Raw genomic sequence first — 1,153,433 nt, forward strand, 5'->3', positions numbered from 1 at the left:
AGGAACATGTGGACCAGCTGTCTCTCCATGATATTTTTATTGCACCTTTAACATTTTCTCCATATGGACAAATTTACTCATTAATTTAATATGAGATGCAACCTTATGGGGATATATTAAAATAAAAGACAAAAGAAGGTTTATTCAACCTTGTTTTTAAAAAATCCTATCACCCTTTTCCTCTTTATCCCTGTTTTCCTATTTTCTCCCTTCTATCTTTCATACTCAAGAGAAAAAAAATCTATATATTGAATATTGCTGTCACAATTTACCCAATTTACAATTTCTATACTGTTCACCTAGAGTAACTGGAGGAAATCAAGGAGCCATGCAGAAAGGAATTTACAAAGAAATCATACTAATCTTGTCCAGTTCCTTGGAACACATGGAAATCCATCTATTTACCTGTTACTAAGTACTTAACAATGTGTTTCTTTTTTTTTTTTTAACATTCTCTAAAGTGTAAATATCACAGAGTTCACTTTGCCTCCAATTCTATATCGTCTTGTAGAAGGATGTCCACAGGTTTGTGTGTGGGGAGGGGGTAGGAGGGTGGGTGTGGGTGAGTAGAGGAAGAGGAGGGTGAGAAGGACATGTTGTACTTGTTCCTGTTAGTGTACCAGCAGAGTAAATACATCTTTCTAAAAACCTTTAGAAGCTTCTAGTTTCATCCATTGCCCTCTCAATAGAGGTCTTCAATTCCTACTATATTGAAAAAACAGGTGTCATCTATCATGTGTTCCTTCATCTCTTCTATTCTTTTTACCCCAAAACCAACCATCTCCTCTTCTTTGCTTCAATCTTAATGGACGAGAGTATTCTTCCCTTGCATTATTGACCCTCTACCCTCTGGTCTCCTGAAGAAGGTTGGTCCATCAATCATTGACATTCTGTTATCATCTTAAATCTTATCCTCTCTACTAGCTCTTCTATTGTTGTCTTTGATGAGGCTTCACTGCATGCTTCTTGAATCTCAGAGTGTCTTTGTCACAGAAGAATTCATGTCTCAAATTCTGATGGATTATGTGAAGTGCAGAAACACCTACCTGATAGTCATATTTGTTTGAAGTCCAAAGCTCCTACAAAATCAATATATCTTTTAATCTTGTGTCCAATGTACCAGTTTTACTTTTTTGATATTTAATTTTTAAATTAATAAGAGATTATTTTTCTCTCCTTCCTACCTTATCCCTTTCATTGGGAAAAGAAGACAGAAGAAAAAAACTTGTGACAGATAATCATAGTTTAAGTAAATGAAATTTTTATATTGACTATATCCAAAAAAAGCATTATTCTGCTTTCTGAATCCATCACTTTTCTGTCAGTAATGAGTAGTTTGTTTAATCTTTTACAATTATGAATGGTCATCATAATGATAAAACCTTAAGCCTTGTAAAGTCTTTATAATAATGATGTCATTTACTTATTGTTCTTTTTCTTCTCAAATCATTCTATATCATTTCATATTTGTCTTCCCAGGCTTCTCTGAAAACAAAGCTTTTATTCCTTATAGAATCATTCTCACTCATTATATTCAAATATCATAATATCATAATTATTAATGAATGAATATCTAATTTGATTCCAGTTCTTTGAAATGATGAATAGAACTGCAATAGATATTTCTTATATATAGATCAGTTTGTCCTTTTGTCCTCTTTAGTGTATAGGTCCAGTAGGGTCAATGGGCAGGTACATTTTAATAGTATTTTTTAGCACAGATCCAAATCAATATCTAGAACCATGAGACAAATTCTTAGGTCCAAGAAAGTAACTTTGTTTTAAAGAGAAGTTTTCTTTATATGTATTGGGCAAAATTTGTCAAGATGCATTATTGATGGGGTCAAAATACTATGAATTTATAAGTCTTACATGAACTGCTGGAGGCTTTTGCAGGGGTATCATTAACAGCTTAGTTCTTTGAGATACAAAACTTTCAACTCCAAAGTAAGTTTCCATTTTTGAGTAATTGGCAGAGCTGCTGGGAGTCAAGTTGATAATCAACAGACTTTCAATTATCAGATGTCATGATTTTATTTATCACTGATAATAAAATCTTTAATTTATTATAAATATAGGGTGGTGTTAATATATTCATGTATATAAAATATTAACTGAGGGGAAATGTATATAATTATCATTTATTCATATAGAATATATTCAAGGATCATTATGCCAGCTTTTACTCTAATATATGAATGCTATGTTCTGATCCAAATCTACATCTTTTCTAGGGTTATTGCTATGGGGTCAGGAGTTATTTCTAATGTCATCTTGAACTCCTACCATCATGTCTCCACAAAAATTATAAGTTGATAATTTTTATTTATCCATCTAAACTAATCCAATAAACCTCATGGCTATTATGTACTGGGATCTGTTCTAAGTGCTGGGAATACAACTGACAAAAGAAAGAGACATATTTTTCATAGTCAGTATGAAGGTAACAAAGTGTCATGTCCATGAACATATATTTTGCTTTCACTTTTGATCTTTGCCAACTTTCTTTGTGAAGATGTGCTTTGGTGACAAGTTTAAGGGCTATATCTATTTTTTTTCCAAATTTATTTTATTTGAAGAAACAGAAAAAGAAAAACAGAAAAGCAATATAAAACAAAACGAAAGAAAACAAAAGAGAACATTGTCATGTACTCAGCAGAACATCATAGAGAATTTGAAAAATATAACAATAAATACCAATTTAAGAAAGTATGCATATTAGTAGAAAAAATTATATTTGTGAATGTCCATCTTTTCTTTACTTCCTTGTAAATTATTTTTGTTCTTGACTGTGCACCTTATTTACTTTATTCTTCCCCCTTTTCATCTCTAACACACCCCCAAGTAAGCTATAGTTAGGAAAGGATATATATGTAGATATATACACATATAGATATATAGATATACATATACACAAACACATAGATGCACATATATCTCCCTTTCATTCTTCCAACCCCAAGCAATCTATAGTTAAGAAAGCATACATTTCTGTGTGTGTATATAAATATACACATACACATATCCTATATAAACACATATCTTTCCTATCCCTGTTGAGTTTTTCATTAAATTCTGCTCCATATGTTAACTTATTATTATTTAATCTCCCCCCACCCAGGGATCCCTCCCTTGTCTTCTTCACTCACCCTTTGCTTCCCTATCCACCCAACACTCTCCACTTATCACTTATTTCTTTATAGATTTAGTATGGTACTTTATTCTTCATGGTCTATAGATAGAGATAGAGTTACTCTCTCTCTCTCTCTCTCTCTCTCTCTCTCTCTCTCTCTCTCTCTCTCTCCCCCTCTCTCTCTCTTTCTGTATATATATATATATATATATATATATAGTTGTATATAATTGCCTATTGAATCCATTCCAGAAGTGAGTAGTTTTTCAGAACTATGAGCCCTTCCCTTCCCTGCCACCAATGCCTCTATGTCTATTTTTCCTCTGCACCTCATTGTATAACATGATATATTTTAACCTTTACTCTGCAAGTCTTGCTTACCCTATTGTTGATGTAAATCTTAAATATAAAGCATACATTTCCCATGTAGGGAAAAAAAAAACTATTTGTCCATGTTTAAACAGTTTGTCCACATTGAGTTCCTTAAAATTGCTCATTAATATTGACTCTTTCATGTTAAGTTTTCTGTTAAAATGGGTTTAGTCAACAGAAAGTCTTGAAAATCTGTTATTCATTGAATATCCATTTTTTCTCATTGTAAATTATAGATAATTTTGCTTGATATGACATTTTTGGGTTGCAAGCCTCATATTTTTGCTTTTCCAACTGGTGGTCTTTTATTGTAGCTGCTGCTAAGTCTTCTACAATTCTAATTGAAGCTTGGAATTATTTTTCTTCTTGTTTTTTACAAAATTTTCTCTTTTATTTGGGTTTTTGGAATTTGGCAATAGTATTACTATGTGTTTTCCACAAAGGATCCCTTTGAGGTGATGATCAGTGGTTTTTTTTTTTTTCTAGTTCTACTTTCTCCTCATGCTCTATCACTCCAGGACAATTTTCTAGGATCATTTCCTTCATTATTGTGTCAAGGTTCTCTTTTTGTTCACAGTTTTCTGGCAATCCAATTATGCTTATATTATCTCTTCTTGATCTGTTCTCCAGATCTGTTGTTTTTCCTATAAGTTGTTTCACATTGTGCTCTATTTTCTCATTCTTTATATTCTGTTTTGTTATTTCTTGTTCTCTCATAGCTTTACTGGCTTCCCCTTGCCCAATTGTAATTGTCAAAGAGTTATTTTCATTTTTGAGACTCTGTACCACCTTTTCTAATTAGTTATTTTTTTTTCCCATAATCTTCTATGGTTCCTGCTGAGCCTCCTTCCACAACCAGCTAGCCTGAAGAATCTCCATTTGACATTTCTGCAGAGCTAGCCCTGGAGGCGTTTGCACTTCAGACAGGTTAATCTTAATTTTAGAAAGACAAGAAGTATCAGTAGTATACACAAAAATCCTCTTTTCTCGAGAAAAGAGATATAGTAGAACTTTATCTGTAAGATATACCATAAGAATTATTTTTGAGAAAGTCCCTTTTTTATGGAAGTAGAAGTCAAATGTAATGTGGTAAACAGAATTCATTGATCTTAATGAATCAATTCCATGAAAACCATCCAGTGGATCAATGCACTGGAGTCCCCCTAAATCAGAGGTCAAAAGTCAGTATTTGAAGAGGAAAATTTTAAAATCTAGAATATATTAGAGGTAAGTTAGGAAACATAAATATCTTGGTAGGGTTATAGAAAATTTTTTATCATTTTTTTCCCCTAACTTGTTATTTCATTAGAGTAAGGAGTTCCTGAGTAAGAAAATTCCCTCTTACAACATAGCACTGCAACCATTCTTTGACTATTGTCTGTGACATTGAGAGATTAAGTTATATATCTAAGGTTCCACAAAGAATTATATCTCAAATATGAGGCTTGATCTTAAATCTTGGTGGCACTCCATGCTGAGGTTTTAGGGTTAGAACCTAAACTTGTGATTTCATTGACATAGGGAAATCTCAATGATGGAATCTTTTTCTGCTACTGCAGATCAAAGACTTGCCTAAAACACTAAGATGTCAAATAATTTGCACAGGGTCACACAATCAATGTTATTCAGTGGTGGGATTGAATCTAGATTTTCTTGACCTTCACTACCTCTATTTAAGAATATATTTGATGACTGAGGTTATCTAATCTAAAGGCTTCATTTTAAGAATAAAGAAAATTATTACTAGGCAACTTGCCCTAGATCCCAAAGATAGAAAGTAGTAGAGAAAGGATTTGAACCCAACTTCTTTTTTAATCCATTCTATTTTTCTTTTTAAAGGAAACTGAAATTCATAGTGGTTAATTTGCATAAGATTATATGTCTGTTTAGTGATGAAGGGACTAGAATTAATTCCAATGATTTTTAGCTCACTTCTAACCCCTGAAATCAACTGCTGGTGATAACTACTTACTCCTATTCACAAGGCTTTCCCTATTATTGTATGCATTTCTATGTTCTAAATATAGACTTTAGAACAACGTATGTTATTATTCCTAATGTTATTAAACAACCAGTGACTCCAGTTGGAAGTTTCTAATGTGCATTATCATTATGTCAATTGTTCATAAATAATTAGGATAGTTGTATTTTCTGGAGGAACTGTTTACTACATAATCGAACTTATCAGTAAATTCAAGTTAGTGTTTAATGCTAGACTTTTTAAATTCTCGGATAAATCTGATCCACCATTACCAGAGCCCTGCATGTAAAACAATCATCTTGTAAAATTTTTGTAACAAATAAATATACCATTATGATGGTGCTATTTCTGGAGGCCAGATGGAACAGTCAGTCTTGGAATCAGGTTGGTCATGTCTCTCCACTCTTGTAGTCTCAGATTAGCTATTATCCTCTGTTACATAAATAATGCAGTCAGTCAACAGTCAAGCAAGCACTAGTGCTCTGAGCACTAGAGTACCAAAAAATGCTTGACTATTTAGAGAAAAATTACTGGGATGTAGAAATAGATTTAGAGACAGCAATTGTTAAAAAAAAAAAAAAAAAAAAAAAAAAAAAAAACAAATGTGATACTCTGAATGAATGTATTTGTTAACATCTATCTCCATAAACCAGCTTTTGTAAGACCGCTGTACACAGATTCTTCATTCTTTGCTTACTCTCTATTATAAGGAAGACATGAAGTTATAGAACTAGGATAATGAAAACACATCATCAAGTCTACCCACACCTTTCAAACATGACAGAAATGTAATCATATGAGACCAAATAAAATCTAATTTACAAATTTTCAATAATAAGTGTTTTAAAGATAATCTTGCTGCTCAGATGTTCTCACTATGGTTTATAATTTCAAATTTCTCTTTAAGTTGTTGTCATTCAATATTTCTAGTCCAGCAGCAACTAATGTTACAGTGAATAGAGTACCTGAGTTCAAATCTGGCCTCAGATACTTAACATTTCCTAACTGTGTGATCATGGGCAAGGCACTTAATCCCAATTGCCTCAGGGGGAAAAAAAAAAAAAAGATATATATTTCTAGTCATTTAAACAACAGTCATTTAAAATAACCCCTAAAAAACTTGTGCTAAAAGAAACTGTTTATGTATCAAAATCAAGGGGTTAACTGGAGATGAGCTCTGCAAGCATATAAACCTACACAATTTAAAGACAATGGAAAGAATCTAAATATATGGAGGTCCTCTGGAAATATCAGGCAGACTCTTGGCAAAAGCTGCACAAGATAAGCAGAGAGAGATTGCAATGTCTGTCATTAGAGGGAATAACCATATAAATTAGACTACAGCTTCATTAAAGCAAGGAAGGGCTGTAACATTTAGAAGTATTGGATTTCACTCAACATTTTGTCTGCATGGAAAAAGGCAGTTAAAAACTGAATTTTGTTTTCTCTTATGGGAGTAGGAGAGTGAGTGGTGGGTTTTTGTAATGTTCTTTTCTAAAATATAATGTTCTCTGCGAGCAGGTTTCTTGGGGGGTTCTAGAGGCAGCCTTCATTTTAGTCCTGAATAATCACCCCGAATGCAGCCAGGAGTTTAAGTCCAAATCCTTTATTGTCTCCTTCCTTGGATCCGGCTACCTTTCTTAAGTGCCTATCTCTCTCCTTGGTTCCAAGAGTTCCTGCGGTTAATCCTTTGCCTCTGCCAACTTCAGCCTCCAGCCAGCACAAAGGTGGAATATGGAATGAATCTGTCTCCACCTCCGAAAGTGGGCTTGTCTCTTAGTGGGCTTCTCCTTTAGTGGGCTCCTCCTTATATATGCTCTCTTAAAGGTATAAATCTTATGGAACTCTAATAAGTACTAAGTACATTAGTGAACTAGAGAATTGTTAAGTACCATGCTAAATTAGATAATTATTGTCTCGATCAATTCCAGTGACTTAGCATCTTGCAAGAATCCTAACAGGTTTTGATTTTTAATTCTTGTAACTTAGTATTACTCAAAGAACTATTTTTCACCAAATAAGTCATCAATTTAATTCTGAACTTTGAATCCATTTTTAAAATTTTAATATGTTCCCCAGTTACATTTAAAATAAACATTTTTATAATTGTATTTAAGATTTTTGATATTATAGATAATTAAGCAATATCAATATTAAATATATAGGCACCAAGTGGTGATGTAGCATCTAAATTCCTAAAGGATAAGTTAAGAGAGTTGCAAGAAGAAATAGACAGCAAAACTATAATAGTGGGAGATCTCAGCCTTGCTCTCTTAGAATTAGATAAATCAAACCACAAAACAAATAAGAAAGAAATTAAAGAGGTAAATCGAATATTAGAAAAAATAGGTATGATAGATCTTTGGAGAAAACTGAATGGTGACAGAAATGAGTATACTTTCTTCTCATTAATTCATGGAACCTATACAAAAATTGACCAAATATTAGGACATAAAAACATATCACTTTCCTGATTACCTCATTATGCTTGTCCACAGTGCTGTATCTGAAAATCAAATTTTCCATTCAACTCTGGTCTTTTCATCATGAATGCTTAAAAATGCTCTCTTTAATTGGATGACCACCGTTTCCTCTGAAGGATTATTCTCAGTTTTGCTAAATTGGTGATTCTTGGTAACTCCATTGCTCTCTGGAATATCATATTTCAAGCCCTCTGATCCTTTAATGTGTATTATCCTGACTGCAGCTCCACTACACTTGAATCACTTTTGTCTGGGTGCTTGCAATATTTTCTCATTGATCTGGGAATTCTGGAATTTGGCTAAAATAATCCTGAGTTTAAATTTTGGGATCTTTTCCAAGAAATGATTGGTGCATTCTTTCAATTTCTATTTTACCATCTGATTCAAAAACATCAGGACAGTTTTCCTTGATTTTTCTTGAAAGATGATGTCCAGGCTCTTTTGTGATCATGACTTTCATGGTCTACCTGAAAGTCAGGTAGACCAATAATTTTTAAATTACTATCCTGGATGTATTTTCCATTTCAGTTGCTTTTCCAATCAGATATTTAACCACTGCCCCCCCCTTTTTTCATTTGGGGGGATTGCTTTATTGTATCTTGATTTCTCATAAAGGCATTAGATGTCATTTGCTTAATTCTAATTTTTAAGGAATTATTTTTCTCAGTGAGTTTTTGTACCTCTTTCCCAATTGGTCAATTTTGCTTTTTAAGGCATTCATCTCTATTAGCTTTTTATATAACCTTTTGTACCATTCTCAATTCATTTTTCTAATTGTTTCTCTATTTTGCTTATTTGATATTCAAATTCCCTTTTGAGATCTTCCATGGGCTGAGCTTAATTCCTATTTTTTGGGGGGGAGGGGGTAAGTTTGGAGGGAGGGCTTTAGATATAGGAGCTTTGACTTTGTTATTATCTTCTGAGTATGTGTTTTGATCTTCTTTGTCACCATAGTAATTTTCAATAGTCAGAAATTTTCTGTTATCTGCTCATTTTTCTGTCCTGTTACTTGATTTTTAACTCTTTGTTAAAATGTGGCTGTTTACATGATGAGGCTGCATTGTCCCAAGCTTCAGGGATTTTATGCACTGTTTTCAGAGATCCTCTAAGAACCTGGCCACAAATAATCTTTCCTGCTCAGGAGCTGTTGAAAGTATCCCTGTCCCACTGTAGGTGTAAAATATATTTGTGCTAACACAACTCTCCTGATTTATTGGTTCTGGGTTGGGTCAGTGATGGAGCTGCACTTGTCCATTGTGCACCAGGACTGAATCCTGGACTTCCATCCCTGTGTCACAGACCTTTTCTGCTGAACTTCTAAGTGGTCTTCAGCTGGAAAACGTTCTACTCTATATTTGGGGGTGTTTTGATGCTCTAAAATTTGTTTAAAGTCATTATTTAAAGGAATTTGGAGAGTTTGGAGGAGAAAATGATCAAGTTCCCACCTTTACTCCACCATTTTGGCTCTGCCTCCCACAGAAATTTTAAAATGGACAATGCAGTTTATTTTTCCAAATATTACTGAAAATGCAAGTGGAATTTAAAATGACTTTTAAAACAATTCATTCATTTTATATACACTTATTTTAATTTTTTGCAAGGATGAATGCTAAAAACTATGCAAATATTTTTAAATTTTTATTTATTTAATATTTCCACTAGTTATATTCAAAACAATTTATTTTACATTTGTTTCTTGTTTCCTTAATTAAAGCTTTTTTTTTTAATTTTTCAAAACATGCATGGACAATTCTTCAATAATAGCCCTTGCAAAACCCTGTGTTTCAATCCTCCCCACCTTCCCTCACCCTCTCTCCTAGATGACAAGTAGTCCAATATATGTTAAACATGGTAGAAATATATATTAAATCCAATATATGCAAACATATATATATACATATATATATATACAATTATCTTGCAGCATAAGAAAAATCACATCAAATCAGAAAACAATGAAAAACAAAATTAAATTCAAACAACAACAAAAAGAGTGAAAATTCTATATTGTGATATATACTCACTTCCCGTAGTCCTCTCTCTGGGTGTAGATGGTTCTCTTCATCACTACACAATTGGAACTGCTCTGAATCATCACATTGTTGAAGAGAGCCATGGCCATCAGAATTGATCATTGTATAATCTTATACTTGCTGCATACAATGATCTCCTGGTTCTGCTCATTTCACTCAGTATCAGTTCATGCAATTCTCCCCCGGTCTCTCTGAAATCATCCTGCTGGCCATTTCTTACCGAACAATAATATTTAACATTTATATACCATAACTTAATCAGCCATTCTCCAACTGATAGGCTTCCAGTTTCTTGCCACTATGAAAAGGGCTGTGACAAACATTTTTGCACATGTTTCCTTTAAGATCTCTTTTCTTCCTTTAAGATCTCTTCAGAATAAAAGCCAAGTAGAAACACTGCTGGATCAAAGGATCCAGTTTGACAACTTTTTGAGTATAGTTCCAAATTGCTCCCCAGAATGGTTGTATCCATTCACAGTTCCACCAACAATGTATCAGCGTCCCAGTTTTCCCGCATCCCCTCCAATATTCATCATTATCTTGTCCTGTCATCTTAGCAAATCTGACAAGTGTATAGTAGTGTTTCAGAGTTGTCTTAATTTGCATTTCTCTGACCAATAATGATTGAGAACAGTTTTTCATAGGACTAGAAATGGTTTCACTTTCTTCATCTGAATGTATTTTTACATGTATTCTTAATAAAAATATTTATCTACCTCCCAATAAAATAACCACATATATCAGTTGGTGAAGTTTTAAATCAATTCAATCAAATTCTATTTTTAACCAAAAAATGATAAAGAAAAAATATTATGTCACCTAAAGTATTTCACAATGAAGAAAGTTATTTTCAAAAAGAACTGTCAAGTGAGAATGTATCAAAAGGATTAGCATTTTTAAAAGTCATTTTAAATATTCTCAAATAGTCTAACATAGTCTCCAGTATAACCCTGAATTAATAGCTCTGTTGTGAAGTTTTAACCTCAAGGGTCCTCAAACTCCGGCCTGAGGGCCAGATGCAGCAGCTGAGAACATTTATCCCCCTCACCCGGGGCTATGAAGTTTCTTTATTTAAAGGCCCACAAAACAAAGTTTTTGTTTTTACTATAGTCCAGCCCTCCAACAGTCTGAGGGACAGTGAATTGGCCCCTATTTTAAAAGTTTGAGGACGCCTGAAGGCTTCCAGAGTAATGAAGAGGATCAACCTAGTTTGAGCTATTCTATCTCATCTGGTTTTGAACATGGGCCTTTTAAAAATTGCATTAATTTGCATGTGAAATGTTTTGGATTAGACAGATAACACAATGGCACAAATAGGGTAATAATATTTATGAATGTTAGGATTTGTCTAAATTTTATGAATAGTCTGAAGGAAGTGGAGATGGAAAAGGATGACTGATGCATAGTAAAGTTGCTGCACTAAGTTTTCCTCCCCTCTTTTCTCATCTTTTCTCCCCTTTTGTAGAAATATGATAGGAAATACAGTTTGAGATTTTCCTACAGCATTTGTCTTAGCTTAGTTCTGCATTAGTATATGAGATCATAAGCATATAACAAGACAAAAAATGAATCCTGTCTGATTTAAAGAATAGCATCTGCATAAGATAAGCATTTATATGTGTCTTTGTTTTAATGTTTGAGTCAGTAATGAACAAGTAGATAATCTCATTAAAAAAAATATTTTGTTTTGGGGCAGTCACTTTTTTCCATCTGACTCTCAGTCTCCTTACCCAGAAAATGAAGATATTGAGTTAGATAGCCTCCAAGTCCTTGTAGCTCTAAATTCCATCATCTACTAGGGACAGAGGGTAAACGAAGGGAGACAAGATAATGTATATTTACTATACATTTAAAATGTGCCAGCCATTTTGTTAAGGGTCCAGGATATAAATATAATCTACAGGGAGGATTGTTTCACTCTTCAAGAAGATTGTATTTCTAATTCAAGAAAAGGAAAAAACAAACAAAGGATGACTAAAAATTATCAAAGAGGGGTGGATTGACAGAGGGGAATGAATATTCTCATAAGATTGGCACATGATATTGAAGTCTAGGAAATCACATCTAATTATATAATGTAGTAATTTTTTTGTTTATGATTTTTTAAATGCACTATTAGATATCTAATAATATATTTCAAAAATCATAAACAAAAAAATCTGATATTTATTAGAACCAAAAGACAAACTGAAAACCAGGATGTAATAGACACCTAGTGAAAGATATTCCAAAATAAAAATTGCTAGGAAATTCAAAGTCAAATTCAGACTTTCAGATCAAAGACAAAAACAATGCTAGCAGCCAAAGAGAAACAAATCAAGCATTAAAAAATCACATTTGAAAACATACAAAATATGGCAATGACTCCTATAATGAAGTGAAGTTTTAGTAAGATATTTCAAAATGCAAAAGATAAAACCTTATAATCAAGAATAATCTATTTGAAAAAATGAAAAAAATCTATAAGTATAATTATTATTGACCATTAATGAAAAGCATTATTATTATTATTATTATTATTTGAAAGCATTGTTTATAAAAAAGATCCAAGCAGTGGAAAATGAAAATGAAAATAAATGCTTGAGAAAAGATAAACAAAGGAAATTACATTTGAACAATTGAAAGAAGTATATGACATTTTTTACAGTCTAATAAGGGTAAAACAAATGAATATCTTCTCAACATTCTAATGATTTAAGTATCAGAGTTTTAGATAAGCAGAAGGATTAGGCATGGTTTTATCCTATTTTGATGGTTATAATAGAAGAAGGAAAAGAAATGGAAAAAAAAAACCAAGAGAGAAAATTTGAGAATAGAAAGGAAAATTACTATTTTTCTTAATAAAAATACATTAGATAATGTTTATAAAAACAGGAAAGAGATGGGAGAATTAGATATACTATTACCCTCATGTTCACATGAATAAAACAGAGCAAGGATTATATTCCACCTAAATGCACATGCCCTCAAAAAATTCGTAGAAGGATTTTGAGAAATAAAATTCAACAAGATAATATTAGGTAGGATTGAGAAATGAGAAGGAATCTAAGAGGAAGAGGAAGATCAATGAAGAAGTGCTCAAAAACAAAACAACTTCCAACTTTGAGCTAGACTTTGAAAGGAAAATTAAATGAAATAAGGGAAAGAGGAAAGGAATTATTGAGTAAAGATAGGTAGCTTTAATTATAAATGATTAGTGTTAACAGTTTTTTACTTTGTTTTGTTTTTACCACCATCTTCTTTCTATGAAAGTAAGTAGGGTGAGGACAAAAAAGAAAAAGAACAAAAGAATAGAGTGCAAAGAAAAATGAAATCACATCTCTGAATGTGAAATAATATACTAGTAGTGTGTATTAGAAAGTAGAGTCAAGCAATATGTTATTTATCAAAAATGCACTTGAAATACAAATATACATATGGTTAAACAAAATAGGATAGAGCCAAAGCAATTGTTTTTCAGGTAATATCAAAAAAGGAAGAGTACCAATCTTGATTTCAGGTAAGGTGAAAATAAAAAATGGAGATAATCAAGTAAACTACACTATGTTTAAAGGCATATAGAGGAGATAGACAAGATGGTGGAGAAGACATATGTTTTTTTCTGACTTCTTCCCATGATCCTCAGATTAACTAGAAAATCCAGCCTCTGAATTAGTTCTGAACTGGAAGAACCCACAAATATTGGTATTGTAACAAATTACCAACAGAAGATAATTTTGAAAATATACAGAAAAGGTCTGTTTAAATTGGTCATGGAGGAAGGCAGGCCAAGTGCAAACAGACCAAGCACAGATGCCAGTTCAGGTGCAGGCATAGCACAGTCCCAGGGCTGTGTGGGCTCCACAAACTGGAAAATCTATGGGGAGGAATCTACAGCAGTGTTAGCTACTCTGCCCTAGATGCAAGCCAGTAGACCAGCAGAGAAGTTATAAAACTTCCAACACAAATACAAAAGGTAAATAGTGAACCCCAAAGTGCCAGAATTTCAGAGAACTTGGCCATGCCCACCCAGAACTAGAAATTAGTCAGCACTGACCCAGCCCAGCCACTGCTGCTTGTAGAAAAAGCTTAGACAATCTCCCTTGCCCTAAAAAGCAGATCTCAACTTTCAAAAAAAGAGTAAAAAAGCAAAAAGAACTCTGAACTTAGATAGTTTTTATGGTGAAAGAGAAAAATAGATTTCAAGACCTGAGGAGACTAAAAGCAGATCATCTTTTTTTTTTTTTTAATAGCTTTTTATTGATAGAACATATGCCAGGGTAATTTTTTACAGCATTATCTCTTGCATTCACTTCTGTTCCAATTTTTCCCCTCCCTCCCTCCACCCCTCCCCCCAGATGGCAAGCAGTCCTTTACATGTTGAATGGGTTACAGTATATCCTAGATACAATATATGTGGGCAGAACCGAACAATTTTCTTGTTGCACAGGGAGAATTGAATTCAGAAGGTATAAATAACCCGGGAAGAAAAACAAAAATGCAAGCAGTTTATATTCATTTCCCAGTGTTCTTTCTCTGGGTATAGCTGTTTCTGTCCATCTTTGATCAATTAAGGCTCTCTTTATCGAAGAGATCCACTTCCATCAGAATACAACCTCAAACCGTATCATTGTTGAGGTATATAATGATCTCCTGGTTCTGCTCATTTCACTCAGCATCAGTTCATGTAAGTCTTGCCAGTCCTCTCTGTATTCATCCTTCTGGTCATTCCTTACAGAACAATAATATTCCATAACATTCATACACCACAATTACTCAACCATTCTCCAACTGATGGACATCCTTTCATTTTCCAGCTTCTAGCCACTACAAACAGGGCTGCCACAAACATTTTGGCACATACAGGTCCCTTTCCTTTCTTTAATATCTCTTTGGGATATAAGCCCAGTAGAAACACTGCTGGATCAAAGGGTATACACAGTTTGATAACTTTTTGAGCATATTTCCAAATTGCTCTCCAGAATGGCTGGATGTGTTCACAATTCCACCAACAATGTATCAGTGTCCCTGTTTTCCCACATCCCCTCCAACATTCTGCATTATCTTTCCCTGTCATTCTAGCCAATCTGACAGGTATGTAGTGGTATCTCAGAGTTGTCTTAATTTGCATTTTTCTGATTAATAATGATTTGGAGCATATTTTCATATGTCTATAAATAGTTTCCATTTCTTCGTCTGAGAATTGTCTGTTCATATCCTTTGACCATTTATCAATTGGAGAATGGTTTGATTTCTTATAGATTAGAGTCATTTCTCTATATATTTTGGAAATGAGGCCTTTATCAGAACCTTTGATTGTAAAAATGTTTTCCCAGTTTATTGTTTCCCTTCTAATCTTGTTTGCATTTGTTTTGTTTGTACAAAAACTTTTCAATTTGATATAATCAAAATTTTCTATGTTGTGGTCAATAGTGATCTCTAGTTCTTCTTTGGTCATAAATTCCTCCCTCTTCCACAGGTCTGTGAGGTAAACTATCCTATGCTCTTCCAATTTATTTATCATCTCATTCTTTATGCCTAGGTCATGAACCCATTTTGACCTTATCTTGGTGTACAGTGTTAAGTGTGGGTCAATGCCTAGTTTCTGCCATATTGATTTCCAATTTTCCCAGCAATTTTTTTCAAATAATGCATTCTTATCCCAGAAACTGGTGGCTTTGGGTTTGTCAAACACTATATTATTAAAGTTATTGGCTGTTTTGTCCTTTGAACCTAACCTATTCCATTGATCAACTAGTCAATTTCTTAGCCAATACCAGATGGTTTTAGTAACTGCTGCTTTATAATATAATTTTAGATCTGGTACAGCTAGGCCACCTTCATTTGATTTTTTTTCATTAATTACCTTGAAATTCTTGACCTTTTGTTTTTCCATATGAACTTTGTTGTTATTTTTTCTAATTCATCAAAGTAGTTTTTTGGGAATCTGATTAGTATAGCGCTAAATAAGTAGATTAATTTAGGTAGTATTGTCATCTTTATTATATTTGCTCGCCCAATCCAAGAGCATGTAATATTTTTCCAGTTGGTTAGATCAGACTTAATTTGTGTGGAAAGTGTTTTGTAGTTTTGCTCATAAAGTTTCTGATTTTCCCTTGGTAGATAGATTCCTAAATATTTTATACAATCAGTAGTTACTTTAAATGGAATTTCTTTTTGTAACTCTAACTGTTGGTAAAAGCAGATCATCTTAAGACGAAGCCACAAAGGGCTTCAATATAAATTGGAAACCAAGATAAACCAATATAAATTGGTTTCAATCACACAAGGATCTCCTAAAAGATATTAAAAGATATCTTAAAAGATACCTAGAAGAAAAATGGTGAAAGGAAATGAAAACTTTGCATGAGGGTTTGGAAAAGAAAATACAGAAGTTATCTGAAGAAAATTCATTACAAAATAGACTTAGTGAAATGGAGAGAGCATATAACACCTTAAAAAAATAGATGAGACAAAATGAAAAAAGAACACAACTCTCTGAAAAACAGAATTTGTGAAATGAAAAAAAAAAAAACCCTATAGAACAACTCTTTTAAAAATTAAATTGACCAAATACAAAAAAATAACAAAAAAAGTAAATGAAAATAATCCACTAAAAATCAGAATTCAACAAATGGAGAGGAATGACTCAATGAGCTATCAAGAATCAGTCAAGCAAAATCAAAAAAAAGAAAAGAAAAAGAAAGAAAGAAAAAAAGAAAAGAAAATGTAAAATACCTACTTGGGAAAACAACTGACCTGGAAAATTGGTCTAGGACAAACAATCTCAGAATTATTGGACTTCCTGAAAACTGTGATGAAAAAAAGAGCCTCGACATTATTTTTCAAATCATCAAATTGAACCAGAAGATAAAATAGTCATTGAAAGAATTCACTGAATATCTCCTGAAAGAGACCCCAAAATTAAAATTCCAAGGAATATCATGGCTCAATTTCAGAATTATAACACCAAGAAAAAATATTGTGAGCAGACAGAAAGAAACAATTCAAATACCAAAGAGCCACAATAAGGATTACCCAGGATCTAGCAGCTTCTACCTTAAAGGATGGGCCTGAAATCTAATATTCCAAAAAGCAATCAAATTGTGCATATCCTTTGATCCAGCAGTGTTTCCACTTGGCTTTTATCCCAAAAAGATCTTAAAGGAGGAAAAGGAAAATGTTTGTGGTAGCCCTATTTTGTAGTGACAAAGAACTGGAAACTGAGTGGATGCCATCACTTGGAGAATGGCTGAATAAATTATGCTATATTAATGTTATAGAATAAGAATCAAACAGCAAGATTATTTTAGAAAGGCCTGGAAAGATTTACATGAACTGATGCTAAATGAAATGAGCAGAACCAGGAGATCATTATACACAGCAACAACAAGATTTTATGATGATCAATTCTGATGGCTGTGTCTTTCTTCAACAATGAGATGATTCAAAACAGTTCCAATTGTTCAGTGATGAAGAGAGGTATCTACTCCCAGAGAACTGTGGAAACTGAGTGTGGGCCACAACATAGCATTTTCACTCTTGTGGTTATTTGCTTGGAATTCTCTCTCTTTCTCTCTGTCTCTGTCTCTCTCTCTCTCTCTCTCTCTCTCTCTCTCTCTCTCTCTCTCTTTTTCCTCTCTCTCCGCCCCCCCCCCCAAAAATGATTTGATTTTTCTTGTGTGGCAAGATGGTTGTATAAATGGGCATGCATGTATGTAGATTTGACATGTATTTGTACCATATTTGGCATGAATTGAACTGCTTTCCATCTAAGGGAAGGCATGGGATAGTGGGGGGAAATTGGAACGCGGGATTTTGGAAGGGATAATGTTGAAGAATTGTCCATGCATATGTTTTGAAAAGTGAAAAGCTTTAATAAAGGGGGGAAAGGTATATAGACAAGCATAGATAACAAGTTTATTTAAATAATTAATCTTTTGCATTATCATATAGCATATAAATATTTAAAAGAAAATAATTCATCCAACTGAAGGCATAAAAAGAATATAAAATTATATGTTATGACCCTCAAACTATCCCTTTCATAACTAGACAAATTTAGAAACTAGACATATAAAAGAAAACAATATAGAAGCTAAAGACTTAATAAGAATTTTTAAAATATTAAACAGAATAGCTCTCTGCTCAGTAGTAAATAAGAACAACAAAATTGACCTCATATAAAAGAATAAATTTATCCCAAACAAATAAAAACAGTAAAAAAAAATTTATCATGATTCAGCAAAATATATTGAAGAAATTGTCTCTGAGGCAAATATCACAATTGACAATTATATAATGTAATCCTAATTAATTGATACATACAGAGGAAATTGCAGACACAATAGAAAATTTCATTAAATGAAAAAATGAGGCAAATTATTACAGTATTTAGGCTAATATTAAATCAGTCCTTGAAAGAAAATGTTTATCTTTTAAAACTGTCATTATCAAAGAAGGAATAAATCGATAAATTTAGTACATAATTAAAAATCAAAAACTGTAAATTCAACAAAACAAAAAGAAAAGCAATTACATTCTAAACTTAAAATTCTGAAAATAAAATAAGAGATTAACAAAAACAAAAAATGAAAAGCATTGATTTTATAAATAAAACTAGCAATTGGATTTTAAAGAGATTAAGAAAATGAATTTATATCAGTCTAATTTTTATATGAAAAAGCAAAACAAGATTTTATCAATATTAAAAGGAAAATCCCCAGCAGTAGAAGAATTATTAAGGGAAACAGTAATTATTTTACTCAATTATGTGCCAGGATAAATAAAAAAATGCAAGGTTTAAAATAAGAAAATAATGAATTGAAATCATTTGTTTGATTACTAGTGAAGAAATGAGCATTGGTCTTCTTTGGAAAGGAAAATGGAAATATTGGACTCCTACAGAGAAATAAACCTTTAGGACATTTTTTAAAACAATGACTGAATCCTAAAAAAAAAAAAAAAATTGAGTCAACAAGCATTTTTTTTCCCCTCTCTCCTTCTCAACCTCTAATATCTTAGTGGGAGCAAAAAGAAAAGAAAAAAATAAAACATAAAAAAATGCATATAACTAAGGAAGAAAAATATTTTCAATTTGGCCAAATACAACAATATATATCTCGTTGCCTATCTTTAGTCTATCACTTTTCTATCAGGAATTAGGTATCATGCTCTATCATAATATTTTTGAAATCATGAAAGGTTATTACATTGATCAGAGATTTTGTCTTTCAAAGTTATTTATGCTCATAATCTTGAAGCTATTTTATATTGTTTTTTACTCATTTATTTATTTGTATTTAATTGAGTAATGAGAAAGCCATAAATTAGCTCTACTTCATTCTACTCATTTCACTTTTCATTTGTTTATATACATCTCAAAATTATCTGAAATCTTCCTTTTTCTTTTGGTAAAATAGTATTCCATTACAATTTTAATATGTGATGATTTTTTTCAGTTATTCCTATATTAACAATCACCCTACTTTCTATCTTTTGGATCATATAAAAATAACATTTTGCATACATAAATACGCACATTTATTCCTGTTTTGTATATTATGTAAAAATATGCATATATATTTAGCTATATGGTACTGAATATTTACACAATTTAATCTGGAATATAGCATTATGACTTTTGATCTGACATTTGTGGTAATTTTCAAGCCTGTGCATGGTTTATTTATTTTAAGAAGAGATTAATTCATTTTCATGGGTTCATCTTGTTCTGTAATATTAGTAATATTTACAGTAGAAATCTGAAGTTTTTTAAGACAGCCGGTACATAAAAGACCAATTAACTATTCCTCTTCATATATATAGAAGACAATTTGCCTCTTTTCTTATTTCAAAACATTGTAAAAATATAAATGTGTTGGGAATATGTTGGCCATTTTCTTCTACATAATTAATTTCTCCCAAAACTCTTTGGGGAATATATTCTTGTGCACATAAACTGTGAAAGAAATGTAATCATGAGTATTAGACCAATGGAAACCATAATTAATTTGTTTTTAGAAATTCAAACCTGAAATAATGGTAAAATTGTGGGTGTGTGTCTTTTTTTAATTTTCTTATTCAGAAAAGAATAAATAGACTTTTTCATAAGTAGGGTGGATTTTGTTATGGAGTAGTAGGTTCTGTGTCACTAGAATAGCCTAAGCAGAAGCTGGATGAGTATTTGTCAGTGATGATAATGAAAGGGATAGGACCATTGCTGGAGCAATCTCTGAACTCTTTCTGAACACTAATATTCTATTATCACAATTCTAAAGATGTGGCATGATTCTCTAAAGAATGTTGAGCAGTAGAAAGATTACAGAGGTTTTTAGTTAGTGTATTTTTAAGAAGTAATATTAATTGAAGTACTCTTGCAAAAAAAAAGTGCAAAGAATAAGAGATAATTTGGTGAGTAAAAGTTAAGATGGTGGAGTAGCAAAAAGGACAATGAAGCTCCACAATTTCTCCTTAAATAACTAGAAAATGCATCAGATTAACTTATAATCAGTAAAGTCTAGGGGGAAAAAAGAGAGAAAGGTACAGTGAGTTTTCCCAGCCCAGGTCAGCATAGCAATACAAACAGAAAGTATGTCTATGGACTTTAGGAATAAAGATCTGGTTAAATAATAATATAGAGAACATTTAAGCAAAGGAGGACAAAAAGTGAACCAAACAACTCGGAAAGAACAGAACTCAGACCCAAACAGGAGGATGACAATCTTGTTCAGGATGCAGGAACATCAGTCAGTGAGAAATCAGGCACCTGGCAATTACATCTTTCACTACTCATTTCCAGGTGACAGATCCATGGTGGATTGAATGGCAAGGCTTTTTAAACTTTTTTCACATGAGCTCCTGGAAGATTAACCTAGGTTTGGAATTCAAATTCAATAGGGATAGTCTTAAAGGGAGTGGGCACCAGTTTATTACTGCTAAGAACTTTGATTTAAATAAGACACAGGGGAAGAGGAAGCTCGTAGCATAAAAGTAATATACAATAAACAAGTACAGTGGCCACCATAACAATAAAGACACTGTCACAAACATATAACATACAAGATACCTCATCATCATACTGAGGAAGCACCAACATCTGAATTCCTTGTCTGGGAGGGTCCATGGTCAGAATTCAGCAAAGAGAGCCATTTCTAGGCAAGCTGTAGAATATTTCCTAGTCAAATACTAAAAGTCTCTTTCTACTTTTGATAAGCTGAGAACAAAAAAGGTGCTATGGTACATATCCTCATTTGATCCATGATTCTTGAGACAAAGCAGTCCTCTCAGATACAGGATGCTCCACTATAAGAGGCTGACAATTGGAGGAGGAGTGGAACCAAGACAACAGAATAAAGATAAGAACTTGCTCAACTTCTCCCCCAAATTGCTCCAAGTTCCTTTTTTAACCCCGGAGGCAACTGGGGTCAAGTGATTTGCCCAGGGTCACACACCTAGGAAGTACTAAGTGTCTGAGGTCCTCCTGACTTCAGGGATGGCACTCTATCCATTGTGCCACCTAGCTGCCCCTCCAAGTTCCTTTAAATAACGACTCTAAACAAATTTTGAAGTATCAGAACAATGCTAAAAGAAAGAGTAGAACATTTTCCAGCTGAAAACAACTTTGGAGCTCAGCAGAAAATGTCTTAGAGAGTGGGAGTCCCGGGGTAGGACATTCCTGCCCAGCCCCAGAAGCATTCCCAACCCTGGCCCAGGCTCAACTTCTGCATCAGAAGCAGTATTGCTGGTTTACAGATCTCACAGTCCAGAAACACCTGTAATGTTCTGGTTGGTTTTCTGGAGGTCTCTGGGGTAGCCTTCTTTTCAGTAGAGTAATCACCACTAGAATAGCCAGATGTGTTAAAGTCCAAATTCTTCATTTTCTTCTTCACAGTCTACTTCCCTTGCCTGGGGCCCAGCTAGTTTTCTTGTGGCCTTCAGATGAGCCTTGTCTCAGTGGAGAAATGTAGGAGACCAGCCACCATGGTAGTGTGAGATGGAGTGAATCTCACTCCTTGACTCTGAGAGCTTGAGCTCCCATCTCCAGTCCTCTGTCTTCTCTGGCTCTGTCTCTGAGGCTTTCAGTCCTCCAGGAGAGCCACCAGGAGCCTGACCAAAGATGGAATAAATCTGTCTCTGAATCCTTCTGAGGCTGAACCAGTCTCTCCCAAAGTGCAGCAAGAAGGAGAGCCACCAGGAGCCTGATCAAAGATAGAATGTCTCTGGCTGTTTTTCCCAGCTTTATATGCTCTATTTTAATTACATCATCTCATCATAGGTGTAAATCTTGTAGAACTATATTAAAAGCCAAGTTCATGTACTGAACTAGAGAACTATTAATCACCATACTAAACTAGATAACCATTGTCTTATCAATTCCACTGACTTAACACCTTGTAAGAATCCTTGTTTCAAGTACAGAGTTCTGGACTATAAAAAACACCAAAGAGGAGCTCAAAGTTGAGCAGAAAAGGTCTGTGGAACCAGAGTGGGAACCTACAAGGTAATTCCAGCACAGGCTCAGTCCCAGTCCTAGCCCCAGCTCTAGCCCCAACCCCAATGTGAGTGAAGTGAGACCTCTGAATCTGCAGCAGTGCTGAGTTCGCAGCTAAGCCTGAGGACAACAGGGAGGACTTGGAAGATCAGTGAGGAGGGTCTGTGGGAACAGAGTGTGCCGTCTAAGTGTAGCCAATGCCAGCAGAGCACCAGCTGCAGCCAGAATACTATATGTCTTACAACTACATAGAGGCACAAAATGAAATACAAAAAAAAAAAAAAAAAACCTAATGAGGAGAAGAATAGAGGGTGAAAAGAGAGAGAGAATAAATGGGAGAAATACAATTAGTATTAGTAAATATAAAACTATTTTGAAGCAAATTTCTCTGATGGAATATTATTGTTTTCTGGAAAATAATGAGCAAGATGCTCTCTAGGAAAAAAAAAAAAGAAACTGGAAAATCCTCCAGGAACAAAGTGAAATATACTGTATACAAAGTAATAGCAATATTCTGAAAGGACCAGCTGTAAATGACTTTGTTATTCTTAGTTGTACAATCATCCACAACTACTCTGAAGGACTTAGGATGAAAAATCCTATCCATATTCAGAGAATGAACTGATCATATCTGAAGATAGAATGAAGCATTGCCTATTATTCTATCTCACTCCTTATTTTTAATTTAAATTTTCTTGAGGGTTTTTATTTTCAGGGAGATCTATGTTTTCTTTCACAAATTTACTGGTATGGAAATGTTTTGTATAACTTCACATTTATTAACTGTGGGTTGGGATTAGGGAAACAATCTAGAATTCACAAATCTTAAAAACAAATACAAAAAAAATGTTTTGAATGTAATGGGAAAATATTGGATAAATAAATTATTTTTAAAAGGCTCACCCAGAATAATATTTGTTCATTCCTTTAGGAGGATTATGTTTAGGGGTAAATATAGGCCTGCAATAAAGGATACTCATTTATTAAGGCATCAGAAGAGTGGCCAGTCCTTCTTGTGTGCTTCCTGAGATTGTATCAAATAATTACAAGCACATTTCAATGTTCTCAGAAAATGAATTTACACAAAGGCATGCCCAAGACTCACTGGCATTCCTCACTAGGGTTCCTCATATTCCCCTTTTTGCTCAATTAATTTTTGTGCATCCCTGGATATATAGTTACATAAAAAAGTATACAATTCAAACATATACTCATGATAATAATAATTTTGTGATTCCAGTCACATGACCCTAGGTGGAGTCATGAAACACAATTTAAGAAGCTTTAGTATACTTAACGTACATCTAGCAATGGCTTGCCATCTTGTAGTATGATTAACTGATTACAGGGTATAAGCTGAATACTGAGCAATGAAAAAGTTCAGAAGCAAATATTAATTATGTGTGTCTGACTCCTTTATGGTGTGAGGTTTCAATTGCAGTCTTCAGCCCACTTTCAAATCTTCAGTAGATTCAGAGTAGGAATTTAAGACCAAAAAGAACCATATAATTCTGTCACTCTGAACCAACAGAACTTTCTCAATGACACTACATGCTACTGGAAATTTTAATTAGGGACCAGCCCACAAACATGTTGCTCCACCAAAAGTCAATTCAAGAACTTATAGACTCAGACTAGGAAGGCAGTGATCTGATTTTATAATGGATCACATCCCTTTTAGAACATTGTTCTAAAACATATTAAAACATGTTAGAACATGTTGCATGCTACCGACTTGATCTGTCTTTGATTCATAGAATAATACAATAAGAAATTTTTAGAGGAAAGTCACACCAAAAAAGAAATAGAAACATTCAAAAGGACATTTATATATTGCCCACAAAAGTGTGCATAGCCCAACTCTCAAAAATCTTGAGCTCAGGAAGTAGGCTAAAATAATAAGGAAAAATAAAGAAACAAAAAGAATTGCATTGCAGAATTTTAACAGTCTCAGAGACACACAAGACCAAATCCAGAAGAAGAGAATAAATTCCCAAACTACTACAAAGACTCAAAGCACAGCTCAAATCTAAGTTCAATGAGAATTCCTGGAAAATATTAAGCAAGATATTTTCAAAGCTTAAAATGATTCTCAAAACCAAAAATGCTTAGGTAAAAAATAATAAGAAATTTTAATTAAGGGCAAAAAAAAAAAAAAAAAAAGATTTGAAAGAGCAGTAACAGATTGGAACAAGAAGTAAAAGAATCTTACCCAACAAAGGAAAAACCTAAGTATTAGAACTACTAAATAGGAGCTAATGATTCCACAAAAATAAGAAACATTAAAATTAATAATTGAGGAAAAATAGCAGGCATTGTAATGTATTTTATGAGATATTTTACAAAACAATTCACCTGACAAACAGATTATGGTAAGATATTTTAAACAGAGGTAGCTTTGAGAAATTAAAAAGAAAAACTTTCCAGAGGGTAAAATAGAAATGCAATCCCAGTCTCATCTTGAAAGAAACCCCAAAATGAAAAGTCCAGGTAATAATATGGCCAAAATCCAGTTTCCAAGACAAAACAAAAACACTACAAATGGCTTAGAAAGAAGGAATTCTTTCTAAATACCAATGAGCTATCACAGTAAGGGTCAGAGATGTACTAGTACTCACTACTATACAGAAACAGAGAACTTAGAACATAATTTTTCAGAAATCAAAGAATATAAACTTATACCTGAGAGTAAATTATGACTAATAATATATAATATGACTTTTTAATTAAATAACAGGCTTTCAAATATTCCTAATAAAAAGGACAGAATTGACATGTAAACATGGGAGTCAGAAGAAAAGAAAATGGTAACCATGAGCAAGTAATCAAAAGAGACTAAACAAGGACAAACTATTAATATTCTAGTATGAAAAAATTCTACATGTATCTCCTCAAACTTAATCATTCTGAGTAGTCCTAAAGGTAGTCAAATTAGAGATACTAGTAGTGTTTTTTATCATGATTGATGATAATAATGATAATAAAAGAATAGAAAGATGGGAAATAAGAAAAACACTATATAATAAGAGAAACATCTCTCATAATTGGATTGTGCAAATAGAAGTTTATGTAAATAGGGAAGAATTTAAGAGGAAGTGGGTAGCACTTGAATTTCACTCTCATTTAACTAGTCAATGGATTGAAAAATACATACAGAATTAGAAACAAAACTATATTTTCTTCAAGCAGCCAATAAATATTTAATATTTACTATGTGCTAAGCACTGGGGTTACACAATAAAGGCAAAATATTGCCCCTACCCTCCAAGTAATCACAGTCTAATGAAGAGATGACAAGCAAAAATTAATGTGCAAAGAAACATCCAGTATAAATTTAAAAAATTACAGAGGAAAATCACTACCATTAAGGTGAAAAAATTCCTGAAAAAAAAAAAAGTCGGACTTAATCAAGGATTTGAAAGAAATAAGGGAAGAGAGAAGGTGGAGATGAGAAGGGAGCAAATTCCAGGCTTGCGGTATACCCAGTGAAAATGGATGGAGTTGGAAGGTGGAGTTTCTTGTCTGAAAAACAGCAAGGAAGGTCCTTGGATCACAGAGTACATAGGTAGAGGAGGTAAGGTGTAAGAAAGCCAGAATGGTGGGAGAGAAGTGAGCTACAAAGGACTTCAAATGTGAAGCAGAGGATTTTATATATGCTTCTGGAAGTAACAGGGAGCCACTAGAGTTTACTAAGTAGGGCCATGACATGGTCAAAATTACATTTTAGGAAAATCATTTTTGCAGTTGACTGAATGATGGACTAAAAGGAGGATAGATTTGTGGCAGGGAGACTAATCAGCAGGATATTGCAACAGTTCAGATGTGAGGTGATAAGAGGCTGCACTTAAAGCCTATGATTCAACCAGAAAACGGAAAAAAAAAAAAAAAAAAAAGGGTGGGGGAAGAAGGAGGGAGGGAGGAGAGAGAAAGGGGAGGCCCGAAGGAAGAAGAAAAGCATAAGGAGAATAAAGGGAGTCAGACAAGAATAAACAAATGAACAACAGAAAAAAAAATTAAGGGAGATGTTAGTCTTAATCCAAACAAACTCTAAGGAGGGAGGATATTTAAGATTATGTTAAAAGAAATAAATGGATATGAATTTGGTTTCTAGGTGAGGAAAAGATCAGGAGGGGAAAAGATGCAGATAAAAAGCAAATGAAGAATACTTAATACTGTGCTCACTCTTGTGTGAGATGAGCTATTAGGTTGAATTCTAATTATGCTATTGTCTTAACTCTGTTGCTGCATTATGAAAGATGCCATATTTGACATTGGTAGTGCTTTACTCACTGATTGATTGCTTTTCCCTTCTCCTTCCCTTCCCTTTTGTTATTGGTATTTTTTGTTAGCCCCTTCATTTTGCTTTCTCTTCTCCTTTCTCTTTCTGTTCTCATTCCTCTCACTGATACTTTGATGTTCTCCACTCTGAATAGGAGAAAAATGATATTTAGAAAAAAATATTGGAAGGACATGGTGGAAAGGGAGAATAAGAAATCACCTTTCTGTAAGAGATCCAAGACAATACCTGTTTGTTTTATTTTTTGCTACTCCCCAAGGTGAGAGGAGAGTTTTCCAGACTTTCATTCTTAATAAAGATGTCAGGGGAAAAGAACAAACTAATGTCAGAGAAGAGGGATGTTATATTTGATATGATAATGAATAGTGGAGTTTATAAGCTTTCGTGGTGGAGTCATGCCGACTTTGGAAGATAGTCCCAATAGATGAGAATTATCCTACAGAGTTTAATCCAATTTGATTCAAAAGTCAGGGAGAGGTGCATAGTTGCCAGCTTTTTCCTTGAAAATAAATCTCTTCCCTTAAAATGACTTTGAAAGGAATTAGGGTTCTGATTAAAAATATCTCCTCTGATAGAGAGGAAAAATATTCTCTTTCTCTCTCTCTCCCCTCATACTCTTCATTTTTCTAACCTCATCTTCTTATCCTTTCCATTTCCTCCTTTCTCTTTTAATCTTTATTCCTCTCCATAGTCCCTTTCTATGTTTAATCTATGTTTAAGTCCAATAAGGACCATTTTCCAACTCACAACTAGTGTCACTCAAGATAGAAACAGTGCCTTGAGATAGAAATTAGGATACCTATATACTGAAGTTGAGCTGTCTGTACCCTAGCACTGTTGTGTCTTTTACAGGCTGGTGCTAAATCACTTACCTCATCCTTTACCCTTCCCCACCCCCCACCCCCAAGCTTGCACTTGCTTCAAATGCTGTGATTTGTAAAATTAAATATCACCTGGTGTGAATCACAGCTGTATCTTATTTATTACAAAGGACTATTTCATGGATGAACACATATGTGTATATTTGTGTATATCTGTACATATGTGTCTTTGCATAGCATTTTAAAGCATCAATACCAATACTCCTGAAGTCTGTCCATCATTTTTTATGGCTTTTAATTGGAAATAGAACTGAATCCTGGAGTGGGGCTTAGCAACCTACATCTTCATTTCAGGAATCCTTATTATCTGTACCCCCACCATGATTTCATCTAAGATAAATGGAAACATGAAGGTAGAACTAGCTCCACAAGGATTAGAAGTTATGAGAAAATAGTGCATGAAGAACTGTCTCATTTTCAGTATCTCCCAAGTTATCTTTCATTATTTTACTGCATAGCATACAAGAGATACAAAGTATTTTTAGATGTGAAATATATCCCACATCACAGTAGAGGAATTGAGTATTTCAAGGATTGAATATTACAGTAATAAAGGAAAAAAAAGTTGAATTAAATTATAGAAAACAAAAGAGAGAAAGATGCATAAGAGAAGACGCTTGAGACTATGAACATAAAATTTAATTTTGCAACAGAAGAGCAATTTGAATCCCAATCTGGCAATTTACTACATATATCATTAGTTGGAAATAATTTATCCTCCCTTTGCCTCAGTTTTCAAATGTACAAAATTGGAGGTTGAATTCTAATCTTTATTCTAACTTGAAATATATTATTCAATGACCTTGAAGATAAACAGTCTCATATATTAGGAAGAATTAAACCAGAAAATATATAAAGGAATCAGAAATGGTCGTAAAATACATGAGGAAGCCAGGAAGAGAAGATGGGAAAGCATTGAAAAGTGGTCAGTATTATGTTTATAAGAATTCTAATATGATCAGAATAATGCTTGTGAGAATGCTATTGGTTTAGTATAGAAAAAGTATAATAGAGAAGACATAAATGTCAACAGTATTTACAATTCATTCTAACCTAATTCTCAAGCTTGATATTTCATTTCTTACCTCCATTTATTTGCATAAACTTTCTCCTATGCTCCCTCCTTAGAATTTGTCTCTTAGAATCCTTTTTTAAATTTCTTTCTTTAAATTTTCCCTAACTCCATCCTACCGCATCTCCAAATGTCAGTCCCATGTCTCCATTTTTTCTTATATTTTGTATTGTTCCCCAACCCATTAGAATGTAAACTCCTTAAGGAAAGGCATTGTTTCAGTTTTGGTTTTGTGCTCTTAGATCCTGGCATACGAGTTGCTTAACAAACATTTGCTGAATTCAACAAATGAAAGTGTGAGGATAAATTGAAGATCAATGTAAGAACACTCAAAGTATTAAATGTTGTAAATAGTATGGATTATAAATATGGCCAAAATAGCAATGGAAAATTTTCTGGCAATCTGAAATATTATGTATGTTCCAATATCTGTGCCTATGACTCTATATTTAACTGTAGTCTTATTTTTGTTGTAGAACTCAAATCAAGCGAAAAGTTAGAAGTAATATATATTGCAAATTTGGGGGGGGAATATATTACTCAGGGTAGAAATTTTAGAAATCTAATAGCTGGTATGGCTTTAGGGGATATTTAGAGAGTTCTTGTTGAATAAAGCTCCAGAATACTGAAGAGTTACAACACTAAAAAGTGGGAAATGTAGAAGATTTGAAGTCTGAACACCTATGTTCAACTGTTGGCTCTGATCTATCTTTGTCACTTTATGCAAGTTACCTCATCCCTTTGGACCTTGCTTCAAATGAAGATACTGGACAAGATGACCACTAAGGTCCCTTTATGCTCTTGACCTATGATCCCATGATCCTTCTAAATTCAAGTCAATATGTCAAACACAATCTTTTGAATGGCCTCAGTGGCAAGCAATTACATCTGTAAAAACAACACACTTCCTGTGTCTCAGGAAGGGTCAAGGAAGCTTGGTTAATGTTTCCAGTTTAAAACCATGCAAATGCAGTATGTATGGAAGATAGAGAGTGAGGGTGCAATTCTAATTAATTTCTTGTCAGTTTTGATTCATAACTTTTTAGACCTAAAAAGATTGGAATAAAATAGAAGTTTGGGGAAAAATTAAGACCATCTATAAAGTCTATAATTCTCTTTTTATCTGATTTCACTTGATTACTAATTCAGCTCACTCTAAGAAGCTAAAGGGAGATTAGTTTCTTTATAGCTGTTTAATATCCAATCTAAAGAGAACCTAAGTTATTTGAAACATTTCACTGAAAATCATCATCATTTTAGAGGCTCACTAAGCATGTGATCCTACCTTAAGGTGACGGGTGTCATCATCATGTACCTGAAGTAGGTCTAAGACAGTTTTTTTTTGTAAATTGTAAAATTTGGTGTAATTGTAAGTGATAACTATATAATCTATTTGAATAATAACCTGTTAATAAAATAAAGATAACAATAAAAGTAAGAATAATAAGATTGAAACAAATAATTAGTAATAATAGCAAATAAGTAGTAATTATTATAATAATAATTAGGAAAATTACTAATTTGGAAATCACTATGTTAGTAATTAGAAGAATGCTGATGTAGCCAATTAGCAATAATGGCGAAATAAGATAAATTAAAAAGTAAAATCTAAAACATTTTATAAGTAAAATAATACTATTCAATTAAATCATATGATTTGTTAATTAGAGGACTACAAATTTAGAAGTTGAATGGGATCTTGGAGATTATGTAGACCAACTCTTTCATTTTACAAATAAGGAAACTAAGTTTAGGAGAGATCAAGACATTTGTTAAAAGTCACATGAATACTTAAATGGCAAACTAGCATTCTTTCCATTTTAACATGCTCTCATCAATAAGCAAGCATTCATTAAACAACTACTATAAATGAGGCATTGGAATAATAGAAAACAGCTTTCTTCTTGTTCTTTTTATTAAGTAAGTCACCTTTAGTTGGACTGAATTTAATTGATTTTTAGTTGCCAAATCTGAAGGTTTTTTCCTAAATATTTATTTTCTTAAGCTTCCTGCAGAATCTGACACTTTTTGAATACTCATTCCTTCTGAAGAAACTCTGTTCTTTAGATACTCTCGCTCCTTTGCAAAGGTAGAGAATCCATGGATGTGGAATATTGCATATAATGTCATTTTTAATGCATTGACTGAAGTATATACATATATTGAAGTTCAAACCAAGAAGTAGACCAGAATTCTTAGAATTATAGTAGGAATGAACAAAAAAACAAGTATTGAAAGTCATGAAGCCAAAATACAGAAAGGTTATCTGGTCAGAAGAGAGTGAGAACCCATAAGGAAAAAAAAAAAAACCCACAATTAATAAGAGTCAGAGTCCAGAAAAAATCATGGAAAATTCATAACTCAGAAAGTAAATACAACATCCTTTCAGTTTTTCTTCCTCTAATATCAGAGGGTGAAAAAATGTTTTATATTAGGAGTACCAAGAGGAAAGAGAGGATTGATGCAGCTGCTTTAAGTGTTTAGTTAAGCTTACTGTGGGAGGCAGAACTTGTGAGAAGAGAAAAAACTTGGTGTAGAAGGTCAAGTACAAAGTCATTATGTGTTGAGATATCTCTGAATTTCAGTGCTTAGAGTAACATAATAGATATAAGAGAAGAACCAAATAGAAGGATTATGAAATTATGTGAACTATGAGATCATAATTCAATCAGCAAATTAATGAATCAATATCTTAGACAGCTAGTGAAGAAGTTTTTAAACTATAAGTCAAGTTTAAAAAGAATGATTAAAATAAATATGAGAGTTTAGTGGGAAAGTTTTTTTAAAATTTATATTGAATACATCTAACTGGGAGTGTGGGGGCATCTAACTTGCTGTTTTTAATGCAAAGAATATGAACTCCTACCATTTGAATCAAATGTTTGCATACAATTCAATAAAAAGGAGCATTGGATTTAAATTTCAGAAAGATCTAATGGAATTTCTTCCTCAGACATGGGCTAACTAGCACACCAAGTCATGGAAACCAGGCTAACTAGCACATCAAGCCATGAAAAACAGCTGATCCAGAGCACCAAACTGCAGAAAACAGGTGATCCTGAAGATGAAGACATGGGAAACCTATGATCTAGCATGCAAAGACATGACTTGACATTCTAGTTATCCCATAGATAACCTGATTTCTGTGCCTTGGCATGCTAATTACTCCAGTCTCCATAGGTTGGCAGTTTAATTAGCCTGGTTCCTGTGGCTTGGCATTCTAGATCACCTTTTTTCCAGGTCTTCCTTTTCTAGATCACCTGCACCAATGGGGCTCTAGATCCCAGTTTCCATGGCTTGGTGGTCTAGTTAGCCCAGTTTTCGTGGCTTGGCAGATTAGTTACCTACTTTCTGTGGCTTAGTATGCTAGTTAGCCTGGTTTCCGTAGCTTAGTGGTCTAGTTAACTAGCTAGATTTCTGAGGCTTGGCATTCTAGATAGTTTGGTTTCTGTGGCTTGGCATTCTAGATCATCTCTTTTTCTATGTCTTTGCATTCTAAATCCACCCACAGTAATGGTACTCTACTTGTTTGACACACTTATTCTTTTTTTTTGTTTGTTTGTTTGTTTTTGTTTTTTTTTTAATTTTTATTTAATAATTACTTTATATTGACACTCGTTTCTGTTCCGATTTTTTTTCCCTCCCTCCCTCCACCCCCTCCCCTAGATGGCAAGCAGTCCTTTATATGTTGGATATGTTGCAGTATATCCTAGATACAATATATGTTTGAAGAACCGAACAGTTCTCTTGTTGCATAGGGAGAATTGGATTCAGAAGGTATAAATAACCCAGGAAGAAAAACAAAAATGCAGATAGTTCACATTCGTTTCCCAGTGTTCTTTCTTTGGGTGTAGCTGCTTTTGTCCGTCATTTATCCATTGAAACTCAGGTCTCTTTGTCAAAGAAATCCACTTCCATCAAAATATGTCCTCATACAATATCGTTGTCGAAGTGTATAATGATCTCCTGGTTCTGCTCATTTCACTTAGCATCAGTTCATGTAAGTCTCGCCAGTCCTCTCTGTATTCTTCCTGCTGGTCATTTCTTACAGAACAATAATATTCCATAACATTCATATACCACAATTTACCCAGCCATTCTCCAATTGATGGGCATCCATTCATTTTCCAGTTTCTAGCCACTACAAACAGGGCTGCTACAAACATTTTGGCACATACAGGTCCCTTTCCCTTCTTTAGTATTTCTTTGGGATATAAGCCCAATAGAAACACTGCTGGATCAAAGGGTATGCACAATTTGATAATTTTTTGGGCATAATTCCAGATTGCTCTCCAGAACGGTTGGATTCGTTCACAACTCCACCAACAATGCATTAGTGTCCCAGTTTTCCCGCATCCCCTCCAACATTCATCATTATTTTTTCCTGTCATCTTAGCCAATCTGACAGGTGTGTAGTGGTATCTCAGAGTTGTCTTAATTTGCATTTCTCTGATCAATAATGATTTGGAACACTCTTTCATATGAGTGGTAATAGTTTCAATTTCATCATCTGACAATTGTCTGTTCATATCCTTTGACCATTTATCAATTGGAGAATGGCTTGATTTCTTATAAATTTGAGTCAGTTCTCTATATATTTTGGAAATGAGGCCTTTATCAGAACCTTTAACTGTGAAGATGTTTTCCCAGTTTGTTGCTTCCCTTCTAATCTTGTTTGCATTAGTTTTATTTGTACAAAGGCTTATTCTTTAGAATTAGATTATTTAATTTCTACTTGGTTTTTAGTCTATCTTTCCCTTGCCCTTTATTGAATATAATTTTTATTGAATTGTGGTCTGAAAAGGAAACATTTACTATTTCTGCCTTTTTACATTTGATTGTAAAGTTTTTTTTTTTTTTTGCCCTAATATATGGTCAATTTTTGTATATGTGCTATATATAGCCTAGAAAAAGATGTATTCTTTTCTAAGCCTATTCAATGTTCTCCAGAAGTCTATCATATTTAGGTTTTCTAGTACCCTATTTTTTCTTGTTTTTTGTGATTAGATTTGTCTGACACTAAGAGGGAAACATTGAGGTCCCCCGCTAGAAAAGTTTTGCTGTTGATTTCTTCTTGTAAATGACTTTAAAGCTCTAGAAATCTGCTTGCTCTACAACTTGGTGCTTATACATTTAGTAATGTTATTACTTCATTATTTACATATCCTTTATCAAGGTATACTTTCCTTTCTTCCTTTCTTATTTATTGTACTGAAAGCTATTTCTATGTTTTATTTTTGTTTATCTGTGATTGGGATTGCTACCCCTGATTTTTTTTAACTTCAGCTGCAGCATAATAAAATCTGTTCTAGCTTTTACATTTACTCTGTATGTGTATCTATATGTCAAATGTGTTTCTTGTAAACAACATTTTGTAGGATTCTGTTTTTTTTTTAAACCAATATGGTATTTACTACGGTTTTATGAAAGAGTTCATTCTATTCACATTCACAGTTATGATTACCAACTTTTTATTTCCTTTCATCCTATTTTCTCCCCTATCTATAGTTTTATTCTCTCTTTCCTGTTCTTAGTAGTGTGTTCTTTTTTTACCCATACCATGCACTACCTTATTTCCTAACAGTCCTTCTCCCATTGTCTTACCTTTTCCCCTACAGTTTCTGTCCTCTCTTGTATCCTGTTCCTCCCTTTTCTTTTCCTTTTTCTTCTCTTACTTCTTTACAGGATTAAATAAATTTCTTTACCCAACTGAATAATTAAATTATTCCCTCTTAGAGCCAAAATTGATGAAATCAAGCTTCAGATAAAGCTCATCCCTTTTTCCCCTCTATTGTAATAGGTCTTTTGAGCCTCTTGTTGTGAACTTATTTTCTCATTATGACTTCTCTTTTCTTATTTTCCAGTACAGACCTTTTCATACTCTTTAATGTCTTTTTCTTTGATGTCATCACATCAGGGACCATTCATAACCATACCCTCTGTCCATTTGATGCCCCCTTCTGACCATGTGATATAGACAGAGTTCTTAAGAGTTACAGATGTTGTTTTCCCATCTAGGGATATAAATAACTTAACCTTTAAATATATAATTTTCTCTATACTTCTCGAGTCCTGTGTTTGTAGATTAAATTTTCTATTTAGTTTTGTTTTTTCAATAGAAATGATTGAAAGTCTCTTACTTCATTGAAGCTCCATCTCCTCTCCTGAAAGATGATGGTGAATTTCACTGGCTAGTTAATTCTTGGTGGTATCCCCAGGTCCTTTACCTTCCAGAATATGGTATTCCAGGTCACTGATCATTTATTGTAGAAGCTGACAGGTCCTGGGTAAACCTGACTATTTCTCCTTGATAGTTGAATTTTTTGGTCAGTAAGCTTGGAGTATTTTTTCTTTTGAGATTATAGTTTTAGAATTTTACAACAGCGTTCCTTAGGATTTTCCTTGTGGGATTTCTTCCCAAAGGAGATTGTGGATTCTTTAAATCCGTATTTCCCCCTCTGCTTTTTTAGAATATTGGGACAGGTTTCCTTAATTAGCTCTTGTAGAATGCTATCCAGGCTCTTTTTTTTTTTTGGTCATAGCCTTCAGGTAGGCTAATAATTTTTAAACTGTCTCTTTTGGATTGATTTTCCAGGTTTGGTATTTTGACAATGAGGTATTTCACTTTTTCTTCCATTTTTTTTCATTGTTTTTAGTTTGACTGATTCCTGCTGTCTCACAAAGCCATTAGCTTCCATTTTCCCTTAGTTTTTAATGTGTAATTTTCTTTAGTTAGCTTCTGCATCTCTTTTTTCAGTTGATTAATTCTACTGCTTACTGTTTTCTTGACAACTTTTTCCTTCCTTTACCAAACTGTTCACTCTTTCATGCAAACCTCTTATTTTTTCTCATGTTTTCCTCTACTTCTCTTATTTACTTTTTAAAATCTTCTATGAGCATTTCTATGAAGCCACTGTGGGCTTAAGATCAATTCATATCACTCTTTGGGATTTTTTTTTTTTGGACATTATGTTCTCCTCTGAGTTTATATTTTTCCTGCTTTGTCACCATAGTAGTTTTCTGTGGTCAAGGTTTCTTTTCTGTTTCTTGCTCATTTTCTTTCTTTTTCTTTTGGTATTTCCCCCTGTTTTATTTTTAAGATGGAGCTCTGCTCCTGGTGTAAAGGTGGCATTGTCCCAAGCTTCCTTTGTAAATATAAAGCTTCATATGATTTTGTTCATATGATTTGTTCCTGATAACAATCTTGTGTAGGCACTGCCAATATGTTTATCCCCATTTTATAAAATAGTTTATTATAATGTTGTAATACATAAAATATATATTATAAATATAAATATATAAATTTTAAAATATTCTATTAAAATGGGGATAAAAATGACAGAACCGAGACCCACATATGTTAAACAAAACAGTGTAATGTCATGGAAAATGTTCTGCACTTAGTCAAAAGACCTTGGTAGAAGTACTCTTTTTGCCCCACTTAGCTAAGTGACGTAGGATGAGGCATTTATTTCTCTGGGTGCCCCTTGTGTCATCTATCAATGATTAGAAGGATTATAGCTCATAGTCTCAGAGTATGACCCAAAGAAAATTAAACTGTAATTAGGAAATATGTAACAAAATAAGTAAAATTTATTTCAATTTTAATTTTATATTATAAAAGAATGGTAATTTGTAAATTTCCTTCTGCAGGAATCCATTTCTATCTGAATTTGACACCAGACCAAGTTATCTCTAAAGATTTCTTACCTCTCTAACACTTTGTGGATCTATATTGAAGACATCCAAAAGACAGTAAGTTGAAAAATTGAGATTGGACCATATAATTCAAAGTCTGATGTTTTCTACTATACTATGACAAGAGAGAGAAATTCATTTATGAGATTTTTACACTTATCAAATAACTCTAATCCTAGCAGGATGTTCAGGCTTCCAGAAATGAGAGGAAGTATCCAAATACTGATGATGATAATTGATATTCAGACGAAAACCAGAGTATCCTTTAACACTAAGGATACATTTTTGATGTGTGAGGTACTGTTTGAAATTGGGAATTAGTGAAAGATTTATATGGAGAGGCAAGATGAACAAAGGATCTCTCTTTGTGGACAACAATTATAAGCCCTATATATGCACCCATCAAGTAATTATAAATGTAGTAAATTTCATAAAGTGCTATTATTGAGAGAATGGTAGTGTCAGTGATCCTAAGATATATCGGTGTCAATAATGTAGGGATGTGTCAGGATGTCCTACAGTTTAAGTTCAATGACTCAGAATAGTTTTTCTTAGAAAATAAACAAGAACAGAGCCAGATTAAATTAATTCTTCTCTGCAAATGCAGAAGTCTAAATGATAAAAGTACGGGTAAGTGGTGCCAGAATATTTGGAATACTGGGCCTGGAGTTAGGAAAAGTCAGATTTCTGTGTTCAAATCTGGCTTCAAATGCTTAGTGTGTGTGACCTTCAACAGCTCACTTAATCCTGCTTGTCTCAGTTCCCTCTTCTGAAAAATAAACTGGAAAAAGAAATGAGATGATAGAAATCAATTGGAAAGTAGAGGTTCCAAAAGCTCAAGTTGAGAAGAGAGAGCATTACAGTAATATGGCCCTACTAGTCAAAGGCATAAAGGTGGGAAATAGAATATCGTACAGAGATAACCAAGAATACCAATTTTAATGCAATGTAGGGTACATGAAGGTGAATGCATAATCCACCTGGAAGTGTCAAATAACTTGGAAAGATAAGTGGGATCCACTTTCAATGCTGAAGGGCTTTCAGTACAAAACTTCACATACGGTTTTTTTCCTAGAAAAAAAAAATAAAAGATTAACTTATATAAAGCAAAGTATAAGCCTAAAAGAATTTTATAAATTGCTGACCAATTCTATTTGTTCTTATTGATGTAATTTTGGTAGTAATAGCATTCTTCCCATGCCTTAACTTTCCAAGGTAACATAATTTAATGCACTCCATCAAGAAAAGGCACATTCTGTTGATGCAGATCACATCCTAGATTCCTTGGGAAATAGTCTTCATGACTGGCCATAACTCAGATACTCACGACTGTAACCAAGGTATGTGATAATACAACAAACTTACCTACATTAATCCTGGCCAATAATTGGGCCCTCCATCATTACCTGACCTTATTTCAAATTTTATGTTGAGAGGAGAGGCTGAGGAGAGCTTCATTGTTGTCTTTTATCACCAAATTCTAACACAGCTATTTAATAATGATTAAATAATTGATCAAACTCATTCAAGCTTGGTCTGGCTGTGTTGTTCTAGATTTCAGTAACTCTGAGTCATCTCCCATTGAAATGATGTCTCACACTGATACACTGTTGGTGGAACTGTGAATGCATGCAGCCATTCTGGAGAACAATTTGGAACTATACTCAAAAAGTTATCAAACTGTGCATACCCTTTGATCCAGCAGTGTTTCTACTGGGCTTATATCTCACAATTTGTATGTGCCAAAATGTGGCAGCCCTTTTTGTAGTGGCCACAAACTGGAAATTGAATGGATGCCCATCATGTAGAGAATGACTGAATAAGTTATGGTATATGAATGTTATGGAATATTATTGTTCTGTAAGAAATGACCAGCAGGATGAATACAGAGAGGCCTGTAGAGACTTATATGAACTGATGCTGAGTGAAATGAGCAGGACCAGGAAATTATTATATAATTCAACAACAATACTTTATGATGATCAATTTGATGGACGTGGCTCTCTTCAACAATGAGATGAACCAAATCACTTCCATTTGTTCAATAATGAAGAGAATCAGACAAGAACTCTGGGAAATGAGTATGAACCACAACATAGCATTTCTACTCCCTCTGTTTTTGTCCACCTACATTTTTTATTTCCTTCTCAGGTTAATTTTATCTTATTTCTAAGTCCAATTTTTCTTGTGCAGCAAAATAACTATGTGGATATGTATACATATATTGTATTTAACATATACTCTGACATATTTAACATGTATTGGTCTACCTGCCATGTAGGGGAAAGGATGGGGGGAAAGGAGGGGAAAATTTGGAACAGAAGGTTTTGCAAGGGTCAATGCTGAAAAATTACCCATGCATATATCTTGTAAATGAAAAGCTATAATAAAAAAAGAAAAAAAAAAAGATGTTTCCATCATTAATTTAACTTAATGTTATGTTATACATAACATAAAAGAAACTTAAAAGGAAAGTGTTTTGGTTTCTGTGTATATAAGGCCTCCACATATGACTAGAATATCAAAGCTTGTATAGGAATATGGAACAACACTAGAAAATCTTCAGAGTCAGCTCAGATAGTAATAATTGTAATCTTAATTACATCTGTTTAGACTACTATTGAAAAATGTCAACAAAATGAGAATGGACTTTACAGTTTTAGATAGAATGTGAGGCTGCTTCCTAAATTAAATAGGAAATCTAAGAAAAAGAAAACAACATTGACCATATTTCTGACTGTTGAATTGATACTGGTGGGGGCATGAACTGGCTGTGGTAAATTAGAAAGTGCCAAGGTACAAGTCAGAAAAAAATAGTAAGAAATGACAATATAATCAAATCCAGCATCATATTAAGTGAGGAGAAACTCATAGAAATCATTGCATTTATTTCCTTATAGGAAATAGAAACCTGATCAGATGTGAATATTAGGTCCATCTGTGCAGGGGAAAAGTAGAAGTAAAACAAAGACAATAAGTGACAGAGACTAAATGTAAGATAAATTGAGATTCAAGGTTCTTGCACAAAGTTCAGCAAACCATAAGTGGTAAACTTAAAAGCAAAGGATTTAAATTTCTGACTCCAAATCCAATGTTCCTTTTCCTCGAACCATTCTTCTTTTCAATGGAAATATAGAACAGAATATATTACAGAAATAAATATCACAAATCCATACAAAGAGACCAAAATGACCATTTTACATTATTTTTACTAGTGACTATTCAATCTCTCTTTGAATACCTCAAGTGAAGGAGAATTTATTATCTAATGAATCAACTAATGCCATTTTAGATAGTTCTAATAGAAAGAACTTCATGCTGAGCCAAACTATGACTTCACATAAGACTACTGAACCAAACAGAAAAGTTCCATTTTTCAGAGTCATTAGATTGCCACCAGTATAAATGGATCAACAGAAAATCTCACAGAATCTTTGGATCTTAACATAATTAGGAAGTAACCAAAGGACTAAAAGTAGACAGCGAAAATAGGAAGAACCTTAGTTCTTGGTAAGAATTATATAACTTACAGTTTTTCATATTTTTTAAACAGATCTTTTTTGTGTTATATTAATATTGGATTTATGTTTCTATTTTAGAAATAAGTATATGAATTCAAAGTAGTAGTATCTACCATTATAGACAGCTAACAGGTGCACTGTGGCTTTCTCCCCAACAAAGTAGCAAAGCAATAAAAAAGGATTATCATTGTTAAAATATACTTCATTAACTTTAAGTTTAAAATCATTCCTTGTGATCTGACTGAGAGTTTTAGAACTGAAAATGATGTTATAGAAAACTGGTTGAACTCATTCCCATGAGAGAGAGGAATCCTCGTTTACAATTTCTATAACTTATTTGGCCTCTACTTAAAGAATTCCAGTAATTGGGAATTCACTAATTCATAAGATGAGCCTATTATGCACATCTTTGTTTTTCATAAAGTATATTCTTGCACAATAACCATTAATAAAATTCAAACCCCTTCCATCTTTTCATTCTTCTTCCTAGGAAAATGTAAAATGTCTCTCCCTTTTCCGTCTACAATTCCTTCAAGAAGAGGAAACAGTTATAAAGCTTTTACAAGCCTCTTCTGTGTTCTAAACAACTGGTTTTATCAAATTTCCTTCATATTGTATGATTTCTATACTTCTTAGGATTCTGGTCAACCCTCCAGAAACCTCCCAGTTTATAAAAATCACTCTTAAAGTAAGATATCCAGAGAAGAATACTATACCAAAGACAGGGTTTGGCCAGTATATGAATATTTTGAAGATCTTTCCTTTTATAGTTAACCAGTTTCTATCTGCCCTTTTTTTTTTCTGTTTGCAGACTTTGTACTCTGAAAAAGATAAATAAGAAGCTTGAGTAGATCAGACACATAGCTGATGATTCTGTGAAATAGATGTGCTTTGGGCTGAAAAATATCAAAATCAGACAAAATATATTTTTTAAAACTAATATTGGAATGACATATTTGCACACTCATCAGAGACAAGTAAAAGGTGAAAAGCCAGTTAGTATCGTACCCTTCCTCATACAGCAGGTCACTCTTAGGAATGAGTTAGCAATTTTGACAGGCCTGCATGCCTGCGGCATTGAGAGAGAAATGGAAAATTTCAGACCCTAAGCTGATGTTTTATCTACCCAAGAAGATTTGGATTGAAAAATAAGACTTTTACCTTCATTTGTTTACATTTAGATTTAGTTTTCAGAATGTGTAGAGATTAGTGTTTTAGCTTTTTAGGTATTACATCAAGAGCAGAGAATCTTTCATAATGATAATTTTTTTTTGATTTGGAATCAAACTTGTCATTTTACTCCCTGTAATACAATTCTGCAACATAATAACTGCTCTATTATATTCTAATACCATACCCTCCCACTCGTTAGAATGTGCATTCTTAAGAACAGGAGCAGTTTTGCTATTGTTTTAATTATTGCTGTTGTTTTGTTTGGGAGGGATGGTTTTGACTCTCTTTGCATCCCTAGTTCTCAAAATTGTGACTGGAATATAGTAAGTACTTAATGAATGATTATCAGCTAACTGATTTATAGCCTAAGCATTTCCTGAGGCATGTAGACATCCCCAGGGTCACTCAGCCAATAGGCATCAAAGCAGCACTAACACCAGCTTTTCAGGACTCTAAGTTCAATTTTCTATCCACAATATCACATTGTCTTGGAGGGAACACAAATTCTTATAAATGGTACTGCCCCACTTGGATTACCAAGGCAGAGTATGAAATTCAAGCCACACTTGGGGGCAGGGCATGAGGAGTGGGGAGAAGGCTTTCTTTTCCATCTAGAGACATACAATTCCTCATGACTGAAATAGTGTAGGGAAAGAGGAGAAAAAAGAACCTGCACAACATTTTTCCAGAAATCATCAAGGAAAATTTCCCTCATGTCTTAGAACCAGAGGATAAAATAGCCATTGAAAGAATTCACCAATCACCTCCTGAAAGAGACCCTAAAATGAAAACTCCAAGGAATATTATAGCCAAATTCCAGAATTATCAGATCAAGGAGAAAATATTGCAAGAAGCCAGAAAGAATCAATTCAAATATTAAAGGCCACAATTAGGAGCTAACAATTTCCACTTTAAAGGACGGAAGAGCCTAGAAAAAAGTTAAGAAGGTAAATAGAATTTTAGAAAAATTAGGTATAATAGACTTTTGGAGAAAATTGAATCGAGACAGAAAGGAATATAAGTTTTTTTTTTTGATTGTGCATGGAACCTACACAAAAATTGACAGTGTATAGGGCATAAAGCCTTCATAATCAAATGCAGAAAGGCAGAAATAATAAATTCATCTTTTCAGATCATTATGTGATAAAATTACATGTAATAAAAATTACATGTACAGGGAGGAAACAGACCAAACATTAATTGGAAACTAAATAATCCAATCCTAATGAATGAGTGGGTGAAACAATAAATCAGAGATTAAACTGATAATTCCATCCAAGAGAAACACAATAATGAGACAACATACTAAAATTAATGGGACATAGCAAAGGTATTCCTTAGGGGAAGTTTTATATCTCTAGATGGTTACTTGTGTAAAATAGAGAAAGAGATGAATGAATTGGCCATGTAACTAAAAAAGCTAGAAAAAGAACAAATTCAAAATCCACAATTAAAGACCAAATTTGAAATTCAGATAATAGAAGGGGAGATTAATAAAACTGAAAGTAAGGAATAATAATTACTATTATTATATGATAATAATAATAATAATTCAAAAAAATAAAACTAAGAGTTGGTTTCATAAAAAATATATATATATATATATAACAATTAGTCAATTTGATTAGAAAAAGGAAAGAAGAAATTTAAATTGTAGTATCAAAAATAAAAAAGGTGAATTTTACACTAATAAAGAGGATATTAGGAGTTACATTACCCAACTAGATGTCAATAAATCTGATAATATAAGTGAAATAGATGAATACTTTAAAATATAGCTTGCCCAGATTCATAGAGGGGGAAATAAACTACTTAACTCCTATTTTAGAAAAATAAATTGAACAAGCTATTAATCAGCTGCTTAAGAAAACATCTTTAGGGCCATATGGATTTACATGTGAATTCTACCAGACATTTAAGAAATAATTAATTCCAATACTATGCAAACTATTTAGAAAAATAAAGAAAGAAGGAGCCCTACCAAATTCCTTTTATGATACAGATATGGTGCTGATACTTAAGTCAGAGAGAGTGAAAACAAAGAAAGAAAATTATAGACCAATTTCTCTAATGAATATTAAAGCAAAAAATATTAGCAAAAAGATTACAGCGAATTATCCCCAGGACAATATACCATGACCAATTAGGATTTGTAGCAGAAATACAGAGCTTGTTCAATATTAGGAAAACTAACAACAAAATTGACTATGTTAATAACCAAATTAACAAAAATCATATGACTATCTCATTAGATCCAGAAAATGCATTTGGCAAAATTCAACACCCATACTTATTAAAAAATACAAGAGAATATAGGAATAAATAGAATTTTCCTTAAAATGATCAATACCTTCTGTTTAAAACCATCTGTAAGCAACAATGTAATGGGGATAAAATAGAAATATTCCCAATAAGATAGAGATGAAACAAGGTTGTTCACTATCACCATAACTACTTAATTTCATATTAGAAATGTTAGTTTTAGCAATAAGAGAAAAGAAATTAAAGGAAATAGAGTAGGTAATGAGAAAACCAAATTATTATTCTTTGCAGATGATATAATGGTAAACTTAGAGAATCCTAGAGAATCAACTAAAAAACTACTAGAAACAATTTACACCTTTAGCAGTTGCAAGATACAAAATATATTCACAGAAATCATCAGAATTTCTATATTTTACCAACAAAGTCCAGCAGCAAGAGATACAAAGAGAAATTCCATTTAAAATTACTGTAGATAATATAAAATAGTTGAGAGTCTACTTGCCAAGGCAGACATGAACTATATGAACACAATTACAAAACCCTTTCAATACAAATAAAGTCAGATATCATCAATTGGAAGAATATCAAGTTGTCATAGGTAGTCCAAGCTGATATAATAAAAATGACAATTTACCTAAATTAATCTAATTATTCAGTGCCAATAAAACCCCCAAGAAATTATTTTACAGATCTGAAAAAATAATAACAAAGTTCATCTGGAAGAACAAAATGGCAAGATTTCAGGGGAATTAATGATGAAAAATGCAAATGAATGTGACCTAGTGGTACCAGACCTGAAACTATATTATAAAACAGTGGTCATCAAAATCATTTGGTACTACCTAAAAAATAGAGTAGTTGATCTGTGGAAATGGTTAACTTTACAAGATCCAATGGTCAATGACTATAGTAATCTAGTGTTTGATAAACCAAAAGACACCAGTTTCTGGGATGAGAACTTACTACTTGAAAAAAATTTTCTGGGAAAATTGGAAATTAGTATGGCACATTGATCCACACCTAACACCCTATATCAAGATAAGGTTGAAATGGGTTTATGACTTAGACATAAAAAAAAAATGATACTATAAGCAAAATTAAAAAAAAAAAAAAAACAAAGGACAGTCTACCTCTTAGACCTGTGGAGAAGGAAGGGATTTGTGCCCAAAGAAGAATTAGAGTACATTATAGAATGTAAAATGGATAGTTTTGATTGTGTTAAGTTATTTTTTTTTGTACAAACAAAACCAATGCAGACAAGATTAAGAAGGAAAGCAGAAAGGGGGGGGGGGGCTTTTATATCAAAGGGTTCTGATAAAGGCCTCATTTCTAAAATATATAGAGAATTGACTCAAATTTATCAGAATACAAGCCATTTTCCAATACCTAAATGGTCAAAGCATATGACCAGATAATTTTCAGATGAAGAAATTGAAATAATTTCTAGTCATATGAGAAATGCTCTAAATGACTATTGATTAGAGAAATGCTAATTAAACAACTTTTAAGTACCACTACACAGCTTTCAGAGTGGCTAAGATGATAGGAAAAGATGATAATAAATGTTGGAGAGGATGTGGGAAAACTAGGATGCTAATAGTTTATTGGTGGAATTGTGAACTTATCGAAAAATTATGGAGAGCAATATAGAACTATGCTCAAAGAGCTATCAAATTGTACATACCTTTGCTCCAGAAGATTATGATCTCCTAAGAAGATCATAAAAAAAGAAAACAGACCCACATGTGCAAAAAATGTTTGTGGCAGTCCTTTTAGTAGTGGCAAGGAACTGGATACTGTTGGAGAATGCCTGAATAAGTTACAGTATATGAATGTTATGGAATATTATTGTTCTACAAGAAATGATCAGCAGGATGATTTCAAGCAAGTATTGTAGAAATCGATATCAACTGATGATAAGTGAAATGAATAGAAATGAGAACATTGTACATAGAACATTCCAAGATTATGTGATAATCAATTCTGATGGACTCTTGGCCCTTTTCAACAGCAAAGTCATTCATGCCAGTTCCAATGGTCTTGTTATGGATAGAGCCATCTGCATATAGGGAGGACTGTGCGGACTGAATGTGGATCACAACATAGCATTTTCACTCTTTTTGTTGTTGTTTTCTTGCATTTTGTTTTTTATCTCAGTTTTTTTTTTCCTTTTGGATCTGATTTTTCTTATGCATCATGAAAATTGTGAAAATACAAATAGAAGAATTATACATTCAATATATATTGGATTGCTTATACCTAGGAGGGAAAATGGAGTGGAGGGAAAGAGAAAATAATTTGGAACACAAGGTTTTTCAAAGGTGAATGCTGAAATCTATGCATATGTTTTGAAAATAAAAAGCTTTTAAAATGTTATTCACTTACAACATAGTGGGCATATATGCAATCATAATCTTAACAATCATCTACTCCAATTTCCTCATCTTATATATGAAGAAACTAAGGGCTAGATTTATTAAGTTACTTACCCAAATTGACATAACTAGTGTGTAAAACAGTTATGACTAATATTCAAATCTCCAAAGCTCATGTATTACATAATATAAGATTTAGCAATATGGATGAAGCTCTGTTAATAACATTTCTTTGGATCAAATACTCTCTTGATCATTAGTAAATCATAAAATCTAAAACAGAGACAAATATTTTAAGTATATTCAATCTTAGATTCAGTGAAAATGTATGGATTAAGAGTTCTCCAATGTCACATTTTTTGATTTCACAAAATATTCCCACATTACATTGTTATCCCACCACCTAAACCATTCATTGTTGAAGCTGATTAATGATCATGGTGATCATGGTGATGATAGCAATGGCATTTACATATGCCATCTCATTTGTTCCTCAAAACAAATTGAAAAATAGGTTTGATTTTTATCTCCATTTTATGACTGAGCTGACACTAAAATTTGGTGCCTTGTTCAAGATCACACTGTATCAGGTTTTAAATTCAGTTCTTTCTGACTCTAGGTCTTAAACTCTCTCTAGTATATCATCTCAGTTGTTTTAGTAATCATTACAAATAACTGGTTTTGAACATATTTAATGTACTAATATTAGTACTTATATATTTAAATGAATCTTTTATCCATGTGATGGACATTTCTAATCTATTTGTCAAGATATAAGCCATACATGCTTCATCAACTTGTTAGATTTTTTTTTCTTATGCTGGTTCTAAAAATGATCGTTCTCATTATACTCTTCAGTAACAAAGATTCTTCTTGAAATAAATGCAGGATATTTCCTCAGTCTCTAAATTATTACTCTTAAATTAAATACAATAGACAAGCTGGTCTTAAAAATGGAAAGAACACTTCTTGAATATGTTCCATAGTGGATTGCAATATACAGCACTATCATTTTCTTAAATTGAGATTTCCATTTAGAGTTTTAATGGATGAATTTCTCTAGATTGGGAAAAATGTTTTCCACCTCTAGAAAAAGTCTGAAGCATTTCTTCTAAATTCTTCTGAATTATTTGCAGTCATAGAAGGAACTTTCTTCTCATATCACATTAGTGATTCCCACATATTTTTTGTTATTATACATAACAACATATTTGTTGTTATAGGAACTAGAAAATAATAGACAAAAAAGAAGTTCAGTTAAATGTCTTTTGTGAAATAATTCATCTAGGAGTCTCATGATAGCTTTCTGGTTTCAAATGGATACCATTTTATCAGCATTTCTACAACATTCTTTGATTATAAGGAAGAAAAATACATACAAAATAAATATGTCAAGGTGGGGGGGTAGAAATCATGTAATAGGTGAACATTAGCAAAGCTTCAAAAAACTAAAGAAATAAGAAAAGGTATAGTTGGGGAAATGATGCATTTCAAAATGGTGGACAAACTGAGCAAAGTATCCTTCAAATTGTTTTTGATATTTTTTCAAAAAAGAAAAATGTTTACACTTTGATTTTTGGTATTTATTGGGTATTTTTCCTTCCAGGTATATCTACTTCAGTTTTTTAAATGATATAATTTGGTAAGCATGATTATTTGATGAATAATAATAATAAATAGTATAGATATACCTATATATATACATACATGCACATATATGTGTGTGTGTGTATGTATATGTGTATATGTACTCATTTGGGGTTTTCTTGGCAAAGGTACTGGAATGATTTGCCATTTCCTTCTCCAGCCTATTTTATAGATGAGGAAACTGAGGCAAACATGGATACGTGACTTGTCCAGGATCACATAACTGGTAAGTGTCTGAAGCCAAGTAAATGAGTATTCCTGACTTCAGGTCTAACATTCCATCTACTGTGCCGCCTACCTTCCCTATTTCCCATCACATTTTCCTTACTCCTGGTAAAGTGGGTAGTACAGATATAATCTCCACCTTACATAGTAGGAAACAAGTATAAAACAATTAAAGGGTATATCTCCCTGTAGCAACGAAATGACAGAGTTGGGATTTGAATATAGAGCTTCTGAATACAAAAAGAGTATTATTATCCCTGAATTATATTGCCTCTAAAAGGACCTTTTCAGTAGGAAATAAATGGTTTCCTGGGTAAAAAAAAATAGAGGAAGGTAGGTGGCACAATGGATAAGGTGGTTGGCATAAAAAAACTTTAAGTCAAATATGACCTCAGACACTTACAAGCTGTGTAACCCTAGACAAGACACTGATTTTTGTCTGCCACAGTTTATTCAGTTGTAAAAAAAAGAAAAATAAAGCATCTACTTTACAAAGTTGTTTTAAGAATCAGATATGGTAATATTTTTTAAGCACCTAACATAGTTCTTGGTATATAAGTACTTAATAAATGCTTGTTCTCTTTCCCTTTCCCATAAGACTTGAAAATGGTTGATTCAGAGGATCTGTTAATCTGCTTTAAGAAAGTTATGGAGACTGGAAACAGCATTGTGAACTATTATTCTTCTAGCACAGCAGATGGCTGCAACCATATTTTATAAAGTTGTTCAGAATCTCATGCCTAGATTACTGCAACAGCATCATTGCAATGCTGCAACAGCATGTTTTATGCAGAAACAACATCTTCGCAGGCATGAATTCCCATTTGCCCAAAATTTTATGGCTATCATCAAGGTATAAGGATGAGGGTAAATACAAGTCAACAAGCATTTATTAAGCTCTTAGGATGTGCCAGGTCACAGATTAAACACTGGGGATTTGAAAAAAAGGTAAAAGTAGTCCTCGTCTGTGAGAATCACACAGTCTATTGGGAGAGAAAATATGGAAACAAGGTATGTTCAGAATTCATTGGAGACTTAGAAACAGAAAGAATGCACTAGGGAGAGAACAAGAATGACTTTTTGTTAAAAAAAAAAAAAAGACTTTTAGCCAAAATTTAAAAGAAGTTAAGGAAGCTAGGTGACAGAGATAAAGAAGAAGAGAACTCCAAGCATTGAAGAAAGCCAGTGAAAATGCTGAGAATTGGAACATGTAGAATTTCTAGGGTGAGGAAGAGCAAGAAGGTTAGAATCATTAAATGGTAGTATATGTGGAGGAGAGTAAGATATAAGGAAGATAGAAAAGGAAGATAGAGCCGAGTTAGGAAAAACTTTGCAAACCAAACAAAGGGTTTTATATTTGATCTTCAAAAGTAATAGAGAATGAATGGAATTTATTAAATGGGAAGAGGGGCATTTTCAGATCAGTGGTTTAGAAATACCCTTTGATAGTTGGATAGATTGAAGCTTAAAGCTGAGAAGTCAACTATAATGTTATTGCCAGAGGATGTAGATGAACTGATAAGGACCTATACAACTTCAGTGATAGTATCAGGAGAGAGGAGGGAACAAATGTAAGAGATGTTATGAAGATAGATAAGAACTTTGGAAGGGAGTACAGGAGATAGGAGAACCACATCAGATTGGCTGGATCCTCTAGTTCTAAGGGGAAATGGTCATTACTTTTTTCATTGATATAAAAGTGGAAGAGATCTTGGAGATCACTTTATCCAACTTCATTTCATGGTTAAGAAAATGAGGCACACAGATTGTTACAGCTGGTAAATATCAAGTCTAGGATTTAAAATCAAGTATTCCTTACTCCAAATCTAGTGCTCTGTCAACCATGCCATCATCTCTTTCATTTCTCTGAGAATGAAGATGATCTTTATAGTTGTAATAATAAGCAATGAAATATTAATTATGATAATTACTCCCATTTTTGAAATGTTTCAGATTTTAACCTCTACTGGAAACCTCATGAATCAATCTTGCTTTCAGACAAAGGTAAATTTTTTTTTAATAATCCTCACATGTTTTGACCTTAAACCCATGGGTCCTAAGACAACAAGTAACTCCAGAGACATAAAACATTTGAGAGATTCAAAGAAGCAATGACATTTTCAACATTAACATAAGATTTGACCTTTTATATTCAGTCTTGTGGGATATGGTCTTTAGCATGTTTTCCCTCTGTTATTTTTAAAAGACATTATTCAATGACATGCCTTGAAACTTCAACATTATCTATATTCTAGCTGAAATAGAGAAGAAAAAATCATCCTACCTTCAACCTAGAACTCTACAATTCAATGTTATTTTAACCTTCTTAACATTTAAGAATAGCTTCACTTTTACTTTTCTCAAATTAAATTTAATTCCTAAAGATTACAGATAAAGCTACAAATAAGAAAAAATATAACCACAAACAGAATACCCAAGGACCAGGCCAAATTCAAGAACATTAATTTATTCATTGTTTTAAGATTAGTTATAATTCAGAATTTTTAAAAAATTTAATACAAAATAATTATATTTTCTACTTTGTATAATGAATATAGATTAACATGTAAAAAAAACCATAGTATCTTTAAGAAAGAATTACATGGATATGGCTCAAAGCCACTCCTGGCAAAATAATCCTTGAATGCTAAGAAGGTCTAAGATTTGAATATCACCCTTGCAAAATGGTTCAATTAAGAACAGTTGTATCTGGCAAGATTTTAATTATATGCCACTATTGCAAAGAAAATATGTTACCAAGAAGATTTTTATCCTAAATTAACACAGAACATTATTCAATGACTTCATTTGCACAAATAAATCAAGTTAAAATTAAATTAGCCACCCTTCAATAGGTTTCCAGATGATATTAGCAAAAATAAGTTGAGCAGTTTTTGCCCTGAAAAATTCTGATCACTTTTTGACTACAGAAAACCAAATAATATAACATATGTCAAACATCTCAATGTTAACACTCTATAAATGACATTATTATTATTTTAAATATACATTTTTAAATGACAATTTTATTTCAATACAAAATGGATTCCTTCTCCAATTGACAATATTTTTTAAAGATCTCATTTTATAAAGTTATAAGAAATTGAATTTACCTAAAATTTTATTGGTCCATATTATATCCTTGTGGCTTTTTACTTGTATTCCATTACATAGAATCCAATTTATTTTTTTTAGAAACAGGAAATTAAGACTAAAAGTCAAGAAAAGCACAATTTATCACTATTAAAGCTTTTTCCACTTCCCAAAAAAGAAATATTGAAATCTGAAGGCCTGAGGGAATATTCTGTCATGTATAATTTATGGGACCTTGTTCAATTTATTTAATATGGCTGCAGGACTAAATAATAAGTGTTTTAATGTATATAGAGAGCATCATTTGTATAACATCATTTGTGAAAGACATTTTCTTTGTCACAGCATTACAGTTCAATGAATTCATGACTTGAAAATGATCTCATTTGAGTTGGTAAATAAACAAACTATGCTAATATACCCAAAGGAAATAGAACTGGACAAGGAATCGATAGACTGTTTCTTGTCTAGTCCGTGAATTATCTGTGTAGCTTTGTAGAAGTCACTTAGCTTCTCAGACTTATTCTCATATCTAAAGTAAAGAGAGGAGTTCGATTGCTTCTTTTAATTGCTGAACCATGAGCCTTTCCTCATGAGGAGAGTTGTTTTCAACTGCTTACAACCTCTGCAGAAGCTAGATGGACATCAGGATTTGGATGAATATAGTTGGAGAAATTTTCAAAGACAGGATAGAAGTTGTTACTGCTGGGTAGCAAAACTGATAAAGACCTGCAAGACAGAATGTAAATATTCAGTATTGTTGGAAGGCAATGGAAAGAAGTGGTCCCATTTATTAATGTCTCAATTATTCAGAAAGTTGTTTATTTTTCCCAGTAAACACTATATTTGTCTTTGTTGAAAACAATCTATGTTATCAGATGAGATATTTATGTTTCTAAATTCCAATTCAAGTTGCCTCTATACTTTGTTGACTCTCAAAATAAGATTTTTTTTTGCCCTTTTTTGTATCCCCAGAACTTGGCACATGGCATAACATAGCACAAGCTTAGTAAATGTTTATTTGCTGATTATTGTTACCACTATTTTGACTACTACATTTACTACAACTACAAAATATTGTTATTAATACTGTTAATAATAATTTGATGAGAGGAAATTTGGAATAATAGATAGAGGCAGACTTAGAACCAAGCAGACTTGAGTTCGATTCTCACCTCACACCAATTAATTATATGAAACTAAGTCACTTAATTTATTAGTGGTCTAGGCAACCTTCTAAGACTATAAGGTGCAGAAAAGGTATTGATCTTCGTTGTTTGAAGGAGTTCTCAATTGATATTGCCCTCAACCAGAAAAACCTCAGATCAGGTCCTATTTTCTGAACAATTTAATACATAAATGAATCTGTGATCTCAATGATGTTGGTTCTTCACAAAAGAGGACATTTTAGAGTTAAAAAAATGTGAGAAGTCAAAAAAATACAACCCCTTAATCTGAGAGGTGAAAAAGCTAAGGCTCAGAGATGATAAATGCTTTGTCCCTAGATTTAAAATTGGTACCAGAGGTACTCTGATTCTAAAGTAGAAGTTTTTGTTTTTTGTTTTTTGTTTTTTTGGTAACATTTTTTGGGTATTGTTTTAATGAATGTATTAAACACAGTCCACTAAATCCCTGTGTCTTTAACACTGCTCTTGCCTTTAACCCTGGTCTTAAGTCAACAGACTGAAACAGATTCACAATGACAGACAGACACTACGCAGAATAAACAGGCCAAAAAGAAATGCCATGAAACAGCCTCTTGGAGAATTAGGGTTAGCCATTAGGAGGCAACACTTAATCCAAAGACTATTTAGATCCTGAAACTAGCTGCTGGGTTTACTGAATTTAGCGGTGGAATGCTTTCCCCTGTATACAATTGGTCTTTATTCACATTATTAAACAGTTAACAGCCTTTTTGCCAAACCGCAGCCAGTAAAAGTAGAAGTTCTTAATCTTAGGGGTGTGTGTGTGTGTGTGTGTGTGTGTGTGTGTGTGTGTGTGTGTGTACTTATTTGGCACTCTGCAAAAGGGTAAAAAATGTTTCAGTATAATTTTTTTATATTTTTAAAACCACCATTAAATTTTAATTGGAGAGTAGTGAAAATTAAAAAAAACATTTTTCTGCATCCAATTATTAACCCTCCTTGGATCCCCAAAATCAGTTGTCTTTCCACGGTACCTTGGGTCCTTTTCTGACAGAAATTGCAACCATCACTAATAACAATGATAGCTACTTTTAGATCACATTATATTACTTACAGAGCATTTTCCTCTTTATGATAGAACATGTGTATTTTCTTCATTTTTATAAGGGAGAAAACTGGGTCTTATATAGATTAAAAGATTTGTGAAGGGTCATACTGTTAATTAATTGTACAGACTAATAAGTAGTAGAACAAGATTGAAACAGAGGTATTCCAAATCTAAGGTTGGTATTCTTTTCACTGTATGTGTTCCTTCTTCAAATAAATTCTATGAGATAATTATTCAGAATATTAATGAATCATCTAGATATTTTCTTCTGCATAAATATCATGATAATTTTTAAATAAAAATCAGCCCTGTGACTTGACTATCACTCCTTAATATCATATAAGCAAAATTTAAGTTTCTTTTTTATATGTTGTTTTATATTTTTAACATTTATATATGTATATATGTATCATGTATGTATCTTTATAAATTAAATTGGAATACCTTTCTCAGCAGGAGTCTTTTTTGTGTTTTTGATTTAATAACTTTATATGTGTGTGTATATAAGCCTAAATACCTATTATGTACCTTCACACACCTGTATGTATAAGAGAAATGATCTTAACCCATTTTATATCTGAATCCAAGTTTTTAAAGTTTCAGTTATATTAGGATTCTATCAGAGATAAACTAGTTAGCAGGCATATTATATGGAGCAAATTCAGGTACTGAGAAAATCATTTAATTTCTATGAGTTTCCATGTATACAAAATGGACATTGTAATAGCAACTACCTGATGAAGGGAGGTAAAAAAATTTGGAATATAAGATTTTGCAAAGGTGAATGTTGAAAAGTCTCTTCTTCTTCTTCTTCTTCTTCTTCTTCTTCTTCTTCTTCTTCTTCTTCTTCTTCTTCTTCTTCTTCTTCTTCTTCTTCTTCTTTTCTTCTTCTTCTTCTTCTTCTTCTTCTTCTTCTTCTTCTTCTTCTTCTTCTTCTTCTTCTTCTTCTTCTTCTTCTTCTTCTTCTTCTTCTTCTTCTTCTTCTTCTTCTTCTCTTCTTCTTCTTCTCTTCTTCTTCTTCTTCTTCTTCTCTTCTTCTTCTCTTCTTCTTCTTCTTCTTCTTCTTCTTCTTCTTCTTCTTCTTCTTCTTCTCTTCTTCTTCTTCTCTTCTTCTTCTCTTCTTCTCCTTCTCCTTCTCCTTCTCCTTCTCCTTCTCCTTCTCTTCTCCTTCTCCTTCTCCTTCTCCTTCTCCTTCTCCTTCTCCTTCTCCTTCTCCTTCTCCTTCTCCTTCTCCTTCTCCTTCTTCTTCTTCTTCTTCTTCTTCTTCTCTTCTCTTCTTCTTCTTCTTCTTCTTCTTCTTCTTCTTCTTCTCTTCTCCTTCTCCTTCTCCTTCTTCTCCTTCTTCTTCTTCTTCTTCTTCTCTCTCTCTCTCTCTCTCACTCTCTCTCTTCTTCTCTCTCTCATTTGTGTGTGTATATATATATATATATATATATATATGTAAAATTTTAAAGAAACTTAATGCTCAATATAAATGTTAGTAGTAGGAGGAGGAGTATAATTATATATTTAGCATAAAATTATTTTGCCAGAAAGACTCATAGTTCTAGAAAAATCAAACAATGATATAATAAAAATGTATTTGTTTTTTTAAAGTTAATTTAAGTTCTAATATTTTATGTTTATTAAGATAATTTAATCAATGTTTTATGTGTCTGAAAATGCCAGATGGAAAACTTCAAATACAGATTTAATTATTCTGAAACATGGTACCTGTTCTAAAGTTGTTTGATTAATAGAGTAATGTTTGATGTTCAGCAAAGTCTTATTGTTCTCTAGAACTTTGAACAAGTCAGCCAAGCACCCACATCTCTGTGGCACATGGTATTCCAATAAATTGAGGTGTTGTCCCTAAAAAAAAATCAAATCATAATATGTAGTTAGCAAAAGAATAGACCCACGTAAATCTACACAATTATTATTAATTCTGTTTACACCCCTGCAAACATAGAATAGTATATACATGATTTAAATCAGGTCAGACTTCTATATAGTGGGTGTAGAACTAATATTTTTTTGTTATTAATCTGAGTGAAAATGAGAAAACGAAGTTGCATTGCATGGTCTACATTTCCTTTTTTACGGAGAGAAGAGAATTTCAATACACTTGAATAAAGCATGAAAGAAAAATAAATAAATATGTTTATAGTAATGTCTTCTGGAGAGAAGAGTGAGATCAGGAGAGTAAATTGATAGTTTTTGTAGTAGGGGTGGCAACTCTCTGTAATGGTAAAAATATAACAGGAACGCTATATACATGATAGTAGAGGAGAGGTACAATTTTATACCCAGCAGTTTCTACTCAGAGAACCTAATATATTGCACATGGGCACAAAGCCATTATGATAAATGATAATGCAAGTGAAGGAAAGAAAGCTGAAAAGAAGCATTAAAAACAACAAAATAGTGAGCAAAAAGGGCATAAATCAAATTGATTGACTGACTTTTCCTATGCATACAACGGCACACAAGAGTTTGAAATAATTTTACATTTATTATAGAACTACACATTTTACAAAGCCCTAGAGCATTACAAACCCAGCAAAAACAGCATATTTTTAATCACCTATTAAAATCTGGCATTCTGAAAATAAGAGTTTCGCACTAGTGTTAACTCTGGTGAATAGAAAGAAGAGGACACAATATATTTAACTTTAGCTACATATAACAAGCTCTTTTATTTTCTTAGAGTTGCTAAACAAAACCAATTGTTCATTTTTTCATGGAGACACAGGGATTTCCTGTGTCTTATAACATGGGCAAAACAATTGTATTTTTCTATTACTTCATAGAAATAGAAAAGAAAGCAAGGAAAAGACATATTAAAACAGTCTTTTTTTTTCTATAGGTCATCAAACAAATGGTATTTCAAAAGAGTGATTGAAAATTTCAGTATTACCTTAAATTGGATTCCTGGAAAGTGGAGTTTAAGAGAGTCAGAAATGGCATTATGTTGACTTGTTGCTTGGCTTAGCCAAACTTTGACAGTATATCCAGCTCCAAACCTGGAAGTTGAGTGAAATAAATAAGTGGGTGTTTCTACAACGAACACTTAACTTCTGTATTCAACTCCTACAATTTCTACAATATAGAACTTTGTTCCTCAACATTATTATTACATTGGTCAAACTCTCTTTTATATTGAATAGTTTAATAACAACCATTCATACCTATGAAAATGATAGCAATTCTCGCTGTTAATGTTGAAAATCTATGAAGTGAAATTGATTCAGAAAATTATACATTCTTAACTCTTGTAACCACTGGGGCCCCTCCCTTTCTCTACCTGGAGAGATTGGCAGGATATAGATATTGGGAATTTCCTTCCTGATCCTTCTACATTTAAAGATGATACCCAGGGAATTTTTCCTCATCATTTTCCACCAGGCTCATTTCCTATTTTTCATCATTGAATCATTCTGCAAGATTGAATTAACTCAGAAATTCATACCTCCCCTGATTGTACCTTAATATGATATCATCACATGCCAGGGCTTAGTAATCTCACCACCATCCTTTAAATTGTGACTCCCTGAAAGCAAGGAATGTCTCATATTTGATCTCCCTAGAGCTTAGCATAATGTAGGTTTCTAAAAAACGGACTATGATTTTTCACTTATAATGTAAATTCATTTTAACATATCCTATACATTCCTAGTGCACATTATATAAAGAAAAAAAGAAGAAAACAAAACAGAGAGCCAGTTCCAAAAAAAAGGACATGGAATTTGGAATTGAAAAACCTTGATACAAGTTCTGATTCTAGTCTCTTAGCCATTTTATACTAAACTATAAAATGATTATATTAAGTAATCTCCAAGTTTTTTCTAGCTTTTAGTCAGTTGACTAAGTGATTAATAAACATTTAGTAAATGCCTGTATTGTGCCAGACACTGTAACAGGCCCTGAGAATCCAAAGAAAGGCAAATGATAACCTTTGCCTTTGAAAAAATTTATTATCTAGAGTAAGGAAACAACAAACAAAAATATGTGTATTAATGTATGAATAAATAGGAAATATTAATTAGAGAAGGAACTAGAACTAAGAGGAATTAAGAAAGGCATCCTGCACCTGGTAAGATTTAATTACCAATTTGAGGTAAACCAGTAGATAAACATGAGTAAGGTGAGGTCAGACAAAATAAAAAGAGAGAGAGCTAAGAAATCTTGTTTCTGGAACAGCAAACAGGCCAGTTTCTCAGGAAGAAAAAGTAAGTGGAAATTATGGGGTAGAAAGTATAAGAATATTGGAAAGGTTGGGAGCCAAGCTATGAATGGCTTTGAATATCAAACATGGGATTTTTTATTGCTACTGGAGATGATAGGGAACTATTAAAATTTATGTAATATGGAGTGATGATGATTGGACTGAAACTTTAGAAAAATCACTTTGGTGGTTGAATGGAGGATATCCAGGAATGAAGAAAGTCTTCTAGTAGGCAAACTAACCACCAGACTATTCCAATAATCCAAGTCTGGAAATTAGATAACAACACTTATTAGAACTTTTTATTAAATAAAATCGATAAAATTTTGAGTAGTGAATGGATTACATACTTATACCTTATATCATAAAAGGATAAACAAATTTTCAATTCAGGTCATCTATAAATATTAAAAGAACTAAGAAATAAAACTACAGAGCTAAAAGTATATCCTTTGGACTTTTTTATTTCCTACTATAGACTTACAGCTGTTCTCTCAAGGTCTGCCAGTAATTTCTCTGGAGGTCAGATAGCACTATTATCTGTGAGTCCATGAGTATAATAAATCCAATGCTATAAGATCATAGCTAAATCACAGCTCTGCCTTGGAGACCTTGGACAAATCATTCAAACTTTGTAGGCCTCAGTTTCCTTATGAGTACAATAAGAGTTTACCAAAAATCAATGAGACATATAAGTCACTAGAAGGAAGTATTAGAGATCATTTGTTCTAATGCTCTGATTAATATATATATAGAAGACAAAATCCAAGTCAGAACTTGGGCTCAAAATCTTAAATTCAAAGCAATCCATAAATGGGTATATGATAATATGAATTGTGTGTGTATATATATTTATATATATATAAATATATATACATATATGTGTATATATGTCAATAAGTACATTTCAAATGACCTGTTGTGTGCCTAACATTATGGTAAGCGTTGAGGGTATAAAGAAAAGCAATAAACTGTTCTATCCTTAAATTCAAAGAGCTCACAGAGACAACATATAAAAACTATGTACAAATAATATGTATACAAGATAAAATGAAAATAATCAACAGATTGTGTCAATACATATATAATGAAAGGAAAACTTTTTATGGAGAAAATAAAAATGACAATAACTTCATCTATTTTAAGTGTGTGTTTTTATTTTTACATCAGAAGAAATTGGAGTGAGGTAAAAACTTCTTGGTAAATAAATACAAACACATACACCATACAAACAAGCTATATATAGGAAAAAATTGAAAGAGTAAATGGAGGGAAGAAGGTTGCATTAAAGGGGAATAAATAAGGTTCCTTATAGGAAAAATTTAGTTGGGATGTGAAGAAAGTCAGGAAATAGAGATGAAGATGGGGAGACTTCCGCACATGGTGAAGAAAATTAAGCTACTAAAAACATATTAAATGCTTGGGAGTCTACTTTCCAATACACACACACACACACACACACACACACACACACTCACATAAACCTATATATCTAGAAATGGAGAGGGAATGTTTAGTCAAAGACAAACCTAAATAATTGAAAAAATATTAATTGTGCATGAGTAGGATGAATCAATAAAATAAAAATGATACTATCTAAGTTATTTTACCTATTGAATGTAATGTCAAGTGCAAGTGCCAAAGGATTACATTATATAATTTTAAAAATGTCAAAAACCTCAAGAGAGATGATGAAAACAACTAACAGTATAAAATGTATAAAATAAATAGGAATGGAGGGTAATGGAACTAGCAGGATCAGATCATAAACTACACTACAAAATATTAATTTTTTAAAACAATTTGAGAGTGACAGAGACAAAGAGACATAAAACATTAGAAGAGATTAGGTATACAACATAGGGTATGTTTAATACCTTAGAACTGGATAAACACAAAGACCCCAACTACAAGGATATGGCTTCATTATTTAAAAAAAAATTATTTTAAAGTAATATAGATGAAATTTGATTTACATAAATACCTTATAAAAAGATAGCTCTAAATGAATATGTAATCTACTTATAAAAGATCACTTCATAAACAAATCTGAGAAATGTGGGGGAAGGATTATTATTTCTTGGAAATTTTGCATAAATAAGAATTAAAAAAAAACATAATTGGAGGGGAAAACCTTTGCAGCAAGTTGGTTCATTTAAGCTTTTATTTCCAAGAAATGTATTTAAATTTATAAGGAAAATAATCATCCCTCAATTGACAAATTATCATGAAATATGAACAGGATTTTTTAATGAAAATGAGACAATCTACAATCTAGAAAAATATTCCAATTCATTACAAATTAGAGGAATGCAAATTAAAGCAATTTTGGGATTCCATCTCGCATTCATCATAGTGGTCAAGATAACACTGAGGTGGGCAAACAGGAACAATGATGCACTTAATAAATCTGTGAATTGGTACAATCATTCTGGAAAGCAATTTGGAATTATAGAAATTAGTAGTAAAAAGTGAGTACTATTTGACTCAGATATTCAAGTGCAAGGTTTAAATGCAAGTGAAAGAAAAGAAAGAGGTAAGTTGTGTATAAAAATATATATTATAGCCCTTTTTGGTAGATTCATTAATTCTAAATGTGTTCCCAGATAGGAAAAAAAAAAAAAACCTAGAAAACTAAACCTAAGATAATGCCCATCAGTTGAAGAAGGACTAAATAAGTTGTTAGTATATGGATATGATGAGGTATTATTATGGTATAAAAATGAGATGATGATTTCAAAAGGATATGGAAAGACTTATACATACTAATATTGGATGAAGTGAAAATGAAAACACTTTATCCTTTAACATTCGCACGATAAAAATGAACATTTTTAAATGCTTTTATAAACTAATGGATAAAATGAGCATATGGAAAGTAATTTATGCAAGGACAATGTGTAAACACAAATGACTTTGAATGTCAGAAGGATTATGATCAATATAATGACTATTCATTAATAGAACAGATGAGAAAACATCCCAAAAAGAACACATACACACACACTCTCTTTCTTTCTCTCTCTCTCTCTCTCTCTCACACACACACACGTATGTGTGTATAGACTATGGGACTTCATTTGCCTGACTATGTATTTGGCAAAAGAAATCTGTTTTACTTTTCATTTTTATTTCTGTAGATTGAGGATACAAGGAAAAGAACATGGATTTCTGTTATTTTTTAAGTGAGAGGTGAAAAGCAGTAATTGTATAAAACATGACATGCATTTTCAGATGAAATACTGCATTACTAATTTTACATAACTATTTTATAATAATAATAGAGATCTCATGAGATGGGAATAGTCTATAAATATTTACATATTTGAAAAAACAGTCAAATTTTAAGATAAATTAAAAAGTGCAGAGAAAGAGAAAAAGAAAGGAAGGAAGGAAGGAAGGAAGGAAGGAAGGAAGGAAGGAAGGAAGGAAGAAGGAAGGAAGGAAGAAGGAAGGAAGGAAGGAAGGAAGGAAGGAAGGAAGGGAGAAAGGAAGGAAGGAAGGAGAAAGGAAGGAAGGAATGAAGGAAGGAAGGAAGGAAGGAAGGAAGGAAGGAAGGAAGGAAGGAAGGAAGGAAGGAGAAAGGAAGGAAGGAAGGAAGGAAGGAAGGAAGGAAGGAAGGAAGGAAGGAAGGAAGGAAGGAAGGAAGGAAAAGAGTTCGTGGATAACAACTAGGTTGCCAGCCCAGATAAGTAGAAAGATAGTAGTACCTAATGAATTCATTTTTGAAAATGTTTTGTTTTGAATATTTAGGTGATGTCTAGTTTGAGATGTGGCTGAAGTCAAGCCTAGAGGTTAGAAAGTAGTAAGCCTGGAGAAATAGGTTTGAGAACCATAAGTATTGACATGAAAATTGAGTTTATGGGAGCTGAAACGATCAATAAGTAAAATAGTATAGAGAAAGAAGGCTCAGAACAGAACTTTAGGGGAAACTCATATTAAATTGACATAACCTGAAGATTCAGCAAAGGAGCATGAGAAGGAGCAAGTTCGTTGACAAGAAGGGAGAGAACCAGAAGAAAATAGTGTCATGGTAACCTGGATAAATTAAAAGTATCAAGGTGGAAAATATTAGTAGAAAGTTATGTAGAGGGATGAAGAAAAATGAGGAATGGGACAAAAAAAAAACTTTGTGGAGAAAAAAATTACATAATCAATATAAGTTGTTTCATTTTATAAAGAAAGGAACATGAGGATTAAATATCTTCCAAGTCTCACAGTAGCAAATTGAAACACATTTAAACAAACGGTGTCAACATGCATGTATTAAACACAGTTAAGACGTTTTTTAGATTCATTAATCATAACTTTGTTTCAGGTATCCAATTTATGTTAGGTTCTCTTTACTCTTACTGATGATACACATTCAATGATATAAGCCTCTGAAGGAATTATATGAATCATATATAACTTTTATTCTAACAGCTTGTGAAATCATCAAACGTAGATTCTTGTCACCAAAAAACATGTTCTGAGAGTTTGGTGCCATTGTAAACATTAAACTTTTTTAAATTGCTTCTACTTAAACTAGACACTAGCATTCTCAATTTATTTCATTTCAAATTTTCAAACAATCCATTCTGCATACTGTGTTCTTCATATAACCTTCAAAATATGCATATCTAAACCTCTCTGTGGAATAGAAAATCATCTCCATCTATCTTATACTTGAAGAAATTAAAGTAACAGCCATTCTATTTATCCTAAAAATGTTGCATTTTGACATCATTTATGCACATTGAGACTGATAAGAAAAATATATCTATATATGCTTATACAATTATACATATTTGAATGTACTTCCAAAGAAATTATATTCTTTCTCCTAAGTGCCATCATGATATATATTTTAGTCTGTTTTTATGAATTATTTAGAACTTCATTTTTAGGCTTGAATATGCTTCATCTAGCCCAAAGACAGCATTGTTTTCTTGTTCAGAACTGAAGGAAAGTTAGATGGAGAACAAAAATATTGACATTAAAATTTAACAGTATAATTAAAATTTAATTGGTATAACACCAATTATTTTCATATTCATTAACAAAATAAATGCTTTTTAAAATTTGGGCAAAAATAATAATATTTGCATATATGGGGGCTCATAAGAACAGGAAGAATAGGAAGATAGTCACTCTGATTAGAAATTAGGAATGATGGAAATGTGACAACAGAATACTATTACATTATAGATGAATTTCAAATTTATATCAATTAGAAGAGTTTCTACTAATATAACACTGAGATAATAGATCTGGACACACACATACATATATATATATATATATATATTGCTATAGTTACATATATCTGGCTATATGATGTATGTATATATTATTATATATATGATTATATATACCTATCTGAATGTTTAGATTTAGATGATATAGAAAAAACAGATTTTTGAAAGATCTCTAAGCAGTATTAGCAAGACCAAAGTTAGAAAATATATGTAGGTACATTTTTCCATAATTCAAATGAGTACTGAAAATATAGTTGAGAAATGAATGAATATTAGAAAAATTATTTTTAATATCTGGTTTTAGTATTTGTAATTTGTATACCTATGAGACTGACCACATCTTATAAAGAATAGGAAAAAAAGCAAAAAATATTTTCTCAGAACACAATGCAATTAAAATAAAAATAGAAAATGAATGTTATTAAATTATGAGGTCTTGCTTATGAATGAGTGGGACAAATATTGAATCAAAGCAACAATAAACTATATTAAAGCAATAACCAAAACTATATAAAGGAGTTCTTAGGGAAAAAATACTCAATTCTACTATCAGAGAAGGAAAAAGAAACAATAAGTTCCCATTGAAGATTACTTATAAAAGCTGGCATATTTATTTCAACCACAATAATCACAGAATCAGATAGCAAATTAATGGAATTAAAAGGTAGCTTAGAAAAAGCAATATTAATCCAACATTGTTGAATTAATGAAAACTATATAACTTTTATTTTATTAAATATCAGTATTGTTTACATACTGCCAGCTAATTTAACTGAAATATAAAGGAAAATCAAATTAATAGAAAATAAAAAGGGGAAGAGAGGAACCACAACAAATAATTAATTTTAATGTATGACATATATTTTATAAGAGAATAGATAAAAGAGATGAATACCTATAAAATATGAAACACTCAATTTGACTAAAAATAGATAACTCCAGTAATACAATATTTGAAAAAATAAATCTCACTTATGAAATGTCATGATTAAAATAAAAATAAATTCATATATTAATGAATTATATCAGTCACCTCTATACTATATAGAAAAAGAGAAAGCAACTTTCATATGGATAAAAATCTAACACAGTAGAAAATATGGTAAGAAGTGTCTTCTATATTTCTTCAGATTGCAAAGAAGGGACTTCATTCAGTTGTCTTGGAAAAGAAGATTGGTTTATAAGCATGACATTTATCACTGATATTTAAAAAATAAAATAAAACCAATCTGAGACCACTTTCCTGGAGACAACAGAACCTTTCAGTACCCCACCAATTGCTTACTCTCCCAATGATGTCTTCACATTAACATGCAATTAACAGAACTCTAATTAAATCTTATAAATGTCTAATATAGCCCCGCAGAAACACATGTGACAATAAGGAAGATGTTACAAAGATGGATACAATTAACCAGGTTGTTCAATTTAATGGAAAGGCAAACTAAGGCAACCTTTTTTACAAGAGATCATTAATTCTTATCAGCCTACTGGCATCTGTACACAGCCCCTGCTGAATTACCAGGAGGAAAAAAAAAAAGCTGGCTCATAGAGATGTTGGGCAGGCTCATAAAATGAAAATGCTGCATGCGGCACATTTTCCAAAGCAAATAAATCAAAATCCTGATTAGTGTTAGACAGTGAAGCCTCTGTGGCTTTCGTGCTATTCTTAATTCTGGACAGCATGAAAGCCATTGGGAATAAGGATGAAAAAGAAGAAAAAAATACTTTCCAAATAGGAAAATGTTTCTGGCTTTTCAAACTGTTCCCCTCTGATACTTGAGCTTATAATATTTTGGAATCACAGCTTTCAATAGTGGATGGGTTGATCAACTCAGAGTTTCTCCCGGCAGTAATCAGACAGCAGGCTGCTTTATGCACAGCAGTCCCCAGAAGGCCAATGAAAATAACAGTGGCCATGCGACTGGTTTCCTCTCTGCATAACACAAAAAAGCAGAGAGATTGTACGCAGTAGAGTACAGTGAAAAGTTACATTCTAACTGGAGTAGTTTTCTGCCAGTTTGAAAGTCTCCAGTCTTTGGAAAAATGAAATGTGAGTAAAAACATAGCCTTAAACAGTATGAATCCAAAATCCCTGAAAGTGCTCACCTGTTGAAATGACTTCATTTTAAAGTCCTGCCATATGGGGAAAAAGTTATTAAGATGATGGTGCTAAGTCTTTATTATACCTCCTTTTCCTTTTTTTGTTCATTCCTTTTAAATAATTATTCAATGAAATATTTTTTTCATGGACCTAAGAGTAAAGATAGTGCATAAGATTCAAGAATCAAACAGTTTAGCATTTTTAATATTATTTTTTAAAAGATAAATACCTATATATTTGACAAAAGAAAATCATACTCTGTCACATGCAGATATTTATTTTCTGTTGGGATGTCATTCTTGATAGGGTGAAAGCAACCAGGGAATATTCAGGGAGATGGAGATAAAAAAAGGAGTGATTTCTAAACTTTATGTAGGTCACAAAACTCCTTGCTTTTGGCTGACCTTCCATGATTATATTATGAGTGATCCTCTTACTCATGCATCACCAAGCCTCTTCCCCCCCCCAAAAAAATAGGCAAGCTACAGAAAAGGGATATATTTTATTAAACTGAGCTGTGCCTCTTCAATTTCTTATTTCATAATTTAATATGTGACTTAAAATGTTTCTGATGGTTCTCCAGGTTTTCTATAATTTTGTAAGGAGCTTTAAGGGTCTAGTTCTGTATGAAAAGTCACATGAATAGAATGATCCCTTTCTCTTCCATATTATCAATAAATATTTCTAACATGTTGATGACAAATAATAAAATAAAAAACAACAGGCATTTAAAGTTGTCTAAGAGACAATGAGAGAAATGTCCACTCGGGAACCAGAGATAATAAAATAGAGGAAGATCCATTAGGAAACCAGACATAATTCAAGTACTCTGAAAAACTGACCCATGCAACAATTAAGCCTATATTTATTTCAAATTTCATTTGTAGTGTCACAATTGAGTACACATATCTAAGAAAATGGATGAAAATTTAAAATATATATATTTTGTAAAGAGAATATGTAAATCTAAGAAAATTCAGAATGAAAAAGTGCTATTTTGTCTTTCTGATGAATAGAGCCCAAACAAAGATTTATAAAGTGGGTTAACAATTTCCAAACATAAAAGCTGAGGGAAACAATATATGTTTTGTTAAGGATATATATGCAAACTATCTCTGAATAATTTCCAAGAGTCCATGGCAAACAATTTAGCTGTGTTTTTGGAGGTAGAATCAATAAAATTTCTTCTAAAATCACAAATCTTGATTCACTAAAGTTTAAAATGTGCTTCTACTCTAATTGGAAATTTATTTCCTTTACTATTTAGATATCTGGGTATCTCAGTATAGACAATATTTACATGAAAAATTCGTCATTTTGTGTGCATAGTTGAATTATTGTATTCTTTTCATAATTTAGCACTGAAAAATTGCTGTGGGTTCCTATTGCTTTTTGGATGAAATATTAAGTTAGTTCTCTGTTTCAAGTCCTGGCACTCGATTACTTGTTTTCTTCACATAGGATGTTCCATATCTCATCTTCATACATTTGCACTGGAGGTTCCCTCATTTCTGTCTGTTGGTATCCCTGGCTGCCTTCAAGATTCAGTTCAAGCAGGTGCCTTTTGAAAGAGGTCTTCAATATTTCTACACCTCTCAAAAAAAAAAAAAAAACCAGCCCTATCTGCTTTTTCCTCTAACATTTTCTAGTTTAATATCAACTTAGTAAATATTGCATATATATATATATAATGTATGCATATCCATATATATATAAATATATGTGTGTATACATGCACACGTACATTTATACATATGTAAATGTATACATGCAACGTAGACATACATATCTAAATATAAATGTGTGTATATACATGGATGTGAGTGTATATACATGGATGTGAGTGTATGTACATACATCCACACATGCATCATATTCTATCACTGCAGGACAATTTTCTTGGACTATTTCTTACATTGTTGTGTCAAGGTTCTTTTCTTAGTCACAATTTTCAGCTATTCCAAATATTCTTATATTTTCTCTCCTTGATCTGATTTCCAGATGTATTATTTTTCTATGTTTCATATTCTGTTCTATTTTTTCATTTTTTATATTGTGTTTTATGGTATTTATTAATGTCTTGTAGCTTCATTGGTTTCCCCTTTCCCAATTCAAATTTTCAAAGAATTTTTTTTTTTTCTTTAAGAATCTGTATTTCCTTTTCTAGTTAGGTAACCTTTTTTCATGATCTTGTTTTTCTTGGGTGGGTATTTTTAGTTTTTCTTCAATTTCCCTTATTTGAGATTTGAAGTATTTTTTAAATTATTTTATAAATTCTTCTGGTCAAGTAGGCCTTTAACATTGTTCTTTGGGTTAGGGAAGGCTTTTTTTTTTTTTTTTTGATTTGGCTGTTCTCTGAAAATTAATCCAATTTTCCTACTCTCATATTAAGTTTCTATGGTTGGATTCTTTCTTCTTTGTTCATTTTTTAAAGAGACCTATTAGTATAAGTATCTCTATCCCTGATGTGGAAGGAATGGTGCCTCTGGTTTTATTTCAGTTCTCCCATCTGACCTGAAACCCCAAACTTAGAACTACCCCTTCCTGCAAAAGCCTGCAGTCAACAGCTTCCCTGCCCCACTGCTTCTGCACTCACTAGCTGTGCTGGTTCTTTCTCATCCTATGCAGCATTTCAGAAGCACAGATGGGTCTGACATCCCTTATCAGCAGAGGTTCCCTCAGTCTTCCCAGATTCAGATCCCCAATTCTCCAAAGCTCCAGGAGGTGAAAATTCCTATAGTTAGGCCTGAGGCTACCTCTGAACCAAGATAGCCCCAGGGCTCTCCATTTGCTGTTTCTATGGAGGTACCCCAGAGGTATTTATACCTCATACTACTTAAACACCAATCCTGGAGTCTTTCTTTGGGGGCTTCTCCATATGTCCCAAGAAAACTCTGCTTCTGCCTCAAGTCTCATTTGTTTTTCACCAGTCTACGTTCACTGGGAGACACAATTTTATTTTGTTTATGGAGGAAATTTGGAGAGGTTGGAATTTTCTGACTTACTCTGCCATCTAGCTAGAATCGTCCCCCTGTTTACTTTTTCTTTTGACCCTTGGTGTTTTGCAGGAGTGCCTGGAACTTGAAAAGGGAATATTATTAATTTTGTTGTTAATTGTTTTGAAAGTGAGTCTTGGAACGTACAGTCAAAGTAGGCCTGAAAGTGAGTAATTCCTTGTGGGGCCATGTCCCAGAAACCTGCCTGGAGACATGGACCCCACTGTAGAGTTCTTAGTTGGGAAAGGTCCAGTGCTGAAGGAGGCTTAGACTGGAGGAGAAAGTCCCTGGATTGAGGAGTACAAATCACTCTGTAACCTAAATCCCCTGGATGGCATTTTAGATTCAGTATGTTAGACCCAACTTGGCACAAATATAGGTGTTCTTAGGGTCCATATTAATGCCTTGTGAGCTCTTTCAAAGACTCTAATACTCTCCCAACACCATAGGCATCTCCCAAGCATTGCCTTCATCTTAAACTCTAGGCTTCTCTAAGTCTGACTTTTTCTTTTGAAGAAAAACATCACCTTCAGGGACCATGTGCTCCTGCCTAGAGAGCCTGCTTTGACCATATAGAAATTACCTATTCAGGCTTATTTCAAAAGCAAAGTAATTACTGAGTAGTAATGGAATGGGCACGGATTTTGTCCTCTCAGGAAGGAACTCCGACATTATTGAATCCAATCTCTTACTTCACAAAAATGTCCTCTACAAGAAACCTAATAAGTCATTATCCAATCATTGCTTAAAGACTTCAGTTAAAAACTCCACATTATTACATTTCATATGTGGAGAGCTCCTCAAGTCGAAATCTACTTCTGTTCTTCTGTCCCTTGTTTTAATTTTGGCTTTCTGGGAACAGAAAAAACATATCTAAAAAACTCTTTCCTATGCTAGCCCTTTAAATGTTTTAAGATGGCTACCAAGTTCTTGCTATGCATACCAGTGTCTCGAGCTGGTGCTGTATTGGTATTTTCTCTTCCTCTACTCCCAAATGGATCTAGAAGAGTCAATGTGGCACACATCCTCCCAAGTGAGTTTTAAAGTAGCAGCAATGTATAATCCAGATTTTGAAACTGTTGGATGTAAAGAGATGCTCTATTTTTATAAGTAGGAATTTAAGATCAGTTGGAAGTAGGGTGGGGTCAAAGGTCTGACTGTCCAATCCTTTTGTGTTGGAGAGCCTATTGCCAGGGAAATAGCTTCAAGAAGATCAAAGATGAAAAGAAAAGTCCCATATACTAAAATATTCTATCACAACACTTTTTTTGAATATACAAAGAACGGAAAAACAAGGACATAACCATTGACTGGATATTGTATTAAAATGCATTAAGGTAATGAAGTAGTGCTATGCAATAAACAACAAATATGAAGAATTCAAAGAAAATGGGAGGATTTCTATAAACTGGTAAAGAATAAAGTAAGCAGATCAGAAAAACAATATATTCAATGAATATGTTCATACAAATTCAATAAAATCAAATTTAATGCAGAAAATTTTAATAATGTAGTTTGGCCCCAGAAAAGGAAGGGAAACACATCTCCCCCCTTTCCTTGGAGAAATGGAATATATGGAATATATTTCATTGTTAAGCACTTGTCAATTATTTTGCTGAAATATGTTTCTTTCTTAAGGAAGAGATAATATATTCAGAAATAAATGTGATGTAAAAGCAAAGGAAAATAAGTTTTTAAAACAAACTTTATATTTAAAATTATGTTCTTTAAAAACAGGATTATTTAAATGCACAATACCTTATTAATTCTGGATACACAAATAAGATTGAAGTGATCTGCTCAAAATGGTTAACATATGTAAAGTGCTTTTGCAAACCTAAAGTAGAATGCAAGTGTTGGATACTAATTTGGAATAAAAGGAATAGGAAGGGAAGAAGCAGATTGGAGAAGTAGTAGTAGTGATGGTGGTGGTAGTAGTGGTGATGATGATGGTAGTGGTAGCATTAGGTAAGGAGGGAATTATTTGTAGGAAAGTACCTATACACATAAAAGAGGATATGGAAATGTTTAGTTGGTTTTTTTCCTGATGTCTGCAGAACTGCCTTCTAATTTGAAAAAAAATGATGTTTTTGTTGGTTTATACATCAATCCATAGCATGATATTGTTGGGTGGTTTTGATTTTTACATTAGACAGGAATTCTTAAGAGTTTATAAATTTCTTTTTTACATATTTTGTTTAGCACATTTCAATATAATTGGAAGGCTTGGATATAATCCTATACATTTTTTTAAAATGAACTTAAAGACATTATTCAGAGATGAGGTCCATATGCTTAAGCAGACTTAGGAAGGTATCCATAACACATAAAAAGCTTCACCTCAGTTATTCTAAAACCCAAGATGTATGAATGGCAAATTACAATTTGAAAGATTTGGATACTTAAAACAATTGTATCATATCTGACATTTGTAGACCACAAGAGGCTAAAATTAAACTAAGAAGTTAGTAATAATACTTGAAATTTAGTAATAATGGTATTTAATTATGCCTAGGTGAATATTTATCATTATCATCATAAAGGAAATAAAACTTAAATGTTGTGAATTTAGGGGGAACATCTACTTTTCCCTTTCCAACATTTCAAAGTGATCTTACAGGACTGCTTTGAAATTTTTCCTTTGGTAGTGAGCCCATTATTTTACATAGTAATCATAATTTACATTTGAATATCTTATATTTGTTTGCAAATTGTGTACATTAATTTCTTGAATAGTTTTATTACTAGAAAGTTTTTCCTTATAATGAGCTAAAGTTTTGTTTCTGCTTCCCAATAAATTCCATCCATTGATCCCAGGAACATAGATAGATAAATAGATCACAACTCAATATAAATCTAATTCTACTTTCCTATTTTGATACGATCCTAATCAACCTCATCAAAATAAAAGTGCCTTTTAACAAAATTTCCACAAGAGGTTAGAATCAAGTACTTAAACTATTTAAAAGGATGGGAGGGGGAGGAATAAAAAATAGAAAAACATAATCTCTTCCTGCTTAAGGATCAATGGTTGCACATCTGGGAGCTGGCATTTCTAAGCAAACACTTTGCATAACTTCAATTCTCAAAGCCCTAGATATGCAACACATTAAATTCAACACTCAGAAGGAGAAAGACTGTGTTATCCCTAAATTCTCCTGATGTAATTACTTTGGGTCAATATTAATCCCATCCAAATGCCTGAAGTCATGGAAATAAATGAGATGACAAATTACTGATATCAGTTGAGTGAGCAACACTTAAAAAAACCAAGACTGATTTTCCCCTCCTATTCCATCATTGCTTTTTAATATAAAGAACACATTCGTGTTGACTTACAAGTCAGAAGACTTGGGTTCTAATTTCATATCTTTTATTAAATAAAAAAATTTCAACAAATAATTTGTTGTTTTGGGTTTTTTTGCCTCAAGTTCCTTCTCTGTCAAATCAGGGGGTTTACTTAAGTTATTTCTAGGGTCTCAGCTTTTGAATTCTATGATATTTTTGATAAATCATGAAAATCATATTACATGGTGCTTATGTGGAGAGTGAGAGAAATACATACATACAAATGCATAATCTATCATACAAATGTAAATATGTAAATACATCTAATAATTACAATTTCATTTTCAATGGACTCAAATTTTCCCATAGTAGAGCTTCTAAACACATCATCTTCCTAGTCATAGTTACATGAATACTTAATTAGAATTGTTACCTACCTTGCAATTTATTTCTCTTTTTCAGAGTAAAATTTAAAATGTTATTTATTTGCAAATATCCGTGTTATAATCTCCTTTGAAAAATAAAGTCCCAGAGCATGGGGTTCATTATTTTTTAATGAAATCTATGTAAATCATGCACCTTTTCTTTAAAAAGTAACAAACAAATGGACTTGATAAAATGATATTCCTCTGCATTTTATTATTTTTTTGGAATCATCATTTTTCATGTTGTCACACATATTAAAAACCTTATAGATTGTGTGGCACTCTATTAATGATTTTTATACATATTATTTCTCTCCTTAGCTAGACCAGGTGGTTCATTTTCTTCCAACAATTTGTATTAAAAAAAAAAAAAAAAAACTATGGTTTTTATTGACTTGCTGATACTTATCCCCAGGCTTTGGGCTTTTGCTGAGGTCAGTTCCAAAGGCATAATACAGCTGCTGCCACCAGCTGTTGCTGATTCCTTCCAGGTGACTTCCTAATGTGTATGCCATCTGCTGGTACACATAGAGACATCAAGGTAATGATGACATTGCCCAGATGATAGCATTGATGAGGGAGAATGGAGTCTCTTTTTACTTGGAATAATCATAGCTTTCCCAAAAAACATTTTGTTTGGTCTCTGGTGACAAGTGTCACCATTACCAATAGCAATGGATTAGTTAGAAAAACAATGGACTTGGTAGTCAGAAGATGATAGTTTATTACCCATCACTCCCATTTCTTCCTGGATGACTGAAAGTCTCTGTACTTCTTTGAGCTTCAATTTCCTCAGTTGCAAAGAATAGAGATAATAAGTGGCTTCTATTTATTAAATAGTCTCTAATTGCCTACTATGTACAGACCACTGTGACAAGTATTAGAAATAAAAAGACAAAAACCCAACTGACTTCTTGTGCTGCTTTATAAAGTTACATTCTTATGGAATTGGAAAGGATATAATTTGTGCATAAATAACTAAATTTAAAAGTAGACACTAACTACTTTCAGTATACAGAGAACACTAAAAATAGATAATCAGGAAAATGGAGAAAGGAGGGGGCTCCTGGGTTCTTTTTTTTTTTTTTTAAAGAAAGCTGGGGATTTAAAGAAAGAAGGTGAGGAGGAAGGCAGTTCCAAATATTGGGAACAGCTGGCATAAGGGAATGGCTTAATAAATGAATTTGGGGGGTGTATACAATAGTTCAGTGAGTATGGAAGGTAGATTATATAAAAAAAGAGTTGTGTGAACCCAGTCTAGAAAGGTAAATTCCAGCCAGATCGGGAAGCGTTTTGAATGCCAAATAAAAATTTGCATTTTATTCCAGAGGCAGTAGAGATGGAAGTTTTTGGAGATGGAAATGATAACATACATTATACAGAAGCAGTAGTTTGGCAACTACCTAGCTCAGATGATTAATAGGAGAGACCTGAGATGAGGCCATCAAATCAGACTCTCTCATTTTACCTTGACAAAACCACAGAGAGGCTAGGTGACTTACCCAGGATGACAGAGCTGTTTTAGATATACATTAAACTAGGGTCTTTCTGATTCTAAGTCCTTTAGTCTATCCATTTATACCTACTATCTCCCTCTGACTAGTGTTTTGAGACAAAAGAGAAAATGCTTTGTAAACTTAACAGTATTATTTTTAAATTATTTCTTATCATTCACAGAGATAGCAATGTTATAAAGAGTTTGCCTTGAATTTGTAACACCTGGGTTCAAGAGTGATGCATACTAATTATGTGACCTGGGAAAATTAGTTAACTTTGGCATGCCTTCAGGTAATTCTCTGTGATTTTAAATTGTAGAAGTTGCAAGTCTGCTTTGGTGGGCAGTTTCCTTATCAGGAATACTGGAACTATAAACATGTCATTGACCACATTTATTGCTTCATAGAAGGCAGCTATCAAATAATGGATGAACATTTATAAAGTGCCTACTATGAGCTAATCATTGAGTCAAAAAACAACCCCTAACCTCAAGAACCTTACAATATAATTGGGAAGACAACACATACACACACACACACACACACACACACACACACACATATATGTTATATGTATTTTTTAATATTTTATGCATTTATATATGTATATATTAACATAACATATTTAATATATAATATATGTGTATATTTGTATGTATATATTCACACAAGATATATAGGTAATATACATATATAAGATAAATAGGAAATAATTAGCTGAGAATTGAGAAAAATTAGAAAAGGCTTATAGAAAGGATCCTGTAAAAGATAGGATTTACTTTAAAAGAAACTAGAGAGGTGTTACATAAAGATGATCAGGGAGAAAATGATCCAGGGAGAAAAATCCAGGGAAAAAAATATGAACAATAGTCAGAGAAAATAGATTTGCAGTCACAAGTGTTGAGTCCAGTTTTCATCTTTCTCAATTACTTTCTGTGAACTTGCACATCACCTTCCTGGTTCTATTTCCCCACCTACAGAATAGGAAAGCCACTTGCACAATTTACCTCCCAGGGTTATTGTGAGAAATGAGATTTACGAATTGTCCAGTACATGAACATGAGCACGGAGCAGTAGCAGGAACAGTAACATGATTTAGCAAAAGTGGCACTCCAATGGATATATGATCACATCAATATGGATATTCTTCCAGTGGCCCAGAAAGCAACCCATCCTTATCTTCTTATTTGCAAGTCATTATGGTACATGACTGTAATGGAAGATCATTGTTCTATTAACAATTATTTACATGAATACAGAAAAGCATGGAAAGATCTATATTAATTGATGCAATGTAAAGTCATCAGAGTAAAGAAAATAATATACGCAATAACCACAATGTAAATGAAAGAAGGCTACCCACCATTAAAAGTAAATATAACAAACTCTTACAGATAAAGCTGTTTGCTTGAAAAGGACCAAAATGACATCATGAGGGAGGAAGATATTTCTAAATTTACCCTTTTGAGCTACTGAAATTCTTTATTCACAGAGTGCAGTGCCTTCTTTGATGTGGGCATGCCATACTTCATGATCTTCTGCTAATGTCTCCCAAGTCTCACAATCAATTTCCAAAGTTCTTCATAGACAGTATCCTGTAACTCTTCCTCTGATCTCCATATGAGCACCTGCCTTGTGTAAGTTCTGCATAAAATAGTCTTTTATGCAAGTGTCCTTTTGGAGTTTAAACAATGTGACCAGTCTATCAGAATTGACATTTTTACAGTAGAGTTTGAATACATGGTAGTTTAGCTCAAAAGGGGAACTCAGTTTCTGGTACCTTATCTTGCCTTATCAGAAGGACTCAGTTGAAGGGATATGAAAGGATACTCCCCAACCCACACCTTTTTTGGACCTGGAAGATCCAACACATTGCACAATGTTTTGGTTGTTCTCAGTATGTTGATCAGTGGTACTGATTTTTTTCTTCTCTAAAAATACTATTTGTAACGACATAATTATCTTGGAGGAGATGGAATATTTCAAACAACTATGATTTTGTTAGAGATAGAAAATATCAATAAATCTTATTTTAAAAGACTAGTATATTCCTATTAGAACAGATAAGTGATGCCACTGGATTGATTCCCAGATAGATTCTTCTTGAGTTTAAATAACATTATCAGAAGTTATAAACTGTGTGACCCTGGGAAATTCACTTAACCTTCTTTGCCTCAGTTTCCTTAACTGTAAAATGAGCTAGAGAAGGAAATGACAAGCCATGTCAGTATCTTTGCCAAGAAAACTCCAAATGGATCATAAAGAGTCAGATACAAATGAAAAATTACTAACGAACAGCTACCTTCCTATTGGGTATTTTTCCAGGGATCATTAATGGACATTTCAAGTTCAATATATATAGAAAGTAGCCTTTTTCTTTTCTTGTTCTGTAACAATTCTGCTTTTCTTTCAAACCTTATCTTGTTGAAGCTATCACTATAATTCCAGTTTTTAAGATTGGTAACTATGAAATCCTCTTTTTCTCTTGTCTATCATATTTTATATCCAAACAGCTACTAAATCTGCTTGATTCTATATAAAAATCATTTGTATTGCTTTCTAATCACATGGCCACTGGATCACTCTCCTAACCTCCTGTCTAGACTACTAGTTTCCTAATTAGAATCCCACTTCCTAGGCTCTTTCCTCTTTAATCATAAAAATGCCAAAAAATAATCTTAAAACATTAATCTGAATGTTTTTTTTTTCACAGCCTTCACTGGCTCCCCCTTGACTCATAATAAAGCACAAATTCCTCAGTTTTACAAAAAAAGTTCTCCTAATGTGGATCCATACTACTTTTCTAGGATTAATACACATTACTACCTATATGCACTTTATGTTCTTGACAAACTGCCCTACTTTCTGTTTTCCAAAATCAACACTCTATTCCAATATCAATGCCTTTAAGCATCTTGTTGCCTAAGCCTAACATGCATGCTCTTCTCATAACCTACATTAAAAATATCTAGCTTCCTTCAAGGCTCAGCTTATATAGCATTCCCTATGAGAAAACTTTTTTTTAATTCCCTTCTTTAATTAACACTGTTTCACTTAATTTCAAAATATCACATTTTTAAAATCTATACATCTTCTGTGTGAAAGCACTAAAGTATTATCTCCACAAGGGTAATAGACTATGTTTCTTTCCTCCATATTTCTTTTTTCCCACTTTTAGTTTTTCCTTCCTTCCTTCTTTCTTTCCCTTCTTTCTACCCTTTACTTCATTTCTTCTCAATCAGTGATGGTGTTTGCTGTAACCTTGTGCTTCTGCTTATCTATTAGGGTTACACAGAAACACTCTATCAGAGTAAATAAATCTTGAAATAAAAAAAAATGTCTAGATAAAATAGATATTCCTCTCTCCTCTTGAATACAACTTTATTAGTTTTCATGATAGTATAAAGATGTATTAAGTAACTTTGCTTGCTGTAATGTAATGACAGCAAGATCTGTCAGGATTATTATTTTAGAATTTCATTCCATCAAGTTTAATGAGGCAGTTAATTATTACTACCCATCTTTCTATGGAAATATTGCTCTGTAGAAGACTAATAATGTATATGTTAATACAAAAGCTTTCTTTTCTTTTAGTATGCCTCTTTGACTCACATTTACCAATGTATGACCTTTATTTGAAATCACACAAATAGCAGAGTTGAGACTTCTTTCTCTTTAAAGATCAAAGGTTGAATAGAATTTAAGCAGTGAGGGGGGCTAAGTTATAGAAGAATTCTTCCACCTTCCTACTTGAAACAGCTACATAATGCAGGAGTGAAAGCCTGCATTACAAAGATCTAAGTTCAACTTTGGCCTCAGAGACTTACTATCTGTGTAAATTTGGGCAATTCATTTTAACTTCTGTTTGCCTCGGTTTCCATATCTGAAAAATGGAAGAGGTAATAATAGCATCAACTTCTCAGGTTTGTTGTGAGAATCAAATGAGATAAAAATTGTAAAGCATGTAGCACAGTGTCCCGAACAAAGTGTTATATAAACTTTAGCTAGTATTCAAATCACTTAACCTTCACTCAGTTATATAATAGAGATAATAATAGTACTAATCTCTAAGGATTGTTTTCAGAATAAAATGAATTATTTGTAAACACCTAGCATAGTATTTGGCACACAGTGTGTGCTATTCGAATACTTATTCTCTCACTTTTCTTCTCTATGCTATATATCCTAACAATCATTGTTTCCCAAAGCTTTTTTCCTGGACCTTCTTTTGTTCTGCTTACATTCTCTCTTAGTGAGTCCATATTACATATTTAATTATCCTCTCCATGCAAATAATTAAAAGATTTATATATCCAGTCTAACATCACCAGTTGCCAATAAGATATTTCAAACTGGATGTATCAAAGATATAACAACTTCAACAAGTCTCAAATAAAACTCATCTTTCTCCTCAAACGGACTCTTCTTCACTTACCTATTTCTGGAAAAGGTACCAATATTCTTCAGATCTCCCAGGTTCATGTCCTTGGCTTTATCTGCAATACCTTACACTCTCTTCCATATAACCAATTAGTTGTAAATCTTGTTTTCACCTGCACAAAACTGCTTCTAGCTGATTCCTTTATTTCAGGGCTTCCTCACCATTCATCTGGATGGTGGCAACAGATCCTAATTGATCTTCCTGACTAAATCTCTTCTCATTTCAGTTTATTCTCTACATTAGTGGTAATGTGATTTTTTTTATTTAAATTTTATTTTATAATAACTTTTTATTGACAGAACCCATGCCAGGGTATTTTTTTTTTACTACATTATCCCTTGCACTCGGTTCTGTTCCGATTTTTCCCCTCCCTCCCTCCACCCCTTCCCCTAGATGGCAAGCAGTCCTATATATGTTAAATATGTTGCAGTATATCCTAGATACAATATATGTTTATAGAACCGAACAGTTCTCTTGTTGCACAGGGAGAATTGGATTCAGAAGGTAAAAGTAACCCGGGAAGAAAAACAAAAATACAAATAGTTTACATTTGTTTCCCAGTGTTCTTTCTTTGGGTGTAGCTGCTTCTGTCCATCATTTATCAATTGCAATGGAGTTAGGTCTCTTTGTCAAAGAAATCCACTTCCATCAGAATACATCCTCAAACAGTATCGTTGTTGAAGTGTGTAATGATTTCCTGGTTCTGCTCATTTCACTCAGCATCAGTTCATGTAAGTCTCTCTAAGCCTCTCTGTACTCATCCTGCTGGTCATTTCTCACAGAATAATATTCCATAATATTCATATACTACAATTTACCCAGCCATTCTCCAATTGATGGGCATCCATTCATTTTCCAGTTTCTAGCCACTACAAACAGGGCTGTCACAGACATTTTGGCACATACAGGTCCCTTTCCCTTCTTTAGTATTTCTTTGGGATATAAGCCCAGAAGTAACACTGCTGGATCAAAGGGTATGCACAGTTTGATCACTTTTTGGGCATAATTCCAGAATGGTTGGATTCGTTCAATGTGATTTTTCTTAACCATGAATCACATCATATTATTTCCCATCTTAATAAATACAAGTGGCTTACTGTTGTCTCTAGAACATAACCTAAATCCTTCTATTAGGTTTTTAAGAAACTTTGTTACCTGGCCCCAGTCTATCTTTTCAGGAGCATTATTTATTTCTTCCCACTTTTCATTCTTCTATTCAGTGAAACTAGCAATTTTTTTGTTATTTTTCCTAAAAAGTCTACTTCATTTTCCATCTCAATATATTATCAAGCATTTACTCCTCAGTTCCAGTTCAAAAATCATGTTCAGGAAACCTTTCCTGCTAGTACTCTTCCTCTCAGACTACCTTGTATTTAAATACTTCCTATTTATCTATGTTTAGACTTTTATATTCATTCTATGTAAGTTTACATTTATATACACAAATATTTTCCTTTGTTAAAATAGTAAATCTTTGAGAATATGGAGGTCACTTATGAAGTACTTATTGGTTGGTCAGTAATTTCAGTCCTTTAAACAAATACTTTTTAGATCCATAAATATGAATAAAAACTATACCAGTGTTTTATATAAAAATAAAATTTAAAATTTTGTTCTGGAGTAATTTTTAAAAATTGAAATAAACACAAATTTTCTTGAGACTACAACATCATTAATAAAGGAGAGATGAGCAGAGATAATTATAATGCTTACATAATGCTTACATAATGATTGATAATTGTTTGATAATTGTTTTTGTCCTTTTTCATAGAGGATAAATAGTATCATGTGGTGATATCTTGGCCATAAATTGGATTTAATTGAGACATAGCTATACAAAATCATTAACTTTGCTCTCTTTTCCAGAGTCATCAAAGTCCAGACAAAAGAAAAAAAAAAATGACTTTCAATGATCTGGGATGTAGTGGATGACCTTGGCATCTTTTATAGCTGACTAAACTTCATGTGTTCCACAGTGTCTGTTTCAATAACCTTCATGGACATAGGAACAGATCTATTCATTCAACCAATGGAAGTCTTCACATGTTTATAGACATCCCTTTAGCTCACTGATAAATTTGAGACCTATAATATCTGTAACATATATCTCACAGAATTATAAGGATCAGATGAGATAATGTATATATAACTTTTATGAAGCATTAAAGCATTATGCAAACCTTCCACTTCCATTTCATCCCAAATGTTAATGAATGTTTTAAACTGTTTGACTATTCTTACCAATCATCTGGATATGTTGATACTAAATTATTTGGCTTGACTACTCTTATACATTGAATTATTTCTTGTATTAATTTCCTCTAATAGGACTTTGCTTCATTACCCATAGAGAACATGTCCTATATATAGATACAGATATAAATACAGATGTATAGTTATAGATAGATATGTATATGTATATATAATAAATAATGGCTTAGTTTACATTTATAGATTTCATTTTATGTAAAAAGCCTAAATGTGTGTGTATGTATTTATATATGTGTGTGTGTGTGTGTGTGTGTGTGTGTGTGTGTATATGTATATGCAATATATATTCTTTGATTCTCTTCATACTAGAGATAAAATGTTTTGCTGACTGAAAGAATATAGAGCTTTTTTCTAACTGGAAGATTGAAAATAGATATTACATAGTAGCTAACATAGAATACCAAAAAAAAAAAAAAGATTTTAATTTTTACATAGAGAGTAGTAAATAACAGGTTAATTAGGGTATAGGAAACAGCATATACAAAGATATGGAAGCAGGACTACCTTAAGATTCATTTGAGGCATACTTGTAACAGAAGCAATTTACCATGAGTAGAAGTATGACATAACTTGAAAGATAGGTCAGATGTTGAGAGCTACAAATGCCATGTTTGAAAATTTTTAGTTTATTTAAAATGAAACAAAATTCATTGAAGATGCTTGAAGAATGGAGTGATATGACCAGATATGTTTAATAAAAGGGTTAATTTTTCTGCGATATGAAGACACAGTGTGGTCAAGTGGAAAGGGAATTAAGATTATATGATCCTGTAACTTAGAATTGGAATTAATTTAGGACCACCTGCACTTTATAGTTTAAGAAACTGACACCAGAGATATTAGGCAACTTCCTTAAGCCTACACAGATAGCAAACAAAGGCAAAAGGATTTGTGTACAATATCCTGACTCCAAATATTTATAAGAATATACAGATTGGCAAATATCCCAATGATTTTAAAAGGAGAAAGTCAACTATTAAACTACAGAGCAGTCAGTTTAATTTTAACTCCTAGGAAAATGCTAGAAAGCATGGGATAGTTTGTGAAAACCTAGAAAAAGAAGCAAAGAGCCAGTAGAGCTCCATCAAGAATGGATCATACCAAAGCAACCTTATTTTCTTTTTGGGTGGGATTACTAGACTATTAGATCAGGGCATGTTTTGGATGCAAATGTTTTGATTTTAGCAAAGTGTTTGGCAAAGCCTTTCATGTTGTGCTTGTAAGGATCAAAGACACATGTGGTTTAGATGTTATTATAATTAGGTGGATTCTAAATTGGCTGAATGATTAGATCCAAAGCCGACTCATTAATTTTCAGATGTCAGTTTGGAAGGCAGTCTCCAGGAGAGTACCCCATGGATCTGTGTGTGGCTTCAAAATGTTTAAAACATTTTTTTTTGAATTTTTAGTATTTTGGATATATCATAGCATGTTTGTCAAATCAGATAGCAGAAAGATGGAAGGAATAGCTAACAAAATAGATAACTAAGTCAGAAACCAAAATGATCTTTGCAGAATTAAACACTTGGTCCCATTAAATAAGATAACACTTAATTATGATGAATAAGCTATTGTACTTCAATTCAAAAAGATCAACAAAGCAAATACTAGATAGGGAAGAGAAAAAAGGAAGAAGAAAATGACTGATAAATATTTGGACATTTTAGTGAAGTAGGATAAAATATATAGTTCTCCATTTACATTTAAAAGTTTTTTATAAAGTGGCCCCAAACTATCTTTTCAAACTCATTGTATATGTATTTGTTCTCTTATATCAACAATCTAGCCAAACCAGTCCTATCTTTATTCTTTATACAAGATATTCCTTTTATGATTTTGTCTTCAAAATTGTCTTCACATTGGCTATCTTATATGCCTAAAATACAATCCTTTCTTCTCAATCTTTCCTTTCCTTTTGAGATACAAATTAAATACTACTTTGCACATCAAGCCTTTCAAGATTCCCCTCCAATTGCTAGTGTAGTCCCTCTCAAATTATCTAATATTTAAATATCCTGCATGGATTATCTTTATAATTAAACATTTACATGATATATGTATATATGTGTGTGAATCTAGATATCTAGATACAAACATCATAATGGGGAAATCAACAAATCAACATATTACATATGTATATATTTATAAATATGAATAAATTATATCTACATACATATATAAATGTGGAAATCAACAAATCAACATATTACATATGTATATATTTATACATATGAATAAATTATATCTATATACATATATAAAATCAACACACATATATTTGTTGATTTCCCCATTATGATGCAAGTTTCTTATAAATAGTGATTGTTTTTCACCCATTTTATTGGTATATCCAGTGTCTAATCAGTGCCTGGCAGATAGTCTGCATGTAATAAATGTTTATTGATTAACTCAATGTAAATCAACAGTATGAAACAGCTGCTAAAAAATGAACTAATGCAATCCTTAAAATGAATGCAATAAGACAAGTATTGGGGGAATAAGTAGTACAGTGAATAGAGTAGTGGGTCTAGAGAGAAGAAGACCAAAAGTTAAAACCTGTCTCAGACACTTAAGTGTGACACCCAATTGATGGACATCTACTCATTTTCCACATCTTTGCTACAACAAAAAGAGCTGCTATAAACATTATTACACATGTAAGTCCTTTTCCCTTCTTTATGATTTCCTTGGGATACAGTAGTGGCAATACTGGGTCAAAGAGCATGCACAATTTAATAGTCCTTTGAGCATAGTTCTAGCATTATTCCAGAATAGCTGGATCATTTCACAACTCCACCAATAATGCATTAGTGTCCCAGATTTCCCACATTGGCTCCAACATTTATGATTATCTTTTCTTATAATATTAAACAATCTGCGAGGCGTGAGGTTGTATATCAGAGTTGTTTTGATTTGCATTTCATTATTTAATAGTGATTTTGAGCATGTTTTCATATGATTATAGATTATTTTATTTTCATCATCTGAAAATTGTCTGTTTATATCATTTAATCATTTATCAATTGGGGAATGATTTGTATTCTTATAAATTTGACATAGTTCTTTATATATTTTAGAAATGAGAGCTTTATCAGAAATATTGGTTTAAAGTTTATTTTTCCCAGCTTTATACTTCTTTTTAAATCTTGTTTCTGTTGGTTTTGTTTGTGCAGAAACTCTAATTTAATGTGATCAAAGTTATCCATTTTGCTTTTCATGATGTTCTTTAGTTCCTCTTTGCTCATAAATTCTTCCCTTCTCCAAAGAGTTGATAGGTGAATTGTCCCTTGCACTCCTGATTTTTTATGGTATCATTCTTTATGCTTAAATTATGTATGCATTTTTACCTTATTTTAGTATAGGACATGAGATACATGCTGAGTTTCTGACATATTTTCCAATTTTTCCAGCAATTTTTGTCACATAGTGAATTTTTATTCCAGAAGCTAGAGTTTCAGGTTTATCAAATACAAGATTACTATAAATCTTGATTATTATGGTGTGTTTATATAATCTATTCCACTAACATACCACTATTTTTCAGCCAGTAAGAAATTGTTTTGATATCTGCTGCCTTATATTATAGTTTTTGGTACTTTTAAGCTACCATTCTTGTTATTTTTTTCATTAATTCCCTTCATAATCTTGATCTTTTGTTCTTCCAGATGAATTTTATTATTTTTTTCTAGTTCTACAAAATATTTTTGGCAGTTTGATTGTTATGACATTGAGCATGTAGACCAATTTAGGCAGAATTTTTATTTTCATTATATTACCTTGACCTGCCCAGTAGCAAATGGTATTTTTCCAATTGTTAAGATCTGGACTTTATTTGTTTGAGGTGTTTAGTAATTGTTGTGTTCTTATAGTGCTTGAGTTTGTCTTGGCAGTTACATCACCAAATATTTTATTTTGTCTGTATTTATTTAAATGGAATTCCTCTTTCTATCACTTACTTAAGGGCTTTGTCAGGAATATATTGAAATGATGATAGTTTATATGGGTTTATTTTAGGCCCCACAACTTTACTGAAGCTGTGAATTGTTCCCAGTAGGTTTTTTAGATGATTTTCTAGAATTCTCTAAAGTAATAGAGTGATAATTTTACTTCCTCGTTGCATATTCTAATTTCTTTAAATTCTTTTTCTTTTATTATTGCTGAAATCAACATTTTTTGTACAATGTTGAATAATAATAGTGATAATAGGAATCCTTGTCTCATCCCGATCTTATTGGGAATGTGTCCAACTTCTCTCCATTACAAATAATGTTTGCTGTTGGTTTTAGATAGAGACTGCTTATTAGTTTAAGGAAAGCTCCCTTTATTCCTATGAATAAAATAAATTTCCTATTGAAATTATCAAATGATTTCTGTTTGATTTGTTATCATTATGATGGATTATGGTAATAGTTTTCCTGATATTGAAATAGCTCTGCATTCCACGTATAAATCCCATTTGGTCACAGTGTGTTATCCTGCTTTAACTTGGTACAATCTCTTTGCAAATATTTTATTTAAAATTTTTGCATTGATATTCATTAGGGGATTGATTTGTAATTTTTTTATCTGTTTTGACTCTTCCTGGTTTAGATATCAGTGCCATATTTGTGTCACAGAAGGAATTTGCAGGGACGCTTTCTTTACCTATTTTTCCAAATATTTTACATAGTATTGGCATTAATTGTTCTTTAAAAGTTTGGTATAATTAACTTGTAAATGTAGATGATCCTGGAGATTTTTTCTTAGAGAGTTCATGTACAGCTTGTTCAATTTCTTTTTCTAAAATGGGACTATTTCAGTAATTTGTATCATCTTCTTTTAGTCTGGACAATCTATATTTTTCTAAATATTCATCCATTTCAGTACATTGTTGGATTTACTGCCATACAATTTGGCAAACTAGCTCCTAATTATTGTTTTCATTTCTTCTTCATTGATGGTAATGTCACCTTTTTCATTTTTATGCTGGTTATTTAGGCTTTTTTCTTTCCTTTTTCTAATCAGATTAACCAAAGGTTTATCTATTTTGGTGTTTTTTTTTTCACAAAATCGAGTTTTGGTTTAATTTATAGGTTAATAGTTTTCTTAGTTTCAATTTTATTAATCTCTCATTTGAGTATCAGAATTTCTAATTTGGTATTTAATTGGGGGTTTTCAATTTGTTTTTTTCCCCTAACTTATTTAGTTGCAAACCCAATTTATTGATCTTATTTTTTTCTGTTTTATTCATGTGGGTATTTAGAGATACAAATTTTCTCCTAAGAACTGCTTTGGTTGCATCCCATAGGTTTTAGTATACTGTCTCATTTTTGTCATTCTCTTGAACAAAATTATGGATTAAGTCTGTGATTTGTTGTTTGACCCGGTTATTCTTTAGAATTAGATTATTTAATTTCCAATTGATTTTTAGTCTCTTTGTCCCTAGCCCTTATTGAATATACTTTTTATTGCATCATGCTCTGTCTTTCTGCATTTGATTATGAGGTTTTTATGCCCCAACACATGAATTGGGACAGAAAGGAATATATCCTTTTCTCAGAATCTGTTTTTGTGTAGATTCTGAGAAAAGGATATATTCCTTTCTGTCCCAATTCATTTTTCTCCAGAGGTCTACCAGAGCTATGTTTTTGAGAACTCTATTAACTTTTCTATTTTCATTTAATTTGTGGTTAGATCTGTCTGATTCTGAGAGGGTAAGGTTGAGGCCTTATGAGTATAGTTTCGCAGTCTATTTCTTCTTGTAACTGGTTTAAAATCTTCTCTAGGAATTTATTTGCTCTACCACTTGGTACATATACATTTATTATCATTACTACTTCATCGTTCACTGTACTCATCATCGTACCTTCATTGTATCATTTCCTTCCTTATCTTGTTTAATAATATCTATTTTTACTTTTGCTTTATCTCAGATCAAAACAGTAGTTACTATTAAATCATTATAGATACATCATCTTTATTTTGTAAGAAAATAGATTCATTGTATATATAATTTAACGTGTTAGTATATTATTGATGGCAACTTTTTATTACAAAAGAGAACACCCTATTTATGCCACTTGCATTTTTATGAAAGAACAAATGCATAAATCACTTTAAAATTCAATAAATGTTTTAAATATTTTCCCAAAGAAAAAGTGAACTGTTATATAGTTCAAAATTGTTCAGTGGCATGAAGCCAGAAAGCTGCTGAAGCTTTCCTAATTTCCCTCAAAAACCACATGAATCTAACTTTCTGAATAGATCCTGATGGAGTGAAACCACTTTCCACCTCAAGGTAGATTGGAAAAAAAACTTCAAGAAAGGTCAGTCTCACTGGGATGAAATGTTCAGTCCAGCTCAAACAGAGTCTTAAAAAGCCAGTGAGAGGGTCTTAATCATAGCAGATCAGCAATTGAGATCCTCAGATCTAGCTCAGTAGTGGAGTAAACTAGTTAAGCTGAGTCCAATCCCATCTGAGAAGGTAAATTCTAGATAACTAGGCAGTTTCCTGGAAAATACAGATAAAGCTACACCTTACAAACACACAGTGCCTCTATGCTCAAAATTAAGGCTCAATGCTGCACAGGAAGCTTGAGATAGTACTCTCTCAGAAATAAAGGTCAACCATAAAAGTAAAAAAAAAAAAAAAAAAAAAAAAAAAGAGGAAATACCAAAAGAAAAGGAGCAAGAAACAGAAAAGAACCTTGGCCATAGAAAGCTACTATGGTGACAGGAAAGATCAAAACACCAATTCAGATGAGGACAAATGTCCACAGAGGAAATCACAGAGTGATATGAATTGGTCTCAAGACCAAAGAGGCTTCTTGGAAGTGATCATGAAAGATTTTAAAAGGCAAATATGAGAGGTATAAGAAAAAATGAGAAAATAAATGAAAAGTTTTCAAGAGAAAATCAACAGCTTGGAAAAGAAAGGTAATTCCTTAACAAATACAATAGGCCAATTTTTTTAAAAACCTACTAAAAATCAACACCTTCTAAAGTAGAACTGACAAAATAGAAAAAGTGATACAAAAGTTAACTGAAGAAAATCAAACATTAAAAACTAGAATGGGACAAATAGAAGCCAATGACTCAATGAGACATCAAGAATAAAGCAAGAATGAAAAAAATGGAAGAAAATATAATAAACCTCATTGGAAAAACAGCATACCTGGAAAATAGATCCAGAAAGGACAATTTGAAAATTATTAGTCTACCAAATAAAGAGATTGGATAGCATTCTTCAAGAGATCATCAAGGAAAACTTCCCCTATATTCTAGAAACAGAGCAGAAAATGGTAATTGAAAGAATCCATCCATCATCTTTGGAAAGAGATTGGCATGAAGGGGGAAGAGGGGAAACTTTGGTCATGGCTTTTTGGTATCCTCTGCCCTGAAGCTTTCCCAGGAGAGCAGGCCTGCATTGTTATTTAGATGGAGACAATACTGGGATTGTGAGCTCAGTGCCTCTGCACTTCTTTGTTCAAGTGCCTCCCAGCTCCCTTGGAAGCCTCTTTTCTTGTCGGTCAGATTGTATTTTGAGCTTCAGGAAATTGAGGGAAGCTTCCACTTGTCTGGAAACTTGATAAGAGGCAGAGGGAAGGGGAGAGAGGTCAGACAACGCAACAGCCTCTCAGTGGAGAGGTCAGAAAACAGCAACTGCCTCTCAGTCTCCTAGTATCATCATCATCATCCTCTCACATGAAGAGATCCATTCTACAGGTCTAAGTTAGACCTCCAGCAGTCACTGGCAGGTGGCTCTGGTATCACAAGATCCACAAGGAAAACTCCAAGGAACATTGTTGACAACTCTAGAACTACAATCTCAAGGAAAAAATATTGCAATCTTCCAGATAAAAACAATTCAAATATCAATGAGCAACAGTTAGGATCACCCAGGATTTGCAGCTTCTACAATACAGGATCAGAGGACCTATAATACCATATTCCAGAAGGCAAAGGACCTGGAGACACAACCAAGAATTAACTACCCAGTGAGATTGAGCATCATCTTTCAGGGAATGTGAAGGATTTTCAATGAAGTAAGAAACTTTCAATCTAAACTAAACAGAAAATTCAATCTTAAACACAGGAGTCAAGAGAAACAGGGAAATTATAATTATTTAAAAGCTAAATTGTTTACATCCCTAGAGGGGAAAATGATAACTGTAACTCTTGAGAACTTTAATTGTTCCTGGGGCAAATAGAGGGTGGCATCATATGGGCAGAAGGTGTGACTGTGAATGGAATCTGATGTGATGTTATAAAGAAAAAAGACTTTAAAGATTGGGGAAAGGACTGAAATGGGAGAAAAGAGAAGGGGAACTGGGGAGGTATAATGTGACAAATTAGGTCACATGAAGAGGCACAAAAGACCAATTACAATAAAAAAGGAAATATGGGACAGGCAGAAATCTCATTTGTTATAGCTTGAAGAGATGGTTGCTATACCAATGTAATAATATTAAGGATAGAAAATAGATATTAGAATATTTTCCTAGCTATTTCTATGAAGATGTTTTAATTCCCAGATTGTGATTGAGTTACAAATGCTTTGAAGATGGGGTTCTTAATCCAGAAGGAAAGAAAAGAGAAAGGTTTTAGCCTTGTATAACCACAGAAGAAGAACTTTAGAAGCAGGCAGTACATGGCCTGTGGAATCATGATTGATGGGAATAGTGTGATGGCACTGGAGAAAGACTCCCATAATTTACTGTCATAGAGGGTGAGATATAACCTCTCTTCCCCATGTTTCTTTTACTGATCACATAGTAACTGAAGTCATTCCACTTTGTATTTACATGCTCCCTATATTGCAGAACTAGAAGTAATTGGTTTCTGGTCAGAGACTGTGTCAGAGAACTATGAGTAAGGAAACATGAAACACATATCACTATTACAAGATATAAGACTTGACAAAGGATGGGTTGTTGTGGGGGAGAGGGAAAAATTAAAAAAAAAATAAAAATCCAAGATGATTCCAATGTTTAAGATCTTGATAACTGAGAGAATAGTGCTATTGACAGAGAGTGTAAAAATATAGAAGAGAAGCAGCATTTGAGAGGAAAAAAAGGTCATGAGGTAGTATATGCTCTTTACACATTTAATTCCATCTCTCATCTCCATGTTTTTTGTGAGTTTATATATGTATGCATGAACATACACATACATGTGTGTGAACAAGAGGAAGAAATCCTTGGTGGATAGAGATACCTGAAGCCAGTAAAACCCAGGTTCAATATGTACCTATACTGACAGTGTGACCCTAGACAAGTGACTTAATCCCTCTGTGCAATAGGTAATTTTTTTTAATAAGTTGCAGAGTACGCATCAAATGATAGAGGGAGTTTGATCATCTCACAGTTCCCTATACCAATGAAATCACCATGTTATAACAGTAGCCTACATATATTTACATGTACATATTGTATCCCTCGATAGAATATAAATTCCTTGAGTCCAGTGTCCTTTAAATTTTGTTTGTTTGTTTTCCAGACCCAATGTCTGACACCACAGGTACTTAGCACATAATAGCTACTTAACAAATACTTATTGGTTGATTGATTAGTTTCTGGTCATGACACTACAGGTAACCCCAAAAGTAAGTCATCAATAAGACAGAATTAAACTAAACACAAACTATATCAGAAATTAGAATTCAGGATGGAAATCTTCAGGTGTGACATCTAAATAAAACTCCAGTGTTGTAAAAAATAGTTTCTATTTTATTCTTTTGCTTACTTAGTAATTTTTCAGTTGTATCTGATTCTGTGTAACCTCATTTGGAGTTTTCTTGGCAAAGATACTGGAGTGATTTCTCATTTCCTTCTCCAACTCATTTTTGAAATAGGAAACTGAGGCAAACCAGGGTAAAATATTCCCCAGAGTTATGCAGCTATTAAATGTCTGAGGCCAGATTTCAATTCAATTCCTTATTCTAGGTTCAGGGCTCTATTGACTGTAGGCCACCTAGCCACCTCTTGTTTTCATTATGCTCTCCACCCAAAAGAAAAAAAAAAGAAAAGAAATTAAGCATTGAAGATACTCCAATGACTTCTCATTATTGCTATTTAATATTGTAAGTAATGGAACCTGAACTTAAAGGACCACTGCACTAGGTAACAGAAGAGCTTTCTGAATCTAAGTCTATGGGGCTTTGCCTCTTTATTCCTAACTAGCCATGCTGACTATAGCCCTCTTGGGACATGTTACTAAATAGAATCTTTCATGAAAAAACACATTTCTTTCACTCTTGCATCAACCCAGTAAGGAAAAAAAAGAACGGACAACAGAAATATCATTGCTTCCTAACCCAATCTATCAGTACTCAAAATAGCTGACAGAACTGAGTAACAGTAGGTTCAATTGTCAAAAAGCATTATACCTGTTTTTAATATGCCGGGGAGAACCTAGACACTTGAAACTGCCATCGACCATGATTGCCAGACGAGTGCAAAGGGCTTCACATTCCTCCATGCTGGGAAAATAAGGACAAAAATGCATTAAGCAGTTAGGTCATATACTTAGGAACCTTGACTTTGTTCAAAGTATTTTAATTGATCTTTAAAATAGGCTAGAAGAGTAGAATACAGAAAATGCTTTGATAATATTTAAGCATGCTACTAGCACATTGTGACAAAAAGCAAATGTCAAATGACACAGATTTAAATCTGTAGGAAAATATTGGGGAGTTGAATATTATGGAACACTGATGAATAACAGAAATATTTCCTGACTCTTCCCTTGATGTTTCAAGACCTAAGGCAGCAAATGAATGGATTTCAGAATCATTTAAGAGCTTGCACAGGATGTAGAAAATGTGTTTGAGGAGGAAGTTCTCTACAAACAACAGCATAGGTATTTAGGAGATTTGCATTTTACTTACCTACTTCTAGAAGGATATAAAGAGTTCAGGGCTGTTCCTGTTCTTGAATTCTAATCTTTCCTCTTTCCCTACTTCTCTATAAATTCTTTTTGTCCTTTCCTTCTTGAATACAAGGTGAGGATACAGATTAGACAACCATTCTAGTTTTTGAGTAGAACTTCACTGGACATAAATGATGAGGCGATCTGTTTTTTTCTACACAAAAAGTTATACTCATTGCTAAAAAGGCATTGATAAAAAGTTTAGGAGCTTTGCCTTACTAAAGTTGTTGTTCAGTTGTTTTCAGTCATGTTCAATTCTGCATGACCTGATTTCAGGTTTTCTTGGCAACGATAATGGAGTGGTTTCCCATTCCTTTCTCCAGATCATTTTACAGATGAGGAAACTGAGGTAAACCAGGTTAAGTGACTCATCCAGGATCACACAGCTAGTATCTAAGGTCAGATTTATCAAAGTTTGGCACTCTATTTCCTAGCTGCCATTGTGTTACTATTAGAGGGAATGAATTGTGATACTTCAAAATATGATCTTTGTGGAGTTCACAGAATTTTAATTAAGCTTTTCCATACTACCCTGGTTTCATAACACCCATAATTTGTGTTAATTTGTCACAGAACGGGTTGATAGAAATTATGGAAATTATGAGAGTTAATGTCCATACCATGATTTCAAAGTTCATCCTAATATATCAATGTTAAGTATACAACCTGGTACAATGGGAAAAGGGTTAAGTTGGGAACAATAAAATGTAGATAAAATCTTATCTTAAAATATGAATATAGGGGTCAGGGCAGAGTAAAGATGGAAGAAATAGAGTTTAACTCTTCTAGAGTCACTGAATATATGACTGCTAATTATGACAAATACCATGTCAGGTAACTATCATCAAGTCATGTCATTTTTACCTTAACTTCTCTATTATATGTCTTATTTTTACCATTCATATGGCATCACCAAGTCACACATCTGACTTATTACTAAAGTCTTTTTTTTTTCCTGCCCCATGTATCTGTATACTCTAATTCATCTTCCACTCAACTCACAGTGCAATTTTCTAAATGACAAATCACAACCCCCCCCCACTTAACAAATGCCAATTGCTCCCCATTATGTTTGGGATCAATCTCCTTACACTTTGGCCCTTTCTATCTTCCTGATCTTTTACACTTTTTTCCCATATTTCTATATGCTCCTAAAATCCAATAATACCAGTGTTCCCCTAGTTCTTGACACAAGACCCTCTTAGGCTCATTCTATTCTTTTTCATGGATAGTTTCCCAAATGTAGAATGCTTTCCTTCCTCTGCCATCTGCCTTCTATGACTTCCTTCAAGATTCAATTCAAACCTTATCTTCTGTACCTTACATATCTATGAGAGGCCTTTCCTGCTCCTCCAACTTATACTGCTAGTTCTTCTTTTGGAGATTATTTTCTGTGTACTCTGAACATAATTCATATATACATAGTTGTATACATGTTGCAATCCCAGTAGAATGTTTTTGCTTTTCTTTTTGGCCTCAGTATTTAGCCCAGCGCTCAACATACAGCAAATGATTTATAAATATATGTTAAATGACTTAGCAGCACTGATTTTAAATATTATTGTACTATCTCTCAGCTTAGACTGGTATCCTAGAATTTGTCTAGATTTTAGATACAGCTAGGGGATGTGGTAGATATAGCAGGATCCTTGGAGGAAAGAATATCTGATTTTGAACCCTACTTCAGAAAACTTGTTATTTTTGACCCTGGGAATGGCATTTAATCTCTCTCAGCCTCAGTTTGTATATCTACAAAATGAGGATAATATAAGCACTTACCTCATCATGCTGTTGGGAGAATCAATTAAAATAAATTATGTAAAAAGCCCATGTAAACTATAAGGTATTGTATAAATTCAAATTACTGTTATTATTATTTTATTATCATATTTATTATCTTGAGGCATGTGACACAATATTAGCACACTCATTGCAGCCACAATAACAACAATAAAAGTTTTCTTGAGTCCCTATTGCTAACAGAAATGTTAGCTATTATTATTATGCTAAAATTTCTCAACTTATTTATGAAAGCAATATACCTATGTGAGGTAAGAACTGCAGCACAGCCTTCCTGAACTTCTTTCATTATAGTTTTCCAAAGGTATCGCTTAGAACCAGGATCCATTCCAGAGCTGGGCTCATCCTATAAATAAAAATATGAATTTATGAGGCAGCTCAAGAAAAAAAAACAGAATAATATAAGACTTTAGATACTATGAAAGGCCAAATATCTGGACTAAAGTACAAGGGAAAGTCTATGTCCTTAGGAATAGGGTAATAAGATCCTAGTCCTACCCCTATCTTCACCTACTTAGGAGGCCTTATACAAATACCTAGGAGACAATATAAATCACCCACTCTCTGTTCTTTAGTTTTGTTATTAAAAAAACAAGAGGAAATTAGATGAGATCACTTTGATGGTTTAACTTAATATAACTGTGGTAAAAAATTCTGGGTTATATGACTAACAGAAGGAAAATGTTACTCTAATAAAAATAATTTTCACAAAATCAGAATCAAATTATCAGAGATTTTTTAAAAAGGTACAGCTACTTATAGTGGGGAATTTCAAGCTAGAGAAAGAAAACGTTAATTACAAAGTAAAAATTAAAAACTAATTATATACGTTGATCCAATAATTTTATTTTAGGAATCTAATATTTTTCAACAAATGTATTTTACATTTTTGCTATCATGACCCATGTTATAAAAAATGAGGGATATTACTATTAGTTCAAAGTTCAAAATTTTTCAAAGCAACATCATTTATAATTGCAAAAAGAAATTTAACAGGAGAGAATAGTTAAATTAATATTGTAATTATAATCAGTCAGGAATCCAGTATGATTTCGCTGTTAAATGTTAGATCCTAATATCAACTAATAAATATTTATTAATAACCTGCTGTATTCCAGGTAATATGCTAATTGCTGGACATTCAAATACAAGCAAGCAAGCATTTACTGCTCTAAAGGAACTCTCATGGGGAGAGAATTCTGGGAGAAAAAAAGAATTCTGGAAAGTTGGAGGGAGGAGTATAATAATGTGAGTTTGGGGAGGAAACTGTTAATGAACAATTTGGAGGAGGTCTGAACCTGACAAGAAAAGGCAAGAATCCACCTCTCTGAGCAAGGAAATCAGGGATGGAACCGAAGTTTTTGACGATGAGAATTCTACAAAGAAGTCTCTGACAGGATATGAAGAAATTTTGTCAAACGAAGCTAAGACAATGAAGTGAGTTATAAGTATTCTTAAACAAGCATAAAGCTGCATACTTTTAAGCTCTGTCTTGAATTTGATATTTATTTATTTTATGATATAATGATCCAGATGTAGAATTGGAAGTTTCTGCCCTTCTGGATCTATGTCTTTATAACCTAGTACTTAATATCCATAAAAGCTTAATATGGTATTGGAAAAAAATTTTTTTTCATTTGCTACTCTTTCCATCAATAGCTAATGTTCCCTTTCAGCAATTTTTTGGATCAAACTTTTTAAAATAATTTGTTTGACATAATATCTCACTTATGAACTGCTAAAATTAATTTTAATATTTACTTAGTAGTACCTTTGAGGAATATAATAATAACCTTAATAATATTACACAATTTTCTAAGCTTGAATTCAGATTTTATGAAGTCAGAATTGTGATTCCAGTAGTATATAAGAATGTGCCATCATTAATTCAGAGATGGAACAATCTTTTCAAGTTACAAAAATAAAACCTCCTTACCTTAATAAAGAGGAAATTAAGTCCATCAGAAAGTAAGTAAATTGTGTAAGGTCTCAGAGATAATTAGAGGAAAACCAGTATCTGAGACTGTACCTCAGTTGTCTAGTTTCAATACCAAAATGCCCACCACTGCACTATAAATTGAAATATATAAACAATTTTTGCTGTTATCCTACAGTCAATCAAGTTGAGTTTTACATTCAAGGTTATAATTGGTAAACTAATTATACTTTTTTTAAAGCTATTTCTTTTTTTAGAAAAAATGCATTGTTATTAATTTTTCTATTACCAATTATTATACAACCTTCATACCCATTAAACACACACACACTAAGTTGCATTCTAATAATTAAATATATTAAATTATACTTTTAGTAAAAATTGACTCCCTGGTTCTTCTCCCTGTTTAAGACAGATTTTTTTTTTCCCCTGTGGGATTAATTTCCTCTTTTCCTCTATATACTTTTTACTTGGCTCTTTTTTTTTCTAATTATTTAATAGTGCTGACCCAATTTAAATTACTCCTCTCTTCCCTGTTCTTCCATCAAGATTGTTCATGTCATTCAGTGGTTGGTCAAGGCAATACTATTGTTATTTTTAATCTCACTTTAGTAATTACTCTAAGATAGTAACTAATCCCAGTTGTAAAATATCTACATATATTGATTAAAGTATTGAAAGCTTGATGATCCTAGTCTGAGCCTAGTCTGGCTCTGTTCCCTTATTATTTTTGCACTTCCAAAGTTGTTTTCATGGTCATCTTTGTTGCCATAAATTTCTCAGGCTAATGTATATTTTTTAAAAATCTATTTTTTCCTTTAAAATAAATGCTTAGCCTTGTTTTGAGAAGCTTATTTTAACAAAAATATGATTTCTTAAATTATATTTTTCAGTCTTCTTTTGCTCATACCCCGACATTGAAAAGAAAAGCAAAACTCCCATTATAAATGCAAATAATTAGGCAAAACAAAATCCTTATTGATTGTGTTGAATATATATGTGTGTGTGTGTGTGTGTGTGTGTACATGTGTGTATATATATATATATATATATCCATATATCTCTTCTGTATTTTGAATCATTTATCTCCTTATTATGGGCTATCCCTATAAGAGGATATTTCTACCCCCATCAGCCTCCAGAAGCATGATTAGTTATCCCACTGATGAGAATTCCTATTTCTTTCAAAGTTGTTTGTCATATTTGTTTGAATTGTAGAAATTGTTTTGATTTTGTTTATTTTACTCTATCAATTCATTCAAGTATTCCCAAGTTTTTCTGGAATTATAACCTTCTCATTCCCTAAAACACAACAAAAATAGAGTCCCAGGCTCAAAAGGTATAGATGGTTAAGTTACTTTACTAGTATGATTCCAAACTGTTTTTCCAATTGTACTATTTTATAAATCCACCAAGAATGATTTAATGCTTATCTTTCTACAACACATCCAAGATTTTACTATGGCCATTTTTGTTATTTTGGAGTATGAGCTGAAATTTCAACACTAATTTGATTTGCATGTCTCTGTTTTAAGGATTTGTAGCATTTTTTCATGTGGTTATAAAATATTTGAGAACTATCTGGTTTGACCACTTACCTCTTGTGAATGTCTACTATTATCTCTCTTTATATAGATAGATATAGATATATTTTAAATGTAGATAGAGAGATATAGATATCACTATATACATATATATATTAGATATATATTAGATACCAAACACTTATCAGATACATTTTTTTTCATTTGATCACTTTGCTTTTACCTTTCATGCTGGATTTGTCACCATGCCTCAGTAGACAATAAAATTTCTAGTTGGCCCCCATTCCTGTCTCAGCTCCCTGATATGTATTTGGAATTGTCTGGTGGCATTTAGGGTAAATAAGGTTAAATGGGGAGTGCAAAGCTGAGAAAAAAAAATATTTTATTGCCAGTGTTCCTGATAAAGGTCTCATTTCTAAAATATATAAAGAACTGTGTCAAATTTATAAGAATGCAAGTCTTTCTTCAATTGATAAATGGTCAAAACACACAATTCTTAGATGATGAAATCAAAGCCATCTATAGTCATATGAAAAAAAATGCTCCAAATTACTATTGATTAGAGAATTGAAAATTAAAACAACTCTGAGGTATCACTTCACACCTATCAGATTTGCTAAAGTGTTAGGAAAAGATAATGATAAATGTTGGAGGGGATGTGAGAAAATTGGGACACTAATGGATTGTTAGTGGAGTTGTGAAATGATCCAACCATTCTGCAGAGCAATTTGGAACTATGCCCAAAGGAGTATAAAACTGTATATTCTGTGGCATTTGACATGGCAGTACCACTACTGAGTCCGTATCCCAAGAAAACCATAAAGAAGGGAAAATAACCCATATTTTCAAAAATGTTTATATCAGTTCTTTTTTTGATAGCAAAAAAATTGGAAAATGAATAGATACCCATCAATTGGGAAATGGCTGAATAAGTTGTTGTATATAAAATTAATAGGATAATATTATTCTATTAAAAAAAAAAAAAAAAAAACAATGAACAAGCTGATTTTAGAAAGACCTAAAAAGATTTACATGAACTGGTGCTGAATGAAATAAGCAGAACCAGGAATACATTGTATATGATAACAGCATGATTGTGCAATGATCAACTGTGGAATATTTTATTTTTCTCAGCAGTTCAATGATTCAAGGTAATACCAATAAACTTTGGATAGAAAATGTCATCTGCATTCAGAAAGAGAATTATGGAATTGAATGTAAATCAATAAGGCTATGTTCACTTTTTTTCTGCTTTTTTTGTCTTTCTTCTATCATAGCTTTTTCCTTTTTGTTCTAATTTTCTCTCCCCAAAAGAGTCATAGAGAAATGTGAATTTTAAAAGTTAATATACATGTAAAAAAAAACAAATCACATATGTGATGTAAGGTAAGGTGTTTTTCAACAAATTTAAACAAGTATTTCTAAACTGTTTATAAATTTTTTTGAATTTAGAAATTTCCTTTTCTTTTTCTTTCTTGAAGTGACTCTAATCTTGACTCTAGTTTTCTCATTAGCTTATCCCCCATCTCTACCTCTTCATTCCACTAACTTCCTTTGAGTCTCACCCAAAATTCATACGTTATATAAGATGCTTTCTTAATTAACTTTAATTTGAGTTCCTTTCCTCTTAGATTTTCTTCACTTCATACTGTATAAATCGTATTTGCACATAGTTGTTATCATGTTTCTCCATTGAACAAGGAGCTCCTCAAGAGTATGAATTATTATTTTTTGCTTCTTTTGTATCACTGGACCTTAGTACATTGTCTGGTACAAAGAAGGTTCTTAATAAATGCTAGTTGACTAAAACTATTAATATAATTTAGATGATTTATCTAAACATATTTATTTTGCTTCCTACATTGCAACTTTTTCTCATGGATTTTCCTCACAATCTTTTGAGATTCTGTTACATTTTTGTAATCATCATTTCATTAAGCAAGAAATTAAAGTACTGAATGTAGTCTATTAGCTGACAGAAAAAAAAAAAAAAGAAGAAGTTTGAACTCTGAGCAAAACTACTATGAATTCAAGTCACAGGTCTGCCATCTTTAAATTTTAGTTAGTCTCTGAATCACAGTATTCTTATTCATCAAAATGGATGATAATATTTGCAATCTTTACTTTGATGAATTATTAAAATTTTAAGTTGCTAAGTAAAAGCAGCTTATATATGTTATATAAAGCTAAAGATTTCATTAAACAATCATATCATATCATTTCCAAAAATGTTAATTGAAAGAAGTTCAGAATTAAAGATCCAGAAAAATCTCAGAATCAGTTAATCTAATTCATATGTGACTGAAGTTCCCCTCTAATAAGCCAATAATTGGCATTTTGCCATTGCTAGAAAATTTCTTGTGGGAAGAAACCCAATCCAGTCCATTTTTATGACTAATTGTTATGGAAATTATTTTCCCCTGCCAAGTCTAATTGTCCTCTTCTATAACTTATACTAAATAAAATTAATTTAATTATTTAGTGTTTCAAATATTTGAAAACTATTATGATCCCCATCTTCACTCTGGCTAGCTTACTATGACTAGGTCCTTTTACCTCTTCTCATATAGAATAATGGAATAACACATATTTGGGTGGTAGCCTACTAAGAATCCCCAAATATTTTTATTCAAACTATTTAATCATAGCAATCCACTTTGTACTTGTGAATTTATTCTTTGCATCCATTTAAGACTACACTGTTCATAATGTTTATTATTTTTCCTGTAGTAAGACATTACAGGACACAACTTATCCTCCAATTTATCACTTAATTAGGTGTTAGTCATATGATGATGTGGAAACAAATTTACTATTAACTCTACTTCCTTCAGCAATTTATGCCTACCTATAAATGAAAAAAAAAACTCATTACATTTTATTAAGCCTTTTGGAGATGCCATAGCAATTAGATCTAATACAGAATTTTCAAATTACAAAAAAAAAAAATCACACTCTAAAATGTAAATATTTTCCCCTATTGAAGATTTAACTCACATACAATAATCAAAAAGAAAGTAGTCTGATAACTAAAGGTTTATGCAAAATAAATGCAGCTATTTTCCTATCACTTTGATACAGCTTTAAAGTAATGCTTTAGTTTCTAATACTAATTCTAAATATAATCATAAAAACATTTTATTAAAAACTTATATTAAGTACTAAGGCAACCGAAAGAAATACTAATGTTCAGAGATAAAGATTTTTAAATAGAAATTTTTCCTAAAAGTTGAAAAAATATATTCTCAGAATATTTCCTTTTAGCAGAAATTAAACAGAATATCAGTAAAGACAGATTTCTAGTCTTCTGATAAATCAATAGGGGTATGTCTTATAAACAATAATCACATAACATTTAGGGAATGTACTGAGAACTTTATACAATTTTCCATCTCAGGTGTTAGTTATCTATCCTGGCTTTTCATCATTTGTAAATCTCAAAAGTATGCAACATATACATTTAATAAAAGTGCAATAACCCTAGTATTGACTAGTCTTCTGTGAAAATGATATTAATCTACCATGACTTATTATTTTCTATTTTGATGACTTGTTCTTGAGTCATCTATGCATGCTACACTATGTAAATATTGTTTTCCCCAAGACAACCATTATTTTAATAATACATTAGCAAATTTTGCCAAATCACTAAGTCAAGCTCTTAGGCCTTCTTCAGATATTTTACTCTTTATTTTTCATGAAAATTGGCATAACAATTATCCTCATCTAACCCTATAGAACATCTTCTATTCTGCATAAACTTTTGGAAGGATAGGTCTGTTTTGATCTTGATGATTCTAGTTGTATATACTGCTCCCTCCAGAAATGCACACACTTAAGCTAAGTGTTCAATGATTTGTTATAGCTGACAATTTTATAAACTTATACTGAAACTGTGATCCTAAAAACAATTGTAATTTATGAACAAAATGCTAAGGCATTATGCTATTTTAGTTGATAATGAGTTTCCCCTTATTAGGGGTTTTCCATACAAGCCAGATGCCTGAATATGATGGGTTATGTTAAAATGGGAATTAGTAAGAGAGCAGGCATCCGGACTAAATGGGTATTAAGGTTTTTTTCCAATTCTAAAAGTTATTTCATTTATCCCCAGTAACATTTGAAAACACAGCCAATAATAGGAATGTCTACACTGAAATAACAACAATGGACCTCAGTGTTCCAATAAGTCTTTTTTTAGCACTAAGACTATAGAATATCCATTAAAATATATTTATCTAATAGGTTTATCCACTCTTTTAACTGCCATTATGAGTACATTTATAGCTACAGTAATTTTTCATTGGATAAAGGATTTTTTATTTCTTCTTAGAAAGAATCTCTAGTCTCCCATTCTCTCATTTATCATGTTCAAGGGAAGCTTATAATTATAGGATCAGAAAACACTAAGAATATTCCCTTGCATTAAATTATCATGGTGATCTTTATTATCCTTAATTAATTTGGGAAGCCGAGACCAATCAAATTTGACATTTGGTGATCATAATGAACAAATGACAAGTACCAACTAACTTATGTCATTTAGTTAGATCCACTTGTCTAAAGCAAATGTTTTCAGATTAGCAACATTTTAAATTCCATCGTGCAATGTTAGTGTTCTTAATGTCTTAGAAAAATCACAAAGAAATCAGCATTTTTTCATTAGGACATAAAAGATGAAATGAAATGTAGCATTTTTATTATATATAAATAACTCAACTGGGTCTTAACATGCATAATTTAGACGTTTTTATTCAAGTATAATAAAAGGATATTTAAAAGGGTTGGGTGGTAATGGAGGGCTCCAGAAAACTATTTCAGGGAAATGTGAGAGTTCTAGCATAATATGTATGACTAGATGAACTAGGAATATATCAAGATAAAACAATACAGGAGTGAACAAATATTTAATAAGTGTCTATGTTGTATATTATCATGTTCTTCTTCTGATTAAGGAAAAACACCTTGGCAATAAAAAGAAAAGAATGTGAGACAAAATAGGAAAAAGAAGGAACTGGGATACATTGCATATTGAACATATTCACCAATTTAAGGGTTCACTTTTGGCCAGTGTTGAGTCTAAGAAAATATGTAAAATCAATAAAAACTGAAATTCATTTATTTATGTAAACATAGCCAGACAAAAATATTATCATTTCTATTTAACAAAGAATTGCAAGTTAAATGGGCAGTTTCGTTATGGATCATGTTTCAAGAACATCAATTTGGTAATATTCACACTTCTTACCAATAAGAGAATATCAGGTTTTCCCACCAAAGCCAGAGCAGTAGATAGTTTTCTCTTGGTTCCTCCACTGTAGGTATTCACTGGTTTTTCAATATGAGTCTCAAGATGTAGTCTATGAACAAGTTCTCCAGCAACCTAAAGGAAAGACCTTATGTAAGCTTCTCTTGTTGAACATATTATGACTTGTATATAAATGAACTCCCTAAGAAAAAATCTCCAAGTCCAGAATGATTCACAAGTGAATTATTCCAGACATTTAAAGAACAAATCATTCCAATACTATGTAAACTATTCAGAAAATTAGGTAAAGAAAGAGTTCTGCCAAATGCTTCTATGACACAATTATGGCATTGATATCTAAACCAGAAAGAACCAAAACAATCTCCCTAATGAATATTATGCAAAAGTTTTAAATAAAAATATTTAAAAAAACATTGCAGCAACTTATCAGCAGAATAATTCACTGTGACCAAGTGAGATCTATGTCTGGAATGCAGGGGTGATGCAATATAAGGAAAACTATTACCATAATCGACTATGTCTATAACAAAACCAACAAAAATAATATGATAATTTCAATAAATGCAGAAAAGCTTTTGGCAAAATATAACACCCACTTCTATTATAAACATTAGAAAGCATAGGGATAAAGGAAGGTTTCCATAAAATAATAAGTAGTAGCTACCTAACCTTCCATAAACATTATTTATAATGGAGAAAAGCTGGACACATTCCTAATAAGATCAGGGGTGAAACAAGGATGCCCACTATCACCACGATTATCCAACATTGCAGTAGAAATGTTGGCTTTAGCAATAAGAAAAAAAAATTAAAGGAATTAGAATAGACAATGAGGAAATAAAACTATCACTCTTTGCATATGATATAATGATACATTTAGAGAATACTAGAAAATCATCCAAAAACCTACTGAGAATAATTCACAGATTTAGCAAAGTTGCAGGATATAAAATAAACCCACATAAATCATCAGCATTTATATATACATATATATATACGTATATATATATATATATATTACTGACAAAGCCCAATAGCAAAAGATAGAAAGAGAAATTTCATTTAAAATTACTATAGACAAAATAAAATACTTGGGGGTCTACCTGTCAAGATAAATCCCAAAAATATATCAATGCAATTATAAAACACTTCGCATACAAATAAAGTCAGATCTAAACAATTGGGAAAATATCAATTGTTTATGGCTGGGATGAACTAATATAATAAAAATGATAATTCTGCCTAAATTGTCTACTTGTTCAGTGTCATATCAATAAAACTGCCAAAACATTAGTTTATAAAACTAGAAAAATAATAATAAAATTCAACTGGAGAACAAAAGATTAAGAATATCAAGGGAATTAATGAAGTAAATACAAAGTAGTGTGGCTTAGCAGTACAAAATCTAAAACTATAATATAAAGCAGCAATCATCAGAACTCTTTGATAGTGGCTAAGAAATACAGGGGTGGACCAATGGAATAGATTAGATACACATGATACAATAATCAAGGCCCATGACAATCTAGTATTTGATAAACCCCCAAACTCCAGCTTCTGGAATAAGAACCCACTATTTGTCAAAAATTTCTGGGAAAACTGCAAAATTATATGTAAGAAATTCAGAACAGATCTACATCTCACATCCCATGCAAAAATAAAGTCAAATTCAGTATATGATTTGGGCATACAGGATGATACCATAAACAGACTAGGAAATAAATTGGAGGCAGAGGGAAGAAGAGAGAGGTTAGATAACACAATTGCCTCTCAATTGAGAGGTCATAGAACAGCAACTGACTCTCAGTCTCCTTATATCATCATCATCATCTCTCACATGAAGAGAACCATTCTATAGGTCTGAGTTAGACCTCCAGCAGCCACTGGCAGGTGGCTCCCATATCACAATATATTATGACTTCTAAATTTTTAATTGAATGTAAGCTCATTGAGGTCAAGGATTGTTTCATTTTTGTATTTATATGCCTAGTGTCTATAGTAAAGATGCCTTAAACATAGCAGGTATTTCATAAATATTTAATGAAATTATGACTTTTTAAATTAAAATTTTAAATCACTCATTTCTATTTTCCCTCTAACCATGAAATAATTATTTTCCAAATAGCAAAAACATATGCAAATTAACAGTGCTAATGGTTATCAAAGGGAATCAAGAGTTGGTGGAAACAAGACCATGAGCTATTCCCTATTTTATCCTACTCTCTCACCTCCATACACTCACATATGTTGTTTCCATCACCAGGAACACAATGTTTCCTCATCTCCAGATATCAAAAGTCTTTTTCTGCTTCAAGTCCCAGTTTAGGAGTCATGCAGGTCTTTAAGGAGACCTCTTCTGAGGCGGATCAGGAAGAGGATGCTAATAGCCAATACTTATAAAATACTTTAAGGTTGGCAAAGTGCTTTATATGTTCCTTCATTTGATTATCTATATAAACTGTAGGTTCTTTAATAGCAAGGATTGCCTTTTGCCTTTCCTTGTATCAGCAATGCTCAGCACAGAGTCTGGCATACTATACATGCTTAATACAAACTTGTGGATAGAATAAGTGTTCTTCATATCAAACCTGTGAGGAAGAAGTTATTATTAACACTATTTTATAGAAGATAAAATTTGAATTTAAATGGCTAACTCAGAACCAAACAGCTAATATGTATCTGAGACGATGTAATTAATAATAATAATAGCATTTATACCATACTTCAAGATTTGCAAAGAAGTTTAAAATATGATCTCATTTTATTATCACAATAACCATATGAAATAGGTATGATTTTATAGTCATTTTTTTCAGATGGGAAAATCTATGCTAATTTTAAGTGACTTGCTCAGGTTCACACAGCTAGAATATGAGGCTGGGTTTGAACTCAGATCTTTTTGGCTCCAAGCCCAGAACTATTCAATTTATTACCTAGCTGCCAAATCCGTTTCCTTCTACTTCAACTCTGGTAGGGAATCCAATACACCCTCTAGCTGTCTTCTGGAAAATGAATCTATTTGGATATTAAATACATAGCTCCCATTAATTTTCCTAATTAGAGAGAAAAGAGGAAGAAAGAGAGTGAGAGAGAGACAGAGCAACAGAGAGAAAGGAGGGAAAGAAAAAGGGAAGGTGGGAGAAAGAAAGAGGGAGGGAGGAAAAGCAGGAGGAGAAGGATGATGAGGAGGGGAGGGATGTTCCTGAATAGCCATGAAGCATATAAAATCCACTAATGCAAAGATTCTGTTTGCAGGATAGTTAATATTTTTATTATGCATCACCAAGTCCAACTCAACCATTCCACAAGATTATGTTACAGATCAGGAATTTCATAAAAGTTAAAAAGCCTACTTTAGTGTCTAGGAGTATAGAGAGCACTCTGACTAGGTTAAGACTAACCTCTATCCCTTAAAATAAATCTGATGCTTCTTCCCCCTTCCAATACCTTAGTGTTAAATATTATCATGGAATGAGCTACATGCTTATACTGTGGTGGAAATGTAGTTGATATGTCCTGCTACTTTGCCACAACCTTCATACCTCCTTTGAGTGGCCTGTCTCAATAGCCTCTGTATTTTATTAACAATAACAACTAAAATCTACACAATATTTTCACCATTTTTGATGTGATCATCTCACAACAACCTGTGAAGGTAATAACTTATTATTATCCTCATACAGGTAATAAATTAGAGTTCTCTGGAATCTACTTCTCCATCCTTTAGATCTGAAAAGGGACTTATCCTGGGACTAACTAGGCTTAAGATAGGGCAGAGCCTTTCTCTAAAATCAGACCTGCTGGAAGATACGGACAGAGGACAGTCTCATAGTTTTATTTGGTAGGATATGACCCAGGATCCTAAAATCATCTTGCTCCCTTCTCTCCCTTCTCCTACTTGTCCCCAGTAAGCATTCATTTAGCTGCACAAATATTATTCTAATGATCTTTATTTATATGAATAGCTTTGGAGCATATATTTAATTATCATTGGATATACTAATACATATATGTATTATTGTATTATTAAAGAAATGTCTGATTTATTATTGAAAGTTTTATTTACATTTAATTGAAAACTGTTCATTGATTTTCAGTGGTCATAGTTTAATGTTCATATAACATAGTCATTCATTCACAACTTAATAAAAAATATGGGAAACATTGTTAAGGACATGACTTCAATGCCAAACTTTTCAGTGAATCTTGCCATGAATCAAGGCTGAGTAGAATAGATTTGTAATGTACTTATGTGTTGACATTCTATTTCTATCCAGTAGAATATAAGCTACTTTAGGCCAAGAATTGTTTTGTCTTTGCAATCATAAGATCTAACACATGACCTGGCATATAACAAGCACTTAATAAATGAATGAGTTGATTCAATGAAGTAAGTAACTAGTACTATATGATTCTGTTGCTATTTTAAATTGTTAATTGGTGTATTACCCTATAATGAAGCAGAGAGAGGGACCTTATTGTGCCCTTTCCTGCTGCAACATATACTATATTTAAACTAGCCTAGTTTTCTGTGTAAAATTAGTAGTCACATCTATTCTTCTCTAAGGATTATTCCTACTCCAGTGAGCCTATAAGAAAACTAGAGATAAAGTTAACCTGTTTATCTGTGAGCAGAACTCAAATAACTCATTTTTAACTTGTTTAGCTGGTACTCGGTTCCTTAGATTCAATTTGGGATTTTCTGGAATATATTTCTTCAAATGTGAAAATAAGACTATTACTCTCTACTTCAAATAGAAAGTTATACTTATTTTGTATTATTTCCTTCTCAAACCAACAGAGACTGTGATCATTGTACTCTCTTTGCTAAATCAGTGAAAAGAAAAGAACAACAATTTCCTTAGGATTCATACTGATATTCGAAAGCCATTCCATGAAAGTATTCTTAAATACAATATCTCATACAACTCTGAAATCAGAGTCCCTAGGTTTAAATTCCGATTGTTACTAATTGTAGAATATTGAATACTTACTATAAAAAACCATCCACAAAGGAGACACAATGTAAACCAAGATTTGCAAGTCATCGAACCATATACTTTCTTTACTAAAACTTGATTATAATAGGTAATTATATAAACCTTGCCCTTTTTGTTCCCAAGGAACTTTTGCTTTCTCTCATCATGATACTTCTGAAAATTTCAAAAGATACAGATGCTTGGCCATAGGCACTCAGCATGTCACTTGTAATCCCAGTGTTAAAAACCTTTACAGGGCTTTCTCCTGTTGCTCTCCAGTTGAGTTATTGCTCTCCAAGCTCTCTGTTGAGAAAATCTTATCTTTTACTGCAGCAAACTTGTCTCAGAGACCTTGCTTCTACTTCTCCCCAGGATAGCAGAGGATTTTTTGAAGAAAATGACATTATGGATATAACTGCCTATAATGATAATAGTCTCCTTTTGATTAGTTTTTTTTTTTTTTAAGCAACCTTCCTTCAGATTCATACTGCTATTCAAAATCTATTTATTTGTCATTTCCCTTTTCCCAACTGGAATCCTTTTTTATTGTTTTTTTTAGGATGGTTCCTTTAGGAGAGGGTAGGGACACCTGGCCTACCAGCCTATAAGGTCCAAAAAGATCATTTATTAAGGGAACTGCAAGTGATGATGAGCTGAAAGCTAGGTACAATAATCTCCTACTGTTTGTGTTCTATAAGTTGATAATTTTGTATGGCCCATGAATAATGTTATAAATATCCAATGACCCTTGGCAGGAAAAAGGTTCCTAAACCCTGCTTTAGACCTTCTCTTTCCCCTTTTAAATCTTGGTATAGATTTTATCTGTTAATTTCATCAATAATAGCTAACTTTATTTTAAAAATTTGAATCATATGCTTTATCGTCCTCCTCATTATGTAATTAAATAAGTAAACAAGTATCCTAGAGTTGGTTATTTATACCAAGTATACCTATGATATAAATGAGTAGAAATTATTAGACAGGCGAATCATAGGCAATATTACAGATTTCAGAAGGAAATAAACGTGATTATCTTCAGAAAGTAGCTGGTCATATTCCCCCATTTGCAGAAACAACTGAGCATATAAGGAAGAATCTCTTTCAATGATTTTTTCAGGGAATCCCAAGTTAAGGAAAGGTGCCAATCAAGTAACTAAAAATTGATGTTCTGCTCATGAATAAGGCATAGCTGTATTAGATTTCTTTAGAACTCTGAGAACACTCTTTTCAGAATCCGACAAATTGAAGAAGCTTTAACAAAAAATCCCACTTTGCAACATTTTCTGACTAATGGTTTTCTGTCATAGATAATGAAAAAACATTCTGCCTGAGAAGCTGCTGCTTAGGGATATCACCAAATTGTGATGAAAGGAAGGGAACCCTGTGATTATTAGATATTCTTATCTTAAGAAGACCACAGTAATTGTAACAATAAGAGGCAAAAGGACAAGAAATTCAGTGGTAAAAGCATTATTGAATAGAAATAATTGATGGAAAATGGTGCCATAGGACCTTCTGCAATTCTGTAAAAGATCCATGGTCATGTCAATGGGAGTAGTTGCTCCACCCATTCAGTCACAGTTTCTCCATTCTTTAGTAGTCAGAGTGACTGGACTAAAATTTTCATCATTATTTGCATAATTTAGGGATAATCTCCAGAACTAACGAGGCCTATCATCTGACAGGGGAATTTAAAATCTATACCTGGGCCTATAGCTGGAAGGATCTGTCAGATTTATGCTCTCTTATCAAAGCCTTTGAGAACCTAAGAAAACTTTTACACTGTAATAAGTTAATTGAAGAATACCTTAATGGAAGAAGGAAGGAATATTTAATATACATTTCTTGATCTCATATAAATTGAATACAGGAACTCTATAATATTAACCACTGTTTATGCTGTTTTATATATTTCCTATCAAAGAAATTTCTAGGAAGCATATTATAAACAGAATGCCCCATAAGCAGTTGTGATACCTTGCTGAAATCCCTGCAGAGGTGCCACTGTGAGTTTTTGGTTACCAATCAGTATTAGCTTCACATGTAGTCAAAACCATGAATGTGCCTTACAATTAAGTTATGGGACTTCCGGTTAAGATGGCGGAGAGGAGGCTCACAGTTGCATAAGCTCCGCACTTTCTCTCACTATCCACTTCATTACAAGCCTCTGAATCAATGCTTGACTGAAAAAAACCCACAAATAGTTACCAAGAGAAGCCATCCTTGAGATCCGCCAAGAAAGGTCTGTCTTTACTGGAGGGCTGGGGCGGTTTTAGATCGGGCGCAGGCGGCGGGCAGCAGCAGTGAGAGCACGGGAGCAGACTGCAGAGGGGGTGGGGAGTGATCGCAGCCGTCTCTGCGGGGAGAGCTTCGCTACAGGTTTGGAACCTGCAGCAAGTCAGCAGCCCAGCAGAGAAGCTAAAAACACCGGGGCTGAAGAATACAACCCCAAACAGCTGGAGTCTCTCAGGACCTGGCCGCCCCCCCCTTCCCCCCCTCAGTGACTCAGCACGCTTTGGGATCTCAGAGCGCAGGCGCAGCACAGTCCTGCTAGTGCCTCACTGCTGCCCCCTGCAGTCTGTAGAGGAGGCTCGATAACACACCCAGCCCCCCCCCCCAAAGAAAGACTCCAGTTTTTTCTGTTTTTCTTTGGTAGTTTGTCTCTGATTAATAGACAGAATGAGCAAGAAGCTGAAGAGGACTTTAACCCTTGACAGCTTCTACACAGATAGAGAGCAGACTCTAAATCCTGAGGAGACTAAAAACAGGCAGTCCCCAGGTGAATCCCCAAAAGAGGAGATCATCTGTTCCTCAGCACAGATGAACCTCATAGAAGTGATTAAAAAGGCTCTCACAAGGGAGCTAGAAGAAAAATGGGGAAAGCAGAGTGAGGCTTGGCATAAGGAGAGAGAAGCTTGGAAAAGGAGAGGGAGGCTTGGCAAAAGAGCCTGGAGAAAGTTAAAGAGAGAGTGGATAAAGAAGTAAAATCCTTGAAAAATAGGATTAGTGAACTGGAAACAGAAAACAGCTCTCTAAAAAACAAAATTGGCAAAATGGAAAAAAATTCCACAGAACAAAAGAACTCAATTGGACAATTAGAGAAAGATTTTAAAAAAGTGAGTGAAGAGAATACTTCACTGAAAATCAGAATTGAACAAGTGGAATTGAATGACTCGAGGAGACAAGAAGAATCAGTCAAGCAAATCCAAAAAAATCAAACAATGGAGAAAAATGTGAAATACCTTCTGGGGAAGACAACAGACCTGGAAAACAGATCCAGGAGAGACAATCTGAGAATCATTGGACTCCCAGAAAAACATGATGAAAAAAAGAGCCTGGACACTGTCTTCCAGGAAATTATCAAAGAGAACTGCCCAGAAGTCATAGGAACAGAGGAAAAAATAAACATTGAAAGGATTCATCGATCACCCACTGAAAGGGATCCTAAAATCAAAACACCAAGGAATATAGTGGCCAAATGCCAGAACCCTCAGATGAAAGAAAAAATATTGCAAGCGGCTAGAAAAACCCAATTCAAGTATCAAGGAGCCACAATAAGGATCACCCAGGATCTGGCAGCATCCACATTAAAAGATCGAAGGGCCTGGAATATGATATTCCGAAAGGCTAAGGAACTTGGTATGCAACCAAAAATAACTTACCCAGCGAGAATGAGCATCTTTTTCCAGGGAAGAAGATGGACATTCAACGAAGTAAGCGAATTTCATCTATTTCTGATGAAAAAACCAGAACTTAACAAAAAGTTTGATCTACAAATATAGAACTCAAGAGAAATCTAAAAAGGTAAAGATTAATCTTGGGAACTATATTTTGACTATATAGATGTATAAAGAATACATGTATACCTTGTTCTAGAAATTGATGTGGAAAGGACATTGTACCAGAAAAAGGGTAAAGTGGGGGTAGTACATCTCATGAAGAGGCATAGGAAACCTATTATATCTGAGAGAAAGAATGGAGGGGGATGAATATAGTGGGTATCTTACTGCCTTCAGAATTGGCTGTAAGTGAAAAATCTTAAGACATATTCAATCTATGGTGAAACTTCTCCCATCTCATTGAAAAGTGAGAAGGGAAAAGTGGAAAGGGAAGGAATAAGCTAAGCGGAAGGGAATACGGGAACTGGGAGGGAAAGGGGTAAGATAGGGGGAGGAACTCTAAGGCGGGGGGAGGGACACTAAAAAGGGAGGGCTGTGAGAAGCAAGGGGTGCTCACAAGCTTAATACTTGGAAGGGGGGAAAGGGGAAAGAAGGGAGGAAAGCATAAACCGGGGTTAACAAGATGGCAAGTAATACAGAATTGGTCATTCTAACCATAAACGTGAACGGGGTAAACTCCCCCATAAAGAGGAAGCGGTTAGCAGAATGGATTAAAAGCCAGAATCCTACAATATGTTGTTTACAGGAAACACACCTGAAGCGGGGAGATACATGCAGGTTAAAGGTAAAAGGTTGGAGCAAAATCTACTATGCTTCAGGTGAAGTCAAAAAAGCAGGGGTAGCCATCCTGATCTCAGATCAAGCTAAAGCAAAAATCGACCTAATTAAAAGAGATAAGGAAGGGCACTATATCTTGCTAAAGGGTAGCATGGATAATGAAGCACTATCTATATTAAACATATATGCACCAAGTGGGGTAGCATCTAAATTCTTAAAAGAGAAACTAAGAGAGCTGCAAGAAGAAATAGACAGTAAAACTATAATAGTGGGAGATCTTAACCTTGCACTCTCAGAATTAGATAAATCAAACCACAAAATAAATAAGAAAGAAGTCAAAGAGGTAAATAGAATACTAGAAAAGTTAGATATGATAGATCTCTGGAGAAAATGTAATGGAGACAGAAAGGAATACACTTTCTTTTCAGCAGTTCATGGAACCTATACAAAAATTGACCATATATTAGGACATAAAAACCTCAAACTCAAATGTAGTAAGGCAGAAATAGTAAATGCATCCTTTTCAGACCACGATGCAATGAAAATTACATTCAACAAAAAAGCAGGGGGAAGTAGACCAAAAAATAATTGGAAACTAAATAATCTCATACTAAAGAATGATTGGGTGAAACAGCAAATCATAGACATAATTAATAACTTCACCCAAGAAAACGATAATAATGAGACATCATACCAAAATGTATGGGATGCAGCCAAAGCGGTAATAAGGGGAAATTTCATATCTCTAGAGGCTTATTTGTATAAAATAGAGAAAGAGAAGGTCAATGAATTGGGCTTGCAACTAAAAATGCTAGAAAAGGAACAAATTAAAAACCCCCAGTCAAACACTAAACTTGAAATTCTAAAAATAAAAGGAGAGATCAATAAAATTGAAAGTAAAAAAGCTATTGAATTGATTAATAAAACTAAGAGTTGGTTCTATGAAAAAACCAACAAAATAGACAAACCCTTAGTAAATCTGATTAAAAAAAGGAAAGAGGAAAATCAAATTGTTAGTCTTAAAAATGAAAAGGGAGAACTCACCACTAACGAAGAGGAAATTAGAGCAATAATTAGGAGTTATTTTGCCCAACTTTATGCCAATAAATTCGACAACTCAAATGAAATAGAAAAATACCTCCAAAAATACAGCTTGCCCAAACTAACAGAGGAAGAAGTAAATATCCTAAACAGTCCCATCTCAGAAAAAGAAATAGAACAAACTATCAATCAACTCCCTAAGAAAAAATCCCCAGGACCAGATGGATTTACATGTGAATTCTACCAAACATTTAAAGAACAATTAACTCCAATGTTATATAAACTATTTGAAAAAATAGGGATTGAAGGAGTCCTACCAAACTCCTTTTATGACACAGATATGGTACTGATACCTAAACCAGGTAGGCTGAAAACAGAGAAAGAAAATTATAGACCAATCTCCCTAATGAATATTGATGCTAAAATCTTAAATAAAATATTAGCAAAAAGATTACAGAAAATTGTCACCAGGATAATACACTATGACCAAGTAGGATTTATACCAGGAATGCAGGGCTGGTTCAATATTAGGAAAACTATTAGCATAATTGACTATATCAATAACCAAACAAACAAAAACCACATGATCATCTCAATAGATGCAGAAAAAGCATTTGATAAAATCCAACATCCATTCCTAATAAAAACACTTGAGAGCATAGGAATAAATGGACTTTTCCTTAAAATAGTCAGGAGCATATATTTAAAACCATCAGTAAGCATCATATGCAATGGGGAAAAACTGGAACCTTTCCCAGTAAGATCTGGAGTGAAGCAAGGTTGTCCACTATCACCATTATTATTTAATATCGTATTAGAAACACTAGCCTCGGCAATAAGAGTCGAGAAAGATATAAAAGGAATTAGAGTAGGCAATGAGGAAACCAAACTATCACTCTTTGCAGATGATATGATGGTATACCTAGAGAACCCCAGAGATTCTACCAAAAAGCTATTGGAAATAATTCATAATTTTAGCAAAGTAGCTGGCTACAAAATAAATCCCCATAAATCCTCAGCATTTTTATACATCATCAACAAAACCCAACAGCAAGAGATACAAAGAGAAATTCCATTCAGAATAACTGTTGATACCATAAAATATTTGGGAATCTATCTACCAAAGGAAAGTCAGGAATTATATGAGCAAAATTATAAAAAAGTCTCCACACAAATAAAGTCAGACTTAAATAATTGGAAAAATATTAAGTGCTCTTGGATCGGCCGAGCGAACATAATAAAGATGACAATACTCCCTAAACTAATCTATTTATTTAGTGCTATACCAATCAGACTTCCAAGAAAATATTTTATTGATCTAGAAAAAATAACAACAAAATTCATATGGAACAATAAAAAGTCGAGAATCTCAAGGGAATTAATGAAAAAAAAAATCAAATGAAGGTGGCCTAGCTGTACCTGATCTAAAATTATATTATAAAGCAGCAGTCACCAAAACCATTTGGTATTGGCTAAGAAATAGATTAGTGGATCAGTGGAAAAGGCTAGGCTCACAAGACAGAATAGTCAATTATAGCAATCTAGTGTTTGACAAACCCAAAGCCCCTAACTTCTGGGAAAAGAATTCATTATTTGATAAAAACTGCTGGGATAATTGGAAATTAGTATGGCAAAAATTAGGCATGGACCCACACTTAACACCATATACCAAGATAAGATCAAAATGGGTCTATGACCTAGGCATAAAGAACAAGACTATAAATAAATTAGAGGAACATAGAATAGTTTATCTCTCAGACTTGTGGAGGAGAAAGAAATTTGTGACCAAAGATGAACTAGAGACCATTACTGATCACAGAATAGAAAATTTCGATTACATCAAATTAAAAAGCTTTTGTACAAATAAAACTAATGCAAACAAGATTAGAAGGGAAGCAACAAACTGGGAAAACATTTTCACAGTTAAAGGTTCTGATAAAGGCCTCATTTCCAAAATATATAGAGAACTGACTCAAATTTATAAGAAATCAAGCCATTCTCCAATTGATAAATGGTCAAAGGATATGAACAGACAATTTTCAGAGGATGAGATTGAAACTATTACCACTCATATGAAAGAGTGTTCCAAATCATTATTGATCAGAGAAATGCAAATTAAGACAACTCTGAGATACCACTACACACCTGTCAGATTGGCTAAGATGACAGGAAAAAATAATGATGAATGTTGGAGGGGATGCGGGAAAACTGGGACACTAATGCATTGTTGGTGGAGTTGTGAACGAATCCAACCATTCTGGAGAGCAATCTGGAATTATGCCCAAAAAATTATCAAATTGTGCATACCCTTTGATCCAGCAGTGTTTCTATTGGGCTTATATCCCAAAGAAATACTAAAGAAGGGAAAGGGACCTGTATGTGCCAAAATGTTTGTAGCAGCCCTGTTTGTAGTGGCTAGAAACTGGAAAATGAATGGATGCCCATCAATTGGAGAATGGCTGGGTAAATTGTGGTATATGAATGTTATGGAATATTATTGTTCTGTAAGAAATGACCAGCAGGATGAATACAGAGAGGACTGGCGAGACTTACATGAACTGATGCTAAGTGAAATGAGCAGAACCAGGAGATCATTATACACTTCGACAACGATATTGTATGAGGACATATTTTGATGGAAGTGGATTTCTTTGACAAAGAGACCTGAGTTTCAATTGATAAATGACGGACAAAAGCAGCTACACCCAAAGAAAGAACACTGGGAAACGAATGTGAACTATCTGCATTTTTGTTTTTCTTCCCGGGTTATTTATACCTTCTGAATCCAATTCTCCCTATGCAACAAGAGAACTGTTCGGTTCTGCAAACATATATTGTATCTAGGATATACTGCAACATATCCAACATATAAAGGACTGCTTGCCATCTAGGGGAGGGGGTGGAGGGAGGGAGGGAAAAAAAATCGGAACAGAAACGAGTGTCAATATAAAGTAATTATTAAATAAAAATTAAAATAAAAAAAAAAGTTATGTAGGGATGCTCCTCACAAGTTTAGTATTGTGATATTTTTGATAACTATCACAAAGACTTATCTTTTTAAAAACATTCTCACCATCAATTCAATGTATTGTTGCCATAATGCATTACCTGGCCTGAGATCCCTACCATGAAATGCAAAACATAAGATTTGAAAATAAAGATGGAGATGTTGCTTCTTGAATATATAACTATTACCTGGAAAGACAGAACACATTCAAAGTTATTTTGTGCATGAGTGAAAAAGGTAGGGGCAAGGAAAGGAACTACATCTTTTCCTTATCCTATTTACTCATTAGCATTGATCTGCTATTAAATTAATCAGTTATTACCACCTTATCAAGCAAGAAGTCTTTAAAATAGTGGAAGGAAAGAAAAACCTGGAGGACAATTTTAATCTATTTTATGTTTTATCTTAAAATCAATACAAGTGCCAAAAGTGAATTTTTAAATTGGTGAATTAGTTCAATATTCAATGTATGCCAGTTTTCTCTTTCTCTTCTTTTAAGTCTCACCTTCTTCTCCTTTTCTTGGCATTGAATTTTTTATTATCCAGGAATACTACATGATAATATATAGACACTCATTAAATATTTGTTCTCTGCTGTGCTTTTTAATCTTGAAATTCCCAGTGCCATCTAGTTATTGAAGCAACACATTGTGCTAAATAATTTCTCAAATTTTCCTGAAATATTTTAATATGTAATTCTCCATTATTTCCCCAACAAAAACTCTAATTTTTATTATATTTGACTTTGTTCGTGTCATATTCTTTCCATTGAAATGATATCCTGATTATAGTGATCATTTCATTTATATTTTTGAATCTCCAATGTCTAACAAAGTACCTTGAACATTATAAATGCCACATAATTTTTATTGCATTGAGTTGGTCTAAATCAGCTCCACAGAATATGAACATCTTTTAGATCAAAATAATCAGTGGAAAAAGCTGTGGTTAAATAACTGATCTAATTTCATCGTTTATTTTTTTCTTTCTTCCTTTCTTCTTTTCTTTCTTCTGCTCTTTCTTTCTTCCTTCTTTTCTATTCCACCTTCTTTTTTATCCTTTTTCCTTCCTTTGTTTTTCTTCCTTCCTTTCCGTCTCTCTGTTTCTATCTCTATGTCCCCCAATTTTCCTTTTGCCTTTTAAATCAGTGCAGATTCCCCTTCTCATTTACCACATGCTTCTCATTCAAAGTGAAAGAAAAGATGAAAATCAGGACAAAGTATCTTGATCTACAAATAAAATTGAAACACACAGGTGAAGAAAAATCTAATGGGAACAAATGTAAAGTGGTTATTCGTGCCAAGTAGTACATCATTTAACAAACATTTTTCAATGGGCATTGTAAATAAAACAATTTGGACCCGTCTCTATTCTAAAAAGGCAAAAAATGACACATCATCTGACCATCCTCCAAAGTAAAACACTTCTGTAAGAGAGTGTCCTTCTTTTCAGTTACATGTCTACAATTATTTTGGGGGATTTCATCAGACCTCAGAGAACAGCTTTGTCCACTAAATGACCCTTCCATTCTCTACTACTAATCACATTCTGATTGATGAATTATCTTCAATCTGAGTAGGTATATTTTCCAGACTCTGCTAGAAGCTTTGCTGTCGACAGTGAAAAACAAACAACCTGGTTACATCATACTGTCAAGGTTAATGTTTCAGGAAATGACTAGGCATTGATTAAAGAGTAGCACACCAGATGGTCAAGAAGGAGAAAAAAATGGCAAATATCAGGATAGCTACCTGAGTTTCATATGTCTCTTTCCAGGAGATCCTAAGGAAGTGATTGTGAAGATTACCTTTTCTTAACATCTGCCCCATCAATTCAATTAATCAAGAATATAAGTGCTTCCTATATGCCAGGAATTGTGCTTGATGGTAAACTTTGAAAACTCAGAATGTCCAAAAGGTGAAGAATATGCAGCAATATATATGCATATATATGTATATGTGTGTATATATATATGTATATATATATATATGATGTATGTATGTGTATATATATATGCATATATGTGTGGGGATAGGTAAATGCATGTATGTATGTATGTATATATATATATTTGTACATTTTATATTCTCTTTGAGTCTGGCAAAATAAGGAAAGAAAACTAAAGAAAAATAACTTGAAGCCAAGATGAAGCATCTTCGAGATAGAAGAAACTTGGGAATGATTTTTTTTTAAATAGCAGAAAAAAATCTTCTCTTGTCTCCAGTTCTCCAGCTTTCAAGTTGTCTCCTCTCACTCTCATTAGTCCCCACACATCATTCAAAAAGTATCATCTGCTCTCTTCTCAATCTTTCTCTTATAATTCTACCTCCTCATCCTCTATCAACCTCAAAGATTACCTATTACCCTAAAGGCCTATCACTATTTCATTCACTTAATAACCAATTTTCTTCTACTTCCTTATTCCTACTGAGGGTACTACCATTCTTCCAGAAACTCAAGTTTAAAACCTTGAAATCATCCCAAAATCTTCCCTCTTTACCCTCTCCATTATATACAACCAGCTGCCAAGTCCTATGATTTCTATCTATACAACATCCCTCACATCTATTTCTCTCCACTCCAATGGCTATCATCTTAGTTCAGATCTTCATTATTTCTTGCATGAATTATTGCAGTAACTTTCATAGTCAGGAGTCAACCTATTGCTCTCCAAACTAATTTCACTTTATTTCCCTCCATAGATTCTACATTACATCTAAACCAGCAACCAAATATTCCAAACAAATCTACTAAAATGTATACTACATAGTTTCAATAGGTTCATCAATACTGTACCATTTTGCCTCTGCTGAACTTCATTTAAGTCATCAGTGAGATGAGTATATAGAATTAATTGATCTCTCAGGTCTCTTGCAATTCTAATATTCTATGATTTTATCACTTTAATTTTATTTAATATTATTTTATAGAGTGCTAATTCCTGCTATTTAATGACATGAAAAATTATATGAATAGATAGATAGGAATAATGCTTGAAAAAAATTCACTTGCTGTTTTATGAGCTCTGGATGAAGCTAGTTTCTAGTTACTGTTCAATAAAAATTTTATTAGGTGTATTATACTATAAGGATGTGCTATTAGGTGATTTACCAGAATTGTCATTTAGTAGTGATGACAGAAAATAATCACCAAGGCTTAATGCAATAACAATTATCTCCTAAACATTTTTCTTACAACAAAAGGACATGTTCATTGTATTTGCAGAACATCTGACTTCCTTAATCAAAAGCTAATGAGAAGGGCTGACAATAATAAACACCTAATGAAAGACTTTCCAGAAGATTAGCCCTGAATATTAAGCAGATTTTAGAGTGGGAGGTAATATTGCCTGTATGGGGATGAACAGTTGTCCTTGCTTTATTATGGTAGGCAATAAGAATTGTGATGTTTTTATCCAAAGACCAAATCTTTCCTGGTTTTATTTCAAGGTGGATTTTTTGGTTTGGTTTTTACTGTGAATAAGCAATACAGCCTGAACCCCTCCCTTCAAAAAATAAAAACTTAGGAATTCATTATCCTGGTCAAAACCCAGAAGAATCTTGGTATATTTGATGCCTGTGTGGCTGAAAATGTTTCTCCATATTTTAATTGGGAATTATCTATATATATATCATGCTACACTAAGCCTTTCCCAGAAGTCTAAGAGACATTAACCACTGGAGTGATAGAAGAGATCAAAATGAGTTTTAAACAACTGTCATTCCAGGATTTCCTCTTAAAACTTTTTTTGACTCGTCAGTCAAGCCTGTCTATTCTGTTCTACTCTAGTGAGCACTGGTGAACACACAGAATATGGGGATGGGCAGTTCCTTCTCACTCCTGCCCACCTATAGTATCTTTCTCTGACATTGAGTGATGTGCAGTCCAAAAAAACTTCTCTTTCATCATTCCCCTGAGGCTACAGAGAAAGGAAGAGAGTCAAGAAGCTGTCACTCCAAACACCAGGATGTTATATCAACAATTTCACCTCCATCCCCATCCTTGTCTTTAGTATTCAACTAGACTCTTGCCTTTCATAACTAAACCATGGAATAATAGAGTCAAAAGAAAACCTAGAGATCATCTATTCAATATCCCTCATTTTGTAAGAAGGGAAACTGAGGTCTAGAAAGAGGAATGACTTGCCCAACATTACACAAGTAAATAAGTGGCAAAACCAGGACTTCGATACCACAATATATATTACTATTATACACCACTATAATCCCCCAATATTTTGTCATTTTTACATAGATATGTATGAGTGTGTGGCTGTTAGGGTTCTTACAAGGTATTAAGACAATGGAATTGATAGAGACAATAATTATCTACTTTAGCATGGTTCACTATGATTGATCTGATCTTACAAGGAGATGTTATGGGACAGAACTTGAAACAAGGTACTGAGTGGAATTGAGGAGACAATGGTTAAATCTAGTTTAGCATTGATTTAATCCTACAACAAATAATGATTTCCTAGTGATATAATGATTGGTGTATACTCAGTGTGGGACATATAAGGAGGAGGTCTCAGGGCCAGAAAGGACAAGCCTAGAAGTTCGTGGAGGAGGAAACAGATTCATTCCATCTTCCACCTTTGTGGTGGCTAGAAGCTGAAGCTGGTAGAGGCAAAGGACTAGTGGCAGGAGCTCTTGGAACCAAAGAGAGAGATAGGCCTCTAAGAAAGCAATTTGGGCCCAAGGAAAGAGACAAAATTTAGAAAGAGACAATAAAGGAATTGGACTTTAACTCCTGGCTGCATTCGGGGTGATTACACTAAACTGAAACTAAGGCTGCCCCCAGAAGCCCTCCAAGAAACCTGAAAATATTATATTTTAGAGAAGAATCTTACACATGGCCAAACACAGACATGCATTTTTATTATTTTTCAAAGTGAATTTTCATCTTTAGCAGATGGTTTCACCAAGAAAATAAAATTCATTTGTGAATTGTAGAAGGCCCATGATATCTTTATCAAATGTTCTTTTTCTCAAAGGATGCTTACCCTATGGATATCCTGTTTGGGAACTCCACGCAGACTGCAGTAATAATGAAGATGTTCCCAGCCAGTAAGAAATTCATCCAAGGCATCTTTCTGGGGACAGTAACCAATAAGAATGTCCGCAGCACTAGAAGAAGACAGGATCATTTCATCCCTATAAAGAGAAAAAGAAAAATGTGAGAATTGATTTTTAAAAAGACACAATTGAATTCTTCATGTTCAGAATACTGTATTTCTCCTTCAAGGCATTTCTTGGTTTATTCCTGAACAATATTAGAGCTCCATGGGATCCTTAAGATGTTATTATCTAAACTAACCAACTATTTAGTTGAAATTTTAACTTTAAATGACACATACAATGTTTATAGTACTATCATAAGCATTTCCCAAAAATGAAAAAAAAAAATAGAAAACACTGTCTAAATTATCTAAATTAAGCACAGAATGAAGTGTATTAAACAAAACTTGTGCTAAATATGAATAAAGGCATATTGTGCCAGACCCTACTAAGTTCATGAATTACTCTTTAAGCGTTAAAGAAAAAAAAATGTATCAAATTAACGTTTAGTATATCACTACCTTGGGTACAAGTATTAAGGAAAATTGTAGGGATGGGCAATGAAAACTTAATAAAAATTCAAAGTTTACTCATATAAACAAGTATATGTCAGGGACAGAGAAGGATAGAAGGTTACAATAATACTTTTCATTTATATAGTACTTTATGGTTTATAATGGGTTTTCCTTGAAACCACCCAACCTTCTCAGCAATACTTTCATTTTACTCTTTTATAGAACAGGAAACTCTATCTTAGAGATGTCAAATGTTTTAACTAAAACCCAGAGTTAGTAAGTGCACTAGGAAAAAAAAAAAACTTTAAGTAGAGTCCTGGCTACAGATTGTTTATGTTTTCAAAGGACTAGCTATTCGGTAAGACTCATCACTAGCACACTGTCCACTTTGGTTATGGCTTTTTTGACCATAGCAACCCATGAAACAAAAATGCAAATACATTTTTTTAAGTTTTAAGTTGCTTTTCAAAGGATACAAGATACTAAGAATCACAACTTAGCTCTTTGTTCTGTCCACTACTTTACTCGTTCACCACAAATAGATATGGAGTAACTGATTATTATCTATTATTCTTTAAGCTAAAAATAAAACCAGAAAAGAACGTTGAAGCTAAGTAGAATCCTTACTCTTAGGTTTTCCTTTGAGAGGCAAATACAACTAAAATAGTTGATGAAATTCCTTTGATTTTGAAAGTGAGGAATATCATTTATGAAACAATAAACATCATTTGATAGGACATTTGAAAACCTTGTAGAAACTACTCATAATAAATCATGACAAAAATACCACAATTAAAATAATTATAGTTTATGTGTCAATATAGCTCATAGTCATTAAAGAGGTAAATAAGTTATATTAAATTTATGAAGATCGTTGAAAGTAAATGAATGTTACTGTACTTAGATGCTTAGTAACTTTAATGCAAAGGTAGATCAAGGGGACAAAAGAGGAAAAAATATAAGATATGACTCCTGAGTAAGAAAAGAGGGGGCAAAGATTGTATATTATGGAGAACCTACAGTTCTACAGTATATATAAAGAATATTATCTAGAGAAGAAAGTTGGTAGACACAGGGCCTGATATATAGTCCAAAACATCAATCACAATAATTTTTTTTTCTATTTTAGCAGCTAGGAAACAATGTTTTGTTATTGTGGGAATGATCCCTGCATCACATGTCAGTATCATTACAATGCCAATTTCTAAGACTAAAAATAAAGTTAATAAATAATTAAAAGTAGAAAAAAGGCAAATAACAAAACTGGGTTCACCTGACCATTTAAATGAGCTATACATGCCTTTCAATGGAAATGGATAAAGAAATAAATTAGTCTTTATATGACATTTCAATGTTTCCAAATATTTCTCAAATATTAGCTCATTTTATCATCTCAGAGCTTTGAGGTAAACGTTCATTATTATCCCCATGAGACAAAGATTAAATGACTTACTCAGAATTTCATAGCTAGTTAGTCAGGATGTGAATTTAAGTCTTCCCGTTTCAAGGTCTTTATCCAATATATCACCTATTTGCCTTATGGGCATAAATGAAGAATATAAGTATTTCTTAAGGAAGTTTAACATATATATATTTATGTTTCTTTTCTTTCTCCTTTTTTCTTTTTGATTTTATTTTTCTTGTTCAGTATGATAACTGTAGCAATATATACAAAAGAATTGCACATGTTTAACATGTTAGATTACTTGCTTTTAAGGGAAAAGATCTGGGGAAGGGAGGGAGAAAATATTTGAAACAAAGTCTTGCAAAGGTAAATGTTGAAAATATCTTTGCATATATTTTGAAAATAAAAAGGTATTATTTTAAAAATAAGTTTAAGCTGTAAATATTTGTGTATTAAGGAGATCAGAAGAGTCAAGAATCTATATCATATTATTATGCCATAATTTGTTCTTCTTTCAAAGTATAGAAATATGGCAACCAAATTTAGAGTACAAATGTTTTTGTAAAATCTTATGGAGAAGGATGAATGAAAATTATGAACAGTATTTTTCAGAAAAATCAAGATGTATCATATGAACTTAAAAATTTGATGACTCAATTTAGCAAAAATCATCCCGAGGGGATTAAATTATGAAGTTAGAAGGAAGACAATAAACAGATGGAAATTTCTAAAGTTCTATACTGTTGTAACAAACTGTTCACAATCAGGACAGAGGAGCCTATCTTCCCCTTTGGATTCTAATATCAAGGGGGAGCTACGTGACATAGTGGTTAGAGCACCAGCCCTCAAGTCAGGAGGACATGAGTTCAAATCTGTTCTCAGACACAACATAACATTTCCTAGCCGTGTGAGCAAGTCACTTTACCCCCATTGCCTCAGAAAAAAAAAAATTAATGGATTCTAATATCAAAGTTTCAGAAATCCACCATGAAGAAATAGAAATAATCCAGAATAAAAAGGATAGAAGTCATTGTTAATACACACACACACACACACACACACACACACACACACACACATATTATTACACAAATAAGGTGTGCAAAAGAGAAAAAAATTTAAAACACTTAAGAACTTTGAAGAATAAATTCTCAAGATATCTGATGGATGGAAGAGAAGGAGGAAGATCATTTTAGACTTTATGATGATATCAAAAAAGAGGGTTATTATAAGAATATCAATAATTCTGACTCTTGTGACTTTCCTACTCTAATTTTAATGGTATTTTATTTTTTACAATTATACGTAAAACAATTTTACATTAATTTTTTAACATTTTCAATAAAATTTTATTTTCCCAAATGTTTGGAAAGATAGTTTTCAACATTGATTTTCATAAGAGTCTGTGTTCCAAATTTTTCTTTCTCCTTCCTTTACCTCTCTCTCTCCCCAAGACAAGTTATTTGATACAGTTTCAATATGTGAAATTCTTTTGAACATATTTCCATATTTGTCATGTTGTGCAAAAAAAAATCAAACTAAAAAGGAAAAAAATATCATGAGAAAAAAAAACAAGAAAACACACCAAAACGGTGCAAATATTATGCTTTGATCCATATCCAGTCTCCAGAGTTCTCTCTGAATGTTGATGGCATTTTCAATCCCAAGTCTATTGGAATTGTCTTGAATCACTGCATTGCTGAGAAGAACCAAGTCCATCACAGGTGATCATAATTTTTTTGTTCCTATATATAGGATTGTCTTGGTCTTGCTCACTTCATTCAGGATCAGTTCATGTAAGGCTTTCTTGGTTTTTCTGAAATCAGCCTGCTCATCATTTCTTATAGAACGATAATTGTTTCTGATATTTATACACTTATTCTATCATTCCCTAATTGATGAGCACTTACTCTATTTCCAGCTCTTTGCCTCTAGAAAAAGGGCTGCTATAAACATTTTTGTACATGTGGGTCCTTTTCCTCTTTTATGATCTCTTTGGGTTACAGACTCTTTCTAATTATTATGAGAAAAATCTACACAGAGTGCAATGATGTCCTTGATGAACGCATTAGAAGAGCATGAAAATCGTATTTTTACAATCATTTAATTGACTGGTACAGAGAAACCAAAATTCCATTGTTCTTAATACATGTTGAGTACAAAACACTTTTGATTTAGAGTAAAATATTTTCTTAAAGGCTTTCCTCTAAAATAAAGTATTCAATACATTTGCAAAAATCTTACAGAGTCCTTGAAAGGTATAGCAATAGAAATAAATATATTCAATAATCATCCAACTAATTAAAACAAGTGATAGGGAGGGTCTACAACTCAATCCAAACCAAAGCAGGTTTCCCCATATATGGAAAGTGTCTCTGTGTGCTTCTGGATGCAAATGGTTTTATTCTGATTACATCAAGCAAGAACATTACAAAACTTCCTAAATGAAATCCATTAAAACAATCATTCAAATGAGTCTGGCTTAACTATCCACACAAAAACAGCAAAGCTGATGAATGAAAAATTTATATTGTTTATACTCAGCTATGTTATTGGGTAGACAAATTATAGAATTCATTCTTCAGTACACATATTTGGGACTGATGCTGCAAATAAACAATAAACTGAACCTAAAATAAAATGGAAGAAAGAGGGTAACCTGAATTATCTTGTGGAAATATCATAACTCCCTTGATAAAATAATAGAGAGACAATAATAAGTCTCAATGGAGAGAGTACAGATATTGATAAGTCTACAAGATCATTGGAATATTTGAGTCTATATGTACCACTGGGAATACAAAAAAAAAAAAAAAGTCAAAACAGTTTATGACCTCAAAAGCCACACAAATGCCTTTTTAATTTTTATTATTTTTATTTCATTATATTTCCAAATACATGTAAAAATTATTATTTTAAAAAAATTTTTTGAGTTCCAAATTCTCTTTCCCTCCTCTCACAACTCCTTGAGAAAACAAATAATTTGATTGAATCATATATGCAAGGTTATGCAAAATTCTTTCATATTAGCCATGTTTCAAAGGAAATCACAGTTAACATTAAACAATAAAGAAATTTTAAAATAATATGCTTAAATCTGAATTCACTACTCATCAGTTCTTTCTCTGAATATAGATAACATATTATATTATTTTATAATAACATTATTATATCCAAAGGACCCTTTGGAAATGTTAAGATCACTGTCATTAGAACAACTAAGTCTTTCATTGTTGATCATCCCTTATAATATTCCTGTTACTTTGTACATAATTTTTCTGGTTCTTCTCACTTCACTTTACATAAATTCATATAAATCTTTTCAAGTTCTTCTGAAAACATCCTGCTCACAATTTTTTACAATACAATTTTATTCTAACATAATCACATATTACAGCTTATTCAACCATCTCCCAAAGATGGGTATCCTCTCAATTTCCAAATCATTACCAACACAAGAGAGCTACTATAAATATGATTGTACAAATGGATCTTTTTCCATTGTCTTTGATCTCTTTGGAATATAGACATATGGATGGTATTGTTGTGTAAGATGGTATGCATAGTTCCATACCATTTGGTAAATCCAAATGGTTCTCTAGAACGTTTGAACCACTTTGCAATTTAACCAACAGTAAAATTTTACTAAATCTACTTAAGTATTTCAGATATGTGTCATCCTAATCAAGCTGGTAGACTTGAGGTGGTATTTCAGAGTTTTTTTTTTTTAGTTTGCACTTTTATAATAAATAGTGATTTAAAGAATTTTTTCATATGACTCCTTTTTTTGGAAACAATCATCGTTAAGTGATTTGTTGAGTGTCACACAGGTAGTGTCTTAAACCTAATTTGAACTCAGAGCCAGTGCACTGCATAGCTACTTTATCTACCGCATCACCTACCTTCCCCTTCCGGTGACTATTTTTTGAAAGAACATTCACCCTCTTTATCTTTTTAAATTTTAATACACATTGCTTTATGAATCATGGTGGGAGAGAAAAATCAGAACAAAAGGGAAAACCCATGGGAAAGGGGGGAAAAACATAAGAAAGGAGGGAACATAGAATGTGTTGATTTACATTTAATTTGCCTAGTTCTTTTTCCAGATGCAGATGGTATTTTTAGTCCAAAGTAAATTGGGATTTCTTCGGATCACTGCACCACTGAGAGGAATCAAATTTTCATAGCTGATAGTTGCACATTCTTAGTTATTATGTGTAATGTATTCCTGGTTCTGCTCATTTTACCCAGCATCAGTTCATGTAAATCATTCCAGGTCTTTCTAAAATCATCTTGGTCATTATTTTTATAGAACAATGCTATTCCATTATTTTCATATACCACAGCTTATCCAGCCATTTCCCAATCGATGGACATCTATTCCAATTCCAATTCCAATTACAAAAAGAGTGGCTACAAACATTTTTGGCACATGTGGGTCCTTTTTTCCTCCTTTATGATTTTCTTGAGATACAGGTTCACTAGGGGGCTTTTTGGTCAAAGAATATACAGAGTTTCATAGCCTTTTGGACATAGGTCCACATTGCTCTCCAGAATTGCTAGAGCATTTCACAACTTTACCAATAATATAATAGTGCCCCAGTTTTCTCAAATTCTCCCCAATAATTACCAGTATCTTTTTCTGTCATCTTAGCCAATCTGACAGGTATGAGGCGGTACCTCAGAGTGGTTTTAATTTGCATTTCTTTAATCAGTAGTGATTTAGAGCATCCTTTTCATATGCCTATACATAGCTTTAATGTTATAATCTGAAAATTATCTGTTCATATCCTTTGATCATTTACAAATTGGGGAATGACTTGTATTCTTAAAATTTTGACCCAGTTCTTTATATATTTTAGAAAGCAGACCTTTATCAGAAATACAGAAAATTGTACAGTAAAAGCAGAAATTCCCGCTTTGTACTTTCCCTATTTTGTTTCTATTGGGTTTCTTTGTGCAAAAACTTTTTAATTTTTAATTTAACATAATCACAGTTATCCGTTTTGTCTTTCATTATGTTCTCTAATTCTTCTTTGGTCTTAAATTCCTCCTTTCTCCAAAGATCTGATAGGTAAATTATGCTTTACTCTCCTAATTTGTTTAGTGTCACCCTTTATGACCAAATCATGTACCCATTTTGATTTTATTTTGATATGAGGTATGAGATACAGATCTTTGCTGAGTTTCTGGCATATTATTCCAGTTTTCCCAGCAGTTTTGGTCAGATAGTTAGTTCTTATCCCAGAAGCTAGAATTTAGGGATTTACTGAATAGGTTACTATAGGCATTGATAGTTGTCATGTATATCTAATCTATTTTACTGATCCACCACTCTGTTTCTTAGCCAATACCAATTGCTTTTTTATGATTGTGGCTTTATACAATACTTTTAGGTCTGGCACTGCTAGGCCACTATCCTTTACATTTTTTTTTGGATTAATTCCCTTGATATTCTTGACTTTTTGTTCTTCTAGATGAATTTTGTTATTATTTTTCTAGTTCTATAAAATACTGTTGGAAGTTTAATTGGTATGGCACTGAACAAGTAGATCAATTTAGGCAGAATTGCCATTTTTGTTACATTACTCATCCTACCCATGAGCTATTTATATTTCTCCCATTGTTTATATCTGTATTTTTTGTGTGAAAAGTAGAAAAGCTCATAAATGGTTTAAAGCATCTATGACATACATATTTTGGGAATTGCTTTATGACCCACTACCAAATCTATGAATTCACTATGATAGCTACAATGAGTGCCTTCCCTAGCTACAGGATCAATATGGGAGCAATGTTAATCTGCCCTTAAGACTAGAGTCAAGGCTTATCTTGTTATTATTATCTTTCCTGAGGCTTTCAATAACTCTTCAGAGTACCTTTTACCAGGATCTTGGTCCCTATTTTGCAGAAGAAAAAACTGAAACATTGCAAAGTCATGTGAAGGGCCTAAAAACCATTTATACCTTATAAAGTTTAAGGGCAGCATATGAACCCATATTCCTAAGTCTAATAGCCCCTTTATGACATTTTCTCCTTTATTCCATCAATATCATTTTCATCTTGTTCCTTAAATTATAAATGTTACTAAGAAAATCCATATAACTCACAAAATAAGAAGCCTTCTAGACTTTTCTTAGATGAATAACCTATGAAATTGGACTTCTGATATCAATTTTTCTAAAATTTGTTCACATTGATTACTTAAACGGAAATCAAGATTTATATAATAGAAGGTCATGATAAGATTGATTATAATTTTTATTCTGCATTGAATAATTTCATATGCTTCTAAAACTTTAAGGGAATAGTGAGTTTTCTATTCTACACACGAATAACAAGAAAAATAATGATTGATTTCATTTACCATCCCTATTTTTAAAAGCATGCAGAGAAAGAAATGTAAGAAATTGTTTGCTTTACTAGATGAGTATTTGGTTAACACAATTCTTTTTTAAAACTGATGGCATGCTGTTACTGATCTCAAAACAAACTATTCCTATCTGACCCACACATTTTACCTTTGTAAGATCTTGTGATTTATTCATCAAACTCAGCTTTACAAAACTGATTCTTTCAATTCAACTCCTTATTAAATTAAATTGAATTTGACAAAGACTCAAGTGTCAAATAAGTGAAGAACACCATGTTAGATAGTCAATTATTGACTCTGTCTTGATTGCATTTCATATACTACCCCCCCAAAAAAAAACAAGGAACATTTAATTAACACTACAATCTTCAGTACATCATATTCCTTAATGAGTTTTATGAATGAGGAGTAGATTATATAGAATATCTTAGTGTGATCATCTGAATTCTTTAATTATGAAATTATCCTTCCTTGTGGATTAATGTTAGAGTTATATCTTTGGACTCTCCACTGCATAGCTATCACTGGGTCTAGCTAAGAAAGAAATTCAGGAAAATAGTATAGCAGAAACTAGGCATTAGTCAACATCTAACATCTTTTACCAAAATAAGGTTCATGATTTAAACATAAAGGGTTTAAAGGGATCTCCTCTCAGATCTGTGGGAAGGGAATAATTTATGATCAAAAAGGACAAATTTTTTAGGTTTAAAAAATGAAATTAAACAAAAGATTTTAAAATAGTCCACTACATAAAATGATTTATCAAAAGTTTATGGCAGAATAGAGACAGTGGTGTAGTAAATAAAATCCAACCACTTCCACATAATAACTGTGCCTTCCTCAGAATTTGCCTAATTTCATAGTACACCTAGTAATTCTCAGGCTTTAAGTTACAGAAAAAATGTCTGTATTGGTAAAGAGAATTCCTTAGAAAGGAGTTACCTATACACACAAAATCATAGGTCCAGCACAAAAAATGATACTGCATAAGATTTATATCTACATATTCATATATGTGCATATACATCCATAAATATACATATTTGTGAGGAGAGAGACAGAAACAGAGAGAGACAGAGAGAAGAGCGAGGCAAGCTAGAAGAGAGAGAGAGAGACATAGATGGAGACAGAGAAAGAGAGAAAAGACAGAGACAGAAAGAAGAAAGACAGAGACAGAGAGGAGAGAAGGGGGAGAGATGCAAATAAAAAATGAAAAGTTCTGAATATATTAAATTAAAAAGGTTTTTTGTCCTTTCTTGTTTTTTTTCTTCTTTTGTTGACTTTTCTTGCATAGGATGGTGAATGTAGAAACATGCTTAAAAGAATTACATATATTTATAGTATATGTATATATATATATATATATATATGTGTGTGTGTGTGTGTGTGTGTGTGTGTGTGTGTGTGTATGTGTGTGTGTGTGTATGTGTGTGTGTGTGTGTATTCATATATATCAGATTACTTGCTGTTTTAGAGAGGGAGAAAAAATTGGAACACAAGGTTTTTTGAAGGTGAATGATGAAAACAATCTTTGAGTGTATTTGGAAAAAACAAAATACTATATATATAAAGAAATCCAGGACTTACTCACTTACTCTTTAATGGTCATAGATTAAAATGAAATAATATATTCTTAATCTCTCTCTCTCTATCAATCTATCTATTTATCTCTTTCTCTCTCTCTCTGCCCTTCTTTTCTCTCTCCCTCTCTCTCTTCTCACAAATATGTGTATTTATGGATGTATACATATATATATATATGGATGTGTATATATAAATCTTAAAAAGCATCATTTTTTTGTCCTGGTTCTACCTCCCAATTAAAAATCTCCTTTTACCAATATAGACACTTGTTCTGTAATTTAAAGTCTGAGAATAGTTAGGAGCACTGAGAATTTAGGTGAATTTTAAGGATGGCACAGCCATTATGTGGAAGTGATTGGATTTTATTTAGTACAATGCTGTTTCTACTCTGCCATAAACTTTTGGAAATATCATATTGTAAAGAGGAGGAGTTTAAAAATTTAATTGCTAATAATTATACATATATATGTATACACATATAGATAGATAAACAGATCACAGTTGGATATATTTATTATATGCTCACTATGTTCAAGGCCATTTGCCAGAAACATTCATATTTTATTATTTGTAGATATAGATATTGAAGTGGACTAGTTCATGCCTGTGATTCATTTATCAAGGAGCCTAAAATAACCTGACCACCTGTTTGAGGTCATTTTAGCCATTTTAATGACAGGGACTCTAAGATGAATCATTTGCTGATTCAATCTATTGTTTGGCACTCAACCATTCTGATGACAAAAAATAGCAGATTGGATCTGAAAGCCATGAAATTGGTGTGTCGCCATATGTATGCAGTAAGAGAAAATGCTTCTGTTTCTTACTACTTTATGTTACATTTAGTGAGTATCTGTCACATTAAGCTCCTAGAATTTTAAGAGTTGATTTCACTTTAATTCTTTCCTTTTCCTAGAAAACTCAGAAAGTTAATGGGAGAATTATGTTATATAATATATAAGATTACAAAGTATGGGGATCATTGAAGTAAAAAGATCCAAAAAGACCATCAATCTCAGCTAGGTAAAGGTCATGGAAATGAAATCTTAAAGAATATTATTTGTGTGTGTGTGTGTGTGTGTGTTGTGTGTATATATGTGTGTATTTGGAGGAGTACAGAAAGGGAACTGCCACATGAAGATAGAAACATAGGATTGTTTTTAATAAAAAATAAAATGATAAATAAAAATTTCTGTATATCTAGACATCTAGATATGTGTGTGTTTTAAAAAGATATTTCATATGTAATCAGAACCCTCTTTGTTATGATATTTCAACACACTCTTTTACTTATTACAAAATAGTCCTACTTATAAACTAAGTATTCAAGAATGTGCCCAAACTCACTCATAACAAGCTCTAGCTAGTTCATTGTTAAATTTTCAGCATGAGCATTTATATCTCTAAAATCAGAAAACACTACAAATCAGATCTTGATTTATTGTATTGTTGTCTAGATTTAAGAAAGTGATAGAGAAAAATGCTAATAATTTGGATTAAACTTAAAAGCATGCCATATCTTTTTAGAGAACTATTTATTAAACACTTACCAATACACTCTTGAGTGTAATCATAAGAGATTCCTACTCCCTGAAGTATATTATAGATTTTCATTAAGAGATACTTTTTTCCAGTTAAAAACAAATTGATTTTGTGGATCAGAATCTATTTCTTCCATGTTTCTATGTTTATATTATCGATATTATATATCTTAGTTAATAAAAGCCAGTGGGCAATCAATATTGGAAGAGTTGTGGAAAATGAACACATTAATTAACTGTTGGTTGAGCTATGATACAGTCCAACCATTCTTAAAGCATTTCAAAATTATGTGAAGAAACTGCTGACACGTCTATACTTTTTGACTCAGAGATGCTTTTTTGAGGCATGTGCCCTCAGATTTTCAAAGGGGAAAAAGTATTCTATTAATGTCAAAAACACAGAATAATATTTTGTCAGGTTTATTATTTTATATTAGTGGCAAACAGTAGTGTTTTTTTTTATTTTGTAATAGTAGCAAACAATATTAGCAAAAATAAAACCAGTAGTAGCAAAACAACAACAAATAGGAAACAAAGCAAATTCCCATATATTAGAAATTGGTTAAACCAGCAGTAGTTTTAAATCTTTTTAATATTAGTGGATATTTTTTCATCTATTGGCAATTTAAAATGCAAATTAAAAAATAACCCAAAATAAATAGATTATAGCCTCTCCAGCCACTAGCCCTAGCCTAATTCTTTTTAACAAGATAAGGAGAATGGAATAGAATATAATTGAATTATAAGAAATTGTGTTTTTCAGTGTTGGTGGAATTGTGAATACATCCAACCATTCTGGAGAGCAATTTGGAACTATGCTCAAAAAGTTATCAAACCGTGCATACCCTTTGATCCAGCAGTGTTTCTACTGGACTTATATCCCAAAGAGATACTAAAGAAGGGAAAAGGATCTGTATGTGCACCAATGTTTGTGGCAGTCCTGTTTTGTAGTGTCCAGAAACTGGAAATTGAGTATATGCCCATCAATTGGAGAATGACTGAAAAAATTGCTGTATATGAATATTATGGAATATTATTGTTCGGTAAGAAATGACCAACAGGATGATTTCAGAAAGGCCTAGGGAGACTTACATGAACTGATGCTGAGTGAAACGAGCAGGGCCAGGAGATCATTATATACTTCAACAACAATACTATATGATGATCAATTCTGATGGACCTGGCCATCCTCAGCAATGAGATGAACCAAATCAGTTCCAATAGAGCAGTAATGAACTGAACCAGCTATGCCCAGCGAAAGAACTCTGGGAGATGACTAAGAACCATTACATTGAATTCCCAATCCCTATATTTTTGCCTGCCTGCATTTTGGATTTCCTTCACAGGCTAATTGTACAATATTTCAGAGTCCAATTCTTTTTGTACAGCAAAATAACAGTTTGGTCACGTATACTTATTGTGTATCTAATTTATACTTTAATATATTTAACATCTACTGGTCATCCTGCCATCTAGGGGAGGGGGTGAGGCAAAGGAGGGGAAAAATTGGAACAAAAGGTTTGGCAATTGTCAATGCTGTAAAATTACCCATAAATATAACTTGTAAATAAAAAGCTTTTTTTTTTAAAAGGGACATTTACTATATTAAAAACTGCTTTAACATAAAAAAAAAGAAATTGTGTATTTGCAAAGCAAAGAGAAGAAAAGAAAGAATCATATAAATTTGCTAGAAAAGCTGGAAATAGTTGAAAAAATCCTGAAAGAAACAATTCAAATATTGGGGGACCACAATAAGGACTATATGGAACTTAGCAGTTGCAACATTAAGATATCTGAGATCATGGATCTTGATATTCTGGAAGGCAAAGGATCTAGGACTACAACCAAAAATCACTTACCTAGCAAACTTAAACAATGATTCAAGGGTGAAAAATGGTCATTAAGTGAAATAGAAGGATTTCAAACTTTTATAAGACTAGAATTAAAGAAAAAAATGATCTAAAAAAGCCTAAAAAGGTAAAAAGAGAAATGAAAACATAAGGGATTCAATGGAGCTAAACTATTTACATCCCTATGGGAAGATGATATAATTCTTAAAAAATCTTCACCTAATATTACAGATAGAAGGAAAATACATAGATAGAGGATATAGGTATAAGATGAATTTAAGGGAATGAAGGAGGGAATTTAAGAGAAAGAGAAGGTTTCTGGGTATAGAAGAAAAGGAGAGGTAGAATGGGCTAAATTATTTCACATGAAGACATGTACACATATTATACTTAAAGGATACATTCTAATTCTTCTTTGACAAAATATAGATCTATTCTATGTATGAAGCATTATGGGGAATCTCAGATATTTATAAGTTGGATATTTTGGTGAATTTTTTTCTCTCTCTTTGAATCTTTTCATAAGAGATAGTTTGGGAAGGTCATTGTGGAAGAATTAAATAACTATATTGAGAATTTTAAAATAAAGTCAAAATGTACAATAAAAATTTTAAATAAAAATCAAATAGGAGTGATTTACTTTAAAATGATTTAAGGACCAGTCTCTCACAAAGCAGTACTATCAGTTTTCAGTCACCAGCTGAGAAACTATTGTCTTTAGCAATCTTCAGAAATTTCTTTAAGCAAGATGTTTAATTAGAATTTGTTAAGGCAGTGAAAACACTGGGAACTGCTCATTCTTTCATACCCACTAATTAGATTATTCTGCCCCTCAATAACCAGGCAAAAAGACTTCTGGAGAAAAGAATAAATAAATCCCCTCGGTTATTTGCAGTATTATTATCTTGCTGAGCCATTATGACTCAGATATTCCTTTCCTCTATTTTCTGCTACAAAACAAAACAATGTTTTAAAGAAAAATAGAAGAAATTACTTTTTTAACCAATAAATGCAACACATTTATTTTTTAAAATCAGTATCTCTTATGAACAGATAATTTTTCAGATGAAGAAAAACATCTCTAGTCTTATGAAAAGGTGCTCTAAATCATTCTTGATCAGAGAAATGCAGATTAAGACAACTCTAAGACATCACTACACATGTCTCAGTTTGGCTAAACTGACAGAAAAAAATAATGATGATTGTTGGAGAGCATCTGGGAAAACTGGGACACTAATATATTGTTGGTGGAATTGTGAACAAATCCAATAATTCTGGAGAGCAATTTGAAACTGCCTGAAGAGTTATCAAACTATGCTTACTCTTTAACCCAACAATGTTTCTACTGTACTTATATCCCAAAGAGATCTTAAAGGAAGGAAAGAGACCCACATATGCAAAAATATTCATAGCAGCTCATTTTATAGTGGCAAGAAACTGGAAATTGAGTGGGTGTGCATTACTTGGAGAATGGCTGAATAGATTATGGTATATGAATGATATGGAATATTATTGTTCTATAAGAAATGACCAGCAGGATAAGTTCAAGGAAGCCTGGAGAGACCTACACTAACTAATGGTAAGTGAAATGGGCAGAACCAGGAAATCATTATACCAGGCAACAAGACTATACGAAGATCTGTTCTGATGTACGTGGCTCTCTTCAACATTGAGATCATCAGTTGGAGAATGACTGAATAAAAGGTGTATGAAGGTTATTGAATATTATTGTTATATAAGAAATCAGCAGGATGATTTCAGAGAGACTTGAAGTGACTTACATGAACTGATGCTAAGTGAAATGAGCAGAACAAGGAAATCATTGTACATGGCAATAGCAAGTTATATGGTGATCAATTCTAATGTACGCGGCTCCCTTCAACAATGACATGATTCAGAACAGTTTCAATGGTCTTGTGATCAAAAGAGCCATCTACACTCAGAGAAAGGATTGTGGGAACTGAGTGTTTCCACATAGCATTCTTACTCTTTTTGTTGTTGTTTGCTTGCATTTTATTTTCTTCATCATGGTGTTTTCTGGTTTGATTTGATTTTTCTTGTACAGCAAGATAATTGTATAAATGTGTATGCATATATTGGATTTAACATATATTTCTATCATGTTTAATATGTATTAAACTACTTGCCATCTAGAGGAGGTGGGTGGGAGAAGGAGAGGAAAACTGGAATACAAGGTTTTGCAAGGGCTAATGTTACAGAATTTTCTGTGCATATGTTTTAAAAATAAAAAAAAGTTTTAATAAAAATCAGTATCTTTTAAAATTATTTAGATTGTCTATTTTTTTCCTATAATGTGAAAATTTTCTTATCTTCTTTTTCCTTTGAATCTTGCTTTAATAATACTTTCTGGGAGGGAGGGAATCATCAGGTTGTATTTCAGGTTCTCTGATTCATATTGAAAGAGAGGTTGTATGAATGCATCTTATTCCTTGTCCTACTTGTCTACTGTCAGATTTTAAATATTAAAGCACTCTTCAAGTTTAATAGATTGAATGCTAAAATATTACTAGACAATGATAAGAAATTGTATTAGCAAATAAACAAGTACTAGGCACATAATTCCTATAAACAACTCTTGAATTGTTCTGGTTTGATTTGATTTTTCTTGTACAGCAAGATAATTGTATAAATGTGTATGCATATATTGGATTTAACATATATTTCTATCATGTTTAATATGTATTAAACTACTTGCCATCCAGAGGAGGTGGGTGGGAGAAGGAGAGGAAAACTGGAATACAAGGTTTTGCAAGGGCTAATGTTACAGAATTTTCTGTGCATATGTTTTAAAAATAAAAAAAAAAGTTTTAATAAAAATCAGTATCTTTTAAAATTACTTAGATTGTCTGTTTTTTTCCTATAATGTGAAAATTTCTTATCTTCTTTTTCCTTTGAATCTTGCTTTAATAATACTTTCTGGGAGGGAGGGAATCATCAGGTTGTATTTCAGGTTCTCTGATTCATATTGAAAGAGAGGTTGTATGAATGCATCTTATTCCTTGTCCTACTTGTCTACTGTCAGATTTTAAATATTAAAGCACTCTTCAAGTTTAATAGATTGAATGCTAAAATATTACTAGACAATGATAAGAAATTGTATTAGCAAATAAACAAGTACTAGGCACATAATTCCTATAAACAACTCTTGAATTGAAACAATCAATCAATGGGATTTTAGCTAAGACATGTAAGTAGAAAATAGAAAATTCCATGAAGAATACATTTCATTAGTGATTAGATTGGCAGTGTATTTGATGTTGAGTTCTTCTCAAGAGATGATTCCCTTTACCAATGGCCATAAAACTGTTCTTCCATTTATAACCTTTAAGATTTGCCTGAGATCCTGGGAGTAGTACTTTTGAGTCAGGAAATCTGGGTTCAGATTCTGTATCTAGTATATTTTAGCTGTGCATTCATGTAAATGTTTTTCAATCTCTAAGTACTCCAAGCAATTCTCTATAAAACTATAAATTCTTTTTTTTTTTTTAGTAAAAATCATTTTTTTTATTTTTTTTTATTTTTTTAATTTTTTATTTTTTTATTTTTTTTTAATTTTTTTAATTTTTTATTTTTTTATTTTTTTTTATTTTTTTAATTTTTTATTTTTTTATTTTTTTTTAATTTTTTATTTAATAATTACATTATATTGACACTCATTTCTGTTCCGATTTTTTTCCCCTCCCTCCCTCCACCCCCTCCCCTAGATGGCAAGCAGTCCTTTATATGTTGGATATGTTGCAGTATATCCTAGATACAATATATGTTTGCAGAACCGAACAGTTCTCTTGTTGCGTAGGGAGAATTGGATTCAGAAGGTATAAATAATCCGGGAAGAAAAACAAAAATGCAGATAGTTCACATTCGTTTCCCAGTGTTCTTTCTTTGGGTGTAGCTGCTTTTGACCGTCATTTATCAATTGAAACTCAGGTCTCTTTGTCAAAGAAATCCACTTCCATCAAAATATGTCCTCATACAATATCGTTGTCGAAGTGTATAATGATCTCCTGGTTCTGCTCATTTCACTTAGCATCAGTTCATGTAGGTCTCTCCAAGCCTCTCTGTATTCATCCTGCTGGTCATTTCTTACAGAACAATAATATTCCATAACATTCATATACCACAATTTACCCAGCCATTCTCCAATTGATGGGCATCCATTCATTTTCCAGTTTCTAGCCACTACAAACAGGGCTGCTACAAACATTTTGGCACATACAGGTCCCTTTCCCTTCTTTAGTATTTCTTTGGGATATAAGCCCAATAGAAACACTGCTGGATCAAAGGATATGCACATTTTGATAATTTTTTGGGCATAATTCCAGATTGCTCTCCAGAATGGTTGGATTCGTTCACAACTCCACCAACAATGCATTAGTGTCCCAGTTTTCCCGCATCCCCTCCAACATTCATCATTATTTTTTCCTGTCATCTTAGCCAATCTGACAGGTGTGTAGTGGTATCTCAGAGTTGTCTTAATTTGCATTTCTCTGATCAATAATGATTTGGAACACTCTTTCATATGAGTGGTAATAGTTTCAATCTCATCCTCTGAAAATTGTCTGTTCATATCCTTTGACCATTTATCAATTGGAGAATGGCTTGATTTCTTATAAATTTGAGTCAGTTCTCTATATATTTTGGAAATGAGGCCTTTATCAGAACCTTTAACTGTGAAAATGTTTTCCCAGTTTGTTGCTTCCCTTCTAATCTTGTTTGCATTAGTTTTATTTGTACAAAGGCTTTTTAATTTGATGTAATCGAAATTTTCTATTCTGTGATCAGTAATGGTCTCTAGTTCATCTTTGGTCACAAATTTCTTTCTCCTCCACAAGTCTGAGAGATAAACTATTCTATGTTCCTCTAATTTATTTATAATCTCGTTCTTTATGCCTAGGTCATAGACCCATTTTGATCTTATCTTGGTATATGGTGTTAAGTGTGGGTCCATGCCTAATTTCTGCCATACTAATTTCCAATTATCCCAGCAGTTTTTATCAAATAATGAATTCTTTTCCCAGAAGTTAGGGGCTTTGGGTTTGTCAAACACTAGATTGCTATAATTGACTATTCTGTCTTGTGAGCCTAGCCTTTTCCACTGATCCACTAATCTATTTCTTAGCCAATACCAAATGGTTTTGGTGACTGCTGCTTTATAATATAATTTTAGATCAGGTACAGCTAGGCCACCTTCATTTGATTTTTTTTTGGGCATAATTCCAGATTGCTCTCCAGAATGGTTGGATTCGTTCACAACTCCACCAACAATGCATTAGTGTCCCAGTTTTCCCGCATCCCCTCCAACATTCATCATTATTTTTTCCTGTCATCTTAGCCAATCTGACAGGTGTGTAGTGGTATCTCAGAGTTGTCTTAATTTGCATTTCTCTGATCAATAATGATTTGGAACACTCTTTCATATGAGTGGTAATAGTTTCAATCTCATCCTCTGAAAATTGTCTGTTCATATCCTTTGACCATTTATCAATTGGAGAATGGCTTGATTTCTTATAAATTTGAGTCAGTTCTCTATATATTTTGGAAATGAGGCCTTTATCAGAACCTTTAACTGTGAAAATGTTTTCCCAGTTTGTTGCTTCCCTTCTAATCTTGTTTGCATTAGTTTTATTTGTACAAAGGCTTTTTAATTTGATGTAATCGAAATTTTCTATTCTGTGATCAGTAATGGTCTCTAGTTCATCTTTGGTCACAAATTTCTTTCTCCTCCACAAGTCTGAGAGATAAACTATTCTATGTTCCTCTAATTTATTTATAATCTCGTTCTTTATGCCTAGGTCATAGACCCATTTTGATCTTATCTTGGTATATGGTGTTAAGTGTGGGTCCATGCCTAATTTCTGCCATACTAATTTCCAATTATCCCAGCAGTTTTTATCAAATAATGAATTCTTTTCCCAGAAGTTAGGGGCTTTGGGTTTGTCAAACACTAGATTGCTATAATTGACTATTCTGTCTTGTGAGCCTAGCCTTTTCCACTGATCCACTAATCTATGTCTTAGCCAATACCAAATGGTTTTGGTGACTGCTGCTTTATAATATAATTTTAGATCAGGTACAGCTAGGCCACCTTCATTTGATTTTTTTTTCATTAATTCCCTTGAGATTCTCGACTTTTTATTGTTCCATATGAATTTTGTTGTTATTTTTTCTAGATCAATAAAATATTTTCTTGGAAGTCTGATTGGTATAGCACTAAATAAATAGATTAGTTTAGGGAGTATTGTCATCTTTATTATGTTCGCTCGGCCGATCCAAGAGCACTTAATATTTTTCCAATTATTTAAGTCTGACTTTATTTGTGTGGAGACTTTTTTATAATTTTGCTCATATAATTCCTGACTTTCCTTTGGTAGATAGATTCCCAAATATTTTATGGTATCAACAGTTATTCTGAATGGAATTTCTCTTTGTATCTCTTGCTGTTGGGTTTTGTTGGTGATGTATAAAAATGCTGAGGATTTATGGGGATTTATTTTGTAGCCAGCTACTTTGCTAAAATTATGAATTATTTCCAATAGCTTTTTGGTAGAATCTCTGGGGTTCTCTAGGTATACCATCATATCATCTGCAAAGAGTGATAGTTTGGTTTCCTCATTGCCTACTCTAATTCCTTTTATATCTTTCTCGACTCTTATTGCCGAGGCTAGTGTTTCTAATACGATATTAAATAATAATGGTGATAGTGGGCAACCTTGCTTCACTCCAGATCTTACTGGGAAAGGTTCCAGTTTTTCCCCATTGCATATGATGCTTACTGATGGTTTTAAATATATGCTCCTGACTATTTTAAAGAAAAGTCCATTTATTCCTATGCTCTCAAGTGTTTTTATTAGGAATGGATGTTGGATTTTATCAAATGCTTTTTCTGCATCTATTGAGATGATCATGTGGTTTTTGTTTGTTTGGTTATTGATATAGTCAATTATGCTAATAGTTTTCCTAATATTGAACCAGCCCTGCATTCCTGGTATAAATCCTACTTGGTCATAGTGTATTATCCTGGTGACAATTTTCTGTAATCTTTTTGCTAATATTTTATTTAAGATTTTAGCATCAATATTCATTAAGGAGATTGGTCTATAATTTTCTTTCTCTGTTTTCAGCCTACCTGGTTTAGGTATCAGTACCATATCTGTGTCATAAAAGGAGTTTGGTAGGACTCCTTCAATCCCTATTTTTTCAAATAGTTTATATAACATTGGAGTTAATTGTTCTTTAAATGTTTGGTAGAATTCACATGTAAATCCATCTGGTCCTGGGGATTTTTTCTTAGGGAGTTGATTGATAGTTTGTTCTATTTCTTTTTCTGAGATGGGACTGTTTAGGATATTTACTTCTTCCTCTGTTAGTTTGGGCAAGCTGTATTTTTGGAGGTATTTTTCTATTTCATTTAAGTTGTCGAATTTATTGGCATAAAGTTGGGCAAAGTAACTCCTAATTATTGCTCTAATTTCCTCTTCGTTAGTGGTGAGTTCTCCCTTTTCATTTTTAAGAGTAACAATTTGATTTTCCTCTTTCCTTTTTTTAATCAGATTTACTAAGGGTTTGTCTATTTTGTTGGTTTTTTCATAGAACCAACTCTTAGTTTTATTAATCAATTCAATAGTTTTTTTACTTTCAATTTTATTGATCTCACCTTTTACTTTTAGAATTTCAAGTTTAGTGTTTGACTGGGGGTTTTTAATTTGTTCCTTTTCTAGCATTTTTAATTGCAAACCCAATTCATTGACCTTCTCTTTCTCTATTTTATACAAATAGGCCTCTAGAGATATGAAATTTCCCCTTATTACCGCTTTGGCTGCATCCCATACATTTTGGTATGATGTCTCATTATTATCGTTTTCTTGGGTGAAGTTATTAATTATGTCTATGATTTGCTGTTTTACCCAATCATTCTTTAGTATGAGATTATTTGGTTTCCAATTATTTTTTGGTCTACTTCCCCCTGCTTTTTTGTTGAATGTAATTTTCATTGCATCGTGGTCTGAAAAGGATGCATTTACTATTTCTGCCTTACTACATTTGAGTTTGAGGTTTTTATGTCCTAATATATGGTCAATTTTTGTATAGGTTCCATGAACTGCTGAAAAGAAAGTGTATTCCTTTCTGTCTCCATTACATTTTCTCCAGAGATCTATCATATCTAGCTTTTCTAGTATTCTGTTTACCTCTTTGACTTCTTTCTTATTTATTTTGTGGTTTGATTTATCTAATTCTGAGAGTGCAAGGTTAAGATCTCCCACTATTATAGTTTTACTGTCTATTTCTTCTTGCAGCTCTCTTAGTTTCTCTTTTAAGAATTTAGATGCTACCCCACTTGGTGCATATATGTTTAATATAGATAGTGCTTCATTATCCATGCTACCCTTTAGCAAGATATAGTGTCCTTCCTTATCTCTTTTAATTAGGTCAATTTTTGCTTTAGCTTGATCTGAGATCAGGATGGCTACCCCTGCTTTTTTGACTTCACCTGAAGCATAGTAGATTTTGCTCCAACCTTTTACCTTTAACCTGCATGTATCTCCCCGCTTCAGGTGTGTTTCCTGTAAACAACATATTGTAGGATTCTGGCTTTTAATCCATTCTGCTAACCGCTTCCTCTTTATGGGGGAGTTTACCCCGTTCACGTTTATGGTTAGAATGACCAATTCTGTATTACTTGCCATCTTGTTAACCCCGGTTTATGCTTTCCTCCCTTCTTTCCCCTTTCCCCCCCTTCCAAGTATTAAGCTTGTGAGCACCCCTTGCTTCTCACAGCCCTCCCTTTTTAGTGTCCCTCCCCCCACCTTAGAGTTCCTCCCCCTATCTTACCCCTTTCCCTCCCAGTTCCCGTATTCCCTTCCGCTTAGCTTATTCCTTCCCTTTCCACTTTTCCCTTCTCACTTTTCAATGAGATGGGAGAAGTTTCACCATAGATTGAATATGTCTTAAGATTTTTCACTTAAAGCCAATTCTGAAGGCAGTAAGATACCCACTATATTCATCCCCCTCCATTCTTTCTCTCAGATATAATAGGTTTCCTATGCCTCTTCATGAGATGTACTACCCCCACTTTACCCTTTTTCTGGTACAATGTCCTTTCCACATCAATTTCTAGAACAAGGTATACATGTATTCTTTATACATCTATATAGTCAAAATATAGTTCCCAAGATTAATCTTTACCTTTTTAGATTTCTCTTGAGTTCTATATTTGTAGATCAAACTTTTTGTTAAGTTCTGGTTTTTTCATCAGAAATAGATGAAATTCGCTTACTTCGTTGAATGTCCATCTTCTTCCCTGGAAAAAGATGCTCATTCTCGCTGGGTAAGTTATTTTTGGTTGCATACCAAGTTCCTTAGCCTTTCGGAATATCATATTCCAGGCCCTTCGATCTTTTAATGTGGATGCTGCCAGATCCTGGGTGATCCTTATTGTGGCTCCTTGGTACTTGAATTGGGTTTTTCTAGCCGCTTGCAATATTTTTTCTTTCATCTGAGGGTTCTGGCATTTGGCCACTATATTCCTTGGTGTTTTGATTTTAGGATCCCTTTCAGTGGGTGATCGATGAATCCTTTCAATGTTTATTTTTTCCTCTGTTCCTATGACTTCTGGGCAGTTCTCTTTGATAATTTCCTGGAAGACAGTGTCCAGGCTCTTTTTTTCATCATGTTTTTCTGGGAGTCCAATGATTCTCAGATTGTCTCTCCTGGATCTGTTTTCCAGGTCTGTTGTCTTCCCCAGAAGGTATTTCACATTTTTCTCCATTGTTTGATTTTTTTGGATTTGCTTGACTGATTCTTCTTGTCTCCTCGAGTCATTCAATTCCACTTGTTCAATTCTGATTTTCAGTGAAGTATTCTCTTCACTCACTTTTTTAAAATCTTTTTCTAATTGTCCAATTGAGTTCTTTTGTTCTGTGGAATTTTTTTCCATTTCGCCAATTTTGTTTTTTAGAGAGCTGTTTTCTGTTTCCAGTTCACTAATCCTATTTTTCAAGGATTTTACTTCTTTATCCACTCTCTCTTTAACTTTCTCCAGTCTCTTTTGCCAAGCCTCCCTCTCCTTTTCCCAAGCTTCCCTCTCCTTTTGCCAAGCCTCACTCTGCTTTCCCCATTTTTCTTCTAGCTCTCTTGTGAGAGCCTTTTTAATCACTTCTATGAGGTTCATCTGTGCTGAGGAACAGACGATCTCCTCCTTTGGGGAATCACCTGGGGACTGCCTGTTTTTAGTCTCCTCAGGATTTAGAGTCTGCTCTCTATCTGTATAGAAGCTGTCAAGGGTTAAAGTCCTCTTCAGCTTCTTGCTCATTCTGTCTATTAATCAGAGACAAACTACCAAAGAAAAACAGAAAAAACTGGAGTCTTTCTTTGGGGGGGGGGGCTGGGTGTGTTATCGAGCTTCCTCTACAGACTGCAGGGGGCAGCAGTGAGGCACTAGCAGGACTGTGCTGCGCCTGCGCTCTGAGATCCCAAAGCGTGCTGAGTCACTGAGGGGGGGAAGGGGGGGGGCCAGGTCCTGAGAGACTCCAGCTGTTTGCGGTTGTATTCTTCAGCCCCGGTGTTTTTAGCTTCTCTGCTGGGCTGTTGACTTGCTGCAGGTTCCAAACCTGTAATAAGGGGAAATCTCATATCTCTAGAGGCCTATTTGTATAAAATAGAGAAAGAGAAGGTCAATGAATTGGGCTTGCAACTAAAAATGCTAGAAAAGGAACAAATTAAAAACCCCCAATCAAACACTAAACTTGAAATTCAAAAAATAAAAGGAGAAATCAATAAAATTGAAAGTAAAAAAACTATTGAATTGATTAATAAAACTAAGAGTTGGTTCTATGAAAAAACCAACAAAATAGACAAACCCTTAGTAAATCTGATTAAAAAAAGGAAAGAGGAAAATCAAATTGTTAGTCTTAAAAATGAAAAGGGAGAACTCACCACTAACGAAGAGGAAATTAGAGCAATAATTAGGAGTTACTTTGCCCAACTTTACGCCAATAAATTCGACAACTTAAATGAAATAGAAGAATACCTCCAAAAATATAGCTTACCTAAACTAACAGAGGAAGAAGTAAATATCCTAAACACTCCTATCTCAGAAAAAGAAATAGAACAAACTATCAATCAACTCCCTAAGAAAAAAACCCCAGGACCAGATGGATTTACATCTGAATTCTATCAAACATTTAAAGATCAATTAACTCCAATGCTAAATAAACTATTTGAAGAAGTAGGGATTGAAGGAGTCCTACCAAACTCCTTTTATGACACAGATATGGTACTGATACCTAAACCAGGTAGGCTGAAAACAGAGAAAGAAAATTATAGACCAATCTCCCTAATGAATATTGATGCTAAAATCTTAAATAAAATATTAGCAAAAAGATTACAGAAAATCATCCCCAGGATAATACACTATGACCAAGTAGGATTTATACCAGGAATGCAGGGCTGGTTCAATATTAGGAAAACTATTAACATAATTGACTATATCAACAACCAACCAAACAAAAACCATATGATCATTTCAATAGATGCAGAAAAAGCATTTGATAAAATCCAACAGCCATTCCTAATAAAAACACTTGAGAGCATAGGAATAAAAGGACTTTTCCTTAAAATAGTTAGGAGCATATATTTTAAACCTTCAGTAAGCATCATATGCAATGGGGAAAAACTGGAACCTTTCCCGGTAAGATCTGGAGTGAAGCAAGGTTGCCCACTATCACCATTATTATTCAATATTGTATTAGAAACACTGGCCTCTGCAATAAGAGTCGAGAAAGAGATTAAAGGAATTAGAGTAGGCAATGAGGAAACCAAACTATCACTCTTTGCAGATGATATGATGGTATACCTAGAAAACCCCAGAGATTCTACTAAAAAGCTATTAGAAATAATTCATAATTTTAGCAAAGTAGCAGGATACAAAATAAATCCCCATAAATCCTCAGCATTCTTATACACCACCAACAAAATCCAAGAGCAAGAGATACAAAGAGAAATTCCATTCAAAATAACTGTTGATAGCATAAAATATTTGGGAATCTACCTACCAAAGGAAAGTCAGGAATTATATGAGCAAAATTACAAAAAAGTTTTCACACAAATAAAGTCAGACTTAAATAATTGGAAAAATATTAAGTGCTCTTGGATAGGCCGAGCAAATATAATAAAGATGACAATACTCCCTAAACTAATCTATTTATTTAGTGCTATACCAATCAGACTTCCAAGAAAATATTTTAATGATTTAGAAAAAATAACAACAAAATTCATATGGAACAATAAAAAGTCGAGAATCTCAAGGGAATTAATGAAAAAAAAATCAAATGAAGGTGGTCTAGCTGTACCTGATCTAAAATTATATTATAAAGCAGCAGTCACCAAAACCATCTGGTATTGGCTTAGAAATAGATTAGTTGATCAGTGGAAAAGGTTAGGTTCACAAGACAGAATAGTCAACTATAGCAATCTAGTGTTTGACAAACCCAAAGATTCTAAATTTTGGGATAAGATTTCATTATTTGATAAAAACTGCTGGGATAACTGGAAATTAGTATGGCAGAAATTAGGCAAGGACCCACACTTAACACCACATACCAAGATAAGATCAAAATGGGTCCATGACCTAGGCATAAAGAACGAGACTATAAATAAATTAGAGGAACATAGGATAGTTTATCTCTCAGACTTGTGGAGGAGAAAGAAATTTGTGACCAAAGATGAACTAGAGACCATTACCAATCACAAAATAGAAAATTTTGATTATATCAAATTAAAAAGCCTTTGTACAAACAGAACGAATGCAAACAAGATTAGTAGGGAAGTAACTAACTGGGAAAACATCTTTACAATTAAAGGTTCTGATAAAGGCCTCATTTCCAAAATATATAGAGAACTGACTCAAATTTATAAAAAATCAAGCCATTCTCCAATTGATAAATGGTCAAAGGATATGAACAGACAATTTTCAGATGAAGAAATTGAAACTATTACCACTCACATGAAAGAGTGTTCCAAATCACTATTGATCAGAGAAATGCAAATTAAGACAACTCTGAGATATCACTACACTCCTGTCAGATTGGCTAAGATGACAGGAAAAAACAATGATGAATGTTGGAGGGGATGCGGGAAAACGGGACATTGATGCATTGTTGGTGGAGCTGTGAACGAATCCAGCCATTCTGGAGAGCGATCTGGAATTATGCCCAAAAAGTTATCAAACTGTGCATACCCTTTGATCCAACAGTGTTTCTATTGGGCTTATACCCCAAAGAGATACTAAAAAAGGGAAGGGACCTGTATGTGCCAAAATGTTTGTAGCAGCCCTGTTTGTAGTGGCTAGAAACTGGAAAATGAATGGATGCCCATCAATTGGAGAATGGCTGGGTAAATTGTGGTATATGAATGTTATGGAATATTATTGCTCTGTAAGGAATGACCAGCAGGATGAATACAGAGAGGCTTGGAGAGACCTACATGGACTGATGCTAAGTGAGATGAGCAGAACCAGGAGATCATTATACACTTCGACAACGATATTGTATGAAGATGTATTCTGATGGAAGTGGATTTCTCTGACAAAGAGACTTAACTGAGTTTCATTGGAGTAATGATGGACAGAAACAGCTACACCCAAAGAAGGAATACTGGGAAATGAATGTGAACTATTTGCATTTTTGATTTTCTTCCCGAGTTATTTTTACCTTCTGAATCCAATTCTCCCTGTGCAACAAGAGAACTGTTTGGTTCTGCAAATATGTATTGTATCTAGGATATACTGCAACATGTTTAGCATATATAGGACTGCTTGCCATCCTGGGGGGGGGGAGGAGGAGGGAGGGGGAAAAAACGAAACATAAGTGATTGCAAGGGATAATGTCGTGTAGAAATTATCCTGGCATGGATTCTGTCAATGCGAAGTTATTATTAAATAAAATAAAATTTATTATAAAAAAAAAAAAAAAAAAAAAAAAAAAAAAAAAAAAAAAAAAAAAGTAAATCCATCTGGTCCTGGGGATTTTTTCTTAGGGAGTTGATTGATAGTTTGTTCTATTTCTTTTTCTGAGATGGGACTGTTTAGGATATTTACTTCTTCCTCTGTTAGTTTGGGCAAGCTGTATTTTTGGAGGTATTTTTCTATTTCATTTAAGTTGTCGAATTTATTGGCATAAAGTTGGGCAAAGTAACTCCTAATTATTGCTCTAATTTCCTCTTCGTTAGTGGTGAGTTCTCCCTTTTCATTTTTAAGAGTAACAATTTGATTTTCCTCTTTCCTTTTTTAATCAGATTTACTAAGGGTTTGTCTATTTTGTTGGTTTTTTCATAGAACCAACTCTTAGTTTTATTAATCAATTCAATAGTTTTTTTACTTTCAATTTTATTGATCTCACCTTTTACTTTTAGAATTTCAAGTTTAGTGTTTGACTGGGGGTTTTTAATTTGTTCCTTTTCTAGCATTTTTAATTGCAAACCCAATTCATTGACCTTCTCTTTCTCTATTTTATACAAATAGGCCTCTAGAGATATGAAATTTCCCCTTATTACCGCTTTGGCTGCATCCCATACATTTTGGTATGATGTCTCATTATTATCGTTTTCTTGGGTGAAGTTATTAATTATGTCTATGATTTGCTGTTTTACCCAATCATTCTTTAGTATGAGATTATTTAGTTTCCAATTATTTTTTGGTCTACTTCCCCCTGCTTTTTTGTTGAATGTAATTTTCATTGCATCGTGGTCTGAAAAGGATGCATTTACCATTTCTGCCTTACTACATTTGAGTTTGAGGTTTTTATGTCCTAATATATGGTCAATTTTTGTATAGGTTCCATGAACTGCTGAAAAGAAAGTGTATTCCTTTCTGTCTCCATTACATTTTCTCCAGAGATCTATCATATCTAGCTTTTCTAGTATTCTGTTTACCTCTTTGACTTCTTTCTTATTTATTTTCTGGTTTGATTTATCTAATTCTGAGAGTGCAAGGTTAAGATCTCCCACTATTATAGTTTTACTGTCTATTTCTTCTTGCAGCTCTCTTAGTTTCTCTTTTAAGAATTTAGATGCTACCCCACTTGGTGCATATATGTTTAATATAGATAGTGCTTCATTATCCATGCTACCCTTTAGCAAGATATAGTGTCCTTCCTTATCTCTTTTAATTAGGTCAATTTTTGCTTTAGCTTGATCTGAGATCAGGATGGCTACCCCTGCTTTTTTGACTTCACCTGAAGCATAGTAGATTTTGCTCCAACCTTTTACCTTTAACCTGCATGTATCTCCCCGCTTCAGGTGTGTTTCCTGTAAACAACATATTGTAGGATTCTGGCTTTTAATCCATTCTGCTAACCGCTTCCTCTTTATGGGGGAGTTTACCCCGTTCATGTTTATGGTTAGAATGACCAATTCTGTATTACTTGCCATCTTGTTAACCCCGGTTTATGCTTTCCTCCCTTCTTTCCCCTTTCCCCCCCTTCCAAGTATTAAGCTTGTGAGCACCCCTTGCTTCTCACAGCCCTCCCTTTTTAGTGTCCCTCCCCCCGCCTTAGAGTTCCTCCCCCTATCTTACCCCTTTCCCTCCCAGTTCCCGTATTCCCTTCCGCTTAGCTTATTCCTTCCCTTTCCACTTTTCCCTTCTCACTTTTCAATGAGATGGGAGAAGTTTCACCATAGATTGAATATGTCTTAAGATTTTTCACTTAAAGCCAATTCTGAAGGCAGTAAGATACCCACTATATTCATCCCCCTCCATTCTTTCTCTCAGATATAATAGGTTTCCTTTGCCTCTTCATGAGATGTACTACCCCCACTTTACCCTTTTTCTGGTACAATGTCCTTTCCACATCAATTTCTAGAACAAGGTATACATGTATTCTTTATACATCTATATAGTCAAAATATAGTTCCCAAGATTAATCTTTACCTTTTTAGATTTCTCTTGAGTTCTATATTTGTAGATCAAACTTTTTGTTAAGTTCTGGTTTTTTCATCAGAAATAGATGAAATTCGCTTACTTCGTTGAATGTCCATCTTCTTCCCTGGAAAAAGATGCTCATTCTCGCTGGGTAAGTTATTTTTGGTTGCATACCAAGTTCCTTAGCCTTTCGGAATATCATATTCCAGGCCCTTCGATCTTTTAATGTGGATGCTGCCAGATCCTGGGTGATCCTTATTGTGGCTCCTTGGTACTTGAATTGGGTTTTTCTAGCCGCTTGCAATATTTTTTCTTTCATCTGAGGGTGCTGGCATTTGGCCACTATATTCCTTGGTGTTTTGATTTTAGGATCCCTTTCAGTGGGTGATCGATGAATCCTTTCAATGTTTATTTTTTCCTCTGTTCCTATGACTTCTGGGCAGTTCTCTTTGATAATTTCCTGGAAGACAGTGTCCAGGCTCTTTTTTTCATCATGTTTTTCTGGGAGTCCAATGATTCTCAGATTGTCTCTCCTGGATCTGTTTTCCAGGTCTGTTGTCTTCCCCAGAAGGTATTTCACATTTTTCTCCATTGTTTGATTTTTTTGGATTTGCTTGACTGATTCTTCTTGTCTCCTCGAGTCATTCAATTCCACTTGTTCAATTCTGATTTTCAGTGAAGTATTCTCTTCACTCACTTTTTTAAAATCTTTTTCTAATTGTCCAATTGAGTTCTTTTGTTCTGTGGAATTTTTTTCCATTTCGCCAATTTTGTTTTTTAGAGAGCTGTTTTCTGTTTCCAGTTCACTAATCCTATTTTTCAAGGATTTTACTTCTTTATCCACTCTCTCTTTAACTTTCTCCAGGCTCTTTTGCCAAGCCTCCCTCTCCTTTTCCCAAGCTTCCCTCTCCTTTTGCCAAGCCTCACTCTGCTTTCCCCATTTTTCTTCTAGCTCTCTTGTGAGAGCCTTTTTAATCACTTCTATGAGGTTCATCTGTGCTGAGGAACAGACGATCTCCTCCTTTGGGGAATCACCTGGGGACTGCCTGTTTTTAGTCTCCTCAGGATTTAGAGTCTGCTCTCTATCTGTATAGAAGCTGTCAAGGGTTAAAGTCCTCTTCAGCTTCTTGCTCATTCTGTCTATTAATCAGAGACAAACTACCAAAGAAAAACAGAAAAAACTGGAGTCTTTCTTTGGGGGGGGGCTGGGTGTGTTATCGAGCTTCCTCTACAGACTGCAGGTGGCAGCAGTGAGGCACTAGCAGGACTGTGCTGCGCCTGCGCTCTGAGATCCCAAAGCGTGCTGAGTCACTGAGGGGGGGAAGGGGGGGGCGGCCAGGTCCTGAGAGACTCCAGCTGTTTGCGGTTGTATTCTTCAGCCCCGGTGTTTTTAGCTTCTCTGCTGGGCTGTTGACTTGCTGCAGGTTCCAAACCTGTAGCGAAGCTCTCCCCGCAGAGACGGCTACGATCACTCCCCACCCCCTCTCCAGTCTGCTCCCGTGCTCTCACTGCCGCTGCCCTCAGCCTGCGCCTGATCTAAAACCACCCCAGCCCTCCAGTAAAGACAGACCTTTCTTGGCGGATCTCAAGGATGGCTTCTCTTGGTAACTATTTGTGGGTTTTTTTCAGTCAAGCATTGATTCAGAGGCTTGTAATGAAGTGGATAGTGAGAGAAAGCGCAGAGCTTATGCAACTGTGAGCCTCCTCTCCGCCATCTTAACCGGAAGTCTAAAACTATAAATTCTAATTTCTACCAGTAGATAGAGTTTTCATGTTTGCTGTTCTCTCTACCAATGATATAATAAGTAAAGGCTCCCTTCCCACAAAAATCTTTAAAATAATAAGTATTAATAAAAAATCTTTCATGTGAAATTATTGTACATGCAAATTATATGTTAATGTGATTTGTATATATTGTGCATACATGATAACTATATATAAGAATTTTTATATAAATGTTTTCACATAGAAAGTCAAATACACATCTATGAAAACCCTGAATTAACAATGGTTTCAGGGCTGAAGATAGGGGAATTTAATTATATTGGAATTACTTTGGATCACTGAACCACTGAGAAGAACCATGTCTTTCATGGTAAATCATCATATATTCCTGCTGTTATTGGGTACAATGTATTCCTAATTCTGCTTCATTCGCTCAGCATCAATTCATGTAAATCTTTCCAGGACTTTCTAAAATCAACTTGTTCATTTTTATAGAACAATACTATTCCATTACCTTCATATACCACAACTTCTTCAGCCATTCCCCAACTGATGGGCATCTATTCATTTTCCAATTATTTTGTACCACACACAAAAAAAGAGCTGCTACAAATATTTTTGCACATGTGGGTCCTTTTCCATCCTTTATAATTTCCTGGGAGATAATCCTTAATTGAAAACATTTCCAAGAATTCCTGATTCAAATGATCAGAAACTTTGAAGTACAAAACAATTGACAAAAAAAGCAAAATTATAAAAATGAATTTTCAGAAGGGATTGTACATGTATGAAATAGTTCTATTCTAAGAGAAGATTATGCCAATTTTCCCTCAGAAATCTAATGTCATTAAGTGTTACAGAGAGAGTTAATAAGTAGAGGTTATAAAAATGTTTTGTTGTATTTTGATGATTTAAAAATAAAAGAAGCTGAAAGAAATGTACTGGGTAAAAAAGAGGAAGAATAATGTAGAAAATTATCTCATAATAGAGATTTTCTAGTATATTATATGAACAAAGAAGGCATTGAGGAAGGCATTGGATCTCACTTTTATTAAAATTGGTCCATAATTAGAACACACAAATTCAAAAACATGATATAAAAGTCCATCAAATGATCAAGGAAATAAGAAGGCAGAGTGAAGAAAAACAAAGGAAGATCAATCATAAGAACAAAATATTCGAACATTTGAGGGTGGATCATGAAGATAGGGATTAAAGCAGTAAAAAAGGAAAAGTAAGAACCTATCATTGAGAAGTGAATAAGGGGAATGAAAGAGGGCTGGGATAGAAACAACATTTATCAAGCACTAAAATTGAAGATATGATCATTTTCTAAACACTTAAAGAAGGGGACAGAAAGCAAAAGAGACTTTTTTAAAGTTTGAAAACAGACAAAAGGAAATGAAAAAATTACAATTGGGAAAGTAATGAAATGAAATCACAAATCAAATTAAAGAGGATAGTAGAATTGCTTAGAAAACAGACTCCTTTAATATATTAGAAGAAATATACTTGAAAAACAAAACATATGTAAAAATATTTTTATGCTTTATTTTAAAATATTTTAAATGCTATCATTCATGACCTCAGATAAGACAAGGATAAAAATAAACTTAATCAAAAAACAAATAAACTATATCATCCTGAAAAATTAAATAAATTTAAATTAGGAACAAAATTCCATAACATCTAAGCATAATAAATTAAAATTCAAAGGTTTTAGGGAGAAAAATACAGTATTATATTTGGGGGTTCTAATGAATTTTGTGGTGAATTTAAAAATTTTACTCATAAATAAGAAAATTAAATACATCCTTAAGTGATGACAATTAAAAAGTATTCAATAAAGATCTATGGTTGAAAGAATTAAAATTATTTGGAGAATAAATACCAACGCTAAGAAACTGGAGCATCAAAGAACAAGTCAGAAAACAAGTGATACTTTCATCAAAGAAAAGGATGACAAGGAGACAACATTATTTAAGGAAAGAGAAACAGATAAAACAATATCTCCTCAGGAGAAGATTTCTATCTCTAAATGACTTCATTAACAAAAACAAAATTTGCTCAGTGAATTAAGTATATAACTTATCTAAAGCTAGAAAATCAAGAGATTGAAAACTCCAAACACTAACATAAAACAGAATCAAAAAAGGAACAAACGAATTTGGTAGCAAATAAATCAATTTAACTGTTTTTAAGCTATATTTATAAATATAATATTATATATTATTTATAACATATATAATATAATATTAATATTAATAATTAATATTAAAATTAAAGTATTTTAAAAGAAAAAAGGAAACAAATAGAAAATAAATAGGGAATTAAAATAACTGAATCTATTTTAATTCATTCAATCTTTTTAAATAATTTTTTATTTTTCTAAATAAATGAAAAGATAGTGTTCAACTTCTCACTTAGGATCAGTTGATGCAAGTCTTCCCAGTATTTTCTAATATTAGTCTGCTTATCCTTTCATATAAACAATTATATTCCATTGTATTCATATAACACAACTTATTCAATCACTTCGCTATTGACTACTAGTTTTAAAGAGATTAATAAATGGAACAGATTAGTTATAAAATATGCTAAAGCTAAGGAACTTAGAATATTTTGAAAAGTTCAATTATCCTATTTATAAGGACAAGGAGTTACTACTTGACAAAACTTTTGGGAAAAGTAAAATGAGGTCTGGCAAGTATTAGATTTACATCAACACTTCATATTTTTAAAAAAGGTAGTTTTATGTATCTATTGGTTAAGGGAAGAATTCTCTACCAAACAAAGAATAAAGAGAATGACAGAAGACAAAATGAACAATATTTTTTTACTTATAATTCAGGGTTGTCATTTTTTTTCTTCTAAACAAATCCAACATAGACGAGAAGGTAAACAATAAATTGGAGGAAAAGTTGTAATAGCAACTTTCTCAAATAAAGATATAATTCCCAAAAATAAATAAGAAATATATTCAAATATCTAATAATATGTATTGAGAACTTTGATATTCTACCTCATATCCAAGAAATAAGTTTATTTGAACCAAAAATTATAAATAATTGAAGGACCATAGAAAATAGGTACATGAATGTATTCAAGTTGAAAAGTTCTGAACTGATCATTCCATTCAGGAAAGGAATTCGGAACTTTGCTCTCAAAGTTTTCCCCCACTGACACTATTTGTTTTCATAAGATTTTTAAAAAGGCAAAGGAAACAATTATAGTTATTTGTATATCTTTTTTGTAGTTGCAATGAATTAGAAACTAAAGGGATATCCATTAATTTTGAAAGTAACTGAACAAATTATGGCACATTAATGTAATAAAATACTTATTGTAATACACATTGGTGTGTGCGTGTGTTTTGTATATACATATATATGTATACATATATATGTATACACATACACACACATATGGCATTTTTTCATTTAGTTTTATTTTTCCCCCCAAATTGGGATAATGGACTGAAGAAGACATAAATATTTGTTAATTAAAAAATAAAATTAAAAAATGTAAAATGCAGTATATTAAATTTACTTGTCTGGGTATACCAAATATCTATCTTCTCTTCATTCTCTATTTCTGCACCCATGGACAGAGGGAATAATTATTTATTAAATGCCTACTGCGTATCAGGCATTGTATCAAATATTTTTCAAATATTATCTCCTTTGTAAAAAGGCATGCTCTAGAAGCACAGGATATGCTTAACTTTTTATCTCTGAATCCTCATTGTCTACCACAGGGCCTTGCTTTGCATTGACTTTGTACTTTCAAATAAATTCCCTGGTAAGTTAAAATCTAATATCATATCAAAGATCTCCAACAAAGAGAAACTTTAGAGGCATAATGTCCTCATTTTGAGCAGTTCTAATTATTAAGAGATTTTTGTCATTTTGAGTAATGGAAATCAGTAAAAACTTCTCAGATATAGTAGGGTCTGAGCCAGTTCTGTAAGGGTAGGTAAATTTTGGATAAGTAGATAAGAATTAACAATATTCAAGGAGACTTAGCTTAGAATAGGAGAAGATTCTTATCTTCTTATCAATATAGATTGAAATCAATTAAGCTTCCTCTCAGCTCTTAGATTCTGTGATTACAATGCAGTGAAAGTGTTAGACTCCAAGATCACTGAATGATTACATGATTTAAATGAAACCAATGGCTTGTCAGCATTCAGCCGATTGTGACTCAGTTGGTTCATCTTAATTGACCAGTAAATTTATTTAAGTTCTAACTGCTGTACTTACTGGCATTTCTAAGTACCATCAAAGGGGCTTTAGGTGAAAAAGTCAACCTTAAGAACAGATTGCACTGGCAAGTATATTATGTGAATGCCAAGCTCAAAAATATGTATAATTCTGTTGTGCTAAAGCACAATTTCAAATAAGAACAGCATCCATCAATTAAATAAACAAACCATAAGGCTTCAGTGCCTTAGTTTCAACAGAAACTTTATCCTCTAATGTTTTGAATAATGATTGCAGCTGTAGATTGATGAACATTTACAATATCATATACATATTACATATGTATATATTGTATAGATAGAGATATATATAAACACAAAAGCAGAGATATTAATAAAGGGAATAAATATATTAGAAAATTAAAATTTTAATGATATATTATTGTCACAAAGTATGTTTATTTGATAGATAATGAATAAGTAAAATACCTGACTGTTTGAACTAAGATAGTATATGAACAAAACTTACTGCACTGAAAATATCCTCTTTACTACAAAAAATGCTCTTTACTTGGAAACTCTTATAATCAATGTTAATTCACCAGCTGAAACAAATTGTATTAGTGTCACTTATCACACTGTTAGCTATCATAAATGTGTGTATCATATATACTATATTTGTGTTATATATTAAATATTTCCAGGAGAAAAATGATGTAAAAAGACAACTTAATTTCTGTCCATTCCAAGATGTATATTTTTTATTCTTACCTCTGTGGCCTTAAGAAAATAAATGGGGAAATTATATGCCTTATGGTACATTCATCCCAATTTTTAATGTATTATTTTTGAATAGAAAGACTGATTCACTAATGAATAAAGTTAATATTAGAGGAGAACATTATGTAGTTGGTGTCAGCAATCAAAATTTCTGATCAACTATCCATCAAACCCAGTGTTCAGGACATTGAAAGAAGAAAAAGGAAAAAAATAAATTGTATTTAAACTTAATATACTATAAAATTTTCTATATTGAATGTTACTAGCAATTTATTAACTTTTCAATTCTATACTGATGAAAATCAAAATAGGTTCACAAGATTCTAAGACAAGTTTCCCATAAGAATCTTGATAGGCACACACACTCTTTTTGTGTATAACCTTCCATGATATGAAAAATCAATTCCCAAAAATGATTTGGCCTTTTTTTCTTCGTTAATTTTATGATATGCATGCATTGATATTTATGATATCCTACAATGACTGTCCTGTCACAAGAGAGTTCTGGATTTGGAAGCAAAGGAATTGGATTCTAATGTAGTCTCTGTTCCTGAATGATATAAGCTCTGTTAAATTAATTCACTATCCCCTATTGACTCAAAAGATTAACAGTAGAGGATACAGTAGCCAGAAAAATTAATAAGCAAAACTTTATTTATCTGGATTGCCCTTATTCTCTTTATGCCTTCTTATTCCTCTCTTTTTCCATCATCCCAATTTAGGACAAATGACAGCACTGACAATATTTCTTGTCACTAGCACCTTTGTTTCAGATTTTCCAACAGGCTTCCATTTCCTTTTCTTCCTATTTTTTATTTTTCTTCTCTCTTTTGTTTATTCTTTTTTCTCTTCTTTTTCCTCTAGCTCTCCAGTCTTTGTCCTCTCATGCACATTTTAAACTGACTTATTCTTTTTTAAAATTTCTTTCCTTCCATTTCTCATATTCTCTTAGCGTCCTAATTTTCATACTTTCTTAATCTATGGAATATCTGTTTAACTTTTCTTAGTCTTGTTTCTTCTGTTTTTTCCCTCATCTTTGTCTTGCTTTTTCCCCTCCCTTCTTTCCTTTTGCTTCTGTCTTCTTTTTTACAACTTTATTACTATAGTCAAATATTTATTTTATGGTCTTTCCATTCCCTTTCACTGCTACTCCGAATAAATTCATCTTTACCAAACTATTAAGTATAGGTTAAATATGATTTATTTGTATATATGTACAATCATATAACAAAAATGACATAGACATACAAACATATGCCAATTCACATAGACATATATATGTTCTTTTAGATCCTTATTCCACTTGGTTTGTCAAAGAAAACATAGACTATCAGAAATGTCACTAAATCAAGATATTTGGAAATACTAGCATAGATTCTCCATGACAAATTGCTTTGATTACAACCAATTCACAAGTTTGTAACAAACCTGCATTGTTGAATTTTTAAGAGCATGTAATCTCTTTTGAATCATAATTCCAAATAAATACTTAAAAAGCATTTTTTGAGTAAACTAAAGAATGGATAAATATGTTTGCAAACATTCCATAATTCCAAGCACTTTGTTGCCCTACTCAAAAACCCTTGCCATGAAATGATATCCAGATTCCTTGTTTTGAAAATTGTCCCTACTCTGGTCTCATTTTATATTATCAGCTTTATCTCCTACTATGCTATTTGAGTTTTTATACTCTAGTCAAATTGGTCCACTCTCCATTTTCTCAACAATCTTCAAATTTTTCCACATTTGTATAGAATGTAATTTTTTCTCCTCCTGGTCATTTCCCCAAATCACATCCAAACCCTTAACATTCTTCAAAACCTTTTTCTTTTTCCTTTCTCTTATGATTTTAGTAGGAAACAGAATAAGGTATTGCTGCATCAATATCTCTGGGGAATAATCCATTTATGGAAGGCAAATATCTAGTTAATTGAAAGGAAGTCTATGATTCGAAACACAACTAACTTGAATGAAAGCTGTAATGCTCTGGAGTGCAGCCAGCAGTTGATACAGGCACACCTGGCAGGGAAAAAAAATCCCACAGAAGGCTACTAATTAGAAGAAGCTATTACATAAGTTGCGTTTGAACTGTTATAAGGGGACATAGAAACTTCACTGTTAGGAAATCTCTAAAAAGGCAATTATCCCTGTTTGGACTCTAAATCTATCAGGTTTTGTTTTAAGAAATCTGTTATATAGCTACTTTCTTAAATTTAATAAGTTATATGATTTGTGTTTTATCTTTTCATTTGCCAGCATTGCTTTTGTTATTGCTATTCAATCATTTTAATTGTGTCCAACTCTTTGTGACCCCATTTTAGGTTTTGGCAAAGATATTGGAATGATTTGTCATTTTCTTCTCTATCTCATTTTACAAATGGGAAACTAAGGCAAATAGAGTAACATGACTTTCCCAGAATCACACAGCTAGTATGTATCTGAGGATAGTAAGATGAGTCTTCCTGATTTTAGGCCCAGCATTCTATATGCCCTGGTATTGCTATATGTCTACAAAGTATATAGTAAAGCATCATGATTAATTAAAGAATCTCTCTCCCTCCCTCCTCTCCTCCCTCCCTTCCTTCCTTCCTTTCTTTCATTCTCTCTCTCTCTCTCTCTCTCTCTCTCTCTCTCTCTCTCTCTCTCTCTCTCCCTCCCTCCCTCTCTCCCTCCCCCACCCACCCACTTTTATCGTCTACCAAAAGAAAATGTTAGACTATATAACTTATTAGGTCATTTTGTCACTGAATCAATAATTCTTTTAAAATTGAAATTGATAAGATACTGGGAAGGTGGTGAAATAACAATCCCCAAAAAACAATTGAAAATAATAACAAAAAGTTAACTCTGTATGGCAGAAATAATTAAGTCATGGTAAAGCAGCTGTTCATCTAAGGCAACACTGGAGGATGTGATGAAATACCTCACCTCCTAGAAAAATGGTTTGGCCAAAAGATTTGGGCAGATTACTCTGTACCAACAACTAACAAATGCTGGAAACATCTGTATTGAGCTTCAGCCCTTGATTCAGTCATTTTTTGCCAGATAGATTGGTGGAGGGAATTTGGGGGAGGTGATTGATTGGATAGCTAATTAAGGGAAAATTGCAGGACCCTCCACTAGTGCTGGACACCAGGCCCATGCCATTGATGTCTGATGCAATCTCAGCTGTGACTATGGGCTAAGAAGAGTAAACACATGCTAGTGAGGAGCGTACTCGGTCAGGAACCCTGCAGACTATGAACACTGACAAAAGGGCAGAGTCCCTGGTTTGGGCAACATGGCAGAGAAGTGAATTAAGGATTGCAGTTGTGGGAGGAACCACAGGAAGAAAGAGCTTTTGGTGATGATGTGGCTGGAGGCTCTGGTTGTGACTCAGAAGTGGACAGCAGTACCTAAGTCAGTCCCCTTTATAGAACTTAAAAAAAAAAAAAAACCTAAAAACAGAGACATTATTCCTCACACCTCAGGATTAGAACCTAATTCCAACACAAAGTTAACAGACAAAAAATGTCACTAAAAGAGAATAAGCAAAAGAAGGACCTAACCATAGTTATTACGGTGATAGAAAAGATCAGGATTTAAATGAGTTTAAAGATCAGTTTAAATTCAGAAGATAAAAAAGATATTTATATCTCAAAATATGATATATTATAAATATACTAACAATATTATATATTATAAATATACTATACAAGATTCTAAGACAAGTTTCCAATTATATGCTCATTAATTTAGTGATAAAATCAAGAATGAAAGGATACCTTTTATCATCGTTAGTCAATATTTTATTAGAAATGATGGAGTTAAGAGAAGAAAAAGAAATTGAAGGACTTGGAGGAGCAGATAATAAAACTCTCTCTTCTTCTAGACCATATAATGATATTTAGAAAATCCTAGAGCTCTGACTAAAGAGTTAGTTGAAGCAATTAATAATTTTAGCAAAGTTTCAAAATATAAAATAAATCCATACAAATTATCAATATTTCTGTATATCACCAATAAAACTCTACAAGAAGAGATAGTAAGATATAAATTTAGTGACTGTAAACTATAAAATATTAGGAATACACAAGCCAAAGTAATGTAACTACATAAGCATAATTACAAAACAATTTTATATAAACAAATCAGATTTAAATAAGTGGAGCAACATTAATCATTCATGAGTGGAGTCAATAAAATAAAAATGACAATGCTAGCTACACTAACTACTAAACACTCAAGTAAAATATCAAACTACTAAAGAGAATAATTATCAAAATTATCTGATACTAGGTAAGAAATAGAATAGAATGGTAGAACAGAGTAGACATAAAATAAATAAATAAATAAAAATAAAATAAAGTTATAGTAATCTTTGACAAACATGAAGATTTAAGATTTAATTATAAGAATATACTATTTAGTAAAAAAAAAAAGTTTTGAAAACTGGAAACAGTCTAGCAGAAACTGGGTGTAGATCAATGTTTTTTAACATTTGCCAAAAATAAGATCAAAATGTACACATGATCTAGATGTAAAGAAAAATATCATAAGAAAACTAAAAGAGCATGGAACATATTACCTATCAGACTCGTGGATAGAAGAAGAACTTGTTTATAAACAAAAGAAAGAAAATATTGTGACTTGTAGGCATTAATAATTTTGATTATATTAAATTAAAGAGACAGTACAAATGAAACCAATGTAACCAAGGTTATAGAGAAAGCAGAAAATTGGGGGGAAACTTTATAGACACTTTCTTGGAAAGAGGTCTCATATCTCAAATAAATAGAGAACTGTCAAATTTATAAGGATAAAAGTCATTCTCCAATTAATAAATGGTCAAAGTATATGAACTTCTTTGGTGAAGAAATCATAACCATATATAGTCTTATAAAATGCTCTAAATAATTACTTATTAGAAAATTTAAATTTAAAACAACTTGATATATCATCTTCAGACCTAACAGATTAGATACAAATAACAAAAAGAAAATATGACAAATGCTGGAAGAGATGTGGAAAAATTGAGACATTAATAAACTGTTAGTGCAACTGTAAATTAATACAACTATTTTGGAGAGCAATCTAGAATTATGCCTAATGAGTCATAAAACCGTGTATACTTTTTAAGCCAGAAATGCCAAGATTTTTTTCTCAAGATGATAGGGGAAAAGAAAAAATGTATACGTTGTAAAATATTTATAATAGCTCTCTTTGTAGTGGCTAGATATTGAATAGATATCGAAGGGATGCACATCCTTTGGGAAATTCCTAGCAAGTGGATATGATTGTGATGGAATACTACTGTTTTTTTTAAGAAATGATGTGCTGGTTGACTTTTTAAAAGAATATGGAAAGAGTTGTATAAAATTATAAAAAGTGAAGTGAGCAGAACCTAGAAAACACTGTACAATAACAGCAATATTGTCTGAAGAATTATTATGCAAAACTAAGATATTCTTAGTACTATAAATGCTCAAATCAATTATAAAGCACGATGAAAGAAAGTATTATTTCCAGACAAACATAAAGAGATAAGTAAAAGTACACACAGTATAGTTTTGCAAATGTTTATAAATTATTGTCAAATGGTGGCATTCTTTATTGGGGGATAGCAAAGATGAAAGAGAGAAAAACAATTGGAAATTAAAAATGTAATAAAAATTTAACTAAAATAAGTAATGATAATTTAAATAAAAATTGCAATCATGCTAATGGCAATTGAAAGGCACTTGAGGAAATTTAGTAAGCAATAACATATTACCAATGATAATTCTTTCCTCCCTTTCCTCCTTCTTGTCTACCCATTTTTACTTAACTGAAGGTTGAGTTAAAGTGTGCTGGAATCCTTTCTTGATCCTCCTCAAACTGTAGCCCAAGGGCCAGATGCAGCAGCTGAGGACAGGGCTATGAAGTTTCTTTATTTAAAGGCCCACAAAAGAAAGTTTTAGTTTTTACAATAGTCCGGCCCTCCAACAGTCTGAGAGACAGTGAACTGGCCCCCTATTTAAAAAGTTTGAGGATCCCTGCATAGTCTTTGTGTCTTTCCCCTGTGGATTATCTTTGATTCATATGTTTTGTGCAAAGTTGTTTGCATATAGTTTCCTCCCATTAGATTGAGAAATTTGTCTAGTACATAATAGATACTTAACAAATGCTTATTAATTTAACATGAATTCCAAATGTGGCATAAAAGCCCAAATGTTTAACAACTTATAACTGAAACAGGAAATAGGCAGCTTACAAAAAATCATGTGTAAATTAATTAGGACAAAGTTAAATAAATTGATTGATGTAAAACATTAAACTGTTTATGTATTTAAAATTTTAAAATGCAATATATCCTCTTTTGTTATAATTACTGGTCTTAGAATTTTTGCCTAAATTCACAGGATTTTGATGTTTCTTTCATTCTTCATTGTAAACCAATTGTTTCATCATTTTAGACATTGATCTCTACAGTATTTTTTTCAAGTCCTGCCTTGATTATGTTCAAAAGATCTTCAATGGATTTTAAATTATGTAAGATGCAATTGAGGCATATTTATCTTGATGTCATGAATAAATTTCCCATTTTTTTACTTTTCATTTTTTTTTTATTTTTTCATACTCCAAGACTATGTTGCCTCTCAGTTTCTGAATTTCTGTGGTTCTAGAACAATTTTGCCTGTCATATGTATCAAAGTATGCCTATCATACTATGTCATTATGTCATTTATGAGAAGGTAACTAGGCACCCCCCAAAAAAAAAATCCTCAAAACATGGTATTTATGCTTTAAATTAAATGGTTATTTTCCAATCCTAAAGGCTCATTTGAACTCTTGAAAATTAATTTAACATAATCTTGAATGACAAAGGTAATTTTATCAGTAATGATAAAATTAGTAATTGCCTTTGTTACAATTATTATTACTTCAATTTTTGCATTGTTTTGGCCATGAAAAGTATTTTTCCCTTCTTAGCAATAATGAACAGCTTTAAAAAGTTTTTTTCTCACTATTTATTCTTTTAACTTCAAAAGTCTTTATTATACTGCAAAGTCAGCTACATGCCAGATGGATAGAGTGATGACCTTGGAATGAGGAATAATTTGAATTCAAAAGGTACTAACAGTGAAACCATAGGAAAGTGACAGCATTTATGAAACTCAATTTCTCCATAAGTAAAATTCTTTATAAGATTATTTTAAGGTCTAAATGAGCTCATTTATGTAGAGCACTTTGCAAACATGCTATATTGTTGTCATAAGATGCCATTATTACTATAAGTAACAAAGTTTCAAATTGCTAAGTCATTTTGAGGGTTTTCACAAAGCTAAGTTGGTTTGCAACAATAATCTATCAGTTCTTGAATTGGCTCTTCATTTCCCACCACTTTCCTTTGTATTTCAGAGCAATTAATCCTTCTTTATAATAAGCTTGAATGATCCTTGAAGGGCACGACTTCATAACATCAATAGCCACTGCAAGAATATTAATAGTTATTGAAGTGTGCTTTCTAAGCTAAAATGTTTGCATATTTCTTTGGAGAAATATTTAGCATTGAACACCATTGAACTAAAAATACAACAAAAGAGATCAATGTGTGTGGCCTCAATATCTACTCAACTTATAAAGAACTAATCACAAATGGCAAAGCCAGTTTAATCTAATTTTATCTATTCAGAATCAAACCTAGTGAGTAAGCCTAGTGTCAAGAGAATTACACAGGCATGACCATTACTGTCATCAAAATCCAGAGTGTCTAGGGAAGATTTGTGAAAATATCTGGGCAAGAAAGACAAAATAGGAAGGTCTGGATGGCTAGCGACACCAAATAGATCATGGCCATATTGAATCATTTATGGCATAAACCTGTAATATTCTTCTCTAAAATTTAATGTTCTCTGGGAGCAGCCTTCCTTTCAGTTCTGAGTAATCACTCTGAATGCAGCCAGGTATTAAAGTCCAAATCCTTTGTTGTTTCCTTCAAACTCTTCTCCTTCACTTGGGGCTTGGCTAGTTTTTCTGGAGGTCTTCTGTAGTCTTGGTCCCCAGAGTTTAAGCTGCCTTCTCTGGCTTGTGAATATCCTGGACTGAATCCTGGCTGAAGCTCAAAAAGCTTCTAGTGGGCTTTTTCCCTTGTGCATTTGTCCTCTAGTGTGCTTTTCCTTTTGACCCTGAGACCTCCTCCTTATATGCCCCACACTGAATATACATCAATCATTATATCACTAGGAAACCATTATTTGTTGTAGGATTAAATCAGTGCTAAACACTGTCTCCTCAATTCCACTTACTTAGCACCTTGTAAAAATCCTAACATAAATCTAATATAATTATATTTTTATATAATAGTCTATGCTTTTAAAAATGTAAATTATCAGAAGCAGCACAATATAATAGGAATAACAGTGAATGAAGTATAAGAAAATCAAAAAGGTAGTCTTGGTTCAATCAATTTCTACATATAAAATACTGCGTGATATCTTTAACTTTTTGAGCCTGAATATAAATGATATAATAATCCTATTAAAGGAGGTGACAGGAGGATTAATATAAATATCACAAAAGATAAAGTACTATATATCAAAGTGGTTTATATATTATAAAATATTTCAAAATTGGAATGGAGCCAAGTAGGCAAGTAGAGAAGCATTCAACCAAGAATTCTCAACATTCTCCATTGAATAACTCCAAAATAATGCCTCACATCAAATTTTGGAGTGACATAATCAACAAAAAAGTCACAATTAGACAATATTCCATACCAAGACAACACAGGAGTTTGAAAAGAAAAATCTGTTATAAAGAGGGAGGAGGTTGGCCCAAAGCTCACATAGATAAAATACTATCATCAGAGGAAATATATGATGGTGATAGAAGCAACAGAAGCTTTGGGAGTTCTCAAGACAAAGATGCTGAGGGGACCTGGCAACTAGGCAGAAAAAAAAAAAGTACTAGCTACCCAAGGGCTAAAGCTAGGTGTAGTACCAGATACTGTTTGGCAACTGAATTGATTATACTTGATTTTGGGGATATAGGTCAAGGGCAGAGAGGAAAAATTTCGGTGAAAATAGAGTGGGAAATTATGAGGAGTAGTATCATTTCTATCCCAAGTGATCAAGAATCCTGAAAAACCATATCATTCATAAGCCCAAAGGATTAAGGATATTTTCTGAGTAAGAATCAGAGCACAAAGATGTGACCACACCTCTTCTCAGATCACATGGCCTTTGAAGCACTGAAAATGAAAGAGAGACAGACAGAGAGAGAGATAGAGAGACAGAGAGAGAGAGAGAGAGAGAGAGAGAGAGAGAGAGAGAGAGAGAGAGAGAGAGAGAGAACAACTATGTGGCAAACTCATTAAACCCTAAAAAGGGAAAAAAAATGTGAATTAAATACAATCCGAACAAAAGTTTCTAAAACGGGAGAAAAGTGCTTTCAAAATCAAGTAAGAATAAAAGAAGAAAATTTAAGCTAAAAAATGAAAACAAAGAAAAAATATGAAAACACAATAAACAACTTTATAAAAGAGGCAGCAGAAAGCAAATTAATGAAATTAATACCTTAAAATAGAATTATATAAATAGAAAGATTAATATAAAATCTCAGTTAAAAAAATGATTCTTTAGAAATAAAAATAGAAAGACAAAAACTAAGTTCTCCATGAAGAATCCAGAAACAATAAAACCAAGGCAAAAGCGTGAAAAAAATAGAAAAGAATATGGAATGTTTCAGCACAAAACAACTCACATGGAAAAGAGATCATGGAGATATAATTTAAGAATTGTTGAATTATGTGAAACCATAATCAAAGACAGAGCCTAGACATTTTATTTCAAAAACAAAATGAAGACTAGTTGCCCAAGATGGGAGAGTAAAGTCAGAAACCTGCTCAAGTTTTCTTAGTTTCCGTGGAAAACCACATGAAACTAAGCCTCTGAAGAAAGTTTGATGAAATGAAATCACTCTCCATATCAAGGTAGACTGAAAAAAACTTCAAGAAAAGTCAGTCTCACTGGTATGAAAAGATTGTACAGCCCAGGTCAGAAAGATTCAGGGCAGATCAAAACACAAACTCAGAGAAGGATAGAATATCCACAGAAGAAATTTCAAAGAGTGACATAAATTGGTCTCAAGTGCAAAGAGGATTCTTGGAAATGTTCATAAAAAATTTCAAAAGGCAAATAATTGCGATATAAAAAAATGAGAAAAGAAATGGGAGGAAAACATGAGAGAGTCAACAATTTGGAATAGGAAGGAAAAAATTGTCTGAAGAAAAGAACCCCTTAAACAATAAAATAAACCAACTGGAAAAATAGATACAAAAGATAACTTAAGAAAATTACACATTAAGAACTAGAATAAGGCAAATGGAAATTAATGGACTTGTGAGACAGTAAGAATCAGTCAAACAAATGAAAAAGAATGGGAAAAAAATGAAAGAAAATATGAAATACCTCATTGGCAAAACAGCCAAACTAGAAAATACATCCAGAAGAGAATTTAAAAACCGTTTTGAGTCAAGAAGGCAGAGAGGAGACACATTTTTATCTGAGCTCTCCTAGATGTCCCTCAAATTAATAGCAAATAAAACCTCTGAACTGGTTTTGGAGCAACAGAATTCACAAATATTTGGAATTTAAGAAATTTCCAGCAAAAGACAATATGAAAGAACTTCAGAAAAGATTTGTTGCAATTGAGCACAGAGGGAGACCAGTCAAGCACAGGCAGCTGAGAACAGGCAGTATAGAGACCAAAGGCAGTGTGAGCTTATTTTCCAGTTTCTAGCCCCTACAATCAGGGCTGCCACAAATATTTTAGCATATACAGGTTCCTTTCCCTTCTTTAATATCTCTTTGGGATATAAGCCCAGTAGTAACATTGCTGGGTCAAAAGGTATGCACAGTTTCATAACTTTTTGAGCATAGTTCCAAATTGCTCTCCAGAATGGCTAGATATATTCAAAATTCCACCAACAATGTATTAGTGTCCCTGTTTTCCCACATCCTCTCCAACATTCCACATTATATTTTCCTGTCATTCTAGCCAATCTGACAGGTGTGGAGTGGTATCTCAGAGTTGTCTTAATTTGAATTTCTCTGATTAATAATGACTTGGAGCATCTTTTCATATGGCTAGAAATAGTTTCAATTTCTTTGTCTGAGAATTGTTTATTCATAAATTTTGACCATTTATCAATTGGAGAATGGCTTGATTTCTTATAAATTAGAATCAATTCTCTATATATTTTGGAAATGAGGCCTTTATCAGAACCTTTGACTGTAAAAAATGTTTTCCTAGTTTATTGCTTCCTTTTAATCTTGTCTGCATTAAATATGTATTGTATCTAGGATATATTGCAACATGTTTAGCATATATAGGACTGCTTGCCATCCTGGGGGGGGGGGAGGAGGGAGGGAGGGGAAAAAACGAAACATAAGTGATTGCAAGGGATAATGTCGTGTAGAAATTATCCTGGCATGGATTCTGTCAATGCGAAGTTATTATTAAATAAAATAAAATTTATATATTAAAAAAAAAGAAAGAAAAGCTGAATGTAAAAGGAAATTAAAGAAATAAAAATTCTCAGGGATAAAATAAGAAAACCAAAAAAAAAAAATCTTGTCTGCATTAGTTTTGTTTGTACAAAAACTTTTCAATTTGACATAATCAATATTTTTTCTATTTTGTGATCAATAATGATCTCTTGTTCTTCTTTGGTCATAAATCCCTTCCTCTTCCACAGGTCTGAGAGGTAAACTATTCTATATTCTTCCAATTTATTTATAATCTCATTTTGACCTTATCTTGGTGTATGGTGTTAAATGTGGGTCAATGCCTAGTTTCTGCCATACTAATTTCCAATTTTCCCAGCAATTTTTGTCAAACAGTGAGTTCTTATTCCAAAAGCTGGAGTTTTTAGGTTTGTCAAACACTAGATTATTAAAGTTTTTGGCTGTTTTGTCCTTTGAACCTAACCTATTCCAATGATCAACTAGTCTATTTCTTAGCCAATACCAAATGGTTTTGGTAATTGCAGCTTTATAACATAATTTTAGATAATGGTACAGCTAGGCCACCTTCATTTGATTTTTTTTTCATTAATTCCCTTGAGACCTTTTATTTTTCCATATGAACTTTGTTGTGATTTTTTCTAGGTCATTAAAATAGTTTTGGGGGAGTCTTATTGGTATAGCACTAAATAAATATATTAGTTTAGATAGTATTGTCATCTTTATTATATTTGCTCACCTAATCCAAGAGCATTTAATATTTTTCCAATTGATTAGAACAGATTTAATTTATGTGGAAAGTGTGTTGTACTTTTGCTCATATAGTTTCTGATTTCCCTTGGCAGATAGATTCATAAATATTTTGTACTATCAGTAGTTACTTTAAATGGGATTTGTCTTTGTAACTCTAACTATTGGATTTTGTTAGTTATATATAAGAATGCTGATGACTTACGTGGGTTTATTTTGTATCCGGCAACTTTGCTAAAGGTATGATTATTTCTAATAGCTTTTTAGTTGATTCTGTGGGGTTATCTAAGTATATCATCATATTAACAGCAAAGAGTGATAATTGGGTTTTCTCATTACCTATTCTAATTCCTTTAATTTCTTTCTCAGCTCTTATTGCCAAAGCTAGCATTTCTAATACAATATTAAGTAGTCAGGTGATAGTGGGCAATCTTGTTTCATTCCTGATCTTATCGGGAATGGTTCCAATTTATTCCCATTACATATAATGCTTACTGACGGTTTTAAATAGATGCTACTGATTATTTTAAGGAAAAGACCATTTATTCCTATATTCTGAAGTGTTTTTAATAGGAATGGATGTTGGATTTTATCAAATGCTTTTTCTGCATCTATTGAGATGATCATATGGTTTTTGTTAATTTGGTTATTTATATAGTCAATTATAATAATAGTTTTCCTAATATTGAACCAGCCTTGCATTCCTGGTATAAATCCTACTTGATCATGGTGTATTTCCCTGGGGATGATTTTCTGTAGTCTTTTAACTAATATCTTATTTAAGATTTTAGCATCAATATTCATTAGGGAGATTGGTCTATAATTTTCCCCTCTTTTTATTTTCCCTTTTCCGTTTTTCTGACACTATCCCCTTTCCATTTCTACTTCCCTTTTTTATGTTATATCAATAAAATCTAATTATACATGTGGTCTTTATGTATATCCACAACAGGGATATAGTTCTCAAGAGTTACTTTTACCTTTTTCTGCTTCTCTTAAGTCCTATGGCTGGAGATCAAATTTTTTATTTATATCTGATTTTTTCCTTAGAAACAAATGAAATTCCTCTGTTTCATATGTCCATCTTTTTCCATGGAAGAAAATGCTCAGCTTAGCTGGGTAGTTTATTCTTGGATGCATTCCAAATTATTTTGCCTTTCAGAATATCAGATTCCAGGCCCTTCAATTCTTTAATGTTGAGGCAGCCAGATCTTGAGTGACTCTTATTCTGGCACCTCGGCATTTGAATTGTTTTTTCCTTGGCTGCTTGTAATATTTTTTTCTTTAGTCTGATAGTTCTGAAATTTGGCCAAAATATCCCTTGGAGTTTTTATTTTAGGGTCTTTTCAGAAGGTGTTCTATGAATTCTTTCAATGCCTATTTTACCTTCTGGCTCTATTACTTCTGGAAGGTTGTTTTTTCAAGTAAATATTTAATGTATTTTTCTAATCTTTCATTTTTTTTTGGTTTTGTTTAACTGATTCTTGATGTCTCAATGAATCAGTCATTTCTGTTTGTTCAGTTCTGATTTTTAGTGAGTTATTTTCTTCATTAGCTTTTTTTACTTCTTTTTGTGTATGTCCAATTGAGTTTTTAAATGAGTTGTTTTGCTCTATGGAATTTTTTTTCCATTTCACTAAATTTTTTTAGTGAGTTATTTTCTTTTGCCAATTCACAAATCCTACTTTCTTTGTAATTCTTTACCTTTTCCAATTCACAAATTCTGTTTCCCTGCACTTCTTGGGAGTTTTTTTTTTTTTCAGGAAGTTATTATTCTCTTGCATAGCTTCTCTTTCCTTTCCCATTTTTCTTCTAGTTCTCTTTTGAGATTTTTAATAGTCTCTTCTAGGAGATCCTTTTTTGTTGGGGACCAACAATTGTCTGGAGACTCTCTGCTAATAGTTTCCTTGTGGTTGAAATAGAAACTATTGATAGTCCTTTTGATTTTTTTTTACTATTTCTTTTTTAGCCTGTAGGGTCTGCCTTCAGGGCCAGGAAGTTACCATCTTCCTCTGCAGAACAGTGATAGATGTATGGATGATTAACTGTCCTGCCAACTGGCTACAAAGAGCACTAAGTTATAGGAGTGCTCTGGGGAAAAATTCCCCACTGGAAGTCACTCAGGCCTGCATGTTTGAGCTGTGGAGGTGCCCTGTGAAGAGCCCTTCTGTGCAGGTTAACAACTGTCCTGAGGCTGGAAGCTGAGCAGTGAAAGTGTCATTATCCCAGGTCAAAGCCAGCCCTTGGGGATGTGGGTATTATTGGCTGACCAGCGAATAGCCCTGCAGGGACCGGAAGTGTCCCTGCCCAGGGAAGCACAATTGTGCTGCAAAAGTTCTATTACTCTAGACAAAGCCCCCCAAATGGATAGATTAGAGGCTGCCCCAGGCTATGCCCCTATGTTGTGCAGATTTATAACTGCTTGCAGAATACAGCTATACAACTGCTTTGTAGTTTGTGCTGAGTCACTTCTGGTTTGGGGTGGATATAGCCAGATTTTGTTAAGTTCTGGCATTTTTAGAGTATCCTCTACCTTGGCTTTCTTCTGGTCTGCTTTGTAATTGAGGCAGAGCACTCAACCTATGGTAGAGTCATCTCTATAATTTTTCTAGCCACATAGGTCACCCCCGTTCCTGGTCTGCTCCAGACACTAGTCTTTCCTGTTTCCTTGCCTGCACTGGTCTGTTCCCACCCCTCAGGACAAACCTGTTCTGGTGATCTTCCAAATTATCTTTGACTGATAAGTTGCTGTGCTTCTAATCTTCGTGAATTTTAGAGGTCAAGCGCTATTTCTGAGGCTGAATTTAATAATTGGTCGTGAGGGCATGAGAGGAGTTTAGAAAGTCACTTGTGCCTTCTCCACCATCTTGAGTCCCCCTATCAAATTTCATTTATTTCTTATGAGAAGACCAGAGCTAAACAAACAAACAGAATTTTGATTTCCAAATACAGAACTCAAGAAAAGCCTAAAAAGGAAAAAACTCTTGAGAACTATGTCTTAGTTATGAGTATACATAGAGAGTGTGGGTATAATTTGATTTTATTATGATAATATGGAAAATAAACTAGAGGTAGAAAGGGGATTGTAGTAGGAAAAGAGGGAAATGGAGGTAAAATAAGGGAAATTGCATCTTATGAAGAGGGAAAGAAGACCTATTATAATTGAGGGGGAAAAAGGGGGGGGCAGGGAGGAAGGTGAACATTGTGTGAAAATTATTCTCATCACATTTGGTTCAAAGAGAGAATATCAGACATACTTAGTTTCTAAATCAAACTTATCTCACCTTATAGGGAAATGGGAGGAAAAGGAGAAAGGAAAGAAGGAGGCAAGGAGAAAAAAAAAACAGAAATAGTAGGGGAAAGGTATAACAAAGGGGGGAGGGGCTATTTAAGGGAGATGGTGGTCAGAAACAAAAAAAAAGGGATAAGAGAAAAGGAAAGAGAAAAGCATAACTTGGGGGTAATTAAGAAGGCAGTAAATACAGAATTACTCATTTTAATTGTGAATGTGATAAACTCTTCCACAAAATGGAAGTGAATAGCAGACTGAATTGAAAGCCAGAATCCTACAATATGTTGTTTATAAGAGACACATTTAAAGCAGAGCACTATATATAGAGTAAAGGTAAAAGGCTGGAACAGAATCTATTATGCTTCAAGTGAAGTAAAAAAAAAAAAAAAGCAGGGATAGCAATACTGATCTCAGATCAAGGAAAAGCAAAAATTGATCTAATTAAGTGAAATAAGGAAGAAAGCTATATCTTGCTAAAGGATGCCATAAATAATGAAGCAATATCAACACTAAACATATATGCACTAAGTGATATAGTATCAAAATTCCTAGAGGAGAGGTTAAGAAAGCTGCAAGAAGAAATAGCACACAAAACTATATAGTGGGGGATCGCAACATTGCTCTCTCAGAACTAGATAAATAGAACCACAAAATAAATAAGAAAGAAGCTAAGGAGGTAAATAGAATTTTAGAAAAGTTAGATATGATAGACCTTTGGAGGAAATTAAATAGAAACCAAAAAGAGTATACTTTTTTTCTAATTGGCATGGAAACTATTCAAAAACTGACCATCTATTAGGGCACAAATGCAGAAAGCAGAAATAGTAAAAGCATTTTTTTAGATCACGATACAATCAAAATTACATGCAGTAAAAGACCAGGGGAAAATGGAACAAAAATTAATTGGAAACTAAATAATTTAATACTAAAGAATGAATGAATGGGACAACAAATCATAGATACAATTTCATCCAGGAGAATAACAATAATGAGACAACATACCAAAATTTGTGGGATGCAGCCAAAGCAGTAATTAGGGGAAATTTTATATCTCTAGATCCTTACTTGCATAAAATACACAAAGAGAAGACTGATGAATTGGGCTTACAGATAAAAGAAAACTAGAAAAAAAATTAAATTCAATTAAATGTTTCCCTAATTAAATACCAAATTTGAAATTCAGAAAATATAAAGGGAGATTAACAAAACTTAAAGTAAAAAAAAAAAACTTTTGAATTAATAAATAAAACTAAAAGTTAGTTTTATGAAAAGCCAACAAAATAGATAAACTTTTAGTTAATTTGATTAGAAAAAGGAAAGAAGATAATCAAATTGTTAGTCTCAAAAATGAAAAGGGAGAATTTCCCGCAATGAAAAAGAAATTAGAGCAATAATTAAGAGTTATTTTGCCCAAGTATATGCCAATAAATTTGATAATATAAGTGAAATAAAGGAATACCTACAAAAATATAAATGGTTTTGATTAATAGAAGATGAAATAAATCAAATAGTCCCATTTTAGAAAAAAGAAATAGAACTAGCTATTAATCAACTCCCTAAGAAAAAATCTCCAAGGCCAGATGGATGTACATTTGAATTCTACCAAACATTTAAAGGACAATTAGTTCTAATACTATGCAAACTACTTGAAAAAATAGGGATAGAAGGAGTCCTACCAAATTCCTTTTATGATAAAATAAGGTGCTGAAATCTAAACCAGGTAGGATGAAAACAGAAAAAGAAAAATATAGACCCATTTCCCTAATGAATATTGATGCAAAAAATCTTAAATGAAACATTAACAAAGAGATTCCAGAATGTCATTCCCAGGATAATATGCCATGACGAAGTAGGATTTATACCAGGAATGCAGGGCTGGTCCAATATTAGGAAAACTATTAGCATAATTGATTATATCAGTAGCCAAACTAACAAAAATCTTATGATTATCTCAACAGAGGCAGAAAAGGCATTTGACAAAATCCAATACTCATTCCTACTAAAAAACCCAACAGAGTATAGGAATAAATGGATTTTTCCTTAAAATGACCAGTAGCATCTATTTAAAACTATCAGAAAGCATCATATGTAATAGTAATAAACTGGAACCATTCCCAATAAAATCATGAGTAAAACAAGATTGCTCACTATCACTATTACTATTCAATATTGTCTTAGAAATGCTAGCTTCAGCAATAAAAGAAGAAAAAGAAATTAAAGGAATTAGAGTAGGTTATGAGGACAATAAATTATCACTCTTTGCAAATGATATGATGATATACTTAGAGAACCCCACAGAATCAACTAAAAAGCTATTAGAAATAATCCACATCTTTAGCAGAGTTGCAGGATACAAAATAGATCCATATAAATCATCAGCATTCTTATACATCACTAACAAAATCCAACAGCAAGAGATACAAAGAGAAATTCCATTTAAAATAATTGTTGATAAAGTCCGATTCTTTTTGTACAGCAAAATAACTGTTTGGACATGTATACTTATGTTGTATTTAATTTATACTTTAACATATTTAACATGTATTGGTCAACCTGCCATCTCGGGGAGGAGGGGTGGGGAAAGAGGGGAAAAATTAGAACAAAAGGTTTGGCAATTATCAATGCTATAAAATTACCCATGTATATAACTTGTAAATAAAAAGATATAATAAAAAAAAACTTGATAATATAAAATATTTGGGAATTTATCTGCCAAGGGAAAGTAAGAAACTATATGATCAAAACTACAAAACACTTTTCACACAAATAAAGTCAGATCTAAGCAATTGGATAAATATCAAGTGCTCATGGATAGGTTGAGCAAATATAATAAATATGACCATAGTCCCTAAACTAATCTATTTATTTAGTGCTATACCAATCAATCTCCTAAGAAATTATTTTATGGAACTAGAAAAAATAACAACAAAATTCATCTGGAAAAACAAAAGGTGAAGAATTTCAAAGGTATTAATGAAGAGAAAAGCAAATGAAGGTGGCCTAGCTATACCTGGTCTAAAACTATATTAGTCATCAAAACCATTTGGTATTGTCTAAGAAATAGATTAGCTGATCAGTGGAACAGGTTAGGCTCACAGAACAAAATAGCCAATGATTATAGCAATCTAGTATTTCACAAATCGAAAAGGTCCACCTTTTGGAATAAGAATTCACTATTTAACAAAAATTGCTAGGAAAATTAGAAACTAGTATGGCAGTAAGTAAACATAGACCCTCACTTAAACACTGTATATCAAGATAAGGTTGAAATGGGTTCATGATCTAGACATAAATAATGATACTATAAACAAATTAGAAGAACATAGGATAGTTTACTTCTCAGATTTGTGGAGCAGGAAAGAATTTGTGACCAAAGAACTAGAGATGATTATTGATCATAAAATAAATAATTTTGATTATATCAAGTTAAAAAGTTTTTGTACAAACAAAACTAATGCAGACAAGATGAGAAGGGAAGCAATAAACTGGAAAAACATTTTTATATCCAAAGGATCTGATAAAGGCTTCATTTCTAAAATATATAGAGAACTGATTCAAATTTATACAAATTCAAACTATTCTCCAATTGATAAATTATTAAAGTATATGAACAGACAATTTTCAGATGAAGAAATTGAAACTATTTGTAGCCACATAAACAGACAATTGAAACTATTTATAGACATATGAAAATATGCTCCAAATCACTACTAATCAGAGAAATGCAAATTAAAACAACTCTGAAATATCACTACATATCTGTCAGATTGACTAGAATGACAGGGAAAGATAATGACGAATGTTGGAGGGAATGTGGGAAAACTGGGACACTGATACATTGTTGGTGGAACTGTGAACGGATCCAATTATTCTGAAGAATAATTTGAAGCTATGCTGAAAGAGTTATTAAACTATGCATACCCTTTGACCCAGCAGTGTTTCTACTGTGCTTATATCCCAAAGAGATCTTAAAGGAGAGAAAGGGACCCACATGTGCAAAAATGTTTGTAGCAGCCCTGTTTGTAGTGGCAAGAAACTGGAAACTGAGTGAGTATGCATTAGTTGGAGAATGGCTGAATAAATTATGGTATATGAATGATATGGAATATTATTGTTCTATAAGAAATGACCAGCAGGATAAGTTCAAGGAGGCCTGGAGAGACCTATATGAAGTGATGGTAAGTGAAATGAGCAGAACCAGGAAATCATTATACTAGGCAACAAGACTATACGAAGATCTGTTCTGATGTACATGGCTCTCTTCAACATTAAGATGATTCAAACCAGTTTTATTTGTTCAGTGATGAAGAGAACCATTTATATCCAGAGAGAGAACCATGGGAACAGAGTGTAGAACACAACATAGCATTCTCATCCTCTCTATTGTTATTTGCATGCATTTTTTCCCAGTTTTTCTTTTTCTTCCTTCTTGATCTGAGTTTTCTTGTGCAACCAGATAACTGGATAAATATGTATACATGTATTGGATCTAACATGTATTTCAATATATTTAACATATTGGACTACCTATCAGATGGGGAGGGGATGGGTTGAAGAAGTGGGAACAAAAGGTTATGCAAAGATCAATGTTGGAAAAATTACCCATGCATATGCTTTGCATATAAAAAGCTTAAAAAAAAAAATAAAGATCAGGTTCATTTCCATTGAGTTTCATTTTCTCAGTATGTGGTCAAAGTATTTAAGCTTTAACTTCTATATTTGACTTTCTAGTAAACAATCTGATTATATGAAATTTAAAAGAAATATAAACAAAACTAATGCAGAGAAATTTGGAGAAAAAGAGGGGGAGGGGGAATTTTTTGAAACAAGTTTTTGTGAGGAAGGCCTAATTTCTCAAATATATGGGTAAGTGGGCCAAAGTTTAAAAGTAAGTGTTATATTTTAGTCAGCTAATTGTCAGAGGATAGGAATAAGCATTTTTCAGAAGAAGGATCAAAGTTATCAATAAAAGTAATACTTTAAATAACTTCTGATTGGAGAAATGCAAATTAACCCCACACTGAGATATCACCCAATATCTATCAGATTGGCTAACATGATACAAAAAGAAAACTGTGACATTAAGGCACTATTGGTAGAAATCTAAACTAGTTCAACCATTCAGGAGAATTGTTTGAAACTATGCCCAAATGGTACATAATTGTGCACATTATTTGATTCAGCAATACCATTACTAGGTTTGTATCCCCCCAAAATGATCAAACATAAGGGGAAAAGCCTGTTTGTACAAAAAAAAAAATTCTTGAAACTTTGTTTGCATAGGAAAAGAATTGGATGTTGACAAGCTAACCATCAATTGAAAAATGGCTGAACAAATTGTGATATGATTGTGATGGAATACTATTGCACTACATAACAAATGCTAAAGATGGTTTCAGAAAAATCTGGGAAGACTTATGAACTCATGCAAAGTGAAGTGGACAGAACCAGCAATTAATTATGCATAGTAAGCAGTATTGTAAAGATGATCAAATGTGAAATACTTGAATAGTCTGATCAAGACACAAGAAAATTCCAACAACTCAGTATGAAAAATACTATCCAAAGAGAATGGAATAATTTTGAATTTTTAAACATTTTTTGTTGTTTTATAGTGCTCTATATTCATTGACAAGATGAATAATATGCAAATATGTTTGGCATAATTTTACCTGCATGATCAAAATCAAAATATTTGGCTCCATAAGGAAAGAATATACTTTTTGACTCAAGATCTTTTAACGGTTTAAAAAATTCCATGTAATTGAGAAATATTAAAACCATGTCAAATGAAAACTACAAAAACAAAATAAAATATTTATTCATCTTATGTAAATTTAAGGGCTATATGTAGAGTTTAGCAATCACTTTATTTTTATTCTAAGGTTCCAATTTCCAATGTGAAATAAGATAAAGTAGGAAGTAGCATTAAAGAAAATAAATATAGGCAAAGCAGCTTGGGAAAACCATTTTTAAAAAGTTTGAAAGGGAAGGAAATCTTATGAAAGACTCAATAAGACCATAAAAATTAAATCAATGTATACTTTGACATTGATCTCAAAGTAAGGGTGAGAATATGTAAAGATGGTGGGAAAGGAATTTGAAAATATAGGACAAGGAATTGGTTATGTCAAAGCCTTACACTGATACAGGAGATAAAAATCTGTAAAGTTAAATAGACTTTGAGAAAATAATTAATTGATGCTGGTAATGGAGAGTACTGGATAACACTACAAAGATGAAATTGGAAATATTTTAACAAAAGTGAAATTATTCATTATTAATATGAGAATCAATCCTAAGAGCTATTTGAGGACAATCAGCTGTTAAAGCAACTATAGAAATTGTTGCTAGGTTAGAAGGAAAGATGAAAATGAGAAAAGACATGCAATTAGAACTTTATCTTACTCTACATAAATTTTATTTATAATGAAATATAGAATATGAACAAAAGTAAACACATTGATAAAGACTGCAACAGTTTTATGTAGAAGCTGAACTGATATAAATGAATTTGCCGTAAGAAGAAAGCAACCTAAAAGTTACCTGAATTAGTAGTCATTTGATTTACTTATAAAATAGAAAAATACCTTAAGAAACTACATTGTGGGCTCAAATTTTAACTCATTCGTAAAATATTATGAAGGAAAATAAAATTATATTCAATAATGATTCACAAAAAGAAGTAATGGAAAATAAAATCAGTTTAAAGATGGTTAGTAAGGGGCCTAAGCAATGTAAGCCTAAAAATATTTAAAAATAAAATCAGAGAGATAAAAACAAATAGGAAAAATATGGAAAAATCTGAGCAGATTTTTTACAATATTCTTTTCATTGGTAAGAATAGAAAAGAAAATATGTAGATTCTAAGATTATTTCTTTCTAAGATGTGATAAAATAGAAAATAAAAATGTGTCTTAAAAGACCAAATACTGAAAGAAATAGTAAATAGCTGCCTTCCATATATAATAAGAAAATATGAGGAACAATGAGACTAAAACTTGTCTTCAATGAAATATATAAATAAACAAGAAAACGTGTCAAGATTAAGGGCATTGGAAACAGATAACTAATAAATAACTTTTATACTTCACTGATAACTTTTCAATACTAAGAAATGTGATCAGCATACTGGTTAGATCCCCTGTGTCAAACTGATAAAATAAAAAAATAAAAAAATAAAAAGAATCATATCACTTTAGCAGAAACAGATAGATTATAAACTTTTGTGATGGAATGTTAGGAGTTCAAATGTTGGAGTTCTTGTTCTTCTCAAAATTCAGCCAGGTGATAAAAGTTTAGATCTTTTATTATCTCCAATATAGCCCGGTTAGCTTAGAGGCCTATCTCTCTGCTTGGTTCCAAGAGCTCCCTCTGAATGTCGCCAAATCCAAAGGTTTTGTTCTTCAGCCTCTGCCTCTGCTTTCTTCAGCCTCCAGCCAGCTCCACTTTTCATGTCATTCCGGAGAAATCTCGACTTGTAGCTTCTTCACTCTGAAGAACTTCCTTGACTGGCCCATTGAAGCTCTATTTATGCTCCTTCAAGAGAGGGATTGTGGGTTTTCTCCCATAGTGCTCTCTGGCCCAAAGAGCTTCAAGGGAGGTGTGAACTCATTGAACTCCAATGAGTAAAGGTGTGAACACAAGCCTTGTATTAATTAGTTCTACTTAGTACCTTGTTTCAGGTTCTGCCCAAAACATCTTCTTGTAAGATTAGATCAACTCTAATTAGTTAGCAGTTAGTAAGGATTCCAACAATGGAAGATCCAAATTGTTGAAATAACAGATCCACTTCATTATTTGAGTGTCTATATACTTCTGTACCCATTGATATTTGACTTCTTTGAAGGCAAAAACTGTTGGTTTTTTTTTCTCTTTCTATGCTCAGCATCTAGCAAAGTATCTTATATATATATTGTGTATTTTATGAAAGTTTGTTAAATTTAATGAATCAGATTGAAATGTATGGTGGATGAGTACAAAATATATTACTGAAGAGAAATTTGTGATGGCTTGAAATACAGACTAATTTTTACATTCCTCTGATTCTTACATCTAGCTACCACAATGAACTGAAGCAGTAGGAATTATCCCTCCAAAAACATTGTAAAAAAGTTATAAAGAAAAGGCAGGTTTCTAAACATATTGGTCATTGAGCTTAATAGCAGGTTATAACTACTCCCAGGAAATGACAAAGCTTTTAAAGATTTGCAATAAAGCATGACAAATCAAGTATTCTAGCCACATGATTTTCCAATAGCATAAAGTGGCTGAAAGTGTCTCTGTCCATAAAATTAAAAAAAAATTATCACACAATATTTGTTAGCCCTAGAAAAAACAAATTTTGTATCTACCAAGCATCTGTTTGCTGTTTGCATTTAAACACCTGAAGAAGGAAGTTATTGTCTCAGATACTGAGTACTCATGAATACTACTACATAGTTAACAAAATGCTTAAGGGCATGTGTATACCAATGGAATACCTGATTTTTTTTAATTGTTTCATAATGAAAGAAACAGATTAACTGAGTTGATCCAGTTATATGTGAATATTCTTATAATTCCAAAGACACTTTTCTATTGAGGATTTTCAGAGTTTTCAGAATTGGAGGCATATCATTAACCTTCTTATTCCCAATAAGACATGTAAAATAATAATAAACATCCCACAGAGAAAAAAGACTACTCTTATTTATCTATTAACATTAGGTTTCAAGAAAAATACTGTGAGGCTGCCATCATGCTGCTATGTTTCATTCTGCACAAAGCAGTGTCGTTTCACTTATAGGGTGACCATTTTAAAATAGCTTTTTTTGTATTTATTCTCCTAGCACAATTGTACTCAGTGCTATCTAGACAGTGAATAGCATCACCCATTTATATAGTAGCTGTCCTTATAACAAGATTTGTGTTCAGTTTGGGACACAACATTGTAAGCATTAATAAATTGTAGTGTTTTCCAGGTAGGGTATCTGGGAGATTAAAGTGATCATATTTTATAAATATATTAAGCATATCCCAAAGAGCATGGTAGGCATAAAGATTGGTTGAAAGAATTGGGAATATATATCCTAGAAAAGAGAAGTCTTGGGAGTCAGGATGGAAGAAAGGTAATACTTTTAATCATTAAGTTTTTAAGAGCTGTCACATGGAAGAGTGATTAGACTTGTTTTGCTTGGTCAAATATTAAAAAAAAAAATTACTTTTCCTTCTCATGATCGGAGAACTGAATTGGTTTTATTGGTTTGTTGATTCTATCCTTCACTTCTGCTTTGGTTTTAGTATTGTACTTGCAAAGAGAGGATACTCATATGCAAGTGTCTATCAATCAAGATCTTTAGGGGAAAGGATTATATATGAAAAGGAAAAACCTATAATCTTGAGTTATAAGACCTTTACTCTACCATTGTAAAGTGAAGAGAAGGTTAATCTGGAATTAGAAGACTTGATTTTGAATGTTAGGCAAATCATTGAACCTTTCTAAACTTCTATTTACTCACTGAGAAAATGAGTTAGGTAGGATTGCAAATTGAGTGGAACTGACTGAATTAAGAGATTTGAAGGAAGGGCTGTTATGTACAAGAGGAATTACACTTGTTCTATTTGACTCCAGAAAGTAAAAGCTCTGGGTCAAGGTTGTAAAGAGACAAATTGAGGCTTTAGGTAAGGACAAACTTCCTAACAATTAGAATTATCCCAATGGAAAATTAGTTGCCTCTGAAGTCCATAGTCTTCTCTTAGAGCTCTTCAGTGAGAGGTTGGTTTATTAAATAATGAGAACATTAGAGAGGATTTGTTTTAACCTATGCTAACCTAAATGTCCACTAAGTTTCTTTCCAATTCTAAAATTTTTTGACAAAGGATCTTTACAATCCTATGATTTAAGTGATAAAAATGTTTCCCTTATACATCAGAAAACCTATATTTGCATTTTGAACCTGATTCTTTCTAGTTGTATAAGACTACCTCTATCTATTACCACTCTAAGATAGAGGAACATACATCAACAGGACAATTGTACTGAATCACAGCCAAGTTTTGAGCCTGGGTAAATCATTTAATCTCAAACTTTCTGAGTTTTGTTTCCCTCATACACACAATATGGGTACTAAAGAAGAAATTTGGGATTTTTTTTTTCCCCTCACAAAATAGTGTTCTTAATTTTAAGGAACTGTTGCTCACTCAACGTTTAAACTGATAACAATATTTGGAGATGAGAGACTGCCACACACAGGCATCCTCTTTAAGAAGAGTTGATATGTTTGCTTATTTTTCATCTATAATACTTGCCATAATATATATACTAAACAAGTAAAGTATCTATTAAGATAACTATTTATAAATTATATCTAAAATTTCAGAAATATTTTGATAAATGTTTTTCTCACAATATAATTCTCAATAATATTGTATAACTGCTTATTTTGTCTACATGATATGGTTATTACAAAGTTCTCTCTAAATCTTAGGGGATTTTATAAAGGTGACTCACTTTTATTAAATGTGAGTCCAAATCCTATATAAAAAAGAAATAAATATTTGTACAATGGAAAAGAGAATCAGATTTGTAATCTAAAAGCCTGTGTTCAACCCCTATGTCTATATAGGAGTTTGGGTAATTTGTGCAATTTGGAGCAATTTCCCTAGGCATATTTTTTTCCTTTTTCTATAAAACAAAAAGGAACCTCTACCACTCTGAATCCTATGATCCTCTGATTTTTATCGTCAATTCAAAACTATCGACAGCTGTTTAAAAATGAAAATTATTCCTAAATTTGAAATTCTCTCATAGTACATCATACCCCATTGTAGTGAATTCTAATGGCAATGAATATGGGATGGAAACATATTGGTTTTTTGAGACCAAGTCTCCTGATCTCATCTGGTAAGTTGGAGTTACCAAATTAGCATTAGCCCTACTGAAACTCAGAATGCCAAAATAATCAATCCATCAGTCTTCAACTATCCCAGTATAGGGACTACACTAGCTGAATGTGTGTGTATGTGTGTGTGTGTGTGTGTGTGTGTGTGTGTGTGTTCATCATTTAATTATAACAGGTTTCATTTATCTAGTATTTTACAAGTATAAGTAAGTGGATAAGGGATTGTTGCTTGTTGACTGGTTATGAAGTTCTTTAAATATATTATCTTCTCTAGAGCCTTATTAATCTAGGCTTTAGTTTCCCCATATGTAAATGAAGGGATTTAACTCAATGACTCTCAAGGTCTCTATGAGCTCTAAATCTGTGATACTACTATGAAAAAATATATTCATGTTCACAAATGAAGAAATTAGTTCAAAGACTTTCATTGACTCAACTAGAATCACAAAGTTCTTTAGGGATTTTAAGTAATAGAACAAGGAGCCTGACTTTTTTTTTTTTTAACTCAAAATGCAAAACACATTCTACCTACTAAAACATTCTGCTTCACCCTAAAGAACTTCTTTTTAGAAATAGCATCCAGAAAGAGGACTATGGGGACTGAATGTGGATCACAAGATAGTATTTTCAACTTTTTTGTTGTTGGTGGTTTTTTTTTCTCATTTTTTGCCTTTCTGATTTGATTTTTCATGTTCAGCATGATAAATGTGGAAATGTTCAGAAGAATTGCACATGTTTAACCTATATTGGCTTATTTGCTATTTAGATGAGTGAGGTGGAGGGAAGGGGAAAAAAAAATTTGGAACACAAGGTTTTGCAAAGGTAATTGTTGAAAACTATCTTTGTATATATTTTGAAAATAAAAAGCTATTACTTAAAAATAAAATAATCAAATGGGAAAAAAGAAATATCAGCTTCTTCCTATTTATGACATGCATATTCTCTACTAAACAATAATCACCCTGAGATCAAAGCTTTTGTTATTCATTTCTTTTATTCTCCCTCTCATTGTACTTAGCACCATACTTACACAAAGAAAGCAATTCACAATTCAGAATGCTTGAAAAAAATAGTATAGTTATAGATTTAACAATTGAGTTTAATAAAGACATGCTTTATGAAAAGAAAAAACCTAGTTGTCACAAATGCATAACCACAATAATAAAATAATACATAATATAATTTGTAATTAGCATGTGTTTATTGAATTGTTGAAAAAGTCTTTAGTCATATCACAGGAAAAGGAATCACAAATTAGAAAGTTATATTGTCTCTAGGTACTAAATTTATATTTGAAATAATTCTAATTCCATGATTTATATATGACAATCTTGGGGGTAAACCCTGAAACTGTCCTCCTTGACTTTTGGGGTGAACTCTGAAACTCTCCTCTGACAGAGACCCACCCTTGTGGCAATAAAGTGGTTTTATTAAGATTAGCTCAGGACCACTCCCTACTTAGCTCTAACTCAAGTGGTCTCATTCAGCTGGAGATCTGGACCTGATATAACTCAAGTGGTCTCATTCAACAGAAATTTAGGCCTGGGGGGAAGTGACAACACAGAAGGAATCTCATTCAATAGAAACCCCAGTCTCACGTTTGTTAGAAAAAGATAATTTAAACTCTCCTCTTGGCACAGTTGCCTACCAGGACTCTTGCCCGTTGTGAAGTGCTAACCTCTATTCCTTTGCCAGCACCTCTTGACACTCAGAAGTCTGTCTTCCTAGCAAAGCTGGCTTCTCAGACAACAATAAACTTTCCTTTTGCCAGTCAGCCTTTTTGGGTTCGTGAATTCTTTCACAATAGGCACTGTGGCAGGCAGAGAGGATTCCCACAACTCTCTGCACTGCCACTAATCGCATCAACAAAGAGGAAAACAAAATGTTTAAGCCTCTTAAAAATACATCATATACATATATATGTACACATATAGATATATGTGATTTATTTACAAAACTAATTTGTGTTTAAAATCTCAAGTTGTATATATTTATAGATATATTATATACCTTTGTATCTCTAGAGCTCTTATTTCTTTCATTAGTTATTCTTCACATTAATTCTATGACACAGGAACTTTAATGCTTTAGGCTAAAGAGAGGCTTAAAGGTTTGAGCCAACATCAATCAGCAAAACTGATTCCTTTGTAAATTCCTGATTTTTAGGCTAAAACTGGACTTTGTGCTATGTGGTTTCTAAGAATCACAGTTCTTAGAGAAAATTTACAATTGTTTCTCAACTATTGTTGCTAGAAGTCAATTATGTTTATAATGTTGACTTTTATGTCTATGTCTTCTTAATGCCTTTGGTAGGGAATATTATTTAGTTGATGACCCACATAGCACAGGAAAACATAAGTGATAATACTGTGCCTACTTTACGTTCTTATCTAAGTTGTAGAAAAGGTATTGACTTCCAGGGAAGCAGTGTGAATCAACTTACCAGATTGAAGTTAGGAAGAGCTATGTTTGAATTCTGCTATTAACATTTATTAGTTGTACAATCCAGGGCAAATCACATAAATTAAATGGCTCAATGTTCTTCTCTGCCTGTAGCAGCTCCAGAACAGATTTATCATAACAGTCAAATGAGAAAATTCATTTGGAAGTACTTTACAATCCTTAAACAACTATATAAATGTCAATTATTAAATCATTATCATTCTAATGGTACAGTGAATTCCTAAGACTCTTGTCTGCTCTCCAGTCCATAGGCTCTGGGGCTCCTTTAGCCTCATTTCATGTATTTTTGAAGATTGATAAATTAACCAAGAAGAGATAAAATTCATCTTCAAATTGGCATTCATCTTTAAAAGAGAATCAGGAAAGTGACTCAAGCAAGATATGGTTGACAGAAACAAGGGATTCAATAAGGTAGCAATAAAAATTGTACTTTTTGAATAATATAGTATGCTATATTTTCCCAAGTAGTTAAAAATGCCATTGTGCTTCTAATTAGCCACTTAATTCACTGAATTCCAATGACCAATTAACATTACAAATAATCAAGGTTAAAAATATAATTAATGTAACAGTGATTTCATTATAATTAAACTAATTATACTGATATGCAGCACAATAAGGGACATGCAGGCCATTATGTTAATGAAGACTTATTCTTCTTTCTCTTTAAATAGAGCTATTTGATTTAAATTTTTTTTAATTATTTAGCAAAATAATAAAATGGAATCATAAGAGAGAGAGCCTAACTTTAGAGGAAGAAATAAGCAAAGGTTCTACCTTTCAAAATTCTTATTCTTTTTTTCTGAGTGAACTATTAAATTGGTTATTTTACTTCTGTACATATAAGAAGAGATCTTAAATGCTTAGATAACTCTAGCACACCCTAATTCCATGTCCAAATGTCAACTATTATCTATCCACAGGCCCAACATTAAGGGGATGCCTTGATCTCAGAACTCTAGAATAACAAAAAATCTCAGCAGGAAACAACTGAATTGCCATCTAGTTGAATCTATATCTAACTAAGAATACCTTTTCTCATGTACCTCAAAAAAAGATTATATTTATGAAGACCCTCTCTCCTATAATGAGTAATGCACAATTCCTAGAACAGACCAATCACTTTAGGATCTCTCTATGTTTTGGGGAATTTTGTTTTTCCCTTATACACAAATGAAATTTGCCTCTTCATAACTTCCACTCACTGTTTCTAGTTTTGTCCTGTAGGACTAAGCAAGTCAAGATCAATGACTCCCTCCACTAGGAACTCTCTTCCAAATTCTTCAAGATCACTACCATGTATTCCTTAATTCATCTCTTCCATAATTGAAACATATATAGTAAAACCAAACCTCCTTTGGCAAGAACTTCTCCATCCTTGTTGCCTAAACTAGAATGTCTCCTGATTATGAATATCACTCCTAAAATGCAAACAGAACTGAAGACAATGCCAAGAATGTATTCTAAACCAGGGCTTAAGTACTCTACAATTTTTGAAGTGTTAAAAATATCCAGGTACTTGTCATAATTATAGTATTTTGCAACTATTACTTTGGTTTCATCATTTTCAGTTATGCTTAATTCTTCATGAATCCTTTGGTGGTTTTCTTGACAAAGGTAGTGGAGTGGTTTATCATTTCTTCTCTCAGCTCATTTTATAGATGAGGAAACTGAGCCAAATAGGGCTAAGTGACTTGCCAGGATTACTTAGCTAATAGAGTCTGAGGCTGTATTTGAATTCAGGTCTTCCTGACTCCAGGTCTGGTATTTTAAGATGACATGACAATTTCCTCCAATTTTATTCATTGTTGTTTTTGTACAGTTGTTTCAGGACAGTCCAATTCTTCATGATCCCTTTGGGGATTTTCATGGCAAAGATAACAAAGTAATTTGCCATTTTCTTCTTCAACTCATTTTATAGATGAAGAAACTGAGGCATGTAGGGTTAAATGACTTGCCCAGGGGTACATTACTAGTAATTGTCTGATGCCAGGTTTGAACTCAGGAAGATTCATCTTCCTGACTTCAGGCACAGTACCCAATCCCCTGCACCACCATCTTGCTTTGAAAATAGCAAGCATTCAAAAGATATTTGGTGAGTAGAAGGGGGGAAAGCTGTCACCATGAGGAAAAGGATTATTTTGTGTGTGTGTGTGTGTGTGATTGTAGGACAGAACAAAAAGCATTGGAATGAATTTTCAGAAAGATAGGTTGTGAAGTAAGGAAAACTATCCCACAAAGAAGCATGGAATTGAGAGCTATCTGGAAGATAGTAAAACTAACTTAACATCCTGCCTCTAGCACATTTTGGCTGCTCTCTGGGGAGCTCATTTAACTATTCAGTGCCCTAGGCAATTCTCCAAATCAATAAATTATAGAGATTGTGCCAACCTGCACTTGTAAAGGGGATTTCCTCTTCTGGATAGTTCCCTATACCAATGAAATGACAGTTCCAATTCCTATTCCTGTCCCTAAAATGTCCAAAAGTGAAAAAGACAGCCATAAGAGGTAGTGAGTTCCTCTTCATTTGACCTTTTCAAATAAAAAGAGAATCATACTTTGTTATGAATACTATAGAGAAGATTCTTTGCCCAGGATCAATAGGGTCTTTAAGGTCTTTTCCAACTCAGTGCTTATTTTAAATATTTTAATATTTTAAAATAGCTTTATTGTAGAAAGCACTTCCCCCCACAACATCATTGTGAGATCCTATTCAAACATTATTTTTCATTTTAGAATATCAAAGAGACCCATAAAAATTAAATGGCTTTTTTGGAATCATACTATTAGTAAGTCCAATGATCTTTGCACTAAACACCAATTTCCTTAAAAATAAAATATATAAAATAAAGGATGTTTGCTCTCTCTGAAAACAGGTTAAGCCACTTGCTTATGTTTTTCATTTGCTTGGCAGATACATTTTCCAAAGAAAATATTGAGTAAAAGCCTAATCCAAAATGACTGATCACAAATTCCAAATCATTATGGTCCAAATTAAATACATTTTTTTAGTGCAAATAAGCATTTGAAAGTACTAGGAAATAATATAACTTAAAATTTAACCAGTCGCACTCAACCTACTAAGTTGTGAGCTCTTTGGAAAGGCAGTCACGTCATATGCATATCCCTATTATTCCATCTTTATCATCCCAGCTTCTAACATGATGTTGTGCACGGAGTAGCTTTTTATTAAATGTTTATGAAATTGTATTCTTCATTCTGCTGCCAAAGTGATTTTACTAAAGCACAGTCAGACTATGTTATATTTTTTCCTATAACCTGCAAAATCAAAAACTTTACAACCTTACCTGAAATCTTTCTAAATTTCTTGAACTTGACTCTTCTTCACCACCTCAACAATCCAAAGGACACTAGACTTTTTGCTCACTTTTCCTCATAGACTACAGACCACCTCTTCCCTCTCAGACTTTATACTATCTGTACCCCATGCCTGAAATGCTCTCTTCCTCACATCCTAAGTCTGGCTCCCCCAGTTTCCTTTAAAACTCAGCTCAAATACCAGCAAAGCCTTTGCCTCTCTTAACCTCCCCACTAAACAGCCCTTCTATTTACATTGCATGTATATTATACGTACATAGTTCTTTGCAAGTTCCTTAATAGCATATGAGCAACTAGAACATGGAAGGTATCCATGTTTTTGCTTTTCTTCTGTCAATTTCTAGCATTTTGCATAGTTTCCAGGACATCGTGAATACTTAATAAAAATGTTCTCTGATAATAACAAATCACTAAAGTAATTTTCTAATCTGAAATTAAATTTATCCTTCTCTGAGAAGGAAATGAAATCTTCCCCAACTATTGAGTGATTGGTACTTAATGCAGACACATTGGCAAGGATAGGGAGGTAAGTGTATTATTCATTTAGTTTCATTAAGGTAAAATAATTGTATTGGGACAGCTTTAAAATTCACCTATTCTGGACTGCAAGTTATGCTTATCAAAGAATCAGCAAAACCTTCACAGCACCTGGCAATTAATAACCTACTTTCCAACATTCCATTAACAACTGGGAACCAAGAAGAACCATGTGATTGATGACAATGGAAAAGAAAATTAATCTTTAGGAGTTACAAGGAGCCTGAAATGTGATTGCTCACAAAAAGAGGACAAAGGATACTGATTGATTTTCGTTGTCTTTGTTCTTAAATGACATGAGTGTAAAAATATATTTAAGAAAGATAATGATTATTCTTTTGGCATTGTGAGCTTTATCATCCAAGAATGATGTATTCTGGAATACTATTTTTAATTTGATTTAATGTGTGTCAAATTAAAAATTTAGGAATATATGAGGGATTGGTGATTGCCTCAGCATATAGAACCCTTCATGGGGGAATTATTTCCATTTATGCAAATTTCTTTTTATCTGTTCATTAGTAAATCATAGAATTATAGATTTAGAGCTTAAAGGAAACTTAGAGGTTTTCTGCTACCCCGAATCTTAAATTATGGGTCACAATCCCATAAGGTGTCTCCTAACTGGATGAGGGTGGCAAAATTTATTTATTATCAATAAATTTTTATTTTGTATAATTATTTCACATATCAATATACCAATTTCTCAAGCAAAAGGGGACACAAGAAGCCCTGCTCTAAATGATATTTTTGTTCTGACACTGATCCTAAGTATGAGGCAAGGTGTTGACTAACTCCAATAGCTCTGGACCTCAAGTCAGGAGGATCTGAATTCAAATCTGACCTCAGATACTAACTTTCTGGGGAACCCTAGGCAAATCATTTAATTCTATTTACATCAGTTTCCTCTGTGTAAGATAGAGAAGGAAATGACAAATGATCCTAGCATTTTTGCCAAGAAAACCTCGAATGTGATCACAAAAGTTGAAATGACTAAACAACAACAAAATAATTAACTCCAAACATAACAATATGCATTATTCTCTGTTATTCCTTAAACTAAAAATGTAACTAATAATTTATGAAGGACTTCTTTTTCCTCAAAAGTGATTTATAAAACATACACAGATGTAAAATGTATTAGACATCATGTTGGCATAATGTCAAATTATCTAGATTAAATTTTTTAAAATCTAATCTGTTTTTCTGATGTTTTGTTAACATGACAACTCTTCAAAATAATTTTCAGGCACTAGAAATAATTATCAAACACTAGAGATAATTTTAAGCATGTAGATGTTTGTTATTTCTTAGACAAAGTAAAAACTGGCTGCTTGCTTCCTCCCTCTCTCCCTACCATCCCTGCCCCCAACCCCGCACATCTGTTAAGAATATTTGACTTTATGAAGGCAGGGTCTCACCTTCTAGAAATATTCTGGTATAGTGCTTTGAATCTGTTGTGAAATGATATTGATCAATGAACTTATTTAAGAAATTAATGAGGAAATATCTAAAAAGTATGCTTACTTCTGAGTGTAACTGGGGAAACTATAAATTATAGAGGAAGCAGTACTTAGAATAAGTTTCCTAGTTCCACTCTGTTTAGCAGAAAAAGAAACAGCCTATTGTTTTTCATGGTGTATTAGTCTTATTTGAAGTACTTAAAATAACTGAAGTAAACTGGATCCATCATAATTTATATAATAATAATAATAATATACATTTTGTATAATACTTTTGTTCTGTTACTATAACTTATGAATCAGTTTAGAAAAAATAGTTACCTAAAGATTTCTAAAAATCTTGAAAAGGCAAACTTTAAAATGATGACTGAGAAAGATGTTAAATTCCACGTGTTCATCTCTTCATCTCCCAACCTTTTCTTTTAACTTGGTGAATGTCTTACTGCTTTAGTAAGAGACTGATGAATAACAAAATCTAAATCTATCATCTCTTACAAACATGTCTACTTGGGACTTATTGTATGGTTTAATCCTTACTCTAGGAGATGACAGCACATTGACCAATGTCTACTAAGGATATTTCTTGGTCCAACTCCAAGAAAGCTACTGCTTCTATTTCTCTCCCACTAACAGTGAATTTGTTTCCAGTGACCCCTGTGATCATTACCTTTCTGCTTAAACTCTAATATAAGAAAATCACTTCATAATTATAAATTAATGACCCTTGCTTTTTACATGTCTTCCAAAATCTACCCTTTCTTTTCTTCTTCCTTCTTTCCTTTCTCTTTTTCCTTCTTTTCTTCTTTATCTTTTTTTTCTCTTAATTTCTTTTTTAATAATTCAGTTCTAGCTATTTAGCAGGTGTCTCAGAGGGAAAAGAAAGGAGATCTGAGAGCCTAAAAAGTCTGATCAAGTTCTTTGGTACAAACTGGGCTGTGTGATCCTGGTCAAGTCATTTAACATCTCAGTGCTACAGGAAATTTACTAAATCTATTTGTTATAAAATATTTACTTATCAGCATTGGGTGAGGAAATTCTTCACCTCACTAGTAACTCCAGCCATGGATAAAATCACAGGACTGCTCAAATGAAAAATAAATAAATACAAATTTCTTTCAAAATAATGTATGCTTCTTTGATTGAAAATTATTTCACCATTGTCTTTGTATTACAGTCTCCTAGGATAGTGTATGCATGGTTTTCTCATTACCTAAGAAAGGCTTATTGTTTGATTAATTTTTAATTTTTTCCCAATTTCTTACAAGAAACTTTCTACTTAAGATGTTATTTGAGTCTCTTTTCTTTTAGTTAACTTCTGTAGAGAGGTATGTTGCTAATGAAAAAAAGAAAATACACATTTAAGACAAAAAAAAAAAAAATGACATCGTATCACAATCTGGCATGATGACAACAGTGGATGGGGAATCCTGAGACTCAGGCTCTAGCCCATTTTTGCCAGTAACCATTTATGTGACTTGGTAAATGATTTACTCTAAATTTCAATCTTTCATTTATCATACAGGGAAGTTACACATACTACCTGCTTCACTAAGGAGTTTTCTTTTGCTCCCCTCCAGGTTTCTCAGTATCCCTAGCATTTAGGACAGTATCTGGAAGTTAGGTAATTTATCCTTCTAATATGGAGTTGTTTCATTAAAAAATAATAATAATAAGTGTATACACACACACACACACACACACACACACACACACACACACACATTCTCCCTTTCTCTCTGTCTCTCTGTCTCTCTCTCTTTCCCTCTCTCTCTTAATCTCAATATGTCTCTCTCTGTCTGTCTGTCTCTGTCTCTCTCTATCATCACTGAGTATATAATATCTAGCGTTTACGGGAGCATTTAATAAATTTGAATTGATTGATAATATAATGGAAACAAATCTTTCCAATAATAGCCTTGTTGTATGGTCCCTCCTGTTGTTAATTTTGGATATGTATCTACTTTATATGCCAGTTATATTGTAAACTCTTTAGCAGGGAAGCTATCTTATGTTGCTGTGGATTTTTAATAGTACCTACATAAAACCTTTTTTTACATTAGTACTCAAATAACAAATATGAAGTACTTCTTATTTAAAAAGATCTACAGATGTAAGCTATTATTATATTTCATAATCATATTCCTTTAGCCTATTTTTAATGCAACCATCTCTTCCTGACTATTGCCACATTTTCCCAGATGGTTCCATCTTCTTCAAATGTAATTAGTTCTATCGTAAGGTAACTAAAATATTGTCAACACCTCTAGTCAAGAACTGGATAAGAAGAAAAGAGGGGAGAGAATTGCATCAAGAATTGGATAAGAAGAAAAGAGGGGAAAGAATTGCACTTAGAAAAATATACACTGCTTTTAAAATACCCCCCAGAAAAAAGCCCATCCCTTTTTTTAACACTGATGTTTTCCTAATGTTGCTTCTTGACTGCAAATGCTAGTATACCAAAGTCTCTGAAGAACTGAAGTTTAAGGTCACCCAAACATTAGTGCAAAAAATGCTGTCTTGGCACAGGGAGGCTATAGCACATTTCCTTTTTTGACTCACACACATGGCTTAATGGATACCATCAAAGAAATGTGTAAACAGAAAAGAGGTTGTGGAGATTGGTCAGTCAGAGGCAGAGAGTGAGTGTAATAAAGAAACAATAAATATTACTTGTTCTTATAAAATATAAAAAGTGCAATAGAAAAGTTCCAACATTTATAACACATGAGTTTTACAAAGCACTTTATCTTATTTGATCTCATAACAACCCTGGAATACCTGGAAGATAAGTATTATTATCATCCCAATTTTATAGATAAGGAAACTGAGGCTGATAAAGGTGAAGTGACTTGCCAGGATCACATAAGAAGTAATTATTTAGAATTAATTAGAACAGATTGAAGTACAAGTTTTTAGCCCAACCACTGGGCCACTGAGATCCAATCCATTGGGTGGATCCTGTGTGGATAAACCATGAAATAAAATTATCATGGGGTGAAAAGGCAAAGATGGATTAATTACCCTTAGCAAGAAAATAACCATCTTAATGAGATTTCATATGCACTGAAGCATGATAGTGAAAGTTTCTGGTAGACTGAGCAAGGAACCAAGATTGGAAAAGCAAAGAAGGTATTGAGGTTTTGCTAATTATTAGTCAAATTTCAGGGATAGTACAATCAAGAATCATGGCTTTCATAATATAATTTCAGTATGCAGGTGCTTGAAATATTTTCCCCAGCTCCTCAGAAACATACAACTAACTCATTTGTACTATAGTTAATGTAATAGTGCATATTTCAATGTCTTTTAATGTGTCTGTGGACATGATAAAAAGCTTTAGTGGAGGTGGGGGTAATTGGGGATAGGGGGATGAAACAAGGAAGAGAGAAAACAAAGACAACAAGCTATTCAATCTGTCCAAGGTAACCTGGAATAAGTTTCTCTCTCTTTAGACTGGCCAATTAGTCTTGAGGATGCACTCTAATTGTAATACCAGAGAAACTGAGGCAAGATAGAGATTAGAGAGTATTTAATAATTTATTTAAAAGGGAGAGATTTACTGGGACCAAATGGATCCATGGTTTGGTCCCAGGGTTGAATGAGACTATCATCTCTAAGAATCCAGCAAACAATGTGACTTTTCAATGACCTATATACACATGGCTCAGACTCAGGGGGTAGACCAAAGCAGGGATGGAGTCAGGATGCTAAGAGAGGAAACAGGACGCTGACAGGGTGAGGTGAGCCTCTGGAGATGGGATGACCTAATGGGGAGAAGAACCCCAGAGATGGGGAGAGTCATCTTGTTAAGACCATATCTGACATTTTGATTCTGATAATCTAAAACATAAGATCTTTTATCCTTATCAAATATTCTGATAAAGAGGAAGGGATTATTTTGCATAACTGAGCTTTGAGCTGACAATTATAAACTGAAGCAGAAAAATTAGGGAAACTGAGTCAGGACTGGGTCAGGATAATTAGTCAGGACAATAAAAGAGAACTGTGGCATAACTGTGGCATAATGTAATGATTTGTAAAAGAACATTTCCTCTGTTCTTTCCCACAATAATACTCAAGCACCTTGCCCATGGCAGGCTTAATGGAATAATATTAACTAACAATACATTCAAGTTTGAAAGCTCATTCTCCACCACCACCCTCAGACTTGAAAATGAAAAAAAAAAATCAAAAAACAAAGAAAGACATAGTAAATTCAAAAAAAAAAAAAAAAAAAAAAGCCCTTCCTAGACTGCAGTTCAAAGGACCAAGGAATAGTCAGGGCTTTTCTAATCTTGGCCATTAGCATTTTTTGAACAATTAAATTCAGGGAAAAAAAAAAATCTTTACTTACCCTCCTGGATTCCTGATGGCAGCATATCCAGAAGATGGAGTGATATCACCTGTTAGCATTTTGAATGTTGTGCTTTTCCCAGCTCCATTCACTCCCAATAGACCAAAACACTAACCAAAGAAGTAGAAAAGAAGAAAAGAAAAATAATCAAAACAGTTGTCAATAACATTTATTTTCACCTAAATTTAATACTGAATGATTGGCTCAGAGCTTAAAATATTAAATATCAAAAAAAAAAAAAAAAAAAGCATAGGGCAAAGACCATGGAAGGGACCATGAAAGTCATAAACTGAACTCTTTGATTTACAGATAGAAAACTGTCACCTATGGAAGTTAAAGGAAGTTTCCAAGGTCACATAAGTAATGTGTCAGAGGCATAATTTGAACCTGAGTCCCTTGACTACAAAAAATATTACTCTTTTAATTATATTATACTGCCCTCTCTAACTTCTTCATTTTCTAGATGAGGAAACGCAGACCTATGGAGTTTAAATGATTTGCCTGTGGTCAAAGAATATATGTGATAAAAATGGTTTTAAATTCATATCTTCTGATATTTGCACAATACAAAGAATGTATTTGGCACAAATCTGTATCCTATTATCACCATCCATAATATCTGTGATATCAAAGATTTTGAAGAAAAATTTTAAGATTGTTATGAACAAAAATGTAAATAAATAAAGTCTACCAGGAGAAAGAATTATAATATATGTATATATATTATATATTATATATTATATTGTAGTGTTCTCTTCTTTTCTAGAATATGATGGTTCTCTGGGAACAGATTTCTTAGGGGCTTCTGGGAGCAGCCTTTGTTTCAGTTCAAATGAATAATCACCCCAAATGCAGCCAGGTGATAAAAGTTCAAATCTTTTATTGTCTCTTCCAAAATAGCCCAGTTAGCTTTCTTTGATTCTGAGAGCTCTCATTGCTAGTCCTTTTCCTTTGCCTCTGCCTCTGCCTCTAGCTCAACTCCAACTCCTGGTTTCTCAATTTCCCAACTGAATTCTGGCTCTGTCAATCTCCCAAACCGACTGACTTCTGGCTTTCAATCTCTTCAACTGAACTAACTGACTAACTGAAGCTCTAAGAGCTTCTTATATATGAACCTCTTAAAGGTATGAACCCAAAGGTTGACTCCTCCTCTGAAAGTGGGATTATGGGAGATATAATTTGTGAATCTCCAGGACTTCCACAACTCTAATATGTGAGCTCTAATGTGTAAACTCTCTCAAAGGTGTGAGCTCTAATGTGTGTGAACCAATTACATAAGCATTGTTTCTATCAACTCTAATGAGTTAATACCTTGTTTTAAGTTCTGACTCATAACATTATATATATATATATATATTATATATATATATATATATATACATATATATTATATATATATATATAAAATTACTGATAATTGGATTCCTGGTTGAAATATTTGCACAGAAGAAAACTTCAAACAGATTCTATTTCCATTAGTATTTGACAAAATATGTTAATTACTACTCCAATGCTGTTAGTATGTTAGCATAATATTATATGCAGTGATGGCAAGATGCAAACTTGTGATAAATAAAATCTTTCTCATGATTTGGCAATTCGATATTTCCTATGCAGAGTTCATCATAAAGCTACTAAGAAAATTAACCAAGGATATTACTTATAACATTATAGATTTGATTTTTTTGGTCATCAAGATCTAACCTTCTCACTTTACAGATGAGAAAACTGAAACTAGGATGTTGTGGTTTGCCAATAGATACACAACAAAAGACAGAGGGGAATCCTAATTTCTTCCTATAAGAGAGAAAGTGCTATATGTGACAAAGGGATGGAGGGGATGACTGAATGTTTAAAGCTAAGTAATTGCTATAAGGCTCTTTCTTTCAAGAAAGAAGATGGATAATCTCCAAAGGAAGAAGCTTCTTGTACTCCTAGGAATAATGATGTGGATTAACAGGTTCCATCAGGAGACAAGTTATCCAGTAATAATAGGAAGAAGAAGTGGAGGTTGGTCATTCTCTGACGAGCAATACAAAGCAGTTATTTGTCAAGTTGACACAAACAATAGAAAGAGCTATTGGCATGTATTCAGTACTTGGCAGAGAGCCTGAGACTTGTCAAACTTTATCTGATAATTCATATAGGGACAAGTAATACTGGCAGAAAGAAAAAGAGATAGCAAAGCTAGAAATTTTGAAATCCTCAGGGGAAAAAAAAATGAAAGCCTTGGGAAGACAGCTGGTATTATCCTTATTGTCACTGACTGAAGACAGGAGTTTTGAAACAAATAAAATAGTTTGAGGAGTGAAGATGCAGTTAAAAATGTGTCTGAAAATGGGATTTTTATTGTGTGGACCATGTCTTTTAATACAGGGTTATACGTTCTTGGCCAAGAATGGAATGAGGATCAAAAATATTTGTTTGAAATATTTTAAATCTTATTAAGAAGGTTTAAAACTGAAAAGGGTATGGTAAGTACAAGCTATATAATTTTAGATACAATAAAAAGAAACAAATTAAATACAGAAGGAATCACTTGTATTCAAAGGAAATAATATACAGATAAAAGAGATGATGAAACAACTATTTGTCTACAAAAAAATCTTTAGAGAACATGTCTAAACAAATACATAAAATATGAGTCACATTCAGGGTTAACTAGACATCTTAATTCAAGGAGACAAATTTTACCTCACAATTATCACTGAGATCATTTGGAATGTGATTCATATCAGTGATAAAGTTATGGAAGAGTATACTTTATTCAAAAAAACAGAAACAATAAAAGAATCCAAAGAATTAAAAATTAATATTCAAAAGATGTAATGTGAAAAAGTCCAAAATTAATATATCCACTTGGCATATAAGAAAATTGAGCAAGTATATATATATATATCCTTATGATTCTGTTTCTCCTTTTCCAGTTGTTTGACTTTCTTTTCATAATCTTTTTTTTTTCTTGGATTGGTCTTATTTTTCAGTATTTTTTTCAATTTTTCATATATATATATATATAGTATATGAGTCAAGTTGAGCCCAACTTGACTATAGGCATGCATCAAATAAGTTTCAGATGCTGGATTTTAGCATAGCCTTCATCAATTAACTAGAAAAAAACAGAATTCAAATATGGTGGAGCCACTGTTGGGATCACACAAAACTTAGCAAAACCTTCATTAAATGACTGTATGTCTTGGAACTACATGTTAAAGAGCAAAAGAACTAGGATTGCAGCCAGCAAAGTCATGCCAAGCAAAGTTAAGCATAATCCAGAACAGAAAAAAACTGAGCATTTAATAGTTCTCCAGGTTAGGTGTTTTTCTTGTGAGCTGCCTAATATTCTCTTCTACTTTTTAGATCTTTATATTTTGTTGCATTATTTCTTGGTCTTTTATCAACTTCATTGGCTTTCCCTTGCCCAATTCTAGTTTTCAAGAATCATTTTCTTCCTTACAATTCTGTTTCTCCTTTTCCAGTTGTTTGACTTTCTTTTCATAATCTTTTTTTTTTCCTTGGATTGGTCTTATTTTTCAGTATTTTTTTTACAATTTTTCTCATTTTATTTTTAAAATCATTTTTGAGTTCTTTAAATTCTTTTTGGGTAGGTGATCATTTAATGTTCTAGTTCAGGATTGGATATTTTTCCCCCCTTTCAGTTTCTTCCTGTGAAAATGAATCTAAGTCTTCTCTATTCACACAGTAACTTTCTGTGGTTGGGTTCTCTCTCCTTTGAGGATTCTTTTTATTTATAGCAAATTGTTGATTGAATCACTTCTACTCCTCAGCTATATGAGAACCTCTGGCTCATTGCTTCTGCACTCACCAAGCGAGATTCTTTCTCTCCTAGAGGTACTTCTAACAGAGTGGTCCTATTGTTTCTTATCAACAGAGGTTCCATCTATCTTCCTTGATAAAGACTTCCAGTTCCCCATACTACCATGAGCCTATCTCCCAGTTGCAGGGCTTACTGCTTGTTTTTCAGTGGCACGAGCCTAGAAGTGTTTACATTTCACTGGTGCCAAAACTAGATCCTGGTATCTTTCTTTGGGATCTTCTCCAATTGCTCCAGGAAGACCATTATTCTTCACCAATTCATATTTATTTTAAATTGCTCTATATTTGTCCACTAGCACAGTTTTGTCATTTGTGAGGGAAATCTGGAGAGTTTAGAATTTTCTGATCTACTCTCCCATCTTCTACTTCTTTTTCTTCTTCGAGTTTTTATCTCTATGTATAATAAAGATATTTTGAAAGAAGCTCAATGAAGGCAAAAAAAAAAAAATCAGAGAGTTTTGTGAGTATTTAGCAGACCATCTAGATAAAATAAATAATTTGGGAGGGTAGAAAATAAATATGTCAAAGAGTCATGTAGTGATGGTGTTGGTCAGAACTCAATTATCCAGAAATCTCCTGAAGCTCTCTCTGCCAAAAATAGTGTGTACATATATATTTTTTACTTTTCTTAGTGACAATTTTCAAAATCTGAAGAGATTAAATATAACCCACTTCAATTACTCATGGGAAAATCAATTAATCTTTCCTGGTTTTACCTGACTATAAAAAGTGGGGGAGCAGGGGCTAATAATAATAACAGCCACAAAAACACATATTAATATAACCTAACGGGGAAATGACTAGCCTTTATTTGAATTTGTGATAGGAAAGAAGAATGCTGGCAAAAGTCTATCAGCTACCTTATATTTTTTAAAATTATGTTTTGGTGGAATATAATAAAATGATCCCATAAGTATAACATGAAAATGATAAAATCTCAGAATGAACTGAGGTAATGATTTATACTAAAGATGAATTTTTAAAAGATTTATTTTTTAAGCTATATGAGAAACAAAAGGAATATCATAAAAGCTATCGAAATGCTGTTCTGGTTAGATGAGAAGATGATCAAAACCAACATGGAGAAGGCACAGCAACTTAACCCTTATTTTAATTCTGTTTTCTCTGCTGAATAAAATAACATTCAGACTAGGAAAAACTCACAAAAATGGTCCATAAAGCCAAAATTAGACAGAAGTGAGGAATCACTTAGACAACAACTAGTAATTGAATTCAAGTCAGTAGGGTTAAACAGCCTTCATACATTCCTTTGTGATCACTCTACTGCTAATGCTACTCCTCATGAACCAAACTCATGTGGCTTTGGCTCTAGATTTTTGTAGAAAGCAGAGATTAAGCTGCTGAGTCACCTAATGACAAGTTCTTTTTACTCATAAACAAAGAAAACATGAATGAACAAAAAATATAAGAACAAATAAATCAATAAACATATCTGTTATTTAATAGATAAATGAAGAAATAAATTAATAAATAAATGAAAAGACAAATGGATATATGAATAAAACAATGTCAATGAATAAACAAAAATAAGTACATAGATAAAAATAAAGAAACTTGTATTGCTTATAATCAGTCACTTGCACAAACACAAAAATCAAAAGTTTTTGTTTGTTTTTCTTTTTTTTTTGATTCAATAGATTTCTAATATATTTCCTCCTCAGAAAACGCTACTCATTTTTAGAGATATAGCTTGAATTCAACCTCCTCCATAAAACTTTGACATCTTTAAACTGAACTCATAGTATTAGGGAATTTTTAGGTAATTAATCATAATATTTCAGAAGTTTTTCTACTTTGTGTTTGTAGCTCTTTTCCCCAAACATATAGTGAGTTTATTAGTATTATAATTATTCTCTCATGAAATCTAAGACTGGGTTTAGCATGGAAAAAAGTCAAATATAGTTTGACTAATTGATCAGTTGGTAATGAATATATCATTTTAAAAGAATTCTTTTTCTAAGGAAAGCAATAAAACAGCATAAAAAACAAAGCTTTGGGAAATGATGTCCATCTTCTAGATCTCTATTACTTTTTCTGCAAAATACAAGGAAAAAAACCTTTAAGTACCATATCTTCAAGAATCCAGCAAGCCCATGGCTAGAAGTATATATCAGATTTTATAATAGCTTTTTTACAAAAACTAACTTCAAGTATTCCTCTTTTGCTTGATCTTTATAACATTACAGTTGGAGAGAATGAAAATATACTGTCTTTTTATAAAGGAATAAAAAAAAATGCTAAAACAATATGACTAAATTCATATAATTGACCACTGGAAGAACTAGAGTCCTAAGATAATATGAAGTAATTAAGTCTCTTGCAGAATGTAAGCTTCTTAGAGGAAAAAAAAAATTTGGCCTTTTTAGTACCAATGCTTAACAGAATGCTTTAAATACAATAGATATTTATAGTTGAATAGAATTTTCTTTACTATCATTTTTGTTTTTCATTGTTAGATGATTTTCCTCTGTACACCTAGGTATCACTTTAGGTTAGTGACTTAAATTTTTATGCTTTACATTTCTCATAGATAAAATAGGATACAAATTATACTTCCCACTTTAAAAGTATGTTGTAGCTATTAGCTGAATAATGTCTACTTAGTGCTTTGAATTCCTAAGGAGAATAGAAATAAATGCAAGGTATTTTCATTTTTAGCCATCATTAAGAGCAATTATTTTCAGAACTGATTTTCCTTTACATATGCAATTTAAGAGCAAATCAGGAGCAATTTGTGTTACTTTTGTCAGCTTTTGATTAAACATTTCAGCTAGATTTAGCATCATATTTATGAAAACATCTCCCAGTTAGGGTTATAGTATGTGAAATACCTTTACCTTCCTCATCTCATTTGACTACATATATTTAATTGGGCATTTAAAGAGCATTAAATTCCAACTAAGAGTTGGAAGCTGTTTCCTTAATTCATCTAATCCATAAAATATTCCTACTCAATCAAAAAAAATCTGTTTCACAACCTAAACAAACAATCATTAAGACTCTAATGCCACACGTATTTTTAAAAACCCAAGCAATTCATGAGAATAAATGAATAGTATCAATCCTAAAAAAATATATTCACTATGTAAACTCTCTTTGAGTCCACTACTGTTCACTTCCCAGAACTTACTCCAATTGAAAGGTCCCTTTGAGATGTGATTTCCAACTCTGAACATAACATTATATATCTGAACAATTGCTTATGATTGCACAATCTTGATCCCAAATAAGGCTGGAAATAGAATTTATTTTACCTCGCCTCTTGGTATTCCCAAGGTAATATCATTTACAGCAGTAGTCCTCTTGCCAAAACTTTGGAACCTTTTTCGGAGACTCCGGAGCACAAGAATGTCACTGTTTGTTTTTCCAGTCCAAATTCGCATTTGCTCCTCTTTAACATCCATATCTTCAGAAGGACTGACTGGGCCAAGAATGACTGGGTGACTCCTGGAAATGGAAAGTGAATATGAATTCAGAAAGTTTAATTATATAAGGACATATTCTCAGTGATATGAAAAGCAAAACTTTTTCAAGCAAAATGATATTTTTCAATTCTCTGCACAAAATTCATTGCTACATGGCCCATCTGTACCACCATACTAACTAATAATGACATGCAAGGCCCTAACTTCATTTGTTAAAATAAAAGAAAGCCCATTAACCTTTCTAATTAGAACTGGAATGAACTGACACCAGACTAAAGCTATTTTTCAACTGGATGAATAATTATTAAAAATCATTTTAGAGTACTAAATCAAAATGTGAAAGAAATGCTTAATAATTGTGTTTGTTATAGATTATAGGATCATAGATTCAGAATCAGAAGGGAACTTAGAATCCAGCCCTCTCATTTTACATATATATATATAAAGTGAGTCCCAGATAAGTTAAGTGGTTTGCCCAGGTCATACAACTCAGCATTCAAATTTGGTTCTTCCTAATTCCAAGTAAGGGCTCTTATTGACTTCAATATGTAGCTTCTCTACATACCTAAATGATAATGTTTTATACATATTAATTGTACAGATAGACAGATAAATAAAGATCATAGAAATAGATAGGGATATAGATGAAGATGGTACAGATAACAGTGTCCCAAAAATCTTAATGCAGTTAGCAAGTGTGTATATGTTTGGGGGGGGGGGGAGGGAGAGAAGGAGGGTGTTAGGAGTGTTTTGTTTTTTTTAATAGAAACTTTAATAAGCATTAAATTTAATTGAAAATTTTGGGACATCCTTTATATAGTTTCATTTCATTTACATTTCAATCAATTCATTGCAAATGACTTTATACTTTTCAAAATCTTTTGTATTAACAAATTTCATTTTGTATGATTGTAGCCTTTTTAGCATAGTCAGGATCATTAAAAAAAACAAAATAATGGGCCATTTCCTCATTAGTATTTCCAAAAGGTGATACAATCTATACCTCATTTTCTAATGATTATTCTGTACTAGACCATTTCTTTTTCTAAAATATTCTGCTAATCCATCCTTTTCTCTATATATGTAAAACTTTTAACTAAAAGATCATCTTGCAGAAGCATTATGGTACAGTGGATAGAGATTTGAACTTAGAGAAAGGTAAATCTGAATTTGAATTCTGTCTCATCTTATTAGCTATGTAATATCAGACAGGAGACATTTCTCATGTTCATTTCCCCAGTTGTAAAACAAGGATAATTCTCCTTGTACCCCCATCACAGGGTTATTGTGAAGAAAATGCCTTCCAAAAATGTTTAAGCTCTTATCATCTTACCTCATCCATGTTATTTGCTGTTTCCTTCATGTGGCCTTCCATAATGTAATGTATCCTTCCTAAATAATCTATCTTTATATTGCCCAAAGTAAATCATCTATGTCCATATTGCCTCCTTTTACTCAGTTTTCTTGTTTTTTCTAATGGATTATAATTGATACACACAAAAATATCTGACTGCAGGTTTTAAAGCTTCCACCAGGAATTCCCAATTTTCTCTTAAGGGACCTCATGATCTTTTTGTTCCTAGAAATTTGGGCAATGTAGTAGAGGAAGTAGAGGAAATCCTAAAAGTTTACCATTTTTCTGTTCCAGACTCTTCCCAAATGATCTAATTGTCAACACTATGTATCAAACTTCTAATTATTTTTCTTCCTTATGTTGACTTTTATTTAAATAGAATACATTAAGCTATATGTCAAAAGGATCAAAAAGGCATGGAGAGGGGATCTTAGACATTTTTTGTGTCTATATTTACACTTCCTCAAGGGAAGAGTATGGACCCTATTAAACTTTAATTTTACCCCCATTGAAACTGCTTTAGCAGTTAAAAATATAAAAGATTCATGCATGAGTCAGTATGGGTATTCCCTCAACCAATATCTTTCACAACTTCTCTGACTAACCAGATGGTATTTGAAATTTATTATTATAAAAAACCAAAGCAAAAATAAATGCATGACTCGAAGTTAACCTGATACTGATCCTCTTGTAATAGCTCAGGCTCATCCTTGTTTAGCTACTCATCTGTTCTATCACCATAAAGGCCCATGTACATAAGAAGAAAATGTTTCCTTCTCCTGCTCTATTATTTAATCTCAAAAGTCACTTGCCTTAACTTGTATGAAAAATCATATTTTTATTATACTGAAGCCAGTGTTTCTTTTTTTTTTCAAAATATGTGGAACATATATATTACAACTAACTAATCCCTGGAGATTAAGATTAGTGGAGAATAGGCCCATATATATCAATTCTATTTTGGTAAATCAAGGTAGAGGATTTAACATGTAAACTCATCTGATCCCTTCCACATAAACCTTCAGAAATTTTTGCTTTAGAGTTTAGTCCATTGAAACCATACCTTTTAAATTACTATAAGGTCATGTAAGTATTCATTAAATTCTTTTTTTAATTTATTGAAGAAGGGAAATAAGTTATAAGAATTTATTATCTCTTCTATAAATTAAATTCTTAGTTATAGACTCTTTTTGGTCCTCTCAAATATTTTTAATAGACAATGAACTTAATTATGCATAGAAATCTAGATTACTTTGCACTGGGTGAGGATGTATAATCCATATTGTATCTAAATACTGATAATGCTTGGTGAATATTTAACTATTATTGCTAACAATAAAATTTGTATTATTTCAATTTTCACTTATGCTAATATTTCAATATATCATTAGTTTATAATTTCATTTATGATGTATCTAGGTAGATCACAACTCATTTATAACATAAAATTGGAGTTGCCTGGGACTCTTAGGATATTATTTGGATTATTGTTTTTGTTTGTTCAGTCAATAAGTGTCATAGGTGGAATCTACACTCAGATCTTCCTGATTCTAAGTCTACCTTGCCATATTCTACCATGATGCCAGACTTGTTAAAAGCTTCAAATTTATGTTGATAATATAACTGAAAGGAAATTTTAGTCTGAGGTTCTCTTCAAAGAGACTATTTCCTCAAAACAACAAAATCTCATTTACACTATAGTTGAAGTTATATACTTTTACCAAAGACAGAAATCTCATATCTCAATGACAGAATCTCCTTCAGAGATCCTCAGACTTGCCACATGACTGCTGAAAGATGGGATAGATATAAGGGAGAGAGCCTAGTTGACTGTGCTTTTGACATCTAAGTAATGTTTTCTCTTTCTTGAATATCTACTCATGTATTCTTTTCAGTTTCTGTTCTCATTTCCCAATAAATTCTTCAAGATAAAAGGATTGGACATTTTAGAGATAACACAGACAGGCAAAAATGTTAACCTGCTTGTAGACTGCATTAAACAGGCAAAGCTTCCAGGAATGGGGAAACGATAGACATCCTGTTTAATGTTATCGTTAGACCTTGATTAGAGTACCGTATTCAGTTCTGGGCATCATAATTTAAGAAAGATATTGATAAGAAAGAAAAAATTTCTAGAAGAGGACAACTGAGACATTGAAGGGCCTTAAATCTTTGTCACGTGAGGGCTACTTGTAAGACCTGGACACATACTATGAAGAAGAGAAGCTTCAGGGGGGACATGATGCTGACTAAAGGTTTTGAAAGACCCCTCATATGGGGTTAAGGGGACTTGTTCTTATTTGTTCCAGTGCTAAAAACCAAGATAAATGGATAGAAATTTTAAATAGGCTCATTTTGAATTGTCTAGAAAAAAATCCTGACAATTGGAATTTTTCCAAAGTGGAATAGCTTGCCTTAAAAGATAGTGTTCCTCCTTCTTTGGAGGACTTTCAAGTAGAGGCTAAATGCCCATTTTTCAAGTTTAGTATAGTAATCATTCCTTTCATCTAAAAGTTGGATGAGATGATCACCAAATTTCCTTCTCTCTCTCAGAATTCTATGACTCTAAAGTAAAGGGAAATCACTGATACTCAAAAGAGAATACATTTACAAGTGCAAGAAATCTTTATTTTGCTCTGTGTATCTCAAGGGTATTAGTCCATACATAGTCTTTCCCTCTTCAACACATAACCACTTCCTTTTTTAGTTACACACATTACATCTTTAGCTTTCTCTCCTAGACATGGATGCTAGTGATTTTGTTATTACTCCCTATTATCCTGATTGTTATAAGGATCAAATGAGATAATATAATAAAAGTATTTTGCAAACCTTGAAGTCCTATATAAATGTTAGTTCTTCCTTATATCTTCCTAAGTCCTACATATATTGCAAAGAAAGAGAATATTGTATTTGCTAAAAGGAAAGAATATATGAAGTATAGTTGATTGAATTCCTGTGCATACTACTGCCTCCAAAGGTTGATGAAAACAACATTAAACAACATAAATAATGTTGTTATGCATGCCATCCACTATGTGTATGATGTGCCATCCACTAAATTCATTTTAGATGCTACAAGTACAACCAATGTTCAAGTTCAAGTATTTCAAAGCAGCAAATAGATTAAAAGTCAATTAAGTAATTAGAGAGATTCTCTCAGAGGTTCCAGACCTTATCTTTTGAAGTTTTCTTTCCCAGCCTTGGTGATTTATACTGACATAAAAATAGAAAATTGCAAAGCTTTAGCTCATTAGAGCTCTATATAATAATGCTCAAATAATTTCTTATCTTCCAGCTTTCAGGAGAATGTTATCTTCCTGTCCTATTCCAGGAAATGGGAATGGGTCCCCTGAAAAATAAACTCTAAGGAAAACACACCTTGGTTTCTGAAGCAAGTCCCAATGTAGCAGGATTCTCAAAAGGAGAAAAGTTGTTCCTTGAAGAGTCATTGCCACGTAGATCCAACCCAAGAAATTCATTTCAAAAGGACTCACATAGGAATCAATGCCAAAGTTGTGGGTTAGATCAAACTTAATCTGATTATAGCAGAGTTCTATTAAACCTTGGCCCAGGCAAAATTGAGGGAAAATGGTAAAGACCCACTTGAGGACATTGTAGATATTCTGCAGATTCTGTAAGATAAAGGAGAAAAGAGACCATTAAATACTTACACATAGAGCAATCACTACCACTCTAGTTACATTTCTCCATAAATTTCTTATTACTAATCAGAAGAGTTTCAGTATTAAAAGGGAATTCAGAAGTCATCTATCTAGTCCAAGCTGATATACACTAAAACATAATGTAACTTTCTACAGAAGAGCTATATGCATCCTTGTACAAAACCAACATGTAGCTCCACTATATTGAAAGGCAAAAATAGGAAACTAATTAAAAGAAAGAAAGGATGCTGCATTTTGAGTGATAAAAGGCCTGAGTTCAAATTGTGTTTCTGACATTTTATAGCTGTATTATCATTCTGTATCTCAGTTCCTTCATCTATAAAATGGAAATAAAGTTATTGAAAGAATTACTTTAATTTTGAATGACTAAAAACTAACTACCTAGATTGAATTGCTTGCATTCTTAATGGGAGTGGAGAGGGAAGAATTTTTATTTTATTTTATTTTTTTAAATAACTTTTTATTGATAGAACCAATGCTAGGGTAAGTTTTTACAGCATTGTCCCTTGCATTCACTTCAGAAGAATTTTTAAAAAGAATTTTGAACTTAAAGTTTTAAAGAAAAGAATGTTTAAAATTATTTTTACATGTAACTGGGGGAAATAATCATATTAAATAGAAAATAATTACAGTATTTAATGAATAGAAAGCAATTCGTAAACTTTGTACAGTATTTAAATATCAGCTTGTAATAATTAAATCCATTTCAAAAAAAAAGGCCATTTATGAGTAAGTTCAAAAGGAAGAAATCCTGAATTTTAGCACAGAAGGATGAGATCTGTAGCAGCTGATGCTGAAAATCAGGTTCAATATAATTTTAACTGGATTTTCTAGGAATATTGTATTTCTCATCAGACATGGTAAATGTAGTTGTTTTGTGCATTTTTTTGTTAGAAAAGAAAACTAGTTAGAGATGGTAGGGGGTGTAAAGAGAGTATATTTAGAAATAACTATGATATAAAAAAAGGAATCATGCCATTTGATAAATGGTCAAAGGATACGAACAGACAATTTTCAGATGTTGAGATTTAAACCATCTATAATTATATGAAAAACTGCTCAAAATTACTATTGATTAGAGAAATGCAAATTAAAGCAACTCTGAGGTATCACCTCACAGCTCTCAGATTGGCTAAAATGACAGGAAAATATAATGATAAATGTTGGAGGGGATGTGAGAAAACTGAAACACTAATTGTTGTGGAATAATGAAATGATCAATCATTCTTCAGAGCAATTTGAAACTATGTCAAAAGTGCTATAAAACTGTGCTACCTTTTGATCAAGTAGTACTTATCCCAAGGAAATTATAAAGGAGAGAAAAGGAACCCCATATGCAAAAATCTTTGTAGCAGCTCTTTTTGGGGTAGCAAATGAATAGATTCCCATCAGTCGGGGAATGGATGAATAAGTTGTGGTATATGAAGATAATGGAATATTAATGTTCTAGAAAAATGATGAACAAGCTGATTTTAGAAAGGCCTAGAAAGACTTATGTGAACAGATGCTGAGCAAAACATGCAGATCCAGGAAAAATTGTACACAATAACAGCAAGAATGTGTGATGATCAACTATGAAAAACTTGTTTGTTCTCAGTAGTTCAGTGATCCAAGCCAATCTCAATAGACTTTGGATATAAAATGTCATCTGCATGCAGAAAAAGGACGATGGACACTGAATGTAAATCAACACATGTTATATTCACTTCTTCTTTCTGCCTTTTTTTTTCTCCCCCATGTTTTTTCACTTTTATTCTGATTTTTCTGTCCCAATATGATTCATAAAGAAATGTATATTTTAAAAGTTAATATACATGTATAAACAGAAAAAATAAAACAATTAATAAAGAAAAAGGGACCAATAAAATTTTGTTTTGTTTAAATAGATTGTTCCACAGATTCAACATTTTGCATGATGAAATAATATGGCTAAGTGAACAATGTTTGTCTATATTCTTTTCTTCCTCCTTTCCTTACCTCCTTTTGCTTCCTTGACTTTGACAAAGTTATATTGTATAAGTATAAGGAATGCATTCATTTTGTATGAGTTAAAAAATAATAACAAATAATATATAAACCTACCCCTGCCCTCAAGGAGATTATAGTCTAGTAAGATTTCTAAGGTATGTACCCTTCATCAATATCACACAAATTATAAGTGTAAAATTTGTTATCTTGTAAGACTAGACCTGTGATTTATTATTTTTTTCAATATTCTTACAATCATCCCATCTTAACCATTTTAATAGAAAAAATGTCAGCGTAATTAAACTATATCAAAAACAGATACAACAAAAGCCATGTGATCACCTCAAAATGCAGAAAAATCCTTTGACAGCATATAATACTCATTTTTAATTTTAAAAACAGCACTAGAGGGGCAGCTAGTTGGTGTAGGAGATAGAGCACCAGCCCTGAAGTTAGAAGGACCTGAGTTCAAATTGGATCTCAGACATTTAAAACTCCTTGGCTGTGTGACCCTGGGCAAGTCACTTAACCCTAATTGTTTCAGCAAAAATAAATAAATGAATGAATGAATGAATGAATGAATAAATAAATAAATAAATAAATGATAGCGCCAGAAAGCCTACTAATAAATGGGGGCATTACTTAAAATGAAAAGTAGTTGGTTATTATATTTTGTTCTCAAAGACAACCAAAATAACATCACTATACTTTGGTGCCATGTCTCTGACTAATCAAATGAAAATGATCTTGGAAGACTCTAGCTCAGATTGAGCACAAATAGTGCACATGAAAATTTAAAGTGGAGATGACTCCAAATTTGTACATCTCACATTTCTTTTGAACTATTGTATCTAGTTCACACATAAAGCACAATGCCTTCTTTTAAACTAGAGTTGCCATCTCTGCACCAGAATTTGAATGCTTGGCAGTTTAACTCAAGAAAGGACTTAGATACACCAAAAATAACTGTAGACTATATAAAATTCTTAGGAATTTACTTTTCACAACAAACCCATTAACTGTATGAACATGATTACAAAACATTTTCACACAATTAAAGCCAGATCTGCACAACTGGAAAAAATATCAATTTCTTATTTGTAGGCTAAGCTAATATGATAAAAATTATGATCCTATTTTAATTAATTTGCCTGATTAATGAGATATCCTCAAACTACCAAAAAAATTGTAAAGCTAGAAAAAATAACAAAATTTATCTAGAAGAAGAAAAGGTCAAGAATATCAAAGGAATCAATGTATAAAAGTAAAGAAAGTTGAGTTAACAATATCAGATTACAAACTATATTTCAATATTGTAATTATCAGAACAATCTGGTACTAAGAAATAGAGTGGTGGATAAAGGGAATGGATTAAATACAGTATACATAGTAAATGAACATAACAATTAAGATCCAAACTTTTGGGAGAAAAACTCACTATTTGACAAAAATCACTGGGAAAATTAGGTATGCTAGAAGAAATTAGGTGTAGATCAACATCTTATACCATATAACAATGTAAGGTGAAAATGAGTAAATTATTTAGACATAAAAGGGAATATTACAAATAGTTTTCCTGTCAGAACTATTAAGGGAAGAATTTATGAACAAACAAGCAATACAGAATGTAAAATGGTTAATTTTGAATCTATTAAATTTTTGCAAGAACAAAAACAATACAGTCAAGATTAGGAGGAAAATAAAATGGGAGAGGGAATTTTACAGCAAGTTGCTCTGATAAAGGCATCATTTCTCAAATGTTACTGGGTCAAATAACAAAGAACTTGTGACTTGTGAGTCAGTCCCCAAATGAAAAATGATCAAAGAAAAGAAACAGGCAGCTTTCAGATAAAGTATTCAAAGTTACATATAGTCGTATTTTTAAAATGTTCTAAATTACTTTGATTAGAGAAAAGCAAATTAAAACAACTCTTTGATGCTATCGCATACCTAGCAGCTGGACTAGCATGTTGGAAAATGAAAAGGAAGGAAGAGAGGGAGGAAGAAAGGAAAGAAGGATAAAAGAACAAAACAAAGAAAGAGGAAGATACCAATATGTACAAAAATATACCTAGCAGCTATTTTTGTGATGACAAAGGTTTAAATGGAAGAGTTGCTCATCAAGTGGGGAATAGTTTAACAAGATGTGGTATAAGGTTGTAATGGATTGTACTAAAATAATGAGCATATTCTTGTTTGTCTTTTGTCCTCAAAGAGAACCAATGAGCAGAACAATTATATAAAAACCTGAAAAGACTTACTTGCACTAATGTAAAAGGAATAAAGAAAAAGTAGAACAATACCAATATAAACAATACCAGCAATACTGTTTGCTGATCAGCTGTGAATGACTTAGATCTCCCCAGCAACAATGATTTAAAATAGGCATAAAGAATCGTAATGAAAAATGCTATCTACTTCCAGAGAAAAAAGATTGAGTCAAAAGGTAGAGTGAAACACTTTTTTAAAAGTTTTTTTTAATCTTTCTTGGGTTTTTTTTTTCTTTTTTTTTATAACATGACTGATATGGAAATATATTTTGCATGATTGTACATATAGGTTACTTTATAAAGTTGCTTGCCATCTCAGAATTGGGAAGATAAAGAAAAAATAGAGAATGGAAATTCAATTAAAAATATAAAAATTTTCAAAAAAGATGTTCACTAGAAGAACAATGTTAGGGCAAAAAGATTTTGAGTTTCATTTTAGAAATGTACTTGAGATGTATAATATCAATTGTACATGGTAAATATCTGGGACTGTCAGACTGGAGTTTAGAAAATATATCAGGTCTAGAAATGGAGATTCGAGAATCATTTCAATAAAGATAGTTGGAACAATGAGAGGAAAGACAACCACAAAAGGGAAGCATATGGATGAAAAAGAGCAGAAACTTAGGGAATGTTTTGCATTTAAGAGTACAAAGGAGTAAGGAGAACAAACTAAAAATCAGAAAAGTTAACATTAAATGAGTCAGCAAATCAGTCTAGAATTTCATCAGTGTCATTTGGAGTTAATGTAATGCATGCAAACAAGGAAAAAGTGATTTTTTAAAAAAAACCCTTCTACCTGTACATGCCAAAATGTTTGTGGCAGCCCTGTTTGTAGTGGCTAGCAGCTGGAAAATGAATGGATGCCCATCAATTGGAGAATGGTTGAGTAAATTGTGGTATATGAATGTTATGGAATATTATTGTTCTGTAAGAAATGACCAGCAGGATGAATACAGAGAGGACTGGCGAGACTTACATGAACTAATGCTAAATGAAATGAGCAGAACCAGGAGATCATTATATACCTCAACAATGATACTGTATGAGGATGTATTCTGATGGAAGTGGATCTCTTCGATAAAGAGAGCTAATTCAGTTTCAATTGATCAAGGATGGACAGAAGCAGCTACACCCAAAAAAAGAACACTGGGAAATGAATATAAACTGCTTGCATTTTTGTTTTTCTTCCCAGGTTATTTATACCTTCTGAATCCAATTCTCCCTTGCAACAAGAAAACTGTTCGGTTCTACACACATATATTGTATCTAGGATATACTGTAACCTATTCAACATGTAAAGGACTACTTACCATCTGGGGGAGGGGGTGGAGGGAGGAAGGGGAAAAATTGGAACAGAAGTGAATGCAAGGGATAATGCTGTAAAAAATTACCCTGGGATGGGTTCGATCAATAAAAAGTTATTAAAAAGTTTTAAAAAAAACCCTTCTAATGTCATTTCAAGCTCTAGAAAAGCATCAGTCATAAGTACTATATGAACACTATACAATCTGAAGGAAAGTTGGAGCCATACTTTTTATTCATAGTCCTTCTTGATTTTGCTTAATCATTATTCTCTAAATTTTTTAAAAATGGGTTTCTCTAATTAAATGGTAAATTGGTTTAATATGTATTATGATTCACTACACTATATATACTGAGACAAAAATAAAAGAACAGACTTTGAATTATCAAAGGAATATAATTAGTAGAGAAATGATTAAAATGTACTCTTTGTTCATGTTCAAAAGAGGTACAATAAACCTTGTGAATACTATTGAAGCTAAACACCATTCTTTTTTTTTCTGGTAAATTGTAGAAATATTTGTTAGTATGAGTTTTCATGTGAATCATCCTCTTTGTGAGACATACAATGTATAAGTAAAATTAAGTAGATGAAAATAGTATGATTATTATTGAAAAACAAAACATACAAAATTTATACAAATAAATTAAAATGGTTAAGGACATTTATTACTTTGCTACAATGACTTACTGGTCTGAATAGGATATATAATGCCTGAGATAGCATTTTTTTCCACAAATACTCAAGGCAGAATCAAACTGACCATTACCTATAGATAGTAGAACAAATACAACTATAGTTTATATTTAATTGTGAAACATTCATTATTGGTAGAGATTTATTAGGTCCTTTAATTTTTTTTCAATTTCACTGTCAATTGTCATAACTGTCAACTATTTTTATATGTTAATTTGACACTATGGTTGAGCTATATATTTTGAAGCTGTGGGCATCTAAGAAAATCTTTATCCCTTTATAGCCAAGCAGATCATTTTTTTAAAAATAAATGGTGAAAGAAAAATATCTATCAGTAAATTAACTTCTGATAATGACTATCTCTTCAGTGAGATTTTCCACCCCGTGGAAACACTAGCTATTATTACACCTTACAATTACTATCATTATTACTATTACTACTAACTGCTACTCATTCTTCTCTTCCTCTTCCTCCTTCTCCTCCTACAACTACTATTTTTCATATTCCTAGTTCTACTATTGCTGCTGCTGCTGTTGCTTCTCCTCTCTCATCCTCCTCCTACATTTTTAGGTATTCCTACTAGGAAAGAATCAGACAGATAAAAAGTGAATAATATTTAGGGCTCATAGGTACAAAGAACATATCTTTTGTCCATTTTAAAAGATCCATTTTGTATCTAAATGGTAAAAGCTGTTCCGTATCAAAAAATCTCCAGGTTGAGTTAAAGCTCAAGTAGCTATTTGCAATCAGCTGAAGCAATGATTGACCCTGGACTTTCATGTTTAAAAAAAAATGAAATCAGAAAGGTCAATGAAAAATAGAAAACCTAGCAGTTTACTTCAGAAGGAAGTTCAAAGGAAAAGGGTGTGGCTCTACAGACAAAATATTATAGCAAGAAAATTTTGTTCCAACAGAAAGGTTTTCCTGATTAATACTAACTCATGAAAGCTCAAAGGGGAAACTAGGGATACTGCTATCATATGGCTTTCACAAAGTAAAGAATACAAAGGCACTTCTGACTAAATTACACATATAGGATACTGTTTATATTCAGACTCTTAACTTAGCAATGGGCAACAAACTATCCATTTGTAATTTTGTTTGTCTAGAACATATTTTTCATAAAAGCAGTGCTATAATTGACCCACACTTAACACCGTACACCAAGATATGGTCAAAATGGGTTCATGACCTAGGCATAAAGAATGAGATTATAAATAAATTGGAAGAGCATAGGATAGTTTACCTGTCAGACCTGTGGAAGAGGGAGGAATTTATGACCAAAGAAGAACTAGAGATCACTATTGACCACAACATAGAAAATTTTGATTATATCAAATTGAAAAGTTTTTGTACAAGCAAAACAAATGCAGACAAGATTAGAAGGGAAACAATAAACTGGGAAAACATTTTTACAATCAAAGGTTCTGATAAAGGCCTCATTTCCAAAATATATAGAGAACTGACTCTAATCTATAAGAAATCAAACCATTCTCCAATGGATAAATGGTCAAAGGATATGAACAGACAATTCTCAGACGAAGAAATTGAAACTATTTATAGACATATGAAAATATGCTCCAAATCATTATTAATCAGAGAAATGCAAATTAAGACAACTCTGAGATACCACTATGCACCTGTCAGATTGGCTAGAATGACAGGGAAAGATAATGGGGAATGTTGAAGGGGATGTGGGAAAACTGAGACACTGGTGCATTGTTGGTGGAATTGTGAACACATCCAACCATTCTGGAGAGCAGTTTGGAACTATGCTCAAAAAGTTATCAAACTGTGCATATCCTTTGATCCAGCAGTGTTTCTATTGGGCTTATATCCCAAAGAAATACTAAAGAAGGAAAGGGACCTGTATGTGCCAAAATGTTTGTGGCAGCCCTGTTTGTAGTGGCTAGAAGATGGAAAATGAATGGATGCCCATCAATTGGAGAATGGCTGGGTAAATTGTGGTATATGAATGTTATGGAATATTATTGTTCTGTAAGGAACGACCAGCAGAATGAATACAGAGAGGACTGGCGAGACTTACATGAACTGATGCTGAGTGAAATGAGCAGAACCAGGAGATCATTATATACCTCAACAACGATACTGTTTGAGGATGTATTCTGATGGAAGTGGATCTCTTCAATAAAGAGAGCCTTAATTGATCAAAGATGGACAGAAGCAGCTACACCCAGAGAAAGAACATTGGAAATGAATATAAACTGCTTGCATTTATGTTTTTCCTCCCGGGTTATTTATACCTTCTGAATTCAGTTCTCCCTGTGCAACAAGAAAACTGTTTGGTTCTGCACACATATATTGTATCTAGGATATACTGCAACCCATTCAACATGTAAAGGACTCTTGCCATTTGGGGGAAGGGGTGGAGGGAGGGAGGGGAAAAATCGGAACAGAAATGAATGCAAGGGATAATGCTGTAAAAAATTACCCTGGCATGCGTTCTATCAATAAAAAATTATTTAAAAAAAAAAGCAGTGCTATAAATGGTAGTTAGATCCTTGGTTATGATCATTCTAGAATAGTTAATTCACATTGTATCTTAAGTATAATATCAGCCATTTGAATCCCTGTATCATTTTATATCTTATGAGAACGAACAGTCTGTTCAGAATTTGAACTATTCTTCCCATCTTGTCACTGAGTAATCTCCCTTACTTCACACAACCATGTTGGAAACTCTGGGAGTGATTTATATTCATAGTATTCATCATGATTGTTTACAATTAATTTTGCATATATCTCAATTAAGCTGAATAGGCAAACCTATTCAGCAAGTAATAAAACATTAATTCCATTTTGCCAGGTAGAAAGGCTACATATATACAGTATAAGTATATGCAGGTAGAGAACTAAGTATAAGTATAAACAGGTAGAAAGGTGAGAATGCTGACCACAATGACATGGATTCAAGTCCTGTTTCTTATGCACATTTTGTAGCATCCTGGGAAAATAATTCAAACTGTCAGCAATACAGACCATGGGTTAAATATGCAGCCTTCAAGCCTTAAAGTGAACAACATTCCCAAGTGAAGCCTGAACCAGATTCAAATGTAATATAAAAAATATTTAGGTAAATAAATGAAAATATAATAAAGCAGAAATAATACTACACATTAAAAGTTTTTATATGTGTCTGACAGAAATCCTTCTATATGGATTAGTGGCCCCTGTTTTCATTTGAATGCACTAGATAGCAGCAAGGGGAATGGTGATGATGACAGTTTGCATCTACAGAGAGATTTAAAGTTTTCAAAATGCTTTTCACATTGGCTCATTTTATCCTCACAACAAACTCTGAGAGGAATGTGTCATTATTACACCACCACCACCTCACCCATTTTACTGATGGGGAACTTGAGGCCAAGAAAGGTTTATTTACTTGCCCCAGGGTCACATAGCTGCCAAATATCTAAGGCAGGATTTGAATTCTGGTCTCCTTGTTTACAGATTCAATCCCTATCTACCGTGCCTACTACTAGACAATTCAAGATTATAAGTTGCAGAAAATGTGATAAAATTTATACTAGTAGAGAGAACTTTCTCAGCTTTGAGTTCACTACTCCTATCAAATCCCAGTTCCAGTTCCTTTTTTACAGATGGAAAAACTAAAGCCCAGAAATCAGATGTGAATTTTTTCTTAGATCACCAGTAAAAGAGGAAGTCAAGTCCCAAACCCAAGTTTTCTAATTCCAAACTCAATAATTTTTACACAAATTTATCTTCTAAAAAGCCAAAGGATTCACAAGAATTGAACAATAAAGGCCAAATCAAGCAAGAGAAAAGATGTAAAGCTTCCACCTCAAAGGAAAAACAAATGCTTATGCATCAGCATATTGTTTTAGTGTTTTCTCCTAAGTAAATTTTTTCCCCTTTAATCCTGGTGAGAATCAATCTGGAGTGAGCCTGGTCCAGAGGCCTACACATGATGATAAATGAAAGGAGCCGGCTAAGGGCAGTGAACAAAGTTCATTCTCTACCAGAGGAAACTTCCCAGCTGCTAGCAGCCTAAGGTGGCCACTAACAAAGAAATTTTATTTGTATGCATCCCTTCAAAAACGATATCAAAAAGCCGTTGGCAAGAGCATGAGGGAAATATTAAATATATCTCAAAAAAATCTATAAAGTTATGAAATCTGGCCCCCTGGAATGCCTGGGGCTTTTGGGAAGGTATTGCCCAAATGCAGCATGCTGTTAGAGCATCTGCATGCAAGGTGATTCTATTCTTCTCTATATATGTTTTCTGAATATTCCAAAGAATTTTATGCCAGCTTGATCCTCCCTCCATTCTAACAAAGGAAGACTCAGGCATGTCTCCATGAAAATATCTCAGGGATAAGTATAAACAGGTAGAAAGGTGTGAATGCTGACCACAATTACATGAATTCAAGTCCTGTTTCTTATGAACATTTTATGGGATCCTGGGAAAATAATTCAAACTGTCAGTGATCCAGACCATGAATCAAACATGTAGCCCTCAGATCTTTTCTCTTAAGTAAAAAAAATTTTCCAAAAGGAAACAATGCATCTTTCTAGTTTCTGTGGTTTCAGAATCACCATTCTATTAACATTTACTTTGGAAATTAGTCTGGTCTTTACCAACTCGTGGGAAAAGTAGATTCACTAACCTGGGCTTTGGAGATGACAGCAAGTAATCTCGGCATTATTGTCATTAACATGGTGCAAAGACCAAAGATAAAGTTTAAAGAGATGTAAGAGATGAAAGCCACATCAGAACTGGAAAAGATTCGGGAGAGAAGATACATCCATGGTAGAGTTGCATAACTACAAAAGAAAATGGACAATATAATTATTTAATAATTATTACTGTTCTATTATAAAATTTTTATAACTAACCTATATATAAATTATATCTATGGTTCCAGTGATGTAGGAAATTCTCAGATTGTGAATTATTTCATAAACATAAATCTGCAGCTTCATCAAAGACTTACATTTTAGTGGGACAAAGAAATATTAAATGACATGCTCATTAAGAAAATGTCAGAGGCAGGACTGGGAACCAGGTCTTCTTGACATTAAAGTCACCTTCTATTATTATAAAGTTGTCTCTATTTATGTTATTTATCAACATACAAATGTACACATATAAAATATTATTTATATAACAGAATATTATAAACTTCACATAAAATATTTAACTATTCCTTTTATCAAATAAAAGAGAAACCCATCTCTAGCATTACTCACAAGTCCCTGAAATCTAAATTTATATGCAGGATAACAGCAATAAAGGTTTAAAAGATGCATATTGAAATCTAGTCATGCTATTCTCTAGAAAAATTTCTCTAGGTGAAGCTAGGGAGGTGCTCAATAGGTCCTTAATATAAACAGGTTTTAAAATAATAATAATATTTTTTGAATGACCCAAGAATCTGGAATCCTGGTTTTACATGGCTTTTCCCAATTTTTTTTTTTTTTTGCTATTTCTGAACTATTTCAGCCAGTTACAGGATGCTGACATTTAGAACTATTCTCCTTCAGAATTCCACCTAAGGAGTCAGTGACTTTAACTTTGAAAATATTACATTTTCCTAAGAGTTCCAGATAGCAGTTCTCCCTTTTCCTTCAACAGCAAGCCCTCACATCTACCCACCCACTTATGCACAAGATAATAGTACTCTTAGGATAAGTTTGTCATTTTTATCATTGAGTGATTTATTGCTTTAGCCTACACAATCTCAGTGTGGTTTAAACGACTGAGGTTTTCCTAATGTTTTGCCCATCCCTGAAAATGATGATAGTACAACATGAAGCAAGTGATCACAAATCCTTAAGAGCTGCCAAGGATAAAGACTTCTTAGAGTATTCCCTGTATTTTTAAAACATCCATTACGTTCTGAATTCATTTATCAGTCACACTGTGGCATTCATACATTTCAAAATATAACAAGCAAAAAATGTCACAGATGAAGTTGTATGGATCTTTTATAAATGACATGTAGTGTCCATCAGCTTCATAATTGAAGTTGCTTCTTAATAAGGCAGTCTTAAAGAACAGATAATGTAACTCCTATGCACAAAAAAGAAATCATATTAGGAAATAAGATAAAGATGTTCACTCACTTATAATACCTATATCAGGACTTTTAGATAAATAGGAATATAAACACTACTGTCTGAAATGGAAGCATATATACATAATGACATTTCTAGAAGTATAAAAGTATAAATTGAATCCAAGCATTTACTAAAACACAGGTGTGGATTGAATTACTCTATGGTTCAAAATTCATTGACTTCCTTCTGCTACTAGGATAAAATACAAACTCCTCTATTTGGCATTAAACTGTTTTATAGCACAGATGTCAAACACGTGGCTGCAGGCTGCTCCCTTCAGAAACCAGATTAAAATGTAATTAGGAAATATTTAACAAAATAAATAACAATACACAAGACTACAGATAGTTTTAATGTATTTTCTTAGTTGATATGGAGTTCACAGGAATCCTTATGTATGGGCTAGTCATTCTCAACTCTATTTGAGTTTGACACCACTACTTCCCAATCTGGGTCCACTTAACTTTGTTATACACTACTGAAATTCATACATTCTGTATTGCAGGCAAAATTGGCTTACAAGGATAGCTAGATAGTGCTGTAGATGGAATATGGGTTCTATAGTCAGAAGAACATGAGTTCAAATCTAGCTTCAGCAACTTAACATTTACTAGCTGTGTAACCTTGAGCAAGTCATTAAATCCTAATTGCCTCTCTAAAAAAAGAAAATATTGATTTGCTAGATCATCTTAACACACAGTGATCTATATCTCCTTTCTATATACATAGTCTGTCCACCATATCTGGAATGTGTTCCTTCCTCATTGTTTTTCCTTAGAATCTAGGCACCTCCAGATTTAACTCATGTCATCTTCCAAAGATTTTCTTGCTTCCCTTCCCTTGTTATTATCCTTACCCCCCCCCTCTCTCTCTCTCTCTCTCTCTCTCTCTCTCTCTCTCTATATATATATATATATATATACATATATATATATATATGTATATGTATATAATATATATTACATCTACCTTGTGCACAATTGCATTTCATGTATATGTATGTGATCCAATAGAACAAGAATTGCTTCATTTATACTTTGAATCCTCAGCACTCTTGCATAGCACTTGATATATAACATATGATCAATGATTAATTGATTGGAAAACATATACAGAATTTTCTAACTACTATCTTAAAACTGAAAATATGTAGAAGATCAAGAATTTTGTTTATTCCATAAACAAACCTGAAAAATAATTTCTACCTTAACAAAGTAACTAGCACTAAGGCACTAAGAGCAAAAAGAAATGGGTTTTGTTCTGAAGGAATTTATAATATTTTTGTTTAGGTAAAAAAATTTATTTTAAGGATCACTTAGCCCTGGAATGCCCTTAAACAGACTTAAACAGTCAAATACCTACAGTCAATAGATGGTACCTATAACCATCCCCTTCTTTCTTTCTGAGAGAGCTCCTCTGAGCCCCAACTTGCCCTTGAGATGATGAAGTTTTTTTTTAGTTAAGGACCATCCTTAATGGGATAGTAAGAAAGTTACACATTCTTTGAACCAGGAAGTATTATTAACATCGCAATTGCATGATGACAAACAATTCCCTAATTCCAAAGAACAGCAAACTCCTCTAGTTGACTTTCTGTGCACAGTAGAGATTTCCAGGCAGCTCTTCACTGAAAAGGATTCTGCTTTGTCCAATCAGCTTCTACAAAAGCAAAACCTCTTCTCCAGAAATCACAATTCGTGATAAAACATGCAAAACTAGTCATTTCTCTTTTGTTCCTTCTGAAATTACAGAAGACAAGTAGAGGTCAACCTTTAAGAGTCATTCTTTAAAGTTTCTCCTTCTAAGATTAGATGGAAGGATAGAGCTATAAACTACAAGCTCTAAATATAGCAGCAGACTTCATCTCTCTTCTAGTCAGCAAAGGAACTCAAATGTTCCCTCAGCTGAAACACCTTTTCTCCAGTCAATTATCAAAGTGCCTTTTTCTCTTCCAGTCAACATGCTCCCAACAAGGCAATTGAAGAATCACTGGTGCAGCTAGTAGTTTCTCCATTGAAGACTAATAACCTTCAATATCTTCTGCCTCTCTGATTAACTCATTAGCTCAGCTTCTTCCCCTATGTCTTTTTATATTCTCCTCCAGCTTTTTTCTCTTTTTTTGTCTTCCCTCACCCTATATGTTCCAACATCTCAAATCAGATCTTTCATCAATACTCATCTTTGCCTTATGAAATAAAACTCAGGAGATAGATTTTCAGTTACACCCCACCATTTCTTGTAACATCTTCCCACAGTCTTCAAAAGCAACTTTATTTGTAACTTCACCGTTATAAACTCTAAAAATAGATTATGTAAATGAACATATAAATCACATTACCCTGAAGCTATCATTATGCCAGTTGTTACACTGACTTCAAAAAGGTCTTCTAGTATATTCATCTGAGGAACAGTTCTTTGGACTTCAGAATAATCTGTCTCTCCTCAGTACTATATTGCTTTACTAACTGATTTTATTAATCTTCCATACATAAATGCTATTTTTCTTTCCCTTTAACAACCAAAATATTTACAGACAAAGAGGTGGGAGGAGGAAGGCAGTATTTTATATAAATAATCAGTGGAAAGACATTTAACTGTACAGATGGCTTGGACTCAAATTTCATCTGATTTTCACTATCTGTTTGACCCTTCTATTTGCTTATTTATTTGTTTTCATTTAGTTATCTATTTCTTTGTTCATTCATTCATTTGCTTGTTTATATTTTCTGGTCTCTACATCTTCATTTGTAAAATGAATGGATAGGTTGAACTAGATGGCCTCCAAAGTCCCTTCCAAGCTATACACATATTATTTTTTAATATGTGAAATATGTTATGATTATATTTCCCTCTAGCAAATAAATTGATAAAGAGAATCTTGGAATTAGAAGGGATCTCATAAAACATCTTCCCCTACCTCCCTCTGAATGTGGAAATTCTCCTTTTTAGATGCCTTGTTAGTAGTCAACCAGACCTTACTTGAAATCTTTGCAATGACAAAGATCTCATTAATTTATGCATCAACCTCTTCAATTATAAAGTAGCTTGAGCTGTAAGAAAGTTGTTGGTTTGGGAATTTGTTTTGTTTTAGTAAGCCAAAATATGATTCACTGTAGCTTTGAATAATTGGCTTCATTTTATCTTTGATAATACTGGAATATATTATTTTCCTTTTACACATAGGACTTTTGAAAGTACCTAGATTTCCCCAATGATATTTCAATAGTTTATTATATAACATGCTATTTAGAATCCTTACCAATTATTTATGATCTGATTTGTCTCATTCTCTGCCCCACCCAACTTATATATAGTATCAGACCAGAATGAGCATAAATATAATATGAAATTGAGAGTCCCCACTATGCAGCATAAATGACACAATACATACAAGAGATCTGAAATCCCAGCTCAACTAGCCAGGTAATCACCATATGTAATGTTGAAATTCCTTATGAGTAAGTGAATATAATAGCACTTTTACTACCTCCTTCCCTAAAAGAGCTAATGACAGAAAAATGCAACCAGGTGTCACAATGGATAGAACTTCACCATAGAGTCCAGAAATTCTAAGTTTAAATCTGCTCCCAGACTCTTCCTAAATGTGTAACTCTGGAAAAGTCACTTATTTTATTTGCTTCACTTTCCTTATCTGTAAAATGGGGATAATAATAACATCTATCTCCCAAAGTTATGGTGAGGATCAAATGAGATAATAATCATTAAGTGTTTAGCATAGTGCTGGGCCCATAGTAAGATATTTTAAATATATACTTTTATTTTTAAAAATTTAAAACAAGAGTTTTCTTGATCTGGTTATTAACTGTCCTTTCTAACGATATAATCTGTAGTAGTTTGCAGGTTTCTTTAGTACAACTCTATCATCATACACATTTGGAAACTATAGCTTAGAAAGGTTATATTTCTTATATAATGTCACACAGTGAGAAGCAGAGCCAGTATTCAAACCTACCTCCTCTTACTCTAGACATAATATTCCTTTTACTACACTGAACTTCATTAGGAGTGAAATTAGACTAAAGAGACTCCAAAGTATTTTCTGATGATTTGTATAGCTGTTGATTTACAAATATACATATATATGTGTGTGTGTGTGTGTGTGTGTGTGTATAGAATTTCTACATGTTATATATGTATATATGTTAGATATTAATTTATTTAAGGTCTTCTAATCTAGAGAAAAATATGTATCTCACAATTAAAGATAAAATTCTGGCTAATGTCTACAATATAATTATTTATATCTAAGTATAGATGGATGATAGGTAGATTCATGATGGATGGATAGATAGATAGTCTTCTTGATCTATTTCTTGACACACATAAATTCAATTCCCTTACATGTCATAGCATTTCCTCCCCGATGTCATGATTCTGTTTGATAATGAAAGACAAACAAAAGCAACAATAAAAACAACGACAGTCAGATAGATGATAGATATACACACATGAGTCTGCATTTACATATCTGCATATATACATATGTGGGTATGTATATGCACCTACACACATGTGTGTACATATAAACTGTGTATATTTGCTTATGCATATGTACACACATCTACATACTCTGCACGTGTGTATATGTGTGTGTGTACATTTGAATTAGTTCCTATTAACATATTTTATTTGTTGAAGATTGGAAATATAAAATATTCAATCCACTGAGAATCACTAATCTTCCATTAATTACTGGAAAGTAATTGAGGCATCATTAGGTGACCATGTCTTGTTTGCACTATTTTTTTAAGCAAAAAAAGGCTAGCATTCAGACAAACCCCTACTGGTCACTAATATCATAAGAAGCAAAGTAGGATATTTGCAAGGCATGGAAGTTCATGATGGAAACACCTCCACTGCAATTTCAGGGCTAACAATTTTCCTAGTTTGAACACCTAGATTAGTCTCAAAGTGACGATAAGATAGAATCTATTTTATACAGTATAACATTATCAAACAGCTGGAGGGCCTTTCTGAGATCAGGACAACACAGTTCTCATTATGAATGTATCAATTCTCTCCCTCCTCCCACAGAGCATTCATCATCATGCTGGAGCTTGTTTTCTCAATATCTCTTACAGAAGCATAATTGCTGGAAGAGAGAGAAAACCATGCACTCAACTGCAAGTTCAAAGAAATCCTAGGGTTTTTCGTTTGCAAGGAACACACCATAATTCCACAGTGGCATTTCCAATCACATACCCGAAAAAGGCCAGCAGGAGGGCAGTGGCTGCCAAGTTCTCTCGGAAAGTGAAGGCTGTTAGCTGGAAAGCAACAATAACTGCAATACTCAGGCTGACTGAAACCAGGTAAAATAGCTTTAAAGGAAAAAAAAATAGAAAACAGCAAATTAGATGAGTTCTTTATCATTATCTACTTATCTTGGAGGGGTCCCTTCATCTTGCATTCATAATATTTTCCTTTCAAAATGTTTTATGCATTAAGGTTATCCTCCCAGCTGAATTACTATAATTTTGTATCTGACCTGACAAAAAGCATTTAGTAGGTACTGAGTATAATATATATTTATTTACATATATATATATATATATATATAATATTTAAGGTACTACATCTTTTAGGAATGCATTATGAACCAAAAAATTATTTAAATCAACAATTAAGTTAAATAATTACACATTTCTTAAGGAATATATATTATTTAATTTTTAAACATTTTGATAAATATCTTTTTTAATATCACATATCACATATGACTAAAGTTATGTTATCAAACTTTACTATACATATGGGTCAATACCACTGGTGAGATGACAAAACATCCTTTTCTCATTTGTAAGATAGAACCAATATGAAGAATAGAGAATGCATTTTAATAATGAAGGCTTTTCATAGCACTCAGTATTTTTTTATATATGCTCAATCTCTTAGAAATAAAAAAAAAAAACCCAGTATACCCATCAGTTTTTTTTTTTTTTTAATTATCCTTTCAAATGTTGAAAACATTCATCTGGAAGTTTTTCTGTACTGACTGAATAAATGGAAGTTAAAATTTTGTACATATTTATTTAGTTGCAATGAAAACAAAGGTCAAATTGAAGAAGTTATTATACATTAATAAGAAAACACAGTTCTAATAATTTTATACATGCTTTAAAAGCAAATATAATTTTTCATCTGATCTCACCTTAATTATTCATTCCATGGTTACTATGAAAGCTCTATTGTAAAATAACATAATTTTTCTGGTTCTAAAACACTTCAGGACTAAAAAGAGAACTTAAAGATCATCTAGTGCAATGCTTTCCTTCATTTTATAAGACAATATTGAGTCTGGAGTGGTAATTAAATTGCCATGGGGCTTCTTACAGCTCAGATTTTCAGATAATAATAATAATAATAATAGCAGAATTGGATTTTGAACCTATGATTGGCTCATTCTACTTCTAGATGTTCTTTCCTACTATGAGAAAAACAACACTTTATTTATTACTATCCATTTTTAAATGACAATGTTTCTTATCTGGCTGTAATTACCAATAGCTGTTTTCACCATAAAGAATGACTGTGCTGTAAAATTCAGAAACTTTTAGGCACAGAATAGAAATCTTTCTTCTGAGAGAGGAGTGGAAGGTTGGGAAGAGATGAGGCAATTTGAAAATAAGCCTAGACATGCTTGAGAAGCAAGCATTTACTTCCCAAGATGACACAGATGCTTGCAAAGATTCTTTTGATTGGATTAGTATAATAAATGTTTAACAACTGGCTCTCTCAGAAAGAAAGAAAAAAAGCATGTGTGGCATGCCTTTAAGTTTAGCATGCATTACTAACATTTTCACCATCATTTTCTTCATTTTAAACAAAGCATAAAACAATAAATCAAGCCCTAAATTGGCAACATCTTTTCATTTCTAAGGTATAGCTATTAATCCAGAAAACTTTAAAATCATCTCTGCTGAATCTGTATCGGTGATTGCCATCATACCCTCTGGTAAAAAGGAAGTAGAAAATAGATAGTCTTTGCAATTTGCTTTCAATTTAAGAGTTCAACTACAAAATGGGGGCAAAATGCATCTTTCCAAGATCCAACTGCCAATTGATTGTTTAGGAAATGAGCTTCTTCCTATTATGACAATAATAAAAACTTAGATTTCTATAATGATTTGAACTTTATTAAGTAATTTCCCTAAAAAAAAACAACCACCAAAAACAAAAAACCCTGTGAAGTACAAGTACTATTCACCCCAGTTTATAGACAAAGAAAATGAGACTGAAAATGGTGAAATTATAACCCAGGTCACATGGTTTCTAAGTGATAGATGCAAATCCAGGTCTCTTGACTCCTAGTCCAGAATTTAAAGAGCCATCAGTAAAATTGGAGAAGACAAATGCTGCTGGTGGAAGTATGTATAGTCAGCTGTTAAATCCTCCTAAAGTGGAGTTAATTTTAGCTGAAAATCTGAGCTGTAAGAATCCCCATTTCCAAATTCCTGGTGATAAAAAGTGAGAGTCATCAGTTTCTTCCTCTATCAAATGAAGGAGTTGAAATAAACAATCTCTATGGTCTGTTCCAACTCTAAATCCTATGAGTCTTTTGGAAACCTACCTATTTATCTGTCAGATCCTGAAATAAAACTGTAAATACTCTCCATGAAATTGCACCTTATTTTCTAAATTGTTCTGAGGTTATCGAATCTCCCAACCCACTTAGCCAGCTAGCCCATATCCACAAATCCTATTTCAGTAACATACCATATCATAAATGAAATTAGTAAACCAATAGGTCCTATAGCCAAGTCCACTGATGTGCTGCAACCTCTTTGCTCCACATACTCTGTCTTTTACTACAGAACTGCCAATCGATGCCGTGAGGATTGAGAAACCCAGCATGATGCAAAGTGCGACTCCACACTGGCGGACACTCTCCAGTCTACAACCAAAGTAAAATAATCAGAGCTACATTTAATAAAATACAGACTTCTGTATGTCATGTCTTTTTACTCATTCATTCCTCATTTCTTCGAAAGTTAAAGTAGAAGTACCATTGAAAGTGAAGCAAAAGTAAGCTTAAGGAAAATATGACTATTTCTTTTTTTTTTTTTACTTAATATTACATCTAGTAACAAATAGAATGGAAATGATTATGATTAATCTAATATGCAATGTGATATGTAATATTCAGATGCTTTGTGAAGTTCCTTCCAACTCGAGTTTCTGGGATCTTTTCTGTCCTCAAGCAATACTGTATACCATTACCTGGTACACAATGAAATTCTGTATGATATTCTTATGTGTGAGTTTCAGTAATTCATTCATTGGTAATACAAGGAAGACATTCCTTAAAATCTAAAAGTTCCTATAACATGTACTCAATTGACTTAACTATAAAAGATTCTAGGGCAATCATATTATTGATACCAACATCAATAACTATGGATAATTAATTGCTAGAAGGGGGCCTAAAATTTGAGGAAAATTATCAAAAACAAATGAAAATTTTATGCTGTTACTTAGACCTACAACTCTATGACATGCACATCAAAATTTAAAGACAATCATATTCTTATATGAGAGAGTAACCACTCAATTGAGGTATATGTTAGCTCCTGAGAAAAGGCAAACAACTAAACAAATGGTTTTCTTCTCTATATTTTCACTTATTCTTGACTAGAGGTAGAGAATTAAAAAAAAAATCTGAAAAGGAAGAGTTGAAGAGGCCTTGGGATAAAGTTTATCACCTTTTCAAAATTAAATAATATTATTTAAGTTGAAAATATCCTTTATTCTGGAGGTGATAAATAATTATAGTTACTATTGAGAAAGTCCATCTAAGCAAAAGCTTAGAATCAAACTATTCACCAAGTAGATAGAATAGTTTGCTTGAAATGTTATATTCCATAAGGGTTAGGCACAATATGGACAAACTTTACTTAGCAATGGAAGCATCTTTTCAACAAAGAATCATAGCTTGTTAAAGAAATTTTATGGATCTTTCTTCATATAGGAAGAGAACAGAGAGGTTTACCATTACAGACTCATGAACTATCCTCAGGATATTGTTTTTTCTAAGTAATGTGCTTTCCTGTTAGGATTCTGGAAGTGTGCATCCATTCTTTCCCAGGAATGCTGAATGTATTTCTCGGAGAGTATGACTCAGGTTTACATGAGGACAGTAATATATTTATTATTCTTCTATTTGCTTTACACAAATACCCTGATATTAAAATCATTCTTGTTTTCAACTTATTAAGTACATGCTTATATTCAAGATGTAATTACATTTTTGTGAATAGATAGGTCTATATAATTGAAAATCACATTAGTGGGTCTCAATGGTAAGTAGTTTAAGTGTTTTTCTTTACAACACCATTTCTGCTAAGACACAAAGTGGGTTTTTTTGTTTTTGTTTTTGTTTTTGTTTTTTTTTGGGGGGGGGAATTTAATCATTGTAACAGCAGTCCTCCCTTGGGATCCCAGTTCTTCCAGTGTGAGGAAATATTAGACTGAGCAAGTCAGATTGGATGGGCCATAACAGTTGGGGTTTCTATATTAGGAATTCCATATATGGATGACATTTTGCATTCATTTTGTTCTAATTAAAAAAAAAAAAAAAGCTCTCAACATCTCTATGTCCTCTGTCATCCCTTTTGCATGTATGATCATATTATTACATTAGTACATAAAGTACTAATGTACCTTATCTCTCTACTGGAATATAAGTTCCATGAGGTTGGGGAATCATGTTTTACTTAAATTTTGCCTCCCTCTGCCCACAGAACAGGGTTCAGGCAAAGTAGGACCTTAATAAATGTTTGATAAATGAAAGAATGAATAAATGAACATGTATAACCTCCTACCCATTCTGATTAATGATAATTTACTTTATGAAGCTAATTCTTACTACTTGACTATGTTTCACATCATCTTCCTGCCATGTCGCCATGCTAGATAAAACAGTGTACTCTCCCAACTGGTCATCCAGCTTTTCCCTGGGATCATGCTAACCTGCATGGTGAATATTTACTTAATCTGTCATAGTAACAAGCTTGTTGTCATCTTCCCGACATATAGCTAAGAACATACCCTTCATCAAACCCTGCCCAAATTCCACTCTCTTACTCCATGAACAGCAAACAAATGACTGCTACTAATGTTTCTTGAAAGGGTATATCAATAAAAAAACTTTATGCTTCCATTCATTATTCCTTTTTTTTTTTTAATGAGCAAAAGCATGTTCCTAGATACTACATTTGCTTATATTTTGTCTTTTTGTATTAAAATGTAATTCCTTGAGGGCAGGAATCATTTCTCTTTTGTATTTGTGTCTAACTCATAATAAAAAGCTTAATAAATGCTTTCTCTTGAGTCATTCATCCATTCATTGTCCATTATCTTCCCTTCTTATTAGTAATGTTACAAACGTAAAAGTCAACATTAAAACATACTGAAGAACAAAATGGTAATAATAAGGACCTTCTCTTTTGTTATGAGTTTGTTTTTGTTTTTTTTACCAGTTAGAAAGAAAGACAAATCTATATATTTCATCCAAAGTAATCTCCACATTATAAAATAAATGAGAAAGATACATTATTTATATTTATTGATTTTTAAAGAGTATATATTTCTTAATTTCAAAAATAAACTATTTGGAAGTAAAGAAAAAAGTCAGAGAAACTTGTTTATTCTCAAAGAAAAGATTTGAAGTTAAAAAGCTACTCCTAAATTCCATCTATTTATGATTTCATTCTACAATGGTATGTCAACTTACATTTTATCTTCATTTAGTAAGGTCCCTCCATATGGGTGGCTGTACAGTGTTATTCCTATAAAAGAAATAACAAAGTGTGAGTATCATTGCTGTTATGTGGAATATATATTATTATATTTTGTATGAGATTATTTTTGACAGAAGAGGCAAACCAATATAGATTTTAATATCTCTATTCCTTCCCATTCCCAATATGTGATTCTTATCTGTTTTCTCATAAATTCTCCCTTTAAGATCTGCCCAACATGAATGAAGCCTTCCTATTATTTCTTAATGTCCAAGGGTTATCAGAGTAAAACTATGATTGTTCATAAGTCATTAGGAAATTATTAATTCTCCATAAAATCAAAATAGGGAAATCGCCCTAATCAAATGACATCCAAATTTGCTTCATTTTCTCAGAACACAAATTGTGTTCTAAAATCCAATGGAAGAAAACTATTGGATATTAGCAATATTTTGATATAGGCTAACTTTGTCTTGATAACAATAACATCCTTTTCAAGTTCACCAGGAGCTGATAAATTAATCATCCTTGCAGTATTAAATGGATGATAAATTGTTTAAGGTGTTACCCTTCTAAGGATATTTGCAAATTAAGTTTGGAGCCAAAAATGATTTAGCACCAAAAAAAAATAGACTATAACCCTCAGGGTAGAAATTTAGATACTTTGACAGACTATTGGAGACTTAATAGGGGAGAAAGGAAGGAAAAAAATAAAGGAGGGCTCACACAAATTACACGTGTATTCTATTGTCATATTTACCCTCATATACAAAAGTTACTAAATGAAAAAAAGAAAAGAAAGAGTATCTGACACAATTGGGAAAAAATGGATCCACTCAAAGATCATGAAAATATAAAGTTAAGAGTAGGGGTAAAAAAAAAAAAAAAAAAAAACCTCAGTAAGACATACATTTCCCAATAAACAAATTTCCTTTTGAAAAAACACATCTAAAAAGAGAGATCTATAACACCTTCTACTTCTTAAGACTATACCAGTCAAATGCATGGATATCTCCAATACCCTATGTAGTATGAATAGATATGCACTGCCTATTCCCCAAATATTGCATAGAAATGAGCTTCTGAATGACCACGGATGATAATTTAAAAAATGATGATGATGATGATTAGTATGATGATAACTGACATTTATATAGAATATTAATCTTTGTAAAACACGTTATATATCTTACCAAAGATGATCTTCAACAAATACTGTGAGTTACGTGATGTTATTACTCACATATTATATAACAGGAGTAATCTGAAAGATTCTGAAGCTGAGAATAGCAAAGTGATTTGCCCAGGATCACGAAGCTAATATCTGACACATAATTTGAAGTCATATTTCATAACTCTAAGTCAAACACTATCCCCTAAACCATCTACACACACTAACCTCCAGATTATTTTTGACCCAGAGAAGCTGATAACACAAGCTACTATAGAATGTGGGGAGGGGAGGAGCAGCTTCTAGCTAAAGATCTCTTGAGACATAGCTAGCTATCAAGAATGGAAATGACTTCAGTTGAGGATGTAGGAAGAAAGGGTCTTCTCTACTTTAGTATAATGGTGGATCAGTAGCCTTCTTGGCAAGAGCTGGGGGTTGTCTCTCCTCCCCAGTATATGAAATTTCAAGTTAACTGGCCAGGTATGCTATGTTAGAACTTCTGAATGTCTTGCCTCTATTTTTCTGTTTCCTTTCTTCTAACATCAGCTTTGTATATATCAAAAGACCTGGAAGGCCAGAGAGTACTCAGAAGAAGCAACAGTGATTACTAAACCTATGACAAAAGCAAAAGCCATAAGAGTAGAATGGTAGCAAGGAAAGAGTTTTCAGAAAGAAAAAGAGACCATTGGAAAAGTGATTCTGCTTGGTTTGATGTTCCTGGATTCTGTTCTAATCATTACATGATCCTTTATTCTTTGTCATTCCCTTTACTATAAGAGAATAAAGCACCTGATCTATACCTGACATGTTATATGCTGTTATACATATGTTATATACTATACTTCTCCATTTTGGAAGAGAGAACCTTAACCTAAAAACTAGAACCAAAACTGAAATTATTTCTTAGGTATCCAAGGTAAAGGTAGAATGAAATATAGAGAAGTTTAATTTCCCTATTAAGACAGTCAATCTCAGAACAATGAACCCAATACAAATGGCAATAGGAAGTAAAGAACAGATATTGGTGCAGAAAGTTAGCTTTCTATGGTTTCAGTCAAACACTTGTATTTAGCTACTAAAGGCCCCAGACTATAATTGAGTCATGGTGCTAAGATTATAGAATGAACATTATGCTTCAATTTTCTAAAGTCTTACATATTCCTATTAGAAAGTCTAAACTCCATTAGGATAAAAAAATTACAAGTTCCCAGGTACTGCTTAAACAAGAAGCAAATCGAATTAATAAAACCTCAAAGATACATGATTTTTTAAATGTCATCATATCTGCATCCTAATAAACTGCACCACCGCTATTAGTGAATAAATGATCTCTAGAGTAATATTCCTGAAAGGGAAAAAATGTCCCCTACAGATTATGTAGTGATGATGAGCCTTTACAAATCTGTCTAGGTAGAACCTCAAACAACACACACACACACACACACACACACACACACACACACACACACACACATTTATGGAGAAGCAGGATCCACTGAAGGCTCAGGTCCTAAGAAAGATACTCCCTAAATGCTCCCTAAGGTGACACCTGACTAGATCTTTAAGTATAATACCATAAATAAAAAAAAATAGGATTTCTATCTGCACAATACATTCAAATCAATGTTTTTTAGTTCTTTCAGTCTATACCCATTCTCCTAAAAGAGAGCAAAGCAAGATATAAAAAATACATGAATAAAAAAAAGATCTAAAAATTGATATTATTTTGCTCAATATCACAATAAAGACATATAGTTTAGTGTTTATATATAGTAATTTATTAACTTTCCAAAGATGCTTTGATCATTTTTCTGCTGCATTTAGCTCCAGTTGGTATCATCAAAAATATGCTTCATTATTACTGATATTCATGAGATAATGAGAATAAAGGTTCGCATACCAAAAATTTAATTATTTGTGATCCCACAGAAACTGAAAGCTTCTTTCATATATAAAGAAAGTTAAAGCCATTTAGAAACTCTGTAGAGGCACAGAGTGACCTAAAAGAAAAGGCAAAATACGGAAGAAACCCTGTCATGTGAGGTAGGAATTTGGGGCTCCACTCTCCACTCAGCTATTACTTAAGTTAAATACTGGAAAAGTCCCTCATCCTTTCTAGGTTTCTACATATTAAAAGAATGAGAATTGTACTAAATAATCTTCAAGGTCTTTTTAATTCAAATCAATGAATATTTTAAGAATATTATTCTCAAGTTACTATGATAGGTAATAGAGAGACAAAATAATAACAGTGAGGAAGAGAAAGAGGAAGAAGAGGGGAAAAAAGGAGGAAGAGAAAGAAAAGGAGGAGAAAAGGAGAAAGAAAAAAGAAAAGTAGGAACAGCTCCTGACTTTATGGAGTTGACATAATGTCATTTTCCTGGTCACTTTTTAAAGTATGCTTAAGTAGAAATAATAGTTATTTTTCATTGATAATATTAATTAGTGGTATATATAATGGAGAGAAGGAAAGAAAATATGTAATGAACTGTTTTTTTTTTTTATTGTAATGGGCATGTATTTATTTTGGGAAAGTGTTTCATAGTGGATAGAAAATTGGCCTCAGGTTCAGGAAAACCAAGATTCAAGTTCTTTCTGTAATATACACTGGCTGTGTGATCTTTGAATAAGTGACCTAACTTTTTAATTCCCTAGGTAACTCTCTCACATTTGAAGTGATAAAGGATCTATCAATCCTGGTAAAGGAAGCTCCTCACTGGTTGCTCTCTATATCATTGAAACAGAAGAATAGTATACAGGGCACATAACTGTATATATTTGCCTTGCATAAATCACCTTGTAAACATTGAAGTATTATAAAAATTTTAGCTACTACTTTATAAATTTTGGATCATAAGAACTTGGATTAAGATAAAAAGAACTTCTGACATTCTCTAGTCCAATGCCTTCATTTTAAATAAGTGGAGCTGAAGCAGAGAGAGATCAATGGCACATAATAGGTACTTAATAAATGTTTATTGATTGACTAATTTGTTCAAGGTCATACAAACTATGAGGTTTTTTCATAGTATCTCTTTAATTTAGCACAGTTTTTTGGAGTATAATAAGAATGTGATCAATATTTAGTTAAGTTTAAAAATATATAAAATTATAAAGCAGATAAACACATTTATGTATAAAAATCTAATCTGATCTTCCAACTGCTCTGCAAAGTTAATGATGTTTGTCTCCGTGAAGAAATTTAACAACTGACATTCAAACTGAGAACACTCTCACTAAAAAAACTGATATTCTTTCCACTATATAATAGGTTGTGCCCTAGCAAAAAATGAAATGCCAGAAAATTCATGACCAACTTACCAACTAGTAGAATTAGTTTTTATTGGTCAGTGGCTAAAGGAAATCACTGAAAAACAGATTTGAGTAAATTTTTTTCATTCAGCATCCACTCCATATTACATTATTCTTTTTCATTCCATTGTGGTATATTGTAATGTGCCAAATAATATTTTATATCATTTTTATCACATTTTATGTTCTTACCTATGACTTCATCTGTGTTCCCTAATTTAATGAAAGAATCTATATATAATGTAGATCAGCCACTCACTTAACTAACTTAACTTTAGATTTTAGATTGAAGATCTGAATGGTTAAGTGCCATGCTTATGAACATACAACTAATAAGCTGAGTCAGAACTTGAACATGGATCATTTTAACTCCAAAGTTAGACATCTTTTCCCCTTGGCTATGTTTCTTCTCTATATACTGTGTGTAAAATATCCAAATGACTATATTTTGATGAAGCAAAAATATTCTGTCTTCTTTCCATTTCTTCATACTTAAGACCAACAGAGAATAAATAACAATATCATACCGTTTCCAAAAACAGTTTGTAATTTCTAAAGAAAAATATACTTTAAGATATATAAGTTAAGATATAAGTTATATAAGTTTTTATAACTGTCATTTGGGAAAATACATTCAGCCTCCTCCCGTTTGCATGTTGTTGTTTATTTCTCACCACAAATATAATCAATGCTAATTAGATTGCTAACATAAGACCAAGAGAATAAAATCAGATTTTGTTACAATTCATCAAAAGAGCTTAACAACTTAACTTTCTCAAGCACACTTTTTTTTTTCTGGAACAATTTTTTGAATCCTTGTTTGGCATTGAAAGCTATTCATAACCATGACCCTTCTTATGTTTTACAGTTTTGTTTTATTTTGTTTTGTTTTTTTCCTTATAAATCATGTTAGGGAGAGAAAAATTAAAAGACAAAGGAAAAACCATGGGAAAGATAAAAAAAAAGAGAGAAAATAAAAGTGAATATGGCCTGTACTGATTTACATTCAATCTCCTTAATTCTTTTTCTGTATGCATGATATTTTCTGTCCTAAGTCTATTGGGATTGTTCTGGATCACTGAACCACTGAGAAGAACCGAGTCTTTCATAGTTTCTCATTGCACACTCTTGCTGTTAGTGTATTCGATGTATTCTTGGTTCTGATTGTTTCACTCAGCATCAGTTCATGTAAACTTTCCCTGGCCTTTAAAAGGCCAAGAAACTATTCAGGAAACAAACAAGCCTCAACTTGTTTGTAATTTTTTATAGAACAATTAATATTCCATTACCTTCATATACCACAACTTATTCAGCTATTCCCCAACTGATGGGAATGCATTCATTTTTCAATTCTTTCATGCATATATTTTTAAAATCCTCTAAAGTATCATAATTACAAATATTTATTAAGCATCTATGATATACAAAGCACTTTGAGGAAAAGGATTATAAAATTTAAGTAAGATTATCCATGCCTTCAAAAGGTTTCTCATCTAGTATAGGTATGACACACACTAAATGGTTATAATAAATATTACATGATTCAAAAAAAAAATAAAAATGTTTCAAAAAGCCTGGAGAATTAAGTCTGAGAAAGGAAATGACTGCTAATCATAAGCATTAGGGATGATAAACATGTGAATTTTGAAAGTATGATCTCAAACAAATGGAAGGACAAAGAAAAAGTAGTTTTAGGAGGAAAAATAATACTTACCTTAGTTTGGAACATGCTGAATTGGAAGCTTTAGTGCGCTATACAGGAAGAGATGTCTTGGCAATTACATACATTTTTAAAAAGTTGGGATGTGATTTAGGAGGTTTCAACATTTGTAGAGAGTGAGGGGGATTTCAATTTTCTATGCTGAAGTTTTGTTTATTACTACATTGAATACTTTGAGAGGGTCCATTAGTATTTATTTCAAGCCAAATATATCCAGACTGACAAATCTAAAGAAGTAATATTTCTTTAAGTTTTTGTTTGACTTTCATTTGAGTTCTTCACAGAGACAAAAACTTAGAATTACTTCATGAAGTTTTGTATTTCTTAATGTTTCCTCAAAGATAAATAAGAAATAATAGAAATAAGCAAAAATCCAGATGAGGAATTACTAATAGACTAGAAGTAGAAATCACAAAAAAACAGCTTCATTTAAGAATATTTCCTTGCTTTTAAAGGTTAGAATTAGGAGCAAAAATCTAATTTGCAAGATGATCTGGATTGATATTGAGGATGTATTAAAGAAATATGAACCAATGGAAAATATTCTTTGCTTTGGATCAAGAGACTTGCATACAGTCTTTTTCTTTTCTGCTCTGTTACTCTAGGCAAGGTAGTCATGTTTTCACTAGTGTAGAGATAATACATGCATTACCTACCTCCCATTTTCTTTTCAGACAAGTTCTTTGTGAAACTTGAAGTGTTATACAAGTACAAGCTATTAATAATAATTTATGTTAATAGAATTAAGCCTTTGTTGGTCAAATTGTTTTTAGTCATCTTGATGATATATATGTGGCTATAGATATACATGTTTGTGTGTATACATAGACAGACACACATACACACACACACACACCATATATATATATATACATATATATATATATATTTTTTTTTTGGTGAGATTGGTGATAAAGTCAATATGAAACACTGCTTACAGAATAAAATCTCAAACTCTTTCAATCTGCTGTTTTCATAATGCGAGCATGGTTCTAATATCAGAAATCCACTGGGAAAATGTACTACAAAAGCAGTAGACAATGAGGAAATATGGAGACTAATTTCTAGCTCAATAACTGGATAGTTATGTGACTTCAGACAAGCCCCTTCTCTTCTCTGAGCCTCAGAATTAAAAGTTATAAAATTGTATATATACTTTTCATACCTTATACATTGTTCTGAAATATACAAAAATTATAAGGAGGAGGGACTTCTCTCTGGGGCTAAGGTATCACTAGGTGTATCAACAAGGCCTATATATCACATTATCTTTACAATCCTAACTTAATGTAGTTTTCACCTTGAAACTTTTATGAAAGAGATATACCCTCAAGTTCTAGGTTATTTTCAGTAAGCAACTTAACTGACAATTATAGTCTAGCTGTTCTCATTAAGTAGCTCAGTGAACCAAGGGAAATATTTAGTGCTTTAGTGATGACATTATTTAACAAGCACACATATCCACTAATTCGCTTAGAAATTTGATCTGTGTTCAATATTATATTTACCATAAATTAATTTAATTCCCTTGATTTGCCTATACCCTCCAGCTATATCATCCTTTATCTTTCTTCTCTTTCTAGGCAAAACTATTTAAAAAGAGAGACTACAATTGGTCCTTTAACTTCATTTCTGCTCATTCTCTTCTTAATTTACTGTACTCTGGCTTATGACTTCATCATTCAACTAGAACTATTCTCTCCAAAGTTAGCCATGTCTCAGGTGTGAAAGCTAGTGATTTATTCCTAATCGGCTTCCTTTTTTGATCTCTTTTCCTCCACATCCTCTTCTTTGTAGGTTTTTGTGACATTACACTATCTTGGTGCCCCTATATTTCTGATCACTCATTTATTTTCACATGTCTTTTTCTGCTTGATCAACAAGGAATACCCATTAACTGGAAGAATTTTCCCAAGGATCTGATCTGGCTTGGTGATCTCATTATTATCATGGACTCAATTATCATCTCTTGTTAGTCATCATCTTGGACTATTCACTCTCTCTCATGCATCAAATCCAATTATTTGGTAGGTCATGTTGACCCACTTTTGCAACAGTTCCTATATATGTCCCCTTGTGTCCTGTAACACTGCTGCTACTCTAAAGCAAGTGCTCTTCATCTTTATCATGCAGGCTGGACTACTTCAATAATCTGCTGATTGGTTTCCTCTTTCTCCATTCAATTCTATTCTCCAATTAGTTGCCAAAATGGTCTTCCTAAAGTGCAGATCTTACCATTTTATTTCCCTATTAAATCTACCCCAGTAACTCCCTGTTATTTTTTAGGATCAAATATAAAATCTTCTGTTTGGCTTTTAAAGACTTTCAAAATCTGGCCCTTTTTAAACTTCACTTCTTGCCAGCATTTGCCACCCAGCTGCTCTCCTGGAGTTTATTTTCTTTCCAACACCCAATTCAGCTTTTTAAAATTTGTCTTACCCCAACCAACGGTGAGTCATCAAGAGAAAAGACTGCCCTTTGACTTTCTTTGCATCCCCAGTACTTAGCACTATACCTGGCATATTAGGCATTTAAAAATGCTTATAGTCTGACTGACCTTTCTAATCTTATACCATAATCTCATGTGGGTATTCCACAATCCAGTGATTGGCTTCCTTGAAGTTTCTTTCATAAAACATTCCATCTCTAATTGTCACTGGCTATTCTACATGTCTGGAATTCTCTTCTTCCTCCTGGTTCACTTGACTTCCTTCAAAATCAGCTAAAATCATAATTTATCATGTACATATCTATTTGTATGTGTCTCCTCCATTAGATAAGGAGCTCTTAAAAAGGAGGAATTGTCCTTTATTTTGTATCTTCAGGGCTTACCAAAGTTGCTTGGCACAGAGCAAGCACTTGGTAAGTGTTTGTTGACATGACTTAATATCCATATAGTGTGTTAGGCATTATGGCACCTTAAGATAAATAGCAAATTTACTTTATTATTTTTTGTTGTTGTTGTTTGGTGAGGCAATTGAAGTTGAGTTACTTGTCCAGGGTGGATGCCATAGCTACTAAGAGTTAAGTATCTGAAGCCAGTTTTGAAATCAGATCCTCCTAATTTCAGGTCCAGCACTCTATCCGTTGCACCATCTTACTGCCCCCCCCCTTTTAAAATTTTCATTTTACTTTTAAAAAAACAGAATATAAATAGAAAAAAAAAAAAACAGAACATTGTCTTGTGCCCAGCAGGAAGGATTCAAAATATATGTAACACTAAATTTCCTGTTCAAGAAAGGATATATAATAGTAAAAAAAATTATATTCATAAGTATCTTTCTTTGCTTCTTTTTTAGTTGTTCTTTTGGTCACTGCTGAACACTTTTTTTTTAACTTTCTTTTTCCCCTTTTATCCACCACATTTTCCCCAAGCAGGCTATAGTTAAACACAAATGTATACATATACATATATAAATACAGATATATACATATACATATATATAATGTATGTGTGTTATGTATATAATGTGTGTGTATATACATATATGTGTGTACTTATGTATAAATAACGTATATAATACATACATTTATACAGTATATAATGTATGTATATATACACATATTCACACTCATCTGCAGATATACACAAATACATATAGAAACACACATATACATCTCGATATACTCAGACACATCTACATACACATGCATTTACCTATATGTAAACATGCATCTAAAATATATTACTATGGATGACAATTAATATAGATTCCTCTTTTAATAGAATCTTTAAGTTTGACTTTATCTAAGGTCAATGATTACTAGCCATGCTTTTTAAAAAAAATAAATTAGACTCCTGATCCTTGTTGTAATGTTTGTGTATGTCTCTTATGTTCAATCCCTGCTAACTGTTTTGTTTTACTAAACTTGTCTGACTATTACTTAACCTCCCCCCATGCATGGATCCTTCCCTTGTCTTCTTCTTGCCCCCTTTGTTTCCCCATCTGCCCATCCCTTCCCCCTTATTTCTTTATACATATTGTAGGGTACTTCAACCTTTTTGGAATATATGTAATGCTGTCTATTTAACCTATTCCTGATGTGAGTAGGTTTTCAGAATTATGAACCCTCCTTTCTCCTCTAATGCTTCTGCATCTATTCTTCCTCTGCACTTCATTTGTATAAATTTTTTTTGAGCTACCCAATTACTGATGTCAATCTTAAACATATTGCATACACGTCCATGTAAAGAAACAATTTGTCCATGTTAAGTTAATCTTGGATGTTGGCTCTCACATGTTAAATTTTCTATTAAGTTCAGGTATGGTTGAAAGTGCTGAAAATCTGCAAGTTCATTGAATGTCCGTTTTCTTTCATTGAACATTATGGATAATTTTGCTGGACATAATATTTTTGGCCACAGGCCAAATTTTTCTTCTTTTTTTTGCCAGTATATATGATTCCAGAATCTGCAATCTTTTATTGTGACTGCTGATAAGTACTATACAATTCTAACTGTAGCTCCAACTCTTTTGAATTGCTTTTTCTTGTTTCTTGCAAAATTTTCTCTTTGAACTGGTGCTTCCAAAATAACATTGCTATCTATTTTTCTCAAAGGATCTTTTTGAGGTGGTGATCATTGGATTTTTTTTCTATTTCTATTTCCCCTCATTTTCTATCAGTCCAGGACAATTTAAAAAAAAATTGTTTCTTATATTATTGTGTCAGGATTATTTTTTGTCACAGATTTCAGATAATCCAATTACTCTTATATTTTGTCTTCTTGATTTTTTTCTCCACATCTGGTGTTCTTCTTATTAACTGTTTCACATTCTGTTCTATGTTTTTTCATTTTTTATAATTTGTTTTATTTCTTGATCTCTTATGACTTCACTGGCTTCCCCTTGTCCAATTCTAATTTCCGAAGAGTTGTTTTTCTCTAAAACTCTATCTCCTTTTCTAATTAGCTGCCTTTTCTCATAATCTTATTTTTCTTGGATTTTTTTTTAATTTTTGCTTTTTTGTTGTTTTTCTTCATTGTCTCTCATCTGAATGTTAAATTCTTTTTTGAGTTCTTCTATAAATTCTCTCTGAGCAGGAAACAATTTAACATTACTTTTCAGGGGAAAAGAAACTTTTTTTTTTTACTTGTGTCCTCCTCTGAATTTAAACCCTGGCCTTTTCTATTGTCATAACAAGTCTCTGTTCTTTCCTTTTTGCCAATTCATTCCAGGGGTGTGCATGGAGGACCCCTGTTCTGCCTCAGGTCTTCTTGATTTTTCACCAATTTATGTTCTCCCTGAGGCACAAATTTGTTCTATTTGTGGAGTAAATCTGCAGAGTTTGAAATTTACTCACCTACTCTGCCATCTTCCCAGAATCCTTCTCACAAATGACATGTTTAGAGGTATAAGGCACTTTCTGATATATATTTTAGTGCACTCATTTATAGATAAGGAAATTGAATCTGAGAGAGAATAAATAAATTTCTTGAGGTCATAGAGGATATAAGTGGTATTTTTTGAATTCAGGTCTTTTTTAGATTCTTAGCTCAATGGCCAAACACACAAGTTTCTATTAAGAAGATTTTATATTATAGGAGATAATCTTAATTCATTTATACATAAGAAAGTATGCTAGAACTTCTCCAGAAACATATTTCCAATTTTTTTGAAAATATGAAGTATAATTGCTATGTAAGAAACAACCAGCAGGATGATTTCAGAGAAGCTTGGAGAGACCTACATGAATTGATGCTAAGTGAAATGTGCAAAATCAGAAGATCATTATGCACAACAACAAGAAGACAATATGATGGTCAATTCTGCTGGACATGGCTCTCTTCAAAAATGAGATGAGGCAAACCAGTTCCACTTGTTCAGTGACAATGACAGCCATCTACACCCAGAGAGAGGAAGGTGGGAACAGAGTGTGGAACACAGCATAGCCTTCTCACTCTTTCTGTTGTTATTTGCTTGCACTGTATTTTCTTTCTCAGTTTTTCTTTTTCGTCCTTCTTGATCTGATTTTTCTTGTGCAACAAGATAACTGTATAAATATGTATACATATATTGAATCTAACATATTTTGCAAAATGTTTAACATGTATTGGACTACCTGTCAGCTAGAGGGGGTGGGGAGAAAGAGAGGAAAATTTGGAACAAAAGGGTCAATGTTGGAAAAATTACCCATGCATATGCTTTGTAAATATAAAGCTTTAATGAAAAAGAAAGAAAACATGAAGTATATTGATAGGTATTGTTGGGTTGTGGGATCAGTCCCATTATTCATTACTGTAGAAAACTCCCATTGAGAAAATTCCCCTTAAAACAGACTGGTACCACACTGAAGTTTATAGTCTCAGGGATTTGCTGGGACAATAAAAGGTTCAATCTCATGAGGAGTCACATAACCAATGCTTATCAGCTGTGGAATATAAACTGAGATCTTCTCAAATCCAAGCCAGCTCTTAATATCCTAGACCACACTCCTAGACATGTATAGATGTATGTATAGATACAGATGTAGATGAATGTTGGCATATAGATAGATAGATAGATAGATAAAGAAAACTCTTGAGCAATGCTTATTATCTCCCTCAATTATCCTCAATGGACTATTATATTATTTACATTTATGCAATTTTCAGAGAATTATATAGAGAAAATGTTAGATAAAATATTCTTGATCTTGCCACATCCTGCATGGTTTCTAGACTCAAAAGGTTTATTGTTTATAAATATTCCTATCTCTGATTTTTTTTTCAATCAAGCCATGTTTGTTAAACATGGCAAATAGCCAGAGAAAATGCTGGGAGGGGGGTAGGTAAAGAAATAAAGTACCTCATTTGTAGAAGAGCCAGGAGGTCAGGATCACTGGATCAAAGATTTGGTATCTCAGAGTAAAATTTAAATAGACTGGGAAGGTCTGAAGGGGCTAGATCAATTATCTATATACACATAAGTATACAAGTTAAATACAAAATAAATAAATTCAAGCCAATTTCAAGGGAACACTATGTAGAAGAGAAGAATCTGAAATGGCCTAATGGAAGAAGTGCTGTTGAAGCTGAGATTTGACCAAAAAAAAAAAAAAAAAGCTAGGGATTCTCAGAAACAACAGTAATAATCATGATTAGAGCAAAATGTTTAAACATGGCTCAATTTTGAGTTATCATTTTATTTCATAATTGCAATGAAATAAACAATTTCATATTTTTGGAGATATTAATGCTCAAGTATGTTTTATATTTTGAATACAATTGGTTAATTAATACTAGGAGATAAAATGCCAAGAGAAAAATCTCTGAAATGAATATATTCAAAACTCTTTTCATTGATGTAACCTATGTTTTTGGAAGTTGTTGTTTGTACTTCATTCTTAAAGAGGTCCATGACCAGGGACTTTGTTAACTTCTTCTAAGTGTGTATTTTGATATTGTCACCATAGACCATGACATACAATTAAATTGGATGTGAGGAAGGGAGGGCTGTGCAAGGTCACCTTCCTTACTTTCCCCTTCAGTACCACCTGGGTCCATTGGCCAGATACACAACTGGAGAACAACACAACTGAAGATGGCCCTAGATGAAATGAGACACCTTGGTCTTTTTAAGCTAAGGTGTCCAATAGGTATCAGTTTGACCAACACTACACATTCAGTGATTAAAGCTGGGTGGTTATTAAGGCAAAAAATCTCCTCTTTCAAAATAAATATAAATATAAAATGGGAAGACCCTCAGGATCTCTGGCTAAAGCAGAAATGATTGCTATTTACATTAAATCTGAGTAAATCAGTACCTAAATAATAATCAAATGGGTCTTGGCTTATGACCTATTGGTGGCCAATGAAAAACAGATTGATTTTGGTTTAAGGCATTGTCCTTAAAAAAGAAATCTATCAAGTAAATCCCAAGATTTCTTGGGAGGGTTCAGAAGTACAAAAGAGAAAAAAATGCTTTTAAGAGCATCTGTAAGTAAGGGTATGATATCTATACACTGCATATAGATGCTATTCAGTTCACTAAAGTTTATCTAATAAATGTCAAGGTGAAGAATCTATGTATGTTGGATGAGGGGATAATTAAAATGTTTCTCCTGTGTATCCATGGGAAAAATTTTAAGGTTTAACCATAACACATGGGATGAGTTATATAAAAATAAAATCTATATGAATTTTATTTACATAGGATCATATTAAAAATTAATCCCTATTGCTTCTTTCTACATTTTGTACCTTTCATTGCTGTTTGCATTATCTATGACACCTGGATCTCCACATCCCCACTCTTTATTGTTCACAGCAAGTAGCCAATCCAATATTTTCCAGGAGACCTTCCCCAATTGGATGAGTGATGATCTTTAGCTGAGATAATGCCAATTTTTTTCTCTCTACTCAACAAAGTTTTAACAAATAAGTCAAATTCTATATTTACAGCATCATGAATTAAGATAATAATACTATTTATGAAGCCTTAAGGGTTATGATAGTTTTTAAAATATCTCATTTCAGTTTCACAACAATTAGAAACAATTATCATTATCCCCGTTCAATGGATGAGGAAACTGAGACAGACAGAGGTTAAATAACCTGTCCGGTGTTCATAGAGAATTTTCTTTGTCTAATTCAAAAGTTCATTCATTCAAAGTAATAACTCTGTCAGGGTTCCTATAGGCTCTCTTTACATTCTTTCCATCAGATATTGAGTCTCATCTTTATTTGTCATCACTACTGGAAGATCCAAGTGTGCATATGTGTGTGTATGTGTGTGTGTGTATAAAATTTCATTTGATCATATTATGTAAGAGAATTTCATCATGCCATTCCATTGTATGAGGGAATTTCTTAAAGATGAAAGTTGATCTTACTAATTTTTATGATAATGATTTCTATGTAAATGTGCATGAAAAAATAAATTTTATATAGTTAAAATATATTTAATTTTAATCTATAAGAAAAATTGAGTTTTCTATATAATATAAATTTTCTTACAAATATATTCATTAAATGTCTACAGGTTAAGTACATACTAGATGGAAGAAAAGCAAGTGAGATCTCATGAATATGGAAATGTCATAAAGCAGGAAAAAAAATTCCCTCAATAGGAAAAAGCTGATCAATGGATTTAATGATGATCAGAAACATTCTATTATGACTTGTCATCTCTGCACCTGTGGGGGTCTATGTCAACTGAAATTTTTGGACTTGCTCAATGAAAATATGTTCTTTCTCTCTTCATTGTAACATCAATGGAATAATTTTGACTGCCAAAGGATTCAAGAGTTATACCCATGTAGCATGAGTTGTTTCAATTGGTAATTGATTCCTACTTGACCAGAAGTTAATTGGTTACTTGTCTAGGATGTTTTATTAAGAACTACTATTCATGTACAAATGAGCCTTGATGGCCCTTTATATCTGAGATTTTGTTATTCTGTAAGCTAGACCAACTCTGAAATAAAAGTGAAGGATAAACTGACGGTCATCCCAAGAGCAACATTAGTATGCACAGAATATTTTTTTTTAACGAAGGCCATCAGCTTATTTGGCACTTTTTATATAGGGGATTTATGGAAAGGATTGGACAAGAATAACAATGGGTAAAAAGGTTTCAATAAGCACCACCGGAGGGAGGGCTCACAAACTACAAGAATATTATATTAAGGTCCCAGTTGATCAATTTAATGTTTGCCTATTGCCATCTATTTTCATAAAAGACTTGATTAATTTAAATCACAAGATACTAGAGGGCAGGTCTCATGCCTGTATAAAGCTTAATTTGTACTTTGTCAGGTAGCAAACTCACTGAAATATTTAATCAAAGTTTTAAATGATCATAGATAGAAAACAAATTATTCTCTGTTGCTATCCTTTTCTTCAACTTATTTCTTGTACTTGATGCTACCTTTTACACTATCACATAAAATTGAAATATACACTCCATACCAAAATAACATCAAAATGGGTACATGATTGGGATAAATGGTGATACTATAAGCAAATTAAAAAAGCAAGGGATAATTTACCTATTAGATCTTTGGAGAAGGGAGGAAATTATGACTAAAGAAGAATGAGGACATTATGAAAGGCAAAATAACAACTTTGATTTCATTAAATTAAAAAAGCTTTTACATAACAAAACCAACAGAAACAAGTTTAAAAGAGAAGTATAAAACTGGGGGAAAATTTACAGCCAGTTTCCAATATAGATCTCATTTCTAAAACAGATAAAGAACTGTGTCAAATCTAAGAATACAAATCATTCCCCAATTAGTAAAGGACTGAAGAAAATGAACAGATAATTTTCAGATGATGAAGTTAAATCCATCTATAGTCATATTTTTTTAAAATGTGCTACATCACTATTGATTAGAGAAATGCAAATTAAACCAACTCTGAGGTACCACCTCACTTCTCAAAATGATTAAGATGACAGGAAAAGATAATCGTAAATGTTGGAGGGAATGTGGGAAAACCAGGATACTAATGCATTGTAGGTGAAATTATGAAATGACCCAGCAATTCTGGAAAGCAAAATGGAAGTATGCCCAAAGGGCTATAAAACTATGCATATCCTTTGACCTTAGAGGTGCCATTACTATGTCTGTATCCCAAGGAAATCATAAAGGAGGGAAAAGGACCCACATATGTAAAAATGTTTATAGCAGCTTTTTTTTTGTGGTAGCCAATTAGAAGAATGCCTTAAAAGCAAAATAGATCAAATAGTAAAGACTGGACAAAAGTTCACCAAAGAAAATAATACCTTAAAAATTAGAATTGACTAAATGGAAGCTAATGACTTTATGAGAAATAAAAAAAACAAAACAAAGAATTGAAGTAGAGTGGAGTGAGCAAAACTAAAAAGACAATAAACACAGAAACTAAAACAATATAAATTAAGACCAAAAGTAAATTGACAAAATTATAAAGATCAAGAAGGACTTTCTTGAATGAAGAGATATAAAAGGATCCTTAATCCACCCCTTTGGAAAGGGGGAGGTCCACAGGTTTTACACATTGTATATATTCCATTACCTTCATATACCACAACTTATTCAGTCATTCCCCAATTGATGGGTATCCACTCCTTTTCCAATTTTTTGCTATTTCCTTTTCAATCATTCTCATTTCTCTTCCCAATTTTTCCTCTATTTCTTTTACTTGATTTTCAAATTTCTCTTTTCAACTTTTCCAATTATAAGACCAATTCTTAGGTTTCTTAGAGGCTTTGGATATAGGAGTTTTGATTTTGTTATCTTCTTTTGACTGTATATTTTGATCTTGTCAACATAGTCAGAATCTTTTTCTGCTATTTGCTCATTTTTCCAGTCTATTACTTGAATTTTAACTCTTTGTTAAAGTAAGACTCTGTTTCTATGGTAGAGGGTTCAATGTCACAAGCTTTAGGAGTCCTGCATAATTGGTTTTTTGAGATCCTTTTAGGGACTGGTTCTGTGAGCCAACACTGCTATCTAGATCTGATTATGGGCAAAGCAACAGAGTCCTGCCTCAGTGCCAGCAAAGAGGCCCCTGCAATCTCTCCAATCAGCCATTCAGCCCACTACCCCCCATCTCCAAAAGCTGCTGTTGTTACTGCTACCACTATTGATTCAGTGGCTTCCAAAGTCAACTCCAACTTTAACAGAACTTCTTCACACCCCAGTGATACAAGCCTTTCCTGTAGACCTTCCAAATTTTTCTTGACTTCTGTAAGATATAAAAGTCTGGATATTACTGCCACTATCCCTGATTCAAAGGCTCAAAAGCTGGTCCTAGTTTGCTGGGGTCTGGGCTTTGCTGGTATTGCCTGCACTAAAATTGAACTCCAGAACAACCATGAAGGTACAGATCATTTTTCCCAAACTTCTGAGCCATTTTCAGCTGAAAAATTGTTCCACTCCATATTTTTGTATGTTCTGATGCTATAGAATTTCTTTACAGCTATATTTAAAAGTATTTGGAGGGATTTGAAGGAGAACTCCAGCAAATCTCTGCCTTTATTCCATCATCTTGGTTCTGCCTCTTCCTTCTTCTCTGCCTCAACTCATATAGCTCTTTTCATGTTTCTCTGTATTCATTATTTTTTACAGCACAGTAACATTCCATTATTCATGTACCAATCCCAACTGATAGACATTGACTTTCTTTCCAATTTTTAGCTATAGCAAAAAGTAGTACAATAAACATTTTGGAGTATACAAGGAAATCCTTTCTACTGGTGGCTTCCTGGAGGTATAAGCCCAGTAATGAAGTCTCTGGTTCAAAGGTTATGAATATTTTAGTCACTTTATTTGCATAATTCCAAATTGCTTTCCAAAAATGACTTCATTTTACAACTCATATTAGTGTTCCTATCCTTTCACAATTCTGCCAACATTGACTATTGTGATTTTTTTTTTTTTTTGGCTGTCATTTTTGACTGAAATAAATGATTGTTAAATAATCAATTGTTGATATTGGGAAAATCAAGGGTTTTTTACTTTCCTAGTTCTTCATTCTCTAAATCAAATTGTTGTGTCACAGTTCTCTTTTTTGTCCTGACTCGTTTCCCTAATTGTCCTGACTCAGTTTCCCTAAATTGTCCTGCATCAGTTACCTGAATTGTTCTGCTTCCACTTATAATTGTTCTGTTCAACCACCCATCCTAATCATGGTGATCCAGATAAGGAGAAAGATCTTCTATTTTAGGCATCATCAGAATGTTGGGTACCTCTCCCCATTCTGTAATCCCAATTATCTGATATCCCCCCATGCCTCCCCTCATCCAGTCAGAACCAGATTGTTAGTCCCGTGTTCCCACTCTCAGCACCCTGACTCTGTCCCTGCCTTGGTCTATCCCCTTCGTCTAAGGCATATGTATATGTGTCACTGAGAACTCACATTGTTTGCTGGATTCTTGGAGACGATAGTCTCATTCAGTCCTGGGACCAAACCATGGATACATTTGCTTCCAGTAAATCTCTCCCTTTCAAATAAATTATTAAAAATGCTCTAAGCACTATCTTGCCTCAGTTTCCCTGGCATGACATTTAGTATTAAAATAAGGAATAAAACCAATTATTCCAAAGTATTGTGAATTCATCTTTGCATTGTAGCTGGAGATCTGGACTTGAAATCAGATTCCAGCCCTGCCTCCCATATGTTTTATCTATGGAACCCTGAGTAAACAACAGTCTTCCTATTTGAGAGAATATTCTAAAGCTCTAAGTTAAGGAGAAGATTCTGATCTGCAATGATAAAGGGGGTTTCCTTTAATATTTTGCCTTTGTTTTCCAGTTCTTATGAATCTGGACAGTTTTCTTTTAGGATTTCTTAATATACGTGAACCAAGTTTTTTCTTTGGTCAAAGAGATTCTTAAATTATCTCTGCTCAATCTCTTTACTAGGATAGTAGTTTCTGATAGTATTTTACAGGTTTGATTTTTTTTAACATTTTAGCACTATTCTAATATTTTAATTATGTCATGAAATTAATATTCCAGTCTATCTATCCCATTCTAATTTTCAGGAAGTACTCTACTCAAGTAAGAATTTTCACCTTTTTTTCTGAGATATTTTCCTTCCTTCCATTTTTTCCCCTTAAACTTGTAATTCTATTTTCTAAAATTTTATTTCATTTCTTTTTCCATTTTTGAAGTCTTTCTGTTCAAGCTATTCTTTCCCTGTGGCTTTATTTGGATTTGTTAAGGGATTTCAATCTGCTGAATTTACTTCTTATTCATCTCAACCTTTAATTGTATTCAGAATATTCTTTTATTTATTCCTTGCTCCAATTTCAGTTCCTTAACTAGGGCATTATGCCAGGGTAATTCTGTGAAGCCTACACATTCCTGAATGGGATGGGCAAGCTCTATTCCTAGTCTAAGGAAGCTAGATAGTATAGTGCATTGGTCAGGAGGTAGTCTGGAGTCAGGAAGATCTGAGTTAAATCCAGCTTCCAGATCCTTACCAATTGTAAATCACTTAATCTATGTTTGCCTCAGTTTTCTCAATTGTAATATGAGAATATTAATAGCACTTACCTTTCAGGGTTGTTATGAAGATCCATTGAGATAATATTTGTAAAGTGCCTAGCACAGGGCCTAGTACATACTAAGTACTACATAAATGTTTGTTATGAGGTATTTATTATTGAACCCTATATAGACTGGATACTACATCTGCTATAGTTTTTGATTGGGAAGTTGGTGACAGATCCAATTTCTACCACAATCCCTGGCTTCTGTCTCTATCTTCTAGTTGCCCACTTTGAGTCCTGGCTCGGTTTCATACATGATTACTTTCTATAACCCTATTCAGACCTCCATATTCTTCTTTGACTCAGATTTAACATAAACATAAACATATTAAAATCATAAAACCCTAGAAAAAAGTGAAAATTTAACTCTATTTCGCCAAAAGAAGTTTTTTATGGAATTACAAATAATAAATTATAATTTGATAGCATACTAAAACCATTATTAGTAAAAGAATTGAAAATTTAAAAAGTATAAACTAATGAAAGAATAGGAATATATATATATATATGTTTGAGAGACTGTGAGAAGATCAGAACATAAATGAACTTTTGTTGCGTTTGTCAATATATATCTTTGTGTACAAGTACATATTCATATATATAATCATTTGAATTTATGGTTAAAACCTTTCATATTCAATCTACATATTTTGAATTAATTATACCATATGGTGTAAAATATTAGTTTAATTCTTATTTTTACCAACTGTTTTCTTGCTTTTCCAACAATTCACATGAAAGGAAGATTTTTTTTTCCTCCAGGTGAATAAGATATTGAACTCAATTGATTAAGATTATTCCTATCTAATATATTTTTCTGATTTGCTGTCCTATTGTTTTCAAATAGTATCCCATAGTTTTGTTGATTGCTACTTTGCAAAAATAATCAAGTCTAGAAGGGCTATTTCTACTTTATTCAATTTTTTTCTCATAATTTCCCTTGGGATTCTATATCTTTTATTTCTCAAAATGAATTTTGTTATTATTTTGGTCTCACTCCCCAAAATCGTCTCTTGATAGTTTGATTGAAATAGCACTAAATCTGTAACTTAATTTAGGAAGTGTCATTTTTATTATAGTTGTGCAGAGCAACAATTAGTATTATATCTCTATCCAATTTTTTTTAATTTCTTTAAAACCTGTTTTGTGATTTTATTTGTATGCCTGAAGTATGCTATAGTAGATTGATTTCCAGATATTTTATTATTATTATTAATAATAATAATAATAATATAATTTTCATTCTATTATTCCCTCTTGGATTTTGTCATTGCTCTATGAAAATGCTATTGATTTTAGTGTGTCTCAATTTTTTTTCCTGATTCTCTGGGATTTTATAAGTAAACTATAAAATATAGTGACAATTTTTCTTCGTTTTTGTCAGAAGGAAAAACAAATTAAAGGAATTGTAAACTATAAGTGACTTTTAAAACACATTAAATGTTTAATCCACATTGACACAAAATAGAGAAATGAAAATTAATACAATTACCCAATAAAATAATAGAAAATTTATAATTTAGAGGAATTCTGGGAAAACTACCATATGAATATACTTTTTAAAATGGTTATGAATTGCTCCAAAAGTTTTAGATATCACTTCAGAATTATAATTCTTACAATTCATTGGTGCCACTCTAGATGTAGAGAGAAGATACAGAGAAAAAGAAAAAGAGACAGGCAGAGATGACAAGAAGAGATTAAATATAGATATAAATATATGTATATACATATAAATATTTATAACAGCATTAAATGTGGTAGCAAGGAACTAGACAAAAATGTGCACTTCCCAATAAAGTTGATAATTTTACTATATAATATAACCAATTATTATTGTGCAAAAAGAGATGATAATTTCTTTCAAAGAATTCAAAGAAGCATGGGAAAATTTGTATAAACTTATGCAAGATGAAATAATCAGAACAAAATACAAATATGCATAATAACTACAACAATGTACATTTTAAAGAATCATTAAATGGATGCCCAGTTCTAATTAAATCCCCCACAAATTATTCTCCCAAAAACAAAGTATGAAATATATCTCCTTAGAAGAGAGAAAGGGGATTTTTAGGGAAGAACTTTGCATGCATTTTCAGATATAGTCACTCTATCAAGGGTTTCTTGCTTAGGTGTTGCTATTTATTATAATGGATAATTCAATGGTAGAATGGGGAAGAAAGGAGAAAGTTATTTTTCCTCTTCTATAAATATGATATAGAGACAAAAGATATCATTTTTTAAATTTAAACAAGTTAAATCAACAAATAAATTCATAGTTCATATAGCATCAATATTTACATATTGTGATTTGTGTATGCTTATTTCAAGCTAATTGGTGACACAAGGTTAAATTGTCTTAAATTAACAAGTAGATGTTTTTAAATAAATTTAATGAGCCTATTAAAACATGTCTGTCTATACTTCTTGTCCATCCACATATATCTTTGATTCTGTCTCTCTGTGTCTTTTTTCCATTCTTTTTCTCTCTTTTTGTTTTTCACATTATCTTCCTCACATTTTTATTCAGGTTTTTTAACTCCATACTCTATTAAAGGCTTCTTCTAACGGAAGGCATACTTTCATTAAATGCCTTGTCATGATATGGATGAAACCTGGGCTTCTAGAAGGCAATTCTTCCTGACTGTAAGCTCTGGCAGTTCTGACAAATTTGTTGTCTGAGGATTAGCATAGCTTTCCTACCAGTATCAGTGCCAGAGGATTGGTCACCAGGTGATGATTTTTTTTTTAGGTACCTCATTAAACCATCCATTAAGGCATGGAGAAGTTGTAATATGCATTCATAGAGAAAGTATTCATGTGTATAAAATTATAGATCCTTGAAATATTGAAGTGTTGAAGGAAGAAACTGTACAAACTTGACACATTTTTAAATATAGTAACCCGAAAAGATGCATTTCATTAATCCAGTCAATTAACTACAGATTCTAAGATGAAATCTGCATCCTTCAGCCACATAAAATAACACAGCTAATTTACATCCAACTTTTCCATCATGATGACATTAGTAGAAAATCTAGTTTGCGAGTATACCATAATTTAGAATTTATAACTCACCTTTAAGAGTCCTGCAATGGGATGATTTGTGTTCTTGTCAACCAATATATAAAATAATCAGCAGAGAAACAACTCATCTATACAAAGTGGACTGATCCTGACTGCCAAATGTATTAAAATCATAGACTCATGGAATTTTTTAGGAGCTGAAGGGACCTCATAGAGTATCTTTCATTTTAGAGCTGAGGCTTCAGAGACCTTGAGAAGTGGTGACTTTGGCCAAGAAGACAGATACCAAGGTGATACCAAGGTGATATAGATGCCCAAGATGACATAGCAGCCAGAGATACCTTTTTGTTTGGTGTGCCTTTATTAGTTAAGAGACCAAGGCAAATATCTGTGCTGTTCTTCATGTTCAAAATGAAAGGGGTTGGGTGTTCTATTTCATTTTAACATGTTATCCTTTTGATTAATAAAATGCAATTAGTAAATAATTACCGTACTGTCTCCAGTTCACAGAAGGTGGTAAATGCTGCCACAGCACCAGATTATTTAAGTGATTTAGATAAGATGGTAAGGCATGAAAACCCTTCTGATTATACCAGACCTAAAAAAAGAGATAAATTTCAATAAACTTCATATTATAAATTCATAGTAGTAGCCTTAGTAGAAAACACATAACTGGAGTCAAGCCATCCAGATTCAAATCCCAGTTCCAAAACTTATTAGCTGTGAGACCTGGAAAATAATACGATTTCCCTGAGCTTCTGTTTCTTTATTTTTAAAATGGAGGTAGTAATATTTGTGACACCTTGCCATAAGTTAAAATATAGAAATAACACTTTGTAAAACTAAAAGTCCTTTTGTAATTCTTATTAGAACTGGATAGTACATAATAATGCAGTATAAAGCTGACCTCTAATTCAGTAAGTATAGGATTTTTTTTAAAAGATATTCAGAAGTTTGAATTAGTAAATTATACTAAAGACTTGAACCTGGAAATTCTGCCTACAAACAATGCTCCTTCCATTCTATACAGCCTCCTTCAAATGTTCACATAGATTTTGGGGTTCCAGTCACTGAGCCCTGAAAAGAAGCAATAGATTCCAGCAAACTTTCTTCTTCTTTTAGACAAAATTTATAGCTAAAAATAGATGTTTCCCAGAGATGACTGAATGTAGCCCTATAATTAGATTCTCAAAGTAAATATGAATTCCAAGCATTTTTTATTTTCCATTTTTATGCAAATAAGATTTGACTGACAAATTAATAGTGCATGAGAGTATCAGAAAGAAATGTCCAAAATAAATATTGGTATTGATTTTTAAAATAAACACTTGCAGAAAGTGGCAAAGGGAATAACATACCACTATTACATATGAAAATAATGAAGGAAAATTTACTAGTTTGAAAGGGCTCCAAGAAAAAGTTTAAAAGTTGAATAAGAATTAAAGAGAAAGATTCATTTAATTGACTTTCTGAAATGAGGTAAAGAATAAAAAAGAATGCTTCAGCCTGCAAGTTTTTAAGTGTTTTTAAGAAGTCAATTTACTCGTCTCAGCCATAACTTAGTTGATGAAAATTTTTCTTTCTCCAGTTGACTTTTGTTCCTCTAAGCCTGATAATGCAGTTTGGCAGAATTGTGAATTGCCAGATTCCTATACACAGAAATAGGTTTTCCAGATACACTTGAACCTCATAATTTAGAAACCCCTTTACATCTCCCAACATGCAAAGATCCACTATCATATAAGATCAGCCTTTTGTACACAGCTTCCTTCTGACTTCTGTCTCTTTGAAAATTGAGTTTCTTTTGAGACTTATCTCATATGACATCTCTTATATGAAGTTTTTTGTTTTGCTTTGTGTTCTTTCCTTTATGCTCAAATGATGATATATAAGATCCATTAATTTATCTGTATGTATGCATGCATATGTATATGACAATGCCTTGAATATGGTATATGCTGAATAAATGTTTGTAGGAAATTACACTGAACTGGAATCCAAACTGGATATCAGTGCATTTATAGAACCAAGGGGGAAGTAATAATGCTTGTGAACACAAGAAGCAAAATGAAGATCATCTTCTTGAATATGACCAAATAATTCCCAGAAGACATAAATAGCTTCTGGGTTGAATTAGTCCTCTTCAACAAAATCAAAATGCTATTTGGGATCCTAAATTCATGAAAGGAGACAAGCAGTGGCTCAAAGGAAGGCTACCTCTAGGTGATGATATCATGACCCAGTAAAGTAAGTCCACTGTCTCTTTGGGAAATTTGACAAATTTTTTCTTATTTTAGTACTAATTATTGACCATATAGCTTCTTCCAGCCACCACAAACGGTCACCTATTCTAATAAATTTTACAACTAAAAATTAATAAATTGAAGAATGGTGCATTGTATGTTCTTATGAGGAGATGGTTACAAAGCCAATAGGTTAAATATTGTACTATTTTATAAAAGATTTTTACTTTTCAGGATAGATGGGACATTGATTAGTGGTCTCATACAGTCAATACCTGAATGAAATAACTTTAGGAGTCTCAGTGGGAGATTTCCTATAGCATAATGAATTGTATACTCAGGGTATTCATATGCAAATTTTCATTTTTCTCTTCAAAAAGGGTATGTAAATTGTACATTCTATGTCTGGTGAACAGGCCCTAAAGGTTGAAGAAAAAGATTGGTCATTAATTACTGAAAGGTTAATGCAATAATTTGACATGACATCAGGCAAAAGCAGCTTCCAGGAGGTATTTCAGATAACAGACTGCCCTTTCTGAGTACAATGTAACATTGTGAGAATGTTCTGCTATGAAGGGAGGCACTTTCTCACTGATCATGCAGCTATAATTTATTCCCCTACTCATAGCTGGGAAAGGACATGCCAAATAAGACTAGAAATAGTGACAAAAGCCAGTACACAAACATGTCAACACAAAAGACTAATCTAGTCAAAGACAAAAAGGAGTAGGTGTCAGAGAAATAAATAAATCATATAACGCTCTCATCAGACATCCAGTGATGTAATCAAGGGCTTCATTTGAGGTGTACAAGTGATGGATAAAATAGGAAGAGGAAGAGGGTGATTTCTAAAATAAAGATATAATTATGTACTTTGAATAGAAAGGTAAAATAGAAAACCAGTTTTACTCAGAAATTAAAATCCAAATGTAAAAATATCTTAGGATAAAAATTAAAATAGCTTCTCTCTAAGAATCTACATTACTAGGATTATCCACATTGCTGAGGTCAGATCCATTGAGCTTTATTATGGTTCCTGTTCTCTATCAGCCCAGAATTATGTTCTCACCAATGTGAGGAACTCCTGCACCTGTTTTCATTGTATCTATATTGGCCTCCAAGTTTGTGCTGCCTTCCAGCATGTCCAGCATGTTGATCTTCCTTTCTCAAAAATCCTGGATCACAATCTTTGTTTCAATACAAACTCCAAACTTCATAATAAATATCTATTGATCTGTTCTTGAACTCCCTGGTCTCTAAGTTCATCAATCTCCTCAAACCTATAATTTGCCTCCAGTCACTCAGAAAGCATTTCTTAAATACTATTTAAATACAACTGTGTGCTTCACACTGTTGTGAGAAGTTAGGGTACAAAAAAGGCAAAATACAGCCCTTACTCTCAAACTTACAGTTTTAAAATTATTTAATAGAGGAGACAATAGGTAAACACCTATCTACAATCAAGATATATGCAGGATAATAAAAGGAAAGACAGAATAAGCATTTATATAATGTCAACTATTGCTAGACACTGTGCTAAGTGCTTTGCAAATATTATTCCGTTTGATCCTCACCTCATAATAACTATGCCAATTTATTATCCCTATTTTGCAGTTGAAGAAACTGAAGCAATCAGAGATTAAATTACTTGCTTAGGGTCAACAGAGCTAATAAGTGTCAGAGGTGCAGTTTGAACTCAAGTCTTTTTGATTCAAGGTCCAGTACTTTGCTATCTAGAATAAATTAGAGATTGTCAACAAAGAGAAGGCAGTAGCATAAAAGGGTCAAAGAGTCTACCTACAGAGAATAGGACTTCAGCCGAATTCTAAAGGAAGCCAAGAAGTGGAGATGAGAAGAGAATAACAGACATTAGGGACAGCAAGAATGGTCATATATTGATTGTGATAATCATCACCCATCATAATCATTTGCCAATGGATGCCCTGAACTCTAGCACAGAGTATAGCTTGGGATTTGCTCCTAACTTGATCCAGTTGCCTCTCTAACACCTGCCAACAGGCACTGAAAGAATAGCAGGAACAGGGATCCTTATTGCCTAGTTCCCACTCTCAGCTATATGTAGACCCCAAAACCCACATCTCTATTTCCTCCTGAAGTAATTCAAAATTCTACATCACACTTTGTGCTCACAATCCCCTTCTCAAAGGTCATGGTACAAAAGCACTCTGCCCTACTATTATTCCTCAAATTACAAAGGGTTTTACTACATGCCATGAAGTCCATCATACATTGTTTCTATTGATTAGTCTATGAGATTCATGAAAAAGGAGTCTTTCTAACTTTTCTATTTGTATTTCCAGAGTTTAGCACAGTACTTATTAGGTGTTACCTTTCCATTGCATACTGCATACAAAGATATTCAGGTCTTCCAAACACTTAAAAAAATTAACTTCGACTTTGCTTCAAATTTTTATCCATATCTTCTCTTCACAACCAAACATCTTGAAAAAGTTAGTTATACTAAGTTCCTTCACTTCACCTTCCATTTGCTTTCAAACCAATTATAATATCGTGTCCAAATTCTTCGTAAATTACTCTCTCCAGCTTACAAATGACATCTTAATTGGCAAATTTAATAGCCTTTTCCAACCTCTTCTCCTACCTAAACTCTCCTTGACTTTCAACCCTTACCACCTGTATCGTCTGCCTGTATACATACATCTTACTGACTTTCTTTGACATTATTCTTCCCTAATTCTTTTCCCTACTTAGTTTAACCATCCCTCAGTCTTATCCCATAACATTTATATCGTGTCTGATAATTTAGAGATTTTTCAGTTCTATCATGAGTCCTTTAATTTTTTCCTCTATACTTTCTTTTTAAGTGATTCCATGCCCTCCCATGGAGTTAGTGATTATTTTTATATAGATGCTTACCAAAATACATTTTAATGCAAATTTCACTTTTGAACTCCTGTATTGTTTACTGACTTCTTTATATCTACCCACTGTCTTACTGAAATAAACTAACAGGCCTATTCAGAACTTATTCACACACACACACACACACACACACACACACACACACACAAAATCATGCATGCAATGTACCTTTTTTCCACATCTGTGAAAAGCATTATCATCTTCTGTCGTTGAAGTTAATAACTTTAACATCTTCTTTAACTCATCATCCTCTTTTATTCCTCAAATCCATTTTATGCATTTCTATCATCAATCTCACAAACACAATATTTGAATGCATCACTTTTTCTCCAATCACATAGCCATCTCTTCAATTAGATCATCGATGCTTCTCACTTGGATGACTTGAATAACCTCCTTCCATTTCTAGTTTGTCTATCTCTCCTATTTACCTCCCATCTAGCATCCCAAATAATATTACTAAGTCATAAATCTAACTATATCCTTTCCCCATTCAAAAACCTTTAATAGCTCTATATTATCTCTGGGATAAAATATAAGTTTTTCTAATACCATAATTTCAACCTATCCTCTTCAACCCTATTAAAGTTAATCTCCTCACTCTTACAATGAATAAAACATCTTCATTCACAGCCTACATATCATTGTTCTTGTTGTTCTATCATGAATCCTTCCTTGACTATTCCAATCCTTATTGATTTATCTCTCTTTTGATCTCTTCCAGTACCTATAATCTGTACAACTAGCAGCAGCAACTCATTTCTGAAGATTATTTCCTGAAAACCTCAAGTTTCTAAAATATTTCCTAAGAACTGAGAAATAATTCAAATAAAATAAGAGGTTTCTAAGCAGATGAAACCTGCTTATAAGTTCATCAACTAAAGCTAATGTATTTTATTATTAGAACTTTTTTATTAAAGCTTTTTATTACAAGACATATTCATGGGTAATTTTTTGACATTGACCCTTGCAAAACTTTCTTTTCTAAATTTTTCTCTCCTTACCCCCCCTTCCCTTAGAGAGCAGGTAGTCCAATACATATTAAATATGTTAAAAATATATGTTAAATGCATATTATTAGAACTTTAAAAGTTTATGCCAATTTGTGCCAATCCATCAATCAACATTAGACAAGTGTCAGTTATATGCCAGATATTGTGCTTGGTTCTAGAGATGTAAAGATCAAAAAATTTAAAATCAAAGGTCAAAGAAAATTTAATGTAAAAGCCAGTATTTGCTTATATAAGAAAATAAAAGTCTTTATGAGGGTGAGGAAGAAGTTCATTCCTAGGTGAGAGAATGATTAGTTCAAAGAAAGGAGATAAAGAGATGGAGCACCATGTGTGATGAACTTAGAGAAGGTTAGTTTGATAAATGCAAAAAGAACAATAATAAAAAACCCTCTTAGATTTGTTTCTTCTAAACTCTCATAGTATTATGATAATAAATCACATGTAAGTTTTACAAAGCACTTTATGGCACTCTATGAGTTAGGCAAAGCAAGGACTTTGGAATTTTTTTCCCATTTTATACATAAGGAAATTAAAACAAAAAATTTTAGTCTAGAATTATGTTGATAATAATAGTAATGATAACAATTGATAAAATATATTCACATATATGGTGTATGTACATATGTGTTTAATGAGTTATATATATGGCATATATGTATGCCAATTATTACCATTACTATTATTATTAGCATAATATATAGAGATGTACACATATATAGATAGATAGATAGATAGATGATTATAAGCCTTTGCTTTCTGAAAGCTGTTTTATTATCACTAATTAATTTGAGCCTCACAAAAACCTTATGAGACAGAAACAGAAGATATTATTATCTTGATTTTCTAGATGAGGAAACTGATCTGTTCATGGTCAAACAAAAAGGTTCTGAATTTGAATTCATATCTTGACTCCAAAGCTAGTGCACTTTCTATTACACTGCAATGCTTTCCTAACTGAGTAAATATTCTCCACCCCCAAAGTTCAGTTCCACTTCACTTCTATGAATTCTTACCCAGTTATTCTGGTCATTCACTGGTGCTCCTTATCTATTGAGCTGCCACAGAATTTATAGTCTATGCCAACCATTTTTATGTACTGAGAGTGAGTCCATTAACTCTTCTTTTAGACATAATTTCAACACATCTGGGTATCTGTCATTTCAGCCAACAATAGACTAGAAGCTGCAAATCAGGGAAGAGAGAAATAGGGCACCAGAGGCAGACACAACTGCAATGTAAATTTCTTGAATTCAAGGACCTTGTCTTATATTTTCACTGGAGTCTTATGATGCCTAGAACTGTGTTAAATGCAAAATAAGTCTTGAATAAAATACATGCTAATCAATGAACTGCTTCACTCACTGAGACAGATGCTCATAGGTTTTATGCATTCAATGTATTTTTTTTTCCTGGCAGCTTTTACAAAAGAGAGAAGCTCAGTTCATGACTTGCTTCCTTCAGCAGGCACTTGCTGACTTGATATTTTACATTAAATATCCTCCCCTGAGTTTAGAATGCTAGAATCAAGGGAAGAATGCTCAAGTGGAATTAAATAAAAGCCAAGGTAGGCAGGTTAGTCCAAGTTGTACTTAAAATCCTAAGTGCTAAAATTTAGCTCACTATTTATATTTACTGAGAATTTAAAAGGTAATTGGTAGTATAAAAACCTGAGAATACTGTCTGTGCCTTTGAAGAATTTTTTAATATATTAGACAAACATTCTTGGCACAGAAAACAGCAATATGGTGATTGGAGGCAGTATGCAAAAACTGGAGTCAACTGACTGGGAGTCAATCAATGGTTCTATCCCTTAATAATAGTGTGACCTTTTTAAAGTTCCATTTTTTCATTTGTGAAGTTAAGATAATAAGATGCTTCTCACTTTTATGTGAGGATCAAGAGTGCATTCATTTTTGTATAGACACTCCATAAAGTCTTATTTGGATATGTCATCATAAAATGGAAATGATCCTGAGTTCTCAAAGACTTTGTCAATGGAATGCAAATTGTAAAAGGATCAATCATGCTGGGAAAGATTTGATTATGCTTCTGACAACATCTTTTCTCCGTTTCCAAAGTTTAGCCTAGGTTCATCACCAGAGGCTGGACATTTCATGATGAATATTTTGGCCATAGTAACCCAATAAATAAACACAATTAGATTCAGACCTAGATGCCCTTCTACTTCTGCAGTTCCAGCAGTAGCAGTGTAAAAAAGAGGAATGGGGGAGATTTAATTTTTAGATCATCAATCACAACTATTGATTATTGGTATTCACTGTTCACAATGTAAATCACTTATCCAATGGTCACTTAGTAGCCATGCTGATAGAGAAACCTAATTACAAAAAGTGTAAGATTCTTGTTTTAAATGAAACTGGAAGAAAGAGAAAAGATGCAGCAAAAAGGAAGGTTGTTCTATAGGTTCTCATTAAAGAGAATAATTAAAAAATATTTTGGAGCTGATTTTTCTGTATCCAAAGACAAAAGGAAATATGATTACATTTGGTCATTTGCGATACATGCTTGTAATAAGTATCTGTAAAAAGATACTATGAAAATAATTGCAGCTTATATACCAACATCTGTTTCAAAGAATGAGGAGAAAAGAAAGCTATCGAAATTAAAATAACACATGTTTTAATATTTCGTGGCTTTAGTTCAAAAATGAACATGAAAAATGTATCAAAAATATTTTGGAAAGGATTTCCGGTTAAGATGGCGGAGAGGAGGCTCACAGTTGCATAAGCTCCGCGCTTTCTCTCACTATCCACTTCATTACAAGCCTCTGAATCAATGCTTGACTGAAAAAAACCCACAAATAGTTACCAAGAGAAGCCATCCTTGAGATCCGCCAAGAAAGGTCTGTCTTTACTGGAGGGCTGGGGCGGTTTTAGATCGGGCGCAGGCTGAGGGCAGCGGCAGTGAGAGCACGGGAGCAGACTGGAGAGGGGGTGGGGAGTGATCGTAGCCGTCTCTGCGGGGAGAGCTTCGCTACAGGTTTGGAACCTACAGCAAGTCAACAGCCCAGCAGAGAAGCTAAAAACACTGGGGCTGAAGAACACAACCGCAAACAGCTGGAGTCTCTCAGGACCTGGCCGCCCCCCCTTCCCCCCCTCAGTGACTCAGCACGCTCTGGGATCTCAGAGCGCAGGCGCAGCACAGTCCTGCTAGTGCCTCACTGCTGCCCCCTGCAGTCTGTAGAGGAAGCTCGATAACACACCCAGCCCCCCCCCCCAAAGAAAGACTCCAGTTTTTTCTGTTTTCTTTGCTAGTTTGTCTCTGATTAATAGACAGAATGAGCAAGAAGCTGAAGAGGACTTTAACCCTTGACAGCTTCTATACAGATAGAGAGCAGACTCTAAATCCTGAGGAGACTAAAAACAGACAGTCCCCAGGTGATTCCCCAAAGGAGGAGAGCGTCTGTTCCTCAGCACAGATGAACCTCATAGAAGTGATTAAAAAGGCTCTCACAAGGGAGCTAGAAGAAAAGTGGGAAAAGAGCCTGGAGAAGTCAGTTAAAGAGAGAGTGGATAAAGAAGTAAAATCCTTGAAAAATAGGATTAGTGAACTGGAAACAGAAAACAGCTCTCTAAAAAACAAAATTGGCGAAATGGAAAAAAATTCCACAGAACAAAAGAACTCAATTGGACAATTAGAGAAAGATTTTTAAAAAGTGAGTGAAGAGAATACTTCACTGAAAATCAGAATGGAACAAGTGGAATTGAATGACTCGAGGAGACAAGAAGAATCAGTCAAGCAAATCCAAAAAAATCAAACAATGGAGAAAAATGTGAAATACCTTCTGGGGAAGACAACAGACCTGGAAAACAGATCCAGGAGAGACAATCTGAGAATCATTGGACTCCCAGAAAAGCATGATGAAAAAAAGAGCCTGGACATTGTCTTCCAGGAAATTATCAAAGAGAACTGCCCAGAAGTCATAGGAACAGAGGAAAAAATAAACATTGAAAGGATTCATCGATCACCCACTGAAAGGGATCCTAAAATCAAAACACCAAGGAATATAGTGGCCAAATGCCAGAACCCTCAGATGAAAGAAAAAATATTGCAAGCGGCTAGAAAAACCCAATTCAAGTATCAAGGAGCCACGATAAGGATCACCCAGGATCTGGCAGCATCCACATTAAAAGATCGAAGGGCCTGGAATATGATATTCCGAAAGGCTAAGGAACTTGGTATGCAACCAAAAATAACTTACCCAGCGAGAATGAGCATCTTTTTCCAGGGAAGAAGATGGACATTCAACGAAGTAAGCGAATTTCATCTATTTCTGATGAAAAAACCAGAACTTAACAAAAAGTTTGATCTACAAATATAGAACTCAAGAGAAATCTAAAAAGGTAAAGATTAATCTTGGGAACTATATTTTGACTATATAGATGTATAAAGAATACATGTATACCTTGTTCTAGAAATTGATGTGGAAAGGACACTGTACCAGAAAAAGGGTAAAGTGGGGGTAGTACATCACATGAAGAGGCATAGGAAACCTATTATATCTGAGAGAAAGAATGGAGGGGGATGAATATAGTGGGTATCTTACTGCCTTCAGAATTGGCTTTAAGTGAAAAATCTTAAGACATATTCAATCTATGGTGAAACTTCTCCCATCTCATTGAAAAGTGAGAAGGGAAAAGTGGAAAGGGAAGGAATAAGCTAAGCGGAAGGGAATACGGGAACTGGGAGGGAAAGGGGTAAGATAGGGGGAGGAACTCTAAGGCGGGGGAGGGACACTAAAAAGGGAGGGCTGTGAGAAGCAAGGGTGCTCACAAGCTTAATACTTGGAAGGGGGGAAAGGGGAAAGAAGGGAGGAAAGCATAAATCGGGGTTAACAAGATGGCAAGTAATACAGAATTGGTCATTCTAACCATAAATGTGAACGGGGTAAACTCCCCCATAAAGAGGAAGCGGTTAGCAGAATGGATTAAAAGCCAGAATCCTACAATATGTTGTTTACAGGAAACACACCTGAAGCGGGGAGATACATGCAGGTTAAAGGTAAAAGGTTGGAGCAAAATCTACTATGCTTCAGGTGAAGTCAAAAAAGCAGGGGTAGCCATCCTGATCTCAGATCAAGCTAAAGCAAAAATTGACCTAATTAAAAGAGATAAGGAAGGACACTACATCTTGCTAAAGGGTAGCATGGATAATGAAGCACTATCTATATTAAACATATATGCACCAAGTGGGGTAGCATCTAAATTCTTAAAAGAGAAACTAAGAGAGCTGCAAGAAGAAATAGACAGTAAAACTATAATAGTGGGAGATCTTAACCTTGCACTCTCAGAATTAGATAAATCAAACCAGAAAATAAATAAGAAAGAAGTCAAAGAGGTAAACAGAATACTAGAAAAGCTAGATATGATAGATCTCTGGAGAAAATGTAATGGAGACAGAAAGGAATACACTTTCTTTTCAGCAGTTCATGGAACCTATACAAAAATTGACCATATATTAGGGCATAAAAACCTCAAACTCAAATGCAGTAAGGCAGAAATAGTAAATGCATCCTTTTCAGACCACGATGCAATGAAAATTACATTCAACAAAAAACCAGGGGGAAGTAGACCAAAAAATAATTGGAAACTAAATAATCTCATACTAAAGAATGATTGGGTAAAACAGCAAATCATAGACATAATTAATAACTTCACCCAAGAAAACGATAATAATGAGACATCATACCAAAATGTATGGGATGCAGCCAAAGCGGTAATAAGGGGAAATTTCATATCTCTAGAGGCCTATTTGTATAAAATAGAGAAAGAGAAGGTCAATGAATTGGGTTTGCAATTAAAAAGGCTAGAAAAGGAACAAATTAAAAACCCCCAGTCAAACACTAAACTTGAAATTCTAAAAGTAAAAGGTGAGATCAATAAAATTGAAAGTAAAAAAACTATTGAATTGATTAATAAAACTAAGAGTTGGTTCTATGAAAAAACCAACAAAATAGACAAACCCTTAGTAAATCTGATTAAAAAAAGGAAAGAGGAAAATCAAATTGTTAGTCTTAAAAATGAAAAGGGAGAACTCACCACTAACGAAGAGGAAATTAGAGCAATAATTAGGAGTTACTTTGCCCAACTTTATGCCAATAAATTCGACAACTTAAATGAAATAGAAAAATACCTCCAAAAATACAGCTTGCCCAAACTAACAGAGGAAGAAGTAAATATCCTAAACAGTCCCATCTCAGAAAAAGAAATAGAACAAACTATCAATCAACTCCCTAAGAAAAAATCCCCAGGACCAGATGGATTTACATGTGAATTCTACCAAACATTTAAAGAACAATTAACTCCAATGTTATATAAACTATTTGAAAAAATAGGGATTGAAGGAGTCCTACCAAACTCCTTTTATGACACAGATATGGTACTGATACCTAAACCAGGTAGGCTGAAAACAGAGAAAGAAAATTATAGACCAATCTCCCTAATGAATATTGATGCTAAAATCTTAAATAAAATATTAGCAAAAAGATTACAGAAAATTGTCACCAGGATAATACACTATGACCAAGTAGGATTTATACCAGGAATGCAGGGCTGGTTCAATATTAGGAAAACTATTAGCATAATTGACTATATCAATAACCAAACAAAACAAAAACCACATGATCATCTCAATAGATGCAGAAAAAGCATTTGATAAAATCCAACATCCATTCCTAATAAAAACACTTGAGAGCATAGGAATAAATGGACTTTTCCTTAAAATAGTCAGGAGCATATATTTAAAACCATCAGTAAGCATCATATGCAATGGGGAAAAACTGGAACCTTTCCCAGTAAGATCTGGAGTGAAGCAAGGTTGCCCACTATCACCATTATTATTTAATATCGTATTAGAAACACTAGCCTCGGCAATAAGAGTCGAGAAAGATATAAAAGGAATTAGAGTAGGCAATGAGGAAACCAAACTATCACTCTTTGCAGATGATATGATGGTATACCTAGAGAACCCCAGAGATTCTACCAAAAAGCTATTGGAAATAATTCATAATTTTAGCAAAGTAGCTGGCTACAAAATAAATCCCCATAAATCCTCAGCATTTTTATACATCACCAACAAAACCCAACAGCAAGAGATACAAAGAGAAATTCCATTCAGAATAACTGTTGATACCATAAAATATTTGGGAATCTATCTACCAAAGGAAAGTCAGGAATTATATGAGCAAAATTATAAAAAAGTCTCCACACAAATAAAGTCAGACTTAAATAATTGGAAAAATATTAAGTGCTCTTGGATTGGCCGAGCGAACATAATAAAGATGACAATACTCCCTAAACTAATCTATTTATTTAGTGCTATACCAATCAGACTTCCAAGAAAATATTTTATTGATCTAGAAAAAATAACAACAAAATTCATATGGAACAATAAAAAGTCGAGAATCTCAAAGGAACTAATGAAAAAAAAAAATCAAATGAAGGTGGCCTAGCTGTACCTGATCTAAAATTATATTATAAAGCAGCAGTCACCAAAACCATTTGGTATTGGCTAAGAAATAGATTAGTGGATCAGTGGAAAAGGCTAGGCTCACAAGACAGAATAGTCAATTATAGCAATCTAGTGTTTGACAAACCCAAAGCCCCTAACTTCTGGGAAAAGAATTCATTATTTGATAAAAACTGCTGGGATAATTGGAAATTAGTATGGCAGAAATTAGGCATGGACCCACACTTAACACCATATACCAAGATAAGATCAAAATGGGTCTATGACCTAGGCATAAAGAACGAGATTATAAATAAATTAGAGGAACATAGAATAGTTTATCTCTCAGACTTGTGGAGGAGAAAGAAATTTGTGACCAAAGATGAACTAGAGACCATTACTGATCACAGAATAGAAAATTTCGATTACATCAAATTAAAAAGCCTTTGTACAAATAAAACTAATGCAAACAAGATTAGAAGGGAAGCAACAAACTGGGAAAACATTTTCACAGTTAAAGGTTCTGATAAAGGCCTCATTTCCAAAATATATAGAGAACTGACTCAAATTTATAAGAAATCAAGCCATTCTCCAATTGATAAATGGTCAAAGGATATGAACAGACAATTTTCAGAGGATGAGATTGAAACTATTACCACTCATATGAAAGAGTGTTCCAAATCATTATTGATCAGAGAAATGCAAATTAAGACAACTCTGAGATACCACTACACACCTGTCAGATTGGCTAAGATGACAGGAAAAAATAATGATGAATGTTGGAGGGGATGCGGGAAAACTGGGACACTAATGCATTGTTGGTGGAGTTGTGAACGAATCCAACCATTCTGGAGAGCAATCTGGAATTATGCCCAAAAAATTATCAAAATGTGCATATCCTTTGATCCAGCAGTGTTTCTATTGGGCTTATATCCCAAAGAAATACTAAAGAAGGGAAAGGGACCTGTATGTGCCAAAATGTTTGTAGCAGCCCTGTTTGTAGTGGCTAGAAACTGGAAAATGAATGGATGCCCATCAATTGGAGAATGGCTGGGTAAATTGTGGTATATGAATGTTATGGAATATTATTGTTCTGTAAGAAATGACCAGCAGGATGAATACAGAGAGGCTTGGAGAGACCTACATGAACTGATGCTAAGTGAAATGAGCAGAACCAGGAGATCATTATACACTTCGACAACGATATTGTATGAGGACATATTTTGATGGAAGTGGATTTCTTTGACAAAGAGACCTGAGTTTCAATTGATAAATGATGGACAAAAGCAGCTACACCCAAAGAAAGAACACTGGGAAACGAATGTGAACTATCTGCATTTTTGTTTTTCTTCCCGGATTATTTATACCTTCTGAATCCAATTCTCCCTACGCAACAAGAGAACTGTTCGGTTCTGCAAACATATATTGTATCTAGGATATACTGCAACATATCCAACATATAAAGGACTGCTTGCCACCTAGGGGAGGGGGTGGAGGGAGGGAGGGGAAAAAAATCGGAACAGAAATGAGTGTCAATGTAATGTAATTATTAAATAAAAAATTTAAAAAAAAAAATATTTTGGAAACTAAAGATCCAAAGTAATGAATGAGATAGGATACAGATATGCAGATTATATGAAATCCTAACACTCATATATCAAACATATCTTTTCATTGTGAAAACAATTGGAAGGCAGCAAGCACAGCACAGAGTGGATGATGCCATAAAATAGAAAAGATTTTAACAAAGAGAAAATAAATCATTTCTTTTGTGAAAGTACTTGTTGAATCAGATATGTTTCAATTTCATTATCCACTTATTTGAGCAAAGATAAATATATATATTCAAAGGAGGAAGAATAAAATTGTGAAAAAGAAACTATTAAAATAACTCCAATCCTATTTATACTAAAAGTTATTCATCACAAAACTTGAAAAATGAAAGAAAAGATATTTAATTAAATTAATTTTAAAAATTTCAAAGATGGTAAATTTCTTTCATGTAGAAGTCAATCTCTTAGACTTTAACAAAAAATAAAATAAAATAACTGAAAAAAATTTCTTTGTCAACAGAAATCATTTCTTTGCCAAAGAGATATGCTATCAAAAGATAATATCAGTTTAGAATGGAAAGTTGTTTCAAAAAACTTATGGTGAAAGTAGGTTGATTATGAGCACTATTGTCTCATGAAATAATAAAAAATAGTTGATGAAAAATAGCTTAAGGAAAACTTGGTGAAAGAGCTAAATAATCAAAGGCATGGATAGCTAGCTGGTTCAGTGGATAGAATGCTAGCTCTGGACTCATAAGAACCTGAGTTCAAAGCTGGCCTCAAACATTTCACACTTCCTATCTGTGTGACCCTGGACAAGTTACTTAACTTGAATTGTTTTCCCAAAAATAACAATAATAAAAAATCATCCTAAGAACACTTAAAGATAAAAGTGGAATGAAGGCAATATATGTGTTAAGTATGAAAAAGATCTATAACAATTTAATAACAAACTTTTTTTCATAAAGAATCCATTCGAATTTCAGCATTACAACCCTAAATTTGCTAGAGAAGAAAACTGATTGAAGAAAACTAACATGAGAAAAGTATTTGCATTAGACCAATTATGACGGAAGCGTACCACAATGAAGGGAACATAATTGTGAAGATATGAAGGATTGATTTGCAAAGTTCTAAAAGAAAATCTCAAATAATCAATCAATAAACATTTATTAAGTGCCTATTATGTACTAGGCACTGTACTAAGTGCTGAAGATGCCCCCCAAAAAAGGCAAAAAATGGTTCCTGACTTCATAAAGCTTATTATCTAATTAAGGAGACAATATACAAATATATATATATATATATTGAGCTATATACTGGATAATAAGAAATAATTAAAAGAGGAAAGCACTAGAATTCAAGAGGATTGTGGGAGGTTTCTTTTAGAAATTTTTAGTTGGGACTTAAAAGAAGCCAAGGTGGTCATTAGTCAGAGCAGAGAAGGCAGAGCATTCCAGGAATGGGGGACAATCAGAGAAAATTCCTGGAGCTGAAAGATGAATTCCTGGGTATTCTTGGAATACCCAAGAAGCCAATAGCACTAGATAAAAGAGTTCATGTTGTGAAGTATGGTCTAAAAATGCTGAAAAGGTAGGAAAAGTCTTAATTATGAAGGGTTTTGAATGGCAAATAAATTTGTTTTTGGAAGCAATAAAGAGCCACTAAAAGTTTATTGAAGAGGAAGAATGAAATGATCAGATTTAAACATTAGAGAAATCACTTTGTGACTGATGGATTTGAAAAGAGAGAAAAGTTGAGGCAGGCAGAGCCACAAATAGCATTCTGTTGCAATAATCAGGACATAAAGTGTTAAGGTCCTACACAAGAGTGGAAGTAGGATAAGAAAGGTGTTTTATTCGACAGATGCTGCAAAAATGAAATCAGCAGGCCTAGGAAATAACTTCAATTGGGGTAGAGAGAGCAGGGTTGAGAGAGATTTAGAAATATAGGATAAATGCTAGCTTGTGAGCCTGGGAACTAGGAGTGGTGTTGCGCTTTATGGTAATAGGGAAGTATGGGGAAATGTCATGTCTTATTACTGGTTAAAAAAGGGGGAGGGCGGTCATCCAAAGGAATAGCAATAAGTATTAAATCATATACTTAAATCATTTTACTTTCTCATGTACCTCGGAAAAAATTATGATAATTTCCATATACATTGAAGGAATCTTTATGTGGGTATTAGGATAGAACAGAGAGGTTTTTACAAGTTCTTAGTATATAACTGCAATAGAGGAATGGATATAGAGAACCAGGTGCAGAGTCAAGAAGTCTTGGGTTCAATTTTGGCCTCAGACACTTACTAGCTGTATAAGCCTGGACAATTTATTTCACCTCTATTTACATAAATTTCCTCAACTTTGAAATGAAGATAATAGTAGTAGTATTTTACCTTCCAGGTATTTTATTAGAATCAAATGGGAAAATAATTGTGACACACTTGGCACAGTGCCCAGCATATAATAAGCATTATATAAATATTGGCTATTATTATTCATATCTTTATTATATCCTAACTTACTCTGAAATTTTCTGGAAAATGCAAAATCTTCAAAAAAATTTTAAAGTTTGGTGACAACCACAAAACATTTATATCTGGTAGAGCAAAATTGTATCTGGAACAAAGGGTCTCCAAAGTATTGGTCAAAATTATATGACAGAGTGAAAGATATCACAGAAAACTTTCTAATCTTCTGACTATTAATCTCGTGATTCATGTGCTTGCCAAAAGTGTTAACCTATTATCAAAAAGGAGACTCAAGACAGAGCCCAAGTCATGAAGAAAAACTGTATAAAAATAAAGTCTACACCGTTACTATTTAATATTGTATTAGAAATGCTAGCTTTGGCAATAAGAGTTGAGAAAGAGATTAAAGGATTAAGAATAGGTAATGAGGAAACCAAATTATCACTCTTTGCTGATGATATGATGGTATACTTAGAGAACCCCAGAGACTCTACTAAAAAGTTATTAGAAACAATCCACACCTTCAGCAAAGTTGCAGGATACAAAATAAACCCACATAAGTCATCAGCATTCTTATATATCACTAACAAAACCCAACAGTTAGAGTTACAAAAAGAAATTCCATTTAAAGTAACTACTAATTGTATAAAATATTTAGGAATCTATCTGCCAAGGGAAAATCAGAAACTTTATGAGCAAAACTACAAAACACTTTCCACACAAATTAAGGCTGATCTAACCAACTGGAAAAATATTAAATGCTCTTGGATTGGGCGAGCAAATATAATAAAGATGACAATACTACCTAAATTAATCTATTTATTTAGCGCTATACCAATCAGACTCCCAAAAAACTACTTTGATGACTTAGAAAAAATAACAACAAAGTTCATATGGAAAAACAAAAGGTCAAGAATTTCAAGGGAATTAATGAAAAAAAAATCAAATGAAGGTGGCCTAGCTGTACCAGATTTAAAATTATATTATAAAGCAGCAGTTACTAAAACCATCTGGTATTGGCTAAGAAATAGACTAGTTGATCAATGGAATAGGTTAGGTTCAAAGGACAAAACACCCAATAACTTTAATAATCTAGTGTTTGATAAATCCAAAGACCCCAGTTTTGGGGATAAGAATGCATTATTTGACAAAAATTTCTGGGAAAATTGGAAATCAGTTTGGCAGAAACTAGGCATTGAACCACACTTAACACCATACACCAAGATAAGGTCAAAATGGGTTCATGACCTAGGCATAAAGAATGAGATTATAAACAAATTGGAAGAGCATAGGATAGTTTACCTCTCAGACCTGTGGAAGAGGGAGGAATTTATGACCAAAGAAGAACTAGAGATCACTATTGACCACAAAATAGAAAATTTTGATTATATCAAATTGAAAAGTTTTTGTACAAACAAAACAAACACAGACAAGATTAGAAAGGAAACAATAAACTGGGAAAACATTTTTTACAGTCAAAGGTTCTGATAAAGGCCTCATTTCCAAAATATATAGAGAATTGACTTTAATTTATAAGAAATCAAATCATTCTCCAATTGATAAATGGTCAAAGGATATGAACAGACAATTCTCAGATGAAGAAATTGAAACTATTTATAGACATATGAAAATATGCTCCAAATCATTATTAATCAGAGAAATGCAAATTAAGACAACTCTGAGATACCATTACACACCTGTCAGATTGGCTAGAATGACAGGGAAAGATAATGCGGAATGTTGGAGGGGATGTGGGAAAACAGGGACACTGATACATTGTTGGTGGAGTTGTGAACACATCCAGCCATTCTGGAGAGCAATTTGGAAATATGCTCAAAAAGTTATCAAACTGTGTATACCCTTTGATCCAGCAGTGTTTCTACTGGGCTTATATCCCAAAGAGATACTAAAGAAGGGAAAGGGATCTGTATGTGCCAAAATGTTTGTGGCAGCCCTGTTTGTAGTGGCTAGAAACTGGAAAATGAATGGATGTCCATCAATTGGAGAATGGTTGAGTAAATTGTGGCATATGAACATTATGGCATATTATTGTTCTGTAAGGAATGACCAGCGGGATGAATACAGAGGGGATTGGCGAGACTTACATGAACTGATGCTAAGTGAAATGAGCAGAGCCAGGAGATCATTATATATCTCAACAATGATAATGTTTGAGGATGTATTCTGATGGAAGTGGATCTCTTCAACAAAGAGAGCTAATTCAGTTTCAATTGATCAAGGATGGACAGAAGCAGCTACACCCAAAGAGAGAACACTGGGAAATGAATGTAAACTGCTTGCATGTTTGTTTTTCTTCCCGGGTTATTCATACCTGAATCCAATTCTCCCTGAGCAACAAGAAAACTGTTCGGTTCTGCACACATATATTATATCTAGGATATACTGTAACCTATTCAACATGTAAAGGACTGCTTGCCATCTGGGGTAGGGGGTGGAGGGAGGGAGGGGAAAAATCAGAACAGAAGTGAGTGCAAGGGATAATGCTGTAAAAAATTACCCTGGCATGGATTCTGTCAATAAAAAGTTATTTTAAAAAATAAAAACAAAATAAAGTCTACTAAATATTATAAATTGTAGCTATCAATATATTTCTATATCTATAACTATCAAAGAGGATTCTGGGAAGATGACAAAATATGTTTTAAAAAAATCCAAACTCTCCAGATTCCCCCCACAAACAAGACAAAATTTTGCTTCTGGGTAAATGCAGAGTACCAAAAATGAATAAGATTTGAGGAAGAACATTGGTATTCTTGGGACATTCAGAGAAGCTCTGAAGAAAGATTCCAGGGATGGAGGTTTGGTCCCTGTGAAGTGCAAACATCTTCAGGCTAGATCTGCTAAAATAGCAAGTTAGCAAGGGGAAGCCTTGGTGTTAGTTGGTTTGAGAAGTAGCCTTCAGCCATATTATACAGGAATTATCACCTATTAGACAAAGTTGAGATTCTGCGACTGAAAAGACTGAGGGAACCTCTGTTGATGTGGCCCAGGGCAAGAAAGAACCAGTACCACCAAGTAAATACAGAAGCAATGGGACAGGGATGCTACTGCCTGCAGACACTTAAAGGAGGACTGAATTCTTGATTTCAAGTTCCAAGTTTCAGGCCAGAAGGGAGTGCTGAAGGAGAAAATGAACACCATCTCCTATGCCCCCAAACTAGAAGTAATTACACCAACAATTTGCTATGAATACAAATTTTAAAAAACACAAGCACATTAATGAAAAAGAAACAACCACAGAAAGTTACTATGGGAATAGGGAAGACAAGGGGTAATTTTCAGAGAAAGATACTAAAGGAAAAAATTCTCATACCCCAAAGAATACTGGCAAATAGTCATTTGCCCAAAAAGAAATCACAGAACTCAAAAAAGACTCAAAATCAAGTGAGAAAGATTGAGGTAAAGCTAAATAAAAAGAACATTCCAAGAAAAACAAGAATCTTATCAAAGAAATTCAATCAACTAAAAAAGAAGATTCATTATCTTAAAAAAGAGACTCCTTGAAAACTAGAATTGGACAAGGGGAAGCCAGTGAAATTATAAAAAGAAGAGAAATAATAAAACAAAATATAAAGAATGAATAAAATAGAAAACTTGAAACATCTCATAAGTAAAAGAACAGGTGTGAAGAACAGATCAAGAAGAGAAAATATAAGAATAATGGGATTACCTGAAAACTACAATCAAAGAACAGAATTATATTACAATAATATAAGAAATAATTAAAGAAAATTTTTCTGAAGTATCATAATAAAAGGGGAAAATAAAAATAGAAAAAAATCTACCAGTTACCATCTGAAAAAAAAAAATCTTTTGAATAAAACATACAAGACCATCACAATCAAATTCTGAAATTCCCATTCCAAGGAGAAAATATTATGAACAACAAGGAAAAAAACTATTCAAATGCACCAGAACAACAATTAGAATCACATAAGATCTAGCAGTGACAACATTAAAAGACTGCACTACATACCAAATCTATATATGAAAGAGTAAAAGAACTAGGGCTGCTGCTAAAAATATCATCTCCAGAAAAGTTAAGCATAATCCTAAGGTATTCAATGAAATGCTAGACTTTCAGGATTTTGTTGCAAAAAAACCTGACTTTAATAGAAATTTTGACATAACTGAAGAGAAAAATAAAATAAACATCAAAGATTAATTTCAAGGGAATCCATAAGGACAAATGCTTCATACTTTATATGTGGAAACATAAACCAAATGTATAAGATTGTCAATAGTAATTGGATAGTTCTAAAAAAAAAAAAAAAGATTTGAGTAGAGCTGTGTATGATGTGATTCTAAAAAGAATGATTATATTGCACAAAAGAGGTGGCAAAGCAAGAACTGACACAGGAATTGGATAAGGTAAGAGGGCTTGTTTTGAAATCCTACTCACATCAAGAATGAGTTAAAGAGGGATTTTTATAAATACGTACATGTCAAAGGATGTAAATGTCTTCTAAATTTATTAAGAAATGAGAGGAAGGGAATAGGATGGGGGGGGATAAAAGGTATGTAGATTAAACAGGAATAAAATAAGGTATGCAGATTAATGGAAATCGGATAAAGATGGAGGAAAAGGTTGGGGAGAAAAAATGAGAAAGGGTTTTTTGGAGATGAGGCAGGTTAAGTAATTGCAATGCAAGGTAGTAGGTAGAAGTAAAGCAGAGGAGTCAGCAGAGATAAGAAATAAGAGGTATACACAAATATAACAATAGTGATCAGGAGTACAATTTATTAGGAAAAAAGCAAGGATAGAAATTATTGATCTCAAAATTCAAACTAAAATAGATTTAATCAAAAGAGAAAAATGGGGGAACTACATTATATGTCAGCACTAATCAATATTGTTTTAGAATATTTAAAATAACTAGATAGTAAAAGACTGGAATATTGCTGTGTTATAGGAAATAATGAGTCAGTGAATTTAGAAAAATATGGAAAGAACTGAACTTATAAAGGATGATGTTATCCACCTTCAGAGAAAGAGAAGACAGCTTTACATAGAAGTATATGAATGTATATATGTGAATATATATGTTTGCAAGATTATTGATATCTCTGTATATATAGATATATATGTTTATGTGCATAATATATATATATATACACATACACACATACACACATATCCATTCTTACTTATAGCCTTCTTGGGGAGGGGGAGGATGAAAGAAGGAAAAAAAAAGAATGAAGTAAAAAATGTAAAGCAAAGAGCAAAAGAAAACCTCTAAAGACATAAAGAAAAGATAGATGGGTCTGAACACAATATGTGATATCTATTATACAGGCTTTCTTTAAATGAAAATTTATTGTCCCATATTTTGAATCCTTTGAATCCAAAATTTGAATTTTGAATAACAGTGTTATGCTGTGAACATGGCAGTTTTTTTTTCTTTTTTTAGTTTTGTTTTCCTTTTTTTCTACTTTATATTTGTTTTAAAATAAATATTTTAAAAGAAAATGATGACAAAAAACAATTAATTGTAATTATCATGTATTTATTATATAGCAGATCATTATATATCTTCCTCATATATATATATTTATATTATATATGTGTGTGTATTTATATACAGTATTTTATGATATACACATGTATACACATATATGTACATATAGATACATAAAATTGATAGATAGATATAGATATAATCATTAAAGAAGTGAATTGAATATACCTAAAAATTGATGATTATAAACAAGGACTTAGAAATAGAAATAGTACAAATATATACATGAAAAAGGAGATGCAGCAATAATAATAAGAGCAATGGATAATCACTAAATAATTTGTATTTTTTATTAATGTACTTGTTATAACAGAAAGCAGGCCAAGTCCCCCACCACACTAAGTACACTCTACATGTTTAGTAATAGTAAGACATAAATAAAAATCACACAAGTCGAAGAGAAATTGATTGGGTTGGCTGAGAGTTTTAGATATTGATAATCAAACCAATGAGTTAGAGAACTGGACTTTTTTTTTCTGATCCTCATGACCTCACAAACATCTCCAAAATGGGAATTTTGCAAATCACATAAAAGCTATTTCAACTTTGTCTACCGCTACAAAATACTCAAAATTTTTAAAAACTAGTCCCTAAACTCACTAAAATAATCTCTCTCATTACCCATTCTTTTGTACACCACAAGCTATACAAAACAACTCATAGGCTTGCAAAAGAGCTCAATTCTATGTGTCTTTCACACATATATCCTTCTCTGTGTGATAGGGACCCCAAAAGTAGGTATTTATTCAAGATATGAAAATTTTAACACTCCATACTAAAATAAGATCAAAAAGTGTTCATGAACATAAATGGTGATATTATAAGCAGATTAGTATAGCAAGGGATAGTCTACCTGTCAGACTGTCAGATCTTTAAGAGTGGAGAAATTTGTGGCAAAAGAACAATAACATTATGAAATGCAAAAATGGATATTTTTGATTACATCAAATTAATAAGATTTTGCACTAACAAAATCAATGCAGCAAAAATTAGAAAACAAAAACATGGAAGAGGAGAGATTTTACAACCTATGTTTATGATAAAGGCTTCATTTCTAAAATCTGTGGAGAACTGACTCAAATTTATAAGAATATAAGTCATCAACTAATTGTTAAATAGTCAAATCATATGAACAGATAACTTTCAAATGAATAAATTAAAGCCATTTTAATCATTGAAAAAATGCTCTACATCACTATTGATTACAGAAATGCAAATTAAGACAACTTTCAACTTTTTGCTTCTTTGTTTTCTTTCATATGATTTATTTTCTCTTTTGATCTGTTTTTTTTTTTTTGGCACATGACAAATATGAAAATAGGTTTAAAAGAATTGCACAAATTTAACCTATATCAGATTGCTTACTGTCTTAGAGGAAAGGTAAAGGAGGGAGAGGAGAAAATATGGAAAATAAAATCTTACAAAAAAAAATGAATGTTGAAAAATATCTTTCTGTGTATTTGGAAAATAAAATGCTATAAAAATAGAAGAAAAAAAAGATTATAAAAGCAATGTGCACCACAGAGCTCTGCTAAAACACAGTATATAGTACGCTATAAATTCTATGATCAGTTTTGCCCTCCAGAAGTTATTTGGGGCCTAGACTGAGGTGAGTAAACTATGAATTGACCAGTCTAGAAAAAAGTTGACATGCTTTGAGATACAGACCCCAAGGAAACCCCAAGAGTCAGAAAGTGAACAACAGAAGAAAATAGAAGGGGAAAATGCAAAAGAAATTACTAAACATCTCAGGAGGTAGAAAACTCAATTAAAGATGTTGAACATAGGCAAGTAAACCAAAATGAATTAATAATGGAAAAGAATGTGGTCTCCAGGTAAGACAAAATATTTCAAGTACATATGAATAAATATTACAAAACAAAGAAAATTATCAACACTCCATGAGACAGAGGCCTTGTGGATACCTAAAAAAGCCTAGAATTACAGCAAATGTTCTTAAATGGTTTAAAAGAAAAATAAGAATTGTAAAAGAACAATTTATGGCCTGAACAACAAAAACAATTGGCATGATATAGAAAAGGTTGAATCTATAGTGGTAAGGATCACAAAAAAAAGAATAACTAATTAGGAATTCAAATTCACAGAAATAAAGAATTATCTAGCAGAAGAGAAGCAAAAAAAAAAAAAAAAAGTCAAAGAAAGCATGATCTTTATGCAAGCATAACAGGTTTCCCAGAAGAACAAGATCCACTAAAACAAAAATAAAAGCTTGAACAACATAACACAAGAAGCAATATAAGAAAATTGTCGGTTCTTCTAATCACAGAAAACAAGATGCTAATAAAAAGGAATCCACAGATTGCTTCCACTGAATTGAAACAAACAAAAATAAGGAAAAAACTAAACCCAATATTGCAAGAAACAGTGGTTAAATTTTAAAGTTCCACTGAAAAATGACAAATTTTGTTCTTAACCAAGAGAAAGACTTTCAAACACAAAGGATAGAAAGTTTGAATACCACAAGACTATTTTGCAGAAATAGGAAGAGTGAACAAAATAATATGTTCTGAAGAACAAAGGAGATTGAAAGAGAAAACAAGGTGACCTACCAGGCAAATCTTATTTTAGTCATTATCAGGAGAAGGGAAGAGAAAGAAAACTAAAATTCAATTTATTTAAAAAGGCATTTGAAACATTTCTAGAAAGAAAATCAGACCCCCAAAAAAAAATTATTTGCTTTTCAAACACCCCAGGAAACAGAAATACAAGAAGGATAATAAAACACAATAATCAAAATAAATAAATAAATAAAGCTTCTTTAAAAAAAAGTTTTTTAATTTAAAAAAAGTAAAAAAGTAAAAAACACAGTAACCAAGAACATATTAACAAAATGATAACAGAATTTTTCTGATTTCTGCTTTAGCCTCTTTCTCCTTTCTTTCAAAGACTATCATAAATTCTACCTCTTTCAAAAAGACAAAATTAAGAGGTTGCTTTCTAAATATACCAAAGAAGCTAAGAGTGGAAGAAATATAAAAACTACCTGAATAGATAAAATAGAAAGAAAAATATCAAAGAGAATGAGTAAAGTAAATCACTGAATTACAATGTACTTGAGATAAAAAAGCCAAACTATGGAGATAACAAAACTATCTGAGTATTTATGAGAGGTAGATTACTACAATGAAGAAAAAAATTTTTTTTTTGAATTTGAGTTCAGCTTCTAAAATGGGTAGTAATGTTGAAAAAATTTCTAGCTAAGTGATCTTAAAGAATTGGGAAGATATACCTTGAGTCACCAGTACCAATATCTAACAATCCTAATAGTATGGACCTTCTTTATGTCTAATCTGAAGCTCTCCTATTGCAGCCCAAGATCTGTTACTTTTATTTGATCATTTAAAATAATGAAGTATATCTAATCAACTGTCTCTAAGCAATGGAAAGGAAGAGCAAAAGAAGAAATAGAAGAGAGGGGAGGTATAAGTAGAGAACTACTTGCCTTGAGTGCCTTTCAAGATCGAGTTCTCTACATTAAAAAATTTAAAAAAGGACTTGATTTGGGAAGAAAGAGTAAATGGGAATTGTTAGAAAAAAAGAATCATTTTTCTAGTTCCTGCTCATTCTCTTTTAATTTTAGTTTCCAACGTTTCAGTGTAGTGTTTGAGAAATATAAATGCTACTTTGGGCCCTTATATCCTCGTTATATAGTCTCTCAAAGGAGATATAATTTTGAAGCAACAAAATAGATTTGAAAAGAGGAACTCAAAAAAAGTTTTGATTTGGTTCCTTAAACGTTATTGATTATATCTATCTTAACTGTTTTTTTCCATGGTCATACTGAGAAATTTAACAAGAAGAAATTTTACCTTTGCCAGAGTTTGAGGTTTTGATATATTTATATTTATATTTGTGTCTTCACCTCGATTAGGCATCTTCACTCCAAAAGACCAACCTCCAAGCCTAAAAATATTAAATCTATCATCAGGTACATAGCCAATATCAATTGTCAGTGGTATTGACACAATGGTAAAACATTGCCTTGCAAAAGATATTAGCCTAAATTGACAGAATTAAAGGAATTGCACATTTTTGATATAGCAGTCTAAGCCAATATGTACACATAAATGGAAACTGCACAAAGTAGATATCTTTCAATTGAATTCAATTCTACATGCATTTGTTGGTCACCTATTATGTGTCAAGCACCGTGCTAGGTACTATGCTTTCCCCATGGTAGGTACTTAATACTAGTTTATGGAATTTAAATCATTGCCTTGAATTACTAATAGACACAAATCAAAAATAACATTTTAAAATTTTGCACTTTTTGTTCAATTAGGGTAGAAGTACATGCTATTCAAAAAAAAAAAAAGTCATGGTCTTCAGTATTCAAAAATCATTAATAATTAGTTATTAGTGTCTAAGGATAGGATCTTCCCAATAGCTTCCTCTTTTCCATGATGATATAGTGTTGAGAGAAGTCAAAACCACAGAGTAGTTTTCTACTTTACCTGCTTCGACTCCTGCTATTTCTTGAAAATATTTGCTTCCAAGTAGAAGATGATAAATAAAAAAATAAGACTGAATGAAAATACTACCCTGTTTCTGAGAATATTCAGTACAAAGGATTCAAGAAATAGCAAGCAAAAATTGCTTTTTATGTCTTTCTTAGTTAAGTTTGCCACCTTTGATAGAGGTAATTCAAAACAAAGTAAAAGATTTTCATTTGAAGGCTATACCCAAAGGGAAAGAAACAAATTGCTATGGTTAGAAGCCTACTAACTTGATAAATATTAATGATTCTCATGTAGTTTTAGAGAATTTGATCATGCTTTGTGAACCACATTTTTATTAAGTTTTTAGTCACATACAAAATCTTATGTCCCACTACTGATGGTCCTCCTTCTTTCCACAAAGTGTTACTAGGTGGTTTAATAGATCCCATAGCAGCAGTAATGACAGCATGCAATAGACCATTACATCAGATGTCTAAATTTGTCAGAGATTGAGTTTATAAGTATGCGACCATTTGCTAAAACATTTGCATTTCCAAAACAACTCCAATTATTAATATACTATACTAAGTTACCTTAGTTTTTTTGAAGGCCATAATAAGTATTCTTCTACATCAAATGCTGAAAGATTAAACAAAGTGTGTCCCTTTCTGTTCTTCAAGTAGGGGGCACTGGTGTTCTCTTTTGGACATCTCTGAAATTTAAAAAAAGAAATAAATAGGAACCCATTTTTTTATTATAGCTTTTTTATTTACAAGTTATATGCATGGGTAATTTTACAGCATTGACAATTGCCAAACCTTTTGTTCCAATTTTTCCCCTCCTTCCTCCCACCTCCTCCCTGAGATGGCAGGTTGACCAATAGATTAGGAACCCAATTTTAAATCAAAATTTCTACTGGTTAGTCAATAGTTTAAGAAAACCACTACTTAATTTTACTATTATATTTCTAACCTATATTTGATTTTTTTTTATCATTTTAAAAGAAATTGTAGGGAGTTTGTAAATCCAGAAAGCTAAAATCTCTGTAAGGATCCCTTAAATTTTAGAATTTCCTATTGCAATCATACTGATTAGATATTACAAATCTTTAAATCTTTTTATGCATGTAAATTTTCAATTGCTAGTAAAAACTGAAAGCAGAAACTGTTTTCACAGTCAAGGTAATGACATTAATGGACCTAAAAGAAAAGCTAAGCTGGGAGGATTATAAAAAGCAGTCAGAGTTCAAATAAATGTGTTTCTTTCAAAAGGATATAAAGAATATGAGGGCAATGCAGATATACGTTTATTTTCTAATGAGAGTAGGAGTATGACTCTGGAGTCAGAGGTTTTGGGTTAAATCTCACCTCTGATGAATATCAGGTGGAGTTTAACAATGCATTTAACCTCTCTTGGTCTCAGTTTCTTCATCTATAAAATGAGAAGCTTGTACTTGACAGTCTCAAAGTTCACTTGCACAGTTTTGGGTCTCTAATCCTAAAATCTTTAGCCACTTTACTGGTTCTTAACACAGAAGTCATCATGTGAAATGTGAAGACTAGAATTAAATGTAAAATGTAACAAAGTTTAAATTAACTTAAATTAGATTTTAAAAATTTAAATTAAGAAATGTAGGTTAAAGTATGAAGCTCAAAAAGCACTAAGAATGTGTAGTTAAATAAGCCTTGGATTTGGAGTCATAAGCCCTGAATTCAAATATCCAGATCTGTTATTTCTTAGCTATGTGATTTTAGGAAAATTATTTCCTCTACTTAATCCTCAATTTCCTCATCTATAAAATGAGGATGATGAACTAGATGGCCCCTTAATGTCCTTTTAACTGTAAACACAAGATCCTCTAACTTCATTGCTTTTGATAAGACATTTATGGTATGATTCTACCTCTCAGAAGTTCTGGTTTTTCCCCACCCAAATTTGTTTCATTCTGTTCTTCTATACAGACGTATAGATGGCAAATGGATAAAGTGCTGTGCTTGGAATTAGGAAGACTCAACTTCTTGAGTTTAAATCTGGCCTCAGATAAGTACTAGATGCAACCTTCAGTAAGTCAATTAACCCTGTTTACTTCATTTTCCTCATCTGTAAATGAACTAGAGAAACAAATAGAAAATCACTCCAGTGTTTTTATTGTGAAAGCCCCAAAGGAGGTTATGAAATCAGAAATCACTACACAACAACAACAAATTATTCTATTTGCAGAGCCTAATGATTGCTTTTAATGATATTGAGTGCAAGTACTCGACTCCTTAAATCTAGAACTTGCGATGGATCATGAAAAAGTTTATCCATAAAAATTGTTTAAAAGGGAATGAAATTACTATGACACTTGACAGAAAGTTTAGAAGAAAGAGCATTAGACTGAAATTCTAGAGATTTTGATCCTATTTGATCCTCTGTGACATTGGATAAACTATAGAATCACTACTTCTTTGGAGGATACCAGAGTTCATCCAATTCAATGTACACCTAAAATGAAATGCTGTCTGTATCATCCCTGATAAGAGGGCATTCCCTAACATTCAGGGTCCTCTACAAACTTAGAAGTAGCTATATTTTCTAGATACTATTATTTCAGCCCTTTGGAATCTCTGTATTTCAGATGAATTTCATTATTAATCATTTCTAATTTCATGATATTTTGTGCTGTGCCCCAGACTTAGAATGATTCAATCCCTTTCTTTGGAATCCTTCATCCTCTCCCATTTTTTTCTGATTTCTGCTTTAACCTCTTTCTTCTTTCTTTTAAAGATTATCATAAATTCTACCTCTTTCAAAAATACAAAATTAATTTCCCCCAGAATGAACCAATGTCTCCCTGCTTGAATTATTCATAGTGCTAAAAACCAAGAAAATAAAAAAAAAATTTCCCTTGCTCTTTTCAAATTTCAATGAATTATAAAGTTATGTACATGTATAAATGATCAGACATGTAAAATTCATGGTCTTTAGATAGTAATTTTTGAAATACTATATATAATCTTATTTTGATCATTGTATTTGAAATATCTACCACAATACACACAATTGTACCTAACAATTATATATTTGTCAAAAAAAAAACCAAATGTGGGTCACAAAAAGTAAGACATAAGTGAAAAATGACTGAAACAGTTAGTTGAATAGTTGCATTACTGTCTTCTTCGTAATTCCTAGGATTTTAGGGAAGAAATCAGTATTTCCTTGATAGAAGGAAAAGAATTTTCTAGCCTGCTGTGCTTGATAGAGAAAACAAAAAAAAAATATGATAAGGTTGAAGCTTTGTACTAGGAATTTATTTTCTATAACTGAAATTTCTATAGCCTTCTAGGAAATTAAAGAGAAGGTCATATGAAGTAGCCACATTTTCTTCATTCAGTAAGAAAGTATTTGTTTTTTGAAGAAAATTTTCAATTTGAAGTTGGACAGGAAGAGCTGGGTACCTAAAATAGACCCCATCTACTTTAGAATCTTGCCCAGGATTGATGGCACAGCTAGAAAAAACTCTGCTAAGGTACAGAGTTCCCAATTAACAAAACTCAAATTAGTATCATTAGGTCAAATTTATTGTTCCTTTAAAGATTTTCCCCAGATAAATCTGGTCACCAATTAGAATTCATGATACTTTTTTTTTCTTTTGGTGAAAACATATTTCATGTTCTGCTTCACTTCAAACAATAAGCATTTATTGAATATCTATTATGTATCAGACACCAAATTAGGTGCTAGGGATATAAAGACAAAAATGACATTGCATTTCTTTTCTAGGAAAGGAAAGACCAGAGAAGAAACAATGTTTACACATAAAAGTATATGCAACATATAGACAAAATAAATCTTTAAAAAGAAAAGAAAACCTTTTAATACAACTTGTTTATAAATTGAATAAAACAAGTCTAAACATTTGTTAGTGGTGGTAGTTGTATCTATGCTCCTGTTTGTAGCGCACAAAACTTCCAACAATAGATTTGGAGAAGTCTAGCCTGAGAAGTTGGAAGCCTTCTCCAAAAGGCAAATACTTTCTAACTGAATGAAGAAGATGTGGCTACTTTATAAATGTCATGTGTTAATGGGCATTGGATTAAATATCAGTCATTTTTCAGTTGTGTTTGACTCTTTGTGACATTTAGAGTTCTCTTGACAAAGATATTGGAGTGGTTTTCCATTTTATTCTTTAGCTCATTTTACAAATGAGAAAAATGAGGAAACAGGATTAAGTGATTCGCCCAGGGACACATAGTTAATAAATACCTAAGGCTAGATCTGAACTCAATGAGTATCCCTAAATACATCACCAGCAATCTATCTACTGTATCACCTAGCTACTCCATTGGATTAAATTATGGGGGACAATTTTGCACCACAAACATTATGCCACAATCTAACTATGACAATAAAATATATAAAAGAGATATGACAATTTTAGCTAATTGGGGAAGGAATGAAGGGAGGTAGGAAGAGAGAACAAGGGAGGACAGGGGAGGAGAGCAGAGAGTAAATAATTTCTGAATAAACAAAAGAAGAGTGACAATTATTCAATTAACAACTGGTGCTAGAAACTGATAGATTAAAGGAACAAATGCTCCTCCTTTCCTGGACTTTAGTCTTTAAGAGACCTACCAAACAGCCACATGAGTCCTGGAATTCTCTGGGTGGAAAAGGGTCACTTCGCCAACATGATAAGTTTTTTCTGATGAAGAAAAGAAAAAAGTCAAAATGATTATAAGAAGTAACTCATCCATAATATTTGTATATCAGGGAATCACATGATTAGAACACTATTTACAAGGAAATGGTCTCCCACTGGTTAGGAGGCAAAGTTATGACATTTATTTTCACAGCTTGAACTGTTGATCTGGTGACAATGTTTTATTACAATGACAACATCTCCGTAATAGCAAATAATGTTGATTTTGTTCTCCATACTTAATACAGTGTTAAGTCACTCCAGGGTATCCATTAGATGGCTTTTGGGGCTGCTGTGAGCCACAAGGCACTAGGACAGGTACCTTCATATATATCAGAAAAATACCAAAAGTCCATTAACAAACACCCTATGTGCTCATTTCTATTCATGGTTTGACACCATAATTTAATCATCATAAAAAAAAAAAACTTCAGGAGAATAGGTTCTTAAAGAAAAGTTTATGCAAACATCTTATTATGGAAATAGCTTAGAGAAGAAAATAAGATAATGAAGAAAAATTTTAAATGTAATATATGATGTTAAATGATACTTTTAAAAAGTTTTTTTTCCTTAAATCAACAAACACTTATTAAACATATTTTAAATGCAAAGCACTATGCTAGGTAGTAGATACCAAGAAAATATAGAAACAAATAAGACATTACTTCTGTTCTATACATATTTACTATTTTAGTGAGGAGGATAAGACATATAACAAAAAATTATAAAGCTTAGTTTCAAATTAAGATATTAATATGTAAAGTGTATATATTAACAAAATAATAAATATGAATGGTACTACTAAGTACTACAGGTTCCCTGGTATGGAAGAGAATTCATATGATCCTTCCACTCCAACAATGATCCCTTCAGCTATTTTTTATTTCAAGAGATTACTTCTAATTTGACTGCTTGCACTTTATTTATTTTCTCCCTTATTCTGCTTGCTATTTTCTGAGTCTATCAAAAAGCATCAGAGGGAGAATATGTGGGTCCCCATCTGTAATTAATCACTCAAAATTACACTGATTAATCATTAAGATTTTCATTCCTGGAATCACCTTGACTCTGGTATTTACAAACTCTGTGACTTTTCACAAACTGTATACCTCAGATCCTGACTTTCCTCTTTTGTTAAATAGGAATAACAACACTTATTGAAGCTACTTTCCAAAGTTGTTGGAAAAAACACTTTGTAAAACTTAAAGTTTTAAAAATGTTAGTTATTTGTTGTTCATACAACATACATAATATTAGTTATTATTTGTGCAATCATTTAAGTCACATACAACTCTCCATGGCCCCTTGTAGGGTTCTTGGAAAGATACTAAAGTGGTTTTCCATAGTATCATTTTCTTATCCATTTCTATAGTAACCAGGGGAAAAAGTTCTTTGTAATCTAAATATTGTAATAGCTAATATCTCTGCAGTGTTTTAAGATTTGCAGTCTTTCATAAACATTTTCTTTTTTTTTTCTTTTACAACAACCCTGGGAAGTATCTGTTGTTGCTGTTGTGACCATTTTACAGGTGAAGAAATTGAGGCAGATAGCAATTAAATGACTTGCTCAAAGTTATACATGTAGTGAGTGTCTGTTTTACATATTGCCTTACCTAACTGCCTCAAGATTTACATTTAAATGTACATTAGGGAAATGGAGAGACAGAAACAGAATGAGAGAGAGAGAGAGAGAGAGAGAGAGAGAGAGAGAGAGAGAGAGAAGAGAGAGAGAGGAGGAGGAGGAGGAGAGGAGGAGGAGGAGAAGAAGAAGAAGAAGAAGAAGAAGAAGAAGAAGAAGAAGAAGAAGAAGAAGAAGAAGAAGAAGAAGAAGAAGAAGAAGAAGAAGAAGAAGAAGAAGAAGAGAGAGAGAGAGAGAGAGAGAGAAGAGAGAGAGAGAGAGAGAGAGAGAGAAGAAGAGAGAGAGAGAGAAAGGAAGGGGTAGAAAGGGAGAGAGAGAGAGAGAAAGGAAGGGAGAGAGAGAGAGAGAGAGAGAGAGAGAGAGAGAGAGAGAGAGAGAGAGAGAGCGCGCTTAGATCAGAGATAGAAAATTAGCAATAGCTCTTTTCCCCAACCAGATTCAGCATGAAGCAATTACTACAGCTTAAATTTGACCAAAACCTGTGGGACGTAACCAAAGCAGTTCTTAGGAAAAAATTTTGTATCTCCAAATAGCTACAAGAATAAAATAGAGAAAGAGGAGGTCAATAAATTGGCCACACAACTTAAAAATCTAGAACAAATTTTAAATTACCAATTAAATATCAAATTAGAAATTCTAAAACTCAAAAGAGAGATTAATAAAATTGAAACTAAGAAAACTATTGAACTCCTTAGTGAAAGTAAGAATTGCTTCTATGAAAAAAAAATAGATAAACCTTTGGTCAATTTGATCAGAAAAGGGAAGGGAAAAAAAAAATCACCAGCATCAAAAATGAAAAGGGTGAAGTTACCACTAATGACAAAGAAATAAGGAATAATTAGGAGCTATTCTGCCCAATTGTATGGCAGCAAATCTGACAATCTAACAAAAATGGATATTTACAAAAATATAATTTGCCCAAATTAACAGAAGATGAAATAAATTACTTAAATAATTCTATTTTAGAATAAGAAATTGAACAAGCCATTAATGACTCCCAAAGAAAAAAAATCTCCTATGTCAGATGGATTTACAAGTGAATTCTACCAAATACTTAAAGAGCAATTAATTATAATAATATGTGAACTATTTGGAAAAAAAGGTAAAGAAACAGTTGTGCCAAATTCCTTTCATGACATAAATATGATACTGATACTGAAACCAGGGAGAGCCAAAACAGAAAAAGAAAATTAGAGATCAATCTCCTTAATAAATATTGATGCAAAAAAAATAAATAAAATATTAGCAAAGAGATTACAACAACTTATCAGCAGGATAATACATTATGACCAAGTGGGATTTATATTAGGAATACAGGACAGGTTCAAAGCAGGAAAACTATTACTATAATCCATCATATCAATAACAAAACCACCAGAAATTATATGATAATCTCAATAGATGTGAAATAAACATTTGATAAAATACAGCACTTATTTGTATTAACTACACTAGACATCATAGGGAGAAAAGGAGCTTTTCTTAAAATAAGCAATGTGTCTAAAACCAATAGCAAGCATCATTTGGAATGGAAAGAAGCTGAATGCAATCTCAATAAGATAGGGATGAAACAAGGATACCCATTACTACCACTGTTACTCAACATTGTACTAGAAATGTTGACTTTAGCAATAAAAAAAGAAAAATTATTTAAAACAATTAGAATAGGTAGTGAGGAAATACAACTAGGATTCTTTTCAGATGATATGATGATACACTTAGAGAATCCTAGAAAATCATCCAAAAACCAACTTGAAACAATTCATAGTTTTAGCAAAATTGCAGGATATAAAATAAACTCACGCAAATTATCACCATTTCTATATATTACTGACATAGCCCAGCAGCAAGAGATAGGAAGAGAAATTCCATTTAAAATAACTGTAAACAAAATAAAATATTTGAATGTCTACCTGCCAAGACAAAACTAACAACTATATGAACACAATTATAAAATATTTCTCATATAAATCAAGTCAGATCTAAACAATTGCAAAAATATCAATTGTCCATGGATAGGCTAAGCTAATATAATAAACATAACAATTATGCCTTGCATTAATCTACTTGGTCAGTGCTATACCAATCAAACTGCCAAAACATTATTTTATAGAACTAGAAAAAATAATAACAAAATTCATCTGGAAGAACAAAAGGTCAAGAATATCAAGGTAATTACAATCAATCAAGGGGAAAATATAAAGGATGATGGGTTTAGCAGTAGCAGATCTCAGACTATATTATAAAGTAGCAGTCATCAAAATTATTTAGTAACTAGTTAAGAAATAGAGTGATACATCACAGTAAATAGGTTAGATGTACACGACAAAATAATCAATGCCTGTAGCAATCTAGTATTACTCCAAACTCCAGCCTCAGGCATAAGAACTCACTATTTGACAAAAATTGCTGGGAAAACTGAAAAATAATATGTGAGAAACTTAATATAGATGTACGTCTCATACCTCATACTATAATAAAGTCAAAATGGATACATGGTTTGGGTGATATCATAAGCAAATAAGGAGGGGATATAATTTACCTATTAGATCTTTGGAGAAGGGAGAATTTATGACCAAAGAAGAACTAGAGAACATTATGAAAGGCAAAATAGAAAACTTTCATTACAGTAAATTAAAAAGATTTTGCACAAACAAAACCAACACAAAAAAAATTTTTTTAAAGGAAATACAAAGCTGGGAGTGGGGGGTTTATAGTCAATATTTCTGAAAAAAGTATCATTTCTAAAATACATAAAAAATTGTGTTAAATTTATAAGAATACACATATTCCCCAGTTAATAAATGGTTGAAGGATATGAACAGAGAGGTTTCAGTGATGAATTTAAAGCCATCTACAATCATATGAAAAAATGCTCTAAATCACTACTGATTAGAGAAATGCTAATTAAAACAAATCTGAGATATCACCTCACACTTCTCAGATTGATTAAGATGACAGGAAAAGATAATGATAAATATTGGAGGGAAAATTGGATACTAATGCATTGTTGGTGGAGATGAAAAGGACCCACATGGCAAAAATATTTGTAACAGCTTTTTTGTGGTAGCAAAGAATTGGAAAATAAGTAGATGCCCATCAACTGGAGAAAGGCTGAATAAGCTATGGTATATGGAGGTAATGGAATATTATTGTTCTATAGAAAAGGATGAACAAGTTGATTTTAGAAAAACTTAGAAAGATTTACATGAACTGATGCTGAGCAAAAAAATCAGAACCATGAATACATTGTACACAATAACAGCAAAAATATGTGACAAGATTTGGTTCATTTCAGTGGTTCAGTTATCCAAAGCAATTACTATAGGCTTTGGAAAGAAAATGCCATCTGCATCTAAAAAAAAAAAAAAAAGAACTATGGAAATTGCTGTAAATCAACACATCGCATGTTCACTTCTTTTTTCTGTTTTATTTTCTCCCATGTTTTTCCCCTTTTGTTCTGATTTTTCTCTCCCAATATGATTTATAAAGCAATGTGTATTAAAAATAAATGAATAAATGTTTTGCAAAGTTAAAGAGATATATAAAAATTGTAAAATGTTGTTTATGCTTTAACAGACATTCAGACCTAAATGGGGGGATGAAAAAATAAAGATAGATATATTTTAAATTTGCATAGGCCTCTTTATGAAGATATGGTCAATTCTATATGAGATTCTATTTTGGATTCTTGCTTGATTTAAGATTCATACAATAATGAAAATTTTTGAATCTACCTGGATAACTCTAAAGTCTGATGTCTTCTAGTGTATTTTAAAATTTGCATCCTCTACTGTCATACTTGAATGTGCAAACTCATATTTTAGGACTGATCTTTAAAACAATAGGATTACTGGAACTTTTTCTTCCCCCCTCACTTTCCTAGTTAAGTGAGAAATGTAAAAGAATCAATTATAATGGTGGACAGAATCTTCTAATATCAAAGTCCTTTAACACAATTCTTAGCAGAGAAACTATTCCAAAAATAAAATGCTATTTATTATATAGAAAGACATGCCCTGACTGACAATGAGTGCAAGCTACTATCTCCAGTAAGGAACAATATACAAATCAATTAATTGGATTTTGTTTTAAGCTTTGATTGGTAAGTTAATTATTTGTCCAATAAAAGTTTCCTCCTACTCGTTTCCCCTACACTTTGGTTATATCCATGAGTAAACAGAGTTATGTTTGACTTCCTACATTTACATTCCATATGTCCTACTTAATACCAGGGAGTTAAGTTCGGCAAATATTCTAACATTCAAGATATTACTTAAATCCTCAAACATAAACAAACGTAATATTGCTGATAGAATATTAACTGAACCATCAATGAATACATGATTCAGTATGTTATCCTAAAATTGCACTATCTATGGGATTTAAAATCCCATTTACTATTTCAAAATATTTTCATGTATCTATAAAATCTAGTGCTTCAGTTGTGTATATGTGTGTATGTGTATATGTGTGTGTTTGTGTGTGTGTGTGTGTGTGTGTGTGATACTTATCCTGGCAGAGTACAAATTCCTAGTTGGCAGCAACATATATATCTTTGTTTTATATGTATCTATTTTGAACTGAGAGGAAAAGTAACAAATGCCAATTATGAAGAAAACATCTCTTTTAGAGCTTTGAAATGGAAGGTATTGATATTGTATTGCATTTCTAAGCACTAAAAATATATCTAAAGCTATATAATCAAAACATAAAAATGCTAAAAGCCCCAAAAGTCTTTTAGAGACCTTTCAATAAGTTCAGATTCAATATTATTTTTATATGTATCAGTATTCCATAAGGGTCAATAAAAATGAGCTCATTTTTAATATTTAATGGCTATTTCAATGTTTTTAGCTCTTAGCACTTTTGAAGAAATTATATCCTAATTTTTTTTATTAATTAATCAGTATTATATTAGCATATATTGTACATTTACCAAAAAAATGAAAATAGTAATTATATTGTTTGTTTTTAGCTCATAACCCAGGGTAATAACCATTAATCCAAGTCAGAAATAATTTAGCTGTTTTTAATAATTTCCATTTCAATAGCCAGAATTCATAACACAGAATAGCAAATATGGTCTGGAAAGAAGTAGTAATATTTTTCTCTTCATACTTACAGATCAAGTTTAAAATTTGCACACGATGGATCCTGGACACTGAAGCTTCTCAGAAGTACATTAGAAAGATCTGCATCCTCACTTTCACTGCTGTACAGGAAAGTAATAAAAGCAGGTCTGTTAATATCAGCTTTTGATCTCAACCACACAAACAATTAATCTATGCCTAATTTCTTATCTGGCCCTATATTCTATACTTAGCAAAAGTCAAGATGAAGTCCACCAGTTACTTAAACAAAGTTCTGCATAAAAACAATTTAGATAATTTTTACTATAGATACTGTGGCAAAAAAGAGACTATTTTTGCCCAGTAAGAAGTTATATTTTAAACACATCATGGGTATTTAAATCTTATCTCCCATCTTATTTATCATATCAATTTTCTGATCAAATTTTTCTTCACACATAATACAAATATAAACTTCAATCCAATCTTTTCCAAGTTATTAGAAAGTTCAAACCCATTGAGGTGAGAATTAATTTCCTCTATCCTCAAAGACTTAGATTATAAATATAAAGTCTTTGTTGGCAGAAAGTGGATGCCATATTAGTATAGCCAATGTAAGTCTACCACTCATCTGAAATTTATAGTTTTAGAAAAATTTCTAAGACATTAATAGGTTGATTGTTAACACCGCTAATACATGTCAGAAATAAGATTAAAACCTTGTCTTTCTGACTCCATGGACAACTCTCTATTCTCTTTATTTTCTAAACTCTAATTGTATATTACCATCCTAATACGGAAGAAACTGTTACAGAAACTCTTCCAGTGCTACTAAAAATTCAATTTTTTTAATGTAATTTTTTTTGATAACACTGAAGACTGGCAGATATGGCCAGATATGCACAAGGATAATATATGTGTGTGTATGTATATGTATATATATATATATATATATATATATATATATATATATATATATATATATATATATATATATATGTATATATATATATAATATACAGAGAGAGAGAGGGAGAGAGAGAAATTTGCAGTAAAATATCTTTCCTGATAACTATGCAATATTACCTGTGAGGAAACAGTTTTAAATTTCACACTAAATCAAGAGGCATTTTTATAAGTACGGAGAAATATTTTCTCTAAAATGTTGCTTATGCAAGAAGGAGAAGATGTTTATTTGTAGCATCCATTTTGGGAAATTCTCTGTAGCCAATTTCTGAGAGTCATGAATTCAAGAAGAAATTTCAAAGAGGACTGAAGTATTTTCAAAAGACATTTCGATCCATACAACTTATTTCATCTAAAATAACTAAAAGTAACTATAAGAAAATCAATAGTTTTCATCCTTTACATTTTTTCATAATTTCAGAATCTAATAATGCAAAGTTCTCATTAAAGAGGGATATGTTCTTCTAGAAATCCAATTCACTAAATTTTAATGTGTTTTGTAGGGTTTGAAGAGAGGAAAGAAGTCTAAGAAAACATAATAAGCTGAAGATTGTCCTTAGTTTGCCCTTAATGAACTTTAGAGGTTTAATTTTTTAAATTTGTTTCTAAGAAAACCTGTTAGAAGAATGTCTATCAGAGACAGAGCCTAGATGGCAGAGTAAAGGCAGGAACTTGGCCCTATCCCTCCTCCAAACTGCTCCAAATTCCTTTAAATAACGACGCTAAACAAATTTTAGAGCATCAAAATATCCCAAAAGACAGAGTAAAACATTTTCCAGCTGAAGGCAAATTACAAGGTCAGCAGAAAAGATCTATGATACCAGGATGGGGGTCCAGGATGCAGTCCCCATGCAGGCCATCCCGGCATAGCCCCTGATTCAGCCCCAGTCCCAGTCCTGGCCTCTAATATCAACTAAGCAGGACCTCTGAACCAGTAGCAATTTTGATGGTTTCCAGTCTTCTCAGCCCAGACCTCTAGAAGGCCAGCAGAATTGGTCTGTGGCAACATGGTGGGAGCCCAACACTCAATCCTAGTGCTTGGCTACACCAGCCCAGCCCAAGCTCCAGTCACACCAGCCAGCCCCAGCTCTGGCTCAGCCTCAGTCATTTAGGTGGAACCTCTGAATTAGCAGCAGGAGGGTTCTGGAACCTAAACCCCGGGACACCAGGGAGGACTTGGAAGGTCAGTAGGGAGGGTCTATGGCAACAGAGTGGAATCCCAGGTACAGTTTTAATGCAAACCGTGCAAGTGCAGCCACTATCCCAGAATCAGCAAAGCAGGACTCTGTTGCTTTAGTTCACTACATCTTCCTGTTTCAGTTGGGTTGGGATAATCCTAACAGCTCCAGGAACAGACAAAAGTACTCACAGTCAGGTTCCTAGAAGAATGTCTAAAAATAGCTGCACAAAAACCCGAAGCTTGGGACAATGCACCCTCTACCCTAGAAACAGAGCCCTACTTTAACAAAGAGATAAAAGTCTAACAATAAGCTAGGAAAATGAGAAGACAACAGAAAAAGTTTCTAACTATTGAAAGTTATGGTGACAAGGAGGATCAAAACACATACTCAGAAGATGATAAAGTCAAAGCTTTTATATTAAAATACCCCAAAAAATAAGAATTGGGCTCAGGCCATGGAAAAGCTCAAAAGGGATTATGAATATCAAGTAAGAGAAATAGAGGGTAAAATAGGAAAACAATTGAGAATGGTGCAAAAGAAAATACAAAAAGCTAATGAGGAGAAAAATGTCTTTAAAAGTAAAATTGGCCAATTGGAAAAGGAACTACAAAAGTTTACTGAAGAAAATAATTCCTTAAAAATTATAATTGAGCAAATGGAAACTAATGACTTTATGGCAAATAAAAATAATAAAGCAAAGAATCTCAAAATTGAAAAATTAGAAAAAATGTGAACTATCTTATTAGAAAAACCATTGACCTGGAAAATAGATCGAAAAGGGATAATTTAAAAATCATTGGTCTACCTGAAAGTCATGGTCAAAAAAAAAAAAAAAAAAAAAAAAAAAAAGGAAGAACCTGGACATAATCCATAATCTTTCAAGCATTTATCAAGGAAAACTGTCTTGATATTCTAGAACTGGAGGAGAAAATAGAAATTGAAAGAACCCATCCATCACCTCCTGAAAGAGATCCCAAAATGAAAACTCCTAGGAACATTAAAGTCAAATTCCAGAATTCCTAAGTCAAGGAGAAAATATTGCAAATATCCAAAAAGAAATAATTCAAGTATAGTAGAGTCACAGTCAGGATAAGATTTAGCAGCTTCTATATTAAAGGACCAAAGAGTTCAAATAAGATACTCTGGAGAGCAATGGAGCTAGAATTACAAACAAGAATCACTTATCCAGCAAAACTGAGCATAATCTTTCAGAGGAAAAGGTGGTCATTCAATGAAATAGGGATTTTCAAGTATTTGGGATGAAAAGACCAGAGCTAAATGGAAAGTTTGATTTTCAAATGTAGTTCTCCATATGCTTCTTCAAAGCATAAAGAAAGGTAATCAGGAAAGTGATATCATAAGGGACTTAAGGTTTATCTGTTTACATTCCTACATGGGAAGATGATACTTGTAACTCATTAGAACTTTCTCATTATTATGGCAGTTAGAAGGTATATATAAACAGAGGACACAGGTATGAATTGAATATAAAGGAATAATATATATTTTTTTTAATGATGAAATTAAGGGATGGGAGAGGAAAGTACTGGGAGAAAGGGAAAGGGAAAAGTGTAGTGGTACAAATTATCAGCCATAAAAAAGAGGCAAGAAAAAGCTTTTACACTAGAGGGGAAGAGGGGAAAGAGAAAGAATAAATTAACCTTACTCTCATCAAAACTGACTCAAAGAGGTATATAGAATCTATCTTAAACTGCAGGAAAATAGTAAAATGGGATATGGCAGGGGTGAGGGTGATAAAAGAGAAGGCATATTGGGAGAGAGAGTGGTTAATACCAAAACACTTTTGAGGAGGAACCAGGTGAAAGGAAAGAGAGAGAACAAATTGGGGAGGAGGGAAGAATATATATATAAACTCACCATAATTGCTTAAGTGATCAAGGACACACAAATAACAATCCAAACCTCAGGTCCCCGTGTCTTTGGATCCCCTCCCTTTGGTCTGCCAAGTCTGGCTCTTAACTCTTCCTTCTGAGTTCCAGCCTTTACTTCTCTAGTTTCCATGAGAAAGCCCTAATGGTAAATAATTCCCTATAAAAGATCTTCTTTTGATGAAAATCTTTGCTAGGATTTCTTCAGGAAAACTCTCTCTCCCACATAGTGTCTTCCCTCTAATAGTGTCATTCTCCTTATTCTAACTCTGATCAACCTAAACTGCCAGATAATGTCTTTCTCCCACCTCATGGAATACTTCTTTCCCTGGATAATTGTGAATTCCCCTGGGGAATTTATCTTTTTTCCTTTTCTAATTATATGCTCTCTCAACTCTCTTTCATACTTACCATTTCTGGTATCTATTGTATCCCTTCATTTTGTCTGAAACCTCTTCCCTAAAAAAATCTACTTTTTGTAAAAGAGCATTGGCTATTGTAAATTTATCACATGTTTATTTAGAACAAGGTATTGCTATCCTACCTACCACATCATTCTCCTCACTTGACAGATGAAGAAACTGAATCAAAAATGGTTGAGTGCCTTGAAAGATGGATTTGAACTTATTCTTAATTTCAAGTCTAGGACTTTAGCAAGGAGCTGCAAAGTCATTGAGATTGATCTAATTATTTGAGATAAATTTAAGAAATATAAGCCACTTAACTTCATATACATTTTCCCCCAATCACTCACAACAGCACCATAACTACTTCTGTGACTTGTGTATTCAGGGATACACACAGAGGACTGTCCAAACTTTGGCTGCGCTTATGAGAAAGAAAGAAAAAAAAGGAAACTCCCTCTTTCCCTGGGCCTGACCTTCCTCTCTCCAGGGTCTGGGAAGAATGCAAAACAGTGATGGATTATACCAAAAAGATATAGTGATTGCCAGAAGAAGGAACTAATCTGTGACTTTTTCCTAACTGCTGCCCAAAGGATCAAGTCAACAACATGAGGCAAAGATCTATTTGTACCATACCAGTTATGACCATATCATATAATCAAGAGAAATTTAAGATTGGCTCCCAAGTATCAATTATTAAATTTTCAATGTAAGCATTTGCACTCTAAATCTTTCAAATGTCACAACTGAGGGTTTTAAATCAAACATTAAATCATGTTTTGCTAATTCTCTAGACTTATGGAGAAAATATCAATGATTCCAATTAAACTTAAAAGCTTGTTATATTACAGCTTTTATACACATATACACCAGAAATCTGGTTGTTAAACATTTACCAGTATAACCCTTTGGGGCAAATCATTCCTATTTTCTGGGCTTTAGTTAATTTCTTTGTAAAACAGGAGGAATAAACTCATAATTTCAATGGGTACTCCAAACTCTAAATCCAAAGTTTCTGTAACACTTCATAAATCACAACAAAATAGACAATGTAAATAATATAAATGATAAAGTTACTTGGATTATATTTTAAGAGGAATCCCAGAATCTAGTGACGTCATACTCCCAGAAAGCACTATTCTAATTAAAAGATCAATGTATTGGAACACTAGTCTAGTAAAAAGATTTGTGCTTTGGAATACTGGACTTGGATTCCTAGATACTGCCTCATAGTTTTATCACTAGACAAGATATTATAGATCATCTAGTCTATTCCCTTTTTCTTACAGATAAACTAAGACACAAAGAAGTTAAGCAACATACATAATTGTTGCCTGATGAATGCTTACTTGACATTATAAGTAAGCTGGAAATGTAAAAGGGTTTTTCAAAAGTCTGAAGCAGACAAGTGAAATAACTTTTCTAAGAACTCACAACTAGCAGTTGTGACTCAAATATATGTTTTCTAATTCAGAGTACAGATCCCTTTGCCACAGGCTATTTCCAATGCAAGATACAAAACAGAGAAATGAGAGAGATGCACACACTCAGAGAGAGGAAGGGAAGTAGATAGAGAGATGAGTAAATAGAGAGATAGAGATAGATAACATCGACTTAAAACTATGTTTTTTGGGGCTTCTGGTTAAGATGGCGGAGAGGAGGCACACAGCTGCATAAGCTCCACGCTTTCTCTCACTATCCACTTCATTACAAGCCTCTGAATTAATGCTTGACTGAAAAAAACCGACAAATAGTTACCAAGAGAAGCCATCCTTGAGATTCGCCAAGAAAGGTCTGTCTTTACTGGAGGGCTGGGACGGTTTTAGATCGGGCGCAGGCTGAGGGCAGCGGCAGTGAGAGCACAGGAGCAGACTGGAGAGGGGGTGGGGAGTGATCGCAGCTGTCTTTGCGGAGAGAGCTTCACTACAGGTTTGGATACTTTGCTCCGGCAGCAAGTCAGCAGCCCAGCAGAGAAGCTAAAAACACCGGGGCTGAAGAATACAACCCCAAACAGCTGGAGTCTCTCAGGCCCTAGCCGCCCCCTCCATTCCCCCCCACACAGTGACTCAGCACGCTTTGGGATCTTAGAGCACAGGTGCACACAGTCCTGCTAGTGCCTCACTGCTGCCCCCTGCAGTCTGTAGAGGAAGCTCGATAACATACCCAGCCCCTCCCCCAAAAAAAGACTCCAGTTTTTTCTGTTTTTCTTTGGTAGTTTGTCTCTGATTATTAGACAGAATGAGCAAGAAGCTGAAGAGGACTTTAACCCTTGACAGCTTCTATACAGATAGAGAGCAGACTCTAAACCCCGAGGAGATTAAAAACAGACAGTCCCCAGGTGAATCCCCAAAGGAGGAGATCATCTGTTCCTCAGCACAGATGAACCTCATAGAAGTGATTAAAAAGGCTCTCACAAGGGAGCTAGAAGAAAAATGGGGAAAGCAGAGTGAAGCTTGGCAAAAGGAGAGGGAAGCTTGGGAAAAGGAGAGGGAGGCTTGGCAAAAGAGCCTGGAGAAAGTTAAAGAGAGAGTGGATAAAGAAGTAAAATCCTTGAAAAATAGGATTAGTGAACTGGAAACAGAAAACAGCTCTCTAAAAAACAAAATTGGCGAAATGGAAAAAAAAATTCCACAGAACAAAAGAACTCAATTGGACAATTAGAAAAAGATTTTAAAAAAGTGAGTGAAGAAAATACTTCACTGAAAATCAGAATTGAACAAGTGGAATTGAATGACTCGAGGAGACAAGAAGAATCAGTCAAGCAAATCCAAAAAAATCAAACAATGGAAAAGAATGTGAAATACCTTCTGGGGAAGACAACAGACCTGGAAAACAGATCCAGGAGAGACAATCTGAGAATCATTGGACTTCCAGAAAAACATGATGAAAAAAAGAGCCTGGACACTATTTTCCAGGAAATTATCAAAGAAAACTGCCCAGAAGTCATAGGAACAGAGGAAAAAATAAACATTGAAAGGATTCATCGATCACCCACTGAAAGGGATCCTAAAATCAAAACACCAAGGAATATAGTGGCCAAATGCCAGAACCCTCAGATGAAGGAAAAAATATTGCAAGCGGCTAGAAAAACCCAATTCAAGTATCAAGGAGCCACAATAAGGATCACCCAGGATCTGGCAGCATCCACATTAAAAGATCGAAGGGCCTGGAATATGATATTCCAAAAGGCTAAGGAACTTGGTATGCAACCAAAAATAACTTACCCAGCGAGAATGAGCATCTTTTTCCAGGGAAGAAGATGGACATTCAATGAAGTAAGCGAATTTCATCTATTTCTGATGATAAAACCAGAACTTAACAAAAAGTTTGATCTACAAATATAGAACTCAAGAGAAATCTAAAAAGGTAAAGATTAATCTTGGGAACTATATTTTGACTATATAGATGTATAAAGATTACATGTATACCTTGTTCTAGAAATTGATGTGGAAAGGACATTGTATCAGAAAAAGGGTAAAGTGGGGGTAGTACATCTCATGAAGAGGCATAGGAAACCTATTATATCTGAGAGAAAGAATGGAGGGGGATGAATATAGTGGGTATCTTACTGCCTTCAGAATTGGCTTTAAGTGAAAAATCTTAAGACATATTCAATCTATGGTGAAACTTCTCCCACCTCATTGAAAAGTGAGAAGGGAAAAGTGAAAAGGGAAGGAATAAGCCAAGCGGAAGGGAATACGGGAACTGGGAGGGAAAGGGGTAAGATAGGGGGAGCAACTCTAAGGCGGGGGGAGGGATACTAAAAAGGGAGGGCTGTGAGAAGCAAGTGGTGCTCACAAGCTTAATACTGGGAAGGGGGGGAAAGGGGAAAGAAGGGAGAAAATCATAAACCGGGGTTAATAAGATGGCAAGTAATACAGAATTGGTCATTCTAACCATAAACGTGAACGGGGTAAACTCCCCCATAAAGAGGAAGCGGTTAGCAGAATGGATTAAAAGCCAGAATCCTACAATATGTTGTTTACAGGAAACACACCTGAATCGGGGTGATACATGCAGGTTAAAGGTAAAAGGTTGGAGCAAAATCTACTATGCTTCAGGTGAAGTCAAAAAAGCAGGGGTAGCCATCCTGATCTCAGATCAAGCTAAAGCAAAAATTGATCTAATTAAAAGAGATAAGGAAGGGCACTATATCTTGCTAAAGGGTAGCATGGATAATGAAGCACTATCTATATTAAACATATATGCACCAAGTGGGGTAGCATCTAAATTCTTAAAAGAGAAACTAAGAGAGCTGCAAGAAGAAATAGACAGTAAAACTTTAATAGTGGGAGATCTTAACCTTGCACTCTCAGAATTAGATAAATCAAACCACAAAATAAATAAGAAAGAAGTCAAAGAGGTAAATAGAATACTAGAAAAGTTAGATACGATAGATCTCTGGAGAAAATGTAATGGAGACAGAAAGGAATACACTTTCTTTTCAGCAGTTCATGGACCTATAAAAAATTGACCATATATTAGGAAATAAAAACCTCAAACTCAAATGCAGTAAGGCAGAAATAGTAAATGCATCCTTTTCAGACCACGATGCAATGAAAATTACATTCAACAAAAAACCAGGGGGAAGTAGACCAAAAAATAATTGGAAACTAAATAATCTCATACTAAAGAATGATTGGGTGAAACAGCAAATCATAGACATAATTAATAACTTCACCCAAGAAAACGATAATAATGAGACATCATACCAAAATGTATGGGATGCAGCCAAAGCAGTAATAAGGGGAAATTTCATATCTCTAGAGGCCTATTTGTATAAAATAGAGAAAGAGAAGGTCAATGAATTGGGTTTGCAACTAAAAATGCTAGAAAAGGAACAAATTAAAAACCCCCAGTCAAACACTAAACTTGAAATTCTAAAAATAAAAGGTGAGATCAATAAAATTGAAAGTAAAAAAACTATTGAATTGATTAATAAAACTAAGAGTTGGTTCTATGAAAAAACCAACAAAATAGACAAACCCTTAGTAAATCTGATTAAAAAAAGAAAAGAGGAAAATCAAATTGTTAGTCTTAAAAATGAAAAGGGAGAACTCACCACTAACGAAGAGGAAATTAGAGCAATAATTAGGAGTTACTTTGCCCAACTTTATGCCAATAAATTCGACAACTTAAATGAAATAGAAAAATACCTCCAAAAATATAGCTTGCCCAAACTAACAGAGGAAGAAGTAAATATCCTAAACAGTCCCATCTCAGAAAAAGAAATAGAACAAACTATCAATCAACTCCCTAAGAAAAAATCCCAGAACCAGATGGATTTACATGTGAATTCTACCAAACATTTAAAGAACAATTAACTCCAATGTTATATAAACTATTTGAAAAAATAGGGATTGAAGGAGTCCTACCAAACTCCTTTTATGACACAGACATGGTACTGATACCTAAACCAGGTAGGCTGAAAACAGAGAAAGAAAATTATAGACCAATCTCCCTAATGAATATTGATGCTAAAATCTTAAATAAAATATTAGCAAAAAGATTACAGAAAATTGTCACCAGGATAATACACTATGACCAAGTAGGATTTATACCAGGAATGCAGGGCTGGTTCAATATTAGGAAAACTATTAGCATAATTGACTATATCAATAACCAAACAAACAAAAACCATATGATCATCTCAATAGATGCAGAAAAAGCATTTGATAAAATCCAACATCCATTCCTAATAAAAACACTTGAGAGCATAGGAATAAATGGACTTTTCCTTAAAATAGTCAGGAGCATATATTTAAAACCATCAGTAAGCATCATATGCAATGGGGAAAAACTGGAACCTTTCCCAGTAAGATCTGGAGTGAAGCAAGGTTGCCCACTATCACCATTATTATTTAATATCGTATTAGAAACACTAGCCTCGGCAATAAGAGTCGAGAAAGATATTAAAGGAATTAGAGTAGGCAATGAGGAAACCAAACTATCACTCTTTGCAGATGATATGATGGTATACCTAGAGAACCCCAGAGATTCTACTAAAAAGCTATTGGAAATAATTCATAATTTTAGCAAAGTAGCTGGCTACAAAATAAATCCCCATAAATCCTCAGCATTTTTATACATCACCAACAAAACCCAACAGCAAGAGATACAAAGAGAAATTCCATTCAGAATAACTGTTGATACCATAAAATATTTGGGAATCTATCTACCAAAGGAAAGTCAGGAATTATATGAGCAAAATTATAAAAAAGTCTCCACCCAAATAAAGTCAGACTTAAATAATTGGAAAAATATTAAGTGCTCTTGGATCGGCCGAGCGAACATAATAAAGATGACAATACTCCCTAAACTAATCTATTTATTTAGTGCTATACCAATCAGACTTCCAAGAAAATATTTTATTGATCTAGAAAAAATAACAACAAAATTCATATGGAACAATAAAAAGTCAAGAATCTCAAGGGAATTAATGAAAAAAAAAATCAAATGAAGGTGGCCTAGCTGTACCTGATCTAAAATTATATTATAAAGCAGCAGTCACCAAAACCATTTAGTATTGGCTAAGAAATAGATTAGTGGATCAGTGGAAAAGGCTAGGTTCACAAGACAGAATAGTCAACTATAGCAATCTAGTGTTTGACAAACCCAAAGCCCCTAAGTTCTGGGAAAAGAATTCATTATTTGATAAAAACTGCTGGGATAATTGGAAGTTAGTATGGCAGAAATTAGGCATGGACCCACACTTAACACCATATACCAAGATAAGATCAAAATGGGTCTATGACCTAGGCATAAAGAACGAGATTATAAATAAATTAGAGGAACATAGAATAGTTTATGTCTCAGACTTGTGGAGGAGAAAGAAATTTGTGAGCAAAGATGAACTAGAGACCATTACTGATCACAAAATAGAAAATTTTGATTACATCAAATTAAAAAGCCTTTGTACAAATAAAACTAATGCAAACAAGATTAGAAGGGAAGCAACAAACTGGGAAAACATTTTCACAGTTAAAGGTTCTGATAAAGGCCTCATTTCCAAAATATATAGAGAACTGACTCAAATTTATAAGAAATCAAGCCATTCTCCAATTGATAAATGGTCAAAGGATATGAACAGACAATTTTCAGAGGATGAAATTGAAACTATTACCACTCATATGAAAGAGTGTTCCAAATCATTATTGATCAGAGAAATGCAAATTAAGACAACTCTGAGATACCACTACACACCTGTCAGATTGGCTAAGATGACAGGAAAAAATAATGATGAATGTGGGAGGGGATGTGGGAAAACTGGGACACTAATGCATTGTTGGTGGAGTTGTGAACGAATCCAACCATTCTGGAGAGCAATCTGGAATTATGCCCAAAAAATTATCAAATTGTGCATACCCTTTGATCCAGCAGTGTTTCTATTGGGCTTATATCCCAAAGAAATACTAAAGAAGGGAAAGGGACCTGTATGTGCCAAAATGTTTGTAGCAGCCCTGTTTGTACTGGCTAGAAACTGGAAAATGAATGGATGCCCATCAATTGGAGAATGGCTGGGTAAATTGTGGTATATGAATGTTATGGAATATTATTGTTCTGTAAGAAATGACCAGCAGGATGAATACAGAGAGGCTTGGCAAGACTTACATGAACTGATACTAAGTGAAATGAGCAGAACCAGGAGATCATTATACACTTCGACAACGATATTGTATGAGGACATATTTTGATGGAAGTGGATTTCTTTGACAAAGAGATCTGAGTTTCAATTGATAAATGACGGACAAAAGCAGCTACACCCAAAGAAAGAACACTGGGAAACGAATGTGAACTATCTGCATTTTTGTTTTTCTTCCGGGGTTATTTATACCTTCTGAATCCAATTCTCCCTATGCAACAAGAGAACTGTTCAGTTCTGCAAACATATATTGTATCTAGGATATACTGCAACATATCCAACATATAAAGGACTGCTTGCCATGTAGGGGAGGGGGTGGAGGGAGGGAGGGAAAAAAAATCGGAACAGAAACGAGTGTCAATATAAAGTAATTATTAAATAAAAATTAAATAAAAAAACTATGTTTTTTTTCCATTTAATGTTTTGAATATATCTTTCTATGAAGCTGAATCTGAAACAGAAAGAATATCCCTTGAAAAGTAGATTTATAACTATGCTATGATCCAAAAAAGATTATATATGAGGCACTAGTGAGAAGATTACTCCAATTCAATTCAAGTTTTAGTTTCCCACTGAGGAAGAAAGAACAAATTAGTAACACTATATGCTAAGAAATCCTGATTGAAAAAGGACTGTCATGAGACAAACAAGATGATCAGAAACTTTCCTGTTTGAAACCAAGCTTTAATATGAGCATTTTCCTAAAAAAAAACAAGATGGAGGACAGAAAAGGGAATGAATACTTATACAATGCCTACTATGTGCAAGATACTGTTCTAAGAACATTGCAAATACTATATCATTTGATCTTCATAACAAATCCTTGTAAGACAGATGGTGTTCTTATTCTTATTTTATACTTGAGGAAACTGAAGCAAATAGAAGTTAAGTGATTTGCCCAGGATCACACAGATTTCAAATGAATCCAGATTTGAACTCAGATCTTCCTGATGATAGGCTCAAGTATCAGGTGACTGTCCTGAAAATGGGAAGTAAAATGCTAGATTGAATAGAGGAAGCATAAAGAAAATGACACTATCTTCTCTTCATTAAAATAATAACGATTATAATAATCTAACCTACAGAGACCAAAATTTGGAACAAAGCTAAGCTTTTCAATACAATGCTCAGAAACACTGGTGCCAAAGATGGAGAACTAGTTATATAAGAAGGAAAGGAGCAGATAACAGATAGGAGGCAGAATTATATAAAAAGTGATGGTTAACCAAGTTCAAGTTTCAGGAGGTGAGTATTAAATGTATGGATATGTTTTGTAGTATGATTTAAATTGATACCACTTAGCTGTCTTAAAACATTTGAAAACCATCTAGAATATTGTAGAGCATATGAATAACTTAAATGTTAAAATTACTTGCCCTATATTTTAAAAAGAATGTCCTTTTCCCATCCCAGTAAAATATAGTTACACATTCACTTACTCTACAATACTATAGATAGCATTCAGTGTTTCTCAACACTAAGTGGTATATTAGAGTGCTAGACAGACTCAGTTCAAATGTTGATTTCTCAATCATGCCCTGAATTCAAATCCTGCCTCAGAAACTTACTATCTATATGACTCTGCATAAGGCACTTAACTTCTTGGCCTCAGTTGTCTCAACTACACAAGGGGGGGAAAATATAATCATAGGATTATAAGGATGAAATGATATAACACAAAAAGAGCTTTGTAAATCTTAGCATGCTAAACAAATACTATATTGTTATTTCTTGGCCAAAAACTATCTAATTCTACACATTGTAGTGATCTCTTTGGTGCTAATGCTTTCACTATTTAGGCAGACTACTTCTTGGATTAAAAAAATAAAATCTGAACTCTACTAAAATTCCATTTTCTTCAGACCTTACCAGAAATATGCACCCCAGGAATGGCTTTTGAGAACCCTGAGTCTACTCCACAGAATGATAAATTTTAAGAGGAGGATATTACTGGAGAATCTAAGAATTATAATAATAAAGAATATGGGGAAAGAAATAACTAGATTCTGTTCTATATATGTTCTCAGTATTCATCTCTAAGGAAAATTTAGACAATTGATTAATAGATTAACTCAACCAGTTACTTAGCAGCAGCACCTAAATCGAAAATACAACATATAGGAAGAAATAAACATCTTCTAGAAAAGGAGTTATTAATCTTTTTCTATGTTATGGATACTTTCAGATATATGCCAAAGTCTATATACTCTTCTGAATAATATTTGTAAATACACAAAATAAAATTCAGATAATTACAAAGAAACCAGTTATAAAATATAATTATCAAAATATTAAAAAATCCTAGATCATGGACCTCAGTTTAAGAACACCTGCAAAGGACAAGATTTTCAAAATCAATAATATAAAATCACAGCATGCATCATATAAACATTTTAAATATTTTCAAAAAGATGAAACTATTAAACCTATAATTGCCAGATTGAAGGCTAATATAATTCTCACCTAAAAAAATATGCTTCTTCACTGTCATAATGCCCTGGTGTCAATTTGAGTGAGGGATAATCAGTAACTAATGGCTTCACCATGAATAAGCCCATTGCTAAAGCTACAAAGAGAACAGGCAGCATCAGATCTGACAATGTGCCTTTCCAGCCCCTTCTGGTGTGGTGAAACCTCTTCATGAGTAGAGCAGCCATCTGTGTGAAAAGCAGTTTGCCTCCTCTATTGGACTTTGACTTCCACTGAGAATCATCTGCAAGAGAAAAGTGCAAGAAAAATTCAGGATGTAACTACAAATGGAAACAAAACTCCTCCCTGACACTTTGTTTATTCCTTTGGTTTAGTCTTAACAACCCTACTGTTTTAAGATCAAATCAGAGCAAGTATGAACAGAACAGTAAAAATTTGCAGCTATATTCAACAGAGGAATAAATATTTCATTTAAGAAAAAAACAAATAATCTCTCAAGGGTATCTGCTCATTGATGGCATGCTACCTAAGTGTTGGACTCATCCATAGATTGATATGGAGTATGTATACACATATATGTATATGTGTATATATACATGTATCCTTCACATATACATATGTGCACATGTATTTATTATACATACATGTGTATGCATGTATGTGAAAGATAAGGAGGGAAAGAAGCTATGTACTATAGAAAATGTTTGTTTCAGATTCTAGACTCTTTAAACCTAAAAACTATTCATCTAAACTTAATAACTAAGGTGAAAACAGAACCAAGAGAGATGTGGAATCAACTGTAGGTAAAACAAATGTCAATGGGGAGGCAGAATCTTTCATTTTATTACTATAGGAACTCCTGGATTAGAAAACTATACCTACTAATACATTTTGGTAGCTTTTCTTCAGTTTATGGCCTTACAAGTTTGATTAGAGCAGAGGTATTTAACATTCCCATTTAAAATATTCCCAAATATGGCAGAAAGCAGATTAAAATATACTTGGGAAATATTTAATAAAATATATTAAAATGTAATAGAACATAGATAATGTTAATATGGGGTTTTCTATGTTAACATGAAGTGAAGTGACATTCCTGACCTAGAGCACTGAATAGTTAATGTTTTTGCACATGGCCAGCATGTGTCAGAGGTAGGACTTGAACTCATGTCTTCCTGATTCCAAATGCAGCTCTTTATCCATTCTTTCATGCTCTTTGACCCTAATATATAAGTATTGATCTCAATATTTTGAATTATATTAGGAAATCAAGTGTTTTTTTTTTCTGTTCAATAGATGTTTTTGAGTTGGCAGTAAAGAAGTCATAAGATTTAGATCTAAAAGGAACATTTGAAGTCATCCTGTGCAGTATTTTCATTTTATGAATGGAGAAACTGAAGACCTTAGAGGGAAAGTGACTAGTCCTAGATCACATAGATCATAACTTTTCTAAGAAATAGTAGAACTAGGATTTGAACTTAGGCTGCACACTATTTTATTCTTTCATTTCTTGCCTCCATTTTTACCTCTTTTCTCCTCTTCCTCCATGCTTTTCTGATCCATTATAATGTCCCATACTCTTTTTTTCCCCCTGAGGCAATTAGGATTAAATGACTTGCCCAGGGTCACACAACTAGTTAAGTGTCTGAGACCAGATTGGAACTCAAGTTCTCCTGACTTCAGGGCTGATACTCTATCCACTGTAATACATAGCTGCCCATATTGATCCCATACTCTGAAACAGAACTCTGTAGCCATTAAAGAAGCTTAAGGGTCTCAAGTACAATTCCTGTTAATCAACTAACATAGAAGTTTAAGATCACTGAGATTTTTTATCAGAAAAAAGTATGATAATATTATATCTATTTTTCTTAAGTCAGTCTCTAAGAAAAATAACTAAAGAAATTAATATCCCTTAACTTTGACAAATCCAAAAAGTACAAAATTTAAGGCAAAGAATGAGTTGGTGCTTTTAATTAAGAGAGCAGGAATTTCCCACTAGTGTGATTTGATTTCTGTCGTGCTACCACACCCACACACACACACACACACACACACGCACGCACCCCAAACTTGGTTATGATCTAGCTGTTACCTTTTCTTTAAATCATCATTCCTGGAGGCACAGATGAGCTATGTGTAATAAACTAATTTGGAATTTTGTTTTGCATGATTCCCTAAGTCCAACCTATATTAAATTGCTTGTCTTTTCAATGTGGAGGAAGAAGTGAAAGGAAGAAGAAAGAGGATCTAGAACAAAAAAAAAAAAAACTGTTTTACATTTAATGGGGAAAATAAAATATTAAATAAGTAAAAAAGAGAAATTACAATAAATATTTTCCATAAGAGAATTAAAATCCTGATAAGTGTGTTGGGGGAAAAGAATGTTAGTAATACCTGATATAGAAATTTTTTGTTTTATATTCATTGACATGAATTATTTTAAGTTAAATTCACTATTGATATTCAGTATGATGTTTTCAATAAAATACTGAAGTTCTTTAAAAGAATTGAAGATAGATAATACAGTTTATTTGAAATTCACTGAATAAACTTATCTAAAAACACAAAGTAAAATAAAGAAAGTAATTTAATATAATTCAAACAAACAAAAATAAAACGAAATTCCAACCTTGCTCCTTTAAGTTACGTAGGTGTCCAAAAGAAAGGAAGGAACAAAGGAAGGAAGGAAGGAACAAAGGAAGGAAGGAAGGAAGACAGAAAAAAAGAATTCCGACCTCATAGCTTCAGAAATAATAGGAAGACAGGAGCAGAACCTCTTGGCCCCAAATATATTAGTCAACCATGGAGAGGAAAACGGAAGGTCCAAGTGGTAAAGATTCCCAAACACCTATAGCTATCTTAAATCCACCATACCCCTAAACTGAGCTAATTATCTTTCTTCCCAAACCCTGTCATCTTCCTAATTTCCTAATTGCTATTCAGAATACCATCTACTCAATAACCAGCTTCCAAAACTAGGTTTCATTCCCCACTCTTCATTCTATATCATTTATTATATATAGATATTACATATATAAAAATATATATACTCTTCATCCTATCTCATTTACTATACACACACACATACAAACACACACACACACACACACACACACACACACACACACACAACCAATAACACTCTCCCCCACTTCAGCTCTGCTCTTCTTTTTAAGCACAGTACAAAGTCTTTTACATTTGCCCTTGATGCTCATATTTAAACATTCCATCAACATGTTCTCCTTTACCAAGGAGAGGCATAAGTCCTAAGCAATGGCCTTATTAGCCCTTTAAATTCATCAGGATAATCTGGTTGTTCTGATCAATCCTCTGCACAAGGTCAAAGTCATTAACAAGTGGTTTTATAATTTTTGAGTAACTCATAACATAAAACTTGGACTATTTCCTTGAAACAATATGATGGTCAGGATAAATTTGGAATTATAATTATGAATATGGCTAAAATCTATAATTATAATTGTGATCATAAGTCAAATAAGTCAACTTTTATCAATTAGTTCAGTGTTTTAATTTTATATGCTTAATTATTCATGAAAACATTTCTATGAATTCTAAGCATAAAAATTTAATAGAGGACTGATTCAGTATCATAAATTCTGCTATTCTTTTCCTATTTACATTTATGACAAGTTAAAGTTAATATATTTAGGAGGCAAATTATATTCTTTGCCCCCCCAATAAGATGCTTGCATTTTCCTATAAAATACTTTAAAGAAAATATGTCAGACATCCACTAAAATTGAGAATAAACATTAATCACTATACACTTGAATTCAGCATGAAATTTGTTAATATTCATCTGTGAAAAAAAAGAGTGATCCCGATACAGTCAAACAGTACTCATCTTTTATGCCCTTGGACCTTTTCCTCCATATTCTCTATTATAAACTAATCACATAATAGCCATTTTTGCCATATATAATAGCTTATAGACATATGCAAACACATATATGCATGATTATATAGAGACATATATAATAATAACAAGAATACCAAGAATTTATATAGTGTCTTCTATGTGCCTGGAAATATGCTAAGAACTTTATAAATATTATCTCATTTGATGCTGACAATAACCCTGGGAAGTAAGTGTTATTTTTGTTTTATGGTTGATGAAACTGGGGCAAATAAAGATTAAACAACTTGTTCAAAAATCACAGTTAATAAGTCTTTGGGGTCAGATTTGAATTAAGGTCTTCTTGACTTCAGGATCAGCACTCTAGCCATAATACCATTCTCCCATAAATATATATCTATTACCCACAAGTTGGTAGTACTAGAATCCAGTTTCCTGACTCAAAAATTAGTGTTTTTTAACTGTACCAATACAATGCCCAACTCCAATGTGTTGTTTTGGAACACAAACCTCCATACTTGAAAAATATACCAGAAGATTGAAAGCTTTGGATCACAAAGTGGAAAGAATTAAATATGGCCCTGAGTTCAGATTTGATTTACTATTTGAGGTCTAGTCAATAAAAAATGAAAATGTTTAACAAAAAAAGGTTAACCGACAAATGATAAATTGTTCTGGCTATGTTAACCAATGAAATAGAAAAAAAAAAAAGACACAATTGCATCTCTCTTGTTTAAAGGGCTCTCTTTTGTTCCTTCCATGACAGTGGCAGAATAAGAAAAAGAGAATGGAGGACAAAGGCAAATGTGTGTGTGTGTGTGTGTGTGTGTGTGTGTGTGTGTGTGTGTGTGTGTGTATAAAATTAGTGGAGCTAACCAAGGTGGGCAGAGGTTTGAGACAATGGAATTAAACATGAAAAAATCACTACTCCATTCAAACTCTTTAACTTCGCAATTCCAGTAGAGACCATACAAGAAAGAAAAAATAATAATGGAAAGAAAGAAAGCATGAAGCTTTTTAGTTTATTCCCAAATCACTTTAGTAGAAAAAGTATTTCTTGGATTTAGACAGCTAACCTTGATCACTCCAAAAATATCTATAAATGAAAAATTATAAAACATAAAAAAATGGAAAAAATGTACTGGTAATTCTACCACAACTTATTTACGCTAACAATAAGTGCAACAACCACATTTGCATTCTACAACTTTAGCAGCTAATGTTCTATAAAAAGATATAGATCTAATGAATTTCTATTCTTTGTCAAATCTTTGTGGGCATAGTCTATGAAATGCATTTCAGTTGATAAAATAATGAAAAGGGATCAAGCAGATTTTGTATATTACTTTCTACAGCAGATCATAAAATCATCCTTTTATTCCTTCAGGATTTTAACAGAAATCTACAGACTAAGGCAAAAACAAAAATATTGAGTGTATTCCCCAAAAAGCAGCAAAAGAAGAAAGGGAAACCAGATAGAAGAAGTAGAGAGGTCTGAAAAATATTTATGGATTCTAGAAAAAGGGATGAAAGTTTAAAATTTAAAAAAAAATCCTAAATTAGAATCGAAAAAGAAAAGTTCAAGAGGAAAAGAAACAAATAGTTAGAAAGCTATGGTAACTAAGAAAAGTTAAAATTGAATACAATGAAATATTAGAGGAGATTGGTTTTGTAGGGAAAGTAGATGAAATAAATAGAAATTGGGCAAGATTATTTTAATTATTAAAAGATGAGGCATGATTGTAATATCCATGATAGATCTAAAGATTGGACTTCAGTTGTTGGGTTGTTTTCATTATTACTATATCCAATGAGATTCTGCTAGGATTTAACAAAGGCAAGAGATTAGGATGCAACAAATATAGAAAATTGCAAAACTCAATGATCACTAACTATTCCCTGCTACAAACCTTATCTCATTAAAACACTCTCTTAGGGATAGTCTTTAACTGCAAAGCATTTAACAGCATTAGGAGCACCTTTATAAAATGCAAAATTAAATGTAATAAAAAGAACAATAGTAAAATTGTGTTGGGTTAAGTAGGCAAGCAGAAAGCAGACAGCTCAATGGCTATTTCAGTATTCAAAAATATTAACATAACTAGAGGAAAAACTTTCAGTATGTTGAATACAAGTTTGTTGGATGCTTTAAGGGAAAATATGAGGAGGATTTGGACTTTTTAAGTAGGTGTGGAAGGGTTGTGATTTGCACCAACAGAAAGAGTCCTTATACCAACTTAGATTTGCCTAAATATAAAAGTAATAAAATTAAAGCAAATATCCAGAATCAATATTATGCTAATTCAAATATTTAGATATTTCAGAGGTATTAAAAGTTAGGATCAAATTATTTACCTATATCCCATTCTCACAAAATCAATGCATAAATTAATAAAATTTTCTTCAGCGAATACTGTTCACTTCAGTGTTAGAAATTCAAAAACTGAGCAATCTCTGTCTTCAAGCAACTTACTTTTGATTTTTTAAAATGCACTTAATTATGTTGTTAAAGAGGAATGTGGACTTAGAGATTTCGAGCAGAATTCCATCTAGTTAAACCTTCTCATTTTGATGATGGGAATATTGAGACCTATGCTAGATTAAAGAGTTTTTTTTTCTAAATTACACAGGTTCTGAGAAGCAAAGCCAGGATTTAAAATCATGTCCTTTGATCTGAATTCAGGATTTTTTCTGCTGTACCATGTACCTACAGCTTTACTTCAAAATCTTCTTTCTATCTGTTAATTTTCTTTAGAATAGGTATCCTATCCTCCATCAACCTACATATTACCAAATCTCAATGAAAATATAAACATGAAAAATATGGTATAAAAAAAACATTTCTTACATCAATAGCAAATTGTCATAGGCATAATATAATATCTATGAAAAGAAAATTTTTAAAAATGTTTCATATGACAATTTTTTAAATCCTAGAGGCAAAAAAATTTAATAAAAAATAAAAAGGGGTTTACATTCTCCTAAATTGTTCAGTGTTCCTTATTGCTCTATTTTTCTGAGCCCCAAAATGTGACATATAGATTGTGACAGATCTGCCAATGTGTTATAATACACTAAATATATTTGCTCATAGTTTGTCTGCAAAAATAAAATAACCAGTTAAAAAAGCAATTTTCCAGGTATCATGAAACCCAGGTTTTCAGTGGATGTACTGTTTATTTGTCATTGATTTGAGCCTTTGAAAAGTACTGTAATTACAGCATCCAAAATGTTAAAACACCCACTGTGTATGGCTTTTAAGAATGAAGCTTTGGAGTAGGGCCAATCCTATATGTTGGTGTAATAGTTAGACCCATGTGGTTAAAGGTGATGAAATGCCCACGTGTTTAGAAGTAGCTTAGAGAAGCAGCATGATGGAGAGAAAATCATAATAAAAGAATCATGAGACCTAGATTAGATTTCATGCTGGCTCTGTGCTAACCAGCTGTGTGACCTTATACCAGTCACATCACCTCTCTAACACTCAAATCCCTCAACTATAAAATAAGGTTTTAATATAGTATTTGTAGAATCCATTCCAATTTAAAAATTCTTGTAAAAATTAGAAAGTTTTAATCTTCACAATAAAATGAATTGGAGAAAATTTAGTTTATATTCTTGAATATAAGCATACAAATAATATTATTGATGATATTCTTCTATCATTCCTTTATCAGAAAAATTAATTGTGTAGAATAAGTAATCCATAAAATTCTAATAATCTTTATATTATATTTATTATTTAATTATATTTTAAATTATATTATTTGACACCTTTGTGGGACAATACGTTATTACCAGGCCATCTCCCTTAAATGCAAAAATACAAATATAAAACATAGTGGAAGTCAGAAAAAATTAATCCCAGGCAACCTCAATGGGGCCTTCATTTTTGCTCAGCAAATCTCCTATGATGGCATCAGCTCACTTCAAAAGTTCCACAAACATTTACTATGTCCAAGACATCAAGCCAGCCAGTGGAGAATATGAATACAAAAAAATCAAGCCTTCAATGAGCTTACAATCTACTGGAGAATTCAGCATGTACAAGAATAATCTTAACATAAAGCATGAAGAATGCAAAAATGAATTTTCAACCCTCCCCCAAAGTTACCATCCTGCATCTCTCTCTTTTTCCTTCACTGTCAAATTTCTAGAAATGTCATCTATCATCAATGACTCCACTTCCTATCAATCATTCATGCTCCAATCAATCAATGTTTTCAGCATTCTAACATAAGATGCTTGATGTGACCTCAAAAATAATTTAGTGTAATTATCTTATTTTGCTTACAAGGAAACTGAGGCTCATGAAGATTACATGACTTAAAAAGATGAAACAGTTCATAAGAAAGATTTCAACCCAGACTCTTTGGCTCCAAACCCAGCATTTTTTGAACCATAATGCACCAGCCTTAATTCCTGTGACCTCTAAGTTACAGAGTGATATTGTGAACCACTTTTTTTCTTGTGAAAGCAGTATTATCTATTGCATTATATTATATATAGCTTTGTTAGAATGAAGGAATAATTATTATTTTCACTAATTTCTATCTGAAGTTGTTTCAAAGTGAGGGCAAATGAATGGCATGAGGTCTAAATAAAGAAAATCCTATACTCACTAGGTCACTCTACCTCCCAGAGACCACAAGAGAGAGAAAGGCAGCAGGTGTCATGAGCAAAAAGTCTGGTAATTAGCTGCAACTGCCAGGCACAGATCTCCAACCTGAGGCTCCCTAAAGTGTCTATCTTGATCTTCTCACACTTAGCAGACCTTCTAAGGGCCACAACTGCATATTTTGAAACAGCAGCATAAGAACTTTCAATATGGGACTAAAATTGCCATGGTCTTCCTTTATAGCTTCCTTTTTGAAAATTAAAAACTTGTACAGACAGAAGGAAAACTAGAAATTTCTGTATTTCAGGAGAATGGCCAGAGAATAAATAATAAAAGGTTGGGTCATGAAACAATTATTGTTCTATACTGCAAGAAATGTTCCCTGTTTCTTTAAAGATTCCAAGTTTTGTTTAGCTAATTAACTCAAACAATACCACCACCCCCCATTCCCAAGATTATAGAAACAGGTTTGTGACTATAGATAGAAAAGCAAAATTAAATAGTAAGATTAAATGGTAAAATAGTGAGATTACTGAAGAGATTAAGATTTGCATCTCACTTCTATGACTTTACTACCTGTGTGGTATCTTACAAATTACCTCTCTGACACAGTTTTTTTCATCTATCAAATGAGAAAATTTTACTAGATAATTCCTTCCATTTCTACTAAATCCTATGATTTTAACTTTACTGCTGACTACAACAAAGCTTTAAGAAATGAGTTACAGGGGAAATTCATCCGGATTTCTAACACTATTTGGTCATTATCACAAGTCAGTTTGACAGAACCAATAAAGCTAACAGAAAAGTATTTTATTAAATTATCATTGATTGTTCACTCTTACTTGGGGGGAAATATATATATATAGTGTATATATATTCTTGCCATTTTCCAAATAAATCAAATACTAATTCATTTACTTAAATATTACTGGCAATAGCCTAAAATGTTTTCTTCCCAGGTTTGGGAGATTTACAAATCCTTTAAAAACAGAAATTATATTTGCTAAATTCAATTTATACTGCATTGTGAATATTTGAAATGATATGAGTTTAATAAGTTTTGATAAATATGTATTAGTTACTTGATACAACTTTTGTATTTCATATGTTTTAAAGTGTGATAATATTCAATTTTAATGATCAAAAATTTAATCTATTATCTTCTGATTAGCTTATTCTGGTTACTCTAATCCACATTTTGTTGAAAATGAATTTTTCCCCCAGTCCCCCAGAATATTTTTCATTACTATTCTCCTATGCTTGCCAGGAATGGTTGCTGGGTGGAAGTTGTCAAGGTCAAGTGTACTGTCCAAGTCTATTTTTGTTCTATTATGCTTTAATAAATTGTATTTGAGCAATTCTCCCTGTAGTGTGCTCTCTGTTGTTTGGATCTAATATGGAAAACAAACCTTCTTTGACATATAGAATTAGCAGAAGCTAGCTCTCCTTAAAAGCAAAAGAATTTGTGAAGTTTGAAAGGAAAAGGGAAGTTGGAGGAAGAGATCTGATGTTGATTTTATTAAAATAATAAATCACATGTGTAGCTATAAATAATAAAATCATATGTGTATATATATATATGAACATGGGAACTGTGCTGTTTAAATATGGGGATAGGGACTGTGTTTATGATTTCAATGATATAAGAGACAATCAAGTGAAGAAACTATTTACTAATGCAGACCTTCTCTGAAACATAGTCTTCTATAGTTGTTCAGAGGACTAAGATGCTATCTAATTTGCCCAGGGTCTTGGGCAATATATAATAATATTTTATTAATATATACTAAAAATAGGATTCAAACTATTTTTTGTTTCAGCAATACCTTTACATGTATTATCCCATGCTATCTAGAGAGAGAAAGAGCATTATGGCAGTAAAATGTATGATTTTTGTAGTACCTGCACTCATCCCACAAAAAAGTTAATTAATTAATCATACATAATATTGTTCAATATTATCAAAGATAAGAAGCAATTAGAAGTGAAGTTAATTTAATTTTAACAAAATAAATTTTTATACTTTAAAAAAGCTAACTATTCATAAATTAAATTTGAGTATTTAAAATTTAATTTTAGCTTGCATGCCTTGATACTTTGGCCTTGTTTCACAAAGGGAATTAATTACAAAAGGGAAAGTATAGTGTTTTCCGTATGAGTAGAGAGAAGGAAATATGGTTTTCTAAGCTTATACTGAATTTGTTTCCATTGCTATGGGTCACATACTGAAGGAACTCAGGTATCACAAAACAAGAGAAAAAAAAGAAAAAAGAAAATGTTACCTGATAACATAATCTTCTATGGTCATAGATTCATTGGTATATAGAGAAAAAGGAGGGATTACATATATATATATATATGCATATATATATATATATATGTATATATATATATGCTTATGTGCCTGCATATATACACACGTGTGTATGTCCAAACAATGTAGAGAGAGATTTTAAAAAGCAAGTATCTCATACAAATGAGATAAAAAAAGAAAGAAAAATAGATATAAAAGAAGCTAATGGGGAGAGAAGGAGTGATACTGAAATCTTACCATCATTGGGAGTGGGTTAAAGAAGAAAAAAATACACATATGTATTTATGTATGAAAGTCTTCTAAATTCAGAAAAAAATAAGAGAACAAGGGGATGAGCAAGAGATAAGGAAAGGATTCTTGAAGGGTGGGTAGGTTAAGTAATAGGAAGGCCACTTTTTTTTTTAAGTTCCAAATCACTAATAGAAAAATTTTAAATAAAGCAGCTCAGATTGTATCACACACCTATCAGGTTACAGAATTGACCAAAAAGGAAAATGATAAACATTGGAGTGGCTGTGCTAACAGTAATTCAATATTAGTATAACTGTGAATTGGTCCAGCCATTCTGGAAAACAACTTGGAACCATTCTCAACAAGTTACAAACCTGTGAATACCCTTTAACCCAGAAATAATATTGCCAGGCCTATTTTCTAAAGAAAGAGGGAACCAAATGTACAAAAATATTTAGAGCTACACTTTTTGTGACAGCAAATAACAATACTAAGGGTAGGGGGGAAGTTTCCATCAACTGTGGAATTACTGGAGAAATTGTGTCATAAGACTGTAATAAAATATTAAATGATGAACAATTTTTCAAGACTGAAGCACTTTGATCAATTCAGTGACTGACCATGATTATAGAGCACTGATGATGAAGCATACTTTCTACCTTCTGACATAGTGGTAAAGAATTGAAGATACAAAATAAGACATGTAATTTTAGGACATGACAAAATTTAGAATTTGTTTTGATCTTTCTAAATAGATATATTTATTACAACATTTGGGTTTTTTTTTTTTCTAATGAGAATGCAGGAAAAAAAATTGTTAATAAAAACAAAATTACATACAAAAGAAAAAAATGTGTTCAATATCAAATTGGTGAAAATAAGTGAATACAGATAAAGGACCTAATTCATATTATAAGTTATTTAACATGTAATAATTATAAAGGTTATTTATAGTCAACAAATTTTATTTTATATCAGTTAATTAGCATCCCATTGAATGAGGTTTTAGACTTAGAAGATTTGGCAGCTGATCAGATATGTGGAGTAAAGAACAAAGAGAAGTCAAAAAGAAAAAGTGATGCAAATTTAGATGATTAAAAGAATGGAGGTACTCTTTGACAGTAACAGGAAGCTTGGAAGTAGGATGTGTTTGAGCATAGGGAAGATAAAGAGAGAAATAAGAAACTTGGTTTGAGACTATGTTGTCTTTGAGGTATTAATGGGACACTAAATTCAAATTGTAACAGTTATGAGAGATTCCAGATCTATACAGAGGTTTGGGAGTCACCTTTAAAAATCTATCAGTTATACAAAAGAGAGCACAGGAGATCAAGGAAAAAGAATATAGAGGAAAATAATCAATTCAATAATTAATAATACACAATAAGCTAACCACTTTTCTCTAGAATGTGGTACATACATAATTTTATGGAAAATATATAACCATGACTTCCCGGGGTGGAGCCAAAATGGCAGAGAGCAGGCAGGACTCTCTGTAACCTCTTGTAACCTCTCAAACCAATAGCAGATTAAACCTCTAAACTGGTTTTGAAATCAAAGAATTCACAAATATCTGGAGTACAACATATTTCTAGAAGAAGATACCTTTGAACAACTTCAGGTCTGTTTCAAATGTACAGTGGGACAGTCTGCCAAGCCCAGACCACAGAACAGGGAGACAGGGCAAAAAGCTGAGGCCAGGAGTCAGAGCATTGCAGTTCTACGCACCTGGGAATCTTCTGTGAGCTTCTTAGGTTACTCTGTCCTCCTTGCAAATAGGTGGTTTGGTAGATTTGCTACCAAAGGCAAATTGTAAACCACTGAGAACCGGGAAAATACCAGATCTAACCGCCATTACCTAGCACCAGAAATCAAATTAAAGCAGCTATCCCTCTTTTGCATTGAACAAACCACAAGCCTTAAAAAAAAATAAAGAAAGAAATAATAACAAACAAAAAAGAACCCTCATCATAGACAGATTTTATGGAAAGAGAAAAGAGCAGAGCTCAAATCTTGAGGTTTCTAAAGACAAAACAACTCCAGAAGAAGCCCCAATGAGAGGCATGAGCTGATCCCCATTTCACAAGGCTTTCTTCAAAGATTGCATAAAGGATCTTAAAAGAGAATTAGAAGAAAAATTAAAAGAAAAATGGGGAAATGAAATGAGATCATTGCAAGAAGGAATGGAAAAATGGAAAAAGAATGCAGTAAACAAAAATATTTAATTGGTCAATTGCAAAAGGAGCTAAAAAAGGTAACGGAAGAAAATAATACACTAAAAATTTGAACAAATGGAGATGAATGACTCAATAAGACTTCAAGAATCAGTCAAACAAAAAAAAAGAAAAAAGAAAAATTAGAAGGTAATATGAAATATCACCTAGGAAAAACAACTGACCTGAAAAACAGATATAGGAAAGACAATCAGAGGATTATTGGGTTTACAGAAAGCCATGATGAAAAGAAAGAACCTAAACCTTATCTTACAGGAAATCATAAAAGAAAATTGCCCTGATATTTAGAATGAGAAGGTAAAATAGCCATCAGAAGAATTCACCAATCACCCCCTGAAAAGACCCCAAAATTAAACCCCCAAGGAATATTTTAGCTAAATTTCAGAATTGCCATACCAAGGAAAAGATATTACAAGCAGACAGAAAGAAACAATTTAAATACTGAGGAGCCACAATTAGGATTACCCAGCACCTAAAAGCTTCCATTTTAAAGGATCAAAGGTGCTAGAATCCGATATTCTGAAAAGCAAAAGTACTGGGATTATAGCCAAAAATAAACTATCCAGGTAAAATGAGCATTATCTTTCGGGAAAGATGGATATTCAATGAAATAGGTGAATTTTACCTATTCCTAATGAAAAGACCAGGACTGAACAAAAAATTTGATCTCCAAACACAGAACTCAAGAGAAACAAAAAAAGGTAAAAAGGAAAGAACTCTTAAGAACTATATTTCTGTTATGGATATACTTAGAGAATGCAGGTATACTGTGATTTTATTATGATAATATGAAAAAGAAACTAGAGATGGAAAGGGGATCATAGTGGAAGAAAAGGAAAAAGGAGGCAAAATAAGAGAAATTACATCTCACAAAGAGGCAAAGAAAACTATTAGATTTGAGAGAAAGAAGGGAGTGTATGAGCATTGTATGAAATTTTACTCTCATCAGATTTGACTCAAAATAAGAATATCAGACATATTTGGTTTCATAAAGGAATTTTTTTACCTTACAAAGGTAAAGAAAGGAGGGGGGGAAGAAAAGGAAAGACTAATAGAAGGGAAAACAGAAGAATTAGGAGAAAGGTATAAAAATGGGGAAGGGCTCTAAAAGGAAAGGACTGTTTGGGGGAGGTGGTCAACAAAAGCAAAATACTGGGGAGGAGGGAAGGGGAATAGGAAAGAAGAAAGCATAATCTAGGGTAAATAAGATGGCAGGAAATACAGAATTAGTTATTTTAACTGTCAATGTGAATAGGATGAACTCCCCCATAAAATGGAAGTGGATAGCAGAGTGGATTAAAAACCAGAATTCTACAATATGTTGTTTACAAGAAACACATTTAGTGATATAGACAGAGTGAAGGTAAAAGGCTGGAGGAGAATTTACTATGCTTCAGCTGAAGAAAAGAAGAAGAAGAAAAAAAAAAAAAAAAAAACAGGGGTAGCAAGCCTAATCTCAGATCAAGTAAAAGCAAAGATAGGTCTAATTAAAAGAGATAAGGAAGGAAACTATATCTTACTAAAGAATACCATAGATAATGAAGCAATATCAATACTAAACATATGTGCACCAAGTAGTATAGCATGGAAATTCCTAGAGGAGAAGTTAAGAGAGATGCAAGAAGAAATACACAGCAAAACTATACTAGTGGGAGATCTCAACCTTGTTCTCTCAGAACTAGATAAATCAAATCACAAAATAAATAAAAAAGAAGTTAAGGTAAACAAAATGTTAGAACTTTTAGGTATGAGAGATCTTTGGAGAAAGTTAAATGGAGGTAGAAAGGAGTTTACTTTTTTCTTAGTGGTTCATTTAACTTATACAAAAATTGACCATGTGTTAGGGCATAAAAACCTCAAAATCAAATGTAGAAAGGCAGAAATAGTAAATGCAGGGTTTATTTTTCAGATCATGATGCAATAAAAATTACATGCAATGTAAGGACAGGAGAAAATAGACCAAAAAGTAATTGGAAACTAAATAATCTCATCCTAAAGAATGAATGGGTGAAATAGCAAATCATAGACACAATAATTTTATCCAAGAGAATGACAGTAATAACACAACATACCAAAATTTGTAGGATGCAGTCAAAGCAGTAATTAGAGGAAATTTTATATCTCTAGATCCTTACTTGCATAAAATAGAGAAAGAGAAAAATCAATGAATTGGGCTTGCAACTAAAAAAGCTAGAAAAAGAACAAATTTAAAACTCCCAATCAAATACCAAACTCAAAATTCTAAAAATAAAAGGAGAGATTAATAAAATTGAAGTTAAAATACTATTGAATTAGTGAATAAAATTAAAAGTTGGTTTTATAAAGAAACCAACAAAATAGATAAACCTTTAGTTAATTTGATTAGAAAAAGGAAAGAGAAAAATCAAATTGTTATTTTCAAAAAATGGAAAGGGAGAACTTTCCACCAATGAAGAAGAAATTAGAGCATTAATCAGAAGTTACTTTGTCCAACTTTATGCCAATAAATTTGATAACCTAAGTGAAAAGGAGAATACCTACAAAAATATAGATTGCCCAGATTAACAGAGGAGGAAATAAATTACTTAGTCCCATTTTAGAAAAAAAAAAGTATAATAAGTTATTAATCACCTCCCTAAGAAAAAATCCCCTGATGGATTTACATGTGAATTCTACCAAACATTTAAAGAACAATTAACAACAATACAATATAAACTATTTGGAAAAAAAGACTCCTACCAAATTCCTTTTATGACACAGACATGGTATTAATATCTAAACCAGGTAGGACAAAAACATAAAAAAAAATATAGACTAATCTCCCTAATGAACATTGATGCAAAAATCTTAAATAAAATATTAGCAAAGAGATTACAGAAAACTATTCCTAGGATAATACACCATGACCAAGTAGGATTTATACCAGGAATGCAGAGCTGGTTCAATATTAGGAAAAACTATTAGCATAATTGATTATATCAATAACCAAATTACCAAAACCCATATGATTATCTCAATAGATGCAAAAAAAAAGCATTTGATATAATCCAACACCCATTCTTATTAAAAACACTATAGAGTATAGGAATAAATGGACTTTTTCCTTAAAATAGTTAGTAGCATCTATTTAAAACAATCAGCAAGCATCATATGTAATAGGTATAAATTGGAACCATTCCCAATAAGATCAAGGATAAAACAAGGTTGCCTACTATCACCATTACTATATTGTATTAGAAATGCTAGATTTGACAATAAGCAAAGAAAAAGAAATTTTAAAAATTAGAGTAAAGTAATGAGGAAACCAAATTGTCACTCTTTGTATATATGATGATATACTTAGAGAACCCTAGAGAATCAACTAAAAAACTAGTAGAAGTAATCCACAACTCTAGCAAAGTTACAGGATACAAAATAAATCCACATAAATCATCACCATTCTTATACATCATCAACAAAATCCAACAGCAAGAGATACAAAGAGAAATTCCACTTAAAATAACTGACAATAGGATAAAATATTTGGGAATCTATCTGCTAAGGGAAAGTCAGGAACTATACAAGCAAAACCTCAAAACAATTTCTACACAAATAAAGTCAGACCTAAACAATTAAAAAAACATCAAGTGCTCCTATTCAAGAGCACTTTGATAAACCCAAAAACTCAAGCTTTTGTGACACAAATTCACTATTTGACAAAAACTACTGGGAAAATTGGAAACTAGTATGGCAGAAACTAGGCATTGACCCATATTTAATACCATATACCAAAATAAGGTTGAAAGGGGTTCATGATATAGACATAAAGAATGATATTATAAGCAAATTAGAAGAACATAGCATAGTTTATTTACCTCTCCAGTCTGTGAAAGAGGAAGGAATTTGTGACCAACGAAGAACTAGAGATCATTATTGGTCACATATTGACTCTCAGGAAAAGATAATGATGAATGTTGGAGAGGATGTGAGAAAACAGGGACACTCATACATTGTTGGTAGAATTATGAACAGATCCAAACATTCTGGAGAGCAGTTTAGAACTAGGCTCAAAAAGTTATCAAACTGTTCATACCCTTTGACCCATCTGTGTTTCTACTTAGCTTATATCCCACAGAGATCTTAAAGGAAGGAAAGGGACTTGTATGTGCCAAAATGTTTGTGGCAGCCCTATTTGTAGTAGCAAGAAACTGAAAACTGAATGGATGCCCATCAGTTGGAGAATGGCTGAATAAATCATGGTATATGAATGTTATGGAATATTATTGTTCTGTAATAAACAACCAAAAGAATGATTTCAGAGAGGCCTGAAGAGACTTGCATGAACTGATGCTAAGTGAAATAAGCAGAACCAGGAGATGATTATACATGGCAACAACAAGACTGTAAAAGGATAAATTCTGATGGACCGGGCTCTCCTCAACAATGAGATGATTCAAACGAATTCCAGTTGTTCAGTGATGAAGAGAGCCATTTAGGCTCAGAGAGAGTTCTGTGAGAACTGAGTGTGGATCACAACATAGCACTGTCACGCTTTTTGTTGATGTTTCTTTGCATTTTATTTTCTTTCTCAGGTTTTTTTTTTCCCTTCTAGATTCAATTTTTCTTCTTCAGCAAGATAACTTTATATATATATATATATATATATATATATATATATATATATATATATATATATATACATACATACATATATTGGCTTTAACATATGTTTTAATATATTTAACATGTATTGGACTACTTACCATCTAGAGGAGGGAGTGGGGTAAAGGAGGGAAAAATTTGGAACAGAAAGTTTTGCAAGAGTCAATGTTGAAAAATTACCTTTGCATATGTTTTGAAAATAAAAAGCTTTAAATTAAAAAAAGAAAATATATAACCACAAAAATCTCTAATTTTATTAGGATGGGTTAGGTGGTCTTGGAGACCTTTCCAAGGTTAAAAACTTCAGCAGTCTATAGCCAACTTATCAAAGAGCCTCTCTAAACATAGCTAGACTGATGATGAAAGACAGCTCCATAATCCATGACTTTCCAATGAGGTAGAATCTTTCCACCTTTCTAGTATAGTAATTCCTTTTAACTTTAGTTCTCTGAAAACCCAGTCTCATCATTATACCAAAATAAGGCACTTGGGTAAGTGAAGGTAGGTAGGCATGATGAATATTTTGTCTAAAACACTTTAAGAAACTTTTCTACCACCTCTCCTGAACTTTCAAAGGTACCATTTTTATTTTTTTAAGAAAGATTATTTGTAGTATGTGACCAGTTTTATAAATAAGGGCAATTTCATTCCAACTTTGTCATAATGCATTCTATGCTCTTTTCCAATTTCACAATGTATATTTCAATTGATTTTCTAAATAACATTTTTCCCAGTTACTAATTTGTGATTTACATAACAAATAAACACTGTGCCTTTCAAGCCGATGTTTTATAATGGTCATTTTCAATGCTATAAACTCCTAGCTGCCCCCACCTTCTTTAATTCAACATTATTCCATTTTATATAACATTAGCTTTTATTACAACTATTATTGTACTTTTACAATATTTTTATTGTCTTTGATAAACTAAACTAAATTCAGATTACAGAGTAGTGATTTTTTTTAAATTAATAGATGAACCCCATAAAGACAGCAACCTGCCATAGTTAGCTGTTTGGTATTAAAACAACATTTAATTTACCATTTGTCAAGAAAATGTTTGTTATATTTAGCCCAAACTTACAGATTTTTGGTGAAACAATTTAAGCAATTCTCTTATAATATAAGGAATGCTGAAGGATAAATGATTCATTAGAAGCTACCAATTACCTTTGCCTGAAATTTGGCCTTAAAAATGAAATCTATCTATTAAGTGAAAACAAAAATAGAAAGGAAGATAAACCTTGAAGTTTAAAAAAAGGGTAAAGTAATGGAATAAAAATGGTATAAATCATCTCTCTGGAAGTATTATTTATTTTTAAAAGTAAAATGCAAATTTATATTTAAAATGGAAACTAAATTAAAAATAAATGAGACAAGAATATTCTCACAAAAATCAGATTCCCTATAAGACACTCATATCTCATTTAAATCCTATACTCTCTTGCTTTCCTGTTTTAGATGAAAAAAAAAAATCATACCTTCTTGTTGTCCAGAGATCAGAATAGCAATAAGTTTATAGAATCTTTCCATTAACATGAGAAAGGTATTCTGTAGATACAGTTCAAAAATTCAAGACTCTGTGATTTAATCTCTCTATTTACATCACAATACTGCAATTCCTTTGGGGATGAATTTTAAAGCCAAAAAACAAAAAGATCTTAAAAATAGATCTAGATATGTGTATATGTAATATATATTATAATATGCATGTATATTTTATATGTATTTTACATATACATATATACACACATCTGTACATGTATACAAATATAGTTTACTAGTGTTGATCTCAATACCTCCATCCTTTTGGAGACAGCTTCACAAGTTTTATAGTCAAAAACAAACATAAATAGATCAAATATGTAGGATGGAAAGTACAAGGTCCCTTCTACCTTCTTTTCTTATAATCTCTTCCTTGTCACTCTTTAATTAATATGCCTAGAAATGTATTTGGTAGCTCTCTCTTGTTATGCACAAACATCCCAGAGTCCTCTGGAAGACTGGAAGATTAGTATCATAGACAGCACACTGATGATGGAGTCAAAAGAGTACTATTCCTATTCCACACCTAATGATTATCCCCTTGGGACCTTGAGCAAGTAATTTCACTTACTTAAGCCTAAAGCTCCTCATCTGTAAAATGAGATGTTTTGACTCCATGGCCTCTTAAGTCCTTTCTAATTTAAGTTCTATAATGCTGTGTTTCTCTATCAGGTGACTAACTCCAAATTTTCATTGTGAGAAATGATGGAGCAGAGACCTGAACAAAATAACAGAGCCCATCCAGTGTCATCTTCTTTGTTCTGACAGATGTGGAAAGTACATTAAGACAGAGATGCTGAATAACAACCAATTCCAAAGCCAATTGGTTGATTAATAGCAGAATGGGGCTATTACTTATGGGTTCTGATTCTAATCTGATGTCCCAGGTCAGGAAGATATACCCAGTATAGCCCTTGTGAAACAAGGTGATTTCTTGATTTAAGGTAGATTAATTTAGAATTCATGCTATCTCTCATTGTTCTTACATTTTAACAAGACTGCTTGCTCTAACAGGTATGAAATAGAGCTGGGATCCCCACACTACACAGTGCTGAAATTCCAAATTGATTTCTAGTACATTTTAGAATCAGACTCAGACTACTAAAACAATCCTTTTAAGTACAGAGATTAAAAAATAGGTGGGAAGAATACCTAAATTCTTTTCTTCCTAGAAAATGCCATTGAATTGACATTTTGCTATTCTGCAAGATTTAACCAGGATTATTGCAGCTTTATCTGCTTCTTTGAGAGCTAGGTCAGGAAAGGGTAATTACTGTAACTTTTGAGTTCCATTTGATTATCTTCACTCCTTTGCTGTGATTCTTCTACTTCACTTGCCTCCATCAAATATGAGGGAGGGACAGTAAACTTCCTCAAATTTATCCTTCTAATAAAGGTGTTTCTTACAGGTCATTTCAATTAACCTTTTATCATTCACATATGAAGATAATTGGGTTCACCTATCAAGAGTAGAGAACATAGATTGAGCTATTTTTCTAGTCAAAGAAAAGAATTTGTACAAATCCTACTCACTTGGAATCCAAGGGCATCTATTGGATTAGAATAGTAGTCTGGAATCATTAAATAATTAAGCTAGCTATCCTATATAGAAACTACATCTGTTGGAAATCAAAATAGCAGGTATAAGGAATTTGTACAGATGTATGTGCAGGACAAGGAAATAACTCTGAGCAAGACTGGTACACATTTGTTTCAGAATATGAGCTGTAGTTGAAAAGGATGGATGATAATGTTTTTGAAAGAATGGGAATAGGAGAGCAAGCTGGTGATGCTATGACAAAATTATTTCTATATTTTAGGAATATCTGTTTGAAACTATATGGAACATTAATTGGAAAAAACAAAAAGAAGTAGGAATATAAATTAGGAGACTATTGCAATACAACAAGAAAATTTTGATGTCCCCCTAAACGATAGTAGATGCCGTGCAATTGGAGACAAGGAGATGGAAGTTATACATGTCAGAGAAGTACAATTGACAAGACTTGGCAACAGATTGAATATGAAAGTTGATGGAGAAGATAAAGGTCAGTAGGAAATCCAAGGGAGCAAACCTGAGGGACTAAGTGGACAGTAATGCTGACAATAAAACTGGATATACTGAAGATTTGAGTTTATAGGACCAAAAGTTCCAGAGGAGATATGACTTTTTATTTGGACATATTGAATCCAAGATGGCTATGGACTAAACATACGTAAATGTCCAATAACTGGTAATGGAAGGCTCAATTTCAGAATATAGAGGAGTAGATGATTTTGCCAGTATAATGTAACCTATCATGGAAGAGAAAGCACGTTTTGGTTTTTATCTGTATGTATTCATTGTCTGATATTTTACAAACCACAGAGTGGCTTCTTGATGAACATTTATTGAATTAAATTATTGAGTTAAGGAAATCAAGGAGCTATAAGATAATATTAGAATGGGTGTTAATATCAATATTTGAGAAAGAATTTTCAAAGTCAGATTAAGGTAAAAGAATGAAAAAGCTGAAAACATGATCTGTAAATTCCTGAAAGAATGAAGACTTCTATAAGGAATATTTGAATTTCATTTATCCAATGTTTCCTACTGTCTTTTGTGGAAAATAGCAATCATATTGTATAAAAAACCATATTATTTAGTTCAACTCAGCAAATACAACTGAAAAAACATCAACACAATTACTTAAACTTATCATTGTTTAACAAAAATTCTCAGGGGTGCAATGGATAAAGCACCAGCCCTGAAGTCTAGAGGACCTGAGTTCAAATCTGACCTCAGATGCTTAACACTTAATAGCTAACCCTACTTGTCTTAGAAAAAAAAGGAGAGAGAAAGATTTTTCAGATAACAGAACCTTCTCCATGTGCTATTCTGACATATATATATTTAAGTTTTCATCTATTTACTTGGTAAGTTATGGTTCTAATAAAATATTAATTCTCATTTATAAATTCAGTGTATCTTGATTTATAAAAATATTCAGTTAATCAATTAGTAATAAGATATTTTCAAGAAAATGTGAAAATCAAAATAATTTTTAATCATTGTATTATTGAAATATTCATTAATGGAAATCCCAAAAGTATCCTGAAGAGAGCAACCAGAATGATTGAATGCTTTGAGATCATCTAATATAAGAATCAACTGAGGGAACCAGAGATATTTTAGGCTGGAGAAGGAGGAAGGATATGATATTTGTCTTCCTGTTTTTGAATGGATCTCCAACAGAAAAGGGAAAAGAAATGAGGCATTCACCTTTTCTACCAGATATGAGAATTGAAGAAAAAGATGTAAGTTATAAGAAGCACATTTAGGACTGATTATAAAGAAAACTTTCAAATAAGTAGAGTCATTGAAAAAGAGGATAACCTTTTTGGGATACAGTACAGGATTGTTTTGTATGGATCAGATTAGTGGATCATTGATGTCTTTCTCAATGCTTTAATTCTATGAAAACTTAGTATTCCTTAAACTATCAACTTATCTTTCCCTGGAGCAATTTCTTTTTTATTGTATTATTTTATTGAATTTATTGAGTTACCTAATTAGTAGGATTGACTTTTCTAAATTGGTGCCAACAATATGAACTCTTGGATTAATTAATATTACTATTCTGTGTACATAGTAGATACTTACTAAATATTTACTAGACTAAATTAAATTGGACCTTAAGTCACAAATTCATAAAAACAGTCATTAGGAAAATTACCTATCCATATGAAACCATTGAGCATTTCACTCATATATTATTCTGCCCATAAGAAAAACATGAATATGAATATAGACATTTTAAAAAGTCTTAATTGTTAAATAATAATAATTTCTGTAAAGTTCAAACATCTTACCAATATCCACAAAGATGCTCAAGACATCCATCTGAAGACTATATGAAGGGGCTTGCAGATTGCCCAAATAAAAGAGTACTTTTTATGAGTCAACATTCCTTTATCTTTTTTATCTGTTTACCTAAATAAAGCTTTTTTAGGGAAATAAAAGGGGGATGAAACATTGAAAAATGCCAGGAGTAGGAGAGGTGTTACACCCAAGACCGTCTTGAGTTATATATATAAAGGTGATAATACTACCTCAGTTTCACATGTGTTTAGAAGATTTGGGTAAAAATGAATTTGCAAAAAGAAACACTATAGAATTCATAAATTACATTTTTATTAAAAGAATGATATAAATAATTAATTTCATACTTACTATTGTCATGCAGTTGTTCTGTGCTTCTTTCATATTCAGAGTCTATGTCTATTGTATCAGGAATATATGTTTTATTTTTGGAGTCTTGCAAAAGCTTCAAAAATACCTTTTAGAGACAAAAATAAGGCTATAATTATTATGGATTTGATAATAGTTTTCATTTATATATCATCATTGTAAGAATGCACTTTTATGAATTTTTCTTTTAACTTTTCCTTTCAATTCCTGGAATTTATGGACTAAATTATTCCTAGGAGGACTTCCAAACATATATCATAATATATTTATTCATTCATTAACAAATGTGTATTAGGCATATGCTCTATACAAGATACTTTTCTAGGCAGAACAATTGTTAAAGCTTGATTTCTTTCCTTAATAATAATCTTCATAAAAATGAGAGGGAAAACAGCTATCTACATAAATAACTACAATACAAAACAATAAATAATAAAAACCATAAGAATAGTACATGAAAAATATGGAAAAAAGAGGGAGACATCCCTTCCAGCAAAAATGCCCAGAGAAGATGCAATAAAAGAGGTGTCTTTGAAACAGAACACTAGGGGCAACGAGGTGGCACAATGGATAGAATAGCAGTTCTGAAGTCAGGAGGACCTGAGTTCGAATTTGATCTCAGACTTAACACTTCTTAATTGTGTGATCCTGGGCAAGTCACTTAACCCCAATTGCCTCAGCAAATAAGAAAAAGAAAAAAGAAAGGTAAAATATCAGTAAGTATAGATACGAATAATTCCAAGTGGAGTGACTGAAACAAATAATCTGAAGACTCTAGCAAATAACAAGCACAATTTATCATGAAATCTTTAAGGGAAAAGAAAAAGGTCCTAAGTATCTTGAATGCTAAGTTTTTCATGAGGAAATAAGAATCTGATAACTCTTTCAAGAAACTGTGTAGGAAGTTGCTCAATGAAACAGATTAATTTAACAAGACCTCCAAAATAATCAAACATAGTAGTCTAGTGTAGATTTCCCCATTTGACAAGAATTATTGGAAAAATAGGAAAGTAGTTTGGCAGAAATTAAGTTCAGATCAATATCTTACCCTACTACATTCCATAATAAGTTACAAATAAATATATAATCTAAAAAAAACAGATTTTATATTCTTTATGAGGAAAATAATTGAAAAGAATCAGAATTATCTTGAAGAAGAGGTAATAAGAGGGAGGGAATTATTAATAAAACAAGAGATAGAGACATAAAAGAACATCAAAATTGTGAAAAAAAATCTAAAACAATTAATGAATAAAAATTTATTAATATAAGAAGGAAAGATAATGATAAGGCAAAAATATATTCACTAAAATGAAAATAGGATGGGAAGAGAATAGTGATTTTATTGGGGGCCTACCAACAGTGAAATTCTCTTAACCAGAATAGATTGGGATTTTTCTTCAACAAGGTCTTCCTGCCTGTAAGGTAAGCTTTCTATGTACTACAGTCAATGCCACTCTCACAGTAAACAAATCTATTGAAGGTCTAATATCCAAGAACTATAGAGAGTCAACATAAGAACATGTTATCCAAAAATACTTAATGAGAAGTAGTGGAAAATGTGATATAGTAACTTATTTTGTTAGACTTGACCAATATGTTGCTTTTCTTATTACTTTTACTTAATGTTACACCTATCATTTGTGGCTTATAGTAATAATGAAGTTTATGGTGATAATGAAAATATTTGTTGGCATTCAATCATTTCAGTTAAGTTTGACTTTTTATCCATATTTAGAGTTTTCTTGGCAAAACAATTGGAGTGGATTTCAGAAATTCACCTCGCAGAAATAGGCTTTTTCGAACTGCTAGTGTTAAGTAATAGTTACCCATGTTCACAATCTAGGAGTTATCTTTGACTCTTTTCCTCACCTCCAAAATCCAGTCTTTCAGAAATCTCTCTAGTTCATACCCCTCTCTTGACTCCCACTGTGAGCACCCTAATTCAGGTCTTCACCATTTCTTGTCTCGATAATTGCAATAGTCTCCAATTGTTTTCCTCTCTCCAATCTCACTCTTTTCTAAACCATGACCCACAAATTGTGGGTAACTAACAAATTGTTATTTCTAAAGCACAAATCTGCCTATTTCATTTCTGTCCTCAAGAAACTTCATTTGTTCTTATTTCTTCTAGAATAAATAAAAACTCCTTTTTATGTATTTAAATTACTTCATAATCTGATTTTATAATCTATTTTTCCAGACTAACTTCAAACTATTTCCCCCTCATAAACTTCATATTTCTGTTAAAGTGGATTTTTTCCTGTTATACTCACAGTATATTCTGCACTTCTCCAGGTTTGAATTAGTTATGGGACACATCATATACAATATTAATAATGTCTTTCTTGAAAGATATTTTATTTAAAATGCTATCAATGTAAAACATTCTATCAGCAAAATGTTTTACTGATGAAAGGAAGATGCCCTAAATATCTACTCATATATTCTTTAAAATTTGAAATAAGTGACTATCATTCTTTTAACCAGTATTCATGCTTTAAGGAGATATATATAAAATGTTTCTGTTAAATAACTGACTTGAGATAGAAAGTTTAAACCCTGTTTTATTGAGGCAGAGACAGGAAGGAAATTCAGTGCATTCCAGAAGCTCATATAACCAAATGATTTTATGAAGTTTTTTTATTCTAAATATGAAAAATAACCTGACAAACTAAAATAAGAAGATATACTTAACAAATACAATAATGCAATTGTTATGAGAAAATGAAGTTAACAATAGTATTTTTTTGAACAATATATACATGATGCCAGATTATTGAAGATGGCAATAATACATCATTCTCAGAATATATCTTTCTGTACCTCAATTTTTACATCTGTAAAATGTGGAAAAATAATAATACTTTTCACAGAGCTATTAGGAAAATTAAATGAAATCACATAAATGTTAGTGACTATTATTATTGCCCATTTAAATGTGTACTTAATTCACTTCTAATTAATATAGGTAATTTTTATATTGACTTTTTCTTTAAAGTGACTAGAAACCTGTAAGATAAGGAATGAAGGGGGTTGGGTTTTTTTGTTTTGTTATTGTTGTTGCTATAATTTTGTGGTTTGGTTTGGTTTGATTATTAAAGAACCAAAAATAAAATAACAAATTAGGAAATCCCAGATACTCTTTTCACTGTGATATTTTATAGATTTGACATTCATGTAATTTTACATTTTTGTTGCTATATCTCACAAAATCTGAAATCAATAGATATTATTTTGCCATATGCAGCCTTTTAATCTTTGTTGGGGGGCTTAGACATTTTTAAAAACTTCAAATCTCAAACATGTGAATTCAATGTCATCTAAATATTGATTGTGCCATTAATCATTCAGACTTCTGACTGTACCTATCTTGATTTCTCTTTTATAAAAGAGCATTGTCAAGTACCATAGACCCTCTGACCTGGCCTACAGTTAAAATGTCAAGTTGATGAACTGTGTCCTAGAGATTTTCAAGACAAGGTGCCCTTCCATTTAGAAATGAAAAAAAGAAAAACCTGAAGGTAACCAATATTCATATAAAATATACTCTTAAGCCAATTCTCAATACAACCTTGAAAAATTCAACTCATATTATATAATCTACATTATTATGGTCAATTTTATCTTTGTCTAAATAGCAAATCTAAAGAGGAAAAGAGATAAGCTACATGATATAGTAAGAAAAGTACTATATTGTTGATACTGACATTTTGAGTCCTGTTCCAGTTTTGCTACTAACTAGCTATCACCACATCTTAGCAAATCACTTCTCTTTGAATCTCAGTAATCCCTTTGGTGAATTCTAACTGGCTTTAAAATTATGTGAGATTTTCTTTAAAAGATGATGGATCTCACCTATGGCAGTATTTCCTATAATGATATAGATCGCAACCCATGTAAGACTTTTTATCCTGTCCTGTTTTTGTCAATGTTCTCCATATAAGATCCACCCAATATACTGGAGGCCTTCCTTTAAATCAAGGGTCATTTACTTGATTGATGTCAGTGAACTTAATTTTTTTAAATACACATACACACACATACACACATATGTATATCTGTATGTATGTGTGTATGTATGTATTAATAACCTTATGTCAATATAATTATTTTATTTGCAATTCCATATGTTTTATTCATGTAAAACATTATTCTGGGAAGAAGTCCATACACTCTGCTAGTCTATGACAAAAAGAGTTTATGAATCTTTGCTCTAATTTTTTTTTAATATTTCAAGGTCAATTTCTTAATTATTAAGAAATAGACCAACTTATAATTATTCTCATTCCTTTCTTTTATTATTTTTTAAGTCTAACACTTTTTCAGGTCTTACAGCTATGTTACCTTTTATGTCATTTCTCCTGTACAATTCTTTACTGATAAGATTGTACGGCTATTCATGTCCATCCTTAACTTTACATTATTCTTTGGCAATATGAATCTTGGATTTTTTGAGACTATGATACCCCATGATCCACTCATGTAATATCCCTGCAAGAACTATATGATTTATGAAACTTAGTTTTAATTTCAAAAAGTTTGTATTCATTTAAAAAAACACACGCACAAAATTTCCCAAATTGAAACCCACTACATTATCTTCTTCCTTATTTCCAATTGTAGCATATACTTATGATTTATACAGTGATATATCAGCTTTACAGATAGTTCATACAATCAGATATCAACATCTGGACAGTAAACATTCTTCATCTATTTGATTTTCAATAGACAAGCAATCTGTATAATTCATTAGACGTATTAGACACATATAAATGTAGTCTGAATCACATTATAATAAGGTCCATCTTTCCTTGTTCCCCTTACCACAGAAAGCAAACCTTCTTTCATGAAGATACTTTTCTCTTAGATTACATCTTTGGGGCAAGCACATTTCATTTGATCCACAATCATGTCTTCTCCCAATAGTCACACATCAACACTACCATGGTAGTCTGTTATTATGTTTAAAGAGTCCCATTTAGACCAGCTTCAGTTGAGTAAAAATGCCCAAACTATGATTTGCAGCTGCAGGAGCAGTGAAGTTAATTGTCAAATCCTCCAAACCCAACTGTAAAGTCGTCAGGAATAATGCAGATGAACATAGAAGAAAGCACGTACTGCAATAACAACTATGTTAACCTTAGATCAATAGAAAAGCTCAAGAAAAAAAAATCAATACCTGTTTGAAAAGACAAAATTGGTCTAGATAGACATTTTGCAGGCTTTTACAAACAATGGAAAGTTTTTGAAAGCTCTGCCTTGGTCCTCAAAAATGCTTATTCAAACTGAACTTGTGCTATTGTTTTGATGACAGTTACCTCTCATTTCTGATTAATTTGAAGATGCCTAGAGACTAACCATGTGCTGATGCTTTAAAAACTAAGACTTCCATGTTAGCAGATACTGAGTATCAAAATCAAGTATATAATCACTTTTAAAAGGCTACTGTGAGTATAATAGTGTACTGAGCATAATAATGTGGTAAGTTTTAAGGAGTTGCACTTTTGAATAAGATCTCAGTTCTGAATTTAAGGAACCTAAATTAAGGAATTTAAGGAAAAGAACTATTTCAGTAATTGAAAGTTGTGTGATTCAAAGAAGAGGTGAGTGACAAGAATAAAGGCTCAGAGGTAAAAGTGTAGAGGATAAACAAGATCAGAGGAAGGAAAAGTGAATCTTATTTGTCCAAAATGTCTAGTAAATGAGAGAAAATGCAAAGGAAGACTGAAATCAGATTATGAAAAACTGTGAATGCAAGTCTATGAAGTTTGAAGAGAGTTTAGGTGAGGAATCTTTGAAGGTTGTTGAGCAGTTACGTGTCACTTCCATCATAAATACTTCTTCACAATTGGAAGTGATATCTCCCTTCCCAAATTTCTCATAGCATGTCTAGGATTCTCTTATTTGGCTGCCTGGGATACATTTCAGTTCTTTGTGAACATGGCTTCCTTCTATTTTTAGATTGTAACTTCTTCAGAGGCAGAGTGTCCATTTTGGATTACCATACATAATATACTATGTGCCAAATAAACGTTTATGGATTTGTGGAAATATCACCTTTATTCCACATATATATTCACATATATATATATATACATATATCATATGTATACTTACATGTCTATATACACATACATTTATATCTACTCATATATCCTGTTATATGACATATATCCCAACATATGCATATGTACATGCTTAAACATATAGATTAATATTGAGGTATATGCATGCATATACATATAAAATGTTGCAAGATGTTTGAAAATTATTAAATGATGTGTGCTAGTTGAAAAGATAACCAAAGATGTTCAGTTCCTATTGGTAACCAATTTAAAATGAACTTTCTGGTTGAAAATGTTTCAAGTTAAACTTTTTTCCTTATTTCTGTAAGTTAATCAAGGCTTGAATTTTTCAGTTCTATAATTCAGATACTGTTGAAGATTAAGTTTTGTTCCATTGGATATAAATGGAAGAAGCAATGAAGAAATTGAAGAGATATCTTTACCTAAAGAAGAAAACTCTGAGAAACAAGAAAAGGGCAAAGGGATTCTCTTCTTAGAACTGCTCACATACAGAAAAGGTTCCATGGATTAGCTAACATAATGGATTGTCCTCAATTAATATTGAACTTCTCCGTGTCTTATTCTGAATAAGGGACTATTCTATGATCCAATGAGTGCTCTGTTACTAGAAGGGTACAGAAGAAGCTGGTAGAAACAATTTTTGGGGATGCTAGATAGGGAATCCATGCTTCTAGTAGAGATTTGCCTAAATGGCATTTAAGATTACATACAGTTTTGAAAGTCTACAATTAAATGGAAATCCAAGCAACAATTGTTTACAGAGGAATAATAAAATGTTAGAGCTAGAAGTAAAGTCCAAGAATGAAGGCTGGAATTAATGAATCATAAGATCTGGTTTCAAGTGTCATTTCCAATATTTTCTAGTTGTATGAATCTGAATGACCAAGTGAATATCTCTAAGCATAAATGTCTTTATCTCAAAAATGATAATATGTAATTTATACATACAAGTAACATAAAGGAGGGATAAAGAACTAGCTTTGAAGCCAGAAAGTCCTGAATTCAAATTCTGCCTTTTATTCATACTGGCTTTGTGAATCATTTAATTCCTCCATTCTCCATTCAACTCCCTAAGACTATAAATTGCTGGCAGGGTAGCAATCTGAGTTGCTAAAGGGAATTTCCTCATCTACAGGTGTTCTATATCAATGAAATCACATATCTAGTGCATATTTTTAATATTTACTTACTTCAAAGGATTTTGATGAAGAAAGCATGATATGAGTATAGATATAGAAATGATCCAGATTATAGAAATAAGTTATATAGCATTAATATACTTTTGCTCATACTATCTCAAATGATTCTCAGAATAACCATGTGAGGTAGGTATTCAGGTTTCAACCCTATCTTATATCTGGGGATGTGGAAAAATTGACATAGTAATTCATTCTTGGTAGAACTGTGAACTGATCCAACTATTTTGGAGAGCAATTTGTAATTATGCCCAGAGTTATTAAACTTTTGATATGCCTTTTGACCCAGCAATACTGCTATTAGATCTGTTTCCCAAGATAATTAAGGGGAAAGGAAAAGAATCTATATGTCCAAAAATATTTCAAGCAACTCTTTTTGTGGTGGCAAAGAACTGGAAATTGCTGAAATGCCCATGAATTGGAGAATGGTAGAAAAAGTTGTAATATGTGATGGTGATAGAATACTATTATGCTGCACTGATTTATTTTAGAAAAATATGGATAAACTTATATGACATAATAAAAAAAGATATGAGCAGTATCTAGAAAACATTATATTCAGTAATAGCAATATTGTTTTAAGCACATCTTTGAGTAACTAATATCCTAATTAACTACAAATGAACTATGAAAGAAGATTCTATCTACATCCAAAGAAAGAAATGATAAATAGAAGTATGTATGGAATAATTTAAGAGACAGAGAGAGAGATTTGTGTTTAATGTTAGTCATCTCAAGGAGGAGGGGAAAAAAGGAAAAAAGAAATTTACATAAAATTACTCTATATTTAATAGGAATAACAAGCAATTCATAATAAATGTACAGTTTCATGTACTATCAAATTTTATCCATTATACTATGTTATGGGGAAAAAGAGGCTAAATGACTTGCCTAAATTCAGCCAGCTAGAAAATGTTATAGTCAGGTTTCTTTTGACTCCATGCCCAGGTATCTCCTTACTACATCAAGCTGACTTCATTAAAGCACTATATAAATGTGAGTTAGTAGAATTTTATACCAAGACCCAGGTACTTATGAAATCATTTTAGGAAGAGAACTAAGTCTAAGTCTCAGGTTTAAGACTCATAGATCAATAAAATACCACAGATTTAAGTATGAAAGGGCCATTGGAGGTCAATTCATTCAATTCTTTCCTTTTATAGAAGAGGAAAGAGTGAGAAAGGAAGATATTTGTCCAAGTTTAAACAAATAGTCATTCTTTCTCCCAGGACTGGAATTCAATCCCTCTGACCCTAATTCCTTAACTCTTTCCACTGTACCCCTGCCTCTTTTGACATATATTTAGTTTTTTAACAATATGACTTTGGATAAATTATTTCATTTCTTTGGATCTAATTTTCTCTATCTATAAAATGAAGAACTTATGTTTGACATCTTCTGAAAACATCTTTGAAGAGTTTTAGATATAGAAAAAAACTTGCAAGTTATCTATCACCACATACTGAGAGAAATAACTAATATGCTTAATGTTAGAATAAAAAACTATATGTCACTAATTATGGGTTCTACTGATGGGGCTGGATTTAAATCCAAAACAATAAATTTTAAGGTGGATAGCTGAAAAATCTTTCATTTATATTTCTGGAAAAATCTACAGGATAGGCGTAATATAAGGGTGAGGGTTAAAGAGCCATTTCTATGCAATTGCCTCTGTGTTTTATGGACAGGAAGTTCAGGATGAGTTAAAAGTTTTATGTGGCAACCAAAAAAGTTAAGACTGCTTTAAAAAAAAAATCATGGCCTAGGGGTTACTGATGATGATAAAAGTGAAAAAAGGCAGATAGCACAAAGAGAAGGTTGCTGAGGCTGCTCAATACAGATTATAAGATCTTTGTGGGAATTCTGTTACCAAGTAGGCAGATATAAGAGGCATAAAATGTGCCATAAAGGAGTAGAAAATTGCTGACTGTCTGGTCACATTAAAAGAAATCACTGAGCAAGCAAAAGGTAGAATCTAGGAAGGCTATATTCTAGTAAGCCTAGACTGGGAAGAAACCTTTTCCTGAACTAGCCATGAATTCCTATCCAATACTACATGAAATTACAGTTTCAGACAAATTGATTAAATGTCTGAAGACACTATACAAATGTCACTAGCATTTCTCTATTAAATGGGTGAGTTAGACAAGAAATAAAAGTTGCCAAAGAAATAAGGCAAGACTTTCTATGCAATATTTTGCCGATTTCTTTTGATATTACTTAATACTTTAAAAGGCAAGCCCAAAAGGCTCATGGAATTTAACTTTCAGGCAACTGATGAAAGAATGTTGGTCCCATGGTTTGTGGGTCCATGGAGTAAGTGATCTTTTTTTCCTAATAATATGATTTTCCTCCAGCTAATTTTAGCTATTCATTCAACAATCTGTTCTCTGCCAGGGGAGTGTGAGTATTTGAAATATATAAAGAAAATGGGGGAGTGTAACATAAGTGCTAATGATTGTTTACTTGTGAGAAATAGCAAAATATATCCAGTGAATGGATAATAAGAAAAAGAGGTGGGCCAGCCATGAATTGAAAGTGAATGATTATAGAGAAATGTTAAATTGGAAAAATATTCAGAGAGAAAATTGAATTTATGAGAGAACTTGAATAAGAATCATGAATATGAACAAAGATTAAAATGTATGAATAGGTTGAAATCTGCACTGCTAAATGGAATACCCACTTCAAAAAGAACACAAATTGATTAAAACATCGAAGATTATGTTTAAGAGAATGAGAGAGAGAGAGAGAGAGAGAGAGAGAGATTGATTTACATTCCCTATATACCACAACTAGTATATATACTAGTTTTCCCCTAAGGATAGGAAGAAAGAATTAGAAAATGGTAGAATAGACAGAGTGTATTTTGAATAGGTTATTGATTTTAAAGATAGAAATGAAAGATGGTATAAAGGTAATAGACAAAGGCCTGGCTTTAGAAGTATGAAGACCTGGATTTAAATTCTGCCTCTGACATATAATAGACAGCCTGATGCTTTAGTGAATAGAGTACTAGCTCTGTAGTCAGATGGATCTGAGATCAAATGCAATCTCAGATATTTGCTAGATATGTGGTCTTGCATATGCTACTTAATCTCTGACTGTCTCAGTTTCCTCATCTGTAAAAGAGAGAATAATAGTTGTCATTCCCAGAGTTCTTATAAAGATAAAATAAAATATTTGTTCAGCACTTTGTGAAATTTAAAGTACTAAATAAATGATAGCTATTGATTTTATCAGTTTTGTGATTATCGGTAAGTATCTGGACAAATCTAAATTACAGACTAATTTACAGATCCATACCAGTGAAGGGAGGTTTTTTACACAGACATTTCCATTTATCAGAACAAATCTTTCATTTAAAAAATTTGTGGGCCTTCTTCATTTTTCTTTTGTATGTTTCCTTCCATTTTAATCTTTAAATACCTTTAGGATAATTTTATTTCTTTGAATCTCAGACCAAGCTTTCTTTTAACTAGTTTAACTAAATATTAATTCTTTTTTTAATGATGTGATAGCATTCATCATCTTCAATCATCTTCTATAGTATTTTACAAATAAATCAATGAGTTGGTGTTGTCCTAAGTTGCTAGATGTGATAGCTATAGATGAAGCTATAAACACAATTATAAATGGATATATAGACATAAATTCAGAGAGAGAAAGAGAGATACAGGGTTGCTAAGTTGCACAGTGGATAAAGTGCTAGTCCAGGAGTCAGGAAGATCTGACTTCAACTCTAGCCCCAGATACTTATTAGCTGCATGACCCTAGGGAAATCACTTAGTCATATTGATCTCAGTGTCCTCACCTGAAAAAAAGGAATTGGAAAAAAGAAATGATAAACAACTATAATATCTTTATCAAGAAAACCCCAAAAGAGGTCACAAAGAATCAGAACTGATTGAAAAGTGACTAAACAATATAAATGATAGAGAAATGGATGGATGGATAGGTAGATGGATGCATGGATAAATACTTCTGTATCCCAAGTAATGATATATTATTACTGTTTCTAGGCACATCACAAAATTAATTTGGCCAGTCCCTTCATCTGCCTCTCCAAAGAGAACCTGTGGGCCATCCTTCTACTTTGCTGCATCTTTCTTCTGACTTTTTTATTTATTTATAATAAGAATTTTAATATTATATCATGCAATGCCCCAGTAATATATCCATGAAACCAAAAGGGGGCATATAGAACTGAAGACCAATAGATTCTAGTATGTTTCATAGATTGCCATGGCCAAAGAAATCATCAAGAGACGACTTATGATGATGAGCTTCTTCATACTTAGCCAGACTCATGATGGGAAACCAAATTCAAACTGTTGCTAGAATTATAACTGAAGTTTTTCTGGCATGACAGAATCTGTCAGACTCTGCACTGTACTGATACAGACTTTTAGAACTTAAGGCCAACTGTATGCTGCAATAAATTATCAAAGTAGTATTTTGTGAAAGGCTAAAACTATAATTAGCATAAAAATTACATGAGAAGTCAATAATAGGAATTTGTGAAAAAGTATAAATGTCAGCAAATATTTAATCCTGAGGACTAGGCATGCAAATTGATAGGAAGAAAATAGGAAATAAAATTCATTTGCAAAGAAAATGTATAAGGAAAGAAATGGGCATTTGCAAATTAGGGTTGTTTGGGGGTTTTGGTTTTTTGTTCTTTTTTTTGGAAAAAGTGAACCAATGTGTGAAAATGAAATAATGTAAATATATACTTCAGGACTATTTTTTTAGGTTCTCCTGGATATTGCATTCAGATCCTTCCTGTGGCTTTCTATTTATTAGCTTCATAATCATAAACAAATCAAGTAAACCTCCCTGGTTCTCAGTTTCCTCATTTTAAAGATGAAGAAAATAATAACAGCATTACCCACATCACTGATTTGATGTTAGGAAAGTGTTTTATATAGAGAGTGTCCAAAAAGTCTTAGAATAATTTTAAGCTATAAAAGCTGAAGTTGTTGAAATTTCAAAAGCATAAATACTACATATTTACAAAATTTTTAAACTATTATTTTTAAAGAAATATTAATATTTCTTATTAAAATTCAGTGTTATATGTCACTCTAGTTGATGTTTTTTAACTTTGTAAAAACTTTAATCAGCTGCTGCTCAGTGACTAAAAGGATTGAATTTGTAATCCTAGCTTTAAGAGCATCAAAGAATGAGGTTCTGATGCATGCACAATAGTTTTGACATAACCTCTTCTCTAATGGAAATAGAGCAGGTAATTATGGTCACCACTGAAAGAACCTTCTCAACCTAACCACTAGTATGAAAAAGTTTCATCCTGAAATTGTCAAACATGTAATGTATAATGACAAGGTGCCCTATTTTGCTAACATTAAAATTTTTTTTTATTTTTCAAAATTCACAAAATAAGCATAAAAGAAATATAAATAATTAAATTTTAATTGATTTTTGTAAACATGTAGCATTAATCATTCTGAAGTTGTTAAAACCTCACTAAAACTTTTGGGACTTGTATAAATTATATTTATGTTAAAATATAAATGTTTTTAAGTTTTAAGTACAAGATATTTTTTAACTAATAAAACATCTATATTTATACAAGACAACTGTTTTTGATGGAAACAATTCAACAACCTGGAAATCCAGGGGCTCCATCTCTGAGAGTCTTCAAGAAGAAAATATAGATATTTATCTAAAGTGATAGAAGCCTTCACTTGCCTGAAGACAAAACAGTAGATCTCTTGAGGACTTTTTCACTTCTGTGATTTCAAAATTAATAAGAATAAACACCTGGTAATAAAGAATTGTTTTATAATATATAATTATGATTCCTTTCAGAAGTTTATATAGACTTTATATAAATTATACATATATAAGTATATATGCATACTAGAGAAGGTTGTATACATATATATATATATGTATACAACCTTCTCTAGTAGATAATTTTGCAACATTTCTGATGCTAGCAGTTTCACATGGGAGCATTTGTGAATAAATAAAGCTTTACTTTTATTTTTCTCTTTTTCTTTTTTTAAGCTTCTCTTTTATTACAACTCAAAAAGCAAAGTGCCCACTAACTCTGCCCTGCATTTCTAACAGGTGCCAGGAAGTTGAAACATTTTTAGGAAATGATGCCTACCAGTGATTTCAGAAAGCCAATGATTTATGTCAACTAAGATGTATCAGATCTACAAACAGAGAGCTATTTTGGTATAATCTTCCTACTTGTTATCCACACATCAGAAACTATGACAACTAGTGTCTGACAAATCTCTATTCAAGACCAATATTTTAATGACAGTATTTGCTTCCCTTGGCAGCTGGCCCTGTAAATCCAAATTTACAGAGAATTACAAAACTGTGTTAACACATGTGCAACTAAAGGCAGAGGACTGAAGCTGGTATCCAGATTATTTCTACACTGGAATAACAAAGAACATTTGCAAAAAACACTGGGAATTTTATTCAGGCCAAGGCATTGTTTTATTTTAATATTTTCCTTGATACTGATGTGTTTTATGCATTCTGCTTTGCATTATAGTCATTTCTATACATGATTCATTTCTCTTATTAGACTGTAGGCCAGAGATTCTTATCCTTTTTAAAAAAATATATCATGGATCCTTTTGGCAGTCTAGAGAACCTCATGAACCCTTTCTCAGAATAATGTTGGGATTTTTATCATAATTTAAGCATATGCTCAATTTCAGTTAGAGGTAAGTAAAAAGAAAAATGTAAATTTCTCCATCCAAGTCCACATATTTCTTCAAAGTCCTTGTATTCCAAGTTTAATCCCTGCACTAAGCCTTGTGGAGGAAAGAAACTATCCACACTCTAAATTAATCTTATCTTTGTGGAAGATACAGTTTTGTGCATAGTTTCTTCAATTCACAACAACTCCAAAGGCAGGTACTATTACTCTTCTCATTTTATAAATGAGGAGAGTAAGGGAGACAGTCGAATGACTTGGCCAAAATCATAGAAATGTCACAGGCTAGATTTTGATCCAGGTTTTCCTGACTTCAGGTCTAGTACTCTATGCATTCATCCAACTATTTGCTTTCCACAAAGGAAAGACTATCCAGGAGGAGATGGTAATCATTATTGTCAAATGAAACAGATAGATTGAGAACAATGGTGACTGAGAAAAGATCATAAAACTTGTAAGTAAGATATTCATTGGAACTTTGGGAAAAAAGTCAAGGATAACATCAGAAATCTCACTGTAGAGGAGATGAAAAATGGAGGGAGCAATGCTAAACAGACTTTTATATAAGATGATAGCTTGAGGAAATGGTAGAATCAAATGCAAATTTTTGCTCGTTTTGTAAGGTTCTATAAGACTTGGATTTGTGCAAAAGTAATAGAGAAAGAGCTAGGTGACAGAGAGAGGGGGGGGGAGGGAGGAAATTAGAGAAAGAAAAGGGATGATTGAAGCTGTAAGCTGTTAGACTAAGCCAAAGGAGACAGAATCGAAGGCACATGTGAAACAGTGATGGCCTTGATAAAAACAAGAGATGGCAAAAGTAGACATTATTAATAATTTGAAATAGCAATTGACTAAATATTCAGAACTTCATATCACTATGTTCCCATCTCTACAAAAGTATCAGTGGAACTAATCTACACCAGATGTAACAAACATGGAGCTCTTCTGCAGCATTCCTGAGTGCAGCCTGAACCAGATTAAAATATAATTGGTATTGATAAATGATCTAAGTATATAAACAGATAATTTTCAGATAAAGTTAAAGTTTATTATACACATATAAAAAATGCTCTAAAACATTATTGATTAGAGAAATGCAAATTAAGACAACTCTGAGGTAACATATCACACCTCTCAGATTGGCTAAAAATGACAGGAAAAGATAATCATAAATGTTGGGGGAGATATGGGAAAACTGGAATGCTAATGCACTGTTGGTGGAGTTGTGAAATGATCCAGCTGGAGAGCAATGTGGCACAATACTCAAAGAGCTGTCAAATTATGTACACCGTTTCATCAGGCAGTGTCATTACTGGGCCTGTATCCAAAGAGATCATAAAAGAGACAAAAGGACCCACATGTGCAAAAATGTTTGTAGCAGTTCTTTTTGTAGTGTCAAAAAATTGGAAATTGATTGGATGCCCATTAGTTGGGGAATGGCTGAATAAGCTATGGTATATGAATGTAATGGATTATTTTTATTCTATAAGAAACAATTGGCAAGATGATTTCAAAAAACTGGAAAGACTTACAAGAATTAATGTTAATTAAAGTGAGCAGAGCCAAGAGAACATTATGTATGATAACATCAAGATTATGTGATGATCAAGTGTGATAGATCTGACTCTTCTCAGCTATGTGGTATGCAACAAGATAACTATATAAATATGTATCCATATATTGGAATTAATATATATTTTAACATAGTTAACATATATTGGACAATCTGCTATCTAGGGGAGGGACTGCAGGGAAGGAGGGAAGAATGTGGAACAGAAGGCTTTGCAAGGGTCAGTGTTGAAAAATTATCTATACATGTTTTATAAATAAGAACATTTAATTTTAAGAAAGCAATGTGGTTATTTAAGACAATTCCAAAAGACTTGAGTTGGAAAATGCCATCCACATCCATAAAGTGAACCATGGAGACTGAATGTAGATTGAAGTATATAGTGTTTTCACTTTTTTTGTTATTTTTCCCTTGTCTGATTTTTATTGTATAACATGACAAATATGGAGATATGTTTAAAAGGATAGTACATGTTTAACCTACGTCAGATTGCTTACTGTCTTAGGGAGGGAGAAGGGAAGATGAGAAAAATTTAGAACAAAAAAAGTTATAAAAATGAATGTTGGAAACTATATATGTATTTAGAAAAAATAAAATATTATTGAGCAAAAATATATTTCACCAAAAAAATAAAAATAAAGTAGAACATAGATAATGCTAATATGTTAGTTTAAGTCAAAATGCAAGGATACTTATATGCAATTTAGTGGTTTTAATTTTTATTTGAGTTTGAGACCATTGATTTACATAATTATTGAAAGCATCTTTTATAAAAGCATGATCAGAGAACAGAAAGCTTCTATGGATAACATAGTCAGAAGAAAACATCTTTAAAGCTGAGCAACTAACTGAAAGGTACAGACAACAAAAGACATCATTATTTTTCTTATTTGTTGGTTATAAAACTGCATTTGATTTTGTGGAATAAAATCCACTTATAAGAGTATACTCCACCAAGATGTTTCCCATGCATATTAAGAAGATTTCAAAGTTATAGCAAGGTAATTTTGTTTCATTACACTTTGATTAGAAATACCAAGTAAGGTAGGAAATGTATCAGACATAAGAAAGTTTTATCAGAGGATGAATCAAAAAGAGAATTTGCTATATGCCAAAAGTTAAACAATATGCAATACTATAATTATACATTTGCAAAGGAATTTGAACCTGAGGGTTCCATAAGAAGAACTGGATGTGGTCAGACACTACTAGGACAAACAAACAAAGAAAATATGGAAGGAGTGGGAAGAATGGTTTCATGAGAGCAGGGATTAGTCAAAGGACTTCTTACCACAAATATTTGCCGTGACCAAAATTAGAAACATGTGTTTACATAATAGGAGTGGTTAGATGGTGGGCAGAAGACATTTTAAAGAGATATCTGTGTTTTGGGATGATCTTTAATGGCAAATAACATGGCACCAAGATCAACCAAGTTGGGCTCAAAGCTCCCTTGGAATAGGGGATAATAGGATTGGGGCAAGGAAAGACTCAGTTACCAAGAAGAGACCACCATCACAGAAGCATAAATTGGCTGTAGAAAAGGAAGTTAGAAGTTAAAATTTCCGTCATGTTATCCACGAGAAATATAATGTTTAAATGTTTAAGGTCATACATGTAAGTAATGGACAAAAACCAATACTCAAACCTAGAACTTTGACTTCAATTCCAGAGTTATTTCCACTGAACTATACTGAATTAATTTTACATAATCTATTTTCATCTACATAGTGTTCTATGGCTTCAGGATAAAGTTCATCATGTAGCTTCAAATTAGGCTATTTAAGTCAACTTTTTGGTTCCAAAATAAAAGAATCACATTACATCCAGAAAGTAGTCAGCTCTGTTATTCATTTATCAAAAATTCACAATGGTCAGTAGAATAGAGATCCATCAATTTTGAATTACTACTAGTTTGAAAGAAAACATTTCTTCCTTCTGGTATTAATTCAACATCATTCGCTCAGTGCTTGAATTTTACAGAGTCACCAGATGTATAGATCTCAGAATTATAGCCCTTCCTCACTTTGTTATATAAAGCACTGGGTTTTCAGTTAGAAGCCACAGGGTCACATGCTATCTTTGCCACTTCCTATTTGTAGTCAAACTAGTCAGCCTTTCTAGCTTCATTTTCTTTATGTGCATATGAAAGCTGGGCTATATGAAACTCAACCAAGGCTATACACATTTTCAACCTCTAAGTGCTATTTAAATGCATGTCATTACTATTTATATTTTTTTAAAAATAGATATCACAGCATGACTTTAGACTCCAAAGAAATGTTTCTAAAGCCTTCATCCAAAAGCTGATCATGCAATATTCCTAGGGTTTTCAAATGATGCAATGTAAAATTCTTTTTAAAAGATTTGATTCTGCAAGATTCCTATCCCCCTTCTGCAGCTGCTGTTAGCAGTGCAGATATATGATTGAAATATTGCTACCTCAGGTAATCAAGCTTATCAGTATTAAATCACTGATACCATTGTTTCAGTTAGAGATCACAGAATGATTTACTGATAAGATAGGAATTTACTGAGATTGAATGAAAAATTCTCTGAATAAAAGAACAATATTATCTAATAATATTTTGAGCTCATAATTTTTTTTGATGCAAAAATACAATATGGATCAGAAATTTAAAATAAATACAGGTAGTTAATATTTTCTCTTATATTGTCTCTTTCTTTCTCCATGCAAAATTCATTTTGTTGCACACAAGGCAGAAGAAATGCCTGACTATAAAAGTACAAATCATGATGGGAAAAGAGATCTCAAATTTGGACTTGTCAGAGATGTCCTAAGGGGTTGCAAAGATAATAAAAACAAGAAATGTCAAATACCTCTTCTAAGGTGGTATCTGAAATTCCATAGCCACTTAGATGCAGTTGATGGAGATTTTGATCCAGAGCCTGAAAGAGCCCTTTAAAGCAAGTTTTATCTGTATCCTTTGGAATTACATAAGTCAGTTCATTCCCACCATTTTCTTTGAGAAATGCTTTTGGAATATAGATCTGTATCAGAGATGTAACTCGATCTATGTCATTGGCATCTTGGATCTCCAGAATGAAAGGCTACAGAGGACGAGGGAAAATAACAAAGAGAAAAGATATTCATTGATTAGAGTTAGTCATTATACATTCTATCAGAACTAGAATTCACATTAAATACAATTGAAATAGCCATCTATTAACATATACATCAGCATAGTGTGTGTATTTGTATCAAAAAAAAAAAAAAAAAAACTCAGGCAAAACACCTTCTCCTCATTGCCTATTCTGATTCTTTAATTTCTTTTTCTTTTCTTATTGCTAAAGCCAGCATTTCTAGTACAATATTGAATAATAGTGGTTATAATGGGCATCCTTGTTTCACCCCTGATCTTATTGGGAATGCATCCAGATTCTCTCTATTACAAATAATGCTTGCTGATGGTTTTAAATAGATGCTGCTTATCATTTTTAAGAAAAACTCCCTTTATTCCTATGCTCTTTAGTGTTCTTAATAGGAATGGTTCTATATTTTATCAAATGCTTTTCTGCATTTATTGAGATTATCATATGATTTCTGTTTGCTTTGTTATTGATATGATCAATTAAGGTAATAGTTTTCCTGATATTGAATCAGCCCTGCATATAAGACACCTTCATAAATACATCATTTATGTCATCTCTCCCTACCTTGAAGGTCATTAAAATTCAACACCAATATCTGTACAGGACAAAAAAATCTACAAGTGCCTATAGTTAACGACACTTTTTTAATTTACTACTTTATTATTGCTACTAAATTCTGAGTATCTAAAACCTGTTTGGCCTTTAATATAAAAAAATAAAACCAGAGTTTCTGTTTTAGTTGATTGGAACCCTGAATTAAACGCTTTAACATTGATTTGCTTTTCTATATCCCTTACCTAGATACAAACACAGCATTAATCAAAAAAGACAATGGATGGAGAAACAAAAATCATCCCCATTATAGTGGAGTGAAAGGAGAAATTAAAAGCCCATGGCCTACTAATTATAAGTCATTAATGTTACCTTCATCTTCTTACTTTCATTAACTTGCAGGTTTTATGAATGATTGTCTATCACTTCGGTTCCTATTATTTCAGAAACCCTCTACGTTGGGCTTTCTGTCTCCACCATTATAACAAAACTGACTACTAAAAACCCAAGCTGTTACCCTTTATTGCTAAATAAAATGATCATCATTCTCTTTAATCATTCTGTTATATTAAACATTGTTGACCATCCCATTCTTGAAACATTCTTTGAACTTTGTGACATTGAAATATATTGTTCATCCTCTTAATTTTGTGTCTTTTTTCTTTCTTATTACCAATAACAAACATTTATTTACTTTATTAGTTCATCTTCCCATCCACTTAATATGTAAGTCCTGCAAGACTCAATCAAAAGCCATTTGTTCTGCTTATACTTTCTCCATAAATGACTTATACTTCTATGATTTTCACTACCACTTTGAGAGTTAGGCTCTAAAATATGCAACCAAAATCATGATATTGACTTAATTCCCTCTCTCATAATTTCAACTGCCTTCAATATGTTTACAATTACATATCTTTCCATTATTTCAAATTCAATATGAAAAAAACTGAAGCCATCTTCTCTCCTAAAATAAACATTTTTTTCCATATAGCTCATTTCTGTCAAGGGCACCTTTATTCTTTAAATCACCTATTCTCAAATCTTAGTTTATTTTTAACTTTTCCTGCTCTTTTATCATCTGTGTCAATTATTTAACTATTTTCTCTATTTTGCCTTCAAAACATGTTTTGATTTTAATCTATATATGCTACCACACCACCCTCATACCATAAACCCACACCACACTTGGATTGCTTCTATTTTTCTCTTCAGACAATTATGTCAAATTTGAATTGAAATGAGAACCACTAAAACATACTTAAGGATCTCTGTGAGTCACATAACAACTTAGAAAATCACATCTGTTTAAATGTATGTATAAAGATATATATATATGAAAATAAACACATAAAAATCATAAAGGAACTACATTTAAATGTTGTTTGGGCCATACTTGGGAGTATTATGAGTTATATGACCTATGTGTTTGATACTTTTGCCCTGAAACATCTCTCTGATGTTTTAATATAACTCTCTAACTTATATTTCTCTACTGCCAATTCATCCTATATACCTCTACCATACTAATATTTCTAAAACATTGTTTTGTTCATGAAAAAGTATGATGTAATGAAAAAGATCTTGATCTCCCCCCCAAAAAAAATATGATTTTGAACCTTAGCCCATCCATTTACTGCTTATATGACATTAGGTAAGTCACTTCACTTATGGACCTCTGCTCATTAACTATAAAATTATGATCTTGTATTACAGGTGATATCTATTATCTGTTATACCTTTCTATGAATCCTCACAATTCTATGAATTTTGAGACCCCATAATCATCATCTTGAAAACAGTGAATGCTGTACCTTTTCTGACAACCTCACAATATCATGGTGAAACTTAAACAAAATATTCTACTAAGTGATAGATGAACATCCATGAGGCAGTATCACTGCCCACTAATCAAATCCAGACTGAATTTTTTTTTTTGCCATGGCTCAAAAAGTAAGAATGTAGGTTTTTTACATTTTGTGATCAAATTTTATTGCATTTAAAAATATAAAAATATTTCTTCAATTGTGGGCTATACAAAAACAGACAACAGTGGGATTTGGCCTTTTAACACCACTTTGCTAATCCCTCACATAAAGGATAAAGTGTTGAAATTGGAATAATGAATACTAGGATTTATGTTCCTGAGTATATTACTCATAAACTCTCTTTTTCTTCATCACTGAAATAGGAATGAATATAATAACCTAATTTATGGGATTGGGGTGAAAATCAAATAAGATATATCTAAAGTATTCCATAAACCTGAATTAATGGTATTATTCTTTGTGTTAATGTATGACCTTGTTTTCTCCTTATCTGCCTAAAAAGAAAGAGAAAGAGATAGAGAGAAGGCAACAGCAGGGAGAGAGAGAAATTTTACTCTATAAATCTATCTCTTGACTATCCCCTATCCATCCCATTTTCATCTCTGCTCATCTGTTCTCCCTTCCTAAAATACTAACCTAAATCATAAAATGTGATTTGGAAGCCATCTCAAATATTATTATATACAAATTTGGTACCTCTTCCTTTCTACAATAAGCTTAATAGATATAGTCTTCACTTAATCTCTCTCCAGTGATTGGATATGTTAGTTTTTCCTGAGATACTTCATTCTTCTTTGGTATTGCTTTTTTTGTTAGGCAGTTTTTTTTTTCATCATCAAACAATAATCTAACATTCTTCAACGTTTACCCATTTTTCTTAATTTTGCCCTTCCATGAAGCCAAGAAGAACAAGTCCGTGAAATAACATATTTTTAAATATTTGAAAATATATAATATGTAAACCCTAAGTCTTCTCTTCTTGTATTCAAAATTCAAAATCTTCCTCCTTAAAGATTTCCTTGGCCAATTATGTCAGCACTGATCTTTTACCTTCCTGACCAGATAAGGCCATTACAAAAAAAAATCACATTTTTTCCCCTTTGTTTATACTAGTTCAATACTGCATCATATTTTTCTGTTACATGCGTATCTTTTCTCAAATTTTATGTATCCATCCTTTTGCTCCTGCATTCTCCACCCTCCAGCCCCCAGATGAGCTGTATTATGACCTGTTTGAAAAGATCACTGAACTCTGACTCATTAAACTCCCCAAGGCTAGTATTTGTGGACATAGGGCAGTCTGTCATAAAGATGGACTGAAGCAAGTTCACCTTTTTCATCTCTATTTTTAAGGGAGATCTGCCAAGAAGCAAGAAACTTAAAATTTTCAGTCTTTTAAAGTTCATTTTCCTTTTTTCTAAACAAATTCAAAAAAAAATTTAATCCGTAGAGAAAACTGTGCCCGCCTTCCTCCTACCAGAAGCCTGCTGACCTCTGCCAAAGACCTAAACAGCCCCAATATCATTGGTCCTTTTCAAAAATTAAGGATGGACATCTTTTCTCACAAACAAGATTCTAAGTTTCTCAAAAACATGAAAAAAGTAGACTTGTTTCTATATCTTGAAGTTCTAGGCACAGCATTATACTAGGAAGTTCCTAATAAGAACTTATTATATTTAAACTCAACATATAATGATAATTACTATTACTAATTATTATACAATAAATATAAGTAGAATAGAAAATAGTCTCACACATAAGAACTCACAAGCTTTAGACTTGGGAGAGCCAGATTGTCTAGACCAATAAGCTCATTTCACAGCTTTGAAAGTATTAGAAGGTTATTATGTGGAGAAGCATTTTGCTCATTCTACTTGGCTGTTGTAGTCAAAATTAGAAAAAAAAAAAAATGAGTGAATGTTAAGATTGCAAGTTCCTTAAGGGAAAGGATTATCTTTTGCCTCTTTTTGTATTCTCAGTGATAAACAAAGGACCTGGAATATTATAGACATTTAATAAATGTTGATTGAATAATTGATTTATTTTTTAAAAGATTTGAAGAGCAGCAGATCTGGGCTTGATAAAAAAAAATATCTTGAGAACAGAACAATCTCCAAAAAAAAAAAAAAAAAAAAATTAAACTACCTCTGGAGGTAGTGGAATATCTCTATCAGTACAGGTCTTTAAGTGAAGCTTGTATAACCATTTGCTGAGGTTATTATAGAAGAGATTCCCAGAGAAGAACAAATTGGATCCTACAGCCTTCCAACTCTGAGATTCTTTGACATTGAAGCTCAGGAAATTTTAAGTGACTTATCACAGTAACAATAGCACCAGATCCAGGAGCTGAACCTCCATTATTTAACATCAGATTCCATTGTATATCTTGAGAGAATAAACATTTATTACTTTTCCCAGAGTAGAATTTAGGGCACTTTGAGAGAGTTGGGATGGGTTGGTTTTTGTCTTGGGCCTCCAGAGAATTCCACAGTGCCCTAGCACACACTAGCCTTCATAAACATGATTGGTAAAATAGAATTAAAATTTGCATTTCGCGCCTTACTTTTTTAGTCAGCGTCAGACTGAGCCCATGGCCATAGGTTTCCTTCAAACTGGAGGGAGAACCAGCACATCTGAGTTGCCCATGCTGGAGTATTGCAATGCGATCACTAAGCACTTCTGCCTCATCAAGATGGTGTGTAGTGAAGATTAAGGTACGACCTGCATTTCAAGATCAAAAGAACATCAAAGTTTACGTTGTAATCTCCTCAAGAAAGCTTATGAAGTTTCAGCAGAATATTGGAATTTTCTTGTTCAAATGGATTTCTAGGATTATTTACACAGGGATGATATTGTACCTCTTCTTATATCCCTAGAATATAGCATAGTATTTGGCATATAATAGGTACTTAATAAATGTTTAATGATTGATTGATAAGAAAAGTATAATCTTTAAAAATGAAGGAATTTCTAACAAACTATTGGTAGAAATTGCCTAATAATTTGGGAATATAATCTGAAATTATGCTTAAAAAAAGGACTAAAATATCCAAATCTTTTGATTCAAAGGTCCCATTATCAGTTATATATAGGGGAAAGCCAAAAAAATGCAAAAATCCAATACATATCAAAATATTTAAAATAAGACCAGCTCTTTTTAAGATAAGGATAAGACCAGGTCACCATTAAGTCCCCCCCCCCCAACTCTGTAATTCTCTGATTCTGGTCATATCATTACATGGTGTAAAGCTTTCTATTATCTCATGTTTTTCTGAAAAGTATATATTTGTATTTCTGAAATATATATATCTGTAGACTAAAACATTTTAAGTACATTGAAAAATGTATTTAAAGGAGTACTGTAGTAGCTCTTTTCTCAAAGAAATAATCACTCCCTAATGTATACGTTTTATAAATTCAATTCCCCTTTTTAATATCCATGCACTGTAAGGCAAAAGACAAAAACATTTATCATGAAGAAAAGACCTATATTAATTTTATCTCTTATTTTCATATGACAGAATGACAAACCCCTATTGATTTTTCATATTTAAGCATTTCTCTAAGATAACAAAAAAGAAAGATAAGTAAGTTATTTTATAAAGGTCCAGATGATCAATTAATTGATATTATCCTTTTGTTAATTAATCTTAAAGAACATCTAATGGCATGCGGAGAGATTTGAAAAATTGCTAATAAGATTTAAAATTGGAATAAAAATAATCTCCAATCATTTTGTCATTCTTCTTCTGAAGCCACTCTATTTTTGCTACAGATACCTTCTTTTCTTATAAAAGCAATGATCACATAAAAGAATAGAAATGCACATTTTGATCAGTAAAAGGATTAAAAAGTATGCACAATAAGCAAAGACCACTTCTATAAATATTTTTCTTAATATATAAAGAAGAAAACTATCCTAATTTCTATCTGAGAATGATGCTAGTCACTGCAAACTGTGTGTGGTGAACCTAGGGGACATATGTGAATATGCCAGCATGACGTACCCTCATCAGAGAAGGTCCTGTGCTCTATGAACAAAGCAGAAATGCATTAACCCAGAAGAAACTCGAGATGCACAAAGTTAGAGAAACTAGTGCAAATGTTCATATGAATTATTTGTGCAAGCTATGGTAAAGCAGTCCAAGCTCATATGGTCTGATCAGCCACAGTCGGACACACTGTAACTCGACTACAATATAGTGATGTCATCTTGGTCCTCTTTGAGAACAAAGGATATCAACCAACCAACCAAAAGCAAGTCTCAGAGTAAATAGATGATGTATGATTAAAAGTTCTTTTCCTGAAAAAGAATGCCTTTAAAATTGTGGCTTCAACCACTTTCTGCTAGAGATAAGAAGAGGAAATTATATGAATAATTTCCCTCTAATGATTTGATAATAATTTGGTCATGGAAGTGGTTATGAATTCTTGAAGGCTATACTAGCATATCATAAACTTCAATAATCTTTTTAAGTTGGAGACATTCATGAAAACAACTTTCTAAGTCATAAAAGGGATATAATATATTATAAGAAGGACCCATCCTAATTAATCATAGTTGCTAATTAATCATAGGTCACATGAAGACTTTTTCATGAGTTCTTGACATGAACCAAAACCTATCATCAGGTTAATATCTAGTTATCTAATTTAAATAATTTATGTTCATGATATTTGCTCAATCTGAAGAATTTTGTCACCTAGTATATTCAAAATATTTTTGCATCTGGATTAACAATCAAATCTCTGACAGTACATTAGTGACTTTGGAAAAATCCCTTAGCTTCTAAAAATCTGTTTCTCAGTGAACAAATTATTAAATGCTTCATCTGTTAGACATTGTACTAAATGTTGGCGATACAAAGAAAGGCAAAAATACTGATTAATGGGAAAACTACATGTAAAAACTTATGTACATAGTAGACAGAAAATAATTTCAGAAACAAAGCACTATTAATATATTGGGACCAGAAAAGGTTTTCTACTAAGGTGGGATTTGAGGTAAATCTTGAAAGGAGCCAAATGAACTAACATATGGGGGGAAAGTGGGGTTGTGGTGAGGGAGTATTCTAAAGATAGGGAATAGGAACGATAGAATACACAAGGAAGACCACAAAGTCTGAAAAAGCTGAATCACAGGATATGTGCAGTGAAAAAAAAAGTATAACACTGAGGAAAAAAAAGGAAAGGAGCCAGGTTTTCAAGAGCTTTAGATGCCAGAGGATTTACATTTGATCTTGAAGGTAACAGGGAGGCAGTGATTTTAAATGGGAAAAAAAAATGTATCAAGGTCAGAGACATATTTTAGGAAAATCACTTTGGCTGCCTAGGGAAGGTTACATAAGAGTAAGGAGTGATTAGATGGAGGGAGACCAAATAAAATACTATTGGTATAGTCCAGGTATAAGATGAGAAAAGCCTATAGTGCTGTAAAGGCTTTACAGAGAAAAAGGACATATATAAGAGATATTGAAATTTTTAAAATAAGATTTGATAACAAAATAAGGAATTTGTTAACCTTCAAATTCTGAAGCCTATGAAACTGTTACTTTAGCATATCTAAATTGCTTATATTAAATTCACTGCTAACAACTAAGGTGAAAGAAACATATTTATTCTTAGATCTTGAAAATAAAATGAGTCAGGAAAAAGGGGTCATATTAGTTCTTAATCCAATTTCAATATTTTACAGAGACGAACAGGTCCAAATGAAGGCCAAACTAATTTATGAGAATAGATACATGTAGAAGGAGTCTGTGAATTATAAACCACAAAGAAATAAAGTAGCAGGTGCTTTCCTGGATGTTTACTCATTATAACATTCTAAAGACAATATTGATTTGAACTAAAAGAAGTGAACTTAGCCTTTGAGTTCATGTGACAGGAGCAGTGATACATTTAATTAGTACTCTGTTGCTTGCAGTTAATTTCAAGTGAAAATATTATAAATGCAACGATATTGTATGAGGATGTATTCTGATGGAAGTGGATTTCTATGACAAAGAGACCTAACTGAGTTTCAATGGATAAATGATGGACAGAAACAGCTACACCCAAAGAAGGAACACTGGGAAACCAATGTGAACTATTTGCATTTTTTATTTTCTTCCCGAGTTATTTTTACCTTCTGAATCCAATTCTCCCTGAGCAACAGGAGAACTGTTCGGTTCTGCAAATATGTATTGTATCTAGGATATACTGCAACATATTTAACATATATAGGACTGCTTGCCATCTTGGCAGGGGGGAGGTGGGGGGGGGTGTGGAGGGAGGGAGGGGAAAAAAATGAAACATAAGCGAGTGCAAGGGATAATGTTGTAAAAAATTACCCTGGCATGTTTTCTGTCAATACAAAGTTATTATTAAATAAAATAAAATTAAAATTAAAAAAAAAGAAAAGAAAATATTCTAAATGATTTCTGTCCAAAAATAAAATGATCTCCATCAGTTTGGGTAAATAAAGTGACAAAGAATAGTACACAATGAATTAAGGGAATATTAAGAATTTCTTTTGATGCTTTAAGAATTTTATGATATATTTCATGGTAAAGGTTCCTAACCTTTCAAGTCACCTACCATTTTGGCTTATAAATCACACTTTTCAGGAAAAAAATATTATTTTTCTAGTTGAAATGATGTGTATATCAGTCTGCCAAATACTGATGAAGAGATGATGCAGGGAGTTAGAAAAAGCTGGTTCAACTCCACTTTTGACACATACTTGCCATGTGACTAATGGAAGGCATTTTCTGTCTCAGTGCCATAAACAATTCTTGAAAATTCTAAGTTGGAAAATTGATGCAGATATGTAATGGTAGAAGGAGTTTTATCATGGGGAGTTCCTTGTACCAAAGAAATCACAGGTCTGATTGATCAGATAACAAGCATTAGCTATGAAAAAACAAAAACAATTCTTGTCCCCCAGAACTTACATTTAAATAAGGAAAACACCATGTAAAAATATAGATATATAAAATATATGTGCAAAATAGAAATAAAATAACTTTAGAGGAGAAGGCAAAAAAGGTGGTGGGATGAAGAGGGGACAGAGGAGAGGATCAGAAAATGCTTCCTACAAAAAAAAAAAAAAAAAAAAAAAAAAAAAAACATTCTGGTTGGGCCAGCTAGATGACTAGAATGACTAGAGCACTGACCCTGAAATCAGGAGAACCTGAATTCAAATCCCACCTCCGATACTTAATACTTACCAGTTGTGAGACTCTGGGCAAGTTACTTAAACCCAAATCCTCTTGAAAAAAAAAAAAAAAAGTATACTAGAGTCTGAGTCCTGAAAGAAATAAACTTTTAAGAGGAATAAATGAATAGGAAGAGAATCCTAGGTTTAGACAACAAGTATAAAGGCTGGAAAATTAGAGATGGAGCATCATTTGTGAGGAAAAAATAAATAGGCCAGTATGATCAGAACATGGAGTTTATGGAAAGAAGAAAACTATAATAAAACTGGAAAGGGAAGGAGGAAAACTTCTAGCCGCAATGGGACACAGATTCCCAAGCTTCCAAATATATTCATTCCAACAGAACTATGAAATGCCTGCCAGACCCTATAATGATAAGAAGTCCAATGAAAAACTACAGTGACATTTCACCCCAGGAATGAATAAAACACTAGCCAGAAGTCAATAGGCAATAAGAAAATTCCTTCTTTCTCCTCACCCAGCACTAGTGCAGGGAAGTCTCCACATGATCAGGGATAGAAAATATATAGTCTCTGTATCTAGAGAAAGCAATAGCAAAGGGCTCCCATAAAAAGCCTCAGGAGGATTGAGTAAAAAAAAAACTCCATTGTAAGGATCTTAAAGGCCTCAGGAAATGTTAGGGGAAAGCAGCCAGCATCAACTAGGCAGGGACTCTGAGACCCCTAACACTCTATCTTAAGATAAAAGATATAAATCTCTGAATTTCTCAATTTCAAGGGGTCTTAGCAAACAACATGGACATCAGTGCAGGCAAAATAGTTCATAGTCTCAAAGAGTTCACAGTCACATGGAGTCAAGGGAGAGAAAAAGCATAAAACCCATAAAGACCTTAGAAAATCTAAAAACACAAAATCAAAAACATTGAGATATGTGCAGTATTTTCAGAAATTTACATCTTGTAACAATTCAATTAGCATTCACTCAAAATGACTCCTAATAATAAAATAATAATTGCTAAGCAATAAGAGAAACTAATTCAGAAGAAAGGAATAACTTTGGGAAAGAATTTTCTTTCTCTCTTAATTGTTCTACTGTTTATTTGGGTTGCTGGCTGTCATTCTGATGAATCATCAGACATACTATCATATTGACTCCCATGTTTGTCAGCTTTCATGTAAAGGTGAAAAGGGATTTTGTTGATTTCTACTATTGCCAGGATAAGAAAGTAAGAGAATTTGAAAGGACCAAGAGGACATTTAGTGTAATGCTCCCAACTTCAGATACACTTATAGAAATTAGTTTATCATGAACTTTTTTCAGTCTCGAAATTCATGGGGTCAAAGCCTTTTATTCTTTAAAAAGGATAATTTATTTTTAAATGGATTCTTCTTCCTCTCTGTTTGCAGTCCCTTCAACAGTTAGAAAATTGTAGAGCATAGAATAATAGACAATACAATACTAAATATGACTGACAAGAGATTTTATAGCCATACTCTAAGCTAGGAGGATTTAGGTTCAAAAACTCCTTCAAACCCACCTATACTAACTGTGTGACCATGGGCAAATTACTTTATTTTTATATTATTCTTAGCAACTTTATAAAATTATAAGTTTTATTATACTAGTAAAGGAAATTCCATAACCTGGGAGTTCCTTACATTAATGAAATCCTTATCCTACTTCTTTAATTAACATGGGCTAAGATTAATTTTAAATAGAAAGACAAAATAGGTAGATTATATAGTGATTTCAATAATCCCAAACTTAAGGACTAATGTCCTTAAACTGTCTTCAAGACAATTTTTTCCTGTCTTCAAGATCAATGATTTGCTTATATAGAGAACATGTTTTCCTTGAATATTAGTATTTTTTGTTCTCTTCTTCCAAACTTTCTCTTTTATGTAAAGTCATAATGAGTTATTCTCTATTTTGTTTCTTTTGTAAGATTTGCCAAGGAGGGTGACAGATTTTTTTTTCTATTTTGTCAATTCTTACTGCTGTGTAGACCATGAATTATGTTCTCTGAATTTCTTATTTCTCTTATATTACTCAGAATCTCTTCACTATGGTTCCATTCTATCTTGAGAATCTACAGTATCTTCTACCCCACCAGATGTTAATTCATTTTTATCATGCAATTTTTTTTTTCATTGATAAATATATTCTTTTGGGCAGCTACGTAGCACAGTAGATAGTGTGCTGGCCCTGGAGTCAAGGAGATCTAACTAACTTCAAATCTAGCATCAGACACTTATGAGTTGTATGGCCCTGGACAAGTCACTTAACTATATTTGCTTCAGTTCCTCATAAATAAAATGAGCTAGAGAAGGAAATAACAAACCACTCTAGTATCTTTGCCAAGAAAACCCCAAAGAGGATCATGGAGAGTTGAGCACATCTAAAATTACTCCAAAAAAGATGGTCTGTTTTACCTGAACTGAAGGCTGTATTCCTTTCTGTCATTAATAGTTGTTGGTTTATCTATTTACACTATTTACACAAGTCTTTAAACTGGTATCTTCAGGAACATCAGTATTTCCCCACCTATTTCTCCCTATTGTTCTTTTTTTCCTGCAATTTCTTTGGATGCTGAACTTCAAACTTGTCTCATCCATTCAAATGGGCAGTTCACTATGCACAAGCCTCAGAATCTGTCCCAAGTGACTTCTGGAGAAACAAAACTGGCCACAATTAGAAGGTGAGTTCTTTCCCTCAGGTGGAGAGTACCACATAAACACATATTTTGTTCAAATCTCTAGTAGAGCTCTGTTATGTCACAAAACATTTCTTTTAGATTTATTTTGTCTTTTGGATTTCAGTTTGTATGACCTTACTATTGAAGCACATTGGGTAGTATGGGCTGGTGGTGAAGAAGGATGTTCAATGAATGTGTTACAGGGTAAGGATTATTAGCTTTCTTTATTTTTAGTTCACTAAATTGCTATTTTGAATTTTTAGTGTCTTAGAGTGTAAAGAGGGCTGAAGTTGCTTTTATTTCTTGTACATGAAATAAATGGAAGAATCAAGTATATTTCAAAAATAATGATACACTGTTGCGTAGCAAGTCCATTTAGTTATTCCATAAGCATGTATTTCTTGGAGAGTTGCTATAGATTGGCATAAGCATCAACTTAAACATAAGTAGTATAAAAGACACATTCAGAAACATTTATCCCAATAAAAGAATGTCTATCATGTAGCCCCATCAGGTAGCTATCAGGTAGCCCCAAATACTACAGTGGTACCCATAAGATATTTAAAGAATTAAAGAAAGACTTCTTTTCTGTTGGATGCTATAGATAATTCATAGAAAAAATAGACAAGAATCTCAAAGTATGAGATGTTATGGAGGGTTTATCAGGTACATTAATAGAGGGAGAATATACATCATCATTATATTAATAAATGAGTTTTTTGAATCTAAATATAACTCTTAAGAAACATGAAGGAAATAATCTTAAAAAGTTCTAAAGTTCTGGCTGTTTTTTTTTTCCTACATGATATTTTTTTATTATTTTCCCAGGAAATGATTTCTGAAACAAAATTGTTCTGATCTTTTTTGATGCAAGATTTGATCCTATGAATGACTGATGATCTTAGATCTCTAATAAACAAATAATATCTTGTTAGAACAAAAAAGGAAATGATGTTCATTTCGTACCTGCTCGATATTTTAGTAGAATATCCCATATCCCTCGGCGAGCACAAGGATCCACACCACTAGTAGGCTCATCCAGAACAATGACATTTGAATTTCCAATAAAGGCAATGCCAATTGAGAGTTTTCTTTTTGTTCCCCCAGAGAGAGCTCTGATATGCTTGTGTTGGTGATGAGTTAACTCCATATCTTGAAGGGTTCTAGAAGATGAAAAAGTCTATCATTGTGGTTCACAAAAACTACTGATCATGTTTGTATAAATCTCAATCAAATTGAAATGTTCCTTAGAATTCACTAGGTTACAGCTGAGAGTCAGCACTGTATGATAGAAACTGGAATCAGAAAATAGAAACCTAAGCTTAGATTGTGCCTCTGAAACTTGATTACTATGTGACCATAAAGATGTTACTTAATTTCTAGATTCCAGTTTCTTCATTTCTTAAATCAGTAAATAGAGTCTACAATACCAAGCTTATATGAAAGGCAGCTTAGTATAGTGGATAAAAAGAAAGCAAGAAAATAAGCACTTATTAAATACCTACTATGTTCCAGCCATTATACAAAGCACTTTATAAAATTATCTCATTTATCATCACAACCACCATGGAAGACAGCATTATTACCCCATTTCACAATTAGGGAAACTAAGACAGACAGAGATTAAATGACTTCTCAAGGATCACACAGATAATAAAGGAGGCAAGATTTGAACTCAGGTTTTTCCGACCTCAGGCATCATACCACCTACGGTAGCTGCCTTACATATATATATGATAGCCTTTGAGCCAGGAAGAAGTAAGTTCAAGTAGCTTCTTTGACACATACTAACTGTGTGACTCTAGGCTCACTTAACTTCTCAGTGTCCCAGACAATATAATAATAAATTTCACAGAAGGTGCTGACCTGCATTATAGAGTGAGTTCCCAACCTCAGGAAAAGCCTAGGGAACCTCTTAGATTCCCTTTTGATTTGAATCAATTATCCTTCAGTGCTTAGAACAATGATGGCATATACTAAGCACTTTATAAGTATTTGTTGAGTATTGACTGACCACATTATTTTCAGTATTTATGGCTGGAACATAGTAGGTATTTAATAAATACTATATACATCCCAAAACTATACAGTATTATGTTTGTATCTCCTCAACACCTAGCACATAATAGCCTTTAATGCTTCTTAAATGAAAGAATGAATGAATGAATAGCCAAAGACATTATTATATTTGAATCAAAAACAGTATAGTATACCTCATCAGTAAGTAGTGCATTATCTATGTTGTGTTCACCTGTAAATTACCTCTGTACAGTGCTTAATTCAATTCCACATGTAAGCAGTTAATAAATATTTTTGATGTTAGTGAATATTCATTTCTCTATGGAAATAGTTTTTATTAATAAACATGAATACATTAACTGCTCATCAAAGAGCCCAACAATTTTTAGCAAATTAAACACAGAAGATTGCAAATCGTTTGCTTACTACCACCTGTGTAGACTCAATGCTTGCGACAGTAAGTACCTTGGGTACCTATAAGCTTTTCAGATAACATGAAAATGTCATTTTTAAAATAATAATAATTGTGCATTGATAGATCCACGATCTATTAAGATGGAGACTCCTTTCTATGCCACAGATTACATAACAACTCATCCATATCTTCTCATCCTGGCTCTTGTTCATGCATTGTAGCAAAGTGCCTTCCACATAGAGGATGCTCAAAAAATATCTAAAAAATTAATAAAGAGATAGCTATCGATGATGAGATCACTATCTCCATTAGTTCAAGTAGTTTTCCCCAGATCTTGTGAGTACATATGCAATTTGATCTTTTGCATTGGCCTACTAGAATGTTCATTCCAAATGAGAATGTTCATTCCCTGTACTTGACCTTCCTCAGTTATCCCAAATTTTTTCCTAAGTAATGCTTAACTTTCATTACAGGTACAGCTAATCCATTATGTTATTTCATTGCTTCTCATGATGGTTATTTTGATTCCATTAGTGCCTTCTACTTAGTCCAATTTGCTAATCTATTATCTATGTTCTAAAGCTAAATTCTACTCCAGGATATTGAAGTATAACATTAAATATGGTCAAATGGAGATTTCTAGAAGAAAGTTGAGATTAAAATCTGTTCTACCCAGATACCTCTTCACATTTTCTGATTCACTGTGCAGCAAGGACAGGAAGACACTGATAAGAAATTTAATTGACTAAAGTTCTGAGTAGCTACTATTATAAGAGATAACACCTTTTACTATTACAAATTCTGATTTTTTATCATTATTTATTTGCTTTGAAATATGGTCTTATCTACATATCTTCTATACTTAATACTTTTCTTTTCTTACAATTTCTTGAATTTTCCTGTAGCAAAAGAATTGAGATACTGGGATCAAACTGAGAGAAAGGAAAAAAGAATATCTGTAAGCTATCATCAAATACTGAGTTTACCAAATGTTTTTTTCATTATTTAAAAAAAATTTTTTTTGATTTTTTTTTAATATTACAAACATTTTCAAACTGGCCCTCCTCCCCAGTGAGAGGTCTCATCTAACAAAGTAAAACAATTTAGCAAAACTAGTACAATAACTTCATCTAAAAATGAATGCAACAACTATATCTGTAGCACCCTCTCACCTCTCAATTTTAAGTGTTTTTTAAATGAATAGAAATCTCTTTTTTTTTCTCTTGCATTCCTGCCCTATTGAAAATAAAAGATGAACAAATTCCTAGTATCAAATGTGCACAATCAAGCAAAATAAATTCCCAAAATTATTGTAAAAAAATTATGTCTCATTTCACATACTGAATTTATCACTTCTCAACCAAGAGGTGAATAATATGTCTCATCATTAGTCCTCTGGAAACATGAATGGTCATTTTATTAATCATTCTGTCTGGTTTTAGTTTTTTTTGCTCTCCATATTCTTATTGTTGTGTAAATCTTTCCAGTTCTGCTCATTTCATTCTTTATTAATTTATAAAAGTCTTCAAAATTGTTTTTTAGTAATATTGATGTTAATATAATTTTTAATATTGATGTCAATATAACTCTTTAGTACAAATTCTGCAACTATTTATTTTATATAGCATCAGTTTACATAGTTTTCCCATGTCTCATTGAAATCATCTATTTGCTCATTTCTTATAACATGATAGTGTTCATCACATTCGTATACCACCATTTATTGTCCCATTCCTCAGTTGATAGCTATTTCTTTCATTTTTGTTTTGTTTTTGTCTTTTTTGACACTACAAATAAAGCTGCTATAAATATATTTATATATGTAGTACACTTTCATTTTATGATCTCTCTTGGATATCTCTTTTGGTTTGACCAAATCTTATGATATAGCCCTAGCAACAGTTTGTCTCCATTTGTACCCTTTAGCCAATAGCACCTTTTAAATCTGGGCATGTCTCCCTTCAGATTGGTCTGACAGTACATCATTTGGACCTTCCTTGGCAAACATAAAACCACACAGATTGGTGGATATTTTAATAAAAAACTGTGCTAAGTGTTCTCAGCTCTTCCCAATTACTTCAATTTGGTGAGAGGGAAGGGCAGGCAGGATTAAGCAGTTTATGAGGAAAGTAGGCTGGCTTTCTAATGTGCCTCATTATGCCTCTTAAATATTTAAAGAATGCTCGTAGCTCTATGAAGTCCAGCTGCCTCTAGCAATCTTAGCTAGAAAAACAAGATATTTCACACGGGTTTTATGTGTTTTTGGCTTCCCCATTGGAGAAAAAGTTACCCCAGAACTTTGTTTGGGAACTCAGGATACAAAAATCATCCCCTAGGGAGAGCATAGCTCTAGCTGGTTTCTGTTTATATGGTAAAGAGAAGCAAGGAACCCATCCTAATACTGGTTAAGGAGCAGCTGCCTTGGGGACTAGAAGCAATCACCTTACTCAATCACACTTTTCAGAAACTTCCTGCCTTTCAGAAATGGGATCTTATCAAAAAGAGGGAACAGCTGGATCACATAGAAATATTGGTTATTCACAGTGTTAATGTTCCTTAACCCCTAAGGTCCCTTACAAAAGAAACTTTATGATTCTGTAATTTTGAAACTTTATTGGTGAAGATTAAAATTGTGTTACCTCCTTTAATTTCCACATCATACCACTTATTGTTTCCTTCTTGGTATTATTTCATTTTGAGTATTTGTATCACCAACACAGTAGTGTCCTGCTAATAGGTGCTAAATACATGTTTAGTAATATATGGAGTAATGGGGCTTTTTTTGTTTATTTGTTTGTTTTTAGCTTGCAACTTATTAAGACCATGAATCCTTTATTTGCTTTTTTTTTTAATATGAACTGTTCTCTAGTCATATTTCCCTTGGTCCTAGATATATATTTTTTTCACCTTAGAACCATCATTGTCAACACAAATATAGAATAATTCTTAAATATAAAAGAGAGGCAGCTAGGTGACACAAAGTCAGGAAGACAATTTCAAATCTGGCCTCAGACATTTAATATCTGTATGATCCTCACCTTCAATTTCCTCAAATGTAACCTGGGGGTAATAATAGCACTCAAGACAAAAGGAGATTGTGAGATTCAAATGAGACAATATTTGTAAAACACTTAGCACAATGCTGATCACATGGAAGGTTCTACATAAGTAGCTATTATTCAAAATAGATATCCTATCAACATTTCTAACAGGTAATCATAGAACCTATAGTAAGATGCATATAGCAAAATGAAATTCCAATTTTGGACAGTTTTAAGAGTTGACATTTCTTTTTTCTGGGTGAATCCAAAACAACAACTCTCAAACTTTGAATTATTAGTCTTGGTTCTGCCCTCTGGGATCAAGCAGAACAATTCTAAGCTCTCTTTAAACATGATGGCATTTCGAATATTTGAAGATATCTATCATGTTCCAACTTGTCTTCTCTTCCCCAAGTTAAAAAAAATCACTACTTTTTTCATTCAATCCACATATTGCAGTTTCCAATTCCTTTACAATCTTGGTCATCCTCCTCAGGAATTCCAATGTTCCTTCTAAATTTTTTACAAAAAAGTGGACAAAGTACCCCAGATGTGATTTAAACAAGGACTTATACAGTGGGCTATTATCTCCAGATATTATTCATGAAGCTTAAAATTGTGTTACCTCCTTCGATTTCACATCATTCCAATTATTGTTTCCTTCTTGGTACTGCTTCATTTTTAGTAATTGTATTATCAACATATAATACCATGCCCTACACATAGTTGGTGCCAAATACATGTTCAGTAATTAACTGAGTAACCTTTTTTTAGCTTGTAGTTCATTAAGACTATGTACTGTTTATTAGCTTTTTTTTATATGAACTGTTCTATAGTCACATTTTCCTTGGCCCTAGATATGTGTTTTGTCACTTTAGGAATGTCATTGTCAAAATAAATATAGACTAATTCTCAAACATAATTTTGACTAATTTCATTCTATTTGGCTTTGTCTGAAGTCAGAATCAAACATAAAGTTCATTAATTCAGAATAATATTGAATTATCAAAAAACACATATACATATATTAATACTGTCTTGAGGCAGAAGGGCACCTAAATTTTCATATCACAAAGTTCATATTAGAGACTTTTATATTTGTTACTCTTTCAGAAAAATAATTTTTCCTGATCTTCCTCAATTGATTGCTCTTATGGGAAATAACCACTGGTGACAGAATGTCTTTCTTCTGTCAGACCTAAATCCCTTACACTGCTGGGTAAGTCCAAATTCTTTATGGAGAAAGCAGACTGTGGATTAACCTGATCTATATATATATGACAACATTCAACTAGACAAATATTTTAAAGTCTTTTCCAAACCAATATAAAAGCAAGAAATACAAAAAATGATTTTACATAACAGAATATGCCAACCCCTGTGACTCCATTGTTAATAGCAAAAATATTGAACATCAAGAAAATATCTTTTCTGGTTTATCATATATTCCTCTATTATGATGAAAACTCCTTGAGGATAGAAACTTTCACCTGTGTGTTTACATCTTCAACACTTAGAATAATACTTTTCACATTGTAAGCACTTAATATTTTTTTCCCATTTACTTCATTCATTTATTCATTTATTTCATTTTCCCATCATTCAGGACCCAGTTCACAGTTTACCTCAAGGAAGACTGATATAAGACTATTTCAGCCCACATTGATTTCAACTTTCCCTTAATAATATATTCTTTATAATACTAATACTAATTATTTTATGAAAATAGATGTTTGTCTCATCTAGGTCTATAATTGTTTGCTCTTACTTAATGTAGTATACATACTGAACCAAATTCAGTCCTTAATTTATTTTCTTTCTTAGAATTTTAGCCCATACTTCCAACTACACTTTACTTATTATTTCTGTTGTTCCTAAGGGAAAGGGAAATAAAAGAGCAATAATACTAACTTATCGACTTGTTGATATAACTGTTTCTTTGTCCACAGTGGTGCCTTTATTGAAGCAAATAGCAATAAATGTTCCCGTACAGATAAGTTGTCAAATAGGACATCATACTGGGGACATACACCCATCTCCATCCTAATGGCAGCAAGCTGTGTCTGCATGTCCTTGCCATTAATAATGATGGTGCCAGAATTAGGAGGATACAATCCTGTCAATAGAGATCTGAAAGAGAAAAGAAATACCCTCAATGCCAACAAAGCAACAATTTACAAAGTGATAGCTATATTATAGAAAGCTTCAAAGTCATAGCTACACATTGGTTTATTTCTTTAGCCTTCTAAAATGATGCTTATTCATCTCCCCCACCTTTGCCAGAATCTCAATGGACATGTTTTGATTGAAAATTAACCTTGCCATGATTTTGCCCTTTATTCTTTTTCCATATATACTCTTTTCTAACTTTTTTAGGTTTCATCTAATGTTTCATTATGTCATAGTGTTCATTTTGGATATTTCAAGGCTATTCTGGCAAAGCCTGAGCTCTGACAAATCTTACTAACATCGAAAGGGTTCAAGGAAAAGGCAAGAGTATAGTCTGTATGTCTATCACCTGTGGAAATGCTTTATCTGAATTCAGAGAAGCATTGTCAAAAAAGTTCACTGCTGAATGATGAAATTTTTGACCACCATCAACTGTTAAAAATATGTAATTCACAGAGGAGTTGCAAACTTCATTGATAGAAGGAGTGTCCATGTGGATAAAATCAAGGAAAGATGAAATTAAAGCCTAAAAGAGTCACCTTTATCCTTGATAGCTTTGATCTTGCCTAATTTATTTCAGGTTTTATGCTCTCAGTGATTATCCTTTTTTCTCCATTCACAGAGACACCACCCTGATTCAGGTCTTCCTCATGTCATGCTAGAACCATTACAATAACAATTTGGTTTATTTCTCTGACTTTAGGCCATCTTCTCTTAGCCACCAAAATGATCTTTCTACCCAAGATAAGCTGTTTAAGTCATATTAAAGCACAGGCCTGAAGACATTATTCTCCTACTGAATAAACTCAAAGAGGTTTCTTTATCGCTAACAATTACTATAATAATAATAACCTTTTGGTTTGTCTCCCTACTTCAAGCTTCTCCTCATTTCAGTCCATTCTTCTACTTGTGTAAAATTGATCTAACTAATGTGTGGATCTGACCATATAATGCCCCAACCCCACTCTTCATTTATTAAACTCCAATGATTCCCTATCAACTCCAGGATCACATGTGAAATTTTTTGTTCGGCTTTCAAAGCCTTTTATAACCTAATCCTTCCTCTTTTCCACTGTTTTTACTTCTTTCTTCCCCTATATTCCCCATCTATGTATTCTAAAATCCAGTGTTCTTTGCTGTTCCTCAACTATGACAGTCCTTCCCTAAACTCTGAGCATTTTCATTAATTGAACTCCTATGTTTCTCTCTTTAATTTTCTAACTTCCCTGGTTTCCTTCTAACCCAGCTAAAATATAATATTTATAGGAGGCCTTTCCTGATCCCTTTAATGGTATCTTTAATGCTGGTACCTAGTGATGATTTCTAATTTATTTTATTTACATATTTTTGTTTTAATGTCATCTCCTCCATTAGACTGTGAGCTCCTTGAGAACAGGGACTATCTTTTGCTATTCTTTGTATTCCCAGTACTGAAAACAGTATCTAGTACATGGTTGGTGTCTGATGGATGCTTGGTGATTGACTGAGTGATAAGGAAAGATGACATCCTGGGAGCAGTCCCTGTCCTCTCCTGGACAGAGCATCTGGATACAAATTCTGGCTCTGCTGAATAGCCTTGGGGGTTCAGTTTCCTCATTTGTAAGATGAAGAGTTTCTACTCTGAGGTGCTTTCCACATCAAAATCAATGAACTTTGAAAGGAAGAGAAAATTCAGAATCCTACTCTAATGATTCCTATAATATAGAATTCCACTTTTTTTTTTGTTAATTATAAAATATATTTGTCAAAACAAAGTACAGCCATAGCTTTCCAAATTCATGTTTGTTCTTTTCTAGTCATCTTCTCAAAGTGTTCCAATTTAATAACTACTAACAATTGTTCCGTTTTTCTGTCCTGCCATGAACTTGAAAAATAGCATGAACTTTATGTAATTTCTTTTGACTTCTTTTACAAATGATTTGTCATTTCCTATGGACTGCTGGAGTTTTATGAATTTCTTTCTGTCTTTAGATGTAAAGCAGAAAAAAGTTGGTTAGAGGAGACAGGAAAACCATTAAACTAGTCCAATTTAATAGTGATCAATCTCCCATTTTTTACTGAGACAAACTGAAATATAGGAAGATGTGTTCTAATTTTAACAAAATTATAAAATCCAATATTTTTCCTCATTTTTGATTTACTTCAGAGATATTTTGTAGATATAGTCTGACTTCTAGCCCCTAATGCACCAAGGAGTATTTTAATTCTTGTTATATATTTTTATAGCCAAATCTTGTTTTTATACCCAAATGTTTATGTCATTTGGTCATAGAATAAAACGAGATAAACAGGGCTTCCAAAAAAATCTCAGCTGTATAAATGTCATGCTATTTCCTCTCTGAGCTTCATCTTCTTATTTGGGTTCAAAGAAAATTGAACTTAGTGGGAGGAAAAATATATTACATGAGCCATTGAAGTTTGTAAGAACTAAATAAAACATGGTCAATTTCTTACAAGTTCGATTTGCAGGAAATGAGAATGGATTTGTTTTTTATGGAGAAGAAAAAGATGTTTATTACTTCTCAGAGTTCACAAACCACTCCACCCTTTCTGCAATCCACCCATCTGCCTCAAAAGCCTCAAGAATGGACAATCACTATTTTTGTAAGGGCCTAAAAACTAAATTGGGTACTTAAGAAAGAAAACAGATTAAAATTGGTCATTTAGTAGAGCACTATTGGGTAGACTGGTGATATGTATCTTGACATTTTTTTGCAGTACAAAGCAAAAATTAGATAACAACTTTTTTGATTTATAAATCAACTTTTAAAAGAACCAAATCACCTAATGGTATACCATTTTTAAAGCAGACATACATAATTGTGGTCTTTCCAGCACCATTGGGTCCCAGCAGAGCAGTGATTTGACCTTTATAAAATGTGAGCGTAAGCTCTTTAACTGCAGCCTTTTTGTCACCTTCATACTCCTTGGTAACTGACACCAGTGTCACTCCTGTGTGGACTCTGTCCTCAATTGTTATTTGCCTATTTGGTGGCAGAGATCCTGTGTGGATGAACAAAATAATGTCATGACACAGCAAGGGCTTGGAAAATCACAAAGATATTTATTTAAAATACACTAGTATATTCAAAATATCCACCCTGTTCAGGTCTTGAACTAGTTTGGGGTCATCATTTAAAGAAATGTACAAAAATAGATATTCAGCAGATTATAATAAATAGATGCTAGCTTGCAGCTAGCATGGTAGGGAGGAGAGGGGACTGGATTAGGAGATGGAAGCAAAGGATACAGTTCAAATCCCAACTTTTCTATTTACTATTTGTGTGAATTTGGATACGCTCTTTAACTTCCCTTAGCCTCAATTCTCTTACTCTATAAAATAAGAGGGCTTAACTAGTTAATCTTGTGATTCTTTTAAACTCCAACTCTATAATCCTATAAGACTAAGCTTAAAATGTTTCCTGTGAAGTTTACTAACTACATAGTTCAAGCTAGAATTCCCTATAACAATGAAATCTCAGTTCCAGTTTTTATCCTGTGACTACTCATGATCCTATACAATTAATCATCTTCTTTATCCACATATTTAAAATCTATCTAACTCCTAGACTCCATGGTAAAAACACTGAGTTAGACATCAGAATAATTCTATTCTGGCCTTGATTCTGTCACCAATTAATTGAGTAACAGTAGACAAGTCATTCTTATGATGACTATCCCTATCCCTAGAGCTCAGTTTTCTCAACAATAAAAAGAGATGATCAGACTAAGTCATCTCTAAGATCCTTTCTAAATGACAAAATTCCCTATTTTTTGCAACTCTATCATTGTGATCTTTTTTAGAACCACTGACTTTTTGGTTACACAAATATGAATTATGAGGATAAAGCCCAACATAAGGCTATACTTGACATTATATTTGGGATTTTGATATACCCTTGAGCAAATTCTTTTGGTCCAATGAATTTTAAAATACGACTGCTGCAATTAAAAACTAGAGGAGCCAAGTTCTTCAACCATAGTTGTTGCCACAATGCCACAGAAATTCAGAAAGTCCCCTGAATGGCAGTCCAGAGGAAGGCAAAAGATTCTCTCTACATGTATTCATAAAGAGTCACTCTAGAACTTACTTGTAAATCATTCCTGTCCAAAAAAGCAGGATAAAAGATTAACAAAATCTATCATCTTTTTACAGACCTTTATTCATGAAGTTTTCATTGAAGAATAACAGATTGGAGTTGATATGCTGTTGCCTCTTCATGTTGAAGTCACACAAGTTCTGCCAGTATGACATGGTAAAGGGAAAATACCAGGGTTTCTTTAGTCCAAAATCTCCTAAAATTAGAGATTATAATTAAAACAAATCAAGGTATTGTCTCATATTTAAAAGCAGGTCCTACAGAACCTGAATAATTACTTTTATACCTAGAAAGAAATACAAGCTTAAAATAACATCGATAGTCCCTCTTTCACAAAATATGGCCCATTTACAAAAATTATGAGTGCTATATTCTCAATATAGGCATGCCTCCATTTCCTGTAGCAGCAGCAGCGCTTGGTCCCTAACTCAAATAAAATGTGAATATGATTAACTTATGAAGATGTCACCTTTCATTGAAATGTAACAAAGGACCTTCTTTTTTTTCTATAGATAGAAAATATATAGATTACTAATTCCAGTTTATGTCAGTCTGCCTCTGTGTTCCTTTTTTATAAAATCATGGTGCAATCTCCTTGCTATCAACATCAGCCCAACCTACTGAATTCCTCCATAACCCCTCCCTGAACTGCAATTCATGCTACAGATAAAGCATTTCTGGTTAAGGGAGGATACTAAGAAATGTTATATTTCTTGAGTCCAAAGTTAATAATTTGGCTGCATTTCCTCATAGAAACATAGCTCTAAAACCTAATTAATACAATTAGAATGTGAGCTTTTTAAAAGTAAGGATTATTTCATTCTATGTATCTGAATCCACAGAGTTTAGCAGTGCCTCTGGAATATAGTACTGATTCAATACTTGTTTATTGAGTGAAATGAAATAATATAGTTAATTTAGTTTTATACTTGGAAACTGAAAAGGTAGCTAATAGGGAAAGCATTAAATAGGGTAAGGAAACCTAACTTTTCATCTACTAGCTTGTGCCAGTAAGTACCTGTGTTTCAAATCACCTCTTAGAACATCAGTTTCTTCCTCTCTTAAATGATAATAATACTCGCACTACCTATTCAATGGCATTTGCCAAAACAATAATAATAATTTTAAAAACTAGCATTTGTATAGCACTTTAAAGTTTGTAAAACAATTTAAAACAGTTGCTCATTTTGTCCTTACAATCCTGGGGAGGTAAATATTATTATTATCTACATTGATGTGGAAAGTGAAGCAAGAGAAAATGAAAAGACTTAACCAGAAAAGGTCTAAGGCGAGACTTAACTTACATCCTCCTGTCTCTAGGCTCAGCACTCTAGCTATTCTGCCATCTAACTGCCTCTAATCATATAGAACATTTTCTAAATCTTAACATGTTCCATAAACATAAATTGGCATTCCTATTTCATGGTCTTTTTTGCCCTAACATTCTGTGATCCAAATGCCCACTTTATTTTGTAAATTTTAACATTCTATAAAAATGGATTTCTTTTTTTTTTTAATCTTGGGTCACTTTTAAACTCTTCAAAATTATTGAAAAGCTCTCAAAGAGCTTTTGTTTATGTGGGTGAGTTCTACCATTATTTTCCATATTAGAAATTAAAATCTTAGAATTAGAATTAGAAAAAAAATCTTAGCAATGTTATAAAAATAGTTTTGACCTTTGGACCTGTGAAAAGGTCTTGAAGATTCTAAAGGGTCCCAGGACACACTTTGAAAACTGTTACTCTCTAGAAATGAATTATTATTATCGATGATTTCATTTGTGCTCCTACATTGATTCAGAGTATGATCTACTCCTTTTTCCCTTCTCCCACAAGCATTCTCATCTTTGAGATTCTTGTTCATATAATAGAGGGATTAAGTAGGTTTTTGTATTATGTCCCAGGAATTTAGCTCCAAACATCATCCAGGCAATGATTCACATTGATTAATTGATTCACATGTTCTGCATTCTAAACAATCAGCCTAAAATGAGTTTTTGGAACAGACCCTCTTTCTAAGGTAGGGACACTATAAAGAAAAATTGTGCAGTCAGCCCTGAGATTTTGTCCCTTTACTATATTTTTTCTATTAGAGAAAGTTTAATTTAAGGATTATAATTTTGTCGTGATCTTTAGTTTTAAAACTGAAAATTGTAATAATTTAACATCTCAAACACAAGATGACCCCCCCAACTTTTATTTTGCTCATTTTTGATTTAGTATAATTAACACACACCCAAATTTGTCCCAGGCTTTAAAAAGTTCTAATATATTTATTCTAATATGTCATAATGATCATTAGAAATGAAGAAATGACTATTAAATATCAACTTTAAAAAAGAACTAATTTATTACACACTAGTTCCATATTAATGATCTCTGTGAAATTAATACTCATACAGGTCTGCAAATTTATTTTAATCCATTAAAAAGTTTTCTTACCAATTTTGTGCATATGAAGAAATAAAATATGATCATTCGTAGTTATTTTTATAATCTTATGCAATTCCAAAAGATGAATTCATTTCTTGGAAAATTAAAGGTCTGAATTTCATAATTCTTTAAATTTGTGAAGGCCCATAGTATAAGATTAAAGTACTGGGCAGAGATCTTATTTTTTTTAATTATTAATTACCAGTTTCAAGGAGATGATGAAAAGGTCAAGAAGCCAAGAAATAAAAATCCTTCTCAATTTTGGAAAGTGAAGAAAGAACATCACTATTGTGACAGTTATTAAATTATTTGTAGGTTCATGTTAAAGCAGCCTGTGTTTTAAAGCCATATGATTTCCTTCAGCTTTCATGATCTGTCTCTTGACATACATAATCATTGATGACTTAGTTTGGACACTTTAAACCCCCAGCTTTTTAAACCTTCTGTAATTTCTATATTATGATAATGTCTACAAATCAAAATGACCCAACCATTTGCTGACATACTATTAGTTTGGTTTATGTGGCTATCGCTGCATGGAACATCTTTTGTTTCCATTCTTGGGTCTTTATCTTTTCAAATAGTCTCTCTAGAGGTAAACAATTTTCAGTTATAGCCAACAAATCCAGTGACTTTTTCACTATTGTCAGTCTTTACTATTATACTGACAAGTGATATTGGGTTGTTCCAAAAGTATTTCTGTTACTTATTGGTCATGGTAGTAATAGTAAGAATGTAAGTTATTTGAGGCAGGGATTAATTCATTTTAGTTGACATTTTTCCTTTTACCTCACACAAAATCTTGATAATAACAATATAATATAATGGCCTTTGATTTAAATTATACACATTGTTGTTATTCTATTGATAGTCATTACTATCCATTCTATATACAATTTTATGATTTATATATTACTTTACTCACAAACTTGGGAGGAATACAAAATAAAATATCATGTTTTCAGTTGTATAAATGAGGAACCTATGGCTAGTAAGTACTAGAACAAATAAATAAATAGACAAAAAATAAACCTATTAGCTATTAACACTCCAAAAATGTTATTATTCATAAAGAAAGAACCACATAAAGCCATGATAGACCCAATTCAGCCAATATTCATCCAATTATAATGCTTTGATGATCCTTACCTACATTCAAACTAACTGTGCAGAGATCCATTGGCAATTATAATCCTGGGAAAGTGCTTCCATCCTTTTAAATAAAGAAGCCAAATGAGATGATCCCTACATTTATTCCATTAAACATGCTTACTCTTATGATTCTGTTGTAGTCCATGACTATACAGAAACCTCAGATAAGTCACCTGAGTCAAAAATATCTCTTTTCTAGTTTTTTATACATATCTACATACCTCCAAACATCCACTCATCCATACACCCACATCCACTGATATTTTTACATCCACCGTGGCAAGAGACCTACATTCAGTTATATTCCTATTTTTCTGGGAAGACTGTTATAAAGTTTTCTTGAGATGAAATGATTGTCTTCATAAGGATACCCCGAGTTCCCTCCTTTCCTTTCTCCTATCTTCTCTCTTAATTCTATTACCTAACTCAATGATTACCCATCAGCTCCTCTGCTCTAGATATGCTCATTCAAAGGACTGCTCAGCTATTTTATGAGTCCATGGTTTTACTAAGTTCTTCAAACCCTTGTCTAGCAAAGTCAACAGCTCAGAAACACCATCTCTATCTTCACCCAAGAGGGCATCAGTACTTTCCTATCCCATAAATAAATTAAGTCTCCAGATATAGAATCAGCATGTTAAAGGAACTCCACTTCTAACATATCTGCATTTTAATTACAACTAATTCCCCTGGACTCAGGCAGGATGAATAATGTCAGCACTCTTTCTGGAAAAAAAAAATTGGGCCAAGGGAAGATATTAACTCAGTCAGTATTGAGGTGGGGAGAAGTAGTCATGCTAGCCCAGAGCTCCTACATTATGCAGACATTAAGGCTGCAGGTGGCAGGAAGTAACTTGACATATTTAAGGTCCTGGTTTCTGGTCCTAGGATCATTAGCTATATCTGGGCTAGACAATTGTAGTAATTGGGCAATTGGGATTGTTCATTGAGAGTAGATCCCAGGTAAGTCTATGAGACTTGGAACAAAGATCACCACGTTGGCTTGCTTTCCAGGGGGAAAAAAAGTATGTGTGTATATATATATATATATATATATATATATATATATATATATATATATATACATATATACACACACACACACACACACACACACACACACACACACACACTGTATGTGTGTTTTTAAATCTTCCTTAGTATATTTAACTATTACCTTATTTTTAAATTTTGCTTCTTGTAATCTTTCCTTTAAAATAACACAAGAGAATTGATTCTTTTTAATTTCACTGACTTGTATCTTTAAAGGTCAGTTTTCTTTTGTTTTAAGGTCTCAGAATTCTTACCAGGAATCAAATTACTGAAGTACCATCCACATATGAAATATGCCATTGAGTCAAAGAGAATCATCCAGCAAACCCAGCCAAATGTCATATCTCCTTCTTGTTCAAGATGTTGGTACATATTGTTCCACTGAATCCCTAGTAATAAAGAAAAAGATTAGAGCCACATCTGACAACTTCTTTCAGTATATGTTTTGGGGTGATAAGCTCATCTATATTGTTGTTCTGAACAGAGCTAAACAAAAGGATTGTTGATAAGAATTTTTCAAGAGAAAAGTTAGATCAACATTAAACCCCTTGAAGAAAATCCAGTAAATAATAAATTTTTAAAAATTAAATGTACAGTATGGTTTTGGGAGAAAGAAGTTCAATTTGACTAGAGTGAAAATTGCCTAGAGGAAAGTTAGAATGGCACTAGAAAATGGAGGATCTTGAATGATAGATAATGGAATCTGAACTTTCCTCTAGCAAGAGGGAACCACTAAAAATTTCTGAGTATGAAATAACCAGATATAAGAATAAGGAATGGAAATTTTGAAGGAATATGAAGGAAAACACATGAAGAGTAAGAGAGAAGTAAGAAGAATAGCTAAGAGATTATGGCAAAAGTCCAGGCAGATGTTACTATGAGCTTTAATTTGTGTGCCAATAATAGGAATAGAGAGGAGAGTAAAGATTCAAGAGATATTTTGAAGATGAGGTAGAAGTCAAAGAGAGGAGTGAGAAAGAGGAGAAAATTTTGGTGACCGAGTAACTAGATTGGTATAGGATATACTGATTTGCGGTTCTGTATTAGAGAGATATTCAGATAAAGAACTGCCCTGTAGTCAAGTAAATGAGCAGAACAGAAACTCAGAAGTACAGGAGGGGCTAAAAAAAAGTAATCTGGAAACAACCTGATGGTTTCAAAACATTAAAAGTTAACATGACACCCAACGGAGGGCATCAAAGTGACTAGCATAGAGGGCAAAACCTTGTCACTTAAAGAAAGCAGACAGAAGATGAGAGACCAGTAAAGGAGATAAAGTACTCTGACAAAAATAGAACAGATCATCATGTCTCTGAAATGATGGGGAAAAGCATATCCAAGGGAAAGGGTTCAATGTCATATTCTGCAGACAGATCAAGAAGATCTGCCATGGAAAGAGTGGCTTTTGATTTGGCTATCATAGATTAACTGAGAGTAGTAGGGAGTGGAGTGGAAGAGTTTAGGAAGTATTGAGAAAATAGTGAATAATGGGGAGGTAAAGGCAAAAAGAGACAATATTGTCCAGTTGTTTGACAATGAAAAGGAGAGAATTAAAGACAGCTTAAGGGTCAAAAGAAGGCTTTTTTTTTTCAAAATGTGATTGCCTGATTATTCCTAGAGCCAGGTTGGAGAGTGCTATTGAAAATCACAAAATTAGAGAAAGAAAGATAGAAGAGAGAAAAAGAAAATTATTGCTGGAGCAAAGTCCTAGAGATCACAGAAGAAATAGGATCAAGGACTCATGTAGGACAAGTAACATAAAGCTACCATTTCTGTGAAGCAGAGGGGAAAGGCAATATGAGTCATGGTACTGAGAATTTTGAAAAACACAAGGAATGGTTTTAGAGTTAATTTTTGTCAATTTCAGATTTTCAGTAAAATTATCTGCCATACTTGTAGATTATGAGTGCATTAGGGAGACAAAGAGAAAAGTAACAGTTTGCCACAATGAATGTGGATAATGAAAGAGAGAGGGAGGCAGTGTCTGGCACATAGTAGGTGCTAAATAAATGCTTATTCAGTGTATGCCTTCCTCCCTTGATCTCTAGGTCACAAAAAAAAAAAAAAAATAGAAACTAGTTCTCACATTTTCATCATTTTGTGAGATAGTTTATGAATATAAGCACAATTCTATAAATATATGATGAATGTCTCCTTTTGTTTTAATATTTCAAAAATATATGATTTAATCAATGTAGCTATGCCTAACATCAATGCATTTTACAACCTGAGTGTGTGTGTGTGTGTGTAAGAGAGAGAGAGAGAGAAGACAGATATATAGATAAGAGATAGAGAGAAAGATACTTTGCAGAGAGGGTAAAATTCAAGTTTCTTGTCTTTTTTATATTCATACTACTTTCTCCAGGGCAATCTTAAAGAATAAAGTATGACATATCTATACATCTTTGTGCATCTTAAGTAAGTTTCAAGTTTTACCTTAGACACTTGAATACTTTAGGACTGAAAGAAAAGAATGGGGTGGCTCCTTTAGCTCTAATTTGCTATTTCTGAATCTCTCTCCCCACAAGAGTTGTAGGAGTATTGGACCAACCACCCTCACTTCCATATATATACACTTTACATTTATCTTGTCATAATTCACTGTCAGCCAAGCTCAGTTCCAAGCAATATATGGTCCCAACTCAGAGAAGGTGGGAGAAAAACAAAAAAAAGGGAAATGAAGAGAGAAACTGGTGGATAAAGGAGAAAAAGAAATATAAGCTCATTCTTCATGCCCTCTTCACCACAACCAGAACAGGAACTAATGGTCACTTGCAAAATTATTCACATAATGCCCTATTTTTCTTGATGCAGAAAAACCACATTGTTTCCAAAGATCTAAAAATCTCTAAGGAGTCTTTGTTGGCAACAATGTCAAAGCAAAAATGAGGAAAAAGAAGAAAGATGTTTACAAAATGCAAGGACAAAAGAGAGGAAAATATAAAATTAAAGACAGCATAAAGCAAAACATAAGGGAGAATAGAGATAATATATTTTCACTTTTACCAAAGGCAAAAGAAATAGGAAACAATAAACTGCAGTAAGGGGGGGAAAGGCCATTTTAAAGCCTATTCATTAGTAAATGATTAGTCTCTTTTTTTTTTTACTAAATTTTATAGAATATATTAAAACTTCTACATTTCCAAAAATTATTATTTTTAAGCCTTATTCATTAAAAGACACTTTAGGAAAAAATCCATGTGCTTACCTGCCTCTTGTCCTTCTAAGAATGTAATGAAAAATACACCTTGCCCAAAGGCAGTTGTAGATAGAAAACACTGTACCAATTGATAGAGAAAAGATGAAAAGAGACACATTAGGGTTTTCATTGAATAAAAGAGCAGGTCCAAGAATAAATTCAGCTTGAGAAACAGCAAACTATTCACATTCAGATGTACCAAACAGTTGCTCTGGGCTACTATTTAAATTTCTGAAACTGAAAAATTTAATAGAATGCCAACCCATTTTTTAAAGAGTGATAACAAGTTAGTTATTAATGTTAAAAGGAATTATTTCACTCTTCTGCAGTGCTTGAAGTGTCATAAATTCAATGTACTACATGTTGAAAATACATAAAATATATCAGCAGAAAAGAGAATAAAGTGCCTCTTTTTTTAATAAGTGAATGCCCTAGAGCTCACTAGAGGCAGAATAATGGAATGAATAGAATACTATCCACTAAAAAGGAATTCTATTGTAGAGAAATAATATTTTATCCGCTAGAAAGGGCAAATATACTTTACTACAATGGAAAAGACAAAAGGCATTTCAAGCTGAAGAATACAATGTTATCAAAAGTAGATGATTATTTTAGTCTTTTAATTAGAGATAAAAGTAGGCCTCAAAAAAAGATGAATAAAATCCTTAAAATCTTGGCATCTATAGAGGAAAGAAAGTTGTGTAGATTTAATTTTAAATAATAATATGCTTTGTATTTTCTTTGCCAAATATTTTATCATTTTTCTATTTCTCTTGAATACCATTTAATACACCTAGTTAATAAATAGAAAGGTATTGCCATTATTTTAACAGCAGATGGTCCAAACTCCAGCGTGAAGTAATTAACGTGTTGGGAGTCATGATTTTAATTAATTGCACCAAAACAATCATCCTAGGGAAACATTATACAGAGAAGATTCACTAGATAGTTCTCAAAGTTACCTGAGTTACACAGAGATTATGGCTTAATGAGGATCACATGGCTAATAATTATCAGATATGGGATTTGAACCTTCTCTTTTTTATTGCAAGACCAGCACTCTATCCATAAGTTCACATTCCTTCACTGAAGTACAAATTTTCATATGATTCTCTGCAATGCTTTTTCATATGACTGCTAGCCTAATATACATTAATTTTCTTCCTTTCTTTCCTTCTTTTTTTCTTTCCTTTCTCTCTTCTTTTCCCTTTTCTATTTGATTTCTCCCTTTCCTTTTTTTAAAAGCAAGGTAATTTTAGAAAAAAAAAAGAGTAGTCATATAAATATCTGAAGAGAAATAATTTTTTCAGCAGACACATTTTAAATGAATGATTTTGACATGGGCCACTCCCATTAACATATATGATTCACAAGTATTTCAATAGAATGCTTATAAATAGCTTTAGAAATATCTTTTTGTTTCATTAAAAAATAAAAGCTAATATCCTACAGCTTAATGTTTTCTTTTGGATGCTGCTGAGTTTCCAGAGTGTTTTCATGCAGTATCCTCTATTACATTAATAATGGCAACATTCAACAGGCTGTCACCCTGCAAAATCATTGTAATCTCAGAGAGTCATAGCTGCCAGGCTTGGATCTATGAGCAGAATAATGAAAAGGAGACCTTTAAAAGGTTTTTATTGTTGTCATCGATTTTTTGGCACCGCCTATAAATCCATCCAAGTAAGGAACTCCCAGTGTAGAAATTTCGTTCATCCATTTGGATCAGCAACTGTTTTCCAATTTATCGTTTTAAGAGAGTTGTCTGGAGCCAGACATATTAAGGGACTTATTCCATGACTAAACAGCTAATATGAGGAGTCAGAGACAGCCCTTAAGCCCAGATCTTTTTAACAATAAGCCAGTCTTCTAATTACTATATCTTATTATGTCTCCTGAAGCACCCCTAAAAATAACTAAACTGACAGATCAAGTTTGTTGTTCTATTTTGATAAGAAAGGGGAGAAGTAAAATATGGAGCCATGACTTACCAGAACTGTTTCAATAGCAAAACTTAATTGGTTGTGTAGAACCAAGAGAACTATATAAGGCAAAAAGCTAATCATATACACCAAACTGGTACACAGGGCTGCAGTATTGGCACTGCTGAAGAACGCACTGAGTAAGAAGCTTAGCATGACGATTGAAATTCCGAAGTCCAGAAGAAACAGGAAAATGATGAAAGCATTGCTATGTGCAAAGATGCCACTTGTTTTTAGGATGATGGCCAGAGCACAGCTGCTTATAACAATCATAATGATATTTTCCAGAAACCAGGCGAGGAAATGAACAATAGGGTGAACACCCATCATCTTCATATACTGTTAAAAGAAAGAATACTAAATTACCATTTACCATGAAAAAAATGAGAAAGAATAAAACAGATACTAAACAGAAAGACACCAATGTCAGAACTGGTCCAGGTGGCTTTTAGTCCCAGCTCTGCTTCCATGTAGCTAAATCAATTTTAGGAAAATCATTTAACCTGTATAGTTTTCAATCTCCTCACTTTTTAAAAAGACTGAGCAAGATGATCTCTGCTATCCCTTCAGGCATGGGGGAAAAAAAATACTAAGCTTCTTTACCAGAAAAACTGGGAGGAAAATCAGAATTTGGTGAAAAGGCAAGTCAATAAATCATTCTTTTAATGTTGTTTTTGGTTGACTTAGGGGGATTTTTTTAATGTGGCAAAAGAAGAGAAGAGTGAAGGGCCAAAGAGTGTGTATATCAAACACAGATTCCCTCTTAAAAAAACAATGTATTCTCATTTTGAAGCAAAAATAGGATCCCTCCCCTTGTATCACTAGGAAAAGACATAAAAGGAATGAAATCAATTAATTACAATTAAAATTTCTCCGAATCCAATTTATTTTGTTCTCTCTGAATTTGTTTACCATAAGGGAAATAAAAAAAAATAAATTAAAAAAAAATTTAAGTATCTGCTATATACAAAGCACTGTGCTACATTCAATATAGAATATACTAAGAAAAACCAAAATCTAGCTTATGCCCTCAAGAAATAAATGATATAATTTGAGAGGTAAATCCTAAATGCCCTTTTAAAATATTTTAAACATACACAGGAGTTAAACAATTTAAGTATCTATAGTTGTGTAGAAAGCAAGTAATAGCAAGAAAGCAGCTGAAAAAATTACACTTAGCAAAGTTAAATATAATCTTGAATGGGGGGGAAGGGAATGAACATTCAATGAATTATCAGATATCAGGATTTTGTTGCAAAAAGACCTGAAAATAATAGAAAATTTGACATATAAAATAAAATAAAAAAATAACATAACCATCAAAGATTAATTATAAGGGACTCAATAAGGACAAAGTTTATGGGGTTTGGGATTTTTTTGTGTATGTATTTATTTAAAATAAATACAAATTAGAAAAAATAGGGAAAAAAAACAGAAAAAAACCTGTCACACTCACAGCATAACATAAAAAGATTCAAAATATATAACAATAAATTTCCATTCCAAGAAAGCATATATAATAATAGAACACATTGTATTCAGTATTGTCCATCTTTTCTTTGCTTCCTTATAGGTTTTCTTTTGCTGTCTGCTGCTCACTTTTTACTTTCTTCTTTTCCCTCTTTTTTCCTCCCTCCTCCCCAAGAAGTCTACAATTAAGCAGATATATTTATGCATGTATACATACATATATGTGCATATATGCATATATACACATACATAGATACTTATGATCATATACAAATACACATATATACACTCAAATAAACCTATGTAAGGCTTGTTTGTCCTGTTTCTCTTATCCAATTCATCTTTTCCTATGCAACTGCAATATTCCAACCTTATACTATTTAGTTATTTTGAAAAGTCTAAAATAGACTAATAGTCTAATATGCCTGATATATAATTGTTTCCTTAATTTTCTCTTTTGATTAATCTATTTTAACTTTAATTGTGTTTGAGATCAATGATTACTACTCTTGCTTATCTGAATGTGAATGGAATAAAGAGGGAGGGAAAGGCCTGGGCTAGGTTCCCTCCCAATATCATATCCCTCCCTTATACATCCCCACCCCACCCAGGCCTTTCCCTCTATCTTTATTCCATTCACATTAAGATATACACCTCTCTAGCTTATATTTTATATATATAATCATACATTATATATTATATATATTAAGATATACACCCTAGCTTATCCTATTCCTATTCCTTCCCCCTCTTAGTTCTCAATAAATTTTAAAGAGTTTATACTCTTTTATATGCTTGTATGCATTTATATGTATGTGTGTGTGTGTCTAATCCATTCCTGATGTGAGTAGGATTTCAGAACTACTTGCCTTTCTTCCCCCATCTAATACCTCTGGGTCAATTCTTATTCTTTCTCCTTATCTCTATGACATAATTATGCTTTTTTTTCCTTTTCCTACATGGTTTTTCCTTTCTTAAAGTCACAGTATACTCAGCTCTAATTCAATCTTTCTGTTGAACTACCCAATTACTAATGACAATCTTAGACATATGGTTTACATTTCCATGTATAAAATATAAAGTTTGTCCTTATTAAATCTTTTGAAATTAGTCTTTGAGGTTTACCTTATATTTCTTATATGTCAATTTTTTACTAAGTTCAGGGGATTTTTTGCAATAAGATCCTGAAAGTCTGGCAATTCATTGAATATCCATTTTTTTCTGTTCACAAATATGCAATTTTGCTGTATACATTTTCAGCCACAAACTAGTTTTTTTGATCTGTCACATATAGTATTCTAAGACCTGTGGTCTCTTATTATAGCCAGTGATGGGTCTCGTGTGATTCTAATTGTGGTTCCAACATATTTGAATTGTTTGTTGTATTGGTGATGATAGGTGTGGTTGTAGTGGTAGTAGGGGTGGTTGTTGCTGCTGCTGCTTGTAAATTTTTCTCTTTAGTCTGAAAGTTTTGAAATATAGCAATGATGTTCCTACGGGGTTTTCTTGTAGAATCTTTTTCAAGTTATGATTGAAGATTTTTTTTTCTATTTCTATTTTCCCTTCTTGTTGTAACACTTCAGGACAATTTTCTTTAATTACTTTTTGTATTATATTAAAATTCTTTTTTTGATTGTAGCTTTTAGGTAGTGCAATTATTCTTATATTTTCCTTTCTTAATTTGTTCTTTAGACCTATGTTTTTCTTACGAAATGCCTCAGATTTTCCTATTTTTTCATCCTTTATATCCTGTTCTATTATTTCTGGTCTGGTATGACTTCATTGATGTCCTGCTATCCAGTTCTAATTACTATTCCATATGTCTAAGATTATCATTAGTAATTGAGTAGTTCACAAGAAATGTTGGAATAGAGGTAAGTTATGTTATAATTCTAAAAAGCAAAACCATGTAAGAAAAGCTAAAAAGAGTAATTATCTTAAATAAATGAGGTGTATAAGGAAGAACTGACATTGAGAAATTAGATGGGGGAGGAGAGTTGATACTTCTAGATTCCTATTCTCATCAGGAATGCTTAAAGAGGGAAGGGTATAAAAATCTAGATTCAAAAAGAAATAAGTTGGTAAGGGAATAGGGAGGGTGAAGAGCATAAGAGAGGGACTTTTAGATGTAATCTTACTCATATTAAATAAGGATTAAAGAGAATAACATACATTTAGAAGGGAATAAAAGTCTTCTAAAAGTACAAAGAAATGAGAAGGAATGGAATGGGGGAGGTAAATAAAGCAGTGTATAAATTAACAAAGTGGGATAAAGTGTAGATTAATGGGGATGGCATAAAGAGAAATGGGGGGGGAGGATAAGGAAGGGATTCTTGGAGGAAGAGTATATTAAGAGGAAAGCAAGATAACTGTTAGAAATAAATTGGAGGAGTCGGGAGGGATAGGAAATAAGAAATTCATACAAAAAAAAAAGAAAGAACAGGATTAGAATTTGTAAGCAAAAAAAGTAGGGTTAGTAGTGATCTCACAAAATTAAAACTAAAATGGATTTACTCAAGAGAGAAAAATAGGAAATTACTATGTCAACCATATTAATCAATATTATTTTAGATTATTTAAAACAACTAGACAGTATAAAGTAGAATATTGCTACAGTGTAGAAAATGAGTTGGTAGAAAGAGAAAAATATGGAAAGACTTGAACTTACAAAGAAAGAGGTTGTCCACTGTTAGAGAAACAGAGGATAAAAAAGCATAATATAGTCTAACATGAATGTATAAGTGTATAAATGTATATGACTATAGATATATGTATATATATATGTGTGTATATGTATATACATGTGTATTTATCTATCTAGAAAGAGGAACTTCTAAGGGGAAAGAAGAGAATAGGAAAAGAAAGATTAAAGTAAAAGGTGAACAGCAGAAAACAAAAGAAAACCTACAAAGAAGCAAAGAAACTATGGACAACTATGAACAAAATGCACATATAGATTTTCTTACAATGGAAATGTATTGCTTTATATTTTGAATCTTCTCATGTTCTGCTCTGCATATAGCAAGGGTTTTTTTCCCCTATTTTCTATTTAACTTTAAAATAAATAAATAGTTATTTATATATCCTTTCTCCTGGGGAGAGGATATCCTTACGGTATTATCTCACAGGACTATTGTAAAATTCAAGTGAGATCATGTATGTAGCACACTTTATGTGTGTTTTGTTACCTGATCAACTGGCAATATGCCAGCTTTTATATCATCATCTTTGAAATAAATGAATGATGTCTTCCTTCTACCTCAGTAAAACCATAATGGTGGATGATTAGACTCTGATGAAGCTCCTTTCTAGGTATATAAAGATGTGAATATTTTTTTCTTAAAACTAGCTATTTCAGTTCATGAAATGCAGCGTGATCAGATGAGGAAAACCAAATCTCCTTTCTCAACATCAATGCTAAAAGCTAGGTATCTGACAGACTGTTTTCTTTCCAATTCTGCCCTTCTATTCTTTTGAGAAACTTTTGAGAATTTGCTGAGGGAGCAACGTTCTCAAGGAAAGAAAGCTAGATGTTTATTCCATTGTCTCCCTCCTCTGTCAGTACTCCTTAATCTCTAAAGAAAAAAGCCTTTTTTGTGTGCCAACAGGGGTTAAGACACAACTTAACAGCGGGTAAGGAAAACCTAAGGCAGTTTTCCTGAGAATCTGACTTGACAGCAAGACTCTAAATCAGAAATCCAGGGACTACAGTGTATACAAATCAGGTGCATTTAATTCAGCAACACTCTTTTCTACTCTACTTTTAGGTTTACAATGCTATTTCCTCACAATATTCTTATGAAGAATAAGTGTAAGTATTATTATTCCCATTTTACAGATAAGAAAGCCAATGCTCAGTGTGACATGCCCAAATAGTCTGAGCTAGTTATCAGAATTAGACCTTAAATCAACACGTTCTGTTTTTCCCCCCTGCTAATTAGCCTCCATGGGCCACAATTAATATTAATAGGATGATAGAATTTAGAATTGCAAAAGATCATAAGAGATTATCAATCGCAATACTTTTATTTTCTAGATAACAAAACCAAGATACAAAGTGGTCAAAAAAAATTTCCCCATGTTCATACAAGTAGAAGTTATTAGCACCAAAACTCAAATCCTGTTTCTTCAACCCCAAAGATAGTATTCTCTTACAGTATTATTTTTTTTCTTTTCCCTCCTTGTACTAAATAGTTCTCTTTTTATGGTTAAATATTGATACCTCTTCAAGACGAATCTCTCTTTCATAAACCAGCTTTCGGACCATACTGGCTACAGATACCATCCATGTCAACATCATTATCAAAGGAAAGAAAAAGCCAACATTGTTCAAGAATCTGTAAACAAAAGAAATGCCATAAGTATCAATGGTCAGAACTAAATGACAAGAACCCTTTAATGTAGGTGTACATGTTACTATTCCTGACCTTTTAAAAAGTTGATAACTGTGCTTCAATATAGTGTTTTTCTTGTTATCCTATGTATTTTGTTTTGTTTTACATTTAAAATGTTATGAAAAATGGTTCCAAAAACTACCCTAGAATGCCAATTTCCAGTAAAATCAAAAAATATTAAGCACTTACTGTATGCCATGCACACTTACAAATATTGGAAATATTAAAAAAAAAAGAAGAAGAAGAAGAAGAAGAAAAAGGGGGTTTCCAGGTCACATGTGCAACAAAGAAGAATTGACATTTTTTCTGACTTGTTTGACCTCTCAACTTTTTCTAAAATAGAAATTATATACCAGAAATAAGGCAATTTCAGCTATCTCAATGGTTTAAGACACTAAAAACCTAAAGAACAACTTATTAATTAATACCTAATTCATGCTTCCTCGGTATCCCCAATACAATAGATTAGCTTGTAGCAGAATGTAATCCTATAGACTGACCTCTCTTTACTTTCCATAACCATCAGCATCTAATTTCCAAACAACAGAAATTTACCCAAGCTTCAAGAGTGGCAATATGGCATCTTTCTATACTGCTGAGGCAAAGAACTGGGAAATAGAGAGAACATGGCAGAATACTGTGTGGAGGGGGGAGAATTTGCAATTATTTATGCTTGAAGGAAAGAGGCTACCATTCAGCCTATACAGCTCAGGATGTTGGTTCTATGAGTTTAAATATAGTAATAGAAAGTTTCAAATATAATTTATCCAAAATATAAATCTCCCTTTAGCACTCTAGCATAATATGTTTTTTTTTTCCCCCCGTTGGACATTGTTGGAAAGTCATCAACTAATTCTTAATCTATGATCTTTCTTTTTCTTTATTTCACATTAACCCATTTTTCTTTATTCTTCCACTGTAACACATCACAACATTTCATAGTTTTAATGTGCCATTATAAAGCCGTTACGAATTTTCAAAGTGACATTTCCTGATTATCTCTGGAAAGATCTCCTACAACTTCTATTCTTATTTATATTATGAAAAGAAACAATTAAGTCTAAATAGAAAGAGCCCTTTTTTTTCTCTTTTTGCTCTAGAAAACTATAAAGTAAACATGAATAACATAATCAATATTATAATTATTGTAATTATTTTTACTATTTCTATTATGTATCTAGTGCTTATGCTTTTATTATTTTCTATATTTAGCTAATAGCTAAGACATGGTTTATTTTAAGAAAACTTGAATGTTTTAGATTATTCCATTTTATGAACTTTTTTATATTTTAATCAATTGACAAGTTATTTTTCACATAGTTTTTAGAGCAGGTAAATATACATATGCATAAAATATCATAAATAATATCCAGTTGTGCTACACTGATACAAACCATATGTTCTTCTGAAAACAATGCAACATACTATAGTAATAAAACTTAAATGACCCATATAATTAAAACAATTAATCCTTAGTCTATTTTTGAGGTTGAAAAATTTTGCCTATTTGTTAGTCAGTTCTTTACATCTTATAAAGTGCAAACAAAAATGATGACTGTTGATCCTATCACAGTGCATATACTCACAGAAACCAGATTCCAGTAAATAGGAAATAATTATCAGCAAATATGACAGCCTTTATTGTAGATATGATATCATACACAGGGAAGGAAACACCAGGCAAGAATATGTTCCTTTCTCTTCAAAGGTCAACTTTCTGAAGAATCATAAATTCTTTTCTAAAATACTTGGTAAATGATCTCCATAGGTAATATTGCCCATTTTCCCTATACAGTTAAAGTTAACCAAAGTTATTTATTTTGTTAGCCCTTAATAATTCTCTTAATTTGTTTTGCTTTTAAATTTAATTTTATAACATTATAATTTTGACCTAAAAATTTAAAAATTCTTCTCCTATGATTGTTTTACAATGTCTGATTACTTCATCTTCAAGAGATATTTAAAACAAATCTGAATTTACAATTTTTTTTATAATTTACATTTTCACAGAAGGTGAAACAGAAATAAAAGAATCAAATGTTAAATATGGACAGCTACAAAAATAGATTAAAGTTGCTCCTCCAAAGAGAAGGAGAATAAGCCCAGCGACTCCCTATTACCTACAGGATCAAATATAAAATTCTCTAGCTTTTAAAGATGTTCATAACCTGGATCTTTCTTACCTTTCCAATCATACACCTTACTACTCTTTATATACTCTGTGATCCAGTAACACTGGCTTCTTTGCTATTCCTCCAGTTGCTAATTTTTGTCCCCTAATCCTAGAATTCTCATTCATTCTCTCTCTGTACGTTTCTCTCTGTCTCTCTCTGTGTCTCTGTCTCTCTTTTCTCTCTCTCTTTCCCAACCCTCTATCTCCACATCTCTGCCCCCTGACTACCCTGACTATCCTGACCACCTTCTACCTTCTAGACACATCTGAAATCTCATCTTCTAAATAAACCTTTCATGACCTCCCTTAATGTGAGACCCTCCCTCCAGTTTATCTTCTATATATCTTTCTTGTATATAATTATTTTAATACTCCTCCCACTCATTTGATCATTAGCTCCTTGAAAGTAGAGAATATTTTTTCATTCTCTGTATCACTAGCATATATAGCTTGATACATAGGAGATGCTTATTAAATACTTGTTGAATACTTGTTGACTAGGTTCACACTCCTAACTCTTTTTTTTTTTTTTTGAGGCAGTTGGGGTTAAATGACTTGCCCACCTAGCTTCTTGACTTCAATATGATTGCTCTATCTATTTACATGATCTAGGGGCCCGTCCCCCAGCTCCTACTATATATAATAAGATTCTTCAGGGCAAGGACTTTTCATTTTCTCTTCGAATCCCAAATATATAACATAGATATTATACAAAGTAAATCCTTAACAAATATCTGTAAAATTTAATATTTCATCTTGTCATGGAAAAATCACTAGAGAATTATTTGTTTGCTGACATGAAACTAGGTAATATTAGTCCAATTTTTCTAATTAGAATTCAACTACAGAATTATTTTTTATTTACAATTCTATTCCTTTCTTTTCTTTTCCTCTCCAAAGCACACAAATGGCATATCCTGAGATAAGCACTTTAAATACCTGTTTGAATCAAGATGCAAAGATGCAAAATGCAAAAACGTCAAAGAGAGCAGGGACAGGAAATAGACAAAGTCCTTCTTCCACTGAACATTCTTGGCTTTATGATCAAGTTAAAGATTAAAAAGTCTTTCATTTCTTTCAAGTAATTTTTAAAGTTTAGCATAAGATCACTGGAACTTGGTCTGTACTAACTAAATATATAGCTATTTCTAATTTTTTAGATTAGGAAAATCAATCCCAGATGGATTAAGTGACTTGGTCAATGTCACACTGGTCATGAGCAGCAGATCCAGTTTAAACCAAGTTTTTCATTGTACAGGGCAATACAAGATTATGTTATGATCAACTGTGATGATATTGGCTCTTTTCAACAATGAGATGATTCAGGCCTCCAAAACACTTATGATGGAGAGAGCCATGCACATCTGGAGAGAGGATCATAGGGCCTGAAAGTGGATCAACATATAGTATTTTCACTTAAAAAAAAAAAATAAATAAATAAGCCAAGTTCTTCTGACTTCAGATCTGGTGTTCTTGCTACTTTACCATATGTGCAAATTCTTTTTTTTGCCATTCATAAGGTAATTTAACCAGATTGAATCCATACAGATTAAGCTATAATAATTTGTCAAATATCTCTAAAGTACCTATTATATACTAGGTATTGTGCTAAGTGTTAAAAGCTAAAATTAAGACTATCAATAAGCACTGGGGAACCAAATATGAAAAAGAAAGAACAATCTCTGACCTCAAGAAGCTGACAGTCTAATGAGGAAAGACAATATACAAAAGGAAGCTAAAAATTGAGGGAGGCAAATCTGAAGCATGGAGTAATGATGGAAAACTCCAAAGGAAAGCATGCTGCCAGCCAGGGAAAAAATGTAAAGGAACATCTATCTTTAATATGAACCTCCAGTGTCTTGAGCAATAGAGCTCAATAAAAAGATAATGTGAAGTAGAATTTAAAAGAATTGCCAGTCTTCATTTTAAAATTAAGAAAATCTAATAAGTAAAATTTGTGGCTAATTATAATATTATATGATATTCTCTCTGATAATATTATAATAAAATAAAAACTAATCACTATAGAGGGAACATTTGGGATTCATAAGCTATAAACATAAAAGTTTATAGTTTATACAGCTATGGAAGAGACCTTATATTGAAAAAAGAGAAGAGTTGTGTCGAATATCCCTGGAAACAAACCACTGCTTAGGGCAGTAGAAATGAATTCTTTTCAAGGTGGCACAGTGGATAGAGTACTGGGTCTAAGGTCAGGAAAAATTATCTTCTTGAGCTCAAATCTGGCATCAGACACTAGTATGTGACCTTTGGTCAAGTCATATCCCCTTATTTGCCTCAGTTCTTCATCTATAAAATGAGATGGAGAAGGAAATGCCCAATCACTCCAATATCTTTGTCAAGAAACCCCAAATGGTGACAAGAAAACATGGACACAAACACTGAACAACAATAAGAATAAATCTTTTTAATTTTAAAATCAAGATAAAATTTTTGATATAAAGATATCAAGAGAAGATAAAAAATTTATTCTCAAGCTCCTCCTGATTATCATTTTAATATATAGGTTTATTTATTTATTACTATATAATATGTTAATATTATATAATAATATATTATATACATATATTAATTATTTAATATATTTCAATATAGGCCCAACTTTTTAGAGCCTAACCCTTTTTTAAACTAAATATTATATGGAGGACCCAGTTAATGAGAGGTATCCTGACCCAGAAGACAGAGAACCAGTCTCAGATTTGACTTAAGAGATAAGAGACAATTTGGTGTAAAGAAGAAAGTAAGAATTTGTTGTCAGATAAATTAAATTTGAACTGATGGTACTGCTAGACTGCTTGGGTGAATTCAGACAAATTCTTTACATTCTCTAAGCTTCAGTTTCCTATATATTAAAGGTATTGAACTATTTCATTTCTAAACTTTTTCTAGCTCTAAAAACATTGGAACTATAAAGGAGGATATTTAAAAAGTACTTTAAAAGAAAATGGATTTTCTGAACATCCTGACTGTTAAGTTCAACACTCTACACATTTCGTCATTCCATTACCTTTGATGAGGAAAACCTTGGTTCTGAAATTAAAAGATTTGGTGCTATTATCATTGAATTAGAACAAGGAAAGATATTAGTCTCTACTCTGACGCTCTTAATTTACAAATAAAGAAACTGAGACCTAAAAGGATGGTGCTTACCTCTTCCAGTCAAGGACATTTGTGACAACTTTGGTATTGCGGAAGGATTCATGGCCACAGTCATGTTGTTCTTGCTACTTATCTTATTCAATTCAAATCAATAAGAATTTATTTTGTACCTTCTATGTGTGTAGATACAAGGAAAGATGCAAAATTTCCAAAATTGCAGTTATAGTTTCTGACTTGGTTTAAAATCCCTTAATAAGATGTTGCAAGAGGATCCTTAAAGGGAATTTATTCTAATATGTTACTTAGGGGTAACTCACTACTTCCTAAAATAGTCTGTCAGTACATGGACCATATGTCAATACTCCAAGAATCTGAAATTTTATAGATGCTGGTATTCTATACACATACATACACACACACATACACACACACACACACACACACACACACACACACACACACATACACACACACATACACACACCAAACTTCAACCCTTTTATAACTTAGATAATTGTTTTAGAACTTAACCAGGCAGATCCTTGGCTAATAGACACCTTAGGAAACTCTTATCAGGCCTGTGCATTACTTACAACAGTGAAGGTAAAACATGATAATAAGTACACAACAGAGGTACACAGACAATATCACATGAGGTCTGATGAGGAAATAGTCATTAGCTATTTAAGTGATTTAGGAAAACTTCCTATGGTCAGTTGTTTTTGATTTGGGATTAAATAGCTAAGTAGAGATTCAACAGGTAGAAGGGGAAATGCACATTAAACATGAGGAAGGCTATGGACAAAGAAACAAAAGCAATAAAATTCAGAAATTGTCTAGATATAATAAAATGGCATTGTCTGGACAGATTATATAAGACACAGTAGTATGATCTTATATTTAAAACTAGAAGAAAATTTAGAAGTAATCTAGTCTATCCCCTAATTTTATATTGAGAAACTGAAACCAAAGAAATTAAGTGACTTGTTCAAAATCCCATATCCTCTTGACCTGGTACAGAGGTCTTGTCTCTGCACCACAATGAGATAAAGCTAAAAAATTAGTTGGGAGTTATACTATGAAGATTCTTAAATGTCATGATTTTTTAAAAAATTAACTTTATTTGGGAAACTAAGAAATTGAAGAGTTTTGTATAGAATGGCATTATCTGATTTGTCCAAATAGAAGTCTAGTTTGGCAGAACCATAAAAAAAAAAAAAAAAATGGATGAAGGAAAAGAAGGAATGGAAATGGAAAAACTATCTATTGAAAGACTATATTAATCATTTGTGTTGGATGATCAACTTATGTCCAGTAATGGGGTGGCAATAATCAGAGTAGAAATGGGAGAAGTAGAAATTTGAAAATCAAATTAATTGGACTTGGTAATTGATTGGATCTAAGAAGTGAGATAGAGGGAAAAATCATAGACATGCCAAATGTGAATGAAAGAATAAGCCAATGATATCACTGACTACTGTGTGGTCTATGTGGTAGAGTTCAGGAAAAATAAGCTTTCTTTGGGATATGTTGAGTTTTAAATGTTAAACTGGATATCCAGGTAAAAATATTTTAAAGGAATCTGGAGATATGGGTTTGGAACTCCAAAATAATTAGGATTCAGTATATGTATTTAAAAGAATTAAATAGAGGGTATGGTTGAATCACTGGGGATGAATAAGATTCTCTTTTACAAATTTAACTATAAAACAAAATGGGACATAATAACTTGTCTATTTTATTTTATTTGCCCTTCCTAGAATATAAACTCTTGGAAAACAGAGATTTTGTTTTATTCAGGTCTGTGTATCAAGGATGAATGGAATTTAAGACACCAATATGAAAAGAATCTTGCCAAGATTATTTATCAAATGAGTTTTAATGTTTAGAATACAATTCTATGTGTCTAATGTCTAATTTATGAAATTCATTTGACTAGGCTATCATAGTGAAATTATTGTTTGTTGACTGCCAAAATATCTTAATTATATAAAATTGAATTTCAAATAATTACTTTCTGAAAATATTGCATATTACTCTCTTAGGGAAAAAAGTATAAAACTTTTTTTTGGTTATCTACATTTGAACCTTTTTGAATTATGAAAAAAAAAAAAATTAAGGACATCCTGACTGCAAAACCCATTTAAATTCAATTCTACAAGCACTAAATTTCTGCCATGTAAAAACCATTCTAGAAACAGGATGTAAAGACAGAAGGAAAGCTATAAATTCTTTCAGAGTCTGTGTTCTATCAAGTATGAAATTCAACTTACAAGTCACTGGTGTGGCAGGGATATGGCATGGCTTGGGCTTGTATTGGTGGTGTCAATGTATCTAGTCCAGTTTGCACCAGAATGATGGCTCTTTCAATCATGTCTTGCAGAGGAACAAAAATGTGATTGTATTTGAACCCATCAGCTGGAAGACTTTGGGGATGAAATTTCCACAAAGGATTTTTTACCAAATCTGTTCTCATACTGTACAGAACACTGGTTCTAATTGTATAGATGAAATGATGTGGGAGATCAACAAAATCTGATCCATTTCTCTTGCTGGTTAGGGAACTGTTGAATATAATGCCTAACAGAAGAAAAAAGAAAAGGAAAGGATTCAGTCCTTTTGATAGGTCACACAAAAACTAGAGCTGGTATCACATAAGTAATATTTTTTTTTTCCTTAAGGAAAAAGACCTTAGGAATTTTTTTTCCCAAAATAATTAGCATATTGAATTAGATTCCTTAATTACTTAGAAATTCTTCCTATAAAAGATAGATGCCATTAAAGAACAGATAGCTTTCAGCACATTAATCAAATGTGCTTTAAACATGTACACAAATCATAGTCATTCGGTTTTACCAATGAGATAACAGTGAAAGAAAATCAATGAAATATAGAGCCAACCTGAATTTTAAAAGACTGTGTAGCATTTTTTACTTAAGTAATTAAAAAACTAAAAGATGATGATGAATAAGCCATAGTCTCATATTTTGCAAGGTTGAGCACACCAGTAAACCACAATGAAAATAAAGGTCTGGTTGAAAAAAACTGCAAGGATCACTCTGTACCTAAGGACAAATAATTTATCATGTGTGATGTGAAAGCATAAAAGATGTCTCACAGTCAGTGAAACCAAATCCAGTGAATAGGATTAAGGCTCAAGCTGATGGAAAGATCATTAGCCCTTATTGCTTTCTCTGTGGGGTGAAAGAATGAGGCATATTTTCTCATCAAACCATTGTGCTTTTCTTCTGTTTTATTTTCTCTTTTATCTAAAAGGCATTTTTTCACTTCTCTCCACACCATTGTAAGACACTTTGAAAAAGAAATATGCAAAATGCCAATATATCCAAACTGGTATCTCCCAAATAACAGCTGTTCTCTAGAGTTTACTTACTAGCCAATAAATTGTTTTGTTGCATGAGCTCATGAGCTTCTCTCTCCAGTATTTCCACAGACTCCAGTGGCTGGAAGCGATTTAGAAGTACACAGGATGAGATGTTTACCATGATTTGGGCCAAGGAATGAAACTGTTCAGCCTTTGAATGATTAAACATCTTGCCCAACATCCCAGCTGAGAAAAGTAAACAAATTAGGACATATTATATACTTGAATCAATCCCCTGCTATTGCCCAGATTCATAGAATCTAGGCTTTAGAACTAGGCAGGGCATTTAAGGTCATTTAATCCAACACTTTCATATTACAAAAGAAAAAGTTGAATCACAGAGTGTAAATTACTTGCTCAATATTCCTTAAATCCTAAACACCAGAAATAAAATCTGAATATCTGACTAAATCCAGTTCTCTTTCCAACATTTTTTCTCATTTTTTTCAATACCACAAATATTGAATAAATACATACTAGATGCTAAAAATGCAAACAACAAAAGCAACATGGATCCTGCCAAGAAGTTTACAGTCTACAAGGAAGGATATGATATGTACAAAAAGTTGCCTAAAAATGTAAAGATGTGATGAGGGCAAAGGAGGCACACAAAAACAAGGTAGCACAGAACAATCTGGAGGGAAGGATCAGAAGATTATAAAATATAATTTGAAGAAAATTGAAAACAAATAGAAATTTCTTTGTTAAAAAACAGAATCTATAGAAAATCTAAATGTGATTTTTTTTAATTTAGATTTTCTCCTTTTCATAAGCAATATGAAATCTGCCACTTATCATCCTTTGAATACTAATGCTTCTGAAAGGATAAAAATGATTGCATCTTCCCACCCTTCCTAGACTCTCTGGAATATCACATAATTTCAAAATAGCCTTTTTTTACAGCAATATCTACTTTTTATTTCCCAGAAATCCTTAATTCATTAGAAGTGAATGAAAAAGAAGAAATTGACACACATGGGAAAGGATGAAAATGGGCTGCTATAAACAAGTCTTGGAAAATTAAGCCTGGAGGTAGCTTCTAGCCACCTTTCTCCACTACAAATGAGCCATGAGCCAAGAGAAACAGGATGCAACAGCCTAATCTTTTGAAGGATCCTTCAATTTTACTTTTGTTGCAGTCATTTTTCAGTTATGTCCAATTCTTTGTAACTCCATTTGGTATTTTCTTAGCAAAGATACTGGAGTGATTAGCCATTTTCTACTCAAGCTCATTTTATAGGTGAGAAAAATGAGAAAACTGAGACTATCAGGGTTAAGTGACTTGCCCAGGACAAGAGTTAATAAGTATCTGAGGCCAGATTTGAACTCAAGAAGATGAATCTTCCTGATTCCAGGTAACATTATCAGGAGAATGCTTTGGATACAATCTATCTAGATGTAAATATAATAGGTATTTCTGAAAGGACACTAGTAAACTCTTTCTCTTATATCTCCCTAATGAGTTGAGAGTCCTTTGTTACAGATAGGGATATTAAGACTTTAGCTAATTTGTTGAATAACAAAATGAAGGTGTAAAAAGATCTGAAAGTATGGGTGATCATACAAATCTCACAAGATAAAAGGTAACAGATTAAATGTAAAATCTTGAATGGACGATTAAAGAAGTCAGTTGTACAATAACAGTCCCAGAGTCTAGCTGTTTTTTTGTTTTTTTTTTACTTTTTTTTTCTGATGTGGAAGATGTTTTCTGAAATTCTAAAATAAGTCAGTTTCTGTATGTTTTAGAATAGACAAAGACATACTTACTATAGTTATGTAGTTTTTCTGTGAGTTTGTCCATGTCAATCTGCAATTGGCTTTCTACAAAGTTCTTGATAAATTTATTTCTCAGGGCTTCCTGCAAATAAAATTGTAATTTTTAATAGAAAGAACCTAGAATATTTTCTTTTAATACAAATAATAAAACAATCTTTATATTTGGAGTTTTTAAGTTTCCTCAATGTGATCTCCAACTGAAATTGCTGTGATTGTTCTTTATCTTTCCTGTTTCAAGAAGACCAATGACATTACAGGGTGACGCCTTAACTCAGATATGAATTGGATTTAAATGAGACAGAATTATACAAAGTCATCAGGTTCACACTCTCTTCCAGAGTCACCAAAGACCAGTAGCAAGACAAAAATCAGGATGGCTGGAGATGGCCTGGGATGCAGTTGATGACCTTGGGATCTTTGATGACTGATAAAAGCTTTAAGCTTCTCATAGTGCTTGCTTTAACTACCTCCAAAGCTATTGGAACAAATTGTTTCCATTGACCCAATATAATAGTGTTTGGGGTAGACATCCCCCTAACTCACCAATGGGTTTTAGATCAGTTGGTTACCCTCAATCTGGTTTAGCCTGACTATTGAGATGGTTTACTGGAGCGTGGCCACTGCATATGCCAGTTTCTTGAAATCACAGGGAGAATGAAGTGCCATGTAGACACAAAAGGTAGATGAATAGCCCTAAAAAGTTCTCAGCAAGTCTTTACACCAGAGGTATTAAAACTCCTTGAATGACTTATACATCCCATCCACTGCTGCTATATATGCATGTACACATATCTGCACTTATACATACATAGACATATATTAATTACATATACACACATATACATATACGTGCATAGCCTGTCTTTACATAATTATATTTATAGAAGCACCTACTTTGCAGAATTGTTCTGAAGACAAAACAAATAATGCATGTAAGCATCTTTCTTTTTTTTTTCTTTTTTCTTTATCTTTTCAAGACAATTGGGGTTAAGTACTTTATCCAAGATCATACAGCTGATAATTTCTGAGGCAGAATTTAAATTCAGGTCCTTCTGACTCAGGACTAGTGCTCTATCCACTGTGCCACATAATTGCTCTTGTAAAGTATTTTCCAAAACTTAAAATCCTATGTTAATGACAGTTATTGTTGTTATATTATTAACATTAGATAATTTAAAACTTATATGTGCCTTTGTTATCTCAAAAGTGAGGGGGAAATAATCTACACAAGAATACAAATGGTATCATATTGTTAATATGTAGTGTTATTATTGTAGCTATTATTATTGTTTTTATTATCATTATTATATATGTTTTAAGTAAGAAAGATGTGTACTTCTATTGTCTCAAAATTGAATGGTAAATAATCCAAGTAAGAAGAAATATGGTCAAGAATATGGCAGTCTTTTAGATTGTTTCTTCCCCTTAGGGGGACCTTCCTATTTAATATGAGCATAAATTCCATGATAGCTATAGTTTCATGTTAATAACTGTTTCCATCTACAAAAATTCACCAAGATTACATAAACTCACTCACTAGTGTACAAAAATGCTTCCTCCAGATCAAGTGTGCTCTGCCCTCTACTTGAAATGTAGTCCTAGATTATAGTTGTCTCTCCTGCTTTGAGCAGCTGAATTTGTTCTGTGTTTCCAACAGCCACATTCATGAGCACTTGGGATATTGAACTTTGTTTCTTTGGGCTTCTGGAGTAGCAGTGAATTTTATTTTATTTTTGAGGACACAGAAAAACACACTCATTGAACTGTCCTTTCCTTTATGGGATGAAAAAGCTAGAAAATTAGTGATGAGTGGGGTGAAAACTAATGATAAGTGGAATGAAAGTGAGTACAATGACTGAAACCCTATTATGGAATTATGTTTTCTGATTGAATGAGAGTAAGCCTGGGATTGTAGAACTGAGTAATAACTGTGCCCAAACCTTTCTAAGGTGATCTAATGCCAAAAGAGCAGAACTGAAGTCAGGAGGAAGAAGAGGAAGAGAAGACTCCATTCCCTTTACGAAACATTAGGAACCCGATGCTGTAGCATAGAATAAGAATGTAAGCATGGGGAGTTTTCGCTAAATGAAATTGCTTTAAAATCTAAAATGATTGGTGGTGTTCATTTTACAAGAACTTCTGGATGCATGAGTGTTTTTCTTGTGAATTTATATCAGCTCCTATCTCTTATAAATAGGCTGAACATCCTACAAAGTACAGAGGGATGTGTGCATTTACCAAGTTTTAATCCTGAGTATTCTTAACCAATTATCCTTTCCACAGCAGAGCTACTTAAACAAAATGACTTTAATGATAAGAAAATAGCCAATAAGAATTTCTCTCTAGCATTATAGATTTCCATGTGACATAATATTCAAAAGATCATAAATTTAGAGCTTGAATGAACTTTAGAAATCACCCAGTCCAAAAGATTTCATTGTATACAAGGCAATTGACGCTCCAAGAGGAAAAATGATTTATCCAAGATAACACACATAGTAAGCAAAGGGCTGAAAGAAGCAAACCTAATTCCTTTGACACTAAATCCGATGCACTTTCCAATATAGCACACTGCATACCTTAGCTCTTTTTCAAAAACCATGTTAATCTATCAGACATTTCTTAGCAAATAGTTCTGCACACACAATGAATCACAACTAACCTGGAGATGATTAATCATTTCAGCATTTCCACCATTCTGAAAAATACTGGACATTTTCAGCATTGCTTCAAAAACAATCTTCAACTTGTCTACAAAGTCAAAGGTATAATTTGCCTGCAAAGCAAAACACAGTGTGAGAGAGCATTAACCCCAAAAAAGCAAACCATGTCTCAGAAAATTTTAAGAGATCTTTATGTTTCTTATTGTATCTATATAGAAATAGAATATAAATAATTATTATTGAAAATATTATTAAATATGCCTATCATATCTGTGTCACAATTTAATTCAATACAATAAGCATTTATTAAATGTTTATTGTGCAAGACACTGGGTTTGAAATTAGGAGTACCAAGATATAAAAATAATGTAGTCTGCCCCAATTCAAAAAGGTTTTCATTCAATAAAGGTTTGTGACATTTACAAAAAGTAAATGTGATACAAGGTAAATTTAACAGAAATAAAAGAAATATATTTCTTTAAAGGCAATACTTTCAACTGGGAATATCATGGAAGGTAGCATGGAAGAAATTCACTTGAGCTGAGACTTGAAAAAAGAAAATTTCAATATATAAAGATGAATAAGGAATGTATTGTTCAGTAGTTTCAGTCTTCAGGATACTGGAATGGCTTGCAATTTTCTTCCCTAGCTCATTTTATGAATGAATAATTGAGGCAAACAGGGTTAAAGGACTTGCCAATAATCACATAGTAAGTACTTCAGGTCTGATTTGAACTCATGAAGATGAGTCTTCCTGATTTGAAGACCAGTGCTCTATGGACCAAATCACCTAGCTACCCTTAAAATAAAGTTATATTTATTGCTGTTCACTTGTGTCTGACTCTTTGTAGCTGATTCTTTGTGGCCCCATTTAGCGTTTTCTTGACAAGGATACTAACATGATTTGCCATTTCTTTTCATGTTCATTTTACAGATGAGGAAAGTGAGACAAACTGAATTAAGTGACTGGCCCAGGATCACAATATTAGCATCTAGAGGTCAGATTTAAACTCATGAAAATGGATCTTTCTAACTCCTACGCACATTATCCAATGTATCATCTACCTACCTGAAGGAGGACATTTTAGGAATTAGAATATTACCTGAAAAGCATGCAGAAAGGTTAAAAAGATGGCAGCTTCAGCAGTTCAGAAAACAGCTTGTAGTTCAATTTATGAGGAAAAGAAGTAGTAGTATAAAATAAACTAAGAAAAGGGGTTGGAGGCAAATATGCAAAATCTTAAATATTAAGTCATTTTATTTTATCCTAACAATAGAGGACCACAAGAAATTTTTAGGCAATTTGTAATGGGTGAGAAAGGGGGTGTCTGAATGTAGTTGTTTGACATGATCAAAACTCGACTTCAGAAAAATTATTTTAGCCAGCTTTGAGAAAGAGATGAATTAGAAACTTGAGAGATGATCTCCAGGGATACCAATGGGACAAATATAGATGTACATGGATATATGAGAAGTCCTCTAACCTTCCTCCTAAATAACAGTAAAGTAAAAACTGTTTTCTTTAATGTTAAAAGAAATTCTTAAAAACCCCTAAGCCTTAAAAGGAAGGTACTTATGTTTGCAGTTGATACTAGTAGTGAGTAAAGCTGTCAGAGTGGTGACATTCTAACCTCAAGCCTCTAATCAGAAGACCCTTACACACACACACACACACACACACACACACTAAAATGAGAAAGACATACTGAGGTAATTCTCTCAGCTCTTGGTGGGAGAGTGTATAGTGCCATCTGGAATCAATATACCTGCACTTTTTAAATAGGAAGCAAATTAGGAATTTGAGGAAGGTAGTCCTTGCAGAATCAGAATCTATGTATCAATAAGTTCATTCAAATATCATCAACTATCTGTCCCTCTTTTCTATTAATAGACCAACAACCCATATTAGTCAATTCAAATACTAGAGAGGAAATTATAAACTAACATGATCTAGACAGCATCACATAATCAATCAATGAGGATTGAGAATAAGAGATGTAAGCATCTGGCTTATTGGCTAGGAGACACTACCACCCCGAGTCCATCATCATCTCATGCATATCAATGTAGGCTAAGATTCTCCAGTGTGTTCAACTTATCCCACTCCTGTTAATCTAAACACCCTTCTGTATCTTTTATCTTTTTGCTATCCTTTTCCTTCCTCTTTATCTCTTTCCCATTAAACTACACACTTTGTTCTACTCCCATTAATACTGTAATATAAAATTGTAAATACAGTTCTAAACCCCACTTCATCCTATTCCCTCCCCGCATTATTTCTCTGGAGAGAAAGACAGACAGACAGATGTATTGGTCCCTATGAAACCCATTCCCAATGTGAGTAGGTTTTCAGAACTACCAGCCTTCCTCCACACTCACAGGGGTTCTCAAACTACAACCCGCGGTCAGATGCAGCAGCTGAGAAAGTTTATTCCACCCACCCAGAGCTATGAAGTTTCTTTATTTAAAGGCCCACAAAACAAAGTTTTTGTTTTTACTATAGTCCGGTCCTCCAACAGTCTGAGGGACAGTGAACTGGCCCTCTATTTAAAAAGTTTGAGAACCCCTGGCTGCATCAGGTTTTCTTATGTATCTCATTCATATAGCATAATTATTATTTTTATCTTTCCTAGACAGTTTTGCTTTTTAGAGTCAGGTCAAACCCAGCTTGGCCCTAATCTTTTTTTTTTCTTTAACTACCCAATTACTGTTGTCAGTCTTAACCATGTGATTTACAATTCCATGTAAAAACATAAACAATTTGTCTTTGAGTTGTTTGAATTAATCTTTGATGCTGTCTCTTGTATGTTAAAATTTCTATTGAGTTTAGGTTTGGTTAAAGCAAAGTTCTAAAAAACTGCAAGTTTGTTGAATATGCTTTTTTTTTAAATTCAATATTATGGTTGTTTTGCTACATGTGTTTTTGGTTACAAACCTAGTTCTTTTGATTGCTAATATATATTATTCCAGGACTTGTGGTCTTTTATTGCAATTGCTGATAAATCCTTTACAATTTTAATTATAGCTCCAACACATTTGAATTGTTTTTTGGTTTGTTTTGCTTCTAGCAGAATTTTTTCTTTGGGGATTTCAATTTAAGCAATAATATCCCTGGGTGTTTTCATTGTAAAAAAAATTTGAGGTGATAATCAATGGATTTTTCTATTTCTACTTTCCCCTCATGTTCTATCACACCAGGACAATTTTTGTTGATTATTTCCTATATTATTATGTCAAATTTCTTTTTTATATCATGGTTTTCAGGTAGTCCAATTATTCTTATGATTTCTCTTCTTGATCTGTTCTCCAGATCTCCAGATCTGATCTCCAGAACTGTTGTTTTTCTTACATTTCACATTATCTTCTATTATTTTTCATTTTTTAATATTTTGTTCTGCTATTTCTTGGTCTCATACCGCCACTGACTTTCCCTTGCCCAATTCTAATTTTCAAAAAATTATTTCTTTCTTTAATACTCTGTATCTCCTTTTCCAGTTGGTTGTTTTCTTTTTTTTTCATAATCTTATTGTCTTTCTTAAATGGTTCTTTTATTTTTTTCTTAGTTTTTCCACAATCTCTCTTATTTAACTTTTGAAGTCTTTTTTTTTAATTCTTCTATAAATTCTTTCTGAACAAATAGCAATTAATATTACTCTTTGGGATAGAAGAAGCTTTTTTTTACTTTATTATTCTCAAAAGATGAACCCCATCCTTCCCTATACCCATAGTAAGCTTCTATGATTGGGTTCTTTCTTCTTTGACAATTAATTTTTTTCTAATGAAAACTTATCACTGTAAGCACCTATAATACTAGGGGAGGAAGGAAGGATGCTTTTGACTTCATGTCAGCTCTTCCCTCCGACCTGGAACCCTAAACCAAAACCTCCACCTTCCTATAAGGGCCCACAGCCAGCAGCATCCCTGACCCACTGCTTCTGCACTTATGGGATGTATTAGACCTTCTCATCCAGGGCTGGGTCTCTACAGTACAGCTGGCCTGGCCTTCATAATCGGCAGTGGTTCTCTCAGTCTTCCTAGTCTTAGATCCTCATTCCCCACATAGGGGAGGTGAAAGTTCCTGTGGTTTGGTCTGAGCCTATTTCTGAACCCAGTTAATCCCAGAGCACTCTGCTTATTGTTTCTGCAGATATAGCTTAAAGATGTCTAAATTTCACAGGATTAAACCCCAGTCATGGTATCTTTCTTTGGATTTTCTAAGATGGTTCCAGGACGATCCCTATTCTTCCCCAAATCTTCTTTGTTTTTCCCCAATTCATATCCGTCCTAAAGCACAATTTTGTTTTGTTTGTGGGGGAATCTGGAGAGTTTAGAATTTTCTGACCTACTCTACCTCTTCCCAGAATCCTCCTATCAGTATATTCAACTATGACAGAATCAGAACACCTGATATTCTATGAAGCTCATTCAGAAAATTTGCCCTATCTCCCTAAGGAAGTATTTTAATGGTGAGCTTGACCAGGTATCTATTTACCATTTGGAATTACCACCTAGAATATGAGTGCAAAAAGATTCCTGTTGTCAATGAATATAAAGCCTACAAGAAGTCCAAAGTAATAACTAATGCACTTTAAGGTCTACAAAGTAGTTTACATGGTATACATTATTTCATTCATTCCTCGTGGTAACACTGTGATTGTACCCATTTCATGGGTGAAAAATATAAGGTTAAATCCAGGGTCATACCTAGTAAGTGTCTAAAACAATATTTGAACCTAGATTATGACATAATTATAGCTGTAGAAGGGAAAGGGACCTCAGAGATGACCTAAATTAATCCTTTCTTTTTACACTTAATGAGGGACATTAAGGGACTTGACAAAATCATGTAGTAAATAAATTGAAACAAGATTTGAATCCCAGTCTTCTGACTCTTCCCTCTGCACCCTGCTATCTTCCTGACACTGGTCACAAATCCACGATCCTTGAAAGCAGACTGCATATTTCCCTTAGTCCTTAAACCTCAGAGAAACAGATAAAAGTGTTCATCAACCTCACATAAATTAACATTCAAGTTTTCTGCCTGGTCTGTAACAAGATACTATCTGATCTTAATACTGCTCTATTATTTGCATAAATTGAGAGGGAGGCAAAGAAGAGGAAAGAAAACAAAATTGAATATTATCCATTTGCATGATAATTCAAAAGAAAGAGGAAATACTCCAATTTTACAAAACAGCAAAAGTTAAAATTTTAGCAAAACAGAATTAATGTATTTTTTATATTTTGTAAAAGAAAATGGTAATTTATTGTTTGACTTCAGTATTGTCTCTCATGGTTTGTATTAGTTATATACATGTGTAGATACATACGTGTGTGTGTGTGTGTGTGTGTGTGTGTGTGAAATGGAAAAAAATTCAATTACTCAAGATCACTGACCTCTCATTGTGAAGCTATGACCTGTGCTAGGTAAAAGAAAGTAATTTGAGAGATGCAGAATAACAAGCCAGAGATTTCATCACCAACTCAAACACTCAATTGATAAATGTATTTTGACAAAGTATTCTTTGTGCCTATGGTCATATCACAAGTGATGGAAGGAACTGAGAATAAAAATGAGGATGACTGGCTCCCAAGGGGAGACTAATGATTAAATTATTGTAATTTCAAATGATTCAGTCTGCACATTGAGGGTATTTGCCAACATTTGAGACTAAGTGTTTTCTGCCTTACTATAGGCATAAAGAATATTACTCCATCTTCTAGGTCTACATTGATAATATAGCAGCTTCTTCTTGTTTTCTAATAAAGCCATCTGTTTTGTGATAATTGAGTGAGTCTGACATCTATTTTTATAAGCTATCTTGAAGCTCCATAAGTTGATGGAGGTCTTTTCAAGCAGACTAAGACAGCACATCTATTGTGTTGACTCAATCCATGATAAAGCCATTGTAAAATGTCAGCAGTTTTCAAAAGAAAAATAAAAAAAGAAAATCAATGCTCAGATGAACAATTGTAATAATTCCAATGTATTTGCTTAATTTAACATAATGATCTACTAATAAAAACCGGATGTGCAGGGACTGAATAACCTGATTGATAATTTTATAGCAACCATGAATTCTTCTCTGAGTTCAAACATGGTAGATAATAAAACTTGATCTTATGAATCATTTGTCCAGTGCAATATATAGCTATATATAGATATAGATATAGATATGTATCTTGTATCCACAAAACCATGTCCCTCCAAATATTTTTTTCAGTTCAATTCAATGGGTATTTTTAAAGTTCCAATTACATGCCAAGTTTTTGCATATACTGGGCATTTAAAAATAAAACTGAAAACAGTCCCTGCTCTCAAAGAGCATATGTTCTACTGGTGCAAATGACTAATATATAAATATCTATATAGATATAGATATATAGAGAAAAGAACTCTGGAGAAATGCTTGAAGCAAGGGTACTTACAACAAGATGTTAACTCAGTGGAATTGAGATAATGGTTCTCTAGTTCACATATATCTAGTATTATGTAATGATATAATCACTCTAGTTTGATATCATGATATAATCACTCTAGATTGACTTATACTCAGTATGCTGTAATGATATAATTGTATTCTGGTATTTAAGAGCTGAGAGAACTGGGGACTGGGTCAGAGTGAACAGACTGTGAAGGAGTCAGATTGTGACAGACACATCCTGTGAAGGAGACAATAAAGACTTTAGACTCTATTCCTGACCATCCTTGTAATGACTATCCTACTGAGACCAAGGCTGTCCGGAGGACCTCCAGAAAGCTAGCCCGAATATTACAGAGAGAGAAATATATTTATGGAAAGAAGAAGCTCTGGACCTCTACTATCACTTGTAAACTCCTTATAAAGAAATCCCTCCCAATACAGATGGGCATATGCTCTGTGAATTATTTAATCTGAGAAGTTTACATAAGATAGCGAGAAGTTAAAGTACTTGTCCAAAATCACAAAGACAGTTTTGTGTTAAAAAAACAAGACTTGAAATCAGGTCTTTCTGACTCCTGTCTATCTATATAATACATCATGCTGCCTCTATAATAAAATATATGCTAAATAATACAAGTAATTTCAAGAGAGTGCTAATAATTGGAGGGAGGAAGAGAAATGTGTCAGGAAAGGCCTCATGAAGACAGTGCTTGAACTAGAGATAAAGAAGGAAGCATTCCAGTTTTAGAAGACAGCTTACATAGAGGTACAGGGGCAGGAAATAAGACTGCCATGAAAGGATGTTAAGGACCATGCCTAAGTGCTCTGTAAAGGGCAGGCCAATTTTCCAAGAGTCTCTATAGCTGTGAACATCTGAAGGAGTTGGAAAGCAGCCTTTACTGACACAGGTGTTGCTTGTGGACTGAGAAAATAAATTAGAGGCAGAGGGAAAAGGAGAGAGGTCAGACAATGCAACAGCCTCTCAGTGGGAAGGTCAATGAACAGCAACTGCCTTGACTCACCATCATCCCTTCACAAGAAGAGAAGAAAAGATCTACCAGAGGTAAAGCAAAGTTACATATTGTGTTCCCAACAGAAGGGGAACATCCAGTAGGACATTTGGAAAACTATATGAATAGAGTATATGAGAGTATAGAAAATAGAAAGTATATGAGGAGAAATAATGAGAAATAGAGGGAAAATAAATGCATTGGAACTATTTGTGGTTATATGCCAGCAAGAACTACTTGTAGTATAATCTAGAGACACTAGAAAGCCACTGAAGCTTACAAGTTATTATTATAGGGGTCACTGAAATATAAATTACAACGTAATTTGCAAACATTTTGCTCCATCTTTAGCAAAAAGGAGCAGAACAAAGGCATAAAGGAAAAAATGCCATACTTGAAAGTATCAGAGCTAGGTACTAGTCTCTCCCTCCACTGGCTGTGTGACTGGTCAAGTCATTTCATATTTGTGGGCCTGAGCAATGACTCTAGGGGTTTTCAAATCAAGAATGAATGACCAATTGTAATATCACTAAAAGGGACTTCTGTACAAACATATGTTGGATTGGATAGCTTCTGTGTTCCCTTCCAACTCAGAACTTTGACTTGATGTTATCTGTAAAATTAGGGTATTGAGCACTTTACCCACTTCAAAACTGAGGGATGAGGTCCTTTCTAGCTCTAAAACAGATCATATTTGGGGAATTCAAAATTGATAACACCTGGATTTTTCAATGTCTAAATAAATGCAATCCAAAATTTCATAAGAGTTAGTATAAGAAAGAAAACAAAGAAATTCAGAGGTCCTAAGATTAAAATTTTCAGGTTTGTTCTTTTTTAGTTTTGTGAAACTAGGCTAGTCACAATCTCTTTGAATTTCAATCTCCTCATCTTCAATATTATGTCACACAAGTGTATGAGAAAAGTACTCTGTAAACTTTTAATGCACTACAGAAATGTGGTTTATTGTTTTTTGTTCCATGATCAATTTCATAGGCAAAGGTACCTACCACCAACAAAGGCAGATCACTCTGATATACAGTTAATTTTTGTGAATTCCTGTTGTCAAAAACATTTTTTTTCTTTTTTTGGAAGTCAACCTTTGTAAGCTTAGCTAGCTCAGGATGGTTCTCCAATTTGGTAGGGTCTTTTTAATCAATAAAGACTAACAGAAGTAAATCCAACTGACAGTGAATATGATTCCATGTCTTTATTTGATAAACAAAAATGAGGTCAAATTTGAGTGTGTCAAATGTTGCTATGAGAAAAAAATCTGCTAATACCAAAATTAGAATAGACTAATAAGATAGAAGAGTTCTTTCACTATTTGCTATGTATGTGTGTGACTTTTTCAAAGTTAGATTAATCACTGTGTGAAAGGCAAAAGTACTATACTTCTCAAAGTCTTTCATTTTAAGTTCAATATAATGTTACCAAAAAAAACCTGTAACTTTCAGAAAAATTAAATCAATTCAAGAACGACTATAGATAAATGTTGTGAGCTTTTTCTTCTCAAAACACAGCCAGGTGATCAAAGTTCAGATCTTTTATTAGCCCGGTTAGCTTAGAGGCCTATCTCTCTGCTTGGTTCCAAGAGCTCTCTCCGAATGTCACCAAATCCAAAGGTCTGGTCCTTCAGCCTCCAGCCAGCTCCAGTCTTCATGTCATTCCGGTGAAATCTTGACTTGTAGCGTCTTCCTCTCTCTGAAGAACACTTCTGCCACCAGCCAGCCAAGTGGAAAATATTCTGCCTTGCCTCTGAGAGAGGGCTTCTGGCATAACTCTACTGAAATCTGACCGAGAGCTTCTGTCTGTTTCTTTTATCCAAGAGGGAGGAATTGTGGGATACGAGAGAGAGGGATTATGGGTTTTCTCCCATAGTGCTCTCTGGCCCAACGAGCTTCAAGGGAGGTGTGAACTCATTGAACTTCAATGAGTAAAGGTGTGAACACAAGCCTTGTATTAATTAGTTCTACTTAGTACCTTGTTTCAGGTTCTGCCCAAAACATCTTAAGATTAGATCAACTCTAATTAGTTAGCAGTTAGTAAGGATTCCAACATCTCCCCTTTTCTTTTGTTTTAAAACATAGGGGGTTTCTGAAGGGGTACACATAAATCCATCAATATGGGCCAGAACTTTGTAACAGATATACATGGTATACATAAATCCATCAATATGGGAGGCATTATACATAATTTACAAAAGCATACAGCAATATAACACAGGCTAGTGGTAATGTAACAAATAACATGAATCAACATGAAAATTTAACTACTGCAAAAGTCTCATCAACAATCTTTCATCTCAAGAAATCCAATGATTCTTGCAATTGCTTAAAATACATAAGCACATAGTAATATAACACAGGCTAGTAGTAATGTAACAACATAAATCGACCTGAAAATTTACAAATGTCCATAAGTCCTAGAAATAGTCCATAAGGAATCCATTGTCCATTAGTTCATGTGCCAGGAATCTAATAATTCCTGTAAGCTCTGAAGTACTGCAAAAAGTCTCATCAACAATTTTTCATCTCAGGGAACCCAATGATTTCTGAAGATTTTAAGAATCCTTTTGACAGTCTCATTGTCAGCCATCTGATTCTTTCTTCATCTGTGGAAATATAAGCAGATCCTCTTCCCCAAGCGGTTAACATATCTAATTTCCTTCTATTTACCAAATTTGGGATTTCTCCTCATCATCTGTTAATTACATTGGAGCCATTTGCATTGAATATTGTCTTGTTGTCTTAAAAGGCCTGTATTCTTCCCAACTGTAATCCTGATTGCTTTTCTGTTGGTTGATGACATCAATTCGGAGTTCTGAATTTCTAAAGTCTCTCTGGGTGTAACCTCAGCTGCTATCATGCCCCACCTGTCCTTTGATTGATACTTTAGAGCTGGGCCCTGCCTCTCATTCCTCTGGGTCAATATACATTTAGAGACCCAGTGAAAGCCTCCGTTACATTTTGGACATGGGGTTTTGGGTTTTCTCTCACCCTGTCTTCTCATTGTATCTCTGTATCTACATTGGGCTCTTAGATGTCCAATTTTTCCACAATGAAAACATCGACGAGTTTCTCTAGAATTCTTCTGCCAAGAAGGACCTTGTCTTTCCATCTTCATCATAGTCTGGGCATAATAAGCATTTGGGCCCACTGTGGCACAGCGTCTTATGATTTCCTCTAAAGGAGCATCTTTGTCTAGCCCCCATATAATTCTTTTGCAAACCTCATTGGCATTTTCCTTAGCCAAATGTTTAGTCATTATTTCTGTTGCTGCATTGTCTCCAATGGTTCTTATTACAGCTGTTTGTAAACGTCCCACAAAATCTGCAAAAGGTTCATTGGGACCTTGCTCTATTTTTGTGAAAGCATTATTTCCATCTTTCTGTCCAGGGAGAGAATTCCAAGCTTTTATTGCAGCCTTAGAAATTTGCTCATACACTGTTATGGGATAATAAATCTGTTCTGAACTCTCTGCATACTGACCTTCTCCAGCTAGTTGGTCAAAAGCAACTTGTACAATAGCTCCTGTTTGCCTATTGCGTCCCAAATTAAAAGGAGTGTATTTTCTCTCTTTTTGACCTGAGGAATTGAGCTCTTCAATCACAGGATTTGCATTTATAAAATCAGATATATCTTCTCCTTCATTTTTTGCTTTAATTAATGCTTTTTCTAATCTTGTCAAATTCTGCTTTACAGGAGAAGCTGACTGTGTTTCTGTCTCTCTCCCTCCCCCTTGTTCCACCCATGAAGGGTTCATTGTGGAGGGAGGGTCATGAGATGTGGAATCACCTAATTCCTCCTGCTGTGAAATATCATACTCAGAATTGTAATTAACTCCATTCTCATCTGATTCGTCCTCCTTTTCACCTAGTAAAGTTGGCAATTCTTCCTCCTGTACTTTCCTTTTCATCATTCTATCACTTAAATAACTTCTTATAGCCAATTGTATTACATTATATGTATTAATTATTGAGTTAGGCCCATTTTTATCATAGAATTGACAAAGATCCTCTCCAACCAATTTCCATTCATCTAGATCTAATTCCTTATCAAGAGAGAAACAAGGACATATGTCCTTTACAGTTTGTAAAAGTTCAGTGATTTGCTGTAAACTTATAATTAAACCTTGGCTTTCCATAATTTTGACAATGCTCTCTAAACATTTTCCTTGAACAGAAACAGATTGTTTTCTAAATATCTGTCCCATCTTAGCTGAAATTCTACTTTAACTCTTCTAACAAAATATCTTTGTTGCACTCACCCTAATTTCTGGGTTGAAGTTTTTTCCACTGGATCAGGATCAGAGGCTTTTCCACTGAATCAGGATCGGAGCTTTTCCACTTGAATCAGGATCGGAGCTTTTCCACTTGAATCAGGATCGGAGCTTTTCCACTGAAATCCACTGAGGGGGTCTGTTTGTCCCTGTTCGGGCGCCAAAATGTGGTGAGCTTTTTCTTCTCAAAACACAGCCAGGTGATCAAAGTTCAGATCTTTTATTAGCCCGGTTAGCTTAGAGGCCTATCTCTCTGCTTGGTTCCAAGAGCTCTCTCCGAATGTCACCAAATCCAAAGGTCTGGTCCTTCAGCCTCCAGCCAGCTCCAGTCTTCATGTCATTCCGGTGAAATCTTGACTTGTAGCGTCTTCCTCTCTCTGAAGAACACTTCTGCCACCAGCCAGCCAAGTGGAAAATATTCTGCCTTGCCTCTGAGAGAGGGCTTCTGGCATAACTCTACTGAAATCTGACCGAGAGCTTCTGTCTGTTTCTTTTATCCAAGAGGGAGGAATTGTGGGATACGAGAGAGAGGGATTATGGGTTTTCTCCCATAGTGCTCTCTGGCCCAACGAGCTTCAAGGGAGGTGTGAACTCATTGAACTTCAATGAGTAAAGGTGTGAACACAAGCCTTGTATTAATTAGTTCTACTTAGTACCTTGTTTCAGGTTCTGCCCAAAACATCTTAAGATTAGATCAACTCTAATTAGTTAGCAGTTAGTAAGGATTCCAACAGATAAACATTTAATATTTGATTGTCTGAAGTGTTTTATTAGCTCTCATTCTTGAAGTAAAATAATCCTTCCTTCTTAATGGATAAATATTTCACTGGTTTAAGTAGAAAAATCTCTTGACATTCAAAACCGATATAAATAAAACAGAAACATTTTAAGAAATAGAATAAAATCTCCAAAATCTGAGAAATAGTGCATTATATTTTTCAGTGGAATTTACAAATACTGCTATTAAAGTTCTCTGGATAAGTGCTTTACCTACATATAAAATGAGATTTAATCAAATGAAATGACATGTAAAATGAACATGTACGGTGTGTTGACAAAACAAGAGCACTCTTGTCAGGAAAAAAATGAGTTTTTAATAAGCAAAGAAACTTAAAAAAAAATCTGTGACACTAAAAGGATAGTTTGTTCCCCATAAATTCATTTATAGAACTGCTAAATACAAAAAGCTTAATTCAATAGTACAATTGATGGTGATGGCTAGATCTACTGATAAAGTTTAAAAGATGCTTCCTGAATTATATGCAAAGCACTTTCAAATCATTCCACTTGTAAAAACTCTGATGAGAATTGCCCATCTGTCTGAAGACCTTTGTAATCAATTAACTGAGAAACTAAAATCTTATTGTTTATTGTAAGTAGATGAGACAACAGATGTAGTTAAAGATGTTCATTTGATTACATATGTATGACATGTTGTTGAAGGTGCTATTAAGAAAGACCTGTGATGGTGATGTTACATCAAAAGAAATTTTCAAAGTAATTGATGAAAATTTTAAATGAAAATGACATAGGGAGGGAGAAGCATCAGACCCTGCACTCTTGATTCTTATCCCTTGGAGGTCTCATATACTTTCAATGCTACAACTATCCCCTCTAGGCAGATGATTCTTAATTTGCATAATAAATCATTGCCTCTCTCTTAAACTCCAGTTCCACATTTCTGATTACTATGACACTGAAGTGGGAATATTCAGTTAGCAGATATCTCAAAAAAAAAAAAGTCTAAACTGAAACTTCATGTTTTAGTCTGTTTCTCTTCTGATCTTTTCCAGGTTCCAAACCTAGGAATCATCTTTCATGTTTTACTTCTTGTTAGTGTTTCGCCCCATGGCTGTTCTACCCCATATCGAGCTGTTTAATTCCTTAAAATCTCTAATATTTCTTCTTCCTTTTATTCTATCATAGGATGGAAATTTTTAAAAATACAAATAATCTACCTCAACCCTCTTATTTGATATGTAATGAAACTGAGATTAAATAATTTGCCCAAGATCACACAAATTAAGAAAACCCAGATTCTAGCTAGGCTCTCTGATTCCAATAACAAGATTCTTATCAGTGCATGGTATTACTTCTAATCTTGTAATTCCCTATTTAATGTTAATAGATTCATAGGACACCTCCTGTAAGAGCTTCTAATGATTTCACTTACATGTAATTAGTTGTTCTTTTTTTTTTTTTATTAATTCATGCCTGGACTTTCACAATCACCTTCCAGCTCTTCCTTCTCAAAACATCCTGAACACTGCCAATATTAAACTTTATAAGAGAACTGGAAGGTTTCATAGTTTTCAGGGCAATCATTTCTCCTTCATGGTATAGACGATCTCATTTATGTTTTTGTATAATCTTTGTATAAAATTTTCCAAATTTTTTTCCAAATTTATTTTATTTGTAGAAACAGAATAAGCAAATAAGCAAAAAGAAAGACTGAAAATACAAAACAAAATGAAATCAAACAAAAGAGAACATTATCATGTGCCCAAGGGAGGATTCAAAATATGTAACAATGCCAATTTAAGAGAGTGTGTGTGTGTGTGTGTGTGTGTGTGTGTGTGTGTGTGTGTAGAAGCTTTCCCCTGAACTCTGCTACCTTAAGAGGAGTTAGTGGAATAACATTGGAACAAATTGTACCTAAGTATGTATTGGCAGAGACTATTGAACATACTTTATTTCTGAGATTTTATAAGAAATGGGGAAGGATTGCAAATTGAGTGACAATTCCATATACCTGCCCTCATTGGAGAAAGTGGAAAGAATGAATCAGATTCTTAAGAAATGGATTATTAAGTGGATATTAGATATTAAATTGCCTTGTTAAAGAATTTGAATTGTTTTCAGAAGTAATTTTGCCTTTTCCCCATGTGAGATGCTGTTTGGTTTATTTTGTGGGGAGAGGAGAAAGGGAAATACCTTCTTTAGAAACAAAGGATAGGTTTTTAAAGAATATATACTTGCAGTGTCCTCATCCCTTTCAGCCCTTAAGAAGCAAGAACAACAAGACAACACCTTTGGAATATGCAGTTCCAGGAAAGTGAGTGCTTTCTAAATCCTGGGAGAAGCAGCATGGGAAAGACCTTACCAGATGTTACAGATGACTGAAATTGCAATCCAAAGCCTGAGAAAACCAGAGTTAAAGGACCTGTGGAAGAACTTCAAGAATGGATTGTCAAGGACAATTTAGAATTTCTAAAACTGACTGCACCGTGGCACTTAGGAATATTTTGGTGGGAGAGGAGATTAATTATATTTAGAGTAATTTTAACAATATTTGTGTTATATTTTTATTTATATTTCTGAAAAAGTTTATAGAAATTCGTTGATTGGAGGAAGTTGAATTAACAATTTTTAGGATGAAGAAATTATTAATGTTAATTCTGATAGGGTTCTTTAATTCAAAATTAGAATGGTATATTCTATATGAGTTTTAATTGATTGTATTGAGTCATCTTAAAGCTGTTCCCATTGTTAAGGAGATTCTGAGAACAGTGGTCTATGTCTTTAACCCTTCAAAGATGGCTAATACCTGAACATCATTTGATATAGATTGGTTATTGGACATCTTAAAGTAAAATGATTTGTGTAATGCTGAATTTAACACCATCTACTTAGATATGAAGATAAGCTGTGAACTTTCTAGGATGAATCTTTTACTGTTATCATTGTAAGATTATAGTCAATACTTATTTAGGATATGTGATCCATGAGAGCTAAATTCACTTGAAACCTTGATTATTGATTGATTGAGTTTTTGATTATAATTATTCCCTGATTTTTCCTCTTATAATAAATTTCTATAATTAGAACAAGTGGTCAGTAGAAGCTAAGAGCATAATTTAAGTATGTAAGATCTTGCAGTTTCTGAAAATATTAGAAAATGTGATTATATCCTAAATAAGTAGGTAAGTGAATATATGTTGCTAGATGTATATGTCTTTTTCTTTTAGCATTTCTGTTGCTGTTGACTTCAGTGATAGGCATCTTTTTTGTGAATGGTTACCTCCTCTAATTATTGAGGACACAAATAGTTGGGGTGATAGTTGGATGCAGATAGAAGCTGAGGGGTACAGAACCTCAATTTTTATGCAGATTAGGCTCAATAGACTCCAGACCTTAGTCAAAATAATTACTAACCAGATGACAAAGGCACTGGATTTGTTAGCAGGCCAGGTCACTTGAGACTAGAAAAGCAGTACTCCAGCCCAGATTGATATTATTGGCTGAAGGAGGTAGAGTTTATGGGAAATTAAATCTATCCATTTGCTGAGTGAAAATTGATCATAATGGACAAGTAGTGAAGAAAATCACCAATGATATCAGAAAATTAGCCCATGTTCCATTCCAGAGCTGGTCCTCACTATTTAATTCCTCTTGGTATTCTTGATCTGGAGACAGCTACTGGAAATAGGTTCTTTGTTTCTTGATGATAGTTTTAAATGGAGTCATACTACTCCTTGTCTGCCTCCCCTTTGTGATGCAGCTTATCACAAGGGTACCATAGACATAATTGGTCAGGACAATAAAGACTGAACAACATGGAGAGGGAGGTCCAGTTAGAACAAGAGTATTGAAAGGATGAGGATGGACCCCAATAGAGAAAAAGGACAAACCAGACCCAGAGGGATTGGAGCCTGAGGAGGTTGAGGAAATTTATCAAAAGTGGTGTGAAGGTTAAAAAATAAAGAGGAGAGATTGAATGGCATAAACTGAGTGAAGACCTCTCATATGAATGTGTTCTTGATCTATGCTCTAATTATGACTTGTCATTTCTGCTATAGCTAAAAGCCACAGGTGTTTGGTTATTTTAAATAAACTTACATTCCCCTCCCATTCCCTCACCCTTACCTTTTTATTATCATTTAAATACCTAATATGATTAGAAGTATATTATTGATTAGTTTTCCTTGTTTCTGGAGTAATGTAAGCCTGGATTCCCTTTGGCAACAGGAGAAAAGGTCAGAAGGGAGAATAAGGGCTTCTGAGTTAGGATCTACAAAATCTTGTTTGTAGTTGGTACTTTGCATTACTTTCTATTGGGAGTTCCCCTTTCTCAAGAGTGTAATAAATCCTTTTTTTGCTTTTTACCTTAAGAGTGTTTGATTTTCATTTGGATAAGGATAATTACCCTAAAGTGGAATGAGCTACCTTGACAATCAGAAAATGACCTAAACCTGGAGATCTTAAAGCAAGGGATGATGACTGCTTGTCAAGAATACTGCAGGAAGAATTTCTGTTCCACAGAGTATGAATAGCTTCTGAGAACTCTCAGAAGGTGCTGAGATTCAATGACAGCCTCATTTCTACTAATTCCTTCAACAATAAAAACAAAAGCTGCTTTATACTTTATAGCTAAAGCAATTCCCCTTATGAAATGGGTACAAAACTTTGATCCTTGGTAGTCTCAGAATCTCATTTGAATTTGGTTCCATTTTGGTTATCATCTATTTTAAAGTTCACATATAAATCTTGTGATAGATGACCTTTGGCCCAAAGGGGGGGGGAAAATATCATCTGTAAGGTCATATTGGTGAGCTACTTCATTAGGATGTTAAGAATAACTTTAAAAATGTATTTTTACTGTATATACATTGAGATTTCTTCAGAGCTTTAGTTTACTCAATGATCATTTTAGACACATTCTTTGGGGGTACCAAAGTATTATTCTTAGTGACATATAAATAGGCTGAGTGAGTTAAAGACTATAATAAACCTCTAGAATTATCAGAGGCCTTAGAGATTATTTGATTCTCTTCATTTTACAAATAAAGAAGCTAGGATGAAATTGTTTGGTTAATATTACACAGCTGGTCAATAGCAGAATCAAAACTTGAATAATGGACTAGAGACTTTTGATTTGATATGATTCAGCTACTTCAGATAACACTAAAATGACATTCCTCCTAAATTTTCTCTTCTGGCCAAAGATGCAACTCTTCAGTCTACCACATTTATTAAGTATTTATTGTGTCAGGTCCCATGAGGTCACAAGAACAAAAATGAAACAACTCCTGACTTCAAATGACTTACTTTCAATGAGGAAATATAAATTCATAAAAGTGAAAGGAAATATTTTAAAATCAAATTTTATTGCTCTTGATATGACACCATCAACTTGCTATGATATGGTATATCTGGATTTCAATAAGAAATTGTCAGTCTCTTGTGACAATCTTGTGAATAAGAGATATATATGGATGGATTTGGAACTGCTTGTTGACCAAAGCTAAAAATTGTATTGATAATAAACTATAATATCTATATTGGCATAGCATAAAATTCTATCCCTGTCAATATTATGTTCAAAAAATTATTTTAAGGCTTTGATAATCAATTAATCAAATTTGGGAAGATTTGGGAAGGGAGATGATAACATTAGATAATAGAAATAAGTTGGATTCAAAAGAGCTTGATAAACTGAAGGAAAAAATAAATGTAGTGTTTTATTTTGTCTTTAGTTAGACAAATCACAAAGATGTGACTGGCATGAAGTTTTTTTTTTTTTTCCTCTGAGGCAATTGGGGTTAAATGACTTGCCCAGAGTCACACAGCTAAGAAGTGTTAAGTGTCTGAAGCCAAATTTGAACTTGGGTCTTCCTGACTTCAGGGCTGGTGCTCTATCCACTGTGCCACCTAGCTGCCCCTAATGAAATTCTTTTTAAAAAGACCAAGAGAGGCAAATGTGTTTCAAACTCACTATCAATTCTTAGAGGAAAATAATTGTCAATCAAGAAAACTAGCATTTTAATGGGGGGGAGGAGGGAAGGAAGAGAGAGAAGGAAGGAGGAAAGAGAGAGGGAAGAGGAGATGGAAGACAGGAGAATGAGAGCGAGTGAGAGAAAGAGATGGGATGAGAGAGAACTAGGTGCTGCTATGTTGCTCTTTATCAGAACATATGGATCACATACTTTAGAATGGATACCAGCAAGCTTGTTAACTTCCCCATTTCCTTCCCCTCTGTTACTGATCAATCTTCTCTTTCTATTATATAGTTTCTTGATATTTTTACTTCATTTCAAAGTTCCTCATCTAGCAGGGCAGGAAAGTCAATAGCTGAAATATCAAGACACTCTGAGACAGACTCAGGAGAAAGCATGTACTGTCTCAACAGTATCTCTCTTCAGATCCTAATAAGAGACAACATAGCTATGAATCCTAAAGCTTAAAAAAACAGCAGTACCTCCACACTACTTGCTCATCTTTTATCTCAACCCTTAGTATTCCTTATGGAGAATGGACTGTCTATCCCTAGCATGACAAATAACCACCAATTTATTGCTACTAATAGTCAAGTAAGCCTAAGAAAAGCAGTACTCTTCTCTGGTTCATCCAAACAACTGCATCTACTTCTAGTTTGTTAAATGGCTTAATATTAGAAACTATTATTTTTATTAAGGGAAATTACATTAAGAAGATGCATTACTATTTTTATTATCAATGTACCCTAAGGCCCACTGGACCTTTCCATCTAACTTGTAGCTAAAAATCTCCTATATGTATTGTCACTCTTTATTTGAGTTAATTGTGAAAGCTTCTCAAGAACAGAGATTATCTTGCTTTTCCATTTCTGTCTCCAATAATTTATTCCATTATTTTTCACATATCAAAATGATTTTTCATTCAAGGTTTTTCATTCAAAGGGGACTAGGACAATGTAGAGGTTAAAGGCAAAGTTGTGCAATGATAAGTTAAGGGGGCCTGAGTGTATTTAGCCTAGAGAAAAAAATAATTCTAAATTCTCACAAACTGTCCTTTCAATAATGCCATGTCCAGATTATAGGATCCCTGAGGGCAGACTCTTTCATTAGTACCTGTGTATCCCTAGTCTGGAGCACATTACCTAGTAAATAGTAGGCATTTCATAAATGTTAAGTTTGTCTATTTGAAAAAAATTGTCCAATTTAATTACATGATTGCAATATTCAGACATTTAAAGAAGGAGCATATGGAGAAGAATTCTCTAAACCATGGAACTAGGCCCAAGGGATGAAATTTACAGGGAAATAAAATTTAGCTCAGCACAATGAAAATATTCCCAACAATTTAAGTTCTAAAAATGTAATAAGCTTCCACAGTAAATAGTGAATGCTTCACTACTAATGGTCTACAAATAGACTTCAGATAACCATTTGCTGAGGATGTTATAAATAGCAGCCTAATTGTAACAACATAGAACTAATATAGAATATAAGGGACTATAAAGCAATTTAAATTTGTCCTTTTCTAATGCCTCATTAGGACATGGAAAGAACCTGAGAATCTCAAAGGCTTACCCAGTAAGAACCACCTCAGATAGGTCCAACAAGTTGTAAGGTCTTAATGGACCATATATCTGTTGTCCAAAGCAAAGTCTAGACTTATTTCATCAAAGGTCATTAGTGAATCTTGGATTTGAAATAGGCTTTGGAGGTTAGCTTATACAGAAGTTGACAGATTGTTTTTAGGAGCTTATAGATTTCTTTAGTCACAGACATTACAAAGACCAAGAGAGGAAAATAAAGGCAAGTACACAAAGCCAAATACTTATAGAATATTGAGGACCTTTATCAGGAAAGAGCATCAGAAAATAAGAATAGAGGAGTTCTACTATGAATCAAAACTGAAACATATTCCATACAAATAAAATTGCAGATTACTGTCTTAAACTGTAAACACTAAATATATACAAAATTCTGCCATCTCCTTCTAAAAATATATTAGCAGGTGAGGCAGAACCAAGATGACCAAGACAGGAACTTGTCCAACCTCTCCCCTAAATCACTCCAAATTCCTTTAAATAATTACTCTAAACACATTTTAGAACATCAGAATACCCCCAAAGTTAGAGTAGAACATTTTCTAGCCAAAGGCAATTTAGAAGGTCAGCTGCAAATGTCTGTGACACCAGAGTGAGAGTCCAGTGCAGTCATGGTGTGGATCAATTGAGCGCAGCCCCAGCCCCCGTCCCAACCACGACCCAGTCCAACCTCTGAATCAACAGCAGTATTGGCAACTTCCAGACCTCTCAGCCCAGAGATACCAAAAGGATTTGGAAGGTCAGCAAAAGGTTTCTATGGAACTCCAGTGGGAGTCTACTGGGCAAAACCAGCACAGGCTCAAATGCAGCATTAGTAAGGCTCTGAATCTCAACATATACTACCATCCATCCTACGGGAACAAACTGTATAAGCTACTGAGTTATAGTCTTTGGTTGGGGTGACCTCGGAGCATAAAGCAACCTCCGAATGAATATAACCTAGATTAACTAATCCAAGGGTATTAATACCAGTAATTGACTCTTGATCAACGGAACAAGTTATCCCAGGGATAATAGCGCAATCCTGTTTGAGAGCCTATATCGAAAATTAGGGTTTATGAGTAGCAGTGCTAGAGGTTTCTGAACCTCTCAGCCCAAAAACATCAAAGAAGACTTGGAAGGTCAGCAGGTGTCTATAGAATTAGGGCAGGAACCTACCTGTTAAAACCCAGCATAGGTTTGAAATGAATTGAGTGGTCCAAAAGGCTAATAAGGAGAATGCCTTAAAAAGCAAAATTAGCCATTTGGGAAAGGAGGTACTAACGCTCACTGAGGAAAAAAATTCCTTAAAAAATGAATTGAGCAAATGGAAGATAACAACTTTATGAGAAATCAAGATACAATAAAGCAAAACAAAAAAAAATGAAAAGATAGAAAAAAAGGTGAAATATTTCATTGGAAAAACAACTAACCTGGAAAATAAATCCAAGAGAGATAATTTTAAAATTATTGATCTATCTGAAAATCATGATCAAAGAAAAAGGCCTGGACATCATCTTTCAAGAAATTATCAAGGGAAACTGCCCTGATATTCTAGAACCAGAGAGTAAAATAGAAATTGAAAGAATCCACCCATTAACTCCTGAAAAAGATCTCAAAATTAAAACTCTGAGAAATATTACAGCCAAATTCCAGAACTCCTAGGTCAAGGACAAAATATTGTAAGCATCCAAAAAGAAACCATTCAACTATAGGGGAGCCATAGTCAGGATGACCCAAGATTTAAAACCTTCTATATTAAAGGACTAGAGGGCTTGGAATATGATATTCCAGAGAGCAATGGAACTAGAATTATGACCAAGAATTACCTACCCAGCAAAACTGAGTATAATCCTTCAGAGGAAAAGGTAGTCATTCAATGAAACAGCATTTTCAAACATTTGTAATGAAAATATCAGAGCTGAATGGAAATTTTGATTTCAAATACAGGACTCTGGAGAATCATAAGGAGGTAATCAGGAAAGTGATATCATAAGGAATGTAATAAGGTTTATATGTTTACATTCCTACTTGGGAAGATGATACCTGTAACTCATTAAAACTCTCTCATTATGGCAGTCAGAAGAAGTATATATATAGACAGAGGGCACAGGTGTGAATTAAATATGAAGGGATATCTTTTTTTTAATGATGAAATTAAGGGATGAGAGAGGAATGTACTGGGAGAAAGGGAAAGGGAGAAATGGAATGGTACAAATTATCTGCCATAAAAAAGAAACAAGAAAAAAAAAACTTTTACAGTAGAGGGGAAGAGGGGAATGAGAGGAAGAGTGAATGAATCTTACTCTTATCAGAATTGGCTCAAAAAGGAAATAATGTACATACTCAATAGGGGTATCAAAATTTATATTACTCTACAGGAAAATAGGAGAGGAACGGGATATGAGAAAGGAGTAGGATGATAAAAAAGAGAGCATATTAGGGAAAGGAATGGCCAGTACCAAAACATTTTTGTGGAGGGACAGAGTGAAAGGAAAGAGTGAATAAACTGGAGGGAGGGAGGGAGGAGGGGAAGGTTGAATATTGTTAGCAATAGTAATTGTAAAAAAAAAAAAATTGAAGCAAGTTTCTGTGATAAGGCCTAATTTCTCAAACAGAGGGAAATGCGTCAATTAAAAAAAAACTATGCCCTAATTAATAAATGATTAAAAGATATGATCTTTTGTAAGCAAAGGGCTACAAATTCATGTATATCCTTTGATATAGCAACACCACTACTATGCATGAATACCAAAAGATTCAAAAAAAATGAAAATGACCTATATATACAAAAAACATTCATAATAGCTCTCTGGACCAAAAAAAAAAAAAAAGGAAATTGAGGGGATGCCTGTCAATTGAGGAGTAGCTTGTGATGGAATATTATTGTTCTATGAAAAATAGTGAGCACGATGCTCTCAGGAAAAAAAAAACTGGAAAGTCCTCCGTGAACTCAAGCCAAGTGAAATGTACTATATACAAAGTAAAAGCAATATTCTGGGATGACCAGCTATAAATGACTTTTCAATTCTCCATGATAATCATCCATGACTACTTTAAAGGACTTCTGATGAAAAATCCTATCTATACCCAAAGAAGGAACTAATTGTATCTGAACACAGATTGAAGCATTCTCACTTCTTTCTCTCTCTCTCTCTCTCTCTCTCTCTCTCTCTCTCTCTCTCTCTCTCTCTCTCTCTCTCTTTCTTTCTAACTTAATTTTTCTTGAGGATTTTTATTTTCATTAGGGCAAGAGCTCTATGTTTTCTTCTACAACTTGACTTTTATGGAAATGTTTTTGCATACCTTCACATGTGGTTTCTTAATTGTGGGTGGAATAAGGGAGAGAATCTAGAACTCAAAAATTTTAAAAACAAATGTTTAAAAAAATTGTTTTGAATGTAACTGGGGAAAATATTAAATGAATAAAATGAAAAATGAAAAAAAATAAGATCTAACTCTTTCTAAATGGTTGAAAAGGAAAAAAAAAACACAGAATCAAGTTCATTTAAAAAAAAACTATTATCCCTATCAAAGAAATATAAACATTCTTATGCTTTGAAAATTCTGATAAAAGCTCTTCTAGCAGTAAAACAAATAAATAAATAAAAAGAATAATAACACTAGTTATTTTTCTTGAAGCACCAAAAAAATTATAGCAGAGGTACATAACTTGTGATCCATATATTCTAGGGAATCTGTGAACTTGAATAGGTGAAGAAAATAATATTTTCATTTTCATTAACCTCTCATAAAAATTCAACAATACATTCAATTATTTAAAAATATCATTCTGAGCAATGATGTATAGACTTCACCAGACTATCAAAGGAGTTCATGAAACACACAAACAAGTCAAAATCTTTTATTTTACAGATTTACCAAATATGTCTTATATAATATGTTTTCATTATTCTGTCAAAATCTCTTTTAAACCGCATTATATATAACCTTGGAAATATAGATATACTTAAGAAAAAGAAAAATGTCAGAGAGGCTAAAAGTTAAAAAAAAAAAAAAAGCTTATTTACTAGTTAAAGAAATTGGTCCCAAATTATTCTTATGCAGAAACCATTCAAAGCAGCAGATCCCAGCAGGACTAGCTTCAAAAACAATGATCTATCATCACAGCAATCTCCCAGCATCCACACATCCTAACAAAGTTGTTAACCCCCAGGATATATTTAATCAAATGTTACTCCATTGTGCAGAGTCCAATGTTTTGGCAAGTGCCCCTTTTTTAGATAAAGATTGCAGCTATTTAAACACAGCCCCAAGTAAGCTAAGAAAAATTCACCACCTCACTGAACTGATGTCACAAGGTGTGAAAGCCTTCTGGTTCTCATTTTAGAGATGTGCTGTAGCAACAATAGGGAGAAAATTTTTTAAAAGGCTACTTTTATTGAACATGATTTAACTCCTTCTGCACTAACCTTTGCAAAGGAGCTAGGGAAATGATGTGTTTACTTATGTGTGTTTATGTGTATTGAATATATGTATGTATATAGAAGGATATTCACAAAATAGATGTATATATTTATGAAACAGGTAGAGATATGTTTATGTAATCATTCAAGAATCATTTCATTAAGTACCTGGTGTATCACATAGGAAGGCAGGCAATATGTATTTATTAAGTCATCACCATGGCTAATCACAGTTCATAAAAAATAACATCTATTATCCCTATCAAATAAATATAAAAATTTTAGCATTTACATACAAAAAAAGAGTAAAAATAGACCATCAAGAAACTTTGGTGGCTACCTCTGCAATAGGTGCTTGGGGAGGTACAAAGTTTAGATAAGACAAATGTTGTGCCTTCAAAGGACTTACTGGATATTAGGATGATAAAGGACACATATAAATCTAATATGGTACCCAGAATTCTATAGGAAGGGTATTAGAAGAGTTAAAAATAAAGTGTTATGCTGAGGATGAGGGAAGGCTTTATGGAGAAGCTTGAGTTGATGGCACTTTAAAAAATGGATAAAATTTCAATTGGGGGAGAAAAGGAATGAGCTCTAAGAAACAAAGGAACTAGAAAAACAGAGGGTTTTTTGGTAAAGATAATAGTTCCATGTGGCTAAAGCATAAAGTACACAAAAAAGGATAACATAAGAAGAGACTAAAAGAGTAGGAATCAGAATATTAAAGCCCTTGAATATGAAGAAAAGGAATTTTCTTGGAACTACTGAAGATTTCACAATAGAATATTGACATGACTAGATTTAAGCAAAAAGGACATGATTCTGGAGATAGCTGTGGTACAATGAGTACAGTATTAGACCTAGAATCAGGAAGACTTGAGTTCAAAGTTGGCCATAGAGATCTACTAGCTGTGTAACCCTAGTAAAGTCACATGCTTGCCTCAATTTCTTCATCTATTACATAAGCTGGAGAAGGAAATGGCCAAACACTCCAGTATCTTTGCCATGAAAACCCCAGATGGGGTCATGAAGAATTGGACTCCACTGAAAACAACTAAGCAACAACAACAAATAGGATTCTAGCTGTATATGAAAAATAGATTGAAAGGAGATGAAAGTAAAACTTATAAATGTGTAAGTCTCTACACATACATACATATACATACAGACACAGAGAGAGATAAAACATGCATATGTGAGCATAATGCACATTACAAGTATAAATGCATATATAAGTACACACCATGTCATTTTATCACTATTTGAATTTTAATTCCATATTATAATTCCTTGAGGAAAAAATTAAATCAGAAGCATGACTATTTCCTTTCCAGTAAATAAGGCAATATTTATCTTACATTCATTTTCTAGTGTAGCAGACAGAAAAAAGGGACATGAGCTATATAAGAACTAGAAAACCAAGAATCCTCTGGGAAATATTACACCAATGATTATATGAAATAAAAGTTTAAATATTTGTGGTGATAAAATATCAAATAGTTATTTCAGGCACCAAATAATAATAGATCAAGCAATCAATAGCAAAGAACCAAACAGAAATCTTTTAAATACAAGAAGATACATTACATTTCATCTTCCCTTAACTGTGATAACTTTGTTTTCATCTACCTCATTTTAACCTATCCTGTAATGCTTCAACCTGTCAACACCTTAGAGCTCAAATATAATGCTATTACCTACTTTTCAAGTTAAAATCATATCTTGATTTAAACTTTTGGGTTTTTTTTGGTTCTCAGGACAATTAATCTCTGATCTTTTCTCTTTCTTTGCCTTCTATGAATACCTACCTCTTTGGAATGATGTGAAATAACTTTTTTTTCAGTTTTTTATACTTTTTATAGTAGAAACCTATAATATTGCATCTGCAAAGCTGTTTCCAATTATGATTATTCTTCCAATCCAATAAATACTTGTGAAATGCCTATTATATTCAACAACAAACATTTATTAAGCTCCTACTGTTTGCCTAGCATTGTCTTAGGCTCTGAGACTATAAAGACAAAATAAAAACTGGTCCTGGTCCTCTCCCTCAAGAAACCTGAGGGCAACAACCTATAAATAAGCATATATGCATATGAAAATGCATATATGTGTGCATGTATATACATAAAAATATATGTGGGCACATATATGTAAATATATGTGTGTGTATGTATATATAAATATATATGTATGTGTATATAAATATATATATAGTCATTTTTTTTAGGAATCACAATTCTTATCTTCCTATCACTCCTGTCCTAAGGTTATCTAAAAGTAAATTACTCAGCTTCCTTACCTATTAAGATTTTTGAAAATCAATGTATCTATCAACTCTAATTATAATTAAACCATTTCATACCATAATAATAAACTAAATATAAACCATTTTCTTCACAAATATGGATGGATAATCATTAACAACATAATATTCTCCATTAAATGTTGATGCATTATTTACTCACCTTTTCAATAACCTTATTAATCACTGGAATGTTGGGTGTGTACAATATCTTCCCATGCAATAAAGGCTTTAGGAAAGCCCACACCAAGGCTCCATTTGGGGACTGTAAAATCTCCTGGTACAGCTTCAGGCAAAATGGAGCTATTTTAATAAAAAAGAAGCCATTAGTTAAAAACAAGTCTTAACACAACTGAAGAAGCATTCATTCGATATTAACAATAATTCATTTCAAAAGACAACAAAATATTGATGCCTTAAATTGTTTCATACCATAGCTTCCAACTTCACTACTACAGGACTAAACAACTAATCAAAAACAACTTTATTTCTTCAGGATTCATTACTCAAAGGGAACTCCAAGCTCATTTTAGCTATTTGGTGAAGATGAAAGTAGAACCCTCAATTGATACATGAAAACATGCTATTATCCAAGCACAGAAATGTGTAATGAGATATAAAGTTTATAGGAGTAGATATAAATTAATTGAATTTGTAAATTAATGAGTTACTATTATATTAGCATGATAAAATGGGAAAAACCCTGAACCTCAAGTCCAGAGACCTGAATTCAAATCCCACTTCAGATAATTAATAGCTACATGATCTCATGCAATTCATTTAAAACTCTCTCAGTCTATTCTATAAAATGGAGACATTAATATCTGAAGTAACTACTACCTGGAGTTGTCATGAGGATTAATTGAGGTAGAAGATGTAATGCACTTGGAAACTTAAAGTATTAAACAAATGTGAGTTTTTATTATTAACCTGATTCTCTATTCAGACTTTTCTTCCATTCCAAGTAAGTATGAACTAGGCTCTTGACCTCTCTTTTTGTCATGGATCTTTTTGTCACTCTGGTGAAGCCAATGGATCCTTATAGAAAATAATATTTTTAATTGCATGGAGCTGAAAAGATAGCCCAGGTTATAGATTCAAATCCAGTCTCTGACAACTCCTAGCTGTTGCTTAACCTCTGTTTGCCTTAGTTTCCTCATCTGTAAGATGGAGGTAATAATAGCATCTATCTTCAAGTGTTGTAACAATTAAATGGAATAATAATTGTAAAAAAAAAAAAACACCTTAGCATCCAATAAGTACTATATAAATGTTAGCTACTATTATAGGACTGAAACAGTTATTAAAGGGTTGTGTTGTTTTGTTTTGTTTTGGTTTTTGTTTTTTGGTTTTTTTTGGGGGGGCGGCTCATGAATTCTGAGTTGAGTCCCTGATAAATATAAGATTTTATCTGAAAAATCAATGATGACTGAGTTCTGAGAATGCTAACAATTTGCAAAGCTAACAATTGCCAATAGACAGTTTCTGTCTATGACCTCTCAGAAACCAGAGATCCTGCATTTTTTTAATAATGAACAAAGAGGAACACCACATATTGCAGAATTTTGAGTGACATAGGCATCGTAATTTTAAATATGTATAAGCATTACAAACTTTGCAGCACATCCTGGAATGTTTTCATGGCTTGGCCGTTTCTGGTAAAGGGAGACAGGGAAAGAGGAACACTTCTGGTAAGGCAGAACACTGTGGTTAGAATATTGCTTTAGCAAGATGTGAAAATATATCCTGTGTGTGCATATCTATATATTAGCTTCCATCACTCTAATTTCCCCACAATCAAATGTATAGGGAAAGTCTCTTAATATAACTTATTGTTAAGGAAAGCTAAACTTAAAATTGGGGAGAATCACAAAATGGAGCTTTATCTGATTATTATAGTTCCATTACAGTATAATCTTCTGCTATTGGTACTTATTTCAATAATTAATAGATCTGCAGTTCCATATGCAATTATCTTTTTTTAATCATGCTGTGTAGTAGAAATGTTTACCTTATTCCATAAATTAAAAATAAATAAATTGTGGGGGGGAGAGAGAATTGAAGCTTCTATTTTATTTTGGTCTAGAGAGATACACTGCAATGTATCTGTTCTTTATTTTATTCTCACCAGGACCTACTTTTGCTGAAAAATTGTATCACCAATGCTCAACTTATTTGGTTTAGTCCTTAGGAAATAGACATATACATATTGAAACTGGTTTTCAGCTTGATGTAGAGATGACCCTGGATTCTCAAAAACTGTCCATGATTCTCCTAGAATCAAGTTCACATTAAAAAAAAAAAAAACTGGCAACACATGTTGGTCTTACTTGAATCTTTGGGAATGTTGAATTTTGTCTTGTCATCCTCCAAAAGATCATTCACTCTGGGCAAATTAATGAACATATTAGAGTTGCTAAGGAAAGATGCTTCTTCTTTGCAAACCATCTTCATCACAGATTGGAGAGAGCCAAAGGTTGAACTTCGAGACTGTACATCTTGTGGAAACTAGAAAAACAAACTGAATGAGGGTAAGAAAAAATTGCTTGCTTTCAACAAGCCCTTCCAAAAATGTTTAAGATTATGAACCTCCTGCTTCTAAACAAGTCCAATACCCAAACGACAGGATATGGAAGTCAAGTTATCATCTTCTTTTTTATTTTTATGTTAACATAAAAAAATTATGATATCTTGAAAGTCCAAAAAATACTGTATACTACAAATGCATCTTTTATTACCATACATAACATCTCTTAGCTCTTTACCTTTTCACAGGTGATTCGCCATGTTCATAAAGTTCTTTTTCTTTACTTATGCCCATAGGATCTCTAACATTTTCTTAGGCTCAGCTCATGTGCCACTTCTTACATGAGATCTTTCAGGGCTAACCTTGTCCTGAAATTATTCAGTATTTAATTTTTATATATGTTTCAATATTTGCCTGTATAAATGTTATATGCCCTCACAGAGCATGAGATCCTTAAAGTTAGGACCTTTTTCATCTTTGTCTTTGTTGCACCAGAATCTTATACATAATAGAGATAGTTTTTTCTAATCTTCCCAAATCAAAGAATGTCAAAATAGGAACAATGTATAAAATTAGAAAAATTTGAATGTAGCCAAACTATGAAGGGTAGTCTAAAGCAAGCAATCAATCAACAAACTTTTATTTAGCAATTGTTCTTTCAAAATTTTAGAGAGATGTCCATGGGTACTGAGATTTTAAGTAATATGCCCATGGACATGGCTAGTGTCAGAAGTATGTGTCAGAAGTAGAACTAGAGCGCATACCTTGACCCCAGGGCTATTACCAAGCTGCTTCTCAGCATATCATTATTTGTAATAAATGGAAATTTCAAACATTGACTATATATGAAAAAACTTCATTTTAGATTATGTGATGATCAACTGTGATAGATGTGGCTCTTTTGAACAATGAGGTGATTCAGGCCAGTTCCAATAGTCTTGTGATGGAAAGAGCCATCTGCATCCAGAGAGAGAGGTCTATGGACACTAAATGTGAATTACAACATAGTATTTTCACTGTTTTTGTTGTTGTTGTTTGCTTGCTTGTTTTTTTTTTCTTTTTCATTTTCCCCCTTTTGATCTAATTTTTCTTGTGCAGCATAATAAATGTGGAAATATGTTTAGAATAATTGTACATGTTTAACCTCTATCGGATTACTTGCTGTCTAAGGGAAGGAGCAGGAAGGAGAGAAGGAGAAAAATTTGGAACACAAAGTTTTGCAAGGGTAAATCTGAAAATTATCTTTGAAAAAAAAAAAGCTATGTTTATGTTAAAAAGAAAATACTTTATTCTCTGAAGTAATTTAAACATTCTTCTGAAATTTAATTTACACTAATGTCTAAAAAATCACTTTTGGGGGCAGCTAGGTGGGGCAGTGGATAGAGCACTAGGAGGCCTGAGTTCAAATCTGATCTCAGACACTTAATGCGTCCTAGCTGTGTGATCCTGGGCAAGTCACTTAACCCTAACTGCCTAGATGGGGCGGGGAGAGGGGGTGAATCACTTTTTTCTATAGGTAGTGCAAAAGTAAATACTAGTTCAGTCAATCTAAATGGTCACAAATTCTGAATTACTGTGATAGATATTACCTACATTAACAGTACAATGCAGTCTGGAGAGAAAATCATAACTCAAAACCACCCCACTCTTCTTTCATGCTCTAGCAACATATCTATGGAGAATATTTTAGGTTCTTACATTTCTTTGTCTAATGTGAGTACCAGTCTTTGAATGAGGTACCAAACAAGGAAAAATCAATGGAAAAATCAGTTGTAATTATTTCCAAAGTAACTAAGATCAAACACATACAAACCTGTGAAAATGCAGGCATATCAAAGAAAGGAATATTTTTAAATGTCTGAAGAAATTCGGGAAGATATTTCAAAATGTGCTGAGCCTTAGTAAGTAGGGAGTCAATACTTGAAACCACATCCAGCAAGGAATTCAGTAAGAAATTTGCCTCTGGTGGTATCAACAGCTGAAAGAAGAAAAAATATTTTGGCTACATAAATTGACATGATTATTTTCTATAATAAGGACACCAATATTATGGAAGTCTATAGGATTGTTTAGAAGGGGAAAGTCTTGAAATAGAAATTGGTTAGGAGTTTATTACAATATGCCAAGTAAGAAGTAATAAAGGTCTGTACCAGAATAGTAACAGTGTGAAAATAATAAGAGCAACTGGCAGCACAGTGGCTACAATACTGGATCCAGAGTTAGGAATACCTGAATTCAGATCTCAGATACTTCATAGTTGTGTGACCCTCAGCAAGTCATCAATTTCTCTCTACCTTAGTTCCATTGTTTGTAAGAAAAAAAGGATAATAGTTGGTTGATGTCCTACATTCTCAAAGAGAACCAAAATGGCATTACTATGTAAGAGTCAAGGAACAGAATGTCCAACTGTGACTGATCAGATCAATATGAGTTTGGGAGGTTCTGCTACAGTACCTGTCTCACAGGGTTATATGAGGATTAAATGAGATAATATTTTTTAAAGTACTTAACAGAGAACTTGGCACATAGTAAGTGCTATATAAATGAGGAGAAAAAGGAGGAAGAGGAGGAGGAGGAGAAGAAAAAGGCAAGTAGGTGATACAGTAGATAGAGTACCAAGGCTGGAGTCAGGAAACCCAATTCAAATCTGATCTCAGACATCTACTAGCTATATGACCCTTGGTAAATCATTTAATCCTGGTTGTGTTCGTTCATCATCTATAAATTGAGCTGGAAAAGGAAATGGCAAACTATTCCAGTATCTCTGCTGAGAAAACCCTAAATTAGATCATATAGAATCGAACAAAAGTGGAAAAATGACTGAACAAAGTAGCAGCAGCAATAACAATAAGTGATTGTAGTGGTAGTAGTAGTAGTAGTAGTAGTAGTAGTAGTAGTAGTAGTAGTAATTGTAGTAGTAGTTGTAGTTGTAGTAGTAGTAGTGAGGGTGGATAAGATTTGAGATACATTTAAGAAGAACAAGAAGGACTTGGAGATTATAAATGTGATATTAAGAAGCAGAAGTCAAACATGATGGTGAGATTTTTTTTTAACCTAACAGTAGTGTTAACTGCATAGAAAAGGGTGGGGGGAGCAGTACTTAAAAGAAAAGAAAATATTGCTTATCTCTGACAATTATACATGCTAAAAAAAAAGGTTCTTCATTTTTTTGATACATATTTGAAATATAGGTATGTTTCTCTTATACTAAAATATAGCCCCAAACCCAGTAGGGTTACTTCTGACCAATATCAGTAATAAAATAAAGAATGTGGGGCAAGTGGGTGGAAAACTATAAGACTTACCTTCTTAGCTTTCCCTTTGCAGTAAATTTATTTGCATGACAAACCAGACATTAGCTTAGGAGTTTCTAACCCTAAAGCAGAGAGTATCTGTAACTAAGGAGCCTTTTTCAATCTCTCACTCCTTGGCTCAAAGAAAAGATTATCTTTGAGGAAACTTTTCCTATCTTTTTTTCTAGCTGACTGGGACTGTGATGGTTCACTGCCACTCTGATATCAGTTTACTTTTATCATAAAGAATCTTTCTAAACCTTGAACCCAAGTAAACTGGGTCTGAGATGGCTAGAAATAGCCCCAAAGACATAAAGCCTAGAAGCTGGAGTAGAGAGCAGCTTTTGAGACAAGTTGAATGAAATATACTATAGATCATAGCAGAAACTTGAGAGAGAAAGAGAGAAGAGAGAGAGAGAGAGAGAGAGAGAGAGAGAGAGAGAGAGAGAGAGAGAGAGAGAGAAGTGGGTGGTTTTAAGGTAACAGGAAAAGAGGGAAAGGGGGAAAGGGAGAAAGGGAGAGGGAGAGGGAGAAGGAGAAAGAAAGGGAGAGAAGAAGAAGGAGAGGGAAGGAGAGGAAGAGAAAGAAGGAAAAGGAGAGGGAGAGGAGTGAGAGGAGGAGGGGGAGAGGACTGGCTAGGTATAGGCCAAGCAAAGGTGTATAAACTATAGCAAGGTAACTTTACCATAAGATATTGATGGGGACCTGAACATTAAAACTATGACTTGCTCCTCCGTAAATATGTTCTGTTCACACATGTTCCCCACAAGTATGTTTTTAAGCTTGATCTCACTGATGATCTATCTATTTTGAAAGAGTAACCCTAGGTTTGTAGGAACAATGTTCTATACTACTTTTCTTACTTTCTATTTTATTGAATACATTTTCCTTGAAATAATTTGAGTCCTCTGATCATATTATAAAAGTTAAATGCATGGAGAGCAGTATGCTATGATTTTAAATAAATATAAACACAAAGAATACCTGAATCTTGAGGCTGTAAAAGATGGTCCTCAAATGTTATGTGTGTTATTTATCAAATCACATAGATTGATTATAATTCAAAGTTGATTATAATTAAACATTATGTACAATTTCTTTGCATGAAAAACTGGCATATTTAAATCACCATTCAATCAGCTTATTCAATAGACCCATATCTATCATCAGTAAATTTTTTAAAAATCATTCAAAGTTCAAAATCTGTTAACACAAACAAAATACCATAAAAAAGGAGGGGACTAGGACTGTGATTTGGTTAATAAAGAGAAGTCTACACAGGGAAGAAATTCCCTCTTTGATATATGTTTTGCAACTTACAAGTGATAGAAAATTACTGGTCCATTCTGTATTAGTTGTTATTCAATCCTTTCCATCTTTGTGATGCTATTTGGGGTTTTATTGATAAAGACATTGAAATGGTTCATCATTTTCTTCTCCAGCTCATTTTATAAATGAGGAAATCAAGGCAAACAGGATTAAGTGACATACTCAGGGTCACACAGATAATAAGTCTCCAAGACTGAATTTAAATGCATTTCTTCTTGACTCCAGGCCAATACTCTAACCACTGTACTACTTAACTGCCCATTGTGTACTATAAGAGAGTACAGAATTCAGATTTTTCTGTCTCTAAGGTTAGCTCTCTATTCACTATATGGTGTTGCCTCTCAAAAACAAGATTAGAAAAATAAACATAAATTTGATGCCAAAATAAGGTTCCCCAATGGATCATTTATTGTGAACTGAACAGCAAATGCTTAACTTTACAAACCATTCAGAAATAAATGTTCTAATTGCCCAGAATTCAAGGGTAGAGAAATTAGGTAGACTATTGTCTCTGCCCCTTATCCTTTCTCAAGAGTTTTCATGATCTTTGGATGACTGCCATTAGCTGACATCTTACTTGATAACCAGCAAGATAATTGAGAGTCCAGCTTGCTTTTCCATAGACTCCTTCTGCTAACAACATAAGGTAGGTTTTCTTGCCAATTAAGTCAAGAAATAAAATTTGAGCCACTGAAATGTTCAGCAGGGTTATGCCATTTCCCCTACTTGCTTCTCTAATTATGGCTGCTCTTTAAAAGTGGCACTAAGAGACACTTAACTTGTCATGAGGAAATGACTGGAATTTAGTTAAGTGTTCCTGACAGACAAGTGAAAATTACTAGTAAGCATGTACATTTTATTTTATATTTAATAGAATTTTTCACAATCTTTTTGTTGTGGTGGTCATTGCTGTTGCTTCTAGTTTCTGGTTGATCTCTGCAAATTGCCTAATATATTCTTCAGGTATTAGTAATGGTCCAATTAGATGACTTACAAAAATGTTTGATGCATATTAAATTATATATGTCATATAATATTAGATTAGATTTTATGATATAGCCTGCAGGAAAAGCTAAAAGTGGCTTGAGTTTTATCCAAAGTATCTGACCTAGAAATATTATTTATTATATTAATAAAACTTATAGTCTCACTGCTTCACAGAAAAAATCAATTAATCCAACAACAAATATTAAGTGCCTACTATGTGCCAGACATGCTGCTAAGGGCTAAAGTATTAAGAGACAGAAATTAACGTGTCATTGAAAAATGTACAGTCTATTGAGGGAAACAACATGCTAACCAATATCTACAAAAGCAAACTACATATGAAATAAAGGGGAAATAATAGAAAGAAAGTATTGGGATTTAGAGGGTGTGGGATGATTTCCTATAGAAGATTTTCATTGGGACTTGAAGAAATCCAGGGAAGTCAGTAATTGGGACAGAGGTGTAACTGTGTTTCTGGCATGGAAAATAGTCAGAGAGATGGCCCAGAGCACGTCATTTCTTTTTCATGGAACAGCCAAGAGGCTAATATGACTGAATCAAAGAGTACATATCTGGAAGTAAGGTATAGAAAGACCGGATAGGTAGAAGGGATCTAAGTTACGAATGGTTTTGAATGATAAATAGAGCATTGTATTGATTCTTGGAGACAATAGGAAGCCACTGGAATTTATGGGGATGAAGGTTGGGTTGGGGGGGTTGAAAAAATCAGACTAACATTTTAGGAAAATCACTTTTCCTAAAGTGTCTGAATGGAGGATGGATTACAGTAGGCAGAGTTTCCAGCAGGCTATTGCAATCAAGGCACAAAATGAAGAGGACCTATACCAATATTATGGCAGTTTCAGAGAGAAGGGCTCTTTTTGAGTGACATTATAAAAGTGAAATCAACAGATCTTGAGGACAGCTTAAATGTAGGTGGTGAGAGATAATGAGGAATCCAGGATGAGTCACAAATTGTGAATCAAAGGCACTGGGAATATGGTTGCCCTCTATAGTAATAGAGAAGGCAGAAAGAGAGGAGGGCTTAGGAGGAAAAATAATGAGTTCTATTTTGGACATAGTGAGTTTAAGTTGCTATTGGACATCCAGTTCAAAGGCAGTTGGCATGTAAGACTGTAAGTCAAGAGAGAGACTAAGACAGGAAAAGTAGATTTGAGAATCATCAGCATAAAAATGGCAATTAAATGTAGGGGGAGGATTAATGAGATTACAAAATGAAGCAGTACAGCAGGATAAAAGAAGAGAACCAATGACAGTACCATGAGGAACAATTACTAGAAGACATGATCTAGAGAAAGATTTAGCAAAGGAGACAGGGGAATGATCATAGAGATAGATAGGAAAGCAGGAAATAATATATCGCAAAAACTGAGAGAAAAGAGAATATCAAGAAGAGAGACTGATCAGTATTTATATAGAGAAGAATAGGACTGAGAAAAGGCCATTGAGACTAAGCAATTTAGAGATCAAAAGCAATGTAGGGAGAACATTTTTAGTGTAATGATAAGGTTAGAAGCCAGATTATAAAGAGTGAAAAAGAGAATCTGAGTAGAAAAAGTGAAGTTACCTATTGTAGATATTCTTTTTGAGGAGTTTAGCTATTAAACACTGAAGAAATTTAGATAGTTCACAGGGATGGAAGGATCAAGTGAAAGCCTTTTCAGGGAAATGGAAACTTGAGTATGATTGTAAGCAATAGGAAATGAACTGGGAGAGAGAGAGAAAGAGCTTGGAAATAAGTGAAAAAGTGGGATTGAGGGGGCAAGAATTTATTGGAAGAGACAAGATGGATTGAATATAAAGAGTAGTTAACCTTGACAGGAAATAAAGCCACTTCATCATATGAAACAGATGGAAGGAAGAGGCACTTGAGTGATAGGAGATGAGAAAGGGATTAAAGAGGGATTTCACAGCAAATGGTATGGGTTTTTGTTTTGTTTTGTTTTGGTAAAATACGAGGCAAATTTCTCAGCTGTTGGAGTTGGGAGAACATATGGAAGATTTAAAGAGAAATAAGAAGGTTTGAAACAGCAACGATGGAGAGTGAAATAGTGAAGGAGGTGAGACCCCAGTTGAAGTTACATAACATAAGTCTATTATGAACAAAGTCAGAATGGTTCCATGATTTTCTCTACTTTTGTTCAAAACCATAGGTGTAGGAACCAAGGCCATGAATGTTGGGAGTGATCCAAAGCTAAGGCTCAGCTGAATATAAGCAGCAATATGATAAGGGAGCTAGTAATTCAAGAGAGGAAAATAGTGTAGACTTGAATTAGTTCACCAAAGAGTCAAGATGGAGAAAAAAGGAGAGAGCAGCTGGTATGGAAGAGATGGATTAGGAGACAAATGAGGAATCAAGTGTTTTGAGGTCACAGACCAGATGGAGAATAGAATTAGGTAAGGGAAGGCAGAGAGAGAGGCAAAAAAAAAATAGCATACAATTATATAATGTGATTTCAGAATTCTTGAACACAGATATAGTATATTAGTAGGGAATGGCAAGATCAAGATATGACCATCTTTGTGTGTAGCTGGGTGGGGTAGAAGAGTAAGTCATGAGAGGTGAGTAATTTAAAGATATGAGTTGTTAGGATATTTGAAGGAGAATCAATATATATGTTGAAATTCCCTAGTATGAAGACAAGAGTTGAGAAGAAAGGAAAACTTGTAAACCAGGTATCAAATTCATTGAGGAAAGAAGGGAAGTAACCTGAGGATCTCTAAGACAACAGCTAACAGGATTATGATTGGGTGGTGGGTATGAATAGTATGAACCACAAAGGAAGAGAATTTACTGATGGTGGAAAAGAGAAAACTACAAATGGTAATGGGAGCAAGGAGCATTCCAATTCCCTGCCTCAACCAGAGAGCCAAGGAGACTGAAGGAAAATGCAGCCAATCTTAGATTGTGTATCCAGGGAAGCTGGTGTCAACAGGCAGAAGCTAGGTTTTAATAACAGCTAGCAAACAGGAGTAAAAGAAAAGATTTAAGAAGAAGGGAAGTTTGTTTTCTAGAATAGGTTTTCTAGAGGATAGAAAGGAAGGTCTAAGTAACAACAGAGATCAGCAGTTAAATTACAGAAATAATTAATAGCAAGTTTAACTAGTATTTGTATGGGGAAACTTCTCCCTAACATTCTTTGATCTCCCCAACATCTATGGGTATGCTCAATGCTACTTGCTTCCAAAAAATGTTTCTAGTAGTTGTCTTATATGTAAGAATTTCTCATTGTGACTCTAATTATAGGACTTTCTAGAATTCTATGTCAGGAATGAGCATATAAATGTTGGGAGATTATTTTAGAGTATCAACTATTAATTTTCTCATTTATCATAGGGACAATTTGATTGTTTGCTCTAGTATTTATTTATATGTATTTCTCTTCTTTCTAATATCACCTACAGAGTGAACCAGGTGTAAAAAGCAATCCACACCACACGACACCATTATCTTCTTACTTTGTAAACGATAATCCGCAGATCCAGGTTCTGACTAATGAGTACAATCAAAGTGTACAGATCCGATGCAGGCAGAACACACAATTCTCTAGCTGCAAGAGCTTTTCCATCTGCAGGAAATGTCAGCAAGGTGCTGATAACTTCTTCATCACATTTTCCAGCCAACAATACTGTGAGGGCACTGGAAAGAAACTAGTTAAAGAAAGAAAAATTAGAATGAACTTTTCCAAACATGTAAAAACAATTCATACAAACAATGATTTCTGGCATTTAATAGCTTATCATGAGCCAAGAGAAAAAAAATCACTTACAGAACAATGAGTCACTCTGAACGTAACTAGATTGGTCACCAGTTCATAGCCCTAGAGATAGGAAGGACTTCAGAAGTCTTCTCTAAGAGTGTCCAACTTTCCCCTCCCTCTACTTATTTTATAAAGAGTTTAAGTGATTTGACAAAAATTGACAAGTAATAGATAACAAAGTCTAAATGTACCAAGACACAAAATCCGGCATTCTTTCATTAGGTAGCAGTCTCGGTTGGTTGCCATGACCACACTCAAAGACTTCTCAACTAATTGGTATTAGCCATAGATAATACTAGCACAGTCTTTGAGAACTCAGAGTTACTTTCAGACCATAATGAGATTTCATAGTAAAACTTGATAAGAAAATTGATAACAATTCATATTTATATGATATTTAAGATTTACAAAGTCCCTCTGCAACAAAAAAACTGGGAGATATGTCATATAAATGATATTCCCATTTTGCAGAGGAGAAAACTGAGGTTCAGAGAGACTACATGATATATCTAGAGTCATACCATTAAAAAGTGTTTGAGCAAGGCCTCAACTTAATCTTGCTCTAAGACCTCTAAGTTCACTCTTTACCACTATATCATATTGTCTTTTTTAACTAGATAACTTTAACTCTTTCAAAAAACGATTTAACTTTTCATTGAGCTAAAACCTTTGTATCACTCTCCACTCCTGAGGCCTCATCTAGTAGGTCCTTCTAATCTTTTATTTAAGGTACAGTCCCAGACCAAAAATGTACTTCTCCCTCTTAAGGCTGCACTGCTGATTCATTCCCACAGGACTTTTCCCACCATGCCTCCATGGCAAATACATTTCTCCCACTCCCATTTCTCTCAGCTCCTTTTTGTGCTGTTTTCCCAGTAGAATATAAGCTCCTTGAGAGCAGAGATAGTCTTTCTGCTTACAGATGTATCTCCAGAGCTAAGCACAGTAAATATTAAACATTTAGTAAATGTTTCTTGACTGACTGGTATCACAAGATGGTAGATGATACAATGGAGTTTCTAAGAAGTAGCAGTTTATGACAATAAAATCTGGGAAGATGTCACTCCAATGGTTTATCCTAATTGGTAGGATACCAATTAGTAAATTTGACAAATCTTAAAAGTGAGAAGGGAAATGTGGAATAAAAAGTTCACAAAGGAAGTAACTGTCTTGTTTAGAGATGTACCTGGAAGGTTTTTCAAGTCTTGATATTTGTTACATTCCAATAGAGTAAAATTCTCAATCATCTACTCTAATATAGGGGAGAGATCATATCAATCATACAAAGATATGAAGAATCAAAACATGTTTATGTGATTTGGAATATATTTTTGGTCACTAATTTACTTTATAATCCTAGGTATTTTATTTTATGTATTTAAAACATTATTCTGATCATAATAAATTTCACTAGGCTAACAAAGAGATCAGTCCATGACATTAAAAAAAGGTTAAGAATCCAGCTTGCATATTAGAGGAGTATAAACGTGCTATTGTACAATTCTTCATTTGTGTAATTATTTGGATGAAAACATAGAAAGTTCTTAATATATTTATAGGAACAGTTGTATTCAATAGATCATAGATCTAGAAATAGAAAGGATGTCAGTGACTTTCAGGGGTTGGTAAACTATGGCCTCAAGGTCAAATCCATTTTGCTCCTGTTTTTTGTACAACATGTCATATATATTTGGTCTATTCTAATACTCTTATTTCATAGATGAGGAAACTTGGCACCAGGAAGGTGAAATGACTGTAAAGGTCACAGAAGTACTTAAGTATCAAAGGCAAAATTTGAGTCTGGGATTTAAGACTTATCCATGCTCCATATTACTGGATGTCCTATTGTATTCAAAGCACATGTAAACTGTACAAAGACATGAAACCATCACCACAAACTGGAAGTGTACTCAAAGCCAAAATTGAATATTGCATAAGTCCTAATTTAAGTGTTATTTTTCAAGTTTGACATATAAGTGAAAATGGAGAAGTTGATCTAAAAAATTTAATGCAACAACATCCAAAAATGTGGTTCAAAGAGCTATCCCAAAAGCTAATTTCATTTTTGATTGCATGAAAGGATGTATACTATGGAAATCAAGGAATGTCAAAGTTCTATAGTAATTTGGTCAGCCCAATCATATCTAGAATATTATAAGCAATTACAGTGACCACACTTTAAGAGGAATATACTAAGATGGTAAAAAGTCTCAGATAATGTGATAAAATCAATAGCCATAGGAGCTACAGGTATTTAACTAGAGAAGGCATTCTGAAGTGTGGTGATAGACTCTGAGGGGTTCTAGAAGCCTTTTAGGAGAAAAGAGGGAAAATAATTTCCATGAAATTAAAATTATTTTCATTATAAAAGCAAAATGTTATTTGTCTATAAAAATAGTCTTCCTTTCCAACTACAATGTCTGTATAAGGTCAGATTTTCTCCATATATTTCAACCAAAATAATATTATCACAGCAGAATGGCTGCAAAAGCAGATATAAGAAGCTGACTTCTTTTAAACCAGACATTAAAGAGAGGTGGAAAGATATGTAAAATAATCTACTCTTCTAACTTTTTTCAAAATATATTTACAAAAATTATGTTACCATGCAATGATTTTATTATTGTTCTTGTTGCTGTTATTGTTGCCAAGTGAATTAATAAAATATTTTAAAGTATATGTTTTAATTTCTAATATGATAAATATTAATGTTTATAATGTACATAAAAGATCTTTGGGGTCCTCAATAATTTTTAAAATTATTTTTAGAGGTTCTGAGACTAATACCTACAAGTTTTAGGACCATTGAGTTAAAGAAATTAATACAAATCCCAAAGAGATATTAAAGAAGGGAAAGGGACCTGTATGTGCCAAAATGTTTGTGGCAGCCCTTTTTGTTGTAGCTAGAAACTGGAAATTGAATGGATGCCTATCAATTGGAGAATGGTTGGGTAAATTGTGGTATATGAATGTTATGGAATATTATTGTTTTGTAAGAAATGACCAGCAGGATGAATACAGAGAAGCTTGGAGAGATTTACTTGAACTGATGCTAAGTGAAATGAGCAGAACCATAAGATCTTTATACACTTCAACAACAATACTATATGAGGATCAATTCCGATGGAAGAGGATATCTTTGACAATAAGAAGATCCAATTCAGTTCCAATTGATTAGTGATGAACAGAACCAGCTAGACCCAGAGAAAGAACACTGGGAAATTAATGTGGACTGCTTACAATTTTGTTTTTCTTCCCATGTTATTTTTACCTTTCTAAATCCAATTTTTCTTGTGCAACAAAAGAACTGTATAAATATATACACTTATATTGTATTTAAGATACACTTTAGCATGTTTAACATGTATGAGACTGCCTGCCATCTAGAGAAGGTGGTGAAAGGAAGGAAGGGAAAAGTTGAAACAGAAGTGATTGCAGGGAACAATGTTGAAAAATTACCCATGCATATGTTCTGTCAATAAAAAGCTATAATAAAAAATAAAAAATAAAAAGCTTTGATAAAAAAAGAAATTAATACAAATAGGAAGAGGACTAAACATATTTGAAGTTCTATCAAGCAAAAGAAGAAAAAAAAGAGATGCATTATTGCTATTCCATAAAGTAGAATGAGGTAGGGCCAATGAATGAAAGATTTGGGGATTATATCTGAGCTCAATAAAAGGAATGAATTTCTTTTGAAAAAAGCCCAACAATACAAAAAAAAAAAAAAACCTAATTCCAAAAATAGCAAGCCCCTCCACATCAAATATCCTAGAAAGTAATTCTGAATTGGTCAAGAGGTTACTTTATGAAACTTCTGAGGTGCCTATGAATTTATGAATTGAAACTTTTGTGGTTCTCTAAGTCTGTCAATCATTCACAAAATCTCAAAATATCGAAGTAGAAAAGAACCCTGGAGGTCTTTTAATCCTACCACAAACTGAAAAATGAATACCTTCTACAACGTTACCAAAAAAAAAAAAAAAAAAAGGAACCATTCTTCCTCTACTTAAACACATCCAGCAATGGAGAACTTACTGCTGCATGAGACAGTCAATATATATTTATACAGTTCTAATTTTAATTTAGCAAGAATTACTTTTGTTGAATAGCTACATTGTTTTCTTGATACACACGGTTGATAATGATTTTCCCTCGCAGGATGCATATGAACATGGGAGTATTCTTGAGAATGTTTACCTGTAATATTTTGTGCATCCAGATGTAGCTACTAATCAACACATATATCTATAGAGGCATGGTCATATATTAGCTAAATATATAGATATGTATTAGCTAGATGTGTGTATATTCATGGGTATACTTTTATCTATACAAAAAAATAATGTTTTTTGAATTCATAATAATGAAGCTTTTTTCTATACTCTTCTCTTTACCTATCTAGTTAGCAGACCACATTTATTTCCTTGAAAAAGAATTAGATGAAGACAAATCATTCATAAGCAAAGACATTGTGTCTCATAAAGCTACTCAAATGAGACAGTGCTTTAAACAAGGTAACTTTCTATAAATAGAACCTGGTCATAACAGAACATCAGTGACATCCAGTGGCTGGCTGACTCACTAAGTAAGTCAGTCTCAAAACACCAACACCTAAAGGACAAGCCCTTTCTAACAGTCAAGCAAGTGAAGAATAAATGTTTTAAGTGGCAACAAAAACCATTTCAGACATACATATGCCTTGATTTCATAATATCATTAAAAGAAAAAGATCAGAAAACTCTGGGCTATCCAAAGCATGCGTGAAAGGTGAATCTTCCTTTAGTAACACAGTTTTTCCTTATCAGACTATCTCCTTTCTAATCCTGAGGGAACAAGTCATATGCTAAAAGCCTTTTGAATACATAAGCAAAGGTTTTCTCTTAAGAGACATTATACAGAATCAATACATTTCTTTCAACAATTTTTCTATTGATTTAAATTCTTTTTATTTTACTTTGAATAAAAATAGGTTCAAGACGTTATGGAATATTATTGTTCTATAAGGAATGACCAGCAGGATGTATACAGAGAGGACTGGTGAGACTTACATGAACTGATGCTAAGTGAAATGAGCAGAACCAGGAGATCATTATATACCTCAACAACAATACTGTTTGAGGATGTATTCTGATGGAAGGGGATCTCTTCAATAAAGAGAGCTAATTCAGTTTCAATTGATCAAGGACGGACAGAAGCAGCTACACCCAAAGAAAGAACACTGGGAAATGAATATAAACTGCTTGCATTTTTGTTTTTCTTCCTGGGTTATTTATACCTTCTGAATCCAATTCTCCCTGTGCAACAAGAAAACTGTTCGGTTCTGCACATATATATTGTATCTAGGATATAACCTATTCAACATGTAAAAGACTGCTTGCCATCTGGGGAAGGGGGGTGGTGGGAGGGAGGGGAAAAATTGGAACAGAAGTGAGTGCAAGGGATAATGCTGTAAAAAAAAATTACCCTGGCATGGGTTCTATCAATAAAAAGTTATTTTTAAAAATAGGTTCAAGAAAGATTCTGATTTGCTATAAGCATTTTCAAGTTATTATCATTTAAAATGGAAATAACCACTTTCATTTGCCAATTTCATTTTACATATGAAGAAACTGAGATCCAAAGAAGTTAAATGACTTGCTCAGGGTTACCCAGGTAATCAACATAAGAAGTAGAATTTTACTTAGTTTCTTTGATTACAAGGCCCCTGTTCTTTCCACTGCACCACAATTGCTTAGATCTTTGTATCCTAAGCACAGTCCTCTCTCTCAAGCCAAAACTCTCAACTCAATATATTCTCAATATAATTCAACAAAAATTCATTACCCCCCTACCTTGAACAAGATACTATGCTTAGTACTAGGGATGCAAAAGCAGTTCCCTCCATTGAGGAGTTTATTATATTCTAGTTGGTGAAATGATACATCTACAAATAAGTACAAAGGAATTTGAGGAGGGAATGAGCACTAATGACTGGGGGAAAAGTAGATTAGCAAAGGTTTCAAGAAGGAGAGGGATCATAAAGTAGACCTTTCAGAAATTAAGGCATCTAAGTGACTGAAATCAGAAAGGAGAACATTCTGTAAATTATGGCTGATCAATTAGGGTTGAGGGAGACTTGAGGTACAGAGGCCAATTAGGAAATAACTATAATCATGCAGAAGAGATGAGTATGTGAATTAGGGTGATACCTATATAAATGGAGAGAGGAGAGAAGAATATGTGTAGGAAATGATAATATAGTGCTATGGCCTTGTAATAGAGTTAATAAGACCTGGTTTCAAATGTTGCCTAAGTCTCTTAGGAGCTACAGGATACTAGACATATTATGGGCCTCTATGGATCTCAGTTTCCTCATCTTTAAAAGGTGGCATTTGGACTCCTGTAATATAAATTCCCTTCCCAGTTTAAAGCTATAGACTATAACCAGAATTAGGAATATGTGGGATGCATGAAAGAGGTATTAAGGGTGACACTGAGTTTGTGAATCTCAGTAGATAACTAGAGAGTTGGCAGAATCCTCAACAGTCACAAGAAAGTTTAGAAGAGATGGGGGTTTGCAAGGGAAAATAATGAATAATATATTGGACATATTGAGTTCAAGATAGCTATGGAATATTCATTTCAAAATATCTAATAGACAATTTTGCTGTTAAAACTAGAACTCAGGAGAAAGATTAGAGAGGGATATAGAGATCTAGTATGCATCTGTAGAAAGATGATAACTGAATCCATGGAAGCTGATGAGATCACCAAGAAAGAGAGTAAGGGAAGAGAACAGAGCTCAGTATAATGCAATGAGAAACATATACATGTAGTGGTTATTAATAAGTAGACATCTGACAGGTAGGAAAGCCAAGAGAGCAATATCACAAAACAGGAAGGAGAGGAGAAAGAAATGGGATGAAAAGATGCTCTATAGAATCAAATACTGAAGAGAGGGCAAGAGAAGGAGGATTGAGCAGAGGCCACTAGATTTCACATTTATAAGATCATTGCTCATTTAAAAGAGAGCAGATTCAATCAAATGATGAGGGAGATTGGATGCCAGATAAAAATGGGTTCAGAAAAAGACATTTAACTGAGAAAAGCAGCAAATCTATGCAATTGTAGCATCTAGTGAAGATTTTTTGTTGTTGTTTTTAAAGAATTAGAGGGGGCATGCATGAGCTTGTTCATAGGAAGCCAGAAGAAATGAATAGAGAAAGATTGGGGATGGGTAGTGGAGGGGTTTATAATAGCAGCAAACTGGTGGAGAAGACAGGTAGAAATGAAATAAAAGATACAAGTAGAGGGATCTTCCTTAAGGTTCACTTTATTACTTTCCAGATGATCTTGAAGAAATCAGTTTTTTATAAGCCACAATTTTCTCAGTTATTAAATAGGGTTAACATTTCTCACAGGGATCATTGTAAGGATTATATGAGACAGTATGCGAAAACAACATGAGAATGTTATCTATGATAAACCAAGAGTGTTCTACATGGAGTCAACAAGAAACTAAACTATTTTTGCAAATATTGAGCTTAGTGACTGTCATAATGACCAATTATTTTGCTGGCATTATTTACAAGGAAGCAAAAAACTGAATGGACTTGTTGGAAGGATGCCTGAGCAAAGCTGTGAGAGTGAAGACTGCACCTGCCAACATTGTGGGCCTATCTTTCTTTGCAGACACTAAATTAACTTTGTCATATTATGGAAGTGAAAGCGACACATTATGTTTTCCAGAAACCTGGCAAACCAGAATCTTCTCTATGAACATCACTTGGTCCATCATTATTCTACAATATTTGAGAAGTTTCTATCACAGAGGCACATGTGGTCTTGCTATTTATATGCCTTTATTTTAATTGTCTATAAATGTCTCTCCTGTCTTGAAGTAGAACTACTTTATCATTCACTTCAAAATTCCTATCCTACTTCTAGAAGGGTTGTAAAGTATTTATTTGTTCTTAAAGTTAAAAGAAATTATGATTATTTTTTTCAAGATGGTTAGAAAAGAGAATTTCAAAATATTCCAAAAAATAAACAGAGTTTCTCCTAAAAGGGATAAACCTGACATAGGAGTGAAAAACACTCATGTAAATATCAGCTTCATTTTTATTGTTTATGAAAACCAATTGTAATTACATAATTAAGGTGTTATAAAAATCAGTAACTTTTAAAAAGTCAGACATTGATACCATCAGATATTTATATCAAATTTCCTTCCTGTTTTCCCCATTGTCTTTTCTTCACTTACCCCATGTGGCCATGAGGATAAAGATTTTTTTATTTTTCTGTTGTTTTGCTTTTTAATTTCATTTTGTCCACATTACATCCACCTACCCAGTAATGACAGTATTTCCTCTTCAATGCATTTTGTCTAACCTCATAAAATATATATATGCTCCTGAGAAGTTTAACATAAAATTAAATTCTGAAATTTTAATTATATTTTCCAAATCACATATTCAAATTTTATTAAAATTATTACAAGTTTGTTTTTTTTTATTTCAATTGAACTCAGGTGCAAGAAAAATGCACCGAACAGGATTGTTATATATAAATATATGAATGGTTCTCATGTAAAAAAAGGAACTGACTTTTATTTAATTATCCATAGAAAGAACTTGGAGTAAAAGGCAAAAGTTGCAGGAAAACAGATTTGAACTACATACAGAAAAAAACTCCTAACAATCACTGCTGTTCAAAGTGTAATGGGCTGCTTTGGAAAGCAATGAGTTCTGCCATCACTCGAAGTCATCACATGGAATTTAAATGACTATTTATTGAGATGCTTTAGAGAAGATCCCTGCTCAGTCTTGTGTTGGGATAAATGATTTATACAGGGTCCCTTATAACTGAGATTCTAAAACTGCGGAATATATATTCATATATATTCCAAGTCAAGTCAAGACACCATATAAGTGTTGTCTTCATTTTAATGTAAATCAGCTTTTATTGAGACAGAATTGCACAAAATCATTTACCTTTTTTTTCCAATTGTAAAAATCCAGATGCAAAACAAAAGTCAAGATGACTACAGGTAGCCCAGGAGGCAGTGGATTACCTTAGTGTCTTTAATATCTGACCAAACTCTAAGCATCCTACATACCTTCTTCAGTCACTTTAATGACCATTGGAACATACTATTCTCATCTGCCCATGCTTCCAATAAAAGTTTTCTCATTTTTGGGGTAGATATTCTGCTTATTCACTAAGGGTTTGAAACCTGTCAGTTATCCTTAGGTTACGGTTAAAGGTAATTGTCTGCCAAGATGGTGTTACTGGAGTGTGGCCGCTGACTATGCTACAGTTTTCTGGAGTCACAGGTGAGAGTTTAGATGGCATGTGGACTACAAATATATATATGAGAAGCTGCAAAATAAGCTTGGCAAGTCCATGCCAGACGTGCAAGTCCTCCTTGATTATCCTATACACCGTGTACATTTAAATAGATACACATATGTATGCATATGTGGATATATATACATGTATACATGTATATGCACATATTTGTGAGTGTACATTAATATGTGTATATATACAAACTGTGATCCTAATATGAGGGAATTGATCATCAATATCAATGAAGATACATATAAATACATGTGTGCATAATATATACATTGTGTAGTGATTTTATCAGTATCAGTGTGAACTTCTAGTATGGAACACCCCTCTATTGATGAAGATTGGCAACTCCTCTGTGACTTACGCTCATAGGATCATAGAATGAGAGTTGGAAGGCACTTTCCTTAGAATTCAAGTCGTCCAATTTGCAGAGAAGTAAAATGAGACCCAGAGAGTTTAAATGGTCTCTCCAAAGTGAGATAGGAAGTATCTATCTAACCCAGATCCTGATTTCTGATCAAACATCCTTTCCACTTGTGGTCTTGGGGAATTTCCTATGGAATTAAGAGACTATCTCACATGCCTAGAATCATACAATCTGCTCAGAAATAAAATTTGAACCCAAATCCTCCTAACTTTAAAGCAAACCTTTTAGTCATTTAGCTTTAGTTGTTCAATTTTCAATTACATTCAACTCTTTATGAATCTATCTAGGATTTTTTTGAAAAAGATACCACAGTGATTTGTCATTTCCTTCTCCAGCTCATTTTACAGATAAGAAAACTGAGGCAAACAGGTTAAGTGACTTTTCTAAGTTCACAGAGCTTGTAAATGTCTGAGGCTAGATTTGAAATTAAGTCTTCCTAATTCCATGCCTGGTACTCTATCCACTGTACCATCTACTTTCTCCCCAACCACAACAACAAATCCAGTCATTAAGTTAGAGTCTTCATAAAAAGTTGTGCTTAAACAAAAATCAGAATGGTCTTATAAAACAATACCAATATTCAAAGTAAGTTTCAAAGCTTAAATACTGCACTGGAAACTTTCCATAAATTCCAATTTCCCCAACTGTAATTGAATTATTCTTCAAGGTAAAGTGTTCCAGTGATAAGCACTAAACCATGTATGAATTTTAAATAACTACATATACAGTCCCCATATGAATTTAAAATAGAGTCCATTGAAAGGGATGGTGCAAAGAATGGAATATTTTAGAGAAAATGATGATGGAGAATGGAAATATTAGACTTGTAAAAGTCCAGAAACTAAGTAATTTGCAGATTCAAGTATAAAATGCTGTAGGATAATCAACTTGCCCATATGCTAAAATAGTTTTAATATATATTTAAATATGCCTTGTTTTTAAGAAATTCTCATATTAACTCACCTAAACAATTATGAAACAGGTAAGCTAATGGGTGATTAATTGCAAAATAAAAAGACTTTAGTTCACAAAAGAATTTCTTTGAATACTAAAATTCCATAGTATATTTAGGTGGCTGCTACAAATCATTAATTATTCTATTGAAATATTAGTGGGGGGCAACAAAATCTGAATTTAAAATATTAGAAGTATGTTCCTATATTTCCAGTAGAAAAATACAGTTCAATTTACATAATTTTAGCATATACGTATTTCTGGAAGACACTGGTTGCTTAAAGAAGGACACTCCTTCGTGGCTCTCTTCAACAATGAGAGGATTCAAATCAGTTCCAATTGATTTGTAATGAATAGAACCAGCTACACCCAGAGAAAGAACACTGGGAAGTGAGTGTGGACCACAACATAATATTTCCACTCTTTCTGTTATTGTTTGCTTGCATTTTTGTTTTTTCTTCTCAGGTTATTTTTACCTTCTTTCTAAATCTGATCTTTCTTGTGCAGCAAGACAACTGTATAAATATGTATACATATATTGTATTTAACATATACTTTAACATATTTAACATGTATTGGTCTAACTGCCATTTGAGGAGGGGGTGGGGGAAAGGAGGGGAAAAGTAGGAACACAAGGTTTTGCAAGAGTCAATGCTGAAAAATTTCCCATGCATATACTTTATATATAAAAAGCTATAATAAATAACTAAATAGATAGATAGATAAACAAAACAAAAAAAGGATATTCTGAAAAACAAAAAAAGAACACTCCTTAATGGACAATTGGTATCATCTAATACTCATCTTGTCACACAGACTTGAACAACAATACCTTTCCCCTACTGAAAAAATAGCTTCCAAAAAAAAGCAGCAAAAGAGGTTGAAGATAATCATGCTAAGAAAGATATATCATTTCCCACTTTTATATTCATACCTTTGAATGTGAAATATTTGCTTCCAGAATATTGTTGATGGTTTCTTCTGAAATAGTCAAAGAATGTAGCTCCTCTTTTAATTTGGTGACATTCTGCACACAATCCTTTATTCTCACATCTGAAACATTGCCAAAATGAAGCAATATTTATAATACTGAAATGTTTTAATGGTTGATAGTGGGTCTGAGGAGGGAGATTGGGCATAAAACAATTATAATCATAGTGGGTTGTGTTTATTTCACATGCACATTGAAGATTCCTAAATTTTAATGAACATTTCTTATTAAAACTCAGAACTTAACAGTTGCCATCCACACATTTTTAATGAGTATCCACTAAATGCAAGTCTAGAAGAAGGAACACAAAGCAAAAGACAAATAGTCTTTGCCCAAACAGATACAAGGTGATTTGGAAAGAGGAAAACATGTAGGGGCATCAAAAAAGCTTTCAAAAAGGTGAATAGGAAAATAAATTACCTGAGAGAAGTATGTCCTTTAAATATTAAAGGGAAGAACTAGTAATCTAATTTGGCTGAAACAACAATTTCAGAAACAATAAACACACTGAAGTGAATGAATACAAAGAGATATTTAGGCATATTTGTAGTCTAAATCTGATGCCTCAATTTTTTTTTGCCATATTATCTTCTGTTCTTTTCTTAGCTCATCTGTCCAATTTTCATTTAATTTCTGTTCTTTTGAAGCTAGGTGACACAGTACATAGAGCACTGGATCTGGAGTTAGGAAAATTTGAATTTAAAACCTGTCTCATATCCTTAGTTTATGACCCTGAACAAGTCACATAAACTCTGTTCACCTCAGTTTCTTCATCTTTAAAATGTGAGTAATAATAACACCTATCTTCCAGAGTTGTTGCATCAAATAAAATATTTATAAAGCACTTTGCAAGCCATAAAGCACTATGTAAATGTTAGTTTTGTTATTCCAATTATTGTTCTGTAAGAAATGACCAACAGGATGAATACAGAGAGGCTTGGAGAGACCCTACATGGACTGATGCTAAGTGAGATGAGCAGAACCAGGAGATCATTATACACTTCGACAACGATATTGTATGAGGATGTATTCTGATGGAAGTGGATTTCTATGACAAAGAGACCTAACTGAGTTTCAATGGATAAATGATGGACAGAAACAGCTACACACAAAGAAGGAAAACTGGGAAACGAATGTGAACTATTTGCATTTTTGATTTTCTTCCTGAGTTATTTTTACCTTCTGAATCCAATTCTCCCTGTGCAACAGGAGAACTGTTTGGTTCAGCGAATATGTATTATATCTAGGATATACTGCAACATATTTAACATATATAGGACTGCTTGCCATCTTGGGGGGGGTGAAGGGAGGGAGGGGAAAAAACGAAACACAAGCGAGTGCAAGGGATAATGTTGTAAAAAATTACCCTGGCATGGATTCTGTCAATACAAAGTTATTATTAAATAAAATAAAATTAAAAAAAAAGTTATGTTATTCCATTTTTAACACTGATTATTATCATGGGCAGCTAGGTGGTGCAGTGGATAGAGTATGAGCCCTGAAGTAAGGAGGACCTGGGTTCAAATCTGACTTCAGACACTTAACACTTCTTAGCTGTGTGACCCTAGGCAAGTCATTTAACCCCAATTGCCTCAGCAAAAAAAGAAAAAGAAAAAGAAAAAGAAAGAAAGGAAGAAAAAGGAACATTGATTATTATTATTCCATTATTTTGAAATTAAATGCCCATTTTACAGATGAGGTAAACAGCAAAAATTAAATGCCCTGTTGTAAGAGCAACAGAAAAAATAACATGACAGAAATATTTAGACATATTTGTAGTCTAAATTTGATGGCTCAAAATGTTTTTAAGATTCCTCTAAAGTAATTAATTTAATAGTAAATAAAATTCTATACACACAAAAAAATATTTCAGATGAGAATACCCCTTCCTATGCAGTTATAATTGTGTAAAATAGATCACATACTAATAACATTTTACTTGGCTCAGTGAAGAAAATTTCTTAATGTAAACCAGAATTATATTCTTCTAATAGGCTTTGATAAAAGGGAGGCACAATAGTACTCAAGCTTAAAACAACTTTACTGAGAGACAAGTATTATATTCAGAGACAGCAGACCAAAATTTCAACCTAGATCTGGGTTTAAATTTTTGTTCTATTTATTACCTCTGTAGCCTTAGTAAGTCCCTTAAGTTTTATCGACTTTTCATTTCTCATTACTAATAGGAAGAATTTGGACTAGATGACATCTCCAGTTCCTTACAGTTCAAAATCTATTATCCTATATTTGGTCGATAAGATTCCTGTTAATCTACTTTTATTTTATGAAACTTGCTACAGAAAAATTTGACTACCTCTACTCATGGCATAGTCACAACTCTTAATTTTCAAAAGACCAGCAGAATCTTAAGAGATCAAACCAAACTAAAAACTCCAAGTACAGGTCAAATGATAAATTGAGTGCTTAATGTGTAAGGACCAGGCTTGCTAAGTTTGAAAAGACTTGACATCTGGTGGGCTACAAGATGATGGATTTTTTTGGCCATAGCCAAATCTGGAAGACTACCTACTTAAAGCAGAAAGAAATGATAATTTACTCTAATGACAGAAGTGCCAACATGGATAAAATCACTAATCCCCTAAGTATTTCAAGAGGAAAAAATACTTATCACTGAAAGTTTAAGAAAACTCCTTCCAAACACCAAAAAAAAAAAAAAAAGCACTCAACACCTCTCTTTGTTATTCTTGTCAAAATAATAAAATATCCTCAAGAACTGACTTCTTCAGGCCAGAACCCAGAAGACCATGTAGAGTTCACCATGTTTAGCCAAAAATTCCTGGAATTATTTGGAGTAGGGGTTGTGTTAGATTTATGCTACTATTCTTTAAATGTCAGAAAACAAAAGGCAGGTAAAGCAAGAAACTGACTTGTGATTTCTAGGCTTGATGAGATTTGGTGTTTTGTGTTTTTTTTTTTAAGTAAAAGAATTTTATTATATGTTCTCAGAAATCTGTTTAGCACAATTACAAATAATGAAACACAATAGCAGTCACTGTATATAATCATCTGAGTCTGAAGAGAAGGGACATTCTTAAATGCATGAGGGAACAATAGTAGACTTCATTAAGCACATAGTAGGAACATAGTAAATGTTTGATGAAAGAAAGAAAAAGAAAGAGAACAGAGACAAACAGACAGAGGGAGAGGGAGAAGAAGAGGAGGGGAGAGGAGGGGAAAGGAGAGAGGAGAGCAGAGCAGGGGAGAAGAGGAGACAAAGAGAGGAGGAGGGAAGGAGGGAAGGAAAAAAGAAAAAGAAATGAAAGGAAAAGAAAAGGGAACTGGCCTCAAAATCCAAGAATTTGGGTTCCAATTATAGTTCAAGCATATCTTACCTACATGATGTCAGGTTATGTTACTTAACATTTCAGGTTCATCCTCCTCTCTTATAAACTGGGATTGTAGTACTTAAACAATTTTGCTTAGCAGGTTATTGTAAGCCTCAAAAGAGATAGTTATGAAAAGTACTTTGTAAACCTTAAAATGTTATAAAAATGTCAGCTACTATTTTTCTATTTCCACATCATTAAATTTTTATTAAAAACCGCTTGCTAGTAACTTCTTAAAGTATTTCTTTGAGTTTGGTAAATGCCACAATAAACATTAGATGGTCAGGGAAATAGTTGAGAGTCACGAAGATCTGGGCAAGAAGTCCAGAAAAAAAAATGTTATTCTCTCTGCCCCTAAGCTCTCTGCTGAATATTTAGGATGTGGCTCTCATATCTAGCGATTTACACATTAGCAGAATACTAAATGAACAATGCACTAGCATGAAGTAATGTCATCTGAAATAATCTGAAAAGTAATCAGTAAATAATTGTATAGTAAAATCCGTACATGGGAAATTTTAAGAGTTTTGCTATTGTTTTTTTGTTTTGTTTTGTTTTGGTTTGGTTTTTTGCCAGCCTAATGCTATTTGAAAGGCTATGGATAATGGAGGTGGGGTAGGGGGTAGGAGGAATGAGCAGGCCAAAGCTGTTACTAAATGAAGTATAATTAATTCACTCTTCATTAAATGCAACTGATGCTCCCCAATCCAGTACTCTGGAATCCATTCTTTAAAGATTTCTTCAGACTGGTCAAAAAGATCTAGAATCATGGACTGTGAACATTGGAAAAAATGTTATATCCCAATCCATGTTGCAGATGATAAACTCTGAGAGGTAAGGTGACTTGCTTCATATCACATAACTATTTTGTAAGTGACAGGGAGAGATTAGAACCCAGGGACCAAATCCATTACTTTATTTACTTCACCAAAACATCCCCTAACTGAACCTGGAAATACAGAAGCTTAGAATGCTTCCTTTACTCATAATATATATATATATATATAGACATCCATTTGATTGCTTTTCAAATGTGACATTTCTTCCATCTTTCATTATATTTTCTTCTTCAAATAAATTTATGAAAATTATGCCTCATTTATTTTATCTGTTGGAAGAAATCCAGGAACTTACCCCTAGTTACACTGAAGTTGCTAAGAAAAGCCATAATGGGGTTTCCAGATAAAGGCTTTTCGAGGCTTCTGGCCAACCTAAAATGACAAAAAATTAATGCTAAATTAGGCAAGATAAAATACTAGCAATTATTTTGGAGTGAACGTGACTTCCTGAGTCCTTAGGAGATGGACTGGATAACAAGATAATTAGGCACCAAGTCCCTCCTGACACCGTCTATCTGCTTATGTCCATGAATACACTATGGCAATACTTTTCTCCTCAGACTTCCTACTAAGATGAACCAAAGGCATAAAGATTCATGATGAACAGTTTTAGACTGAATGCTTTAATTTCCAATGTGAAAGGAGGACAGAAAAGAAATATTAAGAACTGTGACAACAGGGAGTCTAAGAGAATATTTTTCTCTCTAAGTCATCTGCTGAACATAAAGTGCATATTTTCTCATTTAGTAGTTTTCCACTCCCCAAATATTGAATAAACACTAAAGAAATATGTAAGGAACCTGGAGTAATTGGAAAATGAAAACAAATCTGGGATCCTTATTATGAAACATGTTTATTTTTTAAATATTATGAAACAGCATCATAGAGTATAGGAAAAGCTTTACAGTCATGGACTTAAGTTCCATCTCTGAATTCTATTGGTCTTATGACATCAGTCATAAATTCATTTTATGAACTTATGAATTTCCAGGAAGTCTGGAAAACTATAAGTTGCAGAATAAATATTAATTGGCATTTGTATAGAGTTTCCTCATCAGGAATTTCCTGCACTAATGAATTCATGGGTCTAGAACAAGAAAGAAAAATGATATTTCATCATTTTCAATTAAAAATTAAACTACCAAATTAAATAAAAATCTGGCTTTACATTTGCATGTGTAGCTTTACAGTTTCTAACATTGGATAGCATTCACAGTCTCTGGCTGTAGCATTTCCCAGACTTCTCTTCAAACTTTCCAAGTTACTAGAAAGCTTGCTGCTGGTGTGCAATAGTTCTTCACAATGTCCATGATTGGTTGAGGACCAAATGTTTTCAAAATCCTAGAAAACATAGTAGAATCAGAGGTAAGAAGAACATATGTTGACATATTTCATTCATTCCTGTTAAAAGACATGATTATATTAATATTATCTAAATGTTGAGTTTATATTATATACCATTAAACTTAAGCAGCAATTTGAAAATGCTAATGAAATGGATATGCCATGTGATCATTATTTTCTATGAAAAAAAAGGAAAACTTTACAAGCATAATTTATTAAATTCTGAAAAGACATATCTATGAGATAGGTTTTTAATTAACATTTTTATAATTTACCAGTATAAACAGAAAAAAATACTGTTAAATTTAATCCCCTAAAACTATCTTAAGTCCCAAGTATATCACAGCATGACAGTCTTAATTATTCATTAAAAAGACAAAACAGAGAGAGAAATTTAAGCATTGAAGCACTGAAAAAGCAGAGATCGGGAGTAACAAGTGTACAAACCTGGTAATGGTCATGAACTAATGTAACTCCTTGTACAATGGATAAGAGGAGATGTCTTAGTAATCCATCCTTGCAGCTCATAAAAGTACACAAAATGTCCTTAGTAAAAGAAGGATCTTCTACAGGAAGGAATATAGAAAAATAATTAATGAAAATTAAGTCCTATCACAAATGTATTTTCTTAAAGAAAGAAAACCAGGATCTGGGGCTAAAAAATATGACATATAAAAAGAAATGATTATTAAAAACATTAGGAAATTCCAAATCAATTAAATAAATTTTTATTAAGAATTCACAAAGGGCAATTCTAGAACCAAGATGGAATAGTGAAGCAGGAACTCAACTGAGTTTTCCCAAATTCCCCTCGAAAAATTTTGGAATGATGCCTCAAGCTCAATTTTAGAAGAGTGAAAGAAAATTTCCAGCCCAAGACAGCTTTGAAGATCAACAGGAAAAAAAAAAACCTGTCCCCCTGGAGTAAGAAGGGGGCATACTTACCATATCCTATGGGCCTCACCCTCAGTATAGGATAGCATTTCTATATACTATTAACAAAAGCAAAAAAAGAGATAGAAAGAGAAATTCCATTTAAGATAATAGCAGACATTAAAAAATACTTGGGAATCTACCTGACAAGATAAATCAGGAACCATACAAACACAATTACCAAACACTTTTCAAGCTTATATAATAAAAAATTACAATTATACCTACACTAAGCCTACTTGTTTAATGCCATACCAAACTACCAAAAATTATTTTATGGATCCAGAAAAAAATAAAGTAAAATTCATGTGAAAGAACAAAAAATTAAGAATATCAATGGAATTAATGGGGGGGGTGAAATGTGAAGAAAATTGGTCTTGTTTTATTATATTTCAAACTATTATATAGCAATCAAAATCAAATCAATTTTAAACTGGCAAAAAAAGTGATGCATCAGTGGAATAGATTAGATATACAAGATACAGTAGTAAATGACTATAATGATTTAGTGTTTGATACAACCTAGATCCAAGTACTTTGAAAACAAAAATTTTTCAGAAAACTGTAAAAGAGTATGACAAAAACTATGCATAAACCAATGTCTCATAGCATATGTTTAAAAAAGTGTCAAAATGGGTACATGATCTAGACATAAAGGATACCATAAGCAAATTAGAGGATCATAAAATTATTTGTCTATCAGGTCTATGATTAAGGAAAGAATTAAGGACCAAAGCAGAAATAGATAGTATTATAAAATATAAAATTGATAATTTTGATTATATTAAATTTAAACAAAACCACTGCAACAAAAATTAGAAGAAAAGCAAAAATTGGGAAGAATATTTATAACAAGTATTTCTGATAAAGGTCTCATTTCTCAAACATATAGGGAATTGAGTGAAATTTATAAAAATAAAAGTCATTACCCAATTGCTTAGTCATCAAAGAATATGAACTGACAGTTTTCAGGCAAAGAAATTAAAGCTATCAAGAATCATATGAAATACTCTAAATCACCATTATTTATCTGATAAAGGTGAGTTATTTTAATTTGAATTTCTGTCATATGACAAAAAGAAAAATAATGAATGTTAGATGGAATGTGGGAAAATGGGACACTAATGCATTGTTGGTAGAATTGTGAAATGATTCAACCTCCAGAAAACTATTTGGAATCATGCCCAAAGGGCTATAAAACTGTGCATATCCTTTGATCCTGCAATATCACTGTATCTATATCCCAAAGAGATCCAAAAAGGGATGGGGAGAGAGTAGGATCTATTTGTACAAAAATATTTATAGCAGCTCTTTTTGTGGTGGCTAAGAATTAGAAAGTGAAGGAATGTCCATCAACTGAGGAATGACTGAACAAGTTATAATATATTATTGTAATGAAATATTATTGTACTATAAAAATTGGTAAACAAGTGCTTTCAGGAAACCCTAGAAAGACTTACAAGAATTGATGCAGAGTGAGCAGCACCAGAACACTTCATAGAAATACTGTATAATGAACAACTCTGAATGAATTAGTTATTCTCAGTAATAATTGATTAAAGACATTCCCAAAGAATTCATGATGAAAAATGCTATCTACATTCAGAGAAAGAATGAATAGCAGTTGAATACAGATCAAAGTATATTATTTCTTTCTGTGTTTGTTTGAATTTTTCTTCTTTTTTCTTTCTACTTACTTAAGTTTGAATTTTCTTCCACAAAATGACTAACTTAGAAATATGCTTTATATGGTTACACATAACTGACCTATATCACACTGCTCACTATCTTAGAAAGGGGAAGGGGAAAGAGTGAGGGAAAAACTTGGAATTCAAAACTTTAAAACATTAATATCAAAAATTGTTTTTACATGTACTTAGGGGAAATATTATTTTGAAAAGAAGAATTTACAACAAACTACAGAACACTGTATTAACTTCTGAAAAAAATACAGATTTAGGTCCTAGGTCTCCAAGTTCAGTGTTCTTTCCACAGCTAATGGAAAGACACATGCTAGATAATAATAGCTAGATGGATGCAAAATTGGTTAAATGGACAGATTTATAAATGTAGTGATTAATGGATCAATCTCAAATTGGAGGAAAGTGACCCAATTTGGTGTGTGTGTGTGTGTATGTGTGTGTATGTGTTTGGGGTGTGGGGAAGTGAGGGTGTGGGTGGGTGTACTTTTAATGGTGCTCTGCTGTTCAAAAATTCTATTGTTGACTTGGATGAAAGCTTAGATAGCTAATTCATCAAAGCTTACAAATAATGCAAAATTGGGAGGAATAGCTAACTTTTTAGATAATGAAGTCAGAATGTGAAATGTATAAAAATCTCCTGAAGGAATTAGGAGTGTTTCACCTGGAGAAGAAATGTTTTAGAGGAGGCTATTAGCAGGCTGCTTATAAAAGGCTTACTAAAACCTCTTATAGATACTGATTGACATTTCCATGTAACCAGTCAGGACCAGGAACATATATGAGAGAAATGTAAAGTATTGGGAAAGTGGTACATGAAAGTAGTTAGGACTTTTCTGAAGACCCCATTATTTTCCTCCTTTGAAAGGAAAAATCCACATCTAGTTTATCAGAGGCCTTATTATATCCTCAGATACTATGAAGACATAATGCATGAACTGAAATTTCTGGAACCAAAGTTTGCCCAGGATCAAAATAAAAACAAAATAAAGTATTTCTATGAAAATCATGGAAGGTCAGTTGTAATTCTCAAAGCAGAAACCATCAGCATAAAATCTACAGAACATCCTGACAAGGTTGTCTCTCTCCTCCTAACATAAATTCTCAGTCCTTGAAGAAAATACCCAGAAGCTCAATAATCATCCTCTGTAAAGTTATCTAACTTGTTTATGCTGAAAATAAACAAATGTTTCAAGGTGAAACCAGGAAAGAAAAAAATAAAATAAAATAAAGAATTACTCTATAAACTTCCACCATCAGAACAAATGATCTATGGTCTGGGGCAGAAATAATTGACACAGGTGTTATGTGTGCATAATTGAAGAATAGAGGAAGGTCATTTTGTACTTTTGTTATCACTTTCCTTCCCTCTTTCTCTGTCTATGTCTCTTTCTGTATCTCTGTTTATCTGTCTCTATCTCTGTCTCTCTCTCTCTTCTTCTCTCTTCTCTCTCTCTCTCTCTCTCTCTCTCTCTTTCTCTCTCTCTGTCTCTCTCTCTGTCCTTCTGTCTCTGTCTCTGTGTCTGTCTCTTCATCTATCTTCCCTTTCTCCTCTCTCTCTCTCTCTTCTCTCTCTCTCTCTCTCTCTCTCTCTCTTTCTCTCTCTCTCTCTCTTTCTCTCTCTCTCTCTCTCTGTCTCTCTCTCTGTCTCTCTGTCTCTCTCTGTCTCTCTCTCTCTCTGTCTCTCTCTCTCTCTCTCTCTCTCTTTCTATTTATCTCTCTTTCTCTCTGTTTCTCTGTCTCTGTCTGTGTGTGTGTTTCTCTACCTCTCTGTTTCTCTGTCTCTCTCTCTCTCATCTCTCTCTGTCTCTCTCTCTTTCTCTCTCCTTCCTTTCCCTCCCTCCCTTCCACCTTCTCCCTCTCTATTTCTTTTTCATTAAAAACAGAAAATCTGCCCATACTGCTCTCTCTTGTCTTTCCCAAGAAAGTTACAACTTCCCTTTTGTGTGTATCATCTCTTTCTTATGAACCTTAATCCTATTTATTTAATATAATCAAAAGTCTAGAGTTAAAAAAGATTTCAGAAATCTTGTAGTCCAACTATCTCATTTTATAGTTGAGGAAACTGAGACCCAGAGAAGTTTAGCAGTATAATTCAATGAAAAATTGATTTTGAAAACAAAAGATCTGGTTGGGGGAAGCTAGTTGGTGTAATAGATAGAAACCAGCACTGAAATCAGGAGGACCTGAGTTCAACTATGGTCTCAGACACTTCACATCATACTTCCTGGCTGTGTGACCCCTGGCAAGTCACTTAACTACAATTGCCTCAGAGAAAAAAAAAAGTCTGGTTGAAAATCCAGGTAATATATACTGGGCAACTGGAACTCAGCTTGTAAAACTACCAGTAGTAGATGACTAAGGTCTCATGATTCTCAGTCCATTACTTATCTAATTTCCCATAAGTAGTAAACATCAGAGAAGATTTAGAACCCAGGTCCTCTGACCCCAGAGTCAGTGTTCTTTTCAAAGTATTATGCTCTTTCCTTTTACATATGTCTTCTCTGGCTGACAGAGGTATGACAGAGGTGCTTTTTGAGTTTACCATTAAAAGAAGTGTTAGTATTCAATAGCTGGTGGTTCAGAGGGTATTCTAAGAACAGAGAATAGAGTGAGAAAGGAACAAAGATGTGAGAGTACAGGGCATATTCAAGTGATAGGAACAGTTCACTCTGACTGAAGCATAAAGCATTTGGAAGGGAAAGGAAAGTTGAAAAGGGTCAGTAGCACTGGACTTTCAAGAGTCACAAAAACAGAAGGGAAGAATGTCAACTTTACTCTGTAGGCAATCTTCTGGGACATTTAAGCAATCTATGTTCCATTTGAAGTTATTTCATCCAATATACCATGTTTTCTTTTGAAAGCAATGTATTCTTTTGAAATTCATTTATCATTTTTAAGGAACTGCTTTGAATAGTTGTGTTTATGACATAAGGCACAAAGATATTTTCCATGAGTACCAAAATGATTTTTCAAAAAGAGAAGAAAATGATTTCTCAACCAAAAGAATATAAGCTTCTTGAGAGCAGGGAATGTTTTGTTATCATTTCTACCTGTATTTCCAGTTCTTAGAAGATTACCTGGCTCACTGTAGGTGCACAATAAATGGTTGTTGGAGTGAACTATTAAATTACATTTTTGATAATTCACAACAATTGTTATAAGAGCATTTTTATAGATTATTAGATTAGTCCAAATTCCTCATTTTGCTGCAGCCCAGAGAAATGGAAAGGCTTGTCTCAAATCACATAAATCAGTGATCAGATCAGGACTAAAACTGAGTTCTCTAAATTACCAGGCTAGCATTTTTTCTACAATGAAGTTTCAACAAATTAACATAAAGGAAGACTACCAAATTGCTTGCTTTTAGATGTGCTCCATCATTTTTAGGATTTTTTTAACATATTTTAAAGTCCCTTATTTTTAAAAAATGTTTCACTTCAGAAATCACTTATTTTTGAAAAATACACAAAAATATGCTTTCAAACATCATTTGGGGAGCATCTGTCTTTGAAGATAAATTGATCTTGTGTCTGGGAAAGGAATCTACATATTTGCATGAAACAAGTTTAAATTATTGTGTTGTCTTAAAAGAAATGATTCTACCATATTTTTAAAAGTCAGTTAACATAGATTGTATAATATCAATGCATTGTGTTTCTTGGTCACCTGAAACGCGTACATAGTAAAACATAGCTTAGTGGAGTCAGGAAGACCTGTGTGCAAATGCTCGTTTGCTATGTGACTTTGGACAAGTCACTTCTTTTTATCCTAGTTTCCTAACCATAAATTGAAATTGTTGAATTTAGTAACCTAAAAGTCTTAATAATGTACCAATAAGTCAATGAAAAACAGACTTTAGCTAATTGTCCCAAAATTTTGTCTCATATTTTTTTTTAATTTTTCCCCCCAGATAAAGGGCCAGAGTTCTATGACTGATGTGAATACAGAGGTAAGCTCCCTCCAATAAAAAGCAATCTAATTACTGGTTGCTTCCTCATTTTTCTGCACTTCTGAGGGTACATACAGGAAGGGAAGAAGCATTTGTATAGCATCTCCTATGAACTAGTCACTGTGCTAAGCAGTTTTATTTTATTGGAGGATTTTGTTTCTTTCTTCTTACAAATATTAATTCATTTGATCTTCATGTTAACCCTGAAAAATAGGTGTTTTTATTATCCCCATTTTATAACTGAGGAAACTGAAGCCGAGGTTAAGTGATTGGTGCAGGGTCATATAGTTAATAAGTGTCTGAGAGTGAATTTGAATTCATTAAACTCCTGACCCATCCCCCCATATATCATATTGACCCTACTTTCTGTTTTTTTGTTTGTTTGTTTTCTTGAGTTTTGGGGAGTTTTTTAAAGAAGCAATTGGAGTTAAGTGACTTGGCTAGGGCCATACAACTTGGAGGTGTTAAGTGACTGAAAGGGGATTTCAGCTCAGATTCTCCTAACTCCAGGGATGGTACTGTATCTCTATGTGGACAGAGGGAAAAGAAGAGGGAAGGAGGGAAATGGAGAAGGAAGGAAGGAAGAAGGAAGGAAGGAAGGAAGGAAGGAAGGAAGGAAGGAAGGAAGGAAGGAAGGAAGGAAGGAAAGAAAGATGGCAGGAAGGAAGTAGGGAAGGAGGGAAGGAAGGAAAGAAGGATGGCAGGAAGGAAGGAGGGAAGGAGGAAGGAAGGAAAGAAGGATGGCAGGAAGGAAGGAGGAAGGAAGGAAGGAAGGAAAGATGGAAGGAAGGAAGGCAGGAGGGAAGGAAGGAAGGAAGGATGGAAGGAAGGAAGGCAGGAGGGAAGGAAGGAAGGATGGCAGGAAGGAAGGAAGGAAGGAAGGAAGGCAGGAGGGAAGGAAGGAAGGAAGGAAGGAAGCTTAGCAGGAAGGAAGGAAGGAAGGAAGGATGGCAGTAAGGAAGGAAGGATGGCAGTAAGGAAAGAAGGATGGCAGTAAGGAAAGAAGGAAGGAAGGAGGAAGGAAGGAAGGAAGGAAGGAAGGAAGGAAGGAAGGAAGGAAGGAAGGAAGGAAGGAAGGAAGGAAAGAAGGATGGCAGGAAGGAAGGAAGGAAGGAAGGAAGGAAGGAGGAAGGAAGGAAAGAAGGAAGGAAGGAAGGAAGGAAGGAAGGAAGGAAGGAAGGAAGGGAGGGAGGGAGGGAGAGAGGGAAGGAGGAATCTGATTCTAATTGGCCACCAATAAGTCCTAAGTCAAATCTCATTTGTTCATTGTTTGAGTCTTGAGTGGACTCAATTTGAAAGTAAATAGTAATCATTTCTGCTTTAACAAGAAACCCTGAGGATCTTCCCCTCTGAGATTCATTCATTCATTTAATTTTTTTAGATTTGGGAGGACTAGGCTAAAGAGAAGATTCTTTGCTTCAATTGCTACCTAGTTTTAGTTACTGAAGGTATGGCCTCAGTCAAACTGAGATGTATTGAAGACCTTAGTTTAAAAAGGCCAAGGTCTCCCATTTCATTCAGGGCCATCTCCAATCATCTTGATCTATATGTGGCCACTGGACCCAGATGGCTCTGGGGGGGAAAGAGAGGCAGGTGATCTTGCACAGCTCTCCTCATTTAAATCCAACTCACTTGCATGTCATAGCATCACATACCTGGTGTCATGTCCTTGGAGAATGAAAAACAAACAACTTTCTATAAAAATTTGAAGTGAAATTTGGGCATTTTAATAAAATTTTATTTTATATCATATATATACATGCTGAACTAAGATTAAATGTCATTAATAAAATATAATTTAATTAAAATTTATGACATTCATATTATAAAATAATGATCTCTCAAGACAGATTAGCATACACATTGGATATTCTTGAAGATCATTTATAACTCAAAAATGCTAGAATTCAGCAGCATTTTCTATAGTAGTAAAAAATTAATTAGAAATAAAATTGGTTGCCTAGCAATTGTGAAATGGCTTTTGTAAAAATCTGTAGTATATGATTGCAGTACAATATTATTGATTAGTAGAAATAATGGTTATGAGAAATTCAGAGAAACATGGGGCAATTTGAATAAACTGAAATAGAATGAAATAAACAAAACTAAAAGAACAATGTGAACAACGGGTGATGTCACTGAAAAAATAATAAAAGAAAGTTGATCTCTCAGTAACTGAAAAACCAACAATGGAAGAGAGGTGGAAGACTACTGGGACAGAATATTGGATATTGTAAAGGGTGAGATCATTGTATTAGATGTTTGTTATTTCTGTTGTTGTTGATAACAATGAAGATAATTCTGCTGATTTTTATCTTTACTTTTTTTTTAACCAGGAAGAGATTTATTTGACTGTAGGAAATGGGAAAGAATTATTAAAAATGACTGTGATATAAAACAAAAGCCATCAATAAAATTGATTTTTAAATTATTTCATAAGAATTATATGTACCAAATTTTTTAAAACACAAATTTTTAATTAGTAAGGGGCATAATTTTTTTTACAATATTTGGCTCTCCACCCATTTCCTTGTATGTGAATTATGTTATAAGTTAATTTTTCTAAGAACATAAAGAGCTAACTAATAATTTAGATTACTTTGATACAGAATTGCTAGAGGAAAAGAGATTGTAATTAAATGTAAAGATTAAAAATCAATTTTCTGTAACTAATAAGTCATTCCAAATACCCTATATCAATTTAGCAGCTGCAATGCAAATCGAGAAAATAAACTTAACTGGAGGTATTAATCTAAATGTTTAATTCATTTAAAAGCCATTACTTTATCCATGTGTGAAGTGTCAAAATGATTATGTCTTCAACTGTGGCTGTATTCAATATATTGCTTAGGCAATTAAAACTAAGACTGCTCCCAGTGAGTGGCAGACTCAATATCAGATTGTTTAAATTTTGTTACAAAGCAGTTTTTGACAATCTTAAGGAATATTTAAAAAGCTGATGCTTTATTTGATCTAGGATGAGTTATTTTCATAGCACATTTGATTAAAAATATAGATTTTCTTTCGCAAATTATCTAGATAATTGTTACACTTATCTTTTCATCCAGAGGCAGATATGGCATTCATCTAACTCTGGATTCACGGACCAAATGCCTGCTGTGATCTAGACTTTCTAGTTCCAGAGTTCTTGACCTTTCTTAATGTCTTGGACCTTTGTGTCAGTCTAGTGAAATCTATGGGCCCACATAAGAATTATGTTTTAAACAGTTAAAGAAAGTACAAAATTTTAGTTAAATGCTAGTGAATACAAATATGTAATTTTTCCCATCCAAATTCACAGAGTCTCCAGAAAATTATCCATCTGAATCTTAGATTAAAACTGCTACTCTAGTTCTAGGAACTATGGATGAAAATCTGTAGTATACAAGTTCAGTATGCAGAAAGAAGGGAGGAAGGGAGGGAAAGAGGGAGATAAAGAGAGAGGAAGGGAGGGAGTTAAAGAAGATAAAGAAGGAGAAGGAAGAGAAGGAGAAAAAGAAGAAAGAGGAACAAGAAAAAGAGGGGAGGAGGAGGAGAAGTTCCTCTTTTCCCCATGCAATAGCTGACCCATGTGTAGAATATGTTTCTTAGGCCACTACAATCTATCAATTTGTAGATATGCTTCTCATCCATTCCATTCTGGTGTCCTCTCTGACTCAGTCCTTTCAGAGACAGTGAACTATCTCTCAACCTTTTCTATTAATTTATCAATTCCCAGAATGACTTTAGAAAGAGTTAAAAGGCAAGGTTCTTTTTATATTGCCCTTGCCTGGTGAATTGTCCAGGATGAGGAAGAGATTAAGAGTTTAATAAAGAATTCACACTTAAGCACTTAAATTTTCTAGGTATTGAGTTTCAATTGAGGCTCAAAAAGACCTCACACCAGAGGTGCTAATGTTCCTAATCATAAAAGACTTCTTAAAGAAGGTGATATAAGTTGATCTTTGAAAGGAGATGTGGATTCTAAGCAAGAAAAAGGAGAAGCCTTGGTTTATGGGGAAAGTGCAATGATAAGGAAATAAGAAATGAAAGTTGTGTAGGAAAAATATTAAGCAGTTCAGTTTGATTGAACTTGTTCATTTGAGTTATCTTGTCACACCTGGTTAAACCCCACTTTCCCGTCATTTGCCTCCTTCACTCTTACAATGCTGCTTAAGGGAGTTAGAAGAAACTGCAAAACCAGGCAGAGTGGGCTCACTGAATATTTATGTTGTAGAATAACAAATGGGCCCTCAATGAAGCAAAGCAATCCTACTCCTTGCTAACTAACTTCCAAGAAGACTCGATATAGTGAAATGGGGGGAAATTACTTTATCTGGAACCAGAGGCCCAAACTTCAAATCCCTGGTTCTTGACCTTGAGACAGTCATTTTGTATCTCTGATCTTCAGTCTCTTCATCTATAGAGTAGGAAGATTGGACTAAATGATGTCTAAGATCCATTCTGGCTTTAGATGTATGAAACTTTGATCCTGAAGCTTTTCACAGCACACCCTCCCCATCTCCATCTTCTGAAGTCTTTTTATACTTTATATCACACACACACATGCACAAACACACACACACACACACACACACATACACACACGGAAGAGTATACTTCTCAAATCAATGACAATAGCTACCTGGTTCTTCCTCAAACATGACACTTCATCTCCTGGCTCATATCATTTTCCCTAGCTGTCTAACATGCCTGGAATTCTCTTCCATTCCATTTCTGCCTCTTAGCCTCCCTCAAATCCCAGCTCAAGTCCCACCTTCTACAGGAAGCCTCTCTTGATCCCACTTTATTATTGTGCATTCCCATTGCTGATTATGTTTAATTTTTCCTGCATATAGCTTGTTTATGCATATTCATATTGTCTTCCCCATTAGATTGTAAACTCCTTGAGAACAAGAACTGTCTTTTGCCTTTCTTTGTCTCCATAATACTTAGCATGATGCTAGAAATGTGATTAAAATAACTATAGTATATTTAAAGCTCTTCACAACCTATTTTCCTTAGTACGATTTCCTTAGTTCAATTCCTGGTATATAGTAAATGCTTAATAAATGTTTGCTGATTGATTTATAGTGCACAAAAAAGAATATGGCAACCTGGAGTATTTCTCCCCAGATGGATCTAATCTTACAAGTTCTGGATAAGACAATCTAGATCCCATAGCTATTCTGGATATTCTAACTTAATAAATAAATTAATCTCTTTGTTGAATTATGATTTTTCTCAATAATGCTCACTTCCATTACAACTCTCTTAAAAATTAATTACATATTGAACGTTTTTAGACATAGGCATTTGACCTGTGGCTCATAGTTCAATTGAATTTTATCTTCCCTTAGGGTGTGGCCTATAAGATTTTTAGAGGGGAACAAAAAGCTTAATCCTCTAACATACCTGAATTGGTAAAAGAAGAGTGCCCACTGCCACTGATGTACAACTAGTGGTCACTAGGTGTTATGGTATTAGGCTTAGACTAATCAATAACTTTAACTAAAGATTATTTTAAATTTAAATTCAATTTATAATAGACTCAAAATCATTTAGCAGAAATACTTTCTAACCATGGAGACAGACACTAATAAAAATTTGGTTGACCTTAAGCTAAAGGTATTTTATGATGTTTTACTTGGACTTGGAGCATAGTACCATTTAGATTTGGAATTAAGGGATTTGCTCTGCTAGGATAGACAGACAGACAGGTGAATATGTATGTATGTATATGTGTATACATGTATAAACATGCATACATAAAGACATGTAGACATATACATAAACATGGAAAAATCCCTTATCCCCCCTCTCTTTTTCTCTGTCTCTTTTTTCTGTATGTATATATATGCATTTATGTGCACATATATATATATATATATATGTGTGTGTGTGTGTGTGTGTAAAAATTCCTGAATTATAAAATTAAGGAGTTGAACTTCCCTTTCAGCTCTAAATCCAATGGCAGGTGATCCTTTGATCTGCCTGTACAATGCATGTCCCCTACAATATGGTTCATTTAAAAAACTCAGATTCACTATGGTCAAAACATATTTGACCCAATCCATTTTAAAGTCAAAGAACACAAAAAAGGCATAGAGTCAACTAATTTAGATTATTTGAAAATTACCCAAAAATTGATGTTAAAATAACTTACCAGATAGGATGATTAACACATTCAAAACAGTCATCTTCACCTTCTGCAGAGTTGAGGCAGTAGAGGGCTTTAAGTACTTCTGGAAAAATTGACATATTTCCAAGACACTGATAAAGAAGAAAAATATTTATTAAGTGTTAATTCAAACATATTAATACTGTCCATTAAGCTACAATACTACATGCTTCAAAGAAATAATAAGATGAAGCCAAAATAGAATTGCAACATAGATGATCGCCACCTCTGCACTTTCCATTGTCCTGGCACACAAGAAATATAGATGACATAATTAAAATCCACAGATAATTCCAAGTTAGCCAAGTGTTTGTCTTTGTCCAAAACTGATCAAAAAATTAACTAAACTTGAGTTTTACTTTATAAAATTCCTGAATTAAATCTCTAAATTAATACTCCAAGAGAGCATTAAAATAACTAGGTTCTTGTAGGCATATTGGGAAAAAAAAACATTATTAGCAGATTATACCAATCCAGAAAGACTTTGAGAATAATCATGGTGATGGATTTTTGTACCTCCTTCCTGAGTACCATCCCAGCTAGATTGAAAGAGACATGTCACAGAAGATTAGCAACTAAGTGATTTCTTCAGTGCCACTGCAATTCATGACGAATATCATCTACTAAGGCTTAAAGGAATTGTGATCTGCCATCATAAACAGTGCCCACAAGAATGAAATCACCAATCATTTGTTATCTTAAAAAACCTTCTCAGTCTTCCCTGCCTCATACTCTTTTGAAGTTATAAACAAGTAGAAAGTGATCAAAAGGCATAGCAAAAGAAAGAAACTTAAAAACCCTACAGGAGTAAATGTGATTTTTTCAGATATTTGATTCAAAATAAACTAGTGTTGTTTACTATATCAGGGATGACTATAAATTAAAATCAATATATCAGGAACCCTTTATCAAGAATTGACATTGTAACTGATGCTAAGTGAAATGAGCAGGACCAGGAGATCATTATATACCTCAACAATGATACTGTTTGAGGATGTATTCTGATGGAAGTGGATCTCTTCGATAAAGAGAGCTAATTCAGTTTCAATTGATCAAGGATGGACAGAAGCAGCTACACTCAAAGAAAGAACACGGGGAAATGAATATAAACTGCTTGCATTTTTGTTTTTCTTCCCGGGTTATTTATACTTTGTGAATCCAATTCTCCCTGTGCAACAAGAGAACTGTTCAGTTCTGCACACATATATTGTATCTAGGATATACTGTAACCTATTCAACATGTAAAGGACTGCCTGCCATCTGGGGGAGGGGGCGGAGAGAGGTAGGGGAAAAATCAGAACAGAAGTGAATGCAAGGGATAATGCTGTAAAAAAATTACCCTGGCATGGGTTCTGTCAATAAAAAGTTTAAAAAGAATTGACATTGTACCAGATATAATACTAAGTCTGATACAAGGACAAAAGTGAAACAGTCCCAGTCCTCAAGGAATTTATATTCCACAGAGAAAGTTCTAGGAAGGTGGAGAGTATGGGGGATGAACAATTAATGTAACTAATCAGGAATCATGGCTAATGAATTGTTCCTAAGTTGAATTTAAATAAGAAAATTATATGAAATGAACTAATTTACTAAAAGCCTTGTTCTTTTTGCTCTTTAGTATTAACTTTATCCTTTTTTTGACCTCCATTTCCAGAGTCCTACCCTGTTCTCTGCATTTGTTAACAATGTTGAACTTTTTAAACTGTCCACTGAATATTCTCTTGAATTATTGCTTAGACTGTGGTATAGTTTTCCCTATCATTCGCTATCTCAGTCCTAGAGACTTTATTTCCCTTAAATTCCAATATGTGTGTGTATCTGTGTGTGTGTGTGTGTGTGTGTGTGTGTGCGCATATAGGGGTGTGTGTGTGGCCAAAAGATTACTGAATTTGAAATAAGAACACCTGGTTTCTAAGCAGGAGTCTACTATTTATTACCTGTGTGAACTTTCCCAAACGACCTTAATTCTTGTCTCTCTTTATCTATAAAAGAGAACTTTGACCAGAAACCTTTTAAAGTTTCTAAGATTGTCATCTTCTGATACTAAGGTACCTTTAGGGAGCAGAAACTTGGAAGGATGGGCAATACCTAAGATAATTAGTCTTCCAGTTTTATAATCATATCTTGTTTTTAATTAAATTTATATTGTTCAGTTTGGTCATCTATTTTATTCATTGGACCTGGCTCCAAAGAACTTTTGACTATTTCCCAAATCAAATGTATTCATACAGGTAAAAGACAATACCACTGAAGATGTCTAAAAGAAAATACTGTTGGCTTTGAAGTGAATTTCAAAAAGAAAGTTCCAAAAAATCATCTAAGCAATGTAAAATGTTTTGAACATCATTGAAATAAGCGTATGAGTTCTAAGGGTGACTATTTTGAAAGCAACAACACTTTAGATCAATCAGTTGTATTTGTTTTGTTAAAAAAAAAACTATCATACTGATTTAACACTACAGGGTCCACATACTAAATCCCCTTACAAATGACTTCCCTTGCATCTGACATTTTAGTTGGAGTTCTGATTTTCCCCATTATCATCGTTTTCAGACTTCACTATTATTACAGTAATCATAACTTTTATACAATACTTTTAAGTTTACAAAGTGTTTTGTAATACATCCATTTGTTAATGTAATTTGTCAGCTCTTTATGTGTGTAATTTTTATCCCATTTGATCTTTGCAACAATGATGCAAAGTGGGTGATATTATTTTATGAATAAAAAGACCACACTATTAGTCTTTGAGTAAGGATTTGAATTCAAGTCTTCCTGACTGCAAAACCAGCAATCTAGTTGCCTCTTTTATAGAGCTCTCTAATTGGAATTCCTACACAATTCTCTGAATTTTATTAGTGGTGTCTTCCCTGTATCTGAATTTTTTGGTACTGCTTTTTTGTCAAATTAAGATCTGGTATTCTTTCCCCTTATCTCCAGCCTCCCTTAAGGAAAGGAAATAGTTAACACATTCTTCTGGACCTTTCACTACCAAGAGCTTCACAGTATCAGGACATTGTAATAATGAGATGTGAAATAAACAAGGTTCTTCCAAATAAAACAAAATTAGGTTGCTATAAACTAATTAGAATTGCATTGATTTATGACAAAGACAGAAAGTTTCCTAATGCCAGAGGGATGAAACTATTGTTTAGTGATCACATTTCTTTAGCAGAAAATAAGGTAATTGGAAGCTGGCTGTTTCCTAGAAAAATGGAACATTTTGGAAAGTCTAGAACTATCTTTCAGAAGAGAAATCCATTGTTAACATATAAAACATGATCTCAAAGCCCACAAGGGGTTCCATGTGCTTCCAAAAATGACAGTCCCACAGTCTAGCCACCTTTTCCTTCCCCTTGCTAAAGACCTAACAGATAGGAGGGAAGATATAGAACATTCATGATTTCTTTCCTCAGTGGAAGAAAATAAAGAAATGGAATGATAACAAACTATTAAAGTATTATAAATAGTAGAATAAACTCTTGCTGTAGTGAATTTAAGCTGTCAGCTATCATCAATCAGAGTTAAGGAGTACTTATAGTGGAAAGAGCCCTGGATGGAAGAACCTCCACTACTTACTAGAAGTGTACTCATGGCTAAATTACTTAACATCTTTGAGTCTCAATTTCTCCTTGTAGATATGAGTAAAAAATATTATAGTATTTTCATAGATTTGTTAAGAGGAACAGGTGACATAATATAGGTAATTTTGCTTTCTAGTTTTGCTGACCGAGTCCAATACAAATTTGTTATCTACTCTTAATAGGGTCTTTCAGGTTTCATAAAACTACTGTGCTCTTCTGATTGATGCTTAATCTCATTCCCCATAGAAGTTATTCTCCAAACCTCATCTCTCAAAATATCAGCCCATGTTCCTGTGCCTCTCAGAAGAGAATTTTGCAGAGAATGTAATCTCCTTGAGAGTAAGAACTGTTTCTTTTCATTCCTAGTACTTAGCATGCAGCCTGATACACAATAAGTTCCTAATTATTACATATTAAATTTAATTGAACTGTGTTTGAACCTTAAACTGAGCTCCTAATATCTATTATTATAGTGATGCAGAATCTATCTCCACTGGTAGAGGAAAAATGATGGCCAGCACATAGGGAGTTCACTGATATTTCAGTTTTTTTAAAAATCATTCAAATAATTTAAGGATTTTAAAGACAGATAGTTTCAAGAATTCCCTTATACTAGAATAATTGTTTCAGGGATGCCTTTAATCTTATTACATAAGCGATATTTATGAGTGGTAGAAATGACATAGTAGAGAAAAGATTTGCAGAGAGGTAGAGAACACTCCTAAATGGAGAACTCTTTGTCAGTATTGGGGAAGAGCATGTGATAGATGGATATGTTTAGAAAAGATGTGTTAAGTAACTGAGATTTCAAAGAAAAAAATCAAGATCGCAGAGAACTAGATTAAGATGCTAAATGACAGACATATGACCTGCTGACTCAAGAAAGAGAAGAAAGATTTTAAAACAGGAGAAGAGAGACTGGCTTTTCAGACTCTACTATGGTAAAAATAAAGCTTTTCATCTCAAATGAATAGATTAAAAGTTTATATTTTCCAGAGCTTTAGGACTTGCTAAATGAAATAACAATTAGGAGGAACTAGATGGATGAGAAAAATGAATGAGGATATCTCTGGTCATTTGGTGGGATTATGAAATATTGGTTTGACTGGTTCTGGCTGTCCCTATAGTTCAAAAGCATTTTCTCTTTCTTTCATTCAATACTAATAATGTTTAAAGTAAGAATAACTTTAGAGATCAATACAGCTTGCCTTGGAGATCTTTCACTGTACTATTCCTCTTAGTAGATTATCCTAGGTGGCCATTGAATGATAAAGTCCTAACTAAAGTGGATTACATCTTTAAGGATCATACATAATTTTCAGATGGAGATACTGAATAGGGGAAAGATATGAGAGGGAAAGTATGACGTGAACCAATCAACGTTTTAGGAAGATCATTTTAACGATTGAGAAGAAGATGGTTGAAATTAAGTAGAGACTTGAGGCAAGGACGATCAACACACATGCTATGGCAGTACTTTGGACATAAGGTGATGAATCAGTCTCCATACCTTTACACTAGATTTCTATCACTATTGTAAGTACTACCTCCTTACTTTCAGTTCAAAATACCGCTTACTTCCTTCAAAACTCTACTTAAGTACTAGTTTTCCTTGTTCTCTTCCATTCTTCCCACCTACCCTAGTAATCCTAGCACCTTCCCTCACTAAACTATATTGTGTAACAGATTGAACAGGACACACAAAAAACAGTAGTCACCACATGTGCACATGACTTAGCACTGAAAAAAATGAGTTTCTTTCAGAATGAAGAGCATCAACATGGCTGCTTATCATTGTGTTAGACTTTGTACTGAAGGGGTTGGCATTTTAATTTGAAGAGGCATTCTCTTTTTTGATCAGTGACCAGATTCAATGGAAATGACTCCACTCTTAGCCTCCTTTTTCTTCTGAAAAAGAATCCTGTTAGGACTGTTTTGAGCTGGCCACAACGTGGCAGATCGAGGATATGATGTGCTGTAAAAAGTTAGGTTTGGGACTAATTCATGTTCTCTTTTTTGCCTGATCTAACATTGATGTGTATCTATTTTGAGATGGACATATAAATGAGAGATCCAGAGGATTCTAGGTCCTTTTTATTGGAGCTTCTTGGCAGGAAAAGAAATTTCAGAATAAACTAGATGACACAATGGATAGAGTACCAGCCCTGAAGTCAGAAGGACCTGCGTTCAAATCAGACTTCAGATACTTATCACTTCCTTACTGTGTGACCCTGGGCAAATCACTTAACCCCAATTGCCTCAGCAACTCTTCTAGCACTCTTGAAGAAGTCAACCACTAAATAAGAAAGAGCACTATTTTGTCTGACAATATTGTTTGAGCAGTGCAGAGCTGAGATGAACTATGGAATATGTCTTCAGCAGTCCTACATGCTACTTTATATTTGAAAAAAGTTTAAGTATCAGCCTCTCAAATGATTAAAAATGTAATTATAAAGTATGTTAATGATTCTTTATGTCTTGTTCCTATAAGTTTTAAGTCTTTTGTGTCTTTTAATATTTCATTTGTGTGTAAGAAGTAAATATCTCTCATACATGAATCAACTGTATTTCTATTCAGTAACAGTTTTCTATTCCTCCTTCCGCAACTTAGGCTTTTAGGAAATCCTAGACATGAGTCACAATCTAAATTTTAAGCAATTTCTTTCCAAAGCACTGAGGTAAGAGACCTAACAAGTGGAAGAGCATGAGAAACATAAGCCTACCCCTTCTATAATTACAAGTCAGGTTTCTCCAGGATTGAATCCAGCCCAATTCATGTGCACAGGTCCAGAGCTAAAAGGTGATCCTCAGAGAAAGAGAAAAGAGCTCCTTGGGCTCAGCATCAACTCTTGATGATTTATGTTATTTTCATTCTATATATGTAGTTGCTTGTCCAATGCTTGTCATATAATAGGCATTTAGTACATCCTTATCAATAATGCAAATAGGAACAATTCCCATCTTAATGAAACTAGCAATAAAAACTTACATTTACACATTGGTTTACAGTTATGAAACACTTTCTGTACATTTATAGCATACACATTATTTTAATTTTTCTGCAAAATAATGTTATTTATAAGATATAATCTATCTGATTCTTATATAGTTATACTTTATTTTTATATCTTGAAAAGTATTAGCTGTTATGAATTATAAAAGAAAAATACCTTTGATTTTGCAGTGGTCCTTTTTGCCAGTATTTTACCAGGGAAACTATTCTTTTAATGGACTTTTCAAAACATGATGAAGGTTTGAAGGTAAGTGGAAAATCATTCTTTTCTCTCTTAATGTTGTTTGGTAGTTTTGACATCACACCTTTTTCAGTAGTTACATTAACAGAAGTCTCCCAAGTGAGTGGGAGTAAAGCTTTTGTAGAATGTCTCCACTGTGAGTGGTGTAAAAGTAGCCATTCCATCCAGAGAGCTATTTTATTTAATGTAACTGCAATTGCTTTTTCAAGTTGCTGGTGGGTCATGTTGTGAATGGTAGAGCTGTAAGAAAATAGAACCTTACTGAATTCTCCTCCAGAAACATTCAGCATCTTCCCAGTGCTTTCTATGGCTTGATAAAGGTTGTTTAGATGCTGTGCAAATGTTGGCAGATTAACTATATCCCTGCCACCCTCCTGTAAATTATTCTCTAAAGTTTCTAAGGATAGAGCCATCACCACTTTCAAGTTAGGCTCACTTTCCGGACTGTTCTGAAACAGTATTTCATTTCAAAATAGTACTATTTTATAAAAATCTTTCCCATTTTGTATCCCAAAGTCAATGATGAGAGGAATTCAGATAAGAAATTCACCAGGCTAGTGAGGTTGTTTATTGACACCAAACAATCAAGAACTTCTCCCATTATAGTTTTAGTAACTGGCTAAAGTTTGGGTTGCATTTTTAAGAGCTAATACAAGATGCTCCAACCCTACAGAAAGATTTTTTTGCATTGATTACAAACACAGCAATTTCTTTTATAATCTCAGAAATGTTTTTATATTGTCTTAGATCTAAAAGGGGACTAGTTGATTTATTCAGAGGTTTGGATCCTTTTTGACAATAATGGGTTTAATCTCAATAGTTTAAGAGGGAACATCCAGCAATGGCTTCAACAAACTTTCTATTTCTTGGTTAACTTAAAAGTTCTAAATTCCTTATAGAAGTTTTATCATCTACCACATTATGAACAGCCTCTTGCAAAAAAGAATAGAGTATGATAACTTTCCTTTTGTCTATGAAATGAAGTGAGTTTCTAAAACAGTCACCACTTGAGCTGGAACTTTCTTATATAGAGTAAGGAATTTAACCATGGCATCTATTGATAAAGAAAGATCTCTTAACTTCTTGCTGTTCTGCAACAGTTCTGAAAACCTGAGACATTTCCAGAAAACCTTTTGGAATATCCTTTTCTCCATAAGCAATTAATTATATCTAGTAATTGCATGGTCATTTCTATTACTCTTCTCTCTTTTGAAGTGAAAACCTTATCTACAAAGATCACTAATTCTGTTAAATTAGCAAGAACAACTTAGAGTGTAGAGGGGAAAGTATGTAGTTCATTAATATGATAGCTAAAGATAATATCCATGAGGCTAGCTATTTTTGCAAAATTTTTTCTCACAAGTTGAATTGCAATATATAGATCTTCACTGAGTTCTATAAGGTCCTCAAAATTATTCATCTTGGATAATAAATGAGTCTTATTCCTAACCAGCTCAGCATCATTTTCAATGTAATTTCTTGAAAGGATATCTTAAAATAACACCAAACAAATCTCTGATGACCTTAAGCCCTTATTGAAAACCAAAATAAATAAACCATCTTCTAAAATGAATGAGTCTTTGATTAGATTGTAAATCTTTTTTTTTTCTTAAGTTGGAATAGTTGCTTTGTAATCTGCTTTCTTCCCTAAGGTTAGTAAATGAACATAGTTTCAGAAGATCTAAAATTTTATCCTTTGAAGCAATACTGAAAAAATAATAGGACAAATATTTAAATAGTCAAAATCTTCAAAGATTTCAACAAAAATATGTATTTCTGAAAGGAAGTGAGGCAGTTATGTGCCAAGAATGAAAGACAATATTGAGACATCCCAGGTGCTACACTAACATATTCATGTTATCAAAAAAAACAGAAAAATATTTCTACTCTATCCAATGACATCTCCATGAAGGATTTATGGAAAGATGAAGATGAGAACTTGAGAAAATTTGAAGGACTACTAACTTTATTCTAGGATGGAAGAGCTCTATTGAAGAGATCACATATCCATCTAAGTATTTTTTTTAAATGGATCAAATGGTCTGAATTATATGATAAAATCCTTTAGATAATTTAATTATATATTTATTACAAATAAATCATATTTATTGCAATATGTATATACACACACATACATATACATACTGATCTCATTTAGTCACAGTATTTTAAGTGCTATTTATAAGTATTGTACAGTTTCAAAGAATAAGTCAAATTAAAAGTTACTTGGTGGAAAGTTTGAGAATAATTGGCTTTTCCTTCCAGAATTTCAAAAGACTTCTTCAAAAGAAAAAGATTAAACTGTGGGTCTTTAAAGGACAATAAGATCATTTTTGTTTTGCATTTCAATACATGTATTACAATGACTTCACTTGAATGAAGCTTTGAATTTGTTTTCCCTCATTCATTAATGGAAAGTCAATGCAACTATATAGAATTACAGAAAGATTTTATACTTTTTTTTACAAGGTAGATCTTTGATTGTATAAAGGAAAAGAAGATTGAGATAGGCTACTCTTCTATAATTTATTATTACAAAGTAATTTGCCTGGCGTTATAAAAGTTGGTATGGGTGAGAGGAAGGATTAGAATAAATGTCTGCCTGACAAGTCTTAACTCAGAGCCATGTTCATTGACTCTTTGGCCACGCTGTCCCATAACTAGATACACATTTAAAATTAAACTTTTGTATTTTGAATGGAAGCATTCATTTTTTACTTCCACATCAAGGTATATTAGATAATGATAATAATTATAGCTGAATGAGCTATAGTCTTTAGAGTTAAGAATGACAGATTTGCTAGGTAGCTGAGGCTCACCAAAATTATATAACCCCAAATTTTTGATAAACCAATATCTACTCCCATGTAAAATTCATTTTTAAGATGACATAACAGCAAATATACAATCACATTTAGTATAACATCTTTGTTAATGCAGTTTGAATGGAATTCACAAAATAAAATCTATTTCAGAAAATACAATGTACCAGAGAAAATCATACTCATACTCACTTCATTGCAGGGATTATATGTGTATATAAGTCATCCAGCAAGGCAGATGTTTTATTCTCAAATTTTCCTTTTGGTAGAAAGAAGAATTTTTGAAAAAATTGCTTCAACAATTCCATTGTGCCGCTTGGGTGAAGAGAGAGATTTTCCTTATTATTTTCAAACTGTGTATAGTTAAATATCAGATCAATGAAGTCCATTATTGGAAGGTCAGTGTCATTGAAATTCAGGGCTGCTTCCAGAGAACTCCAAACAAAGTTATTGATTGCACTAATCTGACTGCTTTCAAAAAGAAATTGAGCAACAGAGAAATTAGCTTGTTTTTCTAGGTTTAACAAATGAGCAAAAAATGTAGCATTAATGTTTTCTTCTCTAGAAATATTCTTGAAGTGTTCTAGAAAGATTGTAATATCATCAATGCCCAATGTCCTAGCAAAAGAGAAACTTTCATTGGATAAAACAAGAACCAATGTATCTATTATTGTAGAGACATTTCCCTTTGTATATGCTTGGAGCAAACCTTTAGTAAGTAATGTAAGGTTTTCAAGGAATCTAGTCTCGTGTGGAAATGAAGAATTAAATTGTTTCAAAAAATAAGAAAGTGGCAATGTTGTATTTTGATCAGGCAGTGATTTTATTATTTGAATTGCTTGTTTGAATGAAGAGAATATATACTTAATGCTAAAATTCTTCCATAGGTCTTGCACAGATCTCTCTGACTCAAGCCATAAGGTTTCAAGGTTGTCAGTAATGTTGCTATTACTAGTCTTATCAAAACTTAGTAATATTTTTAAAAGATCATTCATTTGTTTTGCTTTAGAATATAAATACACTGAAGGAGATAAAGTCAGGTTTTCCACATGAAAACCCAAGACTAATTTTGTCCATCTTTTCAAATTTGTGATAGTTTTGTTTAGAATTGATGTTTCTTTGTCCACATTCCAATGGTGTATCTTGTTCAGACCTGTAAACTGTCCCAAAACATTTTTAACTGAAAAAGCCCTTGTAAAGTTCAGTTTTTTTAGCTTTGCTATGACTCTCAAAGCAATCCATTTCCCTGGGACAACTGTACAATGTATGGAGTCATTAACGTTGCTTGATTTTTCAGAATATAAGATGTAGGGTGATACCTTGTACCAAAACTTTTGAAGCTCTTTCAGAAGTGAATTATTAACATGGAAGACCTCAGAAAAATTCATAAGAATGGAATTCCATGCTGCTAATTCATGAAAGAAACAATATACCCTGTGAGTTGTCTCTATCTTTAAACTCTCATTTGAACATTGTAAATCTTCTTCCAAAGGCATCAGCTGGAGGTGATAAAACAAATCAGTCATCTTGTTATACAGCAAAGAGTGGGCTGACTTGTGTATGTTACACTTTTCTATTACTTTATCCTTACGAAGTTGTAGAGTTGAATGGTTTAAGCACCAAGTTATAGGAAGACAACTTAAAGCTTCTGCGGCAATATTTGGCTTTTCTATAACCAACTCCGTTATGTCCAAAAGTCCTTTTATGGCACTTGTAAAATCCTCCTTAGTGACAGTGAAAATGCTAATTCCATGAGCCAATGTGAAGTTATAAACCTCCAGTAGGGCCTCAGTAATGTTCTTATAAGCTATTCTCTGTAAAAGTCTCACTAAATCAGGAAGCATATAATAGGCATCTACTACTGCATCAACTTCATCTTTAGGAAATAAACGTGAGAGTTGCCACAGATGGTTAACATTCCAAGAATGTGAGCTATGTACAAAAGTCTTCATTAATCCAATTAATAAATCAATCCCAGAATTTCCATCTTCCAAAGCACTAATATTCCTTAAAAAATCCCAAAGACTCCCACTAATTTCTTCAAGTTGATCTATCAAAAGTTCTATATCTGCATTCTTGAGGTTGTGTACCAGAGTGCTGATCTTCTTCAAAACTTTCATATTCCCTGAATTTTGTGGAATATTAGAAAGAACAGATGGCAATAAGGAATTCATCACATCCCTTGCCAGTTTAATATCAAGACCAATTGCTTTCATAATTGCATGGATTGATGAAGTTTGTAGATCATGAGAAAGATTAAATGCAAAATAACTTACTAAATTTTGAATTGAATCACTTAGCAGATTAGCACTTTTTTCCATCGGCAAATTCATAAACACTTTTAAAACTTTTCTGATGTCAGATGTATTATCTTCTAAAATTTTAATAGTAATATTTTTCACAAGTTTTTGAATTTCACTCAAGAATTTTATTGATTCTAGCCATACAATCTGGAATTGGTTAGAAGAGTTATCTGATTTTTCTAAGGCTCTTATAATTAATTCAGTAAAATTTTTCAATTTTATGTCTGATGAATTTTCTAAAGATCTTGATAAATTATCGAGAACTACTCTGATATGGTCTTCTGAATTATTTAAAATCATTGATATAAAGTCAAGCATTGGCATCTTTTCTTTTTCAAACAATGAAGTTATTATAATTTTTACAAAGTTAGTTACATTTCTAAAGTAAACAGCCAGACAATGCATATCTGAATTATTCAAAGGACAGAGAGGTTTTATTGAATTTAATATGAAAGTGACAAAATCTAAAATCTTTTTCACTGTGATTTTTGTGCCATTGACATTTCTTGAAGATAAAAATGATTCTAAAAAGTCTTGTGAGTGGCCAAGTGAAGTAGTATTATATTTGATACCTAGATTTCTGATTATATCTATCCATGCACTACAACTTTCTAGTCTACTACTTATGTCTTCAGAGGTTAAAATGGAATTTAAAATTGCCAACACATTTAATAATTTTTGTGAAGTGTTTTTCAAAGCTAAATCACTTTCCATAATTAAATTTGTAATATTCTGTAAAATGCCAGCACAAGACAATAAATCTTGGTTATAGGATATATTTCCAAGGAATTTTGTTGTCTCCTGTAAAACAGTAAAGGCAATTTCATTTTCTTCTCTAGAGCCTGTTAGAGAATTTCTGTCTATATTTCCTGTTGTATTGCTTAACTCCATGAAAACTTCAAACAGAGAGTAAAAAAACTTTCTGCTAATATTACTATTTAATGGGAATTCTTTTAATTTGAGCATTGCATTTTCCAGTATCAAAAGGGATTTCTCTACTTTCTGTGAATTTAGTGATTTCATGATGGTTAATGAATTGTCTAGCACAGATGAGAGACTAGCAAGGGCACTCCAATTTCTGGCATCATCATCTTGAACTATAATTTTTAAAAAACGTTTGATAAGTCTTATAGGAACATGGTCAGGAAACGTTGTCTGGCATGCTTCAAAATGTTCTGAACTATTTCCCAAATGAGAAGAAAGTTTCCTAAGGCCAAACTGGAGAGAAGAAAAAAAATTGGAATCAAACTTTAAGACTTGAGACATATTACCCCAGATTTCATACCACACTTGGACCCATGAAAAGGTACACTGCATAGCTAAAGATTCATTAATGACAATATTTTCTGTTAGATTTGAAAGCATTTGGATCCAAGGAAGGATTAGAAAATTTCTCACACCCATTGACCAATTCAAAGAGGGAAGCCTATCATCCAAATAAAAGCACTGGTTATCTAAGTGTCCTGAATTGTTGAAAAGTTGATTCAGATAGTGAAGTAAAGACATTCGAAAAGTTTCATCTCTTTCGAGCAATCGTTTCAGACTCATCAGAGTTACATGTATCATTTTTGTTTCTTGGCCTCCTTTAGGAATCAGAGATTTGAGTTGAAGTCCCAGATAATTATAAACTGAAAAAAGCTTTTCGCAAAGTGATTCCTCAGAGATGCGATCTAGAAATCTTGTAACTTCAGAGAGAAATTCAAAAGCTTTGTGAATGTCTTGAAAATTAAACTCCTTGATAATAGCCGGAATGCTTCTTGAAATCTGAATAAAGTACGTTAACAAAGACTTTCTACTCTGAAAACTGGAGATGAATTGATAAATGTTTTGGTAAATTGAAGAATATAATCGAAGAAGTACAACAGAATCCTTATCCTGAAAGACATTTTGATAGATTTGAGTCAAAATGTTTTCTAAGTACTGTTTTTGAGAAACAGAAAATGATGAGGAAAGCATAGATATGTTCCGAAGGGCATAAACTGTATTCAGGGCTGCTGTGACTTGTTCTTGTGTAAGTAATCCAAGCTCATGGAGACTACTTATGACAATTTCACTTAAATGTATAAAATCCAAGTTTAAATTTTCTGACTCAGATAAATTATGGAAATGCAGAGAAAAGTTGAAATTTTTTCCAAGAACTTTCAGATTTTCTGGAATGGACAAATTTAAAAGAGTTGATAAAGTTTCCAATTTGTCCTTTTCTCTTTTTGGGATGCCATACATCCATAGTTCTAAAAATTTAGGATTAATTTCATAAAGAATTAATTCTAAGATTCTCAAAAATCCTTCATATTCATTCCTTTTCCAGAATCTTGAAATAAGTTGAATTTTCTCTATAACATCCTTACTCAATTCAGAAAGTTTTTTAGTAGTGAGAGAAGGTGGTTTAGCCTCTGAAGTTTTAGAAGTATTTATCCACCAAAGAGTCTTATTCCAGATAACTTCAGTGAGGTTTGCAAGGTTCGGGAATATGGGAGGATTGGATGAAACCAAAGATCTAGGTAGTATCATTTTTTCAATAAAGTCTACAAAGGATAGCCAAAAGGTTGTTATTTCATCTTCATAGGAATGTGATTTCTGTTCCATCTCCAAAAGATCCTTGGTGTACATCAAAATCCTGAAATATTAAAACACAAATGTTTTTAACATTATCAAGTTTCAAATACACTTATAGCAACCCAGAAATGAATTTCCATATACATATCTTCGATGTAACAGAGATAAGGATTTTGCAAATATTTTAGTTTCACATCTTTAATTTAAATGCTCTTGCCATTAAAGAAAACAATTACTTTAAAATTATTTTAAAATAGCACAGCTTGTTAAAAAGTTAAAAGGATAACAATTTAAAATATTGGTAAATTTTCAATTCCAGTGCAACAATGAGATCTAATTCTTCAATAATTCTTAGGAACTTTTGTCGTTTGTTGTTGTTGCTAGAATTAGGCCCAAGGGATGAATAATAAGCCATTCTCAGAAGAAATTATTCACCTCTGTAGCAACCAATTTGCTCATGTTCAAGAAATAAGTTATCTAAGTGTTTATATAGTCACTGGATAGCAAAGATATCAAACTCAGGGTTCACCCAATGAGTCTACAAAACTCCCAATGCAACCACAAACTAGATTAAAATATAATTGGGAAATGTTTAACAAAATAAGTAAAAATACAATGCAACATTGACAATATTAATCTTGTGCTTGTATAAATAAATTCATGTCCTGGCAGGAATGCATTTCTCTATAAATTTGAGATTTGATCAAACTCTTTGAGTTTGAGGATACTAGAGTGCAGGGAAGTATATACGTATTTCTAAATTTACTCTTCCGTATCAAAACCATGTTTATATAACCATAACTATCTCTAAAAAGTTCTTTTTATCTTATAAAATCAAATTTTTCTGCATCTCCAAAGGGAATCTTGGGAAGACCCTGAAGGTAAATAATGAAAACTTACCAAGACATTGACATCCTTGGAGACTTGAACAAATTTTTCAAAAATGCAAAGTAAGTATCAGTGAAGGCTTTCCAATCTAGTTTGGCTCCATTACAAGGGGATTTTTCAGAAGTAGCTACATGGAAAATTAATTTCAGAATTTGACTTTTAATATAGCAAACATCTAGAGTAAAAAGCATAGGATTATTTTTCTTCTCTTGGGGAGTCTAATTACTAAAAATAGGAATGTTGTTGAAAACTATTTTGAGTCTGAAAAAATTCTTTATAATCTAGATTACAACACTATAACATCATAACTGAGTCCATAAGAATTATCTGATCTGTCCCATACACATGAAAGAATAAACTACTTCACTGACAAAGATGTCCCTAGTTATATATCCCACTACTAAAATAATTAGTGGGGCTGAATTCAAGAACTTATCTAAACTGTTTTGTCTTGCAAATGAAAAACCTTCCCAAGATCATTTTCTGTAGAGGGTTGAAACTCTGAAAAAGTTTCTTGTGCTTGAATCAGACAACTGAGCACTTAAGGCTAATTACCTATTTGATGTGAGACAATAACTCTATTAGCATATGTTTGGATAAATGGCTCTTCTCACTATTTGGTGCTTACTGAATGTTTGGTGTTAAGATAATTGTAGACAAGGATTTGAGGATTGTGAGAGAGGGGCCAGAGTGTCATTTTGCAGCAGGAAAAGGAGAAGAGAGGCTAGTGGCTTTGGACTTGAGAATCCAGGATTCTGCTTGGCTACCTTTTTCACTTCTCTCCCCCTAAATACCAAGGACTTTAATTTATCCTGACTCTGGCTGACCCTGAAGCCCTTCAGAGAACTAGCCCGTACTTCACAATTTTCTATAGAGCACCAAGCAAAACTTCCTCTTTAATTACTCTCTCACTCCAGAAATAAGAATATGGTAGTAATTCTTTTGTTTTGTGATTCATTTATATATATATTTAATTCTCACCAATCAAAGAATGACTGCTGGAAGGAATTCTTATACTGAGGTCTGTGTACTTGTGTGTGTGTGTGTGTTTACATATGTAACTACAAACATATGTTTGGTTTTCTTTGTAATTCATACATTTTATTTTATTCAATTAAAAATATTATGTAGAGAAAGGTCTTTAGGCTTGCTAAGACTGCCCAAGGAGATATAAGTGTTTAATAATATTAGTTTACTTTTACTTTTTAATTATACATTATTAAGCCACAGTTCTCTTTTATTGTCCTGACTCAGTATCCCTAATCATCCTGATCCAGTCCTGACTCAGTTTCTCTGTTTTTCTAATTGTTCTGCTTCAGTTTATAATTATCAGCTCAAAGCTCAGTCCTGCAAAACCTGCTCTCCCTCTTTATCAGAATATTTGATAAGGATAAAAGATTTTATGTTTTAGAATATCAGAATGTCTCTCCCCATTGCAAGATATTGGAATGTCTTATCAAGATGTCTCTCCCCATGTCTGGGGTGTCTCCCCCGATTATGTCATTCCTCTCCAGAGGTTCACCCCACCCTGTCAGAATCCCATTCCCACTCTCAGTACCCTGACTCTGCCCCTGCTTCAGTATATCCCCTGAATCTAAGCCATGTGTATATAGATCATTGAGAACTCACATTGTTTGCTGGATTCTTGAAAATCATAGTTTCATTCAGCCCTGGGACCAAACCATGGATCCATTTGATCCCAGTAAATCTCTCCCTTTTAATAAATTATTAAATACTCTCTAATCTCTATCTTGCCTCAGTTTCTCTGGCATTACAACATGAGAATCAATCAGAGAGCTATCCCTTATTCTCTTTCTTGAAGGAGATGGTCCAGGCTTGTAATTTCATCAGTGTAAAGAATAATTCTTGTAAAAATTGTCTCCTTTGATGGAAATCAGCCACTTTTACCATAGTTTGTGATACAAATCTTAAGAATTGAATAGGACTTTGAGAGGTCAAATGATTTATTTATGGGAACAATGTTCTGTATCATAGGCAAGATACAAATACAGGTCTTCCTGACTCCAGGAACAAGCCATTACTAAATATACTCATAGTTCTTTTTTTATGGAAGAATACACAAATTCAAATAGATTAAATTAATTCCCCAGTCACATGAGTAATAATCTATATTGTAAATTATAAAAGAGTATAAAAAATTATCTGGGGCTTAATCCAGCATAAATAGGAGATGAATGAAATTTCATAGATCAACTAGTCAAACCCATACATTTTCCAGATGAGGAAAGTAAAGCTGAATGAGGGCAAGTGATTTCTCCAAGATCACATAATTAATAATCAATAGGACTAAATTATGAATCCTGAAATTGAAGCTTCAAATTTATTTTTTTCTTCCATATTCTTTCCCATCTTATTGCATTATTAAATATCAAAACATTCTTATGTTATAACTTGTTCTACTTTTTGGCTTACCAGATATACTTCTTTGTAAACTTCCTTGCTTATTCACATAATGCGCAAATTCACATGTTTTCCTGAAAAATTCTGTTAAGTTTTTCCAGGAATTATTTTGTTCCAGAGCAAATTGAATTTCTTCCAATGTATGGAAAACCCTAGAAATTAGAAGGAATTCTTATAAGGCAAACAAATTAATTATAGTCTCATAAAGAAAGATGTTTTAATCACTACCATTTGAACTTGATTGGTACCTTCCTTCATCCTCATTTGCCTCATTAAACATTAATTTGGCTATGGCCAGGATGGCAAAAATATGACACTGTTCCCAATAATTTAGATGCCTATATAATTATGTGACGACTCCACATAATTTGTCTTCATATTTCCAACAGTCATTTAGAAAAATGTTTACTGAATTAAGGAATAAGGAAAAGCTTCATGAAAATATGGCATTTAAAGAGAATTAATGGGAATTCAGTAGGTAGAAATCCAAAGGAACAACATTTCAATTTAAAAGCATGGGCAAAGGCTACTTAGGAAATACCATATAGTCAGTTTGACAAAAGGGTGGGATACAGATAAGTGAATAGCTGGAGATGCGTCTGGAATAGCAAGTTGTGGACATATTGTAGAAAGCTTTGAATATTATGCTGAATTTAAACCTGTGGAAGCATATTTTTAAAAAATCTCCTGTTTAGTTCAATTGAAGATTTTAAGAAATAAATATTTCTCCAATCTAAAGTACTCCTCATTATCTTCATTCTTGTTGTGCTCATCATGAATAGGCATTTATTAAGAACTTTCTGTATGTCAGACATTATCATAGTTATTGTCCTTTGTTCTCAAAGAGGAGCAAAAAGACATGACTATATTAGGGTAAGGTTACAGTGTGTCCAGGTATGGCTGATCAGGCTAATAAAAGTTCAGAATGCTCTGCCACAAGTCAGGCACACACAATCTATATGAATATTTGGAGTGGATTCTCTAATTTCGCATATCTCATTTCTTTTGAGCTACTTCAATTCTGTTTTGCTCATGGAGCACAGCATCTTTTTTCATGAGGATATGCCATGCCAGGTGGTCCTGTGACAGTGTCTCTCATGTCATACAATAAATTCCAAAGTTCTTAAGACCTTGAGAATGTCCTTGTAACACTTTTTCTGACTATAACATGAGTGCTTGTCCTGTGTGAGTTCTCCATAAAACAGTTTTTGACAAGCATATATTTGGAATTTGAGAGTTATGCCAAATGCTGGGAATACAAAGAAAAAAATATATAATATTTATCTTCTAAGGAGCTCAGTTTCTAATGAAGGAGCCAATATGCAAAGAACAATGTACAAACAAGATTTATGCAGAGTATCTTCTACTAATTAAATTGAATATGAATGGGATGAACACACCCATGAAATAGAAACAAATAGCAGAATCTATTAAAAATCAAAATCCAACAAAATGTTATTTACAAGAAAAAATATCTTAAATAATAGAAGTTGAAATAAAAGCCTAAGTTAGTCTGTATTGTGTTTCAACTGAGGAGAAAAAACAAAATAAGGATAGCTATCTTGTTCTTAGACAAAGTTATAACCAAAACAGATTTAATGGAGATAAAACAAAAAAATTCCACTATGATAAAAGGTACCATAAAAAATGAAGCAATGTCAATACCTAGGAACAATAAATATTCATCTCAATTTTAAAGTAAAAGTTAAATAAATTACAGATGGAAACAAACCATAATAGTACAATAATGGGGAACTTTAACTATCTTCTCTCAGAATTAAATAAATCTAACAAAAAATAAAGAAATTAATATGTGAAATGAATCTTAGATAAGGTAAATATGATTGTTATCTAGAAAGAACTGAAGAGGAATATACCTTTTTCTCATCAATATATGGCATCTTTACAAAAATTTGATCATATATTATTAGGGCTTATTTAAGGCATAAAAATTTTGTACTTAAATGCAGAAAAAGTAAAAATATTTCTTATATAATTAATTATAAATATTAAAATCCTCTTCAGATCACAATGAAATAAAAATTCTGTTCAATAAGAGACCTTGGAAACACAGGTTAAAGACTATTTGGAGGGTAAACAACTTAATCTTAAAGAATGACCGGTTTAAAGAGCAAGTCATAGAAACAATAATTTCATTAATGAAAAGGACAAGAAGAAGACAGCATATCAAAACTTAAAGAATGTAGCATAAGCAATAATCAGAGGAAATTTTATATCTCTAAATGCTTCTGTCAAAAAAATAAAGAGCAAACCAATGATTTGTAATTTGTAATTGTAATTAAGTATATAATTTTAAAAACTAGAAAAAGAACCAATTGAAAATCCCCAAATAAATACCAGATTAAAAATCTTTAAAGATAAATGGGAAATTAGTAAGATTGGGTGTAAAATTGGGGTAGGTAGATCATGTTGTAAATAGAACAGCCACCCTGGAGTCAGGAGAACCTGAGTTCAAATTTGCTCTCAGACACTAGCTGTGTTGACCATGGGCAAGTTATTTAACCCCAATTACCTCAACAACAACAACAAAAAGAAAAAGAAAATTAATTGTAAGAAAACCATTGAATTAACAAATAAATTTTGGAGTTAGGTTTATGTGGAGGAAAACAATAAAATAGATAAACCATTGGTTAATATGTTTTTTTTTTTTTAAAGAGAGAAAAAACAAACCACTAGTATTAAAAATGAAAAGGGGAATGTTAACTAATGAAGATAAAATCAAAGCAATTATGAATTATTTTGCCCAGTTTTATGACAATAAATTAACAATTTAAGTGAAATGAAAGAATATCTACAAAAGTATAAACTACCTGGATTAAGTGAAAAGGAAATAGAATATCTAAATAAACATATTTTATAAAAAGAAATTGAACCATAGCTTTCTAAGAAAAAAAAATCATTAAAACCAAAAGAATTTATAAGTGAAATCTACCAAATATTTAAAGGTAAACTAATTCCAATATTTAATAAATTATTTGGAATAATAATCAAAAAAGGAGTCCTTACACATTCCTTTTATGAAACAAATATGGTACTGATACCTAAACCAGGAAAAGAAAAACAGAGAATGAAAATTATAGACCAATTTCATTAATGAATATGGATGTAAAATCCTAAATAAAATACTAACTAACAATATATTACAAAGATTACACATTGTCACTAAATGAGATTTACACCAAAAATGCAGACATGGCTTAGCATATGGAAATTAACATAATTGAATATATAAATAACAAAAGTAACAAAAATTATATAATTATGTCAATAGATGCAGAAAAAGTTTTTGACAAAATACAATACTTTTCTATCTATAAAAAATATTTGAAAGCTAAGGAACTTTTTCCTTAAAATAATAAGAAGCAACTATCTAAACCATCAGCATGCATATTTTATCAAGGGAATAAGCTAGAAACCTTCACAATAAAAATAGAAGGAAAACAAGAATGCCCACTGTTATCAGTATTATTCAAAATTGTATTAGAAATGCTAACAATAGCAATAAGAGAAGAAAAACATTTGAAGGAACCAGAATAGGCAATGAGGTAATAAAAACTATTATTTTTTCAAACAATATGTTGATATATTTGAACCTAGAGGTTCAACCAAAATTTAAGGGGAAACAATTTAAACAAAATAATAGGATATGAAATAAAACTACATAAATCAATATTTCTATACATCACCAACAAAACCCTACAAAAAATTATGAAATATCTCACTTAAAATAACTATGGACAATATAAAATACCTGGGAGTACACATAGCAAAATAAATCTAAAAGCTACATAAATATATATAATGCTTTTTATACAAATAAAGTCAGCATTAGAGAAATATTAATTGTTCATGGGTAAACATAAACAATATAATAAAAATGAAACTAGAAGAACACCTAACAAATTTCCTATCACAGTTATGAATAGAACAATTCATGAATAATCAAGATATAGAAAACATGGCAAAATGTAAGACATAATTTTGATTACACTAGATTTTTTTAAAAGGCTTTGTATAAATTAAAACAATATAGCCAATATTAAAGGAAAACAGAAAAATTGAAGAAAAATCTTATAGACATTTTCTCCAATATAGCTCTCATATCTCAAATATATAAAGAACTTGTTAAATTTATAAGAATATGAGTCATTCCTCAATTCACAATTGATCAGAGGCTATGGATAGGCAGTTTTTCAATGAAGAAATCAAAATAATATATAGACATGTAAAATGTTCGAACACAATTGATTAGAGAAATGCAATCAAAACAATTCTGAAATATCATTTTATACCTATAAGATTGGCTAATATGATATAAGGTGAAAGCAAAAAATGTAGGAAAGGATATGAAAAAATTTTGATACTAATTCATTATTGGTAATTATTGTGAACTAATCCAACCATTTTAGAGATCAATCTGGGATTGAGCCCAAAGAATTATACAATTATATATAGCCTTTGATCCAGCAAATACAATTTATGTGCATTATAAATATTCAAATCAATGCAAAAAACCTATGAATGAAGTTCTATCCACATCCATAGAAAAAAGTAAAAAACAGGTGTTTTTCATATATATATTTATGTCCATTGGTAACCTTCTTTAGGGTGGGCTGGGAAGAGAAGGAGAAAAAAAAATTCACAGCAAAGAACAAAAGAAAACTTAGGGGAAGCAATACCTTTGAAAACAATGTATAGTATTTATTACTAAGTTTTTCAAAATAAAAAAGTAAAGTGTATGAAGTAGAAATTTATGGTTTCATATTGAATTCTCTTTCTGTGACATGCTCTGTACATGGAAATGTTCTCTCTTTTTTTGTCTTTTTATACTTAAGTTCAAAATTAATAAACATTTTAATTTGTTTTTTAAAAAGAATATACTCTCCCTGAGGTAGGGGTTGTCACATTTGTATTTTTATCATTCATGTCTAGCTGTGCTTGACTCATAGTAAGTACTTTATAAATTATGTTCATTCATTCATTTAGAACTTATTTTGAAAAGAAAGAATTTGGTGCCTTCCCACCAGGTTGTTCAGCAGATAGATTCTCCCAAGTAGGCAGATTATAACTCAAGTTAGCAGATTTATCTCAAAGAAAACCTGGGTCTTTTGTACAATGGATGCCTCGGGGTGGGGGATGGGGGGAGAGGGGGAGGAGGTACAGATATTGTGATGTCTATCAAGGATATTTAGATTATTCTGATTATAGCATTTCTTAAAAATAAGATTGAAATCATTTATTCTTTCAAACAATCTGATTTTTTTTTTAGTAATATGGTATACTCACAATGTGGAAATGATCTTTTCTTGGCAATAAACGAAGGCAATATCCTCTCCAGGTGATAGCTGAGTACTCAATGACTGATACAACCAAGAACAAAATATTGTACTCTCTGCAAGTTTCTGTTCAATTGCTTGCCAGCCCAGAAAGTCTTCAGTTGTTGCAATAGACCAATTTGTTTGTCCAAGGAGCACCTCATGAAAAATTCCATCCTTGATAAGAAATATTGAAACTCAGCTTGTGATAAGTAAGCAAATTAATACCCAACACTTTGAACCTCAGTATCTTATTGCTTTTTCTTAATATTACAGCTCAGCAGAGCAAGATGATTCGTTGAAACCAAAAATTTCAAAGAAAATGAAGACCCTTCATTCTAATAATAAATATTTTAAATCCATGTTTTTTTAACTCTGCCCCCTCTTCAATTTATTAGATTCAAAAATAAATAGTCATCAAAAATGAATAAACATCAATGGAAAAACAATAAAAAAGAAGTCAAGAATTGATTGAAAAGTCAAATCTTTTATAATTAGGTCCTTCTTAATTCCTTGTACTCTTAGATTAAATTTATTGTCATAACAAAAATTTATTGAGCAAATATGAAATGAAACTTTGACTTTGAGAATACAAGATAGGTATGAGATATAGGGAGAATGTGTACAATTATACTATTGTTAGTTGTTCATCCAAGAGGATTTATGATATAATGGGATGATATCTTGAATAAAACATAAATTAAGTTTTCCTAATTTATTTTCCAAAAGGATTTATGACATAATGGGATGATATCTTGACTAAAGCATAAATTAGGTTTCAGTGAGGCAGAGTTGCACAAAGTCAAACCCCTCATTTTCTCTTCTGAGGGCATCAAAGTTCAGTGGTTGGACAAAAGTCAAGATACCTGGAAACAACACAAGGTACAGTAAATGACTTTGTTGTCTTCAATGTCTAACCAAGCTCTAAACATTCCACAATACCTACTTCAGCCAAATTCATGACCATTGGAACAAATTGTTCTCACTTACTCATTCCACCAGGAGAAGTCTTCATGTTCTTGGGGTGTACATCCCCTTAACTGGCTTGTGGGTTTGAGGCCTATCAGTTATCTTTCACCTGGTTTAGTCCACCAGTTTTACCAGGCTCTAGGTATGGTACATGCTATCGCTTCTTAGATTTATAGGTGAGAGCTGGTTGCCCAAAGGTGGAAGAGCAGCCAGGAAAAAAGCTCCACAAGTCCTTACACCAGAGGTGTTTGTTCTCCCCAACATGTAGACCCATAATTAGGGTAAGGTGACCATAGCTCGGCCCAATGCACCAACATTTAAAGGATGCAAATGCTTGCAATCCTTCTACCTCATTTCAACAACTGAGATTAGCAAACTGTTTTTGAATGGACTTTGTTTTCACTAGTTTAGGAAATTCCTTAGCAAATCAGCACTTTCTCTATAACCCTATGGTTAAGTTGTCTGGGGCATTGAGAGTTTAAGTCACTTGCCCAGGATTACATGATTAATGATTAAATAATTTTTAACTCAAGTCAGAAACAGGGCTTGTTTCCAGATTTTTTTCTGAATTGGAGGCCAGATATCTAGTTATTAATTCATATTTATTCTTAGTACATTATTGGTAAAAATAGATAGCTATCACATGATGATAAGCTTCCTTACTCATGACGAATATATTCCAGGTAATTTCCTCTCTAGCCTTCTGCTCCATTTCCCCTCTCCAACAAGGGAATTACTTCAGGTATCAAAATTTTCAGTCTATGGTTCATAATTTATCTTTAGAGCTAGAAGGATTCTTGCAAGTAATCCAATACAACTTCCTAATTTCCATGTGTGATGAAACTGATACTTGGGAAGTAACTTTTTTTGCAATCAAATAGCTTAATAAGTATGAGAGAAAATTTGAACCTAGGTTTTCCTAACACCAACTCTATTACTTTATATACTATACCATCCCACCTTGAAACATATGAATACAAAATGATTTTTAAAAGAATTAGAAACTGTAACCCATATTCTAAGCCTTTTACTATTTAAAACCTTCTATCATGGTATTATTATAAAATGGAATGAGTGTCATAGACAATAAATGCTACTGAATTCAGAGGTAGGGAGTTATCGTTGAGTACCAGAATAGTTAAGGAATGTTTGTTTGTTTGTTTGTTTTTTTCCTGAAGAGGAAACACTTAAACTGGGAATCAAGTGAAGAAAACCAAAAGAGAAAAGATGTCAAGGCAGTGAGAGTGGAAAAATACAGGATGTATCAAGGAGCGATGGGTAGAATTCTTCCAGGATAGGACCACAATAGTTAAAGACAAGTTTGAAGAGACAGAGTTAGTGAATTTTTTAACTCAAAAAAAAAAAAAAAAAAAAACAACTTTGGAGAATATTTAGTCCAACTCAACTCTCATTGAAAAGAACCATTTTATAGATGAGGAAACTGAGGCCCAGAGAAGGCTCATAGGTTGGGGAAATATTTTGGAGGTGAAGGATCTTTAATTTAGGTAAAGAGTTTGGACTCTATATTATTTGACAAGGACTTAAACCGGGACATCCTCCAGTTGTTTTCATTTTCCCTTAAAGTATAATATATAACTCCCCCTCCTTTGAATCCTCAACCAAGCATTTATTAAGCAACTTGCTAAGTACTAAGGATATAAAAAATAAAACAGTTTCTGCCCTCATTAAGTGTACATTCTATTGATATATTTATGTATTTATGTATACACACATACCCATGTGTAGACATATATGTATACACACATGTGTGTAAGGCAACATACATACATGTGTATATGCATAAAAATATTTTAAAAGAGAAAAAGGGAAACAAATGTTTTGATGGTGGAATATACATAGATAATTGTTATCAACATAAAATAAGAATATGGGGTGCATTTAAGATCCTTTTTCTAAACAATAAGAAGCTATTAAGAGTTTGAGAAAAGGGAAATGTTGTGAAATGATTCACTAAGAAGATTAATATGATACTGGTCAGTATAATAAAAATTAATAGAGGCCAATTAAGAGGCTATAGAAATGACAATCAATAAATCAATCAAAAAGCACTTAGTACCAGATATTGGTACTACCAATATAAACTTAGGTACCAGGTACTGGGGTTAAATATTAGGAATACAAAGACAAATGAATCAATCCTTGCCTTCAAGGAACTTACACTCTATATAAGGATAAATATAAAAATAGATATACATAATATATATATATATATATACTGTATACAAAATACACATGTATATTTGCAGTTATGCACTATATATCACATATGTGTATTGTATATATATAAATACACACACATACACACACACATATACATAGGTACATGTTTTGTATTGTTCTTTAGTCATTTTAATTGTGACCTACTCTTCATGAGCCTATGGTGTTTTCTTAGCAAAGCTATAGAGGTGGTTTGCTATTTTGCAGATGAGCAATGGAGGTAAACAGACTTAAGTGACTTTCCCAGGGTCACACAGCTAGTAAGTGTCTAAGACCAGATTTGGGCTCAAAATGAGTTTCCTGATTTCAAACTCCATCCATTGCATCTCTGGTATCTATATAAACATTTATGTATCATATATATATATATATATAGAGAGAGAGAGAGAGAGAGAGAGAGAGAGAGAGAGAGAGAGAGAGAGAGAGAGAATAAGTATACATATATATACATACTTGCATATATATGCATATATAAAAAAATGCAAAGTGACTGAGGTGGGAAGAAGGTACTGCAAGCTATGAATGAGAAAGGTCAGATTCAAAAAGCCTTCCTAGTATCTGGATGGATATGAGAAAAGATGGAAAGAGTAGAATATGATCCCATAGCTTCAGGACTTAATAATAATATTAATAGAAATGAGAATATTTTGACTAAAAATATAGGCTAGGGCAGCCAGATGAGAGCAATGATGAGTTTGGTGGGATTTTAGATGATTGCTATACATTTTTAAAAGAATATAATTTTTGTTTAAGCTTCTTCTCTAAGCAAGACATTCAAATAAAGTTTCCAATAGACAACCAAAGATGTTGAACTGAAGCTCAGAAAAGCAACTAAGGATATAAATTCATTTCACTTTTGTATTCCCAGTGGTTAGCACAAAATAACCATTTTTTTATTAATCCATAATTCATTCATCCTCATCCTTCAGGATCCAATTCAAACATAGCTTCCTTCATGAAGCCTTCCATGATCCATACAATTAGATATCATATTTCTCAGGTCTCACACAGAATTTTGAATCTCCCTTGTCTACCTATATCTGTTGTTTTATCTGTATTTTCCATGTACTACATATAGTAAGCTCCTAAAAATCTTATTGAGCATTAAATGAATGATTTTATTACAGAGTTACTTCCTAATTTTCTGTGCTCTTACTCAGGAATAATTCAAAAGTTTCCTCCAGCTTTTAATTTTTGTCCAGATGCATATAAAATGTATTAATAACTATTTTGATCCCAAAATGAGGAAATGAGCCTGTACATCTTTCATGATGTTAATAGTGGGAAAAATAACTTACAGCCTCTTTTACTGAATGGAGTAGGTTGTACAAAAAGATTGTCTCATTGGAATAATGAGGGTGCCCCCTTAATTGGGTTAGCATTTTCATGACTTTGGAATTCTCCAGAAGAGTAAGGTTCTCTTCAGAAACAAAAGGTACATCTTGGTTCATGTACGGGTAATTCTTTGTCAGCATCTAAAATATTAATAAGAGCATAAAAAAAATCAGAGAACTCAGAAACCCTTTTTATAATGATCATCCCATTACTAAACATGAAATGTTAAATTTTCAAAATAAAAGTTTGAAGTGAAAACCAAAAGGCCTTCAAAAAATTGCCCGTTATACTTTGTCTTTAGCAGACCCAACTTATAATATGAAAAGGTCTGAATATTTTATGAGTCTCTTGTGGGTTTTATGTAAATGATTTATTTAAAATCTTTCACTATGACTTACCTGTTTTAAATCCCTGAAGAATGTGTCCATTTCCAGTTGTAATGAGCTCAAATCATTCGTTTCAGAAAATGGAGCCAATCTTTCCAGTTTACTTAGTACTTCTATAAGATTTTATAAATATATATAGAAGACAAGTGAGTTTAACAAATAAAGTCCTTGTGGCTTTCAAATGAATGGCTATGCTGAATTCTTAAACTGAACATGTTTTTGGAAGGTTCCCCCATACATCTTATAACTATTTGTCACTCAATGATAAAAAAGACAATTGATGCAATTATTATTACTACAATAAATCTCTTTTAGACTGTGTGGAGCCTGCGAAAGATGCTGAAAGAAACAAGAAGGTGTAAAATGAGGGAACTCTCTAATTCTGAATGTTAATGCTGATGATCTTCATCTGAAGAGACTTCTTTCTCACTGGTCTCTTTCTGTTCCTAAAGTGAACATATCAGAATCTTATTGGGCAAAGGAAGGTGAAGGCATAGACTACTGCAGCTTGATTACTTGCATCAATACAAGTTTAAGAGACATTATTGTATTCTTAATTCAAACTGATAGCCCTAAATTGCAGCCAAATAGGAAAATATGAGAAGTAGGTCTATATCATTCTCAATTTGGCTGAGCAGTTTCATTTTCCTTCTCAAAAGACCATTGACAGGTATCTGAGTTGAAATAATCCTAAATCCTATTTCTCTAATACCATGAATACACTGGATAATAGACTTTAGATCTAGCAGAGTGAAACAGCATGCTGGTATTACCCAGATGAAATTTAGTATGGATAAATACAAAAAAACAAACAAACATAAAGAAATGGCTAAGAAATTCACTTGCTACAAAAACCCGAGGATTCTAGAGGATGACCATGTCAACATGAGGCAAAATCAAAATGTGAAGTCTAGAGTAAATGCAATATTAGATGACACAAATAGTATTGTCCAAAGCAAGGAACCTCACTATATTATCTACTGGTCCAATGACATCTTTAAACACATTGGAACATGTCCAGAAGAAAGCAACAAGAGAGTAAAGAAATTCAAAAGCTTGGTGTCAGAAATGCTTAAAGGAAATGAGTATGGTATAGCCTGAAAAAAGAGAAGACTAAGAAAATATGATGACAGTTGTCAAATATTTTAAGGATTGTTTTGTGGAAAGGATATCAGACCACAAAATAGAACTGGAAACTCAAGTTGAATTAAATTCAAAATAATGGAAAACTAATAATCAGTAGCAAAAATTAAAGAGATGCCTTCTGGAGAGGGAGAAGGAAAGTATCTGTTATGGGAGGTTGTTAGTAAGAACTAAAAAACCATTTTGCAAGGTTGATGGAAAGCATATTTCTATTCAGTCATGGGTTGTATTTGATCATCTGTAAATGTCTCTTCTTCATTTGTAATCTTATAATTCTTTACACTTTACTGTTCTTGCCCATTTTTTTTCCTTTGGTGTTCACTGTGATTCAAACTTCCATGGGGCAAAAAACTATTTTTGTGGATATTGTTGCTAAGGATAACAGCTCTTCTGTGATATAAACATGAATGTCTCCAATTTTCTTTCCCAGCTTCCCTGTAAGAAGAATTACTTTAAAAGAGGGTTTGGGCGCATGGCAATTCCATTTAGACCATCTGTAAAAGAACAATCTCTGTCCCTTCTGCAGAGAGCTTAGAGTTATCACTATAACAACCTCTGTCCCTTCTGCAGAGAGCTTAGCGTAACCACTGCATAAGAGAAATTTTTATTTTAAAATCTATTGCTGCCAACATATGAGTCACAGAATAAGTCATCATTGTCATTTTGTATAGTCTTTTGCAATAATATGTACAATTGCATGAATTGTGACATTATGTATTGGACCTTGATTTTATAAACTCTAGATGATCCAGAAAGTATCACAAAATTAAATAAATATGTACATAATATAAAGTTGAATCATTTCCCAGATTGGCAATGTTATCCATCAACTTCATTCTCTTATTAATCAATCCCATATTTGTTTATTCATTGATTTTATGTCAGGTATTAATGAGTGTGTGGCAAGCAACAGATAAGTTTTACCTTGGATGAAATGTAAATTCTTGATGATCACATTTCTGAGAGCTCCATTTACCAGAAGCAATCTCTTCACAGTTGGCCAATGAGGCAGATTTTGAAGAATGGTCTGAAATTTTGCCAAATACACTAATCTGGAGGCAAAAACATTATAAAACACAATGGAAATCAGTTCAACATGTCATTTAGGTAAGTGGAAAACAACTTCAAGGAAAATTTTTTTCCTCTAATTTTGGAGCTTATTCACTTATTAAAAGCTAAAATCATCATTCATTTTCTATCTTGAGTTCAGGAAAACATGTCTGATAAATTCCTTTGGTCTGGGAGCAGAGTCTGGCAGCAGACAATGGAAAAGCATCTAGCAAAGATTTGGAGACCAAGGTCATCAGGACCCATAACAGAACACCAGAGGATCTGCAACATCAGAAGCAAAATCCACATTGTGGCCAAACAGACAGTTCTGTGCTGTTGCTCAACTAAGCTACTCTATCTCCTGCCTCTGCCTTTCCTTTGATTGTTATCCCATCCTAAAATACTCTCCATTCCCAGCTTTTTCTTTTGAATTTCCTGATTTCCTTCAAGGTTCAAATAAAATCCAATCTTCTGTAATGATCTTTGCTCACTTCCATAAGACTTCCACCAATTTATACCATATAAAATCACAAGTATGTTGTTTACATATAACTGTTTACATATTTTCTCCCCTATTAGAAAAGTAGTTCCTTGAAAGAAAAGAGAAGTCCATAATGAAGTAAGCCCCTTATAAATGCTTGTCAGCTGTTTATTTTAGGTGTCCTAAGTGAATCTCATATTCAAAATCAAGAAATAAAATCATTTTTATTAAAGCTCAATCAGAAACCTCCAGCAAAACAGAGTAGCAAAAACTAAAAATAGCTATATTGGATTTGCTAAAGAAAGATAAACTATCTGATGCAGATCAATTTATTATTACTTCCAAATTAGAAAGGTTAAGAATAAAGTATAAAATCAGCAAATTCCCAGGAATCTATTATTTTCTCTCTTGGGTAAAATATTAAATCTCTGAGGTGAAAAGTTGCACAAAAGTCATGTATTTAAACTCTACTACAAATTCTTGTAGCAAGAATTCTTTTGATAACATCCCTAACATTTGTTCATCCAGATTCTCTCTAAAAAGTTCCATCTAAAGAACTTTTGAAACAGTCATTCTACTTTGACAGTGCCAATTATTAAGAAGTTTTTCTCTCTATCAGGATGGAATACATATATGTCCCCTACCCCTTGCTCTAGTTTTCATCCTAGTGACAAGTAAAGTAAGCCTAATTCCTCTTCCATATGACAATTCATCAAATATCTTGGCTTTTTAAAATGTTTTTATCAATGACTTGGATGAAGGCATGGATGGCATGCTTACTAAATGTTCAGATGACACAAAGTGGAAACAGATAATTTATTTAGACAACAAATTCAGAAATCAAAATATCATGAATAGAATAAAAGTCCATATGCACAACATGGACTAGTGTATCTTGATGTGTTGGCATATGCTATATGAATGCTTAGGGCAATGGGAAGTTTTTAAGAAAATGATATTTAATAAAATATAAAAATCTACATTTGGGTTTATCAGCTTCACAAGTACATAAGGGGAAAGAAGTGATTAGACAGAAATTGTTCTGAAATTATTTGAGGTAGATATTGTAAGCAAAAGAACTAATGTAATCTGAGACTGCTTTAAGACAGGTTAATTTCCAGACCTTGAAAGATGATAACCCCGTTATGTTCTTCCCTAATCAGAGACAAATTTTAAGTACTTTGTTGAATTCTTGGCACCACATTTTAGTAAAGAAGTTCACAATCTGGAAAGTATAAAGATACTCCTGGTTTGTGGCCCTTTTCCTACAGAGACATCACAAGGAACCTTGGAACAGCCTCAGAACATGTAACTTTCTTCACCTTAGGGGAAGATATTCTAGTGTTCTAGAGGATTCTCTCAGATCTGACCTACCTTAACTTACTGTTATTGTACAAATTATCTCACATGCTTACAATCTACTCCCTTACTTCCATTCCCATATTCCTAACCCCAAAACGCTCTACTACAGATACAATACATTCTGAAATGCCTATTCTATAATTAACTTTTATAAATTATTATAATTACATTAAATAATTTTTTAAAAATAATATAATTTTATATTAAACTTTTTCCTTTATCCCTCCTCTTACTGAGACTTGGTTTATGCCTAATGATAAGCCTAATTCCCTGCCCAACTAGGACCATTGTGGGGAAGGACAGGTTAGAATATTCACCATTCCCCTTTGTCACTTCCAAATGCCTGCCATCAGCATTCAATAACATTTTCTCCTTTGTAGCTGCTCCCTAATGACACCAAGGATATTCTTTCTCCCTCAATAATTTTAGCGCCTGAATTGTAGTCTTTCTCTCCTCAGAACCCTGATTTTATACTTCCACATACACATTGATACTCCCCCAAACACCTTAACTTCCCAGTTCTTCTCAATTTAATGACCAATTCGTCTTCCACTCTACTTCAAGCTGAAAGATAGCCATATGTTTGGTCATGACACGACTTACAAGTGTTTCCCTTCCATATTCATGAGCTTTAAAATGTCTTTATTTAATTATAATTTCTTTATCATTCCATCTTTACCTCTGCATTAGTACCTCAACTATTTTCTTCATTCTTCCAGTGACTAGTAATTTGTCTTCCACTCAATTTATTCCCAGGCTATTATATTTAACAGAATATGTTGTCCTTTCTTCCTTATCTTGACCCCTTGTCAAACCATTCCACTTTATACTATTTTCTGCACTCAATCCCTCACTTGCTTATCCTCTTCCCAAAAATGTATTGCCAAGTCCCAACCTTGGATTATTCCTGATGCCTTATCATCTATATGTTTCTGCTAATGAAAGGAGCTGGACAAAATCGCAAAACTGCTGACTGAATTCACTACAAACTTCTATTAGAAAATCTAAAGTAGGTCTTTGAAGCAAGAAAACAATTTCAAATTTTGCCTAATTAATTCACTCTCTTATTCATCTTGACAGCTATATCAAAATTTTTTATCCTTCCTGAAGCTTGAAATGACACTGGAAAAACTTGAGACCATTTGCTAAAAATCTTCCTTTTTCTTTTCCTCCTCATCTCATTTGCCTCAAATGATCTTCTGCTATCTCCTTCACTTTTTTCTCACAGAAGATATTGCTGTTCTTGTTGATCCCATTCTATTTCATTTTCACCAGCAGATTTTTTTTCTATTATCCCTTCCCTTAGTAATTTTGTATAGCTTTTATATATAGTTGTTTGTATGTTAGCTTCCCCATTGGGATGTGAGATCCTTGAGGGCAGGTAACCTGTTTTTGCTTTTTCTCATGTCCCTGATGCCTGGCACGTAATAAGCACTTAATAAATGTTTGGTGACTGACTAAGGATAGTTTACTACATCATATGAAGAGTAGGGAAATATAATAACCATATTCAAGTATTTAAAGGGTTTTCATGGAAGAAGAACTAGATTTATTCTCTCTGGCTCCAGAGAGCAGAACTAAGAGTAATGGAGTCAAGTTTGAAGAAATAGTAGTATTTGGTTAATGAAGAGTCTCCTATTTCTACTGGGAAAAACAAGCTATCAAAAAATGAAATAGACTATATCTTTTAGTGATATATGCACCTCATTTGACTTGTTAAAGTGAAATGTAAGTAAATACTTGTTGAAGATGTTGTAAAAGGGACTTTGGCCCATGTATGTGTTAAACTAGATAACACCCATAAGAATTATCAACAGAAAAGCTGCGAAGTGAGTTTTTTGTCTCATTAATTCTCTATGGTAATCTATTGGCAATGGTTGTAATCAAAGGAAGGAGTACCCTTATTGATGAAACCACAGCTCCTTGACACACTTAAGTAAGAACCAAAAAAAAAAAAAATGATGTGACTGAAATGAATATTCAAAATATCCTGATGATGATTCTTTGAGTTAAACAAAGAGTGGTGTTGCTGCTAACTCCTGCATAAATATAATCGCTATTGAATTGTTTTAAGAATCAAAATAAACAATATTCAATGTACAAATAATACCAACAATGGCTCTTGATATAAACCTAGGAGCTGGGGGTATAAGGGACAGTGTAACCAGACTTAAATGTGTAGCTGTATTATACAGTATCCATTTCTAAAGGGATTATCGTTCAAATCAAAAGTTATCAAGTCTATACTCAATTGTGAAGCATGGCAAATTTTCTTTACATCTTTGGAGACTGCAGGTAGTTTGGGAGAGAGTTTGGTCCCAAACTGTCATCCAGGAGGTGAATCATGGTGTGCAGGACTGACGCCACTTTCCATAACTCACTATCTTCAGGGTATTGACCAATGAAAAGTACTAGACTTTGTTTCATTTCAGTAAGAATCTTCTGAATCACAGTAGCATTTAGCCATTGATGGATCACCTAAAAAAAATTTTTAAATCACAGTTATTAAATATGATATGTCTATGTTCTTTGGTCTTTGAGAGAACTCAATAATAATGACAAGACAAAAATTAACTTTGAGAGACAATTGTGTAGTGAATTGCATTCCAGATATGGAGTCAAAAATACTTGGTTTCAAATCCAGTTTCTGATAATTATTGGTTGGATGACCCTGGGCAAGTGAGTTTAACTCATCTTAACCTCAGTTTTACCATCTATTAAAGAGGAACTTACCTTACAGAATTAACATGAGGATCAATGAGATAATGTTTGCAAAGAAAACTTTGAAGTGTTCTGTGAATATCAGTTATTATTATTATTATAGCTTTACTAAGTTAGTCACTAATCATTTATTAAGTGTTTATTCTGTGATGGGCACAATGTTAAAGACAGGATACAAAAAAAGGGCAAAAGTAGTCCCTTCTTTTAAAAAGCTCATGAATGTTCTAAAGGAGGAATCAACATGTAAAAAGTTTTATAAAATCTCATTTGTGGTACGTATTAATTAAAGTATAATTCTAGGCTTATCTTTTATCATATATAGATATATTTATATACATAGATTTCAGCATAGATGAAAAGCATCAACATTTGTCTATTGAATATATAATATGTGTTTGTTTCATCTTGGACATATGGAGGGGTGGACATTTTTTTTTTACTAAACTGATGATTTCTTTGGTATCAGGTACTTTCAATGTGGAATCTTTATCTGCCAATACAGGTTAATACTTGCTCTGCAATCTTAAAATTGCAGCATTTAAAGCTTAAGTGGTGTGTTCACTGTCACAGCCAATGTGTCTATAAATTGAATTTGAAGCCAATTTCTAGGCTCTAAGACCAGCTTTTCACCTATTGTATCATGTGGCTTCTACAGTGTACATTTAATTATTTTAGATATTGTTCATTTATACATAAATCCCTTCTGCCCAAGACCTGCCCTTACACCTTTCCTTGGGATGCTGTGCTCTAAAGGGTTAAATCTGTGGAATTCAAGTTTGACCCACAAAGTTAATATAGCTCTGGGTGTTGCAATAGACTTGTCAATCTAAGTTCATAAAAGTTAATTATAAGATTTGCTACCAGATATTTAAGGCCATAATAATTTGTAACATCATCTACTAAGTTGCACAGAGGCATTGATTTCATTGATAGATGGAACAACTAGAAAACAAAATTGCTGATTTTTTTTTTTTTTTACAAAATTAAACATGAGTTTGAATTAACTGGGAAATGCCATGTTGAGCTGTTGTGGCTTGGTCCATTGAATAGATAATGATAAGTTAAAAGATTGGAAACCCCAATTGTTCACTCTCTGCAAGATAAATTTATCTAGAATTCAAATTTAAAATCTTAGTCCTATCTTTTCTATAGATTTGTCAATTAATTAACCAAGGGTTAAATAATATCATTATTTAACCAAAAGCAAATGGATTCATCTTACAAAAATACTTTGAATTTTATTAAAATCTACAAATATTCAACACTTTCTCAAATAAATACAATTAGTTTTCCACAAGGGGAAAAAAAAGGAAAGAAAATAAGCACTTATAAAAGTACCAGAAACTTTGTGAAGTGTCTTTTTAAAATAAATATCTCATTTGATCCTCACAGGAACTCTGCAAGGCAATTTCTATTAATAGCCCCAGTTTATTGTTGAGGAAACTGAGGTTAATAGAGATTTCAATGACTCTTACAGGGTTAAATAGACAGTGTCTGAGTATTGGTTTGAATTCAGCTCTGCCTGCCTCTAAGCCTCTGCTCTTCCCACTGCACCATTAGCCATTTCTGAAATTGACAACTGATGAACAGCAAGTGAGAAAGTTGATAGATTGGGAGTGAATGAGATTTTGTTTGAAAAATCCCTAAGGGATATCAAATTGTGCATACCCTTTGATCCAGCAGTGTTTCTATTGGGCTTATATCCCAAAGAAATACTAAAGAAGGGAAAGGGACCTGTATGTGCCAAAATGTTTGTAGCAGCCCTATTTGTAGTGGCTAGAAACTGGAAAATGAATGGATGCCCATCAATTGGAGAATGGCTGGGTAAATTGTGGTATATGAATGTTATGGAATATTATTGTTCGGTAAGAAATGACCAGCAGGATGAATACAGAGAGAACTGGCGAGACCTACATGAACTGAGGCTAAGTGAAATGAGCAGAACCAGGAGATCATTATACACTTCGACAACGATATTGTATGAGGACATATTTTGATAGAAGTGGATTTCTTTGACAAAGAGACCTGAGTTTCAATTGATAAATGACGAACAAAAGCAGCTACACCCAAAGAAAGAACACTGGGAAACGAATGTGAACTATCTGCATTTTTGTTTTTCTTTCCGGGTTATTTATACCTTCTGAATCCAATTTTCCCTATGCAACAAGAGAACTGTTCGGTTCTGCAAACATATATTGTATCTAGGATATACTGCAACATATCCAACATATAAAGGACTGCTTGCCATCTAGGGGAGGGGGTGGAGGGAGGGAGGGGGAAAAAATCGGAACAGAAATGAGTGCAAGGGATAATGTTGTAAAAAAAAAAAATTACCCTGGCATGGATTCTGTCAATATAAAGTAATTATTAAATAAAAATTAAAAAAAAAAAAAGAAAAGAAAAATCCCTAAGGGAAAAAGGTAAAAACAAAAAAGAATGACCCTGATTTACAGGAATAATACCTGTTTGTAGATTTGGAGCTTGCTGACTGAATGGACTAGATAGTCTTTGGCTTCTGACCAGTGGATATTACAATTCCCATGATTATTGTTGTCAGTTTCAACTTCTGAAGAGTTGAACAAGGCTGAACATATAAATTGCTCCAATGAGCTGTCAGTGAGAATCTGAAAATGACACAAGAAATGTTCAGAAAAGGAGCTTTTTTTCCTTCTAAATGACACTGTTTTGTAAATAATATCTCATTTGCATAAAATCAGGAACTCTGGAAATAACTGGTTAGTGAAAGTAAGCACCAGGGGTCAGGTATCTTACTGATTCCTTCTAGTTGTTTACATTGTAGAGAATTGTTTAAATGGTTGTTTCAAGAAAACAAAAGGAAAAAAGCTCTCATTTATCTTATTTTGCCAAAAGGAAAAAGATAAAGTTGTTTTATAAGCACAGTCAAGAAAGGTGATGCCATCCAAAATATTCATCAATGTTTTGCCTAAATGAAAAGAGACTTTGATTTCTGTTGCTACTTTTGTCCTTGGAAAATAAAATCTATCAGCTCATGAACACACTATTTTCTTCCTCTGTTTTGCTAAGGTCAAAAAGTAAGCCAGTCTGAAGAATTCAAAAGTAGATATGAATTGAGGAGAGTCAGGCCTGAATAGAACAATATTATGTTTTTTGTTATAATTGATCAATTTCTCCTATTACACAGATGGGAGGTTGGGATAGAGTTCTAATTTCATCTTTAATTCAACTAAGTTCAATAAACATTAAGAGCCAACTTTACAATATATTAACCTAAGCCAGAAAACACAAAAATGCTTATTATTACTACCCTCTCCCCTTAAATACTCCCACTTTTCTGGGTTTTCATGTTACTGCTTGATTTTCCTCCTAGCTATCTGCTCCTTCTCATTCTCCCTTGAGTGATCGAGATCTCATATCACCCTCTCCCCTTAAATACTCTCACTTTTCTGGGTTTTCATGTTACTGCTTGATTTTCCTCCTAGCTATCTGCTCCTTCTCATTCTCCCTTGAGTGATCGTGATCTCATATCACTACTTATTGTCAATATGCCCTCTTTTCTTTTTACTCAACACTTGCTCATCTGATGATATTATGAGCTCTCACAAATATTGTTATGCTGGAGAAACTGAGGCAAGATAGAGTTTAGAGAGTTTTTTAATAATTTATTTGAAAGAGAGAGATTATGCTGGGGGCATGCTTCCCCCAGGGCTGATGTCCAAAGCATCCAGCCACCAATGTGAGTTCTCAATGACATATATATGCAAGTGACTCAGCTACAGGGGTAGTTTGAGGCAGGGGCAGAGTCCGAGCATTGAGAGTGGAAATGGGACTATCAATCCGGTTCTGACAAGGTTGGGGGACATTCTGATAAATTGGGATTACAGAATGGAGAGAGGCACCCAACATTCTGAGGATGTCTAAGATAGAAGGTATTTCTCCTTATCTAGATCATCATGATTAGGAGGGAAGAGTGGTGTTGCAGGATTGAGCAGAACAATTAGGAATTGAGGCAGAACAATTCAGGGAAACCAAGGCAGAACAATTAGGTAAACTGTGGCAAAACAATATAAATTATCATATTTATGGAAATGGAACCCAAATTTATATATTCAACATTAGTTTCCCCTCTGATTTTCATTTCTGGGAAATCTTCTTGTCCTCTGAGAAGACAAATATGTCTTCCCAATTGATTATCAGGCATTTTTAAATGGATGTCCCCTAGGCAACTACAACTCAACATGTCCAACAGAGAATTCTTTTATCTTTTTTATGTTTATTTTGTACATACATATATATATGCATTTAATGCCTTATTTGGAAGAATATAAATTTCTTAAGAGCAGGAACTGTTTCAATTTTGTCTTTGTATTTCTAGCATAGTGCCTGGAATATTATATACACTTGATGGCTACATGCTGCTTCACAGAAGTGTAATTAGGAAGAATGGTGTGAAGACAATGAAATAGAATTTACTGTGAGAAATTCAAGAAGGGAGGGATCATTTCTATGAAAAACAAGGTTCAGAATGGGGATTAGCGAAAGCTTCATAGAAGAGGGAATACCTATGCTGAGCCTTGATGTCAGAAAAAAATTTTACAAGAAATAGGTGAGATATGAAGAGTCTCATTCCACACACAGGGAATGAATGGCTTGTACAAAAATCCAAAGGCAGAAGAGGGCAAGATGAGACAAAGCACAACAAAAGTTAATGATAGTGTACAGATATACAGAAAAAAAAAAATACAACAAAAAAAAGGGTTTTATAGCAGGCAAAAATCAGATTATGGAGAGGCTTAGAACTAAAGATTATGAATAGGACAAGATCTTAGAAATTATCTGGCCCAAATCTTTCATTTTACAGAGAGGAAACTAAGGGCAAAGCAATCAGAATTTTGAATCCAATCTGGCACAACAGCTTTTTTTTCTGGCTTTCAATTTTGTTCTAATCACTGTGCCAGGGTTGGGGCAATAAAAATGCAACTGAAATAGTCTCTGCCCTCAGAAGCTCATATTCTGTTACAGAAGTGTCAAAACACATAGACCACAATACTACCAAACATGTACCAAGCGAGATGAAACTGTAGTTCCCATCTGATTTAAATTTATTGATATTTTAGTTTAAAAGTGAAATGTATTTACATATGTGGTTTTCTAAGTCAGTGTATGGTTAGCAGGGATATTAATGAATAGCTTTGTCGGCTCTTGTTCCTGTTTAAGTTGGATACCACTTCTATTAGGCAGAGAAAATATATAACATATTTGTAAGGAAGAATAAAACAAGGACATTTAAGAAGGAAGAGATCACTCATAATTGGGGAGACAGGTAAAAGGGAATCAAAGAAAGCTTCTCAGGGAAGGTGACATTTGAATTAAGTATTAAAAGAGAGATGGGGAAGAGCCCCATGCTTAAGAAATAGCATTTGTGAATGCAAGGAGGTAAAAGATATAGCAAAATTAGGGAAAAGTTGTCTATCAGTATTGGTTTTGTATACCAAATGTCTACATAGAGATGATTAGTATGAAATTGGACCCAAATAGTATGTGGGAGTCAGATTGTGGAGAACCTTAAGATGCCACACTAATATGTTTGAATTTTATCCCATAGACAATGGATAGCCAATGATACTTTCTGTGCATGAGACCAATAAAGAACAATACTTAGTGACAAAGCAAGGATTTGAACAAATGTTCTGGCTTCTTTCCATTTGACTATGATCTGCATTTTATGTAATGAAGAATGGTGACTACACAAAAACATGAAACATTCTATTTTAATGAATTTTTAATAAAATTGTCAAAAAGGTGCTGTTCATTGAATACATGGATTTTTCAGTGGTCCCCGAATGTTACTGCTCTGCCTTCCATCCCAAGCATACAATTTGATCATAAACTTAGACGCAATACCATACAGTCCCTTCTATCCCTAAGCAGATACCATGTGGACATCTAAATGTGGAATGTTTTCAAATTTATACAAATGAAGGGGCAGCTAAGTGGCAGCTAGGTAGCGCAGTGGATAGAGCACCAGCCCTGAAGTCAGGAGGTCCTGAGTCCTGAGTTCAAATCTGGCCTCAGACATTTAACACTTCTTAGCTTTGTGACCCTGAACAAATCACTTAATCCCAATTGCCTCAGCAAAAAGAAAAAAAAAAAAAAAAGAATTCTTAAAAAAAAAAAAGTATATGAATGAAAGAATTTAGAGCTGAAAGGACTGGGAAAGCTATAGAATTCAGTCCTTTCATTTGATACAGATAATGATACAGTGGATGGAACACTATACTTGGAATCAGGAGATCTCAGTTCAAATTCTGCCTCAGTTATCAGTTGTGTGATTCTAAGCAGCTTGCTCTCTATTTGCCCATTTCCTCATCAGTAAAATAGGGGTAATGATAATACCTACCTCCCAGTGTTGTTGTGGAAAAATAAGTGAGATAATAATTGTAAAGAACTTAGCACAGCTCCTGGCACATAATAAGAGCTATATAAATGGTCTCTGTTATGTTCATTGGACAGCTAGATGGCACAATGGATATATTGCTGGGCCTGGAATCAGGAAGACTAATATTTCTGGATTCCAATTCCTGGCCTCTGATACTTACTAGCTGTGTAATCCTGAAGAAGTTGTTTAACCCTGTTTGCCTTAATGTTCTCATCTGTAGAATAAACTGAAGAAGGAAATGGCAAACCATATCAGTTTCTTTGTCCAAGAAAATCCCAGATTAGGTCATGAAGAATTGGACATAAATGAAATGACTAAATAACAAAAGTTACCACCATTTATTGTTGTTGCTATTATACAGAAGGAAACCGAAGCTAAACAAAACTGAGCCAGACTGGCATGTCTGGGTGAATAAGAAATCTCTTTATTAATAGTAAGTTCATTTCAAATCATTGTAAGGACGTGACTTTCCCCATATGAACCTAATTCCCATGTAAACCTTGAGAACCCAATCGAGGAAGGACATGACTCCCCCTGTGAGAACTTGACTACTCTCTCACCCCAAGAGCATATATTTTAACTCCTTCTCCTATGAAAACCTGACCGTTCCTTGACCCATAAGAAGATATATTTCAACTCTTTTCTTTTTAATCTATAAAACAGGCATGTACCACCTGTGTTTTAGCTCCAATTATATGATTCCAGGAACTCGCCACTCCTTGGAACTGTTGCTGTTGATAAGGACTGGCCCCCTTATCAATGCAACATTTGATTATAACCACCTGGAGCTCTAGTTGGTACATCATTGTCTTAGATGAGGTCTTCATTTGGCCCAAAGCCTTCTTTGTTTGGACTCCTATAAAGAGTGGGCAAAGCATTCTCCACTTTGAAGCCTCACCTATGGAGATGATGATCTGCCTAGGACTTTCCCGATCGAGACTCACAGGCTGAAATACCGGGGCCTCCCAGCCGTAAATTAGAGTTGAAGTTCCCTCGACCGGTGATATGATGTAATGTGTTCTCTTTATCTGCTATTCTAATCATAATTCTTATTATTCTTTGTCTTTTGTCTGTTGTGTGTTATTTGCTGTATTAGTTGTTATTGCAAACGATCTATTCCGTGCATTATATAATTAAATTTTACTTTCACTTTAATTGAGTCCGAGAGCATCATTTTGTAGGAGCAAATCTGAACCTTTCCCTAAAATCACAAAACACTGGGTCATGGAAGCATAGATCTCAAGTGGGTAGGAACATCAGAATGTACCCTCGTCCAATCCTTCATTTATCAGCTGAGGAAAATGAAGGTCATTGAAGGTAACTTGCCCCAAATCACCCAAGTATTAAGGATCAAAAGTGAGATTTGAATATCGGTCCTCTAATTCTGGTATGATGAATATTGTCATAATAACCTTTTTTATGCCTTGATTGAACAAAGAGAGTTTTGTGCTTTTGTCTTCCAGATATTCTTAATCTGTAGGAAAGATATGGTTTTAGGGCATTTTGTCATACAATCATTGTAAAAAAGATAAAAACAAAATGATCTTAAATTCTCTGCACATTTTAGACAACTATGGGACTATGAAGATGCAGTCTACTATAGAAAATCATTTGTGAAAGCCTGCTTGCTGCTTTTACTTCTTTTTAGCTCTGAGTTAAAGTGATCTTTATTGATTTTTTTCCAGGGGAAAAGGTCAGAATTTGAGAGGTAACAAAAAAAAAAAAAAAAAAAAAAAAAAACTAGACATCTTTTAAATACAATTGTACCAGTCTGCAATTTTCATTGATAATTCTGACCAAAATGAATTGGACCTTTATTTTAGCAAAGTTTTTTCAATTTAATAAATTTGAGATTTATTTTTATCTTGCTCTAGCATGGATTTATGAATTCCCCCACTCCAAAATGACTATTATCTACTACTACAATTTATGCATCGTATATTCCTGCCAACTATCCTAATTTTTTTTGTTCCTCAAACTCATCATTCAATTTCCATTCTCCATGCATACCATGTCCTTCATACTTGAAAGGCACTCTTGTTCTCTAGTGTTCTCTCTTTCCATCTCTCCCTCTATCTATATGTCTTGCATTTCAACTCTTAGAAGCCTTAGCTCCCTTAATTATTTAATTCAACCAAATTAGTTCACTTCCTATAGGAAGTTTTCACTGATGGTCTCAGTAATGAATGTACTCTCTCTCTCCTCAAGTTATCTTAACTTTTCTTAACTAATTATATGCTGTATCCTTATTAAATATATACATCATCAGGGCAAGATTTTTCTCTTTTGTTTTATGTCTTTGTGGCCACAGTTCTTAGTACAATTCCTTTAACATAGTTAATTTGAATTGAATCATCAGGGTTTTTACTTCCCAAAACTCTATTACCATGTGCAAGAAGTCTTTCTTTCTGATACTTCTAAGAAATAATAAGCTGTATTGAGTTAAGGCAATTAACCCAGAGCAAGGACACAGAAATTCCTTAAATAGAGAAATGGAATGGAGTATCCAGGATATAACTACTTGCAGCATTGATTATATTTACCTTCGGAAAATGACAAACTCTCTGGGCCTCAGTTTCCCTATTTGTAAAATTGGCGGATTATAACTGATTATGTAAAGGTTCCATCCAATTATGGATCTATTACATCTATATGACTATAAAAGAAAATTCAATTTTGAGTCATAGGACCTGATTTCAAATTCTGATTCAGACCTTTATTAGTTGAGTACCTAAGACAAGTTCTTTACTATCTCCAGGTTTCAATTTCTTCAACTATAAAATGAGGGGGTTGTACTAAAATTCCTTATAGCTCTGAATTTTTGAACCTATTATCTCTATATGTCTAAAATAAGCTAGGTCTTACTTAGATACTTGAGCAGTAGCTACCATATCTCTTCTTACAGACTAACTCCTCCTTATACAATCAGCCCATTTCCCTAATAAAGTTTCACCTATTTTTTTATAATTCAAGACAAAAGAAAAAAATTACCAGTAACAGATCCTCGACTCTTACTTTAGTGATGTTCTAACAAAAATTGCCTAATGCTGTAAAGATGATGGACAAAGAATTTCAGCTATAGCCAAAAATCTGATTATAATCACAATAGCTAGTTTTATATAGTTTATATAGTATATCTCATTTGATCTCTTCTTCAGCATGGTTAGGTAGATAATATTATTTGTCCCATTTTACAGATGAGGAAACTAAAACTCAGAAAGTTCAAGTGATTTGTTCATGGTCATACAAATAGTAAATGTCAGAGGCAAAGATTGACACTGAAGTCTTTCTAACTTTAAGGTCAACACCCTCTGCAATATATCATGTGGACATTTGGACTGCTTTTTACATTGAATCTAAATGAGCTGATATTTAACATTTTTACAAGGGTAGTTTCTTAACATTGTTGACATATGCTTTAGTGCTGGACTACTGCCTTTGCATTAAAAAAAAAAAAAACTTGCTACAAAGGACGCTATGCATAACCTAAAGGAAAAAATGAAAAAAAATATATTTTCTTTGTTTTTCTTTTTAAATGAAAGTTTCATCATCCAGGAATCATTATTTTAAGAACCTACAGAAAATGTCACTGCTGTTGTATAGTTCTATGGTGACTTTTAGGAGGTAATTAAGGGATGAGGGATCAATGAACATCCATACCTCATTTAACTCACTAGTATAATTCAGCATCTTCTCAACTCGAAGGTCATCAAAGCCATATTTGGATGTCAAATCAGATTTTAGCTTCAGAGGGTTCCACACCACATTCCTTAGTGACAGATTATATCCAAGTCCTATTTAAAAACATATGCATAAGCAAAGTACAATCTTAAAACTTTTATCCTGCCTGTCATATCCTTACAAGCTGACAGATCTAAAAGTATACAGAAAGAATCTCAGCCTCTTCAAGGAAAAAAATGGACAAAAATGTTTGGATGAAAGGGCATCAAGAAATAAAATAACAAAATAGGAATAAATGTAAATTCACAATAGCAGAAAAATCTCTCTATATTTATGAAAATTGTAAAAGTAGAAACAATTTTTTCAGTTAGTAGAAATACTTACATTGTGTTGAAGATTAGACAAGGTTGGAATAGACTAGATAATATAACCAAGTTGAATTGGGGCTGGCAGTCTATCAAAAATCAGAATATTTGTCTTACAACACATATGTAGATGGAAAAGGTATGATTTAAGGTAAAGTGGCATAGGGCAGCTAGATGACCAAGTGAATAAGTGGCCAGATCTGGAATCAAAAAGACTAATCTTTCTGAGTTCAAATCCAACTTCAGACACTTACTAGCTGCATAACTCTGGGAACGTTACTTCCCATTACCCAATGGTTACTTAACCATTACCCTCAGTTCCTTATCTGTAAAATGGGCTTGAAAAAGAAATGGTAAACTACTCCAAATCTTTGCCAAAAAACCCCAAATGAGACCATGAAGAGTTGGACACAACTGAAATGACTCAACAACAACAATATATATAATATAATATGGAGGAATTTTAAAATGAAAACATATAAACATCAAGAAAATAATGAGTAAACAACCCAAAAAGTAAAATATAATGACTGATGTAGTAATCAAGATACCTTATAACCTGTTATAGCATATGAAATATCACTTTACTTAGAAAGTAAAGAAATATATTCTCCCTGGAGAAAACCTCAGATATCATCCTCAAGTATTGGTTCAATCCATAAGAGGTATAGAATGAGTTAAATAATGTATGTCTCTTTCAGAGTCATCCATTTTTAGAATGTCAAAGGATTATGAAACTCTTCTGGGCCCAATTTTAAACCAATGTTTTAAAAAAAATCCTTGTAGTCTATCAAATTATCTACTCTGCTTCAATATGTTCAGTGATAAAGAGATTACTACTTATTGAAGATGCCTCTTCTACTCCTAGACAACTCTAATAACTACATTTTCCTCTATGCTCACCAATAACTTTTATCCATAGTCTTAATTTTTCCTTTGGAGCAACACAAAGAAAGTGCTCTTGTTCACAATCGTCCTTTAAGAATTAAGAAAAATGATGACTCCCTTTAGGAAGTTCTCTTATTCTGGTTATAAATGTTTATTTATTTTTTTTTTTACTTTTACCAAGGGCTAATAGAAGAGAACTCAATGTGGAATCAGGAAATCTGGGTTTAAATTCTTGTTCTAACATCAACTTTGTTGCTTTGGACAAATAATTTGACTTTTGGGAAATCTCAATTTCCTTTTGGTTTTTTTTTGGGGGGGAAGTAAAAAAAAAAATAGATGATTTCAAAGATTTCTTCCAGATTTAAAATTCCATGGTGCTATGAAAATCTAAAAATCTCTTAGGATTTCCTTTTTTTTAAATTCTTATTCAAATTTTTTTTTATTCTCCATACATAGATTCCATAATTCTTTCTCTAATTCATAACCTCTTAATGAAACTAAAATGGTTATGGATCTATTGGTGACCTAAATTAAGTGATCTTAAGGAGGGACATATAAATTCCCAATTTTGCCTTTCCATTTTATATTTGTTAGGAATCCATGAGGATTTTATGATGGGAGAGAGCTTTGAGTACATTTTCTCTAAGAACTGCAAAATCAAACATAAGTGGTACATTGTATGTCAAAATTGGCAAGAAAGTGGCATGAAAAAGCATGGGTTACATGTAAATTTTATACCCAATTATAATTTTAAAAATATTACTTGCTTGTTATTTTTGCACAATTACTGTAACTGCAAAAAAAAAAATCTACCCTGAGATTGTACTAAAAACTATAAAAAGGTTTAAATTGAATAACTCCCTTATCATCTCTTATCACTATCTCTTGCCTCTTATTCCTTCCCCACCTCACTCTAATCATTAAGAAAAACAGAATAGTAAGAGAGTATTATTGTCATAGAATGGCAAAAGCCAGACCATCCACTGAGTTGAAAAGCAAGCTTACAAGACAATTGAGTTGAACTGTGTAAAGAGGTGACGACAGAGGCTTCAGAAGAAAGTGGGCCCTGGGGAAGTTGCCCCATCAGAGAACATCTAACAGCTTTTCATCTCTCTCATATAGAATAAAAGTTTATGTAAGAGTACTGGCCTCGGAAACAGAGCATAATGGCTATAGGGATGACTTTAATCAGAACATTGGCTTATATAGGGACAGATCAAGAGCTAGGAAATCAAAAGAGACATTGTCAAGTAGCTTCATTGCCAAAAGATTCAGCCTTCTAATAATAACAATAACAATTCAGATAAAACTCTTTATAAAGATTTTTCCTCACACCTTTTCACCTTAGACAAGTGTCTTTCTTCACTTCTCCTAAGGTACATATCCATTCCCCAAGTTCATATTCTCTTTATGTAAAATTTTAATATAAGTAAATCAAATGATAAAAATGACTTGGGGAGTGAGTGTGGTGGAAGAAATTGTTAAAGATCATAAGTTCTTAATTAGGGTCCATATACTTTTAACAGATATTTTGATAATTTATTTCAATATAATGATTTCCTTTGTAATAGTTTATATTTTCCTTTATGTATTTAAAAATAATATTCTGAAAAGGATCCATAAGTTTCTCCAAACTGCCAAAGGGGTCAATTTCACAAAGGTTAGGAACCCATGATCTATATGATGAGGTCTCCTGGATAGTCCTGTTTATATATAACATTTTACTGATTACCTAAAGCCCCAAAACAATTGTAGAATTTCCTAAATGATATCCATAATTATTTTAAAGAGCTTTAAAAATATCTGTCCACATTGAAAATAATAAATGAATGAAAACTGTCTATATACACACTCTAATAAGGAAGTTGAATGGGCAATTGATAGACACTATGCATGAACAATGAGCTTTCAGGAATTTCCTATTTCATCTTTCTTTAATGGCAAAATTGATTGATCTATTAACATAGGAATAACTCATCTGATGTCATTAAATGTTTCTACAAAAATACATTAAGCAAAAGAGTATTTCAGGGAGCAGTTAATTCCAGAATAACAACAACAACATTTAGATAGGACTTTAAGGCTTGCAAAATGCTTTATACATATTACCTTGTTTCATTCTCACAACAGTCTTATAAGGTAAGTTTTATGATTATCTGCATGTTAGAAATTAGGAAATTTACGTTGGAAAAAACCTAAATTATTTGTCCAGAATTGCAAAGCTAGTAAGTGCATGAAGCAAACTTTAAAGTTATCCTTTACATTCCAAATCCTGTACTCTCTCATTGCTCCTTGGCCTTTTGGCTAAGATCAAGTGTAGTATCCAAATCTAACACTCTTTACTAATATGAGAGACTTTCTAGGTAGCCAAAACTTAAACAACCAAAGCTGTAAGTATGTATTTGCACAAATATGAACTTAAAATATGGCATCAAGGCCACAGGGCTGAGTTGAATGGAACACAACTGTTTGAGATATTGGAGTGCTGACCTGAGGACAGAAGGAAGGCAGAGACAGAAACCAGGGTTGTGATCTCCCATGTTAAAGGAAATTTGAGAAAAGAAACTTCTGAATTTGAGGTGACAATTTTAAAATATTTGGTTCTTAGATCACCTTTCCCTATGGATGACACCTCAAATCCTCTAAGTGTGAACAAGAGCCTATATGAGAAAAGCTAAAACCAAAAATCTCTGTATACCATAGAGTTAGAAGGCAAATAGAAATACAGGAGGCAACTTTACAATGCTTAAAAAAAGAAGGGATGCAAGACAAGTTCATGGCTTTCAGCTTTCCCTCAGGATACATTAAAGTTATTTAAAACTTTGTTAATAGTGCTCCATGTGTCAAATTCAAGGCACACTTCTTGGATCAGACTATAGATAGATGTCCTCTAAAACTTTCTCATCTTTGAGTTTCCATTACATTCCATTTGAGATCCTCTTTTGGATCTCTTCCTCCTGATATGTTTACATAATCTCCCTTACTGGACCATCATCCATGTCACAAGCAGTCACTATATGTGTATCCTAAGATTTTGTCCAGGTTTCACCTCTTTTCTCTATATGCTTTCTTATTTGATTACCTTATCAGCTCTCATAGACTCAAATATCACTTACAGAGTGAATTTTAAAGATCCTACATCTTGTGATTTTATAGTTTTTGATTTTTCTAATCTAATGATTTTACTACCATACCATAAAACTAAAAAAATCCTGACATTTCTTTAAACACTAATTCAGAATTTAGTTCTCTAAGGAAGATGCAAAGAAACCCCAAAAATAATCGTAAAAGGTTGATAGCCAACAAGTGACAAATTGGTCATAGAAATTTATTGCTTAATAGCAGGCTAAAGAAGACATTTCAATTATTCTTATAACCAAATTAAGTGACTATGATGATTGAACTGGTAAGCCCCAATGACTCAGAAATTATTTATTTTTTCCCACTAACATGTTTGACTCCATTTAGTTAGAAGAACATATTCACCTAAAGATGAGAAATTAAAACAACTTTCATTGGTTTATAGATATAATTTTTTGACATAATCTCATTCTCTGAGTAGTAAGCATTGGCAACTGAAGTAAAAATGTTCAAAGAAAATAGTTCTCTTTAATTACACCTTGAATTGCAATTCTATTTGCAAGTATAAGGTAAATCAACTGATGCAATTTGGGCAATACACAAATATTCTGGATGCCAAATGGATGCTAGCCAAATTGAGGTCACTGAACCTAACCCAATGAGGTATTTCACGTGGCTTTTTTTTTTCTTTGCAGCTTGATACCCATGAGAAAGAGAATACAGCCATTCTAGCTGTGATTGTGCCTCATGTCAAGAGAGTCAGCAACAGGAAATTAACCATTAATAGGCATAATTATGGCCTGTTATTTATAGGTCACACACTGAAAAATCTCTGCAGTGAGTGAAGAATTCTTAACTAACAACTTAGGATATATAAGTTGGTAGATCAAAAGAATTCAGAGAAGTAAATGAAGAGGGTGATGAGGCAAGTTATTTTTAGTGTAAAGAAAACTTAGTCTATTTAGGAGGTTTTTATAGATTACAAATTATAGCCATTGTCTCATGTACAAATATTTTGTGAGCAACACAAAGTCATATAAACACAAGTCATTGCTAAGATTTATACAGCTAAAATTAGGTTTCAGAATTTTTATGTAGATTTCATTGTGGATATGGGAGTAGGGAATGTAGCAACATTATATTATGATTAGAACACTAGACAGAATCAGGAATGTGGGTTCAAAGTCTGTCTCTCACACTAGATATGGAATCCTGGGCAAATCGTTCAACCTCATTGTGCTTCAAACAACTTTTAGGAGTCAGCTATGACTTTCATAATTGCTTATGGTAATGGTAAGAAATCTTTACACTGACAAAATCATAGATTACTCATTTTTACATCATCCTCTATCAGCATAGATTTTTTTTTTTTTGCTATATATGACCATCTTAGATTTTTAGGAAATTGTTAGTATACAGTGAAATCTAACTCTATATCAAAGTAATAGCACAAACTCTCTATCAAGGTAATAACAAATAAGAATAAACCTTATTTATAATTTTTCTGTTTCCCAAAAGAGTACACTTGGGCATAATGACACACGATTATAATCCCAGTCAGCAGGAAGACTGAGTCTGGACTAAGACTAGATTCTAGACTGAATTTGGAAATGATGAGCTGCAATACTCCATGCCAATTGGGTGGCCAAGTTAAGTTTTGCATGTATATAGTAAGCTGTGATGACTGCATATTTTAAAATCAGTCGGAGTCAGGAATTCAGGTTAGGGGAAAATCATCGATCTTTATTCTTAGTGAAGATGAAGAAGGATCAGAGGTGAAGGAGGGTCGTGATAGCAATGTGTGCAGCTGCAACAAGACACCAGCCAGCAGTCTCTCTTTCCACTTCCCTTTCCACTCCCCTGCCTCCACCCAACAAAATCGTCATTTCTTATACAACACATCAGGACTTGCACAAAGAGTAGGCGGGGCCATTCTTTCTCCAACTATATATATTAATAGAGGATGGTCCAATCACTATTTAGCCTCATGTGCTTGGGGCCTCAGTGCATCAACTCAAGCCTCAGCCCATTACAGTAAGCCCCCAAGAATAGGGGTCAGTAAGTTGTTGAAAGAGAGAAAATCAAGCCCAGGTTAGAAAAGAAGTCAGAATTTTGGCAGATCCCATTCAGATCAGTAATGAGATTAGACTTATACTTTTAGCCTGGGCAAGATAGGAAGGCCTGGATTTCAAAACCATTTTAGGAAATGGAAAGGGCAAGTACTGTCTTCCAGATTAAGTTTCTAGATCATATCTCCTTGTATATTTTCTACAATATTATACATTTAATATGTAACAATTATACAAGTACTTACCAATAACTTCCACTTTTTCCTCCTGGAGAAATTCCAGCATCATAATGGTCATGTTTAGTCCTATTTTAGCAGCCTTGGAGAAAGTTTTGTTTATTGGTAGCCAATCCAAATCTTCTAGAGATGCTAAAGAACTGGAATTAAAATGAGAGAAAAGCCATCATTTTCAAATAAAATTAATGCCCAACTCAAATACATATTATTATGCATCTGTTTCAGAAATTCTTTATCTATTCATTCCTCAGTTTCTATCTACTTAAAATATTGTTTCTAAAAGGGTTTAATTCACTATTTAATAGAACAAATATTTATGAAATACCTTCTGTGTGTAGAGTAATGAAATAAAGACTGTAGAGCCCTTGGAAAACATTTCTTCTTATTGTTGGTCTTTACTTCTTAAAATGACCAAAAATATCAAGAAGTGATATCTTGACTTGTCCATGAATTTGATTAAGTAGAGTAGAGCTACCCAAAGTCACAGCCTCACTATCTCTTTCAGTCACTGGAGTCCAGATGACTGATAAAGTTCCAAGATGAAGTGGATGACCTTAGTCTTTCTAAATTAAGGTTTTTCTCAGGCCCAAGATCATGGCTTCAGACAAACTAGGTCCTTCTTGGGCCAAGAAGAGTTTTCAAAAAGAACAGAAAACAATTGCTATTCACACTTATTCTAAGTCATAAAACCCTAAACAATGAGCCACAAACTTGGGCTAGGCTTATTACTGTTCATTCAATGAAAACCAGAATAATTCTATCAGAGTTTTAAACAAACATGAAGATAAACAAAATAATATCATAACACAAAGTACTATGTGAAATCCAAAGCTAATGAGTATTGGTTCTCCATACCTCAAGCAATTAATCTGCTACAGTAAGGAAAGAATTCAAAAAGTCAAATACAGAATTATTTCATTATAATATAGATTATTCTTTCACAAATTTGGTATACCATGAGTACATCAAGGTCTCTACAATATAGCAAGTATATTAATGTTCAGATAAAAACCCAATAGCCCAGAGTTCTCCTCTAACAAGGTTATTGGTCTCCTCCAACACCAAAGTCATAACTTTCAGCATTAGGTCAGGGATCTACAACTGAAACAACTAAGCAGCAGCATAGTAGATTCCATTAGTTTGATCATTTAACTGCTCAGAGTTAGGCAGGTGAACCAATCAATTGTTGCATAAGTTATAATGAAGACAGTTGAAAATATTGGATTTATCTTAACATAACCAATTTAGTTATATCCCCTATATGTGGCTGAGATTAATTATTCACAGACATTGAATTAAAAAAAGATATAAAAAGACCTAGAATCAAAGCAGTTTGGGATCACATAACATAAGCCTCTCATATTTGTAAATTAAGTAATTGAGGTTTTGGAGACTTTTTTATTTTCAAGGATCATAAAATTTTGAGCCAGAGAGAATTTAGAAATTATATAGTTCAGTCCTATAAATTTTACAGGAAAAACTGAGGTCTAGAAGGGAGAAGCAACTTGCCCAAGATGACACAAGTATTGAAGAAGAAAGGAAACAAGAATGTATTTATTAAGTACCTACTATGTGTCAAGCACTGTGCTTATAAATATTATCTCATTTGATCCTTACAACAATCCTAGTATATGGGTACCATTATTATCTTCATTTTGTAGTTGAGGGAACTGAGGCAAACAGGTTAAACAACTCGCCTAACTTCACACAGCTAAAAAGTGTATGAAGCTGGATTTGAACATAAGATTTCCTGACTGCAGCACAGCACTCTATCCACTGAATCATTTACTGCTTTAATATAAAGCAGCAAAATCAAACTTCAAATCAAGGTTTTTTCACATTTCTACAGAATAACAGAATATCAGGCTGGTCTCATGGCAAATAGAAAAAAAAATAGAGAATGACAAAGATAACATGTTTCAAGGGAAAGTTAGTGAAAAAGCTGTTCCAATGCTAAAATACTTAGTGATGAGATCCTGAATAACTGGTTGTGTTGATACGGACTGGATGGAGCACTGATGGAATTATTCCCTGACACAGGCAGGGAAGGGCACTCTTATTTTAGCTCATCCTCTGTGAAATTCGTGGGTAGTCCTGTCTCAATATGTCCAGTCAGACATTTACGTTAACTTCTGGGGTTAAATTTCCCCTATAAATCTGTCCATGGCTCACACCATCTTTGCTGTACCCCTTTGGATTAGTCTGCCCCAACACTCTGCCTTGTGGTATCTCTTCCCTCATCCCTCATGGCATCTCTCTTCTTACCTCACCATGTCTCATGGTGTCTCTCTTCTCCTCCCCCACCATGCCTCTAATCTTTCTCCTTCTTATCATTAACTAACTCTTTTCAGGTGCTAAATCTCTTTTGCTATTTAGCCTGCCAACGAAGGGCATACTCCAGTCTCATGGAGTATTCCCTTTCCCTTGGTTAATTGTGAGTTCAGCTAGGGAACTTGTCTTTTCCATGATTCATTGTTTAAAAAAAAAAAGTCTTTCCTTACTGGCTATATGCTCTCCTAGCTCTATTTCATGTTTGCCACTCCTGGTATCTATTGTATCTCTTCATGTTGTCTGTGGCCCCTTTTCCTAAATAAACCTACCTTTTGCCAAAGAAGATGTCCATTGTGATCTCCAACATTTGGTGCCTACAATCTCATCATTGGGTAGTAAACCCCAAACACACCATTTGGAACCAGAAATTACTCTCCTAAACGCTACATTTAATATTGAAATGCCTTCTCCTAAATCACACCACTAAGTAATTTGTAGCACAAAGAACACAAACTCATCAGATATTGCAACAGTGTTGTAAATATTATCATTCATATATTATAGGAATAGATTACAGATTATATATTATAGGCATAAATTGGAGCAACTTTTTCTGAGTCATGCAGCTGACCTTGATCTCTAACATCCTGTCATGATTTTGCTTTCTGCTCTTCATTTCAAGTTGTTTTATTCATAGACAGGATTTAGTTTTTAACCAATCAATCCAGACATACTGACAATATGCATTTTTTCTTGAGGTGTGATTATAAAGTAATAAGCATTTATTAAACTTCAACTGTGTGCCAGGCACTGGGCTAAGGATTTCAAATGGTCCTGGCAACAATATTCCCATTTCACAGTTTAGGAAACTGAGATAAACAGGGGGAAGGGACTTGGTCAGAATCACACAACTAGTCAGTGTTCAATGCAGGATTCAAATTCAGTTCTTTCTGATTACCCAGTGCTCTGTCCTCTGTGCCCTGTGGCCATTAAGTACTAAACTGATGATAGGAATGTCTGATTTCTAATTTTTATCTAAGTTCAAACTGATTTGAAAAAGTGAGCATATCAGGAGAAAATACTTGTATATATAGTAAAAATAGGAATATTATAGAATAATTGACTGAGAGTTGAAAGGGATTTCTAAAGTATTCCTAGTCTAGCTCAATAGGAATTCCCTTTATATCTTTCTAGAAATTAGTGAAAATAGACAAGCTCTTGAAGTGACTCCAACTTTTGGAAAAGTCTGATGATCAGTACAATTTTTCCCATTAAATGAACTCTAAGGATCTGTCTGCAATTTCCCAATGAGGCCAGTCAAGTCATCAGACAGATAACAAGCATTTATTCAGTTCTTGCTAAGTGCCAATTATTACATAGAATGTAAATGACTTCTATGTGATAGTGGTACAAGTACTTGAAGGCAGGAATAGCAAAGACAGTGTCTTATGGATAAGGTCTAGATTTAGGGAACCAAGATGAAATTAGAGTTTCTGGTTGTCAGGGAGTTAAATGAAAAGGTCTAGTGGTAGGTTCGGGGTTCAGGGAACCAAATGGAGAGGTTTGGTTCCCATGTACCCCCTTGGGATTTGGCACAAGGGTAGGGAATTTGGGGGAACTGCCTTCCGGTGGCTCAGAGATTCTCTGTAAAGGAATTTATAGACCCAAAAATCTAGATTGATTAATTATAGGGATTGGGAAGTAAGGTTAGAAATCCTGACAGAGAGGCATAAAGTCTTGTTAGGGAAATAGGTAAGGATAAAGGGAGGATAACACTGAAAAAGAATATTATTCCAGCGGGCAGCAGCTCCTTGGCATAGTATGGCATAGCCTAGCATGGCCTAGCATGACATGTTTGGAACCTCTGTAAAGAGAGTATTTTAGATTGGCTCTTTCATAATAGGAGCTTTGGCTACGCGCTGAAGGAAGCTAGTGGGTGGAGTTCTACAAGCTGGGTTTCAGCTTGGGTTAGAATCTGAATAGAATTCAATGAGTTTCAGGACTGAAGCAACCCTACCTAGATAACAGAATGAAACTGTCTTCTTTCCCTTGGGCAGGGTCCCTCACTGAAGCAGAGTTAAAGGAAATTTTCTCCTTCAAGGATTTTTAGAGTTTCGGAGTCCCTTCTTCATTATTACTAACAATAATAACAACAGATATTTATGGAATGCTACAAAGTCTTCAAAGAGCTTCATGTTTATGAGTTGCACAATAACTGTAAAATAAATTATCAAGGTAGTAATATCCTCATCTTACAAATGAGGAAACTGAGGTTTGAAGAGATTAAGAGACTCATTTATTCTTAGGCATACAACTACTAAAACATCAGTGATAGGATTTTAACCCAGGTTTTTCTTATTCCAAGTCCTGCATTATATTCACTGTTTCATGCTTGATTCATAGTAGACATGAATTCTTATTACTGCTTTCTTAATAGACAACATACCTCCAGCTATTTTTATAATACACATACAGGCATATGAGAATTTAAAACATTAAGTTTCTCTTTTTTTTAATTTGTATTTCTTTAGTTTCAGGAGAGAGTAAGTAAAAAAGAAAATCTGTTCTTAATGTCACAATACTTTTTAACAAAGAACATGAATTCATTAGATTTTGCAAGGGCTTTGCTGAAATCTATTGTTCATGCATTGATTCAAGTCAATTCCAATAGTCATGGGGTGGAAAAAGCCATCCACATACAGAGAGAGATCTATAAAGACTGAAGGTAGATTAAAGCATAGTATTTTCATCTTTTTTCTCTCTATTGTTTATTTGCTTGTGTTTTTTTCTTTCTCTTTTTTTTCCTTTTAATCTGATTTTTTCTTTCATAGTATGATGAATATGGAAATATGTTTAAAAGAATTATACATGTTTAACCTATATCATATTGCTTGCTGTTTTGAGGAGGGAAAGAGAGTGAGAGAGGGGAAAAAATTTGGAACACAAGGTTTTTTAAACGTGGATATTGAAAACTATGTTTGTGTGTATTAGGAAAAATAAAATACTACTTTTTTTTAAAAATTAATTAAATAAAATAAATATTATTGATCATATCTTATAGAAATATATTGGAGCCACTTTCTCTGAAACACAGATGATCTTGAGCTCTAACATTGTCATAATTTGCTTTCTGCTCTTTATTGAAAGTTGTTTTCTTGCTATTCAGGATTTTTTTACTAGTTTTCACTAGTCAATACATACATAGTCACAATATGAATATTTTCTTGAAGCATGAAGTGTGATTATAAAACAATAAGTTTTTGCCCCAATGCAGTGGAATAGTAAATGACTCACCTAAACACTGGCTTTTTTTTCCTTCCATTGATTAGCAAAAATGCTACCCCAAAAATTAAAGTTTTATCTCACTAACTAATTTTTTCCTTATTCCCACCATTTCTGCCACTTAACCATTTACTTCTTTACTGTTAAAATAGGAACAAACATAACAAATAATTCCCCTTCTCTCATCTATCTTCAGCCTCCTCTTATTTGTTTACTGGAGCCCAGCTATCCTCCAATAAATAAATAAATAAATAATTGAAAACTACTAAGGTCAAAAAAGATGTTGAGGAAGCTTCCATTTCCCCTTAGAGGAAGATGCTAGCTATGGACTCCCACTGACAGAAAGTATTTTCTAACTTATCATGTGTGGACTGTTTTATGAGGTAAAACCTAATGAGTTTGTGAGGGAGAAATGCAAGCTGTTTTGCCAAACACAAAAACACAGCAAATGACATTTACCTTATTGTATGCATGGGAAACATCTAATGGGTAATGAAAGAAGCACTCCATTGTTACATAACAAAACTGGAAGTTAAAAAGTATAGTTACCTGGGAAATGTAAAGAATTTATAAGCACAATGATTTTAGAGGAGATTCTTTATAAGCCATTCCCTAATTGATAAATGGTCAAAGGATAAGAATAGACACTTTTCAGATAAAGAGATTAAAGCCATTTCTAGTCATATAAAAAAAAATGCTCTAAATCACTATTGATTAGAGAAATGCAAATTAAGACAACTCTGAGATACCACTTCACACATCTCTCAGATTGGCTAAAATGACAAGAAAAAATGATAAATGTTGGAGGGGATTGGGAAAACTAGGACACTAATACATTAATTGTTGGTGGAGTTGTGAATTGATCCAACCTTTCTGGAGAGCAATTTGGAACTATGCCCAAAGGGCCATAAAACTGTGCATATCCTTTAATCTACTCGTGTCTCTACTGGGTCTATATTCTAAATAGATCATTTTTTAAAAAGAGGAAAAGATTTACATGTGCAAAAATGTTTATAATAGTCCTTTTTGTAGTAGCAAGGAACTAGAAATTGAGTGGATGCCCCTCAGATGGGAAATGGCTGAATAAGATGGTATATGGATGTTATAGAGAACCACGAAATGATCAGAAGACTGATTTCAGAAAGACCTAAAAGAGTTACATGAATCGATGCTAAGTGAAGTGATTAGAACCAAGAAAACATTGCACATGGCAACAAGATGATGTGATGATCAATTGTGATGAACTTGGCTCTTTTCAACAATAATGTGATCAGGGCAATTCCAATAATCTTGTGATAGAGAGAGCCATCCGCATTCAGAGAAAGAACTGTGGGGACTAAATGTGGATCAAAATATAGGATCACCTTTTGTTGTTGTTGTTAGTTGCTTTGCTAATTTTTTTCATTCTCATTTTTCCCCCTTTGACCTAATTTTTCTTGTGCAGCATGATAAATGTGGAAATGTGTTTAGAAGAACTGAACATTTAACCTCTATTGGATTACTTGCTTTCTAGGGGAGATGGGCAGTAGTTAGTAATAGTAATAGTAGTAGCAATAGTAGTCATAGTAATAGTTGTAGTCATAGTCATGCTGGTATTGGTGATGGCAATTGTAATAGTAATAGTGATGATAATGGTGGTGGTAGTGGTTGTGATGGTGCTGGTAGAATGGTAATGGTGGTGATGGTGGTGGTGGTGGTGGGAGTAATCATCATAGTAGTAGCATAGTAGCAGCAGCAGCAGCAGCAGCACAAAGGCAACCAGTGCAAAGACAGACATTGGATATGAAATATTCTATTAGAGCATCTAATTTGGACAGATCATGGAATGCAGGAGGAGAAGCAATGTACAATGATATTAAAAAAAGAAGTTAGGGACAAGTTTTGAAGTATTATTAAAGGTAAACAAATATTCCATCCTAGAAAAAAGAAGAAGCCAAATGGAGTTAACTGAGTGGGAGAATGACATAGTGAAATCTGTGACATTAGTGGGTAGAATAAATTGGAGTCAGGAGAGATTTGAGGAAGGAAAACTAATTTGAAGGTAATCATAATGAACTTAAAAGATGATAAGGACCTGAACCAAAATTTGAGTTTGAGTGGTAAAAGTGCATATGCTGAACAAGTTTTTCTTCTTGGACTGAAAAGGAAAAATAAAATGCCTAATAAGGAATTAACTCAAAACAATAGGGACATAAGAGAATACCTAGATCCCTTTGATGAAAAAAGCATCCTCCATACTGACAGAATTGGAATATAAGATTGCTAAACTACCTGAGAAATCAATGAACAATCATTGATAACAAAAGAAATAATTATATTATTTACCTAATTGAACTTAATTGTAAAAGGACAAATAACCCAATTCAAGAAAAAATAAAAAAGGTGAAGAAGTAACAAGAACAAGAAGAAAGGAAAGGAATCCAGTCTAGAAGCCATAGAACACTGGATTTGATTTCAATTCCTAGCAAATTCTGGAATTTCTAGAATATATTATCAAAGTAATAATGAATAGATAGAAGAAAAGGAAATCATGACAAGTAAGAGCCAGCATGGATTCACCAAGAACAAGACATGCCAGAAAAAAGTGTATTTTATTCATTAATAAGATATGTACACAGGAATACCCTGATAATATAATAATGATGAATTTAGTTCATCTAAACTTTAGCAAATTATTTGCAAAAGTCTTTCATGTTGTTTTGTTTAAATTGTTCAGAGACCTGAACAAAATGACTGAAAATTAGGTGAATATAGAAGAAGTTGAATAGCTGGACACAAAAAGTACTTCAGTGTCAGTTTAAAAGGAAGAATTTGGTGGAAAGCACAGGGATTTTTACTTGGCCTGTGCTAGTTTACATTTTTTTTCAACCAAGATCATAAAGAGCTTCAAGATCACACAATATGAAAATCAACTAAAAGAAGTAGACACACTTATCCTGAAAAGAAGATTTAGGGATCATAGCAGTTGTTTTCATATATTTTAAGAATTGTTTGGTAGAAAAGACTTCTTTGTTTAGCTCCAGTGACAAGGAGAAATTTACTAATAGGTTGTATGGACTACCTTTAGATGAAATTGCTTTACCCTCACTAGAAGTTTTCAAGAAGGCTGGTTGATCTTCTATCAGGTTTGCTGAGTTCTTAAACAAAGATGAATTGTACTAAATGCTTTGTGAAATCTTGTCCTATTTAGAGATTCTGGATTTCTATGATTCGGAGTAGATTAGCTCTAAAAGCCTTATAGTTCTAAATACTAATATACTTTTAATCGGCCCGGCAATGGCACAGGATTCTGTATGCATTCTTATTGTATTATATAATAATTTCTTAGTCTCAAACTCTTATGCCTTGATTACAAGTGTCAGCCTATAATTGGGTTGATTAAACCTTGGGTCTCTTATGTAAAATTCAAGACATGAGAAATCTAAAAACATTTTCACTGCCATGCACATAGTAAATGATCAACGAATGTGTACAGAGTGAATGAACTAAAGGAATGTTCACTAATGGATTTAATCAGGGCAGAACAATATTAAATAAACAAAGTATATCATGAACTTTCATAATGGAAGTATGATGAGGATTCTAATTGACCTGAAGCAAGGTACTAGCAAAAAAAATATGAATAAACTAAAAATGAGGAAACCTGGGTCTTAGTTCTGAGGCACTAATAAACTATGTAAGTAGGAGAAGACTTCAACTCTCTAGGTTTTAAGTTCCTCATCCTAAAAATGAAGATAATGGACAAAGACCCTTATGAATAGCTTTTTTACGAATTTGTTATTTATCCCCCCCCCATTACTAGATAACAACATCCACAGAGTCACAATATTTACCAATTAATATTTTTCTAAAGAATAAGATTAGAAGGCAATAAATTTTTGTCCCAAAGCAATGTTAACAGGTAATAAATTGTATTTTGTAGGTGTTCAAAAAATCAATAGTCCTGCTCCATAGTCAGGCACCATATCAAGCTAGCTCTTTTAATGTTTTACAGCAAAATACTATTCTCACATTTTCAAGATATATGAAGGGGGAAAAAATAAACTTCCATAGGAAGGAAAATTACTTTGAAGAACAACTTTTGGATTCAAACAAAAACATTAAAATGGAGTCCCTTCACAAAATATCAATTCAAAGAACTTCAAATACATGCTAAATAATTAACACAAAATTAACTGAATTATGCTTTACCTTAGAATTGTCTGCAAAAACTGTGCCAAAACCTGGAGCCCATACTCAGGATGTAAGTTGCTTGTTCGTAGACCTGGCAACGAATGTAGGAAGTTCCAAAAGTAGGGTTGATGATGAAGGTATTCTATTTTAGATATGAGCATTTCAGTCTTATTAAGATCCTCCTTGGAAGAAAAATAAAGCATCTTGTAAAGTTTGCCACTTTTAAGGTACCAAGCAGGGAAAAGAAAGTTAGCAAGGCATATTATTTGGTACAGAGTTTGATTTTTTTAGAATAACCAGTTTTGTAATCTTTTCAAAATAAGCAACTAGGATTGCTGTGACTTTTTTTTTACAAGGTCATATTGCTTCTTTGTTATCAGTGTTTTCTTTTCTAGATATTCATTAAGCTTTCCTTTGAAGATACTTTCTAGACATTTACCAGGAATAAAAGTCAAGATCACTGGCATATAAAATTTACATATTTTCTTTTTTTTTTTTTTTGAAAACCAAGAAAGCCTTTGCCCTTCTTTAGTCTTATGATGGTATCTCTTTTGTGCTCAATCTTTCAAAGACCAAGGACAGTAAGTCAACAATCATATGCAGCAGTTTTTTTTTTTTTAATGAACTAAGATATAGGTCACCAGAGCATAAAAACTTAAACTTAGGAGCGTCTAGGTACTTCTTCCTTTCTCTCAAATCATTTTAGGTTTTAACTCCCAAATACTCACTTTATTCTGTCCTTTTCAGCCTAAGTATTAGCTTCCTTAAAGGAAAAAATATGACTCTAGACAGACATTGAACTGTTAGGGGTAACTGGGTTGCACAATAATTAGTGCACTGATCTTGAAGTCAGGAAGACCCAAGTTCAAATCTAAATCCAAACATTTATTAGTGACCCTGGGCAAGTCACTTAATCTTACCAAGAAAACGAAAGAAATTGAATTGTACTCCAACTCAAAAGAATAGTTCCTACCTTCCTTTTCCAAATACAGCTAAGAATAAAATAAAACAAAATATTTTCATCATTTATGGATTTATTCTCCTGAATATATCCAACATTTAATACTCCTGACACTGTTCTTACAGTACTAGCAATGTTTTTGTATGTATCTTCCATTAGCCAATTTTGTTTCTAGTTTTCTCTAACCATTTTTTCTAATCCCAGTTGTTTGATGAATTCTCTGTACACAGATACTGGCCCTTTTAGACAACTAGCCTTTTATCTTTTCCTGGAATTGTTTCTAATCATATCTTCAGGAATTCATCATTATGGCTGGATCAGTTCACACCTCCATTAGCAGTTCATTAATATACTTGCTTTTCACAGATCAACCCTATTGCCTTTATCACTTTCATTCTGAGAGAAACAAAAATAACACCTGCTTTTGTTTTTGTTTTTGTTTTTGTTTGTGAGACCTTTATGCTTTAATACATTATCAAATTTTATAAATGTGTCATATATAATTGAGATATAGATATATTCCATTCTATTACCATTCAATAATTTTCAGAAGTCTCAAATCTAACCTTCTAAAGTATATTCCATTTTTCCTTATTTTTTGTTTTGCTTTACTTGGGTCTAAGAGGGATAATTTGAGTTGATACATTATTATAATTGTATTCATTTACCCTTATAACTCATGAAACATTTCATTTAAGTATTTAGATGCTATTTTTTATATATCTATATGTATATATTGATATAATTTCATTGTCTATAATACTTCCCCATTAAATGTATTTTTGCTATTGCTTTGTCTGAGATTATGACTGTCCACTTATTTAAGTTTATATTTATCTGTTCCAAGTATGTTTCTTGTAATCAATATAATGTTGCATATTACTTTCTAATCCATTTTGCTGTATCTTTCATTTTATGGATGAATTTATGCCATTAACATTCACAGTTAAAATTGTTATTCTTTTTTATTTCTTTCCATCTTATTTTCTTATACATTTCTTTATCTTTTTTCTACTTCTTTTTAAAGCAAAGTGTTATAAGAGAGAAAAAGAAAAAGAAATAAGAGAAAAAAGAGAAAAGTCTAGATTTGACATAATCTTATGCTTCTATTCCCCTGACATTCCTTTTGCCTTATTAAAAGCCTAATAAGTTTTTAATTCTCTTTTTTTTATTTTTGAACACCTCCTCAAAACCCATTTTCTATGATGAGTTTCCTTAGCTTAAAAACAATTTCTCTTTTAAGATACTTACTCTCTTATTCTTCCTTTTCCCTGTTGAGTGGAATGTATTATCAATTTTTATTTATACACACCAATTAAATGAGATTTTCCCCCAATACTTCCTCTCTTTAATTTCCCCTAGTATATTTTCTTCACTCTTTTTTATTCTCTTTTTTTTTAATTTTATTTTTAATTAATGGAATAAACATGTATTTCCAAAACAGTATAATTTTTTAAAAAATGATTGCCTTGAAACTGCAATTCTACCATGCACAACTTGCTATCTCTTTTAAATATACAATAAAGTTATCATGCAAATTTCTTTTTTTCTTTCCTTCCCCCTTGCCTTAGAGATGGCCACCATTAGAAACAAATAGGTGTGTGTGTGTGTGTGTGTGTGTGTGTGTGTGTGTGTGTATAAAATAATTCTATACATAATTATATTTATCACTTCTTCCTGTGGAAGCAGGTAGCATCTTTCTTCATATGTCCTTTATGCTTAATTTGGGTATTTATAATAGTCAAAATGATTCATTCACTAAAAATTGTTTTTAAAAAACAATATTGCTATTACTGTATACAATGTTCTCTTTGTTCTGCTCTTCATTATCTTTAATTTCTTCCACTTAATATCTACATTTTCAACATGTGTATTTAAATTTGGTAGAAATCCTTGGACATTTTTCTATCTCAACTTGCTTCTCAATTTAAAACTCTTTGGATTAGTTTTGCAATACACAACTCTTTTAGCAGCCTTTCTTAAGTATATTCCACAATATGTCTTAAGTTTTAAGGACAATTCATATATATGCATGTCTATCCATATATGTATATGCCAAGTTTTAGTCCGGTGAAGATTAATTCTTTAAATGTGTATACATTTTAGGTTTAATTTAGTTTAACTCTGAAATTTGTATAAAATGTTAACATAATGAAATCAGTACATTCTAAAAGGAAAAGCACCAGATTTGTAATCAAAGAATATAAATTTGCCTGCTGACACTAACTCTGTCATTTACTATATACGACTGTGAGTAAGGGAACTACTTTTCTGTACCTAAGTTTTCTCATTTGTAAAGTAGAAATATTATATTTACACTACATGTTTTATAGAATTCTCCTAAAGAAGGTTTTTATTAGCTTTGAAACACCATGTAAATCTGAATTATTTTGGTATAGGATCATTTTTAAATAACTTTTAAGTTTCTACAATACTAAACTCATTGAAAGAGAAATACTCTATACTACATTACTAAATTTCTGTGTACAGACATGGCTGCCCACAAATGGGAAGCTGGAAAGATTGAGTGGGCAAAGGCGGAGAAATAAATGTAAGATGAAGAAGAGAAAAGTAATGGATTCAAAGTTAATAACTATCTTTGCATCTAGCTTTTGCCAGTACTAACAGGAGTTTTTATTACTCACATCAATGTCAGACTTAGGAAAATACCGTGGTAGTACTTTACAAATAGTGAGTTTTAACCATTCTAGTGTCAGGAAAGCAGTTCTTTATAGGCTCTGAGAATTAATCACTCAAGTTCTTAAACACCATCTTCTAATGAGCTAGATTTTAGCTCAACCACTCACTTTAACCACCACTCAAATCATTACACTCATTCTGTTTCCTTCATCAGAGAGCTATGCTGATGAGTTAGCACAAATAAATGAATGAAAAAAATGAAAAGACAAGTATTAAATATTTACTATGTTCTAGATACTTTACTTAGCAATGGAAAAACAAATACAAGGTTCAAAATAATTATTATGTTCTATTTTTTTTATTATGTTCCAATTTTTTAAAGTAATACATATAAAGAAGTAATATTTAGGGAAGGGTGTTTTGGCTAAGGAAATGACAAGGATGATGGGTAAAATGGGATTTTTTTCATGATTTATAGGATTGATTTAATTATAGTTCTCATAATCAGAGGTAGAACTGGAGAAAGGTAAGTATGGGCAATGAAGATGGTCAAAGAGTAAATAGCAATCAGTAACTAAAATGGGAGCTGGATTTCCAGACTGGAGATACAGAATTGAGTGAAGAAATATTGCATAAAGATGATTGCAGAACATGGATTCAGAGACACAAAGTCTTGGCCCTTCCTAGTGCTAGAAATGTATGAGGAAACGGTGTTGGGAAATGGGGGAAAAAAGATAGGTCCCCATTGTAGATAGAATGCTGAAGCTGGAATCAGGAAGACCTGACAGAATTCCACTTCAGACATTTAGTAATTGTGTGACCAAGAGCAAACTCTTTCAACCTCAATTTCATTATCTATAAATTAAGGATAATGATAGCACCATCCTCAAAAGGTGATTGTGAGAATCAAATGAATCTAACACATGAACTTTTTTTCAAACCTTAATCTTTATATAAATGCTAGCTATTCTCCTCTTTAAATAATCGTTCTGTAATTTACCTTGCATGACATTTTTAATATATGCCCTTTTGCTTTAACATAATGTCACTTTATTGAATTCTGCCTTAGAGTTGGTATCATAGAAAAATAGGGCTCATGAGCAGTGGTTTTAAATAGATGATGAACCCTAATAGATTCTAAAATCCTGGATATAACTCTTGGATGATACTCTTATTATAATTTAACTTTCCCTTGATGACCATTTCAGGGAATGAATTATTAAGATGTGCTGAAGATGTCATTTTTGGTGAAGGTGGATACAATATAACTGGTATAGAAAGGACATAACAAAGAAATTCTTGACTGTCTTTCTGATGCCAGTTTGCTTTTTGGCTTTGAGCCTCTTTCTCGCAAAGATAGAATGAAGTATTGCAGCTATGTGTCCTCCAGACAGAAATAAGGCCACCTATCCATTAAACTAATTAGCAAATCAAAGGCTGAAGCAAGTGATTTTTTGGTGTGCACATGAATTATTGTGATCTGCTGAAGATGAAGATAAAGGGTAGCTGTATTCTTGCTCTCCAAAAAACATACAGCTTTATTGTTGCTTCTGTCGGTCTTTTGCTTTATCAGTACTATTAAAATATCTGTTTCTGTTATCAAACAATAGAGCACAAAATTGCTCTATTGCAAAGTTTCTTAACTGTGGGTCACGACTCCATATAGGGTCTCTCATAACTGAATGTGGAGATTGCAAAACTGACTTATCAGTAAATGTTTGATTTATATACTTATTTTTTATACCTACAAAGATGGGGTCACATAAATATTTCTGGTGGAAAAGAAATTGCAATTGGAAAATGTTTAAGAAGATGGTCAACTTACATCCCCATCTTCTAGGTATCTTGCCCTTTTTGTTTGTGGCATGTGAAGTCAGTCTATCTTTCCCTCTCCTTCTCTTCCTCTTACCCTCTCTTCCTCTCTCCCTCTCTAGCTCTCCCTTCTTCCCTCCTCCCTCTTTAATTTTTTCTCTCTGAATCTTTCTCCTCTCCATCCTTCCTTCTCCTTCCTTCCCATTTTAAGAATTTATGTTCAAATGTTTGGGGAATGGCTTAGTATCAGTATCAGAAGAATTAATGAGCTATAAAGGAAAGCACTGGACTGAGAGGCAATGGAGCTGGGTTTTAGCCCTGACTGTAACTTATTTTTCTCTATGTCTCATTTTCCTGATCTTCAAAATGAGAGGGCTGGACTGGATAATTTGTAAAAGTCTTTTCTAACTCCAACATTAAATGATTGATTAAAGAATTAATCTGTGATGACACTTCTACTGACATGAGAGACACAGCTTCCTCTAAATGCTCCCTCATGTTTGATTTTGAACAGAATTCTAGACATAAACAATATTAAAAACTGTATCTTCAAAATTATAATGGATTAAAAGAGCTATATGGTATCTTTCTGATATTCCACCTTTATTTTAAAATCTCTTCTGCAACAACATCTCACAGTCTGAATAATTCTCTTGTCCAGAGATTGGCTAAGTGAGATATAACTAGGAAACAAGGAAAGAGTAAAATATATTCCTAATCACTAACCTAGTCTGCTTCATTAGGTCAGACTCTACAATGATCTAGTAATGCGACAGCTTTTCAACCCTCTGGCAAGCCTATAAAACTGATCTTTCACTGCTGATATAAAAAGATGATAGGATATATAAAATAGGTTAATAAATCTTAAAATTCATAAATTAATAGTTGTAAAGTGTTGGCATTAGTTTGTGCTCTGTAATCAAAAAGCAAAGCACCTGTGTAAGACTAAAGTAATGAAATTTCCCAATCACCACATAATTTATTTTGTGGGAACCTACAGCACTTGCACATGCAAAATTCAACTTGCCCTTATCACTCTCAAACCCAGGATGATTTGATTCATTGACAACTGACAAAGTAAAAGTTAATGAATATTGCCAGAAAAGCCCAATTATATTAGCATTGTAAACTTGCTCCAGAGAAAGAATACAACCAAAATGAGCTCTCAGAAGAAAGCAGACAACCCCCCTCAACTTGTCAAACTACATAAGCAAACCATTTTGGTGCTAGACATGTTCACTAATGACAGAGCTGATTAGCACTATGGTTTCTATTGCATTTCTGCCAGTCAGTCAATAGGAATTTGCTACACACATTCTATATGCCAAGTGCTACATCAAGCACTGCAGACACACGGAAAGAAAAATAGCACTATCTGTTTTTGAGGAATTTGCAGTGTAATGAAGAGACAACATGTAAACAACTATGTAAAAACAAGCTCTATAAAGGTTAAGCTGGGGATAATCAACAGAGGTAAGGCGGTATAATTAAGAGGGAATCAGGAAATGTTTGCTGAAGAAGGTGGAATATTAACGCAGACTTCAAGGAAACTAGAAAAGCCAGGAAATGGAGATGACGAAGAGCGATCAAATTCATAGTACAAACATTGAAAATGCTGGGGGTCAAGAGATAGAGGAACAACAAAGCAGGCAGTGACATTGCATTGAAGACTATGGAAATATAAAATCTAAGAATGAAGAGGGTACCCTGAAACTCTGAAAATCCTTAAAGGAGAAAATCTCCTTCAACTCTGCCTCAGTGAGGGGATTCCACCCCAAGCACAGTTTCATTTTTGTTATCTGGGTGGGGTCGGCTCAGTCCAGAAACTCATTGAATTCAATTCAAATTCTAGCCATAGCTGAAACCCGGCAGAAGCCAAATTGGGACTCCATCCATGGGCCCCCTTTAGCTAAATCATTATAAAAAGAGCCAAACTAAAATCCTCTCTTTTCAGAGGTTCCAAATATGCTAGCTATACCATGCTTGGCATCCCAAGGAGCCTCTACCCACTGGAATACTGTTTCCAGTGCTATCCTCTCTTTACTCTCACCTATTTCCTAACTAGACTTCAACCTTATTTCCAATTCCCATAATAAACCTGTTTTATCAATCTAGGTTTTTGGGTCTGTAACTTCTTGCACCACCAGAAAGGAGTTTCCAAAACTCCCTACCCTTGCACCAAAACCCTGAACCCCAAACCTGCCACTAGACCTCATTTAACTCTCTGACCATCAGAAATCTTAATTTCCTTTGGGTTCCCCAAATCTAAAAGTCATCAAGAATGGAAAGTTTTTTTTGGAGGGAGGGGTAATTTATGAAGAGCTTTAATGTCAAACAGAAATTTTTATTTTTGATCTTTAAGGTTATAGGGAACCATGGAGTTTATTGAGTAGGAGAGTGATGTGATCATAGGACTTAGGAAGATTACTTTGATAGCTGAGTAGACATGGGAGTTGAGAGAGTAAAGAATCAAAGATCTTGAGCATTCTTTCTACCACCCTGTCACTATAATTGTGACAATTATTACATTTTTGTTTCATGGAAAAGTTGTTAACTATCTCCATTTTCTGAATATCTAGTCTTCATCCCTCTTTCTTGTTGTTGACAATATGACCACCAAAACATCTGGGTACCTTCTTCCATTACAATCTCAACTATTTTATTGCTTCTACTTACTTTCACTTATCTTCTTTCATTTCTACTCAGTCTCTTGCTATTTCTTCCACATTTCTTCACTTATATACAAGAAAATGACTGACAAAGCACAACTTCCTATAGCAAAGTAAGAGACCACAGCTTTGTTAGCTATGGGGCTTGGACTCTGTGATCATATTCATTTTTTGCCCTGTGCTGAAGAGTCATTTCTTCACAGTCAACAATATTTCAGTATGCTACTTTGATTGTTGTTTTTTTTTTTTGAATTCTTGGGGGATCAGTCTATTTCAAATACATTCCAGAAACCTAAAGGTTGTTTTCCAAATAACTGGTTTAGTGCATATATTTGATAGTTGGTGTTTTCTCTTAGATTGATAGCATATATGAAGTTAATGTTTGATTAAAATACTCCTATTTGCTAAATCTGCACCTATTTACTAAACCTCCTTCTTTAAGCTAAGATCTAACTTCCTAACAATATAATAGCTCTATTACCTTTAGATAATGTCTGTGCAATGATTTTTCATTGATGGCCCAAAAAGTTGACATATCAAAAACCTGTATTACTGTGATTTTAAAAAGAGGGTTTTGTTTGCTTGGCATTTTAGGAAAAGCATCTTGGGCAGGACAATAGCTCTGATCAAAAAGGTTATCTATCCCTAGCATTAAGTTCAGGGGGAGGCCAACAATGCTGATGTGAACTTGCCAGTGCTCTCAGATAACTTACCAAAAATGAGACCAGCAAGTGAACCAAAGCTTCAGGAGCAAGTCTTTAATTGCATTAAAAAGACCCAAACTAAGGTCTGCAGCCTAGAAAATTCAGTTACATTAATCAGATCATGATCTAAATAAAAACCACTTAAGGTCTATTAAAAACTTATACCTCCCTGGCCTAAGCTGCCCCTGAGGTCCTTAGATAATACAACATTCAACACCAGGGAAAGCAATAGCTGAACCCAGAGAATACAAACCAGGACAATACAAGGACTTGCCATTCTATCAAAAAAAATTCTTAGAAGTTGGCCTTAACACAAAGTCCCAAAATGCAGAAAAGATGAGAAGAATTAGTAAACAAACTAACAAAAAGTCACAAATTTTTATGGTTATCAGGGATCTCACAAATTCAGAAAAGAATTAAAACTTCAAAATATCCCCAAACAAAGCCTCAAAGTAAAGTATAACTTGGTCACAAGGACAATTTGCATTGCTAGAGAAAATGAATCAAGAAATTTGAGGTTTTTTAAAAATTTTAAAACGATGCTACAAAAGAAATGAGAGTGCAAGAGTAAAGAATTTGAACTAGAAAGGAAAATTTTGGAGTAAGATTTAATGAGCTTTAGTACAAAAGACATAAACCCATACCTAAGTAACATATTCTTTGAAAATTAGAATGGACCAAATGGAATTTAATGACTTTCATAAGACAATCTTTAGAAGATTGAAACTTTATAAGATTGGAAAAAAGAAAAGATTATAAGCTATCTCTAATCAAAAATAACCTGAAAAACAGATCAAAGAACTATAATTTAAGAATCATTATACTAAGTGAAATAAGCAGAACCAGGAGACCATTATACACAGCAACAATAAGACTATATGATGATGAATTCTGATGGATGTGGCTATCTTTAACAATGAGATGATTTAAACCAGTTCCACTTGTGCAGTGATGAAGAGAGCCATCTATACCCAGAGAGAGAACCATGGGAACATGTTTTTTTAAGAATACAACATTCTCACTCTCTCTGTCATTATTTGCTTGCATTTTGTTTTCTTTCTTAGTTTTTCTTTTTATTCCTTCTTGATCTGATTTTTCTTGTGCAGCAAGATAACTGTATATATATATATGTATACATATATTGGATTTAACATGTATTTCAACATATTTAACATGTATTGGACTATTTTCCAGCTAAGGGAGGGGATGGAGGAAAGGGAGGAAAATTTTGGAACAAAAGGCTTTGCAAGGGTCAACATTGGAAAAATTACCTATGTACATGCTTTGTAAGTAAAAAGCTTTAAGAAAAAAAAATTAAGAATCACTGGTCTACCTGAAAACCATGACTTTTTTTTTTTTTTTTTTTTTTTTTTTTTTTTGCTGAGGCGATTGGGATTAAGTGACTTGCCCAGGGTCACACAGCTAGGAAGTGTTAACAGTCTGAGACCACATCTGAACTCAGGTCCTCTTGACTTCAGGGCGGGTGCTCTATCCATTGCCCCACCTAGCTGCCCCTACCATGACCTTTTTTTAAAAGAGCCTAAGTATATTTCCAGAACTCATGAAACAAAACTTTCTAGATATAGAACAAAAGGGCAAAGATATTATAAAAGGAATCTATATGAATAAGAAAAAAATGCCCAATAACACTCAGAATTTACAATATAATGAATTTCTGAATCTTTTACCAAGGGAAAGAAAAGGTTGTGAATTAATCTATATGCCTCTTTATATCTGAGCTTAAGTCTAGCTCAGGAGATAAAACTGCTTTTTTCAGTTAAATATTGTAATATGGGTCAGGTAACTGGCCCAGGATATATAGCACTAGGCCTGAAGTCAGAAGAACCAGAGTTCAAATCCCACCTCAGACACTTATTATTTCCTAGCTATGTGACCCTTATCACTTAACCCTAATTGTATTACAAAAGAAAAAAAAAGATAAAAGAATGAAATATTGTAATATCATAATGGATTTGTGATCTCAATGATATAGCAACTCCATTGAACAGAGTAGATTTATAGCCCACCCAAACCTGCTTATCCTATGAAATTTTAATCCATATCTTTACATTAATCCATCATAGTCTATTCTACATGGTAGAATTTTCCAGTAGATTTCTTGACAATGTGTAAATACCAATAAAGTTTAGGGGCTATCAATCAATTAATAAATAATGCACTTATTAAACACCGGTTATGAAACCAATAGTGAGCTCAGTACAGAGGAATCAAAAGATAAAAATTTTTATGCATATATATGTACTCACATACACATATATACATATTTATATATATATATATATGTGTGTGTGTGTGTGTGTGTGTGTGTGTGTATTTAGGTATTGATGTGGATGTATGGATAGAGTAAGTGTATATGTGTTTGTGTAATCACACCCATACATGCCTACACACACACACACACACACACACACACACACACACACACACATATATATAAAATCACTCTATTGTGTATATGTGTCTGTATGCAGGTATGGGTGTGTAAACATGCAAGGCAGATTGACAAAATTTCTAATGAAATTATCTCTTGTTAACTTTGGGTGCAAAATTAAATCAACCTCTTTATTTACCTCCCCGAGGAGAAATTAACATTTTTCCTGCAAATTCTTTACATATTAAGGTTTCAATTATAACAAAAATATCCATATGGACATAGTAGCATATCAGTTCTGGTCATTGGACAAATGTCATTTTTAGTTCACAAATAGCGTAAATATTTTGTGTTTCTGTATACCTTGTGATACCTTATATCTTATTCCTTATACCATGGTCTCCTTTTCTGACTCTCCACTATCATTGTTATATGAACAGAAAAAGGCTGCACAGGACTGAGTATTTTTGTTTTGGGTTTTCTTTTCTTTTCTTTTTCAATAAAATTGGTCACCATGTCCACAAAGAATATTTCACCAAGTAGTCAAATTTTTGATGATGTGCCTCAATAGTTACCAATGATGAATTGTACCTATCTTTTACTGAAATAATGCTCAAAACATTTTTAACTTGGTAGAATCTGCCAAAATTTTGATTCCATTAGCATGACGTTCAAGAATCTTCATACCACTTTGAGGTATTAAAGTACATTTTTATAAAAGCATGATGAATGACTTAGAAAATTTCAAGGATGCAAAAGGCTACTTCACAAGTATGGCTAAGGGGAGAATTCTTAATGAAATAGAGGATACAAGGATCATAAAAGATTAAATGTCTAATTTTTGTGGCACAAGATTAGAAAGTTTTTTGCATCAAAAAAAAATAACTAGAATAAAAAGGGAAACTGCCGATTATGAAAATCTCATCAAATTTAATCTTAATCCTTTAAATCTTAATCATCTGATTAAAGTCTATTATCGGAGATATAGACAGATATAGATATAGATATAGATGATGGAATTATATATACATATGTGTATATATATATATATATCAGATATAAAAAAGAAGAAAGACATTCCTCAAGGTGTAAATGTCAAAAATAATAAAATTCCTAGAGTCAAGGAGGCCATCATCCTCAGTCTCTTCAGTGGCAGGAATTAAAGTAGTACCAAGTACAGCTACCAATTTTAGAAGAAATTATAACCTTACAAAGAATCCTCCAAATTACTAATAATAAAAGAAATACAAATAAATGTAACTTTGAGTTTTTACTTCATACCAATAAGGCTGTCAAATACAATCAAAAATGAAAATGATATATGTTGGAAGGGTTCTGAGAAAGCAAATATACTAATTAACTATTGAAACAGGCATTCTTGGGAGGGAAGAAGGATAGAGAGAGAGAGATTATATTACAAAACTATACATACCACTGATCCAATGATATAGTAATTGGGCATATGTCTCAAGAAAGTCAAAGACAAGTGGGAAAATCTAACATTTAACCAAAAAGATATAGCAGTACTTTTTATAGGAGCACATAACTAAAAGCAAAGTGGATGGTGCACAATAAATTTTTTAAGTGATGAAAATGAATAATTCAGAGAATCTTGAAAAATTTTGTTGGAACTTTTGTAGAATTGCATAAACAGAATGAGGACCATAATCAAAATAATAATCACAATAATGTGAGTAATATAACACTGAGAGACATCAGAACTCTGATTAATACAGGAGCCAGACTTAATTGTAGAATGACATTGAAATAGGATTTCCCTTTCTTTGCAGAGAGTAAATAGAATATTACTATCAAATGAGTCATGCTTGTAAAGCATGGCTAGTGTTTTAGTTTGCTTTGCTTAGTTCTGGTTTTCCATTATTAGGGATTTAATTTTAATGGAGATGGAAAGGCTAATGGCAATGACATAAGAAAGAAAAAAACTAATTTCAAATCAAATTTTTCCCTTCATTTTTTTCACATTAAAGCTTCAGTGGTTAAAATAATTATATACATGTTTTTCCCCCTCATCCTCTTGTTTAGAAGCACATCAAAGTAATGCAGATTTTACATGAAGTGGGGAACTAAAATCACAAATCATTGCCATTGCATGTTGACTTTAGTGAATAACAATTGACCATAAAAAATTCTGACAATAATAAAGATTTTGTTTGAAAAAAATTAAAACATATTTTGAAATTCCATAGTTGAATCACTTGGCAAGTCAGATTTACTCCTCAAATCTAGTTTTGGAGGTAGCATAATGTCATGGAAAAGTTAGTGGCCTTGAAATTAAGAAACTTTACTTCCAACCTGGTACCAATACTTACTAAATGGACACAAATAAATTATGTAACGTCTGTAAGCTTCCTTGCCATATATAAAGAATTGGGAGGATCCAATGATCATTGTACTAGTTATCTCAAAAGTTATGAATATGAATATATTTACATCTTAAAGTACTATTGTATCATTAGTTTCTTTTCTAAAATATATATAATAAAAAATAAATTAAAATTATACCACAAAGAATTAATTCTACATCATTCCATAAATCCATCTCAAAATTAGTCAAATACTTACCATTGAGAAAGCAGAATTGTGAGAACCTAAAACAAAGCATATTTAAGATGTTATTTTTATTCTCAATAAAACTACAGAATTCATTAGAATGTATTATGTACTAATACCATGCTAACTATTACAGAAGTTACATAGAAAATATATTAGTCTTTACTCCTACAAGTAACTATTAAATCTTATTATGTAGCTTATAATTTAATACATGATATCATTAAGAGAAAGTGCCATGTGAATTGTTAAAAATACTATAGTGTATATATGCAATAATATGAATAAAAGGAAGTGTATTGTACACTAAAAAAAGAATGACTGAGAAATTCAGAGAAATATTAGATTTTTATGAGCTATAATTGAGTGAAAAAAAAAAAGAGAGAGAGAAGCACAAAGTACAATATCCATGAACAGATCACTAAAAGGAATCCAAATTGTAAGTATTGGCAATACTATTAAAGATTATAGTTACAGGAAATGGATAATGAAATGTGCTTCCCTTCTCAGACTATAGAGGAAGAAAGAAAGGAAAGAAAGGAAAAAAAGGAAGGAAAGAAAGAAGAAAAGAAAGAAAGAAAGTTTATGCAGTCATTATATAGCATTTTTGCTTAGCTATTTTTATGCATAACAAATAAGAGCTCATCTAGAGGGAAAGAGGGGACAATTTCCCACAATGACTGAGTCATAAGAACAGAAATCATCAATAATTAGGAAAAATGTCTCTGTAAATGTCGGGAAAATCACTAAGGATCACAGATTTGGAACTGAAAGGGATCTCATGGGCCAAAGGCCTATCTCTTCTTTCTATAGATGAACAAAAAGTATTAACAACAGTAGGTAATTTGCCCAAGATTTGAAAGGTGGTCAATAGCGAGTCAAAATTTAAGCCATTTCTATAGCTCCAATTTAAGCACTCTTTCTATGATATTACAATGGGGTAAAAGCAAAATCATCGACAAAATTCTTCAGGAGGCCATAGATTATTTTATCAGATAGTAGTAGGTTTGGAAGGGGAGGAAATTGAAGAGAAATAAATGATGGAGAGGGGGAAATGAGAAGTGCAATGGATAGAGAGAAATTACTTTGATTTCTGAATTAACTTTAAACTGGGTGCTGTATGAGTTACAATATAAAGTGGAGAAATGGGAATTTTATCGAAGAAAAACTCAGCTCTCGTTTTATAAGAAGCACTTTAACAAATAAAATTGAGAAGTAAATTTTATAAAAAGAGAATGATCCTTAATAGAGACTAATACAATATCTCCATTACATAGGAGTTGAAATTGTTACAGCACTTTTCTTCCATATATTCTGAGGCATTATCAGATGGGCCTTTTGGAAATAATAAGCCATCCTAAGAACTTGAAACTGAAGATATACTATTTCCTTTTCCATCAATAAAAATACATGCCACTTTCTAAAAGTAGTACTTTCTTCGTTTTTCTGCAAAATGCAGTTTTCTCAAAAGTGTGTTGTAAAAATTGCATTTCTATATAAAAGGATCATTAGTTTGGGACACAATGGTGAAATCAGGAAAGCCTATTATTGATTAAGCTAAGGATTAAAAAGTTCACATGAGGCCTTGTTGGGCAAATGGCATAGCCTTTCTAAACCTCAATTGTTTTCTCTTCAGCTCTAAAATTCTAGGATTTTATGAGTCTGTGATCTCAAAGCCCAGAAATAATAGTTCTTGCTGTAATAATAAATTCACACTTAGACATGGTAGATTTTTAAACTCTACAAAGTTCTTTCCTTACAACCTCTAAGACAGCAAAGAAAACTTTGTGCCTATTTTATAGTTGAGAAAATTAAGGCTGAGAAAAGTTGTGACTCCCAAGGACACATGACTTGAAATGAAGGGCTTGGTTTAGAAAGGAAATTTAAATTAAATTTAATTTAATTTAAAATTTTAATGTGATTAATAAGCATTGTCAGAGGAATGGTAGGTGGAAATTAGAAGAAAAACAAGGCAAAGTAAATGAACAGGGAAAATAGAAGAATGAAGGCCAAAAATGAGGAGAAAAGATGTAGAAGGACATAGAATCTGAGATGATGTGAAAGAATGAGATATTGGGGATGACACCAGGATAAGAATCAAGGACTCTGATCAACACAGATTTTTACTTGGGATGTCACATATGCCTAGAACATATTTCTTACTGTTAGAATCCAGGGACCCATGAAGCTCAGCTCCTATAGAAAGCCTTTCCTAATTGCCTAAGCTGCCCATTTCTTCTCCCTCAAAGTAGGGAGCTTTATCTGTTTGTTTATCTTATCCCATTACTTAGATTATATTCACTTCCCAGTAAAAAACTTTTTTTCTCTAATTTTATTTTATTTGGTCTCTGTATCCCCAACACCAAAAGATTTTTGACCCTTATGTATGTTTATTAAACTTTACTAGCCTGGAATTCATTGAAAAAAATTGCTCTGTAGAGGTCAAAATGGAGTTACTGGCAGATTACAAAACATACCATTATAGATTTAGAGTTGGAAAGGGCCTTAGAGGCCTGAACCCTTCATTTTAAAGATGGGGAAACTGAGACCTAAGCAAAGTAAATTATTAACCCAAAAGCATATTGGAGTAAATAGAAGAATAAGGATTCAAAATCATGGCACATGATTCAAGGTCAGAACTCTTTCCCCTATATCAAACCCTTCTAATAAGCACTAGGGTATGGTAGGTGGGAATTAGAAGAAAAATAAGGCAAAGTAAATGAACATGGAAAAATAGAAGATTGAAGACAAAAAATAAAGAGAACAGATATAAAAGGACATAGAATCTGGGATGATATGAAGCAAAGCGATATTGGGAATAATACCTGGATAAGAATCAAATATGACAGTTCTAAATATTACATCCTAGATCCTAAGGAAACTGCTCTAGAAACATTTTATATTCTGCAAAGAAAGTTACCCTCAAAAACTAGCATCTTCAGCTAAATAACTATCCTTACATCTCAGTCAACAAAATTTTATTAACCACTTATTATGTTCCAGGTACAGTATTAAGTGTGAAGGATACAAAGAAAAAGCAAATACAATCCTTCAAAGAACTTAGAGTTTAATAAGGGAGATGATATATAAAAATGGTGAATAGGTAAAAAGTAAAACTTTAGAGGGAATAGCACTAACAGTTACAAAGACCACAAAAGGCTTCCAAGCTTGAGCAAAAGCTTAATGGAAGCCTGGGATTCTAAGAATTGGAGAGGACTATTCATGGATAGAAAAATGCATAGACAAGGGGAGGTAAAATAGATGTCCTGTTTCAGGAAGAGCTAGTTGGCCAGATTGGATGAAGAGAGTCGAATGTAAGAAGAGTGAAAAGGTAATGTCCCAGGAGGTGATTTCAATCTGGGACATTGGACTCTCAGAGCCTGAGAAATAGCATAAGTAATTTCTTTAATTAAAAAAAAAAAACTACACCATTACCCCCAGGTAAAAGCAATCCACAAAGATATAAAAGTGGCTTGCAAGCAACTTCCCTGAGGTTTCAGCAATTCTCAGCTATTATCCCATAACCTTTACTCAATGAGTCCTTAGCTGGGTCTCAGATTCCAAGTCAATTCACCAAAGGACTATGGAGGAAATGGAGAAAACCATCTGATCACATAGTTATAATCTAACATTTCTAATGAATATAAAGTTGAAATACTAAATAGATTTATGGGATTTGATCTAGAAGACAAATGCCTAAAGAACTATGGACAGTTCACATTATTGTACATGAAGCAACAACAAAAATTTCTAAAGAAAAAGAACAGCAAAAAAGCAAAATGGCTATCTGATGGGACTTTACAAATAGCTGAGGAAAGAAGGAAAGCAAAAGGGAAATTAGAAAGGAAAAGATATATCCAGATGAATGCAGAATTATAGAAAAGAATAATGGGAAATAAGATTTTTTTAAATGAGCAAAGAAAACAATAGAATGGAAAAGACAAGAAATCTGCAAAAAATGTGCATGATAAAGACAAAAATACTATGATCTTAAGAGCAGAAGAAATTAAGAAGAGGTGGCAAGAATACACAAAAGAACAATATAGGAAAGATCTTAACATCTCCAGTAACCACAAAGGTAGTTATTGGTTTTGAGCCAGAGACTGTGGAGAATGAAGTCAAATGGGTCTTAGGAAGCATTTCTAATAATAAAGCTATTGAAGATGACAGAATTCCAATTAAACTATTTACAATCCTAGTTAATGATGCTGTTAAAGTGTTGCACTCAATATGTCAGCAAATTTGGAAAACTCAATAGTGGGAACTAGATTGGAAAAAAATCAGTTTAACCTCAAACCTAAAAGACAATGTCAAAAAATGTTCAAATTACTGAACAGTTGCACTCATTTCACATGTCAGCAGGGTAATGCTTAAGATTATACAAGGCAGGCATCAGCAATATGTGAAATGAGAATTATTCAGATGAGCAGACTGCTTTTTTTAACTGGTAGAGGAACTAGAAACCAAATTGCCAATATTTTTTGTATTATAGAGAAAACAAAAAAGTTCCAAAAAAGAAACATTTGCTTCTACTTCATTGACTATACTAAAGCCTTCACAACAAAAATGTGGCAAATCCTCAAAGAGATGAAAATGCCAACCAGATTGTCTTACTTGTCTCCTGAAGAACCTATATGTGGACCAAGAATTAGAACTGAACATGGAACCACTGATTGGTTTAATATTGGAAAAGGAGTGCAATAATACTGTATATTGTCACCTTATTTATTTAATATTTAATAATAAATGTATTTAATTAAATATTATTTAATAAATAAATAATAATTCATTTAATATAATTAAATAATATTTAATAAATAAATAAAATTTATTTAAATTAATATTTAATAAATAATAAAATAAAATAATTTCATATTAATAAAATAAATGAATATTTAATTAGTGTAATATTAATATTAAATCTTTAATGTTTATTTAATTAATTTAATATTTAATATTCAGAGCACATTATGTGCAATGCCAGGCTTGATATGTCAAAAGCCAGAATCAAGAATCTTAGATATGTTGGTAGTACCTTATTGAAGAGGAATTAAACCTCTTGATGAGAATAAATAGGAGAATGTAAAAACTGGCTTGAGGTTTAACATAAAAAAATGATCTTGACAACTCATGGGACAACTGGTCCTGTCACTTTCTGGGAAATAGAGGAAAAGAAAATGGAAGCAGCATCAGATTTTATATTGTTGGGCTCAAAGATCACTTCATTCAGCAAGTGCAATCATGATATAAGGACACTTGTCCCTTGGAAGGAAAGCCATGGCAAATATGGACAGCATGCTAAATAGCAAAGGCATCATTTTGCTGACAGTCAAAGCTCTGTTTTTTCTAGTAGCAGTGCATGGCTGTGAGAATTTAATTATAAAAAAAGTGAATGCCACAGAATCTACACTTTTGAATTGTGGAGCTGGAGAAGACTTCTGAAAGTCCCTTGAACAGGAAGGAGACCAAATCAATCAATACTTTAAAAAATTAATTCAGACTTTTTACTGGGAAGGTCAAATACTGAAGCTGAAGCTTAAATACTTTGGCCACCTAATGATATGAGACTTATTGGAAAAAACCCTGTTGTTGGGAAATATTGAAAACATAAGGAAGAGGGGACAGAGACCGAGATGGATGGATAATAGCATGGAAACAAAAACATGAACTTAGACTGACTTTGAAAGACAATGGAGAATAAAAGGGTCTGTCATACTATGATCCATGATATCACAAACTCATGCATGACTAAATGATTGAAAAATGACAATAATTTGTGCTGTGAATTTGGAGAAAATTTTTCTTCAAAATTTTAGCCTTAGAGGTGAAAGAAATATAGCATGTTGGGTTGTATAAATTGAGAAAAAGACTGTATATATTCTATTTTGATTCCATCTCAAAGGGAGGCCTCCATTTGTTTATATTTTCTCCCTAGATATTCCAATAGATTAACTAGAGACTATTTGCCCCACCAAAATTGTGTGATGAAATAACCCACAAAGATACATTCCCATCCCATCAAACTTGATCTTCAGCAGTACCAAGGTTAATATGCTATACAGTCCTAAGTTAAGACATTCTTCCTCACCATCTAATATCCTGTCCCTATTACATACCCTCCTAAAAAAGAAAAACGAGTGTGTAGCTTTAGCATCTTATAGTCTCATTTTGCCTATTATTATAAAGCTGTGCAAAACCTTTACATGTGTGTATATTTCCCTTTATTTTGAACAATTCTTAGCCAATAACCTTGTCTCCTGATTTGCTGACTTCCAATTAAATGGAGCTACATGGGAAAAATTACTTTCCAAGAGGATCTTAGAATCTCTGGGATGAGAAATTTCCCAACATGGCAAAAATCAATCAAGCACTAAAAGTTATTTACTGCCTACTATGTGTCAGATACTCTGCTAAGTGCTGAGAATACAAAAAGAGGCAAGAGAAATCTCTGCTCTCAAGTAGTTTACAATTAGATTTACTCTTGTCTCATAACAACTCATTAATAATACGGGAGTATAGGGGTTAACTCAAGTTGCCTCCATATTCCACTGGTGTCCTGGCTCACAAAAAAAAAAAAAAAGAAAAGAAAGAAAGAAAAGAAAAGAAAAGAAAAAAAGAAAGTCCAAGTTGTAAAAAAAAAAAAAAATTAAGGTCAAAGGATTTAATATTTGATCCTGGGGGTAATCAGGACCCCAATTATTTATTGAACAGGGAAGTCGGACCTGTACTTTTAAAAAGTGCTTTAATAGATGAGTGAAGGATGAATTAGAAGGGGGGATACTTGAGTCAAGGAAACCTGGATAGAAAGCTATTAAAGTAGTTCATTCCAGATATGATAAGGGCCCAAAATAGAGCTGCGCCTGTCTAAATTAAGAAAAAGGGAAATATGAGGAAATGTTGTTGAGAAAGAAATTAACATATTGAAGATATATTGAAGATGTTTTTTCATGGTTGGTTAGAAAGTCTGTGTAGAATGATAACCTCTAATTAATCTAATTAATGATAGCGTCTAACTAGATGAACAAGAAAGGCATGTTGGCCTCAGACTCTAAATCTATAAAAGAAGAATAATAGCCTAAAAGATCTTTAACGTCCTTTTCAACTTTAAATCCTATGCTTATATCTTGAATACCTCAAAGATTCTAAGTCAATATTTAACTTAACTTTAACACTTCTGAATAAAGGCATTGGAAAGGATTAGTGTCTATCCAAATCTATGAAGTAGGGAGGAAAGCATAAGTGTGCAAGAAACTTTACAACTAGTCTAAGGAAATATATTTATTCGGTCATCCCTAGGAATCTCACCATGGATATTCATGAGGTAGTTAGCCTTGATGTCAACATAATCTACTTTCTAAGGCCCTATTGCTCTCCCAGAGCTTCAATGCAATAAAATATAATTAAGGTTCCATTAAACAAAGTTGTTGTTTTTTTTTTTCAAATTAACTCCAGAACCACTTACCTGACAATTTAGAGTCTTCTATCCAAAGTTTTTGTAAAGCAACAGCCTTCTCCATCGTTTCTGAAATGCCTTGGGCAAGCTCCTGAATATCTTCCAGAAAGACCAAATCACTCCCCATGCCTTGATGGTCTTGAGAACTGGGAGACCTGGAGATGCTTTAAATAAATGTCAAAAAGGGAATATATCACAAAATTGAAATTGTGAAGTACCAAAATGTATCTCCTATTCCATTTAATTTAATTTGATAAACATTAATTAAGCATAGGTACAGTTCAACCTATCTTTCAAACTACCCTCTGCCCTTGAACCTCTCTCTGATTGGATGGTTCCTCTCAGTACCTCCATTTAAGGTCCTGCAGGTCAGCCATGTTTCATTTCTCTCCAGACCTTACACTAGTATTTCTCTATCATGGCCTAAAGTTTCACTCCACACCTAGGATTTAGACACTAGAACTACCCTCCATGTCTATGACCTCTCTGATTAGATGGCTCCATTCAGAACCTCCACTTCAGGAAAGCACCTAGGTTACTCATGTATGTATTATTCTTCTCCAAGACCAGCCTTACTTTTCTCTGCCATGCCCCTCCACCAGTCATCCCTCCATACATGTACACATACATATACACACAGACTCCAGATTCTTTTTGAGGAATGGAAATTCCTTTAGTACATGACTGTCTTTATATTTGAATTTGTGTCTTCAGTTCTTAGCACTCTTTGACATATTTATTGCTTAATAAATACTCATTGACTGATTTCCATGGAGAAGATTATTTAAATATTAGCAAAGATGTATGGCTTGTAACCTATTTCTCTAGGGAACACCCATATTTATAATATCAGAGATCAGAGTATGTATAAGGTACTGTGATTTGCCCTAAATTTACTACTTACCATGTGCCCTGTAGTACTCTTTTCTATTCTTTCCCATAAAATCTCCAAAATCATGTCCAACCCAGCTAGAGACCTAGCTTTCTTCTTCCTGATTTTAGTGGAGTATCAGTGTAGCATTCTGGCACCCCTATAATTCTTGCCCATTCCAAAAGCAAACCATTAAGATACAAAGATTTTAATAAGGCATCATTTCTGTTCTCAAGGTGTCTATGCTCTAATCCAACTGCTGCAGAAAAATTTAGGAGTGAGAGATCAGCTTATAGCACAATTATATATGTATATTAATATGTGAATAATCTATGATTTCCTCAAGTGTATATTCCCTCCACAGGTGCAATATGCAACCCTTCCCAAAGGCACAGTCCCGAGACAGAAACAGATTCTCCAGAAGAAACCTTCTCCAAGTTTCCTGTTCCCTGAAGTTTACATAAATTAACAACTATAAGATAATCATTTTGGCAGGAGTTTAAGTGATGGACTAGACACCTGGACTTCAGTTCGATTTAGAAATACTCACTGTGTGATCCTAGGTAAGTAACTTAACCCTGATTGCCCCCCCCAAAAAAAAAGACAAACAAAAACTCATGTTAATGTTAAGTACATGTTAAATATTTAATAAACATATAAAGTAAATAAATAATAAAAATATGTAATTAATTAAAAAATATTAAACATCCTGACTTTGAGATGAAGAGGTTAGGAGACTCCTCCTAGCTATCTCACTCCATTTTATAAGGCCTTCCCTTCTACATTAACAACTATAAGTAGCCTTCATTTAGAAACAAAAGAGAAAGCAAAAGAAACAACTTTTTGGAGATTGTGCCCAAAAAGCTCCTGCTAAAAAAGAATGAAAGAAAAGAAATTTAAAAATAGTTATCAAAATCATCAAAGACCTGGGATGTCAATTGTTGTTTTTCTTCTCCTAAATAATGAGGTCCCCTGCTAATATTTCTCCTTTCAGGCCAGCATTTGTAAAAGATGTTGTGGGCAATTGGGGGTTTTCAACTAGAAGCTGGAAGCTGTAGAGTTGGAATGAGTTGAAAAAAAAGAACGGATATTGACTCAACTCTGCATCCTTTCACCCAGAAATCCCACTGCTAGACATGTGCTCCAAGAAAGTCAAAGGAAGAAACAAAAGTCCAATACATATCTTAATACTCATAGCAATCCCTCTTGTAGTAGACAAGACTGGAAACAAAGTTTATACCCATCTATTGGTGAAACAGAAAGAAATAAGAGTGATGCTAACCATTGTCATCTTTCACTGGAGTCAGCCCAAACTGTTTCCAATCCCTATTTTTTTTCCTTTTCTTTCTATTACACTCTCTGGAACCATTCTCTATTATTAACATCCTCCCTTTTACCCTGGGCCCAGTCCTCTCACATTCCTTTCATCATCTATAAAATTAAATTTCTCTTGAAGACAACATATTTTTTTATCTTCTTCTGGGCTAGGAGTTGCCTTCTCTCATGTACTCTTTGTACTACAAACAAAGAGCAGGAGACTATTAGTATATTCTTTGTTCTCCATTTCTCCTTTCAGATCTTTGATATTCTAGCATTGTTCAACATTGTTCAACAACCATTTCTTTTTTTTTTAATCCATTCCATCTTAGTTGCTATCATCTATAGACCTTTAAATCACTTCTCCTCAATAAGTTTAGAATCTGGTTCAATATTTTCCCATATCCCAAACCTTACCCTGTTTGAACATCCCTACTTTCCATTTCTTCAGTTTCATCTTTCTTCCTTGACCTGTCTCTTGTCTGCCTCAACCACATACAGAATGGATACCTTAGAAACCTCTCCTACCCCGACATCTTACCATAAGCAATAATATTCTAAGTTATAGATCTGACTATCCTTAGTACTTGGCATCTAAAGAGACTTTAAATATCATCTAATTTAATCCTTGTCATTTTGCAAATAAGGAAGCTAAGGATTAAAAATTAATTAGGTGATTTACCATGTATATTTTCCTTTCTTGCAATGTTCTCTTTTCTCACTCTGTATCTTAGAAATTTTAGTTTCCTCAGGATCATCTCAAATGCTATCTTCAAATTTAGACCTTTCTCGTTCTTAAAAATACTGATAATCTCCGTCTTTTCCAATTTCTCTGTGCTTATTTATCTGTGCATATATTTGTGTTCCTTGAAGAAAGGAACCGTTTAGCACAATGCCTTACACCTGTGAATTTAACTGACCTGAATTTAATTGAGTAAAGCTAGGATTCAACACAGAGCAGATGACACTTTATGCTACCTTAAAATTCTCTCCACCCCAAAAAACAGGCTGGGTGCTATCACAACTTCCATTGACTCCCACTTGTTTACATAGAATCAGAGTAAGAGGATTCTCCAAAGTAGTAGAAATTTAACTGTGTAGAAAATATTGTATTTCTGTGGAAGCGAGAAGAAACAAATTTATAAAACAGAGAAGAGTTAAAGGCCAGAGCTTTGGAGATGATATTTTTTCCTTGAAAGGCCTTGGGCTATTGTAGCAGCCAATATTTAAAGGATAAAAGCAGTATCTACAAATCTTCTGACCTGGTGAGACTCTCACATTAAGTGAACTGCTAGAATATGAATGTACCTCTGCAAACAACTAAAATGGGCACAGGGAGTCATATCCTAGTACTCTGCATCCAGCTTTCATCATTTATCCTTGATGGCTAATGGTCCTATATCCTTTGATGATCATAGTAAAGGTATAATGAGCACTTATCTAGTCTGAGTTTTCATTCACACTAAAATCTGAGATCCCTCAGGGCTCATTTATCCCCCTATTGGCAGCTAGATGGCATCATAGTGGATAGAATGCCTGGACTAGAGTCAGAAAGATTAATCTTCATGAGTTCAAATCTGGCCTCAGACATTGTGTGACCCCCCACCCCCTGCCCCGGGCTGGTCACTTTACCCTATTTGTCTCAATTTCCTCATCTAGAAAATGATCTGAAGAAAGAAATAGTAAATCACTCCAATATCTTTGCCATGAAAAAAACAGGTAGGAGGTCACAAAAAATCAGACAATTGAAAAATGATTGAACAGCAACAATGCCCTAGCACAATTAATAATTATGGCAATGAGTGTAGAGAACTTGTTTCTACCCCAGTTTTGACCTTTTGCATCTGAAAACCACTTTAATTTACCTGACATGATATTGTAACAGTAAGATAACACTGATCTCAGAAGACAGTGATTTCAAAAAAATCAAATTCTGAAAAAAATTTTGAATTGCTTAATACCTGCTAGGTAACCTTAATATAAAAGGTCATATAATAAATAAATTAGAGAAACATATAAAAATTACCTATCTGATATAAATAAGCAAAAAGTTCATGACCAAACAAGGAATAAAGTGAATAATTTTGATTATATAAAATTAAAAAGATTATACACAAAGAAATCTAATGAAGTCAAATTTGAAAACAATTAATTGGGGGGAATCTTTGCAATAAGCTTCTCTGATTAAGACTTCATTTCCAAGACACATAAGTAATGTATTTCTTTTAAAAAATAATTCTTCAATCAATAAAAGGTCTAAAGATATAAACATACAGTTCTCAGAGGAAAAAATGAAGCCTATCAATTACCATTTGGAAAGTGCTCCAAATCTGTAATAATAGAGAAAAGAAAATTAAAGCACTTCTAAAATTCTACCTCATACCTTCTGAGCTAACTCATCTGTAAACTATGAATGATAATATTTATGCTACCTACCTCACAGAGTTTTTTTGAGGGGAGAATTTGTAAACTAAAATAAGAGTTAGGAATAGGAATTGGTCTTATGATTTTATCAGTGTAAAGAATTCCCTGATGAAAAAATTCTCTTTACTAAAGAAGGTCACACTTTCTCTGAAATTTAATAGTCTTGAAGAGTTACCTAGAACATTAAGGGTTAAGAGATTTGCTTGGGATCACACAGCCTATATTTGACAGAGGTGGTATTTAAGCCCAAGTTTAAGAGTTTCAGACTTAAAACCCAGGGCTTGGGCTCTAAGACTAGGTTCCTCTCCACTATACTATGCTGTATATAAATTATGAAGTATTATATAAATAAGAGCTGTCACTAGGATTACCCATCAAATAAGAGCTGTCATTAGGTTTACCATCATCCTATCATCAGTAAGGTTGTCATACTTGTACCAAGAGATAATGAGCTTTTCTGTTTGTTTTTTCTGAACTTAAATGCCAAATAAAATGAGCATTTCTCTATATAGAATAGAAAAGAAAAAGGCCATACATAAACTGCTCTATATTTATATACTAAAAAGAAAACCAAATTGTATAAAAGATGCAATTTGGTTTTCTTTTTAGTATAATATGAATAAAAGCAATATTTAATTTATATTACATTATTATTATATGTAAAAATTTGACATGCAACTTTCAAAGTTGTTTTTCTTTTTCATCTGTGATTTCTTCTGGCTTTTGGTCCTCTTTTGTTAATTCTAAAATATGCTTCAATGGCTCTCTTTTTTTTTTTTTTTGGCAGTTCTCTGTTTACTCACTTGCTTCCACCCCCAAAAGGAGGAGGAGGAGGAGAAGAAGAAGAGAGAAACAGAACCTTTATAACATATTCAAATACATTAGCCATAACCAAAAATGCATATTTTATATTGCATTTTTAACTCATCTCCTTTCAACAAAGAGGTAGATATTAGTAGATATTAAAGTTTATCTTCTGCCCTCTTAGTGGCTAAAATGATCAGAATTCTTAAGTGTAAGGAACTTTTTCCTAGATGTTGACATGACATGGAGGGGACACTTCTTGAGGGACAGCACACTTATTCCCTCATGGTCTGCAGATCATGGATTTTGTGGCCCCCAGTATGTGTCTTCTGCTTGCCATGGGCCCTGAGAAACTGGATGGGAAAATAGCCCTAAAGGATGTCAAGGAGTTACAAGAGGTCTTGGAAGAGGGGTAGTTACAAGGAATAAGATAGCACAAACATAGAAAATCAGTAACCAATAAGGATCTCATCTTCTACAGGAAGCATTTTCAACCCTTCTTAATTCTAGCAACTTCCGTTTCTTAATTATTTCCTATTTATAATGAATACAGTTTGTACTTGTTTGTTTATTGTCTTCCCCCATTTGATTGTGAGCTCCTTAAGTACAGGGACTATTTTGTGTGATTTACTGGTATCCACAGTGCTAACAGTGCCTAGCACAAGATGTACAATACATGTTTATTGAATGACTGCTTAACTGACTAGATGCAGCATTCCAAAATTCTTAATACTACTTGAATAGTTTAGTCAACTGAAGTTCACACACTTCCCTGAACCAGCAAATGACTTGTGTTTGCCGTTCCTTCGTTGGGGAAGGAGATGGAAGGAGAAAAATAAGATTCTCTGCCTTCTTGGCAAATATTCCTGGTTGAGAGAAGCTATCCTCTCTCACTAGAAACTCCTTACCTGGGAACATAGAGTTCCCAGGAGTCTCTTTTGGGTCCTTTCTCCCAAATAAGAATAAGGTTCATGGAAGCACTTGCCTTTTTTAAACAGTTTAACCTCTATTTCAGAGGTTGTGTGCTTTACAAAGTTCTTTCTGATCTATAGAAGCCTCATCCCTCTTCTAAACAAGTCATCTCATATACACTAAAGATCTTTGACTTTGAAACTCCATTCAGCCTCTTCTATATTCATCCCAACTCATTCCTCTCCTTTAACAAGGTCTGGTGACTCAAATGTTTTTGCCTTCAAATTAAAAAAAAAACCTTCCAGTTTGTCTCTACTCATCAATTTCCCCAAATGAGCAAGACAAGTGTCATATCTCCTTTTAAACAAAATAGATTCATCACTATCATTAACCAATTATTACGTATGTTCACTTTAAGATTATTTTTTTCTACCTTAAAATCCCTGCATATTGGATTAATAAAGAGAGACCACATGGCATTATGAAACAAGCACTGACCATGGGATCAGGAGAGACGAGTTTAAATTGAGACTTGAACTCTTACTAGCCAAATCACTGAACTTCTTTTGGTCTCTTTATATCTGCAATATGAAAATGATAATATTGACATTGCCTAAGTTATGAGTGACTTATGGAAAGAGTTTTGTCAGCCCCAAAGTATGTAGAAATAGAAGCTATTATAATTGTCCTTTTTAGGATAATGGTACATAGCAATGGCAGGCATGCTTCCAGCTTCAGCTTCAGCTTCCAGACTAGCCCCATAGCAGTTATGACCCAAAAAGGTGATATTTCAAGCACCCAGATTAAAATGTTTAAACCTAATCAATCTATTCAAAGTAATAAAAAAAAGAAAAGCCACATAATTCTAATAGAGAGATGCTGAACCATTCAAATAATCTACCTATGAAACCCACATGAAATTCTTTCAAACTGTTATAAATATAATTTATAAAAATCTTGGTACATCATCAGAAATTATGGATACATTGGAAGAATCAAGTTTACTGAATCTCCAAAATTAACTAGTCTAAGAAGAAATGAGTCCTTTTTTTCCTCACATTCCTTGCAATAATTCAACATGTCAGAACTCAAAACAAAAAAAACAAAAAAATGGGTAAAGCCACAGTTTTAGTGAAGGCAAAGGTTGAGTCACTCTAGGGAGAGAGTTCTCAGAATTTAAATAGATGATGGGGGGAAACAATTGATTCAATTCAATTCATCCAGAGCATTCCACTGTGTTGGGGAAGATAGCAAGTTAGAAAAAGAAACATCCCTGCAGTCTAACACTTAATAGTCTAGTCTAGGAATATGACAAGAGATAAAAATAACTCAGCATATCCAGTTAGTTATCATGGGAAAGAGAAGCATTAAATTGGTTTTGGCTATTCTTGGACAAAGACAAAGATAAAAATGGAAGAATTAAATGCAGGAGAGTTTCTATCTAGCCCAAGATTTAAAGGTACTGTCTGTGTGACTATAAAGTAAGAATACCTATTCAGGAAGCTATGATGTGAATGATTAAGAAGTGTTATTATAAAAGAGTTAACTTTGTATTATAATAATAATGTCATTTTTTAGAACATGGGGAAATATAAATAATGTAACATTAAATAATAAAAAAGTAATAATAGATGGAATTTATATAGTTATGTTTGCAAAGTATTCACAAATATTTTTATTTGATTTTCATAACAAAGCTATGAGCTAAAACATATTATCTCCTTTTTACAGATGAGGACACTGAGGCTGATGTGTCTAAGGTCACACAGCTAAAAAGTATCTAAGATGAGAACTTAGGATCAGAACTTTCTCTATACCACCTAATGACACTACAGACCTGGGGTCAAGTCCCAACTTTGACATTATCAATCCTTAGTGTGACCTTCGCTGGGTCATTTAATTCCTCTGAACATCAGTATAATATAGTATGACAATAAAAGAAGGTGAATTGGTAGTTTGTGACAGATCTCTGGCATAGAGGAGTCTCGCCTGGAAGAACACAGGGTTCCCCTATTGACTTTTGCTTTCTACAACTGAGTTTACAATTCCCTACTCGCTCAGGTGTTGCAACTTTCAATAAGTTAATTGCTTATCCAGGTACCCAGTTTGTACCTAAGGAAAGATGGTTGACCAGCCAGAGCCTCTGGGAAAACAACTCTTTAATGATTTCAAGTAATTAGAATGACATGAAAAAATGGGAGTCCATTCAATGCAAAACTTTTTTGTAAGCAATGGAGAAGAGGGAGGGAGAAAGAATACACACTCACAGAGAGTATAACTCAGGTAAGGACAGTGCTACATTTGGAAGCACAGAAACACCCATCCATTGAGCAGGGAGGGAAGTGCTCCAAGTGCTTCCAAAGTGTCCTTGTGAGTGTAAGGTTATTATACACTGTTTTTGAGTGGTCTCTTTGAAACTGACCTATTTGAATATTAAGGATTAGGGCAAAATATTATTTTGCAGCTTTGTTATCAGGAAGAAAAAATAAACTAATGGTAGAGAAAATATTAAACAAACCCAGCTATACCAACTTTTGAAAAGCATTATTGTCAGTATTTTTCCATGAGTAAGTTCTATAAGTTCAGAGCCACCTTTATGGGGAAACAATCATGATAGCATCAAAACCATTAGGCTTAGTATTGTAGCAATAGTTTCCTTACATAGATTCTAAAATCTATAGCTTCCCTATAAGGGGAGAGTCTCAAGGAGGTCTCAAGACAATTAGGTCCAAACAGCTGGCTATGTAGTAGGAGTGAGGAATAATAGATATCCAGCCCAACTCCAACAAAAAAGTGAAATTATAAATTTTTTTAATGAAATAGGATTCCATGAATAATTCTAGAAAGACAAAGTTCATAATCATATAGGATCCAAAAGCTTTGATGACGTGAGTCCTATACCAGTGAAGAGATCCTAGATCTGACTAAGTATCCTAGAAAAATGGTACTATTCATATTTTACTACCTTTTTAGTACTACTAGTTTCTACCATATTTTTGAGGAAGTTTGTAAACCTTAAACAATTATAGAAATGTGAGGTTTTGTTTTTGTTTTTTTTTTTCAATTCAGCAAGTCTCTGTTAAGGAGATAACAAGCTGGATAGATCTCTACAATTCCTTAACATGTTAATTTTTTTTTTTTTTTTTTTTTTGCTGAGGCAATTGGGGTTAAGTGACTTGCCCAGGGTCACACAGCTAGGAAGTGTGAAGTGTTTGAGGCCGGATTTGAACTCAGGTCCTCCTGACTTCAAGGCCGGTGCTCTATCCACTACGCCATCCAGCTGCCCCAACATGTTAAAATTTTAAATTTTTATGTGGTAGCTGTCAATTAAATCCACTCATGAAATCTAACAAGTTATCACTATAAAATAATAAGCTTAATATCATCTATATAGATACCTCCTCTATTAAGAGATTATGGCCCTTCCACGTCTTCCACTTAGTCACTGGCTTAGTCTATTGCTTTTAGGGCAGTGTGGGCTTAGGAGAAAGAAGCATGCTGATTAACCCTTTACTGAAATTCCTTCCTGAATATAGCTGGCATTGTGATTAAGCATTCTAAAATAAGAACATGCATAAAGCCTTTGCCACTTGACAGAACTTAACAGGGTTTATACTCTATTATACTCTGTTGGTACTTGGAAACTCAGAGTCACCTTCTAGATATATTAGAAAAAGAAACTAGAAGAGAATTTTCAAAAATGGCCCGATAAATTAGGCTTATAATCATATCTTACATCATGTGGCTTAAAATGACCTCTGAAAGCTGTGAACCATGAAGTGGCTTCTCCTACCTCATCTGAACATGAGAATTCCTTGCAAAACCATAGAATTATCGGATTGTAGAGATTGCTGTAATTCAAGATGATTATCCTACCTGCCTCCACCATAATGATTAATTGAATTTAAGATCCTTGCTTTTTTATTTCAAGCCTTCTTGAATTTGATCTTAGAATGAATTATAACCTAAGCATGGGAAAAGCTTTTTTTTAAAAGAAAGACTCTTGAAGATATTAATTTATGTGTGTGTGTGTGTGTATGTGATACCTTTAGAAAAATCCAGAGGCCAAGGGAAAAAAAACATATTGTGGCAGGATTTATGTGACACACAAATGCCTCCCTTCTTTATCTCTTTTTCCTGAGTTCCCAATCTTAGGTATGTTACCTAATGCTCAAAATTGCTAAGGGAAAAGGAATTAAGAAAGAAGGAAAGAACAAGGCAGAAAGTTAATTAGTACTAGAAAATGAAAAGGAAAATAGTAGTGACGACTACCATATAAATAGAAGTTTGTTTTTCAAATTCATGGGAGAGAAAAAATAACTGTAACATCTATAGAAATGACAGATCCTAAATAGTTTCATTAACAAAGATGTAGGTGTAAAATAGCTAAGATTAAAATTAAACCCAAAGAGAGAACAAAGATTTCTACTATAGAATCTGGAATGGAAAGAAATCATAGAGGTCATCCAATACAAAGATTTCATTCTATATATAACCTGAATTCCAAATCCCATTGCTAGTGGTCTCTCTCCTCTTTGGAAGAGATCAATGATTTGTGCCCATTTTATAGGCAGGGTAGACTTGGAGAGAAGAGAAATTCAGTGGCTTGACTTTCATACAATAATTCAGTCTCTTCAAGCTCTTCAATGTTTCTGCATCCATCTTTGGGCAAGAAGATGGTCAATACCAACCTTACCCCAACTTTTTTGTACCCTTCCTTGCAGGAAATAAAGTCTCCCTTGGAAAGGGGGCAAGGGAGGGGAGGCTAGAGATGTCTATTCTGCCTCCTTTCAAAACTCCCATGTGGGAGACAATTTCATTACATATAGATGAGAAAAAATTAGATTATAAACTTTTTGAGAACAGAAACTTTCTCCTCTTTTCAGATCCCCAGCACTTAGTACAGTACCTGGTACGTAGTAGTCACTTAATAAATGTTTATTGAATTAAGTCAAATTGAAATGACATCCAGGGAAGTAAAATAACTTGTGCCCACAGATTACAAAGTACAGAGGGCGTAATAGAGCTGGGATTCTGACTCAAGAAACTGATTCCAATTCTCTTTCTATCTTGTCCCACAAATACCTAGCACATTTTTCAAATACAATAAACAATAAATGTTTCATAATTCATCACTTTTTAAAATTTGTATGAGCTTTATCAATCATGTTTCATTGTTAACTCTATAAGGACTTTTAAAATAACTGATTTTAGATTTGTAAAGAATAAATAGGATAAGAACCAAACTTCACTATTAATCCAGACTTCATATTTTAGCTAAATAATGGGGTCCTATTGAAGATATTTTAATAGACACATGATAAAGTAATAGTGGGACTTAAAAAAAAAGATTAAATTGGTTTGAGTTACAGGTTGAATTAAAAACAGGAGAAACTAAAGGCAAGGGGAGGGATTTAAGATAATTTAAATTACTACTCCAGTAGTTCATACTTCATATGCTAAAAGCCTAACTTAGGATAATGAGAGTATAAAAAGAAATAGATTAACATGACCAATATTTTAAAATAAGGATCAATAGAGTTTAATGAGTCTCATTAGTAGAAGACTAGAGAATTTTAGAGCTGAAAGGGACTTTTCTCCTCTGGGTCACATTCTTCCACCACCAACCTGGACTCATGGGGCAGGATTATCCCCTCTCTCTTTGGATTTTTTTCTTTTATTTTGTTTTTACTTTGAAGAACTTTTTTCCATTCTTTCAAGTTCAGTCTTGCTCTAACATTGCTTTGGAATCATCAAAGAGATGGAGACATTTTTCCAATGTTTCACCAACTACCAATGTCAAAATTATTTGGCATTTCTGGAAAGAATTTAGGGAAGATTTTGCACAATTGTATTTACCTTCTTCTGACCTTCATTTCAAAGATTCTTATAGCTCTTGTTCTAAGCCAATGATATTATAAATGGGAGAGGAGTCCATGCTATGCTGAAAGCCCTCTGTAGAATAACTAGTGACTAAATGTGTTGAACATTTTTCTTCCCTCTTTGCCTCGGAGTTGGGAAGGATGCAACCCCGTTATTTTTGCACTACTACCCCATTTAACTGTGTTGCCTATTACCCTCTAGATTAAAAAAAAAATCCATAGCTACTATAGAGTCTCTCATTTGATATCAACTGTGGAGTGAGTGGTTGGAAAAAACTGAGCAGTTTTAGACAAAAATGGAAAACATATTCAATACTTAATTTGAGGTGCATGGTAGAGAAGCTGCAGAGTATGAACAGCTTGCTTTCAGAGCAATAAACTTGGGTATGCTACTCTTACAATAATTTTCCTTAGCTAACTTAGAGTGATAATCAGGTAATCAGAAAATTCATGAACAGAGAGAAATAAGGAATTCAATAACAAAGAAATTTACCTTAGACTCATATACAATGCATTTTGTAAGAAAGGGGTGACTATTTTATGGGTATCTTTGATTGGGTATAACCCTGTGTTCCCTCTCTCAGAGGCTATTATTCAAGTCTCCTGATTCACAATCCAATGTTGTTTGATGGAATTAGATTTAGAAATTATAATCATATAAGAGATGGTTGAAATAATGGGAGTAAATAGAAAGAAAATAAGAAGATTCATTTACAAAAAGTGAAAAAAGTAGAGATCCAGCAAAGGTTATGATGATATATCAGAGATGGAGGAGAACTAAAATAATGCAACAGTGGGGAGCAGAAGTCCCCCAATTTTTTTCTTCCTTAAAAAGAACTACTTTTCCTTTCTCTAACATTTTAAGATCAGAAGGAAGAAGTACTTAAGTCCTTTAAATAAAATATCTGAAAAGAATGGGCAAGAAAAAGTGACAGCCAAATATTCCTTTTAAAAAGGAAGCCCAATAAACCAGAGTAGCAAGGTACCAGTGTTCCATGGCAATAAATATGAAAAGGCTTCAAAATAGACTGGATTTTCTGATAAGTTCCACTCTATTGCTTGAGTATCCTTGTTGTAGTAAATGTCACAGAGAGATAGCCGAAGAAAGGAGATGTGATATTAATGTCAATGATGCCCAAAAAAGACCAAGAAGAATGAGAACTGAGAAAAACCTACCAATGTTTATATTTAATGAACAAGAGAACAGAAACTTTCAATAAGGGGTAAAGAAAAAAATTCAAGATTTAAGGAATAGATAGTAAATTTACAGAGGTATCAGTTATCACTCAGAGAAATTCAACAGTGGAAGATAGGAGAAAAAAATTATGAATTGTGAAAGTATCAGTCAAGTGAAGATTTTGTTTATCTTTACATTTGAAAATAATGAAAATGTACATATGTTAAAAGGTAGAGGGAAAGGAATATTGAAAATGCCAGAGAACAGAAATAATTGAAGGAATAGGGTCTCTGAAGAGAAAGGAAAAGTACAACAGAAAGAATGACCATTGACTAATTCAGTCTCTGATACTAGTGTGGCTAATTTTCATATAAGCCAGTGCAGGATACAAAAAGTAAAGATTGTTGAAAATTATTTGGAAGCTACAATGAAAATGGAGGGATGATACAGCATGAAGAGACAACTGTTCATGGTTTTAATGGTGAAATACAATTAGAATTAGAAAACTATGGCCTTCAAGTCAAATCTGGCTTTGCCTGCTTTTGTACTAGCCTATGAGCCACAAATGGCTTTTATTTATATATTTAGATAGACGAATAGATGATAAATAGATGTGTATATTTATGAATAATTGTGTATTTCTGTATGTATATATTATATATTTATATGTTAGATATATATGTATGTAAATGTATTTATATATAGATTTAGATGTGTATGTATATAAATCTAAAAATTATTCATATCTCAAAGACCATTCAAAATTTGATCTGTAGGCCAAATGATAAAGAATATTGAATGGGAAAAATTTTTAAAAGGTTAAACTGGCAGGTGAGGTTCTCACTTTAAAATAAAACAAGCTTAGAACAACACAAAAGAAAAAACTGAATTCACAGAATCAGAGTTGGAAGGTGGAAACTCACCTAGTACAGCTCCATTTTAATATGGGAAAACTGAGGCTCAAAGAGATGAAGGAACTTGCCCAGTGTCAACAACTAAGGAACAGCACATGCAATCTCTGGAGTCTTTGATTCCAAATCACACAGCTGACAAATTTGTTCATACTGCAAAACTTCAATGATTCCCTACTATTGCCTTGAGAATTAAACACAAACTCTTTACTATTTAGCTTATAATGTTCTCTTCAATAGTCTTCCAACCTATCTTTCACATTTTATTTCATTATACTCCCCTTAAAATAATCGAGCCAAACTAGACTAGTTATTCCTTAAACTTGATATGTCATCTGACTCTGTCTCTGTCTCTGTCTCTCTGTCTCGCTGTCTCGCTCTCTCTCTCTCTGTATCTCTCTGTGTCTCCATCTCTCTGTGTCTCTGTCTGCATGCATGTATCTCCAAATATTCCTAGGATATTTTATCTGGTTCTGTCCTTTCCCTTCTTTTCCTTCTTACTATATGTAGTATACTTAGATATGTGCACATCACATCCTCTGATGAGAGTCTAAATTTCCTGAGCATGAAAAACTGTTTTGTTCTTTATAAACTCAGAGCATAACAAAGGGCCTTGCATACTCAGTGCTGAATGGGAGTGGTAAAAGTCTATTGCTCTTTACATTATATCATGTTTGTTCGATGGTTGTACCCAATAGCATTTATTTCAGGATGAGAGAGAGCTGACAGTGATAAGAGAAAAACATCAAGATTAACAATGGCTTGGTGCCCATCTCAGAGGAGTTGGATCAGTCTACATGACTTGGGCAATCTGGCTGAAATACACGCAAGCTGAGGAGTGGAATTTGTCAGCAGAAAGAGGCAGATCAGAAGAATCGGATCACACCAGCAAGTAATGAGTTTTGAAGCTGATGTTGAGAGTGAGGAGAAATATGCTTTTTGCTGTCACTGGAGAACAGAGAAGTTTTAACCAAGCTATTTGACAAATTTGTTGTTTTAAGTGAGTTGGTTTTTTTTAAGTGATAAATCTTGTTTCTACAAATCATATACAAACATCTAGATTATTTTCAATTAAATCCTTCACAAAGTACAATTGCAGAAAACAATTAAGTTGACCATAAAAGAATGATTGCAAAATCACATCTCATATTTTGGTTGCTTTCCATTCCTTCAAAGAAATGATGGGAATTTTCTAATGATTGCTTATTTGCACAATGTCTTTTGATCCAAGCTTTGTTGCTGTTTTAAATCCCATCTTCATTTGTATTAGAATATAGTTTTTAAAGAGCGGAACTGATGCCATTTTTTTGGCTTTACATCCCTAACACCTGGTATAAAAAAATATGTTTAATAAATGTCTGCTTAGATTGAAATATGCTATTTTTTACTTTTCTTTTTTCTTCCTTTCTTTCCTTCTTTCTCTTTTGTTCATATCTTCTCACAAAAAAAGGACTAATATGGAAATGTTTTATGTTATCATAATGCAAAATCTATATCAAATAACTTACCATCTCAGGGAGGGGGAGGGAATGAGGATGAGATAGAATTTGGAATTAAAAACAAAAAATGAATATTAAAAATTTCTTTTACATACAATTGGGAGAAAATAAAATATTTTTTAAAATAAATATTGTGGGGCAGCTAGATGACACAGTGAATTTGAGTTCAAATCCGACCTCAGACACTTAATACTTACTAGGTGTGTGACCCTGAGCAAGTCACTTAACCCCAGTTGCCTTCCAAAAGAATTTTTTTTTAAATGCTTGCTTAATTTAATTGAATCTGCATGTCATGGTATGGAGGGGAAAGTTCTAAATAGGGAATAATAGGATCTGATTGATTCAAGATGTACATACTTATTACCTGTGCAATCTTGTGGACAAATCACTTAATCTCTCTAGTTTGCTCATAAGTAAAATAAAAGGGCTGGATTTAGATGTCCAATATAAAGGTAAGCACATTAGATCTAAAAAATTATAAATCTACAAATGTATATATTTAAAAATTAACCCCACAAAAGAGGGGTGATAAAGGAGAAAGTGAGATCAAAAATATCAGAAATGTGTAAATAATCATAGAGAAAATTCTCTGGAAATTAGAAGGAATAGGTTATATCCAAGAAAGGAAACCCAGTTCCACAGGAATAGTTATCTAATAAAGGCAAAGGAAAAGAACATTTATATCTGAAAGTGTCAGTTGTCTGAAGAAGATTATTAACATTTGAATGTTTGCTGCAAAAAAGTATTTTGAGATGGCAGCCCTGTTTATTTTCTGGTTTATTACTGGTTATAGTTTGAAACACAATTGGATTGATTCTGGATGCAAAACATGTTTATTTAGTTATTATGCTGTCAGGACGTATTAGGACTTTTACTTTAAGGTTTCTCCCTAGGTCTGAGTGAAAGCTCCATGATAAAACCTCTAATCTCAGAACTGTTTTATAATTATAACCTAGATCAGACGAAACTTGGATTTTCTTCCAAATGTAAACTTAACCTGGGTGGATAGGGACCTTTACTGATAATCATGAGCTAAATTAACCCAACTGGAATTTCAGGTATCTATTAAGAGAGAAATGCTGCCTTTCACTTTTTTTATACCAATGTGAACTCCTCTATTGCTATAACTATGCTTTCATCTAGGTTTTAGATCAAATTGAATTCATGGTCTATGAACATATTGGAGGAAGAAGAAAAAATTTACATATCAGGCATTTAAATTTGTGTTGTTTTTTCAGGAATAGCTTATGTATGCTGAGACATGTGTGGCACCAAGGTGACTATTTGTGATCTATGACTTCTTACTACTTGTCTCTGTATCTTTTTTCATTTCCTTTCATTGTTTCTCTTCTCCTACTTTTTTTCATCTTCTCTTTCCCAATCCCATTTTCTTTCTCTTTTTTTCCCTTCCTCTGTCCCCTAGCTAACCCCCAAACACTGTTAAGAATTCAACTAGTGATGACAGGGTTAAAGGGGTGATTGGCTCCAGTGCTAAAAACTACTGAAATTTTCAGCACAGGTAATTTTACAAATGCAGTACTTAAGTCTAACTTCTGGTTATAAGTCACCACCACTGAGAGCTAGCATTGAAAGGAAAGGAAGATGGGGGCGGTGGGAGGCAGACAGACACAGAAACAGAAACAGGCACAGATATAGAGACACAGAGAAAGAGAGAGACAGAGACAGAGAGGGAAACATCAATTTATGACAACTGTTTACCCAAAAGGAAGATATTGAAATTTAGAGCTAGAAAACTGAAATTAATAATTATATCCAAGTTGTAGCTCCACAGGACAGAGAAAGGGATTGAACCAGTTATTAAATTGTTATAGGAAACTCTAGGTTGAGAAAATTCCCTCTACCAATGGAAGTCAATGACTTATCTGCAATTTATGGTCTTAAAGAATTGCCTAGAGTCCCAAGAGAATAAGTGTCATATATGTAATGCATGAATGTGTGATATGGGACATAATTTCAGGTCTTCCTGACTTAGATACAAGTCCTCACTCTATGACTCAATGCTGTCTCTTATTTCCAGCTCCATTGTGTCCATACATGGACACTCTATCTTTCACAAGTGGGGATGAAAATTCTTTAAAATGTTGTTATTTCTTGGGACCACATATTCTTGCAGAGCTAGATGTAGTCCTAGAATCTAGGTTTCTAGAAATCTAGTTCACAGTTGTTTTTTTCTTCCACATTACATGAATCAGTAATTAAGTGAATAATTAATATTCTTTCCACTGGTACAGAAAAGGAAAGACCTTGTTGATAAGAATGATGAGACAAGAACTATTCAGCTAGCCCCCATTAAGAGAATAATATTCATATGCTCTTTAATGCAAAAACAAAAGAAATATAATCACAAGTTTTAATCATTATGGTTTTCATTCATTTTCCAACAGATTCTTTTCCTACACTTCATTTCACAGAACCTAACTCCAAAGACTAGGGTTGATGTTGCCTAAAGGCAAATATACAAATCTCAGTTGAAAAAAGTATTTTCTCACAAGAAAAAAAAACTCTTTAATTTAAGGGTAAAAAATCTTATTAAATGGAGAGCAGACATGAATTACGATTTTTGTGCAAGATATTTGAGACTCAAATATATCCACTATCAAAGAGAGAAGTCTTAATTAAAATTTACAAACCAATTAAAACCATTTCCCACCTCCCTCTCTATTATTAACAGAGGAAAAAGTACTTAAGAATAGAACTTTAAATCAATAAAGCCACAATATTCTGAGTCCACTGATTCATAATCTAGAATCATATGACTAGGTTGTACTGATTACCTTTGAAGAGTTCTCAGTATAGTAGCAGGGAACACACTTGATAATTCAATAAAGTTGTTGAACCAATAATTTTCAGTAGTAGTAATATTAAAATGTGCATACATATAACTATGTATATACATAAAAGTGTATTGTATACATCTATATGTACATGGTAGAGAGATTATGTTCATTAATAATAACACATATGTGCATGCATATATATATATATGTGTGTGTGTGTGTGTATAATGAATACAAGTCTAACTTAGGAGTTACTTAAAACTGCACTGACCCTTGTAATGTTCTTGAAATGTATAAATATATTACATATATGTGTATCTATCTATACTTTATATATTAACATGTGCATAAGTATACATCATTATGTGTGCATGTATTTGCTTTATTTAGGGTGTGTATATATTATATGCAAATGCATATAATTTATGTCTCTGTATAATATATGTATATTGTGTGTAATACATTTTGTGTGTATTTTTATATATAGATATATATTATATATACATATATTTGTGTATTTTTTTAACTGAACAATACAGTTTGCTGCTGATAAGGAACTCTTCCAATTAAGATGAATCTCTTCCCTGTAACTTTCAGTCTTAAAGAGTTGCTTAGGGCAGTAAGAGGTCAAGTGATTTGTCATACATAACCAGTATGGGCCAGAAGAAGGACTTAAGTTCATATTTTCCTGACTCCAAAAAACCCATCACAGTGCCCCTCAATGCTAATAATGATATTTTAATCAGGATCACAGAATTTCAAATCTGAAGAAATCTCAGTGGCCACATCTAGAAGGAATTCCCATTACAATACATTCAACAAGTTTTCATCCAGACAATTCTTAATGACTTAAATCCTGTAAGAGTGAAGAATCCACTCCCCTCTACTTTTGGTCAGCTCTCATTGTTAGGACATTTTCCTCACATCAGGCTTCAGTGTGCTTCCTTATTCTTCCTTTCACCTAGGACTTGAAGATTCCATTGAATTTGAGGCCTGTGGAGCCATGTTAGCTGAAGGAAAATAAACTTAACTGTTGATAAATATCTATGTTGGAACATGGGAGAGACATCTCTACTACTCCTAAATTTCACCCACTTCTGTTTCTGCCCAAAGTTTCAAAACCAAGAAAAAGTTCATTCACTTTTCCATGCCACATCCTTCAAATACTTGAAGACAACTATCACTGCTCCTCTAAGTCTTCTTTCTTCCAGAATAAACACTCCCACTTCCTTCTTCTAATTTCAAAAATTATCTAATGTAGCAAAAATAAAAGGGGTGAGGGGGAGTTGGGAACTTTCTTTAGTATATGACAATTTTAAAACTCTACAGAGAAAAAACGTTTGATATATTTTAACATTTTCATTGCATGCAAATAAGACTAATAATTAGAAATTAATATCTTCTCACAAAAATAGGCCTGGAAGAATACCTAATAGAAAATAATGTATTAGCGGTAAGTTTTACCATATTATTCTTAACAAATATATCTTTTTTTTTCAGATCCTCGTTTTCCCAAAAGAGAAAGTTTTAGTATACATGTTTTCACCCCTCTAATCCACCTTCACATGCAAGCAAAAAATTATATTTTTTTTACCGGAAGTAGGAATCCTTTGGCACTGCATAACTGGTGTTCTTGCATCTAGAACCAGCATTACAAAGGAGGCTTTGGACAAAGGGATAAACTCCTTGGCTTGGCAAGTTACGGGGCTGCAAATAACCTATGTATAAATGCAAGAAAGAAAAAAACTATGAAAGCAGAGTATAGAAAATATACAACAAAGACAGTTGTGGAAGATATTTTTAGGAAGAGAAATTTCACATAAAATACTAGGGTATAGTGGAGATATTTCTGAGTTATTAATTAATGTTAAGACAAAAATTCTGGGCATAACTCTATCAATTAGGTGGGCAGATTTTGAAAATATGAATACAACCATCAAGTATATTAAGCACCTAGTGACTTAGGGAAAGACAAAAAGAAAAACATCCCTTGCATTAAAAAACAGAACAGAATGTCATATCTTTTTGCCCTCTCTCTGACATAGTGTTGTCCTCTGTAAGATGACTGGAACACAAGAAACCTTAGTAACTTGAAGACATTAATGATTCTACTGTCTCCAGAAAAATAAAGAGTATCAGAGGTGAAAAGTACTCATGAGTAATCACCCACAATTCCTGCAAACAATCTTTATATTACAGATGATGGAAAAGGAAGAAGGATCCTGTTTTTCCTGCTATTCCCCTAACAAATTTTCTACCTCATTCCTTTTTTTTTCCTAAATCACCTTCCTCCATTCCCAAATCCCAAGTTACCATTAGTAGCAATTCATTATAATTTAGCAAGCATTTATTAAGCATCTGTTGTGTGCCAGACACTGTATTAAGTACTAGAAAAACAAAAACAAAAGTAAAAAGTCCTTGTCCTCAAGGAGGTTACATTCTCCTAATATCACCATTCTACTAATTGCATGGATTTACAATATATATGAGAGAATGAGTGTCCTTCTCAAAATCTCAAACACACATCTTTCCATCATTCAGCATATTAGCTATCCAAAGAAAAGACAGAAATGTCCTGAATTGAGAACCATCTTGAGATTTATGACACCAGGTGATATTGAGAGGAAGCAGTGAAGGAGAAAGAAGGCAAAGAAAAAAATGAGTGGAAAATATTCTACATTTTCCTAAATGCAATAATATCTAAAAGTCATTAATTAATAATCCAGGTATTTTGAATTTTTTTCTATATACATTTCTATGTATAAAACCCTACTTAACAAATGATTGGGAATTGGGATATTCTCAATAGAATACTCTAGTGAAGTGAAATCTACTAAAACGGTAGTCTATTATATCCTTATATAGGATGCAAATTTTACACCCAAAAAAGATACAATTAAAATATATTGAACAATGAAACTATATTTAACATAATTTGATGTTTCTTTGACAATTGCAGAAGTGATTGAGAACTTTAACATGCCCATGGTTCATTATTAAAAACATTAATTGTACATTATAAGAAAGACTCAAGATTGATTAGATTCTGAAATACTCAGTAATTTCTTTTCTTTTTCATTAAAGAAAACATGAACTTGTGGTCTCATAAAAATAAAAGTAAGAATTTTTTTCTAAATTCAGACATTTGTGTTTTATGATAGTTTAGTACTTGGATAATTATGGGTCCTATTAGATAATTGTATGGTTCTATGTCTTGTTCCAGACAAAGATTAGTCAAACTATACTTTTAAGTAGCACATAATGAAATTAGTGATGGCATGAGACCACATCCCCTAGAGAAAAGGAAAGCAGTGTGTATATTAGAAGTAAAAGTGGATCTAGTAACAAAAGACCTACATTCAAGTACCAGGTGCTACTTACAAATCTTGTTTGTACTTCATTTTCAAAGAGGACAAGTGAAACCTTGACTCATTGGTGAATTGGATTTAAGTGAGGCAGAGTTGTATAAAATCATCAGTCTCATTCTTCCTAAGCTATCAAAGTCATGATGATGGGCAATAACTTAGGATGTAGTAGATGATATTGACACCCTGATGTCTGATCAGTCTCTAAGAACTCCATAGTGCCTGTTTCAGTCACCTTCAAGCCATTGGAAAAAATTGCTCTTATCCACCCATTCTATCAGGAGAAGTCTTCACATGCTTGGAGTAGACACCCACCTAACTCACCAACAAGTTTGAGGTCTGTCAGTTATACTCAACCTGTTTTAAGCCCTCTACTGAGACAATTTACCAGGATGTAGCTACTGTGTATGCTACAGCTTCTTGGAGCTATCCATGATCGTTGGGTGAAAAATGGATATCAAAGATAGATGAGCAAATCTTCACAGCAGAGGTTCTCATACTCCTAAAACACTCCATACACCTCTTTTCTCAATCTCCTATGATGAAGACACCCTACTCCTGGGAAGGGTTCCCTCCCATCCTGCATTTTTGTCTACTTTGTAACTGGCCTTACCTTCCTTTGATTGACTTCATCTTTAAGATTGAACAGACAGAGATAATTACTCCTTTTTTCCTCTGGCTCCATCAAGAGGATGGAAATCTTAATTCACTCTTAAGACTTAACAAGTGAGAGGCACTGACATCTTTCTGCTGTTCCTTCTCCAACCCAGCTCCAAAAAATATGCCTTTTGTTTGTTTCTGATGTCATTTTTTTTTTCAGTTTCACTGTCTGCATGGTTCCACCTTATCACTCTGAGTCATTATGAAGAACATTGGAGCATTGGAAAATTGGCACCTTTGGAGACTGTAAGATTACAGGTAGGATTTTGCAGCTATCTAGCCTGGCAGAGAAGTCCTAGAAGCTGTGCTCAGAGAATCCAGGATGCCTGAGTTTGAAGCTTGGATTTCGGTCTTGGAACTGAGACTGCTCTACAGGAACCTAGCTACATTATGAACCTAATATCCTCCCCAGAGAAGCAGGTGGATTTAGGGGAGATAGATTATGTCACACATGTTGGGCAATTAAATTTGTGTATTTGTGATTATAACTTTAGAATTAAATATTCCATTGTAAAAGCTAATCCAACTATTAGCATTTAAATAGAACTGGGGTGAAAAGAATCAATTCTATCCTTGACAATGAAGACTAGAGCCAATGGCAAAGAGTCTAGCTATCCCCAAACCCTTTTAAAGGTGCTGGATACCCCAAGAGAGTGGTAAAACATAATGTAGCTGGCCTTCAGGAAGTGGGAGCTAGGATAGGTATAGCACTATTGGGTAGTTACACAACTTATGTGTCCTTGGGTGCCAATTGACTTCTCCAGTCTGCAATATTCTAATCTTATGGACATTTAGGTAGCATGGTGGGAGGACTCTATGCCTGATATCAAGTCTCAAATCTGATCTCAGACACTTCCTAGCTTTGTGACCTTGAACAAACCTATCTTTGCCTCCTCTTTCTGTGAAATGGATATAATAATATCACCTACCTCCCAAGGTTGTGGTGAGGATCAAGTGAGACAATATTGTAAAGTGTTCAGCACAGTGCCTGGCACATAGTAGGGATTTAATAAATAGTACTTATTATAAGTATTATCTATAAAGTAAAAGGTGGAACAGCTAGATGGCACCAGCTTTGGAGTCGGGAGAACTTGACTTCAAATCTGACCTCAGATACTTAACACATACTAGTGTGTAACTTTGGACAAGTTACCTAACCCCAATTGCAGGCAGGCAGGAAGGAAGGAAAGAAGGAAGGAAGGAAGGGAGGGAGGAAAGGAGGGAGGGAGGGGGGAAGGAGGAAAGAAGGGAAGGAGAAAAGGAAGGAAGAAAGGAAAGAAGAAAAGAAGGAAGGAAGGAAGGAAGGAAGGAAGGAAGGAAGGAAGGAAGGAAGGAAGGAAGGAAGGAAGGAAGGAAGGAAAAAGGGAAGGATGGAAGGAGGGAGGGAGAGAAGAAAGAAGGAAGGAAGGAAGGAAGGAAGGAAGGAAGGAAGGAAGGAGGAGGGAGGGAGAGAAGAAAGAAGGAAGGAAGAAAGGAAGGAAGGAAAGAAGGAAGGAGGGAGGGAGAGAAGAAAGAAGGAAGGAAGAAAGGAAAGAAGGAAAGAAGGAAGGAAGGAAGGAAGGAAGGAAGGAAGGAAGGAAGGAAGGAAGGAAGGAAGGAAGGAAGGAAGGAAGGAAGGAAAAAAAGAGGGAATTTTTATTTCTCTTTCCTCTTCTTTTCCCCGCACTGATCCCTTAGGCCTCTCAATAGCACTCACTGGCATTCAGTGGAACAGAAGGCAAAAGGATTTGATGAATCCTTTTGGACAAAACATTACCATTCTGGTTTCTTCTCTACAACCATTTCACTTTACCCTTCCATGTCCTTTCTCCCTCGTCCTTTCCCCTTCAGTCTCTCAGGAAAGCATATTTCACTTTATAATATTTAATACAAAAAAATTACATACTTCCTTAATGGAAGCATTTTATTGTTCTAAATTTTATTCTAAAACCCCACATTTTAAGACAACTTAACCTTTAGCAAAGAATTTCCCATTCAGGACCTTTAAAGGCTACCAAGGTTTCCTTGTAAAAATACAGAAATTAATTGACTTCAAGTCAATTCTTAATATCAAACAGCCTCATTCAATGTATCATGTAAAAAACTTTCATTGACTTCCTGGAGAATTCCCTGATCAAAAGAGTACAGATTAATTAAATTACAGGATTGAAAATTCTTAAGTAAAAGAATACTGTTTTAGAGATTTATTGTTTTCACCAGATATAATTTAATTGGATCTCCAAGTGAGGAAAGTCCCTTGACTAAGTTGCCATATAAAGCTTGCAACTTATAGTCTTAGAAAGACTTGCATTAAGTAGTTGAGTGACTTGTTGAAGGTCATAAAGCCAATATGAGCCAGAATTTGAAGCTAGGTCTTTCTGACTCCAAGAAGAGCTAGTTCTCCTCTATAGCACATCACTTCTCCCATGTTTTATATACACTGAACAAAAGAGGAAAAAAATCTGGCTTTATACAATGTTTTAAGATTTTTAAAGTGCCACCATCCATTTTACAGCTGGGAAAACAAAATATGAAGAAGGGAAACAATTTACTTTTAGTCACACATCTTGTAAGTGTCAGAGATAGAATGTAAACTTAGGTTTTTCCTGATTCCAACTCAAGCATTTTTTCACTATATTACTCAATCACTGTATTGTATTTATCTTCCCCTGATCCCTCTCCCCATCTCCTAATCCTTCCCCTCTACCAGTAAAGAAAAAATGTTTTAAGCATTAGCTGTCATAGTAATGAATTCATCAAATGCCATATTTAACTGTGGGAATAACCTTAGGTCTTTAAAGGCTATAACAAAACAACTGAAAATGAATGCTACAAAATTGTGATGACCAAGAAGTGCCCTAATACTACCTGACATGTTCTTTCTTTGTACAGGTAGAGAATATAGATATGGGACATTGTACACAATTTCAGACTTTCTAATACATTGGTTAGTTTGAATTTTTTTCACTTCTTTTTTTATTATTGTTATGGGGATGGCTCTAAGGTTGAGTAAGAATATATTAGAAAATTTTTGTGATATAAAAATTAGGATATCAAGGTTTTTTAGAGGAAAATTACCTTTTTAGGAACATAAAGAATAACTAGTTAGCATTTGAAATTAGAGGGCAAATATTTATATTTGTGCTAATGTTGAAGGATAAATAAATCTAGATTTTCACTTCTTAATATGAATGATAGAAATTAACATATGATTCATAAAATACCATTTTACTAGGAAACTTTTTTATGTTGATTAAACCCCATTAATTCCTTCAATGAATATTTTTTGGTATGGTTTCTAAATATGCTCAGCTGGACATGATAGAGCTGGATATAATGTTCCAGACCAGAGAATAGTGGAAAATAAGGATATGTAGCCTGAAGAATAGGCTTGGGGAAATATAACAAGTTTTCAAGTATTTGAATGGCTATGATATGAAAGAGTAATTATGCTAGTTTTACTTGGACTCAGGCCTCTCCCCTATCAAGCAATCACAATATATTCCTAAAACACAGGTCTCCTTATGAAGTTTCAGTGGATCCCTATTGCCTCTAAGACAAAATATAGGCTACTTTGGTATTAGCAGAATGCCAACCATTCTTTTAAAACCAATTTAAAATTTTTGTTGAATAACTAGCTAACTACATAGTTTATTTCAGTTTATTGGGAAGAAAGTTTGATTTACTTGCCACAGTAGTGCCCTCTATATACTCTAGTCTAAATTAACTCTATGTTTGATATATACAGACTGATCCCAGTTCCATGTGTGGGTTTCTCTAAATTATAGACCATGTCAAAGGATTAGATTTTTATTATTTTCATTAATATTTTTCATACTTCTACCAAAACTTTAATCCTTCAAGAATAAAAGATTTATTCAGTGTTGATGGTCCCCCTACCAGTTCAGACCAGAAACTTTCTACCAGTCTAATAAATAACCTTTAAGAATTTCAGTGACTAAAAAAATCCATTACCTGTGGCCAACCTGATAAAAAGATTCTCCAGACTTAGCTATACTGATCAGTGTATAATTGACATGGAATTCATTAGCAGTCCTTTCCATTCTAAATCTTTTTAGTTTACTAAGATCTGCTAGTATGGCATAGCTTCTGAAAATCCAGTGTTACCTAAATGCTTCAGTGAGGCCTTAAATGAGGTTCTGCTTTGCTTTTTTAATAAAAGAAGATCAAATATACTCACAGTTATCTCTGTGTCTTGGAGGTTCCTGGAAGCGAATCACCGTCAGAATTAGAAATAATGTGCATGGCCAGAGAAATTCAGAAAGGGATAGGACCTGGAAAAGGATGCAACAATGTTAGAAATTCATGGTGACAATGTTTCTCACAAAGGTGAACTGATATGGTTATCTACTATATAACAACACTCACAAAAACTAGTATTTACATAATGTGTAACCCTCACCTGGAAAGTAGGTGTCGTTGCTATCCTAATTTTATATATGAAGAAACTGAGACAGATAGAAATTAAGTGACTTGCCCAAGATCACATAGTTATTAAATGGCTAAGACTAGATTTGAATTCAGGTCTTCTGGCTCCAGATCTAATACAAGCTCCACTAGTGGAGACCAGCAACTCAAGGAGAAAAAAAAAGGCAAATGTAATGAAATAGCATTATCCATTGTGTTCTTTGCAGAATCCTGAGGTTGAATCAAGGGATTCCAAAAAAGAAAAAATTAGTTATGAGCCAACAAAAACAGCAGATGATCTATGTATTGGTCATGCACATCATAAATGCTCAACTATGTAGAGAATCATTATAACCTAAAAATAACCATGTAACCAAATAATTTTTGATAGGCAAACAGTTGAATATCAGCTTCTTTTGCTAGAGAGTATATAAAATAACAGTATTGATGTATCTTACTATTTGCTAACATTGTTGTTGGGGTATCATATTAATGTTCATTATGAATAATTTGATATAATCCAATAAGTCAATAAATATTTATTAAGTACCTACTATGTGCCAGGCATTGTACTTAGTATTGAATCCAAAGGTGAATGAGATTTTTTTTAAAAATCATAAATATTAATAAACAAGATTGCTCATTATAAATATTCATTAACCTGGCTAAAATACTAAATTTCAAACGTGGAAGAAATACAAATAAAATGACAGTTCTCACCAAATAGCCCTATTTCTGGTGATCACGATTGCAATATGCATTCTTTTAGGGATAGGTCCTAATACTGTCATTTCATTTATTCAAGGAACTCCTGGATGAGGAAACTTCCTTTATTTATTTATTCTCATCATCAACTTCTTTGCAACTTACAGTCTTTATTGTTCAGTGGTTTTTTTTCAGTTGTGTCTGACTCACTATGACTACATTTGGGGGTTTCTTGACAAAGATCCTAGAGTGATTTGCCATTTCCTTCTCTGGATCATTTTACAGATGAGGAAATCGAGACAAACAGGATTAAGGGATTTGCCCAGAATCACACAGCTAAGAGTCTGCAACCACATTTCAACTCAAGATGAGTCTTCTTGATTCCAGGCTATATACACACATATACATACGTGTTACTGAAATCTTGGACAGCATTCTGTACAATACCCAAAGCACTGAAATCTTGGACAGCACTCTGTCCAATACCCAAAGCACTTCTGAGCTTTTTAAAAAGATTTTAAATGTTTTTTTTTAAGTTTTATATTCTGAGAAAACTATAAAGGTATTTATAAACAAAATCCATGTAATCTAAAGACAATATTCTTCCACTATTTAAGCCAATGTGTGATAAATTAAAACCATCTCCCTCCCCCCTTCCAAAAAGAAAAGGTTTTTTTACATAGGTAAATATAACACATATAAGCATAATATAAATTTAGATAAAATAGAATAGAAGCACCTTGAGGTCTAGAACTGTTCTGTTCTTATCTTTGTGTATCTAGTACTTATCACAGCTTCTGACACAAGTAAGATGTTTTAAAAGTGTTCATTGAGCTCAATTTATTGTTGAGTTGAACTCTCGATGGAGGGAAGACCATGTGTGAATATTACTATGTTGTTTAAAATATGATTAAATTTCTGAATACTGAATAGTGAGCAAAATGAATACATTCCTTCCTGAGTTTACCATCTTTCAGATCAATTCATGTAGACTGTCCTTATAATATAGTTCACTAGAATATAGAATTGGATATATCATGGCCTAAATTACTCTTTCAGAAGTATAACAACTACATATAATAAAATTATGATGTAATGGAGCATTTTAGGCAGGCATTAGTCCTGCCTCCCAAAACTACTAAAATGATAAGTGACCATTCTACTTCAAGCAAAAGACTGGAACTAGAGTCCCAGTTTTGTCATTTATTTGCATGTGATGGGCTCCCTTTATCTGCTTTGAGTCACATTTTGTCTCTAAAGTTGGGGGTAATAAGAGCTGCCTAAGTATGAAAGTCCTTTGAAAACTATAAAGCTCTATAAAAATGTAAAGTACTCTTGTAATCCCAACATTATTACTTAACATCTGGAAAGAAATAAGGATTTTTTTTCCTAGTTCATACCAAAGACTTTAGGCAAGTCATTGAATGAGACGGGGTGAGATCTCTCAAGATAGTTGTGAAAATCGAGTAAGGCTTCATCTACTTCAGAGTTGGAGTAGGCCTGAAGATCCTTGAGCATTGACCCATGGGCATATCTAAATTCTCTTCTTGCTATCCTCCCATGACATCATTTCAATCAAATATGGGCAACTATGTACTTATTGGCCAAGTTCAATTTCTTGGGTAGTTCTTGTATTTAGAATGTAAGATCCTCAGCCAAGGAGGATAATGGTCAGTGGTAGGAGAGGTATTTGCTTTAGGGACTAGTTAAAGTATAAAAATTAAAAGTGCAAAACCTGTGTCTCCTCCTTTCGATTGCTGGCTCAGTGGGGAGGGATGACTGCTTCTTGTAAGAACATACAATAAACTTTTGCTTTGCTTTGCTCCTAGAGATCTCTCCAGTTTTTTTATTAAATGGTGACTACTCACCATTCTGAGCCACACATCATGAATCTATTTCATGCAGTATGTACAAGGAAGCTAAATGCCAGAAAAATGCATCAAATAAGTAATTGCTAAAATCCTTTCTTGTCTTTCTCCCATCTCAACCTGCTCCTTCCCCTATCTAAAGTAGTAATAAAGTAGTAAAAGTGAAGAAGCAATAAAATTGCTTGTACAATGAAAATGAGAGAGTATTGTATAGTAAATAAAGAGCTTGACTTGGTGGTAGGAAAAGACCAGTCAAGTGTTATCTCTGAGATAAATATGGACTATTTGAATCTGAGCAAATCATTTACCTTCTCAGGGATGTACTAGACAACTCTGTGGGGCTATAAATTATTGAGAATGAGTAGAGGGAATTTTCTAATCTTGGAGTTCTCTATGACATTGGAAACATAAGTCCAGCCCTATCCCTATATAATAAATATTCTGATAAAACACTAAATACAATTCTACATTTCCATAGTGATGGGGGTATGAAACTGTGTTCCCTTTTGATCTGTAAAATTATCACTCTGAAATTCTGTCCCCTTTGATTTCTGGTCTCCCGGGCTCCATGGAGTCTGTGAGAGAGAGAGTTTCACAGGGTGGGCCATTTCTAAGGCAAATCATCACTATTGACAGCAGGATCTCCATTCAAATTCAGGCTGAAAAAAGCCTTCAATAATTTCAGTTGGTAGAGCCTGGTCTAATGAGCTCAAACTGCACCGCCACCACTACTCCTACACCTCCCCATCTCCCTTCCCTGCCAAGATCTGCTCATAAAATAGGTTTCTCCTCTCTCTTTGCAGAATGTCCAAACTAGTATACTTTGCCTCTTTGACATAGCTACCAGGACCATGCCTGCTGTGAAGACATTCTCTTCTCAGTGCCAGCCTCCATTTCCCTAATAGGACTTTGCCACTGAAGAAGTCAGTCTTTCTAGCAAAGCTGACTTCTCCTCCAACAATAAACTTCCATTTTTGCCACTTAAAACTCTTCACATTCGTGAATTCTTTCGCAAAGGACCTGTGCTGACCAAAAGGGGATTCTCACAACTCTCTGACTGTGGCTAGAACCCCATCAATAGTACTTTAAAATTGACAAAATCCAAATATTTTCTCATTGGATCCTGATAACAACCTCATTTAGAAAGTAGAGTATTATTATCTCCATTTTGCTAATGAAGACCATAAGTCTCAGTAAAGTGCCCAACTATTAAATAGGACTGCTGACACTAGTCCAGTGACACTACTAAAATGCTCTCTGCTATCAATCAACCAATAAATATTTATTAGGCATCTACTATGTACCAAGTACTGTGTTAAATATTGAGAATACAAAAAAGAGACAAAATATAGTTTATGTCTTCAAGTCAAGGAGTTTACAATCTAATGGACTATGATACAAAATGAGTTTTATAGGTCCCAAGTGTGAGAGTACAATCTCTTAAATTCTTCATACTTTCTTTGTACCCTCAGGGCTTGGCAAAGAATCTCCTCTTTCACCTGATCCAAAGAAATCTAAATAAATTATTGAATCTGGGAGGGGAAGACCTTCAGAGTTTGGGGCCAAAGCAGAAATGATTGTGATTCATATTTAATCTAAGTCAATCAGGAACCAAACAATGAACAAATGGGGTTTGGCTTAGGATCTATTAGTGGCCAATTAGAATCAAATTGGTTTTGGTTTAAGGCCTGGTTCTTAAGAAATAAATCTAGCCAAGTAAACCCCAAGATATCTTGAGAGAATTCAGAAGTGGGAAAAGAGCAGGGGAAATGTTTTTAAGAACATCTATAGATAAGGGTATTATACCCCATGTGGACAAAGGAAGGAAGGAAGGGAAGGAGGGAGGAAGGGAGGAAAGAAAGAATGGAAGAAGAAAGGAAGGGAAGAAGGGAGGAAGGGAGGAAGGGAAGAAGAGAGGAAGGGAAAAAGAGAAGAGAGGGAAAAAGGAGGGAGCAAGAAAGGGAGGGAGGGAGGGAAGGAAAGAGGGAAGGAGTCTTCCAGATGACCAATTCCAGTTTGTAGGCCAGCTTTATTCATAAAGGTTGTTGTTTCTCCTTCAATTTCTAAAAAGATGAGAGAGGTGATGCCATGACATACCATTCTTTACCTCACTTGCTTTAATCATTGAATGGGTACAGCCTCAGTCAAACTGAGACCTCTTTAGGACCTTAACTTAAAAAGGCCAACATCTCCCATTGCATCAAGGACAATTTCCAGTTGTACTGATCTATATCCAGTCACTGAATTCAGATAACTCTGCAGGGGAAAGTGAGGCAGGTGACCTTGCACTTGTCTTGGAAAGATTTTGAAGATCACCTGGCAGAATAAGATATCATACTCTCAGATCCTTTCTCAAACTAAACTGCCAAGCATTCCAACTCTTCTGCAGAGAACACAACTCCATTGGGCTGGCCACATTTGAATGCCAAATTTATGCTTGCCAAAAAAAAGATTCTATGGAGACTCACACAGGGCAAGCACCTACAAGGTGGTCAGAAAAACAATGCAAGGACACTCTCAGGGTCTGTCTTAAGAACTTTAGAATTGATTGTATGATATGGGAGACACTGACACTGAATCATCCAGCATGGTCTTCTTTGAGATCAAAGGACAACAACCAGCTCAGCTCTTAGTAGGTGTTTAACAAATGCTTGTTGAGTGACTGACTTCCTTTTCAGAGGAAATAAAAACAAACTCTAATATGACCTGAAGTTCTCTGATGAAATACAGCAAACTTTAAATCTAATACATCCATCTCCTATTTATTCCTATTGAATCTCCTTAGCATAGGTCATGGACATTGGACTATCACCAGAGCCTCCTAACCAATTTTCCTACTTTCTCTCCCAACATCCTCTACTAATCCATTATTCACTCTCCTTTACAGATTAAATGCTCTTACACATGAATTTGGTTCTACAGAATACTTCAGATTCTTCAGACTGGCATTCTAATTTCTTCCACCCTCCAATCTCATTACCTACTATTCCTCTTGGTCAACATGACATTTTACTCTACTAGAAAACTTACTGTTCCCCAAACAAAAATCTATCAATATTCTATTTCTTACATCAGTCTCCTGATACCTCTCGTTTCTCTCTCACCCCACATATCCAATCAATTGTTAACTTATCAAATCAACTTTCAAAGTTTCTCTCTCATTCATTCCTTTCTTTTCATTCAGAAGGCTACCAACATAATACAAGCCTTCATCAGCTAGACTATTTTAGCAACCTCCTAATTGGTCTCTCTGTTTCAAATCTCTCCTTTCTTCAAACCCATACTTCATACAGTTGCCAAAGCAATTTTCTAAAAACAGGAGCCTAACCATGTCCCTCTTCTCCTTAGTAAACTACAGTGATTCGCTTATGTCTAGGATGAAATATAAACTCTACATCTCAGAATCCAAACCAACAAAATTCCACTCAAGCACCATCTTCTACATAGAGACTTTCCTGCCTGCTCCCAATTGCTAATCCCCCCCCTCAAAAAAATAACAAATTACCTTGTATATATTTTGTATCATATGTATATTTTGTATCATATGTGCTAAAGCATATCTCTGCATATTAACTTTCCCAATAGAATATATGTTCCTTAAAGCAGGTTCTGTTTCACTTCTGTTTTTGAATCTCCAGTTAATAGCAAAATGTCCCACATATAATTGGAACTTAATAATTTGATTGACTTGATTGACTGTCTATTAAAATTCTCCTCACTCTTTAAAAACGTGATCAAATGTCACCTCTCCCAGAAATTTGTTCTTTTTCACTCAGTCTTAACACAGCATCTTTTATCATTTATCATTTTATTCCATAGTTAAATGTATGGGGGATATATTCTTTCATTTAAGTAGAACCTAGCTGATAGTAGGAATCATGTTTTATCAAATCATATTTCACCACCACCCCAATTCCCCATTGCCTATACCTAGCATGCCCTCAATAGATGGCTAATATATTTGAAGGTAACAAAACTCCATTCTTATACGGGCAACACAATTAAAAATCATTATCTACACCAAACCTTTTTAAACCGTGAATTGCCACCCATATAGGCTCACTGAATGTGGGAGTGACAAAATTATGATTTATTATCAGTAAATGTTTGATTTGCATGCCTGTTTTATATACCTATATATCCAGGGTCACATAAAATTCCTTGGGTTGTGAGTAGAAAAAGTTTAAGAAACCCTTATCTATACAATGCCATAGGATTGTTTCCATATTTCCTTGCTTCCAGAGCATGTTCTATTTTTAATCAAATACTTTTCCAGAAAGAATGTTAATTTACAGGTGAAAAGAAAATAAACAAAAACCCAGGAATCTGGACATAACCAAACTTCTCTATCAGATTCAAGTGAGAACATGATCATTTTAGTCTCTGATATTTTGAACCTGAGCAGACCTCCTGATGTTTTCACTTTCTTTACTCTTGGAAGAGCACTGGTCATTTTTTCTCTCTTTCAATTCTTTCCCATGTCTCCTCTGAATAGAAATACTTCTAGAGCCAACCAATCAGTTCTACACCTCATCATCTGCCTATATGTGACCTGAAATCATAAAGAGAAAACAGGTGGGAAATAATAGTTCAATCTCTATTATAATTAGAGAAGAAAGGAAATTGCTCCTTTGAAATCATTCATAAGGAAGTATAACCTGTGCCAGAAAATCCAACAATATAAAAAATTCCCTGACAATGTGCTGAAACCCAATATCACACTCTTTGATAGCTCAAAAAATCCTGCCGAGGATTACTTTAAGTCCAAGAGATCAAAAAGGAACAAAAAAAGGTCATAGAATCTGCAGTACAGAAATGTATTTTGTAAGCTATTGTGTTCATTCATTCGTTATTGGTGGCCAAAAGAAAAGATTTGGGGTTGGACAAAGAATTAAAGGAAAACACAGAAATATGAAATAAGATATTTACCTTTTATTAAGATAGCTTGATATTAATAGGAGAGACCATTTAATCTTTTTTGAAGCATTCTGTCAGCACCAAAGCTAAAATTTATAAATAACTATACTGAGATTAAAGACATTTATGTCCCTTGGCTTAGTAAATTGATGTCAAAGTTCTATTCCAAATGGAATTTTTTTCATTTTTTAATAAAACTCATACATCTTTTTGAATTAATGGTTCCTCTGGAATTTTCCAAATGAAGAGAGTACTTCAATGAAGTCAGAAGACTCATTCAAAGTTAAAGGCATGTACAAGCCAATTGCTACACTTTCTGGAAAGGACAGTGAATAGGGAGCAATTCTGGTGGTTTTAAATTTGAGATGGCTTCATATTGGAGAGCTGCATGGAGAGCCTGCTGTGATCCTGTATCGTTGCCCATTACATGTGCATGAATTGATTTCTTTGTCAAAATATTTCTCTGCAGAGGCACATCTTCTCATCAAATTTTTGTATAGAATTTTTTTCTTTATCTCTATGTCTTCTCTTCTGTATCCTTGAAAATTGCATCAGAGTTCCATATCCTATCCAAATTAAAAGGTTTAGGGGGTTTCCCCTGATTACTTAAGTATCCAATATGATGTTTTCCTCTTCTCTAATTCTTTTACTCTTATCCAGAGCCAGGCCCAGCAAAACTGAGTTAGGTGAACTTTGGTTTGGGTAACTCTTCTACTTCTTATCTTTACTCCTCCCTGATCATCATTCCAATATGCTCTAATACCTTTATAACTCTTGCTGTTCATCAGAGAATTCATATAGGAGAGAAGCCCTATAAATAACTTTGGCAATGCCTTCAGTCAGAGCTCCAAACTTACTGTAAATGAGTAAAGTAATATTGGAGCAAAATTTTATGAATCTAATTAATACAGAAATTCCTTCAGCCTAAGTATAGACCTGATTAGATATCAGAAATTTGATACTGTAAATGGAGTCATGCAAATGTAATTATTTTTTCTCTGAAAAAATTTCTTTCCTCATATCTTGTGACAAAGAAAACTAAGAAGCTCATTTATAATAAGATACAATAAGTATATTAAAAGCAGACCTAGATTTGGAGAAAGAATCAGACATAGAGCTAAATCTTGCCCCTGATATCAGCTGTGTGACTATGGATAAGTCTTAGGGCCTCAATTTCTTCATTTGTGAAATGGTAGTGAATGATGTGAAATTACTATTTTAATACTTAATTTATTTATTTATCTACCTAATTAATTAATAACTGATAGGTAGCATCTACCTCAGCAAGGGTTTTTTCAGGGCTCAAAGGAGTGACTAGAGAGAGTGGGTTTACCCCAAAGAAAAGAATCTCAGTGTGATGTCAGGAATCCTGAGAAAGTATCCTCAATATCCCTCAAGTCATAGCTTGTTGGAGTCATAAAGAATAAAAAAGAACTGAGCTTTGTGTGGTAACAAATGAGTTCAAAGTTGCTGAAAATATGTTCCACTTCATTAGTAATGAAAAAAAATTTAGAGTCCAACCTCAAACAGAAGCATATGAATCCTCATGGTTTCTTTTGTTATGGGTAGTTTTTATTTCAACTGAAAACCACAAGGTATAAAGTGCTTTGGTGCCAAATCAATGAAGGAATTAGGGAACAAGAGACTTTTCCGAGGGAGGAACTTGTCACAAGATCTCGTTGGTGAAAAGAAGAAAACATTGGAATAAGTTTAGTATATCATGGAAGTTAAAGCGAAACATACAATTAGTCTGTTACCTTTGTCCTTTGATACATACACTTTTGGGGAAACTGAAATTCAATTGTGTTTCCTTGGGACAACAAGAGACCACAAGGAAGCAAGATTTCAGGAAGCAGAACTTTCCCAGAGGTATTAGGAGGCCTTTGCTGTTCAATACTATATCCAAAAAGAATGGAATTACTTGCACAAAGGACTTGAACAATCAATGAAAAATCAAGCTGAAATGAGTTGAAGATCACAATTACAGTGGGCATTGAACTGCTTAGGGATATGGAAGGCTTCATGCTGGGCCTTCTAAAATGAATGGCTAGCCCTTCTCTTCAAAGTTCAAGATTCTGGTTGGATCTTACAAAACAATCCACTTCTTGCTATCATTTGCTAGTTGTTTCTAAGAACAAGATATAGTCTCTTATTTTCTTGCCCCTTCTGTGAGTAGGGAGTGGGAAAGAGTAGGAAAGAGAATAGGGAAGGGAAGGGATGTGAGTATGTGGTTGTAGCTTCTCTTCTGAGGATAATAGAGGCCCATTGTTTTTCTTTCTACCCAAGTGATGTACATAATCAGTATACTATCCATGAAAGTATGGTGGCTTCTATGCCATGGGTATTATATAAATCCCCTTGTGTATAAATTAGAAATATGAGATTCTTCTATTTCCTTCCTTTTATAATGTTTTTATGTATTAACCAGATTCTAATATCAAACAATAGTTTAAAGAATTAAACAACACACTTCCATTCTGGGAGAATATACATAAAATCTCACAGCAGATTCCATTCAATAATGCTCCTTTTTAATGCCATTTAGATGTCATATAGGCTATACCAGATTGGGCTGTTAGCTCTTTAGAGGAAAATGAAAAATAGAATTCATTTTACTTAGTGCATTAAGGTTTATGAGGTAGTTTGCTCACAATTATTGTGTAAGAAAAGTGTTTTTATCCCATTTTACATATGAAAAGTAAGACTCTGAGAAGTTATATGCCATGTTTAAAAAAAACTTCATAAATCAATCAAAAAAGATCTAAAGTTAGCATCATTCATATGGCTAATCTCTATGAAGCTGGAGGAGACACTCACATGTGAGGGAGACAAATGGCTGCATTAGAATCTCAGAGCACTGTGCTGTAGCTACAGTGTATATAATCAGTAATAATAATAATAATAATATCAAACAACTATATAGCACTTTAATATTTGCAAAGCACTTTACAAATATTATATTATTTAATCACAACAATCCCTGGAAACAATTTCTATTATTACCTCACTTTACAGATCAGGAACGAGGCAAATTGACATCAAATCACTTGCTCAGGATCACAGTATCAGTAAGCTACTAAGATTGGATTTGAATTCAAATATTTCTGATTCCCTATCCAGTGCTCTATCCACTATACAACTTAACTAACTTCTTTGGAGAAGGAAAGGAAAAGAAAAGGGAGAGTTAGGTAGAAATAAAGAGAAGAAGAGGAGATGAGGGAGGAGAGAAGGACAGAGAAAAAGAAAAGGAAAGAGAAAGAATGGGACAGAGAGAGAAAAGAGGAAAAGAAAGAGAAGGAAGAGAAAAAGAGAGGAAGAAGGCAAGAGAGGAAGATGGGAGAAATGACCATTTCAAAGCATCATGTGTACATTATTTCATTTGATTCTCATATCCAACCCTATATGAGAATTAATATATCTATTATTAATCCACTTTTACAAGTGAAAAAAAATGGAAGCTCAAATGGAAGAAGAATTGACCACCATTTTATGTCAAGTAAGTATCAGGGCAGGGATCTGACCCATGTCTATGATTCCAAGCATTAAGCCTTTTCTTTTGGATCATAATTCTTAAAGCAAGGAATCATTCTTTTATATTGAAATGGCATCCCAATGAAAATTTTTTCCATAATACCCCAAAATACCTTTTGGGGCATTAGATAGGTTATTTAAGAGATGCTCTTCTGAAATAAGAAATGGAAAGGAAACCTTTATCTTGATATATTTTTTCACGAGGATCTAGTGCCTGATGAACAGACATTTCTTTACTCCTTGTTATCAGTCCATTTGCTTCCATAAGGGGCAGGGAGTTGAGAAAGAAGCCAAAGAACTGGCTCTATATGCCCTAGAAAAAAAAAAAAAGAAGTCCCTTTATAAGTCAATGCTACTTTGGATGGGAAGTTGAAGTAGATGTGGAATTTTAAAGATGTGCATAATGACAAGAATACTTGGCCAGGAAACAGATAAATTAGAGTTCATAGCAAGCATCATACATTTACTAGCTATGGGATCTTGGGCTCAGTTTCCTTAATTAAAAATGAGGATCATAACACCTACTTCAAAGAGTTGTTGTGAAGAGGAAATGACTAGGAAATGCCTAGAACTTAATAAGTTCTCAAAAAATGTTTTTTTTTTCTTTTTCTGACTTTTATGTTCTATATAAAAAACCCTAAATCAAGTATTCTCAAAGTCTTTGGTCTCAGAATCCCTTTATACTCTTAAAAATTATTGCAGACCCCTAAAGAACTTTTCTTTGTGTGGGTTACATTTGTTGATATTGACCATATTAGAAATTAAAATATCTTAGTAATATTATGAAAAATAGTTTTAACCTCATGGTCCCTTAAAAGTTCTTCAGGAAACTGCAATGGCTCTTGAACCACACTTTGAGAATTATTGACCCATCTAATTTACTTCCTCAAACTAAAATTCAGTTTCTTCGTATGTAAAAGGAGAAGTTGGGACCGAATTATGTCTAATGATCCTTCCATCTTTAAGTTCTACAATCCACAGTTGATGCCCTATGGAAATTGATAATATTATAGCAGCAAAATCCAGGCAACTTTGGAGTCTTTAAAAGAATTTAAGAATATATTTAAACCAAGATGACCAACTGGAATTCTTCACTAAAGATATACCACAGGAAGGGATGCATTCTTACTAGGTCATTCAAAGAGATACTATGAATCGCAGCCAACATAAACAAAACCTAAAAATCTAAGGAGGTTTTGTGGGGAAAGAATGTTCAGGGAAGGGAAGATGAATTTAGATCACAATTCTATTAGGGACAAAGTATTCATCATTTAACAATGGATCATATTATATCAAGGTATTCTCTAAACAAATAACTACTTTTAAAGGTGTTAACAGGAATAGGCTGATGACATGAAATCTCACAACATAAGAAATTTAAGATCTTAGAGAAACTATAAAGTGCACAACTAAAAATTATACACAATCATAAATTTCCTTTAATGTCATATTTTCATTGGCCAACCCACAAACCCACTCATTGATTTTAATATTGAAGTTAAGCCAAATGTATTCAAGTTGGACAGTACTATTAAGCCATGTACACCCCCCTATTTTTATTTTTAGTTAGAATTTTGTGTTAAAGAGAAGTCATAAAAAATTATGTAAATATGATTTCTTGACAGTATTCCAATTGTCAGTAATCACCAACGTTGGCATGATCAAGCAAAGGATGCATTAAGGCCAGGGGGAAAAAAGAACCCCTAAATGTGAACAGAAAAATGGTCTCTAATTTTCTGGTGGAGCAAGTATCCTGCACCCATTGCAACACCCTGGTCAAAATAGAACTCTATTTCTTCAGTCATGGGGCAACTTAATTGGGGAATTAAGGGTGGAGTGGGTTGAGAGAAGAAAGAAGAGATGTCTAATATGAGAACCTGAAAATAAAAGAGTTTAACAAATGACAAGGAAAGCATCTAGTGGCTTTTAAAATCTATATCTGTAAAGCATGAACTCTAACATATATTGTGACTGAAGGCAGAAATTGAAAACTGAGTTGTGCTCATAACTAACTGTCCCCAGATACTTCCCTACCCAAACTGCCTTGTCTACCTAATAACTGGGGACATGAAGATCATTTTTTTTAATGTAAGCTCCTGAGGGCAAGACATCTCACTTTTATATTTATATCCTGACTGCCTAGAACAATTCCTCAACACAGTAGGTGCTAAAAATGTTGGTTGATTGAATTTTTCTTTTTTCCAGTGGATAATTAGAACTAGAACTAGAAAAACCAGGTATGGAGAAACCTATTAAGGCCTGTTTGGGTAGAGTGAGACTCTAAACCACCCTAAAGTTGTAATTAGATTGAAGCATTTAAGAGGCAGCATGCTGTATTAGCTGGAGTATTAGATTTAGAATTAGGAAGATGGGTTCAAATCCTACTTCAAACACTTAATGCACATTTATTCCCTCTGCATGCCTGTGGACCATTTTGGGTTTTCATCACTACTCACTTTGATTAGCCTTCTGCTATTCAAGCCATCTTTAACACAGAGAGCAATTTTGACCATATCACTCACAGGTTCAATAAACCCTAGTGGCTCATTATCACATGCAAAATCTTCTGTTTTTCATTTAAAAGTCTTCACAACATGACTCCAACATAATTTTCCAATCTTGTTACACACTACTCCCCTTCCTGCATTTCTCAGGCCAATAGAACTGACCTTCCTGCTAGTCTTCATATATGATATTCCATCTCCTATCTCCATCCTTTGCACAGTAGCTTCCTAAGTCTGAGAAAGACTCTTCACTTTTTCCCTTTAGAATCCCTAGTTTCCTTCAAATTCAACTAAAATATCACTCTACATGATGTTTTTCCTGATCCTCCCCACTTCAGGCTCTTGCCCCTCACTATCAGAATTTTCATATGTGTTTGTATGTATGTGTGAATTGTATGTATATACTCACACATATGTACATTTCATATGTTTATTTTTTATTTGTTGTCTCCTTCTATAAGATCCTAATTCCCTAAAGACAGGAAGTCTTTCATTTAGAATTTTGTTTCTCAAATTCCCAGCAAAATGCTTGGTTTATAGTACGCACTTAAATTCGTGTGAATTGATAGATCAGATTCTAGTTGTGTGATTGAATGAGTCTTAGATTCTTCATCTGCAAAATGAAGCTTAAATTAATAGCAACTATTTCACAGGATTATAGAATCAAATATGATAAGATATGCAAAGTGTTTCATAATTGTGAGCTGTTGTTCCCCACTAACAAAGAGAATGTATCTCTGCAAAGAAAAAGGAATACAGAGAGTGGAAAATCTCAAGCCAGAATCAGCCAAAAGCATAGTGGAGTTTAGGATTGACAAAATAAATGTACACACCTGTCTGAGTTCCTAAAAAACAGCTCTCAGCCTCCAATATTCTCATAAAATAATGTGGCCAGAGGTCACACTTGCTTCGTGTTTCTGGAGTTACTTCTATAGCAAGAGCTTTGAAAGGTTGTGTAATTGAAAAACCTAAACCTTCCTGGACTCAACATGAATAACTATACAATAGTGACCCAAGGGCACCCCTATAAACAAACTTGTGCTAAAAGTAAGCAATAAAAACCTGCTGGGAAAAGAAGAGACAATTTTGAACACAGATGCAGCAATGGATGAATTTAGACACCCTAACCTTTTGACAATCTTGAAATATTCCCCCCACGCAGCTATGGAGAAACCAGAACACTATTAAACTATTGGTGGAATTGGAAATTGGTGTAATCTTTTGGAAAGCAATACGGCATTCTATAATGAAAGCTATGAAGTGGCTCATGTCCTTTGACGTAAAAATACTACTATTAGAACTATAAGAATGTTATGAAAACAGGAGGGACCATATTGTGGTAAAAATGTTATGACAGCATTCCCTGCACAAGCAGAATACTAGAAATAACCCATATGTCCAAGAAATTGTTTCTGAAAATAATAGATGTTAGATGTAGTGAGGTATAATCATTAGGGCTATGATCATGGAGTCAGGAAGACCACTTCTGAAATCAAATTCCTGCTAATGATGACAACAATAACAATAATCAGTAGCAATTATATAGTACTTTAAGTTTTGCTAAGCACTTTAAAATATTATCTTGTTTGATCCTCACAACAATCCTGGGAAATATTATTATTATCTTCATTTTACAGATGAGGAAACTGAGGCAGACAGAAGCTTTGTCAGGGTCACACAGCTAGCTAGTGTCTGAGGAGGTAGATGGGGGAATCAACAGAGTGGTAAACCTGGAATAATAAGTATTTATCGTTGTTATTATTGACTATAACTACCCATAGCAAAAACAAATCTGCTAAAAAGAGGGGAAAAAAGGGAAGGAGATATGGATGCAAATAAGGGATTATTATTTTGTCAAAGTGTAGACAATTTGAATGCTAAGATTTTGTTTATAATCACTTATAAGTCCAAGCTCATGATTTTCCACTAACGAGGTGAACTTTCAGGGCTGAATATTCTTCCCATATGAAGATGAGCAATTTCCCTACATCTGGTAATCCTAAATAGTTGCCTGGGCAGTGTAAAGTTAAGTCATTGTCCAGAATTATGCAGCCTCTCTATTACATAGAACTTGAACCCAGCTGTTCCTGACACCTTTTTGTATTTTATTTGAAGTTTGGAACAAAATTTTCTTTTTTAAAGAAATCCCCCATTATACAATACTGCCAGCAAAGCATGGGAGGAAGCCAGCTTTCCCTTTGCTCCTTTTTTCTGCACCTTTGTCAACCTATTGAAAGGAAATCTGGAAGTTTGGTGCTTTATTTTTGGAGGCGATCGGGGTTGAGTGGCTTGTCCTGGAACATATAGCTAAAAATAAGTTTCTGAAGTCAAATTTGAACTCAGGTCCTGACTTTCCACCCTATTACCTCACTGCCCCAGTACTTTATTTTTGAAACTATTTGTCTTTTTTAAAACATCTATATTGTTAGCTATTTTTAATGTATTCAATTCACTAGAGAAAGAAATGGCAAACCACTCCAATATCTGCCAAGAAAACTCCATGGGGTCATGAAGAATTGGACACAGCTAAACAAATGAACAATGTAGAAAACAGAGTAATTGAACATTGTAAAAAGGATTGTTGGGGACTAGAGAGGGAAGAGAGAAAGATTGGTAGAGTATATCTAGAAATAATTCCTTTAAATGAAGACTTTAAAATCAGAGTTTAGAAAACATGAGATATTTGATCAAAAGGCTGAAAGAAAAAGACCCTAAAGAAAAAGAAAGGGAGGGAGTGGAAGGGGGAGAGAGAGAGAGAAACTGAGGGGGGGAGAGAGAGAAAAAGAGGGAGGGAGAGAGAGCAAGGGAGAAAGGGAGGGAGAGAGAAAAAAAAGGAGGGAGGGAGGGAGGGAGAAAAGAAGGGAGGGAGGAAGGGAAAAAGAAAAGGAAAGAGGGAGGGAAGGAGAGAGAGAGAGAGAGAGAGAGAGAGAGAGAGAGAGAGAGAGAGAGAGAGAGAGAGAGAGAGAGATTAGAACAATCAAATCTAAATGGAAAACGAAGACAGGGATTTTTCTGATACTATTATGTAAATCGTTGAAAAATAATTGACCAGTAAGATCCAGTGCTTTCTATATGCACAAATCTATTCTGGTATCTTGAAAGAGCATAGTAATAGTAAATCGCATTTTAGGTTTATGGAAGACTTTCCTCACACAACCCTGTAAGGTTCATACTTCAAAAATTATCATCTTCATTTTGCAAAAGAGCAAAGTAAGAAGTAAGAGGCAGCAAGATGCTATGTTAAGAGTCCTGAATCTGTTTTCATGTATAATCTATATCAGATTGCTTGCTGATCAGGGAGGAAGAAAGGGAGGGAGGAAAAAAAATCTTATAAAAGTGAATCTTATAAAAATGAATGTAGAAAACTATTTTTGCACGTAATCAGAAAAATAAAATGCCATTTAAAAAAGAAGGAAGGAGGGAATGATCTCTCTGGACTCCAGCTTCCTAAACTATAATAAAGGGCATTAGATAAGATCTTCTAAGTCACTTGCAGTTTTTGATCTTAAGTGATTTGTCCACAAATTATAACTACTATACTTCAGAGCTAAGTTTCAACCCCTATCCTTTAACTACAAAGCTAATACTTTTCTCTTATGGCATACTACTTTGAACCACAATATTAAAAATAAGACTTTTCTAAAACTACAATATAAACTGAGTTATCTTTGTATGCCCTTTTCCAAGCTACTCTAAAATTTTCTCCTATAGCTCAAGAAAAAGTTTACATTTGGAAAACAAAACAAAACAAAATATTGTTGCCTTATTTTCCAAAACTTGAAGCTTATTTGCCTAGCTGGAAAAAAGGAAAAAAATCAATGAAGAGTTCAAAACACAGATGACAAGCCTGGCACAGAGGCATGGTATAGTTCAAATAACCAAATATAAACTGTAGCTATTTCTGGAATATGATCATGTTTACTTCCTTAATGATAATCACTTCTCCTCACCTCTAATCCTTGAAAAAATAAAGGATCTGATCTGAAAAATTAATATTCTAGACCTGATTAAGACCAATAAGTTGAAAATATTTGCTGAAAAGGAAATGATGAAAATCTTGGGGAGCAGTGACCACTCCATATTAGAATTAGAGACAAAGAAGGTGTGGAAAGCCAGGCATAGTCTAGCATACTCCCTTACTTTGGGAAGAATAGATTTTAACAGATTCAGAAAAATATAGAATCTCAGTAGGAATTCTAATGAGGAAGTCAATCCACAAGAGATGGGAATGAATAAAAAATGTACTCAACACACCAATTTTTTTTTCAATAAAGACAAAAGGGAGTGTTGTTTAAAGACTATGAATGATGACCTCATTACCCCCCATAGGATTAATTATTATATCTATGCATATGGCTCACAGATCTATGTATTCACCCCCCATCTGTTCCCATCAGTTCTCAATTTGATATTTTCAGGAGATATCACAAACTCAATGTGTCCAAAATAGAACTCACAATCTTTTCCCTGGAAACCCAAATTTCCTTATCAGTTCCAAGGCAACATCATTCTTCAAGCTTCCCAAGTTGTTATGATCAACTCCTCATTCTCTCTCACCCAGTATACCCAAGTAATTGCTAAAATATGACCATTTCCACTTCTACATTATCTCTCATGTCTGACTTCTCTCAGTTCCTATACCACCACCTTCTTTTTATCTCCCTACACTTTTCACCTGGACTATTTAAATAATCTCTTAATAAAGCTCCTGTCCCCCTCTCTCCTCACTCTAATCCATTTTCCATATAAATGATAAATGTATTTCCCTTGAGCACAGATCTGACTGCTTCTCCCCTTCTCAATAAACTTCAGATTCCCTTTTGCTTATAGAATAAAATATAAACTCCTCCTTGGGACTTTTAAAGTCCTTCACAACCTTATTCAACTTCACCCAAGCTCACTCTAAGGCTCTTTCTATCTTTATTGTATATTACTTTTATTTCAACACAGTATAATCTAACAAAATTAGTCAATTATTTGTTCCTTGCTCCATTTCCCTTCTTTGGGAAATGCCTTTGCACTAGGTTTCCCCCATGCCTGAAATACATTCATCACTTGTCACCTTCTCTACCTCATACAATCTTTTACTTTTTGTTGAGTCATAGTTCAAGAATCACTTTTAATATGTGACATCTGCTGAACCTCTGTCCCCACTTATCATTTGCTCTTTAATTACCTCACACATAACTTTCTTGCATTTATCTTGAATATGCTAATCTATGTACATGCTGTTTCACTCAAAGAATGGAAATTCATTAAAAACAAAGCTTATTTCTTTTTGTTGTTGTTGTATTTCTATTACCTAATTCAATGCCTGGCACATAGTAAAGCACTTAATATGTGGTTATCTATCGATCAATGCACAGGGAAATTATCAAACAATGAAAATTTCTCAAAGAAATGTATAAAACACAGAAGCAAGAATAAGTAATGGAGAATAAATTCAAAAGAATGGCTGATCCTGTAAGTGGAGTGTCAATAGCACTACAATTCAGAATAAGCTAAGTCTAGAGGATTCTAAGAATAATATATTTTTTCAAAGTAGTTTTAACTATATGAGAGAAAAGAATAGGATCAAAGAAAGGATAGAACAACTGTCCTAGTTGTTTGTGATGATAAGGAGAAAAAGAGAGCTCCATAATTTTATTTCATGTCTTTTTCTGCCAAGGAAAAATAATCTTTGGATTGCATAGAAAAGTCCAAAAATGATTAATACGAAGTTGACACTGAAGATAAAGCTAGGAAATTGTCAGGGAGGACCTCGCAACTCCTGAAGAGTTCAGCTCACCAGGCCCAGAGAAAAACTTATTCAGTTACTGAAAAATATGGTAAATGTGACTGCTTAGCCACTGAGATGGGAAGCATAAAAGTAAAAAAGAACAAAGGCCCTAATTTTCAAAGGAGAGGAGAAAATGGAGTCAACTATAGATCAGTTTGATTCCCAGATTTCGATACCTGTGCACTTTGGATTAACATAACTTCAAGGTGGTACATAAATTACTTCAATTCACTGGGTCTTTGTTTATGAGATTTTGAAAACACATACAGTTCATGTCCTGGAATAGATTCTACAAAAATCTAATTATAACACAATTAACTATGAAGTAGAATTCAAGATAAGGTGAGATTCTTTTGAATCTTATCCAAGTGAATTTGGTCAGGAAAATACCAAAAACTTCTTGTATGCAGTTCTACAACCAGTACAAAGAGGATGTTATAAAGTCCTTATTTTGAAAGTGTTTTCAAAAGATTTTACCAGTGATGATGAATCTCAATAGAGAACAGGGACACGATAAATGAAAAAAAAAAAAAAAAAAGACTGGATTTAGAGTGAATATAAAATTAGTGTGAAGAGTATTAGATAGGAAAGAAAGGATTTGAATTCAAATCTCTGCTCTTCTACTCCCTATCTAAGCAATTTAAAAAGGCACTGTTTTCCCATTTTATGAAGACTATTTCAGTCTCCATAAAATGAAATAAGGGAACTAATTAAGCTCTAAATCCTCTTTCAGCCCTAAGTCTATGATCTTATTTATTTCATCATTATACACTAATGCATTAAATTTGTGGCCTATGAAGGTAGGGTATTCTTCCTCACTCTCAGTTTCATTCCTGACTTCTCTACTTATGTTTACCCAAAGGGCTGGCATACAAGTCAGATTTGTTTTAAAAGAATAATACTTAAAATTACAAAAGAATTAAAATACTGCATCTATGAAGATTTGAAATGTCCTTTTAAGATTGCCACATACATCATATAGTAATAGGAACAAGTAATTTAACAATCATTTATTAAGCATGTGCTACGTATACAATCCTAAATGAGGCACATATCGTGGATTTGAGACACAATCCCTGGAAACATTGTATATGCAGTTTAATTAGGGAAAGAATACATATGAAATAAGGTAATCGTTAGGCATAATTTGAATCTAAAATCCTATTTAAAATTAGCAATATATACCTATGATTGGTCCTAGAATTCCCTTGATCCCCCAGCTAACATCCCCAGTCCTCGCACTTAAAGAATGACTCCTCTACCTCTGTCATGGCAGCCATGTTGAAAAAATTTGAACATTTTAGTGATCCTATGAATTCAAAAGTGGAAGAATAGAAGAAGATATGAGAAAGCAAGGATTTTTAGAGGAGATAGTAAATTCAAGAATCAAATGAGATCTGGTGTTCCTTTAAGATGCCACAAAATATCTTTCCTATCTTCTAACTTACTATATTTCAAACAGTTATGCTAATAGAAATGTCATCAATTAGATTCATTTTGAGTTTATCATCTTTTAGGAAAAATATCTCTAAGGAGACTGATGTCAATCAATAAGCACTAATTTATTCCTTAATTCTAAACATAAATGATTCCAAAGTGATTCCAAATTACTTCTATCAGATGGCTTTACTCCTAACACCAAAGTGAAAATCTTCATCGAGGTAATGAAACCCTCTTTTGGAAGAGATGGGTAGGTAACTACGGACTATGGAACATTTTAGCAGATAGAACAGATATGAATGAGATCCCACAATGTGGGACATGGAGGAAACTGAAAAAAAAAAAAAGATCTGGGAAGATGCCAGAGACAATTTTTGTCCTTTTCTATATTGTACATGGACAATCCTGCACCAAAGTGAATCTCATCCTTCTCTTCCTCTGATTTCATCCTCCACCTTCTCTCCTCTCCTTAACTACATGATCCTCTTTCTTCAAGGCTTCAAAATTCAGCTTAGTGCTCTTAGTAAAATAATTTTAGGATCTTATGGGATAGAGCAGATTTGGTTAGCTGCCCTAGTAACCTTACTGTTATTCATAATGTTTTATGGGAAAATATATTTCAAGTTTCAAATATCTTACTTAAAAACTTTCAAAAGAGATACCTTTTTAGGAACAAACACAACTGGAGCATATAACAAAGGATGATAGTACACTTCACTTTCTGCCAGTAGGAGAAGATTATTTAAGTCTCACGTTGCTCATTAATTTCTTGGGCCATTTGAGCATTATATTTAAGATATTCAAATGTAGCAGACTAAGATTTATGCCAACTATTTGAAATTAATTTATATTCCCAAGGGAAAGCTATTTTGATCCCACTCCCCTTCCCAGCCAGTATGTGTATGTGTGTGTGTGTGTGTGTGTGTGTGTGTGTGTGTTAAACTTTAAAACTCAGGGATGGTTGAGGAAAGTAGGAAAACATTTTTTTAATTACCATAGTTTCTCTGCATATTGAAGATATTCTGGTCTGATAAAGTCTATAAAGTTTCAAGCCAATGAATTTTGAATGAGTATGCATACAAACATTGAGCCTAAGCAAAATACTGTTTTTGGAAGCAAAATTGTACCTAAATTTTACTTTCAGAGATAAAAAACATATCAACAATGTAGCAAATTAGTTTTATCTATACATATTAATCCTTAAAAAGGTAAAAAGTTTTCTTTTAATATTTTGAATCCTTTTAGAAAGAAATTAATTATCTCCAAAGAATTTTAAATGGAATTATTTAGGTAGTTAGTTTTTTCCTGTATAAATCTTAATTAAATTCCTTGTATAATGAAATAAATAATCATTTAAGTCTTATTCATAAACAAATAAATTACCAACTTTCTTTGCCCATTATATATTAGTTATTTTGTGTCATTTATCTTTCAATACCTCATTGGCTGTATTCATTCTTTAAAGACAATGATGAGCAATCCAGTATCTACTCCAAGAATCCACAGCATCAGTTCTACAGAATGGCCTAAATATCTAAGGTTATTAGATCTTTCTAGTGATTTTTAATTATTAAATATTTTCTACAAGCCTCTGGTCTTAGCAGCGTGCTAATTACAAGAACTAAAGTATTCCAAATCTGAATAATCAACTTATTGGGACTTCCATGGACAAAAGCATGAAAAATATAAAATACATGTGTTTGGTCAATCAACAAACATTTATTAGGCACTTACTAGAAAATATGTCAGACACTATGCTAATAACTGGAGGTACTAAGTAAGGGAAAAAACAGTCTTGTCCTCTGTCATATAAAAACTCTAAATCTTCTGAAGGAAAAAGCTGGGCAGGGGGAAAAAAGACATTAATAGAGAGTACACAGAAGATTTTGCAAAACAGCTACAAAAACAACTCACCGGTTGCCTCAGACGACAGAGCCAATTCTTCCAGAACAGAGCCTGAAACTGGTGAAGAGACTGACCCCCCATGTCAGCCAGTTTCTCCCTCCCACTTGGAAAGTGGCATTTAAAGTGCTCTTTCTTTTGTCCCAGTGAATGAAGGGAAGGGATGCCTACTATTAGTCAATTTTAACAAAAGATAGTGATGCAAGATAGAGAAGGAAATGGCAAACGACTCCAGAAAACCCCAAATGGGGTCATAAGGAGGAGGACACAACTGAAATGACTGAGCTGCAACAAAGTGATGCAAGAAATATTTCTGACGACAGGGAAAAGCTGGGATTAAGTTTCCCCTTCTGGTGCTGCCTTCACTGAGAAATCTTGTTTTCACTTACTGTTCATTCGTTAAGATGAACAAGGAGAGGATGGGTTACATGATGCTGCCTTCGGGGTATTTCCATTCCACAGCACATATACAGAACTTGCCTAGACTTTTTAGGAACAAACACAACTGGAGCATATAACAAAGGATGATAGTACACAGTATTTACTTTTTCTCCTTTTCTTTCTCTTTTTCTTTTCCTTTTTTTCTCACAAGGAAATAGAATTTTTGCTTCTTCTTCCAGAAATATTACTTGTTATATTAATTTACCATTTTTCCATCCGTATAGAGGACATTTGCAAGAATGAGAAAATATTTAAAAGGCAGAAGACATGGATTCAAGTTCTAGCTCTAGCATCTATATAACCTGGGAAATTACTTTTATTCTCTGGCCCTCAATTTTCTCATATGTAAAATGAAGGGATTAGACTAGTTTAATTCCAAGGTCTAATTTGACTCTGCAGTTATATTTCTTACAAGAGTAATCATCAAGCCGCTAGATGATACAGTAGATAATTCATTCTCCTTGGAGTCAGAGGACCTGAGTTCAAATGAGGCCTTAAACACTTAACATTTATTAGATGTGTGTTCCTAGACAAGTCACTTAACCCTACTTGTCTTTCAAAAAAGAGTAATTCTCAATTATAGGAAAAGTTCCTGGATAGCCCATATCATAATAAGAAATCTCATAAATATATGTCACTTTAAGAGTTGCAAGCCATTCTCTTCACAACACTGCCAAGTGGTCAATGAAAGTATTAACACTTCCTTTTTTTAAGATGAGGAAAATTACACTCAGATTGATAAAATGACTTGCTCATGTTCATCCAGCTTGGAAGTGTATGCATTCCTGTTCACAAATTATATCAATACTACTTCAAACTTAGTATCTTCTCCATTTGTATTTCCATACATCTAGAGAAGATGAAGAATGGCTATTTTCAAACCATGAATTGCATCTAGAGTGCTTCAATATAAACATGTGAGCTTCCCCTAAGTCCAATATGTTATTCAAATCCATAGTTTGCCATCTACCAAATATTTTTCTTTTACCACAAAATCACTAATTCAAGGCAAAGACATTTCAGGAAGCAGTAAATAATTAGAAAAAATAAGACCATCATCTCCTTCTTGTATGTATCTTATATGTGACTATTTTGTTTATATTTTGACATCTAGAAAGGATCAGAAGAGATAAGGGTGAAGCTAGGGATTTCTACAAGGAAAATGATGGACAGAATGTATTCCAGGTATTCAAACAATACAAAGAAACAAAGATGAAAATGGGAAGAATAGCAAGTAGACCAGCATGTCTGTGTCACAGAGGAATGTATAATAAAATTAAACTAATTTAATTCCAAGGTCTAATTTGACTCTGCAATTATATTTCTTACAAGAGTAATCATCAAGCAGCTAGATGTACAGTAGATAATTCATTCTCCCTGGAGTCAGAGGACCTGAGTTCAAATGAAGCCTTAAACACTTAACATTTATTAGCTGTGTGTTCCTAGACAAGTCACTTAACAAGTAACTTAAAATAGTAAGTAAGAAGGCATCAGGTTGGAAAGAGTTGTAAATGCTAAACAAAGGGGTTTATAGTTGATCCTAAAGACAATAGAGAACCACTGGAGCTTTTTAAGGATGGGGGTGGTGATGCAAAGGGATGACATTGTAATAACGATGCTTTCAGAAAAATTTCTTTAACAGTTGTGTGTGAATGAGGAGAGATGAGGCAGGGTGACCAAAATAGGAGGCAATTCTAGTAGCCTAGACATAAGAACCTGAACTAGGATGGTATCTTCCTAAATGGAGAGAAAAGGACTTAAGTAAAAGATGTTGGAGAGATAGAATTGTTAAAATGGAGTATAACTAGCATTTATAAAACTTTAGAATTCTCAAAGTGCTTTATATGTTATAGTTTAAAATTCTCCCAACAATAAGTTTAAGTAGATACTATCACCATTTTACAAATTAGGAAATTAAGACTGAGAAAAATTAAGCAATGTTCCTATCATAATAAAACTAGTTGGGAGACAGAAGCAGGATTCGAACGCAGGTTTCCCAATTCTATATATTTCTCTACCTAGCTTCCTTCTGATAAATCAACCCAAAACGGATTTCCTTAGCTTAAACATAAACTTCCCAAAATTCACTTTTCAAATTCATGATAATAAGCTTTCAGATCTGAACTCTTCTTTACTGGCATAACCATTGCTTAATCTACCCAGATGTGAAGAGATATGTGAGTATTACTAAACACCTCTGTATTTATTACAAGTCCTTTAAAAATCTTCAAAGTACATCCAGCCTCTTAGAAGATGGTGTGATTTCTGAAGTAATAGAAAGAGTTTAATTATCCCCAAAATCTCTGCTCTCATCTACTGATTGATCCCTCATATTTTAGAATTAGAGCTCTATCACTTTACCAATGGAATAAGGGGAATATGGTACAAAGGAGTATTGGATTCAGCATCAGTTCAAATCCCACATCTGACACTAACTATAACCCTACAAAACTCTTAGAACTTTAGTTTTCTCATCCACAAAACTGAGATGAAGCTCTTCATAATGTTTATCTCACAGAGTGGCTATAGGAAAAGTGTTAGATAACTGTTATAACTCATCTTGGTCCCAGAGAAATAAATCCTCTCACCTCAGAAGAACATCAAGATGGCTGTGCAAAGTTCAAACACATTATGTCTTTGTTATTTTTTCTTTACTGTCTAAACTTCAGTATACCACTAGCAGTATAGTATATATAAGGTGCCCAAGTTAGAAGCAAAAATACTGGAGTTCAAATCCTGCATCAGATACTTACTCTGATTTTGGGACTCTGGATAGGTCACTAAACATCCCCAGGACTCAGTTTCATCAACTATAAAAATAAAGAATTAGATTCAAGAATTCCTAAAATCTTTTCCAGCTATAACCTATGATCCTATGATTCTGATATAAAAAAAGAAAAAAAATTTAAACAAATAATACAAAAAGCAGCAAATATGTTGAAAAGAAAAAAAGCAAAATCCATGCCACATAAATGCAAATTATTATTTTTAGCTAAAGGTCTTGTGGAACCAGTTAAAATGTGAATCTATCTTCCAGAGTTAAAATCACTGGGAGCTGTGACCAGTCATTGCTGAATTAGTGCAAATGAGTTTAGATAGTGTCTTGACAGTAGGCTTTGATGAGAAGAGAGAGGTTGAAGGGACAGCAGTAAGATAAGAGAACATGAGTATAAAGAGTGCCTGAGGAAAGAAAAGGGAACATTGGGGAAGGAAAAGGATGCAAAATGGAGTAGATGGAAGTGCTGAAAACAAACTTCACCTATTTCACAGATCTGTCAAGGACTAGTTCTGCTTGGATAATAAGAGTTTTGAAAACAGCATGCTTCAATCAGAGCCGAGAGTCCCAAAGAACCAACCAAATAGTTAGTTAAATGAGCAATTGGTGAACCTGAATGGATGAGCTTATCACACACATACACTTGACTGGCTCACTTGAAAAGGTTATGGTAATGCAGTTTAAAAGTTATACTATAAAATTATTCAGGATTCTCAGGCCAAAATTGCTCTTTGTCTCCATTAAAGAGATTTATTAAAGTTGGGGATAATAATCAATTAGTGTTTGGTACTTTAAAAATGTTCAATGACCTAAATATTTCTTGATTTATTATGGTTTATAAATCTTCAAAAGAAAAAGGTAATTAAAATATATTTCCTTTTCCATAATAATGAAGTACTGTTTTGCTATTTTAAATAATTTTCAAAATATCTTAGTCGGTTACTGTAATGTTCTTCTCTAAGATATAATGTTCTCTGGGAGCAGGTTTCTTGGGGGGCTTCTGGAGGCAGCCTTCATTTCAGTTCAAAGTAATAAACATCTCAAATTCAACCAGGAGTTAAAGTCCAAATTCTTTATTGTTTCCTTTTAAGTCTTGTCTCCTTCCTTGGGCCCAGTTAGCTTTCTTAGAGGCCTATGTCTCTCCTTGGTTCAAGAGTTCTTGCTACTTGTCCTTTGCCTCTGCCAGCTTCAGCCTCTCCTCTCCAAATGTCTCCAGCCAGCACAAAAGTTGAAGTTGGAATGACTCTGACTCCACTTCCGAGAGTGGGCTTGTGCTTTTGTGGGCTTCTCCTTTAGTGGGCTCCTCCCTATATATGCTCTCTTAAAGGTGTGAATATTGTGGAACTCAAATAAGTACTAAGTACATCTAGAGAACTGTTAAACACCCTGCTAAACAACCATTGTCTATCAATTCCACTGATTTAGCACCTTGAAAGAATTCTAACAGGTTACTTTTCTTGACCTAATACAAAAGCATATTTTTTTAACTTCTGTCATCAGGATCGAAAGACAGCACAAGAATTCAATAAATTAAATGAATTCCATCTTAGAATATATCAACGAAACATTTATTCACAACTATTAAATAGAAATTCTATAAAAGTCCATTAACTAATTAGAAGAAAATAGACCCAAAACTGATGACTAACATTTTATTTCATGAAACCAAATTATTCTATTAATCCCTTTCTGACAAGTCTGGTTTTGCCCTGCTTCTAAATTCTCCAAATTGAGTTTTAACTTGATTTCATCAGGTCAGAAATGTGAAATATAAATATCTATCTGGAGCTTAAAAATGTAAAATGTCCAGAAATAAAACAGACAATCTGTAGGATAAAATCCAAACATCTCACCTCCACCATCTGGGTGGAACTACATTCCCATATTTATTTTGTACTTTCCCCTTCATATGCTTTTAAATTCCAAATTGAACTTCACAAATGTTCATTCTCTGCCTGGATTTAATGTCTTCCTCATGTCTAAATCTCCTTCTTCACTCCCTTCTACCTAACACTTTCCCTAATTTCCCTATCCCCAGTTGAAATTGTTCTTTCCTTGCTCTCTTTGACTTGATCCTCACAGTTAGGCAGTTAACATACATTTATGAAGTACCTACTAGGTGTCAGGTACTGTGATGAGTGTTGATGATACTAATAAGAGGAAAATACAATTCCTCCTCCAAAGGAGTTTATTGTAAGGGTTATAGCTGGTCTAATACATATGAAGATTTGGGACCTTAAAAAATTTGCCCCAAGTCACACAAATATTAAATAAAGGAGTTGGCATTTCAACTAGGTTGTCTAAATGAACCCTTTCCTTCTTTGTGCTCTCTATCCTTTGCTATCATCACACTACCTTATTTTATGCTTACTGGAATACACATTACGTTCTTTCCCTTTCATTCCCCATCACCACCTATTCCATATATTAATCTGGGCTCACGATTCCAAAAAATATAGATTTAATTTCACATTAAATTGCTCTAACTGCATTGAGTTAGCTTTTTGAGACTGTCTTTTTGTATTTGCATTCCCAGCTCTTAGAAAAGTAAATTTTTAACACATAAATTCACATAGTAAATTCTAAATAAATGTTTTTTCATTCATTCATTTATTCCTTTATTCAAATGTTCACTTGATAAATTTACAATCAGAAATGTGCTTCTTTGATCATTTCATTGCCATACACTAGGTCCCCATTCTTCTTTGTACAAGATAATAGCAATGCATACATATCCACAGAATGTCCATTCACTCCAGTCATTGATAGACACAATAATGGATGGCCCACAAATTTAAGAGCCCCAAGGTAAACAAAGGAAGTTAGAGCTTGTTGAAAATGTAAGTCTTGAGTGGGTCAGATAAGGCTAGACACAAGGAATAATAGAATTTTTTTTGCAATAAAATCAAATGTTATATTTGTGGATATTCAACAGTCTTTCAATTTTGTTTTAATCTATTTATACATTCTAGCCCAAGCAAAAAAGTACCACAGATCTGGATCTGGAAAGAAAACTAGCCTAGAATATTGTAATCTCCTAGAAAGAAGGAATTAAATGGATTTTAGCTGACTACTGTTTACCTAAATGGTACTTAATATGTATTCATAGTATTGAATTATTAACAGTAGAATTCTAATATGAATTCTGGTAAGTAAAATAATTAATATAAAAATATGATAAATTAAGCTTTTTTCCTAATGATGATAGGGAGCAGGAAATCTTCCCTGAACTTACTAAAGTCAGATCATATGGGAGGAAAAACCTATGTTGTTATAATCCCCCCATACTCCAGAGTCTGAGCAAGTGTATGCTGGTAAATTTTTTATGTGACTCTCTGGAGAAAAGATAAATGCACTCCAGACAGATATTTAAGCTTAACCTGCATTATTAATATATTTTCTTTCACTTTCTTAGGTCTAGACAATCCACAGAATAAAGTAGACTCAAGTTTGTAGCATTTGCCAATACCCTAAGTGTAAATGCTCATGATGAAAATTTAACTATCAACTCTCCCTACCTCGCAGTTTAAACTGATTCCAGAGGAACCTTTAAGAAGCCATACTAGAACTATAATATTAGATTCAAATCAACAAACATACATTCCAGCCTCATATTTCAGGACCTCCACTAACTGGATGCAACCTTTTTTCCCAGATTTATTTTATACTCTCCCTTTCACATGCTTTTAAATTCTAACCAAACAAGACTTCACATAAGTGTGTTCTATGCCTGTATTCTATTTCTTCCTTATACCAAAATCTTTTTTCTTCACTACCTTCTCCCTGATACTTTCCCGGATTTCCCCTTCCCAGTTGAAATTGTTTTTTTTCCTTGTTCTCTTTGACTAAATCATCATAGTTAATTAGACAACAAGAAGTTATTTAGCACCTACTAGGTGTTAGATACTGTTCAGAATGCTAATGATAACAAGAAGGGGAAAATACAATTCCTCCCCAAAAAGGGATTTATTATCATAGAATCAAAGAGAATGGGACTTTGCTACAAACCAGGGAGACAAAGACTGATAACAATAATGATAGCATTTACATAATGTTTAAAGTTTGCAAAGTGCTTAATCTATGTTATCTCATTGATTCACAAGGACCCTAATAGGTAGATGCTATTATTCTCATTTTATAGATGAAGAAACCAAAGTTGAGAGGTTTCATGACTTTCCAGGATTAAAAAACTAATGTCAGAGGTAGGGATTTGAATTGTCTTCCTAATTCCAAATCCAGAACCCCTTCCTTCAAGAAGCTAATATTCTACTGAGGAGAATAAAGTAAGTAGAAAAATAAAACAAAGTATATACCAAGTAATTTGTAGAGAGAGTGTGACTAACATGGAAGATCAGGAAAGGCCTGATTTAAATGTAGACCTTAAGCTATACTTTGAGGTAAATTAAGGAGGTAAAATGGAGATGAAAAAGGAGATTATAAACATAGGAGATGTACATTAATGAGGGGCTGTTGCCCAGAAACCCAGTTTTTGTCCTCTACTTCTTCCTTCATGTGGGTCAACATAGAGACACTAGCTGGGTTTGGTGATTCTCCTTTGTAGTCAATTTTTTTTGACTTAGCTTAAAAAAATTAAATACTATGAAAAAAGAAGGTGGAGGTTTTGTTTCAGATTTTTCAGTCTCTTTTTACAATAGATGGCATAAAGTAGTGGGAAGTGTTAGATAAAGTCAAAGAGCTTGGATGTAAATTCCAGTTTTTCTATTTTCAACCTTGGACAAGAATCTTTCCTCTCCCAAATTCCCCTTCACTGTTTCCTGCCATAGTTTTCTTCTCTGTACAATAAAATAAGTGAACTATAAAATTCTTTAAGTACTCTTTTAGTTCTAAATTTATAAAGCATAATTATTAGCATGTTGCTCCCCTGGTCAAATGTTTCAGCAGATCTTTCTCATCTGTAGAATAAAAAATGCAAACTGCTGTGTTTCCTATCTGAAGTTCTTTACCAAATGTCTCCACTGTACCTCTCCATATTTATTACTCCCATTACAAAACAATGCCTGAAAAGTTGCTCCATTTCAGGGATTCTGTGGTCTAAACAAATTAGTCAATTTGCTTTTCTTCTCTTCTTACCTCCTCCTCTGCAAAACTGCATGTATTGTGCCCCTCCCAAATGTGAAAAGCACTAGCTTCTCACCTTTATCTTTTTGAACCCCAACCTTCTTTCAAAGATCAGCTGAAAAACTAGTGGTGGAAAAATCATAACAAAATGAAAATACAAAGTTACTGTAATAATAACTAACATTTAAGGTTTAAAAAACCACTTTCCCTACAATAATATTATATAGACATTATTATTCCTATTTTACTTTTGTTTTTGTTTAGTCATTTGTTAAGTTATGTCTACCCAATTTAAGACTTCCTAACTCCAGGTCCAGTCCTTTATCCACTATACCACCTAACTGCACCTTCATTTGTTATTTCTCAAATCCATCCCCACCCCATTTCTGATGGATCCACACACCACTGAGCGTCCCCTAAACATGCAAGGAATCAAGAAGATTTTAGTCTTGGCTCTGACATTTACTGGCTTTATGACTTTATACATAGCCCATAATTACTTTGGGTCTCCTTTCTTTATCTTTAAAATGGGTTTGATGTTCACTTTTACCCCAGCATATTTTCCCATTAATAAGTTCTCTCTAGGGGCTGTCATTTGGCCCAGTCCAAAATTCTTTCTGACTGTATTCTTTTACCACCAGCACTCTCACCTTGAGATTTCCTTCAGTAACTGATACCTTCTCACTCTGGAACTTCTCTCCACCAGACCAGCAGCTTCCCCAGTTGGTGAGTTCTTTCAAGACCTTCAATTTTAGGGACAGACCCACACTGGTTCTGCTCCTTCTCTTCTGAGCTATATTTATGGACTCCATATTTTGCCACCATGCCCTTTGTAGGTACATTCTCTGCCATACCTGTACCCCTTTTCAGCTATCTTTTAGCTGAATTAGAATGTAAATTTCTTTTGAGCAGAGACTATTCCAGCATTAGTACAATTCCTGACACATAAGAAGCACTTAATAAATGCTTGCTGCCTGTCTTCCCCATAACAGAAGTTTTATGAGGATCAAACGAGATACAAAAGGAGAAAAAAATCTTCACGTTAAAAATAGTATGTGAATTCAAGTTCCTAGAGCCAGTTAAAACTGATTTAGAATTTTTATCAGCTTTTCTTAGTTTGTCTCAGGACAAAGTTCTTCAATATTGTAATAACAATAAAAGGTCATTGGTTCTGTATCAACAACGTTTTCCAGCCAACACAAATTGGCACCTAACAGGAAAATGTCAGAAATTCTAAGTACTCTTGGCATCAGTGATAAACACTTAAGTCATATTTGCATTACTTTATCTAATAAAATATACTTCATGAAAGGGCAAGAATACTATCTTACAATCACAAGTGCCATCACATTACATTTTGATTAGAATCTTCCAATCAGACTGTCCAAGAATTGTTTTAAGAACATTATATTTTCAAATTTTCACTACTAAGTTTTGCATAATCCATTCTCTATTTCTTGTGCTTTATATCAAACTATCATTTCCTGGAAATTATATTCACAGATTCTTCATATTATGGGCCAGATCCATGAAGCAAGTAAACATCAGACTAACCTGAGTTTCAAAACACCTCTAAAATTAAGTGTAGATTACCCTAACATTTCAGGAAAGAGTCATCAAGCTGGTAATGATCACATTCTCCAATAAGCTTTCACCTTCAACAGAGAGAAATAAAACCATTTGTCATAATAAGGGATTAGTTACCATATGATTCTCCTTGATTTATCAGAGATCTAAATTCAGCACTGAGCAACTGACTGACAAGAATGGTAAAAACACCCACCAATCTCTGCCACGGTCTTGTCTATATTATTGCCTTGCCATAATTCTATATATTTAAATATACAATCCTAATAAATAATAGAATATTCTATCGCTGTGCATGAAGACTTGAGATAGTTCATTATTAAAGCCACATTAATGACCAAATAGTCTTTATTCATAGTTTGCATCAATAAAACAATACTATCTGACATTTTCACACAGCTTTACATATCTCATGCAATATTCACAATTAGGCATGAAAGGTATGATGATCCCCATCTCATAAATGAAGAAACCAAGCAAGTTCAAAGAAGTTGATTGAATTATCCATAGTCATACCATCAGTCTTTTTATCTATGGTACAATATTCTTGGTCATTAGGTCATGCTATCTCTCAGGAAAGGGGTTTAAACTACAGTAAAAGGCTATTTTTAACTTAATTTAATTCAGTATTTTTTTTATCCTTGAGCAACTCTTTTTGATTTCCTTAAGGAGAGGAAACACACTCTACAGAAAACTTTGATTCTATCTGACCTGGTAGGATTCATCCCTAGCTTTATCTACATAGATCAGATTGAAAAAAAATTTGTTCAGACTCATTTGTTCTGGCTTATCTATGTAGTCAAACAAATGGCTTTAGTAAAGAATAAAATGTAGGTTGCCTTTACAGATTACAAAAATGGAATATTCCTCAAGAAGAAGCAAAAAAGAGAGAGCAGCATAATATAGTGAAAAGAACACTAAATTTGGAGTCAAAAAATGTGATCTCACTTGCCAGCTCTATATCTTCCTCAATGTCAGTTTGGTGAAATCAATCAATGTATCTTAACTTCAATTCCCTTAGCTCTAAATTGAAGAACTTAGATTAACTCATGAATTCTTAACATGGGGGCCATGAACTTTCTTTTAGACCATTTTAATAACTGCATTTGCTTTCTTTGAAATCTAAAATATTTTGGAAGTATGTTTAAAAGGATTGAACATGTTTAACCTATATTGGATGACTTGTTTTGGGGAAAGGAAAATAAGGGAAGGAGGAAGAAAAAGTCTTACAAAAATGAATGTTGAAAACTATCTTTACATATATTTGTAAAAGTAAAATACTACTGGGAAAAAATAAATCCAAAATATTTTGTTTTGTACATTTCAAAATAATATACTGAGGAGTGAATCATCCATTAAGCTTCACAAGAATTCCAAAGGAGTCCATGGTGTAAAAAAAGATTAAGAACCCTTGGATTAAATGATAAAAATGTCCTTCACAATTTAAAATCCCTATGTTATGAAGGAATGCTTGCTTTTTTCTCCCCTCCTTGAGTTCTTTGTTATCTAAAATTCATAAATAACTCCAAGAATTACACATTCCTTAGATTAAGGATAGGGAAGAGCTATCAGGTCTTCATCCAATACCTATTCTACCAACAGACCAGACAGGAATCATGAGTGGAATATAATATTTAGTGGGAATAGAATAATGAGATAAATAACAGAAAATATTATGCCATAAAATCTTTTTCTGTCCCCACACTAAATGAAAACAATCTTCTATAGAGTGAAATATTCACAAGGAGAACAAATCCCTAGAAAAACTCACACTCAAAGATGAGAAAAGGTTTGGAATCAATGGTATTTTTCCTTAAATCATATCTGGGGAAAGTAAGGGTGGAACCCTCCTAACCTTCAGTTAGAGCACCCAGCAACCACCTGTTTCTTTCTGCTGCTATTGACTCTGCCTCCTACATATTACTGACATGCTCCCAAAGTTCCCATACCACCACACTCCACTCCAGTTCTGATACTATCACTCCTTAATCTCTTGCCTTCTCCCAAATTCTCAGCTTTTACAACTGCCATTTTCCATTTTCTGCCTCCAGAACTGTCACTCATTGCTTCTAATATTTTGCTGCTGCTATGCACAGAAGTTCCACCCAACTGATCCTTCCCACTGCTGCTACCACCAATATTACCATTGTTGCTTTGGGGAAGTATCATCAGTCTTCTGAATGTTATTTCTCAGGCCAACAGGGCTTGATAGTCTTAAATAGTCTAAGGTAGTCATGTCTTGGATAGCCAACACATTTTCAGATTTATTACTACCCAAGGAAAGGAATAAACATCTATATAGCATCCACTATATTCCAGAACTATGATAAATGCTATTGAGTTTTGTTGTTTGTTTGTTTGTTTTTTTTAACAATTATTCATCTCATTTGATCCTCCCAAGTTGTTGTTCCCACTTTACATTGGGAAGCAACTGAGGCAAACAAATGTTAAGCAATTACCCAGTATTACACAGCTGGTAACTTTCTAAGGATAGATTTTAATTCAGGATTTCCATACTCCAGACTCTGCATTCAATGCATTGGACCACTACCTGCCAGTCACCTTTGCAACAATTCCTGGCAGGCTGCAAGAGGCCAGGAACACGGAAGCTATTGCCTAGAGAGTTTAAATAATTTAACCCAAAATCATATGCTTCAAAAATGGACAAGCCAGGACATAAGTCCAGGTCTTTTGATTTCAAATCCTATATTCTTTCCACAATGCTCCGCAATACAGTGAAGTCAAGAAAGTAAGTGATACATCTTAGAGAGTCAACTATCCAAAATGTTTAAAGTATTTTACTTAAAAGGAAAAACTCTCAGATGCCCAGAAAATTATTTTCTGCAGATTTATTCTTTGATAATAGATGAAGCCCTCCTTTTCCTGTTCACTTAGAAACTACTGATTCTTTTGGCCTGTGATCAAGTTTAAATATAGCAAGTTTTAATAAATGCCTACTATGTACCAGGCACTATGCTGGAGGGAATAAAAATCACCTAATAATGGCCTTATAGTCCGATTTATATTTAATACAGTGCCAGAACCCCAAAATACACTATGCTCAGAGCTTAAAATGGGCAGGCAAAGAAAAGGTAGAATGGTCTTCATACTATCTTCCCCTCAATAAAACTTTTTTCCACCACTATGAATGATTGCTTTGTGAAGAAAGAGGAGAAAAAGAAAAAAAGATGAGAGCATCAAAAATGCATGAAGGGATAGGGGAACACAAGGAAAAGGAAAAGGACTTCTTTGTTAGCCTATGGATTGTCTAGAAAATTTCTGACCTCTTCTACCTCAGACCCTTGGTCATAAGAGAGATACTGAGGAAAGAATCATTCCTACTCAAACCACTAATATGTCCCAGTTACTTTTCCCTTAAAAACTGAAGTTCTTTATGGGGACCAAATTACTATTTCAAACATTCATTAGGTAAGTGAAAAGTATTGGAAGGGCTTCCAGAAAGATCCTGGAATGTAAAAAAAATGGAATTTAGAAGAGCCAAAGTCTCTTCAAGGTCTCAGGTTGCCATCTAGGGGTTGAGAGAAAGAATGCAAGATGTTGGTCAAAATCCTGCCCCAGAGGAAGTCTGTTGGAAGTAAGGTTTCTAGAAATGTTTCAAGCCCAGAGGGGTTTTTAATTTGGGGTTCGTGCACTTTGTTTTCTTTGTGCTATAACAACTATATTTCAATGTAATTGACAATCTAGAGTCCAGCCACTTTTTTATATTTGTGATATGCATTTTATCCTATGTATTTTATTTTTTTCATTTAAAAATATTTATTCTGAGAAGAAATCCATAGGCTTCAACAGACCACCAAAGACGTCTATTTTACTTTTTAAATTAAGAATCCCTGGATTAAATAATTTCTAAAGTCTCCAATTTTAAAACTATGTTCCTAAGAAATGTTTGAACCATCTGTCTCTTCTACTTTGTTCTCTATGTTATGTAAAACCAGATACATTTTTCTACATATTGGTAATCACACACATCACTTGAATTGAGAGGAGGGAAGGGTTATATAGGTCAAAGCTTCATCAACCCCATCAAATTAATCAAATATGAATGTTGATGAATAAATTGTGTAACCCTGAAAGGGAAGGAAATAGTTTCTAGTGACATATCACGTCTCTGCCTTCAATTTTGTCTTGGTCATCATGTTTTTCCAGTGACTAAGATGAATTCCGGGAAGAGGATGTTTCTCAAATTTGCATGTGAACCAAAAGCTGAGGATAGCTAAACCACTGGTTGGCAAAACTAGTATGCAAAAAGAAGTCAGCATACTGGAACTAAGAGTTGAATCTAAGAGGGATGGATAAATGTAAAAGCCTGAATTTAGATACCAAAAACCATGTAAATTCAGAATATGAGAGAGTAAGCTTAAAAGTAATTTCTATGAAAAGGATTGAATTCATTCTCAATTTTGTCACTAAGTACCTGTGTGACCTTAATAACTGTTACCTGCCTAGACTTCAATTTGCTTAGTTACAAAATGAGTGCATTAACCTAAATGATTTTGAAATACGCGTGCCTGCATATATATGTATGCGGGTGTGTACGTGTGTAGGTGTATGACGGACTCCCTTTGGCAGTCTGATGAAATCAATGTAACCAGATAGCTGGTTGTTTATATTGCACAATGATCCATAAGACAAGAAAATTTATGAATTAGTCATAGGTCTAATTACTACAGGTAATGTCTTGGATTACTAGAGGATAATGAGTAGATGCCCATCAATTGGAGAATGACTGAATAAGTTATAGTATACGAAAGTTATGGAATGTTATTGTTCTATGAGGAATAATCAGCAGAGAGATTTCAGAAAAGCCTGGAGAAACTTACATGAACTGATGCTGAATGGAGTGAGCAGAACCAAGAGAACATTGCACACAGTGACAAGATTATGTGATAATCAACTGTGATGGACTTGGTTCTTTTCAACAATGAGGTGATTCAAGGCAGCTCCAATAGACTTGTGATGGAAAATACCATCCACATCCAGAGAAAGAGAACTATGTAGACTGAATATGGATCAAAGCATAATGTTTTCACTTCTTTTTTTTGTTTGTTTGATTTTTTTTTCTTTCATGTGTTTTTTGCCTTTTGATCTGATTTTTCTTGCGTAGCTTGATGAGTGTAGAAATGTTTAGAAGAATTGTATGTATTTAAACTATATTGGATTGCTTTCTGTCTAAGAGAAGGAAAGGGGAAAGAAACAGAGAAAAAATAGCAACACAAGGTTTTTCAAAGACAAATGTTGATGTGCATACCCTTGGATTCAGCAATGTTCCCTACTGGGCTTAAAGGAGGGAAAGGGACTCACATGTGCAAAAATGTCTGAGGCTACCCTCTTTGTAGTGGCAAGAAACTGGAAACTGAGTGGATGCTCATAGTTGGAGAATGGCTGAATAAGTTATAATAGAATATTATTGTTCTGTAAGAAATGATCAGCAGGATAATTTCAGAGAGGCCTGGAGAGACTTACATGAACTGATGCTAAGTGAAATGAGCAGAACCAGGAGATTATTGTACATGGCAACAACAAGATTATACTATGATCAATTCTGATCAGCGTGGCACTTCTCAACAATGAAATGATTTAGATCAGTTCCAATGACCCTGTAATGAAGAGAGCCATCCATACTCAGGGAGAGGACTGTGAGAACTGAGTATAGTTCACAATATAGCATTTTCACTCTTTTTATTGTTGTTTGCTTGCTTGTTATTTTCTCTCTCATTTTTTCCAGCTTGATTTTATTTTTCTTGTGCAGCAAGATAGTTGTATAAATATGTATGCATATATTGGATTTAACATATATTTCTACCATATTGGACTATTTGCCATCTAGGGAAGGATGGGAAGAAGAGGGGGGAAATTGTAGCAGAAGATTTTGCAAGGGTTAATGTCAAAGAATTATCCACGCATATTTTTGAAAAATAAAAAAGCTTTAATAAAAAAATTCATTAAAAAAAAGACTGAAATTGCATCCCAGTTCAAGGGAATAAAACAACATACAGATTCCTTTACATTTCTTAAGACTCACTTGGCATTTTTCCCTCAGGTGCTGTTATTGTTAGGTTTAATTCGAATGTTTATGTGACTCATAAGTGACTGACTCCTAAAAGAAGCTTGTGTTTTTCAGCAAAAAGTATATTCAGTCTAATAGAGTGGACATTGGGCTCAATAAAAATAATAAATCATAAAAAAGAAAAATTATCCATGTATGTATTTTGAAAATTTAAAAGGTTTAATTTTTAAAAAAATTAAATGAATGTTGAAAAACTAGCTTTTCACGTATTTGGAAAAATAAAATGCTATTTTTTAAAGTTAAAAAATAAAGTAACACTGAGGTTTAATAACTCATCTAAGATTGGGCAGCCAAATGGCACAATGGACAAGAGAATATTCTTTCATGAGTTCTCTTTCATGAGTTCAAATCTGCCTTCAGATACTTGCTAGCTGTGTGGCCCTAGGCTACCTTTCCTTATCTATAAAATGAACTAGAGAAGGAAATGCAAAACCACTCCAGTATTTTTGCTAAGAAAACCTCAAATGGGGTCACAAAGCGTCAGACAAAACTGAAAAGTGACTCAACAAAAACTATTACATACATAATCTATGCAGATCAGGGTTTGAACTAGTGTTCTTTCAACTCCATATACCATTCAGTTGAGTATGACCTAAATGTGAGGAACAGTGCAACATAGCTGCTAAAAAGAACAATGAAATAATAAAGCAATATTAATGTAAGTAGAATGTCCAGAAGATGGAGAAATATTATTAATGTACTATTTCCCTACTCCAATTTTTATAAGCATAATTAAGCTAGAGAGAAGGTGACCAGAATGGGGAAGAAACTAAAAACGTGTAACTTAAGGGAAGCATAGGTAAATTAAGGAAGTTTTACCAAAATGAGAAATCTAGAAAACTGAATTCAAATAGTTGGAAGGCTAGAAAGTGAAAGAGAAACTAGATTTGGAGTGGAGGGAAGAGGAGAGGCAAGCCAGTGGCTCCTGAGAAAAGAACTAGAACCAAGATATAGAACAAGGGGACTGAACATCCATCAGAAGTGCTATAATGCAGCAGCTCTTAACCTGGGCTTGCCAAGCCTGAGAGATCTGTGTACAGATTCGATGGGGAAAGCAAGAAGCATGTGAAATTAAATGGGAAAAACAATTATTAATCATCTCTGTTTTCTAATTGAAATTTAGCATGCCCTTCAATTATAAAAATAGAAAACAAACTCCAGTAGTATTTTAAAAAGTGACTTTAACTTTGACACTACTAGAAATCACAGATATTTTCATTTCACCCTATGGTTGTTGAAGATCAGCAGCACAATTTTAAAATTTCTAGAGCTGTCAGACCCAAATCACAAGTTTTCCTCTATCATGCAATGTAATTGACTAATTATCAGGGTCCATGGATTTCACCAGACTGCAAAAGAGAGAGAGAGACAGACAGAGACAGAGAGAGAGAGAGAGAGAGAGAGAGACAGAGACAGAGACAGAGACAGAGACAGAGACAAGGAAACAGAGAGAGAGACAGACAGAGATAGAGAGGCAGAGAGACAGACAAGAGGCAGAGTCAGAGACCTGACGGCGACAGACAGACAGAGGCAGACGGGAAGGAGAGGAGAGAGAAGACAGACAAAGAGATAGAGACAAAGAGAGACAGAGGCAGAGGCAGAGACTGACAGACACAGGCACACAGAGGCAGAGAGAGAGAGAGACAGAGAGAGACAGAGAGAGACAGAGAGAGACAGAGAGAGAAGGAAGGAAGAAAGGAAAAAAGGAAGGAAGGAAGGAAGGAAGGAAGGAAGGAAGGAAGGAAGGAAGGAAGGAAGGAAGGAAGGAAGGAAGAGAAGAAGGAAGGAGGGAAGAAAGGGAAGAAGAAGGAAGGAAGGAAGGAAAGACACAGCGTCAGATATATAGAAGCAGAAAGACAGGAGTCAAAGACATAGACACAGACACAGACACAGAGAGGTAGACAAAGACAGAGTCAGAGAGAGAGATAGAAAGACAGAAAAAAAGAAACAGAGAAACATTTTTTTAAAAAGGAAAATACTTATATTGGATGAAAATTTATACTAAAAGGTTTTAAAGGTCCTTCTAGCTTTAAGATTCTCGCCTTGCTTGATCCTAGAAACCACTCCTCATATTTCCAATATTAACAAGTACTGAGGACTCTGATTTATGTTAAATCTATGTAACTCTACACCTGCTTACTTACTCTATGTGAACCCTATTCTGGTCTTCCTGTTTCTCTGATCCCATTCTCTCTCTCTCTCTCTCTCTCTCTCTCTCTCTCTCTCTCTCTCTCTCTCTCTCTCTCTCTTTTTCTCTCTCTCTCTCTCTCTCTCTCTCTCTCTCTCTTTCTCTTTTTCTCTTTCTCTCTCCCTCTCTCTCTGTCTCTGTTTCTCTCTCTCTCTCTCCTCTCCCCCTTTATCCCCCTCTCTCTTTCTCTCATACACACACACACACACACACACAACTGCACTAAATCTTACACCAAACCCAAAATAACAAAACATTTATATGACACTTTAAGGTTTTCAGAGGCTTTAAAACATCTCATTTTAAACTGACCCTGAAGGTATTATCCCTATTTAATAGATGAGGAAAACGAAGTAGATCAAATGACTTACCCAGCAGCATACAGTTAGTAAGTGATATTTGAATTCAGGTCTTCCTGACTCCAGATTCAGAACTCAATTCAGAAGAGCACATACTGACACTTTTGTAGTCTAGGGACATGGAGGCGAATTCATTATTTTGGATAATTATGAATAACATGAGATCTTGCAATAAAGTATGAGTCTCCAGGTATTCTCAACCTTAACAAAAGTAACATAAAAAAGCCAAAAGAGGAAAGAAATAGCTGAATAATAGCATCAAAAGCTGCAAAAAGACTAAAACTGATGAAATCTAAGAAAAGGCTATTGAATTTAGCAAGTAAATCAATGGTCACCTTCGAGACAGCAGTTTTAGGAGAGTGGTGTTGGACAAAAAAGAAAAACTAGGCTGTAAAGGTGGAGAAGAAAGCAATGGTAATAACTACAAGTAATTTTTCCTGGGTGGCTTGGAGAACAATATGCTAGATTCAGAATCAGAAAGAGCTGGGTTCCAGTCCTACCTTAGACATTTGCTAGTTGTTCTGAGCAAGTCATTTAACCACCTCAGATTTCCTCAACTATAAAATGAGAATAATAATAGTCCTTCCTTCACAGGATCATTGTATATTGTCATATAAGATAATAAATGTAAAGCAATTTATAAAGTCAAAGTATTATGGAAATATTAGCTATTATTATTAGGAGTTCACAGTAAAAGTGGAGAAGCATATAATATTATAATATGAGGGGATGGCAGAGTCAATGAAAAAAAATTTAAATAGAGGAAATTTGTAAAAAGTAGGAAAAGCTCTAGTAGAGATGAAGAGATAAAAGAGAAAGGAAGGAAAAATTAATGAGAGAAGCTGTCAAGAAAAGAAAAAACAGATTGGGATTAAGGGTAGAAACAGAAAGATTAGCGGTAGCAAGGAGAAAGTCCATCTCTTCTAGGATCCTGGAGAAGGAAAGGTGAAGATATAAACAGGTTTTGATGGATAAAGTAAAGAGATGACAGAATTTAGGGCAGAGGAGCACAACATTTAAAAAGTTTGAGAGACCTTCAACAATGAGATGAACCAAATCAATTCCATTTGTTCAATAATGAATAGAAAACAATCATACCCAATGAAAGAACTATGGGAAATGAGTGTGAACCACTACATTTCCCTCCCAAATGTTCCCAGAGCATTTCCAATCCCTCTGTTTTTGTCTGCTTGTATTTTTGATTTCCTTCACAGGTTAATTGTACATTATTTCAAAATTCAATTCTTCTTGTGCAGCAAAATAACTGTATGGATATATATACATATATTGTATTTAACATATACTTTAACATATCTAAGATGTATTGGTCAACCTGCCATCTATGGGAGGGGGTGGAGGGAAGGAGGGGAAAAGCTGGAACAAAAGATTTTGCAATTGTCAATGCTGAAAAATTACCCATGTATATATCTTGTAAATAAAAAGCCATAATTAAAAAAAAAGTTTGAGACAATTTCTGGGTAATTCAATCATTTTGTTAATAATGCTAGTATGTTATTAATAAAAGAAGTCAATGGCACTCTCCAGTTCCTCATGGAACCCACTCAACAGTTCTATGCCCTTGGAAGGGTGGATGTTCCTGATTGTAGCAATCAACTACACAATTGGTTCATAAGTAATGAGGGAATGACTATTATAATGAGATGTGGTTTCATTCTAATAAGGAATATATGACTGAGATCATCCAAGTACTGATCAAAGAGACTATTAATTTCTATATCACTTGTTTGAAAAAAAAAAAAGGAAAATCCACATTTCCCCCCACCTATCTAAGTAAACATAATGAATAGAAATATTCCCTTTTTCCTAAACTTAGAACTTCTTTACTGTCTTTGATTAGATCTTAGTCTGGGTAAGTCTTTGCCCAAGATTTAAAACCACACTAGTTGATTTCTGGTTGATAAAGTATAAAGGGGAAGAATTCCTGATTCTCATTCAATAATACAATAATATAATAATTCAATTAATACAAAAAGTTTTCTCAGTAAGACAGGAAGCAATGTCATCAGAAAAAAAAATGGGGAATAGGAATGGTATTAAGATTTTGAGCAGAAGATGGAATTTTGGAAAAATGGCTATGGGAGGCAAGATTAAAAATTAATTATCAATGAATAAAAAAATAACCATGCAACAGTGGGAAATAAGTTGTAATTAAATAATATGACTTAGGAGTGGACTATGATAGATTTCAAGATTTTTTCCAACGTGTTCAGCAACTTGATAGGAACAAAGAAAGTTAATGAAGAGATTGAACTAAGAACAGGACATGAATGGCAAAAAGACAAATAGATAAGGAAGTCAAGGGCAGAGAACTATATCTGGTTGAACTGGCTAATTATAAAGTGAAGACCACAAAGGAAAGAGGGTAGTCAGCCCAAGGGGAATGGATAGGAAAAAAAAAAAGAAAAGAAAAAAGATTGGGATGGAAGGACTTGCAGTAATAGAAAGACCAAAAAAAAAATCAGGTGTGAGGTGGAGAAAAAACTTAGAGGAGCAACAGATTATGTTCACACAGGGAAATATCAGAGTTCAAAACCACAGAGGTAAAACAGCACTGCATGATGAAAAAAACTGACATATTTGTGAATGGCAGAAGTCCAGTAAAGATGAAAGTAATAGAAGTTAAAGAGGCTTGTGAACTAGGAGGTTCAAAGGGAAAAAAAATTAGATGAATAGAGAAATCCCCAAGAATGAGCACAAGAATTGGGGCAGAAAGACTAAATTAGTTCCTAAACTCCATAAGAAATAAATAAGAGCAAACTAGACCGCTATAGATGTCAATAGTGTAATCTAGGAGGTTGGAATTACCTAAAAAGCATCACATTTAATAAATGTTTATTAAGTTAAATGAAATTCAACTTATTTTAAGAATACGAAAGGATACATGGACATCAAAATCTGTAAGTTGCAAAAGTATCCATTTTATTCATTGAACTCAGGAGTCATGAAAATGTTGTGTAAGTCTTAAAGAAATGTGTTATACATATATTGGATTACTTTCTGTCTGGGGGAGAGGGGAAAAGGAGGGGAAAAAATTTGGAACATTCCCAATAACTGCCCATCCAACCTTTCTTGAAAATGTCTAGTGATGAAGAGTCCACTACTTCCTCTAAAAGCCCATTCTACTTTTGAAAAGCACCAATTGTTAGACAGTTTTCTTTACATTGAAATAAAATTTGCCCATGTAGTTTCATTCCATTATCCCTAATTCTTCACTCTGAGATAGATTTATTTCAAGTTTAAGCCCTCTTCCACATATAAGCCCTTTAAATGTTTGAAGCCATTTATCATTCCCTTCCTTCCCTACATTGTCCTCTGCCACTAACCCCCCTCTCCAAACTGACTCTTCTCTGAGCTAAATATTCCAGTACTTTTAATTAACATTTGTACAGAATGTGAGGACCCTAAATATTCTGGTGACCTTCCTTTGGATATTTTCCAATTTAACTAAGATTTCCCTAAAATATTGTGCCCAGAATTGAATTTAATATTCTAGATGTGATCTAACTAGAGCAGAGTCCAGTAAGATTATGACCTCCCTTGTCTTGTATGCTATTTCTCTCTCTTAATTCAGACTACTATTACACCTATTTGTTTAGGTGCCATTTGGAACTTATTGACATAATTAATTTAGTGGTGGTAGTGGTGGTAATATTCAGTCATTCTGTTATATCCAACTCTTTGTGACCCTTTTGGGGTTTTCTCGGCAAGGATGTTGGAATGGTTTGCCATTTCCTTATCCAGATACATTTTTATGGAATAGAAAACTGAGGCAAACAAAGTTAAATGATTTGCCCATTGTCACGTAACTAGCAAATATCTAAGCCCAGATCTGAACTCAGGAAAAATGAGTTTTCCTGACTCCAGACCCAGCACTCTATTCACTGTTCCACGAAACCATCCCTATAAGTTTACAATACATTAAAACCCCTGGATCTTTTCTCACATAAATTACTATCTCTTACTAAGTCCTTTTCCCTATACAAAGTTTATTTTTGAACCCAAGTATAACGGTTTTTCTCCCTATTAAATTTCATCTTCTTCAATTCAGTATAATGATCTAGCCTATTCAGATCTTTCCAGTGATTCCATCCCTCAAGTCTCTTTCAGCTCTGTGTCATCTAAAAGTGAGATATATACCATCTATGCCATCTTTCATCTGATGTTTAACCTCAGAAAGCAACAGTTGCTCTGAGTCATTATATCTCAAATTTGAAAGGAATCTCAAATCCATTTAATTCAATTCATGCCTGAGTAAGAATCTGTTCAACAAAATACCCAAAATGCCTCTTAGAACAGCAAGGTGGCACTGTGGATAGAATATTATACCTGGAGTCAGGAAAATGTATTTTCCTAAGTTCAGATCTTGCCCTGGAGCCTTGCTAGCTGTGTGAGACGAGCAAATCATTTAATCTCATTTGCCTCAGTTTTTTCATCTATAAACTAGAAATATAAATGGCAAACCACTTTTTGCTAAGAAAACCCCAAATAGGATCACAAAGAGTCAGATAAGGGGAGTTAGATGGCATAGCAAAAAAGAGTACCAGAACGGAAGTCTGGGGAAGCTTAATTCAAATTTGATTTCAGACATCTAACACTTACTATCTGTGTGACCCTGGGCAAGTCATTTAACCCCAATTACCTCATGGGGGAAAAAAAAACACAAAAAAAAATCAAATCAGACAAGATGGAAAAATGACTGAACAATTACAAAATATACAACTAGAAGATATGTTCAAAGAAGGCTTCAAGTGAGGCAGAACCCATTTTCTCCTGAACATGCTCATTTTACTTGGGGAGAGAGAGAGCTCTTCTGTTTGGAAGAGAAGTAGGGTTGTAGCATTGATAGAGAAACCAGCTTGAAGACCTTAATCCAGTCCTCCCTCTGACACACAAATTATGTGACCCTGGACAAATCACTTAGCTTCAAAGTGCCCCTTTATTCTTAGATCATAAATTCCTTTTGTCAAAAAATCTCAGATCTGGGACAAAAATAAATCTTAAAAAAGTTCCTTCCTTCATCTAATTTTCTGCAAATTCTACCTATGGTTCTTTAACTTTGGCCAAAAATCTCATAGGAGTATCCAAGTATTTGAAAAATTGTCATAGATTAAACTGGTTTCTATTTCTGTATACTTTGTATTTCATTTTATACATATGTGTTGTGTCTTCTAACTAGGTAGTAGTTTTATTCATTCTCCCCAGAGCCTAGCATACTGGTCTATAGAATAGTTTTTTCAATATATATTCTTTCTCTGCTACTTTGTAACTACAAGAATCCTTATTTATTTGTCATTATATTGTATCCATTTCAGTTATCTAACACATGGTATTAAAATATTCTCATATTAGACTTAATGAACTTATTGATGTGTGTGTGTTCCTTTCAAACTACAGTTTCCCTTCCACATCACTGGGATCAAGGTTACATGACCTGGAAAATTCACATAAATTTTTTGACTTTCTCTTTGTACCAGAAAAGTCTAATTTTTTTCTTTTTTTAATGGAGTATTTATGATACCTTATTTTAAAATTTGGGTTAAGTATTTGATCAGAGGCTCTGTGGAATCTGCTAGCTTTCATGAGTCATCAAAAAGGCTTTTGCAAAACACCCAAAAAATCCCATTTCATTTCTTATGCTGAAAGGCAATATACCCAAACCATGATGGAGAAAATCACAATGTGGAAGGGATAATTGCAAACAGCTCATAACCCATTTATCCTAATTAATCCAATTCCATGTTCTCACATAAATTCATTGCTAGACATGTATCCAGCATCCTGAGTGCTTTCTCCATGTTTTCTTGACTTCTGAGGTTATGAATGGGCTGTCCTCAACTATTCCTTATACCTGCTATACAACCAGCCCATCCTCTTTTTTGCTTATGCAGAAGAACTTAATCTATATTTGTTGTACTGAACTGATTTAAGTAATCCTGGACAAGAGGTTAAAATGTGAAAGGGACCTCCTATGCTATGTAGTCAAACCCCTTCATTTTACGGATGATGAGAACTTTAGGGAGAGTGAGTGACTTGCCCTATTTCTCAAGACACGTATTTATGCCTTTTTGTTGTTCATTCATTTCATTTGTGTCCAAGTCTTCATGATCTCATTTGGGGTTTTCTTGGAAATGAAGTGGTTTGTAATTTTTTTTTTCTAGTTCATTTTACAAGTAAGGAAACTGAAACATGGTCACATAGATATTGTTTGAGAATGTATTTGAACTCAGGTCTTCTGCTCTCTATCTATTACACTACGCAGCCATGCTATTATGTCACCTCACTACAGTTTTACTTATGTTGTGAATTGCACATGTTTGTTTTGGAATGATTTAGAACCTAATCCTATTTTTAGAATTATCTCTACAGGGCAATGGATTTAGAATTGCAATTCAAAGTGAGAAAATTGGGGATAAATCTAACTCCAAGCCTATAGTCCAACTAAGAAGGATTATCACTCACTCATCCAATTCTCAGCTATATCCCTCTCAGTACCACTCCACAAAGAATCCAGAGGAAAGAGGAAATTTGGGCAAGAGGCAACATGTATAGAGGGACTTTTAGTTGTGAGTGTTTTATTTTAAATATATTAAAGCAATAAAGGATATTAAGAATGAAATCATTGGTCTATATAAAAAAAAACCCACCACCACAAAAAAGGGAGTGGGGGAGGTATTTAAATTATTCATACTCCATTCCTGAGACCAAAATAGCTTTTCTGATGCATTAGGGATTGATTTAGATGTGCAGATTAGTACTCATGTGTATATATAAGGGAGAAGAAGTTTCAGATGTGTAAGTTGAACTTTGAGCATTGGTACTATACCTCTTGATTGTTTTTTTAAGACTGACTGCCCAGAATCTAATAGGATGTTACAATTGAGATTCAAAATCTCAATTTATTATCTTTTGCCTACCCTGAAAAAGAATTTTATTGAGGCCCTATCTCACTTTAAAACATCAACCTGGGTAATTCTTTTTGACAACAGAACCATAATATGTTATTCTATCAAAAAAGAACCCTGTTATCATTTCTCAGGATTCAAATGAATGTTTTTATTTCATTATAAAGTTCTTATCAGTCTAGCTAGCTTCCATTTATCTTCAACAGTTGACATTCTTTTTTAATTCTGTTTAAATGTGAAAAATATCACCCACTCATTTGTTTAATCTTCTTATCATTTTGTGTTTGATTACTGAATATTGCTAGCCTAAATATTGGCTTTCTCTTATAAATTACTGAGCATCTGCTTGACTTTTTTTATTACACTTTTCCATTTTTTACAGTACATTGAAGCATCAACATTATCTAGTTCAGTTTTTGTCATACCAAACACATATTTGTTATATTAATATAATCTTTGAAGTTCATGAGGACTAAAATAAATAAGCACTATAAGAAATATGTTGAAATATACTCCTATTGTTTAGAGGGCTTTAATACAAAGAAGTAGGGACAGATAGCAGAGAGCAAATAGCAAACAGCAATTTTAAAAAATATATAGGATGGTCATGGCTGAAACAAGACAGGGGAGGGCCAGACCCATCCATCTTTCTCTCCACAGCTCTTTGTCTTGACAAACTTGATTCCCATTCTCTTTCCTCCACCTATAATAAACCTCAGCAAACAGGAAAAGCTCCACAGCTGAACCACTCCCCACTGGGGGATACCATATTGCTCTGTCCCACAGCCACAGTCCTAAGACCATACTCTATCCATAACATCTTGTCTAGGAGGAAATCACTGCATCCAGTGGCCACTAACTTTCCTACGCCCAGTCTGGGACAAAGCCCCCCATTGTTCTTTTCTCCATCTTACTCCTATCAGAGTTGGACCAAAGTCCATGGCTTTCTATATGTTGGAACTGTATCCATTACAGAATGACTATGATGATTTGGGGCCCTATCCATAATGAAGTCATATTCTAACCACACAGGGATCCATATTTTCTACTAAACCATCTTTATGATACAGTTCACATTTTTGTACCGTTGGAGGCAGGTAGAAATTGGAGAGAAATATTAAGAATATGTAAAGAAAAGAAAACTAGATAAAATAATGAAAGACAAGTACTAAAAGTATTTAGTATTCTAAATGCCTTTATTATTCCAACTGCCAATTGAAAGAATGAGCCATAGGCCAACTGTAGCATTCTAAAACAGAACAATTTTACAACAAAATTAGCTGTTAAAATGAAAGTGCCACAGGCTTCATCTGGTAGAGTAAACTCCAGATAAACAATTAGTCACTTTTTTATTTGCCAATTTACTAAGCACTCCACAATTATTAGAGTGCAATTTAATTTTAACATCAGTTTATACTATTTGGAGCACATCATTTAAGAATGAAACAAGTAAGAACTAGAAGAAAATGTAAATAATCCAAGGGGAAGACATAATAAGTAGTTTTTCAATACTCAGAATAGGAAGGCCTCTCAGAGAATACCAAGCAATGACATCATTAAACCAACATTAAAAACAAATCAAAACAAAATAAAACAAAAAAAGCCAACAATCTCATTTAGGCAAAATTAGAGATAGCCTCCCTTTGGCTGGAAAGCACTTGTAAATTTATTGAACACCAAGCTTTCATGGTAAAATCAAAAGTAACAAATCTCACTTTCCTGAAAGTACAAGCAGTGCCCTAATCTTTTTATCTGACCTCATGAGAATAAAGGAATAAGTATGAGGACTTATAAATTCACAACTTAATCTGGAATTACAGAATAGGTTTATGTTCTCTCCATACCTTTGGTATAAGGAATTGAGACATTACCAACTAACTACTTCATTCTTGATTTTATTTTTCTTTAAGATTGTCACAAGTGAAATTTAACAAAAGAGTAAAAATCAAGATATGTTTCTCTGATCAAGGAAACATTTATTAATATTGATGCATATAACTCTTAATAAATGGGTGGGTAATTTGTCTCCATTTATACCAAAACCCCCAGTAAAAGGATAGTTCTCTTTTATAGGTTTTGGTGTGTGCACAGCAAAGAACAGAAGATCAATGGCATCATGGGATTGAAGACAACAAGATAGGTTACATATATGAGGTGAAGGGAACAACATGATTGGTTGAAAGTTTGGTACTGAGGCATTAAAAATAACCTTATCTTTCCTACTACAACTAAGAAGTATACATTATTTGAATATACCTGCAAGATAATGGCTCACAAGACTTTTTGGGTGGCAAACTAGAAATCCTGGAAGGATAGCTTGGTGGTGTAAAGATATTAGGCCTGACTTCCTTACAGCAAATTGCAGCTAAATTCCTTGAGACAAGAACAGAACAGTGATTAACAATAGAACAGGATTTCTCAACCCATTATAAACCAGCTGAATCCTGAAGTTCAGAGCCAAAGAACTGTGACTAAAGCAGTTAAAAGACAAAATCAATTAATTATAAATAGGATCAATAAATAAATGATAAAGAATGGCTCTTAATCATTTCGGGGTTTTATCTTAAATCAATATTTCAGGACATGAATATGTAAGTACAGATTATAAAGTCACAGGAAGATAGATTTAAAGCTGGTAGACAACTAAGATTTCATGTAATTGAGGGGCAAAAAAAAACTTTTTTTCTGCCAGAGCCATTTGGATATTTATAACATCATTCATGGGCCATACAAAATAATCAACTTATAGAATCAAACAGTGGGCGGTTGCTGTGTCTAGCTTTTGGCTCATCATTGCCAGTGGTTGCTTTGTTGGGCCAGACCAAATGAAGGTTATAGGCCTGCCTGATGTTCCCCACCCCTAATTAATCCAACCCTCACATGCTATAGATGAGGAAACTGCAGCCAAAAGATGAGCGATTTGCTCTAGATCAGTCAGTCAGCAAACATTTGTTAAAGCTTGCTTGGTACTTCTGCTCTTACCTCGCTCCATGCTCTAGAGAATTTGCTAATGGATGAGTCTGTTCTGTAACCTTCACCTTCTAGCAAAGTCATTTCAACCCCTTATTATTAACTATGTATATAAGTCTATTCTATTGCCTAGGAGAAATGCTATTTTCTGGGGTCGGAGGGAGGATGTTTCATTTAAAACTTAGAAATACAAGCCATGAAAAACATGGAGAAAGATGATATTCCTTATTCTAAGAAGATAAAAACTTTAGTTCAGACTGAACCTGGGGACTTGAAAGCTTGTTTAGAATAATTGGGCAAAGGAGAGAGACAAAATTGTATAATGCATGCTTAATAATGAAGTAGGAATATAGGAACTTTTAGAAATGAAATCAAAAACAAGCTGTGAGTTAAGAAAGGGGGCGCTTTGCTTTTTATTTTCTTTTTTCTATATACAATTGTTCTTCAGTCACATCTACCTCTTTTTGACCCCACTTAGGGTTTTCTTGGCAAAGATATTGGAAGGAATATTTGCCATCTCCTTCTCTTGCTCATTTTACAGATGAAGAGCTGAGGCAAATTAAGTAACATGCTCAAGATCACACAGCTAGTAAGTGTCTGAGGCCAGGTTCAGACTCAGGAAGATGAGTCTTTCTGACTTTAGGCCCAGTTATTTTTTTAACAATAGCTTTTTATTTTCAAAATACATGCAAAGATACTTTTCAACATTCATCCTTGCAAAACCTTAGGCCCATTACTATCCACTGTGCCACCTAGCTGCCAGTCTTTTACCAAAACAAGCTTTGAAAAGCAAGCTTTGACCCACAAGGGAAAGGGAATGATTTGTTTGAAAATGAAAAGCCCTAAAGGAGAGTGAATTATTAGGGAAGTTCCATATTTATGAAGGGAAGAGGAACAGATGTATCAGCACTTTCAATCCGTCTTCTGCTCCTCAGTGCCCCTTGAGGCTTATATTAATTAGGTGTTCTACAACAAAGTTGACTGCATGTGCTTTTCTATTAGGTAATTCCTATGTTTCTCATTCTCTTTGCATACACTTAGTGAGAGAAGATCCTAGAAAAGTAGATATATGAATATTTCAAGGCTCACTTACCTTATAGTGTGGGGACTCCAACTTCCTGACTCATGCTTTATATTATTAAAAAAAAAATTGTGATCTGCATTGAAGGAGGAAGTTCCTATATCATGAAGTTCACACTTCATCTCTCTGTGCCTAGTGAAGAGTATACCCCTTCTATAACTTATGAAGTAAGTGACTTCCTGCTTTCACATAGCTCATAAACATCAGAGTAAGAACTGGAAACCAGAATTTCCTAATTCCAAATTGAACACTCTTTACTATACCACAAATTATAAAATGCCCTTAAACTTGATTTTTTAAATTGGATAGAAAAAGTATTAGTAGAAACTCTACTTCCAGGGCATACTGACATTAATTCTAATTTGTAATTGTAATAGTTTCCTAGTTAACTATTCCTTTGCAGTACTTTTCCCCACTCAGTCTTTCCTATCACTTGTCATCCTAATATTTAAAATAATAGAAATTGCTGTGATCATTGATTATTACCTGACATCTCATTCACAACTCCAAGATGCTATTTCCCTATTCTATTTAGTTTAATATATTTTGCCAGCAAATTGTGCCATTTAATATGTGATATATAGGAGACTGAAATTTAAGGCTTGGTTCTGTATGGCATTATTTCTATTTTATCAGTCATTTGAGTTAGCATTTATGCACATCTAGTTCATTTAAGGACACTTGTAATATACCTCATTTCTCTAATCCATTGTTCTTTCATTCTTCATTCAGTAATACCAGAGATGGAAAATTGCATTTTAGCAAGGACATCAAAAAAATTAAATACATCCAGAGGATAGCAAACAAAATGAGGAGGAATACTTATATGTTCCTTTCACCTTAGTGTGTCCCAACCCCTGTCCAGCAATAAGAAACCAGGCATTCTAATCTCTATAATTCTATTTTTCATTTCTTCCAAACTATATATTAACTGTGAAAAAACAATCTTTGGGGTCCTTGACTACCATGGGTTTTGGACCTGATTTGTTTTGTAACCAAATGCATTGCCAAACAAATCATTGCCTGGATATAATTATCCAGTTTATTTTTTCCCACCATAATACATGACATAGGAAGATAAGTTGAAGGAATATTGAACCTAAAGTTATTTAACCAGGAAAAGACTTGTCAATGGCCATAAATTGAGGCCTTTTTCAAGTAAATAGTGAGCTGTCATGTAAAATAGGTATTATTCTTGTTCCTTTTCATTGCAGAGGGTCATTCTAAAAGTTCCCTTTGGAAATTATAGACAGGCAGACTTCAATTTGATTATAAGGAAAGCCTGTCTAATAATTAAAGCTATTCCCAAAGAACAAAGGTAGGGATTTATCCTTAGTCTTCAAGTGAGAATTCCATGATTCCTGATTGGATATGTCACAAAGGAAATTCCCATTTTATGTACAGATTAAAATAGATGGCATGTGAAGTCAAAATAGTATTCTATCATTCTAGTAGTTACTGATTCGTTGTGGAGCTTTACATTTAAATTAAGTTGATGTTACTCCATCTCTATGAACTCAGTTATTCCAGACTGCATAAACCTATGTAAAGCACAATAACTCTTAGAATATGGATACTTAAGAATATACTTTGGGCATATATCCACTTGAAATGAATTCTGGACATTTATCATTGATACATCCAGATAATAAGTTGAATTGTGCTGCTAATTAGTAACAGAAAATCTAGTGAACAATTTAAGTAACCAGTCCCTGGACCAAAAAATCTTTGGAACAATGTGTGACTTGTGACTAGTCCCTGATTGTGCCGAGTGGATTTGACAGAATGGTATCCTAACAACCCAATTATCTATCTTCTTCCATCCCACCCCAAAATGCACCCAATTAGGAGATTTTTATAAATAAAATATTTTTTAAAGTTTAGAGCATCATAGGGATGTGGGCTACATAATAATTGCTGTTATTCTTTAAATTATTATGATTATGTTAATCATATAATGGAATGATCCTATTTCTTTTTGGAAGGCTTCTTTTAATAGAAAGTGCAGTGGAAAAAGCCTTGAATTGATAACAGTAGACGAGTTCTAGTTTTGGCTCTTCCACTGACTAGCTGTATAAAACCTTGGACAAATTCTTTAATGTGTCTTGAGTAAGGAGACAAGAGATGGTGGAATAGAGAACTATTGTGCTATCATAGTTGAAATGGATGATGTCATATAGCTGAAGACAATCTAATAATATATCCTATGGAAGATGGAATGAGATACAGTTCCCACTCTTTGATTAACTGATCACATATTTGTGGGAATCATATCCTACACTTGGGAGACAACTGATCTAGACCTATTTTATTTTACAGGGAGAAAAAAAGACCAAGGGCCAAAGAAATTAAGTGACTTGTCCAAGATCACAAGGGTAATAAAAGTAGCAGAACCAAAATTTAATCTGGCAGCTAGATGGGACAGTATATTGGACCTGGAGTCAAGAAGACCTCAATTCAAACACAGCTGCAATGCTTACTAGCTATGTGACACCAAGTTGCTTAATCTTTTCAGCTTCAGTTTCCTTTATTGTAAAACAGGGATAATAGTAGCACCTATCTCATAGAGGTGTTGTGAAGATCCCATAAGATAATATTTGTAAAGTATTTCTATTATCAAAGCTGGCTAACTATCACACCCAGGTTATTCAATTCCTTCTATTACATGCTTCTCTGATGTAAAATTCAAATTAACTCTTTTTTGTTTGATTCTTTTCATTTTGTAATTTTCCTCCATTTTGAGAAAGCCAGACTTTGCTTTGCTGTAAAGCCATATGGGGAATTAAGATGTTAAATGAATATAGAAAAATTAACATATTGATACAATTATGACAAGCTGGGATAAAAGTACTGATTACATAATGGGGAGACTTACATGAATTGATGCTGAGTGAAATGAGCAGAACCAGGAGATCATCATACATGGCAACAACAAGACTATTCAATGATTCTGATGGATGTGGCTCTCTTCAACAAGGAGATGATTCAAACCAGTTCCAATTGTTCAGTGATGAAGAAAGCCAAATAAATCCAGAGCCTGTGTGGCTCTGGGAAATGAGTGTAGAACACAACAAAGCATTTTCACTCTTTCTGTTATTGTCTGTTTGCATTTTGTTTTTCTTCTCAGATTTTTTTTTCTTTCTAGATCGATTTTTCTTGTGTAGCAAGAGAACTGTATAAATATGTATATATGTATTGGATTTAACATATATTTTAACATATTTAAGATGTATTGGACTACCTGCCTTCTAGGGGAAGGGTGGGGGGAAAGAGGGAAAAATTTGGAATAGAAAGTTTTGCCAGGTCAATGTTGAAAAATTACCCATGAGTATGTTTTGTAAATAAAAAGCTATAATTTAAAAAAAAATGTTCCATACATCATGACAAACATCCTGAAATGTTATGTAGTTGTTACAAAATATTTCAGGATGCTTTCCAATGATTGAAAATGTACCAGGATCTTCTGGAGATAACCACAATATTTGTAAAACTCTAGCCAGTCAGAAGAGAAAATGTCCATATCACTCAAGATTAAGTAAATTAATTGGTTTTTCATTATTGAGTATAAGAATGTTGTTAATACTGAGGAGATCTGAGACCCCATTTGTTATGCAACTGTTAGCTTTGCTAATAAATTGATATGCTCAGATTTTATGGCTTCAGTTTTCAGCATTCACAACAGGAATTTTTACTCAAAACATTGATCAATAGCATATTTTACCCTTCCAAACCAGAAATCTTGACCAATATTTCAAGGAACTTTAATTATGTTGTTGTGGTAGTTTATTGTCCTCCCATTTCATCTCTAATTTTTGGCTTTTCTGTCATTGTCCAAATCCCAACTAAAATCCCACCTTCTGTAAGAATCCTTTCCAGAACCCCCTTAATTTGATTGCCTTCTCTCAATGGTTACCTGATTATTTCATTTGCCTTGTCTGTCTCTTGCTTGTATGTAATCATTTGTATGTTTTTTTCTATTAGATGACAATTTTGTCAAGAACAAAGATTGCCTTTTGTCATTCTTTGTACTGTATTTCACTTTCTCTTCATGACTCTATTTGGGGTTTTCTTGGAAAAGATACTGAAGTAGCTAGCCATCTCCTTCTTTAGCTCATTTCAGAGATAGGGAAACTGAGGCAAACAAGTGATTTGCCTAGAGTCACACTGCTACTAAATGTCTGAGGCTAGATTTGAATTCATGAAGACGAGGCTTTCTGGTTCCACTATGCCACTTAAGGCATCTTCTTCCAGTACCACTACAATGCAAATAGTAACCACACATTTAGATACTTGATTCTTTAAATTTAAAGCTTAGGCTAAAAGTTGAAGAACTGCTAGTACAGAAGAGGATGGATTCCTTCTCCTAACTCTCCCCCCTGCCTCCACTAAAGTGTCAGAAAATCTTTCCAAATATTTACTCTACCTCCAAGACATGCTGATTTCCAAGAAGCTGGTTTTGTTTTTGATCTTCCTTTAGGGCTTCTGTAAAGATCTCTAAGGACTGGCTGTGATGGAGAAGTCCCACAGCAGCCACTCAATGCTCTCAATGGTGGGACTAGTAATTCTTTTCATGTTAAACCATATGATACAGTTTGAGCAAAAAGTTAGGCAGAGAGAAACAGGAAGGTTATTTTCCTGTTTTGAACAATACTGTATGTGCTACTTTAAAGTTATGTTTCCAATGCTGATGACCTTGAGAAAAGTAAATGAAGACAACTTTTGAAGAACCATTTCATACCTCTCAGATTGTCTGAGATGACAGGAAAAGATAAGGATAAATGTTGGAAGGGATGTGGTAAAACGGGACACTAATATATTAATTGCTGATGGAATTGTAAACTGATCCAACCATTCTGGGAGAGCAATTTGGAACTATGCCCAAAGGGCTATCAAATTGTGCATATCCTTTGATCCAGCAATGTTTCTACTGGGTCTATATCCCAACAAGATCATAAAAAATAGAAAAGGATCCACCTGTACAAAAATGTTTGTGGCAGCCCTTTTTGCAGTGGCAAGGAATTGGAAATTGAGTGGATGGCCATCAGTTGGAGAATGGCTGAATAAATTATCATATATGAATGTAATGGAATGTTATTGTTCTGTAAGAAATGATCAGCAGAATGATTTCAGAAAGGTCTGGAAAGACTTAAATGAACTGATACTATGAATCAAGAGAACATTTTACAAAGCAATAACAAGATTATGTGATGATCACTCTGATGGACATGGCTCTTTTCAACAATGACATGATTCAGGCCAATTCCAATAGACTTATGATAGAGAAAGCCATCTGCATCCAGAGAGAGAATTATGGGGACTGAATACAGATCACAACATAGGTATGCTCAGTTTTTTGTAGTTGTTATTTGCTTAATGTGTTTTTTTTCCTCTCATTTTTTTTTCCTTTTTGATCTGATTTTTCTTGTGGAGCATAAGTGGGGAAATAAGTTTAGAAGAATTGCACATGTTAACCTCTATTGGATTGCTTGCTGTCTAGAGGAACAAGGAGGTGGGGAAGGAGGGAGAAAATATAGGACACAAGGTTTTACAAGTGTGAATGCTGAAAACTATCTTTGCATGTATTTTGAAAAGTTATTTTTAAAAAGTTATGTTCCCTTTGCATATGGTCCCTTCTTGAGTCATAATTTCCTCATCAGATTCAAAGCAGATGCCATATTCTAAAACAGCTTTTCTAACTTTCCAAATAAACAAAAATAATCATCATAATTTGCATTTCTCGGGCACTTTGTTTCTTAATAATTTTTTACACATACTATTGAAAATCATGGTGGATCTAGCTCACTACCTACGTGATCTTGAGCACACCAACTTCTCTAAGCATTTTTCTTCCTGTTTAAAGTAGGGGTTTAGTTAAAAGTCCTTCTAATTCTAAAGCTATGATAAGGCTTCATCATATCTTCACAGGATTACAGTGAGGTCATTACCAGAACATTTTTTAAAAACAAAAATATTTGTATTCAGAGCATTTCTCCTTATACTATAACATCCAAGAAAACAGTGACTTTGTTAGCAAAACTTGGAATCATTCATAGGACATTTAGTTGTGTCATCAATCATCTATTGAATTAAGTTTAACACTGATATGGCAATATGCCATAATGCAGTTATAGAGCATCAAATCCCAAAGCCAGATTAGAAACTAGAAGTTCTGATAATAATTTCAATCCTCTTTCCACCAGGCCATTCAAAATTTTTTCAGAAAATTAGGTTGATCATCCTTTGGATAATAATTCCTGACAGATATGTAAATATTTTGTTTTATTCTATTTACTACAATGTTTTTAGAGCCTTTCTTCCTCTTGTACAGAATTTAGAAATCTGAATATAGATGCATTTTTTCAGTTTCAACATTTCAGGACTAGTGGTTTTCATAACCAAAAAAACTTTTTAAAAAATGAGACAACTACTGGTCTCTATGTTCAAATATTAAAAGTATCCTAGATCATTCTGCAAAGACAAAATTGCAAAATAAAGACTTTTTGCTAGATCTCAGCTACATGGATCTCTTTGATGTCAGGCTCTTATGCTCTTAAGCATCAATTCTTCCCAAGCAAAGTGAGTTTCCAGGAACAGAGAGGTGCTGGTGTCAGTGTTTGAAAGTAAAATTTAATGAACAGGGACATAAGGATACCTGGGACTATTCTTGCTACTTTAGCCATTAGATTTATGTCAATCAGTTAAGGTCACAAGGATTATTAGCCATTATTTTATAAGCTTTCCATTTCAGGTCTGGAGTCTCAGAGGCACATCAAAGCACAGCAAAGTTCCAAATCTTGGAAAATACATTTCCAGGATCGTAAAGTCAACATCCTGCTTTCTTGTTTGTGTATGCAGCTGCAATCCAGAAAATCATTAGTTTCTACAGCTCTTGCTAAACTAGTCATGAGTTAACACTATGTATCTTCATCCCTTTCACAGGGAGACAGGAAATCTAAAAATAAGATACAGAACTTCCCAGACTGGGAGATGACAGCAATGTTAACTCCAACCAAGAAAATTATTTTGTCTCTAGATGTAGCTGGGTCCAGGGATTTGCCTCTAGAAGTGGCTGGCTCCAAAATATGTTATACTCAAAAAATAATTCAGCTTTTATTATCTTTTATTAAATTGCTTACTTGGGTAATAGTATTTTACTGAAGGTTTTTCAATAGCCAGCTATGAAGGGAAGGGTGTGGTTAAATAAATAGAAATAAATAGGATTTGATTGGCTTTGTCGATCAAGATAAAACCGACCTCAAACCCGTAGGTGATCAGAGTCCAGCAGAGCAGAGCAGACAATAGAGTCAGGAATCAAACAGAAATTTAATTTTAAAGTGAGGGAAATGCACATTTATCCCTAATGGGGGCCTGGATACAACTGAGGCAACGTGGAGAGATCTCAGTGCTTATGTCAGTGATCTGAAACCCTGACAATGAGGGGTGACAGCAACAATGAGACAAATTTGTTTTATAGAAGAATTTCCTGACCAGAACATTATATAGCAAGTGCTTCCCCAAGCTCAGAGAACTATTGGTCAAAACAATACAATACTTGTGCAAAACAATTCTGGGATTTTGTTGTGGCTGAGATCATCCAGAGGGTGAATGCAAAGGATTTATGCCAAATTCACGGGCCAGCTTGCTTCCTGGGATTTAGATCTGGAAAACAAGATGTTTTCTAATATCATGACAATTTGTGTCTCTCCCATATATATGTATGTACACACACACACACACACACACACACACACACACACACACTCTTAGACATGACATCAAAATCTTACTAGCCTAATGAAGATATCAGAGGCAGCAGGTGAGTAAGAATCTCTTGCTAGAGGAACCTAAGATTTGTCTGATGCCCATGGCACCATCTAGTGACTACAGTAAGAATATTTAAATGAATTTTCATGTCCTTTGGGAAATTTAACAAATAGAGACCTTTGATGAACCAGGATTCTTCTCCTAGAAAAAAATATAACATCCTCCTAATTTTCACATAAGGACCATAATAGTGACAGATAAGAACAAGTTATCTTTATTTCATATTTTTGGTTTATAAAATTTAGAAATAAAAAAACAACTGAGATTCATTATTTTCATTTTAAACAATCAGATATTTTCTTGCAAATATTTTCTTACAAGTTTAAAAACAACAAGATCTTCATGCTTTTCTTTCTAATCGTTTCTTGATAAAATATCCTACTAATTTCTGTGGTCTCCTTTGATACTCAACAAGTACTTCATGGGAGCTGCTAATCTGATCTTCAATGAGCCGATTTAGAAGCGTAACACACACAACAGCAGCTGCAAAAGGAAAAAAGAAAGAACACATTAAATCAAAAGATGGTTGTCCTTTAAAATGAAGTAAAGTAACATGTATGAGAACTATTATCTACTTTGTTACCAAATGGCACCAAAATTATCAGGAAAATTAGACAAGCATTCAATTAGGACTTAGAAAGAACCATGACAATATAGGATAAATCAAGAGTATATGTGTAAGAAGATGCCTGGGAGGTACAGAGATGATGCCAGAAGTCTATTTTCTCCTCCTTCCTTTATATTCTATTATTTTCTCCTTTTCCCTTAGTACAATCTATTGTATTTCCAGAAATATGAAATAACTAAAAATCAAATATTGAAAACTGAACAGTTTTAGGAGATACTCTTCTTAATACAAATATTTTCGTGTTCTCTTCTAAATGTAATAAAAAATAAGCTTTAAAATGTATCAAATACATTTCCCTCTTAATTTTCATCCTTAGAACCTTATGGTATTTTCAGAGCTAGAAGGGAGAAACCTTGGAAACCATCTAGTTTACTCCTTAAAGCTCACAAAGAACAAGATATAAAAAATAAAAGGAAAACAAATATATGGTACTTATAAAAAAAAGAAAAAATCTTGTTAGCACCTGAAAAAAATCAATCATGTGCTTTGAGTGCCATGATATTATTGAATTATTTCTTTAGTTTGAAAAAGAACAATTTGAACCTTGAATAGTCTCTCCTCTCAGCCCTCATCATAATTCTATCAATAATATTAATATGTAAGTAGAGATTTTTCAGTAGTGCTTTTCAAACTCTCAACTAAATAAAGATTTCCTGAAAATTATTTTCCACTATCATATTCCCTAGGGAGAGGAAACAGTAGGAGGAAGAAAGTAATCAAGGCACCACTAATGAGTACATATGAAATATATCTCTCTTAAATGGTCAATGTTGCAAAGAGCAAAGAATATCCATTTAAAACTGGAGTTTTTAACCATTTTTGTGTCATGGAGACACTCTGGCATGTATTGAAGCTTGAGAACCCTTTCTCTGAATAATGTTTTTAAGTTAATAAAATGCATAGGATTATAATAAAAATAATTGCATTGAATGCAGTCACCCAAAAAATTTTAAGAAAATTCAGACCCCGATTAAGAACTCCCTGATTTAAACCAACTGCCTATTTGCTCAATTCACTTCCTGTGTATTGTATTTTTAAAATGGTAAGGTAAAAACAAAAGAAAAAAAAACATTTAGAATACTCACAATAAGTCTTCCTAATATTAGAAATAATAAATTCTACTTGTAACAGTGCTAAAGAGGAATGTATAAATCTTCCTTTACTGAAATTTCTTGTTTAAGGAATTCATCAAAATAAAAAAATCATTTTAACAAGCAGCAACCATAAAGTGTTGACAGGAATTTGGAGTTTCTTTGCCACCATTTCATCCCTGCTACCACAACCAACTCAAGGGCCTTGATCTCCCATTTAAACTCCAAAATTCTTTAAGAAGCAGAATTTTCCAAGGCCAAACCATACAGCTAGACAGAGGTAGATATTTCTGAGCATAGGCATTTGCCTTCACTTAAAGTCTTAGGTTGGAGGCAGAACAATCAATACAATCATTTTACAATAATTTGCTTTTCACTGATAGACACTAACTAAATGCCAGATAACTCCATCTATGCACATTGTAATAAATGTATAAATGGGTGCTACTATGAAAAGAAGCTTTCAACTCAAAGTAAAATAATTACTCTGGAAGTAAAGTAAGAGGTTTATAGTGATCTAAGGTTGGTGAAAACTGTTCATACTTCAGCTGCTTATACTTTTACAAAGGAAATGATATGCTGGGAAAGAATTACAATGCCAGAATTTCTGTTCCTTTGCTGTAATTCCCTGTCAGTGTTTTATTGTAGTACAACATATTCTTACGGTATCTATTATATCATTTAAATTTTTTAATAGAAAGTTATTGTTTTTCCCTCAAACTATTTGAAAATGTTTTGAGCCTTCAGGTAAATATTTTTCAAGTGGAACCCATCTCTTGTCATTATAATGGAAGTCAGTAGGAAAATGAAATTCACTTTATCAAAATCTACTTTATAGTAAAGGTTACTTGAACACAGCTATTCCATTAAACAAAGAATACTCTTATGGTACAAAATAAAATTGAAACAATTTGGCTTAAAGGCATTTTCCCAATTTGATATGCAAAAGAAATGAAAAAAAAAGTTTGTTTATTATTGCTTTTTTGAAATGTAAAACACTCACTCCTGATTTTTCTAGTGCTTTAGAAACTGGATGACTGATTCTAAAGGACTCCAATGGAAATCTGTACAGAGCCCAGAATGAAGTCCATATTTAGCAGCACAAGAATGGAGAGAATTTAAGAGATGCTGAGATAGAAGAGACTGTAGAGGCAGAGGCCATCTCTCTGATTTCACAGATAAAAGAACTAATACGGGGAAAGATAAAGTTATTTCTTCAAAAGTCATACAAGCTAAGTGGTAGGACTGGGACACAAACCCAGAGCCCCTTATTTCAATTTCAGTGGGATCTTGGACTATATGCCTCACTCCTTAATTTCATATCAAAACAAAGTTTTTCAGTGGCCACTAGATGGCAAAACAGATAGAGCACTGGTCTTGGAATTAGGAAAACCAGAGTTCAAATATAATCTCCAACACTTGTGTGAACTTTGGAAAATTACTTAAAATCTGCTACCTCAGTTTCCTCAAATGAATGATGTAAATAAAAGTATGACATTAAGAAAACCATCTTAAGCTTATAGACCTCATTGTCTTCATCCAGAACATGAACAATTTGGATTAAATAATCTGAATGGTTCACTATTATTAAAATTATATGGGTCTACAATTCTATGAAATCCGATCATTCAAAGAGAACAATCAAAATTACCCAGAAAGCTACAAGATTTTCTGGTCCAAAACAAACCTGATCAAAATTATTTTAGGGTCACAAATACAAGATACTACATTAGAGTCACACCTAAATATTACCAAACATTCAGATTAAAATAAAAAACTACCTCTCTCAAGCATTTTCTTTTGTGGAATACCATACTAGTCCTGCTATATTTTTGTTCAATGAACTTTTATGAACTAAGAACGTAATTGCCATGTATTAAAGCCTTGTTATGAGGAAATGAACTGACATCCAAATAACCAACTTATAAATGTGTTTAAAAACATAAGCAGTTAGTTCATCAGGTCTTCCATAAGGGATTTACCCACATTTGCCTCATTTTAAATTTTGCATTTAGATGCTTTGCATTTTTGTCTTATGCTGGTTTGTCATATTTAACTGGAAAAGTTCCAGGTGGGTACAAAGAACAGAAACACACCTTTGATGCCACTAGCACCGCACATGGCTGCGAAAATAGAAGATTCCATCTCAATGTTTCTGATTCCAGCATTATAAGCTGCCTGTAAATACTCTTGCTTATCCTTGTCAGTATACGAGCAGAAAGCACCATCCAACCGAGCTTGACCTAAGAAGTATATTAAGGATTAATGAGTCATTTGATATACGTATAAATATTATTTTCTAATTTATTTAGATTCATTTAGCAAATGGTCACCTTACCTTCATAGAAATCTAAAGTACACATTGTATTTCCTATGACAGTATTAAATTCATTCATCTCTTTGGCACACTCCATTAATTCCTGATTCAGGTCATCACTGAGTTCTGTAGTTCGCACTATCCGTTTCCCCAAAACAATCTGTTCAAATTGAGGTTTGAAGCAAGAATCTGTAGCATTTCTGGTTAGTACCACTGAGCCAGGCTCTAGACCTAAAAGAAAGGTATATACTTGATAAACACAGCATGATTTCCCAATCAAGAACATCTGCCCAAATACATTTTTCACATGCAAAGACAAAGAAGGATGTGCACTGTTATTTCAAAGTATACTACTCTGTAATGTCCCTTCTGCAAGTGTTGCCTCTATCCACAGCAGAAAAAAATTGATGGAGTAGGTTTCCAGACTACTAATAACTGGGAAGAGACTAGGCCCACTTTAAAGTTACTAAGGAACCTTCATGTTACCAATAAAATGCAAAATACTAGCTCTGACTCCTTTAGGCATATTGAATTATTATTTATTTATTTACTGGCACATCAGTGAAGTTAACAGTGCAGCAGAGGAAATTAAAGTGGGCTATTATATATAAATAATTTCTAAAGTGCTTTATATTAAAATGTGGAGAATCAAATAAAACCATATACTATTATTTTAAAGGAAATATCACGATCAAATCTGTTGTGTACATTATTGATCAAAGGAAAAGCTTTAGCCATCATGATATGTGCAAACTACTTTTCCTTCTCTAGGTCAGTTTTCCCTTTTTGAAAATGATGAGATTGGATTAGATAGCTTAGGTGATTCCTAAGATTTGTCATCTTTTTAAGGCTAACTTTGTATGTTTTTATGAGTTTATGAAATATAATTCAATAAAACCAGGTAATCTGGAAAGTAAACCATCTGCTGCAGCTTGTACTTCGTAGATGCTTATTACTATTTTTGAATGAAAACGTCTCAATCGTATTTAAAAGATGTATTTGAAATACAATCTAGTTGACATGTTTAATTATCCATTTATCTGTTGTCTTGAAATTCTATCCTTAAGGATTGAATTATCAGAAAGGAAAACCCAGGATCACATTTAACTTAGCTCTTCCCAGCTCTTCATAATAGAAAACTGAAAAATGCAATTCAAACTAGACAATATGGTAAATTCCTACTCAAACGTAAATGAAAAAGTTTTCTTATGGTTACTATACATATAGAAATATATATGCATGTGTTGTATTGCTGAAATTTAAATGATCCAAATTGTTTTCTTTTGTCTTTCCTTAACCCACAAAAACTGAAAGCCAAATGCCACTATGCAAATACTTCAAGTGTTATAAAGTTCAACTCTGGGACTTTTGACTTGGCTTTACTTTCCCCTTTAAGTGACATCAGTTCTGCTTTAAATTTTGTAAAAAGTTTCAAGTAGAAAAAAACCAATTCAACTCAGTTCTCTATTCCAGCTGCTTCTGGATGTTTATCTTTACTTGCCTTTATAATAAAAGATCTTTTTATCCTAACTCACAACCTTTCACACTTAAGAATATATTCAGTATGAATGGAACTAGATTTTTATTAACTGATATAGGCTATGGTTCATTACTAAACTTAAGACAAAAAAATAGTTATAAATATTTTCGTAATAAACTTGAATATTAGATTTATACAGTAACCTTACACCTCCTTGGACTTACATTTTATAGACAATGTGTTGATGAATATTGAATGTATTCATCTTAATTCACATACTGAAATCTACTTATGATAGGCTCAATTTCAGACAGATTTTGCTCAAATTTGGGGAATGTGAAAAGCACATGTCATTCAAAACCAAAGAAAATGCTAATTGAAACATTTTGAAAGGCATTTCATAGAAATGCAAATATCACATTAACTCTAACTTAAGTAATTAAACAATATAACCAACCATTTGGAGACAAAAATAAATCTGTATAGAGAACTTTGTGACATCTTTTTAAAAGCTTGGGGTAATTAGGTATCCTGTTCTCACTTGGATACAGCTTGATGACTATGTTTAGCTAATGAATGAGCTGAGTCTGAATGGTCTTACCTGACCCTAAAAAGTTCTCAGAAATAGCCAGCCATATCTGACTTCATTCCAAAGGGGCAGGCTTCCATATATGAACAAGTATCTTCCTACAACATGATGCTGCCTCATTGCCACAATAATAGAGAAACTTTTTTAAAAAGAGGTGCTTCCAATAACAATAAAAAATGTTTGGCCAGGTCCAAGACAGACTTCCAAATACTAAATTTTATACCATTCTAGGAGATTTAACAATGCAAATAAACAATTCTTTGCTGTGGCCATCTCTCATTATATTTGAACCAAGTTGATAGAAAAATCAAGTATATTTAGAGAAGATACCTATCCCGCCACATGTGCCAATGCGAATGATGATAACATCAGAACATTTGGCATGATATAGTAATTTGATGAGTTCATGTAACATGATTCCCATGGAAGGAACTCCCATGCCATGCTGGAAAAAAAATTAAATATATATAAAATTAGAACATATTATCTTGAAAAGAATTTCAAACTGTACACATGTTTAAACAAAAATTTTACTTCAGAATTCAAAATTCTTTGCCCTATCACACATTAAGTTCAATAGTCTTTGCTTTTGCAGGTTCTTAAACATTATCTCTAGTCTATTAGTTAACATTAATAAAAAAAAGTCTACTTCAATGGTCATTGTAACATATAACATAACATAAAAATAAATGTTGTAACCCAACTACAATTGTTGAACAAACAACCCTACACACAACAGCCCCATGCACTATGATTTTATACTTTTGTTTTCTCCTCCTGCCTGCTATCATTTCTAATGATGCTGACAGAATAGGTCCCTGTTATTTCTTATTTTGCTTCTTTATTCTGTATGTAACCACCAGCTTTCCTTAGGGAGTCAAATTCTTTTGATTTTGTGACAGTCTGAAACTCTTAATCTCTTAAAGGCTTTTAGACACTTTGCAGTTTGGAAGTGGAAGTTAAGTCTAAATTGTACATAGGACATGTTATTATATAAACACATTAGAAGCCCAGATTCAGAACTGGAAGAGACCTTAGAAGTCAGTGAGTTCAACCTGAGATAAAAATCTGTTATAGAGAAACTGAAACACAGAGTAATGAGCACGACAACTGTATCAGCAAAGCTTTATTGTCGTTATTTAGTTGTATCCAACTACCCATGACCCTATGGGCCATACTGTCCATGTAGTTTTATTGGCAAAGATACTGGAATGGTTTGTCATTTTCTTCTCCAGCTCATTTTACAGAAAAGTAAACTGTGGTAAGTGGAGATCACATGATTTGCCAAGGGTCACAAAGTGAGTGTCTGGAGCCAAATTTGAAGTTGGGTCTTTCTGATCCCAGGCCCAGCACTCTAACCACTGAACTATGTAGCTGCCCATTAGCAAAACTACCAATTACCAAAAAATAGGACTCAAGATTTCTCAGGAGCTAGGAAGGGATCTAACAATCCCTTCAGTGAAGAGAAACTATATAATCTTGGGCAATCAGGGGCCTTAAAGTCTAGTCTGGTTGACACTTTTCAAGGGGGAGAGGGAGAGGGCAGCATGCTATTGATTCTTCATTGATTATTGAACAAGTTATTGTGTGTGACTATGATGGAATACTACTGTGTTTAAGAAGTGAAGAGCTCAGTAGTCTTACAAAAACATGGTAAGACTTGCACAAAATAATAAAGAACAAAACAAGGGAACCAAGAGAACCTGGTATAATAGTAAAAGCCATGTTATTTTAAGAATGACTGAATGAATAAGTTATTTTGACTATTAAAAATACCCAGATTTAATAATGAAGACCATATGAAGGAAGACATTATCTGCATCTACAGAGGGCCATGGATAGTGGGGGAACTCTGGGTGAGGTATAAGACCCTTCAAACCAGAGGTGCTGACAATGTCTGATTTGGCTCTCATCTCCCCTTGGGGGGGGAGGGGGGTGTCTCAGCTTTCCTGACAAGTCAAATAGAGGAAGAGGTGTGACAACCTGTGTTTTTATTGAAGCAAGGGATACTTTTAAGGAGGCATTTATATATCAATAGCAGGGTGCTTATAGTTAACACTGTGCTGCTTGGCGATGTGGTGATGTAATGTCTCTCTAGGGCACATGCTCAGTGTGCTGTAGTGATGTAATCGTACTAAGATATTTAGGGGCTGAGAGGACTTGAAATAATAAGACTCCATCTTTGATCATTCTTGTGGGTCTCCTCCACTAAGACCAAGGGCTGGTCCGAGGTCCTCCAGAGAGCTAGTCTGGAGGTATATTTTGGCACCCCAATTTGGGGGCCATCCATCCACAGAAAGAACTAATAAATAGAAGTATATGTAGAATATTTAACATGTATTGGTCCTCTAGGGGACGGGGGAGGGGGGAGGAGGGGAAAAATTGGAACAAAAGGTTGGCAATTGTCAATGCTGTAAAATTACCCATGCATATAACTTGTAAATAAAAAGCTATTAAAAATTAAAAAAAAAAAGAAGAAGTGTATGTAGAATAATTTTATACCTATTTATATGATAGCCATGGGAGACAGCAAAGAGAAGGGAAAATGAAGAAATTTACCTATTTTTACTATAAACTTAAAAGGATTAGCAAGTTGTACATAATAAGATAAGCACTTTCAGGTATAATCCTTTTTATTTATACTATGTTATAAAATTTATTCCATAATTTTTTTAAAAATAAGCTGGAAAAGAAAATGGCAAATCACTTCAGTATCTTTACCAAGAAAACCCCAAAATGTATTCATAAAGTCAGACATGACAAACAATTTAACAACAAATCTTATTATATCCTCACAACACTGTAAATTCTATTATTATATTCATTTTACAGTTGAAGAAAATGAAGCCAAAAGGAATTAAATGGCTTACTCAAGGCCAACTAGGTTTTGAATTCAAATTTTACTAACTCCAGGCACAAAGCTCTACTGCCACATTGCTGCCAATTAAGCAAATATTCAATGAACAGTTTTGAAAAGAAAAAAAAAAGCAGTTTATTTTAGGAAAGGGTCATGTTTCCCCTTGTGGTTTTAAAAGTGGACATGAAGAAATCATATCAAGATGGCTTAGCTAGCAATGCGTACTATAGGAAGCTTGCACCTAAGCTTTGGTTCAGAGAATATATATTACGTAACTAATTTCGTATTACATAATAATGAACGTAATAAGTTCACATATTAAGTAACTAATACGTAGCATTAATACATAGCAAATTGACTAAGCCTTAATAAAACGATACAAAATAAAGTGGGATATCAATTTTCAATTCCCCTCATTTTATAGATGAGAAATCTGAGGTCTACAGTTTAGTGGCTTGCCTAAGGTCATTCAAGAAGTGTCTGAAGACAACATTTGAATCCAGGCCTTCCTTCTTCCAATGCCTGTAACACTATCCACTACAACCATGCTGCCTCTATGATACTTTAATATTATCTAGACATTAATCAAAAAGTAAGGACTAGGGGAGACCTCTTGCTTTTAAAGCATTCAAAATGACCATTTGATAATCTTCGTTATTTTTAATAATACAGTGAAATTCTAAATAAAATGACTCAGAATTAGATGAGGAATTATGACATCAGGATTCTGTCACAAATACAATACTCATGTGACACTGAGTAAATCTCTTCTTTTCTACATCTCAGTTTCCACATCTGTCAACTAGAAAGGTATGACATTTATTGGTAATACAGTCTTTAATAAGGTAATATGGAAAGAACAATTTAAATACTTGTATATTGAAGTGATTTGCAATTTAAATATTTCTAATACTCCAGATCTTAAATCCCACTAATATGGATCTCTCGGGGATGTAGATTATGGCACACCAAAATTAAATTATATTCCAGATTCTCCAATTTTCTAATCCTCCCCCAATCTACCACATCGCCCCACTCACCCAAAACTGTTGGAGCCTTCTCATAGGGAACTTATCACTAATTTACTTTACAATCAGCCTTTCAAATTAAGTAACTCCAGGGAGTAAAGAATTCCAAAGGGGGAAACTTTGAAATTCCTAACCCCAGTAGCATCCCAGCCATCTCATTTCCAATTCAATGAATAAACCTAAAAGAATACTTTGAAATTCCCAACCCCAGTAGCATCTTTTTCATTCCCAGTTAAATGAATAACCAAAAGGAGAAACTTGGAAATTGCCAACCACAATAGCATCCTATCAGATTTCACAAATAACCTGAGTCAGAATTTCCCTCCATTTCTATAAATTAGGAAGAGGCATGATTATGTCTTGCAGAAAAAAGGTTAATCAAATTAATTGACAAATATTGTACTTACACTAACTGATAACACAGGCCCAATCTTGTACATGGCATAGCGGTCAGTTCCTTCACAAATGTTAGGATGGTCTGTGCCAGGTGGTGCAAGTCCCAACTCTTCTCCGATATAGCTAATGAAAGCTTTCATCCGGACAGGACTTCCTCCAACACAAACAAACTAAGAAGAAGATCATATAACAACATATAAATATCAAATTACTCACATAATTAGTGTATTTTATTGATTTGCCTAATTTAGGTTGTATCCCTAAAATAAGAGCTATTTTGAAAAGAAAGTACACACATACATGTATGTGGAGATATCAAAAAATAACAATTAAAGCCCACAGAAAAGTTTTATACAAAAGGGATGGGGAAGGGGGAAATGAAGCCTACACAGTTCAAGAATATGAAATATAAAATATTCAGATATTTTACAACATATCAAGTACTACAAAAATTTAAATATCTTGAATATGTCACTTTAAGTAAAAAATACGTTGCTGAAATTGCTTTCTTTTCCTACAGCACATGCAATGCTTGTGGGGAAGTCTTATTCCTTTGTAGTTGACAGAGAAAAAGTTTGTTTTTTTTTTTTTAAGCAAAGGTGATATGAACATACTTTTGTATTATTTTAATTTATTTTTTATTTTTCTTATTTTAGTTTATTTTAAACATACACACACATTGTAAACAATAAAGCAGCTTAGTCACATGTACAACTTTTACAACCTTTTCATATGGTCTACCTAATCTATTTATATTCAATGTCACCTCATTTAAATTACCAAAAAATATATATAATTGTTCTAGAAAAGAGAACAAAATTCATTTGAAAGAAAAAAGATCAAGAATATCAAAGAAATTAATGAAAAAATGTAAGAAAGGACACTTAGCCATACCATACAGCACAATATACTATATCATACTGTACAATATGTAATATTTTAATAAACCCGTGTTTGACAAAGATTTAATCTTCTGAGATTAAAAAATACACTGGTTAAAAAAGTATTGTAAAAATCTTGCAGAAATTGGGAACAGACCAGTATCTTACACCATTTACCAATAAAAGATTCAAAGATTCAAAAAGATACACAATATAAATATAAATATAAATAAAGATATAAGAAAATCAGAAAATCATTCTATCTTATTTATTAAATTTAGGGTATAAGAGAATAATTTATGAATAAAGAGATAGCATTGGTTACATTAAATTAAAAAGGGTTTGGTACAAATAAAACAATCTGTGACCAAGATAAGAAGAAAAAGAGGAGATTAGGGGGAGGTGGAAAGTTTATAGACAGTTTCTCAGATAAAGGCTTCATATCTCAAATAAACAAAGAGCTTTGTTAAATTTATAAGAATGAGTCACTTCCCCAGTCGGTAAATAGGAGGAGGATATGAATAGGTAATTCTTCAAAGAAGAAATAAAAATTTTATAGTTATATAAAAAAGTGTCCAAATCATTGACTGAGAAACGTAAATTAAAACTCTGAGATATCACTTCACACATACTCAGAATAATTAAGAAGACACAAGGGAAAATGACAAATATTAGAGAGGGTGTGGAAAAATTGGGACATTCATACCCTGTTGGTGGAACTGTGAACAGATCTATTCATTTTGGAGAAGAACCTTGAATTATGCTCACAGAGTTACAAAACTGTATACCCTTTGCCTCAGCAATACCACAATTAGATCTGTTTCCCAACGTGATGAGGAAAAAAAGGAAAAGAACCTATATGTTCTAAAATACTTATAGCAGATCTTTGTGGTAGCAAAGAAAAGAATTTGAGGGGATGTCCCATCAATTGGGAAATGACTAAACAAGTTATGGCATATGATTATGATGGAATACTACTGTGCTATAAGAAATGATGAGTTAGTTGATTTTAGAAAAACAAGGAAAGATTTGCATAAAATGATGAAGAGTGAAAAGAGTACAAGGAAGAAAATACATACAGTAACAGCAATACTCTTTGAAGAAAAACTATGAATGACTTAAGTTATTCTGAATATTATTTAAATCAACTGCAAAGGACCCTTGTAGATGCTATCCACCTTCAGAGAAAGAAAATATGTGTGTGTGTATGAGAGAGAGATGTGTGAGAGAGACAGTGAGAAACAGAGAGAAATCGTGGCCTTCCCTAGTTCAGGATAGGGTAGCAGGGAAGGAGACAGTTCAGAACTTAAATATAACAAAAAAATAAAGAAAATTAAAAGAAAAAAAATTAATATATATATTTACCTTTACATCTCCAAACATGGTCTGTAAGTCATGAGTTTTAGTCCCAAGATTAAAATGGTAAAGAATATCTTCTTTCATTTCTGAGATATTTGGGTTTGAAAGGTGAATTAAATGTTCACTGTTATAAAAGAAAAATACAGAGCAAAAGATTTTTTTTTTTTAATGCATATACATCTTTCAGAGAAGAGGCTATCTGAAGTTACTAGGCTAATGAAAGAAAGCCCAGAAAATAAGGATAATAATCAATAGTAACAACCAGTTATAAGGTTTGGTGAGAAGGAGGGGTGGAACCTAAAAAAGGGATACAAACCTAATATAAGTTTAATTTGCAGGGTCTGGGTTTGAGTGTTGAACATTAGATTTGGGGAGTTTTTCTAGGTCCAATGAACTACTAGAATTAACCAAGAATTGGGGGGAGAAGAGAAGTTCAATTTAGATAATTGAACTAATCAATTCATAGGCAACAAAACACGGAAAAGACACAAATGCCAGCCCAATTATTGCTATTGTTATCTCAGTGTGGAATAGTGAGAAGGGGCTGAATTTGGAATGAAAAGGAGAAGAGGAAGGAGAGGAGATAAGAAAAGATAGGAAAGGAGGAAGGGAGAGGTAAGGGCAGAGTAGACATTGATTAATTACTCTAAGGTCTGGGAACTAAAATAATATAAGCAAAAAACCAAATCAGTAAAATTTCAGTACTGGCCCTACACCAAAAATGATGGCATTGAGCAAGTAATTCTCCAAAGTTCTTCCAACTCATTATGTATAGAATCAAGCATTGAGACAGAAAAGCAGGGGAGGAAAAGAGTTAGACAGTAAAAGAATCATCAAGGAAGAGAAAATTAGTCCCCCCCCCAAAAAAAAAAAAAAGAAAAAGAAAAAGGAAGGAAGGGAGGGAGGGAGGGAAAGAAGGAGGGATGAAGGGAGAAAAGAAGAAACAAAGAACAAAAGAAAGAGGAAAAAAGAGAAAAAAAACAAAGAAAGAAAAAGAAAAAGGAGAGAAAAAAGAAAGAAAGAAAGAGAAAAAGAAAAAGAAAAAGAAAAAAAGAACGAACAGATGAAAAAGGGAACAAACATAAAATTTCAAAAGAGCAAATAAAAATGAGAGGCATGGAACAAGAATTAGTTCTATACTTTAAATAATCACTCACAATTAGGTTATATTTTAAGCTTTGCAAAACATTTTCCTTCTAACATCCAAGATGATTAATGGATACATTATCTTCATTTAGACACTAAAGGAAACTGAGGTACAATTTGAGCCCATCAAAGAACAAAAGAGCATCTCAGAATGGGTCCAACACAGATCTCCAGTCTCAAACTGAAGCATTCTACATTAATTCTCATCTTAATTAAAATTCTGAAAATTAAAATCTAGGAAAAGCTTGACGTTTGTTTAAAAACAAATACTTTTGTTCTTAAATGGGGTGGGCAGGAAGGGATTAAAAGGGATAGAAGGAGATTTTTTTCCTCTGGGTCCTAAAATCAGAGAATTTCAGAGGTTGAAAGAGACTTCAGGGATCATCTACTTCAGCACTCTCATTTTAGGAGTGAAACAGACAAAAGAAAGGTTAAAGGAATTTGTCTATAACTTCTCAAATCCTACTCAGAATCTACTCCCATTATTTATTCACAGCCTCTCTCCTTAAACAATGCTGAACACCTACCCAGGTAAATCCTTGGGCACCTCTGAATTTCAATTGAATTCATTTCAAAAAACTTTTGCTGAATGTCTCCAAATAAATTATAGTTAACAACTAAAGAGTTCAAAGTATAAGCTGCTAACTAAACAATAAAGAAAAGCACTAATTAGATTAAGATAGAATGGGAACCTCTGTGAACTTATTATTTAAATAGCACTTTAACGTGAGCAAGTCAGATAGAGTGAAGTAATCCCCAAGATAAAAAACCAAAAATATATGTCAAAACCAAGATTAAATTTACAAGCTTGAAACTAAACTGGCCATTTACCAGACTACATTAATTTTTGTCTTGAGTCTAGACTTCTAATAATATTCTTTCTTCAGATCATGTCATACATTTGACAAGTTTTAATAACTTAGGTCCTTATTAACAGAGGCATCATTTAACTTCTCTGGGACTCCGCTTACTCATCAAGAGAATGAAGGAGTTAAACCAGATTACCTCTTTAAGATTTCGCCTAGATCTTCCTACAATAAATATTTCCCTTTTTTTAAAGGGCCTACAAGCCTCCTAATGTTGTTGTCCTTCAGTCATTTCAGTGGTGTGTCACTGTGATGCCATTTGGGATTTTCTTGGTGAAGATACTGGAGGGGTTTTGCCATTTACTTTGCAAAACTTCTCAGTGAGATTTACTAAATAGTGAAATAAATTTATGAGGGACATTTCTACAAAGGATTATTCTATTTTTGCTGCCTCATTTCTACCCATTCATTCCTTAAACCAGCTTCATGTACTCCCACTTCAATCATTGTCAGGCTACAAAAGTACTCCCCCCTCTCTGTCTATCACCTTCCTCACACTCAAGCAAGAAGAAAAAGAAGTATTCAAAAAGTGAGGATTTCTATTGATGAAACAAAGGCCTGAAGCCCTGGGAATCATGTTTGGAGAAAAGCAGATATGCCTCTTATTTTTTCATTCATGGGGAGCAGACCTTATGTACCAATGGCTACCTATCCAAGGATGCAGGATGCCTTGAGATGCCCTCTTTTACTTTGACCATAAGAAAGGAAATTGGGAGTGGGATCATCTTGATGAGGGTAGGGTCCTGTGGCAGGGATGGGTGTGTGATCCTAGTTCTTCAAGGCACCAAGGTAGCTCATGGCGGAAATACACTTACTCAAAAGGCTGTGATAAAAAAAAAAAAAAAAAAAGGCCTTTATTGTTAAAAAAGACACCAAAATAACGCTCTCGGCAGGCAATTATCATCCTCAAGAGAGAAGTGATTTTTGCAAAGAGACATTTTCTGAAGGCCTACTTTATACAGAGATAGAACAATAGAACAGAATAGGCAAGACTACTTAAGTTTGTATGTGAAAGGGCATATTCTCTGGATATTCCTCTTCCTGGCTCCAGAGGATGTGGGACTATCTAGGTTTGTATATGAAAGGAATCATTCACTGGAAGTTCTTCCTGGTTTCAAAGAAGTTAAGTCTCTTTAAGTTTGTATAACTTTTTGTTGGTGATTTTACATAACTTTACAGGGCTGTCTGGTTCCGCTGGTCAATCTGGTCTCCTTCCTTAGCTATGTTGCCCTAGGTGTTCTTATATTTATGGCCTCAGAGTATACAGTAGACTTGGATTGATGAGGGATCTGAATACAAAATCCTAGTTCCTACATTTAACTGAGTTATCATGGATAAGCCTGAGTTCTGGTTTTCTTGTCTGCAAAATGGATATTAATACTCGTATACATAAACTACTTGTTTACTAATTAGAAGTTAAGAAATGCACTTTGTAAGTCCTAAAAAAAGGACTACTCCTAAATGTGGGGACGCCCAAAGAGTCTATATTCTTTTAATAAGAAATATCTGTTCTCACAGTTTCAACTATCATTACCACTTAAATTACTTCAAAATATGTACCTTCCTTCCTGATGTCTCCTTAGCAGCAATTCTTTATTTCATCTAGTTATCTATTTGTAAATTTCTACCATCATATTCTTTTGCTGTTTCAAACATCCAAAATTGCAATTACTATTTATAACATTCCCCCAAAGATAACTGCTATATTTGCAGTCATGGTGCTTCTCCACACCTTGTCTTTGCTTCAATCTCCAACTCCCAAAGAATTGCTCTTCTGTCTCAATTTCATCCATCATTCAGATCAAAAACTGTGTCCTCCATCAAGCTTTCCTGCTAACCCCAGTCCTAAAAAAAATATCTATTCCATTCCTGCAGAACTTGCCTGTTTAAGTACATATCTTATCTTCCCAACAAGTCTGTAAATCCTTTAAGATCAGGGATCATGCTTTCTATCTTTCTGTCTCTCCAGAGCATGTATAACTTTCCTGTAGATCTGAGAGAAAATGGGATTAGATTTAGGATTCTATTAGCAAAGGGAATTTTCAGAGGAGAAAATTCCCTCCACCAAAAAAATGAGAGCTCTTTCTCTAAAAATTATTATCTTAACTCCAATATATTTGGAATGGAAAATGCCATCTGCAGCCAGAGAATCTATGGAGGCTGAATGTGAATCGAAGTTTAGTATTTCCACCTTTGTTTGTCTGTTTGCTTTTTCTTTCTCCTATTTTATTTTCCTTTTGGTCTGATTTTTCTTGCACAACAAAGATGACAAATATGGAAATATGTTTAAAAGATTTGCATTTGTTTAACATCTATATCAGATTGCTTGCTGTCTTGGGGAAGGGAGGAAATAAGGGAAGGAGGGCAAGAAATTTGCAACACAAAAATCTTACAAAAATAAATGTTGAAAACTCTGTGTATTTGGAAAAATAAAATACTATAGAGAAAAAAGAAATTAAAAACAAATGAATAAATAAAAATAAAAATTATATTCTTAGACAGCTGCCTACAATTCTGACAGTTTCAGTGACTTTAATTCAAGTATTCCTAGGCCAGCTAGTTCATAGTAGGTAAACATAAAATTTTTGTGGCTGATGCTGCTGAAAAATCCTCTCTTCCCATAAGGTCTTTACTAGTTTAACAATATAATTGAGTCTCGTGTCTCTTAAGATTATACTATCCCAATAAAATACAAAGAAGAATAAACACACACCTTCTCAGAGAACCTTCCAGATTATGATTCTCAATTGCTGACAAAGTATTACAGAGTGCATTGTTTAGTGTTTATCCAGGCTCTACAAAGTCAGAAGCCAGTGAGATTCTGGAAAGTTCAGAGAAATTGGGTCTGAGCCAGCTTAATTATTAGAATGAATGTCAGAGGTGATGGTACGCAGAGAGAAAGGATAGGGATGGGGATGGCACAAAAATAAAATTGGAAAAACTTTTTCCCCCTTTTCCTTAATTATTAATCTTCCTATTATTCAAACATCCTATTCCCCTCCCAATCTTCTATCTTATGATCAAAATAGAGGATGCTCAAGGTACTCTTAGATAAGTCATTGATGAAAAAGACCACATGGGTTCTTCTTAGCTAGCCATTGATGGAAAAGGCCACATGGTCTTTTTCTTCTCCCAACACATGTTCCTAGGGATTCAGTACCTCATTCCATCAACATGAAGCTTTACTTTCAGACCAGTTTTTCTTTTTATGGCTATCTATTTGTGGTACTAATTAATTCTGAGAATGACTTAATTCATGTAAAGTGAGTTCAAAGTTAATATTGTAAATATAGTCACATCTCTAAGAGATGTGAAAGAAACATCATAAAGAACAAGTAGTTCTATTGCAATTGTGAGATATATTTTCATGACTAAGTGTGTCAAACTCAGCATAAATTCAGTACAATGAAATTTAAGTCAGTTTATAGCTACCAGTTATAGCTACCTGCAAAAATGAAAAATGTGTAGCTCAAAATCCACGCTAAACATATTTTCAGAAGGATGCCCCAAATTAATCCAAGCCAATCCAACAAATATTTAATAAGTTTAAATATTTCAGACTAAAGTGAATAGAACCAGAACCAATAATTTTGTATGATGATCAATTGTGACTTAGCTATTCCCAAGACAATCCCAAAGGACTCATGATGAAAAATGCTATCTGCCTCCAGAGAAAGAATTGATGGCTTCCGAATACAGATCAAAGTATGTCATTTTTTATTCCACTTTTTTCCCCCACAAAATGATTAATATGGAAATATGTTTTAGGTGATTGCATATTATAAGTGGTATCAGATTGCTTACTGTCTCAGGGATGGGGAAAGTGGAAGGGATAGAATTTATAAATAAAAACAATTTTTAAAAGTTGTTTTTACACATAATTGAGAAAAAACTAAATTATTTAAAATATTTTTAAAATAATATGTGTGTGTATATATATATATGTATGTATGTATGTATATTTCAAGCACATGCTAAGTTAGTAATGATACAAAGATAAAACCAAAATCAATCTTTGTTCTTATAAAGTTTATATTCTACTGGGGAGACAATATAAGTAAATAGTTAATAGTTATCATTCATTTGATAAGGGAGAAAAAGAATACCAATAACTAAAGGGATCACAAATCATGCCAGTAAAAGGTAGCATAAAATGAAGAAAACCAGAAAGTAATTTTGAGAAGCAGAAGGTAAGGAGAAGGTACACAGATAGTTTTCAACATTTTCTCATTCCAGAGAAAAAGAATAAACTGCAAGATAAAGAGACAGGAAGGACAAATTCAGAGTATAACACAAGCCAGTTTGGCTGGTAGCACAGAATGTGTGAAAAAGAATTTGAAATAAGCCTAAAATGGTAGGCTGGAGCCTGAAAGGCTTTAAAAACCAAGTCAAGGAATTAATTATTCTATTTTATCTTAAAGGTGATAAGGAACTATTGAAGGTTGTCAAGTAGAAGAATAACACAGATTTATCCTTTAGAAAGATTATTTGAGCAGCTACATGAAGAATGGAATGGATGGAAGAGACTAAAAATAGAGCCTTATTCAAAGATTTTTGTATTAGTCCAGAAAAGAGATGAGGAAGGCCAGATGTAAAGTGTAAAGAAGTGCTCAAAGCTCCTGAAGCTATAATTGAAAAGACAGCAACAGATTGAATATAAATTGCTAATTCATAAAATTTCAAAACAGTATCTTTTTTCTTTTTTGCTAAATAAAAATTAATAGAAATATACAAAGTAAAAAAGATACAGAAGCTAAATTCACAGAGTATTGTAACTGTGATGACCAATCATGACCCCAGAGAAGAAATGAGGAAGTACATCTTCCATCTTTTGGTAGAAAATTAGTGGATTATGTAGTAAAATGATAGGGGACCAATGACAGGTATAGAGTGGTCCATAAATTGTCAGATAGCATCACTGTGTCACTTAGTTTGGTTTAACTGTTTTTCTCTGCCACAATGGAGAATTTTGAGTATGAGGGTGAATGTGAGAGTGTGTGTGAATATGTGTACACATTTGTGAGTATGTATGCACATCTGTGTATGTGTACATATCTGTGAGTAAGTGTATATATCTGTGAGTGAGTACAAGTACCCATATGTACACACAAGAGGACAGCAAGGAAGGTTATTTAAATCATTTCTATTCAGAAATGGCTATGAACCAAAAAATTATTTTAAAAACAAGAAAAAAAATCAATGAAAAATTAATATAACATGATTAAATGTGATCATCAAAATGTAAGACTGACTAAAAAGATAATTAGAAAAAAAGGTTAAATACTAACTGAACAATTATGCATATTTATTATATATAATCAAGTAGACAAGAATGACTTACAAAATCAGAGAAAGAGGTCAGAGGAAAGGATAGACTAAATGTCTATAATTTTTCCCCCAGTTTTGACATTCTATGGCCATTATCCAGTTTAAATCTAAGACTCTTCCATTAATCATAAACACAACAAATTCTAACATTAGTTTAACAACAAATTCAAAATATTGCCATAAATTTCATATCCCAATTTTTCATCTTTGCATTAGAAAATCAAGTCTCACATATGTATACTACATATATATGTGTATGTATATATATATATCAAGGACAGATCAAAGGATCATAGATTCATAACAGTAAATGATCACAAACATCCTCTAGTTTAATTCCCTCATTTTACAGATGAAAAAATTGTGAAACCTGGAGAGAGTAAAAATCTTCCTCAAAATCATATGGCTAATAGTTAGTGCAAAAGGCAGACCTAGATTCCCAGTCTTTCTTCCCTACACTATCCATATACTACAGGGCAGATTACAAAACAAGTACAGACAAGTAATTCAGAGATATTTACTTAATTCCCATTCACTTGAATGATAAAAGATAAAAACGAAAGTAGTCATGATCTTTATTTTTATCCTGTAGAAAAGGAAGTAAATAACTGATAAATGACAATGACTCAGCAGCATAATCAGAAGACAAGAAATGAAATTTCTCTAACTTTCGTTTCTTTCCCTGGGTTGCAATAATCCAACAAAGGAAAAGGAAACAAAATTGTAGGATAAAAGAACTGTAATAATGTAGTTGAAATAAAGAAAAAAAGAACCAGACAGGTAAACTATCTAGGAAGAAAACAATTTTTAAATTATGATTTATTTGACAAGAAATATAAAAGAATGCTGAGGGGCCAACAACTCTAAGGATGCCCTACTGCACACTATTAATAGCTAAGACTCAAACACAAGAAATAATGATAAGCTACTTGTTGGGAACATGATTATTAGTGTTGGCATTTAATGAATTGTCATCCTGCCAAGTGATGAAGGAACAGAAAGGAATAAACTACAAAATTACACTATAACATACAAGTATGAAAGCTAATCTTTAAAACAGGTAGTAATCATATCTTAAGTCCTAGTAAAACTTGGAAATCTGAAGAAAATTAGTGAAAAATCAACATACTTAAAAAGAAGCCAGAGTTAGGTTTACATATATAATTAATTATTTGGGTTTATAAGAGAGACTAGGGATTAGACCTGTGATTTCACTGATATATGGAAATTTAATTGAGGAAAATGTTTCTTTAACTGAAACTTAGTTTTAAAAATTAGTTGCATAGAACACTCATTGAACAGTTATTAGGGTCAAAGGTGAGACTTCAGTCCAGTTTTTCCTGAATCTAAAGTCAGTTCTTTATAAGCTAAGCCACATGGAATCTGATGATTTTCATGATAAATGAGGTAGGTAATATAACACAAAGAGTATGCAAACGGACGTGCAATTTGGGATCTTACTCTGAAGTCTGAAGATTTTCAGGTTTCTTTTCCTGAGTTGCCATATTTTAATTTCAAGCTGGACCCTGAGGAAGGGGAGAAAAAAATCATTAAAGTAGAATCATGAATTCACTTAATTCAATCAATCTACAAATATTAAATAAAGAGCTTGCATTAACTAAGAGTTTATAGCGAGCTAGGCTCAGTAGTAAGAACATTAAACAAACAAACAAAATCAGTCCCTACCCTCAAGTAGTTTAGTTAGAGGGAGAGATGGAAGTGATGAGATCCTATTGCAAGAATTTTCAGGGTACCAAATTCCATTTCAAGAGTAAGCCAGATGGGCAAACAAGTTTTTTTTAGCCATTCAAAAGCATGACACACCCCATGATAAATAGTTCTAAAATCTCTCTCACAAAGCAGCTCTGAATAAGATCAGTTAGAGCAGGTAAACCGGAAGGGAATTTACAAAAGAAAGAATACATCCATTAGCATAGTCATTTACACAGGAGTAGAGGAAACAGACCTTCACGGTCACTAATTAAAATTAATTAAACCACTATAACCAAACTTAATTATGGGATAAAGAAAAGGCATGACTTTCTGGAATTTCTCAAAGTTCTAAGACTTTTCTTTTGTCCTTTTAAAGTGGTCAGGAATAGAGAGGTACCCGAGGATCCATTTAGTAAGGGTCAGAGGGATCATACAGAAAGGCAAGGAAATGGTTTAGCAACAAATTTCGGACAAAATGAGGTCAGTTATGTTTTCCCAAAAAATCACTTTCAACAGTATACAAATAAGGCCTATCTAATTAGCAAACATTTAAGAAGAAATTTGTGACAATTTTGTAGAGACTACATAAGTGACCACTACACATAAAAATTAGAAGTCCTCAAATATACACATTTATCGAGAGGTCTTTAAAATTGGACTTAACAACTATATATTTTGCATAAACATATTTTAATATTTGGTCAAATTTCTGATCTTCTGAACATCAGTCTCACAGAATATGTGGGGCTGTAGAGAGGTTATATCAATAAATAGCTGTCCTGTAAAACCAAAGAGATTATTCAATTTAATCAGAAAAGGAAGAAATGCAAAATTAATAAAGCCAAATTCTAAGACAGACTGAAAAGAACATTACAAAGAAATGTCAAGTATACTATTAAATACATATGCAAATATATTCTAAATATTACTTATAGCATAAGCATTAACAATATAATAATGAGGGAGGGGGAAGAAATGGATTAGATTATCTCTAAAGCCTATCCCAGCTTGGATATTCTGTGATTTTTAATAGCCAAGATTACAAACCACTTTTTTCATCCTGTGCAATCTTTGTCCACGTATTCCAATTAAAATTCCACAGAAACAAGCAGGCCTTCCACTATGTGATGTGTATAATATACAAAGTGTCTAAGCTATTCCTGCAAGTATCCCACTACATAACCGATCCATTTCCTTTTCTAATCATACAGTTCTTTGATAAGATATTTTGGGGTACTTTGTGTGATATTCCACTACTATTTATTTCTTCAACATCTTTGCTTGAACTGCAACTTTCCCTCTTACGAAATGAAAACCCAACCCATTTCATAAGTATTTCAAATATTAATTAAAATATTGCCCAATTCTTATTGAAAAAAACTTCTCTACATTCCTCTTTCCCAATAATTACTATCAGAACCATGATTCACTCTAACAAAAATAAATCAAGAATAAATAAAAATCAAAAATAATTAAAAACAAGAAATATGGTTCTGCCTCAATTGTCCTGAATACCATAACCACTTTCCTCAGTATAGTTGTAGCCACAGTCAGGCAATCACTGATGGATAGATGAAGTAAGGGGTGGAAAGAGGAAGAAAGGGAGAGAAAAATTGAATTTAGGATGATGGGAGAAGAAAAGAAATCACATATTGTCAGTTTGGTACTCAGATTGAGTGGGGAGACAGCTATGAGATTCAGTTTAAAAAAAAAAAAGTTTCCTGGCCATTTAGAAAAGAAGCCACAGTTGCAAATATACCACCCAAGCTTCTGATTATACATAGATGTCTTTAATGGCCTGGGGCATAGGAGGAGAAAGATGAAGAACCAGGTTTCAGAGGGGATGAATTTTTCATTAAATCTTTGTTTGCAGAGGTAGAAAAACTATGCTGTCATATATCAGAACAGGTTTGGAAAGGCTTGCCCAAGGGCATGCTATTATAACAATCATAGTTTAACATACATTTTTATAGTACTCTAAAATTTACATACAACTTCACTCAGATGATTTCATTTGACCTTCATAAATCCCTATAAGGTAGGTCCTATAAATATTAATATCCACATTTTACAGATGAGGAAACTGAGAAGCCGAGGTTATGGTGGATCATGGAAATACTATCAGTGCCAAAAACAATTCAAATACTCTTTCCACAACACCATAGAATAGCAGGGCTAGATTCAAATTCAGCTCTCTGACTTCAGACCCACAGTTGTTTCCTCAAAAATAATGACACTCCAAAAATATTAACTATCAGGAGTAAGGACTATCCAGAAATTAAATGAGAAAAAGATCTGTGCTACCACAACAATAGTCCATGCATGTTGAATCATATTCAAGTCAGGCAACCATGCATGAGATGAAGCAGCAGATGAGAAGCAATAATAACAGCTAGAATTTACAAGGTGCTTTAAAGTTCACAAAGCACTTTACATATTGTCTTATATGAGCCCTGCAATAATTTTGAGAAGAACTATTAATACCCTCATTTTACAGATGAGGAAACTGAGTCAAAGATTATGTGACTTACTTAGGTTTCTGAAGCAAGATTTAAAACTTTGGTCTTCCTGACTCTTGAGTCCAATACTCTAATCGTTCTGCCACTTAGTTGTCTTTAAGCAATGAGGAAACATACAGGAGGAAAAAAAAACTAAACAAACAAAAAAAACCTGTCAGCTGAGTCAGGCTGTAGTAGGTCTCATCTGGCTGCAAAGGCTTTGAGTACAATTTGAAAGAATGTGTCTGCCATCAGCAGATCAACCTAGCCCTAGCTAAATACAGGGAACCAGCCACATTATCAGGAAGTTCACTACGAGATGCAAAAATTTGGGATGGTTTTGATTACTCATGGGTGTCAGGAATAATCACTTCATAAAATAATGAATAATATTGCATAAGTAGAACTTACAAGACTTAACCAATTTGATATAGGGAAAGGAGGAAGACAAAAGAGTAAAGGATGACTCTGAAATTAGGAGTATGGGTAACTGGATGGATGGCAGTACTCTCTAGGGAAGAGATTTGAATTCGTGAATGGCTAATTATTCCCATATGGGAAGACTCCCCTATAAAATATTTACAGAAAGACATGACCAAGAATTATACAATACAGGAGAATGTGTGCTGCAGGAGCACCTACACTTAACTTCATTACAAGAGCCATTCAAGAATTCAAAGAACAGTACTCTCCCCCAAAAAAATCTCAGCAGGACTTTATTAATTTATAATGCTGGCATCAAAAAATCAATGGTTATTATTATTATTATTGCTACCATCCAAATGCACTCCCCTCTCACTTCTCTGAATTCCCAATCTCCTTAAAGATTCCCCCCCAGAGGCTAACAAATACCTGCTAGAAATCCACAGCTACTAATAACTCTCTCAATCTCCATCACAATAGATATATGCATAAGAGAAATGCATGCAAAAAGGATATCTATATCCATGCACGGTTTCTTTTTCCACAAAAAATGTAAATTTCTGAAGGCCAGGGACCATTTTCTTCCTACACTCAGCTGCTAGCAAAGTGCTTGCCATGTAACATATTTAATAAATGTTTACTAATTGGGGAAAATTAGTTTTTGCTACAAGTATTTTGCTTTGATTATGAAATTTGCATATGTATTATCTCTAGCACAAAACATCCTGAGTACCTGGAGGCTAAAAACCAATCTTTCCCATCCCCATTCGATCTCCCTAAAAGAAATTCATTTCAAAGGAAACCAAAAATTCCATCCTCTACTTCCCGTGATTCCCAACTAGAACGAAATCTCATTTGGCAGCAAGTAGGGTCAATGTGCTGCTAAATTTCTGCTCAGAAGTCTTAAACCCATTTTACCCATCTCTTCAGAAATGAGTTGTCATTTTTCTGTGGGTGGCTTAGAAACAACGTGAAGGGAAATTCCATTGACTCAGGTGTAGGAAGCTATATACAACCAAGTCCCTCTTTAGTAGCTTACTAACCTGTATAGCATTTGGCAAAACACAACATTCTGGTACTTTGGTTTGGAGGAGGATTGGACCCGATGGACTCTGATTTGGATAAATTTTATCCAAATTTAGGCTCTATCATCCCATGATCTGTGTGCGGCAATACTTACAATGAGGATAATAAGCTCTCTAATAAGGTTAACATAAGAAAGTGCTACTAAGTATCAAATACATAAACAAGTTTTTATGATGGAGAAGTTCCCTTCCTTCAGATCTCTCCTGTGGTTAGGTTCCCTTCCTGGAGAGAGTTGGGTCAAGTCAACAAGCATGCATTAAGCTATATGAAGTGCTAGATAGCGTGTTAAGTTCAGAGGATACAAGAAGCAAAAACAGTACCAGATCCTGGAGACTGCTTTACATTAGGGTAGATAGAACACATGAAAACCAGGTGCATGCTAGGTATGTCCAAAAAAAAAAAAGATAGAAAAGGCAGTGGGAGCAGAGGTAAAAATTGGGAGTAGTGGGACGGAAAGGGAAAGGTTTCCTGCACAGGATGGGGAAGAATGTGACCAGAATCTTCAAAGAAACCAAGAAGTTGTGTAAAGGAGGGCGAACATAGGGCTCAGCCAATACAAAGGCAAGTTTGAGATATGTAACTAGTAGGCGAGGAAAAGCAAAAAAAAAAAAAAAAAAAAAAAAAAAAAAAAGGTAGGTAGCGTCTACTTCCCCCGCTTCCTATGTCCCTAAGGGTCCCAAGGAGTTTCCATTTCTCTGGGCAGTCCGACTCACCTGGTGAGATTAAGTGCTAACGCGGGGAGCACCTGAGCTGCGCTGTGATGCCTGCGAGCGGCTGAGTTGCTGACTGGGGAGCGCTAAGCAAGGAAGAGTACCGGGAACCTTCTCACAGGCCGGACAGCCCGGTCTGCGCAGATAAAGCCTCCCCACGCCCTTGGGGATGATTGAATCACACACTGGACGCGCCCCGATCTCTGCAAGGGGCCAAAGGGAAGCCCAGCAGGATACTCCGCCTTTGCCCACTTTCCGGGAGGGGGGGGAGGAGAAAAAAATTCATTTACTCACCACCGCAGAGGGAGGAGCTCAGGGAGCGTTAAGCACGGGCAGAGAGCCCAATGGGCAAGCAGGGCGCTCTCAGTGGCCTTGGCTCCGCCCTTCTCCCGCCTCCTCCGCGGTGCCCGCTTCCCACACTCAATTATCCTCGCCCAAATAAATTTCTCTGCCAAGAACTTCCCAGCACTTCGGAGAAATGACTCATTTGGCTGTGGCGCTCCCCAAAAAAGCTGGAGTAGGTGCTCACTTGTCCCTTTGTCCCCCTGTCAGAATCTGGGAAGAGGATCTGTCTCTTGGTCCCACCCTCTCCCGACAGTCTTGTCCTTTCTTCACAGGATGGACAGCGCAGTTACTCAGAAGGGCTCGTGGAGGGCGAGAATCACAGGTCCCTCTCATTTGGCTGGCCGAGACTTTAGGAGAATAAAATTGCTCTCCAGATTGATTTTCGCATTTACTTCTCTGTTTAACTTAAGGCAAACATTTCTGAGGGAGTAGGTATGCAAAAACCTGAAAGGAACAACCAGAATTGCTCCTCAGGGAATAAATAAGATAAAAAATCATTTCCAATAGGGAAAAGTGCTTCCCCAAATAATATTCACAATAATAATAACATTAACATAGCATTTTCGGTTTTAAGGTGCTTTACATGATGGTGAAATAAAAAGTATCTAAATTGACAACTGAACGACTGTGACATCATGGAAACATGGATTCAGGTCACGTGTTAACATTGTTATTTAGACTTCCCAGGCTCTAAAACAAGTACTCAATAATAAACCAACAGTTGATACTATCCTACTAAATTATACATAGACATTTAAATACATTTCCTCCCACTCCTTTATGGAATCACTTGGGGATAACAAAATTCCACCATTTAAAGTCACTAGTTACTAGAATTGGCCAGCGTAAGAAAAAAAAAACCTGAATTCTGTACCGGTGTAAGGATCTGGATCTCTGATATGAAGTCCCTAAGGTGGAAATTCCCCCTACTAATACATTTTAATACCTGTGAAGTGACTTCTCCAAGGTCTTAAAGCCTTTGTATCACTTTGAACCTCTCTTCCTAAATTCGCAATGCACATTCTATCCCCTAGAGTTTAGAAAAGCATATATAAATGGAGTTAATCTAAACAAAAGTACTTTGAAAACAGCAAACTATCAGGCAACACAAAGTATATTGAATTCATAGGTAAAATCATATTGCTATTGATAAACCTGATAGTCATTTATTCATTAAACATTAATTATTTACTAAATAACAGATAAACTGAGAAGACACAATATTTATTAGGTATGTTCTTTGTCTCCTGGAGCCAGTAGTGTATGATAGAATCAAAGATTTAGAACTGTCAAGGATTTTAAAGATCACCTTGACAAACCCCTTCATTTAACAAATGAGGAAACTCTAGCCCAGAGAAGTTAATTGAATATGACAAATACACAAATAACTATAAAACAAAATAACCCATTTATTAGAGAGGCCAAAGTCCTAAGTCAGGTGAGGTTAAGTTAAGAGAGGAGAAAGGTCATTACCGAGTAGGAGAAGGAACATTAAAAGCCTCATAGAAAAGATAAAATTAAATCTCAATTTTAAAGATTTCATCTCTTTAAAAAAAAAAAAAACCATTCTAGGGAGAGAATATGATTGCTCCCACCCACCCACCCACCCTGAATTGTTTTTCCCATTCCTGTTTTGCCTTTCCTTCTGTCTGTTTAACTTAATAAAGCAAACATCTCTGAGGGAATAGGGTTGCAGGACCTGAAAGAAGCAAATATTGAGGCCTTAACCACAATTACTCCTCAGACAATAAATAAAATAAAAATCATTTCTAACAGGAAAAAATGTTCCTTCCCCCACATAAATATTGACAATAATAGCATTTGCATAGCGTTTTCAGTTCTAAGGTGTTTTACACATTGCTGAAATAAAGTATCTAAAATGACAACTGAAGGATTGTGATATCATGGAAATAAATGGGTTCAGGTCACATGTAACACTGTTATTCAGACTTCCCAGGCCCTAAGAACAAATACTCCATAATAAATCAACAGCTACTATTATCTTACTAAATTATACATAGACATTTAAATACATTCTCTCCCATCCCTTTATGAGATTATCCCATCATTTAAAGCTACTAGTAACTAGAATTGGCCAATATAAGAGAAAAGGTAAAATTCTATACTAGTATAAGGATCAGAATCCCTGGTATGAAGGCCCTAAGGTGGAAATTCTCTCTACTGATACATTTTTTTTGATACCAGTTAGGTGATTTCCTATTGTCTGGATGACAGATTGTATCTAAGAAGAATTCTAACCTAAGTCTTCCTAAATCCAAGATGTGCATTCTATGTTAGAGGTCAGAGAAGCAAATATAATTGGAGATATTCTAAACAAAAGTATTTTGGAAACGGCAAATACAAAATATATTGAATTCATGGGGGAATCATATTGACATTGATAACCTGATATTCATTTATTTTGTTAAACATTAATTATTTATTAAATAGCAGATAAACTGAAAAGATACAATGTTTATTAAGTTGGTCTTTGTTCTAGAGGCAACAGTCTAAAGTACATGATAGAATCAGAGATATAGAGCTGTTCTTTCCAGTCTTAAGAACTTGAGCAAAGACAACAAAGTCTGGGAAATACAGAACCTTCTACACAGTAAGAATATAAGTGTTTGCTAAAATGAAAAATCTAATTTTGCTAGAACAGAGAATAAGAGAAGAGAACTATATGATTATCAGAAAAAGCAGAGTGGTACCATTTTGGAAACAGACTTGAATGTGATGGCAAAAAGTTGAAGTGGACTTAATAGGTAATAAGAAACAATACCAAGAGGAAATGGAAGGGCAATACACTAAATAGTAGAAAGAATGATTCTCTTCTAATTGGGAACCCAGAGGTCAAACCCTGCTTTGACCATTGAGTAACTATCTCAGACTAGATGAATTACAAACTCTCTGAACTTTAATTCTCTATAATAATGGGATACTTATAAGAAGTCTCACATTATTTCACGAGGAAAATACTTTATAAATTTTTAAGCTTTATATATTATGATCAGATGCATGTATATAAAAGAAAAAACTGATCTTGGGAAGACTAGTGAAGTGGGGGTCAGGTAGGGAGAAGATTTGCAGTAAGATTATGAGTTGGGTTATAAGAGTTAAACTGCCCTGATGTGCATTCGTTGAGAATAGAAAGAACATATATTCAAGAGATGTGGTAGTGGTGGTAGAACTGACAAGGTCATGGAAACTAATTTGGTAGAAGGATAAGAAGAGTGAAAGAAAACAAAGTTTTAAATAAAGGAACACAGACATTCTTCAGGAACCACCCCCTTTACTCTAAGAATTCCAAGAGAGTTTTAAAATTTACAAAATATTTTTGTCACAAAAAACTTGTGAAATAGGTAATGGGACTATAATTATCCCAGTTTTATAGATAAAAAAGTGAGGCTTTTCCTCAGATTTTCCTAAAGGGGATGGTCAGATTGGAATGCTTTCCCAAGATATGCCTGTATACCTAATCCATACTCTCTCTATACTCATGTATGGGAGACTTTATGAGAATTGGTACTACTGAGAAACAGTGAAGTCTTAAGTAGTCCATGCTTGGGGAGAAGAAAGAAAATGTATTCAGGGTAGAACATGATGAGTTTAAGATGCTTTTACTGTAGACAGTTAGGAGAGAGACTTGATAGCCAGTAAATATATTGCTACTTCAAAGGAGCTATACAACATGGATACTCCTTTCACTTCCTGCAAATAACAGCCAGTCTGTGCCCTCTAATCCGTGTAATTCATAATCATGTGCTTTCATAAATGCTCCATAGATTCAATTCAATGCTTAAAGCCTTTCACAGCTTTATTTTTTACTTTGTGCATACCAAATTAGCATCATAGACTCATAGATCCAGATCTGAGAGAAAATTCAGAAGCCAACTCTCAATCAATCAATGAATAAACATATATTAAGCCCCTACTGATGTGGTTCAAGTACCAAAATGATGGTGGGCACCAAAAGTTGGGGTAGGATCAGGCAAAGAATTCACAATGACCATTCTCTTTGGCAAAACACAGGTTTATTTAGGGAAGAAGTTACAGACAAAATGATGGGATACAATAGACACCAGGAATGATAAATATGAAATAGAGTGAGAAAGCATATAAAGACAAGGTCCTTAGAATTCACAATTACCCAGTAGAAAGCAAGTACCCCATGAGGTTGGGGCATGCCCTTAGCTGGCAAGCTAAATCCTGAAAGGGACTTGGCACCTTAAAAGCATTAGTTAGCTATAAAGAAGAGAAGTGGGGTTGGGAAGCATAGTGGAATTAAGAGAGATACCACATGTCATGGGGGAGGATTAAGGGGAAAGAAGCAGAGTATTACAGAGGATTGACCCAGAAGGCAGCAGCCATGGGATGACCCATATGTAAATTTTATAGGGAAAATTTAACCTCAGAAACTTAATTGGGATTTCTGACAGGGCATGGCAATGTCAGGCTGCTTGAAACTTCTATAGAGGGTGGGTCTCAGGAGTTTGACGTAACTTGGATTTCAGATTGGACTACCACCTCAGAGGATGAGACCATGGAGCTAAACTGATCTCTGTCAAAGAATTTTCCCTACAGTTAAGATGGCGGAGAGGAGGCTCACAGCTGCATAAGCTCCACGCTTTCTCTCACTATCCATTTCATTACAAGCCTCTGAATTGATGCTTGACTGAAAAAAACCCACATATAGTTACCAAGAGAAGCCATCCTTGAGATCCGCCAAGAAAGGTCTGTCTTTACTGCAGGGCTGGGGCGGTTTTAGATCGGGCGCAGGCGGCGGGCAGCAGCAGTGAGAGCACGGGAGCAGACTGGAGAGGGGGTGGGGAGTGATCGCAGCCGTCTCTGCGGGGAGAGCTTCGCTACAGGTTTGGATACTTTGCTCCAGCAGCAAGTCAGCAGCCCAGCAGAGAAGCTAAAAACACCGGGGGTGAAGAATACAACCCCAAACAGCTGGAGTCTCTCGGGACCTAGCCGCTCCCCCCCTTCCCCCCCCACAGTGACTCAGCACGCTCTGGGCTCAGGCGCACACAGTCCTGCTAGTGCCTCACTGCTGCCCCCTGCAGTCTGTAGAGGAAGCTCGATAACACACCCAGCCCCCCCCCAAAGAAAGACTCCAGTTTTTTCTGTTTTTCTTTGCTAGTTTGTCTTTGATTATTAAACAGAATGAGCAAGAAACTGAAGAGGACTTTAACCCTTGACAGCTTCTACACAGATAGAGAGCAGACTCTAAATCCCGAGGAGACTAAAAACAGACAGTCCCCAGGTGAATCCCCAAAGGAGGAGATCATCTGTTTCTCAGCACAGATGAACCTCATAGAAGTGATTTAAAAGGCTCTCACAAGGGAGCTAGAAGAAAAATGGGGAAAACAGAGTGAGGCTTGGCAAAAGGAGAGGGAAGCTTGGGAAAAGAACCTGGAGAAAGTTAAAGAGAGAGTGGATAAAGAAGTAAAATCCTTGAAAAATAGGATTGGTGAACTGGAAAACAAAATTGGCGAAATGGAAAAAAATTCCACAGAACAAAAGAACTCAATGGGACAATTAGAAAAAGATTTTAAAAAAGTGAGTGAAGAGAATACTTCACTGAAAATCAGACTTGAACAAGTGGAATTGAATGACTCGAGGAGACAAGAAGAATCAGTTAAGCAAATCCAAAAGAAGCAAACAATGGAAAAGAATGTGAAATACCTTCTGGGGAAGACAACAGACCTGGAAAACAGATCCAGGAGAGACAATCTGAGAATCATTGGACTTCCAGAAAAACATGATGAAAAAAAGAGCCTGGACACTATTTTCTAGGAAATTATCAAAGAGAACTGCCCAGAAGTCATAGGAACAGAGGAAAAAATAAACATTGAAAGGATTCATCGATCACCCACTGAAAGGGATCCTAAAATCAAAACACCAAGGAATATAGTGGCCAAATGCCAGAACCCTCAGATAAAGGAAAAAATATTGCAAGCAGCTAGAAAAACCCAATTCAAGTATCAAGGAGCCACAATAAGGATCACCCAGGATCTGGCAGCATCCACATTAAAAGATGGAAGGGCCTGGAATATGATATTCTGAAAGGCTAAGGAACTTGGTATGCAACCAAAAATAACTTACCCAGCGAGAATGAGCATCTTTTTCCAGGGAAGAAGATGGACATTCAACGAAGTAAGCGAATTTCACCTATTTTTGGTGAAAAAGCCAGAACTTAACAAAAAGTTTGATCTACAAATATAGAACTCAAGAGAAATCTAAAAAGGTAAAGATTAATCTTGGGAACTATATTTTGACTATATAGATGTATAAAGAATATATGTATACCTTGTTCTAGAAATTGATGTGGAAAGGACATTGTACCAGAAAAAGGGTAAAGTGGGGGTACTACATTTCATGAAGAGGCAAAGGAAACCTATTATATCTGAGAGAAAGAATGGAGGGGGATGAATATAGTGGGTATCTTACTGCCTTCAGAATTGGCTTTAAGTGAAAAATCTTAAGACATATTCAATCTATGGTGAAACTTCTCCCACCTCATTGAAAAGTGAGAAGGGAAAAGTGAAAAGGGAAGGAATAAGCTAAGCGGAAGGGAATACGGAAACTGGGAGGGAAAGGGGTAAGATAGGGGGAGGAACTCTAAGGTGGGGGGAGGGATACTAAAAAGGGAGAGCTGCGAGAAGCAAGTGGTGCTCACAAGCTTAATACTGGGAAGAGGGGAAAGGGGAAAGAAGGGAGAAAAGTGTAAACCGGGGTTAACAAGATGGCAAGTAATACAGAATTGGTCATTCTAACCATAAATGTGAATGGGGTAAACTCCCCCATAAAGAGGAAGCAGTTAGCAGAATGGATTAAAAGCCAGAATCCTACAATATGTTGTTTACAGGAAACACACCTGAAGTGGGGAGATACATGCAGGTTAAAGGTAAAAAGTTGGAGCAAAATCTACTATGCTTCAGGTGAAGTCAAAAAAGCAGGGGTAGCCATCCTGATCTCAGATCAAGCTAAAACAAAAATTGATCTAATTAAAAGAGATAAGGAAGGGCACTATATCTTGCTAAAGGGTAGCATGGATAATGAAGCACTATCTATATTAAACATATATGCACCAAGTGGTGTAGCATCTAAATTCTTAAAAGAGAAATTAAGAGAGCTGCAAGAAGAAATAGACAGTAAAACTATAATAGTGGGAGATCTTAACCTTGCACTCTCAGAATTAGATAAATCAAACCGCAAAATAAATAAGAAAGAAGTCAAAGAGGTAAATAGAATATTAGAAAAGTTAGATATGATAGATCTCTGGAGAAAATGTAATGGAGACAGAAAGGAATACACTTTCTTTTCAGCAGTTCATGGAACCTATACAAAAATTGACCATATATTAGGACATTAAAAACCTCAAACTCAAATGCAGTAAGGCAGAAATAGTCAATGCATCCTTTTCAGACCATGATGCAATGAAAATTACATTCAACAAAAAACCAGGGGGAAGTAGACCAAAAAATAATTGGAAACTAAATAATCTCATACTAAAGAATGATTGGGTGAAACAGCAAATCATAGACATAATTAATAACTTCACCCAAGAAAACGATAATAATGAGACATCATACCAAAATGTATGGGATGCAGCCAAAGCGGTAATAAGGGGAAATTTCATATCTCTAGAGGCCTATTTGTATAAAATAGAGAAAGAGAAGGTCAATGAATTGGGTTTGCAACTAAAAATGCTAGAAAAGGAACAAATTAAAAACCCCCAGTCAAACACTAAACTTGAAATTCTAAAAATAAAAGGAGAGATCAATAAAATTGAAAGTAAAAAAACTATTGAATTAATTAATAAAACTAAGAGTTGGTTCTATGAAAAAACCAACAAAATAGACAAACCCTTAGTAAATCTGATTAAAAAAAGGAAAGAGGAAAATGAAATTGTTAGTCTTAAAAATAAAAAGGGAGAACTCACCACTAACGAAGAGGAAATTAGAGCAATAATTAGGAGTTACTTTGCCCAACTTTATGCCAATAAATTCAACAACTTAAATGAAATAGAAAAATACCTCCAAAAATATAGCTTGCCCAAACTAACAGAGGAAGAAGTAAATATCCTAAACAGTCCCATCTCAGAAAAAGAAATAGAACAAACTATCAGTCAACTCCCTAAGAAAAAATCCCCAGGACCAGATGGATTTACATGTGAATTCTACCAAACATTTAAAGAACAATTAACTCCAATGTTATATAAACTATTTGAAAAAATAGGGATTGAAGGAGTCCTACCAAACACCTTTTATGACACAGACATGGTACTGATACCTAAACCAGGTAGGCTGAAAACAGAGAAAGAAAATTATAGACCAATCTCCCTAATGAATATTGATGCTAAAATCTTAAATAAAATATTAGCAAAAAGATTACAGAAAATCGTCACCAGGATAATACACTATGACCAAGTAGGATTTATACCAGGAATGCAGGGCTGGTTCAATATTAGGAAAACTATTAGCATAATTGACTATATCAATAACCAAGCAAACAAAAACCATATGATCATCTCAATAGATGCAGAAAAAGCATTTGATAAAATCTAACATCCATTCCTAATAAAAACACTTGAGAGCATAGGAATAAATGGACTTTTCCTTAAAATAGTCAGGAGCATATATTTAAAACCATCAGTAAGCATCATATGCAATGGGGAAAAACTGGAACCTTTCCCAGTAAGATCTGGAGTGAAGCAAGGTTGCCCACTATCACCATTATTATTTAATATCGTATTAGAAACACTAGCCTCGGCAATAAGAGTCGAGAAAGATATTAAAGGAATTAGAGTAGGCAATGAGGAAACCAAACTATCACTCTTTGCAGATGATATGATGGTATACCTAGAGAACCCCAGAGATTCTACTAAAAAGCTATTGGAAATAATTCATAATTTTAGCAAAGTAGCTGGCTACAAAATAAATCCCCATAAATCCTCAGCATTTTTATACATCACCAACAAAACCCAACAGCAAGAGATACAAAGAGAAATTCCATTCAGAATAACTGTTGATACCATAAAATATTTGGGAATCTATCTACCAAAGGAAAGTCAGGAATTATATGAGCAAAATTATAAAAAAGTCTCCACACAAATAAAGTCAGACTTAAATAATTGGAAAAATATTAAGTGCTCTTGGATCGGCCGAGCGAACATAATAAAGATGGCAATACTTGTAATGACCGCGTATTTAAAGTCAGCCGGAGTCAGGAATTCAGGTTAAGGGGAAAATCTTCAATATTTATTGAAGCGAAGAGGTGAATAAAGATTGCTATAGCAAATATAGGCAAGAAAGATTGCGATAGCAAATATAGGCAGTTGCAACAGGAAGCCAGCTAAGAGCCGAGCCAACAGTGGAGCCAACAGTGGAGTCAGCCGTGGCAATGGCCATCCCAAAAGTCTCTCCTCCCCTTCCTATTCCACTCCCCTGCCTCCACCCACCAAAATCGTCATTTCCTATACAACACATCAGGACTTGCACAAAGAGTGGGTGGGGGCCATTCTCTCTCCAAGCTTATCTATTAATAGAGTATGGTCCAATTACTATTTAGCCTCATGTGCTTGGGACCTCAGTGCATCAACTCAAGCCTCAGCCCATTACATCTCCCGCTTTCTTTTGTTTTAGAACACAGGTGATCATGCCATCCCTGACTCTTCAGGGAGGTCAGAGCCCCCAAGGGGAGGTGATCACACCCTCCCTGATTTCTCAGGAAAGGAGGTGAAAGCACCGAAAAGGAAGTGATCACGACCCCCCTGACTTCTCAGGAAGGGAGGTGAAAGCACTAAAAAGGAGATAATCACGCCCTCCCTGACATCTCAGGAAGGGAGATGAAAAGCACCAAAGGGAAGTGGGGGTTGCTAGCAGGTTTCTGGGCTCAAGGGTCTTATTATGCACAAACCCATCAGCATGGGAACACATAGCACATAGCAACAACGCAGAGACTATTAGTGATGACTCTCCCCACAGTCAGTGCAGGCTTGATGTGGTGTAACAAACATGAATTATGCACCCAAGTAACGGTATAACAAACAATATAAATCAACAGTATGATGTAAAAGATTGCCAGAAGTCCTAGAAGGAGAGTATGTAAACAGCAGTCACACATACACCTCTTCAGCAGCCAAGAGATAGTCCAAAACCAGTCTATTGTCCATTGCTTCACATATCAGGGAATCCAATGATCCCCCCAAGTTTTTGAAGTCCAGCAAAAGTCTTTTTATGTCTTAGGGAATCCAATGATTCCAGCAGATTTTGAAGTCCTGTAACAGTCTTATCATTTCTCAGAAAATCCAATGATTCCTGAGGGCTTTAAAGTCCTACAACAATCTTATGTCTCAGAGAATCCAATGATTTCTGAGGGTTTTGAAGTCCAATGATTTTCTATGTCCATGAGTCAAACGCCATAACTGCCACACTCTTTCAATGGTGAGCACAATCAGCAACAGAACCACCCGATGTTTCTTGGGTCTTCTCCTTCGTTTCAAGGGTCTGCTCCGTCTCTCTGCGATGGACAAGGCGAATACGGCTCGTTGGCACCCATCTGATTCCTTCTCCACCTGTAGAGATACAAGCAAACCCTCTCCCCCAAGCAGTTAGCCTATCTGGTCCCTTCCATTCACCACTTTCTGGGTCTCTCCACATCACCTGGCGATTATCTAAAGATAGTGGAGCTGCTCGCACTGGACATTGCCCTTCCGGTGGGTTATAAAACCTGTCTGCCGGAGCCAGTGCATCTTCGTCAAAAATCAAGAAGTTAATAGTATAAAGAGCTAGATTTAGTAGTTCTCTAGGGTTACCTGTGGCTCCCCCTTTCTTTTGTTTTTGGAGGAGCGTCTTAATGTCTCTGTTTCTCCTCTCTACTATTGCCTGTCCTTGAGGATTAAAAGGTATGCCAGTGGTGTGTAAAATCTTATACTGTGCACAAAAGTGTGCAAAATGTTTGGAGGTGTATGCAGGACCATTGTCTGTTTTTATTGCTTGTGGCACACCCATAATGGCAAATGCTTGCATGAGAAATTCAGTGACCACTCGGGCTGTCTCTTTTGCTGCTGGTATGGCAAAAGTGAATCCTGAAAAGGTGTCTACCACAACATGGATAAAAGACAGACGACCGAAAGATTTATAATGGGTCACATCCATTTGCCAGATTTCATTGGGTCTCAAACCACGAGGGTTCTTCCCTGGAGGCAGTGTAGGAGCATGGAAAGGAAGGCAAGCTGTACAGCTTTTTACTATGCTCCTAGCTTCCTCTTTTGTAATCCCAAATTGTAAACGCAAAGCTCGAGCAGCCTGATGGTACTTAGAATGGGATTCCTGGGCCTCCTGAAATAAAGGTGTACTGGCTAACATAGTTAAAAGGCTATCTGCCTTTGAATTCCCATCAAAAATAGGGCCTGGGAGTCCACTATGTGAGTGGACATGCAAGATATAAATCTTACCTGGATGTTTTCTCACTTGCTCCTGAAGTTCCTTAAAGAGCTGATATATATTAGAAGCTGCAAATTTTATTTGGGCTGTGGCAATTCTTTGTACCACACCTACTGAATAGGCTGAATCAGATATTATATTTATGTCTCCTGGGTAATAAGTGAGAGCTAACATGATTGCATACAATTCGTTCTGCTGAGTGGACTGAAAAGGAGTTCTGACTACTCTCTTTATGGTTAAATCATGAGAGTATACAGCACAAATATTGTGTTTGGATGCATCTGTAAAGATAGTTGGTCCTTTAAGAGGAACTTTAGAAACTTTTTCTTCAAGAATCCATCGCCAATTATGTAAAAGTCTGGTTATCTTTAATGGAGACCCATGTATAAAATTAGGAGCCATGGCTAATAAAATTTGCCACTCTGGGATGGTCTCACAACACACATTAATTTGTGTATTGGTGTAAAAGGTGTATATCTTATCAGGTCTTGCCCCAGATAATTGTACTGCTCGCTTAATGGCCTTTAACAAAATTCTAGCCACAAGCACTGGGTAAGGAGTAAGGCTTTGTTCTGGTTGTGCCGGGAGGTTCACCCACTCTATCACACTGTCTCCTTGATGAAGGACTGCTGTGGGTGCCTCTTGTGTGGCAAAAACTGTTATTTCCAAAGGTTTTTGAGTGACTCTCTCAACCACATTGGATAAAGCCAGTTCAACTTCTCTCAAAGCCTCTTGAGCTTCTTTTGTAAGCTGGCGTGGTGAATTTAAAGCACTGTCTCCCCTTAAAATATCATATAATGGTTGTAACTGATAGGTAGTCAAGCCTAACACTGGTCGCATCCATTGGATATCTCCTATCAATTTCTGAAAATCATTTAAGGTGTTTAGCTTCTCTGTTCTTAAGGACAGTTTTTGTACTGTAAGCACCTTAGGGTATACTTCATATCCTAAATATTGAAAAGGAGCATGTCTTTGAATTTTCTCTTCAGCTATGTATAATTTGTAGTATCTTAGTGTTTCTATGGTCTTTTGTAGACATGCTTCTAACATTTGTTCCTCAGGTGCACATCCCAATATATCATCCATATAATGTAATAGCATAACTTTTGGAAATGCTTTTCTTATTGGAGCAAGAGCAGCAGCAACATACATTTGACACATAGTGGGGCTGTTTTTCATTCCCTGTGGCAAAACTGTCCATTCATATCTTTTATAAGGCTCAGCTAAGTTAACGCTGGGCACTGAAAAGGCAAATCTTTTCATATCCTCCTTATCCAGAGGGATAGAATAGAAACAATCCTTAATATCGATGACCCAAAGAGGCCACTCTCTAGGTAATTGAGTAGGAGATGGAAGTCCAGGCTGAAGAGTTCCCATAGTTTCCATCTGTTCATTTACTTTTCTTAAATCAGTGAGCATCCTCCATTTTCCTGATTTCTTTTTTACAACGAACACTGGGGAATTCCAAGGACTTAGAGAAGGTTGTAAATGTCCTTGTTCAAGCTGTTCCTGTACTATATCTAATAAGGCCTGAATTTTATCGCTACCCAAGGGCCACTGTTCTATCCACACTGGTGTATCAGTTTTCCATTGGATAGGAACAGGTGAAAGTGTTGGCAGGCCTTCAACAGCAGCCCTGCTTAAAAAACCGAAGTACTCATTTTTAACCCTAATTGTTGTAAAACATCTCTTCCCCACAGATTGATGGGGAGTTTTTCAACTATAAAAGGAGTAAAAACTCCTGTTTTGCCTTCAAAAGTCCATCTCATAGGGGCAGCACTAACTTCAGCTGCTATTGATCCTCCTACTCCAGACATATAGGTGTCTGCTTTAATCTTTGGCCAGTGACTGGGCCAATTGGCACCTCTAATAACTGTACGATCTGCACCTGTGTCTACTAATCCTTCCAATGGTAGGCCATTTATATAGATCGTGAGCATAGGTCGGTCAGCCGTTACTGCTGCTGTCCAGTATATTCCTGGTTTTTGTGGTCTGGAGTCAGAACCTGGGTGACTATCACGAGGCTGCTTATTAGGATTCTGTATGAGTAAACCTGATGCTACTACGTCTCCTGGGTGATAAGTCACACATTGTCTACCTGTATTAGTGACTGGGATATTATCTACACATTCCCCAGTTTCCCACATCAGTGTGTGGATGGACACTGTTTTGTACGTACAAAAAGGAGGTGAAATGGTCAAGCCTACTGTGCCTGGAGGTAAGGGATCCATAGGCTGGAGAGGAACAGATTTCACCTCTCCAGGGGGTATCTCAGTTGTCCCAGCTGCATACAGCTCTATTCTCCCCAATTGTAATTCCCTTCTGCCATCAGGTTGCTTCCTGGCTGGTTGACTGTGTAATCCCCTTCTCCCATCATATGGCTTTCTGGCTGATTGGTCATGTCTGGATACTGGATTTCTAGGCCCTCCCTGGGTGCACCATTGGCTGCCATCATGCCCCAAGTGTTTTTTGCCTTGGGCCCTGGGGCTGGGCCCCTCATCCTGTTTCCCTGAATCTGTCTACATTCTGAGGCCCAATGGAAGCCTCTGTTGCATTTTGGACATGGGGTTTGGGGTCTTGTTCTCCCACCTTGTTTTCCCATTCTATCTCTATACCAACATTGAGCTTTCAGATGCCCTACTTTTCCACACTGAAAGCATCTACGAGTCTCTCTGGAAGTCCCTTGCCAAGAGGGATTCTGTCTTCCCATGTTTGAATTTTGGGAAGTCTGCACCATAGCCTGGGTATAAAAGGCACCTGTGTCCACTGTGGCACAGCGTCTTATGATCTCCTCTAAAGGAGCATCCCTGCGCAGTCCTAGTATAATTCTTCTGCAAACCTCATTAGCATTTTCCTTAGCAAGTTGCCTTATCAAAACATCTGTTATTGGATTTTCTCCATTTGTTCTTGTGATAGCTGTCTGCAAGCGTCCCACAAAGTCAGCAAAGGGTTCATTTGGCCCTTGTGTTATTTTTGTGAAGGCCCCCCTCTTGTCGTCTTTATTGTGGAGGGAAGCCCACGCTTTGATAGCATTAACAGCAATTTGCTCATATGCTGCTACAGAATAATTAATTTGTGCTGCGACATTTGCATAAGGACCTGTACCTGTAAGTAGGTCATAGGTGATTGCAGCATGAACTCCACTTTGACTATTTTGTTGGGCTTGTATCCTACAGAGCTCACTATATTCAGAAAGCCACAAGTAGTTTTGTCCAGGTTCTAGGCATATCTTTGCTATCGATTTCCAGTCATTAGGGGTCAAGATTTCAAAAGACAAATTTTGTAATAGCATCTTAACATAAGCTGATGTAGCCCCATAAAGAGTGCAAGCTTTTTTCAGGTCTTTGAGGATATCTATATCAAAAGGAGAGTATCTTCTACTTTCTTGACCTGAAGAATCAAACTGCTGAATAACTGGAAAAATGTGGTGTTGGATTTCCAATACATTTCTCCCTTCTTCTTTGGCCTTAATTAGTGCCTTTTGCAATCTACTCAAAGGAGCAGCTGGACGCTGTGGGGGAGGGGCTGGATGCTGGGGGGGAGGTGCTGGTGCTGTCACTGCCCCCCCCACTACCCCTCCTCCCTCCATCCCAGAGGGTGGAGTTGATGGAGGAGAGTCAATTACCTGCTCCTCAGGTGGGGCTAAAGCTGCCTCAGATTCACCCCGCCCTTGAGCCTCACTTAAGTCTTCATGCCCTGTGGGGATATGGTCATTAATCTGTTCTTTGTCTTCCTCCTTTACCTCAGGCTTCCGCATTTGGCCATTCTTAGAGTTTTTTCCTTTTCTCCTAAAACTAGTACGGTATTTTAAGGCCATCTGTATCGTATTGTATAAATAGAATGCCTCGAAGGGAACTGACTGAGGGTTGTCAATGTTATAATCAGAGATCTGTTGACCAACCAATGCCCAGTTACCCAGAGAGATTTGCTCTTCCTCTAAGAACCCAGGGGAGGTAAGTTTTAATGTACTCAAAAGTTTAGCTGCGTGTTCCCAAGATACAACTAGCCCTTCCTCTTCTATCAGGTCACGCAGGCTTTTTATAACACCACTCCTGGGTGGGGCAGGGGTTGGGGGGTTTGGGGTGGGGGATGGAGAATCTTTACCTAGGATCTGTCCCATTTCAGCCAAAAAGTTACTGCTTTAGTCTTTAAGAAAATAAGTTCCCTGTTTGTCTTATACTCACCTAAGTTCCTGGTCACTGGAGACTTCTTCAGTGAAAGTAGGGTCCTTGGTTCCCACGCTTGGGCGCCAAATGTAATGACCGCGTATTTAAAGTCAGCCGGAGTCAGGAATTCAGGTTAAGGGGAAAATCTTCAATATTTATTGAAGCGAAGAGGTGAATAAAGATTGCTATAGCAAATATAGGCAAGAAAGATTGCGATAGCAAATATAGGCAGTTGCAACAGGAAGCCAGCTAAGAGCCGAGCCAACAGTGGAGCCAACAGTGGAGTCAGCCGTGGCAATGGCCATCCCAAAAGTCTCTCCTCCCCTTCCTATTCCACTCCCCTGCCTCCACCCACCAAAATCGTCATTTCCTATACAACACATCAGGACTTGCACAAAGAGTGGGTGGGGGCCATTCTCTCTCCAAGCTTATCTATTAATAGAGTATGGTCCAATTACTATTTAGCCTCATGTGCTTGGGACCTCAGTGCATCAACTCAAGCCTCAGCCCATTACAAATACTCCCTAAACTAATCTATTTATTTAGTGCTATACCAATCAGACTTCCAAGAAAATATTTTATTGATCTAGAAAAAATAACAACAAAATTCATATGGAACAATAAAAAGTCGAGAATCTCAAGGGAATTAATGAAAAAAAAAAAATCAAATGAAGGTGGCCTAGCTGTACCTGATCTAAAATTATATTATAAAGCAGCAGTCACCAAAACCATTTGGTATTGGCTAAGAAATAGATTAGTGGATCAGTGGAAAAGGCTAGGTTCACAAGACAGAATAGTCAACTATAGCAATCTAGTGTTTGACAAACCCAAAGCCCCTAACTTCTGGGAAAAGAATTCATTATTTGATAAAAACTGCTGGGATAATTGGAAATTAGTATGGCAGAAATTAGGCATGGACCCACACTTAACACCATATACCAAGATAAGATCAAAATGGGTCTATGACCTAGGCATAAAGAACGAGATTATAAATAAATTAGAGGAACATAGAATAGTTTATCTCTCAGACTTGTGGAGGAGAAAGAAATTTGTGACCAAAGATGAACTAGAGACCATTACTGATCACAAAATAGAAAATTTTGATTACATCAAATTAAAAAGCCTTTGTACAAATGAAACTAATGCAAACAAGATTAGAAGGGAAGCAACAAACTGGGAAAACATTTTCACAGTTAAAGGTTCTGATAAAGGCCTCATTTCCAAAATATATAGAGAACTGACTCAAATTTATAAGAAATCAAGCCATTCTCCAATTGATAAATGGTCAAAGGATATGAACAATTTTCAGAGGATGAAATTGAAACTATTACCACTCATATGAAAGAGTGTTCCAAATCATTATTGATCAGAGAAATGCAAATTAAGACAACTCTGAGATACCACTACACACCTATCAGATTGGCTAAGATGACAGGAAAAAAATAATGATGAATGTTGGAGGGGATGCGGGAAAACTGGGACACTAATGCATTGTTGGTGGAGTTGTGAACGAATCCAACCATTCTGGAGAGCAATCTGGAATTATGCCCAAGAAATTATCAAATTGTGCATACCCTTTGATCCAAAAGTGTTTCTATTGGGCTTATATCCCAAAGAAATACTAAAGAAGGGAAAGGGACCTGTATGTGCCAAAATGTTTGTAGCAGCCCTGTTTGTAGTGGCTAGAAACTGGAAAATGAATGGATGCCCATCAATTGGAGAATGGCTGGGTAAATTGTGGTATATGAATGTTATGGAATATTATTGTTCTGTAAGAAATGACCAGCAGGATGAATACAGAGAGGACTGGCGAGACTTACATGAACTGATGCTAAGTGAAATGAGCAGAACCAGGAGATCATTATACACTTCGACAACGATATTGTATGAGGACATATTTTGATGGAAGTGGATTTCTTTGACAAAGAGACCTAACTGAGTTTCAATTGATAAATGACGGACAAAAGCAGCTACACCCAAAGAAAGAACACTGGGAAACGAATGTGAACTATCTGCATTTTTGTTTTTCTTCCCGGGTTATTTCTACCTTCTGAATCCAATTCTCCCTATGCAACAAGAGAACTGTTCGGTTCTGCAAACATATATTGTATCTAGGATATACTGCAACATATCCAACATATAAAGGACTGCTTGCCATCTAGGGGAGGGGGTGGAGGGAGGGAGGGAAAAAAAAATCGGAACAGAAACGAGTGTCAATATAAAGTAATTATTAAATAAAAATTTAAAAAAATTAAATTAATTAATTAATTGATTGATTTTTTAAAAAAAAGAATTTTCCCTACTATCCTCAGGGACTAATTTATATTAATTCCTCAGCTAACCACACCTAGCATGGAAGACCTGACATTGAAGTGCCAAATATTGTGCAAAACAACTTGTCCAGAGAAGTAAACCGAACCCTAGAAAGATTCAATGATGGTTAAGACTAAAAAGATCATGTCCGAGATGGGATTGGGGCCCAGATTTTCTGTCTCCACAGCCAGTTGTTTTTCCTCTGTAACACAATGCAGTTCCTAGTTTGATGCTTCATTGTGGTATGGAGATTGCCCGGAGTTCTCAAAGATTTTGCCAAAAAAAAGATGCAAGGCTTTTGAAGATCCTGCCAAATTGAAACAGTTTTAAGTACAGACATGACAACACATTTTATTTTGATTATATGAGGATGAGTACAGACCTATTACCACAGTGGATTCAGAACAATAACTTTTTTGTCCACATACATTTCCAAAGATCATTTGCTGAAGTAGCTTCAGCACAATCCTAGAGAGATTGTGATCTTCAAGGCTATAAGAAGGGCAAGGCAATTAGGAATTTGACTATGAGTGCTAAAATTTGCATTATAAATAAGTAGTTTCATTCTTTCAGCAAGGACAGAAACAGCAAGGACAGAGTCATAGCACCTAGCTTGCAAGAATAATGAGTTAAAGGCTGATTTTAGAAAAACCTAGAAAAATTTACCTGAACTAATGCTGAGTGAAGCAGGCAGAATCAGGAAAGCTTTGTAAATAGCAACAGCAGGATTTTGTGATGATCACAATGATAGATTTGATTCTTCTCAACAATTCAGTGATCCAAGGCAATCCCAATAAACTTTGGCTGGAAAACTCTATCCTCATCCAGAGACTGAATGTAAATCAATATATAAACTATTTTCACCTTTTTTTTTCCTTTGTGGTTTTTCTCTTTTGTTAGAATTTTCTCTCCCAACATGATACATATGGAAATATGTAAAAAAAAAAAAAAAAAGAATGTACCTGTATAACAAAAAAGTTTTTTACATGTATCTGGGGAAAATAAAAATAATAACAATAAACAAATTTTTAAAAGAGTAAGTTAAAACAAAGAAAGTAGTAAGATTTTTTTTCCTTCTGCCCCCATCCACCATATTCTAGATGAGCACTATAACCTTAACCTCCAAGATGTGGAAGGGATAGCTATATCAAGTAACAATGATATGTAACAAATATAGAGATACTCTCATCATATACCATGTGATATGTGTGTGTGTGTGTGCATGTGTGTATATAAATGATTTGCTATTTTCCCTTCTCCCCTGAATGTGCATAACATTTGTGTTATTATTTTTCAATTTATGACCTTATTTTTTTCTTTAAAATAACTGTATTCAAACCAAGACCAAATATTAATAATCCTTGAACCCAACCACAAGAATTGTGCCACAAGAATTGGCCAAACTCTGGAAATGACTGACTTTGAGAAATAAAAGACAGATTTAAAAATACTAGATGATTCAGTACTTTCATCCAAGAAACTATACTATTTTGCTAAGTGAATACATCTGAAATGGAAAGAAAAATGTTTATATCACTTGGATTAACACTTAGTGTGTGGGAAAAAGTGAAGAACTTAAAGATTCTAAAGTAGATCAAGCTCAATTTCGGCTTCTCCAAAGTCACATGAGTTTAGATAAGGCCTGGACTACATTCCATTGTCCAACAAAGGGAGTGGCCAAAGAAGCTGTATATCACCTTGTCTACTACATTTCACTGACCAACTAGGGGAACAGTGGACTTATGTGACCAATCACAACATATAGAGGATGGGATTTTGGAGGTTCTTTGTCTGAAATGTACAAAAGCTATAAGCATTTTCAAGGCTCTGGTCCTATCCTGCTGTAAAATTTTGCTCGCAGACCAGGATGGGGTCCTCTTCTCGAGATTCTAATAAGAAATTCTGCCTTCTATGAATGATCTCTGTAGTAGTCAATTTGGGTAGGTCTTTTTGTCCCAAACATTAGCTTTTCTATTGTGTTTTATGATCTACAAAATACTTTTATTTCCCTGCTATAAAAATAATTCAAATATTACTAGCCCTACTTCATAGCATTACAATTTAATAATAAAACTGAGGGAGGGAGTTATTTATTTAGCAGTGTATGTGGCTGCAAAACAAACCAGGTGGCTAAAATCCCAGAAGTTTGGTTTTTACTCAGTTCACATACAGTTTGGAGGAAATGAAGCAGAGGATAAAGGGGTTAAGACATGTAGATTTTTATTGGGGGAGGCAATCTAGAAACAGAGAAGTGACAGTGAGGATTGACTAGAAGGTGAGAGAAGAAAAGGGAAAGTCAGCTGATTTTGAGGATGGGGATGACTTCTACAAAAGTTAGTGACTGAGACTTAACTTCACAAAAAGATGGATAATGGCAAAAAACTATTTCAATTTACAATAGATGAAGAAAACAAGGCTAAGAGTGGTTTAAAAAACGGTTTGTCCACCCAGGGGGGAGGGAATGAGGGGACAAAGAAGAGAGAGAGCAGAAGGAAGGGCAAGAGGGTCATAGAAGATTCATTAGTGCAGATGTTAAATCAGAAGGTGAAAGGGTCAGTTAGAGTAAGAACAAAGAGAAAAATAGCAGAGAAGGAAGCTAGAAGGGCACTATATCACAATCTAGGCCAGTAAATGAGCAGCTTTTTTTTCTCTTCACAGCCTATGATTTTAGTCACATCTGTACCTTCTCAAAATCTTCCCAAAATGTTGTGTTACTGTTTTTGTCCCTTTTTCATATGATTTCTGAGCCTAAATCAAAAACTCCCTCTTCTAGGAAGTCTTCCTAGATTAGGAAAGGACAATTTAGAACTTTTCTCCTTCCTTAATGAATGTATATGTTAAATTTGATGGTTTGAAGGATTAATGATTTGGTCCTTGTGGGGCTAATTTAGGATTTTTCTTCTTTTTTATTAATGAATGGATATGCTAAATTTGATTTGATATCTTCAAGGATTAATGATTTAGTCCTTGTGGGGAATCTCTCTCTTACTTTCCTATGGAATAGATTTGTGTGGGACAATTTTATCCAAAATTAAACTCTCAGGGGCATCTCAAGGTATAGAAGAAAAGCTTTATTAGAACCTCATGAGGGCTGGGCAGTCATCCAGACTCCGAGCAAAAGGGGTGTGTTCAGAGCCAGGAAAGAGCCATCCCCCAGTGCCCACTTGCAATTTTTATACAGAGTACCCCAAGAAAAAAACCCAGACCCACCCCTAGCACCTCTCATATACATTCTGGTTGGCTATATAGGTTATAAATCTTTCTTCCCTCTTTCCCCCACCACATGATTTTCAAGAAATCAAAACTTAGGTCTATAGTCTTGATCTACTTTAGTCCATGGTTTCAAGAAACTGAAACTTAGGCCTATAGGCTTGATCTACTTTAGTCCATGGTTATGAGAGATCTTCCCTTCAGTTACTTGCACTTAGATTTCATTATCTTTTTAGTTAGGCTGGTTTTGTTGTGGGTTATAAATTCTGTCCTTTATTCATTTTTTAAATTCTTTATCTTACATAAATAATCTTCCTAGTAGGGTTCAATCCAGTGGCCAGTAAGTTTGAGGAATACAATAAAAGCTGATTGAATTGTTGAATGACTTACTTCTCATACATATTGTTGGCAGTTTTTAATTATTGAAAAGCACCCATTACATTTTTAATTCCACAAGCAGTATAGAATTCTTGGCACTTTTTAAAGCAAATGCAATGTTCAATGCTCCATAATGGGATCTGGGGTTTAAATGAAGGAAAAAAAAAAACCTTGCATTTCAGTGGTGAGGTAAAATTTGTATACAAAATATCTTAAATATGAATTAAATTGTGATAAGTGCATTGCAAAGACCAAATAGAGAAATATTTTGGAAGGGAAAAAATCTTTTAGTCAGAGGCTATCAGGGAAGGCCGATATAGAAGAGGTGATATCTGAGTTGTATCTTAAATAGGAAAAAATAAAACATCAATAGGTAGAGATGCAATTAGTAGGCAGGTATCTAGATACCACAATAGCATATTCCATTCATGTCTGGTTTATCAGCAATGTGACCCTGGGCAAGTCACTTAACCCTGCTAAATGAGCTAGAGAAGGAAATGAGGAACCACTCCAGTATTTTTGTCAAGTAGGATCACAGTCAGAAATGACTGAATTGAGCAACAACAAGATAGAAATTCAAAGTGATTTAGATGGAGTTAACAGCCAAAAGTAAGAAAATAACAGGCAGAGTGAAGAGAAGAAAAGATGAGGCATGGATATAACTAATCATAACTAGGGATTTTTGCAATGGACCCAAGTACCATAAATCATGCCTTAGACAAACTGCATGAAGCACTCAATTTATTTAAGAGTTGGAATCAAGCAGAAGTCAACTACTGTTTTAAATTTAACATATTTTATTTTCCCCACAGTTACATGTTAAAAACAATTTCTTAACATTCATGGTTTTGTGTTTTTTTTAAATAAAGTTTGAGTTCCAAATTTAATTCCTCTTTCCCTTCTTCTATTATCCCTTTCCATTTCCACTCATTCTAATCTATATCTTGTTCCAGATGACTCCAGAAAAGAAAATGAAACTAGTAATTTTGCATAGCTCACCTTTATTTCAATCCAACTCACTTGCATGTTATGGCATCCCCTCCCTGATGTGATGGTCCTCTTCAAGAATAAAGGACAATGCACAAACAACCTTTATCACTGCAACTCAAGTGAATAGGTTAGTTGGACAACCCAGATCTTTCTTTCTCTCTTTTCTTCCATCCCTTCCTCCCTTTGTCTCTTACTTTTGGTGCTCTGCCTAAAATAACTCAATTTTTGGTTTTGATTGCTAAAGTCTCCCAAGATACCTTGGGCTTTGCCAGCTAGATTCCTTTCCCACAACCATGCCTTCAAATTACTCTGGCTCTCTGGCCAGAGTATCAATCAGAGAGTCAATAATTGGGCCCTTATTGACTTAGAGTGAATATAAATAGCATCTCTTTTTGTGATGGGCAAGAATTGGAAAGTAAGGGGATGCTCATCAACTGAAGCATGGTTGAACAAGTTGTGGTATAGCATTATGATGGAATATTACTGTATTATAAGAAATGATGAGCAGGATGTTTTCAGAATAACCTGGGAAAAGTTACATGAACTGATGCAAAGTGATCAGAACCAAGAAAATAGGATTCCCAGGACCATCTCCAGTTGTCCTGATCTGTATCCAGTAATGGCTCCAGAGATGTAAGGCAGGTGACTTTGCCCAGCCCTCCCTCACTCAAATCCAATTCACTTGCATGTCATGGCATCACCTCCCTAATATTATGGTCCTTTTATAGGATAAACAACAGATATAGATTGTACATATGCAATAAATAAAATATTTCCATATTAGTCATTTTGTACAAAAAGACAAAAAATGAAAGAAAGGAAGTGGATCATTGTATTGCTGAAAATAGCTGTCATGTACAGTTCTTCATCAAACGATATTGCTGTCACTATGTACAATGTTTTTCTGGTTCTGTTCACTTCACTTTGTATAAGTTCATGTAAGTCTTTCCAGGTTTTTCTGAAATCATCCTGCTTGTCATTCCTTATAGTGCAATAATATCCTACCACAATCATATACAACAATGTGTTTAACCATTCCTCAATCAATAGACATCCCTTCAATTTTCAATTCATAGCCACCACAAAAAGAACTATTATAAATATTTTTGTACAAATTAGTCTGATCCCTCTTTTTGTTGTTGTCTTTGAAATGTAGACCTAAAAGTGGTATTGTTAAATCAAAGGCTATACACAGTTTTATAGCCCTTTGGGCATAGTTCCAAATTATGCTGCAGAATGGTTAGATCAATTCCATGCAACAATAATGCATTTGTTCCAGTTTTGCCACACTCTCTCCAACATCCATCATTTTCCTTTTTTTGTCATATTAGCCAATCTGATGGATGTGAAGTGATATCTCAGAATTGTTTTAATATGTATTTCTCTAATCAATAGTGATTTAGAACATTTTTTTCAGATGACTATAGATAGTATTGTTTTCTTTGTTTAAAAACTGCCATTTCATATGCTTTTGAATTGTGCGAGATTCATGGTTCATAGTTTTAAAGAATTCAGAGAGTTTATTTATACCATAGTTGATGGACTCGCTTCTAAAGGAAGTCAAACAAATTAGAAATAGTTTCAGGTTTTATATACTGAAAATTTGGGACTTGCATAGCATATTAATGGCCTAGAAGGTTGTTAATTATAAAACAAAGATAAGGGACTTCCAGTTAAAATGGCGGAGAGGAGGCACACAGCTGTGTAGCTCCACGCTTTCTCTCACTATCCATTTCATTACAAGCCTCTGAATTGATGCTTGACTGAAAAAAAAAACCCACAAATAGTTACCAAGAGAAGCCATCCTTGAGATTCGTCAAGAAAGGTCTGTCTTTACTGGAGGGCTGGGACGGTTTTAGATCGGGCTCAGGTGGCGGGCAGCAGCAGTGAGAGTACGGGAGCAGACTGGAGAGGGGGTGGGGAGTGATCGCAGCCGTCTCTGCGGGGAGAGCTTCACTACAGGACTGGATACTTTGCTCCGGCAGCAAGTCAGCAGCCCAGCAGAGAAGCTAAAAACACCGGGGCTGAAGAATACAACCCCAAACAGCTGGAGTCTCTCGGGACCTGGCTGTCCCCCCTCCCCCCCCAGTGACTCAGCACGCTCTGGGACCTCAGAGCGCAGGAGCAGCACAGTCGGGCTAGTGCCTCACTGCTGCCCCCTGCAGTCTGGAGAGGAAGCTCGGTAACAACACCCAGCCCCTCCCCCAAAGAAAGACTCCAGTTTTTTCTGTTTTTCTTTGCTAGTTTGTCTTTGATTATTAGACAGAATGAGCAAGAAACTGAAGAGGACTTTAACCCTTGACAGCTTCTACACAGATAGAGAGCAGACTCTAAATCCTGAGGAGACTAAAAACAGACAGTCTCCAGGTGAATCCCCAAAGGAGGAGATCATCTGTTCCTCAGCACAGATGAACCTCATAGAAGTAATTAAAAAGGCTCTCACAAGGGAGCTAGAAGAAAAATGGGAAAAGGAGAGGGAGGCTTGGCAAAAGAGCCTGGAGGAGTCAGTTAAAGAGAGAGTGGATAAAGAAGTAAAATCCTTGAAAAATAGGATTGGTGAACTGGAAAACAAAATTGGCGAAATGGAAAAAGATTCAACAGAACAAAAGAACTCAATGGGACAATTAGAAAAAGATTTTTAAAAAGTGAGTGAAGAAAATACTTCACTGAAAATCAGAATTGAACAAGTGGAATTGAATGACTCGAGGAGACAAGAAGAATCAGTCAAGCAAATCCAAAAAAAGCAAACAATGGAAAAGAATGTGAAATACCTTCTGGGGAAGACAACAGACCTGGAAAACAGATCCAGGAGAGACAATCTGAGAATCATTGGACTCCCAGAAAAGCATGATGAAAAAAAGAGCCTGGACACTATTTTCCAGGAAATTATCAAAGAGAACTGCCCAGGAGTCATAGAAACAGAGGGTAAAATAGACATTGAAAGGATTCATTGATCACCTACTGAAAGGGATCCTAAAATCAAAACACCAAGGAATATAGTGGCCAAATGCCAGAACCCTCAGGCAAAGGAAAAAATACTGCAAGCGGCTAGAAAAACCCAATTCAAGTATCAAGGAGCCACAATAAGGATCACCCAGGATCTGGCAGCATCCACATTAAAAGATCAAAGGGCCTGGAATATGATATTCCGAAAGGCTAAGGAACTTGGTATGCAACCAAAAATAACTTACCCAGCGAGAATGAGCATCTTTTTCCAGGGAAGAAGATGGACATTCAATGGAGTAAGCAAATTTCATCTGTTTCTGATGAAAAAGCCAGAACTTAACAAAAAGTTTGATCTACAAATATAGAACTCAAGAGAAATCTAAAAAGGTAAAGATTAATCTTGGGAACTATATTTTGACTATATAGATGTATAAAGAATACATGTATACCTTGTTCTAGAAATTGATGTGGAAAGGACATTGTACCAGAAAAAGGGTAAAGTGGGGGTAGTACATCTCATGAAGAGGCAAAGGAAACCTATTATATCTGAGAGAAAGAATGGAGGGGGATGAATATAGTGGGTATCTTACTGCCTTCAGAATTGGCTTTAAGTGAAAAATCTTAAGACATATTCAATCTATGGTGAAACTTCTCCCACCTCATTGAAAAGTGAGAAGGGAAAAGTGAAAAGGGAAGGAATAAGCTAAGAGGAAGAGAATACGGAAACTGGGAGGGAAAGGGGTAAGATAGGAAAAGGAACTCTAAGGTGGGGGGAGGGATACTAAAAAAGGGAAGACTGTGAGAAGCAAGTGGTGCTCACAAGCTTAATACTGGGAAGGGGGGGGAAGGGGAAAGAAGGGAGAAAAGCATAAATCAGGGTTAATAAGATGGCAAGTAATACAGAATTGGTCATTCTAACCATAAATGTGAACGGGGTAAACTCCCCCATAAAGAGGAAGCGGTTAGCAGAATGGATTAAAAGCCAGAATCCTACAATATGTTGTTTACAGGAAACACACCTGAAGCGGGGAGATACATGCAGGTTAAAGGTAAAAGGTTGGAGCAAAATCTACTATGCTTCAGGTGAAGTCAAAAAAGCAGGGGTAGCCAGCCTGATCTCAGATCAAACTAAAGCAAAAATTGATCTAATTAAAAGAGATAAGAAAGGGCACTATATCTTGCTAAAGGGTAGCATGGATAATGAAGCACTATCTATATTAAACATATATGCACCAAGTGGGGTAGCATCTAAATTCTTAAAAGAGAAACTAAGAGAGCTGCAAGAAGAAATAGACAGTAAAACTATAATAGTGGGAGATCTTAACCTTGCACTCTCAGAATTAGATAAATCAAACCACAAAATAAATAAGAAAGAAGTCAAAGAGGTAAATAGAATACTAGAAAAGTTAGATATGATAGATCTCTGGAGAAAATGTAATGGAGACAGAAAGGAATACACTTTCTTTTCAGCAGTTCATGGAACCTATACAAAAATTGACCATATATTAGGACATAAAAACCTCAAACTCAAATGCAGTAAGGCAGAAATAGTAAATGCATCCTTTTCAGACCACGATGCAATGAAAATTACATTCAACAAAAAGCCAGGGGGAAGTAGACCAAAAAATAATTGGAAACTAAATAATCTCATACTAAAGAATGATTGGGTGAAACAGCAAATCATAGACATAATTAATAACTTCACCCAAGAAAACGATAATAATGAGACATCATACCAAAATGTATGGGATGCAGCCAAAGCGGTAATAAGGGGAAATTTCATATCTCTAGAGGCCTATTTGTATAAAATAGAGAAAGAGAAGGTCAATGAATTGGGTTTGCAACTAAAAATGCTAGAAAAGGAACAAATTAAAAACCCCCAGTCAAACACTAAACTTGAAATTCTAAAAATAAAAGGAGAGATCAATAAAATTGAAAGTAAAAAAACTATTGAATTGATTAATAAAACTAAGAGTTGGTTCTATGAAAAAACCAACAAAATAGACAAATCCTTAGTAAATCTGATTAAAAAAAGGAAAGAGGAAAATCAAATTGTTAGTCTTAAAAATGAAAAGGGAGAACTCGCCACTAACGAAGAGGAAATTAGAGCAATAATTAGGAGTTACTTTGCCCAACTTTATGCCAATAAATTCAACAACTTAAATGAAATAGAAAAATACCTCCAAAAATATAGTTTGCCCAAACTAACAGAGGAAGAAGTAAATATCCTAAACAGTCCCATCTCAGAAAAAGAAATAGAACAAACTATCAATCAACTCCCTAAGAAAAAAATCCCCAGGACCAGATGGATTTACATGCGAATTCTACCAAACATTTAAAGAACAATTAACTCCAATGCTAAATAAACTATTTGAAAAAATAGGGATTGAAGGAGTCCTACCAAACTCCTTTTATGACACAGACATGGTACTGATACCTAAACCAGGTAGGCTGAAAACAGAGAAAGAAAATGATAGACCAATCTCCCTAATGAATATTGATGCTAAAATCTTAAATAAAATATTAGCAAAAAGATTACAGAAAATCATCCCCAGGATAATACACTATGACCAAGTAGGATTTATATCAGGAATGCAGGGCTGGTTCAATATTAGGAAAACTATTAGCATAATTGACTATATCAATAACCAAACAAACAAAAACCATATGATCATCTCAATAGATGCAGAAAAAGCATTTGATAAAATCCAACATCCATTCCTAATAAAAACACTTGAGAGCATAGGAATAAATGGACTTTTCCTTAAAATAGTCAGGAGCATATATTTAAAACCATCAGTAAGCATCATATGCAATGGGGAAAAACTGGAACCTTTCCCAGTAAGATCTGGAGTAAAGCAAGGTTGCCCTCTATCACCATTATTATTTAATATCGTATTAGAAACACTAGCCTCGGCAATAAGAGTCGAGAAAGATATTAAAGGAATTAGAGTAGGCAATGAAGAAACAAAACTATCACTCTTTGCAGATGATATGATGGTATACTTAGAGAACCCCAGAGATTCTACTAAAAAGCTATTAGAAATAATTCATAATTTTAGCAAAGTAGCTGGCTACAAAATAAATCCCCATAAATCCTCAGCATTTTTATACATCACCAACAAAACCCAACAGCTAGAGATACAAAGAGAAATTCCATTCAGAATAACTGTTGATACCATAAAATATTTGGGAATCTATCTACCAAAGGAAAGTCAGGAATTATATGAGCAAAATTATAAAAAAGTCTCCACACAAATAAAGTCAGACTTAAATAATTGGAAAAATATTAAGTGCTCTTGGATCGGCCGAGCGAACATAATAAAGATGACAATACTCCCTAAATTAATCTATTTATTTAGTGCTATACCAATTAGACTTCCAAGAAAATATTTTAATGATCTAGAAAAAATAACAACAAAATTCATATGGAACAATAAAAAGTCAAGAATCTCAAGGGAATTAATGAAAAAAAAAATCAAATGAAGGTGGCCTAGCTGTACCTGATCTAAAATTATATTATAAAGCAGCAGTCACCAAAACCATTTGGTATTAGCTAAGAAATAGATTAGTGGATCAGTGGAAAAGGTTAGGTTCACAAGACAGAATAGCCAACTATAGCAATCTAGTGTTTGACAAACCCAAAACCCCTAACTTCTGGGAAAAGAATTCATTATTTGATAAAAACTGCTGGGATAATTGGAAATTAGTATGGCAGAAATTAGGCATGGACTCACACTTAACACCATATACCAAGATAAGATCAAAATGGGTCCATGACCTAGGCATAAAGAACGAGATTATAAATAAATTAGAGGAACATAGAATAGTTTATCTCTCAGACTTGTGGAGGAGAAAGAAATTTGTGACCAAAGATGAACTAGAGACTATTACTGATCACAAAATAGAAAATTTTGATTACATCAAATTAAAAAGCCTTTGTACAAACAAAACTAATGCAAACAAGATTAGAAGGGAAGCAACAAAGTGGGAAAACATCTTCACAGTTAAGGGTTCTGATAAACGTCTCATTTCCAAAATATATAGAGAACTGACTCAAATTTATAAGAAATCAAGCCATTCTCCAATTGATAAATGGTCAAAGGATATGAACAGACAATTTTCAGAGGATGAAATTGAAACTATTATCACTCATATGAAAGAGTGTTCCAAATCATTATTGATCAGAGAAATGCAAATTAAGATAACTCTGAGATACCACTACACACCTGTCAGATTGGCTAAGATGACAGGAAAAAATAATGATGAATGTTGGAGGGGATGCGGGAAAACTGGGACACTAATGCATTGTTGGTGGAGTTGTGAACGAATCCAACCATTCTGGAGAGCAATCTGGAATTATGCCCAAAAAATTATCAAATTGTGCATACCCTTTGATCCAAAAGTGTTTCTATTGGGCTTATATCCCAAAGAAATACTAAAGAAGGGAAAGGGACCTGTATGTGCCAAAATGTTTGTAGCAGCCCTATTTGTAGTGGCTAGAAACTGGAAAATGAATGGATGCCCATCAATTGGAGAATGGCTGGGTAAATTGTGGTATATGAATGTTATGGAATATTATTGTTCTGTAAGAAATGACCAGCAGGATGTATACAGAGAGGACTGGCGAGACTTACATGAACTGATGCTAAGTGAAATGAGCAGAACCAGGAGATCATTATACACTTCGACAACGATATTGTATGAGGACATATTTTGATGGAAGTGGATTTCTTTGACAAAGAGACCTAACTGAGTTTCAATTGATAAATGACGGACAAAAGCAGCTACACCCAAAGAAAGAACACTGGGAAACGAATGTGAACTATCTGCATTTTGTTTTTCTTCCCGGGTTATTTCTACCTTCTGAATCCAATTCTCCCTATGCAACAAGAGAACTGTTCGGTTCTGCAAACATATATTGTATCTAGGATATACTACAACATATCCGACATATAAAGGACTGCTTGCCATCTAGGGGAGGGGGTGGAGGGAGGGAGGGGAAAAAAATCGGAACAGAAACGAGTGCAAGGGATAATGTTGTAAAAAAAATTACCCTGGCATGGATTCTGTCAATATAAAGTAATTATTAAATAAAAATTTAAAAAAAAAGTAAATAGAACATTAAAAAATAAATAAATAGATAAAACAAAGATAAGGAAGATCATAAAAATTTAGGGAAGGAGACAAGTAAGAGCTTTTACAGAAAGTTAGGATGGAGATTTTATAGGAGACATAAGTAGAAACAGATAAGAGATTTAATTGCTTCACATTTCTTAGCTAGACATGTAATTTTTATTGTCCCACATTTATTAGCTAAATATATAGTTTTGAGTAGACCCTAGGCTGTGAGTCATCATCTCCTCCCTTTCTGTCTTTTGGAGAGAAGAAATTCTAGGGAACAAGGCTTGGGACCCATCACTTTGACAATTATTAGTTAGGGGATGAGTTTATGAAACATCTTTTAAAAGTAGACCAAGATCCTAGATGTCAATGAGGCAGACATTCAGTGATGAGTTAGGGGAAAGGTGGGGAGGGAATAGCTCATCCTTGCTTGTTTTCTGGTAGCCTCTAAGTTCGACTAATTATCCATGTGCTTTAGGGATAAGTTCTATTGTTTCTATTCTACTGAAGGACTGCAAGTATTGTCAATGACTCTGTATTTGGAACTCTGAAGCAAAGCTCCTATTTTAGTTCAAAGTTATGATAACTAAGGCTAGAAATGTAGATTGACAAATTAATTGTACAGGGAAAAAATGACTATTTAATCATTCATCATCTTTTATCTTCTAACAACAGTGAACTGACATAAAAGGAGATAAAAGAAATGCTATCCTCTTTTGAATGATATATATGAGCACATGCATGTATTTTCCTCATTAAAATGCAAGATTCATGAGGGTAGAGCTTGTTTTATTTCTGTCTTTGTATCCCTGTCATTTAACTTAGGGCCCAGCACAGATCAAGGTAGGTTTTAGTAAATCTTGTCTGATTGATGGATGGATTAATTTTAAGTTTGGGGAAAGAAATATGATGGGTCAGAGCTATTTGGTATAGTACAGAATTCCCCTATGATCCCAGGAAAATGTCAAAATGTCATATAGAGACTTGAAAAAATATACCTCAGAAGTAATGAAGTCTAATTCATTCATTTTGCAGATGACAAAACTGAAGCTCAGAAAAAGTTGAGTGATTTGATCAGTATCTAAAGCAAAATTGACATTCAGATCCTCCTGGTTCCAAGTTGCGTTCTCTATCTATCACAAGGCCCAGGACTTGGCAAGAAAAGTTAAGTAGCACCATCTTACTTCAGTAACCTTTCAATTTCAGGAGCAAAGATTTTGTGTTGTGGAGAAAGTAAACTATGAATTTTAGGGAAACATCATTTCCCCGGGGAGAAGGGGGGGGAATGACCTTAAAAATAAAAGAAACAGCTACTGGCTTGTATAAAAAGAGATAAATCTTCTGTCTACATTTCATTCAACAATGGGATAAACCCATTGGTTCTGTCTAAAAGGAAGCCTCCACTGTTTCAGAAATTTCTTGCCCAATCAGGATATTTTAATGAGATTAACAGCAAAGAAAACAACCTTATTGGAATAAACCTCATATTTGATAAAGCTTGGGACCGCAAGATTAATAATTCTCCCCCAAATTACTCAATGACTTGTCCCTACAATTCAACTTCCCAAATAAGGAAATGTGGCTAAGCAGCTTTAGTTGATAGGCCATCTGTAATAAAATACTATGGCTATGTAAAATTCCAGATATAGATATATAGATATAGATATAGATCCCTTTATTTCATGCCATGGCTATATGTGGGAAATTGCCCTTTAACTTATGATGAAGATAAACTTTTTATCTTCTATCTCTGCCTCTTTATTTATTGATCTTCAGGTAAATGTGGGAGGAGGAATTGTTCTCTGGGAGGATTTAGGGATCTCAGAATTGAGGAATCCCTTAAACAATTTTTTTGGAGGCAAACAGGATTAAGTGACTTACTCAGCATCACATAGCTAGTGAGTATCTGAGGTTGGATTTGAATTCAGGTGTTCCTGACTCCAGGACCACTGTACCAACTTAATGTTACTTTATTTTATATTATAACTTTTTATTGACAGAACATATGGATGGGTAATTTTTTACATTATCCCTTGCATTCACTTCTGTTCTGACTTTTCCCATCCCTCCCTCCACACCCTCCCCTAGATGGCAGGCAGTCTTATACATGTTAAATATGTTATAGTATATCCTAGATACAATATATGTGTGCAGAACTGTACAGTTCTCTTGTTGCACAAGAAGAATTGGATTCAGAAGGTAAAAACTGAAAAGAAAGAAAAACAAAACTGCAAGTAGTCCTCATTCATTTCCCATTGTCCTCTGGATGTAGCTGATTCTGTCCATCATTGATCAATTGGAACTGAGTTAGATACCTTGCTATTACTTAGATGCACCCTGCCCCACCTGGTTCCAAACATTTTGGGATAAGTTATGATGTTGGCTATAACTCCTGGGCAGGACAGGGGATACTAGGAATCCAGAACTTACAAGATAAGATTTATTGTTCACATCAGCCTCTTGAAACCCAAGTGTCTTTAATGTTCTACAAGGTACTCAGATATTTGTTCAAATTCTTTATACCATCTAAACCAAGTTGGAGCCCAACTAAAGAAGGAAAAACTTATTAGAGAAAGTTAAACTGTTAGCAGGAATCTGACTCAGAATAGTCTAGTTTTTATTTGCTTTGTTTTTAATTCTTTGGCAATTGTGTTAGGTCTTTTTTTTTCTCTCTTTTAGCTATGGCTTATCTAATTTCTGTCTTCTCTAATTTTCACTTTCACAGAACTCTTGTATCCAAGGAAGTTTTCATGCTGATCAAATTGTAAATTCCACTTGAAGAAATGCTTGTTGTATCATCAGGAAACTAGTGGGTGTGATCTGAGACTTTCTCTCTCTCTCCTTCTTTCTCTGTCTTTTGGGTTAACAAAGATATTTCTTTCCCCCAGTAGGGGAACTTTAATTTGTATTGTCTAGGTTGTATTCTCACGTGCACTTCTAATTTCTGTTTTGCTGTCATCTTGGATTAATGAGCTTCTTTGCTATATGCTATGTGTGTTCATTGTGGAACTGATATTTGGTGGGAAGAGAATCAAGACTTGGGGAAAAAAAAAAAAAAAACTTGAGGCTTTCCTACTCCCCATTCATGAATAGCAATCAGAAATTTAGCTTGAACCTTAAAGTTACTTCTAAGAAGAATTTTCTAGACAAACAATAAGATAAATATAATTGTAGTCTGGAACTCTTTCTATCCCTTTAAGGAGTATAGAGTGGGGAACCTCTGGCCCCAACCTCCTGCTTCCCTTCCTGGCAGGAATTAACATCTTCCTTGAAGAAGGGTTGGGGAAGAAACGCTAGAGATGTCTTGCCTCATTGAGACAGTACATGATACATGAATAGAAGAAATAACTATTCTATACTAGTCTCTGAATATCACTAGCATAGAATGCTGAAACTGAAAGATGAATGGCATGATTTATGAAGCTGATTTGGAGAAGCATTCTAGTAAATTCATGTCATTTGACTGGAAATACGTTTTGTTTAGGGTTTCATGTTTCAAATCCATGATTTATTTTAATGTTATGTTTATGAGTTTCTTACGTTGTAATTTTAGGATATTGTTGGATAAATGTGCTGTTGATTTGTGGGATAATACCTAGAATATAATGCATTCATATTATAAGAAGGCTACTTTTTCTTTTGATCTGAATGCTATGAGTTTAAAATCTTGAGCTATTATTTATTAGAAACTTTTGTCTAGGAGGCAGGATGTCCTAATTAAAGACCATCTTAAAACTCAAATTGGGTATAGTCTGGTGTATCAGAGTTAACTTACTACATTGGAATTATTATCATTGAACTATAGGCTAATATAAGCAAAGACAAACCCTTAGTTTGTATCTTATTTTAAAATGGGATAAGTCCACTGATTTTATTTTGAAGGCTTTTGTTGTCTTAGAGATTTCTTACTCAACCAGGATATTTTGATTAGTGTAACTATAGAGAAAACATCCCCCTTGGAACAAACCTGATCTTTGATAACCTTCCAAGGTAATCACATTCTTTCTAAAATTTTCTGGGATCTTATCCTTTATTCAACTTCCCCAGAAAAGTAAAGTGATTAAGAAGCCTCACTGACAAGGTCTTTTTTTTACTTGTAATTTCTTAAGCTGTATAAAATCTTAACAGCTGACTATGATTAGCCTTTTTATTTTCTAGTCAAGCTTTCTGATTTATTGACCTCCAGTCAAATGGATTGAGGGAAGAGGAATTATTCTCTGGAAGTCTTTTAGGACTTCTTGGTTGAAGGATTCCTCAACAGTATCATTTTTTTTTTTTTTTGACAGAGGCAGTTGGGGTTAAGCGACTTACCCAGGGTCACACAGCTAGGAAGTGTTAAGTGTCTGAGGTCAAATTTGAACTCAGGTCCTCCTGACTTCAGGGCTGGTGCTCTATTCACCGCGCCACCTAGCTACCCCAACAGTAACATTCTAATATGGTTTTAGCAAATGGGTCAAGGAATAATAAAATAAATGGTTCATGCTATAGGGAAGGCCTTGCCATTCACTTAGATCTCAAAACAAGTTGCATGCAAGAGGCTTATGATCTCTTAACTACCTTACCGCAGGTGACCCTGAACGTGCCATAACTAAATTTCTAGTCACTGTGATGACCGTGTTTAACATCTAGAATATATTAAAATCAGTCGGAGTCAGAATAAGGGAAAATCCTTAATCTTTAGTTTTTGTGGAGGTGAAGGAGAATGGTGATACGAAGTGAGAGCAGTCACCACACCAATCTGGCCAGCAGTGCCTCTGACTCTCTCACTCCACCCACCAAATCCTCTATGTAATCTCCTATACAACACATCCAACTTGCACAGAGAGTGGGCGGGGCCATTATTTCTCCAAGCATATATTAATAGAGTATTGTCCAATTGCTAATCAGCCTCAAGTGCTTAGGACCTCAGTGCAAGGAGAGTTTCAGCCCATTACATCTCCCACTTTCTTCTGTTTTAAAACACAGGTGGTCACGCCATCCCTGACCTCTCAGGGAGGTGAGATCCCCCAAGGGGAGGTGATCACATCCTCACTGACTTCTCAGGAAGGGAGATGAAAAGCACCAAAGGGAAGTGGGGGTTGCTAGCGGGTTTCTGGGCTGAAGGGTCTTATTAGAAACAGGTATGCACAAACCCATCAGCATGGGAGGTATTACATAAGCACATAGCAATAACATACAGGCTATTAGTGATGACTCTCCCCACAGTCAGTGCAGGCTCAATGTGGTGTAACAAACATGAATTGTACATGCAAGTAGTGGTATAACAAACAATATAAATCAACATGGTGTTGTAAAAGATTGCCAGAAGTCCTAGAAGGAGAGTATGTAAACAATAGTCATACATACGCCTCCTTCAGCAGCCAAGATATAGTCCAAAACCAATCTATTGTCCATTGCTTCACATGTCAGAGAATCCAATGATTCCAGCAGATTTTGAAATCCTGCAACAGTCTTATCATTTCTCAGAAAATCCAATGATTCCTGAGGGTTTTCAAGTCCTACAATAATCTTATGTCTCAGAGAATCCAATGATTCCTGAGGGTTTTGAAGTCCAACAATTTTCAATGTCCATGAGTCAAACGCTCTAACTGCCATGCTCTTTCAGTGGTGGGCACAATCAGCAATGGAACTACCCGATGTTTCTTAGGTCTTCTCCTTTATTTCAAGGGTCTGCTCCATCTCTCTGCAATGGACAAGACAAATACGACTCGTTGGCACCCATCTGATCCCTTCTCCACCTGTAGAGATACAGGAAACCCTCTCCCCCAAGCAGTTAATTTATCTGGTCCCTTCCATTCACCACTTTCTGGATCTCTCCATATCACCTGGCGATTATCTAAAGATAGTGGAGCTGCTCGCACTGGACACTGTCCTTCCAGTGGGTTATAAAACCTGTCTGCCGGAGCCAGTGCATCTTTGTCAAAAAATCAAGAAGTTGATAGTATAAAGGGCTAGATTTAGAAGTTCTCTAGGGTTACCTGTGGCTCCCCCTTTCTTTTGTTTTTGGAGCAGCATCTTAATGTCTCTGTTTCTCCTCTCTACTATTGCCTGGACTTGAGGATTAAAGGGTATGCCAGTGGTGTGTAAAATCTTATACTGTGCACAAAAGTGTGCAAAATGTTTGGAGATGTGTGCAGGTCCATTGTCTGTTTTTATTGCTTGTGGCACACCCATAATTGCAAATGCTTGAATAAGGAACTCAGTGACCACTCGGGCTGTCTCTTTTGCCGCTGGTATTGCATGAGTGAATCCTGAAAAATGTCTACCACAACGTGGATAAAAGGCAACCAAAAGATTTATAATGGGTCACATCCATTTGCCAAATTTCATTGGGTCTCAAACCATGAGGGTTCTTCCCTGGAAGCAGTGTAGGAGCGTGGAAAGGAAGGTAATCCATACAGGCTTTTACTATGCTCCTAGCTTCCTCTCTTGTTATTCCAAATTGTAAATGCAAAGCTCGAGCAGCCTGATGATATTTAGAATGAGATGCCTGGGCTTCTTGGAATAAAGGAGTATTGACCAACATAGTTAGAAGGCTATCTGCCTTTGAATTACCATCAAAAATAGGACCTGGAAGTCCACTATTTAAGTGGATATGCAAGATATAAATCTTTCCTGGATGCTTTCTCACTTGCTCCTGAAGTTTCTTAAAGAGCTGATATATATTGGAGGCTACAAATTTTATTTGGGCTGTGGCAATTCTTTGTACTACACCTACTGAATAGGCCGAATCAGATATTATATTTGTATCTCCTGGGATAATAAGAGCTAGAATGATTGCATACAATTTATTCTGCTGAGTGGACTGAAAAGGTGTTCTGACTACTCTATAGTTAAGTCACGAGAGTATACAGCACAAATGTTATGTTTGGATGCATCTGTAAAGATAGTTGGTCCTTTAAGAGGAACTTTAGAAATCTTTTCTTCAAGAATCCATTGCCAATTATGTAATAGTCTGGTTATCCTTAATGGAGACCCATGTGTAAAATTTGGAGCCATGGCTAATAAAATTTGTCACTCTGGGATGGTCTCTACAACACACATTAATTTGTGTATTAGTATAAAAGATGTATATCTTATCAGGTCTTGCCCCAGATAATTGTACTGCTCGCTTAATGGCCTTTGATAAAATTCTAGCCACAAGCACTGGATAAGGAGTAAGGCTTTATTCTGGTTGTGCCGAGAGGTTCATCCACTCTATCACACTGTCTCCTTGATGAAAGACTGCTGTGGGTGCCTCTTGTGTAGCAAAAACTGATATTTCCAAGGGTTTTTGAGTGACTCTTTCAACTACATTGGATAAAGTCAGTTCAACTTCTCTCAAAGCCTGTTGAGCTTCTTTTGTAAGCTGGTGTGGTGAGTTTAAAGCACTGTCTCCCCTTAAAATATCATATAATGGTTGTAACTGATAGGTAGTCAAGCTTAACACTGGTCACATCCATTGGATATTTCCTATCAATTTCTGGAAATCATTTAAGGTGTTTAGCTTCTCTGTTCTTAAGGTACCTTAATACTGTAAGTACCTTAGGGTATACTTCATATCCTAAATATTGAAAAGGAGCATGTCTTTGAATTTTTTCTGGAGCTATGTGCTTCTAACATTTGTTTCCTCAGGTGCACATCCCAATATATCATCCATATAATGTAATAACATTATTCTAGGAAATGCTTTTCTTATAGGAGTAAGAGCAGCAGCAACATACATTTGACACATAGTGGGGCTGTTTTTCATTCCCTGTGGCAAAACTGTCCATTCATATCTTTTATAAGGCTCAGCTAAGTTAACGCTGGACACTGAAAAGGCAAATCTTTTCGTATCCTCCTTATCCAGAGGGATAGAATAGAAACAATCCTTAATATCGATGACCCAAAGAGGCCACTCTCTAGGCAATTGAGTTGGAGATGGAAACCCAGGCTGAAGAGTTCCCATAGTTTCCATCTGTTCATTTACCTTTTTTAAATCAGTCAACATCCTCCATTTTTCAGATTTCTTTCTTACAACAAATACTGGGGAATTCCAAGGACTTAGAAGGTTGTAAGAGTCTTTAGTCAAATTCCTCCTGTATTATATCTAATAAGGCCTGAATTTTATCCGTACCTAAGGGCCACTATTCTATTCACACTGGTGTATCAGTTTTCCATTGGCTAGGAACAGGTGAAAGTGTTGGCAGGCCTTCAACAGCAGCCCTGCCTAAAAAACCAAAGTACTCATTTTTAACCCTAATTGTTGTAAAACATCTCTTCCCCACAGATTGATGGTAATTTTCCATCTCAAAGGGGCAGCACTAACTTCAGCTGCTATTGATCCTCCTACTCCAGACATGTAGGTGTCTGCTTTAATCTTTGGCCAGTGACTGGGCCAACTGGCACCGCTAATGACTGTAAGATCGGCACTGCTAATGACTGTACGATCTGCACCTTTGTCTACCAATCCATCTAATGGTAGGCCATGTATATAGATCATAAGCATAGGTTGGTCAGCTGTTATAGCTGCTGTCCAGAATATTCCTGGATTTTGTGGCTTAGAGTCAGAATCTGGGTGACTATCACCAGGTTGCTTATTAGGAGTCTGTATCAGTAAACCTGATGCTACTATTTCTCCTGGGTGATAAGTTATACATTGTCTACCTGTATTAGTGACTGGGATATTATCTACACATTCCCCAGTTTCCTACATTAGAGTGTGGATGGACACTGTTTTGTATGTACTCTCAGGAGGTGAAATGGTCAAGCCTACTATGCCTGGAGGCAAGGGATCCATAGGCTGGAGAGGAACAGATTTCACTTCTCCAGGGGGTATCTCAGTTGCCCCAGCTGCATACAAATCTATTCTCCCCAATTATAATCTCTTTCTCCTATCAGGTTGCTTCCTGGCTGATTGATTATGTAATCCCTTTCTCCCATCAGATGGCTTCTTGGCTGATTGCTCATGTCTGGGTACTGGACTTCTAGGCACTCTCTGGGTGCACAATCGGCTGCCATTATTCCCCAAGTGTTTTTTGCCTTGGTTCCTGGGGCTGGGCCCCTCATCCCGTTTCCCTGAATCAGTCTACATTCTGAGGCCCAATGGAAGCCTCTGTTGCATTTTGGACATGGGATATGGGGTCTTGTTCTCCCACCTGTTTTCTCATTCTGTCTTTATACCAAGATTGAGCTTTCAGATGCCCTACTTTACCACACTGAAAGCTTTGAAAAGTATCCCTGGAAGTCCCTGCCAAAAAGGACACTGTGTTCCCATGTTCGGATCTTAGGAAGTCTGCATCATAGCCTGGCTATAAAAGGCATTTGTGCCAATGCGGCACAGCGTCTTATGAGCTCCTCTAAAGGAGCATCCTTGCGTAGTCCTAGTATAATTCTTTTGCAAACATCATTAGCATTTTCCTTACCAAGTTGCCTTGTCAAAATATCTGTTACTGCATTTTCACCATTAGTTCTTGTGATAGCTGTCTGCAAACATCCCACAAAATCAACAAAGGGTTCATTTGGCCCTTGTGTCATTTTTGTGAAGGTCTCACTCTTGTTGTCTTTATTGTGGAGAGAAGCCCACACTTTGATAGCAGCAGCAGCAATTTGCTCATATGCTGCTATGGAATAATTAATCTCTACTGCGATGTCTCCATAAGAACCTACACTTGTTAGTTGGTCACAGGTGATTGGAGTATGAACTCCATTTTGACTATTTTGTGGGCTTGTATCCTATAAAGCTCATTATATTCAGAAAGCCACAACAAGTTTTGTCCAGGTTCTAAGCATACCCTTCTATAGATTTCCAGTCAGTAGGGGTTAAGACTTCAAAAGCCAAATTCTTAATATAAGCTAATGTAGCCCCATAAAGAGTGCAAGCCTTTTTCAGGTCTTTGAGGATTTCCATGTCAAAAGGAGCATATTTTCTACTTTCTTGACCTGAAGAGTTAAACTGTTGAATCACAGGAAAAATGTGCGGTCATAACTCAGTTACATCTTTCCTTCTTCTGCAGCTTTGAGTAGTGCCTTTTGCAATCTACTCATAGGAGCGGTTAGATGCTGGGGGGGAGGTGCTGGTGGTGTCACTGCCCCCCCCACACACACCCTACTCCTCCTCCCTCTGCTTCATAGGCTGTATTGAAGCTGCCTCCTGGGGTGGAAAGTCACCACACCCTTGAGCCTCACTTAAATCTCCATGCCCTGTGGGGATATGGTCATTAATCTGTTCATTATCTTCCTCATTTTCCCTACACTTTCTCATCTGGCTGTTCCTAGAAGTTTTCTTTTTTCTATAACTTGCAAGATTCTTTAAGGCCAACTGTATTATATTGTATACATAGAATGCTTCAATGGAAATTGAACAAGGACCCTTTTCGTTGTAATATTCAGAGAGTTGTTGTCCTATTAATCTCCAGTTATCTGGAGAGATTTGCTTTTCCTCTAAGAACCAAGAGGAGGTGCGTTTTAATGTATCCAGAATTCTAGCTGTCTGTTCCCAAGTTATAAGTAAGCCTTGTCCTTCTATCAACTTAAGCATGCTTTCTATAGCACCACTTCAGGGTGGGGATGGGGGTGGGGATGGAGGAGAATCTTTTCCCAATATCTGTCCCATTTCAGCCAGAAAAGGTTACTAGTTTAGCTCTTAACAAAGTAAGTTCCCTGTTTGTCTATTAAAGTACTCACCTAATTTCCTGGTCACCAGAGACTTCTTCAGTGAAAGTAGGTCTTTGGCCCCATGTTGGGCGCCAAATGTAATGACCATGTTTAGCACCCAGAGTATATTAAAATCAGTCAGAGTCAGAATAAGGGAAAATGCTTAATCTTTAGTCTTTGCGGAGGTGAAGGAGAATAGTGATACGAAGTGAGAGCAGTCGCGACATGAATCTGGCCAGCAGTGCCTCTGCCTCTCTCACTCCATCCACCAAATCATCTGCAATCTCCTATACAACACACTCAGCTTGCACAGAGAGTGGGCGGGGTCATTCTTTCTCCAAGAATATATCAATAGAGTATTGTCCAATTGCTAATCAGCCTCAAGTGCTTGGGACCTCAATGTAAAGAGAGCTTCAAGAGTTTCAACCTATTACACCCTGATATTTTCTGGGAATGCTGGGAATATATATATATATATATATTATATATATATATATATATATATATATATATATATATATATATATATATATATATATATCCTGTGAATTTGGTGTTCCTGGTGCTTATCTGGTTGATTTTCACCACCTTGCATTAGGAGAACTGTTGTGAACTCTAAAGATTTGTTATATCATCAACCCCTGGACCACACTGTTGAGAGTTAACCCTTCTGAAGAGGTGAAGGGAAAAAGTAGAATGTCTAGATTTTATTCTCTTTGACTTTTTTTTTTCTTTTTTTCTACAACTATGTGATTCCTTTGAGGAAGAGGGAGTAATCTTTTACCTTTGGTGCTGCCCATAGCAGGAAGATTATCCAATTTTTTTGTTTAGTTGTTTAGTCATGTCTGATTTTTGGCAAACATACTGGAGTGGTTCACCATTTCCTTCTCCATGCTCATTTTACATATGAAGAAACTGAGGCAAACAGGGTTAAGTGACTTGCCCAGGGACATATATCTAGTAAGTGTCTGGAGCCAGATTTGAACTCAGGAAGAGGAGTCTTGCTAATTTCAGGCCTAGAATTCTATCCACTGTGCCACCTAAGTGCCCAATAAAAGATCTTAAGATAAGTGGATTGTTGATATGTCAGTTCAGAAAGGTTCAGATCATCTTCTTTGATCATTTCAGGTTTTTAGCCTTCTTCAGGTGATGAGGGACTCAAGCAGATCCCATGATACCAATGAGAGGAATATGATACAAGTGTTTCCTTATAACATAGCTTCTTTGCCTTTACCCACAACATAGGGTAGAACTAGGATTCTTTTCTTCCAATGTGTGGAATTAGCTTTCTCTAAAAGGAGAAAACATTCCCTTGCGGACCTAATTGGTGCCTATTTATCTGATACGGCTTTCTGATTATCTAAAGGACATTAAAGGGTCCCCTAAATGAGTCATCATGTCCTTCACCATATTCTGTCCTAATGACTAGACATATTTCTATACAATGATGAATTTGAGGGGAGGTCTGGGAAAATGGATCAGAAGAAAGGCTTTTCTAGAGAATCTAGTGCCATCATATCCTAGTTCTATATCCTTGCTATTTTAGGGAAAAGTAAATTTTTTTATTAACTGTTCAAGAACTTCCCACTGCTTCATTTTCTTACCTGAACTAAGGGAATCTTGGTAGTAGAGCCACTTCTAATAATTCCTATTTGGTTTCATTAAATGCATTTTTACTAAGAATGCATGTGTCACCTGATATGGTACTGCACTGGTAATTAAATTGTAAATCTGAAGAACACAACACAAATAGTATTCTGGATCTGGATGTTTCTCTGAGAGATAGTATATTTGCATATATTAAATAGGGATTCTGAGAATAAAAAACTCACATATCACAAAACCTGAAGCCCCCTCACCAAAAAAAAAAAAAAAAATTCACAAAGAATTTCATTAACTTATGTTCAAGAAGCATCATACTTACTCATTTGTCCTAATTTAAAATGCTTGTTTGATGCACATTACTTACATTTAATTTAATGAAATTTCTTGTATTCAGGAAATTCCTAGCATGTATTATATATTAAAAAATCAAGATCTAGTACACGATTTCATCTCCAAATCAGGAAACCTCAAGGTCTCCATTCACTAATGTGTTCTGTAATAAATATTGTTGGAATCTTTACAAACTGCTCCCTTCAGAAACCCACTAATCTGATTTGATCTCCTATTTCCTTTGGTGTTTTCATCTCCCTTCCTGAGATGTCAGGGAGGGCGTGACCACCTTTTTTTTATGGTGTTTTCACTCCTTTTTTGAGCAGTCAGGGAAGGCGTGATCACCTTTTTTGGGGGGTTCTCATCTCCTTGAGAAGTCAGGGAGGTCATGACCACCCTATGTTCTAAAACAAAAGAAAGTGGGAGATGTTGGAATCTTTACAAATTGCTAACTCACAATACAATAGACAATAATTATCTAATTTAGCATGGTTCAGTATTCTTGATCTAATCTTACAAGGAAATGTTTTGGGCCAGAACCTGAAACAAGGTACTAAGTAGAACTAATTGATACAATGCTTGTGTTCACACCTTTACTCTTTGGAGTTCACACGTTTGGGAGATTTCAGGGTTTAGTATGAGATATCCGAATTCACACCTCTCTTGAAGCTCTTAGGGCCAGAGAGCACGCTGGAAGATATCGCACAATCCCACTCTCTCATATATAAAAAACAGACAGAGCCTCTGGGGAGAGTTCAGCTGAATTTAGATTGAGCAGGGAGCGTCAAGTGAGTTTAGCCAGGAGCCCTCTCTGAGTGAGGAGTTTTACTTCGGAACATTGAGAGGGTTGGGAGAGGAGCACTCTAGGAGATTGAGAGCCAGAAGCCCTCTCTCAGAGGCAAGACAGATTCAACTTGGTGCTGGCTCTGGAGGCTGAAAAAAGCAGAGGCAGAAGCAAAGGACAAAGCTGCAAGAGCTCTTAGAACCAAGCAGAGATGGGCCTCAACTAACCGAGCTATTTTGGAAGGAGAACATAAACGTTTGCATTTTTACCAGCTGGCTGCATTTTGGGTGATTATTACTCTTAACTGAAACTAAGGCTGCCTCCAGAAAACCTCCCTGAGAAACCTGCTTTCTCCCAGAGAGAACCATTATTATTATTTTAAAGAAAATCACCACAAAATATCAATCAAAGACACTTAGAAATAAAAATAAATCATAGTCATAGAATTTAAGAACTCATTTATTTTAACCTACTATCTTTAGTTTAAAGATGAGGAAACTGAGACCCAAAATCAATTCATCTAGTGATTTTTTCTGTTTGTTTTTCAGAGAGAATAAGAATGGGTTCAGGTAGCTAGGTGGTACAATGGATATAACATGGTACCTAATGTCAGTTCAAATCTGACCTCACACAAGTGTGTGATCCTGGACCTGTCATTTAATCCCATTTGCCTCAGTTTCCTCATCTGTAAAATGAGCCAGAGAAGGAAATGGCAAATCACCCCAGTATTTCTGACAAGAAAACACCAAATAGGATCAATAAGAGTGGATTCATCTGAAACACCTGAACAATAAAGATGAGACTCAGGATGTCATCTAGTTCAAGTCCTTTTTTATTTGTGAATTCCTTCTGCAATATCCCACACAAGTGGTCTTCAAATCTTTTTAATCATAGGATCCTTGATATAAAGTTGTGAGGGGCCTCAGAGGCCAGTCTAAAACTCTCATGAGGAAACTAAGGTCCAGATTAAGTGATTTGTCTGAGGCCACAGATACTGTCAGGATTTCAAACAAGGTCCGTTGACTGTAGTCAGCAATCTTTTTTTAATGTATGGTCATGCTTCCTTTATAATCATTCTCTAGTGACAATAAGATTCTGGCTGACGATAAGGATTGGACAGGCAAGCAGTCTGAATTAATAAAATGCTTTATTAATAATGTACCAACAATTTTCAAATGATTTCACCTTACCATTATATTTTAGTACCAGAACAATTTATGCAGTTCAATGGGTATATCTTTTTATGTAAATCTTTTGTTCTAAATTTTTTTCTTTCTTTCCCATCCTTATGTGCCCCCTCTCAAGACAGCAATTTGACATAAATTAAATATGTGCAATCTTTTAAACATATTTCCATATTTGTCATATTGTACAAGAAAAATCAGACCAAAAGGGAAAAAAATAAGAAAAAACTAACAAACAAAAAAGGTAAAAATACTATGCTTGTATCCATAGTCAGTCTCTATAGTTCTCTTTCTGGATGTGGAGGGCCCTTTCCATCACAAGTTTATTGGAACTGATTTGAATAACCTCATTATTGAAGAGAGCCAAGTCCATCACAGTTGATCATCACATAACCTTTTTATTACTATGTACAATGTTCTCTTGATTTTGCTCAATTCACTTGCCATCAGTTCATGTGAGTCTTTCCAACCCTTTCTGAAATCAACTTGCTCATCATTTCTTACAGAGCAATAATATTCCATAACATTTATATACTGTAACGTATTCAGCCATTCCTCAACTGAGGGGCATCCACTCAAATTTTCAGTTCCTTGCTTCTACAAAAAGGGCTGCTACATTTTTGCACATGTGGGTCTAGGTCTTTTTCCCTCATTTATGATCTCTTTGGGACACAGACCCACTATTGAGTCAATATCGAATTGAATCAAAGGGTATGCACAGTTTTATGGCCCTTCGGACATAGTTCCAAATTGCTCTCCAGAATGGCTGGATCATTTCACAACTCCAATAATAATACATTAGTATCCCAGTTTTCCCCCATCATTTGTTATCTTTTTGTATCGTCTAAGCCAATCTGAGAGGTGTGAAGTAGTACCTCAGCGTTTTAATTTGCATTTCTCTAACCAATAATGGTGTAGAGCATTATTCATTCATATAACTAGAAATGGTTTAATTTATGCCTGAAAATTGTTCATACCCTTTGACTACTAATTGGGGAATGGCTTGTATTCTTATAAATTTGAGTTAATTCCTTATATATTTGAGAAATGAGGCCTTTATCAGAAACACTGGCTATAATTTTTTTTTTCCCCAGCTTTCTGCTTCCCTTCCAATCTTGGTTGTATTGGTTTTGTTTGTGCAAACCCTTTTTAATTTTTAATTTTAATTTAATGTAATCAAAATGATCTATTTTGAATTTCATAATGTTCTCTAGTTCTTTTTTGGCCGTATATTCTTCCTCTCTTCAGGGATCTGAAGTATAAAACTATCCTCTGTATAACTCCCATCTTTATATAAGTAGGTTCATTTGAGTTATTCTTGATCTTTATTCATTTTTTCACACTCACTTTTGGTTTTTGGTGTGTAGCTTTTTTCAGACATTGCACAGTATGTATTGTTTTCTTGCCTCTTATTTTCTTCTGCATCAGTTCATGCTTCTCCTCTGTAGTTCTCACCCACATTTCTTACAACACAGTAATATTCCATGACATTACGTATTTGTTTAGTCATTTTCCATTCAATGGTTATCTACTTTGTTTCTAATTCTTTGCTATCACAAAAAGTGCTGCTATAAATATTTTGGTGTAATTGGGGACTTTATCATGAGCTTCCTAAGGATATGAGCCCAATAATATCTTTTGAATCAAAGGGAATGGACATTTTAGAGAGTAGACCAGCTTCCTAAAATGCTTGTCCCCTTTGACAGCTCCACCAACAATGCACTAGTGTGCCTATCCTTCTACAACCCCTTCCGTGTTGACTACTGCCACTTTTTTTGTCACCTTTGCCAATTTTCAGGATGTCAGGTCAAACTTCAGGCTGGTTTCGATCTGCATTTATCTTATTTGTGATTTGAGGCATTCTTTCATGCAGTTGTAAAGATTTCAATTCTTCCTTTGAGAACTATTTGATCATCCTTTGATTATTTATTAGGGACTGGCTATTAATCCTATATAGGTTTATTACTTGTTTCTATATCTTGGCTACCAAATTTTTATCATAGAAATTTAATGCAAATTTTTTCCCTATTTGACCACTTCCCTTCTTATCCTTGGGGTACAGATGTCTGTGCAGAATCTTTTGTGTCAAATAATCAAATTCTCTATTTTAACTCTATTTAACTCTATCTCAGTTGGTTAAGAATACATCTTCTATCCAAAGCTGTGAGAGCAAAATTAAAAAAAAAAAATACATCTCCAGTAGAACCAGATGCTGCTTGACCTTTAAAAACTTCAGACCCTTCTACATGAAAAACAGTCCTCCCTCTGCTGGTATCCAAATAAATCCAGTGATGAAGCCTGATTTTTCCTTCTGAGAAAATGGCATGTGATACTTTGTCCAAAAATAAAACCCCTAATCTCAGAAGGACAGATTTGGAGTTTCTTCGCCAAGCTTCTGGCCCAGATGTTCTCTCCCCCCAGTATCCCAAGAGGTACTGGGTATAAAATCTCCCCAGATGTTGTGGGTGCTCCAATACAAAAGGCACTTGCCCATTTTTGCCATCTCCAGCCTCTTATATGACTGTTCTCTACATTTCCTGACAGTCCTGGGCCTCTCAGGTCCTTAGAACCAAAATAATTTGGCTTATCCCTTAGCCAAGTTTAGACTTTAGCTGCTCTGTGAGTACTGAGGGGGTGACATCAGGGGTGGGGGATGTAGAAGAGGAATTTCTCAAGTCCAGTGTATACTAATCTGGGAGTGAGATCATTTATCTTGGGCTTCCAGACTCAGGACATGTTCATTTGAGGAGGAGAGGCAAGAAGGTGGAGACCTCGGCCAGAAAGCGCAGGAGTGCCAGCAATGGCCAAGGCGGGCTGGCCACACGGGCAGGCTATTCACAGGCCCACACAGGAGGAGCACCCCACCTGGTGACGCCGGCCAGCCTGGGGAAGCAGCGAGCTTGAGCGGTCCCGAGCTGGCACAGTGCACGCCTAGCACACGCGGCTGGGGAGTCCAGCATGGTGTTCCATGGTCACCCATACCCAGTGGGCCCAGTCACTGCAGCCAAGGGCCCTAATTGATATATCCAGTTGATTTGAGGCTACTTCGTGGTTGATGTCAGGGAGGTGATGCTATGGCATGCAAGTGAGCAGGATGGAAGTGAGGGAGGGCTGGGCAAGATTACTAGCCACATGCTCTAGAGCCATCTGGGTCCAGGGGTCAGGGAGGGAGCAGGACTGGAGATGGCCCCCAGGCCAGGTTTTGATAAAACCCAATGGTATTCAAATGGAGCTACTATGTCATACCTTAAACCCAAATCACTGGTTTTCACTGATTGGCCAATAATAGATCCCATTTGAGTTTAATGGCTCAGAGGATAAATAATTGTTTCTATTCTGGCTAGAAACCATGAAGGTCTTCCCCTCCCAAATAAAGATATATACATCTATATGCACACACACACACACACACACATTTTTTATGTATTAAGAGGCCTTTTTTGAGTCTTCTTTCCTAACTTTAATCACTGACTGGATATTGCCTCAGGCAAACTGAAACCTGAGACACTCAGCTTAAAAAGGCCAAGATTTTCCACAGCATGGGGTGGGGGTATCTCCAGTCATCTTGATCTATATTCTCCCACTGGACCCAGATGGCTCCGAAGGAGAGAGTGGGGCTAGTGACTATGCATTATCCTGATTCACTTAAATCCAATTCATTTGAAAATCAAAACATCTTCCAGATGTCAATGATCCTCTTCAAAAATGAAAGACAAACAACTTCATGCTTGATTCAAATTCTCTAATATTTTCCTTTAAAGCAAAATGTATATATCTACTTTTTAAATTAACTGGCACATTCACTGATGTACCAGAGGGAATATCATTCTTATCTTCATAGGAAATACTCTCAGAAAAGAAATACCAACTTCCTGTAGTCAAACTAGTTCTAATATTATGACACTGGTTGCTGGTAATAACCAGTTCCTTCCTAAGAGGCTTTCCCCCCTCCCTCCAGTTTTCTGTTTTGCAATTGAAGGGTGGAAATTTATCCATGAAGGAGCCATATTGCACATTTACAACCTAGTTCCCAGCAATATTAGATGGCCACTACAATCTTAAAGGTAACAAAGCCAGAACAGCTTCAGCATTATGAAAAAATATTACAAAAGGTTTTTTTAAACTAAGTATTGGTACACCATAAAGATTTCTAACTTACATTCATAACCTCCTTTAAATGTACTTCAAATAATGCAAGATTTTGAGCTTTTTCCTCAGTGGCTATCTGGGCATTATTATTAACTCACATTTATATATGATTTATCTTCTATAAAATTCTTTCTTCCCAACCACAATATGAAATAGGTGGATATCTGTTACAGGTGAATATGCTATTACTCTGAAAGCATCACTGCCTTGTAAATAAATATGTCAAGTGATATGAATAGATATGACAATTCCTAGATTTCTGATTTTGAATGATCTCTCAAGGTAACCCTTCTTCATTTGCAATAGAATCCATCCCCTGTATCCTTGAATTTTTAAGCAGAGTATCACTGTAATCGGTATGCCTGAATTGATCTGCAGAGGATTTGGAGTTTGCATTTTGGCTGACCCTGATAGCAATTGCTCTCCCCTATCTGTTTGAATGGGGATAGCCAGAACCTAGCACATGGCTTTAAGTCCCAGAGTTATCGTAAACTACTTTGAGTAAATGTTAATAGCAAAAATAGCTCCAACTGTTTCATGAGGACATTTGCACTTGACCCTGGGCCATCCCTGGCAACATACCTTCTTTATATTGTTTCTATTTAAGTTTTGACCTGATCTGGGGTTGGTGCAGGGATCCACATTCTGTCCTCCTGCTGCCAAGGACCAGATCTTATAAATTCCCCCAATTAACCCCAATAACACTAATCTACTATCAAGATGGTATGGGCCCCTTTTTTAAAATTTCAAATTCTCTTGGAGGGTCTCTGTTCCTACAATTGGAGAATCAGGGCATGACAAATCACCCTTCTCACAACTGGCATAGTTGGCAGGATAGTCTGTCCATCCCCCTCCCCCATTGTGAGTAGGTATTTTATGTTGGAGTTTCATTGGTACAAAAAATTTTTAATGTACATGACTTTGAAAAAGCTAAGCTCTACATGAACTGATGCTGAGTGAAATGAGCAGAACCAGAAGATTATTGTATACTTCAACAATAATATTATATGATGATCAATTCTGATGGAACTGGCCACGTTCAGCAATGAGATGAACCAAATCAGTTCCAATACAGCAGTAATGAACTGAACCAGCTGTGCCCAGGTAAAGAACTCTGGGAGACAACTATAAACCACTACATAGAATTTCCACTCCCTCTATTTTTGTCTGTCTGAATTTTTGATTTCCATTACAGGCTAATTGTACACTATTTCAAAGTCTGACTCTTTTTTTATAGCAAAATAACTGTTTGGACATGTATACACATATTGTATTTAACTTATAGTTTAACATACTTAACATGTATTGGTCAACCTGCCATCTGGGGGAAGGGGTGGGGAAAAGGAGGGGAAAAGTTGTAACAAAAGGATTTACAACTGTCAATGCTGAAAAATTACCTATGCATATATCTTGTAAATAAAAAGCTATAATAAAAAATTTTTAGAAAGAAAAGCTAAGTTTATTAGATTGGGGAGTTCCCAGTGTTCCCATAAATCTAAACTTAGGGGTTTCCTGTGTACTCTTATCAATTTCTTCATTTAATTCCATCTCCTTGAAAGTGTTTTTGGGTTTTCAGAATTTAAATCACTGATGCCTTACAACTCTTCAAGGCTGACTTCCCATGTAGTATTTTTTTCAGTAAGACTCTATCTTCTGAACCCTTTAAAATCTGTTATAAAATCTAGAGTGCCTGTCAGATTATGGCTAGTTTTACATTCTTTCACCATCATAAACTCTAAGATCACTTCAGTGGTCACTTTCCTCAATAATTTCACCATCCTTTGTAAATCCTCATCCTCTCTGATACTGTGGATTATATCCAGAAAAGAATTTACCTATGTTGGTTTCTCAGCTTTTTCAGAGATGAAATTATTAAAGTATTATTGTGAAAGATAAAAAAACTGTTAAATGTTATAAAAATAAACACTATTATAAATATACTTTATAGCTAACTGAATTTATTTAACAAAATAAAAGATCAAGGCATATTGAAATATATGATCATGAGTAAGTGTACTCGGTATATAAGGTTGGAAAAAGGCCTATAATACAATTGACAACTTACTCTAAAACTCTGCATTCATAATTCACAAAATATTTGTGACTTGGGAAGTAAATGCTCATAACATTTTTTAAAAAATATTGTTCTATCTTTGTTTCACAGAGAACTACACAGTCTAAGTATTTAAATTTAGTTGTGTGTAGATCGTGGTGACTTTCAGAATCTTTATTTTAACCAGAAGAAGCAGAATAATTTGAGTCTTGATGTTTTACATGGATAAGCCAAAAATTATACCATTTTATCAAAACACCACTCTTCTCACCATTTTAAAGCCTTAAGGAATTTTTTAAAAATTCAGCATAATTTTATAATTCATTTCTTTAACTATCACTACAAGTTAAGTTAAAATAATACATATGAGTAGGACTATAAATTATAGGACAATATACCAAATTCTTTTCTCTTTGGAATAATAGTAATAGTATTCCCAAAAGAGTCCTTTGGAGAGAATAAATGCCATATTCTTTTGTCCCCTTTACAAGATCTTAGTTGCCTCTTCCATTGAATTTGCTGTTTTGTTATCACTTATGTTTTTCTCTTTTTGCTTTTTTCCCCCTCGCCTCAGTTTCCTTATTCTTTTTACTTCATGTTTCCGTCTTCAGATCGACTAAAATGGGGCAGCTAGGTTGAGCAGTGGATAGAGCACCAGTTCTGAAGTCTGGAGGACCTGAGTTCAAATCTGGTTTCAGACACTTCACACTTCCTAGATGTGTGACCCTGGGCAAGTCACTTTACCCCAACTGCCTCAGCAAAAAAAAACCAAACTGACTAAAACACATAACTTTAAAAAATTCACAATATGAATCTGATCACATCTGTAAATGTGCTCAACCATTATATAAAAAGCAATTTTGCATTAGTCCAAGAAAATTACAATAATATTCATACCTTTCAACCTAGAGATCTACTGCTAGGTAAATTCCCACAAAAAAGAAAATAGTGTGAATAAAGGTCTCATAAACATACATATATGCATCCATACATACATAACAAACATGAACATATTTATAGTAGCATTTTTTTTTGTAGCAGAAGCAAAGAACTGGTAACAAAGGAGACATCCTCAATTGGGAGATGCCCTAACAAACTGCAATACATGAATGTCATTGAGTATTAATATAATGACATTACCACAAGAAATAATATAACAACATAAAAAACATAGAGAAGCATGAGAATTTATACAAAATAATTCAGAATCCAATAAAAAGGACTAGGAAAACAATATACAGCAATCCAAATCCAAGTTCTTTTCTCTAAAATCCCTCTCTCTGTTTTATTGCATGTGATTCTGTTAACCACCCTTTTCATCTCTCTGGTATTATGACATTACTCTTTGCTGATTTACTTTCTACCTCTAAGATTATTCTTCAGTCTCCTTTAAAGATTCCCTCTCTCTCTCTCTCTCTCTCTCTCTCTCTCTCTCTCTCTCACACACACACACACACACACACACACACACACAGATTTACATATCTTGATATCTTCATTCCTAGATTATCAGTTGCCTATTACATATTTCAAACTGGAGTCTGGGAGCCATCCTTTAACTCAACATCAAAAACTGAACTGTCATTCTCCCTAAATCCTCCCTCTTCCAAACTTCCCTATGATCTTTGAAGACACTATTATCTTTTAAGTTTAATTTGCTGTTTTCCTCCATGTCACATATCCAATTAGTCACCAAATCTTGCCATTTCTCTCTTTCATAACATCTCTCAGCTCCAACCTCTTCTCTGCATTCACCTTAATGCAGTTCCTCATTGCTTCTTATGATTATTGCAGCAGCTTCCTAACGGGTCACTACATCCATCCAATATATTGCTGGAAAATAACTTTCTTTAAGAGAAAATGTGACTACGCCAATATCCTAAATGATAAAAGCCAAGCTTCCCCTTGTCTCTAGGATCAAATATACATTCTTCTGTTCAACTTTTAAAGTCTTTTAGAACCTAGACCCTATCTTTCCAGAATCATTAGATTTTTTTATTACCACTCTAAAACTCTGCAATCCAACCAAATTATCCTCCTCTCAATTCCTCACTCTAGATACTCCATGTTCCATCCTGATGCCTTTGCACTTACTTTCCCCCATGCCTGAAATATTTTCTTCTTAAGAGGGTAAAAGAATCCCTCTTCCCTTAAGATGCAGCTCTGGCACCATCTTCCACATTAGACCTTCTTTCCCAAAGTGTCTTGTGTATAAACATGGGGAGGAAGGGAAGGAGAGAAAGGGAGGAAGGAATAAAAAGGAACCAAAGGAAGAAAAAAAGGAAGGGAGTATTATATTATTATAATGCTCAAATTAGGATTTAAAGAAGAGATGGAGGACTATGAGTGTGGAACATTAAATATATTTTCAGAGTCTGTAGATATGTAGGTAAGCTTGGTTGAACTGATTTTTCCCCCTTTTTGTTCTTTGTTGAAAGGAGAATTTTGGGGGAAGAAGAGGGGGAGAAAGATATATCTGCAAATAAATAAGAACAATAGATCAATAATAATTTTTAAAGATTTTTTAAAACTCGTGTTCCTGGCTCTTCTTGGGATATTGGGATATCAAGTCTACTGTACTAAAGATGTTTGTGTTAATGCAAGAAATTTAGAAATTTTGACTGCTCATGTGAAACTACAAAAACCTTTCATTTTGTCATCTGAGGAGCAGCTTTGCTAAGTTCAGCAAAACTCATCACCCAGCAGAAGATTGATCACAACTCTTGATACTGTTGAATAAGACACAGAGATGACAGGATCATAGATTTAAAATTTAGATCATATACAAAGAGCCTTAAAGATAATCTAATCCAATCCATAAATTTAACAGGTGAAGAAAACTGAGACCTAGAGAGGTTAAGTACTGAGACAGTCAGGCAGAATCCTTTAACTCTAAGTCCAGTCTTCTTTCATAATAGCATACTGTCCTTGTGATCTAGGTTGATAGAAGAAGTAACTATATCAGTAAATCAGAGATTTTTTTGAAATATTGAAAAATGTAAGATTTGAAGAACTAAAGGACCATACTCAGTCTGAAAAGTATCTCCCCCATTACCTCTAAATTCTGGTGGCAGAAACAAATGTTTTCATTATAATTTTCACTTATTTCATTTATAGTCTCTTGAAAAATATTTCATTTTTTTATGTCTTCCACTATATTAACAATTCAAACTGCCATATGTCATGGCTCGAATAAATGCTTCACTTACACAATTAATTTCAAAGATTTAATTTCAAATGAGCAAGTACATGATATTCTGCAGAAAAACTATAACTTTTGAAAATCATTAGTTTCTAAAGTCTTAATATAGAAAACTAAAAATTCATTTGTGAATCAAATTCAGATTATAGAAATACATCCTAACATAAATTTACAATTAAATTTATGAAATTCTTAATAAAGATTTCATAAAATAAGTGATAATATGATTATTGTGAGTTTTTTTCTAGCAAGACTTTTCAATAACATCACCAATGTTAAAATTAAACAATTTTTCTTAATAAGTATTCTGGTACTAAATATTTTATATCCTACATTTTCAATTGTATGGAAAAAATTAACAAAACTTTAATTTAAGTGAACATTATAACATTGTTATATTAAATGTTTAATAACTTTCAAGGCAGATACAATAAAAACTACTTAAGAACCAATAGCATAATATTCTAATATTAAATATATTAAAGTCTGAATATATAACTTTTAAAAGACATACAAAATTATTTCTAAAAGGAACTAAAGTACCAAGAATAAGTTGAATATCATCTTATACCCTTTTTAAAATTAAGGTCCTTTTACTTTCAATACTATCACCTAGAGGCTATTAGAGTCTTAACAAATCTATTTCAACAAAAATGCCACCAAATAGTTCGAGCAGCAGCTGATATGTCCTAAGGTATTGTGCAGGGGAAAAATAATTGCTATCAATGATGAGAGGAAATCACCAGTTCAGCAGAAAAAGAGGTAACAAAAAGATCAGTTTAATTTGTTGACCATATGTTACCATCCAGAAAAATGAAACAAAATAAGAAAAATACATGATCTATGTTGCAGGAATATAAAATTTCACTGCAAGATAGATAATCTCTTTTAAAATCTAGTTTAATATAAAGTATTAATAATGTTTTATAAATATAGTTGCTCATAATATTATTGCATTTTGCACTTTAAAAATATATTAGCTACGGATTTCATTTGAGTTCTGCTGGTGTTTCTCCAGATTCAGATACTGGTGTACCTAGTGAAAGAAATGAAAATATAAGTATGTATTAATCAATTAAAAGTACAATTACAACATAATATCCATTTTCTTAAATAAGGAGATAAAAAAATAATTCTATTATGTTTAATTATGTGTTTATATATACTGCCTAAAATCTGCACAAAATTAGAACATTCTTAGACAAGAAAGCAAAATCCATCCAATCTAACTCTAATTATGTGTGTTGTAATATATTTTTAGAATCCTGCCTATCAATAGATATAATATGATAAACATTTATTAAGCATCTAACCATATGCCAAGTACTCTGGCTAAGCATTGGGAATGCAAATAACACAAAAAAGATAAACACTAATGCAAGGAGCTTACAATCAAATGAGAGGATACAATACGTTACATAAAGACGATGAAAAAAAGGGATTGGGAGATCTGATCTTTTCCTCTTTTCCTGGCTAGCATCTTCTTTTCTGGGATCCTATTGGGACCTTTATTACATTATAGAACAAATGTTTCCCAACCCTTTACCTTAAAGATGAGGATGAGATGGGAATAAGCATTTTTATATTGCCTCCTATGTGTCAGACATTGTATTGTGTTTTTTTTCAACAACTGTTATCTCATTTGATCCTCGCTAAAAACCCTGTGAGAGAATTGTTGTTATTATCCCCACTTGACAACTGAGGAAACTGAGGCACACAAGCAGCTGGGGCTAGATTTAAACTTGCATCTTCCTGACTTCAGGTCCAATGTTCTAATCTCTAATGAGATGATAATATTTTGAAGCACTTAGGATAGCACCTGCACATAGTCGACACTATAATTTTGATGTGAACTCCCAGCAGGGACAATCTTAATAGTTCTGGATAACTAATCTGGTACACTTTCCAAATCAAACAAAAGAAAATATTAAGCCACATATGTCTTTAGCTACCCATATCATGTTTTCCAATTTAAAAAGAATGTGCATATTTGGTACTAAACCTAACTTAAAATCTCAGAAACTTAGTAACATGTTCAAATTGCCTTCCACTATGCCCAAAGGGCCATACCCTTTGGTCTAGCATATCTCTATTGGGTCTGAATCCTGAAGAAATCATAAAAAATAGAAAAGTGCAATAATGTTTATAGAAGCCCTTTTTTGCTGTGACAAGGAATTGGAAATTGAGTAGATGCTCATCACTTAGGGAAGACTGAATAAGTTATGATATATGAATGTTTCTTATAGAACATAATATTCCATAACAATGAGCAGGATAATTTCAGGAAAGCCTGGAAAGACTTACATGAACTGATGCTGAGTGAAGTAAGCAGAACCAAGAGAATATTGTACATAGTAACAAGAAGATTATGTGATCAACTGTGATGGACTTGGCTCTTTTCAACAATCAGGTGATTCGAGGCAATTCCAATAGACTTGTAATAGAAAGAGCCATCTACATTCAGAAAGAGAACTATGGAAACTGAATGTGGATCAAAATAGTATTTTCATCTTTGCTGTTTGCTTGATTTTTCCCCTTTTGATCTGATTTTTCTTGTGCAGCATGATAAATATGGAAATATTTTTAGAAAAATTGCACATGTTTAACTTATATTGGATTGCTTGCTGTCTAAGGGAAGGGGTGCAGGAAGGGAAGGAGAAAATTTTGGAATATAAGATTTTGCAAGGGTGAATGTTGAAAACTATTTTTGCATGTATTTGGAAAAATAAAAAACTTTAAAAAATAATAAATTGCCTTCCATAACAAAAAAAAAAAAAAAAAAAAAGCAAGTTCTAGAAAGCCACAAGCAATATTATCCAAAGACTTCAGAGATATCACACAACATAAAATACTCTACCTTCAGGCTTCTCAGAATCTTCTGGAACATCTGGATCTTGAGACAATGGAGTAGTCACAGATGACTCAGATGCCTCTGAAATTTTAGATATTGATGGAGATTTTTTTCCTGTGTCTCCACGATGTTGTAACCACTCATCCTTATAACCATTGCTAATTAGTTTGCTGAAGTTTGTTGGTTCATTGTTTTTGTGACCCAGCCTCAAAAAAAGAAAGAAAAAGGCAAATCTAAGTATAAATATAAAATTAAAAAGTAAATATTGATAGAAATCTTTTCTTCTTTGAACATAAAGTAGTACTAATTCAGATTGTTATAATAAATTATAAAGACATTTTAAAACTACATTAACTTATACATCAGCTGATTCTATTACTCTACATGTATTTTATAGACAGGAGTTTCACATTTCACCTAGATAACCTGCTCTTGTATCATTTGCCAATGTACTGGCTCTTCCTATTCTGCCTGGACCATCTATTACTAGGGAGTCTAGTAATTCATTTGATCAGAAAATCTCTTCCTCAAAGAATGGAGCAGAGCAGTGGGATGGACAAAGTAAGATAAGCAAGCAACCTTACAAAAACATAAAGGCCTACTTAGGGTTAATACCTTTAGATGATCTGCCATAAATTATTAATTGCCATAAAATCAAATGTAAGAAATTAGCAAAGTATTAAGTAAGCACAAGACAATGTTTGTGGACCTGTGTTTTTATTGGTCATCTGAAAACACACTATAAAGGAATCTTTTGTTGCAATCACCATGACACCAGAAGAATGCTGTTTAGCCTTTGTTTCAAGAAGTTTGGGGCCATTAAAAAGAACTTTACAATTTTCTCGAGGTAGGTGAGTCAGACTTCTCTCTTCCTATCCTAAATTGTCATATTTTATGTATTAGTCTCTTCAACTTAATTTAGTCCTTCTAGAGAATAGGGACTTGTATATTATTCTTCTCTGTGTCTCCACAGTGCTACACAAAGCTACACACACATATTTGGCCCTTTGAATGAAGGCTTCGAGGACTGTGCTATTTCAGGTAAAACAGCTAGTGAGTATCTTTTTTCTACATATAAAATGTTTTATAAAAAGGAAGATAAAGTTATTTGTTAAAACATTTTCAATTTTGTTTTATGAGATCTTACTTCTCCACAAATAACTGCAAACTGGCATAGGTAAATAATAGTCCTACAATGTATATCCACCAATGAAATGTATTCCTTCCTAATCAAATTGACATTTCCAAGTAAATGTTACAGATTTAAAATATGTTATTTCATTAGTGGGTGCAAATTCCCTTTACTTATAAAGCTCATTAACCTTTCTGTAACATATATCATCTAAGTGAATTACCTGAGACCCTGAGATGAAGGGACTTATTTATGATCACAGGGTCAGAATCTGTTATAGATTTAAAAAAAAAAAAAACAATGTAAATGAAAGCTCTCCATACTCAAAGTCTGGCCTTCTATTCATAATGCCCAACTGCTTCCTAACAAATATTTAAAAAATATAAAAGTATGCTGAAGTGTATAATAACAAGGAAAAATGCCACCCTGGGTCATATTAAATTTCTAGTCCTATAATCTTCCTCTAATGTCAAAGCTACCAAGTATTGAGGGAAAGACAACACAGTTTTCCCCATGATATCAACCTCAAAAAGTTTATTTTCATGTATATATGTATATGTCCACATATGTGGACATATGTGTATGTACACACAGATGTGTATATATTACTGTGTAAATGTGGCTAGATACATCTATTAATATCTTATTCATATGTGTATATGCTAAACTTCCTAATATAGCCCATGTAATAACTGAAATGAACCTATGACTTCATTTAAGTGATTGTTCCCTCCAGTCATCAGATCACAAAACATTCCTAAAGTTAGATAAATAAAAAGATGGTTCATATACTTCTACCTAGAAAGGCAAATAAAGGATTTGGCAGAAGTAATTTTATCGTGCAACCAAACAAGAAGACATCATGTTATGAGAAAATAATAATATTCATAGAACAAAACATTGTTGACTTCCTATCACCACAAAATCTTTATGAGAATAATCTACACATGCATTAAAGTCATCTTCCTTGATGAAGGTACGAGAAAAGGCATGCTGTTGCAAGATACAGTCTAGAAAAGACTGCATTTTTATAATTACATAAGTGACTATAAAGCATACAGAACACAAGATCCCATTGAGCTTATATAGTGATTGAGCATTTGATTCCAACTTTAAGGCTTTCCTCCAACAAGGTATTACTTATACATAGAGTAAAAGCATCAGATTCATTGAAAAAAGTCTAATGTTACATAGCTTTTATAATTTTCTGGTTATTTAATATCAAGTAAAACATTAAATATAATGAAATATGCTTGCCAAAATTATTTGACACTGTTGCAGATATTCAATGTAGGATTCATAGGGAAGAGGAGTTCCCTTTAACTAGTAAGGTTCTTCATATGTTCCCATTTGTAGGAATGATACTGACTCTTAAGTCTGGGAACATTGCAGAGCCTCCTAAATAAGATTCTTACTCATTCAAGAGAGTACTTTATTCACAAAGGGGGAAAACCAAGTAGATGAAGAATGACAATTAGCTAAATTATGACATGTAGTGGAATGGAATGGTGGTGGTCCATTTATACATATATGCTGGGTAGATTCTAAACAGACAATAAAATGAGCCCAGATCTGAAGAGGAAAATGAAATTAGGCTGGATTGCTTAAAGGAGGCAACACAGTGCTTTTAATTTTAGCTAATACCTAGTTTCTTCCTTAACATCAACATTCCTCTGGTGTGGATGTATGACTGAAGAGTCATAAACTATTAGTCTCTGAAGAATTTCTGAAGTTCTGAAATAACCAAAGAGCAATGGACAGGTTAAAAAGTGGGCATGAGTAGGCTACTGCAAGAATCGCCCAGAAGAAGCTGAGTACAAAAGATCACTAGAGAAATCTAAGATGAGAAAAGGAGGAGGGTTGGTTACAAGAGTGAGAGGCAACTGATGAACAGCTGTGTGCCCCTCTATATAACATCAAGAGATTGAGAGGAAGACTCGCAGGACATTGTGTAGACTTCATCTGAAGTAGGCAAGCTTCATGAACATGGACAAGCTGAGCTGAACAGGCTCAGAAGGCACGGCCAGTTTGAAACATGCTATTGCCATGAAGGCCCAGAAATGAAACCATCAACGTAGGGTAAGTTGAGAATATTTTTCTAGAGTTTATCACCACTCATATCCCACCTATTCCCTCTTTCACATAATTTACAAATAGCTTATATTACATTTAGGAGCATATATCTACAAAACACAGTTATAGACTACAAGTTTAAACACTTCAAAATACATGAGTGTGGAACAGGTTCATCATTCAAGTAGATAGGGTGGGTATATAATGACAAATTCCTGAAAATGCATTTCCAGTCAGGTTTTAAAGTATAGAAATAAGTGGCAATCCATCAACAAGCATTTAAGTACTACTTGTGCTATGCATTGTGTGAGGAGACTCGCAAGCATTTCATTTAGAAACAATGGCACATAAAAAAGCAAGAAAGCAAAAAATCCAATGTCAAGAGACATGCTAAGAATGGTGTTATTGAGAGACAATAATAATAGCTCTCTTTCATTATATACAAATGGCTAAAGATAGAATCAAGACTCAAGGGTTTATTCAAAGAAAATTAACAGTGCTCTAATGACTTACATAGGAGGAAATGAAAACCTATTCCTTGCATTATCTTTAGAACCAGCAGAAGATCCTGCTCTGCTTGTGTACCTTGAATTAATTGCAGGCAGTTTCACCTGTGTTAAGAAAAAATACATATAACATTAATTTAGTAAAGATTTTCAGAAACCACATGCTAAGTGCAACAAAAATCAGAAAATAACAGTAAAAGACTGAAATTTGTCTTGTTTGTAACACAATACTTGTAATGCCACCGATGGTCACAATAACGTATTATTTCAGGAATGAAAATCCCAAGATACTCCTCCAAAAGGGCAAATTCTGAATTAGAAATACTGAAATACTATATTTTGAATCTGTAGAAGGACATAACCCACCTCAGCCATTTCAAATGAAGCATTTATGAATGGTTATAAAAGGCAATGATATACAATATCTTTCTAGTGCTCTGATTAATAAAGTGGATTAAAAAATAGGTTTGCCAAAGGTTATTTTGTCTTTATTAGGAACAAGAAAATTCTGTAACCCTGCTATTTTTAGGTTTCAAGTGATGTCTATCATAGAACAATATAGTCAAAGATATAAAAAAATCAGAAGGAAAAAAGACATTAAAAAATTAGTACTCTTTTATGAGAGAAAAAAAGAGATACAGTAATGAGTTGTAAGGTACACCAATAATTAGTTGTCCAATAGCTCATTTAGTTGGCAGCAGATAAGACTTGTGATTCATTCGAGTAATAATTAGTAACAGCAGTATTGTAGGTCACATTTCCTAATCTATAATTAATTAGAATAACTCAAGTACCTTTTGAGTGATTCACTCTTATTTATAAACAAGCATTTTAGATGCTAAATGTAGAACTCATTTATATAATACCATTAGTGCAACTGGTTTTGTATAAATAAGGTTTATCATATTCAATCTATATCTCTAGGCTTTATTAGCATAGTGCTTTATACATAGTAAGTACTTAAATGCTTTTTCATTCATCCTCGATGTTATATATTAAAACTTTTTAATGGTGTAGATAACAATTTTTTATACAAAATAAAAGAATATTTTCATCAGCCCATCTAAGAAATATGTTACCTATAAGTATCTTTATTACAATAATTGTGTTTGTACAATGTTATTGTACATTGAACATTTTGTACAATTGTTGAAATATAAAATGTTTTTCCAACACTTTTTTCTGAGACAAGATGAAAATGGATGGAAGAGGAGAATCAATTAGGCTTCATTGACAGATCCCTTTTCTGTTTATTGCTGGCTATTCTTTCTTCAGCCACTGATCTCCCTAGGATTGGTAACATCTCATCATCCAGAAGCCTGGTCCTGCTTTTTTGCCTAAAAAGCAGTCTTCTCCTTAGTCACTGTGAACACAGAGGAATTAAATGTGCTTTTACTAATTCTTCAACTACCGATTACCCTTAGTTATAGCACAGTGATTTTGTGGAGGATTGTGTAGCTCTAGTCAAAGAGGGAAAAGAAAAGGTATTCCAGATGGGAAAGAAAGGGAATTTGTGTGTGTGCCAGTTTCAGAGTATCTATTCTTAAAGGTAAATAGGTAATAGTCAGGAATTGCCTATATCTTCTTTCTTCAGTGTACTGTTCATTTTCCATCTATGTCCCTATCTTGTATCTAGCCTCTCCACTTTAATAGGCAATGTCATTAAATTAGTATAAAACTAATGTATCATTAGGAATTGCTTCTCATACTTAAACTGTCAATTCCTATTATTCTCATTAATGTTTCCCCAAATTTATCATCAATTTTGGAATAGTTGTGAAATAGGCACACAAATGTGTGTGTGTGTGTGTGTGTGTGTGTGTGTGTGTGCGTGCATGCACACACATGCAATCAGGGTTATGTGACTTGTCCAGGATCACACAGATGGAAAGTGTCTGAGGCCATATTTGTACTCAGGTCTCCCTGACTCCAGGATTGGTGCTCTATTCACTGTACTACCTAGTTGCTGCCCTGCACTGCTATACAGAGAAACTGGTCCAAGAATTCTGAAAAGCAATTTAGAACTATGAAAAGAAAATTAATAAAACATCCATATTCTCTGATCCAGAAATTACAGTGCTAGACATATATTCCGTAAAGATCAATGACAAAAAGAAACACCCCATATACATAAAAATATTTATAACCGCACTTTTTGTAATGGCAAAGAACTGGAAACAAAGATGATGCTCATCATTTAGAGCATGGCAAAGCAAACTGTGGTACATGAATCCCATAGAATGAGACTGCATTTTAAGAAATGATGAATACATAGAAGTAAAAATGGTTTTGAAATAGGCAAAAAGGGGAAAACAAATTATACAATGATTATCAATGTAATAATGGAAATAACTACAAAGTTATATTGGACACTTAGAATCCCAAAGAAAAGATATGAGAAGATAGCTCCCCATGGTTCCTTGTGGAAGTAATAGACTACAGGTATGAAACACTTATATAATATTAGATATTTTTGAAGAATTAGTTTTACTGAGTTTTCTTTCCTTTTACATTGTTTCACCTAAAATTATAAAGAATGGCCTTCTGGATGAGTATAGAGAAGAGATTCTATGGCCAATAAAGAAGATAGAAAAAAAAAATCAAGAAAATTTTTTAAAATATATTAAAATATTTTCTCCAAATTTCCTTCTTTATCTTTTCAACTATTGCCATAATCAAGATGCTAGACAGACAATCAGATTACTATAGCCAGCTATTTTCTGGCCTCCTGACTCCTAATACAATCTGCATTTAGTAGATTCTCAAAACTATTGCATCATTTCAAAAATTTTTTCATCATATTATATGCCAATTGCTTCCTTCCTCTTGAAGGTTTTTCAATTTCCTAAGAAGTAAATGAAATAACCCTACTTGCTTTTAAAAGTTTTATATCAGATTCACTTTATTACAGAACTTCCCCTCTTCCCCTTGCCTGATCATCTTGTTCCTTTTGGGTACATCTCAATTTTTTGTTAATTATCCTACCCTTGTCATAAAAACTTCTCTTCTTCCATGTTTTTCTTCCTGCCTCACTACCAGATAATCAAATTCTTACCCTTCAACCACTAGAGAAATCCTTCAAATAAAAGAAATAAGAAATCTCCCATACTTCTACGTCCCTAATTCCCTGACCATTCTCTATTAAGGACATTCATCTCACTTATAATGTACTACATTCTATATATTTATTAAGTGTTCATTAATTATTATATTTTAATGTCTTTGTTTCTGTAGCCTATTTACTTTTTTTTTTCCTGAGGCTATTGGGGTTAAATAACTTGCCCAGGGTCACACAACTAGGAAATTAGAAAGTGTTAAGTGTCTGAGGCCAGATTTGAATTCAGGTCCTCCTGACTTCAGGGCTGGTGCTCTATCCACTGTACCACCTAGCTGCCCTGCTATTTACAATTTTAACTTTCTCTATATGAGACAGGGCAAATGTCTTTTTTCACTTACTTTTTTATTGTACCTAGAATCAAAATGTAAGACAGATATCATAAATGTATTTAATGTTTTGCTAATAATTCTCTGTCTTTACAATTTTTGTAATGACGACATCATCATTATATATCCAAGCTCTATCTAACAGAAGTGTCCAGTTCTTTATCGATTCAGCATACTGTGACAACATGATACAGAAGTTTGGAAATTTAGTTATTATTCCAGTTACTGACTTTTTGAGTGATTATTTCCTATGGAAGGTCAGTCACTCCCCCGAATATAATTTCATTATTTGTTAACTTGGGAGAAATACTTTCTTTTTATTTTCCATCATATTATCTATGCTAAATAGAAAAGTGGATTTACCAAACCTTCTCTAATACCTCATTATGGTAAGGAAGGGAATCCTGGTTTTTGAACATGCCAGCAGGCCCAAACTTTGGAAAATCCTACCAGCTGGAAAGGATTGGGAGTATACAGTCCCAGTGATAGAATGTATTCCAGAAATTCTACTAGGTGGAAATGGACTTGGATTACCAAGTTTTTCCTTCAAAATATTCAAGTTAAATCTCACTTGCATCTTAGCTTAAATTAATAGAGCTTTAATTAATGGACAAGTGAAAAGGCAAAATTCTGGAGCTAAGGCAAAGGTGTGACTTTATGCTAATGAGACCCCTATACAGGCTGCCTTATTATTCAGTTACTCTCTTATCAATAGGACTTACATCTTTAGGAATTAGCCCTTGTGAATAATAAAGATCTGTTAAATTAAGAATTGGAAGGGAAAAAAAGTGATTTTTCCTATCCATAATTTCTTTGTGCTAAATAGATAAAAACAAATATATCACTTTGTCCTCTCCTAGATCAAGTTTTGGTTAGTTAAAAGTATAATAAAAACATGTATTTTGAGTGGAACAAAGGAAGAAAGCCTCAAGAAAGCAAGCTTTAAAAGAAATTTTTAAAAAGAAACATGATTATGGGTTTGAAATTCACCCAAAAATTTAAGTTTAGTAAAATATACAATCTGGATTTTTTCAGTAGAAAGTGAAATTCTTCCTTTTGGGCTTTGCATCTCCAGTATGGAGCACAGCTGGCAGCATCTAGTGGACCTATTTACATCTTTGTTGAATGAATATAAATGTTAAAAAAATTAAATAACATTTAAGTGACATTTGAAGCTCCTAACATAGTTTCTGCAGTGCACAGGAACAACGAAATCCCAGCTTGAGAGGGAGTCACCTTTTTTTTCTCCTTTTCTTGCTCCTCAGCTTCCCTCTGCCAAACTGTTTTCATATCAAAATCAAAAGGCCCCCTTTTGGATTCATAGTTACCATTGGCCTGTTCAGGGTTAAATTCTTCATAAATCATATAGTCTGGGATAGAAGATATATGTATTCTGCAGGGAAAAAAATTAATAATTTCAAATAAAAGTTAGAAAATTATCTTTTCTTTCCATGAATGCCACTCTTCTTGTCCTTTTCTCCTCTTCTGCCTCTACTACTTGAAATCCATTTTTCCCTTCCTTATCTTGCCCAAATGTCTTTCCAGCATCTATTTTTTTTGCATATAGGATGACCCTTCAGAAGATTAAAAATAAAGTGGGATCTAACACTTTAAGAAAAACTGATATATGATATGCTAATAACTCCCTTGGGCAGGAAGGACTTGGTGGTTCATAGGCAGAATTGACCAGGAACTTGGCCAATAACGTGTTGTATAAATAAATGACCTATATTAAATTTGAGAATATCTTGGATTTACATAATACCTTTTTCACTAGGGCACTGAGATAACTTCAATACAGGATGTCATTTATTCTAAGAAATATTAGCTAAATATATAAAAATGTCGTTCTACAAAGAGAATATGAAGCATTGAATTAATGTTCAGGATTATATAACTCTTCAGTGGCAGAATGTGAGAACACATAGAAGCTCTTAAATTTAAGGCTCTGCTGCACCTCAGCAATAAAATTTCTTTACAAAATGTTCCAGAATCATATTTAATAATAGTAGTGAATGCATGCATAAACTTTTTATTTTGCCTTTCAATTAAAATGTAATTAAAGAAACTCCCCCTGCCCAATAAGCAAAAATTTAAGATAAATTCAATGATACTTACCCTCTCTGTTCTGCTGTTGGGGGTTTACTGTGATGAGTATACCATTCAGGCATAGAATATGCAACAGGAGATCCTTTTCTTGAACCAGCAGCAAAATGTTGCAATAAATCTTAATTTAAAGATTAAGACATGATTAAAGTTTCCTCATTGCCAAAGGATAGTTATTAAGATATCTGGCTAACAGGTATGGCTATATCAAGTAACAATTGAAAACTAAACTGAAATTGATAGCTGTTTTACTGCTGTTTATCATTAAAATGTTTTGTAGATACCATAGACACCGGTTAATTTATTGAAGATATAAGAGCTCTGAGAGGCAAGGTCAAATTTTAGAGATAAAATTCATTTGTTTTTCTAAAATACATCTATAGCCTTTTAACAATTGTTAGACTATTACTTATTTTCAAATATAAACATATGGCTAGCTTCCAAAACATTTATGCAAAAAGCAGATTGAGTTATAATTTTCTTCCCTTGGTATTTGTTTCTTCTTGATATTTACACTAAGAACTGATTATTCTAAAATCTTAACTGAATAATTACATTTTAAGTAATATATCAGAATTGATTAAAACTGACTAGTTTTTAAAACTTATTTACCTATTTTATCTAATAAAGACCTACTCTCCTACAAAATAACTCCAGGATTTCTTTATCACCTCTTGGATCAAAGATAACAGATTTAGGAATTGGAACTACCTTTCAAGTTCAGCTTCTTTGTTTAGCAAATGAGGAAACTTAGATGAAGGAGTGAATTGCCCAGGGTTGTACAGCCAACTTTAGTGTCTGGAGCAGAATCTGAAACCACTATTTGATATTTAAAGGTTTGGCTACAACCTAACTTTCCAGAATTATCATACATTTCCTGCCCCATTGCTCAGCAAAGCTCTCTACCAAGTTCTCTTCAACCAAAGGGGTCTCATCTCCTTATTGTTCCTCTGTATAATGTTCAATTTCTTGTCTTAGCACCTGCTCAAGCTTGGAATGCCCTGGCTCTTCATTTTGGTCTTTGAGAATTCCTAGCTTCTTTCAGAACTTACCCCAAGCACAATTCCCTTTATAAAACCTTTCCTGAGCCTCTCGGTTGTTATTCTCTTCAGCCAAATTACCACGTATTTCTTTTGTGTATTTGTGGGTAGGTACAAGTTAGCTCCTTCAATGGAGTAAGTTTTTTGAGGGCAGGAATGATTTCATTTTTGGTTACACATTCCCACAAGTGGTAGAGTAGTGGGCACACAGCAGATGGGTAATAAGTTTTTATTGACTGACAAGTCCTGAAGGTAGCTGCTTCATAACTAAATGCATCAATAGGATAAGTATTCAGAGTTTTCCTGAATCAAAGCAAATTCTTCTACAGCAGAAATAAGTGACAAACTATTCTATATTGAATTACAAGTAACCAAAGATATACTTTTCAAAAGGCCAAGAGAAAACTTAAAAGCTGTATACTGTTCTCTGTACAGTGAAGTGTAAAGTGAATACTCTGTATGGTGCTTTCTGTAATTCAGGAACAGTGAATGAAAAGTGATTAGAGGCCATTTGTAATTTTCAGTGAAGAATAACACCAAATACTATATGCAATTAATGATGAAGCAACTTTTAAGACAACTGCTAGTATTTATACAATGTTTTAGGGTTATCTCAGTTGATCCTTTTTAACTATGCATCAACTTAACCACCATGTAAGGTGCATGTTATCATCCCCCTTTTATAAATGAGGAAACTGAGGCAGATAAATACCAAGTGGCTTGCCCATGTAATACAGCAGACAACATATCTAGAATACAACTTAAGACTTTCTTCCTGACAAGAGGGCCAACACTGTATCCACTATGCCACCTAGGGGCCAGTTCCAAGAAACCTCAAAAATACTCACATCTTTTGACTATATCAATTTCAGATTATTCAATTCAGCAATTCAAATTGCAAATCTGAAAAAGTTAAATCAAAAGCTGGGGAAAATTTAAAAGAAAACCTAGTGTAAATCTTTACATAAGAAACAGATAATGGTTAATAGAAAATATTTTTATTTCTAAGATCTTAGTAAATATTGAGCCATTTTAAAGTTAATGAGAAAGCAGAGGTTTAAACCACCTAATGTTAATTTTTCTTAAAAACTTCTCACAAAATAATTATTGAATAATAAAATGCAAAGAAATAATAAAATAACAAAATAATGGTACCTAAAACAGATTTCAGAAACTTTCTTTTAGGCTTTTTAGTCAGACATGTCTAGATATAAAACAATACGGTTTTATTTGGCTAAACCAAGTACATTTCTCTTATGTTATATAATTCAGCTTCTTAAACTGTAGTTTGTGACCCCATACGGGTTTCATAATTGAATCTGGGGGAATAATAAAATTATGATTTATTATCAGTAAATGTTTGATTTGTATGCCTATTTTTTTCTCGGGTGAAAAGGGATCAAAAGTGAGAAAAGTTTAAAAAGCCCTTGTTATATATTATTCAACCCTGAAATACCATTCAATAACTGGTATCTTGCCTAATTACCAGTATGTGTAGTCCAAAAATGCACAAGGAAAATAATAAGCAAAATATGATTGGTCAAACCTCAGCTCTCACAGTTATCACCTATGTGAATTTAGGGAAGTTACTCCAACTCAATGGGGTTGTTTGTAATATTCTTCTCTAAAATATAATCTTCTCTGGGAGCAGGTTTCTTGGGGGGCTTCTGGGGGCAGCCTTTCTTTCAGTTCAATAATCACAAGTGCAGCCAGGGATTAAAGTCCAAATCCTTTATTATCTCTTTCAAAGTCTTGTCTCTTTTACTTGGGGGGCTCGGCTAGTTTTTCTGGAGGCCTTCTGGATCTTGGTTTCAATGTTCTCCACAGAACAGCCTGCCATCACTTCTCTGTCTTCCTTAGTTCTCCTCGACTGCCTTCTCTGGCTTCTTAATCTCCCGGACTGAATCTTGGTTGAGGATCCTAGCTTATATATGCTCTCTTCAAGGTGTGAATTTTGGAGAACTCTAAACACTAAGTCATGTACTGAACTAGAAAACTGTTAAATACCATGCTAAATAATCATTGTCGCTATCAATTCTACTGACTTAGCACCTTGTTTCAATCCTTTGTTTCAAGTTTAGAGTTCTGGTCCATAACAGTTGTTTACTCATCTGTACTATTTATATGGTCCCCGGCAGATCATAAGTAAATATATGATCACTTCAAAAATGTTCATATGACATATTGGACTACTTGCCATCTAGGACAGGGGAAGGAGGAGAAAATTTGGAATTATAAAATTTTGCAAGGGTCAATGTTGAAAAATTACCCATGCATATGTTTTATAAACAGAAAGCTATAATAACAATAAAAATTTTAAAAATAAAATAAAAATATTCACATCATTATGATATGGTTGAAATTTATATAAGTCTAGAAACATTATGATATTAAAAACACATAATTCCTATGAAGTTCATCAGATATGGTCTGCCTCGAGTCTGCTTATCAAGTCCTCTCAGCCCTTGTATACCTTAGTTCAATTATATCACTACAGCACACTCAGCATGCGCCAACTGTAGAACCATTACATCACCATATTAAGTATATGTGAAGTAGAAAACTCATCAATCACACTGAGTTAACACCCTGCTGTAAGTATCTTTGCTTCAAGTATACTTTTCCAAAGTTCCCCAATATCTGCAGTCCTCTACAACCCAGAAATATTTTTGCTTTCCCTTTTATGAACTCTGAAGTACATCTGACCATAATCAATTGTCATTGCAGCTTTCGACATTGCTGATAACTCTTCTCTTTGGCAATCTCTTCTCTCTACATTTTCATGTACTCTTCTCTACTGGTTCTCCTCTTATCTATAGGATCACACTTTTTCAGTCTTTTTTGTTGGAATTTCATCCAATATCAATTTCATCCAAGAGCTTACTTTTCCAACTACATCCAGGCCATTTTTCATCTTCCTGATATATCTCTTGCCACTCAATTTCAATTCACTTGCAAGTCATGATATTACTTTCCTGATGTCATCAGTTTTTTTTTAAATAATAGCTTTTTTATTTTCTAAATATAAGCAAAGAGTTTTCAGCATTCATCCTTGTAAAAACTTGTATTCCAATTTTTTTCCTCCTTTCTCCCCATCCCCTCTCCTAGACAGTAAGTAATCCAATATATGTTAAATGAAGTACAATTCTTCTTTACGTATTTTCACATTTATCATGCTGCACAAGAAAAATCAGATCAAAAAGAAAAACAAAAAGCAAGCAAACAACAACAACAAAAGGTGAAAATACTATGTTGTGATCCACATTCGGTCCCCATAGTCCTTTTTCTGAATGTCATCAGTTCTTTTTAAGAACAAAGGACAGCAATCTGTGAGCAATAGTAGCTGTCCCACTAGGAACCCAAATGGCCAGTTCCTGTTGGACAATGCTCCTTCCCTCTTTCTTTCTTTTTTTCCCTTCTTCCTTCCATTCCAATTTCCTTCCTTCCCTCCTCTCCATTTTTCAAATATAGAATTACATTCTTACCTGCAGGTGCCCAAAAAATGAAAATTTTGATCCTTTAATCCTCATAAGATATCTGGGGGTTTACAAGTTAGATTTCTTCTATTAAGGACCATGCCTTACACACAATTCACCCTGGCTTTCACCAATTGGTCATCAATAGGTTCCATCCCAAGTCTCACTTGGTCATAGTTTGGATTTTGTTGGCTCAGAATAGTGTAAATAGCAATTATTTCTATTCTGGCCAGAAATTCTAAGATTCTTCTCCCTCTCAGAATGACTTTTTTTTTGGTCTAGGTAAAAAGAGGTCTTTCTTTTGCTTCATTTCTTATCTCTCTTAATCACTAAAGAGGCATTGCCTTAGACAGCCTGAAAACCTGGGAAAAGGCTAAGCTTAAAAAGGCCAAAGTATCCCACTGCATTCAAAGCCCAATTCCAGTCATATGATGATTGCTATTTTGTCCCTGGACCCAGATGGTTCTAGAGAGGAAAGTGAGATAGGTAACCTTGCAAAGCCCTCTCTCACTTACATTCAATTTACTTGCATGGCATGGCATCCACTTCCTGGTATCATTGGTCCTCTTCAAGAACAAGGACAAATAACCACCACCACCACCAAATAATTTCTTTCCTAATATACTATCTTATCTAATAATTTCATCATCTCCCATGGATTCAGTTATCTATTTGATTCTCAAAGCAATGTATCTAGATCTATCTTCTCTGATAATTCTAATCTTACATCTTTAGGAACCTATTGGACATTTTTAATTGAATGTGTACTATAGACATTTTAAAGTTAAAAATGTCAAAAATTGAAAAAAGTAAAATATCAAAAATTTTTCCTTTCACTCCCTCCTCCTCCTCTCCTCTTCTTTTTTGCTGGGGCAATTAGGGTTAAGTGACTTGCCCAGGGTCCCGCAGTTAAGATGTGTTAAGTGCCTGAGGCCAGACTGAACTCAAGTCGGTCCTTCTGATTTCAGGGCTGGTGCTCTATCCACTCTGCCATCTAGCTGCCACAATCCCTCTCTCTTCTTAACTTCCCTATGATTATTTGGAGGGTCAGTATCCTCTCAGGCTCAAAACCTAGGTGACATCCTTGACTCCTTACTTTCTTACCTAGCCCCCTATAATCCAATCAATTGTCAAGTTCTATCATTACTACTTTGAAAACATCTATGTAGCTCTTTCCTCTTTGGACATCCAGAACTCTAAGTCCCCTTCGTTTCACATCTGGACTTTTATAATAGCCTGCTGGTTGGTAACCCTGCCAAAAAATCTTCCACTCCAAAATAATCTTCCTTACTATGTTACACCATCCCTATCCCCAATCAATAAACCCTATTGCTTACTGTTATCTCCAGGCTCTAAATTCTCTAGTATTCAAGGTCCTTTATAAGCACCCTCCATTGGTCCTGCCTTCTTACTCACCCATGTATTCCGGGATCTAGTGACACTGACCTCTTTGCTGTTCCTGAAACAAGATACTCTATCTCTTGATTCTGGGAATTGTCACTAATTGAAATGTTCTGCCTCCTAATCTACATGTCCTAGATTCCTTTAAGGCCCAACTAAAATCCCACCTTCTGCAAGAAGCCTTTTCTGATCCTTCTTATTTCTAAGGCCTTCCTTTTGTTGACTTTGCAATTTAGTTTATAAATTTCTTGTTTCTATATAGTTTTTGCCTGTTGCTTCCCCTGTCAGACTGTGAGTTTCCTTAAAGGCAGAAACCAACTTTTGCCATTCCATGTGTCTCCCAACATGGACAGTATCTGGTGCACAAGGGACATGTAATAAATATTGACTGATTCAGGGTCCCAGTGTACACTGGCTTCAACAAAAGGATAGTGTTTAGTGTAAGGCCCTCAATTCAATTTAAGAAGGATGTGGGAAACCTGGAGATTACCCAGAGGAAGCAGCTTTGAAAGCCAAGGGTCTGAAGTCCACGACATTTGAGTCTCAAAGGAAGATGTTGGACATGTTTAGCCTGATTACAATAAGACTTGGGAGAAGCAAGGAAGAAGTGTTGTTCTATGTGACCCCAGAGAGCAAAAACAGAAACAATAAGTGGGTGGAAATTTTAAAAGAAGCAAATTAAAGATTTGATGTTAGGAAGAAATTCCCAACAATTAGAGCTACCCAAAAGTGGAATAAATTGTTTATGAGGTAGTCTGTTCCCCTTTCTTGAAAGTCTATAAACAGAGGCAAGATGATTTCTTTGTCAGCCATAGAATGGTAAGGAATCTTTTCAATTATGGTTTGGACTCTATTATAATTATACAGTATTGTTTTGATTTTGAAGAAGAGGTACAGGATGGCATATTCTCTCTTTGAAGGGGGCTAGAGGACCTATAAATACTCTTGTTCTTGATTGATATGTTGACTTGTTGTTGTTAAACTTTTTTTTCCCCTCTTTTTTGTTTTCTGTTATAAGGCTTGGCTCTGTGGTAGGGCAAGAAAGGATGGGTTATATTGTAAATGAATATGATATAAAAACAATAAAAATAATTTCTTTAAAATATTTTCTTTATAAAACTGACAAGATTACATTAAAAGCACTCAATAATAATCCTATTCAGAGGACACACACATAATGTGTGTGTATATGTTAACTTAAATATCAAGATGAATTACAAACAACTTTAGATGCCATTCATTAGACTCTCAAAAACAATGGAAGGAACTAGGATTTGTCAGCTACTGAAATCCAAGTGTCAGATTTCCACCATTGAGGCAGGTCACCAATCTTCCTTTGATTTAGAACAACCCCAGGGGGATATATCCCAAAAGCATCAAAAAAGAGGAGAAAGGATCTATTTGTACAACATTATTTATAGCAGAAATCAAACTAGATTTCAAACTAGAAATCAAAGGGATGTCCATCAATTGAGAAATGGTTAAACAAACTGTACTATATGATGGAATATTAGCATTTTATAAGAAATGACAAGCAAGATGATTTTCAGAAAAACCTGGAAGGACTTATATGAACTGATGCAAAGTGAAATGAACACATCAGTGGAATTTTGTAGACAGTAACAGCAATATTATTTGAAAAAGAACTATAAATAACTTAACTTTTCTCAGCAATACAATGATCTAATACAATCCCAAAGTATACTAATGATGAAGCAAACTATCCACTTCCAGAGAAAGAAATGATGTTGATTGGCTACAGACTGAAGCATGCTGTTTTTTTTTACTTGTCTTTTTTTTTTTTTATTCAAATGTTCTTGTACAAAATGGCTAATATGAAAATGTTTTACATAAATGCACATGTATAAATTATCTCTGATTGTTTTCCATCTCAGGAAGAGGGAAAGGATAGAATTTGGAATTCAAAACTTGAAATAAATTTTTTTTTTTTTTTAACTTATTAGTCCTAGGGAATTGCCTGGGAAACATACCTTGTCCAAGGTCACATGCTTATCAACAGAAGTGAAATTTGAACCCAGGTCTTTTAGATTCTATATCTATTCCATGCTATCTCATTAAAAATACTAAACTTAGATTAATTCTCAAGTCAATCAATATGGTTCTGACAGCATACTTAATGCTCTGTACTGCCTCCCCAAAATACAAATTAAAACTTTTTGAGAGATGCAAACATTTATATTAAAGAAATTAACTAAAAACAATTTCCCCTTTTTATTGTCTCCTTATCAAAATTTATAAAAAGTAAAATCCCCAAAAGGAAACAAAATAAAGCACATGAAATTATTCACCAGGTCTGCCGCCTTGTTTTGCAAGTTTGACGTATTCTGAATCAGTGTCTTTTATCCAGTTTCTTCTGGAGCCAAATGGAATCTCATTATGTGGTTCTGCAAGTTCACTCAGACCTGGAATCTGGGATGTTGGAGGAAGTACAATTTCTGAGGATTTCTCAGATCTTTTCAATGGAAGATGGTAATACCAATCTACAAATAAAATACTGAAATTAGACATAAATGTAATTATTGGTATCTACTAATTAGTTTCATATTGGTTTATACAATGTACTGCATTGTCTCTGAGGTGACTCCAGCTAGTAGGTGCTAAACTTACATGAAATTGTATGACTTCTCACATATTTATTCTTGTTTTAATTTACATAATAGTTTGTGAACACCTATTTTATTCATCAAACTAGACAAAGGAAATATCAATTAATTTTTATTTTAACATTCCTAATTCCTACATAATCCCTTACAAAGAGTAGATATTTAATAGTTGTTTGCTTGAGTTAAAAAAACAAAAAGAAATGGAAAGTTACAAATTAAGTCTGTAGCACTACTAATTTTAAAATCTTAACGTTGACTGTAATACTTAAGTAAAATAAATTACACCCTATAACAAGCATCATGTACCTATCTTCTTCCACCTCATTTTCAAATATATAGGGAATTTTAAAGTTCTTTAAAAATGATTATTTTGGTTTCCCCTAGACTTATTGTCAAATTTTTCTGATTTTCCTCCATGAAAGCAGAATACAACTGAACCACAAATTATATATGAGATATATCCCTGAAAAACAATGTCTTATCTATAATGACAAATAACTGTTAAGTATTAAGATAACCTTTAATGTTTCTTTCAATTGGCTAATTTGTTCTTAAATCCCTGGAAGATTTGGGTCTATAAACCATGAGAAATTTGAAAAACTCAAAGTTCAAGGACATTTAAATAGAAAATTCTAAAATACAGGAGGCCTTAATATTTCCTCCCATTCCTCTACACTTACCCTAAGTTTTAGCCAAAATGAAACTATTTGTTGCTCATTCAAAAAGTCCTTAAATTTTCTGCTTTTTCTCATATTTTCAAACCAGAATATCCTCCTGTCAACATTTTTATCTTTTGAAATCCTACCAGTTGTTCAAGATCAAACTCAAAGAGACAAACTACCTTTTGTTCTCTAAACCTCAGTTTTCTAATCCATAAAAAAGTCTGCAGCTAAATGGTCAAATCCAGCTGTATTAGCCTGGCAAATCATTTACCTCTGCTTGCCTCAATTTCCTCAAATATAAAATAGGGATAATAAAAAATAATACCTATCTCCAGAGGTTTTTATGAGGATCAAACAAGAGAATAATTTTTAAATCTCTTGGCACAATGATTGGCATATAATAGGTACTATATAAATGTTAGCTATTATAATTATTAACTATAGTTATTTTGTATGTATTTATAGGTATCTTATCTTTCATTAAAATATAAATACTAATTGCTTTTCTTTGTACTTGTATTCCCAGTGCCCAGCAGTTACTTTGGTACATAGCGGGTACATAATACTTACTGATTAACTGAATTACTTTAATTTAACAAATGAAAATTCAGAGATTCGTAAAGAAATAGGAGTTCTAGCTAAGGGATGTACTTTTTTTTCCTTTGGATTGAATGTAGTCATTGGAAGTGTGTGGGAAAAGGTAAAGAATTTACAGATTAAGCACATATTGATCAGAGACTGTTAGCTAAAATAGATCAAGACTATAGGCCCCAGTCACGTGATTTTAAATAAGTCCTGGAGTGCATTCCATTGTCCAAAGAAGGGACCACGGGCTGAAGACGCTGTATATCACTTTGTCTACTACATTCCACTGACCAACTAGGGGAACAGTAGACTTATTTGACCAATCACAACATAGAGAGGGTGGGATTTTGGAGGTTCTTTGAAATATATAAAAGCTGTAAGCATTTTCAAGGCTCTGGTCTATCCTACTGTGAAATTTTGCTCGCAGACCAGGATGGGGTCCACTTCTCGAGATTCTAATAAATAATTCTGCTTTCTATGAGTGATTTCTGAGTAGTCAATTTGGGTAAGTCTTTTTGTGCCAAACAGAAGGATTAGTTGGGATGGGGAAAGAAGGCAGAAGGGACAAAGGGAGTAAAGCTAAGAATTAAAATGAAGGTTGTTTCTGACTGGCATCATGTGTTGGGAGAGGCAGCAGATTGTTGCTTTCTATGAGACAAATTAAGGGGAGAAGTAATAGTTTTCTGGAAGTATTCAAAGTATTTGAAGAATTATCGCCTCAAAAAGAGAATATACTTGTTTTGTTTGATCCCAAAGTCTAGGACTAGGAACTAGGACTAGAAACTAGTTGTATAGAATTTTTGTGTATGTAAGGAAAAATTTTCTAAAGAAAGTCAATAGACTGCCTTGAGAGTTAATAGGTTCCTCCTAAATGAAGGGCTTCAAGCAAAAGAATGAATACCACTTGTTGAGTATGTTGTTGTAAGCTAGAGAGACTGTTTCTTCAAAAGAGGCCAGAAAATTCCATCTGTCTTCTCATTAAAGAGGAGCATTTTACTGCAGTGGTTAATGTCCACGCTCAAACATGACAATATGTTTATTATAAACAATGTAGTTAGAGGGCAAAACTTAACTAGTCAAGAAGGATTTTTCTAGTGAGGTGAAAAGTCATTTCTAAAGAGATGATTCTAGAGAAAGCAATAAAACCAATCCTAGAAAGTTAATGCCTTTTCCTCTTTCCTCCCAATTTGTATGTTTTTTAAAAAGAAAAGGAGAAATCAATTCAAATGCAGAAAATAGCTAGCTCATGAATACCATTCTAATCAGGCCTAGAGTAAGGATTTCATTAGAGGTAGATTTACTTTGTTTCACCCCAACAAGCTGTAACTTTAAATTTGTTTTTAAGCCCAATTGACCACAAGGGGAACTAGAAGAGTGTAATTGAATTAATACACATTATAATTATGTAATGTACTTACCAATGGTATGTATTTTGTCAAACATAGAATGAAATATTTAGTAACTATTACAGCCTAAAAATGCATTAAGATTTTTAGAATACTCTCTTTAAATGATTCACTACTATCACTGAACATAATAAAAAAAATCTCTATCCATTAGACATTTGCTAAATATTCTTTACTAGTTTAAGAAATATTTATTAAACACATTTTCTCAAGCCACTTGATAAAATCTTCTAGAGATTTAAATAGGGAAATCAACAAGTTTGGTACAATATTGCTTAAAGTGAAGTCATCTAAAATTACAGTAGGCTACTAAAGTTGCTTGTTAAGTCAAAGATTTCTTAGATTTTTTTTTCTTCAGAGAAATCATAGTTCTAGAGCTAGAAGGATTCTTAGACAAATAGACTAACCCTCTCATTTTATAAGAATATAAGCTTCCTGTAAATAATGATTTTTTTTTCTTTATTCAAGAAAATAAAAGATGGATGCAAGATGGCCAAAGAAAACTTCCGGAATGCATTCTATAATTCCTCTATCACTTCTTCCATCTTGTCCTCTTTTCTTTACTCTTCTTCCAATCAGTCTTTCTCTTATTTTTTCTTTCCTCTTTGTATCAAAAGAAAGGGATTTAAGAGTTAGGGAAAAGAGTAAAGGAAACCATTCAGTTCTTTTATTTTTTCTATCCTCCTTAGAAATAACAGATGCTAACTATCACTTTAAGTCCAATAATTGTTAGAAGAATGGCAACTGATAAATAAGACATCAACTGTTCTATGTGAATACAGGTAATTTCATTTACCTCTATGAGCTTTCATTTTACCACTTATAGTAACTAAAATCTGAGAGCAGGGACTCTCTTTTATCTTTCTTTGAATATAAATTAGAACAGGTGTTTAATAAATGCTTGTGGCATATAATACCACACAGGTTCTCATGAGGCTCAAATGAAAAATTTAAAATAATATATGATTGTCCACTGTTTCAGCTATTTGTGAAACTATAGCCAATTCACTTAAAATTTCCTTGAGGCTCAGTTTCCTAATCTGTAAACTGAGAATAAACCAAAACCAAGTCCCAAGTGATCATTGTTTGGGTCACTTATGTTTGTGTTAGAAACCTGGAGAGTCTTCCCCTTCCAGATTTATTTTTTTTAGATTTTTTTTTTTTGACTATTGAAAAAGGAGATTCTTTGCCTCAATTGGTACCTAACCTTAATCACTGAATGGGTACAGCCTTGGTCAAAACTGAGATCAGTTAAAAATCTTAGCTTAAAAAGGCAAAGGTGTCCCACTTCATCCAGGGCCATCTGCATTTCTGATCTATATCTTGCCACTGGACTCAGATGGCTCCAGAAGAGAAAGTAAGACTGGTGACCTTGCATAGCCCACTCTCACTTAAATCCAATTCACTTGCATGTCATGATATCACCTCATGTCATGGTTTTCTTTGAGAACAAAGAACAAAAAACAACTACTTGTACTCCCAATTTTATGGAGTACTTGTGGGAAAAGCACTTTGGGGGCAACTAGGTGGCACAAGGATAGAGCACCAATCCTGAAATCAGGAGGACCTGAGTTCAAATCTGGTCTCTGGTCACAGATTTAACTTAACACTTCCTAGCTGTGTGACCCTAGGTTAGGCAAGTCACTTGACCCCAAATGCCTTAAAAAAACAAAAATAACAACAAAAAGGAAACTAGATATTTTGGGGCAGCTAAGTGGCACAGTTGATAGAGCACCTGCCTGAAATCAGGAGGACCTGAGTTCAAATCCAACCATAGACACTTAATTCTTCCTGGTGTGTGATCTTAGGTAAGTCACAACCTCAATTGCCTCAGCAAAAAGAGAAAAGCACTTTGTAAATTGTCAAATTATATACAAATGTGAGCTATTTTCATATAAAGATGGAACAGGACATCACATATAAGGACAGAAATATGTTAAATGATAGGAAAGAAGGCTGCATGGTACAATCAAGCCTGGTGTACAGGAGTTGAGTGACACTATCTGTGAAATAAGGTAGTAGTACTTCATTACTCCATAGTGGATTTGTCTTTTTGAAACTTGGGTTTCCTCAGTTGAAAAATGGGGAGGTTATACTGTATTATCTCTAAGATCCTTTCCAGACCTAGGAATATGATTCTTTTGGGGAAAAGAAATCAAAGAAACTAAAGATCTAGCAAACAACCATTGGTATATCACTGTACCTTCAGATGACCTCATTTTTCTTTTGTTAATATAAGACAACTGTATAAAATTTGCTGTTTCTTTTTTCATTTCTCATGTGTATAATAATATTGAAATAAAATGTCCCAAATCCCTTTTAGAGTTTTTTCTTTCTGAAAATGTATGAAAGATTTACAATTTCAAACTACAATTTGAGGTCCTGGGTTACTAGGGGGAGTTGGCAGAGAAAGTCTGAAATCCGGACAAAATTACTTCTGAGGGAAGCAGGGAAGGGCACTATGAGTTTAAGTTTATAGACCCACCCTATATGGAGGTTGTGGGTAGACCTTCCTGTAGTCCAGCCAGAAACTGAAGTTATATCAAACACCTGAGATTAAATTTACCCTGTAAATCTGTCCATGACCCACACCACCTTTGCTGAATTATTTTTGGGTCAGTCCACCACACCACTCTTGCTTCCTGGTGTCTTTCTCCTTATAGCTAACTAAATCCTTTAGGGTGCTAAATTCCTCTATGGATTTAGCCTGCAGTTAAGTGCTTTCTCCTGGTTAATTGTGAATTCCCCTAGGAAACTTGTCTTTTCCATTGTTAATTGCTAAAACCCCTTTCCTTGCTAATTATATGACTCCCCCAACTTTATTTCATATTTATGATTCCTAGTGTCTATTATACTTCTTCATTCGTCTTTAACTACTCTTAAATAAACCTTTTGACAAAGAGAATGGCCAATGTGAATTCTTCACATGACAATTCCAACATTTGGTCCAACATCAATCTCATTATTTGGTGCAAAATCTCAAACACATCATTTGGAACAAGGAATTGCTATTACCCTTAACATATCACACAATTAGGTCATGGGAATTTAGAACCCAATCTCTAACTTTCTACTTGGAAATTATTACAAAGATAAATGGCCAGACTTACCACAAGGAGCATAGCGACTGGTAGGCAGAGTAAGGTCCTTGCTTGTGTTTCTCATTGCTGAGATCTGTAGACATTATTTTTAAAAGAACAAAATTAATTATTTATTCTTTATTTTTATAATTTGATTTTATTATTTAATACATAAATTTAATTATTTATATGCATATATATTTATATTTTAATTATTTACATATTATATAAAATTATATTTAAATTATTTATATAAATATATATTTAATATAATTATGAAGTTATTTATAACTTTATTCTTATAATTATCTTACTCAATGACGTTATTTTACTGAGACAATTATTTCTGATAATTAGTGTACTAAATTAAGAAAGCCAGTACAATTCTTCTGACCTCTATATTAAAGGTTAGAACTGAGCCAATCCAATGAGAGCTGAAACAGTGACCAAGTGGGGCTTGGTGTGGATCCTAGTATTGGTCAATTAATGAGTTAGAATGATTTAGTTTTAAGACATGGTTCTTAAGACACAAATCTAGCCTGTAAACCCCAAAGATTCGTGCAAGGTTTCAGTAATCAAAATTTACATTCATTCGGGCAGAGGTAAAGATATGATTCCCCGTGAGGGCAGAGGAAAGGGAAGGGAAAGAAGAATGAGAATGAATGAAAAAGAAGGAGGGGGAGAAAGTGACAGAGAACATAAAATATCATATTGTATGATTGGCCAATTCCAGTTGGGTTCCCAGTGGAGCTCATAAGGATTCCAAGTCCTTTCTTCTCAAAAAGGACCATGACATCAAGATACCATGTCCTGCAGGTGAATTGGATTTCAGTGAGGGACGGTTGTACAAGGTCACTAGCCTCACTTTGCCCGGTAGAGCCAGATAATATAGCAATTGCTTCAGTTTCGGCCCCAATCCTTAAGGGTCTTCCCCTCTCGGAGTGATTATTTTTTTTAACAGGACAAAAGAGGCCATTCTCTGCCTCATTTCTTCCCTGCCTTAAAACTGGAATGGGCGTCAAACTGAGACCTATTAAAGACTGGAGTTAATAAATCCGACGTGTCCTACTGCAGCTGGGGCCATCTCCAGTGCTTCAGGTCTCTCTCTGGCCTCCGAAGGCTGGAGGATGGGGGGGAAGGGGAAGAAGTGAGACAGATGCCTGGCACAGCCCTCATTTCCATCCAATTCACTTGCAAGCATCCCCTCTCTGATGTCACGGTTCTCGTCGAAAACAAAGGACAAAATCAGCAGCAGCGGCACCAAAGGTGGGCAAAGGAACTGCCCACATTCTTCAGCTCCGAGTTCCTCTACAGCTCCGAATCCCAGGAAGTTCGTGCAAGTGTGCACAAGATAGGACTCACTACAAACTTTGTCGGCCAAGGGAATGACAGAATGAACGAGGGTCCCAGCTCCGGGTGCTCATTATTCTTGGGAGCTGGGAGGGCCGGGCCTTAAAATTCATTTACCCTGCAAGCTCACCCCGCGGCCCCACCCTCACCCCTGGACCCCGGGCCACGTCCCCTCGCACCTTTCGCCTGCCACTCTCAGGCTCTGGGCCGGGGCCTCGGGTCCGTGGGAGACGGCTGGGCTAGACGTGGAGGCGGCGGATTGTAGTCCGAGTCCGGGATAGAGGGGAGGCTAAAGACAGAGGAGCAGCGTGCGGGGGGGAGGAGCAGGGCGCGAACGCAGGAAAAAGCAGTGTGGCCTCCCACAGGGTCAACAACAAGCTACTGTCTCCGGGCAACGGAAACTCTTTAAAAACCCTAGCAGAGGCTGCACGCGGGCCCGAAGCGGACCCGACACCAATCAGCGCCGCGGGAGCCCGCACGGGAGCAGAGGCGGGGGAGCTCAGCGGGAGCGAGAGTGGGGGCCGCCGGAGAGGGGAGGAGTCTCTGGTCCAGGGGGTGGGGCCTAGTTGGAAGGCGTGGTCTCTTAAGGAGGGGCGAGGTCTCAGGACTGTACCCCGGTAGCAAGAACCTCGGAGCGCTATGTGGGCGTTAAGAAGCCGAGGGCATGGTCTGAGAAGCCGCTTTTTGTGGGCGCTGTGCGTTGGCCCGAACCCCGACTGCCCCCTGAAGGCTTCTTTGATTTCCCCGGAGTGAGTTTAGTGACCAGCCCAGAGTGTTCGCGGCGTCATAAATCTTGACCAAGAAAGGATCTTGGGTTCCTTCAGATCTCGCAGCCTTTTTGTGTAGAGGAAGAAACCTAGGCACAGAGCTACGAATTGAGGGGTCCAAGATTCCCCAGGCAAGGCGGGAGGCTGCATTAGAACTCAGGCCTTCTGACCTGGGAGCCCTTCAAGCCGGACGGGGCTGCTTGGCTTGAGGGTAAAAGGCTCTGAGCAAAGTTAAGACTTGATGTGGCTGGGCCGAAGCTGGCCACTCCAGGCCTCGATTCCAGCCCGAGGCCGCGCCAGAAAGGCCTGACTGTACGCGGACCTCAGTCTGTGGTCTCCCCAAATCTGGACAGCTTCCCCACCTCTTCCCCACTTTTGCACATGCATGTACAAACACCGCACTTTAAACTACTACAGATTACCATCCATGGGAGAGTGCTGGAGTCCGGAAGACCTGAGTTCAAATGCTACCTCAGACACTGGCTTGTGTGACCCTGACTGAACAAGTTATTTTACTCTGTTGTCTCCGTTTTCTCATCTGGCAAGTGAGCAGGAGAAAGAAATGACAAAGGACTCCCGCATTTTTTTTTTCAAGAAAACCCCAAATGATGTAGTGAAAAGTCAGACACAATTGAACAATAGGAGCTACAAGTGACTAATTATAACTGCAGTTTCCTAGTCTGTAAAATGGGGATCACAATTTAACAGTGCTCTTTGAGATCAAATGAATATATAGATAAAAATCTTTTGTAGTTGTAACAAAACTCCTTGGGGTTCAATGCTTCCTAGATTTATTTATCCAACTCTAATCTATATCTCTAGCATTTGAGTTCTCCTCCTTAAGTCTTTTGAATGGAGACATCTCAAACATCATATATCCAAAATAGAACTCATCTTCCTCCCATCTTTCCAAATGCTCCCTCACCCCCTTTTAGTCAGATTACTGTCCAGAGTACCCCTATTTTATAGTCACCCCCATGTTCACAATCTTAATGTCTTCTTTAATTCCTCTCCCCTCTCTCAATATATCCAACCCCTAATGAAACCTTTATCTTTTCACCATTTTATGTATGACTCCCCTTCTTTTCATTTACATAGTATAACAGGGCTAACATTTTCCTGACACAGTTTCTGACTTTGCTAATGAAGTTTTCTCCCTCCAAAAAACCTGCTTGATTCTGGCTTCCCTGAAGTAGCTTTCTATTTGCAGGATATAAAAGATCCTAGAGTCTCCTAGAATGGGTCCTTTTCAGGTGGGTACCTGAGATCAAACAACTTGCTGATGACTTTCTGACTAGATACCATTTCCAGATGGAGACAAGGTGGGTTGTTTCTGGAGAAGCTAGATGTCAAATCTCTGTATACTCTTGCTGTTAGAGCAAAATAAACTTTTTCCTTTGTCAGATGTTCACTCAGTTGAGAGTACCACATTTCAAATTCCAAAATCAAATTTGAAAGGTGTTGGCTTTAAAGCCATGCCTACAATAACACTGAGTCACCACTTTAGTATAGATTCTTGTCTCTACTTGCCTGGAATTACCTTCTAATTGATCTCCCTGACTCTTCATTCACCATTTCTAGCCATTCTCTACTTGGTTGTCAAACTCTCCCTATGAATCTTTATCATTAAATAGAAAACTCTCTGTCATTGTTGCCTATTGTACTGGATCTCCTGATTATGGCCTGGAATCTTTCTCATTTCTCTTCTCATTCTTAACATCCTTGGCTTCCTGACTCAGCTCCCATCTCACAGTTAACAAGAGTTCTCTTCTGAAACATTCCTTACCTCCAATAACTTTCCAGTTGTACTGTACTATATCGTGCCTGTACATAGTCTTTTGCGTGCAGTGTTCCCTATAATAAAAACCACTTGATGGATGGGGCCCTATTTTTTTTTTTTTTATCCTCAAGTACTTGGCAATGCTTAATGATGCTTGTTGACTAAGTGGCTAATTGCACAAACAGTCCTCTGGTAAGAAGGTGAGGAAAGAAGGGGTCCTCCTTAGCTTGCAGAAAAGCTGTGAATTGAAGAAAGACCCAAGCAAAATTGCATTTGGCCAAATTTCAAACTTAATCTACTATTTATAAAGCCATTAGATAAATGAAGACATGGAAACTTGTCTTCTGCTTAAAACCTTACATTCTTCAAAGATCAAAAGCTTCCACCATCAAGTTGTCTAGTGATAAGAGTACATTGCACCTCATTTTACTTCATCTATAGCAACTTATACGATAATTTTAATTTTCACATTTACGCATAAAATATGGCTAGATAGTCCTGAGTCTTTACCCATTCCCATTTCATCTATGTAAAAGATATTCTCAGAGAAAATGCATATATTGAAGGAGTCAGAGGAACACAATTTTCTTCCTACCTTTCTTATTTTACATAATTATGTAACTATCATTACATCAGATGATATTAACTAGCAGGAATTATTGAAAGTCTTAACCTTATTAGAATAATCCCATATATACACTTAATCTTTCTAGTTTCCCAGATTCCCAGCTTCAGAGGTGTTTATCCTCATCCCATATACTTAGTGAATTACCAAGCCTGCTAAGGTATCTACTCCTTTGCTATTTCACTCCTTTTCTGTACTTAAAAGGCTACAACTGTAATCCAAATTCTTATCACTCTGGACTTGAGGTATTACAATTATGATAAATTACTAAATAGTCTTCATTATACTCTGATGGTTCCCTATTATCTCTAGAGCAAAATACAAATTATTTAATAAAGCTTTTTACAACCTGCCCCAATCTACTTTTGTAGCTTTTTAATTTATTGCTTTCCTTCATATATTTTAGTCTTTCTGACTAACTTGCTGTACCCAACACTCAACATTGTATCATCTTGGCCCTTAGTCTTTTTCAGAGTAGCTGTCCTTTATCTTTAGTGTACTCCCCTCCACATATCTATCTCTCAGATTTTCTAGTTTCATTCAAGGCTTAGTTCACATACTTTACATGAAGTCTTTCAGATTCCCTCCCTTTGTCCTTCAGGTACTAAATGGTGTATCCTTTATTATATATTTCTTTTGTATATAATTTGACATTATCTCCCCCTCAAAAGTAGAAGGTTCTTGAAGGCAAGGAGATCTTTCTGATGCTAGTACTTGGCACAGAAGGCAGGAAGATTTTCTGACCCTAGTACCTGACACAGAAATGCTTAATTAGTACTTGATTATTAAGAGTTTATGCAATACATGCCACCTGTATTAGGGTTAAATTAAAGTGGTTTACAGGATAGATTAAGAATCAGACAAGTTTTATTCAAATTGAACACATACCAAAAGGAAAAAACACATCATAATTTGTAGTCACTTATTTGACAGAAAGTTGGTGCCAGAGACTCTCTTGAAATGGGTAAACCATAACAGATGTGCTCCTTATGTGTTTGAAAGAACAATTCAATCAAACAAGCATATATTACAATGCTTACTGTGAACAATATGCTAGACTTTGAGGTTCCCAGACAAAAAGGACAAAAGTAATAGTACTTTACTCAGGAAGTTTATATTCTACTGAGGAATAAAATATATAATAGAAGATTATTTGAGTAGGAGGGGATACTAATTACTAGGAGAACGTGAAAAGCTTATGAATGGTGATATCTGAACAGAACCTTGATGAAAACTAAAGAATGCCTTTGTGCAAAAGGTACCAAGCAGAGGATGGAATTCTGAATTTGTAGAATAGTAGGTCAATTTGGCAAGTGTAGAGGGAAAGAAAGTAGAAAGAAGTGAGTAAAAAAAGGGAGTGCAAATTGTGAAAAGTATTAAAAACTCAGGTTGAGTTTATATTTTATTCCAGTGGCAATAGGAAGCCATTGGAGATTCTTGAGCATGGGAGTTGTATGTTCAGACTGCCAAAATAAGATTTTGAGAACTATATGGGGAATTGATTAGAGAATGATGTGGTGGGTAACAACAACAACAACAACAAAATTGAAAGATTTTTGCAAGTCTAGTCAGGAAGTTATATGGGCCTAAACTTAGTGTGAGTGAAAGAAAGACAGATACGAGGTACACAGACAATAAGTGAGGCTGTTGTTGGGAGGAATGATTGGTCTGTCTTCAAATTTTTGAGTGTAACTATTGTCCCCACTTTCTCCCACTGCAAGTTCCTTTATAGGGATCCTCAAACTTTTTAAATAGGGGGCCAGTTCACTGTCCCTCAGACTGTTGGAGGGCCGGACTATAGTAAAAACAAAAACTTTGTTTTGTGGGCCTTTAAATAAAGAAACTTCAAAGCCCTGGGTGAGGGGGATAAAGGTCTTCAGATGACGCATCTGGCCCGCGAGCCATAATTTGAGGACCCCTGCTGCGAGTCTATTAATTCTAACTTCCCTTCTCCCTGGCTCTTTTCTCTATTTCCATATACTAGCTAGAAGGGAACTATATAGGCCTTTTAAGAAAAGGGTAAGGTTCTGCTTCTCAAAATGTAAAGACAAAGTAAGTCAGACAATGTTTTGTACTTCCTGATTGATTGATGGAAGAGCTGTATAGTATTTTATTCTTATTTTATGTTTTTAAAATTTATTATTTTGATCTTTATTAATTTTTTAGTTGGATTTTATGGGAATGCTTATTGAATTTAAGATCTTGAACTTAGTTTATAGTATTGAAGAAAACTTGGCAATTGATTGGCTATAGTAGGGTTGAGGAAAGAGAAAGAGTGATTCTAGGGTTGTGAACCTAGATAACTACAAGGATGGTGATGCCCTCAATGGAAACAGGGAAGTTTGAGGAAGGGGCAGACTTATGGGAGGGATGAAATAATTAAAAATTATAATGAATACTTTTTTAGACATGTTGATTTTTAAATGCTTTGAGGGTATTGAGAGGCAGATATCCATCAGTAGACAGGCAGTTATATGTGACTGGGTGCTATAAGGAGAATTAGGGATGGCTACATAGATTTGAGGATTGTTTTTGTAAAAGCAATTAAACTTGGAGACTATGAGATCATAGAGACATTGTGAAGACTAGAGGGAAAAGGTCTTAGGACAGAGACTTTGTGAGACAGAAAATGAGACTGGTCTGAAGATTCAGCAAAGGAGACCAAGAAGGACCAATTAATTTATATAAAGAGAATAAGGAGAGAAGCATTTAACAAACCACAACAAGCAGGAGACATTAGGCCAGGGGCTGCCTAGAATGAAGGAAAAGGGAGAATAGCCTTAGGGTGAAGAAGTCCTTAGTCTAGTGTCACAGACTGGTACAAGAAGAACTGAGTTTCCTGCCAAGTAGAGAACATATTCTTTTCTTGTTTAAGGCTTCATTGAAAAATAGTAAGTTTTGTCTTTGATTTTGGTCTTCTCTAGATCTTTGCTGTGAGACTTTTTGTAGAGGATGGAGCAATAATGGAAAGCAATAATTGGCAATGCCTGCTGGGAACTATAAGGAACTATAGGATGAATCACAACTAAGAGCCCCTCGTAATTCCTATTGGAAGCAAGTATACATCACAAGAGCATTTATGACTATTTGTACTTTAAATGATAAGAAATATCATGTATTCCTTGGGAAGGAGTGTTGTTTGGAAGGTTTTTATTTTCCAAGGGTTCTGTTTTATTTTCATTGCTTTTACCATAGAACTTTCCATTTTATGTGAACTACTCTCTGTGTGATTGAATTGGTATCAACAAAATGAATAGTGTCAAGTAGTTTTCCCCCAGGAAAATGTGGGGGGGGGGGCAGACTATGAGTTTAAAAAGAAATCTTTTTTTTCCTCAATAGTATTTTATTTTTCCAAATACATGCAAAAATAGTTTCCAACATTCATTTTTGTAAGACTTTGTGTTCCAAATCCCCTCTCATTCATCCTATCACCTGCCCTCCCCACCCCTAAAATAACAAGCAATCTGATATAGGTTATATATGTACAATACTTTTAAACATATTTACATATTTGTCATGCTGTGCAAGAAAAACCAGACCAAAAAGGAAAAACATACAAGAAAAAGCAAGCAAACAAACAAAAAAGGTAAAAATATTAATCACATTCAGTCTTCATAGTTCTCTCTCCATATACAGATGACATTTTCTATCTCAAATCTACTGAAATTGTCTTAGATTGAAGTGAAAAATCTTTTGAAGTTTTCCAGGGCCTTGACATTACAAGCCTCTGGCAAAAAAAATTATCTAAATTGTGAATCTGTTTCTAGGTCATAATTTAAAAGCAAATTTTCAATTTCCACATCAACTAGCTCTCCAGATTCTTTTGACTCTCCACCTGCTGCCTTCGCCTTCAGGAATTACCACTAAATTTAAGTTAGTGATTTCATTAGATGTTTGCCTGGAAAAAAATGATAAGGCTGGTCACATAGCAAAAATAAGGAATAGCAAGTAGATACCCCTAGTGCTTCTTTGACATATATTCAATGCCAAAAAAAAAAAATGCTAGATCTCCTGCCTTTGGGTGAGAAAGAATATAGGAGAGAATGGATAAGAGTCCTATGTGAAGGGTAAACTTGTGATCTGTATTGTTGGAGAATATACCAATATTTATTAGATAATAGATCCATTGGAATAAATTACTGAAATTATTTATTTTATATTCCAACAGTCTAAGAAAGTAAAAATGAGGCCCTATACAAATGTGTGATAGTTATATAAGTGTGGTGATAGTTGGAATGAGGAAGAGATGCATGCAAGAAATTTTTTGGAGGTGAAATCAATAGAATTTAAATGTAAAAGGTATGTAAGAGGGAAAGTTTAGTTAAAGGAATCTCAAAATCATAAATACAGGAGATAGTGAATGGTGATGCTACAGACAAAAATAGCAACATCAGAAAGAGAAGCTAGTGCTTTAGTAAAAACATTACATTTAAGGTTCTAGTGAGTCATAAGATAGAAATGTTTAAGAAAAATAAAAGGAGAAGCCAGAGATTGTGATGCTTCTGGCATCATGTCAAATAAAAGATGGGTAGCAATAGTCTCAAAACTTTCAGAGAAGATGACTAAAAAACAAACAAAAAACCCAGAATGAATAATTGATAGGTTTGGTCAATCTGATGTATTTGATAGATCAGTTTCAGTAGCATGCTATAGATGTAATTGATTACAAGGAGTTGAAGAGATTGAAAAGAAGATCTTAGATTAGAAGGAATCATAGATCTCAGCTAATCCAACCTATTTGTTTTACGATTGGGAAAACTGAGGTATATCAAGCAACAAGAATTGAACAAATGCTTAGCTGTTATGTACCAGCACTTTGTTAAGAATTGGGAATACAAAGAAAGGCAAAAGAGAGTTACTGTTCTAAAGGGGCTCACAAGCTAATGGAGGAACCAACAAACAACTAACAATGTTCAGATAAGATATATAAAGGATAAATTGGAGATAATCAATAGAGGGAAAGCACTAGCATAAACAGGTATTGGGAAAGATTTTTTTGGTAGGAGGTGGGATTTGAATGGATGTTTGAAGGAAGCTGGGAATCTGTTGGGCTGAAATGAGGGAGAGTGATCCAGATAGCAGAGGACAACAAATACCCAGAGTGGAGAGATGGAGTAAAAGCAAGCAATAGCAAGGATCAAGCAAGGATCAAGTCATGGATCTCAGAAGATATGGGGAAAGAATAAAGTATAAGATAAAAAGAAAGGTAAGTACTGAGACATTGAAGAAAGGCATTTTCTTTTAAGAAGTTTTCTAGGGAAGAGGAAGATGAGATAATCCTTGAATATGATAGAAAGTTCAAGAAAAGTTTCTTTTTTTGTTTATTTTGTTTCTAAGCATTAGGGAAATCTAAATGTATTTGGAAGCAAATGGGAAAGAATCATTGATGAGATGCAAGTTCCTTGAAAGAATGGATGACTACTTACTGTAAGAGTTCTAGAGAAATCAGGAAGGGGCTCAAGGACATGAGGGTTTAATTTGTGGGTTGTTTTGGGGGTTGTTTTTGTTTTTATTTTCTGTCTTGAGGATGAGGTTAACACTTTTGGCATCTGGCTCCAGTTGTTATTTAGACAGCTACTTGCCTCACCAAATTGGCCAATGTTCTCTTCTGGAAAAAGCAGTTCCTGGCTCCTTGTAACTTTGAATCTAAATGATACATACATAGATAGATAGATAAATGTGTGTACGTAGGTGTAGCTATATACATGCACCTAGAGCTCTTGGTGTTATGGGACAAAATATATGAATGTATTTGTGAATATATGTAGGTGTACATATATATTCACAGATCTTTTGAAGCATTTTAATTAGGATAAAATAATTATGTATGTTATAGAACCAGTATTCTATGGTAACTAAATTAGTTTATATTTATAGAGCATTTAAAGTTATATGATGCTTTATATTACCTCATTTGGTCTTTACAACTCTTTAAAATAGGTAGAGCAATTAATTAATTATTCAATTAATTCACTATATATTTATATCACATATTCAATATATATATGCATATATTCAAATGACTGCTCCATACAAGTCCTGAGGATAGAACAATGAAAAATAAAATTATTCTGGGGAATAAAGCAATTATTTAATTTTGTAAGTAGGAAAGCAATCATTTAAGGGTTGTAACATGTCCATAATCAAAGTTTTTAAGTGAACTCAGATTTTCTGACTCCAAGTTTAGTATTCTCTATTATGTGACCTACAGGAATGAGGGCAGAGGAACACAGAATTATGTAATCAAGATGAATCTTAAAGGCTCTAGCTATATCTGGTTTGGATAAAAGCATATTTGTAGCAGGCATATGCATATTAGACTCATGATAATATAAATGCACATACATTTTACTAATAACTTTTTATATAATCTATACTTCCTTTGTTATCCCTTACCTCAATCCCAAATAGAGATTTATCTCTTTTAACAAGAAGTTGGAAAGGTGAAGATTTAAAAGTTCAACAAAACAAATAAATAAAAAAAAAAAAAAAGGAAATTATATTACATGTTCCATACCCCTAGACCATACATCTGAAAAGAAGGAAGAAATCTTTTCTTATACTTCTTCTTTGGTGTGAAGTTTAATCATTGTTACTTTTTAGCATTTAGTTTTGACAGTTTTGTTGTTCTTTCCTTTTACATCATCTTAATCATGGTATATATAAATTTTTTTCTTGGATCTGTTTCATTTTGCTTCAGTTAATATTTCTGTTTTTGCTTATACTTTTTCATCATTTCTTACAGAACAATGATATTCTGTAGCATTCTTTTGTTACAATTTGTTTAGTTATTCCTTAACCAATGGCTATCTGCTTTACTTCTAGTACTTTGCTAACACAAAAAGTCCTTCTATAAATATTGTGTATTGCATTTCCTTTGTATTTTAGTTAAGTTTGTGATGCAGTGTTCAGAAGAATACAGAAGTGAATAATGAATTAAGGCAGACACAAGTAAAATTGGCTCAGCTGCAGTGATCTGGAGTTTCCTTCCTATTTTCTTTTGTGTTTTATGTAGTCCTGAATTCTGAATGTCTGGAGAAGTCAAAAATTAATACAGTATATCTGTGTTCCTTTGAATGAGGAAGCTATGGGCGATTGTTATCCACAATCAGGTCCTGTGCTGTTTCAGAGACATCACATTTCATGCAATAAAGAAAAGAGCTAAGGTATAAGCCTGCATAGAATTACTTAATTAAAAGGATATGGACATTTTAGTCACTTTATTTGCATAATTCCAAATTGTTTTCCAAGATGGTTGTATTGACTCACAGCTCCACCAGCAATATACTAATGTGCCTATTTTTCTACACTCTCCAATAGTGACAATTGCCATCTTTTGTCATCTTTTCTAATTCATAAGTTGAGATAAAATCTTATGAGTGTTTTGATTTGTATTTATTTTTCTTATTATTAGTGATTTGGAATATTTTTCCATGTGGTTGTTAATACTTTGTATTTGAGATACTATTGGAATAAACAGATATTTTAAGTCTAATTTTTAGCTGAAAATATTAGACTGGAGTTATTACAACTATTTTCTTTAAAGTGGTCCTTTGAGTTAATTTCCCATTCTTGATGATGTATATATTTTTGTAGATTTTATCAGCATCTTTTATTTTTACAACACCCAGACTTTCTGCTTTGTTCTTTCCCCTGTTCTCCTAAAAAACTATTTGTAAAAATTTTAAGAGAAAAATTAAGATGAAGACAAAATAATTCAGCAAAAGTGAGCAACACATTGTAGAAATCTGAAACATATGTGATTTTCTAAGGCCTATGGATACCACTCCCCTCCACCTCTGCAAAGAAATGGGGAGAGATATGTTTTTGTATCTATTCTTAGGAATCAAGTATATTCTTTAAAAATTTGCAGAATTCAATTAATATTGCTTTGTGGCTCTATGTATAATACTGTAGTGATTGTATATATGACTTATTATTTGACCAGGCTTCAGAATTCTTTCTTCTTTGAATCATGTCATATCAAATGCAAACCACATATGAAAACTGGATTAGAAGTTCTTTCCAAGTAACTTAAATAATATCTTACTACGAATAGACTTTGTGGGTCTAAAGGATTTGTCCTTAAAGATACTTCAGTCAGTATGGTATCATATTATACATTCTGTAGGTAAAACTGTTTCAAATTTGTAGCAGCTTGAGAAACTTTCCTGAATTTAATTAAGCTAGCTTTCTCAATCCAATGTTGTTAAATTATTTTCTTGTTAAATTTATTTATTTATTTAAAACTTGAATACAAAATAGAAAAAGAAAAAAGAACATTGTTATGTGCACAGCAGAATATACAAAAGATTCAAAATATATAACAAAAATTTCCAATTCAAGAACTCATATATAATAATAGATTGTATTAAGAACTGTTCATCTTTTCTTTTGCTTTCTTGTAGTTTTCTTTTGTTTTCTGCTGTGCATTTTTTACTTTATTCTTTTTTCCCCCTTTCCTCCCCCCACCTCCCTAGGGTACAATTAAGCATGGATATAGTTATGTGTGCATATACACATATATATGTATACACACCTAGAAATCTACATACACATATATATATACACATGTGTATATACATATATGTATGCATACACATATATTTAAAATGGTATTAATATGTCTGACATAATGTAGCTAAACTTCTTTTTCTTGATAAAGACATTGGGGTTGCCAATTGTACAAGAAACCAGCTATAGTTGGTTTCATACTCCCAAAACAAGAGAAATGATAATGGATTTAAGGCTAAACAAAACCATAATGAGCTTAAATTTTCTTTCCAAAAGAAGTCATATTTTATATCAGTTGTTTTTATTTTTACATTTTTGTATTAGTGGCTTGATTATTAAATAGAGATCAGTTTTCTTCATGATATTAAATGCATTAGAGTTCTCTCTATACTTAGGTCTTTTTATGTATCTTCAGTATATGGATTAACCAAGAGTGAAGAAGTGAGTCAAAGGGTTTGGAATAAAAAATGTAGAATAAATGTTGCAGTGTTTTGTGAAGGCTTATTCAATAATTGCCAAGATGATCATGAGCTGATCTATAAAGTATTTAGATTTTTGGCACATACTTTTTACTCTTTAGCTAATATAATGTGGGGTTTTTTTTTTGTATTTCACAGAATTAAATCTGAAAGTTGGAAGTGACCTTGGCAGATGTTCAGTCAATACACCAAAGGAATCCCCACTGTAATATATCTAAGAGGAGGTCAACTGACCTCTGATTGAAGACTTCTTAAAAAAATGGAATATTCCCCCTCTCAACTGGAATGCAGTCTATTCCAGTTTTTCTAGATTTTTTAGTGAGGCAATTGATCTATACCTGGACCACTGATAGATGAAGAAACCTTCATGTGATGACTTCTGAAATAAATTCTCCACTTCTTTCTCTTGAAGTTCAAGGGCAAGTCCTTTCTGCACTATAACCTCTCTTTGACTCCTCTTTACTCACATCATTATTAACTAGTTTCAGACTTTTGCCATTTCTTGCTTTGCTTATTGCAACAGCTTCCTAATTGATCTCCTTGCCACAAATCTCCAGGTCATCATGTAGACACATGCCCATATCACACCCCTAACTCAATAAATTCTAGTGGCTTTCTATTGCCTCTAGAATCAATTATAAATTTCAATTAATTTAGCTATTAAATCTCCTCACAACTCTGCCTAAATAATCTTTTATAATTTAATGAACATTATTACCCTTCCAACAATGTCAAACTGGCATTTTCTCTCTCTCTCTTTTTTTTTTTGTTTGTTTTTTTTTACAAAAGATATTCCATCACTCCTCCTTTGTCTTTGCACTAGTTCTCCCCTCTGCTTGGAAATTCTCCTTCCTTTCTCTGCTTCATAGAATCCCTTTCTTAAAAATTCAGCTGAATCACCACTTTCTACATGAGGCCTTTCTTAATACTCCCACATTATAATGCCCAACCTCTCAGAGCCATATTAATGTATTTTGTATTTATTTGTATTAATTCCCTTTTTATTCTATATATGCTTGTATATGTCCTTCTTGTTTCTTCTGTTCAAATAAAAATTCTTTGCCAATAAAAATTATTTGTTATTGTATTCATATCTATTGCATTTGTGTCTAAGAGCAATGCCTAGCACATAGTAGCCACTTAAAATATTTTGTGAATTATATTGAATTATCTGTCAAGGTATCTAGGTATATGGATTGCAGTGTAGGAAAAGGGGTTGGGGGTGGGGGTAATTGGAGGGGAAAGTTTGGAACACAAGGTTTTTCAAGGGTGAATGATGAAAATTATCAGTGCATATGTTTTGAAAATAAAAAGCTTTAATAAAAATATGTTGTGATTACTTTTTCCATAGCTTTGCTAATCATTCACTGTTCACACCAGAAACTATGCATTCAAAATTTCAACCCTTTTACATCCAAAATTTCTGCTCTGGATGCTATGTCCCATCTAGAACAGTGTCTCTACTCTACTGGTCCACATAAGAGTTTCCTCCCATCAGGCTATCTTTACAAGCTTTATCTGTGGCCTTACAAACTTGTCTTTTTGTTATGTTGCACTTATTGCAACTGTGTATGTGTCCAGAAATATTCTAAATCTTTCTCCAAGGTTTTTCATTCTCTCCTGATTTTTTGCTTCTTAAAACCACTATAGCAAGTTTTTTTTTTTTTTAATTATGTTGATCTGTTACACATTGTGTATGGCATTAATGTTTTGACTTTTTAAATTGTAGAATAAGGAAATCTAGAATTTGTTAAATTTTTGTCTTCTGGAGTCTATTCTGTATTTCTTTTCTTGTTGTCTTTAATCAGGCTAGAGTGTATTCTATTAGTAAGATATTGATAAAATTTTCTGGTGCCTTTCTCAATTCAGTAACTCTTTCAAAGTACTTTTGTCATGGTGTTATTTGATCCTGTCCTTAGGAGTATTCCTTAAAAGCTATACCCTTTGTCCTTTCATTTTCACTGTGACAATGCCCACAACATATCCTGTAGTGTGCTGGTCCTGTTATGTTTTTACATGTTCTGTTAAATATTGTGGAAGCATACAATTGAATGTGTGTTAAATGAAGATTTTCAATAACCCTAGGTACTTCATCTTTTCTCCCCTTAAAATTTTAATTTCTGTTCTTATTTCATCTAATTTGGAGTTAGGGATGAAATTATTTCTTATAATTGCCCCACACTGATGTGCAGAATGTTTCGCAACATGGAGTTGAAAGTATTGTTGAAAAAATCATTTCATAACTAATGTTTCCAGGTTTGTGATGATTCTCTATTGTTATTTAATTAAAACATTAATAGTTAAATTAACATTTACTCACTTATGTGGACAGCACCATCTTCCATGAAGCACTTCTAGAAGGCAGAATTTTAGTATTTTTGATGTATTCAAGTATTCGAGCCCTCTTGTGGTTATCAAAACATGAAATAACACCACCTGCTTTATTATCTTCCTTGTCAGGTTCTTCACTATAACTGTTCCAGGAGAGCTAATTTGATATCTTATAATACTACACCTATTTCTTTGATTTTTTTGGAAGCACTTTCATCATATTATTTGACGAGCTGAGACAGTCAATGGTTCCACTAGCACCTTATTATGCCAGCATTTTAGACTTCATGTCTAACCTGTTTGTCTCAGAGCACACAAGATCCATCACCTTTGCTGACATTTCTTTAGTATTCCTTTGTATTACCCTTCCTCTCATAGCATATGAGTTGGGCTTTATTAGAGTTGTTAAAAGTATTATCTGACAGCCTCCTTTTAAAAAAATTTTAAATTTAATTTTTTTTCTTTTTCATTTTCCTCTTTTTGTCTAGTTAAACCTCTGGTTCTTATGGTCAACTGATACAAACATATTAGATCTTTTTACTCTCCCTGTGACAACAATAATAGAGGTAGAGCTATAATGGAAAAGCCCTACTCTAAATAAAATGTAAAGATAAGGACAATTTTGCTTCCTCCCCACCTCAATCTCTAGTACCTTGTAATGAGCTTTGCACACATTATATAAGATGGTATCTATTGAAAAAGCACACAAGGGAAAGGACTGGAAGTTAGACGACTTGAGTGTTAAATTATGTTACTTTTGCCATGTTCTTCATCTACTTATAAACATGTTAGATTAGGTTATTTTGAAAATAACTTCTAATGCATAACTGTGGTCTTTGATCTAACTTAGGACATCCATGAGATATCCCTCTCCTACTTAACACACACTCTGAGCACATGAATAGTTCTACTCTTATCTTTAATCATAGTTCATATTCTCTAAAATAGAAGTAGTTTATTTTTAATTTCCCTTTTGCTGGGGGGCTTCAATATCCCTGCACATTCAGCTATTGTGCCCTTGGCCACCTGAACTAGTACTTAGACATGACAGATTTTCTTGCATTTTCTTCTACAACTACTCTTGCCTCTCATTATTAGAAGAAATCTTACATGACTCCACTCGGTTATAATCTTTGGTAGTTATAAAGTCTTAAGTTTTTATTCAAGGATCATATATTTTTTTATTTTATTAAAGCTTTTTATTTATAAAACATATGCATGGGTAATTTTTCAACATTGACCCTTGCAAAACCTTCTGTTCCAAATTTTCTCCTCCCTCTCACCTACCCCTTCCCCTAGATGGCAGGTCGTCTAATACATGTTAAATATGTTAAAATATATGTTAAATCCAATATTTGTATACATATTTATATAGTTATCTTGCTGCACAAGAAAAATTTAATCAAGAAGGAAAAAAAACTGAGAAAGAAAACAAAACATAAGCCAACAACAATAGAAAGAGTGAAAATGACATGTTGTGCTCCACATTCAGTTCCCACGGTCCTGTCTCTGGGTATAGATGGCTCTCTTCATCACTGAACAACTAGAACTGCTTTGAATCATCTCATTGTTGAAGAGAGCCACGTCCATCAGAATTGAACCTCGTGTAGTCTTGTTGCCATGTATAATTATCTCCTGGTTCTGCTCATTTCACTTAGCATCAGTTCATGTAAGTCTGTCTCCAGGCCTCTTGGAAATCATCCTGCTGGTCATTTCTTACAGAACAATAATTTTCCATAACACTTTTGTACCATAATTTATTCAGCCATTCTCCAATTGTTGGGTATCCATTCAGTTTCCAGCTTTTTGACACTACAAAGAGGGCTGCCACAAACATTTTTGCATATGTGGGTCCCTTTCCCTCCTTTAAGATCTTTTTGGGATATAATCCCAGTAGAAACACTGCTGGATCAAAGTGTATGCACAGTTTGACAACTTTTTGAGTATAGTTCCAAATTGCTCTCCAGAATGGTCCGTTCACAACTCCACCAACAATGCATCAGTATCCCAGTTTTCCCACATCCCCTCCCACAGTCAACATTCTCTTTTCCTGTCATCTTAGCCAATCTAACGGGTGTGTAGTAGTATCTTAGAGTTGTCTTAATTTGCATTTCTCTGATCAATAGTGATTTGGAGCATCTTTTCATATGACTAGGAATAGTTTCAATTTCTTCGTCTGAAAATTGTCTGTTCATATCCTTTGGCCATTTATCAATTGGAGAATGGCTTGATTTCTTATAAATTTGAGTCAATTCTCTATATATTTTAGAAATGAGGCCTTTATCAAAATCTTTGAATATTAAAAATGTTTTCCCAGTTTATTACTTCCCTTCTAATATTGTCAAGGATCATGGATTTTCTTTTTTTTTTAATTTAATTTTATTTAATAATAACTTTATATTGACAGAATCCATGCCAGGGTAATTTTTTTACAACATTATCCCTTGCACTCGCTTCTGTTTCGATTTTTCCCTTCCTTCCCTCCAGCCCTTCCCCTAGACGGCAAGCAGTCCTATATATGTTAGATATGTTGCAGTATATCCTAGATACAATACATGTTTGCAGAACCGAACAGTTCTCTTGTTGCACAGGGAGAATTGGATTCAGAAGGTAAAAATAACTTGGGAAGAAAATCAAAAATGCAAATAGTTCATATTCGTTTCCCAGCGTTCTTTCTTTGGGTGTAGCTGCTTCTGTCCTTCGTTTATCCATTGAAACTCAGGTCTCTTTGTCAAAGAAATCCACTTCCATCAGAATACAAGGGATCATGGATTTTCAAAGCAGCTATAAAATGTGCTACTCTGGTCATTTGAAGTTTTTAACAAAACGATATAAAAATGTAATTTATTATATTATCCTGGAGGAACAGACTATTTTTAGGTGTTTAGACACTTTAGAAGGAATATAGCTCTTTCAGACACTGGAGCACCACTATTAAAATTTTGAACTATTTTAAATGAAATGGTATTTCAGTGGTCTGAAAGAAACAGAGAAGTTTCTCCCTTTGTACATTTCAGCCATAGTTTACACTGAGTATTTTACTCACCTGAATGGATCCATCCCAATATTTGTCAATCTGCTGAACTACTCAGTTACTTTGTCTATTGATTACAGAGCTATGACATTAGGAATTTCCAGCTTGTCCAGTTCTAACAATAAGAATGATTCCAGCTGGGTTTATTTTAAAAGGCCTTTTGGTCCTTTAATAGTCACAATATGGGAAAAATATGGAAAGCAAAGAGCATGATGAGGGTAAAGTGCTTACTTAACTTAGGTTTGCTAGTCAGCTGTTTTTCCATTATGATGTATTATAATGATGCAGCTGTAGGAACAAAGGCTTTTAAAGTTTGATCCAATCTTGAATCACTCACCATTTCTTTCTTGAAAAGAGATGTATATTTCTCAGAATACTTTCCAATGTGTATGGTTTCATGTTTTATATGAAATATATTAGAGATAACAAATGATATATTTCATTTTATTTATTATTTAGTGATTTGATTGATTGATTATTTAGTGGTGACAGTGAGGATAAGGTCAACCCTGAGTATGATGTATAAAGCTTTGGGGACTTTGCCCTGAAGACGACAAAAGTGGAACGACTAGTAGTGGTTTATTGTCTGCAGATCAAATCCCAGACTTAAACTGGTATGTAACCTTGTAAACTTTCTTATAGATATCTGGTATACTTAGAAGTGAAAAATACTTGAAAACCAACCCAGTAGGTTTCTTTCTTCTCTTAGAAGAATTTTGACCTATGAAAAGATTGTGTTGACTAAACTTGTATTTTTCCTTTACTTTTTCTTGACTTTATTTATAGGGTACACACACATATATATGTGCATGCACATAAGTGCAGTGAATTGTTTAAATATGCTAGGTTAAGGAAAACAAATATGCATAGAATATAAATGCATACTGTTAAGGTTGTATTATTCTAACTTGAAAGTGTTCTGCCCAGGTTTTCTTTGTGGGCAAGAAGTTTATCTTGGACTTTTTTATTTAATATCTACTCACAGTGTCAAAGCATAGCTTTTAGCATAATAATAGGCAATAAGTTCTTGTAGATCTCCTGTACTTTCTTTATAAAAACTTGTAAATTTTAGTTAAATACACTGTCCTTCTAATTAGCTTATATACTTTAATATGTAGTTCTCTGGAAAACTACAAAGTCTTAGCAATATCCTGGGGACTTTAAATGATTTAATATTTAAATTATCATTTTAAATCACTGGAAATGACCTGTTTTAATTAGTGTAGACTAAAGTAAAAAAATTAAATGGACATTTTATCGGAAACATATCCACAGTAACAGCATTTTTTAAAGTTCAGATGATTTTCTTTTAAAAAATTATTTATTTTTAATAGGTCAATGCCCAGTGCCATATCATTTTTTAATTGTTTTATTTTTTTCTGGTTGTACATGTACATTTTTTTTTTTTTTTTTTTTTTGCTGAAGCAATTGGGATTAAGTGACTTGCCCATGGTCACACAACTAGGAAGTATTAAGTGTCTGAGGCTAGATTTGAACTCAGATTCTCCTAACATCAGGCTTGGTGCTCTATCCACTAAAACAATTAGCCCCCACATTCATTTTTTAATATACATTTCTTCATGGAGCATGTTAGGAGAGAAAAATCAGAACAAAAGGGAAAAACCATGAGAGGAAAAAAATGCAGAAGAAAAAATTTTTAAAAAGTGAACATAGCATATATTAACATTCAGTGTCCATAGTTCTCTCTCTGGATGCAGATAGCATTTGATATCCAAAGTTTATTGGGATTGCCTTGGATTACTGAATTGCTGAGAAGAATCAAGTATTTACTTGTTGATCATCACCATCTTGCTATTAGTGTGGATAATGTTCTCCTGGTTCTGCTTGTTTCACTCAGTGTCAGTTCATGTAAATCTTTCTAAGCCTTTCGAACATCAGCTTGTTCATCATTTTTATTATAGAAAAATAATATCCATTATTTCCAGATAGCATAACTTATTCAGCCATTCTCCAATTGATGGACATGTACTGATTTTCAGTGCTCTGCCACCACAAAAAGAGCTGCTACAAATATTTTTGCACATGTGGGTCCTTTTCCATTCTATATGATTTCCTTGGGATACAGACCCAGCAGTGGCAGCTAGTGCTATATATTACTAATTTTGATAGTAGGGCTCATAGAAAGGAAACATTGTCCTTTGGTATTTCAGGAAGAAAATGGAAGAAAATTATCTTGAAAACTAGGTACCTGTGAAATTTGCTATTTTATAGGTTTAGCTTTGCAAGTAGCCTGTAAGAGGATACATGCAAAAATAATTTTCAATATTCACCTTTGAAAAACCTTGTGTTCCAAATTTTTTCCCTCTCTCTTTCCTCCTCCCTCCCCAAGACAGCAAGCAATCCAAAGTAGATTAAACATGTGCATTTCTCTAAAACATACTTCCATATTCATCATGCTGCACAAGAAAAATCATATCAAAGGGGAAAAACATGAAAATGAAAAACCAAGCAAACAAAAAAAGGTGAAAATACTATGCTTTGATCCATATTCAGTCTCCTTAGCTCCCTCTCTGGAAGTGGATGACATTTTCCATCACAAGTCTATTGGAATTTTCTTGAATCATACCATTGTTGAAAAGAGCCAAGTCCATTGCAGTTGATTATCACATAATTTTGTTACTGTGTACAATGTTCTCTTGGTGTTCTGCTGACTTCACTTAGCATCAGTTCATGTAAGTCTTTCCAGATTTTTCTGAAATCAGCCTGCTTGTCATTTCTTACAGAACAATAATATTTCATTATATTCTACACACCATAACTTTTTGAGCCATTCCCCATCTGATGGGCATCCACCCAATTTCTAGTACTTTATCAAATAAAAAGGACTGTCACAAACATTTTTGCACATATGTGTCCTTTTCAAGAAGAGGAGTTTTTTAAGGTACTGTGCCTTCAGATGGCATCACCAAGTGAATAGGGACCTGCCTTTGTGCAGGTCCCTTCTTTTATCTATTTCCTTCTCTCCTATTTCCTTTAGTCCTACTCAAGGTTCTAGTTATTATGGATCTGGACTATTGCAATAACTTTCCCACAGGTTTTTCTCTTTCTATCCTTTCTCTTACTCCAACTCATCCTCCACATTGTTGCCTAAATAATCCAAAGTGACTTTCACAGGATCTATTCAGAATGTTTGCTTCCATTTAGAAGATGCTCAAGAAGTAATTTGGTGCAACTGTCTTATTAAAAAAAAATCCTTCATTATAAACTTAGCAAACAAATCTTTCCCTATACAAGTTAATAGAAAAAGAGACTACTAGGATATGAAACTGTGAATTTGTTTTTTAAAAGTGCATGTAATGTTTAACTTGATAATAGTACCAGTCCTGCCTTGCTTATCTGAGTTCCCTGCTTAGCTTTCTTTGCTCTTTCATACATTTTTCAGTATTTCATTAACATCTTTTGCACTTGTACTCTACTTCTCTCTCCAATTAAAGTGTACTCTATTTCGTAACAAATAGAATCATATAAAACAGATTAATATTTTGACTTTATCACTATCCTGAGGCACAGAGAGGTGACTCATATATTTTGTCTTAGATCTTGTAGCCTTGTATACTTAATATAAAATTCTGTTTATGATACTCTTTTGCGTTAAAAAAAAAAAGCTTTCCATTGGCTCTTATTCAGCACATAAAGTGTTCTCTGTTTGAAATCAAACTAATTTTTCTCTCTAAATCTTATTCCTACTTTTCCCTGTTTCTGTTAATGTCATCACTATTCCTTTAATCAATCAATTCAAAAACTTGGGAGTTCCTTGATTTTTCAGTTTTCTCACTTCCCTATCAAATGAGTTGCTACCAAATTCAACAAAATTCCAATAACAAATTCATCATTTGTACCTCTACAACATCTTTCCTGTTTCATTCTTTTCACTCCAATCCTGACTACCCTAATTCAGCCTCTCATCACTTCTTTCTTAGATTATTTCATTACCACTCTAATTGATCTCCATAAATTTAATCTCTCTCCTTTTCAGTCCATTCTTCTTCGGATTGCCAAATTAGTATTCCTGACATATAAATCTGACCATTTTTGACTCTGACCACTAAATACATTATTAAGTTTTGGTTCTGGGTGTCTATGTCCTATTTGAAGGAAATAGGATAAGTGGAGGTATTAACTTGAATATTAAGTATTCAATATTAATATTGAATATTAAGCATTGAATATTAAGGTATAACCATATTTTTTAAAAAACCCAGAAACCGAAAAGGAGAAGCTATATAGAGAATATTGAAATGAAAGTTAATAAAGGGAGAAACATGTTATTTTGTCATGAACATGCTACAGACCACCTAGACAAAAGGTAGAAGTAGATGAGGAGTAGACAAGGAGCTAGCTTGCTATAAAAGCATGATATGATGTGGTACTGGAATTATCCATACATTTACTGGAGTTTTCTCCCTTCTTAGAACAGCTAATGATTTCTTGACTTGTCGTGGTGTCTTTCAGGAAATGGAGAAATCTACAAGGAAAATATTCTAGAATTCAATAACAGAGGAGAATTGGTTGTTGGGAAGAAAATAATGAGAATACAAGAGTGTATGATAAAGAGACAAAATTCAGGCATTAGTCTAACTTGAATCCCAGATTTTGAAAAAAGCAGATTTTGAAGGGTTCAGAGGAAAGATAAAATTCTGTGCACTAAAATTATAGAGGAAGTCTGCCAAGAAAATGGAAGATTTTTAATGAATGAATAAATGAAATAGGAAGACACAAAAAGTAAACAATTCCTATGAATAGGGAAAATGGGATTTGTCAGATGAAACCATTAATTCATTAACATATTTGTATAGTACTTGGCACATAGAAGGTACTTAATAAATATGTATATTGACTGTTAGATTTTTAAAAATTCACAGATGAAAGCAAAGTCAATAACAGAAAATAAATACAAGAATCTGTCACAGTTCTATAAAAACAGAGTCAGGAGGACTAAGACTCAGAATGGCCTGAAGATGACAAAGGAAGATAAGGACAGCCAAAAAGCTTTGGGGTTTTTAGTTATATTGTAAGAAAAAAGAGGATCAAATAAGGAACATAGGAAAGGATCTTTGCTGTGGTTGGGAGAGCAGGCTAGACAACTCTTGTTTTGTTTCTGTTTTCTTTGCCAAATATAGTAACTTTTGAGCTGGAAATGATAGGTCAAAAATTACTAACAGGAAGTTATAAGAAGGAATCTGTGCAAGAGCCAATCTACCTTCCTAGGAACTATTCCTGCCTTTGTTGCAAGAAACAAACTTCAAAGGATTCAAGTCCTTGAATTCAGATGACCTACCTTTATGGGTACTGAAAGAATTAGCATATTTGATTATGAATCTCTGTCCATAATAGCTGAAAGATTGTGAAATGGGAGAGGAACTACAAGACTGGAAAAGGGCATATTTTTCTGATTAAAAAAAAAAAAAAGAGGAAACTTTGGTCTTTGCAAATTATAGGTCAGTAAATTTGTCTTTAATTACTGAGAAAATTATTGATTGGATTATTGGACATATAATTAGTGAATATTTAGAAAGCCACTATGATGGACAGAAGCAACTACACCCAAAGAAAGAATACTGGGAAATGAATATAAACTGCTTGCATTTTTGTTTTTCTTCCCGGATTATTTATACCTTCTGAATTCAATTCTCCCTGTGCAACAAGAAAACTGTTCGGTTCTGCACACATATATTGTATCTAGGATATACTGTAAAACCTATTCAACATGTAAAGAACTGCTTGCTATCTGGGGGAGGGGGTGGAGGGAGGGAGGGAAAAAATCGGAACAGAAGTGAATGCAAGGGATAATGCTGTAAAAAATTACCCTGGTATGGGTTCTATCAATAAAAAGTTATATTTTAAAAAAAAAGAAAAAAAAAAGCCACTATGGCTTCATCAAGAGCAGACCATACCAGAAATTGGTTTAGACCAACAACTTATACCATAAATTTGAACTATGCTTGAATATTAAATAAAGGTCATACCAAAAAAAAAAAAAAAACTCTTCATCAAGTAACTTTTGAAGTTAGGGACAATCAAGTAAAATTTTTAAAAGTAGATTTTGATATATTTTGATTTTTTTATCACCAAAATTTTTTCTAAATTCCTCTCCATTCTCCTTTACAGAGAACCACCCCTTTTAATAAGGAATATTTTTAAAAGGGGAAGGAGATAAAAATCAGTAAAATTGATTAATAAATCAAAAGGAACTGATGTTGTGCAATGCTCCAACTCATGGACTTCCTTCTCCCCAACCTATGCAAAGACTTAGGGAAGATGTCTTCTCATGTACCTTCTCTGGGGCCAAACTTGGTGTTAATTGTTTCAAAACATTTACTTCTATTGTTTTGTGGTGGTTATTCATTCTTTTTACATTTATATGGTTAGTGTATTGTTATATAGTATTGTATATATAGTCACTTGCTGTATGACCATATGCAGTATGATCTACACGCGCAGGGGTCCTCAAACTACGGAGCAGACCAGATGCTTCAGCTGAGGACATTTATCCCTCTCACCCAGGGCTATGAAGTTTCTTTATTTAAAGGCCCACAAAACAAAGTTTTTGTTTTTACTATAGTCCAGCCCTCCAACAGTCTGAGGGACAGTGAACTGGCCCCCTATTTAAAAAGTTTGAGGACCCCTGGGACCCTCTATAGGGTCACAAAGAGTATGACACAACTGAATGAAATGAACAACAAATGATTTTTGTTTGGAGGTAATTTATAATTAAATACAAGATAGAGGTGGTCACAAAAGAGAAATGAGATCATTTTGACAATATGAAATTTAAAAAGCTTTTGCACAAACAATGAAACAAAATATTATGGGAAGTAATTAAATAGAAAAATATATCAAACAAATTTGATATATATCTAATAACATATGGATGTGTGTGTGTGTGTGTGTGTATGTGCAACCTAATAGAAATATATAACATCAAAAGAGGGCATTTCCCAACTGACAAATAGGCAAAGAACATGAAGAAACACTTCTCAAGTAAACTGGAGATTACTATTAGTGATCATATGAAAGGTTTTCTAAATCATTATAATAAAAGAATGCTGAGGTTTCATTTCATACCTGGAAACAGGTAAAGATAATAAAAGATAGGAATGGTCAATGATAGAGCGATTGTGGAAAGAGACACATTATTGCATTGGTGGTGAAACTGTGATTGGATCTATTCATAAAGGCAATTTAAATTATGCTAAGAAAGTGACTAAAATGTTCATATCCATTGACCTAATGTTATCATTGTTCATTCCATTGAAATATATCCCAAGTAGGTCACTGGTAGAAAGAGAAGTTTCATATACACCAAGCATTTTTTTGTAAGGGAGGCAATAGAAGAACGGAAATCAAAGATTTTCTCCAACTGGGGAATGCTAAATAAGTTGTACATGAGTGCAATGGAATATTACATTTCTTACTACAAATGATAACAAAGAAAGACTACAAATAATAAAAGACTCATATGAATTAATGAAAAGTAAGCAGAACCAGGAAAATAATATATACACTGGCAAATCAGTGAAAATGTAAAGTTCACACACAGAATAATCAAATCTGAATCGTATGAAATTACATGAACCAAGATTGAGCCCAAAGAGGATAAATGAGAATGTACTCACTTCCTTTCTTTACAGAGATTAGATACTATATAAGTATTTTATATATATATATATAATGTCATATTTTTTGCTGAACAGTTTTCTATTTTATTCTAAAGGATATATTGGAGAAATGTAGGTGATGTGAAAACAAAAGTCAGTATTTTTAAAGGTTAAGTTTTAGACTTGGTTTTTTTGTTCCCTTTCTATATTTTTTTTCTTTTCTGAACACAAATAAGAGATCTGTGGTAATTGGATGGGTGGATGGTGAAGGTGTCTGCACAAATTTACAAGTTCTCTTGGGCCCCTGCCAACTTTCACCTCTTTCAGCCCCAGAAATGATCAAAGTGTTTACATATCAATACTGATTACCCTGGCCCACGCTGTCTAAAAGCCAGGTAGTTTACATTTCATCCCAACCTTAAGGGGATTTTGTGTGTCTAAGCTTTCTGCCAATGGCTCCAGCTCTCTACCAATGATGTTCTCTCAAGTAGAGGAAGGGATCTCTTGTATTCCGGTTCTATTTAACTACTGATAGATTAAGTCTTATAAAAGAATATTTAGAAGGTATAAAAATAAACAAAAAATACTGCACAACGCATAGAAAGCATTACTGCTAGCCCTACCAACATCCCCCAGTACCACTGGATAAGGGAAAGAGATTAGTGTAAAAGCCATGTAGGTTTCAGTCTTAGGAACACAGGCTTCTCAGGGTTTCCCCATCAGACTGGATGGATGCACCATCCTGTTTGGAATTCTTGCTCCAAGGTCACCATGGCTCAAATTTCTGGTCTGATGGGAATTACTATCTGTATTTAAAAAATGAGGACAAATGAAGTACAAGAAGAAAAACACTTTAGGTCCTCTTCTATGAGGTGAAATGGAGGGGGAAGACCAGGTATCTCCCCATTCCAAGCTCTAGCACCATATATAAACTGTGCATGATGTTCATTCTTTGGGTGCAGCTGGAGAAAGTGTTTGCAGGAAAGAGCATAGCTGTCCCAGAGTCTTTTTGGCTTAGCCACGCTAACTCCTCCTCCAGAAATATATCCCTGTCTTTTCCCAAATGACTGTCTCTATTTTAGGTGATCTGGGTGTATACAAAACAAGCCTTCATGACACATTATCTTAATTGAATCTCACAATAGTTCTATGAAATAAGTAGTATAGGAATAATTGTTCTCATTCCATGTAAGGACACTAAGGCTCAGTGAGGTTAAGCAATTTTCTTGCCCCTGGTCACACAACTAGTAAAAAAAAAAATAACAGGATTTAGACCCAAGTCTTTCTGCCTCTGCCCTCTATCCCTGATGCCATATTGTAGGCTAGGGACAGCACCTAGAACCTTTGTTCCAATACGTAAGTACTAAGTTTTCCTGGGTTCTGGATTTCTAGACTAGCGACACCTGAACTTCCATCTAGAGAAAAGTGATGAAGGCATGCTTATTCTCAACAGTGAGGTAGCTGCAGAATGAAGAATATAGTCCAAAGGATAAGGGCTCCCTACCCCAGATTTCTAAAGAAAAGTTGAGAGTTCTTCAGGCATTCTCCTCTTGGGTAGTGGAGGATGAGGGGAGACAGTTACTTGTGTAGAAGATGTGTTTTCCATGTTGTTCTGCTTTTGCTCATGTAGATTATGTGTGTTCATATGGGTCTGACTAGATGTGGCTGATGGAGGGGAAAGAACAGATATCTCTTGAATAGCCTATTTCCAGCCTTCTCCAAGAACAACTTTGATTCCTTCCAACAGGGGAAGCAGGAGGTTATGGTCAAAAACTGACTACTCTGCTCTCCTCAGAGAGAGGAGATACAAATATATAATATATGTCTGCTCCCTTAAATATTATTAGTCTAAAAAAAGTTATCTTGTGTTCAATCTATACATCTGATCAATATCCTTTAATGAGAAATGAGGGCCCCAAGCTATATATTAGTAGTTGATCTGATTCCTTTCCCATCAGATGCCAGTTCCACAATGAAAATACATAGCAAATGAAATATTAGTTCATTTATCCAAAAATATAACAACTCAGAGAAAGTATGCTGGTGAGAATATATACAAGACAATAGAATAAATAAGATCTCTCATTGGGAATAAGATAACTAAGCTTAACCAACAAACTCAACTCATGAAGGGCTAAGTAAATCTAATCATTCACAGGTGAAAATAACAGAAATAATTGGCCTTATGCTTATACATGGTGATGCTTAGGTTATAAGAAATAAAATGCACTTGAGATGATAATGTCAATCACTCAATAAGCATTTATCAAGTGCCTATGATATGTCAGGCACTGTACTAATTACACAGCCTAATGAAATAACATGCATTGCTAAAAAATGGTGTTGGATGAGATTGAGAAAATGAAATAAGATGTGAATATTCCTTGTTCAGGAGAAAAATCTGATAGAGCAATAGAACAATACTGTATTTGATTTATTGGAAATAAGACCCAAAAGGGGAGAGTCTCTAGACAGTAGGGGAACATATCCATCATGGAAGTGTTTTCCCAGGATGTCTAGAGCTATAAAAGAGAAAATTATAGCTCACATTATATAATTTCCAAGAACAAAGGAAAAAAAACTTATATTGGGAAACCCATATGGGAAAATAAGTCAGTAGTAGAGATTAAGGTCCAAATAGGAGTGATTGAAGATCTCTGCTTGCTAAAATTCTCACCCCAAAACCGCAACAGAACAGTTAACTTAGTTAATTATAAGGGTATTATAGCTCTAGTACATCATGGTTTCAGCATATCACTTGAAAAAAAAATCTTAAAATATCCTTAGAGATAAGCCAGAAATAAGATCTGAAATAAAATACAGTTATAGCCAGGATCTTGGAATTCTGTCCTATGCATTGAGAAAATAGAGCTTGAAAAGCCATATAACAATAATATGTTATTATCATAACAATATGAGTCAGAGAAATTCAGAACATTAACAAGTTCTTGATTGTCTCCTCATTTGGACATGAATCCTTAAGACATTCCCAATGAAGCACCCACAGGATATAACTTGTCTTCTCTAGATGGGTGGAATGAAAGAAGAATACAAAGACCCACCAAGGAATGCAGTTTCATTGCAGTGAAGCTCTTAACTAGTCCTTATTTCTAAGATAATGGAGAGTTTGTTCTCCATAAAGTTGGAAAGGGCATGATAGGAACTTTGGAAGAGTAGAACTGAAGCAGATAGGGATGAAAGTACGAGAAGACAAAGGAATGGGGAGAAGATGTCTCAGTAAAGGACAAAAAAACCCAAGAGAATAGGATCAGGGAGTTCATCCACCACAAGATGTAAAAAGAACCAGTTGATTTTGTTCCCTTCTGTCTAGAGTCCTGGGACATTGTTTCTGTGTGAGTTTTGTGATCAGGAACTCATCTATTTCATGCATCTGTCCAGGAGTTCTGTAATATATGTCTATGACTATTTTATTCTTTCCTTTTGTCATTATCCAAATACTTTTCATTATTTTACTCATATACTTCTGAACAAAGTTGGAAGAAAATCACAAAACATGCCAATTGAATCTAATAGCAATTTATATAATCTCAATTGATGCTCATTCCAGCAATGCATTTTTTTAAATATCTCCCTAACCAATTCACTAACCTACTCCACACAGTGGCTTTTAAAAAATCTTCACTCTTCAAACTTTCCACTCATTCAGCTGAGATCCTTTCCTGGTAGGTCACTGAAAAAAACAAACAACAACAACAACAAAAAAAAAAAAAAAAAAAAAACAAGGCCATTCTCATTGTGCTTCCTCTTCTCCCCTCTTCCTTATATCATTCAGATCCCTAACATTAGTTCCCCCTTCACCTCTGTCCTCTGTCTCACATGAAAAAGTGGCTCTTCTCATCAAAGCAAACATCTTTATTTAAACAAATGATTCCATTCTCTCTTCAGTCTCCAGCAGATTTCCCTCTCTAGCAATCCTTGTCTTTATTCTCTATTGTCTACTTCCTTATTGCCTACTAATATGCCCATATCTCTCCCATCCTCAAAAAGCCTTCACTTGATTTATTCTTTCCCACAAGCTGCGATAATTATCCAAATCTCTCCTTCATTTATGGATAAATTTCTTATACTATAATATACAACAGACTAACCTGCCCCTCATCATATTTTTGAATCATAGAAAGATGACAGATAAATAGCTAATAAGTTGGAAATTAGAATTGATTCATAATACAAGTGATCTAGATCTAGCTTGGAAAAAGTCCTAAAGTCTGAGAGTCCTTAAAAGATGAGTAAATTGAAATCCAGGATGGTTAAGGAAATTGCATACCAGGTCACACTGGGAGAGCTGGAATGGTGCTCTAAATTGAGCAATAAGAACTTTGAAAGAATAAACTTAAAGTACTCCATTTAGGTAAAATAACTATACAAATACAGGATGGGAGAGGTTTCTAAGAATGCTATCAAATTTTTGGATTTATTTCTAGATGATCCTTAATGTTTTTTTCAGGAAGAATTCTCCATTTTGAATTCTCTCTGCATACTTAAATCTTGTTTTATGCCTCTAAGAGGTATTGCAAACATTACTGGTACTAAGTTAAATAGATTTGGTGACAATCAGTCAAAAGGCATTTATTAAGTTCCGACTATGTGCCAATCACAGGACCAAGTACAGGAGATACAAAGACAAAAATAAAATAGTTTCTACTTTCAGATAGGACAACATGCATATAGCAGCCCCAGTATTCTTGTGATGAAAATTTCAGTACTCAGAATATAGTCATTAGAAGACAGTCTTTTTAAGAATTTGTAGATAAAGCCTTTTAACTTGATAGGACCTACCAGATTTTGTGTTCTGTTGGCAAAGACATTGAGAACCTAGGTTACAGTTATCCAATAAAACATTGAAGTGTAGGATATTAGTAGAGGTTATATTTCAGGCAAAGTTTAAATTTTACTGAATGTCTTTTCAGTATATATTAAGATGATACTGTTATGTTTACTATTTTTCTCATTTCTGTTATGAATTATGTAATATTATCTCATAACTGTTATATCCTGCCCAAAGTAGAATGGATATATTTAAACGATTAGAAAATCTCTAGGTGGGGGAAACAATAATCTTCACCTGGGGGTAGAGGAAAGAGGACCAAAGTTGAGATGAGGACAATTCTAATCTATAAAACCAGACCTAGTTTGCTACTGGATGCCAATAATCCAAGGGATTTAGGCAACTAAGTAAACCATTTGCCAGTCAGAAAATACAGGGCCAAAAGAGTCTACTGAAGATCAGTAAACCAAAATGGAGTTTCAGGGATTTGATACTAACTCTCTAAAGTTTGGATCTTCCTTATGATGTGGTTTGTATGCCTCATTCACAACAAGTATTCATGTACCCAGGAGATCACAGATGGAACCCACTATATTTCCATATATTTTATTCCACCCTCATGCTGAGAATGCGTCATGAGACCCATATAGTACTAACTTTCAATTTTAGACATAAAAATTTCTTGGTTATAACTAATATTTAGTTTAATGTGAGCATCTATTTGAATTAGGCTTATAATTTTATTTTTCTACATGTTATTTTTCATATTTGGAGAACAAAAACTTAGGTACCTCAAAATTATTTAGATAAACCATCTTTTCAATTCAATGAACATTTGAGTAATACTTATACATATGCAAGGCAATAATCTATTATATATAAGAAATGCTATTTTAGTTCTTTTAAAATTATAGGAAATAATTGCTCTTCAGAAGTTCTTAAATAGTGTTCTAGTGAATTTGTAATGCCTGAGTACTCTAGTTTGGTAATTCTTTAATAATTATTATTGATATATTCAAGTTTTTTATTTTGGACAATAATTTTGGTACTTTTATTTTGTAAGTAATTTTCAATTTCTACTTGATCATTAGATATACTAGCATACAGTTGAAATTAGTATTTCCCCAATTTTAAAATATATCCTTTTTTATTATTTATTAGATCTATTTTCTCAATTCAACACATATTTATTTAATACCTAATAATTGCAATATACCATTCTAGGTGTTCTAGGGTACACAAAATGATTGAGTCGTGCTCCCTATTCTCAAGGAACCACAAGATAATTGGATAAATAATTATTTAACAAATTAGCCTCTGGTGAATGCATAAGAGAAATACAAAGTTCTATGAAAGGTTCAAGGAAAGAGAGAATAAAACATTTTGAATTGGATGGATAAACTTTGGCATCAACTTCAACACCTTCATTTTAAAGATTCAAAGAAGTGGTAACTTATCGAAGATTACACAGTAAGAGGCAGAAGCTTTTCTTGGCAAAGATATTGGAATAATTTGTCATTTCCTTCTCCAGCTCATTTTACAATTTACAAGTTGTCTTATAGGTATCTCAAGCTTAGTATGTCCAAAATTCTACTCATTGTCTTTCTCCACAAACAGTCCTCTCTCCCAAATTTTCTTATTATTTATTGTCAAAGGTGGAAGCATGGAATTGATTATCCTCAATAATTCACTATCTCTTAACTCCAATATCTAATCTATTGCCAAATCTATCAGCTTCTTTACAATATCTCTCACATAACATCCCTCCTTCTTTCCTCTGACATTGCTACCACCCTATAACAACCTTCCATCTCCTCACTCCTGAACTATTGAAATAGCCCCTCCATTCTATTCTTCATTCAGCCAACCAAAGTTGTTTTTTTTTTCCCCCTCCGAAGGCTCAAGTCTGACCATGATAAACAATCTATTCAAAAAACTCCATTAGCTTCCCATCATCTCCAGGATTCAATTTAAGTTTTTCTGTTTGGCATTCAAAATCCTTCATAACCCCACTGCTAATTTTCAAGTCTTCTTACACCTTAGATCCCACCCCCTCTATGTGCTCTTCAATCTAGTGACACTGAATTGTTTGGAATACTTTTCCTCCTTCTAGCTTCCTAGTATCCTTTAAGTCCCAGCCAAAATACCTTTATTTATAGGAAACCTTTCTGAATTATCCTTAATTGCATACTAATATAGGATCTTATAACTGAATGTGGATGTCTCACAATTATGATTTATTATCAGCAGATGTTTGATTTGTTTATCTATTTTGTATGCCTGATAGCATGCAAAAAAAAAAAATTTCAGGTGAAAAGGGGTTGCAAGTGGAAAAAATTTTAAGAAACTCCAATTTAGATGAAGTTTCCACAAAGGAACCTGAGAAAGAGTCGTAGATAAGAAGGGGGAGAATCAGGAGAAAATCGTGTCTCAAATACCTAGGGAGAAGAGAGTATTGAGGAAGAGAGGATGATGATCAGTTGAGGTCAAAGATTATAGAGATAGAGAAAGGATAAAGATTGAGAATAGATGGTTAGATTTGTCAAATAAGGGATCATTGGTTACTTTGGAGAGAATAGTTTCAGTTGAATGATGAGGTTAGAAGTTAGATTGAAAACATTTAAGGAGGGAAGAGAAGAAAGGAAGTAGAGACACCTATAATGTTTTTTTTTTCCAAGCAATTAAGCCAGATAAGATGTGGGATGGTAGGTAACATACATGGAAGGATTAAGTGAGAGTTTTTTGAGGATGGGAGAACCATGGACACATTTGTAGGCAATAGGGAAGCAACCAGTAGACCGGGAAAGATTGAAAATAAATGAGAGATGGGGTTGATTGAGGGGGGCCAGTTTGGTAGAGGAGATGGGATAGGATGTTAGTTTGAAACCCTTTATGAAATTATTTTTATATTTATAATTGTCACGATATATTATTGAATGGGTTTGTCTGAGAATCTTCAAGTGATAATGTGGTTTCCTACATCATTAGTACCTTCTTTGAGATGCTAATGGATATCTTTCCTTTTTAGAAAGAAGTGTTTATTATTTAGACCTCTATTTCTTTAAGCTTACTTTAATATTTTTTTTTTGCTTGTTTGTTTCAGAGACTTCCACAGTGTGCTGCTGGAAACATGGAGAGAGTGAGGGAGTGGTTGAATCAGTGAGTGTGTATACTGGAAAGTGAGGAAGTCGGTGAGTGCCAGGGCAAGTGCAGAGCTGGCAAGTTCTAGCTGTGCATTGAGCCCTGGTCCAGGGGAGACTTTGTGTGGGGGCATCAGATCTAGTCTCAAGCACCTCCTCACAATGTGACTACAACCACAACCAGCAATAATAAGAAGTTGTGAATCAGATTTGGGGGCTTACTAATTATCTAAACCCTAATTCCTCAATCTAAATCTGCTGTGGGATGAAATTTCTCTGCCTCCCTGGGAGGCCTCTTAAAATAGTCTTTCATAAAAGTCATTACTGAATTGGTGAAGCACCAGCTTTTGAAATCAAGATTTATTAAATGTTTAGCTATTTATCCTTTTAGGGCACAGGATGCAGCAGTTTTCATCAACTTCAAGTAGAAGAAAAAGTCCTGCTCCATACACAATTTTCAGTGTTTGAGACTCATTTGAAGTTAAAAGTATACAATTTTGATATAGCATGGTTTGAGCAGCAAATTTTAATTCTTCCTAACAGGACAACCTATTGGTTCAGATAGACACATTCAGAGGAGTATGTTTGTGTATGTGTTCCAAAGAAGGAGGGAGGGGGAATGGAGAAATGGGTCTGTTTTTTAGTATGAATTTGTGGATCAAATGCCAGCCCCCAGTATTTTGGGGGTTAGGCTCAGAATAAAAATCAGAACCTTGTGAAAAATAAACAGTCTCTAGGGAGCAGACTGAGACTGAAAATCCTCAAGACAGGCTGTATGGGCCTCAAGAGGCACTTGGCCCATTAGGGAAAACAACATTCCCTTGATGATTTGAGCAATACCCTTCCACTAGAAAGAACTCCAGAAGATAAGGCTGAGACAGATGCCCCCACTCAAATTCTTCCATAACAGAAGAACATGTCTAAAGTCAGTAGAGGAGAAAGTCAGCTTATAGTGGCCCAGAATGAAGTATAAGAGAGGAAATCTATTCTTCTTTGGTACTCAAGAAAGGGAAATCAGGGAGGGCTTACATTTGAAAATACTCTCCAAATGGACTTTGACAAAAATAGAGGATGATAAAAAAAATAATAATAATTGGATTATTCCTTGGTTTATTCAGTTCTGTAAGACAGCCAATATGGGGGGAAGGTAAGAAGAAGCTGGGAAAAGTATCAGACCAGAAAACAATTAAGAATGCTGTTAATACCTTTCACCAAGCAATCTAGTGGTAGTCACTATTTCTTAATTGAGGCATCTCTTCTATAAGGAAAAGCAGGGAAAAGTAGAATTTAGAAAGGTGATGTCAGATAGTGAGGATACCAAGGGGTAGGAAGAAATATTTTGAGTTCTAAACTGAAGGGGAAAGCAAATGCCTAAGGAATTGAAAATGGGCATAGAATTGAAATTATTGGAAGTCAGATAAGTAGAAAGCACTTAGGTACAAGAGAGATCAAAACATAGTAAGGATTCAGAGACAAAGACACACCCACAGATTAGCTAACAGCCCAATGTTATAGAAGTTCGAATTACAGGAATTTCTACCTTAGATTGAAAGCTATTTACATTCTATTCTCTGGGGCCTTAGTGAGCACTGGTGTATAGTCAAGATTATAAGCAGAAAGAAGTTTACCATTTTAAGAAGATGGTAAATCCATTAATTTAGTCCAAGAGGGTTGGGGGGATAGAGACATAAATCATGGCAATGTCTAAAAAAGGTTTCCAATAATATTGCAACATTGTATTCTTGGTTTTATATTGTTTAGGGAATATTTCTCATGGAAGATTATCCTAAGTGTGATGGTCTTAGCGACTTTTATCTTTATAGGTAAGTTTTAGTTGAATTATAAAAGGTTCTTTAAGACCATTGTTTCAATTCCTATAGGTGCATAAAATATGTTTCCAAACATCACTTGTTCTTCATATGCCTTTCTAATACACACACACACACACACACACACACACACAGGTTTTTTGGGTTTTGTTGTTTTGGGATTGAGAATTGTATGCCATGGAATTGATATATGAACTTCCCTTATTATCTTTTAAAAATATATTGAATAAACTGCTTGCATTTTTGTTTTTCTTCCCGGATTATTTATACCTTCTGAATTCAATTCTCCCTGTGCAACAAGAAAACTGTTCGGTTCTGCACACATATACTGTATCCAGGATATACTGTAACCTATTCAACATGTAAAGGATTGCTTGCCATCTGGGGGGGAGGGGGGGAGGAAGGGAGGGAAAAAATCAAACAGAAGTGAATGCAAGGGATAATGTTGTAAAAAATTACCCTGGCATGAGTTCTATCAATAAAAAAGTTATTTAAATATATATATATATATTGAAATAAAAATATCTTTCTTTAAAGACTATACACTGCTACTTTGTACATGATCCATCAAAGCTGAGGGACCCAGAAAAGGGTTCTGACTATGACATGCAGAATAAGTCACCAATCTGGTCATGAAATTTATTAGTGAATCTCTTATCTATCTACTTTAAACAACAAGCAATGTTTAATTTATTCCTTTTTTTTTTAAATTTATTTTTTTAATTTAATTTATTCCAATAAAATTATATCGCATTGTGTGTTTTTGAATAATTTTACATATTAATTAGTCTTATTAGTTTCCTACTATTACAGGCTATACAAGTTAGTAGATAATAATTTAGCTCTGTTGTAATAAATTTGTTTTTGTCTAACAGGATTGCATGATAGTGAAAAGCTCAGGACAGGATTATCTCACATACCCAGGCAATTATATGAACTTTCTGCAGATTATGGTTCTAAACTCTACAATTATCAGGTAACATTTATATTAAAATATTTTAAAATACATGTGTAAAAACACATTTGTCATAAAACCAGATAGGTTTGTAAAATATTTTGTTTGTTTTACGTTCACCAACATAATTTGATATCTTCTTGTTTGAAGGTTGCTTTTTAAAAGCAATTCTAGCTTTAGATCTTATTTATACACTTCAGTCAATTAAGAAAATGAAATGTCACATTTTTCATCTTTCTACCTTCATTTCCATATTATTACTTATATAATGCTTACTTACTAAGGAAAGCCTTAATTTTTGTTCTATTTTCTTTTTTTTTAATAACAGCAAAACCTAAACTTTCTTAGTACCTATATTGTTTACTTGCAGAAAATTCCCTGAAAGTCAGTGAGTCTTGTACTTATAAACTTTCTTAAATTTAATAACAATGTAAAGTCCTGATTCATATTTTTGTTTATTTAGACTGATTTCTTGGGGCTACATTTATCAAAGTAAAGTCAAGTTTTATTTTGTGTGAAATTGTCAAAATAATCAATGGCATTATGTAATCACTATAGTTTTTACTATGTGAAATCATATGATGGCAGGGATCATGACCAATCACCAACTGACCCATTTCCAAAGGTTCATTGATAATAAAGCTTAAGCAACCATAATACTCATTTTTTCTCCTTCATTCTCTGTCCCTGTATTCCCCCTTACAACCTTAGATGTATAAGTTTAGGCAATCATTTATAAAATAATCAAGCTAGAAGGGTATTTTTCATTTTATGAGGGAGAACATTGAAGTGGAAAAAAGTAACTTGCTCAAGATTAGTAGAAGAATAGAAGCCTGAACCCAGATTGCCTGGATCTTCTGAATCCGATTCTAGAACGCTCCTCCCTTTGTATTCTCCCTGCTGTCCATAGTTAAAATAAGTTGAAATGTTTGTGTAAAGATATTAGATAAAGCATATCACAAAGAAGCCCAATTGTTGTGTTTTTAATGAAATACTTCAAGCAAAGCTCTTGGCTTTAAATCTGTTTATTCAAAGTGGCTTGCATTTGTGTGAAATTTCCTTTTATATGATGTTATATATATATATATATATATAATGTGCTATGGAAGATAGAAAGATAGGAGATAGAAAACTAGCTATCCTGGGAGATCTTTTCCAAGAATGATAATATTGATCTGTTTACTTTCTCCAAGACTATAGGTGGAAAGAGAGTTCTCTATACCAGTGAAATCACAGAATTAGGCCAAACTAATTCCAGAGATCTAATTTCTGAGGAAATAAGATCTTTTACTAGCCTGTATCTTTGTTAGTTACAGAAAATCCATGTAATAATCTTCTTGTCAATACAGTATTTAAGAGGCCAGCTGAAAAAGTTTTCTGGAATTCTAAATTTATCCATTTGGCACTTTGGAAAAGTTGAAGTAGCCATATTGAAGACTATTTTATCGTAAGGGAAAGTTTTTCTTTACATTATTTTGTCTTAAGAAGCATTATAAGTATATAAAATGAACAAGGAGGTGCAACTAAAGAGTTATCTGATTTCTCTGATTCTGTGTGTTATATTCTCCATAATAAAATTAGTTATCAATTCTTTTATTTATTCAATTTTTTTCCTAGGGACATGATATATTTAGAAACTTTAAAGAGAATTAGCAAAAAACCTCTTGAAACAATAGTTTGTGTAAAGTACCCAGATATACAAATTAATAGTATTTATGAATTATAACAGTGGCAGAATTCATGAAGAATATAAAAATGGAAATGCCACTCAAAATAACTACAAAATTACAAAAATGTTTTGACTCCTAAATAATGATGTTCACTCCTAAACATTTGACTCCTAAACTTCTAAAAAATCTACTAGTATTCCCTAGTTTGTTTTTTAAAATATTTTTATTTTCCTCGTTTAAATGTAAAACAATTTTTTTATATTTGTTTAAAAAAATTTGAGTTCCAGACAATTTTCAGATGAAGAAATTAAAACCATTTCTAGTCATAAGAAAAGGTACTCTAAATCACTATTGATCAGAGAAATGCAAATTTAAACAACTCTGAAATATCACAATATATCTCTCAGATTGGCTAAGATGACTGGAAAAGAATAACAAATGTTGGAGGGGATGTGGGAAATCTGGGACACTAATACATTTGTTGATAAGATTTGTGAACTGATCCAATCATTCTGGAGAACAATTTGGAACTATGCCCACAGTTATCAAACTGTGCATACCCTTTGGTCTAGCAGTGTTTCTACTGGGCTTATAGCTTTCTTAAAGGAGAAAAAGGGAACCACATGTGCAAAAAATGTTTGTGGCAATCCTTTTTGTAGTGGCTAGAAGCTGGAAAACTGAGCGGAGCTCATCATTTGGAGAATGGCTGAATAAGTTATGTGATATAAATGATACAGAATATTATTATTCTGTTAGAAACAATCAGCAGGATGGTTTCAGAAAGACTTGGAGAGACTTATATGAACTGATACTAAATGAAATGAGCAGAAGCAGGAGATCACTGTACATGGCAACAACAATATTATATTATGATCAATTCTGATGGGCATGGCTCTCTTCAACAATGAGATGATTCAGACCAGTTCCAATGATCTTATGATGACGAGAGCTACTTACAGCCAAAGTGAGGACTGTGGGAACTGAGTGTAGTTCACAATATAACATTTTTACTCTTTTTGTTGTTGTTTGCTTGCGTTTTATTTTTCTCATTTTTTCCTGATTTGATTTTTTCACGTGCTGTAAGATGATTGTATAAATATGTATGTATATATTGGATTTAATATATATTTCTACCATGTTTAACATATATTGGATTACTTGCCATCTTGGAGAGGGGGTGGGGAAATTGGAACACAAAGTTTTGCAAGGGTTAATGTTGAAAAATTATCCATGCATATGTTTTGAAAATAAAAAGCTTTAATAAAAATAAAAATAAAAATTTAAGTTGCAGATTCTCCCCTTCTCCCCACATTGAGAAGGTCTATGTGAAGTTGTGCAAAGCTTTTCCATAAAAGTTATATTGCAAAAGAAAATATAAATCTCCCCCCTCCAAAAAAAAATCCTCAAGAAAAAAAAAGTTAAAAAAAACTATTCTTTAGTCTGTATTCAGACACAATCAGTTCTTTTTGTGGATAAAATTTTTCATCATAAATCCTTCAGAGTCATCTTGGATCATTAAATTGCTGAGAATAGCAAAGTCGTTAATAGTTGATTATCCCACAATTACTGTATATACAGTATATTTCACTTTACTTGAACTCTTAGAAGACTTTCCAGGTTTTTCTGTTAGTATCTTGCTCATCATTTCTTACAGAACAGTAATATTCCTTCATAATCACATCCCATAATTTTTTTCAATCATTCTCCAATTGATGGGTATTTCATCAGTTTCCAATCCTTTGCTCTAAAAAAAGAGCTACTATAAATATTTTTATATGTATAGGTTCTTTTCTTTTTAAAAAATTCTCTTTGGGGATTCAGTCCTAATAGTGGTATTATTACAACAAAGGATATGCATAATTTTATACTCTTTGGACATAGATCATATTTTTTGTTCATTTATCAATTGGAAAATGGTTCTTTTATATATATATATATATTTAGTTAATGCAGAAAAGTAGATGATATGGCAATGTAATTAGGGGAATTTGCTATTTGATTAATTAGCCTCAAAGAGCTAAATTTATAGAAGCTTCTTTTAGAGCTCTATTTCTTTTTTCACTTATTTTTTCTCTTTGACTTAGATGAAAACATTTCATATACTTTTCAAATAATTAGATGACATTAATTTAAGAAAAAGTTGATATATTAAATTTGTTTTTTAATTAGCATTCCAAAAGATCTCAATATGCTAGAATGATGGGTTAAATCAGAGATGTAATTGAATAGGGATAGGAGCAAAGTCCTAAATTTAAGGTTTCAAAAAGATAAGATGGGAGAGAGAGATACAAAAATTTGGGAGTTTTAACTCAATGAGTCAACAATATGATGTGGCATCCAAAAAACTATTGTAGTCTTAAACTTAACACAGCTTACAACTTCTTTGGGCTTCAGTTGCCTTGTTTTTTAAATGTAAGGATTAATTTAAGTGATTTTGAAAGTTTCTTTCTAGCTCTAAATCTATGAGTTAAAAGAAATTGAAAAGAAATTTTCAAAGCAAGAGAGGTGATGTCTTGCAGCATTCTTTGATGATCAGACCATATCTGAAATACTGTATTTAATCACAAGTATCCAGTTTAAAGTAGACATTGACAAGCAAGTTATTTGTACAGAGAAAGGGGATCAAAATGTTTAGATGAATTTGCAAACAATGGCATTTGAAAATGGTTGAAAGAACTGGGGATGGTTAGCTTGAAGAAAAGAAATTATGCAAATCACTGGTTGGTTGTTTGGTTTTTCACAGATTAGAAAGAGTTTTCACAAGGAAAAAGGCTTAAATTTATTCCATTTGGCTCCACATAAGAAAGAAAAGTTTTAACAAAGGAAATTTTAGCTCAAAATGACAGTTTTCTAACATTTTGGGATCTTCAAAATTAAATGAGATACCTTCATTAGTAATTGAGTTTCCATTCAATAGGGGTATTCAAGTAGACTGGATAACCAATTCAAAATAGAAGAAATTCATGGTTTTGGCAGTAATTGGACTAAATTGGACTAAAATCTTCTAACATAAGACAATCATAGATTCTTAGATTCTATAAATATGGTATGAATATTTTCTGTACAACAATTTGTTGTAACAAGATTTGATTAAGATATTGAAAAATACCATATGAATTACTAAATAACCATACATAGATTTTTGTTAAATATGAGTCAAGGCATATCCCTTGAAAAAATAATTACATTTCAGTACATCCTCTCCTCAAACTTGAGAACCTTGTCTCATATTTCACAAAAATTTGAGCCCGTTTTCAGAGGACTTCCTCATCTTGCATCATTTAGATACCTTCTGCCATTATCGCCTTCACTTCTATCTCACTTGAAACATGAGATTGCCAAGGCAAATCACTCTGTGACTTCATTTTATCCTATTTTCTCTAAATAACCATCTTTATCATCTCTAATCATTCTCTTATCTACTAACTGCCTCCCTACTGCCTACAAACATGCCCATATCACCCCTATTCTCAAAAAACTCTCAGTTGATCTATCCTTTCCTATTAGCTATTATTTTATATTTCTCCTCACTTTTGTGGCTAACCTCCTTGTGAAGATCATCTTTCTTTTCTCTCTCAAGTCAATTCTCTGCATTCTAGCTTCTAATGTCATTATTAAACTAAAACTGCTCTCTCCAACATTATCAATGATCTTAAATAATAATCATCTTTCTTAGTCTGTGGGCAGTTTTTGACATTGTTGCTCATTCTCTTCTTTGATACTTCCCCAAGTTTTTGTGATAATGCTCTCTTATGGTTCTCTTCTTATCTGTCTGGCCAGTCTTTCTCAGTCTTCTTTGCTAAATTTTCATTGAAGTCATTTTCACCAACCATAAGTATTCCAGAGGGCTCTGTGCTGTGCATTTTCTTCTCTCTTTATACTATTTTACTTGGTAATCTCATCAGCTCCCATGGCTTCAATTATTATCCCTATAGTGAAGTTTTCAGTTCTACTTATCCAGTCCTAACCTCTCCTGCCCTCCAATCTCACAATTTTAACTGCCTATTAAACATCTCAAATTGGATATTATAGACATATTAAACTCAACATGCCCCAATTTATATTCCTTATGTTTTCCTTTCAAGCCTTTCAACCATTCTCTTACTCTCCTAGGCCCAGAACCTAGTTGTCATCTTGGACTCTTCCATCTTTCACACACCTAATATCCAAACATTTGGCCAAGTGCTATCAGTTCTTGTAACCTCATTTATGTATCTCTCCTCCTCTTCTCTGACTCTGAAACTCCACCCCAGTTTAGGCCTTCATCACCTTCTGCCTGGGCAATTGCAATGATTTAAGTGCTAGTTATTCTCCTTGCCACCCGTCTCCCCACTCCAATCTATCCTCCACTCAGTTGTCAAAGTGATCTTCCTAAATCTGCTCCTTTCATTTCCATATTCAATAAACTTTATTGGCTCCCTATTACCTCAAATATCAAATATAAGATCTTCTGTTTAGCATTCAAAGCCCTTTAGAGCTTCACTCTCTCTTCCTTTTCTGGACTTCCTACTTTCATAGCATACTCTCATCAGGCATTTTGTGATAAAGTAGCACTAGTCTCCTTGATTTTGTTACTACATGATACTCTTATCTTCTAGCTCCAGAATTTTCACTGATTGTCTCTCATGCCTGCAGTGGAAAATCTCATTTCTGTTTCTCAGCTTCCCTAGCTTCCTTCAAGTCTTTGATGAAGTCCTACTTGCTATGAGAAACTTTTCCTAGTCCTCCATAATCTTAATTGTTGTTTGTCCTTTGTTCTTAAAGAGGACCAAGACATCAGGGAGGTGATGCCATGACATGCAATTGGATTTAAGTGAGGGAGGGCTGTGCAAGGTCACCTGCCTCACTTCTCTCCAGAGCCAGCTAGCTCCAGTGGCCAGATTTATAGCAGTATGAATGGAGATGGCTCTGGATGAAATACCTATCCTCTGAATAGTACCTCAACTTATCCTATAACTATTTGGTTCATACACAGTTGTTTGTATGTTTTACTCCAATTAGAATGTGAGTTCCTTTAAACAAAAAAGGAACTTTTGTCTTTCTATGCCTTTCTGGCTAGTCTCTGTGACTAGTACAATGTCTAGTACATAGTTAAAATTTAATAAACAATAGCTGACTTCTAGTGGGACAATAATAATTTCATATAGCAAAATTCTGTTAAGTCCTATAAGACTGCTATGTAGCCTTTCTACTGAATAATATTACAAATTCCCTACCCCTTATTTTTTTTATTCTTTCAATATTGGTAGCTATAATTTTCACCTGTCTTAAATATATATTCTTCATAATAGCATAGAAACCCTGGAACAGGATAGATGTAGCAAAAGTTTATCATTGATGTGGATTTCATGCAAACACATTTTTGTAAATAATTAGCTCTGAATGGGGAGATTTCACTGTCGTTTGATCAACCTGCTTTTTTTCTTATAGACGAGAATTCGTTTGTCTAAAAGCAAAATGGAACTTCTAAAGTGAGTAATATTAGTTATTGTTGGTCCTGTTAAATAGTATCTTTGGGTTGATTTATGGGATACATATGTATTTAATAGTAAAATATATTTAATTTCCAAATATTTTCCTCTATGCCAACCAAGATCATATTTTTTCTTTCTTTCACACTTAAAAAAATTAATTAATTATAATCTTTTACTTGGAAGGAATCCTGGTGACTAGTTCAAACCCCTCATTTGAAAGAAGAGGAAATCAAAATCCAGAGTGAGTTGGTCATATTCACATAGTAAAGCAGTAATAAAACCTGGAAGAAAACCCAGATCTTACCTCTACAACATAATCTTAGTATAGTTACTCCTCAAATTAAAAGCATTTAAGACTGTTCTATTCATACAAATGGCATATTGCACATTATCCCATTTCCACATCCCTGAGACCCCTTTGTCTCCATCATCCTGCTCATTTCATGGAGCAAAGAAGTTGCCTGGATCAGGGGCATCTGAGAGGCCTGCAATGGGTGGTTGACTGATCCAAAGTGCCTCACTCATCTCCCTTCTCTTTAGAGGGATCTTGCACATGTTTTCTTCTACTTCATCAGCTAACTTCATTTTATCTCACATATACATATACATTTTCTTTTATTCCTTCCTTCCTCTCTTCTACTTAAGAAAAACCTCTCAACTTTTCCCTACTTCACTACTTTCTTCTCTTTTCATTCTACTTATTGCTTAAAAATGTCATAAACTATACCTAATAACTCCCTTTCCCCAATATACACAAAACCCAGCACAAAGTATATTTTATACATACAATAGTGGTGTTGTCAAAATAGAACTTCCATTAGAAGCAGGAAAAGCAACATAGCAGATATCTGTGACTTAGAGACTTAGAGACAAAGTAGACTATGGGAACAGACACAAGTGTAGAACTGGGCTAATGCCCAGTACTAGACTTACCGGATGGTAAGTCTTCTAGCAGGGAGGTAGAGCATATTTTCAGGAGAATCATTCAGCAAATCAAAGCACAGCTCCACCTATCTAATTCACATCAGGGAGACCTGATAATTAGTGAGGAACAATAGAATTTGGAGTTTTCAGATGGGTCTTTGTGTCTAGAGATAATGGGAAGGGGAAAGTACTGAGGTACTGGGCCGGCAAGGTTTCAGGAACAAGTAAAGAAGATATAAGAGCTCAGTTAATGGAATTGAACACAAAGAACAAGAGTCCAAGTTTTGGAATCAGGATTCAAGGTCAGAACAAGACCAAAAGTAATAAGACTGAACTTTGGATCCAAGGTTCCCTATATTTCCCCTGTTATAAGTCAAATTAGTTCTAAACACTGGGAACAGGTTGTGTATGAAAGTAGGGGATAAGTGTTACCAACTAGCTATATCAAAGGTAAGAAAAAAGAATTTAAAAAAAATTTTTTTAATGTTTAATGCAGTTACATTCAAAACAATTTTTTTTTTTACATTTGTTTCTAAGGTTTTTGAGTTCTATGTTCTCTCCCTTATCCCCACCCACAATTAAGAAACCAAATGTGAAGGTATGCAAAACATTTCATAAAAGTCAAGTTGTGAAAGAAAACATGGATCTCCCACCATAATGAAAATAAAAATCCTTAAGAAAAATTAAGTTCATATGAGATAGAGACACACACAGACACAGAGAGAGAAGGAAGGAGAGAGAATACTTCAATCTGTATTCAAACACAATCAATTTTTTCTCTGGATAAGGGTAGGAGTTTTCATTTTTTACATTAGTCCTTCAGAGTAGTCATGGATGCTTGGTCTACTGAGAATAGCAAAGTCATTTATAGCTGGTCATTCCAGAACATTTCTATATTTTACATATAATACATTTCACTTTGTTCATGGAGGACTTTCCAGATTATTTTTTTTTACTTAGAGTAGCCGGCTCATAATTTCCCCTAATATTCTATGACAATCACATACCACCATTTTATTCAGCCATTCCTCAATTGATGGGCATCCCCTCAATTTCTACATTTTTTTTGCCCTGAGAAGAGAGCCTCTATGAATATTTTTGTACATATAGATCATTTTCCTTTTGTTTTTGTTTTTTTTTTCAAATCATTTTTGGTATTCATTTCTAGTAGTGGCATTGTTAAGTCAAAGAATATGCATGAATTTGTAGCCCTTTGGACACTGATCATATCTTTTGATAATTTATCAATTGGAGCATGGTTCTTATTTTTTTAATATAAATTTGACTCATTTTCTTCTATGTTTGAGAAATTGCTTTGAAAACTTTTTTTTTTTACTATTGCTAAATGTATTTCTTCCCCATTTATTCTCCCTTTCCTTTCACCCTGTTCCTCCTCAAAAGTATTTTGCTACTATTTTCTCCCCAATATGCCCTTCTTTTTTTTATCATACTCCCCACCCTTCTCATATCCCATTCCCTTCCTATTTTCCTGCAAGGTAAGATAGATTTCTACACCCCTATTGAGTATATATTCCTATTTGAGCCAATTATGATGAGAGTAAGGTTCACTTACTTCCCTTCTTCTCCCCTTCTTTCCCTCTACTGTAAAAGTTTTTCTTGCTTCTTTTTTTATGGCAGATCATTTGGACCATTACACTTCTCCCTTTACCTTTCAGTATATTCTTCTCTCCTTAATTTTATCATTTAAAAAAAAGACATTATTCCTTTATAATCAACTACATCTGTACCCTCCATTTACATATAATCCTTCTAACTGCCATAATAATGAGAAAGTTCTAATGAGTTATAAATATCATCCTTCCATGTAGAAATATAAACAGGTAAATCTTATGAAGTCCCCTATGATATCACTTTCCTGATTACCTCCTCATGTTTCTCCAGAGTCCTGTATTTGAAAATCAGGTTTTCCATTTAGCTGGTAAAAACCATAAATTTATTACATGTAATAAAAAATTATCGAGCTCTAAAGTTCTTGAAAATGCCTCAAAGTGCAATTTTGAATCTCTATGAAAGTTTCTATCTCTTGATCCTTCTGTAATCACACCTACCTTTCCTCAAGAATCAGTATTTACAATAAATTTTTTAAAAATTAAATTCAGTTTTACTGGTTTTTTCTGTTAATAGAATTTATGGCAGTATTTTTTTCTATTGTTCTTCATTGCAAATATGCAACATTTTAGATATGTTAAGGATTAAGCAAACTATTGTCAACCTAACCATTAAAGCCATTTCCCAAAATATAGGCTTCCAAACAAATTTTTCAAGCATAGCTTATTGGTAAATCATGGAATATTTGGACATTTCTGCATGTTTTTAGAAAGAGTTCACTTAAGTATTGAGTTATATTTTGAGGAATATTCATTACATTGAGATGATGTTAATCAAAATAATATTGAATTTCCTGATTGCCTTGCATTATTAGTTCAGTAGAAATAATCTGTTACCTTCTCTTCCAGATATATGATTCTATGATATTCTAAATATGTCTGTAACTGGCTACCTCAATTACTTTGAGCATTATACAAATGATTTTCAAACAACTGTTAAATAATATACTCTGTTCAAGAACTATAGGTTGAACCTGATCCTGACAACAGGAGAATATGGGATGAAAGAATATTGAGGAGACAATGAAGATTTGTAATCAATACCAGAAAGGCTAGATATTAATGGTATAAGGCAGTTGTCTTCATATTTGAAGGATAGCTTGTAACAATGCTCTACATTTGCATAGCTTTAAACTTGGATAACATGTTAACTCATTTCATCTTTCCAATATATCTATATTATGGGTAAAATATTATTATTCTACTTAGAGAGAAACTGAGACACAGGTAAATGGATAGCCTAAGGTCACATGATGAATCAGTGTAGAGAGGGTCAGATCTTAGAGCCATGTATCCCAGTTGAGTACTTCTACTTCAGACCTGAGTCACTGTGCAGGACAAAAATTTGTCTTTTTCTATTTTATAACACTATATATTATTAAAGTCTTGCATTAGAGAGATGTAATGTGATCCTATAGAATAATGAAATTCCAAAAATAGAAGAAAGCCTACTTATTATATGGTCCAGCCATTTTTTAACATTAAATTTAAAGCAGCACTTTTTTCTTTTGTACAAAGAGAATTATTAGTATCTAGAGACAGGTACTTATTGAAAGTTGTTTTCCTCAAAAGAATAATAATGTTTATAAAGGGAATCACACTATTTAGTCTATTGGAAAGATTCACAAGTTAGTCAGAATCTTAGGCTTGACTCCCAATTCCTTTAAATGTTAAGTAGTTGGGGAAAAAATGTCATATAAAAATAATCATTTTAATTTGTAATCTCCTGGGATTGGAACATCCCCTACTCGCATGCAAATTATAAGACATTTATAATTTAGTCTTAGTTGTCAGAGAATCAGAGATGGTAAGTGGGATTACTCACAGTCACAAAGCCTATCAAAGGCATTGTCAAAGGCTCCTGAAGGGCAAACGTAAAATGTAACATTTGAACCTGGATATTTCTGGCTCTCTTCTCACTCACAACAATATGCTCCTCTCTACTTAACTCCTAGTTCTTAATAAAACATAACAATTTAACATTTTGTTTTGTTCTATGATGAACATGGAAGAGAACATCCCCACCTTTTAAATGAATTTTAGACTTTTCAACTAGAGGGAATCTTTAGAAGCAAGTTAATTTAAACTTCTTCACTTTATACAGGAAAAAATTGAGGCACAGAAAAGTTGTGGCTTTTCTAGTTATATAGCTAGTTAGTGGCAGAGCTGAGAGTTAGATTTAGATATCTCAAATTCTCTTTTCATTATATTGTGCTACTAAGAACAGGAAAATGAAGGGAAAGTGCTTAAGAGCACACCAACAGTAGCATCTGTCAGAGCTATAGTGTCTTAGAACTTAATTCTTAAGGCAATTAATTACCCATTTGTTCTCTATTCTCTTCTCTCTCTGAAACATCTTTACTATGTTAATACTTATATTGTAACTATTATATTAATATTATTTGTACACATATTAAGTACTTTGATGGCCTTTTTGAAACTCAACAATAGTTATTTAGGGAAATAAGAAAATGTGGGTGATCTTTTACAAAGACCCTTTCTCCTTCTTAATCAATTTTCCATTTTTTTTAACAGGAAGGAAAGGCACTATTTGGAAAACAATTCCCAAGAAATCCTATCCCTGATTAAACAGATAAATATCCTGAAGGCTATAATTAAAGATATAAAAAACGAATTGGACAACTCCATTCTGAATGCTAATGCAGATGCCTTTGGAGAACAGGATGACTCATATATTTCTGATGAGGCAAGAAAGGATTTGGGGTTCTGTTTGTTATTTTTAAAAAATTATTCTGTGTATGAAATAATTGTATTAATGCCAGATTAGGTTTGTCTTTGTCTCCATTTCCTCCTCAACTTAGCCCTTGCACAAGCTTTTTCCTTAACCCTAGAAGATTATTCTCAGTTTCTTAAAACTTAGTAGTAAGGCTGATTCCTGCCTAAATAAATGGTTAATTTTTGTTTGTTTGTTTTTGTTTTTTGTTTTTAACTGATTTTTTTTATTTTTTTATATTTTTTTAATTATAGCTTTTTATATACAAAACATATGCATGGGTAATTTTTCAACATAGACCCTTGCAAAAATTTCTGTTTCAACTTTTCCCCTCTTTCCCTCCACCTCTTCCCCTAGATGACAGGTACTCTCATACATGTTAAATATGTTAAAGTATATGTTAAATACAGTATATGCATACATATTTACACAGTTATCTTGCTGCACAAGAAAAAAATCAGATTTAGAAAGAAGGTAAAAATAATCTGAGAAGAAAAAACAAAAATGCAAGCAAACAATAACAGAGTGGAAATGCTATGTTGTGGTCCATACTCATTTCTCAGTGTTCTTTCTCTGGGTGTAGCTGATTCTGTTCATTACTGATCAATTGGAACTGATTTGGATCCTCTCATTGTTGAAGATAGCCATGTCCATCAGAATTGATCATCATATAGTATTGTTGTTGAAGTATATAATGATCTCCTGGTTCTGCTCATTTCACTTAGCATCAGTTCATGTAAGTCTCTCCAATCCTCTCTGTATTCATCCTACTGGTCGTTTCTTACAGAACAATAATATTCCATAACATTCATATACCACAATTTATTCAGCCATTCTCCAATTGGTGGGCATCCATTCAATTTCCAGTTTCTAGCCACTATGAAAAGGGCTGCCACAAACATTTCTGCACATACGGGTCCTTTTCCCTTCTTCAATATACCTTTGGGGGATATAAGCCCAGTAGTAACACTGCTGGATCAAAGGGTATGCACAATTTGATAACATTTTGAGTACAGTTCCAAATTGCTCTCCAGAATGGTTGGAGCCATTCACAATTCCACCAACAATCCATCAGTGTCCCAGTTTTCCCACATCCCCACTAACATTTGTCTTCATCTTTTCCTGTCATCTTAGCCATCTGAGAGTTGTGTAGTGGTATCTCAGAGTTGTCTTAATTTGCATTTCTCTGATCAATAGTGATTCGGAACACCTTTTCATATGACTAGAAATAGTTCCAATTTCTTTAACCGAAAATTGATTGTTCATATCCTTTGACAATTTATCAATTGGAGAATGGCTTGATTTCTTAAAGAATCAATTCTCCATATATTTTGGAAATGAGGCTTTATCTCAGGACCTTTAGTTGTAAAAATGTTTTCCCAGTTTGTTGCTTCCCTTCTAATCCTGTCCCCATTAGTTTTGTTTGTTCAAACACTTTTTAACTAAATATAATCAAAATTTTCTATTTTGTGAATAATGACCTCTAGCTCTTCTTTGATCACAAATTCCTTCATCCTCCACAGGTCTGAGAGTTAAATTATCCTATGTTCTTCTAATTTATTTATCGTCTCATTCTTTATGACTAGATCATGAACCCATTTTGATCTTATCTTGGTGCACGGTGTTAAGTGTGGGTCAATACCTAGTTTCTGCCATACTAATTTCCAATTTTCCCAGCAGTTTTTGTTAAATAATGAATTCTTATCCCAAAAATTGGAGTCTTTGGGTTTTTCAAACACTAGATTGCTATAATTATTAATTATTTTATCCTAATATATTCCACTGATCAACTAGTCTATTTCTTAGCCAATACCAATGGTTTTGGTGACTGCTGCTTTGTTATATAGTTTTAGATCTGGTTCAGCAGGGCCATCTTCATTTGATTTTTTTTTTCATTAGTTCCTTTGAAATTCTTGACCTTTTGTTCTTCCAGATGAATTTTGTTGTTATTTTTTCTAGATCAATAAAATAGTTTCTTGGGAGTTTGATTGGTATAGCACTAAATAAATAGATCACTTAAGGTAGTATTGTCATCTTTATTATATTCGCTTAACCTATCCAAGAGCACTTAATATTTTTCCACTTGTGCAGATCTGACTTTATTTGTGTGGAAAGTGGTTTGTAGTTTTCCTCATATAGTACCTGACTTTCCCATGGCAGATAAGATTCCCAAATATTTTATACTATCAGCAGTTATTTTAAATGGAATTTCTCTTTGTATTTCTTGCTGTTGGATTTTTGTTAGTAATGTATAAAAATGTTGAGGAGTTCTGTGGATTTATTTTGTATTTTGCAACTTTGCTAAAGTTGTAGATTATTTCTAATAGCTTTTTTAGTAGAATCTCTGGGGTTTTCTAAGTATACCATCATATTATCTGCAAAGAGTGATAATTTGGTTTCTTCATTACCTAATTCCTTTAATCTCTTTTTCATCTCTTATTGCCAAAGCTAGCATTTCTAATACAATATTGAATAGTAATGATGATAGTGGGCAACCTTTTTTCACCCCTGATCTTATTGGGAATAGTGCCAGTTTATCCCCATTACATATGATGCTTGCTGATGGTTTTAAATAGATGCTACTGACTATTTTAAGGAAAAGTCCATTTATTCCTATACTCTCTAGTGTTTTTAATAGGAATGGGTGTTGGATTTTATTAAATGCTTTTTCTGCATCTATTGAGATAATCATATATGATTTTTGTTAATTTATTGATATAGTCAATTATGCTAATAGTTTTCCTAAGATTGAACCAACCCTGCAATTCCTGGTATAAATCCTACTTGGTCATGGTGTATTATCTTGGAGATGATTTTCTGTAATCTTTTCCCTATATTTTATTTAAGATTTTTGCATCAATTTTCATTAGGGAAATTGGTCTATAATTTTCTTTGTCCGTTTTTGCCCTACTTGGTTTAGGTTAGGTATCAGTACCATGTCTGAGTCATAAAAGGAATTTGGTAGGACTCCTTCATTCCCTATTTTTTCAAATAGTTTATATAGCATTGGAGTTAATTGTTCTTTAAATGTTTGGTAGAATTCACATGTAAATCCATCTGGTCCTGGGGATTTTTTTCTTAGGAAGTTGATTAATAGCTTGTTCTATTTCTTTTTCTAAAATGGGACTATTTAACCAATTTACTTCTCCCTCTGTTAATCTGGGCAACCTTTATTTTTGAAGGTATTCATCCATTTCATTTATCAAATTTATTGGCATACAGTTGGGCAAATTAATTTTTGCTCTAATTTCCTCTTCATTAGTGGAAAATTCTCCCTTTTCATTTTTAAGACTAACAATTTGATTTTCCTCTTTCCTTTATTATACATATATAATAAATATATATATTCATATATTATAAATATATTATTTATATTTATGTGTATGTAATAAATATAAATTATAAATATATATAAATAAATATATTTATAATATATAATTGTTAGGATTCTTAAAAGGTGCTAAGTAAGTGGAATTGAGGAGACAGTGATTAAATCTAGTTTAGCATTGATTTAATCCTACAACAAATAATGGTTTCCTAGTGATATAATGATTGATGTATACTCAGTGTACAGCATATAATCAAAAAGCTCTCAGGGCCAGAGACAGAAGCCCACTAGAAGCTCTTGGAGGAGGAGACAGATTCATTCCATCTTCCACCTTTGTGCTGACTGGAAACTGAAGCACATACCTTTGGATTCAGAGAGAGCTAAAGGCAGAAGCTGGCAGAAGCAAAGGACTAGCGGCAGGAGCTCTCAGAACCAATGAAAGAGATAGGCCTCTAAGAAAGCTAACCAAGCCCCAGGAAAAGGGACAAGACTTTGAAGGAGACAATAAAGGATTTGGACTTTAACTCCTGACTGCATTTGGGGTGATTAAATTGAACTGAAAGGAAAGGCTGCCCTCAGAAAGCCCCCCAAAAAACTGCTCCTTATATTTTAGAGAAGAATATTACATTTTGGCGCCCGAACGTGGGACCAAGAACCTTCATCTGTGACCCAGAAATTAGGGTGAGTACCACAAGGAAACTTTGTTAAAGGGCTAAAATAATAGAATTTCAGCTAAAATGGGACAGATGTTTAGAAAACAGCCCTCTTTTCCAATTCAAGGAAAATGTTTAGAAAGCATTATCAGATTTATGAAAAGCCAAGGTTTGATTATAATTTGAGAGCAAATCACTGATCTTTTAAAAACTGTACAGTACACATCTCCTTGGCTCTCTAAGGAAAAAGAATTGAATCCAGATGAGTGGAAATTAATAGGAGAGCAACTAGGTAAATACTACAATTCCAATCCAAACTCAATTTCCAAAAATACACTTTATACATACAATTTCATACAACTGGCTTTAAGAAATCATATCAGTACTAGAATAAGGAAAAAGAAGAAATGGCAAGAGGGGGAAGAGCCCAATAAACTAGGTGAAAAGGAAAAAGACTCAGATAAGAATGGAGTTAAGTATAATTTTAAGTGTGATGCTTCACAGCAGGAGAAATTAGGTCATTCCCCATCCCCTAACCTACTTCTCTCAATTAACCCTTCATGGGTGGAGGGGGAAGAAGGTGGGGGAGAGGCAGTAACACATTCAAACCCTTCATGGGTGGAGGGAGAAGGAGAGGGGAAGAAGCAGTAACAAATTCAGGACCTCCTATGAAGCAGCCTATGACAAGATTTAAAAATAAATGCATACCCTGTGATTGAAGAGCTTGACTCTTCAAATCAAAAAAAAAGGAGAAGATATACTCCTTTTGATTTGGAAAAAAATTAAGGATTTGAAAAATTTGAAAAAAGCTATTCTTTATGGGACTACATCATCTTCTGTTAAGACATTACTAGATAGTTTGGCTTATGAAATTTTAACCCCCCATGATTATAAATCCATAGCAAGAACATGTCTAGAACTTGGACAAAACTTGTTGTGGCTTTCAGAGTATCATGAATTATGTAGGATTCAAGCCCAATGCAATAAGCAAACTGGAGTTAATATACAAATCACCTTTGACCAACTAGCAGGTGAAGGTCAGTATATAGATAATTCAGCATAGATTAATTACCTTATAGGAGTGAATGAACAAATTGCTACTGCTGCTATAAAAACTTGGGGTTCCTTCCCAGAAAAAGATCGAGGGGAAGCCTTGGCGAAAATAGAGCAAGGTCTCAATGAATCCTTTGCGGATTTTGTGGGACATTTGTAAACAGCTGTCACAAGAACTATTGGAGAAAATGCAGCTACAAGAATTATGGTAAGACAACTGGCTAAGGAAAATGCCAATAAGGTTTGCAGAAGAAGTATATGGGGACTAAACAAAGATGCTCCTTTAGCGGAGATCATAAGATGCTGTGCCACAGTGGACACAAATACTTTATACCCAGACTATGATGAACATGGAAAGACAGGGTTCCCTCTTGGCTAGGAACTTCCAGAGAAACTCATTGATGTTTTCAGTATGGAAAAATAGGACATCTGAGAGCTCAGTACAGTTATAGAGTGAGAAGACAGGGTGAGAGAAGACCTAAAACCCTATGTCCAAAATGCCACAAGGGCTTCCACTGGGTCTCAAAATGTAGCTTAACCCAGGGAAATGAGAGGCAGGGCCCAGCCCCAAGATATCAATCAAAAAACAGGTGAAGCATGATGGCAGCCAAGGTTACATCTTTAGAAGTTCAGGGTTCTGGTGTACTCAATCAGCTGAAAAGCAATCAGATTGCAGAAAGGGATTACTATTGGGGAGAATATAGGCTTTTTAAACCAACAGTGTAGTGTCCAGTGCAAACAGCTTAAATGTAATTGCCAGATGATGAGGAGAGATTTAGAAAGTGGTAAATGGAAGGGACTAGATAGGTTAAGTGCCTGGGAGAGAGGATTTGCTTGTATTTCTACAGACGGAGAAGGAATCAGATGGGTGCCAATGAGCTGTATTTGCCTTGTCCATTGGAAAGAGACAGAAAAAGAAAAAAAGAAAAAAAAAAAAAAAGAAACAAAGGAGAAGACCTAAGAACAAAATCTGCAGGAATCATTGGATTCCCTAATACAAGATAAGACTGTTGCAGGACTTGAAAACTAGCAGGAATCATTGTATTCCTTGAGATGAAAAATTGTTGATGAAACTATTGCAGGACTTCAAAACTTGCAGGAATTATTGGATTCCTGGCACATGAACTAATGGACAATAGATTCCTTTTGGACTATTTCTAGGATTTATGGACATGTATAATTTTGCATGTTGATTCATGTTATTTGTTACATTACTACTAGCCTGTATTACTATGTGCTTATGTAATTTATGTGATTATGTGTAATACCTCCTATATTGATGGATTTATGTATACCTGTTTAAAAGTGAGTCCATTCAGAGACCCGCTAATCTGATTTGACTTCGCATTTCCTTTTGTGTTTTCATCTCCCTTTCTGAGACATCAGGGAGGGCGTGATCACCTCTTTTTATGGTGTTTTCACACCTTTTTTGAGCAGTCAGGGAAGGCGTGATCACCTCTTTTGTGGGGTTCTCACCTCCTTGAGAAGTCAGGGAGGTCTTGACCACCTATGTTCTAAATCAAAAGAAAGCGGGAGCTGTTAAGATTTTTACAAGGTGCTAAGTAAGTGGAATTCAGGAGACAGTGATTATATCTAGTTTAGCATTGATTTAATCCTACAACAAATAATGGTTTCCTAGTAATATAACGATTGATATATACTCAGTCTATAGCATATAGGCAAGAAGCTCTTAGGTCCAGAGACAGAAGCCCATTAGAAGCTCTTGGAGGAGGAGACAGATTCATTCCATCTTCCACCTTTGTGCTGACTGGAGACTGAAGCACAAACCTTTGGATTCGGAGAGAGCTAGAGGCAGAAGCTGGCAAAGGGAAAGGACTAGCGGCAAGAGCTCTCAGAACCAATGAGAGAGATAGGCCTCTAAGAAAGCTAACCAGGCCCCAGGAAAAGGGACAAGACTTTGAAGGAGACAATAAAGGATTTGGACTTTAATTTCTGGATATATTTGGGGTGATTAAACTGAACTGAAATGAAAGGCTGGCCCCAGAAAACCCCCAAGAAAACTGCTCCTGGAGAAAAATACATTTTAGAGAAGAATATTACATATAATATATATTATTCATAATATATTTATTATAATTTCCAAATTATATATGTACTCTTTATGTATACCCATGACAGAAAAACAGTTCTCAAGATTCTTTTTACCTTTTTAGGCTTCTCTCGAGTCCTATATTTGGAGGTCAAATTTTTTGTTTAGCTCTGTTTTTTTTTCATCAGAAATAAATGGAATTAACCTATTTCACTTAATGTTCATCTTCTTCCCTGGAAGAAAATGCTGAATTTGGCTGCATAAGTTATTTTTGGCTTCATTCCAAGTTCCTTTGCCTTTTGGAATATCAGATTCCAGGCCCTTCTATACTTGAATGTGGATGCTGCTAGATCCCAAGTGATCCTTATTATGGCTCCTCGGTTTTTAATTAATTTTTCCTGGCTGCTTGTAGTAGTTTTTCCTTGGTCTGATAGTTCTGGAATTTAGCCACAATATTCCTTGGAGTTTTAGTTTTGGGATCTCTTTTAGTAGGTGATTGATGAATTCTTTCAATGGCTATTTTACCTTCTGATTCTATGACATCTGGGCAGTTCTCGTTGATGATTTCCTGAAAAATAGTTTCTAGGCTCTTTTTTCATCCTGATTTTCAGGGAGTCCAATAATCCTTAGATTATCTTCCCTAGATCTATTTTCCAGATCTGTTGTTTTCCCAAGTAGGTATTTAACATTTTTTTCTTTTTTTTTTTTTTTCTTTTTTTTTTTTTTTATTTTGCTTGACTGAGTCTTGGTGTTTCCTTGATTCATTCATTTCCATTTGTTCAATTCTGATTTTTAATGAATTATTTTCTTCAGTTTTTTATTTCTTTTTGTAATTGTCCAATTGAGTTTTTAAATAAGTTGTTTTGTTCTATGGATTTTTTCCATTTCATTAATTTTTTTTTAAGGAATTATTTTCTTTTTCCAAGTCACAAATGCTGTTTTCCTGGGAGTGTTTATCTTTTCCAATTCATAAATTCTGTTTTTCAGGGAGTTGTTTTCTTTTTCTACTCTATCTTTTAATGAATTATATAGCCTTATCCTGACCTCTTGCAAAGCTTTCCTTTCCTTTCCCCATTTTTCTTCTAGCTCTCTTTTAAGATCCTCTTTAATTTCTTCTATCAGAGCCTTATGTGGTGGGACTATATTTACCTTGGGATTTTCATCTAGAGACACACTGTTTTTAGTCTCCTCAGGGTTTGAAATCTGCTCTCTATCAGTATAGAAGCTATCTATAGTTAGAGCCCACTTTGCCTTTTTGTTCATTTAAAAAAAGAAAAAAACAAAACAAAACAAAAAAATGCTTTGGTTTGCTTATGGGGGAAGTGGGGTATTTCCAACCTGCCTCTACAGACAACAGGAAGTGGTAGTGAAGGGGCAATGGAACAGCGCCCCCTGGCTGCACTGGGATTAGCAGTTGTGCTAAAATCTGAAGCAATGGAAAGGCAGTATCTGTGCTGGGAAGAGCAACTGCAGCTGTGCTTGGATCATGCTGAGTCACTCTGGGTGTTGGGTGGGTGTGGCCATGTCCCGAGAGAGACTAGCATTTGGGGATTATGGTCTTTACCCTATGTGTTTGCAGCTTCTCTGCTGATTTAATGGCTTGCTGCTGGGGCAGAGTAGCCAATACTGTAGTAAAATTCTCCCCACAAGTTTTCAGGCAGCAAAGATGATACCTCTTCCCGCTCCGGTCTACTCAACATGAGCTGTTCTCTGTGCTCTTTCTGCCTATTTGTCTGAGTCTGCACCTGGCCTAGCCCTGTTCAGTCCCAATGTGCAAGCAAAAATAAACCTTTTCTGGCAAATTTCAAGATTATCTTTGGATGGTAATGTGTTGTACTCCCAATATTCGTGGGTTCTATAGTTAAGCATTCATTCAGAGAATGAATTTCATTAAAATATTTTTAGGGTAAAGGAGAACTCAGAAAGATGCATGTGTCCTCTCTGCCATCTTAGCTCCACCCCCCCTAATTTTTTGTTTTTAATACAGATAAAAGAACTAACAATGTAAAACTAGCAGTCTTTTACTAGCTCCATTTTCTAAGCTAAAGAGACATTTGTCAATAGGAGCTCTGAGAAAAATTTTGAATTAGACAAGACTTTTCTTTAGCTCATTCCTTCTCCAAAATATCCAATAATTTCATTCTGGGTACCTACAACCCATAGTTTCCTTTCTTCTTGTCCTTTCCCCATTCTTTTTCCACATTTCACCCAGAGTATAATCACCCAGCAATTCTACATGCTTATTTCATTTATACTCTAGCTAACAATGCAAACTAATTTCCTACAGCATCAATGACTATCTAGAGGTGAATTCATTATACCCTCCCAAAGACAGTATTTCAATAATGAACAATGGAAAGCTAATGTCTCAACTTACAAAAATGAATAATTTCATAATGGTAGAAATATAGGCATCACCCCGACCTAAAGTAAGAAAGTTGTTTTGATGCCTTTTACATTTATTTCAGTATTTATTCAGGGTACAATGAAAGAATCATACAGAGATCTTCCTTGATAAGATTCTAAAAAATAATCAGTTCTATAGGCAAATAAAGCATAGAAAGATGTTAAAATATACTTAATATAGTGTATCTTTCTCTTTTTTTAAGATACTGAATGGGTCACTGAGCAAGGAAGATTAATGATAAACTATTTAACTATTTGGCTTCTAGATTAGTACTTATGGAACCTTCAGAGTTGAATGAATCAGTAATTTAACCATTCAGACAACTGGAAATTCTTATATAGGTTCATCAGGTCTAGATTTATTTTCATGCCATATGCAAACAATGAAATAATGACAGCCAAATGAAAATGAAAGAAGCTACTACCTTCTCTTCCTAGCTCCCATCTTGTTAGTAAAAAATTTAAGGTTTTCTCAGAAATCATGGAAATTCAGAGCTGGAAAAAGCTATTAGAAAGCAATTTGTCCAATACACTTGATTCTACAGAGACAAAGGAACAAGGATTTTTCTTGTTTCTCTTGTTCCTTGTTCCTCTCTAAGGAAACAGAGACCAGAAGTTTCTTCAAAGTGACATGGCTAATTGTGGCCATATAATTTAAAATCCTTGATTCCCAGTACACTGATTTCTCCATTGAAAAAAATCAAGCATTGATTTTATATTTTTTTTATTCTGAAATTTTTTGTCCTGTAACCACCTAAATAATGGTTCTTAGTTTCTAAACTTAGCTCAGGAATTCAATTGCTCTGTAAGGAACCTAGTTCTCCTGCTAGTCACTGCTCTATTCTTGATTTAATGACATCTGTTATGAGGGATGCAGGTAGACACCAAAAGTATATCTTAGTGGTTTAAGCTATCCTTCAAGGATGTCTGTTTGCTATCCAAAGCAGTCTGGCCCACTTGCACTTTTAAGTTGTACTCAAACAGTGAATACTTAGTAACAGGAGGGAAGGAGGGATAGTTGCTAGATTCCCAACTTCAGGCCAATTATATTGTTATCCTTGCCTCAACTATGTAACCAATCATGTTGTCTTCAACCACATGACATTACCTACCCTGTTCTGTTTATTTTGTTGCTGTTGTTGTTATAAAAAATGAATTGTCTTCATTTCAGGTTTTTTATCTTACATTGAAGCAAACAATTGACTTTTTTATTATTGGTTTGGAACCCTATTAATAAGCTGTTGCCTTGATCGAAGACAACGTGTTTCAGTCTACCTTTGGGGATTTTTCCATCCATGATACCATAATCTTGTGTGTCTCACAAAATCCCTTCTATTAGTTTTTTAATAACATTTTATTTTATCCTATTTACATGTAAAACAATTTTTAATATTTGTTGGCTTTTTTTTTTTTAAGTTTTGAATTCCAAATTCTATTTCTCCCTCTTTCTCCTCTCCCTTCCTGAGAATGTTAAGCATTTTGATGTTGTACATGAGAAATCATGTAAAACATTTTCATCTTAATTATTTTGTGCAAGAAGATTCAATCAAGAAAGAAGAATAAAGGGAGGAAGGAAGGAAAGAAAGGAAAGAAAAAAAGAAATGGAAAAAGGTTATGCTTTAATTTGTATTCAGATATCAATTTTTTGGAGAGCATTTTTTTAGCATTTTTTCATCATGAGTCCTTGAGGTTGTCTTATTAGATCATTGTATTGCTGAGAATAGCTAAATCATTCATAGTTTTTCATCATAAATTATTGCTTGTAACTATGAACAGTGTTCTCCTCATTCTACTCAGGTCATTTTTTATCAGTTCATGTAAGTTTTTCCAGGTTTTTCTGAAATCATCCTGCTTGTTATTTTTATAGCACAATAATATTCTATTATAATCATATACCACAACTTCTTCAGCAGTTCCCCTATTGATAGGTATCCCCTCAATTTCCAGTTCTTGACCACCACAAAAAAAAAAAGCTGCCATAAATTGTTTTATACAAATAGATTATTTTCCTTTTTTAATATCTTTGGGATATAGACCTCTAGCAAGTGGTATTGCTGGATGAAAGGGTATGCACAATTTTATAGTCCTTTAGGCATAGTTCCATATTGTTTTCCAGAATGGTTGGATCGATTCTCAACTTAACCAATAATATATTAGCATCCTAGTTTTCCCACATTCTGACATTTATCATTTTCTTTCAAAATGTTAGTTCTTTGAAAAAAATAGAAATAACAATTTGTAAAACTTCTATCCTAATGAGTACAAAGACAATGCCAGAGATATTCTCCTTTCATTTTGCTAACTAAAAATATTCAAGGTAATAACAATATGAAGGTGAAAATATAAATTTATTTTTAAAAAAAGTGTTATTATCAAAATAACAATATTATTACATGATAATCTTACTTAATGTTAATAAATGACTGTTAGTAGTAATACTAATAATATGATGGTGATAGTTTATATGAATATAGTACATTACAAATTTACAGAATTTCCATTGTAATCTCATAAGATAGGTAAAACACTTGTTTTTACAGCTAGGAAACTGATTCCCAAAGAGGTGAAGCACCTGCTCCATGATCATGTAGTTTAGTAAGAGTAGAGCCAGTACTCAAATCTTGGTCTTCTGATTCCCAAGTCCAATACTCTTTCAATTGCATCATAATGCCTCTCTCAGTAATAATGGTATTAGAAAATAATATCCTCAGTCCTAGAAAATTAATACTAAACAGAGATCTAGAAGACAGTAAAACACTTAAACTTTTTAAAATAAAATTATATAAGGAGTTTGATCTAATAAACATTTAAATCCAAAACATTGCTTTGAACCACCCCTCCCCATCAGGGTGATAAAATTTAATGAGATAAAGTAAAAACATCCCTGTATGTTAATTGTAACTCATTCATTTCCTCACAGGAAATGACCTTGGTGAATTATATCCTTAAAAAGTTAAGGGAGGATCAAGTCCAGATGGCTGACTATGCCCTCAAATCTGCAGGTAAGTTATATACTAAAATAAAACTTAAGACAATGCGAACTTGTATGTTTCCATATCTGTGTATAGTGTTTCAGTACTTCTTGCTAAGTAAAAACAAACCCATGACTTTCTACCTGGCAGTTTAAGAAGGAACATAAGAATGAATATGAACTACATGGTAAAAGACAGAAAGTGTAGTATTTTTTTTTTCTCTTTGAAAGAACTGGGTAGAATGGAAATCTCTGTTTTAAAAATCAGTCAGGATCCTCCTCACTCTCCCCTAAAACTCTCTACCATTACCAGCAGTTGGGAATGCAAGTAAAACAAATATGTATAGTCAGTCAAAACAAATTTCCACATTGATTATGACCAAAAAACAAAACAAAAAACAAAACTCATTCTGAGTCCTGAGCTCTTTACATCTTTAAGAGAAAGATAACACGTTTCATTATAATTCCTTTATAATGCTGCTATTAAGCTGATAGAGTTCAGTAGAATATTCCATCACATTTATAGACCATGCTTTGTTCATCCATTTCCCAACTCATAGGGACTCTCTCAGATTTCCATTCTTTACTACCTTAAAAAGAGCTATATAAACATTTTTGAATAGTCTTAATTGTTTTGCTTAAGACTATAATCTCTCCTTAATCATAACTAGTCAATGTGATTCTATCATCACTGAGTAGTTGAGATTCACCATAGGTCTTTAGTCCATAAATAACCTTAAGGAGTTCATAAAATCACTTTATATTATTACTTTCAACATAAAACAACTTTAAGTGCTAATTATACACACACACACACACACACACACACACACACACACACATATATATATGGCAATATTATGCAAAAACTTATGAACTATGGTTTAAGGTACCCTCCAGTAAAACTGATCCCTTTACTGAAGAGAAATTGAGAACAGAAAAAGGTACATTGCTTATAGCACCACTATTTTCATTCAGTTGACAAAAGAATGGATGGATTTATATATTATAGAAGGAAACCTGCAAATCTCTAAGAATCTAAGATAAGATTGTTAAATTTGAGAAAGCAAAGACATAAAATGAGGTTTAACAACCTGAAACTTAGTTGAGTAGAGGATTTTCTAAGGCCTTACTCTGATCCTCACCTAAATATTAAGAAAATTGCTTATTTTTCTTTAATTTCCTTTTCTCAGTGAGCTATCTTTAAAACTGTTATCCTATTTTCAAATGAAAGATACAACCATAATAAAGTGATATAAAAATTATTCTTGAAATTCTCTTTAGTGGTGGTATTTCTTTTTATTTTTTCTTTATCTCAAGATAGCTTGCCATTTATTTCATCAACTGCAAAATTTTGAGAATCTTCATATTTAGAACTATCTCTTTTTTAGCAGTTATAACAGGAATTTTTCATAAGCCAACCAGTTACTAATATGCATAATTACATTTTAATTATCTCATTTTTCAAGCTTTAGAACTGGACAGAGAGAATTAAATTAGATGGGATTAAGACTTTTTCATATAGTTATTTAAAAGAGCTGTGATTTCATGGGTATACAGATAATACCTTCACCAAAGCTGATGAGAAGCCTTCCATTAAAATTTGAAATTTTCTGAGGAAAAAAAATTACATTATAATTTCTTTATTAGCATTTTTCCTATCATTTTTAGAACTGTACTAATCTATTTCTGTTTCTATCTTCTTGATTTCTAATTTCAGGTGCCTCCATTGTTGAAGCAGGAACTTCTGAGAGTTACAAAAATAATAAAGCAAAATTATATTGGCATGGGATAGGATTCTTAAGTTATGAAATGCCTCCTGATGTTATTCTTCAGGTAAAATCAAAATCAAATATGTTATTCCTCATTTTCCTGAATTTCCTGATTATAGAATTTTCAGTGCTTAAAGCTGAATAAGAGAAAATACTCTAATCACTCCTTTTCTGAAGGCCTGATATAATCCCCCTACCTATTCAGGTTAAGAGATCATAAGATTTAGAGCTTGAAACGATCTTACAGATCAGATCATTCTATAGGCACCACTTTTCTAAACTTCCCCAGCCACTAACTTATTTTCATTTCTGGAAACAGTCTCAATATTTAGTTCTCTCAGGATATCACTTAAATTCTCTTTCCATTAAAAAAACAACAACCCAATATTGAGTCAAGCTCAACTTAAAAACAGTTTAATTCCCAGTTATCCTTACAGGTTCCTCATAAAATAACAGTTAGACTGATTAATCCCAGGTTCCTGTACCTCTTAAAGATACAGTAATTCTGTTTATAGTTTGTGAAGGAGGCTATTGAAGTTGATATTATACTTATTATATGAATATTTTTATCTTACCAGTCTGCAATCAATCATAAAGTTTTTCATCCTCACTGACTTCTTTCCTTTCACATCTTAGTTCTATCTTAGGTTATCATACTGCATTGGCTATGTTCTTTTTTCCCTAACTCATTCTTGAAGAACAAACTCCACTTTACAGTATTCTTCATTCTTGAATCTCTTACCGTGTGATCATGCCTCCCCAAACCCCCACATTGCTCCTCCCATCGTCACTTTATTTGCTCACTTTATGTCTGTTTATGTGCTCCTAAATAGATTAAAAAATTTCATTGACTATATATTCCACTATAAATTCACATGCTATAATCTCAATTGTACCCTGACTGTAATAAGGCAGGAGGTTCTATTCCTCTCCAGTCTATTTGCTATCCCACTCACAAACATAATTAATATAACTGGGCTAAGAATTAAAGCAGTCAAATGGAATAAGGATTTGGTATCTTAGATATTAAAACAATTCTCCCAAGTCAATATATTTGATGGTAAATTAATCAATTTTGTCCCAATTCACACCTAGCCTTAGTCATTGAAGGGACATTTGTCAGACAAACTGAGGCCTGGGAAAGACTTTAATTTAGAAAGGCCAAGGTCATCTACTGCATCCCAAGCCATTGCCAGTCATGTTGATTTGTGACTCTGGAGGAGAGAGATTGACACTGCCATTTCTGCCTCTTTAAATCCAGTTCATTCACAGGTCAAGATATTACCCTTGAAGGACAACCATCTATCTGAGGGAAGTGCTTTAGCCCTCCTTAGAGATAACATGATGTGATATTTCCTCATAAAGACTGAATTTGCCACTTCCATGATGGAATCACTTCACTTCAATCCCTTCACTACTCACTTTGCAAGATCTACTTTATGTTCTACTTCCTCCATAAAGCCTTTCCTACTACATTCAGATTTCTCTATTCTCTGAACTCCTACAACATTTAGAACAGAGTTAATTATTTAATTACATCTTTTATTTCTTATTAATTGTATCTCCCTTACTAGAATGTAAACTCCTTGATGACAGGAATCTCTTCTTATATTTCTTTTGTATATCTCATAGTATTCATATTGGGTGCCGCCCCTAACAGTTATTGATTAATTAATGTTTTAGAAAGAGATGAAAGTATATTAACTTTATTTTTTTTTAGCCTGATGTCCATCCTGGGAAATGCTGGGCATTTCCAGGTTCTAAGGGTCATACTACAATCAAACTTGTCAGAAAGATTATACCAACAGCAGTTACTATGGAGCACATCTCAGAGAAGATTTCTCCCTCTGGAAATACCCACAGTGCTCCCAAGGACTTTTCTGTTTATGTAAGTACTTTTCTACATGTAAAGTTCAAAGTACTTAAAAAAAAAAGATGAACAATGATGAAATGTGCATGGGACCTGTAAGTACTAGATTATGTAGAGGTACTTTAATTTATTCAGTAAATCACTGTCACAGTTCCTGAGACATTGAATACAAATTGATTTAGTAAATCAAATATCTTAAAATTTATATTTGTATATTTTGGTATTATACAACGTATGCTCCCAACAAATACAAAAAAAAACTTGTACGGTTTATAAAGAAATAGTTTATTATCAACAGAAAGGAGGGATGTGAACTTATATGTTTTAATTTGTCAGTATGAATTGCCTATTGTATCACACCTCATGATGTGATCTTATTTATAGTATTGTAGTGTTTTTTTGGTCTGCATTCTTCATTTGGCATCACTTCACCCAAGTTTGCCTATGTTTTTTGAATTCTGTATTTTCATCATTCCTTTATGTAATGATTTTCTATTACATTCATATACCTTATTATTAATCCATTCTATAATTGAGCATATCTTCTGCTTTTATGTTTTCAAGGTCATAAATAATGCTGCTACAGATATTTTTGGAAATAAATGTCTTCTCTATGGCTAGTAATGTCCCTCCCAGCAAAGGGCTTTTTGGGTCAGAGGTTATGAACAATTTGATAACTTTTTCTTGTATAATATAAAATTGTTTCTCAAGACAAATGAACCAATTCACATTTCTACTAGTAATGCATAAACCTTCCTTTATTCAAATATCTCCTGATACAATGAGTTTTCCAATCTTTTAACAAATCACTTCATATTTTCCCTTTATATTTTTATTTATTTTAGATTTAATTTGGGAAAAGAAAAAATATTGCCATGTTCACAGTAGAGGATTCAAAATATAAAGCAATGAATTTCAATTTTAAGAGACCCTATATAATAGATTTTATACATTGTGTTTAGAGTCTTCCATCTTTGCTGCCTTATAGATTTTCTTTTGTTCTCTACTGTATACTTTTAATTCTATATGTAGTTATAGATTGTGATATATACACAAACACATATATAGACAAATTTGTGTACATACATATACATAGATATCTATAATCATACATATATTACATATATATTCATATATATATTAATCTATGTAAAACTGTACTATATTTGTTTATACTGTTTGTCTGAAGGTAGATACCATCTTCCTTCAAAAGCCCAAATCTTCCCATATTTTCCTAATTCCATCACCTCATCACTTTCTACACTATAGCAATATTCTTATATTGTCTAGTTGTTTTAAATCTATAACAATATTGATCAATATAGCTAACATAGTGTAGTTTCCTTATTTTTCTCTTTTGATTAAATCTAGTTTAGTTTTAACTTTTATCTGAAGTCATAATTACTACTCCTGCTTTTTAAAAATGTAATAAATTCTTCTGATCTTTTTTCTAATGTTCTCTTGTATCTCTTATTTCCTGTCTCTCCTCACTTCTCTACTTTATTGCTACCTGCTATCTTGTCCTCCTATTACTTAACCCATCCTCCCTTCAAGGATCTTCCTCTCTTATCCTCACCCCAATCCTCTTTATCCCATTCCCTGTTAATTTGCTCATCCTTCTGTATATCCCTTGTGTCCTATTCCATCACCCTCTTTATTTCTTAATAAATTTAGAAGACTTTTATTCCCTTCCAAATGTGTCATTCTTTCTTTAACCCTGCTCTGAGTGAGTAGGGTTCCCTCTAAAAATTCATCCCTTATCCTCTCCCCCATTCCTTGCCTTCTTATTTCTTTCTGAATTTGGAGGACCTTCTACACCCTTATATAGATATGATGGCCCTTATATAGATAATCCTCTTGAAGCAAGCCCCATTATTGATGTACTCCCGTATATAAACTACTCTGTTTCAGAATTAGCAGCACTCCTCTTCCATCTAATTCTTCTATGTTAGGTTCTTCTCCCACTTCATTTGTATAAGATAATTACTCTTTTATCTTTTTCTACCTGGTTTTGATTTTTTAGAATAATAGAATATTCAATTCTAGCCCAATCTTTCTTTTAAACTTTCCAATTACTAATAATAATCTTAAACATACAGTTTACATTTCCACATATAAAACATAAATATTTCTTCTCTGTGGCCAGTAAAGCCCTTCCTAGTAAACAGCTCCATTCCTCATTGAGTCCCTTGTAATTAGACTTTCATGTTTACTTTATTTTTCTTTTGGATCTCGTATATTGCATTTTCTATTAAGTTCAGGATTTTTTGCAATAAAATCTTGTAAGTCTTGTAATTCATTGAGTATACTTTTTTCCCATTCAGGATTATCCTTAATTTTTCTATGTATGATATTTTTGGCTTCAAAGCTAGTTATTTACCCTTTGGTATATAGCATTCCAAGGCCTGTGGCCTTTTAATGTAGTTGCTACTAGATCTCATGTGATTCTAATTGTTGCTCTGGAGTGTTTGAATTATCTTTTTTCTTGTTGCTCATAATATTTTCTTCTTGATTTGGAGGTTTTGGAATTTGGCTATGATGTTCTGTAGATTTTGTAGAATCTCTTTCAGGTGGAGATTGGTGGAATTTTCCTGTTTCTACTTCCCCTTTTTTCTCTGACACTTCAAGACAATTTTCTTTAATCATTTCTTGTATTGTATCAAGATTGTTTTTTTTTCATGTAATCCTATTATTTTTGGTTTTTTTTGTTCTGCTTGATTTGTTCTCCAGTTCAGCTGTTTTTCTTTTATTTTTCTTTTCACTGAGGCAATTGGGGTTAAGTGACTTGCCCAGGGTCACACAGTTAGGAAGTGTTAAGTGTCTGAGACCAGATTTGAACTCAGGTCCTCCTGATTTCAAGGGCTGGTGCTCTATCTACCAGCTGCCCTTCAGCCATTTTTCATATGAGATATCTCACATTCTCTTCTATTTTTTCATTCTTTATATTTTGTTTTATTATTTCTTGGTCTCTTATAAAAAGAGCTTCCTTTTGCCCAGTTCTAGTTTACAAGGAATCATGTTCTTAAGATTCAGGATCTCCTTTTCTAGTTGGTTTGACTTTCTTTTCATAATTTTTTTTTTTCTATCCATCTCTCTCATTTGATATTTTAAAGTCTTTCTTGAGTTCCTCCATTACTTCTTTTTGGACAGGTGACCATTTGACCTTTCTTTTGGGGGTAGGTAAGGGTTTTTTTGTTTTGTTGTTTGTTTTTTTGCTTCAGTATCCTCCTCTGTAGACAAACAGAGGTCTCCTCTTTTCCACAATAACTTTCTATGATTAGATTCCTTCTCCTTTGCCTGACCATTTAAAAAAAAATTATAGCAGCTTGCTCTGACCTTCAGGTCCTCCTTCAGTTCTCCACTCTGGTCTGGAATTGAAATCAAAAACTTAGCCATCCTGTAAGTGTCTATAGCCAGCAGCATTCCTGCCCCACTATATCTGCACTCACCTGGTGTGTGGCTGAGCTTGGCATCCCTTATCAGCAAAGGTTCCCTCAAAATTCCCCATTTCAGACTCCTGACTCCCCACACTGTTTGTGAGGGAGGAGAAAATTTCTGTGGCTAGAGCAAAGATTACCTCCCAAAGCAGCTAGCCCCAAGCCTCGCTACTTGCTGTTTCAGCCGAACTAGTCTGGAGATATTTATATTTCACAGGGGCCAAACCTCTGTTGTGATATCTTTCTTGGGATCTTCTACAATTATCCCAGGAACACCACTCTTCTGCCCCAACTCTTGTTTATTTTTACCACTGTGTTCACCTTAAGAAGCTATTTTGTCTTGTTTGTGGAGGAGATTTAGAGAATTTGGAATTCTCTGACCTACTCTGACATCTTCCCAGAATCCTCTCTCAAATCATATTTTAACAACAGAAGAATTTATTACTTAAAAGAGTCCTCAGTTCAGTTAAATTCAAATTAACAAACATTTATTGATTATGGTACACAAAGCCCTGAGTTAAGACACCAGAAGGTTACTGCCTAAATGGCATTTACTATCTGGAGCAGGGCATATAACACACATATAATTAAAAATAAGACAAGTATATAATAGATCCTGGTTTCTTAAACAGTGGATCTTGTAACAATGTGGGGGTCAAAAAATTATGATTTATTATCAATAAATTATTGGTTTGTATACCTATTTTATGTACTTGGGGGTCACATAAAACTTTTCTTGGGCAAAAAGGAGTCATAAGTGAAAAAAGTTTTAAAAGCTCTGTATGAGAGCAGCAAAGTAGTCCATGAAGTCCAAAATGGAAAAAGTTATTAGTAATTGAGAAAGTCATGGAAGGCTTGATAAAGCAGTTTTTTATTTGAATTGAGCTCTGAAATATGGGTAGGAGTTTATGAGGGATAATGATAGAAAGAGCATTCACACATAAAATAACATATGTAAAAATAAAGAGATGGGAAATTATAAGTAAGCATATGTTGTAACAGTGAACCCTCTAGACAGAGAATGTCTAGAGTAAGGTCATCAAGTTGGTGAATCACTTGAAGGAAATTTTTAATCTGGAGAAAAGACAATGGGGGGGTGATAAAGTAATGGTATTCAGGTATTTGAAAGGCTGTCATTTAGAAGAAGGATTTGACTTTTTCTGTTTAGTTCAGGAGTGATGTATGAGTTGCGAAAGAGGTAAATTTAGACTTGCTATTAGGACAAACTATGAAACAAGTTATCCAGAAGTAGAATGGGCTGCCTTGGGAGTTCGTTTTCTTATGGGAAATCTTCAAGTTGAAATCTGACCACATACTTGTTGGCTATATAGTGAAGAATTCTTTTTCATTTATGGGTTGTAATAGCTGCTTAGGTTTTTTCCAACTCCAAAATTCTGTCATTTTATGAAATGTGTTATGTCAGGCTTGCCTTTATTATATGTATTATAAGTTTTGTGATACATTACTTTATTATGGCAAAATGATTTAATTTGTAATAATTAAGTATTTCTTATCAAATATGATCAATTCAAATAACATACTCATTCTTTTGTGTAATGAATTAGGTACAAAATATTAAATTTTGGAATAATAAAAACACTTTTCTGCCACTTTTTTCTTTTATAAACTAATATTTACCTTTAAGTTCTGAGAAGAGAAAGAAGCATGAAAAAAGTATATAAAATGCACTGTCATTTTCCTTCAGATGACATGAGATTACATATACACTAGGGAAATATATTTGTGTAATTCCTAGAGCCCTAGGGTAGGAATACAAGTTTTACATTTTAAAAAACATAATAAGTAATAAAATTGATTAAGTAATCTGAGATTTAAGTCAGAAATAAAATATTTTTATGTCATGATACTAACACAGATCTAAAGTCATATGCTATTTCCTGTAAGCAAAATGCTTTCAGATATTCATATGAAAAATATAGTCTGCCTAGTGAAACTAGTTACTGTCATTGTTACTGCCAGAAATGATGTTCTTATTGTTTTTTGTCCTTACAATTTTCATTTGTCTCAGGAATTATGAATAAGTGTTAGGTGTTCTCTCCTTTCTTTGTTATTTCATATTACTTATACTTCTCTTAGGCAATTATCATATTTATTTTTATATTTTGATACAAATCTATCTTCTGTGCTATAGTGAAAACTACTTAAAGTCAAAAGTATGTCTTATTTAATTTTGAATCCCTTATACCACTTAGCACAATTTCTAGTATATGGTACTTTACAAACTATAATGCTTTCAATTTGAATCTAATACATCTAATTTTGTACTATCTTCCCAATAAATGTTTAGAGAATTTTTGCTACTTTGAACACAAAAGTTTGATCATTTTAGTGAAATCAATCTTTCACATAAATGCCTAATGTTCATGTCTTTTATGTTTTCAGGGACTCAAAGATGAATGTAAAGGAGAAGAAATCTTCCTAGGTCAGTTTATGTATAACAAAAAAGGGACCACTGTTCAAACATTTCAGCTCCAGGTAATGAGAGACCTGGGAAAAGATAATTAGATGAAAATATGTTTCTTTCCTGGGAAGGGATTTGTTTGGATTTAATTCTTTAAAAAAAAAAAACTATAACAATAGGAAGTACATAAAGAAATGCAGAAGTCATATCAAACCTTGTAAATAAGGTTTCTAAAATGTGATAGTAAAATAAACATCAGAGGAATGTTTGTAATCGTTAGGAAATTTTTAGAAAATTCAAGCAAAATTGAACATATGTATATACTTGAATGTGTGTGTATAAAGTCTATTAAGGAGAATTATAGGGAAGAATCTGACTTTTTATATTCTATTCCTTTTCTGCTTGACATATATGATCTGGGTGGGAATGTACATAGGGTAAGGAACATCTCTTCAGTTCTCTGTAGTTTATTGTTTCCATCCATGAAATGATGATTAAAAACATTTATGCCATAAAAGAATGTTTAATTCACAAATTCATATTATTTGAAATGAATTTATCTGTAAAATATTAATTTGGACTTATACTTTCCTTTTTTTCAGAATGGAGTTTTTGAATCCTTTCCATATGTGAAACTGAAAATTTTGAATAATTGGGGCCACCCTAAATATACATGCTTATATCGATTCAGAGTCCATGGCAAACCAGGAAATGATACTTTAGGAGTCCCTTAAAAAGAAGAAGGGACTAACTATGGTGATGTAAAATGGAAGCCAAAGCCCTCTAGAATCAAATAAATGGGATGAAAGCTTCAAAGAGAAGACTTCACATTTGCATAAAATAAGAAAAGTTGGTTTTCTACAATTAGTGAATTTTGCTTATTAAAAATGTTTGGAAATTAACTTCAATCAGTTTTCTTGTGTTTTTTTTTTTTTATGTCAAATACCACTTCCCCCTATTTTCCTACTTCATTTGGAGCTGAGTAAGGCATGAGTTTTGGACTGGTATCAGGAAGTTCTGTGTTTGAATACCCATTTTGACATTTACAAACTATGTAGTAAGTCAGTTAACCTATTTGATCTTTTTGACTTCTATATCTATATTTCCATGTTTGTTTTTACTAAAACTGTGATTTCATAGATGTAAGGAATTCTCCTCTCCACCAATGCTGATCTGAATTGTTCTCTATAACTTAATCTTAGAAAGCAAGCAAGGGTTTGACATGTAGAATAGGGATAAAATAACATTGACCATGTCTAAATTTTAGGATTCAGGATTGAATAAAATATAACTTTATAAATAGTAAACTGTAGAAGAACCTCCTGTGGAGGTTCTCTCATTCAACTATTCTCATTTTAAAGAAATGGAAATTGAAGTTCAGAAATGAGAATAACATAGCTAATAAGTGGAATGAATAAGCAGGATTCGTATTCAGGTCTTCCAAGTTCTAAGTCTAGTGCAGTTTCTATCATGTTGTAATGCCTGTAACAACAACAACAATAACAACAGCAACACACTATCCTCAAAAACTAAACTACTCATCATCTATATCATAGGTGACACAGTTACTGGCTGGCCCTACTTGAAATTTTAATGATGACTAGCTTGATACAGAGGAGAATAGAGCAATTGGTACTTCTCATTCTAGTAATATAAGAAAGCAAGTTACATCAGAAACAGCAATATCCACCCTAAAAATGCTATAGGACAGACTGTGATGACAACTAAATGGATTAATCATAAAAGCACAAGAAATTAAATGGATAGAAAACATGAATACTTTTCATTATGTGCCAGTACAATAATATGACAAAAAGAAAGCATTGGAACATTTATACTGTCTATTAATTATCTGAAAGCCTTTGATATAATTCCATAGTCATCACTTAGCTATGTATTGCAATATATAAAGTAGACCCAAATAAAGTGAGAACAATAGAACATTTAATGTCTACATGGAAAAATGTATTTTAATATAAAAAATACTAATACAATGATATATCAGGAGCAATTAATACAAATTGTGGCATTTTAAGGAAGAAAGCTTAAGCTATTATTTTTCTAGCGTTAAATCCATTATTAATCTATTTGAAATACAACTAGGCCTAATTTCCAAATGAAAGACCAACTTGAACCAAACATCTCATTAATTATGTATATGGATAACATCGATCTATATGGCTTCACCAAAAAGCTAAAATTTGTATATACAAAGTCTTTGATATTTCCCTCATAAACCAAGTTATTAATGTTTTCAAGAGAAAAATAAGTTTGACATAAGTTGTGCTTAGAATGGTTCATATTTGCTATTGCTTTCCTTTCTAAGAACTCTAAAAGTGTTTAGTAACATTCTAGAATTCTATTAGAGCTAAATTCTCTGCAAAACCAATTGGTCTGTAATTTCTTGAGTATTCCTTCTGGTTTTAGAAAGTTGAAATATTTGTTTATATATTCTGCATGATTCTCTCCCCAGTTACTTAGAGATATCTAACAATAGAATTTATAAGTTAATTCCTTACCTTCAGTTGTAATTCAAAATACTATGACATTTACTATATCCTTGGCCATTTTGGGTCTCTATTTTCTTTTAATTATAATTTTCTATCCTTTATCAAGTAAACCTCACTATTTTTAACAGAGACAATGAATATAAGAGTTGAAACTTTTTCACAAAGCAAAAAAGAGCTATCCTTTCTTTGGTCTTCTTCTTTGAATATAATTTAAAAATTGTTCTTAGAATTTCTCTTTTTTGTTGTTCTTAATATTTTCTACAGGTCTTATAAGGCTCTTTAACTCTGTACTTTATCCTTTCTAATATTTTTTTACAAATATGTGGCCCATCCCCATATCTTTTCAGTTGTCAAGTCTTCCTGATTTGAGATTCTAATCATCTCCCAAATCTCTAGCCTATTTTCCATTCACAGTCTCCATACTATTCCAGTCCCTTATTACTTTTTGCCTGGACTATGACATTCAAACTGATCTCTCCAATTTCTGATCCATCTTTCACAGAGCTGATGAATTGATATTCTTAAAAAACACATTTAATTACTCATTCTTGTGTTCAAAAAGCATAAGTAGTTTACCATGTCTCTATGATAAAATAAAGAATCCATGAACTACATTTAAAGCTCTCTACAATATGACTTTCGCCATAATTCAAGTCTTATTTCAAATTACTTTCCATTCACTTTTCACTTCATTCTATTTCCAAAAACATATGGGGAAACCATCGTAGGTCCCTTTAAAAATTTAATTGTATTGACTCTAATTTATAAGAAATCAAGCCATTCTCCAATTGATAAATGGTCAAAGGATATGAACAGACAATTCTCAGATGAAGAAATTGAAACCATTTATAGACATATGAAAATATGCTCCAAATCATTATTAATCAGAGAAATGCAAATTAAGACAACTCTGAGATACCACTACACACCTGTCAGATTGGCTAGAATGACAGGGAAAGGTAATGTGGAATGTTGGAGGGGATGTGGGAAAACAGGGACACTGATACATTGTTGGTGGAATTGTGAACACATCCAGCCATTCTGGAGAGCAATTTGGAACTATGCTCAAAAAGTTATCATACTGTGCATACCCTTTGATCTAGCAGTGTTTCTACTGGGCTTATACCCCAAAGAGATACTAAAGAAGGGAAGGGTCCTGTATGTGCCAAAATGTTTGTGGCAGCCTTGTTTATAGTGGCTAGAAGTTGGAAAATGAATGGATGCCCATCAATTGGAGAATGGTTGAGTAAATTGTTTGTATATGAACGTTATGGAATATCATTGTTCTGTAAGGAATGACCAGCAGGATGAATACAGAGAGGACTGGCGAGACTTACATGAACTGATGCTAAGTGAAATGAGCAGAACCAGGAGATCATTATATACCTCAACAATGATACTTATGAGGATGTATTCTGATGGAAATGGATCTCTTCGATAAAGAGATTTCAGTTTCAATTGATCAAGGATGGACAGAAGCAGCTACACCCAAAGAAAGAACATTGGGAAATGAATGTAAACTGCTTGCATTTTTGTTTTTCTTCCCGGGTTATTTATACCTTCTGAATCCAATTCTCCCTGTGCAACAAGAGAACTGTTCAGTTCTGCACACATATATTGTATCTAGGATATACTGTAACCTATTTAACATGTATAGGACTGCTTGCCATCTTGGGGAGGGGTTGGAGGGAGGGAGGGGAAAAATCGGAACAGAAGTGAATGCAAGGGATAATGTTGTAAAAAAAAAAAATTACCCTGACATGGGTTCTGTCAATAAAAACCTATTTAAAAAAAATAAAAATAAAAATTTTATTTTATTTTGGCCTGGTCACTTTAAAAATATTCAGGGAAAAAAGCCTTAAAAGTGAGCAGGATTGAATGTGACTTGGAACACAATAGGATTTTTCTTTATACCTGTTAAAAGAAGAGAAACTTTGAAGAAGGTATTTAAAAACTAAATAACCTACTTTTTTTAATGTGTTCAAATATAAATTGCTGTCATTCATCATTAAACAAATATTTGAGTGACATAAAAAACATGTTTACTAAATTTAATTGAATATCCAGTCACAACATTTAATATTACTTTTGTGTAAAAGTACTAAATCTTCTATCTGATTAAATACACATATCATCGTTGAAATATACCACTTTTCCCTAGAGAATTTTTTCAACATTAACTATTAGCAACAAGGCTACAAATAGTTTGCACTGGACGCTAGAGAATAAAAGCAAGTCCTTGCAAAATTGGTTTTAAAGGCTGTTTGTTTTCTCACATTTACATAAATATCCTTATTAGTAGAGTACGTAAGCATTTTTTTAAAAAGTCAGTACTCTAAAAGCTAGTTTTACATTTTAACCACAGCATAACCTTCAACATAATTATGTTTAAACCTGAAATTTAAGGTTAGGAAATGCTCTTGTACAATAAACAAACATTAACAGCATCTGGATTGTTCCCAAGATCATTCTGTGATTTAGCTACAAACCCCTATGGTTGTAATCAGGACTATTTACTTCTAACCAGCTTCACTGAGAATAACATTAAGACACTGCACACTGAAAACATGTCATATGTTAAACATGACCAAAAGTAATATTTCATTTTTCTAAAACATGTAAAAGATCTTTCCTCTTTCCATCTCACTGATACATAAAATCTAGTTCTAAATTTAAATCTAAAATTTCCATATAATTTTTACTTTGTCTCTAATGAAATAATAAGAAATAATACTTTTTAAATGAAGATAATTCCATCTTCACTTAGGTTCTACCTTGATCTTGAAATAATCTGTGATCCTCCTCTTCCAGGATTGGCTTACATGGCCAAGTTTTATCTTGGGGGCAGATCCCCAAATTCCTATAGGAAATAAGAGTAATATGCAAATAAATGATACAGATAAAAGACTTTAAAACAAAAAGATATTGTCCCTATTCTCATGGAATTTTAATCTAAGAGGAAGAGAAGACAAAAACATAGATAACTATAATAGATGATATCACATAAGTATAATAAAGAAGTGGAAAACGAAGTGTTTTGTGAGGTTTGGAGCAGGAGGCAAGTTGGTATTGACAAGGATAATCAGAAATATTTCACAAAGGAAATGGGATTTATTATAGAGGGCCAGAACTCTAGAAAGGTATACTTGAATCAAGGACAACAGGGTGCTTATAGTTAAGCACCTAATCAGTGTCATTGATGGGATGGTTTTCTAGTTAAACATATACTTAATGTGATGTAAAGATGTAACCACTCTAGTTGGCATATAATTTAGTACAGTTGGCACATGCTCAATTGCTGTAATGATGTAATCGTACTGAGGTATTTAAGGGCTGAGAGCACTGGAAATGGGGAGTCTCAGTCACAGACACAGACACAGAGAAGATTTCAGACTCCAGACTCCAGATTCCAGACTCCAGACTCCAGATTCCAGACTCCAGACTCCAGACTCTGGATTCCATCTTTGACTAGCCTCATGGTGGCTCTCTTTTCTTCATCACTTCTCCACCTAAAGACCAACACCCATCCAGAGAAACTCCAGAAAGCTATTGCGAACACTACATTTTGTCGCCCTAAACATCCGGCACCGAAAGAAGCACACTACATTTTGAGGCTCTGGATGTAAGGACCTACATTCAGCAGTTCAACTGACACAATCATAAGCTCAATGGAGAAATCCCTGTGATCCAGAAATAGGATGAGTACAAAAACAGACAAGCAGGAAACTTTGGTAAGGGCTAAACTAGTCACTTTCATTTTTCAACTGAAATGGGGCAAATACTAAGAAAAGAGCCTCCCCCACCCCAATGGAAGTGTGTAGAATACATAGTTAGGTTAATAGAGAAGCAAAGTTTGTTGGTAACTCAGAGGAAAATCACTGGGCTCTTAAATATGTTAGAGTGCATGTCTCTGTGGCTCTCTAAGGAAGAAAAATTAGAGCTGGATATGTGGGAAATAGTGGGAGAGCAACTAATTGAATAATACAAAGTTATGGGTCCTGATTCCATTTCTGAAGAAACATTCCTTATGTACAACATAATACAATTGGCTTTAAAGAATCCCACAAGTTCTAAAAAAAGGAAAAATTTTAGGTGGACAGCCAGGCAAGAAAGTATGAGGAGAAAGAGCAGGAGGGGAATGGTACTGACAAAGCAACTGAAAAGCATAGAGAATTGGACAAGAAAGGAGTTAAGTACATCACTGATGAACTTAAGGGGTGTGATGCTTCTTACTTTCACAGTTCAGTTTCACCCAAGCAGGTGCCCTTAGGGCATTCTCTGTCTCCTGACCCTATCAGTACCACCCATGCAGCAGTTTTGTCCACCCACTATGACACCATTACAAAGGGCACTAATTAAAATTAAAGAGGAAGGACAGGGTACATTTGATTTGAGAATAGAAGCATACCCTGTGATTGAAGAGTTTGACTCTTCAAATTAAGAAAGAAGAAGAAACACTCCTTTTAATCTGGAAATTATTAAAAATCTGAAAAAGGTTTGCACTCTTTATGGGTCTACATAGTCTTATGTTAAGATGTTACTGAGAATTTGGCTTTTGAAATTTTAACCTCTAATGATTGGAACTCTATAGCAAGAACATGTTTAGAACCTGGACAAAACTTGTGGTTTTCTGAATATAGTGAATTCGGTAGGATACAAGCCCAACAAAATAGGCAACCTGGAGTCAATATACCAGTCACCTTTGACCACCTAACAGGTGTAGGTCCTTATGCAGACACTTTAGTGAAAATTAATTACCCTTTGACAGCAAATGAGCAGATTGCTTCTGCTGCTATCAAAGTATGGGCCACTCTCCCAGAAAGGCAAGATAGAGGGGAAGCCTTCACAAAAATAGCACAAGATCCAAATGAACCCTTTGCTGATTTCGTGGGACATCGGCAGACAGCTGTCACGCGAACTACTAGTGAAAATGCAGCAACAGAAATTATGATAAGACAACTTGTTAAGGAAAATGTTAATGAAGTGTTGGAATCCTTACTAACTGCTAACTAATTAAGAGTTGATCTAATCTTACAAGAAGATGTTTTGGGCAGAACCTGAAACAAGGTACTAAGTAGAACTAATTAATACAAGGCTTGTGTTCACACCTTTACTCATTGGAGTTCAATGAGTTCACACCTCCCTTGAAGCTCTTTGGGCCAGAGAGCACTATGGGAGAAAATCCCTCTCTTGAAGGAGCATAAATAGAGCTTCAATGGGCCAGTCAAGGAAGTTCTTCAGAGTGAAGAAGCTACAAGTCGAGATTTCACCGGAATGACATGAAGAGTGGTGCTGGCTCTGGAGGCTGAAGAAAGCAGAGGCAGAAGCAAAGGACAAAGTGGCAAGAGCTCTTGGAACCAAGCAGAGAGATAGGCCTCTAAGCTAACCGGGCTATATTGGGGGCAATAAAAGATCTGAACTTTTATCACCTGGCTGCGTTTTGAGAAGAAAAAGCTCACAACAATGAAGTTTGTAGAAGTGGATTACACAAGGATACTCCTTTTTGAGATGATAAGACATTGTGTCACAGTGGGCACAAATGTCTTTTATACCCAGGCTACGCTGCAGAACATGGGAAGATAGGGTTCCTTTTGGCCAGGGACTTCCAGAGAGACTCGTCAATGCTTTCCATGTGATAAAGTAGGGCATCTGAAAGCTCAGTGTTGGCATAGAGATAGAATGAAAAAACAGGGTGAGAGAACAAGACCCAAAATCCCATGTCCAAAATGCAACAAAGGCTTCCATTGGGCATCAAAATGTAGATTGACTCAGGGAAATGGGAAGTGGGGCCTTTGCCCCAGGCAAAAAACACTTGGGGCATGATGGCAGCTGATGTTATACCCAGAGTTTCCTTAGAAGTTCAGTATGCCAAAATGATCAATCAGCCAAGAAGCAACCTGGTGGGAGAAAGGGATTACAATTGGGGAGAATAGAGTTGTATGCAGGTGGGACTACTGAGATACCCGCTGGAGAGGTGAAATATGCTCCTCTCCAGCTTATGGATCCTTTGCCTCCAGGCACAATAGGCTTGACCATTTCACCTCCTGAGAGTGATCACAAAATAGTGTCCATACATACATTGATTTGGGAAACTGGAGAATATGTAGCTAATATCCCAGTCATTAATACAATTAGACAATGTGTGACTTATCACCCAGGAGAAGTAGTAGCATCAGGTTTACTGATACACAATCCTGATAGACAATCTGGTCTCAGGTAGTTGCCCAGATTTTGACTCCCAACAACAGAATCCAGGAATACTCTGGACTACAACTGTTACAGCTGACTGTCCTATGCTCACTATCTATGTAAATGGCCAACCCATTGGAAGGATTGATAGACACAGGTACATATCACACAGTCATAAGAGGTGCTAATTGGCCCAGTCACTGGCCAAAGATTAAAGCAAACACCTATATGTCTGGCATAGGAGAGTCAATAGCAGCTGAAATTAGTGATACCCCTTTGAGACGGACATTTGAAGGTGAAACAGGAGTTTTTACTCCTTTTGTAGTTGAAAAAAGTCCCCATCAATCTGTGGGGAAGAGACATTTTACAATAGTTAGTATTACAAATTAGTATTTTGGCTTTTTAGGTAGGATTCCTGTTGAAGGCCTGCCTGTACTCTCACCTATTCCCATTCAATGGAAAACTGATGTTTGTGGGTAGATGTAGTGTGGGTAGAACAGTGGGCCTTGGCAAGTAATAGAATTCAGGCCTTATTAGATATAGTACAGGAGCAACTTGACCAAGGACACTTACAACTTTCTCTAAGTCTTTGGAATTCCCCAGTATTTGTTGTAAGAAAGAAATCTGGAAAATGGAGGTTGTTGACTGATTTAAGAAAGGTAAATGAACAGATGGAAATTATGGAAACTCTTCAGCCTGGGCTTCCATCTCCTACTCAATTGCCTAGAGAATGGCTTCTTTGGGTTATAGACATTAAGGATTGTTTCTATTCTATCCCTCTAGATAAGGAGGATATGAAAAGATTTGCCTTTTCAGTGCCCAACATTAACTTATCTGAGCCTTATTAAAGATATGAATGGACAGTTTTGCTACAGGGAATGAAAAACAGCCCTACTATGTGTCAAATGTATAGTGCTGCTATACACTTACTCCAGTAAGAAAAGCATTTCCAAAAGTTATGTCGTTACATTACATGGATGGTATTTTGGGTGTGCACCTGAGGAACAAATGTTAGAAGCATGTCTAAAAAGACGATGGAAACACTAACGAACTAAAGATTGCATATAGCTACAGAAAAAATTCAAAAGACATGCTCCTTTTCAATATTTAGGATATGAAGTATACCCTAAGGTGCTCACAGTACAAAAACTTTCCTTAAGAACAGAAAAGTTAAATACCTTAAATGATTTTCAGAAATTGATAAGAGATATCCAATGGATGTTTCCAGTGTTAGGCTTGACTACCTATCAATTTCAACCATTATATGACATTTTAAGGGGAAATACTGCTTTAAACTCACCATGCCAGCTTACAAAAGAAGCTCAAGAGGCTTTGAGAGAAGTTGAACTGGCTTCATCCAATGTGGTTCAAAGAGGCACTCAAAAATCCTTGGAAATATTAGTTTTTGCTACCAAAGAGGCACCTACAACAGTCCTTCACCAAAGAGACAGTGTGATAAAGGGGGTGAACCTCCCACCACAACCAGAACAAAGCTTTATTCCTTACCCAGTGCTTTTGTCTAGAATTTTATTAAAGGCCATGAAGCGAGCATTACAATTATCTGGGATAAGACCAGACAAGATATATACCTTTTATACCAATACACAAATTAATGTATGCTGTGAAACCATCCCAGAGTGGCAAATTTTATTGTCCACAGTTCCAAATTTTACAGTCTCCATTAAAGATAATCAGATCATTACATAATTGGCAATGGATTTTTGAAGAAAAGGTTTCTAAGGTTCCTCTTAAAGACCAACTATCTTTACAGATGCATCCAAACATAACATTTGTGCTGTATACTCTAATGATTTAACTATTAAGAGAGAAGTCAGAACTTTTCAGTCCACTCAGCAAAATGAATTGTATGCAATCATGCTAGCTCTTACTTATTATCCAGGAGATGTAAATATAATATGTGATTCATAATGGAAAAAAAATCAAATGAAGGTGGCCTAGCTGTACCTGATCTAAAATTATATTATAAAGCAGCAGTCACCAAAACCATTTGGTATTGGCTAAGAAATAGATGAGTGGATCAGTGGAAAAGGTTAGGTTCACAAGACAGAATAGTCAACTATAGTAATCTAGTGTTTGACAAACCCAAAGATCCTAACTTCTGGGATAAGAATTCATTATTTGATAAAAACTGCTGGGATAACTGGAAATTAGTATGGCAGAAATTAGGCATGGACCCACACTTAACACCATATACCAAGATAAGATCAAAATGGGTCCATGACCTAGGCATAAAGAACGAGATTATAAATAAATTAGAGGAACATAGGATGGTTTATCTCTCAGACTTGTGGAGGAGAAAGAAATTTGTGACCAAAGATGAACTAGAGATCATTACTGATCACAAAATAGAAAATTTTGATTACATCAAATTAAAAAGCCTTTGTACAAATAAAACTAATGCAAACAAGATTAGAAGGGAAGCAACAAACTGGGAAAACATCTTCACAGTTAAGGATTCTGATAAAGGCCTCATTTCCAAAATATATAGAGAACTGACTCAAATTTATAAGAAATCAAGCCATTCTCCAATTGATAAATGGTCAAAGGATATGAACAAACAATTTTCAGATGATGAAATTGAAACTATTACCACTCATATGAAAGAGTGTTCCAAATCATTATTGATCAGAGAAATGCAAATTAAGACAACTCTGAGATACCACTACACACCTGTCAGATTGGCTAAGATGACAGGAAAAAATAAGGATGAATGTTGGAGGGGATGCGGGAAAACTGGGACACTGATGCATTGTTGGTGGAGTTGTGAACGAATCTAACCATTCTGGAGAGCAATCTGGAATTATGCCCCAAAAGTTATCAAATTGTGCATACCCTTTGATCCAGCAGTGTTTCTATTGGGCTTATATCCCAAAGAAATACTAAAGAAGGGAAAGGGACCTGTATGTGCCAAAATGTTTGTGGCAGCCCTGTTTGTAGTGGCTAGAAACTGGAAAATGAATGGATGCCCATCAATTGGAGAATGGCTGGGTAAATTGTGGTATATGAATGTTACGGAATATTATTGTTCTGTAAGAAATGACCAGCAGGATGAATACAGAGAGGCTTGGAGAGACCTACATGGACTGATGCTAAGTGAAATGAGCAGAACCAGGAGATCATTATACACTTCGACAACGATATTGTATGAGGATGTATTCTGATGGAAGTGGATTTCTTTGACAAAGAGACCTAACTGAGTTTCAATTGATAAATGATGGACAGAAGCAGCTACACCCAAAGAAAGAACACTGGGAAACGAATGTGAACTATCTGCATTTTTTTTTCCTCGGGTTATTTTTACCTTCTGAATCCAATTCTCCCTGTGCAACAAGAGAACTGTTCGGTTCTGCAAACATATATTGTATCTAGGATATACTGCAACATATCTAACATATATAGGACTGCTTGCTATCTAGGGGAGGGGGTGGAAGGAGGGAGGGGAAAAATCAGAACAGAAACGAGTGCAAGGGATAATGTTGTAAAAAAATTACCCTGGCATGGATTCTGTCAATACAAAGTTATTATTAAGTAAAATAAAATAAAATATTAATATCTGATTCAGACTATTCATTATGTGTGGTACAAAGAATAGCCACAGCCCAAATAAAATTTGTAGCTTTTAATATATATCAGCTCTTTAAGGAATTTCAAGAGCAAGTGAGAAATCATCCAGATAAGATTTATATCTTGCATATCCATGCTCATAGTGGACTTCCAGGTCCTATTTTTTATGGAAATTCAAAGGCAGATAGCCTTCTAACCATGTTAGCCAATACTCATTTATTTCAGGCAACCCAAGAATTTTATTCTAAATATCATCAGGCTGCTCAAGCTTTACGTTTGCAGTTTAAGATAACAAAAAAGGAAGTTAGGAGCATAGTAAAAGCCTGTACAGCTTGCCCTCCTTTTCACACTCCTACATTTCCTTCATGATTTGAGACTCAATGAAATTTGGCAAATGGATGTGATCCATTATAAATCTTTTGGTCATCTGTCTTTTATCCCTATTGTAATAGACATCTTTTCAGGATTTACTTTTGCAATACCAGCAGCAAGAGATAGCCTGAGTGGTCACTGAATTCCTTATACAAGCATTTGCAATTATGGGTGTGCCACAAGCAATAAAAACAAATAACAGACCTGCATATACTTCTAAACATTTTGCACACTTTTGTGCACAGCATCAGTGTAATGGGCTGAGGCTTGAGTTGATGCACTGAGGTCCCAAGCACATGAGGCTAAATAGTAATTGGACCATACTCTATTAATATATAAGCTTGGAGAAAGAATGGCCCCCGCCTACTCTTTGTCCAAGTCCTGATGTGTTGTATAGGAAATGATTCTGGTGGGTGGAGGCAGGGGAGTGAAAAAGGAAGACTAGGAAAACAAACAGAAAAGTCGTTGCAATGACAAAAGAGCTAGCAGAGAGAGAGGTCTGAGCTCTCCTCCCCTTCGTTTTTCACTCCCCTGTCTCCACCCACCAGAATAGTCATGTCCTATACAACACATCAGGACTTGCACAAAGAGTAGGCGGGGGTCATTCTTTCTCCAAGCTTATATATTAATAGAGTATGGTCCAATTACTATTTAGCCTCATGTGCTTGGGACCTCAGTGCAACAACTCAAGCCTCATCCCATTACATCTCCCCATTTTACATTAACTGAAAAGAGTGGCATGGCTGAGGGAAGCAACGGGACAGGAAGGCCAGGACTGGGGGCTGAAGAAAGCAGAGGCAGAAGCAAAGGACAAAGTGGCAAGAGCTCTTGGAACCAAGCAGAGAGATAGGCCTCTAAGCTAACCGGGCTATATTGAAGATAATAAAAGATCTGAACTTTTATCACCTGGCTGCATTTGGGAAGAAGATCACCAAATTTTTGCAAAGATGCACTGGCTCCGGCAGACAGGTTTTATAACCCACCGGAAGGGCAGTGTCCAGTGCGAGCAGCTCCACTATCTTTAGATAATTGCGAGGTGATGTGGAGAGACCCAGAAAGTGGTGAATGGAAGGGACCAGATAGGCTAACTGCTTGGGGAAGAGGGTTTGCTTGTATCTCTACAGGTGGAGAAGGAATCAGATGGGTGCCAACGAGCCATATTCGCCTTGTCCATCGCAGAGAGACGGAGCAGACCCTTGAAACGAAGGAGAAGACCCAAGAAACATCGGGTGGTTCTGTTGCTGATTGTGCTCACCATTGAAAGAGTGTGGCAGTTATGGCGTTTGACTCATGGACATAGAAAATCACTGGACTTCAAAACCCTCAGAAATCATTGGATTCTCTGAGAAATGATATGACTGTTACAGGACTTCAAAATCTGCTGGAATCATTGGATTCCCTAAGACATAAAAAGACTTTTGCTGGACTTCAAAAACTTGGGGGGATCATTGGATTCCCTGATATGTGAAGCAATGGACAATAGATTGGTTTTGGACTATCTCTTGGCTGCTGAAGAAGATGTATGTGTGACTGCTGTTTACATACTCTCCTTCTAGGACTTCTGGCAATCTTTTACAACACAATGTTGATTCATATTGTTTGTTATACCGTTAATTGGGTGAATAATTCATATTTGTTACACCACATCAAGCCTGCACTGACTGTGGGGAGAGTCATCACTAATAGCCTCTGCGTTGTTGCTATGTGCTTGTGTAATACTTCCCATGCTGATGGGTTTGTGCATAATAAGACCCTTGAGCCCAGAAACCTGCTAGCAACCCCCATTTCCCTTTGGTGCTTTTCATCTCCCTTCCTGAGATGTCAGGGAGGGCATGATTATCTCCTTTTTAGTGCTTTCACCTCCCTTCCTGAGAAGTCAGGGGGGTCGTGATCACCTCCTTTTTGGTGCTTTCACCTCCTTTCCTGAGAAGTCAGGGAGGATGTGATCACCTCCCCTTGGGGGCTCTGACCTCCCTGAGGAGTCAGGGATGGCATGATCACCTGTGTTCAAAAACAAAAGAAAGTGGGAGATGTAATGGGCTGAGGCTTGAGTTGATGCACTGAGGTCCCAAGCACATGAGGCTAAATAGTAATTGGACCATACTCTATTAATATATAAGCTTGGAGAAAGAATGGCCCCCGCCTACTCTTTGTCCAAGTCCTGATGTGTTGTATAGGAAATGACGATTCTGGTGGGTGGAGGCAGGGAAGTGAAAAAGGAAGGCATCAACTCAAGCCTCAGCCCATTACACATCAGATTCTACACACCACTGATATACCTTTTAATCTTCAAGGGCAGGAAATAGTAGAATAGAGAAAGAGAGATATCAAGATGCTCCTCCAAAAACAAAAAAAAGGGGGGAGCCACAGGTAACCCTAGAGAACTTCTAAATTTAGCTCTTTATACTATTAGTTTTTTGATTTTTGATAAAAATACACTAGCTCTGGCAGACAGTTATATAATCCACTGGAAGGGCAGTGTCCAGTGCAAGCAGCGCCACTATCTTTAGATAATTGCGAGGTGATGTGGAGAGATCCAGAAAGTGGTGAATGGAAGGGACTAGATAAGTTAACTGCTTGGGGGAGAGGGTTTGCTTGTATTTTTACAGATGGAGAAAGAATCAGATGGGTGCCAATGAGCCATATTCACCTTGTCCATCCGAGAGAGATGGAGAAGACCCTTGAAATGAAGGAGAAGATCCAAGAAAAATCAGATGGTTCCATCTCTAACGACATGTGCCACTGAAAAAGCATGGCTGTTAACCCAATGTTATGACAATTGACTCATGAACATCAAAAATTACCAATGAGATTGTTGCAGGACCTTAAAACAAGAAGGAGTCATTGGATTTCCTGACACATGATGAGAATGTTGCAGGACTTCAAAACTTGCAAGAATCGTTGGATTTCCTGACACATGAAGTAATGGACAATAGATTGGTTTTGGACTATCTCTTGGCTCTTGAAGGAGGAGTATGTGTGATTGTTATTTATATATTCCCTCCTTCTAGGACTTATGGACATGTATAATTCCTCATGTTGATTCATGTTGTTTGTTACATCACTACTTGCCTGTGTTATATTATTATATGCTTCTGTAATACCTCCATGCCAATGGATTTATGTATACCTGTTTCAATTACCCTTCAGCCCAGAGGAAACCTGCAAACAATATCTGGTTTGATTCCCTACCTCCTCTTTGATGTTTTCACTTTCCTTCCTGAGAAGTCAGGGAAGGTGTGACCACCTGTGTTCTAAAACAAAAGAAAGGGGGAGATGTAGAGGGCTCAGAACTCTGTAGAGGTGTACTTGAATCAAGGACAGGAGGTTGCTTAATGGGATAATGGTTCTCTAGTTAAACATATACTTAATGTGATGTAATGATATAACCACTCTAGTTAGCATATATTTAGTACAGTTGGCACATCTGATCAATCCATTTCTGGACAAACGTATACTCTAAAACAGGGCTTCTAAAACTTTTTCTACTTAGGACTCCTTTTTGCCCAAGAAATTTTTATGTGATCACACCTGGAATCTGAGCAGAGGTATTTCCAGCAATGTTCTGTGTTCAAGAACCAAGGCTGTGGTTAAGTTGTATAAAGCAATATGGGCAAGGGTTTCTAGAATTACTTTTGGATTTATTATGTTTTATTTTGAATTAGTTTTTGGATGTTGCATTCAAAAACCTTTTACTGTTGCCAAATTTTTCCCCAATAGTAAGACCTATCCCAAAAATAAGCCCTCCCGTTACTGTGTAAGATTCCTCTAAAATAAGCCCTCCCCCGAAAATAAGCCCTATTGAGATTGCTACTGTAATGAAGGTGATCCCCTGCGCTACATTATGGATACCCTCTGTATGCACTATCCCCTCCCCCCACCCCGCCCAGTGAAACGCACACTACGCTCCAAGCTGCATCCAATCAGAGCTGTAGCAGTGAGTGTGTCATCCTGTCCCAGTGATTTGCTTGCTGGCGCCATTGAGAGCATTAAAATAAGCCCTCCCTGAAAATAAGCTCTCTGGTGTTTTTTTTCTGTCCAAAAAAAATAATAAGACAGTGTCTTATTATCGGGGAAACACAGTAGTTATTTGACTCCATATGGGACTGTGACCCACAGTTTAAGAAGCTCTACTCTAAAATTCAAAGACAGAATGATAGACCTTTGAAAAGGAGAAAAGTTTCCATTTTTAAAGATATGCAAGAATGTCAATTAAAATTGGTTTGACTGGTACAATCCCAAACCCCCATTATAGCCTCTTGTTGGGGTTAACAATTAAGGTTAAATTTCCTACTTTTCTGCTACTTTTTCTGCCCTCTTTGTTAGGTAATTTAGAAAATGTTCTCACTTTACTGGAGAGTTTCCCTGGTATTATATTGGATCTTTGTGTCAAATGATGTGTCAGATTGAGTCATAAGGAGCCTTAATCCTTTCTACCTCCTCTTCCCACTATTGTCCATTGTGGGCATGAAAGTCAAACACTAAGACTATACTTGCTATTAACTGTTCTTCTCCCCTTGTTAATAGTCTGATCCTTGTGTCAGATGACCCTTTTCATGTATATTCTCCTGCACTATAAAAGGAAGGGTGGATTACCTGTGGAAGCATATGCTAAAAAGGGTTTTTTTTTTCAGGTACAGATTGGACTAGATAATCTTTGAGGTTTCTTGAAGTACCAGATTCTCTGAAAGCACAATACAAATGTCAATTGTTAATATTATTCTTGGCAGGATTTTTTAAAAATAAGGAATAATCTTTAATTCAAAAGTATCCCTAATAGTAGAATGTCAGCTGTTGGTTTCAGGACGGTAAATAGAACTATTTTGTCAACCTTAGAAACAGATTCTTTTGCAAAAGAAGTGATTGCAAGTGGTAGCAATTTCCCCTACTTCTTTGAGCATTGTGTAAAGGTGGTGTAAATCCTGACTTCAACCAGAATTCAACAAACATTTGTGGAGCACCTACTGAGGACATTTTTAAAAAATACGAATCTTACCTTCAATGTGTTTTTTCATGCTTGCAAAAGAAATGAGATATATAAATATAGGTGATACTAAATTAATCCAAACTTATGATTTCATTGATTATAGGAAGTTATCTGATAAATGCACCCTTTGTAGTAAAATGCAGACTAACCCTGGTTCTGGAACTAATAGACTTAAAGAGTGTTTCCCAGGACACTGAAAAATTGTCTTACCCAGGGTCATACAGACCATATTACTTTGGAGGCAGGTCTTGAACCCAAATAATACTAAAAATGAGGTTGCTTCCCATGATACAAAATCAGATATGATACATGCATAAGGGAAACACAGAATTATTTAAGGCAGAGAGATTACTTCTAGTTAGGGGAATCAGAGAAAGTTTTATTGAACTCTTGTTGTCTTGATGTATTTTAGAAATATGCCATTAAAATCAAAATAAAACTTTTATTTTTCTCATTTAACTGAGTAAGATAATTGGTTAGAGGAGTAGCTTCAAAGTCTTTTTTTTTTCTTGAATTTGGATCAAGAGTTAAGATAAGGAAGCATTTGAACTGGATCTTAAAAACAGATATAATCCTCACATATAAGTGGACTAGAAGACATTTTAAGCACAAGGGACAACTTAAGAAAGCATAATAGTGGGGAAATAAAGAAAGTGTTTGGTAGATCAGTTTGACTGAAATATAAAATATGAGAAGAGAAGTGGTGTGAGATGAAGGGAGAAAGGAAAATTGGAATCTAATTATGGAGGGCTTTGAATTCAAGGAAAGAACTTTGAACTTTGTCCAAATAAGAAAGAAAAAGATTTTTAATCAAAGAAGTAACTTAATCAGATCTGTGTACTGTGAAAATTAAAGGGTGTAGAGTGATCAACTCCAGCACACTAATCCCAAACATTTTCTCTGCACAAGACTATCTAAGTCAGTCATCAATTCCTGATAGCAACCATAGAGCTGCAGCTGGAAAATCAACCACTGCACCCTGTAGCTGTTCTACATCTGGCACCATCTCTTTAGAAGATTGGGATCACCTGGGGACAAGCTTTGCTGCACCATAAGTCACAACAACTACTTTGCTGACACTCTAATTGGAACCTTGGGGATGTTTATCAAGTTCCTCCATTAACTAAACTCTCCCCAGTCTGCACTTCCTCCCCTCCCCATACTTTGTCTCTTCAGCCTCCTATTATCCTGAATAAGGTATACTTTATTCATACCTCTTCTTTCCCTGCTTCCTTAACTCTTATCTGTATCACACCTATTGTTGAGGCTCAATCTATCACTATCTGCTGCCTTCTAGACTTTTGCTCTGTGCCCTTTAGTACTCCCATTCTATTATAAAGAAATTTCTCCTTACATTGCAGTTCAAATAAAGGTCTGAGTCTTCTGACCTAGAATATTTTTGTCTAAAAAGTTGTCTATTTCCTTCTCGTGCTCCATCCCAATACCTGGTATCTTTCTGTGGAAGCCTTGCATACCCAATATCTCCTTGCCTGCAATAGTAGAGGAAGAAGCTAGTCAGACCTGTCCCAGCAGAACGCCACCACAAATGCTTTTAAAACACTTTAGCTGTATCGATGCATAGACTAAAGATGCACTGAGTCTCAGTCCTCTTATAAAACCATTATGGACTCCATTCTTCTGCTGTAGTGTGAAAACTGTCCCCCAAAGCTTCCTGATGACACCTCTGACTGTATCCCTTCTTTGTCCTCTCATTCCCACTAGGGATGTTAGATGTGGCCACAATATGTGTTTGGGTAAGATAGGAGGCAACTAACTGCTGGGCTATCCTACTCCTTCTTTTGTCATCTATGCTTCCTCTTCCATGCTCACTCTGCCTTCCCTTAAATATGCCAAATAAAAGTACAGATTGTTCTATTATATTTTTCTGTGAAAGACCTTTTGTGTCAGGGATAAAGCCCAGTACCTTTACACTGATACCTTTACCTCTCTGTACTTTTCTCAAGTCTTCTTTCACATCTTTGAGTAAACTAAAACTTAGTTTTCCTGGAGAGACCTGACAGATTTATTTGATAATCTTTTCTAAGGCTTAGTATACTTTTTTCCACCTGCGACCCTTTTTCACCCAAGAAACTTTTGTATAAACCCCGAGATAAAATACATACACAAATCAAACATTTACTGATAATAAATAATAATTTTGTAACCCTCAACTCAAGTAATGAGACCTCATAAGGAGTTAAGTTTAAGAAGCTGGGTGCTTCTCCTTTGGTGAGGCCATTCTGGTATCACTTTAATTAGTTTAAAGAGGTGTGTGTTCTTGTTCCTCATTCCACTTCTAGGTAACCTTGTTCTGCTTCCATTGTACAATTCGCTCTCCTTTTTCTGGTATAATGCCTTGAATTGTAATAGTAGTCACTTAAAATGAATTTTTATTGAATAGAATGATCCTCTTTATAATCACTGACCAACAGGTGTTATGCCACAGTTTCCCTGAATTGTTCTACTTCATTTTCCCTGAATTGTTTTGCCTCAGTTTCCCTAAATTGTTCTGCCTCAGTCCCTCTATTTGCAACCCCCCTTCCTGACCATCAGAACTGATATAAATTAGGACTGGGAACCCTGACCATTAGCATTTCATAGAGCCATAAAATACAGATAGTTTATTTAAAGATAGGTAGGTATGTTTCCTATTTTCCCCACCATGGTTCCTAGATCTCCAACTTATCAGAATTTATGATCCTTCCTTATCCCCAACCTGTCAGAAGAGATTTTATGGTCCATTCCTGAAAGTTCCTGCTTACCAGTGCCCTCCCCCACTTGTCTTTATGTCCCTTATCATTGAAGTCCTATAAGAATCCCTAGAATCTCACATTTGATGCTTAATACTTTGAGACATTAGTCCTATTCAATCAATTAATCCAAGCGCTCCAATAAAATATTAAAAACTCTCTAATCTCTATCTTGCCTCAGCTTCTCCAGCATTACATAGGGACATTTTCCAACTTTCTTTAATGACTTTATTATATATTTTGGTTTTCCATTTCAACCTTAGCCTTTATATAAATCTTGAAAATTTCATCACAGCTTTGGATCTAGAAGAAAAGCAGGAGACCACCCATTCCAACATCCTAATTTCATAGATGACAAAACTGAGAACTAGATCAACTTTTTTCTTTTTCATATTATTTCATTTTTACAAACACAAGCAAAGATAGTTGCAACATTCACCTTTGCAAAACTTTGTGTTACAAATTTTTCTCCCTTTCTCCTCACCTCTTCCCTCCTTTAATTTTTCTTCAAATTGTTCCTTCAGCTTATCCCTATTCCTCCTATTCATCACTTGTTCTTGCTTTACTTGCCTTCTTAATCATTTCAACAAAACACTGGCCACCAACTTAGAATCTTTTATCCCTTTGCCCTTCTCCTACTCTCCAACAATGAATAACTTCCATTTGTTTGGATTTTTTCCATCTACTCTGGAATTCATTCAATTTAAATTTCTACTATTTAGCTTTAATAGAGTTCCAAGCTTGTTTAGCAATCCTTTTAATTCCCAATTGCATTCACCACAGCAACCCTAAGGCCACAATCTGAAAGGTTGAAATCTTCAGAGCAGGATGTAACTGTTAGGGCTGCAGCACAGCAAAATCAGCCAGTGCTTGCATTTTAATGACAGTTGAAATAAAATAATGAAGAACAATTTATCTTACTATTTTCTGATTTTTTAGACTATTCACAGTCTAGTGCCAAAGCGTTTTCAAATAGAAGAAAGGATACAAAAATCAAGCAGGATCTTTGGAGCAGTAAAACAGTGAGATGTACTGGTCTAAATCCCTGGGTATCTTTTCCTTTATGTATACTCTGTTGAGATATCTATCTTCTGGCAGGGCAACAAGAAGAAATTCTCTTATGTGTGTTTCCCTTGGGTCTATTTTACGTGTCTGTGCTGAAAAGAGTTTGAGCACACAGGACAGGGCACAATTGGATGATGATCCCAATTGGATCATCTCATCCCAATGGGATGAGACTCAGGCTATTTGTTATAACCTTGAGTTAATATTTCTTACAGTTTCCAGCTTTCTTCAATGACTTTATTACATATTTTGGTCTTCTTTTTCAATCTCAGACCTTATATAAACCTTGAATACTCCATCAGTTTTGGAACTAGAAGAAAACTGAGAGATCAACCTCAGGCATGCATATAACAGTTTAGGGATTATTCACTGGTCCTGTTCACTCTCAGCAGATGACCACCCTCCTGAGATTAAAGACACATGAATCATGGCAACTAGGGAAACCTCCACCTCTCCATATGGAAATGTTTTTTTGTCAGAGTGTGCTAATTCACATGGCAGGGACATTTATCTATCTTGTTCCATGACAGAAAAAGCAAACAAACATTTCTTAATTGGAATTAGAGTATAAATTCACTAATAGATAAAATGATACATTTTATCCCTTGGAGTTAAGCCCAAGAGCAAACCATAACCCCTACGTATTATACATACACTAAGCAATGGAAATCTGAATCATTTTCCAGGAAAAATAAATTCCTAAGTAATAGGATGTCAGAAGGAAAATGTCTAGATAAGAAAGTAAGTTAGTCACAGAACAAGAGTGATGAGTAACCCAGGGATAGCCAAGTACTTCACTATCCATTTAATATTGGAAGAACATGTTGGGTGGAGCCCTAGGCACGTACATGGATGAGTTGGAAAAAGATGGAAAAGCTAGATGGGTTGAGATCTGCATTGTTGGAAGAACACTCATATTGATGAAATCACAAATCTCTTTAAATATCTAAAGTTTCCATACAAGGTGGAAGGCTTCTAAGGTTCTTCATAGAGGAAACAATTTTCTCCTATACTTTCAAAGACAAAAAAACCTTGATGATTATTTAAACATCATCCTTCCCAATCTACTATTGTAGTCAATGTCATGACCATTGTCCTGATCACTCAGATTCAAACCATGTCATCACTTTGACGTCTTTCCATCCCTCCATAAGGGCAGGTGGGTGGTACAAGGCATAGAATGTCTTGTCTGGAATCAGGAAAACTTGAGTTAAAATCTTCAGACATCTACTATGTGACCCTGAACAAATGACTTAGTTTGCCTCAGTTTTCTTATCTGTAAAAGGAGAAGGAAATGGAAAACCACTTCACTGTATCTTTTGGGCATGGCTGAAAAATGAACAGACTTATCCTTCAATATGCCTTACCTTTATACATCACTGATATCACCTCCCTTCTCCCAGACACAAGAACTGGTATCTGACATCTCTAATCTGGTTTAAATTCCTTTTTCAACACCAACTCTTGTCAGTTTAATGCAGGTTCAAGTTCTTGAACTGAAAAAGGGAGCCCCGAAACTCTCTCTCTCTGCCTCCCTCTCTCTCTCTTTCCATCTCTCTCTCTCTCCCTCCTTCCCTCTCTCTCCCTCCCTCTCCATCTCTCTCTTCCTCCCTTCCTCCTTCCTCTTTCTGTCTCTCTCTCTCTCCCTCCCTCTCTTTCTCTATCTCTTCCTCCCTCCCTTCCTCCTTCTCTCTCTCCTTCCATTTCTCTGTCTCTGTGTCTCTCTCTCTCTCCCTCCCTCTCTCTCTCTCCTTCCATCTCTCTCTTTCTCCTTCCTTTCCTCTGTGTCTCCCTCTCCCTCCCTCTCCATCTCTCTCTTCCTCCCTCCTCTTTCTCTCTCTCTCTCCTTCCCTCTCTGTCTCTCTCCCTCCCTCTCTCTTTCCATCTCTTTCTCTCTCTCCTTCCATGTCTTCCTCCCTCCCTCCTTCTCTCTCTCTCTCTTTCTCCCCTTCCATCTCTCTCTCTCCCTCCTTCTCTCTCTGTCTCTCTCCCTCTCCTTCCATCTCTGTCTCTCTCCCTCTCCTTCCATCTCTCTCTCTCTCTCTCTCTCTGGGTCTCTCCCTCTCTTTCTCTTTCCTTCCATCTCTCTTTCTCTCTCCCTCCCTCCCTCTTTCCCTCTCTCCCTTCCTCCTTCTCTCTCTCCTTCCATTTCTCTGTCTCTGTCTCTCTCTCCTTCTATCTCTCTCTTTCTCCCTCCTTTCCTCTCTGTCTTCCTCTCCCTCCCTCTCCATCTCTCTCTTCCTCCCTCCTCTCTCTGTCTCTCTCTCCTTCCCTCTGTCTCTCTCCCTCCCTCTCTCTTTCCATCTCTTTCTCTCTCTCTCCTTCCATGTCTTCCTCCCTCCTCTCTCTCTTTCTCCCCTTCCTTCTCTCTCTCTCCCTCCTTCTCTCTCTCTCCCTCTCCTTCCATCTCTCTCTCTCTCTCTCTCTGGGTCTCTCCCTCCCTCTCTTTCTCTTTCCTTCCATCTCTCTTTCTCTCTCCCTCCCTCCCTCTTTCCCTCTCTCTCTCCCCCTTCCTTTTCTCTCTCTCTCTCTGACTTTGGGGGGAAAGCTTGGGAACTCCCTCGGAGAAGCTCTCCCGAGAGACCAGCTCCAGGGACTCAAGATAAAGTGGTTTCATTCTGTTATCTTGGTGGGACTACTTGAGTCCAGGACTACACCTACTTAGCCCCGACTGGACATTGAGATTTTCATCCAGCTCCTTTGAGTTGGACATGAACACAGAGGCACTCATTCAATTCCAAGATTAAGCCTTCCAAGCTCCCCAGTTCTTTGCTCAAGGCTTCTATTGATCACTTAATTGCTGGGAATCTTAACCTTCCTTAACCTCTCACATTGGGAAAACCTTTTAGTTAGTGGTACCCACTATCTCACATTATCTCAGAAATCACAACACTATGGAAACCCAACTTTTCAGTACTTCTCACAGTAAAATGCCTCAATATACATAACAGAAACTTTCCCCACTAGTTCTCCTGGGACTGGGAGCAACAAGTTTGCCAGAGACCAATAGGACAGAAGAGGGTTTTGAGCCCAGAAGCACTACTAGCATTAAGGCAGAACTGTTTTCCCTCTAATGAGTCAAGATATTGCTTTGAGTTCATCTTCCTTACCCCCAGACTACATTCAGAGCATTTTCCTTTTCTGCTTTTTGAAATGGGGAGTAAAAAAGAACCACGCTGATAATTTTACCCAAGGAATAAATCTCTGAGAGTTTCTGAAGTACATAGGGCCATTCCTCCCGACTGGAGGATGGACAGAGTGGCAAAATTTTGAGAAATATTGACGAGACTCCCTTGATGAGGTGTCTCTAAAGTCCTAGTGCAGTGCCCAACTATTCAACGTCAAAAACCGAACCAAGATTTTTGGAACACCCTGTATTTATTGTTATTCCCATTTTATAAACAAGGCGGAGGTCCAGTGCTTCCCGAGGGATAGCAGGTCATAACCATGGGGAGAACAGCTGGCAAGGGGCAGAGTGGGCCCTCAGACTGTTTCCTAGGTTGTATGACCTCAGGAATGCTGGATTTGCGGCTTACCTCCTCGGAAATCTCCGCAACTAAGTTGGCTCACTAAAGGGAATTTCGAAGAAGATATATTAAAAAAAACAAACAACAACAAAAACCAACATTTAAGGCCGAGGTCCTAGGTCAAAAGTGGGGCCTTTCCAGCACCACAACAGATGATTCCTTAAGGCCTCAAACTGTCAAAGGTTAAACGCAAACTTTTGTTACTCAGAAAGAGAAAAGAACAATTTAAAGGGAATGCCAGCTACTTTAGCCCTTCTCTCAAAACTCCAGCAATTTTCGCCAGAATCTAGATCGGCTCGCGCAGGCGCAGTGGAAGTACTTTGAGGTCAAAGGGCAGGAGGCCTCCGTTACAGCGTATTGCTTCAGCAACCGGCGGAACCCGGCGCAGGGTGCGCGCGCGCTTCCGCGGCGGGAAGCCGAGTTGGGGGGAGAAAGGAATCCACCAGTGTTGCGAGCATTTCGCGTCCGTGGGTGCTATGAGGTTCCGGGCCAAGATTGTGGATTTAGGCTGCTTGAATCACTTCACCCGTGAGCGGCTCGCGCGCGTGCGGCTGTGCCAAGGGGGCCTGAGGGTGGGAAGCGCTCGCGCGCCGGAAGTTGCGCAAGGATTGAGGTGGGAGGGGGGTGTCTTTCTTTCCCTTCCCTCCGGAATCTCTGCTGGGGAGTCTGTTTTGCCTGACAACCAGCTGGTATTTATGATGAGTTTATTGTGTACCATCCGCGGGGGTAGCGCCACGATTGTACCAAAGAATCCCTGCTCTCAAGCTGGGGCTTTCCCCTCGGGGTCTGGTTGGGTCTCTACTCCCCCGAGGGGTAGCGGCCACCTCACTCTTGCTCTTCTCCGTACCCCGCCCCCCCAGGTGTCAGCAGCACCATCTCTAAGCTGGCCAAGACATGCACACTGCGCCTCAGTCCGCACAAGCTTTACTTCATCCTGTCCGACAAGGTGGCCAATGGCGGAGTCAGCATGTGGTGCGAGCTGGCCCAGGTGAGAGCCCCGAACCGATCATCCCCTCCCCCCTACAAATTCCCTCCCCCCGCTAGAGCCAGGGTAACTTTGTATTCCTAGGGCAATTTCTTTGACGAATTTCAAATGGAAGGAGTCGCAGCGGATTACAATGAAATCTATTTGGAGCTGACGCCGGAAAACTTATCTAGAGCCTTGAAAACGGCCCAGAACGCCAAAACAGTAAAGATCAAGCTAACCAACAAGCACTGCCCCTGCCTCACCGTGGCTGTGGAGCTGGTGAGTTCCCAGAAGCCCTTGCGTGGGTCTTGTCAGTGTGTATGGGGGCGGTGTGTTTTGCCACGTGACTAGCGTTGTCTTGTATCTGTCACTCAAAGCCATACTTTTTGCTGGGTCCTGAAACTTATCTTCCTATGAAATTTAACATGTGATCGTAGACTTAGAGTAAAGGAATCTGGAGGATTGTCACAACCAGATGAGGTCACTGGGGCCCAAAGGCGTTAAATGACGGACTCCAGGTAACATAACGAGTGTTTTGAGACAAAATTCTAACTCTGCTCGCCCTTTGCCATCATTATGGAGCTTTTTAAAATTTACATTTTTAAGTCGTTAAGGTTTCTCCTCACAGAGGCTCTCTGTGTCTCTTATGCTTATTTTATAAATGCTGGAGGAGAAGCATTTATGCTTATTTTATAAATGCTGGAGGAGAAGCATTTATGCTTATTTTATAAATGCTGGAGGAGAAGCATTTATGCTTATTTTATAAATGTTTATTTTATAAATGAAACTATTATTATGCTTATTTTATAAATGAAAACCTCAGAACATTAAATGACTTAAAGTCACACAAGAGCCCAGGTGCTCTGTCTCTTGATTTGGGTCTTAATTGCACCAAGCTTCCTTCCTAAAATTAGTTATATGCTCTTGGAGGTCCAGCATTCACATCTATTTAATTTAATTACTCCCCACCACCACCATTCTCCAGTGCCTTGGCCAAAATAGGGAATTAAGTAGATTTGGTGATTCTGAGAATTTTAGAAAGAATCTAAAGAGATCAGCTAATCCAACTCATTACCTAAGCAGAGCCCCATTTACAAACTACCACTAGTTCGTTAGTATCTCTGTTTTTCTGCCTCTCCTCACAGCATTTGTTATTTGCCTTACCTTAAAGGGTGGCGGAAGCTCAATATTTGTAAATTGCCATTAAGCAAAGTGTAGTAAAATGAATGAGGTATATCTTTGGTGACAATATTTTTAGATATTATTAGTTTCAAACATCCCCATTCACATTGCCAAAATGTGATCATTTACCTTCTGTTTGAAGACCTCATGATAAAGAACATACTGTCTTACTAACAAACATCCAATAAGCAAGCATTTATTAAGTACTTCTGCATCAATCAGTGGACATAGAAAGACAAAAAAACAGTTTCTATCTTAAACCCCTTCCCTCCCTCCCCCCCAGGAGCTTGTGGTGGAGACCACATGTATATAAAGCCATATACAAATCAAATCAGCTGCAAAATAAGCTGGGGTACATTGTGATGTTTAGGATGAGGGAAGAGGGCTAGTAAAAAGAAAGCAGGTAAAAGGAAAGTCCTATGGAGAAAACAGTGCTTGAGCTGTAAGGAGAGAGATGGAATTCATTCCATTGTTAGATAGCTCTGATTATTTGAAAGTTTTCTTCTAGAAATCTACTTTAATGCAATTTTTATTGATTGTTCTTCTGCTCTCATGGCTTAAGAACACAGTCATCAGCATGTCCACTCTTTTCTCCAAGGAAAACACCTGCAAAATGTCCTTAGTTCCTTAGATCTCTATACTGCTTGGAATTGAGTTCTAATTATCTGCGTTGCTTCCTTTCTTTTTCATACAGATTTTCACTGTCTTTATTAAAAGGATTACCCAGAAATAAAAGCAATATTTTAGAGGTGATCTAATTAGCTCAATCTATAGTGAGGTCATAGCATCATTTGTCTTGAATACTATGTTTCAATTAAAAAAATATTTCCCAAATTTGAAGCACTGGAGATTCAAAGACAAAAGTAAATGAAAGTTATTCTTGATCTTGAAATCACATACACATAGAAGTAAGCACAAATATATATATATACAAAATAAATACAAATTACTTGAGGAGAGGAGTAAAGAAAGATCTTATATAGCAGAGTTACCCTTGAGCTGAAACTTGAAGAGAGCTAGGGGATTTTAAGAGGTGTTGGTGGAGAGGAAGAGAATTTTAGACTTGGACAACATAGCAATAGGGGACAGAATGTATTGAGAACAGGAAACAATTAGTTTGCTTGGCAAAATACATTGTAGGAGAGTATGCTTTTTAAAATATATTTTTTATTTCACTAAATATTTACCAATTACATTTTTAAAAATTTCTGAGATTCTCTCTCTCTCTCTCTTTTTTTTTTTTTTTTAATTTTGAGGTCCAAATTCTCTCCCTCACTTCCAGTCTTCCCATGGGTTGAAAAGGCAAGCATTATGTTATCAGTTTTGTATGTTGAAGTCATGTTAAAAATATTTCCATCTTAGCCATGTTGCAAAAGATAAGACACACAAATAAGGTGAAAAATACCAGTTTTTTCAGTGATGAACTCAGAGTTAATCACTTCTTTTCCTGGAGGTGAATCACATTTTTCAATATGGATCCCTTGGAATTGTCATGTATCAGAGTAGTCAAGTCTTTCAAAATTGATCATCATTATATTGTTCTTACTGTGCATAGTAATCTGGTTCTTTCACCTGACTGCATCAGATTTACTAGATTTTTCTGAAACCATTATGCTTGTTATTTCTTACAGCATACTAGTATTTCATCACAATCATCTACCACAATTTATTTAGCTATTCCTCAGTTGATTGTTAGCTCCTTAATTTCTAATTCTTTTCTGCCACACAAAAAGAGCTGCTATAAATATTTTTGCACAATTAGGCTCTTTCCCCTTTTCTTTTTCTTTTCTTTCTTTCTTTCTTTCTTTTTTTTTTTTTTTTGGCTGAGGCAATTAGGGTTAAGTGACTTGCCCAGGATCACACAGCTAAGAAGTGTTAAGTGTCTGAGATCGAATTTGAACTCGGGTCCTCCTGAATTCAGAGCTGATGCTCTATGGTGCTGCCTAGCTGCCCCTCTTTTCCCTTTTCTTTAATTTCTTTGGGATACAGACCTATTATTGGTATTGCTAGGTCAAATGATGTGTATAAGTTTTTAGTCTTTTGGATATAGTTCCAATTTGTTTTCCAGAGTGATTGGACCAGTTCCCAATTCTACCACTAGTTCATTAGTATTTCTGTTTTTCTGCTTCTCCTCCAGCATTTGTTATTTACCTTACCTTAAAGAGTGGCAGAAGCTCAATATTTGTAAATTGCCATTAAGCAAAGTGTAGTAAAATGAATGAGGTATATCTTTGGTGACAATATTTTTAGATACTATTAGTTTCAAACATCCCCGTTAAACGTGTTTAATTATTATTATTATTATTATTATCTGTAGTGGTCTGGAACTCTGAAAAGGTATACTTGAAAAACAGCATGGTGCTTATAGTTGTGCATGCTTAATGTAGTGTAGTAAGGTAATCATATTGAAGGATTTAAGGGCTGAGGGAGGGAGACACAGCTCTCTCAGCCACGGTACTCTCACCCACAGCTCTCAGCCAGAGAAGACTTCAGGCTCCAGAATCCAAACTTCATCTTTGACCAGCCACGTGGAGGCTCTCCTTCCTCCTTCACTTTTCCACCTTAAGACCAAGGACTTTGCCTGATCCTGATGTCCTGCAGAGAGCTAGCCTAGACATTACAATTATCCTTAATATTTTAATAGTAGAGAAGCACAAAGACATTATGAACTGAAAGGAAAGAGTAACTTTAGAAATATCAATATCGATTTCATGTCACCAACTTGTCTCTCTCATTTTTCTGGTGTGTCAGTTTTTATTAATAATATTAAAAATTAACTTTGAATTGTGTTTTTCTTGGCAGCCATCTTTGTCAAGCAGTAGTCGCATTGTAACACATGACATCCCTGTAGGGGTTATTCCCAGAAAATTATGGACTGATTTCCGGGATCCTGTTCTACCAGAATTTGATGTAAGTAATTTTCTGGAGTCTTATTCTTAATTTAAATTTTACATTATTATCCTCTAGCAGCACCAAGAAGTTATATAGCATAACCTTCTGAAAAAATTCTGAGGACCTTGAAAAAGAAACTGGGTATTAATCGATTTTTGAAAGAAAGTAAAGGAAAAAATTATTGTAGTTCAACTTTATTTAAAAATTGGCTAAAGGGATGTTGGAAATTTCATACATTACCTATTTAAAATGATAATAAAAACTTAAATTTATACAGTATTTAAATAATTAAAAGGTGTTTTATTCACATCTGTCCTTTGAGGAAGATAGTATAGATACTCAAATTCAGGATCAAAGTGGTTAAGGTAGTTGTTTATGCTATTAGAAAAAAATCAGCATGGAAAAAAATGAGAGAAATTATGATTTATTTCTCCTCTTTAATTCTTTCCTTTGGAAGATTGTACTCTAATAGATGATTCAGATTTCAGAATCTTACCATTTTTATTTTTCTTTGGTAATTGTGGCTACATTTTTTAAAAAGTGTTTTTATTGGCCCTTAGTTGGTAAATTATAATTATTTATAGTCCCAAATTTGTCAGTTATTAGAATTCTGGATTTATTCTGCCAAAATCTAAAGTGTGTACACACACATACACACAGAGTTTAACTCATGTTCATATAAATTTTCACTTAAGGTTGTGTGTTTTTAGTTATGAACATATAAATTTTTGCTAAGGCATTCGGTAATTTTGGGATAGCATGTCAACTTTTAAAAGTATGTTTATCAATAACAATGAAAATATTGCATTTCTGAGAAATGTGATTGATAAACATTTATTAGACATTTGATGATTCATGAATGATTTGAATGTTAATATTAAAACAATTTCAAGTTATATTTGGTTCCTTTCCATTATGCTTATGAACTAAACTTAGGTGAAAATTAGCAAATATGTTTCTTCTGGTATCTTTGTTGTTTCTAAAGCTTTTCCTATTCGAAATCCCCTAAGGATCTTTCAGTAAGCTTTAACATTTAGATGAGTTTTTCTTTTGTTAATATTTCAAAATTATTTAGAAATAAAAATATATAACGAAATGGTAAATTAGAACAAAAACACAAAATGTGTTGAAGTTCTTTTAATGTTCAGTCTAAAAGGGTTCTAGACAGATAATTATGGCAATGTTAGGTTTCTTTGTGATTCCTGAAATTGGACATAACCAGTCTCCTTAAAAAAGGTTGGATTAGAATCATCTGTGAGGATTCTGTGATTTTATTTAATACATCAAGCAAGTGTTAGATGTTTATGCCAAACACTGACTTAGCCAACAAACATTTATTAAGTGCTTACCATGTGCCAGAGATTGTGCCATATACTGCATATACAAAAAAAGGCAAAAACATGTTCCATTAAGGAACTTGTTTTCTATTATAGGAGGTAGCATGTAAATAATTTTTTTAAATCACAAAGAAAGTTTCTGCCAAAATTTTCCCCTCCTCCTCTGTTGCACGTGAAGAAATGACCCTTCTTGCCAAAGTGAGCTTCTCTACTTGCATAGGCGATCCCATTCCATCCAGTCCTTTCTAGCAGATCACTCCCCCTGGACTCTCACTTATCTTCAATCTCTCCTGTACAGGCTGTTTTCTTCCTGCCTATTAACGTACCCATGACTTACCCACCCTAAAAACTCACTTACTCAGCCCACCCTCAGGAGTTACTGTCTTATATTTCCTTTCCCCTCTATCCTCGTGTATGACTAAACTTGACAAGGCCATCTACAATTGATGCTTTTACTTCTTTTCATCTCATTCTCTTCACTCTTTGGTGTCTAGTTTCCAATTTCATCTTTCAACTGAAATAACAGTCTTCAAAGTTATCATTGATCTTTCTTGCCTAATCTAATGACCTTTTTTCAGTTCTCATCATTCTTTCAGTTCTCAACCTCTCAGCAACCTTGGACATTGTTATTCATTTTCTTGTCCTTGATATTCTCTAGGATGTAGATTTTTATGATTTTCTGCTTTTTTCTTGGTTCTACCTGTTGAACCTCTCTTTCTCAGTCTCCTTTGTTGGATCTTCATATATATATGCCCATCATATAATGATGGGTATCCCCCAAAGATCTATTTAGGGTGCTATTTTTTTTCTCCCTCTGTACAGTTTTGCTTGCTGATTTCAGTAGTCTATGGATTAAATTGTCATCTCAATGCTGATAATTCTCAAATTTATTTATCAAGCCCTAACCTCTTAACTAATTGTCAGCCAAACTTTAGGTACCTATTGGACATCTCAAATGGGGTGTCCCTTAGATATCTTAAATTCAACAGGTCCAAAACAGCTCATTATCATTTCTCCTAAAGTCCTCTCCTCTATCCCCACTATTCCCAATATTTTCTGAGTTACCTGAGCTCAAAATCTTTATGTTGGTTGGTCTCATCTGTTCATTCTTCCTCACTCTGCACAGCCAATCAGTTGCCTAGTATTGTCAGTTTTACCTTTGTAACATCCTGTATTCCCTCTTTTCTCCGATGACATTGCCACTACCCTGGTGCAAGCCTATATTACCTCACCTGAACCATTACAGTAGCTTGTTGATTGGTCTTCCTTTCTCAAGTCTCTTTTCACTCTAATCTATCCTTCACATCCCATTTACTAAAGATGAGTGATTCCCTATTAATTCCAAGATCAAATATCAAATCCTCTCTTTTAAAGTTCTTCATTACTGGCCCCTCTCTAATTTTCCGATCTTCTTATTGACTTTCTTGCTGTTCTTTGCACAAAATACTCCATCTATCTCTACTGTATTTATTTTTACTATCTACCCTCTAAATCTAGAATTTTCTTTCTTCTCATTCCTATCATTTGGCTTCTTTCCAGTCCCAGTCAAAGATCCACATTCTGCAAGAAATCTTTCCCTGTCTCCCTTAATGCTAATACTTTCCCTCTGTTGATTATCTCCAATTTATTCTGAACATATCTTCTATTTACAAACTTTTTACATATTGTTTGCCCCGGTTTCTTTACAGCATAGTGTGTGGAACATAGTAGACACATAATAAATTTTTGTTAACTACAAGATATGTACAGTTTGAATGGAAGGTAATCTCAGAAAAGAAAATCATTTACACTTGGTGAAAGCAGGACATGCTTTTTGAAGGAAATTGAAATTTGAACTAAATCTAAAATCTCTATATGTTAACTTTCTTTTTACTGTAGCTTATGTTTTTAATTATTTTTGCATATTTCATCTTTTTTGTAGGTTAGTATATATTTACCAGTTCTGAAAACTATGAAGAGTATAGTGGAAAGAATGAAAAATATCAGCAATCATATTGTAAGTTATAACTTCCTTCATCTAGAGGAGTAATTATGATACTTTTTTGGTACATTTTTAAGAGGCAATTGACATTGCCCTTTAAAATATATATAAATTATATTTGTGTGTCTATAAACATGCAGTTTTTTTCATGGTTCTACATGTATAAGATGCAACACAGTACATACACTATTGCAGACTCATTAAAAGATGGTGTTTAAGACTCAGATATTTCACAGCCGTCCTTAGTTTCTTCTTACTGGTACTTTTTAGATGGAATAGATGAAGTTTTAGAATATAATAACTTGGATTTATAGTGAGTAGTTGTTTAAGAAGGTAAAGAATGAGGTTAAATTTCTATACTTGGCTAACGAAACAAATATGACAAGAGATTGAAGACATCCACACATATTGGGAAGAATATATTTGCCTGTGGGCTTGTGTATCTGACCCAAGAGGCCTTAAAACTGAAAAAGGAGTCTTGTATATCTGCCAATTCAGAAAATGTCAGGCATTACATAAAAATAGCAGTGGTAAACTAAGCAATTCACCGGAAGCAGTGTTCAAGAAGTGGCTTCTATAGAATGTGTAGAATGGATAAAATGAATTAGAGAATTTAAGATAAGAGGTAAATTTGACATCATAAGGATTAGTAACACTTAGCAAAATATGATTCATAACTAGACTACAGCAAGGAAGGAATTATCCAGTCATTTCAGTTGTGTCCAGCTCTTTGTGATCCTGCATGGGGTTTTCTTGTCAAAGATACTGGAAGTGGTTTGCTATTTCCTTCTCCAGCTCATTTTACAGATGAGGAACTGAGACAAATAGGGTTAAGTGACTTGACCAGGGTCATACAACTGATCAGTACTGGATTTGGATTCAAATCTCTCTGACTCCAGGTATGATGCTCTGTCTAGAGCAGGGGTCCTCAAACTTTTTAAATTGGGGGCCAGTTCACTGTTCCTCAGACTGTTGGAGGGCCGGACTATAGTAAAAAAAAAAAAACAAAAAACAAAAAACAAAAAACCTTTGTGTGGGCCTTTAAATAAAGAAACTTCATAGCCCTGGGTGAGGGGGATAATCATCCTCAGTGGCCACATCTGGCCCGTGGGCCATAGTTTAGAACTACCCTGATCCCTGATCTAGAGGATGCTCATCTAGCTGTGCAAGAAAGGAATAGATTATCTGAGAGGCTGTAGAATAGTAGATATGATGTGAGAAAATTTATTCATCCAAAGTAGAAGTACTTGAGTTAGGATTTATGGATAGAAAAATAGAAGCTGTAGTAATGGTAGTAGGCTACTCTAGGATGTCTAGCGAGAAGGAAAAAATGAATCCACTACAGAAGCAGATCACAAAGTTAACATCAGAGCAAAATGAATTGGTGCTGGAGAAATTTAGCTATCTGGATATTGTCTAAGTTTGTTCTTTTGAAAGCTGAGCAATTGATTAGTTCTTGATTCATTTTTTAGAGAAATTCTTATTTAATTTGGAAGACATAACTAAAAAACATTTATTGAGTATGGGTTTAGGCATTGTATTAGGTGCTGAAAATAACAGACATTATTAAGCCTTTTTTTATCTTGAATGATTTTATTAAGTGAGACAACATGTATACTTAGAAATATATATAAGCCAAGTATCAAGTAATTTCATTGAGGAAGTCTGGAAAAGTTTACTTTATAAGATGGCACTTAAATAGTTTTGGAGGATGTTGGGGCTTCCAAAAGACAACATGAGGGAAAAGAGGGATTGTCATTCTGACCAAAAAAGAGGAATGTTAACCAAAGAAGAATCTTGAGTCTTTATTGAAAGAATTCATAGCACTCAGAGAATTTCTAATGTAATATAGGAAAGCTGATGTATTCTGATATCCCCCTTTGATTTTGGGAGAGAATATTTCAGAATTTCAAAGTGTAAAGAGAACATGGCCTAAAATTCTGCAGGGAAAGCCAATTCTTCTCATGAGATGGAATTTTAATAGATTTGAATGTAGATTACTGTACTTGACATAAACAAAATTACAGGCAGAGGTGATATGACTACACAACTTTTCATGTGGGAAGGAAACTGGATTTAAGTGTACCATAAATGTTATATATGCCAATATTAAAACGTGACCCAACAAAACTCTAGTGATCTTAGGCTGTTATCAATAGAAACACAGCATATAGAGATATAGTCTTGATAAGCTGCCTCGATTGAACCATTTCTGAAGTACTGTGTTCAGTTCTGAGCATTTTAGCAAGAAAACATTGAAAAGCAAAGGGATTTTCCCAGTAGTAGGCTCTAAATCATGCAATATAAGTCAGTTGAAAGATCAGAAGATGTTAGGTAGAGAATATAAGATGGTAGATTTCTTCAAGCATTTGAAGATTTGTCATGTGAAAGAAAAGTTATAAATGTTTTGGTTGGCCACTCAAGATAGAGCTAAAGCTTTTCTGCATTTGTTTTCAAACTCCATAGTTAATTTTTAAAATGAAGGTTATTTTCCTATAGAATTCTAAAACTTTTGACCTATTCAACAAATGTTTGGTTGTATAGTTGATTTGTGTGTATATGTGTGTATGTCTTTTTTTTTTTTTTTATATGTGTAAAAGTGTAGCATAAGTATCAGAGATTTACTTTGAACTTTTATAGATATTGATATAGATCTTTAATAGTGATTAATTATAAAAATAGCTATCTGCCATATTTTTGTTGAGCAATTAAGACTTCATTCCAATGCAAATAAATGGTTCAACTGTTCATAGGTTTTTAACAATGTTATAAAATTATTCAAGATTAACTACTGAAAGAAGTAGTCATGTAAATTTTTTCAATTATAAATTATTCTCAGGATCTTAGCTCCCACTTAGAGTTAACAGATTTCTTTGAGTTATGAGTAAATCATTTTTTTTAAAAAGTCATAGGATTTAAGAGTGAGGCAGGACCTTAATCATCATGAAATTCAGCTACCTACTTTTGTAAATGAGGAAGCTTAGGCTTAGAGAGGTTATTTACACAACTGAGAAACTGATCTTCTCACTCCATATGTAATTCTCTGTTCTATTAAATCATTCTGCCATCCATAGCATAGTTTCTTGGTCAGTAGGGGAAACTTGCCTTTAAGTGCTCTTTTATGTTTTATTTTAAAAGCTTACTGTTACCATGTGTCTAAAATTATTTCTTCCCTATTCGTTGATTAAAAATTTAAATCATATATTCAAACTATAATTTATAGGTTGTTGAAGCAAATCTAAAAGGAGACATGAACTTGAAAATACAAACTGATTTAGTATGCATTACAACACATTTTAAACATCTTACAAATCCTTCATGGGGTAAGATTTCTGTTTTTTTTTTTTTTTAACTTTAAATATTAAATTTGAAATCCAGTTCATTACCTTTTTTTACTCATAATGAGAGGGGAAAATGGAATAATTTGTATAGTTATTCCAGTTTGAGAAAAAATACATTGAATTAGAAATTTTTTTTAATCTTAATGATTTAACCAGTTAATAATAAAGGGTATTTTGATTCTTCTGGAAAAAATGTGGAATGAACTTGAAATATTGTTTGTTGGTTTTTTTTATCATGCTCTTTCAGAATAATTCTTGTATAAGATATATACATTTATTTTGAACTAGATCTATAATTTCCTTAGTGTAGAAAACTCATGTGGAAACTCCTTTTATCAATGCAGATTGTCATCTCTGCAACTTATAGGCTTGGAAAGTTTTTTGGGCGTACTAAGAAGTTAAGTGATTTGCTCAAATTACATAGAGCCTAATCACATGTATATTGACAAGAAACAACGTATTATTCGTTAGTTAAATCTCATGGTCAGTGATTTTTTTGTGTCTCAAGAGATATTTATTAAAGATGAGATATTAAAGATGAGCATGATGGTTCTTTCATTCCGATTATATGCTCCCTTTAAATATGGATCATATCTTTCAAATTAGTATGTTGTGTGGCATACAATTGGGACTCTATAAATGTTTGTTGATTGGATGAAGGAATGCATTTTCAAATTGCTATTATTATCTTTGTAAAGTGAAGATGAAGAGGTATAAATACACATGACTCCCAGAAAAATGGTAGTTATTCCACTTAACTGCATAAAAACCAATTCTATTGAACTTGAAAGATGCTATGTATATAGTACATAAAAGACTGGCCTTGGAGCTGGAATGATTTGGGTTCAAACTCCTCATCTCATACATTCAGCTTTGTGATCCTAGTTAAGTCACTTAATCTCTCAGTATTCTAGGGAACTTTCTGAGATTCTTACTGACTTATTGACTTGCATTGTCAGAGGGAGTTTCCTCAACAAGAGAGGTCGTGTTCCAATAGAATCAGATCTAGTCCCGTACCTTTGAACATATTTAGCCTAGACTGTTTTATAATAATAATCATTTTGTTTAAAACCCTTTTCTATCATTGTAGCCCTTGAAGATATTTCTCAAGATAGAGACTTAGAGGCCATGGTTGAAGCACGAATTGATATTAAGAAGCTTCTACAGTTTCTTGCAGGACAGCAAGTAAACACAACAAAAGTATTATGTAGTAAGTTTGCTTCACTATTCTATTTCTTTGTATAAACAGTGCCAGTCTAGAACACTTTTTTAAAATTTCGGTAAAATCTCAGTTATTTAGAATTCAACGTTATAGAAGCTTCAGCTTTTTGGAACAAGTTGGGGATTGGGGATGGAGGAGGATCTTCTAGGCAGCAGAACACTCATTGAGCTTCATATACCTACACAAAGTAGGTGTTCAATGTTGAAAGACGTGAGCATCTAGCAGCATCAGGTAGCTGTGGCAGAGAGGGATCATGAAGCTTGCTGCTATTGCAGTGGGAGAAAACATCAAAAGACAGAAGGTTTGATCTCTTGCCTAGCATTTCTGCATGAAAACTCAAGTCATGTGGAAGAAACAACACTGGAGGGCTAGTTCAGTCAGCAGTGAAGAGAGCAAACTGCTGCCCCTCAGGAGAAGGAGAAGGAGCCGTCCTCTTGTTGTTCCTTTTATTTTTTTATCTCCTTCACTTCTTCCTCCTCCTCTTGAATGGATCCCTTGTGCTTGTGAAAGGAATTTGCCATGGCAAGAAGAACATTTCTTATTGTGAGATAGAACTAAAGGAGGAGATAATGGCAAAAAAGTATTTGAGTGATGGGAAAGGAAAGGAGAAAAGGTGAATGGTCTCAAGTTTTTCAGTAAAATATCATGCAGAATTCTTGGTTGGAAGGAGTGGGAACCATGGGAGATTTACATATTTATGAGAAAGAAGTAAATATCAAAAAACACCCTGGTGTGCAAATCTTTTTTTTAGAAAAGTAAGGTTCAAAACCCCTGCTAGTGGCTTCTACTCATTCAGCCCTATGTCCTTCTAGCATAATTGTAGGTCTCAGGAAAATAGCTGTAAAAAATAGCTCATTTCCTTTCAGCATAGTTTTGCTATGTCTCAAGTAGGTGAAGGCAGCAACTTGAATTCCATAATAGCTGGAAACCAGATGTATATTCTAGTTCCAAATACTTTCATAGTTTGATTTCTCTACTACTGGTGACATACATAATTTTTACTCTCTTTTTAGGTTTATCATAAAAGAAACATGGTGACAAAGTTATTAATCTCTCTAACTACATTTCCCACTGTTTTCTATTGTCTCTGCCTAGTCTAGCATAATTGTAAGTTGAGTTCTGTACATATTAAAACTTTTTTTTTTTTTAAATAGAGCATATTACAAATGCAAGCCAGCATGACATACTGTATGGAATGCTGTCCATGTACCCAGGAAATTCTGGATTCCTATCCTGCTTCTGTCAAATGCTATCTTATGTTACCATGGACAAACTGAGCCTTTTATTGATGACTTAGGGATAAATATGAATCATTATACTATGCTTTAAAAAGTGGGCTACTGGGTTTGTGGCAGCCAAGCGATGGAGTGTTCTTAAAGTGTCAGATCTGGAGTCAGTAAGACCCGAGTTCAAGTCCAGCCTTGGTCGCTTATGAGCTATGTAGCCCTGCGCACTTCACCTAACTGCTTTCAGTTTTCTCATCTGTGAAATAAGTTAGAGAAGGAAATAGCAAACTGCTCCAGTATCTATGCCAAGAAAACCCCAACTGGGGTCACAGAGTGGGACACAACTAAAGTGACCAAAGAACCACAGCTGGGTCTATAGAAATATTATTGGCCTTCTTCCCAACCCCCAATATATGTGTACATATATCCACTCTAGAACTGTCTTGTGGTTTGTGTGCTGTTATTGTGGCACAGCCATCCCCTTAGGAGTTATTAAACCTGGATGATTGTTTGTTTTCCCAGATTGAAGAGCTGTCTTGTAATTAGGAGGCCCTTCTCTCATACTATTGACTTTTTTTATTATGCCTTTATAACTATTGCCCCATGAGAGTGATCCTTTCTTTCTCTCCCATTAATCACACAGATTCAGTATAATCTTTGGTTCTTCCATTCTTAGATAGCTTTGTCATTTTTCATAGTTTAGAAATGGAACTACTGCTTCACTGACAGGTTTTTAATTTATATTCATTTGCCCTGGAACCTAGTATATGAATTTATCATTTTAAATACTGGGAATATACAGAAACTGACCAGATTCAATGTCTTATATTTCCCCCCCTCTGTTAGTATTTTATGACTAATCAAAATTAAATTATTTTTTAAAAAATTATACTTTATGATAATTCAAGTTCACCATTATAGACATTTATTATTTTACTATTCTATATATGGCTAGACCCTTAGAATTTGTTTACTGTTACATTACAGGGCTTCCCTGTGATTAGTGTGCTTTTAGTGTGGCATCTGGAAGTTGATGCTATTAGTGAATTTTTTTTACTGCAGGACATTACTAAATATCACTTATAGGGGCAACTAGATGGCACAGTGTGTAGCACACTGATCCTGAAGTTAGAAGGACCTGAATTTAAATCTGGCCTCAATGGCTGTGTGACCTTGGGCAAGTGTGAATGCCAAGTCTGCATTCACTACTGCCAGTCTCTCCTAATTCCCAGGCACTCAGAGAAATCTTTGGTCACTGTCTTTTGCAGTACTTAAACCAATTTTACCAAGCTTACCTCTTTCTGAGGTCTTCAAAGATCTCTGGCCATCATTCATAAAAACGATGGTTTAGCTACACAACATAGCACTCGGGAGCAGCTACATGAAAGTTCAGGATCCTTATTCAAGTGTCCACATCCTATTCTCTGACCTTTTGCACACTCTTAGTTACTACTCCCAGCAGAGCTCCTGGTGAAAAGGACCAACTTCCTTGTCCCTACAGTTTAAATAGGGTCTATGAGGTCACACGCAGGCCAGTCAGAGAAGGAGATGCCTCCTGTTAATGATACAGATCTCAATGTGACCAGAGTTCCCACCCATGAGGTGGTCCTTACTAGTACACGGCAGACCCACTTCCCAGGGTCTCAAGCTTTATTGTTTGTTTACTTCCTGTTGCATTGTACTTGAGTCCTCTGACCCTTACAGGCAAGTCATTTAACCCCAATTGCTTGTACCTCCACACACACACATACAAAACAAAAGCAAAAACCTAAATATCATTTATTTGTATTTGAAAGAAAGATGATTACATTCTAGAGAAAGAATTTCTATTTAAAAGTAATTCTTTATTTGAAAGCAAGATGTTATATACAGGAAAATACATTAGTGTGTGCACTTGAACACTTTTTAAAATGCTGTCTCTTTTTTCTTCCAGATATTGTGCAAAACCGGATTGTTCACTTTATTTTGCTACATGATGAGGTTTCCCTTCAGTATTTCATTCCTGCATTGTCATAAGAATTCACCTGTTGAAGAGATTTTGCCAGTCCAAAGACCTTTTCTATCAAAATGAAGAAAGATGATGGATAGTGTGTTTTAAGCCTTTGGGCTTTATCCTCACTCTGGTATACATCATGTAAAAGCAACTTCTTTTTTTTTTTCTTTTATAATATATTCATAGGATGCATATTAATGAAACAATTGGATAAACTTATGTCTTTGTTTTTATTGTGGTTTCTATATTTTACCTTTAAGAAATAGAAAAGGTTAATTATAATTTTGTGTATTGAATTTTAATTTTTTTGATTGCTACTAAATGAAAACTGTAGCAAACATTATGCATGCATGTACATCACAGGTTTAGAAGAACATCTCAGCATTATTTAAGAGGGCACTTTCTGATGAAGATAGTAGTGTTTCTGTAAGACATTCATCACTTCCTAAAGCAGACATTCAAAAGATTCAAATCTGTTTATGCAGCTATCTCTTCGTGGGAATGATGGAATAGAAGGAAGAAAAATCATTTTCTGTTTTTGTGCTGTTCCTGGGGAAGGAAGGTGTTGCTGGGAATGATGCTCTGGGTTACCATAAATAAGTCCTAGAGCTAATCATTTTTCTTTGGAAGTTTCGAAGAAAAAACTATTTCAAAATAATACTTAGGTTTCCAAATTTCAGTTTGTCTTTACATATCTAAATTCGGTACAGGTACTGATTGGTAAGTTTTCTCATTTACTCTGACATCATTTATTAAATTTCCCTTTACAGTTTAGTCTCAGAGACTCTGTACTGAAGTTGTGGATGATTTAAGAAATAGAACATTACTTATATTTATCTTTCATACCAATTTGAAGAATATGAAAAAAAAATTGATTCAACTGTCAAATGTAATATATAAATGAGATTTCAGCAGAAAATTAAAACATTGCTTCTTATTGTTTTATATTATTTTACCAAATCTTGGCAGTATCAGTTAATTTTATGTATTTGATAATCTATTAAACCAACACCTTGAATTCAAAAAGATCCTTTTATTCAGTTTTTTCCCTTGCAGTTCTGTCCTCATATAGAAATCTAAAATTATACTGTAAAAATGTGTCTGAAAGATTTATAAATTTATTAGCTTTTTTCAAGAATTGGGTGTTCATAGATTTTAACAAGTTTCAGAAAGATTTAAGTCAATAAGTAACTGTAAAAGATATTTGTAAAACTTTATTTTTTTAAATAAAAATTTCTACTTATAAAACAGACTGAAGTTTTCTAATTAATATTGCCTAAAATGTAATTTCTTTCCCCTTTCAAACATAAAAAATTTGAAGTATCTTGTGAAATGTTTTATTAGGAAGAAGCTTTACAGATCACAGAATTTTGGAGTTTTTCAGTTTCATTCATATGGAATCTGATCCCTCCTTATTTTAGCATGTGTATATAAACCCAGTAGGCCAAAGTAACTTGATCATAGTTATCTCACTTGTTATTTTAAATAGAGCTGAGGCTAGAACTCAGATCTCATGACTTGCAGTGTTGCTAAAATATCTTAAGATTTGCTTTATAAAACTTAGTTCCTTGCATAATTATTTGACCAAATTGTAGAGGTTCATATATATTTCAATTTGGATTGAGTTTTTTCTTTTTTCTCTGTTAGGAATGTCCAACTTAAAAACAATTAGCTGGTTTTCAGCAATACAATGATTGTCAAAGACAATCCCAAAGGACTAATGATGAAACATACTATCTATCTCCAGAGGAAGAACTGATAATGATTGAACAGAGATTGAAAGCACGTTGTTTTTCAATTTCTTTCATTTTTATTTGAATTTTCTTATGCAAAATGATAGTATGGAAATGTTTTACATAATTACACATGTATAACCTTTATCTGATTGCCTGCCATCTCAGGGAAGGGGGAGGAAAGGATAGAATTTGGAACTCAAAACTTTAAATAAAAATGTTTAAAAAAATAAATAGTCTAGATATTCTAACATTCTCTTTCATCTCTGGAAGTTAAATGAATGTCCTTTCTTCTCCCTCTCCTCCCCATAAAAACAAAAATAAAAAACACAATTAGCAAGTTTTGAAGATTAAATTTTGATGGGACCAGTGTACTCCCAGTCACTTTGGACCCAGTCCAAAACTCCATCAATTTTGATTATTCCTTGTAGTTGACTCAATATTTTATCAGATTCCAAGTTCTCTTGATTCTACTACCAAGGAATCTTTCACAGGATTCTACCCTTTTCTCATATGGCCATTCTTCTTTTTCAGGCACTTATCACTCTTGTTTGACTTAATAGTCTTCTAACTGCTGTTTCAGAACTGAGTCCATTTCCTTCTCAATCCAGATTTGGCAGAATAACTTTGTTTTTGCTCTAGATAAGTATTTTGCATCTATTAGATATCCATTTTTTTTTTAATTTTGAATTCCAAAATCTCTTTCTCCAGCCCCTACCTCACTCATTGAGAAAGTAAGCAGTATGATATTCATTATACATATGAAATTGTGGAAAATATTTCCATATTAGTTCTATTGCCAAAAAAGCATAAAATAGTGGGAAAATATACCTCCATCTGCACAGCTGAGTTTTATCAGTTTTCTCTCTGGCAGTGCATAGCATTTTTCATGACGGATCCTTTGGAATTGTCAATGGCACAATAGTTTTAAGGTACCTTTCCACATTACTTCTCTACTGAAGAAAAGATTCCATTGGATTCCCTAAGATATGAACTCCTTACTCTATATTTATGACCCTTCACATTTTAGTTCCAACAAATGATTCCACATCTATTTCATAGTTATTTCTATTAGCACATAGATTTGTGTTTCCCGTACTCTACATGCATTTGCCACACTTCCATAAATTTATTTCTTAATTTCTGCTTCACTGCTCAGACATCAGTTCATTTGTGAATACTTTTTTTAAAGTAACTCGCTCAGAGTCACACAGCTAGAATTGTTTAGGGTCTGAGGTCACATTTGAACTCAGGTCCTCTTGACTTCAGGGCTGGTGCTCTATCTACTGTGCCACTTAGCTGCCCCACTTTTATGAATACTTGCTAAGTTTTCCCTTTACTCCATGTCAAATTTTCCCATTGCCTATTCTCTGGGTCATTCCTTTGCTGCCATCATAAAATTACCTTATACATTTATCTATGTTGCTTTTATTTATGTATTTTAAAATTTATTTAAAACATAACTGCCAAACAGAAAAAGAAAAAAAAAATACTGTGTAGCAGAACACGAGAAGATTCAAAATATTAAACAATTTTCATTTCAAGAAATCTTAAACTCTATCCTAGTCTTTATTTCAAATTACTCAATTACTAATCACAATCTTAAAACAATTTACATTTCTACATAAAAAGCATAAACGGTTTATTCTTATTGAGTCCCTTATATTTAAATGTTTCTATTTATCTTGGATTTATATATATATATATATCAAGTTTTCTATTAAGTTCAGACCTTTTTTGCAACAAAATCTAAAGTCTGGCAATTTGTTGAATGTCCTTTTCCTCCTCCCTTCTCTCCCCAACCTCTCAATTCAGGACTATGCTTAACTTTGTTGAGCATGGTATTTTCAGCCACAAACAGCTTTTGCTTTTCAATATGTAGTGTTATAAGACCTCTAGTCTTTTAATGTAGCTGCTATTAAGTCTTGTATGATTCTAATTGTGGCTCTGCCATATTTAAATTGTTTTTGTATTTTGTTTTTCCTTGTTGCTTTTAATATTTTCTCCCTGATCTGGGGGTTTCAGAATTTGTCTATAATATTTCTATCAGTTTTCCTTATAGAATCTTTTTAACTGGTGAACAGTGTATTTTCCTAGTTCTACTACCTCTTTTTGTTCTAACATTTTAGGACAATTTTCTTTGATTATTTCTTGTATTATTGTATCAAGATTTTTTTGATTGTAGCTTTTATATCATCCTATTATTCTTGTTTTCTTGATCTGTATTGTTTTTCTTATGAAATGTCTCACTTTTGCTTATATTTTTTCATTCTTTATATTTTGTTTTTATTATTTTTTTGGTTTCTTATAATTTTGCTAGCTTCCTCTTACCCAATTCTAGTTTTCAAGGAATCATTTTCTTTTTTTTTAAATTATAGCTTTTTATTTACAAGTTATATGCATGGGTAATTTTTCAGCATTGACAGTTGCAAAATCTTTTGTTCCAGTTTTTCCCCTCCTTCTACTCACCCCCTCCCCCAGATAGCAAGTAGACCAATACATGTTAAATATGTTAAATAAGTTAAATACAATATATGTATACATGTCCATACAGTTATTTTGCTGCACAAGAAGAATTGGACTTTGAAATTGTGTACCATTAACCTGTGAAGGAAATCAAAAATACAGGCGGACAAAAATAGGGGGATTGGGAATTCTATGTAGTGGTTCATACTCATTTCCCTGAGTTCTTTCTCTGGGTGTAGCTGGCTCAATTCATTACTGTTCAATTGGAACTGATTTGTTTCATCTCATTGTTGAAGAGGGCCACGTCCATCATTGATTGATCATCATATAGTATCGTTGTTGAAGTATATAATGATCTCCTGGTCCTTCTCATTTCACTCAACCTCAGTTCATGTAAGTCTCTCCAGGCCTTTCTGGAATCATCCTGCTGGTCGTTTCTTACCAAATAATAATATTCCATAACATTCATGTACAACAATTTATTCAGCCATTCTCCAAGATGGGCATCCATTCAGTTTCCAGTTTCTAGCCACTACAAAGAGGGCTGCCACAAACATTCTTGCATATACAGGTCCCTTTCCCTTCTTTAGTATCTCTTTGGGATATAACAGTAACAACACTGCTGGATCAAAAGGTATGCACAGTTGGATAACTTTTTGAGCATAGAGGAATCATTTTCTTAAAATTTTGGATCTCCTTTTCTAATTGGTTGACTTTCTTTTTTTACAATTTTCTTGTTTTCCTCAGTTCTTATTTAAAAATTTATTTTCCCTCCATCTCATTTGTTTTTTTGTTTTTGTTTTTGTTTTTTGAGTTTTATAAATTCTTCTTGGACAGGTGACCTTTTGATATTATTCTTTGGGGTAGGAAAAGCTTTTTTTACTTCATTTTCCTCCAATGAAAATGAATCCCAGGCTTTCCTATTCCTGCAGTGATTTTCTTTTCTTTTTTTATATAGCATCTGGTTAGTGTTAGGTTCTCTTTCAGTTCTCCTCTCTGGCTTTGACCTGAAACTCTGAACTCAGCCCTCCTCTAAGTGCCTGACTACAGACCTGTTCCACTGCCTCTGCACTCACCTGGAGTGACGGTTCCTTATTGCTCACAGTCCTGTCTCTCACACAACTGGGCTTGGAATTCCTTATCAGCAGAGGTTCCCAATCTTCCCAGGATCCAGACACTCTACACTGTCCACTGCCTGTGCTGTCCAGGAGGGAAAATTCCTGTGGCTGGGGCTGAGGCTACCTCCAGAGCTTGCCAAAATGATGTTTCAGTGGAGCTAGCTTGGACATGTTTAATGTGCACTTCTGGTATCTTTCTCCAGTTGGATCTTCTCTAATTGTGTAGGATCACTGTTCTACCTCAGCTTTTGTTTGTTTTTGCTGTTCTATGTTCGTCCTGAGGCATAATTTTGTCTGGTTTGTTGAGGAAGATCTGGAGAGCTTGGGATTTTCTGATCTCCACCATCTTCCCAATCCTCCATCCCATGTTACTTAAAGGAAGAATTGTTCTATAATTAAATTTGGTGAGCATCAAGCATCTGCACAGCCTTAGGAACTGGCAATAACAAAAACAATGCAGAGCCTGGAATCATTTTACCTAAAAGGTTGCAACATTGGAGACATAAGTAAATATCTTTTTTTCTATTCTAATCATTTAGGATAGTGCCTTACATATTTTGTTCTAACTTGATTTCATCTTTCTAGTGAGCAAATGTTCTTGACAACCAACGGAAAGTTGAATGTCTCCAAAGTCGAATAGCCAGTGTCAGAAACGAAACTTTAAATTAGAGCAGTGTTTTTCATCAGCAATCTTTCACCTTATGTAGGGAAGATTTTGAATTGTCTTATTTTTAAAATACCATTTAAGGGTTATCTAGAGGATCCTCAGGTTTTCTTTTGGTCAATCATTGGCTTTGTTACTTTGACTTGGCTAAAAGTACTTTGTTCCTGACATTCATAAAAATGAAATAGATATACTTCACTAAAGTATCCTTCCCTAAAGAAACACCTTCCTTTGTCCATTTAAATTGCAATATCTATCAGGGGTCCTCAAACTTTTTAAATAGGGGGCCAGTTCACTGTCCCTCAGACTGTTGGAGGGCCGGACTATAGTAAAAACAAAAACTTTGTTTTGTGGGCCTTTAAAAAAAGAAATTTCATAGCCCTGGGTGAGGGGGATAAATGTCCTCAACTGCTGCATCTGGCGGGCAGGCGGTAGTTTGAGGACTCCTGAATCATGGCACTTATACAAACATTACTGTTTTTTAACAAGATATAATATAGAAATGGAAATGTTAACTTTTTTAAACTTGCTGGTCACTTTTTATAGCAAATCAATAAAGTAGGAAAGGAAACTTGGAATGATTGTTATATCACTTGAAAGCTATGCTGTGTTTTGCAGTTAGTAGGATAGCATCGTAAGTCAGTAAAGAGTTCAGTCAGAACTTAAATCGTTGATTACTTTTCTACTGAATTAAAGAGGATCCTTGAAAAGTGATTTAAGATTGTGCTTATTTTCAGAATTTTGATTAGTTGTTAATAATAGTAGTTCACATTTATATAATTTTTCTAGATTTTAAAAATTCTTATAGTATTTCATTTGATCTTCACAATAACCCTTTCAGAGGAGTTATTATTCTCATTTAACAGAAGAGGATGCTTGAGGCTCAGTCTTTGCCCAGTCTCACATAATTGATATTTGAACTGATATTTGAGCCCATATCTAGGACTTTCACTATATTATCTCAAATGTGATATTTGTAAATCACCTAATACAGTGCCTAGTTTATAGTCAGCACATAATTACTTTTCTCTTCCTATAGGTCTGAATGTCCAGATTTCAAATTTTTTTAATGCACTTTTCCATGAATCAATATAATACATCACCTTCCTTTAATCAGGGGGCTTGAGAAGGATGCTTTGAGTATAATAAGATTCCTTTCACTGCTAGGCTCTGTGTAAATTAGATCTATAAAAAAGCAAAAGGTGTTTTTTTGTTTGTTTGTTTGCTAATACTCTATAAACCATCCAATACTCAGCATTTCCCTAGTTTTTATTACCAAATGCAGCAGCCAAATAATGGAAAGAAGAACGTGACTCAAAACTGGAGCAATACAACCCCCCCCCTTTTTTTTTTAACAGATCAGGAAACTGAAGTTTAAAAAGGTGAAGTGATAATTAGGAAAGGGCAGGCCCAGGCTTCAATCAGTGTTTTCAGATTCTCTATCATTCACAACACTGTACTTTGTGACCTTAAAAGGCAGCATTGGCTAGAGTGTTGGATTTGGGATAGAACTTAGATTTAAATCAATTTCTTCATATTATCAATGTGACCATAAAAGCAAGGATTGGTAGGAAGAAAGTGTTTTGCAAATGTTAAAGTACTATAATAATGTGTTACTTTATCAACAAGCCTACTGTGTACCAGCACACTTGTGCTAGCTAGGTACTGGGGAACTTAATGACAAATATGAAATAATCCTAACCACTCTGGTCTTGGGTTTCCTCTATAACAAAGCTTCTTAAACTATATATCAATCATGATCCCATATGGGGTCTTGAAGCTGAATGTGGAGATCATGAAATTATGATTATCAGTAAATGTTTGTTTGGGATACCTATTTTATATACCTGTATATCAGGGGTCACATAAAAAATTCTCAGATAAAAAGGGGTTGTGAGTGGAAAAAATTAAAGAAACCCTAAATTACAAAATTAAAAATGAAGAAAACAAAACACCCATGCTCTGCCCTCAAATGATACTCAGTCTAATAATCTGTTAGAAATACCATATAAGCCACAAAAACTTTTTTAAATGTATTTTTGTTTTAAAATTCATTCAAGAAACTTCATTTACTAAGTATATAAAGGTCTAATGCTCATCTCTTTTCTTCCACAAATACAAACACCTGAAGTTCTTCAGGGTGGATGTTATTTGAACCAGGAGAAGAGAAATGATTTGCTATTGCAATTCCTTTTAAGAAGAGAAAGGGTGGCATAAGAAGGGGGAAGTTTTTGCTTCCTAAACAGAACAAGGGGGTGGGGATTTTCTCATCTCACTTCATGTTGAATGCAGGAACTGTTGTCCCCATGGAAGGAGGTTTTTGGAAGCAGACTTGGATATTACTAATCCAAGCAATGCTTCTCTGGGTCCTTTTGGCAGCTTCCATTCCTGGGAACAACTCAAATGATGACTCAGAGGATGGTAAGTTTGTAACGTTACAAAGGCTAAATAGATTTATTCTTATTTTATTTCCTAAAGATAGCCTTTAAACTTTAACAAGTCTCAAACTCTGGGCCCTGAACTAAAGTAAGTCCTGTGGTCAATACAAAATATTTTATCTTGTTTTAGTGAATTTACTGTCAAGAAAAATTTCTACTTTGCAAATTGTTATTCAAAATACAAGAATAATGCAACAATTGAACAATTGTTCAATAATGTTGTTTGGGGAAAATTGAAAAACACTAAATTTTTGTTTACAAAAATGCTAGAGCTATAAGGTCTCTTAATAATTATCATTTTATCACTGAGGAAATTGAAATCCAAAGGAGCTAAATTACTAGCCCTAAGATACACATTGAGTTAGGGGGAAAGTTAGGATTAGAATCTAAATCTTTATATTTTCATGTTCAGGTTTGTTGTTATTTTTTACATTTAAATTATGAATTTAATTATCATTAACTGTTCTGAAATGATTTTATTTTTGAAACGGGTACTTTTATTTTATATTTAAAAAGTTGTAGTCAATTCTAGCTCTTTATACAATTTTATTTGATTTCATATTTACCTTTACTTATTTACATACATTCTTTGCATTTACCACTTTATAGCAACTATAGGCTCTTTATCATGAGTATACATCGTTTATTCATCCATAGTCTAATTATTAGAATAGAGGTTTCTTTTTTTTTTTTTTTTTTTTTTGGCTCCTTCAAATAAAGTAGCTATTAATAGTTGTGTGTTGCTAGGTCTTTTCTCCCTTTTTATCCCTTCTTGCCTTTTCATATTTAGAACAAAAACCTGGCAACATAGTGATCAACTTTGTAATGCAATGTTCTTTTATCTATTCTCCTTATTGATTGGAAAAAATTACAGGGGAGGTGTTTGAATGACTAGAATGCATCTTTTCTCCCTATTTTTTTCACTGTTCATGATTATAATAAAGGGAAACCAACACAATACTGGAAATAGAAGACTTTTGAAATATCCATTTTGGCTTTTTTTTCCCTTGCTTCCTTTCTCCACATAGACTTATTTTAGACCATGACTTTGGAAGAAAATTTTAAGACAATGATAATCCTGAACTCTTCTTATAATAAAATATGTTATATTCATTAAAAGCCATTGTGAAGTAAAGAGTATGAGGGGCATAGAAAAAAAATTCTATATGAAAAATAATTTTTTTAAAAGTTTGGGTTTAATGATTTTTACTGAGTTTACTGTGATAGCAGCAATTACCAAAAAAAAAAATTAAAAAATAAAAAATAAATAAATAAAAATTAGAGTCACAAAAAACTATAACATTTGAGTTGGAAAGAAATAAAACACTGGAACTTTGCTCCATTAGATAGGTATATTTATGGTATACCTCCCAGTTTCAGAAAATTCAAGAAAATGTCCTGTATGGCAAATATAAAGAATTTACAGAAACAGAGAAAAAAATGTGTATGAATCGATTAAGAGTAACATGAGTAGAATCGAACAATACATACAATCACTACAGGCAAAGAGAATAAAAGGACATAAGAAGCTGAGTTCTGAGCAGCTGAAAAACCAGTGAGCTCAAATCAGGATCTAGAAATGGAAATGATGACGATGACAATTCGTTTATGTAAGAGACAAACGTTCTTCTTTCTGCTTAGTTCAGTGATGCATTTTCAGTAAGATGACAGTAAGATTTGTGCCAGTATTGGGGGGAAATTTTATCTGCATACTCCTTTAAGACTAGTTAAAATAAAAATGCATCTTTTTGAAGATAATTTATTAGAGTTGATAATTTGTTATCAAGGAGTGACTGACTTGAGAAGGTGAGTACCTTGAAGGGGATAAGAAAAATTCATCAGTTTTTTGGGTTCTCTTCTGTGTTCTGATTCTTCTCTGAATATGGACTCTTTTCCTTCCTATCTGATTTAAGAGGCTGTTTGTAAAGATACTGTTTTTAGTACTTAGGTAGGGCTAGAATTCAGAGTAATTTATAATAATGAGCAACTTGATCTCTTCTGGTTACTTATCTGTGGCTGTGATTTAGCACTTATCTGGTAGCAAAAGTTTTAGGACTGACTTTGTTTTCTGTGAAAGCTTGAGTTGTTTTTCTAAGATGTATAATGAAAGTATTTGACTTGCCCCTGAGGCTTAGCTCCAGGATATCACAGGTGTTAAATGTGCCTAGAATTTTGCTTTTTGATTTCCATGGTAACTGAGTCTATAAAATGAGTTTAAATTATGCTATTTTGCTTTATGCGAGGCTTTCTAATTAGTATAGATGGCATGTTAATTTAGTTAGATTAATTATTTAGAAGATGTCTTCCTTCTTCCCTGTCTTTTCTCTCTTTATGAATTCTAGATCACATCTGCTATCTTCCTTCTCTTTAAACAGCAGTTTCTGGCTGATTGGTTTGTAATGCAAAAATAAAGGGAAATAATATAAAGGTGTTGTTTATACGAAAATGGCTGGGCAAATAAGCAGCTGCTTGAACTGACTCATTGCATAGAAAACCAAACTTCAAATAGAAGAACTAAGTAAGGTCAAAATGCCTCATTGAATCAATTTACTTGTAAATAACAGATCCTGCCTTCTAGAAGTTGTATTCTGGCAATAAAGCACTTTGTTTTTCCTTATGACCACTTATAATAATCAAATTAAGTAAACGTTCGTTAAACACCTACTATATGTTACATCTGTTATGTGAAAAGAAAGTGCCCTACAGCAATGTCCTGGTAGAATGTAGTTATTTTGCTGACAGGGACTTTTTCATTTTGTTTTCTTTTTCCCCAAAATCTAACACAATGTCTTACCCATAGGAGAAATGTAGTAACTACTCTTTCAGTTTAATTAAATATTAGTTGTTGGTATTTACGTTACCATGAAATAATTATAACTTAGAAAGCTTGAGACCTAACCAAGATATTCCAAAGTTTGGATCAAAACATTTGAGTCTGATCCTTAGCTCTATCACTTTCTAATTATATGACTATTTGTATTCCTCTCACATGACATTCCACTTATCAACTCGGGGAATAGTCATTGGCTATTTCATATACCTGAAACTTTCTCCTGTCTCATCTGTCAAGTATTAGTTAAAATCCAATTTCTACAAGAAATCTTTTCTAGTCTCCCATTAATGCCAGTTGCTTGTTTCTATTGATTACTTTTAATTTATCCTCTATATACTTTTGTTTATCCATTATTGTTTGCATATGATCTCCACAATTAGATCCTGAATTTCTAGAAAGAAGGAACTATCATTTTTTCCCCTTTCATTGAATCTCTAGTGCTTAGTTAACATGGAGCCAGGCCCACTATAGACACTTAATATATGTGTCTTGATTTGACTACGGGCAATTCATATAACCACATTAACTTGGACTTTAATTTCTTTGCCTATAAAACAAAAGTGTTTGGAATATATGTTCCCTGGATTCCTTTCATCTCTGAAAATTAAAAAAGATTCTGTGATATAAAGAGATGATCCTCCAAAACTTTATATTGAAAGTGAAGCCAACTTAGTTTGGAAATTGATTCTTTGACTTCTCTTTTGGGTCCTTAATTTAACATATCCACTACCCAGGAAAAGTCCAACAACTAATCATTAATACTGTACGTTTGCCTTCTAGTAGATCATGGAATAAAATGAACTGAAAAATATGGCTAGTAGTAAGGTTATTAGTAGGACAGACTTCTCAAAGTCTTTTCCTATTCATATTATTCTACTTGGGAAAAAATCTTTATATAGTAGCTTAGATTTGGAATCAGGAGACTAATATTTAATCCTACCCCTGTCACTTATGTGATCTGGGGTAAATAATTTCACTTCTTTATGCCTCAGTTTCCTTTTGTAAAGTGACAATAATAGTTCTACTATCTACATGACAAGATACTTGTTAGATGTGTTAAATACGAATTTGCTTCAAGGATTCAAGAAAGGAGAAAGAGAGAGAAAAAAAAAAACTTCCATTGGTACTTTATCATTTTGAGGTTATGCATAGAATTATAGTTTTAACTGGGAATATATTTAAACTGAACAGGGTTTTCTTATGATAGATTGTCAGCTTTAGATATGATGTGTCATTTTAATAGAATACCCTCAAATCTTTCTTATCTATTGGTCTCTAGAAATTTTAATTTTGTTGTGGTTATATTTTCCTCCACACTCCTAGAACTGCATTTGGTCTTTATATAAAAGTTGGCTAGAGCGTTTAAAAATGTCTCAAGTGAAGTTTGAAAATAGTGTATTTCCTCAATTCCTAGCTTTTGTTCCATTTCAGATCTCGCTCTTTACCACCCACAGGTGTTAAACTAGATCAAAGATATTTTACAGCTAAGCTCAGAAGACTAGTCAACAGATGATCACAGTTTTTTAAAAAGGATGAAATCTGTTTTGACACCAGCTTGTCAGGTCAAACTTGCAAATAAGTATAAACACATCCCTTGGTTTTCAACTAATTGTTTATTCACCTGCTTCTTTGTAGCTACAACAGTAGTAAAACAAAAATCAGTTAAAATAATATTTTTAACTACAAGTTTCAGGTACACAGTAGGTAACTATAGCTAAAAGTATACTTAGATAAATTATCAAAGGCCTACCTCTAGCTCTTGTAAACTGCACATGTGTAAATGATTTGGAATCAGTAAGACCTGAGTACAAACTCCACCTTAGATATCTATTAGCTGTGAGTGAGCAAGTAATTAGCATTTTTGTGCCTCAAGTTCTGTATCAGTAAAGTAAGAGGATTGGGTCAACTTGATGATTTCTAAGATCTATTCCAGCTCTAAATTTATGGTATTATGATCCACATAGAAGAGGTATTATACCTGTTCCTTTTCACTCTTAAGAGAAAAAGCTAGGAGGAGTGGGTAGAAATTGTAGGAAAACATTTTGATTCAATACAAGAAAGACTACTCTAATTATTAATCAATCAACAACAATAGCTACTTTGCTAATGTATTGAACCCTTTGAGTAAAGGTGTTTCAACAATGACTCTGTGACTTCTTATTGACTGGGTCATAGAAAGCTTTAAGATTTGCAAAGCACTTTATATATATTATTGTATTTGAAGTTCATAATCACAATGGCTAACATTTATATGCACCTTACTATATGTCAGGTGCTGTGCTAAGCAGTTTACAATGATGTCATTTATTCCCCACAACAACTCTGGAAGGCAAGTTTTTTTTGTTTGTTTGTTTTTTTATCCCCACTTTACAGGAAACTGAGGTACAAAGAGGTTAAGTGTCTCATCCAGGATCAAACAGTTATTAAATGTTTGAAGCAGGATTCAAACTAAAGTCTTCCTGACTCCAACTACCATGTTCTATTTATTCCAACATCTTTGTACTATGATGCCTTTGTATTAGTGTATCTATTGTGTAATAGAGTAGCAGGATGACATGAGAGATACAGCTCCAACAAGCTTCTTCAAATCAGTTTCTTTTCTTTCTTTCTTTTCTTTTCTTTTCTTTTCTTTTCTTTTCTTTTCTTTTCTTTTCTTTTTTTTTTTTTTTTTTTTTTTTTTTTTTTTTTTTTTTGGAGATTTTTCAAATCAGTTGGTTATGTTCATGCATTGAGAGGAAGGTGTACTATGGAACTACCAAGGTCCCTTAGAGTTCTGAGATTCTGTGAGTTCATAATCTGTCATATACTCAATGAGTTTTCTTTCTTCCTTCTCTTTCTTTTTCCTTCTCCCTTCTTCTCTCCCTCCCTCTTCCCTCTCTCCTTCTACTTCCTTCCTTCCTCTCTCCCTCTCTCCTCCTCCCTCCCCCCTTCCTCCCTTTCTCCCTTCCTCCTTTCCTTCCACTGAGAGAGTTCTTAGAGATTTATTTAATTAAGCCTGCAGATTTTACATATGAGGAAACTAAGGTGCAGAGAAATTGAGATTTTCCCAAAGTCACACAGCTAGTAGAACAAGGATTTAAGGAAAATATTTATAAAATATACTCTAAGCTGACAATGAGGCTTCATATTAAGTTATGCTGCATATGCCGCCCCCAACAGTATGCATAATGATGTTAAAAGCTATAGTTTGTCATTCCCAGACTTCTTCGGATTCAATTTTAAATCAATACATTAGCTATATCACAGAACGAACCTTTTCACAAGTCTTCCATGACAATACCATTTTGAATTGGAGCAAGACTTAGATGTTTAATTTAAATGATGTGCTTAGAAGAAAAAAAAAGCCAAAGTATTAGAAAGTATCAGAAAATAAAGAAAAAAATTTTGGAGCTATATCTCTTGTGTCATTCTGCCTATTATATAAAAGATATACAGACAGGTAACAGAGCATGAAACTAGCAAGATGATGCAATAAATTGAATATGGGACTTGGAGACCCAAGATTGAATCCTGCTTCAGACACTTAATAGCTGTGTGGTCTGGACAAGACATTGAATCTCTCTGTACCTCAGTTCCCCAACTGTAAAATGGGGATAAAAATAGCAATTACCTTTCAGATTTGTTGTCAGAACCTAATGAGATCATTGTAAACTGCTTAGCTTAGTGCCTGGCACATTGTAAACACTATATATTTGTTAGCTATTATTATTATGATTATGAAGATCAAATACAAAAATGTATAAAGTATCTTGCACACCTTAATGCATTATATCAGTAAATATTTGTTAGTATTATATCATTAAATATTTATTAAATGCCTACAAGTGCTAGTTTATAAATGTGCTTAGCTTTATAAATGCTAGTGATCATCATCATTATCACTATTTAAAAGCAATTATACCTGGAGAGCCAACCTTCTAGTCAAAACCAATTTCACCTATGACATATACTACTTCTAACACTGGACAGGGCTTCTGCTTTCTGTGCCTCTAGGCAACTCATTAAAATTCAAAGTTGCAGAGTAGCTGCAAATCTACATTGAGATTTCCTATGGCACTAAAATAAAATACCTGGACCAAATATTTTTTGAATAAAGATACAGTTCTCATTATAAGAGCAAAATATGGAAAATGTTCAATGTGTTCATTTGAAATTATGTGAACACATTTCCTTTGCTCTACTTCAGGAATATGCTGGTTCTGTGGCTGCAATAATTCTTAGGCCCTCAAATAAGTAAAAACAGAATCCCTTACTGCAAGTGATTTTGAAAGAGACATTTTTGATTATTCCAAATTTAACATTTCTAATTCCATCATTATAGCTTCTCCTTCTATTGATAGAGAACACGGTCGTTATGGCTTAGAAGATATTTTTCAGCTACTGCTCAGATGTGAGTTCTGCTTCCAATGATACAAATCCCTTTTCAAAATGATGTTTTAAAATGTTATATATCAATTTTAAGCAGCCCAAGATACAGCAATTATATTGAAATAACAAATTGTCAAAAAAATTTTAAACAAATTCACAGATTTCTTGGTGATTGGATTAAGAGCTCTGCTTTAGATTTCTTGACATTCAGTTATCCTGAAAAATGTACTAGCCTTCAGTTAACCTCATGATGAAACATTCCATGAACTTTTCCATTTTACTTAAAACAGAAAGAGAATGCTGAGCTATTTTTAAAAGGAATTTTCAGAGACTAGTGATCCTCCATAGTTTATTGGCTATTCATTTTTCCTTGGGCCACCATCTATCTATGATTGATATTGAAAGACTAAATACTGAAGTTATATAATTAAATAACTAGCAGGTGTTCTGACCATTTACACAAAGTAATTTTGAGTCATCTATCTTTCCTAATTTTCTTTGTTTTTAAAAGCTCTGAGCACTATATAATTTCGTATGCTCCACTCAACATATTTTTAGAGTTAAGACATTTTGATAGATAGAATCTGAAAAAAAAATCATCTTTACAGTAGATCTTCACAAATATTGAAATATTTAATTATACTGAACAAGCATTTATTAAATACATACTATGTATGAGGCCTGATGGAATGGAAAAATACCAATTAAACAGAGCTGCCCTCAAGAAGCTTATGTTCTTGAAAAAAGCAATTTATATATGGATAAGTATATCTTAAATGTACTCATAATAATTTGGGGGAGGGCATTAATAAGGGGGGAAATAAGAGGATTTGTGGAAGTAGGCATTTCAACTGAACCTTGAAGGGAGGTAGGGATTCCCATTCTTTGTAGGAGATTTGGAAGAAGAAACTCTCTAAGCCTGCCTTCCATTTATTATAAAATGATTGCAAAAAAGATTCTAACAATTTATAGTGAGATGGAGAATTTCCATTTATGGAACTAGAAGGAAACAATAATATAATGTCTTTTATTAACAATTGTTAAAAACCCCACAAAATGATAAGTGTACATCAGTACTTCTCAAATTCTGAATTTCTCTGTAAATCTGTTTATATCTGTTTATTGGAGATGGTTTCTATATTGATAGTGCATCTGAACTGTGCTAAATTTGGTCTGACCCATTTCAGAGCACATAAATATCCATGGATATCCTTTCAGAGATTATTATTCCTTAAAAAGAATATAATATTTATTTTGTTATAGTAAATGGAAAAACAGTCATAAAAGTCTTTATTTCCCCAAAACTTTATTCAATGGATAATTAGATGAAAATAATAAAAATTTTCATTTCTTATATTTTTTTCCACCATTGCTTTTAAATCTAGAAACTTTATTCTTGCCAAATAAATTATGGTATATGAATGTTATGGATATTATTCTGTAAGAAACAACAAACAGGATGATTTCCAAGAGGCCTGGAGAGACTTACATGAACTGATGCTCAGTGAAATGAGCAGAACCAGGAGATCCTTATACATGGCAACAGCAAGACTATATGATGATCAATTCTAATGGATGTGGCTCTCTTCAAGAATGAGATGATTCAAACTAGTTCCAATTGTTGTGATGAAGAGAGCCATCTACACCCAGAGAGAGGCCTTTGGAAACTGAGTGTGGATTACAACATAGCATTTTCACGCTTTTGATTGATGTTTGCTTGCATTTTGTTTTCCTTCTCCGTTTTCTTTTTAGTTCCGATTTTTCTTGTGCAGCAAGATAACTGTATAAATATGTATGCATATATTGAATTAAACATATATTTTAACATATTTAACATGTATTGAACTTCCTGCCATCTAGGGGAGGGAAAGGGGAGAAATAGGGGGAAATTTAGAACAGAAAGTTTTGCAAGGGTCAATGTTAAAAAATTACCCATGCATATGTTTGGTAAATAAAAAAGATTTAATAAATTTTTTTTAAATTAAAAAAACTTTATTCTTAATTATTTATTCCTTAGATATTCTTTGCAGCCATATTACATTAAGTGAAGGGATAAGGTAGAAGTGTAGTCCATACCTATGATGGAAATTCTCTCAACTGATATAAATGATGGTAATGCCTTAGAAAATTGTTATATTGCACCAAGGCCATATGTTGTTTCTGTATTTATAATGTCTAGCACAGTGTCTGCTACATAATACATAATACTGACAATACTAGGCTTGATGGTTGATTAATAGATTAAGTGGCTTGCTCATCCATTGTCATATAGTTAATATATGTCAGAAGAAGAATTTGAACAAGTTCTTGGTTCAGCCACCTATCAAATACTCTCTGTATTGCTTTAAATAGGACTTTTAAATGTAGATCTTAAGTTCTTAAAGCAAATATAAAAATCTAGACATTTCTTACTAATTATTTCTTTTTAAGCAACCACTTATTTGTATCATTTAAACTACTTAGATTTCTAATTTCCTTTTAATTTAAGGCTCTGTCAGAACACTCACAAAGCCAAAATGTTTCCTTCTTCATTCATTGGCACATGTCCTTTCAATTAAAGACATTAAATTTATGGGGCTTTCAATATCCATCTTTGAGATCTAGACACAGTCTTTAAATATGCATGTTCTTGTCACAATTATACACCCACATTTGTGCTAGCCATCTCCCACACTAAAAATGAACTCCCTCCTTTCATCTCTGACTCTTAGAATCCTTTATTTCCTTCAGAATGCTGCTTCAAATAGCACTATTTATGGAAAGCTTTTCCTTATTCTGACCGCTCCCCCACCCCCATCCCCAATTACTAGTGACTTCCTCAATTTCACCTTGCTTTGATTTTATATATGCTTATTTCTATAAACACTATTTCCCCCTATCCCCTAATAGAATGTAAGCCGCTGGAATGCAGGGATTATTTCATTATTGTTTTTCTAATGCCAGTACAATGCCTGTAAATATTGTAATAGTTGTTTAATAAATGCTTGTTTGTTGATTGATAGCTAAATGCAGAAAGGTATCTATTTTAAAAGTCCTACTTAATGCAACTTGGTGCAAAGAGTATTTATAGAAAGGATTTTCCTTTTGTAGAATAAGTTCTATATTCCCATAAACAATGCTGGAAAAAAAAGCCTTAGAGATCAAATTCAATCTCTTCTTTTTAGAGATAAAATACACCAACAGGGAAACAGAAATAAAATGACTTCATTTTAGTAGTAATAGAGGTAGGATTTTTTAAATTTTAATTTTATAAAATAGCCTCTTTTTTGAAAATATATGCAAAGATAGTTTTCAACATTCACCCTTGCAAAAGTTTGTATTCCAAATTTTTCTCCCTCTCCCCTACTCTTCTCCTCTAGACAACAAGTAATACAATATATGTTAAACATGTACAATTCTCCTCTACATATTTCTACATTTATCATGCTGCACAAGAAAAATCAGGTCAAAAGGGATAAAAATGAGAAAGGAAAAGAAAAAAGCAAGCAAATAACAACAAAAAAGGTAAAAGTACTATACTGTGATCCACACTCAGTTCCCATAGCCCTCTCTCTGGATGCAGATGGTTCTCTCTATCACAAGTCTATTGGAATTGGCCTGAATCACCTCATTGTTGAAAAGAGCCATGTCCGTCAGAGTTGATCATCGCATAATCTTGTTGCTGCTTGTAATGTTCTCTTAGTTCTACTCATTTCATTTAGCATCAGCTTATGTAAGTCTCTCCAGGCCTTTCTGAAATCACTCCAGAGCTAGGATTCTAATCTAGGACTAATCTAGGACTTCTGATACTAAAACCTATGCTTTTTCTACTTTTAAGTCTTCTTGAGAGTAGATTTGAAGATTGCAATTATCTACTGGAAGGCAGCACAGAGTAGTGAAGAGAAAATTAGCCTAGTCAGATTTGGGTTCAAGTTTTGTCTTTGACAATTTTCTGGCTATGTTGACTGTAGTAGATCATTTAAATTTTCATTTCATTAGACAACTTGCTAAGACTCTAAATTACAAGGATGGGCTGACTTGCATTTAATGGAAGGAATTTCCTTACTACCAATGGTGTAGCATTGAATTCACTGGTCTAATTTAAAAACAAATCTATTTAACAAACATTTATTAAAAACCTACAGTGTGCAAAGCAAATATTAACTAAGAATAGATTTTTATCTTATTCTCCATAACTACCAATTCAAACACTATTCCTGGCCTTGGCAATGTAACCATTTTCCCCTTTTTCCTGTGGCCACAATTTCTAGTGCTTCCTCTGTCTTTAAATTGAGACTCTGGTTTCTATTTTCCCTGTAACCAAGATGGGAGAGGACACCTTATGATCTTGAGAACATCACAACTTCTCTAGATTAAAGCTGTTTAAAATTAAAATTAATTTATGATGATCATTATGATTACAGAGTATTCTAAAGTTTGTCCTCTAGGGACAGTTAAGTAGCATTGTGGACAGAGTGCTGAGCCTGGAGTCAGGAAGACTCATCTTCCAGAGTTCAAATCTGTCCTGAGACATTTACTGGCTATGTGATCTTAGGCAAGTCACTTAACCCTCTTTACCTCAGTTTCCTCATCTATAAAATGAGCTGGAGAAGGAAGTGGCAAAGCACTCCAGTATCTTTGCCAGGAAAACCCCCAAATAACATGACTGAAATGATGAAACAGGGATTTGTTAAAACCTTTACATATCTTTGCTTCATTTTACTGAGTGGATAAGGAGATGGGAAGGGAACTAGTTTTAGCTTCCTTCCTTGAGTTGCCGATCATTTTTACCAGTTTAGCTCAAGACAATGCCTAAGATTCTTCTTCATAGCTGTTTTATACTCAGATGACCAGAAAATAATGTCAGTAGCTTAACTCTTTAGTTTCTTGAGCTAATAAATTTATGGTAGTCTCAATATTTTTAAAAGAAAAATTATCTTAACTTGTGGGAGTTTTCTAACTTGGGTTCCATGAGACTTGAAGGTGAATCTTACCAAGCATGAAATTTTCAAGACTCAGGTAGATAACCTAAAAAAAAAAAAAAAAAAGTAAATAACCTTACTAAAAAGAAAATTCATTTATTAATGTACTAAGGAAGATCCTTTGGACTGAGAGCAATATTAGTTTCTTAGGGTAAAGCTTGAGTTTATATAATTTAATAGGCCAACTTGTAATACACAGTCAACAGCATTCCAAGGCAGAATGGAAACCCTTCCTACAATTACTTCTCCATGTGTTTTATTTATTTTAGATTTATAAAGTCCACTTCAGTCCAACTTTAGCCTTCTGTGTGATCTTTTTTTTTTCTAGAAAAAAATGTTTTTTCATTCTTTATATAATGGAGTTCAGCTAAATAATAGTTTTGTTCCTTTGGGTCCCCAAATCCCACAATTCTTCTATAAACTATAATGTGAAAGGTTTAGATTAGGCATGAGAAAGAACTCTTTCAGTAAGAGAAATGCTAATCTCTAACATGAGTTATAAATGAAAAAATGTAAAAAACATCTTCCCTGGGGATATTTTAAAATGGAGTAAACAACCATCTAATGAATTAAGTATAGAGGAAAAAGCTGGATGATTTCTCAAGGATACTTAATAGCTCTTAAGTTTGATTCATCAGTTGGATTTCTGTGATTTGGTCCTTGGAGTCCATCTTGTTTCCCACTTGTGAATTATTAACCACTTCACAAAATTATAATGGTACTGGACACAATGACCTCTTTATTTTCCTATTAAACAAAATACTAAATCTCCTGAACAAACTAAATTGACTTTTCTAGCATTTGTCCTAAGAGCTATCCTGGTCTGCCATCTGGTGGTAGTGTGTTGGTAATCACATCACTTTCCATATTTGAAAATAACTAGGATAAAGACCTTAATCCAAGTAGCAAGATTTTAGAGCTGCTTCAGTTAACTGTTGAATCCAGCCTGTCCCCACAAAAGAATTCTCTCTACAACAGGCCTGACAAGTGATCATTCAAATGATATTTGAAAATAGCCATTGGAATCTGTTGTTTTCATTCTGTTTCTCGACAACTCTAATTGTTAGAAATTTTTCCTTTGCATCAAACCTAAATGTGTGTTTTTGCAGCTTCAATTCATGACTCCCAATTATATTTTCTGGGGCTTAGGAGAATGAGCTTAATAACTCTTGTACTTGACAGCCCTTCATGTACTGGAAGAATCACCATTTTCTTCTCCCTGAATTCTTTTCTTTAAGATACATATCTCTCCTCCATCAAATGAATCTCATGTGGAGTTGTCACAAGTCACCATGCTGGCTGCCATTCTCTGGACAATTTCTAACTAATTAATGTTCTTTCTATGGTATGGAGTTTTCCATCAATTTTTCTCTAGAAAATCAAAATATGGTAGCACCCCAGTGCTAAGTGCATTTTTAAAATATAAAAGTAAAGGGGGGAAGGAAAAGAATAAGCAATATTTAATAATTTTATGCTGGTTTTAAATTGGTCATTAAGCAAACAAGCAAGAAAAAAAGCACAAAAGTAAAAGCCCCATTTTCTCAAATTAAGAATTTCTTAGTCTGTAGCATTTTTCTTTATAGAGCCCATCTACACTCCAAAAAACACAGGTTGGTATAGCTCACATTTTTATTAGCAATTTAAGGTTTATAAAGTTCTTTTTTTCTACAATAGCCTTGTTTAGGATATCATCTAAATGTTATTCCCATCATTTTACAGATGAGGAAACCAAGACTCAGGTTAATTGATACATCAGTAAATACAACAAACTGCTAGATTTGGAGTTAGGAGATTTTGTTGTAGTTTGATCGACACTTGCTTGTGTAATAATGTATAAATCTCTCAGGGTCTCAAATTTCTCATCTTCAAAATGGCAGTAATAATACTTGGATTATTTACCTCAGAGGGATGTTGTGGAAAAAAAAAATTGTGAACCTTAAGGTGCTATGTAAATGTGAGTTGCTTTGTTGTACCTTTTTTTTTTTTTTTTTAAAGTCAAGTTTGATTCTTTGTGATTCTATTTGGTGATTCCTTGGCAAAAATACTAGAGTGTCTTGCTATTTGCTTCTCTAGATCATTTTATAGGTAAGGAAACTGAGACAAACAGGGATTAAGTGACTTGCCCAGGGTTATATAGTTAAGATTTATTTGTCTTTCAACCCCTGCCTGTCACTCTATGTGTTGAGCTACATACTATAAAATGACTTGTCAAGAATCACATAGTAGCCAGTGGCAGAATAGAGATTTGAACCCAAACCTTCTGACTTTTAGTTTAGTGCTTTTTGCCAAAAGAGGTAGTGTGGGAATCTTAGTGTGTGTTGGGAATGGGTAGTGGGAGAGGGAAGAATTGCCTCTACTTTTTTTCCTCCTCTCACTCTCACTTTCTATCCACCTTCAGACATCCTAAGATTGCCTATTTATTTTATCAGGATGATTCAAGAAATATCATATCTTACATGCTATCCTCAGAGTGCTCACTGTCAGCATGCAGACTAGAAAAGCAAAAACAAAAGATAATCAGACTAGATTAGGGTCATTTTTAACCTTTTTTATACTGCTATAGGTAAACACATTATAGCTATTTCTATCGGTGTCTTTTTGGAACAAACCTGTCTTTAGAGTTATTTTTCAGTAGTACATTAATTTCTAGGGTTAGCGTCTGCTGGTCCAACTAGTGTCTGAAAGTATTTCATGTTTCCCAACAAAACAGGCTGGGTAGAAGTAAGCTTGTTAAAACGCTATAACCAAGTGCCTCAACACCAAGCCTTAGGTAACAATAAGTTATTAAAGAAGACTTGCACACTCCTGACCGACTTGAAAGAATGTTATTTTTAAGAGTATCATCATCATCATCATCAGGATCAGACCTGGGATTTCAATGTTATAGGGAATTTCTATAAAAGAAATTTTTTCTCTCAATTCAAATTGATATCTGTTTTGCACCTTATAGTCCAAAGAAGTTGCCTAAGAAGTTGGATGACAGGATTTGTTACAAGATCTTCTCTGGTTCACTACATTATGCTGTAAATTAAGGGGTAGATTAGATTTTAACATGTTTCCTCAAAAATAGTAGTTAACTTTATTTGAATATTCATATAACTTGAAGGATTTGTGATTTTATATTGGTTTGATAACTAAAGATCTGGAAAACAAAGTTCTTTCTACTAAAATTCTTGTCGCTCAATTTTTCTATCTCACTTTTAACTCATATGTGTTGTCTCCCTTTACAGGACATGAGCTCCTTGACAGCAGAATTTAGCACAATGCTTTGCAAATAAGCAAATAATTAATAATACTTTTTAATTAATTCTTTACTTCCACCAGACAGATTACAACTACTCTCACTAGTTGATGATCATTGGGAGTTTAGCATATTATACAGTTTCATCATCTTGCTGGTGATGAAGCTAGTGTTTAGATGGCAGATATAAACTCCATCATCAGGCTCATATTTGAAATCTTCCTAGCATGGTAGAACCCACCAGAGTTTATACTCCACTGGTATTGTCTTCATGAGACCAAAGTTATTTCTACAACTTAATGAAACATTAGAACTAGGATTCAGTAGGTTCCATTTATAATTATCTGAGGATGATTTTATATACAAAAATAGCATACACACACACGTGTGTGTGTGTGTGTGTGTGTGTGTATCATTTGAGGATTGTACATTATAATCATTGAGGAATCAAATGTACAACTCCTCAGGCCAGCCCTATGTAAATTGTAAAGTAAGATTTTTGGTACTCAGATTTTTCCTGGAAAAGTTTCCTGTGATGAGTGTAATGTTTGATTCTAGAGGTCACATTTTTTGAAAGCTTTTTATTTTCAAAACATATGCACGGATAATTTTTTAACATTGACCCTTGTATAATCTTGTGTTCAAAATTTTCTCTTCCTTTCTTCTACCTCCCCACTGATGGCAAGCAATCCAGTATATGTTATATATGTTAAAATATATGTTATGTTATGGATTTAACATCCAAATATGTAAGCATTTTTATACAATTATCTTGCTGCATAAGAAAAATGAGATCAAAAAAGAAAGAAAACGAGTAAGAAAACAAAATGCAACAACAAAAAGGGTGAGAATGTTATGTTATGATCTATCCTCAGTTCCCACAGTACTCTCTCTGGGTGTAGATGGCTCTCTTCATCACAAAATCATTGGAACTGGTTTGAATCATCTCATTTTTGGAAAGAGTCACATCCATCAAATTGATCATCATATAATCTTCTTGTTGCTTTATATAATGATTAGAGGTTACATTAAAGGTTACATTTTAAGAAGGACATTGAGAAGTTAGAAAAGATACAAAAGAAGTTGATCTGTATGATGAAGGGACTTGGAAATGTAAAGAAACAAGATATATTTAAATCAAAGAAGAAAAGATTTAGGGAGGACCTGTTAGCTATCTTCAAGTTTTAGAAAAGCTATCAGACGAAAAAGGGCTTAGACCTGTTTTGATTGATCCTAGATGCTAACTATCGTTCACTGAGATAGAAATTGATCTGGAGAAGAAAAAGATACTCCAGTATCTTTAACAGGAAAACTCCAAATAGGCTGATGATGAGTTGGACACAATGGAAATGATTGAACAAGTACTCTAGAGAAGGGTGACTAGTCTTGGGAAGTTGTTTGAACTTCCATAGAAGATTAATGACATCATGAGAGTAATATCTTGACTTTTATTTGAATTGGATTTAAGTGGGGCAGAGTTGCTCTGTCAAAAGCCTCACTTTATCCTATAGAGTCTTCTAAAGGCAAGACAAATGTCAAAAGGATTGGTGATGGCCCAGGATGCATTGAATGACCTTGTTTTTTTTTTTTGTTTTGTTTTTTTTTTAATAATAGCTTTTTATTGACAAAACATGTGCATGGGTAATTTTTCAACATTGACTCTTGCAAAAACTTCTGTTCCAATTTTTCCCCTCCTTCCCTCCATTCCTCCCCTAGATGGCAAGTAATCCCACACTTATTAAATATGTTAAAGTATATGTTAAATACAATATATGTATATATTGTACAACTATTTATTCATATAATTATCTTGCTGCACAAGAAAAATTGGATTTAGAAAGAAAGTAAAAGAATCTGAGAAGAAAAACAAAAATGCAAGCAGACCATTAACAGAAAAAGTGGAAATGCTATGCTGTGGTCCATATTCATTTCCCAGTGTTCTTTTGCTGGGTGTAGCTGGTTCTGTCCATAACTGATCAATTGAAACTGAGTTAGATCTTCTCTTTGTCAAAGAAATCCACTTCCATCAGAATACATTCTCATACAGTTTTGTTGTTGAGGTATATAATGATCTCCTGGTTCTGCTCATTTCATTTAGCATCAGTTCATGTAAGTCTCTCCAAACCTCTCTGTATTCATCCTGCTGGTCATTTCTTACAGAACAATAATAATCCATAACATTCATATACCACAATTTATTCAGCCATTCTCCAACTGATGAACATCCACTCAATTTCCAGTTTCTAGCCACTATGAAAAGGGCTGCCACAAACATTCTTGCACTTATGGGTCCCTTTCCCTTCTTTAATATCTCTTGATCTTGGATTTTTTAACTTAAGATCTTAACTTAAGAATTTAGTTTGTTTAAGGCAGCACCCATTTAATGACTAAGGGCAAGTAAAACTTTAAATGCCTTAATTTACATCTCAAAAATATCAATCTGATAGAAGAAAATCCTTGAAGTTTATGGCCAGAACAGAAAACAGTTGCTGTTTAAGTTATCAAAGCCTAAGCCATAGAGGCTTGGGTTGAGGGTTATTATTGGCCATCCAATGAAAAAATGATTTGGATTAAAAGGCAAAGTCAAGTAGCTCCATTTGAAATACTATGAGTCTTTTAAAAGTTTTTTTTTCAGAATTATAATTTAAGAAATCATAAATGAAAATTTTATAGGACAAAAAAGTATATTGTCCCAGCTTTTTTGAAAAAAAAAAGTTAAAAATTTTAAAAGCCCCAAAACTTATATCCCAAAGAGATCTTAAGGGAGGGAAAGGGATCATGTGTGCAAAAATGTTTGTGAGAGCCCTTTTTGTAGTGACAAGAAACTGGAAACTGAGTGGATGTGTATCAATTGGAAAATGGCTGAATAAGTTATGGTATATGAATGTTATGGAATATTATTGTTCTGTAAGAAACAACCAGGGAGATGATTTCAGAGGCCTGGAGAGACTTACATGAAGCTAAGTGAAATGAGCAGACCCAGAAGATCATCATACCTGGCAACAAGAAGATTATACGATGCTCAATTCTGATGAATGTGCATCTCTTCAACAATGAGATGATTCAAATCAGTTCCAATTGTTCAGTGATGAAGAGAGCCATATATATATACCCAGAGAGAGGACCATGGAAACTGAGTGTGGAGTACAACATAGTATTTTCTCTGTTTTTGTTGTTGTTTGCTTGCATTTTATTTTCCTTCTCTCTCTTTTTTTCCCCCCACTGGTTTGATTTGATTTTTTTGTGTTTGTAGTATGATAATTGCATAAATATGCATATATTGAATTTAACATATATTTCTACCATGTTTAACATATATTAGGCTACTTGTCATCTAGGGAAAGGTAGGGGGAAAGGAGGGGTAAATTGGAACACAAGGTTTTGCAAGGGCTAAAATTAAAGAATTGTCCACACATATGTTTTGAAAAATAAAAAAGCTTTAATTTTTTTAAAAAAGCCCCCAAATATGTTATAAAATATAAGTGATCAAACATTATGTTCCCATGGAGAACATCCATATATAAGGATATGATACCCCAAGTAGAGAGAAAGGTCCAAATGGAGAGAGAAGTGGTAAGGAAAGATGAAGAAGAAAGAGGAAGAAGAAGGAGGAGAAGGCAATGATGACATAGAGGGAAAAGAAAAAGGAGGGGGAAAAGACGAAGAGCAATATACCCAACTTCTGCTTGAATTGGCAAGTTGGATCCATTGGCAGAATGTAAGAAATCATAAGCCTCATTTGAAAGAATGAGTTATTTAGCCTGGAAAAGTCTTAGGGGACTAGTGATAATTATTTCCTTGTATTAGAAAGGTTATCAAGTAGAAGAGGGTTTTAATTTGTTTTTCTTGGCCTAGAGAGCATAACTAGAGGGAGTATGCCAAAAAAGTAGATTTAATCAATATAATCTTGATTTAAAGAAAATTTCCTAGCCATTAAATCTATTGAAAAGTTGAATGGTGCTCCTTGATAGGTAATGGCTTTCCTTTTCCTTGCTTTTTTTGAATGTTATTTGAACTAGATAATTACTTGTTAGTCAGTTGTAAAAAGGATTTTTGATCAGATAGGGCAATAAATGATGGTTGAAGCTTCCTCTAGCTCTGAAATTCTGTGGTACATTATTTTGTATGAAATGCACATCATATTGAAAATAACTTGGATATCAATAACAAACTAAAAGAATTATCTTACTCATCTTCCTGCTTTTAAAAAATCTAAATATATCTACATTGCCACAGACAGATTGGGATGATATCCCCAAAACAGGCTGGGCAAAGCCTTCTGATACAAGGCCCTCATAAATGTAGAAATAAAAGTATCATTCAACAGATGATCTCTTCTTTGACATACCTTCCAAGAAGATAAAAGGTTCAGGTTAACTCACTAGCTACAGGGCAAATGCCCAGTAATCTCTCCAACAATATGATCTGGGTATCAGATAGCTCTCTGATAAATAAGAATTTATCCTGGCTTTAAAGACACCTGTAGCAATAGATTCTTCAGGGATTAAAAAGTATATTATTATTATTAAAGGTTTTTACAGATTATTAATATTTACAGAAAGATAAAACTATATCTTTACTATTCTTTTCCTACCTATAAATTAAAATTTTCCCTAAATCCCATTGTAAAGTCAGATTTTTATTTGTTTAACTTATTAATCTCTTTTCCACAATGTGCTTTGCTATTTTCATTCTCCTGACATATTATTTTACATATTTATATGATACACCATTACTTTTGTCACAAGGAATATTTATACCTATTTTATGCTTATCTCTTCTTCCTTTTTCTTTCCCTCCAGGCATTGTCCCTCAACAATTCATTCTAGTGTTTAACAACAGCCTCCTGTCAGAAAGGTCTTTCTTTTCCCAGATTTAAATTTACCTTATAATCAAGAGATACTGTTTTTTGTTTCCTAGATCTTTGATGCCTTTTCACAGCTCTTCCAAGAATGTAAACAACTCTTTAAAAGTTGCAGATGTTAAATTATTTGTGAGATCTATCTTATATTGTGGGAAATGGTAAATTTACCCAGAAGCTAACCGCAGTCTCATGGCATATAGGAATCAAACTTTCACATTTTTATTCAAGTAGTTAGAGAAATTATTATTTTGGTCTTCTCGGAGGATCCTGAGGTATTTTGAGTGTTCTGACATATCCTACTGCCCTAATTATCTTAGGCAATAGAGAGTTACTAGACTTACAAAGAGCTTCCTTCAGAACTCTCTCCCTCCCCCTCTCCTTTCCTCTTCTACTCTCCCTCCCCTTCCCCTTTTTTACTCTTTTCTTCTTATCGTTACCTATTGTATCTATCTCAATCATGGAAGAGAGGGACTATTTTATTTTCAATTGCGTATCCCTATCATAAGCAGTAGGTGGTACAGTTTATAGGGCTGGACTAGAGTGGGGAAGATCCTTCTTCCTGATTTTGAACACATTTATTAGCTGTATGAACCTAGGCAAGTTACTTAATCTTGTTTGCCTGGGTTTTCTCAACTGTAAAATGATCTGGAGAAAGAAATGGCAAACAGCTTCATTATTTTTATCAAGAAAACTTCAAGTGGGGTGAAGAAGAGTTGGGTATTACTGAAACAAGTTAACAACAAATCCTCAGTACCTTGGACAACATCCTGGATATAATAGGCAATTAATGTTGAATTATTAGAGAGAATTGGGTGTGTTGATAAAAACAATCTAGTATCCCAATAGAATTATTACTGGTGATTTTTAAAATAATTATTTTTACAACTATTTAAATTTTAGATCTTTAAGGCTTGGAAATGAATAGTCACACATTCTTTCTCAATTTTCAGTTTTTGTATTATTGGTGACCAGTAAAAGCTAATTTGATCAGATTATAAATTCTCTGCTTTTCATTAGAATTATCTCAATTGTAATTATTTTTGTTTTACCTAATATGCTTATCTTTTCTTTTTTTGAAGGACATCTGTGTGTACCTAAAAATTCCATCTGTAATTGGACCTTAGAAAATGATTTACTACTTACTTCTGGGATTCCTATAATAGTCTGCAGATGCCTGGAGATGAGACTACATATAATTGGTTTGACAGTTTCCAATGTGGCATCCCCTGCACCAATTCAGGATTTGTTTAATGTGACACTGGAAAAAGTAGGTATTGGACTTCTTGAACCTGATAATTCATCTCCAGCAGTTCTCATTTTGTTACCATTAAAGGTATGAGCTCATATTCACTTTTCCAAGAAAACTGCCTCACTCTGTGACATAAAACAATTAAATTCTTTGAGCCTCAATTTCCCCATCTGCAAAATACAGGATAGTGATATAGAATACTTTACTCAATTTGAGCTGTGATATGACAAACTGAGATTAAAGACACAGAGCATAACTACTCTCGTATACCTTTCCACTCCTTCCTCCCATATTTCCTGTTGTTACTTAGACTTGGAATACTGCTGAATAGACAGAGTATATGATGGAAAGGAGATTTCTTGACTTCAAGTCAGTGTCCTGGGCATCTGTGTTTTTTCACACTAGGTCTGACTGGATCTAATGTTTCTGTCTCCTTGTAGCTGTCAAAAACATCTGGTAACCTAAGGTCAATGTTTTATAATATGTCATGTAACACAAATAACTTCACACACATTTCAGCAGTATATATTTATTTCTCCATAAGAGAAATATCATAGTTTTCATTCCACTATATTTTTGTTTTAGTTTGGATTTTTTTTTAAAGCATAAGTATTTGAGACTGCTTTTCTCTTTCAGTTGAAAAGTGAGTTAAGAAACAAAAAAATAATTAAAGAATTTCTGCTTAATATTAAGGACCAGTTTTGCATGTGCATGATTCATACAGATAATAGTTTATAGTCATAATTAGGGTGATATTAGGAAATAGAAGTGATCATTGAAATCATTATTTTCTCCAGCTTGTTTTTTTCAAACTTTTGTCTAATCATCTTGTTTTTTCAATAGCATATTTCAAAAACTCTTAGAAACCTGATTTCAAGTTTCAATGAAGAAAACAAGCAAACTCTTCCAATTTGGGGCAGCAGTAATAATAGGTAATAATAATGATGATGATGATAAAATACATCTTTTAATCCTATGTGTAAAGAGGAAGACTTGTGCAGTGAAAGAGCCCTGGCTTAAGTATTAAGAGATGTACATTTTGTTCCTATTTTTACAATTAGTTTACAAGCTGACCTCTGGCAAATCATTTCAACTCTTTGGGCTTCAACCATTTTTTCCCTGTAAAATGAATGAAAGTTAGGATAGGGCTGGACTACATGATATTTAAAGTTCTTTCCAGATAAGATAAGTAAATAGTAATATTCTGTAGCATATTCATTTTTATGTATATAATTACATATATAAACAGGGGTATCTGTGGGAAATCTTATTTTGATTTGTACTTTGTACTGGACATCCTTCATGAATATGACACAGAGAATTTCAGGTTATTGTTACTTTATTTCTGAAGGGATTTTGTATATTTTTAACATATGCATCAGGAACACCTTTTTGGAGAAGAGCCTTTAAGGAAATATTTCATTCTCATAAGTAAGTCAGTCTGTCAATAAACTTATATTAAATATCTACTATGTCCCAGGTATTGTGCTAAGCACCAGGGATACAAAGAATGTCAAAAAGACAATCCCTGTTCTCCAGGAGCTCACAATCTAATGGAGAAGATATTCTCCATTTCATATATATATATGTGTGTGTGTATGTGCAAAAGCAAACTATATATAGGATGTATTTGAAATAACCAGCAGAGAGAAAGCACTGGAATTAAGGAAGACCAATAAAAATTTCAAAGGAGAAAGGATATTAGATTGGACTTGAAGGAAGTCAAGAAAAGTAGGAAGTGAAGATAAACAGGGAGAGTCAGTATTCATGTCTGAAACTGGGAGATGAAATTCATTGTTCAAGGAATAGCAAAGAGGCCAGTGTCATTGTGTCAAAGTGTGTGTGTGTGTGTGTGTGTGTGTGTGTGTGTGTGTAAGATAAGATGCAGGAAAACTGGAAAGGTAGGTGATAGGAGGTAGGTGAAGTATTTTAAACAAAAATCCAAACAAAAAATTTCATATATGATCTTTGAAGTGATAGGGAATCTTTGGAGTTTATTGATAAGTAGGGCTTTGAAAGAAATGTTTTAAGTGGGTATTTAAGTATTTTTTCAAAATACATTCAAAGATAGTTTTCAACATTCACCTTTGCAAAACACAAATTTTTCTCCCTCCTTTCCCACCTCCCCTTCCTCTAGATAGCAAGTAACATATAACAACAACACATGTTAAACATGTGCAGTCTTCTAAACATATTTCCACAATTTTTATACTGCACAAGAAAAATCAGATCAAAGGGGAAAATGAGAAAGGGGAAAAAAAAAACAAGCAATCAACAACAACAAAAATAAAAATACCATATTGTGATCCCACATTCAGTCCCTCTAGTCTTCTATCTGGATGCTCTCTCCATCACAAATATATTAGAATTGCCCTGAATCACATTGTTCAAAAGAGCCAAGTCCATCTCAGTTGATCATCACATAAACTTGTTCTTACTATATATAAAATGAAGTGTTTACTTCACTTAGTATCAGTTCATGTAAGCCTTTTCAGGCTTTTCTAAAATTATCTTGTTGATTGTTTCTTGTAAAACAATAATATCCCATTACATTCAAATGCCATAACTTATTCAGCCATTCTCCAACTGATGGGCATCCACTCAGTTTCCAGTTCCTTGCCACCACAAAAAGGGCTGCCACAAACATTTTTGCAGATGTGGGTCCTTTCCCTTTTTTATGATATTTTTTGGTACAGATGCAGTAGAGATCTACTGAGATCAGAATATTCATAATTTTATAGGTCTTTGGACATAATTCCAAATTGCTCTCCAAAATGGTTGATTAGTTCACAGCTCCACAATAAAATATTTAGTGTCCCAGTTTTCCCATATCCCCACCAACATTTATCATTATCTTTTCCTGTCATCTTAGCCAATATGAGAGGTGTGAAATGGCACCTTACAGTTGTATTAATTTGCATTTCTCCAATCAAGAATTATTTAGAGAATTTTTTATATGACTAGATCAAGCCTCACTTTTTTATCTTTAAAATGGAAATAATGATACCTGTAGGGCCCACTTTATAAGGCTAGGGAGAAGTGCAAATGAGACAATGCATGTAAATCAACTTGTTAATTTTAAAGCACTTTAAAAGTTCTTGTTATGATTATCATCTCCATTTTCCAGATAATCCCCACAGAAATATCTGCCTTAATGGAAAGGCAGATAGCTAGTTACCCAGGATATGATCTCTACATATACCACCAGGGGGCAGTTGGAGTCCAGCTCCCAGATTCCCTTTAGTATGTTTTGCCCATGGTGTAGCAGGGGTCCTTAAACTACGGCCGCGGGCCAGATGCGGCAGCTGAGGACGTTTATCCCCCTCACCCAGGGCTATGAAGTTTCTTTATTTAAAGGCCCCCAAAACAAAGTTTTTGTTTTTACTATAGTCCGGCCCTCCAACAGTCTGAGGGACAGTGAAATGGCCCCCTATTTAAAAAGTTTGAGGACCTTTGGCAGAGGCTCTATTTATATTTCTTTCAGATCTTAGATCTGAATGCATCAGCCTAGATTCTTTCTCATCTCATTTAATCTATGGTGAAAGATTTAAATGTAATTTATATTAAATTTATTAAATATTATCAGTAGTTATTCATTCACAAATTTATTCAAATGACTTCGTCTCAACCCCATAAAGATTCTTATTACTTTTTGAGCTTTGTGTTTAACATAAGGACCACATGTTTACATTGTAGATTATATTATATTTATTGAATGAAAATAAAAATGACAACACAAAATGTCCCATGTGGTCGCCCACTCTCTTCTAGAGAGGAAATTGGGTGTTAAAATGAATAGAATGCTAGACTTGTAGTCAAATTTCTAGGTTTTTATTTTGCCCCAGACATTTACTAGCTCTATGACTCTGGGGAAATCATTTAATCTCTCTAAGCCTGAGTTGCCTTATCTATAAAAATGAGGGGATTGTTTTCAGTGGCCTCTGATGCCCCCTTCAGTCTAAATCTGTGGTCTTATGATCTTCTAAGTCTAAAATCTTAAATTCTTCATGGATATGGACACTCATGTTAAGGTATAGTTTCTCATTTTTACTTTCACAGATGTGGCCTAAATACATTTATAAAGGGAGGCCATCACCCTTGTTCCAGACTTATTGAGAAGAGAAAGGAAAAAGTAATTGTAAAGTAAATAGTTTATACTACTTTTCTTTTATTTCTGGGGGACAAAAATTGATTTCTTGTCAATAAATAGGCAAAACCTGGAATCTGATGGTAACTGGGAACATCTCTCCAACATCCCCAGCATTAAGATGAGCCAACATTAGACTAAGTTCAGGGACCCTATGAAGTTAAGCTATAATTATATTTTTTAGTGTGTTTTCCCCAAAACTAGATAGCCATGCCTTCATAACAGTTTGAATGCTGAAAGTTCACACCTAAAGATACCTAAAAGCAAGAAAGGGAAGAGGAAAGGGGATGAAGATGAGGAAGATGGGAACAAAGAATTATGGCATCTTTCTTAAATTCTTACCACAGTTTGTATACTCTCACTTGGTTATTTATTTATACCGTGCAACTTTTTCCATGTTTACTTCTGTTCCATTGTAGTCTAACAAAAACAAAGGGGAAAACATCTGCACCTTGCTAAAACCAAGTATTGTGCAGAAAAGAAAAGAGAGGCTCATAGAATTTAAATAATTTGTTCATGGACTTATGGCTATTAAGTATCAGAAACAGGATTTAAACCAAGAATTTCTGACTTCTGTTACTCCACATTATATCGTCTAGTTTGAAAAATAGTAAATATTGCCATAACTATTCTCATTCTCAATACTTAGAATTTATTTTTGTATATTGGAGATACTTTGGAGCTTGCATTATTAAAAAAAGAGGCAAACTCAAACCCCAAGAATGCTCTATTTTCAGAAATGAATTAATTTCTCTTCAGTTTCATTGTAAATAGATTTGAAACTATCATCTGAGAATCTCAAAATTAGCTATAAGTTCACTTTGATTTTTAATTTCATGTTATTGTTAATCGTAGCCATGCATGTGTTGACATCTATAAATCTGTTATATTTCTAAATAATAACATCAAACCTTAGGCTTTTTTATTTAAGGATCATTTAGCAATCTGAGCATATATAGCTCAAATGCATTTCTCATTTTATTTAGGTAAGGCAACACCTGTTTCTTTGTTGCTCATTTTGCAGTTATGTCCATTATTCTACCGCTGTAGAACTGTATTCCCTATTCTGTTAATTTTTAGAGCCTAATAGACGCTTTAATCTCCATTGTCTTTGTGAGTTGTTTTAACTAATATGGCTAGTGTCAAAATCCTTTTCAGCCAATTGATGAATTATTTGAACAGAACCACAGGTATAGCAGAGAGATACAAAAATGCAGGTGGAGATGTAGTCAACTTAACTTTCAATCCTAAAATATTATTGAATAGAGAGCAGTGATCTTCTTTAGTTTGGTAGACTTGAAAGCAAAGACTGAGCCTCAGTTCATTGTGTTCATCTTGCCTGTAGCCCAAGGTGGAACTTTGTACAAAGTAGATGCATGGTGAATATTTTCTCAATTTATTTAGCCCACATTTTCTAAATTTTGCTCTCTGCTATCATGTTATGAGAAGGTTTTATCTCCCTAGATATTCTTCAGTTCTGGTTTCTTAGATGTTGCTGGGTACCTTTTAAATTCTCTTAACTTGTGAAATTAAAATGATAGAGGAATCCATTCTCAATAGGCTTTTTCATGCTTCACTAATATTCCTAAAATGGAATGACATCTTATTTAGGGCAGTCGAAGAGGAGGAAATACTTCTGTAATTGTACCAGAAGGGGGCCGACAAATTATCCTAAGGTTATAGAAGCACTGAAGTTTCCTTTAGCCCAACTTTTAAATTCATCTGATTTCTAGGTTTTGAAAGGCATTCACTGTTAAACAGAGAATTTGGAATTTGTTCCTAGATTTAATAGGGAGTCACTGGAGTTTATTGAGCAGGGATGTGACATGGTGAGACTGGAATATTTGGAAAATCACTTTGGCAACTCTATGGAGGATGAAATGGAATAGGAAGAGACTTGATGCAGAGAGGCTAATTAGGGCATTTTTTCCTGCAATAATACAGGTAAAAGGTGATTAGAGCCTGACATGAACTAGAATGAGATCAGAGAAAAGGAAACAATTTGAGAGTTATTGAGGAAGTAGTGTGGATAAGACTTGGAAATTGATTGTATGTATTGGTAGCAGAGAATAATTTTTGTTTGGTTCATTAAGCAAAATAATAACATATAGTATTTTAAACTTTGCTAACACTTTATATACATTATCCACATGATCCTGGAACAACACTATGAGGTAAATGCTATTAATTTTCTTCACTGGAAGATGAGGAAATAATCTCTGAGAGATCAGATTATTTGGTCAGAGTCACACAGTTGTTAAAAGATTCTAACATTGTTTTCCTAATTTCAAATTTAATACTCTATCCAGTATGCCAGGGCTTCTTAGTTTTTTCCATTTGTGACTCTTTTTGTCTGAGAAGTTTTTACTTGACCCTGAGTATATAAATATGTAAAATGATATGCAAATCAAACATTTACTGATAATAAATCATAACTTTATGACCCCCGCATTTAATTATGAGACCTCATATGAGGTCATGAACAACAATTTAAGAAGCTTGGCACTAAGCCATGTTGCTCATTTTCATGGGAGAACTTGTTAATATGGAAATAAGCTAGAAAAACTCGTTCTTTTGCATATGTTACATTAAGGCTATGGTACCATAATAAGTGCCCATTCTGTTCAGCATTATCTATGTAGATCATGTTAAAAATGAACTATCAACAATGATAGCATAGTCTGGTGGAAATAGTACTATACCTGGAATAAAGAAAGATTAAGTGGGAAGAAGTTCAAATCTTAATTCTGACAATTAGCTGTGTGATCCTAAATTTCCACTTCTATAATAAGTGGATTGAACTAAATGACCTTCTAGTCCCTTCTAACTTTAACTTTTTGATCCTATAAAACTCTTTGAGTCTCAGTTTCTTCATTTATAAAATGTACATAATAGTGCTTGTAATCCCTAACTCACAGGATTGGGGAACTATCGAACAAGATAAAGTATGTGGAACTTTGTATAAACCTTAAAGCCCTAAATAAGCATCAATTAGTACTAACTTTCCAGAATGTTCCTCCTCCTGGGCAGTGTTTGAAAATGTCCCAAATAACTTTTTCCAATTTTAACACATAGGAGAATTAATTCTACACTCCTATTATATGTTACAACAGAATTATCTATAACTGGATGTGTAATCAGTTTAATCATTCTATCAACATACAATCCAGTGGAATTCATTTCCAATTCTGGTACTCACTCTGGATCAAAGGGAATGTAACTAGAAACTCTCATTATGAACAAATGGCGCCACAGGAGCAAATGCAGAATGGCAATTAGCTTATTTTGCTTAATTATCAGAGTCAATATCTGTCTTGGGCATGGATTTCAGTAAACTTTGTTAAATATTCTCCATCCTAGCTATAAATTTGTCATTAAGATACAGACTCCCACTTGCAGCTTCATCTTCCTTGGTTCCTAAGTACATTACATCCCATTACATTTAGCATTGTCAGAATACACAGGATATCAGAGCCTGGGACTAGTATTTCAATGAGAATTCAAGAACACCCCAGAGACAAGGTACTAAACTAGTCATTTGATGCCCCCCAAATGAAGGGTTTGTCATTGGGAGTTTAGTATTCTGTGTATTCTTAGATTTTTTTTCTTAATAGTTAAAAGCCTACATCAACCTTATTTTCTAACTTGGAATACTTGGAACCAATAATAACACCAGTTTCACTTACCAGTACACTGATAGGGAAAACAAATCTATTTGTCAGAGTTTGGCATCATACACATTCAGCTGTATTCTGACATAATGTTTTCCAGGAGGAATCTGGGAAGACTACCCAACCCAAAAGCATTTGTCTGCTAATATTTTACTATTCTTATCCATTCTGAGCATTCATGAACATGGACTGTAACAAATAACAACAAAATTTGACCAGAGTGGAAGAAATTTTGCTTTACATTTTTGATATATTTGATCTTAAAAGAGCTCATATTTTAGATGGTTAGCCTTTGATTACAATGGAAAGTTTACAGTTTAATTTTCATTTGAAGATTTCATGGAACACCATTTGACACCATGTTACCTCAAGAGCTTATCCTCACCAAAGCTATTTCATAATTTTGAATTTGAGCTCTTCCTTTTAAGTTCAGTTTTTCTCTCATTTCAGCCTTAAAGTTCTTTGTAAAAAAAAAAAAACAAAAAAACAAAAAACCCCGTAACTCAACAACAGTGGATTCTAAATCAGTTAGTAAACTGCCACCATCAACGTAATTATTGTTGAGGAACAGGTCCTTAGAATTTACTCCACCTTAACCTTGTTCCCACATGGGTCAGTAAGACTAAGAAGCTTATTTAGAGACCTGAAGTTGTGAAGATTATTCCATCATTTCATATGGGGGATTTCATGTTTCTTATGCTGTTGGATCATTTCCAGAATTAAGGATCTTTGGGGGCAGATCACATTTTTGGAGTCATTTGCATTTTTTCTCATTGTAAGTAGAAATTCCTTTAATAAAAATTGCCTTTGCACAGGTGGTACTTACAATTGAATAAGTCATATGAGAACTTTAGGCCCCAATGCATTTTCATTTGTATTTAAGTTTGGAAGACCCTTCTGAAGCTTTCCCTATTAAATCATCATTTATTTATTTTTTCCTCAATGGTATTTTATTTTCCAAATACATGTAAAATGGTTTTCAACATTCATTTTTTGTAAGATTTTATGTTCTAAATTTTTCCCCCTCCCTGCCTTACCTCTCCCTTCCCCAAAACATCAAGCAATCTCATCAGAGTTATATGGGTATTTTTTATACAATCATCATGTAAATATACTTCCATATTTGTCATGTGCAAGAAAAATCTGAATAAAAGGGAAAAATCTATGAGAAAAAAAAAGCAAATAAGAAAACAAAGGGTCAAAATGGTATGCTAAGAACCACATTCAATTTCCATAATTCTTTCTTTCTTGGCTATGGATGGCATTTTCCATCCTAAGTCTGTTGGAATTGTCTTGGATCATCACATTGCTGAGCAGAGCTAAATCTATCATAGTTGATTATTATATAATCTCGCTATTACTATATACAATATTCTCCTGCTTCTGTTCACTTCATTCAGCATCAGTTCATCTAAATCCTTCCAGGCTTTTAAAAAATCAGTCTGCATATCATTTCTTATAGAACAATAATATTCCATTACATTCATATATCATAACTTATCCAGTCATTCCCCAATTGATGGTATCAACTCAATTTCTAATTCCTTGCCACTACAAGAGCTGCTACAAATATTTTTACACATGTAGATCCTTTTCCCTCTTTTATGATCTTTTTGGGATACAGATCCAGTAGTGAGGCTACTGGATCAAAGGATATGCAGTTTTTTGTTTGTTTGTTTGTTTGTTTTTTGAGGCAATTGGGGTTTAAGTGACTTGCCCAGGGTCACAGAGCTAAAAAGTGTTAAGTGTCTGAGGCCACATTTGAACTCAGATCCTCCTGACTTCAGGGCTGGTGCTCTGCTCTATCCACTGCTCAAGCTAGCTACTCCCAGAATATGCAATTTTATAGCTCTTTGGACATAGTTATAAATTGCTCTCTAGAATAGCTAGATCATTTCACAACTTAACCAATTTTTTTTTTTATTAAATGCAACATATACCTCTAGCCAATGTTTCATTTCCTTCCAATTATAACTAATATTTACATACAGTTTCAAGTTTTTGAAGCACTATATATATATATATACATACATATATATATAATACATACATGTAAATACATATATATATAATACATACATGTAAATACATATACATATATATTCTCATCATAATAACTGTGTAGTATCCTCATTTTACAGATGATGAAATTGAAGTTGAGAGGTAAAATGATTTGCACAGTTGCACAGCAAGCAAGTGTTTGAGACAGGATTTGAATTCAGGCTATCTTCACATTACAATTGGAGATAGGGCAACTAAATATTTTGTGTAGTAGGAAGAAGAATCTGCTTATAAAACTGTTTTCATGTCCTTTAAAATAGCTTTGTTTTAGCCATGTTAGTGGAAACCAAAAAATCTTTTGAGGAAGATAATGAGTCAATGGTTCCCTGTAGACGTAGCCCTTAATTTCCTATTATTCACATTGTAAGAATATAGTTGGTGTCAAGCATTACTCTCAAGAAAAGTTGAATTTCCATTTTCAAATAATAGATCTGACTCAATAACTATCTCATTATTGATAATTATTTTCAAGTTTTCCTGTAAGGTTTCTTGGTTTGTGGAGAATTTTTCAGTGCTTAAAATAATATGATAATTATGTTTACACCAGTATTTCAAGGAACCATGATTTTATCAGCATGAATACTCTCTCTATCAGCTTTTATCACAATAGTTCCTTATCTTAGGAGATGATCTTAGTGAATTGCTGTGGCTGAAAAACAACACATTATTTTGTGGCTAGTGTTCTGGTAATGAGCTGCTTGAACTAGGAAGCCAGATATCCAGGGTAACACTGGAACTATCCTCATAACTCTTCTTGCTTGATAGAGTCTGCCAGAATTAGTTAAGTTCCGCTGACATAATCATCTCCAGATCAGAATCAAATTTGGAGTTGGAATTTATGGAAAGTGTATAATTATTTAAGCTATTAATGAAAAAATATGTGTCTTATATGTTTTATAGGCATATAAAACATGTTAAAATGAAATGTTTTACCTGGTGATGAGAAATTATATTTTTTTCCTTTCTTTTTTTTTTTTTTTCTATAGGTCTATCAACATCACATTTAATGTTCCTGAAATATGTGATCTCTCTGTGTCAGTGTTCAATCCCCACAACCATATCCTCTTCATTCAATGTCTTGCTGGGCACATCAGAATAGGAGGTTCACATATTGATGCTTTTCCACTTAAGATGAACCAAACTAGCCTTTGGTTGCCTGAGAACAACAAACACTCTTCCCAGGATCTGGGATTTGGTGTTCATACGTCTTCAGACAATATCACTTCTCTAGTGTTTGATTTCGGGGATGGTACAGTAGTTCAAGTCAGCATCCAAGACAGGTCTGATGAAATAGAAATCATTACTTATCACCAATATAGAAAAGGTATAACACAACTTTATAACTATTAGAAATTGGAACAAGAATAAGTTTGTAGCACATACAACAACTGATGCTTGAAAATGTAAGATACAGCAATGGGAGGAGAAAAGAAATCTTCATTTGCTCCTTACCCAACATTTATATTTTTTAGGCTTTATTTCCTGTTAGAGAACCTTCATTTCCAGACAAATATTATGGGAGGTTGTCTTAGACCCTCTTTTTCCCTCTATATTATTTCATTTGGCAATTTTGTTTGCTTCTATGTGTTCCAAATTTTCTCTAAACAGATGATTCTAATAGTTGAATTCCAGCCCTGGTCTCTCTCTAGTTATACTCACACATCACTATTTCTTGGACATCTAGAATTAGAAGTGTCATGAGCATCTCAAATTCAACATGTTTAAGACAAAATTCATTATCTTTTACTCTAACCCTCCTCTCTTTGCAACTTCCTTGTTATTCTTAAGGACAACACTATCATCTTTTCTGACACTTAAGCACACAATTTTGGCACTATCCTAGATTCCTCACTCTCATTCACCCTATATATCTAATTTCTTGTCAAATCTTGGAGTTCTTACCTTAAAAACATGTCTAGTAACATCCCCTTCTCTCCACTTACTACCAGTTAGTAAAAAAATATTTTTAAAGTACCTACTGTGAGCCAAGCATTGTGCTACAAAAAAAGGCAAAAGATAGCTCTTGTTCTGACTTCCACTGGTTGTTTTCCCTCACTTTCTTCAAGACAGTTCTGTTCATAATTGTTGCAGGGAGCCTTTATCCCTTCACTTCTCTCCCCAACTCCTACAGATTATCTTCCTTCTATTATATATACCCTACATCTACCTAGTTGTTTACATATTGTCTCCCCCATTAGAATATGAACCACCTCTCATCCAGGGCCTAGCACAATCCCTAGCATATATTTACAACTTATTAAATGCTTTTGATTACCTGAATGACTTTAAAGACTAATTCATGATTTGTTTCTGCATTCTGTAGAACATTTTTTTACAAATTCACTTAAATAGCTTTCATTTAAAAAAAAAAAAACTGTCCTGCAATAATATCTATTTGTTTTTCTCCTTTAATGTCTTATGACTTTGAAAAGTTCACTATGAAATTAGTAATAATTTTAGAGAAAGTTGGAATCATCATATTCACCACTTAAATGATAGAGCAGTGTTTAATCATCCATCCCAAAAACTGCAGTTCTGGGGAAAACTTTGTCGTTTTTATCATCTGTCCTGCCATTGGTATATGAAATATATAAACATCAGCACTATTGGGACAATTTTTTTTCACTTCTTTGCTCAATATATGCTTTCTTAAATCTTCATGTGAAACATTCATATTAACTATTTTCTCATATGCACAACAATGGACAAATCTTTTTGGTTTATTTTTACTATTTTCTTTATTTTATTCTCTTGACAACCTATCCTGTGACCACGTGCCTTCTATCTCATTCTGATAAGAAGTAAAAGACTTAGGGAATACAAATTTATTCGATGCTAAAGAAATAGCTAATTTCAACTGGGTGAATTTGTCTAAGACCTTCTGTGTACATATTAAATATAAAATATTTTCTTTAATCTCTTTAAAATGTTTTATTATAAATAAAATGGCATTTTATTATAGATTATCATACTTATCAATATCTAATAATAGTACTACAAAATAATTTCATCATTAAGTATTTACATATGAATTTTAAAATTATGCTTATATTTTAATATTTAATTGATATTTAACAAAATATATCTAATATTATTCTTTTCCCCCAGAGGGCACATATAGGATCAAAGTGATTATTTTTAATGAGTTTCATAGAAATGAAAAGGAGTTAGGCCCATATTATGTAAAAATATCTCAAGAAGATTTGAGGGTATTCATGAATTCTAGCAGTGTCCATAAGGATGAAGTTCTACTTTTTGTTAACTCCTTACAAAGAACAACAACTAGAAAATATACAAGAAGCATGAATGATTATACCGTCTCGAATAAAGGCAAGTATCTCAGTTAATTTTAATCTATATCATTCAAATTTCTATTAATATAACTGGGATTTCTTTTCACAGATGTAGGTTATTACTTCCATAGATATCTCCCTATTTGAAGTTCATTATGGTATTTATTCTTAGCCTATTTACCTTATACTTTTAGAATTCACTATCTATAGAGTCAGAGATAGAGCAATCATAAGATATAGAAATGGAAGGAACTTAGAGATCCTTTAGTTCAAAACTTTTTCACAAATGAAGAAGCTGAGACAGGGAAAACTGAAGAGTATTGCCCAGGATTATACTTGAAGTAGTACAGCCAAAATCTGAACCAGGATTTTGACAGCAAATCAGTACCTTTTCATTAAGTGTTGTTTAGAATTTATCTTGCCTATCTGAAAATTAATATTTGTGGTATTGGAAAGTGGTAGGAGGTATGTTTTTTTAAAGATCCTACCAACCTGGTGAAAACAAAAAATGTCTTCAAACTAATTGATTATCACTATTTTACTGACTTCTTTAGCTTCTGAATAATAGAATTACATTAAAATTAAAACTATCATCCTCACTCCAACAGTTTAAATCTTGTTAAAAATTAAAAGAGAGAAACCTAAATATTGTTTTGTTAATGAATAACTACCTCATTATTAGGGCAGCTAGGTGACATAGTAGATACAGCACAGGGACCTGGACTCAGGAAGATTTGAGTTCAAATGTGACCTCAGACATTTAATTAGCTGTTTGATCCTGGACAAGTCACTTAACCCTGTTTGCTTCAATTTCCTCATCTATAAAATGAACTGGAGAAAGAAAAGGCAAACTACTCCAAAATCCTTTTTAAGAAAATTTCAAATGAGGTCACAAAGAGCTAGTCATGATTGTAAAACAACTAAATGATAACACTTCATTTTTATTCATGAGATTATTATTCTCTCTTGTAAAGAAATGTTTGCTTCCCATTTATTCACATGAAGATAAGAAAGAATCCTAAAGTACAGTGAAAGAAGAGAACAGATATAAGAGTTACACTTTAAGTCAGGGAAATATGGATTTAGTTTACCACCAATATTTAATAGCTACAAGACCACGGATAAGACACAATCTTTCTGGGTCTCAGGCAAAGCTCTAGGATAAAATTATAGAAGTTGCTGAGTTCTTACACAGATGAAGTCATAGATCCTACGTTGTGGGGTTTTTTTGGAAGACAAAAAAAAATTTAAAATGATTCAATAATCATTATGAAAAAGAATGTATGATATGGTATATAGAATAAGAATTTTAAGACTAAGGTATTAGAACTAAATAGTGAATACTATGTTTTAAAATCATTTTCATCATTAAGTAACATTAATTGTGATTAAAAGGAAAAATGTTGTCTCAGATGCTGAGGTTAAAAAAAATTTGATTAAGAGAAAATTTGTGACTAAGAGAAAATTCAGACTTTTGTTACTGAATTTCTGCACATTTTATGTTTCTTTTTGGATTTTTTTTTCTGTTAGAGAAGTCAAGTGGAGAAATATTAAATCTTTAATAAGGATTTCCCTAGAAAATTGAGGCTGTCATTATGTTTTATATAATATGTGGCATTTCATTTTTTTCATATTTAGGACCCATTGTTATACATAAATTTTCATCTATTTCTTCATATAATGTATTCCTAATGGTTCCAAACAAAGCAAATGGCTGTCAAGATTGGATCAATGTGAATATTCAGTATCAAATGCAAGGTGAGTGATTTAAGCAATCCTGTCTTTCACAAAATCTTTTCTGGCTAATTTACTCAAACAGTGCAATTCTTTAAGTTTGTTGCCTTTGTAGAAGCTCCTCTTCTTTTGATTTTTTTTTTTTTTAATTTCCAGAGCCTAGCACAATGCCATGTATGTATTAGGTAATTAAAATCCAGGTTTATTGGATTGATTTGCGAACCTACTTATAAAAACCCAACCATATATTACAGGTTTTGCAGAATAATTAACTCTTTTCTTTAAGCTTTTTTCAAATGAGAGGACCAAGGATTGGCTATGTCATTTTGTTGTTTATGATCGTGATATATTCAATCAAGGGTCATATAATCTATACGTTGTTGCCTTTTTACATATATTGTTAATTACATACATTGTTGTTTATTTTCTTATACTTGCATCCACTTTTAGTCATTCTTTTGAGTATGTTTTTTTAAAAAAAAAGTTGGTAGTAACAATTGCTGAACTAATTAAATTATATATTTTTTCCTCTTTTCTCCCAAACATTTGTAACACTAATTCTTTTTCTTACAGCTGTTTCTATCTTTACAAATGGCACAGTGTTTGCCAGTGATTCTGAGGTCACATTTTTTGTTCATACAAATGAAATGAGTCCTCTAGAGTTTGTTTGGCATTTTGGAGATGGTTCATGGACAAGGACAACTTCAAGAAGTGTTAAAAAAAGATACAGTGTTCCCAAGAAGTATGTAAGATTGGTCATATGAGGTTTCAACGTTGTAGACATTTTTAGTTTGTAATGTATCAAGGTAATTTTATTCAATACGAGATTATTTGGATTGTTATGATGGTGTTAACTGTATTTCCAATGACATAATTCCTGTTCAATATGTCTTACATCCCTCCCTGTGAATAATTCATCATTTACACTAAGTCATTCGCTATAGTATCACTAGAAAATGTTAGTGATAAAAACCAGGTTTTGCATCAAGAAGATTGTTTTTACTACCATGTATTAAGAGAGGGAATTGCTCAATGGAATCTATCACAATTATAATCATTCACCAAACTGACAAGGGGTATTGTGTTTGCAATGGTCCCAAATACAGATTTAGATTCTTTGGGATTTGTTCCATCCCTCTAAAACAACAACAACTTTTTCCTTCCTAGAGCATTCTGTTAAAGAACACACAAATTCAGCTCCAAAGCTGTCATCTATCTTTCAATATCTTATGATGAAATAGCTTTGTAATTTAGATCTTGCAAACTTATAGTAAATTTCATATATGTTTCCCTTCTAGTTACTTGATTCTCCTCTTTGTGGCTTCTGCACTTTTCAGGTATTCTGTGATAGTTAATGCTGTCAATCAGATCAGTTCTGTTGCCTCTAACATTCACACTATCAGTATAGAGAGGAAAATTGTTCCAAATCGGCTTGTGTCCAGCTCGTCAGCTCTAATAAACTCCAGTGTGAGTTTTGAGTGCAGAATCAACTTTGGTACAAATGTTACTTATATTTGGAACTTTGGTGATGATACTATCCATCCTGGAAAATGGATTGAGAGTCACATATATACAAGGTAAGTTAGTGATAAGTTTGCTAAGTTAGCAAAATCTACAAACAGAATTGACTCCATGTTATTAGGCATCTAATGTTATTCAGTCACTCATGAAATATTTTCTGAACACCTTTTGCATGTCCAGTCAAAATACATTGTTAATTATAGACAAAAACCATATCTAGTATTTAAAAATACTAAATAGTATTTACTAAGTACTAAAAATACTAAAAAATTAAAATTAAAATTAAATACTAGACACAATTTCTGCCTAATATTAATTTGTAATCTGGAGAATCAGGAATTTATAAAACAATGGGAAAAGTTAGTATTAATTGCACATGAGCATCATACTTCAATACAATTTAATGTTGACAAATTACTGAACTCTATGTCACTATTAAGACTAATAAAATTAGTAATTAATATTAATATAGAGCTTTGGTGTTATAAAGCATGTATGTGTATATGTATATCTTCTTTGATACAATTATTCTATGGCATAGGCAAGCATAAATATTAATTTCATTTTAATAATTGCTAATAAGTGCCTGTTGTAAATAAGGAACTTTGCTAGGATATTGGAATACCAAGATGAAAAACGACATTGTCCCTGCTATGAAAAAGTTTACAGTCTCATAATAGGGTGGATAGGACACAAAATATATATGAATATCAGATAAAAGGATAGATGGACTGTGATAAAAATTAAGGAAAATGTCAGACGAAGACTGTTAGAAAAATGTTAATGAAATAAATTGATTTTGGGAGAGGAGAGAGGTGGGGCATAGCAGGTAAGCTAGAGAAGGTTCCCTGGAAGAGTTGTCATATGAGCTTTGTGTGACGAAATCATGAGAAGAGCAATCTGTATGAGAGGATGGTCAGAGCTGGGATTTTCCCGAAAAGATAGGTTTCAGTTGAGCATCAGAGTAAGAAAAGATCATAACATAAAGGGAAGTTGGTTAATGATAGAAGTGAAATTACAGAGGGCACAAGAGAAAGGGGAGAAGACAGTGATGAGGTTCTCAGTAGCTGGGTACAGTTGGCAAAGAGAAACTGGAGCAATGATGTCCTTGGGACAGGAAGATCGGTTCAGCTTTGTGGTACACCCTCTGTGGAGGTTGTCCAGTCAGAAATCCAAGTTCTGTCAAACCTCTGAGGGCCCATTCTCTGTGGAGGTTTTAGATAGCCCCACCTTGCCCATGTCAAGTCAAGATATACCATCTTGTCCCTGATGTTAAATTTCCCTGAAGTTAAATTTCCCCTATAAATCTGCCTATGACCCACACCATCTTTGTTGCATACCTTTATGCAGTCCACCATAACACTCTGCCTTGTGGTATCTTTCCCCTTAGCCCTCTCCCATGCCATGTGGTATATCTACTCTTTTTCTCCCACTATGTCTCATTGTGTCTTTCTCCTTCTCTTTTAAGGTGCTAAATTTCTTTTAGAATTTAGTCTGCCAGCTAAGGACATGCCCCAACTTTATAGGTGTGTTCCCTTTCTCCTGGGTAATTGTGAGTTCCACTAAGGAACATCATTCATTATTTATTTATTTATTTATTTATTTTTTACTGAGGCAAGTGGGATTAAGTGACTTGCCCAGGATCACACAGCTAGAAAGTGTTAAGTGTCTAAGGTTACATTTGAACTCAGGTCCTTCGGACTTCAGGACTGGTGTTCTATCCACTGTGCCACCTAGCTGCCCCTCCATCATTAATTATTAAAACCTCTTTCTTGCTAACTATATGCTCTCCCACTAGATTTTATCTTAACATTCCTGGTGTATCTATTGTATACCTTCATTTGTCTGTAACTTCTCCTAAATAAACCTACCTTTTCCCAAAGAGAATGGCCATTGTGCACCCCAACATTTGGTGCTCTCATAAAATAACATCATTTGGTGCCTACAATAACCAAATCATTTTCTATATCAACTACATCAGCAGAAGGCAATGTGACATCTCTAATACCTCAGCTTTTCTAGTTGTGTGACTCTGTTGTACCAAGCACAACCCTTTCTTTAGCTCAGTCTCAGTCTGTTTTGAGGCCAGTGAAATACATTTGGAATACAATTAGCCAGAATTAAGGAGAAATCTGTGACCATGAAACCAAAAGTTTAAATTTACTCCAGACTTCTACGTTCATTGCAATAGCGAATTTCTCAAAACTAGCTTCACTGATATAATTCAAACTTTGGGACTTACAGTCTTGAGGCAGCAAGAAGTTAATTTGATCAAGAAGACACAGCTAAAACGTATTAAGAGGCAGGACATGAACTCATACATTCCTAACCCCAAACTGTCATTCTATCCACACTATACTAGAATTTGTCTCTGACATGTTCTAATAATCTGAAATAATTGTTCTTATATAATTAGTGCATCATTAGTGGATGAAAAATATAGATATAATGTTTTAATGTTGACTTTTTTCACAACAACCTTTTTTAGGTACAAGTATTTGTTGTTATTGTTCAGTTGTTTTTCAGTCATCTTTAGCCATTTGTGATCCTATTTGGGGTTTTCTTGGTTTTCTTTGCCATTTCCTTCCCTGGCTCATTTTACAGATGAGGAAACTAAGGCAAATAGTTAAGTGACTTGTCCAGGGTCACATAACTAATGAGTGTCTGAGGTCTAATTTTAACTCAAGAAGGTAAGTCTTCCTGATTCTAGGCCCAGCACTCTATCCACCTAACTGTCCAGGTATAAATATTACCAAGGATTATTATCCCCAAATTACAAATGAAGAAACTAAAACAAAGAGAGTTTTAAATCTTATGTAGGGTCACAGGGCTGTTTATTTTCTAAGAGAAAAAAGGAACACATGAATCTTGACTCTGAAATCAGTCTTTTAAAAAAAAATTGTCTTCTTTATATACTATATAATAAAGATTCTAATCCTAAAAATAACAATAATAATAATAACTACATTTTAAAGGTTCCAGAGTAATTTAAAGAATTAATGTGATTGTTGTTTTGCTAACTGGTATCTTCATTTCTATGGTGTTTTTTTAGGGAAGGGGAATTTACAGTGGAGGTTCTTATCTTTAATAGTGTCAGCATTGCAACTCTAAAAAAGCAAGTTTTCATCGTGTCCAAACCCTGCCAGCCACCTTTGGTGAAAAACATGGGGCCTGGGAAAATACAGGTACAGTTGAAGCTTTGTAAAATATTTTGGAAAATCGTAGCTCCTGAATTTGAATCAGCATTAAACATAGGGAAAGCTTTGAGTTATGAAATGATGCTTTGTATTTTTATCCCGCTTCAGCTTATACAATAGGAGGGTTTGTGAAGGGGTGTCTGGTCAACAGTGTCATGTGAGCTGGGAGAAATTTCTATCTGCTTCAGATGTAAATGGAAAAGTATTATTTTTCTGACAAATGAATAGGCTCTTTCATTATGTATATTATACCTGGTCTTCAACAGAACTTGATTTGGGGAAAGAGTAGTTTTTTTTTTTTTTTTTTCTTTATAGTACAGGGAAAATCATAGAACTTTGGGCAAGAAAGGAATTTTTTAAGCTCAGGATGAAAAAGTAAATCTAATAAATCTAATAAGCATTTAACGGGTAGCTATTACGTTCAAAAGAAATGCCCTTGAAAAAGAAAGGGTCATATTGTTTTGTCAATACTCTTGTTAATTTAGTTTTTTTATTTAGGTCAATTATTTTGAGATTGTAAAACTGATCAAGTGAAAGGTCATATCCCCAGAGAAAATTCAGCCACATATGTGTGTAGATTTTTTCACATTAGTTATACCATTACTATAAAATTCCTTGTCAATAATATTTGTTCAGTATTTCACAGATTCATGATTCCTTCATTGTGCGGAAACTTTCAATCAATACAGGTTGCTATAACTAAAATATTCATTGCCTTGTGGTCTATCTTCTGGTGATGATGCTTTCCCAAATAATGTAGACTATTGTTCAGACAACAGTTAACCTTTGAAACATAGAATAGATCAGTAGAATTTTTTTTTCCTTTCAAAGAGAAAGAGCTGAATTAGATTATGATGGGATAAATGCAGAAACTCCTAATCCCTAGATTAATAAGATTAATGTTGCCATTCATAGAGTGAACAAAGTAAGGGACAAGAGACAGATAGCTTTCTGAGAGTCACAGAGAAATTGATATTACTCTTATAGTACCCTTTAGTGTTGAAGTGCATAAGTAGTTTTAGCCTTTGGCTGCTTTGTTGAAAAAGGAAGAATGTTTGATTAATAGCATACCAAGGAGGTGACATTTAGCAATGTCTGCTTCACCAAACCTGAACTCAAACTTTGATAGAATCTTCCCCTCAGAGCATAAATAAGATATCAAAGGAATGTTGTTTTTGTGAATACAACAGGATATATGATCCATTTTGCTATTGTCTTTAATTATTTCTTGTTTTGTGAGACAGAATAAAACTGGAGTTTTGTGCTTTAATTAGAAGATTAATAAAAAATATATTTAGTGAATTCTTGATTTTATTGACATAGGGCAGTTTGTCAAAGTCAAATAAAAACTGCCATTAAATTGTAACTAAGGTACTTAGAGGGTGCCTATTGACTTAAAAACCACATAGTATCAGGCAGCAAGATGGCACTTGCTAGATAGAGCACTGTCTTGGAATTGGGAGGACCTGAATTCAAATGTGGCTTCAGACACTTTACATTTCTTGCCCCCAATTGCTTTCTAAACACCCCACCACCACCAATAGTACTAATGTCTACAATCTAGTGTATTTTATTTATTTTTAATATATATTTTATTAATCATTTTCTAATTACATGCAAGCAATTTTTTAGAATCATTTAAAAAATTGAGTCCCAATTTTTTGTCCCTTTTACTCCTCCCTCTTCTTGAGAAAACAAATAATTTAATATTATGTTTTGCATGACTTCACATGTATGACTATTTCCATATTAGCTGTGTTGCAAAAGGAAACAGATTCCAAAAAAAGAAAAATAAAATTTTTTAAGGCAGGTTTAAATTTGCATTGAGAATTCGTTTCTCCCTAAAAGATAGGTTGATCATCTATTCAGTATTGCTCTTTCTGTGTACAGTGTTCTCCTGATTCTGTTAACTTCTCTTTGCATAATTTCAAATTAATCTTTCTAGCCATTTCTTAAAGCACAATAGTGTTTCATCATAATCATATACCACAAATTGCTGAGCCACTCCTCAGTTGATGGGCATCCTCTCAATTTCCAATTCTTTGCTACAACAATAAGAGGTGCTATAAATATTTTTGTACAATTAGGTTCTTTCCACTTTTCTTTGCTCTCTTTTGGAATATAAACCTAGCACTGATATTGCTGGATCAAGGGAGATGCACAGTTTTATTGCTTTTGGGGTAGAATGGTTAACCTACCTTATATCTCTATCAGTAGTGCATTAGACTCTTTCCACATCCCCTCCAGCTTTTGTGATTTTTCTTTTCTGTAATGTTAGTCAAGCTGATACGAGATGGTATCTCAGAATTATTGTAGTCTGCATTAGAGCATTTTTCCATGTGACTATTGATGAATAGTTTCTGATGAAAATTGATTGTTTATATTGTTTGACTGTTTATCAACTGGGAAATAGGACTTATTTTTATAAAATTGACTGAGTTTCCTATATATTTGAGAAATGATGCCTTTATCAGAGAAACTTGCTGTAAATTTTTTCTCAATGAGGTTTAAGCATTGCCTGCACTTACTCCCCCACCATTTTCCCCTCCACAGTCATGATTGAGATTAGAGTAAATTGAGGCATAATGCTCCAAGCATGATTAATTCATCTACAAAGTATTAATTTGCCAATAAGTGGGCAAAATGAAAAAATGAAGAGCATCCAAAAAATTGAAGGAAATATGTTAAATGGGGAAAATAATATGGTTACAAAGTCTGAAGCATTATCATAGGGGAACAATATGCTTAGTTAGAAATGGAAAGTGTGAGGGATTAAAAATAACCTTTCACTAACAAATTCTGATTGATTCAGTACACCTCCAAGATTGATTAGTGGTGTAGAGATAACAAACCAGACTTCCTTGAATCAAAATGATTAACAGAAAAACTGAACTTCTAAACTTATCTCAGAGACAATGAAACATGACTTAATTACACAAAATGTCAGTTGTTGGTTCAGAATGCACTCAATTACAAAATCAAATCAATTTAGTTTTTTCAGTTCCCCTCTTTGCTCAATGGGAGATTTTTCTTCCATAGATCATTTATCCATATGTCAGTTCTGTAAGATTTTTAGCATAGTCATTCTTAGCAGTGTGCACTAACATGAGTTTTTCTGATACAAGTTTTAACATAGCACCTAATACAAAGTCTAAAAAGTGGTAACACAGAGGGCAACAAAAGCCCATGTCCTGAGACTGACTAACAGGACATTTTCTTACAGCCAGGTGAAACAAGAAGAAAAGTTCCATTGGGGTCACCTGGGAGAGTTGTGCTTTTATTACAAATTATTGGGTATTATGAAGGTTTGTCACCAATTTTTCTGACTGGTTATTTTAAGAACAACAAATATGATTAATTATACAGAGCATTAAACTTGCTCTGTTGCAGTAAGAATATCTAAAACCATATGATTTTGCAAAGCCTTTTGAGCTACAGAACCTGCCTCAATCTAGAGGGAGGAAATTGACTCCCTTTTGACCTGACTCCACTTCTCATTTTCAAGTGAGAGATTCAAACTTCAAGGACTCATTAATTTGACAAATTTGAAAGGGCAACTTTGCATGTCACCAAGATAGCCAAGAAAATTAAGCAGTCATAAACACCATAAAACAAAAAGCCAAATTAATATAATAATCATCATCAATATTAATTACTATCAAGTCTCCTTGTATCCTACTAACCTACTTCTAATGTCTGTTTAAACTGTAGTCATCTAGTTCCTGAAAACATCTTCTCTTGTACATTTTGGAATATGCCTCATTCTTGGGGTAGCTCTAAAGGGGGCTCCGCCTAAATAGATTTGCTTCTCTGGTTCCAAATCGCTTGCAGAAAAGCCTCTCTACTTTTGCTAAAATATGGTAAAATCTAACAGGACTCAATTCAATTTCATACAGCCTCCTAAATCCACTTTTCCAATAGCCAGCTCATATGGTGAAAGCCAGCTCAGGCCTCATGGTTCTGATTTTATTAGCAATATAGCTGGGGGCAGATTCTGGAAAAATGGCAGAGTAGGTCAGCAAATTTCAAGCTCTTTAGATTTCTCCCTCAAACAACAAATTTGTGCATCCGGGTGAACCATAGACTGGTGAAAAATCAAGAAGACTTGGGGCAGAACAGTGGTCCTCTTGTTTTGAATATCCAATCTGGAGAAAGACCCCAAAATGGGGATTAAACTGTATGAAGTGCAAACACCTCAGGATTAGCTCCACCAAGTGGGGACCCCTGGGGCCAAATGGGTTTGACTGGAGCCTTTGCAGGAACCACAGAAACTTTCACCTCTTAGACTGTGTGCATGCGAATTTGAGGGTCTGAGTCAGGAAAGACTGAGGAAACCTTGACCCGGCTGTGTTGCAAAGATACCAGCCTAAGAGATAAAGAACCAGGACATTGGGTGAGTGCAGAGGCAGTGGGGCAGGAATGCTGATGGCTGTCAGTACTTGTAGGAAAGGGGAACTTTTGATTTGTGATTCCAGATGAGAGGAGAGAGTTTAAGTGAAGCAAGAGGCACGATCTTCCCACTCTATGATTAGAGATGGTTACACTAATACTTCTCATTTAAAAAAAAAAAATGGGGAAAGAAGAAAATACCCAAACATAGAAACTTACTATGAGAACAGGGAAGACTGGGGTTCATCTTTAGAGGAGGACAATGAAGCAAAAAAACAAAACAAAACAAAACAAAAAAAACTTCTACCCCAGAGAGTAAGATTAAATGAATGGTTCCCTGCCCAGAGAAAATTTATAGAAGAAATCCAAAAAAAAAAAAAAAAATTAAAAATCAAATGAGAGACATGGAGGAAAAGCTATAAACAAACAAACAAACAAATACAAATACCATCCAAAAACAAAAAAACAATAAAACAAGATTGTGGGGGAAAAAATTAACCAACTAGAAAAGAAGATATAGAATCTTCAAAGACAAAAATAACTCTCTGAAAATTAGAATTGAGGAAGAGGAAGCTACTGAAGCTGTAAAACACCAAGAAATATAAAATATTTTGGGGTAGAATGGTTAACCTACCTTACATCTCTATCAATTGTGCATTAGACTCTTTCCACATCCCCTCCAGCTTTTGTGATTTTTCTTTTCTGTAATGTTAGTCAAGCTGATATGAGATGGTTATAAAGAATAAAAAAAAAAAAAAAAGACAGAGTGTGAAACATTTTTTAAGAAAAACAACACATCAAGAAGAGAAAATATAAGAGTAATTGGCCTACCTGAAAGCTGTGGCCAAAATAAGAACCTTGACAAACTAATGCAAGAAATAATCCAAGAGAGTTGTCCTGGAGTGATAGAACATGAGAGCAAAGTGGAAATAGAAAAAATCCATCAGTCACTACCTCAAAGAGATCCTTTGTGGAAAACATATAGGAATATTATTGCCAAATTTTGAAACCGCCAGATCAAAGGGAAAATCTTGCAAGAAACAAGAAAAAAAATTCAGATATGCTGGAGCTACAATTAGAATAGTACAGAACTTATCAATAGCCACAAGACTGTAGGTCCTAGAATTGTATCTACCAATAATCAAAAGAACTAGGTCTTTGACCAAAAATATCATATCTAGCAAAATTATCCATAATACTGAACAAGAAAAATTGAACATTTCAATGAACATGAAGATTTTCAGGACTTTCTTTTAACCAAACCTGAACGCAATAAAAATTTAACATATAAAAGCCAATATCAAAGATTAATTTCAAGGAGCTTAACATGGACAAATTGTCTGTTTTGAATATGAAAATGTAGATCATATGTTTAAAATTGACATCAGCAATTGAATAGCTCAAAAGAAAGATTGGGACAGATCTGACTCTGAAAAGCAAAACTGTCTAGGAAAAGGTAAAAATAGTATACAAATAAAAGTAGTATACAAATGAGAAGTGAAGGAAGAATAGACATAAAGGCATTACAAGGGAGGAGGAGGGCTCATGGTTCTGAAAACCTACTCACATTAGGAACAGGTTAAATAGGCAACACTATAAATATACCATGCACATACCCTATATATACCATATGATATATATAGCAAAGGATGGAGGAAGAAGACAAGGAAGGGATCCACGTCTGGAGGGAGTCGGGGGCAAGGTTAAATAATAGCACAGCAAGTTAAAGAGCAGAATAAAAGCAAAAGAGTTATCAGGGATAGCAAAGAAGAGATATACATGAACACTACAATAAGGACCAGGAGTAGAATTTATTAGGGAAAAAGTGTGGCTAGCAATCATTCATCATAGACAAAATTAAACTTAAAGATTCTATCAGGAGAGAAATCTACATTATATATCAGCCATACTAATATTGTTTTGGATATAAATTTACATATGGGTAAATATGTGTGTGTATGTATATATATAAAATGTGTGTGTGTCTCTGAATATATGTAGAAATGTATACATATTGCTCTTTGTATATGTATGTATATGTGTGTGTGTGTGTGTATGTGTGTGTGTATCTTTTTTTTCTATTCTGTTTTTAAATAGAAAATAAATATTATAGGACTGCTTGCCATCTAGGGAAGGGGGTGGAGGGAGGGAGGGGAAAAATCGGAACAGAAACAAGTGCAAGGGATAATATTGTAAAAAAAAAAATTACCCTGGCATGGATTCTGTCAATATAAAGTTATTATTAAATAAAATTTAAAAAAAAAGAAAAGAAATATTAAAAAGTCAAAAACACTTAATAGGACCATAAATAGAACATAGTTAAGAACTCATAGATTACCTGAAACTTCAGATTATTTCAGTTGTTGCATGCCACTTACTATTTCTAAATTTACCTAAGCCTTGTATCTGACATGGAAACTACTATCAACAAACTGAAGGAAGAATTTTAAAATTAATTTATGAGGGCCTGACATTAAATGCATCCTTCTGAATTTTAAAGTAATCAAACTTCAAATGGCAAAATAATTTCACCTTCATAATTATCAATGCAATTTCATATGTAAAATCCTTAATGCCATTTAAAAAATTTATTATCTCATTAGAAACATTTGGAAGCCAATTATATATATATATATATATATATATATATATAAATATATATATGTGTGTGTATTATATATATATATATACATATATATATATACATATTTATATGTATATATATATCCGTTATTTTCTCGAAGTTTGCTGCTTCACTTAAATATTTTAAAATAGCCTTTTACATTACAGCTTTGTCTCCAAATGCTTTGTCCAATTCAAATGAGATTATCCTTATATCATAACTACTACCTAGATTATTAGCACATTTAATTTTTGTATTTTATTGAAGTAGAGCAGAATTGCTGGAATATTGCAGCACAAGATTCATTTTATATTTAAAATTATTATATGCAGCTTTACTTACTATGATTAGGATTTGCCATGAAAGGAAGAAGCTGAAACATGGTTGTAACAACATTAAGAATGGTTCTACATGCATAATCCTAAGGCCACAGAATGATTCAACATAAGGGTAATAGGATAAAGACTCTAGTTTGTTTGATTTCAGGTAAGAGTCATAGATACTGTTTGGAACAGCCACTTATACAGCAAGATTCTACTTTATTCACAGAGTATCATGGGTCACTATTAATCAAGTAGGACACAGTCCTATTCAAAAAGGAAATACTACAATGGAAAAACTGAGTCAATAGAATTTTACTTTTGGCTAAGCTAAGGTTGTTCCCTCAACTTTTCCTAGGTACGTATAGCCACCTGTAGCAGTTCTCAGATCATGTTCCCTTTAATTAATTTATGATCTTTCCCTTGAATAGTGACATTTAAATATCATTCAGACAATTATAAATGAATTCAAAACTCAGAATAACATCAAATTATAGTCCCAAAAGATTTTGCTTTTAATAAGAAGTGTAACTAACTTAGGACTAGATTTACTTATCATTTCCCTCATGTTGTTGCATTAACAGTTAACAATAAAAAGATGTACCAAGCCTTTTTTTTTTAAATCCTTTTCTTTCTCTTCTACCTCTTCCTCCTCTTTTCTCCTCTTCTTCCTCCTCCTCCTCCTCCTTTGCATTTCTCTCTTTTTCTCCTAGTTCTCCTCCTGCTTCCTCTTCTTCTTTTTCTCCTTCTTCTCCTTCTTCATTTCCATATTCCTCATCTTCTTAATATTCTTTTTCTCATCCTTCTTCCTCTTCCTCCTTCTCATCTTCCTTTTTTTTATGAAATCAAGAAAATAATTATATTTTAGAATTCTATATAGTGAATATATGGAAGTTCATTTAAAAAATCAAAAAAACACTAGCTAATTATTGTAAATCTCTAGACTAACAAATATCTTTCTCTTAATGTATTGTATATTAACCACTTAAAGCAAAAATAAATCTTAAATATTGGAGTCTGTTAAAACTAAGTTGGTTCAAGATGTAACTGCAATACATGTTATTATAGATATAATTTAAATATTTTCATAACAAAAAATTATCACATAAATCCCTTATATACTTGTATTTCCTTTCTCATCCCACTTTTTACAAGGAGTTATGGCAAGTGAAAGATGAAATGACCTAGGAAACAAAGGTTTGAGTTTGTGTGCATAGCATTTTATTAAGCAAAACAGAACAATTGCCTTACAAATTGAGACCAGGCCCTTTTCTCAGCTTAGAGATGTACCCCAAATACAGGAGGAGATAAACTTTTAAATATTAAAAACAATCAAATAAGATCAGTTAAGGACTTCCGGTTAAGATGGCGGAGAGGAGGCTCACAGTTGCATAAGCTCCGCGCTTTCTCTCACTATCCACTTCATTACAAGCCTCTGAATCAATGCTTGACTGAAAAAAACCCACAAATAGTTACCAAGAGAAGCCATCCTTGAGATCCGCCAAGAAAGGTCTGTCTTTACTGGAGGGCTGGGGCGGTTTTAGATCGGGCGCAGGCTGAGGGCAGCGGCAGTGAGAGCACGGGAGCAGACTGGAGAGGGGGTGGAGAGTGATCGCAGCCGTTTCTGCGGGGAGAGCTTCGCTACAGGTTTGGATAATTTCCTCCGGCAGCAAGTCAACAGCCCAGCAGAGAAGCTAAAAACACCGGGCTGAAGAATACAACCGCAAACAGCTGAAGTCTCTCAGGACCTGGCCCCCCCCCCTTCCCCCCCCCTCAGTGACTCAGCACGCTCTGGGATCTCAGAGCGCAGGCGCAGCACAGTCCTGCTAGTGCCTCACTGCTGCCACCTGCAGTCTGTAGAGGAAGCTCGATAACACACCCAGCCCCTCCCCCAAAGAAAGACTCCAGTTTTTTTCTGTTTTTCTTTGGTAGTTTATCTCTGATTAATAGACAGAATGAGCAAGAAGCTGAAGAGGACTTTAACCCTTGACAGCTTCTATACAGATAGAGAGCAGACTCTAAATCCTGAGGAGACTAAAAACAGGCAGTCCCCAGGTGATTCCCCAAAGGAGGAGATCGGCTGTTCCTCAGCACAGATGAACCTCATAGAAGTGATTAAAAAGGCTCTCACAAGGGAGCTAGAAGAAAAATGGGAAAAGAGTCTGGAGAAAGTTAAAGAGAGAGTGGATAAAGAAGTAAAATCCTTGAAAAATAGGATTAGTGAACTGGAAACAGAAAACAGCTCTCTAAAAAACAAAATGGGCGAAATGGAAAAAAATTCCACAGAACAAAAGAACTCAATTGGACAATTAGAGAAAGATTTTAAAAAAGTGAGTGAAGAGAATACTTCACTGAAAATCAGAATTGAACAAGTGGAATTGAATGACTCGAGGAGACAAGAAGAATCAGTCAAGCAAATCCAAAAAAATCAAACAATGGAGAAAAATGTGAAATACCTTCTGGGGAAGACAACAGACCTGGAAAACAGATCCAGGAGAGACAATCTGAGAATCATTGGACTCCCAGAAAAACATGATGAAAAAAAAAGCCTGGACACTGTCTTCCAGGAAATTATCAAAGAGAACTGCCCAGAAGTCATAGGAACAGAGGAAAAAATAAACATTGAAAGGATTCATCGATCACCCACTGAAAGGGATCCTAAAATCAAAACACCAAGGAATATAGTGGCCAAATGCCAGAACCCTCAGGTGAAAGAAAAAATATTGCAAGCGGCTAGAAAAACCCAATTCAAGTATCAAGGAGCCACAATAAGGATCACCCAGGATCTGGCAGCATCCACATTAAAAGATCGAAGGGCCTGGAATATGATATTCCGAAAAGCTAAGGAACTTGGTATGCAACCAAAAATAACTTACCCAGCGAGAATGAGCATCTTTTTCCAGGGAAGAAGATGGACATTCAACGAAATAAGCGAATTTCATCTATTTCTGATGAAAAAACCAGAACTTAACAAAAAGTTTGATCTACAAATATAGAACTCAAGAGAAATCTAAAAAGGTAAAGATTAATCTTGGGAACTATATTTTGACTATATAGATGTATAAAGAATACATGTATACCTTGTTCTAGAAATTGATGTGGAAAGGACATTGTACCAGAAAAAGGGTAAAGTGGGGGTAGTACATCTCATGAAGAGGCATAGGAAACCTATTATATCTGAGAGAAAGAATGGAGGGGGATGAATATAGTGGGTATCTTACTGCCTTCAGAATTGGCTTTAAGTGAAAAATCTTAAGACATATTCAATCTATGGTGAAACTTCTCCCATCTCATTGAAAAGTGAGAAGGGAAAAGTGGAAAGGGAAGGAATAAGCTAAGGGGAAGGGAATACGGGAACTGGGAGGGAAAGGGGTAAGATAGGGGGAGGAACTCTAAGGAGGGGGGAGGGATACTAAAAAGGGAGGGCTGTGAGAAGCAAGGGGTGCTCACAAGCTTAATACTTGGAAGGGGGGGAAAGGGGAAAGAAGGGAGGAAAGCATAAACCGGGTTAACAAGATGGCAAGTAATACAGAATTGGTCATTCTAACCATAAACGTGAACGGGGTAAACTCCCCCATAAAGAGAAAGCGGTTAGCAGAATGGATTAAAAGCCAGAATCCTACAATATGTTGTTTACAGGAAACACACCTGAAGCGGGGAGATACATGCAGGTTAAAGGTAAAAGGTTGGAGCAAAATCTACTATGCTTCAGGTGAAGTCAAAAAAGCAGGGGTAGCCATCCTGATCTCAGATCAAGCTAAAGCAAAAATTGACCTAATTAAAAGAGATAAGGAAGGACACTATATCTTGCTAAAGGGTAGCATGGATAATGAAGCACTATCTATATTAAACATATATGCACCAAGTGGGGTAGCATCTAAATTCTTAAAAGAGAAACTAAGAGAGCTGCAAGAAGAAATAGACAGTAAAACTATAATAGTGGGAGATCTTAACCTTGCACTCTCAGAATTAGATAAATCAAACCAGAAAATAAATAAGAAAGAAGTCAAAGAGGTAAACAGAATACTAGAAAAGCTAGATATGATAGATCTCTGGAGAAAATGTAATGGAGACAGAAAGGAATACACTTTCTTTTCAGCAGTTCATGGAACCTATACAAAAATTGACCATATATTAGGACATAAAAACCTCAAACTCAAATGTAGTAAGGCAGAAATAGTAAATGCATCCTTTTCAGACCACGATGCAATGAAAATTACATTCAACAAAAAAGCAGGGGGAAGTAGACCAAAAAATAATTGGAAACTAAATAATCTCATACTAAAGAATGATTGGGTAAAACAGCAAATCATAGACATAATTAATAACTTCACCCAAGAAAACGATAATAATGAGACATCATACCAAAATGTATGGGATGCAGCCAAAGCGGTAATAAGGGGAAATTTCATATCTCTAGAGGCCTATTTGTATAAAATAGAGAAAGAGAAGGTCAATGAATTGGGTTTGCAATTAAAAATGCTAGAAAAGGAACAAATTAAAAACCCCCAGTCAAACACTAAACTTGAAATTCTAAAAGTAAAAGGTGAGATCAATAAAATTGAAAGTAAAAAAACTATTGAATTGATTAATAAAACTAAGAGTTGGTTCTATGAAAAAACCAACAAAATAGACAAACCCTTAGTAAATCTGATTAAAAAAAGGAAAGAGGAAAATCAAATTGTTAGTCTTAAAAATGAAAAGGGAGAACTCACCACTAACGAAGAGGAAATTAGAGCAATAATTAGGAGTTACTTTGCCCAACTTTATGCCAATAAATTCGACAACTTAAATGAAATAGAAAAATACCTCCAAAAATACAGCTTGCCCAAACTAACAGAGGAAGAAGTAAATATCCTAAACAGTCCCATCTCAGAAAAAGAAATAGAACAAACTATCAATCAACTCCCTAAGAAAAAATCCCCAGGACCAGATGGATTTACATGTGAATTCTACCAAACATTTAAAGAACAATTAACTCCAATGTTATATAAACTATTTGAAAAAATAGGGATTGAAGGAGTCCTACCAAACTCCTTTTATGACACAGATATGGTACTGATACCTAAACCAGGTAGGCTGAAAACAGAGAAAGAAAATTATAGACCAATCTCCCTAATGAATATTGATGCTAAAATCTTAAATAAAATATTAGCAAAAAGATTACAGAAAATTGTCACCAGGATAATACACTATGACCAAGTAGGATTTATACCAGGAATGCAGGGCTGGTTCAATATTAGGAAAACTATTAACATAATTGACTATATCAATAACCAAACAAACAAAAACCACATGATCATCTCAATAGATGCAGAAAAAGCATTTGATAAAATCCAACATCCATTCCTAATAAAAACACTTGAGAGCATAGGAATAAATGGACTTTTCCTTAAAATAGTCAGGAGCATATATTTAAAACCATCAGTAAGCATCATATGCAATGGGGAAAAACTGGAACCTTTCCCAGTAAGATCTGGAGTGAAGCAAGGTTGCCCACTATCACCATTATTATTTAATATCGTATTAGAAACACTAGCCTCGGCAATAAGAGTCGAGAAAGATATAAAAGGAATTAGAGTAGGCAATGAGGAAACCAAACTATCACTCTTTGCAGATGATATGATGGTATACCTAGAGAACCCCAGAGATTCTACCAAAAAGCTATTGGAAATAATTCATAATTTTAGCAAAGTAGCTGGCTACAAAATAAATCCCCATAAATCCTCAGCATTTTTATACATCACCAACAAAACCCAACAGCAAGAGATACAAAGAGAAATTCCATTCAGAATAACTGTTGATACCATAAAATATTTGGGAATCTATCTACCAAAGGAAAGTCAGGAATTATATGAGCAAAATTATAAAAAAGTCTCCACACAAATAAAGTCAGACTTAAATAATTGGAAAAATATTAAGTGCTCTTGGATCGGCCGAGCGAACATAATAAAGATGACAATACTCCCTAAACTAATCTATTTATTTAGTGCTATACCAATCAGACTTCCAAGAAAATATTTTATTGATCTAGAAAAAATAACAACAAAATTCATATGGAACAATAAAAAGTCGAGAATCTCAAGGGAATTAATGAAAAAAAAATCAAATGAAGGTGGCCTAGCTGTACCTGATCTAAAATTATATTATAAAGCAGCAGTCACCAAAACCATTTGGTATTGGCTAAGAAATAGATTAGTGGATCAGTGGAAAAGGCTAGGCTCACAAGACAGAATAGTCAACTATAGCAATCTAGTGTTTGACAAACCCAAAGCCCCTAACTTCTGGGAAAAGAATTCATTATTTGATAAAAACTGCTGGGATAATTGGAAATTAGTATGGCAGAAATTAGGCATGGACCCACACTTAACACCATATACCAAGATAAGATCAAAATGGGTCTATGACCTAGGCATAAAGAACGAGACTATAAATAAATTAGAGGAACATAGAATAGTTTATCTCTCAGACTTGTGGAGGAGAAAGAAATTTGTGACCAAAGATGAACTAGAGACCATTACTGATCACAGAATAGAAAATTTCGATTACATCAAATTAAAAAGCCTTTGTACAAATAAAACTAATGCAAACAAGATTAGAAGGGAAGCGACAAACTGGGAAAACATTTTCACAGTTAAAGGTTCTGATAAAGGCCTCATTTCCAAAATATATAGAGAACTGACTCAAATTTATAAGAAATCAAGCCATTCTCCAATTGATAAATGGTCAAAGGATATGAACAGACAATTTTCAGAGGATGAGATTGAAACTATTACCACTCATATGAAAGAGTGTTCCAAATCATTATTGATCAGAGAAATGCAAATTAAGACAACTCTGAGATACCACTACACACCTGTCAGATTGGCTAAGATGACAGGAAAAAATAATGATGAATGTTGGAGGGGATGCGGGAAAACTGGGACACTAATGCATTGTTGGTGGAGTTGTGAACGAATCCAACCATTCTGGAGAGCAATCTGGAATTATGCCCAAAAAATTATCAAAATGTGCATATCCTTTGATCCAGCAGTGTTTCTATTGGGCTTATATCCCAAAGAAATACTAAAGAAGGGAAAGGGACCTGTATGTGCCAAAATGTTTGTAGCAGCCCTGTTTGTAGTGGCTAGAAACTGGAAAATGAATGGATGCCCATCAATTGGAGAATGGCTGGGTAAATTGTGGTATATGAATGTTATGGAATATTATTGTTCTGTAAGAAATGACCAGCAGGATGAATACAGAGAGGCTTGGAGAGACCTACATGAACTGATGCTAAGTGAAATGAGCAGAACCAGGAGATCATTATACACTTCGACAACGATATTGTATGAGGACATATTTTGATGGAAGTGGATTTCTTTGACAAAGAGACCTGAGTTTCAATTGATAAATGACGGACAAAAGCAGCTACACCCAAAGAAAGAACACTGGGAAACGAATGTGAACTATCTGCATTTTTGTTTCTCTTCCCGGATTATTTATATCTTCTGAATCCAATTCTCCCTATGCAACAAGAGAACTGTTCGGTTCTGCAAACATATATTGTATCTAGGATATACTGCAACATATCCAACATATAAAGGACTGCTTGCCATCTAGGGGAGGGGGTGGAGGGAGGGAGGGGAAAAAAAATCGGAACAGAAATGAGTGTAAATATAATGTAATTATTAAATAAAAAAATTTAATTAAAAAAAAAAAAAAAAAAAAAGATCAGTTAACTAAAAGGAAATGATTCAACATTAAGTAGTCTGATTTTTTAATTGGATAAATGATTAGGAACTTTCCATGTTGGAAGTGGGAAAGTGAACAGGTGTCCAGAGTTGCATAGCTAGTATGTATCAGAGGCCCAGCCCTTCCTGATTCTGAGCCAAACTCTTTATCCTGAGTTGTGGACTTGGGGAATATATTTTTGTTCTGGGAAGTCTCAGGGATGGTAAATGGAATCATGTGACTTCATGATTCATGTGCCTTTCTAAGAAGGATAGTGTTGATTTGATTAATGTTCCCAGAGCAAAGGTGAGTTGTTTGGATGGGAGGGCAGCTATACACACAGCAGAACTGCAGGACAATGGCTAAAAGTACAATGTGGAGGGTCTGGAATCTCCTATATATTGGTAAACTTACCAGTCAGATTGAGTGGAGAAGGTAGGGCTGGAGTACTAGATTGGAGGCTGAGGCTGGAGTGCAGTAGCATGGCAGGAGAATTTTTAATGCCATTGTGATTTATGATTTCAGCAATGATGTATTCAGATCCAGGAAAACCATGGTTCATTTACTTACCAGCTGTATGAGCCTAAGGAAGTACATGACCTTTTTATTACTCATGCAACTCCCTAGGATTTATCCACTAATCTATAGAGGAGTTGCTAAATGCATGGGCAGACTGAGGTCTCACAGGGGGAGTTCCTTTTATTGCTTAAATCACAAGTCTTTTATGTATTTATATAATTTCAAATTCCACAGAAACCTTAATGAGATATCTTCTCTTTTGATCTTTAGATTTGGCGACATCAACCTGTTAAGCTTGGAGTTACTTTTGAAGCTCCCATTCAGTGTGATATTTCCCAAGGCCTTAACTATAGTTGGTCCTTAATGAAGTCTGATGGCTCACTAGTGTTGCTTCCAACTGCTCTCAACAAGCACGGACAAACCATTCTTCTTCCCGGCTACTTTTTGGAATATGGAAACTATACTGCACTTGCAAAGGTTTGCTTGCTAACTAAGAATAATGGTATTTTTAAAAGCCTGATTTCTGAGAAGAAATAAATTAACTTTATATTCAAACTTGCATAATGAGATTGCTATTTACCACTGTTTCATGGGTGACTGGCTATACAGTAAAAGCTCATTATTTCTTACTCCATTAATTTGTACCATCTAGAGGAAAAAAAGGTTTGCTAAGAAAATTAATAGTGTAAGCAACATTTCAAGGAAAGTGCTTAATCTACTTAAGAGAAGAAATTATTTCCAAGTACTTCATTTACATAAAACAATTGCTATGCTAATTGCAAATCCTTTTCATTTAATCATTATACCATATCCACAATATTTCTATTCTATAATACTTTGATTTTTTTGTATCTGTGTTTTATATAAATAAAAAGCATTATTTAGAAATATTCTAAAACTCATTTTTACTTCTTCAGTCTTGACTTTATCTAAATAGTTATAATTTATAATATTTTAGTAAATATGACATAACTTTGATAGGGATATCCTAAGCTTTTATGCCAATTTAACTTGTGAAATAGCTTTCAATTTTCCTCAAGTATGTCTGCTCTAAAAATTTATTTCAATGAGCAGTTAAGTGCCTACTCTGTGAAAGGTATCATACTGCATCTTGAAGAATGAAAGACAATAATGAAACAATGTTTGATCAGATTTTGCCTTCAAGGACCTGATAATTTAGTGGGAAAAAATAAAACTTTCCACAAAACAAACACAAGTTAATGAAACTACTATGATATTAGATGAAGGAAAATTTACTTTTTGGAATCAGGGAAGGCTTATTGGAGGAGATAGAATTTAGACTAGATATTGAAGGGATCTTGGAAGGTTACAAACTTTTTTTTTATTAGGCAATAATAAGTTTTTGAGATTTTTTTTTGACAGTGGAGTGACATATTCATTAGAAGGATTAATTTGGCAAGTTAATTGGTAAAATGGATTAAAGAGGGGAGAGTTGGGGGTTAGGGTGACTTGCTAGGAGAGTATTGTAATATTCTAGTACAGAAGTTTTTAGGTACTGAACATAGGTGGTAGAAATCCTCATTTTTAGAAATATATGAAAAGAATGGGTGATAGATTCATATGGAAATAAAATCCACAAAAATGGCAGCCAATTGGATGTTTGAAACAAAAGAGAGTAAGCAGCCCAAAATGGCTGAATTTAAAAGCATGGATGATTGGAAGAACAGATTGCCAGTAACAGAGAAGTTGAGGAGAATAATAGACAGTTGAAAGATACTTAGTGTTATACTTTATATTACTCAGAAGAATTTTCATTGGGACATAAAATAGCTCAAGTAGTTATAATTATAGATAAGCTTGGTTTCCAAACTGTTCTTGTCTACTTGTACATATGGGGAATTAGCTCAAGAAATCCATGGAAATATCTATAGTAGCAGTTGAAGTAGAGTTTTGAGAAAAAAATTAAATGCCTGGCCTAACTCTTTCAGAACCTTCCACTAAAGTGGGTATTGCTTTCAGGGATTAAATGTATAATGATGAAGGCAATGTTAGACGTGCTCCTCCTGGTAGTAGAAAGATCATTGGATTTGGAATAAGAAATCTTGGGTCCAAATTTTAGACCTCTTCATTTACTACTTGCCCAACTTTCTCTGTTCCTGTCCACAGAGAAACAAAAGATACTTGGCACTTATAAATATCCTTTTCTTTTGATGTATTTCAATGTCAGAAGTTGAGGGACTTGACAATCAAAAGTGACAGAAAACTGTCAAAAGAATATTTTAATAAGAATTCATTGCTCTAAAAAAAAAATTGAAAAATTCTCCAACTTTTTAGATCTTCAATCACCAATTTAAAACAAAATGCAAAATAATGACACCATTGTTTGGGTCTTACAAGAGGGCTAATTTATTGTATCTCTACATTCTCTAATGGGTAAACATTTCATTTGATGATTTGTTTGGTCAAAACTACTTTATTCTGCATCAAAAATATAGGTGGGACTAGAACTAAACAAGAAAGGCAGCTTCCTAGAAATCAAAATGAAGGGAGTAGTAAGGAAAGACACATTTTGGTATTATATTTTTTTAAGGAAAATTATTTATTTAGTTTTAATCTATTTTTTCCCTGATTATACATACATATATATTATTTATTAAAGTTTTTTATTTTCAAAACACATGCATGAACAATTTTTCAACATTGGCCTTTGCAAAATCTTGTATTCTAAAATTTTCTCCCTTCTTTCCATTCCCTCTCCTAGATGGCAAGTAATCAAAAAAAAAGTTAAATCCAATATATGTATACATATTTATACAATTATCTTGCTGCACAAGAAAAATAAAATAAAAAAAACTGAGAAAAAAATAAAATGCAAGCAAATAACAAAAAGTGAAAATGCTATGCTGTAATCCACATTCAGTTCTTATAGTCCTCTCTTTGGGTGTAGATGGCTCTCTTCATCACAAGATCATTGGAACTGGCCTTAATCATTTCATTTTAGTTTTACTTTTTAAAAATCTTTGCACCCATTTACTTTTGGGAAATAAAGTTGTATGTTTCATGTAATGTATGCTCAAAGTATCCAGTGGATAATAATACAGAATGCACAGAACTTTCCTTCTTTATTTTGACCATTTGGAATCTTCTATTTAATACCCATCTAACTCAGGTGTCATTTTCTATATGAGATATTTATTTGTGGGTTGTTAGTGGTCTCTTCAAACTACTTTATAATTATATTTCATTTTATAATTATATGTATTATATACACAACACATACACATCATATTAGATATTTATACTATTATACTAGATATATAGTATCTATATCTGTTTGTCTGTCTATCTATCTATCCTTCTCCATATCTATCTGTCCTTCTCCATTAGTTTAATGTAAGATCTTTCATATTAGGAATTGTTTTTCTCTTTGTATTCTTAACGTTTAGCACAATGCTTGGTACTTAGTGTTTGATAAATTAGTTAAAATGTTTAAATTAATCAACACATGGGGGACGCAATTTTCAAACCTTAAATATGGAATACAAGTGCCTTCTTCTGGCTCTGATCAGAAGACTTGGATTTTATTCTAGCTTCTAACACTGGAAAACTATCTAGCCTTAGTCAAGTCACTTTGGGTCTCAGCTTCTTCATCTGTAACATGTGTATAATAATAATTGCCCTGTTTCTCTTATAAGGTTATTACCTGGAAGAAAAAAAAACATAATATATATGAAAGTGTTTTTAAAACTACAGAACACTGTAGAGATTCAAGATATTGTTTGTTATATTTGCAAATTACAATAGAGTTTAGCTCTCTCTATATTAAGAAGATATTCATTTTTTAAATGCTCAAGAAATTTACTATTTTTCTTAGATTGTATTCATATGTACAAAAGTCTGACTTCTCTGTTTAAAAGATAAAATTTGTTAATCATTTGAAAAAATCAGATATTGCTAAGCAACAAAACTAATCTGCATATGTAACAACTTTTAGATCCTGATTTAACACAGCAAAATATTTAGTATTTTTATTTCTACTTTTCAGAAATATCACAGTCCTTCAGGGATTTGGATCTTTCATTTTGCTTTTTCTCTTTCTGATTTTTTAAAATACAGGTTAAAATAGAAGGCAGCGTGGTGTATAGTAATTATTCAGCGGTTATTGAGGTGGTTTCCCAGTCACCTGTCAGTGTGATTTCAGAGGGGACCCACCTGTTGATCTCTAAGACCCTTTTTTCCATTGTTGTACTCAACGGTTCACAATCCTTTGATCCTGATTATCCTGGAACTCATTTAAAGTAAGGATGAATTAGATTATATTAGCTTCCCTTATTGAGTATTATGCATTCATCTTATTTGCTCTTGATATTTCAAAAGTAAGACATTAAGAGAATTTGTTTTCATTTTGGAAGCTCAAAATAATTAAATGTATATTTTTTAAAAGTAATGTGAACTTTTTGAACAGTTGAATTAAAATGCTATTCCAGGGTCTCTTTTCAAGATTGAAATTTAGGGTAGCTTAGGGGAAAGTTTAAACTCAAATATTGGTATCTTTATAAGTTATCACTTCATGAATATTTTTTGTTGCAATATTGTCTGTAAAACATTAGATTGCTAAATGTTTTGAGAAACTACTTTGTGTGGTTATGGCAAGTGATTATATATTAAGTTCTGTTTGAGTTGAACTCTCTTGTTCACCTGGGAAAGTGAAATAGGACTTTGGACACCAAAGGAAGACCCCTTTCTCTGTAGACCCTTTTCCCTGGAGGTCCCTTTCAGACTCTCTTATAATTTTTCAGTAATGTTGCTTTATATATAGCCCAAAAAGGCTACAATAGGAGAACTATAATGGGAGCTCTTTTCTATGACCAATTAAATAAAGAATCATTGGGTTAAACACCAGGGATAAAAAAAAAATTCCTTGTCCTCAAGGAATTCCCATTTTGATAGAAGAGAAAACATATCCATAATCAGTTCAGACAAGAAAAATCCAATGAGAAGAATCAGTAACAAAGACTGCCATGTAATGCTATGTAAAAAATAGAGGAACATACATGACATGGTCCTTGATCTCAGAGAACTTACATCTAGTTGGAGGAGACATCTAGACTAGAGTTTCAGTTCTGCCACCAACTCTCGGTATGATATTGAGCAAGTCATATCACATTTGTCAATCTCAGTTTTATTATTTATAAAATCAGTCTCTCTAAGATCTTGGCTACCTGTTTCTATTTGAATGAATAAATAGATAAATTACAATGTAAAGCAACTTATTCTAAGTGATGGATGATTAAAGTCAGCATCAGGGAGGTCATAAGAAGGCTCTGATCATTTTAGAAAGCAATGATCAAGTTAGAAAATTTCATGAATAAGACATAAATGCAATAGTGTTGCAAGTCATTACAAATACTTATACTTGGCAGAGTGTACCTAAACAAGAGAGAATGATGGCAATTGAGCTTTTAACAACTTATTTTGCTTTAATCTGTGAATTTACCAGTATTGAGGAAACTTTTATGTGAAAAATCCTCTCTACCAATGCAAATCAAAAATTTATCTGTACCTTATAGTCTTGTCTAGAGCACTAAACAATTAAATGAATTGCTCTGCCAATTTTAGCTCTTCACTATTCTGGAGACTTTGGAGCTAGCTAGGTTTTAATTCAAGACTAAAAACAAACAAAAACTCTGGTTCCCAGTGCAGTTATCTTAGTTGGTCAGCAAATATATGTGGACAGCAAATAATCTACCAAAAGTGAAAAAAAAAAAAAGTAACCCTGACTTGCTTAATTTAGAAAATATATGTTTAAGCACATCTGCAATGGATTTTTCCAAATAGGTATTACTGGAAATGTGTCCCGGCAAGTAAACCAAAACACACATGTTTCAACTCTCCCAAGTTCAACAATAGTGCATCAGTCATTTCTTTCCCAGCATCACTTCTTTATGACCCCTATGACCAATTTTTAGTGACACTGATGGTGTCTAATGGAAACCGAAACTCTTCTGAAGCACAGGTGTTCCTGTCAGTTCAATCAAGTTCTACATTCAGGTATTTTTTTCAATTTAATTCAACACATATTAAGCAGCTACTGTTTCCTCAACATTATGTTAGAGTTCAAAGAAGATACTGGAGAGGTATATGTTATAATTGCTGAGAAGAGTTTCATTTTTGTTTTATTGGTAAGAAGAAATGCATATAAAGAGCAATTAGATAATATAAGAATATAATGTGTAATAAAGTACATAATAAAATGAGTTTTAAAGACATTAAGTAGATGAAAGAAATTAGAGTACCAGAATGAGTTATAAATACATATATATGCCAAGTATGTATGTACATACTTATGCCATACAAATGTATACACAGATTCTTACTCTGTAATAAAAACAATAAGGAGACAGGGAAGGTAAAGTAAAATATGGCCTGAATTCGTTGGAAAATATGTGATAAAGGAAATGAACTTGAATTAAATCTTGAAGGATATATATACTAATAGTTATAATAATATTAATTCACACTTATCTATCTAATGCTTTAACATTTGCCAACACTTTCCTGAGAAATAATGGACATATATATAGACAGCTATTTCTACTAGCCTACTCAGTTTAGATATTAATTCAAAGTTGGTGAGAAATCCATAGAAGAGTTATGAGATTATAAAAACAGGTAGGTAATTTTAGGAATATTAATTTTAGGATTTTAGGAATGTTAATTTAGGATCTAGAAATGTTAGCTTAAAGGATAAAATAGAGGATAGAAAGATTGGAGACTGAGTTGTTTAAACTCAATCTGTCCTCAGTATTTTCAAATTTCCTCTATCATCATTCTACCATCATACAGAATACAGTTGGAAAATTATCTCATAACATAAAATAGAGGTAGTTAGGGTGTGAACTGGAGTGGTGAGAGTAGAAAAAAAAATGAGTTAAGAGAAAGAGATTATATTCCAAAAATATTGTTGAGACTTGGCAATCAATTATTTTGAATATGTAGTTGAGGTGAAGGCAAAGAAAAGACTGTGTAATGACTTGGCAACATTGTTTTATTGGGTTATTATGTAGGATCAGATTCAATGTAAATATTTTACGTATATTTGATATTGATGTTAAGTGTGCAAATGGGTCTACTATATCTAGAATTGTCCAAATATGAATAAACATTCATAGTTCTGTTATAATCTTTTTAAAAAAATAAAACTATTAGACCCTTCTTAATGATGAAAAATTTCCCTACTTTCCCTACTTCCATAGGGAGAACTGATGAATTCTAAGTGCTGATCAAAGAATATTTTTTACTTCATTTTTCTTTTTTTTTTTTCAATATAACTAATGTAGAAATATATTTTATATTATTTCACCTTTATAATGGGAATCATATTGCTTGCTTTCTCAATGGGTAATGGGGTGGCTGGAGGGAGAGAGAATTGAAACTTTAAATTTTAAAAGTTCAAAAAATTAAATACTTTATATAGTTGAAATTATATAATAAAAGATTGAGAAGACTGTCCAACATGGATAAGGATTAAAAAGCCCTCAAAAACCATTTCAAATAAAACTTGAGTTGTAAAGTAAGTCTAAAAACAGATTTTATTTTATAGACCACTCCACATTTCTTGGGTCAACTTTAAAGACAATTCTGTGAACTGGAATGAAGAATTTTCTCTCCAAGTGAAGTGTGAAGAATGTACCAAGTTGCCTAACATTTCTTATTCTTGGGATCTTTTTTTAATCAATGCAACAGAAACAAATGGCATGGAAGGTAGGAATCTCTATGCCCTTGCATTTCTGAGCAGTAAAAATGAAATAAATAACTTCTTAGGATCTTAAAAAAAAAAACAAACCTTCTAGAATATGAGCATTTGGGAATGAATACATCTGTTCATGAAGTAGCTGGGAATTTAAAAATGACCTTAAAAGAATAATATAAATAGATAATTACAGAAGATTCAGGAGAGTATTTCAGGAATCAAGACATAAAACAACACTTTGACCTAACTTTCACCTTTGTGCCTCTCTTGTCCAAAAGAGATGAAGAACATAAAAGTCTCAATTCAGATAAATAACTTAAGATCAAATTTAATTAACGACATCTCAACTCTATTTTTTGATGCTATTATATAGTCTGTATGTGACTGGAATATTGTGAGAAAGAATGAAACACTAGTTCTCCTGGACTTTTTTATATAAAATCAGAATTACTCTCTTCCATGTTGGTCCTAGCATGGACTGACTTTCTATCACTCTGTCTCTGTCTCCCTTTCTATCTCCTGGTCTCTTTCTTCTGTTTGTTTCCGTCTCTCTCTTGCTGCCTCTCTTTTAATTTAATATTTAATGGTTTTTGCCCCTTAACTCAGTGTCTTCCTAGTTTTCCAAATTTCTATCATTATTTCACTATACACACTGATATCTCAGTCCAGATTCATATCTCATTCACACTATTGTTTTGCTCTGTTCACTGATTAATTCTCTGACTATTAATACCTGCTCTCAATCCACCTTTCAGACATCAAACCTACTTTCTGATACTTTTAAATAGGAGAGGGGTAAGGGGAGAGAACTAGTAACTATCAATTGCATGTCTCTCCTCATCTTCAATTATTCCTCTTTTACTTGAGATCTTTAATCTCTGATACTACACATCTGGTCAGTATTCACTAGATTGTTCATGTGCCTCTCCAGCTTATCATATTTTTGCTAAAATTTCAGTTCTGGATTGAACTGAAATAAATCACTCTTTTCTGATTTTACCTCAATGTCTCTATATGTTCAATGGGATATGCCGAAGATATCTATAAGCAGTGTTTTAAGAATGGTTTTGTAATGCCGGGAGAAACTGAGGCAGGAGAGAGATTAGAGAGTTTTTAATATTTTATTAATGGGAGAGTAAGATTGACTGGACAGGACTCTCGTCTCAGATTATCCAGTCAGACAGAGATAAGTATACTGGGACCAAGGAATCCATATTGGTCCCAGGGCTGGAGGACCCAAAGAATCCAGCGTCCAGCATGCAGCTGCCAGGTGCCATTCTCCAGCAATGAATGAAGGAACCCCAACTTCTTAAATACCTTTTTGGAGACAAAGAAGAGAAAGGGAGGGAAAGTTTTTATCAGGGAGGGGAAGCCATAAAACTCTAAAAATTCCAGAGACAAAGAAGTAAAGATATCATGGGTTGATCTTGGAATATTCTAAAGGAATATTGTAAATCCATAAAAGAATCAGGAGATCTACTCTTTTATCTTGCTAATTTATAACCCGAGAGCTATGTGACAGAACAGTAAAGGAAACTGGGACAGGGAAACTGAGTCAGGACAGTTAAAAAGAACTGTGGCATAACAGTTTCATTAAAGAAAAAAATTAAACAAATACATTTTAGGTTGTTTTTCAGTCATTTCAATTATGTTTGACTCTTTATGACTTCCATTTAAGGTTTTCTTGACAAAAATACTGGAGAGGATGTGTACTCAGTGTATAAAATGCAACTTTATATTGCAGTGCTACTTATATTACCTAGGCAACAGAAATCATTGAAAGTCTATATGTAAAATATTTATTTATTTATTAATTTTTTAAAAGGAAGGTTTTTTTTTTTAATATAAATTATCTTGAGGTAAAGTGATTAATTTAGGATTAGGAAGATCTGAGTTTGAATCTAGATCTAGCCACTCACTTGCTATGTGACCCTGGGCAAATCACTTAATCTCCCAGCCTCAGTTTTCTTGAGAAAAGTATAAATATTATTACTATTATTACTGTGGTGGATCCTTTTGTTAGTCAAAGAACTAACTCTGTATTTACAAGTATTGTACGTGAAAATATGCAAGCACACTTTTACTGTTATTGTATTATCTATAACAACCACATTTTATTTTTATGCAATGTTGTAATTGTTTCAAGTGTATGTTTAAGTTTCTTTTTGTAGAGCTACAGATCTGCTAGGCTCATCAAGCCTGAGTGGTGCTATCTTGACAATTCCAAAGTCAGATCCACCCTCCAGGATAAAACGAATGGCTATTCCTGCCCCAAGAACCACACCTTTCCCAAGAGATGCCTCTGGGCAGTCTATGAAGCAGCTGGCCCAATCTGCTCCAGGGAAAGCCTCCATTTCTGCAACCTCCATAAACATTACAATTGGATTTCATCATGTAAATGATACCAGTTACTGGGAGAATAGCAATCCCTCAGCTCCGGAGGATCCTGTTCAGAAAGTGCTATTTTATCCAAAGGGAAACTTACTAGAAAAAAAATCTGTCATAAAATCTACCCAGGGAGAAAAGTTAGCAAGCACTGAGCTCCCACAAAATTCTTCTTACATTTCTGGTAATTACATTTTCTTTTTATTTCTTCCTTTTTTGTGTGTGTGCATTTTTTTCTAGTTTCCTTTGAAGGAACAAACATAACCTTTTGAGTAATGATGTCATATATGTTTGATGCCAATCTCTCTGAATAATTACTAAAAGTAATGTGCAATATTCTCTATTTGGGGGCTGGGAAGCCTTTTTTGATTGAACTTCTTATCACTGTTTTCAAAAGAGTTGTCTTGTATGATGCATTGCTTCATTCCAAAGTTAATAAGTGAGCTAATTTTATATCTCTTTGAAAAAGAACCACTTTTAGTGATCTAAAAATAGGAGAGGAAGTAAATTTTGCATTTAGCAAAGTTGGCTTTCTCATCAACTCCAACTCAATGACTGTTCTAGATTTCAGATTATGGTCAGAGAATACTTTCTCTGTTTTACCACTCCATCACTACTTTACTGCAAAGTGTAGTTTTCTAGTTCTCATTGTAGAAGTGAGAAGTAAATATGGATTCCTAGCCCCTTGAAGGATAGAATCTGGTGGAACAAGAAGAATCTTTTGTGTTCATCAGACCCCTTAACTTTTGAGAAAATATCTTTTTTAGTGCATGATTATCAATCATAGTTTTTGAATACCAAGTAAAATAATAGCAATAGCAAACACATTATGACTTTTATATTTATTTCTAGTCAACTAAGATATTAGGGAATAGTCATTTATGAATGCTAAACAAATTTTAAATTACAAAAATATTAACTTATGCTTAAATATAGTAGATCCAGAGAATAGTATACTAATGATACTTATTTAATTTTTGGTTCACTGCTTTTCTAATCCTTGCTGTCTAAGCAGATTAAACATGAAGAGATCCATCAATTCGTAAATCAAAGTTTATCACTAAAAGCCAAAATTTATTGCTGTGAAACTTTAGACAGATTTTAAATGAAATAGAATGGTGGATTTACATACTAATTATTGAAGTAGATGAAAGAAAAGCATGATTAAATTAAAAAAAAATAGACTAGATCTAATAAGGCCTTTTTTCTCTTTTTATTTCAAGTGAAAACATTTCCATATTTTTTTTCTAGGTCACCATCTGACTCATTTTCCCCATGTATAATTTCACAGGTTCATATCCTACTGGGAAAGAGGGAGGAAGGGGACTTAGCCCTTGGACTGCCTTGGGACAAAGTAGGGAAATGAAATAAAGCAGAAGCACAAGCAAAGTAAAATCCTTAGAGCAATTTGGGAATAGGTAGACTTAATCTCTTCAGTAGACAGGTATTTAGGGGATGATAGAGTTCAGAGCATATGAAGTGAAGCAATCCACTAGAAATATGAGAAATTAGTACCTTGAGTGACCCTGAGGAAGTCAATCAAAAGTCTGTTAAATCTAGAGCTTTATTTTTGAAATGAAAGTTAACTTAGAGTCAGCCAAGGGAGTGTGACCAGCACCCCAGGTTAAAAAAAAAAAAAAAAGTAGTAGAAATGTACACTTTTGAAAAAAAAAGGTTTTTTTGGCCATTTAATGAGAGTGAAAGTTGAACATCCTAAATGCTACAGTTTTATCCAAAAAATTCTAAACACTTAGAGTCCCATGTTATATTGAGTATATCCCTAATGGAGCATCTATGGGAGGATCTGATCAAGAATGAGTATATTAAGGCATGGATGAATTGCAACATGCACTGGGGAAGGGAGTATCCATATTGAAGGGATCCTATAGTCATCAAAGAAGATATTTCAGATGATAGTCATTATATGTCAGATTATGTTACAACCAAATTCAGATTATAATTTTAGATTATGTATGAATATTTCACATAAAGGAACCAATTTGTTGAAATTATAGAGATGGAATCTTTTTTTGGTGCCTCCTTTCAACCTTATATTCAAATTGTAATTATTATAGTAAGAGCAATGTTTTGAATGTTTCACATTCCCTTTCCCACAGGATTCAGGCACAAATTTTTCTTCGTCTAAAACATGCTTCAAATGGTAGCTGGATTAGATTGCCTATAAAGTTTCTTCTGGTTTTGAGATAGCATAATTTCATTCATTTTTCAAGGCCAGTCCTCTTTCTCAATATTCATTATTTCTTTGATAATTTAGGAGCACTTTGAGTCTTTAAATATTTTAGGAATATCATTATGAAAATCAATCAATATAAACATAGATATGTTAGTTAAAGAGAGTTATAGTAAATAACAGATATTTTGTTAAATTTTACCATTCATTCTAGATTTAATTTGAGAAGATATTGATTTTAAAAAATCCAACACTACCAAAAGCTGTGTTTCCAATGGTATTTTGTTCTTTCCATAGATTTTGAATTTTATTATAGCAATATCAAGGAGGCAATGGAACCACCAAGAGGAAGACATCCAGGTCAATATATTTTATGACAATTTTAATGAATTAAATTTTATCATTGATTTGACATAGACCATTTTCTTAGACATTCTCACTGGCCTTCCCTTCAGCTTTATGGTACTTTATAAGTTATTGCTCAGATTCTTCCACATTTATACGAATTGTTCCAGCTGTCTCTATTTTGCATTAGAAGAATCAATATATATTTCCAATCTCTCCTTTCAATTACCAATGACTACCAGTATGACATCATTTACAATTTCTTCTTGAATCAATTATAACTAGTATCTCCAAGTCATTTTTAAACCATTTTTTAGTAGCATCATTGGCTTATGCAGTTGTATTATTGAAATTTAGCTGACAAAAAATGTAATCTCAAAAAAGCAAATTCTTGGATTGCAATAAATTTTTAAAGGCATTATTTTTTATTTTTTTATTGCTTTCCTTTTTTTTTTTTTTTTTTAACACCATAGTCATTTCCTGATATGCTTTTCTCCCACATGGAAATCTCCTCCATAATCAAGAAATATACACATGTCCCACCTTCTCTCATCTATCCCATCTCTTTATTGAAAGGAGAGAAGTATGTTTCATAAGTATGTATTCAGGAATTAAGATGGGCCATTGCATTGAATCTGAATTTAGTTGTTTTTAAGTGCTACTTTCATTTATATTATTGTTGTTATATATTTGTTCTTTTGCATCTGACATCTTCTCTCTACTTCATACATATAAATCCTCCTATGTCTATCAGATAAACTTTGCACTATATAATACTTTTAGAGAGTGGAGAAGGGAATTTTTGGAAATATTAATTTTTAATCTCTGAGGCTTTATTTAAGAGAATTGTTACATTTTTTTTTTCTTTATCACCCATTGGTATGTTTTGTTCTCTTGGTAGAGAATATCAGTATCACAGAACTAAATGAAAATGAAGATATAGACACTATGTTTGACAATGATGATGGTTACAATCTAATTGATTCATCCTACTCCACTGAAAATACTGCACCCTTGCTTATGGTAGATTGGTCCAAATCATTAATTAGCAGAACTGTTTTTCAAAGCTACACATCTTCAGGTATGCATTTTCTACTCACCTGCAGGGTTGTCACAGTTTGAATAAGAATAGCTTAGATGTCACTTACTCATCTTCTTCTGGAGTCGTCTGGTTTTATAGACAAGGACTTAGTTTTAATGTACTTTTAAAAGTAATTATATGGTTCAGATCTTTTTCATGTGATTGTCCCTCTTTCCTTTCTGAGTATAGAGTAAAGAAGCATGATGATATAATGGAAAAAAGCACTAGACTTGAAATGAGAACATCTCTGTGCCAATCTATTATTTCCCAACAAATTTTTAATAAGCCATGAATATATTTTATTTTGGTTATCAAAAGATAGATCCACACAGATCTAACTTTCAAAGAACTTATAGCCTATCAAATGGGGGGAAAAACATGATAGTCAACTAGCATTTGTTGACAGATTAATGTATGCCAAGTGGTTTGATAAAGGCTGGGAATTCAAATACATTTAGAAAGACATTTTTTGTCCTCAAGTAGTTTACATTTTAATGTAAACTTCTAAACACATAAAAAGAAGTTAAGAAGTGATGTGGGAGAGATAAAGATATTGTCTACAAATAGCTATGATATGAAAAGGTGGAGTAAGATAACTTAAAAGGAAAGATCTAAGTCAAATACTTCAAGAAATTTGAGATGTTTGTTTGAGGGAGTCACTCTCATCTCTACAAAATTAGAGAGCATTTTGTTAAGTGGTAAAAGCATGTTTTTAAAATTTTGGGTGTGTGAATAAAAATTAGGTTTAGAAAGAAGCCCTGAAAACTCTGCTTAGTGTCTCAGAACCATACAAATATGGCCGACTTACTTGTAGATGTCATCTGTCCCAGGAAGTGATTTCCTCTGGTAACTAGAGTCTTATGGATATCTTTTCTGTTAGGTATCACATCAAAAACTGTTACATTTAAACCATTTTTCCTGAGAGGTGGAGAGACATATGTGATACAAGCTTCTGTAGGTAAGTGATGTTTTCAAATGGACATTTTTGGTTTTTAGGAATAATGAAAATTTGGGGGTTTTCTTAATTTACTTTCCTAGAAATCATAGCCACTAATCATTTGTGAATTTATTTTTGTAGTATATTATATCCAGCATCCTAATAAGTGTCTCTCCTTATAATCTCCACAAAGCTGCTGAAATAATGTTTGTGAAAGACAGGTCTAAACCTGCCAATCTCTAGCTCAAAAATCTTCAGTGGCTACCTTTTATCTCTAAGTAAAATACAAATTCCTTAACATCCCATTTCATGCTCTTCTTACAATCTATATTACTGTTCTTCATACATTCTACTGCTTTCTATTCTCTGAACTTATAATTTCACCACTTGCTTCCATGTGTGTACATATTTTTCTTCTACACTTAAGTGAAGGCTAGATGGAGCAGAACCCAGTTGATCTTACTTCCACTTTTGTATTCTTCCTGCCAAACCATATTTTGATACTTGTTGAGAATTCTTTTTTTCTTATATATATTATATAATAGCTAGGGAGTTGATTTGGAGCAGCACTGATTGATCACCTGACTGAACACTTTATGGTCTGGTAAGCATAGTGATCCAAGTGTAAACTTTTCCTAAATATGGGCAGTCTGATTCTCTCCAAAGGCACTGATTTTTAGTTCTGATGTTTGTTAATTCTCTCTCCCATTCTTTTTACTACTCCATTTGAACACAAATTTTAATCCTATACTTTTTGGATAATACACCATGAATAATACATTGAACATTTGGCATCTGTTTCAACAAGATCCTTTGTTGAATTAAGTTTTGATTCTCTTCTCAGTCTTCTTTTACATATTACGTCTGTCAAGATAAATCTAGATGTTTTGTATATGTTTCAATTGATTCTTATTTTTCTCTGCAGTCTCAAACCACAATCCATTAGGCAAAGCACAATTATATTTTACTGTCAATGAAGTTCCAAAGGAGATGTCTTGCCAAGTACAGCCCAGTCACGGTTATGAGGTTTATACAGTCTTCAGTGTTTTCTGCATGTCTGGGAAAGCAGTAAGCATTTCATAGTGCTTTAATGCTATCTGTGTGGCCAAAGTAGGTCCCAAGCAACAAATGTTGTCTATTATTGTAGATGACATACTTTGAAGTGCAAATAAAATCCATATTTCATAACTATAGAATAATTACTTATAAAGTTTATGATGTGCTACTGAAAAGAGTGATAATGATTGAAAGATATATGTCATTGGCTATGAATAAAAAACAAAGGCAAAATTGTCATCCTTCTATGAAAAGAATTATAATTTATGGTTTTGTTTTTATTTTTAAGACTACTTCAAACATTTTGAAGGCTTTTTAAAGCCATTATAAAGACCACTCTCCTTTCTAAAATGATAATCAGTATAGTGTGTAAATATTTATAAAATTCTTGAGTATTGATGTTAGAAAATTCTATAGTCATTATCATTACCCCCAAATGAAAGACAGGAAAAGGAAGATTCAGTGAGTGACAAGCCCAAAGTTACATGGCTGTTAATGGCATTATGGACCTAAAATTCATTTCTCCTAACTACCCATTCAGCATTTTAGCTACTCTACTGTACGTAAACTCTCAATGTCTATAATTGAAAGTGATCAGAAAGTTGTATTCAAGTCACAAAACCACTGAGTGCTCTCCTGGTGCTGAAATCACACTCACCTGGCCATGTTGCTTAAGATATCCTTTATTTCCCCAGAAATATCCCCCAATGCATGTTCTGAGGGCATGCCATCTTTATTCTAAAAAGTACTTCTAGAAAGTTTTCTGAGAAGAGACTTTAAACATGAACAATACAAGCAGACTCCTGCAGATTTCAGATTTGTAGGAAAAGATATCTCAAATTTATCTGATTTTCTACATGTAGAGTTCAAAGGAGCCAGATGCAGTTCTAGGAACACACAGATTCAAAGACTATGATTCCTATAAAGGCCATTGACTCCTGTATGAGCCAAATAGGTCTGAAATCTTCCAATTACATGCTACTTGAGTATACCAAATAAAACAGATCAGAATGTGAAGGATGTAAAAGTAACTATCCTGTGAGATGAAAGTCTTCTGTTCCCTCATAAGTGAAAACAAAACAAGAATACTTTCATTAACTGATGGGCAAAAATGTAGGTGACAGTAAAATAGTAAACACAGAACTTTGGTGTGAGAGAAGTTGGATTTGAATCTTATCTGGGATTCCTATTCTGCCAGGCTTATCATTTTCCTGTGAATGAAGTTTTTAGGAGAAACCTAGAAATAACAGTCTACGAAAGTAGTCTTAAACAATCAAACAATTTAAATGTATTTATTCCTTCATTGTTATATATTTGTGATTCTCCTTTTTATAACAGAAATTATACAACAAACTTATGAGGAGGGAAATATATCCTTTTCCAGAAGATATGATGAGGCCCTGAACGAAGATTTAGGGTTAGGGTTAGGGTTAGGGTTAGGGTTTAATTCTATGGAATGAAGGAGTTGGTCTAGTCAGAAATTTTTAACTTGGGTTTCAAGGACATTGTTTTCAAAAGAATTGGAAACTATATTCTTTTGAAATTTTATGTATTTATTTTATGTATTCAGAAACATTTTTCTGTGGAATGATTCATAGGCTTCACCACACTGCCAAAGGGATCCACAATATAAAAAAAAGATTAAGAATTTCTTATATAATTACTAATGTTCCTTTTCACTCAAAAAAATAAATCCAATCATTAAATACTATGAGATTCTAGTGTATTTTTAAAATCTTGTTTCACTTAAAATCCACTCACATTTCTAGAGCACTTTGTAGAGAATTTTACTTACAAGAACACCACGAAATAGATAGTACAAACATCATTATATCCACTATAAATATGAGGAAAGTGAAAGGCTAAGAATTTTGTCAACATCACAGAGCTGCCACAAATCTGACATAGATCTTTATCACCTCATGCTTGAACTATTGTCATAGTCTGTTGGTCTTCTCGTTTCAAGTCTTTGTCCACTCTAGCTACTTTCCACTTAGCTGTCAAATTGAATTTCTTAAAATGCAGATTTGATTGACCAGCAGGATGATTTCAGAAAGGCCTGGAGAGACTTACATGAACTGATGCTGAGTGAATGAGCAGGACCAGAAGATCATTATATATTTCAACAACAATACTATATGATGATCAATTCTGATGGACGTGGCCCTCTTCAATAATGAAGATGAACCAAATCAGTTCCAATAGAGCAGTAATGAACTGAGGAGATGATTATGAACCACTATATAGAATTCCCAATCCCTCTATTTTTGTCTGCCTGCATTTTTGATTTCCTTCACAGGCTAATTGTACACTATTTCAAAGTCAAATTCTTTTTATACAGCAAATTAACGATTTGGACATGTATACATATATTGTATTTAACTTATACTTTAACATATTTAACATGTATTGGTCAACTTGCCATCTGGGGGAAGGGGGGGGGAGAAGGAGGGAAAAAGTTGGAACAAAAGGATTTGCAATTGTCAATGCTGAAAAATTACCCATGCATATAACTTGTAAATAAAAAGCTATAAAAAAATAAAAAAATGCAGATTTGATTATATCACCTCCCTATTCAATAAACCCCGCTATTCCCTATCCCTTTCAGGATTAAATATAAATATCTTTTGTTTGACATTTTAATTTTTTAATAAACTGGCCCTCTTCTACCTTTCCAATCTTCTTCCATATCCCTATGTAGTATGCAATCCAGTAATACTGAACACTTTGAGATACTCCATTTCCCCAAACTACATTTTCACAGAATGCTTCCTCTCCTTACCTCTGCATCCCTGAATTCCCATCATGCTCTACCTAAAACCTCACCTCTTCTACAAGAAACCTCTTTTGATACCCTTTAATGCTACTACTTTCTCTCTGTGGATTATCTCCAATTGATCCTATAAATATCTTATTTATACATAGTTGTTTGCATTTTGTCTTCCCCATTAGACGGAACTCCTTGAAAACATTATTTATTTTTGGCCTTGTATATTCAATACTTAGCATAGTACCTAGCACATAGTAGGGATTTAATAAATGCTTATTGGCTAATTTTCAAGGTACTATAGAAATATGAGTGAATTTTAAATGAAACAAGATTTTGAAAAATACATCAGAATCTTATAGTATTTAGTGATTGGATTATTCTTTTGAGTGAAAAGGAATATTAGCAATTATGTAAGGGATTCTTAACTAAGTGTTTGAGGGGAATTCATACCCAACATTTCAGATTCCTGATTAGATGTTTTATTCTCTACATTATGCTGACTTTCTCTTATGTAAAAACTTCCTTTATTGGAATATAAGGAATTGGTCATTATAAATTTCATGATTTTAATGTCTTTGTTATGTTTTCTCTGACATTGAATATAGGACTACTATTATGAATTCAGTTACCAAATAGGAAAATCCTCCAAAATACCTTTATATAGAGGGAGAGATATACAATATTACTTCACTTTGCCTGCTGGTGAAATTATGGACAAATACAAAGGTAAATTTTACTATTATATTTGGTTCATTAGCTGTGTTTATGTCTCATTTCTATAACCTTTCCACATAGCTTTTAAATAGGTGTGTATGTGTCAAAAAGAAGCTTTTGACTAATGATATAAACAGATTGATTTATTGAGTGGGAGGGTTTTCTTCATGATAAGTATAAAGCCTTAGAGCTTTGGGTGAATTTTTTTTTGACAAGAATGAAAATTTGGAATATTTCAAAAAAGCATCATTTTATTCATAAGTTCAAATAATATGGAAGAATAACAGTAAAATGATACTTTTTTCAAAAGTAAAATAAAAATGAGACCAGATATTTTTAATTGTTAATAAAATAATAAATGTATGATAGAGCACTAGCCAAAGCATTTGTTGATTGTTTAGTATGTACCAAGCACTGTGCCAAATATTAGATAAATGAACTAAGGTAAATTTGAGGAAATACTTCATGAATAATCTAAACCACATATGTTCCTTGGTCAAAAAACAAAAAGGGGATAAACTAAATACTGAAAAGGGCTTCAGAAAAACAGTGACAAGGGAAAATGTGTTACAAATCCCTACACCTCCTGTCTTTGCTTATTCCTTAACAATTTTTTTCCATCTCTTCTCTGTCCCTAACAGTTCAACTGAAAATACATTCTTAAAATCAGCAATAATTGTCACCTCACCAAATCCAATAATAGTTCTTAGTTTTTGTTTTCCTTACCTTTTCATTAGAATTTCATATTTGATCACCTCTTTCTAAATAATGTCCATATCTTTGGCTTCCATACTCTCCTGGTTCCCTTATCCCTCCTGTGTTCTTTCTATATACTCTCACCCTTAGTAATTTCATTCACTCTTATGGATTTTATTTTCTCACTCTGTCCTTTTTTTAAAAATTTGGGCTCATTTTTCTTCTACTTTTCTTTGATGATTCTTCTTTATAAGATGACCAAATCTCTACTTCTCAACACACAAGTCTGTATGTCCATCCATCCTTTGAGGCCTCAGCTTAAAGTCCACCTACTTGATGTAGCTATGTAGCTCAGTGGATAGTGTTGGTCTTGTAATCATGAAAACCTGAATTTGAATCTTGCCTTATTAATTGTGTGACCCCAGGCAAATGACCTAATAACCAACAAAAATAACAATAATAATAATAAGCTGACAAAACAACAATAATACAAACACATATAATTGTAAGTTTATTATTTATTTATAATTTCTTTGTTATATAACTTTAAAGTTTATATTTATTTATTATATATGTATAAAATATATTTGTTTTCATATACATGTGTGTCAGAGTGCACATATATGTAAATGACCTAGTCAGCTCCTTAATAGGAGGTAGCATTGTCATATCTTCTTTCTGTCCTTCCAGTGCCTCACAAATTGTTCTTCATATATCTACTAAGAACTCAATAAATAAGTTGTTGATTTATTATGTTAACTATTATGTATAAAGTTTAAAGTCTGTATTTTATATTTCTGACTTGGGAGGTAAGATTTCACTATTTTCATTTCATTTCACACTAAGTTTTTCAAGGATAAAACTTGTCTTCACCTGCCACTAATTGACTATTAATATGTGAAATGTCGAGACAGTAAGCCTGCATTGAATACTGGGATAAAAGGAGGCTTTTGATGCATTCCATATGTACACATTCACATTTATCTTTTGTCTTCTGTTGTAGTAACTGTCTTTATGGAGATCACAAACAGATATGGCTCTAAATCTCATCCTTGTGCTGTGAATGTGACAGTACTGCCAAGTTTCCATAGGAACGGATCATCTTTGAATTACAGGCCAGAAGAGGATCTGTAAGTAGCATTTGCAATGAAAAGGCCCTAAGAAAGCATTTATGTTTTTGAGAGGTCATACTTGGATCAGGCTGGCAATGGGCATGAAGTCTAACTAGACAAGGGTTTTGGAAAAAGAAATAGTAGGGTGTCAGATTCTCCGTTAGAGTTGGGAGGATTAGGATGGATTATACACTCATTGGAATATGTGATTCTGCTAGTGCTTTCATACTTTATAATATAGCTTCACATAATCACAGAATTTCATAGTTCCTCAGAAGCCCATCTAGTCCCACAGATACCAGAGAAAGGATTCCTTCTATAAGATTTCTGACAAGTCATCATCTAGTCTTTGCTTGAAGACCCCCAAGTGAGGAAGAAACCACTACCTCCCAAACTAGCTTATTTGACTTTGGGATAGCTCTCATTGTGAGGAAATTTTTTTATTATTTTAGATCTAAATTTGCCTCTTTGAAACTACTACTTACTATATACCTTGTTCTGAGATACATAGCTTTTTAGATTTAATTCTTCCCTCATGAAGTTTATAATCTAGTAGGATATATGACACTTGCAAATAAATCTTGTTATTCCAAGTAACTATTCCAACCCTTCTCATATTGTACTTCATAAAACCATCCCTCCATTTTTCTCCTAGTATAGTTTGTTTCCTTAACCTCACTGAGAAAATGGAAGCTATTTCCCTTCTCTCATACTTCATACCTTTAAACTCTCTCTTTCCCCCATTAACTTTATTGCCAATTTTCTCCTCTATTATTCCAAGAGACTTTTTCCTCATCCATGTTATCTCTCTAATATATTAAGTCTCTTCTCATTGTTTGTTGGCTTGCTCATTACCATTACTCTTGTCATTTTGAGTTTCTCATTAAAATCTATAACCTCAAACTCAACATACCTACCCATAGCTTATTATTTGAACACTCCCCCAATTCTAATACTAATCCCTAAGCCATTTCTCTTTCTAATATACCTATTTCTGTCAAGAGCACTACCCCTTCCAGTTACCTTGGTTCATCACCTTTAAGTCATCTCTGACTTGTCCTTCTCCTTCAATCTCTACATTTGATTAGTTGCCAAATTTTGTAGATTCTACTACTAATAGTTGATGAGTAATTATATCAATTGGATTTTAAAGTTAGGTTTTCCTGACTCCATGTCCAAAACTCTATACATTGTGCCATCTTATTGTATACATATTGAGACACATATATCTATAATTGATTATGTGTGAAAATATATATATACATGCTCATATATATATATGCATATATTTATATCACATATATTTATACATACATGTATTTTTGTGTTAAAAATATACCTGAAAGAGATATCTTTGTTTTTTAGAGGATATGTTGTTATTTTGATATATAGGTTGAATTATACTGTAATAACCATCATGAAAACCTTAATTTTTTTCTGTAGGTATAATTCAAGTCTTAAAAACCTAACCACTCTCCTACTTATGGGGAACTATGGAGAAATTAGAAATTACATAATAATGTTAACTAAAATTCTGAATCATTTCTATGCAGAAGATCAAAGTTATGTCTTTGACCTACAGTCACAAATGAGGAATTTATTGATTTCTTCAGTATGCAGCTTATCTTTCCAAGACCAGGTATATATATATGTTTTGTGTTTAAGTATATGTGTGTATTTTTCTCCTTTATTTTAATTTTTTTAAATTATGAATGCAAATACCAACAAAGAGCATTTCTATACACATAGGAGAATACAAAAGAGGAATCTTTATGAAACTGTCAATTTCCATTTTACATTGTTTAGTTTTTTTTAAAGTAAATTAGAAGACATATAACTTTCAAAACTGTCCTGCTTATGTTTCCTTCTGAATTTTCTTCTGTTCTCTTCTATGTGCTTTTTAAAAATGGACCTCTTTTTGGGGGGTATCATATTGCTAATTCCTCAACCCTAGCTTTCTTAACCCAATAAAAGAATAAAAGAACAAATGAACAGTCAAGCAAAATGAGTCCAGTGGCCACATCAAAAAATGTGCCTCTGCATCTTCTGTCAACCACCTCTGCTGGGACATGGGTAAAATGTCTCTTGAGATATGGCTGATCATTGCTTTGATCAGGATTCTGAAATCTTCAAAAGTTGTTTTTGTTTGTAATGTTAACTTTGTATAAATTGTTCTCCTAGATCTTCTCACTTCATTGTGCATCATCTTACAGGGGTCTTCCAAGTTTCCTCTGAAGCTGTCCATTTTGTCATTTCCTATGCTGTGATATTTCATTACATTCACATGTCACAATTTGTCCTGCCATGCTCTTAGATTTTTAATTCTTTGTTTTTCTTCATACCCCTTCTTACCCAATTCAGAATTAGGAGGTTTGTTTTACTTGTGCCTGTTTTCTTCCCTTCATTATTCTCCTGGTTAATCTCATCTCTCCCTATTTCCCTATATTTCCTCGGCCTCTCAGATCTTTAAGGGTAAAATGCTGGATCTTCAAGGATCTTTTCTGATGTCTCATTCAGTGCTAGGGACTTCAGAGCTTCCGTGTTAGCATTATTCTGATCAAAGTGCTGAGACCTGCTCTGTTTCCCTGGGGTTTCCAAGGTCCCTTCTCCAAAGCTTTCTGCTCACTATTAGGTTTTTTGTTTTTTTTTTTTAGGAAAGTCTTCCTCTCCTGCTGCTTCTAGACATGCAAGCTATACAGGTCCTTGTTCTCCAGGACACTGTCTGCTTGGGAAGAGAAAAGCAGACCCTTCTTTTCTATTACATATGGCTGACTTTTTGCAGTTCCAGAGTGGAAGGAGTCACTTAAGTTAGTTTCTCTCTAGGATTCTTTGATCGTGATTCAGTCTGATGAGAATTTTAGAGTTTTGTTGGAATAGGCGAGGGGAGAGGGAAGATAGAAGCTTTCCTTCTAATCAGGTGGTCATTATGGTAGCATCAAGTATAAATTGTATATAGGTATATAGATCAACAAAAACCCACATATATGAGTGTATGTTTATGTATGCATATATGTCCATAGACGTTTTTGGTTAATTTATTTACTTCATTGAGCTCATAGCATTGTAGGGTAAGACCCTATTTCAAGGAGTATATATGATCAAATAATCAATAGGCAGGAAGGCAAATCTAACTTTCCCTGTGAAAGTAAATAGCAGACTTATTTCTAATGAAATTATGACACTCCCAAAACACATGATAGATTAACGTTCCCTACTTCAACTCCTTTCTCCACTCCCAACTGCTGGCCTGCTATGACTAGGCAGCATTGACCCCTCAAGGGTTGATTATAATCTGGCTGAGACCTAGGCATCTAGATCAGATGTGTGGCAAAAAGTTATCTCCTCTGCTTCCACATACCCATCATCTTTACACTCTGGCCTCCAAAAAGACCCTTCAGAGTACAGAATCTGTTCTGGGATTATTGCAGATGAGAACTGCTTCCTTCCTAGTCACCCCCCATCCCCAACCCATTTTCTTTTCTGGAATGGGAAATTAGTAGTATATGATAAACAGCTATAGATGGGTTGAAATCGGCATCAGAGATATCATTGAATTATCTTTCTGCTCAAACCCACCCTGTTTTCAATTTCCTTATTACTACTGAGAAACTCTTCATCCTTCTTATAATTTATGTTTGCAATTGTAAAGTCATTTTCAACTTCTCTGTTTCTCATTCTCCATATCTAATCTGTTGCCAAATCTTATTTTTTTACCTCAATAATATTTGTTCCATGTGTCCCCTTCTCTTTATTCACTCAGCTGCCACTGTAGTTCAGTTCCTGTTTACCTATTGCTAGAATTATTTTAATATCCTATCTAATCTTCTTGCCTTGAGTGTCTCTCTACTCCACTTTATCTTTGTCACAACTGTCGTAGTGATCATCCTAAAGTATACTACTGACCATATTACTCCCTCACGCAGTAAACTTGAGGTTCTACTTTCTCAAGGATCATTTTTTTTCTCATCCTTTTATTTTTTTGTGTAAATGATATATGTACTTATTTAGTATAATAGTACATATACATAATTTTAAAAAATGTAAATATATACATATTAAGAGTACATGATTAAAAACTGTCTAATGACGTGGTAGATAACTAAAAGAAAAAGTTTGGGAATCACTGTTTTATAGGTATAGCTGGTTCCCTATAAAAACCAACCAGCTGCCTGATAATCAAATACTTTTAGTCTTAGAAAGAAAAGCCTTAAGAGTAGCTGGATCTTTGAGACAGGAATATTTGGGTTCAAAAACTTCCTCTGACATTTACTAGTTATATATCATAGTGTTGTAGATTTAGAGCTAGAAGAAAACTTCCTTAGAGGATCTTAGAAAGAGGACACCTTCTGTCTTTTATGGATGAGAAGTATGTTCCCTATATCAATATACTTAGTGATATTAGTGTAGTGAATAGAATGCTGGGTCTGAAGTCAGAAAGATGAGTCTTTGTGAATTCAAATCTGGTCCCAGACAATTTCTAGCTGTGTGACTTGAGCAAGCCACTTACTGCTGTTTGCCTCAGTTTCTTTTTCTGTAAAATGAGCTGGAAAAAGGAAATACCAAACCTTTCTAGTATCCTTGCCAAGAAAACCCCAAATAGGGTCATAAAAAGTTGAACACAACTAACAAGTGACTCAGTAACAAAAATATGCATCCCATTAAGGAGGGGATCCTAATTCCATGTCCAGGACTCTTATGGTCAAGTCACTTAGACTCTCTGAGCCTCAGTATCCTTATCTGTAGAATGAGGATAATATACTGATAATATTTATCTCAGAGAGTTGTTTTTAGACTAAATATTTGTAGAACACTTTGTAAACTTTAAAGGATTTTTCTTATCATACTATTGTCATTGATAAGAAATCCATGTCTAATGTAAGTAATCTTTATAAGATAGTGAATTTACATTCTAGAAAAGATGCTCTGAATTGAAATGATAGCAGAATCTGATTTTCTCATAGAAATAATGATAGAGTAAATTCCTATCTTCCCAAGTAGCAGAAGGCCAGTTGTTTCCCATGGATCATAATAAAAGGTGATTGAAATTATTGAACTATGAATGCTATGCATGTGAAACTTTTAAAAATTTTTTTTATAGCTTTTTATTTACAAGTTATATGCATGGGTAATTTCATAGCATTGACAATTGCCAAACCTTTTGTTCCAATTTTTCCTCTCCTTCCTCCCACCCCCTCCCCCGGTGGCAGGTTGACTAATACATGTTAAATATGTTAAAGTATAAATTAAATACAATATAAGTATTCATGTCCAAACAGTTATTTTGCTGTACAAAAAGAATCGGACTTTGAAATAGTATACAATTAGCCTGTGAAGGAAATCAAAAATGCAGGTGGACAAAAATAGAGGGATTATGCATGTGAATTAAAATTTTTTTCTTTAAATCTGAAGAAATTGAACAGGGGGAAAAAGTAAATAAACACCTATAATTTTATTTAATATGATACCATATTCAAAGTCACTCTTTCATCCTCCCTGCCTAATTTCTCCTTCAACAAACCAGAAGATGAAAGAGCAAATTCTTCAGAATTCTTTCATTTAGGAAGGTTTCTTTAGGAGGATTTTCACAGATAAGATGTATATCAGAGAAAGTGCTGGACTTGGAATCAAGAAAACATGTGTTCAAATACTGTCTTTGGATATATACTAGCTCTGTGATCCTGAACAATTCATCTACCCTCTCTCTACCTCAATTCCTTCATCTATAAAATTGGGATATAAGAAATATATGTATAATATACATATTATATAACATATAAGAAAAAGGGGTATATAGGATGGTTGTGAGGATCAAATGAGATGTGGGTGTTCCTTTTACCAATGAAATTACAAGTACCAATGCATTATTTCAAGAGACTTCTGTACAGATATAGGGACACTTAGCTTCTTGGGAAATTATTCCAGAAATGGATACTGTCTTCTCTATCTGAAAGGGGTCATGGATCTGTTTTTCCAGTAGCTTTTTTCCCCTTGTTTCAATTGTTTGATTGTCCTATGGCAGATGTTGTTACCTATATAGGTATCGGCTCTCTTAAAAATGGAACCTTATTTTACTCTAAGTATTAAATGTCTATGAGCTTTTAAAATCATTTGTTTTTTACTTATGGATCTCAGTCCCACCTTCAAACTGGCTCATTCCCTCCTCCCCCATTTCTCCCCTTCTTCCTCTATATTTAATAATCATTCAGCTCCTTTTTCTCCTAGTTCCTGAGTGGTAAGCCTTCTTATCTGGTCAGCATCTCCCATTGAATTTTTGGATCTTTAGAGCAAAGATTCTTAAACTTTTCACTTGTGACCTCTTTTCTGCTGAGAAAATTTTACATGACTTTGTGTGGCTCAGATACGTATTTAATAAAAAAGCTGGAGAGATCTCTAGAAGCAAAGCAAAGTTTATTATACATTCCCGGGAGAATCCGGCATCCCACCCTATGAGCAGATAATCGAAGGGAGGAGGCAGGGTCAACACTTTTAATCCCTAGCGCAAATGCCCCCTCCCACCACTGACCCTCATCCTTATTGGCTGAAGATCTTACATTCTAAACACGGGAACTGCCCAAGAAATTGAACTTGACCAATAAGTACATAATTGCCCATATTTGACCTAAACAGAAAAACACTGTTTCATTGGAGGATAACAAGGGGACTTAAGTATGCCCTTAGGAGGATAGCAGGGAGGGGACTTAAGTGTGCCCTTGACTTAATGCTTAACGTCATTCAGGCCTACTCAAACTTTGAAATAGATGAAGCCTTACTGGATTTTCCCAACTGTCTTGAAAGATCTCACCTCATCTCTTTCAACTCCCAACAAATGATTTATAGGTATATAAAATAGGTATACAAATCAAACATTTATTGATAATAAATCATAAAGAAATTTATTTCAAAACAACTCTCTCCAAACATGCAATTTTATCATTTATTAAAGAAGAAAGCAAATTTGCATACTTATGAGATGAATGTACTTATTTATTTTTATGTAAAGAAATAAATCTTAGTGGAATATTTGATAATGTTTACCCCTATATCCATGACCCTCACATTCAGTTATATGACTCATCATTTAAGAAGCTTTGCTTTGGGGAAGCATCCTTCTCTCTTTATATTTTGAAACAATTTCTCTTGCCATTTTGCCATGGAAAACTTTATAGAGACATACAAAAAGTGCTTCTTCCTTCTTAAGTATTTTGTTAATAATTTATTACTCAAAAATCTCATGGCTGTTGGTTCCTTGGAATGTTAAAATGAAAGCCACGGTATGTTTTGGAAATTTCTTTAGTAGTAAAAGAATTAAATTTAGTCTTATAATCAAGATTGGAAAATTTTAACATACAGAGTTGAATGGTATTATTGAATTCTGTTACCTACATTATCCAGGAACACATTAGACAAAATATAACTATTGACTCTTGGAAGAATTTGCCAACTTTTGATATATGAGACTGTGAATATTTTTTGGAACATCTGTTGTTTGCAAGACTCTGTTAAGTATGTGGGATACAAAGATAATTTCAGTTAAGCAAGTGCAATATTTATTAAGTACTTGCTATGACCAAAGAAGATAATACCTACACTCAGGGAACTATAGTCTACTGAGGCAAAGTATAGTGTCTCAAATAAAAATGACCTCTGAGCGATGGTTCTGTGTAATTAGAAGTTATTGTTTTAATCTGAAAAAATAATAGTTATTTTTCCTTGATAGTTTTACATGAAGAAGAGCTAAGATTCATTTTAATGGTTTATCCTAATTTTCCTTTATTTTTGGCTGATTTTCTTGCCTCAGGAAGAAATTGCTGATTCTATTCTAATGTTGAATGAATTAATAAATATCTCCAAGCAGGTGAGTCCCAATATGGTTTCCTTCTCGTTTGCATAATCTAAAGATTCCTGTTCAAATCAATGAATATTCATAAGGAATAAACCATACTAAGTACTGTACAGTGTAAATTAAAATAGATTTATCTGCTTTTATGGGGGTTCCCTTAATAACTCTTAGTTCTATTTCAATTTTAAAGTCTTGTGATTCTATAACCTCATGCAATTTCGATTTCAAACATAACTAGTAAGGAGTCTTATTCAGTAGGAAGTAAATTCAAAACCTAGAGAAGAAATGGATTTACAATATGTAGTGAGACATTAAGTACTCTGTAAGACACAATTCAGTATAGTTAAAAGGATATTATTAGGTTTGGGGTCAGAGGAAAAAAATTTGAGACTTGACTTCCCTACTTATTACTGCAAGGCAATTGGTAAGTGGCTTAATATCTTTGGCTTTAAATTTCCCTATTTACAAAAATCAAGTGAGTGGGCCTTAGGGGTTCTAAATCTTTTTTGATGTTATGGACTCCTTTGGCGATCTGCTGAAATGTTATGACTCCATCTCAGTATAATGCTTTTTAATGAATAAAAAGGATAGGATTGTAAATGTATTGAAATTGAATAATCAAAATGTTTCTTTTTTTAAAAAAAAAATTTCATTGAATCCAGATTAAGAATCACTGGACTATATGATCTTTTACATCCCTATAGTTGTTGATCCTATGATCTTATTCAATATCCCTACTTTCACTCATTTGGTATAATTACTAGTCCTTATTTTTTGTTAATAGGAGAGGTGAAATTGCATTTTTTAATTTTAATTATAAGCACTACTACCCACTGATTCTATACTGATACCTAGGGAGATAGACATGGCTCTTGTTTTAAATCAGTTTCTTTCATATCAAAGTTGGTTTTAAAATTAATTTTCTAATTCTTGAGATATCATTTTTATTTGCAAATATTCTTATGGCAAAGTTTTCAAAATTCTTTAAATACATTTCTCCAAGTAATTTATGTGAAGGTCAGACTTGTGGGAAACTCAATCCTCAGACCATAGTCCTATCACCAAAAATTGGAGAAAATTAGCAGGAAGCACTTGACTTCAAAGTGGGCAGAGAGACTTTTCAATAAAAGTAGATTAGGCTCTCACTCAGAGCCTTTAGGACTCTTGTTTAATATTCATTTGCTAATAATTTTGATTATCCAGATTCCCAGACTTCAGCAAATTAGAAGTTAAGCCTCCTATAATAGAGCTGGGAGTTGTGGCTTGGGAGTGTCCTTTAGAGATACAGTGACAAGTAGGAGAATTGATGGTGTGAAAGCCTGATAAAGAAACAGAAAAATTAAAAAAAAAATACTGAAGCATATTGTGTAGTATAACACAAAAGTGTTATACTACCAAGTTGAGAATGTTCATAACTATTATCCTATATCATCAAGCACAATGTGAAGATGTTTTACTGTTTAGTTTCTTTAAGAAAGGAGGAAAGGAGGCAGAAAAAAAGGGAGTGTCTTTGGAAAAATTATCAATAAAAGTAGATAAAATTATGATAAAAATTTTGGTGCTTAAACATGGGTAAATTATAGTTATCTAAAACATGCTATTATGTAGTCTAGTCCCCAAGGAACCTTGGAAAACGCAAGATTAAAAGTCTCTCAAGGTCAGGGACCAAATCTTAACTATTTTTATCATTTTTATAATGCTGATACCATACTTTGATTGTAATAGTTACTTTACCACGTGCTTGTTAAATGAATAAATGGACATGGCCACTCTCTCTTAGCTGGATATTTTTCCTGACACTATAAGAAGAGGAATAATCTTTCTCTTAGTTGTTGGCTTTTGAAAGTATTTTCTGACAAAATTTTCAGCTATAGTTCATGATAGAGCCACATTTTCCCGACTGCTTAGGGTTTTCTCATGGGTACAGTAAAGGGCCCCATTTATATTGAACTAAAAATAATCACTAAAAGAGCCTCAATCAATTCCTTATATCAAATGGGATGGGGGGAAACAATGATAGGTTTAGGATAGAAGAGCATTTTAGGTTTTAGAAATTATTTAGTGGAGCCCTTTCCTGTTATAGATAAGAAAATCAAGGACCAGAGAAGTTATATGCCAAACCTCATACATCTACTGAATATCAGTATCAAAGATAAGCTCAAATTTTCTGATGTAATTTTTCATTTCAAGAATGTATATTTCTTAGTGATGATGTGGGAGTTGATAAATGATCATTCAGAGGGTGAGGTGAAATCTATTACTCAATTCTTTTTCATTTCATGAAGGTAACATTTAACAGTGTGGTTTTGATAATCAAATATGTCAGAAAATTAATTGACCACAAGTTATCTGGCCAATTTGTGATGAAAAAGGAGCTGATGTCTAAGGTGGTCTTTCTAGCATCAAAGTTAATGGAGGTGAAAGAAAAGGAAAAATCTAGGAATGCAAAGCATTTCAAAGAAGAACTCATTACAAGCATTGTAACCTTGCTACTGGTGAGTCATTTTTTTCCCCCTCACATTAAAAAGCCATTGATACTCCTTTCTGGAAGATTTATTTCTTTTTCAGAGGATAGGTAGGACTGATTTCTGATGTATTTTCCTTCATTATCATGGGTAACAGTTTGGTATGAAAAAAAGTTTAAATAAATTTATAGTATTTCTAAATATATTAAATTTTTCTTAATGAATATTAGATTATTTGCATCTTTCTACTTCTTCATATTTGTACATCTAGGTGTATGCAATTTACTACAGATTATCTAGAATTATAATGCTTTAGAGTAGTTAGGAAACTTGGAGGTCATCCACTCTGATCTCATTTTATAAAGTAAGAAATTGAGAAATGAAATGATTTATCTAACTTTTTGTGTTTATTAAGTGGCAGACTTGGCCCTTGAACCCTGATCTCTTGCCTCTCAGTACAGAGAGCTTTTCTTTTCTTTTCTTTTTTTTTTTTAAATAACTTTTTATTGACAGAACCCACGCCAGGGTAATTTTTTACAGCATTATCCCTTGCACTCACTTCTGTTCCGATTTTTCCCCTCCCTCCCCCCACCCCCTCCCCCAGATGGCAAGCAGTCCTTTACATGTTGAATAGGTTACAGTATATCCTAGATACAATATATGTGTGCAGAACCAAAAAAAAAAAAAAAAGAGTTCTCTTGTTGCATAGAAAGAATTGGATTCAGAAGGTAAAAATAACGCAGGAAGAAAAACAGAAATGCAAGCAGTTTATATTCATTTCCCAGTGTTCTTTCTTTGGGTGTAGCTGCTTCTGTCTATCCTTGATCAATTGAAACTGAATTAGCTCTTTTTATCGAAGAGATCCACTTCCATCAGAATACATCCTCAAACAGTATCATTGTTGAGGTATATAATGATCTCCTAGTTCTGCTCCTTTCACTTAACATCAGTTCATGTAAGTCTCGCCAGTCCTCTCTGTATTCATCCCGCTGGTCATTCCTTACAGAATAATAATATTCCATAACATTCATATACCACAATTTACCCAGCCATTCTCCAACTGATGGGCATCCATTCATTTTCCAGTTTCTAGCCACTACAAACAGGGCTGCCACAAACATTTTGGCACATACAGGTCCCTTTCCCTTCTTTGGTATCTCCTTGGGTGTATAAGCCCAGTAGAAACACTGCTGGATCAAAGAGTATGCACAGTTTGATAACTTTTTGAGCATAGCTCCAAATTGCTCTCCAGAATGGCTGGACGTGTTCACAATTCCACCAACAATGTATCAGTGTCCCCGTTTTCCCACATCCCCTCCAACATTCCACATTATCTTTCCCTGTCACTCCAGCCAATCTGACAGGTGCGTAGTGGTATCTCAGAGTTGTCTTAATTTGCATTTCTCTGATTAATAGTGATTTGGAGCATATTTTCATGTGTCTATAAATAGTTTCAATTTCTTTGTCTGAGAATTGTCTGTTCATATACTTTGACCATTTATCAATTGGAGAATGGTTTGATTTCTTATAAATTAGAGTCAATTCTCTATATATTTTGGAAATGAGGCCTTTATCAGAACCTTTGACTGTAAAAATGTTTTCCCAGTTTATTGTTTCCCTTCTAATCTTGTCTACATTTGTTTTGTTTGTACAAAAACTTTTCAATTTGATATAATCAAAATTTTCTATCTTGTGGTCAATAGTGATCTCTAGTTCTTCTTTGGTCATAAATTCCTCCCTCTTCCACAGGTCTGAGAGGTAAACTATCCTATGCTCTTCCAGTTTATTTATAATCAGAGAGCTTTTCTTAATGCCATTCTTTCTCAGGCTTAAATTCTTTAAGGTTTTTCTGATATATAGTGTAAAGGCATCGCTGAAGAATGATTGCTTCCTTACAAACAATGTGATGAATTATTTCTAAAATGTTTCAGTAATTCCATATTCCCCAAGGATGCCAAGCTCTGGACTAGACTAGAATAAATTTATATATTGACTTAGGAAACTCCCTTTGTTGTAGTTAGACAACTATTCTGCAGCTTGGACTGTTAAAGAATGATCTGAAATATTGACAGCTTAAGGAGCATGCTTAGGGTCACTCAGACAATATGCACCAAAAATAGGATGTAAGAATAATGAGATAGGGCATTCATTGTTTTTGCAAAGCAATTCTAGAATGGTATTTTTTCTGCTACAGTGGCCCTAAGAGAATGCCTCAGTAATTGAGCATTCCATGTCATATATTAGTGTCACCTGACTAATGTTCATCATCAGCTTATTGGATGATAATATTTATATCAATTACTTTGTTCTTGAACCAATTAAAAAAATAGCTGCTGTATTCATTAGAAGACATTAACACAAATCAATGATGTCATTTGAGTCCATATTAACTTGAGGGTGAATGGAACTTTTCCCAAATGCTGAAATTTAAAGGGGCCTATTTCTTCCTCAGTGGCCTTGTGTCTTGATCTCCATATTCTTAGCTTAATGATTTCTGCTTCCTACCCTAGACCATCAGTCTTAATAGTAGCACAAAGGCTTGGTGGCTTACTAACATACCAGCTATATACTTTTCCAAGCTAAAGGAGATAAAAATAATAGAATTTTCTCTTCCCAATTGTCTAACCTCCCCATCTACCTTCCCTGTCCTACTGTGGTTGAAGGCCTGGAGTCACTCCACTGAAAAGAGGCAGACCATACTTTCTCAGGGACAGATCACTCTTCTCTCTGCCTGAGTGGTCTTGAACATAAGTGACTCAGGCAGAAATTGTCTATGACATAATGAGGCTGACAACCACTGTGTGCCAGAGGTGGGATCCTTAGGTTCTTTATTCACACAAGCTGAGTTCTTTCCTTTTAATGGTCTTAAGGTCCTTCCCTGAAGTCTCCTACTCATTCCCCCACCATGCATTCTTCTCATATTTTCCTTCAGGAAAAAAATTCCTATTTTTGCCTCTGCTTCAATCTGGCAGAAAAAAAAATAATAAAATACATTTGTGGCTACACTTTCATTTCCAAAACTAATTGCTAGTTTTAGTTAATGCTTTTTTGGTATTATAAGAACTTAAATGAGAATAGATATTGTGGCTGGATAAATAAAACTTTGGGTTGATAGTAAAAGTATCAGTAAAGGCATAATATATTAAATTACTTGCAGATAATAGCCATGGTAGATCACTCTATTATGGAACAAACTAAGACATCAAGATTTGATGCTGATCACAAGATAAGAAAATCAAACAAAGATGAGTCCATCAACTATTTAGCTTTTGTTCCCCTCTATCTCCTAATTCAGTAGAAAGGGTTTCCACATTTATTTTCATTTTAACTGAATTGTATATCTCCCTTTACCTATCTTCTTCTCCTTTCCCTTCTCTGCCTTCTTCTTCTTCCCTCTTTTCTCTTTATTCCTTTCCTTTCCCTTCATGTCTTCCTTCCCTTATTTCTCTTCCCTTTTAAACTCTTTTCTTTCTTCTTCCCCCTTTCTTTCCCTCCCTTCCCCTTCTTTCCTTTTTATTTCTTCCCTTTCTCCTTTCTTTCCTTTCTTTTTTCCCTTCTCCTTTCCCTTTCACTAAATCTCCCTCTCTCCTTACCCTATTGTTCCCTTTCAATCCCCTGTTTTCCTCTCTTTCCCCCTCAACTTTCTTCCTTCTTGTCTCCCCCTCTCTCCCTTCACTTCCATCATCTTCCTCTGTCCTCTTCTGTCCCTCTTTCTTTCTTCCCTGTGGTTAAATGTAATTTGGCTTAAATGAGAATCAAATGGTATGGTGAGGGTGAAAATATTTATATAGTTTTTTCAGTTCTCTCTCCTTATTTGTGTTGTATTTTTTTTTTTCGCAGATTACATTTCAAATTGCACTTTCAGAAACTTCTCAGAAAAATACACTTTGGGGAGCAGATACTTGTGACTTCCTAAGGGATTTTCCTCATTGTTGAAGAGTCATGAGAGTTCCATAGTTCTACATTCTTTAGAGATGCATGACTTCTTATAGATGATGATTTAAAACTTCTTGGCATGTTCTTGTGCTTTATTTCAGAACTATGTTTCTTCAAGTAAGGAATTTCAGTTTAATATTAGAACTGAGCAGTTGGGATTCCAAACCAGACTATATTACACTTTTCACAACTCTGTTGAACATATTGGCTCTGTTAAGGTCTATTTACCAGATGCTCTACATGAGGACATTTCTGATAGAATGGAATTGCATAGCCAGTGCTACATCAGCCAGCTAATATACTTCAAGGAATATCCATATTTGGAAGAGAGAGTTCCTGTTCAGGTATAGCATGGTAGTTGACACATAAAATAATCTTGAAAATTCACTTCATAGCTTAAGATTCTATTTATGATTGATCATCTATGGGAATGGAATTCTATGACTATGTATCAATGATAAAAGACACATAAGAACTCTTCTGATTTGGTGAGTTCCTGCTAAAAACCTCCATTTGAATAAGAGCTTTGCTCACGTCTAATCTGACTCTGTTACTGATTCTCTGTACTTTTAAACCTTATTTCCAGTCTTCCTGTTTTCTAATTCTGTTTTATGTGTTTTCTTCACCCATTAGAATATAAGCTCCTTGAGGGGTAGGGACCATCTTATTCTTTCCTTCATTTCTTCCTTCCTCCCTCCCTTTCTCTTTATTTCTCTCTCTGTTTTTCTTTCTCTTTCTTTCTTTCTTTCTCTCCTTTTCTCTTTACTTCTTTTTTATTTCTCTTCCTTTCTTTCTCTTTCTTTCTGTCTCTCTCTTTCTTTCTTTTTTTCTTTCTCTTCCTTCCTTTTTCTTTCTTTCTCTTCCTTCCTTTTTCTTTGTGTGTCTCTTTCGTTCTTTCTTTTTTTCTTTCTTCCTTTCTCCTTCCCTTTCTCATTCACTTCCTTCCTTCCTTTTTGTAGCTGTGCTCACATTGTTTAGCACAGTGCCTATAAGAAAAAAAAAAAAGAGAAGTATTTTAATCTAATCTGCCTAACAAAACATTTATTTTTCAAAACAGTTAACTATGGCTTTTTATTTTGCAATTAAAATGAATATGTTGTTTTCAAAGATCAGTGGAGCTGTGGTTGCCCTGAGCCTCTACAACTGCATTACTAAAAAGAAAATCATGATAAAAAGACTGAAGCGTCCAGTCAGAGTAGTATTTGAGAATAATTATGATCTGGTAAGGACAGCTGTTTTTAACCATCTACTTTCCTTTTAGATTTCAGCAGATTATTTTTGTTTAAAGTACCATTTATACTTTCAAAGAAAAATATTAGCTGAATATTTATTTTTTTTTAATTGACAGGATGGTGGGCAAAATAAAACAATATTTTCATTGTATCGGGACAAAATGAACTTCCATTATTTCTCTGGGCTTCCTGAGGCCTCCCAGGAATCTTTACAGATAGTGGTGGAATTTTCTAAAACCAACAGAAGAACTTTCCCCATAATGCTGCTTGTCAGGTGGGTCCCAGATTTACAATATAGATCATTTAAAAAAAAAAAACTGACATTCATATAGCTCTTTAAAGTTTGCAAAGTATATTAAAATGTTCTCTCATTTAGTCCACATATTGTATCCATATGATTTTTTTATCTCTATATTATGGATGAGAAAACTGAGGCTGAGAAAATTTATAACTTTCCTAGGGTCACACAGCTAATATTTGAGTCTTCCTGATATCCAAGTCTAGCTCTGCCCAACTGAACTACCCAGTTGTCTCTTTTCTCTTATTATTGAGCTCCCCCCCCCTTTTTTGTTAACAGTATTATGGATAATTTGGTCAGCAAAAGACAAAATATGTGTTGAAAAGTCAATATATTCCTCACAGAGTCACACTAATGCTTTCTTTCCTTTCAGACTTTGTGATAATAAAATGGTTTCTAATGGAATATAACAACTTGTAAGATAACCTGGCAGGAGTAGAATCACCACTGTTTTGTCATTTTCCTCTAGATTCTCTGAAAAACCTACTGTGTCTACTTTTAACATAAAACAGATTCGCTCCTGGGATGAGCAAGTTGTTCAGATTTATATACCTGCTGCTTCCCTGAAAGGTCAGTGAAAGGTACTTATGATTTAGAATTTTAGTCTCATAGCATGGGAAGTGTCACTTCTAGATTAATGTGTTGACTGTTTCTCAGGGAACATTAATGTGGAAAAACCTGCTAAGAGTTGCCTTTAATGGAATAACTGTGTGTTTTATTTTAAATTGAATAGAGTTGTAAAAATCATAATAGAATGGAGTAGAATCCCAGGATCATATGGATATTAGCACATGAGTATGATTTATAGACTGTCCAAGAGATAGAATACAGCATACATGGTCAATACTCAACAAATACTTGAATGAATAATTGATTATAGTTTCCTCCTAAATAATCTTCCTATTTGCATATTATCCCCTTCCCCCTTCCAGTTTATCCTGCACACTAGTGACAAAACTAAACTATTCTAATTATGTCACTGGTTGAAAATACTCCATAACTCTCCATTGCTTATACATTGAGTATATGATCCAGTTGACAGCCATGTTTCTACAAACTGAGGCAAATTTACTTTTCCATATCTTCTAACACCTATTTCTGTCCTATCTGGTCTCTGTATTGCTCCCCACAAAAAAAAAAAAAATACTCATTCTGCTCTCCCCTAGGTTGTTTCTCTGATTTGAAAGCCCATGCATTTCCTCTATGCCTATCTAAAAACTCCTTCTCATTCTTTATAATTTAGCTGAAGCCCAGTTTCTTCTGTTGACATTTCCCACTTTTCTGCAAATCCTGCAACTACTATTATTTATACCAATGGTTTCCAAAGTGGGCACAAGAGTCTGACCCAAGGGTTGTGTAATAAAATGAATTGAAGGGGAGTGGGAAGATGGGTCGGGCACATTTCATTTTCCCCGCATATAGGTTCATCTCCAACATGACAAAAACCACACCTTTACCAACTAGATTGTAACATTCTACCCAACCTCTTCCTTCCACTGGCTTCTCATGGCTATCAATGACCCTCAAAATAGTTGGAACACACTCCAGACCCAGACACACAGTGTAACTAGCAGGAAAGAGCACCCCTCCAGCCTACTCCCCCACATTCTCACATTGCCTCCCAGGTTACTAGCTGCAGGAGGTACCCCTCAGTGAGCCAGATTTCTCCTAGTTTATTTTTCCTTGTAGATATTTTTTATTAAAGTTTTTAAACTTTCAAAACATCTGCATAGATAATTTTTCAATAATAACCCTTGCAAAACCTTGCGTTCCAATTTTTCCCTGCCTTCCTTCCACCTCCTCCCCTAAATGACAAGTAATCTACTATGTGTTAAACATGATAAAAATATATGTTAAATCCAACATATGCACACATATTTATATAATTATCTTGTTACACAAGAAAAATCAAATCAAAAGGAAAAAAAATGAGAAAGAAAATAAAATGCCAGCAAACCACAACAAAAAAAGTGAAAAATACTACCATGTTTGCCCGATAATAAGACACTGTCTTATTATATTTTTTGGACAGAAAAACACCAGACGGCTTATTTTCAGGGGAGGGCTTATTTTAATGAACATTGACAGCAATTTTAATAAACAGGTAAATGTGAACAAAAAAAAGTGCCTTTATTCAATAATGATCATGTCATCTTCTTCAACAACATCGTCATAAGTGTCCATACCCTGAATTCCATCCTGGATGTCTTGCGCCTCTATTTCCTTCAGAAGAAGTGGACCCAATCTGTCATGTCCAGCATTATAGCTCTCTTTAAATGAACATGTCTTGTCCAGGTAACCTGCTCCTAGTGCCTTGGCCACACAGCTGTCAGTAATTTTATCCCATGACTTCTTCACCCAAGTCACGACTTCTTGCAGACAGGGCTTCACAAAGTTTCCACGCTGATTGCTTTCCATTCTATTTTCAATGTAGTCATTGACTTCCATGCGCAAATGGTCCTTGAATGTTTTGTTTATTGCAATATCAAGGATCTGGAGATAGGCAGTCATTCCTGCAGGAATCATTACTTGATCTATTCTTCTCTCTGCAAGGAAGTTCTTCATTTCTTTAGCGCAGTGAGTGCTGGCTGAGTTCTTCTTTTATCCTCCATCATGCCCCCTCACTCCTGCTTATGTACCGGGTTTTTATGTTGTCCTCCTCAGCTCTCCTCCGCGGCACTGCTCTCAATGGCACCAGCAAGCAAATCACTGGGGAAGAACAGGATGACGCGCTCACTGTTGCAGCTCTGATTGGATGCAGCTCAGAGCTCTGCGTGCATTTCACCCGGGGAGGTGGGGGAGGGACAGTGCATACAGAGGGTACCATAATGTAGTGTGTAACGCAGGGGATCACCTTCACTACAGTAGCAATCTCAATAGGGCTTATTTTCGGGGGAGGGCTTATTTTAGAGGAATCTTACACAGTAAGGGGAGGGCTTATTTTCAGGATAGGTCTTATTATCTGGGAAACACGGTATGCTGTGATCCCTGCTCAGTTCTCACAGTCCTCTCTGGGTGTAGATGACTTTCTTCATCACAAGAGCATTGGAACTGGCCTAGATTATCTTATTGTTAAAGAGAGTCATGTCCATCAGAATTGATCATTGTATAACCTTCTTATTGCCGTGTACAATGATCTCCTGGTTCTGCTCACTTCACTTAGCATCAGTTCATGTAAGTCTCTCCAGGTCTTTCTAAAATCAACTTGTTCATCATTTTTATAGAACAATAATATTCCATAACATTCACATACCATAACTTATTCAGCCATTCTCCAATTGTTAGGCATCCATTGAGTTTTCAGTTTCTAGCCACTACAAAAAGGATTGCCACAAACATTTTTGCCCATGTGGGTCCCTTTTCCTTCTTTAAGATCTTTTGGGGATACAGGCCCAGTAGAAACACTGCTGAGTCAAAGGGTATGCACTGTTTGATAGCCCTTTGGGCATAGTTCCAAATTAGCCAGCTTTCTCTCCAGGGCAATGACATATGTCAAAGACTATCCCTTCCACACAAATTTTTCATTTTTTCTGAGGGAAATAATAAGTAGGTATGGATGAGATGTATTATAGATCTCATTAAAATACCTTTTCCCCAAAGCTACATATCATCTAGACTTTGAACTTTTTGTTTCCATTATACCAAAGTTCCTTTTGCTGTTTTATTTTGTTTTTTTTAATTTCTTTTAAAAAAAAAACCCACAAAACCAAACCTCCAGCTTTTAATATAATTTTTGGCACATAATGGATGATTAATAAATTCTTGTTAATTTGGCTTTACTTCATCTTTCTAGTCTCCTAGGTTTTCCACTCTTCTTTAAACTTAATTTTTTTTCCCTCAGTAGTATTTTATTTTTCCCAATTACATGTAAAGAAAGTGTCAAATATTCATTTTTATAAGATTTTAAGTTCCAAATTTTTTCTCCTTTCCCCCTTCCCTCATCTTTCCTCTTCCCAAGACAGCAAGCAATCTGATATAGGTTATATATATACCATTATTCCAAATATATTTCTATGTTTGTCATATTGTGAAAGAAACATCAGGAAAAAAAGGGGGAAAACCCTGAGAAAAAGAAGGCAAACAAACAAACAAACAAAACCAGTAAAAATAGCATGCTTCAATCCACATTTGATCTCCATAGTTCTCTCTCTCAGGAAGCATTTTCCATCCCAAGTTTATTATAAGTATCTTGGATCAATATATTACTGAAAAGAGCCAAGTCTCTCATAGTTGATCATCACACAATATTGCTGTTACTGTGTACAATATTCTCCTGTTAACTTTGACTCTTTACTCGACTCAAATTGCTTTCTTCAAAGTTAGCAATGACTTACGTGTTAGATCTGTCAGAAGGATCTTTCCTCAATCTTCCCACTTCTTGACCTCTCTTTAGCATTTGACACCATTAACCATCCTCTCCTCCTAAATATTAACTCCTTTCTGTTCTTAAAACAATGTTAGTATGACACCTACAAAGCTTGGAAATCTTCACATTTTGAAAAATTGGAAACAGAAATTTTTAACCTGCATAAACATCTTTAAAATGAAGACTCCATGGGTTTTTGAATTCATCTGATAAAAATTAAAACATACAATACCTTCCAATTAGTTTGTAAGAACAAGTGATTAAAATCAAAGAAGAGGCAGATTTACTAGCTTAATTTCAACAAAAATCTTTGCATAATTTTTGGAGGGAAATGAAAAATTAGTATCTTCTTTTCATAAATAGTCAATGATGTACTTCTACTATTTGAAGCTCCATGTCTTTGGGAGGTATCTTTTTCAGCTTTTATGGAAATTAAAACCAAGGATCAAAATATTGGTTCATTATTTCATCCTTTTTAATTTCTATTTTTTGTGAAAATTTTACAAAGTGTGCAGTTATAATATAATGTATGTGCATACTTTATAAACAAATATAAACCTATGAGTAGTGTGTACTAAACATATTTTACTAATGGGGTAAGCTATTAAAAAATTTCTAAACTGCTGATCTATATTCATAGAAGATAATTAATTAGCATGTAATGACAGAACTGGAAAGAATCATCTAAATCATTCAGTTCAAATACTTTAACTTATGGAGAAATTGAAGGCTAGTGAAGTTAGGACTTATTCAAAACGAGACTAGAATTCAGTAGCCTTCTTTCCAATACAGGTTTGTTTCATTATCTTTAAATGTGTTGGAAAGAAAATTGAAGGGAAGGAAATGGTAAGGAAAGAAAAAGAAAATAAGGAATAAGCCTTTCTAGGGTACTTATTACATGCCAGGCACTGTGCTAAGTACTTTTTTTCACAACAACCCTTCAAGATGGATGCTGCTTGACTATGACCATTTAAAGTTGAAGAAACTGAGGCAAACAAGGTTCAAATGATTTGCCAAGGATCATACAACAAGTCAGACTGGGAGGGAGGGACATGAAGGGAAGGAGGGCAGGAGGGAGGACAAAGAATGTGTTTTTCTAAAAAGATGGGAACTTCTCTATCAGTCCAGGTTGAGATCTCAGTAGAATCAGTTGTGACTTTTACTATTTCAAACAATGCATAAAATAGTGTGATTTTTTTTCCTATTTTGACATTTACAAATTATACAATTATATTGAGAAAGCACATAAAGGACAAAGAGCTTCAGATATGAGTTTTAGTTACAATCATCTGGACCTAGAAACCAAGAAAGTCTGAGATGGATATATATTAGCATCTGACACTTGTGGGGAAAAAAAAACCTAGTACATTTAAAGTCAGAGGATATAACTTCAAATAACCATTCTATTTTTGACTGCCTATGTGATCTAATCATTTTGCCATCTCTCCTCCCCTCTCTCTTGTAGTTTCTTCAGCTCTAATATAAGTAACTTGGATTAGCTGATCTCTTTGTTGTTTTCTGGTTGTAAATCTATCATCTTAATGGCCTAGAGTATAAGAGGAATCACTTTGGATATTTACTGTATGTTGTTTTCATTTCAGATGCATCATTTGGTTATTTATCCTTGTTGGATGCTAATTATGACCAAAAGCCTACAAACAAATACCTAGCTAATCCTGTGAACTATACTGTCAGTTTCCACTGGATCCGATGCCTGTTTTGGGATGAGAACAGAGGATGGATATCAGAGGGTTCTTATCCACAGCAGGGAACTACTCCACAAATAGTTAACTGCAGGTATTAGCACCATTTTGGAAAGACTCCTGATTTTCTCAAGTACTTTTTCTAAATGAAAACATTCTTTCATCCCTTCTCCCAACTCTAAGTTACAGATATTAAGTGTCATATGTCTAGTGAATTCTTAGTAAGCACTTGTTATTTAAATTTTCAGTATTGGGAAGCTTTGAAAACCATAAATGAAAATACATACAAATATATACACTATCACATATATGACAAAAACCACTGCTTTTCAGGATCTTTTCATCACATCATTCAGTGTTGTTTTCTTCACATAATGCTTGTGTAGCTATAAAAAGCATTTCTTTTACTGAAGGCACTTGTTTTATCATTTGTTTTGCTCTTTATGAAGACAAACAATAGGCTAGTTTTTGTTATTTCAAATGTGTTTAACACTCCATGACCCTATTCGGGATTTTTGTGGTAAAACATAGATAGGTTGACCATCTCCTTCTCTAGCTCATTCTACAGATAAGGAAACTGAGGCAAATGGTAAAGTGACTTGCCCAAGATGATACAGCTAGGAAATGTCTGAAACTGGATTTGAACTCAGGAAGATGAGTCTTCCTGACTTCAGGCCTGGCACTCTCTCCTAGCTGCCCCAGCGGATTAGTATTTGTATTCATTTTAAATTAGGAATGGACCTTCCCCTCTAGATTTGCCATTAATACTTCAAATCTTTCATTGGATTCAAAACCTTATTTGATATGTTTTTTTCTCTTTTGATATAGATAATTTTTCTAGCCATACTTTCTGATCCAGTGTGACTATTGTTCATAATCTTTCACAAATTACCCTAAGAACATTTAGAAACAGGAACACTTCCTCTGACTCTTTTTTTAATATTTCATATGTATTGGTGTAGTATTTCCCTGATTCAACAGTTATAATGTACTTTCCCCAAGTCAACAGTTACCATGTACTTTCTCTACCATCACTACCTCTTGTTCCAATCATAAATTTTACTTTAGGCCCTGAAGATAAGCCAGTTCCTTATGAAACTTCATTTTTATAACTATCTTCTCAATTTGTCCAGAGTAAACCAAACATCATTTTAGATACTGAAAGCCTGAATATATAGCTAACTGAAATTTTAAAAATCTGACTAATATCACACTGAGAGACAAAATGAAAAATAACAATGCTTACCTTAAACTTCATTCCCTACTTAAAATATAGCTCAAAAATACAGCTTTTAAACATTCCAATTGAATCCTTTCAACTTAGTCAATATAGAAACTCTATTAGAAAATTTTTCCCCTTTCGTACTTCTAACAGATATCTCAAATTAAAATTCAAGAATGCAGAGTATGGAATCAAGAAACTGCTGTAATGATGATATAAAAATGTTATTATTGTGTTAAAAAGAACTATTTTTACCTTCAGATACTTTGTTCTAATTGATATAATTCTCCTAGCTACAATCATTTCACAACATTCACTGTTGTAAGAAGAAAACTAAATTCCAACTTTGAAGTGAATGATGCATCTCTTTTAAAGAGGTAAGCAAGTTTACTAAACAAAGAGTTCTTTTATCCTTCAACCCTTTCAGACATTTCTTCCTTTCTTCTTTGTTAATTTTTCTTCCTTCTCTCATCCCTTAAGATTGGTGATCCTCAATATTTTGTCCTTAATTCCTTTCTCTAATATCTTCACATCTTCTCTATTTGCAATTTCATGCCCATAACTTTAACTGTTAAGTCTCTTCAGATGCCTCCTAAGCCTATATGTAAAGTTCTGATATCTCCCTTGTACTCTAGCCTTTTATTTCTAATTACTTGGTGTGTATTGTAACCATCTATTGAACAGCACTCATCTTTCCCTCAAAACTAGGTTCTCTTCTTAACTTTACTACTTGTGTTAATGATAACCACCATTTTTCCAATGATGATCCATCCTAATAACCTTGAAGTCTTTGACACCCCCCCCCATCCTATAAGTTCAACAAATTTCTATTTCTTATTAATTCTAACTCCATAACATATTTGTTTTCATTCCTTTCAACTTTTTACTTTTTGTGGGTCTGAGGCAGTTGGGGTTAAGTGACTTGCCCAGAGTCACACATCTAGTAAGTGTTAAGCATCTGAGCTGGATTTGAACTCAGGTCCTCCTGACTCCAGGGCTGGTGATCTATCCATTGTACTTCATCTAGCTGCCTTACTTTCTAACTTGTTACTTTCTAATCTTACAGGGCCCATCCTTGTCCGATCCTCATTGTCGCTTCCCTAAGCTACTGCAGTAGCATCTTTACTTATTTCTCAGTCTTTATGTTCTCCTATACACTAATGCCAGATTTGCCTTTTTAAAAAATTGGTTTTAATTAATTAATTAATTTTAATACACATTGCTTTATGAAGCCATTGGGGAATGACTTGTATGCTATATGAATCATGTTGGGAGGAAAAAATCAGAATACAAGGGAAAAACCATGGGAGAGAAAAAAAAAACAGAAAAAAATAAGTGCACATAGCATGTGTTGATTTACATTCAATCTCTGTAATTATTTTTCTGGATGCAGATGGCATTTTCTGTCCAAAGTCTATTGAAATTGCTTTGGATCACTGAAACACTGAGAAGAACCAAATCTTTCATAATTGATCACTGCATATTCTTGCTGTTATTGTGTGCAATGTATTTCTGGTTCTGCTTGTTTCTCTCAGCATCAGTTCATGTAAATCTTTCCAAGCCTTTCTAAAATCAGCTTGTTCATCATTTTTTAAAGAACAATAATATTCCATTACCTTCCTATACCACAGCTTATTGAGCTATTTCCCAACTGAGGGGTATCTTCTCATTTTCCAATTCTTTGTTACCACAAAAAAAGCTGCTACAAACAGTTTTGTACCTGTGGGTGCTTTTCCCTCCTTTATTATTTCCTTGGGATATAGATTCAGTGATGGCGCTGCTGGGTCGAAGGGTAGTTACAATTTCATAGCCCTTTAGATATAATTCCAAATTGCTCTCCAGAATGAGTGGATCATTTCACAGGTCCACCAACAATGCATTAGTGTCCCAGTTTTCCCACATTCCTTCTAACATTTATCATTATATTTTCCTATCATCTTAGCCAATCTGAGAGGTATGAGGTGATACCTCAGAGTTGTTTTAAATTTCATTTGTCCAATTAATAGTGATTTGCAGCATTTTTTCATATTACTATAGATAGCTTTCATTGCATCATTTGAATATTGTTCATATCCTTTGACCATTTATCAATTGGGGAATGATTTGTATTCTTATACATTTAACACAATTCTTTATGTATTTTAGAAATGAGATCTTTATCAGAAACACTGGCTATAAAGATTTTTTCCCCCGCTTTGTACTTCCCTTTTAATCTTGTCCTGTTGGTTTTGTTTGTGTAAAACCTTTTTAATTTAATGTAATCAATTTGCCTTTCATAACATTCTCTAATTCTTCTTTGGTCATAAATTCCTTCATTTTCCAAAAATCTGATAGGTAAATTATCCCTTGCTCTCCTAATTTGTTTATGGTATCATCCTTTATGTTCAAATCATATACCCATTTTGATCTTATTTTGCTATAGGGTGTGAGATGTAGGTCTATGCCAACTTTTTGACATTATTTTCCAGTTTTCCCAGCTATTTTTTGTTAAATAGCGAGTTCTTATGTCAGAAGGTGGAGTTGGAGGTTTATCAAATACTAGATTACTAGGGGCCTTAATTATCCTATTGTGTGTATTTAATCTATTCCACTGATCCACCACTATTTCTTAGCCAGTAACAAATGATTTTGATGATTGCTGCTTTATAATATAGTTTTAGGTTTGGTACTGCTAAACCTCCATTCTTTGTATTTTTTTCATTAATTTCCTTGATGTTTTTGACCTTTTGTTTCTCCAGATGAATTTTGTTATTATTTTTTTCTAGTTCTACAAAATAATTTTTGTCAGTTTGATTGGAATAGCATGGAACAAATAAATCAGTTTAGGCAGAATTGTCATTTTTATTATATTAGCTCAATCTAGCCATGAGCATTTTTTTCCTAATTGTTTAGATCTGACTTTATTTGTGGGAAAAGTGTTTTGTAATTTTGTTTATATAGTTATTGGGTTTGTCTTGGCAGGTAGACATTTAAGTATTTTATTTTGTCTGTAGCTATTTTAAATGGAAGTTCTCTATATCTCTGGCTGATGGGCTTTGTGAGTAATATCTAGAAATGCTGATGATTTGTGTGGGTTTATTTTATGTCTTACAACTTTGCTAATGCTGTTGTTTTCAGTAGGCTTTTGGATGATTTTCTAGAATTCTCTAAGTATATCATATCATCTGCATAGTGATAGTTTTATTTTCTCATTGCTTATTCTAATTCCTTAAATTTCTTCTTCTTTTCTTCTTGCTAAAACCAATTCTAGTACAGTGTTGAATAATAGTGGTGATAATAGGCATTCTGCTTTTTTCTGATAGCTTGCAGTCTTTTTTCCCTTGGAAATTATAATTCTGGAGTTTTGCAACAGTGTCCCTTGAAATTTTCCTTGTAGCATCTCTTTCGAAGGTGATCAATGTATTCTTTCAATGACTATTTCCCCCTCTGTTTCTAATATATCAGGGCAGTTTTCCCTGATGATCTCTTATAGAATGCTATTCAAGCTCTTTTTTTTGGTCATGTCCTTCAGGTAGACCAGTAATTTTTAAGTTGTCTCTCCTGGACCTATTTTCCAGGTTGTCTGTTTTTTCCAATGAGGTATTTTACATTTTTTTCGATTTTCTCATTCTTTTTGGTGTTCTTGACTGATTCATTGTGTCTCAAACTCATTAGCTTCCATTTGCCATCTTCTAGTTTTTATTATGTGATTTTCTTTAGTTAGCTTTTGTATCTCTTTTTCCATTTGATTTATTCTACTTTTGAAGTTGTTTTCTTCAGTGAATTGTTTTTGCATTTAATGAATTATATTTTTTTAAGGAATTGCTTTCCTTTTCCTAGCTATTGACTTTTGTATACTTGTCATTTTTTCCTCTTGCCTTTTAAAGTATTTTTTCAGCACTTCCAATAAGCCTCTTTGGACTTGAGACTAATTTATTTAATTCTTTGAGATTTCTTCTGTGAGCATTCTATCCTCTTCTGAGTTGAAGTTTTGGTCTTCTCTGTCAGCATAGTAGCTTTCTATAGTCAAGGTTCTTTTCTGTTTCTTGCTCATTTTCTTTCCTTTTCTTTTGGTATTTCCTCTTTTTTTTTCTTTTTATGGTCGAGCTCTAATTTTGGGGTAAAGGGGGTGCTATCCCAAACTTACTGTGCAACTCTGGGTCTTGGCTTTGAGCACAGGGATCTCTTGTGTTTGCAGAGTATAGCTTTGCTTGCTTTTTCCAGGAAATAGTCCGGTTTCCAAGAATTTGCCTTCTGAACTGGGACTGGCGGGTGCCCCACTGATTTGCTACTCTACCGAGCCAGGACCAAGGGTCTCAGTTGCTGATTTGCTATGATTCAGCCATCTCACTAGCTTTCCCAGAGTCTGTCTGAGCTGGATTGAACACCTTTTTCGCCCTAGTGAGACTAATTTTTCTTGAAGTCCTTCCATTCTATCATGAGGTGGAGGGTGGTTTCTTTCCATCAGACTTTGTTCAGGGGATTGGTTTCATATGGCTTTTTGAGGGAAAATGGAAGAGCTTGAGTAGCTTTCTGGCTTTATTCTGCCATCTTGGATCCACCTCTAGAACTGCCCCAAATTTGCCTTTTTAATGTACAAATCTGATATGTCATTCTGCTGCTCAAAAATATTCAATATCTTCAAATTGTCCTACTAAAGAGTTGATATCTAATCCAGGCATTCAATCTTTTTTTACATCCAATCTATCCTTTCCCAGCCTTATTTCACAGTTTTGTGTCAAATATGCTATATTTCAGGGAAATTAAGTAACTTACCATTCCCTGAACATATTTAAAAATTTCCCAACTCTAGAATTTTGCTTGCACTATTTCTTATATTGAATTCCTCCCTTTCCCTCTTCTGCCTTCTATAGCTTTGAAAGCCTTTTAATCTATCACTATTTAGCTCAGATTTCACCCTGATTACATTAGCAATAGCAATCACTTCTTTATCTAAATTTCTAGCATTTTGTACACATTTTATGCAATTATATTCTTGTGTTTTAATTACTTGTAAACATATTTTATACCCTCACTTCTATTATACCATTAATTTATTGAAGCTATAAAATAAGGCTGCTTAATTTCTCACTTTACTAATTTAGTTCTTTGAATATTATAGGTCATCAATATGTTTATATAATCCATTTCAACATACTTAATAATTAATGAAGTTTTCTTGAATTGTTTATCTAAATGAAATAAATTAATATATTGACCAGGTTCTAAAGTGCCAAATGCTATATTCAGAAAAATATGTATTAGATATAGATTTTGTCACATGAAAAAACTGCATTATATCTTGCTTAATATCTTCCATTTTCAGTATTATTTATATCAGGTAACTTGCTCTGAAATTAAATGTTTAGTGAAAAAGGTTTTTGTTTTTGTGACTTTTTGTGACTCCTTTATAGATAAAAGCAGAACATATTATAATGAACACAATGCTGATCTTATCACACACAAAATGTGTAGGAAGTGATTGCCTTTATAGAAGTATAAAGATGTGATGTTGTTTTGCTAGCAATCTCATTAATCACTTTTGAAACTGAGGATAAAAATCCATGTTCTCCAGGTTATGTAATTATTAGAACATGCTGTTTCTCTATGAACATTACTATTAAAATGTTGACTTCAATCACTAATTAATTTTTATTGTTTCTTTTCTTAACAGCATCTCACAAAACCTGTTCCCCAGCATTCTTGTTATGTTTTTTATGCTTCTTTTTGCTTTTTTGGCCATTGTAAGCAAACACAGAGATCTACATGAACAAAAGAAGAATGGCTATATTTTCTTACAGGAAAACTCCCAGGCTAGCGACAAGCAGATCTATGCAGTTATTATTGACACAGGTTTTCGAGCCCAAGCACAATTGACTGCAAAGGTAATTGGAGAACATTTTAAGGGATCAATTCAGGAATATAATTATATTTAGAGAAATTATTTAATATGAGCAAGATAACATTATCATTAGCTTATGTCCACTATAGTCCAATAGTTTTATCACTAAGCCATCCATCATCTTCTATAAGCCAATTTGTAACAGTGGTCAGAATTCCTGTAGGATCCTTTAAGCTAGATACTCATCATTAAAATGTAACAATCGTGAATCTCCACTCCAACTTATTGAATTAAAAGCCATTTAGTCTTACATAACTCTCTTTAACATATTCAACACAAAGTCATCCAATCTGCTTGAAGACTTTAAGTGAAGGAGAATCCATTATTTTTCAAAGTTGCCAGTTTGGGTTTGGCTAGCTCTTGTTTTTAGGAAGATTTTTTTTAGCTCAAGTCTAACTTGCTTCTTTGTTATTTCTCTCCATTCTGAGCTCTAAGACAGGTTGAGACCAATCTAATTGCTCTCTCAAGTAGACCAATTAGAGCAGAAATGTCAAATATGGAGAATTCATTACAACTTCAAAACATCTTAGTGGCCCTGAACGAGATTAAAATGCAACTGTGAAATATTTTAAAAAATTACAAAATTACAATGTAAAAAATTACAATAGAACATGATTTTGATTTTCTAAGTCAATATGTAGTCCACAGGGATCCTCATGTATAATTTAGGGAGCCGCATTTCTATTTGAGTTTGAAACCAATGTTGTAGAGTATATATCAGAAGAATGTGAAATCAGTCATGAAAAGGAGGTTCTGTAGCCATTCAATCCAATGAAGGCATCCATCATGTCCCCTGCCTTTCCCTTCCTCCCTAAGCCTTCTCTTCATATATTTAAATCTAGAGATTCTTCAACAGATCCTTAATCTGATTGGTCTCTTCTGGATGCTCTCCAGTATATCAATGTCTTTCCTAAAATATGTTGTCTAATACTGAATGTTGTATTCTTTATATCATCTGACTCTGACCAGAGAAGAATACAGTAAGACTTCCTTATTCTTAGCTACCCACCATAGCCTGTGATAATATTAGTCTTTATGGGTGTTATATTACATTATTAACTCATGTTAACTTATTATACCAAAACCTCAAAATCTTTTACGAACAGATTCCTATTTAATCACATTTTATTTCAAAATATACCCAGGGTTCTTTACTTTAAAGACATATCTTGAGACCTTGGGGACTCCCTTCAAGGCTAACTATCACTTCTTCCATGGAATCTTTACTGATTTTGTCTTTATTTGATTGGAAAAGAAGAGATACTATAATCATTATAAATATAGATAGAGTAAGCCAAGTTCACCTTAAATTTCAAAAACTGGACAGTGCTTTAAAAAATTTCTTGAAGGCAAAGATTCTATTTGTTGTATCCTCAACAAAAGAATTAATCTGGTATAGAAGAAATCAAGCAATAAGTGTTCAATAACTATTTTTGACTGTTAACTGACTATGGGGTCAGCCCTTATGTTTTTCTGCTGTCTAGGAGTTTATTTAGTGTACCCCTTGAAACTGAAGGTATAATCTTCTAGAAGATTAATGGTTACCTATAGAAAAAGATGGAACTTGAAAATTGTTCCTATAATACACTTAGATGAAAATATATTTTTAAACTTGACTGATCTTAATTCTCATTGTACCTATATTAAATGGATTCCTGTTTTTCTATCCCTTTGCATGTAAAGGTTCACATTGTTTTCTATGGAGAATATGAATTTTCGGAGACCAGAGAGCTTTATTGTCCAGACAAGCCCCTGTTTGAAAGAAACTCCAGGCATACTTTTATAGTAAGGTACTTTGAAATATAGCTAAATTTTACTCCTTCAGATAAGACCTGTGAAAATATTTTATTTTTTATAATAACTTTTTATTTTTCAAAATACATGCGGGGCAGCTAGGTGGTGCAGTGGATAGAGTACCAGCCCTGAAGTCAGGAGGACCTGAGTTCAAATCTGATCTCAGACACTTAACACTTCCTGGCTGTGTGACCCTGGGCAAGTCACTTAACCCCAATTGCCTCAGCAATAAATAAATAAATAAATAAATAAACAAAATACATGCAAACATGGTTTTTAACATTCATCCTTGTAAAACCTTATTTTCCAAAATTTTCTCCCTCTCTTCCTTCCTCTTCCCTCCCCTAGACAGCAAGTAATTCAATATAGGTTAAACATGTGCAATTATTCTAAACATATTCCCATATTTATCATGCTGCACAAGAATAATCAGATCAAAAAGGAAAAAAAATGAGAAGGAAAAAAAATAAGCAAACAAACAACAAAAAAGGTGAAAATACTCTGTTGTGATCCACATTCATTCCCTATAGTCCTTTTTCTGGATACAGATGGCTTTCTCCAAGGCAATTTTGAAATTGCCTTGAATCACCTTATTGTTGAAGTCAAGTCCATCACAGTTGATCATCACATAATCTTGATGTTTCTCTGTACAATATTCTCTTAGTTCTACTCACTTTACTTAACATCAGTTCATGTAGTCTCTTCAGACCTTTCTAAAATTATACTGCTGATCGTTTCTTATAGAACAATAATATTCCATAACTTTTATGTACCATAACTTATTCAGCTATTCCCCAACTCATGGGCAGTTTCCAGTTTTTTGCCACTACAAAAAAGGACTGCTACAAACACTTTTGCACAAAAGACTATGGGTCCTTTTCCCTTTTTATGTTCTCTTTGGGACACAGATCCAGTAGAGACACCACTAGATCAAAGTGTATGCACAGTTTGATAGAGAACTAAATTTTGAGCGAGGTTTTAGCCGAGTTTGAGTCTTGCATCAGACACTTATTGTATGTGAGACACTGTCTTTTTCATTGTCAGTTTCTTCTTCTGTAAGTGGAAATAATAATAGTACTATTTCACAAGATTGTTGTGAGGAACAATTGGTAATAAATGGTAAGACTTGTATGAAATGATGGAAAATGAAAAAGGCTGAACTATAGAAGAATGTACACAAAGACTATACTAACAAATTACATAAGGAAGAGAAATTTGAGGCATTTTAATGAGTGTTTTAAAGAGACTTTGTTATAGGAAGCTTAGAAAGAAACACATTTTCTACTAAGAGTCATTAGGGTTATAGATGTGGTTAATGTATTATATAGTTTTATTTAAATTTTTTGTTTGTTTTTTGGTTTGTTTTGCTAAAATAAGAATTCAGTGATTGGAAGTGAGGAGATAAGGTTTTAAGGGAAAGTGATTGTGATGGAGAAACAAGACAAAAATAAGTCTTTTTTTTAAGGGTTAGAGATTTTAACACTCTAAATTCATTTCAGTTAAAATTATTCTGCAAGTCCTTTATAATAAAAACTGACAAGCAAGCCTCTTCTTCATAGCTTAGGATAAAGTTCAATCCCATCCGATAGGACTACTGATTTTCTTTTTGTATTTATGTTTCATTAGTATTCCAAATAATCTAGGCCCACTTTGGAAAATCCACCTTTGGCACGATAACAGTGGATGTTCTCCAAGTTGGTACATCAGCCATGTGATTGTGAAAGATCTAATCACTGGAGCAAGTTGGTTCTTTCCTGCTGAATGCTGGTTAGCTGTGAACAAGTGGGCAGGGAAAGTTGATCGAGAGCTTGTTCCTCTCAGAAATGGACTTGGTTTCAAGAAAGTAAGTCAAAATTGAAGCAGAAGCTCTTCAATATTTCTTTCAGCTACAACTCTTTTTTGGGGGGAGTGCTAGGGGATAGCCTGGCAACTTCATCTCAAAGAGTTATCTGGGGTCACTAGGAGAAGATTTAGAGCTCAAGGGACCTTAAAGTTCATCTTATCTAAGCTTTTCATATACAAAATCTAGTGACTAGTATATATAGAATAGCATTGTGATCCACTATCTATTGTTGCAGTGAATTCATTCTAGAGTTATCTAACATTATGTTTTTATGAATTTATTAGACATAGCCCAGTGGATTGTTGTACTCTACTAGAGAAGAAAAGCAGAATAATAGAAAGAACATTGGATTAGGTTTCTGAAAACATTTTCAACTAAATAACAGAAGTCTTATGCCCCCAAAATTTAAAAGACAACATTATTGTCGTTCCCCATCTCCCAAACCTTTCTTCTCCCTAACTTCCTTCTTCATGCTGTTCATGTTCCTTAATTTTCCTTTCAGTATCCCAGGTCACTATTCTCAAGTCTTCACTCCTTTGTAGCTCATATCCATTCAAGTGCCAAATTTCATGGATCCTACCTCCACAAAACCTATCCCCTCAGTTCAGACCCTCGTTACTTCTTGCCAAGACAATTGTAATAAAATCCTGCTTGTTTCTATTCTTTTCTCTTTGTTAATTCTAGCTTCCACACAGAATATCTCTCCTCTGCTGCTCTCTCATCTTTACCCTGCACAGAACATCAAGTCCTTGGGAATAGGAACCAAAGAACTTTTTGTTTTTGTATCTATAGTGCTTAGTACATAGCAGAAATACTTAACAAAATGGTTGTTAAGTGAATGAATGAAGCATATTTTTTGGTATTATGTCCTCAAATTATTTCCAATTTCTATTCTGTTTTTTCTAGTATAGAATTAGCAGGGGAGATAATTTAGTAAATCTTCACTGTATTGATATTAAACCATATACTATATTGAGAAATGATTGAGGATCAATTTAATTAAATCACATAAGAAATTGTAAGAAATAACATTCATGAATTATAGCTTTGTAAAATCATTGAATATTTATAAGTTACTGTGTTTCTCCTTTCAAGAAAGATTTCAGAATATTTACAAATTTTCAGTTTGTATACCTGTATCAATAATAATGCTTTTGCCTATTTTTGTTTTAGCTTTTGTATTCCAAATTCACTGAGTACCTAGAAGATTTTCATATGTGGATATCAGTATATAGCCGTCCATCCTATAGTTGCTTCACTCATACTGAGAGGCTTATAGTTTGCCTTTTCTTGGTATTTGGCTATATGTCTATCAATGCTGCATTGATTGTCATGGAACAAGAAGAGGTAGGTGAGACTATATTATCTTTAAAGTTATCATCAAATCTATATTTTGGCATTTTTATATTTAATATTTTTATTTTCCCCAGTTACATGTAAAACAATTTGTTCTTAAAATTTTAAGCTCCATATTCTCTCCCTTCCTCCTCATTCTCACCTCCATTTAAGAAGGCACATGTTAGAGCAGCTAGGTGGTGCAGTAGATAGAGAATAAGCCCTGAAATCAGGAAGACCTAAGTTCAAATCTGGCTTCAAACACTTAACACTTCCTAGCTGTATGGCCCTGTGTAAGTCACTTAGCCTCAATTGCCTCAGCAAAAAATAAAAATATTAAGAAGGCAATGTTGTCATCTTTTTAAAAGCATAAACATTAGGAAGATGAGTAAGGTCTGAAGAGTCCAGATTTTTATTCATCAATAACTTCAATATTTCAATGAATTCATAATCTCATAAATGTGGTTTTCTATACACTGACATAGATGGCAACAATAAATATTTCTCACCTTATGCAATTTCTATTCCTATCTTCCAAATAATTTTCTTTTCTTTTTTTTTTTAATTTTTTTAATAACTTTTTATTGATAGAGCGCATGCCAGGGTAATTTTTTACAGCATTATCCCTTGCATTCACTTCTGTTCCGATTTTTCCCCTCCCTCCCTCCACCCCTTGCCCCAGATGGCAAGAGTCCTTTACATGTTGAATGGGTTGCAGTATATCCTAGATACAATATATGTGTGCAGAACCGAACAGTTCTCCTGTTGCACAGAGAGAATTGAATTCAGAAGGTATAAATAACCCGGGAAGAAAAACAAAAATGCAAGCAGTTTATATTCATTTCCCAGTGTTCTTTCTCTGGGTGTAGCTGCTTCTGTCCATCTTTGATCAATTAAGGTTCTCTTTATCGAAGAGGTCCACTTCCATCAGAATACATCCTCAAACAGTATTGTTGTTGAGGTATATAATGATCTCCTGGTTCTGCTCATTTCACTCAGCATCAGTTCATGTAAGTCTCGCCAGTCCTCTCTGTATTCATCCTGCTGGTCATTCCTTACAGAACAATAATATTCCATAACATTCATATACCACAATTTACTCAACCATTCTCCAATTGATAGACATCCTTTCATTTTCCAGCTTCTAGCCACTACGAACAGGGCTGCCACAAACATTTTGGCACATACAGGTCCCTTTCCTTTCTTTAGTATCTCTTTGGGGTATAAGCCCAGTAGAAACACTGCTGGATCAAAGGGTATGCACAGTTTGATAACTTTTTGAGCATAGTTCCAAATTGCTCTCCAGAATGGCTGGATGCCAATTAATTTTCTATTGAGGCTCTATTCAACATGCAAGATATCTTTTTTTAGATCTTCTAACAAATTTGTGGATAACAATTCATTATTTAGATTATACATTTATTATCTTTCTCTTTCCTATTTTATGACCAATGTATCTGATTTTGTAATCAAATGTTTCCTGGCTGATATCATTTATACCATTCTTAACAGTATCCCTATTAGTAACAGACTATAAACCTACTTGTGCCTACCATTGTCATTTGGACCAATCCAAATTTTGAGAATTTAGAGATTTGGTGTCCCAGTCTATTGGTGTTTAAAAAAAAAAAAAAAGATTAGTTTTCATATAGAAGGGAAGCTTGAGATCATTAAAAGTGCACTTCATTTCCCAAATTGGGTCAAATTACTCTTTTCCTTTTGTTCAATTCTGAATTCAGATAATTATTCATAAGTAATAATTGTACTGTAATTTATGTACTTTAATAGATATGCTATGGATCCTTGTAAATGCATGTCATTATCTGGACTATAAGCATTCTGATCCCTTTAGCTTTTCTTAAGGGGATTTGAAGGAAATTTAATTCCACTGAGGAGAACTTGCAGGGTTCAGGGACATTATGCAATCAGCACCAGGTCTTCCACAAATGGTAGCATTTGGAAGACTTCTCAAACTATAAGAATCCCTTTTATGTTTAGACCCTGCAGGAGGATATTCTTCTTAATAATGGCAAACATATATCCTATTTTTATACCTTGTTTGATAATGATGATGAGATGATCTTTAAATATAATTATTTACAAGTAAGAAGACATGGAAAGCAAGGGCAACATATAATGTATGTTGCAAACAAATCTGAAAAATAGTCCAAAGTGGTATAGTGGAGGAATAGGAATATTGACTCACAAAATACTGAGCAGCAGTGGGTAGAAATGAGGAAATGAGACTGAAAAGATTTTTGAATGAAATACACATGAGCCACAACATCCCACACACATTTACAGATTAAAAAGGAAAAGGACAATAAATGGACCAAAAAGGGTATAGATTTCTTTAACAATTGAATCTTAGAGGCAGCTAGATAGTGTAGTGGATAGGGCACCAGCCCCGGAGTTAGGATGGTCTCAGACATGTAACACTTCTTAGTTGCTGACCCTAGACAAGTTAGTCATTTAACCTCATCTGCCTCAAAAAAACCCGATCAACCAAAAAACAAACAAACAAACAAACAAAAAACCCAACAACAACAACAACAACAACAAAAACAGATGAATTTTATCATTGAAGAAAGAATCCTGAAGTTGACATTAGAAGAGCTGAGTGAATCCTAGAGTACTGACTACCTATGTGACTTTGAGCAAGCCACTTAACATCAATGGGACTGAATTTCCTCCCTTGCAAAATGAAGGAGATAGAGAAAATGACCTGTGTGGTTCCTTCTAGCTCTAGGTTCTTGATCTTATAATCAGGTCAAAAGGTTCCTTCTAGCTTAAAGTCTATGCTTTTACTTAATGGATTCCTTTCATCATATCAGGAAAGTAGAAAAGTCACTTAAAAAAAATCAGGGAAAGTGGTCAGAATGGACCAAGTAAAACTATAGTGGAAGTGACACATTTGAAAGCATTATGCTAATGTCATTGGAATAATTATGAAGGATTAAAATTAAGTTCTTATCTTTGACTAAATATGTTGATTTCTGAGAGAAAACACTAATGACTTTTGATGAAAGGAAAAACATTTTAAATATGTACTCCCTCATCATACTATGAAATGGATAACTTTCTCATGACCTCTGGGTAGTTGGAGAATGTACTTAAGAATGCTAAAACAGCAGCTGTCTGGGAAATGTCCTCTTTCCATATGTTGAAGATTTTGAACCAGTTGTTGGATATCTGATTCTGGATTACATGTAGGAAAGGCTTCAGTGGGTTCCAAGGTATATGTAATGTAATATGAAGAACCATGGATGTGAAATTTTTAAAAAGTCTTGTTCATTTTTTTGTCAGTAATATAACTTACATATTATTAGAACTCAAAATTTTTAACGGTTTCAATAGGAAAAAACCCAAAATATTTATGTATATGTGTATGTATACATATGTGTGTATATATTTCCAATAAATACTTATCTTCTCATTTTGGGGGGGCAAATGAGGGATTACAGTGATATGGGACAAGAAGGGAAATCTTAATAAGGGGAAATTTTGTAGAATTAAAATAATGTACATTCATGTTGTGTATGTTTTGCTTCAAAGTAAATTATGTCTTTCCAGTAAGAATTACTGATTTTTCAAAATTAACATGACTTTTATGCAATTTTTAAAAGCAGTTTCCTGAAATTGGCCTCCCAGATGTCTCTATAGTCTCTTTAATGAATGGTGTACTCTCCATTTTCATCATCTCTCCAATGGCGTTATTGTTGTCTCTGTTATTCAGGCTCAGTAAGGTAAAAATGGAATAATCTGGGTTGTTGTATTGACCTACTCATTTTGTAGTGGATGTTGTACTGGAAAAACAATGCTTAATAAAGTCTCTTCTTTTCTTTCGCAGAGAACCACTAGGAATCTCATTGAAGACCAATATAAATCCCAAAGAGGATCTCCAATATATTCAGTAAAGGGTAAAGAGTATATAGTGTCAATATCCCATATTTATATAGAGAGATGAATATATTTATATTAAAGCCTAAAAATAATGTCAGAGAAATAATAGCATATCAATTTAAGCTGAAAAAACTGGATCTATGTTGAGAAAGAATTAAATAAAGATACCTACTTCCCATCATTACAAAAATGGGGATTGATAGGTGTATAATATTTCACATACTGTCAGACATTGTCAATATTAACTAATTTTACTCCCTGGATTTTACTCTATTTTTAAAACTTTGTTAAAAGAGATGGCATCCTAATTGAGGTGGAAGAGTTTATTCAGAAATTAATATAATATAAAAAAAACCCAAAAGGCATCAATAAAAATAAAATTTAGAACACAATTGGGTAATTTTATAGTATTTCTCCTGTCATAGGTAACATTTAACAAACAAAAGAAAAATTTCTCTGTTGTATTTTTTCATAAGAGAATATAGTTAGGCACAGTGGTGCATGTCTATAATCTTAGTTACCAAAAGAAATGGATCTCCTGAACTTGGGAATTCTGAGTTGCAGTGGGCTGTACCATTTGAGTGCCCACAATAAGTTCAGGATTTATATAGTGAATTCCTCAAAAGTAGAAAGTTATCAGATTGCTTAAGGAGGAGCAAATTAGCCCAAATAGACAATGGAGTAAGTCAAAGATTTTGTGCTGATTAGTAATTGAATTAAGCTCACGAATGGTCTCTGTACTTCCAGCCTGAATGAGATAGGGAGACACAAAAAAGATAGGAGGAAAAAAAAGAAAGAAAGTATTAGTTTCTAAGAACAAATACAGCTATCTGAATTGATATTTGTTTCTTAATCAGTAGTATTTTGATAATGAAATGAAGAAGCAAAATGGTATGTTTGAAAAAATGATGAATTTAGGATCAGATGCCCCTTATTTGAATTTTAGCTCTGCCACTTACTTTATATTTATGTCCTTGGATAATGCACTCAATCTCTTTGGAACTGAATGTCCCAAGTAAAAATAAGGGTATTAGACTAATTGGCTTACAATCCTATTCAACTTCAAATTTCACAGCCAAAATATAGAAAACCAATGTATGTATATGTATGTATACATATACATATATACAAAATTTTATATATATATATATACATATATATATATGTAAGGAGAGAGAGAGAGAGAGAGAGAGAGAAACGCTCTGAGAAATATAGAAATTTCAAGCACCCACATAAAATTTTAAAAGCCTTCTTTATTTTAGAGGATTTAAACTTTTTCATCAAAGTAATCTTTGTTCAGGGCACAATCTTTGTTACAAGTAAGTCTATATTCTGGTATCGATGTTACAAAATCTTGCCTATAGGTACTTTGTGGTTCTTAAAGAAGAGTCATTCTGCTTAGAGGAAGGATGTACAGGATGAAAATTCTCTCTTTATTGTCCCTTAATTATGTCCTTCATTTCAACATTCTGCTTTTAATTTGTTTTCATCAGGTCATGATTTCCATCAATGGACACAAAATTTTCAAAATAAATATGAGGTAAATAGTTTAGTAGGTAATTCCATAACTTTTATTTTTGATTTGTCTCTAGTTGATTTCCCAAACTATAGAATTTCAAAAATCTGTCTTTCAAAAAATATTTCTTTATGAGTATTCAGTTATATCACTGTGTTTATCTTAAACTGCAATATTGTGTAGTTTCTTAATTTCCCATATAAATATCATTTTTATTCCAACTTTTATATACTATCACTGCTCCATAATTTCTAACAAGTCTGAATCATTGCTTCTTTCTCATAATTTTGTTCTTTCAGAATTCACCCAAAGGATTAGTGTACAAAGCTTGCCCCATTTCAGTCTTGTGAATTTTCTGATCAGTCTTGCTGTTTGCATTTCCATTGATGCTAAAATATTAATCAACATTGTTCTTTTTTCTCTCTTGTTCTCTGTAGCAAAACACATTGGAGGAATTTATTTTGGAGGCTTCCCCTGGAAATGAGAATGAGAAGAAAGAAGGAAGTGGCACTTCCTCTCCCAGATATTCCAGGCATTTGGGTGATTACAGCATTGACGTATTCCAAAAGATAGACATATTCCAAAAGAATCCCACATTCATTCTAACTACTCCTCAGGTCAAATCCATAATGCAGGATGATTGAAAATATTTACCCATCTTCCATGTTGCATGTCCAGAATAGTTCCAAAGAAATACTGGGAAATATTCTTAAACATAATCTTTTTTTTTTTTTTTTTTTAAGAAAAAGCTGTTACAGGCCTGTTGAAAAATAGGACAAATGAACACATTTAGACAAATTAAGGTTTAAATTCAAGTAATACTTCCATTAGACATAGATGTTTACTTCCAACTAGATATAAACATATACAGATTATGCCTAATAAGACATGGGCACATTTGGAATATGCTCTAACCAGATGTGGATGTAAAGTACATCTACCCAACCAATAGAAATACATAAGTATTCTATGAATTATAAGTTTTTAAGAACTGGAAATTTGCAAACAGAAACAGATGAGAGTAGGGAATAAGAATCAGTCTCAGAGACAGGAAGGATTGGATTCAAATCTCATCTCTAATTAATGGGGATTGTATGATGCTGAGCAACTTTACTTCTTAACCACAGGTATTCATTGAAATTAGAAATTGAAGAACATCTGCCATGGTAGAAAAAAAAATTTCCTCTTCAGGTGTTCCATACATGAATGAAACCACAGGTCCAAACCCTCCTCCTAAAAAAGGGGAAATATTTTTGCTAAAAATGTTTACATTTAGTGACTGAAAACAATTTTTAATCAGCAACAAAAGAACTGTTTAGGTTTCTTTGGAGTTGCTTGTTTGTTAAAATAAAAGGGTTGACATTTTAAATAACGGTTTATTATATATAACAAGAGTCCTTAGAAAGCCTGTAAAATTGAATAGTTATATGTTGCAAGGATTTCCCTCCCTCTTTTTCCCATTATTTTAAGGAAAACTTGATTATTACTTATAACAGCACAGCATTTGGAGTTGTAAGGGTTCTCAGTAGAGGTGTGTTTATAAATATTTAACACCCAGATCTCCAAGAAACAAAACTATAAATACAACACACTTTTAAGTGTAATCTGCAATTATGAACATTTTATTAATCACTTTTTAAAGTATAATCAGAAAAAAAAACAATAAATCAAGTCCTGATTTTTAGCTTTTAAAAATTTCTGAGGCGTCATTTCTCCCAACAACCAAAAAAATTAGCAAGATAATTGGAGTTGGTGCTGACACATCCCTGTATCAGTGACAATCTACAGTAGTCCAATCTATACCCAAAAGAAATCCTCTCTATAAAATGCCTGACAAATGGTTATTCAGCCTCTGCTTGAATGAGGTTCACCCAACCATCTCTGGAGGCAACCCATTCCATTCTCACACATATATAATTTTAGGGAATTTTTTTCTGACATCAAACCTAAAGTTGCTTCTTAGAAATTTTTATCTATTATTCCTGATTCTACTCTGTGGGGCCGAATAGAATATATCTAGTCATCTTTTTCTAATATCTATAGACATAGATATTCAATTATCCATAGATAACTATCATATCTTCAATTCCTCAACTTATTCTCATATAACAGATTCAAAACCTTCTACCATCCTGGCTGCCTTCCTCTGAATCTTCTCCAGCTTATCAATATCCTTTTAAAATAGTGGTGCTAAAACAATACTCTGAAAATAGCCAGACTAGAGTATAGAAGAACTATCACTGCATTCTCCTGGAAGTGTTGCCACTCTTAATGCAGCCCAAAATCACATTAATTTTTTGTTTGTTTTGAAACATACAACACACTAACATCTTTCTAGACAAACCACTCTTTAATTCTACCTTCCCTAATAACTGGTAAAAATGATTTTTTGGAACCTAAATGTAAAATTTTGTATTTTATTATATTGAATTTTCCCTTTTATTCAATGTATTGAATTGTATTGTATTGGTATTGTATTGAATTTTCCCTTCTTAGTTTCATTCTAATGCAGGATCTTTTTTTAGATCCTGACTTTTTTCAGTGTATTAGTAATTTCTTCAAGCTTGATGTCATCTGCAAATGTGACCAGCATGATATCAATGCTTTTACCTAAGTTGTTGATAAAAATATTCAACCCTTTAATTATCTTTTCTGGAATTTCCTCAAGAATTTACATCAAGCTCACTGGTCTATAGTTTATAGTTCCCATCATCTTTCCTCTTTTACAATCAAAATTTTTTCTATTTTGTAGTTTTTATACTGTGTTTCCCCCCACATACTCTCAAATATTACTCACAAATGTCAACTAGTTCTTTCAGTGTTCAAGAATGTAGTTAATCTGTATATAATGTAATGTCTGAATAATATAATGTGGTAATTTCTGAATGATATATTATGGATTTAGTTACTAATAAATTTTAAGCTTTAATAGCTTTAAACTACATTAAGACTTTTGGGATACTCTCTATACACATATGTAGTCTTTTCTTTAAAAGACTGCCAATCAAAGCAAGGAAAGAATAACCTAAGATCAGATACAGATGTGTCAAAACTATGTTTGCTTATCTGAAACTCTTCATGATTGAAGGGTTACTGTTTGGCAATGATCTCAAATTAATCAAGAGGTAAAATATCTAGATAGACCCTAAGACTTCTGAGGTTTCTCTTAGTTCAAAATCTATGGTCCTGCAATCATAAATGAAAACAGTTTCAATATAAGTTTAAAATCATTATGGAAAGTACCATTTTTAAAGAGTTATTGACCTAGTAGGAAAACAATCAATGATAAAATATGATAATTAATCACAATCATAATAGTGGCCATTAATATGGCACTTTAAAGTTTGAAAAGTGATATATATATCTCAAACTAATCTCATTTGGTCTTCTGTAAGGTAGGCACTATTATAATCCCCATTTTCAATTAAGAAAACTGAGACTAAAAGACATTAAATGACTTGCCCAGGATCACATAGCTAATAAATTTGCAAGACAATATTTAAGCTCAGGTCTTAGTACAGGTCTAACAATCTATCCACAGTGCCATTTAGCTGCCTCCCAATATCCAAATTAAAATGTCTTCTATCTAAAATATTTTCAAAATGGTCTGTTAGAAAATGTATTTTGTATTTTGTTTACAAAATGAATTTTGTTGTCTTCTCCTTAGAACCCTACAATAGGTTAGAAGAACCCGCTCTGCAAAAACGGATGGTTCTTCCTCTTTGGTTGTCCCACATAGCTTGGATCACTTGTGGGCTAGTTTCTGTGGCTTGTGGGTTGGTGACAGGACTGCTAGGATACAGGTAAGACTCAAAGTACTCTCAAGGTAACACAATACAGCTCTGCAGGTCTGATTTAGCACACATTCTCTGGATCTATCAAGTATAACCTAACTAACCCTTAGAGCAGCTTTAGAACTTATATGGCTTCCTGGAGAAAGAGCATTATGTAAAACTGTAAAATACAAATACATAAACAATTGTATTGTTTACTTTAGTTTTTCCATATTACATGCAATCAAACATCTAGTACGTATTCTGCTGAATGCAAGAAATGGATGAATGAAGAATTACATAGTTCTTTCCATCAATGTTCTTTTAATCTTATAGTAGGATTAGGCATGTTTGCAAAATAACTATAATATAAGTTCAAAAAAGTACATAGGTGATGACAAGAAGTGTGACATGAGAGTTGTAACTGGGATGTGATCAGAGAAAATGTCATGGAGGAAGGTTAGAGGACAATAATTTCAATAGATTGAGATGGGGCGGAGTCAAAGAAAGGACATGATAAGAAGATACCAGTGTACAAGATACTACAATTCTGCTAAAGTAGCAATAATGCCAGTAGTAGTAATAGTCGTCGTCGTTGTCGTCATAATTGTAGGATTCATTTTCCTGTTGTTGTCTTTGTAGTTATTGTCGTTGTAATAATAATTAACATTGATGTAGTAATTTAAAATTTACAAACTGCTTTACAATATTATTTTATTCTCACAACAACCCTGGGAGATAGGTACTATTATTCATCCCATTTGTTAGAAAAGGAAACTGAAGGAGAGGTTTAATGACTTGTGCCTCTAGAGTCATACAGCTGGTGAGCTAGTAAAGTAAAATTTGAACTCTAATCTTCCTGACTCGGGGTCCAGTATTCTAGTCTCTTTGTCACCAGTTAACTAGATAAGATATGGTAAGTAAATAAATCAATAAACAATTCATTAAGTGATTAATATGTGGCAAGCATTGCGGCTGCTCAGCAGAGCTATAAGAACAAAAATTTAGCAGAATTTTTAGGAAACTATCCCTCTGTCCCTCTGAAACTATCGGTATTCTGCTGGGGGAGACAGAATGGGTACATATAAGTGTATATCCAAGATTAAAATGATAGAATTTTTTTCAGGGAGGAGTCAGGAAAGATCTGTATGGCAAGTGGCCTTTGAATTGAGCTTTGAAGGAAACCAGGCATTCTAAGAAAGGGACATGGGGTGGGAGGACATTCCAGGCATGGAAGAATGGACTTTGTAAAGTCATAAAGACAAGAGATGCAATGTTATGTGTGGGAATCTTCAAGACCAGTTTGGCTAGTTTTACCATTTGAGGAATAATGTTAATAAGTCCCAAAAGGTAATGTATAGTCACAGAATATTGTGAAATGAGACTGGAAAGAAGGGATGCAGCCAGATTGATACTGACTTTGAATATAAAGAGCTTATGGTGAACCAGTGCCATTTCCAACACTATAAATCACCCTTCTTTAAAATAACAAAAAACAATTGTTATATACCATATAACACCATAGGAAGTTTTAGGAGGGGGTGTTCAAATTGCCAAGTTGAATAGTTTACAAGTCATGGCGGCAAAAGGCTATGTGAATGTCTGCAAAATGCAACCCTCTGAGGAGAGCTTTTGAGACAGGAGACTGGTGCAAACATCATTATGCTTTTTAGTAGAAAGACGTGCAGGAATATCTCAAGTTTCACAGAATCAGAGACTGGCCCTTTTCCCAGAACACAAAGCTGATTTATTTACTGCCAGTTCTGAGTAAAAAGAACACTGTCTGGTAATTAAACAAAACCACAATAGATTTCTATCATGTCCTTTCTCTTTCTTCCTTGAGACTGAACCTGATAATTTTATCTTTCTGATTGCAAAAGGTTAACTAGGACTTTTAAGCAATAACAATCTATTGGACTGGTATTAGATTAGATCAATGCACTTTCTCGTCCTCCCAAATTTAGTGCTTAAAAAAAAAGTAATACAAATTACCCATCATTTAAGTAATTTTTTTTTTTTTGATCTGGATTTTTGGGTACTTTTCCAAAAGTAGACAATAGTCTATAAAAATTTTCTCTGGCTGAATATCTAAAATGATGAACCTAGAAATTAGGAAAGATATTCAATGATAGACAAAATAGAAATTCTAAATCAACTGAGTTGAGCCTGAGTGCTATACTAAGAAGAGCACTCTCTCTGAAGTTAAGAACCTGGGTTCAAATCCCCATTTTTGACATCCATGAACTCTGTCACTTTAGGCAAGTAGCTTCTTTGGTCTCACAAAATGAGGGAGTTGGACTAGATAATTTCTGAATTCCCTTCTCCAGCATTTCTAACTCTCCGACACAATAAGCTATATTTTGGGGGCATGTTAAGAAATAACTTGCGCAAAAAGGCAATGTAGACAATGCATCACTATTTTACTTCATTTTTCAGGTAGAAAAACATCTCACTTTTTTTGGAGAGAGAAAGGATATGTTTGACTAGAATATTATAAACATCCCTTAACAGCTCATTAATTATTATACCAAAATCCACCTAAAGAGAGCAGTATTGTTTAGGGAAAAGTGGACTATCTTTGGCACTTGATTGGTCTCCAATATTAGTTGGGTGACAGAAGGTTAGTCATTTAACACATCTGTCTCAGTTTTTCTATAAAACAAAGAGTCTAAACTAGTTACTAGTTTACTACTAGTTACAAACTAATTACTGATCCTTTCCAGTTCTATAATTCTTCCCAACATTAATATTATTTTAGAATTTGATTCTAGTCTGCTAAACAGATACTAATAAGTACCTATGTGTGCAAGTACTTTACTAGACAGAATTAAAAAAATAAAGGCAGTGACCCATTCCCTCAAAGGTTTTATGATGAAATATATTATATTCAGAGTTTGCTCTCATCCATGTCCCTAGGGAGATTTGTCCTGAGAATTAATCTTCAGACGAATAGCAGAAAAATTAGGAATAAAATTATAAAAAAAATATTCTGGCTCATTTGAAATCAAGGGGATAACTTTTAACAGAGCAAAGAGACACGAGAAGTAAGGGAAGCTCCTCACTGGGACCCTGAATCTATTGTTTATTTTTTACCAAGGAAACTAGTTAAATAATGGAAATAGAAGTGTGAAAATCACAAAATACAGTTCCATTCTTTTGCCCTTATACAGGTTTGCTCCTTCAAAGTGTGTCCAGTGGATTCATTCAGTATTCTTTTCCATTGTGGGCTGTATTTTTGTTGCCCAGCCACTTGTGGTAAGAAGAATTTTAATTGCTATCAGTTTATTGTAAAAAATAATAATAATAATAATAATAAGGGATTGGATAATTAGTAAACCAAAAGTCAGTCAATCAGTCAACAAGTATTTATTAAGGACCTACTATGTACCAGGCACTGTGCTAAGTAAAGGAATGACCAGGAAATAGACATTTACCTTGTAAAAATTAAAATTACTTCTCCCTTCCCCCAGATCACTACAATTTTCTTTACTTCATTAAACAAATTAACAAATATTCTGTAATGGTTTCCTTTCATTAATAGAACAATTAGACTCAGCATTATCCTTACCATGATTCTCCATCATGGCTCACATAATAAATCAATAGATACTTGCAAACAACTTTGGAGGGGGGGGGGCAAGAGTAATTAGAGGAATTAAAATTCAAAGCACTTTCACCAGCTCTTAAAACTTCACTGATTACCTACAGTATGCCACAATCTAATGATGATCTTTGGTATCATTTTTTTCATTCTAGACTTTGGTTTCCTTATCTGTGAAATGAAAAGACTATTCTAGATGATTCTTAAGATCCCTTCTTTCTCCAAATCTATGATCTCATGATCTTTTATTTAAGACAGGAGACTGACATGTTTTATAAGATAACAAATATGCTTTGTTGTTGGGGTTTTCTTGGCATTGATACTAGAGTGATTTACCATTTCCTTCTCCAGCTCATTTTTATAGATGAGGAAGTGAGGCAAATAGAGTTAAACGACTTGCCCAGTCATCACGTAGCTAGTAAGTATCTGAAGCCAGATTTGATTTTAGGAAGATGAATCTTCCTTCCTATGGGCCTAGCACTCTAACCACTATGTCACTTACCTGCCCAACAAATAAACAGATAAAATCATTACATACACATCACAGGGATAAGGTTGATTGGGATTACTACTAAATATATAAAGCATTTTAGAAATTATAGGTCTTGGGCTTCATAGTGGAAGAGAGTCAGAATTTGTATTGCCATGTTTTAAAAAAAAAGTTTTTTTGAAAGAAGTTTGAAAAAATTGTTTAATTATTGAGATTATCTATAAATTTCATTTCCCCCCTATATATCATTCTCATGGTAGCAAAGATAATCCAAGATTGGAGCGATATTCATAAATGCTATTACTATTACTACAAGCAAAACAACAACCACAAAGACTGAAGAGAAAGAGCTATAACTTTTTGCATAAGTTGCATTCCCTGATGTTTTTACCCAGTGGAATAAATGAATAAATTAGATTATCCTCTTTATAAAAACAAAAAATAGACTACTTGAGGAGAAAGGAAAGAATTTTGTGGGAACTTTGTACTAGGAAACAGCATGATTCCTATGGTCCATAATCCCAAAGTGTTTTCCCTTTATGTGATTTTTTTTTTAAATTTACTGTACAACTCTTCTCCAGAAAGGGAAATCTATATAACCTTCCACATGTCCAGTTTGTGTTTATGTAGACTTTAACTGAACTCCCCTGAGAGCTGGGCATCATTAGTACCAACATAAATTTGTATGTTTAAGATCAAGGGAAGCTCTGAATCTAATCAATGATTTTAAAATTCATTCCACTTCTCATTTAAAGCCCGGCATATGAAATTGTCTATTTTTTTTTTTTTTGGTTAAAAAAAAAAAAAAAAAACTTTTCTGGGACTTCCACAGGCCTCTTACTCCTAAATTGAGAATAATGACCACAATTCCTGCACATTTTAAGGAACAGGAGTTTTGGAGATCTTAAGATGCTTAGAGTGATAATATATTGAGATATTTCACCTATTGTGTCAATTCTTGTGCTTGTCATTATTATTTATATGAAAAGAGCTTAGTTAAACCTAAAACTTGAGTGCTGTTTTTGGTCTGGGAACAGAAAAGAGTTTTTATGTTGAGAAAGGTAACAAACCAAATGGACTTGGCTATAAGTTACATTGTGATTTTCTTTCCAGATATTCTTTGTGGCTTTGACCCTAGCTTGGAGAAAAAAAGACCACAAAGGTTTCTTTATTGAGGCATTATATGATGCAACCAAGAACCTTGAATATGAATTGCATCATTTTTCCAAGAATTGTACCCTGTACCCTTCATATTGTTGCATTCCCAACACTGCAGCTGACTTTGAAAAAGTAAGTGATTTAACTCTTTAGGTGCTTTATAAATCTTAAAGAATTATATCAAGAGAGATTGTTATTACTACTATTATTATTATTGAGTTATTTTTAGGTTTTATTGAAAAATGTGACTATTTTTGTTTCTCATCCAAAAGTATTCTTTGAGATAGACTTTGATTTTTGCTTTGAAAGATAATGAATTGCTTACTGATGTCTTCTACTTCTTCCAACACAAATATATAAAAGATAAATTATGCATAAATGCAGAAAACTCATCCATATGTATTTCTTCCAAAGAATACAGAGAATGAATTCAAGTAGGTGTACATATTATAATATGATGAGCTCAATGACTGACTAATCCTCTTCCTGGCACTGTGTGAATTACATATTTTTTGAGACTAGTACTATTCTAATTTACACATAGGAAAATCATTCATTCTGTCAATAGACATTTATTAGATTTATACACACAATCCTTTTGTAAAGTCCCATTATCAAAGTGAAAGTGTTAAATCTTCCCAAGCTAGACAGATATTGAGTATAATGGGCCCAGTTAGTTGTTCATTTTTTGCAGACCTGCTTATCTAAGTTTGACAATACTGATCAACTAAAAATTTTGATCAGCTGATTTTTGGTAGTGTGAGGGGAAGGAAGGAGATGGGAAAGAAATAAAGATTTTCATAGCACCTACTATAAGCCAGGCATTATGTTAAACACTTTACAAATATTTCATTTACTGTTTACAACAACCCTGTAAGGTAGATGCTATTAGTATTTCCATTTCACAAGTGGGGAAACTAAGGCAAACAAAAAGCACATGATTTGCTCAGGGTCACACAAGTAATAGGTGTCCGATGCCATATTTGGACTCAAGTCTTCTTGACTCCATCCACTGTGCTTCCTACTGCACCACTGAGCTACTGGAAGGAGAGGGGAAAAGGTACCAAAGTAACTAATGAAGTCATTATCAACTAAGTCATGGATAACTTGTAAACTTTCACTGAGAACTTCATCTCAATGAAATAATGGATTTCTAAAAGAAATGTTCCTGGCATTTTAGTGATTAATATAGTCAATACAAAGGAAAATGTGGAATCTGCCCTCAATAAACTTACAGTGAGATTGAATATTGCATATTATGTTCATTAAGTTGTTATCATATTTTTCTGCCAACTTCATCACAGTTACAGAAGTTATTCTTTGCTTATTTTCCCCCAAATATTACTTAATCATTGCTTTCAGATGTCACAACTTATTTGCCATTTGGACATTGTTGTCTTTAATGTGTTTAAAATCTTTTTAATACAAATTTTTTTCTGATGTTCTGAAATTCAAGGAAGTTTTCCCAATAAGGAATTCCTTCTGCACCCCAAATATAGAAAATGAAATCTTCAGGGTTTTTTTCTCCCTAGCATGCCAGCTACATATAATTTTGATTCTTCCAAGTTAGTAGTATTCCATGATATATGGCCAGATAGAATCACTGGGAGAATATTGTTGTTAAATTATAAGGTAAAATGTACAACATTGCAGTGACTTAATTTCTTCGTTGGATAGAATGCTGGATAATGCTTTCATTTTCCCCTTCCAGCATGACTAATGAATGGTATGTTTCTCTTTGACAGATATTAGTGGCCCGTCAAAGAGCACGTTATTTACAGTGGGTTCACCCACCAACTTCAGCCCAATTGAAAGAAGCCAGAGGAAGAATTAGAAAAGAAGTTCTCTTACAAACAGCAATAAGGTGAGAGAAATGGGCCTTTCAGTTTTCTTTACTCAAAAATTCTAGGACAAGTTCATTTTTGACTTTAAAGTGCAAGAATAGAATTTTTTTCCCCCACTTCCACACTTTCCCCCTTCCTTCCTGGATTTGCTAGAAGCCAACATTAATTTCCCTGAAGCCATTTCCTTTCATCTCAACAACCATACTTTCAAGTCAGTCTTTCCAATATGGCTTGTGAATAAATAATGATCAATTGTTGCCCCCAAAATGAAACATTTGAAGTGTAGTAGTTACTATACTTATATATATATATATATATATAACTATAACTATATATAACATAGTTACCAGCTTTAATCATTAAAAACAAAAAACAAACAAACAAAAAAAAAAAAAACCCTACTCCATTACTTAATCTGGAGAAGAAGTTGTGATATAATATACAAAGACTGCTGGACTGGGAATCAGGAGGTCTGGGTTCAAATCCTAGGTACTTAGCAGTTGTGTGACCATGGGTGTGATCATTTCACTTTACTGATTTCCTCCTTTATAAAATGATGAGTGAGAGGAAGATTATGCTTTTGGTATTACTTAAAGGCTTGTAGGGAGGATAGTGTATTGTAAGCCTTAAAAATACTATAGAAAGGAGAGTTGGTATTACTTGTCTAATGTTACATGAATATTATTGCTGTTGTAGTTGTTATTATTATTTAGCAAAATAATGGCTATTGTGGTTTTTTTTCCCTTCACAGAAACTTTTTCACGTATATATTAATGTTGTTTTTACTTTTATTTATCATATTTGGAAAAATTTCCCATCATGAATATGTTCTTAATCAAGCCATCCGTAATGAATTTATAAGGTAAGTTTTAAACTTGAACTTGTTTAAATATATATATGTGTATATATATGTATATATATATATACACATATATATATTTATATTTACATAAAACTGTATTTCTTTTATTTTTTTCTGAAGCACTTGAGGGTAAGTGACTTGCCTGGTAATGCTAGGAAGTATTAAGTGACTGAGGCCAGATTTGAACTCAGATCATCCTGACTTCAAGACCAGTGCTCTATCCACTATGCTATCTAACTGCCCCAGATGAACTATATTTTAATAAAAATGTTTTCTTTTGTCAACTCAGGTTTATTTTGTATACTTAAAAACATGATTCTGAAAACTCTTTACGAGTCTTCAATCTCACATCTTTAACTACCTTTCACACATCTTGAACTGGAAATCTTGAGATATTTCAAATTTAATATGCCCCCAAAGTAACTAGTTATCTTTCCCCCTAAATCTCTTTCCTCTCTCACTTTCCTTGTTATTGTTGAGGGCAATACCATCCTCCCAGTCCCTCAAGCTCATTCTCTAGGAGTTACACTAGATTCCTTACTCTTTCTTATTAACACTCCTTCCTCCCAATATTCAGTCTATTGCCAAGACCTGTTGATTTCACTTTGCAGTAATTCTGGAATACATCCCCTTCTTCCCTTTGACCCTGACACTACTCTAAAGTAGGCCCTTAACATGTCATGCCTGAATTATTGGTATCTGCCTACCTCAAGTCTTTGCCTATTCCAATCCATTCTCCATTCAGCCACTAAAAATATTTTCCTAAGGGACAGATAGGATGTCACCCCCTACTCCTTAGTAAATAGGAGTGTCTTCCAGGATCAAATTAAAAAAAAAACAAAAACACTCTATTTGGCATTTAAAACCCTTAGTCTTACACTTTACTCTCTAATACATATTCTTCATTTCATGCTTCCTGCCTCCTGCCTTTTCTCAGTGCCATTTCCTCTGGTTAGGGTTTTCTTGGCAAAGATCCTAGAGTAGTTTGTCATTTCCTTTTCTAGCTCATTTTAAGGACGAAGAACTGAGGCAAATAGACTTTTGACTTGTCTGTTTACATATCTTGTAAATGTGTTAGGCCAGATGTGAACTCAGGAGTCTTCCTGACTTCAGGTCCGCATTCTATCTTTTTTTCTTGACTGGCTGAAAGATCTTTAAGGTCCTTACATGAAAGGGCAGGATTACTGAATTATCAGAATAGTGCCTTGGGGATAAATAATTCATAATCATTTCATATATACTCTGGGCCCCCATATTTTTTGTAATTGAAGTTTTATAATTTATGTATGGGTTTTTTTTTTTTTTTTTGCTTTTTTTGCTTTATTTTATTTATTTCATTTTTTTCTTAAATGAGCTTATCACTAAACTTCAAGTGTGGAACCTTAAAACCATCTGTACCTTTGACCTTTTCTACTGTTACTTTTTATAATCTATGTTGTACCAAATTCCCTTAAGAAAAGTTCCACTGGGTCAGATTCAAAAAGAAAGCCAGACTTCTGGAGTTTTCCATTCATTTTCTTCTCCAGTAGTTACCTAGCTCTCTACTATAGCATCCTGATCTAGAAAAAAAGGGACTCAAACATGCCCATTTGTTTTTCTAATAATGCCTGTATGATTTCTTTAGATAATCATTGCTCCAAAGTATCTTATTATTTAGATAGTCATAATCTCAAAATTATGATAAAATAATATTCTTTCTTCTCACAAAGAGAGATAAATAATTCCATTGAAGGAATTAGGTTCAAATACAAGCTCCATTACTTAACTAGGTATATATCTTTAAGTAAATCATTTTAATTCCTTTTGAGAGGAAGGGTTGGAAGAAGACTCAGTTTCCTCATCTGTAAAATGAAGTGTGACTTCTCAGGTAGCTTTCATCTCAAATACCTTGGATTTGACTAATCATTTCTGTTTCCAGCTTTCTATTTCCACATCATCTTAGTCATAATCTTTCCTTCATCTCGGGGTATAAATTATCCATTATATTTAGTACCTTTTAAAAGAAAATGATTAGATCATTTACTATTCTTAGTACTATTGGAATATGTTGATTATTTGTCTCAAAATGGGGGACCTAGCTACTGGTAAATGAAAAGTATCCAAAATGGCTTGGATCCCAGGAATCTGGGATAGGATAGTAGTTCATATTTATATAGTATTTCCAGACATTCTTATACCAATATTGAAGATGAGAAAAGTGAGATTCAGAGAGTCACATGACTAATGATAGCAAATGAAATATTATATTTGAAGCCAGAAAACCTATGGGGTTACAGTCCTATCTCTTTTAATTACTGTCTATATAACTTCAGTTTTCTTAGTGTATAAGCATTATGATTGTGAGTGTTACTGTGGGAGGTACAGTTGACCAGCTGGTACTCATCAGAACTCTTTCCTTCCCATCCCCTTATCTCTGGAGATTTATTCAGTTACTCATGTTACAGCAAATAGTTGTTTGGTTGTTGTTTTTTTTAAACCTAAGGAGCAATGTAATGATCCCTCAGGTCCATGTAATTGCCTTCCCTGCTACTTATGGAATTTTTGTTAGATAAAAGTTGAAAATATGTTAACAATTGCTCCAAGAGCCCAGTTAGGAAAATTCCTAATGTTTAGGCAGAGATTTAGTTCTCTGCCCTATCTTAAATTTATCTCTAGCTAACCTCTGGCTTCTATATGTTTGAGGCAAAAGTCAAAGGAAATGTTTAGGTTGATTGTTTTTTTTAAAGCAACAACAGTGTGAGTTGTGGGATAGGCAAAATGGGAACAAAAGTTGAAGAATTTGGAGAAAGAGCAGATCTTTTTTGTATTGTCCACAATGATGTGGCCACAACTAGTAGTTTCAATCTAGAATAGCCCACAGGGGGCTGATGGCCCTCCTTGACCTCTCCCTTTTTTTAATAGACTCATAGCTCTCTTTTTGCACACTCTTTCTAGTCTCTCATTTTCTCTTTTTGCCTGTTGCTCCTAGGCCATTGAATTTTTCTGATTCTATTTAAATATAAGCTGTGGAGGTTGACATCAATTATGTCTTCTTTTGCTGTTCTTGAGGACCCCAGTCTTTCCTTTTGGTTTCTCTCACATGAATTGTGTATGTCTTTCAAGAAAAGATATTTAATTAGTTTCCCATGTATGATTCAAGTCTACCTTCTGTCTCAAATCACTATTATCTCTCAAGGCTAAAGGGAGGGAGAGGGAGAAGGAAAGAGAAAAAGAAAAGTGCAAGCATTTATTAAGTACCTACTATGTATCAGACAATAGGCAAAGTACTTTTCATGTCTTGGTTGGATTTCTCTCTGTTCTACAAATCCTTAAATGCCAGTTCATTCTCAAACCTCTATTATATTATTAAAGTGAAGTAATTGGACTGAATAGCCTACAAGATCCCTTCCATGACTAAATACATGATACTAGGTGACAATGCCAGCCTTTGCACTCACTTTTCTTTATGGAAAAGCTAAAACATTTGCTGTTATTCCATGGGTGAAACAATCCAACATTGAATCCAGGATGACTTAATGGATTGATCAACTTTAGCAAGTTTTCAAGCTAACAGAAGCACAAGGACAATAGACTTAGCGATCTATGGAATATTAAAACTGGAAGAGATCTTAGAGATCACCTAGTCTAATCCCCTCATTTAACAGTTGATGAATATAAGGGACAATAAAGTAAAATGACTTTCCCATAATTGCAGAAGTAGGACCGATTTGAACTCGCATATGTGCTCTTTCAATAAATCACAAAACTTCTATTTCTATGAAATTTTTTTAAAAATTATTTTGATAAATTTCTATATGATTAATTTCTGTGGCCATTCTATGGATTTTATATTATACTTGACATTATTCTGAGAAAGGGTTTCTAAATTTAACAAGATTGCTCCAAGAGTATATGATATAAAACAAAGTTAAAAAATATTTGCTGTATGGGTATGCCTCAGAAGGTATAAGTTCTACATACATGATTAGGTATGGGAACGAGAGTACTATTAAGTACAAGATATCCTGGCCTCCTCAGTCAAGTTAGCATTTAGCTGACTTTCATTAATGGAGGTCTTCTTTCTAAATTTTTGATACAAATAATTGTTGCATTTTTTGCAAATTTTATCAGTTAAATAAAATATTTCATCAAATATTTATTTTTAATTCTTCTCTGAGAAATGATATAGCCAAATAATGGCTGATCCCAGTCTACATACTTGTTACTTTTATGACTAGCTAACAACGTGAATTTTCTATATCTTGACTAAATAAGTCCTTTGAGGCTATCAAGTAACTTTGTAAATCAAACTCGCTATTTATAAACATTCCACTAGTGAAATTAACTGTGCAGATCTGGCTCCCCTTTTGCAAAAAAATACTGGCAGTCTCCATCAATGATCAACTTAGCACTTGAGCCCTGGAAGAATGGTTATCTGTAGTCTTCAGGCACCTGGTACCAATAGATGGCGCTAGTGTGTAGATCAAGAGAACAATGTTTTAATTCAAATCTTTGAAAAGAAATTAAAAACAAACTGGAAAGGAGGGAAAAAAAATCCTTTGAAAATGGGCCCTGCTAGTTTATTTTTTATCTCATGTTTCATAAATCAGCATCACTGGACAGATATTTAATCTAAATTGTAACCTTTTGATATTAAAATGAGTAATTTCCCAGCTGAGATAATATTTGTAAAATGTCTAAGGTGCACATATACCTAATGTTCTCAGATTAATGGTGCAGATTCTTGGGCCTCCTTTGAGAGTTGTGGATTGGTATCTGACTTATTTCCCACAGCAACTCCAAGATTTGGCTAGATCTAGTCCTAAACTATTTTAATAGCTCCTTAAGCCCCTAAGGGCCTGCCTTCAGGTAGGAATATTTATATATCAAAAACTTAAACTGAAATGTTTGCATTAGATTTTTTTCTCCCTACAGTATATAATCTCCTTGAAACATCAACATCCATTATTTTATGCAAGTCTTAGCATTGCTTAGCATTCTAGATGAATCTTGTTAATATACTCATGACCAGAATATCCTTTGGTCCTTTAACTTTACTCTTATAATAAATAATTCATAAATTCATTAAGAAAGACAGCCTCATATAAGAGAGGGAGATAGACAGACAGAGGGGGGAGAGGGAGGGAAAAGGAGAGAGAGAGGGAAGGACAGAGAGAGAGGGAGAGAAGAAGAGGGAGAATGCAAGGTAGCCTTAAAGTTTAACAGATCTGAATTCAAGTCTTGACTTCTGATCCATAATGTCTATATGATGTAGGACAAGAAGCAATCTCTCAGTACTCTAGGAAGTAATGTAAAACTAGAATAATAAAATAATAATAATAATAAATAGCTAGTATTTCTATAACAACTATTATTTGCCAACAATTTTTTAAAAGAAAATCTCATTTGATACAACAACCTTTGGAGGTAGTTATTATAATTATCCCCATTTTATAGTTGCAGAAATTGAAATTAAGTGACTTAATAAGATCACACAGTTAGTAAGTTTCTGAGGTTGGATTTGTGCATAGAACATTGGGCCTGGAGTCAAGAAGACTCATCTTCCTGAATTGAAATCCAGCCTCAGATGCTTATAAATTGTATGACCCTGTTTGGATCAGTTTTCTCATCTGTAAAATGGGCTAGAGAAGGAAATGGCAAACCAGTCTGGTATCTCTGCTAAGAAAATCCCAGATAGGGTCACAAAGAGGTGGTCATGACTGAAATGAGTGAATAATAAAACTTCCTTACTTCAAGGCAGGGCTCTATCCACTGTCCCATCTTGTTACCTACTAGGAGATGCAGAACAGGTGTTGATCTGCATTGAAGAAAGGAATTTTCTTCTCTGAGTTTCTTATGCCAGTGAAATCACAGGCCAAATCCCTGTCACTGGTGTCTTTTAGGCCCATGTTGGGAGAGTGTAAAGAACCTGCCAATAACTATTTAAATTTATATAACACTCTAAGGTTTACAAAGAATTTTCCTCATAATATCTATGAGACAGGTTTCTCCTATTTTACAAATATGAAAACTGGGGCTGGAGTAGGGTCAGACACATATCCATGGTTACATTTTTGTGGAGCAACAAAACTGAAATTGGGACCTAAATGTCCTGATGCAGTGACAAATGTTCTTATGCTTACATCATAAATTCCTCCTCCACCCCAGACTGAGACACTAGTTCTGTAATTTTTCACAAATTATTTAATATCTCTAGGCCTCAGTTTCCCCATCAGTAAAATACAGGGGCTTGAACCATAGGATCTCTAAAATTCTATGGTTCTATTCTTTGAAACTAAATTTAAGACATTAAATACACTGCCTGGTTGGGGAAATTGTGGGCCTTAGGCCAAATCTGGGCCTTGCATTAATTTCAGAATTATGTAGGCATGGTAATGGTGATGACTTGAGTTTTTCCATAGAACCCAGAAATATAATGGGCTCTACATTTTAAATATTATTTTTAAAAGATTGTATAATTTTAAAATGTATTACATTCACATCTTATAGCACTTATGTTTCAGTACTATAAAAATAACTCAACCCAATGCCTAATTAACAAGAATAAATTAAAAATAGACAAATTCCCACAAGGAAAGCATCCTGATCTTTACTTCTCCTTGGCAGCACATAGTCCTGATGAGCTTATCAGGAGATCCCAGTCATCTCTAGGACAGTGGCGTCCTAAGCAACAGCCTTCTGTTCTTTGGTCTTTCTTTGTGATGGGTTCTATATTAGTATGTCTCTTTACTTCCTCATCAAAATTTATCTACTTATTTTGGCATGATAATTTACATCTGTGTGAATTTAGTTTATGAAATAAGAATCAAGAAGCATCCTTAGTTTTGCCCATACTCACAAAAAAACATAACAGGTTTGTATCTTATAAGTCCCTTTTACTCCATAGGATAACCACTTTGCAACCAAAGAAGATATAAAAATCAACAACATTTTTCTATATTATTTTATTTGATTAAGCTGTCACCCTATAATTTTCTAAGCAGAAAGTTAAAAATTTTATTCAAAATTTGAAAAGGGGAGATTTTGAACAAAGCATTAAAATCACAAATTCTGGCAATATTTCCCCCAGTTTTTCAGATCTATGACTATTTCTTTCTTACAAAAGTGTAGTAATAGCACATCTTTCTACATGTCACCCCAGAAAAGCTACCCCAATTTAAAATGTAATTTCATCTGCTTAAAATCTTAGCTCACCACCTCCCTCAGCCAATGCATTTGCTGAATCTAATCAACAACATAATTTATTTGAATCACAGGCATGTAGTAAAATAACACTGCTGGAAAAGTAGCAATAGAACATCCTACATCCAAATAAATATTCTTTGTCAAATTAAGGGCAAAAGAGGAGAGAAAGAGCATGGGAGTGAATGACCATAAAAGAATAATAAACTAGATCAATAACTGAATATAGAGGTGTTTTCTGTCACCTTCCTCCTCCAATCTGTGTCACATAAACAGATGCTCTTCTCTCTGCTAAGGGTGAATCCTGTATATTTACCTTTGATGACATCATGGCTTATTTGGCTAATCACCCCCTCAGCTATTTATTGTATCTTTAATCTTCATTTACCAGCTGCTTCTTGCTAAAGTTGAACATGACCTTGTCTCTCCCATCCTTAAAAAATCCCTAACTTGATCTTAGCATTCTCCATTAGCTTTTGGTCTCTATCTCTCTTCTCTTTAATGGCTAATATCCTTGAGGAAACCATCTACATTCAGTATCTGGTGCTCTACTTTCCCTTTAACTCCTAAATTTTATGCAGTCTGGCTTCTGATCTCATCATTCAACTGAAATAATCCTTTCAAAGTTACCAAGGATCTCTTGATTTTCATATATAAGAGACTCTTCTTAGTGCTCATTCGTTTTAGCCTCTGAAATATTTGACCTTCTTTTCCTGGCTACTCTTTCCTCTCTAGGATTTCATTACACTACTCTTCACTGGTTCTCCTCCTACCTGTCTCACAATTCTCAGTTTCTTTTGCTTAATTTTTATCCAGGTAAGAATCAATGGCTATGATTATCTCTCTAAAGGTTTTTCCATGGCACTCTTCTCCCTCTTTATTGTCTCATTTGGTGAGCTAATCAATTCTTATAGATTAATCATTTCCATGCCAATGGTTTTCATATCAATTTATTTAGCTTTAACTTTACTCTTGACCTCTAGTCTCATGTTATCAAATCTCTCTTGGGTATTTTGAACTCAAAGTCCTCTAGACATTTTAAACTCAGCATATCTAAAAGCCAACTCATTATCTACCATCATCAAAGCCTCCCATTTCTAAATTTCTTTCTGAGTAGGGCATTGATATTTTCCCTATGTTCCAAACTTGCATCTTAGGTGTCATGTTCACTTCCTCATTACTCACAATGCCCCATTCAATCCTTTACAAAATTCTGTTACTTCTACCTTCAAAATAGCTCTCATATTTGTACTTTCTCTCCATTTATTCAGCTGGCATTCTGGGTCAGGACCTCATCATCTCGTACCTGGATTACTATAACAAACTGTTAGTTATTTTCCCTCTGTCAGATCTCCTTTCTCTCCAGTTCATTCACTTCCTGGTTGCCAAAGTGATCTATCTAAAGTACATTTCTGAATATGTTACCCTCCCTACTCACTATCCATTATTCAGTAAATTCCATTGACTCATTATTACCTCTAGAATTAAATATATATGGTGGGAGATAGGGGACTAGGCAATGCTTGAACCTCACTCACCTCTAAATTGGTTCAAAGAGGGAAATTACACACTTTTTCTCTCTCTTTTTTCTTTCTCTCTCTCTCTCTCTCTCTCTCTCACATATACACATATGTTCTCTCTCTTTTAATTGATAATAGGATCTATCTTATAGGAAAATTGAGGAGTAAGAAAAAAATAAAGAGGGAGTGATAAGCAGGCAGATAAAAGAAAGCAGTGGTCAGAAGCAAAACAGACTTTAAAGGAGGTACAAGATAAAAGGTAGGAAGATTAAACAAAAGAAAATAGAATGGAGCAAAATGAACAGTAAATAATCAAAACTGTGAATGTAACCAATTTCACTAATGAATATCAGTACAAAAATTTTTAATAAACTATTAGATCAATGGATAAATGACCAACCAAGATTCAAAAAGCAGCAAGTGATATAAAATGGATACTTTTATTGCATGAAATTAAAAGGCTTTTGTCCAAACAAAACTAATGAAACTAAAAAATAGTAAGAAAACAGGAAATTGGGGGAAATTGCAAGTTTCTCTGATCAAAACCTGATTTCTCAATTATATAGAGAACTGAGCTAAATTTATAAAAATAAGAACCACTCCTCGGGTGAGAAACACTCAAAGGATATGAAGAGGCAGTTTGAAGAAAAAGAAATCAAAACTATCAATATTCATATGAAAAAATCATTACTGGTTAGAGAAATTCAAATTTAAACATCTCTGAGATACTACTTCACACAGACAGAAAAGCAAAATGACAAGTGCTAAAGGGGATCAGGAATAATTGGAATACTAATTCATTGTTATTGGAGTTATGGAGAATAATTTGGAAATATACCCCAAGGGCTATAAATATATGCATATCTTTTAACCTACCAATACCACTATGAGGTCTGTAGACCAGAGATATTATAGAAAAAGGAAATTAACTTATTTTTACAAAAAATATTCATAGAAGCTCTTTTTATGGTGGCAAAGAATTGGAAATTGAAAGGATATTCATCAATTGGGGAATGGCTAAGTTGTGGTGTATGATTAATAATGGAATAATAGTCTTCTATTAAAAAATGACAAGAAAATTATTTCCGAAAAACCTTAGAAGACCTATAAGAACTGATGCAAAGTGAAGTAAGAAGAATCAGAAAATTATTGTGCATAATAACAGCAATATTGTAAGGATAATCAACTGTCAAATACTTGACTACTTTGATCATAACAATGACCAAAGATAGTTCCAAAGTATTCAGGAAAAATGATTTCTGCCTCCAGAGAGAGAACTCATGAATTATGAATATAGATTTAAACATACTTTTAGGCTTTATTTTTATTGCCTAATTTTGTCTTCTTTTGCAGTATAACTAATATGGAAATATATTTGGCATGACCTCCCATGTATAATCAAAATCAAACTGCTTGCCTTCTCAAGAAGAAGGGCAGGAAGTGATGGAGGAAAAGAATTTGGAACTTGAAATTTTAAAGCATGATTGTTAAAAATTATTTTACATGTAATTAGAAAATATTGAATAAAATAATTTTTAAAAAATAAATATTACCTTGAAACCTCCATCCATTGTTCAGAGTACTGCTTGGTGGTTGTTCTTTATTCTCAAAGAGGACCAAAATAACATCACTATGTTAGAATCAAGTTACAACATGTCCAACTGTGGCTGATCAGATTAATATGAGCTTAGAATGCTCTATCACACATCAGGCACAAATAGTTCATATAATACTTGGGTGGTGTGTATCTAATTTTGCACATTTTACATTTCTTCTGAGCTACTTTAATTCTGCTTTGCTTATAGAGCACCACACCTTCTCTAATGAGAACATGCTATGCTGTACTGTCCTAAACCAGTATCTTCCATGTCATTCAATCAATTTTAAAGTTCTTTTTTTCTTTTTAGTAAGCTTTTTTATTTTCAAAACATTTGCGTGGATAATTTTTGAACATTAATCCTTGTAAAACCTTGTGTTCCAAATTTCCTGCCTTCCTCCAACCCCCTCCCTTAGATGGCAATTAATCCAATATATGTTAAATATGTTAAAATATATGTTATATTTAACATGTATTGGTCTCCCTGCCATCTAGGAGATGGTGTGGGGGGAAGGAGGGGAAAATTTGGAACAGAAGGTTTTGCAAGGGTCAGTGTTGAAAAATTATCCATGCACATGCTTTGTAAATAAAAGCTTTAGTTAAAAAATGTTAAATCCAATATATGTATACAGATTTATACAATTATCTTGCTGCACAAGAAAAATCAGATCAAAAAGGAAAAAAATTAAGAAAGAAAACAAAATGCAAGCAAACAACAACAAAAAGAGTGAAAATGCTATGTTGTGATCCATATTCAGTTTCATATTCAGTCTCCTCTCTGGGTTCAGATAGCTCTCTTCATCACAAGATCATTGGAGCTGTCCTGAATCATCTCATTGTTGAAAAGAGCCACATGCATCAGAATTAATCATTGTATAGTTTTGTTGTTGCTGTGTACAATAATCTCCTGGTTCTGCTCATTTCACTCAGCATCAGTTCATGTAAATCTCTCCAAGCCTCTCTGTATTCACCCTGTTGATGGTTTCTTACAGAACAATAGTATTCCATAACATTCATATACCATAAATTACTCAGCCATTCCCCAACTGATAGTCATCCATTCAGTTTCTAGTTTCTTGTCACTACAAAAAGGATTGCCACAAACATTCTTCTTGCACATGTATGTCCCTGTCCCTCCTTTAAGATCTCTTTGGGATATAAGTTCAGTAGAAACACATCTGGATCAGAAGGGATAGACAGTATGATAGCCCTTTGGACATAGTTCCAGCAATATTGTAAGGATAATCAACTGTCAAATACTTGACTACTTTGATCATGACAATGACCAAAGATAGTTCCAAAGTATTCAGGAAAAATGATTTCTGCCTCCAGAGAGAGAACTCATGAATTATGAATATAGATTTAAACATACTTTTAGGCTTTATTTTTATTGCCTAATTTTTATTTTTATGGCAATAAAAATTTATATTTTATGGCAATAAAAAATAGTGATTTAGAGCATTTTTTCATATGGCTAGAAGTGGTTTCAATTTTTGCATCTGAAAATTGTGTCTATTCATATCCTTTCACCATTTATCAATTGAAGCATGGCTTGAATTCTTATAAATTTGAATCAATTTTCTATATATTTTAGAAATGATTCCTTTATCAGAACTCTTGAATGTAAATTTTTTTTTCCCCAGTTTATTGTTTCCCTTCTCATCTTCATTGGTTTTGTTTGTACAATTTTTTAAACTTAATATAATCAAAATTATCTATTTTGTGTCCAATAATGAACTCCAGTTTTTCTTTGATCACAAATTCCTTCCTTCTCCACAGATCTCAGAGGTAAACTATATTTTGTTCTCTTAATTTGCTTATACTATCACTCTTTATGTCTAGATCATGAACTCATTTCGACCTTATCTTGGTATAAGGTGTTAGGTGTGGATCAGTGCCTAGTTCCTGCCATTCTAATTTTGATTTTTGTCAAATAATAAGTTCTTATCCACAAAACTGAGGTCTTTGAGTTTGTCAAACACTAGATTACTATGGTCATTGACTTATTTTGTCCTATGAACCTAATCTAGTCCACTGATCGAATTTTAAAGTTCTTAAGAGAAACCATGAGAATGTCTTTGCCCTGTGTGAGTTCTTCTTAAGATATTCTCTTTGACAAGTGTACATTTAACATTTGTTCAGAGTACTACATTCTAAAGCAATTTATGACAAATCTCTTCCTCATGATAGTCCTTCAAATTATTTAAGATAATCGTTTGTGCCCTCTATATCCAGTCTTTGAATGTCACGACCTTCTCCTCACTATTTTAGTGAAATCATTAGAAAGAGAAAGTGAGCAAACTTTCTTGGTGTATTCCCTAAGATATTATTACTACATTTCATGACTTTCTAGGGCTGGAAATTTGTTACATTTCTTTATTCTTACATTTTTCTCCAAATCCTTGACATTTGGATGCTTTGTCTTTGTCTCCTCTCCTTATCTTGTCCTTTTTGTCCATGATTTTAAAAATAATTTTTTAAAAGTTACTTTCACATTTTCATTCATATTGAGTAAGTACTTTGGATAAAAGATGCTATAGAAACCTACTAAATATAAGATATAGCTCATTAGATGGTATAATCCAGATCAAGCTTTTAGAGTTACCTCTGATCTTAATTCAAGCTTTATTCTGATAAACGTCCTTTTTGTGAATGATCAAGACAGAAAAGGAATGTGTTTGTGTGTGTAGGTGATCTTTCATTGTCATAATTATAATTATTGATGCCAAATTATTTTTTTAAAAACAGAAATGCCAGAAACTCTTTCATTGAAGTGAAGAATGCTGATGATTGGTGGAATTGGAGTTTGACAACTTTATTGGATGGCCTATACTGGGATAAACATAGTATTAATATGCCAGAGACTCAGGTAGAAAAGCTCTTCTATGCTTCTTAACTAAGCTACCTCTGAATTTATAATTTTTGATCGTTAGAACTGTTTTAAATTCAGCATACTTATCGAACATGGAAACTATGAAACTAGATTCTTGATAACTTTGTATTACTGTGTCTCTATATCTATAAATCTTTGTTTTCCTACCAATATTTTTGATTTTCCCACTTCATTAACCCTTCTTTCCTTATGAAAATATTTGTATCCATACCCTTTGCAGTATGACTAATACTGTATTAACTTTTGTTATGTGTATGAACAATGTAGATTCAGAAAGTCAGTATTGCATATCTGTCAATAACTTTAAAATGTAGGTCTAGAGGTATTAATTATTATGCTATAGAAAGAGTATTAGACTTGGAATCAGGAAGATGTAGGAACAAAATCTGTTTCTGTCACAAGTCACTTTAACATCTTTGGGTACTGATCTTGCTATCTGTAAAATGGGATGATAACATCCACCTATCAGAGTTAATGATAACTTTAACAATGAATTAATGTATTTTAAGAATTTAAAAAAAGAATTACATAAATGAAAATTATGCTGAATTTGATGATGATGATGATGATAATTATACTATATCTATATATTAGCTCTCCTTTGGCAATCAGTTTCTATCAGTTTCTAGTTTGGGCAGCTAGGTGGCACAGTGGATAGAATGCCAGCCCTGGAGTCAGGAGCCCAAATCAGGCTTCAAATATTAGTGTGACCCTGGGCAAGTCACTTAACCCTGTTTGCCTCAGTTTTCTCATCTATAAAATGAACTAGAGAAGGAAATAGCAAACTATTCCTATATCTTTACAAGAAAATCTCAAATGGAGTCACACAGAGTCAGATATGATAAACAATCAAAAAACAATAAAAAAATAAATAAAAATGTTGCTAGTGCTTCCCTTCATATTTCTTTGCATCTTCTTGGTATTATGCTTTATAATTGCTTATCTATATAGATAATGTATATCTGCATGAAAATGTAAGCTCTCTGTGGAACGAAATTTTTTTGTTCATTTTGTTGTAATTCTAGCACATAATATAGTGCCTTGCACATAGCAGTTACTTAATGCTTACTGGAGTGAATTTAATTTGGTGATAACATTTATTACCTGTATCACACAGTTTTAGCTTGGAATGATATTGTATTCGTTTTGCTCTCTAAGGAATATATTCCTGCATTTGGAGTTGGGAAGAGCTGAATTCAAATTCTTTTTCTGATACTTATTAGATGTGTGACTGGGCAGATTATTTTTATCTTTTGCATCTTAATAGACTCTGACACTTTAAGTCATAGTTGAGTGAAAAATCAACCTTGAATTTTTATATATTTTTGTTAAATTGCTTCATGTATATAAGTTATATGTTCCCAGTAAGATTATAAATTTTTCAGAAGCAGATGCTTTTTTTAAAAAAATACATGATGTCCCCCAAATCTTAGTGCAGCTTTAAGTTTGTCTTTTGCTCTCATATTTTTAGTGGCTACAGGGTTGGAATTATGTGAATATTCATTGACTTGACCAAAACTTATAGTTGGAACAATTCTGTAATGGTTCTTCCACTAATAATTTTAAACCAGGATTCTTTCTGTTTTAAAACAAACTCAACACTCTTTAGATTTTCCTAGTAGTATACATATCAGAACTGATAAATAGTCTTTGTCTCAGCAGAAAATGTTCTGGAATTCATTTCCTTATCAATATGTGAAGCCAGGAAAATTCAAAAATTAAGTATACTCTGGAAATTTCATGCCAACAGCTAATCAGTCAATCATTCATTCAACAGCCATTTGTTAAGTACTTGCAAGTACTTACTGTAGATCTAAGTATAAAGAAGTTTATTTTGGTAGAACTGTTAGGTTGGAGGAAGGAGAGATAGGAAATGGGATAACTGTTTCAGGAGTCCAAATTCTAGGTAATAACAGTTTGAACTATTTCAGCAGCCATGGAGAGGGAAAAAGAGGAGAAAAGTTATAGATATTTCAGAGGAAGAATTGTCAAAACTTCATAACTGAATGTTTATGAAAGGTGAGGGAGAGAGAAGACTTTAAAACAAACCTATTAAATCCAAATAAGATGTTAGATGAGGAAATTAGAAATGGTCTAAGCAATTGTTCCTGCATTTAGAATATGGTCTCAGAAAAACATCATGTAACCTACAAAACGTATAGCGGTTATATTACAGCTATAATGTGGTCATGAGATTTACTTTAGAAACTTCTCTAACTTCTTCTTTAGTAGCACATTTACTTTTGTGTGTTTCCTTAATTTTCACTTCTAATCTCTTCCCCTTTTATAAAAGCATTTTGATGAGCAATTGAAGTCAAAGATGAAAAGGAATCACTTTCAGTTAGTGCACTTTAGAAGATCACTGCCCCTTATCTCACCCCTTTCAAGTTTTATGGGAAAGTTGACATTTTCTTTGGGGTGCTGAGTGAGCCTGATAAAATTCTGACCTGTAATCTAAATATTATACAGAATATCTAATCTCTACAATAGCTTTAAGATCTTCTGATTACTTTTTGGTTATTGCACTACTATTTACTACTGGCAGTCAATTTAATAAACTGAGTGTTTCTTCTGAATTTGTTTTTAGTTTGGACCCCTTGGAGGGAAATGCCATCTGATAGGTACTTCAGTAATTAGACAGCTAAAGGTTAGTCATAATGTTTTATGTGTGGTGAAATGCTAACATTTGTTTCAAAAAAATTAAATTAAGTTAAATTATAATTGTCTAGATGACTCAGTGAAGGATCAACCTTTTGGATAAACAATCTGAGCCCAAACTAAGAGTCTGGCTGAAAAGAAAAGAATGTTTTTGTTAATCAGTCTCTGATACAGTTAACAAATTTGTAGGAGATTGATTACCTTTCTTATCTTTTATGTTATAATTCTACTTGGATTCTTTTAATTTATATTTCTTAAAATGCAGAACAAAGATGGTGGGATGTTAATACTGTATGAAAACTTAGAAATTATTAGATTTTTTGGTTTCAGGACCCCTTTGTAACCTTAAAAATTATGTAAAGCCCTCATTGAGTTTTCTTTAACATAGGTAATATCTATCAACATTTGCAGTATTAGAATTTAAGTCTTATGTTGTTATTATGAATATAATTTTGGCTTTATGGACACCCTGACAGAATCTTGGGTAATCTCAAATCATACTTGGAGAACCATTGGTCTAAAGCATAGAAGACAAGGTGGTCTAGTGGTTAGAATGCCAAATTTGAATTCAGGAAAACCAGAGTTCAAAACTTGACTTTGACAATTACAGGTTATGTGTCTTAGGGCAAATCATTTAACTATTCCAAGCTTTAGTTTTCTTATTGATATGATGGAAAATATCTTTAGAACCAATCTCATAATTGGGCTTGCAACTAAAAATGCTAAAAAAGGAACAAATTAAAAACCCCTAGTCAAACACTAAACTTGAAATTCTAAAAATAAAAGGAGAGATCAATAAAATTGAAAGTAAAAAAACTATTGAATTAATTAATAAAACTAAGAGTTGGTTCTATGAAAAAACCAACAAAATAGACAAACCCTTAGTAAATCTGATTTAAAAAGAACCAATCTCATAGACTGCCATAATGTTCAAATGAGAACATATGTAAAAAGTGTTATATAAATATCAGCTATCTTATCTAACTCTCTATAATTTGTAAGGAAAATGAAATCCAGAAAGAGTAAATCTAATCCTTTAAACAAATTCAGAAAACTAGATTTAAAAATACAAAAAGTTCAGCATTTGCATCTCTCTTTGTAATAAGAGTGTAACTGGTAACCTGTCTGAGGTTGGTCCCAGTTAATATGCTCCTTATTATAGAGTCAAGTGTGCAGCTTTTGGGTAATTACTTTGCAGAATTCTTGGAGAGAACTCCAAGGGCTATTATCATTGCAGTGGCAGAATATTTTCCCCCTGACAAAGCATAGGCAAAGATCATAGACATAGGCATAGAAAAAAGACATACATGATTTATTGATTGAGTATATATAAAAAGAGTCAGAGGCAGAGTTAGAGATATAGACAAATAGATAGATGGTATTGATATAGTCACAGGCATCGATATAGATAAAGATAGTGTATACATGTATGTTCATATAGACATATAATACACAAATATAGGTAAATTTTTTGAGAACCATGATATATGTGGAGAGAAAAATAGGATGTGCTGTTTCATAGTATTTCATATATCTTATGTCAACACTATTTTCAAGCTACAAGATCAAATTTTGGTTCTTAAAAAAAATGCATTGATTTTCTCCTTCTTACTGATTTCTTTCTTTTCAAGTTCACCGGACAATTTACAATTCCTGTTGAATTTTCTTCTCTTGTACATCAGCCTGGGAATCAAGATAATAAAAATGTTCTTCAATCAGACCCAGAAAAACTGAACGTGACCCAGACCAAAAGATGCCTCCATTGTGATCAAGTAGAAAATGAAGATGGCAAATTATCTGTCGTGAATCTGGGCAAAACAAGGTCACCTCTTCTGGGTTAAGGGAAAGAATGTCAGAATTTTATGGGTTCTTGTGTATAGTCCTAATGTATAGAGATGTCCCTAATTTTGGAAACAGTGGCTTAGAGGGGATATACTACTATATTAGGAAGACTTGGGATTGAAATTACCTCTAGTACTTTTAAGTTATGTGATTATATGTACAAATAAGTTGGAGTCTCTGAGTCTCTTTTCCCATTTTTAAAATGAAGATAATAATAATAATCACATGGAACTTACCTTACAGTATTGTAAAGCTCAAAGGAGATATTTTACATGAAAAGAATAGGAAGGAAAAAAAAAAAAAAACATTTATATAGTACTTACTATGTACCAGGCACAGTGTTAAGCTTTTGGCATATATGATCTCATTTGAGAAATTCTCCCCTAACCAGAGAAATAAGTACTAGTATTATCTCCATTTTACAATTAAAGAAATTGAGGCAAGTAGAAGTTAAACAATTTGCTCAGAGTTACATAGTTGGTGTCTGAGGTTAATTTAAACTCAGGTCTTCGTAACTCCAGGCCCAGCACTCTATCCATTGTACTATAAAATAACAGAATGTTATTATAATCATCATCATTATGATTATTAAGTATCTACAAGAATAATAAGGTAAGGCCTTGCTGGAAATGGTCTGAAAATATTCTTTTAAAAATATTTTTATACTTTCCTTGAGATCACTACATTTCAATATATTTCTCTTTCTTTTCTCTCTCACAGAATTATACCTTATAGCCAAAATTTTTTTTAAAAGACTGGGGAAGCACTTTAGCAAAAACTAAACATATTGACAGTCTGATATTATATGCAATGATGTATGCTTATACTCCTTTTCAAATATGATGAGATCTTTTGCCTTCTGATATTTCATTTTTGTCTCCAAGCTTAATGCATTATTTTGTAGCATTAGGTTTTAATTATTTTATTGTTTTTCTTTCCTTTGCATTGCTGTAGTAATTGCTCTGCTTATTCCATTTTTGTATTGGGCCATATAAATCTTCCCATACTTTTCTGTTTATATTATATTCCTTAAAGGACATGATATTCCATTGCATTAATTTGTTTTAACTTGTTTAGCAATTTTCCAACTGATGATCATCTACTTAGTTTCCATTTCTTTGCTACTTAAAAAAAAAAAAAACCCTACTCCTTTCAATATTTTATTGTATTCGGAGCCTTTGTTCTAATTATTAATCCCCTAAGGATTTATGTTAAACAGTGGGAACTCTGGGTCAAAAAGCATAGAGAGTTTACTTTCTTAGCACATTTTCAAATTGCTTTCCAGAATGCTAATTCATAAATCAATCAGCAGTCTATTTGTGTGACTATCTTTTTATAACTCTTCCAGCACTGACTAATCCTATCTTTTGTCCTCTTTATCACTTTGTGGATTGCAGAATTATTTTGATTTGCATTTTTCTTATTATTAGTGATTTGGAGAAATGGTTCAAATAGTTGTTGATAATTTGCTATTCTTTTGAAAATCTTTGTTAATATCATTGGGTCAATTGTCAACTGGAGAATGATTTTTGATCTTAAATATTTCTATTACCTATCTAAAAATCTTAAATACAAGATCCTCATCGAAGGTATTTGATACAATCTAAACCTGTCCTATTTTGATGACTTTATTAATACAAATATGATTGACTTAATAAGATTAACTTCATAGAGACCCAGCTTCAAACGAGATAACATATGTAATCTACTTTGAGAACCTTGATATATGATAAACATGTACATATACATAGATATGCTATTCTTGTTAACAATAATAGTATTCTCAGGCTGTCATATTTGGGAAAAAGGAAAGGAACTTTTATTTAACTCTTGCAGAATAGCAGGCAAGCATTGCAGGGGGCATTATTAATGACCAATTACTTGGGAGTTTGCCTTCATCTTATACCTCATACCATCCAGCCTCAGATACTTAAAAGAAGGAGACCAGGAAACAGAACAAACAATAGATCCTTTAGTAGAGTCCCAGTAATTAGTGGCTACAGGAGGCATTGGAAAGAAGAGAATTTCATCTATTTAGTTTTGTGGCCAAGGCTTTTCCCGGCTTTAAGAAAACCTGATTTAGTCCTTTTCAGTATTATATCTATTTATTTCATGTTATTATGAGATTCAAAAAATTGGTAGGGATCAAAAAAAACTTAAGTGTTTCATTTTTCATTTAATATATTTTTCTTTTAATTTCTTTTACTTTATAGGGACAGGGCTTACTCAGTTCTGATCAACCTAAGGAATAGTGGGTGGATAGATAAAAGAACCAGGGAGATCTCTATACATTTTGCCCTCTACAACCCTCCTACCAATCTTTTCACCAGTGTGTCCTTGTTGGCAGAAGTATCATCCATGGGTGACTTCATTACATCATCCGTTGTGGAGTCATTTAGCATCTATCATACCCAGTCTGCTATGAGTTACTGCATCATGTTTTCTGAGGTGAGTTGAATGTCACCTGTTTCTTTGTTTCACCTCCAGGATATTTCTCTAATTCTCAGATACCTCAGTAAGATCCTCAATTCATTACAAAGATGTGTGCTCTCAGTCTTTTGATTCGGTTCTGGCCACCAATCTTTGATTGCTTTCCTAACCCCAAATCATTAGAAAATATAATAAAGTAAATATGTTATCATCAGAATTATCACTAGCAAGGAATATCATAACTCCTCCCCGGATCATGTTCTCCCTTGTTAAATACTATGTAATTGATGGCTTCACTGAAATAATGAAAATATTTGTGTGGAGTGTTCTGTGTTTCTGTTCTTTAGCACTTTTTCCTGGTTTTCAGGTGTGCTTGCTCTGTAATTAGACTTTCAGCAGTTTTAAACCTTCCCTGTTCTTCTTTTGAGAAAAAAAATGCATTGTAAAGTTTGAACACAAATACAAAAAGAAAAGTACATCAATATATCAATGGTTAAAAAAACATTTCTCTTAGGCAGAGCTCAAAGAGAGTGGTAGTTCATGAGATTTCAGATCCTATAATTTTTTTCAAGGGTGTGGAGAGATGAGACTATGAAATATAGCCTCAGCTGGCTTGGATATAGCTGTATTTTTCAACACTTCTTTATTAAAACAGTACAAATGAAGTATCATCTGTTAGTATGCATATGTGTTCATATCATCATATTGCAGACTCATAGTACAATAGTACATTTGACACTAAATGACAGCAAGGGATAGTACATATATACTTGGGTAACTGCTTCCACAACATCCATGATTGAACAGTTACTTTGAGTTAATTACTTACAGAAATCTAAGAGATGCCGAGTGGTTTTTAGTTTTTAGGTTTTTTTTTTTTCATATAAATGTAGAAGAGAAATAGCAAAATCCATAAGTGCAAAGACTATACTCCAAACCAGTGGTTGTCAAATTGTGGTTTGGGAGTTCCCAGAGATCCTTTCATGGGATCCATGACATCAAAATAATTTTCATAATAATACTAAGACTTTTAAATTTCTAATATGGTAAATGTTGATAGAAATAACTCATATAAACTAAAGCTTTTATGGAATGCTCCAATTATTTTTAAGTAGCATATGGTTCTAAGACCAAAAAGTTTGAGAATTACTGTTATAAATGTATACTTCTCACAGTATCTGGCATAGTGTTCTCTGCATAAGTAGGAGCTTAATAAAAATCTTTTTTTAAAAAAACTAAATTGGCATAAATAACTCTATAAATATATATTTGCCAGTAGCGACCACCTCAATAACATAAAGAAAAGAATGTCTTCTTTGAATAGATATCCAACAATAGATCTATTCATATAATAAACATTTACTGCAAGCCTATCATTGCAAGACACTGTTTCAGCTGCTGACAAAGGTGCAAATTCTAGATAAATACACATTTATGAAGTGTCTACTATGTGCTCTTGGGTGCTGGAGAAACCACAAAAATGAAACAATCCCTGCTCTCAAGGAGCTTGCCTTTTACAAAGGGGATCCAACATGTTCACAATTAAGTAAGTACCGGATATCCCAAAATAAATACACTCATACTCACACACATACAAATACACTCTCTGGAAGTCATTTACATTTAGATGATAATTTAACCCATAAGAGTTTATAAGATGACTGAGACATAGGACATATAGAGAAAAAGAAACCTTCTGCCTTTATGGAGCTTAAAGTCTAATCTTGGGATGAAATAATACAAATAATTCTAGCACACAATATTAAATAAGTGCATTAGGAAGTTACCAAATGAAATGTTCTATGAGTTCTGAAGGTGACTAGGTAGGAAGAACATTAGTATTTCATGGAGAAGATAGCAATTGAGTTCCACATTATAGAATAGATAAGATTTAAGTAAGATAAGTGGCAAAAAAGAAGTCATTCCTGGTGCAGAAAAGTGTGGATCAAATGTCAAAAGTTGAACAAGTACTCTGTGCATTTACAGGGCAACAGTTATTCCCAGAGGTGTGTTAGTAAATGTTTAACAACCACTTCTCAAAAATAATAACCAAAAAAAAAAAAAAAACTCTATATATGATATACTTTAAAGTTTAATCTGTATTTAACATTTTTCTATCTTTCTTAATCTAGATAATCAAAAATTAAATAAATAAATAAATAAACAAAGCCCTGAGTTGAGTTTGCAGATTTCTGAAAATTTAATAATCAGATCTCAAAAGCCCATTCCAGCTGGCTCCAGAAAATCCCTGGTTTTATGATTTTTTTTTAATGGTAACATAGATTAAATGGAATGGAGTAATAGAGAATAAAGAGGGAATAAGTAAGCAGTTGCCATATTTTGGAAGGTTTAGAATATAAAACAGAGGTATTTGAATTTTATGTCACAGAATTCCAGAATTTCAGATTTGTTCCCTATTCTAGTTAAGGATTGGTTAGAATGCCCACCTCAAGACAAGCGAGCAACTAGTTTTTGTTTGAAGGATTCAAATGAGAGAGAAGTAGCTATGTACTGATCTCACCCATTCTCTTCTGGTTAGTTTTCATTATAAGGAAGTGGGCCTTGTATTAAAGCTTAAATTCCTTCTTTACCACTTCTACCACTTTTCTCCTTAGTACTCTCTCAGTTTGAACAGAACAATCCAATTCCTCTTACCCATGACAGCCTTTCAAGGACTAGAAGATGGTTGTCATGTTCCTCCTAAGTCTTTTCCTTTCTAAGCCAAACAAACCCAGTTTTTTCAATTTATTCTAATATACCATGTTCAGGAGGCTCCTCTCCATTTTAATGGATATTTCTCCTCTACACATTCTCCATTTTATCAAAGTTCTACCTAAAACTGTTGCCCAGAACACAATAACTTAGATGCAAAGATCAGCTGGGCTATTTATTTATTACCTAATGATTCCTGGAAGCCATGTTTCACTTCATATGGTCAAAGCTTACATGAGCTTACATTTTGGCCTGCTCTCTATTCCCTGCACCATGTTGTTCCTTATTAGTAGCTAAGAAGTATAAATGCAGAACTCTCAAATGAACAAGGAATTGCATTGTGCCATAGTCAAAATATAGGTAGTGGAGGAATGAGCCAAAAAAAAAAAAATTCAATCAGCTTATAATTCTTAAAAATATTCTTTTTTAATTTTTTTTAAATAGTTGGTTTTCCTGTTATTTAGTCTCATTCACCTCTGCTTTCAAATGTTCACTATGATTCGGAAAGGGATCCTCAGCTACTGGCAAGACTCATGGAATTGGCTAGAGGTAACAACAATAACAACTGGCTTCCATATAGTCAAGGTTTACAAAGTGCTTTATAAATAGTATCTCATTTTATCCTTCCAAAACCCTGGGAGAGATAGGTATTATGATCCTTATTTTACAGATGACAAAACAGGGGCATTAAGAAATGAATGACTTGCTCAGGATCACACACCTAGCAAGTATAGTTTCTTTTCTGCTATTTTCTGTAATATGTAAAAGTTCTTTGTCACTATAGTACAATTTTAATATATAATAATAGATTTAATGAAAAGTATATTTTGTAGTAACTTCTACCATCTTTTGTGATTGCTGGATATATTTTCTCTCTCCCATTATAATATTGTAATGCTAAAATATAATAAATTATATGGACAGAGAGCTATATAAGCTGGTGGGTAGAAATGAATTTATTCAAATGGAAAACTGTAGCATATTTTTTTCTGTTTAATTTTTTAGATGTGCCTAATTGGGACGAGTCTTTCTTACTTTGCACACTCCATTTTTCATTTTATCCTTGTGGTGGATGTGATTGATCAATTTCATAAGGGATTTTTCCAAGAATTTGTGGACTTCAATCTTCTTTTATCCTGGCATCAGGTATAATATACATTATATATTATATGCATTTATACAATTATATATATGTATACAATATACAATTATATACATATAAAATAATATGTAACTAAAATATAAGTTATTGCTTTAAGACACTGAAAAAACAAACAAACATGTATTATAAGACATATTACCAAAAAAGGATTGAACCTATGGGAAATTTTTAACACATCAGAGTTATTTACCAGTGTCAGACATAAAATTTACTTGCCATTATAAAATGTTATTTCCAAAATTTTCTTTACATTGTTGCAAATACTATATGCCTAGTAAACCTGACCTAAAGAGTACTTTTGACTTCTCCTTCTTTTTCTAAGATTTTCCCTGACTTTCCCAACTTTATTATCTTTTAATACATAAGATAGATCTGAACACTAATATGTTCAGAAATGCAGGTAAATCATCCTGAAAAGGACCCAAAAGTCTCTAAAATTCCCAAACTACTTCAAATCCCCAGTTCTACTGGAGTTAATATGCCGCCCAAATCCTTATATCTAGGAATTTTCCCTACTTTTTTTTTTTCTAATTGTTTTCTTAATTGACTGCCAAGAGATCTATTGCAAGCCTTCTTAAACTTTTCCCATTTATAGCCCCTTTTAACCCAAGAAATTTTTATGTGACCCTGGGCATACAGATATAGAGTTTGAACATTTACTAATAATACATCATAACTTCATAACCCCCATATTCAGTTGTAAGACCTACATATGAGGCTAGGATCTATAAGGATTTTCCCAGCACTTTAGGCTCTATGGAAGAATTTATGCAAAGATTATGAACTAAGGTCTTAACAGATGAAAAGACATGGATGATTACATCAGTTCAATAATGTCATAAAATATTTAAGGATAAAATAGAAAATTATAGGTGCATAAGAGAAACATGGACTTATGTTCTACTTCATACTTAGATGAAATTCTATTCTATGTACAGTTGAGGAAAGGAAAGCTCTTTTACTACCAGAGAAGACTTCATAGAAATGACATTTTAGTTGGATCCTGAAAGACAGAATTTCCTTGGATTAATATTAGTGAGGATGGAGTAGCTCAGAGGGATAGAGAGGAAAAAGCCCGAGCAAAATCACAGAGGTGGGAAAGTGTAAAATTTGTATAATTATACTGTAGGTAATTGAGTTTGGCAAGAAGCTAGAGTACATTAATGAGAGAAATATTTTTTAAAAATATGGAAGAGTAGCTTTCTATATAGAGATGTTACATTGGAAATATTGGATAATGGAGGGCTTTGAATAACAGACTAAGAAATTTGGACTTGATTAGATAATAGGAACCCATTAAAAGGTTTCACGAAAAAGGACTTAGGAAGATTTATGTGTGATGATTCATGAGGTAGCAGTTTGAAGACTGTATTAAAAGGTATTGTCAAACATTTGAAAGAATGAAACTCTTTATTAGAATATGGAAATGAAGGATATATATTTTGTGTATGGTAATATGTTATATAGAAACAATTCCAAATATGTATTTATGTGCATATAATGAAAGGGATTGAAAAGACATAGAAAAAAGATATACACTTGGGATGTCCAGTCAAGATAGTGAATAAGAGGGTTAAAAGGTATAAAGCTCTTATCTTCTACCAATATGATAGTACCTCAAGGACCTATTTTATTAGTAGTAGCATGGTTTTCATTCTGTGAACTTTTTCTCCTAATGAAATTACAAGTCATCTAAAAAACAATAATCCTGAATTGCTGCTTGATACAGAAAAATTAAGTTGCTTGTTTTTGTTCACACAGTTAGTGTTAGAGATGTGATTTGAATCCAGGTCTTTTTGATTCAGAAAACAAAAATACTTTTCTGATCATTGAAACAACCCTACAATGAGATCATCTGCTTTCTGATATAGGGAATTCCCTGTAACTGGAAATGCCAGATTTCCTTTTAGAAATACAGTTGAAGGAATTCTGGCATTGTATGGAAGATTAAACTAAATGATCCCTAAAAGAAACTTCCCATTTTGAAATTGAATAATTCTATTCTTTCAGGCCACTCCGACCTTTTATATTTTTACTGACTATTCTGACTCTAGATAAAATTTTGCAGTATACAGTATTTTCTCAGCTCTTCTCTGTTTTTGGTCTGTTAACCCATAGCACTTCAGATACCTGTATTGTGTTTATTAACAAGAACTTCCATCTCAGCTAATCCAATAGTTGATAACCTTAGTGTCACCCTTTCCAGGTATCTATGCATCTCTTTTAATATTAAGAATTCTAGAAAACTAAGAAGCTCTAAATTCACAAGGATGATTTCTAGTAATGGAACTTGATATATGATGGGGGAAGGTTGGGGATAGAATTGGTAGTGGTAAATCAAGTTTAAGGCAATGTTCCTTATAGTTATATGACTCAGTAAGCTATAATTGGCAATTAACCAAAAGAGTTATATGGTTGCTGTATACCCTATAAAGTGATGGATGAGGTAACATACTAATATCACATTGAAAAATCTTAAAGAGACACAGATTACATATGGCAGTCATATGTAGGGATCCTATGGATATAACTGATTAAGAAATTGTTCACATACATATATACATATGTAATATAATGCACATACTTACACTAATATAATACAATGTATACACACACATACATATGTATACACATACACATACACGATACATTTTATCATGTAGAGTTTAAAAGGACCAATTATAGGTATGGGAAACGCTTTTGTTTCTAACTGATTCTTTTCTGTCAATGTCTAAACGTCATTTTACCTGTGGGTATTTAAAGGATGCATTAGTCAAATTCAATTAAAACTGGTTCCATGTTGCACACAGCCTCTAGCTGCTCTTTAAAAAAAAGCAGTACAATGCAAATATATTTATCTGCGCACTAGCATTACATTGACAAACTACCATAAGATGCTGTACTCTTTTCTTTCAGAGGAACCGATGTCTTCAAGGAATCCTTTTATTCCTCTTGTTAATAAAATGTCTTCGTCTTCTTGGCATTTACAAAGCAATTGTTCCAAGTTTGACCATGATGCGACTGTCCTTCTCCAACATTATTTGGCCAATGGTAAAAAATATTTCTCTTGAGCAAGTTTCCTTCTTAGTAAGCTTGATACCATTAGCATGCCTATAGTTTAAAGTGCTTTTTTTTTTTTTTTAATAACTTTTTATTGATAGAACGCATGCTAGGGTAATTTTTTACAGCATTATCCCTTGCATTCACTTCTGTTCCGATTTTTCCCCTCTCTCCCTCCACCCCCTCCCCCAGATGGCAAACAGTCCTTTATATGTTGAATAGGTTATAGTATATCCTAGACAGATATATGTGTGCAGAACCGAACAGTTTTCTTGTTGTGCAGGGAGAATTGGATTCAGAAGGTATAAATAACCCGGGAAGAAAAACAGAAATGCAAGCAGTTTATATTCATTTCCCAGTATTCTTTCTTTGGGTGTAGCTGCTTCTGTCCATCTTTGATCAATTGAAACTGAATTAGCTCTCTTTATCGAAGAGAACCACTTCCATCAGAATACATCCTCAAGCAGTATCATTGTTGAGGTATATTAAAGTGCTTTTTAAGAAATATTTGTAGCAAATGAAAATAAGCTCATAGTCTCCTGGAATAGTCATTCACAACTCTGGCCTGTCATTCTGCAAAGTTCAGTTTTAGGTCAACCCTTTGAGCATCTAGACCTTATGATTTCACAGCTGTCAGTGAAAAGTTAAAAAGATTCCACTCCCCTAGTGTTGTGAGAACAGCTAAGTGGATGAAGTGCTGGAGGTATCATTGAATGAAAGGTACCTTTAAGTTTAGAATACTGTAAAAGAGATCCTTGGGAATCTCTATGAAATCAGCTAGTCCCATAGTAAGAAAGAGAAATAACATATGGAAAGTATTAATGCTGTATGATATTAAGAGAAGGTCTGAATTCAACATAATGGATCATATCCTCTCTTGAAAGTTTGTGGGGAACAAAAGAAATAAGAATCACATAAAATGAGAAGTCATAAAGGAGCTGTGATCTAAATCAATAATACCACTGAAATCTCATATTCATCCAATTACTATTGCAATAACAAAATACAAATATTTTAGCCTGCAGCGATATGATGTAAAATACCATCATTTTATTTATAGTGTTTGAGAGACTTAAAGTTCTATCTAGTTAGATTATGCAAAGCCCAATGATGAGCTTTGCCTCAAGCCTCAGCTCGTTGTTACCATATACAAGATGGTGCTGGTTATTTTGTGATAAAGGCCTTATGATCTGGCAACCTGAAGTACAAAGAAACTGAACCCAAGATGATACAAATCAGGGCTCAAGTTCCTCATAGTCTATAAACAAAAAACAAGTTATCACACAGAAGTAATTAATTATAGTATTGCAATAATAACAATAACCAATTATAGAGCAAAAATATGGCTAATAAGAAGCATAATTATAACATGATATATTTATTTATTTAATCTAAACATTTGGGCTGAATTTCTGATATAATACAATGGATTTCTTATTCTATCAGAATTATTACACATCTATCCAGTATTGATTTCACTGTTAACACTAGTGCAATTGTTTACATTAATTAAAAATCCTTTTCCTATTAATTGACTTTATGTCCTTTCAACTAAACTGACCTAGAGAACATAGTCATATTGTCTCTCCTTCTCTGACTTTTAACTCCTATTATCTTTCCTTAAAGAAAACTGGTTAGAATATCTCTGATCTCTACCCAAATATAGTTTTATAATAACAATAGCTAATATTTATATAGAACATACTATGGGCCAGGCACTGTGCTAAGCCCTTTACAATTATTATCTCATTTGAGCCTTACAACAACCCTAGAAAGAAGGCATTATTTTATCCCCATATTAGAGACAGAGAAAATATAGAGGGGAAAAACTCTAGAATGACAGAATCCATTGGTGCGAATTTCTTTCTCATCTTATATGATTCTTGTGCTAGTTCTTCTACAGAATCTCCATAGATCACCTACTCAATGCACTAGAGGCTTTCATCTAACTCTTTTGATATCTTAGGAATGCTAGTACAAAACCTGGGCTGTGCAAAAATCATCTCTTATTCTTTCTCCATGATTCCCCACTTCCTTTTTATTTCACACCCATTTGGGGTATTGTCTTTAATAGTGTTTCTTGTACACAAGTCACTGTGGATAATGTGCAAGCACATTTTACTGCTGTGTGTCATTTCATACATACAATGAGAGGATCTCTACTTAATACTCCTTAGATTCTATCACTCTATTTGCAGTCAATTGCATTAACATGACTGCCTGGGTAAACATTTCTCTGCCACCATCAACAGACCACCAGTTTGTACTTTCGTGTTCTGTCATAAGGATATCTATAGATAGATAAATACATATACTTCAAGAATTTGTAATTTCATCACTGCGTTTTCTTCCTCCACTGATACAGGACATATAACCCTTCTCTGACTTTGGAGATGATCTTTCAGAGTTGTAAACAAAATAAAAGTTGTAAACAAAATTACTTTGCAACCAACCAGTCAGCATTTATTAAGTACCTACTATATACCAGACGTGGTACTAATTGGTGGGGATACAAAAGTCAGAAAATTAAATAGCCCCTGATCTCATGGAATGTGCATGCTATCAACTTGGTGACCTCTCACCAGGACTATAATCAAAACCCCTCCAGCTTAGTAGGACCCATTAGAATTTGGTACCATAGACTAAGGTTATCACCAAACTGTGATGACATATTGGGCAAGGACTTAGTAAAATGAGAGAAGGGAGGAAGGAGGAAAGGACAGGGAAGAAGGAAGAGGGAGAGAGGGAAAGGGAAAGAGGGAGAGAGAGACAGAGACAGACAGAAAGAGAGAAAGGAGAGGGAGGGAGAGAAATGGGGGAGACAGAGGCAGAGAGAGAGAGAGGGAGGGAGAAAAAGGGAGATGAGGAGAGAGTAAGAGAGACAGACAGACAGACACAGAGACAGAGAGAGACAAAGACAGACACAGAGATAGAAGGAGAGGGAGGGAAAGAAAGAGAGGGAGATAGAGATAGAGAAGGAGATGCAGAGAAAGAAAGAGAGACAGAAAAGAAGAGAAACAGAGAGAGAGACAGAGAAAGAGAAGAGAGAAAAAGAGAGAGAGACAGAGACAGAGAAAGGAGAGAGGAAAGAGAGAGAAATAGAAAAAGACACAGACATAGAGAAAGAGACAGAGAGGGAGAGAGTAAGAGACAGAGAGACAGTGACAGAGACAGACAGAAACAGAGTGACAGAGAGACAGAAAAAGTGATAGAGATAGAGGCAGAAACAAAGAGAGACAGAGGGACACAAAGACAGAGTGACGGAGGCAGAAACAGAAAGAGACAGAGAAACAGAGAGAGACAGAGACAAACAGAGACAGAAACAGAGAAATAGAGAGAGGGGGCAGGAGGGAGAGAGAGAAAGAGAGAGATATGATAGATAGATGACACATTGGATAAAGTGCTAGATCTGAAATCAGGAAGACCTAAATTCAAATATGACTTGAGATATTTCCTAGGTGTGTAAAACTTGGCCTATTACTTAGTCCATTTGTTCATCTGTGAAATGGGGATAATAATAATAGCATCTACTTCCCAGAATTGTTGAAAAGGCAGAATATTTGTAAAGGACTTTGTAAACCTTAAAGCACTATGTAAAAGCTAGTTATTATTGTTATTATTATTTATTTCCCCACCCCAGATCTCTGATTTGATTGATGTAAGAAATTCCCCACAAGAAGCCTTCTCTGTCAGAGCAGATCAACATCTGCTCAGAAATTTATAATTTTAGTAGGTTTCTGAGGAGGTATTGAAAATTAACCTTGACTTTAGATTCACAGTCAATATGTATCAGAGATGAGACTTGAACTAAAGTTTTTCTGATTTTGATGCTAATTTTCTATTCATTATGCCATGTTACCTCTGTGTGAATGTATATATCATGTATAATTTTTAGGGAAATAATATAAAATATATAATTTTACATGAATATTAATATAATTTTATATATGCACATACATAGAAAAAAATCACTGTTTATAATAAGAATTTATTATTTTTATAAGAAATATTTTTTCTTATTTTTTAATAAGAAAAAAGTAATTATAGACAGAAAAATGGAAAAGATAAACGAAGAATATGCCATAAGACAGAGTGTATAATTATAGAACAAATGAGATCAGACTTCTAAGTCATTTGGAAGTTATCTCATATTCAGAGGCCAAGTTCTATGTTCAGTTTAGTAAGTACTTCAAGAAATGTTCCCTGAGATGCTTGCCTAAGATATGGTCCATCCACCCTGAAGGCATTCAGAAAATACTTGTTGGTTTAAATGCTTGCTAGAGTGGGTTGAATAAGCAAATATACTGAGCCTTTGATCTGGCCTCTTAAACTCCAGTCTAAAAAATTTCTCTGTTCCAGCCATCATAACTACTAAACCTAATCTGGAATTAAATTAAACTTTAAAGTGATCAATATGAATATCCCTTAAGGGGCTTAGTTTCCTTTCGATATTTTCCTTCTATAACATTTACTTTTTTCTCCCCAAAACCCACCATAGTTTAGAAAAATATTAATGTATCTAAACATATATTCTGTTGCTAGCAGAGTGTAGTTTTTTGTAAAGTCTGTTTTCTGCTAAGGATTCTTTATTTTCTTGCAGCTGGCTGGCGTCCTGTTTACAGCAGCCTACTCATACCTTGGGCGAATTCTGTTCTCAACTCATGCCTTTCCAGTTAGAAGCTTTGGAGACTCCTTCCAAATGCTGTTGCTGTATTTTCTGGGAACCAATGAGAAGGGAACATTCTTTAGTCTTTACAAGTCTAATCAGTATGCCACAGTTTATTATTATGGGACCCTTTTCATGGCAGTGATCATATTGTGGTCTGGAATAGTAAGTACTGTAATATAATCCATAGCTTAGACTTGACTATTAAGAAAAAGGTTTAAATTAATATTTAGGGGTTAACATCATGTGAAATACTTGTTGGTTCCCATTGTGCATTTCTATACTGTGCAGGTCAAATTCCCTTACAATGATTTCCCATCAGTGCCGTGTTCTCTTTATGTACTACAATTTTGTTATGTAGACTGTTATTTGAAGTGATTGGGCTCCTGGCTAAGAGTTAGACGTCTTGTCATATAGAAGCTTGTATTGCAATGGAATTTCATTTGTGGCTTATTATCATATTACATAGTGTACCTCTGCCTTACCAGTAGCAATAGAGGTTTGGTTCAGTTAATGCAGATACATTTTTCTATATAATGGTAATATCAGATAATCTGATGGTAATTCTTAAAGGAACAGGGTTCCAGTCCCAAACCTGTTACCAAGTACTTGTTTAATTTTGAACAAACTATGTGATTTCTCTTGGTTTCAGTTAATTGTTTACAAAACAAGAAAGTTGTGGGAGACAGTGTCTGCCTTCCAGATTTCAGGTTCTAATTATTATCCTATGATAAATATTGATGGCAACCATAAATAGAATTTATAAAGCACAAATTAAAGAAGAAAAAAGAAGATGCTTTGAAAACATAGACATTTTCTTTTGCCTTAAAATGAAATATCACAAGTTCAATGTAACCAAAAAATTGAGCATGCTACAGTCAATGTCCATTCACATTGAAATGTAGTCTATATTTTTTAAACTTCTCTGCTTTGTACAGTTATTATTTTAAACTAACTTGTAAGGAAATTTACATTTCGGATACAAGAAATTCCATCAAGTTCTCCATCAATCTGTAGGTTTATTAAAGAAAGAGAAAACAAACAAAAAAAAAACCCATTGTAATCTCCTCTGTGCTCTGTTTGTTTAATTGTTAGCCAGGATCTGTGATTATATCAGTATAGGGAAATCCTGGTATATAAATTCCCTCCATTAGTAACTTCTCTGTAAATTATAATCAGAGAATATGGTCACACAAGTGGTATATCTGAAAGGGAGGTCTTGCGGATTCTAAATCTGACCATCTCTACCAAGACATGTTCATTGAAATCCAGATTTAAGCAGTAAATTTATAGAAGATTCTGGTTAGAAATGCATTTTTATTTAACATTGTCCTTAGAGTCTGCTTTGATTAATTTTATCCTGCAGTGATCTTTTGTCTTTTCCAGTTGAGAGGAGTCCTTATTTCTTTTATGCAAAATGCAAAACGATCTTTTCGAAGTCAGCGTCTGGTGAGATTCAAAGATGTCGCTGATCGTACTGGGGAAAAGTTGCTCTGCTTTCTGGGAATAAAAAGACCAGTGGTAGCATTGGAAAGGACTGTGGAGAACAGTGTAAGTTACTGAGATCTTAGAATATAGATTGCGTTGGTATTATTCATACAGTAATGGTTTTGGCTCAAGTGTGAATGACCCAACCAAAAAAAAAAAAAATCATATCCACTTTTTTTTTCTTTTTTTTTGCAATTAAAGGAAGGTAATTAGCCACATCCTAATCCTAAAGAATTAGGTTGTAATAATCTCTTTTAAAAAACCATACAACCAACAAACAATGTTTGAAAGGTACTCAAAGGCTTATCAATTCACTTTCAAAGCTACAAAGGTTATTATAGCCCTGTGAAAGAAAAAGAAAAGCACTCATATCTTTTGATACATTTGCTATTCTTTTTTTCCCTTCAGAGTTTCTATCTGGATGAATTTGAAAATTTGTTGGATGAACTTCTGTTGAGAATTAATGGATTATACTACAGTCTTCATTGTTCTTCTCTAGAAAAACCAGCTAGTGACCAAGAAGAGGTGGAATGAAAGGACAAGACTCTAGCTTACAACCCAACCTCAAGTCAACTTCTGTCTGTGGAAAGCAATACATAGCTTTGTCATTTGCAAAATCATATAAGTCTTTAGATCCTTGGTAGTAGACTCTGATAATGATGGTCATTTTTCTTTGAGGTTATTGGGATTGTGTGAAGTCATTAGCTTTCTAAATCCTATGACCCTTTGATATAAAAGACATTACTGTAAATATAAAATTAAAAGTAAGCTTTGACTTGCTCAGAAATTTAGAACATTTTCATAAATAAAATTTTTACATTGTTTATTCCCAGTAATAGATTATAAACTCTTTGAGAGCAGGGACTTTGTGAGTGTTTGTCTTTGTAATCCCAAGGCCCTAGTTTAGTAAATGTGTTGAATTGGATATCCTCATATTAACAACATTTACATCTTTTTCATGTGAGCATATTATATTATTTCCTGGGGAGAACTGTTCTACTTTGAGAGAATTGGAAGTAGGATAGCCAGTTTTTTCTTGTCTCTGATTGGTAAAAAGAGGGCATCCGTGAATGAAATTACATAGACGATAGCACCTATCAATTCCATACCTCATTTTTTTCTGTTGTATCCTAGGTGTTCTTAATCTATAGTCTATAACTTAAATTTTTTTATAACCACCCTTCAAAAACCTGATTTTCTTTGTAATCCCATGTATTATTTTATTCATTTAAAACATCATTCCAAGAAATGTTCTACAGGTTTCACTAGATTGCCAAAAGGGGCTTATGACACACAAAAAGGTTAAGAACTCTTGGACCTAAATGAACACTCTTTTCTGTGCAGAACACAGGATGCAGTTGTGCCAGGAATTGGAGAGATCAAAGGGGATGACTGGAGGGAGTTGCAGGGGAGCTATTCCTGTTGGAGATTAGCAGCAATTAAGATGCCACAGTAGTTGTCATAGTTGAGACTGGAGAAGGGGAAGAAGGTTGTGGTTCAAACAGATCTAAGCAAGGAAATAGGAAGCTAGACAGAAGTTAAATTAGAAGTCCCCAAAGATAAGCTAGCTAGAGGTCTAGGCACAAAACTTTATATTAAAACCAAGAACGAAATGTCTGAACTAGAAGATCTGCATAAGCATGATAAATGAGAAAAAAATGTTTAGAAAAATTACACATGTTTAATCTATATTGAATTAATTCCTGTCTAGGGGAGGAGGGAAATGGGGAGGGAGGGCGAAAAATTTTGCAAGAATGAAAGTTGAAAACTATCTTTGCATATATTTTGAAAAACAAAAAGCTATTGTTATTAAAAAAAAAAAAAAAGACCTGTATGAAGCAAAGTCAGCATGACTCCATGACAGCAGAAGCACAAAGCTTCTCTACTAGAAATTAGCCTGAGACAGTATTGTCTTATAGTATCAGGCAAGCTGCCTTCTCATTCAGCTGTGGTAGCTGTAGCTATGTGTAGACACATAGAATTTTATAAATTTATTCACGTATGTAAAAATACTTTAAGATTTACAAAGAGCTTTCCTCAGAAATAACCCCTTGAAGGAAATAGCACAAATGTAACTATCCTCATTCAATAGATCAAAGAATGGAGATGGAGAAAAGTAAAATGACTTGATTATGATTATCCAGGAAATAAGTGTCAGAGCTGGAATTCCACACCTGTGTTCTCAGTTATACATGAAGATGAAATTCATGACTCATCGTCAAGGACTTTGGGTTGTATTTTTAGGGTTAACAGTCTTCACATTTGATAATTCCCATTTAATTGTTCTATTCATTGAGAATCAACTGCTCAGCAATTACAATCCATTCTTTTTAGCTTCAGGTGAGCCTCCTTTTCTGTCCAATTCTCTCATTTACCTCTTATTGACTCCAATAGGGCTGTTCACAACCTTCTGCTAACACTCTTTTAAACCTATACTCCTAATTAATGATCTCATTAACTCCTTTTCTGAGATCTTGAGGCTGTCAGAAACTTCTTCACTATCCATGTTTCATTTCTACTCACTGTGTTCTTTTCCAGCTTCTTTTTCCTCTCTGGTTTCAGAGTAAATGGATAGTCATTCTCCTTGGCAAGGCTAATTCCTCTCTTTCTGCTATCATTCCTATCCCTTTCTGTGTCCTCTGTGATTTTATTTCTTTGGTCTCTACCTTGCTACTTATTTCTTCCTTTAGTATACAAATGTGCTTAACTCAATTCCAATTCCCTCTTCATAACAAAATTATATGGCTTTTCCCCATTTTCTTTGACCCCACCTTGATACTATTGTTATGTGCTTCCCTTTTGAATAGTCTCTTTTCCTTTGATACTTGTGACATCTCAGTTTTTCTGATTAAGAAATCAGACCAAAAAGGGGAAAAAAAGAGAAAGAAAACAAAATGCAAATCCTTTTTGATCTCTGCTATCTGCACTCATCCTAATCTATATCTGGCCACTTGACCTGCTCAGGAGGAGAAAGTGAGGCAGGTGACCTTGCACAGTCTTCTCTCATTTAAATCTAATTCATGTCCATGTCATAGCATCACGTCCCTGAAGTTATAGTTCTCTTTGAGAATGAAATGGTTCTCTTTGAGAACAAACAACAAAATTTAGGATTCAACAAAATGATCCAAGACAATTCTGGAGAACTTATGAAAAATGTTATATACTTCTAGAGAAAGAACTGAAGTAGTTTCTATACAGATCAAAGGATAATTTTTTATTTTGTTTTTCTTGGGGTTTTTTGTATCTGTGTTTTCTTTTATAACAAGGCTAACAGAAATATGTTTTTCATGACTGCAATGTGTAATTATATCAAATTGCTTGTCTTCTCAAGAAGGGTAAGGGGAGAAGGAGGAAGTCTGGAATTCAAAAAAAATTTTAAATGCATGTTAAAAATTCCTTTACATATAATGTGAGAGATTTTTAACAAAATAAATAATGATATATTGAAGAAAAATAATATAGATATAAGGTCTGATTCTTCATTCCCTCCTTTATTCCCTCCATTATTTTTACTTGGTAAGAAGAGGTAAGAGATAATATTCTAGGGATTACTGATTATTTGGGACTACTAAACTGACACCGTTGAAGGAAAAGAAAGAAAAGGAAAGTCAATAATGGAGAAGAGAAAGACCTTGCAAAAATGGTAGCAAGAATACATCCCTTAAATACAGAAGAGAGAAACTCTACAATATCAAAGTGAAAACTGTTATTACTTTCTCAGATAAACCTTCTCTTTCTCCAGACTTTCTTGTGATTACCAATGAACTACCATACTTCGAGTAGTCCACTTTGGTAACCTTGAAGTCATCCTTAACTTTTCCATTTTCCTCATCTTCTCTATCCAATTAGTCAACTTGTTGAATATATCTCTTTAATATCTTCCTAAACTCTCTATCTCCTTTGCAATCTATTTTTTTGCAAGTTTTTAAAATTAAGATTTCTAAACCATGAGTCTGACCAGGTTTCCTGCTTATTTAAAAAAAAAAAAATGCTTCATTGAATCTGTATTACTTCTAGAATAAAATACAAACTTCCTAGCCTGATATTTAAAAATCTTTCATAAACTGCATCCAATCCATCTTTCCAATTTTATTTTTCATAACTGCTCTTTATGCACTCTGTCTTACACATACTGATATGCTTATTGACCCTTACCCACAAAATCTTGTGGCAGGATTTCCCTCATGCCTACAGTGACCTCTCCTCCTCACTCCTGCCTCTTAAAATTCTTAAACTTTCTTCAAAACTCACATGATGTGCTATTACTACCTGTGGAAACTCTTTTTTAACTGAGCAAGCAGTATCTCCCAGTAGAAGTAAGCACCTTAATATCAGAGCCTTTTTTTTTATTGTATTAAGAAGAAATTTGTCTCCCTCTTTCCATCCCTTCACTCCCCAAGACAGCAAGCAATCCAATATAGATTAAACATGTGCCATTCTTCTAAACACATTTCCATATTCGTCATGCTGTACAAGAAAAATCAATATAAAGGGAAAAAAGGAGAAAAAACCAAACAACAACCCCCCCCAAAAAAGTGCAAATACTATGCTTTGATCCACGTTTAGTGAGAGGAAATTCTTTATTCTGCACGTTCATTAAGTCTTAAAATTACAGTAACACATTTTGCTATAAGGTCCATTTTCTCTAGATTCCAAATTCCTTTCAATCCAACAAACATTTTTCTTTCTCTTTGGAACACAAGGTTTTGCTGAAGTGAATGTTGAGAACTATCCTTGCATGTATTTGGAAAAATAAAATGCTATTAAAAAACAAAAAGAATTTCTTCTCAATTGTGCTAGGATTCTGTGGAGAGGCTGAAAAGGGAAAAATAGGGAATGGTATAGACCAGGGCTTCTTAAATTTTTGCCATTCACAACCCCTTTTCACCCAATAAAATTTTATACAACTCCTATATATTTTATATAGGTATATAAAAGAGCTATACAAATAAAACATTTACTGACAATAAATCATAATTTCATTCACATTCCATTATGTGACCCCACAAGAGGTTGCAACCCACAATTTAATAAGCTTTGATATTAGACTATATGTAAGGATTCTTTTCATCATGAAGAAATAGGAATTATACACTTAATGTATACTTTCACAATAGTGATAGCTTATGTTTACACAGCATTTTAAGATAGTCCTTTACATACATGTCTTTGGATTCTTATGGCAGGTCTCTATAAGATTATCACTATTATAATTATACCCATTCTATACATGAGGAAAATGAGACTAATAGAGGTAAATTACCTTTTGCTGAATGTCCTATAATTAGTATCTGTGGTGAGATTCAACTACAGATCTTACAATCTTCCAGCCTGATCTCTGTCATACTTTCTCTTCAGTCTTAGCTAATGCTTCATTTGTCTGCTAGCTAAAGTAATGGAGTCCATCAGTATCACAACTATGGCCAATGTAGGACTGATCAATAAAGTTCCAAGCTTATAACATGAGGCTAGACTATTTCTGCAATCGCACCTTGTATTATTGTTTCTGTGACTTTTGATTGCTATAGACTCAGTATAAACTTAATAGAGTCAGTACTTGTCTGTTTTTATATTATTAACAAAATTTATATCCTTACCTACCATCACACATAGTAGGACCAGTGATGTCATTAATGTAGAGAAAAGGCGAGGAAGCTCAGTCTATTAATGCAGGCCAGAGAGTAGCCTAAAGCACAGATCTACTAAAACATTTACCTGGAATCATACAGAAAATCTATATCAGAGGCAAGGATTGAATCCATGTTTTCTTGGTCTCTATTCCTTATGCTGCACACAGTTTCAATAAATGCTCAATAAGTGTGTGCTATTGTTTTCACAAAGTTTTAATGGATTCATTAAGATGGTCTCATGATGTTGGCTCCCATCAGTGAAGCATAAAAGCTCCAGGATAGTGGAGAATGGATGGATTCCAATTGACAATTAAAAAAAAAATTCTAAGGCCATATTTACACAATGAACCCATAATCATCCTCCACCATCAGCAAGGCAAAGAAATATGACTGTCCTTCTGATCCTTTCTTACATCTACTGCTCAAGTTGTCTTTGGAAAACTTTCTATTACCATTCCAAGGTATTGATAATATTGTGGCTGGGAGGGATGGGAATCAAAGAGTCTCCTGCTTTTCAAAATTATACAATCAGAGAACTCAGGTTCAAATCCCACATCTGATGCTTACTTCTTGTATGCAAATCAACTTAACCTTCCTAGAGTTTAATTTCTTCAACTAGAAAGTGAATAGGTTGGACTAGATGGTCTCTGTATCTATGATCCTATGATCCCTGTGTAGTTTTTAAGTTGGAAAAGGCTGATCTCAAATAGAATATGAATATAAGGCCAAAGGAATGATTTCAAATGCTTCTTCTTTCTAAAGTGGAACTTCTTCACATAAATAGATTTTTAAATAAGTTTTATCAGTATGGATGTCTTCTGTACAATTACAACATTAATCCTTTTGTCCCTTAGACTTCTTTAGCAGTTGCTGTGCTCAAAGAAATTTAATAACCTGCTGTCCAATCTTTTGGCGATGAACTTCTGTAAACTTAGCTAACTTGTTGTCAGACCACATCTCCTGGCTCCTATTGAAAACATTTCCAACTTAGTAGAACCTGTCAAAGCTTGTAATTTGTTGGCATAACTTTTGAAAATGGGTCACCTCCAGGCCACAATGAGACCTTAATGTAGCACTTGAGTGGGAGACAGGAAAATGAGTACAGAGAAAAAGAAGACATCTATTCAGACTTTCCTGGAAAGATTTTAAGAAATGGGAGCCAGTTCAGTCATCTTCAACTGGGTAGCATTATTTGACTCCCTCATATGTAATATGAATCAAGGAAGTCAATCCATGTGAATTTCCTAACTTAGTATGATTCATTTTCTTAAAATTTAACCTTCAGTCACGAATATGCTTATACTTTATTTTTTTCTTCATTAAACAAAGAGGGGCTGCCTAAAGTTAGTAGTAACATTACCTCCACATTATATTGTTCTCTGTATTTTAAAAATGACTCATTTAAACAAAATGCTTTGAATCTGCCAATCTTAAAATCCCACCCCCTCTGTTCCCCAACATGTCTGTGCCCCTTCAGAGCCTGTTAGCTATGAAAGATTCTGGAACAGGAGAAAAACTTGGAAACCAGGAGGGAGATTTTTTTTTGTAGCTAAAATGCTTCCCCCCAGGTGAACCTCTGATTCATTCTTTTCCATAATTCTTATTGTTTAATAATTCTCTTTACTAAACACAGTGATTCACTGTATAAAGGGAGCTTGGTCAGTTGGTTTGAATCTTTTTTTTTAAACCTATCTTCTAAAATTGATTTTATAAATTGTATCAGATTCATTAAATGCAGGGTTTTATTCAATATTATTTAAGATAATATTTCAACCAATCAACCAACTTTTGTTAAGTAGTTATTATGTGCCACCCTTGAGAACACAAAAGTGAGGATAAGTCTCTGGATTTATTACCTTATATAGCTAAGGGATTAAAAAGTCAAATATAGGAACAAATGAGAAAATAATATAGAACCAAGTGTATGATTGTAAAATACAGTTTGTAATACATTTGGTTTCAGAAAAGAAAAAGAACATTGTGAGATGAAATCTATAAGGAAAAATCTATGGAAAGAGATTTAAATTGGTGAAAAAAGGAGAAAACTGAAGTAGCAAAGGAAACAAAGAAAGAATATAGTTGGTAGTGAAGGGATACAAAATGACTAATCTGATTAGGAAAATGGTTCATTTTAGGGAACTGTAAGAGAGAAGTTTGAAAGTGGAGGCAAATGGGAAGAAATTGTGGAGACTGATGTAATTTGATATAAAGAAAAAAGTGAATAATGATCCAAAAGTGAAATAGATATGTGTCCAGAAACATTGCTCTTTCCTTCATTAAAAGTCTTCAAACTCTTCATTAGATGACTATTGAATGGAATTGTTGTAGAGAGGACTTTTGGTCAGGTATACATTAGATTTATATCCTCTGAAGTTCCTTCTACACTAATTTTGGGATACTATTGAATAAATAAACCCAGCTGAAGTGTTAGAAGGCAGCCCTGATGTGACCCACACATTCAATTACAAGACTATATGAAGTTATAATCCGCAATTTAAGAGGCTGGAGATTAGATGATTTCTTGTTCCCTAAATACCTGGCATTTTCTTGTCTTTAAATCTTAACTAAAAATCCTTCCTAAAATCCCTTACTAGAGCCTTCAAATGCCCAATCCAAATTTTACTTCCTTCATAAAATCTTTTCCAATCAACCCGCTTTTTTCATGTCAAAGGTTATAAGTAAGCAAAGTAGTGCCATGACAATAATTGTCTTTTGAGAATAATTATCAGTCTGGCTAAAATAGAGAGAGAAAAGGAAGTCCAAGAAAAAAGCTTTTGTATTCATCTAAGCAAGAGAAAATAAGATCTTTGGTCACATAAATTTAAAAATGTGTGCAAAATGCTTAGTAAGCCTTAAATTACTATGAAAATGTCAATTATAAAAACTACTCAAAAGCTTTTAAGAAAGAAGAATCACTGGTATTGGGTAACTGATAAGTATGGAGAGTGCAGCACCATTAAGGAAAACTGGCCCCTTTGCCATATAACTTACACACACACACACACACACACACACACACACACACACACACACACACACACTAGATATCAGTTCCTGGATCCTTTAGATTTTATAGCTGCCTTATATTTTTCTTAGATTTTTTTAAGCCCCAGACCTAAAGAAGTCTAGGGCAGATACACATAAAGGATCATAGGAATTCCTATATTTCCATTCATTTTCTATTTTCTGATAACAGCATATTAATGATTTACTATGAAATGTAACAGGAGAATATCTGATGGGAAAGAAAGAAATATTACAGTGGTAGGTGAATCAAATATTATGATGATTCTGAAAGTTAATCTTTCTCCTCAATACCAACCATGGACATTTATACCTATTCTTCTTATTTTTCTATTGTATTCTGCCTAATGTTGGCTTTGATTTTTTAGTGCTCTCCAAAATTCTCCTCTTTAATTCTCAATTCTGTGCTATGAGAGTCTATGGCTTAGGATTTTCCTCAGCTTTCCTTCTATGTTGGTTATCTTAGGATAATTAATATCATGCCACAAACACTGCAAAATCCATTCTTTAATCCTTCTATTCCCACAACCCTTTTCTTTCTTTATCCCTCTCTGTTCCTCTCATAAACAGAAAGTTGATGAAGTTGAACAGGAACTATTTAGCCATAATTCCAAAACACTTTTTTCTACTGTGAATTGTGTTTGTTCAATAAATATTTGCTGAAAAGTAATGCCATTGAATAATATTATACCAATGGGTTCATAAACAACAAAATGGAAGCTAATATTTAACGAGAGTGACCTGTAGCATTTATGTTATAGCTACACAGATCTGGACTACATGATACTGATGAATTGGAGCAAACTTCAAAAGAGCAAAAGTTTCAAAGTAATATTCACCCAGTGAAGAATTGGAAGTGGCAGTGGGGAGGGAGCAAGGAATAAGTTGATTTCCCCATGGCTTAATGCATTAGGGAACAATCTAAAATGAAGAGGGTAACCAGGAATATCGAATATAATAGAGGAAGCTTTTTATCAACTCCAGAATATCAAAAGAATATAAGATGAAGAGATCTAGGTTGAAGGGGATTTTTCATGTGTTATGGTCACCAGTGAAACATTTTACTCATACATATATTTCTCCTTTTCCTCATTCCATGACCAGATCACTTTCCTTTTGAAGCATGTATTTCCTCAATAAAGAAGAACTTCCTAGAATTAGAGATAATATTCTGCCTCTTACTTTTGTCTATCATGTGTCTCTTCATTGCTCTTTGGATCATCTGAAACTTTGATTCCTTGGATACTGTGATGTTTCCAGATTTCCAACCACACAGTATTATCAATCAGTAGCACTATCATGTTGAATGATAGAGCTTTGTACTGGGGACCTTTTTGTTATCATAAGCACTGTTCAGTTTCTCCAGTGAAATACAGAAAACTCATTCCTCTTATGCAATCAGGGGCCCAATATATTGTTCATCTGCAGTAGTTGTCTCAAAGAGATGTCCTGATATGCTATTTCGATGGATTGGTCATCCAATGGAATTCTATTCTTAGGAAATTTCTCAGTCCAGAAATGCCATTCTGGAGAATAATTCCTCCTAACTAGAATGTTTAACTAAATTTAAAAGTAATGCTGGAAGGTAAATTTAATTAGCATCAGCTGATAGGCAGTTGATTCACACATTTGAAAGGTTTGACATGGTCATTGGAGATGGGACAAAAGGAGCCTCTTAGGTGAGACTGTTCAGCCACTTTTCTTATTTGGAAGATTGAAGAATTAGGGATAAGGTATCAGATGTTTTGGGGACATTTTAACTTTGGGATAAATTTGGTATTTCCCAAGATCAGGTCTGTTGTTGAGTGGGGGTGTTTCCAGATTGTTGATATCATCAAACCAATTCAGCAAAGCAGGAAGTCTGGGTAATCTTATCAACATATCCAGGTGGGACCTGAGGTCTAAGATTACACTGACCTTCCTTTGAGGCATAACCAGAATAGGATACAGACTGAGAATCCAGTCTCTATTTATGAAATCCTCTAAGATGCATTTCTTTGACCTCGGGAGCTATTTCCCCCAAATTCACAACACACAACAAAACATTTCTTTTATACTATGTTCTGGACAATGAGCACTTTTCAATAAGCATTAGTTTTTTTCCCATATAGTAAAATCAGAGTTATAGGAAAAGTAACCTTGAAAGCATTAAGATATCTCATGAAAGCATAAAATATTTCATGTCAGGAAAGACACCAAAAGGAATGGGGGTAAAACCACACATATTACTAATATTCAAAAAAGATATATACAGACAGCAACAATTACAGGAACAGGGGCCTCATTCTTATAAAACATTTAGGAATGTTGTCAGTTTTTTATGCATTAATTTTGCTTTTGAATCTTGCCTTCAGAATTCAGACAAGTAGGAGGATCAGCTTTTTCATCTTCCATCCGTAGAGCAGGGCTTAAATTTTCTCCATTTGTCCCCTTTTCACCTGAGAAATTTTTACATGGCCCTAGGTATACAAGTATGTAAAATAAGTATACAAATAAAACATTTAATGATAATAAATCATAATTTTACAATCCCCTCATTCAATTATGAGACTCCCATGGAGTTGTGACCAACAGATTAAGAAGCTGGGCAATAGAGGATAATATATAAAGTGTGTAATCTGTTATTTAAGAGTCTTCCCCATCCTAATCATGCTAGTCTTCTCACCACCCTTCTAGGGCTAAGTCTAAAAAACAGCTTTGCTAGGAACCTAAAACATTGAGGACACAATTCAGAATTGATGAGAAATTGATGATTTCTGGAACTGAAGAGTCAGATCACAGTTGGTGAGAAATGTGGACATTACTCTCTTTCAGATTTTCTTTTTGAAATTAAAACCGGGTTTTCATTGTTGAGCCAGAATTTGCAACTGTGCAGGTTTTTGAAATGGTCCTTTTGGCTGTGCACAACAGACAATGGTGAATGCAGCAGGCACACCTGATGTGGATGCCTTTGATGTGGCTACCTATGTAATACTTCATTTCAATAATAATAGCTCTCACCTTTCTCAGTGTTTGAGCACCTGCTGTTTCTCTGGCCTCCTTTTGTCCGGAAAGTAGGAGTTTGGCTCTGAGATTGTTTTACAGTTGAAAATCCCAGAACCAGGCAGACTTCCTCCAAAATATTCTGGTCTTATTTAACCTGTTCTCATTGATTTCAACAAGACAAATATTTTTTAAAAGCCCTAATAATATTTATAATTGCAAACATGATATATTTTTAGTCTTTTCCATTTACTCATCATACCTCCATATTCCCAAATTGTCTGCTTCCATATAGATTTCCTAATATAATAAAAATGAACTTTAAAATAAACAAGAACAAAAATAAAATAAAATAAACAAGAACAACAGTTCTTGTACCACATACACTTTACTGAATGTTTTAAAAATCTAAAGCAATAAATTCTTTTAAAGGAAAATGTTAAAGATAGCACAATGGTGAAAGATTTAAAACTGAAAATGAAAAGTTTTGATGAGTAATATAACCTCCCTGAACTGGACTTAACTAAGAAGTTGAAAGATATTTTCTATTATTTTGATAAGACAGGAACGTCTTTGAGCAATTATAAGAAACCAACCCACTTCTTTCCTCTTCAAATTATCCTTGAGATCTTTGTTGTGATTCTCTCCTTTGCCCTTACTCATTCCCTACTTTGTATTATGTTTATTGTATATAAATGAGAGCAGGAATTTGCCATTTTTTATTTTTAATATTACTAGGCCAGGCCAGTGATTTATTTATAGAATGTACTTAATAAAATCTATGGTTATGAGAAATAACTTTATTCATACATGACAACATATAAAATGATGTTGTACCGAAAGGGTTTAGAATATTGCCCGTTTCTGCTCAATGTGGTCTTTAGCTCTGGACCTATCTTCATGGACTGGGTTAAGTTTTAGGAAAGTCTGGGCCCTAAAAACGGGAATTTAGGCCTTCAACCTCCCTTTCTAGTAAATTAATTATATGCCCCCTGCCTTTTCTGTATTCTCAATGTTCCAAATGAATTGTATTAATGGGTACTTTCACTCTGACTCCTGTCTCTGGGCCTTTGTAAAAACTATCCTCTCTTCCTGAAATGTTTTCCCTTCTCACCTTTGCTTCAACTTATAAAACTCCTTTCAAAATGTAGCTCAAGTGCCATCTCCTACAAAGGTCCTATAGTTGCAAGTACTTTCTGCTCAAATTACTCTGTATTTTTAGCTTTTGTTATTGTTCAATCATTTCACTGGTCAATCATTTTTCAGTCTTATCTGATTCTTAGTGATCTCATTAGGGGTTCTCTTGGTAAAGATACTGGAATAGTTTGTCATTTCTTTCTCTAGATAATTTTACAGATGAGAAACAGTGTTGGGTGCTTGCCCAGGGTTACACAGGGAGTATATATCTGAGGTTGGATTTGAATTTGGGGAGATGATGAGTCTTCTTTACTTCCTTATTTTTTTTCCAACATCCTATCTACTGTACCACCTAGTTGCCACATTTATTTATTTAGCTATGTGCCTGTTATTCTCCCCAATAGAATGTAAGCTCATTCAGAACAAAGTCTATTTTTTTTTATTCTGTCTTTGTAGCACCAGAAACAGCGATGAGTCTGACATATAGTTGGCTCTTAATAGAAGTATGTTAAGTTGAACTGAATTGATATACCAAAGCTAATAGGACAAATACATTCCAAATGTATTTCAACATGACTTTTACTGCTATTACTACTACTTACCATTATTACCACCACCACTACCACTATTACTACTATTACTGTTACTGCTACTATTATACTATTGTTCAGAAGTCTTTGCCTCCATCATCATCATCATCATTCTTGCCCTCTGTTTATTACACATTCATCTTTAAAATAAGGTCATAAACTTAAGAGATGCCCAAGATCCCTTCCAGTTGTAAACCAAAATTTTCTGAAGAAAACAGAAGTGGTAAGCCTGGGGACTAGGAGCAGCAACATAAACTTCCCCAAATCACCCTCCCCTTTATTTTATGTAGCCTTAAATAGGTATGGAGAATGAGAGGCTCTAGAATTTCCTACCTGGGGCCCTGTTATACTGGTGAGTAACTGCCTCACCTACTCCACTATTTTGGAAACCCCCAATCATCTTTACTTCAATTCCCTATTTCTTGAACATGTCTAGTTACATAATCATATTAATATCTACCATTATTCCTGGAAGGGGTTAGTAAGCCAGCATAGGTACTTGATGTGTCTGAAGGTTGGATACTGTCCTGCGTGCAGGGGTTATATTAAAAAAAAAAAAAGTTAAAAGAATGATTCCTGCTTTCAGGTAGCTCACATCCTAATGAAGGAGATATGGGCATGTTTGTAGGAAGCAGAGAAATAGCCAGTAGGGAGAGTGATTGAAGACGAGAGAGGGAGGATGTAGAGGGGCAATCTTCTAGAGATGACAGAATGGAACGGGATAAAGGTCAAATAGGGATGATGTTAATACCTCTTTGTATAAGATTTAGGTGGAGAAGAAGATGGTGGGAAAGTGAGTAATGAAATAGGAAGAGATTAAACTATGGTCCCATTTGTGTGTGTGTGTGTGTGTGTGTGTGTGTGTGTGATGTACTAGGTGAGGTCCTTAGCTGAGAGGATGGGGAACGGCAGATTATGGGAGACGTGAGAAAGGATTAAAGATTTGGAAGAGCTTCTGTGATGAAAGGAATAATGAATTGATTATGGAGAGGTCAAAGGAATGTCTTACAAGAACAGGGCCCATTAATGATTATTTAACATAAATTTGTAGTGAACCTAATTAGCACAGATTTTTTTCCATCTCTATTTGGGAGCTTGTGGAAGATGGCATGGCTAGAATTTGGCAAGACGTTGTCAGCAAAAAGACAAGGGAGTAAGGGAGTGTACAGGGCAATGTGACCTTGAAACAAGAGGCTGAGATAGAGAAAGTAAAATAATTTATCCACAAGCCTGGGAAAAAACCTAATGAGTAGGGGAATTGGAAGTCAAGGTGAGGGTATAGAATATGGATATGTCAATATATTACCCCTCCCCACAAATCATTCTTGTAACTTTTCAAATCAGTTTTCTTCCCGACTACCAGTCTCCTATTAGTTGCCTCTTCTTATTAGAATGTAAGTTCTTGAGACCAGGATTTTTTGCTTTGTTTGTTTGCACTTTAGTGCTTAATAAATGCTGTTTGTTTCATTCGTTTATTGTTCCACTTCAAGTAAAAGCAGAAACATTCATGGAAAAAGTCAAAATTAGACTGAATCACATGGCAATTCTAGTATAAAGAACAGAGAGTGAATTTTGAATCCAGGAAGATCTGTGTTCAAAGTCCACCTTTAAAATGCATTCAATGAGGCAAGTTACTTTTAAGTGTGTCTGTGGCTACTCAGATTTTAAATTGAGGAAAAGATGCTGACCTACTTTGATAGGAGAGTTTCCTCACCCAAGACTTCCCCTCACCACAAAATCACAGGTCCAATCTCTGTCTCTATCCACAATTACCAAATGCTTCTACAGAAAACGTAATGGTTCAATGAGTCTCTGATATTACCAGTCACAATCATTTATTCCTGCTCATTATGTGCAACTCTGTCTGCAGTCCCAAGAAGAGGCTTGTATAAACAGGCTCTGGTTAGTGTCTTTAAGGTACTCAGGTCTGGATATTCATCTTGATGAGAAGTCTATTGTCTCACAGGAAAGAACAAAACATTTGTATTTAAGTAAGCTTTGTCAGGCTGCCCAGTGTTCCAAAAAGCAGTGAATTCTAGATTAAAAAATTTCAAAGGAAAATGAGTCAACCTGCACTTGAGATGATTCAGTCTTAGTCAACATAAAGCATAGAATGAATCTATGTTCATATGTCATTCAACATGCTTAAGGCAACTTATAGCTGTCTGATTCAGTCTATCCTTGGCAAGAAACACCTGCTACCAAAAGCAATCCAATTCTTTATAGCCTGCCTTTGCCTCGTGCCAGAAATATTAAATAGAGAAAGACCAGTGAAGGGGAATTGAACATCACACCATATTTTTCATCTTTCTTTAACTACCTCATTTGTTTAATTGAATCAAGGTTACCAAAATCCAATTTTGATCACTTTTATGGTTTTCCCCTTAGAATAAAAAGATCAGTTTACTTCACAAAGTCATTTGCTACATAAATAACTTCAGAAATAGATTTTAAAAAGAGTTTGTGATGACTAGTGCTGATAAATTATGTATGATACAGTTGATTTTTTTTGTTAAAGTTGCCTTCAGTATAGTTTTGTTTTTATATTAGAGGCTGGGAATGGTTTGAATTTGTAATTCCTTTTGGAGTCTGTAGGACCTCTGTTCTAATCAATTACTTGGCATGTGATATTAGAGAATAAATTCTGAATGTAAACATGATAATGATAATAATAATAGTTTATATTTAATGCTTATAGTCACAAAATACTTGGCAAAGTATGTCTGAAAATGTGATTTGCCCATATTAGTCCTCTATCCAAAAACTATTGTTGATTTCCCCATTGCCCCCAGAATAAAATGAGTCTTAGATTTAAAGACCTCTACTAATTGGCTATAATTCACCATTCCAATTGTATTAGATTGTTCTCCTTCATATACTTTATATTTCTGTCATATTGAACTACACCTTGATGCTCAGTCTTATCTCATACTTTTTTACCCCTGTCTATTCAGATTGGTTGACCTTGGTATCTATATATGCACTTTCACAGTCTGGTCTATTATTCCTTAAAGGACCAGCTCAAGTACTACCTGAGCTATAAAACTTCCCTAGATTTTGTTTCCTATTTTTTTTGCATTCAGTTGGTGAAAATGATCCCTTACTGTAATGTTCTCTTTTCTAAATTATAATGTTCTCTGGGAGCAGGTTTCTTGGGGGATTTCTGGGAGCAGCCTTCCTTTCAGTTCAGTGTAACAATCACCTCAAATGCAGCCAGGAGTTAAAAGTCCGGATCCTTTATTGTTTCTCCCAAAATAGCCTGGTTAGCTTTCTTAGAGGCCTATCTCTCTCCTTGGTTTCAAGAGCTCTTGTTGCTAGTCCTTTAGCTCTTCCAGCTTCTGCCTATAGCTCAACTCTGAATCCAAAGTCTCCAGCCAGCACAGTGGTGGAATATCAAATGTATCTGACTCTTCCTCTGAGAGAGTGGGCTTGTGGGAGCTGTGACTTGTGAATCTCCTCCACTGAATCCTGACTTGTGAATCTCCCAAAGTCTCTAGTGGGCTTGTGGGAGCTCCTCATTAAATATGCTCCCTTAAAGGTGGGAACTCTAATGTGTGAACCAATGTGTGAACTCCAAAGGTATGAACTAATGTGTGAACTCTCTTAAAGGTGTGAACTCTAAAGGTGTGAACTAAGTACATAAGCATTGTCTCTATCATTTCCAGTGACTTAGCACCAAGTTCTGGCCCATAACACCTTCCTACTTCTATTTCCCTATAGTATTTTATCTGGATTATAACTTTTGTCTTAATTCATTTGATGGTACATAATGTAATTTGATTGGGGAAGGCTGAATTAATGATTAAGTCTTATCTTAGAGTCAATATATCTAAAACAGTACTCATCTTCTTTCTCTCTAAACTCTTTCCCCTCTCTGCACTTCCCCATCATGTTGTGACATAGAAAAAGTAAAAGAGATATAATTTCTAGGTAACTAATCACTTTATTAATTAGGGCTAGCAAATAATTAATAAAAGGATGGTTGTTTGGCCATCTCTTATAAACCAAAAATAGATTATGGAGGCTTATTGACATTTATATGCCTTTGAAAGAGTGGATGTTCCCAAAAGATAGTAATCAACTCTGATTAGTTAACAATTAATGAAAGAATGAATATTATGAGAGGTAGACCTATTTTGATGACAGGCTGGGACTGTGATTTTGATTATGTCACTCTAACTCCCACACCACCCCCAGCCTTGTCCAATCTAGACAAAAGATATCTTCCCTTTCCCCCCAAACTGAAGAAAACACAATGGGCTGCAATTCACACAGACTAAATTATTTTTATAGTTAATCGGAATTTACCTTCCATAGTTTGCTGGTGTCTGAAACAAGATTGAGAAGAATATTAAAATACAATTTCATTATCACTCCTGTTCTTTTAGGGCTGATTTGACTTAGTAGAAAAGGAACAGGGAAGGGAAAAATCCTGAATCTCCCCAATAATTATATAACTTATATAATATAAAATAATAATTAATGTAAGAGAAAAATAATAATTTATCTTAGCTTGCCCCAATCTTTCCACTTACCCAAGTTCACAACTTCAGAGTCATCCTATTTTCAACATCCAATCTATTTTCAACTCTTTACATTTTTACTTTTACAAAATCTATCAAATATCTTCCCTTTACTCCAATAATATATTCATAACCCTACTTTAGGTCTTTTATTAACTCTTGCCTAAACTATTAAACCAGCTTTTAATTGGTCTTTCTGCCTCAAGTCTCTCCCCACTGTAGTACAATCTCCACTGAGCTTTCAATTTCTAGAGAGTATATCTGACCATATTTCTTGGGCAGATATGTGAAATAAGTATGTTGGGGAAAAGGCCTCCACCCTTCCCTACATGATATATATGCATATAAATGTATCTTGATCCAGGAGAAGATCTCTTTTCTTTCAGTGGAGAAGCAGGGGATAGGAAAGGCAGAAAACTGAACATTCTGTTTGTCACCCTCAGTCAATGTGTCAACTAGTTTTGAACTGTTTTTTTTTTTTTTTTTTTTTTCCCGCCTTTAAAATTTTCATTGCAGAAAATAGCTCCATGAGGGTGGGATGGGAGAGGAGTATGTTTGGAAATGAAATGGAATGTGAAGACAAAAGGCATCAATAAAACAATAACAAAAAATGCAGTAACTGGAACCCACAGAGCTGTGGGTTACTTAATTTGTGCTTTTAAAATATAATCCTGATCCCTTGAGAACGAGGATTGTGCTGTTAGACTGATAGCAATCATTTTTCCCTTCATTACTGGCATAATGTGCCCAAAATAACTTAGCTTTCTCAGCATTTTTTTCAGTTTTGTTTATTATTTTTAGTATTCAGGAGAAATTATGGTCATAGACATAGTTTCCTAAGATTAACTTTGGATGCGCTTAATGAATGTGCCAGTATTTTAAGACTTTAAGTAGCTTCATAATACCCTTATTATTTACATTTTTCAGTAAAATAGGATTGAAAGAGATTACTTGATATTGCCATGTTCCCAAAAATAATGTCTTAAAAAGGATTTGAATTCAGGTCTTCCTAATTCCAAATGTATCCACTGTCACTAACTTTGTAAATGGTTTGAGTGTGTTAAGGATGAATTCTCAGTTAGACTCCAACTATAAAACGTTTCTATAATGTATACTAGGAGGATCAAACACTACACATTGCCACAGACAGCACAAATCAGATTAAAATGTAATTGGGAAATTTAATAAAATAAAGAAAAAATATAATAAAGTCTAGATAGCATTACATTTTAAAACTAAGTCAATATGTGGTCACAGAAAAGCTTATGTTTGGATTTGTGGCCCTTGTTTATATTTGAGTTTGACACCACTGCAGGCTGCAAGTTAGCATTTACTCAAGGCTTTTTTTTTTTTTTTTAAACTCAGTACTTTATGTATTAGATTACAATGGTTCTCAAAGTATGGTCTAGAGAATCCTGGGGATCTCTGAAACCCTTTTAGAGGATCTACAAATTCAAAAATAGTTTTTATTTCCACTATGATAAATGTCTATAAATATAACCTAGATAAACAAAAACGCTTTGGAGAGATCCTCAATAATTTTTAATAGGATAAAGATACTGAAAACAAAAGTTTGAGAACCACTGTATTAGAATGTCCTTCTCCAGTTCATTTTACAGATGAAGAAATTGAGGTAAACAAGGTTACATAGTTAGTGTCGGAGCCAGATTTGAACTTTAAAAAATGAGTCTTCTTGACTCCAGGCCCAGCACTCTATCTGTTGTACCCCCTAGCTGCCCAAGAAATATTATAAATACAATCAAAGGTAAAACTGCATTCTATAGTTATGGTCTGAGCAAAGTATAGATTGTTCTTACTAAAATTCACAGAGTTCAGAGCATTTTCTTTGCCGTTTCTTCCCTTTTACTCAGATTGTTGTTCCCACAAGCTATTTTTCCTGTGCCCTGTGAAGCACAGCAATCCCTGCTCTCCCTGTCTTTCATTTTATTCCATCATGTCAAATATTTAATTAAATTCTCTCCCCTCAGAGCTTCCCAGCTGTGAAGGATCCATTGTCAAGCTACATTGCCAATAGACTAATTTAGTTCCTCCTACCCCATTTTTAATATGCTCTTTCAGTGCCTCATGCCCCTTAAGTCATTAAGCTTCCTTTTCAAAATGGAGTTCAGACATCTGAAAGTGTTAGTGTTCCTCCCTCTCTGGCCAATCTACCTGAACACTTGGAACAATAGAGTCCAAAATGCAGAGAACTCAGTTTGAAAATCATCACAGAACTCTGGGGAAAAAATGTTTATGGATTCCACTTTCATTTTAAGTTAAGTTAATAAGTATCCCACTTAAAAATAGTTTCTATTTCTACATGCTATGGCCTTGTTTTATTTCAAATGAACCAAATAGTTGCTGAAGCCATTTCCAGATCTTGAGGTCTGTGCTTTATTTGGAAGAGGAATATCTTCTTATCTAGGTCCCAAATCCTGAAACCAATAATAATTAGAGGGAGGCTCACAGCAATGAAAACTGGAATTCAAGTTCAAGTTTTGATGGCTATTGGTTGTATGGATATGGATTCAGCCTCTCATTGATTCACGAACCTCAAAAATAGCTAGTTGCAGATAAGGTGTCAACTTGTATTAATAGGTAAAGTTTCTTCCTCCTGAATTTCACTATGCCAATCATACATAGTATAACTCTAATCCCTTTTACTAATAACAATAGTTTATATTTACTATTTAATCACAGTTTTGAATTCATTTAGAAAATGTTTTCTTCCATGAAAGATTTCATTGTTCCTCTACTCAGAAATCCCACAAATATTTTCAAAGAAAAACTAATGATCAAAATTTTATAAAAGAGAAATATTTTCCAAGGCCTGAGAAAAATTCCACTGACTATACATGAATTGGGAATTTTTTGCAGAAACATTTTAATTGTAATCTGAAGCCAGGAATAAGGCTCAATTCACAATGCTAGCAAATGCTCTGCATCTAACAACTCAGTGGCTTTTTCTTCCAAGCCTTTGTCCCTTCTTTCCAATGCCTGAATTCATTGAATGGATTAAAAAAAAAAAAAAAAAAAAAAAGGAACTAGTGTGTACATAAGACCTTGTGTACACATGGCTTTAATTTGGAAGAAAAGATGAATCACTCAGGGCTGGTAATCTGATCTTTGCCCTTCTGCTGGTAAACAGTTAAAAGATACTCAATACATTCTCCCCTTTAAAAAAATGAAGTAGCAAATAAAAGATCACAGGAGGTCTCTGATTTTAGTTGGGGAACCATCTATCACCTTCATGAAGAAGTGAATTTAAATGGATTTAGATTTATTCTTTTGCCTTCACTTGAACAACCTTAGAAATGTGTATCTCGTTTCAGCCAGGCTGAGGAGCAGAAGTCAATGATGGTACTCAAGCCAAGTTCAGTAGGATGTAGCATTTTGGTTCATTGAGAACTTAGTTGCTTAAGGAAAAATATCAATGAATCAATCTACAATTGACTAAGCTCCTACAAGGAATCCAGGACTCCGCTGTAATGCTCCAATGCAAAAGACATGATCCCCAGACCCAAGAATCTTGCAATAGAACTGAGGAGTCAAGACTAACAGATGTGAACTGATCAGAGAACGAATTCTAACTTGTGCAGATGATGAATATTACAGAGCTCAGAAAAGAGACTCTTAGTTCAGTGTTGATTAGAACAGAGCTTCTGAAACTTTTTCCACTCGTGACCCCTATTTGCCTGAGAAATTTTTTATGTAACTGCATATACAGATATAAAAAATAGGTTTACAAATCAAACATTTACTGATAATAAATGAAAAATTTATGACCCCCCCCCCACATTCAGTTACCAGACCCCATGTGGGGTTATGAGACCATTTAGGAAGCTGGAGATTAGAGTAGGCAATAGGGCTTCATGGCAGAAACGGGACTTTATTTAGGCCTTGAAGAATTTGAACAGGCAAAAGGGACAGGAAATAGGTCATGTATTTAAAAAACTTTTCCATAGTATATCCCAAATTGAAATCCTTAAACAGGGTAAGTTTACAAGCATAAAATCTTCCTTATGAAAAAAAAAATTATATCATTGTACAGTCTCTGATATTCCAAAACAAATTATAGCCTTGGGAATCTATGCGCTTTGGGCTGTCCACAGTAATAAAACAAAATTTGAGAGAATTTCTTGGCTTATGCATAATATTATAAATCTATCAATAAAGCCTCAGGCACCAACTATGTACTAGTTACTGCCTGAGGCTCTAGGAATACAAAGACAAAAACGAGACAGTCGCTCCCTTCAATGAGTTCACATTCTACTGCAAGAGACAATATGTGTATATAGATATATGTGTATACACACATACATGTATACATACACACTTAAATGCATAACACACATAATGCATGCATATACACACATACTTATATGCACAAATGCACATGCATACACACATATTTATGCAATACATATGCATGCACACATACATAATGCACATGCATGCATGCACATATACATGCTATACACACATAACACAATATACAATATCACATCGATCTGCAATTCACAATGCATACATATACACATATGCACACATGCACGTGCACATGTATATTCAGGCATACACATACATCTACACATGCATACGACAGCAATACATGTTTATGTAATGCACATATATGAGCTACATACATATATAATGCTCACAATGCATATGTGCACACATATACACATGCATACACTATATACAAGCAATGCAATACATATATGTAGATAATGAATAACTATATACATGCACACACAACACATGCATGTACAATATATACATACATGAACATCATACATATATACACATACAAACACATGTACATATGCATACATACATACACCCAATAAATGCAAGGGAACTTGAGAAAGAAAGGACTATAACTGGAGAGAGAGAAATCAAGAAAAAACCTTCTTAGAAAGCACGTGGCATTTGAGTTGAGCTTGGAAAGGTGTTTGGGAGTTGAAGAATAAGTAAATTGCAAATGTAAGTCGGCCTTTGCAAGACCTAAAAGGAGGAAATGAGTGGAATAGAGTGTTTAAGGAATGACAACAATTTAGCTGGAACAGAGAGTGTTTGAAAGGAAATAATGTTTAATAAGTCTGGAAAGGTAGGGTGAAACCAGATAATGAAAGGTTTTAAATGCTAAGCAGAGAATTCCACATTTGACCACAGAGGTAATAGAGAGTCAATGAAGTTTATTATCAGGGGAGTGATAACGTCACACCTGTGTCTTAGTAATTACCTAGAGGATAAATGTAAGAGGGAAGAAATCTAAGGCAGAGTAACTTATTAGAAAGCTATTAAAATAGTCTAGGCAAAAGATGCTACAGAACTGAATTAAGATTCTGTGTGACAGAAGCATCCTTGACAGAAAAAGGGAATGGATTTTTTAAGATACATCCGAAGATGGGAAAGAGTATCTAGAAAGCCCAGTACAGCCTTCACTCATTGATGCAAAGGCATGTCATATAAAGATAGCTTGATTAAATTGAACAAAAGAACCAACCAGCTCCCCTAGTATCGTGAGCCTATTTTTATTATTGTTAAAAAGATCATTATTTCTAGTCTTTATGACTTCTCCAGAACTCATTGACTCAAAATAGTCACAAATGGTTAAAAGTCAAATTGAAAGTTTGTCTCCAATAGAGTGCCCCAAGGATCTGTCTTTGGTTTGTGTGTGTGTGTTTTTTTTTTTCATTTAATATTTTTATCAGTATTTTGGATAAAGGACATAGATGTCGTGCTTATGAAAATTTCAGATGACACAAAACTTGGAGACAGAGAGAGGCACATGCAGAGACATACACACACAGACAAAAGACACACAGAGAGAGACAGAGTAAGAGACAGACAGACACAGAGAGAAGGAAAGCGAGAGAGGGAGGGATGGAGAGGGGGAGAGAGAGGGAGGGAGGGAGGGATGGAGGGAGAGGAAGAGGTGGGGCGTAAGAGAAGTATGGATAATTTGTTGTTTGTCTTAAAAAAAAATCTGGAGATTTTAATGGATTTCAGATTCAGTGACAACAGTGTGATTCAACAACTCAAGTCAAAGTGATTTTTGGTTTTCACTAAGAAGCAGTTTCCAAGAATAAGGAAGTGGTTATTGAATGTCAGTCCTGGAGTCAAGAAGACTTGAGTTCAAATGTGGCCTCAGACATTTTCTAGCTGTGTGATCCTGAGCAAGTCATTCAGTTTCCTCATCTGTTAAATGAGTTAGAGATGGAAATGGCAAACCACTCCAGTATTTTTGCTAAGAAAACCCCAAATGGGGTCATGGAGAGTTAGACATAACTGAAATGACTCATCAGCAACCATAAACATGCCCCTGTACTCAGCCCTAGGTAGATTGCATCTCCTGTACCATGTTCAGCTCTGGACAGCACATTTTAGAAAGAGTTTCCAAAAGCTGGAGAGCATCCAGAGAAGGTCAACCAGAATAATAATCTTGAATCTAATACCATAGAAGGAAAAAGTGGTCTGGGACATGATAGCTACCTTTAAATATTTAAAGTATTGTTGTATGAAAAAGGGATTAAATTGTTCTGTTTGGTCTCAGAGGCTGGGTAAGGGATAGAGGCCAATGATGGTGCTCAAGAAGAACTTGAAAATCTGGGAATGTAGAAGTGGTAAAGGGAAAATCTTCCTAAAAGTCACAGATAGTCCAAAGTGGAAAGGGCCACCTTGGGAGAAAGTGGATGCGCCTCTTTGTGCGCCTCCACTGCAAGTTTCTAAGCAGATGTTAAAGGACAATTTGTCAAGTATGTCATAGTAAGGATTCTTTGGAAGGTAGTGGTGGATGATTTCTAAGTTCCCTCCTTATTCTAAAATCCCTATTGTGGTTCTGTGAAGTTTAAATCATTTCCTATCCCAGTTGGAATCAGGGAGAAGGAGGAAAGTCATTTCTATAGGTCATTAGATTTTGAGTTGAGTAGGATCCTTGAGCCAATCTAGTTCAAACCCTGAATCTTAGCTCCTTTTTTTTTCTTTAAGACAAGAAATTCCAGAGCTGGGTTTGTCCCCAGTCCTTTGGGCTCTGCATCAATGCTCTCCCTTCTACAGGACACTGTCTCAATCATGATCAGCAAAATAAATCAGACTAGCAAACGATGTTATCACTCTAAAGAATTTGTCTTCCTCCCTACAGAAGATCCTCTGGTTTTCTTTTATTTTGTTTTAAGTGTCATGATGAAAACTGATGTTAATACGATTCTCTCTAGTTTTCAAAGCAAACTGCCATCTCATTTGCTCCTTAAGGGATCTCTATAAGGTGGGTATTGTATTGTGTGTGTTTGTGTGTTCTGGTGCTTTGTGACCCTATTTGGGCTTTTTTTGGAGTTGTTTGCCATTTTCTTCTCAGCTCATTTTACAGATGAGGAAACTGAGGGAAACAGGATTAAGTGGCTTGCCTAAGGTTACTTAACTAGTGTCTCAGGTACAATTTTACTCAAGGAGATGAGTCTTTCTGACTCCACTCTATCTACTGCACCACTTAATTACCTGGATGCCCTATTTCATACAAGGAAAGAAAGGCTCAGAAAGTTTAAAACAATACTTAATCACACACACACAAACACACACACACACACACACACACACACCTCTATGGAGGAGAAAAAGACAAAGACAAGACACACAACTAGGAGAGAGAGAAAGAGGCATTATGTTGCAATATATTTGTATATATTGTAAACTACACAATATTGTGATTATATATATAGTTAACGTATATGTTATTATGATTCTGTTCTAAATTCCTATCACTTTTATCATTCAATATTTTCTTGTATTATTTATATTTATAATGTTCACTGATATATTTCACTATATTCATAATGAATAACTTATTCAAGAATGCAACAATTTCATGAAAATGATACTTGGGGCCTAGTAGGAGTTTAAGAAAATGTGTCAATGTGCTTAAACCTAGATAAAATGATGGCAAATGACAAAGATTCTAAAAGTAGGTCAAACCAAAATTACTATAATTTTTTCATATTATTGACACTTTTAGGGTATTGACAATTAAGATATGGTTTTAAAAGGCCTATGTGGCTTTATTTTCTGCTGTATGTCACATATATTCATATCTTATTAGTATGATCATAAACAATTATTTCAATTATCAATGATAAATACAACTCTTTATTAATACTTAATAGTTTTGATGAATGATAAATTATAACTTGATTCATAGAGCTTTTAAGGTCTTCAAAGTATTTTTTTCACAATAATCCTATTAAGTAAATAGTTAAAGCATTATTATTCCCACTTTACAGATGAGCAGGCTGAGGCTCAGAGATGTCAAATGACTTGCCCATTGTCACACAATGATTGAGTGTTGGGACAGGAACAAAATCTAGGTGTTCTAATTCTAAAGAGTAATCTATCCAATATCACTTGTCCCTATTCAATAATATTCATTTTCAGCAGAAACCTTTCCCCATTACCTCTAGGCTCAAATGTAAAATCTCATTGATTTTTAAAAGGCTCTTCATAACTTGTACCTCTACACTTTTCCAGTTTTTTATATATTTTACTCCCTAATACATAGTACAAGATGCATCTAACATTTACCTACTTTAGGTGACAGAGGGGACAGTGTTGTACCTGAGTTCAAATTTATTTTCAGATCTTTATTAAATGTATGTGTGACTGAACAAGTCCCTTAACTTCTGTTTGTCTCTGTTTCCTCAACAGTAAAATGGGGATAATAACTCCAACCTCAGGTTATTGTATAGATCAAATGAGATAACGTTTCTAAAGTACTTGGCAAGGTATAAGTACTATATAAATGTTAGTTATTTTTATCAATTGTTATTATTTACCATGCAGCAGCACTGTTTTTTTTTTGTTGTTCCTTGGAGATATTCCAGCTGCTATCTGTAATGCTTTCTTTTCTCACCTTCTCGTCTTGATTTGTCTTCTTTCAAAGTTCAAATCTCACCATTGGCAGTTGGCTTTTTCTCTCCTTGAACTGCTAATGACACATGTACATAGTTTACATATTGTCTCCCGGATTCAAAATGTAAGCTCTTTGAGGGCAGGTCTCTCATTTTTGCTTTCTTTGTATTTCCAGGGTTTAACGTGGGATCTGGCACACAGTAAGTACTTAATAAATATTTGTTAACTGACTATCCTGGATTTTATACCGAGCAGTTGTTTCTTGTTAATCTTATGTTGCCCTTCTAAAGGGGCTAAGAGTAAAAAGGGCAGATAACATTTCGTGTCATTTCTTGACACAAATAAATTATGGATGATTAAATAAGTCCTAAAACAAAGAAAAAGAAATCATCTGAAAGAATAAGTAAGTTTCAGTACAGAAGTGGACTTCTTCACTGTCTCATTATTTGTTTCATGTATCTGAATTGAATCACAGTGGGGCATTCATAACACCAAAATTTGATTAGCTATAATCTTGTTCCTTCAACTACTTCCTCCTTTCCTTGGAAAACTTAATTTGTTCCCATTTTAATGATGACCACTGTCAAAATCAAATTGCTGCTTTTTAATAGAGTAAATTAACTAGTGACAGAAGGAGCACAGATGGTTTGTAAAGAAGGTATGGAAGCTGAGTCCTGATCCTTATTGTGTATCCACTTGTTAAACTTTAAATTTGTCCAGGGTTTAAGCATATATGTATATTATTTTTCCTTAATATCCCATAATTAATTTTGTAAGCTAAGCATGTAAGAATGCTGAAATATGTAAATTATCTTCCTATTTCCTAAAAAAAAAAATATGATTTAATTACAAATTAGATGAACTCAGTATGACCCTATTATCATTTGAACTGATAGGGGAAACAGGCTCTCTGGTAGGATGATTATTCTATAACAGTAGCTGTTGTGGATCAGATTACTTTGGGACTGCTGCAAACTTAAAGTAGATACCAGTCCTCCCAAGGAGAACATTCCTTTCTTTTCTTCTACAAGTCTTTCATCCACCTAGAATTTCAAGTCAATTCTATGATACGATCAAATATATCAAGTGCCTGTTATATACAAAAGAGCCAGAGATTTAAGGATAAAAATGATATGGTCCCTGCCCTTGAGCAGTTTATATTCTATCAATATGCACACACATTGCATAGAAAAAATATAACACAAGGTGAATTTAAGATGGGAGAGACATTAGCAGCTGGGGATGGTGGGGAATTAGGAAAGATTTTGTATAAAAGACAACATGGGAGATGAGCTTTGAAAGAACCTAGGAAGTCTAAGAGGCAAAGGGAAGTTCCAGATTATTGCCCAAAAGATGAGAGGGAATGTCAGCTACAAAAATAACAAGAGTAGTTTGATTGGACACATAAAGTAATGAACCATAAACTTAAAAAGTTAGGTTGGGGCCAGAGTGTAAAGGGCTATAAAGGTGACTTGGTCAGATCTCTGTTTTTATAACTTATCAGGTTGATAGCTGTGTGAAGACTAGTTTGAAATGAGATGACATTGAATACAGGGGACCAATCAGGAGGAGGCTATAGTAATAGACTAGAATGGTGTTTGATGAGTAGAGAGAAGGAAGGGGGAGATGAAAGATATAGGATATAGGTAGCAATGACAAGATATGAAAATGAATTGGATGAGAAGGGTAATGGAGAAAGGGTGACTCCAAATTTGGAGATGTTGGGGACTGGAAGGCTGGAGGAGGTTCAGAAAAGGTGCAGAGTGGGTGGAAAAGGTGATGACTTCTATGTAGGACATATTGAGTTTGAAATTTCTAGTAGGGGGGAATGGCAGAACAAACCATTAAGAAAATCTCTAGAAAATCTCAGTGAATGGTTGGGGATATGGCCCTGGATTTCAGAAGTAGATTGGGAAAGGGATTTTTTTGCATAGAGATGATAGCCAATGGCCAAAAAGCTAGTAACTGAGAGTAAAGAGAGCAGTGGATGCAGAAAAGTGCTAAAAAACATCAATGCAAAGAGAGTAAGACATTGATTTTGTCAAGAAATGAGAAAGGAGGGGCCGGAGAAAGGCAGGGGAGGACACAATCACAAAAACCAAAAGGTTTGTACAGAAGGTAGTCCAGAGCTGACTGCAACCAGTGTCAGACAATGCTTAATGGGTGCCTAGAACATTCCCCCCTAGCTATTCGCTCACTTTCTATCCAGTGTGATGGATACATTGCAGTTGCTGACAGATGGAATTTCAGACTTAAAACAATAAAAGCAACACTGCTGATTCATCAGTTTCTGTGTTGCTTTATTTCTTTCAGAAGAAGCACAATTTCAAAATGTTGCTCTCATTTAAATAGTGTCAGACTACATTACAGTAAAGAATCACCAGAGATACCAGCACCCAAGTGGTTGCCATTTGTTTAAGGAAAGACCCCAGGTAGCTTCTGAGGGCAATCATGCACTTATGGCCAATCAGAATTCTGCATTTGTAAGTACCCAGTTTAAAAAAATGGAGGGCCAAAGAGTGTTTGTTTCCAGTACTATAAGAAAAAATAGTATTTTATTTTTTTCAGTATTATCAGAAAAAAAAAGTTTTGTTCTCATAATAATCAAATTTCTAGACATAGACATTTCCAATAGGGCAACTGGATAGTACAGTTGGGTAAAGTGCTGGGCCTGGAATCTTTGTGAGTTCAAACGTAGCCTCAGACACTTAACTAGCTGTGTGACTCTGGGCAAGTCACTTAATCCTGTTTGCCTTAATTCCTCATCTATAAATGAACTGGAAAAGAAAATAGCAAATCACTCCAGTGTCTTTGCCAAGAAAACCCCAAAATGAGGTCACAAAGAATTGGACATGAGTGATAATAACTAAATAACAGACATCCCTGTAATGAAAAGCAACAATTTAACTGGATGTCAAGGACTAAGGAGCAGACTTGTGATTTTATTAATAACAAGATGCTCCAAGATGAGGAAATTCCTTCTACCAGCAAAAACTTTGCAACTTATATAGCCTTAAACACTGCCTAGGGCTGGGTTATCAAAGTGATTAAAGAAATCAGGGTCACAAAACCATACATAAAAATTCCTGTGGGCCACATATTGACTTAGTTTTTTAAATGTAATATTCCCTCTGTTTTATTATATTCTTGTTAAATAGTTTTAATTACATTTTAATCTGGTTTGGGCCATGCTGAAGTGTTATGGCTCTCTTGTGGCTAATGGGCTGGGTGTTGGACACCTCTGGCTTAAAGCATTAAAAGGTTATAGGACTTGTGCAGGATCACCTGGAAAGTATATATCAGAGGATGGATTTGATGCTAGATCTACCTAGCTTGGAGGCTCTCTGTCCAGCTTACCACCATAATTTCTCTGGCAATCAACACTTTAGACAAATGTCACTTCTGCCTAGCCTTCAAGAGAAAAGTATGCTTGGCAAATAACTAAATGCAATGGTGGACCATTGTGAGACTGAAATGAAATATAAATAAAGTTCTTTAGGGATATTGCCATTTTTTAACATTACATACATGTCAGCTCTTAATATTGATTTTGGTAGATGAGCCTTTAATCTTAAATTAATAAATAGACATTATGATTTACCTGTATCACAAAAGATTGATTGGTGTGTGTCAGATCCTCAGAGACTTATCACTTTTACGTAGGTTGATAAACCCAACCTTCCTAAAGGGGGAAAAACTTAATACTTGACCTTTGAGTTGAATGCAAAAGAACATTTTGAGAAAATCAGACTTAAGCATCCAGACATGTCATATCACTTTCTGGTTCCAGTTTCTTCATGTTTAAAATGAGCAGTTTAAAGAAAAAACCTCTAAAGCTCTTCCTACCTCAAGATCCTGCCTACCTAATTCTTCCTTCTCTGTCTCCTAATTCCTTTTCCAAAGTCTGTCCTTTATTATCTATCTCTCCTTTAACAGTTAAATTTGCTCCTAAGACTTCAACTACTACCTTCATGCTGACTTCAAGATCTGTGCCTCTGTTTCCTGAATTTTAGTTCCATATTCCCACCAAAATGTTTAACCAGTTCCTGAAACCTAAAACTTGAGGTTCCTAAAACCCAGCTTAATACCTTTCCCCCTAATTCTGTTCTTTATTTTCATCTCCCTATTTATGTTTGTGATACCACCATTCAACCAATTATGTTGGGATTATTTTGTAATTTTTCCTCTCACTTTTCGTATTCAATTAGTTACCAAATCTTTTTTATTCATTTTTTTTGCATCATCTCCTGAAGAACCACTTCTCTCTAATACCCCCCACTACAACTGTCTGAATTTGAAGCTTCTTTAATCTTTCATCTCAACTATTGAAAAACCATTCTTAGAAGGTTTTTCTGTCTCTATTTCTCCTCTCAAATCCTTCATGCAGATACCAGAATATCTGTATTTGGCATAGATTTGTTCACTTCATTATTGGTTTAAACACTGATATTTCCCCTATTGCCTTCCAAGTAATATCCAAATTTCCTTACTTCATATAGAATTCCTTCCACAATCTGATGCTTCTCTTCCTTTATCCTTCATATGTAGCAATGTTCAGCAACAAAAATCCACAAAAATGGAAAAGATATTTTAATATATAATGGGACTCTTCATTTTTATAAAACGCTTTGAATAGCATGATCTTGATCAAAGCAGCATATGTTCATTGTATTCTAGGTTTATTCCATATTACTCCCTTGTGTGTAATAAAGCCATATTGGACTACTCTCTGTTTTTTGTAAATACCCAACTCTTTTTTTTCTCAGTAGATATTTGTTTTGATCTTTATGCTTGGATGCTTTCCTTCTGACTGTTGAATTCCTACTGATTCTTTAAAATCTAATTTAAATGCCTCTTCTGTGAAGTCTTTGACTCATAATATTGAGAGGTACAAGAGATTTCTAGGTGATCCACAAAAGTGATTTCCCATGTTTATTTTACAGATGAGGAAACTGAAGTTTGGAAAAGTGAAATGATTCATCCAGTCACACAGGGACTAAGTAACAGAAATTTCTCTGATCCCTCTTGTCAACAATAGCTTTTCCCTCCAACCTAACTCAGAATTTTATTTTGCAGCTCTCTTACACATTTATTACACAATGTTGCCTATATTCATAGCTGTGCTGATACCTTATTCCCCTTAGAGAGTGAAAAGTCATTGATGGCAAGAATTACATTTCATCTAAAGTCAATATCTCTCCCAATATCCAATACAATGTTTGATATACATGAAGTGTTCACTACTTGTTCAACAAATGAGTGAATGAATGAATGAAATCTCTTTTAACTCCATTCTCAATGTATGTACAGTGACTGGCTACAAACTCTATGGTACTTGGAGATAAATGAATTTAACTGCCTTTGGCACTAATTTAAATTTCCATTAAGAAGTCACTTTCCAACCAAAGTCACATTTTTTCCCAGAGAAACTTCAAAAGTTTTTTTTTTTTTTTTTTAAGTCTGTGAAATAAGGTTGGTTTTGAGCCAGACAGAAATCCATGATTTCAACTCTCAGTTTGCAATAGTTACAAAAACACATTTTTTAAAAAGTTTCTTTTTATTTTGTCTCAAACTCCCAAGAACATTCATGCATATACTGATTACATTAACAGGAATGAAAATAAGCATCATGATTGCTTTTAAATGTACATTCAGTCATCTTAAAACTATGCCAGATATCTTTTGTAATTCAATTTCTGGGGCACTGTGGGGAGAAAATGGGAAAGAGGGGGCATAGGGTAGAAGAAAAAAGGCAGCAAATTATAGCAATGAGACGTTATTCTGTATCTGGTTTCTGTTACAGCCATACCGAATAGCATCATCTTTCTTCTTATACCATCCACTTAGAAATCATGGTTTACTCTCGAAAGGAACTTTCAGTGCCCAAAATTTCCTATTTATATAATAATCTTTAGCATCATTTTTTTTTTTTTACACATGACAGTAGGAGAGCTGATTTTAATACCTTATGCAGGTAGGATTGTGCTTTTCATTTTTTACAAAATGCATGGAGAAATATGTTCTTGATTAAATCAGGATGTGCTGGTTGCATTCATGGTTCAGTTACTGTGTGACTTGTGCATATCTCTTTGCTAATGGAGCCTGGCCACAACAGCTGAGAGGCCAAAAGGGAGTCAGAGGCCCATGCATAGGCAGGTTAAGAGCAGTCATGCATACGACACAGCTTAGACTTGAATTCTCATCAGCTACCATCACCATGAGAAAGTGTTAATCTAAGGCAGCAATTCTCAAACTTTTTGTCTTGGAATGTAAGCATTCAGAAAAATTATTGAGGCTCCCAAAAAGCATTGCATCTTTTGAAATTTACTGTAGCAGAAATTAAAATAGTTAATTTTTAAAATACTTATTCTTTCAAAAATAGTAATAATAAACATATGAAGTGTTTATATAAGTGACATTTTAAGGAAACATAACTATAGTTTTCAAAACAAAACAAATTAGTGAGAAATGTGACATTGTTTTACACAATTTTTGCAAATTTCTCTAATGTCTGGCTTAATAGAAGACTCCTTGATTCTTGTATCTGTTACTGATCTCAATCTATTGTGATATGGTATTTTTGTTAGAATATATAAAGAAAATTCAGTCTCACAGATAAAACGTAGGAAAAAGGAGGAGCATTTTAATAGGCAAATAATATCTTAATATTATTGTGAAAATTATTTTGACTCCACAAACCTCCTGAGAGGGTCCTACTGATGTTTGGACTATGCTTTTAAGAGCTATTGTTCTAAAGTTATATTTTCTAGAATCAGTAACTTCTTTTATGCTAGTGATCTGAGCAGTCCTTCCCCATTTAACATGTTAGCTTGTTGAGAAAGGATTTTACCATGTATTTAATAAATATCTAGTATCAATAGAAAATAGGAGAAAAAGATAGCATTCTCTCACATACTATTTCCTCGTTTCATTTCCTCTGTAAATGACCTACCTAATATAGTTACTTTATTCCAATACTATACAATCCAACAAAATTAAATTAAGCACATTCTATTCAAGGCAATGAACTAGAATCTGGATCTCTAAAGACAAAAGGAAAAAGACTTCCTGCTTTCAAGGAGCTTACATTTTTTCAAGAGGATACAACATATAAACAGATAGAAATAGACATAATAATCTGATAGCAAGGAGAGATTGTAAATAATAAGTGAGAATCAGAAGTGCCTTCCCTTTGAAAGTGGAACATGAGTTGAACTTTGATATAAACTTGTTTATGTTCTGGTTACACTTGTGCCTACTTAAGATTGTGGATTGTCAACTTGCTTACCCTTCTCTCCTATAAAACTATCAGGATTAATCCCACCTGATGGTCATTAGCTCTGCTTGATTAACAGATGACTCACAGTTACCTTTGAGCAAAGTTGAGTGTCATAGATTCTGCCTTATACTTTTTAAATTGCCCGTGTTTCTTAGCTCTGGTTTAACTGTTTGCTAAATACTCCTGAGTCAAGCCTTTGGATAATTATAAGGACTATCTCCTGGTGACAAATTTGGTAAGCATTCTATACATCATTTTTCTTCAGTATTGCCCTTCTTCCCACCATTTTTGGGTGGAGCAATTGGCCAAACAGGCAATGGTATGGATCTGTCAACTCAGCTATAGAAATGGAGTTTTAAAGCATCAAGGTGACTGGAGTGTATGAAGTCCAAGGTCTGAACCTCACTTGTGAGAAAAAATTTGTTGTTGTTTCAGTCATATCTGACTCATTTCCATCTGTACTTCATTTTGCATCTGAGGGAACTGAGACAAACAGGGGGAAGTGACTTGTCTAGCATCACACAGCTAGTAAATGTCTAAGGCTCAGCTTGAATTCAGGAAGGTGAGTCTTCCTAGCTGCTAACCCTATACAGGGCAGTCCCCCCATGCCATCTAGCTACATGCTCAAAATTTCAGACAAAGAGGGTTTTGACATTCTATAAGAGCACAGTGGGAAAATGTATACCAAACGGTGATACAGCAAGGCAGACAAAAGACAGATCACTGGACCTGAAGTCAAGAAGACATTAAGTTCTATTCCAGCTTTGGACATTTACTAGCCATATGATTCTTGGCAATTTACTAATTCACTTGACTTAAATCTATTTCAGTTTTCTCATCTGCAAAATGGAATAATAATAGCATCTATTTCCAGAGTTTTCATGAGGATAAAAGAGATATTAAAAAAGCACCTTGCAAACCTTAATTTGCTATTTATATTTCCATCTTGTTACAAAAACCAACTGTCATTTCAATAAAAATCCCTTCCCACTCTGATAATTCAATAGTTTATAAATGTGTGTGTGTGTGTGTGTGTGTGTGTGTATACAAAGAGAATTCCTTCTATGATTAAAAGTACTGTGTAAGATGCTAAAAGTTAAAATATCAAGTTAAAAGAACAACTCAAATCGTTCCTTCCATATACAATCATTACTTCTAATACTCAGCTTTTAGACCTCTTTCTTTTCTGGGCCCCAAAATTTTTTGAGAGCTATTTAGGTAGGATTTATATTGACAGATGTAACATTTTCCTCTATAATTCCATAACATCTGGGACTTGGAATAGAATGTTGAGAAAATGACACAGTTAAAATGATAAGATCTCTTCTTAAACTAAATCTATAATTCTACGATTAAAAATATATTAGTTATAGGAAAAAATGCTCTAAATCACTATTGAGAAGAGAAATTCAACTATGCAATTTAGTTGCCTATGTTTGTCATACTGTTCTCCAAAATGTTTTATCACTCTATAACCCACTACTGATGTTTTAAAATGTCTATTTCCCTGCTACTCCATTCTCCAACATCAAATTTTGTCCTTTCTTTCCTTCCGTGTTCGCATTCTATTATTTAATAAGGTGATACCATATACTTGTCTTCATTTTCATTTCTTTGTTATGAATTTAATCATTTTCTCACATGGCTATTAGGAGTTTGTATTTCATATAGATCTGGTATTCTAAAGAGAGTTGAATAAGATCAGAGGATCGCCACTTGTTTTTAGTGTTTGCTATTCTTTCATTACACATTCCAATGTCATTTTCCTTCTTTTAGCCCCCCCTTCCCCACCAAGTACTTATTTACATTCCCATTATAATACTAGAACCAAAAGATCTTTTCATGCACAGCTAATCATGCCCAGAAAACGCATTTCTATTGACAGTAGTTTTTGTTTTTGGCATGTCTTGGACTTCAATTCATCTTAAAGCTTTCATCCAAAGTGCTGGTCATTTTTCTGAGAGTAAAAAAGGAAATGTGTAGAAGACCTTTGAACTCTAATGCAATGAAAATTATGTGAGAGAATGTAAGAACCATTACTGAGAAGGTGGCCCTTTTTGAATCCTACTAAAGATTCTAAAGGCATTAGGCATGAATGGAAAATAATGAGACTAGGTTTTAGCTTGTTTTTTTTTTTTTCCATCTAATGGATATAACAGAATTTCAACACCAAAATGAGTTGCTACCTTGAAAAGAATCACTTGGAAAATATATTTCCTAGAAGATTTGTTGAGCTTTCCCTTGGGGATTCATTTGTCTTCAAAGCCAGATTACCAATCATATACAAAAATAAATCTTTCTAACAGGAGTAAATAATCTTTTGTGTGTATGTGTGTCATGGCCCTCTTTGGCAATCTGGTAAGGCCTATGAATCCGAAAGATAATGTTATTCTTATTTTTAAGTGATTGAAAGAAATGCTAAATTTCATTTATAAGTTATTAAAAAGATGTTTTTCCCCCTCCAAATTCATAGAACCCCTGAAATGTATCCATGGACCCCAGATTAAAACCCCTGCTTTACTGTTGTTTTGCCTTAAGTGACATTGTTTAAATCAGTCAACAATTTGATTTGTCAGACTTGTATAGAAATGACCTTTTATCTATTTTTATAAATCAAAACCATCTTCAGAATAATCTGCCACCACTGAAGATATTCAGAAAAATGTGCCTCATATAGGCTCTAAAGGCACTTTGCAAAAGATTTTGGGCAGTGACTAGGGTCAAAAGAATAAGTTTATACGTTCCAATGATACTACTATAAAGAAAAGCATTTATTTGGATAGGTAAGATCTGTTTTTAAAAATGGGTTTATAAACATTACTTTATAAACATTGCTGGTTCTAAAAGGACTTTAATAAAGCCCATTATGTGCTTCCAAGGACTGAGAATATCTTCATATGAAGACCTAGAAGAATATGTAAAATATAAATTATTTAAATTCATTGCTCTATAGAATCTTCTCAGTGGTTTCCCCTATAAGACAGAATGCTAAAATATCCAAAACCTTATTGCAAACCATCATTATATTATATGTTATAAAGAAGAAAAACACCACACATGAGATTCAAATATTTTGCTGTTAAATCAATCTAAGGAAGTCTACTACGTAACTATTTGGAGATAGAGTAACAAATATAAAGGAATGACATTTCAAGTCTCTCACACAAGCTGTGAGGCTTTAGAAGAATTTTGTTCATACTGTTATGCAAAATATCAATAATGATCATTGTATAAATTGATGACCATACTTTTTTTTTTTTAAATAATGCTGTCACTGCATTTGGTAAGGGAATAGATATAGCTATGATTCCATATATTAGTGCTCTAAGGACACTAAAACCATTTTACTATCTTATTGTAAAATCTAATGCTGAGAAGGAAAAAAGAAAAGGATGTTTTAAGTGTTATCCTAGATAGTTTTCTATTTAAGCAAATCAAAAATTTTAAACAAAATTTTATTTCCTTGTTCATCTTGGCAATGGATTTTTGTTTTCATTCTTGAACTCTATTTTGAAAGTAGAAAATGTTTGGGACAGATTTTTCAAAAATAAAAATTTCCTGATCCTATTTATTTTTGTCACTAAATAGAGGTGCTTGAAATTTATTTCTAAAAAATGTGTTTCTGATAGAAACCAAACAACCATATTATTTAATTTTTCTTCCAAAAATTAACCCCTGTCATTTTACCAAGGAAGTGGTTATTGTTGTTGTTGATATTTCCATTCTTAAAGAGAACCTTAATGTCAGGAAAGTGATGCCAGGATATGCAAGTGAATTGAATTTAAGTGCGAGTGGGCTATAAAGTCACCAGCCTTACTCTCTCCTTGTTCTCCTAATTTGTTTATAGTTACACATTTTATGTTTAAATTCTACTTTCATGTTTCTCTCTGAGAATCACTTAATTTCATTTATCTTCAATTTCTTCACAAGAGGCCATTCTTTGCCTCAGTTTCTTACCCAACCTTAATCATGAGAATGTTCATTGCCTCAGTCAAACTGAGACCTGTTGAAGACCTTAGCTTAAAAAGACTAAGTTTTCCCACTGCATCCAGGGCCATCTCTAGTCATCCTAATCTGCATCTGGCCACTGGACCCAGATGATTCTTTTTTTTTTTTTAATTTATTTTATTAAAGCTTTTTTATTTACAAAACATATGCATGGGTAATTTTTCAACATTGACCCTTGCAAAACCTTCTGTTCCAACTTTTCCCCTCCTTCCCCCCACTCCCTTCCCTAAATGACAGGTAGACCAATACATGTTAAATAAAAATATTTGTGAAATCCAATATATGTATACATATTTCTACAGTTATCTTGCTGCACAAGAAAAATCGAATCAAGAAGGGGAAAAAAACTGAGAAAGAGAACAAAATGCAAACAAACAACAATAGAAAGAGTGAGAATGCTATGTTGTGATACACACTCAGTTCCCACGGTCCTCTCTCTGGGTGTAGATGGTTTTCTTCATTATTGAACAAGTGGCACTAGTTTGAATTATCTCGAAGAGAACCATGTCCATCATAAGTGATCATCATATAATCTTGTTGTTGCTGTATGTAATGATCTCCTCATTCTGCTCATTTCATTTGGCATCAGTTCATGCAAGTCTCTCCAGGTCTCTCTAAAGTCAGCCTCTTAATCATTTCTTATAAAACAATAATATTCCATAACATTCATATGCCATAACTTATTCAGCCATTCTCCAATTGATGGGCATCCATTCAGTTTTCAGTTTTCACTACAAAAAGGGTTGCCACAAACATTTTTGCACATATGGGTCCCTTTCCCTCCATTAAGGATCTCTTTGAGATATAAGCCCAGTAGTAACACTGCTGGATCAAAGGGTATGCACAGTTTGATAACTTTTTGAGCATAGTTAATTGCTCTCTAGAATGGTTGGCTCCATTCACAATTCTACCAACAATGTATCAGTGTCCCAGTTTTCCCACATCCCCTCCAACATTGGTCATTATCTTTTTCTGTCATCCTAGCCAATCTGACAGGTGTGTAGTAGTATCTCAAAGTTGTCTTTATTTCTATTTCTCTGATCAATAGTGATTTGGAGCACCTTTTCGTATGACTAGAGATGGTTTCAATTTCTTCATCTGAAAATTGTCTGTTCATATCCTTTGACCATTTATCAATTGGAGAATGGCTTGAATTCTTATAAATTTGAGTTAATTCTCCCTATATTTTAGAAATGAGGCCTTAATCAGAACCTTTGCATGTAAAAATGTTTTCCCAGTTTATTGCTTCCCTTCTAATCTTGTCTGTATGTTTTGTTTGTACAAAATTTTTTTGAACATAATCAGAGTTATCTATTTTATGATCAATAATGATCTCTAGTTCTTCTTCGTTCACAAATTCCTTCCTCCTCCACAGATCTGAGAGGTAAACTATCCTATGTTCTTCTAATTTTTCATAATATCATTCTTTATGTCTAGATCATGAACCCATTTTAACCTTATCTTGGTATATGGTATTAGGTATAGTTCAGTATTAGTGGGCCATACTAGTTTCCAATTTTTCCAGCATTTTTGTCAAATAATGAATTTTTTTATCCCAAAAGCTGGAGTCCTTGGGTTTGTCAAACACTGGATTACTATAGTCATATACTATTTGTCTTCTGAATCTAACCTATTCCACTGATCAACTACTCTGTTTCTTAGCCAGTACCAAATGGTTTGGTGAGTGTTGCTTTATAACATAGTTTTAGAGCTGGTATAGCTAAGTCACCTTCATTTGCTTTTTTTTTGTTTTCATTAATTCCCTTGAAATTATTGACCTTTTGTTCTTCCAGATGAATTTTGTTATCATTTTTTCTAAGTCAGTAAAATTGTTTTTTGGGAGTTTGATTGGAATAACACTAAATAAATAGATTAGTTTAGGTAATATTGTCATATTTATTATATTCTCTCATCCTTTGCAAGAATACTTGATATTTTTCCAATTGTTTAGATCTGAGAAATATACTTTATTTGTGTGGAAAGTGTTTTGTAGTTTTGCTCATATATTTCCTGATTTTCCCTTGGCAGATATATTCTCAAATATTTTATACTATTGAAAGTTATTTTAAATGGAATTTCTCTTTGTATCTCTTGCTGTTGGATTTTGTTAGTTAGTTTTCTTTTTTGTTAGTGGATGTATAAAAATACTGATTGTATCCTGCAACTTTGCTAAAGTTTTGGATTGTTTCTAATAGTTTTTAGTTGATTCTCTAGAGTTCTCTAAGTATACCATCATATCATTTGCAAAAAATAATAATTTAGTTTCCTCATTACCTACTCTAATTCCTTTAATCTCTTTTTCTTCTCTTATTGCCAAAGCTAACAATTCTAATACAATATTGAATAGTAATGGTGATAGTGGGCAACCTTTTTTCACCCCTGATCTTATTGGGAATGGTTCCAGTTTATTCCCATTACATGTGATGCTTACTGATAGTTTTAAATAGATGCTACTGACTATTTTAAGAAAAAGTCCATTTATTCTTATGCTCTCTACTATTTTAATAGAAATGAATTCTGGATTTTATCAAATGCTTTTTCTGCATCCATTGAGATAATCATGTTTTTTGTTAATTTGGTTATTGATGTATTCAATTATGCTAATAGTTTTTCTAATATTGAACCAGCCCTACATTCCAACTCAGATGATTCTGAAGGAGAAAGCAAAGCTGGTAACTCCTTTTAAATGTTTATAGGTTGGTCAGTTGACCCAAGAAACATATGGTTAGGACTATTTCCCTAACGAGGTATGTGATGTATATGTACTGAACAGTTGTTAATCTATTTAAGGAATGGCTTAAAAAGTTGTGATATATGACTATGATGGGATAAATGCACTGCAAAAAATGAAGAATATAGAAAAGCAGAGGAAAACATATAACCTGATGAAACATAAGTGGAGCCAAGAAAATAATATGCAAAGTGATTATACATGGAAAGAAAAGAACAAAATTCTTGAATTCTAATGACAATGGTTGACTTATGAAAAGGTACCCTTTCCGTTTTTTGTGACAATGTGAAGTTATGGATGACAGGATGGATATAGAATTCTGTATTTAATAATGTACTTGGTTGATATGCTGATTTTTTTTTCTAATCAAGTCCAATGTTATGTTCCCTGTCCTTGTAAAAAGGGACTTCATGTTGTAGATTTTTCATGTTTCAATTTGCAATTTAAGAAAATTTTTTGAACAAATTGATTTAGCCATCTTCCAAATCTGTCCAAATCCTCTAAAGCTCAGATCAAGTCCTCTCTCTTCTATGAAGCTCTCCTGCTTACACTGACCCAAAGCTTTCTTTTCTGAGGTCTCATAGCATTCATCATCATATTGCATTTATGTGCTTTCTCACTAAGCCCTGATTAATTTTATTATTCCTTAGCTTTTTCTCTCAAAACTAGAATGCTCTTGAAGACAAGAATAATGATTTCTTGGTTTTACAAAATTTATTGTCACACATGTTTTTAACCATCTATATTTCTCAATATATCCTTTCTATTAAATTCTCCCAAAATTTTTCTCCTCAGTTCCAGCAACTTATTCTCATAAGGTATAAATTAACCATCCTGGTGGTTTTCTATGGATACTCTCTAGTTTCTTACATATACTTAGACTGCTCATGATATCTTTGTTGTTGTTCAGCCATTTTGGTCATGTTTGACTCTTCTTGACTCCATGTGGGGTTTTCTTGGCAAAGATACTAGAGTAGTATGCCATTTCCTTCTCCAGCTTATTTTACAGATGAGGGAAATGAGGCAAACAGGATTAAGTAATTTGGCCAGGGTCACACAGCTAGTGTCTGCTATGATTTTTGAACTAAGGTCTTCCTGACTCCAGGAAGGTTTTCTCCACTTCTCCACCCCGCTGCCAATATATTAGAAGATGTCAGTATCTTAGATGTCATTTTATCAGTTGTCATAATCAAGAGGATCACTTTTCCAAGTATGAAAATGAAGAAGAGTGATTTAAAATGAGCTCTTTGTCATCTGACATCAAATTCACTTTTCTCCCCACCTTGTTCAAATCAAAAAAGAATCAAACCTAAAGTCATTTTTACTTGGACCACTGCTGCTTTTTTATCTATAACACATATATTACTGCATCATCAATCATTTTATTGTGATTCTGCTATCTTGTAGTTTGTAATTCTATTCCATTATCTCTTTGTTGGAGGGAAATTATCTTGTCTGTTTATCTGATGAACACTTAGGAAGAGATAGAGCCAAGTTTTTTTAAGAGCCTCAATAGAAATTTGAGACAAAAATAATTTTTCTCAGTGGAATAAACAGTTAGCATCTGCCCACATGACTTTTCTATAGGAAAAAAATGGAAAAGGAAGGAACAAAATAGGAAGACTAATGTGCAAAGTGTAAGCTAAATCAAACCCTTCAGAAATTCAGTCATAGATCTTGGTGTTGAAAAGGATACCAGAAGTCATTTATTCCAACCAAGAAATTCTCTTTATAACAACACCAAAGAATAGTCTTGAGGCAACTCCTTTTACTTTAGCAGCATCTTGGTCAAAATCAGGTCCAGAATGAAAGCTTTTTTCATTGCTTTCTCCCTCTTTCGAAAGACTGGCTAAATTAGCATTAAAGTAAGTCCCAGCTGTTGTGGTGTAGGCAAAGAGACCTTCAGCACATGTATGACTATTTGAAGTCCCCTTCCTCCATCACTATAATGTTATGTTTTCATGTCAGTTTTTTGATCTGTTTCCCAAATGTTTTCCCTAATTCCTCTTTTGGTTTATGTGGTCTATAGTATACTTCCATGACAGTATCAATTCTGTTTTTCTTTCTAGTGATCTTTACCATGTTTTCCCCTCTGGGTTCCTAGATTTCCCCATATGAATATATATTATAATAATTATAAAATTAGACATTATCAATTTGGGCCTTGAGGGAGGACAGCACATGAATAGACATAAAAGAGTGGAAAAGGCATTTAATATGTAAAAAAAGAAGCATGAAGGCATAAAGATAGGAATTAGTATGGTTGTGTGGAAAATAGTGAAAAGAATTCATATTTGGAAGTTGTAGGAGATAATATTGATTAGATATGTCGTGGGAGGCCTTGAAAGCCTAGCAAAGTTTGTACTTGTGGCTAGCACTGTTGTCACAGACCTTAGGGAAGGGAAGTGACATGATACAGTCAGAATCATAGGAAGATTTTTGTGGCAATGAACACTGAAAGCATCATGCCATAGTGGAAAGAGGACTTCATTGGCTCTGGATTGAGAGGACTCTATTTCTGGCATTATTACCTGTGTGATACTTAATGCTCTAGAGCCTCATCTTCCTATAAAATGTAAAATGTAAAAAGGTAGTTATACTCCAGGCCTTCTGAAATCTCTTTCACTTGTAGATCTACAATCTTATGTGGGATCAAGACAAAAGAAGGTTATTATAACAATTCATGCTTGAGGAAATAGTGTTCAATATTACAAAGGAAAATTCTGCAATGATTTTAATTTACTAAATTCTTTGATCTACATTATTTCACTTGATCTTTACAACACTGTGAGGCATATAGAGCTAGAAACTCACCCTCAAAATTAGATGACTTTTCTGAGATCACATAGCTAAGAAGTCATAGAATTTGGATTCACAATTGTAAATTCTGACTTCCTATCCAGTGGTCTTCAGTGGGAACAGAGACAGGGGAACAAAAGAAATTTCAAGGGAAGAATAAACTGGATTTTGTGGCACATATGACAGTGGATAGGGACATATGAGAAAAGATGAAGGGTTCTGGTCTGTAAGAGAAGAAAGATGGTATCAAGAGCAGAAATAAATCTGAGTAGCAAAGAGAGGTAGTTTTAGAGGGAAAAGAGAAGCAGAGTTTTGTACATGTTGGATTTGGGGTAATGAGGATCAAACAAAACAGCAATACCTATAGGTACACTCACCTCTAGGCAAGTGAAAAGTATAGAGCACACAGGAGAAAATATCCTTTCAAGCTTTGTCTCTCTGAAGCTTTAACTTTATTAGACTAAAATTGCCAAATTATTTCTTTCTGGACTTTGTAAATCTTTACAATCACATTATTTAATTGACATTTTAAATTCCATTGTTTAACTTTGTTTTGATGACCTCTTAATATCTATTGTTCACTGCATCTCCTCCATTATCCAGATATCTAGACTACCTGCCCCCATTATTTTACAAAATGGAGAACTATCCACAAATTTGGTAAGTGGATGAGAAGCAAACTACAGTGATATATTCAGGAGAAAGGAACTAGAGTCATTATATAAATAACTTCCAAGTTCCTTAAAAGTTCCCCAAACTTTTGCCTTAGGCATCCATCTTTAACACTTTTGAATATAAAATTACATGAAATATTTTTCAAAAAAAAAGAAAAGAAAAAAGACATCTCATATTTCTATGCTCTCTGTAACCAAATAGGATGCAATTCAGGGTTTTATTTTTGTAAGGTAACCTTTGGGGACCACCACACAAGTTTCAGTTGGACCCCCTGCTTCCCAGGCATAAAGGAATTTCTTTACTGGCCTGCACTCAAGGCCCTGTCAGACTGAATTGCCTTCAGAAATGTAAACATAATATTTTTTTTCAAATGGGTGCCTTGTTAGAAATTGGGCTTTCTTGAACCTATTATTTTTGTAAGAATTGTACAAATCCTTTAGTATCAAGTTCAAAAGAAAAATCGCTGTTCATACAAACCTTCAGAATGCCTAATCTTTTATTCCCAGAAATTAACTATAATTGCAACATCTTTGAAACAACTTAGTTCCAACCATTTTCTTTTCCTTTTTAAAAATATTTCTCTACAGAACTTTTTATCTTTTGAAGTTGAGATTGTATGCTGTTCCTCATGTTATACTTCTCCTGTTTTTATAACTATCTTGCTTCCTTACCTAACCCCTTACCCCTTTAAATAGCAAACTCCATGAAAGCAGAGAATCTATTTTTTTGTTTGTTTGTTTGTTTGCTATCTTCATGGGCCCACATAGGGGACCTTGTTTGGATACAGTAGGTTTGTCAGCAAACTTTAATAATGATTTTTAAAAGCAGTTATTTGAAATAGATATGTCATGTAAATGTCATAAAAATGCATATTTAAAAAAAAAACTTTTGAGAGGCTAGTCTATATAATCTATGCACCCAAAACTCAGTTCTTTTATTGTATTTCTTATAAGAATGAGTTCTCTAAGCAATGAAGAAATACCTTAGTCTAGATCAAAATCACTACAAACTCATTCAGATCAGCTTTCAAAGAGTCATAGGTTTACAGCTGGAAGAGACCTTTGAAGTCAAATGGACTATTGTACAATTCCATCTTAACCTTCTGCTCTTCTTTGTAGTTTTTTTTCTTAGACACATTTCTATCCTTTTTTTCTTTTAATTGCCAATATTTTCAAACATATAGTCTATGCTTGTTGTCTCTTTTCCTCCACTAAACGTTATTCCCACGATGTTCTACAATATATATTTTTTTCTCTCAAGTTCATTGAAACTACTCCTTGCAGGGCCAGCAATGACCTTTTTGCCAAAGCCAATGGCTTTATTCTCCATTCCTACCATTTTTTAAATTTGCTATTCCATTAAAAGTATTTATCCCCATTTTTCTTCTTAAAACTCTTTTCCCTTAACTTCATTATATTATACTCTCGTTTTTCCTAAATGTTTAATTCTTTATCTGTTTCTTGATGAGTCCTTTTCCTCCTTGTATAGTCTCCTCCAAATTTCTCTCATCTGAAGAATTTATCCATTTTCATACTCAGCCATGGGGACGTGTCTTAGATTTTAACCTTCAGTTTAGATTTACCATCCAGGTTTTAGTCCCATTGTTCTAATATCTGAATAGGTTTTCTTATCTTTAATAAATATATATATATATATATGTATATTCATTTCCTGATCCACTCCTCCTCTCCCACCCAATAAGAACATAAGAATAAAAAATCCATTCAAATGTGAATAATTGTGCAAAACAAGTTCTCTCATTAGTCACATCCAAAAACCAAAGGAAAAAAATATGCTTCAATCTGTATTCTGAGTTCATCACCTCTCTGTCTGGAGGTGGATAAAACATTTTATCATGAATCCTTTGGAATTGTAGTTGGTCATTGTGTTGATTTGAGTTACAGTCTTTCAAGTTGATTATCTTTACAATATTGATATTATTTCAATGTTTTCCTCTGAATGATCTATTATCAAGAAAAACAAAGTCACTGAATCCAAAACAACTCATTGTTTTGACTGTCAAATGTCTTGTTAAAATCCTTGCCTACTTTTTCTATGCCATTCACCTGACCAGTCTAAGAAAGACTCAAGAGTGACTAAAGGAAGTGATGTTTGGCAGAACTGATCAGTTGGTTCTGAGGTAAAACCATACTAGCTTATAGTAGGTTCTTTTAAATATATTGTGGATTAAACACTTTGTATTAGCAATGAAAATTAGTTGAAAATAATACCCTTATGCTAATATTTAAAGAGAATACAAAATAATGAAATGAGTCAGTTTTAAAACTTTACCTTAAAAGCTCATGTTTAACAAGAATGAGAAACTAGACAGAAAACTTTAAGGAGATTATGATGGTAAAATCTGGGCACTTCCAAGAACCTGGGAGGTTCATTATTTTTAAAAATAAACAAAAGTCAGGGCAAAGCAATTCTTCTTCTAAAACAACTTGAGAAGACTCCGAGAAGGAAGTTCTAGAACAAGAAGACAAAGCAGAAATAGTAAAAAAAAAAAAAAAAAAAATTACCATTCACCACCTAAAAGAGATCCCAGGAGGAAAACTTATAATGATATCAAAATAGCCAAGTTTCAAAGCTTGAATGTTAAGGAGAAAATATTGGAAACAACAACAAAAAAAATTTAAATATCATGGAACTATAATAAGGATTACACAAGACCTAACAACTGCTATATTGAAGGATCCTAAGTCTTGGAATACTATGTTTTATAGAGTAAAAAAACTGGGATTACAACCAAGGGTAATTTATCCAGAAAAGTTAAGCAAAATCCTGAATGGGGAAAAAAATAGACATTCAACTAACTGAAAGATTTTCTTTCAGATATTTGTGCCAAAAGCAGTAGGATTTAAAATTTAAAATATAAGGTAAACATTAAAAACCAATTGTGAGGTACTCAATGAAGTCAAGTTGATTATTTCTTATATGTGAAAATATTGTCAGTATGTTTTTGACTGTTATAATTATTTGGGTAGTTTGAAAGAAGGACTTGAGCTGAACTGATTATGATGGAATGATTCAAAAAAACCAAAACTTTTTAGGGAAATATAATAGAGAATAATTATCTGATGTGAATGAGGATTATAAAGAAAAATTGATACTGAAGAAGCTAGTGATAGGGAGGTTTTGTAGTAATGGAACCTTAGTTTCATTGCGAATGGATTAGAGGGAACAACATATATATCTAGAAGATTATAAAAGTCTTCTAAATTTAAAAAGAAATAAGAAGGCAAAGGGATAGAGTGGAAGAAGGTAAGATTCTTATGGGGTAAGTAGATTAAAAAAATAGAAGGGTAAGATAGCAAATAGAAGTAAAATAGATTAAAATTTTGAATTCAACAATATATTACTTTCAGGAAATGCAATAAAAATGAAACACACGCAAAGAAAGTAAAAGGCAGGAGTAGAATTTATAATGTAAAAAAAAAAAGGCAAGCATCATAATCTCAAAGTTAAAATTAAAATAGATTTGAACAAAAGAAAAATAAGGAAACTATACTATGTAAAAGCAATATTATGCAACATTGTTTTAGATAATTTGAAATAATTAGACAGTATAAAAAACCTGAGAGTATACCTGCCACAATAGATACAGAAACTATATGAACATAAACATAAAATCCTTTTCATACAAATAGTCAGATCTAAATAATTGAAGTAATATTTATTTATTTGTGGGTAGAAAAAGCCAATATAATTTTTTAAATGACAATTTTACCTGACATGTTTATTTAATGTCATCCTAATTAAATTTATTTTTAAAAAAAACTTACTGAGTTAGAAAAAAATAATAAAGTTCATTTGGAAGAACAAATAATCAGGAATTTCAAAGAAATCAATTGAGGAAAAGATGTTAAGAAGCAAATTCATTAGTATTTGACCTTAAAATATATTATAAGGTGAGAGCATTGTTAAAGTGTAAAATGGATAATCTTAATTACTTTAAACTAAAATTTCCTTGTATAAGTAAACCCTATGAAACCAAGAAAAAAATGAATGCAGTAAATTAGGGAAGGGGAAATTTCATAGATAATCTCTCAGGATGTGATGAGATTAGAATATGTACATGCGTGTGTGTACATGCTTCACTATAGCCTTCTTTGAAGTAGGGATAAAACAAAGTAAAAAGTGTACAGCAGAGAACAAAAATAAAACTACAAGGAAGCAAAGAAAAGATAGGCTTTCTTAAAATGGAAATTTATATTGAATCCTCTCATGTTCTGTGTAAATGGCAATTTTTTTTCTTTTTTCATTTTTATACTTGTTTTAAAACCAAAAAAAAAAAATTGGAGCTAAAAGGACCTTTAAATTTAGCATCCTTTTAAAAGAGAAAAACAGAGTTCAAATCCAGTCTTGGATATTTATTAGCTTGTGATTCTTGGCAAATCACTTAATCCTGTTTGCCTCCCCCAAAAAATAATAAAATGAAGTAAAGGAGAAGAGTCATTTAAACATATTCCTAGGATATAGCTTTTTTAAAAAGCTACAATATTATATGCACATACATACACTATATGCAGGCATTTAAAAAACTTGTTTCTAAAGACTCTCCAATAGAGGCTATAGTTACTATAGAGCCCAAGAAATGCTTGGGATTTGGTCATTGGGTCTGGCTAGCTGTCAAAGAAAGACTGAGAAAAGCAATTTAATGGAGATAGTTTGAGGAAAAAAATGTAAAAGAAAAATGTGAAGAAAAAGAAGATAAGGAATAATTCTTTTCTTGGGAAATCAACCATAATTTTAGGCAGAAATGTGTAGGAAAATTTTTTTGAGAAAAGACTGACAACTTGAAAGAAGTTGGAAAAATTATTTTCTTGTTAGGGATATAGAAAACAGAAAAAGAACACAGAGAAAGGTTTTTTTTTGGTTATTTCTGTCTTTTGAAGGAGAAGAAGATTTATGTATAGAATTTATGTGCTATCCTATGTGAACTAAATAGTATGGAACTATGTTTCAGAAGGGAAAATAACTTGTATTTACAATGATAATTTGAGTTGATTCTAGCTGTGATCTTTCTAAGTCAATGTCAATATTTAGACTTTATTATTGATACCATTATTAATAAATAGCATATTCATTGACCTTAACACCTATTTAAATGATAGGACATTAGATATTTTAACATATTAGTTTGGGCAATTATTTATTGGAAAGGATATTTCTATAGTTTGCTAAATTATATTTGTACTATGGAGAGGGATTGTTAATTAGAAAAGGAATTTTTCTGAGGAAAGTAATTATAATAATAGCTAGACTATATATAGCACTTTAAGGTTTTCAAAGCACTTTATAAATATCTAATGTGAACTTCACTGCAAAGCAGGGAGGTAAGTGTGCTACTATTATTTTTTTTAAACAAATGAAAAAACAGATTGAAAGAGGTTAGTGACTTTGATGAGATCCTAGGTAGACTTGGCAAAGAAAGCTTGAAGTTCTACTGATAAGATTATGATACTTGTTGAGGCAAACTGGGAAGGGCACTGATGGGATCAGCTCAGCCTTCCAGTCCCATCCTGTGGAGGTCTTAGGAAACCCAGCCTTAGTGGATTCAAACAGAAAGCCAAGGTATGATGTCAAAACTTTGAGGTTAAATTTCCCGTATAAAAGTGTCCGTAGTCTATACCATCTTTACTGAATTCTTTTTAGGGTTAGCCCACCAAGGTATGATGTCTTTCTTCTTACCCTTTGCTCTTATGCCTCATGGTGTCTTTTTCCTTATTGTGGCGTATTTAGGGTGCTACTCTCTATGGATTCAGCCTACCAGTTAATGGTGTACTCCCACCTCATGGTGTATTCCCTTTCTCTTGATTAATTTGGAATTCTATTAGGGAACTTGTTTTTTTCCCTTCTTAATTATTAAAACCCCTTTCCTTGCTAACTCTATGTTCTCCCAAATCTACTTTATATTAATCACTCCTGGTATTTATTTTTCTTCTTCATTTTATCCATAACCTCTTCTGGTAAATAAAAAGTAAAGAGAACACCATTATGAAATCTTCACAGGTGTTTTTGTGCCATGCACTTCATATTTTGATTTAGGAATTGCTATCTCAATCTCATCAACTTGACCAGAGTCACATCTGAGGATGGATTTGAACTTGGATCTTCTTGATTCCAATTTCAGTGAACAATGTATTTCTGAAATACCCAAAAATTCATGATTATAAGATTAAAATGGAAATTAATTAAGTAGTTGGTTGAAGATGACCTAAAGGTGGCCAACCTTTACATTCCTGTTATTTGGAGTAGTTGACCCTTTTTCCCAATTTCATGCCCATTCATGAGTTCAGATTGTGTGGGACAGAGGGGATGTAAGACCCCCTTCCCAATTAATTAATCAGAGACATCTTCAGGTACAAAGAGAAAGAATTTATTTAATCCCTGCAGGGAGAGGCCCAGCACACCTGGGAGCCATCCCAACTCCCACTATGTGCTCCAGGAACCTAGCCAGCTTCCCACTTGTCCAGGGTTTAAAAACAAAAGACATGAGCCTTCTCATTGGATAGACTAAAAGGATATAACCATCCTTGACCAATGGTCACCAATGTTAGCTGCCTCCCACAGGTCATGTCACTTCCTGCAACTTTCTGTATCTCCAGATTCAAAGTTCATCCCTCCAGTGATCAAAGGTCCCAGTTCTGGATCATGTGACAATACTGAGAAATAATTCATCCAATCAGTCCCATTCAAGTTCATTTCTGAAAGTTTTTATACCAACAGAATCTATTTTGGTTTATGTAGTTTTATTAATTCTTTAAACTTAATTGAAAAGGAGCACTTTATTGGGTGGATTATGGAATATCATGGATTATTATAACACTGGATGAGCAAATGTGGATGAATTTTTATCTTTACTAGTGAAGAGGGTGTCAGTGAAATCATGGATTTATTTTAAGGATCTGATCAAAGAACTAAATCACCCCTAAAGGTCACTGAGACCCAGAGTAAGTATGGTACCTGAACAAGGTTATACTGATTGTAAATAGCAGAGATAAGATCCTCAGATACCAACTCCAACAACCTTTCCACTATATTCACTGTCTCCTAGAAAAAGTATTGAAATATTTCATATTTACAAGTTAATACAATACTAGAAAAATACCAAAGAATTATTGTCTTCAGGAGGCCCTTATTATAATGCACAGGTGTGGCCTACGAACCAAGGAAGGGCCCTGAGGCCACAGGTTTAGTCTTCTTCATTAGCACATTAGTACAATGAGTTTATCTGATTAGCTAATTGCCATCTGGCTGAGCAGGGAAAGCCTGGCCCTGAGGGTTTGGAGCAAGCTGTAGAAGAAGAAGAGAAATGTGGGAGTTGGAAAGACAGAGGAGGGGGGGGCTGAAAGGAGGCTCTTGGTGGTGATGGGGTCCTAGAATTTGGGAAAAGATGGCCAGGAATGGAATATATACCCCCAACCTCCTCCAAGGAAATAATTAACTGCCTGTAGTTATACACATGAGTTTATAAATTAGTGAGAGGTGCCAAGAAACAGGAACAAACTCATTCCTTTATTTTAGATAAAGAAAACACAGATAGATCTTATAGAACTGTCTAGCCCCAGATCTAAAGTATCACCCTCCTTTACTATAAAGAAGGTCAAGACTAGGAGAAATATAAAATGACTTGCAGAAGATGCCCACATACCTAGTTTGTGACTGAGCCAAGACTAAAACTGTGGTTCCAAGAAAAGAGCCCTGAACTCAAATGGGTGGCTCTGCTGCTTGCTATCTGAGTGACCTTAGTCACGTCATTAAACTTTTAAAGAGCCTTCATATTTCCTCGTCTTTAAAATAACAAGCGTTATTTTAAATGATTTTAAAATCTTGAGCCAATGATTTCCTAACATAATAATACTATTTATAAAGTGGTTTAAACCAGTTCCAGTTGTTCAGTCATATGAAGAAAGCCACATACACCCATGCAAAAGTCCTCAAACTTTTAAAATAGGAGGCCAGTTCACTGTCCCTCAGACTGTTGGAGGGCTGGACTATAGTAAAAAAAAACAACTTTGTTTTGTGGGCCTTTAAATAAAGACTTTTCATAGCCCTGGGTGAGGGGATAATCGTCCTCAGCTGCTGCATCTGGCCCACGGGCCATAGCTTAAGGACTCTTGAGAGAGAGGCCTGTAGGAACTGTGTGTACCACAACATAGAATTTTCACGCTTTTTGTTAATGTTTTCTTGCATTTTGTTTTTCTTCTCGGTTTTGGTTTTTTTTCTTTCTAAATGTGATTTTTCTTGTGCAGCAAGATAACTGTATAACTATGTATACATATATTGGTGTATTGGATTTAACATATTTTAACATATTTAACATGTGTTGGACTACCTGCTATCTAGGGGAGAGGGTGGGGAGAAGAAGGGAAAAATTTGAAACAGAAAGTTTTGCCAGGATCAATGTTGAAAAATTACCCATGCATATGTTTTGTAAATAAAAAAAAAAAAAAACTTTAATTTAAAAAAATAATAAAGTGGTTTAAGATTTGTAAAACACTTTACAAATATTATCTCATCATCCCAACTCTGGCAAGTAGATGCAACAATTATTCTCATTTCACACAGATAGGAAATGTCTGAGGCTGGATCCAAAGGCATGTTTTTCCTAATTTGAGGTCTAGGACTTTTTCCATTGTACTATCTAACTTCTTGGAACTCTAGTCCAATATTATTTCTACTAAATCAGATTTTATTCAGTGAAGAGTAGGAGAGTACCATGTTGTCAAGGGGGTATGGCAATGAGGATCTAGTCATTTATCTGTTTAGGATCTTGTAATGTATCTTCCAAATACGAATCTGATAATGTCTCAACTCACAGAATTGAAATGAATTGACATGTTGTGCCTTATTTGGGCAATGAGTTTCAATGCTATGGCAGAATTTGATTTTTATAAAATTATCTAAAGTCTTTTAGAATGCAGAATCCCTGGAGCACACATGAAGTGAAGAGTCTTTGAGAGAGGCTTTCATTTACCAAGTTTTTTATGTGTTTCCCCCCAGAGCATAGACTGATAAAATACTTGTGCAGTATTTTTTCCCAAAGCCTAAGGTGGCAACAATTGTCTCTGTCTGCTATCCTGCTTTTCATATAGGGACTTTGTACTTTGAGAATCTCATTTGACCTTTGGCTCGGCCATGTTCCATTTAATTAAATCATTGCCAGTCTGCTCTAATTCTGAGAGCTCTGAAGGTTAGTATTGGGATTCAGGACCTCCTAATTAAAACCATCTTCCAACTCTTCTGAGGACAGTTCTTGGAACTTTGATGTTTTAACATCATTATGAGATGCTAAAAACAGACTCAGATCTGATCTACACTGGCTTACTCAAAGAAATAGCTGCATTCATTGAGCATATTATTTGAAACTAGCAATATTTCCTACATAATTGAGATATTTGATAGAAATCTTAGATGTCATTTGATTGCTTTTTGCTTTACTAGAGTTTAAAACCTCAGTAGACTTAACACCATTGATTATTGTGTTTTCAGATAAATGATGACCAAATGTCTTGAGACTGATTAAAAGACTCATGAAAATTGATTAGTCCCCCTTTTGTAGTGTGAGCCATAAATAAGACAATAAGGAGACACTTGGTGAAATGAAAAGGCAGTAAATTTAGAGCCCATTAGAGGAAATATACTGTGTTGTATCCTGAGAGTCACTGGAATTCACTGCCCTGACAAGTCAGCCACTCAACTGCCATGACTAGAATTTAGACAGAAATATTTATTTGCCCAAACAATTAACATATATTTAATACCCAGATCTTCTAAGGATCAACTATTTCACGTCTCATTTCAGTTTTCCTTGCTCTCTGAAAATCAGTACCAAAGAATCAGAAGAAATGTAAGAAGTTATCTATATAGTCCTTCCTAAAACAGAAATCCCTCTGCAACATCACTGGCAATTAGGTAACACAGTAGATAGAAGGCTAAATCTGGAGGCAGGAAGACTGGAACTCAAATCCCACTATAGATATATATGTGCTGGCTGTGTGATCCTAGATAAGACATTTATCCTTTGCTCAATTTTCTCATCTGCAAAATGTGAATAATAGCATCTATTTTTTTTTAACATTTAGTAAATACGTGTTTCCTTCCCTCCTCCTGGTGTTATTGCTTCCAATTTATAGATGAAGAAACAAGCTAAGACAAGTTGAAAGGCTTGCCAAGGATCTCACAACTAGTTTGTGTCTGCAGTCTTATATGAGTTTGCTCAACAAAATTCCTTGATTTTTCTTTCTTTCTTTGGATACATATTTCTCCCCAGTAGACTGGAAGCTTCCTGAGTGTAAAAATTATCATGTTTTACTTTTTAATCTATAGAAACTACATATTATTTGCAGCCTAATATGCTTATTAAATGAATAAATGCTTATTGGCTGAAATGAGAAGGCTATTGCAGTAGTGATTGAGAATAACAAGGCCTGAACAGAGTTGGATGTTGGCTGGATATGTGAAGAAAAAGTGTATCCAGGATATACTGTGGCAGGACTGTGGTGGGGAAAAGTGAGGAGGGGAAAATGAAAATGCTTCCAATGTTTTCATTCTGAGCAAGTAGAGGGATAGTGCCCTTGCCATTGATGGTGTTAATGCCATTGACAGAAATAGAGAAGCTTATTTTGGGGAGGTGGTATAGATAATATATTCAATAATAAATTTTGTTTTAGATGAGTTGTCTATAAGACATTCAGATGAAGTTGTATTTTAGGGAATTATTGAAATAGTTCTATTACTTAGGAGAGAAACTAAAGCAAGATTTTTCAATCTAGAAGTCCTTCTTAGAGAAATAGAAGATAATGAAACTCATGAGATCTGATGCAATCCCCAAGAAGATATAAAAAGAAAGAGTCCAAGCCAGAGACTTGAGAGGACACTTAGAGATAGACATGAATGATGATGATCCATTAGAGCAGACAGAAATGGAGCTGCCAATCAGGAGCATCAGAAGAGTATGATTATTTTTAGAGGATGAACCAATCCACAGATACAGGCTCTTTGCTTTGGCAAAAGAAAATAGAGATATATACCTAAAGATCCTTAGATATCTGTCAAATTTCTGCCTTATCTCTCATCTAGCCTAGCTTCTTCATTTATCCTTAAAGAGGCAAAGTCCCACAGAAATTAAATGATCTCTGACACCTTTGTGTGACTTTGAGCAAGCCACTGAACCTCCTGTTTCTTTATATAATGAGAGGTTGGATTATATAATCTCTTCAGTCCCTAAATCTTTTCAATAAATGAACCATTTAATTTACTGAAGGTTTTTTCATTCTTTTAAAACCTTGGCTTATGTTTTCTTTTATTAGCCTTGTAAAATAATTACTAATCATACAGCTAGTATTTATATGATGTTTTAGGATTTGCAAGCCACACTTTATCTCATTTTATCCTCAAAACAACTCTGCTTTAATTATCTATATTGTACAGTTAAGAAAACTGAAGCAGACATAAATTAAATGACTTTCCTATGATCACAAAGTTAATGAAGTATCTAAGGCCCGATTTGAACTCGGGTCATTCAAACTCTAACACACTATCCATTGAACCACCTAAAGCTGCCTCTAAATAGATCCTCCTCCTTTTCTGGTCTTAAATGTTCTCAATAGTTTCTTTAAGTCATTTGTCATGAAAATTTAGTAGTCCTTTGATTTACTCATTCTGATTTCTCAAAGCAGTACTCTGTTGAAACTAAGTCACAGAAAACAAAGTATTCCATTTTTAGGGCAGTGAGCAGTTCTCTTAAGCAAGTTGTAAGCAATTCAGTGACCCCTGAAATGATTTACCACATTTAAAAAAATAATTAGAGTTTTACTTTAGAACCACTCAGCTATACTTAAAAAAAAAAAAAAAAAAAAAAAAAAGGATGCTTTGTCTTAGTTGACTTTATTTTGATCAAAGTTTTGTCTTACAAAACCAGAATGAATACTTTTTCAATCTCTAATTTTCAAAATGATTTTGACTTTGCAGTATTTATTGCTGCTTCCTGGTTCTCTTTATTTTAGGTTTGAGGATCTTTTCATATTTATTCTTAAATTTTTTTCACTAAAGACTCTTGGAAAAATAAAGAGCAGAGGAATGCTGTTCCAAATGGCCTCTTGGCCCACCAGTGTTCTATGGTTCCCATGTATTTTTAAGAGAGAAGTAATCAGTAGCTGGTTCCCAGCAGGCCAGAGATAAGGAATGTCATGGAATAGTGTAAGAAACAAAAAACCTCTGTGAATATCTCATTGGAAATATAGCTGATCTGTAAAGTAGACTGAGGAGAGATAAATTAAAAATTATTGGACTATCTGAAAGCCATAATCGAAAAAAGAGCCTAGCTATTATATTTCAAGACATTGTCAAGGAAAATTACCTTAATATCCTAGAACCAGAGGGTAAAATAAAAATTGAAAGAATCTGTTATCTCCTAAAAGATATTCCAAAATGAAAAGTCCTAGGAACATTATAGCTAACTTCCAAAGCTCCAAGTTCAAAGACAATGAGTGTGCACAGTCAGGATAACATAAGATTTAGCAGCTTTCACATTGAAGGATCACAAAATTTGGAATATAATATCCAAATTGATAAAGGAGGTAGAATTACAATGAAATATAATCTATCCAACAAAACTAAATATAAATCTTGGTGGCAGGGAGTGAGGGGGAAATAGACAATGAAATAGAAGACTTTCAGGTATTCCTGATGAAAGACTACAGTTGAATAGAAAATTTTATTTTCAAATACAGAAATCAAGAGAAGCATAAATAGGTTAACATTTAAGAGAAATCAAAAGGAAATAAATAAGCTTAAAATGTTTATGTTCCCAATATGGGAACTTTATAACTATAAATTTATTTATAACTCCTAAGAACTTTATCATAATTAGGGCAAATAGAAGGAATATACATCAGCAGAAAGCATGGGTGTGAATTGATTGGGATGGGATGATTTAAAAAATATAAACTTAAGTTGTAAGAAAGAGAAATGCATTTGATAGAAGGGGGGGAGGAAGAAGAAGAATAGGGAAAGTTATCACACTTAAGGCACAAAAGAAAGAGCTTTTACAATTAAGGAGAATGTGGAAGGGAGAAGAGGCAACACTGATTCTCATCAAAATAGAATCAAAGGGAGAATAACATATAATTAGTTGAGGATAACCAAGAAGTCTTTTCAATAAGATCACAGATGAAGCAAAGATGTCTCTTATCACCACTATTATTCAATATTGTACTAGAAAATATTGATTATAGTACTGAGAAGAAATAAGACATTGAAGGAATTAAAATAGTCAATGAGGAAACAAAATTATCACTCTTTGCAGATCATATGACGATATATTTAGAGAAGTAACTAAAAAAAACTTATTGAAATAATTAACAACTTCAGCAAAGTTTCAAAATATAAAATAAACTCACAGAAACCATCAGCATTTCTATATGTTATGAAATCTAGCATGAAGAAATAGAGAAATTTCACTTAAAATAACTGCAGGAAATGCTAAATATTTCAGAGCCTATGAACATAATTACAAACTACTTTTCACACAAATGAAATTAAAGCTAAATAATTGTAGAAATATTAATTGCTTATGAATAGACCAAGCAATATGTTCAAAATGATGATTTTACTTCATAGAGCTAGAAAAAAATAACAAAATTATTCTGGGGAAAAAAAGATCAAGAATATCAAAAGAACAATGAAAAAGAAAGGTGGCTTAGTACAACCAAATCTCAAAATATGATAAAGTCATAATCATCAAAATAATCTGGCACTGGCTAAGAAATAGTAGCAGATCAGTGGAATAGATCAGGTACAAAATACAGAGTAGTAAATTCCCCTATCAGTCTAATGATTGAAAAACCCAAAGATCCAAGATTTGGAACAAGTAAATGCTATTGCTGGGAAAATGAAAAATAGTTTGGTAGAAACTAGATATAGACCACCATCTCACATAGTATACTGAGATAAGGTCAAAATGGGAACATAGTTTAATCATGAAGGGTGATATCATAAACAAGTAGGATGAGAAGGGAGGCAGCATGGAATATTTTATGTCAGAGTTAATGAGGAAATTATAACCAATTAAGAATTAGAAATCATTAAATATTAATCAATTAAGAATTAGAAATCATTAAAATCGATAATTTTGATTACATCAGATTTAAAAGGTTTCACACAAACAAAACCACTGCAGCCAAGATTAAAGGAAAGCAGGAAAGTGGGGAAAATTTTTTTTCACAGTAAGTTTCTCTGATAAAGGCCTCATATCTCAAATATGTGGAAAATTTAGTCAAATTTATGACTATGAATTATTCCTCAATTGATCAATGGTCAAAGGATATGAAATCAAGGCAATCTATAGTCATATGAAAAATGCTCCTAAATCCTTATTGATTTTGTGCTGTTCACTTGTTTCTGTTGTGTCTAACTCTTTATAACCCCATTTACGGTTTTTCTAGCAAAGATATTAGAGTGCTTTGCCATTTCTTTTTTCAGTTCATTTTACAGATAAAGAAAGTGAGACAATTAGGATTAAATGACTTACCCATGATCACACAGATTTGAACTCATCAAACTAGTCTTCCTGATTCCAGACTTGGCACTCTACTATATCACCTAGTTTCCTCACTATTAGTTAAAGGACTTAGAATGAAAACAACTCTGAAGTGCCACCTCACGTAAATCAGATTGGCTAATATGACAGAAAAGGAAAATGGCAAATGTTGGAGGGATGTATAAAAAAGAAATGAAAATAAATTGTTGGTGTAGTTGTAAATTGACCAACCAATTTGAAGACCAATTTGCCCAAAGATCTATAAAACTGTGCTTACACTTTGACCCAGCAATACCACTACTAGGTCTGTCCTCCAAAGAGATGAAAGAAAAAGGAAAAGAATCTATTTGTACAAAAATAATTAAAGCAGCACTTTTTGTATGACAAAGAATTGGAAATTGATGGAATTCCTATGGGGAATAGTTGATGTTGACATATATGATTGTGATGTATATGATTTTGATGGAATACTGTTTTGTTATAAGAAATTCTGAGCAGGATACTTTCAGAAAAACCTGGAAAGACTTACATGAACTCACAAATTGAAATGAGCAGAACTTTGAGAACACTATATACAGCAACAGCAATATTACATGATAATGAACTGTGAATGACTTAGCTATTTTCAGCAATATAATGATCGAAGTCAATTCTGATGGACTTAAGATGAAAAATGCTATCCACCTTCAAAAAAAAAAAAACAAGTGAAGTTTAAATGCAGATTGAAACATACTTTTTTCCTTTTTAAATTTACTTTTGATCTATTTTCTTTAACTCATGGAAATGTTTTTCATGACTATATATGTAAAATCTATATCAAATTGATTACCTCATCAAGGAAGGATAACAGGAGGAAAGTAAAGAATTTGGAACTCAAAATTTATTTTTTTATTTTAATGGCATTTTATTTTTCCAAATGCATGAAAGATAGTTTTCAACATTAACCTTTGCAAAACCTTATGTTCCAAATTTTTCTGGCTTTCTTCTCTCCCCAAGACAGCAAGCAGTCCTATATAGATTAAACATGTATAATTCTTCTAAATATTTTTCCATATTTATCATGTTGCAAAGAAAAAATAGATCAAAGGGAGGAAAAAAAAACTCAAGAAAGAAAGAAAAGACAAGCAAAAGAACAACAACAAGAAGAAAAACAAAAGGTAAAAATACTATATGTTGGTCCATATTCAGTCTGGATAGGGATTTTTATGTTTATTGAAATTGCCTTGAATTACCTCATTGTTGAAAAGAGTCAAGTTCATCACAGTTGATCATCACATAATCTTGTTGTTACTGTGTACAATATCCTCTTGGTTCTATTCACTTCACTTAGCATCAGTTCATGTAAGTCTTTTCAGCTTTTCTGAAATCAGCGTCTTCATCATTTTTTCTAGAACAATAATATTCCATTACACTCATATGTCATAACTTGTGCAGCCATTCCCCAGCTAAGGGGAATCCACTCAGTTTCTAGTTCCTTGCCATTACAAAAAAGATTGCTACAAACATTTTTATCCATGCAGATCCTTTTCCCTCTTTTATAATCTCTTTAGGATCTCTTTGGAACTCAACATTTAGACAAAAGAAACATTAAAAAATTTTGTTTACATATATATGTAATGTACATATGAGGGAAAATATAAATTACATATTTTAAAAAATGGATGACTGTCCTAATCGCTGTTTTCTAAAGACCTCATAGGACATCTAAAATGGCACAGTGGATAGGGGACCATCCCCTGGAGTCAGAAGGACCTCAGTTCAAATCCAGCCTAAAACATTTACTAGTTGTGTGACTGTGGGCAAGTTATTTCACCCTGTGTTCCAGTATCTTTGTTAAGAAAATCCCAAATAGCTTCACGAAGGTTCCAATACTATTAAAATGATTTGATAAGAAGAAAAGCCCTGATAGAGGTCAAAGTGTTAGGGTGGGATATTCTTATACATATATATTGCAGTATATAGATAAACCTCTGGTTTTTCTAGCCCTGCCTTTATCAGTCTAATAACCTAGTCTATGTCATAATTAGAGTCATATCCCTTCTATCTTACTCGACACCCTCTTCTCTTCTGAAAGAGGCACCTTGAAATCTTCAGTTAAGTGATTGGTAACCTCCTTTCTTCTCAAGGATTCCTTGAATTTGAAATCTTCTCCTAGCTGACTGGTGTCGTCCTGTAGCTAATCTCAGAGATCAGAAATTAATCAAACCCACTTGAATTGGACTCTACCTTTCCCCATAAAGTCCTGAGAGGCTAAAGCATGAAGTATGAGTGCCAAAGTCCAAGACCATGATCCCCGAAAACTCTTTAGAGACGACCCTGGTTATTCCATTCTGTGCCCTTCCTAGTCGACCTATTCCAGCTGGAAAACATTATTCTCGACCCTAGTGTTGGGAGTGAGTTCTGGCTTTAGGATGTGGGTTGTTGGCAAGCTGCTAATACTTTTCTTCCATATTCCCTGCGTGTAACCATTTAAGCCACATGACCTTCACTGGAATAAACTAAATAAATAAAAGGCCTGTTGCTTTTAGTATTGAGTAGATCATTTAATTCTAGTTCCAGTAATAGAGGCCAAAAGTAAAGTTACCTTGTGATGAAACCCCTTTAATCTTGATTTTCAAACCTTGTAAAGTTTTCTGTTTAAAATTCTGTCCTAATGTTCAAAGATACAAATTGTTACCATTTGTACCAGTTCTTAAGAATAAAAGTTTTTAGGGGTAAGTTAAGTGATATATTATATTTAAAATTCAAGTAACATCTGAAAGAACAGTTAGAGACAGATCAAGGAAGGGAAGATTTCTCATCTTTTTAAGTAGAAAATAATTATTCTAGCTGAGAAAAACAAAAAGCAAAAACAAACAAACAAAACACCAGGCTTCATGCTATAAGTGTAGAAATGCAATTATACAACTACTTAGTTTTGCCTTATGAAGAGGAAAGCATAAAAGTGCTGGCTTTCTCTTCCTAGTGGCAAATATCTCCCTTGAGAATCAGTTTGAAATAGTAGAAATAAATATAATCTCTAAATATAAATCTTTGTTTTGACATCAAAAGACCTAAATTCAAATCCCGTGTTTGTCACTTTGAGCATTCCTTTGTAGAGTTCAATCTAAGAAAGATAAAGTTAGATTATATCTGTGGATTAATTCCTTCTTCCTAAGAAGGCAGATATGTATATGTGAGAGCACAGGTAAAAATGAGCTAAGAGTGGGCATAGCCTACAGGGGTTATAAAGATAAAAATCATAGATCAGGAATGGGGGTAATCACATAGTGGTCTGTATCAGGTAATCCTTGGATTGGGCTATTTTTCAGAAGGCATATTATGATGGTATCAGGGTTGGTCACTGGACCCAAACTTCTTTTAGCAATTCCTGTGATCAAGCTGGTTTAGAGTTCACAAGCTGGTTTTTGCAGATTCAGCATGTGAATACTTCAAGGAATTTCTGATGTGCTCAGATTAAAATGTTCAGTTTGTCTCCCATTTAGTTGCATCTGATTCCTGGGTCAATCTGACCTCTGGATAGTAGAGAAACACTAACAAAATCAAAGTGGTTAGTAAAAATTATTATTTACCTTAGTTTCATACCTTCAACTTTCTTAGACTTGTCTCTCCTCATCTGTGAAGTGAGATACTATGGAGTAATCGTTAGAGACCCAGTCTTAGCTACAAAGACCTTGATATAATAAGTCCTACCCCTAATACATATAGGAGTATGTGATCATGAGATGGTTATAACTGCTCACTATTGGAGACACTGATCAATATCAGTGAATGATGGTTTGCATATCAGGAGTTTCCAACATTTGTGAAATCAAAGATTCAGTCAAAAAAAAAAGGATTTGTGGGAAGAAAATTGGTTTAAAAGACATTTAGATTCTCTTCTGACTTGAATCTTCATTAAAACCTACAGTTCTAGTTGAGAATAAGAGAAAATTTGAGAAGATAAGTAAGCAGAATACAAGGAATCAATCTCCTTGTAAAAGATAACCTATTAGACATCCTCATAATATTAGGTAGTGCCAACAGCTGGAGTAGAGTGATAAACTAGGGTCCCAAAATCAAGTATTCAACCAAAAAGGATAGATTGTTGGCTGCTCTTTAGGAATTATTCTGAGGGGAAAAAAACAAAAACAGAAACAAATCCCAGGATATCTTTTTAAAATGCAGCCATGCAAAAAAAGTTACTAGATTCTTCCCTCTTCTGCAAGGTTGAATATAATTTGCCTTATCGTGCCATTCACCTGACAATTTCAGAAAGTCCTCGATAAAAGGTACATCTGAATTCCATGATATGTGTTGTTCTTCTGGTAATAAGTAGGAATGTGGAACAGAAATGATAGAAGCCTCTAAATTTTCCTCTAGTTGTTATCTGTTTTATTTCAAATTAATATGATCTTAAATGCATTAAAACTTTTTTTAACAATATATTTGTCATCAGGTCTAGAAATATCATAGTTAGGAAATGATATGATTGGTAAAAGTTGAGGAATAATGAAAATATACACCAACATACCTAGGCATTTATATAAATCTATTTATTACATTGAAAATCTAATTGATGATAATATTGCCAAAGTTCAGCTCTTTCGATGAAGAGCTGTCCTTGTCATTAATAAAGAAACCTATGAAATTTCAGGATTATGATATCTTTCATTTCCCTATATCTAATGTGCTTGTTCAGATCCCATGTTCAGGATACCTTATTACTATTCAGAGGCAACATACCTTAATTACAGGATTATGTGATTGAAAAGTGAATAAACATCTTGAAAGTTGAAACCAGATGTATGGTGGAGAAATATTTTCTTTCTTCTAGCATGTTGTAGGGTAGTGGTATCAAACTCAAATAGAAATAAAAATCCCAAAATCATACATAAAGATTCTTGCTAAGTGAATATTGACCTACAAAACTATATATTAACACCATCTATGTTGTATTATATATTTACTTATTTTATTAAATATTTACTAATTATATTTTAACCCAATTCGAGTCACAATGACCAGAGTACCTGACATACAGTAGGTGCTTAATAAATATTTGATTGATTATTATAGAGCAATTTCCTGACATTTTTTATTAACAAATCAACAACAAACCATCACTATCTCCACCGTTCACAGTAGTGAATTTTTCTTATATTTTCTTATATTATTCATAGTATTCTGTGATTATTTATAATTAAAATGACATTAAAGAATTTTTAGTATTAACCTCTTGAACCAGCTTAACAAAACCTCGGGATTTACAAATATTAGATGGAAATTACTGTTAGAGGATGCTCCTGATTTCTTTTACTATGGGACCCAAATTATCATCAGAGTTTAGAATACAACAAAAATATTTCTTCTCATATTTTCCTAGCTAATCATCCCCTTATGCCCAAATTACACGTTTTACAACATTAGCATTTCATGCTTTGAAAGACTTTCCCAGTACCTTCTCTCAAAACTTATGGCTGTCTGGGACACAAAAGACACAAAAAGGACTTGGGCTTTCAGTTTTCAAAGCATGGTGACAATTCAGATTTCTATATTTCAAATACCCTTTTTATAATAATTGTTTTTGTTGTTGTCTGTCCTTTGTTCTCAAAAAAGACCATGACATTGGAAAGGTGATGCTGTGACTCAGTCATAAGTTAGATTTCAGTGTGTGTCTTATTTTCTTCTTCGGAGTCTTTGGAGTCCAGTAGCAAGATATAGATCAGGATGACTAGAGATGTCCCTGGAGGCCGTGGGAGAGCTTGGCCTTTTGAAGCTAAGACTTCAAACAGGTCTATTTTGACTGATGCAGTGCCCAATCACTGATTAAGGCTACACAAGAATGAGGCAAAGAATGACCTCTTTTACCTAATCATAAAACAAACAAAACAAAAAAACAATCTGGAAGGGCAAAATCCCCAGAGTTCCGGGCCAAAAAAGAAAGAATTGGCTATTTACATTGACCCCGGAATCAATCAAGCTCCAAACAATGATCAACTGGGGCTTGGTTTGGAATCTATCTTTGGCCAATCAATGAGAGCCATAATGATTTGGGTTTAAGGCATGGTCCTTAAGAAAGAAATCTAGCCAGTAAGCCTCAAGATATCTTCGAAGGTTTCAGTAATTAAAAAAAAAAAAATTACATTTCTTTGGCAGAGTACCCAGAGGTAAAAGTGTGATATTCCTACAGAAGGAAAGGAAAAAGAAAAAGGAAGGAAGAAAGGAAGGAAGGAAAGGAAGAAGGGAGGAAGAGAGGAAGGAAAAGAGAAGGAGGGAGGAAACTATACATAACCAAAATATTCAACATATTTGGCACTTTTACTTCCTTTTTTAGGTTTTTAATAAAGAAATGAAGGCTGATTTCTTAGAAAAACCCTAATTCAAATGCTTCCCCGCAACTGGAAAATTCCCCATTTTTTTTTACTCAGGCTAGTTTTCAAACTGTTTCATGGTGATGCTTTCCAGAACAATTTTAAACTGCTTACAAGTCACCAAGTATTACTTCATGCAGCTGGTGTGTTGACACAGGGAACCCAAGGTAAGCAGAGGGAAAAGTGGGACTCACTAGGGAAATCAAAATATTGGGGCCAGCATTACTGAACATCAAGCTGCAACTGAAATCAATTTTATCACTTGTGAATATGAATATTGTGAGAGGTTAATGCTATCTTGTTACATTACTACAATAGTGCATGCAGTTATTCATTTTAGTTCTGAAACACTGTTCTCTATAAAATTTAAAAATGAAGTTGGCCATAGAGGTAATCTGGTTCAATTTTCTTTTAATAGAGGAGAAAACATAGAGTCCTCCTATCCTATGGCAAAGCTGTCCCTTAAGCACAAAGTTCATTGGGTATTTTAGTTTCAAGATGTATTTGGAGATGCTCATATATAAAAACCTTCTTCCTTCTTACCATTGCAGTCTACACTTTATCACCCTCTTGTTCTCTTCCATCCAATGACAATGACCTCTTTGTTATCCCTTGAATAAGAAATTCCATTTCTCTACACTGTACATTTTCCCTGATTGTCCCACCTGTAATCCCATGTCTGAAATTCTAGACCAAAAATTAGCACAAGCTTCAGAGAATCAATCAATACTTTGTTGCATCTCAGCTTTGTACCTTGCATGCACAATAATCTGAAAACAAAAATCATGTATCAACACTGCCTCCACTTGATTTTTGGCTTGTAGCCTTTTCAAGTTGAAGAATTACCATCCTGTTTGTCCTCATTGCCTTCACTGAAGGCATTTGACAACATGGCTGAAAACATTATGCTGAAAAACACGGGAGCAAGGACACAGCCTTGCTTCTCTCCATTGGTAACTAGGAAAGCACAAGAGCAATGTCTTTTATCCAGAACCTAGATAAGCATGCCATTGAAAAATTGATTTGATTTTGTCTTGCCACTGGACTTTTATGACTCTGGGGAAGAGAGTGATGACATTTGCATAGCCCTAACTTATCTAAATCTAAGTTAATGCACAAATCAAGACATCACCTTTTTGATATCATTGATTTTCTTTGAGAACAAAGGAACAACAATAACAACAAGAGTCATTTGTTTGAATTCTCAAGATTGACTTTGGAAGTAAGTATGCGTCTATATAACTGTTCATTGCAACTTGATGGAGTGAATAGTGATCAACCTGGAGTGAATAGTGCTTGACCTGAAATTGAGACATATGAGTTCACGCCCTGTCTGTGGACTTTAGCAGTTATATATAACTATATGTTATTTAATAACTCTGAGTCTCACTTTCTTCATCAATGAAATGGGGAACTATATACTATGAGTTTCAATGGAGATGCTATATAAACTAAGTTATCAATAGTTTGTCTTAACTTTAGTGGAAATTAGTATTCTCCTAAAGAGGATCAAGATATTCCTTAAGATTGATTTCTGGCTTGAGGTGTCATATTGAAATAAAATGATGACCAAACAAAGTTTTAAAAAGAAGATACATTCTAGTGGTGAAACTCACTGAAATATAAATATAATCACTAAAAATTAATTTTAAAACATGCAAAGACAGAGGTTATTGGGAAATATGATTATGCTGAGTGAGGTCTATGTTTCTGAGTCACCAGCTAAATTTTTTGCTCTTAGAGTTCTAAACTAAAACATATAGGGTTAATTCAATTTGATACAAGGTTAAAGAAAAAGTAGCAACAAGAATATCGATATTGCACTGTTCAATCTGAGTGTCTTTATATTTCCCTTGCCTCTGGAGATACATTGGTTCCAGAATCCAAGGTGCACTAAACTTTTTTGTTGTTGTGAGTTAATTTTCAGTTGTAGCCAGTTTTTTTGTGACCCTTTCCAGTAGCAACAGCTGGAGTAGTTTACTTTTTCCTTCACCAGCTCATTTGACGGATGAGGTAACTGAGGCAAACAGGAGTTAAATAACTTGCCAAGAGCCACACATCTAATAAGCAACTGAGGATACATTTGAACTCAGGTCTTCCTGACCTCAGGTCTAACACTTAATCCACTGGAGATGGAAAATTGAGAGTCAACAGAGAGACTAGGACAGGAATGGTCATTGTCCTTCAAGGATAAGTAATTTAGGAATCATCAGAATAGAAATGGTAATTAAATCCATGGCAGCTGATGATTCCAGGTTGGATAATTCCAGTTGGAATTAATAATCCCAGGATGCATAGGTACTGGGGATGCAGAACAAGGAGCTTCTCCATCTGTCTGGTCCTCACTACCTCACAATCTCCACTCTTCTCATTTTCCACTTTATAAAATGCTTCCTTTTGCCTCTATGTGCAGATCTTAGACTATCTACCTTTGAGAAGTGGCTATTACTTCTAGGAAAATGTGCATCAATGATGCCTGCTGGAAGAAGAACGTTACTTTATTTGAATAAATAAATCTGCTCTCATATTTGCTTTGCCTTGTTCTTCTTATTCTACTTTTCCCTTCAGTTAGAAAATGTTTTTGCAAAGTAACATGAACAGAAGTAGTAGAAGCTATCCAGGCTCAGCTGTGAGCTAGCACTGATCTCACAGAAAGGACCAAATTTGATAGATGGATAGATAGGTGTATGATAGATAGATAGATAGATAGATATAAATATAGATATTTCACAGAAGACAGCAACACATTAAGAAAACATTTTGTGAGAAGCTGATCCCCAGAGTTATCATGGGATTGAACACTGTAGTCTGACTCTATTCTTTGTTCACTCTCTTGACCTCTTTTTCTTTTTTTTTTAAATCTTGGTATTGATGTTACCTCTGATGCTGGCAATGCTTCCTACACCCCTCCCTTCATCGCAGCACCTTATAGCTACTAAAGCTGCATGCTAGGGAAGGAGGCAGTAGATTGTTCAATATATAGTTAAAAAGCTTAAGTCTAAATCCTGCCTCATTTAATATTTGTTCTTGGGCAAATCACTGAGACACTGAGGTCCTTAAAAATTTTGTGATTATATATATATGTATATATTTAGTTGATATATTGATATATATAGATATGTTTAATATGTTGATATATGTATACTTTATATATGTGATATTTATAAAGCATTTTAATATATGTGTGCATACATATATACACACATGTTGATAACTATTCCAATTTAATTGATTTATAACTCTATGCATTTTACTTTTATACATTTAAAAACAATATTCTGTGAAGAGATCTATAGATTTAGCCAAATTGTAAAAGAGGTCTGTGACATGATAATGGTTAAAAATTTCTGCTATGAAGTTGGGGATTCTGTGATTAAAGACCGCATAGCCATCTATCCATTTCTGGCAATACCCCTTATCCCAGATACAGTCTTTCCTCACTTTCCAGCTGTGGAAACTTCAACATGTGTCATGGAACACTTAGCCTTCATTCATAGAGATTTCCATTCCCAACTCTGCCCCTAGGAGATGGGAGAGAGACATAACATTGTTTTGACCTCATCACCTCTGTCTGTTTTCCTGGACTTTGGTTTTTCCCTTTTGGCTCTGCCGACTTGTATATGTTGTCATCCTGGTTCTTATCTGTCCACCTGCCTTTTCACCATTGCTCATTATGACCCTTGTTCCTTTTGATTTCCTTGACACCACTTTATTTTTTTGGTTCTGACTTAGAACCTTGCTCTGACCTCTGATGTCTGTTCAGTCCCTGCAGATGTTTTCTATTTTTTCTATTCTCAGCTTCTTGCCTTGAATCCCAAACCTTCTATAGTCAGAGGCATAACTAGGCTGGGGGTAATTAGGTAATAATCCCAGGACACTGACATTTAGAAGGGCACCAAAAAGAATTTTCAGTCCTTGTCCAGAAAAATTAGAAAGAATTAGTTAAAATAGGAAGTTACCAAATGGCAGCTTCCTGTTCTTCCTCCTCCCTGCATTTCCTTTCTCTTTCTGTACAACACTATTTACAGCAGCTTCATGGTATCCTACTGTTTCAGCTGCCTGCTTTGCCTATCTCAAACAAATTGAGGGATGTTTCATGCCAATTGTACTGGATCCTGAAGTTACCAATTACAACTATTGCACACATAGCAATACTGAATTGCACGTATAGCAAAACTGAAGCTTTTAATAATGAAATTGAATAGCTTAATTAATCTTTCCCTTACTAGTAATGGAGACTTCTATATAAAATAGAAATAGTTGCAGAAAGATTTTAATTTAATGTGAGCCACAGAAATTTTCTAAAATGGGGACATTATTAAGAATTGTCAGAAGAACATTCAAATATGCTCTTACTAGGAATTTGACCTTGGACAAGCCATTTAATTTGTCAAAGCTTCAGTTTATAAAATACCAAAGAACTGGACTAGTTTACTTCTATGGTCTATAATCCTGTAATTTTGATTCTAGGACATCCATCTATTACTTCTACTGCCTTCATGTTAGGAACAATCTAGATGTAACAGCACAGTGAATAGAGCACTGTCCTGGAGTTGAAAAACCAGAGTTCAAATCCACATCTCAGGCACTTACTACCTATGTGACAGCTTCTATTTATCTTAATTTCCTACATGGGAATAATAACAGCACCTATTTCCCAGGGTTGTATGGTTATTGTTGATCACATGAAATAATATTTGTAAAGAATATTTCATGGTGTTTAATATATAGTAGGTGCTTAATAAATGTGTTTCCTTCCTTCCTTCCTTTTTTTCCTTATTTTCAAGTTGGGAATTTGAATTTTAAGAGTAAGGAAGGAAGGAAGGAAATTGAATTGTAAGCACAGAAGGAAAAATTGGGGGGGGGGAGGGGAGAGGGAGAAGTCTCTTTTACAGAGTAGAAATGGCTTTGCTAGAGCTTTTCTTTACCAAACACCCAAGTCTGAACATCAGAAACTCTTCAAGATGATGTAGCATGATGAGCCTCATTGTACCAAGAAAGAATATATGGATCACACATTTTTCTCACTGACTTTTTCCCATGAGGTTAACCTCTTTCAAAAATGTTCTAATTGAGAAATGCAAAATCTTGCAGTAGTTTAATTTTCTTGGGGGAACAAGGGGTAGAAATATCAAAGACTATCTTGGCCATTGGCCAACTGCCTCCAGTGGTTGATGAATCTCACTCAACTCTGCCCTTGACACATGTATGGAGCTAGCCTTGGAATGTTGCTTCTCAGTGCCAAAAGTCGGTTCTATTTTGTTTGTGTGATTGGAAATTTTTCTGTAGAGAACAGATTATTTTTGATAAGTGAGCAAACCAGAAGTCCCAGAGGCTGGAGAAAAGAGCATGGCATAAATGATAAGTTGTCGATGTAGAGAATGTGGGTTTGTGGCCAGTTCTCACATCTGTAAGAAGCCTCCTCTGTCATTTCTGTGACACGGGTATTCTTTTCAGGGAATTGCATTCTAAGACCATTTGTCTCTAGATGAAAGGGGCCACTGTTGTGGCAGACCTGCTAAAAGGTTCCCTACAATATCCCCTTCATACATTACTTTGTATTGAAGCTTGCAAATTGGCATGCAACCAACCAGGCAGTCTTTTGCGTGATGGAATATGACAGGGAAGAATTGTTCAGCAGTACCCAAACTGGGGGAGGGAAGGTAAAGGAAGGAGGCAGAGCAGATACATGCATTTTATTAAGATATCATTGAACTCCCCCCCCTTATTCCCCCCCCGCCTAAGATCTTCGTATTTTTAAGGGCTATGATTTATCCTAGGAATCAGATACAATGGATAAATAATCAGTGAAAGCAAAACTTTTATATAGCAAACATTTAGGCAATTTCGGACACATGATGATGAAAATGTATATCCTGTAATTGCCTATGAGGAAACAAATCCCAAAGAACCCAAATAATGATTCCCTAGATATGTTTGGATCCTCAAATTGAGGGATTCCAAGCTTAGCAATCTTAGAGATCAACTAATTCTATATGTTCTATATGAAGGAATTAAGGGCAAGGAAGGAGACATGATTCTTTTCAAGTTTCATGCATAGTAACTCTCAGAGCATATATTTGAACCCATGTGTTCTAACTCTAAGTCTCATGTTCCTTGCATAACCTTCTGTAGGAAAGCTACATTTCAGTTTCTAGATCACACTTAGGCAGGAATTTTTTTTTTTCTTCTTGTGAGCTCATTGATTTACAACAAAAATCAGGAGCTACACATAAACAATGCCATTTATGGACTTAATTTTTCTTTCTTATAATGGAAAACATGAAACCTTTAACTTATTTGCTTCCTAAATTAAGAACAGAAAGCATAAAAACCTGAGTAAATAAATACAATGAATATTAAAAGATGCCTGTGGTAAGACTATAACATAATATTGGTCTATATTATTTTTTAAGCAAACAAATTCTCAACTATATGTTGTTCTTCAAAATAGTCATCTTGGAAAGCCACACAGACACACTTAATAAATATGTGGCCTTTCAAAGTATTTATTTTGAAAGAATCAGCACCTTTGGTTATAGAAATTTAGCTTAGAAATAGATTTATAACTTTGTTTATGACTAAGAATAGGATAGTTTCTCTTCTGGAAACTTTTCAGCAGAGAGATAGGGCAACATGGTATAGTACTGAACAATACTCCAAAGTGTGGCCAGACCAGATTAAAATGTTATAATTGGTAAATATTTAGCAAAATAAGTAAAAATATAAGAAACCATTTACAATATTACATTTAAAAATTAAATCAATATGTGGCCTGAAGGGATCCTTACATATGGATAATGATCCCATCTCTAACTCAGTTTGACACCATTGGTAGAAGTGGATAGAGAGCCATTCTCAGAATCGGGAAGATCTAGGTGCAATGCCTGTCATACTGGCTATGTGACTGTAGCCCAGTCACTTAACCTCTTAGAGGTATAGGAAATTCCATAAGTCTATAAATTGAAGAACAGGCATAGACCCGCATTGGGAGTTTTCTATACCAAAGAAATCATCAAAAATGTCAAAAGTTGTGATATCAAAAGTGGGTAAATGCCCTTTGGTTCCTCCACTAAACATTGTATCTTAACCCTATTTTCCCTAATCCTTAATCCTTTTAGGATCTACTTATAATGCAATAATAATTCCATAAAGCTACTTGATAGATAACTCCATAGAGTAACTACTCTCTGGGATGTAGTAGCAGTAAAATCACTGCAACATAAGAGTTCTAGTTCCCCAGACCCTGGTCTAGGTTCTGGATAACACTGTCCAAAGCAAAAATTAGAATATAAAAGATGTTAGTTACTTAGGCACTGATGTTTCCTGGGCTGGAAGGGTCATTGTTTTGAGAGATAAATCATATATGCATTGTTTCTTGCTTTTCCCTCATATATAGTTACCAGGAAAAATATGAAACAGTTGAATTATGGTATATGATCTTGGTGGCAAATCCATGGGGAAAAGTGGATGTGTGTGCTATATTCTAATGAAATTTAGAATATAAGCTTCTTGAGGGTTGAGACTATATTAAAAAAATATATATTTGAATCTCCAGTACTTAATATAGTGCTTGGGAGATAGTAGGCACTTAATATTTATTGAAATGAAATGAACTGAATAAGTCAGTACTTTGTGCCTGAGTAGCTAAAGGAGGAATTGAACAGCATTCATCCACTTTTGAGATCACATCTTTTGACATTTTGGGAGATAGGAGGAGATAATTTTATTGCAAAACATTGAATTGGAATCCAATTCTTCCTAAAATAACAGACTTCCATTTGCTTGATAGTACAGGCTCTCTCTATTTTGTTTATTCTATGCCTCCAGAAAGGCTTAACAAAGTGCAATGTCAAGTGGAAGTGACAAAGCCGGATGTTTTCTTTGTGACAAGGTATCCTGTGTACATAGGACTTCATCACTATTCAGCTTCCCAAAACAGAGGTGACATAAAATCCAATATTCTGTGCTGGTCTCAGGAAACTATCCCTGTGCTTCTTACGATCACCACTTGCCTCTTCATCACGTGAACAGGAGAAAAGAGGTTTAGCTTGGGGAAAATCAGCAAATTCTCCTTCCTTGATGTTGGGGATATACACTGGAGAGGAAGGAAGCCCAATTGCCAAGTTGTTCTATGTTAGACATCTCTCATATTTAGATGAATACTTTTCCTGCCTGAGTCCTCACATTTCCATCTTTTTAAATATGTCTCAGTACTCCTCTGTTCTTACCCCTGCAGTACCTTGGGGTGGCAGGGGTAGAGAGGAAGAGAATCAGCTCTTCTTACCCTTCAGGGGCTCGCCGGCATATACTTCTATCAATCTTTGTTGTTCAGTCATGTCCATTTCTTTGTTACCCTGTTTGGGTTTTCTTGGCAAAAAAATAATGAAGTGGTCTGCCATTTTTTCTCCAGCTCATTTTACAGATGAGAAAATTGAGACAAAGAGAATTAAGTGACTTGTTCAGGATCATACATCTAGAAAGTATCTGAGGCCAGATGTGACCTCAGCAACATGTCTTTCTGAGTTACCTAAGAACTCATTACTGCTGCTATCTTCTGCCTCTGTACTTGTCATCTACTAAAGCAAGATCCCTCTGATGCTTCTTGTCATTGCAGCTATGTTTACATTTGGGAAATGCTGCTAATCTTTTAAAGCTGATTGATCATATGGACCCAAACATCTTCGATACTTTTTTTGGACATTCATGAGTCAACCTCCCATCTGCATCTAGCTGGTGTGCATAAAAGTTATAGAGGGCATTGCAAAATCATCCTTCTCACTGAGAGATCCCCAGCCTTTACTCCTAGCTGAGTTAGAACAACTCAATTTTGTTCAGCTTTGTACTGGACCTTCCATACAGTTACAATGATCTGTGAAATCATTTTTAAAGATTTGGACATAAATATTCATTCTTCTTTTTGTTTACCACTCATTGTCCTTTCTGTTTACCTTGCCAGCTCTCATTGTGCTTTTTTTGCAAGGAACTTCAAGCTATACAAATCACCTGGAAGTTCTAATAAACCTTAGAAAGACACTAGAAACACTGAAAGAGAACAAAACCTACTCCCTCAACATCCTGCCATAAATGGATGAATTAAATTTTATTCATTTTTCACTATGTGCTATACAAAGAGAAAAGTAAGGCAATTCCTTCTCTCAAAAGACCTCACATTTTAATTGTATTTTATGAGTTTTTAACTTCTATCAGATAAAAAGGTACTATGGTCCTTAGGTTCTGGAGCAAAGAATATTATAATGCCTTATTTGTAATAGTGTTTTCATTTGCAAAACCATATCAGTGTCTGATGTTCAACCATTTAATGGGCCAAGAACTTGATAGCAAGAACTTTCTTTTCTTGGTCTTCATTAGCATCCCTAATAGAAGCAGACACGAGCCACATTTCTATGGGGGCTGCTTTGTAAGGTGCTGGAATGGAAGAAAGACCATTGATCTGGAGGGCACTCCTAGTCCTTAAGCTCTTGATTTCAGGGTTATGTCCATTAAAGGTCTGAGAGTAAGTAATAGTCAAAGTAGTGGTAATAGTTTGACTTGACACTTACTCACAATCTCTCTCCTGTGGCTTTTTCAGGGCTCCTTCCTATTTCAGTTAGCCTGGCTCACATAGCCCTTATCGGCAATCTAGTTAATTTTTGGATTGTTGGATAGTGAAGATGGCAACCATGTTCTCTAGAGAGAATTCTAAAGAGCTGCTATCACCACAGAAGTTCATGTCCTCCTTATAAATGATTGAGGGAGGAGAGCTGAATGAAAGGGAAGGAAGGAACATGACCTTACAAGATCTCTCTGTTAAGTCCTCCTCTCATCCCCACAAATATTCCTCTTTTGGCAACCGCCAAAGCCCATTCTCAGTTCTTTCTTGCTTAAAGTTCTGCTCTCAGTCATCTATGCCAGGCTGACATTACAAATGAGCAATCTATTGACTTTGACATGTATGATAATACTCATGCTAATCATCCCACAGGGTTGTCCTGAGGAAAACACTTGCTAATACTTAAAGTGCCATATCTAAGTGAGTAGTTTGTTTCATCTCAAAAAACAATTTAAACTCAAAACTTGAAACAACATAGAAATACAAATAACTCTAGGGAGGCAGTATATTCTTTTTAATTTTCAAAACATGAATGGATAATTTTTCAACTGACCCTTGCAAAACTTTATGTCCAATTTTTTTCCCTCCTTTTAGATGGTAGATAATATGTCAAACATGTTAAAATAGATGTTTGACCCAACATATGTATACATATTTATAAAATTATCTTGCTGCACAAGAAAAATCAGATCAAAAAGAAAAAATGAGAAAGAAAACAAAGTCCAAGCAAACAACAACAAAAAGAGTAAAAATGCTGTGTTGGGCTATAAAAACTCAGTTCCCATAGTATTCTCTCTGGGGGTAGATAGCTCTCTTCATCACAAGATCACTGGAACTGGACTCAATCATCTCATTGTTGGAAAGAGCCACTTCCATCACATTATATAATCTTGTTGCCATGCACAATGATCTCCTGGTTCTGCTCACTTCACTTAGCATCAGTTCATGTAAGTCTCCTCAGGACTCGCTGAAATCATCCTCCTGATCATTTCTTATAGAACAATAATATTCCATAACATTCATATACCATTCTCCAACTGATGGGCATTTACTCAGTTTCCAGTTTCTTGCCACTACACAAAGGGCAGGAAGCAGTATATTCTAAGCATTGATCTCAATTCTTCCACCTACCACCTATGTGACCTTGTATAAATTGTTCAAACTCCATAGGTGAGTCTTAATTTTCTCTTTTATGAAATGAAGAGGTAGGACTAGATAATGGCTACCACAAATCCATAGCCCCATTCCTGTGCCCCAGTTTTGTTTCTAACAAACTCCTCAGTATTAATAACCTAGATTAGTCATGGTAACTCATCTCCCTAAGTAAGACTATATTTCTATTACTCTCTGGAGTTCCACTGTAGACTGTTTGCAAGTGTGCCAAGTGGAATCTTTACAGAAAGTTGGCACAAGGAACAAAAATGTAGGGGTAGGGCCAATGGACCCAGGCTAAGTGTCAAAAGGATGGGCACAGAAAAAAAAGCTTTGCCTGAGGATGTGGGAAGGGGAGGAGTGATTTAGGTGGAGCCCCAGAACAATCCATAGAAGCCAAGAAATACTTGGTTGCTTTTCAACACGAAGGTTGTACGTGTGCGTGGCATGCCATCCACGGCATGGTATAACATGAATTTTCAGGTAAATCTACCTCCCCCTCTCCTGAAAAGGCAGCAGTAAATTTATCTCCTTTACTTCCCATTGCCTCATCATTGTATGGCAGTGACCTTGCCATGATTCTTAAATTCTATACTTCCAGGTTTTGCCAATAGAAAACAAGCTCTGGCAGGTTGTACCCTGCTGGAAACACTTCAAATGCAGGAGTCCCATTCTAGGACCACATAGCTAAGTTCTGAGAGAGACTCATTATAATGTTGACCATAAAGCGATTACTTTTTCACCCACAGGGACTTTCAAAGTTTAATGCAGTTGGCAGCAGTGGAAAGAATACCCACACTGACAAAAATGAAAGATTCTTACAATAAATCTAAGTCTCTAGATAGAGGTTTGTGTGTGAGGGGGCGAGGGATAACAAGATTTAGTATAATATATGATAGTGGTAGGAAGAACAATGAGGAAGAAATTAGGAGATCTAGGTCTTTGCTCAGGAGCTACAGGCTTAAGTTCCATTTCTGTAAAATAAAAGACTTTGACTTGATCATTAAAATCATGCAGTGGACAGATCATGGAGCCTAGAGTCAGGAAAACCTGAGTTTAGATTCTGACTCAGATACTATCTATGTGTCCCTGGGCAGGCTGGTCACAATCTGTGTCCACTTCAGTTTCTTCTATTGTAAAATGGTTTATAGCACCTACTCACAGGGTTTGTTTGAGAATCAAAAGAGATAATATTGGTAAAGCCCTTAGCACAGTGCCTAGAACATAGTAGGTGCTTAATAAATGTTTCTTCTTTTTCCTTCCCTTCCCTTTCAGATCTAATATTTTGGTAAATAAAACTCAAATATCAAATCCTAAAGATCTGGTATCATTCCTAAGGCTTATCATTAGTTTTGTTTTGCTTTGATATAACATGTAAGTGCATGTGAGTTTATATCTAAGTACAACTTAAATCAAATGGGCATAACATCTAAATGTTGGGTTTTGGCAAGCCAGATCAGTTCTAACCAAGAGTTCTAATGTTGTTTTATTGGAAGAAAGTTATCAAGAAAGAAAAGAAGTGGGGAGGACATGGAAGGAGACTGTAGTTACTAATGGGACAATATTCCCTCAACACAATTATAATGTTGAGAACAAAAGTGCTTAACTAACTTGTGCTCTGGTCTGTGAAGATTTTCAAAATCATGCAATATGCAAGGAAAAAAAAAACAACACAGACAGAGCTCTGAACCAATAGCCTTTTATTAAAATGAATCATGGTCCCCTCTAATGAAATGGATCTCAGATTTTACTCATGATTTGAGATGCCCTCTTCCTCCAGGTCTTAGTTTTATAATGCTTGATACCAAAACCATACAAGTGGAGCAGGACAAAAATGGTATTTGATTAGTGGTAGACCTCGCCCACAACCCTCTAGGAGGGTCTACACAAAATACAGAATCCCATTTGTTGAAAAATGGGCTTACAAGCAGACTTTAACAGATTTATCTTGACCTTAGAGTCCTTCCAAAATCAAGAAGCAGATGCATGGGGTTGGTTTAATGAGTAGATGTCAGAGCATCTACATGAGCCTAAGGACTGTTAGAAGGTCATTTCCTCATATTGGGCAATAGAAAGATGACAAGAGACAGAAGGGCAACAAAAACAGCTGGGGGATTTTTCTATGTAATTAACTCATCTTTGTCACACTAGGCTTGGTCACCATGCTCAGCAAGAAGGGTGGAAGTCCTCTAGTTACCTTCCTGTGATGAAGCAAATGAATTTACAATCTATGGTGGGCAGTTCTGAAGCCTAGTATCAGAACTTATAATCACTACTCCTATGGAAGTAGTGATTATTATATCAAATTGATTGGATTAATACTGATTAGAATAAAATAGGGATTTAATAAAGCAGGGGTCTAGGGTCTAATTAATTATCTATCACAGGCCAGAGGGCATTCTCAAAGCCAAAATTTAAGGGTATCACTGAATGAGCTGCATTCCTTAACCAGTTTTATTCTTAGCCATGTCAAAACTCAACCAGCATTTAACAAGTGCTTATCATGCACCATGTACTCTGCTAGGTACCAGTAAGCCAAAAACAAAAATGAAAAAAAAATCTGCCATCAGGGACTTTCCAGTTTCCTGGGGGATAGGAGAACATTTTTGTAAACTGCTATATTCTTCTTGATGAGTAGATAAACACTGATTAAGTGCTTACTAAATGCCAAGCACTCTGCTAAGTGCTGGAGATAAAAATATAAGCAAACAACACCCTACCCTTTAAGAGCTACTATTTTATTTATTTTGCTAATATATTTATTATTATTTCCATAGGAGAAGCTGCTAAAAGTGGGGTACAATCATGAAAACTGTGTCAGGAAGTGATTAGGAGCCTGGTTCCAAGCAAGAGAAGGAAAAATCTCTAAGTGATCCAAGAGTATAGTGCATTGACAAATGCGGTTGGGGGAAGAAAGACACAGAAACAGGGAGAGAAGAGGAAGAGATAGTGAAAGAGTGAGAAAGAGAAGGGGAGAAGGGATAATTGGTGGGATTGAAAATGGCATGATTTGGAAATGATGTGAGAAACTATTTCTGGCCAAGTAAGGCAAAAAAATCATCAGTTGGCACTTGGAAGAGAACAAGATCATAGTGTCAGAAAATAAAGATGACAACCAGAATATAGGCAGTTTGGTTGGGAACAAATAGAGGAACAAATAATGGATTTGAAGAAAACCTACCATTCATTCACATGTTAGTTCTGCCACCAATTAGCTCAGTTCTCAGACTAAGAAACTATCAGATGCTTTGCTAATATCATTTGTAGATTATCTATAGCATTTCCCTGATGTCCTACTTCGATAACCTTTTTCAAAAAGGAAATAGCATGAGGAAGACAGCATGGTTTTTTTGTGATCACTGCTTCCTTTTCTAGATGATGACTAATCACCCTTTTAATAATATACTCTAGAGTTTGTTTGTTTTACCAAAAATTCACATACACCAACTGATAAATTAAAAACTTCTCTTCTAATCCTTTCTAAAATAAAAATCTGCTCATAGTTTGTACTTTACTAATCCTCCAGAATTTTTGCTCTCTTCTGTCATCTTTCATTGACAATCTTTCAATTATCTTATCTTGTAGTTCTTTCAATATCCTAGAATAAGGTTCATTTTAGCAGGCCACTTGTTCTCACAGTGTAATGACTTCTTCATCTTTTGTGTCGACTTCCTATTAGTCACTTGTAGTTGTCTTTCAATTCAAAAGGTCATTCTTTTTGGCAGAAAAAAAAGATTTGAAATAGGGATATTCTGGTTTTCTCTATTGAGAAAGTATAATCATTTCACCCATCCCAAGCAATGGCTCTCTTTCTTCTTTGTTCCTCTTCTTTCCTCCTTTTAATTTTTATTTCATAAAGCATTCTTACTGTTGTCTTTTACTTTCTTCACTGTCATGGAAAATAGAGGTCAAATGCTGAGTGTTATACATTAAAACAATTCTCTCAATTTCCAATATCTACTAGAAGTAAAGATCTTATTCTTTGTTCTTCTCGCTAACCAATTCCAGAACCATTTTCCCTAACCTCCATAGTATCTCAAGAACACCCTAACAGTCTTTTAAGTATCTCTTAACACTTTGACATTCCCATTCAATTTTCTTTCCCTTCTTTTGCTAAATTACTGCCTTGTTTTTGCTAATTTGTTTTATTTAACTGTTCTTCCTTCATTTTATGATCTACTTTCTCCTTTCCCTTGAGTCTTTCACCTCCTTCAATTTAATTCTCTCTTCCTTCTCTTCAGTTCCTTTATCTTTTTCTGCTCTTCCTTCTTTTTTCTCCTCTCATTTTTCCCCTTTAGAATAAGTCATCAAACTTTACCTCTAACCATTCTGTTCCTCCATAGGGCTTCTTTTTTCATTTTCCTTCTTCTATACAGCCTTCTTCTTCTGAAACTGAACCAGTATGTTATCCTTATTTATGCTATTCTAAAAAAACAGAACATTATTTTCATATACTTTTGTAAGGATGATTTCTGATTTTTTTTTATTTTAAAATGGTTTATAGACCCAATTGGCCATTTAGTAAATGTTTTGGTTACCATAGAAATCAGAAATTATTTTAAATGTTGAAGTTTAAATGATTGAACCTATGAAAGAGCAATGGAAATAAGACTGGATTTATAATCAGAAGGTGTCCATTCTTATATTAGTCTGCTTCCAGATTTGTTAACCAACAGGTTCTATGATCTTGGGTAGATCATTTCATAAGTATTGGTTTTCACACATTTAGAATCTGAGGAGTAAGTTATATAATAGATAAGGTTCTGTGTGAATCCAAATCTTAAGATTGTGTGAGTCAGAAACCAAAATCAACACTGACTGAAGCTACTAAAATTGTTCAACTTACAGACTTTACTTTCAATAAAGAAGTTGAGAGTAATTATGGTATAATTTAAGCAACACCAAACTCAGAGTTGATCTCTTTCTTATAATCCAAAAGCTTATTTCAAAAATCTTAGTAACTTCTCCTAGCTTTCAAATCCTAGCAAAGACACTATACTTTTCACTTAGCCTGAATTTGCCTTTAAACTAAAAACATTTTAATCATCATTCCATGAAGTGGGTGGTCACTCCAATCTAAGGAGAAAAACAAAAATTCAGCAAAAGTACATCTGGATCATCTCAACATGAATAACTATTTTTAAATTGCTTTTTTAAAAATCTCATCCTAAGGAGAATGATCGGATCTTTTCATTGCTCTAACGTGTGGGAAGAAGACAAATAACTAAAATTCTTGTTGGGCTAAAAATTCTAAATTTGATTAGACATTTTATTTTTGTTTCCTGTCATCTGTGTTTCCTTGTCAGTTATTAATATTTTTGTCCTGATAGTTTTCCTTCTTTTAATTATGGAATGAGTTAGGGAAGGTTTATAATATTTTAGGTTAAATAGAAAGGATTTTTTAGATGTTAAGTATAATTTTAGGACTCACTGTCTTAGATATCTTTTTCAATTTGGTCACCATCAGTTGCCAGAAAGATCTGCAGGTTTTAATTATTTTTTTTTTTTTAGTCTGTCATGTGTGTGTGTATGTGTGTGAAAGAGAGAGAGAGAGAGAGAGAGAGAGAGAGAGAGAGAGAGAGAGAGAGAGGGAGGGAGGGAGGTGTGGAATGAGTGGAATAAGATTATTACAGTACCCAAAACTTCTTGGAAAAGTTAGATATTGATGGAAATTATACAATTTTTTTTGCTGGATATCATTTTATATCCTGAATCAATAACTGACTAAAACAATGCTTCCATAACATGCTTTAAAATATATATTTCATTTCATGCAACTATAGACAGTGTACATATTCTTAAAGGAAAATGTCCTAGCAATATTTGTGATTTAAGAATAAAAAAAAAAAGCCCGCAACTTTTATAATAAGTGTTGAATACAAGGAAAACATCAACTTCTTTATGCATCACTTAAAGAATATGTGAAAATAGTGTGTTAAAAGATACAAAATGGAGCTCTTTCTCCTCTGTATTACTCTCCCAATTTATACTCATTGTCCAAATAGGGTAGCTGCTATATGCAATTCTGGAGAATACCTAAATTCTTAGAGAATACTCTTATTTATGTAGCTTTTGATATCCCACTAATGTACTTCCCATTAACAACCAGCTAGTGTCTATAATTAAATCTTAGCAAAGAGATTTATTGAAATGGCATAGCAAGGACAGTTATAAAATATTATTAGCCTCCTAAACCAGAGTGCATCTCCTCACAAATACTGAACCTAAGAGAGGAGTGGGCCCAAACTAAAAGTACAATGATAGTGAGGCACATGTGGAAAGTACAGGAAACCTGTCATTTATTGTACTTAAAGGTTTAGAAGTCCTTTATATCTTTGTAGAGTCCTTGAGCTGGGTCCCCAAGGCCTAATTTCCCCCCTCAACTCCACTATTGATTGCCAGAGGTTCCTGTTCCTTGATGTTATCTCTTCTCTCTGGTGAGAATATATCTTTGTGTCTGAAGTATATGTTTGCTCCCTGCTGGATTCGATGTTTCCTATTGTTCCAGTAGATCCTTTTCAAAGCTTCAAGGCTTATGATGGATTAGAGAGGAGAGAAACTTTCTGCCCTCTATTTTTTTCCCTCTGTAGCATGTATCAGAGCATCTTTCACAACTTCCCCCAATTTTGAACTCTTGCTGCTGATTTTCTTGTGTTTTTTGTGAACAGACTCGAGGAGTGTGACTGATTCCATCGACCAATATCTAGAGTTTCCTAGGATAACATCAATAGCAATATAGTCTCTCTAGTTGATTGACTGAAGGGACTATATCTATCTATCTATAAATAGATAGATAGATATAGATATCTATATCTATATCTATATCTATATATATCCTTCTGTCTCTTAAAAGAACAAAAAAGAATCCCTACAATATTTATTTTGCTTGGCATAAAATTCTCTATTTTTTCCTTTTATATAAAAAATTTTTTTAAGTGTTTTCAGCAAAGGAAGGTCAGGGAACAAGAAGGTTGAAATGAATAATTCTGAGTTATAATAGCACAAGACTTGTTTTTTTAAATACATTGAAAAATTTCCCTTTTTACCCCTTTTGTTTTTCCTGTGGAATTATATAAATTATTTAAATTACAGGGATAAAATCTCTTCCCTATTTTAAATAAAATAATGGAGTTTTTGTAAGATGGTGGAATGGAACATCATAAAAGATGCCAGTTCCTTGATATTCCCTTTAAGACCAGATGCTTTTGGTTTAAAACATAAATGGATCTATGATCTCATCAATGTGAGCATTCCATCCAGTGATGCATAATGGCAATCCCTCCAAGCTTACTTATGCAGGGTGGTCCACATAATGTGCTAGATGCCTTCCTCTAGATCTCTTGACAAAACACCACAAATTAAAATTGGAAGGAAAGAGAAAACAACTAAGCAAACTTATGAGGGGATAACTTTTCAGATAGTGAAAAGGAAGGGAACAATCAGGAGCTGGAAATGGAATAGAGAATCTATATCCAATACAATGAACAATATGTATTTAAAAATGGTGAAACCAAGTTACCAGAAGAAAGAATAAAGTTCAATAGAAACCATAGAAACAAAATGGATTCTAGCATAAAATATATAAAATCATATAAAAATTAAATGAAATAAGAGGAAAATTCATTGGTTAAAAAGTGATTAGTTGTTTTTAATGAAAAATCTATTGTCAGGATATTATTTGTATGACAAAATAATTAAAATCCCAGAAAACTTGTGAAAATAGTTACTTGTATAATATATCATTTCTTCCATACTATCAACTCGTCAAGATATGGAAGGAGACCTTGATTTCTTGAGGGCTATAGCTATCCAAGAAGCTTTTTTTTTTTTTTTTTGATGTCTTTTGTATAGAGTATAAGTTGGGTTTAATGTGGCAGAGTTGCATGAAGTCATCAGACTCTCTCTTCTAAAGCTACTGCTGTCCAGTGGCAGGACAGAATCAAGATGACTAGTAATGACTCAAGATGCAGTGGATGACCTTGGTGGCTTCCATGTCTAACCAAGCCCAAGCACTGCACAACACCCACTTTACTTGCCTTCATGGACGTTGGAATAAATTGTTCTTATCTATTTATTCCATCAGAAGTCTTTACATGCTTGAGGTAGACATTCCCCTAACTCGCCACAGAATTTGAGATACTTTGGTTATCTTCACCCTGGTTTAGTCTGTCTGCCAAAACAGTTTATCCGGGTTTGGCCACTGTGTATGCTACAATTTCTTGGAGCCATAAGTCAGAGTTAAATGGATCAGGGGGGACCAAAGGTAGAAAGCAGGAAAATACAAAATTGCCTAAAGTCCTGTGTGGCTCCCTTCAGCTTCTACAGTGGTGTTGGTGAAGTTACAAAATGTAGTTTTAAAAAAGTAAGAATGGCCATTTTTGAAACAATCCTTAATGTTTAATATGGATACCAGTTCTCTAAACATGAGGTGACCACTGAGTGGATATATTTTTGGGCAAACAGAATTGGATCCATTTTGACATTCTTACTATAAATGAAGTCAGAAGAAAGATAAAGCTAAATGAAAAAACGATTCATAGGTACTTCATAGGCAAAGAAAGGAATTCATTTTATTATTACCCAAAAGGTTAAAAGTAATTTTATTTCATGCTCATGATAAATATTTGCATAACAAAATGATCATAAAAAATTATAATGTTCAAACCAAAGTTTGTTACATAAAATGAAAAGGTAGAGAAATTCTTCAAAGAAATAGGTCCTATTTTTTTGATAATAAATATCTTTAATGGCAAAGAAGACAACAGATGAGAATGATGAAAAATGTATTGGAAAATCTGGTTCTGGAAAAGGAATGAGAGAGTCCAGGACTTGAAGACCAGTGGTGTCAAACTGTAATAGAAATGGAGGCCACTAATTTGTACATAAAAATCCATGCAGGCAACATATTGACAATTTTAAAATATGATGCTATCTCTGTTTTTATTGTACTTCTGCTTACTTTATCAAAGAATTTCCAATTACATTCAATCTAGTTTGAGCTATAGTCAGAAATGTTGTATGTCTTACATGGCCCATGGATTATGTATTTATCACATAGACTATACCAGTAATTTTTGACTTGGTGTGTGTGTGTGTGTGTGTGTGTGTGTGATGGACCCCTTTGGCAGCCTAGTAAAACCTATGGAGTTCTTTTCTGAATGATATTTTAAGGAATAAAATAAAGTGTGGGATTTAAAGGAAATAAATTTTATGAGAATATTGTTATCAAGTTATTAAGCACAAAATCATAGATCCCAGATTAAGAATGCCTAGACCACACAGAAACTTCAAATCTATATATCATAAATACTTTCTTAAAGAAAAAAACAAGGTGCTAGACACGGCAAGCACTAAAGAACAACACAAAAATAAAATTGATTATACTTGAAATACATAGGAAATTACTTTCAATAATAAGAGAATCATTCCTAAATCAGCTCTGTATATTCAGAGCATCAATTTCTTAGAGCAAAGATGAAAATAAATATAAAGATAGAAGAAGAAAATTAAGGAAAGGTATCAGATGCTGTTGTAAAGACTCAAAGTTATTGATTCCAAAAGTGGGAAATGATTGGAGAAAAACAGTTTTAAACAGAATAATTTCATATTAAAGTTTAACCAGGCAAACAAAACTAATGTGTTTTTGTATTTTGTTTTTTGTGGTTTTTTTTTTGCTTAACTGTATTTCATTACAAAGAAAAGTTCTATTGAAGTCAATGTAAGTGAATCATTAAAAATAAATTTAGTATTAAAAAAGCATGAATTAAACTTTTCTCATTTAAGTCTAAAGAAAGTTTGATGAGAAATCCAATCAAAGTCATCCCTAGAGCACTGAATGATTAATCTAGGAAAACAATAATCAGAGGCCAAAATCAGACAAATCAGAGGACACAAAATTAAAACAACAGTAACAAAAACCCTTTATCCTGAAGAACAATAGAACCACCATATTTGGTCCTAATACCATGGTGCCAGTTTTGCTTATAAAATAAATAGAAATGGCACTGAAGAGGGCAGAGAACAAACTAACTGAGCAAGACAAGTGTCATTGTATTTGTGCTGAGGGTAACTCAGCTTTGAAAACTTTTTCAAGCTTTCAATATGGTCATAGTACCTCAAATAAAGGAATGACAGAACAGTAAAAAAGAGTTATAATTATATCATCAATGTGCAATGAAGCAAAAGTTTAAAACAAAATATAACAATATAAGGTGTGCATTGTGATCCAGTAAAATTGAGGGGAACAGGAATGCAAGCATAATTAATAAAGCAATTGGCATAATTAATAAAAATAATAAAATTATGTTATATCAATCAGTGCTGGAAAAGCCTTGTTAAAGTATAATAGCCATTTATGTTAAAACAAACAAACTTCTAAGAAATACTATAATGGAAATATTTTTTTATATAATAGGAAGCATTTATTGAACCTAAACTCAGCATGAAGTTTAAAATGGGGAAATGGGGAAAGTTTAGAATCTTTTCCAATTAAGAAAAGTGGTAAAGAAAAAGCTACCTATTCTCATTGTTATTATATAACATTATCTTTAAAATGTTAACTATAAGAACATGAGAAGCAAAATCAAGTTATAACCTGTGACAAAGTGGAGGTTAAAATAACTTTGCTTATGATATGATGTTTTTAGAAAATTTGAGAATAAGCAAAAAAATTTGATCGATCAAGATAAAAAAAACTAAATAACAGGAAGTAAATGATTAGCATGATAGTTATAGAAACAGAAAAAAATGATTAAATGCCTCTTTAATATAACAATGACAAATATATTAGCTATCTGGGAATTAGCTTACCAAAATGCAGAAAAGAAAATGTATAAATCCATTATTAAAATAGTCTTTGAAGAAATAAAGAAAAAATAAACAATTGGAAAGATATTTAATATTCAATGTTGAAAATAGCAAAGGCTTAACTAATATAACAAATGAATTTATAGATTGAATCCTCTATTAATGCAATTTCTGATGACAGTAAAATTATCTCTTTTTTTAAAATAAAGGAAGAGAAAGAGAATTTGTCCTGTTATATCTCAAATTATAAGATAAACTAGTAATTGTAAAAATTATCTAGTATGGATTTAAAAACAGACAATATACAACCAATGTATATGAGTCTAGTGTTAAAAGAAACCAAAATAATAAATCATACAATGCATTTATTATTCAATAAAAAAATTTGAGGACAATACATTGAAGTTTTCAAGAAGCAAAAAGTTGGAACAAACTTACATTTCACACCATTCTCCATAACAAATTCCAAAATATTCTAAATATCAAAGACAACAAGCAGCAACAATTAGAAGGCAAAAAAACATTATATGAAAATGTTATTCTCATTATGGAATATTATTGCTCTATAAGAAATGATCAGCAAGATGATTTGAGAGAGGCCTGGAGAGACTTACATGAACTGATGCTAAATGAAATGAGCAAACCAGATCATTATATATGACAACAGTAAGATTATACTATGATCAGTTCTGATGGACATGGCTCTCTTCAACAATGAGATGATTCAAATCCAGTTTCAATGATCTCGTGATGAAGAGAGCCATCTGCACCCAGAAAGAGGACTTCTGGAACTGAATTTGGGTCACAACATAGTATTTTCACTCTTTTTGTTATTATTTCCTTGCAATTTGTTTCTTCTCGGTTTTTTTTCCCCTTTTTGATCTGATTTTACTTATTAAGCATGATATTTATGGAAATATGTATTAGAAGAATTGCATATGTCTAATATATATTGGATTACTTGCCATTTAGGGGAAAGAGGAGAAGGGATGAAAAAAATTAGAATACAAGGTTTTATAAGGGTAAATGCTGAAAATTATGCATGTATCTATTTTGAAAATAAAAAGTTTTAATTAAAAAAGGAAAGTATTAATCTCTTTGACAATTATGAAAAGGAGACAATTTCTCAATTAACAAATTGAGAAAAAAGAAATGCAAAGAAAACAATTTCTCCTTATATACTTTAGTCAAAATTTGTTTAACCATACCACAGTCATTTAACAGCTACTTTATTTTCAGTTTTTATTCTAACAAATAATGTTTCTAGGAATATGGCATTCTTTTTTTCCCCTATGTCTAGAACCCATGAATGAAAAGTGTATGCACATTTTCATTATTCATTCTGTATTTTATATTGATTTCCAAAAATTAGAACAAAAATCTCTTTTGATTGCTTCAGTACATAGGTCAATTATGTAATTAGCATATAGGTTAGAATTACTTTTTGGCTGAGACCCCAGAGGGAGACCTGGGCCACTTCTTGCCTTTTAGCTAGCTATTGCAGTTTGACAGGGTTTAGCTCTTTAACAAAGCTTACTTCTCATCAGCTCCCATGACTTTCAGATCTATTTATTTTTCCTTAACCATTTTCCTGACCTCTATAGGTCTTTTATCTCCAACTGTCCATTGGCAGTTGAATTAAATGTCCCTTACACATCCGAAACTCATTATGTCCAAAACTAAAGTCACCTTTCTCTCCAATCTTACCCCTTTTGGAATCTCCCTATTAATGTTTTGCATTCATAACATATATTAATTTAAAGTCAGATCCTGTCAATTCCACCTTCATAACATCTTTTATATGTGCTCCTTTCCTTCCTTTGAAATTGCCATCAGTTTAGTGCAGGACCTCATCCTCTTATTCCTGAACGACCACAGTAACTTTTTGGTTGGTCTCTGCACCTGAAGTCAAGGATAAGAACAGATAGTTTTCAAAAGAAGAAACTAAAGTTATCAGTAGTCTTATGAAGAAATGCTCTAAAGTACTACTGATTAAAGGAATGCAAATTAAAATAACTCTGAGGTATCACTTCACGTCTATCATATGGGCTAACATGATAGAAAAGGAAAATGGCACATATCAAAAAGGATGTGGAAAAATTAGTCTTGGTGGTAGTGGTATGAACTGGTCCAATTATTCTGGAGAACAATTTGGAACTACACCCAAATAGCCAAAAACTGTGCATACATCATTTTATTCTCCAATGCCACTATTAAGTTTGTATCCTAAAGAGATCAAAGAAAAGGGAAAATTACCTATCTATACAAAAATATTTATAGCAGCTCTTTTTTTGTGGTGGCAAAGAACTAGAAATTGATGGCTGAACAAGTTGTGGTATATGATTGTGATAAACTATTCTGCTGTAAGAAACGAGGAGCAGGATAATTTCAGAAAAATCTTGAAGACTTATATGAACTAATGCAAAGCAAAGTGAACAAAACCAGAGCATTGTATACAAAAATCACAATATTGTAAGGATGATCAGCTGTGAAAGGTTTAGTTACCAAATGATCACTTTCATAATACTTCTGACAAGCCAGAATCTCTGCACTTTTGAGCCACTCTCTCTGGCTCTTTGGAACACTCTGTATTTCAGCTCTGCAACCACTTAGTGCCAAACTAATTTGATTTTCTAGCCTCTGTTATTTACTTCCCAAATCGGTCACATTCTGGGTCTTGTAGTTGTAGATTTTCCTCTCTGGTCACTAGTATTTATATAAACCACTGACATTGTCTATCTTTGGAACAGAGGACATTCAGGTCTCATAAAACTCCTTCCTCAAAGAGATATTGTATTTTCTCTAATTCATTAGCCTCATATTCCACCAAAAGATGAAATGTTACTGAGTGAAATTTTTAAATTAGTAGTGAGAGAGATTTGGGTTTGCGGTCAAGACCTAGTTCAGTTCTCACTTCATCACCTACTAGTTATGTGACTTTGAGCAAGTAATTCACCATCATCTCTCTACAGTGAGACTGGTAAAACTTCATAGTTAGGTCTCTGTTTCCTCACCTGTAAAAGGAAAGAAAATGGATTACAGCTTTTGAAGTTTATTCCATCTTTAGACCTATGAAATCTAAGAATATACAATAATTGTTCAAGATTCTTTTTAAATCAAATATTCTTTGACGTGGAACCGTTGGCTTCAATTCTTCAAAGAATGCTTCTATTTCTGAATTTATAATTAGTTAAGAACAGGTGTAAATATTCAAGAGAAATGAAAAGATCTTTTTAAGGCCTTTGTTCTGATTACCTTAGGAACTTTCAACAAAGAAACATTTGGAGAATAGTCTACTTCTGTTGTCTGACTTATTTTCCCCTGTAGGCATCGATGTGGACAAAATATTCTTGATATTCTAAGTTTAAAAAAGTGAAATAAGTTTCTTAAAATTCCTTAAAATGAACTTGGTATTAAAATATGTACTTAGGAATTTTCAATGACTACCTCTTAAAGAGTGATTTTTGATCCATTCTTTTAATCTCTTTCCCCTTAATCTTGTATTTCCTATTAGCCCTATTCAGGATTAATTGAAGGCAAGATATACCAATCAAAATTCGTGCTCATACACTCCCATCCCCATACAGATATGTGCATATATGTATATATACATGTATACTTATTTACATAAGTCATATCAAATCATAAGCATTTATTAAGCGCTTACTGTGGCCTAGGCACTGTGTTAAGCACTGGGGATTCAAAAATAGTCAAAAAAGCAGATCCTGATTTCAAGAAACTCACAGTCTAATGGAAGAGATAGACACATATATGTATATGTCTATCTATACATGGACATATATAAGCATATGTAAAATAGATAATATATAAATACAGATATTGACCAATACTTGCAAGATTTAAAAGTAAATTTTTGAAAACTAAATCATTTTCTCATATACCCAGTCTTTAGATTTCCAAAATAAAATAAATCTTTATTTTATCTTCCCCCTCAACTCCAACTTATGTCTTGATTTTATTTTGGTTTCAGTGAGTTTGTACAGTAGTTCACAATATGCCTATCATTGCGATCTATATGATTCTCATATGTAAAATGAAAGAGTTGTACTAGATGGCTAAACATATGATTTCATGACAAGACCTTGACAGTTGCCAACTCCCCTCTCCTCGGAATTCTCAGAACTTTGTGCCTTTCTTAGAGATTTAAGAGACAAAGAAAAGGTAAAGTGAGAGAAGACAGTATGATAAGGAAAGCTATAATAGCACAGGGGATGAAGGAGAAAAACAGAAATATATGTATAAGAGTAAAGTGGTTGCAAATATCTTTTAATGAGAGACCAGGATACAGGACTACCAGCTCTGCTCTATGGCATGACACTAGTCAGTCAGATTATGAGTAGTTCTTGTAACATACAACTTGTTAATTAGCTGCTTTAGGACTAGGGAGATGAAGAGGAGAAGCAAGGAGAAGAAAAAATTGTAGAGCAGAGAAAAAAAGAAATCTTAGAAGGAAGCACAGAAAATCTGGGTAGTTTTGAATACAATGTGCTACATTTATTACATACTTTAAAATTGGGAAATGGAAATTTGTGGTTTTGTATCAAATCCTCTTTTTACATTGTGCTGTGTATGGAGAAAGTTCTTTTTGTGTGTGTTTGTGTATCTCATCCAAAATAAATAAAAAACATTTTTAAAGGATAAAGAATCTTTTTTTTTTAATGACGAAATGTAAAATCTGCCCCCCTCCCAAAGAAAATGAGTAGCTGTTGCTGATCAGTTCAGGACATGGAAGGGAAATATAAACTATTCTTTCCCAGATTTCCAGTATGCTTTTTTTCTTAACATTAGTTAAAAAAAAAAAAAAAAAAAAACCTTTATGAATCTTGAATTTCCTCTCTCAAAGAGGACTTTTAAAAAATTCCTATCAGGGTATGGAAAATTCAAGAATTATAATGCTTTTATAATCAAGAAATCCCAATTCAAAAACACCTCACATCTTGACTCCAGTCTTTTAGTGAAAGTCATTTATGCTATTCTAGTCTCTGACAACAGCCTGGCAATGTAATCCTGTTTGGCCTTTCTTAATGTGGTCTGAGTGCTTTAGCTCCATTATGTCCAACAGACTGATGTGGCCATTAAATGCCCCTTGGAAAAATAAAGTTCTTGTTTTAATCTCTGTGTTTACTTTATCCAAGAGCAAGCAGGAGTTTTGAGTAATAAACAAAGCCCAGGAGGAAAAAAACCCAACACTGCAATTTGGTTTGGGGCCCTGAAAAGAAATAGATTAACTATTCTCTTTTCCACCAGCAGTTTATTTCTCCCTTTAAAAAAATAATCTTTTGCTTCCTCTGTTCTATTCCACATTCATTTCAACTTTTCTTCAAATATTTTTCTTCGAATGCTAAATTTCTAATGAAGACACTACATAGCCCAATACACTTCCCTTTGTCTGTCCCTGCAGCAATAGAAAAGGAACTTATTATTGATCATCATTGATTAGCATTGATATTATATTTATTTTCCATAGTCCAAAAATGGTGTGGGAAAGTTTTTGATGATCCCAAATGCCACTATAACTAAAAGTGTGCTGATAATTTTATCTCCAAATATTTTGACTAGCATGTTAGCATTCCCCTTAGAAAGGCCACAATGGAGTCAGGAAGTATTCTTTGAAAATGATTCAACATTATTTCTACCCTGGACCAATGCTGTAACCAATGTGCTGTATACCAATGAGTATTTGTGGCTATTTGTAAATTAGTATTTGCTGAACTGAATTGGGATTTGTCTATGACATCCAGCTTGAGAAAAGAACTGAGGCTTTAAGTGTCAAAATACAAGGCCATCAAGCCTCAGGTATAGTTTTAAAAAAATGTTCTAGTGAGTTCTCTATTCACATTATAGCTAAGTTTCAAGAGAATGGGAACAAACTCTTAATTGAGAACCAAATGCAAATATCCCTCAATGTTGTTTAAAAGATAGAAGTTTAATAAAATTGGAGAGAATAGCAATATTATTAGAATAGAATATTAGAAATGTATGCTTTACTGTCCTTGGAGTAAACCTCACAGATAATTCCGGCCAATGACTAAGAGCAATGAGCAGTAATGGAAGGCTGTCAGAAGGGACTGGGGAAGTTTAAGGGAGAAATATTTAGTGCCTTTCTATCATTACAGTACTGCCTTCAAGAAGAATGGACCCAAATTGAAACTCTTTCTCAACCTAATCTATACTTTCCCACTAGATATACAGAGTTGTCTAAGAGTACAGTGGGGGAAAAAATTAGCCTCAACTTGAGTTGGGAGATTTGAATTTGAGTACTGACTTTGCTTCACATTAGGACACTTTATACAAATCACTTAATCTGTCTTTTCAGTAAAATGAAGAAGCTAAGCTAAATCAATATTCCTAATATGGGGAATTTAAGCTTTTTTAAAAATTATGTTGATAAATGTAAATTACTTTCCTTTATAACCTTATTACCTTTATTTTGTTTCATGCATTTAAAAGCATTCTTCTGAGAAGAGTTCCAAGGCTTCACAAGATTAAAAGAAGGGTATGTAAAAACAAAAATGTTAAGAATCCCATGACAAAAATAATATAAAATACTATTAAATGGGGGGAGGGAAGAATCTCATGACTACAAGATCCTAGAGTTCCTTCCATTCTTAACATTCTGTGAGTCTATTAAAGTATTGTTATTATTATTGATCATATTGATCATAATCACATGTTGATTATATGATCATTATTGATCATAGCTTAGAGGGATAAACCTTATTGTTTACAAAACTCTTTCCTCATGATAGCCATGTGTGGTAAATATTCTAGTATGATTATTCCTATTTTATAGATGAGGTAACTAAATTTCAGAGAGATGAAGACACATACCTAGGGCTTATAGCCCAATCTCAAGTGTAAGTCCTCTTTCCATTGTACCAGACCCTCAAGAGATAAATGGAACCAAATCAAAAGAAATGAGCAGATATGGGGAAGAAGAGGATCACTGTTTGCCAGGACTAGGAGCAGTTCTATGGATAATTGATGCTAAAATGGAAGTTTAAGATAGACAGAGAAATGTAAAAAGGGAATAATTTGACAATTAGTAGTCATTTAAAGAATTATGGGTAAATTGGGACAGAGATAATACCTGAGAAGTTTTGTGAGGAGATCCAGGATGGAATGAGGGGTAGGCAAGAGAATGTTAAACCCCAGAAGAAAAGAAAAGTGGAATAGTTGAAAAAAAAAATTACAGAACTCATGCAAAGACAGATGTTAACAGGGAGAAAATGTTTGAAAACCAGTTAAGCTAAAATAAATCATCCTGCTGTTTCTATAATCAAGAAAGTAAGGCAATTGTTGTTGGTAAGTTGATGAGAGCAACAGCCTTCTCCCCATCTCAGGCTGCCTATTGCTAGCCTACAAAAGCCAAGCTGGCAAAGTTTTCTGCAAATGGGTCCTCAAACTGTGGTGCTGATTGTGCTGGCAGAAAGGAAAGGCAAGAAATCCAGGCACAACTTCTGTGTGGCTGAGCCATGCAGCTCTGGGGAATCATTTACCTAGGCAGACTTTTTTTTGTGTGTCTGTGTTTATGTTAGCCTGTATTATGTGTGTGTGTTCATGGGAAAGTTTCATACAAGCTGTTGAAAGTATTAAGGCATATTGCATGCAGTCATAGGACTAGGCAGTAACAATGTCTCAAAGTCAGCAACAGCTATGTCCTTGGCAATGGCTTTATGAGTCCTTGTGAGCCCTTTCCTTTCCTAATCTCTGGGATATACATATATTTATACCAGAAATCAGAAACTTTAGGACTAGCAGTAATATGTTTTCAAATTATACTGTTATCTTTACAAGTTTTCTGCAGTCAATTGTATTTACTTTTTTTTTTTTTTTTTTTACAGAATATGTTAACAAGGAAATGCAAAGGAATAGCATTTTGAAAAACATTTTAAAATCATGCATTTCTAAACCAGAAACATTGTATTGTACAATCCAAAGTTGTTGACTAGGTTATAAAAATCAAGAAGAAAGGGCTCCTTAAATGTGAACTCACTTTTCTCTGCACTCTATGTGTACTTGTAGAAGACTGTGTCCAGACCATTTTTTTAAGGTAGGGAAGAGGACTTAGGGAGGAAGATATTTTGTATCAAATGTTTTTATTGTACTAATTTAGTAGTAAATATCCCTTCCATAAAGTTATTTAAAACTAGATGACTAAAATAATTCTTAACTGATAATCTTAGAGGAAATATATCAGTGGGAACTCAAACTTATAGCATCAGGAAATGGTTTCACACTCCCCAGGGGCTATCTATAGAACACTGAGAGAGAAGTAAAATCTTGCTTTTAGAATGGAGATTCATTTTTAAGAGGAAGGGGTGGGATAAAGAACTTTAGCACTTATATGGGCTACATACCTCGATTCATGTAAATCCTCCCCCCCAAAAAAAATTTAAAAAGTGAGAATCTTGGAATACGTTCTGATCTGACAAGATATGAGTAAGATTATAATAATAGGTAATATTTCAGGATATTTATATAGCTTTTTAAATTTTGCAAAGCATTTTATATACATCATATCTCTTGAGTCTCATAATAGTATCATCTGTTTCACAGATAAAGAAACTTTTTTGTTAATGTATCTTTTCTCCACCAAAAATTCCTTGTAATTTCTTTGTACATAATTTGCACTTTATTATCTTTGTTTCCCCAAGTAGTATAAGATCCTTGAAGGTAGAATTTGTTTTCATTTTTGTCTTTGTACCCTAGTATTTCTCATAGTTAGAGGTGAAATAAATACTTGTTAGGGGCAACTAAGTGGTACAGAGGATAGAACACCCTCCATCTCGCCTTAGATTAGATAACCTTACTAGCTATGTGACCCCCCCAGCTAAGTCACTTAATCCTAATTTCCTCCCCCAAAAGAAATAGATTGATAGATAAATATCTAGATTGATAGAGATTGATAGCTAAATGCTTGTTGAATAAAATCAAATTGCTCATAGTGTCATTTTAGTTAAGTGTCAGAGATGAGATTCAAACGTGGGTCTTTCTGTTTAGTGTCAGACAGAAACAAAATAGTCCTGAAAAAAGAAAAGAAAACTGGGTTGAAAGCTACAATGCCTTGAGCATTCACAGTGTACTTAGTTTATATTAATAGATGGTTTGTGCTCATCTTATTTATCTTTTCATGGATGTTAACTGGAAGGAAAGAAATGAATTTTCAGTGACTAACACAAGTATTTAATTAGTATGATTTATTAGCACAAACAAGTTAATGAAATCTGCCTGAACAGAATGACATTACTCATTCTCTAGAAGAGTCTCCAAGTCTGGTGGGTCTCCTGGTAAAACCTGACATTCCCGTGGCCCTGGTGGGGGTAGACTACTGGCCTCTTCTTCTTTTTAAAATCATAATCATTGTTATTTGCAATGGCACACAAGCCCCCAAGTGGAGCTGGGTAATCTCCATCAAGTTCGTGGAAAGTTCAAGGATTTTATGGAGTCATTGAAAGGCCTGAAATACTTAGAAAAACACAATCTTAGGACACAAGAGTTTTAAAAGGAAAAGACAATGACTTTTCCCGTAGCATTTGTCAGAAATTTTAGCTAGGAATCAGTTTTTCTCTTAATTCAATAACCAGAACTTCCATCATCCAAAGCCATTCCTTTTGCATTTTATTTCCAAATTGCAAAATCCATGCAGACTCAAGCACTTTCTTCTCCTCCCTCTCTTTTTCCTCTTGTTCTCTTTCCTTCCTTCTCTTTCTCTGTCATTCTGTGTCTCTCATGCTTTAGTCATTCTGAGAAAACTCCAAATGTCAATGTTTCTAAGCCATTGATCCTGGACTTTTAATAGTGAAACACTCAGGAACAATAATTCGAGAATTCAATGTAAGGCAATATATATACAGAATCCATGTACATGTGTCCTTTTGCAGTAGTTATGTTTTAGAAATGTGCATTAACAATTAAAATGTCTAGGGAAGTCTCTTGGGTCAGATGGCCAGCCAATTGCTACCCAGGAAGGTTTAAGAGAATGAGATAGGAAGGTGGAGGGAATTTGACTTTATTTGGCAGCCTTATGGAGATATGGCTGATGCTAATACTGCAGAGAATTCATTGGACACACATCCCAGGAGATTTCTTTCACTCTTTAGCACTCCAGTTGAATCTGCTGGTAGTCACCACCCCTCAATGGCTCTGATCCCAGCCAAAATATCAAATGATAGGAAGAATTGTAAAGTCATTCTTTCCTACCTTAAGCATAAACCTTAACTGAGACTTTGAAAAAATCATGGCTTCCTGTTTGTAGTGGCTAGAAACTGGAAAATGAATGGATGCCCATCAATTGGAGAATGGCTGGGTAAATTGTGGTATATGAATGTTATGGAATATTATTGTTCTGTAAGAAATGACCAGCAGGATGAATACAGAGAGGACTGGCGAGACTTACATGAACTGATGCTAAGTGAAATGAGCAGAACCAGGAGATCATTATACACTTCGACAACGATATTGTATGAGGACATATTTTGATGGAAGTGGATTTCTTTGACAAAGAGACCTGAGTTTCAATTGATAAATGACGGACAAAAGCAGCTACACCCAAAGAAAGAACACTGGGAAACGAATGTGAACTATCTGCATTTTTGTTTTTCTTCCCGGGTTATTTATACCTTCTGAATCCATTTCTCCCTATGCAACAAGAGAACTGTTCGGTTCTGCAAACATATATTGTATCTAGTATATACTGCAACATATCCAACATATAAAGGAATGCTTGCCATCTAGGGGAGGGGGTGGAGGGAGGGAGGGAAAAAAATTGGAACAGAAACGAATGTCAATATAAAGTAATTATTAAATAAAAATTTAAAAAAATAAAAAAAATAAAAATAAAAATAAAAAAAAATAATAACCTGATGGTTTATCTGCCTGCCATAGGAAAAAAAAAATCATGGCTTCTAGCTCAATAGATGAAATAACTGCCTTTGAGTATTTAAGGACTTTCACATGGAAATAACATTAGACTTGTTCTGCTTGATTCCAGAAAATAGAACAAGACACTATGGGCAGTGGCTGGAAAAAAAAGGGCAAATGTAGGTTTTGTTTTTACAAAATCTTCCTAATAATGAGAATTATCACAAAGTGAAATGGATGAGTGAATTATTTATTATGAAGAATGATTATGTGTATAGCACTGGGCATACAAATAGAAAAGATTTTCCCTTTTCTGGAGGAAGTCACAGTTTCAGCAGTAAGTCAGATGAAAAAGCCATGTGATCCTTAGGTAGCAACAAAACATGTTAATGCCAATTATTTATGTCATTTTTACTGACACATCCCTGTCTATTTCTGGTGTTGAACCATTTAAGAGAGCCAAGGACTTTGGTAGCAAGAACTTTCCATTTGGGGTCATCTGTAGCTGTGGTTGCAATACTTTCAGGATCAGTTTCCAGGCTGCATCTCCCCAGGGGCTGCTTCCCATGATGGTGCCCAGGGGGGCACTGGACTGGAAGTACTGCCATTCTGAAGACTTCTAGATTCAGGGGTCCTGGATTCTCTCCATCAGGGTCTGTGAGGAGGTAGTTTTCAAGGTGATGGTCATTTAACTGGTCTTTCTTTGTTGATTTTTATTCCTCTCTAAGGGTGCACCACTGCTTCAGCAAGGCTGCCTTTGTGCCCCTGTATGTGGGCAGCTGGTTGGCAATTAGAATGACTAGACCTCTATCCACAGGAGCTGCTTCCCTAGATTTTGGGTAGAAGATTAGGCTAGTGGGCTGATAGTCTGGGGAAAAGAGGGCTTATTGCTACTTCCAGAACTTCCACCTTCACCTACTGGTGGTCATAAGGCAGCTGTTAACTGAGGAAAGTGGGTCTCTTTTCCACGGTGATTTCTCCCTTCAATGATGGTTGTGTGGGTTGGGCTGGAAACTGATCTGGTAGTCTGAGCCACTTCTGCTCTCAATGCTCTTGGATTTAGAATCCTGGGCCGTCCCCAAAGGGTCCTGAGTGAAGATGGTGGTCAGGGCAGTGGTGGTTTGACTTGTCTGGCACACTGCCACCTCTTCTCTCTTCCTAACAGCTTTGACAAACCAATAAGTCAATGAGCATTTATTCAAGTTGCACCGGTCACTGTGCTCAGCAGCGGTTATACAAAGGCAGCCAAAATCAGTCTTCTGCCCTTAGGAGTCCCTGCTTTGCTGTATCCTGGTCGAGAGGTGGTGAGATCTTAATCAGCAAGTATGTTCAGACCCTTAGTGGTGATGTTGAAGAGGGAAGTTTTATTCAGGATTGACCTTGTTTTACTTTTTGGAAGTCTATAAAGAAGATCTAGCTTGGAATTAAGCGGCACAGTAAACTTGAAGACAAATCTGAGTTCAAATCCAGCTTTAGACACTTAGCAGTGATTAACCCAAGACAAATCCTTTATCCTTTGTTTATTTCAATTTCCTTATCTGCAAAAATAGAGATAATTATAATATCTAACACCATGGATTTCTGAGGGAACCAGATGAGATAATATTTGTAAAGTACTTGGTAGACCCTGAAGTTCTATCTAAATGCCAACTATTATTAAAGAGTCTTCGATGGCCCAATATGTGCTATCCTTCTGAGATCTCCCATTTACCCTGAACGTATTTAGTTTGTACCTGTTGTTTTTCTGTGGCCTTCCTGTTAGATGGGAACTCCAGAGAGCAGGGACTGTGATTTTGCCTGTCTTTATATAACCAGTGCTGGGCACAGTGCCTGACACATAGTAAGCTCTTACTGCTCATTGACTGACCACTACGTCAGAGTCTGAATGTTTTTGTGGTGATACTTTTAGAAAAATTGAGAATGGTAACTTCCCAGACTAACCCACAAACCACCACACCCTTTCTTCCCCCAGCCTTGTAGAGAGTGTTTTCATGTGAGCAAGGGGATTATTTTGGCTTTTCAAGGTTCTATATTCCTTTTCTATGCCTGTTGTGGTAGATGGGAACTTATACAAAGTAGGCAAGATTGTTCTGACTTTTGCCTTCAAATTTCTAAGAAAGTAAGCTGAGCTACTGGTCGGGTTTTGCCAAGGAAGTTATAGAATACTCTTGTAACTATGATTCTCTGAGCAACAGTTGCTCCCAAGGTTGGTAGATTCTGACTCAGTCAGTGATGTGGGTCTCAAAAAAGATAGTGTGTTTAATTTTTTAAGGAAATATATGATGGACTAAATCTCTTGACCAACTTTGTTTTTTTTTTTCATATCAAGCATTCATTTTCATAATTACCAAGTGGGTTCAAAAATTATAGTTGTATATCCATAATTGCACTATATTTTGGAAAGGATGTGGGCCCAATTCCAATAGGCATTCTAGCTTAGGGAATAGATTGATTTAATATATATGCTAGTGCTATATTCCTCCTCAAGATAGTTGACAAAGTTATTATCTACAAGGGTGCTGATCATACTTGCCAATGTATTATGATTTTCAAAACAAAGCTGTGCAAAAAGCAATCAAATAAGAAGCTCATTAAGGCCTGACATTTGTCTTTTTAAAAAGTTTTTATGCATCTTTTTCTAATAACTGCTCTAGAGATTTGCTATTGTTCATCATTTCAATTGTCTGCCACTCTTAGTGATCTAATTTGATATTTCCTTAGCAAAGATAGTGGAGAGGCTGGGCATTTCCTTTTCTAATTCATTTTACAGATAAGGAAACTAAGGGCAGGGTTAAGTGACTTGTTCAGGGTCACTGAGCTAGTGCCTAAGGCTGGATTTGAACTCATGTCTTCTTGACTCTAGGCCTGGCATTCTGGCCACTGAACGACCTAACTATCCATTTAGAGATTTGCTTAAATTTTAACTTAACCAATATATAAATTTTTTAGTTTGCTGGTTTATAGTATATTTTTATATAGTATATACATTATGTATTGTATATAGTATATTTGTATAGTTGTCAGGCTGTCTTTCTCACTAAACTGTGAGAATCTTGAGAATAGAACCTGTAGTTTTTTTGTTTTTTTTTTTTTTTTTTAATCCCTGGCTCTTAGCAGAGAGCCTAACACATAGTAGGTGCTTAATAAATACTATTGATTGACAGATTGTTATTGATTTCATGACTATAACTGAATTTGCAATTTCTTGAACAATGTCTTTAATTATTTTACAATACATGTGTCATGTCACTTTTCTTCCTGGTATATCTTTAACCCCTTCCTTACAATGCTGGTTTTGAAAGTGATCTCTGCCTTCCATTCTTGATCCAGTGTATTATGCAGAAAGACTAATAAGTAGTTTTCTAAAGTTTTTTTTTTTTTCTCTATCACGGTATCTTTGTGACCATATTAAATCCTCTTACATTTAGTATGGGCATGTAATGACAGTGATGGAAATTGTATTATAAATGTAGGATAGTATATACAATAACTAAAACAAACCTATCAATGTAAATCATTAGGCAGTAGAGATAAATATCATGCTATCAGCAAATGAGTGGAAATAGTCCTTTTGAAGGCAAATGATTACTCTCTGGGCAGAGTGTATATTGCTATACCCTTATTTAATTTATCAAAAATTATTACATAAATTTCATGTTTCTAACAAAATTCTCTGGAACATTTTAGGATATTATAACAATCAGGGAGTAGGGGAATTGAACTATGAGTCCAGAGAGACAGCAGCCCCTAGCAGCAACACTCACAAGTATACCAGCCTCCATCCCACTCTAAAGTTACCTATTGATAACAGATAAAAGATGAGAAAGTAGGAGGGAGAGGAGAGAGATAGAGAAAGTCATACACACACACACATACACACACACACACACACACACACACACACACACACACATAGAAAGAAAGAACTATAAACCCTGGACAAATGTTTTATGCTGGTCCATTTGAAAAGTTAGCCTTTATATGTTCCTTTTGTTTCATTAGAGCTTTATAAAAATGCTTTGAGGGTCACGACAGGTATTATCCTCCTATGGCAAAAAAAAAAAAAAAAAAAAAAATCCTCCTAGAGGCTCAGATTGTCTCAGGAAGTAGCTGAGCAAGAATAAGCTAGCAAAATAAAAGATACAATTGAAACTCAGAACTTTCCTGGTTCCAGATGTGGCACATTTCCTTCCCTGCTGCTTCTGATTATAATGCTACTTACTACCCTGGTCTTCCAGGAAAGCATGTCAGGTTAAATCTTCCTGTGGCAGAGCAGTACAACTACATGGGTATGATGTTCCTGGATGTTTTTTCCATTCTTTGTTTGTGTAGTAGGTAACCTAGGAAAAATGTTCTGTCATGAGAAAGGCTTTATGTATCATGGCTCTTACAAGATCTTGGCCGGGGAGAGGATGCAAGACAAATATTTACTTGTAAATCTGTGCCTGCTGTACCTTTTTGCCACACTTTCAGAGCCCTTGCTTAGGCTTTCAGATATACTTGTTCCAGAGGTTAAAGAGTTCTCACACTTTGGGCTTATTAATTTTCTGTGGTAAATAATCAATTGAAATCCTTCCTTTCCACCCCTTCAATTTGTTTTATTAATTTTAAATTGTCCCTTCTGTCCCTTTTAAAAATAATTTCCTCTTTTAAAATTATTTTTTCTTTTCTTTCCATTATTCTAGATTTTTATTTTTTGATTCATAGCCTTTGGATTTATTTATTCTGACTTTAGTCTCAAAAGTTTCCAAGGTATTCATTTTAAGTTTCCTTTCCTAAATATTGTCTATATTATTGCCTTATAGATCTTGCCTCTTGGTGTTCTCCCTTTTCTATCATGTATCACTTTTAGAAATTCCAGTTGCTGCAGATAAAAGAATGGCTGGAAGTATTACTCTTGGTAGGAATTTCCTTTGCCTGTGACTGTGTAATTCATTACTATCCTTGGATCATATTTCCTATTTGCCATGATAGTTGTTCTCTGAGTCCAGTCCATGTCTTTCTACTTTTCTGGGTATCAGTTATCGCTACGTGCTTGGATTCCCATTCAACTCTGGCAGAACAAGTGCTTTCTCTAAGCACCAAATCCTGGCAGATTATAAGCTTTGTGAGATACTCATCTTCATTTATAGAATATAAATTCCCCTCCATGGGAGTGTTCTTCAGTGGAATGGCTCTCACCACTGAAATGAGTTATCCCCTTTCTCTTTCCCTGTTTCACTCCCTCTTTTTATCCCTTCACTCATTCACCGGTAAGTCTTGTTTTTCCTAAGAGAATACAAGTTATTTCCCCTTTATTGTTAATTTTAATTTTGTCAGAGTTGATCACATATTCTTATTTTTTTCCTCCCTCTTTCTTTATGTGCTCTCCTATTCTACAATTTAGTCCTGTTGCCCTCCCCCAAACAAACAAACAGACATTGATTCAGCTATAGACAGAGTTGTGAGATTTAATCTATGATGTCCCAAATCTGTTTTTACACCATTTCTTAGACTATTTGATTTCTGTTTTCATCTTTGTTCACTTACAAAGGACTCTCTTAATGCTCTTGCTGTTGTGGTTAATCCAATAGATGACTTTCTCCATTTAATATTTTTTTCTAATTTTGGGAGGAGGATAATTTTTTCATTATCTTTTCCCTTTTTGGTTTCTGTATTTATTTACATTTCTAATATTTTTGTTGTCTTGGTTGTTTTCAGAGGCAATTTGTCCAGCTTTGATTTTCTTTCTAAGAGTTCTTCAAAAGCTTCTTTTAAAAAATGAATTTTATCTTTTTTCATTAATTGAGAGACTAAGGTTTAATATTATCATTCACTTTAATGAAATTATTGATTATTTCCATAATTTTATTTTTAACCCTCTCATTCTTAAAAATTAGGCTTACAAGTTATGTCAAATGGTGATAGATGCATCTTTAGTGGGTGCAGAATAGATTCATTTATTTAAATTCTTTCCCTTAATACTAAAATGTCACTTGGTTGCCACTGGAATTGTTAAAGTTAACTAATAGTTTTGGAATGGCAGCATAGGACATTTTAAAGAAACTATTTAGATTCTATTCTATTGACAAGAGGTACTCAATGTTCAGAAGTTCTGAACTATTTTCTTCTAAGGTTCTGTCACATATTATATTCTCCTGGTAGATGCATAATCTTTAAATTATCTCTATATATCTTGTCTTTGAGACCAATATATTTTGTTTGTTTGTATGGTCATCATGCTTTTTTTTTATGTTATTGTTTTTTGTTATTCTTGTAGATTGTCTTTCACTTCTATATATTTGCTTTACTAATCAGTTTTTTCTTTCTTTCCTTTCTTTGGTGAGGTTTACCAGTTTGGATTCAAGTTTTGGTTTTAGTTTTCCATGGTAATTTTTTTTTCTGCTGTGAAGTTCACAGATTCTGTTTTTTCAATTCTTATTTCTTTTTTCAATCTTTTAAGAATGGACGATCGTGGTTCCCATTCTCTTTCAGGAATCTGCAAGATTCTCCTTCTTCATCATGTGTTGATTTATTTTCCTTTGTCTAGCAATATTTATTCAGAGCTATCTAGACTTGTTTAGCTGATTGCACACAATAGCTGATTCCTATTTTTGGAGAGGTGTGAGAGGTCATAAGAAATAGAGAAAGTGTCTAGTCTCTCACCTTGCTAGTCACATGACAGAAATGCAATGATTGGGTTTTAATGTCTTTACCAAGTCTAATCTTTTCTGATGGTCATTCTGCATCACATTAATTGTCTCATAGTGACATTGGTAAAATTTCTGTATAAAATTGTTATGACTGATGTTCATTTAATTTCTGATGTCCATCCATTCCTCATTTTTTATTGTCAATAGTTTTAATGGAACAGAATTATTTTACACACACACACACACACACACACACACACACACACACACACACACACACACACACACACACACACCCCATGTCATTTGCTCTGCCAATAGCTTTTACTAATAGAAAATATTTATTTTTATGAAGTTTCTCTCCATTCATGACCTTAGAAAGAGTATTTCTCATTGCTATGTGAGCTGTTGTCTCCAATAATTTTAAAATATCCTGAAGCTTTAATCAATGAGAGCCTCAGTATCTTGGCAACATTAAGTCCTCTGATCTTACTTGTCCTCAGGCTTCTAAAACCCATGCCATCTCAAAGCATGGGACAGTTGTGCTCATAGTACTGGGCTGTAATTGGAAATGCCATCATTGGTAATCCCAGGAGTCCCATCTTGAAGCAGCAGCTTTTTGCAGTTTGCTAGACTTTGACATGTCTGGCCAGGAATTCTTTTACCTGATAGTGCTCTTCCTCATCTTCAGCTATGTGAAGAAGACATTTCTATTCCTCATTGTTCCTCCTTTTCCTGTTTTTCATATGCTTTTTTAATTTTGTATGTACCCCTATGTGTCCAACAAGTCCTTTTATCAGTCCTTATTAACAAAGGGAAGATAAATATCATATAATAAGCTGAAAAAAAGTAGAAAAATAAATGCACCATTTTTTATTATCTTGGATTTTTAAATAATAATTCTGTCTGGTCTTTGCTTTGACAAGTTTGTGATCTGATTATAGATATGTTATCTTATGTAAGGATAATTTCTGCATCAGTAACAAGATTTCCTTTTCTTGTTTGTTAAAATAGATTCTCCTTGATTTTTAGGATATTATCTTTAAAATTCCCCTCCTCACCCTAGCAAATTTTTCCAGAATCAAAAGGTCTGGCATGGGAAAAGAGTTCATAGATTATATAATCAGACTATCTCTAATCAGAAATCCATAAAATCTGAGAAAGAAGTAATTAACATATTTATTACCCAACCACCATTGGTCTGGTTTCCAGGTTTCCATCTCTGTAGTTTATTGCTCTTACACAATCTATTGTCCATTTCATTCCCTTTGTGTCCTTTAGCAGCACAGGCCCCAGCACCCTGGCTTAGGAATTCATGGTAAAATCAATCCTGTCACAGTCAACTGCTATATATCCAAAGTTTTAAATATTGTCAAACGGCTCTTTGTGTTTAGACATTTGGACTTTATATGGGCTAGTTTGCCTAGGCATTTGCCTAAGTTCCCAAAATGAGTCATCAATTGATCATACTAACTTCTAAACTAGCAAGACTCAAAAAAAAAAAAAAAACCCATAAAGATTTTATCTCTGAAAGTATTTTAAAATCCTTCTTTCTATAACAAACCAAAAATATGTTTGTTGATGCATCCCTTTTTATCACATTCCAAGGATCATCACTTCAATAGAACTCTCCCTTTAACAAAGTTAGTTAAGTAAAACAAATGAACAAATTGGCCAGAACTAAAAATGCATGCTTTTTCTTATACTTCTTGGTTACTGCCTTTCCACCAAGAAATAGGATACATGCTAGTCACTACAGTCATCAGAAATTTGGAATATTTCAGTATTATATTCTTATATATTATTATGATCATCATAAACATTTGTTCTCCTGGTTCTGCTTATTTCATTCTCTATCAGTTCATTGATTTCTTCCCAGGTTTCTCTGAACTGTCATCTTTTAGGGGTTCCCTTCAACTCTAAATCTATGGGACCCCTCCTAGATCAAATGATGCAGAGTGAAGAAATAAACATAACAACAATATACAAACAAAAACACTGTGAAATTAACTTAAAAGCAAACAGAATGTTTTTATACTGCCTTATTAAGGTTATTTTATATCTTTTAAAATTCAACAGTAAATAACAGAACTAATAGCTTCACTTGAAATTATTTTTTGTTTATGTGTAATCTGTGTGTTTTTGGTGATAGTTACTAAGCTTAAAAGAAATCTTTTTTTTTTTAATTAAAGGGAAAAATGTGCCTAGCAATATATTAACTGTGGGGGCAATTGCATATATATATATTAGATATATGCATATGTGTGTGTGTGTATATATATATATATATATATACACACATATATACATACATACATATAGCTTAAATATATGCTATAAGCTAAGACTTGGCAAAGAACAGTTTTCCCCTGGGCAATATCTTGGCCCTCCTCTGCTGAGGTTGGCTATGCATTCCAGAACAGGGCCAGATGTTTCGAAACTGTTGTCAGTGCAGGACAAAGCTACTCATGATCTTTTCAAGGGTACATGTCTTCCCAATTAAACTATAAACTCCTTGACAACCAGATCTGCATCTTAGTGGTCTTTTTATCCACTCTTAGAGGCATTGCATAGAGGATTCAATAAATGTATTTATGTTTTTTTTTTTTTTTCAAGAAACCTCCATAGATACATAAAGTGATACTATGGTCATAGGTAAGTGAATTGTTTTGCTTTTTTTTTTTTCTTGTGGGAACTTTTGAAACATTCTATCTACATAGTGCCTTGATAAAACGGCATAGCAAACACCTAATAATCTAACACAATGTCATGGAAAAGTTTACAGAATATCTGGGAAATTCAATGACATGGTAGAATGGAAATTGAACAAGACTTTTCTCCTAGCTCCTTCATGCTGTGACTTTGAGTGCATCTCCTTAACTCTGTTTCCTCATCTGTAAAATGGGTATAACACTTGCCCTGGGAAATTAGACTTAGGCTATTCTCTTATACCATATTCCACAGTATATGACCTGAATATTAAAAGTCACATCATAACAAATCAGAAGGGAAAGAACTTATATACATTTGTTTTGTTTTGTTTTACACTTAATTATATTTTCCCCCCAATTACCTGTTAGGATAGTTTTCAACATTCAGTCTTTGTAGAATATTGAGTTCCAGATTTTTCTCCTTCCTTTCCTTAATTCTCCCTCCGTTGGATAGCAAGCAATCTGATAAAGGTTATACATGTACAATCATGTTAAACATATTTCCACATTAGTCACATTGTGAAAGAAGAATCAGAACAAAAGGTGAAAATTATGAGGAGGGAAAAAAAAACAAAAGTGAAAATAGTTTGCTTTGATCTGTGTTTAGACTCCATATTTCTTTCTTTCTTTGGATGTGGATATCATTTTCCATTATGAGTGTTGGAATTATCTTAGATCATTGTAATACCTAGAAGAGGTTGTTGATCATCATACAATGTTGCTGTTATTGTGTTTAATGTTTTGGTTCTGTTCACTTCACTCAGCATCTGGAACTCATATACATTTCACAGCTGTAGGCATGGGGTGCATTTTAAAGCAAAAGATGGGTTATAATGCCTAATTTTGATGGTATGAAATTGAAAAGTTTTGGCACAAACAAAATTCATAATCTAATATTAGGGGTAATAGTTGAAATGGATAGATGATTATATCCAATATTTCTTACAAGGATCTGATATGTAATAGATATAGAAATATAATAGATAAATATTAATAAATAGAATACAAATAAATATAATAGAAATATGTAAGATTAAAAGCCATTTTCCAATGGAAAAGTGGTTAATGGATATAAAGTTTTTTTTAATTACAAACTGTTAACAGCTACATGAAACAGTTCTCCAAGTACAAATGAAAATAGCTCTGATGGTCTTACCTCCCGCCAAGAAAATTGGCAAAGAAAGAATAGGCAAACTAATAAAATATTAGGGCCACCATGAATGGGTTTAACCATTCTGGAAAGCAATTTGAAATATATGTATAGTCTTTGACCTAGTGCTAGATATATACCCCAAAGGTATATAACGAAAGAAGTTAATAATGAAAAGGATGTAATACATACATCAAAAGATTTTTGAGTCACAAAAGAGCTGAAAACAATTGGGAAAGTGGCTAAACATATTGTAGTAAATGAATGTCATGAAATAATATTAGTAAGAAACAACAGACATGATGAATACAAAGATGAATAAAAAGGATTGTGTAAATATATAAAGTGAAATAATCAGAACCAGTAAACCAAGATACACAATGACTACAAAAAGCAAATGGAAAGAACAACAAAAACAATAGAATTGAAACTTTATATTGTGAAAATATAATGACCAAGCTTGAGCCTAAAGAAGAGGTATGAAAAAAATATCTACTTCAACTCCTTTGCAGATGTAGAAGTCCATGAATGTGGAACATTGAATGTGATAGTTTGCTGGTAAAGGTTTAACAACTGACTCTCCCCCAAAAAAATATGAATGAGACACTTAAATTTAATCTGTGTTAATATTTTCTCTATCATTTTCTTAAGTATAGACAGTCAACAGAGAAATAAATCAAGATCTGATTTGTAGTGACTGTCAATTTATAAAATGTAAATTTCATACTAAAAAATTAACAATGGGATTTCTCAGAGCTGGTTGTAGTGAAACCTTGATAACATGAGACTATTTTCATTGTATTGATGGATTTTGCTGAACTTTTCTTCCTTTTTTAAAAAATTTTTTTGTTTTATCTTAAAGGATGGTACTCTGAGGGAGGGAATGGGGGAGATATAGGTAATGTCAAAATTGGAGATATCAATAAAAATCTATTTTTAAAAATTATCTATGCCAAGTCACAGGGTGGTCACAAGGACCTACTCATCATTATCACTGAAAAAGAAAAGAATGGGATGATGATATTAAAATATGAGAATAAGACAATAAGAATGACAGCCTTATCACCACAAATTACAGGAAATATATACCTAAGAAAGTCAAATTTATTGATCTGTACATAATTTTTTCAAGAAAATGGGAAATGATCACTATAAATTACAAAAATTTGGCACCTAAAATCCATGAGGTAGTAGACCTAACATCAGTACTCTGTTAATTCATATCTGATTTTGGGATGAAATTGGGCACTTGCAAGTCATTCAACAGTTAACAATAGACAACAACAATAAATTTACTTTGTCCTAATGAAGAAAAAATATACAAGAAGAATACATTAGCATTTTTCTAAAAATAGACTCCTTCATCTCCATAAGGAAATGTATCTTCTCTTCAGAAGGCAGAGTATGTTGACTTAAATAGTACAGAAATCCACCAAATTGGAAAAGACTCCAAAGCCACATGAGTGGGACTTTTTATGACTTTAGGGGATCAGGAAGCTTCATTAGGGAGGCAAGGCTGATCAAAACCCAAGGATAACTTTGTTACTGTTAGGAAAAGCTCATCCCTGTTGAAAAGAAATGTTAATTCTGGTTCCCTCACAAGTGGTCAGCATATTATACCAGGAACTTGCTAAGCTTTCTTAACTGAATATATAGTAATTCCTACACTAAAAATCCTGGCCTCAAGGTATCCTTGAGGATTGAACAAATAACCTGTATGAGAACTGGAGTATTATTGCAGATAAAATTGCCCAGTCTTAGGTATGATCCACAAAAAAAAAAAAAAAAAAGGATTAATGTTTTGTTATACCAAACACTCAGAATTTCCAAAGTGTACAAAATGAAAAATTCAAAAATAAAGAGATGTAGAGGAAGACATCAAAACCCCATGGAAACAGGTTGAGGTACATATTTTCCTTCTCATTTCATCTGCTATTGGCATTATGCTGTTTTCAAGTGAGGAAGAAACTGAGGATCAGAAACATTCAGTGTCTTACTATGGCTGACAGAATTAATTTCAGAAGCAGTATTTGAAGCCAGTTCTTCCTAATTCTAAGAGTCACCCTTTATCCACTATACAAATGATAATCAAAATGATAATAAAAAATGATTATCAAAAATCTCTCTACAAATTACTATATTTTTATTCTCTAACATTTTAGATTCCATAGAATCTGAGTTAATGTTCAGCAAGCAAAGTGTCTTTGGTAATTTTCATTTGATATTTCCTACCATTTTCCCCTCAACCATTTCAAAAGGCCTGTCCCTTTGGGAAGCTTGGAAATGATCACAGAAGAAATGAATAGGCAGTTTTCAAAAGAAGCTATCCACAACCACATGAAAGATGTTCCAGATCGTTTATTATGAGAGGAGCACAATTAAAAGCAGCAATAAGTTTGCTTGCACAAAGAGGGGGAAAATTCCAAATAACAAACATTTATTGAACTGCATTTTTATGTGGTAGTTTATAAAATAGATGGTCATTGATTTTAGAATTCCTTGACAAATTATGGTATGTGAATGTAATGGAATATCATAGTATAGTTAGATGTGATGAGTGAGGCAGGATGGTAGAATGAGTAAATAGGTGACCTTAGACTTGGAAAGATGTGAGTTCAAGTTCTCATTCTGAGGTTATCCTTAGCAAATTGCTCAATTTTCAGCACTCCAAGCAACTCTCATATTCTCTTAGTTTCTGAACAGATGCAGAACTGGATTGGTAAAGAGAGTTCTTTCACGGAGAATTTGCTAATATCTATGAAATCATAGATTTAGTTAAAAATTAAAAAGAAGAAATAACAAATATAAAAAATTCATAATCAATACTATTCCAGAAAAAAAACCAGAAAGACTTACATGAAGTGTGAACAGAACCAGGAGAACATTGTAACAGTAATAGCAACATTAACTGTGAATGATTTAACTATTCTCAGTAATGCAATGATCCAAGACAACCCCAAAGGAAAATAAAAATAGTATCTACCTCTAGAGAAAGAATTGATTTCAATGATTGAATACTATTTTTCACTTTATTTCTTAGTTTTCTTTTATTTGAATCTTCTTGTACAAAATGACTAAAAAGGAAATGTTTTACATGATTGCACATTTATAATCTATATCTGATTGTTTATTTCAGGAAGAGAGAAGAGGAAGAAAAGAAAGATAGAATTTGGAAGTCAAAACTTTTTTTTAAATGTTAAAAATTGTTTTAATATGTAATTGAGAGAAAAATAAAAGGTAGCAAAAAAAAGAATTCAGAAAAACTTAGGAAGACATATGAAATAATACGAACTGAAATAGCAGAATCAGGAGAACAACTTATATGATCACAGGAATGTTGCAGAAAATGGAAAACTCAAAAAATTTAGTTAGATTCTGAGCAATCATTAATTGTCATAATTTGTGATGACGCATGCTCCCCAACCCCTTTTGTCTACCTCTAAATGCAAAATAGGGCAAACATTTGCAAACATAGCTAATATGTTGATGTGTTTTATTTGACTGTTTAATTATTACTAGAAAGGGCTTGAAGAATCATTGGCATGTGAAAATGATATAAAGCGCAATAAAAATATGTTTTTCAAATGCAGGATTGAAGTGATTTGAAAGGAGTAAAGTTAAAGAGGGAGATTGGAGAATCATTCATATAAAGGTGGTAGTTTAAATCCTGGGATTAAATAAAATAGTCAAGATAGAAGAAGCACATAGAAATAGAAAAGGACAAAGACATAAAGTGAGTATATAAGGCAAAGAAGGATTACTCAAAGGTACGGGGGAAAAAAGGAGCATGGAATGTTGTGGAAGTCTAAGAATGTGGTAACAATCTTAAAAGATGCAAAAAAAGTCACGGAAATTTTAAACTTTAAAGAGGCTTAAATATGGTAATGAGGAGGTCACTAGTGACTTTAAAAGAGTGATTCCAAAATAGAAATGGGAATAGAAGCCAGATTACAAAAATTTTGAGAAAATGACAATGAGAAAGAGGAGCCAAGTTTGCATAATCAATTATAATCAGTTCATTGGTTATGAAAACACAAATTTATTTCAATATTACTGATATATTAGAGGAAATTTTGAGCACATTGCTAATTTCAACTTTGCTTATCTATGATTCCTTCTCGAGAAATATCAAGAATGCAGAAAACTATACTATTTTATACTAATTCACAAACTACAGTTCTTTGGGGAATAAAAAGATCTGGGTAAAAAGGGCATTTTCAAAAGATGTCATCTTAAAAATATATCTTTCAGTATAATAGGAGATATAAGAAAAGGAAGGATAATACATACTGCTTCCACCTTCCTCCATGGCCTACCCCGCTTCCCACCAGAATTTTGACTTGTCCAATTTTTCTAAAGATTTTGCCAGCTTAGGGCAGCAGGTGGCCCTGAGACGCTAATGATTTCTTTGGTTTTATTTTATGTTTTATTGAAGTTGTGAATTATTGCAACTAATTTCATTCCCACCTGGTCATAGTGCATGATCTATACTGGTATAATCGCCTTATTAGTATTTTATTTGAAATTTTTACATCAATATTCAATAAGAAAACTGGACAATAGGTTTTTTTCCTTTGCTTTTGCTCTTCCTGGTTTAGATAATAGTGCTGTATTTGTGTCATAAAAGGAATTTGGTAGGACTCCTGTTATTGCCTGTTTTTCCAAACAATTTATTTAGTATTAGAATTAATTGCCCTCTAAATGTTTGATAGATTTGACTTATGAACACATCTGATCCTGGGGATTCTTTTAGGAGGGTCATTGATGGTGTGTTCAATTTATTTTTCTAAGACAGGGTTATTTAAGTATTCTATTTCCTCTTCTGTTAATCTGAAAAGATTATACTTTGTAAATATTCATCCAGTTCATTTAGATTTTCAGATTTATTGCCATACAAATGGGCAAAATAGATTCTAATATTTACTGTCCTTATTACTACTGAATTCACTTTTCATTTTTGTTACTAGCAATTTAGTTCTCTTTTCTTTTAAAAAAAAATCAAATTAACCAGTGATTTATCTATTGTACTGTGTCTTTTCTCCCCATAAAACCAGCTCCTACTTTTATTTATTAATTCAATTGTTTTCTCACCTTCAATTTTATTAATCTTTCCTTTTATTTGTCAGGATTACCAATTTGGTGTTTAATTGAGAATGTTTAATTTGATGTTTTGGGAAGCAGAAGGGGAAGAAGAAAAGAGGAAAAGAGAAGGAGATGACACGATATGGAAACTTCCTCCAAAATAAAAAAAAATCCAAGCACCTTTCTTTGAGGTCTAAAAATTTTTGACTCCAGTACTTCCCCCAGGTGGTCCTGAATGCATCAACATCCATATGTAGCTAAGGTAACCAACATGGATTGGAGAAATCAGCTAACTGTGTTACAGATGTGCATAAAGATAAACAAAAAAAGAGAAGGAAATAGATGTCATCCTGCTATAGATGTCAAAGTGGAAACTAAGTCAAAAACAGAAGGTTACGGAGAAAAGAAGGAAAGAAATAGCAAGGGAAGAGGAATATTACAAAAATGCAAACACATAGCTTGGATTCTAGTCCTATATAGCTGGTCAAAGTAGCAGTTGGTTCATTCATTAGATCCAGGTCCCAACTAAAACCTGTGGCAGTCAGCTCACACTTTATCAGTCTTCTTGGTGATGATTCCTCATCCATCTGGGCTTGAGGGCTCCTTGTAGACTAAGATGTCATTAAGCCATTTGGTGATTGTTTTTCATGGACCCAAATGTTCTAGGCAACCTATTCGATGAGATAGAAGTCCTGACTGATCAATATAGTTTCAGCTTCATACGCATTTAGGACACTAGCCAAAGGCCACAGTATTTTCCAAGAGTGATGAGGTCAAGTTAGTATATTTTAATTCTAAGGGGAAGGAACCAACAAAGAAGAAATTGACAATATGGTAGAATTCAAGGATGATCAATGCAGCAAGGTTCTGGAAAAAGTGGGTAGAAATGGGGAATGATTGATAACATAAGGCAATTGACCTTAAAAAAGAAAATCATTTCTTCCTCTACTAGCTAAAGGAGCATTGACTGCTCCTAAATGTCAATATTCCATCTCTTATCTTCCTTGCCTAGAACATACTCCTTTTGCAAGTCCATCTTTCTTTATTTTCTTTCCAGACTTGGTTTAGATAACAACTCCTTCTTAAGTATTCCTTGCTCTCTGAAATTCTTAGTGTTCTTTTCAAATTATCTTGTATTTACTCATTTGTGTACATATTAGATCCTCTCCAGCTTCAAAAGAATATAAACTTCTTGAGTGAAAGGAGGATTTTATTTTTGATTTTGCTTATTAGGAGGGAAGGAAAAGGAATAGGCATTTACTAAGTGCCTACTGTGTGCCAGGTACAATGCCAAAGGCTTTACTTAACAATCTCATTAATCTTAATGCTGCATATACAAACACAAAAGTAAATCACTCAGACCTCAAGAAACAATGAGGAGACAATGGATACAGGAGACTTATGGCCAAAAAAGGGAGTTTTGGCCTGAGGAGTCACAAGGATTGTCATTGTAGCAACTGATAGTCATAGCCTTTTTCCAGAAGCAACGTTTTACTGATTTCAATACAATTTCTACAAGAGATGGGGGTGTAAGAAGGCAATCTAGGGAACATGTGGCAGGTGGGCAGAAAACAAGATGCCTAGGAACTCCCTAAGTTTCCTGATGGTTAGCCCATCAGGATGATGAATGAAATGGAAAGAATAGTCTGGAGCCAACTAGATAGAGTAGACTAAATGTCTTTGCACCTCCTTCCTAATCAGAATAGCTCAGATCTAAAGCAGAGTTCTAAAGCTGAATAAATCTATCCCTTCCTCCCTGGTACACAGGGCACTGTTACAGGTGGGAAGAAGGAGAACAATGGTAAGGCAGCTGGAAGATGCCTGGGTGGGTTAGAGTTTCCTAGAAGAAGGTTGGATGAAATATGAAACGGATTGTCTAGAGCGATGATGAGGTCCAAATAACATGACCCTGTTTGTAGGTGACTGAAGAAACGTTAGATAAAAGTTATTCAAACTGAGCACTACAAGGAACTATGAAATTAAGAGTTTTCTATGGATTGAAGCTTCTGAGAATGAAGAGACTAGAAGAACATAAAGCCAGAGACAGAAGATTCTGGGAGAATATCTTGGAGCTGATGATTGAAACATATATAGAGAGAAGATATTATAAATAATGGCATTAACTTTGGAAAAGAGGTTGTTGAGTGATAGTGATTGAATGTTAAAGGTTATTATGTTCACTTACATTCACCATCACGTTTAACTCAGTTCAACAAAGATTAAGTAAATACCATGCAAGGCATAATGCTTGCTTCCTCTATTTCCTGGGAAAGAATTTTGAGGTATAGCTAATTTCTACCATTTATTCAGTAATTTCTTATCTTGTCAGCAATAAGCAAGAGGATGTTTAGCAAATGACACTCCACTAAATAGATTTTTTTTTGGTTTGAGAGATTTAATGAGAAAAGCACATTTTCAGGAGAAATTCTTGCATTTTGCAAACTAATCTAGTCTTCAAAATTGGAAAAACAAACTAACTTCAATCATAAAGACACGGACAGCCGAACATTTCTACAAAAAAAAACTGATAATGGATTACCAATTAATATGTACCATGGAACCAGTCTGTTCTCTTCTATGATTACCAAGAAAAAAAAAAAAAACAATGAAAGCAAAACCTTAGCTATGTTCTATCAGAAAAGGAACCAAGAAACAAGATAACAACAGAAAAGACAATTCTGACCTGAGCACCTTGAAGCTTTCTTGGTACTTCTGACCTGGTCAAATGTAGGCAATTATTATCTTTCTTTCTATTTTCTTTCCAGTTCCCCTGAGGATAGGATATGACATTATACTTTCTGCACTTCAAACTCTAGTACATCTCAAAAGCAATAGAGAATTCCCATCAAAAGGGAAGTGAGTTATGATCCTATCCTACAAACAAGAGAAGTTTCATTAATCTAAGCCAATGATTTATTGGGACACGCTTGAGATCTATTGTGCTGCTCAGCTTAGTAAGGGATAAAATATAATGTCCTCATTTCAAATAAATAAATGACTGAGATTTGTGACTGATAACACAGCAGAATAATTTTCTGTATTACTCCCCAAACCAAATCTCAAAAGAAGACAAAGTAAAAATCTCTAGTAATTAAGGTTTTATCAATAAGATAAAGGAGAAATATTATACAAGGTTAAAAACTTTATGAAATAATTTCTGATAACATAAAAAGTGAGAATTCTCTTTCATCCTAAGCAGCCCTAGTCTTTCACATGTGCTGGATACAACCATTACAAACAACTTATTAGATTTATGTTTCTGTTGTGGCAGAAAGAATTATTATTAGAAGAGTCATCCATTCAACTCTTTAATTTAACAGTTGGGAAAACTGAGGTCCAACATTATATAGAAGAAATTTTATTTTATCCTAAAGGTAATAGGAAGCATTGAAGTAGGTAGAATGGGGGAGTCACATGAGAGAATATTAGAAATAGAGCCAGAAAGACCTGACTTTATATCCAACCTTGTTTAAATCCACACTTACTAACTATGTGACCTTAAATTAAGCAAGTCCCTTAACCATTACTTGCCTCAGTTCCCACAACTACAAAATGGGAAAAATAATAATGCCTAAGAGAAATATAAAATAAGTAAGATAAAATTTATAAAGCACTTAGGTGGTGTCTTACACATAGTAGGTGTTATGTAAAGGTTTATTCTCCTTAAGAAAAATTATTTGGCAGCAGCATACAGGATAGATAGAAGCAATGAAAGACTTGACACAGAAAAATAAATTAGGAAGCTATTGCACTAATTTAGGGAGAAGTAACAAAAGCCTGAACTAAGATGGTAGATGAGTGGAAAGATGGAGATAGAAACAAAAAAATATTGTAAAGGTAGAAATAGAAAGATTTGACAATTAGTTGGAAATATGGCTTGAGTAAGAATGAGAAGTCAAAAGAGGTGACTAAAAGGTAGATAGCCTGGTGGTACAGAGGACAGAGTGCTAAGTCTGGAGTCAGAAATACATGAGACCAAATCCAGCCTCAGGTTCTTACTAACTGTGTGATCCTGGGCAAGTCACTTAACCCATTTACTTCTGCCTTTTCATCTGAAAATGATCTGAGAAGGAAATGGCAAACTACTCTAGAATCTTGGCCAAGAAAATTCAAAATAGGTTCACAAAAAGTGAGCAATTGAAACAACTAAAGACATAATTACTAGTAGAAAATACAGGATCAAATAACTTTTAAGTTAAAAAAAATTTTAAAATAGTCTTAAAATCTTATAATGATATAAAGATGAAAGCCCATACTATTGCCTAATAGTTAGTTTTTAACAGCTTATAGATCAGACATCTCCATTTCCTTCAACCAATCCTCATCACATAGCATTAAGGTCTTATATTATTCTGGTAATCCTCTGATCATGTTTCAGTTTGCAAATGACCCCATTAAAAGGTGAAGCCCAGAACTAGACACACTTCAAATGTCTGACCAAGAAACATTTCAATGAAACTATTTCTTGAGATCTGGACTCTTCACCTCTATTAATGGGGGCCTGAATTAAATTAGCTGCTTACACACTGTTTATGTTCATTTCTTATACATTTTCTGTTAGGGGAGAAATCTTTTCAAGATGGAAGAAATTCATATTTCAAAGCTTAAAGCAGGTAACTGGCGATTTGCAAGAAGTGGGGGGGGGAAAAAACCAGAAACAGGCTCTAGCATGTGGTTCTTGCTTAAAACAGCAAAAAAATAAAAAATAAAAATAAATTTTTAAAAAGTCCCTGCTTGAAGTCACCTAGATTACTCCACATCTCTACATCATAGGCCTGTCCACCTCTTCAAGGAAATAACTAAAAGGCAGAAGTTATTTCTTCTTGTTAGCCCATTAGAGGAACTGCATTTTTAAAAAGAGGAAATGAAAGGGCTAAGAAGTACAATGTATACAGATCCCAGATCCTGGTGCCAATTAATTTTTATTGACAAAAAATCTAATGAAAATACTTTTAGGCCCCAGAAAAAAGAATGTTTCTACAGAGCTACCCTTTAAAAAATGAATTTGATCTTTCTTCTCTTGCCTCTGGCCCTGATTATTAAAATAATTTTCATTACTCCCTTTTATTTTTTTTTGCATTGTTGAACCCCCTTCCTAATTGTGTACTCATGAAAGAATAATATAATTGCAATTGCATTTGTCGCAATTTTAGGTATTTTTATTCTGTGAACAATTTTAATCAACTTCACCCATTTACCCACAAACAGCCAGTATTAGGTTTTTTTATTATCCAAGAATTTGGTAAAGATTTTTGGTATTTAAGCCAAGTGTTGCATTTCTTACTGCCTATCAACTTTTTATTGGTTACCACCATGAGGTCATAAAGTTGCTCTTATTTAATGAGCATCAAGTGCCACAAATCTATTTAGAATTATGAGAGTGTCTGTGATTAAGGTTATCCTGCTTTGCAAAATGTTACATGCACTGAATTGCTATGTGAACCTACTTTATACCACTTCCCCCCCCTTTTTATTTTTTTCTTCTGTTTTTTTTTCCTTTCCACTCCTGCTTTCTTTCATTCTTTTAAAAAAAAAATCATTCCTGTCCCCACAACTAATGATCATGAAGTAGCTATTTACTTTCTTCAGCAGTAAAAAAAATTGATGGATTCATTCCTTGATTAAATAAGCATTTATTTAGTCTGTGATAATTTTCATATTCTAAATTTCAAATCTGGAGACACGAATATGCCCAGTAATTACTAGAGATTTCCTTTATGTACCAAATTGACACTATAAGCCAAAAGCAGAGAAATATTAACTAAAAGCTTCATCTAATCTTAACCATATACACAAAAGATTTCCTTTTGGTAAAGATAGTAAGAAATACTTCTATTATCAACTTAAACAAAGATAGCCCCCTATTACCTGCCTGTTCAAGAAAAATATATTTAAGGGGTAATTTATTCATTTTAATTTTAGTACATGTAGGCTCTGAACTTACTCTCTCTATTCATATACGCACTGGTGAGTCAGGATCTCAGGTTCTCCTTACTACATAATCCCAAAAATAACAAAAAGGAGCTGCTTTTCTCTAACATTTACATTCTATCATTCACAAGCCTCCATCTAGAATATTCCTCCAATATTATATCCTTCACTAATTAATGTCTCCTGAATATTATCTTTTCTTATATCTCCTTATAAGTGAATTAACATCAATTATCTTCCACAAAGATATTTATTTAGAAAGTACAGCAAATTCTAGCCATGAAAATATGCCCCAAGTCATTATTAATCAGAGAAATGCAAATTAAGACAACTCTGAGATACCACTACATACTTGTCAGATTGGCTAGCATGACAGGGAAAGATAATGCGGAATGTTGGAGGGGAAGTGGGAAAACTGGGACACTGATACATTGTTGGTGGAATTGTGAACACATCCAGCCATTCTGGAGAGTAATTTGGAACTATGCTCAAAAAGTTATCAAACTGTGCATACCCTTTGATCCAGCAGTGTTTCTACTGGGCTTATATCCCAAAGAAATACTAAAGAAGGGAAAGGGATCTGTATGTGCCAAAATGTTTGTGGCAGCCCTGTTTGTAGTGGCTAGAAACTGGAAACAGAGTGGATGCCCATCAATTGGAGAATGGTTGAGTAAATTGTCATATGAATGTTATGGAATATTATTGTTCTGTAAGAAATGACCAGCAGGATGAATACAGAGAGGCTTGGAGAGACTTACATGAACTGATGCTGAGTGAAATGAGCAGAACCAGGAGATCATTATATACTTCAACAATGATACTGTTTGAGGATGTATTCTGATGGAAGTGGATCTCTTCGATAAAGAGACCTAACTCAGTTTCAATTTATCAATGATGGACAGAAGCAACTACACCCAAAGAAAGAACACTGGGAAATGAATGTAAACTGCTTGCATTTTTGTTTTTCTTCTCAGGTTATTTTTATCTTCTGAATCCAAGTTGTCCTGTGCAACAAGAGAACTGTTTGGTTCTGCACACATATATTGTATCTAGGATACACTGTGACATATTTAACTTGTATAGGACTGCTTGCCATCTGGGGGAGAGGGTGGAGGGAGGAAGGGGGAAAATCGGAACAGAAGTGAGTGCAAGGGATAATGTTGTAAAAAAAAAATTACCCAGGCATGGGTTCTGTCGAGAAAAAGTTATAATAATAATAATAAAAAAAGAAAGTATAGCAAAGACAAAACTACAAAATCATTCCTCCCTCTCCCAGGGATCTTAATTCAACTGGGGCATATTCTTTTTTTCTCCTCTATCTGTATCTGGTCCCCCAGAAAACTAGCTCAGACTTAAAATGGGTACTGCAAAACACCCCAACACCCAAACTAGTTTGCTTCTGCATGGATCAGAGCCAATGGATGAGCTACATCTTTGTTTGCAAGATATAGGAACTCAGATGCTGGATTAAGCAGGTAGCTCCTTGGGATGGTGTCTGATTGGTTTAGTTGCTATGGCTATTAGCAGATTCTGCTTATGGATTCCAGTTACTAGACTGCTGATTTTTCAATTTTCTGACTACAAAAAGTACAAAATACATATTGGCCACTAAGTTGGCATTATATGTAATCAAAACAAGTCAATTGTTATAAAGATCCAAGCAAAAATCTCTGGCTATAAATGAAGGGCAAGGTGCTCAAATAGTAGTTTGGAGCTAGGAAATCTGACATTTGCTAAAACATCATTTAATAGTTGTAGCCATTATTATTCATACTTATAAGGAAATAGTATCATTATCAAACAAAAAACATTTATTAAGTACTTATAAGATGCCAATCATTTTGCTAAGTACTGAATATACACAAAGAGACAAAAGTCAGTCCTTGACCTCCAAGAGCTTACAGACGAATGGAGGAGAGAAGATACAAATAAATATATACAAAACAAGCTGCAAGTAATATAAATAGGAAATAAGTAAAGGATGGAATTTACTAGAATTAAGAAGAGTCAGAGAAGGGATTTTATTTGAAATTTAAAGAAAGTCAAAGAATTCACTTGAGTCTATGTCCTAAGTTTTTAACTTTAGAGATTCTTCACTGGGAAACGAATGTGAACTATCTGCATTTTTGTTTTTCTTCCAGGGTTATTTATACCTTCTGAATCCAATTCTCCCTGTGCAACAAGAGAACTGTTCGGTTCTGCAAACATATATTGTATCTAGGATATACTGCAACATATCTAACATATATAAAACTGCTTGCCATCTAGGGGAGGGGGTGAAGGGAGGGAGGGGAAAAATCGGAACAGAAATGAGTGCAAGGGATAATATTGTAAAAAAAAAATTACCCTGGCATGGATTCTGTCAATATAAAGTAATTATTAAATAAAAATCAAAAAAAAACTTTAGAGATTCTTTAGAACTTTAGAAATTCAGTCTTAAAATGGTCAATTCTGTCCCTAATATTCATTCACCTGAGATTGGAAAAAATTAGCTACAATAAGGACATTTTTTCCAAGACCATATGATAGTTTAGGTGAAAAGATAAAGCTTCTCTAGTCATACATACTGAGAGAGAGAGAGAGAGAGAGAGAGAGAGAGAGAGAGAGAGAGAGAGAGAGAGAGAGAGAGAGAGAGAGATAAAGCCAGAGCCAGAGCCAGAGCCAAAGTCAGAACCAGAGCCAAAGAGAAAAGGAGAAAGAGAAGAAGAAAGAAGAGGAGGAAGAAAAGAAAGATTTAATCTGTTCTTTTTTACATGCACACTCAGTTTTGGCTCAACATGAAATTAAAAACTTTTTATTATAAAACGTTAAACCAAAAGGAAATGAGAGGAACCTTCCATCACAGGTACCCAGAAGTAGATTCAATCTCTCTTCATGTGACCTGCTATCAAGGAAAGATTATTTTACTTGCTTTAAGAATTGTGCACCTATGGCCTAGTGCTCCAATAACACAATATTGGTCATTTAATATAACTGAAATCATATTCATAGCCAATATAATATCATTGATAAAACTTTTACTACTATTTTCAGCAGGTTTTCTTTTACAATTTGCTATTTTTAAACTATTCTGGGAATATAAAAATTATATCAGAGTAATCCCAAAGAAAGAAGGGTGGTTTGTGTATCACCTTCACTTCATTTAGCTGAGCCAGCTTGGCTTCCTTGTCTGTAAAACTAGAAAGATAGAAAAGGAAGATATACTTGCTGGAAATGAATATAGAACTAAACAGCCTCGAAGTTCTAGTTAGAATGTTGAGACCTAATCATCTTTGATTCCATGAGTTTCCACCATTATTTTGCTGTAACAAAACAAATGTTTTTTAGTCTGGCCCATGGCAGTTTGACCCCCACCTACATACCTATCTCACTACCATCTATACAATCTTAACTTTCAGGCAATTTGATTTTGGTTATCTTGCCAAGTTGTCTCCCACTTCCATGAATTCATGCCAGTTGGCTTCTTCATCCCTCTTTAAGTCCTTCTCTTCCTTTTAAGGAAGTTCCTCCTCTATATAGGCACCTCTTTAGATGGTACTTCCTCCATGAATCATTTTCTGATCTTCCCAAGTAAAACAGATTTTTTCCTTCCTCAGATTTTCTTATTTTATCTAGTTTTCTTTTTTTTATTCTAATTATGCCTTATCCTACATCATATTAATCAATCATTTAATATTTATTAAATGACTACTCTAGTCACTGAATTAAGTGATTAGATGTGTAGATAGAAGAATTTATGTAAAATATTACAGCAACCTATTGAGTAAAAACTCTTTGAAGGCAGGGACTATTTCTTTTTATCTTTGTGGATCTCCATTACCATACCAAATACTTTATACATTTTTTAAAAATTTATTTTGTGATTTCATATAATAGATTAGCATTTTATAGCACTTTAAAATATTCAAAATGCTTCATAATTATCTCATTTTCACAACAACCCTAGGAAGAAGGTACTATTATCACCCCTATTTTACAGAAGAGAAAAATGAGGCAAATTAAAGTTAAGTGATTTGCTCAGAATCATGTCACTAGTAAGTGCCTAAGCCAAATTTGAACTCTGGACTTCTTAACTAATTGAGTATACCACCTAACCGTCCACAGAGAATTCCTTCTGACAATGCCAAATAGCAACTCATCTATAACTTCCA

At 33.7% G+C, this 1,153,433-nt stretch overlaps 6 protein-coding genes across 9 annotated transcripts; 3 read left to right on the plus strand and 3 right to left on the minus strand.

The window, feature by feature from the left end:
- Window positions 1-50,209: 50,209 nt before the first annotated feature.
- On the minus strand, window positions 50,210-602,143 carry ABCA13 (ATP binding cassette subfamily A member 13). The gene is made up of 62 exons (XM_051984384.1): window positions 602,072-602,143; window positions 579,187-579,280; window positions 572,576-572,699; window positions 552,396-552,550; window positions 544,946-544,971; window positions 531,203-531,366; window positions 521,468-521,598; window positions 514,799-514,932; window positions 507,183-507,344; window positions 504,278-504,477; window positions 500,031-500,158; window positions 497,976-498,076; window positions 497,541-497,717; window positions 493,007-493,212; window positions 487,712-487,851; window positions 485,291-485,405; window positions 479,724-484,451; window positions 476,626-476,949; window positions 469,857-469,963; window positions 457,574-457,692; window positions 456,951-457,123; window positions 456,078-456,154; window positions 451,540-451,658; window positions 439,584-439,775; window positions 432,308-432,472; window positions 430,298-430,475; window positions 428,131-428,270; window positions 401,226-401,339; window positions 398,555-398,645; window positions 396,797-396,973; window positions 395,676-395,982; window positions 387,938-388,052; window positions 382,255-382,584; window positions 380,273-380,342; window positions 377,319-377,453; window positions 372,486-372,623; window positions 371,144-371,330; window positions 368,070-368,288; window positions 361,650-361,846; window positions 353,392-353,549; window positions 348,175-348,405; window positions 329,752-329,857; window positions 306,126-306,375; window positions 291,634-291,723; window positions 284,803-284,872; window positions 280,779-280,897; window positions 279,556-279,649; window positions 253,025-253,133; window positions 229,335-229,389; window positions 226,319-226,496; window positions 223,808-223,923; window positions 217,132-217,288; window positions 205,937-206,190; window positions 201,031-201,223; window positions 193,919-194,028; window positions 119,389-119,539; window positions 100,879-101,013; window positions 92,393-92,496; window positions 89,809-89,901; window positions 55,874-55,979; window positions 54,688-54,825; window positions 50,210-51,450 (listed from the first exon to the last, which is right to left on the minus strand). Exons 1-62 carry the CDS (start codon window positions 602,141-602,143, stop codon window positions 51,421-51,423), a joined length of 13,578 nt encoding a protein of 4,525 aa, XP_051840344.1. The 3' UTR covers window positions 50,210-51,420.
- Window positions 602,144-639,566: 37,423 nt separating this feature from the next.
- Window positions 639,567-666,040, minus strand: UPP1 (uridine phosphorylase 1). 2 transcript variants are annotated; one of them, XM_051984411.1, is made up of 8 exons: window positions 665,775-666,040; window positions 660,803-660,867; window positions 652,008-652,125; window positions 649,773-649,931; window positions 645,811-645,925; window positions 643,433-643,642; window positions 643,191-643,337; window positions 639,567-639,858 (listed from the first exon to the last, which is right to left on the minus strand). In XM_051984411.1, the coding sequence occupies exons 2-8, from the start codon at window positions 660,844-660,846 to the stop codon at window positions 639,716-639,718; spliced, it is 936 nt and encodes a 311-aa protein (XP_051840371.1). In that variant the 5' UTR covers window positions 660,847-660,867; window positions 665,775-666,040; the 3' UTR covers window positions 639,567-639,715. The 2 variants fall into 2 exon arrangements, with proteins under 2 accessions (XP_051840371.1, XP_051840381.1); XM_051984421.1 differs by lacking the exons at window positions 652,008-652,125; window positions 665,775-666,040.
- A 55,345-nt stretch (window positions 666,041-721,385) lies between these two features.
- C1H7orf57 (chromosome 1 C7orf57 homolog) lies at window positions 721,386-766,042 on the minus strand. Of its 2 annotated transcripts, none has more exons than XM_051984441.1 (8): window positions 765,902-766,042; window positions 747,040-747,103; window positions 740,962-741,153; window positions 732,748-732,856; window positions 731,866-732,022; window positions 727,193-727,290; window positions 723,481-723,680; window positions 721,386-721,659 (listed from the first exon to the last, which is right to left on the minus strand). In XM_051984441.1, exons 2-8 carry the CDS (start codon window positions 747,092-747,094, stop codon window positions 721,613-721,615), a joined length of 858 nt encoding a protein of 285 aa, XP_051840401.1. In that variant the 5' UTR covers window positions 747,095-747,103; window positions 765,902-766,042; the 3' UTR covers window positions 721,386-721,612. The 2 variants fall into 2 exon arrangements, with proteins under 2 accessions (XP_051840401.1, XP_051840395.1); XM_051984435.1 differs by lacking the exon at window positions 765,902-766,042 and adding an exon at window positions 748,539-748,891.
- A 233-nt stretch (window positions 766,043-766,275) lies between these two features.
- SUN3 (Sad1 and UNC84 domain containing 3) lies at window positions 766,276-819,521 on the plus strand. Its single transcript, XM_051984476.1, has 11 exons — window positions 766,276-766,503; window positions 781,401-781,456; window positions 783,199-783,260; window positions 784,142-784,242; window positions 791,322-791,362; window positions 796,453-796,624; window positions 809,062-809,143; window positions 810,833-810,948; window positions 812,605-812,772; window positions 818,595-818,687; window positions 819,216-819,521. Exons 2-11 carry the CDS (start codon window positions 781,428-781,430, stop codon window positions 819,345-819,347), a joined length of 996 nt encoding a protein of 331 aa, XP_051840436.1. The 5' UTR covers window positions 766,276-766,503; window positions 781,401-781,427; the 3' UTR covers window positions 819,348-819,521.
- Window positions 819,522-843,226: 23,705 nt separating this feature from the next.
- Window positions 843,227-860,959, plus strand: HUS1 (HUS1 checkpoint clamp component). Of its 2 annotated transcripts, none has more exons than XM_051984454.1 (8): window positions 843,227-844,126; window positions 844,459-844,586; window positions 844,668-844,844; window positions 848,550-848,657; window positions 851,898-851,972; window positions 855,181-855,280; window positions 856,389-856,508; window positions 859,680-860,959. In XM_051984454.1, the coding sequence occupies exons 1-8, from the start codon at window positions 844,075-844,077 to the stop codon at window positions 859,760-859,762; spliced, it is 843 nt and encodes a 280-aa protein (XP_051840414.1). In that variant the 5' UTR covers window positions 843,227-844,074; the 3' UTR covers window positions 859,763-860,959. The 2 variants fall into 2 exon arrangements, with proteins under 2 accessions (XP_051840414.1, XP_051840424.1); XM_051984464.1 differs by lacking the exon at window positions 843,227-844,126 and adding an exon at window positions 844,201-844,287.
- Window positions 860,960-887,144: 26,185 nt separating this feature from the next.
- On the plus strand, window positions 887,145-1,033,783 carry PKD1L1 (polycystin 1 like 1, transient receptor potential channel interacting). The gene is made up of 46 exons (XM_051970617.1): window positions 887,145-887,279; window positions 895,433-895,497; window positions 900,540-900,877; window positions 902,662-902,844; window positions 904,488-904,604; window positions 905,154-905,322; window positions 905,918-906,157; window positions 909,154-909,286; window positions 925,133-925,339; window positions 928,940-929,121; window positions 930,662-930,874; window positions 932,427-932,587; window positions 938,399-938,578; window positions 939,459-939,536; window positions 940,441-940,583; window positions 943,947-944,067; window positions 945,755-945,881; window positions 947,307-947,502; window positions 953,662-953,718; window positions 955,989-956,198; window positions 960,206-960,448; window positions 961,213-961,326; window positions 961,453-961,610; window positions 962,104-962,204; window positions 967,602-967,797; window positions 969,219-969,302; window positions 974,579-974,789; window positions 976,490-976,596; window positions 978,227-978,443; window positions 979,617-979,790; window positions 985,635-985,737; window positions 988,865-989,000; window positions 992,141-992,225; window positions 994,175-994,351; window positions 995,965-996,083; window positions 996,815-996,925; window positions 1,009,973-1,010,093; window positions 1,012,705-1,012,764; window positions 1,014,407-1,014,597; window positions 1,016,831-1,017,065; window positions 1,020,204-1,020,308; window positions 1,020,765-1,020,905; window positions 1,023,838-1,023,972; window positions 1,028,582-1,028,812; window positions 1,030,034-1,030,198; window positions 1,030,544-1,033,783. The coding sequence occupies exons 1-46, from the start codon at window positions 887,145-887,147 to the stop codon at window positions 1,030,667-1,030,669; spliced, it is 7,101 nt and encodes a 2,366-aa protein (XP_051826577.1). The 3' UTR covers window positions 1,030,670-1,033,783.
- Window positions 1,033,784-1,153,433: the final 119,650 nt, after the last annotated feature.

This window comes from Antechinus flavipes, chromosome 1, assembly GCF_016432865.1.
Source record: "Antechinus flavipes isolate AdamAnt ecotype Samford, QLD, Australia chromosome 1, AdamAnt_v2, whole genome shotgun sequence".
NCBI lineage: Eukaryota > Metazoa > Chordata > Mammalia > Dasyuromorphia > Dasyuridae > Antechinus > Antechinus flavipes.

Excerpts from the sequence above, each read along its gene's own strand:
- UPP1 (XM_051984411.1), bottom strand. The coding sequence starts at position 660,846 with ATGGCAACTCAGGAAAAGAAACCTGAAAATCTTCAGACTTCAGA. Across the intron at positions 649,932-652,007 it reads CCATGTTTGGAGATGTAAAG|TTTGTTTGTGTTGGAGGAAG; the intron begins GTAAATATATAT and ends TCTTCTTCTTAG. Across the intron at positions 639,859-643,190 it reads CGGTGCTAGTGGCATCAAAG|CTGCTGTTGTGTGTGTTACG; the intron begins GTGTGTTTCTGT and ends TTCCTTTTGCAG.
- PKD1L1 (XM_051970617.1), top strand. The coding sequence starts at position 887,145 with ATGAAGAAGAAAGAGGAAGAAGAAGGAGGAGAAGGCAATGATGACATA. Across the intron at positions 904,605-905,153 it reads TATTCAGTATCAAATGCAAG|CTGTTTCTATCTTTACAAAT; the intron begins GTGAGTGATTTA and ends TTTTTCTTACAG. Across the intron at positions 945,882-947,306 it reads TACAGGCCAGAAGAGGATCT|GTATAATTCAAGTCTTAAAA; the intron begins GTAAGTAGCATT and ends TTTTTTCTGTAG.
- SUN3 (XM_051984476.1), top strand. The coding sequence starts at position 781,428 with ATGGAGAGAGTGAGGGAGTGGTTGAATCA. Across the intron at positions 783,261-784,141 it reads AGCGACTTTTATCTTTATAG|GATTGCATGATAGTGAAAAG; the intron begins GTAAGTTTTAGT and ends TTTGTCTAACAG. Across the intron at positions 818,688-819,215 it reads TTCAAACATTTCAGCTCCAG|AATGGAGTTTTTGAATCCTT; the intron begins GTAATGAGAGAC and ends CCTTTTTTTCAG.
- HUS1 (XM_051984454.1), top strand. The coding sequence starts at position 844,075 with ATGAGGTTCCGGGCCAAGATTGTGGATTTAGGCTGCTTGAATCACTTC. Across the intron at positions 844,127-844,458 it reads CTGCTTGAATCACTTCACCC|GTGTCAGCAGCACCATCTCT; the intron begins GTGAGCGGCTCG and ends CCGCCCCCCCAG. Across the intron at positions 856,509-859,679 it reads CACAACAAAAGTATTATGTA|ATATTGTGCAAAACCGGATT; the intron begins GTAAGTTTGCTT and ends TTTTTCTTCCAG.
- C1H7orf57 (XM_051984441.1), bottom strand. The coding sequence starts at position 747,094 with ATGAGAAACACAAGCAAGGACCTTACTCTGCCTACCAGTCGCTATGCT. Across the intron at positions 741,154-747,039 it reads CAGTCGCTATGCTCCTTGTG|ATTGGTATTACCATCTTCCA; the intron begins GTAAGTCTGGCC and ends TTTTATTTGTAG. Across the intron at positions 732,023-732,747 it reads CCAACAGCAGAACAGAGAGG|AATACATATATCTTCTATCC; the intron begins GTAAGTATCATT and ends TTTTCCCTGCAG.
- ABCA13 (XM_051984384.1), bottom strand. The coding sequence starts at position 602,143 with ATGGGGGGTCAGTCTCTTCACCAGTTTCAGGCTCTGTTCTGGAAGAAT. Across the intron at positions 514,933-521,467 it reads GGAAAAAGTGGAAGTTATTG|GACTTGGATATAATCTGTCA; the intron begins GTAAGTACTTGT and ends GTTTTTAAATAG. Across the intron at positions 432,473-439,583 it reads TGCGGATTATCGTTTACAAA|CTGTTGATACCACCAGAGGC; the intron begins GTAAGAAGATAA and ends TTCTTCTTTCAG.